The following is a 1,139,745-nucleotide window of genomic DNA, read 5'->3' as shown; positions in this document are numbered from 1 at the left end:
GCCTGAAGCCCCCTTCCACACCCTGAACCCTCATCTCTGGCCCCACCCTAGAACCTGCACCCCCAGCCCAGAGCCCATACCTCTTCCCACACCCCAACCCCCTACCCCAGCCTAGAGTCCCCTCTCACACTCTGAAACCCTCAGTGCCCCCCCAGCCTGGACCCCCCACCTGTGCCCCAAACACCTCGTCCGTGGCCCCACCCCAAAGCCTGCCCCCCTAGCCAGAGCTCTCACCCCTTCCCATACCCCAACCCCCTGCCCACTGAAAATCAGTGAGGGAGCAAGGGTGGGGGAGAGTGAGCGATGGAGGGAGGGAGGATGGGGTAAGTGAGGGTGGGGCCTCAGAGACAGGGTGGGTTCTCAGGGAAGGGGGTGGGGCAAGAGTGTTTGGTTTTCTGCAATTAGAAAGTTGGCAAGCCTAGGTTACATACAGAAGGTGTGTATGTGCCTGTTTGGCTAAGTGTGTACGTGTCAAGTGTACACGAAAGAGCCAGTGTTAATCGTGTCTGTACGTGCTGGAGGCTGTACGTACTTACAGTATATTGTCTGACACCAGCACATCTTGTAAATATTACAGACCTTGTTCACTCCAGAAAGAATTCAGGTTTTATCAGAACTTGCCAGAAGAATAAGTGAGGCCGAATTCTCATTTATATAAAGGCCTTTTTACACTGAAAGGGACCTTAGTGTAAATGAGCATCAGGCCCTCAGTGTTCCTGAGAACTGACGTGTGTGGTTGCGATAGCAGTGCTGTCATGCTCCGTGTGAATGATGGTGAGTGGGGGAGTCTGGAATCTGACACACAATTGCCTGCTGGAAGCCAGAGCTGCGGATTAAGCTTGGTAGCTCTCTGTGGTCCTGGATGAGAGCAAGGATGGGTTCAGCTCCTAGATTTGAGCCTTAAGACCCCTCGCAACCACCTAGAGAGCTACTGCCTGACAACATCTGGGCTACATCTGCACTGTGAGCTGGGTGTGATTCCCGGCTTGCATACACATGCTCACTTGAGGAGCGCTAGTGCGAGTAGAAATAGTAGCTGTGGTAGCGTAATGGGACAGAGCCTGGTTGCCGGCGGGCAGGATTGAACTGTGGACCTCTGGAGCTTAGTGCATTAGCCAAAGCCAACTGGCTGTTAGCTAAGGTTGTAGAACAGACTCATTAATGGTGCTTTCTTTAAGTGGTCTCAGTGCCACTAGCTGGGACAGAACACCACACCCAGACAGTGTGTGGGTTACAGCAGCACAGGCAGTGGCAGTACTGCTTAGCTGTGCCAAGTGAAACCCCGCCTGCCCCTGTGGGTCTGTGTTTCAGCCACGCCACCACAGCTGCTGCCTGTGCTACCCTGGCTACTCGGCTATTTATACTGGTGCTAGCTCTCAACAAGCTGGCATGAGTACATGTACGTGAACTGGGAATCCCACCTCTAGCCCATCGTGTACATGTAGCCGTAGACATATGTCAGCCCCCCCCTTAGTTGGTGAGGCCTGATTTACACTTAAAACTTAGGTTGACATAGCTATGGCATTCGGGGAGGGTGGTGGTGAAAATCCACCTGCTAAGCACCACAGCTACACTGACCAAAATCCCCAGTGTAGACACAGCTAGGCAGGCGGATGCATTCCTCCTCCAGCCTACCTGCCGTGTCTGGGGGAGACGGAGTTAGTACAGCCACTAAAGGGGTGCTTCCGTTGGAGCAACTTCCCGATAGAGTCTATACCATGGGGTTACCGTTGCAGCCCCATCGCTATGCCAATGTAAGCCTTGGAGCACAGACAGATCTTTAATCCAGAGATCAGCAACCTTTGAGAAGTGGTGTGCCAAGTCTTCATTTATTTACTGCAATTTAAGGTTCCGAGTGCCAGTCACACATTTTACATTTACAGGGGCCGGCAGACAGAACCCCAGACTGGCAGTGGGGGCGGCAGACAGAACCCCAGACCAGCAGTGGGCTGAGCAGGGCTGGCGGCTGGAACCCCAGACCAGCAGTGGGGGCAGCAGATGGAACCCCAGACTGGCAGCGGGCTGAGCGGGGTCGGCGGCCAGAACCCCAGACCGGCAGTGGGAGCGGCAGATGGAACCCCAGACCGGCAGCTGGCTGAGTGGGGCTGGCGGCCGGAACCCCAGACCGGCAGTGGGGGCCGCAGATGAAACCCCAGACCTGCAGCTGGCTGAGTGGGGCTGGCAGCCAGAACCCCAGACCGGCAGGCGCAGGTGGTTGGAACCCCAGACCGGCAGTTGGGGGTGGCAGACAGAACCCCAGACTGGCAGTGGGCTGAGCGGGGCCAGCGGCTGGAACCCCCGACTGGCAGTGAGGGGTGGCAGATGGAACCCCCGACTGGCAGTGGGGGCCGCAGATGAAACCCCAGACCTGCAGCTGGCTGAGTGGGGCTGGCAGCCAGAACCCCAGACTGGCAGGCGCAGGTGGTTGGAACCCCAGACCGGCAGTTGGGGGTGGCAGACAGAACCCCAGACTGGCAGCGGGCTGAGCGGGGCCGGTGGCCAGAACCCCAGACCAGCAGTGGGGGCGGCAGATGGAACCCCAGACCTGCAGTGGGCTGAGTTGCTCAGCCCGCTGCCAGTCTGGGGTTCTGGCCACCACCCTCTGCCAAGCGGGGTCCCAGCTGCTGGCCCCGCTCAGCCGCTGCCAGCCCAGGGCTCAGGGGAAGGGAGGAGGGATAGTTCAGTGGTTTGAGCAGTGGCCAGCTAAACCAAAGGTTGTAAGTTCAATCCTTGAGGGGGCCCATTTGGGGCAAAAATCTATCTGGGGATTGGTCCTGCTTTAAGCAGGGGGTTGGACTAGATGACTTTCTGAGGTCCTTTCCAACCCTGATATTCTATGACAGGAGCTAGGAACTCTGCATCTCCATACAGCTACGGTGGCTGGTGCATTCACTTGATGCCAGAATATGGACTGGGCTTGGGGGGCAGCTTGCCCTACAAGGTACCTCTGTGATGTTATCCTGGGCCATTAAGGACCCAGATGGGAAAGTGGATTGGATTTGCTGGAAAGGAATGTAGAGTTGAAAGCACTTCATCTGCTTCTGGTCCCAGAGCTCTATTTTGAAGCCGTCTGGCCTGTGTTCAGACTAGACAGTCACAATGGTCCCTTCTGGCTCTGGAATCTATGAATGAATCTAGGAGATTGGGAGCTCACTGTTAACATGAACACAGTGCAAATGTGACGACCCATGTGAATCATCAGATGAGTTTGGATTTTCAGCACCGCAACACAGATTTAGCACTTGACTTAAAGGACTAAAAGCTTCATTAGCTGGTAGCAGAACTAGTCTGTTATCCTCTAATGACCTAGCCTCTAGCCGGGGGAGCCTGACATACCCTGTGCTAGGATTGGTAGCACAACCAGGCCGGCTACCAGGCTGTTTATTTCAGCCCCAGAGCCGTCTCACGGAAAGGAGAAGATCACAAAAGAGGGACTATCAGATAATGAAATAAGTATTTGAGCTTCAGGATGAGTTGGGAAGGCTCCTTTATGCTAATCAGGTTTCAGCTCTCTTTCATTCCATCGTCCCGATGACAGGGCAAATGGATCGCCTCACTCTGGGGTTTGAGCCTGAGACATAATCCTCCTAACAACCCCTTTGAAACATCACACCAGGAACAGCAGCATTTGACCAGGACCAAAGACTGGGGAAAAGAGACTCCTGAGTCCTTGCTAAGCACCTCAATGGGTGTCAAGCATTCCTCACCCCCTCCCAAGGACTGTGGGTTGGGAGGGCCTGACGGTCAAGGCAGAGCTGCTAATCTGCAAACACTTGCTGTCCTCCTGGTGGCACAGCAAAGGCACACATCTCGCTGCTTCTTCATTAAGCGACATTTCCCAGCAACCCTTCTCAGCCACGGGGTGATTACCAATGAGAGATCTGGGCCGGACGATGCTGACAGACGCGGGGGCATGTGCTCCTTCAACGGGATGGGTAGCACAGCCAGCCAGGGCCTGTGGCTGTCCCTTCAGATCAGATCAAGGGGAGGCGAAGGAGGTGGTGAGATGCAGCCCCCTAATGAGCAATGAGTAGTGACTCTGACGTGTCTCACACCAAGCCAGCAGGGCTTGTGACTGGCACTGCTGTCCCGGAGGAGCCCTGGATTAAGAGCATTATTCAGTGACATCTCCTATTTCCTTCCCATCTCTCTGCCTGCCTCGATTCCTCCCCGACACTCATGACAGCATGATGAGCCCTGGGTCATGACAACGTTAATTACTCCTGCTACACGCAGCTTGGCTCCATTCCGGTTCCTTCATGGTGTGGATTTTCCTTCTCCCTGCCCCCTCAGTGGTGGGGCCATTGTGCCCCACATCCTTTCTTCATAGGAAGTTGTACAGGAAGCATGGAAAAGCTCAGCCGTGTGCACAGGGCTACCACAATGTAAATCCCACAGGAGTGGTGTTCAGGGTTTGTGCTGACTGTCTCCACAGCACAGAAGCAGGAGTGGATAGTTCATAGGAATGAATAACCAAAGGAAAGGAATAAATAACAACACTGTAACTAATGCTACCAACCGAAATGAATCTTCTGGGCTGCATGTGTGCCGTGGCCCTCTTCTGGATCGGCTCAGCACTGCTCATCTGTGTGTCAGTCCCCTGTACTACTAGCAGGTAGCAGAGATTCTCCAGAAGCAGAGGCATCTGGAGTTGCTAGCCACAGGGTCACCATAAAGTTCTGAACCATCTCATTTTGCAGCACAAAGACAATCTCAGTATCCTGAATGTCATAGATTTCCCCCCCCCTTGATACTTTGCCTTTTTCATAGTGTCTCCTATCCAAGGCTTTCAAAGCATTATACAGATATGAATGAATGAAACTTCCCAGCCTGGCAGGTAACTATCATCCCATTTTACATTTGGGGAAACAGAAATGCTCTTGGACTTGCAAAAGACAATGGAGTGAATCCTTGGCCGGGTTGGAATTCAAACTCAAGAGTTCCTGGTTACCCAGGATGCAGGCATTTATACTGTGTTCATCACCTCTTAGATGGGCCAACCCTGAGCTCAGCCCACTAGACCGCACTACCTCTGGATAGAAAACCTCTGTGCAAAATGGTCTAGGTACAATTGCGGGAACTACACGAAGACAGGCAGAAGTCATTCATCCTGGATTTGGTTATGGTTGGTGCTGCCATCAGATCTTTGTCATCTCTGAGACCAAGTGCCGAGGGGACTGAGAAACTGGCCAACAGAAGGGCCCAGCAAGGATGGAACATCCCCATGTAAGGGGCTGTTGGTATGGCAGGGAAAGGTACTATTCAAGAGTACTTTTCATAGTAACTTCCTGATCCCTTTAGTGTCTTTCTGAGACCAGCTTGCCTGCCCTCTTGTAAGTACTATTTTCCCAGCATGCTTTTCTAGGGACTGCTCCTTTAAATGCAGCACAGCCAACCAGCTGCAGGCTTAAGAAAGCTGTTTTACAGCCAGGCACTGCTTCTCTAGTTCTAGTTGGTAAGTCTCTGGAATGCCTTCAATGGTTTCTAATTCCTTTTCTTGTTAATATTGCTGAGCAGAGAGCACATTCCCCCCAAGCTCTTATCAGATGGTTGGGGGGGGGGAAGGAGAGACCCCATTTTAGCAAAGTGTAAATAATTGTCATTAAAACCAGTAGGTTGGACACTTGATGGGCAAAAACCCATCTGAACTCCAAAACCTGTAAAGGATAAGGCCTTTGTTCCTGTGTTTCCATTCCTGCATAAGCCAGAGGAGCCTGGCATATCCACACACAGGCTGAGGAAATCGTAGTACTGCATATTTCCAGATGGAAGTCCTTCAGAGCATTCTTCCACAGTTGAAATCCAATTTTCTGGGGCTACAAAATCCAGGAAATTTGCATAGGACTATTGCAATATAAGTCAAGTACCAGCATGCAGCTTGTTCTCCCTTTTTCCTTCCAACACAGACATCCATCCATATCCATAGACACCATGTTTATACACACAAGCACTCCATTTGCATGCAAATATGCCACATTCATACATGGCACATTTGCATACATACACCTCCTATTCATGCAAACACACTGTTGTCACTCTTCCCTTCCCACCCACACTACAGATAACACCCAGGCAAGCACAGTCCCCTGCTTTCACTTCCAACAGCTTATGCTACGACCCCAGCAAGAATGCCATGCGGCTCTAGAATACTAGGATAAAAGAAAAACAACCAAAATAATAATATAAAATGGCTTGGTTTCCAAACCAGATCCCTCACATTAAAAGAGAAGAACTTTCCAATGGGCTTTATCCTATCTGCAATGTAAGGCCCAGAATGTAATGGGGTTTTGTTTGTGTGTTTGCATTTGGAGTGGGGTGGGGTTATTAAACCTCATGAAAATGCCTTGGGGGTTGAAAGGGTGACTTCATCCTTCTTCTTAAAGGTCATGAATGAACCTACCCACAGCAGTATTGTGCTGGGCAGTGCCTGAGAGCTGGAAAGTGAAACTGACTACATACCACTGTGAAACTAACCAGTCTAGTCGGAAGGTCAGAACTGAGCAAAATTCAAGAATTAAACAAACATCAGAAATGGTGAAAAATACATTACCAAAGATTGTAGATAACACAGTTATCTCCGTGGTATCTTGTAATGGTTCCCCTCTCTTCCGCTTGGAGGGAGGCCACTCAGGCTGGTCCTGTCGGGCCAGGACCAGAGTCTGCGAGACAGCCGAGCGCCCACAATAGGGCTGGGTGATTAATGGTCACTATCCGGCTTTAGCCTGGGCTTGGATAGCTCAAGTAGTCAGCCCTTAAACATAGTCTATCAGGACTGGTCATGGCTTGGGCGGAGCTCCAACAGTTAACAACCAACACAGTCTCTAAGGGCTGGCTTTGGCCTGGGCGGGGCGCAGGCAGCCAACAAACAAACAGTCTACAGGTGAGTGGTAAGGGAAGCTCCCCTCCTGAGCTGGAGCCTCCTTGCACAGTATAGGGGGTCAGCCACCCTGGGATGGGATGGCAGGGGGATGCGGGCCCACCCTACTCCACCACATCCCAGTCCAGAGCCCTGGAGTGGCTGCCCCTGCGTCAGTGGGGATCCAGCCTCAACACGCCAACTAAGCCATGCTGGGCTCAGCAGCCAGCTGCTCCGTGGCTGCCCTTGGGCTACTTTCTGCCTCCCTGGGGTTCGGTACCTATGGTCTCCAGGCCTCTTCTGGTTCCACAGGGTACACGGCAGCTGGTACTCCAGGCCAGTCCTCGTCAGCGTCTGGGCATCGGGAACAGCCAGGTGTAGGTTCCTCTCGGGGACACAGGAGAACAGGAAGAGCGTCCTCCTCCTGCGCAGGCTTTTCTGCAACTGTTCTGCAGGGCTGCCTTTTCGACCTCCTGTACTTCTGGCAAGAGGGGCGGGGCAATCTAGGCTCCGCCCTCCAAGGGGTGTGTAATGGTCCTTCACTGTCCCGCTGGGAGGGAGGCCACTTGACCTCACTACATATCTGAACACAAAACTTAACGTTTTCATTCTCTGTGATATTACTGGTGCCAGAGATAAGGAATCTTTATTTAATTGCTTGACTTTTATAGTGACAGGGTTTCTTTCGGCAGGTTTAAAATCTCCCCCAAAGCTGGTGTTTCTTAACTGGTTTATTTATAGATCCTACATTATTTAGGAAGCATGGGTGTTTTTTTCCTCTCTGGTTTCTGCTTTTCTGCCTCCTGTTTGCTGCTTTTGAGTTCCCTCCCACAAGCTGCATGGGAAGACATTGGTTTTTTTTTATCCTTGACATTTTGCTGTTTAACTTGATCATGGCTCAATATGGACTGCCAATCAATCACTCTGGGTGTGTCAGTCAAATCCAGGCTGGCTGTCCGAGCTAGTAAGCTTGAGGGCATTTCTGCAGTTTGTCTGTCTGTAATGTGATGCTTTTTACTGCCACAGCCGATGAATTCCAGGATTTCAGGGAACATTCTAGGCCAGAAACCTATTGATCTGGGGAGAAACTGGGGAGACGGCTAGCCTCTGCCATCTGTTCAGTACAGCCACAGCTTCAAGCTCCTTTGCTGTTATCTACGGATCAAAGAACTGGTTGGTGGCTCCCCTTAACACCCTCCAGCATAACGAGACACCAGTATCATCTCAGCTCATCCTAACAGTCAGGGTGGTTAAACACTGAAATAAGTTGCCCAGGTGGGTTGTGGAATCTCCATCGTTGAAGATTTTTAAGAGCAGGCTAGACAAAAACCTAACAGGGATGATCTAGATAGTACCTAGTCCTGTCACGAGAGCAGGGGACTGGACTAGATGACCTCTCAAGGTCCCTTCCAGTTCTATGATTCTGTGATAACTGAAGTGTGCCAATGCAATGGAGGGTGGTACTGAGCTAACAGCAAGGTATCGAGCTAACAGCAATGGGATGAAATTCAGAAGAGAAGTGCTTAGGCTAGTTATCAAGAGAGGCCTTGTGACAGAGAGAACTGAAGGTGTGTAGCCCAGCTTCAGTGGTGTCCGCTGCACGTACTGCAGGGGTCTGTCCATCCGTTGGGGACCTTAGATTGGGAATACTGTCCCCAGGGGTGTGGTGACAGTCCCATGGCCTGACCAGTTTAAAAGCAGATGGAACAAAGCTCTAGCAAAACAGGTGGTAGGGAGCAATCCAGCTTTGGTCTCTGGGAGGTAACAGAAGGACGTGTGTGGCTTCCCAGTCCACCTGTAGCTTCCATAGTTCTAAGTAGGGCTCTGTGCAGCATGCAATTCTCCTGAGCATCAGCGCTAACGTCTACCTACCAAGCAATGCTGAAAACAATCAGAAGGAGGGTAGAGCTTCTTGGGCACTTGTGAGGTGAAGATAGTGAAGGGGTGACTTGTTCTGCTGGCACATCCTGTAGCAAACCCCCCAGTCTGAAATGTTGCATCAATTAACTATAAGGCCTTTCCAAAGTATTTACTATAATAAACATAATTAATAGGGAGAGCTCCCAGATTCCCCTGTCAAAATCAAGGCCCCATTGTGCTGGGCACTGTACAAGCATCTGCTGAGAGACAGTCCCTGCCCTGGAAGAGCTTAGGAGAATGTAAGCAGACAAAGGATGGGAGGGGAACAGAGGTGGGGAATGACATGCCCAAAGTCAACCCAGCATGTTGGAGAACCAGGATCAGTACCCTTGTCCTCTTGGTCCACAGCCAGTCCCCCATCTACCAGACCCTGCTGTCGCCTGTGAGATGTATAGCTGTCGAATAGGCCTTGATTATTGTCCATAACTCTAGTTCCTTCTGCCTCTTGAATCTGAAAAGCTGATTTATCACAATGACAAGCTAGATTGTAGTTGCCCACCTCTGTTTCTCCCCAAACAGGGCCTGCCTCATTCTAAACTCCACCTAGAAACAGCAAAACAGAGCTTCACACCATGTGAAACACTTTGTCTAAGGAATCCCAGATAAGCTAAACTTGAAGTTTCTCTTCCCCCAGGAACACAAATGGAGATGTCTAAATAAAAGGATTGTTAGTCATTCAGACAAGGATCTCACAATTTACATACGGCTCAAATGTGTGTGTCTCTGCATGGGCAGTGAGAACCCCCACATGGTTGACCGAGGAACACCCTGCTTTCCTATGCAGAGTGACCCATTTAATCCTGAGAGTGAATCAAGTTCCAGAGGTGGGTAGGGAAGCTTAAACCACTTAGAAATAGCTTGCTGCATTAGTTGGGTTAAGTTTCCTGATTCAAGTCCAATTCACGTGTTTTCACCCCAAATTAGAAATGGTACATTTGTCTGCCTTATGAATCAAACATGCTGTCTTTCTATATGTGTGTATGATGTCTCTGGGGCATATAGTAAGTGCTGAACAATGTCCAATGAAAGGTACTGGATATAATCAAAGAATGTATGGACCATGTCCACTACATTAGAGGAATTATAAGGGATTTTCTTTTCTCAACCGATGATTGTTGCACTCTAGAAGTGATGTGAATTGTATAGCACCAGCAGGACAAGGAATATTGAAAGATATAAACACCTAATACTGAAATATGACAAGAAATCCCTTTAAAAGGCAGGGAATTGCAATTACTAGTTAGGATAGTAGAGAAATACCATCCTTGAAATGAATAAAACGTAAAAAACCTCAGATAAAAAATACCTTTGATTCTTTTATGACCCATCCACACCATCTGGTTAGTAGATATTGACAGAAGCAGGCATGAAACTGCAAGAGCTGAAATCCAAGAGCTGATTGCCAAGTGTCCAATAGGAAATTAGAGAGTTTCCCTCTCTAACCAACCCTCATAAAACTGAGATCATCATATGAGATGCTGGAGACTCCAGAAGAGCTGCTGTGTTGAGGTTTCCTGTCTGAGATTGTGTTTCTCTTTGTGTTCTTTAATAGAAGTAGCTAAAAGTTCCCTGGTTGAATCTGCGCTCTTTCTAGTGAGACCCCAAGGAACTATATTTTGGATTTTTACCCAGTAATCCTAAATGAGTGTTTCTCCTTTCCCAGACCAGGTAAATTGGCCTTTGAGATCCTCAAGGAATAACAGTCAGCAATTGCTTGGATGTTTCAAACTAACCAAATTCAAACCGAACACTAAGAAGAGCAAGGACTGCAATCTGAAAAGTGCTTCAAAACAAGGTGCAGCCTCACTCCTCGGCGGATTAGTCCGTCTGCGCTACCAGCTAAATCGGCACTGCTGCGATCGATGCAGCAGTGTTGATTTAGTGGGTCTGGTAAAGATGTGCTCGACCTAAGTGACAGCGACTTCAGCTAAAATCCACGCCCCAGAGCGATGTAGTTATACTGACCTCACCCCTGGCGTAGGCAGAGCTATGTCGATGGAACAGCTTCTCCTGTCAACATCCGTACTGCCTCTTGGGGAGGTGGATTAACTAGCCGAAGGGAGAGGTGTCACCCATGGGTCTTAGAATGTCTTCATTAAAGCACTACAACGGCATATACATAGCTACCACCACTCAGTGGGGGTGGTTTATTATGTCAGTGGGAGAACTCTCTCCAGTACGCTTTTGCCACTGTCAGGTCTCTTGTGTAGACATAGCCTGAGCTAGCGTTCCCCCATCTCTATAGAAGGGGTTATCGTAATTAATTCCATTCAAATGTTGGCAATAACTTCGAACTGGCACACCTAGTTTGGTAGGTTTCAGCTGTCAAATCTAGCTGACACTTCAGCATATTCATAACATCGACTCTGCATCTCCGCATACAATCCCATTGTGTTTATCTTGGTTTACTGATGTTCTGAGTATGTTCAGGACTGCTCTGGAGACTGGAGAGGGGGTGGCTTCCAACCCCTCCTCTCCCCACATCCCAAGAAGCATCCTCTGTGTTTTAGGGACTCAAAATCCTAGATTTGTTCTGCAACAGCACATGTTGGAGATAAAATCGCTGACTCACCTGTGTTCTGCAGTTCGATTAAGGGGTTCCACACCCAGCGATCATCTTCAGCAATAAGTCCTTCCTCCTTCCGACTCCAGCAATAGCAAATATGCCCATGTAATAGAACCAGACCCTGGGCAGTGAAGCATCAAGTGAAATACAATGTCAGTGGCAATTTCTCAAGCTGCAATCCACTTCCAGAGGGAGGGAACTTTGTTATGGAAAATGCATCCAATAATGAGCTACCTCTAGAAATCTACAGGATCCTGCTAGAAGGAGCTGTAGGGTTAAGGCCCTCTGAGATTACGCCCCAGGATAGCCTGCTTCTTTTCAGCACACCTGGAGCAGCAGGGTTGGTGTATGGGGGAATCTGCAGATTCACACCAGATGCCTCATTAGTTTGACTATCTCCATATGTTTTTCAGGCATATGTTACCCCGCCTGAGAACACAGCTCAGGAAATGTGGAACAGATGGTGATAATCACAGAGCATGTTGTGGGATGACAGTTAATTTTAATAAGGTGAACAAGCTTTGGGGAAAGGGTTCAATCCCATCCAAGGCTCGGATCTCATCCTTAAAGCCTGCAACCCTCTGTGTGTGGAGGAAATCATGAGACATTTGCAGAGCATTTACAGAACCTTTTCAAAATGCACAACCCTCTTTGAGATCCACCCTTCCTTGCTGCAAATGAAACACACTGTTAACCAGGAGATGAAGATAAAACAGGGCATGTGATGGAAACCGTAAAGCTTATGATGTGCAGATATTGAATTCCAAACCTCTGGTGGAAGGGAGGGAAGCATGTGGTGGGAGTGGCGGCGGGTCAATTCTCACAATCTTATCTCATTCCTGCTAAGGTTTATGTGTGGAAGTCCTAGAAATGCTACCTTTCTTCACTGATCCTGCAGCAAAAAAACGTCTTATGATGACAATTGTTATGTCACTACATCATTGGTGCCCAGAGACTATTAGTGGGCATCTGTTGATCTTTCTTTCTTTCTTTCTTAGGATTTATACTGCCATCCATCCCCATGGTAGCTGATTGTCTTCCATTGTGAAATGAATAGCAGAGTCCCTCGTGGATTTTAGGCAGCGTCTGGCTCACCATCCTTTTTGAGTTTGGGTTAATCCTTATTTTTTGTTAGAAATTGGCTGAGTGATATCAGAGCTAATGCTACATTATGACAGCATCACACTGCGATGCGATGACACAGAGTGTGAGACGCTGATACATCGTCGTGGTCTGGTTCTAAATTACCAGCTCGAATGGCCAAGGCTTTTTCACCATAACCAGCCTAGAATTTATCCTAAAGAAATGCCATAATAAACCAGCAGCCCTTCAAGTTGCCGATCCTGTTCTACTCAAATAGCTATTTCCATATCAGAGCCTGATCTGAATCTAAACTTTCCAGCTAGCTTTTATCTGGGTCATGAGCTGAACCAAAACTCTGGAACCAAACACCCCAGAGTGTTGGGAAGCTGAACTTTGCAACATGGGCCAATTGCTGATTAGAAAGTTGATGCAACAGCCCATGCACTAGGGTGGAGCCAGATTCTGAAAGCTAAAGATGTAGACAGATGCCTAGTGGGATTTTCAAAATGCCGAGGCATCCTAGGGTTGGAAGTTCTCAAGCAAGGATGGAATTATCTCATCTATAGCAAGGGGGGAATCTGAGCCAGAAACCTCCCTTGCGGTCAGTCAGGCCTTTAGCTTGCTATGTGCCTTCCCACTCTCCATTCACTCCCAGCCCAAGCCTTTGAGGGTATGTCTACACTGCATTAGACACCCATGACTGGCGCATGCCAGGTGGCTCGGGGAAGGGGCTGTTTAATTGCAGTGCAGACCTTCGGGCTCGGAGCTCGAAGACTATGTGAGGTGGGAGGGCTGCTGGTGTTGGTTACCAGGTTCTTGCAAGGAGCAAGGCCAACCCCCTTCTGCCGCTGCCGCTGCCCCTGGTCAGATGCTCTCTGGAGTGGGCGGGGCTGGGCTGGCCCACCTTACAGCTTCTGTGGACTGAAGGTGCCTTAGAGAAGGCAGGGCAAGATCATTTGCCCCCATCACTGATATTGTTGCTGACCATTCCTCAAGGCAAGCAGGGCTGATCCTGCTCTGTCTCTCATGCACTTCACAGGCCATGCAGCTGCTGTGCTATCATCTGTTGTTCCTAAGGCCTGGGCTGCAGCCTACACCAATGCCTGGTCTGGAACCAATCTGGCGTGAGGGTTGCTGCTGGCTGATGCTCTTTGACGACAAATCCTGGGATTCACAGATCCACCACAATCCATCGGTGATCTTCCAGAAAACACCATCCTGGCCACTATGGATGTGGAAGCCCTCTACACCAACATTCCACACAAAGATGGACTACAGGCCATCAGGAATAGTATGCCTGATAATATCACGGCTAACCTGGTGGCTGAACTTTGGGACTTTGTCCTCACCCACAACTATTTCACATTTGGGGACAATATATACCTTCAAGTCAGTGGCACTGCTATGAGTATCCGCATGGCCCCACAGTATGCCAACATCTTTATGGCTGACTTAGAACAACGCTTCCTCAGCTCTCGTTCCCTAAGGCCCCTACTCTACTTGTGCTACACTGATGACATCTTCATCATCTGGACTCACGGAAAAGAAGCCCTCGAGGAATTCCACCGTGATTTTAACAATTTCCATCCCACCATCAACCTCAGCCTAGACCAATCCACACAAGTGGTCAATTTCTAAGACACTACTGTGCTAATAAGCGATGGCCACATAAACACCACCCTATACCGGAAACCCACTGACCGCTATACTTACCTACATGCCTCCAGCTTCCATCCAGGACACACCACATGATCCATTGTCTACAGCCAAGCTCTAAGATACAACCATATTTGCTCCAATCCCTCAAACAGAGATAAACACCTACAAGATCTCTATCAAGCATTCTTAAAACTACAATACCCACCTGCTGAAGTGAAAAAACAAATTGACAGAGCCAGAAAAGTACCCAGAAGCCACCTACTACAGGACAGGCCCAACAAAGAAAATAACAAAACCCCACTAGCTATCACCTGCAGCCCCCAACTAAAACCTCTCCTGCGCATCATCAAAGATCTACAACCTATCCTTAAAGATGATCCCTCACTCTCACAGATCTCGGGAGACAGGCCAGTCCTCGCTTATAGACAGCCTCCCAACCTGAAGCAAACACTCACCAGCAACCCCATACAATACAACAAAAACACTAACCCAGGAACCTATCTTTGCAACAAAGCCTGATGCCAGCTCTGTCCACATATCTATTCAAGTGACACCATCATAGGACCTAATCACATCAGCCACGCCATCAGGGGCTCGTTCACCTGCACATCTACCAACGTGATGTATGCCATCATGTGCCAGCAATGCCCTTCTGCCATGTACATTGGCCAAACCAGACAGTCTCTACACAAAAGAATAAATGGACACAAATCTGACATCAGGAATCATAACATTCAAAAACCAGTGGGAGAACACTTCAACCTCTCTAACCACTGAGTGACAGACTTGAAGGTGGCAATTTTGCAACAAAAAAACTTCAAAAACAGACTCCAAAGAGAGACTGCTGAACTCGAATTAATATGCAAATTAGATACAATTAACTCAGGTCTAAACAGAGTGGGTTGGGTCATTACACTAATTGAATCTATTTCCCTATGTTAAGTTCTCCTCACACCTTCTATGTGTCATCTTAATTATCACTTCAAAAGTTTTTTTTCTCCTGCTGATGATAGCTCATCTCAATTGATTAGACTCTTCCTGTTGGTATGCATACTTCCACCTTTTCATGTTCTCTGTATGTATAAATATCTCCTGTCTGTGTGTTCCATTCTATGCATCGGAAGAAGTGAGCTGTAGCTCACGAAAGCTCATGCTGAAATAAATTTGTTAGTCTCTAAGGTGCCACAAGTACTCCTGTTCTTTTTACAGACCCACTGTTCATCTGCAGCTGACGCAAGTATCATGGATACAGACCTTTCCAACACCCTTTCCAACAGCTCGGTAAACTTTCAGTTGGGTATCACGAGAGACAGGCTGGGGCTGTGGGCTCCAGTTCTGAACTCAAATCCAAGAGCCCTTAGTGTCAGAGGCAGGTGGGTTTGCATCCAGTGTCCCAGTTGGGGCTAATCTCTCCAGTCATCACTGCCCTGGGACCCTAGCAGCTTCCGAGCCACTTCCGACGGTTCTGTTGCCTCCCTGTGAATGTTGTTGTTGTCAGATGCTCCCAGCGCGGTGCTCTGTTCTGTTCAATGTTGATACCAGTCGGCTACGTGTGTGTTCCCTCTGTGTGCTGCCCCAGCTCTGTGTAGAGCGCTGACACAGCAGACCCCAGGAGAACCCCCAATGACCACAGACTCTAGTAAAGTATGAAGGCACGTTGGCCAGGTTTATTGTCAAACGAAGCACAGTAATAGTTCCCTCTAGACTTTACTCTACAGGGCAGACTACGAATACGTGCCCCCTGGCAATGGACTCAGCTCAGTCAGTAGCAGGACTTTCCACTGCCCCCTAGGCTGGACAAAGACAACGCCCCAGGGATGCATTCTTATACACAGGTACAAACAAGTTACATATCACTCCTGATGTATGAGGTACAACCCCTCTACGTAGTAAGGTGCCGCCTCTCATTTTCTACATGTTGGTTCGAACAAAACAACTCTATCCATCATATTACCCTTTTGGCCCTGTCATTGGGATGGGTCAGCTTGTTCCTTGTTATTTGTGTGGCGTGTATAAGTATGCGAATGTTCTGATATCTAGTGTTCAGTACCTTTTAGGTTTGTCTCTTTTTGCAGCATCAGCCCTTTCCTTGCCAGCTTCTGTGAGCAGGGCCTGCCTCTGGCTCACAGCTTAACTTTGCTTTATGTTAGCAAAGTCTTGACCATTACTTTAGTTCAGGCCTTAGGCCTGATACCGGGCCTCTGATACCAAGGTTTATATCTCAGGGCCTCCTCTTACTACAGTTGTGTCTCTGTTTTTAACCCCCCCCCCCCCCCCCCGTAGGAGACAGGTGCTGAAACATAAAGGACAGCATTGGCAAAGAAAGTCAGCAAGCTCCATTTCAGAGCAGGACCCAGGCACTGTTTCCATTTTCTCATCCGTGGATTTCAGTGGCTCTCAGAGGGGCATGTTTCATTTATAATGGCGCAGGCTGAGCGATTGCATCTCATCCTTTCAGAAGAAGAGTCCTCCCCACCGCCCCCACTCACATGAACAGCAAGGAGGTCTGTGAAACCTGCATTTCCTTGCATTTGCACATTACATTTTCTGTCCATCATCTGTTATGTAAACATATAAGCAGGCCTGGAATAAATTCAGTGTGGTAATGAGCAGCCCTTGACAGCCTCGGCAGAGATACTGAGAGAGAGGCCACTGTTTCTGGGTTTGAGTCAGGAATCATGGGGGTGGAGGGAGGTTCTCTAGCCCATGTAATGCAGGAGGTGATGTGAGATAATCCTAATGGTCCTTCTGGCCAATACGACCTATGTATCACCAGAGATCTTTGTGGCAAACATAACAGGGCCAATCTCCAGCTTGTCTCTTAAGAGATGTATTAGGATTTTAGATTCAGTTTGCAGATTCTCTGCTTTCCATATAAACTTGTAACACTATATATACCCCGCGGGCCCTCTTGGGGATCGGGATCAACCTAGCATTAGAGTCATCAGGGCCTTCCACAAATGCTTGATTCAGGAGCCCCGGGTGGTGACAGGAAGTGGTACTAGCTGGGATGCAAGGTTTCCCCTGGCCCAGAGGCCTCAGTAAAGAAACCCCTTCCTATTCACGACACCCATGTGTGGCGGGTATCAAAGGCAGGGGGAGGCTGGGCCTCACCAAACAGCCTTGTTTGGCCCCGCCCATGCTCTGCTCCCAAGCCCCTTCTTGCTTCCCGGGCTGTACTGTGGCAGGGGGCTCTTCCCCCTTGTGACCGGGGTTCCAGGCTGGGCTGGGAGGCTACTGGGGGCCGGCCTGCTCTTCAGGGATGGGGGAGGGAGGCCACACTGCTTGCCTGGCACACTAGGGATGGAGAAGCATGCTGCCCACTCACTTGCCTGGCGTTTTGGGGCTGGGGGCACTCAGATGGCCTGGGGGAGCTGCTGTGCTGGGAAAGGGGGACTCTGGGCGAGAAGGGCTGGGCTTCTGGTAAAAGGGGTGGTCCGGGATGGGGGCTAGCCTCCCCGAGCCCGAGGTTCACCCGCCACCCATGACAACACCCAAGTCTCTTTCCTTTTCTGCTATGCCCAGAGACACAGCCCTGCCCTGCTGACCCTCTCCCGGGAATTGGGACTTGCTGTTCTGGTTCCTGCTCCCACAACAGCATAAAAAATGGCAGAAAGTGTGGCTGGAAATTTAATTATTCAAATCCGCTTTGCATAATGGAAGAAAATTCCCCAGCCCGGAGCACCACTCTGCGCTCAATCTGTCAGTTGAAACAGCCGCTCCTTTGCCTGGCTGATATCATTAATTAATAAGCCCGGGGACAGAGCATGGCGCTCCCACGCTGCCGATGGCAGAGGGATATTTAGCACTCTCCCAGACCGCGCTGTGGCTAGCCTGCTTTGCCAGTGTGTTTTTAGCTTATTGGCTTCCTTGGTATTTAGCCGTGAAAACAACGGGACGGCAAAGAAATGTAATTCTCTGTCGCTTCGAGCTTCTTATGCCCTGGCTCCTTGTGTGGATCTGTCACTTTAGTCTGTTACCCATCGGACTCGGCTGGGTTCCACCGAAGGGCCTTGATATGACACTAGCACTGCCCTGAGCTTGACGCAGAGCCGGGGAGCTGACAGTGGGCAGCAAGGATCGGGTGAGTTTCCAGAGGAAAGCAAAGCCACTATGTGTCAGAGGAGCAGTGCCTCAGAAAAGGCTGGAAAATGTCTACAGGCACCTGCTGAGGGAGACAGTGTAGTCTAGTGGGAAGGGCACCCACCTGGGAGTTGAGAGACTTGGGATCTATTCCCAGCTCAGCTGCAGACCGGGTTTGCCGCCTTGGACAAGATACTCCTGTCCTGTAGGGCTTGGGTGCAAACAGGGGCTTTGTCTACATTGCATTAGGGAGAGGGATCGCTCAGTGGTTTGAGCATTGGCCTGCTAAACCCAGCGTTGTGAGTTCAATCCTTGAGGGGGCCACTTAGGGAGCTGGGGCAAAAATTGGTCCTGCTAGTGAAGGCAGGGGGCTGGACTCAATGACCTTTCAAGGTCCCTTCCAGTTCTAGGAGATTGGTATATCTCCAATTATTTAATTTTTATTTAATCAGTGGTGTGACTGCACCTTAGGTCAACATACCCTTGCTAGCTTTCATCTAACTAGCAGTGAAGACAAGGTAGCATGTGCCCCAGCACAGGCTAGCAACACAAGTATGTACCCAGGGTCCTGGTGGGCTTGTGCAGCCCCTGCTGAAGTGCTTGCTGGTGCATGGATGCTACCATTTTTAGCCAGGCTAGCTAGATGAAGCCGCCGCAGGTATCCCTGCCTGAGCTGCGCTCACACTTCTGCTTGCAGTGTGGATGTACCCTGAGTGTATGCACCAATTTAACTAAATGGATTTAGAAGCTGATTTAGTTTAATCAGTGCAAGCCCTACCATGCCTCGGAATGGTCTACACACAGATTTTGTACTAGTAGAACTATTTTTGACAGGTCTGATTTTTCTTTACTATTTTTTAAACTGGTACCGTTACACAGATACAACCTCTAGTGGCCTATAGTGGCATAGCTTTTCCCCCTTCTCTCACAGGAATACCTAGGCCAATGTAAGTACATTTATGCGGGTGGAACTGTAGCCCCATTGAGGGCCTTGTACTTCATTAACAACATGATGCTATAAAGGTGCAATTAACGCAGTGCAACTCTTGTGTAGACAAGCCCTTAAATCAATTCAGCTTAAACTGATTACAAACCAACTTAACTTATATTGGTTTAAGTTGCTTTTAAACTGATTTCAGGGTATCCATACACAGAATTGCACTGGTTTAAGTAACCCGGTTTAAAATCTCACCCTTAGTTAAACTGGTGTAATTTTGTAGGTAAGGCAGGCCTCAGTTTCCCCATCTGTACAGTGGGCTGAGTAAGCATTAGCATCTTTCATAAAGTCTAGCAAGGCAAAAGATGGAATCAGTGCTCTTCACTGGGGCTGTGATATCAGCACTGGCATTGTAGACAAATCAGCAGTGCCTAGATGGGACAGAATACTTTTGTGGACATAACCCCTGTGAATGTACTAGTCTTGCCTGAAGACAGGACAGAACATCCCTGCGGTTGTGTTAGAGATGGAGATAGGGCAGGTCACCCCTACAGGTAACAGCTGGTCTGGCCATAGGGCAGAACACACATATCTGCAGTTGTATATCACCAGGCGAGTTAAAAATCAGGCCGTCTGGAGCCAGCCAACAACCAAGGACTGTCTACCAGAGAGGCTGATCATCAATAACATTATTTTCAAGTAGCTGCTGTCCCTGGAGACTAGACAATGAAGGAGGAAGTTATTCCCCCACTGCCACAGCAAGGGTGTGTGGCTGCGACCGCATTCACACCCCACTCTCTGCTTGGCTCTCTGGCTCCAGTGTACCCCAGTTTTGCTGAACATATGAGAATTCTCCCATCATGCACCCAGCTTTTCACGGGTGCAACCGGCCCTCTTGTGCAGGGCATCAACTCGCTTAGCTAGAGAAGTGGAGCAGGGCTCAGAGGTGCAACGTACACCTGGGAACACTAGAGGGAGCTTAGGGGAAGAGTAGAATAAGATTGGAGCTAAGGGTTTTGGCCTGAATAAAAATATCCAGCATAACCCGTCTAACTGTTGTTTACTTCAACCCAGATCCCCCCAGCCTGTCCTCCCGTGCACACTGCTGCAACCTCCCTCTCTGAGCTAGATATCATTGGCATAGACACTGATCTTGGGGGCACAGAGTCCTGCTCTTCGGAGACCACAACCCAGAGAGGTTTAGGAAACAAAAGAAACCAGCCCCACCCCTTCTCCCTGCTCCCCAGCAAAATAAAAACAAGATACTTTGCCAAACCTAAGATTCATCTTGTATCTATATCCTCGAGGCTGTTATTTTTACACCAAAAAAAGAAAAAAAAGTGGTACTCTCACAAGCTCCACCCACTTCCCAAATGCCATCTCTCAAGAGGCACCAACTCATTATGCCAAAATTATAAGGATCCTTATAACATGATTGTGCCTCTCCTTTTTTTGTTTGCATGCCTTAATCAGCTGCCAAAAATGTAAGTGTTCATGGTTATACTGTTATCATTTAGGATTCAGGGTTAACATCCAATTGAGGTGAATGGAGCTGTTGTTTCAGTCATATAGAACCAGAGGACCTAGAGATTAATTTGTGTTTTAATGAAAGCTTTAAGCTAGAGCAAAAGGTGGCAGCCAACCTGGGAAATCACCAAGCTACCACAGGCCAATCTCCTCTGTACCTTGGGCTCCGTGCATAGAGCACTCAAGGCTCAGGAATAGGCCTAATATCAATAATTTGCATTCCCAGGTGCAATCATGGGTCCTGATTCCTCTCATTTACCCCGGTATCAGTCAAGAGTAAATGAACAGAGTTACACCCAGGGGCGGCTCCAGGCCCCAGCACGCCAAGCACGTGCTTGGGGCGACAAGCCGTGGGGGGTTCTCTGCCGGCGCTGTGGGGGCAGCAGGCAGGCTGCCTTCGGCGGCTTGCCTGCGGGAAGTTCGCTGGTCCTGCGGCTTCGGTGGACCTCCCGCAGGCAAGCCGCCGAACGCAGCCTGCCTGCCGTGCTTGGGGCGGCGAAATGCCTAGAGCCGCTCCGGTTACACTAGTGTAAGTCTGCTGTAAACAAGAGGAGAATTGGGTTCCAGTGTGTCATGTTTCACCCCAGTAACTTCGTTTGCAAGCACATTGTCTGGCCCTTTAAACAAGAGTGGGGTTGGTGAGAATGAAACGCTCACAGACGCATCTGCTTCGCAGGTTGGCACCCTGAGCACAGAATAACACCCCCCAGGCTGTGCAGATCGGTGCTTCTGCTGCTTGGTTGTGTCATTACTGAGTCATTGAAGAGCCGTTTACATTTCCAGCCAAGTTATAGATTATGCTGTAACATCAGTGGCATCGGGAGTCTGTCCCAAGGAAGATCTCCACGTGGAAAATGAAGACCTCAGAGATGTCCTCGGAACTGCAAAGACACAAGATGAAATGAGATCTCTACTAGGAGTTTGACTGTTCCTAGCTCTTACGTGCTAGTGGATGACTTATTCTGTAAGCGTGGGAATGGGGCAATGGAGCTCAGATACTACATGGATTGGTGTAGTATGAACGCTAGGCAGTAGTTAGGAAAGGGTGCCTGTCCTCATGTGTGGGCAGGCAGATGTGCTTGTGGGAGATGGTCGGCAGTCATAGCTCCGTGTGTGTGTGTGTGTGTATACGCTGGCGCGTGAATGGATGACTCAAGGAGTCCTAGACTCACAGCATCACCAGCTTGTATGAGAATTCCTGCCAGCTGCAGAACCATCCCCCTTGGTGCACTAAAAAAGCGTGCAGATAGAAGGAGGAAATGACATCAGCAGAACTCACACAGTTAGTGAAGCCAGCTCCATCTGGACCCCAGCTCTGGTGAGAGAGATGCTGTGCTGGCAGCCCAAGCATTCCCTGGCAGCCAGGAGTCAACGAGAGAGACTCATGGATCGGGGCAATGCATAAATAAGCAATCAGGAGATGCCTCTCCGAGGGGCTGGAGCAGAGTCCTGGGATTGGCTAAATATGCCACCCAAGGAGCTTTCCTAAGAGAAATGTGTAGGAGCTGGAAATAGGGGTGCTGGACCTCTAGCTTGAAGTGGATTCCATTATATACAGGATTTACAGTTTGGTTCAATGGCTCTCAGCACCCCCACTATAAAAATTGTTCCAGACCCCCTGGAAACACATAAATAATGGTCCATCTTTAGGCTGTGCTTTGCCATTGAGCAGGATCCAAAGCTCCCCGTGCGGATCAGACCCTAAGGAGATCACCAGTGATGTACGATCAGCAATGGCACGTGGCTATTAGGGTGCTGCATGGCCAGATTAGATCTCAGCATGTCTGAAAACAAAATGGCAGCCAGCCCTTTCCCAGACACGGTGGGATAAAGCCAGCTGGCGGACAGAAAACAAGTGCAAGCTTCCCTGCACTGCACCCCAGCTGAGTTTACTTCAGCCCTGAGTCTGACCCATTGTGACCTCTCGGGGCCAGAGAGCATTGGAATTTCCATGACTCTGCAGTTCCTGGCATCTGTCCTAAGGTTGCTGGCTAGTACTAAATGCAGCGTGAGTGGTGGTGGCGGTGGAGGGGGGGAAGGTCATATACAAATGCCTGTCTGCTAGGAGCTGGACTGTGACCATCAACACACTTCACATTGGGGGCTTGGACTGTCAGTCACTCCTGACCCAGGTTGCATCGGAACTGGCAGCCCAACTTGGAAGGAAGATCTCTGATGTTCCTTCCCATTCCCAGTTCTCTGAGCTATCCAGCCCTCTCCTCCCCCGTTTCCCTTCTACGGGAGCCGTGCACACTTCGCTGCCTTGCTCTAGAAAGGACCTGTTTCCAGGCTAGTGACACAGCCCTGTTATTCATCGGGAAAGCAGCTCTGTCACTGCAGTCTGGCTAATGTGAGTCTCACTTTAGGTTGATTAGAGCTGTCAGAGCTTGGGGCATGCAAGGCACAGAATGTACTGAACAATTATTTTTGAAACCAGCTTTAAAACAAAACAAAAACTGGTGCAACTATTCTGCTTCTAGGCTGAAATTCTCAGCTCTCCAGAGCTCAAATATTTGATACTGCCTTTTAAACTGGATGAGAGGGACCATATACCCCCCTGGGATTAAGAATGAAGGAGCCGGTCAAATTACTCCCTGTGAGCTAATTATCTGGCAAATTGAGCCCTTGTGTGTGAAGATTTGCCTTCCAGTGGGTTTGGTAGCCTAAGTAAAACAATGATTTTGTCAGGGGCATTTTTAGTAAAAGTCATGGACTGGCAATAAATTAAAAATCACGGAAGTGGTGACCTGTCCCTGCTGTTTTTACTAAAAACATCCCTGACAAAATGGGGTGCACGGGGGAGGGTCCAGCATCCTGTCCCTGCCCTGAAGTGACTGGGAGCCGCAGGGACCCCATTGCCCAGTGGCTGGGAGGGGTCCCCCTGCTGCCCTGTGGGGCTGGGAGCTGTGGGGGGACCCCCACCCTCAGCCACTGAGCAGCTTGGGGTCTCTCTGCTGCTGCCGGCTGGAAGCTGCAGGGGAGGGGCAGCTGCTCATGGTGATGGAGCTGCTAGGCAGCTCAGGTAGGGTGACCAGACAGCATATGTGAAAAATCGGCACAGGGGGTGGGGGGTAATAGGAACCTATATTAAAAAAAGACCCAAAAATCTGGACTGTCCATATAAAATCAGGACACTTGGTCACCCTAAGCTCTGGGGTCACCACCAGTGGCAGTGGCTGGTCAGTTGCAGGGGCCCCACCACCCACAGCTGCTGGGCAGCTGTGAGAGGGTCTCTCACCACCCATGGAGGCTGGGCTGGCAGCTGGTCAGCTGCCAGGGCTCCCAACGTCACCGAGGTCACTGGAAGTCATGGATTCCGTGACCTAATCTTAGCCTTAGCCATAAGTATTCGCAGACTAGTTTGGAAGGGCTATTTTGAGCCTCTTGGGTGCCCAGCAACTGTTGACCTGATCCATTTCTCAGGGTACGTGATTGGTCATCTAAACCACATGGCTTTGTTGGTGTTCCCTGAGCTATAACCTGGAGAAGAGGGAATGACAAAAAGGCGATTAATGGACAGTAAATCTTTTTTTACATAGCGTATGAAAGCACCCAGGGGGTGCTGTTCAGACACCTAAGAAGATAGGGAGGGGGAGATATTTGTGCAATTAGAAGCCATAACCCCGAACATTTGCGGGAATGGACACCTGTCCGGGAGAACCTTCCCAAGCAGCTGGTAAATGAGAACGTGACTGGACCTGGTTCGGTGGCATTCGAGCAGCCCTAGGAATGGAACACACAGACTCTTCCCCTCTCTGGCCCAGGTTAGAAGTGACTGGAAACTCATTCCCCCCTGACAGCTGGCGTGAAACAGTTTCGGGAGTGGGTCCGCTTCACTTAGAGTGACCAGACAGCAAGTGTGAAAAATCGGGATGGGATGGGGGGTAATAGGAGCCTATATAAGACAAAGCCCCAAATATCGGGACTATCCCTATAAAATCAGGACATCTGGTCACTCTAGCCTCGCTTCTAGTAGACAAGTACCCCCAAGCACAAAAACTGCTGTGGGAATCACCGCAGCCCAATTGGGGTTATGGCAAAGCCTGTGTGGATGTGCAGGCTTTCCCCTGCCTGCCGGGCTTTAACTGACCCTGTGGGGGGAAAGGGCTGGATGTCGGATCCCCTCCATGAGGGACAGCACAGACAGCAAGAGAGGAGGGCAGCCTGCAGCAGCTGAGGGCTTGCTGCTGCAGCCGCTCTTTCAAGGCTCAGCCCTTCTTTCTTTCCTGTCCAGGGATCAGCAGTGGGGTAACTCCAGCACCGGGTGGGATGGAAGGAAACATGGCTCTGGAATGATGTAGCGCCGAATGAGTTAGCATCAGTGTAGCAGATGTCTAAAAATAGCCCCCCCTCGCCCACACCTCTCGTTTCAGATGATGCCACGTAAATGGTGTACATGGTTAGTGAGCAATGAAGGTTCCTAGGGGCACTGCCTGGCATCAGAACAGCAGGGCGAAGGGGCAGTCAGGGCAGCAGGGGAGGCTGTGACGGGGGGGCTGGGGAGGAGGCTGGGCTGAATGTCCATCGAAGCACCGGGAACCAGTGAAGACAGCTGGAAGTAGGAGAAGAAGGTTCTGCTGCAGCAGGGAAGCAGGAATAGCACCTCCAGCATTAACAAGCATCCTATGGACACTGCACAGAAGCAGGCAAAGGAATTTGCAGGAAAGCTGGAGCCATGTGTCCAAGGCCAAGTGGGCAGGGAGGTGTTTGGGGGAGAGGATGCAGATCTGGGTCGTGGGAAAGGGAAGATAGTGGTGTGCTGCACCTTTAAATGCAGAGGTGTTTCCCAGCCTGCTGCTTCAGAGGCGGCTGGGAGGCAGCTGCCATTATTCATCTGACTTCCGCTGCAGAATGTTAGTGTGCAGCATCCCACGTGTCTCTCTGTCTCATGTGGGCTGTGAGATTTGCTCACGCTTTGGCTGTGGGTTTGCAATCCCGCTCTCAAGATCCGATCTTTTAGTTACAGTCGTCACCCCTCCCCTCCCACACCCCTCCGCAGCCAGAGAGCAAAGCCTGCTTTTCTTAGTCAAGGGCAGCTTTTGATTTCAGACGATGGAAAGCAACAAGAAAGAACTAATATCAAGTCTCCATGACAGCAAGAGACACAGCATGACTCTCTCTGCATCCTTGTGCAACACAGCACCCCTGGCAGCAGGCAGGGAGATGACAGGTCATTTCATGGGGCAAGCACATTGCAAACAAAAGGTCATCTACTTTCAGTTACCTAGCTAGACCTGCCATAGGTTTGGATCCAGTGCTTTGGTCCAGCCCATTACTAAGAAAGGAACTGTTTGCTAAATCTGCCCCTCCCCTGGTAAATTTCAGGAATGTTCTACTCTGGGAGTTTGTCTCCATCTCTACTTTAAATTTGAGAAATATTAGATGTCATGTGGAATTGAGACAGGGCTGGACTGAATGCAGCTGTGAAATCACAATACTTTTTTTGTTGTCTGTGTTCTGAACCTTTAAATTCCTGAAAACTCTCCCTGTGTGCAGAGATGAGCCATTTTATTCTGAGTTGTTGCAGCCTGTTAGACTAGGACACACACAGTTTCTCTTTCTCCGCTCTCTGCTGGGGGACATTACGTTGGTTCTTTGTTCTTGTGCTTCTCCTTAATCTAAAAATGTCACCTAGATGATCTACAACATCTGGGTCATTTTACAAGATGAGACTATGCAAAGCTAGTGGGTTTGATGTCAAGTCTCAGGAGAATTAGTAGTGTCACTTTTAGTTTCGGGCTTCATTTGAAGCCCAAAACTCAAAGCAAAGTTCAGTGGAAGGGAACCCATAACATTTAAAAATGTAGAATCCCTCACAGCTTTTCCTAGCACCTAATGGGTGGCCCTGCACAATCCCATGTAGATGTGAGAGATAATTCACTACACTTACCTCCAACATGAAGGATTGTCCTGTAGCAAAATTATTGGATGGGAAGTCTGTGACAGTCTGTATCCGTATGTCCACCCCTTTTTCAAGACTATGATACATTTTGTACAAACTCTGGCTTGTAAGGTATCATCTGAAAACTCAGGATTTGCTGATCTTTATTGTGCTTGTAAAATGTGTGGCAACATTGTATGTAAATTTATAAGATTCATATTCCAAACCTAGGGAAGTAGCCACAAACCAGTTCCTCAGGCAAACTGATGCCTCAGCCAGGTGTCAACGAAATCAAATGGACTGTCACCTGGTTAAGCGGCCATTCTTTGGCAGCAAAAAGGGTGTGAACGAGAAATTTACACCTTGGAAAAGAAACAGTTGGAAGTTCCCATCCTCATGGACTTTCTGTCTCCTGAATCCCAGCTAGAGACGATCCCCAAAGAAGAGGAAAAGGTATAAGAATGGGGAACAGACACCCCAAAAGATTCCTCCCTTTCTCTCTACCCACAGCAGCAACACCACCTAAGGAACAAAGAGACTGCTTTGAACAGAGGGAAGGATCCTGTCTGAAAGGAATTCAGCCAATAAGACTGCTGACATGTGGTGAGGGAGACTTTTGCTTTAAAATCATGTAGCTCATTAAAAGAACAGGAGTATTTCATGAAAGCTTATGCTCAAATAAATTTGTTAGTCTCTAAGGTGCCTCAAGTGCTCCTGTTCTTTCTGCGGATACAGACTAACACAACTGAAACCCTAGCTTGATAAGTTACATATTAGTTTGTGTTTTATCTTTTATTTCTTTATAACCAATTCTTACTTTTATGCCTCATTACTTGTAATCACTTAAAATTGATCTTTCTGTAGTTAATAAACTTGATTTTGTGCTTTATCTAAATCAGGGTGCTTGGACTGAAATCTTTGGGGAAACTCCATTTGAGATAACAGGATCTGGGCATATCATTTTCTATTAATAAATGACGGACTTTATATGAACTTGTGTTGTCCAGGAGAGGGTTGGGCAGTATAAGACATACATTTCTGGGGGAAAGCCTGGGACTGGGAGTTTGCTGGTGTTTCCCTGCAGTGTAATTCATAAGTGGCTGGCCACAGCACTCCTACAGTGTAGCTGGGAGGAGGCTGTGTGGGAGCACACCAGGAGTGGTTGCTCTCACAGTGAAGCAGAGTAAAAGGCACCCCAGGCTGGAGAACTGAGGGGAAACAACTGTTTAACAGTCCAGATTGTACCCTAGGTAATGTCACAGAGACATCGAGTCTACCCCAGACTCTCCCATGTGTTGCCTGTGTGACCTTCACCAAGTCACTCCACCTCTCTCTGCTTATGCTTCCCAAGCTGTATAAAGAGTTGCCATGAGACTGAATCCATTAATGTAAATTGCTTTGAGATCCTGGGGTGAAAGGCAATATAGAAGAGTCAGACTCCGATGCTCCCCTTCCCTGGAAACACTACAGTAATTTCACTTGGAAATATGTCTTCTGCCTGTACTGAACTGCTGTTATAGAGCTGTCATGTTTCACCTCAGAGGTGGCTGCATTTCAGTGGTGAATGACGTGGTTCCTCTTACTAAATCTCTTTAGGATTCTTCACCAGGACAGATGCTACTGTGTGGGTGTGTAATATGTTACTTTAATAAGGCTAGGGGCCAAAAATCATCAGTGCGTCTGTAGCCTGAGGGGAAACCCAGCACAGCACACAGGGCTGCGAAGTGAGTCAGCAAGGATAAAACAGAGTTGGGGCCATTATCCATGTGCAGAGGGAATTTGACAGTGCTGTCCTCTGCAAGGTACATGATAACCCATCACCTGGGTGCTGACACATTCTGTACCCTAGGATTCTCTTTCCTTTGACATTATGAGGACACCAGATGTGGGGATGACACACAGGCAGCAATTTGGCCCAGTAGAACACTGCAGCAACTACTGGAAGTCACTCATTGTTCCTTACCTTCGGATCTGGCCTCTCCTCCACATAGTTCAAAAGAGGCGAAACTAGTCAGCCTCATGTCAGTGAGTGGAACTGAGCCTCCAGGACAAGTGCTTGCAGATTGATAAGAGTAAGAACCCATCCCTGCTTATCAGCTGTGGAGCAAATGGCTTTGCAGAAAGGAGATGCCAGGAATCTCGACCTGGCAATGAACTTTCTGAACATACCCAAGCCGGTGGCAGGATAGCACTGGGGGCTTCATTCATCAAAGCCATGACTAAGGGAATATGTCTTGGACCCAATGCAGAGTTCTGTGCATTTATGACTTTATTGATTAAACATTGATCAGAGCATTGGCTTTCCCTCTGTCAGCACCTCTTCTGTTGTCAATAAGATCTTTCCGCAAAATAGAGCTTGGGAACATAGCCCTTAGGCCTCGGTCTTTGGCAGAGGGAGGGGGGCATTCCAAAGGATTTTTATTTTAAAGCCAGAGTTCAGGGTGTTTCTTTCAACATTGCTTTGGCTGAGGAATGTGACTTGAATGTTGTTGGTGGCCTTCAGGGCTTCACCCTTGGCCTGCATGAGAAAGAACCATCTCAGATCCTCCCTCACTTTGCAGCACCCCCCAGTGTGTGGTAAGTGTACTTATCTCTTGCAATTGCCTACATTTTCAAGTGACACCATAGAGGGGACTGATGCTGAGCCCCCTGAAGACATCCCTTTAAGGGTCCCTAAATTATGAATAACTTTCGAACATTTAGACTAAGTTCAACAATTGTCAAATACCAGGGCAGGGCTTGTTAATCTATTCACCTTATTAAGAGGCAACATATGGGGGGAGTATGTGGGGTCACGTGCCCCCTCAGGTTTGCTGCTTGGGTTGTACGGAGCAGGCTCACCGAGACTGAGCATGCTCAGTAACACTGCTGAAGCCGGCCGCCCTCACTCTGCCCACCCACCATCAGCAGGCCCGGGTCATCTCTATCTTAAGTACTTATCTGGACCCCATTAACATAATGTCTGAACATCTCATAGTCTTTAATGGATTTATCCTCGCAACACCCCTGTGAGGTCAGGAAGTGCTGTTACCTCATTTTACAGAGGGGGAACTGAGACCCCAAGAGACTACAGAGCTGGATAGTGCTAAGATCAATATTATGGGTTGTCATGGAGGTTCAGTTGCCTGACCCTGAGAAGCCTAAGACAGAGGCAATCTGATCTGCCTCAGGATATCAGCTGATCAGCCAAAGAGGTCAGAGAGAAACATCTTCCCACCTATACGCACCATGTCTCGGTGCATTTACATAGGTTATTTGTTTCTGATATAGCAAATACCAGCCCCTGCTGGAGCCGGTTGCTAGACCAGTAGGCTCAGATACCCCAGTGATGAGTACGGTGTAAATGTTCGGATGGATAACTAGATGGCTAGATCCAGCACAGCAAATCCTATGCTTCTAAGAGGCTGGTGCGAGTGTTGGATTTTGCTCTATAGAAATAATAAGTTGAGGTGAGATCTGCTCTTTCCTGTCATGTCATCTTTGGGTACATCCACACTACCTGCCGCATTGGTGGGTAGCAATCAATCCGTCGGGGATCAATTTATCTAGAGGCGATAAATCAATCACCAAACACGCTCCCATCAACTCCGGAACTCCACTAGGGCGAGAGGACGGGAGGTAAGTCAAACTAAGATACATCTACTTCAGCTACGCTATTCTCGTAGCTGAAGTTGAATATCTTACATCGACCCGCCCCCACCCCCGAGTGTAGACCAGGGTCGCTTCTATTTTCTTTAAAAAGGAAATGTTCCGCAAAATTGGTCTTTCATTGCAAGGAGCCGAGCATTTGTTGTGATGTTCTTCGTCATATTTTGAAAGTCTTGTATTGACTTTTTTGCCCCAAAGGGTGTTTTGTTAGTGAGATTATTTAATGGGAGGAAACATACTTAGTCCCACATTGAACTACAGGGAACAATTCTTGCTAATGAATGGTGTAGGGCAGGAGTAGTCAATTAGTTTTGTCAAGGTCCAAATTTCTTGGTCAAAGTATAGTCAAGGGCCAGACTCCAGAGAAAATAATAGCAACAAAAAGATGTGTGGTGGGGTGGTTACCCGCTTCTGCCCTTCGGGGCTTAAAACAGTCCAGGAGAGGGCTGGGGCTGGGGCAAGAAGCCTGGGCTGATTGGGGGAAAGTAGGCTCAGCTGTGGCCATGCCCCAATCAGGCCCAGCTGGCCCCTATAAACGGCTGTGAGCCAGAGGCCCAGGCAGTCTCCCTCTGGCTGTAGAGAGAGATGGGCCTGGCTGCAAGAAGCTAAACAGAGACCGGGTACCTGAGTGGAGCAGGGCTGGGAAAAGGCAGAGGAGCTGGGGAGCTCCAGCCTGGAAAGCCCCAGACTGTGGCCTAGCAGAAGGCAGCAGGTACTGGGGGTTGTAGAGGGCAGCCCAAGGGTAGGCAAAGGCAGCAGGTCCAAACCCAACCTTGCCAGTGCTGAGTAGGCTGATACTGCAGTCTGCCCCAGGGCATGGGGCTAGACGATGACTGGTAGTAGCTGTATACCGAGGCAAGGTGGGGATAATGATTGGGGGTTCCCCAGGAAGAGGAGACCCAGATTGGGTGGGGTACTGCCAGGGGCAGCACTCCAGTTAAAGGGACACCAGGGTCCAGGGAGGGACACTGGGGCCAGAGGACAAGCAGATCACTGGCCTGCGGAGGGTGCTCTGGAGCTGGAATGAGTTAATTCCTGGAAGTCACCAGTGGGAGGCACCGCAGGGGTGAGTCGACACTTCTACAAGATGATAAATAAACAAAAAGATTTTGAGGTTTTTTCAGAAGTGTCTGGTGGTCTGGATTTGGGCTGCGGTCTGCATATTGGCTACCCTGGATATAGCACTGTGTTTGGTTGTCCATGAACTATTTCAATGTGCTTGGTCTGTTCCTCCCAGGGACAGAGGAGATCTGAGATTTTGTGAGAACATGGCATGGTTTATAGTCACTGTCCTGGGGATGGGAAGGAGAGATCCCCAGGAATGAGAGTCCTTGTCAATTATAAAGGCAAAGTGCCCCTCTCAGATCCACATGGGAAATCTTGATCTCCATTGTCTTATTTTTCTCCCTTGTGCTGGAAAGGCAGAAACTTGGGGTCAAGATTTCCCCATCTGTAAAATGGAGATAATGGGACTGACCTCCTTTATAAACTGTTTGAGATCTAAAGATGAAAAGTGCCATGTAAGAGCTGGGGATTATTATTAATGATGAGTAAATTTCAGCTGTTTGAATGAAGTCTCTAAAAGTTTAGGTGCTCTGTCAGGAGATTTTTCTGACCTAGCCAAACTTCGAAGTATGCAAAACTAGGCTGGAAATCTCATGAGAACTGGCTCTCCTCCAAAATTTATGGCCCAAAATGCCTCCTCATGAAGCACAGCTTCTTGCACTGGATTTGAATTGTTCAGAACTTCTTAGAAGCTTCTGTTCAATTTCAGTCTGAGATGAATGATTGTTTGTGAGTGGCTGGGGTCTCAAAGTGCTTTGCAGACCATGCAGAGTTAAAACCCACCATGTGCCCTGTGAGGCAGATCAGTATTTGCCACATTTTACAGGTGGGGAAACTGAGGCACAGAGCAATTACAGGGCTGCTGTTCAGAGGTGCCAAGCATCTGCAGTTCCCCTTGTCTTTAATGGGAGTTACAGTTGCAGAGTGCCTCTGAATATGGGCCCATCCATGGTAACACAGCAAGTGGTTCTCACCTGGACGGAACAGGCTAGATGTCTTGATTCCCATGCTTTTTCTTTCAGCACCAAGCCAAGGGGGAAGTGTTTGGCTGAAGAGGAATTCCTTTGGCAAACATTTTCTGGGGCAGCCTTCCCAGCACTGGCAGGAATTCCACAGAGACATGCCATGTGTCAGATCGATGTCCTCCCACCTGGCCATAGGTGCTTCAGCTGCCTCACATCTTAGCTGCTGGGAGACTCCAGGGTAGCCAATAAACAGAGTTTGGCCTCTTTTCTCCTCCTGCAATACTATGCCAAGTTGTGCAATTAATTTGTTAGCTTTGTGAACTATGCCGGCTGTATTGCTCACTTGCGCTGGTACATAAGGAGCGCCATACTGGATCAGACCAATGGTCCATCTTGCCCAGTATCCTGTCTTCCGACAGCGACCAGTGCCAGGTGCCCCAGAGGAAATGAACAGAACAGGTGATCATCAAGTGGTCCATTCCCTCTTGCTCATTCCCCCCCAGCTTCTGGTATCAATGTCTGTGTCCCCTGGAGGTGGGGGAGAAGAGCTCTAGAACAATAGTACCATTTTCATAAAGCTCCTGTCGCAGTAACTAGCCTCATTGCCATCAGGCAGGATGGTTCCCACTCATCCTTCAGCAGCCCTCTGCAGCCTTGTCTCAAGCAGGGGGACACAGAAGCCTGGGGCAAGCCTAGGGATGTGCCATGGAGGGCAGTGGCCAGCAGCTTCTGGAATTGCAGGGTAGGGCCAGAGGGGAAAGGAAAGAGGAGAAGAAGCAACATGCATGATTCAATGGGTGCTGAGCACAGGGGGGTCTGACTACCAGCCTTTAACTGGGACAAGGGCAGCTGATTGATTGATCTCTCTATTTTTCATAGCCATCCCCATGATATCTGGACTCCTGCTCACAGCACACACGGACAAGACTCTTTCTACTGTCTGTCTGTCCTTCCTAGTCTAAAAGGGCTTTTGGGGATGACTCAGGGTATGTAATCCTGGGACAATGGAAAAGGAGGGCATTGTGCTGCTTTGATTGGGCTGGCTGGATCATTTTGTTTCCTAGGTATGATTATTTTTATGCTGCTGTGTAGTCATGATTGCGTGATTTGGTTTTAACTACCCATTAAGGAGCCTTGAGCTCTGCCTAGGCATGATTTTATTGTTCAAAGCCAAATAAATAATAAAAATAAAGATTTTTGTATGGATGCCCATCACCATAGCCTCAGGGCATCCACTGAGTGTGTAATATGGCTCCAGCACCAATTAACAGAGGCCCTGATTCAACACAACATTCCTGAAAAGCGTGTTAACAATTCTAGCACATGTGTAAGTGCTTTCCTGAATCAGGGCTGGAGTTCAGTTCATAAAGTTACAGGATATAGGGGTGAAATCCTAGTCCCATTTAAACCAACAACAAAACTCCTGCTGACTTCAGTAGGTCAGAAACGTCACCCTGTTTATCTCTATTGGAGTCCATGCTTGAAATGGCACCTGGGTTTCATTACAGCCACTTCCATTAAGGATGAAGCACTCCAGAACAGAGAACATCCAACAATCCCCCACCCCGACAGCCAATGGATTAGAGCGGAAGGACCCACCACCGCCGAATTGAACTAGCATGTCCCGTTGCTTCTTTTAACACACCCTCCATGTGTTGCCTTGCCCTCTTTGGAGCAGCCTCTGCCCTGGCAAGATGTCCCTTTGCAAAACGGCTACTGCCTGGTGCTTTCCAGGGTCAGTGAGATGAATCTGGGGAGCAGGATTGCATTTAAGTGACTTCCTTGCACTGTTGTAGTTAAAAATCTTTCAAGAATGATCAAAGGTTTGCAATACTGGCTAGTCACTCTTCTGGAAGCTGCGGTCGTGCATTCCTGCTGGGGAAATGCGCTCATGAAAAGCCAGTAATAATAACCTTGACTCCAAATACAGGCAGATTAGTACCTGGTATAGCTATGACCTTTGGGACAGAGGCACAGTGGGGAAAAAAGGGGTCCTTTTTTGGCCCATCTGCCTTCCTTTAACATTCCAGGACCAGGGACTGTCCAGAGAATCCAGGGTTACATGAAGCTGGCAGTAAGATTAGCCACCAGCAAGCTTTGCAGGCCTGAGGTGGAAAAGTTTAAGTGACTGGCCTTAAGGTGAGTAGCAGGGTTGGGTTTAGCATTAGAGCTGGATGAAAAATGCTGATTGTTTTTTCATGTGACATTTTGGAAAAAAAAATAGGGTTTGGAGATTTTCTTTTACAAATTTCCCGTTAAAATGTTTGGTTTGTCTTTTACCACCACCTCCCAAAAAAAAAAGATTTTGGAAAACTCAAACCCAACTTTTCTAGAAACGACATTTTTTTAAAAACTGAAAAGTTGTGATCCTCCCCCCTACCCTGCAAATGTTTAGTTTCTCTTGAAAATATGGGAAAACTTAGAATGAAACATAAACATTTGTTTGGTTTTTGGGGAAAAGGCCATATTCTATAGGGGGAGAGCTGGGAACTGACAATTTTCTTCCAGCTCTAGTTAGAGCCCAGTGACTGCTGATTCCCTTGCCCCTGCCCTAACAATTAGGCCATGTTCCCTCCTTATGAATGCGGTCTCTGGCACCAGCTCTTTGATCCCTACTGTCTATCTTAGCCCCTGAGAGTTTTGTTAGCCTGCAGAATTCCGTTTCCCACCCCGAACTCTCTGGACTTCAGTAGCTTCCCAGCGAGGTCAGGGATTTGGGCTCTCCTTTCTGCAGCCCTAGACAGAGTGTGTCTGTGAACAGTATCACAGCACTCCTGTTTGCCTGGATCTGCAGCTGAGAGATCTGGCCCAGCACCCCATCTACTGCATCTTGTTTGATCTACTGCTGAGAGATTGTTGTGCGACTTCCATCATCGCTGGGAACATCTCTTCTCTGCAGGTTCTCCTGGGCCTAGGCGACTGCCTTACTCCTGAGTGCGCCACTATAACTCCCTTTACGTTCCCCTGGTGATAACCTAGCAATGAGGAGTTAAGTACTGACTAGAAACAGGCACTGTCCTGATCTCCCGTGTTTCTCCTGGCTCAGTGCCCAGAGCAAAACATTGCTCTTCTCCCGTCACGCAGCCCCTCGCTGAGTTAATGTCAGAGCAGCGAGCAGGACGCTGATGTTGGCACAGTGGAATCCCCTAGGGCACCTGGCACTGCGGGCTGGAGAATGGCAATTCTATTCCAGGCCATGTTGCTGCACTTGAGTTACATAGGGAGCCAGGGCTGTAACCCCACTGGGAGGAGGTAGTGCAACCAGGCAGAGAAATAATCATCTAAAAGGACATAGACGCAGCGAGGGTCTGTATGGCACTTCTAATTTTCTTCCTCACTGGAGAACAATTGTCAAATCATTTCAATCCAAACTGTGGCCTGGTTTATGCAATTGTTACGATCTGGATGGGGCTGTTCTCGGCTTGTCTGACACCTGCCTCTCCCCACTCTGTCCCAGAGAGGTGAACCCCCAAAGCATTAACTGCGAGGCCCTGTAATAGTTTTGCTCCGATGGTGATTCATTAATTCAGCCAGCTAATGGAGCACAATATAGGCCTTGTGTACATAGGGATGGTTTTTTCAATATAAATTAAGATGTGAACTTAAACTGGATTTAGTTATACCAGTATAATCCACTCACGTGGACACTTATTCCAGCATGAGAGCATAGGGTGGAGGTGGGGGCACTGTTGGCTAGTGGTTAGAGCACTGGACTGGGTCTCAAGAGACCTGGATTCTATTACTGACTCTGCCACTGGTCTTCCTGGGTGACTTTGGGCAAGTCGCTTCCCTGCTCTGTGCCTCAGATTCCCCATCTGTAAAATGGGGATGCGATGGGATCCCTAGGGTGCAGCCTGGGACTGTGGGACCACTGTGCCCCCTTAACTCTTTCCAGCCTGGGCTGTCCCTCACAATGCCTTGCTAATGACAAGCAGCAAGCCCTCCAGGTACTGTTATCACTCAGCACAGCCACATGTGAAGCCCCACACTCAGCTGGATTGCATGAATTCTCCCAGACCCACTCATGAATCGCCCAGAGAAAGGCACCAGCTAAATCCTCCCAGCACTGTACCTAAGGACTATACCATCTTGCACTGCTCAAGACAAGCAGTGCAGATTTATTAATTGGTTTACCACTTCATCAGTGGAAAGTGGATATACATCAGCCTTTGCAAATCTGAGCAGAATTGCCAAACACTTCAGGCAAACTCACTGGTAAAGATAAACAGTTAAACAAATGTATTGACTACAAAGGATAGATTTTAAGTGATTATAAGTGATAGGCAAAAAGTCAGAGTTAGTTACCAAAATAAAATATAAGAATGCAGCCTAAACTCTCAACTCTTATAGACTGAGCAACATCTAGTCTAAGCAGTTTTTCTCACTCCACTGGATATTGCAGTTCATAGTACATAGATTCACCCTTGAAACCTGGGTCAGTCTCCTCTGTTGGAGTCTTAAGTCTCTCAGGGTCCTTGTTGCTTGCAGCATGGGTGGGGGCAGGGGAAAGGCCAAGTATGTGGCCACTGTTTTATACCCTTAGTCTATGTGCTTGGAGAACATAAATCTAGGCATGTCTGGCGGGCATTGCTGAGTGCGCAGACAAGGTTGAGCAATTCCCCTGGGGTGACCTGATGCAGACGAGTCATTGCATTGTAGCTCCCTTGCTGGACAAGGGCTGTTGATTGGTCGTTTGACACTCCACCTGGGCATTAGTTACTTTCTTTGCTGTTGTCTCTGAGGAGCTAATATTTGGCTGATTCCCCAACTGACAGCCAGTTTTAGTGACAACCATACAACACAATTCTCATAACTTCATATGCATTAATGATACACATATACGGATAGAAAAATGACTTTCAGCAGATCATAACCTTTCCCCTGATACCTCACATGGCCTCCTTTATATGCAAGATCACAGTTATATATAAGTGAGGAATATGGGGGTTACAGGGCGCGCCCCCAAGATACAGAATGTCACAGGGAATAATAATACTGACCTCCTTTACAGAGCTTTTTGAGTCTACTGATGAAACGTGCTATATAAGAGTTAAGTGTTGTCACTGTTGTTATTATTATTATTTGGTTTAGCTTATGTTGCTCAGCAAGGAGGTTAAGCTAAACCAAAAAACCCCACTCTAATACTGGAGTAAGAGCATCCACCCAGGGCTTATATCAATCACACTACATCGATTTGACTATTGAAACTTTCCCATGTAGACAAGCCTTTAATCACTAAATGCGGATGAATACTGCAGATGAGGATGCAGCAAGATTTTTTTTTTAAATTAATAAATGCAATTCTGTTGTGAATGGCTCCAAATAACAGAGCTGTAAGGTCCACAGGCCGCCCATCTCCTTCTGTTAAATTGTGTGTTCATCTAGAAATGGTTTTTAATTTCCTGAGAGGAATAGGAGATAAGGTGACTGGAAAGGTTTCTGATGCTTTCTGTCAGCCCTTTTTATGAACATGCTGCAAGGTTCTCCCATCGGCTTGCACCTGTTTTAGTGAGGAGATGGTGAGTCTGAATGTCAAATGTTTATCCCCCTATTCTGCAATCTGGGACTCTGAATGCTTGTTATGGGCTCCAAGCTGGTGCCCAGATACACACTGGGTGTCCTAATTTACACACACACTAGGTGAATGCAGCCCTGCGGTGGGAGACAAGGGCGCTGAAACAATGTGTACAGTGGGGGTGCTGAGAGCCATTGAACCAAACTGTAAACCTGGTATATGATGGAAACCACTTCAAGCCACGGGATGTGGCTGCATCCCCTAGCATCCCTCATTCCAGCACCTATGATGGGAGAGATTGTAGGTATTCTGTGTGCAGCAGGGAGCAACAGAGCATCCAATGTCTGTACAGATTTCTGATTGCTAGCTACATCCCTGTTCTCAGAGCGATGCTGACATCAGCACTGAGAGGGAGGCCATGTTGCCAAGTGGTTACAGTAGGAAGCTGAGAGTCAGGATTCTGAGGTTCTGTTCCTAGCAGTGTGAAAGGCTCCCTATGTGGCTTTGGGAAAGGTACGTCGCCTTTTGTTGCCTCAGTTTCCCCATTCCCCTGGAAAAAGGGGCTGAGGATGAATGTTTGTAAAGTTCTCGAGGATTGTAGGTGGTATGATGGTTCTGGATGCTGACAGTGCACAAGGAGTGGGGAGGTGAACCTGACTGACACACATTTTGGGGTTTATCCCATTAAAACCAGAGGGGCAGGATGCAGGAAACAGCATTTGCCAACTGGAAAAGCAAGAACAGAGGAAGCAAATATTATTTTCCAATGTCTCTGAAGGTTTTACAGCAAATGGGGGGTTCACACTGCCAGCGTCAAGCAGCCTTGTGTAGGTGATGCTTTCCCTGGCCATGTGGGGGATGGTCCAAACTGCATTCATGGTGCCACTTCTCCACAGTCCTAGCTGGCATGGGTGGATTAGGGTTTTGTGGGGCCCTGGGCCAGAGCAAGTGGGGGTCCACCTGCCATCCTCCCTCCCCCTCCCCCCGTGCTGCTCCCAGGGAAATGGGGTCAGGGCACGGGGCTTGGCCCAACCCCTGCACCCAGGAGGTGCACGGGGTCGGTGCTTCAGCCGGGGAGCGGGGTCAGGGGTGGGCAGAGCAGATCAGGATGCAGGGGCGCCCATTTTTATGGGCATTGGCCCAGTGACTAATCCACCACTGCTAGCTGGCAGGGCTTAGGGGAGCCATGTCGGCAACAGATGGCACAGGCTTGGGGGGGTAGGAGTGGGTAACACTGCTCAGCATCTACACCAGAGCGGGAAGGTCTCAGGTCCAGCAGGGGTCGACATACTGCACTAGCTCTGGTTGACCCGGCATGCTAAAAACAGAAGTGTACGTACAGAAGTGTACTTGGGGTGGCTAGCCCCGCCCACTGCTCGCTTTTTTAGCACTTTAACTTGCTCGGAGCTGGCGTGGGTATGGCTCCTCCAGCTGGGAATTCCCTCTCCAGCTCAATGCAAAGACGTGCTCTACGCAGGTTTGCAGAGAACCAAACCTGTCCTCCCATTGAGCTGTTAGTGAAAGACATGGCTCTTGGGGTGGGGTTAGGAGGGAGCACTGAAAGCAAAGACTCAAATTGCCCTGCCTGTTTGTCAGGCCCCAGCTGGTTAGCCTGGGAGAGGCAAGGTGGCAGCGAAGGGATTTAGAGCTGTTTCACAAGCACTTAAGAGCAAGCACGAGGTTTGGACACCTGACAGGCTGCTGTGTTTAACCCCGCAGGTCTGGCTGCTTTGGAGGCTGGTAATGCCTTGCTCTCCCCAGGGGCTGTGGAGTGACTCTCAAGCAAACGCGTCCCGGATAGTGCTCGGACTAAAACGGTGTGCAGGAGACCCTTCCCCTTCTTCCCAAACCCCACACCACAGTTGCTTATGTTGTGGAAGGGGCCTGCACTGCTTCAGTGAATAGAAGCAGTGGCAGGTCCCACATGCCACCAGCCCTACCCACAGCCACAGAGGAGCCTGAGCTCCCTTAAAGGGTCCTGTCCCTGATCCTCTGGTCATTCTCCCTCCAGTGGGGTCACAGACGCTGAAAATTTGGAAACCAGAGAGAGGTCTCTCCAGGGCAGGAGCCTCCCCTTGGAACAGAGCTTCCAAAGGCCACTTGGACGGGGGAGGAACTCTCAGCCCCAGCCCTGCTCCACCAGACTCTGCCACCATCTTGCAGCCGCTTTCCAGTACACGCTGCTGGTCATTGGTAAGTGCTATCTGCTCCTCCCTGCAAAGCAGGGCAGGGCCGTGGGAGTGTATCTCTAATGTCATTGTCACCCTCCCCCTCTTCTGGAACTCCATTCGTACTGTGGTTATTATTTTGGTCTCTGCCAATGCACCATGCTTCCATCCAGCACACCCACTGCTGTCCCAGGAACAGACTGCTCCAGCTCCCCCCATCCCCAGGACTGCACCAAGGGATAACGCTAAAGAAGGCCCAACAGACCTGTCCTGCCCATGGCATGTGGCGAACTATATGACCTTTCCCCCTCTCCAAATGTCCCATGGCACGATCCACTGCTTTGCCTATAGCAATCCACGCTGGGAAGAACTGTTCAAGGAAGTGCCATGAGAAACCAAGTCCCATCCATCCATTACCTATCCACTAGATGGGACCATTGCTTAGGCATGGGCCTGAAGCAGGCACCCTAAATCTAAAATTGATGTGATGATCAATGCAAGATCTGTCACAAACAAAATAAGTGACCTCATCCACAATGAAGCGCAGACTAGAGTCTGCATCCCAGGGAGGTGGCTGGATGACCATATGCAACCCCTGTGCTGCCCACCTTGTCCCCACGGGCCACTGGGCTCATCACAGATGCAGCCAGGAAGCACTGCAGTCAGCTTCTTTTCAAAAACAGATGCACTCAGTGAGGTAATAAGGTATTTTTTTTCCATCTGTAGTGTCTGATTAACGGCTCAATCCCAGCGCTTCTCTTTGTAAGGATGCCCATGTCCAGGTCCCTTGTTGGGCTTAAACCTAAACTGCGTGAGCTAAAAGAGTGAGTGTCTACTGCCTGAGCTAAAGAACCGGCTTAGTAAGTGCAAAGGCAGCAGCAGATTCATAACCCTCTCTGTGGGCTAGCTGAAGATGCATGACTGAAAGGCAGCAAGTTGGAATAAAGTTAGTCACAATGGAGTCAACTCTTGCAATATGTGGTGGGGTTTGTTGTTTATTTAAAAAAACACCCAGCTTTCTGGTGAGAGTAGGGTGCTCACTATTGAAATTGGTTGGTGAACAGGGTGATGAGTGGTCCAGAGCTGCTGGAGAACTCCAGACGGAGGAAGCGCCATAGGAGAGGGAGCTTTCTGCTGCCATCTGCTGGTGAGGAAGGGGAAAAGGCTCAATGGACTAAGCCTTATTTGCATTTTTGTTAAGTGATAATTTGGGACATTTTGATAAAATTCAGTTAATTTTTAAGTTTGGGAGGTGATGGAACTTTATTATTCCTTTTGTGGAACTAAATAACCAGTGAACAACACCAACTGTGCCTGTGAGGAGGGGTCACCCTGACCAATATCGTAGTCTGGCATGATTGGACAGTGGTGCCTGGGTTCAAATTAATGGGAAAGGGGTGTTTACTTTCTACTGACTACTTATGGGGTATTAATATTTCTGTCAAGGTTCTATGTGCCACTAATTCATAAACAAACTATGGAAATATGGTCTAGATGAAATGATTATTATATCAGTGCATAATAGAGTAAAAAAGCATAGTCAGAGAGTAATTGCCAATAGTTTGCTGTCTAATTTGGAGGATTTATCTAGTGGTGTCCTCCGGGGTCTCTGTCGGGTCTGGTACAATTCTACATTTTCATTAATGACTTGGATAATGGAGTGGAGATAAAGGTTATAAAATGTATGGATGACATCGAGCTGTGAGGGGTTGCAATCCCTTTGGAGGACAGGATTAGAATTCAAAATTATCTTGACAAATTAGAGAATTGTTCTGTAATCAACAAGATGAAATTCAATAAAGACAAATGCAAAGTATTAAAGAAGGAAGAATTAAATGCACAACTACAAAATGGGGGAAAACTGACTAGGTGTTACTACTGGTGAAAAGGATCTGAGGGTTATATTGGATCTCAAATTGAATGAGAGTCAGCAACGTGATGCAGTTGTGGAAAAGGCTTATATCATTCTGGGGCATATTAATAGTATTGTACATAAGACATAGGAGGTAGATGTTCCACTCTACTCAGCACTGGTGAAGCCTCAAGTGGAGTAATGTGTCCAGTTCTGGATACCACACCTCAAGAAAGATATAGAAAATTAGAGAGAGTCCAGAGGACAGCACGCAAAACGATAAAAGGTTCAGGAAGCCTGACCTATGAGGAAAGGTTAAAAAAATGGGCATGTTTAGTCTTGAGAAAAGAAGACAGGGGGGCGGGGGATTTGAAATAAGTCTTCAAATATGTTAAGGGCTGTCATAAAGAGGACAGTGATCAATTGTTCTCCATGTCCACTGAAGGTAGGATAAAAAGTAATGGGTTTAATCTGCAGCAAGGGAGATTTTAGGTCAAATATTAAGAAAAACTTTCTAACTCTAAGGGTAGTTAAACTCTGGAATAGGTTTCCAAGGGAGGTTGTGGAATCCTCATCACTGAAGGTTTTTAATAACACATTAGACAAACACCTGTCAGGGATGGTCTAGGTTTCCTTGGGCCTGCCTCAGGGCAGGGGCTGGACTAAATGATCTCCCGAGGACCCTCCCAGCCCTACATCTCTATGATTCTGTTATACCTTTGACAGATGAAGTTGCTTTGAGGTAATAGTCAGCATGGGTGCAACATTGAGGCAGGTGATAATGCTGGTGGTTTGGGATGAGCCACCAAGAGCAGCCGCCTAGCTGAGGGACTCTGACAAGAGCCTCCCTACCTAGCAGCAAAGCCATAATCACTTCAGCTGGGATAAGATCAGAGTAGATCACGCAGTACTTTCCTTAAGGGCTGGAGATGGAACTGCCCAAGTTCTGGACTCTACCAACCCTGGACAACAAACTATGAGTGAGGAGAAAGGGTGGAGGGAAATGGCTAATGCTACAACCTCTTGTCTCATTAGCCACTCACAACCAGGAGAAGATGCTGTGGCAGATGAGAGTCTTATTTAATAGATACTGTTAATTGATAGATTGCTGGCTTTCCCAAGTTCATTCTGTGCCTTCCTTCTCCCACACTTTAGACAGAGACATCCTGCTTCATAGATGTAGGAACAGAAGACAGGAAGGGCCAAAATCCTACAGTGCCCAGCTTCCCCTCTGTCCCACAGCAAAACTGTTAGAAAGAGGAGGCTGGGAACAAATCATCTTTGTTGTTAGCCTGCATCCAGTTCAGTGTTTCCATAGAGTTCTCATTCATCTAAGTTCTCTCCCATGTCCTGGCCAAATTCCATCTTGGGTATTATTAACCAGCTGTTATGTTTCACATCAGAGGTGGCTGCCTTTCAGTGCTGCACAAAACCGTTCTTTGGGCTCTGTACAGTTTCAATTTGCAAATTGTCTTGGAATTCTTAAAGTTGAAAGATGCTTGTAGTGGGGCGGCTTCCTGGAAAACAGAGGTTAAAAGCAACCAAGTTTGGCTGGTGGAGGAAGCAGCCACAGGTGTGGCCAGCTCAATTAGGGCCCAGCTGGGTCTGATACGAGGGCTGGAGGCCAGGAGCTGAAGGAGTCTTTCTCCAGCCTTAGAGGGACACGGGCCAGTTGCCGGGGTGCTAGGTACCTGAGGTGGAGCAGTGCTGGGGAAGGGCAAAAGGAGCTGGGGAGCTCCAGCCTGGTAAACCTGCCGGCCTCGGTGAAGGCCTATGAAAGGTACTGGGGCTACAGAGGTACAGCCTGGGAATAGGCAGAGGCAGCTGGTCCTAACCCCTTGCCAGTGATGAGTGGCCTTTACAGGCTGCAGGCTGCCCCAGGGAGCAGGAGGCTAGATGATGACTGGTAGTAGCCACTGAGGCAAGGTGGGTTTAGAGGGTTGGGGGTTCCCCTGGGAGAGGAGACCCAGAGCGTTGGCTTACTGCTGGGGCAGAACCCTGAGATAAAGGTCACTGGGGTATGGGAGGGACATGGGCCAGTGGCAGATGAAACACCGGCCAGTAGGAGGCGCTCCGTATGCTGGAAAAGAGTTAATTCCCAGATGACCAGCAAGAGGTGCCACGCCCATGAGTTGTCGCTTTGCTACAGTGCTGCTATAATCATAAATGAAATATAAAATGTAGCTGTAGTGCTGCCAGTCCTGCAAGGCAGGCTGTATTCAGTTCACTTGAAGTATTGCAATAACATGGTCCAAAGACCCTCTTGGAACATCTTACAAACAGCCCTTAGAAATCCAGCTGACTATTCTGAACCCTTTGCATACATATGAAGTGCATATTTTTTCAGCTCTCCCATGGGTGCTAAATTGGCTATCGATTCATTCTGCACCTTCAGATCCATCCAAAAAACACCCTTAATAAATTGGACAGCAGGTGTGCAAAGATAAGGAGACAGGTACTTCCATTCTACATCTGCAGGCTGAGGAGAGAGGCTCCATTATAATGAGCATAATAAGGGCTGGTCTATACTTGGGAGGGGATCGATCTAAGATACGCAACTTCAGCTACGTGAATAGCGTAGCTGAAGTCGAAGTATCTTAGATCGAGTTACCTACCGTCCTCACGGCTCGGGATCGATGTCTGTGGCTCCCCCTGTCGACTCCGCTACCACCGTTCACGTTGGAGGAGTTCCAGAGTCGACAGGAGCGCATTCGGGGATCGATATCACATCTAGATGAGATGCGATATATCGATCCCCGAGAAATCGATTGCTACCCGCCGATACGGCCGGTAGTGAAGACATACCCTAAGAGTAAAGAAATCCAAGAGCTCATGAGTTCAGTACATCTGTTCTGAAGGAGGTTGGGAGATCAGGCTGCTGCATATGTTCCCACTGGTAGCTGAGTCTCTTGACTTGTAGCTCTAAGGAGCTCTTACATCATTCATTAATTTGTTCCATTCTGCTCTCTGTTTCCCATCCATTTCCCGTCTGAAAAGAGGAGGCAGAATTTACCAGCAGAGAGCTGGCTAAGCCCCTGTCTCTGTTACCAGCAGGGGACGGTTAACTGAGACAGGTGTAGATGGAGTTATCCTTGCTGCCTTTGTGAGGCATTTCCACTTCATACCCCTTCACAAGATCCTGCTCTCTGGTGCTTAAAGCAGGACGCATTAGACAGAGGAAATACATCAGAATGCAGTGCATCCAATTCCTCATTGTAAAGCTGGAGAATTTTAGCATCTTGATTCTGACAAGTTATTGACAAATTAAAATAGTTCCATTACTCAGCTGAGACTTTGGGGTGGAAGTGGAGAAAAGAGAAGCAGGGTTCTTTCCCTCTAGGCCAGTGTTTCCCAAACTTGGGACACCGCTTGTGTAGGGAAAGCCCCTGGCGGGCCCGGCCAGGCTGGTTTGTTTACCTGCCCTGTCTGCAGGTCCAGCCGATCGCAGCTCCCACTGGCCGTGGTTTGCTGCTCCAGGCCAACGGGAGCTGCTGGAAGTAGTGTGGGCTGAGGGACGTACTGGCCGCGGCTTCCAGCAGCTCCCATTGGCCTGGAGCAGCGAACTGCAGCCAATGGGAGCCATGATGGGCCGGACCTGTGGACGCGGCAGGTAAACAAACTGGCCCGGCCCGCCAGGGATTTTTCCTACACAACTGGCTTCCGAAGTTTGGGAAACGCTGCTCTAGGCTAAATATGTCCCTGGATGTAACTCTGCTGAAGATATTGCTCCAACCACTAGGTCATGTGCCCTGCCATAGCAGCTCCAGGTTCCCTGCCATCACTGGAGGTGGTAGGGCTGCACCTGAAATGCACTGGTCCCCCTCTCTACATCCCATGTTCCCACCTGTCCTGCCTGAAGTTTGGCTGATCCTTTTTTCCTTTTCAAGCCCTGAGCACCTGCTGCTCCACACTCATGTCCTGAGGAGGAAAGAATAGCCCATTTGTCAGAGCCCATGTGACGGAACCCCACCTGGTTCTGCCTGTTCCTCACCATGGCACACACGCAGTGTCAAAGCTAGTGACCAAAAAGTGTGTATTGGCACATGCAGTGCCAAGCATTAGCCCTCCGCATTCACTTGCATGTGATTGACCAAGACTTCTGCTGCTTCCTCCAAACCCGTAGCGCAGCTCAGTGGGTGCAGCGCAGTGAAGGAAGGCAGGTGGCATTCTTGATGTACCCTCCAAGCAGTCAAAGGGCAGCGTTAAAGGGAAAAATTGGCCTTCAAACTTTTAAGAGGAGAAGCTTTGGATTTCCTATCCCCATTGACTTGCATGGAACTGCCCTTGATTTACAATAGAGATATGTCTTCACTGCAGAATTAGCCCCGCCGACTGGCACCTGGGTCTGAGCACCTGGGTTAGCCTAGCTCAGATGTGAGTGTCCGCCACTGCAAAACCTTCTCTGTGTTAGTGTGTCTGCACTTCTGTGGGTGTCTGAGGGATATCCCATTGTTCTTTCTGTTGAGATGCTTGAGGATTCTTTCTCTATCAATTACGGGAAACCTCATCTGCCCTTTGGGGGGATCTGTGGGAAGGCAGTGGAGGGCCATCAGGTTTGGCCTGCATCCTTACTAGACAGGCCATTCATCCAATTTTAAGCTGGATAGTCCTGTTTTTCTATGGTTTGTGTCTGTCTGTACTGAGACAAAACTGGAAGATGCCATTTTGAAGAGTGCACCACTCCGCCCCTGCTGGCGTGATTTCGCATGCACCGCCTGTGTGAGGTCAGGCTGTTGGGGTCATGTAGGCGGTGGCGGGCTGGTGCTGTTCCCAAAGTACCAGAATGTCCACTATTCAGGGGATGCATCAGTGGCCACCCCAATCCTCACTGCAAAGTGGGAGGTTCCAGCCTGACGGGAAGCAGGGCCCAGGTTCTAACCCTCCCCCTTGCCCTCAGCTGGGTTAGCGAGCCTGGGCTGAAAGAACCTCCAAACAGGTCAAGGGATTTTCTGTGTGGACAATAGAGGGGTTTGGACCAACACCCAGGTAAGAGCCTGGACAACTTGTGCAGTGCAGATCTACCCTAAGTCTACATTTGTCCCAGTGTGTTCTGGGCCAGGTTCTGTTCACATTTCCACCTGCATAGGCCTCATTGACTCATTGTGAGGTGTGTCTAGGGGGCACAGTCTGGCTCAGTGGGGTGTCTGCCCTGCAGATTCATGCCCTTGGTGAAAATCTTTAATCAGATCAGTCTCCTGAGGTGTATTCCACAACCTAAAGTCCTGGTGGGGCAAAGGGGAGAACTAGTCCTACTGACTCCCTCAGAGAATAAATAACAAGGATGGTTGGTGTGTGTTTGTGGTGGCTGCAGACCTGTCTGAGCTGGAGTCTTCTAGGCTCTGTTTGAAAGCCATTGAAAGACTCCCTTTGACTTCAACGGGCTTTAGAGCAGGCCCATGGTGATGTTCTGACACAAAGGTTCCAAGGAAAAACCCTCCCTGCAGCAGCTTCAGTCATTCATTCATTACCTGAGCCAGGTCTTCATAATGCCACCCTACAGGGGAGAGAATACACTAGTAATAAATCATGGCCAAGTTCTGGGCATAGCCAGCTGGTGAAGACAGCAAATCACTCAGCTAATATTTAAAAGGGAAGTGACTTTGAGCTTATTTTGATACCAGGAACATTTTGTGCTCAGAGATGGATTCTTTCCCCCCCTCCTGGATGTTTGATCTATTCGGTGGTTTTTACTGCACATTGTGTTTCTTTTTCTTGCCACCTCTCTGGTGCCTCTTAATGAAGTTAAAATTGGTTCTATTAATCCTTTGCCTGCCATCCCTTCTGTTTTTAAGTAACTTTCAGCCCCCGCATGTTTTCACAGTCCTAAACCTGTGGAGTTATTCTATTTTCATTAAAGGCAGAAATCAGTGTAGCTGATGCAGAATTTGAGAGGCATATATACTCCTTGCAAGAGAGTGCTTTTTACAAAACACCACCTCCCTTCTCCCGCGGGTGACTTTCAGACGGTCCCAGGAGGGCTACATCTGAAGGCGCTTCTGTTTCTTTTTCATCACAAGTTTATTTGCTCAAAGCCGGGAAGGTGCACGTTGAGGGGACGCAGAGCGGCCGCTATTCGCTCCTAAAGATGGTTTTGTAAATCCATTTCTGAAAGTTGGCTACTGCCGTGTAAACACCTGGGTACCTGGGACTAGCACAGCTGTTCCCCCAGGACACAATCCCGAACACTCGGCCCTCGCACACCAGTGGCCCGCCAGAGTCCCCCTAGAAAAGAAGCAGACACAATAAAGGTTGCGGTTTACTAAAATGGTTTGGGGGTGACCTTTCCATCATAGTAATAAACACCTTTCCTGTCTAGGAACGGGAGGACCAAGAACCAAGACTGCTCTGGGGCAGATTCTCCATAGCCCTATACTATAGGTAGGCATTTCACTAGTGCAAAGCATGCATAAAATGCTACCGAGTCAGAACAGTAACAGCCTCTTTGCACTAGTGAAAGGTGCATGGTAATGAGAAATCAGGCTCCTAGATTACATTCCATATATTTCTGTGCCTGAGTCCCAGAAGGACTTGGGCAGCCTGGAGGGAATTCAGAGATGGATTCTCTGCTAGTGTAAATGGGCTTTATGCCATTGACGTCAGTTTTGCCTCTTTACACCAGCAAAGAATTTGGCTCCATGAACTTAACGCATTTCCCACCCAGTCCTGACAGCCCCGTTCAATGGAAATTGCACCGACCTTTTCCCAGGGCAGCACCCATCAAAACTGAGACTGTCCTGCCACTAAATGCCGGAATCCCAGAGAGATTTAGTCCAGCCCTTGGGGATAATCTGCACCATTGTGCCTTCCTAGGTGTGATGCAGCAGCATCATGCATTGACCTGGCATCACAACACAAGAACATGACATCATGCTGCACTGGCGACATAATGACTAGGTCCTGCCAGACAAATGATTAAAACAGAGGCAACAGCTGTAATGTATTTTGGAAGGGACGCCTTCGGCCCCATTGAACTTCCTTGCTATTGTCTTACCCAGGAAGAATTTGAAAAAAGCTGGCTCATTTCCAGCTTGCCACTTTGTTCTTCTCACTATAAAAATAGATCCGCCTTCTCCACCCACCCTCTGTGCTTCAGTTCCGAGCGTGAGTCATCTCCAGTTAGGAGGTGTGTGATCAAGGCTTTAACTCTATGGGAACATGAGAACAAGGCAGCGCGGAGGACAGCTGACTTCTGTGTCTCTGTGCAAGCATTTTTCCCCAGATCCCCTCCCATGACGCTGTCCACTGGCTGCAGTAATGGTGGTCAAGATTTTCAAAAGGGACTGATGGTTTTGGGTACACCATTAAAAGAGCCTGATTTTTCTCTCAGAACATACATCCTCAGGAAACTCGGTTCTTTTAAAGGTGTACTGGGCGCCCAACATTTGAGAGCCTCCAAACTCATTCGTCACTATTGGCTTTTGTCTTCCGAGTCTGTCTAGAAAAGTACTAATTTCCTGTCAGATGTGGAGGAAGCAGGAGATGCTTTTTAACAGATGGATTCTTTTTAATGGGACCCAGCGAGTCTAAAGACCCATCTGCCACTAACTAGCAGTTCAGCATGGTTCTCTGAAGCTTGGGCATAGCTGGCGTGCTAGCGGGACGCACTCTTCCCAGAGGAGAGGTTTGAACTTGCAGCTTCCTCTGCAGAATTAAGGAGGGCGGCTGTACCTGGCAGGCATCTTTGCCCCCTGTGTTGAACCCGGCACAGATCATGTTCTTGGTGATGTATCCCGCATAGGAGGCCGTGCTGTTACACTTCCCAGAAGAGATGATAGGCAGGCGCACGGTGCGTGGGGTGTCTGAAGTCGCCCCGCCCGTGGGAGTGGTGTAACCCCAGCCAGAGACTTGGCAGAAGCGGCCCTCCCTCACGACCGCTCCTTGCTGGGGAAGTGGCACAATGGAAACAAAAGCGTTATGCACCAGCGGCCTGTTCAGCTGTTCGGGGACATCAAGGGGAGAGTCATTACTGACTGTAAAGAAGCAGAGAGGCGGGAACAGGTGATCATGGGCCTAGGGCTGTGTCTACAGTGACAGGCGAACCTCATGCAATTCACAGCTTGGGTTCCACTCACGTTTCGGATGCTTCTCTGAACCAGCCAGACAGCATCAGCTGCAAAATCCAATCCAGATCCAGGGTTTTGGTTTGGCCCATCGTGGAAACAGGACCTGGCTGCAAAACTTGGATCTGGATTCAGTTTCCAATCTTTTCCTCAAAGCCATGGGGTGTTTGGAGCCACTGTTTTGGTCTAAGACTTCACCCTTTTGGAAAGTCCTATAGAATGTAAAAGGCAATGAGAACTTTTCTATAAGATTATTTGAATTCTCCTGTAGAATCTAGAAGAGAATTATATCCTGGCTATAGAATTCTATAGGATGGGTCAAAATACATATAGAAAGGATCTCATTCTCTATTAAATTATCTTGGTTTTAGGATTAAAAACCTATTTATTATAATTCTACAGGACCCTCTTGGTTTCATCTCTAGTAAATCTATAGGCTTCCCATAAAGGTGCTGTGCAACAGCTGTAAAAATGGTATTCTCCACTCCTCAACTTTAAGGGAGGATCTGTTGGCTTGTTCGGGCCTTTCTGTTAGCAAAACAGAGCTGCACAGGGAAGAGCACTGAACTAAACATTTTCAAACCCTCAGAAAGATTCGGTTTGAATTTGGTTTGAGTTCTGGGTGAAGGTGGAGGTCATAGATTTATAGAGTTTAAGGCCACAAGGAACCATTAGAACGTCTGTTATGATCTCTTGTATATCCCAGGCCATTCAGTTTCACCCAGTTACCCCTGTATTGAGCTCGATAACTTGTGTTTGGCTAAAGAATCTTCCAGAAAGGCAGCCAGCTGGGCTCTGAAGCCATCAAAAGATGGTTGGAGAATCCATTACATCTCTTGGCAGTTTGTTCCAAGGATTAATCCTCCCCGGTGTGAAAAATGTGGGCCTTTGTTCCAATTTAAATCTGTCTGGCTTCAGCTTCCGGCCATTGGTTCTTTTTATGCCTTTCTCTGCTGGATTAAAGATCATTTTAATACTGGTATTTTCTCCCCAGGAAGATACTTATATACTATATCCAAGCCGTCTCTCAAATTCTGATACACAAAACAGACCAATCCCTTTAAGTCTCCCATGGGAAGGCATTTTTTTTTCCAGCCCTCAAATCATTATTGTGATTCTCTTACTCCACCCTCTCCAATTTTTCAACATCCTTTTTTGAAACATGGACACCGGAACTGGATGCCGTATTCCAGGATTGCTCTCCCTAATGTCAAGTACAAATGTCAGCTCCCCTCCCTCCTCCTACTCAGTACTCCCGGGGTTATGCATCCACGGATGGCATTGGCCCTTTTTGTCACAGCATCACACAGGGAGCTCATGTTGAGTTGCGTGTCCACTGTGACCCCTAAATCTTTTTCAGAGTTAATTATTCTTCGGTCTATATCAAGTCATCCACCCCGTGCTATCTGTTTGAGCACTATAGGAGCAGACCACAGTACCATTTGCTATCGTATTGTGATGATACTATAGTTTCCAGTGCTGTGAGTATGATTTACCAATGTGTGTGTGTGTATGTGCACATGCACTGCCTGCAGCCGGGCCATGCGCCGAGAGCACAAGCGAAGGGCTATGTTCATTTGCACGCACTCCCCCGTTGCTCACGGCAGGAGTCTGCAATCTAGGTTTTCAGTCTCTCTGAATGGTTCATACTGGGGTTTGGAAATATTTAATTTTAGGGAAATAAGAGCCAGGCTACCAGGGGCCCTTAGGCAAGAACTGAACGGCATCACTATGTCCTAGCAGCCTCTGAGCCGCTGCTGCTTCAATCAATAGAAGCCCCCTCCTAGGTGACCAGATGTCTTGATTTTGGGGTCTTTTTCTTATATAGGCTCCTATTATCCCCCCACCCTCGTCCCGATTTTTCACCCTACCCCCTCCAGCTCTGCACTGTACATTCCCTGGGGGGGGGGGGCAGTCTAGCAGACTCGGTGCCTGGGGCCTTAGACTGCATCGCTTTAATGATTATTTAAACGTGAATCCATTCTTATTAATACACAATGCACTTTGCAAACCTAGTTGAATGTATGAATGCCGTTTCAGTGAAAATGATACCGGCTTAGCCGAAAACGTTAATTCGTTAAAGGCAATCCTCCCTGGGAATTTCATTTAGCTCCTCGTTCGGTTTCCTCCCCTGGCTTGGACTTTTTCACTGCTTCCTTTTGAAGCTGCTGGATTAGTAAAGGGACTTAATGAGTCCCTGTTATGTCAGGTAATAGACTCCTTTGGCTTACAGAATATTTTGAACAGCAAATGCTCTTTCAGCAAGGGATTGCTGCCTGGGAAAAGATCTCTGGAGAAACCGTTCTGCAAGCACCTAGCATTTGCCTAGAAGACTAGATCTAATGAATTTGCAGCTTGTGCTCTGCAGAGGGATTTGGTGGGATTTCTTTCAGTGGCTGGGCTTGAATTCCCTCACGTCTTTGAGCTCTCTTTTGCCCGTCACCCTATGAACTGATTTACATTTGTCAGCTCTTGGGTTTTATAATACAACATCTGTCGCAGTGTATTCAGTCATTTTGTCCCTGCCTTTAAATGATTCATTAGCGCCGCTCCAACTCCCTCTCCTGAGCAAATGCTGAACCTCATTGTCCCATGAATGCTTAGTGAGCTTATCAAGATCTGGTTCCAAAACCAAAACACAAGTGAAAAAGCTCACACAGGATGTGTATATGCAATAGTGATGCGTGCCCATTCACCCACTCACATGAATGCTTCTGCACAGGCAGCCGTGGTGTAGATGTACAGAACTAGCAGGGGGCATGATTATATTCTGCTCCAGTGGCTAAAATGTGTTTGCATTAACATGCATCTCCTTTTAAACCTGAGGCACAAGCAGGAAGGCTTTGGGGCTAAAATGGCTTTCACCCATGTGGCTACTGTGCAGAATCCTTTTAGATTATTTTTTGCAGGGATAGGAGGGCAGGTTGGCCCTGATTCTGTGTATGCACCACTCCATATCCTTTCGGGCTGCTTTTCTGCTCAGCCTGCTCAATTCCTTACCAAGGAATGGTGGGGAACTGACAATGACAGGGAGCCCGGAACTCAGGAAGTGTATCTCCAGCCTAGGTACTATTCAGTGCCTAGACGTTGGTACACTTCACTAAGGTAAATAGACCCACAGAGTGAAAGAGACCCTGTGAGACCTGAAATGTGCAATGATCAGTAACTAATAATAATACCTAGCACTTATATGGGAGGTCAGTATCACTTTATAGATGGGGAAACTGAGGCACAGAGCAGGGAAGTGACTTGCCCAAGGGCATGCAGCAGAGCCAGGAACAGAGCCCAGTTCTTCTGAGTCCCAGTCCTGTGCACTCTCCCCTAGGGCATACTGACTTCTGGGGTAGAAAAGCATCAGAAAGCAACAATAGGAAAGAAGAGTGCACACCCCTCCTGTGACAAAATGTCCCCTCCCCAGCTGGTTGCAGGTAGATACTGCTAGAGCCCCACTGTTGGGGGAGATGGGAAGAGCAGGCATGTGTGTCCTGATTACTAGTTACTAGCCTCGTTAATCATACAATGCATTTCTTTCAGAACTCAGGGCCCACCTCCCTCACTGGGAGTAGTAGCCTTAGTTGTGTCAAGGAGGAGTAAGGCAATATTCATAGGGAGTAGGGGCAGTGCAGTCTAGGCCTCTGGGATCTCTACACTGGAGCAGGACAGTGTCAGCAGTAGCAATGGGATAGGTAGGGCTGGTTAGGCCATTCCACTCCAATCTCCTGTTTCCAATTGCTAGTAATGTTGTCAACAATGTCCTTTCTGGGAAGGACACTTGGCAGGGATTGGTTAGTTTGTTTTATCTCTTTCCGAGTGTGGGAGAAGGGAGATGAGGGTGCTCTGTGCCTCCCACAATCAGACCCTACATTTATATCAGAAGCAGTGTGGCTGGGGCAATGGAACTTGTACCCCAATTTGGGTTCTCCTCCCGGCTCTGCCGCTGGCCTGCTGAGTGACCTTGAGTGAGTCATATCACTCTGTGCCTCAGTTTCCCCATCTGTAAAAAGGGCATGATGATTCCTCTCTCCTTGTGTAAAGTGCTCTGAGATCTACAGGTACAGGATGCAGATAAGAGCTAGGTATTTGTTATTAGGGGTCATTGGTGGTTTGTTCCTCTCCACCTTGACCTCCTGCACATTGCTCCAGCCCTGCCTTTATTTCCCCTACCAAATGCTTCATGTATGCTCAGCGGCACACATGTACTCTGCTGTGAACAGCCAAAATAATCCGTAGCGACCCCCTCCCTCTCCAACAGCCGTCCTCCCTTTCATGGCCTGGCGACAGCTTGTTACCTTAATCAACATGATGTCTGCATTTTTGGAAGTGGAGCTGTAGTTCGGGTGAACCACCATCCGAGAGGGCCGGAAGATCTGCTCTGTGCCTTCAAAAGTGGAGAGAGAATATTCCCCAGCTACGATCATCATCTGGTTAATTCTGTTGGGAGACAGCAGAGGCCCTGGTCACCAGTGCATCATTACTGGGGGAAAATGGCTCTGCCCAGATCTGACTTAAAAATGCAGTCACTCAAAGGACTCCAAACCTTTCACAAGGCTTGTAGCACTCACAGCACTTCCCATGTGAGATCTTGTGCACCGGTGTTTGAATTCACGTGGAGTCAACACTGAAGTGATGGAGGGACGTGTGCGTGTTTGCCTAGTGCGTAGATCTGGATGTACGACTGCTTGGAGGTACACGTGGCTGTGGGGGCGGGCAGCACTGCAGTGAGGCGGGTAAGAAATAGCATCATTTCCATTTTGCAGATGAGTAAACCAAGAAATGAAGGGAGAGACGTAATGACAGTGATTCAGTGGCAGAGCTGGGAATCCAGGCCTTTGCTCTGATCACTAGAGAATCCTCCTTCCCAACCTCTGTGTTAGAATTCCATGGTCCAGTGTTTCTCCAGAGAGAGGATAATGAGCTTGTTCAAAGCATCAATATTATGAAATTTTGGTGACTAGGAATGGGCAAACTGGTTGGGCTAAAAGGAAAACTGACAGAAATTGTGCCCCAAACTTTGGCTGCACCAGCAATGAGATGGGAAAAATTCTGGTGAGCTGTCTTTTGCTGCTGCTCTTTTCACACCCTTGCTGCTGCCACTGTGATGACCCCTCGCAGGGAGAAATGCCAAATGCCCTCCTGCGCCCCCCAAGAAGGCTGATCTTTCTGACATTTACATCTTAAACACAACCAGGAAATCCTGGCAATTCTAGGGCCCCAATTCAGCTATTCAGCAAAGCAAATGCTTAACTTTAAGCACGTGTTTAAGATTTAATGGGGCCCCGAGACACAAGGAAGATTGGCACTGGCTCAAAGTCACATGGGCAGTCTGGAGCTGAGCTAGAGATTGACCTTAATAGAACTTAAGCATGTGTTCAAAACACCATGCTGAATTGGGGCCCTAGTGGGACAGGCTGGAAAAGTTTCTGGCCCTCATTGGTCAGATCCAAGAGGCTCGGATAATTAAGAGAAGAAGCCAGACTGTTGGGTCCTTATATAAACCAAACCTTACTGCCTTTGAAAAGTCAGCCCTGGTTACAGCTCACCAGTCTGTGGGTGTAGGAGCTCTAGGTGTGTGAACTGGCGGGGCCTGTGCATAGATACGTACCAGATCAAGGGCCCAGCTTTCAACCTGAACATGTAAAATTAGGCACCAAAATCCCTATATAGACACCAAAATGGGAACGTAGACGCCCAAGTTTGAAAACTGAGCTGGAAGCGTGTGTGTAACTATATACAGGACTCCATGGAGCTGTGCTGTTTGATGGGAGTCCAGGACCCTATGTTCTAGCAAACCTCTATACTCTGCTGTGAGGGGAGGCTGGCCTCTTGTCTGAATCCCAGACGTCTGGCTGTGCGCTCTGAAAGCCCCCTGAGTCTCCCTGCATTCCTTACTCAGTTTTGCAGTGAGCAGCCGTCAGGACCCAGCTTCGGCTGACCAGCGACCCGCCACAGAAATGGAAGCCTGTCTTCCTCTTCAAGGACACCAGGTACTTGGAGGAATGTGGCGCCACTATGTAACCACCGATGATGCGCTGGAGGCTGTTCTGGCCATCTGCAGAGCAAAGGCAAAGCTGTCAGGAGACAACTGGCAAACCTAGCTACTGTGTCATGCTTGAACTGTGGCTACCTCTCACCCCAAAGACACTGGGGCACTTTGCATCTGCACAGACCCCAGTATCACTGCATGCAGCCGGACAGATCCAAGTGTCATTTGATGTAGGCTGCTGGCCAGGCCTCATTTTGAGGGAATAGGAGCTTTGAAACCAAATTACCTTCCAGGACCTTTGAATTTTAATCATGACACCAGGAGTTGCTGTGACAGCTCAGGCCCTGCTAGAGCTGTGCAGGGGAAGATAAATGGGATTACAGCAGACACTACACACCAAAGAGGCACTTTAAATCACAGACAAGGTGCCAACTCCCTCCCTATAGGCTCATGTCGCTGCCATTAGCAACAGTAGGAGTTAGACATCAGTGCCAAGGGGATGGATAAATCCCTCAGGAGGGATTCTAATTGATCTACTACTCTATTATCGTCCTTTCGCTGACATTAGCAAGATGAGAGTCCATCTGTTATTCACGCAGTTACCAGCCTTGATTTCTCCAGAGGCGACAGAGTGATGATAAATATACAACCTACTTGGTTTTTAATTGGAATTTTAATCAATCTGAATCCAGTTTAACGCTCACCAGAGTGAGGGGCTAATTGTACTAACCTGCCTGAAGCCTAGTGCCGGCAGGCCCCAGGCATCTATCCCACCTGGTGCCCCAGCTCTGATCTGATCCATTATCCCAGTCTCCAGCACAGCTCTACTAATGCATATCCATTATGGCCTGGGACTACCCTGGTTCTTCTGGTCCTGGGCCTCGCTCTCAGCTAGGGGTTGTTAACTGGTTGTGTCATGTGAGCAAAAAGGCTCTGGGATAAGTCTGTCAAACTCAGGTCTGATCTTGAGCAAACAAATGGAGTTGGGTTCTGAGATCCTGTAGATCATCCCCTTAGGCTGGAGGGGGCGATCCGTTAGCAGTGGGCGGGCTTCCGCCCACCCAATTCCCAGAAACCCAATAGGTACACTTGGTTACAAAGCTAACGAGATATGTAGGGTATATAACAAGCCAAAAGGAGAATGCCAGAGCACTAATCTAGTCACCTCCAAGCTAGATGGTTCATTTGAATCTTGTTAGATGCTGAGTTTCATGGCACAGAGCATGGTTTCTTGTAACACGTCTGCTCTGTTCCTCTAATTAGCAGCCGTTATGCTGATTTCTTTTAAGATGGTGTAAGGGCTTTGACTGCTGTGTATGCAGAGCACCCGTAAACTATTGAAAAAGATCTTTAATGGCCCACAGCTGGGCAGATTGTTACCAGTAGTAGTGAAAATTCAGGAACAGTATGGTTAATGCACAATCATTTATTTGAGAAGGAATCACACAAGCAGTAAGGTTATGTAATACACATCTTCCTAACAAGCCTCAGTTCCCCAAGTATAAACCCTCAGTAATTGTATTGGCCTTATACAGTATCCTGCTTGGCAAACAAAACAGGTATTACTAGATGTAGACTTCTTTTTTTCTCCTCTCTCAGGTACTTGGTCTGTCAAATGTCCCTCAAAGCAGGGTCTTGGTTACCCCAAGGCCTCCTGTCTTGCAGCGTCATGGACCTCTTCAGATGTTAATTGAGGAATTAACTAACTAATTTACTTTGCTTAACATTCATACCTTTTGTTCTCAAAGGAGTCACATGTCCCAAAAATATGTCCTATGGGTGTTTTATTACTGGTTTTCTCTAATTAATATTATAGAAGGGGGCTACAAAACAGGCAAAGACCAAAACTCAATCAACGCTTACCCCCTCATCAATCACTCACTTGAGCTTCTGGTGCAGTGTCCTCCAAAAGGGGTTATTTTGACCTAGGTCAACCCGTACCAAGCTCACCGATGGTATGTTTTGGGTTTTCTTTACTTTGTGAGCTGGTCAATCAGCTGACATGTTTCAAAGGCTATGTTTACACAACCACGGTAAATTGACCTACGCTATGCAACTCCAGCTGTGTGAATAACGTAGTTGGAGTTGGCGTACCTTAGGTCGAGTTACCACGGGGTCTACACCGCGGGGGGGCTGACGGGAGAAAATCTCCCGTTGACTTACCTTACTCTTCTCTTTGGGGGTAGAGAACAGGGATCGACTGGAGAGTGATCTGCAGTCGATTTGGTGGGCCTTTACTAGAACTGCTAAATCGACCGCTGGTGGATCGATCTCAGAGCGTCGATCCCTTCCATAGAGTAGACTTGCCCAAAGTCTCATATTGAGACACATGCACAGGTGGAGCCTCAATTAGCCATTCAAGTGCAATTTCAGCCCTCTCAGTAAATTTCCATACCAACTGTCTGATGCTAAGAGAATCCTGCTCCCAGAATCCTCTCGCCAGTTCAGACATCCCAAGCCATACCAGCTTCATGCTTACTACAGTCATTCATATCAATCACAACATTTCATAATAATTTGGCACGACATCAACATAAACGGTACTGGCTTTTACATCACTAAACAGGGTGCTGTGTTGTCAGAGTTATCGGCACATGATCTTCACTGGGTTAGCGATTGTCCAGTAGCCATCATGCTCTGCTAGAACATCGGTGACCTAATAACTCAGACAAAGGTTAGGGGTTTGTTACAGGAGTGGGTGGGTGAGATTCTGTGGCCTGCATTGTGCAGGAGGTCAGACTAGATGATCATAATGGTCCCTTCTGACCTTAAAGTCTATGAGTCTATGAGTCTATGAGATGAATCTAAGTAATGGAGACACTGACAAGGCCAGGAGACTCAGTTGCATCACTGCAGTTTGACTTTTTTGATTAGGATGGACAATAACAAGCAATGACGCTAGAGATCTCTGTTGAGACAATGGTACCAACACAGAATGGATGTTAAAAGGTGACCCCATCAAAGCCAAGGTGCTCTGGTAGGTCAGCGTAGTGCCTGCCCCATGGAAGTGATGGAGGAACAAATCACAGTGCTTGGTCCGCTCAATGCAGTGTCTACCAGAGTGAAGTACTGAGAAATGACTGCCCACCAAAGAAGCTGGTACACTTTATTGGGCAAGTGTAGCTTCTGGGCCCTGGTGGCTAGGGCACAGGCTGAAGAAACTCTGATCTAACCTGGGACACCAGGAAACACTGGCTCAGAAGGTGGTGTGAAGAATCTGCTGTTTAATGACTAATTTACCTAACCTTTCCAAAGAGGTAACAGCATCCTGACTCACTTTTACTTGGCCCCTTGTCAAAGAACACCAACACTTAGCTACATAACAACAATAGAATAATTATTTGAAGCCTCCTTTGATTTCGGATGCGAGCTGGTCCCCTGTGTAAGAAAGCAGTTAGGGAGCTGTGAGAAGAACCTATTATTTTGGGTGCTCCAGGGCAAGATTCTGAGGTCTCTATTTGGTTTACACTCAGGGCTTCTTACTGCAAAGTGCCGAGTGCTTCTGGGAAGTGCCGAGTGCCCACAACTCCCAGTAAAGTCAATGGGAGCTGAGGGCTCTCAGAAGCCATCAGCTCATGCTGAGATCAAGCTCTTATTCCTTACTCTGGAAATTTCCTTCTAAATCCATAAGAGTTTGTCCTGGTTAAGGACTCAGGAAAAGCTTCAGGTTTTGGCACTTTCTTAACATACCAAAATTCCTCCCAAGAATCCCCTGAGCTCATAGACTCTAGGACTGGAAGGGACCTCGAGAGGTCATCGAGTCCAGTCCCCTGCCCTCATGGCAGGACCAAATACTGTCTAGACCATCTCTAATAGACATTTATCTAACCTATTCTTAAATATCTCCAGAGATGGAGATTCCACAACTTCCCTAGGCAATCTATTCCAGTGTTTAACTACCCTGACAGTTAGGAACTTTTTCCTAATGTCCAACCTAAATCTCCCTTGCTGCAGTTTAAGCCCATTGCTTCTTGTTCTATCATTGGAGGCTAAGGTGAACAAGTTTTCTCCCTCCTCCTGATGACACCCTTTTAGATACCTGAAAACTGCTATCATGTCCCCTCTCGGTCTTCTCTTTTCCAAACTAAACAAACTCAATTCCTTCAGCCTTCCTTCATAGGTGATGTTCTCAAGACCTTTAATCATTCTCGTTGCTCTTCTCTGGACTCTCTCCAGTTTCTCCACATCTTTCTTGAAATGCGGTGCCCAGAACTGGACACAATACTCCAGTTGAGGCCTAACCAGCGCAGAGTAAAGCGGAAGAATGACTTCTTGTGTCTTGTTTACAACACACCTGTTAATGCATCCCAGAATCACATTTGCTTTTTTTGCAACAGTATCACACTGTTGACTCATATTAAGCTTGTGGTCCACTATGACCCCTAGATCTCTTTCTGCCATACTCCTTCCTAGACAGTCTCCTCCCATTCTGTATGTGTGAAACTGATTGTTCCTTCCTAAGTGGAGCACTTTGCATTTATCTTTATTGAACTTCATCCTGTTTACCTCAGACCATTTCTCCAATTTGTCCAGATCGTTTTGAATTTTGACCCTGTCCTCCAAAGCAGTTGCAATCCCTCCCAGTTTGGTATCGTCCGCAAACTTAATAAGCGTACTTTCTATGCCAACATCTAAATCGTTGATGAAGATATTGAATAGAGCCAGTCCCAAAACAGACCCCTGCGGAACCCCACTTGTTATACCTTTCCAGCAGGATTGGGAGCCATTATTAAATGCTCTCTGAGTACGGTTATCCAGCCAGTTATGCACCCACCTTATAGTAGCCCCATCTAAATTGTACTTTCTTAGTTTATCTATAAGAATATCATGTGAGACCGTATCAAATGGCTTACTAAAGTCTAGGTATATCACATCCACCGCTTCTCCCTTATCCACAAGGCTCGTTATCCTATCAAAGAATGCTATCAGATTAGTTTGACACAATTTGTTCTTTACAAATCCATGCTGGCTATTCCCTATCACCTTACCACCTTCCAAGTGTTTGCAGATGATTTCTTTAATTATCTGCTCCATTATCTTCCCTGGCACAGAATTAAACTAACTGGTCTGTAGTTTCCTGGGTTGTTTTTATTTCCCTTTTTATAGATGGGCACTATATTTGCTTCCTTCCAGTCTTCTGGAATCTCCCCCGTCTCCCATGATTTCCCAAAGATAATAGCTAGAGTCTCAGATACCTCTTCTATTAACTCCTTGAGTATTCTAGGATGCATTTCATCAGGCCCTGGTGACTTGCAGGCATCTAACTTTTCTAAGTGATTTTTTACTTGCTCTTTTTTTATTTTATCTTCTAAACCTACCCTCTTCCCGTAAGCATTCACTATATTTGACATTCCTTCAGATTTCTCAGTGAAGACTGAAACAAAGAAGTCATTAAGCATCTCTGCCATTTCCAAGTCTCCCGTTACTGTTTCCCCCTCCTCACTGAGCAGTGGGCCTACCCTGTCCTTGGTCTTCCTCTTGCTTCTAATGTATTGATAAAAAGTCTTCTTGTTTCCCTTTATTCCCATAGCTAGTTTGAGCTCATTTTGTGCCTTTGCCTTTCTAATCTTGCCTCTGCATTCCTGTGTTATTTGCCTATATTTGTCCTTTGTAATCTGACCTAGATTCCATTTTTTATATGACACCTTTTTATTTTGTAGGTCACGCAAGATCTCGTGGTTAAGCCAAGGTGGTCTTTTGCCACATTTTCTATCTTTCCTAACCATCGGAATAGCTTGCTTTTGGGCCCTTAATAGCGTCCCTTTGAAAAACTGCCAACTCTCCTCAGTTGTTTTTCCCCTCAGTCTTGATTCCCGTGGGACCTTACCTATCAGCTCTCTGAGCTTACCAAAATCCGCCTTCCTGAAATCCATTGTCTCTATTTTGCTGTACTCCCTTCTACCCTTCCTTAGAATTGCAAACTCTATTATTTCATGATCACTTTCACCCAAGCTTCCTTCTACTTTCAAATTCTCAACGAGTTCTTCTCTATTTGTTAAAATCAAGTCTAGAACAGCTTCCCCCCAGTAGCTTTTTCAACTTTCTGCAATAAAAAGTTGTCTGCAATGCAGTCCAGGAACTTATTGGATAGTCTGTGCCTTGCGGTGTTATTTTCCCAACATATATCTGGATAGCTGAAGTCCCCCATCACCACCAAATCTTGGGCTTGGGATGATTTTGTTAATTGTCTGAAAAAAGCCTCATCCACCTCTTCCACCTGATTAGGTGGCCTGTAGTAGACTCCCAGCACGACATCACCCATGTTTTTTACCCCTTTTAGCTTAACCCAGAGACTCTCAACACTCCCATCTCCTATGTCCATCTCTACCTCAGTCCAAGTGTGTACATTTTTAATATATAAGGCAACACCTCCTCCCTTTTTCCCTTGTCTATCCTTCCTGAGCAAACTATACCCATCCACACCAACATTCCAGTCGTGTGTATTATCCGACCAAGTTTCAGTAATGCCAACAATGTCATAGTTGTATTTATTTATTAGCACTCCCAGTTCTTCCTGCTTATTACCCATACTTCTTGCATTTGTATATAGGCATCTAAGATACTGGTTTGATCTTGCCTCCCAGCTTTGCCCTGACCCTCCTTTCTCTCTGCCATTATAGCCCGTGCTCCCTCCTGTTTCCAACCCATCTCCCAGGTCTTGTTCCCCACTTACCTGTGGGCTTTGGTCACCTGTCCCCGTTGAACCTAGTTTAAAGCCCTCCTTACTAGGTTAGCCAGTCTGTGCGCAAATAAGGCCTTTCCCCTCCTCGAAAGGTGAACACCATCTGTGCCTAGCAGTCTTTCCTCGACTAGCTGAGGCATTGCCCTGTGTTTCTTCCGGTGGTGCAATCCGTTTTCAGGGCAGCTGATAGGAATGTACGTGCTTTTGTGGCATTATTTCCAGAGACTGTTGAAGGGTTTGATTTGTGTAAATACTCTTCCTGTCGAATTACACCGTTCTTCCAAAAGGTCTCCCTGTAGGTGGCCTCTTTGTCTAGAACAATTTTGCTCAATTGTGGTATAATTTAGGAAGCAAACTTTCCTTGCTAATAGTTTTACTAAACAGAAACTGAATGATAAACACTTTGGGCATGTTTCCTCCTTTGTACAACTCCTTTCAGAGAATCTCCAACCATATTACAATAATCAATTATGCCTCATAATGCCCTTAAAAATATTATCCCTCTTCTACAGAGGGTTAGGCTGAGAGGTTGAGTGAAATGTGTGAGGACAAATGGTATTTCTATGGCAGAGCTAGGAATAAAATCTAGGAGTCCTGACATCCAGTCCACTGCTCTGATGACTAGACCTCATTCTCCTCTCAATATCTGCAAATGATCCTTGCTGGAATCTCACAGTCCAATTTCTTGTTTCTCTGGAGACTTAATGAACTTGTCATGATGCAAATATTACGGAATGTTGATAGTGGGCCAGTTTCACCTGAAATGTTGGTCCACCAAAGATACACTGGATCTAATTGACCCTTGGTGTATCTATCTAGATAGACAGAAGATAATACACAGAAGTAAATTTCAAGGTTTTCTATCAATCTGATGATTTAAACAAATAACGTTATTAGTTCTGTAAAAACAAACAAACAAACAAAAAACCTATGAAGAACGTTGAATGTGAATAAGATAAAAATGAAACCTGGGAACAAAATATGGGACATCTTAGAGCGGGTGCATTTCTGGATATGAAGAGATGTAAACTGTAATAGGCACTCAGGGCGGTGCAATTTGACAGGAAGCGTATTTACACACATCACACACACTTCAACAGTCTCTATGTTACAGATGCGCATTCAGCAATCGAAAGACTTGGTAGGATTTCTAGACATGAAAGGCCATCTAAAGCTAGCTATGCATATGAAATACTCACCGATCAAAGAAAATAACTGCAGGAACAGCAGAAGGCTCAGTGCCAGATAATTCATCTCAGAGTCAATGTAAGATCTTATAAGCACCTGCCAAAGGTAGCTCCAGCTCTTAGCTGCTGAAGGGAGAGAGAAACCCAAAGAAACTTCACTTCATACCTAGATATTCTGGTTCCTCTTTCAGTTTCCATGACAACGTGAATCCCAGAGAGAACAATCAATTATTCATGGAGGCACTTCAGGACACTGGTGTCTGATTGACTGGAGTTAACCTTGTGTTCTCATCTTCCTCCCCTCAGCATCCAGCTGAAAGGGTCATAGCCTTTACCGCTCAGCTTCTTGGGTTTCCTGGCAGTGAAGTTACACTGATTTCAACAAACCATCCCTTGGCAGACAGGGGAAGGCATTTCTTGAAGGGTCTCCATCTCCTGCTTCCCTGCATGTGGCGCTGCAAATTAAAGCAGAGATCCACTGAGCTGGCGCAGTAGTAGCCCAGAAGCAATGCAGACAAGCTGCTCATCAGCGCTGGGCAAAATGTTTTTGACAAAGCTTGAAACAGGGTCAAACGTGCCTCATTTGGGAAATTGGTGGCAAACTCCAGCCTGGATTCACCATTGCCCTGCAGCTTGTGGTGTCGTCATTTACACCAGTGAAAGAGAGTGCACTCCTGATGATGTTTGACCCCCACTTTGCACTGGTGCAAATGACTGCAAATGGTGTAGGCTATGGAGAATCAGGCCACCACAGGAGCAAGGGGCTTGTTGGGGACAATGAACCTTTCAGGTGGATTATGGGCCCAGTATGGAGCAACCTATTCCCCTGGTTTTGCCAGGTGGAATGTGGGGGTTTCACTATGAATTTTGGGGTCCTGTTAGTTCCTCCATGTTGGAGTGAATTTACCTCCACAGGCAAGAGCATTATTCCAGCTGCTAAGCGTTAGCCCATTAAACCACCATCTATGAGCAAACTTCTGCCTTCTGCCTTCAGTTTCATCGATGAAACCCCACAGAAGGCAAAGGGCTTGCATGAGGCAGAATGCAGCTCGCTATGTTAAATCAATCAATCAATCCTAGAGCCGTGATTGTAGGTGTAAAACGTATACAGGAGAAAGTGACACATTGAACCTGGTTTCAGCTGCAATATCTAGGATGGTGTTTGTACGGCCCTCACCCCCATAGAATCGGAGTATATCTAGGATGTGTGCTGGCTACGACTGGGAGAAATATTCAGTGAGAACGTTTTGGGGTTTTTTTTCCAGTGACACTTGCATGTGGTAATGAAGATACTACAGATTAGGGGGAAATAAAAAGAGCTGATTCCATTCTGCAGGTGGATGGTGACTTCTTAGCACTAAGCAAAAAAAATGCAGGAGTGAAGATGATATACACCAAGAAATTACTCAAATTCACTGTAACCCACACAGTTAGCTCAGCCTTTTATTTTACTTAGCAGTAACACGAGGAACCTACAGACCTATATCCTGTAAGACATTGGCTTAAGCAGGTTAACATGAGTGAAGCATAGGCCCGTGACCCTCAGTTTAGATAAAATAGCCCAGTGCCATAACAAAGGCGAGGTGACTCAGGCAGTTGCCTCAGGCAAGCAAAGCTGGGATCGGTGGCACTCTACCGCGATCGGTGGCGCTTTGGCGGCAGCTCTACCGCCACCACTTCTTTGGTGGCAATTGGGCAGTGGGTCCCTGAGTCCCTGTCGGAGGGAAGGACCTGCCGCCGAATTGCTGCCTCCACTTCATTCATTCTTCAGCGGCAATTTGGCTGCAAGTCCTTCCTCCGACAGGGACTCAGGGACCTGCCGCCGAAGAGCCTGGAGCCAGCCCTTGCCTTGGGTGCAAAATTCCTTGTTATGGCTATGAAATAGCCCCAAAGTTACCCTAGATTTGGGGAACAGGGAATCGCTTGCTTAAGACAGGAGTTGGTACATAACAAGACTAAGCAACCACAGGACTTTTGAACTGAGGCTGGGCTTGGATGATTTGGATAAAATCGTTGGCAGATGTTTAACCACGAACTTGCTTTAGCAACAGTTGACGTGTATGGTAATGAGCTAAAAGGCATTAATACGTTAACCTGTAGGATAAACGCACCCCAGTATTATGAGGGTGAGGCAGTTAGCTATGAACATGGGAGGCTGGGCATCTGAATGAGTATTCATAATAGTTCTCAGGCTCTGTAATAGGCCAGGCCACTATGTAAGCGGGAGGTGAGCTATCCTCATCGACCCTTCAGCTCTTCATTGTCATCATCTACCACCGACCTTCAGGCATTTGAGTCTGGACCACTGGACTCATTTGGCATGCCAGGGATGAGGCTGGTCTCTTGTCTCTTACCACCAGAAAGGGTGTGAGTATATGAGCACATGCAAGGAATTATACCAAAGATATTGCTGCTATTTGTGTCTGTGGTTTGGCACTTTCTTGTCTTTACTGGTTGTGTCACTAAAAGTAGCTAAGGCTTTGCTTAGCCCTCAGTGTGACACGCTTTGCCATGCACTCTGGGTTCTGACAAGATATTGAAGTTGTTCGTTTTAATTCTGTTGAATATGATTCTGGTTCTAGAACCCTATTAAATTACTATTCATTGGCAAACAATACAATTATAGGATCGGTCTACATCACACACAAAAGGACAACAATCTGTTTCCACTGGCACCCACCAGGGACTTCCAGAAACTAACACCTGTCTTCCATCTCAGCGCAACTCCACTTCTACAATTGCCTACACGTTTTCTATAGCCCCTCCCCCCTCAGCAGCAGGTTCTGTACCTCCCATGGGGCCACCCTTCTCTCTGGCCCATGTGTTATCCTACATGATGGCTGTGAGACCGTCACTTCCCTCTTAAGCAAATTGTGCTCCGGAAGGCATGGGGCAGAGCTGTCTGTATTTAGGTCAGCCAGAGAGACTCCTCGGGGGCCATCTTTTGAGCTGAGGAAATGTCTGCAACGTTGCTCCAATTTTGCACTGTATGAAAGTGGTTTGATGAATTTCTGAGTAGACAGTTTCTCTTTTTCCTCTATGTGGATGTTAGAAATCACTAGCCAGAATGAATCCATGCACACACATGTGCAGCTACATAAATACATATGCATAGTGCTGGATCCTGGAACGTGGCCCTATGCAAAGAGCACAAGGGTGAGTGAGTGAAGGTATCTTATTGCACTCTTTTGGTCTCTGTGATGCTCTGTGCCGGGCTGGTCTCACAGTACCATGTCAGGGCAGCCCGAGGGTTGCTCTAATTTAAGTCAGGCTGCAGTGGACACAGAGAGCTGAAAACAGAGCCCTGGACCAACAGGAAGTAGAGAGATTCTGGCATCATGCACTTTCCTCCAGCCACACCAGCAGCAGGGAAGATGACTCTCCTGATGCTGGTTAAATTGACTTAATGATCAGAGGGCTCCAGCTCTGTGACACAAAGCAGCTGTGCTGCAGGAGAGGATCTGGACAATATACACGACTACTGGGACACAGAGAAATGCTCACCACAATCCACTCAGTCCTATAACATGTGGCTGTGGAATATAGATCGGTTTCGGGGGATATTTATTACCAGAGTCGGGCTGCTGGATTTAGCGGAGGGCGTAGGATTCTAGTCTCTAGTTGAGCTCCATCATAGGATTCTTTCTTTAAGTAGGAGCTAAGGGGGTAACTTGCTGAACTCAAGCTATCCCATGCCCCTTAAAAATCAGAATAATAAAAGTATAGGGCTGGAAGGGACCTCAAGAAGTCATCAAGTCCAGTCCCCTGCATTGAGGCAAGACCAAGTAAGCCTAGACTATCCCTGACAGGTGTTTGTCCAGCCTGTTCTTAACCTCCAGTGATGGGGATTACACGACTTCAGCTGGAAGCTTATTCCACAGCTTAATTATCGCTATAGTTAGGAAGATTTTCCTAATATCTAACCTATATCTCACTTGCTGCAAACAAAGCCCATTACTTCTTGCCCTACCTTCAGTGGACAAGGAGAACAATTGATCATTGCCCTCTTTGTAACAGCCCTTCTCCTATTTGAAGAGTGTTATCAGGTCTCCACGTCAAACTTCTTTTCTCAAGACTAAACAAGCCCAGTTTTTAACCTTTCCTCAGCAGTCAGGTTTTCTAAACCTTTATTGCTCCCCTTTGGATTCTCTCCAATTTGTCTACGTCTTTTCTAAAGTGTGGTGCTCACAAACTGGGCAGAGTGCTCTAGCTCAGGCCTCACCAGTGCCAAGTATAGTGGAACAATTGCCTCCGGTGTCTTTCATATGACACTCCTGTGAATACACCCCACAATGGTATTAGCCTTTTTCTCAGCTGCATCACATTGTTGACTCTCATTCAATTTTTGATCCACTGTAACCTCAGATCCTTTTCAGCAGTACCATCACTTAGCCAGTTCTTCCCCATTCTGTAACTCCATTTGATTTTTCCTTCCTAAGTGAAGTACTTTGTACTTATCTTCATTTAATTTCATATTATTGATTTCAGACCAATTCTCCGATTTTTTTCAAGGTCATTTTGAATTCTAACCCTGTCCTTCAAAAGGATTGCAAACCCCTCCCAGATTGGTGTCATCTGCAACTATCCACTCCATTATCCAAACCATTAATGGAAAGATGGAATAATAGACTCAGCCTTTTCAACTGCAACCCCTTAACTTGAGAAAGGAGAGGGGGACAGAGGTACTTAGGATAAAATGGAAGACAAAAACCCACACACATTACCAAGACAAAGGAGCCCCTATCTAGGGGGTGTTTGTTATCCCTTCGAAAAAGAGAAGGGGACTAGGAGGCAAGCCTGTGAGAAAACATCAGCTTTTTACCATAGTGACTCCAAGGCAACAGACATGAAACCAAGAAGAAAAATGATCAGATTCAACCTTGAGAGCCAGTGCTTTAACATCTCCTCACTGCGAGCTGGACTGAAATGCTAAAAAGTCCTGACCAGCAGCCCTCCAGCCCCACCCCACTGTGTGTGTCTCTGGCTCCAGTTTAATTTAGAAAAAGCTTTTTTCTGGCTCTATGTTTTAAAACAAAAATCTTGACGTCACTTGATCGATAAATCCTCTCCTTGGCTAAATAAACTTGGGGATATCAGTTAGCAGGAGAACTCTGGGTTATTCAGAGGCCTTTCGTTACAGAAGAGGCGATTAATACAAGGGGCACGTAAGTAGTCGCTCCTTTTTATTATTCATACTGGCATTGATTGGCTAGGAGAAAGATGGAATAATTCCCTGGGCAGCGTAGCCCCTCTCACAGGCTGCGCTCGTGATGCACTGCTGAAGGTGAGTTACAGGTCCCCTCTCTGTGCCTGATCCATAGAGGATGAGTCCACTACAGCCCAGCTAGGGAACCTCAGATTTTCAGCTCAAGCAGTAGCAGTTTATGGCTTTTAGATCTGGAGGTCCCCAATTCAATTTCTGGTGCATCGACCAAGATAGCTGCAGTTACAAACCCTCGCCAAATATTTCATGTTCCCACTAGGGATGGAGGAAGCCATTCAAATCAACTAAGAATCCTCCCAAGACTTGGACCACAGCAGCTGATATCCAGCAATGTCGGGAATCTTACAAAAGAGAGACTGTTCCAAGGAGTTTCCCAGCCTGGGCTGTTAGCCAGAGGGATTAGGGCAGTGGTTCTCAAACCTGGGCCGCCGCTTATTCAGGGAAAGCCCCTGGGGGTCAGGCTGGTTTGTTTACCTGCCGTGTCTGCAGGTTCGGCGGATCGCGGCTCCCACTGGCCGCAGTTCACTGGTCCAGGCCAATGGGGGCTGCAGGAAGGGCGGCCAGCAAATCCCTTGGCCCGTGCTGTTTCCCTGAACAAGCAGATGCCCTAGTTTGAGAACCACTGAGTTAGGGTATGTCCAGTGAAATGTCCTCTCAGTGGCATCTTCATCTGAACCACTGACCGTAGCTGGAGGTTCATTCATTGCTCATTCTGGGAGGCAGAGGGGGAGTGAATGGCCTGAGCAGAAGTTGGTCCCAAAGCTGCAGTGCACTTTTCAGTTCCTTGTTTGTAAATTCTGACCCCACAGGAGCCACCTCTGTGCAAGCTCAGCCAGGGCTTGGGGAAAGCGGTTTGAGCATTGGCCTGCTAAACTCAGGGTTGTGAGTTCAATCCTTGAGGAGCCATTTAGGGATCTGGGATAAAAATCTGTCTGGGGATTGGTCCTGCTTTGAGCAGGGGGTTAGACTAGATGATCTCCTGAGGTCCCTTCCAACACAGATATTCTATGATTCTAAGTGGAGGCTCCTGCCTATCAGTTACAAGGCAATGTTTTCACAGTGACTTAGTCGTGACCTGAGGCGAGTCTCTGGAGCGTACTCCATAGACGCTACATTCTCCCCTGTGTAATGCCCAGTTGTACGCTGCCAGTTAGGAGGATGTGCTGTGTTTTGAATGCTCAGACTGAGGTGCTTTTGCATTTCCCTGGAGGAGAGGGTGCTCAGGGCAACTTGTGCAGGCCTCTCTGAGAGAACAAAGAGGGTCACCTACAAAGCGCTCTTGCTTTGTGAGTGTGACAGCTGCCATCTTTGCAGACACCAGGAACTCAACTGGGGATGTCCAAAGCTAAAAGCATGAGCTAACGAGCCCAGCTATCTAGTTTAGAGCTGAACAGAATCCTCTGCGGATCAGGCTCTGAGGGGGACACATATCACACACTGACCAGCGGGTTACGTTAATCCTGGCTGGGAGAGCACCATTCTAGCATGTCACACAGGAGCACCCAGTCCCCTCCCTGCTTTATAATATGCAGCAGTTGGCTGGTACTCTCTGAATTCCTCTGCAAGCTCCCTAAGAGGAGTTTCTTTCTGCAGGACATGTGCCAAGACACAAAGGACAAGCCCATCTCCAAACAAGGCCCCCAGACCACTAGCATCCTTTCCTCATCTGGCATTGCATTACGTTGAATCTCCACCACACCTTGTTGCTGCTTGTGTGCTGTACCTCCCAGCCAAGCCACAGGAGGGAGAAGGGAGGAAAATAGGAACAAGTGGCCTCAGGATGGGCGTTCATGGCACAGCATGAGGAAAGATACTCAAAGAAGGTATGTTTCTACAGGGAAACGACACATCGTTCCTTCTAGTGCTGGCAAGTGCTCTCACATCTGAACAGTATATCAGTGGGCACCGATCTCGGCCATTCATCTGGCATGTGCAGAGCACTTCTACAGCAGGCTAAGGGGCTCTCCGCATTTAACTCTGTTGCTAGGAAAGGCTGTAGCCCTGGAGCAGAGCATTTCTAGGGAATGCGGGCACAGCTACAGAAGAAAGGCATCGGATAGGAACACACCAGTTTTGCTTGTAACCCCGGGGTTCAGAACTGAAGAAAAGAAAGGTGTGGAGAGGTACAGTCATGAAAATGTTAGGAGAAAAGATGTGGGTGCCCAGGGAGGAGTGTGGAAATGAGTCTCGGGGTCCTCAGGGAAAAGAGAACCATCCTCTGAAGACATGCACTTCTAAACGGTGTCTAAAATAGATAATGCTGTTGAAACACAAAGAAGCCTCCCAATGGTGTAGTAACAGCTTCCTCCTGTGCGGCGACACAGGCTGCTCAGAGACAACAGGGTGTCCCTAGGATTCACAATAGGCCTCCTCCCTCAGCCACACGAGCACACCTGGGCTGTCTCACCTTTCAAGGTCTGTGACAATGAGGGCGGTAACCGGTATCTTGCATGCCCTCCTCAGCCACTCACCTGTACACAGGGCCTATACTGTGTCCAGGTATCCCTCAGCAGGACAATGAACCCCTGAGGACTGTTTGCTGAGTCACCTGGTGTCATGGAGTTGAGTCTCTCTGGCTGAGGGGACAGAACGATGCTTTGTTAACTGCCTCCTGGGCTGGCAGCCACAGTCCTGGATCCATACAGGCAGCATCCCCACGCCCCGCCCCATGTCTTTACATGTGTTCTGTTCAGCCACCTTGGGCACTCAGGCACTTAAGGAAACCAGGGAGGTCACAAAAGAAACCCATCTGCGAGAAGAGGGGTCTTAGAGAGACCAGGTGGGAGAGGCCATAGGTTTTATTGGACCCACATAGGTTGGTGATAGAGACAATAAAAGACAGACCTCACCCACCTGCTCTCTCTAATATCCTGGGACCCACAGAGCTACAACAACGCTGCAAATGGGAATTGCTAAGGCAGTTATGGATCCTATTGCCACATGGACACCGATTCGTAGCTTGCCTCTGTCAATCGTGGCTGACAATCCTCCTCTGATAGCCGTTTATGAAATGAGTCTGGCCTCTCCACCTAGTCTCGACCTGAGAAGTATCCACAGGGTTGTGGCCCCTTGCTGGCAGCACAGCAGAGAAACCTGTGGCTGAATGCACCATGCTGAGGACTGGCCTACTCTCCTGTGCGAGGGGTGCTGGATTCATCAATCTCCCGCATCACAGGCTTCCATTGCCCGCATTCCTTCAACTTTTCTGTGTTAAAATGAAAAGCTGACTTTAATGCCACAGTCCTGGCCCAAAGGCATCAGATACCAAGAGGGATCCATGAGCAGCATCTGGGAACCACGTACAACCGTGCTATTGGCAGATCCCTGGGATCAACTTTGCTTCCTTCTCGTGCCTCGAGGGTGACTCCTCCATGGCAGGGTGGAGGTACATAAGTGGGGCATTGTGGGAGAGCTGGTACTGCCACTGGGCATGCCAATAATTGTTCCATGGAAAGCGGGTTTCAGACTCCAGGGCTGTCAAGCCAGCCTTTCCTGAGTGCTTAAAAGAAGGGAAGGTCAAGAAGCAATGATCAGTGTCTCTTCTTGGTGCTTTCACTGAATGCTCTTTTTACCACCTTCTTTCCAAAGAGTTTATAAAGCAACTGTTACCAGACACAGCTGTCAGGACTGACAGTTACACCCCAAAAAGGAAGATGGGCCCGTGATTCTCGTTTGGAACCAGAGACGGGTGTCTAGTGCCCCCAAAATCTGGGAATGTTCCGCTTCTACTCGAGGTTTTCATTCAGCCCATTATGACAACTCATGTGCCATTTGCAAATTCTGATTGGACCAGGGAACAAAGTGTGAGGGTGTTAAAATCTTGGGGTTTGGGTCTGTCCCTGGTAGGGTGACCAGAGAGCAAGGGTGAAAAATCGGGACAGAGGTGGTGGGTAATAGAAGCTTGTATAAGAAAAAGCCCCGAATATAGGGACTGTCCCTATAAAATTGGGACCTCTGGTCACACTAGGCACAGGTCAGTCTGGAAGGGTAGTGAGCCTCTCCCAGGCAATTCAATAATTCCCCTCAGGGAAGAAAACAGAAGGAAAGGGAGCTGGACTCAACTATCAGATATATCAAGGAAGTGGGACATTCTCTAGCAGCTGGAAAACAGTCTCTTAATTAACAGTGAATTAGGCTCCTGCAGTAAGATAAAGAGAAGACAATGTGACATAATTAAAGAACAATGAGAGCAAATTGCTTCGCATGCCCCTGCACACCCCTCCCCAGCAGGGTCTTGCTGCAAATCAGAATCCTCTGCTCCCACTGTTGCTTCCATTTGATCCTGGATGTCCTCATTTATCCTGGTCTTCCCATCACCCACGGGGGCTCTTTGATGCCTGCCCCACCGCCCTGTACTGGGTCAAACCTTAGCATGCAGCTCCCATATCCCTCAGTTGTCTGATTTTATTCTTTATGTATGACGCTTGGCTATGAGATTAAGGAAACAATCCATGAAACAAAACAGCCCTGCTGCCCTCCTGCAACTTTCCTCCTCCTCTGAAATTTGTCTGTCCCGCCCTTTTGGAGGCTTCTGTGGCACATTTTAACAAACAAACATCCAACATTTGGAGCACAGCTAGTTAACAAAAAATTGAGACATGGCTTAGCCACATGCCAGACTCAAACTCCCTAGCATGGCTTTCATCTGTAGATCAAAAATCATGGAATCCAAAATACAGTCCCTTAAAAGTTACTCGAATGCACCATCTAGTGGTTCACTGGGACTCCCACAGATTCATTCCGCATGTATTCCTCTAAATCAGCGTTTCGGTGTCAGGAAGATCTCAGGGATCAGCGCCGATCCACAGACCGGTTGTTGAGAAACACCACTCCAGACAATCACGCTGTGCAGTAGATCCAAAGAACTGAGTGCACTTTCCCAGCCTCACAACATGCCCATGAAGTAGGTAAGTTATTCATTATTATTATTATTTACTTATTCATTGTACTGGGAGAGCCTCTAGGAGTGCCCCACTCCTGGATCAGGACCCCATAGTGCTGGGCACTGTAAACATAACATAAGAACGGCCATATTGGGTCAGACCAAAGGTCCATCCAGCCCAGTATCCTGTCTGCCGACAGTGGCCAATGCCAGGTGCCCCAGAGGGAGTGAACCTAACTGGTAATGATCAAGTAATCTCTCTCCTGCCATCCATCTCCACCCTCTGACAAACAGAGGCTAGGGACACCATTCCTTACCCATCCTGGCTAATAGCCATTAATGGACTTAACCTCCATGAATTTATCCAGTTCTCTTTTAAACACTGTTATAGTCCTAGCCTGCACAACCTCCTTAGGTAAGGAGTTCCACAAGTTGACTATGCGCTGTGTGAAGAAGAACTTCCTTTTATTTGTTTGAAACCTGCTGCCCATTAATTTCATTTGGTAGCCCCTAGTTCTTGTATTATGGGAATAAGTAAATAACTTTTCCTCATCTACATTCTCCACATGACTCATGATTTTATATACCTCTATCATATCCCCCCTTAGTCTCCTTTTTTCCAAGCTGAAAAGTCCTAGCCTTTTTAATCTCTCCTTATATGGGACCCATTCCAAACTTCTAATCATTTTAGTTGCCCATCTCTGAACCTTTTCCAGTGCCAGTATATCTTTTTTGAGATGAGGAGACCACATCTGTACGCAGTATTCAAGATGTAGGCATACCACTGATTTGTATAAGGGCAATAATATATTCTCCGTCTTATTCTCTGTCCCCTTTTTAATGATTCCTAACATCCTGTTTGCTTTTTTGACTGCCACTGCACACTGTGTGGACATCTTCAGAGAACTATCCACGATGACTCCAAGATCTTTTCCCTGATTAGTTGTAGCTAAATTAGCCCCCATCATATTGTATGTATAATTGGGGTTATTTTTCCCAATGTGCATTACTTTACATTTATCCACATTAAATTTAATTTGCCATTTTGTAGCCCAATCACTTAGTTTTGTGAGATCTTTTTGAAGTTCTCCACAGTCTGCTTTCGTCTTAACTATCCTGAGCAGTTAAGTATCATCTACAAACTTTGTCACCTCACTGTTTACCCCTTTCTCCAGGTCATTTATGAATAAGTTGAATAGGATTGGTCCTAGGACTGACCCTTGGGGAACACCACTAGTTACCCCTCTCCATTCTGAGAATTTACCATTTATTCCTACCCTTTGTTCCCTTTCTTTTAACCAGTTCTCAATCCATGAAAGGACCTTCCCTCTTATCCCATGACAACTTAATTTACATAAGAGCGTTTGGTGATGGACCTTGTCAAAGGCTTTCTGGAAATCTAAGTACACTACATCCACTGGATCCCTCTTGTCCACATGATTGTTGATCCCTTCGAAGAACTCTAATAGATTAGTAAGACACGATTTCCCTTTACAGAAACCATGTTGACTTTTGCCCAACAATTTATGTTCTTCTATGTGTCTGACAATTTTATTCTATACTATTGTTTCAGCTAATTTGCCCGGTACTAACGTTAGACTTACAGGTCTGTAATTGCTGGGATCACCTCTAGAGCCCTTTTTAAATATTGGCATTACATTAGCTATCTTCCAGTTATTGGGTACCGAAGCCGATTTAAAGGATAGGTTACAAACCCTAGTTAATAGTTCCGCAACTTCACATTTGAGTTCTTTCAGAACTCTTGGGTGAATGCCATCTGGTCCCGGTGACTTGTTAATGTTGAGTTTATCAATTAATTCCAAAACCTCCTCTAGTGACACTTCAATATGTGACAGTTCCTCAGATTTGTCACCTACAAAAGCTGGCTCAGGTTTGGGAATCTCCCTAACATCTTCAGCCGTGAAGACTGAAGCAAAGAATCCATGTAGTTTCTCCGCAATGACATTATCGTCTTTAAGCACTCCTTTTGTATCTCGATCATCCGGGGCCCCACTAGTTGTTTAGCAAGCTTCCTGCTTCTGATGTACTTAAAAACACATTTTGTTATTATCTTTTGAGTTTTTGGCTAGCCATTCTTCAAACTCCTCTTTGGCTTTTCTTATTATATTTTTACACTTAATTTGGCAGTGTTTATGTGCCTTTCTATTTACCTCACTAGGATTTGACTTCCACTTTTTAAAAGATGTCTTTTTATCTCTCATTGCTTCTTTTACATGGTTGTTAAGCCACGGTGGCTCTTTTTTAGTTCTTTTACTGTGTTTCTTAATTTGGGGTGTACATTGAAGTTGAGCCACTATTATGGTGTCTTTAAAAAGCGCCCATGCAGCTTGCAGGAATTTCACTTTACCTTTTAACTTCTGTTTAACTAACCCCCTCATTTTTGCATCGTTCCCCTTTTTGAAATTAAATGCCACAGTGTTGGGCTGTTGAGATGTTCTTCCCACCACAGGGATGTTAAATATTATTATATTATGGTCACTATTTCCAAGTGGTCTTGTTATAGATACCTCTTGGACCAGCTCCTGCGCTCCACTCAGGACTAAATCGAGAGTTGCCTCTCCCTTTCTGGGTTCCCGTACCAGCTGCTCCAAGAAGCAGTCATTTAAAGTACTGAGAAATTGTATTTCTGCATTTCATCCTGAGGTGACATGTTCCCAGTCAATATGGGGATAATTGAAATCCCCCACTATTATTGAGTTCTTAATTTTGATAGTCTCTCTAATTTCCCTTAGCATTTCCTCGGCACTATCACTGTCCTGGTCAGGTGGTCGATAATAGAGCCCTAATATTATATTCTTATTAGAGCATGAAATTACTATCCATTGAGATTCTATGGAACATGTGGATTCACTTAAGATGTTTACTTCATTTGATTCCACATTTTCTTTCACATATAGTGCCACTCCCCCCCACACGACCTTTCTGTCTTTCCGATATATTTTGTACCCCAAAATGATTGTGTCCCATTGATTGTCCTCAGTCCACCAGGTTTCTGTGATGCCTATTATATCAATATTCTCCTGTGAAAACACAGAGCAAAAGACAGACCCTGCCCCAAGGAGGTTAAAATTATTAACTTTCATACAATTTTGTCTTATTAACGTCATTTCATGGATGGATGAGGAACAATGTGAGAAACTTGCCCCAGATCTCTCTGTGAGTCACTGACAGAGCCAGGAATAGAATCCAGAAGTCTTATCTCCCAGAGCTGTGCCCTGACCACTAGATAACGCTGCCATCTGCATTAACTGAATTAATTCATTCAGCTATTTGTATTAACTGGAAATTGTGGGGTACGGTGGCATTCTAGCTTTCAGTATCATATCATCAGTGTATTTACGCATGAAAAATTGCAAGAAAGCAGGTATATGTTTTCTAACACAGGTGACTAAAATAGAATATGAAAGTCTAATTACCAAGCACCTTTGTTACATTAAATCTATGTGCATTTTAAATTGGTGATGACAGATACTCAGCTCAAAGTAGTTTTCAAAGAGAGAGGGGCTTGTTCTAATTCTGCATGGTATTTTATAGCCCCATGTAGGTCCATTAAATATTTTCTGCTTATGCGGGATCTCCAGGATGAAATTACCCTAACAGATCATCTGTGAGTTCTTGCAGCTGCTGAGAACCAGACCCTCAGCTGCTGTAAATATGCATAGGCAATTGATTTACACCCCCTGATGATCTAGTTGTCTGAGTATGAATTATCTGCAGATGTCATTCTTAATAAATAATCTGTGCAATTTATGATTTCCAGGCTGGGCAGAATTTTGTGATACTAGATGTTGAGTCTCTGGGTAAATTCCAGACAGGACCTGGCTCTTAAATGTTTAACTGATTTGCAGTTTTGACCCTTGGAATGGGATCTGGATTATTGCACCACAAATTGAGCCAGATTAAAAGCTGGTGGGTGCGCAGCCTTTAGGTTAGATGACTCTAGGCTCCAGTTTTGTAAACTACCTTTAAAAAATTTCCCTTCCCTTTTTTTTAGTTTGCTCCACAAGAACACGGACAGGATCCTTCTGCTGCAGAGATGGGCAACGGCAATATACAGCACACCAAGGCTTGGAACAGAACGGGAGTACATCGTGAAGGTCGGGGATGTTACCGTTCTCCTATTATCTCTCCTGACATGAGTAAAATGGGGGAGAGAAGGTTTTAACCATTCTCTTCCTGGGCTAATTCCAGCTCTCGTGGGCTAAGAAAGTTGGTGATAAAACGTGAGGTGAATTTCAGCAGTAAATTAGCTTTTAAAAAGGGGCTTCATCCTGGGAAGTGCTGAGCAGCATCCACTGCCATGGGCAGGAATGCTCAGGATGCCACAGGACATGCTCTGCACTTCCCAGTATCAGGCCATAAACACAGCATGTGACTGTATCCCTGAAAGAAGATCAAACCATGCCTCTTGGTGACCCTAAGTCACAGGGTCCTGGTCAGGAGTGGCAGCAGCTCTCTAAAAGTGGGTAGGGGCCACTGGTGAATGAACTGTGGCCCTGCCCCTTTCCCGAGGCCCTGCTCCCATACTGGCCATTCCCCTGAGGCCCGCCCCCTTGCTGCCTCTTCCCTCCAAGACCCTGCTCGCTCCTCTACATCCCCTCCCTCCTGTCACTCGCCCTTACGGCTGGTAAAAGGTGGGAGGGCTAAGCCCCCTGGCCCTCCTTCTTCTGGCACCCCTGGTCCTGGTTCTTCTTTCTCGTGTTTCTCCCTCCCTCTCTCACACACCTGCAGAAAGGATCCTGTGGAACAGGGTATAGTGTGACCCTGGTAGCATGAAGCAGAATGTTTCTGTGCGCAAAGATGCAGCAACATCCCAGCCGGAGACAAGACACAGTTCGTTGTCATGCAGCTGCTGCAGCACTGCCCCCCTGCACTAGAAGGGACAGCAGGCTCCACTCCTGTACGAGTAAAAGCATCTTAACAGGTGTTTTCCTCATAACATACTTTGTGTTCCTCTTTGGACCGTGCCCTTCCTCACAGAGAGACTGAATGTAAAGAAATGTCCCACTGGCAATAGGAACACAGGATAGCTTTGACCTAACAGATCCAGTCAGTGACCCTCCTAGTCCAGTAGCTACACCTTGACGGTGACCAATCCCTCATTGCTGTTAGGAGGTGAACTGGAAACTTCCCCACAATGCAGTTAGCCAATGGTACAGTGCTGTGGCTAGAGGGGAAAACACCTTTCCTGACCCTCAGGTAATCAGCAGAAGCCTTGAAACATGAGATTTGATTCTGTGAGATAGGAATATCTCACTGTCCATAAAAGAGAATGTTTATCAATGGCTGTGAAATTATCCAGGCACAGCATTTGACTCACTGAGCCATGGAAGAGGGTCTAAACCGGCAGTGGGTGACGACAAGGTTCTCCAGTCAGGGGCAATAGCAGGTTAACTTAATGCTCCCAAGACATGTGTGTCAGCCAAGGCGGGTTGGACACAGCTCCCCACGGAGTGTGGCAACACCAATCACACAGCAGTGCGGTGATGGGTGTGTGCACCACAGAGGCTCCAAAACGGTGAATGTGGGAAGCCAGTGGACCTACTGGGGGAGGCAGGCTTAACTGAGGATGAAGTTCAGCAGAGATTAGTCTGGCAGAGGACTATAAACTGAGGAAGCCGAGAACAGAAGAGGGCAGCAGGCAAGGAAAGAGTCTGCAGTCACTCTCTGGGATGAAAGAAAGCCGACAGACCAGCTGGGATCCCAGCCGGAGTAGAGAAGGTTGGCAAGCAACCAAGGGAGGCGGCGTAGAGCAGTCGCTGGGAGTGAAGCAGTCTGCAATGGCAAGCCCTGATAAAAGGGCACAATCCGGACTTCCAGGAGAAAGCCCTGGGCGGTGTTCAGTGGAGGAACAGCAAAAGGGATTTAAGAGGCATGAAAGGACAAGCCCAAGGAGGGCAGAAGTTGGTTTGGGTTTATTAGGAGATTCCAGGGGAGATTCTGGAGGGACTTTTTCATGGGGTAGGAGGAATTTTCCGCTCTTATCTGACACACCTGTTCATTTTACCTGTCACTTGGGTTACCCATAATGCTCTTGATCCTGTTGGTTAATTGTTACAGGCACTGGGCCTTCAGCAAGAGCTTCCCCCAGCTCAGCCCCCTCTGCCCGAGCCTGCATCAGAGTCTGAGCACCAACTTTCCCATGGTAAAGGACCCTGGTGTCGCGCGCAGGGCTCCGCTGCCACAGAAGAGTGTGTGACAAGGGAGTAAACCCCTGCCACGAGCCGATCTGAAAGAATGCCTAAGGGATCAGGTGAGAGTGAGTTTCTACCAGGGTCAGTCCAGCTGGCTGCAGGACTCCGTCCCTACTATCCTATAGAGACAAGGTGAGTGAGGTAATACCTTCCAGCTGCTGCGCAAACACCAGCAAGGGATTAGAGCTGGTCAGAGGAAAAATTCTGGAGAGAATTTCAATCAAAACAGAAAAAAAAATGCTTTTATCAAAGCTTTCGGTGGAACATTTTGACTTTTAATAAAAAAAATAAATTAAACCCACCAGAAATTGTTCAGCATTTGGCCAGGAAATTTTCTGATGAGAATTTTAAAAAAAACTTCTAGGAAAACAGATACTTTCCGTGTAAATATTTTTTCACCTAAAACCGAACCTCTGTCTCCGAAGGTGCAATGTTCTCCCCTGGGTACAGCACTACGCTGGGAGCCAGGCTGCTAATCTTGGTGTGCTTCCGCCTTGCTGCATGACCTTGAGTAAGTCACGTCCACCCTCTGTTCGAGGTTTCCCCCTCCCACCACCACCTTTTCTCTCTCTTGTCTAGTTACATGGTACATTTCTAAGGGCAGAAAGTGTTTTCTTATAGGGCTGGTCGAAAATTTTCCATCTAACCCAGAGGTGGGCAAATGTTTTGGCCCGAGGGCCACATCTGGATATGGAAAATATATGGCGGCCCATGAAGTTGGAGGTTGAGGTGTGTCGGGGGGGGTGAGAGCTCAGGGTGCCAGCTCTGCAGTGGGGCTGGGGATGAGGGGTTGGGGGTGCAGGAGGATGCTCCAGGCTGGGAGCGAGGGGTTCAGCGGGTGGGAAGGGGATCAGGGCTGGGGCAGGGGTTGCAGCATGGGAGGGGATCAGGGTGCAGGCTCTGGGGGGTGCTTACCTCAAACAGCTCCCAGAAGCAGCAGCATGTCTCCCCTCCAGCTCCTACATGGAGACTTGGCCAGGAGGCTCTGTGTGCTGCCCCATCCACAAGCGCCACCCCTGCAGCTCCCATTGGCTGTGGTTCCTGGACAATGGGAGCTGTAGGGGTGGCACTTGGGGTGGGGGCAGTGTGCAGAGCCCCCTGGCTGCCCTTATGCATAGGAGCCGGACAGGGGATGTGCCGCTGCTTCTGGGAGTCATGCGGAGTGGGGCAAACCTTTGACCCCACTCCCCGGCGGGAGCTTGAGGGCTGGATTAAAGTGTTTGGAGAGCCGGAAGTGGCTCCCAGGCCGTATTTTTCCCACCCCTGATCTAACCCCTTTTCAGTGAAAAATTGGGTTGGAGTTTGTGCAGCACCTAGCACCAAGAGGGCTCTGATCCCAGCTGGTATGCAGCCCTGCAATACGATGGATCATAGCAACAGCAATAACTTGTTAAAGCTGCATTTTCAAGCTAACTTGCCTTTCCTGGGTTGAACCTGGGCAAAATGCAATCATTAGAAGTAACCATCCAGTGAAATGCCAAGCAGGAACAGAATGACTGCCTGCTCTCTGCCGAACCTTTCAGAGAAAACAAGGGCATTGATCATCCTGAATCAAAAGTCTCCCTAGCTTTAATGGAGAGGCTGGGGAGTCATTTTTAACTGAATAAATAGCAGCTGGAAGAACACGATCAGTACAGCAGCCCCTGTATTTGTATTTTAGATCTTCAACTTTGCCTGTAAATCACTGGGATGGCCTAGCTGAGGGACAGTCTAGTGAGAGAGAGTTGTCTCCTCATGCACAGTGTAAGCTGGCAGAATGATTCAGCAGGAAAACAGCTGCAGTCAGCAAGGTGTCTTCCTCCAGGGTTAGTGTTTATAACCACAAAATACACAGAAAATTCCCCAGCCTGAGGTTCATCCCAGTCCGATGACCTGACCTTCCCACGCTGCCTCCCAAGCAGCCAAATTATTCCCCTTCCCTTCACCCTCTATGCACCCTGTCTAGCCACTTACATCAGAGCAGCGAGCACAATGGGACATCAAATGCTGCCATGCTTGTTCATAGGGGCCTGGGTAGAGCCCCTGCCCCCAGGGTTATTCATTCAAGGGAGAAGAAACCAAGGTCAGGTCTGTGGGAGGGAGTCCTTTAAGGTTACAGAAATATTTAACCATAGCCTCTTTCAGGGCATGCCTGGCTGAGCACTGCAGTTTTTACCAAAAAACTACACCCATAAGCTGATAGCCAATTTATGGGTGCGGAGTTTTGGCAAAAACAGCTGATTTCATTGCCTGAGCTCCACTGAATTCCGACTGGCTCTTGGCCCTCAGCTCTGGCTAGCAGCACCTGTGAACCTCTACCCCACATCGGCGAATGCAAGATGCAGTCTCTTTTTCAGTGCTTTATCCAGTCTACTTTGAAGGCCTAGAGTAGGGGTTCTCACAACAAATTTTTTGGTGGCCTCAGAGTCTGGCCACCAACTCTCATTGGTGGCTGCACAGACACTTTTTTCTTAAAATTCTTAATTAACTTTAGGAAGGACAATTAAATATGCACAGAGGCACATCCAAAACATTGTCATGTATATTTGTAGGGTTTTTTGGCAAATTCAGTAACAAAAATAATGCTGACTTCCACTTCACACACACACACACCCCGCACCCTCCTCTACACACACATATCCAGGGCTTAATGGGTCCTGGGGCTTGCTATGAGAAATGATATTTGTATGTTTGTTAATATCACAGCACACTTAGTAGCTACCTGGGAGGCTATGAAAAGTTCTATTAACAAACATACAAGTATCACTTTCACAGATAGCAAGTCTGCTGTGAAAAGTGATACCTCCATGTTTGTTAATATTATTTTTCTCAGCAAACCCCAGGACCCATTAAGCCCTGGATGTGGGGGCCGAAGGGAGAGAGGTAGCAGGGGCCAGAGGGGATAGAGGGATGGATGTGGGACCGGGGGAGGCAGTGGGGGCCTGGGACAATGTTGGGGGGATGGATGAGAGGCCAAGCAGGCAGCAGGGTCCTGGGGGGGATGATGCTTTGGATATAGGGCTGTGGGAGGCAGCGGGGTCCTGGATGGACACAGGGGTGACGGGGGTGGGTGGCCAGAGCCAAGTGGCTGCTGCCATGCGGCCAGGGCTGGAGCCCAGGAGTGCATGGCTGGAGTCAGGAGTCAGCGCCCGCCACAGCATGGCTGGAGTCAGTGCTCACTGCTACGTGGCCAGGGGTTGGCATCCAGGGCCAGCTCCCACCACCGCATGGCCAGAGCCCGGGAACAGAGCTGTGGGTCGGCGCCTGCTGCTGGGCAGCTGGGGATCAGCACCAGGGTCTGGGGCTGCATGGCCAGAGCAGTGGGTTGGTGCCTGCCACTGCATGGCCAGAACTGGGGACCAGAGGCCGACTAAGCTCCTTGGCTGGAGCCAGAGGTCAGCACCTTCTGCTCTGTGGCCAGAGCCCCATGCTTGGAGCCCACTGCCCTGTGACCGGGGTTGGGGTCAGCTCTTGTAGCCAGTACCTGCCGCTGTGTGGCTGGAGCCCAGGACTGGAGCCAGGAGCCAGCACCTGCTGCCACGCAGCCGGAAACAAGGGCTGGAGTCTGAAGCCCCGCAGCTGAAGGCCAGGGCCACGTGGCCAGAGCAAGGTGGGTCAGTACCTGCTGCCCTGTGGTTGGAGCCCAGGGCTGTGCAGCCAGGATCCTGAAGTCCCACCACTGGAGACTGTAGCCCAAACTCTGTCCCAGCAATGTGGGTCAAGAACTCGCCTTGCTCCTGCAGCGTTGTGCCCCACCTCTCTCCAGAGGCGGTGCAGGGTGCCACGTCCAGGAGCAACAAGGAGGGAGGAGGAGAGGCCGATACTTTGTTGTCCCCTCCCTCTCACTGCCCAGGAGGTACATGCTGGGTCCTGAGCACTCTTGAAAACCTTGCCTCAGTTTGGGTACCAAACACTTGGCAAACTTGCCCTATCTCTAGACTTGACAGAATTCGATATTTATTTTTTTATAATTTCGATGGATAATATCAATTTATTTTTAAGCATTTTTTTCCATTTAAATTTTCACAGTGGTGGCAAATTATGGGTGGGGGTGGTGGTGCCAGATATTAATTATTTAATGACAGCAGACACCAAGATTAAAAAAGTCAAACCTTTATAACCGTTAGACACAATCTGACAACCTCACCTATCAAAATATACAAAGTAAATATCCTGAATTCAAACCCTAATAAGTTCTCAAGCAGCATTTTTCTTACTTTTTGCCTATTTGTACATTTTAGAGGATTTAGTGATGGAAATAGTATTTCATTGGTTTGTGTGTTTATGGTGAAATTGACATTTTCTGATAAAAATGTAAATCCTTCCAAGTCTTCATAGGTGCTCAAACTAGGGGTGCTGCTGCACCCTCTGGCTTGAAGTGGTTTCCGTTATATACAGGGTTTACAGTTTGGTTCAAAGGCTCTCAGCATCCCCACTATAAAAATTGTTCCAGCGCCCCTGGCCTACCTAGCTCTCACCATCAGCTCAAGTTTGTCTCTGAGTGTCTGTAGTCCTGTTTCAGAGGAGTAGCCATGTTAGTCTGTATCAGCAAAAACAACGAGGAGTCCTTGTGGCACCTTAGAGACTAACAAAGTGGGTTACGACCCATGAAAGTTTATGCCCAAATCAATTTGTTTGTCTCTAAGGTGCCACAAGGACTCCTCGGTGTTGTTTCTGTAGTTCTGGTATTTCCTTGCAGATTTTCCTCTGCACCTCCTGAATTTCTTCCCAATGCCAAGCCACCTTCTGGCAAAATGCCCCAGCCTGATGCACTGAAAGGACAGGGAGGCTGCAGAGCTGGGCAGAAAGTGGGTGGCGCTTGCTGACAGCTCTCCAGCGGTTCCACCAGCCGAAGGGCACTTTGAGAATCAGCTCCGACCACAGAGGGTGGAAGCTGCTTTTGCTAATGCAGAGCCAATCAGAGCCAGGTGGTCAGGGCATTGCAGGCTTTAGCCAATCATGTGGGAAGCCTGTCGCTGTGAGGATGAATGCAGAGCCCTCCAAGCTGGAGCCTGTTGCTTCTTTGTTGCTGCATTGTCATGGGAGGGCTGCTTCCCTGAAAGCTCCTTTTCAAGCAGAGTGTCCTACCAAAGGTACATGCTCATCCTCAGCCCCAGCTTGCTCCCACAGAGGTACGGTAGTGGGGAGACAGACTGTCCAGGGTGGAGAAGGCCAGCTCCATTGCAGAGAGAGGAGAGGCTGAAGAGAAAGAGAGATCAGGTGCACTGAATTGCTCTGGACGCATCTCATGGAGACAGCGTGCACACCAGTGCAGAGATACTGGTGAAAACGTACAGCACGTGGCCTCACAGGCTGCCCATGAATCCACCCTGTCCTACACACTCTCAGGGAGAATGCAGCCAGGTCTGGGAACGCTCACTCGCACTTTGAGCTGACCGTTAGATTCCTGAGCTAGAGGAATACATAACACAGGAAAATCACAGAGCCACTGGCAGAGGATGAGCGTGAGAGAACTGAATTGCAACACATACGCTGACCAGGAAGACACACGCAAATCCTCCACTCACTGGCACTCAGAGACACGTCCACCACATATACACTGTGAGTCAGTCTATATCTCTCACACACACTGTCTTCAGGAGTGGAGACTGGCATTTCCTCTTGCTCACATCTGTTTTTTCCCCTCACTTGCTGCAGTTACAAAGAAGAGAAGTCCTGCAGATACCCGTGAGTGTAACCATGGCCCAGGTGCAGTACGACTGTTCCACGGGGGATCATCCAAACATCACCAATTCAACAGCCTCTCCCGTGGGACATGAGCAAATTCAACTCCTGTTGCAGGTCTGCAAGGAAGCTAAGAAATCTGCTTACTGTCCATACAGTCGCTTCCCGGTGGGAGCGGCACTACTGACATGTGATGGGAAGATCTTCTCTGGTAAGTAAGGACAGCGCTCCCGCAAACGGTAACACTTCAGCTCCTGAAGAGCTGGGCCCAGGGTGGGTGCAAGGATGTTTCGTGCCCTAGGCACCTGCAAGCCCTGTGGCAGCTCCCCCCCCCGCCCTAAGGCGCCCCGCCCCGCAGCAGCTCCCCACCCCCTTCTGCCCTGTGCCCCCCCATCCACGGCAGCTCCCCCAGACCCGGGGAGCCGTGTGGCAGCTCTCCACCCCAAAGGACCCGAAATGCCACCCCCCACATGCTACCACCCTAGGCAACCGCCTAGGTCACCTAATGGGTTGCTCCGGCCCTGGCTGGGCCCTACGTCCTCCCAGAGATCCAGTATCAGAGGGTAGCCGTGTTAGTCTGGATCTGTAAAAGCAGCAAAGAATCCTGTGGCACCTTATAGACTAACAGACGTTTTGGAGCATGAGCTTTCGTGGGTGAATACCCACTTCCTCAGATGCACTTCCAGAGATCCAGGTGTCTCCAAAGAGGCATAGGCAGCTCACATCCACACAGGAGAATGTCTCTGAAGAAGTAGAGGCACTGGAGTCAGGGCTCCCTGAAAAGGCAGAGACTGTTTGATAGCAACATATGGTTTGTGCCATGAGCAAAACGTTGTGCAGGAAACTTGCCCTGTATTCTTCATGTTGTCATCCTTTGCTTCCACGAGATGTGGCACTGGCCTCACTTGGCTGTAAGGTGGCTTGGATTTGGGTCGTCCTTTCCAAACTGGGTCACAATTTATAATCTGTCTCTGGTTCCGTTCTCTGTCAATGGCCTGCCTTCCTCCTCCAGCCCTGGAATAGCAAGAGGAAACTAAACCGTAAAACCCCTTGCTTCCATCTTGTTTGTGCCCCCACCTGGGGCCACAGCTATGAAAATGACAGCGTACCCACCAGTGTTGCCAGCCCTTGGGATTCTATTACAAAGTCTCATGATGACAGGTTTCAGAGTGGTAGCCGTGTTGATCTGTACCAGCAAAAAGAACAAGGAGTCCTTGTGGCACCTTAGAGACTAACAAATTTATTTGCACCTGCAACCCCCGAGCATGCCCAGATAAATTTGTTAATCTGTAAGGTGCCACAAGTAAGTTTCATGATGTTTCCAACAGCCCAGCTCCTCCAGACATGAGAGAATCTCAGCTTTCTTTTTTGTGATAGTAAGTTTCTAGCCTTCATGGCTGCAGACAAAAGATTTTGGAAAAAGTGGTCCCCCAAGCCTCAAAAACAAAGAAAGCAAAGAAAATGACCCCATATCTGCTACTGCTAGAATCTTATGATTTTCAAGCCAATCTGGGGGAGCCTGACCCATTATTTTTGCCTGTGTTTCCCAGTACTACCCCATCTGTCAATATCCACCCATTTCTTGTCTGATGGAATGTAATCTTTCAGGAAGGAACCACCTTTTCATTCTGTGTTTGTATAGCACTTAGTGGGATGGGTGTGACGGATTGGATCTCAGAAATCCCCTTGGGAACTGCCAACTGATGTGCCAAGACTACATCTGCCCCTGCTTTCCCTGCCAGCTTGGGACTTCAGAACCCTGTCTTGTTGAGCCAGACACGCTGGTCTGCTCCAGCACAGACCCAAGGTCTGAATTATGTGCCCCAAAGCTGCAGACTTAACTGAAAGCAGCTTACAGAACTGTTCCTGTCTTTAACACTCAGATGCCCAATTCCCAATGGGGTCTAAACCCCAAATAAATCTGTTTTACCCTTTATAAGGCTTATATAGGGTAAACTCATAAATTGTTCACCCTCTATAACACTGATAGAGAGATATGCACAGCTGTTTGCCCACCCAGGTATTAATACATACTCTGGGTTAATTAATAAGTAAAAAGTGATTTTATTAAATACAGAAAGTAGGATTTAAGTGGTTCCAAGTAGTAACACACAGAACAAAGTGAATTACCAAGTAAAATAAAATAGAACATGCAAGTCTATGTCTAAGAAACTGAATACAAATAGAACCTCACTAATTGCAGTAAGCTTCCTTTTACAGACTAGTCTCCTGCTAGTCTGGGTCCAGCGATCACTCATACCCCCTGTAGTTACTGTCCTTTGTTCCAGTTTCTTTCAGGTATCCTGGGCCGTGGAGAGGCTACCCCTTTAGCCAGCTGAAGACAAAATGGAGGGGTCTCCGAGGGGTTTAAGTAGACTTTCCCTTGTGAGTGGAGACCCCCTCCTTACTCCTATGCAGAGTCCAGCTCCAAGATAGAGTTTTGGAGTCACATGGGCAAGTCACATGTCCATGCATGACTCAGTTTTTACCAGCCAAGCCACATTCCTGGGAAATCTCTGATGTGGATTGATGTCTCCAAGGTCATTGTTGGCTTAAGTGGTTCTTGACTGGGCACTTAATCTGCTGGCCAAATGCTTTACTAAGGCTATCAAGCAAGTAGACAGTCAATAGTCCTAATTTCAAGCACAAAAATGACACATACCTACAAATAGGAGCGATGTATTCAGTGGATCATAACCTTTACATAGATGTTACATGGCACACGTAGCATAAAACATATTCTAGTTATGTCATATATACATTCATGAGCATATTCCATAAAGCCTTATGAGGGGCACCGTCACAGTGGGGTCCTGGCCTGTAACTGGGGCTCCTAAGTGCTATTGCAATGCAAATAATCACAAGGATTCTTGAAAGGTTGAGGTTGGCAAATTTGCATATCTCGGGAAGGCAGAGCAGATTGCATTGATTATGGCATTCTGCTCTGCCTGCCTGTGCCATATTGCTCTCCCTTGCTGAGCAACAAGAGGCGGCTGTCTGATCTCCTGGATGGCATTCAGATCTTTGCTGCAAAACAACTCAGAGCTGGGAGAGCCCACAGCTCCTCTGTGACGCTGACTAAACCTGGGCTCGGTTTCCTCTGTGGCCTGGTCTACACTACACATTTAAACCGATTTTAGCAGCGTTAAACCAATTTAACGCCGCACCCATCCACGCTACGAGGCCCTTTATATTGATATAAAGGGCTCTTTAAATCGGTTTCTGTACTCCTCCCCGACGAGAGGAGTAGCGCTAAAATCGTTATTACCATATCGGATTAGGGTTAGTGTGGCCGCAAATCGACGGTATTGGCCTCCGGGCGGTATCCCACAGTGCACCACTGTGACCGCTCTGGACAGCAATCTGAACTCGGATGCACTGGCCAGGTAGACAGGAAAAGTCCTGCGAACTTTTGAATTTCATTTCCTGTTTGGCCAGCGTGGAGCTCTGATCAGCACAGGTGACCACACAGAGCTCATCAGCACAGGTAGCAATGCAGTCTCCTGAGAATAGAAAAAGAGCTCCAGCATGGACCGCACGGGAGGTACTGGATCTGATCACTATATGGGGAGAGGATTCAGTGCTAACAAAACTCCGTTCCAAAAGACGAAATGAGAAAATATTTGAAAAAATTTCCAAGGGTATGATGGAAAAAGGCCACACCAGGGATTCAGTGCAGTGCAGAGTGAAAGTTAAGGAGCTCAGACAAGCCTACCAGAAAACCAAAGAAGCAAACGGAAGGTCCGGGTCAGGGCCGAAAACATGCCGCTTCTACGCTGAGCTGCATGCAATTTTAGGGAGCTGCGCCACCACTACCCCACCCCTGTCCGTGGATTCTGAGGTGGGGGTTGTAATCTCAACCATGGCTGAGGATTCTGCGGAGGGGGAAGGTGAGGAAGAGGAGGATGACCTTGCAGCGAGCACACAGCACTCCATTAGCCCCAACAGCCAGGAGCTTTCTGTGACCCAGACGGAATTACCCTCCCAGCCCTCCCAAGCCACTAGCCCAGACAGTGAAGCCATGGAAGCGACCTCTGGTGAGTGTACCTTTGTAAATATAAAACATGGTTTAAAAGCAAGCATTTTTTAATGATTGATTTGCCATGAGGGCTTGGGATGCATTCGCAGCCAGTAAAGTTACTGGAAAAGTTTATTAATATGTCTGGGGATGGAGCGGAAATCCTCCAGGGACATCTCCATGAAGCGCTTCTGGAGGTACTCCAAAAGCCTTTGCAGAAGGTTTCTGGGCAAGGCAGCCTTGTTCTGTCCACCATGGTAGGACACTTTACCACACCATGCATGTAGCAAGTAATCGGGTATCATTGCATGACAAAGCATAGCTGCATATGTTCCTGGTGATTGCTGGCATTCAAGAAACATCTGTTCTTTATCTCTCTGTGTTATCCTCAGCAGAGTGATATCGTTCATGGTAACCTGGTTGAAATTCAGGAATTTAAGTAAGGGGACAGAGATGGCCATTCCTACTGGGCTGTTTGCCTGTTGCTTAAAAGAAATCCTTCCTTGCACGTAGCCAAGCGAGGGGAGGGAAATAGCGCTGAGCTTTTTCGCGTTTGGCTATCAGGGATCTTCCCTGATACCAGCCATATAGTGGGGGGAACGGTAAAGAGATCATCCCACAGAATTGGAGGGGGAGTGGCTTCTGCTGCTGTATGTTAACAGGAAAGAAGCATCACTGAACGGGATTTGCTTGGTTTTTGGGAAAGGAGGGCACTGTGTTTATGAAGGCTGCAGAAGCCGAAAGACAATGGCTTACCATGGCCGCATACAAGCTGAATTCTGATGCCTGGGCCTGTGTCTGTGAGATCTGTAACACCAGAGCCGCAGGCACTCAATATTAAGATGCAAAATGCGACCTTGTAGTGAAATCACATGTGCTATGTAAGGTGAATAGTGTTGTTCACTGTGGTATAACCATTGTTCTGTAAAATGCATCTTTTTAAATACTCCTCTCCCTTTTTTCCCTCCCTCATGCAGCTGCACATTTTTCAAGTCTCCCTACTCCATCCCGAAGGCTATCTCAGATAAGGCGGAGGAAAAAGAAGACGCGAGACGAAATGTTCTCGGAAATCATGGAAGTGACCCGCAATGAAAGAGCTCATCTGAATGAGTGGAAGGACGTGGTATCACGTGGTATCAAGTTACAGGAAAGATGCCAGTGAACGTGGTGGTAGCGGTACTCCAGTGCCGGAAGGACTGACTTCTGAAGGTCAAAATCCGCTGCAAGCTTAAAGAGCATGACTCCACTGACTTCAGTGGAGTTCTGCCAGCTAACAACAATGCTGAATTTGGCCTATAGCCTTAAAAGGTCCCATGTCATTAATTATTCCTTATTTTTAATATTGATTTATGTTATGCTAGTGCATGTTAAGAACTAATGTAAAAAGCTGCACAAAAGAAGCCATTTGCAGGGTGCTACAAAAAGTCTTATTGGTCCTACAAAATTCAGAGATTCTACTACATATTTTTGAGGGCCGTCTACTGGCCCTGTATCCCTTAACTCTGTCTTTGCATGTATATGGATATACAGCGCTCTTGCAGTTGGGCATAATTAAGCGGTTCAGCCCATAGGATTCTGGCTGTTTTGCAGTGTGAATAATTCTGCCTCCCTAAATCCCATCTGCAATTTCAGCTGGACACCATGCTCTCCACTTCCTCTCACATTGCTGTGTGTGCTCCACCCCAGTGTTGGCTGCAGTGATTCCTGTCTATGACCTTGCAGAGCACTCCTGGATGAAGGGCACCGCATCAGTTGGTGCGATTGTATTTATTGTCAGACAAATAACAAGGTGCTCTTTATTTCCTTTAGGCTGCAATGTAGAAAATGCCTGCTACCCCCTGGGGATATGTGCTGAACGCACCGCCATTCAGAAAGCCGTGTCAGAAGGGTACGTGAATTTCAGAGCCATGGCCATTGCTAGGTAAGTGAGAGCTATGAATCATATCCCTTTTGAATCATTTCAAAATGTGCTTGGACTGGAAAACTATGCAACACTTTTGTTCCTCTAATTCTCTGCTTCCTGCAGTTCAAACACACAGGACCGTACAGTTCTGGGTGGTGGCAAGAGGCAATGGCCATCCTTTCAAAATGAGCTCTCTCTTTTACCTAATTTTTGCAGCATCAACTTTGAAGACTGAGAGAAAAATGTGATTAGCGAGTTTTGTTTTGCGAGATTATCATTAAACTACACTGCAACCACTCTTAAGACTGAGGTTCGGGTCCTGTCAGCCATTACTCATGCAAATAACCTCACAGAAGTGAGTAGGACCATTTAGGGACCCTGATCCCGCAAACTGATCTGTGCAGGACCTCACAAACTCAGCATGGCACAGGGGTCCAGTTTTGCACAATCCAGGCCCAAAGTGAGCACCTAAAGGAGATGCAGAAATCAGCTGTGGGCCTTTAACTAAAGATTGAATGCAGCCATCCTGGAAACCTTGCTGAGACTTTTAAATTGGTCACCTAAAACTGGAGGCTTCTATTTAGATGGTCCTTACTGTAAGCTTCTGTTCCGGGATGTGTCTATAGGCTCCTAATTATTGGTTTGATACAGAGCAAGTGAGGAGTTGTTGAGAACATTTTGTCCTAATGGACTAAAAGCAGAAGCGATGTCAAATTATACTACTTGGGAATAATCCATGTCAGTAACCAGAGCCAAGGAATTAATTTTATTCAGAACAAAGGGGCCACATTCATAAAAAGGGATAATGAAGAGAGAGAAATTGTAGGTTTGAATTTTAACAATCACCCGACATCCTCTCTTTGTTTTAGTCGCTCCTTTCAAATGTTCATGAATATTTCTAGGGATAATGAGCAGGTTTCTATATTTATATTAACCTGGTGCTTGCTAAGGAGCAGATCCTTTGTCTACACACAATGATCATCAACACTGGAAAGGAGGAAAAGCTATGTGGTCCTGTAGTCCATCCCATGCAGGGTTAGCTACAAGGTACTCCTGAGTGCCTCGTCTAGGCTTGTTTTTAAATGCTTTCCAATACCTCCCTCAGGATGGCATTTCACATCCTAACAGACTTTGTGGTTAGAAAGCTGATCCTGATATTCATTTGAAATGCACCATTCTTTCACTTCACCCCATTACTCCTAGTGATACCATCTTATGTCCCCCTTCCCCCCCCCAAATGATTCTCATGCCTTCCTTGATCTTAACACCTTTCAAGTACTTGGAGATAGATACACAGTTGTCAGAATCCTAGTAAAGTCCAAACTGATGGGCCAGTGCCTTCCCTATGGGGTCTCCCAGTAAGGGATGAAAACTGAGTAAATACCAGCACAGAATGGCCAAAGTACACAGAAGAGGATGAGATGAGCAACATCCCCCCTTTCCATGGAAACCTCTGTGAGCTTTGGGAAGACATGATAGGGTCATGGCCAGGGACAAAGTTGCTGCCCATGTGGCATCAACCCTCCCACCCTCAACCCTCCAAACTCACAAATCTGTGGGGATTTACTGCAATAAAGGCCTGGAGTGGATTTTCCCAGCCTTGTAATCTTCCCAGGATCTGAACCCTGTGCAATGTGGAGCCCAGCTCCATAGACCCTCCCAACTCCCTGTGCTGTTGTGTAGTGGAGGTTGGATGATGGACTTGGGGAGGTGGGAAGGGTCAGAAGACCCACCGCCATGTGGATCCTGTGATCCTTTTCCCACCTTGGAGAGAAAGGCACTAGGATTATAGACTGCAATAGTAGCTGCAGAGTAATCCCAAAACAAAGCAGGTCTCCAGAACCCAGCGCCAGGATTAGCAAGTTTGAGTGAATGATCAGTCATTGAAAGACGCCTTACACACAAAGTGGTATGCAAGCTGCTTTCAGTGCATTTTAATATCACCAGATGTCAAGTTTTACATCTGGGAAGAAGGAATACAGGCCATACCCATAGAATGGGGGCCTGTATCCTGGAAAGCAGTGACTCTGAAAAGGACAAGCAACTCAACATGAGCTCCCAGTGTGAAGCTGTGGCAAACAGAGCCAATGCCACCCTTGGATGTATAACCCGGGGAGTAGTGAGTGGGAGGAGGGAGGGGAATTTATCTGAACACGCCATTGGTGAGACCAATACTGGACAGTTCTGGTGCCCACATTTTAAAAACGATGTTGAAAAATTGGAGAGGGTGCAGGAAAGAGCCACGAAAATGATTTGAGGGCTGGAGAGAATGCCTGACAGAGTGAGCACATTTATTCTTAAGGTAAAAACACCACAGAGGAACCTTAAAAACATTGATTAGATTTAAACACACACCAAATATAACAGGAGTCACCCCCATCAATCCTATGAGACCCTAGCAGGCCCAAGTATTTCCAACCCTTCCGCCTGGGTGGGGCCCCCTTTAGTCCTGTATATTTGCTGGATCAGAAGGCAAGCGCTGTGTCAGTTCAAGCTCACCTCTTTATACCAAAAAGTCTTTTCTTTGTCTGCCAATCTCTGGAAAACTCAGCGTGAACCAGTATGTGCAACCCACGCCAGGGGGTGGTACCTCACTGATGTTAAAGAACTTCTAGAGAGTGACTGCCTTAATCCACCCCCTCCACACACGGTCTTCAGTTCCTGTAGGTGCTGCGATAGCCCTCCCCCATGGAGTAGAACACAATCATACACAAACCATTCATAGATTTAATACAATCTGGTCCCCAATGATATTGTATGGGGCTGCAATATCGGTCACAGCTACCTCCCTGGGAGATGTTGGGCAAGTCACTTCACCTCTCCTTTCCTCAGTTTTCCCATCCGTCACATAGGGACAATGATTTTTACCCTCCTTTCCAAAACACGTTGGGATTTATGAGTAGAAAGAACAATCAAAGTGCTATTTACTAACTACCATTTGTTGTTTGATGCATTAACATTATTTATCGGATGCATTAACTGTATAATAATTTTTCATCATGAGCTACACTGACCTCTGCATTCTATTCTCCTTCGATAGCAACACTGAAGAGGACTTCATCGTGCCCTGTGGGGCCTGCAGACAAGTAATGAGAGAGGTAAACAACTTTTGCTTTCTTTTTCAACAGCTGAAACTAAACTGCTTTAATTCCCACCCACCTGCCTGGCTGAGAACACTGGTTTTTGTTCAGACCCCACTCTGAAATGTCAGGGGACACAGCTCAAAAAGTTGCCGAGTAAGGAAGCATTCTGAAATGTGCCAAATTGTGAGCGTCCCACTTCCTGCACCCCACAGCACCATGCTGGGAAGGTTTTGAATGTCGAGAATGACAAAAGGAGAAGGAAACTCGGGTCCGTAAACAAGGGCTTCCAAGTTTGGAAACAATATAAATCCCTAGAATGCTGACCGCAGTGTGTTTTCAAGGGCAGAAACAGAAGGAAAGTTCAGCTCTGGTGTAAGTAGGTGTGGCTACAGTGCAGCTTATGCTCAAGCCATATTTGCCCCTACAGCTCTCAATAGTATTACTACAGGGGCAAAGCATGAAAAGGGAGCCATGCTTGAGTGCAAGGGCTCCGGTCAGGGAAAAATGCACTGAAACAGAAGAGCTGAGGAAAGGAATCCTTGGTCCAGCATATACTTTGGGGTTTTCTAGGCACTCAGCTTATGGATACTGGGAGGAAGTATCAGCTAAGGACTGGTGCTCCCCTGGAGCACAGGGTCTGGTGCTCTGCAGAAATCTATTAGCCATGCCACCAAAGCATCTGGTTGAGGCCATGTAGACTGCAGGGATGCAGGAGCGTTTCAGAGTTCAACATGGGGGCTCCCTGTGTTACGTAGTCTGCAAATGCAGCAAGGATGCAACATTTCCACTGCATTTGGGCCCTGCCCATCTGCAGAAGTCTGCTCAAGATTCAGCCTGCAGCACTTAGGACCATTACTGTAGAATGCTATAGTATTTTGAAACACAAGGATCTTAGGAGCTCCACCGGGTTCATTTTCTTCATGTGCAGCAAACAGGCATAGCACCAAAGCGGCTCTCTAAGCTGCATTTAACGTTTTCAGCATTACTTTAAAGGCTAATGTTTAACTGATGGCAGATTCCCTACATGGATAAGCAGCATTATTTCAAAGGTAAAGTTCCCCGGGGGCCTGATCCCGTGTACTTTATGCATCTGAAATTTCCTTTGGAGGTTAAAGCCAGTTTTGGATGTCTAAGAAATGAAGCATCAAGCTTTAATCTAGAAATTGGTAGATGATTTAAAACAGGGGTGGGCAAACTTTTTGGTCAGATCTGGGTATGAAAATTGTATTGTTGGCCATGAATGCCCACAAAATTGGGAGTTGAGGTGCAGGAGGGGGTGAAGGCTCCGGCTGGGGGTGCAGGCTCTGGGGTGGGGCCAGAAATGAGTTCAGGGTGTGGGAGGGGGCTCCGGGCTGGGACCAAGAGGCTTGGAGTGCAAGAGGAGGATCAAGGATGGGTCAGGGGGTTACGGTGTGGGAGGGGATCAGGGGTGCAGGCTCCAGGTGATGCTTACCTCAAGCAGCTTCTGGAAGCAGCAGCATGTCCCCGCTTCCGGCTCCTATGCGGAGGTGCTGCCCAGCAGCTTGGTGTGCTGCCCTGTCCGCAGGCGCTGCCTCTGCAGCTCCCATTGGCCATGGTTCTTGGACAATGGGAGCTGCAGGGATGGCACTTGGGGTGGGGGCAGTGTGCAGAGCCCCCTGGCTGCCCCTACACATAGGAGCCAGAGGAAGGACATGCTACAGCTTCCAGGAGCCGCATGGAGCCATAGCAAGCGCGGAGTGAAGCAAGTGCCAAAGCAGAGCAAGCCCTGGACCCTGCTCTCTGGTGGGAACTCGAGGGCCAGATTAAAACATCTGAAGGGCCAAATGCAGCCACCGGGCCGTAGTTTGCCCACCCCTGCTTTTAAAGGTTGCTCAGAGTTTCCTACTAATGTGTTAATACTATAAAGCCCAGTGTTAATGTGCAGAACAGACCAATGGCAAAATCTAACGGGCAATGAGCCAGCTGCCTGCTGCAGTAAAAAAAAGTTAACAGAATGCTCATTTTAACTGAATTTACTTCAACTGTGTTCACCCTCCCACTTTCTGCAAATACACCTCTACAGACAGTTCTCTAAAACTCTTTTTCTAGTTCAATAGAGACTGGGACATTTACATGACAAAGCCAGATGGGACCTATATAGTCAAGACTCTTCAAGAGCTCCTTCCCCTGTCATTTGGACCAGAAGATCTGAAGAAGTTCTGAAGAGTATGTGGAGCATGTGATCTGCAATGGCACTAAAGAACCTCCAGACAATCTTACGCTTTCTGTCTGCAGGACGAGATTTATTTCAGATACTTCCCAACTCTTGTCTCCTAGGGAATGTCATTTAACTTCTGTAAGCCTCAGGGAACTCTAATGAAAATAATTTCCATTTATACTAGGCCTGGAGAAGGGGTGGCAAGAACTAGATCTGCCTCATTGTGAATCAGCCAATCCCAAACGTTCACAAGTTCGGTTTAGCAGACATGGCAGTATGATGTCATGATTAGAGCAGGTTGGGAATTTGTCAACGAAACATTTTGCATGGGAAAACTCCAGTTCATCAAACTAGTCACATGACCACTCTGTGCCTCAGTTTCCTCACCTGAATAATGATGCATTAACCTTTTTCGCAAAGTGCTTTGAGATGCTTGGGTGAGAAATGCTTTTATAGTGCTAAATATTATTATTGCTCATATTAATGCAGTTACTCCAGCTTTATACTGGTTTAACTGAGACCAGAATCTGGCCTAAGAGTCTCATATAAGGTCAGAATGTAAGTTCTAATATCCTAGAGAGGGTCCACATTATTCTGAAACATATTATTCAAACAAATGGGCCAAGTGAACCTTCTTCCCCACATCTTCCTACCTCAAGCTATATGCTGTACATTTATTTACTAGTGATTAGAGAACAACCAAATTAAAGATTCACTGAGTTCTGGTTTGGCCCCAGATCTCATTTTATGCAAACCTCGAAAGTTCCGATGGAGAATTTAACACATAGTTTTAATTCTGGCTCATCACTACTGTTGATCAAAATTGCACAGATCAATAAATCATACAAATGCAGGAATTCCATAATGTCAAGTAGTTATTTGTAAAGATAAGAAGAAAAACTAAATAAGAGAGAAGAGAAACTAAAGGTTTAATAAATCCAAAGTAGACTCTCTTGTTCGTCTATGAAGCAGGTTATTAGTAAGCAACAGCCTATAGTAAAATGTATCAGAGGGGTAGCCGTGTTAGTCTGGATCTGTAAAAGCAGCAAAGAATCCTGTAGTGCCTTACAGACTAACAGATGTTTTGAAGGGGGGCATACTTCGACTCCTTCTGTGCTCGGCCCTTGTGGAAGGCAGGTGACCGGTTTTCGAAAGGCACCGTGACGTCTACCAGGAGGACCTTCTTCTTTGCATCTGACAAAGTGGGTATTCACCCACGAAACCTCATACTCCAAAATGTCTGTTAGTCTATAAGGTGCTACAGGATTCTTTGCTGCTTTTATAGTAAAATGGGCATTTTAGATTATGCTGTTTATTGTCACTTAATTTTCCACACTTTGTGAACATCCTCTTCTTTGTTACCCTGATTTTTCTTGATTTATTTTTTCTCTGAGAGAATGGATGGGAAAGGGAATGTAGTGGTGAGAACCGGACAATACTATAACAGTTCTGTCTCCAGAGTAATATGATGTTATGACTGTGCTACATTAGGCACAAGGAAATGATCTGAATTGAACAAAAATGAGTTAATTTTTCTAATCCTGCAGCACTGTTGGTTATTTACATGTTATTGTAAATGTCCAAACAGAATAAATGTAGTCACTAATTCTACTGCTCCATCCAAGTGTTGTTTTATTACAGGACAGAGCCACACAAAACGATGTGGTTTTAGTTTCTAGGAGTTTAGAGGTAAAACAGAATAATACTGTACAGCATTTAAGCTACATATGCAGTCATACTTCAGGTAACACACAACACTGAGTAGCACGTAACAGAGTACACATTCAGTATCTCCCTCAGTGTAACACAACAAGAGAGTATACAGCAGTGATATCAGGTGCAACGACAGCATACAGAGTACACAATCTATACCCAGGGCACCACACATCATGCAGAGATCCATACTCTTCCCAGGGCAACACAGAATATGCAGAGTAACACATGGCAGCGTGAAGCATACACAGTCCATACACAGGGCAACAAACACCAGACAGAGTCTGCAATCCACAAAAAGGGCAACACAGAGCATGCAGAGTACACATTCAATACCCAGGCCAACCCACACCATGCCCAGTACACAATCCAAAACCAGAGCAACACACACAGCTACATGTAGCATGCACAACTCTTACCAGCCAGAGTAACACAGTACACATCCTGTACGCACAGTAACACACACAACATGCAGAGCAGGGTGGATTTGATTTAAATCACTAGTCAGGAAGACTCAATTTAATCATGGTTTTCTACATAAAAGTGCATTCTTGTTGATTTTATAATCTTAATACATATTCTTCACAACTCAGCGATAGATGTAGGTTTCATTTTTAGAAGGTACACACTATACATTTTAAAACAGTGATTTATTTTGAAAACTTTTCAGATTTGTTTTACAGCTATATCAGGAAATGAATGATTGTTTGGTTATTTCATTTACCAAAGTTAATTGAAGCAGATATTTATGAAGTCATTGGGAGGTGAATCTATCTCCAATTCAACAGGTTAATCATTAATATTTGGAGGATTTTCTTGCCATGCTGTATTAGGAAGACAACATCACCAGACAGACATTTACATTGTTTTATTTAACTAAAACAATAACGTTAAGTATTCTGGATTTTTTTCTTTAACAGCAAACATATAATATTTTAACAAAACAAGCATATGTCCCTTGCTTCTCACATTTATCTGCAGACTTATTTTCCTTGTCCAGATCTATTCTTCCCCCAACACTCTTCTGTTCATTGAACTTTTTGAAACTTTGCACTTTTAGAGAGAGGTAAGGGACTGACTCCGTGTACACAAATTTGCAGAGGGACAATAGAGTTGAGGTCTGTTATTTCTCACCTCTATATATTATTTATTTAAAAAACATTTTTGCTGTTAACAAGCATGTTACCTCTGGAGACACAAATCCACAGTCTGAGAACTGCAAAGCTAAGCGTCTCTGATGGTATCTTCTAGACTGAGCACTGAGTCCCACTAGGTAGATAGAACGATTAACCTAAATAATCCATACAGAAGCCTCTGGAACCCCATAAAATTGGGTCCCTAATCCATGAACTATTAGAACTCATTTACAAAACTTTTCTTAAACATTACATGAATATATTGTCTCATACTATAGAATGAGGATGTATAATCCATATTCCATGATATCTGTGAGCTATAATATATCTTAATTAAAACTATCTATAGATCAGTTTTTTTGATAAAATTCTTTTTGAGGGAAAAAAACCTATGTAAATAAAATCTTAATTTTTTTATAATCATTGATTTTTATCCAGCCTGATGCAGAGCACGCACATCAGGCCTAGCACACGCAGCCCGTGCGCAGAGTAACACGCACACACTCTGCCCAGTTCCCAGAGCGACACACATACCAGGCCCACCACACAACCTGTACTTAGAATGACACACACACCATGCCCAGCGCGCACCATGCCCAGCACACACAACTGATATGCAGTGACACACGCCACATGCCCAGCACACACAACCCCTACGCAGAGTAACACACGCACCATGCCCAGCACACACAACCCCTACGCAGAGACACACGCACCATGCCCAGCACACACAACCCATATGCAGTGACACACGCACCATGCCCAGCACACACCACCCCTACGCAGAATAACACACACACCATGCCCAGCATACACAACCCATATGCAGTGACACACAACCCATGCCCAGCACACACAACCCCTATGCAGAGTAACACACACACCATGCCCAGCATACACAACCCATATGCAGTGACACACGCACCATGCCCAGCACACACAACCCCTATGCAGAGTAACACACACACCATGCCCAGCATACACAACCCATATGCAGTGACACACAACCCATGCCCAGCACACACCACCCCTATGCAGAGTAACACACACACCATGCCCAGCATACACAACCCCTATGCAGAGTAACACACACACCATGCCCAGCATACACAACCCATATGCAGTGACACACAACCCATGCCTAGCACACACAACCCCTATGCAGAGTAACACACACACCATGCCCAGCACACACAACCCCTATGCAGAGTAACACACACACCATGCCCAGCATACACAACCCATATGCAGTGACACACAACCCATGCCTAGCACACACAACCCCTATGCAGAGTAACACACGCACCATGCCCAGCACACACAACCCATATGCAGTGACACATGCACCATGCCCAGCACACACAGCCCCTATGCAGAGTAACACACACACCATGCCCAGCATACACAACCCATATGCAGTGACACACAACCCATGCCCAGCACACACCACCCCTGCGCGGAGTAACACACACACCATGCCCAGCACACACAACCCCTGCGCGGAGTAACACACACACCATGCCCAGCACACACAACCGATATCCAGTGACACACGCCCCATGCCCAGCACACACAACCTATATGCAGTGACACACACACCATGCCCAGCACACACAACCCATATGCAGTGACACACAACCCATGCCCAGCACACACCACCCCTGCGCGGAGTAACACACACACCATGCCCAGCACACACAACCGATATCCAGTGACACACGCCCCATGCCCAGCACACACAACCTATATGCAGTGACACACACACCATGCCCAGCACACACAACCCATATGCAGTGACACACAACCCATGCCCAGCACACACCACCCCTGCGCGGAGTAACACACACACCATGCCCAGCACACACAACCCCTGCGCGGAGTAACACACACACCATGCCCAGCACACACCACCCCTACGCAGAGTAACACACACACCATGCCCAGCACACACCACCCATATGCAGTGATACACGCACTGTGCCCAGCACACACAACCCCTGCGCGGAGTAACACACACACACACACACACACGGTGTGAAACACAGCCTTGCACCCTGTGCCTGGTCCTACCCGCGGTGACACACACACCCGGTGGCTGCCGTGACCCCCACCCCACCCCACGCCCGCGGTGACTGACACCCCCGCCCCCGGCCCGGCGCGTCACAGCGGGCGGGTCCCGGGTAACCACGGGCCGGGGCCGGGGCCGAGGCCGAGGCCGAGGCGGGCGCTGCCGAGCGGGGCCATGGCGCTGCGACAGGCTCTGGGCCGCGGGCTGCAGCTGGGCCGGGGGCTGCTCCTGCGCTGGGCGCCGCCCCGGCCGCTGCCCGTCGCTCCCGCCCCGGCGGCCCGGCTGCCGCTGCCCGCCCGCTACCGCTTCTTCCGCCAGTCGGTGTCCGGGCTGGCGGGGCGGCTCCGGCGGCAGCTGCTGCTGCGGGGCCCGCGGGCGGCCCGGGGGCTGAGCCTGGCCGTCGGGCTGGGCCTGCTGGAGCAGGGGCTGGAGGAGCAGAGACAGGCCGCCTCCGCCTGCCGCCACATCCAGGTGCGGGAGGGGGCAGAGACCGGCCCGGCCCGGCCCGCGAACGGGGCACCCGGCTGCGTCCTGCTGGGCACCGACCCCGGGGCTGCCCCCCCTGGGAGTGTTGGGGGGGCTGACCCGAGCAATGCCCCCCTGTGGGGGAAGTGGCTGAGTCCAGGCTGCCCCCCCGGGAGTGTTGGGGGGGCTGACCCGAGCAATGCCCCCCTGTGGGGGAAGTGGCTGAGCCCAGGCTGCCCCCCTGGGAGTGTTGGGGGGGCTGACCCGAGCAATGCCCCCCCTTTAGGGGAAGTGGCTGAGCCCAGGCTGCCCCCCCGGGAGTGTTGGGGGGGCTGACCCGAGCAATGCCCCCCTGTGGGGGAAGTGGCTGAGCCCAGGCTGCCCCCCCGGGAGTGTTGGGGGGGCTGACCCGAGCAATACCCCCCTGTGGGGGAAGTGGCTGAGTCCAGGCTGCCCCCCCCGGAGTGTTGGGGGGGCTGACCCGAGCAATGCCCCCCCTTTAGGGGAAGTGGCTGAGCCCAGGCTGCCCCCCCGGGAGTGTTGGGGGGGCTGACCCGAGCAATACTCCCCTGTGGGGGAAGTGGCTGAGCCCAGGCTGCCCCCCCCCGGAAGTGTTGGGGGGCTGACCCGAGCAATACCCCCCCTTTAGGGGAAGTGGCTGAGCCCAGGCTGCCCCCCCCCCAGGGAGTGTTGGAGGGGCTGACCCAAGCAATACCCCCCCTTTAGGGGAAGTGGCTGAACCCAGGCTGCCCCCCCGGGAGTGTTGGGGGGGCTGACCCGAGCAATACCCCCCCTTTAGGGGAAGTGGCTGAACCCAGGCTGCCTCCCCCCGGGAGTATTGGGGGGGCTGACCCGAGCAATGCCCCCCCCTTTGCGGGAAGTGACCGACCCCAGGCTGCCCCCCCCGGGAGTGTAGGGGAGGGGCTGACCACAGGAATGGCCCCCCCTTTGGGGGAAGTGGCTGACCCCAGGCTGTGCCCCCCCAGTGAGTGTTGGGGGAGACCCTAGGAATGCCCCCCTTTGGGGGAAGTGGCTGGCCCTAGGGCTGCCCCCCCAGGATCCTGGAGGGGGACCCAGGTCAGAGCTTGTCAGAAAGGCCTGGTGAGGTGTAGGGGTGACAAGGTCCTAGGCATCTGCCTATCAGAGTTTTGGGGAGACCTGTTGTGGGGTGTGTGGGGGACCAGGGGATGATTAGTTCACAGACACTGTCCTGGCAAGTGGAGGAGCCCAGTGCCCCCCACACTGAGCCCCAGGGAGGGTGAGTCCCAGAAACGGAAATCCCAGTTAGTCCTTTGGGCATCTCCAGTCCAGGGAGACATGGGATCCCATCGGGGCTGGTCTCCTGGCGAGGTGGTAGAGGAGGAGTGTGTTGGGGGACTAGCCCCGTTTGCACAGAAGCATAGTAAGTAGGTGGGGGTCCAAGCAACAGGGCTAAGGACTGACTTAGCACTGAGATTTCACCCCCCACCCTCCCAGCACTGGTGAGGGTCCCTATACGCTAGGGCTTGGGCATGCTGGTGCCTCTGCCCATGCTAGATAAGTGGAGACTGACAATCTTGAGGGCCGTCAGACCAGCACCTTTCACCAGCTCTAAATACACTTCTATAAAACCTCCTTTTCTCTCTTTCTCAAGGCATTTTCCTTTTCCTCTACTGCTGCTCCCACCCCATCCTCATCCATTATTTTGTAAACTTGTTCTCCCCCAACTTCTTAAATATTGTACCTTCCAATTTATTTTATTTAGTGTAAGTTAAACTAATATGAGAGTGTCTACACACACAGTTGCTTTAATTAAATTGGTGTAACTTCAGAGCTTTAGTGAGACTATTTGTTGAGACTTTGTTTGTAAACTAGGGCTGTCAAGCATTTAAAAAAATTAATCATGATTGTGCGATTAAACAGTAATAGAACAGTGTTTATTCAAATATTTTTTGGATGTTTTCTGCATTTTCAAATATATTTCAATTACAACACAGAATACAAACTGTACAGTACTCACTTTATATTTATTTTTATTACAAATATTTGCACTGTAAAAAAACAAAAGAAATAGTAAATTTCAATTCACCTAATATAAGTACTATAGTGCAATCTGTTTATCATGAAAGTTGAACTTACAAATGTAGTATTATGTACAAAAAAACCCTGCATTCAAAATAAAACAATGTAAAACTTTAGAGCCTACAAGTCCACTCAGTCCTACTTCTTGTTCAGCCAATCACTCAGACAATCAAATTTGTTTACATTTGCAGCAGATAATGCTGCCTACTTCTTGTATACAATGTCACCTGAAAGTGAGAACAGGTGTTTGCACAGCACTGTTGTAGCCCAGCATCGCAAGATATTTACATGCCAGATGCACTAAAGATTCATATGTCCCGTGATGCTTCAACCACCATTACATGTGTCCATGCTGATGATGGGTTCTGCTCAATAACAATCCAAAGCAGTGTGGACCGATGCATGTTCATTTTCATCATCTGAGTCAGATGCCACCAGCAGAAGGTTGATTTTCTGTTTTGCTGGTTTGGGTTCTGTAGTTTCTGTGTCAGAATGTTGTTCTTTTAAGACTTCTGAAAGCATGCTCCACACTTCATCCCTCTCCGATTTTGGAAGGCACTTCAGATTCTTAAACCTTAAGTCGAGTGCTTCACAATGGTATCTTCTTTGCATTTTGTCAGATTTGTAGTGAAAGTGTTCTTAAACAATGTGGTGAGTCATCATCTGAGACAACTATAACATGCAATATATGGCAGAATGTGAGTAAAACAGAGCAGGAGATAATACAATTCTCCCCCAAGGATTCAGTCACAAATGTAATTAACACTTATTTTTTTAATGAGCATCATCAGCATGGAAGCATGTCCTCAAAAACGATGGCTGAAGCATGAAGAGGCATATGACTCTTGCACATAAATATTTTGCGATGTCAACTACAATAGTGCCATGTGAATGCCTGTTCTCACTTTCAGGTGACAACGTAATTAAGAAGCGGGCGGCATTATCTCCCATAAATGTAAACAAACATGTTTCTCTTAGCGATTGGCTGAATAAGAAGTAGGACTGAGTGGGCTTGTAGGCTTTAAAGTTTTACATTGTTTTGTTTTTGAGTGCAGTTACATAACAAAAAAAAACATTTGTAAGTTGCATTTTCATGATAAAGAGAGTGCACTACAGTACTCGTATGAGGTGAATTGAAAAATACTATTATTTTTACAGTTCAAATATTTGTAAAATAATATAGTGAGCACTGTACATTTTGTGTTGCAATTGAAATAGACATATTTGAAAATGTAGAAAAACAGCAAAAATATTTAATACATTTCAATTTGTATTCTATTGTTTAAGAGTGCGATTAATCGTGATTCGTTTTTTTAATGCGATGAATTGACAGCCCTATGTAAACCAGGCCTTGGACCCTGCTATTGTTGTCACATCCATGCATCTCGACTCCTGTACTCGTGCAGGTCTCATTGCAGGATTGGAGTTTTAGTTTTTAGTTTCCTTTCTGAGGTATACACCTGTCATAGGGTCTGGTCTCAGTCTCCTGGGAGCGACCCCATTAGTGTATTGGGCTCCAAGGACCCACACAGTTCCATAGGGGAAGGCCCATGGACTCCAAGACTGGGCCTTTGGCACCAGTGTTCCCTGTCTCTCTCTCTGGCTCCCTGCAGGGAATCCAGCCAAGCCAGACTGGTGGGAGGCCTGTACTGTGCCCCTTTAGTGCCCAGTGCTCTCAGGGAGTATTTACAGAGACACAAGAAGCCTTTTCAAAGCCAAGTAACCGTTTACTGATCATCTGGCTACAGAATCTGTAAGTCCTTACGTTAGCACAGAGCAATTAAGTTAAAGCATATAGTTCAACCTGGTCAAACCAGTGCCATGATGAGCCAGCCAAGCTATGATGGACTCCTCTGGCTCTCTCCCTGGTTCCCCTTTTGTCTCCCCAGTCCAGGCTCCTGTTTTTCCAGTCACCTGACACCTTATTCTCCAGCTCAGTTCCCAATTCCTGCCTGCCAGGGTTTCCTGCTAAGTGTTGATTGGTGGTTGGGGCATCTCTTTGTCTTGCTGGGCCCTCTGTTGATTTGGATCAGTTTGAGCCAGTTCTTTAAGGACTATATTCATTCCTCCCAGACAGCAAAGTGGCTCACTCACACCTTCTGTCTCTTGTGCTGTTCCAGGAGCTTTGTTGCCCCTTTTGCACCCAGCGGGTACCAATGCCACACTCTGAGGGGTACTGAGGCATGCCTAGGCATCATAAAAACATTATAGAAAATTCCCACTTCATCACAACTGGTTTCTTCAATGTCTTGATTCTTAATTTCTGATCCCGTAGTCCTCTTCCTCTTCTCCTTTTTGTGTCTCTTTCCATTAACCCCCAAACATTTCCCCCGCATTGATTTTCTCTCCTCTAACCAACTATCATTTTCAGCTGCCATGAAAGCTTTAGGTCATTGGCATTCTGTCTGTCATTGTTCTTAACTAGGTTTTATTTTTAAACATTTTATTCATTCAGAGAGGGAGGGAAGCACAGTAAAAATCCCTGTTATGGCAGCTCGCCGACCTTTCTCTGCAGACTTTATTTGTTTATGTTGTAGATGTATGACATGTTTTTCTTTCCCCTTTTCTGTCCAAACACATTTATTTGTCTGTAGTACTGGTTGACAGACACCTTAAATAAAAACGTGTGTTGCTGATGACAGATTGTTTGCTGGCTTGAATATATTGTCTATAAATGGTTACTTTATGCATACAAGGCTCTGACTGAATTGCTCAAACTTGTACCTGTTTTCAAATGTGGGTAACCTAATAGGATGTCTGTATCCCATATTTGGATAACTATACCCTCAAAACCCTCGCAGTATAGACACAGCCTGTACCTGCAAAGAGCTTTTCTCGGCACAGCTTATCAGTTGGGCAAGCAATATGAGTGATACTGGCAAAAGCTCTTTTAATGCAGGTATAGCTGAGTCTACAGCGGGGCTTTTGTGGGCAGAGAAAGTTGCAAAAAATACCACATCCCTGACAGTGCTCTGCCAGCAAAAGTTTCTAGTGTGAACCTGGCTGTTGTCCCTTCACTTTCAGGATATGAATAATAATTTACTTACCTTATGCTGCTTTGAGGCTTAATATTTATACTATGTTTTGAGATCCTCAGATAAAGGGTGCTACAAAAGCACAAAGAATTATATGTTTTATGTGCCTTTATTCGAATCTGAAGCATGCACATGCAGGATTTGGATGTCGTGAGTTTGCAAATTGGATCCACCATGTGTTTTGTAAGTGCCCAGCTGGATTGTAGTTTAACATAATAGAAGATATAAAGCTTTCAAATGCTGCCTGTGCTGGCCCTGTGGTATATATCCTTGTATGCACACCCTGGAGCACATACAATCATATCATTTAACATAGCAAAGTAGTTCTCTGTTTTTTAAAGTGTTGCATAATTGAGTGATTTTTTTCACTTTCCTTTCAGACCATATTTATCGGAAAGAACAAGCCACTGAAAGATCCACTGAGCACTTTCCGCTGGCAAGGCTTCAAGCTAGAAGAATACCTTATTGGGCAACCCATTGGGAAAGGGTGCAGTGCTGCTGTATATGAAGCAGCTATTCTATTGTCTTCCAACTACCAAAGCGGTGAAGACAGCAAGCCTTTAGAAGGAAAGACTCCAGATACGCAGTGGGATCATGGCTCAGATATCCAGGCTGCAGAAGGGAAACCTATACAAACAAACCAGCAAAGAGCTGCTTTCCCATTAGCTATCAAAATGATGTGGAACATTTCGGTAAGGAGTTAGTCTGTAGTCTTCCTGTTTGACACTTGCAAAATCTGAGTGAAATGTTTACCACGGATGTGTTGAAAGCTCTAATTATTTTGTGCACGATTAGTACATTGGAACAAAGTTGTTGATATATAGCAATGGAAACACAGATTGTTCATGAACAGTCACTCAGCGAGGTAATTAATGCTCATCAAAAATCTTCCTATGGGAGTCAGCATCAGCATGACATTTGTGTGGTACTGCTGGTTTGTCTGCTGCTCCTTGACAATATTGACAGTGTTTTCTGGGAAAAAAAATATTATGTTTAATATTAAGAGAAACTTGGACAAACGTTAGGAACTAGCAGAAAATGGAAAAACACTGCTAAAGGAGTTTGAGGAATCACTGCTTTTAGAGATACTCAAGGATACAACTTAGGTGTCCATTTGCTCGAGACATTTTAGGTATGATAGCTAAATTACCCACTGGAGGCCCCACACAATTAAGTGGGCGGACCAGATCTCTTTTCATAAATTTCTTCCAGCCCAAATGATTCTGTTATCAGCCATATCCCAAAGTAACTATCCCAGAGACTCAGAGAGCTATCGTTCTTTTCTCTATGGAAAATTCACTGTATCCATTCTAGTCTGCAAACAACTGAACATGAGGACATAGGCACTGAGTTTCTAATCTGCTGGGGGTGCTCCCCCGGCTCCGCTCCCACTCCACCCCTTCCCCTAATGCCCCACAGTGGCCCTGCTTCTCCCCACCCCTGTTCCGCCCCCACCTCTTCTTTTCCCGTCCTACCTCTTCCCTGCCCAGTTCTGCCCCCTCCCCTGAGCACGCTGTGCCCTCCTGCCCCCTCTTTCCAGCACCTCCTGATGCCGCAAAACAGCTGATCCATGGCAGACAGAGGTGCAGGAAGGGAAAGGCAGGCGCTGATCGGCAGGGCCTACCGATGGGCAGGAGGCACTGGGGAGGGGGAGAGACTTTGGTGGGCAGCTGCCGATTGGTACTAAGCATCCACCATATTTTCCCCATCCACAGAGTCGGTGCCTATGCTTGAGGAGTCTTCCAGACTAATGATTCCTTAAATCTGTTGGCATTCATAGATTTTTTTTTTAAACCCGGAATGGATCATTATGATCATCTATTCTGACCTTCAGCATAACAAAGGCCATAGAATTTCCATCAGTAATTCCTGAATCAAACCCGTGTCTTGTAGCTGAGCTAGCATATATCTTTTAGAAAGACATCCAGTTTTATTCTGAAAATTTCAGATGATGAGGAACCCACTACACTCGTGCTGTTAAAAATTACCCCTTATTTCTAGTCTGAACTTACGTAGTGTTAGCTTCAGGGTTATCTGCTTCCAGTTTTGGTATTTAGATTGGATGATTATAAAGCTCAGGTTTGAATACAATGTTTTATGTAACTGCTGTTGTAGGCTGGTTCTTCAAGTGAAGCTATCCTCAGCACCATGAGACAGGAACTCGTTCCGGCGAGCGGTTCTGCCTTATCTGGGGAATATGGAACTGTTGCTTGCCACAGGTATGTTTTATTAGTAGATGCTTTTATTGGTCCTTACTGGTGATCAGAGAGCCTTTATTAGCATGTTCTAAGAACACACGTTTATTATAAGAAGCTGTGAAGCCCATACATTTCAGCTACAAAAAACTGGAAAATCAACTTCCCCTTTCGCATGGGGGGAGGGATAGCTCAGTGGTTTGAGCATTGGCCTGCTAAACCCAGGGTTGAGAGTTCAATCCTTGGGGGGCCATTTAGGGATCTGGGGCAAAAATCTGTGTGGGGATTGGTCCTGCTTTGAGCAGGGGGTTGGACTAGATGACCTCCTGAGGTCCCTTCCAACTCTGGTATTCTGTGATTCTATGTCTATTAAGACCTGAGTTCAGGGTGCTGTGTTTCCCTGCAATGGCAATTGCCATCACTAAAATCCCCCCAAAAGATGGAACAGTACTGATACATTCGGGATCTGAGGCACCTTTCATCCAAATCCCAATGTGGCTTATACATTTTACTCATTGTACTAGTAAATTGCACAATATGGATGGAAATCATGTCATCAGACCTCTGAAATTCAGCAGTGGTTTAGAGTGCACAGCATACCACAGAGAATCTAAATAGAGGAAGTTAAGAGAAAAGACTGCATCCACTTGATGCTATCTAGGCGATTTAATGAGGGCAGGATCTAAACACTCAGTCTGGACCTTGGCCAGAATACTGGGGTTGACTCTTCTAACTCTTCTCTACTTGCCCTCCAAAAAAGTAAAAAGGCCATGGAATTATTAGTGACCACAAGTAGTCAGGACCTCTGTTGTACATTTCAACTAAATGATGGCACCTCCGGGAGTACAGGGTACCCTAAACATTGTTTTGGAGAACTCGTTCCTAGTGATTTGGAGGAGAGAATACCACCATATCTGTTTGTTTGTACAGCACCTAGCATAATGGGGCTCTGGCCTGTGAGTGAGGCCCTAGGTGCTGCGGTAGTTGACAACAACATGTCAATGAATTTTACTCAGTACTGACCTGAAACAAAAGTGAAAATGGCTTACTCTGTTTTCACATACTGAGCGAAGAGAAAAGTAAATAAATACGGGGAAGTAAATTAGAATTTTAAAATTCTTTCAGTTTTGTCATCTAAAATGTGAACACAGGAAAGTGTTGTGTTATTTTTTTTAATCAGTGTCCTTTTAAAAAAGCTCCCCCCCCCCATGTTTAAACAATGTACTCCAGAATCCAGATCAACTGTTTTACATTTCAAATACACCTCTGTTGTCAGTACAAATAAACAATAAACACTGATAGGTATGTAGCTTGCCCAGCAGTGTAACAGAAAAAGCAGACAGATATTTTGCATTCAGGGGATGAGAGGAAAGAGAGGTCTGTTTTGCTCTAGATACGTGTGCGTAGCTCTCATTCGTTTTAATGGGTACTTACTGTGTACATCAAAGAATAGATTTCCTGGTTTGGTATCCCCTTGATCTGCTTCCAGTATAAAGTTATTTTTTTTCAAAGCCAGTCCTAGTTTTCTCCTTAATCTTACTGAGAGTCAGGTCTCTCTCACTAACTCTACTCCTCTGTTAATTATTTAGAACACTAACACTTAAAGGGTTATTTTGGAGACTTAATAGGTTGTTTTGGAGTAAACTGTTGGCTCATGTTCAGCAATCAAATTTGTGGAAAATTCTGTTTTCTCAGTGTAATCTTTTTTTTTTAAATAGCCAATACAGTAAATGTTTTGAGTGCCCTCTACTGGTGTAACATTAAGCTGCACCTCGTAGAAAATAAAGGTTAATTGTTTTGGGTTATTAGAGCAAGAGAATCTAATACATTTGGTGGAAAGGGCCAAGTTATAGTTTTAATTATGGTCAGTGGGTTAAGTCTGTAAAGCTGAAGTCCATTGACTACCCTTGATCTGCAGTGGATTGCCCACTAATAACAATAGGAGTGGGGATTTGCAAGAAGTCTGAATCATGCCGGCAGATGCTGGTGTCTGTATGGAGCGCTGTTTATCTCAATGGGACTCCATTTAGGCAATGAGTCTACTTTGTGGACCACAGTTGAAGTCAGTGGGATTTCATGTGAGGGCAGGAACCTGCCTGTATGGATTAGTTTGCAGAACTGGGGCTTGGTTAGGAAAGTTTCTGTTGAACAATTCTTAGAATTGTTTGTAAACTTGTGGTATCCAGAGCTTTTCATGTTTGAGAGTGGTTGAGTATTTTTTGCACACACTTTTAAGGTACATCTTGTTTTGAACTGCACTTTCTAACCTTAACTGTAACTTGCCAACATTGTTTGTTTTAGAATGAGTGAGTTTATAAACTGCTTTGGGATCCTTTAGGAGGAAAAGTGCTATATTAATGAAAAATATGATTTTAGTAAGAATAACAAAAATGAAAGTGTCTGTAATTCACCATCCTACCATAGCTGTTGGGTTTTAATTTCTTTGTCTAATGTGATACACAAATTACATTGAAACAGGAGACCTGTCTTTGGGAAGAAGAAGTTGAAACCTCATCCGAATATAATCCAGGTGATCCGAGCTTTTACATCCTCAGTTCCTCTGCTACCTGGAGCATATGTGGATTATCCAGATGTTCTCCCATTAAGCCTGAACCCCAGTGGGATCGGTCACAGCCGCACGCTCTTCTTAGTGATGAAGAAGTAGGTAGAGATGAGTTTTGTAAGTTACTCAGATTTCTAGTGTGACTGTGCTGTGAGGCTCTGTAGTCTGCAGCTGCCGGATAGCCAACACAAGGCCTTGTGAAGTCTTCACCTGGCTCATTGCCATTGATCAAAGCACACTTTAAGAAATATCCTGTGATCTTTCCCCGTTCCTGAGGTTTTAACTCTTGTGAAACAGTGAAGGCTAGTTGCTCTTTTTAATAATTACTTTAATTAACTCATTTTAGAAACTTCAGACACTTTTCAGATATTCTGGTTCTCCAACACTACCTTCTCAGCTGCACATGAAGGCAAAGTTAAAGCAAAAATGACTCATCAGGACCCAGTAACTCTGGGCTTTCTCTTACTTTCTGATCAGCTGTTGCTTTTCAATTGAGACACAGCCATTAGACTCCAAATTATTCCTCCATTTTTATAAAACACTTTGTAGGGGGATATCTTCATTTCCCCCACTTTTTGCTATTTTGACCATCCTGACTCCAGAAAAACTCTTCCTTCTCTGAATCATATCCCTTCCCACGAAGTCTGTTCTGTAATAACACACTTCCCTCTCTTTCCTTCAGAATACAAAGGAAGATACAGAAGAACCCTCTGTAAATAAAATACCTAAGAAATCTCATTGTACACCCTGTGAGCCTCCTACGTTTAGAGAGGATGCTTTTATTTCCAGTTCTAGAAGTATGGATGCCCTGATGGAGATGCCAGATTTCAGATAGTATGCCATGCATCAAAACATGAGCAGACGTTTTTGTGTACTGGGGACGAGGGGGGAATTGGGGTTGGTTAAGGAATCTGGGATGTTTAGAGAGAAGTTAGTAAATGTAACAGTGAAGTATCTCCAGGCAGATGCCACTAATGTTGAACTGAATATTTGCTTTACAGCGGTAGAATACTGAATCAAATATTGTCTTTCTCAATCTGTCCAGTTATCCATGCACCCTGCGCCAGTACTTGAATGAGAGGAGTTCAGATGCCCACCTCAGCACCTTGATGATCTTACAGTTACTGGAAGGCGTGGATCATCTTGTTCGACATGGAATAGCACACAGAGATTTAAAATCTGACAATATCCTAGTTGAATTGGATTCTGGTATGTAGCTTTCTGAGTCCAGCTGGTGATGAATAGAGAGTTTACGAAAGTAATTTGATTTGTATTGGGACTTGTGCTACTAAGTCACTCAGGCTATGTCTACACTACTGTGGTAAGTCAACCTGTGTTACACAACTCCAGCTGCGTGAATAACGTAGCTGGAGTTGACGTAGCTTAGGCTGACTTACTGCATTGTCTACAACGCGCTGGGTCGACGGGAGACACTCTCCCATTGACTTACCTTACTCCTCTCAGTCCTGATGGAATACCAGGGTCGACTGAAGAGCGCTCTGCCATTGATTTAGTGGGTCTTCACTAGACCCACTAAATTGACCCCCAGTGCATCGATCGCCGGAACGTTGATCCCGTGGTAGTGTAGACATACCCTTAGATGCTTTTGAAAATCACATCCACAGTGTTTAATGGGGAAGGAAGTGAGCCTAGATGTTACAGCCTTTGTTTAGGGGGAGTCAAGACTCCTAGGTTCTGTTCTTGGCACTACCACATGCTGCTGTTGTGACATCTGGGAAAGTCACTTATCCTCTCTGTGCCTCGGTTTTCCCATCAGTAAAATGGAGATAAAGCTTCCCCGCCTCACGGGGATGTTGTGATGTTTGTTCAGTGTCTGTTACATGCTTGGAGATCATCAGATGAAAGGTGCTATGTAAGGACAAAGCACTGTTAACAAGATATGTTGCAAAATTTACTAAGTGAATGACTGCTTAAACAGAGAGCAGAAGGGCATGCACTAGCCTGCACTGCAACATTTATGATTCATTAGCTCCATGCCCATTTTTTCTGTGATCGTAACTTGCCAGGCAGCACTGAGCAATTTCTAAAAATCCCACAGCAGAGATAGGTTAATGATATTGCACCTTCAGATCATTAAACATTAGCTGAGACTAGAGGGAATAACATTTTGTTGTCACTCTCTAACTGAAATGTAAATTACCTGAGCACTGTTTCAGTGTGACTGAGATTGAACCGAACTGGGAACAGTAGTGAGTGCCTAGATCTGTGTAATTAAAAACCCTGCTGTAGCTGCTGTAGAAGATTTTTAGAGGTCCTGCTAACATAGGTTTTGTTTTCTTGAAGCCTTGTTAAAACTACACTGAATGCAGATGGTAATGATTAAAAATTCAGTCTCTGGAAATCAATTATTCTGCTTTGCAATGTTTGACTTGTCATCAGGAGAGTAACTATTAACTAGCTCAAACATTTGCAGGCTCGCTGATTCTGCATCTGCTACAAATTAAAAAAAAACTACTAAAGATTCCTTCGGACCTTGATTAATTCTTAATCTTCTGTATCTTCTCTGAAGTCAGAATGGGACTCAGTCAGATCTGGCACATCAGTCTCTATTCTCCTATCACTCAGCAGCAGCTCTAATTCTTACACTGCCTTTTGTATGTAGGAATATGCTTCTGTTCTGCCCATCTCTGCTGTACATTTGTACTATACCTCACTCACTGGGTGTCCAAGTTATGATGGAAGCTCTTTAAATGAACAAGAGTGTTTTGCTTCATGCAGCCTCAGAAACTGAAAGTATGTGTGAAGTGTGGGTCCCAGGCTGCTGAATCTGGGAGAATCACTGTGTCTGTGAAAACTCTGAATGGATAACTAATTCCTTATACAGAGAAATGGGCAAATGTTTATGTCACCAGTGTTCTAACTTGTAATACTGAAGAGAGGTGATGCAGAAATGGTCTGTGGTAATATAGATTCCTATAAGGAATGAGACTGCTTGTGCTGATTAATAGTCAGTCAGTTTTCTAATATGATATGTAGTATCTAATATGGCCAAATATTATACACTGCACATCTCAATTGCATGCTAACTTGGTTAACCTGTGATGTTTACAGCTGGCTGTCCCTGGCTGGTGATCACAGACTTTGGTTGCTGTTTGGCAGATGAAAATATTGGCTTGAGATTGCCTTTCACCAGCTGGTATGTGGATCGGGGAGGCAATGGCTGTCTTATGGCACCAGAGGTAATTCCTCATCTCTATGAGTCTCAGTAAGTAATTATAGCCTGTATTAGGTAGGTATATATGTGTAGTGCTGTTGGAAGTATGGGATCCAGTAAAGTCCATTAACATAAATAGGAGCAGGATTAGGTCCAAAGTAATGGATTTGGGGAATGCCAAACCTTCCCCTTTGCCCTGTATACCTTCTGCACCACAAGATGAGAAATTTGAATGCCATTCAGACACATCCATATTAGTCAATACTTGGTAAAAGCTTTTTCATTATTGGCTATCTTGCCATTCTTGCCTAATACTATGCCCACTAACTTGCTACACTGGCTGCTACAGGTTGTTGTGGGTGTGGCATTATCTGTCTAGTTTATCTCTCCATGGAACTTCCTGCCATGGAGTGCCATCTCCAATAGCATTGCTTAGAGGATTCATGGTCTGGTTGATTGGCACTACCATGTGGTTAAATGCCTCTGATATAAACATCAGAATGGCCACACTGGGTCAGACCAATGATCCATCTAGCCCAGTATCCTATCTTCCAACAGTGGCCAGTGCCAGGTGCCCCAGAGGGAATGAACAGAACAGGAATCATCATGTGATCTGTCCCCTGTTGCCCATTCCCAGCTTTTGGCAAACAGACGCTAGGGACACCATCCCTGCCCATCCTGGCTAACTGTCATCAATGGACCTATCCTCCATGAACTTATCTAGTTCTTTTTGGAACCCTGTTATAGTCTTGGTCTTCACAACTTCATCTGGCAAGGAGTTCCACAGGTTGACCGTGCGTTATATGAAAAAATACTTTTTGTTTGTTTTAAACCTACCACCTATTAATTTCATTTGGTGGCTCCTAGTTCTTATGTTATGAGAAGGAGTAAATAACACTTCCTTACTTACTTTCTCCACACCAGTCATGATTTTATAGACCTCTATCATATCTCCTCCTTAAGCCTCTCTTTTCCAAGATGAAAAGTACCAGTCTTATTAATCTCTCCTCATATAGCAGCCGTTCCATATCCCTAACCGTTTTTGTTACCCTTTTCTGAACCTTTTCCAAGTCCAATATATCTTTTTTGAGATGGGGCAACCACATCTGATGTTGAATTCATCAAGAAAACACCTTTACAGAACTCTGTGCTGGTCAATCTCCCATTGGTATCTTGAGCAACTGAAAATGGAAAAAAAAATCAGTGTTACAAGTGGTAGTTGATCTTACACATAAAAGTACAAAATTCCAAATTTGGCTGCTTTCCATTCATATGCCCTCCTCTGCTTAGCTTTTTCAGGGGTCTCAGAACAGTAAGTTCTCCTACACAGCATCTGTGTAGCAATTTTTGCATTATTATCAAACTAGTAATTATTCCTCTGCATCCTCTGGGTGGGGGTGAAATTAATTGTGTTTCCTTTCACTCCCCCTTACCAGTAGTCTTAACATATGGTAAGGGATCTCTAGCCTGGCACCGGTATACTGGGTAGGGATACTTTTGGCTTTCATGCTGTGTGAAATGGAACACCTGGTCTCTTTATAAGGCCACTATCTGGAGTCCCTCTTCAGCTGCCCAAGTAATATATCCCTATAAATACTAAACTGGGTGCAAGCTTTAGTCAGAGGTAAGAACTGAGTTCATGACAATGGAAATGCTGACCTGGTGAATAGAAGGAGATTTATCAAAAGGTTAAACAAACTTGTGCTGTGTATTTCTACCTTCCCATTTCCTATGGTCTTTCTGATGCAGGTGGTCACAGCAGTACCTGGTCCAGGTGTCCTGATTGACTACAGTAAAGCAGATGCATGGGCGGTTGGAGCGATAGCGTATGAAATCCTTGGACTGTGTAATCCTTTCTATGGCCAAGGAAGATCCTCTCTGGAAAGCAGAAGCTACCAAGAAGACCAGCTCCCAGCATTGCCAGATACTGTGCCCTTCGATGTGAAGCAGGTGGTAAAAATGCTACTTCAGCGGGATCCCAACAAGGTGAGAGACCTTGTTGCTATTGCCGTGAGTGGGGTTTTAACAGGGTGTCAGTTGCGTAGCAGTCACTTTCCTGAGAGTATTGTGATAAAATGGTTGTACAGTGCCTAGCACAATGGGGTCCTTCACCATGACTAGGGCTGCCAAGCGCTGTGTTGGTGGTAATAATAGAAAACTATCGCAGGACTTCAATGAAAGCATGATGCAATATAAAGATCTTGGTTCGTGACACTTTTTTGCATATTACAGCGAAGTCATAGTGTGAAAGGGTGGCATGTAATGGAACTTGAGTGACTTGGGAGCGCAAGAATAGTAGCCTGATAGCAACAACCCCCAAAAGCCTTTCAATTAGAAGTGAATGTTCTGTGAGATGGGAAGATGCTTGGGAGCATTTCAACAGTATACATCTCACGTGTCTGTTCTAACACCTTTCACGGGCGTTCAGCTGATCTTTCACTTCTCGTTTCAGAGACTGTCTGCTCGAGTTGCAGCTAATGTGCTTCACTTAAGCCTCTGGGGTGAAAATATTCTAGTCCCAAAGAGTCTGAAACTAGACAAGATGATTGGCTGGCTTCTTCACCAATCTGCAGCCACTTTACTGATGGATGGACTGGTGGACAGAAGCAGGGTAGAAACTAAGATGAAGACGTGCTTTTTGGCAAATTTGGAGTACGAAGATCTTTGGGAGGCAGCATTTTTACTGCTCTCTTGGAGAAACCATTCTGTCTGAAGGGTACAATTCTATGTGTGGTCCTGCAGTAGATAAATGGCATTTACTAAAAGCACTTGGGAATCTTGTCTAATACTTCTGTCTCTCTGGAAGCCTAAAATACTTTAAGGAAAAATATCTGCAGGCCTGGTGTATGTGTTAATGTAAGAGGTTGAGTTTGCCTACAAAAAGCACTAGTATACAGAGGGTTGTTGTCTTACCTGTAGAGAAAACAGCACTGAATTGTTATGAGATTTGGTAGGATTTGGAAAGTGTTTGAAGAATATCTGGTCGGCTTCATTCACACCAGAGAATTTAGATTTACTGCTTGAAGCAAATTCCTTTACAAAAGGGTTTATGCACTGAAGGAGGTATAACACAGCTGCTCTTTACAGAAAAGCATTACAGTTGCACTTTTTGCTAATCATATTGATTTTCTGTTCGAACTATAAAGGAAGTTGAACTGATGGAACAAAATTAAATCGTTGTTTTCTTAAATTTGAAATCAGAATCATTCTTATTAAAATCATATTCTTCTGTCTCTATGGCTTCATTTTATAAAATGACAGTCAAGAGCATCATGATTGAGCTGTTTATCTGTGAAGAGTCCTGTCAGGAGCTGTGGGGTGGGTTATAAATGCACAGCCAAAGTGCTTATCTAATTATATGTAAGATGCCATATGGGCACTCAGTACAGAACAACTAATTTCTGTTTTCTGGTTGATTTGCTGTAATGACATTTTTATCCCTGCTTCTTATAAGCATAACCATTTGAGGGCTCTCGCCAACTGTAATATCCAAATCTGAATTTCACAAGCTAGGCTAGCAGTGTTAGAAGGTCCCTGCATGAGCTGAACTGGAATACCAAATCCAGACATCCCCTGGCTTTTGAGAAGTTTGGATTCAGATCTTGATCTGAACTAAGCAACTGAGTCACATCTCTGATCACAGCAGGTCAGTACTTGAACCATTGAGAGAGCCGTGTGTCCTTTTAGACTGTGTAGATCTAGTTCTTTTAACCAGAACTCAAATTCCTTCCAGGGACATTCTGCTGTTTCAGTGTGCCAGGCTCAGAGAGAATTGCATCATGGTTGAGAGAATGGTGAAAGAGGGCGTGGGGTTAATGGCTCTTCTGGTAGTTATGCTTGACTCAGTTCCTTATTATATATACCTGGTTTTCTGTTTCACTACCAGAGCTTATTCTGTGGTTGTAAGAAAAACACTATTTTTTAACCAGCAACAACTGTTTTAGTGAAAATATCATGAGACTTTATAGCTGTGTATTGTGAGTGTTTGAAAAAGTTAGCTAATTTTCCTCTTTGCACAATAAAGTGGTGACTGTGCTGTTACAATGAATGAATCCACAGTTGCTGTTTTTGTCTCTGCTCGCTGTACCAGGACTTAATGCCATAGTGACCTGTGGGTTAATACATATTGGGACTTGGCCTTTCAAATTTACTCGTCTGTTGCATGCTAAATATTTGTTTTGATGTGGTCCTGAAAGCATCATCAGCTCCTTCAAATCCAGCATTCAGGACTCAGTTTATTCTCATACTCCACTACTAGGGATAACCATTTGTCATAACATTTCTTCCCAGATCTGGACCTTAGCGTCCAAAATATGGGTGTTAGCATGAAAACCTCCAAGCTTAGTTACCAGCTTGGACCTGGTATCGCTGCCACCAGCCAGGAATTATACAGTGCCTAGCTCACTGTGGTCTCCCCAAAACCTTCCCTGGGGGACCCCCAGCCTCAGTTTCCTTGAGTCTCACCACAAGGGGAACAAACCATTTCCCTTCCCCCTCCTCCCCTCCAGGTGTTCCCTCCCTGGGTTCCTGGAGAGATATACAGATTCAAGCTCCGTGAATCTAAACAAAGGGATTCCACCCTCTTTACCTCCTCCCAGATTTCCCCGCCCTGGGGACCCTAGGATACTCCCTGCTTCAAGTCCTTGAAACACAAGTACCGAGAGAGCTAATCTCTCTCCCCCCTCACCCAGAGGGTATGCAAAGTCAGGCTTAGTAAATCTAACACAAAGAGATTTTCCCCCTGACTTCTTCCTCCCACCAATTTCCTGGTGAGCTGCAGACTCAATTCCCTGGAGTCCCCACTAAAGAAAAACTCCAACAGCTCTTAAAAAGAAAGCTTTATATAAAAAGAAAGAAAAAGGACATAAAATGGTCTCTGTATTAAGGTGACAATATACAGGGTCAATTGCTTAAAAGAAAATGAATAAACAGCCTTATCCAAAAAGAATACACTCCAGCAACTACACACATGTAAATACAAAAAAAAAACAATATAAACCTATTGTCTTACTATCCTTGTACTTACAACTTGGAAACAGAAGATTAGAAAGCCTGGAGATTCCTGTGGTCACTCTCAGAGCCGGGAAAAGAACAGCCCAAGAACAAAGGACTCACACCCAAAACTTCCCTCCACCCAGATTTGAAAAAGTCTTGTTTCCTGACTGGTCCTCTGGTCAGGTGTTTGGTTCCCTGTGTTAACCCTTTACAGGTAAAAGAACATTAACCCTTAGCTATCTGTTTATGACACCATTAAGTCCAGTTTTCAAAGAGCAGTTCAGCACCGTTTGGGAAACAACCAACCACCAGGATTGTTCAACATATTCCTGAAAGTTCTGAATGTTTTCTTGGTTACTTGCTTATATTCTTATTTCAAGGAAATCATTAGAACTGTGTGGTGAGACACTGAGAGCTGTCGGTGAATCACCACACAGTAATAAGCTGCCCAAGTAACATGGGTCTCATAAGTAGTTTTGCAATGCTTTTTAAAATGTTTTATTTCAGGCGTCTTCTCCATTCACTTGTAAAATATAATAGAAATGGCAATTGCAAATTGTATTGCGCTCGAGGAAATCTGCTTACAGAAATTGGCACCATTCATTTTATAATGCAGCCAATGAGCTATGTGCTTTCATAGCTAACATACCAGAAAGTGTATCAGCTGACTAACAGAACCAGCCACCTAATCTGAACCTTTATAGGTGCCATACAACAATACCTAAATGGTCCCACACAGAAGGACCCACAAAAGGCACAGAATCTGGGAAGATTCAGGAAAAGCAAAGTAAATCCTAGCCCTGGAAAAACAAAACCCAGATAAGTTAATGGTGTTTTGAGCACAAATTGCCATCAGCAACAATCCCATAACTTGGTAGAGGTCAGTCTAATTGTTCGTGGATGGCAGCACCTACAGGTGCTATCTGTAAATTGGAAGTGGGAGGTGGGCTTTATCCCAGGCTGAAAGGGCCTTGGAAAAATTCACTGCAGGTATGTAGACCATGGTTGTTTACTATGGAGTCTACCCTGTGTTTAGCAGGGCAGGGCTCTGCTTCAACAACATACTGTCTATGTTGATAGGCTGTTTCTAGCCACGTCCCCTGCCAGTTACCAGGACTGTGATAGGTAGGAGTTTTTATCCAATTTGGCTTTTGAGGCTCTTAGCCTTTTTTTCATTTATCTTTTGCTTCAAAGTGGCTTATGACCTGTTGTTCCAAGCAGGAGGTGTTTCCTGAAACATCCCATTCTGTGCCCCCCAAGGGTGGGGTGCCAGCATCTCCGACAACCTGCAAGATAGCAGCACGGAACTGGACAAATCTTATCAATGTTTCCATGATAAATGTGGATAGTGGAACAGTAACTAATTGTCCTGAATATAAACCTGGGTTGGATCTCTCCCCCAACACACACAGAGCTGCTCTGTATTATGTAACACCCTGTAGAAAAGTGGTTCTCAAACTTTTATACTGGTGACCCCTTTCACACAGCAAGCTCTGAGTGCGACCCCTCCCCACCTTATACATGAAAAACACTTTTAAATATATTTAATACCATTATAAATGCTGGAGGCAAAGCGGGGTTTGGAGTTGAGTCTGATAGCTTGCGACCCCCCCCTGTAATAACCTTGCAACCCCCTGAGGGGTCCTGACCCTCAGTTTGAGAACCCCTGCTGTAGAAGATCTGAGGGCTAGTAACCTCACGGGAGCACTGCTGATAGTAGTTGCATAATCACTGTTGAGTTGAAATCTCTGGTCGATGGAGGGGTAAACACTGTCACTTTTCTGATAGCTTTCAACCCCAGCGGTGAATTATAGACTCATAGACTTTAAGGTCAGAAGAGACCATTATGATCATCTGGTCTGACCACCTGCACAACGCAGGCCACAGAATCTTAGCCACCCACTCCTGTATCAAACCCCTAAAGTATGTCTGAGTTATTGAAGTCCTTGAATTGTGGTTTAAAGACCTCAAGGTGCTGAGAATCCTCCAGCAAGTGACCCGTGCCTCACGCTGCAGAGGAAGGCGAAAAACTGTCAGGGCCTCTGCCAGTCTGCCCTGGAGGAAAATTCCTTCTGGATCCCAAATATGGCAATCAGCTAAACCTTGAGCATGTGGGCAAGACTCACCAGCCAGACACTCGGGAAAGAATTCTCTGTAGTAACTCAGATCCCACCCCTTCTAGCATCCCATCACAGGCCATTGGGCATATTTACTGCTAATAATCAAAGATCAATTAATTGCCAAAATTAGGCTATCCCATCATACCATCCTCTCCATAAACTTATCAAACTTAGTCTTGAAGCCAGATATGTCTTTTGACCTTATTGCTCCCCTTGGAAGGCTGTTCCAGAACTTCACTCCTCTAATGGTTAGAAACCTTCATCTGATTTCAAGTCTAAACATCCTAATGTCCAGTTTATATCCATTTGTTCTTGTGTCCACATTGGTACTGAGCTTAAATAATTCCTCTCCTTCCTTGATATTTATCCCTCTGATATATTTATAGAGAGCAATCATATCTCCCCTCAGCCTTCTTTTGGTTAGGCTAAACAAACCAAGCTCTTTGAATCTCTTTTCATAGGACAGGTTTTCCATTCCTCAGATCATCTGAGTAGCCCTTCTCTGAACCTGTTCCAGTTTGAATTCATCCTTCTTAAACATTGGAGACCAGAACTGCACACAATATTCCAGGTGAGATCTCACCAGTGCCTTGTATATCAGTACTAACACCTCCTTATCTTTAGTGGAAATACCTCGCCTGATGCATCCCAAGACCGCATTAGCTTTTTTAATAGCCATATCACATTGGCGGCTCACAGTCATCCTGTGATCAACCAATACTCCAAGGTCCTTCTCCTCCTCTGTTACTTCCAACTGATACATCCCCAATTTATAACTAAAATTCTTGTTATTAATCCCGGAATGCATGACCTTGCACTTTTCACTATTAAATTTCATCCTATTACTATTACTCCAGTCATCCAGATCTTCCTGTATGATATCCCCGTCCTCCTCTGTATTAGCAATACCTCCCAGCTTTGTGTCATCCACAAACTTTATTAGCACATTCCCACTTCTTGTGTTAAGGTCAGTAATAAAAAGATTAAACAAGATTGGTTCCAAAACCAATCCCTGAGGAACTCCACTAGTAACTTCCTTCCAGCCTGACAGTTCACCTTTCAGTATGACCTGTTGTAGTCTCCCCTTTAACCAGTTCCTTATCCACCTTTCAATTTTCATATTGATCCCCATATTTTCCAATTTAGCTAATAATTCCCCATGTTGAACCATATCAAATGCCTTACTGAAATTGAGGTAGATTAGATCCACTGCATTTCCTTTGTCTAAAAAATCTGTTACCTTCTCAAAGGAGGAGATCAGGCTGGTTTGGCATGATCTACCTTTTGTAAAACCATGTTGTGTTTTGTCCCAGTTACCATTGACTTCAATGTCCTTAACTACTTTCTCCTTCAATTTTTTTTCCAGGACCTTGCATACTACAGATGTCAAATTAACAGGCCTATAGTTACCCGGATCACTTTTTTTTCTTTTCTTAAAAATAGGAACTATGTTAGCAATTCTCCAGTCATATGGTACAACCCCTGAGTTTACAGATTCTCAGCTTCACTTTTATGAAAGGGGGTTAATTGGGACATGTTCCACTGCATTCATTAATTTTCACTTTAACTAGAGAACTGAGGCTGCCATCTGCATTTATTTGCATGAAGAGGTATTGTCAGAAGTTCTACCCTGGAACCAGATTGCTTTACACATGTGAATGCCCCTCCTGTCTCTAAGAAGCTCCAGTCTGTAGAACAGTAGGGAGTGGCGTTAGAAAGGGCTTGTCTACACTAGGGGAGGGAATCGATTTAAGATACGCAACTTCAGCTACGTGAATAACGTAGCTGAAGTCGAAGTATCTTAGATCGAGTTACCTACCATCCTCATGGCGCAGGATCGACGTCCGCGGCTCCCCCTGTTGACTCCGCTACCACCATCCGCGTTGGTGGAGTTCCGGAGTCAACAGGAGCGCGTTCAGGGATCGATATATCGCGTCTAGATGAGACACAATATATCGATCCCTGAGAAATCGATTGCTACCCGTGAAGATGTAGCCAAATATAGCATTTGCCAACCAGATCAGACCACTGATCCAGCCAAGCCAGTATCCTGCTTTTCACTGTGACCTCATGCTTCAATGGAAAGTGAAGAAAAACCCATAGTGCACATAGCTAGTTGTGTAGGGTACTCCTTTGAACTCTGCATGCAATCAACTGGCATCCTGAAGTAGGAAGTTTTCAAAATGCATTTGTTACTTACAATGCACCTAAGTATGCTGGGTGATTATTAGGCCAGGGACCACCAGTGAGACACAGTGTCGCCAAGTGAAGACAAAACCAAAAGGGGCAGAGGACCAGGGTTCCAATTACAAAGCAGAGGTCATTCAGATGTTAAATATACATTCCTGGAAGAGACAAAGAAAAAGATATGTCCGGTGCTTTGATATAAATGGAGAAAAGAGGTGTGGTGATACACCACCAATTAAGGCTGGAAAGGCAGATGCTTCCACTAACTACCATCTGAGCACATCCATGTCTAACCAATCTCCCCACATCACAATACTCTTAATATTTTCACCCATCTTGACTCAAGGCATTTCAACTACTGTAGTCAATACATCTCACAGCTTCCTTGCATCATCTGAGTCAAGCCTGCTTGGCATGAAATGCAAGTGAGCCTCGGATATTCAAGCTGGTTTGATCTTGTTCAGCCCAGCTACCAGAACTAGAGCTGGCAGGAGGACAGCAATTCTGCTTCACTGTACCTTTTGAGGTTTTCGTGAAAATTGAATTACATTGATGTCTGTTTTCAGGTTGAAACGCAAGCTTTTTGATTGGGGAAGATAAGGGTGAGACGGTCCAGGTACAATCTCTGCTTGATTTAGAGCAGAGATTTTCATCCTAGATGAGTCTGAATCAGGCAGAGCAGGGATTTGAACCTTCCAACATCCCAGGCCAGCAGTCTTGCCACCAGGGAACAGAGCATGTGTGTATTCTTGCATGCACACACAATATTCTTGCCAAAACTTTCCTAAAAACTGATATGTCCACATGAAATGTTTCAGCTTTGCTGAAATTCCAGTTTGTTGAAAATGTTTCAACCATCTCTAGCCAAGATTAATATTGTTTTTTGAAAGGTTGCAGGTTCCTGCATACTAAAAATGGGAATGCTGGGGGTGTGTGTGTGTGTGTGTGTGAAGCAAAGAAATGCTGAGTGTCCATCATCAGAATGTATTTAACCCCCTGGTGAACACCCTCACTGGAAGCTTTTGGTCACAGCTGGATTTTGGCAGAGAGTTTGCCAGTTTCCTGATATACACTGACAGTGTTCACAGCTGCACTGTTACAAGGAGTTGCCATTTCTTGGACTTCCTGCTATGAGAGTTCATATCACTCGGGTATTAATCGAAAATGTGATAAAACTCTAGCATTGTATTACTCTCAACCTAAAATCTTTTCTGTTGACTAAGGCCCAGGCTTCCCTGGGGACTTTCTCTGAATCCAGTCAGCAATGGCTGGTTACCAGTATAGCTGCCCCATGCACATCCCTTGGAAAAGGAAAGCTGCAATTTGTGTTGATACCGCTTACTTTGCTTTAAGTGCTACAGCTGCATATTGGGACTCCCTTTGTATATGCTTGGGGTTTGCACTAGTTCAGCTGGGCATCAGTAGCTGGAACTGGGGCAAATCTGTATAACTCCCCTGGAGAATTGTCATTGGAGACCTAATAGACAAGGCTCACGCTGAAATCATGTGGTCGTCAAGAAAATGGAAAGACAGAGGGTGAGATGTGAAGAAAAAAATCTTCTCTTTTCCCTAAACCATTGCTATGACATCTGACCCATTTATAGAGCTGCTGCATTCCCCATCAAAGTGTATTGCAGTGCGGCAGTGAAGGCAACTCATAATTCTAGTGGTAAATTTTAAGAACATAAAATATCCGTACTGGGTCAGACCAAAGGTCCATCCAGCCCAGTATCGTGTCTACCAACAGTGGCCACTGCCAGGTGCCCCAGAGGGAGTGAACCTAACAGGCAATGATCAAGTGATCTCTCTCCTGCCGTCCATCACCACCCTCTGACAAACAGAGGCTAGGGACACCATTCCTTACCCAGCCTGGCTAATAGCCATTGATGGACTTAGTCTCCATGAATTTATCCAGTTCTCTTTTAAACCCTGTTATAGTCCTAGCCTTCACAACCTCCTCAGGCAAGGAGTTCCACAAGTTGACTATGCACTGTGTGAAGAAGAACTTCCTTTTATTTGTTTTAAACCTGCTGCCCATTAGTTTCATTTGGTGGACCCTAGTTCTTATATTATGGAAACAAGTAAATAACTTTTCCTTATTCACTTTCTCCACATCACTCATGATTTTATATACCTCTCCCATATCCCTCCTTAGTCTCCTCTTCTCCAAGCTGAAAAGTCCTAGCCTCTTCAATCTTTCCTCATATGGGACTTGTTCCAACCCCCTAATCATTTTAGTTGCCCTCCTCTGAACCTTTTCTAATGCCAGTATATGTTTGCTTTTTTGATTGCCGCAGCACACTGTGTGGACGTCTTCAGAGAACTATCCACAAGGACTCCATGATCTCTTTCCTGATTAGCTGTAGCTAAATTAGCCCCCATCATATTGTATGTATAGTTGGGGTTATTTTTCCAAATGTGCATTACTTTACATTTATCCACATTAAATTTCATTTGCCATTTTGTTCCCCAATCACTTAGTTTTGTGAGATCTTCTTGAAGTTCTTCACAGTCTGCTTTGGTCTTAACTATCTTGAGCAGTTTAGTATCATTTGCAAACTTTGCCACCTCACTTTTTACCCCTTTCTCCAGATTATGAATAAATTGAATAGGATTGGTCCTAGGACTGACCCTTGGGGAACACCACTAGTTACCCCTCTTTTCTAAAAAATTACCATTTAGTCACTGGATCCCCTTTGACCCCTTCAAAGAGCTCTAATAGATTAGTAAGACACACTTTCCCTTTACAGAAACCATGTTGACTTTTGCCCAACAATTTATGTTCTTCTATGTGTATGACAATTTTATTCTTTACTATTGTTTCAACTAATTTGCCCAGTATAAACGGTAGACTTACCGGTCTGTAAATGCTTGGATCACTTCTAGAGCCCTTTTTAAATATTGGCATTATATTAGCTATCTTCCAGTCATTGGGTACAGAAGCCAATTTAAAGGACAGGTTAAAAATCATAGTTAGTAGTTCCACATATTTCACGTTTGACCTTTTTCAGAACTCTTGGGTGAATGCCATCTGGTCCTGGTGACTTGTTAATGTTAAGTTTATCAATTAATTCCAAAACCTCCTCTAGTGACACTTCAATCTGTGACAATTCCTCAGATTTGTCACCTACAAAGGATGACTCAGGTTTGGGAATCTCCCTAACATCCTCAGCCATGAAGACTGAAGCAAAGAATTCATTTAGTTTCTCTGCAATAACTTTATCGTCTTTAAGTGCTCCTGTTGTATCTCCTTCGTCCAGGGGCCCCACTGGTTGTTTAGCAGGCTTCCTGCTTCTGATGTACTTTAAAAACATTTTGTCACTGCCTTTTGAGTTTTTGGCTAGCCGTTCTTCAAACTCCTCTTTGGCTTTTCTGATTACATTTTTACACTTAATTTGGCAGTGTTTATGCTCCTTTCTATTGACCTCCCTTGCAAAGGATCCCTTTGACTAACAGGCAAAAGTTGCCCAGGCAGTTCTGCAGTGAGGCCTGTGGCTGCCTTTTCCTTTAATCAGGAGGTGCGGGGACTACCGGCTGCTTGATTTAAACCAACATGTTGCAAGCTGGAACCTGGCCACGTCTGAGCACTGCGATAATGCTCCATGTGGCACAAATTCAAGTTGCTCCGGCCACTTGGCTGAGTAGACTCTGGGATCCCTGACGCTGCATCTGACAAACCCAGAGTAAGAAAAGACTTCCTTTCCCAGAATGCAAGGGGAGAAGGGGGGCGGACAGAGGAAATTGATTAGGGGCAAAGCAGAGGGCTGAATTTAAAGCTGTTGCTTCTCTGGGAGCTGTACTTTGACCCTGCCAGGGGAGAAGGAGTGAGGGGGGTGAAATAAGTGCTGTGTGTCTCTGCTATCCCAGCCTCTCTCTGCTTTGAACCTGCAGGGCCAGCTGTGGCTGTGGGTGCTGTGCTGGGGGAGGAGGGGTAAGCAAGGGGTGCGGGATGGAGCCCCTCTTCGTGCGTGGCAGCCAGCTGCTCCGGAAAATGCTTTGCCCTCTGAGGTTCTCGGCAACTTTCCTGGCAGCCAAGCTCCAGCCACCTTTGCTGAGCAGCCCCAGAGCTAGCCTGTGTGTGTGGGTCACAGCTCACCCTCCTGCAGCTGGCTCCTTGCCTAGCTTCCACCATGGGGGCTCAGAGAGCCTGCTCGCTGGGCACGGTGCCCCTCGCCGCTTTCTCACTGGCTCTAGCTTCAATCTGCCTCCCAGTGCTCAGCTCATAGCCAGGCCCGTGGGGGTCTGCTCCATGATGAAGCTGCCCATTCAGACTTCACCGGAGGGACTAGATGCTGCATTTGTTGGGGTGCCCCTTGACACAGGAACCTCCAACCGTCCTGGTGCAAGGTAAGGGGCAGGTGTTAGGCTATGATCTGAGGAGGGGGAAGCCACAATCCATGGGATGGGGGCATTTACTGTCTAATGACTCTTCAAGAAAAATCCCAGGGGAGTCTGCTGGTGAAAGATGCGGGACTGGCTGCCCAGTAGTGTGGGTCCTTCTTTTTATTCCAGGGAACAGATGCAGCAGCATGCCAAGTTTCCGTTCTGCCCTGTGAGTCTGCCTCTGCCCCGTCCTGCAGGGACCAAGCAAAAGCAGGAGAAGGTGGTTTGCTCTTGGTACCATTCAGTCCTGTGAAGGTGCCAGTTGTCAGAGTGGTTTTGTAATGTGACAATCAGGGTACAGACACCCCAGGGGGAGAACAGGGGTCTGAACCTCAAAGAATTTGCAATTGAATCAACTGATGGAATATAATATTATTGAGCTATGAACACACATTGAGTAAAGTCTTTTATGAAAACTGGTGACATGCTAGCCATGAACATCCGTGTGATGTATGTATGGGAGGTGCATAGAGTTGTGTGGGTGCTGAAAATATGTTCTTATAATATGTTGTGGACAGAGCTGATAAACCAACTTGCCTTAGACAAAGGAATGTGGATTTACCTGTCTAGATCAGGGGTGGGCAAACTTTTTGGCCCAAGGGCCACATCTGGGAGGGGAAATTGTATGCAGGGCTATGAATGTGGGGCTGAGGCAGAGGATTGGGGTGTGGGAGGAGGTGCGATATGTGAGAGGGGGCTCAGGGAAAGGGGTTGGGGTGCAGGAGTGGTGCAGAGTGCGGCAGGGGACTCAGGGCAAGGGGTTGGGATGGCTCTGTGGAGGCTGCAAACCTAAGAGTGTTCGTGAGTGTCCATTGAGCATGATGGATGCTGAAGGGAGATGCTCATTTCAGGCTTTCCAGTCATGAGCATGGCCTAAGCACTTCAGCAGATGGATCATGTGTGGCTCCAATCAGAGACCTGATTGTAAATCTAGTGTTACTGGCAAAGAGTTTCAAAAGCACCTGATAATTTAGGGTGCCCAAAGTGAGACACTTTAAAGGGAGCGGAGGTTGAAAAGGCGGGTGTTCAGTATTTCTGAAAAGCAGGCCCCTGAAAATCTTCTCAAGTTGGCCACTCAGAATCAGAGTCGCATGTGAAAGTCTTTGCACACACTCTAGATTTGCAGTAAGCTCTCTGCCTGGATCTACAGGTGACCTATCTGTTGAAGCCATTAGGCCATACTCATTATGCATCTGATATAGACAATCACAACCATAATATAATAGTCCTACTTGAAACATTTGCCCCAATGTTCATTCCAACCTTCAACTCCTAAGTGTCTAGGGGGAGTGTGTACCCAACCAGCCACGTGTTCAGAATCCCCTGGTCCTATGGAAGTTTCCTCCCCGAACCATCCCAGATAACAAAGTGTGGGATTCTTTCCCTTCCAGGTTCGGCCCTCGCCAGATTCGAGCCGAGTCATGCATGGTGAGGACGTATAACCCCAGCACTGGGGCAGCACCTTTCCATTCCCTCATGGTTGCTGACATTGGTGATGTGAATGTGAACCTCTACAACCTGCAGGACAGCTGCAGGCAAATCCGAGAAGCCTATCAGAAGATTGTGGCAGCTGGCTGCATTCCCCTCACACTGGGTAAGGAACCCAGGGCTGGGCCCAATCTCATCCTTTGCTGTTTAAACACCAGTTATTATATGGGCACTCGGAAGAATAGCAGGATCCATTAAAGCTGCCTCCCCCCTTCTGTCCTATGCACTGCAATGGATATAGACTAATTTATTAACAGGGTCTTGAGAGTGCAAGAGAGCTACTCTCTCCTCCTCCCCACTGAGATAATTCAGTCTCCTTCAGCCGCTCCCAGACCTTTGCTGCTGCTGGTTCAGCTCTGGGGCCAGGGCTAGGGGAGAGGCACCTCTCCCTCAAGCTACTGCAGTGAGAGAGAGCTGGGGGGGGTCCTCTCTCCCCGCTGCAGCCCTGGGGCAGCCTACACACCAAACCCCTCATCCCCGGCCCCACCCCAGAGCCCGCACCCGCAGACAGAGCCCTCACCCCCCGCACTCCAACCCTCTGCCCCAGCCCTGAGCCCCTTCCCACATTCCAAACCCCTTGGCCCCACCCCCGCCACACATCACCTCCCTATTGGTGCACATAGCAAAATTCATTCCGCACATGGATGTAAAAAATTAGAGGGAACATTGGCTGTGACAGCTGTGTATTTTTATGTCTGGTTTTGTAATCAAGCAGTTTTTAAGTGAGGTGAACCATGCAGGTACGCAAGACAAATCAGACTCCTGAAAGGGGGACAGTAGTCTGGAAAGGCTGAGAGCCACTGTCCTAAATGACTGCCCCAAGCTCAGCCATCAATTTGTGGCAGAGCTGTGAGTAGAACCCAGAGGTCTTGACTCCTGTCCTTGTGCTCAGATGTCCCACTCTCCATACCACCTGGTTGTGAAGGTGGGTAGCTAATCAAACCAACAACAATGAACGTTTGCTCTGGATATGATGGAAGGTTGTATCCTGAAATGCTGCCTTTCTTAAAAGAAAAAAAAGTTTCTGAATAAGGAATAAAGGAATATTCTTCTAATGTGAGAATAGAAAAGTTTTTGGTTTTTTTTGGAAATTCATCTACCATTTATATGTGTTAATAGTAAATTCCAGGCCTGTGTTGGGCTCCTTTTCTGGCTGGCATGGTTTACTGTACCTTGCAGCAATGTTCCTTTAATGGAGACAAAGTAGTTAACATCCCATTGCTATCTGGGATGGTTCGAGGAGGAAAATTCCATAGGACCAGGGGATTCTGAACACGTGGCGGTTGGGCACATACTCCCCCTAGACATTTAAGAGTTGAAGGTTGGAATGACCATTGGGGCAAATGTTTCAAGTGGGACTATTATATTATGGTTGTGATTGTCTATGTCAGATGCATAATGAGTGTAGCCTAATGGCTTCAACAGATAGGCCACCTGTAGATCCAGGCAGTGTGTCCTCTTCTGCCAGCATAATTTAATCAGAAATAACAGAGCATCGTAAAAGGTGCATAATAAATCTAACCTTTGCCCAGGACTCTGTGTTAAATCAGGGACTGTGATTGCCATATCATCCACGATACCTGGACTGGACGATGCTCTTATGCTGTGTCAAAAATGAGTAACAGAGGTTAGAGACGAGGCTGTTTCATTGTTCTCTACTGAACACAAATTAAAATTACATTTAAGATCATATTCAGCCGTTTATTTTGTTAACCTGTTCAGTAGGACCTGAAATGAGAGCATATGCCCATAACAAAAATGTTTAGGGTTTTAAATTGAATCAAACCTTATGCAATGTATTAGTTTCATGGCAGAAAGCGATTTGGACTTGTATTGGTGTGTGCACACATGCAATTACTGTTTAACCCTAGGGCACCTATGACTTTTCAATCTGAAACTCACTTCACTGTTGTGAACATATAGAGTGAGGGCTTGGATTACAAATCAGTGTCAGGCTACTCAAATGCCCAGAGTCCGTATTTAGAAATATGTGATGCCTGTATTTATAACACAAAGCTAGGATCCCTCACTTCAAATTCCTGCTGTAGCACGAGAGAAATCCAGTCACCCACAGATCTCACGCCATCCCTTTTACCAAAGTAAGAGGTGGGATATCGCAACTAGGAACTGGCAGATTTTTCTTTATTAATTGGAGCTCTATCACTTTGTATGACGAGCTCTTCAGCTCTCACAGCTAAGCAGCGTTGGGCCCACATCAGAAAGTAGCTGGAAAGGAGACCTTGTAAGAAACCCTCATGGTGCTGGAGATTCAATAGGTGGTGCTCTTCCCTCTGAGTCAATATGGAGCCAAACACCCCTGTATAGTTCTGGAGGTGCCATTAATTAATACATTTGGGATTATGATAGTGTGTCCCACAGTGCTATGTATATGAGAAATAAAACAGAAACACTACCATTGAGGCCTTTATATATAAATATATTGTAATTAGTTACTACACAGTACTGTCCATTCAGTAGGTTATCTGGAAGACAGCATCCATAAGAAACAACTGGATCTACATCAACTACTGGTGTATCACAGAGCAGTTCAACCAATGGAACAGAGACGCTACCCACTTCTGTTTCCTGCCCAGTGAAGCTGACCAGAGGGTGACAACCATCAGTAAGGGTAACCTATAACATGAACGGACAGTACTGTGTAGTAACTAATTACAATGTATTTATATATAAAGGCCTCACTGGTAGTGTCACTACTCCAAATTTATGTTTTATTTCTCATACACATAGCACTGTGGGACACACTATCATAATCCCGATCCCAGTATTTCAAAACACAGCCTACTACTAATGATGAAACAGGTGATAACTGGAATTGCCCTAATAGGAGTGTGTTTCTATCTGTGTCACCAAAGTAAAAGGGCCAGAGTACACCAGCAGACTGGAAAAACATGGTTACGCTTGGATATAAAGTGGTGTCATAGGTACACATACATACATGCCCATACACACTACAAATATATATGCCATATCCATATAATTCATCTATATTAATTATTTGGGAGTGCCTCTAAGACTCAGTCATGGTCCCGGGCCTGACGTTCCCAGGCCCACAATAAGGGACTAAAAAATAGACAGATTTTATTATCCAATTATCAGTCGTACGTGGGAATGTATAGACTAGAGTCAGATGAGGCATGAGTGAATGGATGGTAAAGTAAGATAACCACATAACCTAGTGGGCTAAACACTGTTATCTTTAGTCCATGCGTTATGCTTTTCTGGGACGATGGGTAAACATCCTCCCCGTAAAAAGACAAAAAGTGGGGGAATGTAGTAAGAGGAGGCCCTGAGATACAAACCTTGGTATCAGAGGCCCGGTATGAGGCCTAAGGCCTAAACTAAAGTAATGGTCAAGACTTTGCTAACATAAAGCAAAGTTAAGCTGTGAGCCAGAGGCAGGCCCTGCTCACAGAAGCTGGCAAGGAAAGGGCTGGTGCTGCAAAAAGAGACAAACCTAAAAGGTACTGGACACCAGATATCAGAATATTCGCATACTTGTACACTCCACACAGATAACAAGGAACAGGCTGACCCATCCCAATGACAGGGCCAAAGGGTAATATGATGGATAGAGTTGTTTTGTTCGAACCAACATGTACAAGGTGAGAGGCGGCACCTTACTACGTAGAGGGGTTGTACCTTGCTACGTAGAGGGGTTGCACCTCATACGTCAGGAGTGATGTGTAACTTGTTTGTACCTGTGTATAAGAAGGCATCCCTGGGGCGGTGTCTTTGTCCAGCCTAGGGGGGCAGTGGAAAGTCCCACCACTGACTGAGCTGAGTTCATTGCCAGGGAGCACATGTGTACTGGCTAGCTGCACCTTAACAGCACCTTGGACTTCGTTTGCCAGGGAGCTGGAGACTGTGTTTTTCTTCAACAATAAATCTGGCCGACGCACCTTTGTACCTTACTAGAGTCTGTGGTCATTGGGGGTTCTCTCGGGGTCTGCTGTGTCAGCTATTTGCGCAGAGCTGGGATAGCACACAGAGGGAACACACGCACGCAGCCGATTGATATCAACATTGAACAGAGCAGAGCACCACCCCGGTAGCATCTTTCAGATAAAACTTACAACAGAGTTCCAAACTGCTTGTGCTCATCAAAGATACCATGCCACTTTTTGCAAGAGATAAGTGTCTGTGTCCTGACTCGATTCCAGTTTGGGTAATAACATTCGACCTTCCCAAATGCTCATTGAAATTTCAGTGGCATATGGTGGTGTTCTGCTCCTCAACTGTTGTGTAGCATTGCTGTTGATTAAGTCCCAGCTGCGACACAACCCAGAGGCAGCTGCAAGTAGGAGATGAAGTGACTCCTGGATATCCATCTGTGTACCAGGTATCTGCATTCAGATGCTGGCCTTGAGTACCAGCTACAACAAGAGAATGACGGCTGGCTGGATTTTTGAGAGCTTTTATTAAGAGAAGCTGCCCCTTTTAATACTATCAGTCACCAATTTAAAGCTTCAGGGAAGGTAATTAGATGAATAAAGGCTGTTACTTCTAAAGGATGATCTCTCTTTTTGTGAAGTGCTGATGTGTTCCCCTATAAGAGGAGAGGTGCTATATGAATGTAGCTTGCTACTGTTCAGTGCTGGCCTGTTCTTATTACATAGCATGTTCTCCGTTCCCTGTCCCATTGCAGGTGGTGATCACACAATAACATACCCGATCCTGCAGGCAGTGGCAGAAAAGTAAGTTCAAAATCTGAAAATGGAGCATGTTTAAAAAGCTGATACCTTGTGGTGATAGACGTGACGTCCCCCTTGAGTTGTCGAGTCTGTGCTCTACTGGGCAGTCATAGAAATGTCAGGCTGGAAGGGATCTTAAGAGGGTGTGACATTGCACTCTATATGATTTTATGAAAGTATGCTGATGAGGGTGAATATAATGTAACTAAAACATGCTTTGTGCAAAAGGTCTCTTGTAAAATATCATTACAAAGCTTATAGTCTACTGAGTGTTGTCATCCTATTTGTGTAAATGTACCACTCTTGTATCTGAAACAAGAAATATGAAATATAACTCTGAGGACCTATTGTAATTACGCAAAGTGTGGGCCATTAATGGTGGTTTGGAATCTTAATTACTCCCATTAACCAGGACAATTGACTGTAGATGGCTCTGTTTTACTTGTAAGTCTTCCTGTATACGTGTGCGCTGGCAAGTGGGTAATGAAGTAACCCTGTCGTAAAGGAAATTTGGTTGGGTTGGCATGATTTTTTCTTGATAAATCAATTTTGACTATTCTTTATAACCCTATTATTCTGTAGGTGCTCACAAATTTATTACTTAATAATATATTCCAGATTCTTTTACATATTGAAGTTAGGCTGACTGGTCTATAATTCCCCGGGTCCTCTTTGTTCCCCTTTTTAAAGATCATTACTATGTTTGCCTTTCTTCAGTCCTTTGGGACCTTACTTGCCCTTCCTGGGTTCTCAGACATAATCATGAACAGTTCTGAGATTGCTCCAGCTAGTTCCTTAAGTCCCCTAAAATGAATTTCATCAGGTCCTGGTGACTTGAATACATCTAATTCAAAGAAATATTCTTTAACTTGTTCTTTCTCTATTTTGGCTTGCATTCCTTCCCCCTGGTTCTTAACATGAATTGTGTTAAGTATTGGGTCACAATTTACCTTTTTAGTTAAGACTGTAGCAATATAGGCATTACACAGCTTCTTAATGTGGTCAGTTATTAGCTCTCCTTCTCTGCTAAATGGAGGACCTACACCAGGGGTCGGCAACCTTTCAGAAGTGGTGTGCCAAGTCTTCATTTATTCACTCTGATTTAAGGTTTCGCGTGCCGGTAATACATTTTAATGTTTTTTAGAAGGTCTTTCTCTGTAAGTCTGTAATATAGATCTAAACTATTGTTGTATGTAACGTAAATAAAGTTTTCAAAATGTTTAAGAAGCTTCATTTAAAATTAAAATAAAATGCAGAGCCCCCCAGACTGGTTGCCAGGATCCGGGCAGTGTGAGTACCACTGAAAATCAGCTCGCGTGCCGCCTTCGGCACCCGTGCCATAGGTTGCCTACCCCTGACCTACACTTTCCTTTGTCTTTCTAATCCTACCCATGTATTCCTTCTTATTGTCTTTTATGTCGCTTGGTAGTTGTAACTCATTTTGTGCCTGTCTTTCTGATTTTGTCCCTCCATGCTTGTGCTATTCTTTTATACTCATCATCAGCAATTTCTCCGGTTTTCATGTTTTTTAGGCTTCCTTTTTTAATTTTCAGGTCATTAAAGAGCTCCTGATGGAGCCATCTTCGCTTCCCACTGTTCTTCTTATCTTTCAAATGGCTCCGCAGACATTTGGGATTCCAGGGTTCATGTAATCAGACAGGGTTGGAGAGTCATGTGAGGAATAAAGCCAGGCTGCAGCAGTATCTGTCAATCAATAGCTAGATGATGGCAATCTTCCCATTTGCTCCTCTCACTTATCCAGAGCCTGTTTGTGCTGATCCCAGCCGGCATCTTGTGTCCCCACTCTGTCCCCCGTGATCTTTGCCTTAGAGTTAATTGGTGAGAGAGCATGTGTTTGTTGCCTTCCTGAACCTGCTGAATAGTAAGATGCCTGCTGAAAGGTCTGAAGCCATAAGAATGTAGGGTGGGAAGGAGACCTTGACAAGTCAATTGTATGATCTGTTTGGAGTTTAGATCTCTATCATTGTGAAGAATCCAAGATTTTATGCTGACGGACTGAACAAGGTCAGAAATAGTGTAAGCACCTGTGTTAATCAAAGCATGTGAGCACGGGGCTGGAGTTAAGGCAGTGTTTGTGCCTGCCCTGTCCCAATTAGGCATGGTCCCGTGGGACTGGTGCACGTGGATGCTCATACCGACACAGGAGACACAGCGCTGGGGGAGAAGATCTACCATGGAACGCCATTCCGACGCTGTGTGGACGAGGGGCTCCTGGATTGCAAACGTGTGGTTCAGATCGGAATCAGAAGCTCCTCCTATACCCCGGATCCCTACAAATACTGCCGGGACCAGGTAGTGTATACCACCGCCAAAACCTCTACCCTCCGCCGGGCCCTGCCTGTGCTGTCAGGGCCACACGGCCGTTGATTTCAGTGCTGGGAATAATAATATGTCCCTCTGGTTCCTGAGACGGCAGTTGTGAGGCTTGCTGGGTGTGTATGACATATTTTGAGATCCTCAGACAAGAGGTGCAAGATGATATTTTTTGTTAACTGACTCGCTCCCTGGAACGCTTCTTCCACTCCAATCCCTGCAACTAAGACACTTAGAGCAGGAAAAAAGCCACTCACTGCCAAGCTTCTCATTTATTGTCCCCTCCTCCAGCACCACTTATGATCTGCAGAAGACACTTGCTTTGGCCACTTAGAGCTGTTTGCATAAACATTACACTGGACCACTGCTCTCTGCACCCGGTTCCTTTCCCCAGCAGCGTGTTTCAGGCAGTGGAAGCCCAACTTTTTTTTTTTTCTGCCTCCAACAGGGTTTCCGTGTTGTCCTGGCTGAAGACTGCTGGCTCAAGTCCTTGGTACCACTGATGGCGGAGGTGAGAAAGCAGATGGGAGCCAAGCCCATTTACATCAGCTTTGATATTGATGGATTAGACCCTGCATACGCCCCTGGCACAGGGACACCTGAAATTGCTGGTCTCACACCTGCTCAGGTAAGGAGATGCTCAGACTCTATTTCTGAATGTGCAGAGTGGATGCAGGGAAAACCTGGCTCCTTTTAAAGGAAGTCTCAGGGCTTACACTGTCCGCCTCCTAGAAATCTAAGGGTCAAGGATCTACGTGGGATTTAGAAGTCTTTAAACAAGAAAACTGGCATATCGGGAACTGAAATCATTGAGAGCTCCTATTGTGTCCTGCCTAGAATATACAGAGAGACTGGAATTTACCCTTCTAGTCTAGGAAAAGCCACCGCTAAGGGAGATTGAGCTGATGTACAGTTTGATGGTGTCTCAGTATTTATACATCTAATCCTCTGCTTTCTGCTCACTCTGGTTTAGCAAAGAGCACCAGGGTACAGCAGTGATCTTGGATGGGAATTGTATGGACTGTATTTTCACAGATTTCATGTCAGCTGTGTTTAAAAACAAAACCACCCCCTTGGCTATTTAAATATATAGAATGTTTTCAAAGTTAACAATTTGGGTACCTGGTAACTAGCCCTTTATTACCTTCCCTAGGCTTTGGAGATCATTCGTGGGTGCAAAGGACTGAATATAGTGGGATGCGATCTTGTTGAAGTTGCACCAATCTATGATGCTTCTGGTGAGTCAAAGGAAATATTTGGGACCATATTGCAAAGTTAGAGAAATGCTGCATCCAATGTTTGTCAGTAGCAGATTGGGTCCTGTTTAGCTGTGGGCACTGGACGCTGTCTATAGAGTTCAAAGCAAAATCGACAGAGATTTGGTCCTGGACAGTTTGAGCATCCCTAGGGAACATAGTGATGGCTGTCGGGAATATTTGTAGTCGGCTATTTCTATTCTGTGTGTTATAGACAATTCAAACAGCATGCTGCAGGAGAATATTTAAGAAAATGCAGAGTAGTCCTTAGGAATCTAGCAACAGCTATTTCAGGGTATGCTAGAGTGTGTGACCACCAGGATGTCGGGGACAGTAGTGCTGTGTAAACAAGAGAGGCCACAGCTCTTCTGTAATCAAGAAGTGGATTCCTCAGCATTAGTCAAAACTCAGCTCAGTCCTCTACACAGCTGGAAGGTAAGAAGCACTTGTGAATGAACTGCTATGCTTGTGTAAATCTGTACTTCCATTCTGCAGTTCTATAGCACCTTCAGTGCAAGCACCTCAAGCACTACTGGTCTGATCCACTTGGTCCCCTTGTAGCTCCCTTTTCAGATTGGAAAAACTGAGGTAGAGGGAGGTGACAGGACCTGTCACAGGTCACTCACCAAACTGCCTGGTGGAGGCTGTAAATGAAAGCCAGATTTCTGGAGTCAAAGTCCTGTGCTTTAACCACTAAGCAATGCTTCCTCTGCATTTACGTGGCTGCCACAGCAGTACAAGGAGATATTGGTCCTGCCCTTGATGACAGAGGCGACTCCATGCTTCAATAGCAGTAAAGAAAAAAACAATACTCAAAACAAATTTAATTTAGAAAAAACACTGTTTGAACCAATTACGTTCTGAAACGGTAGTAGGCAAAGTGCATCCTATAAGATGATGCCTGCATTTGGCTCCTGTACTGCCAAAGGCACAGCTGTCACTTTCTTTAGCAGAACGCTCTGCTGCAAATGGAACTGACTTTGTCATATGTATATACCCACAGCCAGGCTCATGCAGGGGGAGAAGTGCCTGCTTTACAAAAACAAACAAACAAAAAAAACCAAGCAAAGCAAACACTGTATCTGGTTCCTGGAGATCTGTAGAGACTATAACAACACTGGAACGTCCTGTTCTGGGGCCACTCTGCCTTTAGATTGATTTCAGTGTGAGCTATACACATAAAGGGACAGACTTGGAGTCTTAGGTTGCATTTATGCTGGCAAAAGTCAGCTGTGCATTTCACCACTGGTGTCGCTCCAACAGTGTAGCAGTGGTGTGTGATAGTATGGACAGGACTGAGTGTGTTCTCTTCCCTCCTACAATGGTAGAGACGACAGCTTTCCGCCAAGGCGCTCCCTAAGGAAGTAGCACCAGCTGTGAATTAGGGGGCGCGATCTGTGTTTTGGCACGTTAGATACAGCCTTAGTGTACTGAGCAAATGAAACTTGTGTGACTAAGCATTAAGTTACTTGTGTATTGGTTCAGCTGTTGACTATTAAATACTCTAATTTATTTCCTGGGGTTGGGGTAGAGATTCTATTTGAAGACAAGAAGTCAGTTGGGTAGAACTAAAGCACTCAGCATAACTACATTTGTAGTTTACCAGCACAGACAGCTTTTCACTGGTGTATGGCTTTTAAGCATCTGGTCTCAGTGCGGCAAGTGAATTTGTGCAGGAGCACGTCGTGGACTTGAATAAGCCTCTGCCAACATGGAGTCAATTACAGGATTGGGGCCTTGGTGTCAGAGGAAGAGTTGGAAAAGAACTCCTTGTCGTAAGGACTTTCTGACTGACCCTTTAATTGGAAGCCATTGGATAGTCATGGTTTTTTTCTTTGTTTGTAGGTAACACAGCCCTCATGGGAGCAAATCTGCTGTTTGAAATGCTGTGCGCACTCCCGCGAGTCAAAACGATTTAAAGCCATGTAGGGCGGGCTCCAGCTTATGCAAATCAAGTCACGACCACTATCTCTTCACCTACATGATGAGTTTAATATTCCCAGCCTTTCCGCGCAAATACTTTGACACAATACGAATGAAGAAAGAAGCCTGAATGGAACAACTCAGATTTTACTTTTAATTTCTGTCGTCCCTCACTCTCTGCAGGTAGAGAAGAGGCAAGGGAAAGCTAAGCTTTGTGGTAGAGAATAAAAACCATTCCTCACCAGACAGTCATTTCAAGCTCCTCATATGCTCTAAGCAGCAGGTAGAAGAGATGCTGGAATTTGGGGGGCAGGCTTATTGTTCACGGTGCTGTAGTAATGTGGCTTAGCAGCACATGAATCCAGCGACTGCAGCTTGAATTCTTTCAATATAAAAACTGGCAGCTATGATCTAAAATGGAGGTTTCTTTTGGAAGTGCCTAGTAAGGATTTTTCCCCACTAAAATTAAACCTAGGAGGGGAGCAATATACAGACATAATGTAACATCCTGGCTCCCTTCCATGGGCATGGAATAGAACAGAAGTTCTTCTGGCCTCTTCATGCAATGGATCTAAAGTGGCACTAGCTCCAAGCCCTACATTACAAGATGACTTATGCCAAGGCACTGTGGTCTCTGTCTCAGTGATGGGACGTTTCTAAACCCCATTCATACATGATTTTCCCAGGGCCCATAGCTGTCAGGCTTCAGGAGGCCAATAGGAACATTGACTAAACTACAGGGCAGTTTTTGGAAACAGTTGTCCTTGGTTAAGCAGCCCTGTTGCCTGAGTGGAGATAACTAGCCTATTGCGTTTGCTAAATTACAAGCAGTTAACAGCCATTGAACTTTTGCAATTAACTCCCATACGCCACACCCATTGTCAATGTATCGATTAAAATGCAAGGCCACCTCATCGTCTCACATTAAAATAGTTTATTTCAGTTGCGAATCTGTAATAATCTTAAAACAAAATGACATTATCAGTGCCTGGTCACAAATACAAAAACAAAAATTAAAAAAAGACATTTGCCAAATAAATTATTTCCCCCCTTCTAAGAGTATCAAAAGTGCAAAATATTTACCTGCTTTTCAATCCAATCTCACAGGTTGCATTATTGTATTAGTTCCTGGCAAGCTTTTACTGACCATATATATGTCAGCCATCACTGCGAAGCTGCTGTGTAGCACACTCAGTCAAGGGGAGAGGTCAGGTACAGTATTTGGACTCTAGGCTACCTTTCCCTGTGTTGTACAGATGTTTCGCTTCAGCTCCTAGGAGTTTTACTTTAAAAAAAAAAAAAAAAAGCTTGTATTTAGGTTTGTCGCAGAGCAGTGCATTAGCACTGAAAACTTCCTTGCTCTTAGCTCAAGAAAGTATCGTGCATAAACTGAGAACGGCCCAGTGCATTTCCTTCGCTATGAAGCAAACCAAAGGGCAATAGTGAGGGTAGTGGACAAAAAATTAGCCCAGGTTAATGGTCTTGCAGCATCTGGAAAAGGGTGGAGGGAAAGCAGAGACATTCAATTCCAAGCAGCAGAGAGGTCCTGTGACTGGTCTTCTGCACCAAATGAATAACATAACTAGCTGGATATCAGAGCAATGCTACCCTTGCTGAACAGACACATTCAGAATAGTTGGGGTGTGCCTGAGCCCAAGAAAGCGTAGCTACTCCCTACCAATACCAAAAAAATAAAGAATCAGGTAGTTTTACAAATGAGCTGGTTTGATCCTGCAACTTTGTTCTCTGTTCACTTTTATCAGTAACTGAATGGAATCTGTAGTACCCCCCAGTTAGCTATTTCCCGAGGGTGTATTACTGTGAGTGCTCTCTCCACGAGACCCACATCAATAGGTGTTTATACACAAACACAAGGCCTACACACCACTTGAGCCTCAATATAGTGTTTAAGTAATGCCTATGGCCTTTTCCTGGGTCCTTGGACAGGGGAATTTCTTCTACACAGCACACGTGGGCCCTTAGTTTAAAGCCCTAACGTTTGATACCAAAGTTTCTGACTAGCAGAAGAGTCAGTAACCGACAGCTTTTGTAAATCCTCCTTCCGGGCCCAACCCGCTCCTCGAGACATTGTTCAGCTGCGTTTAGAGTGTCAAAAATTTTCTTTTGAACTCTGGATTCTTCTGCAGTGTGTCCAACTCTGGGGTTTACAGCACTGTTACCATGCAAGACCTCAAAGGCAGAACTGGCTACAAACACAAAAAACCCAGGCTATTTCATTACCCAAGCCAACGAAAGCACCGGCTTCAACAGAAACAGCATAAAGCGAGAAAAGTCAGTCTGCTGCTTAAGGTTAGTTCAGAGTCAGTCTAGTGCCTGGGTTTTTTAGCATTTTATTTCTACATATCTCCTCAGAAGAAAAATCCTCTCCTTCCTTCTCATAGCCTGTGCTCAGCAATCAAAACAGTTCAGGCTGCAGGTAGGACTTTACAGATTAAACTCCATTGGTTTAAGTAACATAGATAAGGTCGGTTGAGTCTAATATTTTAACCTGACAGTACCCTTATATATAAGAGCATTATGAGTATTGTTCAAATGGTCTTTCGTTAGTTGAAGCACGTCTCTTCTCGAAGCCAAGCAGAATGCAGCAAGTCACCAATTCAGTGGGTCACTATCTCACCGTTATAAAGCTCTGAGGACTGTTCAGCCAATCAGGTTGTTTGAATAGTCCTAGATCTCATTTGGGTCAGAGGGTAGCTCACTTGGTGGAATATTGATCCATAGTACTGGGCTGCTCTGCTGGAGCAGGTGGGAGGGTAGTGAGGTTTTTAAGTAAACCCCCATGCTTGTAGGAGTGCTTCACAATAAGGTTCAGAATGCTACGCAGGAGTTAATCTGAATGAGAAGAAAACTCATGCAGGATTTGGCCATCATGTACCATAGCATGACCTACTCATGTGGAAGCCTCAGATTCCTATCCAGGTCACTTTGGAGAAGTTTATTAAGTTTACAGCAAACATCAGATAAAGTGACTGAGTCTATGCGGATTAACAGAGAGAAAAAAGGAAGTAGCAGTGTCGCACGATTACAGTTCCCTGCTTTGAAAGGAAACCTTTCCCTTTTACCTTGACGTTCAGGTAGCAGCTCCTTGTCACTAACAAAATGCCAGCTCCCTGGGCAAGCCAAAGGGCTGGTAGGAGAGCCCGTTTGATATAATTAAGTACAGTAACTCCACAGCCTAGAACCGTTCCAGTTTCACACCGAACCATATGTTTAAAAGAAAAAGAAAAGGCAACCTGTATGTTAAGAAACCTTTGAGCTGAGGATAAAAACAAAGTGAGAGAAGCTGAAACGAAGCATCTTGTAAACGTTTGTCTACAACAAAACTAGTTCCACACGTAACAGACGATCGGATGACAGCACTTTTTGGGCAACATAGTTCAAAAATACAATCATTAAAGAATTAAGTTCCTTGATACAAAGAAGTGTCGATATTGTACTAGAGATGTACCATTGTTGTCTGAAAGGTGTCCAAGTTGATTCACTAGCAGGTATTGAAATTTTCTTTTACATGTCTACTGGCTCGTAGCAGCTTATGCCTACAATCTGAGGACATGGGTAAAGTTATGGCTCTAAGAGAGACAGTCTAAAAATCGACAGAAGCAAAAAGGCATCTGAAAAACAATGTACATTTAAATGGCTCAACATCTTAACAGTATTTACGGCTGTGTTAGTCCCCTTCCCTCCCTGCTTATGGCTCAGCTGGTGAAGCTGCTCATGGAACTACTACACAAGGAGCATGAAACATGCAGATCGCCTACTAGCCCCCAGCATCTGTAAATACCGGCTATTGGTTTGCTACAAGGGAGATACCCCCAACCACACTCCTAAATCACTTACCACAGGGAGAGCTGATAAATAAGAATGCTTGGTATGAGGCCTTTCAGAGTTGCAGAGGCTGGAGAGATTCTGTAGGGTCTTCCCAGTATCTCACCATCATGCACTATGGGCTAAACATTGAGAAGGGGACCTGACCTACGTAACAAGTTCATTGTGTTCAGTCCAAACTGAGTCAGCGTTGCGAAGAACTCATAGGTTTTCTTTAACTGAGAAAAAACAAGACACTGGACATAGGCGATGCGGTGAGCAGGACATTAAAGGAAAATAGACTGGGTTTTGTCTTAGATAGTACAGCATTCAAATACAAGAACAATTTGGTACAGAGGACTTCAGTACGTTTCATCTTTTATTCCTAGGTCAAAGATGAAGGAAGATACTTCTACTCACTGGGCCTAGGAGAGTTCATCTAAAACCTACTGTCCATTTCTCATGACTGTTTATTCCTGGAAAGAACTGTCCATGGTTGTCATCTTAAAAAGTTTGTAGTGTCTGAATCTCTTTTAAATCCCTTCAGTCTAATGCAGGCCAGGATGGAATATAGAACCTTTGTAAGGAACCTTCTAAGAGACGTTCCATCCATAAGGACAACTTGCTTAATTTGTTTCTAATTTGTTTGGATCCTGGACTGCAGGAGGGTTTTCCTCGGGCTTCTCCTGTAGGTAGCAAGGGGTCATAATCCTCAGAGGACCCCATGGTTCCCCCTTCATCCCCCGATCTGTGAGGCTTGAAGAGACAGAAGTATTTCTTGTGGCCATTTAGAGCTAGGACGTAACCGGTGTAGTCGCGCTCCAGGAAATGTTTATCATATTGATATGGAATGGTGGCAGCATCCTGGGCAAACTCTAACAAATACTCCAGCCATTCTCTATGCTTATCGAGGCTCAGGAAGGAGAAATGAAGACAGCTGCTCCTGCAGGAGAAGTGAGAGGGAACCAATTTAACCTGTGTTCCAGTTCAGACCAGACACCAGACAGGAAACATCAAGGTTAGAAATTGAAGCAGGGTTGAAGTAATTTATTTTTTATTGTTTTTGCACAAACTATTTTGACTGACTTAAAGCCCTGGAAAGTGAAGCCCTGTATTTGTCCGAACACAGGCATAGCATAAGTGGCAGTAGAGGGACCTGGAGGGGAGAGTTCAGGCTCCATGGCCCATCCAGTCCTTGGCCTCTCTGCTGAGATTAACACTTGCACTAGCAGCAGTACGGAGAACACACATCCATTACAAAGTGGGCTGAGCCCACCAACCCATTTAACGTTGGCTATCAAACAGCTATTCATTTAAGCCGTCTCACAGGTGCAAGCACCCACATGAAGGTGAAGATGTTCTTGGGAGCAAGCATACAAGAATACACGTGACGAAGCAATGCAACAATACACACCCCAAGCCTATCCACTGCGTGAGACTACACAGGCCATTAAGAGCATAGCAGAAGCCCAAAGAGGAATTCCATACTGACCCTGTGAATGTGTAGACTTCCAGGGCAAACTTCTGAAGTAGGCTGGTTTTGGTGGGGTTGGAAAGGATCAGAACCACGTTCATGTGACCTGGCCTCAGGCGCACCAGGTTACTAGTATAGGTAACATCTGTTAGCTCAGTCACTTCGACAAAGCCCTTTTTGGGAATCCTGCTGGGCAGAGAGAATGACTCAAGTGAAAAAGGAGCAAAGGACAGTAAATGCACCTGGGCACTATAAGGAAAGAGTGACCTAGTGAAAAGTCACTCAAAACCCATGTCACAATGTGTTGGCTAATCTGGCACAGTGCAGAACCCCTGAAAACTCACACCCCCTAGGCCCTCTATCCAAAGCCTATTAAAGCAGTTTATCTTTGGCCTGCTAAAGATTAGATGTTCTTTGGCAAATCATTGTTTCTTCTCCTTCATCACTCCACAAAGTATTTGTCTAGGCAAACAGGTGGGTTTCTAAGTGACTGTGTGGTGGGAGAAGGATAGATCATAAATGTAGGAGATGGAGAAAGGTGGGTAGATGGAAAGAAGTTGGCTGTACAGCCACTAGTCTGTTGCCAGTTCAAGGAACTTAGCAGTGGCTCCCTTGTCTGACAGATTTCAGTCACAGCTCAGGTAACAGCTACTTTCCAATCCTCTACCTCGAAGGGGCTTTTGGTCCCAAATATTCAATTTGTTGCTTTCCGCTGACTGCCCATTCCCTGTTCACTTTTTATATCAGCTACACCAAACTCACCCATGCTCTGTTCACATGCTGCCTGTCACTCACACCACCATGTTCACCCCAGCTCCATTACTTCCCTACTACCTACTCACTGCCCTTCCCCAACCTGCCCTCTCTGCCTGGGGGAAAGGCAGTAGGAAAAAGACTGTGCCCCACCAAGCCTCTTGAGCAGGAAAGTGGAGGTGCAGAAAAGGCCTGACTAGTGCAGGAAGGAGTTAGCAGGGGAAACCTGTTCTCTTTGCTGAAGGTTGTGTCATTCTTTTCATTCTTTTCAGAGGGATCTTCTTTCTGGGGGAGAGGAGAGTCTCTCTCATCGCTCGAGTCGCTGCAAAGGAGCATTTTAAAACAGGGTAAGTTTCAACTGAGATGCTGAAATCTGGTCTGTAAGGCTCCAACAGATGGTCTGGTAGATACTCACCTGAAAGCCTGAACAATAACAGTGCCAAAGAGAATGAAGAGGGCTGAGAAGATCAGGGAAAGAAGCGGCATCATTTCCCGCCTAAGAGAGAAGGTTTGCAGTTACTTCTGAGTTCCTACAGTCAACCTCTGCCTCAGGTTTCCAGATCCCTTCCACCCCAGATAATAGCATATAATTTTCCCTGAACTGCTGTCTCCTGTTTGAAGGGCTTTAATGGAAGCTCTCTCATTGTTCCTATCTTCTAATGAAAGGCAGGGAGACAAACGGAAGAATGTTTTTAAAATACCCTAAATGCTAATGAAAACCGCACAGCAAGACAGCCAAGCCAGGACTATTGCCAACAGGTGCCATGTGTTTTCAGTAGCACAAAATCCAGTGGCAGACCTCAGCTTCACAGCTCAACTAGCTACCCAGAAGATGAGACAGAAGTCAAGCTTCACTGGCCCACAGTTCCTCTCCTTTCTCCAAGAGAAGATATATGTGTCTCCTTCTGTCCCCATCAGATACCTCCATATCTAGATATGCTTTTGAATATATCCTCGGGCAAGACAAAGGGCTATTACATCTATACATAAAATAAGAGCTATCCTGATATTTTAAATCAGATTCCATACCAGTTATTATGAAATACACTATCCCAGCAGTCCGAGACATACTCTATTGCGGAGTAGAGCCATCGGAGAAAGAACACCTGTAAAGATACAACAGATCAATGACAAGGTGGCTGCTCTCCCCTCACCCATGAAGAAACAAATCAACTATGTGACTATCCCCTCTGCACCCCTTGTCCAAACCAGCTCAACTACCTCAGAGCCCAGCGGCTGCCCCTGCAGCTGATGCATACACAGTGAAAGAGCCTTGCCTCTCCAATACTCAAAACTCTAGCACAATTCCCATCACTGACCACAGTGGTGCAGTTTTAGCCCTGGTCTACACTGGGGGGGGAATCGATCTAAGTTATGCAACTTCATCTATGCGAATAATGTAGCTGAAGTTGACACTTAGATGAACTTACCGTGGTGTCTTCATCACGGTCAGTCGACTGCTGGCGCTCCCCCATTGGCTCTGCTTGCACCTCGTGCAGCGCTGGAGTACAGGAGTTGACGGGAGAGCGCTCAGGGTTGATTTATCACGTCTAGACTAGATGCGATATTGATCCCCACTGGATCGATTGCTACCCGCCGATCCAGCGGGTAGTGAAGATGTACCCTCAGAGTTAACTAGAACCAGCTAACATAGGTTTGCTATGCCTCTACAAAATTGAGAATACTTACAGGAGCAAGTTCATCATTCAAGTCTGGCAGGACAGTGTCTGAAGAGAGAAGACCAGGGTCTGTTCTTAACTGAGCCAGATGATCCAAAAGGATGAAGTTATCCTCTTCACTGCCCTCCCAGGCATCTTCCAAGATTTTATAAACCACTCTTCCTACATTATTGCGCCTTTCCAAGATGGCCACCTGGACAAAGCAGTAACAGCACAAGCTTCAGAGAACAAGATACCAACTTGGAAGAAAGCCTTGATGTGTCAAATGAGAATTCAGAACTAGGATCCAGATTAAAAACAGCTATTTCAGTTAATCTCTTATGACACCCATGTCAAAGGGCAGGCACAACATCGGAATGGGAACAAGTATAAAAAGTAGCTGCATGTTACATTATACCCAATAGGAAGAGAGATGAACAGCACATGTTCTCTGAACCCCGGCTCCTGTTCTTTGGAAGCACAACACTTATTTTGTATAGTGTTTTTCCTGCACACTGCATTCCACATCACATTAGAGTTAACTAATTAGAGTTAGCCAGAAGGAGAGTAATTAAGAAGCATAAGCAAGGAGGAAAAAGAGGGATGTTTTCTCAGCAGAGATATGAAATAAAACAGTGGGTTTTGGTGGTGAGACATAGGAAGGTCATTCCAAATAGGAGGAGCTGCCAAGGACAAAGCTCTCACATTAAGAGTGGAGTGACAGAGTGAAAGACAGAAGAGAACAGTGCTAAATAAGCAGGAGTAGTTTGGGAAGGAGTAGAGAGAAACAAGGTCCATCCATGAGACTGGCAGGAGCAAGTTCACGGAGGGGTTTAAGATCAAAGAGGACAATTTTGAACTGGACAGTGAAATGAACAGAGCCAGTGGAATCATGAGAATGGAAGATGACGTGGTTACACTTTGTACGTGTCAGAAGGCAGGCAGTGGTGTTCGGCACAGGCTGGAGGCTAGAGAGAGGAGATCGGGACAGATCAAAAAGAAGGGAATTGCAATACACAAGACAATGAAGGTCCAACCTGAAGCAGAGCACGCCAACATGCAATACAAGAGGATCTGTTACAAGTAGAGAGGTCTGATCCTGCCCATAACATGCTCCCGTAATATTTCAAAGAAGCAGCATCAATATTCTCTCCCCCTGAACATTTTTGAGGTTGGGGTGAAAAAGAATAAAGCTCAGAGAGAGACTGAATTACAGATTAGGCAGAAGGAAAATGTGACACTCACGGCAGATTTCCCCCAATATTTCTCATCATCCATCAGCAAGGCATGGGCAAAGTCTCGCTGACGGTCGTTGTAGATATGCACAAACCTCACGGTGTCTTTCGTGTTTGCCAGAGCAAAGGCCACAAATGCCTCATAGGTCTTAGCAAACTTGTCACCCTCGCCAGTAAGTAAAACCACACAGTACCTAGACAACACAATGAAATGAAGGATTCATGGCAGGCCTGGAGACACAAACGAATAACAAACCCAACCTGCCAGCTAGAACAGACCCTGACGAGCCAGAGAGACACTTCATGGTGTCTATCTTCTTACACACTCCATTGCTCAATGTTCCAATCTCAGTCCTTCCCATCTTCTATGTTCCTGTCCCCACAGAGTTACTGCAAGGTACTCTGTTTAATAATACAAGAACAAGGGGATAGTGAACTGAAAAGTGGCATGTTTGAAACTGATAAAAGGAAGTACTTTCACACAATGCACGATTAGCTTCTGGGACTCATTGCCATGCGACAGAGGCCAAGATCTTAGCAGGATTCAAAAACAGATTAGACATTTAGATGTAGAAGAAGAACATCCAAAGTTCTAATACTAAATACAGAGAGACCCCCTCAATGCCTCTGAAGGGATATAGACCTAACCTTGCATTATTAGGGGTTAGGAGGAAACTTCCATGGGGGCAGGTTGTTCCATCACTGCCACTGACGGGCTTCTTGGAAATCCCTGTGAAGCATTTGGCACTGGCCACTGACGGAGACAGGATACTGGATTACATGAACCACTGCTCTGATCTTGTCTAGCAATTTCTATTCTTCCAATGGACCCCCCCACAGAGAGTTAAATGAGACGTCGCCTGTAAGCAGCCACTGGGAGTAGGAGCGCATGAGGATAGGAGGAACTTCCATTGCAGCAAGCCTTACTTCCGCTGACGGTGAGACTTCTTCACAGGACACAGTTCACGAAACAATTTCTGGCTGGTGAGTCTGGCTGCCAGAAGGAACTTGTTCTGGGAAAGGAAGTCATCAATGAGCTGCTTTTTCATCTCTCTTGCCTAGAAAGGACAAAGCAAACAGAAGATCAGCATTGTTCAGCTAAACTAGAAGTATGTTCAGCTCTCAAGGAACATGAATGCTCTAGTGTTAAAGGGTCTCCATGATGAAGATCAACAGGCTGTTTTACACATGGAAGAGATGTTCAGGAGATTGGAAGTGTGGCCACTCATGAATGCCCCTGGAGAAGGGGCATTAAACAGCTGTTGTTGCTGAGGGGAAAAAAAAAATCAGAGCATCCAGTAATATTAAAATCCCAACAGTCAGAAACTGCAGCAGTGACCGAAGGCTTCTGACGACTCAGCATTTACTGGGGTGTACCTGCACAAGAACCTTTCACTATTAATGCACTTTCTCTATGAAACCTCTAAGTCTCATGGACTCTCTAAGGAATTTCTCAGAGACAAGGGTTGGTCCCAGGAGACTAAGGAATTCTGACAAAGCTGAATTAAGAGCTGCCTTCTCTCTCTACAGTCACTGCGCCACTGAAACCCAAAGACCTGCCTTCCTCCCCAGCTTAGTTACTAAACTATGCACCAGTGAAAACCACAACTGTCACCCAGTTATCCTCCAAGTTCAGATGCCTGTTGAAACCTACAGAGCTCCCTCCCTCCCTGACGGTCATTCAAGACATCCTTCTGAAGCTCCAATTTCTGCTCCCATCCAACCCAGAGTTGGTTTGAAATGCTCCACTGATCAACTTCTGATGTATGAAACAGACCAGAAAAGCAGTTACTATATATTTTACTTAAAACCCAGACAGACAGACAAAGATGCAGACCACAAAGTGACACCTGAATAACATCGGCAGGCTTATCAATATGTTCCTTGAAGATCATCATGGTGGGGGTGTAGACATTGATGTTATATTGTCTGGACAACTCTTCAGTCCCTCTGAGTCCAACATACACATATCCAAAGGACAAATAATCTCTGTACGCAAAAGCAGTGAGCTAGAAGGAAAAAGAGGTGCAGTGCATGTTTACATTGCAGATCATGCTTTGATTCTTCCCCAGTAAAGCTTATGGTGACTATTTCCCCATAGCCTTCACAGCACTGTTAAGTCTAGAACAGCCAAATGATACACACAGTCAGCCCATTCCCTTTACCAGGCTTATTATACAGTTAGCTTCTTCCTCATGACAGAGGAAGATTGGCGGGATCCACATGGTTTTATTTTACAATCTAACATTCTATATCTGGCCAGCTGTTTCTTTAGCAACTCATCATCCTCAAACAAACTAGACCCAGTGCTCGAATGGCCCAGATCATTAACTATTTGTGGTGGGAAAGGAATGATGGTTTCTCCCCTTGCCCTCAACCCCACCCATGCCCTTACTTCCACTAGAGATCTGTCTATATGGCAAGAGAAGTAAGTTCTACTCATATTCAGATGTTTAAAACAGTTAGCAAAAGCAGGTCACCTGACTATGCAGTCTCCAAATAACACATATGATATTGCTGGGTGTTCGGGGTGGGTAATGCTACTTAGACAAACCATCCAGCCTGTGCCTATACCAAGATCCCATTCTCTACTAAGACAGGTGGATTTACAAAGCTTTCCAAATGCCAGAGATCACACACACACACACACATTACCTTGTATAGCAATGGCACTACTGGCATATGATCAAACAGAAGAACATGGGGTTTATTTTCCTTCTTCCAGTTCGACAGGAATTGGACATAACTTTTATCTGTAATCTTAAATGTAAAACAGAACGTTCGTTTCAACCTCAATACATTCAGAAAACTAAAGTTCAGTAAGATTAAATGGCTGCATTAGAACTGGGTTCTAAAAAGCTGCCAGAATGTCATGATTTCTGTTTTGTAAAGGACACCTGTGCCCATACATCTTTTCCGGCTAAGGCGATTTGTGCAAAACCAGGATTTTTACACTAACAGTTCTCTCTGCTTTTGCTGATCTTTCCTGACTTGATGTCATAAATTCTCAGTGGCATCATAATCATTTCCACAGCAGCTAACTGGTACTTCAGATGGGGAAATCAGCAAAAAGGGCAGAGTAGAAGTCTAACAATATGTTTATTTAAAAATGTCTCTAGTGATAAAAAGCTCTGTCTGCCAAAAGGGCTCAATGTGCTCAACTCCCATTTACAGGCCTGATCCAAAGTGTGCTGAAGTCAACAGAATGATACCCAATTCACTTCAGTAGGCTTTGAGCCAGGCCTAAAAATCTGCAGGAGCTGAGAATACAGAAAATCTTGCAAGAGATACTTATCAGTTTGCAGGATAGGGCAAGGGAGGGGAAGAGACACACAGTGATGGTCTCTAAGGTCATGTCCACACCGGAGCACCGTTTTGGAACCTGGCCATGGTTACCCTCCAAGCAGACTTCAAACACCATTCCTTAATATAGTTGTAACTATCTCTGGTGTAGTCCCAAACAGTGTCAAATCGGCACACATGTGGTTACGAGCCCTAACGTAAGCCACGTGTACGATCAAATGCTTACCATGAAGCACTGCAGTTAACCCTGAAGGACATGAGTTATGGTAAGTAGGGTATCACCAGTGAGGAGGAGTGTCCTGCTGCCAGCTCTAGCACCTATCTCACCATGCACAAGGGAAGATGAAGAAAAATTCCATCTTGTGCGTGAATGTAGTGTTTCCTTCAAAACCGCCTCCAGCATTTATAGCTGTAACGATTTCACTCATCCGAACCACTATTCTCCCTTGATTAAGGCCATTGCATATAGCTTCAGAAACTTCTGACATCCTCAAGACAAAGGTCACATCAGAGACAACAAAGAGATCCAAGTGTCTAGCACACACTACCACTTATCAAAATCCAAACACGCTGATCTCCCTGTCATGTACCTTCTCTATGAGGTTCCCTGGAAGAAGGCTCTCCACAAACTGCCTCAGGTTCTCTCGGATGACCGCATTGTGGAAGAAGGATATTTTCCCATTAATGAGTCCCAGGATGGACGGTGTGCTGTGTGCTCCCAGGTGATGTGCGAGGCGTCTCTCATACCCAGCGTGGACGACTCCAATTCCCACTCCTGAAAACGGAGGGCAAATCCAAAAAGAGGGTCACCTTGACATGGCAGGTGAATGACCCAAACTCCCCTAAAAGGAATCAGCACTAAGGTGGCTGCTGTTACACAGCACACCGAGAGGATGAATTATTCAGCTGGTACCACATAGTGTTTCCCCTTTTCACATTCTATGGGGAGTTGTATTACTCTGCTCTCAGGAAGAAGTAACAATGGTACCTTCTCTGCCTTACTCTTCTGCCTAAAGGTTCTCTATTCAGCACGTTAAAACCCCAAGGAAAAATATCATGTTAAATATACAGTGCAGCAACGTCTTATCCTGGCACTCTTATTTTGGATTCTATGTCCTCTGTATTGACCATCTCTGGTTATTTAGATGACCGATAAAGGGGACAGGAATTTTCACCCTGAGCAAGAAACACTGCAAGCACTTAACTGGAATCCAGGTATATGTTGCCAGGGTTCCCTGATTTTTATTTTGGACACCAAAATTTTCTCACATCCTCCTGTGTCCTACATGATAGTGGCCTTGACTCTGGTCAAGTTTGGGCTGGCTCACAGTCCCCTTTAGACTCCAGATTGCATCTCAGGACCATTCTTGATGTATATCAAAGGGCAATGCAATGTTACAGGCCAGAACATAGCAGTACCTGACCATGCAACAATCCTTGGTGCTATTTAGAGTGATGCAGGCACTAGGAATGGTTTAATCACACTGCAGCAGAAAAGGAGACAATCGCTGAATTTAGAGATGGAAGAGACTCCCCAGAATGCATCTAGTCCATTCCCTGCCAGGACAAGATTTTCTAATGCCTTGTTTCATCAAGTGCCAGCTATCTACAGGGATAGGGCTTTCACCAGCTCCCTTCAGCGACTGACCCAGCCCTACAGATCTAAAGTGTTTCCTCATGTTTTAAACCTAACTTTGTCTTGTCTCAGTTTCATTGATGAGGACTGGTGTTGGGGAAAAAAGGAGATCAATGCCCCTCCACTTACACTGGAAAACAACAGAAATAAAGCCATTCACACCACATTGATAACCACAAAGGAACTCCATGGCTGAATTCACATTCAAACACAACCCCCAAAAGTTGAAGTCAGTTGCTGAAGCCTAGGATGGAAAGCTTTGAGACAGCCTCTCTCTGAAAACAAGCTGCATCTTGAGTTTTGAAAATTTGCTTCTCTTACCCAGCACTTCTAGCTCCTGAACAACCTCCTTCCACACAGGCTCAATGTGGATACAGCTGAAGCACCAGTCCGAGGTTATTTTAATGAGGTAGGGCTTTTTGAAACTGTCCGGTACAATCTCGTTCACGTAGTGCGAAAAATGCAGCAAGTACTTCTCATCGGAGGAGTCTCGTCGCTCCGAATTAAACGGGAAGTGGAAAAAGGATTCGTCAAAGTAAAAGCTTTCGTGGAAGTGATGGAACTGGCGGTGCTGCTGCTGAGGGTACCCCGGGTTCTCACCCACGTCTCCGTAACGATCAAAGTTTGATCTCTTTTCCTCATTGGAGAGGATCTGTCAAGCACAGAGTTAAGAAGAGTTGAAAAGAAACAAGGCCTGGCACATGTTGAGAGGGAACGGGAAGGATGATAATTCCCCTTCTGAAAATGATATTATAGCCATAAGGAGCAGATACACTGGGAAGAGGACATACATAGGTGCTGGAACAGAATGTGGGGGTCTGCAGCACCCCCTGACTTGAAGTGGTTTCCATTATATATAGGATTTGCAATTTAGTTGAATGGCTCTCAGCACCCCCACTATAAAAAATGTTCCAACACCCTGGAAGAGGAATTCCTTTTCCTGAACATCTACCCAGTTGAGCTCCAAGAAAGAGAACTGTCATGTCTTTTACACCTATGTCTCTGGAGACAAATCCATGTATGTGGCATGGAGTGAGACAGAGTTCACACAAATAAACAGAACATTTATTTGGAGAATTTTGTACAAACCTACTCACTAGCTAACCAATCTTTTTAAATATTAATTTCTGGCTTCCTAGTTCTGTGATGCTGTCTTCCAAATTCCTTTATCATTTCAGTTTCTCAGCTAAGAGGCCATAAAAATGAGTCCTAAAACCAACATAGTCTAGAAGACTATTGTGGTTTTCTCGTAATGTCAAACATCTAACAGCCACGTGAATTTGAAGAGCTGAAGCGCTTAGGAAGACAAGCAGCACTTTAAGCGGAAACTGCCGATTGAGCTGGGAGATGAGAATTCAGTTTATTCCTAGGGACTCAGCATGGATGTAAGAAGAGCATCAGCTGAGATGCCACATGCTGAGGTAGCTGCTTGTGTGAGGCTTGGATGAGTGACCTGCAAGTGCTACTTATGCAAATAATATTTTAGAAGTGACTAAAGCTCTCAAGCTATTAACCCCACTTACATCATCACTGGAATATGCATAACGAATATGAAGAGGTAGCACCAGCCTGCTTTGCTGAACTCAGTGGATACCCCATACTCTTTGCTTTAATTAATTAATACTCTTTGATTAATTCACATCTCCCCCAATAGCTGGGGAAGTGTTAAATGGATATGCAGGTGTTTTTTTTTAAAATCAGCAGCATCCAGGGGCTAGTTTTTCCTCAAGAAAACCTAGACAAAGATTCCACCAGCCTACCCTGCCATACACAGAGCAGAGAAATTGTTCCATGTAGATATAACTGGAAAATAGTAAAGGCTACTTGTAAAAGATGAACAGCATTTTCCGGGTTCTAATATACATCCTGAAAGCAGCACAAAGTTACCAAACAGTGTTTAATACCTCATAGGCCTTGCTAATTTGTATAAACTTATCTTCTGCTCCTGGGTCCTTGTTTTTGTCAGGGTGCCTACAATGCAAAAAATAAAGAAAATGGATTTTGTCCTTTAGAAAGCATCAGCAATTTATCACAGGGAGTCACAGCGAGCCACAAGTGTTTTCAGCTTCAGTTCAATACTCATACTAAGCGGGATATGTAGACATTAATGCCATTTACTGGTATCCACTTCTTAATCCATCTGATGCAGATTTATAGGAAAAGTCTATTTCTCCTACCCAGGCTGAACCACATAAAGAATTTCAATGGGATTTGAGTGGTGTATGTATTTCCTCAGTTTTGAATTTTATTTCATAAATAAATGGTCCAAGTGGAGCTAAAAAGTTGATTTAACACCAGGCAGTAAATTCCTTCAGCAACAATCCTACCAATTTCAAAGATGCATGCTCTAGCTGCTGCCCTATATATATCAGGCAGAGCAGCTACTTGGTACATGGTAACTAAGTTAATAGTTTTCCATTATAGCATTAGACCACAACCTTAACGCTTAGGTTCTTTGAGACCCCAGAAGATATCAGATAATCATGTTTTTCCAGATGCTGTACATCAGCTCTTCTCTCCAGTGTATGAAACAGGTGTTAAGGTATGGTCATAATTTGGCTTAACTTAATTCACTTCCTCTTTTAGGACTCTTGAAAATTTGACTTAAAAAAAAAAAAGCTCACTAACTAGAAGTTAGTCATGATCAAATTTATATATATAAAAATAATAATAGATTTACTCAGTTGAGTTACTGGATGTGACGAGAACACATAACTAGTTAGAGAAATTAACAAGCGAATGTTATCCTGTTGCAGTTCCTACAACAACCTTAAAGATATAGCACAGAAGTTATTAAAAGACATTTGTTTCTTAACTTTCTGCCCTTGATGATTCTTCCTATATGCTATATTTTGTAATGTACAAGATAGAGGGGGAAAGAGTTTCATATTAGACCCTCCAGAGTCTGATATCCAGAGTACTGGATGAAGTGGAAGTTAGTATCATCAGAAAATATTACACCATGTGCAATGTGCAAAAATAACTAAAATTTAGGGCCAGATCCTGCAATTCTTGTTGTCAACCTGTGGAACAGTCCCACTGAAGTCGGCAGGTCATTTGTGTGAGTAAGGGACATGGGATCAAGACTCTCATCATATATACAAAACATAATGTATGATTAGCCTTTTACTTAGAATACACATGCAAACAAGATAACTAACATTATAGGTCCAATTCGACAAACCTTTTCTTGAGTAGTACTTACTCACAAAAGATGTGCCATTGAATTCAATGGGACTACTGAAGTAAGTACTTCTCTTTCAGGCTGCATAATTGCCCTTTATTAGGAAAGTTTTCCTTCTCCTTTTTATTAAAAAAAAAAAAAAAGTTTCTCTCTGGCCAACAGATACATTTACTTAAGAACAGTGGGCCAGCTCCTCAGCTGAAATAAATCATTGTAGTTCCATAGTGGATTTAAGCTGATGTACACCAGGTGAGGCACTGGCTCACTATTCAGAATATGGTTTTATTCAACATGGTAAGAGCACGTATACTGTATATAGAGGGGAAAACAGTTATTGTACCATTTTAAATGTCTTTGTTTTTATTTTGTAGATGATGGTTTCTCTCGCAAACATTTTGTGCACTGGTGAAAATAGCTGACTCTAGCTTGCAGAAACCATTTAATATGCAAAATATTTTGATCCACCTACCATTCCCGGGCGAGCTTCTTATAAGCCTTTTTAATGTCAGCCTGGCTGGATGTCCTGCTAACCCCAAGGATTCTGTATGGGTCAAAATCCACTGCAGACAAAATTTGCAGGACCAAGACCAGAACCAGGACCACAACCAACGAGATGCTTAACTTTTTCAGTTCCATTTCTCTTCCTTTAGGCAACCTGGACAGGAGAGTTTCCATATGCATAAGACAGAAGTGCAAAACTAGAGACTGATGCAAAATCCAGGAACCCCTATATTTAGTCCTGGACCACTGGCAAAAGAACTAAAAAACCAAAGGCCCCATCTCCTTCAAACAACCAAGACCAGAATTCATGTCTTATATTACTAAAAAGGTAGGATTTGGAGAGAGTCTGTTCCAGCCCTTGCATGTCATGAAATATCACATCATTCTAATTATAATTTTGCTTCACCTACAGTTCAACATTTTAGTAGCTTCGATCTTGAGAATTCTAGAGTAAGAGACCTGTGCTTTACACCTACTAACAGTTCACTACCAGTTTTAAGGTATTAAAAAGCAGTAAACTGTAGCTGTTTCTGCTATTCCATCATTTATTCATTTATCAGGACTAGCAGATACTTAAAAGGACCAGTACACTTTTCTAAATGCTAGTACTACACTAGCAAATCAGAAACCAAAGAACTCTGGTGGCTGACAGTTAGATGGGACCACGTTAGTTGAAGGGACAATGCCATTGTGAACTCTAGTCAGTTTCAAAAAAGTGAGTTAGAATATTTTCAGGTACCACATCTGCCCCTCAGCCCCCAGTGTTGTGTTTTTAAAACTGTATTTTCCAAAAATTGTTTCTCTCTCCTGTTCACGTATAAGATCCACAGAATCACCTCCTGAAACTAAATGCACAATGACAGCGGGTTGACTACTTAAAATGCTGCCAACCACACAATTAAATAAAATGAAAGAATACAAAAAAAAATTTTTAACAATCTGTCACCGTTATCTTGAGCGCTGCTTGCAACAGTTAAGTGAAACCATTTCTCACAGATGGGGTGAGATTTTTAAACTGATCATGTAAATACATTTATTCACAGATGTTAGTTATAACAGATTATTAATAGTGGAGATTTTTTGTAATCCAGTTTTTCACTATTTACACTCTTTATTTATAGTCTGCATAGTTCACAGCTTGGGCAGTGGATATCAATGCAGTCAGTTTTACCATCCGGTTCTTAGAGCTACAATCTTTGGTCTCCAGACACTATCTAGCAGCGGCTGTTTATCTGTTTAAAGAGAAATCCTAGCACTGGACATTGAACAGTAACCCCACCCCCCTTCAAAAATCACAAAACGTATGTCTCAGGTTTTCCAAACCCTTATTGTTATGAAATGTAAATCTGGAGGCACGTGATCTGACAGCGCAGCTGCTGACACCTCGGGCTCCCCCAGGCAGGGGGCTGCGGTGGGGGGACGAGAGAGGAGCCAGGGGCCCAGGAATAGCGCACCCGATCCGTCTCTGCCCCCGTGCTTCCCAAGGCTACTCCCCAGCAGGGCTCTGCCAGCCCCACAGCTGCCCTCTGGGCTCACCCGCAGCCAGGCGCCCCGACTGTCACCCCCGCTGCCCCTTGCCAGGCCGCAGGCGGCGCTCGGAGCGCGAGCCCCGGACCCGGCGGGACGGGCCGCGGGAAGGGTCAGCCCTAGATCACATGGCGAAGCCCCTTAAAGGGCCAGCGCCCACCCCGAGGCCGGGACCCCTGTGGGGGGGGGCGATACCCACCCTGCGCTCCGGGGGCCCGGTCCCGGCTTCCGGCTTCGCCGCCCCGCCTCTCGCCGTCACCATAGAGACGGCGCAGTGCTCACTTCCGCTCTCTGCTCCACCCGGTCATAGAGAGGGACACGGACCATAGAGCAGCGCGGCGCTCCGAGGGCTAGCGAGTACCATCCTGCGGAGCATGACGGGATACAAGCGAAGACTCCCGGGGTGGGGGATGCCTTGTTGTAACCACCTTTCGTGTCGCGGCAGGAGTATCGTGATGTGAAGTCATGGTGAGACACTGGCCCGTGTCATCACAGCACCATGACCTGGGGCGTGACGACATGTCATGATGTCAGCTTGCGTCACGGTGGTGCTGCGTCACTATGTGACGTCATGTCTCGATGTCAGCCCATGTCTCCGTCACAATGGCACTGTATCATAATGTGATACCGTGTCATTGCAGGGGTTCTGGAACAATTTGTATCGAGGGGGAAGGGGGGGTTCTGAGAGCCATTGAAGCAAACTAAAGCCTGTATATAATGGAAACCACTTCAAGCCAGGGGCTGCAGGAGCACCCCCTGTAAGCCTGGTTCCAGCACCTAAATGTCCTGGTGTCACCATGGTGCTGCTGTGTCACGACATGTTGCATCACGGTGCCAGCCCACTTCACCGTGGTGCTGCGTCACCCTGTGGCTTCTTGGCCTCACAATATGTTTTTTTCTCTACCTCTGCTTCTCACCTCCGTCTCCCCTGCTCCTCCGTTGGCATCAGGTCTGGCGCTAGGGGTTTTAGTGCCCTAGGCGCACGGCAATTTCGGTGCCCTGCACCCTGGTCCCGCAGCTCCAGTGGAGCTGCGGAGTGGTGCCTGCAGGAGGTCCACCGGAGCCGTGGGAGCAGCCGACTGGAGCTACCTGCCGCCCCTCCAGCAAAATGCCGCCCACCAATAATCCTGGCGCCCTAGGCGATTGCCTAGGCTGCCTAAATGGAAGCGCTGGCCCTGGTTGCCATGGTAACTGAACTAGGGAGATTGACCTACTAGAGTAGATCAAAATACCCTAAATTTCTTCACTTCCACACAATTATATAGGACTATTAGTGCGACCTCAAAGACCACACACTCGGGTCCAAATTCTGCTCTTGGTTGTACCAGTGTAAAACCAGTATAACACCACAGTTTTCAGCAGAGTTACTCCAAATTCACACCAACGTGAGAGTGAAGTTTGCCGCTATACATGGAAATATTTTTTCCATGCAGGAATGACAGCCCTGGAACAGACTAATGGTCCTAACCCTAACCCATGCCAGCCACTTGAATAGAGGATGTGGACATACATATACTGCTGTTAGCTGTGCAGTGCTGTTTGATGGGGAAGAATTTAATTGTTTTAGTATTGATAGTGGAAGGGCTACAGGATATTACAGAAAGGTGCAACAGGGGCTTCTAAACCCCTAGAAAGAAGGTAGATTCTTTTAGGGCCCTATGCACAGCCCTGGGTAGAGAGAAAGGGAAGGTGCTGTGAAGGGAGCTGGCGGAAAAGGGGAAAGACGCGTGCAAATCCCTGGGGATCCGCAGCGGCTGGTGTCACACAGCCCCACACGTTAGGCATCAGGGCGGGCGCTATAGGACCAGGGAGGAGGGGCCTCAGGGAAGGGCGGATCCTATAGACCGCCCCGAAGGGGGCCGGGCTGAGGGCGGAGCCCGGAAGCAAGCAGAACGTCCCGGCTGTCTTCTGGCTGCGGCTGCCCCCCGGGGCCGACCCAAGGGGGTCCCCGGGGATGGAGGAGGCGCAGCGGGCGCTGCTGCAGCGCAGCCGCCTGCGCCTGGTGGGGGAGCTGCAGGTGGCTCCGCTCTGGGACCTGCTGCTGCACAAGGGCGTCTTCACCCAGGACATGATCGAGGAGATCCAGGTGGGCGCTTCTGGCCGGACCCCCTTCGCTTTCCGCTGCCCTCGCTGTAGCCCCCATCCCTGCTCAGTCCTCCCCTCCTCCTTTGTTCAGGCTGCTTCCCCATGCCCTGGGGTAATTGCATTTTGAGCCCCCGCCCACGGCTAGAGACTGCAGTGCAGAAGGCAGGGCAATGCCCCCCCCCCAGCCCCCCGGGGGTTTGCTGGGGAACTTCTCCACTATCTCCTGAAATGAACCCAGCAGCCGCTGGATGCCATTGTCAGGCCGCCGAGCTGTAGCCGGGACCGGCTGCCCGGCTGTAAACAGCTGAACTTTAGCAGCCACTGGCAAATCAGAAGTTGTGGGGAGTTCCCTGGATTTCTGATCAGTCCCTTCAGGGTGATGGCGGGAGCCGAGATCACAGAGCTGCTGTGAATTTAAGTTTTAAGAATGTGAGCTGGAAGGACAACATTGGAATTAAAGTGGCATAACCCTAACCATGGCGGTAAACAAGCCAAGAGAAGCTTCAAAGGCTGGGGGTTAGTTTGTACAAAACCAACAAAGTTATGATACAGTAGAACTTGCCCTATCATGTGGGAGGCAATGTTGTCTTGTGGTTGGAGTGGAGCACTGTGAATCAGGTGACCTGGGTTTTATACCTCACTGTACCACTCACTTGCTGTCTGACCCAGAGGCGGTTCCTCTGTGCCTCAGTTTCCCTACCTATCAAGGATAATAGAACCTGGGCCTTAAAAAATTCACTGGGCCTCTACTAGGCAGAGGCTTGAATTTGCTAGCCAAAGGCTGATGTGAAAGATGGGAGGGCCATCAATGAGTTGTCTTTTTAGCCTGTAGCCAGGCAAGTCCAGGGCAACACCCTGATCAGTTTATGTTCTGTTCACATCTAGAAAATCCCCCTGTCCTTTCTTGTACTCATCACCATGCTGTTTATGAATTGCTGGACTGCAGACATGCCATGCATGTCGGATGCTAATGCTTTCTGTCTTGGTTTGGCTCCCCTGTAGAGAGCAGGCACTCGAAGAGACCAAGCCAGGCAGTTGGTTACAGACCTTCAGACTCGAGGAAGACAAGCTTTTCCTGCATTCGTCTCAAGCTTGCGAGAAACTGGACAGAATGACCTTGTCACTTTGCTGAGTGAAGGGGACAGATTCCCACAGTTGCGTCCGCTTGATCTAAAACCAGTTGAAATGGGCTTACGTGGTGGAAAGGGTGATACCTGTAAGTATCAGTGGTGGTGCTGTTTTCGTAATAGACAGCAAAATTGGATACAGCAGTTGTAAACCCTGTTGCTGAGGAAGTATAGGAGACTGGCTAACAGCTTGAGAAATCTGATAGCCCAGATGTCTTCCAGAATCATTGATTGTATAGATTATTCCGCACAGCCACTGGGAAAATATAATGCTATCCAATACCACTGAAAACTTTTAATTGGCAGCAATCTCCTAGTGCTGTGCTAATAACTTTTTTTTGCAGGTAACCTCGGTGGTGTCTCAAATCTGATCTCCAAGGACACAAACATTTCTCTTTTTCTATTGGCGAGAGAGGGTGATCCAGTGATTAGAGAAGGGATTGGACATTGGCAGAGCTGAATTCCATTCCTAGCTCGGTGTCTGACATGCTGTGGGATTTTGGTCAAATCACAATTCCTCCATCTATAAAATGGGGGCAAAACCTCCTCACCTGTCAAAGGAGTTCTGAAGGTTAATTACTGTAAAGATTCTTGGATGGAAGGGACTATATAGCGTAGTATATTTTATTTGCATTTGATGTGTAACTTGTCTACCTATCCTGTTTTTAACTTTATATATTCATATTTCTTGGATAGCTAGTTTCATTAACAACATTTTCTTTGTTATTCCTAAGGACTTGTCTGCCCTTAAAATGCTACAGTGGCACAGCTGCGCCACTGTAGGGCTAGGGCTTCAGTGTAGACACCGCTGTATTGACGGGAGGGGTTCTCCCTTCAGTGTAGGTAATCCACTCCCCTGAGAGGCAATAGCTAGGTCAACTGAAGAATTCTTCCATCAACCTAGCGCTGTCTACACAGGGACTTAGGTCAGCTTAACTACGCCGCTCAGGGGTGTGGATTTTACGCGCCCCTGAGTGATGTGGTTATATCAACCTACTTTTCTAGTGTAGACCAGGCCTTATATAGAGAGTTTTTTAAGTATTACAAATTGTTTTACTAAAAGCATAAAGGCAGGATCCCTGCCCTGAAGAGTGTCTGCTCTCCCTCAGATGAGTCTGATACACAGGACAACAGCAGAGAAGTTGCAAAGACATTTGAGACTGAGAAGATCATCACAGTAAGGCCTTGAGAAAGGCAAAGGGTTTGAAGCAGGAGAGACGGGGTTTTTGGGAGATCATACTGAGAATAACTGGTGGCAGGAAAGAAGAGGCAAAACTGAAAGTGGGACCAGGAGGAGGGATGCAAGGATCACGTAGGACAGAGGACATGAAGGAGTGAGAATTTAGGGTGGGATTTAGGTAGCGGTGGAGTAGAGAGAAGTCTTTTTATGAAGGGCTTGGCCTTTTCAGGGTGCTTTTATTATTTGAGTGGGATGGGGAAGGGGGAGAGGGTTGCTATTTCTAAGAGCACAAGCCAGGAAGAAAGGGGCAGGTACCCTCCAAGTGATGGTGAGAACAAGTTTTGCTGTGTGCTCACAATTCCCATCCACTGAGTCTGGTCCTAGCCTCAGCTCCCACTGTTTTAATCAAAGGCTCGCAGGGGAAAAGTACAACTGCTGTCCCAGCTCCAAGCAACAGGGTGAGAGGCTCAGTTACCTGCAATCAGCAGTGCTCCATCCAGATCCTCCGGAGAGAGGCCTGCTCTCTGCTTCGTATGCTTGTATCTCTTGCAAAAGTCTATAGGAAGGGCAGTAATGCAAGTGTCTTGTACCTTTACAGATGGGAAGGCTCGTGAATATTTGCCTACCCCAGTCCAAGCCGTGACTAAGAGATGCCAAGAGTCAACACATCCCAGTGCAGCAGCTCGGGGTAAGCAATTTCCGCTTGCCAATTCTTGGCTTACATTCTATCTGTCCTTCATTCCTCCTCTCTCTCCATACCTCATGTCGATCCCTTCAGCCCATCTTTCTCTGAGAGCCTCAGTGTGGCCCACATATTGTATCAATCCGCCTTCTGGATGGAAGGCCCTCTGGAGCAGTGGTTCTCAACCTGCAGCCCAATCAGCACAGAGCTGCGGCCCGTGTAACATCCACAGGGCCATACAGGTATTGGATGCGGCCCACATAACACATTTTTGCGGCCCACAATGGTTGAGAACCACTGCTCTGGCGTGTATCAGTACCGCTGGAGGCATTCCCTCTACCCTCTCCCTGTACCCTTTTGCCACCGGCTAGCTGATCATGCTGTCTACACGTTGCACCCATCCCCTGCTAGTCCAGGCACCTCTCCTGAGCAATGATGATTTTCTCCCTGTGTGCGGTGACTAGCAGCCCCCTGCAGCCATTTTCCCTCTATGAAGCAGGTATCTCTGCGTACTATTACTTGTATCGAATCGATAGTGTTTGTACACATTTCTGGCTAGTGTCTGAAAGCGTTCTAGCATTAAAAGCACCCAGAGAAGAAAATACCGAGACTAAAACCAAGGCTCTGTCATAGAGGATCCATCCATCAAAGGTGGGAGAGGTGCAGCCCCAAGTGTACTAGTGCCATGTAATTGTTGATTTAAGATGGAATGTAATCAGCCTGAACAACTAGACACTGTCAAAAGGAAAACTGCTTTGAATTGTAACAGTGATTGTTTCAGAGACTTCTATAGGCTAGGCTAGTTTGCCTGCTGCTTAGGAGAGGAGAGAAGGTATTTGGAATGGTAAGGCTATGAGATGATTTCCCATCCGATTCTGTTATGACAAGTGAAGCTCAAATTCACAACTCTCTGGTCAATCATCTTTAACAGGCAATGTCCAAAGGCATGATAAATGAACCCCCAGAACTTCACTCTCAACATCTGCAGTCCGATTATGCATGTAAAGGAACAATGTTTCTTTCCTGTGTGTGGCCGGGAGCGAGGAGGAGTTCAGGTGTGACTGAACGTGTTAAGAAATGGGTCAAAGCACTGGAAATATTTGCATTAATATTAATCCCATTAAGCAGGGACCCAACTCCTGACAAATGTGAAGTAGGCAGCGGAGCTGAACGTCATTTCTCTCTCATCACATGTTGTAGGTTCTGCTGCAGAGACATCCAGGAGGAACTCAGATATGGTTAGTTTCCTGTTTCTACATACGTTATTTTTACTCATTTCTTACCTGAACTACCTCCTTTTCCTCCCCCATCCCACCCACTTTGCATCCCATATTCAAAAGTCAAAGGGACTTAGGCTCTTAAGTCTCTGAATTACAAAGATATTTAGGTGCCTGTAGGTGAAACAGGTGTCTCATGTAATTTTCAAAAGCATCTATGCAGGTGAGATGCCTAAGTTCCATTGAAAGTCTGTGGGAGTTAGGTGCCTATCTCACTAAGCTATTGTTGTAAATCTCACTGGGTACCTGCCATTATTTCAAGTGACTAACTACCTTTTGTAAGGTTCTGTCTATGCTAGAAAGGATTTGCCGACATACTGGGCAAAAGAATTTTTTTGTCAGTATAGTTTATACCAGTTTCCTGCACGAAACAAGCAGCAAAAGGCCTTTTTGGCTGGTATAACTGTGTCTAGGGGTTTTGCTAGCCCTAGAGCAATCAGTTATGGGTGTGATTGTCCTTCCTCCCCCACAACCAACCGAGCTATGCTGGCAAAACTTCGAAGTGCCTAGCCGGTCTAAATCTGGCCTTCAGTGCTTTTGAAAATGTTTGCCTGCAGACTGGTAACTTACATTTCTGCTTATTTATGGTTCATTTGACTCAAACTGTTCTGTGTTGTTTAAAAGATCCTGTAAATAATTACTGGCAAATGTGACTCTGATGTCCAGGTATCAGATGCAGCATCTGAGTGAGTCCTGCTGCTTTGACTGGGCCGGTTCAGTTCAGATTAGAACAATTGTCACACCACACTCGTTCTTTGGATTACATTAAATACAACATAAATATGACCAATAACGCATGGTCAAATATTTTTCCCTAAGCAATTATCATCAGGACAACTAATAATTACCTAGCGCAACACTTAAAGTGTGCTGCATTTGTAGAGTGGGTATTTTGTTTTTGTAATTATCGTGTGAAATATATGAATAAAAAAAACCCCACTAACTAAAATGCACTGCACACGTTCCTGCAGCGTGACCATTGTAAGTTAAGCTAGTATTATGAATACAGACCTGCCTGTTTAGGAAAGTGGAGGCCAAATTCATCCCTGATGTAACTCAATGGAAGTGAGTTTGACCCTGTATCCATTTCAGTCAAGACCCTGATTCTACTGATCCTATTGACTTCAGTGGCACTCTGCATGAATTAAGTAAAGCTGTATGTGCAACATTATCCCGGCTGCTTGGGGAGATATATATAGGGAGCAACGTTCCCTCTATCTTTTTACATCCATGTGCAGACTGAATTTTGTTATGTGCACCAATATGGAGGTGATATGTGGTGAGGGTGGGGCTGAGCTGTTTGGGGTGTGGGAGGGGGCTCAGGGCTAGGACAAAGGGTTGGGATGAGGGCCTTGGGTGGGGGTGCGGCCTCGGGTGGGGCAGGGGATAAGGGGTTTGGGATGTGGGAGGGAGCTCAGGGCTAAGGCAGAGGGTTGGGGGGTGAGGGCTCTGGCTGGGGGTGCAGGCTCTGAGGTGGGGCTGGGGATGAGGGGTTTGGGGTGCAGACTTCCCTGGGGCTGCGGCGGGGAGAGAGGACTCCCCCACAGCCGTCTCTCAGCACAGCAGCCCGGGGCTGGAGGAGAGCGCCTTTTCCCGCCAGGTCAGCTCCGGGGCTGGGGCAGAGACGCCTGTCCCTGGCTGCGGCAACTTCACGGCCAGGGGAGAGATGCCTCTCTCCGCCTGCACGGTTGCAGCTGCACAGCTTAGAGGGAACTTAGATAGGGAGCATGGATTCCATTATCCATCTGTCATCCTGGGCAAACAATAAATTGAGTTTACAGAAGCAATCAAATGAGCTTCACGAAAGCTGCATTTTCGGTTCTGAGTTCTATCCCGCTGGATTAGCTGGTGGACACTGAATAAAGGAGGTTGAATTTAGTTTGTCTGTCTGACTGCTCCCTGGTGGGTATGTGTGCCAGGCTTATGTTCTGAAAGCTGACCCGTGTGGTTACTGCCTCATCATCAACAACGTCCGTTTCATCGAAGAGTCTGACCTGTCTTCTCGAGAGGGCTCCAGTGTAGACTGTGAGAAACTGGAGAAGCGCTTCAAGTCACTGCACTTTGACGTCCTGGTTCGACGAGATCTCAAAGCTCAGGTAAAGGTGGAAGCATTTGGGGAGAGCCGAGGGACGAAGAGGCTATGCTGCAGGTGAAGGTGTTTTTCTAGCAGGGGTAGGCAGACCTGTGCTAGCTTCAGTCTCACTAGTACAGGTAACAGTCGTCGTTCAGACCTGGCAGCACAGGCTAACTGCCTGAGGACAAGCCCTTCAGAGAGCCTGTGTGTGTTCTTGTGTGGCTAGCCCTCACTGAAGTCCGTGCCACCACATCTACACGGCTTCTGTTATCTGTGCTAGCTAGATTAAAGCTGGTATGAGTCGCCCTACCTGTGCTACAATCGCACCTTCGCTTGCAGTGTAGACGTACCCCAAAAGTGTTGCTACAGGGTGACAATATGTGCTCCGATGGGAAAGGCACATAAGCCCCCAACCCAAAACTTCAGTGTTTGAAGAGACTTCGAAAGCCTTACTTTCAAATCATGTCTTTTGCTGTTATAGTAACAGATGAAAAAGGAGCCCCATTTTTGGGGGCTTTCTGGGCTGAGTTTTTATTCCTGAACATGATTTATAAGTAATTGTCTGAGGGTGTATTTATCTGATATCTCTGACTGAGATTCTCCCTGACTGGCGTACCCAGGGGCTTGATTTTCTGTTTGTTCTTGAATGATATAATAGTTGATATTAAGCAGGACATTCAATCTCCTGGCATACCTATTGAAACCAAAACAAACGAGTCTGATTATTTTAAAATCTGGCGGAGCATTGGTGTGTGTGCGCACGCTCAAATGCACTGCCTTCCATTGGTGCTGCATTTGGGAGAAATGCAGAAATGAGTGTGTCCTTTAAAACAGCAAAGTAGATCTCTGTGGTTAAATGGCAAATGTTAAGTAGAAGTAGATTGCAATCACCCTGCACTTGTTCCATTTGACAGTGGTTCAGTGTCCCATGTGAAGAAATTAGGGTGGAGTCTCCCTGTGGAAACGCATCAGTGTAACAAAATTGGAATCTCACCCGGCACTGATTTTAACAGCCTTGCTGGCAAAAGAGAGGGCAAGGATTGACTGGGCCGTGGAGTGAGCAATGGGTCTTCTCTCCTCCACAGCAGCAGTGTCCCCAGATCAGCACTGAACAGTGCAGGAAGCTTGTCTGTGCTCTTGGGTTGGCCAGTCTCTGAGGAGCACAATCTGACCCCTTTCAGCAGCATGATGTGGACATGGGATTGATAAGGGCTAGGTCTGAAGGTAACAGTTACTGACCTTTTGGAAATGTGTGTAGGAAATTGCTGGGGAGTTGCAGCGCCTGGCGAGGCAGGACCACAGCGCTCTGGACTGCTGCCTGGTGGTGATCCTTTCCCATGGCTGTCAGGTAGGAGGATTGGCGATCTCATTCATATCTCTCTGGGCTTGAGGGAGAAGCATGCTCCTGAAAGGTCTGTGTTGATTGCCACCGTTCCCTGGGCATCAGAGTGAAGACGGGTTTCTTCTCCCTCCTATCCTGATCTTATCCTGCGGACATAGGCCATTGGGGCCTCTCTCTTCCAGGCATCATGCTATTTAGGGTTGCCAAGGGAAAGGATGTTCTAACTGCAGTGCTGAACTAAGTGTACAGTCCGATGCCTGGTCACCATGCATGATGGGGGCCTCCCTTGGTGGTAGGCCCGGTGGTTGCTTTATAGCTGTAAAACGTTATGATGAGGTGTTTTCTCACAGGGGTGACAGAAGCCATATCAAACACAAGATCTTTCCTACTTTAATCTGATCTTGCTGCTAATCCCCCTTCCTGTGCCCCTTATAACACTCTGGTCTAACCTTCCTGGGACACAAAGTTTATGGTGAATGAAACAGTGAGGGGAGCCTCGTGCTGGACAATGTTTTGTATGGAATAATTCTGCATCCACCAGGGGAGCTTCCATGGATCAATGCGGGGGTTATAATTAGTAATAGTGAATCCCTGGATTACAACTGCACCTAGCTAGAGGAAATGTGGTGAAATTACAGAAAGAAGACCATTTAGGGTGGCCGTTAAGCAAATATTCAAATTAGCCTGTGGGTAAACTAGAGCTGACAAATCCCAGGTTTTGGGGGAGAAGTGGGGGCTATTGGAAGATCAGGGGCTTGGGTTTCTGGAATTTAGATTACTTAAAATAACATATGGGTTTTCTCTCTCCTTAACTCACACCCCAAATCCTAAATACCAGAGCACTGGATTCATCCTGGCATCCAAGGAAAGACTTTTAAAATGGAGGTTATTTATACTAGAGAAAAGGTTGACCTATTGTCTTTGTGTTAACAGCCAGTGGATTTTGCTCTTTCAGACCAGCCATATTCAGTTTCCCGGGGGTATTTACGGCACGGATGGAAAGCACATTCCCGTCGAAAAGATTGTGAACTTCTTCAATGGGTCCCATTGCCCAAGCTTGAGAGGAAAACCCAAACTCTTCTTTATTCAAGCCTGTGGCGGAGGTGAATATTGGCTTTAGCAGTGCTTTGCCTTCGGGTCTCCTTTAGGAGGAGAAGCAGTTGTCTGGCTGCTTGCTTGTGCATTGGCACTTAGGGTATAATAATTCTGTGTCATCTCTTTCTTTTGCTGTTCTTATTCCCTTTTCTCAGGCTGTCTTCTCTTGCTCTCTGCTCCATATTCTTGTTGCTGAGGTAATGCACTGATTGGCCATGGAGAGTGAGGTTTCTAAAGACGTCAGAGCCAGAGGTGTGTTCCACTGCACTGGAGCTTTGAGCAGAAGGAAGCAAACTGGTGCAGCTTCTGTATGGCCTCTGCCACGGCTGATTGTTTCAGATTTCTGTATTTGGCTCAGAGCATCTGGTTGGCATGAATGGACTCTGTGCTTGAGTGAATTGCACGTGGCTCCGAGTCAGCCAACATAGCAGAAGATGAAACAAAAGGCTCCTTTAGTTGAAGGACCGTGTTTGCTAAGGGGTGAGAGGGACCCACTGCTTATTACTTACATATGTAACAAAGAAGGGCTTTCTGGTTGCCTCTTGCAGAGCAGAAAGACCGAGGATTTCAGGTGGATTCTGATTCACCTGTAAACCAACCTTGTGGAGGTTCCGTAGAGTCGGATGCAACTCCCTTTCAGACCCAGCCCAGTAACTTGGATGAGCCAGATGCCGTAGCCAGTTTACCCACTCCCAGTGACATCTTGGTGTCCTATTCAACTTTTCCAGGTGAGACAGCGTAAGTAAAGCACTGGCCTAGCAGGGAGGCAGTGGCTAGAGCACTGGTCTGAGATTCAGCGGACTTGGATTCTATACCTGGCTCTGCCACTGACCTGCTGGGTGACCTCAGACAAGTCACTTCCCTGCCCTCTGCCTCAGTTTCCCCAACTGTAGAATGGGGATAATTTACCCCTTTGTAAAACGCTTTCAGATCTGTGGATGAGAAGTGCAATGTGAGAGAAAGGGCTTAGTATGTATTCTGACTTTCCCTCTTTCAAAGCCTTAAGGAACCTATTCTTTGGTGAGTAATAACACCCTGCATTTATCGTCCGAGGATCTGTCCTTCTCAAACATTAACTGAGCCCCTCACCTGCATGAGGCAAATAATAATTATCCCCACTTCAGATGGAAGAAACGGAGGCACAGAAAGGTTTTGACTTGCTCCAGGTCACCCAGTGAGTCTGTAGTGCTGGCCACGCTCCCGCACGAAGAGTTTGCATGTTTTAGTGCTGGATTTGGAAGAAGTTTCCATAGGATGGAAATTCTGCTCCTAAGGGCATCTCCTTATGGAGTTAAGCAGGAAAGAAAGGACTGCTTGTAGGGAATGAGTTCCTTACTTTCCCTGTGTTCTCCTAAGGCTTTGTCTCCTGGCGGGATACTCAGAGTGGCTCGTGGTACGTCGAAACACTGGACAGCGTGTTTGAACAGTATGCTCATACTGAGGACCTGCTGGGCATGCTAGTGAGGGTAAATGTTCCTTTTTCTAACTCTCTCTTGCGGAATGTAGGCGTTTGGTTTTGCATTTAGTCAGGCGTTAGGCACTTAGGCCTCCATTTTCAATAGTGACTAGTGATTTTTGGGTGCTTTAGTTTTTGGGGTGGCCAAGAAGCGATGCCTTGAAAAAGCCTGGTTTTCCGAAAGGACTGCGCACCTGCCTTCTGAGTATCAGGCTCTTTTCAGGTGTCGCACCCAAAATCACAAGTCACTTTTGAAAATATAGGCCTTCATCTTTGCCTAACGGCCTGTCCTCACCCTACCTCAGAGCAAAGGACTGTCTGTCCGTCCTGTCACAAAACAGCCAAACCGTCAGAGCAAACGGCAGCAAGCACAATGGTATGTGTTGAGATAATCTCCTACTTGGACGTATAGTAGCAAGACATGGTTGTGTTTGTAATGTTCAGAGTTCTCCATATTCATCTTTCTTAGCGTTTTGCATTTACTCTCTCTGCTGCCATAGTGAGGTTTTGATTTGTCTCCTGGAATGTCCTATATGGATAACCCCACCGGATGCTTGTGTTAATGTTATTTTTTTTATCTTGACTTGTGAGTGATGTAATTGCATCTTAATTTATGTGAATGTTAATGAACCAGTAAGTTTGAGTATATACTAATTTAGGATTCTAAGAAATAACTCTCCCATATTGTGAATGACGGGTACAGTGTTTTAGAAATAATTTAGTGAAAATCCTACCCTCTCAAACTAACTTTTAAGGGTACCCGTTCCATGCTGCAGCACTCATACACTGCAATGAAATAGCACAAAAGCCTGTTTTGTCGCTGTCAAATGCACTACTGTGTTTACTCAGCAGTGCCCAATAATAATCATAATCATTCGCTTACCAGGAATTGTGTCCTGGGCATACACCTACAACTCAGATAGTGGGGAGGTGGTTGTTTTTGTTCATCCAAGACTAGGCAAACAACGTTCCAGTTTTCAGAATTTCAGCTGGTCTTTTGCATAACCCTTGTATAAAGAAGCATCCTACATTGTCTTCAAAATAGGAAAGAAAAATTGTTCTCACAATCTCCTGGACCTGATTCTGCTCCAATTGAAGCCAGTGGCACAATGGCTGTTGTTTTTAACGAGCTGAGGATCAGGCCCTCTACTTCTAAAGTGGTCAAACCACTTTCAGTCTGGAAAGTGAATGCTTTGAAATCGTTCGGTCCCAGTGCAGGATTCTTGGGGAGGTGATGGGAAGTCTTAGCAAATACAGGAGGGGAAGAGGGATAATAGACCTTTCTGCTTTGAAAGAAGCTGCATGTAAGTATGCTTATTAAGTTTGCGGACGATACCAAACTGGGAGGGATTGCAACTGCTTTGGAGGACAGGGTCAAAATTCAAAATGATCTGGACAAATTGGAGAAATGGTCTGAGATAAACAGGATGAAGTTCAATAAAGATAAATGCAAAGTGCTCCACTTAGGAAGGAACAATCAGTTTCACACATACAGAATGGGAGGAGACTGTCTAGGAAGGAGTATGACAGAAAGAGATCTAGGGGTCATAGTGGACCACAAGCTTAATATGAGTCAACAGTGTGATACTGTTGCAAAAAAAGCAAATGTGATTCTGGGATGCATTAACAGGTGTGTTGTAAACAAGACACGAGAAGTCATTCTTCCGCTTTACTCTGCGCTGGTTAGGCCTCAACTGGAGTATTGTGTCCAGTTCTGGGCACCGCATTTCAAGAAAGATGTGGAGAAACTGGAGAGGGTCCAGAGAAGAGCAACGAGAATGATTAAAGGTCTTGAGAACATGACCTATGAAGGAAGGTTGAAGGAATTGGGTTTGTTTAGTTTGGAAAAGAGAAGACTGAGAGGGGACATGACAGCAGTTTTCAGGTATCTAAAAGGGTGTCATCAGGAGGAGGGAGAAAACTTGTTCACCTTAGCCTCCAATGATAGAACAAGAAGCAATGGGCTTAAACTGCAGCAAGGGAGATTTAGGTTGGACATTAGGAAAAAGTTCCTAACTGTCAGAGTTGTTAAACGCTGGAATAAATTGCCTAGGGAAGTTGTGGAATCTCCATCTCTGGAGATATTTAAGAGTAGGTTAGATAAATGTCTATTAGGGATGGTCTTGACAGTATTTGGTCCTGCCATGAGGGCAGGGGCCTGGACTTGATGACCTCTCGAGGTCCCTTCCAGTCCTAGAGTCTATGAGTCTATGAGTCTATAAGTGTCAACACAAAAGAAATGAGTGATGTCTTGTGAGCAAAGGAAAGGTTATTTCTGATTCATATGAAGAACTGTATGTGTGGGCTGGGCAGGTGTTGACTGCTCTTGGGCAGCCTTCAGTGGTTAGCATCTGATGAGGAGCGCAAGGGCGATGGAGTGGCTCTGAAGTGTCTTAGAGGCAAAGACCTACAGTACAGCACAGAGGTTTGACACAAGATCTGCTCTTGGACTCTTTATCTTGCCCTGCCCTTCTCCAGAGTTGTCTTAATTCTGCCAGCAAACCCACCCCCACTCACCTTATAAATGTTAAACCTACCCACTGCCTCTCCTCTCCATTCCCTAACATATACAGCCCTCCTCACTGCACCGATCGTTATCTGTGCGTCTCCAGGGCTGGGAAAAGCTGTGCTCCGCCACACTCAACCAGCAAACTTGCCAACTCCTTGGTTTTTCTCTTTCCCAGGTGGCTCATGCTGTGTCTGCTAAAGGAAAGTACAAGCAGATGCCGGGCACTTTTAACTTCCTCCGTAAACAATTCTTCTTCGCGACCGACTAAAGTTGTGGCTGGGAGGTCTCCGCCATACGCCCGGATAGACTCCTCTTCAGGCCTCACGATTCTGCACCTGGCCGTCACTGCTCTGAACCAGTGCTCCTGTTGGCCGCCATCTTTTCATGGATTAATTTATCCTTGGAAGCTTAATGTGTTCACGTGCTCATTACTGTGAAATAGACGTCTCGCCTCCTGCCTGATCAGACCAGGACTTCCTAATCACTTCCTAATTCGCTTCCTAATCTCAGACATTTAAGACCGACAACAAGGACTGAAGGGAAGTGTCCTGCCCTTCATTAGGAGGTTGCAACCTTGAACTCTGTATCTCTGCTATCCAGAGGGCCGTGCTGGTGGCCGTTTCAGGCCCCGCTCTAACCATGAGTACGGTGCCCTCTACCAGGAGGCGTGGGTGAAGTGTTGGCATTTTGTAATTACCTTTGTGTTTACGCTCTTTGAATCAAAAATGCACCTGAATCAAAAGCCAGTGTTTGGGAGTGGGGCATCGTTTTGCAGCATCTGTTGCCCATTTATATTAAAGACTCCACTCTTTCTGTACAGTTTGTCTTGCTCTTTTATTCTCTGGTCTTTTCTCCAGCTAGCCTGACGTTCTCTGACTTCTCTCTTACTGGTACGCTTCCCCCAGTGTCTGGGGGAATAAAAGCATGACGATTTTAGCAAAAAAAAAAAAATATATATGTTGCTGGCTCTTTAATAACTCCCCTACTAATGAATTATCACAGCCGTCCTGGCTTACCAGGAACACCAGAGTAGCTTAGAGCAGCTGTAGCTAGTCTGTGAGGCTTAATGGCTGATTCTCTATTTAAATAAAATCAGGAGCGTGATTCCTTTGGTTGCTGTTTTAAGATGCCAATTAAATTATTTCCCCCTGCAGCTGACTCATTGGGTGTTGGTCTTATGTACAATTCTGATTGGCTTTACTGTAGAAACACTGTATGCCTGGCATCTGCATTGTTAATGGTCCTCCAGGGAGAGAGAAGCAGAAGACTTATCTGTGGGAAATGGAGCTGAGGGCCCTGTCATGTGTCAAAGCTGCAGCTAAGCAACCTGCTCCTTCTGGACAAACGATACGGCAGGGCTAGGATAGGTGAGGGAGTCTGTGCAAGAAAGGGGAGAATCTGGAGCCCTGCGGTTCGCTACCGTACATTCCCTTCGCTGTGCTGGAACGTGCTCTCTCAAAAGACACGTAAGTTACTGCTACTGTGAGCCCTTACTGTCCTTTGCCCCCTCCCTTGACATCCTTGCAGCTTCCCTTAGCCAGCTGGCTTTGAGTCGGAACGTTCCCCAGGCCATAGCTCGTCCTGATTCTTGCTCACGTGTGCAGGACTGAATTGACCAATTGTCTGGCATCAGTTTTGCTCCTTTCTGGAGCATCAGAGCTTCTTTGTTAAGGTCATTTAAGTAAAAGCAATGGGGATGTAGGTGGCACTCAGTCAGTCCTTCCAGGCTGTTTCTATTCGGTAGTTTCCGGGTCTGAAAGCTCAAGGTAGAGAGGGTGAATTTATGGCCTTTCACTAACTCTTTCCAAGTGGGTTAAATATTATAGTGGTAGAAAAATGAACACTGGCTTCTCTTTCCCCTCTGCAGGTGTGCATGGAACTCCTGTTGGTAAGAGATTTATGGGCTGCTGGGAAGAAATAAGCACCATGGGCTCCATTCCCCTGAAAAAGGTTAAAATGTATCATCAGAAATTATCCTCAGTCTTTGAAAGCCCCCCTGATATTTCAAAGTGGCTTTCAGGTGGTTTCCTCCGCTACAGCATGTTCTTCAGCCAGCAGCCGGTCCAGGATCACTTCTTGGGATTTATAGTTCTTATAATTCCCCCATGTTCAGGTGTGAGGCAAAGGGAGAGTTGGCAGCTGGAGCCTAGTACGGGAATGTGGGGTTAGAAGGGAGTGTGGAGACACTAGGGTGACAACACCCATTTCTCGTGTCAACCACTGTGGAAGGAGATGGCTCTGGGTGAGCCCCCCCCCCCCCATTCTTGTATTGTGCTTCATATTCCACTTCCATTCACGTTGGGTTTTATCTAATGGAAGAAAATGCTCCATTGCATCACTTCCTGCAACCATTGGCATGTGCTTCCATCCTAAACCCTCCCTTTCCCCGCAGCACAGGCTATACACATGTTGCAAACAAATGCTGGTTATTTATTATGCACAGATTCCTTCAGCTTCTCATCCGACTGGAATTTCATGATTACGACTTTATTTCAAGCAGAAAAAGAGCTTCCCTTCCCCCAGCACATGGTTAGTCTGTTGTCTGCCGCTCTTCAGATTAGTTGTTTGCCAAAACCTGCGGAAAGTATAAAACAAAGTGGTGGTGGTGGTGGGGAATCAGACCAGAAAACTAAGAAAATCTGTAAACAGGGTCATCCAGACTCTACACATTTTCCCTTTAAATACATAAACCAGTCCTACAATCCTCTCTCTTCTTAAGTATTTAAGAGAGGTGATTTGGCTTCTGAGTCATCCTTTGTGTTCATTTATAGTTAATAAATATTTGAAAAGAACATTATAGCCATGAGCAGTATGTGTTGCTGATTACCATACTAATAGATGATAGCTAATTAAGTTGTTGGACATCAATTAACATTTATTAAAACTCTGTAAATATACCCTTAATATAAAGTGTGACAGATTTATTCCAAAACGCCTGAACTTTGGTTAGAAATGAAGATCATTTGGATAGTTCCATTCAACAGGAAGACACTTCACCTTCACTGCTGGAACTAATTCCCTAGAAACACGACAGCATTCTCTTTTGGTGTGTTAAGGGATTGTCTATGCGGTGAAATATTACGGAATAAGTTACAGGGTGAATTTAGATGTGCACCAGCTACAGGCAAGTCTTATCTTACGCGGGGGTTCCGTTCCGCGGTTATCGCATAAAGTGAAAACCGCGTATACTCAAAATTATATCCCCAAGTCCTTTAAATCCCGCCCGCAGCCCGGAGGAACCCTTTAAATGCTGCCCTGGGCCGGCCGCCGGAGCTGTGGACGGGATTTAATGGGCTCTACTGGGCTTCCCGCCGTGGTGGGGAGCCCAGAGGAGCCCTTCAAATCCCTCCCGCAGCTTTGGCAGCCGGGCTGGATCCAGCATTTAAAGGGCCTGGAGCTCCATGGCTCCTGAATCCTCAGGCCCTTTAGTTCGCCCTGGGGGCTACCAGCAACCTCTGCAACTGGAAGCCCCCTGGGTGATTTAAAGGCCCTGGGACTCCCAGCCACAGCTGGTGCCCCAGGACTGTTAAAGCTTGAGGCCAGGTCCCCCCCCCCCCCCCCCCCGGCCGTATGTGTAAAGTTGAAATCGCGCATGTTAAATGCGCGTAAGTTGCGACAGACCTGTATTCTGGGGGAAGTGTGTCCACATGGGAAGCGACTGCTGACCAATTTATCCAGATAGCCAAAACCTCGGTCTTGAACTGTTTTGTGGGTGTTTTGTTTTACCCTGAATGACTATTTAGAAGTTCATAGCGGAGTTTGTTCTTGCTCAGGAGCAGACACTAGACCCTTACCGTAGCGATCCAGCTGTTGAAAGCGGAGACTCGAGTGAAGACAGAGGGTTTGCGGTAATAATTACAGCCTAGCGAGGAGCCAAAGCTGACTACACCACGCACTTCCCACGTACCATCAGCACTTCTGCAGTTCAGTGGACCGCCAGAGTCCCCCTGCAAGGAAGGAGAGGCACAGTCATTGAACACCAGCTTGGAAAAATCCACATCTTTCTATAGTGCATGAGCAGAGAAGTCACTGTCATGGGTCTTGTATAACTGGAGATTGGACATGGGAGAAAGGCAGGAGCGTGAATGAAATGAATATAGGTTCCATCTCATGAGATGGCTCCCATCTGCCATATTCAGGTCCAACATGTAGGGAGACTTTGGATCCAGGGTTTTGAGTGGATCCCTCTTGCAGGGTTTATTAAATACTCCTTCAACATGTTAATTTGCTATCAACCTCTACGAAAGGGTTTCAAAACCCATCTAGAAGGGGTAGATCCTAGTACCCTGCCTCATCTTCAGCGTCCCTTCCCATAATGCAGAACTCTCTAAAGACACGCCCATAACTGCCAAGTTCTCTGGACTCACGTTGCAGCTGGAGATCACCCCGTCGCCGCCTGCACAGACCATGGTGGTTTTTACTGTGGTACCCCACCAGGCAGGCAGGGAACAGGTGGCGTAATCCACCACGACCAATGGCCCTTGCTGCAGTTTATTTGGGAGAGCACCGTTTGCTGGCAGGGAACAGAAACAAGGGAGTAGCATTAGCTCCTGGCAGTCAAGAAACAGCAAAATAACATGTCCAGGTACAAGAGTTAACAGGGATTCCAAGCACAGAGGGGTTGCAGAATCCATGCTTAATGCAGCCCTCCTTCAGAAAAGTGTCTGAACTAGATGAATAATCCTCATGCATTTTAACAATGGCTCTCTGTCAATATCTCATGGGAAATCAGCTGGTGGCCTACCACTTTATCACATACCAGCACCTTACTGGCAGTAACATCAGCAAACAGGCCAAGGAATGAATAGGCCAGGATTGCTGTTCTGTGCTCTCACCTCTCTAGGTGATGCATCCTGGTCAGAATTGAAGCACAAGGCTGTTGCCTGCATTGTACCCATTCTCTGCATGGGGACTTCCCTGTTCCAGGCTGGCTGTCCATCACTAACATTCACTTCTTTAAAGCGGCTTTTCAAGTCTTCCATGAGCACTAACAGCCCCAGCAGCCTTCAGACCGCTCTGACTTGGGTTACAATTGCATCTCGAGGGCTCAGCTTGAGTCCTAACAAAAGCTAAATATTTTGCAAGGAAAATGCAAGAACATCTCTGCTGCAGGAGTGGAGCCAGAGCCTGGTCAGATCTCTCTTTGAATTGAGGGCTAAGGGGCACCGGAAAAAATAACCTTATTCCAGTCAATCCCAAAGGAGACATTAACACAGATGGATTTGGGGCATGGCTACACTTGCAGATGTAGAGCTCTGTGAGTTAAACCAGCCTCCGCAGAGCGCAGTAGGGAAAGCGCTGCAGTCTGTCCACACTGACAGCTGCAAGCGCGCTGGTGTGGCCGCATTTAATCCACTTGCAGCAGCACTGGGAGTGGTGCAATTATGGGCAGCTATCCTAACATGCAAGTGACGGCAATGTGCTTTTCAAAGGGGCGTGGGGTGGGGCGGAGTGTGACAGGGAGTGTGTTGTGTGTATGTGGAGGAAGAGAGAGTGGGCTTTTGGGGGGCTGAGAGCATGTCAGCATTCTGTCTTGTAAGTTTAGACAGCAGCAGACCTCCCCTCTCCCCCTCCTCCTCCCTCTCTCTCACACAGCATTCCACACTAATGGTTGCTTTGTCTCAGAGCAGATAAGCAGCTGGCTGTAGCTTTCAAAGGACATATCCGCATTCCTGCAGCGATTCAAAAATAATGATAAGAGTGGCCACTTGACTTAAGGGGATTATGGGACGTTTCTGGAGGCTGATCAGAGCTCAGTAATGCAACACCCCATTCGCACTGGCACCACAGCGCTCCAGCGGGGACACAGCAAATGTTATTTCACTTGCCGAGGTGGAGTACCAGGAGCGCTGTAGCTGCGGAGTCAGGGCGCTCTATGTGGCTTGCCAGTGTGGACGGGGAGTGAGCTAGTGCACCCGGGGCGCCTTTATTGCACTGTAACTCACGAGTGTAGCCAAGCCCTTAGTGTTCCCCTGAGCTGTATTAGCACTTACTCTGCAGCCTTCCCCATCCTGTTACGTAGCAGACCACGCCAGAGGCCAGGAGACTGTTTGCCGGGGGGAGGCAGGCTGGCTGGATTTGATTGCTCAGGGCAACGCTCTGGGAGAGTTTGATCAAAGCAATGTCGTTGCTGTGTTCATGTGTGCACAAGCCAGGGTGGAGGAGGAGGGAGCATGGACAAAGGGAGAGTGGAAGAAAACAGACTCATTAATACGCAGCATTTATAGAGGGCTCTGTCTATTCGAAAGAGGCACCCCTGCCTGTAGGGGAAGGAATGTCCTCAGGCCATGGCAGAGGCGTCCCACCCCTTGGCGTTGCCCATGCGACACTGACACACATGCCTTGGTGCCCATAGTCCCTGGTGGAGCACCTTGATTTTCCTTCCCCATGGCCCAAAAGCCTTGCAGAAATCCAGGCCCAGCATCTGCAGCTCCTCTGCCCACATGGGGCTCAGTCTGAGAGGCTTGACCTGTCTCTGTCAAGGTTTGGGGTAAACACAACCTGTGACTGTGAGAGCTTCTGGAGAATATATAGAGGGGCTCCTGGAGCTTCAGACTTGTCCAGATTCCCTGATTTAAAGCACTCCTTTCCATTCAGCTCCCTGTGGTGGGTGGGCATTTCCCTACAGCGATGCCTATGCTGTTACTGACTCATCCTTCTACTCAGAGACTCCCAGGAGATGGCCTTTTAGCCTGGGGCTTCCTTCTCAGGCTGGGGCAGGTGTTCTGTCGGGGCCGGGGGAGTGAGACCTTTGGCTCTGTCTTGGAATCCCCCCATGGATAAAAGGGTTCAAGAGGCATAACTCCTCCTCCAGTCTGTGCTGCTCTTACTCCACCTCAGACAGATGCCTTAATGCCCCCTCGCCCTGTTGGAGCACCAGGACTTTCCTTGTGTGAGGCCTGTGAGGTTTGTGTTTCAGTTTATTGCTGAGTCAGCATCCAAACGTACAAGGGCTCATCTGGTGTGTGAGAGCATCAGTGATTCCATGACAGCTATTTGTTTTTCTTTTTACTACTCAGAGTTTGCCAAAACCCTTCCCTCATAGTAGGGCACTGTCTGTGCCTTTCCTCTCCAGATGGGGGCAGCATTTAAGTGATTTTTGAAGCCTTCCTGAGCCTAAAGAAACATCATTATAGTGCGCCCTGTAACTGCTAAATGATTAGGGGTATGGAACAGCTTCTGTATGAGGAGAAATTGAAAAGACAGGGACTTTTCACCTTGTAAAAGAGATGACTAAGAGGAGATATGGTAGAGGTCTATGTAATCATGACTGGTATGGAAACAGTGAATAAGGAAGTGTTATTTACTCCTTCACATAACCCAAGAACCAGGGGTCATTAATAGGCAACAGGTTTAAAACAAACATAAGGAAGTACTTCACACAACACAGTAAGGGGATGTTGTGAAGGTCAGAACTATAATGGAGTTCAAAAAACAACTAGATAAGTTCCTGGAGGACAGGTCCATTGATGGCTATTAGCCAAGATTGTCAGGGTTGTAGCCCCATGCTCTGGGTGTCCCTAAGCCTCCGACTGTCACTTGATGGTTGACCTTTCTGTTCATTCCCTACAAAGCATCTTGCACTGGCCAGTATCGGAAGACAAAATACTAGCGTATTGGTCTGACGCAGTATGTCTGTTCTTACATTGTAGTTCTTGTACTAATGCCTTGAGAAGCTGTGCTTGGCCACATACTTGGGGACACAGCACACAGAAAGTTGGAAACTCGGCAGATTACCTGAGCTAAGGGACTAGGACTTCAGCAGAACCAAGGAGTCGTTCAGCAATGTGGCATCAATCCAAGTTAATAATAATACTTTGCACCTCTAGTAGCACCTTTCATTTGAGGATTTCAAAGGACTTTACAAACATAAATGTATGTATTAAATGAACCTCTCCACACACCTGTCTGGTGAAAGCTCTCTTCACCCACTGCTAAGATGCAGGAGACGCTGTTGGGTCGAGCAAGGCAGCTGCGAAGCAGTGCACAGCTCTGCTACACAGCAGTTTAGAGCCCCTTAATTGAATTCAGTTGCAATAGCTGGAATTTGGCCAGGACACGGGTTAATTCACCTGTACTCTTACGAAACCTGTTGTGGACTCTTTAACAGCCACACGTGGTCAGCATCTCAGGTGAATGTGTCTGAAAGTTTCTGAGACAGTGGAGGCTGAAGGCATCACTCCATTATTGGGGAGGTGGCTCCTGCACTGGCCTCTGTCCCTTTTGGGGTGATGGGTGTCTGCTCGCTGAGCCAGGTACGCCCATACTCCATAATGTGACAAGGCTTTGAATGGGGAAAGGGTTGCCCACCCCCCACAGCCAATCTCCCAGTATTTTGAAATCATCAGTTTGAGCCTATGCTGTAACAACTGCCTCCAGATTTGGAGCTGCCCACAACGTGGGGGTGTTTGGACTGAGGGGTTTGGTTTGGGGCCATATCTCACACTCTGTATAAATAGCTGCTATCAACTTACCCATCTGCAAGACGGCTTGAGTCCCACCGTTCATGGACAATGATTTTTTGTGGACTGACTGCAACCGATCCTTCTTCAGTAGCCTTTAGGTTGTATTTGCCAAGAAGCACTTGATAGGTCCGAGAAGAGCTGGGGATGAAAACCAATAGGGAGAGCTGCTCACATATGTAGCTCCCTGCTTGCTGTGCAGTCACACGCCTCTTTGGGAAGGGTGGCCAAGGGGTCTTCAATGGGAACCCTCTGAAAACTGCAGGTGCCAGCATGCATTGAGCTATATTAACAGCCATTTGTTGGCTTAAGATGGAGCATTGCATGCTGCATCCTACAGTCACTAGAGGCTGCACCTCCATGTGGTCCTCTGGCTCCTGCCAAGATTCCTGCTAAACTTTGGCTCCAGCTGATCTTCAGAGCGTGAGGCTGCTGTTTCCTGGCACACCTGAGCAATTCGGAAGGCCTCTCCCATAGTGTGACAATGTCTATTACAAAAGCATCTCCACTGGTTCATAAGTGTGTGTAATAGTATTGTGCACCCTGGCAATCCTACCTCACACACAGCCAGCCCGTGAGAGCTCAAATCTGCTCTGATGATGCTTCCTGTAACTGGAGTGGTAGTAACCAGCCCCAGTGCACGTGTGAATATTTCTTCATGGAAGTGGGTGAGCTAGTGAACCTATGGAACTCACCGCTACGTGTGCTTGTAAAGAGAGCCCAGCTGATTTTAAAAAGGGCTGGATAATTTAATAACCCATAGCTATTCATGCAAAAATAAAGCCAACAGTGCAGGGCATGGCATAAGCAGGGGAAGAGGAATGAAGTTTTCCCCTTCCAGTGTATCATCAGGTAGGGGCCACTGCCAGAGACAGGATCTAAACCTCTTTTGGAGGGGAGAACCTGTTATTAATATGCTTTAGCTTTCTCTTTCTGTCAGAGCATTTACAGCTTTCTGCACATTGACTTCAAAGAAATGATTCTCCGAGATTCTGCAGCTAACGTACCTGATGCAGTGAGCAGCTGTCAGGACCCAGTTGGGTGCAATGAGGGTTCCCCCACAGGTGTGATACCAGTTACCACTGGAACTGTATTGCAGGGACACCTAGGAATGATACGGTAAGAATGCTGCTCACGGATCGACCTCTCCTTCTGATGGGAAGGTGAAAAGCTGAGCACCCAAGTGCTCCGGATCCAGATCACTCGCTTGTGAAAAGGCTTTTTTCCAAAGTTTCATTTCGGCGTTGCTTTCCCAAAGCTATTTACTAAGCATGGGTCAAACGGAGGGTTGTATTTGCTACAGAAGAAATGGGTTCATGAAACACCTCTGTGTCACTCTGTGTAGAAATAGGTCCCTGTAGGTGGTTTGGGTTTTTTGTTTTTTAAATATTTCACTGCGTTTAGTGGGCGAGTGACCTGATCATGGAAATGGAATCTAGGGAAACAGGGATCCGGGGAATTCCCAAATTGTCACTTCTGTTTTGCCTTTGACTCACTGTATGGTGGGTTGCTTAGCTTCTCTGCCACCGTTTGCCCAGATATGCGATGGGGATTGTATCAACTTTACAGGAGTGTAATTTATTAACCTTTGAACGGGTGAAGAGCTACATAGGTGCTACTTTTTCAATGTATTCTAGGAGTTAAATAGTCCCTATTTAGAGACCCCGGTTACTTGCTGAGCATGGCTCTGCATACCCAGCAAAATGTAATGACAGCGATCTCTTGTTCCTCTGGCCCTTCCATCCTGATGGGTCCCAGCATGCTTTGACACTTAGCTGACCTATCAGCTGTAGATGGGAATCACTTTACTCCCCCGTTAGTTCCTTAAAAGAACACAGTAACTCTGCACAGCCAGGCGGTTAACAGTCGTCATTAATTGGTAACGCGTCTTTAGCACCTGCTGCACAAGGAGCTCCAGCATTGGCAAATGAATCCTGACACACGCCCTTGGGAGGAAGATCAGAAACTGAGGTACCGTGTCCCAAAATAGCACGTCAGTATCATTTCCCAGCATGCTCGTTGTTTGCTGTGTAGTGACAAGCTTATCAAAGCGCTCACCAGATGGCCCTGGGTGCAAAGAGAGCCAGTTCCCTCACCCATTGAAGCCAGGCAGAGTTCCTCCTCTCTCTCTGATTTCAATGGGAGCTGGCTTGAGTGCTAAATGACTTGCTTAAGGGCAGGCAATGAGTAAGTGGCGGAGACAGGTCTAGAACTCCATTCTCACAACTCTTCCTGCACCTTAAGCACAAGGTCAGTTGTCTTTGTAGTGCGTCCTACTCAGAATACAGCCATGTAACACGTACACGGTCAATCACTTCATTGCCTTTGTAGGCTGAGCTCACCTCATGCACCAGGAGTCCTTAATTTGCATTCCCCATTCTACCCCGCAAGCTCTTCATGTGCTGCCCTCCCATCCCCCTTACATCAGGGATACACGTAAACAATTCCGCTTCTATAATTTGTTAAATTATTTCTTTCCTTCGGGGTCAAAATCTTCCACTCCCTTGGGATGATGGGCAGGGCTGCGATCTGGGGTGTATTGTTACCCTAGACGGGGTCAATGGCTGCCATCAACTGCTTCTTTGCTCTATGGCTGTTATTATAGACCCAGCTAAAGCTGCTGGATCAGCTAACCAGATGCAGAGGACTCCAGGTGTCCTCCACTTTTCTGCCTTTTCATTTTCCAATTTTCTGTAAACTCAGTAGGGCTTTGACCACTGATGCCTACAACATTCCCTGGAAGTTTGGAATTTATCGGATACTATGTTCAAAAGGTATTGCATAACAGACAGGGAAACGCCGTCAATGTGAGTGTAGGTTGAGCAAAACAAGGCCCAACATAATGAGAAGGCAACGTGGCTCAAGGTATCCTGGGCTGGGCTAAGGAAAGCCGGGAATCACTAACCTGCCAGGGCCAGCTGAATGGTCTTGCATCTTCTCCTCCAACCACTCTGGTCAAGAGAGGCGGGTAGGCGGGATCCCCACAACTGAGGGCTGCGAGGGACACAAGATGGAGTCTGCTTAGAAATCAGCACAGATGAAGCCACCAACCAAAACTGTCCTGATCTTCGTGTTACACATGGTTGAACTGCTCTTCTGTAATGTCAGGACCCCATCTGGCGACCTCTCTATCGATACAGATGTTTCTAAGCCATAGTCTAGTCTGACCCTTACATTGTGCCCATCACTCTGATATTTGAGCACCTCCAGGCTGCTGGTCAGTGTCAGGACCACAGGCTCAAGCTAGAAATCTGTTGTTGGTAAAACAGATGAAAACCTACTTCTAGGCGGGATACTTACCCCCAGTGGCCAGTGTCAGGGTAGCGAACAGGATACCGATCATGGCGCTGTGTAGCTGTGTAAGGAGCAGTGCCTCTGCTGAGCCCTCTTATGTGGCTGTAGCGCTTATCTCTGAGAGATACGGCCTAGGGGAGGGGGCATGTGGCTCAGTTGCCAGTGGGAAGGTTTTGCAACCATGGGACATTTTCCTGTGTGTGCAAATGCTAAAAAAAGCTGGACCTTGAGATGCAGGCTTCCGCTCTGCCTTGTGTGGGGAGCGCTGCGTGAGCTGGATTTTGTTTGTTGCAGCTGTTCGCTCTCCCGCTGCCTTGAGTTCTGGTCATAAATATGTGGATGGAAGTGAAAATTACCTGAATTTTGAGGGTGTAAATCTCCTTCCAGCAATTCATGGGGGAACTCCTAGTCCACAAGGTCCTCCAGGAGCCTCTGGTGTTGCAATGGAATATCGGGCTCAGGGCAAAGCCATCAGGGCCTGGGTTTGAGCGTTAGGTAAGGTGGTTGCATGGGTGAGGAAGGACTTTTGGCATGTGGCCAAAGGGGCAAAGGCGTGGGGGGGGGTGGCATTGACAGGACGGACATCGGAATATTATTAGACTCTTGCCTAAGTGGCCTTTTTTCAGGCGGCGAGATGCAGCGAGCAGTGGGCCCTTGGGAGCAATAATTTGAGCCCCCAGCCCCAGAAATAAAGACTCAAAGACAATCATCCCTACCACCACCACCTTCTCCTTCAGCCCCAAAGTAAACTGTATGTAATCACTTTTTCACAGCCCTGATAAAGCTCTTCCTGCTGGAAACTCACCAGGCTGCTGCATATGGGTCCCACCACACTGGGCCATGTGAGGTTTAGATTTTCCTTGGTTTGAGTAGACTCCAGCACTGTCTCTTTCTTTTGGCCTCCCTGGTATGGTCCCTTGGCACAGGCTCTCTATCCTTTTCCCCATCACAGCAATGGGACGTCATGGGCCAGCTTGCCTAGGCCCCCCAGGACCACTTCTGGAGCCACAAAGACAACCCAGTTGCTCAAGCACTCCCTGGCCCAGGTCTCTCACCTTTGTGAGCGCACTGGTTTACACTTGCCAGTTGACGCACACACCATGCAGGTTTTGCAAAAGGGGATCCTAAGCCAATTCCTCTGTACTTCAGGCAGCACAAAAAATAGATCCAAGTGTGACAGGTTGGGTCACAGAAACCCCCTTGGGAACTGCCAACTGATGTGCCAAGGCTACTTCTGCACCAGCTTTCTCTGCCAGCTTGGGACTCCAGCACCCTGTCTTGTTGAGCCAGACACGCCCGTCTGCTCCAACACAGACCCAGGGTCTGAACCACGTGCCCCAAAGCTGCAGACTTAACTGAAAGCAACTTAAGAAGTGTTTCTGTCTTTAACAGTCACATGCCCAATTCCCAGTGGTGTCGAAACTCCATATAAATCTGTTTTACCCTGTATAAGCTTATACAGGGTAAACTCATAAATTGTTCGCCCTCTATAACACTGATAGAGAGATATGCCCTCCCACCCCCCGTTATTAATACGTACTCTGGGTTAATTAATAAGTAAAAAGTGATTTTATACAGAAAGTAGGATTTAAGTGGTTCCAAGGAATAGCAGACAGAATAAAGTGAATTACCAAGCAAAATAAAATAAGACACACAACTCTAAACCTAATACAGTAAGAAAACTGAACACAGATAAAAACTCACCCTCAGAGATGTTTCAGTAAGCTTCTATCACAGGCTGGAGACCTTCCTAGTTTGGGCACAATCCTTTCCCTTGGTACAGTTCTTGTTCCTGCTCAGGTGGTAGCTAGGGGATTTCTCATGATTGCAGCCTCTTTTGTTCTGTTCCACCCACTTATATATCTTTTGCATAAGGCAGAAATCCTTTGTCCCTCTCTGGGTTCCCACCCCCTCCTTCTAAATGGAAAAGCACCAGGTTAGAGATGGATTCCAGTTCAGGTGACATGATCACATGTCACTGTAAGACTTCATTACCGACTTGCCAGCACACACATATACAGGAAGACTTACAAGTAAAACAGAGCCAACTACAGTCAATTGTCCTGGATAATGGGAGCCATCAAGATTCCAAACCATGATTAATGGCCCACACTTTGCATAATTACAATAGGTCCTCAGAGTTATATTTCATATTTCAATTTCCAGATACAAGAGTGATACATTTATACAAATAAGATGACCACACTCGGTAGATTATAAGCTTTGTAATGATATTTTGCAAGAGACCTTTTGCATGAAGCATATTTTAGTTACGTTACATTCACACTCATCAGCATACTTTAATAAAATCAGAGAGAGTGCAATGTCACACCAGGCACAAAAATAACCACACCTGCACTTGTTTCCCCTCTTCTATGTCCTCATCACACTGGAGCATTCTCTGGGCTTACATCAGAGTTCTTTAAGGTGTCCAGGACCTCTCTCCTGCAAACCTTAGCATCTCCTTCAATGCATGGAGTTTGTCAAACTCCTTGGAGCTAGGGTTAGGGTTCCTATGGGTAGGGCACTTGGAGCTATGGTTAAGGTTCCTATGAGTAGGGCACTTGGAGCTATGGTTAAGGTTCCTATAGGTAACGCATTTCGAACTAGGGTTAGGGTTCCTATGGGTAGGGCAGTTATAGCTAAGGTTAGAGTTCCTATGGGTAGGGCTTCCTGCCCTAGGGTTAGGGTTCCTATGGGTAGGGCACTTGGAGCTAGGGTTAGGGTTCCTATGGGTAGAGCACTTGGAGCTTGGGTTAGGGTTCCTATGGCTAGGGCACTCCTACCTAGGGTTATGGTTCCTATGGGTATGGCTTCCCACCCTAAGGTTAGAGTTCCTATGAGTAGGGCACTTGGAGCTATGGTTAAGGTTCCTATGGGTAACACATTTTTAATTAGGGATAGGGTTCCTATGGGTAGGGCAGTTGTAGCTAGGGTTAGAGTTCCTATGGGTCGGGCTTCCTGCCCTAGGGTTGGGGTTCCTATGGATAGGGGACTTGGAGCTAGAGTTAGGGGTCTTATCGGTAGGGCTTCCTGCCCTAGGGTTACGGTTCCTATGGGTAGAGCACTTGGAGCTAGGGTTAGGTTTCCTATGGGTCGGGCTTCCTGCCTTAGGGTTGGGGTTCCTATGGATAGGGGACTTGGAGCTAGAGTTAGGGGTCTTATCGGTAGGGCTTCCTCCCCTAGGGTTAAGGTTCCTATGAGTAGGGCACTTGGAGCTATGGATAGGGTTCCTATGGGTAGAGCACTTGGAGCTAGGGTTAGGTTTCCTATGGGTAGGGCTTCCTGCCTTAGGGTTCCGATTCCTATGGGTAGGGCTTCCTGCCCTAGCATTAGGGTTCCTATGGGTAGGTCACTTTAAGCTAGGGTTACGTTTCCTGTGGGTAGGGCACTTGGAGCTAGAGTTAGGGTTCCTAGGGTATGGCTTCCCATACTAGACTTAGTGTTCCTAAGGGCAGGGCACTTTGAGCTAGGGTTAGATTTCCTATGGGTAGGGCGCCCCACCCTAGGGTTAGGTTTCCTATGGGTAGGGCACTTGGAGCTAGGATTAGGATTCCTATTGGTCGGGCACTTGTAGCTAGGATTAGGTTCCTATGGGTAGGGCTTTCTGCCATAGGGTTAGGGTTCCTAAGGGTAGGGCAGTTGGAGCTAGGGTTAGGGTTCCTAGGGTTAGTGCACTTGGAGCTAGGGTTAGGGTTCCTTTAGGTAGGACTTCCTATCCTAGGGTTAGGGTTCCTAAGGGTAGGACACCTGGAGCTAGGGTTAGGGCTCCTATGGGTAGGGCTTCCTGTCCTTGGATTAGGATTCCTAAGGGTAGGGCACTTGGAGCTAGCATTAGGGTTCCTATGGGGAGGGCTTCCCGCCCTAGGGTTAGGGTTCCTAAGGGTAGAACACTTCCTCTTTGTTCTCACTCCAAGCCTCTTCCCTGCAGACATACTGTGTCAAACTGGTTTCCCTAGACTTCAGCCTCCCATTTTCCTCAGGAGCTCCAATATGAATGGGAGTAATTCATTTTAATGACTCGCTATTGTCCCTGGATTGGGAGAGACATGCTACCAGGCCTGATAGCATAGATTCCCACATCCATGGAGGCGTTCAGTGATACAGCAATTTCATAAATTCATCCAGAATTCATATGTTGTACATAGATTCTCCAATTTTCCACACTTTACTTACAGAACTATTATTAATCATAATTGAAAACAAATAAAAATGTAACCCTTCTGCCAGTTGGAGTGGGCAGCAAGAAAGGCTGGGTTCAATATTTAGGGGATTCCTTTTCAACAATATAAGCAGAACCGGCTTGAGCCCCCAACCAGTAACCTGGGAAAATTTCATGGGCACCTCTAAGAGGCAATTCTTCCCCTCTCGCAAGCACAGAGTATGAGGTAGAAAGAGTTTCTTTAGTAAAAGTAACCTAGCATTAATCTGAGAAAACAACACAAGCAGTATTCGTAAACATAAAAGCATGAGCAAGACACCCTCCCCAGAGTACGCTAGGTAGTGTCCTTTGTTTCAGGTTCTTGAGTCCAACACCAAAGTTCCTATAGTGTGTCCTCCCCCTACCCTTAACTCCCCACTCACAGTCACTGTCCCTGGTCAGTGCAGACCTAGAGTTCAAAGGTGCACTAGCATGAATTCTCCTCCCACCATGAGTGAGAGAGTAGGGGGGTAAAAGCCACTATGCTCCCTCCACTGCTCACCACTTCACCTCTCTGCTGTGACCTCTGCCAGTCAGTCGCTTAGTGATTCTCAGCTCTGGGCAGAATATGGTCCTACCACAAGTGATTTCAGCTCTCAGTGATTGCCAGCCCTGGGCAGAAACACAGTCCCACTGTGATGTTGCACTCCATATGCGTTATGAAAATAGGCTTATGAATCTGAATATGATGTAACTGGAATATCCTTTATGCAAAAGGTCTCTTGTAAAGTATCATTACCAAACTTATAATCTATTGAGTGTGTCCATCCTATTTGTTTGCATGTGTTATTTCTATGTCTGGAGTTAGGATAATAAGATATAAACTTGTGCTACTGATGTAAAGATATTTAATGGAAGCCATTAAGGGTGCTTCAAAATCAATGAACTGTAAATGGCTCTTGTGATGGGTTTGGTCACAGAGACCCTCTTGGGACTGTCACCTGATGCGCTGAAACTACCGCTGAGCCTGTTTTCTCTCCAGAACCCTGTCTTGTTGAGCCAGATAATCTAATCTGCTGCAACACAGATGCGGGGTCTGACCCATGCCCCCAAAGCTGCAGACTTAACTGAAAACGGCTTAGCAAGTGCTCCTGTCTCTAGCACCCAGACACTCAGCTCCCAATGGCATCTAAGCCCCAAATAAATCCATTTTACTCTGTATAAAGCTTATACAGGGTAAACTCATGAATTGTTCACCCTCTATAACACTGATAGAGAGATATGCACAGCTGTTTGGTCCCCACAGGGTATTAATTACTTACTCTGTGTTCATTAATAAGCAAAAGTGATTTTATTAAGTATAAAAAGTAGGATTTAAATGGTTCCAAGTTAAAACATTGGTATCCATATTTCACTACCCCTGCATTCAGTACTAAGGTGATTTATAACCCCTGTGCTTAAGTGTGAGGCAAAGGGAGAGTTGGCAGCTGGAGCCTAGTATGGGAATGTGGGGTTAAAAGGGAGTGTGGGGACACTAGGGTGATAACACCCATTTCTCGTGTCAACTACTGTGGAAGGAGATGGCTCTGGGTGCGCCCCCCCCACCATTCTTGCGTTGTGCTTCATATTCCACTTCCATTCACGTTGGGTTTTATCTAATGGAAGAAAATGCTCCATTGCATCACTTCCTGCAACCGTTGTCATGTGCTTCCATCCTAAACCCTCCCTTTCCCCGAGGCACAGGCTATCCGTGTGTGTTGCAAACAACTGCTGGTTATTTATTATACACAGATTCCTTCAGCACATCATCAGATTGGAATTTTATGATAACGACTTTATTTCAAGCAGCAAAAGAGCTTCCCTTCCCCCAGCACAGGGTTAGTCTGTTGTCCACCGCTCTTCAGGTTAGTTGTTTGGCTTAACCTGCAGTGTGTAAAGCAAAGCGGGGGGGAGAGGGGGAATCAGACCAGAAAACTATGAAAATCTGTAAACAGGGTCATCCAAACTCTACAGCTTGTCCCTTTAAATACATAAACCAGTCTGACAACCTTCTCTTTTCCTAAGTATTTAAGAGAGATGATTTGGCTTCTGAGTCACCCTTTATGTTAAGGGTTCGTTTATAGTTAATAAACATTTGATAACATTATAGCCATGAGCAGTATGTGATATCTATTACTATGATAATCAGTGATAGCTAATCAAGTTGTTGGACATCAATTAACATTTATTAAAACTCTCTATATATACCCTTAATATAAAGTGTGACAGATTTATTCCAAAATGTCTGAACTTTGGTTAGAAATGAAGATCATTTGGCTAGTTTCCTTCAACAGGAAGACACTTCACCTTCACTGCAGGAACTAATGCTCTAGAAACAAGACAATATTCTCTCTTGTTGTATTAAAGGATTGTTTACGCGGTCAAATTATTATGGAATAAATTAGGGGGTGAATTTAAAGTGCACTAGCTATTCTGGGGTGTGTGGGTCCACATGGGAAGTTCCTGCTGGCCAATATACCCATATAGACAAACCCTCAGTCTTGTTTTGCAGGTGTTTTGTCCGGTTTTACCCTGAATGACCATTTAGAAGTTCACAGCAGAGATTGTTCTTGCTCAGGAGCAGACTCTAGATCCTTACCATAGCAATCCAGTCATTGAAAGCGGAGACCCGAGTGAAGATGAAGGGTTTCTGGTAATAATTACAGCTTAGCATGGACCTGAAGCTGGCTATGCCATGCACTTCCCACGTGCCATCAGCACCTCTGCAGTTCAGTGGGCTACCACTGTCCCACTGCAAGGAAGGAGAGGCACAATCATGGAACACCAGTTTGGAAAAATTCATGTCTTTCTATGGTGCATGAGTAGAGAAGTCACTGTCATGGGTCTCGTATAATTGGAGATGGGACATGGGAGAAAGGCAGGAGTGTGAATGAAAGGAATATAGGTTCTGTCTTATGAGATGGCTCCCAGCTGCCATGTTCAGGTCCAACATGCAGGGGGAGTTTGGATCCAAGGGTTTGGGGTGGATCCCTCTTGCAGGCAAGGGTATAGAAATGTGTTTATTAAATACTCCTTCAACACGTTAATTGCTATCAACCTCTACGAAGGGGTCTCAAAGCCTATCTAAAATGGGTAGATCCTAGTACCCTGCCCCATCTTCAGAGTCCCTTCCCATAATGCAAAACTCTCTAAAGCCACGTCCATAATTGCCAAATTCTCAGGACTCATGTTGCAGCTGGAGATCACCCAGTCGCCGCATGCACAGATCATGGTTGTTTTTTCTGAACTACCCCACCAGCTAGGCAGGGAACAGGTGGCGTAATCCACGACGACCAATCGCCATTGCTGCAGTTTACCTGAGAGAGTACCGTTTGCTGGAGGGAACAGAAAAAAGGGAGTAGTATTAGCTCCTGGCAGTCAAGAAACAGCAAAATAACATGTCCAGGTACAAGAGTCAACAGGGATTCCCAGCACAGAGGTCTTGCAGAATCCAGTCCTAAGTACATCCCTCCTTCAGAAAAGTGTCTGAACTAGCTGGATAATCCTCATCCATTTTAACAATGGCTCTCTGTCAATATCACATGGGAAATCAGCTGGTGGCCTAGCACCTTAATCTTCACATATGAACACCCTACTAGTGGTAGCATGGGCAAACAGGCCAAGGAAGGAATAGGCCAGGATCCCTGCCCTCTGCTCTCACTTCTCTAGGTGATGCATCCTGGTCAGGATTGAAGCACAAGGCTGTTGCCTGCATTGTACCCGTTCTCTGCATGGGAACCTCCCTGTTCCAGGCTGGCTGTCCATCACTAACATTCACTTCTTTAAAGCGGCTTTTCAACTCTTCCATGAGCACTAACAGCCCCAGCAGCCTTCAGACCGCTCTGACTTGGGTTACAATTGCAACTCGAGGCCTCAGCTGGGATCCTAACAAAAGCTAAATATTTTGCAAGGAAAATGCAAGAACATCTCTGCTGCAGGAGTGGAGCCAGAGTCTGGTCAGATCTCTCTTTGAATTGAGGGCTAAGGGGCACCGGAAAAAATAACCTTATTCCAGTCAATCCTTAAGGAGATGCTAACACAGACGGACTAAGTGTTCCCACTGAACTGTATTAACACTTACTCTGCGGCCTTCCCCATCCTGTTGCGTAGCAGACCACGCCAGAGGCCAGGAGACTGTTTGCCGGGGGGGAGGCAGGCCAGCTGGATTTGATTGCTCAGGGCAACGCTCTGGGAGAGTTTGATCAAAGCGATGTCGTTGCTGTGTTCATGTGTGCACAAGCCGGGGTGGAGGAGGGAGCATGGACAAAGGGAGAGTGGAAGAAAACAGACTCATTAATACGCAGCATTTATAGACCCCTCTGTCTATTCGCTTTGGGGTAAACACAGCGTGTGACTGTGAGAGCTTCTGGAGAATATATAGAGGGGCTCCTGGAGCTTCAGACTCATCCAGGTTCCTGGATTTAAAGCACTCATTTCTGTTCAGTTCCCTGTGGTGGGTGGGTATTTCCCTACAGACCTGCCCATGCTGTTACTGACTCATCCTTCTGCTCAGAGACTCTCAGGAAATTGCCTTTGAGCCAAAGGCTTCCTTCTCAGGCAGGTTTTGGCCACTGTACGACGACAAGATACTAGACTAGATGGACCATTGGTCTGATGCAGTATGTCCATACTTACTTCCTAGTTCTGGTTTTACTGCCTGGGGAAGCTGGGCTTGGCCACATACTTGGGGACACAACTCGCAGAAAGTTGGAAGCTGAGCTGATTAGCAGATCTAATGCACCAGGACTTCAGCAGAACCAAGGAGTCCTTCAGCAACATGGCATCAATCCAAGTTACTAATAATACTTTGCACTTCTAGTAGCACCTTTCATCTGAGGATTTCAAAGGACTTTACATATATTAAATGAATGTATTAAATGAACCTCTCGACACATCTATCTGGTGAGAGCTCTCTTCACCCACTGCTAAGATGCAGGAGACGCTGTTGGGTTGAGCAAGGCAGCTGTTAAGCAGTCCACGTCTCTGCCATGCAGCCATTGAATAGAATTCAGTTGCAATAGCTGGAATTTGGCTAGGGACACTGGGGTTAATTCACCTGTACTCTTACAAAACCTGCAGTGGACTCTTTAACAGCCACAAGTGATCAGCATCTCAGGTGAATGTGTCTGAAAGTTTCTGAGATAGTGGCGGCTGAAGGCATCACTTCATTATTGGGGAGGTGGCTTCTGCACTGGCCTCTGTCCCTTTAGGGGTGAAGGGTGTCTGCTCGCTGAGCCAGGTACGCCCATCCTCCATAATGTGACAAGGGTTTGAACTGGGGGAAGGGTTCATCATTCCCCACATCCAGCCTCCCAGTATTTTGGAATCATCAGTATGAGCCTATGCTGGTGTCCCCAAACTTTTTACCTCGCACGCCCCCATTACTCCAGTACGCACCCCTCCCCTCCCAGGCGGGAATCAGGGCAATGGCTCTGGGTAGGGGCGGATGCAGACAGGGGTAACGGGGCCAAGGCTGGGGGCCACAGCAGAGGTAGGGCTGGGAGCAGAACCTCATCTGGGGGCCTAGGACTACTCCTGGGGCCCCAGGTGTGGGGCTGGGAGTGGGGCCCTGGGCGTGTGGCCAACAGCTGGGGTTGGGCCCAGGAGCAGAGCTGGATGTTGGTCACTCCCCACCCCTCATGGGGGGCTGGCCCAGGCCCCACCTGTGCCTCCCAGAACATTTCTCCACCCACAGTTTGGGGACCTCTGGCCTATGCTGTAACAACTGGCTCCAGATTTGAAGCTGCCCACGGTGCAGGGTAGTTTGGTTTGGGGCCCTATCTCTCATAGTTCATAAAAATAGCTGCTATCAACTTACCTGTCTGCGGCATTGTTTGGATTCCAGCGTTGATGGACAATGATTCTTTCTGGACTGATTGCAATCGAACCTTCTTCATTAATCATTAGGTTGTATTTGCCAAGAAGCACTCGAAAGGTCCGAGAAGAGCTGCGGAGGAAAAGGAATAGGGAGAGCTGCTCAGATATGTAGCTATTTGCTTGCTGCGCAGTCACACACCTGGATTCTGCAGCTAACGTACCTGATGCAGTGAGCAGCTGTCAGGACCCAGTTGGGTGCAATGAGGGTTCCCCCACAGGTGTGATACCAGTTACCACTGGAACTGTATTGCAGGGACACCTAGGAACGATACGGTAAGAATGCTACTCACGGATCGATCTCTCCTTCAGTTGGGAAGGTGAAAAGCTGAGCACCCAAGTGCTCCAGATCCAGATCACTTGCTTGTGAAAAGGCTTTTTTCCAAAGTTTCATTTCGGCATTGCTTTCCCAAAGCTATTTACTAAGCATGGGCCAAACGGAGGGTTGTATTTGCTGCAGAAGAAATGGGTTCATGAAACACCTCTGTGTCACTCTGTGTAGAAATAGGTCCTTGTAGGTGGTTTGGGGTTTTTGTTTTTTAAATATTTCACTGGATTAGTGGACTAGTGACCTGATCATGGAAATGAAATCGAGGGAAATAGGAATCCGGGGAATTCCCAAGTTGTCACTTCTGTTTTGCCTTTGACTCATTGTGTGACCATAGGTGGGTTGCTTAGCTTCTCTGCCACCGTTTGCCAAGATATGCCATGGGGATTGTATCAACTTTACAGGGGTGTCATTTCTTAACCTTTGAACAGGTGAAGAGCTACACAGGTGCTACTTTTTCAATGTATTCTAGGAGTTAAATAGTCCCTATTTAGAGACCCCGGTTACTTGCTGAGCATGGCTCTGCAGACCCAGCAAAATGTAATGACAGCGATCTCTTGTCCCTCTGGAGCTTCCATCCTGATGGGTCCCAGCATGCTTTGACACTTAGCTGACCTATCAGCTGTAGACGGGAATCACTTTACTCCCCCGTTAGTTCCTTAAAAGAACACAGTAACGCTGCACAGCCAGGCGGTTAACAGTCGTCATTAATTGGTAACGCGTCTTTAGCACCTGCTGCACGAGGAGCTCCAGCATTGGCAAATGAATCCTGACACACGCCCTTGGGAGGAGGATCAGAAACTGAGGTACCATGTCCCAAAATAGCATGTCAGTGTCATTTCCCAGCATGCTCGTTGTTTGCTGTGTAGTGACAAGCTTATCAAAGCGCTCACCACATGGCCCTGGGTGCAAAGAGAGCCAGTTCCCTCACCCATTGAAGCCAGGCAGAGTTCCTCCTCCCTCTCTGATTTCAATGGGAGCTGGCTTGAGTCCTAAGTGACTTGCTTAAGGGCAGGCAATGAGTCTGCGGCAGAGCTGGGTCTAGAACGCAGTACTCACATCCCTTCCTGCATTTTAAGCACAAGGCCAGTTGTCCTTGTAGTGTGTCCCATTCAGAATACAGCCATGATTCACCTACACGGTCTCCCACTTTGTTGCCTCTGTAGGCTGAGCTCTCCGCACGCACCAGGGGTCCTTAAGTTGCATTTCCCATTCTACCCCCTAAGCGACTTGGATGCTGCCCTCCCATCCCCCTGACATCAGGAACATGTGTAAACAGTTCCACTTGTATAATTTGCTAAATTATTTCCTTTCTTTCCATGAAGGAGCAAAGTCCTTCAGACGGTCAAAATCTTCCGCTCCGCCGGAATGATGGGCAGGGCTGTGATCTGGGGTGTATTGTAACACTAGACGGGGTCAGTGGCTGCCATCAACCACTACTTTGATATATGGCTATTATTATAGACCCAGCTAAAGCTGCTGGTTCAGCTAACCAGATGCAGGGGGCTCCAGGTGTCCTCAACCTTTCTGCCTTCTCGTTTTCTGATTTTCACTAAACTCCGTAGGGCTTTGACCACTGACACCTAGAACATTCCCTGGAAGTTGGAATTGATCGGATACTGTGTTCAAAAGTTATTGCATAACAGACAGGGAAATGCCATCAATGTGAGTGTAGGTTGAGCAAAACAAGGCCCAACATAATGGGAAGGCAACACGGCTCAAGGTATCCTGGGCTGGACTAAGGAAACCCAGAATCACTAACCTGCCAGGGCCAGCTGAATGGTCTCACATCTTCTCCTCCAATCACTCTGGTCAAGAGAGGCAGGTAGGCGGGATTCCCACAACTGAGGGATGCGAGGGACACAAGATAGGGTCTGCTTTAGAAATCAGAACAGATCAAGCCACCAATCAAAACTAACCTGATCTTTGTGTTACACATGGTTGAACTGGGGGAAGGATCTGAGGAAGTGGGTATTCACCCACGAAAGCTCATGCTCCAAAACGTCTGTTAGTCTATAAGGTGCCACAGGATTCTTTGCTGCTTTTACAGATCCAGACTAACACGGCTACCCCTCTGATGGTTGAACTGCTCTTCTTCAGTGTCAGGGGCCCAACCTGGCGTCCTTTCTATCACTATAGATGTTTCTAAGCCATAGTCTTTTCTGACCCTTACATTGTGCCCATCACTCTGATATCTGAGCATCTCCAGGCTGCTGGTCAGCATCAGAACCACAAGCTCAAGCTAGAAATCTGTGGTTAATAAAACAGACGACAACCTACGTCTAGGCGGGATACCTACCCCTAGCAGCCAGCGTCAAGGTAGCGAACAGGAGACCAATCGTAGTGCCGTGTGGCTGTGTAAGGAGCAGCACCTCTGCTGAGCCCTCTTATATGGCTGAAGCGCTTATCTCTGAGCGATACAGCCTGGGGGGAGGGGGCATGTGGCTCAGTTGCCAGTGGGAAGGTTTTGCAACCATGGGACATTTTCCTGTGTGTGCAAAGGTTAAAAAAAGCTGGACCTTGAGATGCAGGCTTCCGCTCTGCCTTGTGTGGGGAGTGCTGCGTGAGCCCTTGTTTGTTGCAGCTGTTCGCTCTCCCACTATCTTGAGTCCTGGTCGCAAATATGTGAATGGAAGGGAAAATTATCTGAATTTTGAGGGTGTAAATCTCCTTCCAGCAATTCATGGGGGAACTCCTAGTCCACAAGGTCCTTCAGGAGCCTCTGGTGTTGCAATGGAAGGATAGAGCTCAGAGCAAAGCCACCAGGGCCTGGGTTTCAGGGTTAGGTAAGGTTGGGGCAGGGGTGAGGCAGGACATTTGGGCATGTGGCCAAAGGGGCAATAGCGTGCGGGGGGGGGCATCATTGACGGGAAGGGCATCGGAATATTATTAGACCCTTGCCCAAGTGGCCTTTTTTCAGGGTATGATATGGGGAGACCAGTGGACCCTTGGGAGCAATAATTAGAGCCCCCCAGCCCCAAAAATATAAATCCCCAAAGACAGTTCACCACTCCCCTCACACACACACACACACAGACCTTCTCCTTAAGCCCCAAAGTAATAGGGAAGCTAGAAATCATATGTCAGAACTTTTTCACAGCCCTGGTAAAGCTCTTCCTGCTGGAAACTCACCAGGCTGCTGCATATGCATATGGGTCCCACCACACTGTGCTGTGTGAGGTTTAGGTTTTCCTTGGTCTGAGTAGACTCCAGCGCTGTCTCTTTTTTTTTTTGGCCTCTCTGGCATGGTCCTTTGGCACAGGCTCTCTGTCCGTTTCCCCATCATGGGACTGGGAAGTCACAGTCCAGCTGCCCTAGGCCCCCACCACTGCTGACTCCACAAAGACACCGCAGTTGCTCAAGTGCTCCCCGGCCCACGTCTCCCACCTTTGTGAGCATACTGGTTTACAGTTGGCAGTTGATGCACACACCACATTGCTTTGCAAAAGGGGAACCTAAACCAATTCCTCTTCACTCCATGCATCTGAAGAAGTGGGTTTTTTAACCATGAAAGCTTATGCCCAAATAAATCTGTTAGTCTTTAAGGTGCCTCTGGACTCCTCATTGTTTTTGTGGATACAGACCAACATGGCTACCACTTAGACACTTGAGACAGAAAGAGTTTCTTTAAGAAAAGTAACCTAGCATTAATTTGAGAAAGCAACACAAGCCGTGTTCATAAACATAAAAGCATGAGTGAGAGACCCTCCCCAGAGTACACTGGGCAGTGTCCTTTGCTCCAGGTTGTTGAGTCCAACACCAAACTCCCTATAGTGTGCATCCCACACCCTGCCAATCCCCCACTCACAGTCATTGTCCCTGATCAGTGCAGACCTACAGTTCAGAGTTGTACCTGCACGAATTCTCCTCCTGCCATGAGTATGTGGTGGGGGTAAATTCCACCATGCTCCCTTCACTGCTCACCACCTCCCCGCTCTGCTGTGACCTCTCCCAGTCAGTGATTTAGTGATTTTCAGTTCTGGGCAGAATACAGTCCTATCACAGCTGATTTTAAGCACTGGTTGAGTTTTTAAAATAACAAAGAGACTCTCAATAAAACTTATTTAGCTCTAGTCTTTGAAGAATAGGGAAGAACAGGTTAAACCAGTCTAGAAAGAACCCCTGGAAAAGGTTTTCAACTCTCTGGCTGGAACACTTGCTCCCCTCCTCTGCTTTTCTTTCATAGGGCTGTGGAATTTGAGCCCTTGGCTTAACGAGGTTCTTTCAAAGGCATGTGACCCCCCTCATTTGGGACAGGTTCAGCATAGTCCTGCCTCCCTATATTCCTACAAGTATTATAATATTGGTCACCATATTTCACTACCCCTGCATTCAGTACTAAGGTGATTTGTACCCTAACACCAGCCAAAGTTGATCACTTTGATACCGCTGTGTCTGCTGAATATCTAAGGAAGGCAGGAGCAAACTATTTATATAAACACACCCAAAGTCTCTCCCTCTCCAAGCTCGCTGCCAGGGAGCATTCATTCAGACCCTGCTTACAAATATGGCACCTTTCATCCAGCTGGCTTTGAGTAAGAACGTTCCCCAGGCCATAGCTCTTCCTGATTCTTGCTCACGTGTGCAGGACTGAATTGACCAATTGTCTGGCATCGGTTTTGCTCCTTTCGGTCTTTGTTAAGATCATTTGACTAAAAGCAATGGGGATGTAGGTAGTCCTCAGTCCTTCCAGGCAGTTTCTATTGGATAGTTCCCGGCTCTGAAAGCTCAAGGCAGAGAGGGTGAATTTATGGTCTTTCACTAACTCTTTCCAAGTGGGTTAAATATTATAGTGGTAGAAAAATGAACACTGGCTTCTCTTTCCCCTCTGCAGCTGTGCATGGAACTCCTATTGGTATGAGATTTGTGGGCTGCTGGGAAGAGATAAGCACCATGGGCTCCAATCCCCTTAAAAAGGTTAAAATGTATCATCAGAAATTATCCTCAGTCTTTGAAAGCCCCCCTGATATTTCAAAGTGGCTTTCAGGTGGTTCCCTGCTCTATATAGCATGTTTGTCAGCCAGCAGCTGCTCCAGGATCACTTCCAATGGGCGAGCATAACACAACGAGTAACGGCATCAAATCACTGGATGGGGAACTGCTGGGAGCCCTGCATTGTGTATTTTGGGTTTCCATCAAGAGCATTGCCAGGTTCTTGGGATTTATAGTTTTTGTAGTTCCCCCATGCTTAAGTGTGAGGAGAAGGGGGAGTTGGCATCTGGAGCCTAGTACGGGAATGTGGGGTTGGAAAGGAGTGTGGGGGCACTAGGGTGACAACACACATTTCTCGTTGCAACCACTGTAGGAGATGGCTCTGGGTGAGCCCTCACCACCGCTCATTCTTGTGTTGTGCTTCATATTCCACTTCCATTCACATTTAGTTTTATCTACTGGAAGAAAATGCTCCATTGCATCACTTCCTGCAACCGTTGGCATGTGCTTCCATCTTAAACCCTCCGTTTCCCCGAGGCACCGGCTATCCATGTGTGTTGCAAACAAATAGTTATTTATTAAACACAGATTCCTTCAGCACATCATCACATTGGAATTTCGTGATTACGACTTTATTTCAAGCAGCAAAATAGCTTCCCTTCCCCCAGCACAGGGTTAGTCTGTTGTCCACCGCTCTTCAGGTTAGTTGTTTGCCTTAACCTGCAGGGTGTAAAGCAAAGAAGGGAGGGAGGGATCAGACCAGAAAACTCAGAAAATCTGTAAACAGGGTCATCCAAACTCTACAAATTGTTCCATTAAATACATAAACCAGTCCGACAACCTTCTCTTTTCCTAAGTATTTAAGAGAGGTGATTTGGCTTCTGAGTCACCCTTTATGTTAAGGGTTCATTTATAGTTAATAACTATTTGATAACATTATAGCCATGAGCAGTATGTGTTACTGATTACCATAGTAATAGATGATAGCTAATTAAGTTGTTGGACATCAATTAACATTTATTAAAACTCTAAATATACCCTTAATATAAAGTGTGACAGATTTATTCCAAAACGTCTGAACTTTGGTTAGAAATAAAATCATTTGGAAAGTTACATTCAACAGGAAGACACTTCACCTTCGCTGCAGGAACTAATTCCCGAGAAACAAGACAGCATTTTCTTTTGGTGTGTTAAGGGATTGTTTACGCGGTGACGTTATTATGGAATAAGTAAGGGTGTGAATTTAGATGTGCACCAGCTATTCTGGGGGAAGTGTGTCCACATGGGAAACTACTGCTGGCCAATTTATCCAGATAGCCAAAACCTCGGTCTTGAACTGTTTTGTGGGTGTTTTGTTTTACCCTGAATGACCATTTAGAAGTTCATAGCAGAGTTTGTTCTTGCTCAGGAGCAGACACTAGACCCTTACCGTAGCGATCCAGCTGTTGAAAGCGGAGACTCGAGTGAAGACAGAGGGTTTGCGGTAATAATTACAGCCTAGGGCAGAGCCGAAGCTGACTACGCCATGCACTTCCCACGTACCATCAACACTTCTGCAGTTCAGTGGGCCACCAGAGTCCCCCTGCAAGGAAGGAGAGGCACAGTCATTGAACGCTAGCTTGGAAAAATTCATGTATTTCTATGGTGCATGAGAAGAGAAGTCACTGTCACGGGTTTTGTATAATTGGAGATGGGACATGGGAGAAAGGCAGGAGTGTGAATGAAATGAATATAGGTTCTTTCGTATTTCAAAGCCCATCTAGAAGAGGTAGATCCTAGTACCATGCCCCATCTTCAGAGTCCCTTCCCATAATGCAGAACTCTCTAAAGACACGTCCATAATTCCCAAGTTCTCTGGACTCACGTTGCAGCTGGAGATCACCCCGTCGCCGCCTGCACAGACCATGGTGGTTTTTACTGTGCTACCCCACCAGGCAGGCAGGGAACAGGTGGCGTAATCCACCACGACCAATGGCCCTTGCTGCAGTATATCTGGAAGAGCACCGTTTGCTGGTAGGGAACAGAAACAAGGGAGTAGCATTAGCTCCTGGCAGTCAAGAAACAGCAAATAAAATATCCAGGTACAAGAGTCAACAGGGATTCCCAGCACAGAGGGGTTGCAGAATCCAGTCCTTAGTACATCCCTCCTTCAGAAAAGTGTCTGAACTAGATGGATAATCCTCATCCATTTTAACAATGGCTCTGTGTCAATATCGCATGGGAAATCAGCTTGTGGCCTAGCACCTTAACATTTACATATCAGCACTTTACTGGCGGTAGCATCAGCAAACAGGCCAAGGAATGAATAGGCACCGGAAAAAATAATATTATTCCAGTCAACCCCAAAGGAGTTGTTAACACAGATGGACTTATTGTTCCCACAAAACTGTATTAACACTTACTCTTCAGCCTTCCCCATCCTGTTACGTAGCAGACCACGCCAGAGGCCAGGAGACTGTTTGCCGGGGGGAGGCAGGCCGGCTGGATTTGATTGCTCAGGGCAACGCTCTGGGAGAGTTTGATCAAAGCAATGTCGTTGCTGTGTTCATGTGTGCACAAGCCGGGGTGGAGGAGGAGGGAGCATGGACAAAGGGAGAGTGGAAGAAAACAGACCCATTAATACGCAGCATTTATAGAGGGCTCTGTCTATTCGAAAGAGGCACCCCTGCCTGTAGGGGAAGGATTGTCCTCGGGCCATGGCAGAGGCGTCCCATCCCTTGGCGTTGCCCATACCACACTGACACGCGTGCCTTGGTGCCTATAGGCCCTGGTGGAGTACCTTGATTTTCCTTCCCCATGGCCCAAAAGCCTTGCAGAAATCCAGGCCCAGCATCTGCAGCTCCTCTGTCCACATGGGGCTCAGTCTGAGAGGCTTGGCCTGTCTCTGTCAAACTTTGGGGTAAACACAGCGTGTGACTGTGAGAGCTTCTGGAGAATATATAGAGGGGCTCCTGGAGCTTCAGACTGGTCAGGGTTCCCTAATTTAAAGCACTCATTTCCGTTCAGCTCCCTATAGTGGGAGGGTATTTCCCTACAGCGATGCCCATGCTGTTACCGACTCATCCTTCTACTCAGAGATTCCCAGGAGATGGCCTTTTAGCCTGGGGCTTCCTTCTCAGGCTGGGGCAGGTGTTCTGTCGGGGCCGGGGGAGTGAGACCTTTGGCTCTGTCCTGGAATCCCCCCATGGATAAAAGGGTTCAAGAGGCATAACTCCTCCTCCTCCAGTCTGTGCTGCCCTTACCCCACCTCAGACAGATGCCTTAATGCCCCCTGGCCCTGTTGGAGCACCAGGACTTTCCTTGTGTGAGGCCTGTGAGGTTTGTGTTTCAGTTTATTGCTGAGTCAGCATCCAAACGTACAAGGGCTCATCTGGTGTGTGAGAGCATCAGTGATTCCATGACAGCTATTTGTTTTTCTTTTTGCCATTCAGAGTTTGCCAAAACCCTTCCCTCATAGTAGGGCACTGTCTGTGCCTTTCCTCTCCAGACGGGTGCAGCATTTAAATAATTTTTGAAGCCTTCCTGAGCCTAAAGAAACATCATTATATTGTGCCCTGTAACTGATAGACTGAGGCGTAATAAACAAGTGGAATCTAAAAGTGTTGGCTGCAGTTGGACACAGTCTAGCTCTGTTTAATGGTATTCAGCCCTACGTTTGGTAGTTAACATAATGTAGGATGTTTCTCAACTGCTTGGTGTTAAGGCCCCTAATGGAGGCGTTTCAGCCCTGGGCAGTTATCATTATATTACAACGTCAATCTATTAATCCATGATATGCTCACACTTGAATAATGTGTGCAGTTCTGGGCACCACACTTCAAAACAGATATATTAGAATTGGAAAAGGCAGAGAGACGGGCAATAAAAATAATTAGGGGTATGGAACAGCTTCTGTATTAATTAGATTAATAAGACTGGGACTTTTCAGCTTGGAAAAGAGATGCTTAAGAGGGGATATGATAGTCTATGAAATCATGAGTGGTGTGGTGAAAGTGTTATTTAATCCTTCACATAACCCAAGAACCAGGGGTCATTAATAGACAGGAGGTTTAAAACAAACATAAGGGAGTACTTCTTCACACAAAACAACTAGATAAATTCCTGGAGGACAGGGCCATTGCTGGCTATGAGCCAAGATGGTCAGGGATGCTGCCCGGTGCTCTGGGTGTCCCTAAGCCTCCGAATGTCACTTGATAGTTGACCTGTTCTGTTCATGCCCCCTGAAGCATCTGGCATGGCCGAAGATAAGATACTGGACTAGATGGCCCATTGGTATGGCTGTTCTTATGTCCTAGTTCTTGTACTACTGCCTGGGGAAGCTGGGCTTGGCCACATACGTGGGGATGCAACGTGCAGAAAGTTGGAAACTGAGCTGATTAGCGGAGCTAATGCACCAGGACTTCAGCAGAACCAAGGAGTCCTTCAGCAACGTGGCATCAATCCAAGTTACTAATAATACTTTGCACTTCTAGTAGCACATTTCATCTGAGGTTCTCAAAGGATTTTACATACATTAAACGTATGTATTAAATGAACCTCTCCACACACCTGTCTGTTGAGAACTCTCTTCACCCACTGCTAAGATGCAAGAGACGCTGTTGGCTCGAGCAAGGCAGCTGTTAAGCAGTGCACGACTCTGCCACGCAGCCATTGAATTGAATTCAGTTGCAATAGCTGGAATTTGGCTAGGGACATTGGGGTTAATTCACTTGTACTCTTACGAAACCTGCTGTGGACTCTTTAACAGCCACATGTGGTCAGCATCTCAGGTGAATGTGTCTGAAAGTTTCTGAGATAGTGGCGGCTGAAGGCATCACTTCATTACTGGGGAGGTGGCTCCTGCACTGGCCTCTGTCCCTTTGGGGGTGATGGGCGTCTGCTCTCTGAGACAGGCACGTCCACCCTCCATAATGTGACAAGGGTTTGAATGAGGAAAGGGTTGCCCACCCCCCACAGCCAATCTCCCAGTATTTTGGAATCATCAATTTGAACCTATGCTGCAACAACTGCCTCCAGATTTGGAGCTGCCCCCAGTGTGGAGGTGTTTGGCCCAAGGGGATTAATTTGGTGCCATAGCTCTAGTACTTTGTATAAACATCTGCTATCAACATACCCGTTTGAAACACGGTTTGAGTTCCAACCTTCATGGACAATGATTTTTTGTGGACTGACTGCAACCGATCCTTCTTCAGTAGCCGTTAGCTTGTATTTGCCAAGAAGCACTCGATAGGTCCGAGAAGAGCTGGGGAGGAAAAGGAACAGGGAGAGCTGCTCAGATATGTAGTTCCCTGCTTTCTGCACAGTCACATGCCTCATTGGGAAGGGTGGCCAAATGCAGCCTAGGAGTCTCCAGTGGGAACCCTCTGAAACCTGCAGGTGCCAGCATGCCTTGAGCTATATTAACAGCAGTTTGTTGGTTTAAGATGGAGCATTGCATGCTGCAACCTACAGTCACTAGAGGCTGCACCTCCACATGGTCCTCTGATTCCTGGCAAGATTCCTGCTAAACTTGGGTCCCAGCTGATCTTCAGAGAGTGAGGCTGCCATTTCCTGGTGCACCTGAGCAATTCGGAAGGCCTCTCCCATAGTGTGACAATGTCTATTACAAAAGCATCTCCACTGGTTCACAGGTGTGTGTAATAGTATTGTGTACCCTGGCAATCCTACCTCACACACAGCCAGCCCGTGAGAGCTCAGATCTGCTCTGATGATGCTTCCTGTAACTGCAGTGGTAGTAACCAGCTCCAGTGCATGTGAGCACTGGAAACAGGCCTGTACTGAGCTGCTGGTAGGGGAGCTGCCCTTGACTGAGGCATTTAAGGTGCTAAAGTCAAAGCTGATCACTCCCCTCATTTTTACACCATCTCACACCCTGAGAATAAGAATTTCTCACTGACATCGAAGGCTGGTGATTTTAAAACCAAAGGGAATATTTCTTCATGGAAGTGGGTGAGCTAGTGAACCTATGGAACTCACTGCTACGTGTGCTTGTAAAGAGATCCCAGCTGATTTTAAAAAGGGCTGGATAATTTAATAACCCATAGCTATTCATACAAAAATAAAGCCAACAGTTCAGGGCATGGCATAAGCAGGGGACAAGGAATGAAGTTTTCCCCTTCCAGTGTATCATCAGGTAGGGGCCACTGCCAGAGACAGGATCTAGACCTCTTTTGGTGGGGGAGAGCCTGTTATTAATATGCTTTAGCTTTCTCTTTCTGTCAGAGCATTTACAGCTTTCTGCACATTGACTTCAAAGAAATGATTCTCCAGGATTCTGCAGCTAACGTACCTGATGCAGTGAGCAGCTGTCAGGACCCAGTTGGGTTCAATGAGGGTTCCCCCACAGGTGTGATACCAGTTACCACTGGAACTGTATTGCAGGGACACCTAGGAACGATACGGTAAGAATGCTACTCAAGGATCAACCTCTCTTTCTGTTGGGAAGGTGAAAAGCTGAGCACCCAAGTGCTCTGGATCCAGATCACTCTCTTGTGAAAAGGCTTTTTTCCAAAGTTTCATTTCGGCGTTGCTTTCCCAAAGCTATTTACTAAGTATGGGCCGAACGGAGCTACATAGGTGCTACTTTTAACATGTATTTTAGGAGTTAAATAGTCCCTATTTAGAGACCTCGGTTACTTGCTGAGCATGGCTCTGCAGACCCAGCAAAATATGACAGCAATCTCTTGTTCCTCTGGAGCTTCCATCCTGATGGGTCCCAGCATGCTTTGACACTTAGCTGACCTATCAGCTGTAGACGGGAATCACTTTACTCCCCCGTTAGTTCCTTAAAAGAATACAGTAGTGCTGCACAGCTGGGTGGTTAACAGTCGTCATTAATTGGTAACAAGTCTTTAGCCCCTGCCGCACGAGGAGCTCGAGCATTGGCAAATGAATCCTGACACACGCCCTTGGGAGGAGGATCAGAAACTGAGGTTCCGTGTCCCAAAATAGCATGTCAGTGTCATTTCCCAGCATGCTCGTTGTTTGCTGTGTAGTGACAAGCTTATCGAAGCGCTCACCACATGGCCCTGGGTGCAAAGAGAGCCAGTTCCCTCACCCATTGAAGCCAGGCAGAGTTTCTCCTCCCTCTCTGATTTCAATGGGAGCTGGCTTGAGTGCTAAGTGACTTGCTTAAGGGCAGGCAGTGAGTCTGCGGCAGAGCTGGGTCTAGAACGCAGTACTCACATCCCTTCCTGCACCTTAAGCACAAGGCCAGTTGTCCTTGTAGTGTGTCCCATTCAGAATACAGCCATGATTCACCTACACGGTCTCCCACTTTATTGCCTCTGTAGGCTGAGCTCTCCGCATGCACCAGGGGTCCTTAAATTGCATTACCCATTCTACCCCCTAAGCTCTTCATGTGCTGCCCTCCCATCCCCCTCATGTCAGGAACATGCGTAAACAAGCCTGCTTGTATAATTTGTTAAATTATTTCTTTTCTTTCCATGAAGGAGCAAAGTCCTTCAGATGGTCAAAATCTTCCACTCCACTGGGATGATGGGCAGGGCTGTGATCTGGGGTGTATTGTTACACTAGACTGGGTCAGTGGCTGCCATCAACCACTTCTTTGATTTATGTCTATTATTACAGACCCAGCTAAAGCTGCTGGGTCAGCTAACCAGATGCAGGGGCTCCAGGTGTCCTCCACTTTTCAGCCTTCTCATTTTCTTATTTTCACTAAACTCCGTAGGGCTCTGACCACTGATGCCTAGAACATTCTCTGGAAGTTTGGAATTGATCGGATACAATGTTCAAAAGTTATTGCATAGCAGACAGAAAAACAAGGAAATGCCATCAATGTTAGCGTAGGCTGAGCAAAGCAAGGCCCAACATAATGGGAAGGCAAGGTGGCTCAAGGTATCCTGGGCTGGGCTAAGGAAACCCGGAATCACTAACCTGCCAGGGCCAGCTGAATGGTCTTGCATCTTCTCCTCCAACCACTCTGGTCAAGAGAGGTGGGTAGGCGGGATCCCCACAACTGAGGGCTGCGAGGGACACAAGATGGGGGTCCGCTTTAGAAATCAGAACAGATCAAGCCACCAACCAAAACTGACCTGATCTTTGTGTTACACGTGGTTGAACTGCTCTTCTGTAATGTCAGGGCCCCATCTGGCGACCTCTCTATCGATACAGATGTTTCTAAGCCATAGTCTGTTCTGACCCTTACATTGTGCCCATCACTCTGCTATCTGAGCACCTCCAGGCTGCTGGTCAGTATCAGGACCACAGGCTCTAGCTAGAAATCTGTGGTTGGTAAAACAGATGAAACCCTACGTCTAGGCAGGATTCTTACCCCCAGAGGCCAGCGTCAGGGTAGCGAACAGGATACCAATCATGGTGCTGTGTAGCTGTGTCAGGAGCAGCGCCTCTGCTGAGCCCTCTTATATGGCTGAAGCGCTTATCTCTGGAGATACGGCCTGGGGAGGTGGCGTCCAGCTCAGACATCAGTGTGAAGGTTTTGCACCCATGAGATATTTTCCTATGTGTGCAAATGCTAAAAAAAGCTGGACCTTGATATGCAGGCTTCCGCTCTGCCTTGTGTGGGGAGTGCTGCGTGAGCTGGATTTTGTTTGTTGCAGCTGTTCGCTCTCCCACTACCTTGAGTTCTGGTCACAAATACTTGGATGGAAGGGAAAATTGCCTGAATTTTGAAGGTGTAAATCTCCTTCCAGCAAATCATGGTGGAACTCCTAGTCCACAAGGTCCTCCAGGAGCCTCTGGTGTTGCAATGGAAGGATCGGGCTCAGGGCAAAACCACCAGGGCCTGGGTTTGAGGGGTAGCTGGGGGGAGGGGGCGGCAGAGGTGAGGCAGGACATTTGGGCATGTGGCCAAAGGCATGTCAGTGGGGGCAGCATTGATGGGTCGGGCATCGAAATATTATTAGAGCCTTGCCTAAGTGACCTTTTTTCAGGGGGTGAGATGGGGTGACCAGTGGGCCCTTGGGAGCAATAATTAGAGCCCCCCCGCCCCAAAAACATAAAGACCATTTCCCCCCACCACCTCACACACACGCACGCACGCACACACCCCTTCTTCTTAAGCCCCAAAGTAATTGGGAATCTAGACGCTGTATGTCAGAACTTTTGCACTGCCCTGATAAAACACTTCCTGCTGGAAACTCACCAGGCTGCTGTGTATGGGTTCCACCAACTTTTCCTTACAAAAAAAATCCATCTTTGGTTGTTGTCCAAACATTTCCCAGGTAATGATGGTTTAGGATAGTAAATGGGCCTAGGTCTTACAATCACACCTTGGGTTCCCCTGTCATTTACTTGCTTCTGTTACATTGGTGGTGCTGGTTCTTGAGAGGAGGGAAAAAACATGTCAATCCTTTGAGGGGGCAAAAAGACATGCCAGTATAGTGCCTATCGCACTGTTGGTGCTAGATGCATAATGTGGCTGTCTTACTGTTATTTGCATGGAGAACCTACCCAGTAATTGATCGGCTCTTGGGGGCTATTTCTAGTTTCTCATCGTCCTGTGTCACTGTAGTATCTGAGCACCTCACACTCTATAATGTATTAGCCTCACGTGCTTGATATGATAGTGCCCCCCCCATATAAAACTAGGGAACCCAGGCACAGAGGCTCTGTGACACGCCCAAGGAAGTCAGTGGCAGAGCAGGGAGCAGACACCGGGTCTCCCTAGTCCTACACTGTGGCTATAATCAGATCAACCCTCCTCTCTCGGGAGATGTCAATACGTTTAGGCTTCCAGTCCGGCTCAAGTAAAGAAAATTGTTGCAGTAGATTGTCTGAGCTACTTCAGTCCTGTCTGTTACTCCAGCATGTGAGTGCAACTCCCATTAAACTTAACCTCAGCCCCATCTCCAGACTATGACCTGAACGCCTTCCCCAAGACCTTCGGTTCTGCAGCAGTTGTTGCTCATTACCTTGCTGTTCTTCCCTGCCTTGACAGCAGAGCTCTGCAATGAACCCAGGATAGCTCAGATCTGAGATTAGCTTGGTTTCAGTATCAACCCACAGCAGAGGACTATTTGAACACAGGGCAAAACCCACTGCAGACTTTGGAGCCATTAATCCATGTGCTCTGGGAAGACCCAGCACACTGGCAGGGGACAGGTGGCAAATAGCTCTGTGTGTGCAAGAGGAATTGGGCTGTTTTTAACCAGTGTGCTCAATTCCCTAGTGTCATGGGCACTTTAATTTAGAAAGGCCAACTAACATACAGCGAGCAGGGGATGGTGGTGAGCAGGGTGCATGTGAATATTTTACAGTATTGCCCGTCTGCAATGTAGGTCGTGTAGTGAGCCTAAAAGTCACCAGGAGGCGCTGTTTGGAGTGCATGGATTGGGTGCTGCCCCTTCATTGCTGGGCCCCTCTGCTCTAGCTCTGTGAAGCCTCTTGATCTATCTTAGTCTCTCTGCTCATCCTCAAAGCACTGACCAGCTAGCTGTCTCTGTGCTCCCTGGGAAGGAGGGAGGTGTTAACCCCATTTCGCCTGGAGGAGAATGATGAGGTGGCTCATGTGAATGGCCTAGAACTCAGCCATGCCTGGCTTCCAGCCCCGGGCACCCTTAAGAGACGCTGTACAGAGTAAGAGCTACATCTTTCTCTTCCCCTCACCCGTAAAAAAATAGTGTAGAGAGCCTTGATTGCAGTCAACCAGGTACCATTCCACTGCCCATGGACAGGCGGGGCAGGGTTCCAGGAGCCCACAGAGGGCTTCTGCAAAGCCATGCGCCCTTCCCCAATGCACAGGTGTTTTTGAAGGAGCAGGTCAGGGGAGGGTTGGATCTGGCGGGTCTAGGCTTGCATTAATCCCCTAGCCACTCCCCTACACAACAGGGCAATTTCCTGCATCATCCATGAAAATCCTTATCAAATTAAGGTTAAGTAGCTCTGGCAGTCATTAGAAATGCAAAGTTTATGTCTTATTGTGGAACTGTACACAACTTCTCTAGCAGCACGAGGTGACCAGTGTCAACCCTGGGATGTGTTTTGCGCCACAAAGGACTATTTGAAACAATGTGCCAGAAAAGAATGAACTTTTAGGACAAACAAATTTAAGTGGGCTTCTCAGAACATCAGTGGGGGGGAGGTGAATGCAAATGTACAACCACCCCTCCTTCCCACTTATGCAAAAGCCCAGCCTTCTGAAGCTATGCCCTGAGGAAAGGACCTTTGTCTGCTGATCACCTGTTACATGAGAACAAGAGCAAAGACCCAGGCCTTACAGAGGAAAAACAAAAACCTGTGCGTGGTGGTTCTTGCTCTGAGCTAAAGCAGTTGTGAACTTGTAGCCCCAGGAGAAAACCGTGCATAGGGTTTGAAGGACTGACTCCTGCCAGTGCCCGTTGGCATTAGGAGCTGATTTCCAGTAAGCTTATTAGCAGGAGTGTAGGTTCTTTTATTGTTTTTAATTATTTCCCTGTAATGCTTTCACCTTAAGAATAAATGTGCTTGCTTAGAAAGGGCTGCGGGCTAACTTAACTGTGGGCCATTACCCTGTTAGTAGCCTCTGGAGAGAAAGCAAAGGGCAGATGCTGGCTGGGTTAGGCAGTCTGGCTTGCTGGGGATACCACAATGTAGGCAGGGAACAGTGCAGCCTGGAAATACCCCGGTCAGAAATGGGAAAGATGCAGGTTTCCACCCAAGCGAGCTGATGGCTGGGGAGCCCACCGAGGGGGAATACGGTTGCAGTTGCCCTGAACTGTGGCAGGATGCACAGCAGCCAGCAGGGAGGGGTTCCATCGCTTTGCCTCTCCTCCCCCCATGGTTGGGGATCTCCAGCAGTGCATGTCCCAGTCACACCAGACCAGTGGTGTTAACGGAGACAGTAACTTGTCATTTTAGCCCTGTGATCCCTCAGACAGTTCTACTGCATGAGCTATCAAAGCATCCGGGGGCATCTAAACATCTCTTTCAATGTAAAAATGAAAGGTTCAGGCAGAGAGTGATCCCAGGTAGGACCAACACCTTCCCCCCTACTTTGCTTTGCTGCTTGTGCACAACAAAAATCTTCCTTTGAGTGGTTGTGGGGAAATGAGGCCACAGGAATGTGCTATGCGGTTTTGCAAGCACAGGCCCGTAAAGGTATGGGTGAACGGACTTCCCTCTGCTCCAGAGGGAAATGTCTTCTACTGGTTTAAATGGAGCCTGAAGTTACTGACCAGTAAGACAGGGGATACTTTATAGTTACACTCTACAAAGAGCCAAGCCTGGTCGTGTGCAACTGATGCAGTTTTGTGGGCTTGCTGATTTGGGATGCAGCACCGGCGAGATAATGCCGTTGTATACGTGAATGTATCAGCATCCGAAATCAAAGCAATGCACCTTTCACTACAGTTTTATGTACGGATGCCAGAAGAGCTTTGATCATTTCGCTGCTGAGCTGATACCCCTTGTTTTTAGCCCAGCCTGGGCTCACCAATCCTTTAGCAATTGGCTGTTGGAGGTACAGACCATAGCTCTGTTGTGTGTTTGGACAGTGCCTGGTGGAACAGCGCTGGGAACTCTAGGTTCTGCTGCAGTGATAGCGTAGTAAGGACAACCATCTGCTTTCAACTCTTGCCTATTGATATTCACATGAGTCCATAGTTGAGTGTCAGGTATTTTCTCCCCTGTATAAGAAGCCCTAGGAAAAGACAGGGGGAGGGATAGTTCAGTGGTTTGAACATTGGCCTGCTAAACTCAGGGTTGTGAGCTCAATCCTTCAAAGGGCCACTTAGGGATCTGGGGCAAAAATCAGTATTTGGTCTGGCTAGTGAAGGCACAGGGCTGGACTTGACAACACTTCAATGCCACGCACCGATGAGCTATTGGAGAAGTTGGGACGTGCCCAGTTCATCTCTACAATAGACTTAACCAAGGGGTACTGGCAAGTACCACTAGATGAACCTGCCAAGGAGAGGTCAGCATTCGTCACCCATGCGGGGGTGTATGAATTCAATGTCCTTCCTTTCGGCCTTCGAAATGCACCCGCCACCTTCCAGAGGCTGGTAGATGGTCTACTAGCTGGACTGGGAGAATTTGCAGTTGCCTACCTCGATGATGTGGCCATTTTTTCAGACTCCTGGCCCGAACACCTACTACACCTGGAAAAGGTCTTTGAGCGCATCAGGCAGGCAGGACTAACTGTTAAGGCCAAAAAGTGTCAAATAGGCCAAAACAGAGTGACTTACCTGGGGCACCAGGTGGGTCGAGGAACCATAAACCCCCTACAGGCCAAGGTGGATGCTATCCAAAAGTGGCCTGTCCCACGGTCCAAGAAGCAGGTCCAATCCTTCTTAGGCTTGGCCGGATACTACAGGCGATTTGTACCACACTACAGCCAAATCGCTGCCCCACTGACCGACCTGACCAAAAAGACCCAGCCAAATGCAGTTAAGTGGACTAATGAGTGTCAAAAGGCCTTTACCCAACTTAAGGCAACGCTCATGTCTGACCCTGTTCTCAGGGCCCCGGATTTTGACAAGCCATTCCTAGTAACCACAGATGCATCTGAGCGTGGTATAGGAGCGGTGCTCATGCAGGAAGCAACAGATCACAACTTCCATCCTGTCGTGTTTCTCAGCAAGAAACTGTCTGAGAGGGAAAGTCACTGGTCAGTCAGTGAAAAGGAATGCTATGCCATTGTGTACGCCCTGGAAAAGCTACGCCCATATGTTTGGGGACGGCGGTTCCAACTACAAACTGACCATGCTGCACTAAAGTGGCTTCATACTGCCAAGGGGAACAACAAGAAACTTCTTCGTTGGAGTTTAGCTCTCCAAGATTTTGATTTTGAAATTCAACACATCACAGGAGCTTCTAACAAAGTAGCTGATGCACTCTCCCGTGAGAGTTTCCCAGAATTCAGTAGTTAAAAAGTGTTCTTAAAATGTAGAAGTCTGTTAGTTATATACTTAGGAGTATATGTAAAGGTGCATGTGTTGTATTAATCTGTTTATTTTCAAGTTCTAGAAGGAAATCGCCGCCAGTGAGCTTCCCCACTGTCTGCAATTTGGGGGGCGTGTCATAAACAGATAGCTAAGGGTTAATGTCTCTTTCACCTGAAGCACCTGACCAGAGGACCAATCAGGAAACCGGATTTTTTCAACTTTGGGTGGAGGGAATTGTGTGTCTGAGTTTTTTGTTTTCTGCCTGCCTGCTTTCTCTGAGCTTTGGAGAAGTAGTTCTATTTTCTAATCTTCTGTTTCTAAGTGTAAGGACAAAGAGATCAGATAGTAAGTTATATGGTTTCTTTTCTTTGGTATTTGCATGAATATAAGTGCTGGAGTGCTTTGATTTGTATTCTTCTTTTGAATAAGGCTGTTTATTCAATATTCTTTTAAGCAATCGACCCTGTGTTGTATCATCTAATACAGAGAGAACATTTGTATGTATTTTTCTTTCTTTTTATATAAAGCTTTCTTTTAAGACCTGTTGGAGTTTTTCTTTACTTCAGGGAAATTGAGTCTGTACTCACCAGGGAATTGGTGGGAGGAAGAAGTCAAGGGGAGATCTGTGTGTTGGATTGCTAGCCTGACTTTGCATTCCCTCTGGGGGAATAGGAAAGTACTTTTTGCTTCCAGGACTGGAAACAGAGAGGGGGAGTCACTCTGTGTAGTTTCACAGAGCTTATGTCTGTGTATCTCTCCAGGAGCATCTGGAGGGGGGAAGGGAAAAAGGATTATTTCCCTTTGTTGTGAGACTCAAGGGATTTGGGTCTTGGGGTCCCCAGGGAAGGTTTTTCAGAGGGACCAGAGTGCCCCAAAACACTCTAATTTTTTGGGTGGTGGCAGCAGGTACCAGGTCCAAGCTGGTAACTAAGCTTGGAGGTTTTCATGCTAACCCCCATATTTTGGACGCTAAGGTCCAAATCTGGGACTAAGGTTATGACAGGTCTGGCTAGTGAAGGCACAGGGCTGGACTTGACAAAACTTCAAGGTCCCTTCCAGCTCTATGAGATAGGTATATCTCAATTTGTTATTTTATTTATTATCCTCAACCAGTGTAATTTAACTGAAGTCACTGGCACTGTGTGTATTTACTGTAAATAAGTACTCATGTGTCAGACACATTTCAAGCAGCCTCTGGACCAAGGAACACTATGATGAGACCATTTATTAGGGTTTCCTGGGATTTACAATCAATGAAATGAGCTGGACTCTTCAGTTGAGGTTTATTTTCTGGTGACGGGGAAAGAAAAGAAGCAGCGTTAATCATTTTTTAAAAAATAAGTTACAGTTTCACACTAAACCAGACTAAATGTTTCCCACTAAAATAAGTTCTCTGAAGCATCAATCACCCTTTCCTACTGGAGGAGTGTAACGTATACTGTGGCAAATTGAAACAGATGGGCCCGAAGTCCTGGGTACCCAATTAGATTTATACACATGCAACAAGCTGGTCACGAAACTGGGAGATTTCTTTATAAATGTCAAAGAATGTCCTAACAGCTGACCACCATCCTTGAAAGTAATGTCTGCATCTCAGGCAAACCCCTGGTACCGAGTTAAGTCTCTCTGGGTTGCCTGCTCTCCTACTGGCCTTTACAGCACTGTAGACTGTTTCTAGGCCAGGAGGCTCAAAGCTAGGGCCTAAATGAATGGCTGGACTTTCAGAGTTGCTGATTACCTAATAGCTCTCACTGAAATCCTGCTGAAGTCAGTGGAAGGTCCTTGGCACTCTGGCTACTTACTTCAACCCCTAAGTAATGGCTTAGGACACAAGAACGCCTCATTTTTGTAGGACAGGAGCAAAACCATTTGCTGTGTAGAGGTGGCACCAAAGATAGGCCAAGGCTGTTCATAGATTCATAGACTCTAGGACTGGAAGGAACCTCAAAAGGTCATCGAGTCCAGCCCCCGGCCCTCACGGCAGGACTAAATACTGTCTAGTTGCGATCCTGCTCCAAACTTCCCCAGAGTCTGAGGGGTTTGGTGCAGGCCTGTACATTTGATTTAATCAGCTAGAATTGACTGAAAAGGAAACAGAGATAGAAGTTCTGGGATGGGTCAGCCGGTAATCATTTCACGTAAGTGTGCAGAAACCTAGTTAAGCACCTGGCACTTTGCTTTAATGGGCCGAGACCTACCTCATGTATCCAGTCGATGTAGGCAGACACCCGGGTGAAGACGGTTGGCTTCTTAAGAGTGTTGCAGCTCACCCCAGACCCAAAGCTCACAATGCCATGTACTTCCCAAGCATTAGCACCATAGCAGTTCAGTGGGCCTCCAGAATCTCCCTGACGCAACATAAAACAGAGAAACTTTTATTATAGTAACAGTGCTTCTGGCTGATCTTCTTAGTATTAAGACTTTGGGAGGATACAGAGAGGATTTCTGACTTCTTTTTTTTTTTTTGGTCTAGTGTCCTGGATTTCTCGAAGACAATTCAGAGTGCCTTCACACTGTACTGTGGTCACTGTTCAAAAAGTCAGTATATGACCCGGCGTTGCGCACAGGATAATACCATATTTCTCTATACTTGGTGTAGGAAATAAATGATAGCTTTGACTTGGGCGTGTGGCCAATTTGTTCTATCAGAAGTGGGTGAATTAGCGTCTGCATGAGAATAAGAGGCTAATGTTCAGATAGGGGTGAGGCGAGCCCCTTCAGACTTCTTCTCCACTCACGCACTTCAGTTCTAACCTGCAACAGCTGCCTTAGTTCAAAGGATGGGTCTTGTGCTCAGCCATGAAGTGGATAAAGCTTTTACATTTGTGTTCTGCTTTGTCAACAGCATACATCAATCACCAGTGAAATGCAGCCACTCTGGAATAGCCGGATTAACTCTTTCTGTTCAGCAGTTAGAAGAGACGCTGGGATCTTATGAAAAGTACAATGGGACTTTTAATTAATTTGCATGGTCCAAAAAGGGCATTGGTTTGTAAGGTTGAGTTCAATCTGCTCCCTACCCACCCTCGCAAAAGAAGTAAATAACTTGGCTTGAGGGGTGACTTGATCCCTGCTTAGGTTTGAACCTGTAACTCCAGGGAGCTCTGTATTCCAAACTTGATACATGGACAGCTCAGCTGTGCCACAAAACTCACCAAGCTTGTCAGTAAATATCAGAGGTGCCAAGTCTCACTTCGAGGTCATTATTCGGAGGGCTTTCTTCGTTGAATTTTCATAGCTAGAGAGGCTCTAAGAGCCACTGAGATGCAGCTTTGAACCCATCAGCACATGCCCCAGTTCCTGCCAACTGGATTTGCTCACCTTCCCTGGGAGGTGATGAGAAATGATGCAGCATTACTGTGCTGGGAAGACTTACATTGCATCCAGAAACGACTCCATCTCCTCCGGCACAGACCATGGTTTTCCTGACCCTGAAGCCCCACCAGTCCCATCGACTGCAAGTGGCATGGTCCACCACAGGCAGCAGTGCCTGCTGGAGGTCATCAGAGATGGGGCCGTCGGCTGGTGAATAGAGTGAATCACAAAAAAAAAAAAAGAAAAAGAACCATCAGAAGAATTTTACACAAGTGAGAAGCCAGGTCAGGAGCTGTCTTCTACACACTTGAAGTTATTCAGCAAATGGAAACATCAGATTGACTGGCTATCGGTGACCACACAAGATACCAATATATGAAGGGTGCAAGCAGCAAAGGAAGGAGAAGAATCACTGAGGGTGCGTAAAAGCATTATGGGAAGAAACTGAGTAAAGGTAAATTTAAGATGTTAATCAGAGAAGACTAGACTGGGCAAAGGACTAGAAACATACAGTAGGGAACAATGCTGCATTGTCAAGCAGGTAAACTAGTAACTTTCTTCCTAAGTCTCTTCCACTCCTCACCTCTATGATTTCTTAGCTTTCTTGGGAGTCTGAGATCCGATCTGGTTCCAAGAGAAATCCAGGCTGAGACATCCCTGGGTTTCTGGTTCAGGAGTTCAGTCAGCTTGGAGGCACTGTGCCCTATTCGGTCTAGCAGAACAATTCCAATCTTTCTGGCCACCTGCACCAGTTCCCCAGGCTTTGACCTCCACTGAACCAGCCCGTGCTCACTCTAGCCTTTCACAATGCATGGGCTGTTCCAAATCTTAGCCTTGTGAGAGGGCCAATGGCCATGGTGGGTCAGAGTGGGACCAGTGACATGGGAAACTTGCAGAGGAGGCTCATGGTTAAAACAAGTAGCCTGGAGTAACACTCAGCAAAGGCTGGAGTCTATTGGTATTGGGCCACGTCCGAGGAGCGGGGCCCCACGGCTGTAGGAGAAGATGCTCTACTCACTCCAGAGGCGTCCCCATCCGGTGACGTAGCAGGGGAAGTCTTGCGGCAGGATGGCATTGTTTTCAGGCAGGCAGGCTGGTTGGATCGTCTCGCTCACTTCCACAGGCTCAGCCAGCTTGATCAGGGCAATATCATTGCTGAAATCCAAATCAGACCGGGAGGGGAAGTTTCAACGCAGCTGGGAAACACTGGGGCTCCTGAGAGACCCTCTGAGACCCTCTTATTTCTTTTCTAGCTAAGTAAGATGTTCAATTTCTTGTTCTGTCCATGCTTGAGAGCGAATGGACTCACTAACAAACTTCCTGTCCTTCCTTTCCTCATTTCTAACTGCTGGATATCTCTGTTTAATATGATGGCTCAATCCTGATGATTTAGTTGGGGTTGGTCCTGCTTAGAGCAGGGGGGTTGGACTAGATACCTCCTGAGGTCCCTTCCAACCCTGATATTCTGTGATTCTATGATCCTTGGTGTGGAAGGCAGACCCACAGAACGGCTTAAGTCTCATTTTCAAAAATGACCTGTGTCCCTTTGACTTTCAGTGAGATCTAGGTGCCTAAGTCACCTGAATCTTTTTGAGAATTTTACCAACCGCTTTTTTGCACACATTAAATGTATGGCTTAGTGTGCAAATACTTTAAACTTGAGTTATGAGAATAAACCAAGTGTAATATCTGAGCCAGTCAAAAAAAAAACAAAAAGAAAACCCCACGGACAGCCAACGTAGCCATAAAACAACTGCTGAGGTGTTTCTGCCTTAGCCCGGTCTGTCTTCTGAATTTGATTGAATTGATTTCACTTGAAGAGCGACATTCCATTACAAAAGCAATCCTTCCCGAGAACTACCTCACATCTCGCACGGCAACCAGTCAGAAAGCGAACGCAACCAAAAATCTCCCCCGCCCACTCGTCAGCTTCCCAAAGGAAATACGTCATGTGACTCCAGATCAAAGCAGCGATAGGCCGGCAGTGCATTTGGGGCGATGGTGGGAGAATGAGGATTGGTAATACTACTCAATAATTCTTTTTACACACAACTGGCCCATCTGAATAGCAACTTTCCTTATTGCAGAGGCATATGTTAACCCAAGTGGCTTTGGGTGCAATCAGTGAAATAGAGCCAGAACTGGTTGATTTGAGCTAAGCTTTGACAGTAGAATTGCTGAAAGAGAGACAGAGCCCCCCCCTGCCATCAACACCCTGGGGCTTTAGCGGATTTACGCGATCAGGAAGGAGTTCCATTTCTCATGGACAATGATCTTCTCCACAGCAGCGGCCACAGAGCTAGGTTCCTCGACCTCCAGGTTTTGTTTCCCCAGTAGAACTCGGTATGTTCTGCTGCTGCTATAGGAACAAACGGAAGGAGAAAACATGGTTAAACTTAAACCTCTCTTGATTGCCTCTAAATTCCCAGCTTATCCGCTAGGCCTGGCATTAACGTCCTAGCTGTGACAATGCCATCAATGAAAGCTAAGGAAGTAACTCCATTACTGGACAGTTATTAGCCTCAGTGTGGACCAGGCACCAGATGAAGGCAAAGCCCCACGTGCCCCTAGCATGAGTTACGTATTCTCACTCTTGGTCTCCTCCCACATCTTTTCTCACCCGGTTGCTTTTCTGCACTAAACACTTGGACTTCCTGTTTAAGGGCTCTGAGCCCATTCCCTTAGCAAAAGACTTTAGCTCCTAGTCTGTACGCGTGGCTTATCTGCCCTCTTTCACCCACCATGGCTATTTGTTTAGCTCAGTAGTTCTCAGCTGCGGGTACGTGTATCCCTGCAGTGCCAGCTTTATGCCGATTCCACTGATTTCCTGGAATCGGGCCCCAGGCTGAAAAGGGCCTCGCGCCTAAGGGGTCCCGCTTTGGGGGTCTTCGGCAGCAGGGGTTCCTTCGGTGCTGCAGAAGACCCGGAGCGGACTCCCTGCCACCGAAATGCCACCGAACCCCAGGGCCCCGCAGGTCATAAAGCTGGCCCTGTACCCCTGGGGGTACACAGAAGTCTTCCAGGAGTACAGCAACTCATCTAGAGATTAGCTTAGTTTTGCAACAGGCTACATAAAAAACACTAGCAAAGTCAGTACACACTAAAATTTCATACAGACAGTGACTGGTTTATAGTGCTCTGTATACTATATGCTTAACTGTGAGTATAATATTTAGATTCCAATTGATTTATTTTTATAATTACATGGTAAAAAAATGAGACAGTAAGAAATTTTTCAGTAATCGTGTATCTTTGTGTCTGATTTTGTAAGCAAGTTGTTTTACGTGGGGTGAAACTTGAGGTACACAAGACCAATCAGACTCCTGCAAGGGGTACAGTCAGCTGCAAAGATTGAAAGCCACTGGTTTACCTGATGCAGTGGGCCGCAGTGAGGACCCAGTTGGTAGCAATAAGGGTCCCGCCACATGTGTGAGCCCAGACGCCACTTTTATCATATTGGAGGGAAATCTGGAATTCACCGAAATCATGAGGACGTTAGCCTGGATTTCACCCAGTAGTTAAAAAAATAAAGCCCCATCTTGGGCAATAATCACGCTGCGTCTTTACCTGCCAGGGCCAGCTGTGGGGATTGGCATCTTCACCTCCGACCACCCGGGCCACATAAGGTGGGTAGGCAGGGACGCCGCAGCTGTAGGCTGGGAAATGCAGCAGGGAAGAGAGATGAGCATTTACGAAGTACCACAACCTCATATGGATGGCCTGACTGTATGCTGCTGTCTGCTAACCAGCTCATGGAGTCCCAAGTTCATCTGGGGATGTGGCTTTATTTCCTCCCAAACTCCCCCCCTCCCCCCCCCCGTCAGCCCGTGTAACTGGATTGAGTGCAAGTTCTTCATTAAGCCAAACTGGGCACCCCCAGAAGAGATGCTCACTAAAGGATGTGGCACAATATCCAAAGGAAACTTAGGAAGGAAGTGGAGAAGCCCTGCGTATGGTAATCCTGCATTCAACATGCTGTGGGCACCGACAGTAAATCGCATCAAGGAAATCCCCCGTTAACTGACCCAAATTTGGTCCATTCTCAAGTGCAATTGTCAGATTCTCAGTGACAGGTGTCCATACTGCAGCGGGTGTGAACGGGTCACCCTGTCTGGAGTCTCTATAGTGAAGCCAGGGTTGGCCTGGGCCATGGTAACTGAATTCCGATCTGGCACTTGGAAGAAGCCCCTGTGGAGTAGGTTTGAGGCACACCGGCAGGAAGCTTGCTCTGTGCTCCAGCTTGTGGTGAGTGAGAGGCCTTCAGTCGCCAAGGCTGTCATTTGGGAGCCCCTGCACTCATTTCGGGCCTCCCTCTCCCCTCCCATCCAAGGACCCTGGAGTTGCCACATAAAAAACTTACCATAGCCCAGGAGCAAAGTGAGGAAAACAAACCCGAACATGGTGACGGTTTAGGTTGAGGGAAGGGGACTGCAGAGTATTTATAGGGTAAGACCAGTTTGATCTGAAGCCAAGAATGGAGATTAGCCACAGCATAGAACCAATACTTGGTGAGATAAATATTTGTTCCTAACCTTGGCAAGTTATCGTTCAGCAAATACGATGCACTGGGTAGTTTGGAAGAAAAAAGCAATGTCTTGCCTTTAAAATGGGTGACCTAGCAGGATTTATCTCTTTGTAGAGAGAACTGAAATCCTAGCTCTGAAAGGCAGGCATGACTGGGACTCAGGAGGTAGGAAAAACATTACACAACAGTGGGGAAAAAGGATTGTTTAGCCCAAGGATGTCGGAATCAACCTCAGCCGTGAGATCGTCATATGTGGGCAGAGCAGGCAGGAGCGCAGTGTGAGGGGCTCATATATAACACCCACCAGCTGCATGCAGAGTAAACTGCAGAGAGCTCAGTTCCTCTTCCTTGTTAAGCTGAAGAGTTGAGTCATCCCGTCAGGGAGCGGAAGTGTTTCAGAGCTGGTGATTGGATGCCTCTCGTGAGCCACTTGCAATCCTCGTTGGAACGCCCTTCTTCTGGATGGTCTGTAGACATTTCATGGTAGAACTGAGATCTTGGTCACCTCTGAGCATTAAAGCCCCCATGGCACTTTTAGTAAGAGTACCTAGCCTATGACATTGACCTCAAGATTTCTCCATCCTGCTAGCCTGACTTTGGGTTGCTGCTCACACACGTTCCTTTCTCAAGAGGAGTGTTTCCAAACCTTCAGAAGTTAATCATTGTACGTGTCTGCAAATAAGATGAGCGTTAACTCTTGGTAACTCCCTGTCCATGGATGGTTGCCTCCAAGGGTCTTCATTCTCTAATCTTTGATGGCCAGGGAAGGGACATTAGAAGAGAGTAAAGAACTACGGGAGTAAATTGTCTGTCCCCTCATCCCGGGCCAATGCAGGTTTGTTCACCACAGTGTGAACACCAGAGCATTGTGCAGACTAGTTTAAAATATTTCAGGCACTGCCCATTGCTTCCCTGGGAAGAGTTTTTGACAGGGTAATTGCGCTTACTGCAAGAACCTTTTTCTTGCTTACCTACCATTGCTTGAGCCAATCCCATAATACTTCAGCCCACTCTAAACCATGGCTTTCCCTCCTTGGGAGGTTTATACCTGTCATATTTGTATCGCTTCCAGCCCTTCTGCATCATCTATTTTCTTCTTGGGAAACTTGCTGAGCGCAATGCTCTCAAAGCATCCAGTACAGCAGTCTATGGGCTGTGGCAGCCATTCCTCGGATGGCTACTCATATAGCTTGGGTGAGCTGCGTTTTAAAAGCTGGTAATGGGTATGGGAAGCTGGGACTGGAGAGCAAGAGATGAATCACTCTAAATTGCCCTGGTCTATTGATTCCCTCTCAAGCCTGTGATACTGGCCAGCGTCAAAGACAGGATATGGGGCTAGATGGAGCATTGGTCTGACCCAGTATGGCCATTCGTATGTACTAGCCAGTCTTTGGGTGATTGCCAATTCCCAGGCAGCCCAGAAACAGGCCGTGCTGGGGTAGGTGGGAACATTGAGAAAGTTTTCCCAACTTGAAGAAAAGTTAGATTAGAGTCAAGATTTGAAAGAAGCCCTAAGGCTAGTTCTAGTTTAGCGCAGTGAGGCTGTTCGTGCTCAGTGCAGTAGCACCCCCTAAGGTGAAAGGAGTGGGGCAGAGGGTGTTGGGTGAGATCTTTTGTCCTTTTAATGGTTGTGACCCAACAGGAAGACATTGCGAAGGGATTGCCTGACCCTTGCAGAGAGCTCAGCTGTAAAAGGCTCCAGTTCTTTTACACATCAGTATGAATTCAGCCAAGCTCCCACAGACTGGACTGGTAGCTTAGCTCCTGGCTGGAAGGCCCCTGAGAGAGAGGAGGTTCGCTAACAGGTGTTTCACAGAAAGACAAATACGCAAATATTCAGGGACCCATTTTTCAGCTGTGTCATGAAAACTGTGTAACCAGCTGCTTAGTACCCCCAGAGCCCTCTCTGGTAGCAAATCGCCAGCTTGGGTGCCCCAGATGCAGCGAATTTTACTGCCAAACCTCATAGTCATAAACATAAAAACATGCGCCTCCAACAGGATGTGAGGCTAAGTACTGTGTTCTAATGCCACGTGAGGGCACAAACCCTAGAGCGCCCTGCAGCCCATGGACTGACTGACACATTAAAATGCAATGGAGCTTCCTTTCCTATGGAGTTCCCCATAGAGTCCCATGCAAACTGTCCCTGGCACGCTTTGTAGACGTCAGTAGGTGCCATGTGTGAAATGGTTTTGGCACTCCTTACTGTGTAGCTTAGGGTTACCATATTTGACCATTCAAAAAACAGGATGCTCCACAGGGAGTGTCAGCCCCACCCACAGTCCACCCTCCCACTCCTTCCATGCTCCGCCACTCTGCCCCAGGTCCCATATGTTCGTATTTTCCTGGACTTTTTTAGATATTTAAAAATTCCTCCCGGACGGTGATTTAAGAACTAAAAAGCCAGACATGTCTGGGAAAATACAGATGTATGGTAACCCTAGTGTAGCTGTGCTTGAATGGCAATGGAAGTTATAGGTCCAGGTCAGCCCATGTTAGGTAGGATGTCAGCTTAGATGAGAATAATATTCCCATCTGACCTTAAAAAAAAATCTATTAATTTAGTTCTTACAGCTCTTGCATAGCTACTTATAATAGGAACCTGAGCAATGGGATGGCATGTGGGAGGGTGTCTTTGCAGCCTGCCTGTTTGCTCTCCTCCCCTCTACACGCTATTGTCAGTTTTGTGGCTGCAAAACCTGCAGCCCACTTAATGCCCTTGGCTTGCAAAAGCCGCCTGGAGCAACCTCTAGCCACAGACTGCTGGCACTGCAGCCAGGGTGGGAGGCTGGTACAGAACATCGCTCACCCCTGCTGGCTTAGATGGTTTGCTTAATATGGGGCTTGTTGGCTACTTCTAAAACTTCATGGTATCATGGGCCTAGATTAACCTTTTGTGGGCCCTGGCACATGGACTGCAGCCACGCCCCCCCGCTTCACCCTGAGGCCCCACTCCTCCTTGGCCTCTTCCCCCAGAGGCTCAGCCCACCACTCACACAGGGGTTAAGGGGCAGAGAGGAGCGAGCCAGGGGTGGGGCGTCGGGGGTGGGAAAGGCCAAGTGGGGGAGTGGCCTCAGGGCAGAGCACAGGTGGAGCAAGGGGTGTGGCCACAGACTGGGCACCAGGGCCTCTTCTGAGTGTGGTCCCAGTGCCATGGCACCGCTGGTGCCATTGTAAAGCTGGTACTGGGGCATCATACGGATTGCACCAGCACGGGCTGCACTTTATCAGGATGTGGAGAGAAAATGGCAGGACTGGGTGGTAAAACTGTCACCAGCACAAGTAAACCTAGCATGGTCATAGCCAGCATCACCCCCATTGGTCTCTACTGAATTACCCCATCTTGGAGCCTCCCTGCAGAGCACTTTGTATCACCACCTGGCTCATGCATCTTCTTGTATCTAGTTTCCCATTACTGTGGTCTCCCAACTCCCTTTTCCCCACGGCTCTTACGCTGGCTCAACCTCTCTCCCAAGTCTCCCTCGCACCCTTCTATTTCCCTGTGCTGTTCATGTTTCCCTTCTGCTTTCTTCTCCATCTCCTTTTCCAAGGGAGGCAAGTACTCAATACTCATGGATTTTCAGCTGGCTCCGAGTGACTAATTTCCTTTAGGCCTCTCTGAAAATCTTACCCGCAAGAGGAAGCTGAGAAGTTTGGCTTGGCAGCTGCAGGGGATTTTCATGGGCAACTTGCTCATTTCATTACGTTTTAGAAAAATGTTTCTTAACGGATGTTTGTGCCAATTACTCCTTCCCATTCCCTGGGTTGTGAACAGGAGACTCAATAGCTGTTGCGATTTAACTATCCTGGACAAATCCACAGCCACATGGAGATTTTGCTTACTAGGGGGCTGCTGGTATGAAAGTAGGCTTTGAGCTCAGGAAAATTTCATTTAGGGCTCCCCAGGGCAACAGCCTCCATGCTGGATCAACGAGTCACTAGCAGGATTAGGGAATAAGTGTTAAGAATCCATTTATTTAAGAACCTAGATCCAGAATCTAAAATGATCCAATGGAAAAGCTGCTCTTTGGCCAGAATTCCACTGGGTCAATTTCTAAGGTCAAGCATGGACACAGACATGCAAGAGGGAAATGTTCTACTACATCACCTAAGGGGCTGCGCAGAGTAGTTATCTACCTTGTTCTCAGCGTCTCAGCCTTTCCTGCACCAGGACCCCAACCCCCTTCAGGGAGCACCAGTGGATCCCTGGCTTTACCCAGTCCATTTTTAAGTGGCCCCGTAAGGAAGTTTCCATTACATACCTTGAAGCTGTTACACTAAGATCCACTGGCAGGACAATTTTCCTTATCTTCAGCCTGAGTGTCTATTTTCTGAATTTCTTCCCAGGTCTCCTAGGTATTGTTTCCTGTACCACATGCTGGGTAGCAACATGTGGACTCCATGCTTGTAAAATTAAAACTGCTGACAGAAGTGCTGTAGCCAGCATTCCAGCCACGTGCACACAGACTAGCTCCCTGGTACCTCCACCAAACTTATCCTGCAACTTGTGCTCCTCCCTCAGAATTCCATACATCTTGCTCCAGCTCCCCGGAAGGTTAGGCTGCTAATCTATGGGCAAGATGATGTCATAAGAATCGTATCCCATTCCCAGACACACATACAAACTCCTGTTGGTTTCAGTGTCTAAGAGCAGAATCTAATCCTAAAACTTCTCTCCATTTTCCAGTCTAGGCTATGGGTCACAATCAGCGGTTCCCAAACTGGTTTGCCGAGAGTAGCTGGTGATATGGGAGAAGCAGTGTCCATGGGTTTGAGATGTGGTTGTCACTATGAAAAAGCTTGGGTGTCACTGGTTTAAGCAGAACCAGGAAAAAAAACAACAGTGAACAAAATTGCCTATTGCAATTCTACACGCTAGGTGGCAGTGTGATTTAATTCTCAATTAAACAGGTTATTTTTGCAGGGATTTATGTATTGCTAACATAGTGGCTGGCTGTACAATACTGCATGGGCATCTTCTGCACTGTTTCCATTTTAAGAGATAGTGACCAGAAATATTTCTGAGTAATATTTGCTGTCAGCAATGTGTGTGTGGGGGGGGAAGAGTATATTGCTCTTCGCCATTTCAGTGGCATGTTCAATTTCAAACTGAACCTAGGGAGAGCACAGCTCAGGAGCTACACACGTTCACTTGCAACAAAGCTGTATAATCCTATGAGCCAAGTATTAACAGTGACAACCCCTCTGTTGGTAGTGGCACCGGAACCCTTCTTAGACTGAATGGAACTAAACTTCTCTTGACCCCAGCAGAGGGGCAACCGAAGGCTAGATTCCCCAGTGGGTCTTAGGTGCTTAAAGTGGCAGTGAAGCACCTAAATCCAACACGTAGACATCACTGACATTCACAAAACCACTGCTCTGGAGACGCCTACCTTTCCACCGGTGAAGTCCCCTAGACTCCTACGTTTCTGTTGCTGCGCATGCGCACAGCGGCCAAAGTCCTGACATCGCTGAGCGACTTGATGCTTAACTCATGCCCAAAACAAGGTGAATGGGCAGCTTTGCATTTGAACAGCAGCGCAGCTGCTAGGATTGAAACAAGCAACTGATGCACAGAGTAAGAGTTTAAGGCCAGAAGGGACCACCAGAGCATCTGACCTGTCTATCGCAGGCCGCCACCACCACCACTCATCACGTGCCCACTAAACCCAACCACTGGAATAAGACCACAATATTACAGCCCACAGGAGACTAGACAGACCTATGGGCCACAGGCAGAGAATAAATACATAAATAAAATAATAAATAATAATAATAATAATAAATCCCTTTGCATTTGAAATTCACCAGGCATCAGCCACACACATGCGTAAGAAATATAGTTTTTATTTTAGTTAAAAAAAATAATCGTATCACTGAATGGAAGTAGTTTTTGAAAAAAAAGCAACTTTTAAATTCATCTCTATAAACATTTGCTAAAGAAAAGCAGTATAAGAATGGAAGAAACTAATATCTTTGAGCAGATAACCATATGAAAAATAATAAAGCCTCTACATCCACCAATGGGTTTCTTCTTAAAATCTTTTACCAAAATACCGGGTTAGTCAAAAAGCAATCACGCAATTAAGTTTTCATGATGAATATGACAATCTGAATTTTGCATACCAGTGGCGTGGATTTTTTTAAACATTTTTTGCAGTAAACATCAACACTTAAATGTCAAGTCTTCCGTTTTCACACTTCACTTCCTCATCTGAATGACTACGTTAAGGGTTAGTTAGGGCTTTCCATGCTTACAGGCAGGCATAAAACAATTCTATTGGTTTTCATTACAAACACCACTTAGTGCAATGGAGGTTTCTGTGTATTCCAGTTGACCTCGTCATAAATGCAGTTAGAGACATTAGTTACGTGTATGGTTTTGTTAGAAAACCTGAAAGGACCGAACACCGGTGATTAGAGTTTGTCCCTTTATTTTAAAAATCACAGTGCATGCAAAAGACATATAAAAGCACTTTTCAGAGAGCTGCTTTTCCAGCCTGAATGTTTATTGGTAGTTAAAGGGCCGTAGCTGTATTCAGCAAGTTCCCCCAGCAGGCCCGTGGCTTTGCCCTCATTTTTTGCAGGTGACCAAAATATTTAGGCCTGATGCTGACACATCCCCTACGTTCATTCTCCCACCATGGCTCTTTCTGCACAGGGAACAGTGTCTACAAACCAAGTGAGGTGACATACACAGGATTATTCCAGCAGTAGCTGCATCTTCCAGAACTAGGCTGTGGTTTTTCCCCGCAACACCTCGGTACTAAGTGTTTATCAAGAGGGAATGCAGAGAAGCGGACCCTTGCAGCATTGGATCTCAAGTCAGCAATATGCCAAGCAACTCCTGGAGGTGCTAAGAGTCCTGAACTCCCACTGCCATCAAAGGCAGCTCAGGGAACTGTCCAGATTGTAAAATTGAGCCCTTAGTGTGTATAACCATTTAGGACCAGTCTCTGGTGCTTAGCATCTCACAGAGAGGCAGGCCAGCCCTGCTCAAAATCCTCCTTCTCATCCCACCCCCTGGTGAAGGGAAGTGGCCTTGTCCTCATTGTATGGGCACAAAAAGTATCAAGCAATTCATCCAAGGCCACACAGTGAAACAGTGCCAGAGGCAGGATTAGAACTCAGCATCCCCAGCTCCTCACCCCACGTTCAGTTGACTGACCATGCTGCGGACTTTCCCACAGACGATTCTTGAAACGGTTTCAGCTACAGGCCTTTAAAGGGACTGATTTAAAGCATTAAGTGTAGAATGTTTCCAGAAGACTACGCGCACTCACGGCCGCCTGAGGCACTTCTGCACAAGCAGGAACTGCCAATCCAGAGTCCGGTACGTTCAGTGCCGGGGGCATAGCCACAGTGCTTATCCTACGGTTTGGTTTACAAAATGGTTCACAGCTAGAGAACACACACAAGTTCAGAGCACATGGAAAGTTTTGTTTTTTTTTTTTAAAAAAGCATCGTTACACCTGCAGACGCACATCATCACAGAACAGCTAACAGACCAATGGGAATCCAAGTCTTCACTTGCCATATTTACAGTGCAAGGAAGCAGGATGATAAACAAAACTGCCAGCAGCCCGTCCCTGAAGGTGGCCCAACAACTCTGGATTCACAGACAAAAAAAAATGTTCTTTAGAAATTGGTCCCTTCAACCATCACCTACACAAAGCATCCTGGATCTTTCCCAGACAGCGGTTCGCTCGGCACCTCCTTGGCACTCTGTACCGTGGAAGTCCTGTCCAGGGCTGCCGTCCGCCCCCCGATCATTGCTTGAAGGCGGACTGCAGTTCCTTAAAGGCGGCTTTCCTCTGCTTCATCTCCTCCGCCTGCTTTTTCTTCTCCTCCTGCTCAGCTTTGATCTCCTCTTCGAAGCGGCTGGCCTCATTAATAGCTTGGACCTGGAAGTTCAAGTGCATTTGGCAAGGGAGTCAGAAGATCCCACCTCGCAAGGCCCTGGGCAGCAGGATTTCTCACAAACAGCGTGAGCCAGAGCCCGGCGGAGTCTAAGGGAACCTTTCCACTGACTTCAGTGGGTCGGGAATCGGGCCCTAACAGTGAGGTTTCCAGCCAGCCCTTTGGGCACTGCTCATCTACAGAGCACAATCCAGCCCTGTCGTGTGAACCAGCAGGACATGCTGGGCCGCGGCACCTTTGCTGTCCCGGCTGCGATTCAGCAGCCTCGCAAGGAAGAGCGGATGCCACAGGCTGCAGCTTTGCAGGCTGCAAGCCGAGCTCTACCCTTGGGGGCACGCAGCTGCCATTGACTCACATAGGCAATGCACGGCAATGAGTGTGTGTGGGGGGGGGGGTCTGGCTCCAGAGTGGCCTTCTGTAAACCGTCGTGTGACGCACCCTAGTTATATAGGACATCTGAACACTGGGCACTATGGTCAGAACCATCTACCAGTCCCGGCACACACGTTCCCTGCCCACCCTGTACCTTGTGATAAAGGAACATGCCCTCATGTTCTTCCTCCCCTCCCCGACATCATGTATTCCTCCATCCTCCTCCTAGCTGCACTAAAATGACTTCAAATTGTATTTTGTTTCCCCCCTTACTTTGGCCTCAAAGAAGCTTTTGGCTCCTTTCACGCCCTCCGTGGAGACGTCGATCTCCGAGAGCCGCGCTAAGGCGTGAAGCCCGCTGTCTTCCTGCAACTCGCCCGCCGCAGCTTTGCGGAAAATCAGGAGAAACTGTCAGAGGAAAGAGGCACAACATTGTAGTAAGTGGAACTAGGCCGAAGGACCTAAGAGAATAATCCTGCGAAGTAAGACTTGCTGCCCCATGTTGTTTATTACTGACCACAACCAGGGCCCCACTGCACTAGGCGCTGTGCAGACACATAGGACAGTCTCTGCCCTGAAGAATGTACACAATCTCCGCCACCGAAGAGAAGGAAAAGCTGAAGTGACTTTCCCAAAGTGTCACAAGCCAGCAGTGGCAGAGCTGGGAGAGGCCAAGTCTCCTCAGTCTTGGTCCAGTGTCTTGCCCACTGGACCTGGCTTGATACAAAATGTTCAGGGTCAGTTGTATCAAGCACAAGAGTGTGAGTTAGGAGATTGCCACATTAGTATCTTATTTAGCTCCTGTAAGACCAAGCACCATGAATATTCATCTTGCGAACGATACTGAGCCGTATCACGTCTGCTGCACATCTGCTCATTAGTATTTTAAAGGCAAGTGCCGAGATAACTGCATAGAGCAAGCCAGCATGAATGCCAGCCGTGCAGCCATGTCCCTCACAGAGAATGAAGGCACTGGCAACTGCCCGGACAGTGCGTAAAACAGGAAGATGTAATCCCCTTAGCAGCCAGGCAAAGCAATGCACTCTAGTCTCACTTCTCTTTTTGGAAGGGGCTCTCATCTGATCTGCAGAGGCTTCATTAAGATGCCCCAAGAGTGGAGTGCTTTGGCATGGATGCTGTTTATAGAGGCAAGCAGCCTGTCTCCCACAGGAAGCATGTTTAGGGTGATGCTATCCGAGGGAGCGCCAGGGTCTCTGTGCAGTCAGCGTAAATCCCTGGAAATCTCCTGCAAGGAAGGAAGACTTTTAAATGCAAGGGGCTGCATGTCCGCATGAGTGTCCTACCCTGGGGCTGAGACTCCATTGCTGGAGAGACCTAGAGAGCTGCAGGAATGCAGGAACCGAAACACAACTGCCCCGTTAGACTTATCCCTTATTCAGATAGCCCAGCAGGAGTGCACAGCGCTTCACAGGCAGAAGAATATATTAACGCCTGCCAGGAGCTTACAATCTAACAGACATAGCAATCCTCCCCTGGGTGGGGAGTCCAGGGGGAAGACATTCTGGGAAGACAAGGCCTAATGGTTTCTTACATTATCCTAGACAAGCTCCAGAGCAGAGATTGGCGCCAGCCGGAGCGTTGAGAGGGAGCCTGAAATGAGGACAACGAGGATGTGTGATGCAAAGAGGGAAGGAGGATTTTGTAGGTGAGATAGGCAGCACAGGCAAAGGCATAAGTGGAGGGGGGAAAAAAAGACACAGAAGCATCAAGGCAATAGCAGAATAAGGGATGTAAATATCGGTTAAAAAATTAACCAGTTAAACGGTTAAAATTATATCTATCACAGCGCAGCGTTGTGGCCTCTAGGTTGACGTTGCCAGCTGTAACACTGCCTGAATACAGCTTCTCTGGCATTTCAGGACAAGCTTCTCCCCAGGACACAGCTTCTATAGACATTTATATGGGGCACGTGTTGAATTCTCCTGCCTTCGACTGGGAGGCCATTCCCTTAGGGCTGTGGCAGGAGAAACAGGCTGGGGGACCTGAAAACTGAATGTGCACAGCACAGATATTCAGTGATGGAAGGCTCAGAGGCACATGCAGCGTGATTAGCTATACACTGTAACCGAGGGTACAGAGATCACTGTGGAGCCAGTGAAGGAGCAGTTGTCCTGCCCTGGCAAAGAAGAGAAACATCTAAAAATCTCAGTATCCCCCGAGAGGATCGGGTGCTTCCATGGATCGGGCACACAAACCAGAATGGGCGTACTACCCTGGAGCCCTCGCCCGGATACTGCTTACTAGAGAAGGCCTTACCTCCCGGAAGCTAAGTTTGCCGTCAAAATCTTCATCTACTTCTTTGATCATATTCTTCAGCCCAAGGTGCGTTTGTGATGCTCCTAGTTTTTCCATCATTAGCTTCAATTCCATCAGGTCAATGAAGCCATCTTTCCCCGCGTCATACCTAAGAGACAGAAACAATAACTACAGAGACCAGCTTCCCTTCAGAAGTAGCTATTTCAGATCCTGTGAATTTGCCTCTGTCTTATTAGCACTCTTCTAGAAGGCCTTGTCCTATCGCCCCCCCTCAGTGCTGCGTTTGCAAGCCCACCTGTACCGTCTCTCTACACTGTGGATTCATCAAATACCATGGAGTCAGTGGAACTCAGGGACTTCAGTATCAAATGATCAGGCCTCTCCCAGTAAAGCTAAATGTTAGCTTAGCTAAAGTCTCAGCTGTCCTCCTCTGTGGGCAGCAGCCACTAGAGGGAGACACGATCACACATGATGGTGAAATTTACCTTCCTTTCCCCACAGGACCATGCAGCAAACCATCAGGAGGGGCATATATAACATACTAAGAATGAAATCCACCTCTGTACAGGAGACCAGCAGAAGTGATGCACAGGGTTAGTACAGCCCCTCGATGCTTCACGACAGCCCCTGGAAACGTAACTCCGCAGAGCTTCATTCCAGCTTGCAGAGAGTGAATCGAAGAGCTTTGCCTAGAGCCCCTGGCCTGGGATTGAACTACACACCCAGTAAATGCAATCCCTTTCCTGCTTGGGACCCTGAAGCTCTAACTTTCAATGCTCGCTCCAGCAACACAACACACACACTGTAAAAGCAGCTACAGTCACTGGCATTCAGATCCAGCTTAGGAAGCTGATCTACTGCCCAATGGTACAATTTCCTCACTGCACAAAAGCACAACAGGAAGTTCACAGTCCAGAATAAAATAGGTGCTTAAAATCATGGATCTGCCTTTGTCTCTTAATGGCCCCTCCCCATGCACTATGCAGCCTGTTGTCATAGAGTGCAAACAAGAGTTAAGGTACAGCTCAGCCTTTCAATTCTACTTAGTGGGTGAGTCTGTTTGCTTTCCAGCCTCCGATCCAGGGAATAGCTGCAGCTTATCACAACGTCCACAAACAACGCCAGGCTAAGGACAAAGACCAGACTCTGCGTGGGTGTGGAAAGAGCATGGGGCCATGCCAACCTGAACGGGGCAAGGCAGGAAGCAAGAGCAGGAAGCATTTTGACACCGCGCTACTGATGGTACAGAGTGCAATGGCCTGCAAACAGACAAGGACAAAGCGAACAGAGGAGGAAATTGCAGGGTTGGTTGTGGCGGGTTTTTTTGCATCATTAAAATATTTCTTCTACTTATTGTTCCAAAAATTGTACCGGGGGCATAAACAAAACCAGAACTTACTACAGCAGTCACTCCAAGACAAGACAAGGGGCAGCCCCAGAAAGTGAGCAGAAATTCGGGTAATGTGCGGTCACTTCCTTCAGCAGAGATCCCAAGGCCAGAAGGGACCACTGTGCTCATCCAGTCTGACCTCCCATATAACAGGCCAGGGACCGGCCCCACAATCATTCCTAGAGCAGAGCTTTTAGAAGAACACCCGATCGTAATTTTAAAATGATCAGTGATGGAGAATCCACCATGAGCATTGGTTAATTATCCTCCCTGGCAAAAACGTATGCCTCATTTCCGGTCTGAATTTGTCTAGCTTCAACGTCCAGCCACGGGATTATCCGTGAACCCTTTCTCTGCTTGATTTAAGAGCCCGTTATTAAACATTTGTTCTCCATGCAGAAATTTATAGCCTGTGATCAAGTCACCTTTTTAACCTTCTTGTTGTTAAACTGAACAGATTTAGCTAAATAGATGGAATGGCAGCACTTTGGCAGTCTCAGAACACTCTATCAAGCAATAGCTCTTAAACGGCTTGGAGGAAAGAGAGGGAGAGAAACTTGGCACAAGCCTCCAGGCCTGGCAGCTGAGCTGTGAATGTCAGACATGCAGAGCCCAGCTGTAAGAGGTAGTCTTACAGATCTCCAGCTGGTGGCTTCAGCCTGTTATAGACACATCTTTACGGAGCTTGGCTGCTGCACTCCAAGTTGAGTAGGAATTTTGTTTCCCACTCTGAAGAGGGGGAGATGGCGCATTCAGGTATGGAATTAGCTACCGGGACGGGAGGAAAAGCGATTAAGAGTCTGCACATTCTAGGAAAGCCTCTCCACCCCCTCAGCATGCAGATGATCTGCCTGGTGAGCTGTATAAAACCTTCCTGTTAAAGAAATGAATAGTGGAAACCATATACCTCCCTAGAGGCTTATGATATTGTGAGGTTTTAGATGAAGATCTGGTTCCTCTAAAGTCTCCCAGGTCAATGAATCAGCATGTTTTTAAAAATAGTAGCCAGAACGTAGATAGCCAGGATGTGGCTGGAAGCACCTAGTATTGAAACTCATCACGGAGCATGTACCAATGGACCTCAAAACACCCTCTGTCTCCTCTCTTAGGGTATTGGCTACACTTACAGTTTTGCAGCGCTGGTAGTTACAGCTGTGTTCGTACAGCTGTGTAGGGCCAGCGCTGCAGTGTGGCCACACTGACAGCTACCAGCGCTGCAGTGTAGCCACATTTGCAGCACTTGCAGCGCTGTTGGGAGTGGTGCATTGTGGGCAGCTATCCCAGCATTCAAGTGGCTGCAACGTGCTTTTCAAAAGAGGGAGATGGGGTGGAATGTGACAGGGAGCGTGGAGGAGACAGACAGAATGGATTTTTGGAGTTGACACTGTTCTCAGCTCCCTGCCTTGCAAGTTCTAAGGACTGTGCCTACCTTCAATCATTTTAAAAGTTCTAACTCCCTTCCCCCACTCCTCTCTCATTCACTAAATGCAAATTATGTACTTCTAAATACCCGTCAGACCAGATCAGCAACTGCTCAACACGGACTTCCCCCTCCCCCCCTGCCGTGTGAGCGTGCTGTTTCTCTCTTCAAGCTAACAGCTGTGAACATTCCAAAGTAATTCCCCTGCCTGCCTCCGCTCGCTCAGCAAACAGGAGCTGTGTTTGTTTTTTAAATAAGCAGTTTGGCTGAACTCCGAGCTCTCCCTTTCTTCCGGTTTGTTGTGGACAGGAATTCTGGGATACCTCCTTATACCCCAGAGGTCAATAAAAGCGCTGGTGGGCGTCCACACTTGCTGACCAGCGCTGGATCACCAGCGCTGGAATCCCTACACCCGAGGCTCGACCGGGTGTACAGCCAGCGCTGCAACCAGGGAGTTGCAGCGCTGGCCGTGCTTTGCAAGTGTGGCCACATCCTAAGTTGCAGCGCTGTAACCCCCTCACCAGCGCTGCAACTCTCTAGTATAGCCAAGCCCTGAGTTTCATCTCTGGCTAGGCACTCTCTGTAACTAAGGAGTGCATAAAGAGACATGAAGATTTATCATCCTCAGATGCAGCCCCCCCATTCATGCTGCAAGAGAGCTGTAGCTGCAATTATTGGCCGAAGTGTTGCTTATGATCCACTGGGTCCTGGCCCAGGGGTTCCCCATAAGGATGTCCAGGGTTCCCCATAAGGACGCCAATATCCCACTATAATCATAGGCAAGGTTCACCGTGAACATGCCCCATAAATCCCATCACAGAACACGTTTGTGCTGAACGTTTATAGCAAGCATTAAGAAGAGACAGGCCATGCTTTGGTGGCTTACTATGGCTTTGGGTGTGTTTCAAAGCCACCGGAGGCATGTGTGACACCACTAAAGGCACCCGAGAGTGTCTTTTAATAGCATCTAGTTTTACTTTTGACTTAAATGAGATTGGTTTGCAATGGTATTTGAGCCCTCCAGGACACATCCGAGTGCTCCATTTGCTCACCGCTCTCAAGGCTTAGAATGCACTTGCATTAACAGCCCCACTAAAAGGCTCCCTGCAGGGGGGAGTGGATGCTTTCCAAATGATACTTTGTGTTTTTTCTGAAAGGAATACTCCAGATGCTTTTCTCCCCAGTGAAGCGTGCACCACTTAAACTAAAGAATTTGTTGCAGTACAAGAGGAGCTTTTCCAGGTAAACCTTGCCACCACTACCAAGCATGGAAATTGGTTTGAGGCCTATGCCTTGATAATCCTCCTTCAACCTAAGGCCATGGCTACACTCACACTTTGCAGCGCTGCAACTTTCGCACTCAGGGGTGTGAAAAAACACCCCACTGAGCACTGCAAGATACAGCGCTGTAAAGCGTCAGTGTAATCAGGGCGGCAGCGCTGGGAGCCCGTAAAGGATGTGGTTTACATGCAGTGCTGGGAGACCTCTCTCCCAGCGCTGCCGCTCTGACTACACTCACACTTCAAAGCACTGCAGCGGCAGCGCTTTGAAATTCCAAATGTAGCCATACCCTAAGCCAACCGACTTTTGAAATGGTATCACAGCAGTACACGTGCTTGGAGTTGAGTGGATTTAACTTGCTTCATCATTATCTGAAGACATCCTACAACTCTGCGTTAAGTCCTACAGGGTAAAATGTGCTATACGAGGTTCTGTGCTTGCATTACTTGGCATATATGACATTCCTAATAAAGTGATCACTCTAAGCCCATTCAATAATACTAAATTAGAAAACATAGTACTCGAGGCAGATTAAATATAGGACTGGTGGGTGCATCAAGACAGCATCCATACTAACGTAGCTACGCACATCTGTTAAGGAAGGAGGAAAACACTTCAGTTGTTGAATCATCATAAACTCTGAAGAGAAGTTTAAAATCTAAATAAGACATTTGAATCTCCCAAACCTTTAATGTTTGGGACCGAAGACAAACCTGGATGGAGCACAAAGACTACAATCGAGGCAGACAACTGGTGATATGTAACTATTAAATAAACGCACTAAGCAACAGGACTGAACCCAGAGACTGTCGTCTCCGCCAATATAATGCGGTGGAATAAATAACCTAAGCATTCTTATTTATCATTTGTCTTTCTGCCATGATGTCCAGACACTGGAATGTTGTGCTAAGATGAAGGATTCCTGCTAATATATATGTCTATGTTGACACAAGAGACGTGTATGTTAAGGCATAGATTTCAGAGTAGGAGCCGTGTTAGTCTGTATCTGCAAAAAGAACAGGAGTACTTGTGGCACCTTAGAGACTAACAAATTGATTTGAGCATAAGCTTTCGTGGGCTACAGCCCACGTCATCGGATGCATGCAGTGGAATATATATATATGGAATATATATAAATATATATCTTTCTATTGTATTTTCCAATACATGCATCCGATGAAGTGGGCTGTAGCCCACGAAAGCTTTTGCTCAAATCAATTTGTTAGTCTCTAAGGTGCCACAAGTACTCCTGTTCTTTTTTCTTAAGGCATAGAGTAATTCTGCATCGGTTTTCAAAACAGGAGAGATGGACAAAGGATCGGTGTTTTAACAATGACTTCATTTCTATTGAGCAATGAGAACTGGTGAATCAGCTTACTTGACAGACACTGGCACTGAGAGTGACTATTACGCTACTACACCATGTACCTGTTCCATTAAGACTGGTTTAAAACAAGGTGGCTGTACTTTAACAAATCAGAATAGTTTGGCCATAAACTAGAAGGTTCTTCTGATTAGGGTGAAGTCTTCATACCGACTCTTATCTGTGAATCACTGTCGGGCAGCCAACAACTGCAGAAGTCACAGATGGAAACGACCCTTTAGAACACGAGAGCCTGCTCCCTGAAAATGCTAGATTAATCTGGCAGGCTGTCTAGGAAAGCAGATTCAAGTTATAGCCATATTCAAAAATTGCTTTCACAAGGTACATCTAGTGAATTTGTTTGAAGACCTTGATGTTTTTTGTCCCTAGAATACATGTGCTGAAGTTACCTGACTTCCCTAAAGAATCATAGAAGATTAAGGTTGGAAGTAGGGTGCCCAGATAGCAAATGTGAAAAATCAGGACAAGGGTTGGGGGGTAATAGGAGCCTATATAAGAAAAAGATCCAAAAATCAGGACTGTCCCTGTAAAATCGGGACATCTGGTCACCCTAATTGGAAGAGACCTCAGGAGGTATCTAAGTCCAACCCCCTGCTCAAAGCAGGACCAACACCAACTAAATCATCCCAGCCAGGGCTTTGTCAAGCCTGACCTTAAAAACCTCTAAGGATGGAGATTCCACCACTTCCCCAGGTAACCCATTCCAGTGCTTTACCACCCTCCTAGTGAAATAGTATTTCCTAATATTCAACCTAGACCTCCCCCACTGCAATTTGAGACCACTGCTCCTTGTTTTGTCATCTGCCACCACTGAGAACAAATGAGCTCCATCCTCTACGGAACCCCTTTTCAGGTAGTTGAAGGCTGCTATCAAATCCCCTCTCACTCCTCTCTTCTGCAGACTAAACAAGCCCAGTTCCCTCAGCCTCTCCTCATAAGTCATTAACACATCCCAGGCATAATTTCACTAAACACCTGGTGTCTGAGAGTAGGTCCCAGCAACATCGGGCAGGAATTTCTACATCTGCTTTAGCTAGATTGTCCAGAAGGACAATTTATAGGTTTGATCTGGATGATCGCTGCACCTAGCACAGGTCTCCCAGCACTACTTGATAGTTCCCCATCAGCGGTTCTCTTAGTTTCTTGGCATTTTTCATCTTCAAAGCCCTTTGCAGACATCCTCCCAACGCCCTTCTGGGACAGGCAGATATTCTTACAGGTTTATAGATGGGGAGAAGCCCATGGTAGGAAAGCTGAGTTCAGAACTCAGGAATTCCTGGCTCACCATTAGAGTTGGTGATCTGGAGCCGGTAGCCCCAATTTCAGAAGTACTGAACTCCAGCTGAATGGCAGCCCCTAGCAGCCCCACTTGCTTCAAGATGGTACAAGGTGTTAGGTTTGTAGAACCAGCAGGTCAACATCTGGTCTACAAAAATGAAGCCAGAAGAGTGGTGGATTTACAGTTTGTGGGGCCTTGGGACCCAGCCAAGAAAAACAACATTGTCTCTTATCTCCCCCCTCGCCCCCCATTTTTCTTTTTTTTTTCCTTGGTCCTCCTCCTGTATTATAAGTAATGGGAAGTAAATGAAAATAAAGTGAGGTACGTTGATTGGGGAAGAGGGTTGCGGTGTAGGAGGCAGGCTCTGGGAGGAGGTTTGGGTGTGGGGTGCAGGCTGGGGCAGGGAGCGGGGTGCAGGAAGGAGTGCGGGCTCTAAGAGGAAGTTTAGGTGTGGGGTGCGGGCTCTGGGCTGGGGCAGGGGTGTGGGAGGGGAGCAGAGGGGCAGCGCTTACCTCAGGCAGCACAGTTCCCAAAGCAACTGACATACACAGCCTCTTGTCAGCAACTCCTAGGCGGGGGGAACTCGGGGGTCTCCGCACGCCACCCCCCACAGCTCCCACTGGCTGCAGTTCCTGGCCAATGGGAGCTGCACAGTCGGTGCTCAGGGCGGGGGCAGCAAGCAGAAACACCTGCCCCTCCAAGGGGCCGTAGGGACATGCCAGCTGCGTCCGGAGCAAAGCAGCACGGGTAGAGGGAGGCAGTGCGGGCAGGAAGCTGTCTTAGCCCTGCTTCGCTGCTGCTGGCACGTCTCAGCATGCCCCTGGGGGGGAGGAGGGCAGCAGGTCTCCGTGCATTGCCTGGGGCGGGGGCAGCCTTTGCAGCTGACTCCTCCCCCCCACCAGGGGTGCACAGAGATGTGCCAGCAGCCAGTCACTTCCGGGAGCGGCATGGGGCCACTGACCATGGCATGCAGGCAGCCTGCCTGCCTGAGCCCTGCTGCGCCGCCAGCTGGACTCGGGGGCAGGTTGTCAGATATTTGTCCTGCATTTTGGGAGGCCCCTCTGGTTGGGGGCCCCAGGCCACTGCACGGTTTATTTCATGGTAAATCCGCTCCTGAGCCGGAAAACATATCAGGTGCTGGAGGTGGGGAAAGAGTTTAATCTTCCACTTTGCCAGGGTTGGAAACAAGCTTTGCACAACACTGAAAAGATGGAGCTCACTGCTTCCCGGGGATCACAACGCTCTCTGTTAGCCACAGTGCATCAGGAAGCGTCCCTTAAATCTCTGCATGGTCCCTCAGACGAGCAGAGCCTTTCTGGCACTGGCCCAGGGATTAACAGAGCAAAGGCCTTGGATCAGGGTAATTTCCGGTCCTGAAAGCGAGATCTGAAAATGCCCCAGGCAATTCTCATAATTGTGCTTAGGAGTTTGGGAATGGAAAGTCTCAGCTGTGCCTTGTCTGGTCCTGTGTGAACAGAGACCTGCTTTTGAGTTCTGGCTGCCAGCGGGGGGCAGTTTGCGATTCCAGACGCCCACGCTGCTAGCCAAAGCGGAGAGCTACCTTGCAGCACAAACAAAGGCTTAGTCATTTTACACCTTTATCGGGAGTTACTGGCAGCGCACCAACATTCCACACTGCCTCCCATTAAGTATCTTGCCTGCAGAACATTCATCCAGCCCCAGAGGACAATGCTCCCCGCACTGAGCAGAAGAGAGGAGCGCATGAGGCTGCCCCGACAGCCGTGTCTCTGTTCTATTCATTGTGGACAACTTAGCATAACTCACAACTTCTCCTTGTGTGTGGAACACACTCTCCGCCGCACGGGAAGGCCTGAAGATCCCAGTGGCAAGTCTCTAGCCTCTCTGGCTGTCCTGGAGTGAAATCAGACCCATGAACCACAGACCTGGGGACAGGTCATAGAATCACAGAATATCAGGGTTGGAAGGGACCTCAGGAGGTCATCTAGTCCAACCCCCTGCTCAAAGCAGGACCAATCCCTAGATAGATTTTTGCCCCAGATCCCTAAGTGGCCCCCCCAAGGATTGAACTCACAATCCCGGGTTTAGCAGGCCAATGCTCAAGCCACTGAGCTATCCCACACCCCCAAGGAACCCACTAGTTGTGCTGGCTTCAGAGGTGGCAGCAGAGGGTCCGGCTTCTTCTCTGCAGGGCGCTGAACAGAACCATTTAATTCTCCTGTTTAGAATTCCCTGACGCAGCCCCTAGAGAATTAGTGATCCACGTGGCTGGGATCCTCGAGCTGCCGCAGTGACTCGTGCATTGGAGAGGCTGGACACAGCGAAGAGATTCCCAGACAGACGTGTATCCCTTGGCTTCGCTCCTCCAAGAATGCCTAAAAGGGCCAGGCCAAGCCAGCCTTGCAGGGAGGGGTCAGCCTCACCCTCCCCTCCCTGCCACAGTAGGTCCGGGGAGGATCAGCTGGAGGGCAGTGCCTTGGGGCCACCTCAGCTGCTGACTCAGATCCTAGTGCTAAGCACCCAGCAGGGAAATTGGGCTCTTAAGATGTGGACCAGTCAGCGCCCCCACTGCCTTCAGAGCTCAGTGGCAGAGGGACTTCTCAGCGCTGTCCAGCTGCAGGAATCCGGCACTTTGCCAAGGTCTGCAAAGCACAGGTAATCCGGAAAACATGCCCGTGCCCACCTGATCATTTCCTTTCTTCCACCAGGAAAGACCAAAGATTGGTCCCACCTTGTTCGTTAAGCAAGCAAGACTCTCTTCCCTCTGAGGGAGCGGGGAGAAGTTGTGTTTAGGCTCTGCAACAAGCAGTCGCTGGGGTGCCTAATAGCTTTGAAGCTGTCACGCTAGGGGAGCAGAGGCTTTTCAGAGCAGAGCCTATAACTGAGCCAGCCTGTGACTCAAGGCTGCAATTTGCTTTGGTAGCAGCAATGGTTCTCTCAGGCAGGGTGACCAGAAGCCCTGCTTTTATAGGGACGGTCCCGATTTTGGGGTGTTTTTCTTATATAGGCTCCTATTACCCCTCACCCCTGTCCCGATTTTTCACACTTGCTGTCTGATCACCCTAGTTCTCGGCCCTCTCACGCCACATGCTCTGTGGACCTTCCTACTATAGTAGAAGAAAGGAAGTTCTCATGGAAGCCTGGATACATTTGGCTGAACATGTAGTCAATGACAATGCCAGCCTGGGAGAAAAAACAGCTTCTCTCTAGACTGGATTCTCACCAAACAGCAACAAATGCAACTCCAGTGCAGCACCTGCCTTGAAGATCCCACCCTGAATTAGGTACATGTCCCTATTTTCCCTTCCTTAAGTTATTCTAGGGACCAATTTTAACTTCAGTGTGTTAGCCTGGGCTATAGAGCAAATCTCCCCTCTTGCTAGCATGACTCACTCTTTGCAAGCCAGGGCTGGTAGCCGATCTCTAGCTGAAAATCCTGCCATCCTGTATGTAACTCAGTTCTTCCTCTTCCCCAAGTCAGCGGGGTCAATTCAATGCAGCACTTCAACAGAGCCTCTGTCTGGATAACATTAAATACACCCTGTGGATGAATTATTGCAGTGTTGCAAATTGCCACTGTTTCCTAACTTGGAAAGGGGGATTACCTCTCCTGGAGACAGGCTTTAATTGTGCTCCTAATCTCTAGCTAAGTGGTAAATGACCCCATTATTAGCAACCTCAAAAGCAGCATCATTAGCACATTTCTGTGTCAGAAAGGTCAATCAACGGCTCCTTCAAATTCTTTGCTAGCGAGCTCTTCCTGCTTGCTGTTACTTAAGTCTTCCCCAGTTCTTTGTCTCATTAAACAGGACTGTCCCAGGAACCCTTCATAATTTAAAACAGCCATGTTAACCAGTTTGGCGCCAACAGATCTAATAGGGATTTGGCCAGGCAAAGAGGACAAGGATGAACTGTGTTAAAACCAGGCTCCTAGTTAGAGAGAGCATGTCCTTGCCCTGGTTTAACCCCATCCACACTGGGTTATCTTTGCTGGCACCAACCAACCAGGATTTTTTAGAAGTCGGGACGTAAAGCCGAGGTAGATGGAATCTGGCAGGTTGCAAGATTCTAGAACCTTGGAAGTAACGGGGCTGTAATCAGAGGTGCCAGATAGGAGGGGATAGAGAGTTTCTCTCTCTGAGAAAGAAGTATCCCCCAATCTGCCAACTCCTTTCAGGAAGAGAGCATGGAGCAGAACTCAGCAACAACTAACAGCATTTTGTCTGACATTATATATTATACTGTAGGCAAACAAGTACTGATTAGATCTCTACCACAGCTGCTTCAGGGAAGAGAGATGACTAAGTATGTGACTGACCTATACTATAGAAGCAGATGACTGTATTTCCTGTGTCTTTCTAAGCCTCTTGTTCTATTGTCTCCTTATAAAAATACTTAATTGCTGTAGCAGAGAGAAACACACACACACACCCAAGAGACTGCAGAAAGCAGCGAGCTCATTTCACATTAAGTTTAAAGGTATTTGAAACTTACTGAACTAAACGTAAGTATGTTGACAGTAACGTGGCCTTTTGAGCAGCAGCTAATAAATGCAGAACCAAAAATACACCCCACAACTCAGAAGCAAGCCAATGGGGGTAGAAGAGGAACAGCCTGTAAGCACATAACGGAGGAGAAAAGCAGAACTAGAAAAAAATACCAGCACCGAAGGAAGAGAAGTAAAACCTCTAAAGCAGGAACAAACTAACACAGCTTTGGAGGTGGACTGACTTTAACCTTTACATATGTGGTTCTGGTGATGAGGGAGGAGAAATAATTTAAGGTTAACCCTTTTGTTCTTTAAACAGTTACGGGAGAAGAAGAACTTAACAGAGGGATATTCATGGGCAGAGCATTACTTCTGCAACCTTTTCATTTTACAAAGTGTTTTAATTGTTACTTTCCCTGCCTTAAACTGACTTAGGAAGGAGGTGGGGGGGCGAAGTCAGGGTCCCCTAGGTTCTGTTACGCACACACACGCTCACTCCTGGGCCTTGCAGGCTCTGCCACAGACCAGCACAGCTACACTACAAGCGATTAAAATCTCATGCGGTTCTGAGCAAGTAGCAGTTTCCTGAATTCAATGCAACATCTAAGCGACTGCCTGAGGGCCTGATCCAAGGAAGTCAACGAGACACTTTCCATGGACTTTGACAAGCTCTGAATCACATCTCGGGTTAATACCCTGAAAGGGAAGCAGGAGGAGGGAGAGAGAATGAGAAATAGTCCATTCAGTAGGTTTTAAAAATGAAGAACAAGGGAGATCACAAAGCAGCTAATTACAAAATGCATGGGTAATGCTAGGAGATCTCAGGACCCAGACCGGTAACCTGTACTCACATGAACTGTCCCAATGATTATGAAAAGTGAGCTCTGGAAACCTTAGTACAAATACACATTTAGAAACGGAATGCCTCGTGCTATGATTAATCACTTCCCTAGCACTGCGATGGCCTCGGGCACTGGTGCACCTCGCTTCCTCCTGTTCTCTAACTGTGGCATATAACAATTCAGTCTCCCCTGGGCTCTGGTGCTTTGGTTTAGTTTTGGTTATTGGGTTTAGTGTGAGGGTGCTGGGTGGTGTCAGTGGCCTGTAATAGACCAGAGGTCAGACTAGATGAGCTGATTGTCCCTTTTGGTCTTGAACTCTACCACTCTTTGATTCCACTAGGATCCATGGGGCGAGTATACACCTCAGGCCTCAATGGAGAAAAACTTCCTGCAGACCCTCATCATTGATCTACCAAATGTCTGTTAACAGAATCGGAACGGAGGCAGTCTTGTCACTGAAAAAGGCATCTGTGGCAAAAAAGAAGCAGCACATTCATCCATGTCAATGATAAAATCTTTGGCAAACAAGTCAGATGCAGAGAAATTAACACAAGAATTTGACAGGCATTGCCACTGCTCTAGTTTTCATCAATATATAGACAATACAGGAAAATCCAGAAAGTAACCTGAACTTGTATTCTGGCTACCTGGATTTGCCAGTGGTTTGGGGATTTGGAATTCTCTAGATTTTGCTAGTTCTCCAAGTTACACCAGCTGCACTGGCTTGATACACAAGAATGCAATTTGCTTTGCTTTACTCTGCAATCTTGCCTTACAGCTCCCACACAGATTCTCATTCCTCATGCTGCAGCAAAATGCTCAGAAGTGTGTTCAACTAAGTAACGTAAGAACAAATGAGTCGAGTGTGTAGAAACTGCTCACTCTGTAGTTCTGTAATCAGAAGTAAGCGTTACAGCTGGGCCAGAATATGGCCAGACACAGCTTTTGCCAATAATGCAGCATTTCCTCATTTTAGGCTGCAACATAAAATGCCTATCCCTGCACAGTGGGTTGTACTCCAATTTTAAAAGAACACACAGAGGTCAGAACTGGTCCAAAATTAAGATCACAGTAGCCAGGAAAAATGTAAATTTCAGCGGAAACAGATTAATCCCAAACAAACATTCCAAAACAATGCAGCAGAACTAGGACAGTGCAAAGTAGCTGGAAGTGAATTTGAGTAGGAACTTAACTGTAAACAAAAGCAGAACTAGTCCATTTTTAATGTCCAAGGAGAAAAACAAAACAAAAAAAAAAGCCCATCGTAGTGAAAAGTTACTTATTCAAACAAAATGTTTCCAGTAACATTTCAGATTTTGCAACAGATGAGGAAACGGGTTTTTTCCCCCAATAGCATCTCCCTTAGTTCCATCACTGTATTTATTTTAAATCAGTGTCAGAGTTTAAAGCCAGAAGGGACCATTAGATCATCTTGTCTGACCTTCTGTATGTCACAGGCCGTTAAAATTCACCTACTTATTCCTGTGTGGAGCCCAATTAAGAGCTTATGGACCAATGGCCTGAACAGCCTTATGTTTTTTTAGTGCCGCCTCTCTAGTTAATACACACAAACTCTCTAAATATTTGTTCCTAGACTGATTTAGCTAAACCCTGTTTAAATAAATGGCTAACAACATATGTCATGTCTCAGCTGGATGCTAATTTAAAATAGTTGAGCAGGAAAGGTCAGGATTTAAAGAGTAATGACAGGCCCTTATATTGATGGCAGTAACATACACAGAGCAGTATCCTTTCCACCTATTTCATCCCTGTTCCTACACCTATTGAAGCCAATAGCAAAACTCCCAGCAGTGGTGCAAAATTAGGCCCTTGAAGCATTACACAATTGACCAGGCACATTATGGGATTTTTCCACGTTGCTTCGAAGCATTTGGTGCTGGCCAATGCCAGAGGCAGGATGCCAGACTGTATGGCCCATTAATGTGATCTGTATTCCTGGAATTTTAACTCGTTACACTGAGACGGTAATAAGAATGAGGAGTCCTTGTGGCACCTTAGAGACTAACATATTTAATTGAGCATAAGCGGATGCAGATGCATCCGATGAAGTGGGTTTTAGCCCATGAAAGCTCATGCTCAGATAAATTTGTTAGTCTCTAAGGTGCCACAAGGACTCCTAGTTCTTTTTGCTGATACAGACTAACACAGCTACCACCCTGAAACCTGAGAAGGTACTGTTTGAACAGCAAGTTACATATAAACCGATTTTTACAGAGGAGATCCAGCCTATTTTACTTTTTCATGTTGCAGCTTGTAACTTAACCCATTGCCTGCAGAATTCTTATGTTTCCAGAAGAACAAAAGTTACTCTTCAGTTTCCATGAGAAATTTCTACAACTCTAAGGTTTATTCTCTGATAGTCACCGTTAGTGACTAGTGACAACTTATTTGAAGCACGCTAGTGCAGTAATTGTCAGAGTGCGAGCCTCAGGAGGGACTGAACGGAGACCAACCGAAAAGAGGAATACAGCAGAAATTAACAGAGCAGGAAGTGTTGCTCTGATGTGTGAAATTTATTGCCACGTCAGATTTTTCTATAAGTTGCCGCCTATATTCTAATGCCACTAAAATGAGCAATGTCTGCAAAGCATAACGCCACAGGCATGGCTGGGTTTGTTGGGAAGAGAGAAAAGGATTTTCTTGTTAAATCCCAAAGAGAGCAAGTCATCTCCAAATCTGGAAGTGGAACTTACACACACATGCACACCACAAAAAAAAACGAACAAGATTTCCTAAGCTTTAACTATTACAAAAGCAGCACTGGGTATTATCTCAGCATGCAGCAGAAATGCTAATCACCCTCACACCACTAGCCCTTCTCGTGCAGGGTCAACTTCTTCTGTAGATGTCTGAAGGCTTCACACCTTTGCCAGACTCACTTAAGAGGAGAGGGGAGTTTGTGCAGATCTCTTTACCCTCTTCTATCCACAGGCATGTTGCACACCCTGCTTTACAGCCTCTCTAATGCAGCTAGGTCCGGCATCTTTTAGGGGAGGAATGGGGGAAGTCCTCATGCTCCTAATGCAACCATTCCTTCTCCCCCCAGCGTCACATGGCTGTGATCTCAAAGCCTGCCAGAAGCCAGCAGAACAATCCCCCACCCCACCTGTGCATAGGTCAGTGATGCCCCAAGGGGCAGATTAATGTCCCAGGGAAATTCTCCCCCAAGACAGAGTTTGTTCTCCCTCCGGGGCAGGCAATGAGGATGGGAAAGTGGCTGGATTTGCTCCCCAGGAGGGAAAGGAAGGGGGCTGGATTCCCCCAACCAGAGTTTGATCCACCAGGAAAACAGGTGTCTCTCCCCAGAGGAAGGAGGGTGGGGGAGGAAGATCTCCATCATCTCCACCCGGTATTCGGTGTTTGCAAGTGGCTCCATCCATGCCCTATCGTGTGTGGTTGGGGGGATCCCCTTCCCCCCGGGCATGGAAGGTGCCCGCTCCCTCGGGCTTTAGAGGGGTCACTTTCCCAGTCCCCAGCACCGGCTGCGGGGGGGGGGGGGGCGAGCTGCTCAATTCCTCAGTCCTTCTCTTCCCTGGAACTCACTGCACCACCGCACATGGCCCCCAGGCCCCCCATGTGTTCCCCGCCCCAGGCGCTCCCTGCCCGCCCCATGCCCACAGGTCACCCCCTAGCCCCCCAGCCGCCCCCTGTCCCAGGAACCCACTTCCCGCCCCCCCGGCCCCGGCCACTCCCTGCCCCCCGGACGTCCCATATGCCCCCGCCCCAGGTGCTCCCTGCCCGCCCTGTGCCCCCGGCCCCCGCCAGTCCCTGCCCACCCTCTGCCCCGGGAACCCCCTGCCCACCGGCCACCCTCTGCCCGCCCCGCGCCCCAGCCCCGGGCACTCACTGCCCCCTGGCCCCCAGCCTGCCCCGCGCCCCCCGGCCCGGGCACTCACTGCCGGAAGAGACGCTCCATGTCGCGGATCTGCCGGCGGGAGAACTCGCGGAACTCGGTGTAGGGGTTAAAGACCTTGCGGCCGCCGCCCGGCGAGAGCTCCCCGCCGCCCTGATTGAGCTCCGTGCGCCGCTGCAGCTTGGCGCTCAGCTCGCCATCCGCGCCGCCGCCCAGGGGCTCCGGGCAGTCGGGCTCGGGCTCCGCCGCCTCCCCGTTCTGCCCCTCGAGCCCGCCGCCCTCCTCCTCGATCTGCAGCCGGCGGCTCAGCTTGCTGGCCAGCTCGTCCGTGGCCATGGTCCCGGCCAGCCGGATGCGCGGCGCCTGGCGCGGCAGAGACTCTGCAGCGGCGGCGGCGACCGGCCCAGCTGATTAGCCGGCCCCGCCCACCCAGCGCCGCTGACTGACAGCGGGGCCGGCTGCGGCGGCACCGACCCACACCACACACCGGGGGCGGCACAGGACAGACAGGCGGGGCAGGTCGGTGAACGGTGCAGGACAGACAGGAGGGGCAGGCTGGACAGGGCTGGGGCTCCGGCAATGGACAGACAGACGGGGCAGGTCGGTGCACGGGGCAGGACAGACAGGAGGGGCAGGCTGGACAGGGCTGGGGCTCCGGCAATGGACAGACAGACAGGGCAGGTCGGTGCACAGAGCAGGACAGACAGGAGGGGCAGGCTGGACAGGGGTTGGGGCACAGGACAGACAGAGGGGGCAGGCTGGTGCACAGAGCAGAACAGACAGGAGAGGAAGGCTGGACAGGGGCTGGGGCACAGGACAGACAGAGGGGGCAGGCTGGTGCACAGAGCAGGACAGACAGGAGGGGCAGTCTGGACAGGGGTTGGGGCACAGGACAGACAGAGGGGGCAGGCTGGTGCACAGAGCAGAACAGACAGGAGAGGAAGGCTGGACAGGGGCTGGGGCACAGGACAGACAGAGGGGGCAGGCTGGTGCACAGTGCAGGACAGACAGGAGGGGCAGGCTGGACAGGGGTTGGGGCACAGGACAGACAGAGGGGGCAGGGTGGTGCACAGAGCAGGACAGACAGGAGAGGAAGGCTGGACAGGGGTTGGGACACAGGACAGACAGAGGGGGCAGGCTGGTGCACAGTGCAGGACAGACAGGAGAGGAAGGCTGGACAGGGGCTGGGGCACAGGACAGACAGAGGGGGCAGGTCGGTGCACGGTGCAGGACAGACAGGAGGGGCAGGCTGGACAGGGGCTGGGGCACAAGACAGACAGGTGAGGTTGGTGCACGGTGCAGGACAGACAGGAGGGGCAGGCTGGACAGAACAGGGGCTGGGGCCCAGGACACAGCAACAGGCAGGTCTGGCTGGACAGGACAAGGGACAGAGATATGCGTCAGGTTGGTGCACAGTGCAGGACAGACTTACAGATGGGACAGAGGGTCAAGCACAGGTCAGATGGACAGGAGGGTCAGGCTGGACAGGACATGGCTGGAGCACAGAACAGACAAGCGAGGTTGGTGCACAGTGCAGGACGGACAGGAGGGTCAGGCTGGACAGGACATGGCTGGAGCACAGAACAAACAAGCGAGGTTGGTGCACAGTGCAGGACGGACAGGAGGGTCAGGCTGGACAGGACATGGCTGGAGCACAGAACAGACAGGTGAGGTTGGTGCACAGTGCAGGACGAACAGGAGGGTCAGGCTGGACAGGATACAGGCTGTGGCACAGGACAGACAGACGCATCAGGCTGCTGCCCAATCCAGGACAGACAGGCTCAGGCTCGTGACCAGCACAGGGGCTGCAGCAGGACACACACAAACAGGGGAGGCTAATAGACTGTCTCTCTTCCTGATGTTCCCCTAGTCCAAGCGCCACCTTTTAAAGAGAGGGAGTTTCCTTTTGGAGCAAACGTTAGCAACCAACGCAATTCTCTCATCCCCTCCTATGCCCTGCACCCCCAGCTGAATCATTTCCTGGGGGAAGCAGTCACTGGTGTGCTAGTCCTCTACACTCCCACGCGCTAGTCCAGGAGTTCTTAAACTGTCTCATAAAGTGGCCCACCGCTTAAAGAGATACTGGCCAACACACCCCTTCCCTCCCATTGGTACTGGTGTGGGTCTGATGGATGGCTGCTGTTTGGGAACCATGGGTCACGTGATTAGCTAGTACCAAAAGCCTGGACTCCCAGTTATATTTTTATCTCTGCTACAAACTTCCTGTGGGATCTTGGGCAAGTCACTTAAGGCCAGATTTTTAAAGGTTATTTAGGTTCCTAACTTCCATTGATTACCTTTGTGAATCTGAGCCCTGGCCCTTAAAGTATCTGTGCCTGGCCTTTGCTTGTTAAACAGGGAGAGTGGGAGAGAGAGAGAGAGAGTCTCTCTCTCTCCCCCTTAATTTGTGTTTTGAGATCCTTGAATGGAAGACACCACACATTTGCAAGCTAATTATGCCCTTGCAGTGTTTTATGACCATATTGTGTGTAATAATGATATATCCGCCCTGGGAGATTATGAGGCTGCTGTAGGCAGGGAGGGACAATGGATTAGCTGGTGTGTGTAGAGATGTCAAACTAGAATCTGCCAGCATTTGAAAGAGATTAATAGGTTGGGTTTTTTTAATACTGAGCATTGCTATGATAGCTGAACATCTTACAATAATTACAGACAAGGTAACATCACAGAATGCTACAAAAAGACAAGCATGCTTGGTAGGTAGACCTTAGAAGGAATTGTACAAGACAGTAGCTTTTGTAAGAGCTAAGCATTATTATTGCTGCATTTTAGTATTCAGATCACAAATCAATTTACTTTGCATATTAAATGTTCATTAATCAACACCATTAAAGGAAACTTCTATTGGGGATGTCCATTTCACTGTCACTGAAATGAATTAGACGAGGACAGATATTTTATTTTAAAAAATACAACCGCTAATTGGGGCTCTCCCTCCCCTAGGGTGATGAGCTGAACTTTCTTCTCTCCTGTCAAGCTTCTCCTTCTGCTGGAATCCCCTGCAGCCAAGTTATAATCCTGTGTTTGTGACACTGGTCTGTTGCCGTGAAAGTGATTGTGATGGGCCAAACTTGGCACCAGCATAGCACGGTTACCCAGGAAGAGCTGGCTCACATATGAAAAAGCAGCCAAGCCTCCGCTGCCTTCCCCAAGAGTCTTTTTTAATTATTGTCAAGAAATAAATATGTGCATATATTTATATGCACAGAAGCACCACTATTTGTGAGCTAAGTGAATGCCAGCATTAACTGACAAGTTAGAAAATTGCTGGTAGAAACACTGTATTTATATCCTTATATTAAATTAATATTAAACACAAAACAGAAAACTATCCCCATGTGAAGGAAAGATAGGAAAAACAGTAAGAGGCCAATATAGCTCCATCAGGAACTTTGTAATGACCAGCAAATCAAAAAAGAACCCTACAAAAAGTGCACACTTGGACAAATTGCTAAAAGAAGAGTGCAAGCATCTAGGGACAAAATTAGAAAGACTAAGGCACAACATGAATTATACCTAGCAAGCGAGAGAGAAGGCAATAAGAGGTTATTTACATACTTTAGTAACAAGAGAAAGACAAAGTGTAGGTCCTCTACTTAGCAGGGAAGGAGAGCTAATAATGGATGACATTAGGAAGGCTGAGTTGTTTAATGCTTATTTTGCTTCAGTCTCCACTAAAAAGGTTATTTATGACCAGATGCTTAATACAATATTAACAAAAGGGGGAAAGAATGCAAGTCAAAAAAGAGAAAGAATGAGTTGAAGAATATTTAGATAAGTCAGATATATTCAATTCAGCAGAGTCTGATGAAATTCATTGTAGGGTACTTAGGAATTATCTGAAGCAATCTCGGAACCATTAGCGATTATTTCTGAGACCTCACGGAAGATGGGTGAGGTCCCAGAGGACTGGAGAAGGGCAAACAAAGGTCCCATCTTTAAAAAGGGGAATAAAGGGAATGTGGCAAATTGTAGACTAGTCAGCCTGGCTTTAACACCTGGAAAAATACTGGAACAAATTATTAAACAATCCGTTTGTGTGCATCTCAAGAATAGGGTTATATCGAATAGCCAGCACGGATTTGTCAAGAACAAATCATGCCAAACCAGCCTAATTTCCTTCTTTGATAACGTTCCTGGTCTAGTGGACAAGGGGTGAAGCTGTAGATGTGATATTTCTTAATTTTAGTAAGGCTTTTGATACAGTCCACATTATAGTCTCGTAAGCAAACTAGGGAAATGTGATCTACAGGAACTTACTATAAGGTGGGTACAACACTGGTTGAAAGTCCGTACTCAAAGAGCTGTTATCAATGGTTCGCTGTCAAATTGGGAGGAAAGCATCAAATATGGTCCTGCAGGAGTCTGGCACTAGTCAACATTTTCATGAATGACTTAGATAATGGACAAAGAGTCCTGCGGCACCTTATAGACTAACATGTATTGGAGCATGAGCTTTCATGGGTGAATAGTGCTTCTGATGAAGTGGCTATTCACCCATGAAAGCTCATGCTCCAATATGTCTGTTAGTCTATAAGGTGCCACAGGACTATTTGTTGCTTTTTACAGATCCAGACTAACACGGCTACCCCTCTGATACTGTCCACTCCCTTATCTAAGTATGTTATAAAATTTGCAGATGACACCGAGGTGGAAGGGGAGACTAGCACTTTGGAGGACAGGATTAGAATTCAAAATGACCTTGAGAAATTGGAGAATTGGTCTGACATCTTCAAGAGGCACCCACAATTTAATTGCTGATGCAAAGCAGACTATTTGAGCAGCTGCAATCAGGTAGCTAGAGCTCAGTGCCTGCAAAACCAGGCAGGGCTACAGAGCAGCTGAATACGTAACCCTTAATGATTGCTTTGCGTGTTCAATAAGATAAAGATTCTTCTTTTGTTTCCTTTAAATTATTCCTCTTTGGTTCAGATTTTAAGTTTTCTGGCAATAGAAATAGTTTTGATAAAGGTGATTTATGCTTGTCACCAGCTATTTTGAGAATATCAAGCCTTAGGATGGTAGTTGGCTGACTTGAAACAGATATTTTTGAATGCCAGTCTCTTGTCAAAACCTCCTGGTTTCAACACGAGGCCTGACTGAATGAGTGGGAGAGAACTGAGAGCAGCAGTTAAAAGCGTGGTTGTTTTGTGTCCTTTTCAATGGCCTGGCAGTAAGAAAAAACCAAAGACAAAAACCCCATCAGGCTATAGGGCGTGAAAAGGATATTTAATTAAAGTACCAGTTCACAGTACTAGAGATGCAATTACTAAAGAACATTTATAATGGAATTAGTGGAGCAACTTTTCAGAAGCTGTTCTATGAAGTACACAGCAGTGGTGAAGAAATAAGCAGAGCATACAAATATGTCTAAGCTATAAAGGAGATACTTGTTCCATAGATTCCAAAGCCAGAGGGACCATTGTTGTCATCTAGTCTGACCTCCTGTATAACACATTCCAGAGAACTTCCCCAAAATAATTCCTAGAGCAGATCTTTTAGCCCTCGTCCAGACTACCCCGCCGTATCGGCGGGTTAAAATCGATTGCTCGGGGATCAATATATTGCGTCTAATCTAGACGCGATATATCGATCCCCGAGCACGCTTATATCGATTCCGGAACTCCATCAACCCGAACGGAGTTCCGGAATCGACACGGAGAGCCGCGGACTTCGATCCCGCGCTGTCTGGACGGGTGAGTACTCCGATCTTAGATATTCGACTTCAGCTACGTTATTCACGTAGCTGAAGTTGCGTATCTAAGATCGATTTCCCCCCCCTAGTCTGGACGAGCCCTTAGAAAGACATCCAGCCTTCATTTAAATATTGTCAGTGATGGAGAATGCACCATGACCCTTGATAAATTGTTCTAATAGTTAATTATCCTCACTGTCAAAAATGTACACCGTACTTCCAGTCTGAATTTGTCCAGCTTCAACTTCCAGTCATTGGATTGTGTTATACCTTGCTCTACTAGAAGTGAAGATCTCGTTATTAAATATTTGTTCCCCATGTAGATACTTACAGACTGTAATCAAGTCACAGCTTAACCTTTTCTTTGTTAAGCTACATAGGGTATGTGTTTACTACCCGCCAAATCTGTGGGCAGCGATCGATCCAGCAGGGATCAATTTATCGTGTCTAATCTAGACGCGATAAATTGACCTCTGAGCACTCTCCCGTCGATTCCTGTACTCCACCGCCATGTGAGGTGCAGGTGTAGTTGACGGGGGAGCATCAGCAGTCGACTCACCGTGCTGAAGACACCACAGTAAGTAGGGTGACCAGATGTCCCAATTTTATAGGGACAATCCTGATTTTGGGGTCTTTTTCTTGTACAGGATCCTATTACCCCCCACCTCCTGTCCCAATTTTTCACACTTGCTGTCTGGTCACCCTAACGGTATGTCAATCTAAGTACATTGACTTCAGATACATTATTCACATAGCTGAAGTTGCATAACTTAGATTGACCCCCCCCCCCAGTGTAGACCAGGGCATAGAAGCTCTTTGCTTCTCACTGTAAAGCATGTTTTCTAACCCTTTATTCATTCTCATGGCTCTTTTCTGTACTCTCCTTAATTTATCTATTTCCTTTTTGAATTATGGGCACCAAAACTGAATGCAGTATTCAAGCACAGTTGGACCAGTGCCAAATACCAAGATAAACTAATGACTCAATGCAAGTGTGAATTGCAAAGATGTAGATATTTCCATGCATGAGATTGCCGGGAAAGGTTATTGTAGCACATTGGCTCTGTGCATTGAATCTTGAGAATAGGTATCATGTTAAAAATAAGCTTTTTAAAAATAATTTCCCTGATTTTCAAAGGTGCTGAGAACATATGTGTTCCCACTAACTTCTACAGAAAGCTGCGGTTGCTCAGGACCTCTGAAAATCATGCCAAATTTACTTCATTTATATGTTTCTAACAATTTGGGAAGAGCAGTAACACACCAAGTACATGGCTTGTACTAGTTTCTTCAACTTCTCAGATTGTTGGACATTACTAGACTTTTGGAATCACATGCTGAGCACCAAGGGCAAAGCTATTGATTTTTGGTGTCATCAGAACTCTGCAGGAATGATATAACCGTAACAGTTTCCCTGTGCTGCAAAATATCTTGAAACATCTGAAAACCTTGAGTAAAGGTCTGATTATCAGTGATGACCTGTTGTTTAGATAAAATATTGACTGACAATGGAAATTGGACATATAGATAAAAAAGCTGCTAAACATTGTATTTGCTAGAAAACTGTTTAATTCGACTATTAAGGGTCTGAAACTGACCATCAACCAGCAATTCTTCTTTATGAAGTCACTGAGTGACTGCCCTCTGCAGATTAAAAGAATTATGATCAAGCTTCTGAGATGACCTGAAAGTCTTCCACTTGTAGCAAAGTTACATCTATACCTGATGCACTGGGAAGAACAATGGATAAAACTATGAAAGAAAAAAACGTAGGAAATAATGGAGCATATGCTAGTTTGGTAATGATTACCTTACTAGCAGCTGACCAGAAGATTCAATTTATCACAAGCAAGACAGAGGAGACTTTTCAAATCCTTGGGACAATACTGAAGTGATAGCCACATGCAAAACTAGATTATTCCAGGGTATTACAGCTATAGAAATTAGCTAATATTATAGGGCAGGGGGAAGGGCAATATATGAGGATTGAAAAATAACAATGTCACAAAAAACCCTTAAGGAAGAACTGCTGCAAAGGTTCAGACAGAACAGATGGACGGGGTCAGAGCAAAATGTTAAAATAAAACAGGCATGTGAGGTCATGTATTGTCCCAAAATAAACTCAGGACATTGTACAGAGGGATGCACATTGCACATCTGGTAAGAAAAATAGGCCAAGTCCTGAACAGAGACAGACTTTACCCAGTGTGTTAGGAACTAAACCAAATCTGCACCAGAAAAGAGCTACTGGTTACGGGCTATTACACCATACATAAAGTTAGCAGTGAGACACTGACTAAATCATGTCCACACACTGGACATTTTAGCACTAATGAGCCAGTTTGTTAGTGCCAAAATGTAGACAATTTGCAATATAATAAGATTTTATCTATACAGCCTAGAATCCAAATTACCCATTGTTGAAAAGGTCTGTGCAAACTGTTCAGAATACAACAAAGGGAGAATGACTGTGGGGACAATGTGTACCAGAACCACTAGCTTACTGCACTGACCCAGCAGCAAATGGGCTAATATCTGCCTCACTACTTAGCAAGATTAGCGTTCTCAGATATCAAGGATTATTTTGCGGGGTAGCGACTACCAACGTTTTGCTCTGATTTTGCAAAGGAAAATAGCCTTTAGTTTTCAAGAATGCTATAGTTATAAATAATACATCTGATCAGAGTAATAGACAGGTGAGCCCTTGCTGTTCTGTATTCACTGGAGTATGGGAATTTGGGTTGGTCCCTAAGGCTGCTTATCAAATGTGGCTCCCAGCTTGCTCATGCAGGTGTATTATTTAAGTAAGATCCTAGTAAATGAACAGCGTTCTTTCAATTGGTTGTAATTACACAATGGACTCAGAATGGTTCTGTTCAGTCATATTTATGCAATGCTGGAAGTTAGTTGCTAGAACCTGGTGGTCCATTTTCATAGCTCATGCTGGAACTTTATTATGGATCTACTTGGATTTAGGATTGTGTCAGGGCTCACGCAAACTACACCAACATACAAAATTTATCCTAAGCAGATCTTAGGAGTTTGAGACTATATTAAAAAAGGATACGTATAAAGATAAAAAATACACTTCTGAATGTATATATATCAGTTTGTATTAAAATGACCATTTTTCTTAAACTTCTAATAATCAAAAATATAATATGGTACATAAGCAACATACTTAAGGAAAAACAAGTCCTATGTAATTCAAGATATACTGCAGCATCTCATGTATTTACACAAGGGCTAAATGGATTCTCATCAAAACAATACAATTAATAACAGGTCTAACCCAAATAGTATTAATTACGTGGCAAATTCCTACCACAGGATTTTGCAAGAGAAATGCCTATGAGGTGGCATTAATATGTGCTCTCCTCTTAAATGCTTCTATCACATGGTCTGTTGTCTTCAGCTTTTCGGGGAATGATTTTGTTTTAGGTCCAGGCTGCGAGACAGAGAGAGATTAAAAAATTGTTCTTATACAGGACAACTTAAAGCTTGTAGATTGCAACATAACCCTGAACTTTCCTATCTTTCTCATGCTCATGTGTTCATCACATCAATATTATGCAATAAATGCAGATTTAAACCAAAGGGTAAACTTGCTAGTGTAGATTGCCAACACGCAGTAGCAGTAACACCACACAGAGGGAGGTGCAGTGGTGCAAGTGTTGTCTATGATGCCTACCCCTAGTTAGTGCAGCACACAAGATGGAAGGCCAGGATGAGAGGATGAGGCCTGGTTCAGTGTATGAAAGCTGCTGCATATCCAGGACTTAAGAAAAATCAGACCACTTACAATACCTAAATCTGAATCTCAGGACCAAACTTTAAGCACCCGTTTTTTAATGATTCAGTTTAATCCTCGTAACAATGAGCTACTGATAGAGCTGGGTTAAACCACAGAATCATAGAAATGTGGGGCTGGAAGGGACCTCAGGACGTCATCAAGTCCAGCCCCATGTGCTGTGGCAGGACCAAGTAAACCTAGACCAGCCCTGACAGATGTCTGTCCAACTTCTTCTTAAAAACCTCCAACGATGGGGACTCCACAACCTCTCTTAGAAGGCTATTCCAGAGCTTAATTTAATTTTCCCTCTAATATCTAATCTAAACCCCCTGGCTGCCAATTAAGCCCACTACTTCTTGTCCTACCTTCAGTAGATACAGAGAACAACTGATCACCATCTGTTTCACAACAGCCCTTAACATACTTAAAGACTGTTATCAAGTCCCCTCCACCCCAGTCTTCTTTTCTCAAGACTAAACATGCCTGTTTTTTTAATCCTTCCTCAAAGGGTGGGTTTTCTACATCTTTTATCATTTTTATTGCTCTCCTCTGGACTCTCTCCAATTTGTCCACGTCTTTCCTTAAGTGTGACACAGAATTGGACACAGTGCTCCAAGGTGTCACCAGTGCCGAACAGAGAGGGACAACTACCTTCTGTGCCTTACTCATGACACTCCACACACAGCACTGCCAATGCACTTTAATCCTAATGAGCTGTACTCCTGTTTATTGCAGTGATGAAACTGTTTGTAGGAGAATCCCAGTCCCACTGCATTCTGCTAAATTGTCTGATGATTTGGTGATGTGCATAAATGCAGATTAGACCAGAGTCTGAAGGGCCTAGACATGAGGAGGGATAGCTCAGTGGTTTGAGCATTGGCCTGATAAACCCAGGGTTGTGAGTTCAATCCTTGAGGGGGCCATTTAGGGATCTGGGGTAAAAAGCTGTCTGGGGATTGGCCCTGCTTTGAGCAGGGGGTTGGTCTAGACCTCTAAGGTCCCTTCCAACCCTGATATTCTATGATTGGGGCACTGCTTTATAAGATGATACTTGTGATTGTGTAGAGACAAAGGGAGGTGAAATATTCCCTTCACTGTTATCCCCACTTCCTTTTCATGAACAGACTGCATGTGACCTTTAAGTGGAATCCCTTTCCCTGTTTCTTGCCTCTCTTCTCACTCTTCTGAGTAAGCTCTGTTCTTTTAGGTCCTGGTTTCCCTTCCGGTTGCATTTGGTCTGAAAATTAGTACATGCAACTGCAAGTTCTTTTCTCTGGAGTGTGACTAAGACCAGAAGTTAGGACAATCCCTGCATCACTCATTGCCCCTCCTTATCCGACCAGTGTCATTATGCCAATTTTTCATCATTAATACTGTAATTACTAATCTTATACATGGTACATCTCTCCCTTGGTGGTACTGTTTAAACCCTCTTAAACTCCTAGTACATTACATCTGCTGCCTCTCTCCTGTCAGCTCTCATTGTCAGTTCCACAAGGAAGTTAATCAGATTTGTTATGCATGACCTACCCTTTATAATCCTTACTAACTGATCTAGGGAATCTGGTGCTGGATCCTGATTTTTTAAGCATCTGCTTGTTAATACAAATAAAATGTACTAGTTTCCTTCCCCCACAGGGGAATGTCAGATATTATTTGTGGAACACCACAAGTGTACATGGAGCTTTATGGTAGCTAAGCAGTGATCAACAAGTCACAAAGAAATGATCGTGCTTCATCAGTGTGGCCTGCCTAGTGAATATTAGGGATTTAAGTGAGCTGTGTAGGGTAGGTGGGTGTAGATCTGTAAAGAAGATTACCAATTACTGGTTCATAACCCTACCTTGGAATTCCCTCCGTATATCCTTGCGCCTGGGAGAACTAAAACCAATGCTCCATGGTGAAAGGATGGTAAGTGTGAGGATGCCATCTGCGACCACAAATTCAGAGGATGCCAAGCCCAAGCATTCAAAAATCATGAGTCAGTTCCCCCATATTGAGGCAACTGGTTTAAAAAATCATGAGAGTTGAAAAATAATACATTTTGGGTTCTTTTTATTCTTTTGCCTTCTGGATTCTGAGCCTCTGGGGATCACATTTTCAGGCTTTTCTCTGCAACCATGAGGGCCAGAGACTGACTTTTTAAAAAAATGAATGCTGAGAATCTCAGGTAATCACATGACTCCACGAGATGGATCTTTAAAATGAATTCCAAATATAGTGAACAATTCTAAAGCACCACTTTACTAGAGTGAGCCCCCTGTGTGGTGTATCAAGACCATATTATTTCCTACCTGATAAAAAGTAAAATGTAATAACTTGTGTTTACACTTGCTAAAAGCAAATGGTGTGGCCACATCCGTAACAAAAAGACCATTGGGCCCTTCTGGACTAGATATTTTCATAAGCAAATAACAGATGCTGCACAATTCTGTTTCAGACAGAGATATAGAGACCGTGAGATTCCATAAACGGAGTGTGATTTACAAAAAAGACCTCTCAGCTGCAGAGAAGGTAAATCGTGACTTCAAGAATGTCTTCCCCTACAGACATAGAGGATGAACTTTTTAAAAGGGTGTAAGCAAAATAAATCTCATTAGACTTTTAGAGGGACTAAGGCATTTTTGAAAATTTTACCCAGGTTCTATAAAAGGAGATTTACAATTAGTGGGTGAGTTAGGCATAGAATGCATTAGATAGAGCATAGGTTAATTAAGGTGATTGTCTTACGCTGACCAAGTGGTTAAGAGAACCATAACTTTATGCAGTATGATGGGGGGTTTACTGCAAGAATCTACAGTTCACTAACTCGTTATGTAATCAGAAAAAGGCATGCACAGTGCAGACATCCAAGTGTAGGGAGAGGATGACTGTGCCCTGGTGTATGCTGCAGCTTTGAAATGTACAACGTCTTTCAAGGTTCTCTAGGTAGAGCTTGCAGAAATTTCAAATTCTGCACCTGTTGATGTTTGTAGTGCCTTGCACATAGAAATAACAACAGGCAACTAAGGAATGAAGAGGCCAGAGTTCCCCTGAGGAGTTCAGGATGTGCATACACAGAGCTTGGGTGCCTCTATGGAATTATAGTCATTTCACTTATGTTCCAAATTTGGCCTTTTTAATTCAATACATGGCTCCCACCTTCTTTGGCAGCCCTCCCAGTTTCCCACGTGTTGTCATCTGCTCCCCAGGCTCCTGCTGTGTGCGCCTCTGCCCTGCCACAGTTCATTGCTGCTTCCCTCCTGCTGTCCATTCAGTTGCAGCACTGGCTTTCCCCTACTTCACTGTGCTCTGTTGGTTGGAACAAGGGACTGGAAATTGGGAGAGCTGGGTTCTGTTTCTGCCTCTAGCTGGCTATGTGATCTCGAATGAGTTACTTAACTTCTCCATGCCTCAGTTTCCCAGTCTGTATAATGGAGTTTCTGCTTTGAGTTCTTTGGATCAATGCCATTAATATTACTATTACATTACTGCTCTTCATTCATATTGCTGGGCCAGTTCAATCTCTTCATTCATGGATGTTATGACACACAAATTAAGTATTATTAGATGGACTGAAGTCCATACCTTATAAAATAGGCAAAATGATTACACCGCTTCTGCTACTATGAGCACGTGTTCAGACATATTCGTACCTTCCTGACTCTGTCTTTTTGTGAACAGGTACAACATGGTGACAACTATTCACTTCTCTTCTCCAGTTCCTCTAAATGGCTCTGGGTGAAAATACCAGTAAAATGACATCCAGTTGCGAATCTTGCCTTGGACATCCTATCAAAAATTTAGCTGAGACACATCAGAACTAAATATGACTGCAAATTTGATAACCCCAACAAAGCAGACTTAGTTACTCACATTCCCCAAAGCCAACATCAAGCTGCAATGAAAAAAGCAGCTAACTGCTGACAATTATAGTTTAATCTCAATATTTCCTTCAAATATGAATGGTCTTTTCTTGTATCAATGTGCAATTCACCCTTCTAAGGGACATTTTGATAAAGACCCAAAGCATCAATTAAATATGACAGCCTGGATAAAACCCTTTTGTAGCTACAAAGCACTCTCCAAGCTCATGACACTATACAGACAGATTAGGGAAACCAAGGAAAAAATAGCAAGTGTACTACTATTTTTGTTCCCAAATCTCAGCTAGTTCTATTCTTGGTTACATATTAATGTGATAGGCTCCTTCAGATCTGCTGAACCCTGTGCGACGATAGCCACACAGAGGCCCTTCCAGCTTACTACATGTTTGTGATTAGCTCCTCTCCCTCCTCCACATATCCAAGTCAAAACTTGCAGGGTCTTGTTCTGTGGTGTTTGGATTGCAGGGTGATGTCTCAATGTTAACCCTGCAGCTACCTCTGTAATCTTTTACCGGTGCCTGCCACAGAGAGGATGTTTCCAAGCAGCACCTACCAAAATTCAGCCCCCTAAATAATTAGGTTACTGTCCAACACACAGCTGGAGAAGAGGATGTTTAGTTACCAGCTTCATGGAAGCACTGCCATGGCTCTTGTCCCTAGACTGTTACCTTATGCAGTTTAACAGCTCTGTTCAATCTTTTCTCCTGATTCAGCTGGAACTGTGTCCTCTCTAGAGCCTCTTTTAGCAGAGCATTCTCTTCTGCTTCTCTATAGACTTCATCTTCCAGTTTAGTCATCTCGGCCTGGTACGCTTGCAAAGATACCTTATTTGCCCTGTACAAAACAGAAAAGATAAAGTCATTTGGGCTTTATTCTCATCTACACTACAGCCCCTTGATACATCTCTGGCAGTGTAAAGGGCCCTAAAAAAAAAGGATAAATTACATGTACACCCCACTTTAAGGCTCCTTTACACTACCGGGGCATAGAAAAGGCCTTAATGTAAATGAGAAACAGGCCCCCTGTTTTTCCTGTGAAATGCTGAAAATATTTTAACAAGGACTTCCCACAAAAATTTCTTCTTAGTCCATGATAAACCCCTCTCTTTAGGGCGCATGTCTCTGCTGAAAGAATGACTATTGAAACAAAAATGTTTTCTCATAACCACAACTAAGCAAGGAGGTAGTATCATCCCACAGACAACATACTGAGGCCTGGTCCACACTACGCTGTTAAACCGATTTTATCAGCGTTAAATCGATTTAACGCTGCACCCGTCCACACTACACTGCTCTTTATATCGATTTAAAGGGCTCTTTAAATCGATTTCTGTACTCCTACAAAACGAGAGGAAAAACGCTGAAATTGATATTACTATATCGATTCAGGGTTAGTGTGGACGCAAATCAACATTATTGGCCTCATTCTTTTACAGTAGCTACCCAGAGTGCACTGCTCCAGAAATTGACGCTAGCCTCGGACCACGGATGCACACCACCGAATTAATGTGCCTAGTGTGGACGCACACAATCGACTTTATAATATCTGTTTTATAAAATCAGTTTAAGCTAATTCGAATTTATCCTGTAGTGTAGACGTACCCTGAGTGTGTTTGCTAGGAATGTTTATACTTGAGTTCTGCAAAGTACATGGTGTGTGAGGATAGCACAGCATGTCATTCGGTGTGCATGACTGTGAACACTAGGTGAAGACTCAGGAGGGGCTGCTGGGAGTTCTGTCCTTAGGAATTATGTTGAAAATACCTGCACATTTGGGCAAATTTTGTACATTTCAAAGCAAAAAAAAATTCCTTTAAAAAGCATTTTTATGTGTTCTGGGGATAGCTAGTTCTGTTAGGGAGACTTTACTATCCACAGGGATGGGGATTTCTTCCTAGGCAGGGAAATAACCCCAACCTTCCCTTCAATTTTGGGGTGGAATTTTAACCAGAGATTCCAGAGAATCTCATTTAACATTCCATTGTTCTTTTTGGCTTCATTTTCCAAATTGTTTAGACATTTTTTTTGTACGAGACAAACACCACATGTGATGCACATGATTAAGCAGAATAACACTGCATCACTTGCCACGGATTCGTCAAAGAATCATATACATTTTTAAAGACTATATAATTATTGTATCTGTTACTAATAATAAATCTCGAACAGGAAAAACAGACAAGTGTAATGTTGCTGCAGAATAAAAGCAGCAGATGTTCCTTTGCTTCTACTACAAACCTTTAGATATCATTTTCATCTGCAGGATCCTATTTTCAAATCTGAGTTTCTATGGTAGGTTGTTAAGCGACCAGCCCTAAACTTGGATTTCAAATGGGCACTCAGATGCTTAAAATGAATGAATGCCTAAGTGCTTACACAGGGGTTCAGAATTTGGATGTCCTATTAAAATATCCATTTTTGAGAACTGGGCATACAGTTTCCATACACAGCTTGTAATGGACAATCCTAACAACACGTAGGTATTTAGTACAATAATAGACATTGTGCCATCTTGCATGGTTAGTTTTTAAATAGAATTCCTACTTCATTTCATTGGTTAGCTCAGGGGTCGGCAACCTTTCAGAAGCGCTGTGCCGAGTCTTCATTTATTCACTCTGATTTAAGGTTTCACGTGCCAGTCATACATTTAAACATTTTTAGAAGGTCTCTTTCTATAAGTCTATAATATATAACTAAACTATTGTTGTATGGAAAGTAAATAAGGTTTTTAAAATGTTTAAAAAGTTTCATTTAAAATTAAATTAAAATGCAGAGCCCCCCAGACTGGTGGCCAGGACCCGGGTAGTGAGAGTGCCACTGAAAATCAGCTTGCGTGCCGCCTTTGGCACCCGTGCCACAGGTTGCCTACCCCTGGGTTAGCTTGATGTGGCCTTAGAAGATACCATCTAAGAGAGCTATGAAGTTCAAAGAGGGCATTTCCTAGCTTACACCAGCTTTATTTCCATGCAGTAACATAGTGAATGTTTTTATGGAAACACAAAAGGATACTGTAATTAAAACTGAATTGTAAATATGCTCCTTTCACGAAATTTCTCACAAATTTTTGTCACAGTTCTGGCTCTTTTTGCTAAGACAGCTGGATCCACTGTCATGGCTCTTGGCAAATAGTAAGTAAGTGTGTTTTCTCTACCTGAGTTGTCCAATGTCTGACTCATACTCTTTCAGTAGTTCTTCTTTCCTTTCTAGCCGACTCTTGAGTTTGCTGATCTTATCGTACAGCAGCTCAAGGTCCTTCTGTCGCTGCATTCTCACTTTTTCCCTCTCATCCTGAGAAAGATGCTTAACAGACTGCACTCCTGTCAGCTCCTTCACATTCATCAGACTTCCAAGAGCATGAATTAAGTTGAGGTACTGTATGAAGATAGAGAGTGAATTATTTACTAGGAGTGCTGACTCCTAATTAGAAAAATATCACACTGCTCAACCCATCTGCTTTCATTCTGCTTCAGTATAAAGGATTTAAAGGTAGTAAATAAACTATCGTGCGCTAGCCTCTTCATTTAAATTTAACCTATTTTTTTTCCTTAGCCTCTTTATGTGTTCCTAAGGAATCAAGCAGAACAAGAATGTATCAAATATATAAATTCATTCATAATGTATTAGACCAATTAATTTGACTATGAAGCACTTAAGTGCAGAACTGGATCAGCATCCAATGGTTCTAAAGTCACTATCTGTTGGGTTGTCACAATGCCCACGCAATGGAGGCATAAGGACTCGAAACTAACTAGACTTTGGAGGTCAGTGTTGTTTCCAGGAAGTAGAAACCAGGATGAAATGTCGCTGTTGGGTTTACAATAGGGAGATTTTATTTACAGTTTTTTGATGATGATCAGCACATTTTAAAAAAGGGGAGATAAATAACACGCAGCAATTGGGACATAAATAGAAAGAAGATGAGTCAGTGTGCTGACTGTGCCCTTGGGCAGTGGTTCTCAGCAGTGGCTCACAAAACCTGCATGGAGATATGCAGGCTCAGGTGGAAACATTCTCAGACCCACACTGTGGGGAAGCGGAGAGGTGTCAGTCAGATAACCTCTGCTGAAGTGGAAAGCAGGAGGGTGAAGCATTCAGATGATGGGCAGGCTATAAAGGCCTAGAGTGATACAGCAAAAACGCCTTCCACCTCAACACAGCATGGGAGTTGAATCAGTTGTTTTACTGGATTTTTGGCTCGGTCTTCCACTTCCAGTCAGTCAGAGGGATACCCAACCATTTATTCGCATACGGAACACTCAGTCCTCTCTGTCTCCTGAAGTTTCAGGGCTTCTCTATGTACACAGCCCTTCTTATATTTGCATCACACGTGCAACAGGTTTGGTAATGTTTGACTGGAACACTCTGCTCTGCTAGCAAGTCTTGATTCTGACAGGAAAGTATTTAGTGTGTTTTGCTGACTCGCTAATGCTCGTGGCTCATAATCCCATCCTGCTACAAGGCAGGCAGCAGTAGAGACAGAAGAGCCATTCTGAGGTAGGAATCCTAGGAGCAGCTAAACTTGGGGGAAAGGCTTGAACTAAACATTGCTAAATTGCCAAACCTCATGAAGCGGCTGAGTATTTGGCTTTACATAGTGTGTGTGGTCTGTGTTTTAGAGAAGGTTAAGGATGGCACTTGCTCCCAAACTCATTAAAATATATTTTAAAAATCCCTATGTCTCAGGCTATTTATTCCTACATATCCTCTCTTCTTTTAAGGCAAAGCATACTCCAGCACATATCCACTACAGTAAGCTATCATGCCATTCAAGGGGCCCATTAGCTGGAGGACAGTCTGGCTACATAATTAATTTGGGCTTTATTTTAACGCCATACTAAGGAGACATTCAAAGATCTAAGGTCTTTCAAGGGAACATTTTTTTGGAGATTAAAATGAAGGGAAAAGAAACACATGCCATTGGGAGCTGCTCGGACTGTATATTTCCCAGGCAGCTAACAGAGGTTTTGACGTTCCTGCAGATATGAATTCATACTCTAAGAAATCCATGAGACTCCCAGGGTATTTGGAAGCTGATCACTAAATTCTGACACTGATTTTAACAGGACCCACAATATACAGTTCCTGAATGTGATTGTATCTTGTTTTTTATTTACATACCATCTTCTCGCTGAGGTCTAAAGCATCAGACATTTCCAGCTTTGCTGTCCTCTCTAAGGCTACATTTGAATATGTATTGGGAAAATGGCTTGGAAGCTGAAATAGATAGAATAATGGATCTCCTTACTACTTGTAGACCAAATCCTGTTCTCCCTCCCACAGAAAACAAACAAACCAAAAAAATACCCACCAATGTCAAAGTGTGTCATTTCCGGCTGTCAGAAGGCCTATTATGTTGTTGTGCAAAGTACAGTATTGGCCTAAACAAAGGGTCTGTCAGCAAGTATCTCCTTACACTAGATGACATGTTCAACACACCTGATTTCTGGTTAACCATGCCTCTTTCTTCTCTTATCCACCTTTTCTTCTCTTATCCACCTCCACATGAAGATTTCTACCGGCTTTTAATTGGGGTCCACCTCTTGCTCAGTGCCTAGTGATTTTTGGGTTTTGATTACATGTGTACTGTTCATTTTTTCCTGCTATCACATTCACGCTCTTCTCTTTAGCTAGAGCTTGCCCATATTACCATTGACTTTTTAAGACAGAAAATGATTTTAAAAAACTATAATGTGAACATCAAAACATTCACTTCAACTTAAACTCCACTTGATTCCACCAATTGGCTTCCTTGGTTTTTTACACTCATTCACACTATCAGGGGAGTTCCTTTATTATTCTCCGTATACATTTTGTTGCCTTTTGCATGATTCACAGCCGAAAGGCAGACAGTAAGATGGACCTACAGAGGATGTAGGGGCAGTGGGGCCAGATCCTCTGCTGGTGTTAATCAGCACTATTCTCTTTAAGTGAAAAATATTGAGAACTGGGTGTCCAAATCTTCTATGCAGCTTTGCAAATCTCAGCCTAAAAATGTTAATTCAACATTCATTGTGTAATGCTGAGTTAAAGAAGAGAGATATTGGACAAGTTCTATATAGATATAGTTATAAGAAGTCACTTTTTGTAAACACAAACGACTTCAAGAACTGTACTAAAAAGTCAAAGATATTAAGGAATATTTATCTGTAGGTTTTCTTATTGCACCTTAAAAATGTTCCTACGTATTCTAATGAACCACAACTAAAATAACATATAAAATTCTGTTTACCTTGGCCTCCATTTTTTTTATTGATGATGGCACGTGTTCCTTTTCTAAGCCTATTTTCTGAGCTATTTTCTCATATAGGTCTTTCTTTAGCACTATAAGTGGCTCAGGAACCTTCTCGTTAATAGCTAAGGGAACAAGAAAACCCCCCCATGCAAGTTGTTACATTGTCACATGTAAGATGTAATGTTTACTAAAAGCACATTGTTTTAATAATAGTTCTCAAAATTTCCTAAATACATTTTCCTGTAAAAATATAAATATAAAATGGGTGACACATGGAATGTATTTCTCATAAAATCAGGGACAGAACCCACAATAAATCTAGTAATCAGACACTGTACTCAAGGTTTGAAATTTAGGGATTGCACTGGAAATTACTATTCTAATTCCGGAATTTTATGGGGATTATACTTATCTTCGGTATTTTTCTGAAGATGTATAAATTGTGGACAGAGAATGAGGCTACTTCTATACTTGGAGCTAGGGGTATGATTCCCAGCTTGCACAAACATACTTGCACTAGTTTTCATCTAGCTAGTGCACTACATATAATAGTGTTGCAGGGTACACAGCCAGCAGTAGCACAAGCTAGCTGTGCTAACTATGTACCCAGGGGGTTCAGGCACGTTTGTATTCAGTATGGGTTAGCCACGCGGCAACTGCAGCTACACGACTATTTTTAGCATGTTAGCTCGATGAGCGCCAGCGTGAGCATGTCAACACGAGCTGGGAATCACTTTGCCAAGCTTCAGATGTAGACATACCCAGAGAGAGAACAATTTAAAAAGTTAAATTAAAACAGGAAAGGAACCTTACAGCAAAAACACATATAACTTACTGTATTAATACTGCTCGCAGAGCCAAGTTCGTTGCTGGTATAAGCAGGGATAACTATTGACTTAAGTGGAGTTGTACCTGCTTATATCAGGAGTAGATGTGGCCCATGATATTTAGATGTCTAGTCAGACCTCTGCTCTGTATCTGAATCTTAAAATATAGTGAACAGAGATTAAAGGGTTCTTCTTGCTGATTCATTTTGCTGACCTCTGAGCAGAATATGGCCCCTTCACAGGTATAGACCTACATACACTTGTCTCTGAATGATACACACTATGCATCTATTACTATTTAACTATGGGCCTGGCTTTGCAGACGTGTAAATCCATTCAACTCTATGGAGTTACGCTGGTGAAAGCAAGAGCAGATTTTGGTCATATAAGGACAATGGTTGCACAATGTAGGTTAGTTGCCTTTCCTAGCTTTAAACGTTCTATTGGTTTACGCTCCACTCTTGCACAGACTTACATGCATGCTTAACTTTAAACATCTAAGTATTCCTATTCTGTTGCATGGGATTACTCACGAGCTTAATGTTAAACACGTGGATAAGTCCGAGGAGGACTGGGGCCTTAGTCATGACATACTACGAAAATTCAGTAATCCCAACATCACAAATTTGATTTCTTTCACTGTTGTACAAGAGGCCAGTATCCCTTTCAGTTATATTCAACCTACACAACTACCAAGAAATGTTCTAGCAGAAGAATTGCATGCTGTACTTACTTAAAGGCTGAGACTTTTCCAGCGTCTTGATTCTGTCTCGGAGCTCAGTCAGTGCATCTTTTTGACGCTGAATTATCTCCTCATGTCTGAGGCCTTTACATTTAGCTCCTAGGTCCGCCAAGTCCAAAGTCTGCTTCTGAAATCAGAAACCCATCCAAACCATCCTTGATTATGTTACAAATTATTCTGCTCTGCACAAACAAGCACCATGTAACTCTTGAATAACTGCCACATCATAACCTTGCTTCAAAGTAAACACAGGCATGCAGGTGCTTGGGCCCTAAAATTCTGCAGCTTTCCTTAAAACTATTACCCCACTTGCAGTAGCTGTGATTCTGATCTCACCAGCTAGAAGTCGTGTACTGGTCATCTTAGGTGTTTTGAGAATCAAATTCTGGGTGCTGTGGGAAAAGTAGCTCTCTCCATCAGTTTGAAAGATAAGGAATTAAAACAGGAGTAGTCAGCTGGACAGCAGTGCCTATGTAACACACTGGAGAATGTGTGGTATCGGTCCCTCTCTGCATCAATCCACAAAGGACAGGAGTTGTCCTAACTGCAAAGTTTTGGCTCTTCAGTTAAAGCTGTTGCAGCTCACACGTTTTAGCTCTGGAGGGCTCTGGTTCAGTCCCTGCTGTGTCAGCCAAGATGGCGGCCGCCACTCCTCAATGCGGCTTATTCGGCATTGGTCTCAACGTGTAAAATGAATGTTAAGTCAGCTTTTTCAACCCCTTTCAACAGAGGTTTAAATGAAGGCACCGCTCTCTTCAATTATTTCCATCCCTGCCTTCTCAAGAAACTGCATCTCACATTGATTTGTTCGTTGTTTTCAAAGCAATTCACTCTGAACGCCACATCTGAAGTTGATCTTATACATTACGCCCCATTTGTTTTTTAACAATATATATAAATTATGCATTTCAGTATTCCACCACAGTTCAGTGTCTGGCTTTACGATTAATATACACAGATGTCTATATAAGCACGTTAATTCAAACTGCATCCAGCTAATGATAACTGGAAGATACTATCTAGAGTCTCAATGCTTATTTTCATTATATTGTTTAAAATCAATTCATTTATAAAATGAAAAATAAGTAGTGCTGCACATATATAGCTGCAAACTTCCCCACCTCCTGCGTGTGTAATAAGAGGCAGGTGATAATTCTCAGTGCAACGCCCAGCTACGATTCACCACTTTGGCTGTATAAGTCAAGTCAATTCGTCTTGCATTCTGCCTGTTATTACAGAGGATTTTCATAAAGATGTTAACTAAAAAACCTCTTTCTGCTATTATGAACAGATTCAAAAAGGTTGTATTTTTGACAGTAATATATACACAGCATTTCAATACAAAGCAGGAAAACAGTGCACAATTTTCCCTTTTCTGATTCGCAAAAATATCCTATACCGTACATTAGACCTTATCTGCCTACGTACAGGAGCGGCGCCAGGGTTTTTGGCGCCTTAGGCAGGGGTCCTTCTGCACTCCCAGTCGGCGGCAATTCTGCGGCGGGGGGGTCCTTCTGCACTCCCGGTCTTCGGGGCACTTCAGCGGCGGGTCCCAGAGTGAGTGAAGGACCCGCCGCTGAATTGCCACTGAAGACCCGGAGCGCGGAAGGACCCCCTGCCGCTGAATTGCCACCAAGGGTGGCAAAATGCCGCCCCCCCACATCCTGGTGCCCTAGGCAACTGCCTAGGTCGCCTAAATGGAAGTGCCGGCCCTGCCTATGTATCACATGAAAGAATAGGAATGTGCTGTGGGAGAGCTAGAGCATGGTATCTTTTTTTCAAGCTGCTTTACACAATCTAATTGGCAATTATAACAACACTTAGCACTTTCAACACTTCATATTTGCAAAACAGCTGTACAAACATTAGCTAAGTAATCATCACAAAATGCCTGTGCAGTATGTAAAAACTGTTATCCTGAGTTTTCAGAAGGGGAAATGAGAGAGGTTAAATATTTCAAAAGTTGCTAATGATTTTGATGAAGTGGGTTTTAGCCCACGAAAGCTTATGCCCAAATAAATTTGTTAGTCTCTAAGGTGCCACAAGGATTCCTCGTTGTTTTTGTCGATACAGTCTAACACAGCTGCCACTCTGAAACTAGTGATTTTGAGTACTCAATTTTTTGAAAAAAAAAAACCAGAAGTACTTGTGGCACTTTAGAGACTAACAAATTTATTTGAGCATAAGCTTTTGTGGGCTACAGCCCACTTCTTCAGATGCATGGAATGAAACATATATTGAGGAGATATATATACACATACAGAGAGCATGAAAAGGTGGGAGTTGTCTTACCAACTCTGAGAGGCCAATTAAGTAAGGAAAAAAAACTTTTGAAGTGATAATCAAGACAGCCCAGTACAGACAGTTTGATAAGTGTGAGAATACTTACAAGGGGAGATAGATTCAATATTTGTAATGGCTCAGCCATTCCCAGTCCCTGTTCAAACCTAAGGTGATTGTATCTAGTTTGCATATCAATTCCAGCTCAGCAGTTTCTCGTTGGAGTCTGTTTTTGAAGCTTTCCTGTTGCAAAATTGCCACCAGCAGGTCTGTCATTGAATGACCAGACAGGTTAAAGTGTTCTCCTACTGGTTTTTGAGTGTTATGATTCCTGATGAGAGAGGTTAAATATTTCAAAGGTTGCTAATGATTTTGATGAAGTGGGTTTTAGCCCATGAAAGCTTATGCCCAAATAAATTTGTTAGGCCATGGCTACACTAGAGAGTTGCAGCGCTGGTGAGGGGGTTACAGCGCTGCAACTTAGGATGTGGCCACACTTGCAAAGCACGGCCAGCGCTGCAACTCCCTGGTTGCAGCGCTGGCTGTACACCCGGTCGAGCCTCGGGTGTAGGGATTCCAGCGCTGGTGATCCAGCGCTGGTCAGCAAGTGTGGACGCCCACCAGGGCTTTTATTGACCTCTGGGGTATAAGGAGGTATCCCAGAATTCCTGTCCACAACAAACCGGAAGAAAGGGAGAGCTCGGAGTTCAGCCAAACTGCTTATTTAAAAAACAAACACAGCTCCTGTTTGCTGAGCGAGCGGAGGCAGGCAGGGGAATTACTTTGGAATGGTCACAGCTGTTTGCTTGAAGAGAGAAACAGCACTCTCACACGGCGGGGGGGAGGGGGAAGTCCGTGTTGAGCAGTTGCTGATCTGGTCTGACGGGTATTTAGAAGTACATAATTTGCATTTAGTGAATGAGAGAGGAGTGGGGGAAGGGAGTTAGAACTTTTAAAATGATTGAAGGTAGGCACAGTCCTTAGAACTTGCAAGGCAGGGAGCTGAGAACAGTGTCAACTCCAAAAATCCATTCTGTCTGTCTCCTCCACGCTCCCTGTCACATTCCACCCCTCCCCCCTCTTTTGAAAAGCACGTTGCAGCCACTTGAATGCTGGGATAGCTGCCCACAATGCACCACTCCCAACAGCGCTGCAAGTGCTGCAAATGTGGCCACACTGCAGCGCTGGTAGCTGTCAGCGTGGCCACACTGCAGCGCTGGCCCTACACAGCTGTACGAACACAGCTGTAACTACCAGCGCTGCAAAACTGTAAGTGTAGACATGGCCTTAGTCTCTAAAGGTGCCACCTTGGGCCTGGACTTTCCCAAGTACAGAGCATTGACAACTGCCATTGAAGTTAAAAGAAACCACTTTTGAGAATTTCAGTGTAAGCGATTTGCCCAGGGCCAACATGTCAGTGGCAGAATTGGCAGAACTGGGTAGAGAAGTTTCTGACTCTCAGTCCTGGGCGTAGCCCATTAGAGAATGCTGCTTGTCTAACAGTGAATGTACTTCTATGACAAAGCCAAGTAAACAAACTCTTGTTCAAGAACTTTAAAGCCACTATACCTTCAAGTCTTTTTATCATTTTCCTCTTAGTAGTATTATGGTCAATAAAGCCATCCATCATAAATCCCACATCTACATTAATATCACATTTATTGGTATTGAGGTAGCACCCAAAGGCCCCAATCAAATTCAGCACCTTTTTGCAGTACAAATTGCACAAACACATAGAAAGATACAATCCTTGCCTTGAAAACATGTGAACTCTAATTTAAGATGAGATGCAGCAGAAGAGGTTAAAGAATAGAAGAGGCAGGGTGGGGGAAAGTGAAGGAATGACAAGGGTAGCAATAGTCAGATTATGCAATGGCTTAGGATAGTTAGGTGCACAACCTGATGGTGCATAACATAGATAGCACACAGCTGCGCAATAAAACGATTACCACTACAAACACAGATACCAGGAAAGCCTGCTGGAAAGCATTAGACTCATCAAGGCAGTGAGTAACCAACCTTTTCTGTTGCTCTGGTCTGAGACTAAAAATGTGGCTCCCTGGCCCAATCCACCTAAAGGCGGGAAGTAAATACAACCCTCCACCTCATTCCCTCACAGCTGCCTAGAGCACCAAATCTGGCAGTGAAAATTTCAAATATATGCCAGAAAGCAATGGATCCAGCAGTCTGATTCTTATTTCACCATTGTACAGTTTTACACCTGTCACTCCATGGACTTCAACTGGTGTGCTCTCATGTAAGTGGACTTGGGGTAAGTGAGATCAGAATCAGGAGCAGTGTCTGATTAAAGAGCAGCCCTTAGTGAAACAAAAATCTCCAATCCAAAGGCAATGTTATGAAATACATATCATCTGTGGATCCTTTCTCTCTCTTCCTTTTGATCTCTGGATCCTGCTTCTCACAGATTGTTGACCAGGGCTTGCTCGCTCAGTTTGATTCTGTTACTGCATCAAGAACATCTTGCTCTAGGTTTTCTTTATTTAACAACTGCTTATCCTTTATTATTCAGTTTAGTCTACTGCATCCTCAGTTTCTTGACTCGTTTTGATTTGGACTTGCCTTTTTGGTGTTGGGGACTTCATCCTTTGTGGTATTACTGGCTTGCACATCTGTTTGTGGTAGCTTTTCAAATTCACTCTCCTTTTCTTTTGCTGCATGCTTCAGCTTTTTCAGTTTTTCTTTCGTATGCCTGTGTCAAGAGTAGAAAATATTGCCCAAGAGGATGATGGGTGAAGGTGAATAATCAGTCTGCTGAAAACAGCAACATGAATAACTATTAAAGCATACAAATGCATAGATAGGAAGAGATAACTAGCAGTGATTTAGCTACAACTCAATTTTCAATGGCTCTTCCAAATCCCTGTATAAGGCCATGGCTACACTGGCACTTTACAGCGCTGCAACTTTTGCGCTCAGGGGTGTGAAAAAATACCCCCCTGAGTGCTGCAAGATACAGCACTGTAAAGCCTCCGTGTAATCACTGCCGCAGCGCTGGGAGCGCGGCTCCCAGCGCTGCAAGCTACACCCGTAAGGGATGTGGTTTACATGCAGCACTGGGAGAGCTCTCTCCCAGCGCTGGCGCTCCGACTACACTCACACGGCAGCGCTTTGAAATTTCAAGTGTAGCCATACCCTCAATTGTTTGAAATTTCTACAGAGGAAAGTAAAAATTTACATTTTAAAATGTTTCCATGGGAAGTAGTTATCTAAACGAAATACTCATTTGACTTATGAAGTCAGTGGGTTTTTTTGCTGGGCTGGTTAGCTCAGCCTCTGCTATTCTGTATGTTGAGGTGGTTTATACCTTAATTCTTCAGCTGAAGTTCTCAGATCTTTATCCTTCTTGTCCACAAGGTCTGACATCGCAAATAGCTTCTCTCTAAGCATGTTCAGTTCACTCTCTTGGCTTCTAACAAGAATTAGGTTCCGCTCCAGTTCCATCTTTTGTTTCTCATTGAGTTCTCCTGCATGGAGAGAGGTTTCAGTGGTTATTGGCTACCTTAGTGCCTGATGCTAGGTGCCTTCAACTCTATTAGGATCAGGGTCTTGGAGAATGCTTCTCTTCTCAATGCAACGTCACGATGGTTGAGAACAATGAAGGTGCTTTTTCCGACAGTCCATAGCTGTGTACACCCAAGGACCTCCGCTACAGAGCTCACTCACTCTGGCAGTCCATTAGAGCTTGCGTTTATTGCCCCTCAGAACCCAGAGCGAGGTATATCTTTTCACTTCAGCAGTTGTGTCTATATCATGCTAGTGAAGTTTTCCTTCTAGGTTGGAAAAGTACTGAGATGAGATAGGCTGTATTGTTTATTGTTTAAATGAATATCCTGTTTGTAGTGTAGGTACATGCACCCATATTCCATGGTTACCAGCACACTAAATAAATCAGATGCACACAATTCTAGTTTTAAAACTATTTTTTCAGACTTCATTCCACAATATTCCTTCCTTCCTATGCAGAATACAATATTTAAGCCCCTAAAGGATAAAGCATTTAAGAATTCTGGCCAAATTTTTCAAAAGTGTCTAGTGATTTTGGATATCCAACTTGAGACATCTTAAAGGGGCTTGACTTTCAGAAGATTGATGCTGAGCACTTTCTGAAAACCAGCCAATTTGCTTTTGCCTAAACCTCAATGAAAATGTTCCAGTGAGAAAATAATATCCATTTTCACATTCTTGTTTCTCCTTCCACCAACACCTATTCTCTAAGTATGTATTGGGGGAAGTCATGGCAGTATTGTAAGTCACATGATACATTTCACAAACCTATCATGTCCGACATTCTGGCTTTGGCTTCTGAGAGGTCTTTCTTTAATCCCAAAATGATAGCCTGCTTGGACTGGATTTCCTTCCGAGCAGCTGCTAATTCTCCTCTGAAATTCATGAGGCAGATAATTGCAAAACCCGATTTCATTTGAAAGATTAATATTACTTAAAGTGTACATGTCATATAGGGTAAGATCATATAAGTAATACACACACATTATTTTAAAAATGTGATTTTAAATCCCCTAAATCCAGGCACGTAGAGTTAGGTATTACTGTCTCTCTCACTTCTTAATTCAAGATAACGTGCCTAGATGTTGAAGAATGGATGACAGATAAAATGACATGGTATTTTGCATCAGACCTACTCCAATCAAGGTAAAACACTATATAACATAGTCTCAGCTGGATACAGCTCAACAGTGAAGATGAGAGCAGCTGTGGATCCGTGTAGAACTCTGAGAGCCATCACTTGGCCTATGGGAAGTACATTGGCCATCCATACTCAAACCCACAAAAGCAATGAATGTAGTAGTCCAGGCAATATCAGAACTACATGCTCTATGTTTTTGTGGCTCACTATACTTAAAGTCCCCAGAAATGATACTGAGCTGAAGAAAAACCACAAAATAAGATGATATAAAGACTGGCTCCCCTCTTATGTACGAATTATTTCACATTTAGATGGGACTCTATGCACATTTACTAGATGTTCTGGGCCTGAGTCTCATTTACAAAGCAAAGAAAAAGCCATGGCTGGCCCATGCCAGCTGACTTGGGCTCGCAGGCTTGGACTGTGGGGTTGTTTGATTGCTGTGAAGATTTCCAGGCTTGGGCTGGAGCCCAAGCTCTAGGACCCTGCAAGGGGGAGGGTCTCAGGGTTCAGGCTCCAGCCCGAGTCCAGCAATCTACAAGGCAATGAAACAGCCCAGCAGCCTAAGCCCCATGAGTCCAAATCAGCTGGCATGGGCCAGCCATGGGTTTTTCTTTGCTGTGTAGATATACCCTTAGGGACCTGAAAGCATGAATAACTTCCATTAACACCCATGGGGAGGCTCCTTTATATCGCCAGAGTGGTATAAAGGGGGCTTATTGTAAAAAGTCTGATGCTGATTGCTAGTTTTCTCCTTAAACCCTTTTACGTGATGATCAAAATCAGAGAATAGTTGTCAGCTGCTTACATCAGAAGAACATGGGCCTCTTCATTGTCAGAAAGCTCTTGTGAAACAGACGATGCTGACTTCTGAGGCTCTTTCTGAAATACTAAAGTCAAAAATTAAACAGACTAGCTACAATCAACTAAGTTACTAGTTTATTCTCAAAATCTATGCATACTCGAGGTCTGTTTGTCTTTGTGATGTGACTGAGTTTAATAGAGGGCTTTTGAGAGATTGTTCAGTAGATTTCCCAACAAACGAATTACGTTATTTGATTAGGGTCTTTCTTTTTGTAAGTCTGTCTGTTCAAATCCGGTCATTCACATCTTTGTATTAATAGACAGCAAGCCACTACAAGGAAATATTTGGCTTAGTAACCATGGCACATTATACAGAAAATGTTAGATTTGGTCCTTCATCCTGTCAGTCACTTAGGCCCCAATTCAGGAAAGCTTTTAAACTTGTACGAAAGTCCATCCCTATTCAGCTGCACTTGATACATGCTTAACTCTAAGTATGGGCTTAAGTCTAATTGATTTCAAGGGTTACAGATCCTTCACTAAAGCAGGGCCTGAGTGCATCTGGAAAAGTCATACTAGAAAATATAGTAAAATAAAAGACTTTTCATAAATATATTATTCATACTCTGATTCATGTTATCACTGAATTACTAAGATATCCAGATCTCAGAGTAACACACAAGAGAATGCTCTTCCAGAGTAGAAGTCAATGTACTATAGTTTCTGTAAATATGCAGCTAATTTAACAGTAGCCGAGCATTTATTATAATAATAAAAAACAGCTCCCATACATCCATTTACCTACTTTCTATTTTTCCCCGCAAAGCTACATTTTCCTCCTCTAGAGTCTTCTGATGCTCTGTGGCTTCCATTAGTCTGTCTTCTAAAGCCACAATTGTCTCTGAATGTTGCTTGATTTGTTCTTTATATTCCATTATCTCTTTCTGAAGTTTCTGCTTCAGTGACTCATTCTCATCCTGAATGAGTGTTAGATGTTTGCCCTGCATCAACAGGTGCTCTTGCAACATGGTCTAGGAAACATTTATTAAGAAGCCTCTGAGAAATTTTCTACGGAAATTTTTCAAAGCTCTGCTCCGAACTTTTCTTCCATATCATAAAAGAAGTGAATGAACAAGCTGTGTGTCATGAACAGTAGCAAGACCTGAGAACCGTTCCCAGTCTCTGCCCCAACATTTTGGAACTGGTTCCAAAGGGAAAGTGGAGATAGTTGACGTTTGTGGGCGGGCTGAGGTTCTTGCCTTTTTAGCTCTCTCACTTACTGGCTGCTTCCCCTGCTTCAGGGATCCAGCTACTGCAGCCTATGTGTTGCTGTCACTTCCCCCAACGAAGGTGGTTTCAGCTTCCCTTGGACACTGCCAGTGTGCTGCCTATTCCCTGTCCCTTGTTCTGGTTCCCCTCTTCTTCCCCCAGCTCTCAACCCATCTCATAATTTCAACTATAAGTGTGGACTGGTGGAGTTTGATTATGTAACTGACCCTGCTTGAGCTTGGGCCCTACAGAGCTAAAACTATGAGCTACTACTACAATATCCACAAACTTTTCCTGTGGGTTACAGTTCCCTAGGAGGTGACCCCTCAAATTAATAGGTTTGCAGGGGGCTCTGGATGTGCTTGAACTGTCCTGGCTCATCGAGGTGCAATGAAGAAATTGCATTCAAACAAAAATGTGTATAATGCAAAACCTAGTAAATCTATTCTCCTCTGTACTGTAGTTACCTCTCTCTTTCTAGCCTCTTCTAAGCTGTCCACTGCTTCTCTCAGTTTGGCATTTACAATTTCTTCTTCTTTCATTTTAAGTTCAATTATCTAAATCAGAAAATAAGCAGTAGATGAGAAAAAAGAAGCAGACTCTTTCCTTTCATTCCTAACAGAGTTGAAATCTATTTGAATCCCACTCAACCCATTCTATAAGCGTAACCTCTGGGAACATTAATCATGTGTAAGTAGGCACATGCCCACTGAAGTCAATGGTGATGTGCCCTCTTACACCAATAGTGAATTTGACTCATAGTCATAAACATGATTTATTTTTTTATTTAAGCACCAGGACTTTGCAATAAATTAAGAAATAATAAGTAATTATTTTTTTAATTGTGAATATTAAGTATTTAAAAAAATGTCAGGTCACTAGCTATTACTGTACCAGAGTTAATTCCAATTGGTGCCAAATATATCCTTTTGAATAGGGACAAAGCAAGTATATATAGGCCTGGGAACATCAACAGGGAAGAGAACTTGTCTGCACATCATTGTTGCTGCAAAGAAATACAGCTGCAGGTGCATTGATCTGACTATAAAGGAAGTGGTGCAGATCCTCATCTGCTTTACCTGCTAGCTGCTTCCCTTGCTTCTAGGTTTTTAATCATTTCAGAGCCCTATGGATGATTGGCACACACTTAAAACAGGTTTTCCCAAAGCATGTGTGTTTGGTGTGTGCATACACATGTCGGATGTATAGCTAACACATTCACCTCCTCTTTGAGTTTTGCCTGACACTGAAACCCCTCATGGAATACAGTCCAATGGGCTCCAAGATTAGAGTGGATTTTGAAAATGGGAATGTCAGATGTTCTATTTCATCTCTTTGGATTTCTAAATACCTCAGTCATATGTCTCCACTGATCTTCCAAATGTTGGACCTTTATCTTTTCTTCCTCCACAGATAACTTTAATTTGTCTTTTTCCTGGGCAACAGCACTGTCCAGAATCTGAGACATCATATCAAATTATCACCCAAGTGCCAACGGTTCACGTAACAAATAAAGAAATATTAGTTAGAGGGAGGACATTGTTGAGACGGAAAATGCAGAGAGCGACTAACAGGAGTCAGGGTTTTGGAGGGAGGATGGATTAAGAAGGAAGATTAGCTGGACTTGGCACAATGTTAAAAAGAAGAGTGAAGAATGCTTCATCAGAGACACTGCAGAGATGACAAAAAGAAAAAGGAAAGTGCATGGTCTGCTGATCAACTGGTTAATTTGAAAACCAGAAGTCTGGGAAGGAAGTTCAAGAGGAGACTGATGAATAATTCAGGCAAATTTGTAATACACAGTGTCATTTGAAAGATGGCTGCTAGCAAGAAATTAAGTCAAGCTGGAGAGAACTGATTGTTTTTTAAATAAAGTGTCTCCCCCCTACCCCCTCTGTCCCCACTAACCCCGGATTTTCTGAAGATCTGTATTTCCCTGAATTTAAAGGAAGTCAGTGAAGACTGGTAAAGTCACAGACCAAAATCTGATCTAACAGGGATATTTTTCTTCACAAATATATATGCTGATATATTCAATTGTGGAGGGGTGTTTCCATAACAGAGGCTACAGCAATTTTACAAAGGGATACATTTATGCCATCATCTCACCATTCACAAACAGCCTTATAATATGTATTATACCAGTGAGGGCATGTGAAGGGGGAGGTAAAGGTGAGATGTAGATTCCAGCTTCAGCCTCCCGGGGAGTTATTCTAAACAATATCATTACTGAATACATTATAGTACTTCTATAAACCATCTTTCATACAAAATTATCAAAGCACTTCACAAACATACTGTGAGGTAAATTAATCTATTGTTATTCCATTTGAAATATCAGTCATCTGATATACAGAATGGTTTACATTTTCTTGCCCAGTCTCAAATTAGGATTCAGCTGCGGAGCTGTGAACAGAAGGGCTCCTGATTCTCAATTTGCTGCTCTAAACCTTAGATAACAATGCTTTTAACAGCGACATAATTGTTTTCTACTGGCTCCTTCTTATATTCATTTAGCATTTGTGCAGTAATTGCGAGTCTTGATCTCTCTCCTCGCTTTAACAGAAACATACAGACATAGGCCCAAAGCAGAGCACCAGATCTGGGGTAAAATCCTGGCTCCGTTGAAGACAATGGCAAAACTCCCATTGACTTCAAAGCTGCCAGGATTTCACCCCTGGACTTTTTAGAAGTTTGGATCTGGATCTGAATTTTGGGGCTAGAGATTTTCTTCTTTATACATGCAAAACACAACAATGTATTTGTATATACTGTTTGAGCATAAAAGAAACATTTTAAAAAATAAACTGCTTTACTATACCTTTCTATTTTCTTTCTCTTTTTCTAAAAGTATTAGTTTTATCTTGTCCTGTAATTCTTTCTCATGTTCCACTTGTAGCTCATTCAGCTTTTCGTGTAGCAGAGAATTCTGGGATTCCTGTAATTTGTCTAATTGGGCCTATAGAAAAATATTAGAAAACAAAGATATTAAGGAACTGACTCTTTAAACATAACGAGAAGGAATCATGTGGACGTTCACTAACATTTTAACAAACTGTTCAGAAAAGAATTATGTTTAAACAACATTTGTAATTAGTGAATTCAGCTATAAAACTGGCATTGGACATAGAATGTTTCCATAACACTGCATTGCAGGCATATCCTACACTTCACATCTCTGTTCCACTCTGGATTAATCAGTCAAGGTCTCTAAACCAGATCACTAATAGTTATCACCATATTTTCTTTTAATACTAATCCACTAATAAAGAGTCTCGTGACTTTTTTTTTTTACCTGCAATGTTTCAATTCTGTTCACGGTTTCATGATTATTCTCCAGCAGACTCTTCATGTATGAGGCCATTCCTTGGTAAGAAATGAAAATTAAATTGACAGGGGTTTATATAATCTCTTTTTGTATTACCTAGGGATTTTCTCACTTCTGGTCATTTACTGACGGAATGTGATGATGCATGGAAAGGCCTAGCCTTTGTTTTGCTTTCTAAATCAATAGCTTCAAGGTTGGCCTTTTTAATCCTAGATTTCACTGTCCTCACTATAGGTTCTATTCTCCTCTCCTTTTTACAGTGCTGAGGAGACCAAATAGAGCCAAGAGAGTCAGAAAATGGCCTCCCTGGAATAATCCAATGCCACGGTGTAGCTGCTACTAGCCCCCTCTTTACCAACTACATGTGCACAACCCATGCTCTGAGAAGGGAAGGGGCAAGGAGAAATCAAGGAACAGACACTCTGCACGGCATGTTCATCTCACAGATACATAAAACAAATGAGGGAAACAACTGCAGGAGTCGATATAACTTGGAGCAGCATAATTTTTTGCCCTCCTCCTTCTCCCTCTCCCCTCCATGGCCTTTGTGACACGTTACAATACACATGAGACTGGGTGTGGTGGTCTGGCAACAAAATAAGTATTGCTACTAATGCAGGGGAAGAACCTGGAGTCACACTCAGGTGGGGACACTATGTGGAATGGGCTGAGACCTAGATGATTGTCTTAAAATCTATTGTTCAGGATTTTCTGACTTATGTGTGAATTTGAGGCCACCTGCTATGCCCTTTCCATGCTGTCCCTCAGCCCTGAGAAGATGTGGTTCATGCTTTCGTCCTCATAAGTAGTGGGTTAATGAGTATAAATTCTCCCCTTCTGCTGTTTTCACATAGGAAAGGAACACACTGCCTATTCATTTATTTATGCAGTAACTAACCTGTGATGAAGAGGGCACAACTACCAGCTTTTTCATTGTATGACAATCACACTTCCATGGAGCAGCATATTGTCACTGGATAAGAATCACTTGCTCATACTGGAGAGGCAGCCCTGGCTAGTAGCAAGAAAGCCAAGAACTCCTGGGTTCTTGTCCCAGCTCCACCAGTGACTCTCCTAAACCTCTCTGTGCTTCAGTGTCCTTGTGTGCGACATGGGGATAATAATTAGCTACTTCACAGGTGTGGTGTGAGGAGTGTCATGTTTGTCAAGTGCTAAGGATTGTTATTGGTATACAGATCCCCAAAATGCAGAGTAGATGTCATTTTGGATGTGTTATTCAAGATACAGACAATTTACCCCTGTCGTCATCTGCTAATTGGGTAAGAGGTGTGGAAAACATATGCATACCACACCCATGTGGTTTCATGACCACCGTGGTCTGTAACATGCTACAGGATATTTTTTAAGCTAAGGAAACTATAGCTATTTAAAGAGATCATGCAAAATAATCAAAGAAATCAATGGGCCAATACCTGGAACACAGCCACAATAAAATGTACTCCTTAACTGAGGCTCATTTTAAGAACAGCTGGAAACTAGTACTTTCCCCTGAAAGGATGATCACAAAATGATGGTGTTGCTTAATGATGCTGCCATTGTGGCTGTGTTTTGACTTATTTCTGCTTTGGGGATTCCTTCAAAAGAGGAGGAATCAACTTTCTCTTAGGTAAATGGCATTCTTAGGCCTTTTTGCACCCTTTTAATTCAAATTGTATGAGTAGATTCAATTTTTATAGCTCTGTATGCAAGCACCATGTGAGAGAAAAGTTAATTTCCCCTCTTCTCAATGCAAGGAATCACCTTTGGATCAGATTACACCAGGGGTTCTCAAACTGGGGGGGTCAGGACCCCTTAGAGGGTCGCAAGGTTATTACATGGGGGGTTGCGAGCTGTCAGCCTCCAACATAAATCCCGCTTTGCCTCCAGAATTTATAATGGTGTTAAATATATAAACAAGTGTTTTTAATTTATAAGGCAGGGGGTCGCACTCAGAGGCTTGCTATGTGAAAGGGGTCACCAGTAAAAAAGTTTGAGAGCCACTGGATTACATAATGTGAGTTGCATGACATGATGTATTGTTCTCCAACAAGACATGAAAAGCTGTTTGTTTTTCCACACACCAAGTTAACTGATTTTCAGCAAATCAGAACAGAAACTGCTCTGTTTCACAATACAGATTAAAGTGGAAGGGAAAGACAAGACAATCTGTTACCTTGCACCATTGAGTTAAGATAAGGGCTCTGGCACTAAAATAGCTAGCAGTGCTAAATTCACAGCCAAAAGCCTTTTCTTTAATTACAAAAGGAAAAGAACCACCACCATAGAATAACTGGCATGGAGGGAGATATGAAACTGCAGAAGATCCAAAATATAAATAATATATTTAGAAGGTCAAAGATCAAAATATGGTTTAGGTGATATCAGCTGTGCTATGTGACTTTGGTATCAGTTTGGCCATAAATAAAGGGATACAATAAGACAGATGGACAGAAATTGCTTTAGGATCTGATTCTTTTAATGCCATGGGATGAATAATGACCATAGCAGAAATCAGCTGATTTGATAATACCCAAGCACTTGCTAAACCCAAGAGATGCAGAAGGAACCAAGCTGCAAACTTAAAACAAAACTTCCACAGTTTCGGAATGTCAGAAGCTGGGATTTTGGTTTGGGCCATGATAAACATAGTGACTAGCCAGGCAATTCACTCATAGCTTTGGACCCAGATGCAAACTTCTCCAAATTTGGAGATGTTCACAGGGAGGGTTTTGGTTTGGAACCATCTCTCCTACGAGGATCTAAGAAACTGGAAGCCCATACATATTAGTATTTTAAAGAGGGATTAAGAATGGTTGAAATGTTAGTTTTGTCACAGACATGACTTGCAGGACAATAACTGCATTTTAGGTTTTTCTTGTGAAAATTATCTTTATTACCCTACTATTGAGCAAGACTTCTCCATGAATTTTTATGCATTTGACTCCATATAAAGTCCAGGGGAATGGAGTGTGGGTTTTAAGATGCATTGCAACTATTAGTTAAATATTTTATTGTAAAATTAAGGATATTTAATAGATTATTCTCAGTTTCCCTAAAGAAAGAACTTTAAAATATTGTGTCCCGTGACTTTCTTCTTTTTTGCCAAATACTAAAACGACAACTTCTGTCTTTTTTTGCCATGACATCCTATGTTTTTACCATAACCACCATTGGCTTTAATGATGATTTACAATGCTGCAGGTCTGCAAACTTGTTCAAAATAGCGTCAGCACAAGAGAATAAGGAATCTAGGCACCCAACTCCTACTGAATTTCAATAGGAGATGAGCACCTAGCTCCATTAAGCTCTTCTGAAAATCCCAGCTACAAATATTAAAAAGAGAGCTGGCAAGTCTAGTATCAGAACTATCTGCTGTGGTTTTGTTCACAACATGTTCCTCCTTGTTTTGCTTGTCTAGTCAATTCCTCTGAGGAAGTATGGTATTGAAATGAACAAGAATGTTGCTTTCTGCTGCTCTCCAGATGTCCCCAGCTGACTCTAAGACACTGTAGTTGTTAAACCCAGCCTTAGTTATTATGAAAACCTGGGCCTAAGATTAATACATGACAGTATTTTAAGCTGCATTTTGAACTCTCATGCTTAGTATACAGGAAAAATGTTACACATCACGTAAGAAAAAGAAAACCAAGAACCTTTGTCAGAGCAAGACATGTCAATGCCCACATCCTGAAGGAGCTGCTCCACTGCTTCTACCCATGAGAGTAAACTACTTAGAATTTCAACTACCAGTGTGTGGATCCACAAGACAGAGGGGTCAATGCACAGATCTTGAAGGTTACAAATCTCTCTTTTCAAGCTACTGCTACAATAGGAGGTCTTTAAGAAAGCCTGAAAGAGAATGAATAACAAACAATCCAAACCTCATGATTATGGGTCATTTGTGTCTAAACACAACAGTTAATACAATAAACACTTTACAACAAAATACATTGTATTATGACTACAACAATCATGCTCTCTTTTAAAGATGCCTATTGCAACAACTTTCAGGAAAATGGTTTCTGTGGGATGTAACACAACTTTGTTCACTCCATCAGATACTGCATGTGTACTGTGATGCATAGCAGGCCCTATCCTGCAATGGCCATTTCCATTGTCTTCTGAACTCAACTGGGTTTTCGATCCACATTTCAGACAACTTTTGATACGTCCATGATAGGGAATAGTTAGTGCTCACAGTAAACCATATTTGTATCTCTGGTACTATTACCCCTAGAAATTTTTAGGGACCTCAGCCACAAACCTGTTTTCAGGTAGACTATCTCTCTCTCGCGCTCTCTCTCTCACACACACACTTTAAAATGTAAAGACAATCAAGCACACATTCAGCAACAAGATTGGAAATAACTATAGTTATTTCAAGACAATTTGAAAAAGCACAATTATGTAGTTTTCCACTCCTATACACTAGAAAAATTATCCAGGTCAAATCAAGAATATACTATATCCTCAGGAGTCTTGCATCTAGTACTGAAAGTCACTGGGAGCTGGGTGCCCATCTTCCTTGAGCTTCTTTGAAAATCCCAGTCTACAACTTTTATTTGTCATCTTTGCTCCAGTTTCAATAAATACATTTTGCTGAGCAGTCTGCGTGGCCAAAAAATGGGGTTTTCACATTAACAGTAGTTTGTTCAGATCAAATGGACAATGGATCATATTCCTCACATCCCAGTGATGCACTAAAGAGCCTAACTTGGAAGATTGAAAATAATAAAATAAAGAACTGCATCTTTTTTTTAGAGTTGCACATAACTTTTGTATTCAGAGTAAATTCACATGCAAATGGCCAACTCAAGGTCTAACTTGCATATGTACATGCAATTACCATGATTTTGTTGTATGCAACTCTAAACATCTGGGGCTCCCAGGCTCCCCGAAGCGTGGCAGCCTGCCTGGCAGCCAGGAAGCCCAGAGAACCCCAGCTCCTTGGCAGCCCACCAGGGGAGATGAGGAGGAATCAGGAGACTGGAAGTCCTGGGAGTTCCAACTCTGCAGCAGCTCACAGCACAGGCTACCAAGGAGGCTAGGAGCCTGGAGAGTCCCAGCACCAGGGCCAGCTCCAGGCCACAGCATGCCAAGTGCGTGCTTGGGGTGGCACGCCGCAGGGGGCACTCTGCCGGTTGCTGGGAGGGCGGCAGGCGGCTCCGGACGGTCCGCTGGTCCCATGGCTCCGGTGGACCTCCCGCAGACACGCCTGCAGCAACTCCACCGGAGCTGCGGGACCATTGGACCCTCCGCAGCAGCAGGTCCACCGGAACAATGGGACCGGCTGACTGTCCGCAGAAATGCCTGCGGGAGGTCCACCAGAGCCACAGGACCGGCAAACGGCACAGCGCCCCCGCGGCATGCCGCCGTGCTTGGGGCGGCGAAATTGCTAGAGCCGGCCCTGCCCAGCATGCAAGCTCCCCATCCAGGAAACTGCTGAGAAACAGGGCAGATGGGCAGGTAGGCAAGTTGGCAGGAAACAGAATAAGTTTCCACTGGAATCCTGTTTGGTTTCCTTTGAAAGGTTCACTGAAATCAACATGCTCCAGCGGAAAATTTTGCTTTCGACTAATTGGCATTTTGTGGTGGGAAAATGTTTCATCGAAATATTTCTGTCCAGCTGTAACAACAACAAAGCATTGCCACCGATTTGTAGAGCAGAAGAACATCTCTTGAGTACCATATGCAGCAGATCTTTTCTCTGGTTAAATATCTAAATTAAGTCTGTGTTTAGGACAATCATGTGCAATATATCTGAATTATCATCTAATTCACTTTCACTATACAAAAAGCACTTAAACAAGTGACCTGGAATTCATCCAATGATTTCTTCAACACCTCAACAGTTTCAGATACTTCCTTCTCTTCAGAGTCCTTGGAAATTATTTCCTCCTGTAATAACTTCTCTTCATGTATCTGCAGATTTTCATCAGTGATCTGTCTTATCTTTTCCATTAACTGACAAAAGGGTATGAAGGCAGAAGAAATAAATGCACAAAAAAATGGAAGACATTCCCATTTTCACTTGAAAAGACTGGCTTAGTAAATGTACGCTTACATTTTTCACAACAATTCTTATTTCAGTGTATAATAATTGACTAAAATAGTTTAGTGCTTTACTAATTACTAAGGTCCAGATTCTCAAAGGTATTTAGGTGCCTAACTCCCATTGACTTCTGGATAAATACCTTGGAGTATCCTAAATAACTTTAAGGATCTAGGGCCAAGAAATAAATTTTTATGAGTTGCCTGAAGGAATATCCCACCATCAAGGGGCCAATTTCCAAAAACAGCTTCTCAATTTCACATGCATATTTTATGCTTGGAAATAATTTTCATGCACATATGGAAGAATGTGTGTGCTAGCACATGCATGCACACACATACTCAGAATTGCTGCACGCAAACTGAGTACTTTTAAACTAGTTATCTGCCAAATCTGTATGCTGCTGAGTACTGACTTCAATGGATTTAAATATGTGCTTAAGTGCTTTGCTGAATCAAGGCCAGAGCACTCGGCACCTGGCAGGTTCAAGATGTCTCTAATATGCAACCCAATTTATCTCCATTTTGTAGAACTTCCATGCAGTAAATGTCAGCAGCAGATCCTGCAGACTGAAATGAAAGAGAAAATGAGCCTTTCCCCAGGTCATGGGCAAACTTTCAGAGTCTTGGAAATCTAGGATTCAAACTATAATTTGGTGCAAAATTTTACCCATCCTGACAACCCTGAAATGTGTTTTCCTATTAAAGCATACTTGCTCAACCCCAGATTTGGAGGGGGGGAATGATCACATTTCTTCTTAAAGATAACAATGTTAGATATTGTTGATTTTTCAGGTGAAACCAGTAAATCATTATATCTTAAACTACACCTTACGCAAGTGTTTAACTTGGATGGTCTCCTGAACCTAGATGAAGAAAGTGGTAGAAGGCAGAAAGGCAACTCCTGGAGCAGTAAAACATTTGAATTTAACATTTTTTTAAAAAGATGAGCTCCCTCCTTTCTTAATTGGTATTCCAGTGAAATAAGACTCAGATATAGCACCAGATCCATTTACCAGGACTGTACAATTTATCCATATAGTAGTCAACTCACTTCTCTCCCCAACTCCCTGCTCCAAAATTCTCCATTAAGATATCTTAGCTCTGTACTCATGAGCATCTTTTGGACCAGCATCATATGTCACCTTGTATAAGGTATCTGCAGCACCTTGTCTGCATGGAAAGAATCCCAGCAGTCTGGGACGGGTACAGAGAGATTACAAAATTACCTTTGTTTTTCAATTGGTAAAATGAGTCTGTATCATTGGGAATGAGAGCCAACAAGCTAAATGTGTGTAAACAAACAAAATCAAAAAGATCTGCTCCCTCGGCATCAGAAGGCCCGAAAATGTAAAAGCACCAAGAAGTTGTGTTTGCTGTCACCTGAACTAACCTGTTGATCTGTTACAGTCTCTGGAATTTCCGCTTCTTGTGAATAGAAGATTTCAATCATTTGCCTTTTGAAACACTCCAGCTAAAGCAGAGATTGATAAAGTAAACAAAATCACTAACAGCTAGAGTCAATAGAAACTCCATTTGGCTAGTCTGCGCTATTCCTGAAAAGTCAATTAGGAGGGCACACCAGTTTAATAATTATGTAGTTCTGTGAACATTTTCAGTAATTATAGAGAGCAGGAAGAGAAATTTTGAATGAATTTTGAGGGTATTCTGCCCGTGATCATTGACCTTGGAGCCCAGTGACCATGCTTGTCCTTGCCTTAAGCTATAAATTCATCTCACAATCAATTTTCTAGCAGAATAGTCCTCAACAAACACTACTACTAAACTGTACATTTACACCACATTGATAGCATAGCCCTGTAGTTAATAATATTATTCATGTTGTTTTCTAAGTTAAAGGGTATAATCGACAGTAAGACACAAGGGGGGTTGTTAAATCATTGTCAGTGAATTAAAACTGATTCTTGAAAAATGAATGCCATCTTAAGTACTGTCTGTTGGGAGGAACGTGAAGTGTGCATAAAAATAGAAACAAAAATACATTTAAAAAAACCAGAATAAGGATCCTTATAATAATTCCTACGCAAAGACAGCAAACAAAATACAAAACAGAATAAGAAAGAATTTAACTACATAAGCAGTAAACACACAAACAAAAGGATCCACTGAGGAACAAAACTGATGTCCAAATCTGCTCCCATTAGAGTCAATATAAGTTTTGACATTAATTTTACTGTGAGCAGGATTGGGCCCACAGTAACTGATGTGGTAAAGGTCAAGTGCTAGAAGAGGCTCTTGGTAGCCTCTTGTTAACATTCCAGCCCCAATCTGAAGAGAAGATTGAACTGAGTTCTCTGCCTCTGATGGAGTCACCTCTCTGGACAGTACTAAAGCACTTCTGTCAGAGATGATTTATCCGTGAAACTCATAAAAATGTTTCTGGAGAGCAAAGGCACCAGATTGCATCACACGTCAGATATTTAAACAATTTTCCAAAAATCCCTCTACAAGGTCTTAACTCCCGGCCCTGCTAGCATTTCAAATTACACAAACTAGACAGACTGCTAGACTAGAACAGGTTGCTAGACTGTATGTTCTGGGTGCGATTTTCTAAAGTAAAATTCCCATTGCCGGCACTGAAGGCTGTTGAAAATGCCACCCACTGTGTATTTTTCAGAAACAAATTATAAACATTTCCAGTCAAGTGAGCTTAACATAACTTCGTTTGCTAGGTGGTATTTGTCTTTTCCCTTGTCTGTGACAAAACATTATCCAGACTCTCATCTAACGCATCTACAAACACACGCACTCGTGGGACAAGGAGTTTGTAATCTGTGACAATTGTGTGGGTTCCTGTTAGACACTGGCAGGACTTTCCAGTGAAGCAGCTGTTACTAGGGGCCTGATGTTTATCCTTTGCTCCATTAGTCCCAAAAGTAATGGATAATTAGCATACACCCATTCAAAAAGTTAATGTTATAGCAGAGCTTCTCTGGCCAAGGTGAACAGGATTTCTTTGCTGAGAACCTTGCTAACAACACTGGGCTATAGACCACTGAGGAAGATGGAAGTGAGATGACTGCATAGTTTTATAACACTGTTCTAATATGACTGTCAAACCAAAAAATATATCCTTGTCCGTATCAGACAGGAAACTTTGTTGAATCCTGTGAGCAACTATCTTGTTTAAAGGTGGTGGTAGCTGACTCCGTTCTGTAAGGAGAGGGCCCTAAACTAGGAAATGAAACATTTAAAGGATTTGTAATTGCACCAGAGCAGGTACTTAAACAAAAGTATTTTACAAAGGGGCTTGTTTTTCCTTGAAGTGAGTCAGGCAGAAGTTGTGGATGATTTACATAGAGACTGGGTGATGGAGAGGACAACAGAAAAAAGGAGCATAAAATGCCTATGCATCATAAAACACTAGCCATCTGTAAATGAAATATGGAAATACACCCCCTTAAGTATAACCTAGCCATGATACACACAATTTGGAATTATCAATGTCGCAACTACAGAGTTCTGTGCTCCAAATTTATATTTCCTCTGTGGCATTCTAGCTTTCAATAGCTTTTATGGCAGTTACAAATCATTTTTTCCTACAGAAACTACTGTTTTCTACTCCTATGGTTAGCTGTAATGCAGAGTATAGAGTAATTTTCTTTTCAGCAAACCCTACCTGAGCTTTTGCCTGTTCCAAGTCAGCTTTAATGAGGCCTTCTCTGCGCCCCATCTCTTGTAACTGCAGACATTTCCTTTCACATTCTTTTTTCAGTTCCTTTTCAGCCTGAAACAATGAAAGCACTTGAATATCAAAGTGATACCATATAATAATGCCATAAGCAGATCTATCACTATTTCCTACAGAAATCTAATTAAAAACAGTAGAGTCCACATATAACTTTGGGTCATGCAATGTCACTTTTTTTTTTTTAATTTGCAGTGCGGGGTACTTAAGCTGTTTAACATCCCAGCTATAGGTCATCAGTAGCTCATCAGTCATATAGTTCTAGCCATGCTGCCCATGGTTTTAAATTAAGTCATGGGTACTGGAGCTTTTTGGGTCTCCACTTGCACAAGATAAAAGAGTTACTGAATGTGCTCCATTCTACAGCCAATCTATAAAGGAAGGATTCCAGTAGGCTCCCTGACTTATGAGTAATGTATAGACAACTCTTTTGAGTCTCGACAGTACCAGTATACCTGATAAATCTAAAAAGGACATATCTAATTCTCCATGCACGTGTAATGTACCAGCTAGGGTGTGTGTGTGCACATGTCTTTCCTCTGCTGAATGTAATCAGACCTATTCATGTACCTGCTAGTTTGCGATTATCATACCGTTTAGTGCCGGGGTAGGCAACCTATGGCATGCATGCCAAAAGCGGTACGTGAGCTGATTTTCAGTGGTACTCACACTGTCCAGGTCCTGGCCCCCGGTCCGGGGGGTTCTGCATTTTAATTTAATTTTAAATGAAGCTTCTTAAACATTTAAAAAGCCTTATTTACTTTACATACAACAATAGTTTAGTGATATATTATAGACTTATAGAAAGAGACCTTCTAAAAATGTTAAAATGTATCACCAGCACGCGAAACCTTAAATTAGAGTGAATAAATGAAGACTCGGCACACCACTTCTAAAAGATTGCTGACCTCTGCTCTAGTGGCTGGCCAGCAAATATGTTTAGTGCTCTAATACTATGGCCAACTAATGGAAAATGTCATTCTTTAGGTCAGGTGGTAGATATCTGCATCCACTGAATTGAAGGTAACAAAGCTGGAAACCACTGCTAGACACAAGAATTCTATCACATTCATGGAAAGTAAGAATTCTTTATTGCGGAGCAAGTAGTGAGATCAAAGAAATAAAAATCTAGGCAATAATCCTATAAGCACATTCATGGGCCTTTCAAGGGGCCAGGATTATACTCAGGAACATCAGACTGGGCCTCTGTTTATCTGACTCCACAAGTTGCAGCCTCAGTTGCACAACAGTCTTGCTTTGGAAAAGGAGAGCATTATCAACAGAGTTATAGAAGAAAGAAAACTGAGATGATATCGGGGGACTATACCAACACACCACCCAAGAAACAGCAAGGAAGTGTAAAGGAGATAAGAGTAAATTTAGAATCCTTTGTAATGGAGAATATCTCATAGCAGAAATGCCATAAAAACATTTTATCTACATTTTATTTCATTTTCATTCTAATAAAATAAAATAAAATAATGAAATAGCTATTTCAAGAAAAAAACAGCTGCAAGCAGAGTACTTGAACATGTGCTGCAGAGGCTAGCCCAAATCCTGAGCTGGCCTCTGCTGACGCATTAGGAACAAAAGCAGGAAAAATGCTGCAGAAAGGTTGGGCAAAGCAGCAAAGAATTCCCCTGGGGGGCATCCACCCTTGTATGTGTGCTGGGATGAGGCCTAATCAGTGGGTCTCCACAAGGGAATGTGGAAGGGGAAACTGGGCCTGTCATTCACAAATAAACAAAAAGCTGCACAGCCCAAAATCAGAACAGGAACTGTGCAATGGTACTTACCACCACAGTGGAGTCAGGGAATCCATTCTCAATTTCAAGACTGTATTAGCCTGGAGTTTCACACTTTCCTTTTCAGGATTGTACTTCATGGGAGAGAAGCTAGCAGGCAGAAAGGAAATTTACCTTTATTTTTTCTGCAAGCCTACTTGTTATGATTTCCTGTTCGGTGCAGTTTTTCTGCATTTCTCCCTGCAGCCCCTTCACTTGCAGCTCCAGCTCTCCAATGCGCTGCAAAAGTCCCAATAAAATGGAATCAACCACACAAAATAGTAAATCACCCAATTTAATGAGATTATATTTCAATAAATCACTTAGTTTAATTACATTAACTTCAAGATCTTTTTTGTTTTATTAAACAATCTGAGTAATTCAGCTAGTGCATAGCCTAAACCTTTACCTAATAAGAAATACATTTGCCCTATCTATCATTGTAAAGATATTGGATTTACAGAGCTGGGTGAAACTAATCATCTTATTTGGGAAATTAAGGAGCAACATTTCATTTACAGTACAAAACAGACAGGTTTATGTTTTCATTTACCTCTGATGCCTTGTTCTAAACTCCAAATAAATGAAAAAAAATACATTTACTAATCTAGTTTAAATCTTATTTCATACAGAATTCCACTTCATAGAAAACTGCTCTTAAAATATTTCCAGGAGTCAACATTTCTCCAATCTGTTATGCAGTTGCATCCCTTTCCATGACAAGAACCGGATTATAAATACAATTCTTAACGTGTCTAGTTAATTATTCTCTCAGGGACGCGGAGTTTTAATTTGCTGCTTGCCTATATGCTAAAACAAGCCAGGTAACTAAACACTAAGAAAACTAACTCACATTTTGGTATGTAATTACTTCTCTCTCTCTGAATTCATGCTTCATTTCCTCTTTAATTCTAGAACACTGGAATGAACAGCAACCAAGGAAACAATCATCAAGCAAGGAAGATATGATCATTTTTATATTATGCTGAGCACCACGAAAATAGTATGGCACGACAGTAAAGGCTCAATACCACAAGTTGCTGAGTGTCCTCAACTCACAATAAAGGAAATGAGAGAAGGGGTGCTCAGCATCTTTCAGGATTGGACTTTTAGAAAAGCATTCCCTGCTTTAGAAAAGAAAAACATTAAGACAATTAAGAGTTAACAAAGCTAGGTAAGACAAACCCCTTGTGCTTTAGAAAAAGAGTGCTACTGAAAATGCAGAGGTAAGGAAGAAAGGAATAGAAGAATTGTTTGAAACATACAAGATGATCAGAACTAGTATTAAACAGAAATTTTAAACCAAATACATGAAACAACACATGTATGTTCTGAGATAGTATTCTGAGCCGAGAGAAACTGGTTATATTTATAGGACCAAATGTTATCAGAAGTTCAGATAATGAGCCAGATTCTAACTGACACATGTATACAGACACACATCAGAAAGCCCCTGGACACAGGGTAGGGCAGTGTGAAGGTTATATGCCCCGACTCTGGCTCTTTCCAGAACTCTCTCCCCCCCAACAAGGAAAATGATGGAGGGAAGTTCTAGGATGGGGCTACATGTAAGGACTCTATGTTTCCTGCATATAAACGTATGCCTCCTGGCCTGGTAAAAGAAATTACACAGTCTTGCCACCCACAAGACTGAGCTGGGAGAATATTTGATTTTTTAGTTGCAAACTAAAAAATCCAAAACAACTTTTGTTTCAAGTCAACATGAAATGACAATTCTTTGGTTTCTCTTGTTGAAATGAAAAACAAACAAAAAAATTCATTTGGGGTACACCAAAACATTTTGCTTAGTTTTCAAGTGCTTTTAACCCATTTGCTTTAGTGAAATTGAGCAACATTTTGAAGCAATGTTGTTTTGAAACAAAAAGTCTTTGACTTTTTCAGAATTTTTTTCCCCACTTTTTTTTTTGCAGTCAAAACTATTAGCTGAATTTGACCCAATTTGGTGAACAGTTTTGACTCATCCAAAATTGTATTTTTCAATAAACAAACTGTTTGCCAAAAAAAATAAATTCACCCTGCTCCATCCACATTGCTATCAGGATTAACTTGAGGGGACAACATGGGTGGTAAAGTGCTATGCAACTCAGGCTGCTTTTAGTGCACCATTTTGCAACTATTTGTTTTCCACAATCCCTAGAGCTCTATCCTGCAGCCCCTTTGTCTCATCACTAACCTCACTGGTTTGAAAAGAACATCTCAAACAACATGGCTTGCGGGGCCAACCCTATAATGCCATCACCTTAAAGAAAGTGTTGAATTTGTGCAGTGGAGTTTGTATGAGATGAAAGATCCCTGTCTTCTGCAGTGCTACACAGAATCATGGAGAGCTGATCCTGAGAGGAGCCGAGTGACTCCTGTAAAATGCTAAGCACATCAACTCCTGTGTTCGTGGATGGAACTGTATCCACATTGAGTCACACAGGGAACTTAGGAGCTAGCTATTTTTAGAAACTTCAGATGTTCTCACAATGAATCCTTGAGTCATATGCCTCCAACCATCAGCTACTTTGTGCCTTCCAAGTTAAAATTGAATAAACTAATCAAAAAATCTAACTCAGAAGGAAAGGAGAGGAAATATATTTCTTCATTTACAGGCAAGAAAACTGGGTTACTTGTAATGAATTGGTATTTTGCTGTTACAGCTGCCTGCTCCTTAGGAATTCTTCAAGTATGCTATTGTGGTACTCCGAAAAAACCCACCAGTCAAACTCTCAACAGTACACTCTCATGCACCACTGACTGCTCCTTCTTGTCTAGAAATATGCATTTTGCACAACTCATCCCTCTCATGTTTCAGCCAACTCAGTGTGATGTTCAGGGGGGAAAGATCTGAAATGAAGGGGACGTACACAGACGAGTGGGGATTCGGTGAACATTTCTTGGTCACAGAAATCCAATATGCATGGTTTTTGAGGTCTCCTTCTCTCACTGCTTGGGAACTGCAAAGTAATAGTGTGGTTTTAGGTTACAATATTCTGTAATGCAGCCTGACCAAAATCAAGCATCTGCTCTAAATTTGATTTGATTATGCTGTTTTGCAAGAAGTATAAGTACAGCCTGAGGGTAGCATCTTTGTACAGATACAGGACATGTTTAGGAAAAGCCATACAGCAGCTTTCTTAAAGAACAGAATTGAAGACAATCAGAAGTGGGCTTGGTTGTGAGATAGAGCAATGATTGGATCTCAGAGGTGGAAAATCCTTGTTTGGAAATAACCTGATGTGAGTGTTTTGGATAAGCAAACAGAGGAGATGATTCATAAAAATAGCACCCCACCCTACCAAAGGAGAAGGTTTAGGAAAATTCACAGCTGGAAACTGGTAACTCTGAAAAAGAAGGATCCATAAAAACACCCTGCGACTTGCTGGTTTTACAAATGAACCTATCTAGGTACATACCTGACCCTCATCATTGTAATACATGAGCAATATGGCTCAGATTTCCATTGACTTCAATCTGAGTGGGATCAGATCAGAAGCACCAAGCAAACAACAAAAACCAAAACCATTCACTAAGGGAGAACAACTGATGAGCTCCATTTATAGGGGCTCAAACATAGGGTCCCAGAGTTGGATGAGGATTAAATGCAGGCCCTATGAGAGAGGGAGAATTTCTCCTGCTGGATGATACCTATATAGCAGCCAATTCAGGAAGTATCAGACACCAGATGATGATGATGATGAAGCAGCTCTGTGATGAAAAGCTGAGACAGCAGCCAGATGAACTCTCGGAGAAGGGTCAGATTAAACCACCACCACCACCAAAAGGTAGTAGTATTCTCCCACAGACCACCCAAATCCCAAGCTCTGCTCACATCCCAGAATTCTCCAATTCCACCACCAAAAAGAGGCACCACATTTTGACAATCAAAAGTGATTTTGATTTTGCTTTCCTCCTGGTTGGCACACAAATGTTCTCACATGCACAAATAAATCCACTCCCTTCTGCTTGGGCTTTTCTTCCTGCCCCATGGCTTTCTGATAGGGTGTCCAGCCTGGCAGGGAATATGCTATCCCTCTTAACCGTCTGGAGAAACCACAAAGCTCTTCTCTCAGGCAGAACTGGTGAGGTTGCTAAGCAGTTGATTTGCGCTTCAGGGAACAGGGCATGCAGGATGGTTCTCTTGCAGTCTTGTACCGGGAAGATCAGTGGCTGCTCCCACTGGATTTGGAGACAGGCAGCAATAGCATTAAGTGGGGGGCCAGCAACATTTTGAATTTGGCACCTTTGTCTCTTGTGAATGGATAGTTGTGTTGTCACTACTCTAATATGGCCACACCTAACAGCAGAGCAGTCAGAATAGCACAGCAAACGGAGTGAGCAAACCTGTTGGACACAAGCTTATACACTGGGTTTTGGGGAGCCTTCTTTTAGACATGCTTTCTTTGAAAGGCTCTTGGAGAGGTTCACTGAACTGGAAGAGAATGACCACGCAGACCATGAAAAGGATTTTCACTTGGTTGAAATAAAGCACTGTTGCTAAAATTGGAAGGAGAAGAATAAAAAAAAAAAAGACATATAGGCTAGCACCTGAGTTTTTCACTTGCCCTGCAGTAAGGGAGTGTACTTTTAACAGGAACTCAATGCTATTCAGTGGAATTCACCATGCAGGGCAAGTGGGATTTCAATGTACCAGAGCCACATAAAAATCCTGAATCACATCCACACGAACAGCAGAATGAAATTTGAGAGTGACACAGAAACTGCCTAGGTTGCAACCTAGGTTGCATAGGTAAAATGGAAGTCTGGCATAAGAGGATGGGACACTGGTATGTCAACACTGAAATCAGGTGGTGTGATTGAGACTATGTAGACATACCTGAGCTAGCTTTAATCTAACTAAAACAAAGGTAGCTCAAGTAACAATAGCAGTGAAGCCATAACAAAATGGGTTGCGGCCACCCAAGTATGTGCCTAGGGTCCTGGGGGGGGTGGGGGGGCAGGACATACCCCATTTTCCTGACTCTTAGTTCTTGCCTAGTATGAAACTACTGTACAAATACAGAAACTATAGATATTGGCCCGAATTTGGCTCTGGTATAACTCTGGTGAAATCAGTGGAGTTGTTGAATTGGGTCCATTTTGTTCTTGTTATTTTACTAAACCATTTGTAGTACACTAAATAACAGTAGACATAAGCACGGATGTCAACCTTGGCAGAAATGACTGCAAGCTGATTATCCTTCTCCCTGTTTTCCTTCTTTAGTTTATCTGCATTCAGTTTTAGTTGCAGTATTCTCTGCTCCTTTGCTGAAATATCTCTTTGCAAACTGGTCACCAGTCCTGTGAAGAACAGAATTTAGGTTAAAGAATACAAAGGCATTTCAGTTATGAAAACCTGCTAAACAATATCACCATATAAACACTGAAGAAGAAAAAATATTTGTCATATACTAACAATACCTGGATTTGAAAGCAGATCTAAATTTAGTCCATACACGCTGGGAGTTATTTAGTGTGACCATTAGTCCCAAGGAATTCAGTGCTTTGGAGAATATGCTCCTTTGGGCAAGAACAATTCTCAGCTCAGTTTTTCTTGAAAAACTATGTTTAGGTCTGAAACTTTGATAATTGTCCCTGTGGACTGGTGTAAGTAAATATAACATAGTCTGTTTGCTTTTGGAAAACTGAGATGGAGTGAAATGACTTCGCTAACAGGACTGTATTGTCAGCTAGTGTTTAAATAAAAACACTGAGTATTTTGTGTCAATATTAAAGTCCTTTTGACTATTAAATCATTATATAAAGGAAGGCTGGAAATTGGGAAATGGTCTGCACTCTGAGACAAAGCCCTTGAGAGATGTTCAGAACACTGGACATAGGAGGCCGGATCCACGGTAGGAGTAAATCAGCATAGTGTCCCTTAAGTAGTGGAGCTATACTGATTACACAGCTGAGGGGCTGACCTACAGAGACTAACAGTTCCTTATATTCCAGAGTTTTTTTTCTTCTCCTTTTTTTTTAATAAACCATCTGTCCCACAACTCACCCAGGTTTAGTTCCCAATGATCCTTATTTCTACTCTAGTAGTTCGTCTGTCAGAAGATATCTGTAAGCCTCAAAGAGGTTAAAATGAAATAGAAAAAAGGGACGAACAATTTTAGAAGGTCCACAAAGCCACTACAAATAATTTCTGGCCAGAAAAGTTGTAAAGTATACATTTTCATTGCTAAACTATACTACCTGTGATCCTAGCCCTAAAAACTGTATGTTAAAGTACACTACCTGAGATGCCAGAGGAAATATACCTGTAGTTAGAGCTTGGTTCCTCCTTAACTTCTCACCCTCTTTTTTCAAGTTTGCAATTTCTAGGTCTCTTTCAGAGAGGGAATGGCACAAGACTTGGCTCGAATCTCTCTGCAGATTGCTGATCTACAAAAGATAAGCAAAAAAATAAATTATTGGTCACCTTAAATAGAGAATGGGCGAACCAGCTCAGGTCAAACAAACTCTATCTTTGTTCTACATTTGGATCAGACTTGTTTCGAATTTGAAATTGATTAATTAAAACTAAAAGCCATTTAACCTAACACCCTCATGTCTATACTTCCCAGTTCAGTCGTGATCAAAAGCTGCTACGAGAAAAGTGTTCTTGCTACATTTCCAACTCCATGGATATGCCAGATATTTAGACAATCTGTCCAATGGCAAGTTAAGAAGGGCCTTTACAGCTCTCAGTTTTCAATCTATGCAGATAGCTAACTTAAAAGTCTGATATACGGCACTGAGAAATGTAATCACCTCTGTCCAAAGGTAGATGGAAGACCTACCCCATTACTTATGATTTTGTAATTTGTACTGCCACTTGAGGTCAAAATGGCTTTCTGTGCATTTGTCTCAGATGCCTGTTTCTAGAAAACAGAATATTTGTTAGGAATTGACAGCATATCTGTGATTCAAGCAGTTGCCCTATTTGCATGGTCAGCCACTAGAATAAGGAAAAGGCAAGTTGAACGGTAATTATATATGGTTTAATTGGTTTTTGTTCTTTTTAATTTGTTTGTACATATATTTTAAATATTTTATCATTCTGGATATATATTGTAACATATTTTATTTTTTGTGCATTGATCAATGGCTAAGTTGCTATTAATAAACTTGACTTGATATTTCCAACTGTGAAAAAAAGCATGAGAACCTTCATTTGTGAACTTGTTTTCCAAGATCTCCATCCCAATTCTGTGGACCTGAGTGGTTTGAATAGTTTAGACAGATATTCAAACCTGAGAGTTTATCCAAACTAAACAGGATTCAGCCATGATTACTCTGAGCACAGACAAAAATCAAATAGTCTCTCTGCTACTGAAATATTCCAGCAAACACCCAGAAAAATAAACCACAGATCCTTCGCAGCTAACTCACATGAGCAGCCCCATAGATGCTTGCATGAGTAAGTCAAAATACTATATATTATGGGCCAACTTATAGCAACAGGAGGAGTAAGCCTAGTATTTCAAGGTCATTGGTTTATGTGTTTTTTTCTAGAGTCTTCAGGTAATTGTCAAGAACAAATATTTCAGATGATAATTTACAGAAAGCACTCAAAGTCATTTGCATTTTCTAATGCAGATAAAGATCAAACACATTACTTCCTGGCTGTCATGAGTGAAGATGAAACTTTGCAGTCTACTTTTTCATATCATGGCCAAAGAGATAAAAAGAAGGAACAAAATTGTTAAAATAATTGGTTTCATGAGCCTAATTCAGAGGGGATAAGTAGTCAGTTTGAAGGGGTTCACTGTGGGAGTGTGCAGCTCTACCTGCAATATATCATCTTCAACATAATACAAGACCAGAGCTGCTGACAACTCATGAAAAACAATCACCAATTCTGTTTATGTATCAGATTTTTAAGGATTGCTCCTTTCTTGCTCTTTATCACTGTGTGCATTCACATGACCACAGAGCTTAAAAAGGACACTGTCCACTTGAAATATAGTCAACATAAAAATATGTTCAAAGTAGTTTCAGATATTATACATGCCTTCCAGTCACCTGCCCAATTCATATAGCTTTTCAATCAGACTTCCATATTTTAAAAATGTTTTCTCTCTCCTGTTGCTGTATGAAAGATGTACACAAACAAATTGGGAAGCTGTCTATAAAGTGTCTATATACAAAGGAACAAAAGAGTCCTGTGGCACCTTATAGACTAACAGATGTATTGGAGCATAAGCTTTTGTGGTTTAGTTTAAAAAAAAAATTCACAGAGTCTGATTAAAGATGACAGTGTCCCTTTAAGAGTTCAATACCTGCTCTTTCAAGGCTTTAATCTCTTCCGTCTTTGCTTCAATATCTCGCTCAAAGGTCAGTAGTTTTTGAGTAAATTCGACATCATTCCTAGCAGCCTGAGCCATCTTCTTTGTCATCACTGCAATTTCATCCTGAAGATTGGCTATCACTGTATCTTTATGTTTTGACTCACTTTCAAAACGCAAGAGATGACTGATTTCATCTTTCATTTTCAGAATTATTTCATCCTACATGCAGAAAAAATTTGAATATTATACACATATGTGGATACACCATTCTGGCCTGTTCCAAAAAAGGCTTTCAAATTATTTTATTTTATGATAAATTTTCTGTCTCCAAAATGCTACACTTGCTCATTCTAGTATTATTAAAATATAGTGGTAGTCCAACAACCTTAAAACAAAATGTTAGATACTCACATTTGCTACCTTACATTTCCTCACCCTGAAATTAACTAGCTCCAAGACATCTCATTCCTTTGTCCATATAGTAATTCTCACTCATGTGTGTAGTCCCATTCAAAATCAGTTACTCTACAGTGATGTGGGTGAAGGGATTTTTACTATTAGTCATTTAAAGACCCTATTTGAATAGCATTTCTGCTTTGTTTGGCTACCAATCACACTATCTGCTTTCAATATATTCCTGTTGATATAAACAATGTTTCTGTGATCTACCTCCATGTCACATTTATACATCACCTTTTCCTGAAGAAGTAAATCCATATGATGACTTCCCGATAATGGAACTCCACTTGCTCCAGATTGTCCATTTCCTGGTACATTTGTCAAGACTGAATATAAAAAATAAAAAGGGCTTCTAATGACTTGCAGAGAAATTCAACACAAGAGCCTGTTCTGATTAGGATGAATGCATTTTTATCTCCCTAGTTTATCTACAAGCATTTCCAAAGCAACCATCATTTTAGTATCTATGCACTTTATCCAAGCAACTGCAGAATAACAATAAAATGTTAAAATAAATGACATTCACAGGCATAAACACACTATATAATCAGTGAAGTATAATATAGTTTCAAGATAAAAATCCTCAAGTGGAGGAGGAGAAGATATGATGTCTGAATGTTTTTCTGAATATGAACATTGAATAACTGTGCATATATTAGCTATAATATTATGACATATGGCATACGAATAACTAGGACTATGTAACTTATAACATTATGAAATACAGAATATGGATCATTTTGGCCCTGATTTAGAAAAGCATTGAAGCGTCAGTCCATCACTCTTCAGGAAAGCACTTAAGCATACACTTAGCTCTGAGCATGTGCTTACATTAACTTCAATGAACTTAAAAATTCAGTTAAACAAATGCTTAAGTGTTTTCCTCAATCACTGCTTTTCTGTTGTGCAAGCATGATTGTGCAGCAATGCTTTTTTGTCTGAAACATTTAGATACATTTCAATTTGATGATTTGCTATTTAATCTTTTGTATTACTATATTATCAAAATCAAGAATAAGAAAAATAAATATTTGATTTATGTCATTCTATAGTGTTAGGGACTACAGTAGAGTTAGCGACATTACCAAATCCTATCATATGGCCCTAAAATTTGCTGGCATGCAAATTCTTATACAATATGCCAACCATCGTTAAAAACATAGTTCAGCTTTTTCAGCTGTATTTGGGTTTAAAACTCTAGAACTTTTCCTTAGCTATGACATTCAGGGGCAGCTCCAGGCACCGGCGCTCCAAGCGCATGCCTAGGGTGGCAAGCCGCGGGGGGCGCCCTGCCAGCCCCTGCGAGGGTGGCAGGCAGGCTGCGTTCGGCGGCATGCCTGTGGGAGGTCCCCGGCCCTGTGGATTTGGCGGAAATTCGGCAGCGAGTACGCTGAATCCGGAGGACCAGGGACCTCCCGCAGGTGCATCACCTAAGGCAGCCTGCCTGCCGTGTTTGGGGCGGCAAAAAAGCTAGAGCCGCCTCTGATGACATTGTCCTGTTCTTTACACTTAGAAAATATGTGCAAGATATGGTTCTATTTTTAACTCACTCCCAATGAAAACGGCTGATAATCACAGATCAAAAGAGAAAACAAAGTTACTCCAATCAAATGCCCACTGAAGCCAATGCAACAACTCCATCGGATTGGGTTTGCATGCCTAATTCTCCTGTCACTCGCCAATGTAAATCAGAAATACCTCCACCAAAGTCAGTGGAATTACATCACTGTGAAACTAGTGTGAGAGGAGAATCGGTCCCAGTATCTGACAATCCTTCTACAGGCTGACAAGTAGATACGTGTGAAAAAACATCATTTTGCATGGAAATCATGATCAAGTTTACTATTGTGCAATGCTATATAAAGGGTTAATGAAAGCATCGTGAAATACCTTGTCTGACTGCAGTAGGCCTACTGAAAGTATCTGGAGAGAAAGAAGAAGTCATACTTCTCCCCCAAGCACTCATAGGTCGTCTTCTGTTTGGTGGATGGGGTGTAGTTCCATTTGTTCCATGCATCCAACTGTTGTGAACACTGGATGGGTGCTGGGACTGGAGGAAAGGAAGCTGAGGAGGAGTTGTTGAAGGGGTATAAAGTTTTGTCTCTGAAATTAACTGGAGCTGCCCGGGCCATGCTGTGTGACGTTTCATTGGTGGGCAAGACGTCTGCTGGGGGAAAAAATGCAATCTTGTACAGAGGGTGGGGAAAAATGACTTACTACAGTGTGTATGTTATAGATTAATACAGAACCCAGCAACATGTGTGAATAGAAGAAAAAGTCAAATCAACCTGCATTACCTTGCCATTGCAACTTCAAATTTCATCTTTCATCATGCTACCTAATCACTCAGCTTTGTGTGGTCTTTCCATAGTTCTGAACATTCATCTCTAAACTTGGATAACCTAAACTATTGTCATTTACAAAATCTTCCACCTCTTGATTCACCTCTTTTCCAGATCATACAACATCGATACTAGTAAAACTCATTCTGATGCTCTGTTGGCACACTATGCTATCACAACAACTAAAATGAAGTCTATCAAATTATCCATGTGATTACAGTTAGGCATGTTCTTAAGTGCCTCCCTGGCTGAGGCCTGAGTTTCTTAATCAACTCTTGCATAGAATTTAGCCAAAGGCTTTGTAAAAGTCAAACTGGTTCTCTTTTATCCATTATATTATTGACAAGATTTAAGAATTCCAGTAGATTACAAAGCACAAATTTCCTTTACACAAACAATACTGGTTTGTACCAATCATATCAAATTTGTGGATCTTTGGAGGCAAATCTGGCTAGGTATTCACAGAGCTTATGGTTGGGTTATGATTTCATGTGGAAACCATTGGTCTGCATGATTTCAACCCAAAACGCTGGCATTTTGGCAAAGTTTCACTTTGAGACAGTGGATGGAAACCCATGTTCAGAGAAACTGAATAAAAGTTTGTACTCTGGGGTAACTGTATGAAGGGAACTATGCCAAATAAAGTGATTAAGTGAATGGTTTGTGAGCAACAACACTGTGTTGTGGACAGGAGACTAAACTGGAGGCTATCTTCTTCAGTAGTTCTCAAACTTTTGTATTGGTGACCCCTTTCACACAGCAAGCCTCCGAGTGCGACCCCCTTTATAAATTAAAAACACAATTCTTTTATACTAAACACCGTTATAAATGCTGGAGGCAAAGTGGAGGTTGGGGGAGGAGGCTGACAACCAGCGATCTCCATGTAATAACCTCACAATCCCTGAGGGTTCATGACCCCCAGTTCGAGAACCCCTATCTTAATCTGTCATTTGGTATTCTGAAACAAAGGCTACCTCGATGAGGACACCTGGTTTGAGATCAGATTTTCCAGCCTGATAGCCCTACACGTCAGAGAAATGATGTAGGGCACTGCATGCTCATCTGTTAATAAGAGCACCTTTCAATTGATGTAGAGATGAGCCAAAACTGAAGCTGTGAATTCCAATTCCTTTTAAGTTCATGGTGTGGTTTCAATCTTGGGTGAGATCCAAAATCAAGAGAGATCTAGTTTCCAGTTTGGTTGTGACTGAATTCTGATGAAAACTGCCAAAGCCTCGTGAGCTATGATCCATCCTATCCAAACTGTATCCCTGGTTCAGCATTAAACCTGAACCCAATCCTAATCCTGAGCCACAACTAAACATTGCTAACTTGACCCATCTCTAGAAGAAGCTGGACCTTCCACAAAGGGAGGACCCTACTGACAACCAATAAGCGTGCTGTACAACACTTGCCTTGCTACCGGACAAGTCCCAGAATTTGAAAAGGGGAGAGCCTAAGTTTCTTATCAGCTGTATGGCCCATGAAATCAAGTGCTCTGGTCATCACACGAGCATTCTTCCACAGAAAGGGCGAGCCAGATATCTCTCTAGGCAGCCACCCAAGTTTTCAGGCAAAAGCTAATATTGCTCCCTGGATTTCAGTATTCCTCCAACTATCATTCTTTACCACCATCCTTTTTGGATACAGCTCTGCACTACATGACTGGAATATGCTGATTTTCCAAGCAAGAAAAGAGGCTGGACTCAAAGAATTTCTTGATTGTGGCTTAGCTGCAGCTGGAAAAATATAACCCCTTTGGGAAACAAACAATATTTTGTCTGTTTTATTCTTTTAAATCTGTTTACCACTGAGGCGTTAGCAATTGGCTCCTCAGAGTTTATCTTTTGCTGTGTGACACTGTGGCAATATAGGTACCTAAAATTCTTTCAGGCAAAGGAAGGTTACATAATAAGACAATACATACCAGCAGAACGTGACTTTGCCCTCCTCACAGTCCCCCTTAAATAACTTAACAATGGAGAAAAAGGGCAAGGTTTGTCACTTTTGGTTCACTTAAGGTGAACTGAAATACTTTAAAAATACATACAAAAAAGATCCTATGTCTTAAACAGAATGCATGAATGAATGAAAAACGTATAAAAAAAATCTGAAGTAAACAATGTGAAAATAATGTCCTCTTTTACTCACCTGCCCAGACCCAATTTCAGGGTCCAATGTTTCTCCTGCAAGAATTGATAACATCATACACACCTAAAGCAGCATTATGAATGCAGCTCCTCACTCTGTATAGGTGTTTGTGATGCTCAGATCTTGACGGGTCAAAAAAATAGGGTTTTATTTACCTTTAAAATGTATTTGTAATTTCAGGTCTACATATTTGTTTTGTTCAGGACTGAATAATTTAACATTTTATACAATTATAATTAAAAAATTGTTTCACCTTTAATACTAAAAAAAGGGGAAATCATCTTTTTATATATATAGCAAATACTTGGTGCACTGAAACTTAACGATTTACTCTCTATAGTGAGCAATGTCAAACATCAAAGCTATTACATCAAAAAGGAATCATAAAGCCTGAAGCTTTAAAAAGGCACTGTTGTGCTGTTTCTGTGTCAGTATGTATTGTACATAAAATATTTGTTAAATGAAAATGCCTGAGGTTCTGGTGTGGACAAACTTTATTTAAACAGTTTTTCTGCCACGGCATTGGAATTCTAACTGCATCAGTTCATAAAGTTGGTGTCACCACCTAAAATCAGGATTTTCTCCTCAGTTATCAGCACTCTGTGTATCTTTGGGGAGAGGAGTCCAAACTACTAAACTGGGCTAGGACATCCAAAATCTGCATCCGGATACTCAAATTAGCACTCATGGACTATTATATCTGTACTGAGGTAGTGCTCAGGGGCCCAGGTTCATGGCTTAATTTTGCTTGGCACTCTACACACAACAGTGATAATCCCAGTCCCTGCCCAGAAGAATTTACAATCTAATTTATGTATAGAAAATGTAGTCCACTGCTTAAACCACAGCATTGAGAACCAGAATTTCTGGGTTCTGCTCCTGGCTCTTCCACTGATTCACTCTGAGACTCTGAATAGGTCACTGAACAGCTTCCTGCCTCAGTTTCCTACTCGTACAATAAAAGTAATGTTTCATTAATTTACAGGGGGCATATAAGGCTTAATTATTATATGTTGGTAAAGCACTTTAAGATACTGTGATGGAATGAGTTATAATGCTGCAAAGTGTTAATATAAATGTGCATTTTGTGTGACCAATGTTAGCCTGAGTGATAGAATATGTCACCCCATTAAGTCACCCACTTTGGAAAGTTGGGCCTTGACTATTTATTTGAAGTGCAGCATTTCTGTATTTGCAATATGAAAATACAAACTATTGCAATATCCTTTGCTGTTTGCTGCATTTGAGCACTCCTCCCCAAATTCTGGAGGCATGCCTCCAAAGACAAGCCTGAATCTATCAGATTGTTTTTTATTCTATTCAAGGCATATTTCTAGATCTCCAATTTCTTGAGATCATCAAGACCCAGAGCAATAAAAGTATTACGGGTTCTTATCAATTCCTTCCCATATAAATTGCCTGAAATCTTGGTGATACCAGCTGACTGTCCAGTGACAAGAGTACTACACTTCCATTTTTAAAGTCATTTCCTATATATGTGAATGTTTTTATTTTACACTGTGTTCAAGAGTTGTGGTGTGACATTGTGTCTTTGCTGGATGCCTGTCTCATGCTAAGGACATGAATGACACTATTGCTAATAAAGCAATCACATATAATCCAGATATACTTTTGAGTTTGAAAAAGGATCAAACTGTTTTTAAGCACAAATTTTAAAAGGTAACAGTTTTTATGATCTGTTATTTTTACCATTTAACTTTTGAAAACACAACTTGAAAAGGGAATTGGATACTCTATAATTCTAAAGAAGAATCAGAAAAACTGGAGATATTTCTGAGTTTTCTAGAGGCTTAACTTTTCTTGTCCCTAGTGCATTTGTAGAAGAAAAATCCAGGAGGTTTTACAACCTCTCAATGAAGTGCCTGAGATTACGCAGCAGGTGGAGCTAGAGACCTCTTATTTTCCAATTCCTTCTCAATGAATCCATGAACATTTCTTTCCCTTGCTTTTAAGAGAGAAGGCTTCTCAAACGGAAAACAACTTGTCTCAGTACCATACCTAGCTATGCTGACTTTTTGAAAAAGAAAATGTTAAAACCTGAGTAAGATGTCTAGGCTGTGATTAAAGTACAATTATCACACTTTACTTCTGAAAGAGTCTCTCTGTTTGCGATGCATGCCCTATACCTAGGGCCCTATCAAATTGATTGTCTATTTTGGTCAATTTCACGGTCATAGGATTTTAAAAATCGTAACTTTCATGATTTTAGCTATTTAAATCTGAAATTTCATGGTGTTGTAACTGTAGGGGTCTTGAGCTAGAAAAGAGTGGGGGGGGGTGTCACAAGGTTATTGTAGGGGGGGTTGCGGCACTGCTACCCTTACTTCTGCACTACTGCTGGCGATGACACTGCTTTCAGAGCTGGGCAGCTGGAGAGTAGCGGCTGCTGGCCAGGAGCCCAGCTCTGAAGACAGAACCACCCCCAGCACCAGCGCACAGTAAGAATGGCATGGTATGGTATTGCTACTCTTTATTTCTGCGCTGCTGCTGGTAGGGCGCTGTCCTCAGAGCTGGGCACCTGGCCAACAGTTGCCGCTCTCCAGCTACCCAGCTCTGAAGGCAGTACAGCAGTAAGGATGGCAATACCGCAACCCCCCTAAAATAACCTTGTGACCCCCCTGCAATTTCCTTTCTGGTCAGGACCCCCAATTTGAGAAATGCTGGTCTCCCCCATGAAATTTGTGTAGTACAGGGTAAAAGCACACAAAAGACCAAATTTCACAGGGGGAGTCCAGATTTCATAGTGCATGACGTGATTTTCATGGCTGTGAATTTGGTAGGGCCCCACCTATACCTAAAACAGGACATACAACTGGAACTGGCAATGTCTCTTAATCAAATAGAACCTTTTAAAGTACACCCACTGTACTAGTTAAGGAAGTGAGTATCAAAAAAAGGTAATATGGAACATGCAAAGAGGATGAGGGGAATAAACAGAAGGAAAAGAAAAGAAGCTACTTGGGCATGGACCATCTTTTTGTGCTGTTTGTGCAGCACCTAGCACAACAGGAACATAATGAAGGGGCACACAGAACCCTCAGTGGCAGGCCTGGATTAACAAATATTCACTGGATGCACTTGCACGGGGCTCCCATCTCAGGAGTTCCTCAGCCACCAGAGAAAATAAACGGGGCCCGAAAGGGGGCATGGCAGGACCCCAAATTGCCATAGTACACAGGGCTTCTGATGGTGGTGGTGGGAAATTGATGGAGCCAGTGTGGAAGAAGGACAAGCATACAGACTCCCTGCCATGGGGGAAAAGGCAGGGGGGATGAAGGGCATATGGGAAAATGAAAATGGAGATAAGCCCAAAGGCGCTGGTTTGTGTGGGGGAGAATGAGGGAACCTGGAATGGCAGAACAGGAGAAATGGAAGGCACACAGATCCTCTGGTGATGGCAGAAGCAGCACAGAGTCGCTAAAAGAGAGGAGAATGGAAAGACAACACACAGAGTGTGGTGGAGTGAGAAATGGAGGTATGCAAGGAACCCCTGGTGAGTGACCTTCTAGTACATAATAATTCTGAAAATGAATGAGAACTAGAAAGGTGAGGGACAAAAAAAGGACCAGAAATGCAGAAATTACAAGAGGGAGAAACATGAGAGAGGGAAAAAAACTAATAAAATAAGCAGAATTTTTTAGCTTTTATTTTTCTGGTATAGTAATATAGAAATATGTTTGGGTTTTAAATGTAACCAAATACATAGCTATTGGAGCCTTATTCCGCACTGTAGCTTAATGTCAAAGGGAGATTTACCTCAGAAAGGAGGTCCTGAATAGGACCAAGGAAATGGTAATTTGGTATAGTCACATGATTAACAAATCCAGTCAGACTTCAGCAATTTCAGCCCATTTTTTACCAAACATTTAACTCCATTCTTTGTATCAATATAATTATTTTTATAAATAAAGAAGGTTGCCCATTCCTCAGTTCTAGATTTTACACATCTGTCAGGTTCCACTCTGCATTATTCTTACATTAGCATAAGAGAGTGGACAAATTAATTAAAAACGGAATTTCTAAAAGATTTTGGGTGAAAACTCCTCTGAGGGGCCAGAATTTCACCCCTGGAGCAGACATTCATATGCAGCTACTTTACAAAATAGAAAAATGTTATCCACTCATGGGACATTACCTGAGAAGTGTTTTCTATCACTAGCTCATAGGATGTTCCTCCTGAACCAAAGCGCAGAATATCCCCTGCACCCACTTTCACTGCTGCATTCTGTATATGGCAATCATTAACAAAAGTGCCATGAAGAGAGTTGAAATCTTGAAGAACAAAGCTGTTTTCTGAATTGCTGAATTCAATGACTGCATGGTGATCTTCAATACCTACAGACTGAAATTGGATAACTGTTTCAGAAATCAGTGCAAAAAATTTCCCAGAGTTATGGATCGCAATGGGGATTTTGCTGGGATTTATTTTGTTTTGTCTCATCTGGCTAATATCATACAATAATATGTTTTGGCTCAGAGGTAGTCAAAATGGCTGCTGATTGCTCATCTATTATGCAAGATACAGTATGGTTTTTTTTTATTTTGTTCAATGGCTAGATTTTTTTGTAAAAAAAGCTTCACATTTTTGCATTTTATGTCAGACAGGTCATCTGAAAAGGTACCAAAATATACAAGATCACAGCAATAAAAATGGATAACTGATGTTACAGAGAGATGCATATGATAATAATGAAAGTATCAAATTAAAAACTTTCCTCTCCCCCGTGATTTTTGTGATCTTTCTCTATAGCATATTATTTCATATCCAACCTAGGCCCCAATACTACAGACACTTAAAACATGAGTAACTTTGCACATTTAGTACTTCCATTGAACTCAGTTGGACTACTACTCACATATGCAAATATTTGCAGTATCAGGACCCTAGATTGTAAGCTACTTGGAGCAAGAACCTGTCTTTTTTCCTCTCTGTAGTGTAAAGCATCCTTGACACTTACTGTAGAGTGCTAATACACAAGTGTTAAATAGCACCAACATTAAGATCTACTTCTACATATATTTTGGTGTGTGTTCTAAATAAATAACCACTATTTAGACCACTTTTGAGTATGAAGTTGCAGACTGTTTTCAGTTGGCTCTTTTGTTGACTAACTTGGGTGTTGTACTTTTGGGTGTACAACATCCCTAATGTATACTCATGGTTTAAAAATGTTCCTGTGTAGAGACATCTGTGTTTTTTAGCAAACTAATCTCAAGAAAAGGAACTATTTATTTTTAATTGTGATCTTAAACTTAATTACAGATGAAACAGCTGTAAAAAGACATTCCTATCCAACCCTTATTCACATAGGGCTTGATTCGAAGCCCCCCGAAGTCAAAGGAAAGATTTCCATTGACTTCAATGGGCTTTGGATCTAGTCCCTAGCACTAATGAAGCATTATTTTCTGTAATATCCTATCCTTTTCTAATTGCTTTAGCTAGTTCATGTATGAACACCTGTAATGATGGTGCTTAAGCAACCTCCTTGGCAAATTATTGAGTTGTCTAACTGAACTGGTGGTTCCTAACGTCTATGTTAAGTTTTCCTTTTTTCAGTTTTATGCTGTTGCTTCATGTTATATGACCCTAATCCATATCAGATAATTCCTCTCTCTTTTGGTTGTCTAATTTAAATATTTAAACATATTCTCTAATTGTTATTTTATCCCTGTGGCCTAAATGAAATCAAATAAACCACTGCTGACTAAGAAAGACTGAAATTATTATAAATGGGGTAATGAAGTTAAGTAAGTGCTGTAAAGAATAATAATGAAAATAAATGTCATGCTCATACCTTCAGAACAAGATCTGAATCTTCATGTCTTCCTATAGTAGTTACTTTTGATCTCAGCATAAAAACACCATCTGAACTTTTTAAAAAGGCTTTCATTGTCTCTTCTTCTTACCTGTAAGGTTTTATTTTTAAAAAACTCATTTTCTAAGTGCTATCCAATGCACTTTTGCAATTACTCCAGTCAAAACATTACAAATAGCTTAAATGAACAGTATCAAATAACATGGAAGAAATATCATAATTTATTTACAGGGATGCTGTCAGACTGAAATTAAAATTAAAGACAAATTCTCTACCCTGTGTAATTAAAGAAAAATAATTAAAACTGATTTTCAAGACAGCCTGAGAGAGTTACGCATCCATTTACCATTAAAATTCAAATCCCATCCAAAGACAGAAAGAATTTTAAATATCTAATTTACTTTTTATACCATTCATGCTATTTGGGTACAGTACTTTCAGAACTTCACTCTGAGACTGAGAGGCATCTGGAGACTGGTCAATTTCACTTTCTCTTTCACTAACATATGCTGCAATGTTTGGGTTTCATGCAGCCTGAAAATATTTAGATCCAAACAAGCAAATGTTTTTATTGACCTTTTAAAAATATCATTACCAATGTTTCTTTGTAAATTTGTTTCCCCACTTGCAACCTAGACTAGCTGACAGTTTCACTTTAGGAGGTCTAACACTCACAGCAAGGTGAGAAATTTGTGTACCCTCTGCAAAATTGGTATCCTATGCAGCTGACAGCACACCAAAAAGATGACTACCTCCCACAGTGAGTTTCATCTGTAAAATAGCAATTCTGCTTTAAAACTTTGCATTCAGTCCTGCAAGTGCTCTATGCACAGAACTCATATTTCTGCTGGTATAAGTTCTGCACATCATTTTGAAATGCATTTCACAGTTCATCAGTGATGTGCTACCAATATTTTAACAAGGTTCTCCAGTAACCATTTGCCCACGTAGCCTATGACAAATCCTCTGTTCAAGAAGCACTGGAGAAACTATTCATTTGTATTCCACTATATACAAACATACCTTTTATATCCATAGCCAGGAATGAGAATAACAGCACTTAGCAAACAAACTAAAGCTTCACATCATTGGAAAAGCTTGTACTAGGATACTGAAAATTACACAACAAATATTGAGAGTGCAGCAGAGTTCAATATGTATAATTTGAAGGGCATGAACCCTATTAAGGTCTACACATGTAAAGCTACATGCACTAACCTAATACACCATCATTGGATCCATTGCTGGAAAGCAGGGAGAATGGTCTGGGAGTCAGTGCTGCCCCACGTCCTCTCACGAGGCTGTGGAAAAGCAGAAGGGTAGCAGCTTATGTTGAGTCCAAGGGACATATAATCATGCAAAAATCACGTGGAGAGAGGATATTCTAGGATATGTGTACCTGCAAGGGAGGGTTATATCTCAAGTTTCTACAGAAAAGTGGTTAGAGTTCAATGGGCCATTGGCTCCTCAGGACAATGGTTCTCAGTCAGGGGTACACATACCCCTGAGGGTACACAGAGGTCTTCCAGGGGGTACATCAACTCGTCTAGAGATTTGCCTAGTTTTACAACAGACTACATAAAAAGCACTAGCAAACTTAACAGAAACAAAAATTTCAAACAGACAATGACTTGTTTATACTGCTCTATATACGATACACTGAAATGTAAGAACAATATTTATATTCCAATTGATTTATTTTATAATTATATGGCAAAAATGAGACAGTAAAAGCAATTTCTCAGTAATACTGTGCTGTGACACTTTTGTATTTTTATGTCTGATTTGGTCAGCAAGTAGTTTTTAAGTGAGGGGAAACTTTGGGGTACACAAGACAAATCAGACTCCTGAAAGGGGCACAGTAGTCTGGAAAGGTTGAGAGCCATTGGCTCAGGATAATGTGTGGGGAAATTCTGGGCTTTGGGTAGTAGAAGGGCAATAACCAAAGTTCAGAAGGGAAACTAGCAAGCAGAGCACGGTGCTGAATCACTAGATTGCTTATTTCTTTGCTTTGTACAGTTTGCATTGGTGTCTGTCAACCTTAACTCACTTGTCCTGCTCTAACTATAATTAAAATGGTACAACTCTCCTAGGGGGGATTCAGCCATACCAGTATAAATGTGCTTATACCAGGACAACTTATTTCTATCAGGAAGTGGAATAATAATCTATAACAGAATAAGGCATCTTTGAATGGGCATAACTGTGTCCTTAGTTTTGAAGCTGTTGTGCGGCGATATGCTGGCTCTCATACACACTACCGCAAGTATTTTTTAACCCTCTGTGTAAAGTTGCAGCCTCCATCGCTCGCAGATTTCTAGCCTACCCATAGAACAGCCTGTACCATACTGCACCAGTGAGTCTCAGAAACAAAACTTTATCCTCCCCAGAGCCCTTAATCTCAAGGCAATGGTTTAGCACAGGGCACCGTTTCTCTCCACAAGGCCCTTGGAGTCAAGAGGGATGCCGTCTACATGGGTCTCTTGGGTAAGTGGGCACCTTGCACAGGGGTGGCTGGGAGAGGGCTGGCATCCCTGTGGAGCTCCATAGGGGCAGTGGGAGCCGTGCACGATGCAGGCGGTGGAGTTTGTGGGATTACTACACGAGGGGGCCCCTCACATCAGCGGGGGTCAAGCCAAAGGAGACTGATCATGCCAGTGGGAGCCTTGCATGAGGGGGCCTGGTGGTGTCTCCGTGAGGTTAGTGGCGGCCTGGCACAAGGGCGTGCTGGGGTCAGTGGGTCCCTTGGGGCAGCAGGAGCCTTGCCAGGTGGGGGTGATGGGCGTCTTGCCCCTCAGGCCAGGGGGGGCACAAGGGCGTGCTGGGGTCAGTGGGTCCCTCGGGGCAGCGGGAGCCTTGCCGGGTGGGGTGGCGGGTGTCTTGCCCCTCAGGCCAGAGGGATCACAAGGGCGTGCTGGGGTCAGTGGGTCCCTCGGGGCAGCGGGAGCCTTGCCGGGTGGGGTGATGGGCGTCTTGCCCCTCAGGCCGGGGGGGCACAAGGGCGTGCTGGGGTCGCAGCAGGACCCTTGCCGGGTGGGGTGATGGGCGTCTTGCCCCTCAGGCCGGGGGGGCACAAGGGTGCTGGGGTCAGTGGGTCCCTTGGGGCAGCAGGAGCCTTGCCGGGTGGGGTGATGGGCGTCCCGCCCCTCAGGCCAGAGGGGACCTGCTCCATTTTGGGCCCCCCTAGGGAGTCCCGTCCCTGCAATAGCCCCTCGGGCGGGGCCGTGCACTGGGCCGCCCCCAGCCCCGCACGCAGAGCCCGGGGCAGCACGAGCGGCCCTGCTGCTCCTCACTCACCAGCGCTGCCGAGGCCGCTGCGGGCATTAGGGCCCGGGGGCGTCCCCCCGTCGAGCCAGGCCGGCTGAGGCGGCGCTAGGCCTCTGTGTTACCCGGGTCTCCGGGGCAACCGAGGCGGAGCTGGGAGGCGGCGCCGGGCTGCAGGCAGGCACCCGGCGGGGCAGGACCCCCCGCGGCTTAGGGCTGCACCCCCGAGCGGGCGGCGGGAGCAGGGGGAGGCCCCCGCCCCGGCGCTGTGCTCGGGGGTGGGGGTGGGGGCTCGGGCAGGAGCCCCCCCATCGCTGGTTGCACCCCTGCCGGGGCCGGGGCCGGGGCCTTGCTCCCGAGAAGGGCAGAGCAGGTGCGATACAAGCACGGTCAGAGTCAGGTCAGCGGCTCTCCCCCTTTAGCGACCCCCAGGGCCCCCGGTTTGATTCTAAAAATCCCGGGGACAGAATAGGGACCAGGGCACAGAAACTCCGGCAAGAAGCCCGGTGAGGCAGCGAGGGGAGGGGATGGGCCCTGGGAAGAAAACGTGGGAATTCAGGAGGGGGCAGAACTGTAAAAAGTATCAAGATTACACTGTGCCCCGCCCAGCTTGGGAGCTGGATTCCTTCCACCCCACCCCACCCCTGGGGAAGGGGGAGGGAGAGAGTGATGCTGTTTCAAAGGGTAAGATTTTCATGATAGCTCATCTCGATTGATTAGACTCTTCTGGTTGGTATGCACACTTCCACCTTTTCATGTTCTCGGTATGTATAAATGTCTCCTGTCGCTGTGTTCCAATCTCTGCATCCGATGAAGTGGGCTGTAGCCCACAAAAGCTTATGCTGAAATAAATTTGTTAGTCTCTAAGGTGCCACACATTCCTGTTCTTTTTTTTTAGGCAGATTAAGATCTATCTAGCCCAATATCCTGTCTTCTGACGGGCCAGTGCCAGGTGTCCAAAGGGAATGAACAGAACAGGGAATCATCAAGTGAGCCATCCCCCCTCGCCTATTCCCATCCTGGCTAATAGCCATTGATGGACCTATCTTCCATGAATTATCTAGTTCTTTTTTGAACCCTGTATGTTTGTTTAGCACCTAGCACTTTGGGCACCACTCTACTGTAAATAATAATCAGCTAACCACAACAGTGCTTGGGTGGACCTGCCTCCTGCACAAGAACAGAACATCCGAGTGTAAACACAGCTTGTTTTCCATCTAGACCTCATTGTCTATACCTGATTCCATAATACCCCTGTGGGCAAGAGGAAAGAGCTGTTTTAAAAACAAAAACAAGCAAGCAAATACAACCACCACAGGTAACCTGTATGTGAGGAGGGATACAGAAGTTAGACAAAGTTAACAATGAAAAAGACAACTTAAAACCAAAGAAACCCCCACCAAGGGCCAAAGTCTGCCCCGCTTACACTCTATGTAATCATTTTAACTTCAACAGTCAACTGCAGATCAGGGCAGAATCTGGTTCAAAACTAGATACAGAAGAAGATCCCAATAATGCTGCCTTACCTATTAAAAACAATACTTTCACAATCCAGAGAATTACAAATTCAAAGTAATTTTGAGTTTGTACATTGTGATCATACATGACCCTGTTTAATCCACATTTTTAAAGAATTTTTTAACCTAGATTCCATAATGTAAAGTAATCAGTTTAAAAGAAAAAAAAGTTCCTAAATTCTCTTGCCATTGTGACAGACAGTTTTCTGATGTCAGTTTTGTAAACCACAATTTCTTAACTGAGAGCAACTCTTCTGCCAACACAATTAGAAAGCAAGGTAACTTGTTCTGTAGAACAAGTCTGAGCAGACAGTGCCGGTAACTTTTTATTTCTTTTGGAGACACATAAGTTTCATTAAAAACACCATGGGATTTCTTACTTGGTTTACTAATACCTTTAAAACATTTATTTCCACTATTTTCATTTTTTGCATTTCTCAGTTCAAAGGAGGAAAAGTTGGTTTCACTTTTCCAAATTATACTGTCAGAGGGTATTGTGTATTCCTTTATATAAGCTATTTCCACTGAATTTTCTTAAAGAACAGTAGAAAAATAACTCTTTTTAAACAAAACCAAATTTTTGGTTCTAAGTTGATTCAACTCTCTAGCTCATTCTTTCCCTTTTACATCCATACTATTTCTTGATTGAAACATTAAAAAAAATGATTACAGTGAAGTCCAGTAATTTTACTCCTGCTAGACAAAAACAAGACTGTAGCTCAGCTCAGATCTGCTTGCTTTAATGCTCCTTCTGTGCTGGCCAAGAAACTAACCTTTCTAGCAATAGCATTTAAGATAAGTTCTTGCTAGAAACATGCCTTACATGGAGTTTGAAAATTGAATTATGAAAACATATTCCTTTTGTGCTACAAACATCATCATCCAGAATGTTTTAGGAGATAAAAATAGCATAGAGGTTAAAAAAGCATAGAGGCCTGCAGATAATGAAGGCAGCTATTGGGTAACTGACTCATATCAGGGAACAGATTTGGACAAAGAAGGAACTGTGGATTAAAAGAGTTTTACTGTATTACCTAGAAACCAATATCCACTTCTCACAACTGTCAGGACTTGCGATGGGTGTTGCAGCTAGCCAGCTGACATAATGGTTCAATACTCAAGCGTGCAGTATGCTGGTGAGGTTATAGCCACCACAGATGTATTCACCTATAAAGGTCAGATACAAAGCATAATTCTGTGTGTTTGGTTAACGAACTTTGTAACTTATGTAATACCAAAGAAAAATTCTGCAACCACTTTGTACAGATATTAAGAGGAACAGAACTCGTTTTACTACACATGCAGTCTTTCAGTATCTTGTATAGTACCCATTTGGTATATTACGATCCCTGGTATAAACAGGAGCAACTCCATTGGCTTCCATGGCTGGGCACTTCTTTAAAGCAGGTCTGAATCGGACTCAGAATTCTTGATGTGCTTATATGTGGGGCTTATATAAAGTCAGAAAAATCATATGATTTATACCTTTTTTCCTGTATATGCACAGCATAGCTTAAGATCTTGTTTCTTGGGTGATGTTCTACTTCCTTTGCAGATTTAGTCTTAATTCATTTTGACTTCTTGTCTCATTCTCCCATAGAAAATGTGACCCATTCACTAGTTCATACATTATACTGAACGATATCCAAGTGGCTATTGTGGAACAGAAATGTTCACCTAGCCTTGATTTTGTTACCTTTCTTTCTTGGCTATTGCAGCCTGGGGTCCCCAGGTTATTTCCCGAAGCTAGAGTAGTAGAGTCTCACTACTCCAATACTATGCAGAAGATTTAGTTTAATCATCTTAATTAGCACAGCTACTCAAAACAGAAACATAGCATATAAATGACAGTAACCTATGCTAATTAGGACAAAGATTTGACTGCTGATTGATATTCATTTGCTGTATTTTATTAATTTGTTTTGTAATCCATTAACACATTTTAGATGCTTTGTTGAGGCACAACTGACCAATCTGACATAATAGATTTTGGGAAATGAATGGAGTTTTTTGTGCTAGCAAACACTCAAGTCATACATGATAGTTGCTGGAAATAGGCAGATAGATAACTACCATCCATTGTTCAAAATCATTGAAACGCACTACCTTGGAGCTGCTCTTATTGGCAGTTATCCAGATTAAATGGGTGTGCCATATACGATGTAGATTAAGTATATCTTACATCTGAGTCAACTCTGTCCACTTGCTAGCACCAATCCTTAGCTGGTGTTTCCTTCAGCAACAGCCCTGAGGTTGTTTCTTTAATGACCCAATGCTGCTCCCAGTGGAAGAACTCCCATTGAGTCTTGGAAAGAGCAGGATTCAGCCCTCTGTGCCTAAGCAATCTTTTGATACAAAGAACGGGAATTACGGTAGTCACCAAAATAGGGCGGGTGCCGGAGACTCGCTTATGATGTGGATTAAAAAAAAAATCATAGCAGGGTACAAACTAAGACAGTGTCAGACCCAAAAAGCCAGTTTAGGAAGAAAATGACAAGACTATGCTGAAGAAGGATTTCTCTGTAGTCACGAGACCCTGCCTTGAAACTTAGCACAAAGTGACTTCACAGCCAAAGAAACAGATTATCCTCAAACAGCATCTGCATTTTTTGCAGGTAGCTTATAGACCCTGCAAAAGGGCAGTTCAAACTCTCTCACTTTTCCAGAGATCATCTGCCTTTTCACAAAAGCTGTGGAGGGTCACATTTGTTGCTCAAGAGCAACAGAGCAAGCAACTAGCTGACTGAGCTGGAATTTGAACCTGGGCTGCTACTTCTTAGCCTTCAGCTTTAATCATTACTGCACACTCCCCTCCTCTTCCTCAGTTTTAGTTTAGTGAGATATAGTGCTCCAACCTGTTAGAAATTGCCAAAAATCAAGCTAGAATGGGCAAGGGGTAATTACCTGTTTTAGAGACCTGGGTTGGAAAGGAAGGTGCCCTCTTAAGGAAAAGGGTCAGGTTCAACAAGTTTCTCTCAGTCACTTCATTGTACCAACAATTTCTTACATTACTGCTCCTTTGGAAACTAGCAGCAGAGGGTTTCAACTAAGGGCCAAAATCTGGACTTCAGTGGGCTTGCTTAGGTACAACACAGCAAGATTTGGTCCTTGGCATAAATAAAATAGCACCCATTCTATTATTCTCCATGTGACTGTGGAAAACTAGAAAATGTAAATCAAAGACAAGGATTCCAAAAGTTCCTTCTTGGAGCTGCATATGGATAGGTGCAGTGATAAATAAATCAGAATGTGCTTGCAAACAGGAACATAGGGTACTGGGAAACCTTTTCCCTATAGGATATTTTAAAAATCTTGTTCAAGTGGGTCTTCCCTACCAGAAACAAAAATGAGACAACTCATTCAACTCCAGAATAGATGTCACTGAATAGCAGGCATTGCAAATCAGTGAAATATTATAAAAAGACTAGTGTCTGACAAGAAGCAAGGCTCATTCCACTCTTGCTGGGGCCGGCTTCTGGGTACAGAGAATATACCTCAGTAACACATCTATATGTAGCATGATCTCTATAGCGTTCTTCACATGTTTTCCAAACACCAAGCTGGCAGAAAAGCTTCTTTTCTAGCTTATTTTTACTATTAGATAAAGTCTGGTCTAGCAAAGAGTGCCGGAAGCAGTTTGCAGCGAGCATTAAAATTGTCCCGTGACAGGAGACATTTGTTAACCTTGCAAGTGTTACATAATTAAACTTAATGTTGATCATGTTGCATTTGCATCATACATACTAGGGCATAGCATTTGTCTTATACAGGCCATCCACATTATTTGATTGCATTCTACCTTCTTAATGTCATATTCTCTGTCTTATATCATGTCATCACATTCATCAATGCAAGTGGTTTCTTCTCAGCTGCATCACCAAACAGTTGAGACCACTACCAGGAAGAGGCACTAGAGGAACTGGCTGATCTTTGGCTTGCCAAATGTCAGAGCAAGTGCATTTAAGCATGCCAGAGACATAGGGATCAAGCTTGTGATTTGCATGTTGAGGACTTCTACTGTGTGAGTTCAGAAAAGTTTATCTTCTGACCCATACAGATATGCCTATTCCCTTATATGGCATCACAGCTTGAGTGAGCATGCTTTCGTAATCTCTGCGGCCTTACTAAAAACCCAGAAGAGAGATTGTGTGCCTCAAGGACGCTGAAACTGCCATTTTCCAAGCTAGCATGGCAAGAGAACATTTTGCCCTACATTTCTCACAGTCCCTGATTAAAGTACTTGCGTTGTTCCCATTTACAACACACATATACACACAAAACATTTATTTAGAAAAAGTCTCCAATTGCTCAGCGTATTCAGTGCTAACTTACAACATTAAACATTTTTGAAGTGACACAATGGAGTAGATGCCAACTGAATGAGTTTACAGGTTAACCTCAAACATACTCTCCCTTCACACTGGAAGACCAAAAACCATCTTCTCATCTATGGTTGTCAGTGCTTAAAAGCTTCTCACTGGCATCATGAGTACTGCTGAAAGGATTAAACAAATCTGATGGTTCAAAATTGTCATTTCATTCAACAGATTTCACAGCATGACTGAGGTGTTACAAAATGCAGACTTGCTTTCTTCAGTTACCTCAACTCCATTTTAATGGAAATGGAGAAAGCCACACAGTTTGATTTTTCTTATGTGGAAGAAGAGAAACTAAAAAAAAAAAAATTACCTTTCCTTTTCTACTTTTAAAATTATTGGTAAAAAAGACAACAATTTAGTGGCTTAAAAATATATATAGTGTAGAAAAAAGAACCACAAGAGAGACATACAATGTACTACTTAATTTAAAACAAAAGTATAGATTTGGTACTTATAAAGATCATTTATTTCAGAGTATCAGGTGCACTAGTGTTTAATTTTTAGTGGTATTTCATGAAAAGCCATGTCTTGGAATCATCATTCTGTCCTTCTGAAAAAGAGGTATATAGTCCAGCATTTCCTTGATCATTTTGAGGCTTGTGGGAATTTGACTGCATTTGTACCCACAGATCAAGTATATAGTAGTGTTTTCCCCTGGAAAGTCCACACATTTTAGGTCACCTCCTTGCTATCCGGTGCTTTATCTGGGACCTCATCATACTGAGGAGGAGGGGTCAATGGTTCTATTGTTATTTGACCTGAACTGTTTCTGTCTGGAAGGTTTATTCGGAATTCCTTTAGGTGCAGCTTATCAGACTTAATTCTCCGAACTTTCAGGGGTTTCAGTCGTTTGTTCAAGCGAGAGCTGTGCCTGCTTGGCTGACGCTGTATGTTCGAATCGACATCTGCGATGGTTGTAGTTGGTGTATTTTCATCAATCCCAGTTAGAGATTCATAAGAGGGTAGAGACATGCTGATCCTGGTGTTTCTGTCCAATTCTCCCGTCTCAGGATAGCCCGCGTTCATAACCTCCTCATAACTGGGAACATAGTATCGCGACGGTGTCTCATCATCCTCTTCTTGACTGTGGGAGACAGTTTTTATACTATCAATATGCTAAGCCATTTCAGCTGCATTTCTGGTCATTCAAATTTTGGGACCAGAAATACATGATGATACAATACAAATTTCTACAGCACATTTCATTCAAGGATCACAAAGTGCCTTACACACATTAGTTAAATCTCCAACATCCCTGTGAGCAAGGATTATCATCTGTAGTTTACAGCTGGGAAACTGAGGCACGGAAATTGTGACTTGCCCCTATATGTGACAAATTCATTTCCGGGGTGGGAATGCCACCAGGAGTTCTGGTTCCTGCTCTTATCACTGGGCCACAGTAATGTTTTAGGGTGTACAACTGAGTTCAAAGTATCCATATCAATGTAAAAATTAGGATCTTGGTGGTGTCACATAGTAATAAGTCTTTCAGGTGATCATATGTTGGGTTCTTATAGCAATGATTGGATTCTGAAGTTAAAAGTAGAAAAGATCTGTTTAGGACAGCTAGTTAACCTCTCTCGCTCTCTGCTAAACCTTCTGGAGAAATCTGTAGGTGTAAACTGATTACTTTTGAGCTATCACATGGCTTTGTGTACACTGAAAAAAGACAGCAAAGACACTTTACACATTGCTTTATGTAGTCTAGTCTAGTGTGTCATTGAAATAAGTAGGCTAAGAACATGAGTATGTGTTTTTCCCCCCATCTTTAGTTATTTTCTCGCTACAAAAGTCCCAGTCTGCTTGCAAGTCTGTGACTGTGTGTCGGGAATGGGGCAATACTAACAGCCAGGACTCACTGCAATTGACAATTCACTTTACCCATCTAAAAATCACGTGTGTAAAGCCCTTCACAGTCCTCAGATGAAAAAGACTATGTTCAACTGCCAAGTGTTAGAATTTAAAATTCTTCTGCAACTAGAATTCCGTGAACTGGTAAATCTTACACCATCCCACCCAAGTTAAAAAAAAAAATCAAAGAAGGAACAGACAGGAGTTACAGTTGCATCTTTACATTGTTTAAGTGCCAGACTGGAAATGCCAGTTTTTCTTTCCTTTGTGAAACTGACTATAGCACAATTATTTTGATGTTAAGGTGCCTTTTCATTGCCCTATGACTAATGAGTTACAGTTCAGGCATTTTGCATTAATTATTCCTTGTTTCTCCATTCCATTCCCCACAAAGAGGGATATCAGAACAGTGATTCTCTTCCAAGAAACAAGTGAAAAATTACCCTAAGATCTCTTCTTGCCAGCTGTTCCACTCAATTGGAATTAATTTAGAGGGACATACCTTAATTACAAAGGCATTAAATGAAGGTATAATCATGTAAACCTGGTTATTTTTTCTTTTTCTTTTTTTTCTTTTTGAGGAGGGGGGGAGGGAAGAGGTAGGGGAGAAGAATTATGTTAGATACTGTTAACCAACACTGTGCCTATCTATAACGAGGGTATCTACATGTAGTCTGCATAAGTACACAGTCTGCATTTTATTAGCATTAGTAAGTTTCCCTTCACATAATTGGTTACAGCACAAGAGCCCTCTCTGCAGATTCTGTCATTCTGTAACTATCTTAGGGTTTTCTATAGCTCCCATCACGGTACTTTCAAATTAAATGAAGCTGGAGAGTCGCCACCTTATACTCTCGTTACATATTTCATATGAAAAAGCTCTTTCCCTTCTTCAGAGGGAGTGAACAGAATACGCCAATTTATCTAGTTATGCCCCGTTGTCCATTCCCAGCTTCTAGCAGTCCTTCAGAGGGAAAGAGCAATGTTTTGGGGACAGGATACAGTCTGCATCAAACACCATCGCAGTTTACGCACTGCCAGGCTATGTCATCGAATTCCCTGTGATGCTGAATCAGTGTTAGTAAACTGTTTATTTAAGATGTTCTGGTAACAGAGACATTCTTTGCTCAGTATTTATTGGCGTTTCCCCACCTTCAATGGATGTAAAAGTTTGTTTCATTTCTCTGCAGCTCTTGTACATACTTTCATAAACGCTGTTGAAAGGCTGTTTTGTAACTTTACAGAATTACTGGACTTAACAAGCCACAGCAGAAAGACAGATACCACATTACCCTGTAGCAACGGCACACTCCTTTTTACTTCTCTGCCGTCTAGAAGCCCTGCCTGGCTCACAAAAAGGATTTTGTCTCCTCTACAATTATACCAATGGGGTATGGTTTTAAGATGCACACCTCACCATAGCATTTTTACACTAGAGAAGCAAGCAATCTCCTAAAGCTCTGTATATAGGATGTATCCTATTTGTTCTAAACATTGGTCCATCCAGTGAAGTACATTGTTTCCAGCTGTGGCCAACTGCTAATACTTCTGAGAAAGATGAACGTTTATCATTCACTTAACACATTATGCTATGATATTTATAGAGGGATAAACTCCTTCCTGACCTCTAAGGCAATCAACTCATGCAGAGAAGCACAGAATTATAGAAAGGTAGGGCTTGAAGGGATCTCAAGAGGTCATCTACTCCAGCCACTTGTGCTGAGGCAGGACCAAGTGTATGTAGTTCATGCCTGACAAGAATCTGTCTAATCTGTTCAGAAAACCTCCAATGATGGGGATTCCACAACCTCCCTTAGAAGCCTGTTCCAGTGTTTAACTATCCTTATAGTTAGAAAGTTTTTCCTAATATCTAACCTAAATCTCCTTTGCTGCAGATAAAGCTCATTACTTCTTGTCCTACCTTCAGTGGACATGGAGAACAATTGATCATTGTCCTCTCACTGTCTTCAAATATGTTAAGGGCTGTTATCAAGTCCCACCTCAGTCTTCTTTTCTCAAGACATGCCCAGTTTGTTTGTTTTTAAACCTTTCCTCAGACATCAGGTTTTCTAAACCTTGTGTCACATTTTTGAAGCTTGAGACTTAAGAATATGAGAATGGTCATAGTTGGTGACACCTATGGTCCATCTAGCTGAGTATCCTGTTTTCCAGCAGTGGCCGGTGCCAGATGCTTCAGAGGGAGTGAACAGAACATGGCAATTTATCAAGTGATCCATGCCCTGTCATCCAGTCCCAGCTTCTATCAGTCAAAAGTTTAGGAACACCCAGAGCATGGAGTTATGTCCCAGACCATCTTAATTAATAGCCATTGATGGACCTATCCTCCATGAATCTATCTAATACTTTTTCAAACCCAGTTATAGTTTTGGCCTTTACAGCATCCCCTGGCCCACTAGTTTGATAGGTTGATTGTGCGTTTTGTGAAAAAGTACTTCATTTTGTTTATCGGTGTCTGATAATTCTGTTCTTTATTATAGTTTCAACCAAATTTGCATGATACTGAAATTAGGTTTACTGGCCTGAAATTGCCAGGATTGCAAATTTAAAATTTTTAAAAATTAGCATTACATTAGCTATCCTTCAGTCAACTGGAACAGAGCCAAATTTAAGTGATAGGTTACATACCACAGTTAGCAGTTCTGCAATTTCACATTTGAGTTCCTTCAGAACTCTTGAATGAATACCATCTGGTCCTGGTGACTTGTTACTGTTTAATTTATCAATTTTTTCTTTTCCAAAACCTCACCTATTGACACCTCAATCTGGGACAGTTCCTCAGATGTGTCACCTAAAAAGAATGGCTCAGATGTGGGAATCTCCCTCACATCCTTTGCAGTGAAGACAAAGGCAAATAATTTATTTAGCTTCTCCACAACTGCTTTCTCTTGCTTGTGTGCTCCTTTAGCACCTCAATCATCCAGTGGCCCTACCGATTCTTTGGGAGGCTTCCTGCTTCTGAGGTTTTTTTGTTTTGTTTTTGCTCTTTTTTGTATCTTTTGCTGGTTGCTCATCATATTATTTTTTGGCCTCCCTAATTATACTTTTACACTTGACTTGCCAGAGTTTATATTCCTTGATGCCTTTAATTAGCATGTGGTACAATTGATATTAACACGTTAAATTTCTAAATGTGATTTTTTTTTTAAAAGAACACCTTTTAATGTAATCTGTACATCAGACCCAGCACCCTTTTACTGAAAGACTTACCTGTCCTCCTGATGTCGAGGTTCAGCAGATGTTCCTTGCTGGATCCTAGCAATATCCTCATTTTGTCTTTTCTTCTTTCTGTCCCGGACATTCAAACAAATGGAGAGCAACAGCAGCAGCACTCCAGCCCCAACCAATACATAAGCCACGGAAAAGGTCTTACTCTTCAATATTCCTCCACCATCATGCTCTGGATTGCTACTATTTCCAGCAGATGAGGGAGGCTTATCAGTATGGCCAAATCCTGGGACCAGGTTCCAGACTGCCATTATGATCCCAAGGACAAGCATTCCTAACCCTATAGCAGTCAGGGCATAGTAAGATCCATTTGACCTGGACTGGGCCATCATACCCAGTGCCAGATCACTAGATAATAAGCAGAGTCAGCTTATAGCATGCCCGTTCCAAAAAAAAAGTGTGGAAAATCCAAGCTTTGCACTTTTATGAATCCACCCAAATGCTTGAGTTTAGAGAGAAATCTGGAAAAGGAAAAAGAATAGCAATTAGTACATGTGACTTATATAACGAGCTAAAATTACGGTGAACAAGAAGGTCACTTGGCATCATTTTATTCTATCAACCTTAATACTGGAAATGAAAGCACATTTTTATGAGCGTGCAGAGTAAGTCAAGGGCAAACTTAAGGAAGGATCACTACTGGCCATTCTGATTACACATGGGAAAAGAGTATTCCCAGGCTTTTTGTTCCATGCTGCTTTTCTGGTGTGACGTGAGAAAGGGAGATCCTGGCCATTTGCCAAAGTTGCCCTGCCCCCCCCGGCGAGGTTCTGCAAAAACAGGAGGTATTGAAGCGTCCTTCTGGCCAAATTCCAACTTGAGTGGTTACAGTCTGTCTAAACGCAATTCACCCTATAGTTTCAACTGGAGAATTTCTCTCTTCCCTTGCTGTGTGGTTTAAACACCACACAAGGGAACCAGAATTCCTAGGTTATAATCCTGCCTTTAACAGAGACATCCTTTTCTGTTGCACTAAGGAACCTGAGTCAGAGCTTATGGATAACATTTGCAAAAGCACCGAAGAGATTTAGGGGCCTAAGTCCCATTTGAAAAAGTGATTTAGGCACCTGGACTCCAAAGTTCCTGTTGCGTTTCAATGACACTTTTCGAAAATTTTACCCTATGTGACTTATCTACTTCGGAAGGGTGTCAAAGTGATTGAGTGTTAAGCACTTTCAAAATGAAGACTGCTAGGTATTCGTGCTAGTTATTATTGGTGAACAATCGCTCCTTGATCACATATATAATCTGTATAATGCTTTGGGATCTCAGAATGAAATGTACTATAAAAAAATACAACGTGGTAATATACATTTAAGATTCTTTATGTCACATACCCTATGTGAATTTACTGAATTCTGTAAGTTAAAAAAAGCCTGCTGTACCATACAGCTTATTTTATTCATATGCTGCTGCTGCAGCTAAACACAACAGTTCTTTGATACATTTTATGTAGCCCAAGCTTTCTGTGATGAAAATTGATGCATCTGGATACTACTGAAAGTCATTCACCTTATCTTGTAGGTTTGTTTAAAACTTCCCTGATCTTTTCCCCTTCCCACTCCTGTCTTTATTAAACACTCGCCAAAAAGCACATATGGCAAATTAAATCCCAGTTCCTGGGATCTGTAACCTTTCACGCCCAATGGATGGAGCTGGAAAGTTGCCACTATCTGATATTTCTTTGCCATTTAAACTAGCCCTCGTTCGTCAGTAACTTCCAATTTAATGGCTGATGGCTGCTTACATTCCCAGCTCCATTCCATGTGGCAGGGAAAATATGAAATTTAACATCTGTCCTTTGAAACATGTTATAGCCATAGCCTGTCATATGGTGTGTAGATGTTTATCTGAACTACAGCAGACCCTTGCTAACCAGCATGCACAGACCTAGAGCTCTCGCCTCCTCTTGGCAAATTAACAGGAGAGTCCTGTACCAAAGGTTTACATTAAGACTTCTTCTCCTCCTTCATTACTATAAATTTACCAGCTCCTTATTAAATGTAAAATTAAAAACTTTTACCAAAAGACAAGAAAGGACATTTTGTCAGACATTATCTTTGAGATGTTTATTTGACCACTTACTAAATTTGCATAATGCTATCCTTTGTGGTTCTCCCTGTTATGGATCCGATCCCTAGCCCATTGAAGCCATCAGAAGGATTCCCATTGACTTCAGGGAGCTCTGGATCAGGCCCTATATGGACAAGATGGCAGGACTCTACCGGCATTGTCTAGCCCCTTCGTACGAGCAGGTGATTAATTTTATTTTACTCTATTAGGAGTACTCAGCACAGTAGTTTTCAGCCTCTTCCATACCATGACTCCATATTATAACACCCAAACGTTTCGCCCCTCCATCCCAGAAATTTGGGATTACCCTTCGTCTAAACGTAAAGAAAGAGATGGTGGCAGCTCCCAGCTGAGAACCCACAAGTGGCAGAAATCAAAATTGTAATGGTCCTTGTTCTATTTCACCTTCCCTCCCCAAACTTATTTTAAGACACATTAATTTAATGTTCCTTAAAGTGAACTGAAAGCACTGCCTTGAGACACGACTGACATGGGTATACACTGAGCAAGCCTCAGCTGACTCCACTCTGCTCCCTCTTCCTCTCCCACCTCAGTATAATAATGCACAGGAGAGTGGTTTTTTTGATTTGTTCTCTTCTTACTGTGCCACCATAAAGAGTAAGAAACTATTTCTCCGACAGAGGGTAAAGTTTCCAAAAGCATTAATGTACTTAAGTTTCTCAACTCCAACTCTCAGAAGTGATTTCAGCAACTAAATCTCATGGAAAGTCAATGGAAATTTAGGCTCCTATATGACTTAGGTGCTTTTTGCAGTGTTGTAGCTGTTTTGGTCCCAGGATATTAGAGAGACAAGGTGGGTGAGGTCATACCTTTTATTGGACCAACTTCTATTGACGAAAGAGACAAGCTTTCGAGTGTACACAGGATCTGTTCTTCAGGTTTGGGAAAGGTGCTTTTGAAAGTTTTATCTAAAGTCCTTTGAGTGTTAAAATGCAGTTGGGAACAGGGCAAATTAAACTAGGATTTTTTTTTTTTAAATAGTCCACTTTTTAATTGAATTTCCCTTCTCTTTGTAAGATGACAAACCTCATCTCCTCTGCTTGGGACATCAGGAGTTAGTGCTGCCCCCATCTGTTTAAGAAATATCTGCTTCCAAGTACAGGTCTTGCTTCCAAGTACAGGCCAGTCTGGCAGGACTAGCAGCTCCAACCACTTGCTGGAAGGGCAGAGCCAGCGTCAAAGGGGAGGGAGTCTGAAGTAGTATTCCTGGCACCTTATAGGCTGGTTTCTACCAATCCATTTGACTCTTTCCTTTCCAATCCCATGTGGTGGTGAATGCTCAACTCCAATTTAGTCCTAAATTGGGCCTTAAGAGACTCACCCTCACTTTGTTTAAGGTAAAAGGAGTTCAGTGTCTCCACTTCCGCTTTAACGAGTTATTGCCCTGCCCCCCACCTCACAATTAATCATGCTTCCATGAGATGGGTTGAGTCCCTACTTTTAGACCCAGCTTTGCCTCTGCCTCACACAAACCTGCCCTTATCGCATTTCCGGGACTGTCAATGATTTACACTAGAAACACTAAATCACCAAACTAGAATTGCTGTTGCCAGAAAGGTTGTTTATCCTGGAGATGTTATTTCCCCCTGCCCCCACATAGAACTGTAAACCCAATTTTTCTTGTGCTCCTCATTTCCCCCCCGATGACCAAGCATAAAAAAAGATCATGGTGGCAAAATTCTTCCTGAAGGTGACAATATCAAATGGAGATGGAGAGGTTACTGTGCCAATCTGTATGCCTCATCAGATCCACTTACAATAGATGACAGACTATTGAATAGGATGATAGAAAGGAGAGACGTCAATCCTGCATGAGGAAGCGGTGCATGCTATTATGAAAATGAAACCCAGGAAAGCACCCGGGCTAGATAGCATACCAGCAGAATTGCTGTAAGTGACTGGTGACACCAGTATTGTTCTCATGTGGAAAATTTACAAACATGAGTGGGTGAATAGAAATCGGCCAGGTGACTGGGTGAAAGCCATCCTCTGCCCTTATCAAGGAAAGAGGATATAAAAACAATTACTACCCAATTGTACCACCTCCCTGGTATTGCACACAAGTAAAGTGCTGCTCTACATAATTCAGGATCACATGAAGCAAATGATAGAAGCAGAACTACTGGTTCCAGAAAGGGACAAGGCACACAGGATCAAATCGTAAATATCTTCTTGTATCACTGAAAAGGGCAAGGAGCACAATCACCCATTGATTGTGTGTTTCATTGACTACTTCAAAGCATTTGATACCCTCCAACATGACAGTCTCTGGAAGATACTAGCAGACATGGGGATTCGGAAGCATCTCACTTGAACTCATTGTAAGTCTCCCCTGTCAACAACGGACCACAGTGCAGTGGTTTTCCACTGGCCAGGGTAAGAGACAAGGGTGCATTCTGTCCCCAAGTCTTTTCAATATGTGTGCAGAATTTATTATGAGACAAGCCCTGGAAGATTTTCATGAAGTGGAAGGAGCTGGGATTTCAATTGGTAGACACTTCTTAATCAACCTCAAATATGCTGATAATACAACACTCTTTGCTGTAACCATTGACGCAATACAACAAACGTTGGAATCTATAAAACGTTAGCGAGGAATACGGAGTATTCTTGAATGTGGCAAAAACAAGATGTACACATGTTGACAAATGAATAACAATAGGATGCAAGCAGGCATCACAATTAAAGGTCACACTGTAGAGGCAGTAGATTCATTTAATTTTCTGGGATCATATATATTCAACCAAGGAGGATACTCCAAAGAAATCAGAAGATGACTAGGAATGGGTCACTCAGCCCTCGCCTCCCTTAAAGATGTATAGAAAAACTGTGGCATCTCAAATGAACAAAAGTTCATCTGGTGAAAAGCTTAATTTTTTCCATAGCAGCTTATGGATGTGAATGCTGAGAAACTAATGCTATTGACAAGAAAAAAAACCTGAAACCTTTGATATGTGATGCTGGCAAAGACTCCTGCACTTCCCAGATGGAAAAGATGACAAACACTTGTTGGAAATATTATTGGAGAGCAGTGGACTCTGCTCTTGGAAAGCAAAACTTTTGAACTTATGTACTTTGGTCACATCAAATGTAGAGATGGAAATAACCTAGAGAAAGTTATAATGGACAGAATGGCGGCAGGTCATCGTACTAGGGGATGACTAGCGAGGAAATGGATAGATGGTGTGCAGCAGATCACAGGGAGGTCAGCTGCTAAAAGTGCAAAGTCAGCGATGGATTGAGAAGGCTTCTGAAAATTCTGCTGGGATGTCCCCAGTATTCAGATATGAATTAATAGACCTGACGTTCTCACTCATTTTGGGCTCTTGCCAGCACGCTGAATCCCACATTCAGGTAACAGCAGGTTTGTTCTCTTCCTTTCCCCCATTATAAGTCTAAAGTTTTCCTGTGTGAATCTCTCTCTCTCTCTCTCTCTAACACATACACTACATCTGTTTAAATAATTAGATAAGCCAACGGCTAAAGAGGGGAAGCCACTTCTGTTTTGTGTTCCTTTAAAGTGCTCAGTGTGGTCCCCTGGAGCACAGGAGTTTAAGCCTTCCTCAAAGATGCTTTAACGATTGATCAATTGGAATTAAAGGATTGAAGAGGCCTCAGCCACATGAGATCTGGATGAATAACTGCACCACTTTTAGGAAAACGATAATATGCTGGTCAGTCTGCAAAGGACACCGAACAGGGGTCAGGTATAGAATTCCAACCCAAAAGCAGCCACAGATATCACCTCTGGCATGTGGTGGGAAAGAACACAGCTTCTTTGGAATGTAGAGCTTTTTTAGAGGAATCATGCTGGCAGGTGTATTTATGCAGGTCAGTGAGCTCTTTAGAGATCACTGCCCACAACAATTCACTTCTAGGGGCATCTGAGGATTCCTCCGCCTGCCCCCTCCCAACAAAAACTTTGGATTGATTTGTTTCCCCATTACATTGCTCTCTTCCCACGTTTTCTGGAATATCAACAATCTGAGTCATGAGATAGCCGTAGATGAGTCCACAGTTAAGGGAAAAGGTCAAATCCCTGACGCAGCCATGACGCGTAACAAGCCTATTAAATTAGGCTTGAGGGCTATTTCACCCTCCTACATGAAATCAGGGTAGCGTACAATGTGCATTCAGAATTGCAGGGGTATGCATCATTTGAAGTCCTATGTTGCAATCTAGACTATGGGGTTCTACTGGAAGTCACAAAGCAAAAATGGGTTTCAGAGTAGCAGCCATGTTAGTCTGTATCCCCAAAAAGAACAGGAGTACTTGAGACATCCTTAGAAACTAACAAATGTATTGGGCATAAGCTTTCATGGGCTAAAACCCACTTCATCGGATGCATGCAGTGGAAAATACAGTAGGAAGATAGATACACACAGAGAACATGAAACAGTGGGTGTTACCATACACACTGTAATGAGAGTGATCAGTTAAGGTGAGCTATTACCAAGAGGAGAGAAAAAAAACAAAACTTTTTGTAGTGGTAACCAAAATGGCCCATTTCCAGCAGTTGACAAGAAGGTGTAAGGAACTGTAGGGGGAAAAAAAAAATAAACATGGGGAAATAGTTTTACTTTGTGTAATGACCCATCCATTTGCAGTCTTTATTCAAGCCTAATTTAATGGTGTCCATTTTGCAAATTAATTCCAATTCAGCAGTCTCTCATTGGAGTCTGTTTTTGAAGTTTTTTTGTTGTAATATTGTGACTTTTAGGTCTGTAATCAAGTGACCAGGGAGACTGAAGTGTTCTGCAACTGGTTTTTGAACATTATAATTCTTGACGTCTGATTTGTGTCCATTTATTCTTTTATGTAGAGACTGTCCGGTTTGGCCAATGTATGTGGCAGGGACATTGCTGGTACATGATGGCATATATCACATTGGCAGATGTTAAGGTGAACGAGCTTCTGATGGTGTGGCTGATGTGATTAGGGCCTATTATGGTGTCCCCTGAATAGATACATGGACAGAGTTGGCAACGGGCTTTGATAGGTTCCTGGGTTATCACAGGGTAAATTCATTGAGCTGTGCAGAACTTAAAACCCCCACTCCAAAGGGAGTGAGATGTGGGTCTCTGTCCAAGGAACGTGACTACTGGGAGCTGGGAACTGTTAAGTGGGTGCCCTCGAAGGATTCCTGAGGGGGAAATACAGGCACAGTTTCTTTGAATCTGTGATACTCGCTCTTGGCAACAAAAAGAAAATACCAAGAAATGGTATTTTTTGTTTGAAGAATGACTCACTCAAACTTCAGAGCAGCTATCTGGCAGTGTTCTACTTGTAAACCACAGTAATGTAACTGTCTAAATGGCAATCAATTCCCAATGCATGCCCAAGCATTGCATTAAAGTGGCATTGACTTTCTTGCCAACATTTTAAAGTCCACTGCCTCAACAGGCCAGTGCCTGCACTTTACTTTCTGTTCAAAGGCTGTGACTAGTGTATTGCCTGCAGTTATAAAGTCACTACACAGCTCCTTCTAAACAAGCACATTTATTCCTAAGGTAAAATCATTACAGAGAAATATATTGACACAATAAAAAAAACCCTACACACATGGTAAAAAGTTTACCAGAGGACTCCCCCAGCTCTAACATAGCGTTCTAGTAGATTTTAGTCCTTCAGAACCCATACTGGGTTTTCTCTGTGATTATAGTTAATCTGTCTTAGGGTATGGCTACACTTGAAATTTCAAGTGAGTGTGTCGGAGCGCCAGCGCTGGGAGAGAGCTCTCCCAGCGCTGCACGTAAACCACATCCCTTACGGGTGTAGCTTGCAGCGCTGGGAGCCGCGCTCCCAGTGCTGCAGCACTGATTACACTGAGGCTTTACAGCGCTGTATCTTGCAGCGCTCAGGGGGGTGTTTTTTCACACCCCTGAGTGCGAAAGTTGCAGCGCTGTAAAGTGCCAGTGTAGCCATGGCCTCAGATCCAGAACCAGAACAAAGGCTGGGAAAATCAGCCATTTCTTTATACAGCTCAGGCCTTGATCTTGGCCTTCCATAACAGGTAATCAGCAGACAAAGGCCCTCTCTCCTCAGGCTTAGCTTCAAAAGGCTGTTTCTTTGCATAACTGGAGCTGGATCATTTGGTTGAGGGGAGAGTCCTAAGGATTCCGCAGGAAATCCATTAATGCTTATTGTCCCAAAGTACTTTCTTGGCTGGCACATTTTCAGTATAGTCTTTTGAACTTCCAGGTCTGACCTCTGTCACATCTGCCCCCTTAGAGAGGTTACATGCAGACACAGCCCACAATAATACATGAACTTAATACAGTAAGGTCTTTCAAGGCCAGGAAATTGCCTTATCGGTCACAGCCTGGATTCCACTGCATATTCATTATCCTTGGGTAATGGGTGTGACAGGTTCCCCATCCTCTGGGGTGCCACCTGGAACTGGGGAACCACTGAGCCTGCCTAACCTACCAGCCTGGGCTACCTTTTACTGTACTGCTGTAACAAGCTGCAGACCTGCTCCAGGTCTGACACTTCCACCAGCACACATACAGGTAGGGACAAACCTAGCTGTTGTAACATGCTAACAAATAGGCTTTCTGAGTAGCCCCTGCATGGGAAGGCTTCAGCGAAGGACGTGCCTAATACTCAAGTGCATGACCCCCTCTAGAGGGTAGACCCAAAATTGTCTTGCACTGCACAGAGAATTGTACAGCGTAAGCTCATAAAATTCACCCTCTCCCTCAATGTGGAGAGAGAGCTTTTTGCCTCACAGTTATGAATTCCATAGACTGGGTTTAGACAAAAGTTTACTAACTACAAAAGATAGATTAAGTGATTATAAGGGTTAGCAAACAGCTCAAGGAAGATTACTTTAGTAAATAAACATGCAGTCTAAGCTTAAGAGACTGGTTACAAGTAGCAAATTCTCACTCTAAATGTTGTTTTAGGCAGACTGCAGAGATTCTTGAAGGCCAGCTGCACTGGCCTGCAGCTCAAAACTTCAGATATTTCATTCACAGGCTAGACACCCTTCCAGCCTGACAACAGTTCATCTTAATTAATTAGCCTCTTAGAGTTGGTTGGGCAACTCCCATCTTTTCATGTTCTCTGTATGTATATATATCTCCTCACTATATGTTCCATTCTATGCGTCCAATGAAGTAGGCTGTAACCCACGAAAGCTTATGCTCAAATAAATCTGTTAGTCTCTAAGGTGCAGAGCCGGCTCCAGGGTTTTTGCCGCCCCAAGCAAAAAGCCACGATCATGATCTGCAGGAGCTCTACTGCTGCAACTTCAGAATTCGGCAGCAGGTCCTTCAATCTGAGAAGGAGTGAGGGACCTGCCGCTGAATTGCCACCGAAGAGCTGGAGATGTCGCCCCTTCCCCATGGCCGCCCCAAGCAGCTGCTTGCTGTGCTGGTGCCTGGAGCTGGCCCTGCTAAGGTGCCACAAGTACTCCTGTTCTTTTTGCGGATACAAACTAACATGGCTGCTACTCTGAAACCTGGAAGAACATTGGCATTTCAAGATGGATTCCAGTGTCAGGTGACTTGATCACATGACCCTGCAGCCATAACTCAAAGGCTGGCTGTAACATCCTCAGGAAGACTACCCAGGAAGGCGAGAGATTAGCATCTTTAAGACCTATTGTTCGCCCTAATGGTCCATTGACTTGTTCCCAGCTAGCCATCTAGACTGACTGCATTCTGTCTAGTGGGCGTTCCCCACGTGTAAACACAATTTGTACTACAGATTCCTAGTCAATATTCCTAACTTCAAATACAGAAATGATACATGCGTACAAATAGGATAATCATATTCAGTAAATCATGACCTTTCTGATGATATCTCACATGACCTATCTGGCATAAAATATGTCACAATCATATCACATTACTATGAAAAATATGGGAAGCAGTGGGTTCCTTGGCTTAAGTTAGGATTGTCAGTGGGGGTCGAGTGTCGTAGGCTCTTTTAAAAATCCCAGCCTTAATTGGCTTAGGCCATGTCTACATCTAAAACTTTGCAGCGCTGGTTGTTATAGCTGTATTAGGACAGCTGTATAGGGCCAGCGCTGCAGAGTGTCCACACTTACTGCTAGCAGCGCTGCAAGTGCTGTTAGATGTGGCCACACTGCAGCGCTGTTGGGAGTGATGCATTGTGGGCGGCTATCCCACAGGGCACCTCGTCCCACAGCGGCGCTGGGGCTTGTGGGAAGGGGAAGGAAGTGTGATTTTCCTTCTGCTTCCTGTTCCTGTTCCAACAGCCAGCGTTGCTTTGGTACACATGCGGAGCACTGTGGCAGCATTGTGACTCTAAAGCGGTTTTTCTGCATTATCTTTCAAGAATGGATCCTCAGGTACTGAATACCTTACTAATGACTATTGCCAGCACATCTCGCCTTACTGTGGATCTAATCCTTAGGCTGCTAAATGTGCGTGTGACTGACATTGAGGAGTCGGACGATGGTACTGAATCGCATCAATATGCAGACAGTACAATGCTAGTGGCAATAACAGACGTGCTCTGCTCCGTGGACCGGCGCGTTTGGGCTCGGGAAACCAGCACTGAGTGGTGGGATCACATCGTCCTGCAATCATGGGATGACGAGCAGTGGCTGCAGAACTTTCGTATGAGGAAAGCCACTTTCATGGGACTTTGTGATGATCTCGCCCCCAACCTGCGGCGCATGAACACGAGATTTAGAGATGCCCTTTCTGTGGAGAAGCGGGTGGCTATTGCAATCTGGAAGCTGGCAACTCCAGACTGTTTCCGATCTGTGGCGAACCAGTTCGGAGTGGGAAAGTCCACCGTTGGAATGGTGCTGATGCAAGTTTGCAGGGCCATTAATCGAACACTGACAAGAAGAACCGTGACTCTTGGTAACGTGCAGGACATTTTAGATGGCTTTGCAGAACTGGGCTTCCCTAACTGTGGAGGGGCAGTAGATGGGACGCATATTCCTATTATCTCTCCACCCCACCTGGCATCGGAGTATATTAATCGCAAGGGGTACTTCTCTGTGGTTCTGCAAGCGCTTGTGGATCACCGTGGGCATTTCACTGACATTTACTCTGGATGGCCTGGAAAGGTGCACGATGCACGCATATTTAGGAACAGTGCCCTGTTCAGGAGGCTTAGGGCCGGGACCTTTTTCCCAGATCACAATATAACAGTAGGGGACGTGGAAATGCCCATCGTGATTCTGGGAGACCCCGCTTACCCATTAATGCCATGGCTCATGAAACCATATACTGGGAAGCTTGACAGGAGCAAGGAACGTTTCAGCTACAGGTTGAGCCGCTGTAGAATGACTGTGGAGCGTGCTTTTGGCCGTTTGAAAGCTCGCTGGCGCAGTCTGTTCGGGAAGCTAGATTTGATGGAAAGCAGCATTACCGCAGTTATATCCGCGTGCTGCACCCTCCATAATATTTGTGAAGGGAAGGGTGAACGGTTCAGTGAGGAATGGACCTCCGAGGTTATACGTTTGGAGAATGAGTTTGCTCAGCCAGAGAGCAGGGCTAATAGGGAGGCCCAGGAAAGGGCTTCAAGGATTAGGGATGCTATAAGGGAGCAATTTGATGCTGAGAGCCAGCAGTAATGTTTGGTGCATGTGTTGTGCTTTGCTTTACCTTGCTGTGTATAATTAACCATTTCTATCACCAATAAAACATATGGAAAGAAATACAAACCAAAACCTTTTATTTGTCATACAGTAAAAAACAGGTAAGGGGGTATGGGTGGTTCACAGTACATTCAGAGGTTTTACTATTTCCTATTTTACTCAATTGTAACCGTCTGATGCAACTCACCATTACTTTGCTGCAGAATGATGGGGGTGGAGTGCACTGGGTAAGAATTAAACATATCTTGGTTACTAGGTGATGTTATAGGTGTTGGGGGCAGCTGATGATAATAAGGAACTGGGTGCTGCATAAAGCTATTTTGAGGATACACAGGGGGACAAGGAACATTGCTTTTGGAAGCCTGTGGGTTATCACGGTATATATTTGCCTGCATGGCTACAAGAGACTCAAAAGACTTGGTTTGGCGAGACAGGAGTCTCATCATCTGCCTGGCTATTCTTTTGGCAGACAATTCCTGTCTCCTGCTTTCAGTCAGCCTCCATTCCTGTACACTTTTTCTCCACTCCTCAGTCTTCCTACTTTCCCTGTTGTAGTGGTTCAGAACGGTCTTGATCAGCTCCTCTTTTGATTTCCTAGGATTGCGCCTCAAATTCTGCAATCTACGTGAGGCCGGTGACACAGCCGCATTACTCGAGTTGTCTAGAAAAAATAGAGATAGAGACATGTAATACACAGGGGCATCATTGTTTATTATCAACTTTTGAAGGACATTGGAAACTGTAGGTAGCATCCCTCTCACATACCTCACATAACACTGTAGAGTTCAAGAAAGCTAAGACATGTCTAGCAATGGGGTGAGTACTTTTGCTTAAAATTCTCCTATGTTAGTGGGATGCCTTGGTTCCTGCTTGGAAGGGGGGATCGGTGAGGAAGAAGCACACCGCAGGGCAGGTTTCCCGCTTGGAAGGGGGGGTGGGGGACGGACAGAGCACACCGCAGGGCAGGTTTCACGCTTGGAAGGGGGGATCGGTGAGGAAGAAGCACCCCGCAGGACACGGTTCCCGCTTGGAAGGGGGGGTGGGGGACGGACAGAGCACACCGCAGGGCAGGTTTCCCGCTTGGAAGGGGGGGGTGGGGGACGGACAGAGCACACCGCAGGGCAGGTTTCCCGCTTGGAAGGGGGGGTGGGGGACGGACAGAGCACACCGCAGGGCAGGTTTCCCGCTTGGAAGGGGGGGTGGGGGACGGACAGAGCACACCGCAGGGCAGGTTTCCCGCTTGGAAGGGGGGATCGGTGAGGAAGAAGCACCCCGCAGGACACGGTTCCCGCTTGGAAGGGGGGGTGGGGGACGGACAGAGCACACCGCAGGGCAGGTTTCCCGCTTGGAAGGGGGGGTGGGGGACGGACAGAGCACACCGCAGGGCAGGTTTCACGCTTGGAAGGGGGGATCGGTGAGGAAGAAGCACCCCGCAGGACACGGTTCCCGCTTGGAAGGGGGGGTGGGGGACGGACAGAGCACACCGCAGGGCAGGTTTCACGCTTGGAAGGGGGGATCGGTGAGGAAGAAGCACCCCGCAGGACACGGTTCCCGCTTGGAAGGGGGGGTGGGGGACGGACAGAGCACACCGCAGGGCAGGTTTCCCGCTTGGAAGGGGGGATCGGTGAGGAAGAAGCACCCCGCAGGACACGGTTCCCGCTTGGAAGGGGGGGTGGGGGACGGACAGAGCACACCGCAGGGCAGGTTTCCCGCTTGGAAGGGGGGGTGGGGGACGGACAGAGCACACCGCAGGGCAGGTTTCCCGCTTGGAAGGGGGGGTGGGGGACGGACAGAGCATTGCAATCTACTTACCACGAGCACGATCCTCAGCTTCCTCATCAACGTCCGCTTCCAGCTGCTGTGACTGGCAAACAGGAAGGTGATTTTTTAAATTTCCCGGGGGATTTAAAGGAGGGGTCAGGTGAGCACAGGGCAGAGGAGTTTTCTTGATTACCAGAGAGGTATCCTCAGGTATGCTGGGATACCTGCTTATTCCACGGAGGTCAAGAAAAGCGCTGGTAAGTGTCTACATTGCATTACCAGCGCTGGATCACCAGCGCTGGATCCTCTACACCCGAGACAAAACGGGAGTACGGCCAGCGCTGCAAACAGGGAGTTGCAGCGCTGGTGATGCCCTGCAGATGTGTACACCTTCAAAGTTGCAGCGCTGTAACTCCCTCACCAGCGCTGCAACTTTCTGATGTAGACAAGCCCTTAGATCTGTCAAAGCTTTACAGACTCAAAGAACAGACATCATAGAGTTTGCACCTCTCAAAAGCTAACATTACTGGAAGGCTTTATCCCCAGATGTTTAAGAGGAAGTTAAAAAAAAACATAAAAAGTCTGCAGAGTTCAGTTGCCCTTAGGAGACCCAGGGTCAGATTATCCAATACATTTTACTCTACCCCTCTTCAAATCTACTACAAATGTAAATTAGGGGCCTGAATTTCAGAGGTGCTGAGCCCTGGCTCCACATACCATTGACACTGCAGTTGATTAGTAACTTAGGCTTACATTAAATGCACCTACTTTTCGTTTTCATGTTTAGTAGCTATTCCCCAGCTATTTTCTGTATGAGCTGGAACTGAACAAGCTGGAGAAGTCTTTGGCATTTGCAGTATTAATAATCAGCTTTTGCTCCCTTAGAGGGTTCTTTAGCAGCAGTCATCTGCATTTACCCATTTTATGCACAGTCATGATTTGTAGAAGGATTCAACTCCACGAGGAACAGTAAATTCAACAAAGGGTTAATACAACAATGAACCAGAGTCAGGATTCCCTTGCATGCTTCTCATTGCCAGGAATGAGGTGCACTAAACAGTGGAGCCCTATGCGTAATGAGGATAAGCTGATGTTAAGAATTTAATACTGAAAACATACATGGCCAAGGTTAAGCTCTTGTGTGCTTTTTCCAGGAGCAAGCCAGAGAGGCACTCATTAAAGTGCACCAATTCTTTCCTGAACCAAGAGCTTCTGGAAATTCATTCATTTCATTATTCCTTAGCGGGCTCAAGATTTCTAAATCCACTTCCATAAACGTGTGAATCAGAAAGTGCTGTATGTAGCAGGTCAGATGGGTTTTAGCCATTGCAATGTACATGTCGAGTACATTATTCCATAAAGATTTGGAGAAGAGAAATAACCCACGTACCTTAAAGGGGACGTGTTATGAAGAGCCAGTCTCAGCTCTACCAAACCTATAATTATACCTGCAAGTCTATAAGGAACACTCGAGGCCTTGCGTAAGTGGGGCTGTAATTCCATTGACTTTAATGGAGCAGAATAGCATTTAGGGAAAGTATACGTAGGGCAGGGTTGGCTTGTATTTGGCTCATTCAATTACTGGTTTCAAATTGGCACAGGCAGGCAGACACATTAATATAATTCTGAGGAACAATTATATTTTTTACAAGTTTAAATGCTTCCACTTCCTGCCAAAATTCTACATACTGCACCCACATTCTAAAACCTTTCCCATTCCTCCCAAATATTTTAAAAGATATCCCTTTAGTCCTCTCAACAAATGGCCCTCTAGGTCCACCTTAATTAAGGCCAGTTATCACTCTACAGGGATAAGGCATTGTACAAGAAGTTCGGTTTATTTTTTAACTGGTGGTTCTGTTTTGCCAATAGCACAATGGGGCCCCAATCCTGACAAGCAGCTGTGGCCACTAGTGTATTATGAAGAGCACAAGTAATGGGTGAACCTAGCTTGAGCGAAGAGCGATGGTGTCAGCATCCCTGCTCTTAAGACAGATACAGCACTCATTTTACACAGTCTAGGTTCACCAAGTCTTAACACAGTAGTTGCTATAGCTATGATGGTGAAAGTGATATAAATAAGTAATAAGGTAACAGCGCAGACCAGTCAGTCAATCAGATTGGATAGTGTCCATCTGCCAACGGCTAAAGCCTGATGCTTCAGAGAGAGGAGGAGGAAGAAAGAGTCTTTAAAAAAGCCAAGTACTCAATTTAGTCAGTCAGTTATGCAATGCTATCTATAGGTAAAACTTCCTTCCTAACCCCCACCGCCATCAGCTAAAGAATAAGAATGACATTTAGCAAGTCTTACTAGTCAGATCCAGTTCTTTAAAATTAAGTGGTGTTTTTAAAGTTTAATCACTATTGGCATTTCAAGCCTCGCACTTGGGGTGGCCATTTTGATTTAAAGGGATACGATTCTGGACACCAGCAGTATTATACTATAGACGAGGCTACAGATTAGCTACTATTCGGCTTTAAATATTGTCATAGTCAGCAGAAGAAAAAATGTCAGTGTTCCATGTTTTTAAGTCAACTCTAAAATGTAAACAAGTCAATAACCATAGATTCATAGATTCTAGGGTCAGAAGGGACCAATGTGATCATCTAGTCCGACCCCCTGCACAAAGCAGGCCACAGAACCCTACCCATCCACTTCTATAACAAACCCCTAACCTATGCCTGAGTTATTGAAGTCTTCAAATTGTGGTTTGAAGACCTCAAGCTGCAGAGAATCAACCAGCAAGTGACCCATGCCCCACGCTGCAGGGGAAGGCGAAAAACCTCCAGGGCCTCTGCCAATCTGCCCCGGAGGAAAATTCCTTCCCGACCCCAAATATGGCCATCAGCTGAACCCTGAGCATGTGGGCAAGACTCACCAGCCAGCACTCAGAAAAGAATTCTCTGCAGTAACTCAGATCCCATCCCATCCAACATCTCATCACCAACCACTGGGCATACTTATCTGGCGATAATCAAAGATCAATTGCCAAAATTAGTCTCTCCTACCATACCATCCCTTCCATAAACTTATCAAGCTTAATCTTAAAGCCAGATATGTCTTTTGCCCCCACTACTCCCCTTGGAAGGCTGTTCCAGAACTTCACTCCTCTAATGGTTAGAAACCTTCGTCTAATTTCAAGTCTAAACTTCCTAGTGTCCAGTTTATACCCATTTGTTCTTGTATCTACATTGGTACTAAGCTTAAATAATTCCTCTCCCTCTCTAATATTAATCCCTCTGATATATTTATAAAGAGCAAGCATATCCCCCCTCAGCCTTCTTTTGGCTAGGCTAAACAAGCCAAGCTCTTTGAGTCTCCTTTCATAAGGCAGGTTTTCCATTCCTCGGATCATCCTAGTAGCCCGTGTCTGAACCTGTTCCAGTTTGAATTCAACCAGCAAGCTACTATGAAATTAGGATGGTAACATGGCTTACAACCTCTTCCATTGGGTTCCCAATGTATTATCACCACCAATGATCGTGTTATCCACCAGTGTATGGGGACCATCCTTACTCCCCAGTGGGTTACAACAACACTCTTCTGCGATCCTGTACTAGATTCAGAACTGCCCATTGTAAATTAACTTTACACTAAAAACCACTTCAGTTGATTCATGGCAATCATTTCCAGGCGGCAACACTGACCAAATGTCTGCAGTTTTCATTCAAGCACATCATGCTGGGAAGGCATTATCTACTGACCCGGGGATGGTATATTAAATCCCCCCGAAATCTGAAATGAAGTAGTCAGACTGCATTTTACTTGCAGCACATGCAAAACAACCTAACCAGTTTAGAGTCAGTGAGGACTGGCAGGTTGATTTAAGAAGCTTACATATCTCCATGTTACACTTCAGCGGGAGTAGCGAAGAGCATGCCTGCACCAATTTACAACAACGTAAGTGATCCATTAGCTCTCGGTGTATCCTGTCCCTTTTATGAATATCCTTTCAACACCTTTCGCACATCAAACAAGCAGGACAGCCTGATCTCATTAGCCTGCCCAGCTGTCTCACACGCTCCTCTAGTGCGGAGATTGAGCCATTACAAACTATGGAAAATGCACTAACCAAGATTGAAAACTCTGATTCCTCTAGCTAGCAGAAAACAATCAGCTAGTCAAGTGACACACTGGAGGAGGAAAAACAATGAGGAGTCCTTGTGGCACCTCAGAGACTAACAAATTTATTTGGGCACAAGCTTTCGTGGGCTAAAACCCACTTCAAAGCTTATACCCAAATAAATGTGTTAGTCTCTAAGGTGCCACAAGGACTCGTCGTCGTTTTGGCTGATACAGACTAAGGAAGTAGCTTACCAGTCAGCTTCAGGGAAAACAGCCGTGTGAGAAACTTAGAAATTCCAGCACTCTTCCTATTCTCAGGAAGTGTGGGTGCTATCAGACTGATGTCCCAAGGCCCTGCTTCCAGGCTGCATCTTTTGCCCCAGACACAGTTAAGCAGAGGCTGCTAAGTCTGAAGCCCCTTTGACATACCTTGTTCCTCCCCACTTCAGTCAGCAATCTCCCCTGCTACAGCTCTTCCAGCCTCATGACTTGGGCATGGGAAGTCTGCAGTACTTAATGAAGGAAGGGTCTCGTAGAAAGTGTGACTTGATGAAAGCACAGAGTCTACTAAATTCCGGGGTAAAATAAAGCACATGGGGACCAAGAAAGTACCAAAACCCTCCCATGGGTAACAGCTCAGTGCTAATTATGTCAGCAGGTTTTAAAAATTTAAGAAGTGGAGCCTCAAGGGTAAGCAGTCCCATTTGGTGTAACTGTTTTAGCATTCCTAAACTATCAAAGTCCTTGGACACATGCGAAAAACAACACTATGCTCAGACTGTTACATACACTTCAGCAACCAACAGACAAAAATAGAAAAACATGGGGAAGTCGCAACATTATGGCCTTCCTGAGATTTCATGAGTTTCCCTGGTTTGCTTTTGAGTAATACTTTATATTTATGTAGTGCTCTGATTAATCTTCACAGCAACCCAGTGAAGCCCAGTAGGCATTGTCCCCATTTCACAAAGGGCTTGGGGGAGAACAGAAGGAAATGATTTTGTCAACGCTCCTTAAATCAGTCACAGAAGTAGGATTAGATCTCAGCAGTTCCTGCCTCACAACCCTGTGATCAATCCATTAGGGAGACATGGTGGGTGAGGTAATATCTTTCATTGGACCAAGTTCTCTCTAGGCAGGACAAACACAGGATGCAACAAAAAGCAAGTTATGATGATACTACCAGAATCTGGCAATTAAGGTTTAGTAAAGTAAGATAAGTCTATTTACTGTGAAGAACGTAGTACCCCAGAACAGGCTCTGTCAACCAGATTCAAGAACACTTTCTGGAAGCCTATAGATCAGGGGTAGGCAACCTCTGGCACACCAGCTGATTTTCAATGGCACTCACACTGCCCGGGTCCTGGCCACCAGTCTGGGGGGCTCTGCATAGAATCGTAAGACTTTAAGGTCAGAACGGACCATTATGATCATCTGACCTCCTGCACAACGCAGGCCACAGAATCTCACCCACCCACTCCTGTAACAAACCTGTGTCTGAGCCATTGAAGTTCTGAAATCATGGTTTAAAGGTGCAGAGAATCTTCCAGCAAGTGACCTGTGCCTGACGCTGCAGAGGAAGGGGAAAAACCCCCAGGGCCTCTGCAAATCTGCCCAGATTTACTGCTAATAGTCAAAGACCAATTAATTGCTAAAATTAGGCTATCCCATTATACCATCCCCTTTTAAAAACCTTATTTACTTTACATACAACAATAGTTTAGTTATATATTATAGAAAGAGACCTTCTACAAACGTTAAAATGTATTACTGGCACGCGAAACCTTAAATTAGCGTGAATAAATGAAGACTCGACACACCACTTCTGAAAGGTTGCCAACCCCTGCTATAGATTAATACAATGATTTGGTTACTAATGCTACATACACTTCAGCCTTATGATGGAAGCTAGATAGAAGGCTGCTCTCCTTACCTGGACCTCTGTGGAGAAACTTATACTCTGATAAAAACTTAGTTCCTATGAGCATCTTGGACAATGCTCAAAATGAATTGAGCTGAAATGGTTAGTATGTGACCTGGCAGAGGACGCTCACTACAATCTTTGATTATAGCCACATCTCTGGTTTTCCAAGAACGAAATGCAGCTACAGTAGGCTGGATAGTTAACCGATAGATTAGAATGGGTGACTTAGATCTCTCCCTCTTTCTCGGTTGGGTTTAAGGTGGTTTATTTATACTGGGTACCTTTATATTCAGTTTCATAGAACTCAGGTATTGATTATTATATTTCTAGTATACAAGCAGCAGCTACAGGCCTAAGGGGTATTTAGAAAAATGCGATGCCAGGTGTGGCACTGGCAATATCCCTTTTTCTTTTGAACAAGCAAAGTATTTTCTACCTATTTATCTCTGATTATTCATAAGGGTCATAGATATGCACGATGCTATGCATAGAAAGAGAGACAATCTCCATGTCCCCAGGCTGCTTACAGTCTGAAACGTATAATCTTAAGAGCCCAATGATTTCAATGGGAGTTGGATTGGATCCTAATTTTCTACAACTGTATCCTGAGACATTCACTTGCCTGTTCATTTTTTTAACTAGCAGTTCACCCATCTCCATGCTAGTGAATGGCATCTTTTACATTCTCCTTGTATAGCATCAGGTAGAGACCAAATTTATTTCACAACAGTAGTCGTCTGCTGACAAGGAGACAATCATAAGTAGCACACTTTCTCCAACAGGTGCACATATATTACTGTCATTGCTTCCTCCTTGTTTTATTCTATTCTATATAGGTTCTGATATTGTGCTTATCACTATAGCATTCAAGATCCTTCCAAAAGCAGCAGAGAGTCCTGTGGCACCTTATAAACTAACAGAAAGATCCTTCCAGTAGCTTATTAAGCAATAAGACTGACATGTCACATTTGTTCTTTCATCCTCTTCCCAGGAGGAGAAGTGTACGTGGTAGAATGTTTTCCTTTGTAATTTTTTTTTAATAATAGATGTAGCAATATTTATTTTAGAGAAGGCAAAGGCAATGGAATGCTCCTTGCACGTGGAGCGGAAGGCAGCGAGGTTTCTGAAGGTTCTTAGTTCCTCTGGGAGTTCACTGCGTTTGCAATTGACGCTACTATAGGAATTCTGACCAAATGTAATGATTAAGCCTAATGTTTGTCTTAAGCTACATAAAAAATAAAAAATATCTAATTTCAATATATGGCTTAATTTAAGCCATTTATTTCACAATATTTCTTTTTTTAAATAATGCAAACTGATGAGATATGGCACTTGTATAAAATCAAAAACAGAGGTCACTTCAGCTGACAGAATTTCATACCTAGGGCTTTATTTATCTCACATTAGCAGCACAAGATTTTGCTTTAACATGGCTCAGCATTCCTGTGGAAATGCATGCTGTACTTGTGAAGCACACATCCAAGCACTGAAAACAGAGCTAAATTGGACTTATCCTACCTTGCCTAAAATAATTACTTACATATTTCCAGACTTCAGGAACTGGCAAATGTTCTTATCCATGCATTTTACAGGATGCAGCTTTTCAATCAGGTTAGAACCCTCTGGGTCTCTGGTTTTAAGATGCTCCCTGCTCATTAAGCTGGTATAAAGGATATTATAACTAACATATACATTCAGACAGGAAAACAGTAAAAAATACACACACATACTTTTGCCCCTCAAGATAGCTGGGCTGAGCCATCTAAAGTGTATTTACAAAATGAAGCCATCATACTCCTCACATTCCACACTGAATATAGTCAGAAATCAATATGCAAGTTCTACTGATGTGGTGGTGCCAAAGCTACTGTAACAATCTTAATAAAAAAAAAAATCAAACTACTTTGACATTCTTGGTAATTGGCATCTAAGCAAACTCAACCATAGCTGTGTAAAAGCAAACCTCTCTCCCTACTACTCAAACTTTATATGCTCAGTCGCACCTCAGATAACTGGGCACAAATTGAGGTGAATTCTATGGTCAACTCTGTTGTTGCAAATGCAGCCCAGCTCTACAGAAGGGGTCACCCCACATACTCTCTTGTTCAGAGCAAGCCCTGAAATGGATCATCGGTTTTCAGAAGCTGTAACTATTGACACAGGACCAGAAAGCAGAATTTTTGTTACTTCAGGCTTCTAACACATCATCTCTGGGCATAACTCCATTCTATAGTTTGGAGACACTCTGAACACATTAAGTTAATGTCAAACCAAAGAGACTATCCTGAGTCCACCTATCACTTTGTCACTTATCTTCAGCATCAAATCTTCATGACTTGATTCCAAACTCACTGCTGTTTACCTTGTGCTTTTAAGAAGGGAGTGGAAGGCCTCCCAAAATCCCATTCTGTTAGGTGTGATGACCAGGGTTGTATCGGAAGCCCATCAGCTGAGGTTTATTTATTGTTTTCTCTAACACCAAGGCCATCCCCTGCGCTGTAGAACCCTTAGTCCTGCGAAAGCATTCAGAAGCAAAAATTAATTTAGGAAAAGCTCCCTGTTCCAGTCTGTAAACCCCTGTAGAGCAGACTGTGCTTTCTTGTCTGTCTGTGCAGCACTGCCACTCTGTGGGTACTATGGAATCATTCACTTCAGACAACGTCTAAGTGTCTCTATCTCCTTGCTCATGGAAAACTGTCCCACAGTTACTGTTCTTTGGGTCACAGAACTCTTCACAAATCAGTTTCCATAATGTGTTGGCTTTTACGCTTATGCTTGTGAGGCATTAAAAGTGTCATCTTATGTAGCCATAAATGCTGGAGTTGGTCTGAGGCCTTCTCCAGTTCTTTACTATACTGTCCCCTTCAGTATGGTAGGGTTAAAAAAAGAAATAGATGAATTCATGGAAGATAGACTATCAATGACTATTAGCCAGGATGGGCAGGGATGGTGTCCCTAGCCTCTGTTTGCCAGAAGCTGGGAAAGCTGGGAATGGGCGACAGGGTATGGATCACTTGATGATTCCCTGTTCTGTTCATTCCCTCTGGGGCACCTGGCATTGGCCACTGTCAAGAAGACACAATACTGGGCTAGATGGACCATTGGTCTGACCCAGTATGGTCGTTCTTATGGTGCCTTCTCACTCCTAGTCTTCCCCCCCACCCTTCTGTTTTTAATTCAACTGCACTTTTGTCATCTTTCAAAGCCCTGCCACTTCCCTCCTGCATTTCGATGATGCCTATTGTATGACATCACCTCCGAAGTCTTTTTTTACCCTCTCCAGCTGAAGTAAAACAAGCTAAATAAGGTCCAAAGTCATTCTTCTTAAAAGGACTGACTGGATCCAGGGCCGGCTTTAGGAAGTGCGGGGCCCAATTCAAACATTTTCGGCGGGGCCCTGGCAGGGATGACTTAAAAAAAAAAAAAAGTGGGAAAAAAAAGCCTTTCATTTCTTTCATGTATTATTTACTTTCCATAACTATATAAATAAAAAAATTATAATTTATGTACATTGCATCATATATGCTGTTGATTGGTTATTAATGACTGCTGTTTCACATGTGTGGGTCCCAGCTGCTCCCTGCCCACCTCATTGAAGCAGATGTGCAGGGTTACTGTCCTGGAGCTGCAGGGCAGCAGTGGACATGGGGCTGGCTGGAGGCAGGGCAAGGGGTGGGGGGCTGGTTGGAGATAGGGGGTGGTGGGGCGAGCTGGCTTCAGGCAGGGCCGCAGAGGGATGCAGCAGGGGTTGGCAGGGCTGGAGACAGAGGCAGAGACTGGCTGGCTTCAGGCAGGGGTGTGCAGCAGGGTTGGCTGGAGACAGGGCAGGGTGTGCAGGGCTGGTGCGGGCAGCAGTGTGTGTGGGGCTGGTTGGCTTTGGGCAGGGCCACGGGTGTGTGGCAGGGGTTGACTGGAGACACGGCAGGGGAGTTGACAGGGACTGGCTGTGGGCACAGGGTGCAGAGCTGGCTGCAGGCAGGGGGAGCGGGGCTGGTGTGGGCAAGGCAGAGGGTGCAGCAGAGGCAGCTGGAGCCCCAGCCCTTTAAATAGCCCCCAAGCTCCCTGCTATCCCAGGGCTTTGGAGGCTATTTAAAGGGCCCAGGGCTCCCCAGCTTCTACCCTGCCCTGGACCTTTTAAATAGCCACGGGAGCCCTGGGGGTGAGGGGCTCTGGCGGCTATTTAAAGGACCGGGGTGGCAGAGGCAGGCAGCTGGAGCCCTGGCCCTTTAAATAGCCCCCAGAGCCCCTTACTACCCCAGGGCTCTGGAGGCTATTTAAAGGCCCAGAGCTCCAGCCGGGAGAGCGGGGCCGCGGGGCTTGCCGCGCTCCAGCCGGGGCTTCAGCCGGGAGAGAGGGGCTTGCCGTGCTCCCGCCTGTGCTTCGCTCAAGGGAGTGGGACCACGGAAGACCCCTGAGCAGATCGCAGCCAGGGACCCGGGGTAAGTTTAAAAAAAAATGTCTAGGGCGTGGGGCCCCATTCCTGGGAATCAGGCGAATCGGCCTAAAGCCGGCCCTGACTGGATCCAACCCTACCACCCGCATGTTCCTCTTGATCCTGTCTCCTAAGTAATTTTCCTTCAGTACCCTTCAGAATTTTAGACACTTCCTCCCTTTCCTATATTCTGCAAAACATTAAAATTGCCAGCTGACTGCCCTTCCTCGTTTCCCAGTCCAATTCCCCTCACTTCAAAATAAATACAGCCTCTGTATATCAGATGTGGTTTTGCATAATTTTTTTTTATGCACACTAAATATTTTGCAAACAAAACAGCTAAAATTAAATCAGGTATTGAGAGTAACATTCAAACACTCACACTGCAAGGAAGCTGCCATCTATCACCACTCCTGACCATGTTCTTCATCAGAGCGCTGACAAAAGAATGCTTTGAAAAAGGGAGTCGCCTACCACGACTGTGCCCAGAAGTCACTGCATGAGACGGGGTGGACAGCTACTAATAGTTGCAACATGCTGATAAGATGCATTGCCACAGAACTATAGATCTGCTTGAATCACTGCATGAGTTCACTCAGTCCTTGCTCAACGGCACAAAATTTGGAGTTACACCCACGATTGAGGAAAGTTATCATCTGCTTTGGGTAAAAGACCTGAGAAATTCTAGCCTGAGAAAGTGCCTGGTAAAGTTTCCAAGTCCTACAGGTGGGTCCCTGGATGGGTTCGGAGTGTGGGGGAGAGGCGGCAGGAGAGCGCGAGCCTGATAGGGTAAGTTAGAAAAGGGAAGTATAAGAATTGGAAGGGGGAGAGGGGGAGAAGAAAAAGGAAAAAAAATTTTAACAGAAGTAGTAGAATGCAGGGTGTAGGGGAGAGGAGAGGGAAAGAGACAGAAACTGAAGACAACACAGGGGGAAAAATAGACCAGGGCCTATTACAGGAAAAGGAAGCAAGAAAAGAAGGGAAATAACAAAAGCAAGAGAGATGCATTGAACAGTTACAGTGGAACAGTGTTCAGGGAATCACTGGATGAATTTCACTGCTATTCCGAATAATTTACTCGAACCCTTTTCTGTGCCATTGGATCAGCTCTGTATAGTTGGCCAAATACTGTCCAGGCAATGTATTATTTTACAAGTACCTACAAGATTCAAATAACATACTGAACTCAGTTTTTCTTTCTTTCTTCTTCTGTTCAGCCAACCCTAATAGTAAGTTATTTACCAATGTGCTGAGGGTGGGATGACTGGCCATGCTCCTTTCTCTTCTATTCCTATGTTTCTGAGGTAGAGGTAACTTATTAGGGCAGGGATTGGCAACCTTTCAGAAGTGCTGTGCCAAGTCTTCATTTATTCACTCTGATTTAAGGTCCGTGTGCCAGTAATACATTTTAACATTTTTAGAAGGTCTCTTTCTATAAGTCTATAACATATAACTAAACTATTCTTGTATGTAAAGTAAATAAGGTTTTTAAAATGTTTAAGAAGCGTCATTTAAAATTAAATTCAGACTGGTGGCCAGGACCTGGGCTGTGTGAGTGCCACTGAAAATCAGCTCGTGTGCTGCCTTTGGCACGCGTGCCATAGGTTACCTACCCCTGTATTAGGGCATCTAATCTGTTTGCTACAATACATTCTCAAATGATTTATAGTTAAGTGACTCAAGCAATGGGGCTTCCATCACATCCCTTGGGATACCGCTGAACAATCTACCTGACCTCTCTAATTCATCTTATAGTAAATTAACTTTGTACATACCAGCTGGTCCTGTGTGCTCTTGTAATCTGTTTAAATGACCATTTGCATCAACTATTCATAACATGCATTTTCCAGTTCTCTATCCCCCATGCATGATTTACTCATAACAAATGCTTTTGTATCTAATATATCTGGGGGCAAAGGGAATGGGAAATACATGACAAGAGGAAAGATATGAAAAAAGGTTAATGTCTGACTTTAAGACAATTCACCGAAAGGAGATAAGAGGCAAAGACTGAAGTATTTTGAATCTAAGTGGTGGCAAGACAGGTTCAAGAGTAGAGAGACGGTATGCTGTAACACATTTCCTTTCAAAGCAAATGGAAGGAATGGCTTGTCTTTTCTCTAAATACTGTAACAAAAAGAATTTGTCACTGCTACAGCTGAAGATAAGATCATTTTGAAAAAACACTGGACTAGAATGGACAATATTCTAACCAAACGGCACAGTAAAGTCTTTTAGGATGTTGTCACGCATTATTCACACATGCTTGCCAAAACAACTGTTAGGACAAAATAAGCTTGCTTTTATTTCTACCATCAATTGTATTAGCATTAATATCAACTTAAAACATTCACCTGTGTTATTAATACCATCCTAGATTATTAGAAGTTTTTTTGTTATTACTTATTCTGTTTGCTTTTTGCATCCCTTGGGCAATAAAGTCAGCTTCACTAACAGGTTGTTAGTACAGCAATGTTTGGGTTTCAGGGGGCTACTAATAGGTTTTAAAAACAGCTATTTAAATTTGATTTTTTTTAAATTGTAGAAACATTTCCAGCAGTTCTTATAAAAAACTGTTAGCTGGTTTGCTTCTAATAAAGACCTAGGGTAACATTTTGAAAAGCCCCTAAGCGACTTAAGAGCCTAAACCGCATAGACCTTCATAAAACACATGTGCCTAATTCACTTCTGAAAATGAGACTTAGGTTCCTTACCCCTAGTACATAATTGGGTTTCTTTCTATTACAATACACCAAGTGGCAGAAATCCTTTTGTTCTGTTCTCCCACAATATGCCTGTGTGCAAGTTCCCTTAAGCAAAGCCACACACCGAATCAAATTGGCATTGGACAAGTGGTGTTTTCTGCTGACTACCTCAGTTCCAGTTTTTCCTTCTAGCCCCCACTGCTGCAAAAGTTCACATGCACATTCACAGTCAGTCACGTGCTTAAGCATATGCAGAAATAAGTCCCCTTGAGAAAAAGCTAGAGGCCCAACTCTCCACTGCCTTGTACCCACGTGTCATCATTTAGATCAGTGCCAAAGGGGCACTGAACACAACTGATCAGGAAGTGTTCACATCCTCTTTGCACTGGTATGAGGAAATACACAGCGCAAGACAATGGAGAAGGAAGGTCACCATTTAATTCTCTAACAATTAATAGAAACTAAGAACAATCCTTCATTCTGACACTCTTTGGAAAGGTACTAGCACACAGACACACTGGAATGCAGAAGTATGACACGACGTGCATAATAACCATAAGCCCACATATGATTTATTGATATACCTTGTTAGATGACAGGCCATCAGCTAGTAAGATAGAATGAACCATTATGAAATTACAGCTCACTATACTAACAACAACAGATATGGTACTAAGATTGCTTTCGTTTACATGCTCAGTTGCTCAAAAAACAGGTTTTTCACAAGAGTTGTAAAACCAGTTTCCATCTCTCTATTTTAGGAGACTAGTTTTCTGTTTATACTGTATTTAAATTGAGTGTTTTAAACTTCTTAGACTTTCAGCTGCTCCTTCTGTGTCTTTGGGCATGAGTGGGGCTGACTTTCAACTGGACTTCATTTGCTCCCAGGTGGTTGTTATTAATTTTTAACAAGAGAAAGTTAGAAGGCAATATTAGGGCCATGAAAGTTGCAGTTATACATGTGAAAAGAATCTCTGTAAAGGGCAGATCTGCTAGCGTGGTCATAAGACTCAGGGCACGTCTATACTGCCCAGCAGTTTGGACCACTGGGGTGTGAATAGCAGCGCACACCAAAGACATACGCTGTGCCTCCCTTGTGTGGACACCATGGGCGAGAACTAAAAAGTTCCCATTTCTCATTAATGTGACCTTGTTTGAAGAGAGTTAATGTGAATTAAGGACCTTTTGGCTTGTGCCTGCAGCATCCATGCAGGCAACATTTAGCACAGTACTTTGGTGCACACTGCTATTCACACCCCGGTAGTCCAAACTACAGGGCAGTGCAGACATGTCCTTACTTCCACTATTTATGAGTGAGACAATCAACATGATTCACAGAAGCCTACACCAGTGCCAGTGGGTGGGGTCTGGATCAGACTGGGAAAAGCCAAGCAGCTTAGCTAGGAATCTTTCAGACTCCTGGCTCCAAACTGGTCCCAAATGTTCTCTCTTCCCTTTTAATACAAAAAAGACGTTTTACCCAGCAATTTTTCTACTATCCCTCATCTCAGTAAACTCCAACGTCCCCCCCACCAACCCCTGCCCCCCTACAGAAGGGGGCTATGTATATCACTATAAATCAATGACACAGTTTAATCCCTCCTGAGTATTTTTGCTGGAAGTTCTGTCCTCAGCTCTGAAACCTGGCCAGTTGGTAAGGCAAATGTTCTTCTTTGATTAACCATTCCACTATAACCAGGTGAATTCAAACACACTAGAGATGCTGAAAACACCAGCTTGGGAAATATTAGATATAAATATATTCTTAGGCACACAATCTTCTTACATGAGATAGCAGTGCCAACTTGTTCCGGTTACGTTAAGGAACCACTTCAATCTTTCCCCCATATTACTTGCAAGGTAGCATACAGAAAGTACCCCCCAGGGTCACCTCAGTAGTTAATGAGCATCCCCAGAATTCCCTAATATTCTGCATCACTTCACCCTTGAAAGTTTTCCCTCTAGCCTAATTCAACTGTACTCATCAAATGCCCACAAAGAGTACTAATAAAACTGCACGGAATTATAAGCTACCCAAGCAATGATTGGATAATGAATTACATTCAGCTCAGGGGACGGGGTGCAACTTTATTGACAGGCAGTTGTCTCCGTTGTAATATACATGCCCAAGTCATCTTTGTAGTTCTCTATCATACCAGCAGTGCAATAACCCTCCTGACACCCAGATACTACAGCAATTACTGCCCTGGCCCTTAGGTATTCGTGTTTGTATTGCAGCAACACCTAAAAACACAAAACAGGATAGTGTTTCCACTGTAATGTAGTGTAACAAAACAGTCCTTGCCCCCAAAGAGCATACAGACAAGATAAATGGTGGGAGAAAAAATATCCTATCTCCATTTACAGGTGGGGATCTGTGGCAGCACAGAGAGATTAAGCGATTTGCCTGAGGTCACAAGGAGTCGGCGGCAGAACAGGCAACCGAATCCTGATTCCCCAGTCCCTGCTGAATCCCTCAGACAGAAGGCTACCCTTTCTCATATGGCAGCGGTACCCGAAAAGGATACCTACAGTGAAACCCATTGATAGTGAGAACTCTCATTGATAAGGAAACGGCATTCAAGTCCTGTTGTTTCCAAGGAGCAAACTGCAACACGAGTTATAGCAGCGGTGGCCACATTGCAGCTTGTGAGCCACAAGCGGCTCTTTTACAGTGAAGCGTCTCAGGAAGCCCCTCATGTCCCCCCAATCTCCACCTACCAGACGGGGGGGGGGGGGGGGGAAGAAAGGCGGAGGACTCAGGGCTTCTGCCCTGCAGCAGGATGGTGGGGCTCGGGGGCTTCTCCCCATTGGGGAAAGGGGTCTTGGGGCTTCCGCCCCACGGGAGGCACCTGCTGGGGCTCAGGGCTTCAGAAGCACCTCCCTAGCCACACCACCCTGCCACAGGGTAGACACCCCGAGCCCTGGCAGTTGCACCCGGCTCTCGTGCTTCTGAAGATTATCATATGGGGCCAGGAGCCGCGCCAGGGTTTTTGGCACCCTCGGCGGGGGTCCTTCAGCGCTCCTGGTCAGCAACAATTCTGCAGTGGGGGGGGGAGGGGGTGTCCTTCCACGGTCCCGGTCTTTGGGGCACTTCAGCGGTGGGTCCTGGAGCGAGTGAAGGCCCTGCCGCCAATTGCTGCCCAAGACCCAGAGCGCGGAAGGACCCCCTGCCACCCAATTACCGCCGAGGGTGGCAAAATGCCGCCCCCCCAAATCCTGGTGCCCTCGCCTAAATGGAAGCACCGGCCCTGTATGGGGCTCAGAGGGCCAGTCAATTTGGCCACTCCAGGATTACAGGGCGCTTGGAGGACAAGTTCTGGCTAACGAAATAAGGTGATCGCAGTGCAAATCATTTCCAGCTGAAGGAGCTGTTCGGCCCGCCCAGTTATGGAGGCTCATTGCTCAAATCCGAGACAACCTGCAGCAGCGGCAAGTTCCCTAACCGTGCGCACCGCTGCCAGGAAAGTCTACAAGTGGCCTGCGGAACAGCCACTCGGAGGAGCTCCGGGATCCTACCCGCACCTTTGATGCAAAGCAGAAACCCGCCAGGACAGCCCGGTGCGGCAGGGACCCTGCTCCCAGGCTCCGGCCAGGGCCAGATCCGGATCCGGGGCCAAGAGTTACAACAGGAGAAAGAGAGCGAGTTACTCCGGGCGAAGGCGGGGGAACGAGTCCGTCCGGGAAGCGCGGGCAAGAGGGAGCGGCGCAGGAGAAGCGGCGGGTTCCTCCCGGGGTCGGACGTGGAAATCCGGGGCCGGGGCGTGGCACAGCCCGTCCACCGGAGACCAGGGCGCTCCGGAGCGGAGGGAGCCCCATGGCTGGCGGGTCCAGCCCCCCTGCGATCCGAGCGCACCGGGCAGGGGAGGCGCAGCCCCTGGGGAGCGCTCGGAGCCTGCCTGGAGCCGGGGCGCCCCGCGGAGGGAGGGCTCCGGGCGCCCCCAGGTCAGGGCACAGCTTCCCCCTGGAGTCGCCAGGCTGAGACGGACTCGGCTCCCTCCCCAGGGCACGGGGAGCGAAGTCCGCGGGGGGGAGTTACCGGGCTCCGGGGTGCGCGTCCCGCTCGGGCCCCACTTACCTGTGCGCCTCGGGCACCGCTCCATGCCCGGCAGCCCTCCCCAAGCGCTGCTCCGCGCCGCCGCCGCCTCCTCCTCTTCCCCATGGCAGGGGAGAGCCAGGGCGGCAGCAGGAAGCGAACAGCAACCGGGCGGCTCCTGCAGTGCCCTCCCCGCGGCCGCTCCACGCCCCCTGGACGCCGCGCCCGGGTCCTAGAGCCTCCCGACTCGGCACAGCAATGAGGGGCGTGTGCAGGCGGCCGGCCAAGCCAGGAACCGCCCTAGCCAGTGGGTGGGCTTGGGGCCACATGGCCCTTGCTGGTGCCTGCAGCCTCTCTAGCCAGGCCTGGGCTCTGGGCGCGGGAGCTGAGTTCTGATCTTCCCACAGCTGCTTCAGTGGGACAGGGAGGTTACTTGACATCCTCATAGCACCTCTCCTTCCACTGGGACCCACTACTGAAGTGCTACCCCCTCTGGCCAGCCTGCTGGCAGCAATTCCCGGCCTCAGGGCAGCACAGTCAGTGGGCCCCCACGCACCCATGCGGAGGCCGGTCCCCCTGACATTTGGGCAGTGCTTCTGGGCACTCTCTTCGAGCACGGTCAGGGCTTCCACACAGGGCCACCCATAGGATTCAGGGGGCCTGGGGCAAAGCAATTTCAGGGGCCCCTTCCCTAAAAAAAAATTGCAATACTGTATTCTCGTGGGGGCCCCTGCGGGGCCGAGCGCAAATTGCCCCACTTGCTCCACACCCACAGGCAGCCTTGGGAAAAATAAACCTGCTGCATCTTGGCACAAACCCAGTTTTGAGAAAACTTCTTTACAAGGTATCGCTGGTTCTCAGCATCAGCTAGTGCTAAAAGGCACTAGAGCTTATTAAAAGGGTTGGACAAATATTTTCCGTCAAAACTTTTTCTGGATTGAAAACTAAGGGGCTTTAAAAAATAGAAAAAATCATGGACAATGTCTGCTTTCCTTCAAAATTTGTTGTGGTTTTTTTAATTGAAAAGCTGAAATTAGTCTGCTAAAACCTGAATATGGTTTGGGGTTTCAGAAGTGTGTGGCCAAATATTTGCTGCTTGCTGTGTTTGAATGTTTAAAGAAACAATACAAAAATTCTGCTTAAAAAAATCCAAAACTTTTGAACCACTTCAGCTTGTGACCAAATGCCTGAGCTCATCCAGTCAGATTTTTCCAGGTTTCTGATACTCTGCTGGCTTCCTTGACTCATATCTGGCTCCATAACTTTAGTTTGACCCAGTATGGCTGTTATGCTCTAATCTAAATGAACCCAAAGGTCCACCCAGCCCAGTATCCCTACCGACAATGGCCAATGCCAAGTGCCCCAGAGGGAGTAAACCTAACAGGCAATGATCAAATGATCTCTGTCCTGCCATCCATCTCCACCCTCTAACAAACAAACAGAGGCTAGGGACACCATTCCTTACCCATCCTGGCTAATAGCCATTAATGGACTTAACCTCCACGCATTTATCTGTTTCCTAGAGACTGGCTCCTTGGGGTCCCTCACAAACTGGAGACGGTTACTGTGGATTTGTCTTTAGTATAGCTTATGTACATATGCCACGAACTGAGCATTTGAGCTTGTTCCAGAATCTATGGAGTGAAAACTGAAATGCTCAAAATAGCACATGCATGTGAATGGACCCAGGGTGCTAAAATTAAATTAACCTAGAGGTTCTCAAACTGGGGGTCGGGACCCCTCAGGGGATCATGAGGTTATTCCTGGGGATCGCGAGCTGTCAGCCTCCACCTCAAACCCCACTTTGCCTCTAGCATTTATAACAAGTGTTTTTAATTTATAACGGGGGGGGGGGGGGTCGCACTCAGAGGTTTTCTATGTGAAAGGGGTCACCAGTATAAAGTTTGAGAACCACTAAATTAACCCCTTTGGAGCCTCGAGGAATGCAGGGGTGGGGGGTCTCCCATGGTAGGTTGGGAAGGAGGCAGGTGGTGTAGGATATTGCTCTTCTCATGTGATCCCTCCCCCCGTGGCTATTTTTAAATGAAGCTACCCTCCCCTGAGGTGAATCTCCTTATGGCACTGAAATTAAATATAGATTATAATTTGGCATTTGAGAAGTGAAAGGGAGGGTAGCCCTAATGGAAAAGCTAACAGCTTGGCTCTTCTGCAAGCCTCAAACTGCTGAATGAGCTTTAGGGTAGGGAAGACTGTGCCTCCCAAACAGCCTGGCCCTGCCCCTTATCGGATCCCCACCCACTTCCTGCCCCCCAACTGCCCGCACCCCCCAGACTCCCCAAACTATTCTGCTCCTTGTCCCCTCACCGTCCCCCAGAGACCCCACCCCCCCACCACTACCCCAGGACCTCACCCCTGTCCCCTGACTGCCCCGACCCCTATCCACCCCCCGAGTCCTGACAGACCCCCCAGAACGCCCACAATCCAACCCCCCCGCTCCCTGACCCCCACCCCAACCTCTGCCCCCTCCCTGTGGCCTGACTGTCCCTTGGACTTCCTGCGCCTTAGCCAACCCCCCCGACCCCGGCTCCCCCCTCAACCGGAGCCTCAGCGCATCCAGCAGCACCCCTGAACAGTGCTGCTCCGCCGGGGCCCCTGGTAAGGGAGCGGGGCTGCGAGCTCAGGGCCGAGCGGAGGGAGCTGAGCTCAGCCTGGAGCTCGCAGCCCCGCCCCCTTACTATGTGGCTCTGAGTGGGGTGGGGCCCAGAGGCCCCGCTGGAGACACGCTGCTGCACTGTTCGGGGATGCTGCTGGATGCCCTGAGGCTCCAGGAGAGGGGCGGAGGTGGAGTCGGGCCGAGGTCAGAGAGGGAGCCTCAGCCATTGTCTTGGGGGCCCCTGCAGAGCTCAGGACCTGGGGCAAATTGCCCCACTTGCCCCCCCAGGTGACCCTGCTTCTAGATGCCCACCCGGTAGGGTTGCCAACAGTCTAATTGCTCAAAGCCCCGTGCCCTGCCCCTCCTGTAAGGCCATGCCCAGATCCCTCCCATTCTCTGAGGCCCTGCCCCTGCTCACTCCATCCCCCCTCCCTGGAGCGGGGAGTTTGGGTATGGGTTCTGAGAGGGAGTTTGGGTGCAGACTCTAGGCTGGGGTGCAGGAAGGGGTCAGCGAGCATTACCTCAGGCAGCTCCTGAAAGCGACCAGCACACCCCTCTGGCAGCGGCTCCTAGGCGGGGTCTCTATGGGGGCACAGACCAGAGGGTCTGTATGGGTTGCTGCCACAGGCACTGCCCCTGTAGCTCCCATTGGCCGCAGCTTCCAGCCAGTGGGATCTGCGGAGCTGGCGCACCGGGCGGGGGCAGTGCGTGGAGACCATCAGGTTCAGGTGAGGTTGCAAAGTTCTATTGCCAATCCAAACATTCTAAAATCATGAGTCGGGACACTCACACTCACTCTCTCTCTAATAAAATGGTGGTTTTTATTTGCTTTCCGGGTCTTCAGGGTTCACTCTGCAGCCACGAAAACTAGAAACAGTTTTTTTAAAGAACCTGAGAGCTGAGGTTCCCATGTAATCACAAACCCCCAGCTCCTGGAGACAAAAGTAAAACTTCAAATATCACAGGACTTGTGATAAATTCACAATCATTAGCAACAATTTATTTAGAGCTATTGGCTCAAAGGACGTGTTGTAAGAAGTACACTGTGCCAAAGACTAGACTACTGCCCAACAGAGGTTACAGTTCATGCTGGGATTTTCAAGAGAGTCTGAGAGAGTAAGGAACCCAAATTCCAATTGGAGTTGGGTGCCTAACTCCCTTTGGCATCTTTGAAAATCCACCCTTAAAGCATGAGTGAGCAAAATGTAGAAAGATAAATGTACAGTTCCCGTGAGGCCAGGCTGAGGGCGGTGCAGTCATGGTGGCATTAGGGCACTGGGGAGTGATGTCAGAGCAAGCAGCATCTCCTGGGTGAGGGGCAGGATCTCCCGGGATGAGTGACTGCTGAAAAGATAATGACTGGCAAGAGTGATCCAGCACCAGAATTTCCACCTGACAGCTCCCAAATACAGTGGTCTGCCCTCTGACAGATGGTGGGAATGGCATCAACTAGTGAAATTTCTAAAGCACCCTGCGATCTTTTTGAACGGTACTGTGTCTAATAGTAGTCGTGGTACATACTGTTGAGATTACAGTAGTGCTCCGAGGAGCCCCTACCAGGATTGGGGCTCCATTTGATAAGTGGGGCACAAAGCCAGAGTAGACGCAGTCCCTGCTCCAAAGCCTGTTTACATTAACAAAGATCAGATACAAAATGCCACATGTTCTAGTGTTTTGACTTTCAGTTTTCTGTTTGCTATGGCGTGCTAAGAGCCTGATCCAAGGTCAATCTGAAGTCAGTGGAATGACTTAGATTGACTGCAGTAGCCTTTGGATCGGGCCCCAAGAACAAAGAAGAAACCACAGCTGTGGAGTCTCTGGGTTGGAGCTCAGCTTCTCCTTTACGGGAGGTCTCAGTTTTGTTTTAATTTCTATTTACCACAGTGTTTTCAGGCTTATCATCTTTTAGTAGGTCAAGAGCCCCACGCACAGGATTTTGCTGTGGTTGTCAGTAATTACATCCGTTGTGCTGTACTGTGAACATGGCACTGGGGAGAATGCAAATAAATATCCAATTTACTCGTTGGCTGGAAAGCAACTTTGTTGCAAAAATGAACTAAGTCATCTTGATCCCATGAGCGTGGCAGGGCTGATGCTTGAGGGTTAATCACCCGCCTTCCTCTTTTCCTCTGGATTTGTGGTGTATTCCTTCGGGCAGCTTTTTTGAATAATGTAGCAGGTGCAGCCTCATAAAACGGAAGCAAAGGGCAACCAGAAAATCTGATTTTGTTCCCCTTCTCCACCAAAGGCTTTGAAGATTAAACAATAATCTTTTCATGAATAGGCTTCTCTCTAACTAGGGCTATACATGCAGCTAATAGGATTTTTATGGCACCTCTACTTTGAAACCTGTGTTTAAAAATGCTGCCTTTTTTCCAAACTTGCTTATACATAAGAACGGCCATACTGGGTCAGACCAATGGTCCATCTAGCCCAGTATTCTGTCTTCTGGGCCAATGCCAGGTGCTTCAGAGGGAATGAACAGAACAGGTAATCATCAAGTGATACATCCTCCGTCATCCATTCCCAGCTTCTGGCCAACAGAGGCCGGGGACACTTCAGAGCATGGTTGTGCATCCCAGCCCATCCTGGCTAATAGCCATTGATGGACCTATCCTCCATGAATTTATCTAGTTCTTTTTTGAACTCTGTTATAGTCTTGGTCTTCACAGCATTCTCTGACAAGGAGTTCCACATGTATGGAAGATAGGATTTGAACCCAGGCTGCCTGACTCCAGTCCCCTCCTTTAAACACTAGACAACACTGCCTCTGAAGTTACTCCCTCCCCTCCCTCCCCCCCCCCCAAATTCCCCTTATACAGTTTCATCGGGATCTGGTATTCTGCACCTCCTGTCCTAAACTAATGTATAGTGTTGTCATGCACTGTTAAACTGCTGCAATGTTCCAGCCCAGAGGTGGCTGTATGTTAGTGGTGGATGAAGTAATTCTTTCCTGTGTAGAGTCTGTAAAAAAAAAACCCTCTGGGTGAAATTCTGGAAATGAGCGGACAGTCTGACTAAAGGGCATGAGGGAAGAAGGCAGTAACCCCTTAGCCACAATCTGCAGTAGTCAGTTCCGAGTAGCTCAACAGCCATATCAAAGTCAAGGATTGCTGTGTTCAACCCTAAGCAGGTTTGTGTGCTAGTGGATTCATGATTTTCCTGGAGCAGTCCTTGACCCTGGTTCTCCGCATCACATTTTTCTGCCCCATGGTGAGTGTTAGACAGTGGGCTACTGATTTGCCCTGAGTGGCCTCTGGAACCCTATCTACACTGTGGGCATTTGCAAACTGTTTCTAACATAGTTCAGTTCCCTTGGTGTTAGAAACACTGGGGGTCCTTGGGTGGATGGTAGATGGTGTCTCAACCTTCGTCAGTGACTATCATGTCATCTAATTCCGTTCTGTGGATGTCTCAGCAACATGGTGCTGAAAATGCTGCCACCAGCCCATCTAGTCTCGGGTTCCTACTAATAACTACTATCATTAAGGAATTCAATGTGACTGCACCACTTCACGGAACAAGAGTTTTCAGCAGACACAGACAGCAGTGTGTATCTCCAGTCACTAGGGCTGCAGAAATAGTTACTGTATCAGATAAGGGAGGAATTGTACTGAAAGGAGGAGATGAAATTGCTTAGATGTATTCTCGCTCATTTCACCAGATGTGCAGTTTTAAGCAATCAGTGGAAAATTATTTGAATGGTTGAGAAATTCAGACACTGTTTACTTCATTTTTGCTGTTGTTCCCCATTGACAGCAGCTAGAACATATCTAAAAAACCAGAATACATGATGCTGAATACAACCTCACAGAAGAGCTTGCAGTGCTGATGAGAACAGTTACAGCAAACATGGAAGTTAATTCAGAACTGAATAGTGATTTTAGGTGCCTCAATTTTTGGGTGTCCAATTCAAGACATCTTAAAGGCACCTGGTAGTCAGAGGTTAAATTCTCAGCACTTCCAGAAAATCAAGCCCTTTTAAGGTATCTCATGGTTAGCACCCAAAAAACCCACACTAGTTTATTTTGCAAAATTAGGCATGACATTTCATGTTATTTTGCTTCTGAAATGTAGGAGTATTTTATTTATCTAGCAGACATCCAGCAAGACCATTCAGTGTGTAGCATACCCATGAGCAACTAGACCGGGGAAAGCCAGAATGCTTTTAGAGGCAAAATTGAAGTACAAGGCCTAACTCTAATACAGATCAGTACACTCCCCAAGATTGGAGTTTATCAAGACAAGCCTGAACAGAACAACAAATCCTGATCCAACCTCCATCCCTCCAGAATTCTAGATCAGACTCATCTCTAGTTTTAAAGGAATAATATTTAGCTTTTATACAGCATTTTTCATCTGTAGATCTCAAAGCACTTAAAAAAAGAGAGAGAGACAAGGTAGGCAAGGTAATATCTTTTACTGGACCAACTTGGTGAGAGAGACAAGCTTGCCTCACCCATCTTGTCTCTCTAATATCCTGGGACTGACACAGCTACAACAATACTGCATATGTATTTTTAAAAAAGACACAAGCATTGTTATACCCATTTTTCAGGTGTGAAAGTTGAGGCACAGGGAGGTTACATAACTTGCCTAGCATCACACAGTGAATCAACAGAAGCATTTAAAACAGAACACAACCCCCCTGACTCCCAGGCCTTTGCCCAGGCCAGTGAACCAGGATGGTACCCGCTATAACAAAATAATACATAACAATGGGAGGTCACAGTAAGTGACTCTAGCTGTATTGGTTAAAAGGCATATACCAGCTCTTCAGATGGAGCTATTACAGTCTACAAAGGGTGAGGATCTAGCCCCCTTGCCACCATTATCTATGACATTGATATTCATGCATTTAAAAAATTTGCATTTTATTACTGTTAAAGTTTACTTAAACTTAGCTCCTTATTAGTCTGGAGATTTCATATGGACCAATTCATTTTGGTAATATATATAAAGTTATCTTAATAGGCACTAGATAGCTGTAACAGGGTCTCCCCAAACTAAGCATCAGACCCTGCCGCTGCCTTAGTTTCTCCACACTCATGTAAGCCCACAGGCCAACTAACCAGCCAGCTGCATCAAAGGAATTCCCACCACTATCAATATTTCCTTCCCTTTTCTTAGAGGTGTATTTATTGTTCAAATACAGTCCAATATCAATCAGCTAGGTAAACCAGGTCCTGCTGCCTGGCCCCCCAAGACCTACTGCCTCAGAAGACTGCTTCAACTGAGCGAGCAGGTGTCACTAGCCAGATCTGTCCCCTACCAAGTGTAACAAGCCCCTTTCTGGTACTTTCCCTGACCCGGAATCTCCGGCAATCCCCTCCATACAGCTCCCTCCCAGCCCCCAAGTAAGCTGCTTGTTGGCCTTATCTCCCCACTTGAGATTCAGCTAGTCAGTCACAGGTGGGAGCCACAGGGCTATGCCTGACTTCCTTAAAGAGGTCTCACCCTGAAACAATAGACTGGGACAATATTTTCTCTGTTTCTTTTCTCGTCAGTATCATCTTCTTTTTACTGAACTAGCAAAACTTACAGCGTGCGTTGATTTTGCTGCAAATGCAATTTTGCATTCCCTTAGAGCTTTGTCTGAACACTTTAGCCCTTTCAAACAATTGCAATTTGCTTTTTTCCCCTAATGCTTCCACTGTACTCATCTGTCTCTATGGGCACATGCTAGTCGGTGGCTAATTGACCATGACTCCTTTGGAATCTACCTCTACTAAGTCTTTGTGCAGCTAATGCAACGGCCTTATGGTTGCGTGTTCCTGTGGTTCACAAGGTGTATATCCTTTGGACACGCAGGGACCTAGGGACAAACCTACCAGATCCCACTGTTGCATGAACACGTGCCTTATGTGACATAATGCCATTAGATAAAGTCATAGCTGCATTTTTTCTATAGTAGCACAACACAGTGTTGTGGCTTGTTCAGAGTTAGTTGGAATGGTGGCGGGGGGTAGGGGGGAAATTTCCATGCACAGTTCTGGCGCCATTTATCTATGACTCATCTGCAGTATAATACAAAGCCCAAACGAGAAGCATTGCCCCAAAACTGTTCCAGCTTGTGACTGGCAGGCAACCCAGGAGAACAGATGTACCAGTTGGATCTAAGAGCCGAGCAGCAAGTGCCTACCTCACGCTGACCAACTTGGCATGCTTTGCAGTGATTATGACTGTGTGTCCAGTTTTACCTCCCCTTGGCTGGCATGTGTCCATTAATCGGGGCTTTCACATTTGCAGGTGCTTGCCACACCTGACTGCCGTTCCTGCAGGAAAGGCTGGAGCTTAACTCACATGGCACTATACAATCAGGATATCTCCATGTACACTAAAATGCATGGCAACTCTTGTTGTCACGTTTCCTCATGTCTAGTGGTAGTGCTTTCTTCCAGAGAGCTTAGGCCATCTATCCTTCTGCAGTTATTAAGGATTTGATTTAGTGGCATCATACAGCTGTTAGATATTAAGGGCCTCAATCCTAACTCCATTGAAATTCCACTGACTCCAATGGGCTCTCAAATTATATCTAAGGATCCAGAATCTGCTGGGGCTGAGTTTTCAGTACATCTTTTCTTGCTGGAGGGTGAAGAAGATCTGTAGTCTCCTCAGACAAGACGTGCCTGCTGCTTGTCCTTAGGAGCTCAGTTTTACTTGTTACCTAAGGCCTTAAAAGTCAGACAGAAGTTTCCTGTGAATACAAAACCCAAATTACATCCCCTCTACCTCTCCCCAATAGAGGTGAAAATAGTTCACTGTGTGTTCCACAGGGTCACCTAGACAAATTCGTCTACATGGAGCTATGAGCTCTTGCCTTCATCCCACTCCCAGTTCTTAATCTTCTTCCCAAATGAGACAAGCCTAGCCCAACCCAGTATGTAACCATGAGCTATCAGCCCTGCACCAGGCGGCCTCTGGATCACTGGTGGATCTGAGTCACTTCCAATTTCAGGGGCTGGTTCCCAGGGATAATGCCTTAAATTACTCTTATCACGAATCGGCAAGCAATATTTTTGGCAGAAAGACAGAGCAGGCAACACTCCCTCTGTTGATTTGGTGAAAGTCCACCATGCCTATCCAAATTAAGGGCTTTATTTGCATGGGTAGATGCAAATAACCCTCTGTAAGTCCAGTTTCAGTGGGAGCACTGTCATGAGTTAAGGACTGCAGGAAGTACAGGACTATACTCCACTCCTTGTTTCTCCACTCTGGGTGGTTGTGTTACGTTCTGATTTCAAGATGTCAGCCCTCGGACTGGAGAAATCAGTTAAGAATGTTTGGTGTGAGCAAAATTTTTTTATCTTGAGCATTGGTCATGCGGATGTCTTCTTGGAGTGGGGGTACAAAAGCCTCCATGCACAGCACTTTGGAAGTCCAGTCTGGTTAAGCAAACCTTTCTCCACCTGTTCTACAACTATTTTTCAATTAGCTTTAGTAATAAATGCCACCACTGGCCAACCTCAGGATCTGAACTCAGAACTAGAGCGGGTCAGAGAAACTTTGATGGAACCATATTCTTTAAGATTATGCAGTTCCATCAAAATTGAAACATTTTAGGAAATTGGGTCAATTCTTCTGGAATTTTGTTTAGGGAGAAAACAGGGAAAATAGTTCTGACAAAGTCATAATTTCTGGGTTTGACTTTTTTGGAATGAAAGGTTTCAACGTTTGTTTTGAAATTACTTTGTTTAGATTTTTTATTTTATTTTGCATTTTATTATATAATAGTCAAAAATCTATAAAAGTCAAAATAGAAGGGAAACATTTCCATTTATCAAAATGAAATCTTTTGATTGACCTGAAACTATTCTCCCCTGGAATTTTCCATAACAGAAAATTTCAGAATTTTCAGTTTTTTTTCCTTTTTGGAATGAAGCTAAATTTAGAGATCTCAAAATTCTTCAAACAGTGGAACTTCCATCTTCCCAGAGCTCTACTCAGAATTCTCAGTATTAAGACTCAGACCTTGATTTACCTCCCTGCATATAGCTACATCAGTTCTTCCACATTTCCTTTCCTAATCACTTATGTCATATTTGTGAAGGCTGTCATCTCAAGCCTACCTGATCTACAGGGGTAACTCCAGTAGCTGGCAGCAATAGTGGGCTGTTATATGTTCTATGTAGATTAGCCACTAGAGGAAGACACAACATACATTTTATATGTTTACATTAATGTTACTGGTTTTGTGATCTTATGTATTTAAATTGTTATTTACTCTGTCAAAAATGTGACCATTAAATGTCGGACTGAAAACATTCAGGAGACGCCACTTAATTAATACTTCAGATTCTGCCCGGTTCAATTTTTAACTGGGTATCTTTCCAAATGTGTGATTAATGCCTAGCAATTCCCAAGAGGCACTCTGAAGGTTGGCAACAAAGAGTGGAGTTTCATGTACATAAATAAGCTCCTTGTGCTCTCAGTTTCCCATTGGGCTCCCATTCTGTAAAGCTGAATAGCATCCAAGGTTGGATGTTTTAGAGGCAGAGGGCCAAGGGCAAGTCATCTCCGTAACGATTAGAAGGGAGCGTTAAGAACTGACCTCGGTATCACTTCTGTAACAGTGAAAGAAAAGGAGGCTGGACCGATGAAAAATAGAACCAAGAGATGCAGCCTGTAGCAGACATAAAATAACAGAAGCGTCTACCAGAATGTTAAGTAGAATTTCCTTGCCAAATTCCTGTGTGGTGATTACATGCTCTGTCCCTGCATATAGTTATGTCAATACTTTCGCATTTCCTCTCCTACTCAGTGGTGTCATATTCTCCTGTTAAACACCCCCTGCCTTTCACCACAGAGCTGTCTGCATTTCAGAGGCAGGTGGCATGATTCCTGTATGTACATATGATTGATTTATCCATACCCAGACAGTTTGTTTGATCTCGCCTCTCTCAACTCTGCCTTTCAAAACAGATTTGCTTCTGCTTGCTTGTCTCTCTGCTGCCCATTGGCGGTGGCTTTCTCCTCCCTTCAACACTTTCCTTAAACCAGTGGGACTCACATGCACATATCAGAGGGCAGAATCTGGCCTGTTGTCCTGCCTTTCCTATGTTCCCTCTCCTTGCCTCCCCTCTGGTGCAGTACAACTGCCTGATATATCCTGATTCATTTGCATGGCATCTAAATAGCTCCTTTCCTCCTACATCTATACTACAGTTCCTATGGTTGATGTATTTTTAAGTCTTTGACTCAGTCTCACTGTTGACCTTGCCCATGGCTGGTTTGTCTCTGGGGCTCCTGGATTCAAAACACCTTGCTGCTAACAGAGGAAATGATTCCCAGGTAAGCTCTCAACAGGTAAAGAAAAGGGCCATTCAAAGTGACATTTGATGCCACTGTACTAGAACAGAGGATAGTATGTTACTCAGTAGGCGAAGTGTTTTTTGAGTAGGTGAAGTGGTTTTTGAAGTTACACTTTTGTGGAGGAAATTGGTTACAAACATTTACGCCGTCTCTGTTTCAACACAGTTCCAGTGGTTATTAAAACAAGGTATTTAATAACTGAATAAACCAATGATACTGAAATAGCTTTCATGTGATACACACGTCACGGTTCTTTCCTAGAGAAACAGTAAACGGTATCCTAGTGCTCAATGAACAGCCACTTTCAGTTGTCAGTGGGGCTCATTGATGCAAAGCTGGCATTTGGACAACCGATTTTCCTACGGAATTCAGTAAGTCTTAGGTCTGACTAAAATGTAAGGGCCTGATCTGAAACCCAGTAATGTCAATGGAAAAACTCACATTGGTTTTAATAAGCTTTAGATCAGGCTCTTAGTTAAGGAATTGTGTGGGAGTCTGATGCAAAGCCAGCTGAGAATGTGGGTCTTTCCATTGACTTCCAGGAGCTTTGGATCAACTCAAATATGCTTTCTGCAGCCATTATGCCCATGGACCAGCTGCGGGATTGGTCCTTGAATGTGACATTCACCCTTGTGCAGAGAACACACACAAGATTTATGTGCCACTTAAGAGCTCAGTACTTAAGCAGGTACCTCACTTTAAGCACACAAGTGGTCCTATTGAAATCAACGGGATTGTTCACATGCTTGAAATTAATCACATGCTCAAATACCAGGCTGAATTAGGGCCTATGGGCCAGAATTTTAAAGCTGTTTTGGTGCCTAAGGATGCAGGTAGGAACCTAACTAACTGTCGTTGATTCAATGGGAGTTAGGCACATATGTGCCTAGCAGATGCAGCCTCTAGCATGCTAGCTGATTGCTCCTAAATCCATATTCAGGCATCTAAGTTGCCTAATTTTCAGAGATGCTGGGCACCCAGGACTGTGGAGCTACCTGTCTGTACGTGAGATCAGAATTTAACCCAGTATATTTAACATTCCTTTTTCTAAATACTTGTTTGTCCCACTCAATACCCAAGAGGAAAAGAAAAAAAGAGAGAGAGGAAAAGAATGAAGCAGAAAATACGTGTTGTAAGTAGAGTGACCAGACAGCAAGTGTGAAAAATCGGGACGGGGTGGGGGGTAATAGGATCCTATATAAGAAAAAGACCCAAAAATTGGGACTGTCCCTATAAAATCGGGACATCTGGTCACCCTAGTTGTAAGTGATGTTCTCCTCTGGACAAAAACTTGAGTTTCATATTATGCTTGCTTGATCTTTTCCCCCTCTGTGTTTCCTTTTTTGCCATTCATGCTACTGAACCTTGCAGGCCTGAGGAATTTCTTCATCTCCGTTTTCCAAAGTGGTTGTCTGGCATCTACTCTGTGGCCTTAAAAGAGTAAAATTGATCTTTCCTCTTTGTGGATCCCTTATTGAGCCACTTGACTGTACTGGACCTGATCCTCAGATGGTGGAAACTGGCAGAGCTGGCGCGAGGCCTTTATGCCTAAAGCAAACCCAACAGTTGCCTGCCCGACAATATGTTTCACCAAAAGAAAACATTTACTTAGAACCCAGAGCCCCGATGAGCTCCCATAACATCTAATAAATAAACAGAAGCATCCTTTGTGCCCAGGAATTTATAGCAATAATCGTACCACAGTAAGACCACACTGATGATAATACAGAACCATTGAACCAGAAAGTCCCCAAAGTGCTTTACAGACTGCAGCAAATGGACTGCTCGGCCACTGCTGAAATGCATCCACTTCTGGGGAGGAAGACAGCACCCAGCCTATGTCGGACACGCTAAACAATCATTCATAGGGAAGAAAGGGAACTATTATAAGAAGCTAGGCAGAATGTATGTACCAAGGTTTGAATTTGGTCAAGATATCAGGACCAACACTCTGCTTAGCTTTGTAAAAAGCTCTCTGAGCTCTTCAGTGGGGCAGGAGCTCATCTATCCACATTTTTAATCCAAGCAAGGACACCTCCAACAGCATATTCTCTTTAAAGCCGTCCTGGGGCACTGGCTCAGGACTGACTCACAGGAAAGAATGTCACCTACGGAATCGCCAGCATCGCTTCTGGTAGCAGCAGGCACTTCCTAGCAGGTATCCCACCCAGGCACTGAAAGCTTGCCCATGTTGGTGAAATCACATGGGACTGCAAGCTGAAAGAGCAGGGCTGCTCCTACAGATGCTATCTGTCAATTTTGGAAGCTGTGAGTGCTCCAGAGGCTGAGAGGTGAGTCAGGTTTTTGATCTCTTGCTGCACAATGTTGAAGTGACTGCAGATGAGGAAGTACTGCCCCTGCCTGACATTACTGTCTATCGACGGTATTTCTAAAGCAGGGCTCACAATGGGATTTATGCACTGGAGACCAATGAAAGGGCCTGATCCTTCAAGGTTCTGAGTGAGAGGCGTTTCACAGCCTCACTTCCCACTGATCTCCTGCAGCGCTCCCAGCGGGTGTTCACCACTTTGCATAATGAGGGTCAGTGACAGCACTGAGGGTGCCCCAAAGGGCCAGACCTTTCCAGTCTCCCCACCCTGTTCCAAAGCATGTGTTTATTTTCATTCACCTAATTTCTCCTCCTCATCATGTTTCCTCTTTCTTTTTATCCTTCCTCCCCTGTGTGACGTCAAAGCAATAGACAAACCTGATGGGCTGATGCTGGATCATGACAGCTGGAAGCAATCTCACCAGGGCTGGTCTATCCTGCCCCCTTCAAGCTGGCAGTCCCGGGTCCCCACAGTCATCCCATGAGTGCATTTTGTATTTGTGGGGGGCCCACCCAGAGAGAAGAACGGATCGGTCAGGTCATTGGGTGAGCATTGCTATCATTTCACTGCAGGCCCAGGTTCATCTCAGAAAATTTTCTGGAATGCTTGCTGGAAATCTTTTACTATAGGGAATTGGTACTGGATTTATCTGGGTCCCCTAGCATGAACGCAAGACAGACACTTTAAACAAAGACACGCCACCATGTTAGGTCTGAACAGAGTTTCCTCTAGCAATGGCTATAATATGTACAACCAAAGAAGTCTGCGTTTCATCCATTCTCTTCATATTTCTTTCCCATTTGCTGGCCACAATGTCCCTGTTGATTCCAGCGAGTCCTGTCTTGCCTGAACAATCCAATTCATTACACATTGGTGACTTCCAGGCTGCCAAAGCGTTCCAGGCGGCATTGCTCTGGCCTACTTAGCTTCAAATCCTCACAGCACTCTTCGTTTTTGAGAGATCCGTAGTCATCATGGAAATCAGTGTCCTTTCCACTGAATCCCCTTCCAATTTTCCCCAGGGGAAGCTGCAAATGAAATCAGAGGAACGTAAGGATAATCTCCATCATTGTATGGAGATTTTTAAGAGCAGGTTAGAAAAACACGTCAGAGATGGTCTAGATAATATTTAGTCCTGCCAGGAGTGCAGGGGACTTGACTAGATGACCTCTTGAGGTCCCTTCCAGTCCTATGATTCTACTGTCTTGGGGAGAAAGAGACAGGATGCATGATATTGTCATGGACGGAAGGGGGCACTAGATTTGCTTAATCAAGAACTGACCCAAAGCTCCTTTAAAATCCACTTACAGTCAGGAGTAGGATTGTAAAGATGTCATTGCCGCAGAGTTCCACATCACGAGAGCTTCCAGATCCAAATTTGCTCAGTAGACAAAGCAAAGGTTTGTTTCTCTAATTGCTAGCGCTGGAAACTCAAATCTGGAATCTGAGGGCATGTCTACTTGGACTCAGTCTAAGGAGCTATTTAATAGCAGTGTAGACTGGAGCTCGGGCTATAGGACACTGCAAGTGGGGAGGATCCCAGAGCTTGGGCTCCAGCCAGAGCCCAAATGTCTACACTGCACTTAAACAGCCCCTTAGTCCAAACCGCATGAGCCCAAGTCACCTGGCACGGGGCAGCCATGGGTTTTTAATTGCAGTGTAGACATGCAGCAGACAAGGCTCTTGCTCTCAGGGATAAGTTGGCATAGCTCCACTGCAGCCAACAGAGTGACGCTGATTTACGCCAGCTGATCCGGAGAGTCCAACCTTGTCAGTTCTGCCTTTTGCACCAATAGCATTAATAACGATTCTGTAATCAGAATGGCACCAACACCTGTTGATTCCTGAGATGGTACCAAATCCAGCTCACTCACCCATAGCTGGACTGGCTGTTGTATGAGAAGACAAGAATGTTTGTTTGAGTGACATCAGCAGGGCTACATTTGTGTTAAGTAAGAAAAAAGTTTTTTTTTTTTTAAAAAAGTGTAGTAATAAGCAGAAAAGTGACTCGAAATCTGGCTCATCTTTACACTACAGATCTGGTTCCCTGAGTCTGTCTTACTGATACAGGTTCCTATTGCTTTTGTACGCTTACCTTTGCCCAGCCAATACAGCTGCAGGAGAACAAGGTGGATCTATTCTGGCTCAGGTGTCCTCAATAGAATTTTTAACTAAGTTCTGTCTGCAGGTTCCTCATTGCCAGTCATATCCGCGCACAGCTTGATTGTCAGCTCCCTTGCTGAGGGGCCTGATTCTGCCACTTGTACTCAAGGTACTTCTAGTCAAACTACTCAAATAATGAGGCACCACTCAGCGTGAGTAAAGGTAGCAGAATTGGGCCCTCCATTTGCAGGGCTGGCGGTTAGGAATTTATTATTATTTTGTGCTTATAAACTGGGTGACTCTAACCCCGAGTCACTGAGCTGTAAGAACCAGGGAAGTTCCAGGGTGGCATTTTTACAGTTACTTTTCGGAGGAGAATCCACCCACACTGTAAAAAAATGCCTTGTCTGATTACAGCCTCACATTAAGGCTTGAAATATGTTTGCCTAGTTTGCATCCTGTTCCATTCTTCCAAACAACCACCCTGCAGCTTCCACCAGGGACTCCGCATTCTCTGTCTGTTGTTCCTAAGGAAGAGGCTGGGAGGGATGGTTTCAGAATCTGTCCTGAAGTCCCCCCTTGTTTCCCCTTTAACTCTAAAGACCCAGGGCCAGTTCCTCCGTGGGCGTTAATCAGTACAGCACCATTAAAGTCAATGGCGAGATTTCAGTTTAGATCAGCTGAGATTCCAGCCCTTGTTTCAGGCTGGCCCCATCTTCTAGCCATCTGGAGTGGCATGGCACATTGCCAGTCAATGGAGTTCATGATACTGTCCAGCAGGGGGCGCTAGAAAGCAACATAAGATACTAACCCTACAAAAGGGCTGAACCAGTGCTCCCTTGAGATCTCTAGAGAAAGCTTTGACCTTTTCCAGCCATTGCACTGGGCTGCCTTAGACTGCTGGCCCAACACCTATGTGTATAAGAGTATTTCTAAATATTTCTAAGACTATTTTAGAGTATTTCTAAGATATATATAGATATGTTGAGACATATATAGAGATATCTAGACTGGGAGAGAGAGAGAGAGAGAGAGAGTGCAAATTTTTAAATGAATGCAATTACTTATTTCATTAGCTCACACATGCCTTTTCTGAGTATCTACATCCCCAATTATCATGGCGATGAAATGACAATTCCAAGCAGAAAATCAGTCATTTCCAGCTGGGAGAGGGGAGTCAGTTAAATGGCCCAGCCTATGCAAGTTATAATTGGTTTGTTATTGAGTTACTCATCACATAAATTTCAGGCTTAAAAATGCCAACTTTCCCTGGACACAAAAAGGCTTTTCAGTGCAATTTAATTACCCTAAAGAGTATGATTTATAGTCACCCATCTTGCATTATGCTGCTTAATGCCCTTACTCACACACCTGGTTGATAACTGTTATTAGCATCAGTGGGGAAAAATGCAGAGGGGTTTACTAGGGCACTCTAGAGTTGTACTGCCTGTCCAGTTTTTCATGGGTCTCTATCTGAACCTCCATAGGCTGTACTGATACGACCATAAAAGTGAAGAGATAGAACTTCAAAGGGAGAACAGCAGGAAAAGGGGACCTGATCCAGAGTAAGCAGTAATGAAGTCAAATTTTCAAAACAGCTCAGGCCCAGATTTTTCAGTCGTGTTTTGTAACCAGTTTGGGCCGTATTGTCATATTTGCCTCCCCGCCAGCCTCCCCTGTAAAAATGTGAACAGACTTACCCTGCTTGCTTTGCATTTTAAGCTGTTCCCCTCCTCCTTGCTCTGCCTGGTAGCGCTGGAGGAGCGCCTGAGCGAACCCTGTTTGAGGAGAGTCGACATTCCATACCGGTCGCTCTCTAGAACACCTGTAGGGCTGAGCAATGAACAGGCACTCAGCTCACAGCAATTTTTAATGTGGAGTCAGCAAACGAAAGAGCCACATTCCCAAACCCTTCCAGGTTGCGGAGGGAAAACACACCAAATTGAACAAGTGGTGGCTGGATTTTTTAAAAGGGCTGGTTCGTCCGATGACCAGTTAAAACATGCATCCATGACAGCCAATAATTGAGGCTCAATTTTAACATACATGCTAGGGCAGGATTAACGTGATCTCATGCTGCACAGTGTATTCTGATGGCCGCAGGGATCAAGAAATAATTTCTTCCCCCCTTCTCTGTGTGTAGAGGTGCGTATTAGGCCAAGTGTATGGCATTTTTGCCTTTCTCTCAAGCATCAGGTATTGGTAACTGGCTGAAAGTCCCATGAGCCAACATTGTCTGCTAGAGTCAGGCCCAAAACAAAACTTCAACAAACCCAGTATTTGTGAAAGGCCAGATTCAGAGCCAGACTTTCCACCCGGCCCCCTGTGTCTATCATGAGATGAACAAAAACCTGGCTCCACGTCCCCAGAAGCTTCAGAAGAGGTCAGCTCCATCTGTGCTCTGACTTGGAACAGCAAATTCCTGCTTCCCAAAATAATGAACTTCAGGCAATGAACAGCACTCTGGGCTTTCCAGCTGGATATAAATGAGGGTGCATTTGCCAAAGAGAGATTTTACAGGGTGCGGGGAGGAAGACATAACAGGCCCCTTTCCCATCTGTGCCGTGACACAATCCAGTCCTCTCCATTGCTCGCAGTTCACGTCACCTGCTTCTTGCTGCCATCCAGTCGCTTTCAATTTGCTTTCCCATCAATTGACACCCTGGCTTTCTACCTCCCAGCAGCCATTCCCGCCTGGTGCCACAGTCCCCTGCAGCCATGTTTTCTTCTCGCTCTGCAGTGTTAGGTGGTGGTGACACAGTGGCACACGGAAATCTTTTTGCTGCTCCTCCGCTCGCTCGAGGGATGCAGGGTCCAAGTAGGGTGACCAGATGTCCTGATTTTATAGGGACAGTCCCGATATTTGGGGCTTTTTTTTATATTGGCTCCTATTACCCCTTACCCCCGTCCTGATTTTTCACACTTGCTGTCTAGTCACCCTAGGTCCAAGTCAGTCCTTGCACCTGCCTCGCTTTTGTGCCTTTCATGGACATTCCCCTATTCTTCACAAGTGTCATTTGATCTCACAAGCCAATCTCCTGTGGCCAGCAGTGAGCTAGGCTCCATTCTCAGTCACCTTGGGGCCAGGGTTGTTCAGCCTCCCCACTGTCAATTCATGTGCTTTGATTTCACACAACTGCTTGGGAAGCGACTCTTATATCACCAGCCTTTCCATCTCCCCCTCTTCCTGCTGCCGGCTCACTAGCTGCTAAGCTGGTTTTATTCCATCTCTGCAGGAGGGAGAAACCATTGTTGACAACTCAGGATTCCTCTAATGGGAGAAACGGATTCAGGATGGCACCTCCTGGCTCCCCCTCTGTGAGGTTCCCCTCAGACACCTCATCATCTCTGATCATCTCATATCCTGCTTCACCCCTGAACGGGTATAGCCTGGAGAAAGGCAGCGTAAACTTCCTCTCATTGCCCCTCTATCCTGAGCTGAAGGGACCATCTCTGGAAATGAGGATGGGAACATTTTCCAGACACATAAGAACGTAAGAACAGCCATACTGGGTCAGACCAAAGGTCCATCTAGCCCAATATGCTGTCTGCTGACAGTGGCCAATGCCAGGTGCAACAGAGGGAGTGAACCAAACAGGTAATGATCAGTGATCTCTCTTCTGCCGTCCATCACCACCCTTTGACAAACCAAGGCTAGGGACACCATTCCTTACCCATCCTGGCTAATAGCCATTAATGGGCTTAACCTCCATGAATTTATCCAGTTCTGGCCCTGACCTCTTCTACCAGTTGGGAGAATGGACTGAAAACCCCCAACTTATTCTATGTAGGTCTCCAAAGACCCAGTAAGATGGTAGCATCTTTAAAGTTTCTCCTGACATGCTGGATTTGAGCAGCTGACCTAGCGGTGAAATCCTTCCCATCTCATTAGCAGTGCCATGAGCCATCCTTTGGATAGCTGGTTTTGGTGCCAGGAGGGTGGGCTGTGCCTTTGCCATTCTGGCTGCGTGACAGTAACAGAGCACTAATCAGGACAGGCAGAAACATTGCTTTCTAGTGGATGGGTTCTGCAATGTACAATGCTGCCTGCCATCCCCAGCGCAACACCTTCTGCTGTCAACACGTCTAATTGCTTGTACAATATTGACAGCTCAGAAACTCCAGGGCTCCCAATTTGCCTGGGCTCTTTGGGGGTGTGTGTATGTGTGTGCAAACAAAAGCACAATATTTGCACTGTGTACCATCTGTTTTGGGTGAGTCAACTATCCAGAGCCATCTGTATAGTCGGGCCTGCAGAAGCTTGAAATCTCACTGCCTACGCTGGAAATTTGCAGGAGAATTCCCCTCTCAGCTCTCAACTGGATACTTTGCATAAATCCTGCTTGTGTGGACAGAAGTGCCAGGCAGAGAATGAATGCCGTACACGCCATGCAGATCTGCGGTGCACAGGCCTCTACTCTATGTTGCTTAAGGTAACAGAAGTCCAACTCAGCCTGTTATAGAAAGTTGTTTGTAAAAGTCAGCAAAAAGAGGAGATAAACAGCCTGATACTAATTGGAGTGTTTAGATTGCAAGAACTGTGCTAAGAGATCTGCAAGGCTCCTCGCAATGTCACAGGGCAGCGTGAGAATGAGCGGAAAGATTCTAGAGATGGGTGAAAGGTTTATGCTGGAAAAGAGTGGAATGTATTTCCATTTCCTTGGGCATCATTGACCTGGGGTGGGGTGTCACCACATGGATGCTGGGGAAGAGGAAAGCATGGACTGCAAGGAGTGAGCTTCACCATAATGGCTGCCACCCTCACCAGCACTTGGAGCCCCAGGATCCACCAGGACACTGTTGGGCCTTCATCATATTGATCCTGAGAGCCATCCTGACCGGACCAGGCCAGAGAGAGGGAACCAATGACATTACCAGCTGCCCCAGCTTCAGCTCAATTCGGAAAGATGTCTGGTATGTGGGAGACTTTGGTTCCTGTTCTCATTCCCTCTTTCACGTGTAATTTTCCTTCCTCACCTTAATTCTCCTCTTCTCTGTCTCTCCTCTTTCTAAAAATTGTCTGGCTCAGCTGGCCAAGACAACTCCATCTTTGCAACACTGCTGGAAGCCTGGTGACCAGAAAGACAAGCTAAACGCAAAGCCCTAAACAGCCCATTGTGGGAACAAGCTTGGAGTAGCTGATAAGACATCAGGCAGTGCCTGCATTTTTCCAGCAGCAAAGTTGCAAGTGAAAGTCAGCGCCAGAACCAGAAGCTGTATTTTCTAGTTTAGCTGTTCCTTTCTCTCCCGGTGTGCGCACATGTGTGTTCTGTCTTAAAGAAAACAGGACCGGATGTCACCAGCAGCAACAATACCCGCTCCACACCACCGCAGCTAAGGTTGTCTCTTTTTCACATCCAACAGGACAGTTAATACTCTCTGAAAGACTGTCACGTGGGGGTGTCTTCCTACCAACAAATACTAAATACAGCTCAAATGAGTTTTTAACGGGTGGCTGTTACAATCAAAGTAAGCCATGATAATTTGACACAGACTTAGGGTGACCATATTTCCCTATGCTGAATATGGGATACCTGGTGAAATTACTCATATTCAAATGGCAGTCAATCAGAACTACGCTGCATAAACATTCAAATTAATATCAAGTTGACTGAGCCCGTTAAAAAGAAATACTGAGTAGCTGGATGCTTTTTATTTACCTTCTTATCTTTAAGGCTTTAGGGTTCCTACGGAGAGAGGTGACACACACACACTCCCGTACCCCTCTCTCACTGGGGGGCATGGGTGTGTGACTGACCAACCTGACCCTCCCTTCCTGGTGCCTAGCTGGGCCCCCGGGATGGACCTGCCTCTCCTTCTACCTGGTGCCACGCCTTCCCAAGACAACAGGTGGCAGGGGACACACAAGGTCACATGCCCGCCTCCACACATTTTGGCCAGGATTCATACCAGAATGTGGCCAGCAGCAGCCTTTTGGCATGGCGTGGGAGGGAAGGGATAGGAACTGCTTCCAGCCGCAGTGCCGGGGGTAGGCGAAAGGGATGACCTGGCCCATGTCTTTGCAGAACTCGTCTCTTCCCACCCCCCACCCTGCTCCCCTGGGCTGGAAGCAGCTTGTCCCTTCCTGCCCACACAGCATCAAAAGGCAGCTAACACCTCCAGGCTGATGCTGGCCACCAACATAACCCAGCCACCACCTGTCCCCCGATTACAGCGCAGGCAGGAAGGGGTTAAGCCCTAAGGACTCATTGTGCACCAGGGCCCAGGGAACCTGATTGCAGGGGCTTCAGCGAACCCAGCCAAAGAGGTGGCTCAGCAGAGGAGGGTGCCTGGGGATGGAGCGGGTGAAGAGGGTCCTAAGCCCCTGCCTGGGGGCTGCTGTGGAACCTGCAGGGTCGGGGTGTGAACAGGCTGGAAATCACTTCCCCCTGCCACTCCAGAGCTTAGCTGAAGGGCGAGGTGGCTTCCCCTTGCCAGTGCAGCGTGGGGCTTTGGCATATGCAGGGCTTGGCTCCTCCTGGCCAACACCCCAGGCTGCAGGGTCTGGGCCTTTCCTAGGGCACCAGCTCAGCCAGAGAAAGGAAAGGAAGGAGCCTGCCGGCCAAGCTGTCGGTGAGCAGAGTGCTCTGCACAGCTCTGGGAGCGGGACACACCCCGTGGGGGGGAGATGGAGGAAGAGCAGTCCTGGGAGGAGTGAAGGGGCAAAGCAGGGAGAGGACAGCAAGCGGAGGAGCATGTAAAGGGCTGACAGGTGGGCAGCAGAGGTGACACATAATCAGTCACTGCCTGGCATCTACCAGCACTCACCAGCCACCGCAGCTCACAGTGTACTGCCAGCGCCGGCCGGAAACGTGCAGGGGGGCAGGGCCCTGCTGGCCAAGAGCTGGCATGCAGCAGGGGCTGCGCTGACAGACCAGCAGGGCCCCACGCACTGCAGTTTTGCAAACTCATCAGCCTTGCACACCCACCCCCATCATCGGCCATTGGACCCCCCAATCACCGCTGGCAATGATGAAGGACGACATTTGCATCCCAGCCGACTCTGACCTCCCCAAAGCACAACAGCCGTGAGAACGGTACAAATGCTTCAATAGATTAGACTGGATCTACACAGTTCAGCTACAATCACAACAGCTGGCTGTATTCTAGCCTCAATCTACAATCATTGGGTATCAGTGTGAATGTTGTGCAAAGCCTGATGGGAGAGACCCACCCTTTATGAAACCTCTGCACCAATCAGAACTTTCAGCGAGACCTCAGAGCTCGCCCGCTGTCCATTTATCAGCATTTCATCCATCGGTAGCAGCAGGCACACAGCTTTTTCCATCTACAAATCAATAGGAGCGAAACACATTCCCAGTGTGGAGGGCCAGCACAAGGCTTATGCACCACTTAAATCGCACTTAATCCCTCCAAACTGAGCTTTATCCAACACTTACGTGAGGATCACTGTCTTGGACAACAACAGATATTGACGCACAGAAGCCTACAGCTGAAAGCACAAGTCTCTACAGTTTGAACTAAAAAGCCAGATTCTGTAGCAGGGACTATAAAACTCTCATATCCTGTGTGAATTAGGCACACAGGGGGCACATAATAGGCACTGACTAGTGGGTTACACAAGAGACTTGTGCTGGCTTTCTGATAATGGAGAATTTCACACTGGGATTGTAATTCCAAGCCAGTGGTACACAGGACATTATTTCAGAGCTTCAGAGAGTTTAAGACAAGAAGGTACCATTAGATTATCCAGCCTGATCCCCTGTATATCGCAGACTATTAAATTTCACCCAGATACCCCTATACTAAGCCCAAATACATTAGTTAGATTAAAGCGTTTCAGTCCCCAGGAGCCACAAGGAAAACAAAGGAGATCAAGATTTTGCCAATGTCTGAAGCCCTGCAATGGCCTGGGATTGGTTAGGGGAGCTAAACCCAAATGATCTCATCAGGTGAACCATACCCCAGAGGAAAGAAAATACACCACACAGTCCCTGTCAAGCTCGCCTAGGAAAAAATTCCTTCACAACCCCAAATGTTGTGAGCAGTTAGACCCTGAGCACGTGAGCAAGACCACCAGCCATGCATCCAGATACTTAATACTTCAAACTTGTGTCTGTCCATATCTTCATTTATATAGGACCAATGTATCTTAGATGCCTATATACAAATGCGAGAAGTATGGGTAATAAGCAGGAAGAACTGGAAGTGCTAATAAATAAATACAACAACTATGACATCGTTGGCATCACTGAAACTTGGTGGGATAATACACGATTGGAATGTTAGTATGGATGGGTACAGCTTGCTCAGGAAGGATAGACTGGGGGACAAGGGAGGAGGTGTTGCCTTATATATTAATAATGTACACACTTGGACTGAGGTGGAGATGGACATAGGAGACAGAAGTGTTGAGAGTCTCTGGGTTAGGCTAAAAGGGGTAAAAAACAAGGGTGATGTCATGCTAGGAGTCTACTACAGGCCACCTAAACAGGTGGAAGAGGTGGATGAGGTCTCTTTTAAACAACTAACAAAATCATCCAAAGCCCAAGATTTGGTGGTGATGGGGGACTTCAACACTATCCAGATATATGTTGGGAAAATAACACAGCGGGACACAGACTGTCCTATAAGTTCTTGGACTGCATTGCAGACAACTTTCTATTTCAGAAAGCTGACAAAGCTACTGGGGCGAAGCTGTTCCAGATTTGATTTTAACAGATAGAGAGGAACATGTTGAGAATTTGAAAGTGGAAGGCAGCTTGGGTGAAAGTGATCATGAAATCATAAGAGTTCACAATTCTAAGGAAGGGTAGAAGGGAGTACAGCAAAACAGAGACAATGGCTTTCAGGAAGGCGGATTTTGGCAAGCTCAGAGAGCTGATAGGTAAGATCCCATTGGAATCAAGACTGAGGGGAAAAACAACTGAGGAGAGTTGTTTTCAAAGGGACACTATTAAGGGCCCAAAAGCAAGCTATTCTGCTGGGTAGGAAAGATAGAAAATGTGGCAAAAGACCAACTTGGCTTAACCACGAGATCTTGCATGATCTAAAAAATAAAAAGGCGTCATATAAAAAATGGAAACTAGGGCAAATTACAAAGGATGAATATAGGCAAACAACACAGGAATGCAGGGGCAAGAGTAGAAAGGCAAAGGCACAAAATGATCTCAAACTAGCTATGGGAATAAAGGGAAACAAGAAGACTTTTTATCAATACATTAGAAGCAAGAGGAAGACCAAGGACAGGGTAGGCCCACTGCTCAGTGAGGAGGGAGAAACAGTATCAGGAAACTTGGAAATGGCAGAGAAGCTCAATGACTTCTTTGTTTCTGTCTTCACAGAGAAGTCTGAAGGAATGCCTAACATAGTGAATGCTAATGGGAAGGGGGTAGGTTTGGAAGATAAAATAAAAAAAGAACTAGTTAAAAATCACTTAGAAAAGTTAGATGCCTGCACGTGAAAATGGAGAGCTGCCTAATCTTTGTTTGATGTGTTGCACATACTCCTTGGAAGCCAGTCTGAAAGTAAAGCTCTCCATAGCTAATAATAAATAATAATAATAGTATGTCCTGCTTTGAGCCCATTTGAAGTGCAGCTGGGCCACAGCCAGTGGTGGAGTTAGAATTAGTGGGGCCCTGGCCCAGCTTCATTTTTGGGGGCCCCCCCCTCAGGACCCAGCCAAGAAGAAGAACATTCTCTCTTATCTCCCGCCATTTTTCATTCTTTTTTTTCTTCATCCTCTTCCTATATAATAAGTAATGGGAGGTAAATGAAAATAAAGTGAGATACCTTGATTGGTGCAGGAAGTTGGGATGTGGGAGGGTGTGAAGGGTGGGGGCTCTGGGAGGAAGTTTGGGTGTGGGGTGTAGGCTCCGGGCTGGGGTGCAGGAGGGAGTGCGGGGGGGACAGGCTCCGGGAGGAAGTTTGGGTGTGGGCTCCGGGCTGGGGGTTGGGGTGCAGGAGGCAGTGCAGGGGGTGGGCTCTGGGACAAAGTTTGGGTGTGGGCTCTGGGCTGAGGCAGGGAGTTGGAGTGTGGGAGGGGGCCAGGAAGGTGGTGCTTACCTAGGGTGGCGTGGCTCCCAAAGCACCCGGCACCTCCCCTTTTACAGCAGCTCCTAGGTGGGGCGGACCAGGGGGTCTCCGCGTGCCTCTGCCCGCAGGTGCCGCCCTTGCAGCTCCCATTGGCCGCAGTTCCTGGCCAATGGGAGCTGCGGAATCGGCACTCAGGGCAGGGGCAGTGCATGGAGATGGCTGCCACAGGGACATGCCAGTCGCTTCCAGGAGTGGCGTGGCATGGAGGGAGGGAGAGAGGAAGAGTGGGCAAGGAGCTGCCTTAGCACTGCTGGCACATCTCTGCTTGCCCCTTGTGGGGAGGGGAGCAGTGGGTCTCCGTGTGCTGCCCGGGGAGGGGGCAGGGTGAGGAACTGCTTCCCTCCAACCAGGGGTGTGCAGAGATGTGCCAGAAGCCATCCACTTCCGGGAGCGGCATGGGGCCACTGGCCATGGCATGCAGTCAGCCTGCCTGCCTGAGCTCTGCTGCACTGCCGGCTGGGACTCAGGGGCAGGTTGTCAGATGAGATTTGTCCTGCATTTTGGGGGGCTCCTCTGTCATTGAGGGCTCCATGCCACCACACAGTCTGTTTCATGGTAAATCTGCTCCTGGTCCCAGCAGTTGTGGAGAGACATTTTTAGAACCTTTGCACAATCTCTTGCAAACTAATTGGTGAATCTAACCTGTTGGCCTCTTTCCACAGCAAAGGATCATTTTTTAATGATGTGCCTCTGCTTTCAAACTGAGTGCATGGAGCGAAAGTTCACCTGAGGTTTGCCAGGTGATTGCAAAGATTGAGCAAAGATCCCTCAGAAGTGATGGGATATCTACAGCTTACAAAGAGTTAATCAGCAAACTGCTAGGTAGCAACTTTGATTGTGTTCGTTTGTACTTTGAGGAAGACTGGTCACTTATTAAGGGACTATGGTTTTATATAAAACCAGGAAAATAACTATATTCATGCAACATTTGGATGAGGTTTCAAACACAGAAAAGTCAGGAAACCTAATGTTCTGGCTACCATGGCAACTGTAACTCAGCCGCATTGTGCATGTAAAGTGAACACCCCAGGCGGTGGTGGGGGTTGATATCATAATCTGTCACAATTGGACTTAGCTGTCAAAACGATTCTAGAAATGCTAACTCAAGATCCAGCAGCATTGTCTCTCTTTCCCACAGGAGTCTCCTTTACCAGGACTGCACAGGATTTGGGACCATGGGAAAGGCCCTAGGTTGGGATGTGGCATGAAGTAGCATGAGCTCCTGCTGGGATTTGTCCTGGTTGCTACTGTGTAGTCCTGAGGCCACTCTGTGGACAGAAGAGTGGAACCAGAGTGGCAGAGATCAGTGGTTCCGTTTCAGAGTCCAGGAGCTGCCCCGTCACCTCATCTGTGGGCTCCTTATCTGTCACCCCCAGGGAGTTTCTTGAGCCTTCCATGGGTGTTTCCACAGCCTAGTCTGATCTGTTTCATGCTTTTTCTTGCTCTGAATACACTTCTGACTTTCAGAAACGTAACTTGGCTGAAGAAGAAAGAAAACGCTCTAGCTGCCATCACCACAGTCTGGATTTGGGTGAGGAACTTTTTTAGCTTTTCCCAAGAGTTCTTTTGTGCTTGGTGGCAAGATCTCAAGGCCAAAGTCAGATGATCAAGAAAGCAGAGAGCTTTAGAAAATGACATCCAGGACTTTAACACAATGGGGATGTAAGATAAGCACTGAGGTGGTATCATAGTGACAGGAAAATTGAAAGAGTTGAACAGAAGTTGAATGTAGCTTTGCAGAATTAGGAACAGATGGCTAGCGAGGGCTTATGCTGGGGAGAGAGAAAGCAGTGGAAAGTAAGTTGAGAATTATGATAAAACACTGAGGAAACCTTAGTTGGATACAGATCTTAGCCACTGTAGGTCCATTGCAGCTCAAATATCATAGCAAGGTTCTACAGAGCAAAACAAACCGTTCCATAGATTAGAAGCCGGGATAGAGATTCATCCTCACTCTAGGTGAAATTTGCTCCTATGCAGACAGCCCACATAAGACCTACGCACCTCAGTACAAGACTAAAGTTGTGCATAGATGTTGTGCTGGCCTGCTGCACAGGGTTATGGAAGGTAGTACTTTACCTAAATGAGGCCCATCTAGTCCCGGTCAGAGAGATCCAGTGATGTAAGGATCTCTTCTCCTTAGGGGAGGGTTGGTTGGCCGTTATCCCAGAGAGAAAAGAGCTCTATGTTTTATATATATTGGTAATATGATGACTTATGGTTACACCACTGAAGAGCCAACCCATGTCACCACCATGTCATTCTTTGCCCCCAACTGCAGTGGTTGGTCCACATAAGTATGTTGGCCCACACAAGTTGCGCCACCAACTAAAGACAAACATCCAATACAAAACAGAACTCTCTGGGTAGCTGGGAAAGTATCACTTCCTTCATCAACAGCCTTATTTTAAACAAAAAAAAAAGATAAAGAACCTGAAATTGTGCACAAGGAAGATGTTGAGTGGAACTTGGGCCGGGTGAAATTGTGTAGACAAAAACTTTTTTTCAGTTACAAAAATACAGCTTCAGCAATATTGAAATGTTTCGTGAATTCATGTCAAGTTGGCCAAATTGTTAATTTCAGAAAGAAAAAAAAAAGACAAATTCCCCAAACAAACAAAATGTTTGATTTTGACATTTTCAGAATGAAACATGTTGATATTTTGGTTTAAAATGACTTTCTGTTCCCAAATTGCCTTTAAATTTATATTAAAACATTTTTAAATGGTGGAATTCAAAATGAATGTTTCAGTTTTGTCAAAACAGAACATTTCATTCAACCTAAAATGATTTTTTTAAACCTTTTGTTACACTGAAAATTTTGAATATTTTCATTTTTGCTCCAACCCAAAACAAATTTTTTCCAACTTTTCAAAATTATCAACAAATTGAAAAATCTGTTATTCACCTAGCTGAAAGTGGAACCACAAGCTGATGCTTCCAGTCATGACATACTGCATGGCCACTTTGTGACAGCACAAAAAGACTGACTAAGTTAAGACCATCACATGCATTTTTTATGTTCAAGCATCAATCAGGATTTTAACTGAAGTCTTCATAGCTGTGGAGTGATGCACTAATACTGTGCTTTATGATTCGTATGGCCGATGATTTTAAGTTCATATGCTTCACTGATCAGATGCCCAAATTTCTTCTTGAAATATTTCCTGCTATCTCCCTCTGGCACAATGCTAGGGCTTCACTGCTTGGGTAAGAGATCCTCAGCACTAAAATGTTCTTTTTCTTCTTAAGGAGATGGGGGATGAGAAATTTTCTTCTGCTTCCCGTTGGCAACTAGATGTGGGAACAGAGCAATGTACTGGCTGCTGGTTCTGCTGGCCTCTAACTGGTTGTTTTCTGAAAGCTCTGCTCAAGGAATTATTCTGGGGGATTTCTCTGGCCTGTGTTATACAGGAGGTCAGATTAGATGATCACAATGATTCCTTCTAGCCTTGGAATCTATAAGAGAAAACATAAGCAGCCAGTAGAAATCAACAGAGACCAGTAAGAACCAGCAGAGACCAACTGGAGGGTTCTAATGGAAGCTACTGGAAATGTCCACTGGGAAGAGGACTCTCCCCGTAGTAAGTGAAAGGAGCTCCTGTGATGTGTCTTTTTATCATTTCACATGGCAACCTGTAAAGAGTTCCCAGCCCATGAGCAGCTGAGTGACAGCTGAGGACCACCCACAGCAGAGGGATGAATTGAGAGCACTACGGTCAATGGATGGATTCTTCTGCTCAGAGGCCTCCTCAAACCAAGTGTCTTAAAAGCCATGAACTGTCCTGATGATTTATTTAGCTGTTTAATATATATAAATATGTACATACTATAATGCTATTTTGCACTGTCATCTGGATATCTCAAAGTAAGTTACAAACATTATTCTAACACTCTTGAGAGGTAGGTAAGTATCATTATGGCCACTTCACAGTCAAGTTAAATGACTCGCCCAACATCACAGAGTGAGTCAGTGGCAGAGCAGAAGTAGAACCCAGGAGTCCTGCCTCCCATTTCTCCTGCTATCATCACCAGAACACACTCCTTCCCTATCTATTTTACTACGTTACTGAAACATGACAAACAGACATATCACCAAGATACATTAACAAGATTGCTTGGAAATAGCACAGACAGCTTCATTATGATTTCAATATTATGAAAAATGTTCAATAAACTTAATTCAAAGACCAGCACACAGCTCCCAAAAACATGTTCAGCTCCCAAAAAACATGAAAATGGGCTGTGAATGCTGATGAATCCTTAGCAGCCAAAAGTAGGGTGACCAGACAGCAAGTGTGAAAAATCGGGACAGGTGGTGGGGGGTAATAGGAGTCTATATAAGAAAAAGACCCCAAAATCGGGACTGTCCCTATAAAATCTGGACATCTGGTCACCCTAGCTGAAAGGATAATCTACTCCTTTTTGATTTACCAAGCCCCGCCATGTAATTTCCTCCTAGCAAGTCCACATTGTCCTTGGCACCAATGCTGTGCTATGGACAATTCCTCGGGCTCCAGGGGTGCAAAGGTAGAAAAGCAGGTGGTTAGAATGATCTTCGGGGTGATATTTCAGCTGGAATGGAACTGAACACTGTAGACAATAAATAACTTCATTGCTCCCAAACATGAGAGGTAGCAGGTAATCCTGGTGTCTGCTGGCTTGCCAGTGGCATCATGGGAAGGGCTGACAGAAATGTTGTGTTGAGTAGCAGCTATAAGTGAGGCACTGGTGCCCATATCCTACTGATGCCTCTGTACAACGCTAGGTTGTCTGTCCCTGCTTCATCCTTGGGAATTCCTATCCATTCACGGTGCTTTCAGAATTCACCTGGGTGAGGCCAGAATCCAGGCCTCCTTTTCAAGGCTGTGCGGCGCAGTTGCCCATGAAATATGGAATATCTGTTGCCTCTCTCCCCAGTTCAAGCATCAGCCTGCCTGAGGGATTCCAGGGTTTCTGAAGAAGTGGGCTGTAGCCCATGAAAGCTTATGCTCAAATAAATTTGTTAGTCTCTAAGGTGCCACAAGTACTCCTGTTCTTTTTAGGGTTTCCTCAGACATCCTTGGGTAGGACTCAGTACAGGAGCCATCTCTTCTGTCCCAGACGGTCAATTGAACAGGCTGCACTCTGCAGAGTTTGGCAGTGGAGAGGAACCAGGGGAAGGGTGGGTGATGACTCTCTCTTTTGGTCCATGCAAAGATCGGTATTCTTTGTTATCCCCTCCCCTGCTGCGTTTGGGCTATTTTTAGCTCTAATAAAGGCTCAGTTGATTTAGATTGGGGTGAATATAGTTGGCAAAATTATCTCTTACTCCCCATGGGTGAAAATCACCTCTGTGCAGCGCTCCCACACAGGGCCTAGGCACCACCCAAATCCCACTTAAACCCCTAGAGTTTAGCTGTGTCTTGGGTGGTCTACGTATGATGGTAAATGGGACTTGAGCTTTGGGGTTTTGTGCTGGCCTTTTGCACAGGGGTGAATTTCATCTTATGCCCTCCTCAGATGTCTCCCACCTCCCTAGTACAGTATTCAAGAATGACTCTCTGTGGAGGCTGCATGCACATATATACGTCGTCTCGAGACTGTGTCCTACTGGGAAAGGACCATGGGCTGGTTTGTGCTTTAGTGGGGAGTGAAGGAGGTGTGTTGTCCTTTTGGCTGTTCGAGTTCTTTAGAGGATTTCTATTTCAGCGGCCGTTTGGCTTTTGCTGCCTGGAGAATTACCTGCTCTTTGAACAGGTCTGTCCTTTTGACAGGAGTTCAGCTCAGCAGCTGCCTCTTGTGTTTGGAACTGCATTCCTCCTTCTTAAATTCAGTGCAACACAAGGAATACAATGTAATACTCCCCTCCCACGGCTTTCCTTCGAGGATGTCCCCAGGAGCCACTGTCTCCATTTTGGGATGGTGGGACTTGTTCCTGAGCTGCTAGAATGATCAGGCTGCAGACGTCTAGCGTGCAATGGGCTTTACCCAAAGCCCTTTGAAGTCCAGGGACGCTATCTCAATGACTTTCATTTGATGGGCTTTGGATCCAGCCCGACCAGAGTTACATGCTGGTGGCTTAACAAGGAGTCCGCTCCCAGGCTGCTCTGCAGCTGCTTCGGCGTCAGAAAGCTGGAGCAACCCCCCCAGTTGCTGTTCCCTCTGTATGCAGGGAGAAATGGAGTGAATGGAGCCAGATCTGCCAGCCTTAACCCCATCTCCTCTCTTAGTCCTACCCCTTTCCCCAAACCTCCCTGCATCATGCAGACGGTGGGCTGCAGACTCCCTGGCTGTGTTCCCACCATCCCGTCCCCCACATCCCCAGAAGAGCTGCACCATCCCCAGCGAGTCCATGAGAGGAGAAGGGGCAGGAATCTCCCCCTCCCGCCCGAGAGCCAGTGAGCGAACACCGCAAAGGGCCTCACTTGTCTGGGTTAATGATGGCGTTCATCTCCTCTGCCAGGTGCCGCCTCAGGATGTGCTTGCTGTTTGGGATGCCCAGAGCTGTGGCCATGGCTTCTGCATTGAACGTGGGCTCCAGCATGAGCACAGCCCCATGCACGCCACTGTTCATCAGGTTATCCGCATACTCCTAAAAGCAACAACCAGAGCACAGATTTACCTGACAAGAAAGGACACCTCTGCCCCCCTCCTTGGTAGATGCTAAGAAGTCAGCAGGTGCTAGTCACAGCCTCAGCTGCTGCGGGCAGCAGATGGGTTTCTCTATCCTGTATGACCACCATGCCCCAGGTACCCTGTCCATGGTGTAGCTATTTCTATACTGGATGCTTCCGATGCCCACTTGAGATCTGAGTGATAAAGACTGAGCCCTGCCCAGGCAGGCTTTTCCCCTCCCTGATGATTGCACCCCTCTCGGCACCCACAAGCCACTTCCTTACAAGCAGGTCCTACCTTCAGGTCGATGTCCCTCACCCACTTGAGCACCCGTTGATTTGTCCAGACAAGCGGATCAACGTTCTGGGTCTCACAACGAGCCCGTCGTTCTTGCAGAACCTACACACAACGACGCTGACATTATTGAGAGTAAAATAGGCCCTGCCCTCTCCTTATTCGGATCCCTCCTAACGTCTTCCGCAAAGACCAGAACTGTGCCCTCTTCAGCCTCTGGAGAGCCTAAGATCCGGAACTCCCATCCGCTGGGATTTTGGCCAGTCAGAGGGGAGAAAGGGAACTACGAGATCAGTACATTATTTGAGACCCAGGCCAATAAGAAATGGTTCAAACAGGAGGGATCACTTCTTGAATGATGATTTCCCTTTGCTATGTAATTAACTATCTAGAGAGATAGTGGGTGTGGCAAGGCATCTGATTGGACCAACATCAGTTGATGAAAGAGACAAGCCTTCCAGCTTACACAAAACTCTTCTTCAGGACCAGCGTAAGCTCAAAAGTCTGCCTCTTTCGCCAACAGAAGTTGATCCAATAAGAGAAATGGCTGCACCCACCTTGTCCCTAACATCCTGGGACGCACACTGCTACAACACTGCAAACGACAATCGTATCTACCTATCCGTCCATTCAGCTGTTTAAGAAGAAGAATCACTTGCTGTTGGGGAATCAAAATGGATTAACATTACCTGAGCAATTCCCAAATCTCCCAACAACAGAGTTCAGTGTAGCCCTTTCATTCCCCTTCCTCACCCAAGCTAAGGGGTTATTTTATTCCTGGCTCAGTTTTGGATGTGCCTTGTGGGGAGAGGGCAGAGTTACCATGTTATAGGTTCCCAAAAAGAGGACACTGCCAGAGGGTGGGGGATCTGGAGGAGGAGCGGGTAGAGGGAGCGGACAGTTGAGGGTGCTGGCGGGCGTATTTGGGGGGTGTGGGAGGGGTGTGTGTGTACTGGGAGAGGTACCTGGGGATGCAGGAGTGGATACCTGCAGCTTCACTCTTGGGCGGGGGGGGGGTGGGGGTAGTGTTGCTCTCTCTCTCGGTGGCAGGAGGCTGGTGCAAGCCCAGGACACACCACCAAACATCAGTCAGTGCCTCCCTGCAGAACCCCCTCCCCAGGACTGGGAGCCGGGGCCTGGATGGGCAGGATCCAGCAGGTGTGGCTGCAGTGGAATGGATCAATCAGCTGCGGATGCAGGGAGGGACCATTAGGATGTGGACCAATCGGGGCTTTTTCTGAGCTGCAACGACTGCTCTGCAAAAGTCCCAAACATCCCATAATCCACTCAGAAGGCGGAGGATCAATAAAGAGGCAATGCCTGGGAAAACCCGGACGTATGGTAACCCGAGGTGAGGGCTGCTCTGGCAGTCGACACACTCTGAAATCTCCATTCCCTGGAGTTACCGCATGCTACAGCTATTTCTATAAAAGGCCAATGGGAGAGGAAGGTGCACTGTCCCCAATGTAACTGATTTATTAGAGACAGGAACTAGGAATGGAGAGCACTCAGAGGAATTTCACTGGCTTGGAGCGATAGAAAGTTGGGGTTGGTCCTGCTTTGAGCAAGGGGTTGGACTAGATGATCTCCTGAGGTCCCTTCCAACCCTGAGATTCTATGATTCCATGAAAGGCTAATTGTTTGGCAAACCAAACCGCCGGTTTTAACTATTTCTCATCTCACCTCTTTGCTGAAGTTGACTTGAAAAAGCAGCTCTATTCCCAGCAATATGCTGACCTGGTGGAACTTTTTAGACACATTAAGGTACTTCTCCAAGTCTCGTTTCATCAGCGAGTTCAGCATCCTTCCATCCACGAGGTGATTTTGGAAAGCCTGGGAATACTGAGACAGCCCAATATCATTCAGCCAGGCCTTGGCTACCCAGTGGTGATCCAGTTCAGAGGCTTTAGACAAGCTGTGGAGCGTAAGGAAGACAGGAGGTGTAAGGAAGGTCATCAAAGTGCATGATGCTGTGTTAAACATCATGCAAATACCCTGCACGGGGGCTGTGCACACAACGGGCCAGATTCTCTGGTCCACACCAGTCACTTTGTGCCACTGGAATATTCCTCTGTGGAGGAGAACTACCCACTGGTGGGAGGGATAGTTCAGTGGTTTGAGCATTGGCCTGCTAACCCAGGGTTGTGAGTTCAATCCTTGAGGGAACATTTGGGGAACTAGGATTTAAAAAAAAAACAAAAAACACTGTCCGGGAATTTGCCCTGCTTTGAGTAGGGGGTTGGACTAGATCTCCTGAGGTTCCTTCCAACCCTGATATTCTATGATAAGCTAGAGGTGGTAGATCCAGCCCCAGGAGTTCCCACCTCCACCTGGCATGGGGACATGCCAGAGAAGGGGTGGGAGTGTGGCAAATGTGAGTTAGGGATGAGCTCTGGGCAGGCAAAAAGCATGGCAGCTCTGTTATAGTGAGTCTCCACTGTTGCATGGTCTCTAGAGATTTCATGGGCTGGAGTGGGAACACTCACATGAATAAAGCCAAGCATGTGCTTAAGTCTTCTGCTGGATCGGGGCCTAAATCACTGTTGGGATTCTATGTACACTTTAACGTCTACAAGGAAAATTGTTTTTGCTCCCTAAATTTAAAAAACAAGCAGGAAGTGCACCGATGGTTTAGCGCTGGGTTGATTATTGTGATTTTCCCCCTTTGAAACAAATGCCAATATGAGGTGGGTGCAATTATCCAGGTTGGCCTGAATAATTGGATAAATATTGGATAATAATTGAATAATTTTAAAGGACTTCCTGGAGCCTTTAGGCACACACCCATGCTGCTCACCAGCTAGCCACAGGATGGCAGCATTGCAGCATGGAAGACCACTGGTGAGGCATACAGGGATGCATGGTTTTTTTTCCCCCAATGGAATGGGCAAATCCAGCATTGCTGTAATGGAGCATAAATTCTGCACTAGGGTGACCAGATAGCAAGGATGAAAAATCAGGACAGGGGGCTGGGGGTAATAGGCACCTATAGAAGACAAAGCCCCAAATACTGGGGCAGTCCCTATAAAATCGGGACATCTGGTCACCCTATTCTGCATGCTTCTCATGTCTGCCTGATGTGTGGTAAGGGAATGCAAACGGGGGCAAGGCACAGCACTAAGAGACATGTCTCCATGTTAATCACTAAAGGTCTCCACTGATGACACTATTCAAAACACCACTCATTACAGGTGGAAGAAACAGGCAACTCCGAGCCTGATTCTCACGCTGCTTGCCCTGTGTATTTACAGCTCTATAACCCCCCGTGCTTCCTTAGAGACACACCTGTGATCTGCTGGCACAGACTTGTGTTTGTTCACTTACAACTATATGGGAGTTGCCCAGCTGCTGTGGCAGTTGGCGCCACCTCATTAAATAGATTAATTAAAGGATTAATTAATCCTTCATTAATCTAGCCTCCCCACCCCTATTCCCAGTTCTGAAGTTTCTAATAAAGCAGATACCGAGCAGAAAGCCTAGCTTCAAAGCAGAGGAGTCTTTCCAATTTTCTCCCTTAACACTGGTAAGGAAACATAAGAATCGCTTCCAGCACACTCTGGTGACTAGCTGCTTTTCTGTCTTACTCTGCGGAAACAGAGTTTTCCCAGAACGAATCTCATTGGTGGGCAACAATGAAAAACACTTAAAAAAGCAGGTGAAATAGCCATTCACAAATAGTTAATGTCTGTCATTGCTTTCCTCTGTGGGAGTCATCTGTTCCCATAAAGCCAGGTCCTTGCAGACCTGGAGCTGCCAGTCACAAGAGAGTTAAGTACTAGCCGTGTCTACACTCTGGCATGACAGTTCTGCAGACACAGAGTCTGGAAAGCAGCACTCAGCTCAGGGAGCTGAACTACAATCTGGTGTGCTTGTCCCCAGGGAGTGGAGCAGCTGCACATCTAAGGCTGGACCCTTCTGGGGCTCCAGCCCCAGTGATCTGCACAGGTAGACTAGCTAGGAGATCTATGCAGTAGAGATCCCCTGACCCACAACTGCTTCCCCGGGCCCACTCCTAGAGGCTCAGCTCTGAGTCGTGCAAGGTGCAAAGGTCCTGTGCAACTGCAGCCTTCCCAAATCTCATCCCGCCCTTGAGCAGCAGAACAGCACCAGCTCCGGGGTCCTCTGCATCGGCAGAGAGGAGATAGGCCCTGCCCCTGAGTCTGGGTCCTTCCCTGTTCTTTTCTCCACTCCTGGCAAATGATGACTCTCTGCTAGGAATGGAAAACTGTAGACGCATGTTGTCCGCAATTCAACCCCTGTCTGAGAAGCTGAATAATACAATGCAGCCAACAACCATTCCAAAGTTTTAGGATATAATAGTCCTGACTAAGCCCCAGACGATGCAGAACCTGGTTTTAATGCTTTAAGATATAGTATGAAGCTGAAGATAGAATAGCAGCTTCACTCGATCCATCCAACCTGCCTACACCTCAAGTATGTAACCTGTCCTAGCCTGGTGGGCCGAGGAATGGAGTCTTCTAGGCATGCGTCTGCTTCATTGGTTTTAAATCCTACTCTAGGGAACAGAGGAGATTTCTCTATAACACTAAATACTACCAGGCACAAGACTGACAGCTGTTGGTTTTGCTTCCACTGGAGTAATTTGATTGTAGGAAAATCTTGCTCTAGCCTCTTTGCTGAATTCCTAGCCAGGCTCACACCCAAAGCTCACCGGGGCATTGATGTTGTTGGTTTTGTGGCTTTAAATGCAGGAGACAGTTTGATTTCTTTCTTTTTTTAATCACCCAGGCCGGCTCTGTGAGGAGCAGCACCACACGCTAGTGTTGATTAATTAGCTGAGCAAAAATGACAGGGACGTCACTGAAGGAAGTAATTATGCAAAACAGAAGTGTCGGTTTTGTTAAAGTGAGTTTTCTCTCACACTGAGCACAGCAGTAAGAATCGTTCCCTGACATTTGTTTTTTCCTCTCTCTTGTTCTTTCTTTTTTCTCCCCCTCTCCAGATACTTTGGCTGCCTTCTGAGGATAACATGTAAATACACACACACAAACAGGCACACATTAATACACATGTATGTACTACTACATGTATGTATCAATACTCATGTACACATACATACAGACATGTGCATACACAGACATGTGTGCACACACAAGCGTGCATACATATGTAATGAATGCAGGAAGTGGGATTCCGATGCCCACAGGAAGAGTTTACCATTTGCCTGCTTCTGCATCCCTGTAATCCTCTATTGCCAGCCTGAGTTTGCGGCGGTGAAGGGAGCTACAGACGCCCAGCCCTGTCGCCAGATCTTCATCACTCAAACTGAGCAACATCTGCTTTCCAAGGAAAAAAACCAACAACAAAACTCAGCCATTGACTTTGGTCATTTACAGAACAGCAATGCAGTATGTGGTATGGGTTCTTATACGCTAGATCCCAAAATGCTTTACAGCGTTAACTAACAAAACTATAGAGAAGAAGTGGTTAAGGTGTTAGACTGGGGCCCAGGCAATTTGGGTTCTGTTCTCGGCTCTGCCACAAATTTCCTCTCTTATCTCGTGCACAGCACTTAGTCTGTGCGCCTCGGTTTCTCCATCGGTGAAATGGGGATAATGATTTTTTCCCACCCTTCCAGAGGTACTGTGAGGATTAATTAAATGATTCATCCTATAGGGAAGCGCATCACGGAAAAGCCTACCAATGAAAAATAACATCAATAGAGATTAACTAACAACAGTGGGTGAGGGCAAAGAGGGGATGCCGAGTTTTGCAGCGAGGCAGAAAACTGTTACAAATGGCAGAAGCTGCAGGGGAGAAGGCTCTCACCTCAGAAGTGCCCAGTCTGCGTGTGGTGGGGGATGACCAAGCAGGTCGGGTCGTGCTAGCCAATCGGAGGGCATAGAGAGACTTAACAATCCCCTGCATTAACTGTGGAACCCTCGACCTAATAAATCATTTTTTCCCACCAAACAACTTGACTGCGAGTGAGGAGGGGGTAGAGCTGGGCCACGTGGCCCCAGTTCTGGCTTTGGAAGCCCCTCACCACTCAGAGGGTTGTTTGGGATCACATGCTTTGGCACTGACAGTAGATTGCTACCAACGGCGCAGACACCCCAGCAGAGACATAGCTTGCTCTCCTACCTTCCCGCTCTTGACGTTCTCTGCACAGGCTTTGACATACATTGGCATAGCCATGACCACCTCCAGCCACACCTGCACGGTGCCTGCCTTCCAGTGGGACATGGGTGTGGTGCGGACCAGCTCCACCTGCTGCAGCCGGTCCACCTGTTCCTCCCCTTCGGAGAGGCTGAGGCTTAGGCGAGTTGGGCTGGAAAGACTGTCGGAATCTGGAACACAAAGCAAATGGTGGAAATGCGGCTGGGCTCCCTGCCCAAGGAGCTCACGGGGATCTAACATTTCAGCTAGGAGTGGTTCTGCAATCTCCCTGGATGGCTCTAGCTCCAGAAACCTGGCCCAGCTGCTGGAGACATAAAATGTCATGGCTTAGGCTGATGCGAACACATCACTGTTCTGGGAACCTGAAGAATCCTGGCCTGGTTAGCACTTCAGCTCTGCTAATATTACCTGTCTTACAACCCCGTGCCTCGTCATCAGCAGGGTTTGACCCGCAGACCTTGAGTATCAAAACCTTGAGCCAAAGCCGTAACTCCACTAGCAGATAGCAATAGTAGGCTCTTACCCCTCATGTGGACCAGCCACTAAAGGGGGACATGACACATTGCGCCACTAGCCAGTACTGGAAGGAAGTAGGAAGCACTGAGCAACAATGGCTGGGATTGAAAGCTCTCTTACCGTGACCCTGCCTTGACCCAGTGTCTAATCAGGGCAGAGCATCTTCCCACCCTCTTGGTGCAATTTCATCCCTGACCCCTTTACAGAAGATCTTCTTGCCCAGTAATGTCTCCACAGGGAGTCAGGCAGTGCACTGACATACTGACCATTAACCTTCCTGTCTCCTCTCTAACAGGAATTACCGCACATCAGTCTCAGTGGGCTAAGCATTGACCTGCTAAACCCAGGGTTGCGAGTTCAATCCTTGAGAGGGCCATTTAGGGATTGGCCCTGATTTGAGCAGGGGGTTGGACTAGATGATCTCCTGAGGTCCCTTCCAATCCTGATATTCTATGATACATAATCCTAAATAAAGACCTTATTGGAAACAAGTGTTGACTCTCTTGTGGCTGCAAGAGGTAAGAGCCAGATGGAGGAAAATGGGACAACTCAGCACAGTCAGTCATCTGGTCGCCAGAATCAGTGGGCTTGTCCAGGAGCTACTGCCCATCACTGATGCTGACTCCCGTAGCGGCACCTCTTTGGGTCACAAGAGGGGCTGAACGCTTCCCCTGCCTGTGGAAACCAATGGGTGCTGTGAGTGTGCAGCATCTCTCAGCACCAGCCCCAGCAGCTGTTCTGCTAGGCGAGACCGATGGGGACTTCCCCTCTCGGACCTTCCTTACAAGGCTCCAGGCAAGCACGGCCCACGCTGCCAGAGCAGGGAGGTCAGGTGACTCCGTCTCCCTCACTAGCCCCAGTGCCACTTCTAGAAGGGGCATTTGGCAGAGTTGACGCTAGTCCCATTGCGGGAAGGGGAGAACGGGCAAGCTCCTGAGTCTGTTGGGTGCTCCAGAAGTGCAGGGCCCCAGGCACTCTTTGTGTGGCTTGCGGTGAAGGCTCATCTTGCGCCCCCATCCCAGCAGAGACAGGAGGAGCTGTGCTACGCCCCAGGCCTGCTCCCCATCTCACTGCCAAGGGCACAGCCAAATCCAAACGCTGCCGGAATGGGACCCAGATTTGGTTATTTGACCGGGCTACCATACAGCCTCTTCCTCTGTTTGCAGAGAAACACCAGGGCTCCTGGAAGGAGAGGAAAAGAACTGACTGGTTGGAAGGGAAATGCAAATGCTGCTTATTGCAAGGAGACATATCGCCAACAGGCACAGACAGATCACGCACAATGGATCACTCACACAGTAGAGCATTAGCTGCCCATCCATCAGGCTGATTACCAGCTAGGAAAGGCTCCAGGCTGGGCTGAGCAGGCTTTCGGGACCTCTGAAACCCAAGGCGAGGCTGCAATTTGCATACCCTGGATGGCAGGGGAGGGTTTGATGCTCTGTGCATTGACTGGTGTTCTGCTATCAGGCCATAATCTTACGCAAAGCAGACTGATGAGATACACAGGGGGGAGGGTAGATTGGTGGGGATTGGAGTCCCTAGGAATAACTCTCGGGGTGTGTCCCCACAGCCCATGGGCTAGGAATATGGCCTGCTTCTCAAAAATACCTTCCAGATCAATGCCCGGCAATGAAGAAGAGAAAGAATGATCTTTACCAAGAGATCGGGGCATTCGCCTGCCCCTTTCCCCACCCCATGCCGTGCCTAGCTCAGCTCATCATACCACCACCCTGCTTCTCTAGGTGCAGCTGCCCAGGTCCCTGTCAGAAGCGCCTACACATGTGGCTGGATAAGCATCCTGCCAGCTATGTATTTTTCACCCTGGCCTCATCCTGCAAGGCTGAGCACCTGCTGTCAGTCAACCCATCTGGCGGATGTCGGCGGGAGCCGTGGGACCAACCTCATGTCCTCACAGTAGCATCCCTCCACCTGCCTGCGTGGCAGCTGCCAAACCTAAGGCCTGCTGACAGTGCCTTTCACACGCCCTGTGTAGAGAGGGAGCACACACCTCTGCCCCAGGAGAATCAAACTGCAGGCCTCGCAATAGGGCTCAGGCAGGCTGTCAGTGTTGCATGGGCCCTGTGCCCAGTCCTCTGTACAGAGCTGAATTTCAGTCGTCATTACTGTGGCTTTAAATCCTTAGTGGGAAGCCCAGCAGGCCGAGGTTGGAGGCAGGAGCTCTGCAGTGACGCAGCAGACAGCACTAGGCGCCTCTTTAGGTATTAGCTTCAAAGTTGCTTTGTTTTCAAGGTTCCATGTCCCCTGATAAGGGATAATGGTTCTCTCCTACTGTGTGATTCTTCATGATGCACTTAGTTTAACTGCATTTCCAGGTGCAGCGTTGTTCCTCGGTGTGCAAATTGGAGATTTCCTTTGCCTTTCCTCCAGCTTTCAGCTGGGTCCTCTTTGTCCTTATAATGAGCTGAGGGGAAGACTTAAATCCCCTTCTCCTCTTCTTTAAAAGTGTTCAATAACTCACCAGAAGGAAGAGACACACCCAGGTGAGCGCTTTGTATTGCTACATAGGACTGGCATGCAGCACACAGGTGGAAGTGATAGGCCACTGGCCTGTGTATTTCCCCAATAGCTATCAGGTGGGCTGTGAGCATGAGCTGGCCACTGACTATGATGCACAGGTGTTGTGTGTGAGCACTAATACAGCCAGTGCAGAGGGGAAGTGGCTTCGAAGAGCGAGTGCATTGCAAACTCTCAGCCTGAACCTTCTGCATGTGTGTAAGTTTACAATGTGGTGTCTTGGACCTGATCCTGTAAGTGGGTGGATCCCTGCACCTGTGCAAAGCTCTGTTGAAGTCAGTTGGCTTCTGCAGGGAACAGTTGGCAGGTTCGGGGCCTGGTTTGAATCAATGGCTTCAATGCCTTTGCTGTCTCCTTGATTCATTTGTCTTTGACAAATAGTAAAGGCCTGGGCATCAGCAATAGTTGTGTCTGCATTTGCACACTGGAACACCCTGCCGCTCTCAGTGCAACCTGGGTTTTAAGTATTCTGCAGAGCGTTGGGAAAAAACTCCCATCTTTGCATTGCTGTCCCCGGTCTCTTTGCTGCCTGTAGGCCTGGATGGATGATCTGGGAAGAAGAGCAGGAAGCGCTCTGTGGCTTGAACTCCCTACAGCCATTCCACAGGGAGCTGGGTCTGCAGTACGTTCGCAGGTAGGCTCCATTCTTTTAATTAAAGGTTTATTATGATGATGAGTAGTAATAAAAGTCAGCTCTCAACGACAGGAGGAATCGTCAGAACTGGTGGCTCTGTGAAAATGAGTGATTACAGTGGTGCTAACTCCAGGCATTCAAAAGGTCATGAATCAGAATGCCAAAAGCATGAGATTCACTGAAAAATCAGCAGCTTTAAGAAAAATCAGGCTTCTTTTTCTTTGCCTTGGGTTGAGCCTTTAAGGGGGCACTCGGGTCACATTTGCAAATTCTTCTGTGAAATCATGTAGGGAGTTTCTAACCTTTACAAAAAAATAAAAATGGAAAGCTAAGATTCTTCTCTAATCATGTCAGTCCAGGAGCTGGGACTCTTAAAAAGGACCAGATACTGTGGGAGTGGGCAACTCTATGTCATTTAGGAAAAAGCTTCCGCCCACATTTGCAAAATAAACCATGTGGTTGCAAAAAGGAAAACATGCCGAGTTTAGTACCTGTAAAGTTATCGCTTTGGTGTTGGCTTTGTCAATGAAAGAGTGGTACTTTGCCCCCTAAAACTAAAGTTTGGTAGCAGTTTCAGGCTAAATGCTAAAGAATACATCGTGATCTTTGAAAAACAGGCTTTGATCCTGTAAATATGCATGAGCTTAATTTGCTTCCGCGCTACTGCTCATGTGCTTCAAGTTGAGTATAGGCATAAATATTTGTAGGACTGTGGCTGTAGCTGCTGAAACGGATATGGGGTAGGGTGACCAGATGTCCCGTTTTTAAAGGGACAGTCCCATTTTTTGGGACTTTTTCTTATATAGGCGCCTATTACCCCCCCCACCCCTTGTCCTGTTTTTTCACAGTTGCTATCTGGTAACTGTAGATATAGGTGCAGATCCTGCATTAATCTTTTAAGCATGTGAATAGTTGCATTGATTTCAATGGGTCTATTTATGGCAGTAAAGTTAAGCGTATGTTGAAGTATATTCAGGACCGGGACCACAACCTATAATTCAGAATACTGGGAAAGATACTGATCCATTATTTGTGACTTGATCTGGTTTTTAAATAAAAATGTTTTTTTGCAAACAAAAAATGGTAATGAAAATGTCTTTGTAGTTCATTGAAACCTTGATCAATTTTTCATCAAAATGTGGAAAATTGTTTCCTGTCCTGTACTTGTTTAAAAACGCCAGACTGATTTATTTCCGTGACAAATGCCTCTTGCTTTTTCTTCTGTCAAAAGTTCAACATAAAACATCAGAGTTTTGAAACTGAGAAAATGTGGCTGGATTTGTTTGACATGTTATTTGCTTTTGGCTTGTGCTTTTGTGTTAGTGGTACAAGGAATGTGGAGTTGGTGTGAATTTGATTAGCTGTTCAGGCAGGTGTTTTTGCTGCAAGGGTGTAACACATCCACAGTGGTTTTCTGCTGCTTTGCCTTTGCAGAGCTACTAATAAGATACATCCAGGAAAACAGGCAGACCTGTCTGTGAATATAACACTTCTGAGTGCCCTTTAAACAACCTCTCACCTGCACCAGTGGTGGCAAAATCTACGGGGGAGAGGTCTGGCTGAGAATGTCTTGCTTGTTATACCAGTCCAATCACGAAATAGAAACAATGCCATATACCCTGACAAATGCATCTCAGATTATTAATTTGATTTGACTTCTTCCAATGAGTCCTCATTAGGGTTGCTAACTATCTAGTCACTCGCATCCAAACACCTTTGCCCTGCTCCCCCAAGGCCCTGGCCCTGACCTACCCAGGCCCTGCCCCACTTACTCCATCCCCCCTCCCTCCATCACTCGCCCTCCCTCACCATCACTCACTTTCGCTGGGCTGGGACAGGGAGTGGGGGTGTGGGCTCTGGGCTAGGGCTAAGGGGTTTGGAGTGTGAGAGGGGGTTCTGGGCTCCGCCTGGGGCACGGGTGTGGGGGGAGGTGTGGTGCAAGCTCTGGGAGGGAGTTTAGGTGCTGGAGGGGGCTCAGGGCTGGGGCAGGGGGTTGGGGTGCAGGAGGGAGTATGCAGTGCAGGCTCTGACCAGGAGGTGCTTACCTGAGGCGGCTCCCAGTCAGCAGCATAGCAGGGCTTAGACAAGCTTCCTGCCTCACCTGGCCCCACGCTGCTCCTGGAAGCAGCCAGCATGTTCCTGCGGACCCTGGGGGCAGCAAGGAGCTCTGTGCGCTGCCCAGGCCCGCAAGTGCCACCTCTGCAGCTCCCATTGGCTGCAGTTCTCAGCCAATGAGAGCTGCGGAATCTATGCTTGGGGCAGGGGCAGCACGCGGAGACTCCCTGCCCCCCACCAGGGCCGAAGGGATGTGCTGGCCACTTCTGGGAGCGGAGTGGGGCCATGGCAGGCAGGGAACCTGCATTAGCCCCGCTGTGCTGCCAGACTTTTAGAGCTTAAAATCTCTCAGCTTGGCTTCAATAGCCTGGGGAAACAGAGCCTGATTCCAGGGGACTCCCTGCATAAATGCGCTGCAGACTAAGTAGAGTTGCCAACTTTCTAATCACACAAAACCGAACAACCCTGCCCTGCCCTTTCCCCGAGGCCCCACCTCTGCTCACTCCATTTCCCTCACCACTAGTCACTCACTCACTCTCCTACCCTCAGTCACTTTCACCAGGCTGGGCAGGGGGTTGGAGTGTGGGAGGGGGGTGAGGGCTCTGGCTGGGGATGTGGGTTCTGGGGTGAGGCTGAGGATGAGGGATTTGGGGTGTGGGAGAGTGCTGGGGCAGAGTGTTGGGGGGATGCAGACTCTGGGAAGGAGTTTGGGTGCAAGAAGGGAGTCCGGGCTGGGGCAGGGGATTGGGGTGAGGGAAGGGGTTTGGTGTGCGGGGTCCCAGTGGCACTTACCACAGCTCCCAGGAAGCGGCTGCCAAGTCTGTGCAGCCTCTAGATGCACGGGCAGCCAGGGAGGGTCTGCGTCCTGCCCTCCTGCCTGCAGGCACCTCCCCCGCAGCTACCATTGGTCGCAGTTCCCAGCCAATCAGAGCTGCAGAGCCGGCCCTTAGGGCAGTGCGCAGAGCCTCCATGCACTAGGGGCCGCAGAGACCTGGTGGTGGCTTCTGGGAGCTGCACGGAGCCTGCCTTAGCCCCGGGCTCCCGCTGCACTGCCGACTGGACTTTTAACGGCGGTGTCGACCAGAGCCGCCAGGGTCCCTTTTCGACTGGACATTCTGGTCCTGGCAATCCTAGGACTAAGAATTATTCAGAGAGTCGGAATGCCACTTGAGTCCTACGTAAGTGGTGCCTAGGCCTGGTCTTAGATCTCTGCAGGGTGAATTTCACCTAGAGTGCTGGGCATGTCATTCTAAAGAGCAGATTAGGATTTGAGAGAACCATAAGTTGCTTGCAGGCAATTTGCAAAAGGGCCGAACTCATGGAATGAGTTACTGCTAAATATTCCCTTCGCTCTCCTCCGACCGCTTCTGCATTCTGACCGCGTTTCTATCAGAGCCAGTTACAGTCTCGCAAAGAGGGCGGCCCAGTCACCCATGCCCAGCAGTGGGAAGATGTACTGAGTTATTGTTGCCTCTGGGACTGGAAACTAAAAGCACCATTAGCCTGACCCTGCAAACACTTACACGTTGACTTCAATGGGTCTGCTTACATGACTGAAGTTAAACGTGTGTGCAGCACTGATCCCGTGTTGTCATCCATGCAGGGAGATTACTGGACCTGCACGGAGCCCAGTCTGCTCACTCGGGTCAAAATGCAGGATCAGGGCCTAAGCTTTTTCAGGATCAGGGCCTAAAATATCATACACAGGAAGCTATTGTAGAGTATTTCTGGTGTAAACAGAGGTAAACAGAGTCAGGAGAAATGTTTATACCCAAGGGGTTTGGGGCAAGTGCAGATAAACCACAGGACTTTTCAATGCTTCAGTCAGGCTATGAGAGTTGCTCACAGCAACTTTCTGCTGACAGATGTGGGGATTGTTAAACCTCAGCATGCTGGTGAGTTTTAGTCACTTAGAGGCACCAAAAGCAATGACGCCAGGCGATGAGTTAGCTTTTAGTCACTTCTTCCTCATTTTTTTACTCTCTTCTGAGTAACATGATTGCCAAAATGATCTCCAGCTGATAAAAACTTTATACAGATTTCCTCTTAGTCTGTGATCAAAGTGATAAACTCTAGAAATAACGATGCTGCATCCCACTGGAAGTGCTGACACCGCCAATGCCTTGATAGACAGTAATTTATCTATTAACAAGCTTTTAAAATGCAAATGTTCTATTGCTATGTTAATGCTTTGTACTATCATAAGAGAAGGTCTTTATTTCTGCTTTCTATCAAGTCCCAAAAGCCAATGGCCTGTAATCATGACTGCATTACATCCCTGGAGATGCAAAGGCAAGGGGATACATATGTGCAATAAACATTTTCTTAAGACACAAAATATATGCCTGAATGCCCTAATGAGATTAGAGGCTGTCTGGGTAGATGATGCTGTTGGCTGTGCAGCTCAGCAGCATGGCATCAAGCCATGGCTCTCGGGTTTTTCTCTAGCACTCATCACCATAGTATCTCAGCGCTGTAACTATCACCAAAGGGCCACAGACCGAACTGAATTGAGCAGCCTGATTAGGAATAGGAACGGCCACACTGGGGCAAACCAAAGGTCCATCTAGCCCAGTATCCTGTCTGCTGACAGTGGCCAATGCCAGGTGCCCCAGGGGAAATGAATAGAACAGGGAATCATCATGTGAGCCATCCCCTGTCACCCATTTCCAGCTTCTGAAATGTTACTATAAACCAGAGATGAACTTCACCCACAGTTAGGAGCTTGGGTCCAAATTTCTAGACTGGGGTGTTTGGATCGCTGGTCTGACTTAGGGTTGGAGCCATCTTTCCCTTTTAAGCAGCCATGAAGGGCACTCCTATTCTCTCTAGCAGAGGTGGGCAAACTACGGGCCACATCTGGCCCACAGGACCATCCTGCTTGGCCCTTCAGCTCCCGGCCAGGGAGACTAGCTCCCAGCCCCTCCCTTGCTCTCCCCCGCCGCCACGCAGGCAGGACTCTGGCCTCTGCTCCTTCAGAGCAGCGCGGCAGCGTATCTGACTCCAGCCGAGCCGCGCAGCTGCCAGACATGCTGCTCTGAGCAGCATGATAAGGAGGCCAGGGCTGGGGGGTTGGATAAGGGGTGGCAGGTCCCGGGGAGGCAGTCAGGGGACAGGGAGCAAGGGGCGGTTAGATGGGGTGGAGGTTCTGGGGGATGGTCAGGGGATGGGGGGAGGTTGGATAAGCTCGGGAGTCCCGGGGGATCTGTTCAGGGGGCAGGGATATGAATAGGTGTCAGGGGATAGGGAATGCAGGGGGGTTGGATAGGCATGGGGTCCCGGGGGGGCTGTCAATGGGCAGGGATATGAACAGGGGTCAGGGGACTGGGAGCAGGGCAGTTGGATAGAGGGTGGGATCTTGGGGGCGGTTAGGGGTGGGGGGTCCCAGGAGGGGGGGGTTAGGGGACAAGGAGCAGGGGGGATCGAATGGTTCGGGGGTTCTGAGGGGGGCAGTCAGGGGGCAGGAAGTGGGAGGGGTCGGATAGGGGGCAGGGACAGGCTGTTTGGGGAGGCACAGCCTTCCCTACCTGGCCTTCCATCCAGTTTTGCAACCCTAATGTGGTCCTCGGGCCAAAAAGTTTCCCACCTCTGCCCTATAGCACATACTTATAGCTGGCTTTAGCCCACCACCATTGAGTTCCTGACGGTGCTAGGGCAGGTGCAAGCCGCCCCTTGCCCCCTGCACTGGGCTCAGCAGCAGCACATGGTGGAATCCCCCACCCCACGCTGCCCAGTAGGTTTAGAAGTTGAGCAGACCTGATGCGTGCATGGGCGTATATACAGCGACTCTTACGTCTAGGCAAGCAGCTTTCGTTAGCAGTCGTAGAGCTGGGAGGTGACTATGTTCAGGATGGTTAAGGGAAAAAAGCGGCCTTATGGTTAAAGTAGGGAATTAAAAATAAGAGAGCTGGGCTCTGACTCTTGGCTCTAATGCTCAGTTGGGTCAGGCACATCACTTTGCTGTGCCTCAGTTTCCTCACCGGAAAAATGTGGAAATACCACTTCCAAGGCCTGAGACTCAGTTCATTAACATCTGTGCCACACTTTGCGATGGGAAGTAATAGGATGAAACCTGAGTCAGTTGTATTGTTTGTTTATTATCAACAATGCTGTGTTAAATGATGCTAGAAGTGAGGAAGGGGTTGTGGTAAAAGAGCAGCAGATGTGCATTATGGTTAATAATACCGGGAAAATGGTGACCAAAAAAATGTCATTGCAGCTGCCCATTCCAGCCACTGGATTGAGAATTTCTGTTGGAGTGAAATTTGCCCCTATGCAGAGGACTGTGACAAACTGTGCACAGTCTTAAAGTCTCCATCACTCCTCAAACCAGCGTGGAAGTGGGACTTGAGTGGTGCCGGGGCTAACCTTTGCCACGTAAGCCAAGAACTACATATGGGCAGATTACACGTGTTCCGTGCTGGTCTTGCTTACACCAGGATGTAGCTGATGGCAGAAAAGACCCGGTGCGAGCTGCTCGGGGGTGAAGAACGGGGATATTTCTTGGTCTGATCGTTGTGGGTTTGCTGCGTAAATGGGGATTGGATAGACGCACACTGCAAAGCTGGCCAGATCTCAAGAGTGCATTAAATCTTTGTTGCAGAGCTAAATGCTCAGGCTTGTTGTGAGATTAGAAAGGTCTTTTTTTCCCCATCTTGTGTGCATGAGTCTTATTTTTTGTGACATGAGTCCATAGGCCGAGTATCGTCGATCTAGGCTGGGATGGGCAAACCGAGGAAAAGCGGCTTTTGTAAATTCAGAGTGAAAACATATCAGTCAGGCACTTGTCTACTCAACAGAAGGAGAAGGATGAAGATGGGGAGGGAAGAGAGAGTGCCATTTTACTCTTCAGAACAAGATCCTGGCCCCAGATGATTTGGTTAGTAGAATTTTGAAGGGCTGAGGCCATGTCAGCTATTAAAATAACCCAAACAAATTATGGAACATGTTTCCTGGAGCAATAAAGATGCTTGGGTCTGGCTGAGCTGGATTTCTCACCAGGCAACGGAGAAAGGATAAAGGTGACTTTATGCCACCATTATGGCCCCTGGATCATGGGGACCAATCCAGTGTCAAGTGAACATTAGAGCAGCCCAAAGGCTGCTCTAACTTATGTCTTGTTGCTTGTGGTGCCAAGTGGCCATTCTGGCAGTCACGCGTGCAGAAGCACCTCAGACCAGGGCCCCTGGTTCTCAGGATTGCTGATGGGATGTCCATCCATATTCGTGTTTTTTAAAAACACAGTAACAACAAAATGTAATGTATTCCCCTGGATCAACTGCTTCCAAATAACACTTTATTTTTCAGATAAAGCATTTTAAAAGATGCAGCAAATGCCAGTCAAATTACAGGCACGTTTAGTGTCAAGAAACAAGGTGAACACAGCAGTCTGATCATTCATTCATTGCATCAAACCATTCCAGACCTTCTCACCCTCTTTCTCCTTTTCTCTCCTCGTCTTTACCTGGAAGCCGGCTGCAGGATAACTGTGTGGGCAAGATCTAGAGGAAACAAAGTTCCATCAAGCATTACTTTTACACCCAGCTCGTGTTTTACTGTAGAACATTCTCTCATTCACCCTCTGCACTTGTTTACAGCAGAACAATTCCACTGGAGTCAGCAGTGGCAGTGTGCTAGATTTACATGGGGAAGTAGGTGGTAATTTTGACCTAGGTCTTTCTGATCAATGGGTGACTTGAGCTGCTCACTCACGCCCCAGCTAATGCAATGTTTTTCCTCTGCATGCCCACTCAGAACTCATCGCTAAAGACGACGCAACGGGCACTTCAACAAAGCCCAGCCAAACTTGGGGTGAAACTGGTAAAAATGAATAAGAAATAGGATCGCTGACCAATCTGAATGACAGATCCAGTCCACCCCACCAGGGACAAGTGCCAGGATTATTCCTCAGCTGGTATAAATTGGCGTAGGTCCAGTGAAATCAGCAGAGCTCTGCTGATTAAAAACAGCCGAGGTTCAGGCTCAATATGTTTCCAAATTCTTAGTCCAATGTAGTTTTAAATGTCCCCAGACATAGGTCTTCTACATTCTAATCAATCAATCTTGCTAATAGGATGTTTCCCTTTTCTTGGTTTCATCTCTTTACTTCCCAATGCACCGTGCTAAACAGTTCCTCTCCCCGTTTGGTGTGTATGTATCTATGCCCGTGGCTAGATCATCAGGCAGGACTGAACACAGGACCTCGACATCTAAAAGCATAAGCTGGTACTGCCTGAACTAAAGGAGCAGGTGCATTAGCTCAGAGGCAGCAGCTGTATACTTGATTCAGCCACGAGAGGGATACAGAGAGTCGTGTGGGTTACACTGATCCCTTTCACATGACTGTCTTGTCCCCTGTAGGTTCCAAGACCTAAGAGAAAATATCTCTGCCCTGACATTGTGTCACATGTTGATATGGATCAGGAAGCACCCGAAACTGACGACGCCTCGTGGCAACTTGGGAGGAAGTAGGTGGTAATTTTGACCTAGGTCTTTCTGATCAATGGGTGACTTGAGCTGCTCTCTCACACCCCAGCTAATGCAATGCTTTTCCTCTGCATGCCCACTCAGAACTCATCGCTAAAGACGACTCATTCAGCTGCTGTGTTCCACGGTAACCTTTGATGAATGTATTTCTCCATACTTGGCTGGACTGGCTCGTCCCTTGGTTAGATGAACAGGAATAGTTGGGGTGTTTGAGTTTGCTAACCTGCCATTGGTTCCCCATGTCTTCAGCCCGTGGTTATGCAGCTGTGGGACAGGTTTTATGACAATCAGCTGTCAGGCCTCCTGGCTGTACTTTGCGCATCTCTGACTAGCACTGCACAGGGCAGCATTGAGATTGGAAGCACAGGGCCAAATACGCAGAAGTTTGAGAGTAATGCAAACCCTTACAGTAAACAGCTTATCATGTGGGATTTCACTGGCCGAGCACGGTGTTCCCATGCTTTTGGCAAATGCCCGTGCCCTTCTGCAGAAGGGCAGTCTCCCATCCAGGATCTTCCGAGTGTTCCTTTTGCAGGCAGTGCTGCGGTTGCTTCTTGTATCTTGCAAACTAAAGTAGCTCTGGAGATGGCGCAAATCGTAGCTCTTCACCCAAGGTTGCTAATTTTTGCCGTTCCTCTGCTATCTTAGACGATCAATGCACTCAGTTGCTTTCATTGATGCTGAAGTCCTTTTCTGTGCCAAAAGCCACAGCATTGCCCAGGCTGTCCCCATTGCTCAAGGTCATTACCACCGCGGGATTAGTTTCTTGAGCAACTAACGTGGGATCACTTGTGGAGCTGTAAAAACAACAAGTGTTTGGCACGAATGCTTTTGTGATTCAGTTTAAGACACAGGTTCCTTTGTTAGTAGACATGGGCCTACTCCAGATCCAAAGCTCAAGAGACATTGGATGGTCCAGGCTTTAGTTTACTCTGTTGTAGAGATGGAAACAACCATCATCTTCAGATCACTGGATTGCACTTGGATGTCAGGGGTGTTAAAAATACCAAGAGAGCCTAGACAGGTGGTCCAGTCCTGAATCTGAATAGCACCAGAGTTTGGATGTTAAACCAGGCACCGATTTTAACAATACTGACTGCATGATTTGGTAGGGGAAGAATGCACTGTACAGTTTGTATATGGCTGTGGCATGATCTATTGTATTGGTTTGCTGTGTACTTCTGGTACTGCTGCCCATCCCCTCCGAGGGTATCGGCTTTATGAGCTGCATTTGACAATGCCATTGTTAGTCATGGGATCCTACTGGCCTCACTAGCTGAGGTCCCAAGAGCAGCTCTCATGTTTGAGCAATGGCCTCGCACACTGTTGTCGACAAGCCTATCCCATCAGAGAGCACTGAGCTCCATCCTAGTGTGGCCTGGGATCAGTCCGTAGTCCCATATTCTGCAGCGTCCAAATACTCCCTGTAGCATTACACGACTTAGTGCCGCTGTCCAGGTTTTCTGCAGACATGTTGGTGTAAAAGATTCTTTGTTGGTAACCCGTGGAAAAGCTGGGGCAAGATTAAAACAGTCAATCACTGTTGACTCCCCAATGAACTCTTGAGATCTCTCCATCTTTCATTTCAGCAGGGTGAGTCTGACTCCCATCAGCATATGTCAAAGGGTGGGGATTGACCTTGCTTTTAAATGACCTTTCCAGGTCTAAGAACATCCATACTCTACTGAAATCTCTGCACTGGCCTAGTTGCTTAATGCACGTGGCAGGTTTTGACAACATAAAGCAACTATATGTTGTACAGAGAATTTTTGCAAACTGTACCATGGAGTTATATAGTACGATTGCAGAGCTGCATAACGGCTGGAGAAGAATGAAATTAAGTGTTATAGACAAGGAGAAAAATGTCTCCTTGGCCAAGATGTGAAATAAAACAGAGTCACTGAGGTGGAGGGTGGAGCTGGGTGAATAACAGATTTTTTTGGTTCAGGGCAATTTTGAAAAATAAATTAAAATAATTGTTTTGGGTCAAATTGCAAAAAATTTTCAAACTTCTCAGTGAATCGAAAGTTGGGGAAAAATAATTCTTGGCTGAAATAAAACATTTTATTTGACCTGAAATGTTTAGATTTTGAGCATTTCTTTATATATTTTAAATTTTTTTATCAAGAAAATTAAAGAAACTTTCAAAACGAAAAGTCCTATCAAATCAAGAAGTCGAAAAGTTTCATTTAAAAAAATGTTGAAACAAAATATGATTCTTTTTAAAATGTTTTTTTCCCTGACTGAAACAATTAGGTGAAATCAACACAGATTGGTTTCAGTGTCACCAAATCTGCATTTTTCAAAGAAAAAAATGTAGGTTGAAATATTTCACCCAGCTCTAGTGGAAAGATCTGGGAAAGCTGTTAGAAGAGCTACAGAGAAGAACGTTCTTGCACCAGCAATGGCCAGATTGCATGGAGGGCCACAGAGGAGACTAGTACCAGATGAATGGATGGAGCAAACAGAAGGCAAGAGATACAAGGTGCGACAGGTAGGCTGGAGCAAGCTGATGGGGTTTTAAAAAGAAAGGGCCAAATTCAGAGTTGGTATATATTGGTGTAACTACATTGTTTTCCATAGAGAGAGGCCAAAATACACCAACTAAAGAATGGCCAGGAAGAGGCTAGTTTTAAACTGGATCCTAAAGAAAGTGAGGAGCTAATGGGGTTGGCTGAGAATACAGCTGCTGTAGTTGTGTTTCCTTACACGTGTGTGAAGGGGTTGGGAGAGGAATTTTGCCAGGGCCACAGTCTGCAAAAATTTTTTAATCAAAATGGGGGTCTTTAGGTCGCTAAAGTTTGAGAGCCTCTGCCCTAGTGCAAAGGTCTCTAAAGGTTCCAGTTGGCAGACGAGTAGGCCGAGCTCACAGAGTTTAAGGCCAGAAGGTATGAAATTGACTATCGCGAACATCTTGTCTGACCTCCTGGACCACTCTTTGGACCTCTAGTCCGTCCCACAGCCAAATGCAGGATGGTTCCTGTCAGTATTTTATCTAGTGCTTTAACTAGTCTAGTTTTAAATAGACCCGACAGTGGAAAGCCCACATCTTTCCTCGGCCCTGTAGATCTTGATGTTTCCTCTGACATTCAACCTCAAGTTATCCCTTTCTTGACCTTATCCCGTTCTCCTGAGTTAGACCTCCTTGCACCTCCCCAAATACCCCCTCCCTCCTTGATGTTTTTCTCCCACCTTAGTGTTTACACCCGTCGGGTCTTTTTAGATTGGTTTCTTGCTCTCCCAGACATTGTTCGGCCAAGGTGGGGTTGTTGAGCTTTCCACATTTTTGCCCGTAAATCATCTCTCTAGTTTACTAGTCACAATGCGCTAGACGGTGGACCCTGGTGAACATTTACTCAGGTCAGTTGACTCAGTTGCGCCATTTGTCCAAGTAAATGTTTCTCCACCTGAGTTCGGCTTGCAACTTCTGCAATTTGATGGCTGCCATAGACAATTTCACAAGGCAGGGCCCCATGCGACATTCCTAAAGCTGGCAGCATTCCTAGGCACCACACTGAAGGCCTCAACATAGGAGTCATATACTGACTAATGTGTTAAAAACGGTGGGTGTGAAATTGACTATGTCATGTCAATTGGAACAAAGAGCCCAACAGGCCTGACAATTGAGTAGCTTAAAATAATTATCTGCCCAATATTTTATTCATGCTCCCTGTCTCCAGGTAATTCCACTTGCACTTGGTGATACTCTCTCATTTTTTTACTCCTGCATACTCGGAGAGACCCAGTGTAACCGCAATCAATCACACAGCATAGTCACTCCATTTTAGACAGCATGACACCCTGCTTTCCTACTTGGGCATATATTTTTATTAAATCATTATTGATTAGCATCTCTCTCTTCCAGCTAACTAGGCCACCGTTACAGAGGGGATCACACACAGCAGATAGAACTCTGGGGAAGCAGGAGGAGGGAAAAATATTGTATTCAACACAGTCCTAGAATTTAGCATGATGGTTTCACCCCAGGATTTAAAAACAGAGCACACCAGCTATTGGTGGGATTAACGGAATGCAAATTCTGGGCTCAGTTTGGAAAACGGCTGTTGAAATTCAGAGGTTTATCCTGAGTCTGGAAAACGAGGGAGGCACTCTCACAAGAACGGGGCTTTTCCTCCTTATGAGATTTCTGGTGTTTCCAGCTGGGAACAAGGGTTTGAAAATGTCAGCCAATTTGACTCTATTCCTCTTCCTATTTGTGCGGGTTGGGGACTGGGGTTTGTGCTCTCCAGATTTTTTCAAAGGTCAGGATTGTACATCCTAGGGGATCTGGGCAATTCATACCATGTAGTTATTTGCAGAGGGGGATGGCTACACATACAAACAAGTTCAGCTGTAGGACAGGAATGCGCTGTTTGTGAGACGGAGAGCTGGATTAGCAAAGGGGTATACAAACACACCCAGCTGTAGCATTGGCTTGTACGTCCCCTCGGGAACGGAACGCAAATTGCTGGCTGGTTGAGTTCAGCAGCAGGACATACCTGCTGCTCATCAGCTTTGTCCTTGCTCTGCAGTTGCATTTTGTTGCTCCCCAGTTTGCGTGAGGCCTTCAGGCTCATACCCTCGACTGTTTGGCCACATTGTTTGCACAAGGGGGTGATTGCTGATTCTTAATAAGGAGGCTGATAGCTCCCATCAACGCTTCTGGGACTATGCTGCACAGGCATGAAGGAAGGCAGATGCAGAAAGATCTGTAGTGAATAAAATAGAAGCTGTTGCTGTATCTTCTGCATTCCTTTTCCAGCAACACAAGACAGTGAAATGATGACATCAATCACCAGGTGCTGGCCCATGCATCCAGCATTACACTTCATCCTAAAGCACACAGCCTTTGAGCCTTTAGCGTGCACAACCATCCGACGAGTGAACGGTGGTCTGCAGAGGTGTGTATGTTCTGGAGCCTGGATGGGTGATATTGGGATCTACCAGAATAAGGAAAGATAATTACCCTATGCCTACAGCCCTGTGATGGGTTAGTAAAAAGTCCCTTTTAAAAACACTACAGTAAATGCTTTCATTGAATGTTCATTTAAAAAAATTGTTTCAGCTATGAGGGGTGAGTTTGGTTTGGGTTTTTTGGTGAGGGATTTAAACAGTCCCCTGCAGTTTGTCATCACAACGTTTGTGCTAGTGCGGGTCAGATGACAACTGTAGTAACCAGGCCGGTCTAGTTTCATTGTCTAACCCTGAGTGAAAAGCAAAGAGGGAATCCCCACCACTAAGAGCAAGAACTAAATTACTCCAGCAGTCAGAGCACTGGCCTGGGACCCAGGAACTCCGGGCCTCGGGATCTCTGAATGTGCCAAAGCCAAAAGGGACCATTGTGATCATCCAGTCTGACTTCTAGTATAACGCAGGCCAAAACAATTCCTAAGGCAGAGCTTTCCGACAAACATCCAGTCTTTGATTTAAAAATTGTGTGATGGAGAATCCACCACAACCCTGGGCAACTGGTTCCAATCGGTCAGTAGTGGCATGATCAAAAATATACAACTTATTTCCAGCCTGGATTTCTCTAGCCTCAGCTTCCAGCCCCTTGGCCATGTTGTACCTGCCTCAGATAGATTCAAGAGCCCATTATTAAATAATGATTCCCCACGTAAGTCCTTATAGACTGTAATAGTCACCCCTTAATCTTCTCTTAAACTAAATAGATTCACCATAAGGCAAACTTTCTTATCTTTTAATCGTTCTTGTGGCTCTTCTCTGAACCCTCTCCCACTTGTCAACATCCTTGAATTGTGGACACTAGAACTGGACACAGGATTCCAGCAGCAATTGCACCAGTGCCAAATACAGACATCCAATAATCTTTCTATTACTCGAGACTCCACTCTTTATGCTTCCAAGGGTCACATTAGCCCTTTTTGCCAAACTGCCATACTAGGAGCTCACGTTCAGCTGATTATCCACCACGACCCCCAAATCTTTTTCAGAGTCTCCGCTTCTCAGCATGGAGTCCCCCAGCCTGCAAGCAAGGCTGCCTCTCTTTGTTCCTAGATGTATATACTTACTTTTAGCCTAATGAAAACACGTATTTGCTTGAGCCCAGTTTACTGCGTGACCCAGACCGCTCTGACTCAGAGACCTGTCCTCTTTGTTATTTACCACTCCCCTCAGTTTTTGTGCCAACTGCAGACTTTATCAGGGATGATTTTGTGGGGTTTTTTTCCCCCCCAGGTCATTGATTAAAAAATGTTAAGTAGCATGGGGTCAAGAACCAGTCCCTATGGGACTCCACTAGAAACACACCTGCTCAGCGATGATTCCCCATGCACAGTTCCATTCTGAGACCTTTCAGATTACAAATTGGCTAACTGTCTAATGTGTACCATGATCATTTTATACCATTCTAGTTTTTTAATCAGTGTTGTGCAGTACCAAGTTAAATGCCTCAGAGAAGTCTAAGCCTATTATATCAACAGCATTACCTAGATCAACCAAACTTGTAATTAACGCCAATCAACACAGGTTTATGGAAAATAGATCCTAACTTGAGAGCATTTTTGCGTTACCCTCCTTTAGTTCTTGATTAATCAACTCCTGTATCTGCCACCCCAGGCCTATAATTACCCTGGTCATCCCATTTACTCTTATAATATTGGCACAACATTAGGTTTCTTCCAGTTTTCTGGAACTTCTTGGTGTTCCGAGACTTATTGGAAATCAAAATTAACAGTCCAGCATGCCCCTCAGAGAGCTCTTTGAAAACCCTTGGGGGCAAGTTATTGTGGATTTGCTGATTTTAAAATGTCTAACTTTAGTGGCAGCTGTTCAACATCCTCCCACTATATTAGTGGAATAAATAGTTATCATATATGACTACATTGATTTTTCCCAAGTATAGGACAGAAATATTATTATAAAACACTTCTAACTTTTCTGCATTACTATTGATAATTCTTCCATTTCCATCTAGTAACGTACCAATACCACTATTAGGATACTTTTTGTTCCTAGTATACTTTAAAAATGCCTCCTGATTATCCTTAAGTCTGCTGGGCCTTTGGTTCCCTTATCAATTTTCTACAATTCCTAGCTTCTGAATTATATTCATTACTATCAACATCCCTTTTCTTCCCCTGCCTTCACTTCCCCTCTAAGCCAGGTGTTTGTTTATTTTTAACTAATACAGCCTCCTTCCTCAATTGTTGGACTTCGGCTTTTTGGGCAACCAGTAAAGGATTCTTAAACAATTCCCAATTATCAGTCACATTTTTCTGATTAAATTCATCCCCCGCCCCATTTGGCTCATGGTTGTTTTCAGCTTTGTGAAATTGGCCCCCTTAAAACACCAAATATATATATATTACTGGTCTGGACTTTTTTTCTGTTTGTACATTACCGTTATTTTTTGTTCCGTGATCAGTTCTTCTTATCTGTCAAAATTAGGTCTAGAAATAGAATTCCCCCAGGTTGGCTGCAGCACTTTTTGAGCTAGGAAATGACCATCTATAATTTTAGAAATTCCAAGGACGTTTTAGTACTGGCAACATTAGACCTCCAGCAGGTATCACTCAAATTTATGTTGCCCATGATCATGCAGCTTTTCCCCCTACACATTATAGACAGGTGTGTAAGGAGTCGTTAACTTGTTCCCTGATGTGTTTTGGTGGTCTGCAGCACACTCCAACTAACATCCCAGTCTTGTGCTTTATCTGCCAGGACATTGATCCAGACGTGTTTAAGAGCTTTTTGTTCTGTGTTATCAGTGACTCAGAAAAGGGTGATGCCATTTTTTGACATAGAGTTCCACTCCCCTCCCCTTTTGCCCACTTAGTCCTTCCTAAATAGGTCATAACCATTGATTTTAATGTTCCAATTGCATGAATCATCCCACCACGTTGCAGTAATGCTAACTAGATTGTATTTATGCTCATAAATGAGCCATTCCAGTTCCTCTTGTTTGCTACCTAGGAGGCTAGCATTGGTTTATGGGCAATTAAAAATTTCTTCTCTTCATCTCCTTTGGTTCCTTGATTAATTTTGTTCTCAAGACCTTGAGTCTGTTCTATGTCTTCACTGGTTTTACCCTCCCCATTTCTTAGTAGTTTAACCCCCTCCACAGTACTCTAGCCAGCCTGTCCTCAAGGAGATTTGGTCCCCTGCTACTGAGGTGGAGGCTATCCAAATTATTCAGCTCTTTCTCTCCATAGAAGGTCGATCCATGTTCCACAAAACCCAAATCCTCCACTTTACACTGCTTACCTAGCCAGCAGTTCGCTTCCAGAATCTTCTGCCTGTGGTCGTCTTTTGTTTGTGGGACAGGAAGGATCTCAGAGAAGATCACTTGGATGTTCTTTTGCTTCAGCAGGCTTCCGAGTGATGTTATCTGTGAGCTACCCCTTGATGCACTGTCGTTACTGTCTGCATGAACTAACACCAATGGATCCTGACCTGTTCTCTTCAGAAGCCTATTCAGTCTTAGAGTGATGTCTCATGTCTTGGCTCTGGGAAGACAGTGTCCTGTCTGTTGTCTGCTTGTCCCTTGCATAACGCTTTCAATTCTTAGGAGTACTGAATCCCCAACAAGGATCATCTGTCTGCCTTGGATGGTTGGAGAGCTCTTTGTGGGCAAGCTGAGCTGCCATTCATAGGTGTGTCCCATACATCTCTCCAGTCCCATGGACCAACTGGATCTTGCCTCTGATGGTTAGGAACTGCCAGGCCTCCTCTGACTCCTTGGTACCCAGCTCCTTGTTTCCTGGAGCCTGGCTGTCCAGAAATGCCTCAGCTACTCTGATTCTGAGTAGTGTCTTGAATCCAAGAAACTTTTCCTCCAGCACAGAAGTCCCTTCTGACTTCAGGTAGGAAAAAAACATGGCACCTCTGTTGCAAGTCACTACCGCTGGCCATCCTGAAATCGCACATAGTGCTGAACTTGGAAGGAAAACCTCACACTCCCTCTCTCATCTGCCCCCGAAACTCTGTTAGTTGCCTCTGATCATGGCTCTTGAGTTCACCTGGCAAGTGACTTTTAATACCAAGTCTCCCTGATTAGCTCAGCTGAGCTCCACCCAGCAGCACTAGGGAGCAATGAACCTGTCAGAGCCTTCAAACAGCAGGGCTGGTCAGAGCTCTAAAGGGCAGAGCCTTCCAGCCTCTTGCAAGGCACCAAACAGACCCCTCTCAGCTGCTTAATGAGGGGCCCACGGTTGCTACACAGCCTGGGCCCAGAGAACAGCTGATCCACAGACGGACCAAATATACCACTCCCCAAGTCCCACTACCTCCAAGCCCTGAGCCCACCGCTGTGTCCTCCAAAACGCTCCTGTTAGCGGCCTCTCATCATGTTCTCGAGTTCACCTAACAAGTGTCTCCAATTGGCCTTGAGCAAACTGTTTCTGTGCCTCAGTTTCTCTGTATGAGGATTACAGATGTCTAACTTAGCTGACAGGCAGATTTTAATGGAATGGTTGCAAAGCGCTGTGTGGATTTCTGAACCCCTCTCTAAGGTGATATTAATAATAGTGATAAGGAATATTTTAAATGTGAAACTTATCATGCCCCCCTTTAATTGCAGGCTGTTGTCTCTCTCTTGAAGCAGGATGGGCTGGCCTTCTTGTGTAGTTTTCTAATGAATGATCAGCCCAGATCCACCACTGGTGCAAATCCAGTGCTGCTCCATTCAAGTCAATAGGTCAGATCCCCTAGCGGGTGTTAATCAGTGCAGCCTCCTTGAAGTTGGGGGTGCGATGGAGTTGTATGTCAGCTGGAAACACAAAGGGTGACACTGGTTTGGACACACAGGGTCTGGGATAATTGCTGCGACTCAATATTTATGCCCAGGATTGGGTATTTAGAAATGAGCAGCGAGCCTGGTAGGGCAGCCAGTGTGGCACTCATGGCATGGCCTGCAGTGCTCTCAGCGAACAAGAGAATACAAAGGCAAATGTCTCCCACCACGTCACTTCACTCCAATCAGGAGGCAAGTTAAATGAGCCCATTCTAAACTATGAAACTCCCCAACTAGCAAGAACTGACCTTCCTGAGCAGCGTTATTCCTGTATTATTTCTCCGAATTTTTGGTTGCTTGTTTTTACACTTTGCTACAGTCCATTTGTGTGGCAGGTGGTTGTGTACATTTATAGGTGGGACATGAGGAGGCAGAGCTTCCGGGGTTCTATTCCCGTCTTTGTCAGGCAAGATGCTGCACCGTTGTGCCTCAGTTTCTCCACCTGCCTCACAGGGATATCGTGAAGCATAGTTGTTTGTAAAGTGCTCTCACAGCTTCAAAGGAAAGGTCCCAGGGACTGGCAAAGGAATGATAATGCTCTCTGACATGCTTGTCTATTAAAGAAATATAGCTGGAAGGATGGCCCAGTGGTTAGGGAACAAGCCTAGGCCCTTGCAAGACTCGGGTTCAAGTCCCAGCTCTGCCACAACCTTCCTGTGTGACCTGGGGCAAGTCACTTAAACTCAGGCCCTCAAAGGGTGTTTAGGTGCCCAACTCCCATTGAGAATCTGTGCCTCAGTTTCCCCCCTGTGCCATGGGGAGACTAGCAGTTTTTATAGTCACGGGGCTGCTGTCATTAACATAGACACTACACTCCTGTCATCAATGTGTTTCTCTCTAAACAGAAGATGGGAAGGCTGGAGGACGACAGGGCGGAACTGTGAGAGGCCTAGCATAATGATCCAGGTCAGGCCTTCTCTCTCCCCATAAGGGAGAGGGAATAAGTGATACTGGTATAACTGCATCCATGCTACAGCTTGTATCACTATTTCAGCCAAAAAACAACAACCCCAAAGCCAAAAACCGCCCCGAAATATCCCGTAACTGAGCTCGATATAATGGTACAAAACCCCTCTGTAGCCTTGGCCTTAGACTATGTCATCATCAGCAACTGTGGTTCTGACTAAACAAGCCTCCTTTAAGCCTATAGCATCACAGGCAAATTAATCCCCTCTATGAGCAGTTATCAGAAAGGGATAACACCTATTGAAAAAGGAAGTGGAGTAACTCCTCTCTCTCTTCTGTGCAGGGAAAGTAGAGATCTGGCTGTCCCAATTCCTTGCTCCCTGCACAGCTCTGACTCTGACTGCAACAGCGGCTGCTCCTTCAGACACCGATAATCCTACTGGATTGTGTCAAATATAACGAGCCTGAAGTTCCAGCAACTGGAGGACAAGAATCATCGTCGGATAAGTTTTTAGTTCACTTCTCGGGAATTGCTCCACTTGACACTCGAGAGAGCCCCACGTTTTCCACGAAGAGGCCCCTGCTTTCTGCCCTCCTTTTGTTTCCATAGTCTTCTCAGAACGGTGCAATTACTTACCTGCTGGTGCCGCTGGGATTACCGCTCCCTACCCCAGCTCCTCCTGCACGTTGCACTGGTCATGAAATTCTAACTGCCACTGTGAAAGATTTTACAAACCAAAGTTGGAGACAGTTTACTTCACTGCCGGGTTTTCTGGTCTACTAAACCTTTTGCTAGATTCTCGCCGCCAGTTCCAACTCTAAAAGTCACCGCCCTATCTTGATTGGGAGATAAGCCTGGGAAAAAACCCCTGGTTCAAAGATCCTTAGGGTTTAGAATATTTAGGCTCCACCTCCAAACTTTACAGCTGGCCCTGTACGGGGCCAAACGCAACCCCCAGGTCTAAAGATCCCTGAGCCGTGGGAAAGCTCAGATCCCAGATTCAGCATCACTGTTGGACTCGCTCAAGAGACTGGCTTCTGTTCTTCACCAAGTGGGTGTGTTTCAAGCATTGTTTGGGATTTGCAGCTTTCCCCGCTGCTCCAAATTGAGCTGCCCTAGGTAAGGATTTCCTAGGTTCCTCTACTAAAGCTAGGTTACTTGTCTGCCGCCACTTCCTCCATTTGAGTGCTACAGTATTCAACACATTCAAAGCCAGCCCAGTTCAAGTTCCCTCTGAAGTGAAAGATGGTCAGGTTTTCTGTACAGCCTCTCCCTTTCCTCCCACTCAAACTCTTTTTTCTTCTGCAGTTTTCGCTATGATTTTTTTCTCTGCCTAAATCTCTTTCCCTCTTCCCCACTCATTCCCATATGGCCCCACGTTCTCACTTTTGAATCCCCCTACCTTCTCTCCCCTCCCCCCATACACGGTGGCATTCTACAAGAGGGCAAAGGGCAGACAGGGCCATTCTCCCTGTAGTGGAGCTGGAGTGCGGTCTGGTGAGGAGGACGCTAGCCTGGGATAAACACTTGACTGAGAGGTTCTCTGATGCATGAGAATAGGAGCCATATACATTTAGAGTGAGAGGCAGTGGGTGAATTGGGGCTAACAGTCTGGCCTCCTATTACTCACCCTATCTTGGCTTGTGAAAGAGAAAGTTTTAACATCGTTCTTTCATTCTCCGTACTGAGCAAAATGCAAAGAAAAATCAAACCCAGTGAAACGAGACCAGTCAGTTTCAGCTGCTGTTTCTAGACGAGTTTCACTTTCTAGCAACCCCTGCTATGTTTGGGTTGGCAGCACCATAGGGGGGAATGTTCAGGTCCATCCAAACCTTGGGGTTGAAATTTAAAAAGAAAAGGGGGGGAAACATTTCAATTTCACGTAGGTTTTGTGAAAGCCAGTTCAGTCCTCAGCTGCCGTACTTGAGAGCAGCTATAGAATCCAGCACGACAGGGAAAAGAGGCTGACATGAGCGGAGTCTCTGCTCCCTTCACCTTGCTGTATTGTCTAGGGAATGATTTGGCTTTCAATGTATCATTTTTTCATCAGCAAGTCATGAATGGAGATATTTTTTCCCCTCCCTTTCTTTTGTTAAGGTGGACACAGCCACAAGGGCTGGAAAATACTGGACAGTGGAGGTAAGTTTTAAAGAGGAAATGAAAGTTATTGTCTATAGGCCTCGATTCTCTCTCCACCCCCCAGGCAGTTCTTGGCATCTACCTTAAAAAGTCAGTCACGGGATTCTAAAGCTGCAATAGCTTCTGTAGATGTGTGTTGAGTCAAGTTTCTCAAACTTCACGTCCTTCCCGACTGGCTGGAAAGAAATCGCTATATTAGGCAAACTCTGGTTCTGGGGAAATGAATAGCAGAGCTTCAGCTACCCTGCTGGCAAGTGGTATAAATACTTAATTTGTATTACAGTATGTGACAAAATATATGATCTGATTTAATCACCTGGACTAGCCAAGGATCCAGGCCTAGCAAACACAACTTAGAAACAATTAATTCACATCAAATTCATTCATACTTTAAAATAAGCTTTATTTAGGTTTTTTTTTTAAATATTTTTATATTTGCATCCATGCCTTCAAGGACTCTTCCCCACTCGCATGGGAAAAGTTAAATCTAATATTACCCATAATTCATATGCTATTAATTGTAGTTTTCTTTTAAATAAATCATCCTCTTAGTAACTTTTTTAGAATTATTTCCTAATTTAGAAAAGCTGAAATGAAAAGGAAACTACTAAAATAACCAGGAGTTTTGCTTGCTTGTTTTAAACTATAAAAACACAAGAGGGGAAAAATGTATAAAAATGTTCCTCTGCAGAGAAGGATGCCACAGGGTTGTTCTCCCCCACCCTGGTTATGGACAGATCCCCGTTGCAAAGTGGAGCAGGTATTTAAAGCCACTTTCCCTAACCCCCTGTGGTTTCTCCAGATCATTCTGTTAGAAGGAAATGTAGCATGGTGGTATTTTGTGTTTTAGTTTCAGAATTAAAGACAAAATATCCCTTTCAAACAGGTGCATGTATTGGAATTTAAAAAAAATACACAATAGTATTTTATTAAATAATCTTAAATTTAAGAGCGTAAAATTGTATTGTAAGCATTAAAGCACGACGCACTGTATTTTGTAGTAACCAGATAGCTGTGCATGTTAGTGGAAAGAGAGAAAAAAATCACAGTTTGAAGAGAGCCTAATGGCTTTAGGAGCACAAGTCCTCAGTAAAAAGAGTGGGCTTTGTGCTTCTAAATCTTTTAGATGCACTGGCAAAAATCTCCACCCCCCAAATAAACTAGAATTTAGAAGAGAACGAGCAGACGTGGTTTCAGAAGCAACTGCATCAAATTACCTGCTCTTTCCAAAATGCACCTTTGTTTGCTTGTGAAGCAGAGTTAGGAGACAATGCCCCATAATAAGAGTTGAAGAGATGCACCTGTCAGCTTTGCTCATCTGGGGGCGCCAACGCTGTTAGACTGCTGCCCTGGGGGGGCGAATGACAGGAGGAGCCCAGACCCAAACCAGTTTTCTTACAGACAAAATAAATATCCCAGGACTGAGTAACAGCATTGGATACAGAACAGTTTTCCAGTGTTCCCCAAGCGTCTGATCCAATGCTGCTTCCTTTTCTTTACTGTTCGACTTGCTCTCTACTTTACTCTGAACTCTTTTAGGTTCCCATTTAACAAAGCACGTAACTTTAAGATGTTTAAATCACATTGAAGTCAATGGGACATAAGTACTTTCCTGCAAAGAGACGGATTGCTGAATCAGGGCCTTGGTTCCTTAAGCCACAACTGATTCCCTTTTCTTATTAATAACCCAAATAAATGCAGTATACAGGAAAAGCCGCAGACATGAGGCAAAAACTGATTGTATGTTTCTGGAGACAGAAAATACAATCAAAGCAAAGGTCAGTGCTTCCTTCCAAATACATGCAGTACTGAAAAGGCCAGTCTGCTTTGCAGTCTAACATTTTCCACTACATTATTCCATAATAAATATCACTGTTGCTCTTTTCCAATACGTTGAGCATTTTAAAAATAGTTTTAGATAAAGATATCTGTACATATCTGACCTGATTATACTTCCTATATAGCAGTCTGGGTCCCCGATCCTGCTGTCTAGATCGACTGCGGGATAGGGGAAATGTACACCATGTTCGCATGAGAGACAAAGAAATGCAACTGAAATTCATTTGGAAAAAACCCCACAAAGACAAATAGAAAAACTGATTCTCTCAGCTTCTACTCAGTCCTACCCTAGTTCTGCAGGCAGCAGTTTAATCGAACAGTACAGTATAAACACACCCTCCCATCCCCATCCAAACCACTGTGGAAAAATAGAAATTCCAATCTTTATGCAATAATTTAGTTAGAATAGCTCTTCTGGATTTGCGCAAATAAATTAAAACTAAACAATCAAAGGAAAGTCAAACCATCATTCCAGGCTGAGAGGCATTAAAAAGAGACCAGTGTTGCCTCCTGAGATTTTGGCCAGGAAGACATCACACTGAGTTAGATTTTAAGGTCTTTCTGAATAGGCAGAGCCTAATGTTTCTGCAACTCAGGTGCACGCTGTGAATAGGATACTGTCCCCTCCAACCCCTGACTTTTAGAACATACCAGATACAGAATGCACCGACATAAGGGGCTCAAGAAAACAGTGTTTTTGGACAAGAGACGTCACAAGCACAAAGTGCACAATATTTTTGTTATTTACAAATACACAGCAGTCCTTCAAGTTTCAAGTTTCATTAAGAAGAAAAAAAATCAAAAAACCTAAAAAACCCCAAACAAAACAAAAAATAGAAACAAAACGAGAGGATTACAACACAACTGCATCGCTCCAAAGACAACAGTTAACATAGTCACACACAGGCTTTGTTTGTAGTATGTACATCAGTTACAGAAGTGGCGACGCAGAGGAAAAAGGCTCACTTCCTTTTTTTTAGTTAGATGCATCCGCATACACACACACAACCACACACCCACCCACGCACGCACACCGGCAGCAGAGGAAGGAGGCAAGCTACCAGCTTGGGGAGGGGAAGGGTCACCAGTCTGCGTCTTCCTCTATGTAATAATCGGGAGCAGTACCATCAAAGAGGCCTGGGTCTAGGGATTTCCGCTGCTTCCCTCTGGCAAATACCCTGGAGATGGAACCAAATCCCATCTTCTCTTTCTTCTTTTTTCGTTTTTGGTCTTCGAGGTCCTCTAGAGACTGCAAAGCGGAGGGAGAAGGAAGAAGGGGAAATACCATGAGCGTCGCCAATAAACAACCTGGGGAGAGAAAGTGCTCACAGGCTGGGGTGGGGCAGGAACTACAAGAGGGAAAAGAGAAGAGCCAGAGACTCCATGGAGGCCACTGGGGACTGCTGTATTGGTTTTATGTGGAAAGTGCCCAGATGCTATGGTGATGGGCAGCAGGCTAACACCCCAAGATGGTTAGCTTTCAAAAATCTCCATCTAAGGGACTGGGAAGTGCACAGACCTCCAAATTCCTTTGGTGGCTTTAAATATCTCAGCCTTGATCACTAGGACAGGGGGATGGTCCAGGCAGTCAGGAAAACGCCTACACAATCAGCAACCGGGCTTGAGCTGGAGCTCCCGTAACGTAAATGAGAAGGAGCTGCTGGCAGGGGCCCTCACTTTTGGAATTTGCTCGCCACCCTTGGGTCCAGAAGAGCCCAGAGGTGTTGCTCTTCCAGGCAAGCTGGGGAGAGGTCTGTGGGTTGAGGGGGCGATGTTTATGGGCTGTCCCTGGCCTATCTATGTTGTAATTTTTCATTTACAGGTTAGGCACCCTGAGCCAAAGGCAAGTGCCTACTGGTGTGTTTTAAAATATGTGAAGAAATTAATAAGGGCCTAATCTGATGTCACTGAAGGCTAATTGGGCTTTGGTTTGGACCCTGTACCGTCTCTTATCCTAAATAACCACCATAATATTTATTTACATAGTATCCACACATTAGAGATATTATTAAAATTAATAGTGCTTTGTGAAAAGGCACCAGGGTCTAATAAATTCCAGCACCAGAGTGAGGCGAAAAAAAATCCAGCCTCAATAACCCCGTTTCCTGCAATCCAAAAGCAACCAACCTCAGCCTAAGGAAATGGGATCTGAGCCCCTCCCTCCCGACCCGCAGCCCCTGCAAGCCCAGCCCTGGGATCCACCCCCAGCTCTGCCAGTGCCCCTCGTGTTGTAGCAAAAGTCTCATTCAACTCGAGGGGAGCTTTAAGTGGATGCTACAGAGAAACTCTGGCACAGTGGCGCCTGGGGAGAGGATTGCAGATGTATATGATGGAAGTTCTTGTTTTCTTAAATTCAGGTGCAGTGCTTTGCGCAGAATGTAGCCCTTTTACATAACCCCATGGACTCACCTACCTGTTCTTTAACCTAGGCTAAAGCACTAGAACCAGACAGAACAAGCTCAAAACTTGGTCCAGTTTGTCAGAAAGCCTATGGAAACTTTTGAGCAAACCTGGGAGGATTTAGTGGAGTCAAGATTTCACCCTATGAAGTGGGAGTTTTGCCATTTACTTCAAGGGGGCCAGGGTTTCACACAGGTTCAGTGTGGGGTTTTTTGAGGGTAAAATAGGAGAGTCGTTTGACTGAGCTCTGCCTTGAAGTTTGGGTTTATTCAAACCGGAGACAGGACTCTAAGGCTCAGAGCCTCAAAAGAATGTAGGTGTCTAACTCCTGTTGAAACCTAAATACCTTTGGGGATCTGGGTCAAAGTTATCACAGGTGGATTTTGACCACCGCAAGTGATCCTGGGGGGCAGGAGTGTCAGTGTTTGGACCCAGGGTTTTGGTGCAGCCTGTTTATATTTGGACCACACAGTTCAGGGACAGCTGGGGCACAGGCCCATCTGCAATCCAACCCCCCAGGGGTATGAATCCACACGGCCGATGTTCACACAAACCCTTGTGAAGGGAAAACTCTGAGTTGAAAGGAGGTGTTTTAACCTTTTCGTCTATCTCATCCGTCTTCTCCCCAGGGGCGGCTCCAGGCCCCAGCACACCAAGCGCGTGCTTGGGGCAGCATGCCGCAGGGGGCGCTCTGCCGGTCGCCGGGAGGGTGGCAGGTGGCTCCGGTGGACCTCCTGCAGGCGGGAGGTCCACCGGAGCCATGGGACCAGCGACCTGCAGAGCGCCCCCAACGGCATGCCACTGTGCTTGGGACGGCAAAATGTCTAGAGCCGCCCCTGCTTCTCCCCTCTTGTTTTTCTTTAGGAGCAGCAGGCTATAACTTGGAGACAGATCAGCCATTGCTTTTGCTTTTCATGTCATTGCTTTTCAGACCGCAACATCTGGTTTACTTGAAACTTACTTTCCAAATAAAGTGTCTTGGAGTTAAAAAACTGTCAAGAAGCAAACCCCAGATCCGGTGGCTCGCTCCAGAACAGGTAAATTTGTGCAAATGGCTGGTGAGGAATGAATCTAAGGTCCTGTCTGCTAAGGAAATTTACAACAGTGTAGCTATTTCAATGCAGATACCCAGTGCAAGCCGTAAGGTATCTGGCTCCCCAGCTGCAGCTTACTGGGGGATGTCATGGGATGATGCTGCATCAGATGAAGCCCTGCGTGAGGCTGGTGCAGCACATCATTTAGTTACACCACTGCAAACTTCTTTAATGTAGACAGGGCCTTAGTTACGTTTGTTTCCACCGTTCTGCACCCAACCGACTGGACCCAGCATGACGAGCTCATGCCGCTGCTCACCCTCTGCCTGTTCTGCCAGGCCTGTGCTATCTTTAATGCACTAGCAGCTCCTCGAGCTAGCAGGAGTGTGTCTGGCAATCACATTCCCTCGCTCCTGGTGTAGCCCATGTTGGTGTAACAGATACGAGGAGCTGGCAGAAGGTGCAATTTACACCAGATTGATATGGCCCTGCGGGTCCATCCCCCTCTCTAAAAAGGCAACTGCAATTCCCTGTATCTGCCATTCTCTCTGAAATGTGATGCCTGAACTCTTCTCACATTTCCTCAACTACAGCTGGGCTGGAGCCAGAGAGTTTGGCTCTGAATCCAAAGTTGAGGGTTGCTCAAATCCAGCGTTTTCATTCAGACCCATTTCCAAAGCTGACAGATGTTACCGAATCATGGTCTAGCTATATACTTGGGGCTTGTCTACACTACCCGCTGGATCAGTGGGCAGCGATCGATTCACTGTGTTTGGTCTAGATGCGATAAATCGACTGCTGAGCGCTCTCCCGTCAACTCCAGTACTCCACCAGAGTCGACGGGAGAGTGCCAGCTGTTGACTTACTGCAGTGAAGACACCCCGGTGAGTTGATCCAAGTATGTCGATTTCAGCCATGCTATTCATGTAGCTGAAGTTAAAGCAGCAAAGAATCCTGTGGCACCTTATAGACTAACAGACGTTTTGGAGCATGAGCTTTCGTGGGTGAATACCCACTTCCTCAGATGCATGACTGAAGTTGCATATCTTAGATCGACCCTGCGAGGTAGTGTAGACAAGCCCTTACAATATACCTAGTCAGCATTTCACATGACTCTGGCCTCTGCACCCTGTGTGTGTCAACCATGCTGCACACTAATAAACTGTATTTCATTAGGAGATTGGTCAAGAAAGGCAATTGTTTTCCTACCTGTACAATTGGGTTGTGCAAGTTCTTCTGTACCGGTCCAGGACTATCCCCCTACCGACAGAAGGAGACAGATCACATTGAAACAACATCAACACAGCCCTAGTACCACACAGCACTGCTAGAGCAAAACCGGCCCGGGCATATAAACGCACATCCAGCAGCTTTCTCTCTGGAAATCCTGCTTATTTCTGGGCTCCCGAGCATTAGCTGGTGCAAAGTCGCTGCTGTTTGATGTTGAAGCCAATTTGTTTTGGGAAGGAGAAGAGGGGTTTGGGAAAAGAGAAGATCAGGCGGAAGCAGGTAAAACTATGTCCCCTAGACTATGCCACAGAGACTAGGTTAAGGGCAACCAAGAGGGAAATTCAAACATGGTTTTGGAAAAGTCAGACTCTCAGAATAAAGAAGGGTGAATCCGCTGAACTCAACCAAACTCCCTGGAACCGAGACAAGATTCATTTAACCCTTTGGTCTCATGACTCCTGCACCTTTGTCTCATCTTTGCAAACCAGAGACATTTCTGAGAAACACCCAAACTTCACGATGCTTCTCAGGGCCCAGACACACCCTCCCAACCCACATCAGTAACAAACATAAAATCCAGATGAATGCAGACATTTTGGTCCAGGTCCCTTTCCCAGGTCAAGAAAGTAAAGAGGAAAAGTTTAATCTGGAGCCACCATTTACGCTGTTCCGAGTTGGTCTGCCTCTGCCTGTTTGCAAGGGGCTAATGCCATGGGTTCTGGACCGGTATAGGAAATGCCCCCAATTGTCACATTAATTCGTGTTGGGCCAGGTTCGAAGGCAATGGGTATAAGTTACACATTGGTGAGCAGGTGGAAAGGAGCATGCATTGGTGAAACAGACATGCCAAGTGACCAGACTGGTGTGGAGATGGGCCTGCTTTACTACCTCTTCTCAGCTCTTTATTACACTCTTCTCTTCTGACCCCCTATGCACGGAGTTTACACCAGCTTACGCTCCTTTAGACTGAGATCTACTCCCTGAACTCAGATCCCCTCTTACTAATATCTTGATTCAAATGCCACAGGTACTGGATGTAATTGGTCAAGCAAAAATGTAACGAGGACTGAAGCCAACCCCTTGTTAACGAGGGGGGATGTGCCTGACTATCACCAATTAGTAGTAAATCATTATTATTTGTACAGCACTGTTCAGGGTGCTGGATGCTTTATGTGGGGATGGTCCAGGACTCAATAGGAAATGGCCTTGTTATCAGCTTGCACAAGGATTTGGGAAGATGCTGCATATTCTGCCCATTTGTGTTTAGGAAGCACCTTCCTAGTGCTAATCGAGCCTAGGGAGTGGAAAAAAATGTACCATGCCTGAGAGGTGTACACACACACACACACACACACACACACACACACACACACTCTCTCTCTCTCTCTTTGAAATGGGAGGAACAGTCAATGTGAAAGCATGACTGTCAAATTACAAAACCCACACAAATAAATCTGCTCACTAAAAGTTAGCTCTAAGGGCTTGTCTCCACAGCGAGTTATTCCAGATTAGCTATTCCTGATTAATGCCATGTGTGGATGCCTTTCTTCCGGAACAGGAGTGCCTTATTCTGATTTAGTTTAATCCAATCGGTCCTTTCTGTAGTTAAACTACTTTAACTTGGAAACAGGCACTCTTAGGGCTTGTTTACACAGACAGTTTGTGCATGGTAAACTGAGGTGTAAATCTACCCCACACTAGCCTGCTGCACACTAATTGGCTGTCTGGACGCTAGTGTCATGCTCTGAAAGTTCCCTAATGCACTTCAATCTGCTCCCATTTCAAAGAGGGGGAGCTCAAAGCACACAAAGGAACTGCCGGTGCTCGGCAGCAGGGTCTATTTTGGACAGAGTGCGTGGCAGGCTAGAAATAGGTAGATTTACATCCCAGCTTGCCGTGAACTATTGGTCTAGATAAGCCTGTATTCTGAAAGCAGGAATAGTTAATCTGTTTTAAAATTTGTACCGTACCTTATTCAGAATCAATTTTCATGTGCAGACAAGCCCTAAGAGAAAGCTTGTGCCACACACCCCATTGGTCTCCCTGCCAGCGAGACGCTCAGTGACCCTCAGCTGTGAGGGTGGGCTTTGGAGATGCCGAAGCTTCTAGGAGCGAGACAAATGCTACCCACTCAGGTCACTCCAGAGCAATCAGATGTTGCCTTACAGACGTGAGCTGGACTTTAACTGATGACCCACAGCTAACGGGTCTGTTATCGAGCCGGCCAGTCCTCACACACTGTTCTTCTGGCTGCACAGATGCAGACACCCCCCATCTCTCTCCTTCATTGCAATGAGGCAATTGCCCGAGGGGCTTTGAGATTGTTCTCTCATTCCTATATGGTTGCCTTAGTCAGCATATGCTGCAGGGCTTTCTTATGCGTCAAATGCTCACTCACTGAACTCCGCTCCTAGAATTAAGTTACATTTATCTGCATCTGTTAGCCGGGATATCTTAATTATGACCCGTATAACCTCTCTGCTCTCCCACTGCAATGTTTCTGGGTATTTCCTGCACCTTCCCATTTATTCTCCGTATTGAACTTTGATATATTCTCTTCCAAGCTGTCACTCCAGTCATTTAAATCAATTCTATTGATACCGAAGCAACAGACTCCTGGCCTCTCTTTCTTTTCTTCTTTCATTAGTAGAAAAGGCTGCCGCTCTCTTTCTCCCCTCCCCCAACTTAAAAAAAGTGGAATGCAAAGGGCCAAAGTCAGCTCTCATTTACACACTGTTATACATCAAGAGTACCTTCACGGATGGAATTACTGTAGATTTATGCCTGTCTAAAAGGAGAGCAGAAATGTGGATTTACACCAGCTCATGAGATCATGTCTCCCTCTAGTGGCTAGAGAAAGTATCAGCCCTAATACTGTTCACTAATGGAGATCCTCCTTTAAACTCACAGCTATGCTTTTGGAGGGGAAATGGGTAGGTTCTGTCCCCACTGCTGCAAGTGTGCAGTTTACCCAGTTACTGTGGCTGGAAGCTCTCTGCCACTTCAGTTCACAGGGAGTTTGACAAACCATGTTTTCATTTTGACTCGTGGGTTCCCAGCTCTCAAGTTTGATTCAGAGGAACTTGAAAGCTCAGAGTGAAACTTGGTCTGAGTGGTTCAATTTTGACTGATTGGGGGTGGGTGGAGGGATGTCACATCATGAGAAACTGTAAAGCTTTGCACGTATTCAATCAAAACCTAGAAAATGGAGCCCAAGGGGAGAAACAATTTATCAAAGTCTCAGTCCAGGTCCAGCTCGAACATGGATCTGTTTTTAAGTACGTTCATAAATTTTTGCTTTGCTGAAGCTTGTTTGTCCCCTGGAAACCTGAGAGATTCCGAATGTCTAGTTGGGAAAACTGCCATTTCAATAAACCTCCTTGCAATCCAAGTTCTGGGCTGCAAAAATAGTGGCCTGGCACTAAATTACAGTTGTTTCTTCAGGACGTTTTACTAAAATCAGAGATGCAGCATTTTTGCACAGCTCTTGAAAAGAGGGACTTGGATTCCCCACCGCCTCGTACTGTGTGGGGGCGTGGCCGCCCGTGCAAAGTGAGAGCAAAACACTGCCCCAGCCACCATGGGAGCCAGGGAAACGCACTTTGCAGAGGGGCGAGTGAGCACACAGAGAGTCAGGCAGTGTAGAACCAACGCCTGGTTGGTATGTGGGTAGTTTTAAGTCCCATTCAAACTCAGGATTTACATGAAAAGCCTGATCGAAAGCCCTGTGAGAGGCTTTGCCTTGTCGTTGGTCGGCTTTGGCTCAAGCTCCAGAAGAAGGGCAAAAGACAAGCAGGTAAGAGTGATGGTCAGGGTTAGAAACATTGGCACGGATGTTAAGAGCACAGCTTTCGGAGGCGCACACAACCTCACAACCGCCTTACATTGCAGAGGGAATGTGTCCGATGCCGGGGCGAGTTGATGTCACTTGGTGTCGATGACCTATCGCCTTCTGCTGCCGACGCATCGGAGATTATGGAAGGCTGCCGTGAATGGCACGGACTCACTCTGACAGCTGGAAGGCAAGGAGCAGAGTTAGGGCTCAGGGGAATTAGTGTTTTCATCTCTGTGCTCTCCCTGCTTTAGCTCGGATGCTACACCATCCTTGGTCTGCGAATCTGGTTCTCTCCAGTGCTGTGTTTATACATGGACAGTCACTGTCCGGGGCACGGGATGAATGCTTTAGACCACCGCATAACGCCTCAGAGCTGCTATCCTGCCTGTAACTTCTGGAGGGGCAGCTGCAGAGATAGAGAGGGTGCGATGGCTCAGATGCTGGACTAGAAACCTGCATTCAGGTCCCGGTTCTGCTGCAACTTAACTGCGTGAGCTTGGGAAAATCCCTATGTTTCTCTGTGCTTCTGTTCCCTATCTGTAAAGATCCTTAGTTTCCCTTCTTTATTTAGACCCTGATAGAACAAAGAGTAATGGTCTCAAGTTGCCATGTAGGTTGGCTATTAGGAAACACTATTTCACTAGGAGGGTGGTGAAGCACTGGAATGGGTTACCTAGAATCATAGAATATCAGGGTTGGAAGGGAGGTCATCTAGTCCAACCTCCTGCACAAAGCAGGACCAATCCCCAAATGGCCCCCTCAAGGATTGAACCACGACCCTAGGTTTAGCAGCCCAATGCTCAAACCACTGAGCTATGTCTCCCCCCCCCGGATGGTGGAATCACCATCCCTAAAGGTTTTTAAGGCCTGGCTTGACAAAGCCCTGGCTGGGATGATTTAGTGGGCGTTGGTCCTGCTTTGAGCAGGGGGTTGGAGGTCTCTTCTAACCCTAATATTCTATGATAATTAGTTAGATGGGTAACAACTTGTGCCAAAGGGAGAAGCATCTTCATAATCCAAGCTAAATAACATAATGACTTTCTCTAGCCCCACGTGGAATGCTAACAATATGGCTGCAAACATTGTTTGTGGGAATTTCTTACATTTCAGATGGCGACACAGGCTAATAAGTTACTGTTTTTTTCCATCCTTCCTGCACGTGGTGGGGGTTCCCCAGGCTTGCCCAGTACCCAGAATGCTACTCAATAGTTTGAGATGATCATGACCATCCCAATATTCACTTTCCTTGGTGAGTCCCTGAGCACGAAAGCCACCAAAATGAAGCTCTATTGTACCAGACGACTTCAGCATGAGGCAATGGTTTGAGCACAGCACGGGCCGTGAGGACACCTCTATGCCATGCCTGCCTGTGAAAGAGATGTGTTCTGTGGCCATAGGCAAGTTCTTTAATGTTTGGGCTTCAGGTACCCCACTTATAAAATGAGGAAAGTAATAGTCACTTCAGTACATTAACATCTGCAAGTGCTTTGAGATCCCCAGGTGAGCAGTGCTAGAGAAGAGCAAAGATTATTGTTGAGGTTAAAAACGAGATCCTTGGGGCCCATCCAGGCCCAAGTATCGCCTATGCCTTGTGAGAAAGAAGGATAATCTCCTTTTGTTGAGAACACAACTTTAACCCAAATGGATTCCGAAGTGTTTCCTGAACACGCTGACAGGGGTTTTCAAAAGCAGCTAAGAGAGTAAGATACCTAATTCTGAATGGGAGCTGGGTGTCTAACACCCTTGGGCTCCTTCAAAAATCTCCTGGAGTCAACCCATCACTGCAGGGCAGCCACCTATGGCCTTGAACGTGGCAGCTACTTCACAGCACTGCAGGACAGGAGGCATGCTGTATGGAACCGAAATTGCAGGGGTGTGTGTGGGTTTACAGAGGCAGACTGTAATCCCCCACAATAGCTGTGGGAAGGACATTGGGATATTACAATGCGCTGTGTTTTGAGCCATTACTGGAGTATTTGTACTACGGGCTGAGAAGAGGATACTCCTTGAACGCTGCATCCTTGTCCTGTAGTCAGATGCCAGGCTATCTAGTGCTGCAGTGTTTCACCTTCTGCTGAGAGCGAGGGCAATCCTTGAACTGCCAGAGAATATTAGAAACAAGCAGCAGCCCATGAACGTGCAGTTCCACATTACAGGCGCTTGGAGCTAGCAGACTTGCTGGATCCTGATCTCTCACGGCTTTGCACAGGGTCAGGCATGGCAGGGCGCAGGCGCCCTTCTGCTTGCGAAGAAATTCCTCTGCGGCGTGGTGCTCGCTGCTGACTTCTGAGCAAATGCATCCTCCTCCCTGCACTGCCTTTGCAGGGCTTAAAGGAATGAGGCGCTGACGCCTTTGAGATCACCTCTCAGGAAAGGCTGGGAACTGCTGCTTCTCGAGGCCTGGGATTTGGCTGCACCCAGTTGGGGTGCTGGGTAGGTTATTGGAACAGGGAGAGCTCATAGGGTAGCTTAGAATTGAAAGGGAAGAGGGCAAAGCCTGCTTGGTGGCCTTGAAACAGCATCACGCGCTCAAGCAGAAAAGTATAGGCTCCAGTGAGACCAATGCTTTCAAATGTGGCCCTTTCAAGCTAAGCAGCTACATCCATTTAGCTTGTACAGCTCTACATTGCAGGGACTCTCTTTTACTATGCGTTTGTACAGTGTCTGGCACAAGGAGGGCCGGATCTCATCAGAGGCTTTAATGTGCTACTGCATTACAGATAATAAAGAAAGATCCATTATTATTAGGTGCCTAAGCGCGTGCCCTGATTTCCAGAAGTGCTGAGCTCCCATTGACTTAGAAGCTGTGGCTGCTCGGAAAGTCAGGCCCCTTACTCAGATGGCTAACTCTGTGCCCCCCGGCTGGAAAACCCTGGCCCAAGTTCACAGCATGGAAGGCAGAGAGTGGGGAGATCTGTCTCCATTGACTCCGGCCTGCTGCTCTGAAGCGGAGTTGAAGCGGCTCCCCGAAAGGGGATTAGTTCAGCAGGCCGCCCAGCTGGCAGAGCTGACTTCATCAAGAATGCCATCGTCTTAAAGGCAGACGAGATCACAGAGGTTTCCCAAAGGGGTTTGCGGCTGGCTTGGCACTCACCTTGCCGGTCTGCTGAATGCTGAGGGTGCGCATGGTAAAGGGTCTGCTGGCTCTGCCGGATAGCAGCCGTGAGCGGGAGATCCGCCTGCATCACCCACTCCTGATTCCCATTCAACACAGTCTCGCCTGGCATGGCTAACGAGTGACGCTTGGGGACATCCTTGGTTAATGTGGCTAAGGACTGCTTGGCCTGATGGGATAAAAGAACAAAACACAGGACAATGAAACGCTTCTCTCAAGACAGCACTCGGATTGCAGTGCGTTCAAGTCACCCCTGTGCAGAGGGGCTAACACAACACACGAGGGTCAGTTTCACATTCCAAGACGACAATATGATGTAGGTGCTGCTTTTAGGGTTAAATCCTCCCAAAAGACATGGTTTCTTTTACCAAGGTTGAGAATTAACTCTTCTGGGGGGATCTGCGTGCTGCTAGTGCTGCAACAATAGGATTTCAGAACGCAAGCAGCTACCATTTAGATCTGATTGAGTGCAAAACAGAACATGCACTTGTTGAGAGTGGGGACGCCAGCCCTGGCTGTCCTGCAGCCCCCAGTTAAGACTAAGCATAAGTGATTGAGCTGGGATAGGCTTGCCAGTTGAAGTCAAACCTAGTTGATCATCGCAAAGAAAACAAAAACAGCACAACAAAGCGTTAGCGTGTGATATACCTTTGAGAGAAACCTGGACCAAAATCTGAAACAGCTGTTCCTGCAAATACAGGAGCCAGTGATTTATACAGGAAGCGGTGCCAGATTTCATGAAGAAAGGCAAAGGCACACAGAGAAAGTCAGCGGTTGGCTTTGGTTCAGATGTGTTAAACAGGCCTGTTTGTTCTTCTGCTGTTCCCAGTGGACTTGGCAGGCTCAGAGGGACGCTTTCCCCCTGTTCAATATTTTGCTTTTTTGAAAAATTAAACAGAAGCATCTACAAAGTAAAAATAATTTGAAAATTCTCATTAAAGAGGTGCCTGTTGCTTGACTGTACCTTTTAATTAGCCAGCAGAGAATAGTTCCCATGAGTCACTTGACGTTTCGTAACTAGGAAAACACAGAATATTTCCATAGTTCTAGGCTGGCTGGTTTTTTTCCAGTCCCTCAAGGTGTCACTTATTAAAGGCCCAATCCTGCATTTTGATTCCTGCCTGTGGTCCCTTTATGCCTGTGTGATGCCCTGTTGCCTTCCCTGGGACTCTGCGCAGATGTCGAGGTAGGTCAGTGATCAGATTAAAGGATCAGGGTCTACACCAAGCCTGACTGTTGCATTAAATGATATGGTGCCTTTGGTCGGACTTCAGAGGAACAAGGAGGGCATGGATTTGCTCCTAAGGTACAAATGGAGCTGCTGGTAGCAACGTGCCGTGACCATCCCCTTCTCTGCCCCGAACCTTGCAATGGGTTTCTTTGGGTGTCCCCAATTGTTGCACTACAGGACACGTGAGCCACAAACCCAGAGCCATGCATGACATCTTTGGGGCCCAATCCTGCTCTCAGTGGAGTCAGCGGGTGCGGGATCAGCTCCTATGTGCCTGAGCCAAAGCCTGCTGAAGTCAATGAGAGTCTTCCCTTTGATGGACTCTGGATCGTGTCCCTGGGGAGGAACCATTATTGGTAAGTGATTCGCTTTTTAAAAACTAAAGAGGAAGAAAAAAAACTCAATCAAATCGCGACTTACCAGTATTTTTTTTGGTAGCTTTGGAGCGAATACTCAACTTACCTATGCAATATTCCCATTGACTACAAGCAGGGAAAAGACAGACTGTGTGATACAATATATTAAAAACAAAATCCAAACTCTCTTATGCATCCAATTCCCTCTCTCCCCCCCCGGCATCCTACCTAGTGCTTTGTCTAATCTGTTCCACCAAACTCCATTTAATGCTAAGAAAATGACTCCCGAGTCCTGCTCTTAGGCTGCCATTACAGCAGCGAGGAGTCAACAACACACACAGCACACACAGAATGTAAATATATGCATTGGTAAGTCTCATATATGCCACGTCTCCAGTGTGTTTTGCTTTTGTGAAAGAGCCTAGGTAGAAGTGTTCCTGAAACAGTGTGTGGAATTTACATATAAATGCCGCATAACAGGCCCTGGAAATAAAACATCCATCCATGTGAAAGGCGATGGAACATTATGTACAATGGCCCAACTCAAAGAACATGCACAAATTGCCAACAGTGCTACTACAGTTTAGGATCTGTCAGCATTTCCATTATAAAACCTGATTTTCAAGGGTTTAGAAGTCAGCTAGGAAAAGGCACTCCAGGATACAGCTTGACCATGCACACAAGATCTCAGCCTATAAGCTGCTTTTATTTTTCAAAAGCACATTTTCAACAAAATCTCTGGCTGAAAATGTTTAAAAGTGCTTTTTGACTGTATAAACATGCATTCTGATGAGCCTCCACGTTTACTGGGTCAAAGTCACTTCCACCTCACCTGGGCTTGGTTGCAAGGAGAGAGAGAGAGTTTTCCTAATACCCTGCAAGGCCATCCCAGGCACAGATCCCTCAAGAGGAGTCAGGAGCCCAAATATCTTTGAGGATTTGGGGCATGAGTTTCCAAGTTGGCCTCTTCCCTTTTCACACCTCACCTCCAAAGTTCTGGAGGTGGAACTCTGCCCTCCGCTAACGTGTTCGTATCCTGCTCGCCTATCTTACATCTGCACAACCTCCTGCTGTTTTCTAGGGGGCTTTGGTGAGCTACTGAGTGAAATATCCCAGCACTGAATGTGTGCACAATCGCCACAAATGGCTGTAACACGGAAGACTCGGTTCATTTCTCCAGATCTAAGGACAAACATCTACATTCTTCAAGTGAGGAAACAAGGCACCTTTTGGACTGCGGAGGCAGTGATCAGATCACAAGCACACAGCTGGCTTAACGTCCAGTAAGCAAACACCCCTGGATTACAGTCAGACTGGCAAGCTGACAACGTGCTGCCAATAAGACAAACATGTCTGAGGTGGAACTCAAATGAGGTATTATGGGCCAGATCCTCCCCTGGTGCAAAATGGCGTAGCTCCGATGAAGCCAACAGAGCTATGCTGGCGATTTTTATTACTATTTATTAATGTTTTAATAATTAACAAAAAAGAGAAATACTCTGAAAAGCAGAGCACCTTTAAAGCAATGCATCTCAAATTCTTATCCCTGAGAGTTAAACAGTTAACCACCTCCCCCACAACACACATATACAACTAGGATTGTTATCTAACAGATATCCTTGTCACACTGTGCTAGAAAAGTTGTAAGCTCCTTTTCAGAAACACTTGCCATAAACATTGGTTGCTGTGAATTCACCTGCATGATACCAATGTTATTAAGCTTGATTACCCGTCACACACTATAAAATCTCTAGCTTTATTCCTTAAATATGAATTACTCTGGGCCCATTCTTCCACCTTTACTCATGTTGATCTGCAGAGAAGGTGCCTTCCTTTGCAAGTAACCCCCTTGCCTTCAATGGAGCTAACTGCAAGGTGCCACTCACTGTGATTAAACATGACTGAATTCTGGCCTAATATTAGAAACTCTGAGGTGTATTCTATAGTCAAGTCCAAGAAAGATCTATTTAGCTCTCAACAGACAGTCCAATAAAGGTAAGAGAAATGATTCCAGTGCCCTTTCCTGAGATCTGCTGTCTTAATCGTGAAGCACACTCCTTTCTCAGCGAGGTGAGAAACCACAATATTCCTTCTCTCTGAGCTACCCAGTCTGCTTTCTGGAGACAACTGAGCCCCGCACAGGCTATGAACACTAGGTGTCGCAGTCAGGCAGTGACTGTGCACTGTGAAATTATGCAGGGCGAGGTGAATCAACGCACAACACATTGTGATGTATCTATTTAATACCGGGGAATATTTCTAAGCTGGGGGGAAATTGACTGCATGTCCAGCTGTCATATGTATTTTATGGCAGAAATTTGCTTTGAACAGTGAAAACATAGGAGGCAATTGACAACCAGCCTGCTTATGATTTCAGAGCCAAATGCTGAAGAATATGTAAGCACATATGGGCAGAGGCACGGGGGTGAGGTGGGGGGTGCATGGATACGTGCTTGGAGCGGTAAAGGAACTGGGTTATGGATACGCTTGCGTGTATGTGTATGAATAAATCCAGCACTGTACGTGTAAGTAAAGGGGCGTATGAACTTGTATATTACAGTTGGGACATGCAGGTACTTGTGATGTGGGTACGTTTCTGCACCTGTTTGATCATTCTAAGCCTTTTGGAGGCATCAGGCTCAGCGGTACTGGTGTAGATGGGCAGGGATGTCTGTGCTGGGAATGGGGACATCCATACGTATTTCATGAAAGGAAACTGCACATCCTAGTGAAGCCTGCCAGTCTTACCAAACACCCTTTCAACTCTGCCTTCTCTACTTAATTCATTGGCCAGACGGCGGACAAGGAAGCTTAGTGCTGAGCAGTCACAGATGTACAAGTAAGAAGGGTGCCTACTTTCAATGACATTCACCTTGGGCTTCCAGCACCATGTTGATCTGCAGAGAAGCCAGACAAAGAAAATGGTTCCAAAGAGACTGTTTTGTTTTTGCTTTTCCTGGCAAGCTTCTGAAGGCAATTAGGGTCAATTTGTGGCAATCATATCTTTGGTCAGTATTGCGAGCCCCTTAATAAAATGAGATCATTTATCACCCAAGCAGGTAAACATTGATTTCAAGTGTGTGTCCACAGCCTAGCCAGACTTTGCAGTGCGTGGGGAAAGCTGCAGGTTGTTCAACACCTGGGAAATAGAGTTTACGTTGCAGGCGGCTACAGCATGAAGGCAGCAAATAAAGAGTGCTGGGGGAATCGCCAAGGGTTCTGGGATGACTGCAGAGGCACAAACGCAGCTTCTACAAGTGTCTCCCGGGGTGGTTTGAAAGGCTGTCTGTCTAGGGCTGCTGGACCAGAAACATATGACCATCCACTAAGGTGAAAGTGTCCAGCCAGGAGACATCCACTGGCCAGGGGCTGTCAAAGCGAATCAGACCAAAAGCAAACCCTACAGAATTCATGGTAATGGCAGAGACTCTGGACTGGCTGAGGTTTTCTAGGGTACGTCTTCGCTGCAGCTCGGAGGTGCAATTCCCAGAGTGGGTACCTGGACGCACGCTAGCTCTGCTTGGGCTTGGATGCTCAAGGATGTCCCTAGGATCTCAGATAGCATGGTACTCGCGTGGCTCGCCTGAGCTGCTGCGGTCATGCTGCTTAATGCGGCAAGGGATTGTGGTTGGATATTAGGAAAAACTCTCTTACTCTAAGGGTAGCTAAGCACTGGAACAGGCTTCCAAGGGAGGGTGTGGAACCCCCATCTTTGGGGGGGGGGTTTAAGGACAGGCTGGACAAACACCTGAGGGAGAGTCTACTTGGTCCTGCCTCAGAGCAGGCGGCTGGACTGGATGAGCTCTCGAGATCCCTTCCAGCCCCACATTTCTATGATTTTTAGCTAGCAGGTGAACATCTTCCTGAGCTGGGATTTACACCTCCCAGCTGCACTGTAGAGGTGCCCCAGCTACACTCCAGCTTAAGCAAATGCCTCCCGCTACAGATGCAGGAGGGAGGGCTCTCACCATGGCTAGTTCGGCTTCCAGTTCCTTCATTCTGTTGTCTTTCAGGTCCAGCTGTGAGCGAAGCGCGCTGGCGTGGTCTGTCGCCTCTTTGGCTTGCCGGCGTAGCTCCCACTTCTCTCGCTCCAGGAGATCCTTTTCTTTTGCAAGTGCTTTCACCGCATCCTCGCTCTCCTGCAAAGACACCAGGGCAAAGGCAGGGAATGAGAGAACAGGCACAGCTTCCTGCCCCAGGAAATCCATGCAGCGCAACGCAGGGCAGCTTTTTATCCTGTATTAAAAACACTGGGCAAAATCATGACCACGCTGGAGTCAATGGCAAAGCTCCTATTGGCTTCAATGGGGCCAGGATTTCACCCCTCTTCACTAGCAGGATCTCTTCACAATTCCCATTTCATCTCTTCCTTACCTCCTCCTACCATAGCCTATAGCCAGGGTGAATAGGGAGGGTTGTAAGGAAGCTGCGGGTCTGCGTCGGGGATAATAAGTAGGGAAAGAAGCAACACATTGAAAAACTGAAGGGCAAACAAACAAAAGTAAGAGATAGTTTTCACCACCTGTGTCTCTTTGCCACACTTTGGACTAGACCCCTCCTGGAGACCATCTGCCCATGTGAGTGCCACCAACCAGGCCCATGGGGCAAAATGGATCTCCACTGCAGCCCATGGGCTGAGGGTGGCCATAATGAAGTGCCAGCGTTTCACCAGAATGTGAGCACTGACACAAACACTGGAGAGAAGCAAGGAGTTAGCTGCTCGAGAGAGCCCTGGGGATTCTAATTCCCAGTGCCAAAGAACCTAAAGTGGAGGCAAACTTCTTCGCAAGCCCAGCTGTCCTGAAAACGCACCATTTTCTACTGTTTGACACAAGCCTGTGGTATCTCCTCCTGAACTGCAGATTTAGTCTGTCCCCTGTGGATACAGTGATATGAGAACTGGCCTCATAGGAAACTCACCCCCTCTTCATCACTCACAACAGAGCTTAAGAAAAACGAAAGATTCTGTGTTTCTACAAGGAAACTCCCATTAAAAAAATACAGGTGGCAGCTACTTTGTGTGCTGTTTCGGTAGAGATATAGAAGTTTTCTGGGTTTTTAATCTGACTTTGGGTTCTGCTCTCCTGCCTACTGTTGTGATATCTGAGCACCTGCCGCATGGAATTTGGTGGCAACAGGCTAGTCCCTAGTGGGCTTCAAGGACCCCTGGCTCTTCTCCTTTTCTGGGTTTGAGAGCTCTGTTGTGCTTCTGCAGATTAAACATTTTCAGGCCTTTTCCAGCCGTTCTCACTCATAGATCTCAATGCACTTTACAATGGTGGCTAAAGCACCATCATCTCTGTTTTACATGGGGGCAAACTGAGGCACAGTGGAGTCATGTGGTCCAGAACAGAGTCTGTGGCAGAGACAGGAATTGAATTGTAGTTTCCTGAGTGCCACTCTGGTTCCCTGACCACTGGACCACACAGTCTTCAGGTTCCTGTGCCAAGGAGATGACATCCTGGAGCCACCTGGGAGGAGATTGCTGGATGGGAAATTACCTGGATACAAAAAGCTCACAAGCCAGCTCACTTGTGTTGTCAACGCCATGCAGCACCGGGAGCCCAGCTGATGAAGAATGCCAGCTAACTAAGTTATTAGTTTGACGGTGGTCATGGCCCAGTGCAAACTAGTGCAGTGAGGTGAAAGCACCATGGACATGATTGTGCTAATGGCAGCGTGCATCCCACCAGCTGTATTTTTCACTTTTCAATCCATTTTTCTCTTTGGTAAAAGAAGACTGTAGACGGCAGCTGCATTGGCGTGTTGGGTATTACTTTCTGCCAGGGATCCCTCCCCATGACGCTGCTTTAGTGACTGAATGATTAGCAGCTGCAGAAAAGTCCAGCTGTTTTGAGAGTTGGATCCTCCAGGAACGGGTCGAGGGACATGCAGCTTGGTGCCACCTGTGCCCGTTCAGGAGAACAAATTACTGAAGGCTGATTTGACACCTCGCAGTCCAGGGGGCAGTGCACAGCGTACTTTGCCCAATGGACAAAGGGGGAAGCAGGGACGGGAAGCATGAAGCTGTAATGTCTTTCTCCTGGTGCTTCCTTGGTTACTTCCTTCTGCGTGGCAGCCCAGCTGGAGAGAGGAGGAAAAAGGAGGAGCCAAGATTGTTCTGCCCTTTGCCCCCTGCCCACACACCTGCATGGGAGGTGGGATCAGCAGCTCAGCACCAGCTGCTTCCCCAGACACCATGCAGGGTCTGGCAACATAGGCAGCCCATGGACAGGGACTGCTTACATCCCCTACGTCACTGTGCATGTGGTCGAGCCCAAAGGCTGAGATTTGCAAAACTGCCTATTGGAACTGGGCACCTAAATGCCTCGGAGGCCCAGGGAATCTCAGACTAGGTGTTAGTACATGCGAGGGGTGGCTTATACCAAATAGACCAGGCTGACATGTTCTGCAGCTAGTCTGATTGTTTTAAATTCTAGCCCTACTGAAAAACCTCAGTGCATCCCTCTCCTTTCCAGGATGGCTAAAGGGTCATTCAGAGAGCAGTTCCTGTTGTCATAGTCAAATGATCGTTTCAGTTTCTGCAAGGCCAAGCTCAGGAAAACACAAACCAACCCCCAACCCCGCAACGTTGCATGTAATGAAGGCAGCAGTGTTCTCGCCTCCCCAATAGCTTTGCATATATGTAGAATTCTAATGACCTCGGCCAAACAGCGCCAGTCCTTCCACATACAGCACTGGACCCAACAGTGCTGAATTAACACGGGGGACACAAGGGAAGGGTATCAGCTTAAAACATCGGCAACACCATCCCTCCATCCTGCTTCCCACTGAAATCCCCTCCACACTCCCATGTGTTCAGAGGTGTTATCAGAGCTAGGTCGAAGCCCTACATTTTTAGAGAGAACAGCAGGCAGATGTTTTGCATCATTCGTCAACCACTGTGATGGAACATTGTTGGCACTTCCCCATACTATAGATGAAACTGTTCTATCAACACCAGCCTTCAGCCTCTGCTGCCAAGAGTGTGGTTTCCCCGGCCATGCAGACAAGTGCTTTTTCCTGGGCAACCTGTTTGAAAGCCATGCTGTTATGAGAGTCTATAGCCTGATTTGACCGACAGCACTTTCAGAATAAGCAGATCCTCTCTGGTGATTAGGGAAAACGTGAGAATACCACTGCTAGCCACAACCATGTTCAGAAACACTGAGCACCTGCATCGCCCACTGACCCCAGCTTGAGGCTGAGTCTTGGATGCTCAGCACTTCTGATAATCAAGCCTCATTATTGCACCGTTTCCAGGCACACTGTAGACCAGACCTAAGGTGCTTAGGTCACTGTTACAGACTATGGGTGCGGGTCCTTGAGACCAGGGTGGCAATGTCATTTCCTTTGAGGCTTGTGGAGAAGTGTTATGTGATACCCTGGGAGAACAAACACACAGAAGAGGCAGGATGCTTTTTCTCACACTCTTTGATCCTCTTCCATGAATACTGGAGATGACCTCAGAGTCACCCAGACCCCAGTTCATAGTTATTTCATACACTAAGTTTCTCTAGTGAATCAGTGATGAAAATATGCAGGCTGCCTGCCACAGAGTGGAAACGAGGACACATCCTAAGCCTCTCTGCAAACACAGCCCCCAGGGAAGAATTGCCTCAGATTCCCATAAAGATCCTACCAGCAGATCTGGCTGAAGTAAGTGGAGGGGCTGCAGAAAACATAAAACCTCCAACATTCTTGCAAGCAAATGACCAGCACACAGAGCCCCTCCCAACTTATGTGCCTTCCTCCATGCATTCCTCCTGCACGTGTCTTTGGGATTTTTAAAATTGCATTGATTTTCTCACACGAGCTGGAAAGAAAAATACAACTTTCTGCAAAATCCAAAAGCTGGATTCGAGTGATCTTTGTTATGATACTTTAAAAATAGAAACTCTCTCTCTTTGCATGGAAAAAAGCCCAGAATAATTACAGATGTTTGAGTCCCATGGCTGTTTATTGGAGCGGATGGCTTTATGCAGCCTAATCAAAAGCAAAACAGGAAACTGTCTATATATATCTCCTCTTGCAAACAGAGCAGAGATGCTGAAAACATTTCAGAGAAATGCTACTTATTCTAGAGCGACTTAGTCTAGAGTCACTGCAGTTTGTATGTTCTTTTAAGAAGCACTTAACTTTAAGGACAATTATAAAACCTGTCCTTGAAATAACCCATTGTAAAGGTTCATCCCCATTGGGCAGAGAGAGTGAGAGTGAGAGAGAGCACACCATATTGGTTCAATGATTTCTTCCAGTCCAATTTGATACATGATATGGATGGAGCAATACTCTTAAATCAAACACTGCTAACTTTGCTCATTGACCTGACTTTTCCTGTATTTATGTATTTACTAGTGCTCCAGTTTCTACAGTTATATTGCCAGTTGCCTTACAATCTTTTATTTGCTCACTCACCTGAGATCAGGTTTTTTTGATCAGGGAGTGAAATCTCTCTAGGTCTTTTCACTACCATCATTCATCACAGTAATGCAAGTAGATTTTGGACTTAATCTTGCAGTGAATGGGACTTTTGCCATTGACTTCAATGGGGAGGATCAAAGAGTTTCTGCGTGGGTTGGTAATGTTTTCAGGACAATTTAGAAAGGCCAGTGCACATATTCAGTACAAGCCATTGTAGACTGCGGTACAGAGAGAGCCAATAGGACACCAGCCCCTTTCTTTGGATAGTGCAGATGTCATGGCTTTTAGAGCCTAATCCAGAGCCCACTGATACCATTTGAAAGGGTTCAGCATTGTCCCCAGGATGTGAGAGAGATTGACTCTGCAGCCCCCAAGAGCGTGGGAAGGTGGACTCTCTGGTGTGATACAGGCTGCTGGTGCAGATGGCACCCAAGTAAGTGCTCATATACTCTGCAGATACATTATCCTGCCGCCCTAGTGTTACTAGCAACAGACTGCCTGCTCCCTTGGTATAGATTGCACCAACTACAGGGAGAGGGTGTGTGTGTAATGGCTGGTGGTGGGTTGGAGTTTGTGCATGCACAGACCACACCTCTTTACCCTTACATCCTGGACAGTATGCAGCAGAGTGGCGTCTCTGAGGACTTTGAGGGTGGAATCCGGCTCACAGAGGACGATTTCCCTTCCTGACTCCTCTCTGCATGCAGGCTTTTTCTAGCAGGAAACTTTAGGCATGGCAGCCACATTTAAGAAATGTGCAATATTTTTGCATTTTGACAGCTAAAGTTTATCACTTACACTATGTTAAACACCGATGTCTGGGCTAAAAGGAAGCCACAGTAGAACAACTAAAACAGAAGAACATCAGAATGGCCATACTGGGTCAGACCAATGGTCCGTCTAGCTCAGGGCAATTATTGAGTGATCCAGCCCGTCATCCAGTCTCAGCTTCTGGCAGTCAGAGGCTTACGGACACCTGGAACATGGGGTTGTGTCCCTAACCATCTTGACAAATAGCCATTGATGGACTTATCCTCCATGAACTTATCTAATTGTTTTTATAACTCAGTTATACTTGTGGCCTTCACAACATCCCATAGCAATGAGTCCACAGTTGACTGTTTGAAGAAGTCCTTCCCTAAGTTTGTTTTAAATCTGTCACCTATTAATTTCATTGGGTGACTTCTGGTTCTTGTGTTATTTCTCCCTTCCCATAACACTTCCTTATTCACTTTCTCCACACCTTTCCTGATTTTATAGATCTCTATTATATCCTCCCTGTTGTCTCCTTTCATACCCCGAATCACTTTTGTTGCCCTTCTCTGTTTTTTTGTCAATTCTAGTATATCATTTTTGAGATAGGGTGCCCAGAACTACACACAGTATTCAAGCTGTGGGTGTCCCATGGATTTATCTAGGGGCATTGTATTTTCTGTCTTATTTTTTCTCTCTTTCCCAATGGTTCCTAATATTCTGTTAGTTTTTCTTTTACTGCTGCTGCACATTGAGTGGATGTTTTCAGAGAACTATCCACAAAGACTCCAAGATCTCTTTCTTGAGTGGTAACAGCTAATTTAGACCTCATCATTTTGTAGGTGTACTTGGGATTATGATTTCCAATGTGCATTACAGTGCACTTAACACTGACTTTCATCTGCCATTTTGTTGCCCAGTCACCCAGTTTTGTGAGATCCCTTAGTAGCTCTTTGCAGTCAGCTTTGGACTTAACTGTCTTGAGTAATTTTGTATCATCTGCAAACTTCGTCACCCCACTTTTTATCCCTCTCCCCTGATCATTTATGAAGATGTTAAACAGCACTGGTCTTAGTATAGATCTTTGGACGACCCCGCTATCTACCTCTCTAAACTGTGAAAATTGACTATGTAGTCCTACCCTTTGTTTCCTATCTTTAGTCAGTTACTGATCCATGAGAGGATCTTCTTTCTTATCCTATGACTGCTTGCTTTACTTAAGAGCCTTTGGCATGGGATCTTGTCAAAGGCTTTCTGAAAGCCCAAGAACATTATCAACAATTTTATCATCCTTGACACTTTCAAAGAATTCTAATAGATTGGAGAGGCATGATTTTCCTTTACAAAAGCTGTGTTGACTCTTCCCCAACATAACATGTTCATCTGTGTTTGATAATTCTGGACAGGCCTGGCAGGAGCTTACTTTTCTGTGTTGCTCGTAGTTCCTGATGAAGTCACGTAGCTGTTCCTCCCGGCTCTCCAGCGTGGCATAGAGCTGTTGCATTTGGCTTACCAGGTCTGTCTTCTCTGCTTTCAAACGTTTTCGATCTGCCTTCATCGCTGCATGAAAGAACACAGTTACAGCTCAAGGTCAAAGACAGGAAATGGGGCTCTTCTCTACATTCAGAAAGTCACATCTCAATCTTTCCAAACACTCTGGGCTTACTTTAAACACAGGACAACTACAATTCTACAAACGATTCTGAACTCCTGATTTTCCTGTAATAATTAGCCTGAATAGGAACTGCCCCGGATGCTCTGCCATAGTTAGCTGAACGATGCAAATGGAATCAGAGCCTGATCTATGCTAGGCATATCTGTAAATTCATCAGTCCATATCCATGTATTATGAATATCTCTGTCCACGGTTGGAAACTAAGGCCCTTATCCAGCAGAGAACTTAAGCCCATGGCTAACCCAATTCATTTTAGGGAGCCTATTCATGTGCTTAGGACAAGGATGTGCTGAAGTGCTTTGATGAATTGTGGCCTAAGTTTGATCTAAAAAAGAAAAGACCTATGCTATTTTTAATCTAAAATGTTACCGGTCCACTACAGCCAAAATCAGTGTCATTTTCAATGCTCTAAGTTAAAAAAGAAACAGTGGTGTTGGTAGTGACCAATCCTACTAGATTTTAAGAACTGGTCTGATCATTTAAAATTCTGGAGTCTTTCAAATGTACCTGTCTGCCAGAAGAAAATGCTTTTATTTTTTAAGCATGAACTTAATGTTATTCAGTGCACTCCACGCCGGATGGCAGGGAATTCCTTTACTGATTATGCCAAGTTTCCTTTTAGGTTGGAGGTGGAGCTATACCAAGTTTATAGCTAACTCTAGAACCACAAGGAAGAATCCTGGTTTCATTGAACTCTGTGGCAAAACTCTCACTAGCGTCACAGTGGGGCCAAGGTTTCACCCATAAAGTCTGAAGACGTTTGGATTTGGCATTCCATCTCTATGCCAACTTCAATTAAAGAAAATAACTAAGATCTGAAAAGACAGTCCAGGGGCTAGGTTCTGATCTTATCTACACTGGTATAAATCCAGAGCAGTTCCACTGAACCCGATGTTGGTGTGATGCAGATCAGAATTTCGTCAGACCTTCCAAGCCCAATTCAACCTGAGCCAGCAGGGCAGCACTACCCGTTCGGATGGAATAATCACATCCGGCTGATTTTCAAATTCCAATTACAGAACAAAACCAGTGGGGTGGGGAAAAAAGCATCTGAGATTTTTTCATCTCCAAAATTTAGGCATTTCACAGCAGGCATGTTCCTGTGCTGAGCAGAGTGCTCCTTTCTGCTCGTAACTGCAAAAATAAGTCACCCATCATGTTACATCATATCAAGCATCTTTCAAGGAGGAGGAGCAGGAGATATTTGGAGTGCCTGAGTGAAACAGAGTAAGAAACTGAGGAAGGGAGACCAAAGGGCAGGGAGGTTGACTCTAAATAAACAGGGTATTTCCTCCTTGCTCACAAACTAATGTAAATTACAAACACCACAACACTAAGACATCAAAGTGTTTGTTATGGCTCTTAATCTTCCCACCTCCTCTTAAGTTACAATGCAGCAAGCTGACGGGGAGTAGCAGAAAACGAGTGCTGACTTCTCACCAGTTCACTTCACTTCCCCAAGCCCAGCTCAGAGAAGTAGCGCTGTCCTAGTAGTGCTTCCTGGTGAGAAGAATGAAACATGTACGTCTGAGCTGGAATAGGAGAATGCTGAAGAAAGTACATTGCTTGGCTTATTCCACGGATTACAGGTGGAAAGAGATGTCAGGATCAGAGTGCAAACAGAAAGACACGCCATGATAAAGGGGGTTCTTGTGATACTTTCAGTCCAATCAGAAGTAGGAAGTGCCAGGAATCTCTCAAGAAAACTTGTGCCCATGAATCTTCTAGCCTAAAATTGCAGAGCCAACGGTTCTGATAGTTCATATAAACATGCTCACCTTACAAGGCTCCTGACTGGCTCAAAGAATCTTAGGGTATGTATACACTTGCTGGTGGATCGAAACTGCTGCCATAGATGCAGTGAGTGTCGATTTAGCGGGTCTAGTGAAGACAAGCTAAATCGATGGGTGAACACTCTCCCATTGATTTGTGTACTCCACCTCCCCGAGAAACATAAGGGAAATCAACGGGAGACGCTCAGCCATCGACATGGTGCAGTGTCACCACTGCAGTATGTGGATCTAACTACATCCACTTCAGTTACGTTACTCACATAACTGAAGTCGTGTAAGTTAGATCGATTTACCATGGTAGCACAGACCAGACCATAGTAATGTAGAGTTGGAAGAGATCTCAAAATCCATCCCCACCCCTCTGCACTGAAACAGGACTATGTCTACCTAGACATTTGTAGGGATTGAACCTGGGACTTCTGGATCTAAAAACATGAGCTGCTTCTGCTCAAGCGAATGAACCTGGTCTACAACACTGTGCTGTTACACTAGTTTCCAGGATCTTATTCAAACCGAACCCAGAACCTCTTTGCACCAATGGATGTTGGGCAAATTGCATTCTGCAACTTTATGAAATAATAAATTTTAAAAAGGGCCAGATTCTGTCTCCTTAGATATGTTAAAGTCACTTTATTCCATTGCTTTCAATGAGATTATCTGCAGCACAAAATGCTAAACCAAGCATGAGCAAAAGCAACAAAAATGAGCCCTAACAGGTTTTGATTTTCAAGACTTGTTACTTTGAACTCTCCCCACTGATTTGAGTCCCCTACACAATTCCCATATTTTACCGGGGAGAAAATACCAGGTATTACAGAAGAGAAAGGCAGAACAAGCACCAATGGCTGAAAGTTAAAGCCAGACAAATCCAAATGAGAAATCAGGCACACACTTGGAACAGTGAGGGTGATTAGTCATGGGAACAAAACTACCAAGGGAAGTGGTGGATTTGCCATCTCTTGATGTCTTCAAAGCAAGACTGGATGCTTTTCTGGTTGATGCTTCAGCCACTGGGCTTGATAGAGGAGCAACAGCGTTAAATGCAATGGTCTTTATTATAGAGGAGATCAGACCAGATGACCTCATATGTCTTCTGGCCATAAAAATCGAAAAGTTTACATTACAAAAAAAACCTGCAGCCATTTGAAATCATGTTGGCTTGAGAATCCATGGGGGGAGGGGACGACAAAGAAAACATCAACACAACATTTTTGCTTTAGATTACATTAAAATCCACGTATTTTCTCCCTGTTTGTTTTCTAGATGCTCATTTGCAGTGGTGGAATTTTTTGTCTTATAAATACTGTATGGAGCATATTAAAAACGAGGCCTAATAATGACACAATAAATCAGGGAATATTAGTTAATAAGCCAAACTGCCAGTAGTTTCCCCTTACTCCTCTTTTGCACACATTTCTCCAGTTCAGTTTCTGGCCAGGCTTGGTGTTGATGGCTGAAAGCAGCCATCAGTCCTCATCTTTTTATTCTTCTAATAATTACAAGCCTTGGTGATCTCTTCCAGGGCAGAACAGCTTCAGAGGTGGCTTGAGATGAGTCAGAGCTGGAATCTGAATCGAGCAATGCTTCGGAGATGGTATGAGAGACCCATCTGTAGCTCATGCTGAGTGCGGAGGAGCCAGCTGTTGGCTTCTTGCATGAATTTTCACCATGCAATTTGTCTCCGCTCTCTGCTCTCCCTTCCAGACAGCAACTTCAGTAAAGTAAAATCTCCATTTATATGTTATATAAAGGACAGGGATCCATTATTCTTATTAATAATTACTACATGTTCCATCTACATTGGTTATTATTTGCACCACTCTAGCACCCAGGAGCTCCAGTGAAGGACCAGGACCCCCTAGTGGCAGGTGCTCCACAAACACAGAACAAAAGGACGGTCCCTGCCCCAAAGACTCAAGTTGCAGAGTGGAAAATCAGGTCAACTTGAACAGCTTAATGGGACTAAATCGGGGGGCCCAGATAATCTTCATCCAAGATTATTAAAGGAACTGGCACATGAAATTGCAAGCCCATTAGCAAGAATTTTTAATGAATCTGTGAACTCAGGGGTTGTACCATACGACTGGAGAATTGCTAACACAGTTCCTATTTTTAAGAAAGGAAAAAAAAAGTGATCTGGGTAACTACAGGCCTGTTAGATTGACATCTGTAGTATGCAAGGTCTTAGAAAATTTTTGAAGGAGAAAGTAATTAAGGACATTGAGGTCAATGGTAACTGGGACAAAACACAACATGGTTTTACAAAAGGTAGATCATGCCAAACCAGCCTGATCTCCTCCTTTGAGAAGGTAACAGATTTCTTAGACAAAGGAAACACAATGGATCTAATTTACCTCTATTTCAGTAAGGCATTTGATATGGTTCCACATAGGGAATTATTAGCTAAATTGGAAAAGATGGGGATCAATATGAAAACTGAAAGGTGGATAAGGAACTGGTTAAAGGGGAGACTACAATGGGTCGTACTGAAAGGTGAACTGTCAGGCTGGAGGGAGGTGACTAGTGGAGTTCCTCAGGGATCGGTTTTGGGACCAATCTTATTTATCTTTTTATTACTGATCTTGGCACAAAAAGTGGGAATGTGTTAATACAGCTGGGAGGTATTGCTAATACAGAGAAGGACCGGGATATCATACAGGAAGATCTAGATGACCTTGCAAACTGGAGTAACAGTAATAGGATGAAATTTAATGGTGAAAAGTGCAAGGTCATACATTTAGGGATTAACAACAAGAATTTTTATTATAAGCTGGGGACGCATCAGTTGGAAGTAACAGGAGGATGACATCGGAGTATTGGTTGATCACAGGATGATTGTGAGCCGCCAGTGTGATACGGCCATGAAAAAACGAATGCAGTCTTGGGATGCAACAGGCGAGGTATTTCCAGTAAAGATAAGCAGGTGTTAGTACCATTATACAAGGCACTGGTGACACCTCATCTGGAATGCTGTGTGCAGTTCTGCTCTCTCATATTTAAGAAGGATGAATTTAAACTGGAACAGGTTCAGAGACAGACTACTAGGATGATCCAAGGAATGGAAAACCTGTCTTATGAAAGGAGACTGAAAGAGCTTGGCTTGTTTAGCCTAACCAAAAGAAGACTGAGGGGAGATATGATTGCTCTCTATAAATATATCAGAGGGATAAATACCAGGGAAGGAGAGGAATTATTTAAGCTCAGTACTAATGTGGACACAAGAATAAATGGATACAAACTGGCCATCAGGAAGTTTAGACTTGAAATTAGATGAAGGTTTCTACGCATCAGAGGAGTGAAGTTCTGGAACAGCCTTCCAAGGGGAGCAGTGGGGGCAAAAGACATATCTGGCTTCAAAACTAAGCTTGATAAGTTTATGGAGAGGATGGTATGATGGGATAGCCTAATTTTGGCAATTAATTGATCTTTGACTATTAGTGGTAAATATGCCCAATGGCCTGTGATGGGATGTTCGATGGAGTGGGATCTGAGTTACTACAAAGAATTCTTTCCTGGGTGTCTGGCTGGTGAGCCTTGCCCACGTGGTCAGGGTTTAGCTGATCGCCATCTTCGGGGTCCAGAAGGAATTTTCCTCCAGGGCAGATCGGCAGAGGCCCTCGGGGGGGGGGAGGTTGCCTTCCTCTGCAGCGTGGGGCACGGATCACTTGCTGGAGGATTCTCTGCACCTTGAAGTCTTTAAAACACGATTTGAGAACTTCAATAGCTCAGACACAGGTTAGGGGTTTGATACAGGAGTGGGTGGGTGAGATTCTGTGGCCTGCATTGTGCAGGATGTCAGACTAGATGATCATAATGGTTCCTTCTGACCTTAAAGTCTATGATTCTATGATTCTATATATATGGGAAAATGTGGACAATGGTATTGGTTCAAGAGATGGAATGAGATGCAAATAGTGGTGGTTCTGTCATGGGACCATCCAATGGTAAGCCTGGATACTGCCAGGGATGAGTTGGGAATAGTTGAGTCCATCCTGCCACAATGCAGGAGGAGGGTCCCATGTAAGCCATGAGAAGGTATTTTTCCAACCCAAATCATTCTAGGACTCTGATTCTGCACATAGGAGACAGTATATCAGAATGGTGCTAAAAACAGAATGCATGTGTGTCATAACTTTAGTCCCAGATTTGGACCTTAGCGTCCAAAATATGGGGGTTAGCATGAAAACCTCCAAGCTTAGTTACCAGCTTGGACCTGGTACTTGCTGCCACCACACAAAAAATTAGAGTGTTTTGGGGCACTCTGGTCCCCCTGAAAAACCTTCCCTGGGGACCCCAAGACCCAAAACCCTTGAGTCTCACAACAAAGGGAAATAATCCTTTTTCCCTTCCCCCCTCCAGGTGCTCCTGGAGAGATACACGGACACAAGCTCTGTGAATCCAAACAGAGTGACTCCCCCTCTCCGTTCCCAGTCCTGGAAACAAAAGCACTTTCCTCTTTACCCAGAGGGAATGCAAAATCAGGCTAGCAAATCCAACACACACAGATCTCCCCCTGATTTCTTCCTCCCACCAATTCCCTGGTGAGTACAGACTCAATTTCCCTGAAATTTCCCAGTAAAGAAAACTTTAACAGGTTTTAAAAAGAAAGCTTTATATAAAAAAGAAAGAAAAATACATACAAATGGTCTCTCTGTATTAAGGTGACAAAATACAGGGTTAATTGCTTAAAAGAAATATGAATAAACAGCCTTATTCAAAAAGAATACAAATCAAAGCACTCCAGCACTTATATTCATGCAAATACCAAAGAAAAGAAACCATATAACTTACTATCTGATCTCTTTGTCCTTACACTTAGAAACAGAAGATTAGAAAGCAGAAACTACTTCTCCAAAGCTCAGAGAAAGCAGGCAGACAGAAAACAAAGACCTCAGACACAAAATTCCCTCCACCCAAAGTTGAAAAAATCCGGTTTCCTGATTGGTCCTCTGGTCAGGTGCTTCAGGTGAAAGAGACATAAACCCTTAGCTATCTGTTTATGACACGCCCCCCAAATTGCAGACAGTGGGGAAGCTCACTGGCGGCGATTTCCTTCTAGAACTTGAAAATAAACAGATTACTACAACACATGCACCTTTACATATACTACTAAGTATATAACCATAGGAGACAGTATATCAGAATGGTGCTAAAAACAGAATGCATGTGTTACAAGGCTGGCGAATGAGACAGCTGAATACCTCTCACTACAGATGGAGCTTGTGGAGAGGGTTGGTACATGTATACTGATCTATCATCTTCCAGTGTGCCCACCCCGCACACAGAGAGCAGAATCTCTGCTTATCATTTAATAGATCTCTTGACCAGTTGAGCTTGCAGAGAAGACCGGTATGCACAAATGTATTTATCATGTTCCAAGCACAGCTCGCAGCAGAAGCTCTGCTAGCCATATGGCAAATAAACTTTTTCACTTTCTTCAGCAAACTCCTTAAAAAAAAACAAAAAAACCTCCACAAAAGTGCCAAGGGCATACATCAGAGGACAAATATCTCGCTGAGGTGCCACTGAACAAGCTGCAGGCAATATATATATTTATCACATAGATGAAAACATTATGAAGATTGCAAAGTCAAGGACTCAAAAGTTAGGAAGTGCCAGAACTAAGGACGCACCGGGCAACCTTAGCAACAGGGTGCACCCTGCACACAGTGGGAGAGAATGAGAAAACAGGAGGGCTAATTTTGTTGCCAAGTAGAAGATTCCAATTTTATGGCTTGGTGTGCTGGAGAGACTGCACCCTTGCCAGGCATCCTCCAGCTGCAGGGATTAATGAACAGCATCAGGTGGAACAGAAACTCTCTCATAAGACCTCCATCAACCATCGGTATTTTCTCTTCATGTTACTGCTGTACGATAGGGACCCATGCTGGGGCAAACAAGGGGGACTGATATACAAGGCAGCCCTAGGCTGGTACACTCAAACTGGCTGGAGAATGTAATGGGAAAGCAGAGAGGTTTGCCATGGATGGGTAACCCAGGCAGGGTCAACTTTGTTTTACAAAACCCACTCTTGCTGTATTGCTGCTTTTTTCACAGAAACAGCTTAACACTTTCGACATCATCTAAAGGTTCCAATGGAGAAAAGACAAGAGTCTCTGTGGTATTATTGTGTCATACTGCTTGATGCAAATATGGTCCAGTGTGAAGTAAGTGAAATAGTATCGTTATATCAAACATCATGTTGAGCCTCGGTTGCGAATAGTGTGGAAATAAAGGAAAGCTACATACAGTATCATACGTATCCAGAAATGCTCTGTCCTGAACTGATTTATGGACACAGTACTATGTACCTCCACTAGCAATTATCTGTGAAATACAGTATATGCTTAGCCGTTTATTACATTTGCAGGGAAATACATAGGAACAAAAACGTACTGTAAACTTTTCAAGCAATCAGTGGGTTTAGCTTTGGGTCTCACTTATGTTCCGTTCAATGGAGTTACAATGGGATAATGCCACAGAGATCAGAATCAGGTGCATTACGGACTTGGATGGGAGCTGGATTAGTCCTAGGTCTCCACCATGAGCATAAATGAAGTAGGGTTTTAAAAAACTTAATTAATTGCGGTAATTCATCTTGTGAAGTCTGGACCACAAATTGGTTTTTACACTATATATAAAATAAAAAAAAAATACATCAACGATGGGCTGAAGATGCACAACTCCAGATCCAGATCTCAAAAAGAGAGATGGTGATGATACCACAATTCCAACTCCCGTCCCACACCACACAGTGCAGATTTTCCTTCCTAGCTACCAACATCCATACTTGCATGAAAAGACCAGTCGCTGTGCAGATTGAGTTAAGGCAGGCTTATCAATTCAGGTTGCTTGTGCATACTTTGTTCACTGTCAACGTATTCACAATAATTAGTTCGGGTGGTTTCTGCCTCTCTTATTTACTAGAAACATATTCACAATGGTCAGTCGTTTCAGCATTTACTTGTTCAGGCTTGTCTTTTCTAAACTTGGGGCTGCTCACGTCACCACCTCATGAAGATCAGGAGGATTTTGCTTCAGTCCCCATCACTACTGGGCCTGTTTGGCCTGCCAAAAATCCTGTTGTGCATCACACACCTATGGTAATGAGCCTGGTGTAATGGCAGACAGGGTTATCGGTGGCAAAATCCCAAGGCAGGAGGAGACCCAGCCAAGCTGAAACAATCAGCAAGCACTTCTAGCTCCCCCTTGCCTCCTGGGATCTCACAGCCCTTTAGAAACAGCCAGTTGAGCTTTGTAACAAACCTTTGGGGTAGGGCCAGGATCATCAAAACCTTACAGAAGCACAGAGGAGACATGGGAATTGCCTGCTGGAAGCATCCAGCAGACGTGGGATTAGAACCCAGTTCTCACAGGCTGGTATACGATCCACAATGACTATGGTGGAGCAGCTGCAGTATCAGAGAGGCGGCACTTGGGGAGGAAACATTTTCGACTCTCTCCCTCACTCACGTACTGAGCTGAGAAAAAGGCTCGGAGCTGATGACCAACCCAGCAGCCACTGTGATGTATGCCGTCTTCTCTCTTGGATAAGATTTCCATGGTGCATTATTCTGGCTCATGCACATGGCGGATTAGAAGCAGTTTTAATTACCAAATTTGTTGAAATGGATCGACAACTTGACAAGACAGCGGAGAGGGCAGCAATGCCGGGGGGTGGGACGGGGGAAGACATTTGCTGTAATTACCTACTACTGCAAAGCTCTGTTTAAAGTCACAAAGATCTGAGGGTAGTACAGATCTGGGAATAGAACCATCATTGCAGAGAAATCTCACCAAACCGTCTATGAGACAGAACACCTTAGGCAAATACTCAGTACAGGACTTTCACAGTGCAACAGGCCAGTTTGGGTTTGTTAAAGCGATACCGTGCGAAGCTTCAGGACTTCAATGTACTTCGGCATGATGGAAAATCCCCTACAGGATGGTGCTAGACAGGGTGGTCTTGTGTCTACAACTCCACAACGTAAGAGTTGTGTACCAAGAGGAGAAAATCCCATTACTTGAGTCACTGAAAACTGGACAGGGTACGGTAGCAGAGACTATAATATCATAGAATCATAGACTTTAAGGTCAGAAGGGACCATTATGATCATCTTGTCCGACCTCCTGCACAATGCAGGCCACAGAATCACACCCACCCACTCCTATATATCCTAAATGTCACAATCCTACTGGCTGAGAGGACAGGACTACAGGCTGTGTTCCCTCTAATTTTTTACGTCCATGTGTGGAATGAATTTTGTTATGTGCACCAATATGGAGGTGATGAATGGTGGGAGTGTGAGAGGGGGCTCAAGGGTGGGGCAGAGGGTTGGGGTGTGGGTGAGGGCTCTGGCTGCGGGTGCAGGCTCTGGGATGGGGCCGCGGATAAGGTGCAGGGAAGGGACTCAGGCTAGGGCAGAGGGTTGTGGTGTGGAGGATGAGGGCTCTGGCTGGGGCCAGAGATGAGAGGTTCGGGGTACAGGGAGGGGACTCAAGAGTGGGGCAGGGGGCTGGGGTATGGGAGGAATGAGAGCTCTTGCTGGGGGGCGTGGACTCTGGGGTAGCGCAGGAGGTTAGGGTGCAGAAAGTGAGGGCTCTGGCTGGGGGTGCGGTCTCTGGGGTGGGGCCAGGGATGGGGCATTCAGGGTAGGGGGAGTGGACTCAAGGCTAGGGCAGAGGGTTGGTGTGTGGAGGATGAGGGCTCTGGCTGAGGATGCGGGCTCTGGGGTGGGGCCAGGGATGCAGGGTTTGGGGTGCAGGCTGCTTCAGGGCTGCAGTGAGGAGAGAGGACTCCCCCCAGCCCTCTCTCGCCACAGCAGCCCAAGGCTAGGGGAGAGGTGCCTCTCCCCAGCCATGGCAGCCCCGCCACAGCCCTTCACGCCCCCTACCTCTCTCCTCTCCAGTCCAGGCCCCGTGACTGCACACCTGTGCGGCCCTTGATAGCCTGCTGCGCTAGAGGAAACTTAAATCTATGCGACCTTCTGTTCTTTATTATTCAGATAATAGGAGCACCTGGAGGTTCCAACCCAGACTGAATCCCCATTGTACTGGGCTATGCCCAAACCCATGGAAAGAGACAGTGCCTGCCCCAAAGATCTGATAGTTCTAGTACCCAGGAGAGAACGGATTATTGTCCCCATTCTGTAGATGAGGAATTGGGGACTTGACCAGAGTCACACAGGGAGTTTGTGGCAGAGGTGGGAGTGGAATTCAGATTTCTTGAGTGACAACCTGATGTCTTAACCACAAGCCCCTCCTTTGTCCCATATAGGTCTTCTTTGCCTTTAGCTTCCACTGTTCAAGCTCCCAGGGTACTGATGATGTTAGTAAGCCAGAGCCAAGTTTTGAAGGACACACAGGAAGAAATTCACCCCTGGGCAGAGACACAGCATTAAACCTGTGCACTATTAGCCCTCAAAACAGGGCATAAGTGGCGCACAACCATCACGCTGGCCCCTGCACAGGGCTAAATTTCACCTATGGAGTGAAACAAGTGACACATATTGTAGGTGTAATTTTAAGGAGTGCTTGAGAACCTCTCAAATATTCTTGGCAAGTTTTCAAGCAACCCAACGAGAGCCAGTGGCTTACGGGAGACAGCAGAATTATTAGCTTGTCATATGTGAGGTTTTCATCTCAGCAGAAATATAAGGGGAAGGCTGATCTGATGAATGGAGATTCCCTTCTAGGCTGGGATGCTAACCACGAGGTAATGCTCAGAGCGAGCTGGCTGCAGGGTTTCAGACACCACTAGCCGTGCACACTGTCCAAGGAAAGAACCCCCAAAGTCCTAAGCAGAACGGACATCTCTCTTTTTTAAAGGGCTCTGCTGCTGCTCCGAACGATGCCACTCATATCAACATGCCCGTAGTTCCAGTACCAGGACTCCAGTACCTTCAAGTAACTCTCCTGCTCACACAGTGCTGTCCGCACCAGCGCTTAGGTCAGTGTAAGTTACATCGCTCAGGGCAGTGGCATATTCACACCCTGGAGTGACATAAGTTATGTCCGTATATGAGGTAGTGTAGAAATGGCCTTAGGCTCCCCTGCCTTGTAACCAGCCCATTCTGTTCAAGGATGAGACGAGACAGCGCAGCCTTGCCGACATCAGAAAGGCCAAACGTTGGCTGAATTATGATGCTCCCAGTGCAGGACTGTAATGTTACCTGATAAACCAAACAAGAAGCCGGGGATATATATGGGGGAGCTAAGCTTCTGTTACACCCAAATTAAGATCCCGACTAGCAGCAAGGATGGGAAAGGAACTCTGACGCGGCATGCAACAGGATTTCAATCCCACATTGCAGTCGCTTTTATTATGGATGATATCAGGTTGCAAAATGTAGATCTGGATCTGTCCCACAGCTTGGGAAGCATCTGGCTTGGCCTATCAGAAAGAGAGGAGCCAAAGGCAAAATACAGATTCCCAGCTTGAATGGCTGCCAAAAACGTATCCGTCTCCGTCTCTAGGATTTTGGTTCAATTATTTTAGAACAATGCATCAGCAATTCTTTAAAGCCACGCCTGCTCCTGCAGCTTCCCATTGCCAAAATTCAGGCATGTTCTTGCCTCACAAATTAAGAAGCAGCTTCCCCTGACTATGCCCCCGGCATGACCTTGGATCCAGCTTTCAGAACAGCAACACAGCAAGCGCCAGCAGCCAGTGCTAATAAAAATTCAGCGTCCCATAACTCCTTAGCCTCCATTAAACAGGAAAGCATGCAGTGTGGGAGGGCTCTCCATTAAGCAGCTACGCTAACAATGTTCCCCACAGTTTAAAACTCCCTTGCTATGATAAGCAGAACGCAGAAGGACCCATTATCATCATTGCTAAGGCCAGCAGAGGGCTCTCCAGTTCATTTTTGCTAGGCTCGGTCTCTTTGCGGCTATTCAGAACAGAGCATTTCTCAGTTTCTGAAAAGAGCCCCAGTTCGCTAAGAGATTCCTTTAACACCAGGTGTCCCATTGGCATGCAGTTCACAATCCAGAGAAACAAAATTTCTCTTAAGCTAAGTCTCCCTTCCTATGCATAGCAATTATTGGCAAGTATGCCAGGCCGATCATAAAACTTACAGCCACTTTAAATTCATACCAGGGCTACAGACGGCGCTAGCACGGAAATCTGACATGATATTATTTATGAGCTATAAGACGGTGGTAAATTCCAGTGCAGCTTTAAAACCCATTCCCCAAAGTGATTAAAAATTGACGAATCTGTGATTACTTTTGCACCACAATTCTTTAGCTCGCAGGGACTGGGGTGCTGTAAGCTGCATATAGTGCTGCTGGGGGGGGGGGGGGAGAGCAAGCAGGTGAGGGACACACAGACCATGATGTGCTATGTGAACTCTGAAGAGGTTGGTGTCTCTCTCTTTGCATCCAACTCCCATGAATTCTTTGAAATTGGGGAGGAGGAGGATTTTGTGCAGGACAGAGCACATATTTTACACAGCAAGGGAATCTATGGAGAGGCTCTGGATTTACAAAACTAATTGAAGAAAGTTTCAGATGGACTCGACGGATTACAGGCTGCTGAGCCTATCATCACAGTCTCCGCAGAAATCTGGTTTGATCTATTTGATCACAAGCACCTGGAGCCACACAAGGGGAAAAATGTGAAAAATGTCTCAGAGAAGCTGTGGGACTTTTCTATTATTTAGCCCCATGACTGGTCCAAAATATCAAGGTCATATGGTGAGCCCAGGACAGGAAGGTGGTGTGAGATGGAACATCTTCCTGAGTTTGTTTCTTTTTTGTGGGATTTTTGAGATGGGGAAAATCACAATTCTTGATTGAATTTGGCAATCCCAGCAGAGGCACAAAGGGTTGAATGGACCACACAGATTTAACTTCCCCTAGAGGTGGTAAGTCTACTGTTAGGGTGAGACACACTGATGGAGAAATACTTCACTGATGTTGCCTGTGCAGCATTTCTTAGCATGATATTATCTCAGTTTGCGGGTACTCTCCTGGCCTGGCTCCTCTTGGTTTTAACTCATTCTGCTCTGAAGGACTGTCAAATCCAGCACCTTTCTGAACCCTAGACTCTCTAAAGAAACTCCTTCCATTCCTTCATGCTCAGCATCCTGCAGCACAATCCATTCCTGCTTTGTCTGTCTTTGAAACCTCTTGTGAATAAGAGTTAACTGGAGACAAAAAGACTTCTTAACAACCACCCCAGTGGGAAAAGTTTATCATATGGGGATAACAAATCTTGCATGTGCAGAGATTGGTCAGTAACCAGAAACAGTTTAGGTCTTGACCACTGCTTGTGAATGAGTGCTGATTTAAGGGTGAAATGAGAAAGTTACTTGCTTACTCTGTCCTATCCACTTGAATCCCTTCCAGGGGGGGTGTGAAAGGCTCCAGTTTTGGGGTGTTTTAAAAAAAAATTATTTAAACTACCTGTGCTATCTGACGCACCAGAACCTCCCACAAGAAAGAGAGCACTGTTCTCCTGGATACAGTTGCCATGGAAACTACTGCTACAGACTCTACATGTACAACAAATCGGTTTCATTTTATCTCAGCCTCTCAGGGAAGCAAAGTTACAAAGAGACGTCATAAAAGAAGGGGAAAGCAGCTCTTATGGGCATATAATCTGTAGCTAGCTACACAAGTTGCTTTCCAGAAAAACAACAACCCAGTATAAATATTTAATCTTTCAAGTGAAGCTGGGGTTGATGAAAGGCCCTGTATTGACAGCTGAAGAGAGGGGAGTCCTCCAGGAGTTCAGAGAGCAGGTACAATCCAGGAAGAGACAGTACAAGTCTCCCCCAGCATAATCCTGACCATGGCTCATTGCTAGTGACCAATAAGAAAGCACTAGAAGATGCACCGAAGGGAATAATCTGGAGTTGGCTTGAGGACAATCCAATTGGCAGAGCCGGACATGAGCAAGACTCAAGAGCTAATGCTCATTACACAACTGCCGTACACAGAATTTTAAACAGTGAGATGTCCCAGTGCAGCACAGACCATTAAGGGTATGTCTACACAAACTGTAAACTGGGTCTGTGGGCTTATGGACTCAGAGTTTTCACATCTGCGCTTAAGCATCGACACTGCACCAGAAACCAGGGCTTACAAATGCTGGACCCAGTCTCACGGCCATGCTAACGCGTCCATACTGCGTTCTGCAGACCTTTGGACTCAGACCTGTGGCTTGAGCTGCACTCATGCTGCAGAATGACAAGGCCTGGACCTGAAACACAGCAGGACTCAGGCTCTGATTCCTAGGACCAGGATCCTGAGTGCTTGCTGACCTGAGCTAGACTGATTTGTGTGTGGATGGAAGGTGGGGCTTGGGCTCAAACCTCAGACAGAGCCTGGGCTTAGTGTGTAGTGTAGACATACCTAAAGGTCCTTGCAGCCCCACGGGGCATTTTCCGCAGAAATCACATTACAAAATAACTCCCTGAAACGTAGTGTATTTAGAAAGGTTTTCACTATAACTGCCCACCAATGGAGTTGATTTATTCATGCTGAACATTAACGAGCAATGCCTGAAAAGGTGTAGTAGCTTCAGGAGACCCAAGTTCACCCAACATCGTCAGAAGACTGGCTCTTCATAGGCAGCTGTTACATAGCAACATGGCACTATCCGAATGTAGTTGTTTTGCTGGTTATTTTTATCTGATGGTCAAACCTCCTCTAATGGTCCCAGCTACAGCAGACGCAGGGGTTCTGTACGTTTTGCAGCACTTCATTTTCCAGAATAGCTGTTTACAGCTTTAAGACACTGCTCATGGGAAATCCAAAGAGAGCAGATGATCATAATGTTTGTGCCGCTGCTGATTTGTGAATGAGGGTCAAAGGGTATGGGCAGAAACAAACGCAAGCAACACTTCCACCTTAAAGACTTGCAAGAAGGAGCGCCCCAGAGAAACAGCCATGGCACGTTACATGATTTGTGCTCAAATCCCCTTAGGTTCCTGCTGCCCTGGATTAGAGAACGGTGCTTGGCGTACTAATGCATTAAAAGTGGGGAAATAGAGAAGCGTACTGTTAACTGCAGGCCACTTTAATTCCATTGTCAATGATTTCACGCTTGACTTATGCAACATGCAGAATACGCTTGCGGAAGTCAAGAAAATCAGATGAAGTTTTGGTAATTTGCAAATGGGTTTGCAAGGGACACTATTGAGGGCAGGGGCAGCTCCAGGAACCAGCGCAGCAAGCACGAGCCTGGGATGGCAAGCCGCGGGGGGTGGCTTGCTGGTCGCTGTGAGGGCGGCAGTCAGGCAGCCTTCAGCGGCGTTTCTGGGGAAGGTCCACCGGTCCCGCGGTTTCGGCAGTAATTCGGCAGCAGGCACGCAGAAGGTGCGTGACCGGCGGACCTCCCACAGAACCGCCGCCGAATCTGCGTGACTGGCGGACCTCCTGCAGAAATGCCACAGAAGGCTGCCTGACTGCCATGCTTGGGGCGACAAAAAACAGAGCCGCCCCTGGTTGAGGGTAGCAGTCCACATCTGAGATGCAGCAACAGAGCACATTGCTCTGACCATTACAGTTTCCCCCACCCTTCACCCCATTTAAACCAACAAGTGTCTCCAAGAACTATCTCTCTCTCTCTCTGAGATATCTAGTTCATTTCAACAGCACGCCTGTCCTCCAGTTCAGAGTAGCCAAACAGAGCAGGGGAAACAGAGGAAAGAGATCATTCTACTGTGCACGAGCATCACAGTCATCATAAATCAGACCTGGCAGCTTGGCACTGTGTCCAACACTCACTGACTAGTGCAAGAGCTGGTATATGCAATGCTCATTTGAGAACACTAGAGTAAGCAGGAGACAGCATCTAAGAGGAAGAGAGCAACTGGTGGAAAGCTGTTGGGAGCTGGATGAAAAACAGAACAGATTTCGTAAAAAGTTTCTGGTTCCACTTTGCAGGGTTCATAACTAGCCTTATCTCTCACAATATTTTAACTGATTCTTTTAAAAATAAATATAGGTTTTAAAATGTTTTCTGTATAAACTCCCCATTTTTCTGCTACAAGATGTGGTCTTGGGTAAACAAAAAATGTTGAAAATTTGGTAAACAAAAATTGTGGGAAATGTCCTGAAAAATGGGACACGTCAATAATGGTGATAAATTTTTGGAAAAAAGAAATATTTTCAAGTCCCCCTCCCCCCCAAAAAAACCAAACCAAACCAAAACACCGAAACTGTGTGAAAGAAGTTGGCCAGCTCTAAATGTTATCTTTGATGGGTTAGTTTCAGTGAGGAATCCAGTTTAACCCTGTTAACTGCTTGCTTACTTCAGCCAAATCATGGCAACTGAGAAGCTGGGACTAGGAGCAGACATGAGATTTTGGGAAGAGATTAGAGGACTTTTTTTACTGAAGTATTTTTTTAGATCTGATTCGTTTCTGGCCCCACTGTCAACCTTAACAGATACTCCAATTCTGAGCTATGGAAATCAGCAACTTAAGAAAAATCTCTCTCTCAACGACAGGGCTTCACTTCAAATTCACAGAAAGGAATTCTGTTGATCATATGGGTGTGTGAAAGCAACGCCTAAGCTAGCTGAACGCTATGCTTGCCAGAGTCCTGGAAGAAGCAGTATGTGCAAACCACGTGTTGAATTGGCCGACTGCAGTCTGCAAGCTGGCCCACTGCAATGCTTTGAGCAGAAAACATTATCCATACAACGAACTGGCTTCTTGAACATATCCTCCTGAAATAAATCAGCACTGGATCTCAAAACCTGAAATGTTTTTGGGGAATGAAAATGAGGACATCCAAAATCCTGCTTGTCATATGTTGTTATAATAAACACAATAGTTATTAATTATCTGTGTTATAACACCATGGCCCCAGCTCAGATCAGAGTCCCGTTGTGCAAGGGGATAACAGGATGTAGTTCCAGCCTCAAAGGACTTGCACTTTAAATCAGATGTCCCCAAACTGTCGGGCGTGTGTCCATAGTGGAGCATGGAGGACCATTCGGGGGCAGGGTGTGTGTGTGGCTAGAGCCTGGGTCAGCCCCCATAGGGGCAGGGAGAGAGCATCATGCAACTCTGCTCCTGGCCCTGGTCCTTGGCCAAAGCTCCACTCAAACCCCTGCCTCTGGCCCCAGCCTCAGCCCCTTTACCCCTGTCCACGTCCCCACCCCTCCTGAAGCCACAGCCCCGGTCCCAGTGGGGTGCAGACACGGGTATGGGGGGTGGGGCATGAGGTTTGGGGACCACTGCTCTAAATAGACGAGAGATGGGAGAAAGTAAGTTTATCCCTGTAGTGCTGTCGCCATTTACTGCCTCTCAAGCACCCCCTAGTGGCCAGAGATCACTGTACGGCACCCTGTCTCAGTGGCCGTCCGGCCTCTTCGTGGCCCCTTGAAAAATGTCCCACGAGGCTCCCCACAAGAGTCCCACAGATGTCATCCTGAGGCGCACACTAGCCCCAACTCTAGATCAGTATCTCTCCCAACAGTCTGACGGAGTCTTTCAGAAACAAAGCACCAACTCACGCAGCCTCACCCCAGTTTCACCCCTTCCTCTCTGAGGGTCGGTCGGTCTGTCTGCTGCCCAGAACCCCTGCCTGGAGCCTGTCCTCCTCCACAGGCCGTTCCAGGCAAGCCTTCCCAGTCTCTCCCAGGCTCCTCTTGCATGGAGAGCTTTCTCCTGAGCCTCTCCAGATTCCTGTCAGGCTTCCTGCTTCTAGCAGGCTCAGTTACCCTCTCAACCACACCCTCCTACAGCTTCTTGCTGCCTTTTATTCAGGAATCCCCCGATTCCTCTCAGGTGGGGCTCATCTTGCCATCAGGGCTGGCTAAGCCCCAGCTCCGTAGCCAACAGGCAAGCCACCTTGTCACAATCCCCACTGTACAGATGGGCAGAGAGATGAAGCAACTTGCTCAAGGGAACACAGGGCATCTGTGGCAGAGGCAGAAATTGAACCAAGCCTCAGCCCAACACCGTAACCACTCAGCTATCGCTTCCCCTCGTTGGCATCCCCAGTGTTTACACGACAAAAGAGGAAGTTGGAGGATTAGATCCGATGTACGAATATGGGTCGCTCCTGTTTAATTTTGCAAGCTTTGCTCAAGCCCATGCTCAGCCAGCCACCTAGTAAATACAGAAGCGTACAGTGCTGGCCGCCTGTAGGGGGGCCTGTTACCATCTCAAACCGCCCTTGCTTTGCAAAAGAACTAACTGCCGGTGCTGGGCCAGCAGGAGAATGCGTATTGCAGAACTATTCTGCCCTGCCCTGCCAGAAAAAGGCCCGGCTCCCAGTGCACCCTCTAGGGGCCATCGACCATAGTGGCAATGCATAGTGGTACCTGTACATCAGACCTCGTTGCATTTCAAACAGCGTAGACCCTTTAAGTTGCCCTTTAAAAAAAAATCTTCAGAACCTTGCTTAAAAATAAAAGCAAGCTCCTTCTGTATTATGCACAACCATGAATGATGATTGTGGGATTAATACTTTAAACTGGAACATGGAGGTTCAGCTGTCCTGTAAAATGACCCTCCTGCTTCTATTCTTTTAAGTGTTTAGAGGGAATTTAGTGCTGGTGGGAGAGGGAAAGAGGGACAGTCCCAAGATGTCCAGATCCTGATTCATCTACAGGCAAGTTAGGCAAGATTTTGCAACCTGGATGCCTGTCTTCTAGGTACCAATCTGAGACCCAACCAACTCATTACACAGCAGTTGCCAAACTCATGCTTTGAAATATCGTTTGGACCCTAAAACTACAGCCAGGTTTGCCCCTGTGGAGCCCTACTAATGGGTGCAAAGGTCCAATGAGGTGGATCCAATTGCAGGATAGGGGCCTCACAGTTCAGAACACCATATTATTTGATATTCATATCACAACCAGAATCCCCAGTCAGGATCCCAGCCCCAGCCTTCAGCTCAGTGCTGAAGAGACTCCTAAGAAGATGCAATATTCTCCTCTCCCTTCCCCATTGGTCATCCAGTGCACAGGACAGAATGTGCAGGTAAATTCAGACAAAGCCAGGACTGCCTTCTTAGGAGAGATTCCAATAAAAATCACACATTTCTTACTAGGTGGAATTTACCCTAAAGAAATGGACAGGTGACACGCACAGGAGAGCAGAATCCCTGCCCCAGATACAGCTCCTTACTGCCAAAGATCCAGAGAATAACTTTTCTGGCTGATACAGAATGTTTTGAGTCTTATAGCTTTTGTCACCTTCATGAGACAACTAACTCTGATCTTAAGCTGCTGTCACTTCTTCTTAAGCCAATGTGACTTCATGGGCGTATTAGGGAGGGGCGCACACAAACCTTCCCCTCGCAGGGGTTTGAAACTGACCTTCATGCCCTCTCCTGGACTGAGAGAGGGGTTTGCAAGGAAACATTTAAAAGATGTTTTTTCTGATTGACTGTTTTCTGCAGGGAAATGGGAACGAGCTTTGCCCAAAGCCCTGCAGCAAGCCAATGCCAATCAGTGAGGAATGTGACGGAAGCCTCTCTTCACCGACTCTGTCACTAGGAGCGGGCAGCTTGTCTAGCAGTTAGACCATGACACTTGGACCTGGGTAACTTGGGTTCTATTCCTGGTTCTGCCACAGACGTGCCGTGTGACTCAGGACAAGTCATTTAGGACCGGGCTGTCAAGATAGCTCAGATTCCTTTTAATGTGCCAAAGTAATCGGCTGGATTTTCAAGGTGCCCAGCCCTTTGGGTGCTGGAAATCTGGCCATCAGCATCACCATGGGAACTGTCAGGTGCTGAACATTCACAGGCCTTTTCAGCCATACTGAGCAGCAGCAAGTCTTACTGACGTTCCTGGGAAAGCGGAGCGCTCAGCACCTCTGAGATGGGGCCGATCCCCCTCAGTGCCTCTGTTTATCCCATGTGTAAATGGGAACAATCCCACTTGCATTTGTCAAAGACTGTCATTGGATGGAAAATACCACGTAAGCACAAAGTCCGCTTCTGATTACAACAGGGTCACTGATGAGACAAAACTAAGATTTAAACCAACCTCTGTTCCACGTTACTAACAATGCTATAGTCTTATAAACTGACAAGGATTTATTTACACATTTCATTCTTTTCCACTATTTCGTTTTGATTTTTTGCATTTTACTCAGTTTAGACACTGAAACGATGCTGGTCTCTCTCTTTCCGCTCCTAGCAAGTTGTGCTTTTGGGTCCTCACTCGCTAGCAGAAAACTCTTTTGTTTGGGTTTCCAACACCATCAGTAGACGTTTAGAGATAGACCCGCTACATACATGTCTGCGCACAGACACGTGCTGCTTTCATTGAATTCAAATGCCACAAAAGCATTTCAACTCCCATTAAGTTTGGTGAGATTTCCCCAACTCTCTGCTATGTATTTATTTTTTAAAACACAGAACTTAATTTTGTGGCTTAAACTACATAATGATGTGCCTTTAGCTAAAACGCTCGCTCATCCTGACAAGACACATATGGGGTAAAGACCTGGAATAAAGGATACAAGAAAGTCATTATTACAAGAAGCATAAAAGGTGATTAATTTCCTTAGCCCAATTAACAGCTTCTGTAACCTTTGGCTTCTGACTCTATTCCCGATTAGAAATGGGCCTGGGATGCAAAACGTAGATCAAGTTCTGAACCACCCCACAGTTTGAGGCACTTTGGGTAAGATGTCCAGGTTCTGATCTCTCTCTATTTCTGATTTAAAGAATAAAGAGAGAAAAATCAAATCTGTGTGGGGTGGAGCTAAAAGTGGGTCTTAACTGAAGGACACAGGAGAGATTAATCTGGTGAAGAAAAAAGAGTGCATTTTTGCCCTGAAGGTCTCTCTTCAGAACTGTTCATCAGCTGCTGTGTTTTAGCTCAGAGGTGGCTACATTGTAGTGGTGGGCAAAATATTTTGGGATCCCTTTATAAGAGCAAAGCCTTAAAAGAAAGCTCTTTAGAGATTCCGCCTTGTCTACCGAGGTTCCCATGCTTCCTTTTTGGGATGAAGTGGGTTCTAGCCCACGAAAGCTTATAACCAAATAAATTTGTTAGTCTCTAAGGTGACACAAGGACTCCTTGTTTTTTTTGTTGACACAGACTAACATGGCTACCACTGAAACCTAATTCACACAGTTTGCAGCTATCCTATAGATTATATAATGTGTTTACATCCCACGGCCCAGCAATGCAGATCAAATCCTCCCTCCCCTCATCGTGGCCTCAGGGCTTGTGACATTTACTGTTCCTCACCCATATCTTCCCCCCACAGTCTTCAGCACAAGTTTTAATTTCATTGTACTTTCAGACATGAAGTAGCCTGTTTGCTGTGATGTTTTCAAAGTTAATATAAAGGTTATTGTTCTTGCAAAATCGCTGTAGGCGGTTGATAAAAAAAAACCCTCAAGCCAGTGCATGGCTGCTTTACATTTCTATCGCTGCCTCCCAGCTGGCTGTGGGATACGCTGTCAGGGGAGGGAGGAAGGAAGGCGGGGGGGAGGAGGAAAAAGGAAGATTTTCCATGAACAAAAGCTTCCTCAGCCTGAGATTACAAACAGAATCATCAAGAGCTTGGACACAACAACGAGTCACAGATGCAGTGAGCTCAAGCTGAAGGAGGATCACAACGCGTCTGTCCAAACAGCAGCAACACCAAGAGTCCATCCCATCTGATCTCCCAAGGCGGATCTATCCCCACCTCACCCCTGCCCCAATCGCTCGTTTTAGCTCTTCTTCAGCTAGGCCCAGATTTTTAAAGCTAGGTAGGTATTGCTGCACTCAGCAATGTTGTCGCTACCTGATTTAGGAGAGAAGTTTCTTTTCCAGAAGGAATTTAGGCACTGAGTCTAAATCCCATGGAATTTAGACTCCTGTGTGCCTAAATCCCTTCTGAAAAAGAGATTTAGGTTCCTAAATCAGTTCAGCATTGTGCCTAAATACCTTTACAAACCTGGGCTTTAGTGACAACACTGGTGATTTCTCTCCTTGAGCCTTGTCTCGCTGCGCGATCCAAGAGAACAGCTGCAGTTTATATTACTGGCAAGGGCTGCTCATGCTTCGTTCACTAAACTCAGTCCGTATGTCTACGGAGCAGCCTCGCTACGTGGGTCTCAGCCTCTGCTCATCACTTGGCTGCCAATGCTCACGTTCACGCTCTTCATGTGCCGAGCAGAGGAGAATGGCAATTGAGTTCCTGGGAAGGGAGCCAGATTGGCCGCCCCAGAGACTGAAGTCCTCTGTGGATCTACGGGACACTAAACAGCCTGGGTTGTGGCTGTGCTGCTTTCCCCTCATGTATCCCACGAACGGACGTGAACTCTGCCTCGGAAAGGCCATCTCTTGGGGTGAGAGAGCCAGGCATTCTCCGTGGATCATCCAGGCCTTGCTGCGGAGGTTGCTAATAAAAGTACTGATGTGCCACTGTGGCTTTCACTATGTGGACACCCCTCCGGTGGGGATTGAGATGAGGCACCAAATGCATGGGACAGAGGTCCGTGAACAGCGATCAAAGGACAAGGACTTCTGGCTAGGACCGGGCGAAGAACCAATTTGTCATTTCGGTGATCAAAACACTTCTGATTCTCCCCCTCCTCCCCCCAGCCAAAACTATTGGTCAAATTCGCGACTAGTTTTGGTCGACCTGAAGCTGCATTTTTCAGTGAACAAAAAACTGCACAAAAAGTTTCACCCAGCTCTACTTCCAGTCACTCCCAGAGCCAGGAAATGGCTCTACGGCCTATTGACGGGGCAGGTGGGGTGCTGATTGCTGACGCCTGTAGTGTAACCCCCTCTGTGGGGTACGACGCTTCAGTACCACAAGCCATCTCTGCTGGGCCACTGCGGTCGCTTTCAGGTTAGGCCTTAATTAACAGCACGTCTGAGAGAAACTCCCCTTTCCAGAAGCGACCATTGCTAAACCCAGTAGCCCCCATGGCCAGAATACCCATGCCCAGCCCACTGAGTGACCTATACAGATCCAGATATCACTGCCTAGTTCTTTCTTCAAAGAACTGAGTTCTGAATTCAGTCCTTTGAAAGACGATCAAGGCAGCGTGGGCTTGCAGAAAGGGTGCTGGACTGGGAGTGAGGACACCTGGGTTCTATTCCTGGCTCTGGCCTGCTAGGTGACCTTGGGCAAGACACTACACCCCCCCTTGCCTCAGTTTCCCCTCCTACCCTTTGTAAATTTAGACTGTGCTTTTGGGGACTCTCTCTCACTATGAGTTTGTACATTGCCTTGCACAATGGGGCCCTGATTTCAGCCATGGACTCTCAGCACCACTATGCTATATATAAATAAAATCGGTGTTGATACTGTAGTTAAACTGATTACAGGAAATTAGTCAGGTGCCTAGAGTACTTCTCTGGGGCTTGTGTTTTGAAATCCTTTGATGGAAGATGCTGGGTGAATTTCCCAGTATTGTCATCTTCGAAAAGAAAAACAACAAGTGCCAAGAAAACAAATCACTAAAAGAAATCCACATCTGCAGAAAACCTGCTACAGCCCGATGGACTCCCTGGCTGAAAGCAGGGTACTGCGACACTCGGTTTTAAGGGATGGATGAGCTCTGGGAGGAACATACTGTGCCTGAGGCCAGATTTTTTTATAACATTCCCCCATCGCCATCCTTACCCCCAAATCGAACCCAAGCAGAGTGTTGTAAAAGGGAGGGCAGCATGCTGAATGCAATTAAGAGAAAAATACATCCTGCAGCAGTTTGTATCCTTCTGAGATTTGTGGTAAAGATCTCGTTCCATAAACACAGCATCCCAGCTGCCAAGTGACAAGGGTGGCTGCTCGGCATGTGGCGGAACAGGTGATCAACACCCAACTGGCTGGGAAGAGAGAGAAAAGAAGAAAAGGGAAGAGATCTGAGAGGGGAGCAGAGAGGGAGAGAATTGCTGGCACCTCCCAACCAAAGAAACTACTGGAGATGGACTAGGAAAGGTGTTGCTGGCAACCACAGTGGACAGTAGGAGTGACTGATCCTAGGGAATAAGTGGGAAGGAAGAAAGAGGAATGGTATTTAAAGAGGCAGTAAGAAATTAAGTGCAGCAGCCCAACAATGGGTTGTCACAGACCCTGATCCTGCAATGCGCTCCGTGCACATGGACCCATTTGCCTTCAAGTCCTGCCAGTCAGCCTCTTTGGAGCTCATTGCAGGATCGGGGCCTTGGTGTTTGTAGCTATGAGCTCAAACAAAGCAGGGTTGGGCCTACGTGACGAATGGGAGGCCTGCTGCCAATGCCTCTGTCCTGGCACTGGTGATTTGTGAGGTGGGACTCTTCCCGATTGGTTTCAATGCTGACCCAGCGCCCGGTGATGACCCATGATGGCTGTCATTCCACAGGGACCGTCTGACTGGAAACAGTCCTCTGAAAAAGCACCAGGAGGCACATGGCAACAGATTAGAGTCATGGCAGCCAAGAGACTCTTCCAAGCTCTGCTCTGTTGCAAACCCAACTTTCGGACAAGGCTACACAAGTGGGAACGTTAAGTGAATTGCAAACAGCATGGAGAGCCCTTGACTTCCATGTAAGTACAGTGTGCACAGTGATGTCCTTTCATAACATTTGTAGTTCTTGCCCACAGGATGATAATGGACACGTTAAGGCTACATTCCTGTTCTGACCTAACACACACCTTTACATGAACACACAACACGTCAGCAGAGCACAGGAAGTCAAAAGGCCATGTCATATAGCATTTACCTGTCATGGTGACAATAACCATTGGAGATGACCCTCAGCAACTCTCTGGATCAGGCCCTACTAGGGCCAAATGTAATATCTGAAAGGTGAGCTGCAAACTCCCGTCAACACTCTGTTTCTACCAGGGAGACCTCCTCTGTCCATTGCCTGCCCAAAATGGTCCCCCCTTCTTGACATCACGCATCTGAAAAGCTCCAGTTGACCTCACCTCCATTCATTGACAGACAAAACTAAAAGAAAACAGCACCTCTTTAACCTTCCTTCAACATTTGAAAGTGCAAGAAGGAGAATGAAGATATGAAATGAATGAGTGCCAGTCTCCTCTGTGCTTTCCTGCTAGCATTCAATGCTTTCCAACATCCTCCCACTTTAGGGTTGGGCAGGTATTCATGTGAACATTAACACGTCAAATTGGCCAGTATATTACATTGATTTTATTTGGAGCTATAACAAGCTTTGTATATTGAGGCTCCAAAATAATGTTGACGGTAGCAATTCTGGTTGGCAATAATGCATCCTGGTGTAGGAAGAAAAGAAAACGGGCCAGTAGCTAAGTCTCGAAGACTTAGGAGATCTGACAGCTTCAAGCAAATAGTCACCTGGTACCATTAAATAGAGCTACATGGATTTGTACCAGCTGAGGCGCTAATCCACATAGCGTAAGCTGGCTAAAAGAACTGTCCATCAATAGTACACGGTAACATGAAGCCTCAGGAAGCGCATTACCAGACCACATCTTCTGTTTGAGGAACAATACATTAGATGACAATGTTTTCCCATCCTCCTCCTTTTACATAATAAAGCACAGGGAGATCGGGTGACTTGTCCAAGGCCAAGTAGCAATCCGACGGCAGGACTCTGTACAGAACTCAAGAGTCCCGAATCCCTCTCTGTTGCTCCAACAATCTCAACATTGGACAAATCTCGATTGGGAAAGCAAAAGCTGATAGGGTGCTGTGGCATTTTCCCCAAACGGCTCTTGGAAAAAAATGAACATAAAAATGTTTTTCCTCTACTGCAAACCTGCACATTAGTTTGTTATTTATTGTCGAGTAGCTTCTGTCTAGCATTAAAATGGAAGGCTCTGACTTTTAGGATGACGTGGGCAACAGAAGTCCCCATTCCCACACTGCAGGAAATTTGCAGAATGATTTGAAAACGAAAAACAAAACAAAAAACAAAACAACACACACTCACCAGGTAATACAGGTTATTACTTAGGATCTCTGAACCTTGCTAATGGCCCCTTTGAAGCCAAAATATTTATTTTAGCACAATGTATCCCTGATCATTAGGTTGGTGTGACACTTTGTACCTGAAAGCAACACTCTTGAACTCCCATATTCACCACTCTCATATAATGATGATACATTTTGTACAAAGCACGCCTTGTGAGCTATCATTTTGAAAGTCTTGATCTTTTAAACATTAATATCCTGTTGGAGTGTATGTGCTCACTTTGTATGGGAAGTTATGAAGTTTTGCTATGTGAAATACGTTGTGAGGTTGGGAACACTCACAACCAGCCTTTTAGGTACAATGGAGCAGCCAGACAGCGGTTAATGGCTCATCAACACCCATCAATCCACCAGCCTAGAGATTTCTCAAAGTAGGCACGTACATCATGGGGATGGACTAACCCACTTCACAGCAAAGATCTTTCCAGCAAGCTGGAAGAAAATATAAAAGAGGGGAAGTGACATCATGACTTGGTAGGCTGCCCATACATCTCGTTTTGGCTGGAACAGTCCCTCTTTTAAGCCCTGTCCCAGCTGTCCGGACTTTTTTTATTTTGCTGCGCAAAGATGGGCATTTGTCCCATTTGCTCTTCCCGACTTGATCAGCTGGCAAGAGTAAAAGAGACAAATACCCACTTTGGTCAAAAAGGTGGAATGCAGTGGGGCGGAATGTGCAGGGGAGCTAGCAGAGCTGCCAGACCCACGCATGGAGAGAGGTAGGACTGGGAGGGAGGCAGGGTTCCAGCAACCAGCAACAGCCGCAAAGAGGGTATGTGCCTCGGGTGAGGTGTCCTGTTTTCCTTTTGGGAAATTTGGTCACTTGGCCTCTCTTCCCTCTCAACTCAACACTTGGAGGAAAGTTTGGAGGATAAAGACTTTGAATAGGGGAGAAGTGGACCTGGGCTGGAAGGCACTGCCAGCCTGTGGATTGAGGAACTAGAGCAGGAGTCGGCAACCTTTCAGAAGCGCTGTGCCGAGTCTTCATTTATTCACTCTGATTTAAGGTTTCACGTGCCAGTAATACATTTTAACATTTTTAGGTCTCTTTCTATAAATCTATAATATACAACTAAACTATTATTGTATGTAAATAAATAAGGTTTATAAAATGTTTAAGAAGCTTCATTTAAAATTAAATGTAAATGCAGAGTCTCCCGGACCGGTGCCCAGGACCCGGGCAGTGTGAGTGCCACTGAAAATCAGCTCGCGTGCTGCCTTTGGCACGTGTGCCATACATTGCCTACCCCTGAACTAGACCATCTGTCAGGATGAGAAACTACTTGATTCAAATCCTATTTAGTTTGTAGAACTCAGACTGCAAATTTATTTTTATTTCTTAGATAATCAACTTGGATCTCTACATTTGCTATTTATAATCACTTAAAATCTATCTCTCTGTAGTTAATAAAGTTGTTTTATATTTTACCTAAAACAGTGTGTTTTGGTTGAAGTGCTTGGGAAATCTCAGCTCAGTTTACAAAGGCCAGTGTGTGTCCTCTACACTTCAAGGGAGGGGTGGACTGGGTAATGAACTTACACTGGCCAGGCTCCTGACCAGTGCAAGATGGTACAGTTCTAGGATGCAAGGCTGAGGAGCTGGAGGGAATCAGCTGGAACCTCCCTATTGTTGGTTCACGAGCGGCTGGGAGAGCATTCATGTAACTCAGCTGGGTGTGTCCCTGCCTGTGGATGTCTGTGTAAGTGCAGCACCTGCCAGAAGTCTGAGACTTGACACAACATCACAGTGAAAGAGGCAACCCAGGTTGGTGCATTTGGAGGGCTCAGTGGTCCCATGCTCCAGGCTGCACCCTGGGGACCCCATCACAGACGGTCTTTGAACTGGCTTGGAAGGAATATGGAATTGGCAACATACCATTAAATCAGCAACCACCATCATTAAGATTTAATCTAATTGTTGTCAGCTAATTCTTTATTAAATTTATATGGCATGAGAAACAAACGCGGCCAGGATTTTTATTAGCAGATGCTCCACTGGGGACCCAAGATTTCTTTAGGGGATGAACAACAACATAACAACTAGATATAAAACACCATGGTATAAAAAGTACTATTAGAATGTGTAAAAATAGCTCTTTAAATAATAGTGGCTTTACCCGGTTCTTCCTACTCTTCGGCAAGCCATATATAATAGGTTTCCATTATCTCAGATATCCTACGCTGAGCTGCTTACAACAAACAATGGTAGGAAAAAGATTTATTCAGATAGAGATTTATCTGCAAGGAAGTTTTTACTCTTAATTGTTTACTGGAAAAAATTATACAGTAAAACAAGGCTGGTTCAGGAGAAAGATGGGAAGTAAAAGGTTTGCATGTGAGACAGAGACAACAGAAGGTAGAAGAGAACTAAAAGGAAAAAAAAAGGAACATGTGTGGGAGATGAGATGAGGGGGGAGTGTATTTTTATTAAAAATATTTAGGAGAGATTTTCTAACGTGCCCAGGGGATTTAGGTGCTCAACTCCCACCAGAACCAATGCCAGGTGCTTCTAAATCACTTAGGTGCATTTGAAAATCTGCCCCTTACTTGACATCCTAAGAAAGAACAGAGATGAAGTTGGACTGGCTGATTTGGAGCCCAGCGCAGGCAGCAGAAATAGCAGAGGGAGGTAGATTTATTATGAGTACAACGCCGCTGTCTCAGAGACAGGATCTCTGGATGGACTTGCTGCCCTGGTTTATCATATGGTCCATGTGTTACATTTTCTCACCCCTTCCTCAGTTTAGTTTTTGCCTCTGTCTAGGACTCGCCCCACGTTGTCTGCTGCGAGGTAAACCCCAACGGACAGCCCAGGAGGAACGGATGTATAATCCACACACGGCAAACTCTCCACTGGATAGTCTGCAGTATGGACCATGCCTCAGTGTATTTGATGCTTACACAGGGTGGGGTTTCTGACTGCATGGCTGGACCCCATTGTTTTCACAGCTTTTATTGCTTATTTGCTCCTTTCAGAATTGGCTGCCGCAGCTTGGTTTCCCTGCTCTGGAGCGGAGATGAACTGGCAAGATACCAGTCGGGAGGGAGCAATCTAGCCAACTGCTAGTTGAGAGTCACATTACCCAGAGCCGTGCTTCCAGCACTCATTCGATAAAGGGAGGCAGAGTGTTCCAGGAGTAATATGCATTGAAAGGGCTTTTCCACAAGAAAATCAACTTGGAATTCCTGCCTGCATGGTGATCGTGTCTGCTGGCCAACGCCTACGGTGTAATCCTGCAAACATTTATTATTGAGAGTATTGGCCAAGCTGTTTACATGCCTCCCCACTTACCAGAGCATCTTAAAGTATTTAACTTTGCAACATCCCTGTGGGGCAGGGAAGTGCTACTACCCCCATGTGAGAGCCGGGTAAAGTGAGGCACAGAAAAATTAAGGCCCGAGTCAGCAAAGTACTTAAGCACACACCTAACTTTAAGCACGTGAATAAACTACACATACCAGGCACACACTTAACCCTTGCTGAATTGGGGATCTGCATCCTAATTATGAGCACAAAAGTCATGTGGCAGAGCCAGGTATTAAACCCCGATCTTCTGAGTCTCGGCCCAGGCTCTGTTTCAGAAAAGCATACTTAATCCGGAAAGTGATTCAGACCCAGTACTAGGGCCCTACCAAATTCACAGTCTATTTTGGTCAATTTCACTGTCATAAGATTTTAAAAATCATAAATTTCATGATTTCAGCTATTTAAATCTGAAATGTCACAGTGGTGTAATTGTAGGGGTCCTGACCCAAAAAGGAGTTGGGGGGTGCGGGGTTGTGGTACTGCTACCCTTACTTCTGCACTGCTGCTGGCAGCAGTGTTGCCTTGAGAGCTGGGCAGCTGGAGAGTGGTGGTTGTTGGCCGGGAGCTCCGGGAGCCCAGCTCTGAAGACAGAGCCACCACCAGAAGTAGCGCAAAAGTAAGGGTGAACTGCCGATGGAGGGTCGCCGTCCTCAGAGCTGGGCGTCCGCTCAATAACCACCAGTCTCTGGCTGCCCAGCTCTGAAGGCATCGCAGAAGTAAGGGTGGCAACACCGTGATCCCCTTAAAATAACTTTGCGACCCCTCTGCAACTCCGTTTTGGGTCAGGGCCCCAATTTGAGCAACACAGGTCTCCCCTGTGAAATCTGTATAGTATAGGGTAAAAGCACACAAAAGACCAGATTTCACCGTCCGTGATGTGTTTTTCATGGCTTTGAATTTGGTAGGGCCCTACCCATTACTGACAATGGTATCTGAGTATGTACATAAATACTTCTCTGTGTTGGGCCTCCAGGGCGTAATCACGCAGCCATCCTTGTGCTTGAAGTCCGTGACAGAGCCGATCAAATTGTTTTTGTCTGAAAAATTTTCTGACAAAAGAAATGCCCTTTCCGTAAAACTGAAACTGTGTGTGAAAATTTCAGTTGTGCCAAAAAACCATTTATTTTCCAACCAGGAAAAAAAATCAAAACGACACTCCTGGCTGCACAGCTGTGACCCAAGAATCTCTAATACCAACTGACAAGGGGATGCATAAGGTCACAGAAATCTCATGTGTCTGACTGAAAGCCAGCGTCACAGTGAAATGTATGGACATGTACTATGTATGGCCTTATGTATCTGGACTGAAAAATTATGTTCTTAAGCATGCATAATAAAAGCAGATCACCAAAAGCTGATATGCTTTCGACCAGTTCCTCCAGGGAGGAATTAGAGAGGTGTCTCTCGCTGTCAGCATGTAAGAGAAGCATTGTAAGCTAACACAATGGATGCCCAGTTATATACGAAGTTAAACGCTAGCAAAGAGATGTGAAGTCAACAGGAAAAGTGCACACAGGAAGAAAAAACTAGCTGCAGGGGATTTATGGGAAAAGACAATGAACTTGGGGTATTTCTAGAAGACACCTTGGTATCCTGCACCTAGGAAGTATATATGGACAGTACGTTTGCATTCATGAAAGCGGGGTCTCAGCTAGCCTTTGTTGAAAACACTACAAAGGACTTGAGTGAGATGAACGTAAATTGAGTATCTAGACAGCGTGTTATGCTTTTATGCTATACATAATCACTTGTTTCCAATACTCTTATTCACTATTACTTGAATCTCTGATGATAAACTTATTCTTCTTTCCACTATAAATATATTTAAGCGCTGTGATGTTAAGCAAAGTGCTTACAAGCTGGTGTGTGCTGTTCCTTTGGGAATAGCAAACCTGGTAATGCTGTGAGTGTCCAGTGGACCAGGGGCTAGACATTACCGCGTTCGAGGACCTGGGGGTAGGTATGTGCCTGTTGCTACATGTACAGAGAGAGGCCTGGAAGGCAGTGCTTGTGCTGCGAAAGGCTGGTGGTTTCAGGGAGCTGATCCACAGCAAGCACTGCTTTGTGCTAAGGGCAGGTATTGGTGAGGGGCCTCACAACTCTGGGTACCCCAGGTGAGCATCACAAAAGCTCTTGGTCCATTTCAGTTTCTGCCAATGAAATTGACAAAAGGTTCCCAGAGAGTGCCCAGACTCACTGCCTGCCCCCCTCCAGAGAGGCAAAGCACCAAGGGTCTCTGCTTCTCCAGCTCGTGTAGCTGAGGAGAGGCTGAGTGGCCAGGCTCTCTGCCGCTCCAGCAGCTAGGATGGAAGACAGGCAGCCAAAAAAAAAAAAAAAAGCCAAGTTGGTTCTCCCTGAGGATCATTTCTACTGAATTCCCTCCCTGCAAAAAATCCCACATTTTTGATGTTTCGTCCTGGTTCAAGACATTTTTTTCCCCCACAACGTTAAGTTTTTCATGGGAAAGGATTCACAGGTTTCAGTCCATGGCTCTATGGACAGCAGGAAGGGATTGCAGGATTGTCTCCTGAAGTGAGGAATGACTGTTTCGACAGGTGGCATTTCAGAAGAGCTCTCTCCTTCTCTCTCTCTGTGTGAAGTACTTCTTTCTGCTCGGGCTTGAGTCAGAGCTTCTTGATGATAGTTGGGTATGCTGACTGTTCAATTCACCACAGAGGCCAAGGCTAGTGTGTGTCTGAATGCAATAAGTGTTGATTTATTGTCACCAGGGGTAATACGGCTGGGTTTTGTCACCCAAAACAAAATCCATAAAGACTAACTGAAACATATATGCTCCCACCATTTATAATTTTCTATTCTAAAGCTTTAGCAATCTGAAATGTAGGCTTAAATATTAATTTAATTAATCTTTCAGCTAATTATACTCATTCAATTTAAATTGTTACAATCATTAATATCTTCAGGCAGACTCTTTTTTTTTTAAAGTGAGGTTTAATTATTTTGAGCTTCTAAATTTGCTATACAAAGCCAATTTCAGATTCCTAAATATATGGATGTTATCAAATAGTTTACAGGCTTTGGATTTGACCTACTTTAAAACTGTTACAATCTAGCAAGGCACTTGCTCTCCAGATTTTAAATACCTGCTTTGAATCCTGTAACCCATGAGCATTTGTGCAGTACTTCAGAGTGTGTTTAACAAACAATAATAGCAATCAACTCTTACAAAATCTTTTTCAACAATAGATCTCAAAGCACTTTACAAAGTATCACAGAGCCACATTGGCTTGTAGTCCGTTAAAAACAAGGGCTGAGATTAAAAAAAATAAAAGGGAACTAGACATATTTACAATGGACACTGCTCCATAAAAGACATCACTAGCACTTCTGGCCACTCAATTGGTGACACCTGATTTTCAGAAACAGGTGTCCCCCTTAAGATGTTTTAAATCAGGCAATCAAAATTGCCAGCGACTTTTGACAATCTTAGCCTTATGTTTTAAAGGAAAACCCACTGTTATGGCCCTGATTCTGCAAAGCAATTGATAACATGCTTAAGTGTAAACTGGAGTTAAGCAGGTGAGTATGTTTTTTGCTGACTAGTGATGGGATCATCCATCTGCTTCAAGTTAAGCACATGCTTAAATGCTGTGCTGAATCGGGGACAAGGGTAGTATTTTTACAGCCTTGATGAATAAGTTAGTATACAACAGCTCGATACCGACCTGAACTAAGAAAGCAAACCAAAAATTGCCCAATTAAAGTTTTTTATGGTGGCAATGGATAATTAAAACACACTATCATAATGAGTTCAATTAAAACCAGACAAAATATTACTGATGATATAGTAGCGGTAGGATGCAGAAATCTCATGGTTTCCATATGTTTTTCCCACCAATGAATGTTTTTCATTCTTGTGGCACTCAGGGGTTATGAGGTTTTCCCCACTAATAAATACTTAAGTATCCCCCGGGAAGATATTAAATATCCTCCTCATATGTAAATAATGACTTTTCATGTCACCAACTTCAGGATTAGAATTCCCAGGGTCCTACCATTATGTACGGTAAAGAGCTACCCAAACAGCTCCTGATTAGACTCGGCAGGTTTTGCCTTGATTATTAAAATGATCATTTTATTCTGTTAGCAAGAGCATTTGTATTTTTATTTATTTTACTTATTTACCCATCAACCCTAGTTTCTCCAACTCCAGTTCCCTTACCCCTAGCCTGCGACAAGCTGACTTTCCCAACCCTGCCTTGGCAAGATTCCAGGGTCTGATAATTATCCAGCAACTTGGCATGGCCAGTAATTTTACCCTGAGGAACCACTGTATGACAAAAGCAGCAAACCACACATGTGTGGGGCGCTGGGACTCATAAATTTGCTATTTAACAAAGCTTCATTCTTGAACTGACAGTTGAGTTGGAGTGAAGAGAATTCCTCTGAGTTTGGAGAGATGAAAAAAGGACATCTGACAATTTGCTATCATGTTGGCTGATGCAAAACTAAACAAAAGCGCTGCTAGGTGATCCAGTGAAGCACATTAGCATGCGTTTAACTTAAAGCACATCAGTGGTTCCGCTAAACCCAACTGGAATATATGCGTTAATGCAAATTAGTTCATTTTAGTTCATACCAGCAAGGTCTACACAGGGCAGTTAGAGTGCAACACAGACGAGCACTCTACAATTCATACCCTTATAGTGTGGACTGTGGCACTGTGTGGACAAGCCCTGAATTACTATTATTTTTAGAATTTAGTCAGCTCTATTGACTAAATGCATCTTTGTAGATTAATTACAGAATATCTACATTAAAAAAGTGTGCCCATATGGATACTTGCTTATCTATGTTCTTATATAGTTCTCATTACGATTGTAAGGGAGCACTCCTCAAACATTCATGAATTTTTCCTCATATCATCCCGTGAGGCAGGGAAACGCAATCACCATTTTAGAGTTGGGGAAACTGAGGCATGGGGGTACGTGACTTGGTCAAGGTCACATAAGGAATGTGGTGCTATTCTGAGAATTAAGCATAGTCCTGAGTCCCACTCTAGTGCCTTAATCACTAGACCAACCCTCCTCTCTCTCATTAATACCTAACAACAGAAGTCATAGGTCATATCCAAGACCTTATAAAAAAAAACCAGGAGAAAAAACCCAACAATCTTTCAAATTATATAGGACATAACTTTCAACGGCTAAAAGTCCAGAACCCCAGGCCAAGCATTCGTTCATTCCCCATGCCCAGATTATACACCTGAAATTATTATAGCTCAGACTCAGTCAGGTTAGACTTCTGGTGTCTGGTGGTGGCATTTGGTTGGCTGCAATGGCGATTAAGTGAGTCAGTTCCAGTAACAGGAGAAGAGTCCACTCATTTGGAGGGTTTGGGTTTATTCAGAGGTTAGGACAGCATTCTCTCAACACCCAGAAATACAGAAATTCAAGTGTCAGTCAGGGCAGCAGGTGAGTTAAGACAAACTTTTCATCCTCCTCCTGTTCTCCATTGTTCTTCGACTGGGCTGCATCCCCTCTTCCTCCTTTAATATTCCCTCATACCAAGACACTCTGTGGCCTTTATATTGTAGAATACAAACAGTCCGAAACACCTACCACCAGCAATGGGCAAACCTCGGATGATTCAGTTCTGTTTGCCTGTCAGAAGTTGATCTGAACCTCTTGGGTTTCCATAACTGGGCTCGGAGAGTCACGAGTCTCCCCTTCTTAGTGTGTCAGTATGTCCAGTTGGCTGGTAATCTACAAGAACTGCCTTTCCACTTGCAGATCCCAGAAGCACATCTGTGCCCTTTACGGTGCTCTGCAGCAATGGCGTAAAACACAAGGGAGTGAAGCACCGTACTTGCGGCTCTCACGGTAGGTTACTATGCCCTTGGTCTCTTCCTCTGGGAAGAGGATATGACACAGTGTTACACTTGCGCCATACCTTGACCCACCTCTTCAGGGACTGTGCCTGGTAACCAGTTCTGTACAGAGATCATGGTCAGCGTGGAAGTCTGCCATGCTCCATAGGGAGGGTAGTGGAGAAGGGGTTAGAATTCAACAGAACTTTCGGGATATTGCCAGAGGAAATGTTCCCCATCACGGTTTTGCAAAAGCTACTAAAGTGGATGTTATTTATGGAAAGGAAAACCCACTGTAAATGTGGTGGCCAGGCTTCCCCAATGCAGTCTCACACTCACATAAAGAAGGTAATAGCAGGAGAAGGAGAATGTCCCCCCACTGGAAAGCTACCAGGACAGCCTTAGATCACCTAAAGTGCTTCCAAAGGCTCTGTCGTGTGACCAGCTGCTGAGTGTCAGCGCTGAAGATTGTGGTTTTTAAAATGGGCCAATGGGAGTTGGGCCCTGAATTCTGTTAGGTCCCTTCAGAAATGATGAAATGTTGCTGTTCCCTCTTTCTGTTCTCTGAGCATAAGGGTGAGTGGGAGAACCTAGAGAGGCCTCAGCCCCTAGAGGGAAGTGTTACTGAATGAAGGAACAGAGAAGTGGGACAAGGAGAAAAGAAAGCCAGTGGCTGCGCTTATAAACTTCTCAATTGCCATTCGGAGGCGACCTTGGTATTGCAGCATTCCCTACATTGCTCTCACTGCGCAGAGAGGAATGCAGGGAATGCATCAAAGACCAGCTGGCTGCTGTTGCTGCCACAAGCTGGTGAGAAATCAAGCCACACTTGGTCCCGGAGCTGGATGGGGAGAGCAGAGTGGCCTGAGCTGAGAGAGTTTGTTTACTACTTGCTGCCCCTCTCCCACCTCCTCACAAATCACAAGCCTCACTCATCCTAAGCAGCCACTTGCCTCTTATGTGGCCAGCCCTGACCTAACCCAACACGTCTGCTGTCTGGGAATGTTTCTTTTCTTTTTTTATATCCGTTAACTTTCCTATATCCTTCCTGCTGTGTTTAGCCACCACACCCCACCATTTCCTCTGGCAGAGAGAGCAAAGGAGGGACTGCGTGCCTTGTTGAGACCTTTTGGCTTCGATCTTGTGGCAGAGAAGGAAGAGAATGAAAGAACAAACAGGGGACTCAAGACAGACAAAGTCAAGCTTCTGATTGCTAAGAGCTAAGAGACAGCAACTAGAGAGAACCCCAGTTGTCTAGAGGCCCCTGGTGTACACTGTGTGTATCTGTAGTTCCTCAAATTAATTTCTCATGGAAATGTATGTTCCTTTCATCAGAGGATTCAACTTTTACAGGACTCCACAGATCATGTGCTGCATGGTTCCTGGTATCTCTTTGGCATCACCAGACCCTTCTCACGTGTGGACAATACATCTTCCCAGTCTGCCCAGGTATTTGTTTGTAAAGCACGAGCTGCTATTTCATTCATTTGAAACATGCCAGAAAGAAAAGAGTTTCAGATGCTTTTAAAAAGACAAAGCTACTTCAGTGGGTCAGATTCTGGCCTTATGTGAGTGGGTGAAGCAGCTCCATCCATGTCCATGGGGTTTTACCTGCTTAAGCCTGGCCTGAATTTGGTTCCGTATGTGTACAGTATCTGGAGATGGGTCAAGGGGGTGAAGTTAGATCAGAGTCAGGTTTAAAGTTAAGATTCATGAGCTCACAATGAACAGCATCAGGATTTCACAGGCTGTTTTCAGGACAGAGGCATCCAACCTGGAAAAGAGGTCTCCCCAGGGCTTGACTCTGTCCTGGAACCAAAACTGTAGGGGGGTGAATTTGGAGTCTACCATTCAGCACTCAAGTCCTTGAAATTCAAAGGAGCTTGGAACGGAGACCCAGGGCCAGCATTTCCATTTAGGCGCCCTAGGTGGTCGCCTAGGGTGCCAGGATTTGGGAGGGTGTCAGACTGCTCCGGAGGACCTCCCGCAGGCGTGCCTGCGGATGGTCCGTTGGTCCCGCGGCTCCGGTGGGGCATCCACAGGCATGCCTGCAGCAGCTCCACCGGAGCCGCGGGACCAGCGGACCGTCTGCAGGGATGCCTGCGGCAGCTCCACCGGAGCCGCGGGACCAGCGGACTATCCGCAGGGACGCCTGCAGCAGGTCCACCGGAGCCACAGGACCAGCGAGCCGGCCCTGCACCTAGGGTGCCAAAAGCCCTCGCGCCGCTCCTGCGGAGACCAGAGAAAAATCTAAGTGTAACTGATTTTCCATGAGAGCTCTCCATTTTCCTGCCTCCCACCCCATCTACGGGAGTTTCTTGGCCTCTCCTTTCTTCCTTTCATCCTCCTCTTTCTCCTACAAACAGTGCAGTGCAGAGTGGTGGGACTGAAACACAGTGGTGTGCTTCGGACTTCATGAGACAGGACTGGCCTCATGTACTTGATGCAACTCTCACTAAAATCTATGACCGAACTCCTGGTGATTTTCACGAGGGCAAGCTCAATGCTATTAAATGTACAGAGATGCTAATTTGGCTTGGGAATTATTGGGCATTCACCAAGATAGGGTCTAATCATCCCTTAATAAACTACCCTGCATTTGTTTATCTCACTAGAAAAAGAAAATAAATACCAAGATATAAAACAGGCAGCTATTGTGGCTATGGGTTGCTAATGTGACAGAGAGATCAACTCTACCTACAATCCTATCTCAGAGATGAGACAAAAGCCAGGTTGAGCCAGCCAAGAGGAGAAGATAAGTGGACTACCCAGACCTCCATTGTTCTGTTTTCTCTTGCGCAAATGTTGTAAACTGATAGACTGATCCAAAAAATGTCTTCTGTAAATGCATCATTGAAAGCAACAGCAGTCAAGGAAACAAGTCAGTGAGCAGTGAAGGAAACAAGAGACTGGAGCTACGTTCCCAAACAATTTCCCACATACCTTGAAATTATCCACTTTACATGGCTTGTTAAACCACCTGTCAAAAAATCAGGCCAGATACTTATCAATTCAGCTCCTGAGTGTTTGTAACAGGGAGTTAGTCTAGGCAGGTTCCCTTTTCAACAACAGCCACGTTGTTTGCATTCCAGGCTATCATCATGGAAAGGAAAAAAAACCAAGAGGAGCAAATAAAACCTCATTTACAGCAACAAGTTAAGCATCAACGTGACACTGTCAATTTGCACAGCAAACGTGATTTACAGCATTGCAGAAACCTGAATTATGCCAGCTGGTAATCAGAGACTGCACTGTCTCTGGCCACCTGGGTTCTTTTCAGTCACAAAAGTAGCTAAGAGAGACGGAGAAATCGGATTCCAACATGCAGTGTCTCTCCTGCACCTGCAAGGACTTTAGATTCTTTGCTTGACCACAAGGCAGAGAATCAAGGTCATTCTTAAAGGGAGCTAAATCAAGTTCTCAAGGATTTCTGCAGGAACTATTTTATTATTTAAACAACATTTGTGTTCTATTCCAGGTGGCTGTAATCTTATATTAAAGACCATGCTTCCCTCCCTTCCCAAACTCCAGTGGAGCAGGAGGATGCCATATCTCTACAAATCAGGCCCCGGAAGGATTGAAGTGGACACCCAAAAATGGAGGCATCCCAAATCACTGGCTATTTCTGAACATTTTAACCTACAGGCCCAGTCGCAGAAGCTTTTACTTAGGCAAAGCTCCCAGTGACGTTAAGTGAGTTTTGCCTGATGACGATCAGCAGCACTGCCCCTGAGTGAATAAGTCTTTACTATTATTTTTTATTAATATTTGTAATACAGGTAGGGCCTACAGGCCTCAACCAGTCGGGGACCTGTACGTACATAGGAAATTAGAGTCCCTTCAACCCAGGAGATTACAGCTTCATTCTTCACATGACTCTTGGTGAATATACACTGGAGCAAAGACAATGGATGAAATCCTGGCCTCACTGAAGTCAACAGCAAAACTCCCGTTGACTTCAATAGGGTCAGGATTTCACACTTCCTCCTTAGACCCTGCAGAAATATCTAGCCCTTGCCTCCGTCTTGTCTCTACATGTGCAGCTGGCCTCAAACGTCATATGCCCTTGCTGGGCTGAAGCTGGGCGTCTTCAACATAGTTTGCCCATTCCCTTATTGTAAGAAGTTACATGTAAAACATTTCAGTTCAGTTTGGTACAAACGAACCAGATCAAGTGATTTGTAAGAGTTTTTTTTAGAGTGTAGACTCTTTGGGATGGGGGCTGGCTTCTAGTCTCTGTTTGGGCAGTGCCCAGTGCAATGGGGTTCTAATCCTGGTTGGGGCCTTTAAACAGTGCCAGAAGACAAGCAGTAAGTCATAGTCTAAATGAGAGCACTGCTTGTCTAATCTGATTGTACCACCAGTTCCAGGGATCCTTTGCCAGAGAGGTTTAAAAGAAGAGATTGATCAACTGGCGAGAAACCCTCCACTAGTTTAGCCTAGTGGTTAGCACACTAGACGGGGATCCAGGAGATCGATTTGAGGCTCTGCCACTGGTTCGCTGGCTGACCCTGGGTGAGTCACTTCCCCTCTCTATGCCTACATTTCCAGACTGGTGAAATGGGGATAACAATACTGGCCTACTTTGAGATCTCTGGATGAAAAGTGTTATAAGAGCTAGATATTAATTTATCATTATTATTTAAATACCCCAATCAAATTGTATCTACCCAACAGATTTGACTGGTCTTCAAGTCCTGCCATGGATAACAGTTTGGGGGCAGATAAAAACATTTTTAAAAACTTTCATAAGGATAATGAGACTCACTTATAAAAGTTTAAGGTACATTAGCACTCTTTGGGGCTGAAGGCGACAAAAGACTCCTATGAATTTAATTAAACAGCTAGTATCCTACAGCAACAATCTATTCTAATTAGGAGTAGTCTTTAGGGGATCCTTAAATAGCCAAAAAAAACCCCAAACCCCAAACCCATGTAGGAGTATTATTAGAAGAATGCTATGTAAAGTCTGGGTAGGTTTAATATTTGGTAATCACTGTCCCAGTCCATCCAAGTCTGGGTTAGCTTTACGCATGTGTCACCCTTTAGAACATGGCATGGCTCTAGAAGGAGTGGGAGCTAAAAGTCAATACCGAGGGGCCTAGTTCCAGCTCTGCCACAGACTCACTCTGACTCCTTTGCCAAGGCACATAACCGCTCTTTGCCTCAGTTTCCCCAGCTGTAAAATTAGGATAATACCAATGTCACAGAAGGGTTGTGAGGCTGAGGCCGACATTTTCAAAAGTGACTGATTTTGGGTACCCGACCTGAGACAATTTAAAGGGGACTGGCTTCCAGACAGGCACGTGCGCAGCACTTTTTGAAAATCAGGCCCTTTTAAAGCACCTCAGCTCAAGTACCCGAAACACCAGTCCCTTTTGAAAAGGTATGTGGATGTTTGCAAAGCACTTTGCCATTCTTTGCGGGAAAGTGTTGGACAAAAGTGTTGATGTGCTTTGTATTTATACAAGTGATGACTAGTCTTTCATCCAAGATAAACACTTGCTATTCTCTAACAAGGATATTTCTCTCCACAAAATGAAAACCGACAACCCTTGTGAATGATGAAAATCAGCATATAAGTGTTCACTGGTTTGTTTCTCCAAGAGAACCCGTTTTTAGCACTATGTAGTGTAGATTTTAACGGCAGAAGGGACCAGTCTATTCATTTAGCCCAGTGGCTCTCAACCTTTCCAGACCACTGTGCCCCTTTCAAGAGTCTGATTTGTCTTGTCCTCCCACCCACAAGTTTCACCTCACTTAAAAACTTACAAAATCAGCCATAAAAATATGGACGTGTCCCAGCACACTATTACTGAAAAATTGCTGACTTTCTCATTTTACCAAACAATTATAAAATAAATCAGTTGCAATATAAATACTGCACTTACATTTCAGTGCATAGTATACAGAGCAATATAAACAAATCATAGTCTATGAAATTTTAGTTTCTACTGACCTTGCTAGTGCGGTTATATAGCCTGTTGCAAATCTAGGAAAACATCTAGCTGAGTTGATGACTCCCTGGAAGACCTCTGAGTACCCCGAGGGTACGCGTACCCTTGGTTGAGAATCACTGATGTAGCCTGATCACCTAGACATCACAGGCCCAAGAACTTCAAAAAAGAGAGATATGGCTGAAGCCACACGGTGAATCAGTGGCAAAGCCGGGCTTAGAACTCAGGTCCTGCCTGATGTCCAACCGGGTGCTCATTCCTCCATACCATCTTGCCTTATTGCCAGTGCCAAACCGTGACATCCTGGACACGATCCAAGCCCTGTTACCTCCCTATGGTAAAAACACACACACTCCTATGAGGAAAGCTCCGATCTGCCTCCGCAACACTTCTCCAGGGCACAGCAGATGTCTCTTGCCAGGCTAGGCTTCTGGCCAGTGTCTGGCGAGCCCTGGCTGTAACGAGGTGCTCTTGGATGCCTGTTGGCTGCAGCCCTCCATCCTGGAGGCTCCCCTCTCCAGGAGCTCTTCTTTCAGGATTCCAGTCCTGGGAGGTTCCCCAGAGAGCTCACCTTCTTGGTTCCCTGTTCAGCCCACTGGCTCAGGCTTCTCTTGGGAGCTCCCCTCCACAGGAGCCTCCTGCTTCCCTTTGGAGCTCCCTCTGCCTGCACTTGGGTAACCTTTATTAGGTCCAGGTGCACCTCCCACTAGCAGGACACAAGGAACTCCTAACTTGAGATCATTCCCTAGCTCAGCCTCCTGATCAGAATTAAGAGGCAATAAATACTCTTCTTAGCTGCATAATATTTGCAGTGTGGCCCTGCTGTGCTAGGAGCTGTACAGAGAGACAGTAAAAGAGCTCATTATCTCAATAGGCAAGACAGAGCAAAGGGTGGGAGAAGAAACAGACACAACAGAGAGATAAGATGTGACTTGCCCAAGCTTGATACTGCCACTCTAATGTGTGATTTGACGACAGGAACATGGGGCAAACACTTCCTCTTACTCCATCCACTTACCTCTGGACTTCACCTGTATTTCTCCTGTGAGTGGCAATTTATGCTGCTGCTGCTACCAGGATTCCCCAGGGCTATGACTGCATAGGACTTTGGTGGTTATATATAGCAGGGAGCTTGCAGCCTTGTCTTCTGACAAACCTTCTCACTTGGCGCTATATTCCATCTCGCACCTCTAACACCTCCCTGTGCAGCATCTCTCACTAAAGGGATGAGCTCATTTCCAAGCCCAGGCTCTGGACCTCACTGCAAATCGGGTGCACCATCACACAGCTGCATATTGTCACAGCAGCCATTTTTATTCAAGCCACAAAGTGGGAGCCGCAGGCAATGTAGAAATGTGACTCTGTATTATACAAACTGGCATCCAACCAGCCTCCCGGATGGGTTCCCGCACACTGGCAGCTTGCCCCATCTAGTACCAGCTCCGTGCTGGGATCCAACAGCCATGCTGACCACTACAGTCAAGGAGGAGGGTGAAATGACTGGGAAAGTCAAGTCCGGGCTGAATACGTTTTTCACTTCACTTGATGCTTCCCCCCCAACTCAGTTTTTTTGATTCCTCTTTCCTTTTAAGGATACACAGGAGTAGCCCTGAGCTCAGAAGAGACTTTAATTGCACGTGCTGTGGGACGCAAGACATCTGACGCAGTAAGTCGTCTCACTGTGAAATGACCAAATAGAGATTCCCTTTTCAAAGTGGGAGCGTTACTGAGCAGAAAGGATCGGAGTTCAAACAGCTCCAAGAGAAGCTGGAAGCAACGTTAGCACTCAGGTCCCAGTTTCAAGGAGCAGCGATTCCATGTTTGGGCTCCTAACAAATGGGCCCAATAGCCTGAATGAAGGGCCTAGGAGTTCCCAATAGCCATCCGGAGCCCACAGGTTTGGTGTCCACAATGATTAAAATACTATCGGTGAAAATTTCAAAAACGCTCAAGGTTCCATCTACATTGCAGCGGGGAGGCATAACTCCCAGCCTGGGTCAATGTACAGGCGTTAGCACTGATTGCACTAGCGTGCTAGAATCACACGGTGGCAGCTTGAACTAGCAACCTGAATACAACCTGTCTGAGTCCTTGGTATGGACTTGGGGAGCGAGCCCATGTGACCACTGCCACACCACTATCTTTAATACATGAGCCCAATCACAGCTAGTGTGTATGCCCACTCGAGCTGGAAATTACACCTCCCAGCTGCAGTGTAGACATGTCTTAAGAGCCACAAGAGACAGGGTGGGTGAGGCCATATCTTTTACTGGATCAATTTTGGTTGGTGAAAGAGACAAACTTTCAAGCTACACAGAGCTCTTCTTCAGGTCTCTCTCACCAACGGAAGTTGGCCCATTCAAAGATAGGACCTCACTCATATTGTCTGTCTAATGTCCTGGGACCAAGATGGCTACAAGAACACTGCAAACAATTAGAAGCCTAAGTCACTGAGACACTTGAAAATGTTTAGCCCGTGCCAAGCAGCGTCCATCAGAGGATCTCAAAGCCCTGTACAAAGGTGGGTAAGAATTATTATTATCCCCACTTTACAGATATGGAAAACGAAGATTGGAACAGATAAGTGACTTGCCCAAGGTCACACAGCAAGTCAGGAGCTGCGTCAGGAACCCAACCCAGGAATCCTGCTGTGTCTATGGTAGAATGTGCAGACATCCTGGGTCTGACACTCATACCCTGAGTGCAGAGTAACTGCAGCAAAGTCAGTGGAGTCACTTCAACTTTACCCTGGGGCTAGAGAAGTGGAGCTGCACTGGTGTACACGGGAGGAAAAGCAGGCCCAACAGGCTGATGCAGTAAGTGCTGAGTAATTTTTCTTGATCTATCCTTTACTACTCGTATTATTCTGTCAGCACCTCTCCCACTAAGCCTGATGACTCTCTCCTCCACAAGGAAACCATCTGGCCATCAGTGTGTTCACAAAGCTGGCCTCCTGACTGTGCCACCAGCCTTCCCTTTGAACCTGGGCCAAATTCTGCTCTCAGCTGTACCTGTGCAACATCATCAACCTCAACAGGGCAGAGACAGTTCTGGGGTGAGATTCTGAGCTGGCGTAAATTAGGACAGCTCCATTGACTTCAGCGCCAATTTACACCAGCTGAGGATCCAGCCTTGAGAAGTAAACACAAACTTGTCTCCTAGTTAATTTTCCTTGCCTAGATTTTAGATCCTTTCAAATTAATGAGTACATTTTATAGACCAAAATCTCAACTGGTTTCTTCTAAAACAAATTGCTCCCTACTTGAAGTCAGACAAACTGTCCTAGCCTGAGAGAGAGAGAGAGAGAGACAGACAGACAGACAGAGACAGAGTCACTGTGTATTAATTTTAGTTTTAAACCACCACCTCTCCCCCCCTCAAAAAGCGATTAGCTCCTAAGCTTAAAAGATTTATCAGCCATTACAGAACTTCATTCCAAAACTGATTAATAGGAAATTAATTGAAACAGCCATAAAAAAGTTATGCAAAGATGAACAATTACAGCTGTAGATTTATAGCTGCTACTAGCAGAGCATACAGAATATTTTTTGGGGTGTGTGTGTGTAGGGGGGTGGGAGTCACCATTTTTAATCATAATTTAGTAGGATTTCAGCTTCACAGAACAAAGTTTGGAGAAAAAAATGACTAGATATAGAATGCCTCAAACTGTTAGTTGCACTGACGTGTGCTGTTAAACTGCTGCTGTGTTTCATCCCAGAAGTGGCTGCGTTTCACTGATGAAGTGCATTAGGCTCCACATACCAAGGTCGTTTTAGCAAGTACAAAGCTCTCCTGGTCATTAACTTTGTCAGAATCAAGATCAGACACACAATGCTTGGCCTGCTGGTGCGGCTGCTGCAGCAGTGGGAGACCCCCGTTCAGACCACTAGCATTCTGGAGCGGTGGAGCACAATGGAAGGGACATGCTTGGCTTGCAGTGGAGCTGGACAGCTGGTGCTCAAGCAGAGCACAACTGCCTGCTAGCCGGTCTAAGGAGCAAAATCAGCCTCAGTCTCAATTCAGACACTAGTAAACAAGTCTCCGCATCACAGTCATCATCTATTTAGCTGAGTCAGCAGGGGGGACGGACTCAATTCTCTTCTTGCTCTGGAAGGTGGCCCAGGATCAGAGCAATGCAGGTAGGCTTGTATTACAGGCTGTCCGTGCTCCCACATTCAGGCATGGTCACCTGGTACCTTTCACCCAGGCGAAAAGTCGTCACCACAAACCGAAGGGGAAAAACACCACCCATTTAACAGCCATGTAATAAAAATTTGGAATCTCAAAGGCTAAACGCCTCCTGATAAGACATTATAAGATACCATATGAAAGCTATTTTCAGAGTCACCCTTCTGCATTTTCAGTAGCGTGTCGTATCGCACAAGTATCTGGGGTACACTGGCAGAGTTACATTGACTTGAACAGCACAATGGTGGTTGACACTAGCTAGGGTTCCTGCTCTCAGCTTTCATCCCTGCTCTAAAATGCATCCTCTGGCTCAGATTCAAAGTACAAAGCAGCTTTCGCATTTTGCACAGGCGTGTGCAGTTACATTAGCTCCAACGTAAGTATTACACAAAGGTTAGAGAAACACCTGTCAGGGATGGTCTAGATCATACTGAATCCTGCCTTGAGTGCAGGGGCCTGGACTAGATGATCTCTCGAGGTCCCTTCCAGTCATATGATTCTATGATTATTTTCTTAAAGCAAGTAAAAGTACCTAGGCAAGGAACACATTGTCCAAGGACTTTGGATCTGAATTAAATCCCTTGCCTATAAAAGGAATGTAACATGCTGGGCAACTAATGCATTTTTCCTGCCCCTCAACCTCCATCTCAACTGCTTATTTGCTCTGCCAACTGGTAGGGGAGGTGGAAACGCACAGCACTATAGTTACAGAAATATGGTGGTGACGTTGTTTGGCCTCAACTGTACATCTGGCATTTGCCTGTCACTCGCCACCTCCTCCTCCTCCATTGCTGTGACAAGGGTGGAAAAGCCACTTGCCTGCTTCTCCCATCCCTTGCAGTGCAGCCGGAATTCGCAACATGGAAGAGTCGCAGGACCAAGTCTAAGCAACTGGTGATTGGAAAGAGAGCCCCGGACCGCGCATTTTTCTACTGCAAACATCTATTTCCTTACTGCTCAGAGGCCAATGTGAAAAACCCAAGAAAGATCTCGGAGATGCAATGGAAGGAGTAGGGCCTTGGGGCAATGATGAAAACCGGATGAATCCTGGATGTACTCAGAACAATGGTTCTCAAACTTTTATACGGGTGACCCCTTTCACATAGCAAGTCTCTGCGAGCACCGCCCCCTCAATAAATTAATAACACTTTTTAATATATTTAACACCACTATAAATGCTGGAGGCAAAGCAGGGTTTGGGGTGGAGACTGATAGCTCATGACCCCCCCCCATGTAATAACCTTGTGACCCCCTGAGGGCTCCCCACCCCCAGTTTGAGAACCCCTGACTTAGAAGTTTGTTTCACTTCTTCTGAGCGCTTGGCAATGATCCATTCATCTACCATCAAGCCCCCTTTCTGTTTCTAAAAATAAACCTACATTCCAACAACTGACCCAAAGCTCCCAGGTCAGTAAAAACAACAAACGTGAATCATCAAGGAAGATCAGCTACGGATGCTTCCTGCCTGCACATTACACCTCTCGCTGCCGTCGCACATGAGAATTGCTTATCCAGGAAGCCGCAGCCTCCCTTGTGTCCGGGATACTTTCTTGCTATGCCCAAGACTAGGAGTCATTTTATTACCCCTCGGCTTTAGGAAAAAGGGGAAACAAGGTGACTCAGAATTCTGGAGCCCCCAAGAAAGTGTCACAGTGACACAGCTAGGAACAGGATTTACCCCCAGTTTGCTGGCTGGCAAAGGGTTCATTGTCATGTAATCGCAACTCCTCTCGGAGAACTCCGGACAGCTGAGGCGTGGCTGTCGCCAGCACTCCAGAGAACAAACAGCAGGAATACATTTCAGAGGTTTACTGGACTGTAAGAAGAAGAGGGGAAAGGATGTTTTGTTAATCGTCACTGGGGGGCGGGGGGGGAGCACTTTTTGTATCCATGAAAGCTGGCTCCTGGCTCCAGGGGATGTGATGCTGAGAAGTTGCTTTAGGTGAAAAACTTAGCCAAAGATTTTAGCCTGCTGAAGTTATGGCTGGTCTCTCAGAACTGTGTTACATTTCTGTTTTAATTGTAACTGTATCTGTTTCCACTATCCTTACTCAGAATCACTAAATCCTCTGTCCTGGTTAACAAACCACAAGCAGATCTCAGTGCTGTAATATTAAGTCAAGTCTGAAGTCTCAGCTGAATCAAACAGGCTGATGTCTACGCAATCTCTTTGGAGACAGTGAACTTGGTAATTTCCATGTCCAGGGACAGGGGCTGGATACTGCAGGGGGACGCCTGCTGCTGAGGAGGCTTACGGATTGGGGTGCCCAGAAAGTTAAGGAAAGGTAAAAGCTGGCAGAGCTTCTGAGGAGATTGTTTGGGGGGTGGCTAACACACTGGAGTGACAGGGAGCTGATGCCCTGTTTAGCACCAGCAAGTCTCTCTGTCACTGAGACTGGCAGGTAATACAGTGACTTATGAGCCTCAGCTCACCGAGACAGCATCAGGGTCCCAACACCCAGTGGAAGGTGCCCCACGTGGAAAGCAAGTCTCAGCCGGCAGCAGACTCATGAAGGCCTGCCACAAAGGAAATGGAGCCACAGAGATAACGGTTAGAGGGGAAGGTAAACAGGAAAGTTATTTAGGTTGCAGCAGCTTAGTCCATCTCAGCAAACAAGCCGGTACAATTGCTCAGCCCCAGACAACCAATCCCCCCCCACCATTTAAATCCACACTGTGGTGGGAGAGCCAGCCAAGAAAGATGAAGTTAGACATTTCTTGCTTGTTCCTTTTAAAGCAGCCAAGAGAATAATACTCACAGTTCATAGGGTTTCATTGTGCCACAAGGACATTCCTGGGATGGACTTCATGGACTCTAACAGGCCTTTCATGTCTCTTGCGGGTATCAGGCCAATATCTTGCCTCTCTCTCTTTTTTCAATAGCACTCACTCAGTTCACGCTGGGGGAAACATCTTACCTGAGTCCTGATCCAACTCCCATTGGAGACGATGGGAATCTTTCCATGGACTTCAAGAGCAGCTTCACTGGGCCCTTTTGGGGGATATTTCATCATAGACAATCTCTTCCAGAGCCAGAGGGGCCAGGCCAGGTTCTTTTCCATTCTGAAAAGCCCCAGGGGTATTTTCATGGAGCGCCTGTCGAGCTTTGCCAGTTATGTGAGGAGATGGCAGGTTGTACTGGGGGTAGCTGCCTGGGTCACCATCCAATTAGAATCTCCCTGGCTTTGGTCCTGATCCCTGCCAGTTATCACATGGCTGTCCACTCCTCTAATGCAACCTCACGAGAACGCTCCAAAAACAAGCCTTCTTTGGCAGCCATGCTGGCACGATCTTGGCCACACTGGCCAGTGGGCAGCAGTGCTCCCGTTGGCAGCGCTAGGCACGGCAGCAGACGCTGCTGTCCATATGATCAGTATTTATTTGTGTCGTACTAAGAGACCGGATCAGGGCCCCAAACCGTGCTGCACAAACACAGAACCGAAAGATGCCCCAAAGTCAGTCTACTGCCAGCCAACAAAGGTTTTGGGAGGGAGGACTTTTTTTTATAATACGAACCACATCTAAGTAGTCTCACATAGACAGCTCCTCCCCAGCCACGATTGCACCAACTTAGGCCTTTCCCATTCATCATTGCATAACATCCCCTGGGGAATTAACACCAAAGAAGTCCTTTTGCTCTGTATTTCACCTCCCCCACCCCCTCCTACCCATGCTCTCAGCTGGAAAGGAGAAGAGCCCAGCCCAGCATGACCAGCCAGCGCTCCCCAGTAAAGGAACCTCTCTGCTCGGAGACTCTTGACAGGATGCTCAAGAAAATGTTTTAGGAAGCCCTCCTGGGGCTACTTTTTAAGGCGTAAAGCAGCTGGGGCTCCCAAAGAGAGCCCCCAACCTGCTCGTGAAGCCAGAGGACAAGTCAATGGTCCTGATCGTTTACCTACTGCTGCGCTGACCCTCTGTGGCATACCCCGAAGCCAGCTCGCTTACTCAAGGGACTTTGGATTAAAAGTGCAGACATGCAATAGTTTTATAAATATGTCTAGTGAAAGGACAGGGGGAGATGGGTGAATGCACAAGCCCTTTGTCGCTCCAGACAAGACCGTACCATTTAACTTCAGCCACCAGTGAAAATGAGGTCTCTCCACCTAATCCTTTGGAAGATATTTGTCTGCATCATAAAATGCCTGATGCAGTTTGACAGTATGGCTTAAGAAATCATGCTATACAAAGCTGCAGCATCTGCAGGTCTTTGCTCACATGAGCATAGCGAGCGGCAGGGAAGGCATCAGTCTGTACAGAGAATCAAGATGGCAAAGCTGCTACTTGAAGTCTAAGAGAAGCACTTTGCAAATGACGGCAAATGTAAGCAATCCTTTCCATTCCATCCCAATGCATGACATAACGAACCACCATGTCTAGGACAGGGACAGTATATTAGGACGTACTGTGCATATCTGAATGGAAAAACCTCACTGCTCTCATACAATAATTTTATATCAAGCCTCTTCAGTCAACAGGAAGCACGACGCGTGTGTCTTGAGTCCAAAGACCTTGTTCTTGCTTTTCAGATCTTCTATCACATAGTCCTGGGCTCTATCTGACCTGCGTCCTTTTGTGTGCCCTCTCTGCTCTGCCAGTGACGCCGGCCTCAATCCCTCTGCATTCTCTTCTCCCACTTCCACCCCCATGCCTTCTGCCATGCTGCTCTCTGTGCATGGAACTTCCCTCCTCCCCGATCCTTCCAAATCTACGTGCCAAGCCACCGCTTCTCATTCACAGCTCTTCCAAAAAAACCAACACTCAAAACCAAACCACTTCTGCTGTTCCCAGGAGAGGGTCGATGCACTTAGAAAAAATTACATTAACCTGGTGGTTAAAATGAATTGTAACATCTCGTGATATTTTAAAATTACAAATTTAATGCAAGCATCAAGAAGTGCACATGCCTTAATGGAGCAACCGCAGGCCTTTACTGCTATAATGCTCACCCTTGACCACCTGTGACCACTGGGTCTGCTTAGCCTACGCAATGCCAGCTTCCTGCATTGTTAACTCGTCCTCCCACAACCTCCATTTGTTCTTTCACCTATTGTCAATGTCTAAATGCCAGACTGTGAGCTCTTCTAGGCAGAGATCGGCGTGATTTGTTTGTATGCCACCTTGTGCAACCTGGCTGAGGTCCTCAGATGCAACCACAACAGAAAGGATGAATTGTCCTAAGGCTCCTTTTCATCCTACTTTGTTTTTCAAAGGAACATTGAGGACCCAACTCTGCAAACGCATACGCATGCTTCAAACCTGAGCTCCATTAACAACCAGTGCTGAGTACAGTGATGCTATTCCTGTGCTATGCAGGAGGACATGCTAGACGGACTTAGAATCTATGAAAAAGTTCCTCTCATGTATGACCATTTGCTGGATTGGGCCCGGAAAGCATGAGCTCTTCAGAGCACGGATCACCTCTTTCATTATTTCTCTAAAGCTCTTAGCACTAAAAATTGATTGAGGAGATGATGATGAGGCTACTGAGCGGACAGACTTAAGAGCAGAGGACTGTACAGTGCAACCACAGGGCATGCAGTGATGCGTTCCTCATGAGGAGCTGTGCTGTGATATGGGCAGATACCCTGCAGGACACAAGAAGAGGGACCCACTGATTTTTTTCACGTTGCTTCCAGAGTTGCTGAAAGGCCACCTGGCAGATTGGTCAGGTTCATAAAGGAGTGTCTCTTCAATCCGCACATCGGGGAGGTGGGGGGAGAGGGAGAGGTTAGCCCAGTGGCATTCCAGCTGGGGAGCGTTGAAAACTCACAAAGGGAGCCAGGAGACGAGAGAAGGGCTGTGACAATGGAACTAAGGGGGCGGAGAAGAAAGAGCAAGAAAAAGGGTAGAGAGAAGAGGAAAAAACTGAGGGCAAAAAGGGGGACGCAAAGTAGGAAATGTTGAGAAGACAAGGAGAGAAGGAAAAACAAACAGAGCAGGTGAGGGAGGGAGAAAGGGGGCAGGACAGCAGGGAATGGATGGGGAAGGGACTCTGTCACTCACACCGGAGGGAAATGAAGGTGGCATCGGGCCAGGGGAGTGGTTCCAATTGGTACCCAACGCCTCTGCTCTTTGTACAGCCAACAGGACTGAAAACATGGGGGATTCACGTGGGGGACGCAGAGGGGAGATAAGGATCATTTTACCCAGCGCAATCACTCCTGCTGCCTCATCTCTGCTGAGTGCATCAGAGTCCTGAGCACAGAAATCATCAATCATTCCTCACACACATGCAGTCATTGTCTTTACACTGGAGCGCTTGGTCCTACAGTGCATATTACCCACTGTGGAGAGAATTTTGAGCCCAGACCAAGCCGGCTTTCGGCGAGGCCAGAGCACGTGTGACCAAGTACTTGCCCCGACCACATTTGTTGAAAATGGCTTCCAGAGAAACTTGAAAACAGGCACTGTTTTCATCGATCTAACACCGGTGTACAATACGGTATGGCACACTGGCATGCTCGTGAAGGTATCACGGGTCCTGCTACCTGGGTCACAGGCATCGTTGAACTGTTCTTCTGTGATAGGCAGTTCGGAGACCATATGGGGGAGAAGATGAGTGCTTGGAGATGACAGAGCAATGGGTTACCCCAGGGCTCTGTGCTTTCTCCAACCCGGTTCAACCTTTACGTCAATGACCTGCCAACAACGGAGTCACGAAAGTTCATTTACACAGACAAAATCTGTCGCGGTACCCAGGCCCGGATGCTTCACAAGCTTGATGCCACCTTAAACCGGGACATGATAAAGTTAGCTGACTACTGTAAGACTTGGCGCCTCCAGCCAAGCGTCATAAAACCAGTCTCCAGTTTGTGCCATCTTCACCATGCTAGCGCAACTCAAGAACTGAATGTTTATCTGAATGGTCAGAAGGTGAAGCATGCAGAAGAACCGGTCTATCTAGGTGTGACCTTACACCGCACACTGAGTTACCATGGCCCCCTGAAGAAGACAGCAGCTAAAGTTAAGACACCTTAATCTTCTTAGCAAACTGGCAGGTTAGTCATGGGGTGCTTGTGCTCCAACTCTGCAGACGTCAGCTCTTGCTACTTTGTATTCGGTGGTGGAGCACTGCGCACCAGTATGGAGTTGATCATCACACACCAGACTGGTGGATATGCAAGGTGCATGCTGCCATCCGTATCATCTCCGGCACCGTGCATCCAACTCCACTCCCATGGCTCCCAGTTCTAAGCAATATCAGACGAGAGGTTGCCACTGGCAAGTGACTGGAGAAAGTCTGCACCAACTGAAGCTGCCGCTGCACAATGACCTTTCTAAACCACCAGCTGCACGTTTGCTGTTACGTCGCCCATTATGGTCTCATCTACCATGCCAGGATGTTAGGGCGGAAACACTCTGGTGAGAGGAATGGATCCATTACAATCCCCAACCAGTCCTTCGCTGCCCACCACACAATCTGCCTGCCTGGTTTTGACCTGCCTTGTGGAACAGGTTCCAGACCGGGCAAGGTCTCCATGCAGCCAGCCAGCATCGCTGGGGCATTCGTGACAGCCCTTTGGGCTGCTGTGGCCTGACACAGACGATGACACACATTGTCAAGGAACGCCTGCTGACTAGGGTCAGCGGTGGCCTAGAAGAACCGCATCACGCCACTGAAGATGCCATCGCTTGGCTGGACGACTGTGCAAAAGCTAAATAAAACAGCCTTTACATCTGGATGGGCATGCGCTAAAGAAAGCCCTGCGTGTAAATAACCCGGAGCTTTGGGGAAACGAATTCAGAGCTGGATTAGGCCCCTGGCTAATCATTACCTGGAGGACGTGATAAAGAAATGGCCTCTTGTGTAGCAAGCCTCTCACTACATTTAAAGGGGCAGGTGGGCCACTTTTAATAGGCTGGGTTCTCAAACACTCCATTGCAACCGTTAAGACATTCAAAGATAAAATGCATCTTTCCCTATTGACATTAGTCCTTTGAGCGGGACAAAGCTCAGGCTTTGCTGCACTCTTGATGCAGTATGAAACTCTTGTCCATTCTGGAGGTGAGCAGGAGAGAGCGTGGATCCAGAAACACTGCTTGGAATTTACTGGGGCTGCCCGACCCTGCCATTACTAGAGTCAACCTCAAGGAGTGCTATTTCCACAGGCTCTTTGTACTGCCCATGTGGAGTGGGTCCTTCCAACCTCCTATGGAGAGCAGGGGCCCTTTGGGGCATGGACTTTGTTCTGTTTGTACAGCACCTTGCACAACAGGGCCATGGCTAGGTCTCCTAGGAGCTACCGCAATACAAATACTAAATGGCAGCTGTGACCATATCACGCATGGATGGTGGGAGGTGTCTTAGGGCCTCTCGTCCCATTGCACACTCCAGGCATAGGCATGCAATCCAAGTATGCCCCTGGCAACATGAGCTGCTCCTTGCCCTCTCTGATTCACCCTTCTGATTTGTAAAACAGGGGATGATTAAACTTATCTCCCTTCTAAAAATACTCTACACAAATATCATCATTATTGCAAATCAAGGAAAGCCTTCCCTGGAAACAGCTTGGTCCAATCACCTTTCAAGCATTATTAGAGGAGGTTCCTTCTTATTTTAAGATTTTTTTTTTAAAAACAAACAGAAGTTGAGAAATCAAACCACCCTTTGATGGGGTCAATGGCAACACTGTCTTCTGTCAACAATATAGACCTTTGAGTTTGGCACGGTGCTTTAAACAAAATGAGAACCACACACAACTTTTTATTGATAACACATAGAAGACCTAAAAATTAAGTTTCCCAGGCAGATATACCCTCATCCTGCCCTCTGCATGCAATCTCACCATTATCAGTGCAAGAACCTTCTGCTCCGACCATATAGATTAGCCTCTCTGTAGCCTTATGCTTGCTAGGAAAAAGGTGCGTTTTTAACCTGTTAGCTAACGCATGTTCAAACCCCAGTACGGATACAACGTTGTACCTCTGGAAGGGTTGTCAGCAGCAGGATGGAACTTGGGATCTCTGGATCTTACAGCCTGAACTTCCACTAGCTGAGCTAAAAAAGCCAGGTCTGGCAGACAAGGTGATAGCAGGCTCATTGACCTCTATATGGGGCTTGGTCACAACATCCTGAGGTGTGAATTATGTAGACCAAGCAAAGTGTCATTTTAACAAATGTGGGCCGAGGGTGTACTTCAATCAGCTAACACATGTTAAAATGACAGCTCACTTTGTCTACATTCGTATTTTGACATGGGACAGTTAACCTACGTTTAAAATACACCTTTTTCCTCTCTACTGTGCTCGTGGCCTTTCATCTTTCCATTTCAATTAACTCTCTCCATATCACTTCAAATAACAGATTCAACCAATACCTTTCACCCTTGCCCATATACTTCAACCTGAAAAAACACCACCAACAAATAATAGCAACGAACGAGGAAAATTAACTGCATAATTGTGCTATTTAAACTCAGTGAAGTGTTTAGGGATATTGAGATACATAATTATTTTGTGTATCTCAGTAAACGTGACACTAGATGAAAAATTCATAGCAAAGGAAGACAATAATTTGTCTGTAATTCACAGTGACTAAATACTACAGTAATGGGAAAATTAGATTAGAAAGATCAAATAGATTGTGTGTGACATGCATAGGGAGGGAAAGAGATTAGACATCTATCTATAAATATAGAAAGAGAGAAAGAGAAAGAAATAAAAAAAGATAGATGGAGAATAAAAGTAAAACTATTTCCCCATGTTTATTCCCTCCCCCCCCAATGCCCCCACTGTTCCTCATAACTTCTTGTCAACTGCTGCAAATGGACCATTTTGATTACCGCTACAAAAAGTTTCTCTCTCTCCTGCTGGTAATAGCTCACCTTAACTGATCACTCTCGTTAGAGCGTGTATGGTAACACCCATTGTTTCATGTTCTCTGTGTGTGTGTGTGTATATCTATATCTATATCTATATCTATATCTTCCTTCTGTATTTTCCACGGCATGCATCCGATGAAGTGGGCTGTAACCCACGAAAGCTTATGCCCAAATAAATGTATTCGTCTCGAAGGTGCCATAAGTACTCCTGTTCTTTTTGTGGATACAAACTAACAGGGCTGCTACTCTGAAACCTGTCAACACATATAGTCTCTAAAGAACCTATTAAACTAAGGACAGGCAGTAGAGAATGATTCATTATTGAGACCTCTGCCTATGCGAAATAATGTAGGAACAAAAAGAGGCCAAAGCCCAGGAATCCCTTTGTGTTCTAGGCATCAGAACAAGATCTAAGAAATAACCATTGCAACTTGGTTTTAGAGGAGAAAGGTATGAACAATACAGGCAGGAAGGCAGAGATTGTGCAGCACGGACAGGCGGAGGGATGGCCTTGTGGTTAAGGCACTGGACTGGGACTCCAGTGATCTGCACTCAGTTCCCAGCTTTGCCACCTATTCTCTGTGAGATTCTGGGCAAGTCACTTAATCTCTGTGGGCCTCGGTTCCTCATCTGTAAAATGGGGATAACAATTTTTCCTTTATCCATCTTCTTACACTGTAATATTTTCGGGGCAGGGGCCTTCTCTTACCATGTTTGTACAGTGTCCAGTACAATGGGGTCTCAATCATCATGGTGCTACTGTAATTCAAATAGTTAATAGTAAGTAATAATTACCTTTATTACTCGTGATAATGGATTAATCAAAAGTAACCCAGCTCGCTTTCCCCAGCTCAGGCTGGGTAGGTAGGGCTGGCACAGGAAACACATTTTTGTACTCTAAGCTGAAGCCAAGGTGATATGAAAGGCAAAGAAACATGAAACTCCCTGAGTCACTTTTCACAGCAGATCTGCACCTTGACTTTTGTAAGGGGTGCCTTGGGCTTCCCTTTAGCTTGATCTTAGCTTCAAAATCTTCTCTAATTCTCTGGAATACTAAGGGTCAGTGAGCACTGAAGTCCATGGGAGTCTTTCCAATGGTCCTTGAGTCAAGCTCTGATTCTCTAATGCTGGGAACAGCATCTGCGCACGAGGCCACAGTGCTCAGACCTCAGCAACACGCTGTGAAAGAACATGGAGAGCAGCTTGTCACATTAACATTCACTTAATTTCTGCTGTATCTATGTCCCAGCCATGAAATTCGATATCGTCACAACTGACCCCTAACATTCATCAACCCCATGCACAGTTTACACACACAACAGTCACCCTGTCTCTATACTTTGATACAGACCAGGGGTGGGCAAACTTTTTGGCCTGAGGGCCACATCCGGTTTCCAAAATTGTATGGACGGCCGGTTAGGGGAAGCAGTGGCCCAGCTCCGCCCCCTATCCAACCCCCCCTTCTGGCCCTCTGATGGCCTCCCCCAGGACTCCTGCCCCATCCAACCCCCCCCGTTCCCTGTCCCCTGACTGCCCCCGGAACCCCTGCCCCTAATTGCCCCTCGCTGCCCCATCCAAACCCTTCTCTCATTCCTGACTGCTCCCCTGGGACTCCTGCCCCATCCAACCACCCGTCTCCCTGTCCCAACTGCTCCCAGAACCCCTACACCCCTGGCTGCCCCCAGTCCCCCTCTCATTCCTGACTGCCCCTCGGAATCCCTGCCCCCATTCAATCCCCGCTGTTCCTCGCTCTCTGACCGCCCCAAACTCCCCTGCCCTCAGTCCAATCCCCCCTGCTCCCTGCCCCCTTACCGTGCTGCCTGGAGCACCGGTGGCTGGAGGTGCTACAGCCGTACCACCCAGAGCACCAGGACAGGCAGCCGCGCCACTTGGCTGGAGCCAGCCACGGCACCATGCAGCACAGAGACCGGGTCAGGCTGGGCTCTGCAGCTGCGCTGCCCCAGGAGCTCACAGCCCCACTGCCCAGAGCACTGTGCCGGTGTTGGAGTGAGCTGAGGCTGTGGGGGAGGGGGAACAGCAGGGGAGAGGCCGGGGGTAGCCTCCTGGGGCAGGAGGGTCCCGTGGGCTGTAGTTTGCCCACCTCTGATATACACTCAGTCTTCAGGCTTAGTCTTCAACGGTGACTTCATAATGAAGTTGTACGTTGGCGCAGAACCTTTTCTTATGAAGGATCTGGAAGTGCTTTAGAATCATAGAAGATTAGGGTTGGAAGGGACCTCAGAAGGTCACCTAGTCCAACCCCCTGCTCAAAGCAGGACCAATCCCCAGACAGATTTTTATCCCAGTTCCCTAAATGGCCCCTTCAAGGATTGAACTCACAACCCTGGGTTTAGCAGGCCAATGCTCAAACCACTGAGCTATCCCTCCTGGAACAGAGTTCACTTTGGGGCTGAGTGTAGCAGTTGTTTCAGAGAACAGTTAAACACTGTGCAAAATGACTTACAGGTAGTCAGAGCGCCAGATCTCAGGGCAAATTTCCATAGGCGGATCGGAACGGCCCTAACTGGAATTTCACCAGGAATATGTTGCTAAAAATGCTCTAGGACCTCTACTGAACACAGTACTTTTACACCCCTTCGGAAGCATAGGCTGTACTTCTGGTGACCCTCGGGGCGGCTGTCCAGTACTCATCCAGGACTATATAGACTGAAATCTCTTTGGGACAATGTGTCACATAGATTGACATTATAGATTACAAACTGTTGATTGGTTCTGGGTCTATATGGAGCCTAGAGCAACAGGGCCCTGATCCACAATTAGGGCCCCAAGGTGCTACCATAATACAAATGATCATTATAATCAGGGACTTGCCTCCACTGTCCAATGCCATTGTGTTTTCACATATTAATGGAGACGCTAAATATATGTTGGCTCAGAGGGTCCTCAGGTTAACCATGACCCCAGTCACCATCTACACTGAGCAGTCACATGTCTATTATCATGTTATAACATGTCGTCACTTCCCAGTGTAAACTAATCCTTGGAGGGGAAAGTGCAATCTACCAAATCATCAACCCCTTTCCCATTGCCCCTTATGGTTGGTTATCCTTGGAGGTAACTTAAGCATTCACCAGGCCAGACTGCTTTGTTAGGGACAAGCCCACCTCCTGAAGTGGTCTGACTGAGGTCTGTGTAAACAGTGTGTCATACCACCGAATAGGCATTGCCAAATCCTAGCAAACAGGCAGCTGACTTTATAAATCTAACTAACACCTGCTCCTGATTCATTTTATCCCAAGAATATTGGCGCTTCCAACACCAAGTAAACGGAGAGTGCAGGAATGTAATCCTGAATACTCTACCATTATACTAAGTTTGCAGCAGCTCTCCAGTTAATCAGAATTCCCTTTAGAAGATCTGCGTTAGTGTAAATACAGGCAGGCAGCAATTCACTCACTAAACAGATTGCTGTATTGCAAAACAAAAGAGTCTCTGGGAAAAAAAATTCAAATCAAAGTCAGCGTTCGTTGAAAATATTGCAGTAGGGATTCAAATAGAATTTGTGTTACACATAAAACACTTGCAGTGACTGGATGAGCAAACCAGCTTAGACTTTTGTTGGGATTAATAAAAGTGTTGTCTCAGCATTTTGTGGGATTCCAGTTTTAATATTTAAATATTCATCAGGAGAAGTAACATCACAGTACATGAATTTTCTATCTCCAGATGAAAATTAACATCTGTCACTAACCACTTGGCCAACATCAAGCTGGTGTCAGTGAAGCAAAGTTATGCAAAAGTGAGGCTGTTAAAATTACTAAGCCTAGTAAAAATAAACACTCCAGGCGAAGCTATTCCAGATCTCAATGCTTCCCTCCGCTTTAAGCATCAGGTATTCCATATCCATCCTAACCTTCTGCACTGTACTTGCAGGTTTAAAATCAACAGCGAGGATAGAGTTCTATAATTTTTCCACTAACAATCATAAGTGTCAATTTACACGATCTGTACACTGCTGTAAGAGCACCTTGGCATTTATTGTGTACAGGGCCTAGAAGAATACATGTGACATATTTTGCTTTTACATAGAGATATTACAGAGATAGGGTAGCCTAGTGGATAGAGCACTGGACTGAGAGTCAGGAAAGCTGAGTTTTATTCCTGCCTCTGCTAATAACCTGGAATGGGTTCCCTAGGGAGGTGGTGAAATCTCCATCCTTAGAGGTTTTTAAGGCCTGCCTTGACAAAGCCCTGGCTGGGATGATTTAGTTGGGGATTAAGTCCTGCTTTGAGCAGGGGGTTGGACTAGATGACCTCCTGAGGTCCCTTCCAACCCTAATCGTCCATGATTCTATGACCTTCTGTGTGAACTTGGGCAAATCACTTCACTTTTTGTGCCTGTTTTTTCTCTCACTCTTTGCCTTGTCAATTCAGACTGGAAGCTTTTCCAGGCAGGGGCTCTCTATCACTATGTATTCTTACAGGGCTCAGTTCTTTTGTCATACAAATAATACATTTTCAACTACATTAAAGATACAGATTTATTTCTTATTCTTCATTGTGTGTACCAGCTTTTTAGAAGGTGGACAATAAAAAGCTCTGTCCCTGCTAACGCTCTCCCAGCAATCACACACACATGCATTTACTTTATGATGTTTCAGATTAAGTAAAAGCCAATTTGGTTGCCTCTGTTTAAGTCCCTGCCTGCATACAAGCGTGCCTGATTTCTCTGCTGGCACACAAGTGCACCACCTGCCCCAGACCAGCAGGGGGAGATGACACTTGCTTTTTAGCATGACACACCAAAATTCTGGATATTTAATTTTTTTTTAAAAGAAAAAAACATAGGCACTGCCACGACTGCCAGGATCAATGATTCACTCAGTGTAGTATCCTACCTCCTACAATGACGAACTTCAGCAGACAACCCCCCCATCAGCTGGTGCCTTTCTCAGCCTGCTCTACAAACACAAAGTGCAAACACCCTCTTCTCCACGCCTGGCTTTACCAAAAAGGAAAATGGCAAGATGACAACGTTCAACACAAACCCTCTTCCCAGGCTTTACAGCCCCTTGATTTCCTTCTCGGGACAGCTCAGCCCACACCCTGGATCTTCTCTCTTCTAAACAGCTCATCCTCCTGCTAAAGGGGTCCAGTTTTCGACCAGAAAGTTCCATTAAAAAGGAAACCCGATAGAGTCTGATCAGATCTACTGACTGGACACCCAAGGTCCAGCTACTGAGGGCAGAAGAGGGGCCGTGTCATCACATGCACCAGCTCCTACTCAGCTGGGGCCTCCTGCTACCTGCATCAGGCAGCTGCAGCTCCCAGCCCTAGCTCCACAGGCAAGTCCCTCCTGACCTGGCAGTCCTACCCACTGCCCTTACATTAAGGTGGGATCACAGTTACACCTGCCTAGAGAAGTGAGAAGGACTCTGCAATTCTCTCTCAGAAGGATCAAGACCTGGTAACAGAGTGGGATGTTTCAGGAAACAATTGCCAATATATAAACCCATACAGTGCAGCCAGTGGAGCAATACTATCCTACGGGGGTTACTGCCTCGTGACCCATCAGCTTACACGCTAAGTATAATGCTGAATTGCTTTGGTTGTTATTTTCTTAGCTAGCGTACATACAAGTACTCTGTTACTCAAACATCTAATCACTACCTCCTTTTGATTTGCAAATATCTAACATATAATAGTTACTTACCAAACGATTGTTTTCACTGACCTATTTACCTCCACAGTAACTATTTCAAAGCTGCTTTCTACCGAGTCTGCATGACTTGGGTTGCAATGGATTATTTTCATAAAAAGTTGATGCAGACTTTTGCTCATGGCAGGATTCCAGAGGCTATTTGTAAAATAAATGAGACCGTAAAATAATTAAAAACGAGGGGGGAGATTGCATGCAACCTGGAGTTGCTCAGAATGACGGTAGCAAGCTTACACTACAGCCCCATACTCTCCACCTCCAATACACCACTTATGCACGGAGAGGGGCTGGGGGGGGGGCTATATTAGAGCAACCTCTGGCTCTTGCATGCAGTACCTGTGTGAAGGAATTCTCCCCTAGCCAAGAGTTTTTTCTTCAGCCCTCTGCATACCACTGCAGGGGCACACAGTGGCCACAGGGAGGTGGGGAATGCTCTCAAGATTTAAAAAATACTTTAATATCTATACAGTTTTATAAACACTCCATACAAAGCATTAAACATCGAAAAAAATTCCACGTGCTTTTAAAAAACAAATAACTAGAAGTGGATGAACTATTCCTACTGTTTGGTTTTGTCAATGAAATTTGGACTTTATTTGGGAACTTTTTGAAATTGTTAATACTTGCTAAATTTGTCATGCTAATAATTTTTCAATGAAAACTTTATATGAAAAACGCCAGCTGACTTAGGGTGACCAGATGTCCCAATTTTATAGGAACAGCCCTGATATTTGGGACCTTTCCTTACACAGGCGCCTATCATCCCCTACCCCATCCCGATTTTTCATACTTGCTGTCTAGACACCCTAAGGTGATTGGTTGTTGCAGTGAGAGACTGTCATCTTTTTCTATGATTAGTAATTTTGTAACACCACTGTATGGTTGATCATTTGGTGCCACGTGGTATTTTCTCTTCCCTTCCAAACGACAGCACAATTCTTGCAATGTGATCTGTGTGAGCAGATCCAGCGTAGCAAACTCTTGCAATTTTCTCATGAGTCTTGCAATATTTGGAAAACATGAACCCTCAAGGTTCAAATGCCAAAAGACAAATAAAAAGTCGCCACATTTAAGATGGACTCACTTTTTCCTCTTTTTGAGAATCTGACTAATGATTTTTGAATGCTTATGGATGGCAATACTGCAGATCTATGCACCTGCAGATCACTGCATGTTTCTCTGCCTGAATTGGTTTCAAAACATTCCTAAAGTAGTTTTTCTTAAGCATATCTGGCAATTGCAGAATACATGATGGTGTGGTATAAAGGTTTTACTGGCATTCGTTCAGGATCAGCTGCATAACTTCATCCCAAGATTAATGTGCCATTCCTAAATTCATGTTGATAAAAATGTTTATTCCACTCCACACTAATATGTATTCATGTATTCTATGAACATATAAATTATATACATATATTTTTACACACACACACACACACACACACACACACACACACACACACACACACACACACACACACAATACTAGGGCTCTACCAAATTCACAGCCATGAAAAACATGAAACCTGGTCTCCCCCCATGAAATCTGTATAGTATAGGGTAAAAGCACACAAGACCAGATTTCATGGGGGACATCAGGGTTTCACAAATTGGGGGTCCTGACCCAAAAGGGAGTTGCAGGGAGGGTCACAAGGTTATTTGTGGGGGTGTCACAGCATTGCCACCCTTACTACTGCCTGCAGATCTGCCTCAGTCAGCAGCTGCCATTCTCCGACCGCTCAGCTCTGAAGGCATCACAGAAGTATAGTTTTATAGTTGTTTTAAGAATTCCTTGTTTTATTTGCATTGGGTGTTTGGCGTGAGAGAGAGATTGATAGCAAAAGAGATTGAGGTTTTCGAAATTGACCAACATGGGCCATAAATTTGGTAGGGAGCCCCAACAATCACACACAATAGAAACCAACAAGGTAACACAACAAGCAAACCTCAATCTCTTTTGCTATCAATCTTTCTCTCACGCCAAACACCCAATGCAAATAAAACAAGGAATTCTTAAAACAACTATAAAACTATACTTCTGTGATGCCTTCAGAGCTGAGCGGTCGGAGAATGGCAGCTGCTGACTGAGGCAGCTCTGCAGGCAGCAGTAAGCGTGGCAATACCGTACCAGGCCATCCTTACTTCTGCGCTGCTGCTGGCGGCGGCGCTTTCTTCACAGCTGGGCTCCCGGCAGCCACCGCTCTCCAGCTGCCCAGCTCTGAAGGCAGCACTGCTGCCAGCAGCAACAGTAAGGGTAGCAGTACCACAACTTCCCCTACAATAACCCTGTGACCCCCCTCCAAACTCCTTTTTGGGTCAGAACCCCTACAACACCATTACACTTCAGATTTAAATAGCTGAAATCATGAAATTTACAATTTTTAAAATCCCATGACTGCGAAATTGACCAACATGGGCCATAAATTTGGTAGGGAGCCCCAACAATCATACACAATAGAAACCAACAAGGTAACACAACAAGCAAACCTCAATCTCTTTTGCTATCAATCTCTCTCTCATGCCAAACACCCAATGCAAATAAAACAAGGAATTCTTAAAACAACTATAAAACCCAGACAAGCAGCACAAACCAGGGGGAGGTGCATTCCACAGGGCTGCTATCATGACAGATCAGCAAATGGACAGGGAGGGGAAGGTTAGTGAAAAGAGAGAAATGCTAACATGGCATGAAAAAAAAAAATCTGCAGTGAGGCATGCGGTGAAGCACATTTCCTGGCCCCTATCGATCCCTGGGTTGTGTTCTGTTTACGGTTTTCACCTCCCTAGAGTTTTCAAGACGGATGTGCAGGACTGCAGAGAACTTTTAAAGAAGGGAGAGCAGCTCATCTGAGAGAGTTTAGGTTTTTTTCTAGCTGGATGAATGCTCTGTCGGCTGCACTGGGATGGAACAAGAGGTGCAGTCAAGGCTACGTATCCATGTATTTTCTGGGGATACTGAATCCAGGAGAGCATTCCAGATTCTCAGCGAGATCTGGGAAGAGGTGGATTGAGACTAAAATGCGGCTTCAAAACTTCATCATTCATCCACCTGAACATCCAGCAGCCCTCTTCCCCCATCCTCCCCTCTAGACACACTTCATCCCAACCCGATGCCTTTAAGCTTCCTCTCCCATCTCCTCCCTAAATGAAATGCTTTGCCGTTCCACTCCCTAAGGCACTTCCTACCACCGGAGTTCTTCCCAGATAAACTCAGTTCCAAGACTTGACTTCAGTGGGTGTTGAACCAGGCCCTGAACGACACCGGGGTTTCGAGAGACTGCATTTCACACAGCTGTATCACTCCATTTAAAAACAGATTTTAAAAATAGTTGGTACTCGCCACGGATTGGAATAAGACGACCCTGAGAGAAGCTGAATAGCTACAGGCCAGATACTCGGCTGGTATTAACTGGCGTAGCTCCACTGAAATCAATACAGCTATGCTGGATTTATACCAGCTGAGAATCTGTCCCTATTTCTCTTTTCTTTTTGCCAATTTTATCTTCCATTTGACAGTCATTGATTCCCCAGCCATTATTGCTAGCGAGGAGCTGAAAGTCATTAATGTGCTTTTAAAATAACAGCTGCAATTTACATAGCATTTTTCTCCAGCTCAAGCATCATTGTGCACCAAGACTATCAATGCACCTCTGGAGAGCTCTAGGAAATTGCATTTGAGTTAACTGCAGCTATACGGGGGTGAGGAAGAATGATGGATAGACGAGGCACATCCTGCTAACTAGTAACTCCAGAGAGATTTTATTGATCTCCCAAGACCTGCATTTATTACAGCGTTACCAGCTTCTGCCATCACAAGTCTCATTATATTTGTTTTTTTCTTAAGGTGCTAGAGCCTGGGGGCATCTGATTAGAGGAGAAACCTGGCTTTCAGTTAAAAATAAAAAGAAATTTCCAGCTCTTATCATTCTGGAGTGAAGCCTGAAAATGGGAACCCTAAAGGTTCAGAAACCAGAAGGCACTAGAAAAGAACCCAAAATTCATTTTTCTTCAATTCTCCTGATTTTAAAGCCAGTCTCACGATAGTTGGAGGCACCCGACTCAGGATTTTTCAGCGCTTGGGATCTGCAACACTGTTATTGCTTTGTACTTTTAAATTTCACCAGCATCAACCAAGTGCTGGTGTAAAACAAAAAGCCAGCCCCTTGTAGGCACTTTCCCAAACAAGGGTGGTTGTTACTCACACTGCCGTCACCACAGGCACAGCAACAGTCTCTGCTCTGGCTCCAGTGAAGCCACCAACAGCCTCTGAGGCTCCCTGCTTGATCAAAGCCCCAGCAAGCTCATCCACTTCTAGCTGGCCTAGCCATCACTAGAGGGGGATACAGTGCCACTCCGAGCAAGCAGGGGCTTCATTTATATTTAGGCCAGCAACTTTGCCAGCATTTGAGATAGGAGTTCCTTCCCTGACCGGGGAATTGGAACCATCAGGATGGTCTGTCGGCTCTGCGTACAAAATGGTGCTTCCTGATTTCATTTACAGTTCATTAACAGATGGGACGTTTTTTATTATCTTGTGCTGTAAAAAACCCACTCTTCATATTCCACTGATGTCCCAGTGAGCATCTATCAGTAACCTAGCTTCACTTTTCTTTTCCTGTCTTGCTACATTTGTTCTACAGCAGCGGTTCTGGGTCAGGACCCATTTGTAAATACTCATGGCCTCTTGCAACCCCATAAATAGGCCAGGGAGTGATAGGTCCTGCCTAGGGTGACCAGACAGCACGTGTGAAAAATCGGGATGGGGGTGAGGGGTAATAGGAGCCTATATAAGAAAAAGACCCAAAAATTGAGACTGTCCCTATAAAATCGGAACATCTGGTCGCCCTAGTCCTGCCCCTTGGGGGGGAGTAGGAGGCCCAGAGTGCGAGATGGGTCCTGCCCTGGGATGGCGGTAGGAGACTCTGGAGGGGGATCATTCCAGAGCCCACCCCACACTCCCCCTGCAGTGGTGGCTCCTGCGGCTCTGGTCCCATGGGGCTGGTTGGGCTCAGTTTCCCGCTCCGGGCTGTCTAAGCTCTGGGGTTGCAGTGCTGCTCAGGTCTGACCTTGCCCCCACAATGGGAGCCAGCTGGGCCAAATTTCAGTGAGTGGGGGTGTGACCAGGCACATGGAGTCACAGCATTACTCACTCAAATTTGGCCTGGCTGGCCCCCCATCACCATGACAGAGCGGCGGCTGGGCCAAACCTGAGCAGCATTGAGACCCCAGAAGTAGAGCCATGCATGGATACCCAATTTAGATCCACAGAGATAAAGCGGATATTCATGGAGCTGCAGGGTGAGTGAGACTAACAGGGCCATGGGCAGCGACCGGGCCAGGAACCACAGTGGTAAAAATCAGCAGCATGTCGGGCCTTGGCGCTGAAGGAGCCAGCGCCCAGCCCAGAATCTCCTCCGGCGTGGCTGTACTGCCCCTCGTCCTGTCCACTGGAGCGGGCACCAGGCTCACCAGCAGTGTGGTGAGCTGCTTACAGACATAAATTGTGTATCCGCGCAGGGCTCCACCCGGCGGTCACAATGCCCGGAGCAGGCAGCTGAGCCCAGCCAGCCCCGCAGGGATGGGGCTACCACATGACCCCTTGAAATATTCTGGCCACCTGATTTTTGGTCGTGACCCACAGGTTGAAAAACCTCGTTCTACACAGAGTGCTAACAAGGATCATGATGCACTGCTGATGCATGGGACTGCATCCATCTGCTCAGAACAGGCTGGTGAAAAACTACACAGCAGTAATGGCAGAGCCTTGATGGCAGTGGGTAGTTTTCTGTCCCATAGACATCTTTGTAATCTGTCTTTTGCAAACAATAAGCATCTCCATCTCAAGTACGCAATTTATGCCGATGCATGCCAGCATCCTAAGGGCTATGTGCTATACCTGCTTCAGGATCAGAGGCGGTTTCTTGAGGCAGAATAAATAGTTGATCCTGTCCATACGTCACTAGCCCCTATGTGCTTATTGTTTCTCTGAGTTTAGAGTCCGAGGCAAAATGAAAGGTGGATACAATGGTTACTATTATAATGCTGACTGTCACCACAGGCAAGTAATAAACATTACTGCACTACTACAAAGGACAACCATACCATGAACCCATGTTATAATAGCAAATAGGTAACCTTCCTCCTCTTCGCCTCCCACAAGATATGACAAAATTAGTAACATCAATAAAGTTAATTGCTTGCAAGTTGCAGCTCACAGGATCTGAATACCCCTGATCCTGGAAATAGGGTGACCAGATAGCAAATGTGAAAAATCGGGACGGGGGTGGGGGGTAATAGGAGCCTATATAAGAAGAAGACCCCAAAATCAGGACTGTACCTATAAAATCAGGAGAACTGGTCACCCTACCTGGCTGACTCTTCATGGAACCCCCTTGACTGCTCTGGCACACTGAGGGTAAGGGTCCAGCCATGAAGATATGATTGCAGGATCTATGTTCTCCTAATGGTAAATTGCTGGAATTTAGTTTTGCTCATTATGAACTCAAGTTTATTAAAGCTTCTACTCCCTCCAGGGTGCGATCTACAGGGTGGGGCAGAGGCCTGGGAGATAACAGTTGTGGGTTCTATTCTGAGCTGATCCATTGAGGACCTTGGAGAAGTTACCACCTGCCTTTGAAAAATTCACCCTCCTGAGGACCATAGCTAGGCTGACCTAGTCCCTGGTGTAGATGTGGCTAGGTTGAAATTCCTCCTTTGACACAACTACTGTCACTCAGAGAGGTGGATTATCTACCTTGATGCAAACACCCATCTGTCAATGCAGAAAACATCTACATTATGGCCCGTAGCACCGACGTGCCCTCAGTTTCCTCTCAATACGGAGAACTCATCCCAGCCTCACAAGGGTATTGTGAAGTTTAATTCATGCTTGAAAGTGAGTCCCAGACAAAAGACACTATGCAAGAGCCCAAAAAAATATTCAAAGCCAAATGGGAGGTAACTGTGCTATATTAGGAATTATTTGAACATCTTTCTGAGTCTGAAAGTTGGGATTCATCCATCCCTGGTGTGACTCTTCTATTGCTCTTTTCCTACAGGCCTGATACGGTGGTGTTAGCAGATGTTGCCTGACAGCTGCTGCTTGCTCAGATTTTTTTTCCTAAACAACCAACAGCAGCCACAGATTGTAGTTTTTCATACTTTGGGCCCATAAATTCTTTTTATGCCAGTTGCATTCAGATTACACCTGCCTGCAATTTATCCCCTACGTTTTGTAGCTGGATAGAAAGCATCTTAATCCTATGTGCACTTGCGGCAATATCATTCAGCTTTGCTTTCTCATTTCGTATCCCAAGCTGCACCTCTGGCACTCAGAGGGAGTTGGTTTGCTTCCCTGGCTGTGATAAGGCCCAGCCGCTATGCACTTGACCTTGAAATCTCCAAGACAAGACAGGGGATGTCTGCACTTTGGGCTGGGAAGTGATTCTTAGCTCGAGGAGACACACCCATAGTCGCTTGCTAAAAATACTGAGTTACCAAGGTGGTGCAAGTGGTGGGAGGAGATAGCTGCCCAAATACAAACCTAGCGCCTTGGATGGGTACGAACTCGGGAGGCTTGCCCTGCCTGCCATTTGCACTGCTGTGGTTACATTTTATTTTCTGGGCACTAGCTCGATTAGACCTTGGAATCACTCCCCCTTGACCCTGGAATCACACCCCCATGCCAAGTGTTGACTGACCCTTACTCACCTCAAGAGTTTTTCATTCTTCCTCTTCAATGTCTTTGTTGTTTTTCCCCTGCTTCCCTGCCCGTACGACACTCAGTCCCTCTGCTTTGGGGACATGTTTGCCAGAGACCCAACTCAAACTAAGGGGAGCAACTTGCATTTTTCCTGAGCCGGTTCTCACACCACGAATTAGAGCACCTAAAACGTCCTAGGAGATCCTCTTTCTGGTCCTTCTGCTGCTTTAGACTGCCACTTTTTGTCAGTCATTTAAATCACCACCACTCTTCTTAAGGGACCAAGCAGCATTACAATACAGTAAATCCTTGGTACGGACACGATCCCCATACTGCATGCCTAGAACTCACAAGCTCTGTTGTTTCAACCAATAATCTTTTCTTACAACCATCTTACAAGGTGGTTTAATTTTAAAGGGTAATTTCAGAGCCAAGTATTTACTTTCCCATGGGCAGTAGGGTCAAATCCAGAAACTATACAGATTTTTTTTTCAACTGGTGCTTCCTACCATCACAGCCTATGCAAGATCAGAAATAACACTGAATGTAACAGTGTAATATGCAACATGTAACAGTGCAGCTGAATGCACTGAAAATCCAAATGCAAAATCTTTTATTTCAACCTTACCTAACGGCTTAGCGCAGCAACAGAAGAGAATTTAGGCCAAGTCTGCACTCAAAAGTTAAGTCGACCAGCTATGTCACTCAAGGGTGTGAGAAACCCACACTTTGAGTGACACGATTACATTGATCTAACACCAGTGTAGGCAGCACTAGGCCCATGGAAGAATTCTTTTGTCAACTAGCTACCACCTCTCGGGGAGGTGGATTAATTATAGTGACAGGAGACTGGAGTGAGTGGCTACACTGAATCAGCTACAATGCTGCAGCCTCACAAGTGTTTCAAGTGTACACTACCTCGAGGCCTAATTCTCATGCTGCGTAAACTGGCGTGGTAGTTTATCAGTGTTTTCATTTGGAGACATAGGCTCAGTCTCTCGGATACTCAGACAAGGCATGCAAGTCACCAGGAGACAAAGGTAAAGCCATGAGCAAGTTCATTGCTACCTTCAAGAGGAAACTTGAAGGGATTTGTAATATAATTTCCCAGATTTAACTATCTCACGAGCATTGTGAGCTGGAAACCAGTAGCCATTGTGGCTAGCTTGATTCCATTATTACCTCACACAGGAGTCAACAAGCAGCTCTGCAAAGAGACAACACTGATCATCTTCTGGACAAGAGTAGGAACGACAACAAAATGTCCTCAACTGTATTTGTATGCAGGTTGGTCATGGCCATTCCTGGTCATTCTGCCGTTGGCAACACATTGTCCAGCTTACAGAGTGACAGTGCTCACAGACATTATTGTAATTTAAAAAAAAAAATCACCCAAATCTACAGTGGTTAGAGACACAAACAAAGGTACAACGTCCTGAACAGCCTGTCAGGAGGAGGAATCGTAGCCAGCTCTATTAAGAAAACCTCTGTTCTGCTAGGATGGGTCACCAGCCACCCAAGTTTCTCTCTCACACACACACAAAATAAGAAAGCAGAATGATTTATTTCAACCCAGGGAAACAGAAAGCTAAGCCTGTGGGATTCAGCTAAGCTGGACTCAGCCCCTCCCCTGCCAGTTCTCCACCCCCCCTCACTCTGCCCCTGTCAGTACACCAAGCCCTGGCTGAAACTCAAGGCATCAGTGCATAATCTGTTAAGTCTCTGCAGCTTTCCTGACATTCATGGCTACGCCCACCATCTGATGCTGGAACAAGGCATTGGGGGTGGGATGCAGACATGTACACACACGGATAAATGATACTGGGACACCATCCATTTCAAGGAGAAAGCTCTCTGCTGGAGTGGCTGCAGAAGGCTCAGTGAATGCTCACCGTACAGCAGGGAAATTCAGGCCAGTCTATTGGGCTAAGTCTGGAAGCAAGGGACAGAATTTTGGTGGGAGTGAAATCATTACACCTGGGTCCTTATAAACTACTGCCCCTTCATCTTAAATTAAAAGGCCCTTAAGAAGCAGCCCTGTTCCTTCTGACCCCAGCAGATAAAGGCAGGAGGCTCGGGGGTGATTATAAACCCTGTAATCAGAACGAAAAGGGCAACTTTTTGTTCCTCTTTGGCAAACATCGTGGCCGAATCTCAGGATGTGACAGAGGGCGGGAGGGAAAAAGAAGGGTGGAGAGACACATAGAGATGTTCAGAGACAGAGAGTGTAAAGCACAGATCCTGTGACAGAGCCACACACAGACAAGAAGACACAGAAGACCTGGGCACAAAGACAACAGGAAGGTTTAACTCTTACCCTGTAGGGCTTCTTTGGCTCGCGCTAGCTCTTGCTCTTTCTGTGCCAGTTGGAGTTTGAGCTCAGTGGCGGAGAGAACCTCCGTCGACTTGCTGCCATGTGTCTCTTCCAGATCTTTTGTTAGCATTTCCTTCATTTGTCGGAGCAGGTGAACCTCCTCCTGAAGCTGGGTCACTTCTTCTCGTAACAGCACTGGAGGAAGAGAGAACACAATTCAAGGAAGTGACTAGCTGCTCTCTTCAGCTCTGGCAGGTTTTCAGTGGCTCGGGCAGTTAGACAACAGAAACCCTGTTGGTAAAAAGAACCCAGCGCTGGCATTGCGCATGCAACTCTCAAGCCCCTGCAATTCCACTGAGTAGGAACCTGTTCATCCCGCTTAGATACATGGTGCCAGAGGCACAGGTACAGTGCCATGGCAGTGAAGTCATTTTTAGTCTCCCTAGAAATGCTTCACTCTAATTTGATAAGTGAGACTGCAATCTGCACACTACAAAGCACTGAAGATATTTTGGACGGTCACCCAGGGGCTACTCAATATGTTTAAAAAGATGAATGTGGTGGACCAAACGTACCCTTGACATCAGAAGTTTTCAGACGAGGGAGCTCCCTCCAGTAACTTGTTTCTATTCTGTTCCTTTTCCAGTTCTTAAAGCCATGACCAAAGAGAAAAAATCAGCCCTCAGAGAAGCACTAACAAAGATTTTCAAGGGTGATTTTGGGTGCCTAAATTTTTGGATGCCAGACTTATGGCAGCTTGAAAAAAAAGGGTCTGATTTTCAGAAAGGGCAGAGCACCTACCTTCTGGATATCCGACTGCTTTAAGATTTCTCAGATTGGGTACCCAAAAATCACCCAGCATTTTTTAAAATCTTGACCATTACCTCTAAATTCTGCTAATTTTTTTAAGGGTGCCACTGTTCCTTAATGATTTTTGCTGTAGCCACAATATCTAGAGAAAGCAGTTGCTCAGCCTGGTCTCAGTAAATGCTGCCTTCAACTTTCGATCTACTCCGCTGATTTCACTGTATCGAAGTTCAGTGTAAGCAGGTTCTGCTTATTCACCCATGTGCTCAAACTCTGCCCAAGAAATCTTAGCAAAGCTGTTTTGAGACATCTTGGGGGGACGCAGGTGGGAATCTCCTTTCATCTATGGACAAAACCCAAACTTTTAACGTTTTCAATCCTTGTTGTCTGTATCTAATTCTTCTATATTAATTACTAACCATCACTGCCCTTAGTACTATCCCTGGAAGTATGGAAGCAGAGGGCAAGGATCCCGAAACATTAAAGCAGCAACTACAAAGCAAGTCCAGAAATAGTTCTTGCGAGTTAAATTCCATTAACATTTTTTTTTTGCATAGTTCATGTGCGTACAGGAAAGGAGGTTCTGATTGGCTCTAGAAAAGCAGCTGCTTCTATTGAGAACCATTTGGTGGTTAACTAAAACCCAACCAGAAGCATCTCTAAGAGTCAAGGTAACAGAGATGAAGGATCCTCCATAGGCCATTTACAAAATATGCATCTTTAAAGAGACTCATGAGAAGCCATTATTACAAACTGCTGTAAAACGATGCATTTTGGGCTGTGACGGATGCCAAATACAGCTTGCCAGAACGTTGTAGTACATCAATTGTCATAAATATTGACAATGTGTATGCAATGAGGGAGGAGAGAGAGAGAGCCTCATACATCAAAAGTTTAAAGGGATACACGGGAACAGATTTGTTCCTCAGCAGAATAATAGAATCCCAGACAATACTGAAGGGGGCTAGTTTCTGAACCATTATCACAGCAGTACGGAGCGAGAACAGCAAAGATGCTTACTGCTGTTTAAAAAGGGTATGTAATACAAGACGGGACTCGCATCACTGCTGGTTATAGATGAAATATTCACAGACCATTGCACTCAGAAATGCATTACACTCTGCTGTTCTTAGGATCTGCTTGCCTCGCTTTCCATTATCCTCACACCTATTGGGTTTTTCCCACCCACATCTCTGAAAACATACCCTGCTGAAAGTACTGTTGCTTGTTTGGAGAGGTTATTTACTCTTTTTTTTTTTTTTTGGTAATATATATGAAGATTTCCAAACTCCAGTTTGACCCAGGTCACTCCTAGAACAGCAGCACGAACATCAAACAGAAATCAATTAGCATATTCAAGAGCGCAGCAGAAAAATCTGCCAGCGCCGACTCCACCAATAACAACGTTCCAATGAAGAATAGTGGAGCCAGAAGTTAAAAATCTACAATCCCCTGCATTTAGGTGCCCTTCTGTGCCAGCCAAACTGGTATTTGTAGACCCGCCAGCTTTCTGTTACCATTGGACTCCCGTTGTGGAGTCTCTGATTAAAAAGGGCACTGACGTGCTGTATCTACCCTCACCACACCACCACTGTGGAAACAAGGCATGAATGGAAGACAGGCGCAGGACAAGGACAGTTGGGAGTGGGGGGAAAACGAGGGTGGGCTTTCTTTAAATAAATGGACATGGTGGGGAATGGGAAGGACGTTTAGTTTGCGGCTTCGAAGCAGTCACCCCTGGGTACTCAGGGAGAGATTATACCTGTGTCGCCTGCGTCTTTGAAAATCCATTTACCTGCCAAATCTCCCTCCTCTGCTGACAGCCGGCTCCAAGCGTGGGAGGCCGGCGCTGGCAAAGCTAGAGTAACGCTGGGCTTTTGCCGAGCCCTTCGTCTGTGCAAATCTTAGGCCAAATTCTCTGCGGCTGGAAATTAGGCCAAATTCTCTGCGAAACAGGCAGCTGGTGCAGAACCACGCTGCGCTGGGGGGAGTGCCGGTGGCCCCAGGCCTCCCAAAGCTCCCCTCAGCATTGGCTGCATCTTTGAGGGTGCAGCACACGCTCCTTTTGCATCCAGTTAGCTGCACCTACATTACCCCTCTTTCTCCCCATGGGCAAAGCACAGGATAAGGGAAAGTGAGAGGGAGTGGGAGGACTGAAGATGCAGCTGGCCCCTGGACAGGGAGTACAAAGGGGGAAAAAAGCTGCTTCTCTCCCTCCCCGTCTGTCCCTCCTGTTCAGAGACCAGACCATCTGGCCAACAGTGTTAAAAGGATAACCCTGTGATATCAGCCTGTCAGTGATAGGTACCAACACGGCGTCATTGCTCAGCCCATCACGTCTCTAGAAAGTTGCTTTCCAGGGAGCAGAGCAACCCCGCGTTTCCAAAGGCTGTGTGATCCCTCTCTGAGGCTCCAGCTCCTTATCTCTTCCTCTTGCTGTCCTTGAGAGTGGCAAGACAGAGAGGCATGAGTCGCTCGCAATACACGGCATCACAGGATGCTCTGATCACCGGCCCAAAACCTGGATTCCTTTGGATCTTGCAGGACAATCACCAAAACTCCTCCCAAAGCAGACATTTGTACCAAGTTAAACTGTTGGACTTTGCTGTTCAGACCCAACTTTAATCATGACATTGGAAAACCCCTGTCTAACCCAGCGTTTGACTACATTTATACTTTGCATTCACTCCTCAAAGTAAATCATAGACCCCGAGAAATGCTGCCTCTGTTAGCAGCACAGAGGCAATTCGGTTTCCTCAGTGAGAGGAATGTTGAAAGTTCATATGGTTTTGAAGGGTTGATTTCAAACCACAAATATCCATTTGTTACATACAAGAATAAAATGTGCAAGAAATATTTCAAGGGATTTTATTCAGACTACAGACTTTGGCCTTTTTACTGATCCACATTTGTAAAGAGGCAGCAAACCCAATGTAATACCGACCTTAACAAAACCTTGCAGTGCCCCTTGTGAGATGGGAATATTTACCTTTACGAACCTTTAAATTAATAAACAGAGACACAGAGAGACACTGATGGGTACCGCCCTGCAAATCTGTGGATATCTGCTTTATATCCAAAAACATGATCCACGGATTGGATGCGGAATGCAGGGCTCTACTGACCAGCTAAATAAAGCACAGAGTCGTCTTACAGAGTCAGTGTCTGAGTGGGATGGTGGAATCCAAGAGCCCTGTCTCTTTGTCCCCCACTGAACTACTGTATCACTATACAATGTGGAACAAGGAACCATACATGTCAATCTATCCAGCTGACAATCTATCCTCACTGACAAACTACACGCTCTGGTATCTGCATCGGGCAGGTGTATCCCAGGATGATTCACTCCTGAGGGAGTGCACTGATGACAAAAGGATCCTGCAAGAAGCACCCACTTTCACTTCTGGTCTTCCAGGCAGAACGGAGGTTGAAGGTGCCTTGTCCCACTGTGACAGATCAGACCTCCTATCCAGGCACACTTTCTGCTCAGCTCTTGCACCTGAGTTTCTGTTGACTTAACCCAGATGCAAGCCTGACTCGCTACATGTATCAAGGAGTTATACAGAATGTCACTTCAGAAGCAACAGTCTGTCTGCACCCAGTGCCTTGGAAGCATTTTGCCTCCCAGAACAGAAGCAAGCCAATAGGCATGTACGTAACACATGGTTTAGTCTCATCAGATGATGATGATAACACTCTTTCCATTCCACTACTATAGTTAAACATCAGCTACTAAAGTTAGACATTTTAAAATCAGCAGGGCCTGGATCACTCGCATTTAAGAGTTTTCAGAGAGCTGGCTGAGGACCTCATTGGACAGTTGATGTTGATTTTCAGTAAGGCTTGGAACAATGGGCAAGTTCCAAAAGACTGAGCTTCTTGGCTGAGCTCCCAATGCCTATAGAGTCAAACACATTGTCTGGGATGGTTCAGGGTATAGCTCATCAATTTACCCCCTCCCACTCCCCCCCGTAAAAGAAAAGCGAAAAAAATCATTTCTTGACTTTTTTCAATGTCACCCTATGTCTACTGAATGCTGCTGGTAGACGCGATGCTGCGGCAGTAAAGAGCAGTATCTGCTCCTCTTCCCTCCCCAGTGGCAGACGGTACAATATGCTTGCTATGTGCTGAGTGCTCCTGGTTGGCCTCAGGTGAGGCCGGTCGGGGGTGCCTGGGTAAATATAGGAATGACTCCCGGTCATTCCCAGTAGATGGTACAGAACGGCTGGTAACCGTCTTCATCATAGCAACTGGGGGCTGAGCTCCATCAGCCCCCTCCCTTTCATGTGTAAAGAAAAGATTCTGTACTGCCTGGACTATGCTGGGCTCCTCTCCCTCACACCGCTTAATGTCCTGCCTGGACTAATAGCAGTTGGAGGCTGCCTCCCCCTCATTTTATCTCACTAACAAGTCAGTGTTTCTTATTCCTGCGTTCTTTATTACTTCATCACACAAATGGGGGGGACACTGCCACGGTAGCCCAGGAAGGTTGGGGGAGGAGGGAAGCAACGGGTGGGGTTGTTGCAGGGGCACCCCCCGTGAATGGCATGCAGCTCATCATTTCTGCGGGATCTGACACAGAGCGGCTGTGCTCTCTGGTTCTCTGGTACACTTGCCCCATATTCTAGGCAGGACTGACTATTTTTAGATACCATAAAGGAGGGATTGACTCAGGGAGTCATTCTCATTTTTGTCTTTGTGCCCCCGGCCGACCTCAGCCAGGGGCTCCCATGACAGCAGCAGACAGTACAGAACGACTGACAGTCGTCATCTCAAATGGCGCAGCAGATGGTACAGAACGACTGATAACCATCTCTGCTGTCATGCAAAGGCAAATGAATGCTGCTGTGTAGCGCTGCAGTATCGCCTCTGTCAGCGGCATCCAGTACACACACGGTGACAGTAAAAAAAAAAAGCTGAACAGGCTCCTTGGTTGCCGTGCCATGGCGTCTGCCAGGGCAATCCAGGGAAAAAGGGCATGAAATGATTGTCTGCCGTTGCTTTCCCGGAGGAAGGAATGACTGACGACATTTACCCAGAACCACCCGCGACAATGATTTTTGCCCCATCAGGCACTGGGATCTCAACCCAGAATTCCAAGGGGCAGGGGAGACTGTGGGAACTATGGGATAGCTACAGAATAGCTACCCACAGTGCAACGCTCCAGAAATCTACGCTAGCCTCGGACCATGGACGCACACCGCCGAATTAATGTGCTCAGCGTGGCCACGTGCACTCGACTTTATACAATGTGTTTTACAAAACCGGTTTATGTAAAATCGGAATAATCCCGTAGTGTAGACATACCCTAGCAGAGAAAGGTATAACACAATCGAACAGCTGGAAGCTAAAGCTAGACAAATTCAGACTTGAAATAAGGCATACATTTTTAACCGTAATTAACCAGTAGAACAATTTACCAGGATCACGGTAATGTCTCTATCACTGACAATTTTGAAATCAAGGTTGGATGTTTTCCTAAAAGGTTTGCTCCAGGAATTATTTGGAGGCAGTTCTATGCCCTGTGTGATACAGGAGGTCAGACTACATGTTCACAATGGTCCCTTCTGACCTTTGAATCTGTGAAAAAGAAGAACCTCACCACTGGCTGAATCAGTGCCTGGAATACAGCAGTGTGGGATTTACTAGACACGCTTCGGAGGGCAAGTATCACCTGACAACTCCTGCAGATGAAGTGGCTATTTCCCTGGCCTGAGACACAACAGAACACTTGACAGAGGCGGGCTGCACCTGAGGGCTTGCATATTTTAACAGCAGGCTTGCCAGTCTTGTGACTGAAGCCTCCCGGTGTCCTTAACAACTGAACCCCAGCCCTGGGGACCTATCAACAGGGCATTAACACAGCGATTGGCAGGACTCAAGTGAGAAAGTTCGCCAGCTCCCAGATTAGTGTTAAAAAAGCCAGATCTTTTAATCTAATACCAATCCAATTACAACAGTGCAAACTCCTAAACAGAGATCTACTCAATGGGTCTGACCAGCTGCAAAGCAAAACTCCCTCCTCCCGGAGACATTGAAAGAACGTTTTGCCTGTGACACATTTCCAGGAGCAAAACTCCCAATGAGGGGGCAGATTCTGGAGTGAAACTGGAGTAACTCCAACCACCTCAGTGGACTCCCTTCTGATTTACATCAGTGTAACTCAGAGGAGAATGCTGGCCCCTGGAATTCTAAACTCCCAATTCTCATCCCACTCTGGTCTTTACAAAGTCTCACCTTTGCTGCTTTTCCCACTAGCATTTAATTAAGCTGGACTATACTTGCAAATTGAGGGCATTTTATTGCCAGGGGAACTGCATGGCAAGGAGGTACTGAGTGGCACTAGGATCCTAACTCCCATTAACTAAATGCCACTTGGGCCTTTGAAAATCTCCCCCTGAACCTTTCACCTCTTGGAGACAAGGTTAAAATCTCCCCGCAGGTCAGCAGTGACAAAAGGCCATTAACATCAGGTGGTTTTTGGATGGCCTGTGTGTGATGAGTTTGGCAGGTCTCCCATTCAGTCACCTCCCAGCCTGAGCACTAATTGGCAATCTTATCCGGGCGCATGCAGACGAAACCCCAGGATTGAAGTGGTCCCTCCATGGTGAGGTTTTGGCACCTGGATAGGAGGCTCACACTTATGCTGTCACTACCAATTATGTTGTGTGTATAAAGAGATGAGTCTGCAGTGCTGTTAGTGTCCCCTCCCGGCCTCTCATTCTGACCGTATAATCTGCACCTCACACCAGTTTTTGTATTCTTTGTCCCCCATGCTTGGTTAAGTCCTGGGTCCTGCAGTCCTTCCTCACCTGAAGGGGCAAGTCTTTCATTGCTCTGGTGGGCTCTGCCCACCATCCTAGAAATTTAACAGGCCAGCACCTTTCAACCAGCACTACATTCACTTGGCAAAGATTAAAAAATGCCCATTGGGCTCTGTTTCAACTGAGAAATAGGCTATAGGTAGGAGCCAGTTTCTCAGGCCTTGGGTTGCTTCATGTGACATCACTTCTCCCCCTTCGTTATGCCCGTGTAACCCACTGTTCTGGACACAGGTCACCCTCTGCGCCTGATCCGCAGAGGAAACAAGCATGCTACAGCTCCCACCTGGGAGACTCAGCCCATTAGCTCCCGCTGTAGAGGCTCATGAAATCCTCAGTTCAATTCCCAATTGCTAGGGGTGACAGAACCAAAATTTTACGGTTGCTCAACTAGACCTGAAATTTATAAACACCCTTTGTGGCCGTAACACCACACTACTGTCCTGCTACGTAGCAGGCTGCAAGTAATTAGCCAGAAGCAAACTACCTGCTACCCGACAGCGAGTCAGATCTGCCATCACGACATATTTTTAGTCTGAAAACGCCAGTTCTCAGTGCGAGAGACACAACAGCGTACATGACGGTGCAGGTGCAGGCACACATCACATACAGATACACTGAAATGTTTGCTCAATGGCTCTCCTTGGAGTCTCACTGGCAAGTACTGTACTCGTATCCCCCCCCTTGGTTCCTGCAACAAATGAGACAGGCAATGCACTAATAGGACAAGGCAACGTAGCAATCAGGAAACTCACAGCGAGTCACGATACCATTCATCTCTACAAGGGGGTGGCTTGTTAAAACAGGACCCACATCCCAGTGAGCGGTGGCGTCCTCGAGACCTGAGGGCGCCAGGCACTTTGCAGGAGGCACTCAGCACTTTGCAGGATTGGGATCATATAGAGTGGATGAAACCTGATTGTGTGCATGCTGCTTTCCTCTCCCAAATTCAGAGGTACCAAACACTCATGCCCCTATCTGGTGGAAATACTGCCCCATCCACCTTTAATCTAGCTGGCCCAGGTACCAGTGCAGTGAAGCCACAGAAGAACCAGCTTCCACACAGGCTATAAAAGCCTGCCCAGAACCCTGGGTGCTTACTTGGGCGCTAGCCCATGTGGAAGCCTGTGGTGCCCTGGCTTCATTGCTACAGGTACTTGTATTAGCTAGATTAAAACTAGCTTGGATACGTCTACATGTGCTGCAATCACTCCCCCACCCCTACCCCTCCACTGCAGGAGTGTTATGACATTGCAATGCAGCACCACACAAGCACAAGACCTACAGGTCAAACCTAACAAGGTGGCACGCACCTAGACAGAGCTCTGCCACCACAAGAGTGAAGCGCAAACCCTGCTAACAAACCACACACCCCCCGCCCCAGATCTTGAACAGGTAGCTGCATCGGTGTCTGGCGTCAAACGCTCTGCAAAGCCACGTGAGAAACAGCATCTGCCACTCTTCAGAAATGAGCACGGCCAGTGCAAAACTTCTCACAATTTCCACCACCCTCCAAAAAGTCCTAAATTCCCATGCCACTGTTACCAGCAGCATATGGTCAGTATTTTAAATCCAGGACACCTCGGTTCCCTTTATGCTTGGCATACTGGGATACAGGAGCTTGCTGAGCCTCATCTAAGGGCCATTAAACTCAATAGAAAGACTCACACTGACTTTGAATCACGCACATGCGTAAAAGAGTTAAAGAATTAGGAAATACATTAGTTCGTTTCTTCTTTCCATTTAAACAAAAACATTTGGGAAACCAACTGATACCAAGCACAACTGGCTGGAAATATTTAGGCTTTGTTCCTGAATACTATATGGTGTTTACTGACAATGCAGTTACAAAGTTCAGCATGTGGCATTTCAGATGGGGACAGGGTAAAGACCATCTTAGAGGAAACAAGGCGGTCTCTGTGCCTGGCTCTTGGTGCAATCTGTTCTGGAAACAAAATGTTTGCCCTTGCTAGAAGCAATTTTAAGAGCTCCGGAGATAGAAGGTTGGGATGATCTGACATAGATAGAGGTGACTCCACCCGAGGCAGAGGAATTATGCTAACCTTCAATTTATTATTTGTACTGTGGTGGCTTCTACAGACCCTAACTGAAGTCAGAGCCCCACTATGGGAGATGCCATACAAACACCTAGTGAGACAATCACAAAATGTTTATAGTCTTCGAGACAAGAGAGATGAAGGGGAAAGGAAAGGAAACAGAAGCAAGTAAGGGTAAGTCTTGCTTCAGGTCATCCAAGTTCAGTGCCCAAGGCAGGAACAGAAGCCAGGTCACCTGACTCCCAGTCCAGTACCCTACTCACTAGAGTCAGACCATGCTGGCTTGGATTTGGTAGCAAAATTTTTAAGAGGGGCTTGCTCCCAAGAGTCCTCTCCAGAACATCACTGCTTTGGGTCCTTCCTAATCCCACAAGGACCTTCTTCACATTTCATTTCTTTGTGTCTGATGCTACCCACCTCATCAACTATGCACTGATTGCCCAAAGCGTGGGGCATAACACACATAGCCTGTCTAGGTACAGTGGGGCCTCAGCTACCAGAAGACAAAGAGAGATGACACACTTCTTATAGCAGACAGGCCTGCCATTGTCTTCTCATCAGTTAAGGCAATTTTTTATAAGCCACACGTCTTTGGATTTTTAAAAGGAGTAATTACAATAGGATATACAAAAGGAGAGAGAAAAATAGGAGGCATCCAACCATGGAAATGCACAGGGAATTCCTAAGGAAATATACAACATATATTATCAGAGGGGTAGCTGTGTTAGTCTGGATCTGTAAAAGCAGCAAAGAGTCCTGTGGCACCTTATAGACTAACAGAAGTATTGGAGCATGAGCTTTCGCAGGTGAATGCCCACTTTGTCAGATGCATCCGATGAAGTGGGTATTCACCCGCGAAAGTTCATGCTCCAATATGTCTGTTAGTCTATAAGGTGCCTCAGGACTCTTTGCTGCTTTAACATATATTATACTTCTCTAGATACATCTATGATGTCTCATAGAGGTTTCCCGATTTCACTGAAAGAGTTGATGGTTCCTTTGATTTTGGACTTGTCTACATTGGGAAATTGACTGGACTAATTAGTCTGCTATAACTATGCCAGTCGATTTCTCCATGTAGACAAGTCCTTTGGTTTTGTCGTCTCCCCCTCCCCCATACCCACATTAATTTTAGAGATGTATCTATGAAACTGATTCTAATTAAACTGTTCAGTAAATGATCATTTCAAGGTATCTCACCAAATTGCACTGGCCTTTTTCGCTGGGTGTCAGTTATAAAGAATGCTGACAGTTGTGTATTTTTATTTTAAACCTGTGCAGCTGGACTGGGAAAAAAGATTTTAGTTTAGGGTGACTACCAATGATAAAGGATCCCAGAGGTGCAGAGCATGATTAATTATTGGCATTACTGTAAAACCTAGAGGCACCAAGCCAAGGACGCCATTATGCTGGGTGATGTACACACACACACACACACACACACACACACACACACACACACACACACACACACACACACACACACACAGTAAGAAACAATCCCTGACTCAAAGAATTCACAGCCTAAGCAGACAAGACAGACAAAGGCGAGGAGGGGAAAGAAGGACAGGAAGGGGAAGTGACTTGCCCAAGGTCATACCCAAGATCAGTGTCGGAGTCAGGGACAGAACTCAGGTTTCACAACTCTGAATCCAGTGCTGTATTGACCAGCCTAAACTCTCAACGTTGGAGCCAAAAATCACAATCTATATTACAGACACAAAACACGTGTTAAAAAAAATACTGAAATATTTTGTATACTAGACAAAAATTATCCAGCTCAGCATCCATATTACCCATGTATTGTGGAGTCTTTGGTCTCGACTCTAAATGTGCTTTTTGTTCAAAAAGCACTCTCTATCCCACATGATTCTGTTTCTGCTTACTCTCCCGATGCACCTTTCAGCACAGAGTCGCTCGCATACGTGGATGTGCTGCATATCAATCATCTTCCTGAGCCTCAATAAAGCTTTAGTTTCTAAAAACGTTGTAGGCCAGATGGTTTCATACAGAGTGTTTGAGACTAGAAACACAGCTATGCACAATCAACTCGGGGCCGGGAAGAACCAAGGCTGTGGCTGGGTGTAGACTTAAAAGAACAGACAATAAAAAGGATGGAAATTAAAAAACTCTGGCACTAAAATTAGATTCTTATTTCCAAGCTAAAGTTTTTCCTTTCCCCACTCACTGGAAGCTTAAGTAGAAGGATATTTGCTCTGCAGAAAACCGCATGTAATATTGATATACACATCTGTAATTATTACATTTTTTACATGCTTGAATCTCTTTGCATTCAAGGCTTGTTTGGAAACGCACTTGAGTGATCTAAAAAAAACCCCAAACCTCCCTTTTTTGTTTCTGGCAGGCATCTCAGGTCAGGAGGGACACCAGTAATTCTACAGCAGCAGGTTTCTAGAGCTCAAGATGACAGTCAAACAGCTGGTTTCTGGAAGTTCCTGGCTCTGATTGCTGATAGAGACAAGGAGAGGCTCCCAGATGGAGGTGGGTGGAAGAGACACTAGGGGCTGTCACTCAGGGAGGTGACAGCAAACTGGCATGCATCTGCAGCAATTCGTTCAAAGAGAGGAGGAGACAGCAGGCCTGCCTTTGCCAGGGCAGCTGGAGAAATTGCGGCGGAGGAACCCGTGGGGCACACAGCCCAGATTCTTAACACCCTGTTCACTGAAGCGTAACTTGGAGTGTTGTGTGTACTGCATGATCAAAACCCAAGAAGCCAAGCTCGGTGCTGAGACACGGGCCACAGAACTTTAAAGAGGGCTAAACCTTCCCTTGCCCAGTGTTGCTCCGTGACCACCAATGCAGGTTTGGTGAAGAGCTCTATGGAGATAGAAGGGAAAAACGTTGACCAACCAATATATTTTTGGGCCTTACAAAGTGGTTTAGTTAAAAGCTGGGGTGCAGGGTTGGGCTGGATCCTCGATATTGCCACTTCCCCACCCCTAATTTATAAAGCACGTTCCATGGGTCTGGGGAGGCGCGTGTGTGAAAAAGTATTTGTGTCAGAGGTATCCTTATGGTCTTTTGAAAGGGCACCATCTTTTGGGTCCTGTGAGAGAAGGAGGCTAGAGAGAGACACGGAGACAGAGTTTAGAGTTTCTCTGAGGCAGACACTGAATCTAGTTTCATTCATTACATTGCTGATGTTAAATAAAAGCCTCCCGCTGAAACCTCAGACTCTGTGATCTCAAGAATATTTTGTCCCAAAGCAACAGCCCAGAAATGTTGTGAGGAGAGGATATTTCAAATCAGGATCCAAATTCTGCAGTTAGAGTTCATTTGCAAAACAGTTACATTTCTAGCTTTTATCTAAAAGTTACAATTACTCTCTTCTCCCTCCCTACAGACACACCCTGACTCTGATTCCAGCATGGTCAAAGCTCCAACCATGATGAAGGCAGAAATCCTGGCATCTGCCCCTTTTTTATTTGTTCCCAACTTCTAAAAAGAGCTGCTAGGTAAACAAATTGTTTTAAGAATAAGTTTTCCATTAGTTCATAAACTCTTGGAAAGACTGCCACAGACTCAGCACAAGGAAATGTAACAGGGACAGAAGATGACAGAGTTGGCATTCAGTGTTTTCTGACAAGCACCATGGTTCAAACACTGGCAGAACAGCTCAAAACACATCTTTGATACCCAGCACCCTGTTTTCAGTGGACCCGTTTCACAGAAAGATCTATACAGTAACTCCTCACTTAACGTTCTCCCGGTTAACGTCGTTTCGTTATGATGTCACTGATCTATTAGGGAACATACTCCTTTAAAGTTGTGCAATGTTTGCTTTGTTTTGAACTTGTTTTGTGGGTGGGGGCTTGGAACTAGGGTGGGCCAGCAGCCCCTCATTAGCTCCCCTCCACACACCCCAGTGCCTCCCACTCGCCAGTGGACCCGCAGATCAGTGCCTTCCTCCTCTCCCCCGTATGAGTTAGGGAATGGCAATGTAGACCCCTAGGGGCTATCCAGGCCAGAGAGATATTTCTGGTACCTCCAGCTGTCAGTCAGCCTGGAAATATGACAGCAGGAAGGGCAATTGGGAAGGGAAACTGGACAAAAAAGGGGGAGGGAGGAAGGAATGTGACCTGAATTTTTTCAAAACTGAGTTCCTGGGTATGAGATGATCTGAGCAGGGAGATGGAGAATCTCTATGAGAGGAAGAGGAAGAGGAAGAGGAGAGGAAGAAGAGATGAATGAGAAAGGAAAAGTAGAGTCCCACTGACAAGAAATGAGACCACAGCCCTATTTTGATGATGATAATCCTTATATGGCTCTCAGGCACCACAGTGATGAACAAGGCCTGGATAGACAGGATCAGATCTGTGGTCCATCTAATCCAGTATCCTGCCTCTGGCAGTGGCCAGCATCAGCTGCTTCAGAGGAACTTACAAATAACTCCCCCCAAGAGCAGATGTGGCATAATCTGTCCCTCCATTAAGGTCTGATCCTAGCCCTGAATAGATTGGCTTAAACCCTGAACCAGGAGGTTTTATATGCCTTCCAAGCTTTTTTTTAAACATTAACTTTTATACCGCTGGATGTACTTGCCAGCCATAAAAAGATCTCTTCTCTGCTTGAATGTTGCTAAATTCTTGGCCTCAGTGACAGAGGTGGGTAGATAGATTGGATGGGTGTGCCAGTTATCATTATTTACAATATGGAGAACAAGAGAAAAAATATACCAGCAAAGACCCACTAAAGATTTAGTTGTCAATCTCTCTGAAGCAGTGGTTCTCAACCCGCAGCCTGCGGGCCGCATGTCACCCAGCTGTGTGTTAAAAAAAAAAGTGTCAAAATTTGCTGTTTTGGGCTGGCAGGGGGTGGGACAGGCTGAGGGGGAGACAGGGGGCTGATGAGTGCCATAGTGGGTGGGAGCGTGGGTCTGTGGGTAGGTTTTTTTCGGGGGGGGGTGCTCTGGGCAGTGAGGGATTGGGGGGAACTAGGGGTTTGCCGGGGTTCTGCAGCACCCCCAGGTTTCAGGTAGGGCTCTGCTCCTGGCACCCCTTTGCAGGTCCTGGTTGCTGGCCTGTGCCAGATGCTCTGCTCCTGGCCCAGTGCTGGGAGGCCCAGCTGCCCGTCCACACCCCGCACGGCGGCACTCAAATCTGGGTCCGGCTGCCTCCCGTTCCTAGGGTCCAGCTGCCCAGCCCGTGCCCAGGGCTGCTCCTGGCCCCTCTCTGGGTGGGGGCGCTGGGCATAGGGGACTGTGGGCAGTTGGAAGGGGAGGGGCGCTGTTGTTTTCAACCTGTGGCCTACAATGATAAACAGGTTGAGAACCACTGTTCTAAAACATCTTGAAAGTTAGTTTCACTTTGTACAGCACACATGCTGCTTTAGTACTTCAACTTTTGAGGGATATATACTGAGAAGAGGTGGGAGGAGAGAAGAGGGGGCACATTGGATTATTCTCCATCCCAAATGAGCAGCTGCTTCAGGAAGACAAAATGTTTTGCATACTTCAAATGTTTCCCTTACAAAAATTGGCAAAGACGGGCTCTGTAAATTATTTAGCAATAAAATCACTAACTAGGAACAGTCGAGCTTTGGACTGGGGATTTCATTAAAGTCCAATGTGCTCTTTGAATTCCTAGAAAAAGCACCATAAACAAGTGTCCAAGGGCACCGTGACAGCTTGTGATATCCTGCCAATGCAATGTTACAGTTTCTCAGGGGTGTGAATTCAGCTCCTAAATTCCAGCATTTGGGATCACTCAAGGGGACACAAGTAGCAGGCATCCATATCCAAACATGCTGCAATCAAAGCTGTCGTCTGGAAGTCGATCCCTGGGTATGAGCCATGGGGAAAACAACTTGTTTCTAGTGAATTTTCCCACACTACGGTTACTGACAAATTTCCAGCAAAGAGGCTAGATACATTGAGAAGAACAAATTCAGTCATCAGCCATTTCGAAAATGCGCAAATATATTTAAGGCCAAATATTTCAGGGCCAAACTTAGACCAGATAATATATTTCATAATGTCTTGGGTGAATTTAAGGCCTGACCCAATATCCAGTGAAGCCAGTGGAAGTTTCTCCCATTTACCTCAATAGGCATTCAGTGCTCATTAATGAGAGGGACTTTGAGATGGTTTACACACAAACTTGCACCTATTTAATTAACTAAATTGGTTTCCTAAAAGTTGATTTGTTACCAAATTCAGTGGTTCTCAAACTTTTGTATTGGTGACCCCTTTTGCACAGCAAGCCTCTGTGTGCGACCCCCTCATCGTTATAAATTAAAACCACATTTTTTTTTATTGAACACTATTATAATGCTGGAGCCAAAGGGGGGTTTGGGAGTGGAGGCTGACAGCTCATGACCTCCACGAATAACCTCACGACCCGCTGAGGAGTCATGATCCCCAACTTGAGAACTCCTGAGCTAAATTGACTTCAGCCACTTTCATTCCGAAAGGCGCATCCACACACAGACAGGTAAAGCATCAGTTTGAATTCACACTTTTTAAACGTTAGCACAAGCGTATGTGGAGACCATTCCATGTATGGTAGGTCTGGCTAGAGTCAACCGAATACAGTCAGGGGCTGTGTAAGTTTCCTCCCCAACAGCTCTGCTAGGGAACCTCCTCCCTGAACTGCAACAGACATTGTTATTCTGGTGTCTGTTCCCCTACCTGCTCCCTCCAACACTGACAATCCTACAATCAGCTTTTCCATCGCAAATAACCAACAATGATGGAAACATAGTGGAGAAAAGACCCTTAAAATACAGACCTTTTCCGCTGGTAACAACTATGATGCAATTCCTTTTATTTCTGCAACAGCTGGTAATTATATGAAGTACTTAGGACAAGAGCTATTCTTAGTTATTCCTTGGAAAATGATTGATTAGAGCACGCAAAACAAACCCAGGAGAACCAGATCTCATTACTACAGAAGCAGTTCTCCAAGCCACATATTATTTCTCCTGTACCACAGAGAAATATTTCTCCAAACTTTGGCATTTCTGTGGCAGACCCTAAGGGTGTTCAGTTGGGGAAAATAGCTTTCATTCCCAGCTAAAATTAGAGATGGGCTCTGTGACAACACACTGCCCTTTTAAGAGGAGGAAAAGCTGGGGGAAAGTTATAAAATAAGAGTTACCAGAGTGAAGTCAGTCTGGGCCAGTGTTTGGTGAAGGAAAGACCTGAGGTGACTCGTAAGCCAAGAAATCCAGGCTTGGAGGTACCTATGGGTTATGCCTGCATTTTGTATGTGTTTCTTTCCTTCACTGCTTGATTTGGCCCTGTATCCCAGGGGCCTGACTCTCCACCCCATTACATCAGTTTTATGCGGGTGAAACATCATTGAAGTTAGCGTGGTACACCAACTTAAAACTGGGGTAATGGAAGGGAGACTCAGGCTTCTTGATTTCTGTAATTCCTAGGCTGTGGGACCAAGATGTGGGCTGAAGGAAGGGCAGCCAGCACATCTCTCAGCCTGTGCCGCTTCTCGCAGCCCCCACTGGCCTGGAGTGGCAAACCACAGCCAGTGGGAGCTGCGATCGGCTGAACCTGTGGACGTGGCAGGTAAACAAACCGGCCGGACCACCAGGGGCTTTCCCTGAACAAGCGGCAGCCCGACTTTGAGAAGCACTGCTCTAGATGATCCTAATGATCCTTTCTGGCCAAGAACCCCTGATATATACAAGCCCTGAGTGTATGGAGAGGTTAGTTTCCCCCTCTGTTTAATGCTCCTTTTGTATTTCAAAAAAAATCTACATTAACATGCTCTAGCCTCCATCAGTGCTTCTTTCCTCACTAAACATTTTCACTTACTACAGATCAGTCAGTGCTGTATCAGGCAGGCCACGGACAGAAGAAATTGAGCTTTTAATAAATCACAGTTGGGCAAGGATTCATTGATCAAAATTATACAAACTGTTAAATGGTTTCAGTTATTTTTCCAAAGCATTTTTCTATTTCACTTACCAGAAGCAACACACATCTGTAATTGGGTTCCAACAAGTTCCCATTGCACTATAACTGTAATTACAGGCTGACAGATCATACAGAGCAGTGCGATTTTATTTGCATGAAGCACACTATAAGAATGACTACACTTTAGAAAGAGGGATTTTCTCCTTTAACATTGGTGAAGTTAAGGAATGCTTCCAAACCAAATCGAGAATATCACTTATGCCTATATTTCCCTGTTTATCTTTATGATGCACATGGCCTTGGAACCCAAAATTAGGCTCCTAAAATCTCTATTTAGGCACTTAAATTACCGGATTTTTAAAAAAGTGCTGAGCACCCAACAGCTGCCAGTGATCTTCATGGGAGATGCTGGGAGCTTGGGACTTTTGAAAAGCAAGTCAATTATTTAGAAGCCTAAATTTAAGCCTTTTTTTGGGGGGGGCAGGGAGTCTTTGCAAAGAAACTTGTTATTAGACTGTCTTCTAATAGCATCAATGTAGGCAGTTGGACAATTATACGCACACTTCTACTCTTCCCTTATATTTCCAAATGGTCCCATTTGACTATATAATTGACTATCCCAGAGTGTTTACAACAAAATCTGAGCTTCTCCCAAAACAGCAAAAAGTTTACTCGCTCCTCAAAAGTGAAGAAAGATTTTCAACAAGCATAGCTAACATTTCCTTCTGGGCAGACCACCTCACCCATTGAGATGAGAACCCCCACTCAGCACCATGCAGCTTCTCTCACCTACATTCCACGACAACCTCATTTTAAAACAGGAGGTGAATGGACTTTTTACACCTGCAGTGATGCTCTCAGTAATGCTGATCATTCCTAATCAGCTATTCAAGAAGGAGGTGAGCATTAACTTACGGCAAATCAATGCTGAAACCTCAGGCTGCAGCTGGATACAAAACTGAGTGAGCTGCAGTTTACATTTGTAATTAATAAGATTTGTCTTCACACTTTCCAAGAAACCAGTGTGGAACAATTCCAATGTGAGCACTAGGTTTAAAATGCTTTACTCTGCATTCTTTTCTTTCAGTTGGAATAAAGTGTCAACACAGGGGAGTTATGCCGGCATAGCTACAGTGGAATAATTATTCTGCTGGCACTATGCTAGTCAATTTCCGCAAGAAGACAAGCCCCTAGTTTCATGGCAGTTCATGCTTCAGCTCTTGAAAACATCATCAATAGATAGCTATGGAATTAATGCATATAAAAGATTTCTAGACCAAGTGATGAAGGCTACAATTAACTTTGAAATAATTAACAGCTAACTATATTTTAGTTTACATAATTAAACTTACATGGCATTATGAGAAGGATTCCAGATATTTTATGCTCCAAGACCTGATTGGTGATTATAGATTTATCTATGTAAATAATGGAATAGTTTTTTAAAAGGTTTGAATAAAAAAGGGCATTTAGGAATGAAGTCTCAAATCTTGCGTCTTTACAATCCCATTCCTTTCTACAAAAGCACAAGAACTTTTCTAAAAAAGAAAAAAAGAACCACCTACCCACACTTTATGAACTGTGGACATGACCCAAAGCCCACTGAAGCCAATGGAAGCCTTTCTATTGACTTCGGTTGGCCTTGGATCTGGCCCCATTTGAATTTATATTTAAAGGAATCTGTGTAACCCATTTGACATGGCTTCTGGGTGTATTTTTCTCTGTGCATTTGTTTTAAAAAGTATATTAAAACACATACATGAGCAATTCCCTTTCACAAAACCCATGCTTGGGAAACCAACGTCCTAGAATGAAAGTTGTTGGGGGTGTGTGATGGGAATCGATTCTCCGATGTGAGTCAGGGATCAGAGAACAGAGTCTATCTTGTAGAGGCCAAGGTAGGGTAGTTTAGGGGACATTTCCAGAGGTACAGTAATGTACTGAATAAAAGAACTGAACATTTGCACTGAGACATTTCAGTTTCAGCCTCATGGAGCTTTAAAACTGTACAATGGATACAATTCATGCACAAACCTAAACAACAGGTCACTGGGCCATATCTCTCAGCCCGTATGCTGGCAGGGCTCTTACTGACTTCAGTGCCTGCATAAAAGTAGTATTTTTCGCTTAGCAATTTACTTTAGGCTAGAAGAATGTCTACAGAACACACACCGTGTAGTGGGGACTTATGAAAATGCAAACTGGAGCCTGTCTTTTCTGTAAAGTTACTGATAAGGTCTATGTGCTTTTAGGTCAGAGACTAGGAAAAACTTTCTAACTCTAAGGATAGTTAAGCTCTGGAGTAGGCTTGCAAGGGAGGGTGTGGAATTCCCATCGTCGGATGTTTTTAACAGGTTGGACAAACACCTGTCAGGGATGGTCTAAGTATACTTGGTCCTACCTCAGCACAAGGCGATGGACTAGATAACTTCTCAAGGTCCCTTCCAGCCCTACATTTCTATTACTGTGATTCTATGACCAAGATGGGGCGGCTTCATGTACCAAGCAGCAATTTCACCCAGCAGACCTTCCAAATAATGAGCCTGATCCTGAGAAGTGCTCAGCGTCCTTAACTTCCATTGGTTTGAAAAAGCAAACGAGGATGCTCAGCACCTCAAGGACTCAATCCCAGAGCTCATAGGGGAAATATGACCTGAATTCAACCATGCTTGTAGATTAAAGAAAGCAGGATGTAACCCAGGGCTTTAAAAATCCGTATCAAGACTGTCCTCCAAATATTCAAATGAGCTACTGTAGTGTAGCGAAGGGACTGAATTGATTAGTGTGTAAATCACTGACATAACCATTACAGCTGGATCCAGGCTAAAGTGTGCTGTACCTGACCCCGCAGGGTCACAGAAAGGCGACTCATTACATCATGTCTGTTGAAAATATACTCTGGGAGCAAGCTATTGAGGCGGTACAATCTTTCCCTCACACCTGCACTGTCCAGCCTGAATAGCGGAAGTCATACTTTTTGCTGACTGTCCGTGGCCTATGCTCAAAGCACGGCAGTATGAGTGCCTAACTTTAAGTCAATGGGTTTTAAGCGGGCAGTGAAGAGCTCACACTGATTTGGGACCTAAATTCCTGTTATTCAGCACTTGAATGCAGAGAAATGTAGTCCCCACCTCCCTTCATTTCTTCTGTGGAAGAGGAAAATCCGGTGCCAAACAGTGAATGTAGACACAAGAACAAATGAGTATAAACTGGACACTAGGAAGTTTAGACTTGAAATTAGACGAAGGTTTCTAACCATTAGAGGAGTGAAGTTTTGGCACAGCCTTCCAAGGGGAGTAGTGGGGGCAAAAGACATATCTGACTTTAAGACTAAGCTTGATAAGTTTATGGAAATGATGGTATGATGGGATAGCTTAATTTTGGCAATTGATCTTTGATTATCGCCAGATAAGTATGCCCAGTGGTCTGTGATGGGATGTTGGATGGGATGGTATCTGAGTTACTGCAGAGAATTCTTTCCTGAGTGCTGGCTGGTGAGTCTTGCCCACATGCTCAGGGTTTAGCTGATCGCCATATTTGGGTTCGGGAAGGAATTTTCCTCCGGGGCAGATTGGCACAGGCCCTGGAGGTTTTACGCCTTCCTCTGCAGCGTGGGGCATGGGTCACTTGCTGGTGGATTCTCTGCAGCCTGAGGTCTTCAAACCACAATTTGAAGACTTCAATAACTCGGACATAGGTTACGGGTTTGTTACAGAAGTGGATGGGTAGGGTTCTGTGGCCTGCTTTGTGCAGGAGGTCAGACTAGATGATCATGTTGGTCCCTTCTGACCCTAAAGTCTATGAGTCTATGAGAGAAGAAAAATGGATGGCAAGGAGAAAGTCATCACTAATTACCACCTAGAGATAGGACTTTATATCTCATCCCCAAAGACAGTGTGTACAGTACGAGGTTGGGACTGTTTACAGGAAATTCATGCCACTTACTACTCGGTAATACAGTCTCACTACACATCCAGTTTTCTAATATGCTTTGCAGAGATAATACGATAGTCGGTATGCAGTCTCAAGATCAACATGACCAGAAGGCAGCATAGGTGGATTCCCATCTGTTAGCAAGTATTAGACTAAATAAATCTCCCCTCCATTTCCCTTCTCTACTCTTCTTAGAGTAGCTTTGATTCTCTTTCAAAACTATTACTACTTTTTTTTTTCTGCTTGGGAGGAAAGTTAGAACGTGGGAAGTCATGAAAAATAATTATTAAAAGAATGATCATCGGTTGGGAAAGCATGGACCGGCAAACAAGAGATTAAAAAAAAATCTCATTAATGTTACTAACACGTTTGATTATTAGAACTCGGGTCTTGCTTCAGTGATGTACCTAAGCACATGAGATACACCATTCCCCACATGTGATTAAAATTAGGCGTATTGGGTCTAAAAGTATATTGAAATCAGACTTAGTTACTCCATTTATGCTGACTATTAGAGTGGTAGGTTGCCACTTCTGTTTAAAGGTTAATCATTCCACATCCTCTAAAACCAACATGATTAGTTGGATTCTGTTGAAATTTGGTGTGCCACAAAGCAGGGATAATGACCTAAATTTGGGGTATTTGAAGCAGGGGTTGCAGAGATATAAGCCCCAAAACAATAGCCATTTTTCAAAAAGTTTCTAGGTTTTGGGGGTTTTTTGTGTGTAGTGCTAGAGATCAAACTATGGATGTGATATGGGTTCAAATGGTCTCAGTCTGTCAAGTTTTACCCCAGATAGAGCATCACACCCACTAAATCTCTGGGGGACCCAAACTGAGAACAATATTTAAGAAAATATACATTTTTACAGTGTGCATGGCCCACTACAGAAAAATGGCTAGAGGGTTTCCATTACACCTTATATGCTTAAGGCTTAACTTTTGTAAGTGCTCTAAATCTCAAAGGTTGCGCAGAATGCTTTGCAATTTGGTGTGCCTTGCAGGGGCACAGGGCAGTATTAGAGATCCGAATTTGGGGCCATTTGACAGATGGGTTCCTGTGTCACAGGCGCTGCAAACAAGTTTCCTTTCCACAGTTAAACTGAGGTCCTAATGGCAGCATGAATCACAGACCTTGTTGAGTTTCATGGCTGTGAACAACTCACCCTTCAATTAACGTAACTGAGGATACGTTAATCACAAGTCCCTACCTAAAACAAAAGGAGTTTTAGACTGAGTGGCTGGAGGCTGGACAATTTGTGAGTCACTGCGGCAATTTTATTTTGGAGAGAACATAATAAAATTATTGTTGGGGAAAAAATTAGACACATGAATGCCTCCTGAGAATGAGAAGGAGGGACATTATGGGGCTGTGGAGGGCAATAGAGAGTGCGGTTTGGGGTTGCACTGAATTCAGTTTTGCTCCAGGCAGTGCACGGCACCCCACTAAATCCATGTTTTGCACCCTCCAATCTGTGTGAGCAAAAAGAAGAGCTGCATTTTTACCTTTGGAACCTAGCAGGCATCATTTCAGTGCTGAATTAGGGCTTCTGATTTTAGGTTTTAACAGATAAACACCAATAAAAAACCCCGAGAGCAGGGGGGAAAAAAGCAAATTGGGGTTTAGCCAATCAACAATGAAAAACATCAGAAATGGTTATTGAGATTCCGTTGACTTCACTCCATTCCCAGTGCACTTTGTTTATACAGGCGAAGTCCCTGCTTCTTGCCTTGTATCTAATTGCTTATCGACGATGGGGGTGTGATTTCTAAAGGGCATTGTCATGTCGCATATTAACAGGTCCGTGTCGACCCTGCTGATGAGCATGAAAGGTTTCCTAATATGCTTTACCGTGGCGCTGTTTGAAACAGGATTACGGTAAAACTTGCCAGGGACAAACACAGTGAATGCTAACGCAGGGAGTCAATAACAACCAACATTTAAGTCATTTCTTACATATATAATACAAATTAAAATAGATCCTATGTAGATAAGAATTCGGGGAAACACCTAAAAAACAAACAAAATCTTCTCCCAGCAAAGGAAAAGCTCCCCTCTCTGGCAAACCCCTTGATTTTTGGATATTTACATAGGAGTGAAAAATTGCTAAAAATACCCTGAAAATTAATAACCCCTAAAACCCCAGTTAGCAAGGCACTGGAGTCTTATACCAAAGGGTATTGTCGGTAGCGAGCTGGGATATGAGAGCAGTCTAAGCATTTATTATCGGCATGTGGGCGGAGGAATCACTCAGTGGTTTGAGCATTGGCCTGCTAAACCCAGGGTTGTGAGTTCAATTCTTGAGGGGGCCACGTAGGGATCTGAAGCAAAAAATCTGTCTGGGGACTGGCCCTGCTTAGAGCAGGGGGTTGGACTAGATACCTCCTGAGGTCCCTTCCAACCCTGAGATTCTATGATTCCATGTGCTCCACGTAGAGCAAGTGTGGTCAGTGCCATGCATCGCTCTACTGACTTGCACAGGCGGTAGTTTGCTCTGCTTGGTAGAGGTGTGTTTGTGAGATGTGTGGATTACTTTGCAGTGTGTGACAGAGCTGAGAGTGTGATAAGAGGCGATTTATGTTTTGCACCCGCGTGTGTGTGTTTGGAAAGGGAAGAGATGCCTGGGTACCTTCAGGATGCTGTATGTATCACTGCTATTGGGTACTGTGTAGGTTGTGTCAGTAACAGGGCATAAAGCTTTTATTATAAGGGATTCTGTCAGCAGTGAGGTGGAATGAGAGATGATCTTAATGCTTTAATGATAGTTAATTGAAAGAGTAGGCTGTGATGATATCTTGTGAGTAAGTGTAAGGGAGTAAAAGGCTCTGAAGTTGTTCTTAAATTATATGCATGTGGTATTCTTTTGGGGGAGTTGGCTACGTGTGTGGGTGTATGCCAGGCTCTGGTACCTCCAGAATCTCAGTGACAAGGGTCAGCATGAGCATGTACATATCGAGGAATTGCTTAAATAGGGTAGAGGGAAGGTGGACTGGAAACCATTTTTTTTCCTTTTTGTCCTTTAATGGTGTTAGATGGGATTCTGTGGGTGAGAGTGAACGGGTTGTAAAAGGAAGTCAAGAGCTTGTACGTGAGTCAACATTGTAACACTGTTGCAAAAAAAGTGAACATCATTCTGAGATGTATTAGCTGGAGCATTGTAAGCAAGACACGAGAAGTAATTCCTCTGATCTACTCCACACTGATTAGGCCTCAACTGGAGTATTGTGTCCAGTTCTGGGCCCCACATTTCAGGAAAGATGTGGGCAAGAGAGTCCAGAGAAGAGCAACAAAAATGATTAAAGGTCTAGAAAACACGACCTATGAGGAAAAATTGAAAAAATTGGGTTTGTTTAGCCTGGAAAAGAGAAGACTGAATGGGGACATGATAACAGTTTTCAAGTGCATAAAAGGTTGTTGCAAGGAGGAGGAAGAAGAATTGTTCTTCTTAACCTCTGAGGATAGGACAAGAAGCAATGGGCTTAAATTGCAGCAAGGGAGGTTTAGGTTGGTCATTAGGAAAAACTTCCTGTCAGGGTGGATAAGCACTGAAATAAATTGCCTAAGGAAGTTGTGGAACCTCCATCATTGGAGATTTTTAAGAGTAGGTTAGACAAACACCTATTAGGAATGGTCTCGATAATACTTAGTCCTGCCATGAGTACAGTGGACTGGACTAGATGATCTCTCAAGGTCCCTTCCAGTCATATAATTTCAACGACTATGGGTTGGCAGCATAAAGATATGTATGTTAACAAGGTGTTTCGGAACATTGCTGAAAGAGGGTAGAGTTAAGGTTAAATGGGCAACCTTAACTCTGCATTTCCTGATTTTCAAAATTTTGCATTTTGTTCAACTCAGCATTCTGCAAAGGAATGCCATAATGCCAAGCAACCTTAACTCTGCATTAATGTAGTGTTGTTGGTTTTTTAAAAACCTTGAAATACAAAGAGTAAATTCAGTCAAGTTAGGCAGTTAAACTAGTTAGGTCAATTGCTTTCCCTGGCTTCATAAATACTATAAAGAAATAAATAGCCAGCTCTTATATAGCACTTTCATCAGTAGATTTCAGAGTGCTTTACAAGGAACATAGCATTTTACAGATGAGGAAGCTGAGGCACAGAGAGGTGAAGTGACTTGCCCAAGGTCACCCAGGAAACCAGTGGCAGAGCTGGCAACAGAATCCAGGTCTCCCGAGAGTTCCAGTCCAGTGCTCTATGGAAACACTGCCTCTTCTCTACAAGCACACTGTGGTTGTGTTTGGGTTGCTAACAGAGTTGGTGGAAAAAAGGGGAAAGGAATCCTGAAAATGCTGATTATTTTTCCATTTTGTCATTAGAATTTTGAAATTCATTCAGCCAGCTTCAATTTGTAATACTGAAGAATAAAGTTTGAAAAACAAAAAGCCTTTCAAAAACTGTCTTTGTCCATATGTTTTAACTCAGACTGAATACAAAATGTTACTCAAACAGATGGTAGGATATTTTAAAATTAAAAATTTAAGTTTTCTGTGAGCACATGCAGGCTTTGTGTAACACTCTCAGCTAAGCGGGAGCCAGAAATAATACTGGTTGACTTCCACAACACATGAAAACCAAGCAACAGATCAAATTTTACCATGAGAGTTCACTTCAGTAGAAGCTCTGGATTTTCTGAAGTTCAGGCCACTTAATTTCAGCCACCTAAACATGGAAGAGTTTGGTGACCAAATTGGAAATAACTGATCTATATTTTTCTGAGACCACATTACTGGTTATGTGTTTCATAATGGAATCTCACACAGACAGTGAAATGAACTCCACAGATAAGGTGTGCAATCCTTTATTGCATCAAGCAATTTGCTATTGGACGGAATATTTTGTTTATGGGTAATTAGGAATACACAGCCTAAATGATCATGTCAAAGACACTGATCAAGACGTGCCTCCATTCCTGCTGGAGCTGTTTGTTTAAATGTTCTCAGCTGGCTGAGAAAGAAATCACGTTCACACAAAGAAAGCAGAGGCAGTGAAGCAGACAATACCCATGAAAAAAAGGCCTATGAAGTGCTACATAAGAGATGTGATGGGTCAGTTTATAGTGTTACTATTTTGTCATGACCACATTACACAGAGCCACAAGTACGCTCTGCTAGTCTCTCCAAGACAAGTGGCAATACACTTTTTATAGCATCCCACGCCATGTATTCAGTCTATGCCATACATATCCAATTACATAATTTGTTAATAGACTTCCTCTGTTCTGGTTTAGTCTCACTTGGTCCCCCCCTCAGCCCTCCATTTAAAAAGAGGGAGAATCTAGTATTATGGCTAACTGGAGGTCAAGAGATCCAGGTCATAATCCCCAGATTTCTTGTGTGATCTTAACGAAAATTATTTTCTAACCTCTCTAAGCTACCATTTCCCCATCTGTAAAATGGGGTAATAAGAGTTAGTGACCTGTCAAGGTTGTTGTGAGGCTTAATTAATGTTTGCAAAGCACACTGAGGCCTGGTCTACGGTACAAAGTTAGTTGCAATGTTATTGTAGCCGTGTTGATCCCAGGATATTAGGGTGGGGGAGGCAATATCTTTTATGCTGGACCAATCATAGCTATTATCTCATGCACTTTGTCTCGCTACAAAATTAGGTCATTTAACTACATTGCTCTAGTCTGAGAAAAAGTTCATGCTCTGTGCAATGTAGTTAAGCCAACCTAAGCCGATCCCATTAGGTCAACAAGCTGGCTACCACCTCCAGATGGAAGAGCCCCTTCCATCGCTGTAGTGTCTACACTTGTAGTGTCTACAGCTTGGCACTGCAGCTGTGCTGCTGTAGCATTTCCAGTGTAGACATACTCCTCTGAGATCATCCCCCAATGGAAAGCACAATGTATTTATTTAGACTCATCAAAATGCTCTGAAACATTAAGTGCAAACTTTTTGGTCAGCCCCTCAATATCTCTAACAGGCCTACCTGAGTGCCTAATCCAAGAACACCCAAAAATCTTGGAGAAGTTTGTCCACTTTGCATTTAAGCCATTTCCAGTTTTGATGCAAAACCCATAAATCTGCCTAGATTAGCCTGAACTAGGACGCAGTACGATTAACTCAAAATCACACAGCTTTCACATGGTTTCAAGTTCATGCACAGACGCAGTCGATCTGATAGCTTTCACGACCACTTCTGTGACATAAACAAGACAAAGACAAACAGGGATATAAGCTGCACTGGGTACACAGACATTCCAATAGAGATGCACAAGAGAGACCAAGTTAACAGGACTTGGATTAGTCTGCTGGGGCAAAAGTTATAGCTCTTGCAGGAGAGGTTTGACAAGCTAGTCCCGGGGAGCAGCCTATGGTGTTTACGCGAGATACTGAGCCCTCGTCCAGACTAACCCGCGGCATCGGCGGGTTAAAATCGATTGCTCGGGGATCGATATATCGCGTCTAGTCTGGACGCGGGGTATCGATCCCCGAGCGCGCTTACATCGATTCCGGAACTCCATCAATCCGAACGGAGTTCCGGAATCGACGCGGAGAGCCGCGGACATCGATGCCGCGCCGTCCAGACTGGTGAGTACCTCGATTTTAGAAATTCGACTTCAGCTACGTTATTCCCGTAGCTGAAGTTGCGTATCTAAAATCGATTTTAATTCCTAGTCTGGACATGGCCTGAGAGAGGAACAATCAGAGATCATTAAAAAGAAAAACAAACGATGATACGTTTTCTGGAAATAGAGCAAGGGGATGCACAACTGTGTTTTCTATAAATTACCAACTGCTGCTAAGAGTGGATATTTTATAAATAGATGTAGAGGTGCGAATGTGCAGCTGGGTGGCTCTCAGAGCACAACATTTTGTGGTTCTTTATGGATAACACAGAGCAGTACAGGATATCACAGAGGGTCCATACTCAATCACACAGAGGGAGCAGCACTATCTGCAATATGAGGAAATTGCTGGGACAGCATATTGATTAGTAAAGATGAGAACAGTGAATTTTGGTGACGAGAGTAAAGGGTTAAATAGAAGGTAATTCTTCTTCTTATTATTATTGTTATTATATGTATTGTGGTATCACCCAGAGACCCTTATCAGAGCCCGGGAGTCTCATTGTGCTAGGTATATACAAACCATCTGTCATAGTTCTATGGCCCCCAGCACTGCAGTGTCGGAGTGTTTTCAAATATTAAACGTATTTATCTTCAGACTAAGGCCATGTCTATACGTACAGCGCTGCAGGTGAAGACGCTCTATAAAGACATCGGGTGAAGACGCTCTGTGCTGACGGGAGAGCTCTCTCCCGTCGGCATAAAAAACCACCTCTGTGAGCGGCAGAAGCTATGCCGAGCTTCTCCCGCCAACACAGCGCTGTGCACACGAACGCTTATGATGATGTAATTTATTATGCTCAGGGAGGCGGAATATTCATACTCCTGAGCGACCTAAGTTTTGCCAATAGGCTGTAATGTAGACATAGCCTAAGTGACTTGCCCAGGGTCACACGGGTTATCTATCTGTGGCAGAGCAGGGAATCTGGATCTCCCACGGTCTATTTGGCACCCTAACCAGCGGATCAGCCTTCCTCTCTACAAACACCTAATGAAAACATACCCTCCCCTTTCTCCACAGTGTCCTAATCAACACAATAAACATTGTCAGAGGGAGGAGGGGGATTTAAACCTAAAGAGGGTTTGGAAAAGTTTATCATCACTTATTACAGGGATGAGTGCATAGCTCAAGGAACAGTTTTTCAAGGTGAATAAGCAAATTTATTGTTATGCGAACTAAGCCTGGGCTGGGTCAAGAGAGCAAGCAGGAATTTTAAAAGAAAAGGATAGAACTGTTTTATGGATGAGTATAGACAAAATGGATCAGAGTAAGTGGTGCCAATAGTGGCAAGGGGATGCTAAAAAAGACAACACTATTTTGGCTGAGGATCCAAGCACAGCTTGGGTGGAAGTTAAAGACAATAATGGCTGTTTTATGGTCATATAGGAGGTTTCTCCTCCTCCTTCCCCGCACCAGCAGCTCAGAAAAGCAGGTGCAAGAAACACTTTCACAGATTAAAGAGAGGCCTATAAGGAGGCATGAACATTGGCTATGGGGGATTTTATCACTCAGTGGATTTGAACATAATTTCAGAATTAATGCATGAGTGTTCTTGTGCTGTTTATACAAATGGGGAAGACAAGGAGACAGAATGGGCTGAGGCCATTCTTGGCTTATGATAGTGCTGAGAAAAATCAAATACATATAAGATGGGGCGTGTCAAGCAACTGTGAGCCACATTAAACACATTGTTTTTCTTTAATAATCAGTACCACTGCTTGGAAAAGGTTCACTGGCCTGAAAGCATTTACCCTGGTCCCCCCCGGCCTGCTTATGAAATTATAAAATCACACCATTCTGATTACTATCTTGCTTTCATCCCCACTCCTACTTCAGTCTTGAGCTAATTTTAAGTAGGCAATTTCTCACGAACTACTTGCATAAAAGCTGAATGCCTTTCCCAGCTGAAAGCTGAGGTTTCAAGTGCGGTTAATAAAATAGTCTAGTCAGTTTCGGTTTTGCCTCTAGTCAATTGCTAGACAACCTTACTTTCAGGTTCTCCTGACCTAGCAAATTGCTGCAGGGGCAAGCAAATAAAGTTTCCTTTATAATGAAAAGAAATGTCATGGAAATATTTGGATCTAGTCTTTGTAATTTTTTAAACTAAAGTCTAAATGAGGGTCCTTTTAAAGTTAAGGATAAAGCTGAAGTATTCCACATGAAAAGCGGAATACAAAGGATGAGTTGCAAAGGAAAGTCTCTAAAGCAAACAGAGTGCAAGGCTTTCAGGCAGTGGAACAGAGCAGGTGGAAAGATGGAAGGAGGAGATCACTGCAGAATCCATGGACAGTGGGGCTTAAACTTAAATGGGCAGCTATGCTGGGCCAGAAATTTCTAGAGGAAACCACTGAACTGCCGAAATATTTGCATGGGTCAAAGGCTTGGGCAGTGCCAGAACTACGCACATTCGCTTCTTGCCTGGCCTGTCCATCTCTAACGGACACCGGCTAATAGGGGGAAGACATTGACCGAAGCTGCTAATAAGCTTTCTAAGACTGTAACTAAATTCACATGGGGGGAACGGGGGAAGAGGGGAAATGGAGGACATTTAACCTGTTCAGGAATTTCATGTGGATTGCTTATTAAAAAGCAAAGTAACTAAGATCCTAATCCTGCATTGTGCCCTCAATGCCCATTGACTACAGTATCTGAGAGGATCAAGCACTACTATATAAAGATGGTGCAGGAGGAGCACCATGTTTAAAAATCTCTTGAATACAGGGGGGAGGTAAATTATTGGAGAAAATAAGAATCTACAAATGTCCACTAAATGTTAGGGGGTTCACATGGGAACGTAAATTGATTTAGTCCCTCTTACCACATCAACTAGGATTAATGGTCAAGGTCTCTGAAGACTAAGCAGCAGGTGTCATGCTCCCACTGACTTTCAATGATATCTTCAAGGATCCCTTCCAAAGCTGAGCGCTTTCATCCCAAAATGAGGCACCTCACTCCATATTCAGACACTTGAATAAGTAAGTGGCCTGATTCTTGGAACCTGAGAGCCAAATCCAAACAGCAACCCTTCCTTTTAGGGTTTTTAATAATATAAAGCTTCTAATATTTCTGTTCAAAGCACTGTCTGGTCTTGTTTCAAGTTCCAGAAAGACTCTCAGTACTACAGATACGATGTTAAACTGTCTCATATCACAGACAACACTAGGAGTAACGTAATAAGCCACAGCACTAAAGTTGTAACGAACTGCCCGCGCTACTGGTTGGTCTCAAGATTGCCCACCTGTATGTCATATGGCCTATACAGCTAACAACCGGTAAGAATTCTGCTGAAGTTCAAGCAGTAAGATTCTTGTGCTTTTAGACCAGGAAGATCTAGGTTTTATCCCCATTATTTCCAAAAGAGAAAGCTGTCAAGCATGGTGACACCCATGATGTCAAATCTACGGTCAACTATGTTACAATCCTGTGTGTGTGTGTGTGTGTGTGTGTGTGTGTACACAGACACATGCGCGCACACACACATAGGATTATTATCTATAGCTCCTTTGATTTCAGGAGCTTAAACCATTCTACAAATCTTGTGTACAGGGATTTTTCAGAAATTATATTCACAACCACAGTGCACGTGTATATCTCTATATAGGGATATGCACCCTTGCAGATGCAATGTAGACTATTACAACTACAGCAGTACATCTAGATAACACACACACATTATCACACTATCACGGGAGTCACACCAGCCTCTATTCAGCACGAAGCGGCTGAACCTTGTACAAACCCTACACTGCAAGTTAACTCACACTGCCCGGTTCCTGTTTTACCAACTCACTGCATCTGCTTTTTAAAAAAACAAACAAACAGGATGATGTGTTCACTGTTCAGGCAATCAGATTCTCATTCTGGCTACACATTCCCAGCCTTCTAAGTCTGAATGGAAATTGGCAGGTTCCTTATGCGGTGGGACAGAGTCCACCACAGACTGTTTCATAATGACTGCACTTTGGGATAGGGCTAACGGGGAGAGAGGAGAGTATATGGGAGATAAGGCAGGAAAACTGGAATATTGCAAAGACTCAGAATTATTTTCCATTCAAAATAAAGGGCCAGAGCAATGAAGCTCCATTCATTTACATCAGCTGAGGAGCTGGCCCAAGTTTCTTAGGGGCACTTTATGCTAAGATTTTCATCTGATCCACAGGTTCATCCCACAGGAGTGCGCACTTCATACACAATTCAGGCAGCCTGGATACAATTCGTCTCCAGCACCTTCCTGTAGCCCCACATCTGAACTACTCACAAGCACCATGCAATTCAAACAGAGGGTCAACTTGTAAACTTCCAGTCTGCTCGCAAGCAGTTTATAACCTTAAACTTCTCTTCTCAGGTTTCTGTAATGACCTGAGATGGGCTAACTATACACAAATCAACCTAACAGCACATGCATCTTCTCAGCACTGTAGTTTCCCCTTCCGAGTTGGTGGTGGTGCTCGGTTTGAAAAATGCAGAAATTTCCCCATTTGTAGCCAATCTTTCAACCTGAGAGTATAAAAACTACAAAGAAGCCAGTTATTTCTAACCCATTTGCTGAGCAACTCGGCAGTATCAGAGGGGGAGTTTACAAATAGTCTTAAACAGTTCAGAAAAAAAGAAAGCCCTAATGTGCATTAAATGAAACTGCAACCAGCCTCATCAGAAGCAAAGATAGAGAGCAAGATTACCCGAGGCAAAGAATGAACTGCCTCTCCATTGCTTTAAAGCCAAGCATGTCGCAAACTGTATTTTATAATCCCATCACCGTACAGTGATCACTACAGTTTTGAAACTAGCAATAGGACAGTCATATTTCATACATATTTGACTGGTTTTCTCGGCTGCTGTTCCTGGAATCAGCTTCCCAGGCTGAGCACTTACCTTTCTTTTAATATTCCAGTGACCAACAAGAGGTATCGCGTCTGGCCTTTCTCTTCATAAGCCTCAATTGGTTAAAAGAACCACTCCGCGAGTTCACCACTCATTCACGAGTTTTAAAAGCAAGAACTTTCCCACACAGCTCCCTTTGAACATCTGCAGCCCACACATGCTTGCATTTAACAGACAGGGTTGCTGATTTTTTTTTTTTTCCCTTTTCCTCCCACAGACACAGAACTTTCCCCAACAGCAAAGGAATGAAGGAACAGCAACTAACCAGAATTCTGGAGGACTGTTTGTCTCAATTAACAATCAGCTTGGAAAAATCACTGGGCGTGTAATGACCCAAACAACAGGCAGGGCCTGAAAGGAGGACTCACTCAATCAGCAATTTTCACCAACGCACACACAAGTGTTGTTCCAAACTCTCCTAACCTGCATCTAAGGCAGTGCAGTTCAACTGGGACAGACATACCTGGCTTGCTCTCCTCGCTGTCCGATTTCATGTTGGGAGATTTTTTGGCTGCCCTGCGAATGGCTGGAGATTGCATTCTGTCACTCTCACTCTCCTTCCCCTGACTCCTCCCCGGCAGGGCAGGAAGTGCAGTGTGCTCTACCTGTGCGGCTTGGAATTTGACCCCTTGGCAGGTTGCTGACTGTGCTAGCATGATGTCACTGCCAGGGAGGTGTGGTTTTCCACCCCGGGGAGGTTTCTAGGCAGAGAATGAAGGTGCACAGAACAGAGAGGTCAGAATTCATGGCTTTTAAAAGCTCTTTGGGCACCATCTCTCTCTGCCTTCCCCTAACTCCTGATTTCTGAGCTAATTCTTGTCACCACAACTCACCGGGTCAACTTTTTGCCAAGTCCTGTAGATGACCTTGTCGGTGACACTTTGCAGAAAACAGGAGGGAGAGAATTCAGCACTAGCTGCCTTATATTGGGGCGAAGGATTCTTCCCTTTCCAACTTGTTCTTCAAAGAAAATAAGTCAATATAATCAAAATCTGTCATATACTCTGCAGCTCCTGTGTGATTAATGAACTCTATTAGGTTACTCTTATGAATAACACTGGAGGATCAATAACTTGGCAGGCAGCATAGTCTAGTGGATAGGTCACTAGACTAGGTGACACAAGTTGTATTCCCAGCTCTGCCTCTGACTTGCTGAGAGACATTGGGCAAGTCGTGTCCCCTTTCTGTGCCTCAGTTTCCCCCCCCCCCAGCTTGTCTTGTCTATTGAAACTTTCTGCTGTCTGGGGGTAGAGACTGCACTGATTGGGGTGTTTAGGTATCAAAAGTGTCAAAGTGACTTAGGCTCCCCTAATTCTAGTTTTCAAAAAAGTGACCTAGGCAATTTACCATCAACTTTCAATAAGGATGAGGCACCTGTGTGCCTAAGAACTTGTCTACATAGGGGCGCACAGTAAAAGTAATCCAAATGAACTAAGGGTGTCAATTGAACGTGTCTTAGTTAAACCACATTATATGTGTGTGAACTGAACACTTTTCTTCAGAATTAAAGTTCATGAACTAAGTGAACTAAGTTAAATCAAATTACGGTCACTTTACTTCTGAAGAAGAGTGTCCACAAAGAGGTTTAATGCAATTTTAAAAGTTGATTCAGATTCATTTTCATGAGTGTCCCCATGAAGACAATCCCTTTCCCTACGGCAGTACCAATAGTGAGGAAGGGTAGCGGCAGCAGGCTGCCTATACACTATTCTCCAAGTCCTACCTATACAATAACTGTGTCTATACTAGCCCTTTCTCTACCATATTATTGCCAACAGTGCAGCTACGTTGCTAATAACAATGGTGAGGAAACTGAGGCACAGGGAGGTTAGCTTCAGCCACGTCACCCTGTCTTGTACATGAGACACTGGATGACTCAGGTTCACGAAAATGGACTATCCAGCCTTGTGGGTGACTGGCTTGACTCCAGTTTAGTTTGGTAGTGACTGAAAGCTGTTACCAGCTATTGGCTGTTTGATAGCAGACTTTCACAGACCAGTTTCTAGTGGATAAATATCCACCACACAAACCCATCCCTTCCCACTGGCAACTCTATCCCAGAAAGGAGGTCAAGGACGGAATGGCTCACAGAGCCTGAACTCCCCCTGGAAATGGGGTCTCCAGGACAGGTTTGGCACACTGCCGTAGCTAGGGTGATCAGACAGCAAAACGTGAAAAATCGGGACAGCAGTGAGGGGTAATAGGAGCCTATATAAGAAAAAGACTCAAAAATCAGTACTGTCCCTGTAAAATTGGGACATCTGGTCACCCGAGCTGTAGCTGTGGGGGTGGGGAAGCTTGCCCTGCCACTGATATAGCTCTGTACCTGTTGTGAAGAGCAGGGCCGGCTCCAGGCCCCAGCGCAGCAAGCTGGTGCTTGGGGTGGCCTATCATGGAATGGGGCGGCATGTCTGGGAATTCGGTGGTGGGTCCCCCAGTCCCTCTCAGGGGGAAGGACTGGCCGCCGAATTGCCACCGAAGAATGAAGCAGTGCGGGAGAGCAGCTGCTGAAGCGCCACCGATCGCGGCTTTTTTTTCCCTCCCTCTCTTTGCCACTTGGGGCGGCAAAAAAGCTGACGCTGGCCCTGAAGCGGCATTTGTTTAGGGCAGCTACCCTGTCCCCTTTCACTAGCACTAAATTCATTTGCAATTTTTGTTTGCAGTGGTACATGGCTCTACTCGTGCATTCCACCTCATAGATGGGCTACAGGAGGCAGTCACCAAGCAGGAAGGCAGGAGAAGAGCCAACGGAAAGCGAGAAGACGGCATGGGAGTGAGGGGGAACAAATACCACAGCAATAGAGTAGGAGAGGGAAGTGGAAAGGTGTCTATATAATATAACGGGAGGGTAAAAATACGTTGTAGGCTGAAGAGGCCACATATGAATGGGAAGAGGTCAAAGGGAACAGGCACAAGTTGTTACATTTTCTGCCATGATTTGTTTTTATCATTCAGGATGTTTTACAGCTCCTGCCCTCAAAACCAGGCCCTATTTGTAATTTATCTGCCATGTCGAACAGGTGGAGAAGACAGACATCACTTGGGGTGCACGGATTTAGGTATGTCTCTTTATTGCACCTTGTAATGGTCAAAGTGGAGTAATAATACTGATTGATTGGATGGGTTAGGACCCCGGACGGGCAAACACAGTCCAGCTGCTGAGATGAGGTCATATGACCCTGTTTCACACAGTTGTCCTGCTAGCTACTCAAGGCTGGTCTGTGGATTGGCCAAGTCAAGGTGACCTGACACTTTTTGTGTCTAGCTCACAACATGCAGACTTCTTACAAAATAGCTCATCTGGTTTATTGTACAATCTTCCCCACTCCCACAGGGCCAGCTCTAGGCATAGGCAATGAGAGGCAGCTAACTAGGCTGCACCATCCCAATGGGCACTGGAACACTGCTGAGGTCACTCCCCTCGAGGCAAGCTGAGTCCAGAGTAGAAACGCCACAAGAAGCCAACGTTTCAGCCCCAAGGAGCTTACACAATAGCCTCAGAAACCCAAATAACCACAGTATATTGCCCACTTGCAGCCCTTTCCAGCCACCAAGCTGCCAACGATGGTGAACTAAGCCTCACAGCCTGCATGGTAGTAAGTATATGGGGAAACTGAGGCACAGCAATGTGAATCGACTTGTCCAAAGTCACACAGTGAGCAGCAATGCCAAGAACATAATCCAGATCTCCTGAGTCCCCGTCCCATGTGCCTTAATCACAAGCCATGCGCCCCCATTGCAATGAATGCAACAAGTTAGCATGGAATGAAACCAAGGGTCAAAACCTTTTCTTCTATATCCCCGTCTTCACACAGTCAGGACAGGGGGCATATAACCAGGAGTGGTTATCACTGACGTCTCCCTTCCAAGAGTCTCCTGCAGACGTGTCTCTCTATACCTCAGTCACATCTGCCCCAGAATCTGAGCCGTGCACATCACAAATCTCCTAACTAAACAGTAAGAGCAGTTCCCAAAATCAGGGTCATATTTATCTCATTCCTGCTTCTTCTGCTAGGAGCACTATCTCCGTTTCACTCTCCACCAGCTTCAGGGGCACTGGTCGATAAGATTACGTCATTCAGAGCAGGCATCAGCCTTTCTCCCTGTAACAGCCTATAGCGTATCATCAGCAACAGTCCAACATCCAGCAGGCTAGGTAAAGATCACCTTTGGATGTGTCACCTCACAGTCCTGTCTCCTCTCTGCCCCACAGGACCACTGAAGGCATACATCACACTGCCTTCCTGGAAACTTTTTGCAGTCGGTTGCAAGGCCTCTCTCCCCGGCTGTGAATTTACAATCAGGAGGAGCTCTAGGACACTGGTAGATGCATCCTGCACTGTCCCTTTGAGGGCAGCTGGAGTATTTCCATCGAGCCAGCCAACAGAGCTGGGCCACAGGGTTCAGATTCAGAACCAACAACCTTCAAAGCCCAGAGTCATTTGGATCTGAGAGTTTGGTTCAGAACCCTTCACCAGCCACATGTGCTTTCTGACACGAAACAGGCTGTCTAGCCAGCCCCCACAGACAGGGGATCCATTATGTATGGGGCTTGTCTGCAACTCAAGACTAACATTCCTAAGCCTCCGTGCTGCACGCTGACTTCACACATTTTTGCAGCAGCTGTGCATGTGAGCTCATTTTGCTCTTTGTAAATAAGGCTGTGATCCCATGCGGGGCCACCCGTATTTCCCGGGCTCACCACGGTTATGAACCAGTTACTGACTATAAAGGAAGAGGGGAGAGAGAAAGAGAAAAAAAACAAAAAAACCCTCACTGTCTCCACATTAGGGTTTGAAATCTAGGATGTGGAATTACTGCCTTCCCAGGCGAGGCCCCGCTCTCTTCTTGTTATGACTCGGGTCAGACAATGACCCGTCGCCCTGACCTGACGCTGACATGAAAGAAGGCAACAGAGGTGATTGGCGACAGCTAGGGGAGAAGGTCAATTGGCAGTTTCCATTTGAAACATCCTCTTTCCCAGGGGCTGAGAAAGAATTTGGTCATTTTAATCTGCTCTAGATTGGAGAGATGGATTTTCTAAAATAGGGAGAGAAATAAAATTTGAAGGGTTTGTTTTCTCCTCTTTTAAATTATTGCTACTTTAGAGGCGTCCAAAAGGTTGTCTTGATCATATTCTGTTATGGTTTAATTTTTGTTGGTTTACTGTTTTTAATCATCCATCTATGGTATTACCATTGCCTCCCTCACCATAGTTTCTGAACATCTTGTGATCTGTAATGTATTTATCCTCACCCCACCCATATGAGCAGGGCAAGTCTATTATACCCAATGTACAGATGGGGAACTGAGGCACTCAGAGGCTAATGGACCTGCCCAGCATGGCACAGGAAGCCTATTGCAGAGCAGAGATTGCACACATTGTTCTTTTATTCAGAGATGAGTGAATTCCCAGCCATGGGACTACAAGACAGTAAGGGCTTGATCCTGAGAGGTGCTGGACAGCTGCTACTCTAATGGGAGGTCATGGTCACTCAGAAGAACTGCGTGGAGGATGAAAGTTCTGTTTCGTGAAGGATTTTGAGATTTCAAAATCTGGCTTTATTCTGAATGGGATGGAAAATTTCGAAATTCTCCATGAAGGAAAGTTCAGAATTGTTTGTGTATTTGGGGTCAACTGAATGTTACCTTTTGAGAAAACCTAAACGTTTCATTTCAATTTTGACTTTAAAAAAAATTATTGTATTACAGTAGCAGATACAATACAGAACAAATAAAACATTTTAAATGAAAAGTCATTTCAAAATGCATACGGAACAAAATGTTTCTGTTTAACATCTAAATGTCCACCATGTCAGAATCCAGGCTGGCGGTGCCAAGCCAAACACCACTCACCAGCCAAGACAGCACAAGAAAGGCAGATGGTCAGAGCTGGCTCTTATTAAAATGAGAAAACAAAAACAAAACCCACTTCCAAAGAGTTTTATGAGGAAACAGAGCAACGTTGTTCAAAATTCTACAGTATTTTTCCCGGTTCGTCTTTAATCCCCGAAGTTGCAGGAGAGCAGCTGTGATGCTGGCAAAGAACATCACATTGTAGGAAAACACTGCACATACACAGACGCTCCTGTTACTATTACAACAAAGGGTCAAGGCAGGTTTGATCCACCCCGAGGCGCTCCCAGCGCAAGCCATCCACTGCAATTCACAAGATCATTGAGGGTCCCGTCCTGTGAGCTGTGGATAGCCCCTAATTGCCCATTGGCTTCAGTGAGCATTGAGGGCACTCCAGACTAGCAGGATCATACACATAAGGCAGGGTGATGAGTACCAGCACTGGCTGGAGAAACTTCGATGGAACCATATTCTGTCAGAATGTGCTGTTCTGGTGATATCAAAATACGTTGCGAAATCAGGCCAATTTCACCGGAATTCCCTTTTTGGGGAAAAAAAGGGCCGGGAGCGTGCTGACATCACTTGCGTTGCTGATGCCAAATGAGTCGAAGCTCCCCCAGCAAAGGACTGCTAGTATCCGGCCTTAACCCTTTCAGGTGTTCCGTGGCAAAAGGCAGCGTGTTTTCCACAGCTGAGTTTCCCTCCCCTCCACTTTCTGGTTGCCTTAATAGTGACATTGCAGCAGGTACCCCATCTGGCCACATTCGGCACACACAATGATCACACCCCTCGGGCAGCAAACCTTTTCCTCTGCCTCTCTCCTTCCTCTCCTCCAGTCAGACCCAGTCACTGCTGAAGCTCTGCGTCCATCTTCTCTTCTCTCCTACTAGGCCTCTCCCAGCCTCACCCCCCAATCTCAGATTCTCTCCACTCTTGCTTTCCTTCTCTCCTCTTCCCCTCCTGCCCTGCTATCCCATACCTCACTTTCCCCTTCTCTCCGTATCCATTGGAACAGAAGAATCAGTGTTTCATCCTCCCTCAAATCCTGTTCATCCTTCACCAGTTATTCTTTCCTAATGTTTCTAGCCCCTTCTGTTTGATGCTCCCTCTGCTTACTCCTGCTGATGCTTCATTTCCGCCGTCTTCCCACTCATTTCATGCTGATTCTTTCCCTCCGTTACCCTCCTCTCATTCTCTATTGATCCTCCACATCACCCCTTCCCCTCAGTCCCTGATGCTCTTCCATCTCCCCGCCCCTTTCAGTCCCTAATCAAGTTCTACTGTCTCTTCAATCCTTGCTAGTGGCTCTGCCTTTTCCCCTAGTCCCAGTGATATTCCATCTCTTTGCTACCCAGCAGTCCTGGATGCCACTCTGCCTCATCCCCTCCATCCCAAAAGAAAAGGCCTGTTCTCTCCCCCCTGGATTCACTGGCTGGCCAACGGTTTGGACAGCACTTGCCTCAGATTTCTACAGGACAGTTGCTAGTGTATGTCGGAAAAGTTAATGCTTTGAAACAGAAAGGAAAAGTAGAAACAAGCACAGAGACTGCAGACCTGCCACATAGTTCTACAGCCTCCAAATCTCTCTGTAAATGGAGCTAGTACAGCCATTAGTCAGGTATTTGAACTACCCCAGCTGCCCTCTGAAAACAGCAGGATGCAGTTTCTGATCTCCTATCAGCCAGGTAGGGAGTAATGCTACCTGAACAGAGGAGCTGTACTTCTGAGAAGAATGGTCCCACAATGCATGTGCTGATCAGCTGCTCAGAGTTCTCATCTTTAGCCTTAGGTACCTCACATACCCTCAAGGCAAACCTGCTATTGCTGAAACATCTGCCGGCAGCACGGCTGGCAGGACATTCACTGCATAAATCATCTCGACAAGCCGGTAATACCACTGAGCAGGTTATGAGCCTGAAAATCTTTGATCCCGGTATATATCCCTCGCCAATGTGTTACCTCCCATCTCCTGTTGTTTGCATAACCCTTCTACTGATGCATTGTGTTCGAAGGCGTCATCTGCAGTTCTTCATGCAGGGTTACCTTGGCTTTCCAACAGCCAAGTGCATCTGCACCGGAGCACCAGCAGCTAAACTCAGATCCCCACCTCCACACAGCAGTTAACCCAGTCCAGACTAAACAGGGAGTGCTGAAGTCCACAGAACCCCACACCAACAGGACAGCTCAGTTACACTGATAACGCCACTCACGTCTATGGATTTGCACCACCATAACGGAGATCAGAATCTGGTCCATGGTGCTGGTGAGCCACACAGGATTTGTCTTGACTTTAAGACAGTGGTGGAAGAAAACACCCCAAAACCTTATGGGATCAGATCCAGCAAAAGAGGACAAGCCATTTCAGAGCTAATGCATGCCATTCGCCAGTGTTTTCTGTAAGAGGTAGTGGTGCTTAGTTCCCTATAACAGGGTTCTGACATGTTGCCTGCTGAAATCTGTTCAGAACATCATAATAAAACACATATATTCATATACATAAATTATTTTGCATAGAGACCGAACCACTTTTTTCTATGCAAAAGAATAAATGGACACAAATCAGACATCAAGAATTATAACATTCAAAAACCAGTCAAAGAACACTTCAACCTCCCTGGACACTCAACAACAGACTTCAAAGTGGCAATTCTTCAACAAAAAAACTTCAAAAACAGACTCCAATGAGAAACTACAGAACTGGAATTAATTTGCAAATTGGACACCAACAAATTAGGCCTGAATAAAGACTGGGAGTGGATGGGTCACTACAAGAACTAAAAACTAAATTTCCCCATGCTAATTTTCCCCCTACTGTTACTCACAACTTCTTGTCAACTGTTTGAAATGGGCCATCCTGATTACCATTACAAAAGTGATTTTTCCTCCTGTTGATAACAGCCCCCTTTAATTGAATTATCTCATTAGAATTGTTGAGGAAACTTCCATCTTTTCATGTACTATGTATATATATCTTCCTACTGTATTTTCCACTCCATGCATCTGATGAAGTAGGTCTTAGCCCACGAAAGCTAATGCTCAAATAAATTTGCTAGTCTCTAAGGTGCCACAAGGACTCCTCGTTGTTTTTGCTGATACAGACTGACACGGCTACCGCTCTGAAACCTGGTACAAGGAAACACGATGTTGCCTGTCCACACTGTAAGTCTTTACCATGCACTTGAAACTCCGGTTACTGTTGTCCCAACTGTCCCAGTTGTCCCTGACAGAGGAGGACCAATGTTGTTAACGTCACACTGAGATGTGAATAAATGTGCTGTGCCCTTCTCCCACTACTGCCTGTTGCGTCACAATCAAATCCAAGGGTGGTTCTGCTTCCGCAGCAATACTTGTGCCATTACAATTACATAGCTATGAACCTGCCCAAGAACAGATTCTTTGCAACCTATATCAAAGGTGCTAGGCTCCTCCCAGGGGGGGAAAAAAGGTCACATGGCTAAGACTGGAGGAAGGTCTGGGCTTGTGTGTTTGTGGCACTGACTAATTGTGGGCTTTTGTTAGCTAACTAGCATTAGTCACATCTGCAGAACCAATACCACTAAGCTCTCTTGTACTGTGTCTATCTATATAGATATAGATAGCAGGGGCTGACAAGGTGGTCAGCTTTTTATTTAATGATACCACCTGTACAAATTTGCTTGCCAGTTCCTAACTAGTTAACTGATTAAAAGTCTCAAGGGAAAGTGCATAGGGAGTGGGTATTAGCTAATTAAATTACTATGGATGCAAGAACTTTGCTGGGTTTTTATTTGGGATGCCTGGGTTTCAATTTGTGACTGACCCTGGGGGGCAAAGGAACGGGGACTGGACTGTGTGTCATCTGGATACATTTCCATTCAGAGTCTTTTGGGTCAGGGCCTTCTTTCTGTCTCTTTTAAGGTGAAAAAAATCCTTCATCAGCTGGTTACCAGTGATTCCTGCTAGATAAAGAGATGCAGAAGTTGTCATGCTGACAAGATGATGCTCTTCTGCTTGCTGCTGATCTAACCAGCAGTGCACAAAGATGAACAGAGCCATCTCCTGAGATGCCGTGTGAAGAACAGATGGGTCCTAACAAGCTTCAGGCTTTGAAGGGATTTCACTACAGCTTCTGATTGGATGGTGGGAAAGAGGCCAATGCAGTTTATACTTCATGGTTAAGAAAACCCAACCCAGCCACATGTGATCTTTAAAGGGCCAAATCCTGTGATGTGCTGAGCATCAGCAACCCCCAGCATCTAGCACTAAGTGAGATTGCCTTGAGAACTGGGCAAACAGGTCCAGAGAGCTGAAGGAGCATTCAGATGTCTGGGAAGCCTGAGGGAAGGTCACAGGCAGACGGAGCAGTTGTAAACCAATGTTATGCAGCCCAAATAGCATATGCATGTCCATGAAATTTGTCTTGCAAAGCAGAGCCTCAAATAGCATAAATTCAGGCCCAGCCTTAAAAATTAGGCATTGACTCTGGAAATGAGTCTTGCCCACCAGCTGGTATTATGCCTTGGCAAGTTTTACTTTGACAGGCAGGGTGTAAGAGGTTCAATCATCAGAAGACACGATCCAGATAACGTGATGGGGATGGGTGGTCAGGGAACTGTTACCTGAAGCACGATCAGGGCTTCTGGGGAACAGGATTCAAGGCCAGGTTCGTGGAAAGGTTGCAAGCCTCGGAGTGAACCTGGCCAAGTTTCATGCAAGCCTGGGCTGATTTGTAGCTTGGGGTAAAATGATTTCCACCCAAAACCAGGCAACATTTGGCAGTTGCGGAGAAATTTCACTTTGATATTTTTGGGTTCATTCCAACACGAAGCTCAAAGCTAAAATCAGAGGAGAAAGTGCGAAGGGGAAAGAGGTGAAGCCAGAGGGCCAGAAACTCATCTAGTGGTAGCTCCACTATAGTCAAGAAGAAGAAGAAGGGCCTTGTGGCTGAGACTCAGAAGATCTGGGTTTGATTCCTGGCTCCACCACAAGTTCTCTGTGTGACCTTGGGCCAGTTATTTCACCTCTCTGTGCCTCAGATCCCCCTGTAAAATGGGGGAAACGAATCCTCCCTATCTCCCACCGCTTGTCTAGCTCTCCTCTTCAGACTGTCAGCTCTTGTGTCTCTCATTACATGTGTTTGTACAGCACCCAGCACAATGGTACTGTAATTCCAATAATAAATTAAAACTGTTTACACTAAGGATCTAGCCCAGAACATGCCAGCTCATGTAAAATTCAACCATAACATGGCCCCTACAAAATGGTGGAGCTTCACTCAGCACCAACGGCCGCTATAGAACCAAGACAAGTAATCAAAAGCTCGAGCACTGACTTCCAGTTGAAAAAAGGAGAGAAAATCATCAGTGTCCTGGGAGCTGAGAAGTCTGCTGATGAAATAAATGACCATGAAATTTCAAATTGGATTTATACTTTGCCATTTGCATTCTCCTCACAACTGCCTCCTAAAGGTGCCCTATGGGCAAAGAGGTAGAAGGCTCCTGTGCAGTTATCTATATAACCCTACAGTATCTTCCTTGAGAAGCAGAGCAAATTAACCTGGTCTTAAATTCACCAGGTTTCTTGCACTGTAAACCTAGAATGATGTCTGCTCTCTAAGGGACCAATTATTATTTTTAAAGTCCTTATTTTCTCAATATTCTTCCTCTTCCTTGTCCTGTTCGTTCATTCTAAATAGCTCATTCAGACAAAACAAAACAGAAAAGTAGAGGGGTTTTAAATAAAGTTTTTAATGGGAAAAATAACTTTTTTAAAAAATCTGAACAATATTTTAAAAGAAAAGAGAAAGTGTGTGTGTGTAATACAGACATACTCATCTCTCTCTCCACACACACACACACACACACACACAAAATAAGATTCCAGAAATGTCTCTGTGTGCGAAGCCATGTGTTGAAAGAAAGACAGAAAGAAAAAAAGAAACTTCATACACAGTGTGTAACATTCCTGGAATCTTATTATAAAGACGAAGAGAACAGGACCCTGTGTCTGAGGAGAAGGAAAGGCTAAATTCAGTGTAAGATTTGTATTATGGTAGCTCTTAAGAGTCCTCATCCGAGATCTGGGCTCTGCTGGGCGAAGCACTGTACAAACAAATAGCAAGAAACAGTTCAGCTAACCAAGTGCACCTGTGTCAATTGATTCACTTCCAGCAAATCCAGTATGTTGTGGTGTGTTACCTGTATGGAGGTTACTAGTATTTTGTGACAGAGGCCCAAGTCTAGAAATCTGTTACAAATCAATGATCTGTCCAGGGACTCATGGCAGAGTCTTCAATTCCAGAGCTAGGATGAATTTGCGGCAGATTGATCATTGGTCCAGAATGCCCACATGACATGCTGGGGGCAAAGGTTGGTCAGCAGAAGCTCAGGAGCCCAGCATGGCTGCCCTGGCGGCACCAATGCTGCTTATCCAGCAACAGGCCACAGTGCTGCATGGATGCAGTTGACTCCACTTCACTCACGGGAGACTGTGCATAAGGCTGAGGCAGAGAGATGCTTGACAAGCGACTCTGAATTTATATTGTGAAAGTGCATCGACAGAGCGGTGAAGGTTGCTAGTCAGAATCCAGGAAATGTATTCATCTATAACATGCTTGTTTTAATTCCCTTCCCTCTTGCTTCGTGCTGCCTGGGGAAAGCAGTAGAGCCTTTCATTCCTCTAGATCAGGCACAACAACCTCATCGCCAGTTCTGTTTCTGAAACCAGCCTGTGCTTAGGAGGAGGAGGATGGCGTGTTCTGTCTTTCCATCCTCCCTCACTGGCCCTGATAGCCCAGTGGGATCTTCCAATCTGCAGCTCTTAAGACATAAAGACAGCAGTTGGCCATTCGCCCTATGGCAGGGAATGTGATGCGGCTTCCTCTTGGGGGCAGTTGCCTGCTGACTCTAAAACCCAGTGACGTCCAGAACAAGATCTTTGGTGTCTCTTTCAGTGTGGGTATTCAAAACAGAAGCATGAGTGGTCTCAGAGCTCTCTCCCCTGAAAGTTAGAGGCTTCGTATTCAAGATGCACAAAGCGTTAATCAGATAAAGACAAGTCAAAAAGTACAGAGCAGTACCTAGCTCAGGTATGGCCACCTTTAGAGCATGATGCAAAACTCCTCTTTTTGTAAAGGGACAGGTAAAGGCCTCAGCAGAGTTCTCCTGAAAAGCGGCCCCCAAGGGTTAGGAGAGGGGTGGAGTGGGTGACTGGCGGTGGTGAATCTCAATTGTGGAAATGACGCCTAGGTTCCAAGGTAATGAGTACATTAGAGATCACAGTTCAAATAGGTCAACTGTTCCCCGTTACATCAGTGCGAATCTGGAGTAACTCTAATGACGGCCAGACAGACAATGGTGTGAGCGAGGACCTATCTGTGTTCTGAAGTGCTTATTAGAGCAGCATCACCAAGCAAATGCTCCACTCCATCCCCCTTGTGTATGGAGGCCGTGAAGTCACGCCAGAGTTACACAGGTTAACAGAGGAGAATTTACACAGCGTGAGTAGAGGCGGCGTCCTATCTCAGGGTACAACAGCTCATGGGCCAAGTTCTCTGTTGGTATAACTACTAATTGCAATGGAGTTACGCCACCCAACAAGCGGGCCCCTCATGAACTCACTCCCCAGGACTACCTCATGCTTCAAAGTCAGGACGCAACAACTCATGATCAGAACAACACGCAGTGACTCAGGCAGCAATCTGATTTCCTGGACCAAACAGCAACAAGGAAACAGTCATAACTGGGCCTAATTTTCAGTTACTTACTCAGTCAAGACTCCCACTGCACAATGGGCACTTTTGCCTGAGGACGGACTAGAGAAGTCAACGATGCACGTTATGGGTGGCAGTAAAAGAAATCAGCCGAGTAACATGGAGTTCCTGTGGGCTGGACGGGTGGGATTTCAAAGCTGCAGTGACACAGGACTCCACGGTGTCAGCTAGGAGGCTCGATTCCCAGCGCTACAATACAGCAACAGGAGCCGCAGCATCAAACAAAAACACACTGGGTGGATTCTCCTCTCCCTGGGCCTATTCGATTCCCATTAATGTCTGTGGGCATTCCCGGAGGGAGGGCAAGAAAAGGATTCATGGATGCTCGGTACGGTAATTACAGCCAGCCTGCCCAGACTGCACTACGTATTTCTCTTCACTTCCTGGCCTGCATGTCCTGTTGCTGTGCCCTGTCAAACAATCTGGAAGCAGCTGCATTTCCATGGTGCTGTTTGTGTGTAGTCCATGAAGTGCTTTGGGATCCTTTAGTGCCTGTTCCCTCTATGTGCTGTATGTCTTCCTCCTATCCTTGTAAAAACTTGATTTGCTGGGTTAATGGACAGCTTCTACCCAAGGCCAGATCTGGGCAGCTCCATGGACACACCAAGAGGGGACGCAGACACCTGGGTAACAGGACAAAAGACTGCATTACCCATCCCACCCTGCTGCAGGGAACCTGCTTTGCCATTACCCCGGAGATTTACCATCACAGGGTCCAGCCTGAAAGATGCTAAGCTCCTGCTGCTCCCCCTGATGTCAACTAACTTCAGTGCCAGCGCACCCAAATCCTCTTGAAATCCAATGGGAGTTAGGTGCTGAATTCAACTAGGCAGAATATCCCAGCCTTGGCCTACAAGGCGTAGACATTATGAAGAGAATGTTCTAAGACAGAGGTGGGCAAACTATCGCCTGCGGGCCACATCCGGCCCATGGGACTGTCCTGCCCAGCCCTTGAGCTCCCGGAAGGTGAGGCTATCCCCCGGCCCCACCCCTGCTATCCCTCTTCCTCCGCAGCCTCAGCTCGCCGTGCCGCCAGTGCTGCGAGCTCCTGCTGGGCAGAGCGACAGTGTGGCTGACTGCGACCAGGTGGTGCGGCTGCCAGACATGCTGCTCTGAGTGGCATGGTAAGGGGGCAAGGAGCAGGGGGGAGGGGTGTTGGATAAGGGGCAGGGGGTCCCCAGGGGCAGTCAGGGGACGGTTGGATGGGGAGGAAGTTCGGGGGGGGCCCTCAGGGGATGGGGAATAGGGGCAGTTGGATAGGTGTGGGAGTCCTGGGGGGCCTGTCAGGGGGTGGGGGTGTGGATAGGGGTCAGGACAGTCATGGGACAGAGAGCAGGGGAGGTTAGATGGAGTCCCAGGGGGGCAGTTAGGGGCAGGGGGTCCCAGGAGGGGGCATTCAAAGGACAAGGAACACGGGGGATTGGATGGGTCAGGAGTTCTGAGGGGGGGCAGTCAGGGGACAGGAAGTGGGAGGGGCAGAGGCCAGGCTGTTTGGGGAGCCACAGCCTTCCTTACCCAGCCCTCCATACAGTTTTGGAACCCTGATGTGGCCTTCAGGCCAAAAAGTTTGCCCACCTCTGTTCTAAGAGGAAGAGGTTTTGCACAGAAAAAGCATGGCAAGGAGCTAGAACCCAACCGCTGGTGCATAGCATAGCCAGCATTATGTGTATGCACCACTTGCATCACACTTAAACACCGTCTTGATGACTTAAGTGGTGCATAGACCTCGAGCTAGTTGGGGTGAGTTTCACCTTAAGAACAGTGCAGGTGGTCTTTGCAGAAATTTATCAAAATGATTTCTGGCCAATGAAATATCCATCAACCAGGCTATAAAAATCACATAGCCTCTTAATAGCAAATCATTTATTTTCCCTGGCCTCCTGCTCTGCTTTACTGGAACTCGGTGAGTAACATAATTTGACTTGACTTTTACTCCAGAGCATTTCCTCCTCTTCTAAAAGACCAGCACAGCCGCAAGGCCAACAAGATGTGAAAGAAATGGTATTATCCTTAGGTTGGATCAAGAGCAGCAATGACATTTAAAAACAACATGATCTTTATGTTTGAACAGGTAACTTTAAAGAGCAGGGACACAGATTCCTTTGTTATCCCTTAACTCTGCTAAAAGGGACAATGACAAGAAAAAATGATATAAAAAAACCCCTACCAATATTCATAATGCAATAATATTTTGGATCATCATCAGTGACAGAGGCAGCATGAGCTAGTGGATATGGCACTGGACTAGGACCAGAAGACCTGGTTCTGGCACTGATGTACTGTGTGACCTTGTGCAAGTCACTTCACCTCTTTAGGAATGTCTACACACTTACAGCAGAATGTGGAGTACAGACACCACAGGTATAAATAACAATGTAGATGGTGAGGCATAGTTTAGCAGAGTAGAGAGCCCTACAGGCCTGAACCCCACAGTATATATATCTCACACAGCTTTCTACACATCCAAACAGTGCCTCCCATATGTACACGACTATTTTTAGCAGTATGGTATCCCAGTGCTGGAGCCTTTCCCTGGGGCCAGAGCCTTTCATTTCAGCATGTAGCTTCACGTGCAGTGCCTGTACTCTACACGCAGCCAAGTGTAGATGCAGCCATTGTGACTCTGTTGCTCCCGTCCATCCCTTGTCTAGTTAGACTGTAAACTCCTCGGGGCCAGGACTGTCTTACTGTGTGTTTGTACAGGAACAAGGACAAGGGAGCCGTTGCGCCTCCAGATGCAGAGGACCAAAATACTTTAGTTTAAGTCAGTGATACTCAGACCTCAGTGGTTCAGGATCCAAATTAGGACCAACGTTACTCAAAGAAGCCACAGTCGTATGAATTCATGGTCTCATTTACTATAGTACTATAGAGTGCAATGTAAACAGTATGATGGGAAATACTTAGTTGATGTATGTTTTTATATATATTCTCACAGCAAAATAATTGACCAAATATTATTCCTTTATCAACTACAATTGGCTAATAACATCGTAGAAGCCTCTTGACTGGTTAATAACTTAGTTTGATTAATAATTAAATCACAGAGTGTTTTAATATTGCGTGTGCAAAGAGCCGCAGGAAACCCATTAAAGAGCAGCTCAGAGACTCAGTCTGAGTATCACTGGTTTAAGTCACTGGGCTCCACACAGGGAATTTGGGTCAGACTAAATGATCTAACGGTCCCTTCAGGTCTCTAAACTCCATGAAGCTATCAAACTATGATCCAAGCATTTCTGAAACTCCTTTTTGGCTTTTTGCCACCTGTGCTGTTTACTTTGCACACAAAGGAACAGATCCGAGGATTAAATCTAAATCCCACCACCAAACATTCAAAAGGGATCCGAATTTACGTTCTAGCTTGGGCCCATCGCTAATAAAGCAGACTGAAAAGAACCTGCCTGCCATTAACCTCATTGTCTTCTGGAAACACTGAAAAATGTGGGCCGGATTCTGTGGAAGGGTTGAGCCTTCACTTCAACGGGAGAGGAGGGTGCTCAGCATTTGGCAGACAGTGCTTGTTACAGGTAGAACCCAATCCCGCAAGGCATAGAGACCCTTCCTCTGAGATGCTTAGCACCCTCCACTGCATTGACTTCAATGGCGTGGCTGGCGCTGAGCACTACACAGAATTGGGTCCTACATTCGGTACAGTTTGGTTTGTTCAGTGAACAACACAAGCCCGTTTAGGACTCACATTCTTTGCCACCAGCCCACAGAAATAGTTTTGCAAATGACCAAAACGTGGCATTTTTGATGAGTTTACAACCTGCTCTTGTCACTCAGATCTTGGATGCTTTACAAAAACAAGGGCTCGGGTTTGTTCTCGACACAAAAATGTGACTAAACAGCATGGCAGTGAAAGAAAGGTCGTCCCATGGGGAAAGGAGGACATCAGCTTGGGTTAGAGACAGGACTGAGTGTCAACCGTGAAAGCAGCAGGGAGAAGCAGGGAAACTGCCGGCGGCATCCCAAAATGACAGCTCATGATTATGAAATCATGAGATACCTAGATTTGTTTTCAGGAGGAAGGGACTGAGGGGGAAGGTGAACAACACAGGGAAATGGATTTCAGATGCTTGATTAGTCTTTTCTTTTTCTTAAAGGGACTCTCACTATCAAGAGTCAGGGCTTAATTTTCAAAATTGTTCTGTGTCTTTGTTATTCAGGGGAGCTGGGCCCTTTGGAAAACTGGCCCTGAACTTATGGAACAAACCCCACAGCGTGAAATTGGCACTGATGCCCTTAGCAGATGTGGCACCCAAATCAAGTGCCACAGCCTAGTAATGCTATGGTCCATGTGTACTTGAGGCCAGCCTAGGTAAGCAACGTGCTCCTGGCTCTCTCTCTCTTTCTCACACACACACACACACACACACACACACACGTTTGGGGTTATGTGGTTCTGATTGTGTCCACTGTAGAAAAACACACAATCCCCCCTCACCCCCTGGTGAAATTCATATTTGGGTTTAGTCCTGATATGAAAGCCTCTCAAATACGAGCCTGATTCTGTGAAGGTGCTGGACACTGATGTCAACAGGTGAGGAGGACACTCAGCATTTTGCAGACAGCAGTTGTTATAGGTGGAAGCCAATCCTACAAAGCACAGAGGCCTTTTCTTTCAGATGCTGAGCACCTTCCACTGAAATGACTTCAATGGCATAGCTGGTGTGGGGCACTTCACAGAATCGGGTCCCTACACTCGATACAGTTTGGAGGAGCACCTGACTCAGTGACACTTGATGAGAACAGCCCCTGTCACCAACAACACTAAAAATAATGCACGGTGACCGGGTGAGTCAGAACCTGGTGCTGCTGGGTCTGGGTCAGGATCCGGCAGCTCCAACATCCCAGCCCCTCTTCCTCTCACTAGGAGAGCCTCCCTTTATTTTTGTTGTTTTCATTCCCCAGGCAAGTGAAATGAACCAAAGGAACAAACTAAATGGCATGGAAGAAAGTCAAACGAAATAGCAGGCAGGCCAGCCACAGTGAGCTCATTGCCCTGGGGAACCTTGCGTCCCAGCGGGGCAGGGAGGAGGGACCAGAAGAGACAAGGGTGCATTCTAACACTCATTGAATAAGCATGACTCACACCTTCACCTGCTGCAACCCAGCTGTTCCTCTGCTCCACTGCATCACCGGCCCACCCCTCGTCCTGAGTACTCCCACTCCGGCCTCCCTTTTCACTGAGCTGCCGCCTCCTACTTCCTGACTTGGTCCTGACAGCTGCCATTCATGCCTCTTCCCTGACCTAGTCCTGGCTCTGCACACTGCACTTAGTCTTCTGCAGCCGCTGTCCACCAGGCCTCGGCCACCCGTTCTACAGGTTGCAATAACATTTTGTATTAGTGACGCAGGCCAAAACATGCAAAGTCTGTGTGGTCTGGTTCCACGGTCTGTTGGACCAGGTTTTGGTCTGTGTCCCTCCTCCCTGGACCAGGAGGAGAAAATAAGGACCCTACTACTCGGCTGTTTACCAAAGCATTTGTTGGCATCTGTGAAGAAGGAAACCCTTGCTAATTCATTAGCTACACCTCCTGTTCAGAGAAATCCAGCTCGTCGTTATCTCTGGCTAATCTTTCCAGCTCAATCAGTGAGTGTCCCCGCAGTGCCTGGATGGCAGATACTCTACGTGGCAAACAAATAAAAATCCTTGAAGTGAGCAAAAGCTTAAGACTACCCAATCAAACACGTTGCTGTTTATTTGCATTCAGTGTGTGGAGTTTAGTGTCCAGGAGAGGCACCAGTTGGAAAATCCTGGAGAGCGAGAACATCTGTTTATCCACTGGAATGGGCAGCAGAAGTGCAAGGCTGTTCCGCTAACAGGCTTCAATCCTGTTCTGGAAGGACCACAGCTAGGGTTTACAGTGATGTGCATTCGAATTATTATTTGAACTACAGTGGTGCGTAGAGGAAACAAGTGAGGTCAAGGACCCTCTGTTCTATGCACTGTGCAGATGCATAAGCAGCAGCAATCCCCGCCCCAGAGAGCTTACAATCTAAATAGGCAAGACCAACAAAGGATGGGAAAGGAAACAGCAGCACAAGAGGGGAAGTGACTTGTTCCAGGTCACAGAGCAGGCCAGAAGCAGAGCTGGGGATAGATCCCCCAGCTCCTGACTCTGACTCACAAGGTGTTTCCAGTTGGCCACTCAAAAATGAAAGCAGCCAAAATCATTAATTGTTTTTTAAAATCTTCACTCAAGGCTCCTGGTTTCTATTCCCAGCTCTGCCACAGACTCCCTGTGTGACCTTGGGCAAATTATTTTACCCCCATGTCCTTCCATCTCAGTATGACAATACAGTACCTACTGCAGAAGCTTCATAGCTTGCTTGTAAAGTATTTTAAGATCTTGAGCTGGAAGGGGCTATTGCGGAACAAATGACTGTAATAATCAGATCACTTGCAAAAGAATGGGAGTGGGTTGAAAAGTTCATGTTTCTTTATTAATGCAGGAACAATCACCAGTGAATTAAGAATGGAAAATCAAAACCCTTTTTTTCAATTTTTCTTTAAAAATGAACTGTGGTCAAAACTGACATCTTTTGGGGGGGGGGGGGGGGAATTGGCATTTTCCTATATAAAAACATTCCAGCAGAAAATTCTCAACTGACTCTAGGAAGTACTATTAGTCTCATTTTACTGAGGAGAAACTGAGCGGTACGGTTACCTTCCTTAAGGTCACACGACACCTCAGTAGCAGAATCGACGTATGGAACCCAGGAACCCTAGGGTTCGATTCTCCCCTCCCACTAATTTTAAACTTGACTTAAAAAGAGCTGCTCCTGATTTACACCAGTGTAAGTGAAAGGAGCATCAGCAGACTCAGTCAGGCAGAACCATGACATTACATTGCTTCTCAACCCTATGGCATCATCAAGTCTCAAATACACTCGGGGTTTTTTTTTCGTATTTTCTCTGATGATTATGACTCGGTCTCCAAGGCAAAACTGCGGTGAAGTAATAGAGTAAAATCATCCCAAAGATAAAACAAGGTGTGTTACAAGGCAAGAAAATTAACATGTCAGATTTACCTATGTAGCATAACACACACCTATGGAGCTAAGCACTAATGCATTTCTCTGCTCTCAGAATGGATAACAATGAAATGCTGTTTTGAAGAACAAGGCACCATTTGCCATCCTCAAGACCGCGACGACGTTTCAAGTAATCAAAGGCTGCTCCTCCAATTTCTCCCTGCAGTAACTAGAACATCTGTGGAACTGGATTGCAGCTGCTGAGAGTACAAAATACGTTGCAGCCTCTCTGATTGGACCTGTATAGCTCTGTTCCCAACCTATAAGTGTGCTGTTCTGCTGATCAGTTACAGCAAGGGGGCACGGTGGAGATGTGTGTGATTACTCTCCTTAATGCTAGAGGGAGGTAATTTAAGGCTCCTAAAAACACCCTTGCCCGTCAGTGCAAGAATAGATCCACAAAGGCCTAAGCTACACTACAGTTAGGTTGATGTAAGGCAGTTTACGTGTCAACCTAATTATGTCGGTGTACACACTACAGCCTTGGCCCGCCAATGTAAGAGCCGTTCTACACCAACATAATAACTCTACCTCCAGGAGAGGTGTAGGGCATGTGTGTGCCGGTGTAGTTAGGGAGAGGCAGTATCTGTGTAGACACTGGGTTACTTACATTGCTTGTCTTGTCAATTTCAGGGCTCCAGCCTCCAGCTTCCAGCAGCGAGGTGAAAAGCCAAGGCGGCTGCTCCCTGCTGGGATTAGGGAACTGAAAGCCCGGGGGCCGCTCAGTTTCCAGCAGGGTGCTGCACAGAGCTGGGAGCCCTGGCTCTCAGTCCCCCACACTGCCCCAGTTCAATCGGCGGAGGCACTCCTGGTGCGAACACACACCACTGACAGAAGGAGGGTAGGGTGTACATCAGCCATGGCAGTAATTACTGCTGTGGCTGTAAGTCAATATAATGTAAGTCGACTTAAGTCTGTAGTGTAGACATCCCTGAGTTTAGCCTCGCTTTATTCCACAGAGTGTTGTAATCACCTGGCCTCATGGCACCTTTCAGAGTGTACGGAATTGAAACAAAAAAAAATGCTTCGCTGCACCTCAGATATGTGAGCGAAAAATCACACCACTGCCCTCTAATGCAGTGATTCCCCAACTTTAACAGCCTGTGAACCCCTTTCACTAAAATGCCAAGTCTCACGAACCCACTCCTAAAACTGAATAGTTCCAGGGATTTTCTCCTTTACCTGAGTATAAATTAAAAAAGCAGTGATCTTGGAAATATAAGATTTGTTATTATGACATGCTTATTACACACTATTTATTATTATTATTTATCATCACAGTATTTTTATTATGAAAACGGCAACACTCTGCCAAGATCTCACTTTTGTAGCTTGTATCACTTTGAATAAGCCGGTTATAAGACAAGGCTAATAGGTTTCATCAAGGAGTATCAGATGTGAAACAGCGTGAAGGTATTCAAGAAGCCAACGCAAAGAGTTCCTCCTACACAAGCCTTCAGGGTCTTGAGCAGCCCAGGCAAACAATGCACATTACAACAAAGCTTAAACTTGTTCTTCGTAATAATTTTAAAAACAATACTAGCTGCCTATTTAATTTAAAAAAAAAGCAAAAAATATCCACCTCCCTTTTCATTTCTTATAAGGAGTCTTGAAGTTTCAATCTCCTCAGCATGACAGATATGCTTGCTTTGATTTGCTTAGCTCTTGGAAGTCCAGGGGCTCCGAGCTGCTGGCCCTGTGCAGCCCGGGGTCCATAGGGACAGCTCTGTCCACCATTTGGGATTTTTTTCCCCCTGAGAACTTCCTGTAACATTTTGCAAACCCTCAGGGGTTCACAAACCCAGTTTGGGAACCACTGCTCTAATGTTTGTTAAGTGCCCAAACAGAAGTGACCTTGCTGGGGAAAGGGCTCTTTGCTCCAGATCTGGAATGTAATTGCACGGGATATTTGCTGGACAGTGATTAGACGACCAACTGTTGTTTAAGATCCTCCAGCTCAAGGTTAGCTCTGTTTGTGTCCCTAAGGCTTGCAAATGTATGTTTGCTGTACTTCATGTTTGACCCAACTGTGCTGTCTGGCAGAGGTCAGCGGCACTCCGAGTCTCAATTACATTTTGCTACTGCTACTGCTCACGGCTCTGTGCCACCTAGAGACATGGGCTCAGCACAGGAGGTCGGGAAGCTTGTTTCAGATAAACATTCAGAAATTGGAATGCAAAGCTGAAACACAGGCCTCATACCCTTCCCCAGCTCCCATTTGCAGCCTCATTCCTGAACCACCCCATAAGCCTCATTCAACCCATTCCCCAGTGCACAGGGTGCATACTTGTGTGTCAGTAACGGGAAAATCCTGGAAAGTATTTGAGTTGAAAGGCCTTATAACCCCAGCAACCCATGCCCGAGAGACAGCCCAGCAGTAAACAACACACACTTGGAATGAAGCAAAGACGACTTGAGCTGCATCCTTGCAGATCTCACAGTTGTGCCCTGGCAAATATTGACTGAGAAAGAAGTCCAGAGTTGCAGATCCTGGTCACGGAAGGTCCTAGCTTGTCATGGCATCCTCTGTAAAGTGCAGTGAAGGCTATTGATTATGACAGGCATTCTCTGAAAGCAGCCTTGGATGCCGAAATCCTTTATTTGCACGACAGGCCCAGCCCAGGCAGCAGCCTTGCAAGCTTTCTCCATACTTCCCATCTTACTGTGCCTCAACCCAGCTCTAGAGGGACCACAGATCATTTCTGGACCACTCATTGTTGACAGAAGGAGCAGAACAGAACTCAGATGAGGGTTTTCCATTGATGGATATAACTGTAAGAACAGTAGAACAATGGCACAAAATGCCTTGGGAAGTCATGGACTCTCCTTCACTGGAGGTTTTCAAAAGGAGGCTGGAGAGCCACCTGGCTTGGATAGTTTATTCACAATAAATCCTGCATCTTGGCAGGGAGTTAGACTAGATGACCTGTGAGGTCCTTTCTAACCCTATAGTTCTGTGGCCCCTAGGGAACAGAGAGAGGTTCAGTCTCCTTATCTAGCCAGTCCTCGTCTCTCGGCTGACGCTGCCAGAGAAGGCTGCAGTGGGGACAGAGGTGCTGGAACTGGGGGGGTGGGAGGCAGGAGCCATGGCCTCACCACTTTTTACTGGCCATAAGGTCAAACGACGGGAACTTGAGGGTGGAGAGGAGTGAACGCAAGGGTGGGGGTTTGCAGGGAAGGGGCAGTATGAGGGCACGGCCCCAGTTCGGGCACCGGTGGCCCCTCCACGTTTTTAGGGTGCTTCTGTCACTCCTGAGTGGTGATACTGGTTGCGTGTGTGTTTGGGATATGAACATCTGTCCCCTAGAAATTGGATTGAAACCACCAATACATTTCATGCTGGCCACCAGACAACAGATGGCCACTGGCAGCATAGTTTGGATATGAACCAGCGCCTGGGGCTCTGTATGCCATTACTGTTCCTTCATTCGGTCAGTTCGCCAAAATCAACTTCTGCTCCCTCTGTTTCACGGTCTTCACGTCTCATGAAGTCTAGCAGATTTTCACACATTCTCAATTTAACCTCCTGTTCCCCAAATCCCTCTCTAAACGCAGTACTGACCCTGATTAAAGAATAATGGGTTCCAGGGTAAAAGCAACCATTCTAGATACGTTCAGGACAGTTTTCATTTACAAAGAAAACATAAAAATGAAATAAAGTTAATGCACCACAGGCAGTACTAACCTGGATTTAGCAAGGCTGATTTGAAAGTTTCTAAACAGTTGCAGAGTGTAATTTACCAGCAGTTCAGTTTCCACTGAAGTCAACTCTGTGCTTTCTCAGCTAGGTCTAACTTGGCTAGAGTTTGGCTCCATGCGTGTTATACAAATCCTGACTCTCAGACACGTGAATTGATGCCCTCAAACAAATGTAGTTATGGTATCTTCCCCATGGGAGAAGGGAGGACGGTCTTGGTGTCTATTAGAGCAGAGTACTTGCTGATAGACTGTAGATTGCTCTGTTCCTGTAGCTGGATAGCAGGAGCAGGGACTGCCACTTGTGGCCAACATGAGACAAGGTTCTAGTTCCTCATGTGCAGGCAGACATGGAAATGTCCAGATCCTTTATGTCCCATGTGGCACTAGCCTCTACAAGGACTGGCTTGCGGCCTCTCTAAGCTTTGGGTCTTGCTACAGTGCTCGACTCCTTGGTGCTATCTAAGTATACACTGATACATGCTCCCTCTGGGTCTGCTCCCGAGATGTGCAGAACAGTATCGAGAACCCCCAATGACAGTGATTTCCTTGGGGGTAGCAGAGTTGACAATGGCACTCAGGAAGCGATCAGTGCCTCCAAAGATCATACTCAGATGGAGCATTTAAAGGGCAGAGCAAGGGAAGAAGGCGTTTGTTGCCCAAGGAGCTTTCCCCTTTGCTGGCTCAAGAGAAGTCATTTGCTGCCCTTCCAGGTTGAAGAACTGTATGGAGATTGGCCAGCAGTTAGGTTGGATGGAACCAAGTAAAGACCTGAGTGCAGTGCCTGAGTGCTAAGCGTGGGTTGATTTATTTAACATATGCCCTTGAATCCGCTTTACAATACTTACACTCACTACTGCATTTAAATTGAACTCTTAAAACGAAAGCTTCCCTGTTCCCCCCAACAGGCTCCAACACTTCATCTGCGGGTTACCAGCTCCTGCTGTGGGCAATCAGTTAAGAGCAGCCCTTTTGGATATTTATCAGAGGGCTAAGAGGAAGCACGACTGCTGCGAATGTGCCTGTTAATATGCAGTTAACTAGGGAACATAGCACGGAGCTCTGGGATGCCCAGATGCATCAGCTGGAGCTGTCACTTAAGCAGCGCACTATGCCCATAATAACAGTGTCTTCACGGTGAAAGCAATTGCAATCGCTGAAGGTGGAATTTGGGTTGGAGACACTGCTGCAAAGCTGGTGTTTTGGAATAAGAGGGTTAAAGACAAAAAGTTTAACGGGGCTCTGCCAGTCTGCATGAAACCACTAAACGCTGGTTGCTACCAACACAATTAGCACAAGAGCTGGATCTCCAAAAGCAGTTGGAAACAATGTCATCGTGACAATTGATGGAGAAAGGGGGCTGCTTCTTCCCTCTCTAAACAGCTTTTAATTTGGCTTTGATTCTTGAAAAAGGCGTTTTCCATAATTAGCTCTTTGAAGAAGCACAGAACGTTCAAGGGGAAGGGGAAGGGGAATGAAAAGTGAGCCACGGCAAGAGACGCAGGAGGGTGTGGAGACCTGGGAGGAAACAGAGTAACACAGGGAGGGGTTGGGGAGAAGCAACTTCCAGAAGTAGTTCCAGATGCATACAGAGACGGTTTCGGAGAATGTCATGGGTGGAACCTGCATGGGAAAAGGAAACAGAAGACAATACAAGAAGGCATGTGGGGAAGCAATCCCTACGGGCAGGAAGGAATCACAGGGTGCAGGGAGGGAAGAAGCAGATGGAGGGGGTGCGGGAGGAAAGAGGGAACATTCAGAATTAATAGTGGCATAAGCACCAGCACCATGTTTCTTCAAAAACTCCCTGTGCCTTGGTGAAGCTTGTCCTGCCTCTCCAGAGAATCTGTCTTTAGTTTAAGTGAAGCTAGAAAAACATCAGGCCCAGTTCCCTTCCTTCAAAATACAAGTAACTACCAAGGCTGTTAACAGGGATCAGGCTCATAACCTGCGGGAGGAAGGAGCAGGCACTCAACATGGCCCTCAACATTTTTCCCCTGGTTGCTCCAAGTTTCACCTGTCCCAGACTCGCTCTAAAATCATTTCAGGTCATGAACAAAGCCCAGGTTTCAGGCTTGTAATCCAAACACAGGCAAGTTGGGCCTGATGAAATGCACTGGTTCAGGGGTTTGCGCAGCTCCTCTGAGGTCAGCGTGGGGCTTAAACACCCGGCAAAGAGAATGAAGAAATGAGAACGTGCAGTACTTGGTGACCCTCATAAGACTCTCCTCGTCAGCCTGCCAGATCTTCTCTGATCCCTGTTGTGGGGAGCCCATGTCCCTGTCTAATGAACCAGTCTTGCCCATAAGCTACACTGCCCTCTTGCTGCGAGGCCTGTGAACAGCTGCTCCAGCACTCTAGAACTTCAGTATATTAATACATAAATCTCTGGTATGTTTTTAAATTACTGAATCTCCTTAATGTTGTTCTATACATGTCACCAGTCAATGGCATGAATTCTCTGTTGCTGGGGATCCCCCTTCTTTAGATTTTGTCCACCACTTCATCATAGCAGCCCAAGAGACTGGAACAGCAATATAAATAATATAAACAATAAAGTGGGTGCTCTGGTCTGTATAATATATTCTGAAGGGAGGAAAATTCTAAAAGGATTTAGCCTGGAGTGGCTAAGTGGCCAAGATCTGGGCCTTCAGTCTTCTGGGACCATTGGTTATGTTGCACGTTCATAGACGTTTGTTGGTAACTGTGCTTGGTTTTGGTTTTGCAAAGCCATAGGACAATGCAGCTCATATCTGAATTCCCTCATTTGGGAGTTAGAGAGCATTGGATGATTTCATTCTGTCACGAATTACAATGCAGTCCCAGCTAAAAGGGCAACCTATTACCTGTACTTGACCTAGCTTGCTATGTGTGGTGGAGAAAACATCTTTATGATCTTTGTGACGTGTCTTGATTTATTTTTCTCACAATGTGGCCCCAAATTCAGCTCTCTGTGCCTTGTGCTCTATATTTTAGCATCCCTGGGGCTGGCTTTGCTAATGCATTTGGTTTTGGCTCCCTTTTGCTTTTGGTTTGATCCTTACCTAGTTTCAAAGGGTTATCCCGGGCACTGCCTGATATACTGGTTAGAACAGGGGCTAGGAGTTTGGGCTTCTGGTTTCTGCCACCATCTTTGTGGATGACCTTCAATTTTCTCCTGTGCGTGTGTTTGTTTTAAAAGGTGAATAATAATACATTCCTACACAGGCAGGGTGAGGCTTTAATTGATGTTTGTAAAAATGCTTTGTGATCCTTGACAGGTTGTTCTGTAGGCCAAGACTGTAATTAGATCCATTAGAATTTACCTCAGGTTTATTGTGGCCACACTGGAAGTGCTGTCCTCATTTGGAAGGCCCTCTAGTTTAATGCGCCTGCTCGTTATTGGTTGAGCACTTCCTGCAAGAGCGAGGTGTAGTCTGATCATAGGACAGGGAAACAGGAACTTGCCTGACTTCTAATCCTGGCTCAGGCACACTGTCCCTTGGCGGCTTCCTCAACTTCTCCATCTCGGTTTCCCCATCTTGGAAAAGAGGGATAAATCTGACTACCACAAAGGGGCATTGTGGGGACAAATTAGTAGTTTGCAAGGCATTTTGAAGATGAAAATATCTATAAAAATACTAACAGAGCCCTTATGGGGAAGTTCTGAAGAATGTCAGAGGGCGAACACCAACAAGCTTCCCTGAATGGTTAGTAGGATCCTATCGCAGTCAGACTAAAAATGCATAAAATGGGATAATCAAAAACAATGAGCTTTGGCCTAACTCTGCCCTTACTGGCATCAGTGGAGTAAAACTACCATTGACGTCAACAGGAAACAAGTTAAGCCAGGCCTGAGCTCTTCTGAAAAATCACCATTCATAGGCCACGGGATCTTTTCAATGGATTTATTAATATTCCTGCAAAGTTCTATAAGCAGAGATAAAGTCCACTGAATTCTATAGAATGCTTTAAAAAAAAACCTACAGAAAACGTGTGTGATTTTCTGTTAAGTTCCATAGGACTTTTCTATATTTACACTGACATTTACAGGGCCAAGAGACATTTACTGCTCCACAGAGCTCAGCCTGAAGAAGATCCCTGTGGAGTTCAAAAGTCTGCTTCTTTCAGCAACAGAAATTGGACCAGTAAAACATATTACCCACCTCTCGCATCCTGGGACCAACACGGCTGTAAAAACACTGCAAACCACAGATATTTAGACTGTCTCTATGACTTTGTACAGCACCTAGCACAATCGGGCCCTGATCTCAGTGGTAGTCTACTGCCATAATAGAAATAATAACAATGATGAGAATAAGAGGAAATGAACGATCCCATAAAAATGTTTCACAGTGACTAAAAGTCCTATGCATTGAGAACCAGCTTTTAATGTACCGCAAATACACCATCATCATCAACAGTCCACAATTATGCTGAAAGGACTTCATAAACTGCATTCACAGAGCACTGTGAGATGACAGAAAAGTCATGAGACTGGTTAATTTCCATTCTTCATTACTTCACTGGCAACAAGGACAAATGTTGTTGTGCTGTTTCCCCTGCTCTCAGTTACTGTCTGCAGGCTGTCAAACAACAGACTAATTTGGTACCATTTCCTGCGCTCATCACACTTTCTTGTCATAAGAATTAGGGTAGTTATTATAGAATGTTATGCCTAATGGGTTCTGGTTTCCTTTAGATATTCCCATTCTGATGCTAAAACACTATAATGAGACTAAGAAAATGGCCCACAAAATTAATGATAAAGATCAAATAGAGAGAGCAAATTTAGCTAAATAAATAAATAAATAAATAAATAAATAGAATCATCCATCCCAATTAGAATCTAAAGATGGTAACTGAGAAATCAAGGAAAGAAAAGACAACGATGCATTCCCAGAAACACTTGCTTCATTTTTATTGCAGATCTCAGAGTAGATAAAAATCACCAACACAGGTTCAATGTGGGCCTTACAGAAGGTAATAAAAACACCAGATTCTTCACCTCTGACACTAATACTTCCATTGAAGCCAATGCAATTACTCACATGTGTAAGGATCTGCAGGATCCAGCCCAATGATTTGTATGCTAAGGCCCTGATCCAGCAAAGTATTTAAGCTTAGCGTTAAGAACACGAACGGTCCCACTGGCTTCCATTTGTATAAGTGCTTTGCTGAACTGCAGCCCCAGGGTCAGATCCCAATCTGATGTAAATCGGTGGGGTTTGCTTGACTTCAATGCAGCGATAGCCATTTACACCAGATGAGGATCTGACCATAAGATCACGAGCTACAACGATCTACTGCTGTTAAGGGAATGTGAAAAACCACAAACCAAATTTTAAATGCGGTTGTGCCTGCTCCTTCCAGGGAAAGGTGTCTATGCTGTTTAAGGGGTTTTTCCTTCCCTCAAGAAAATCTAAATAAATAAAAAATGGAAAGAACTTGGAAACCAAATCATACAAAATTAATCCATCCCCATGGCAAGTGTCATAGCAAAGAAGGAAAATGGCATCATTTAGGAGGATTTATTCGTTTTATTTGCAGACTATACCACAATATCACAGAGTTCACCGTAACAGCGTTATTTAGTTTCTGCCTAGATATTGAATCTAATGTGCCTAAGTGCTGTATATGTTTCCAATGCTGCTCACACAAAATTGCTTAATGTCCATTCCCTCACCCATCCCTCCTCATATCTGCTGAAATAATGGACAGCAATTTCTCTTGCTGGTTAAGCAAACAACTGGCAAACAGCATGGTTCCTCTTTGCTAATCTCATGCAAGCCTCTGGCAGATTCTCACCTCTTCTTTTCTTCTAAGGTTAATGGAAATCTAACAAGATACTTCAGCTACCCCACTGCATGGAAAATGGCAGCAGAGTAACCGTATGTTTATTATAAGTAAAGCAGAAGACTGTGGTATCGATCCTGTAAACTCTCTTTCTTGCACAAGGAGTCTTCGTTCGGATCAGCCCTATTGAAGTGAATGAGGTTACTTGGGCTAGTAACAGTTTGCAGCATCAGGCCGATTCACAGGATATCCAATACAGGAGTACCACAATAATACCAATGGACAGACACCGTAGGCCAATTATTCAAACAGCCGAAAGCTTGCCTCCATTTCTGCTCAAGTAATGACTGTCTACAAAAGTGGGCGTGCACCTGTTTTGTCTCTGCAAAATGGGATGGCTGGTCACTCAGCTGGCTGTAGGTACAAAAAGGGATATACCAGCTTTTGAGGGCATAGCCAGCTGTGCATGGATTTGTTACAGTTCAGCACGAATCGAACCTATGACCTCCCTCAGCCTCTCCCTCCAGGCACCTTTCGAGTGACAGACCTACACTTCGCACTTCTCTCAGATTGGAATCCTGCAAGTCACCCCACTTTAGACTGGATCAGCAGGTTCCAGCACCTTCCATTTACCATATTACCCGACTGTATTACTTTCAGCAGGTCCAACTGGGTTTGGCCCCTGCTCTAGAATCCTATCTGGGAGCTGTGACCCAGCTGCTAAACTCAGTGACAGACCAGCTTGCTCAAAGGTAGTATGACATTTACCATAACAGCACCAGCAGAGAGAAAGGGGTTAAGTTAATAGAAGTCTAAACTCATTATCTCATCTAAACCTTGTCCTTTTCTTGCCAGTTCAGGCAGATTCCACCTGCCCTTGTCAGCTCTTCTGAGTCTAGGTTCAGCTTGCATCTCTGCAGACCCTTTCTCTCAGTCAGAGTCCATTTCTCAATTCACCAGCAGACGTTTATCCATTTAAAAGGTCTTTTGTCTGACCTGGACCCTGAACCTGGGCCAAAATGGTTTATGCGTTTCTCCAGTGAGGATCAGAGGTGGTCTTTGAACAGTGGATTTCTTGTATTGTCCATTTGAGCCCAGACTGTTTAAAGTCATTAACTGGGGTCCTGCAACCCAGAAAGTAACTAAGACAGACTTAACCCTTAACAAGCAGCACCATCTATCACACCCAAAGACACATTGTAGACTACAGGCATGTAGTAAACTAGACAATCCCCATCTCCTTTTCATTCAGACCATGTATAAACACATTATAGCCAGCGTATACATATACATATTCAGAATTTTCAACAGGATTTCCAGTGAGCTGTTCAATACTCAGAACTTGTGGGTGTACCATATACAACAATGAGGTTGTGAATGAATCAAAAACGTGAAACACTGAAATTTCAAGAAGCTGGGGAATTATTGAATTGTTGCAGGTAAAGCAATAGCAGAGTGTGACGGGTTGCATCACAGAAACCCCCTTGGGAACTGACAACTGATGTGCCAAGACTACTTCTGCCCCTGCTGTCCCAGGTGGCCGCTCCCAAGGGGGTTTCTGTGAGCCTACCCCATCACACAGAGGATTGTACATTTAATGAAATATAGACATAGACCAAGAAGTGCCTTTATTACAGGGATTCTCAAACTGGGGGTCGGGACCCCTCAAGAGGTCGCAAGGTTATTACATGGGGGGGTCATGAGCTGTCAGCCTCCATCCAAACCCCGCTTTGCCTCCATCATTTATAATGGTGTTAATATATAAACAAGTGTTTTTAATTTATGGGGGGTGTCGCACTCAGAGGCTTGCTATGTGAAAGAGGTCACCAATACAGAAGTTTGAGAACCACTGCTTTATTACATGCTACAATGACTGGCTCAGTGGGAGTTCAAATATTACATGAGGAAAAGGATGATTCAGTAATTAGAGTGCTAGCCTGGGTCTTGGGGGAGACGGATTCAGTTCCCTGCTCCACCACAAGTTTCTTGTGAGATCTTGTGAAAGTCACATTGCCTCTCTACAATGGACATAAGAGCATTGCCCTACCTCACAGGAAGGGTATGAGGATAAGTGCATTAAAGACTGTGAGGTGCTCAGATACTATAGTAATGGGGGCCATATAAGTACCATAAATGGATTGGAGCGGCACATAAAATAGTAACTGGGTGTCTTGGGGAGGAAAAGGCAGCCAGCAGGCTCCACAAGCTACCTGGAATGGGTGGTTGTAAAGTTACATAAAATCCTGGCCAGCTCCTCAAAAAAATGGACATGTTACATGTCCCCTGGTGGATATTTTTCTGCTTCATCCTTGTTTTAATGTTGGTCCTTCACGAACATCTGCCTAGCAATATCAACAAAAATATCTTTATTTCGGGTGGCTGACCACAAGAGCTTCCTGCACCGATACTCCTCCCTAGGAAGCAATGAGATCCAGGGTCTCAGCATGACCCCAAATAGCTGCTCCAGGCATGTTGTGGGGTTTCTGAATTGTTATTGGAGATATTGTGATAAATCTGAATCCAGCAGCGAATTGACAAAATCTGTATGTGCAACAGCTTATAAATGGGAAAAGGGACATCTAGTCAACTTGACCCCAGAGCAGGGGAGGGCACCCAGGTAAACAGAGAGGTCAGTAATGGTTGCTGCAAAGCTGTGTTGGATAGCTGCTGGAAGACTGCCAAAGTAATTCACAGCAGCCTTGCGTGCACATGAACAATAGATCGGGTTTGCAGCAAAGTTAGTTCACTTTGAAACAAGACTCCAGAGTTCGCAATAACTGTGGAGCTAGTGCACTACAATGAATAGCATTGTGCGTACGCAAGTATTTCCAAAGCCGATTAAGTCAAAAAACTGTGGATTAACCCCTCCAAACCCATGTAAACAAGCCCTTAGTGGCCACTGACAGAATCTAAAGCAAAACTCTGGAATGAAACAGAAATGGCTGTAGCAATAGCAAAACCAGAACCGTGTGAAGCTCAAAGGTTATAGTTCAGCAGAGTCCATAGGAACATTATTTCCAAGTCTGCTACATCTGGGTTTGCTCTGCCTCAGTTTCAGTTTTGGATGAACCCAAAAAAGCAAAAGGAAGAATCCATCATGCTCACCTGGTTTTACACAAAATTATAAACCAATCCAGGTTCCCTCAAAAAAATAGAGAACTTTTTCGCTAACATGGTATGAGTTACACATTTGTAACAAAATCCCCCGAATAGCTGATTTCTGCCTACTTTAGGTTTTTTTCACAGAGAATATTTTGCAGACAACTAAGGCCCTCTTCACCCAGTGGGATCCATTTGGAAAGGAGTATAGATCAGAAGAAAAATAAACTAGCTGCAAAGTTTGCATCTGGATCTGAACTTTCCCAAACAATGAGGAAGTCTGGACTTGGGGGTTGGTTCAGTCTGGTCTCTAGTACAACTGTATTTTCTATCCATCATCTACAGGCTTTTGTACAGATGCCCACCACTAGAGCATGTGAGTGCAGTGGTCTTCCTACCAAACCATGTTACTCTCATTACATGACAACCTCCAGCATGGCATGAGTGGGCTGTTGATCTAGGTCAAGTTTTTCAAGTGGTTCTGTTTGCTTTAGTTATTGGGCACTCAACTTGAGTCACCTTGAAGTCAGCTGCACCTCAGTCCCTGTAAACATCATGGAGTAGGTCCTCAAGGAATCAATTTTGAAACATTTGGAGGAGAGGAAGGTGATCAGGAACAGTCCACATGGATTCACCCAGGGCAAGTCATGCCTGACTAACCTGATTGCCTTCTATGATGAGATAACTGGCTCCTTGGATATGGGGAAAGTGGTGGACGTGATATATCTTAACTTTAGCAAAGCTTTGGATACGGTCTCCCACAGTATTCTTGCCAGCAAGTTAAAAAACTATGGATTTAATGAATGGACTATAAGGTGGATAGAAAGCTAGCTAGTTCGTCAGGCTCAATGGGTAGTGATCAACGTCTTGATGTCTAGTTGGCAGCCGGTATCAAACGGAGTGCCCTAGGGGTTGGTGCTGGGGCCAGTTTTGTTCAACATCTTAATTAGTGATCTGGATGATGGGATGGATTGCGCCCTCAGCAAGTTCGCGAATGACAAGAAGCTGGGGGAAGAGTAGATATGATAGAAGGTAGGGATAGGGTCCAGAGTGACTAGACAAATTGGAGGACTGGGCCAAAAAAAATCTGATGAGGTTCAACAAGGACAAGTGCAGAGTCCTGCACTTAGGAAGGAGAATCCCATGCACTTCTACAGGCTGGGGACTGACTGGCTAAGCGGTAGTTCTGCAGAAAAGGATCTGGGATTACAGTAGGCAAGAAGCTGGATATGAGTCAGCAGTGTGCCCTTGTTGCCAAGAAGGCATATTGGGCTATTTTAGAAGCATTGCCAGCAGTTCGAGGGAAGTGATTATTCCCCTCTATTCAGCAATGGTGAAGCTATATCTGGAGTATTGTGTCCAGTTTTGGGCCCCCCACTACAGAAAGGATGTGGACAAATTGGAGACAGTCCAGCACAGGGCAACAAAAATCATTAGGGGGCTGGGGCACATGACTTACAAGGAGAGGCTGAAGAACTGGGGTTCTTTAGTCTGCAGAAGAGAAGTGTGACTGGGGATTTACTAGCAGCCTTCAACTACCTGAAGGAGAATTCCAAAAAGAGGAAGGAGCTTGGCTGTTCTCAGTGGTGGCAGATGACAGAACAAGAAGCAACGGTCTCAAGTTGCAGTGGGGGAGGTCTAGATTGGATTTTGGGAAACACTGTTTCACTAGGAGGGTGGTGAAGCACTGGAATTGGTTACCTAGGGAGGTGGTGGAATCTCCATCCTTAGAGGTTTTTAAGACCCGGCTTGACAAAGCTCTGGCTGGATGATTTAGTTGGGGATTGGTCCTGCTTTGAGCAGGGGGCTGGGCTAGATGACCTCCTGAGGTCTCCTCCAATCTTCTATGATTCTAAAGGGGCCTGATCATCAGAGGGCAGGTTCTCTGCACATTCTGCAAATCAGAGGACATTTATGAGATGTTTCAACTTGGGCACTCAAAACTGACTAGCTGCTTTTGAAAACCTTGACCCCAGTGCATATAAATAAATATCACGGATGCAGTACAGTGCCTGGTTTGCCTATCCTTTCAACCTTCCACTGGCAGAGGCATCTCTCAATTATACCGCCCACCCACCCCAGAGTGAACTTTAAGGGCAACAAAGCTGCAACCTCTGACGCCATCTCACATTGCAATCTGCATTTCTACTTCAATAAAATTAACACAACAAAAGGAGCTCCAGGAGGACAGGTAACATCGAAGTAAGTGACCACTTACAAGGGACCAACAAAGTGGAAGTGATACTGCTGAAAATTCTATAAAACAAACCCATCTATTGTTTGCTTTTTACATCATGTCTCAGCAGCACCCTAACGAGAGAACATCTGTTAAAAAGAGAGAGAAAGCCCAGAATGTGTCCTTGTTAGGACAGAAATGTTTTGTTTGAATGCAGAGATTAAAAGCAGTTACTTGCCCATTAAAAAAAAACAACCCTAACCAATTACCCTTTGAGGTTGTAGAGAGATCACACACAGAGAGGATGCGATTTGGAGGCAGATGTGAATTGCATCTCTCTAAGCCAGTGGTTCTCAAGCTTTCTGGGCATAAGACCCATTTGTAAATGTTTATGGCCTGTTGGGACCTAATAAATAAATAGTCTTGGGGGGAGCATCTGGGGTAGTTTCGATCGGGTCCTGCTCCCTGGGGGGTGGGAGGGTTGTGTCCTGCCCAGCACTCACCCAACAGTGAAGGCTCCAGCAACCCCTGTGCTGTGGGGCTGGCTAGGCTTGGCTATCAGCTCTGGGGTTTGCAAGCAACCTCTGGGGGTTGCAGCACTGCTCAGATTTGGCCCCGCCCCCCTGGCTGGACCAAATTTGTGTGAGTGGAGTTGTGACTTGGCTCCTGAGGTTGCAATGCCACTCATTCAGATTTGGCCTACCCAGATTCCTGTCACCATGACGGCTGGGCCAAACCTGAGTGGCGATGGGATCCCAGAGATTGCAGTGCCTGGAGCAGGGAGGTGAGCCCAGCAAGCCTTGTGGGACAGGAGCCACAGTAGCTGCCATGTGATCCTTTAAAACATTCCGGTGACCCGATTTTGGGTCTCAACCCATGGACTGAGAAACCCTGTTCTATGCCACTTGCCTATGGGTAAAAGGTGCTTGCACAGTGACATCCCTAGTGGTTCTGCCAGGAGAAAGTAGCCCTAAAGTGGAGTCATGAGTCCACAGGAACCCCCTATTTGCACCTTCGGAAACCCTGGCCTTAACCCCAAACTCACCAGCACTGTTCATTTTTGGATGTAACCAACTGAAGCCAGCGCAGACCCTAAAATCAAACTAATACAATGGTCACTGCTAAAAATCAATCAATCAAACATTTAACACAGCAAAGTACCTGAAACCCTGAAGATGTTTCCTATTCCAAATGCAGAGAAATACTGCAGTATTTCAGATGATAACTACCGGTGAAGTCTGACCACAGTACATATGAAGTGTATGTGTGCACGATGTGCAATCATCTGCGTGTGCGCGCGCACACACACACGCACACGTAACAAGGGCCAACCAGAACCACAAATCAAAAGCCATCCACCTCCATGAATTCCAGGGGCAAAGGGTGCAGGCGAGGTGGGGAGCAGGGGGTAGGGAATATCACATTCAGATCCCTAGTTCCAAGCTTACTTCTAGGGTTGTAGCTCCATTTTGGATCCAAACCTGGAAGGGGCAGGCAGCTTCTTTAAAAACCCAACCTAAATTCATATGTACCTTTTGCAAACAGCCACTATATATAGTGGGCCAAACCAAACCCCCTGGATCTGAACATCCCTGAAACCTGGATCCAGATTTGAATTTTGCAGCCTCTCTTCTTAACGCCCCCCACCCCTTCCTCCAGCTTGATTTTCTCACCATGTCTCAAATTCTTCCCTGGCTCCTTAGCACTACTGACAAAACACTTATTGGTGGGGGCAAAGGACAGCAGCATCCCGCACTGCTTTTCTTCCTGAAGATCTTAATAATGCAAACCTCCTGGAGCAACTCCGGTACGCTAATTAAATCCATTTCTTGCAATCACTGCAAACTGGAGTGTGACTTACCTGAAAGCCTGTAATTTGCAGACATGAAGGGGAATGGGATATGGTGGTGCTCAAACATTACCAGCAACGAGGTTTGGAATGTTGATTACAAGCTCAAAACTGTAGACACACTGTGTGAGCTTTAAACCTCTGAACCCAATCAAAATCAATATTTTCCTCTTTAAAAAAAAGGCTGGGAGAAAAATACATTTAATATGGATTCAGTATTATTCGGGGTTTTACATTATTCATTGGATCCCATCCTATGTCATGCTGCAGTGAATATATTATCATAAGTGATGATACAGAAATTACTGCTCTCCTAAGAAATATATAATAAAGCAACAACCCTGTGTACTAATGGTGCACTAAATTGCCACTCTCCAATTAGCAGCATACAATTAAGCCTGGGTGCTCTGAGCTTGTGTCTACTTACTCCAGTAAGACTGAGAATAACAAACAATGTTGCAGCTACAGGTCAGTCTTCACTGGCTCGAGGTCTAACTTGAGCATTGCCCCCAACCCGACGCCTGTGCATGCACAAAAAATCTCTAGTTTGAGTCAGGTGGTGCTTTAAACTCAAGCAAGTTGCCCCATCTGGGGAGTCTGGTTTGAAGCTCGGGTGCTGCAGTGCGGATGCTGGAGCTAGGCAAGCAAACTCCGTGCTGCTGTCTGTGCAGTAATCCAACTCCTCTCTGCAGCTCCAGTGTGTGCAGTGTGTTCGCTCTCACTCAAGCCAGGCTAACTCTCAAGAGGAGTTAACTGGTGGGTAGATAACTAGCGATCAAACCACACTGTAGATAAAACCCTCTATGGCAAAGGCCAAAGACCTCTATAAACTTTCCTTTGTCATTTAATCTCTGCAAGTCCCCCATCAGCCAGGAATAGATTGCAAAAGTCTTGACTCCGTTATTCTTTTCCTCCAAAGCCAGGAATAGACCCTGGGAATTCCCGTATTCTAACCACAAGGTAACATTCCCACAGAGCCAGAACACAATCCTAGCGTCTATGGCCACTCTAGCCACTAGCCCACAGTACATCTCACAGATTATGCAGCACTGCTCCGAAGGCTAAGCCCCTTTCAGAACTGCAAGTAGCTGACCGCTCCTGTTTTGTTTCAGTCCTGCGGTCACAGTCCAACGGTCTTTGTCTCTTCTCCCAAACTGCTCAGATATACGCAATGTGACTCACCCAGCTCAGATTTCATAACGCACAATAAATCTTCAAGGGAAAAGTGGGAAAAAAATCAAAGTGCTGTTTTGTTGCTCTGTCAATATTGCCTCTCTCTCTCACTGTGTTGGCTCGTTCTCGGTCATACAATCTGCACACACACGCACAGATCTCTTTCAGAGAGAGGTCATGGCTAAGTGATTTTGTTTTCAGGGCTACCTATAGCTCTGCTCATTCTGTGCTGGGGACGGCTCGAGCTTCAGCAGCTCCAAATCGATGCTCTGCCTTCAGACTCCACGCCATCCTGTGGGAGGACTCCAGGGTTCCGATGAAAGGAGCCAGTCGGTTAGGTGGAGAGCAGAGGACTACGCTGCTGAAATACCGCTCCCTTCAAGGCAGAAGGCAGTTGCACAGCATGTTACACAATAATGGATTTGGAGAAACAAAGAGGCTGGTGAAATTTTGTCTAAGGACATTTTCTTTCCCCTTTGCTTCCCCTTCCAACATTCCCAAGGCCTGATCCCTCAGCGCTCAGAGAGCCGACAGGACTCTAGTAGTATGCCCCGCTGGCTGAGACCCTAAGAGCCCAGGGCTACGAAGTCCAGGTACACGCCCTGATCGTGGGAGCCCTGAGCTCATGGGACCCCCGCAACGAGCCGGTTCTGAGAGCATGTGGGGTCGGTCGACGCTACGCCCAGCTCATGAGACAGCTCATGGTGTCCGACGACATCAGGTGGTCCAGAGACATTTATATCGAACACATCACCAGACACCACCAATACTACACTGAGTAATTGAGACAGCCGACCAGGGAAATAACCCACTTCCTTCCCTGAGGGACCAAGCAACGTATCCCACCCATGTACCTATCCGCTCCACCGATACTGACTTGGACCCCTTATTCATTCCATGGTGGGCGAACCCGAGCCCACTTATTCACTGACACTTTAAAAACACCCTTGCACCCCAATCTGGGTAAATGCCGGTTATGCGAGATGTATGTATCTTTTCATCCTTGCAAATGGTATCTGTAACCCCCCATAACCCAAGCCTGACCCCAGATGTACAGTACTTTCCCTCTCAACCTGTGTATATTTCATTTCAAGCATTTACTGTAATAAAATTTTTAAATCTGTTCAAGGACTCATCTGAAAGAAGCCCTCCCCCCTCTGCTCCCACGGCGAATGACCATTTATGCAACACAATTTACTTGGGAGATCTGGGTTCAAGTCCCTGCTCTGCCACAGGCTTCCTTGGGCACGTAACTTAGCCTCCCTCTGTTCCTCAGTTCGCAGTCTTCCCTAACCATTATCCCTCCTCTCTTGCTGAGTAGAGACACTTGTTTGCTGTATGATAGGAATTGCTACACAGGAGGAGATCAGTGGTCCCTCTAGTCCAATATACTGACATCAGCCAGTTCCAGATCCTTCAGAGGAAGGTGTAAAAAGCCAAGCGGTAGCAGTTATGGGAGAACCTACCACCATGGAAAGGTTCTTCGGACTTCCAGAAGCTGGTTTAAGCCCTGAACCGTGAGTTTGTAGCCCTTCCAAAACTCTTGGCTATTTTTTTTAAACATACACTATTAGAACTAGGCTATTCTGATTAATCCTAAATGCCTAATGCCTTTTTTCAATCCTGCTAGGCTCTTGGCCTCAGTGATATCTTGTGGCAGTGAGTTCCGAAGGGAAGGGAAGGGAGACACTAGGTAAAGCAACAGGTTGTTCCTGGATGGATGAGAGTCAGAGCAGCAAGCAGTGACCTCTTCTTCAGAGGAAATTGCTCATGTGGTTTCCAGAGTGGGGGCAATGAGAGCCCTGGAAGAAGTTGTCAAGAAAAAACAACAACACTGAGGCGGGGAAACACACTAAGAAGGGTTAGTAAAAATATTTTACATGAAAAATGTGCTGCCATTTGTAAAATACACGACACCAATTTCCATCCTCAATTACATGCATGATTTTAATCGCACTGAAGGTGTGTAACTGACAGCAGGCTTTGGGACACTATCTTTATAACCCAGATGCTATTGTATTGTGTTTTTGTTTGCTTTTTAAAGCCACACTTTAGCTTTCACAGATAGGTTCTAATAAGAAATTCTAATGGATCATCTTCATTAACTATTCCATTCCCACCACAATTTTGATGCATATTGGAGAATCTGGTATGGAAAACCTGCCTATAAAATATCTACCCCCTGCATTGTCAAAATGGGCACATGCACTGTCACACTTATCAGTATGAATGGAATTTACCCGTAACGGCAGTTTGTCTCACTGAAAACTGGTTACATTCCAAACGCAAATAAAAGCCCCGTTCTGCATGCCTAGCTTCAACTGGACTACTCACATTAGTGAAGCTTTATTAGGCACATTTAGAGTACAAACAGATCTAATTCACATCCAGGTCTGGATCTGAAATAACCCAAATTTGGGGGTGTGGAAGAAAATTCCAGGGGCTTGGTACAACTCACAATGCAGTTTGGGGCCACTTGCAACATTCAGATTTGGATCTGCGAACAGATTTCAGACACACAACATTTTAAGTGTGTTTGGATTCTCTCATCAATGTCCAGTTCAGCAAAGCACTTAAGCTTGTGCTGATCCTTAGATCCCGTTAAAGTCAATGTGACTTATGCACATGCTTAATATCAAACTGTGAATCCACATTTTGTTTTATTCGTTGATTTTAAATGCTATAAAAGAGTGAAGTGTTATTAGCAAAAGAATGATGGATTCAAACATAAAGAGAGGTGGAATCTGCTAGCATTTCTCAGAACCTGCTTCTTTGGTCCATTTAAAAAAATGAAAGTCAGTCCTAATAAAGTAGATTTATTATAAAAATCTGCTGCCTCTTTGGAACAGATTTAAGCTAAATGGAGCCAAACACCTAGACAGACAGACAGAATAAACTTTTAATCACCAATTAGAACATGTTTTACTGAAAGATACAAATGTTCTGATGGCTAATTAATAGAGGCAGTGCAGGCTAACACGATTTGGAGACGTGAATTGGCTAGGATGATGGTAATAAGAACCGATGCTGCAGGGGTTTAGTGGATTGCCTGCAGGAATCAAAGAAGAAATAAACGGTGGCTGAAATGACACAGCCTTACATAAATGACTAAGTAAGGCCATGGCTACACTGGTGCTTTACAGCGCTGCAACTTTCGCGCTCAGGGGTGTGAAAAAAACACCCCCCTGAGCGCTGCAAGATACAGCGCTGTAAAGCGTCAGTGTAAACAGTGCAGCAGCGCTGGGAGCACGGCTCCCAGCACTGCAAGCTACACCTGTAGAGGATGTGGAGTACATGCAGCGCTGGGAGAGCTCTCTCCTAGCGCTGGCACTGCGACCACACTGAAAACTTCAAAGCGCTGCCGCGGCAGCGCTTTGAAGTGCAAGTGTAGCCATACCCTAAGTTCGGGGCTTCTTCTATCTTCCTCCAAAGCATCACATGTGAGCCAATGCTGGAGGCAGGATATCAGACCTGACAGACCAGTGGTCTGATCTGGTATGACAGGAAGCAGGATGCCAGAACTGATGGGTCAATGAGGCTACGTCCAGACTACCAGCCGTATCGGCGGGTTAAAATCGATTGCTCGGGGATCGATATATCACGTCTCATCTAGACGCGATATATCGATCCCCGAGAGCGCTTATATCGATTCCGGAACTCCATCAACCCCAACGGAGTTGCGGAATCGACAGGGAGAGCCGCGAACATTGATCCCGTGCGGTGAGGACGGGTGAGTACTCCGATCTTAGATATTCGACTTCAGCTACGTTATTCACGTAGCTGAAGTTGCGTATCTAAGATCGATTTCCCCCCGTAGTGTGGACCAGCCCTGACCTGATGTGCTATGAAATAGCCTATGCTCCTGCTGTGTGTTGCAGATATTAAGTGTAATACTCATAAATCAATTGAAAGCGATTAATCATTTACAAGAAGAAAAGGGAGAAAATGAAGGTCTGATTAGCTCATGATACTCCAACAGAACTCTTCCCCGGAGAAACCTTTGTGGTTGGAAAGCGCCTTTTCAAAGCCTATTAATTCTGCTTTTAAAAAAGAAGAGGCAACCTGAATGATTAAAAGGAAAAGTTAATGGCTCATGCTAACAGCTTTTTCCAAATGACTGTTTCTAACAAACACAGCGTGTTGGTTCTGTTCAGTACATTAAGGAACAATCAAACATGCAAAGAAACCTTCCCCGCTGTAAGGTGAGAGCTGAGAAAAATCTTCATTCCTGAGCTCTCTCAGTTACTACTAGAGTTAAACAGTCTAGAGCGTTCACTATCCTGCAGGATTGAGGCCTCATTTGGTAAATCAAGATAAAAAACAATGTTATCTCTTGGACAGGGGTGAGAAGGCCAGAGTGATCAGTGAAGTCTCTGCCTTTTGGTTTAACACGGGAGGGAGTGTTATCTAGTGGTGAGACCAGGGAACTGGGATTAAGAACACAAATTGGTCAATGACTGACTCGCTGTACAGCCTTGACAAATCCCATCTCCTCTCATTGCCTCAGGTTTCCTCTTCTGTAAAATGAAGGGCATAGGAACTATCAGATTGGATCAGAACCAAGGTCCATCTAGCCCAGCATCCTGTCTCAGAGTGGCCAGCACCAGCTGCTTCAGAGGGAGATGTAAGAACCCTGCACTAGCAGAAATAGGATAATCTGACTCCCACATCAGGTCTCATCCTCCTGATCAATAACAGTGAGAGATTGGCTTAAACCCTACAGCCTAAGGGCTTTACCTACCTCACAGAGGTGCCAAGCACTTAAATACATTAGCCCTTCATTCTCCTCTCCCTTACTCCCAATGTCCACCAGTGAAAACAACCTGATGTAAAACTATTATGAGAGGAGAACGAGGCCCATTAGCGTCTCTAAAGAGGGGCAAGATGCTGAGCCAGAAGGTGCTAGCTAAGGCCCAGTCTACACTTAAAAGTTCGGTCGAAATAGCAACAGTGCTGGGGTGTGAAAAAGTCACACCCCTGAGCGCTGTAGCTATGCCATCCTAACCTGGGTGAGGACAGGGCTAGCTACTGCCACTCAGAGAGGTGGATTACCTAGTGATGGGAAAATGCTTTCCATTGCTTCGCTGTAGGAAACCTCTATACTGCAGTGCTACAGTGGCATAGCTGCAGGCCATACACGTGGCCTAGAGAACTGAGTTATCGCTATGAGGCCTGATCAGCTAAGTGAGTGGCCTTTTAGTTGCCATATTTACACACACATCCCAAAAAAATAGGAAATACACTGGCACTTTCCTGGCCCAATTCACCAGAGTTTAGTGAAGTGACCTGCCCCGTCAAGCTGGGTTATAAAATAAATTATAGACTAATGACTACATAACTTAAAGAGAAGCCTCTGAGGATATAAATCCTAATATTATCAATTTGATATATGCCATGGCACAATCCGTCCTCTTGCAGTGAAATAAATATTACATGAACCATCATTTGGCGACTGATTGAAAAAAAAATCAACTTCTCAGCAGACTAGCTTTCACAGATGCATTTTACATATATTTTAAAAACAGTTCTTCTCTTTCCCCACCCTATTCCATTTTTCCCGCCCAGCTGCCACACTTCTGGGGCAATCAATCTGCTTTAACAAACTTGCAGAGCTGCTTAGGTTAGCGACACCTACCTCCTTCCCCACCTCCTGGCTAAGTGACATGGGCAAATAACAAAGTTGAGCCTTGTGTTGGTGTAATTTGCTATGTCAGCATCAACAGGACGGCAACCTCAGGAGCAGTTTATTGCTCACACAAAATTATTCTTTACCACCTTTACAGGCATTTAGGATCATTGGCTAAATCTATTCTGCTTAGTCCATGTTGAGAAGAGAGGGAATTACAAATGGCCATTTATTTACACATAGTCACAGTTCGCCTGGCTAGACACAGATCAGTTCGGTCCTCTAGGATTTGACCGACTGAAGTGCTGTATAGTAGGGTCCTATAACTGAGTTCATTCACCGATAGGCACCTTCTGGTGACCGAGCATGGAGGTCGCAGCTCTTGCAATGGGTGGGCGCCCGGCTGCTTCAGTGCAGTGGTGGTTTCTCTGTCAATAATTCAGCCCTCCGGCTGGGTCATCATCTTACAGTCCATCCCTGCTAGGGTCCCAGTCGTCCAAACTACAAGTCCCCAAAACATCCAACAAAAAGAAAAATCCATCCCCCACTCTGGGGCTCTTCCTCAGCCATTCTCAGCTCAGCCTGTAGCCCCCCTGCTGGGCTCAATAGCCTTTGCAGTGGGTTTATACCTCCCCATTCCTGAGAGCTGGTAGGGGAATCCAGTCCTACCCTCAAATCTGAGCACTGCCTCAGGATCCTGGGCTGAACAGCTAGGTCTGCTCCTTTACCTGTGCTGCAGCTTTCCCTGGGCCACTTCCAACCCAGCCTCTCAAGTCCTCCCCTGCTTCTCTCTGTCTCTTCCCTGCTTAATCAGAGAGTCTCTCCCAGGCCTCCCTGCCTGGGCAGCTTTCCTTAACTTCTTGCCTAGCTCTTCCTCCACCCCTTTCTCAGCTGGAGTTTATCACCTCTTAATCCTGGCTCCATTCCCACTAGTGCAGCCTCCTTCTGCTCATTATGGGAAATTATTTGATTCTCTCCAGGTGGGGATCATTCTGTAATCAGGCTGGGTTAGCCCCAGGGTATGGCACAGGGTAGTATAGAGACTGTTTCTTTCTTCTAAAATAGAGGATTAACGTAGTGGCAATTTACAGCCAGGCAGCAGAAAAGCTGCTACAAATTCTGACGTTTAAAGGGGTACTGTCAACTTAAAGACCATACTTCTGTCTAGTTTTTTAACTACTTGTTGTTCCAAGTTACCACTAATGTTACTAAGAGATCAGAGCAGAAAATATATTTCAATTTATTTATTTTGTGCCCTGGCAGCACTTTGCAGATAGGCTGCTTTAAAAAAAATACTCCAGCCTATAACTGCACAGCTCCCATTACATCTCAGCATCCCAGCACAGGTCAGTTCCACCATTTCCCATCTATGGAGAGTTCATGTCCTGATCCTGCAACCACTTAATCACACACTTAATTTTACTCAGCCGAACGGTCCAGATTACTCCAGGGCATAAAATTACTCACGTGCTTAAGCGCTTGCCTTAAGTCTCCTTCCATTTGTTTGTGGGTCTTTCCTACAGCAACATGCCACATTGATGTCAATGAGATTTAGGGGCCTGGGTGCTTTTGCAAATCCCACTAAAGGCCTATGGGCATCTTTAGGCACTTAAATACCTTTAAATCTGGCCATAAGTGCTGTAGAAGTGTAAGTCCCATTTTCAAAAATGACCTAGCCAAAATTTCATTGCAAGTCACACCAAGGTGCCATGGGGACAGATTTTTAAGGTATGTATGTGCCTAAAGATGGAGATAGGCACCTACTATATCAAAGCATCTAGGAGCCCCAGTCGTCAATCAGGACCCCGCTGTGCTAGATGTCGTACAAAAGAAAGAACCAAAGAAGAGTTCCTGCCCCAGAGATCAATGAGATATTAAAAAGCACCAACGCAGGTCCCACTGATGTAAACCTTGTACAACCTTATTTTCTAGCATACTAATACAATTAACTTTTCCAACAGACACCTGTTGTAATCTTTAGTTCCCTTCAATCCTTCAAATAAGCATACATGAGCTTACATTTCCCTCTGCCACGCACTATCAGAAACTTTTGACCTGAATCACATTGCAAATTCCAAAACTTGCAAAAAGTATTAAATTCTAGTGGAAGGTTTACACAGCCCAGAAATTTCATTTCTCTCTGTTTGCTGTCAGCTTTTTCAGAGCAGCTCAGATGTACTAGTTTTCATGACAACACACAGAATCTTTAAGAAAAAAACCCCAAACCCTACCAAAATTGTTTTATGCAGAAGGATTACAGAAAAAAATGAACACTTCTTTCTGTGTTTCACAACCTAGGCTGAAGTGTTGTTAAAGTCCTTACAAATATTGTAATAGGTGCTTTCTTTGCAGTACTGTACTTTCTGTATATCTGCATTGTCCTTGCATCACATGTACAAATAGTCCATTGACAAAGAATCTGGAAGGCTCCCACAGCAAGGATTTACAAACTATAAACAGGAAAAATCCGCATCTGTCATCAAATTGCAGCCACATGTGGGGCAGAGCATGGCAACTGTCTGATAATACACAGCAAAACTACATAACAGTCGTGGCGTGTAAATGAAGAAAATCCTATCTTACTGAAATGTTAAGGAGCTATAAAGATATAATAATAAATAAATAATAAATAATAATAATAATAATAATAGGTATTTAGGAAGTTTTAACAGGTTTACAAATCATTGCTATGTAAAATCAGAAACAAAATCATAATCATTACAACAGAGATTTTATTTTTTGGTATTATTTCGACCTTATTTATTATTATAAACTAGAAAGGGAATTTAGACAGACCGTAATTAACAGAGCTGGGAGAATACTGCCCAAACATCTTCCGTGCATATCCACTTGAATGTGGAACAGTGAGGTTGACTGGTTTCAGGTGAATTCTAATCCAGGGATAGTGAAAAGGTCTGGCAAAAGTCAGCACAAACCTTGCTAGGTTCCATTATTATAATGAAATATAAAGCCTGGCACAAATGTTTCAGGTTTTGTTGCAAAAGTCTGAGCTTAACCAGTGACAAAGGGTCAGTTTAGTGGGTGGCCTTGAAGGGAACCTGAAAGCAGAATCAGGCTTTGAATTGCCTGTCCTAAGTGGCTAAGGAAAGCTATGTGCTTGAAGGAGAGAGGCTTAGTGGCTGGTGCAGAACAAAAATGGCCGTCCAGAGTAAGCTCATGCGAGCACTTAAGTCAGTCGCGGCGCTGAAGTAAAGGCAAATGCTGCCAAAGTCACAAATTTGGAGGAAGCAATGAAAAAATGATCACCTTTTTGCAGCAACGCTTGAAACAGTAAAACCTCATTTGGTCCCTTTTCGGATGGGAAAACCCCCATACTACACCAGTTCGCAACAATAAGACAAACAGCACAGGCAGTCTGCACAGAGAACTGCGCCAATGGGCTTCTGCTGAATCAGTGACGCAGGAGTTTGGAGCAACGTACACGCAGGTTGTATGCACAAACGACATCTGAATCAATACGCAGCGTTGTAGCCATGTCGGTCCCAGGATATTAGAGAGACAAGGTGGGGGAAGTAATACCTTTTATTGGACCAACTTCTGTCGGTGAGAGACAAGCTTTTGAGCTACACAGAGCAGTTCTTCAGGTCTGGGAAAGGTACAAAGAGTGTCACAGCTAAATACAAGATCCAAGAGATAGTTTAGCCTAAGTAGTTAGAATATATAGAGGCAGCGGGTTTGTGTAATTTTTGGTGGTGCCAGAATGGGTCCAAGTCCCACCCCCTCACCTACCTCATAAGCCAATGTATTTTTTTTAAATAATGTAAAAATGGACTGGAAACAGTAGGTGTTTAAGGTTCTCTATACTGCTCAATGTGGAGGTGGAGGGGGAATGAGGGCTCTGACTGGGGGTGCAAGCTCTGGGGTGGGGCTGAGGATGAGGGGTTTGGGGGTGGGGCAGGGGCTCAGGGCAAGGGCAGAAGGTTGGGGTGCAGGGGTGAGGGGTGTGAGGTGGGGCCAGGGATGAAGGGTTCACGGTGCAGAAGGGAGCTCAGGGTCGGGCAGAGGGTTGGGGTACGGGAGGGTGAGGGCTCTGTCTGGGGGTGCAGACTCTGGGGTGGGGTGGGCAGGGACAGAAATGAGGAGTTTGGAGTGCCAGGCCCTGAATATTCCTGGAGCCCGGGCACCACAGGCTAGAGTGACCAGTTGTCCCGATTTTATAGAGAAAGTCCCGATATTTGGGGCTTTGTCTTATATAGGCGCCTATTACCCTCCACTCCCGCCCTGATTTTTCACACTTGCTGTCTGGTCATCCTACCACAGGCCCATACAACTCGCCACCCCTGAGCACATATTCTAAGCCAACGGGACAAATTCAAGGTGAAGTGACCCATTATTACTCCATTGTCCTAGGACAAAAGGGGGGGTTATTAGATCACAGATTGTAATAAGCCATAAACGCGGTGTGTTTATTAAGAGTGTGATTTTTACAGTCTAGCAATATTATGAAAGTTAATCTCCGAGGCTAGGGTGATCAAGTGTCCGCATTTCTAATGGAAAACCCGGCCGAAAAGGGACCCTATTGGCTCTGGTCAGCACCGTCGACTGGGCCTGTCATAAACAGATAATTAAGGGTTAATGTCTCTCTTACCTGTAAAGGGTTAAGAAGCTCAGTAAACCTGGCTGACACCTGACCAGAGGACCAATGGGGGGACAAGATACTTTCAAATCTTGGTGGAAGGAAGTCTTTGTTTTTGCTGTTTGTTTTGTTCGTTGTTCGCTCTTGGGGCTAAGAGGGGCCAGACGTACACCCCACGTTTCCCCAATCTTTCTGAAACAGTCTCTCATGTTCAAAATAGTAAGTACTAGCTAGGAAAGGCAGATTAGTCTTATGTTTGTTTTCTTAACTTGTGAATGTGTATTTTGCTGGAAGGATTTTACCTCTGTTTGCTGTAACTTGAATTTCAGGCTGGGGGTGGGGAAGTCCCTCTAGTCTATATGATCTGAATATGCTGTAAACATTTTTCCATCCTAATTTTACAGAGATAATTTTTACTTTTTCTTTCTTTAATTAAAAGCTTTCTTTTTTAAGAACCTGATTGATTTTTTTCCCTTGTTTAAGACCCAAGGGGATTGGGTCTGAACTCACCAGGGATTGGTGGGGGGAAAAAAGAGTGGGGGGAAGGTTAATTCCTCTCTGTTTTAAGATCCAAGGAGTTTGGATCAGTGTAGTCTCTCAGGGTAGCCCAGGCAGGGGAAAGTCTGGGAGGGGGAAAGGAGGGGGGATGGTTTATTTCTCCTTGTTTTAAGACTCAAGGGGTTTGGGTCTTGGGTTCCCCAGGGAAGGTTTTGGGGGAACAGAAAGTGTGCCAAACACTATATTTTGGCTGGTGGCGGCACTATCAGGTGTAAACTAGGAATTAAGCTTAGAAGGGTACATGCAGGTCCCCACTTTTCGACGCTAAAGTTCAAACTGGGGGAGAAATACCTTGACAGGGCCATTAAAAGTCTGGTTGGTGATGCTGAGGATCTAAGACAGGCTAGTCCCTACTTGTACTGGCTGGCACCGCGCTGTGCCCCAGAAGCAGCCAGCAGGTCCGGCTCCTAAGCAGGGGATCCACAGGGCTCTGTGCACTGCCTCCACCCCAAGCACAAGCTCTGCACTCCCATTGGCCAGGAACCGGCCAATGGGGACTGGGAGGGCAGTGCCTGCAAGTGAGAGTGGCATGTAGAGTCTCCTGGCCCCATCACCTAGGACCCAGTTCTGCTGGCTGCTTCCAGGGTGGGTGCAGTACGGTGCCAGGACAGACAGGCAGCCTGTTTTAGCCCCCTGCCATGGCACCGCTGACTGGGAGCTGCCCAAGGTAAGCCCACACCCCAACCCCAAACCTCAACCCGCTACCCCAGCCCTGAGCCCCCCCACAAACCGAGACCCCTGTATGAGTTCATTCGAGAGCATAGAGATTGTCTGGTTTCACTCACGCAGTGTTGTTACTGGGGCTTTTAGTGCACTGGATGAGGTACACCACATTTTGTGATAGGCATGTGTAGGACTCATGGATCTTGACAGGCGTGATGTGGTCGGTGTGGCTCATTGTAGCAGTGGAGATATGTCTGCAGGTTTTGAATCTGTTGTTCTGACAGGCCTAGTGCCGCTTTGAGTTGGTGGGCCCTCGTCTATGGGGACTTGGGGAGCTTGTCTTTGATGATGAGCTTGGAGAGGTTGGGGGGTTGTTTGAAGGCCAGAAGAGAGGTTTCAGGAAAGAGTTCTTTCAGGATGGAGTCCCATTGAGTATGGTTTGTAGTTGTTTGATGATGCCCTGTATGGTTTCCAGTGTCTTTCTTCTCTATACATTTGATTTCTAAATGAAAATAATAGCTACATATTAAGGAAATGTAATTGGGTTTGAGGCTGCAGGACCAGCTATGGAAGTACAGAGCTAGATTCCTGACTCACGCTGGTAGCCAGAGCAATAGGGTCTGATTAGCATCATTTGGGAACAAAAAGGACCAAGAGTCTCCCTGTTGCAAGAAGGAAGAACTGGAGGGTTCTGTAGGGAGAAATCCTAATTTGACCACCCCAGGACAAAGAGTGAGGGCTAAGGCTTGTGTCTGTACACACAATCCTGTCCCAGGAATGAGATACTTTTAATAAATAGAGGCAAACCATCCCAAGTGGAGTTGTTTGGAGGGTGGAGGAGAGTTGGGAGTGAATTTGGACAATATCCATTGTGTGTCTTCTACGTCACGACTCCAGTGGAGGCACCCACTGCCTGCTTACTGGGTGGAACTAAAATATGGTCTCAATTCACACAACACTGGTGATACAATGAAGCAGCAGAATCGGCCAAATACAGGGGTAAAGTGGATAGGACAATTTCTGGACCTGAGCTTGGCAAAAGACCAGTGATGGGTGAACCTTGGAACGTTAGATTCCATTAAACATACAAACATTCTGATGCTTATTTGAACTTTACCCGATCCAGCATGAGCAGCATTCATGGGTGGATGGGGAATATTGGCCTAGCACATCTCTTTGGTGTATTTTCTCTCAGATAATCATTAGTATTGCCAGTCCCAAGTATTCCAAAACCATAGAAATCATGAAATTGGTTTAAACATCATGACTTTAAAAAGGCAAGTTGGATTCTTTTTATTTACTTTTTGGGTTTTGAACCATTAGGCTACATCCAGGTTACGTTTCTTGGCTTTTCTTGACCATCATAAAGGCCAGAACCTTTATTTTTAATCCCAAAATGAAAGCTGAGATTTTTGCATATTCACATGACTCCAGGAGCTAGTGCTTTAAAAAACATCCTCAAATATTGTGAGAGTTGGCAACACTTTATATGAATCAGATCTCAATAGTTGAGGGAACTCCTCCCCCCCCCAAAAAAAGCATTAAAGATTGCATGCAGTGGTCGCTAATGAAGAGTCAGCATTCATCCCTACGGTTAAAGCACGTTGTTCTGGGATACTGCAGTTGAATGGCAAACAATTGTGGGATCTCAGATAGCACAGTGTGGTTGGCTTTACAATACTGGCCGCTGTAGATCTATTTCACAAGCACACACAAAGTAGTTTAAAAGCTTTGATAGTGGCAGTTCATGCCTGCCTGCCTGGAATTAAATAATGGACTAGATTACAAAGTTAATAAAAGTGACAGGCTTTTATTAATCTTCGCTCTTGCCATAATGCTCCGAGACAACAGGCACCAGTTTTGACAAAGTTATCATTGCTTCACACATGGCGAGCTGAGTGCATAAAGGAAAAAAAGAAGAAACCCAAAAAATTGGCAAACATAAACCTTCTGACACTGCCATCAGCAACATTTACATAACATAGGAAAGCCAGGAGATCCAGATCCAGGAAAGGACGAATGCCCCCTTCCCTCCCTCCATTCGGATATGGTGCTAACTGGCAGCAAGGCCAGGATAGCACAGGCAAGGCGTGAGGTTAGTGACAGCGAGCATCAGATGCTCCGAGGACAGTAGTTCTGTGCTAGTTACGGAGAACGCCTGCGTGGCGGTTGATCATGGGAACGTCACGCGCCGTCAGTACTGTACGCTAGCAGAGTCCTGCCAGTTGTGCTCTGCAGAAGATCATAAAGGCAAAGAAACATGAGGAGAAAAGGAGCCAAAATGTTTGCGCATGGCCTAAAAGGAAGCCGTTAATTACCCACACGCACAGCTTATCACAGCTGCATTCCCTTTAGGCCTCTGCTAAAATCGTCCCTTCGACGAGTTGACATTAACCAGGTCCATTGCTCTTCCTTTTTTTCCCACGTGCATGGATTCAAACTAGCAATGTGAGTATGGTGAAATTGCACCAGAGGCCATCTACTCCTTTGGAAATATCCCCTGGCACTGAGCAAAACATTGGATAAAACACCAACGCAGTAATTTTCAAAAGCTTGCCCCCTCCCCTCCCAACAGCTGCCAGGTGGCAAGAGAAAAGGCAACCATGGGTGGCTAGACATGTGATTCCTGCATCTTGGTAGGGGATTAGACTAGACGACCCTTGCGGTCCCTTCTTACCCTATGGTTCTAGAATTCTGATTTGGAGGTGTTTGGGGGTGGGGGTGAAATACCCCCTAGCAGGAGCCGTGCATTTTAAAATCCTCAAGGGCTCTAATTGTCACGCCAATAACTGGAGGTTTGATGCCGCATTGCAAATTTATAAGCAGTACAAGATAAGTTGCTCGGCATGTCTCAAATGCGCCGCTGTGCTCACACCACGGTGCGCCACTTGAAGGATCTTAGTCACTTAGCTTTCTGATTGCAGAGCAGTTTCCCGACGCCATTCGGAAGTGAGAGAGATGGAAAAACAAACACTTATACCTGTTTATTTTGAGCAAAACAGAATTTGTGATGAAAAGGGGATCGCTCGCAAGCCCAGCGACGCCTTTGGATGGCACAGTGAGAAGGAGCACGTTTGCTCCTGGGCGGTGAAGGTGCTGTGGAAACAACGGATGCAAAAGGCTTCAAGATTGGAAGCTCTCTGCGGCAGGCATATCTTTGCATTATACGCGTGTGCAGTGTTGCGCACATTAGGGCTTGAATTGGGGGCTTTTAGGAGCTACCTCAATAAATAACAACAACAACAATAATAATAATAATAATAATAATTATGGAAAGACAATTGATCCGAAATTGAAAGCTGCTTCTCACAGTGAAAAAATGAAGACATCCAAACTGAAAAAGGAAAGGAAGACTGGTCCAGTGGTCAAGGGCTTTAGCCTGAGTCCTAAAAGACCCAGGTTCGATTTTTGGCTCTGCAACAGACTTCTTATATGACCTTGAGCAAGTCACTTAATCTCTTTGTTCATCAGTTCCCCATCTGTAAAATGGGGATAATAGCAGTCCCCTACCTCACAGAGACATTGTGACAATAAATTTATTAAAGATTGTGAGGTGCTCAGATAGTACAGTAATGGAGGCCATATATGTACCAGAGACAGATGGAACAACTAGAATTATGCAATCTTTGTCTCATCTTAAGCAGGGTTATTTTTCATTGACAGGTGAAGTGAAGCAGAATATTCCCATTCTTTGTATGAAAATATGCTGTGAAACAAACCCAGAAAATGCAGAATGTTTTAGCCCTGCATTTCCTCAGACTATGAATTGCTAGAGAGCCATCAGCTCACGCAGGAGGTTGCACCGCACAGAAACTTTATGTTTAGACACAATTCTGACGGAGCGAAAGAAACGTGGTCTTCATGGTTACAGCATGTGACAGGGAGTCAGCCCCCACAGAGGCACAAATGCAGCCAGAGTGAACTGAATTCTTTAGCTGAGTGAAAACTGGTGTAAAACTTGGTTGAGGAATTTGCTCAATTGTTCTGCTGCATAAAATGCTTTTCAGAGCTCTCCAGGAGGGCTTCAGCAGCTATTTAAAGTTACAGCACAGTTTGGAAAATCACCAACTCTCTATTTATTTTAAAAAGGCCTGTTAATTTTGTGAAGGTTGCAACTATTCTTTACCGCATTACACATTTAGGCCCCGTTTCTGCACTTGGGTCTCCATGGGCAGACTCCTGCGCTCAGGGGGAGCCATACTGACTTCCACTGGGCCTCCAGACTCACTCTGCTGGCATAGATCCAGTTATTTTGTTGGTATTGCCATGGCACCTAGAAGCTCCAGCCAAGATCTGGGCCCCCTTGTGCTCGGCATAGTAAGAGGCAGCCCCCCTCCTGAAGAGCTTACAAACCAAACAGACAGGACAGAAAAAAAAGGTGGGCGACGGAGAGATTAAGTGATTTGCCCTAGGTGACACAGAAAATCTGTGGCAGAGAGAGGAATTTAGCCAAGTTCCCATTGAGTCCCTCTCCAGACCTTTAACCATAAAACCAGTCTTCCTCACTGGATCCTGGTAATCTGGAAACTAGTCCAGAACCAAACAGAGACGGCTTGCTCAGGCCAAAAGCTGTACCACTGTTTCCTTTTTCAATAATGAGAAATAGCAGTGTGTAATAGCAACTTCTGGAATTATTAACATTAGTTCCAGAAAAAATGCACACTCAGTGAAGGACGGTATCGTATGTCTTGGCAATACCCCATCTGGGTCCCTGACTGAGAAAAAATAAAAAGCTATGAAGAATGCATTGGGTTTTATTCAGCTCCTGATTAAGTGCCAGTGCAGAGATATGATGTATGAAGAGTAGGGTGGATGCAGACATTTTAATCACTCAGACCAAGAGAGGGCTGCTGCTTAATGGAACTGTCGATCTTACTGACAGCCTACGTCCGTAAATTCAGGCTTAGGAGCTGATGTTAGTGTTACCCCCTCGATGTGCCTCCTGCATAACTCCACAACAAACCCAGCCCACTGTTTACACAGAGGCAAACCCCTTAATCATTGATTTCTAAGCAAAGGAAGAGAGAGCTTGGCCAACCCCAGACCCATTTATCTGAAGTTCTTCCCCTGCCAAGTCTATATTTGTAGTCCATAACTGACTACTGCCGGGTTTCCTTTCACTTTCCTCTGCAACTGTGGACGGAGGTGGGATACCCACCCACAGTCTGATGTCATACGGCCATTCCTGTGCTCCTCTAACACTGGTGTGAATGTATTATGGATACAGAACCATTGTCACAGTGCTCGCAATCTCATATTCATTTGGCTCACGTGATTTACAGTTACAACACCCTCCCTGAAGTGCTTATTTTGTGCCAGGGCTGATCCCCGGCACCTCTAGGCTTGGCAGTTCATAGCCCCGGCTCCTGTGGACTTGCTGCATCGGTTACGAATGAAAAAACATTGCTTGAGGCCCGGCATCTCTTTCATTACAAAGTAAGCACTGCCTCCCTCTGTACTTCCCTCCCTGCTTGTCTGTCCCTCCATACAATCTGGCCCTTGGGGGTGCAAGAGCCATCTCCTTTGCTCCATCTGAAAAAGGCTTCTTGTATTTCTGCCCTCCCCTGCACTGACTCTCCATCCCTTTTCAATCTCAGAGGAAATGCACACCTTTCCTCCCTTCCCAATGCCTGTTCATTCTGCTCTCCACTCCATTCTTCATGTCTGTACTCATGTTATTTAAATTTCGTATAGTATTTGGGGACGCTATAAATGATGCTACAATTGTAGTGTGACTTAATGGCCATTATCTTCCCCTGGACAAATAATTTTTAAAGAACTAGAAATTAATTCCACTTCTACATACCTGGGGTGGACACCATGCCTCTTTGTTTTTGTGTACAGCCCCTAGCACAATGGGATTGTAATCTTGAGTAGGTCTTCTGGGCACCATGATGTACTAGTAATAAATAATATTCATGTTTGTTCTTGGAGTATATAGAGAAGTCTAGCAAAAAATTCCATCAGAGGGGCACTTGCATTGCTCCACCACACATGCTGTACAATCGAGTGCTGCTGTCATCTAGTGGATGGAATGAGAACTGCTTAACTGTGTGTCATTAGACCTCTATAGCTATTAGAAAATCTTCTTACAGCCACCTGCCATTTGGATGAATCTTCTCTACAGTAGGACCTGAGATCCAAACCTGATGTCCTCATGATGTTTCATGTGACAATGATATATGAAGCACAGTGAAGTTGTCAGATGGTGATGAAATTGCTCCACCACAAAAATCTTTCATTAAATGTATATTTAAAACTAACTTCCATACACAGTGTCCCGCGCAATTAAATAATTAGTATAGATTACTTTCTAAAAAAAAAATCAGTGCAAAGAGCAACATTTATAATTGACAGTAATTGCTGTTAGCTTTACAGTTCATTAATTATAGTAAGAGCACTTTTAATGGATTTGACACAGCCATGCTGAAATCCTGGCTGTCACGGATGCAGGAAAAGGCGATGAAGAAATGCCAAGGATTTTGTGGCCTAAATTATCAGAAGCACTTAGTGATATGGGTGCCCAATTTGGGACACCTTTAAAGTGACCTGTTTTTGAGAAAGTACTGAGCACGCAACATCTGAAAATCAGGCACGGTAAGGTGTCTTAAGCTGGGCACCCAAAATCACTAGTTATTTTTGAAAATTAAAGCCTGTCTCTTCCTTACTCTCCCTAGCTTATCAGTGAACCAGGAACAAGACTGCTGAGATACACCCTATGGAAGGGGAAACACCTGATTTTATTTGAAGCAAAAATGTTTCTTTCAGGGCAGGTCTAAGCTACAAATTCACATTGGTGCAGCTGCACCAATGCTCTCCCATTGGCTTAATAACTCCACCTCCATGAGAGGTGGTAGGTATGTTGGTGGCAGAAACTCTCCCACTGACATAGCACTGTCCACAAGAGGGTGTGGGGGGGCAAGCTTGGTATAATTACATTACTCAGGGGTGTGGATTTTTCACACCTCTGAGTGACGTCGTTATATTAAAGGAAGTATGTAGGGGACACATAGCCTCGGCGTATCATCAATTCAGTACAGGTGCATGGCCTGAAAACAAGAACTAGCAAACCTAGAGAGCTGTGCAGACAAATATATTATAGGTACAGAGCTTATTTTAATTTTGGATTCTACTTTCTGCATTTGGAGGGGGATGGGAGAAGGAAGAGAGATGGAGAGATTTCTCTGCTCCACATTGATACCCTTGAAAAATTCACTGCATCAGAGCAGGGAAGCATGATGATAAAAGGAGGAAAGGGGAACTCGGGAAGAGAGATGAAATGGGAATTTTAAAATTTGGACAAGGAGTGATGGGAAAGAAGGAAGAGAATATGCATTATCTGAATAGGACACAAAGGATATGAAACTATAGTAAGAAGCATTGCCAACTCTGTTTTATAGTCAAGCAATAATTCGTGCTTTTCTTGAAGTGTCAGCTCCTGAAGTCATGTGAATACGTGAAAACCTCAGCCTTCACTTTAAAAAAGTATGTTATAGCCCTCATGTAGTCAGAGAAAAGCTTGAAAATGTGACCCCGTGTACTATTCAGACTCAAAAACTAAGGCAAAGAAAAAGAACCCAAAAGCAATTTTAAATATCTATCTGATTACTTTTTCAGACAAATTCAAGGTTCTGCAGAGGCCTGAATCATGATTTTTGAATGCTTGGGACTGGCACTATGGCAACAATTAACAAAAATAATAACTATTAGTGTTATTAATGGCAGACAGATACCCAGGAAGCAGTCGTACAGAATGAGACCTAAACGGGATAGTCACCAATCATCTGGATTTGCGTTTGCAATGCAATATGGCAGCAGAATAAAGACTATATAATTTTGGGCTGCGTACTCCAAAGCTTTGCATCATGGACCCTGCTGATACAGCTTTGATAAGATCTCACCTGGACTGTGTTTGGTTCTTGGCACTTTTTCAGGAAGAAACGAACGAAAGTAAGAAAAAGAACAACACTAATTACCAGGGGCTTTAAGGATTTGGAGGGAAGATTTTTGAGTGAGCTCTTTGGTTAGTGTGAATCGCTAACTCCACTGATTTCACCAGGTGAAAATCTAGTTCAATATGTACAGTTTGATTGAGCAACAACAGGGGAACAGAAATGCCTACAAATAACTGAAGGGTGTAAACACCCCACAAAGTAGAGGAATAGGGTAATTCGCAGTGATACAATTAGGAGCAATGAGATAAAATTAATTTTAACTAGGTGTCAGGAAAAACTTCTTCTGAATCTTTACCTCCTACGCTGCATATAATCAAAAATACCAATGACAAAACACACAACAGTGTAAAAGATCTGGGATTGAGCTCAGTTTGATGCATGGATTACGTCACTATGGCCTAAATCATGGAATTACTCCTATCCCCGTTTAGGGGGCCAGGGAATGACACTCGGCAGATTAACACTGTCAAGTTTTTATTAATTTAAATCCTAATCACAGAATCCAGATCTGATTTTAAATTGGCCCCATTCCAAAATGGAACCTAGTAAACATCTAAAAGTGAATTGCCTTGATTTTCAAAACAAATACAAACATTAGACAGTTGGCCCAAATGCAAGCACCCCAAACCACTCGCGCTTGGGCCCTGATTCAGGAACGCTCTTAAACATGCACTTAACCGAAAGCGTGTGCTTAAACCCCACCAATTGAAATGCAATTTACGTACCTTTTTAAAGTTAAGCATATGCTTAAATGAGTTCACAAAGCGAAGCCTTAAGCAGTCCAGTGGAATCAGTGGCCTGATTACTCAGATGTGTAAATTTACTCAGGTGCGTAACTGTTTCAAGGATCAGAACTGAAGGAAATACATGAAACAGCCAATATCACGTACAACTGCATACGCTATTCAGTGATTTGTAATCATCACTTCAAGCCTAGACCTTCTCTCTCAATTTTAATGGCTTCAGGCCACATTTCTTTAGGACTGAACGGAGAGAGAGACATTAATTTTTCATAAAGTGCTTTTGCCTTTCCCTACACAGATGGAGAAGGGAATGGGGCTGGGGGATGGAGGTCAATGCTTTGTATTTGTGACATTAAATCTACTTCTTCTTTATCAGCCTGGATTCTTAAGATCGGGGGCTCCCGGCTGATTGAAGGTATTACTTTGAACAAAGCAAAATACCAAATGTGGATTCAAACTCCACCTTCACAATTGTCAATATTAATGTATGTTTTCAGGTTTCGCTGACTTAGATCTAAGTTTACACAGGGGAAACAAAAAAATATTTTGTATTCTCTGTGCAGAGTAGGTGACTAAGAGACCCACCTTTTTCCTTCCTTAATCCCAAAAGAAGCTGATATTTTTTTCTTTCCCATTAGGTCTACATTTTAGATACATTGTCTTACAGATTATACATGTCGGGGCAGATTCTGATCTCAGTTACACAGGGTAAATCCAGAGTCACTTCAGAGAGCCGGATGCTGATGGTTCCATCAAGACTATTCCTGACTCACTCCCACTGGGAGAGATTCTTATGACACTTTAGGCCTCGTCTTCACTACCAAAAAAACCTCAAAAAACCAAAAAAAATTAAAAAAAGCGCGTGTTCTTAAATCATGTTAACTAACTCAAAGCAAAATCCTAGTGAAACTAAGGAAGTTTGTAGGTTTCACGTGAGTTAGCTGGTCAATCTGCTAACTCATGTGAAACCTATAAATGTTCTTAGTTTCACTAGGATTTTACCTTGAGTTAGTTAAGTAAAATTAGCTATAATTTAGATATGACTGCAATGTTAAGAATAAATCTTTTTTATTTTTAGCATGAAGACAAGGTCTTATTCTGGCTTTACACCAGTGGGAGTACTTTTGATTTATACTGGTGTAATGCGAAATCAGAATTTCAAAGCAGCCTAAGGGAGTTAGGCACCCAATTCTCAAATAATTTCCTCATTCTCTCAGCTTCTCTTGAAAGTCCCATTTTAAATATCTAAGCCTTTCTTTGAATGACACAGGCAATGAAGCAGCTGACATCAGAATGTGATCTATACATGAAAGACCCATCATGCTCAGGGTTGCCAATTTTCTACTCACACAAAACTGAACACCCTTGCCCCGCCCCTCTTCCTTGGCCCCGCCTTTGCTGACTCCATCCTCCTCTCCCTCTGTCACTCACTCGCTCATTTTCACTGGGCTGAGGCAGGGGGGCTGTAAGGTTGCAAGGGGGGGTGAGGGCTCCAGCTGGGGGTGTGGGCTCTTGAGTTGGGACGGGAGTTGAGGAGTTTGGGGTGCAGGATGGTGCTCTTGACTGGGATCAGGGGGTTTGGAGGGCAGGAGGGGAATTAGAGCTGGGAGGGTCCCGGCGGGGGGGGGGGACTCAGGGGTGCAGGCTCTGGGCGGCGCTTACCTCAAGCAGCTCCCGGAAGCAGTGGCATGTCTCCCTTCCAGCTCCTATGCAGAAGCATGGCCAGGTGGCTCTGCACGCTACCCTGTCCACAGGCGCAGCCCCCGCAGCTCCCACTGGCCGCGATTCCTGGCCAAAGGGAGCTGCAAGGGCAGTGCTTGGGGCAGGGGCAGGGGCTGCACCTCTGCACAGGAGCCGGAGGGGGGACATTCTGGCTGCTTCTTGGGAGCCATGCGGAGGCTAGCATGGAGCCTGCCAGCCCTGCTGCGCAGCGCCATCAGCTGGTCACCCTATGCTTTAAATTCACTACCCTGAACTAACAAGAATGTTTTAAAAAGGCAATGACTGGCGACTTAAGGCACATAATAGGTTACTTTAATGTAACATGAGGTGTACTCAACCCATGACCCCGCTACCAGGGGGTGGGGAGGGCACGGACGGGGCAAGGCAGGGCGCAACCCTCAAAAGTTTGAGAACCACTGGTCTATAATCACACTGGCATCTTCTTAAGGCTTACTCTTTCCTAGGCCTTCCCCAGCTCCATGCTTTGGTGCACACTCCTGTAGGACCTAGACCTGTGCCCATGCCAGAGCTCACTGACAACTCCCTCCCCTCTCCTCAGGGGGCTTTTACACCTTCTGACCTCCAGGTGCCCAGCCTGGCATAGCAAGGAGTGCATCTTCCTTTTAGTCAGGCTATGAGATCTTTGAAGTCAACAACTTCCTCCACTGCCTTTCAAGTGTTTGACAGGCTGTTTCTTATCTGGAGAACCCTTGTGTTGCCTTCCTGCACGGTCTTCATTGAATTCAAGCATTACAAGTGTATAATGAACATTCCACTATCCCAGGAAAAGTGATAGTGTCTCTCTCAATAACTAGGTTGAATATGAGGAGTTTTAATCTCTACCACCTATATCACACATCCACCATTGACCCCCTATGGCAAGAGTCTTCAGATCTGCGGGCTTTGGTTTGGCCTACTACAGAGATGAGAAATATGGATTCATATCAAGTCCCAATCCAATGTCTTAACCGAAAGTCCATCCTTCTGCTTGGCTAACTGCTCTTTTATTCTTTAAGCCTCTTTACATCCCACTACACTGAATAGATTATAAAATACACTCCAGTGATGATGGCTAGTCTAGCATGATCACATTTTGCAAGCCAAGAGGGAAGGAGCTGGGGAGAAGGGGCAGGCGAGATGTGCGCATCCCAAGCACAGTCTAAGCCATGTAGCAGATATGGGGAGCAGGGGGCCCTAGAGTGATCTCCAACCTTGCTGAGAGGATGAGTGCTGACCAGGATGCTCCACAGCCTGGTTGGATGGAGGATTCCTTCTTCCTCTTGCTCCCCTGAGCGCCTATCACTCAGAGTAGAATTTCTTATGTTTGTTAGGTCTTCTGGCAGGGCAGGGAGAGAGATATATGCTGGATTTTGACCATCTGTGTTTTTCTCATTGAGAAATCTCATTTAAACTTTGACTTCACTCCAGAAAGAAAACCTATTAAGATTAACTCTCCAGCACACCTGTATGAAAGAGGCATGGATGCTCTTGTATCAATGGTCTGGCAAAGGCCCACTAATGTTAACTATTACTAATGTTTCTAATGACACCTGCAAATTTGGGGGAGCTATTAACTTGAACTTTTCACTCATTTCTCTCCAGCCTTCTCCCTTCTCTCTGCAGTTCTATGCTCTTCTAGGTCACATGGGACTATTCTTTGCTTCCACAACAAAAAAAATTCACTTCTTCAGCAGTCTGTTTTCAAAAGCAAGCCAACCAAAGCCAAAAGGAACTAGTATAATGTTTGTATGCTACCCCCCATCAACAAACTGGAGTGGACAGCCCTGGACTCTCAAACTACCTATGAAAACAAACCAATGGGCCAAATCTACCCCAGTGTTACTCCACTGAAGGCAATGGAGTTACCCCAGGGGATGACTTTAGCTCAAGGGCCAACATTTTCAAAAAAGTGGTTAGTGGTTAGGAGTTCAACCTGAAACATTTTAAAGGCACCAGATCTTCAGAAGCGTTCTTTTGGAAAATCAGGCCCCTTTAAGGTATCTCAAACAGGGCATCCAAAAACTGACACGTGAGATCAGCACATTATCAAATGATAAAACATTTCATTCCCGCTTGAGTGAGAGTGACCATAGCAACACAGTCCCTCTGGGATTACAAATATTTGATGTGCTTGAAAAGAAAACAAAACTGTCCCAAAATGACACCCGAGACAGAAGCAATCTGGCTTTGCAAAGAAGTTTAACCTTCAAAATATGTCACTTAATTCTTGTCAGGATTTCTGCACAACTCACAGGTTAAAAAACAAACCCCCCAGAATAGTATCTGCTTCTCTTTTTTCTTCTTTATAAACTAAACTGCAGGAAATAGATTGGATTTTTAAATAAAGTGACTACTAATAAACTTAATACCATTAAAATTCAAACTTCACTGAAGATTGACACCCCAGTCATTCCTGGGTACAAAATCACTCAACGCATAGTCATTCTGTGCTGCCCATCGCTGTTAATTTTCTCCTTTATTTCAAACAAAACAAAAAAACAAAAACAAACCTCAAGGAAACAAACTGTTCATCAATCCAACTCACTGGCCTGCATTCAGTGGATGCAATTCAGCAGGGTAACACAACTCTCCGCAAAGTTTCCTAGCTTCTGTTGGCCTCGAGCCTGACGGATGACATCTGGCAGCGTAAATGCCATTGGGGTAAGGGGGCGGAGTGAGACAACACAACTTACACTTGGCCAGTGGGTTCTGCAGGAGTCCGCGGCTCTGGGGCAGTGTGCCATGGGGACTGCCTCAGAGGTGGAGGTGCTTTCAGGCAGACTGCCCCACAGCCAGGCTCCATTCTCTTCTGCAAAGAATTTTGAAGTGTTTAGTTTTATTTCCATATCAGAGCAAAATCCAACTCCAAAATATTGAAATCTTTGGCAAAATGGAATTGCCCATGTCCACCCCACTCGACTACCTCACTCAATGCCAAATCCTAGGGGAAACAAGACACTGTAGTTTTTACCTCCATGGAGCTAGTTGAGATTGACCTAAGGTGGGAGGGTGGGTACAGGGTTAACCTCCGCTACCTACATCAAAGTGAAAACCACCTGCGCCTTGAGTATGTCTACACCGCAAAGAAAAACTCACCGAGTTTCAGAGTCAGGGTCAATTGACTCGGGCTGTGTGGCTAAAAACAGCAGCATGGACATTCCTGCTTGGGATGGAGCCCATGCTCCAAAACCCTCTCCGCATGCCAGTTTTCATAGCCTGGGCTTTATTAGAAATTGAACCAAGCCCCCCTGCAAAATATGACAAAACCACAGCAAACACCTCCAGAACCTACCTCATTGTGTATTCTCGCCACCCCCAAGCTCTGTATGCAGACTGGCTCCCTGGTGGGTCTGACTGCTACTTATTTACAAATTGGATTTATTGCACCAACTACCAGATTGGCTTCCTACTACCAGCATCAGAATATTGACAGCCCTGCACCTCTCACTGTGTGCATCGTTTGCCTGCAGAGATTCATGTGCATTCTGTGTACCTGTTTGCATCTTTTACCTGTATCACCTCAGCTTCTCTGTGCTCTCCTGCACTTATCCATCTGGATCACAAATGAACAGTTGATAGGAAATAAATGTGGCAGATTAATCTTATCTAGAATATATTAGACAGAGAGTATAGATTACATAGCCTGGAATAGGCACAAACTGACACAGGCGAGAATCAGGCAATAGTGCTGAAATACCCTAAGAAAGGGTGCTGCTCCCTCAGCCAGAATCAGGAAGTGATAAACTATTTAATTCAAGGGTGAGGAACCTCTATATAGACGCGTGGGGAGAGATGTTGGCTAACCATTATACCAATTGGTAGGGCAAAACATGCAACTCTTATTCACGTGAGCAATTCTCACTCACACAAGCCGTCCCATTGTTTTGAAGAGGTCAATGCTTGTAAGGAAGGGCTGGTCCACACTACGGGGGGGAAATCGATCTTAGATACGCAACTTCAGCTATGTGAATAACGTAGCTGAAGTCCAATATCTAAGATCGGATTACTCACCCGTCCACACCGCGCGGGATCAATGTTCGCGGCTCTCCCTGTCGATTCCGGAACTCCGTTGGGGTTGATGGAGTTCCGGAATCGATATAAGCGCGCTCGGGGATCGATATATCGCGTCTAGATTAGACGCGATATATCGATCCCCGAGCAATCGATTTTAACCCGCCGATATGGCGGGTAGTCTGGACGTGCCCTAAGAACGACGCAGTTAGTAAGAGTAGCGGGATCCGGTCCAATTATTTAACATAAGGGTTCAGAGGGGAAAGTGTGCACCAAAAGCAAATGATATTAGCATCTAAGGCCTTAGTCCTGCCAAAATTTATATATGTGCTTAAATTTATGCATGTACATAATCCCACTGATTTCAATGGGAAAACTCCCGTGCATAAAGTTTAACATATATATCTAAATCTGTAAAGCCCCTTAAGAATCACTTAAGAGCTAAACACACACACACGTACATGCACACTTTTTTTTTTACATTTGTGGTTGGATATAAACTTGATTTATTCCAATTAATCCTATATTTGGAGATTGGTCTTCAGCTACTTGGGAAATCCTTCTGAAAGATTGCTTGGGGTTATAGAGAGATTATATTGTTTGGAGAGCCAGTTATCCCTCAGATAAGAGGATCTAATCCTAACAGAGAGAGGCAATGGCTCTATGATATCTGCAAATAAAAATTAAAACAGAGATTGCAGAGGGCTTGCTTAGCCTTGTTCTTTATCTTAAAACGGGGATTGTGAAGAGGAAAAGATGTGATTTGTTCTAACTCTACCTGAAACAGACAGGGCTTGGTAGGGATTCAGCGATGGCAAAATGTTAAGACATTAGCGGCCTAACTACTGGAGAGGGGGGGAGGACACTCACCAGCTCAGTGGGATAGATTCTGCGAATGCAACAGGGACTTGCATGCAAAAAAAGCTCTTTGCATGCTCAGCTGTCCTTTTCCATGCATAATACAGAGCTTCCACAGGCAAGGAGAACACACATTTTTTATTATCTCAGTTTAGGTGCAAATGCCTGAAAACCTGACCTCTGATGACCAAGATTCAGGCAAGCATCCCATGTTAGGAAAGCATCCAAGCAGGTGTTGAGTCCCACTGAAGTCAAAGGGATTTAAGCAGACGCTTGAAAGTTAAGTATGTACTTTCGTGCTTTCCTGAATTGGAGCCGTTAGGTAAACTCGACAACGTTGTGCAATTTAAAAGGTTCCCTCCCTCATTCCAAATAATGGAACCTCGCGTGCTGAGAACATCCGCTACCTGCTAACTAGCCAAGATCAAAGTTAAGATCCCGTCGGTGCTTATTTTAGCTAACCTAAGTTCAGCTCTTACGACATTCACTAAAAAAATTGAAAGATAAGGAGTCAAAAAGCAGCTTTTCCCCCCTGCAGTTATAAACTGACACAGTTATAACAGCCATTTATAACTGAATCTCCGTCATTGTAGAAAATCCTTTACAATTAATACAAGATATTTCTTTTTCTTTTTGAATCTAGGGCCAAGGATAAACCCAGCTGGAAGGAATTCATTTCCTTAATCTGTTTTTGAAAGGGCAAGATTCTCAGCACTTACTTTCCCCAGCCAATGTTCAGTAAAGAAAACAAGCTTGCATTATTCGCACTCTGAATGGTTTTGTTTTGCTTTCATAAGACACTGATCAGGCAGTTAAGGATTCGGGAGCATTTCCTTGTGAGAAAAAGCAGACGTGCTCATGGAATGAAAGGAGCAAATGTCTTCAATGCCATTCCTCCCTCCCAAACACTGCCAAGGCCAATGGAACCCTGAGGATTTTCCCTACAAGTAGGCTCAAGTTGCAAAGTTCAGATCCAAATTAGGATCCTGAAAGTTTGGTGTTATTTGGATCCAGGATTCTGGGACAGGCCCAACTCTAATTACCCCTCCTGGAATGTCTCCACAGGCTTCAAGGCAGTTCCTCTGGATTTCATTACCAGTGAGTTCAGGTCAAAGAATTGACACTTTGTAAAAGGCAGTGGCACCCTTCACCAGGACCTCAATAGGAGAAGGGCAGTGCTGTGTTTTAGACTCCAATTTAAAACCAGGTCACTCAAATTGGATGTTTCCCTTACTGCTCATTACTGGGGGAAAATAATGTCAGAAATACTGACTCTCGAAAACAAGGTTATAGGAGACTTCAGATGTGTTCAAGAAACTAAACCCCAGATCACTTCAAACGCCTGCCTGCATTCCTGTGTTGTGCCACTCACAGCCCCAGAGAGTCCCTGGCCTCTATGCAAAGAATGCCAGAAACGGGGCCAATTAGTTTAATCACATGGACATCTTTCCACAGGGAGCTGGTGTCTGGCGGCCAAATAGGCCATCAAATAGCTATTGGATGACAACTACTTTCAGTCACTATCAACTTGGTCTGTGTTCATTTGGGCAATCCAGAGGTTAAAGGCTTTGGGCCAGATCCTGAGTTGGTGTACATTAGCTTAGTTCCACTGAAGTCAAATGAGCAATGCTGGTTTACACCAGCTGAGGATCTGGCCCCGCTAATCTCATTCTTAGAGCTGGCTGGAAAATTGTGCCTGAAAGTATTTTTGAAAAGAATTCAATGAACGTTTTCGCAGTTCTCTGACAACACACACACACACACCTCTCTCTCCATCACAGTCCCTAAAGGCCGGTCAGATCTCCTCTTGTTTTACCTTCAGCCTCCACTTGCAATCTGACATGAACATTCGCTGCTTGATTTATATGTACTGAGATTGTAGCTAGTCTTTTTTTCTTTGCTAGATCCTCTCCAGTTTCTTAGGGCTTTATGGCAGAGGTCTGAAGAGACTTGCTGATGCTAATTGCTCTATATGTTAAATATGAACCGTGCTCCGATTAACTGATCTGTCAACAGACTCCCTTGGTGAGGAAGGAAATGTAGTGGGTCCAAAACTGCTAGCTACTCTTATTTTTCTAACAACATTTCAGATCTGGACCTCCACAGCACTGGGAGAAAACAGCAGCCAGACTAGACTTCTTTACCCCCCAAATATGAGACAACAATCCATATAATTCAGAGCCAAATTGCATGGAGAAGGGGGAAGATGGGGACAGCTTTTATAGAATTAAAAACAACAACAAGCAGGAAACTAACCAGATATGTGGCAAAAATCACTTTGATCACTTTGTATTTATTATTAATTATTTGTACTGTGGGTAATATCTAGGAGCCCCCGGTTGTGACTTCCCTACTCCCCCATCCTTTGCCCGGGGTTTTCCAGTATTTTTTTATGGCTTGATCTTGCACCTTGGACTAACCCCCTTTACTCATGGGGTTAGTCTATTATTTCAGTGGAACTGCCTGTAAGTAAAGTTATTCATGCGTAGGCTGGTGGTTTTCAAAGGAGTATAAGGGAGTTTGACACCCAAACCCTATTGAAAAATCAATGGAACTCAGTTGCCTATCTCCCTTAGGGTGCTTTTAAAATCCCATCCTTAAATATGTGCAGATGCAAGCCCTTGAACCTCATCCTGAAAGTAACTGCACGTGCAGACCCCTTCATGGAGTGCCTTCAGAGAGACACCGTGACACAGTCAACGGGCTTCAGCGAGGAGCTAGAGGTCTGCTCACCCGGAACTGTCTCCAGGATCAGGCCCTTCCACTGTAAGCTCTGTGAGGGCAGATATCAAATATCCCCTCAAAACTCCAAAAAGTTTTAGAGAAAAATGGACAAATTTCCATAAAATATCCATCTTCTATCCCAGAAAATACATTTTGACCCAAAATTTCTGGCCTGCTCTAATGAACAGCAGCCATGCACACTGCCACCACTGAGCTTCCACAGACATCGGGAGCTGTTCTGCTCAATCCCCCCACTTCCTTTCCTTTATTTTATTGCTCATGTATTAAAAAAAAGAGAACACAGAATCTTTTAGCATTTCTGCCGCTCGGACAAGGAAAAGAGCTGGGTTACAGAGAGCTCTGAAAATCAGAAGCCCTCTCTACCATTTCAGACACTCCGTTACAAACCCACCCCCTAATCCTCGCTGCATGTCAGTGCTTTCCTTTCACTTACCATGCAAGGGGAAATATTTTGACGTGCAGAGCCCTCTGCAGAAGCCTGCGGTAGTATCACTGACACACATGTTCCATTAGCCAGGGCAGTCTGACAGGTTTCTATAAACCTTTAAATAAGAAACTGTTATGCTTTGATCTGGTCTCTTTTAGAGTTATCTTCAGGCCGGCGCCTCAGGAAGTAAGAGAAAGTGTGGGTCTCTCTCTCTCTCTCTTTCGCTTAGCTAAAATTCCACAGCAACTTACATCTGTTTTCTTTCCTGACTTCTTTAATGGTTTTTATTATTTAGGCTAAATCAATATCACCGCCAAAGACGTGTTTAAATTCAAATCAGAGCTGGATTCTGCTTTGATGTGTAGATTGGAAGTGAGCTATTAGTCTGGGCACTTCTGCAGAGGAATCGACTGATGACAAGCTAGACGGGGTCCAGCCCTGTGTGGACATGAAAGGGATAGGAGAAGGTTAAAGGAGCTTTCCCTTGACGGAGCCCATCGGTATGAACTCCTAGCACAGATGGGAATGGACGTATTCAAGTCAGGCAAGACTGATCTAGCAGCAGAGTGGAAGATGGGACCATGGATGTTAAGAAAAGGGGAGTGTCATGGACTCATCTTGCGCAGCGAAAAAGAATGGGAAGGAACACTCTCAGGGAAGTCTAATGCAGTGGTTCTCAACCAGGGGGCCCTTGGGGGCTGTGAGCAGGTTTCAAGGGGGCCGCCAACCAGGGCCAGCATTAGACTTACTGGGGCCCAGGGCAGAAAGCTGAAGCCCCACTGCATGGAGCTGAAGTCCAGGGCCCCCAGGTCCTGCCACTCAGGGCTGAAGCCAAAGCCTGAGTAACTTAGCTTTGTGGGAACCTACTGTGGCATGGGGACCCAGGCAATTGCCCTGCCCGCTACCCTTGATGTTGATCCTGGCTTTTAGAGGCAGAAAAACAGTTGCTGTGCACCACATGGGCTGTGGAGTTTTTATAGCATGCTGGGGGGCCTCAGAAAGAAAAAGATTGAGAACTCCATGTTTATTGCACCCCGTATGTCTGCACCTAAACTAGACAGAGCATCCTGGGACAGGGACCGTGGGTAGTTACTGACTTGCAAAGCACTGCTGGCATTTAGTAAAAAACTCAAAGTAAGGGTGCAAGTGGGGGGGAGGGGTTAGAGGAAACGCCACTTAGGGAAAGGACAAAGGAGAATAACGTTCATGGGCTTGGGGAAAGAAAGTAGCTCAACTAAACTACCCTTTAGGCCAGCCATGGAAAATGCCTAAGCTAAGCAATGCTGCCCCAATGCATCCTATTCCTTGGAATACCCCTCCTCCCCTACACGCACACGCATAGTGAAAGGATTTCTGTACCCAAAATACAGTTGCCAGGTGTCCGGTTTTTGACCAGAACACCTGGTCAAAAAGGGACCCTGGTGACTCTGGTCAGCACCACTAACAGGGCTATTAAAAGTCCAGTTGGTGGGGCTAATGCAGACTCCCTGCTTCCGCAGCTCCCATTGGCCGCAGCGTAGGCGGTGTGCACCATGCAGAGCTGCCTGGCCACATCTCCGCCTAGGGGCAGGACATGCTGGCCACTTCTGGGAGCAGCGCAGAGACAGGACAGACAGGGAGCCTGCCTTAGCCCCACTGCACCACGGACTGGAAGCCGCCTGAGGTAAGTGCTGCCAGGCCGGAACCCACACCCTGAACATCTGCCCCAGGTCAGAACCCCCTCCTGCACCCTAACTCCCTCCCAGAGCCCGCACCCTGCACCCCCTACTCCTACCCCAGCCCTGAGCCCCCTCCTGGAGCCTGCACCCCCTCCTACATCCCAAGCCCCTACCCCATCTCTGAGCCCCCTCTCTCACTCAAAATTCCCTCCTGGAGCCCACACACCCCCTCCACGCACCTCAACCCTCTGCTCCAGCCCCAAGCCCCCTCCTGTACCCCAAACCCTTCATCCCCAGCCCCACTCCAGAGCCCACATCCCCAGATGAATCCCGCAATCTCCTTCCACACCCCAACTCCCTGTCCCAACCCAGAGTCCCCTCCCACACCCTCATTTCTGGCCCCACTCAGGAGTCTGCACCCCATACTGCACCCCAAATCCTGCCCCATCCCAGTGAAAGTGAGTGAGGGTGGGGGAGAGCGAGCAACGGAGGGAGGGGTGCTTGAGTGTGTGGGGGCGGGGCCTCAGAGAAGGGGTAGGGCAGGGCCTTGGGGGAGGAGTGCAGGGCTGGAAGCAAGGGCGTTCGATTTTGTGCGATTAGAAAGTTAGCAATCCTAACCCAAAAGCTCCCAGCCCTTAGGTGCTGCCATGTTCAAGTCTCACACAAGGTTCACGTGGGACTGGCATGCTCCTTCCGGGTAACAGCCATGGAATCGGCAGTTCTCAAAGGAAATAAAGGTGCTGCCTGGCAGAGCCCAAAGTCTTTCCTGGGTCCAAGGATACTGCGGAGTGGCACTGTGAGCAACAATGGGCAGCATCCGGACTCGGCACCGAAGCGAAAGAGGGCCTTGCCTTTCATCCCAGTCTGACATCCCAGCATAGCACCGTCAGAAGAACCTGTCAATGAAGTGATTTGACATCCTCCTTCTGGAATAGGGTCTATAAATCATGCCCTTCCGTCTGTCTGTCTGTCTCTCTCTCTGAGTTTTTCAGTATCCTACTACTTCATTGCACTGACTCAAAGAATAATTGAATGTACTCTGGTTTGGTCTATGCTTAAAAGTTCGGTTGCCATAGCTATGTTGGTGGGGGTGTGAAAAAACATCTCCTCTACCAATTTAGATATTCTGACCTAACCCGTGGTGTGGAAACAGCCACACTGACAGATGAATGCTTCCATCGATGTAGGTACCATCCTTTGGGGAGGTGGAGTTCCTGCATTGACAGAAAAACCCCATCATGGGCGCAGGCTATGTGTATACGACAGGGTTATGTCAGCATAGCTATGGCAACGTACAGTAATGCTGGTACAGTCTCCATAGCACAGCGTCGCGGATTGTCTACACTTAAAATGCTACAGCAAGACAGCTGAGAGGCTGCAGATACACCACTGGAGTGCTTCAGTGTATCATAGAATCATAGCATATCAGGGTTGGAAGAGACCTCAGGAGGTCATCTAGTCCAACCCCCTGCTCAAAGCAGGACCAACCCCAACTAAATCATCCCAGCCAGGGCTTTGTCAAGCCGGGCCTTAAAAATCTCTAAGGATGGAGATTCCACCACCTCCCTAGGTAACCCATTCCAGTGCTTCATCACCCTCCTAGTATAGACGCTACCTATGCAGATGGAAGGGGTAATCTATCTGCTCGAGAGCCGGTGGCTAAGACAACAAAAGAATGTTCTTCCATTGACCTAGCACTGTCTCCATGGGGACTTTGGTCGACTTAACTACACTGCTCAGGGGTGTGGCTTTTTCACACCCTTGAGTGGCGTACTTAATCCTACCTAATTTTCTAGTGTAGACCAGACCTCAGATACTTTCATGCAATGAATCAAGAAAGCTGTTGCCTATTTAGGATTATTTTAAAATGACTAGCTGAACCTGTCCCCTTTTCTCGCATCTTTAGGGCAGCTAGCATTGGGTCACTGACCCACACAGCCCTAATGATTATAGCATCACAACTAGGGAAGAAGAAAAGCCAAAGTGATTTTTGCCAATGGTTTTTGTAACATGTGATTAGCTTCACTCGGAGTTTGGAAACTTCCAACAAATCTAATGATTTCAACTGGCATAACAACAACAACAGGAACAACTCACTTCAGCAAAGAAAGAAGCGTGGGCAGAAATTTGCAATTACTGTTTCTAATCTTCCAGACTCATTTAAGACTCAAAGGGAATTCTTAACTCTTGAACAGCCAATAAGAATAATATGATTAGACAATTACATGCAGAAGGCTCTGCACAAAAGCTCTTTAGAATTCTACAGAAGTCTTTTTACAAGCAGGCATGGGAGTGAGGAGGGATGGTACCAGTTGACAGGATCAGTGTTGTTTCTGCTGAAAGCCTGCTCTGGCCATCAAGGTGCTGATGAGCGTCATTAAAAATAAAGAGCTGAGGGATCTGAAAACAAGGTTAGAGAACTAGTATCTAGCCTAACACACAACAGCCAATTTCTCCTGGTTTCCTACTAGACATCGCAGTGGGGGAACTGAGGGAGACAGATCAAAACATCATGCAGGGAAAATAACGGGCTTTGGTTCTAACGGCTGCAGATTTGCCATAAAGTAATGATGGAGATGTGAAGGACGGGAAGAGGGGATCTACAGATAACAGGGCAGATACGTTAATCCTATAATTGTTGCTGTTGCTTAGGGACTTATATGGCTACCTTTAGTTTAACATCTGAGCTCCTCACAATCTGTTAATGTATTTATCCTCACTACACGCCTGTGAGGTAGGGCAGTCTTTTTATTCCTCTTTTACACATGAAGAGCCGGGAGGCTGAGGCATTCAGGCACTGCTGCGCTCAGCCTTGCAACATCTACTGACTTAGAAGCCTAAATCTCATCTTCGAAAGGCATTTAGGAGGCTAAATCCCATTAACAATCAATGGGAAACATGCTGCTAATCTGTTTTGAAAATGACATTAGTCCCCTAAATCAGGTAGGTGCAGCAACACCTAAATACCTTTCAAAATCTGGGCCTAAGTGACTTGCCTAAGGTCACACACTAAGTCTTTGGCACAGCAGGGTGTTGAATGTTCATCTCCTGAGTCCCAGGCTAGTGCTCCAACCACTGGACTAGCCTTCTTCTGCCATACCAGGGAGGCAATGCGAATGACACATGCAACTGGGAGGCAAAAGGTTCGGATTCTCTGCCTGACGGTCTTACGACATTAGGCATGTCATCGCTCTGTTCGCATATCTCTAAAACGGATAATACTAACCCTCTTTTGCAATGTGCTTTAAGATCCCTGGATGGAAAGTGCTGTATGTCGACTCTGGAGCATCGTTATGACCACATTGCAGGCAAGAGGTAGCACAGGCAGAGAACTGGAAAGAGACTCAAAGGGCCTTCCACTGATTTCACACCCGGTTAACTCCATTGACTTCAATGAGGTCACTTCTGCTTTTTGCCTGTGTAAATGAGAAGAGAATCAGGCCTCTCAGGAGAAGCAGGTGAAAGAAAACTATCAGGACAAAACTACAGACCCTCACTGAGGAAGCATGAAATGTATGTGTCACGAGAACGTGCCGTATTATTCCTGTAGTACGTCTCAGAATCCCTTTCACTGTAATGGGGAGGGCGTAATCTATATGAACACAAGCAATGAAAAGAACAGAACAGGTGTATCTTTGGTTATTTATGTGCAGGGAACTGAAGACAATTTTTTAAAAGATATGCACTGAGGACATTCATTCAATGCAGTCTTTTGTGAGTGGGAGAGGCAGCTAATAGGCAAACTAGACATGGACTTGGTTTGTAATGTTTGCTTTGGATCCTCGTTTACCCATTGTTTAGATCCAGGTCCGTTAGAGTGCTTTGCAGTGCTGATCCGATCCAAATTCTGCAGCTTGAACCCACCCCTAGAGGACAGTAATGTAACAGTTTGCACCTCAGTGCATCGTTTGTACTTCCCCAATTTATTGTTAATAACAGACAAACACTAATCCTGCACCATAATCTTCTAGAACTATCAGTTCTACAATACTGTGCGCCTCTGTCATTACATTACGAAGCTTATGTAACAACTGGATAATCCTATTAGAGCAGGAGATAGGAATACAATGTGATTCGAAGTGTGATACGCACTCCCTTTCATTCTCTCAATAGGCACATCTAAGAAATGAACATCGCATTTTCTTACATGCAAACTCCAGCGCTGCTGACTAATTCCAATTGTATTAGCTAGCACTAACCTGTGCCCTATGAACCTGTGGGAAAATCTATTAAGCCATGTCTGAAATCCTTACTTTTGTGCCCCTTTTTAATAAGCATATCTGGCTTTTGCTAAGGTACAGAGAAATAATGCAACTCAATGTAGTTCAGAAGACTAATGTGACATATAATAAGTAAAATATACTTTAAAACACTGTGTTGCCAACATTTTTTTCACCCAGTGGAAAATGTTGATGAAACCCTCCATTTTTTATTTTGTCTAAATTTTCAGCCAAAAATTCTGTCTAGTCATCAAAAAACCAAAAGCCAACAACGAACTTTTTTTTTTTGAGGTAAGTGGTGCTTTTTGTGAAAATGTTCAATTAGTCAAAAACCCAATTGTCCAAAGTTAAAAAAAAAAAAAAAAGCTTCCAATGGAACATGTTCAACCAGCTCCAATGCCCCCCCCCCCAGCATTCCAAAACCAGGAATCTGGCCCCCAAAATAATGAGATTGACTTAAGAATCATGAGTTTAAAAGAAGAAAACTGGGTCCTTTTCATTTGCCTTTTAGTTTTTGAGCTTCTGCTTACTTCTCCCCCATTTCTTACATTCAATGTCTTCTCAGCCCCCTTTCTCTCCTATACTGCCCGTTAGAAAAAGGATGGCAAGTCTTTCCAGCATCCTATATGTGCTACAGTGTTGCCAACTCTCTTGACTTTATTGCAAGCCTCAGAATGCTTGGTGGGTTTTTTTTAAACAGCTCCAACTCTGAGTCATGTGATTAGGCTCAGACTCTAAGGCCAGAAGGGACCATCACGATCATCTAGTCTGAGTTCCTGCACATTGCAGGCCACGGAACCTCACCACCCACTCCTGTCATAGTCCCACAGCCTCTGGCTGGATTGCTGAAGTCCTCAAATCATGATTTAAAGACTTCAAGTTACAGAGAATCCACCATTTACACTAGTTTAAGCCTGCAAGTGATACACGTCTGATGCAGCACAGAATCATTTTATTTTAAAGAAAACCACACACAAAAAACAAAATCAAAGCAAGTTGCTAGCCTTTCCAGTGCACAAAAGAGTCTGAAAAGATTTTTATGCAGGTCCTGGGTGCTAGTAGAGGCTTATTATGGTGGTATGCAAACCAAAAAAATAAAATATACAGGAGGAATCAGCCTGATGCCCACAAAATACATACGCACTTCTGAAGGCCTATACAGGGTATTGCTGATGCTGAACAAATTTCTGAAGACATAGAAGTAAACACTTTGGGCAACATTCTCTGTGGGTATAAACTGGCACAGATCCAAAGAAGTCACTTTTCACCAGCTGAGGATCTGGCCCTTATCCTTCTATTCAGAACCAAGCTGACACTGACCCAGGCAGCTAAAGGGCCTGTTGGATCAAGATCTTTATCAAGCAGTATAATAAACTATGCAGGAAAAAATATCAATACTTGCATAATAGTAAATTAGGGAACCTGCCAGGGCAGAAACAAAGCCAAACAAAATATCTCTCCATTAGGAATGTCATTAGTTTATGCCTTTCTTAATTAAATGCAAAGCTTTTGGAAGCTGTCCCACCCGGACATGAAAGACTCGTACGGCTACAGTTTGCTCACGGCAGTTTTTAGGAAAAGCTATGGGGAAACCCACTGGAAGACTGGCAAACATCTTGGAAACTGAGTAATAAACAAATCCAGGGTCATCATTTCCAATATACAGATGCTCCCACAGCTCCCACAACAGTGAGCAATGCTCACAAAATCCTGTTCGCCAAACAAATCAGCTCTTGTGTTGATTATAGGCTGACCAGACAGCAAGTGTGAAAAATCAGCACGGGAGAGGAAGAAGGTAATAGGAGCCTATATATGAAAAAGACACAAAAATCGTGACTGTCCCTATAAAATCAGGACATCTGGTCACCCTAGTTGATTACTCTTACTAGAAGCATAAAACATATGCAACTCACAAGGGGGAACCTCTTTCCACTGCTGTCTCAGGGGCCATTGGAGCAGAAAGACGTGATGCCTGCCCCAGGGTGTTTGAGATAGTCTTCTCCATGGCTCATGACACAGAAGAGCTGCTGGGGGGTATTGTGGATAAGTCCCTGTGGCTGGGAATTAAAAGACTTGGGCTGGTCCCTGGTTCTCTCGCTGACCTTCTGTGTGACCTTGGACAAGTCATTTTGGAGATCATTTTCAAAAACATCTAAGGGACTTAGGAGCTTAAGTACCATTAGCTTTCAAATAGAGTTGCACTTCTAAGTTCCTACAGAGCTTTTGAAAATTTTACCCCTCAACTCAGTGCTTCAGTTTTCCCTCCCATTCTTTGTTGATCTTGTCTATTTAGACTGTAAGCAAGTCTTCAAGGCAGGGCCTATTCTTGCTACATGTTTGTATAGCACCTAGCCCAGTGGGGCACTGATCTCTGTTGCAGTCTCAAAGGGCTTGTGTACACTACCCGCCAGATCTGTGGGCAGTGATCAATCCAACGGGGGTCCATTTATCGCGTCTACTATAGATGCGATAAATCAACTGCTGAGCGCTCTCCCATCAACTCTCGTACTCCACCAGAATGAGAAGCACAAGCGGAGTCGATAGGAGAGCATCAGCTGTCGACTTACCGCAGTGAAGACACTGCAGTAAGTAGATCTAAGATACGCAACTTGACGTACTTAGATCGACCCCGCGCAGTAGTGTAGACATGCCCTAAGTGCTATGGTAACAGCAATAATAATAATTTTGAGTGCGTCAGAACTGAGACGCAAGACTTTCCCCAAATGGCTGGAATTTCAACCACTGTACTCTGCCAACCAGAGTTGGCCCCACGTTTCCAGCAGACAGGCAGCCACTTGCATAATATTACTTTGCACTTCGTTTTCTACGCATGGATTTCAAAGAGCTTAAACCAAATGAAAGTGTCTAACACCACCCTTTGCAGAGGAGTCAAGTAGTAGCATCCCCATCGGACACACTGGTTCTTGCGTAGGGTTGTCAGCAAACATGGGTTGGTTTCAGTTGCATGAGGGGAGAATAGCAATGGATAAAAAACAATGACCAACATTTGCAAAACTGGTAGCCTAAATTAGGCACCGAAATCAGCCCTCTCATTTTGCTGCTGAACACATACATCCCACAGACTTCAGTGGCAGCCGTGAGTTCTCAGCACCATGGACAATCAGGCCACTTCTTTCAGTGCCTAAATATGGACTTAGTGTCTAACTTCATGCACCCAAGTTTGAACAAAATATGTATTTTATAGGCTTATATTTTTGCTCCACTACACTTTTTGCAAAAAGATGGTTTAAATTGTGGGCCAACCAAGCCTGACAGCACCCCATTCACTCAAGTCACCAGTTGCAGAAAAAATGCTGATGGTGAAGGTTAGGATGGTAGAGTAAATGAACAGAAAAGCTAGTGGAAAGAAAACAGATCTTGAAAACCACTTGCTTGCACAACTGCACAGAATTAACTAGTTGGAATAGCCTGCCAGGCAAAGATTGTTGAAGCACAGATGCTGAGGTCAAGAAAGAAGCAATTAAATGCCACATCTTGCAGGGAACAGAGTATTAAAAGGTATAGAAGAGGCCAAGTTGTCTGTTCTCTTTCCCATCATGTTATATTCTCATGCAGATGTTCTTTAGCCACCCACAGACCATTCAATAATCCATAACTTTTAATTAACACAAATCACAAAACTGCCTCCACCTTTCCAAACCCCTCATCCTGGCCTCTGGCTGGGAATTCCTGAGGAACTCAGCTATAGAGCTATGCAAGTAAACAATAGAGACCAAGAGGGCAGAGCTCAGAGGGCAGAACATTAATAAGACCAGGAAAGTGTCGTTTGGGGAGGGGAAGCAAGGGGAGGAAATCTGGACGCAGTGTCACAACCTGACACCACAGACTAAAATGTATAAGGAAAAACCATGGCAAGATAGGCTAAATGGGGGTCCTCGAAGTCTCCCAATTTCATCAGAACGTGGCGTTTAGAACAAAAGATAAGGAGTCCTAAATCACACCCATACTTTTTGCCATCTCATCACAAAGCCAGAACTGGGGCTGAACTGGACTCACTAGTTGTGGTGAAATCCAGAGTTATTAGTGCAAGTTAAGTGGGGCATACGCTTTGCATTTACAGCCAAGCCTTTCCCGCTCCACGCAGCCCCTACCACGGAGAGTAACAGTTCAAAGGGCCCATCTCCATGCTAGTAATGTATGTCGTAACATCAGTCGGCAAAGGAAGCCACCAAGTCCTATACTGTGGCTGGCTTTAAAATGGGGCTGAGGTAATTTGATGGCCAATGGTATGTGCAATTGTTCAGGGTGGGATTAAATTACTCATTATCTGTATAGCACCAACATACGCCCGACAGAGTGTCAGGTCCTGCGCTACTCTGTGGAACAACTCCTTTCTCTACGCATGCAATCCCAGCAGCTGGACTCCCCCAGGCACAAACTGCAATCATTAAAGTGAAAGACACTTCGCATTTCTCTAGCATCCTCCACTGGAGGGTTTCAAAGAGCATGAAGGACCGGATGGTGATGGCCTTTGCTCAGTTGTGGTGCGAGAAGCATCTGCACCCTCGCACAGCTCAGTAAGGGCCTTTAACAACAGCCGTCCCTGTGCTCAGGGTAGCTCACTCCTGCTCACCCCAGGGAGCCAGTTGCCCAAAAAGGGGGCAAAGAGGAGGCGAGGACATCACCCCTTTCCCCCTTCTACATCAAGTAGGGAAGCAGCGCTACAGCACGGGGGAGTAATTTGCTCCTTTCTATTGCACAGAGCAGATTGTATGCACAGAGCAGTCCCTGCACAGATTTTGCTTATCTCCTCCAAGATATCACAGTCCTGGAACTGAGCCCTACAGGACAGGGGCATCATCCTAGTGATTTACTCCTCTCACTATTGGTGAAAGGCCTGGTAACTTCAGAACCACTAACATTACAAACAAATTAAAAAAATAAATTTCCAAAATGGAATACTGCACTAACCCCATAGCGGGTGGGGAAACCTCCATCCAAATAATTCCAACAAACATATTTTAATTGCTCCTAGAATGCTTGAATTAGGTAATGGAGATGCGCAGCAAGGAAAGTCCTGGGCATGGAGCAGTTAAGCTTCCCTAATACCAGCCTAGCTGGGCTGCTTGGCAATTTCTGCCAAAATATTTTAAATGAAGCAGCTGTGTGCTAACAAAAACACCGGGAATCACTCTTGCTTCAAGCCTGAAGCTGAATCATTCATGTACTGTATTTGACTAGCTATGTAATTACCATAAACCCTATTATCTAGCCTACCAGTTGTTGAAGTGTCATTAGGACATCTCAAATGAGAGGCTAAATTCTCCTATACACACAATTTTAATAATTACAGTCTTTTTATATTGAGCAATATACAGTGTTCATAACACACTCAGAGGGAACACAGGCTACTGGGTTGAAAAACGGATGCCAGAGACTTCCCAAAATTGGAAACTGACGATTTCCCCCAATCCCATCTTCTGAACAATTCAGTTCGCTTCTCGGCTCTCTGAGCTAAGAGGTGAAAACAGTATCTAAAAGTTGTATCCACCTAAATTGGAGCTGATGCTTATTTTCACTCCTCATTTTCATTATATATTCAATATTTTCTGTATTATTCATGCATGTAGAAGATAAATCCAGGGCCAAATCCTGTTCACTTCACTCAGATAAGTAACCCCACTCTAGTCAATGGGATTACTTGTGTGAGTACAGCAAGCAGGATTTGGTTCTGAGTTTAGTATCAGGTCTAGGCTGACTGCAATCTATCAAATCTGGAGGAATCTACTGGGACCTCACAGGAGAACCAACTTAACGATCTAGTAGGATGTTTATTTCTAATCTATAGGAGCCTACCAGACATCTTCCCAGCACTTCAGTTAACGCCTGATGTAAAATTCTGAGCTACAGTCTCTACAATATAGGCCAGATTCAGCCCTGTGCATCGTTCCAATTTAAGATATTTCCGAGCAAAGCTTAAGTCAAGTGATTTCAAAGTTAGTGTAGCATTAGAGGTGCTATGCAATGCCTTTGCATGGAGAGAAACAATCTGTCCCCAATCTAAACAAGACAGCACCCATAAAAACAACCGCTCCCCAAACTGAAGCATTCCAGTACTGCAGCAAAAGCATAAACCTTGGTAAAACATATGTGGTTGGAATGAGATACAGTACCCAAAGGGAATTACACAAGAGAGCATAAACTGTGTGTCATATTTACTCTGCACACACGCTCCCAGCAACAGCTGGCACCCGGTACCTCAGAGACAGAAGCGTACTGGCTAGAAGCGATTAAATCTCAAGGCATCTCAGCAGAACACACAGACAATGCTGCCAACAATAAATGATTGTTCTCCCTCATTGTCACTTGTCTGATTCAGAGAATGATATCATCATAAAAAAACAAAACAAAACAACCAAGAATGCATAGCAGTCTCAGGTACCAGAGTGAGGGATCCACCATCTGTTTTAAGATGTATACAGTTACCCAAACTCGCATGCACGCAAAAGGGAGATAAATGCCAAGTTTGTTTGTCTGATTCTCCTAATTTAATTGCAGTGTGATTTCTAGAACCACATCTATTGCTCTGATATTTGGAACTGGATATATTTGTCAGTCAACAGTGGCATCCTGCAGACTTCTAAGGGGTAATTAGACACTATTTCACTCTCCCCAGGTAGGCCGCAAAACAGCAGGAAATGAGTGAGTTCAGTCGAGCAGAAAGATAGGCCAGGGGGAAACGAGTAAAGGACAGTGCCACAGCATGATGTATGATTTTGCAGACTATGTCTCACCTGCCTGTATTAGGCAAAACCCCATAGGCTGGAGCACCCATGGGGAAAAACAGCTCTCCCTCCCAGCTCACCTCTGCCTCCACCTCCTCCCCTGAGTGCACCACGTGCCCGCTTTTCCCCCTAGCTCCCAGTTCTTGCCAGGGCACAATCCAGACTAAGGAGTAGCTGTGTCACCCTGCCCTCTAACGTGGGGTGCCCTTTGCACTACTTTGCTGCTGGAGCCCGAGCCCTGGACTGCTCACAAACAGCCTCCAGCACACAAGTCACTTCCAGCTACGTCTGCGTGCATGCTGCAGCCAGGCACACCGTGGCTCTCTTGTGGACAACTATTTCTCTCTCTTCTTTCAGCTTCCAGGATGCGCTGGAGGGGGCTGCTTCTCACTCTTCTTTTAGCTTCTCAGCTGCTGCTTGTTCTTTCAGCTCCCTGGCTCGCCGATGGGCAGCTGTCTGCTTCTTGATCCTCATCTTTGCTTGCTACCTTTGGTGCTCACGTTCTCCGTCCCTCTTCCTTCCCCAGTCTGGCCAGCTCTAGCTTTGAAGTAGTTTCACTGTGGATCATTTTTAAGCTTTATTGTTTCTATTTCCCGTACCCAAAATGAAAAGAAAACAACAAAACTGTAACCTCTCCGCTTCCAGCCACTACACTTGAGACTCACTTAAAATTGCTACACAATTGCTTAAAGTGTAAACCTCATTTAAAATAACAAGTTATGCATAAACCCTAGTTCCCTGCACCACTGTGACATGCCAGAGTACAATCCAGACTCGTAAATAGCTGTGTCACCCCTGTCCTCTAACCTGGGGTGCCCTTTACTTGGCTTTGTTGCTGCGCCTACGGCCTGGACTGCTCACAAACAGCCTCCAGCAAGTCCATCCCAGCTACGTGTGCTGCAGCCTGCCAGCTACACTTGGCTCTTACCAGCCTGGGTTATACTGCAGGGTGACCCCAACACACTCCCAGTTTTAGATCTTCCCCCAGAAATGTATGCCCTGTCCTGTCTAGCCCTCTCCTGGACAATACAAAAGTCTACTCTTTAATAGAATTAATATGCACACCACTTGCCACTCCAAATGCAGTTTCCCTAACACTTCAATTTAAACACACTGGATTAGATAAAACAATAAATCAAGTTTATTAACTGCAAAGAGATAGATTTTAAGTGGGAACAAGTAATGAGGCATAAAAGTCAGAAATAGCTACAAGAAAAATAAAGATATAACGCAACTGGTGCGTAACTTAACAAACTACGTTAAATTAAAATCGAACTTCTTAGGTATGGACCCCTTCTCCTAGAATTTAACAAATGCTTCCTTTGTCACTTCAGGTGCCCTCAATATCATGGGCAGGGTGTGTGTGTGTGTGTGTGTGTGTGTGTGTGTGTGTGTGTGTGTGTGTGTGTGTGTGTGTGTGTGTGTGTGTGTGTGTGTGTGTGTGTGTGTGTGTGTGTGTGTGTGTGTGTGTGCGCGCGCGTGCGTGTGTGTGCGCGTGTGCGTGCGTGCGCGCCTTTCCTTCCTTTTTATAGTTTCACTCTCTCACACGAAAAACATTTCCAGCTAGGTACGAGGACACAAAAAGTCTATGGAGAAGGATGTTCCTTGCTGCTTTTTCCTCACCTATTTGAGCTTCCTTTGTTTCCCTTCCTGCTTGATGATGCTTAAATGCAAATTAAATAGAGCACACGTTCCTTTGTTTGAGACAGACTTGTTTGCCAACCTCAGCTTGCAAGATGTGTTAACGACACCATACAGCGTAATCATATAATTTCACATACAAGCTTGCCACACATTTTACCAGGACCACAACCGGCGGAAAATGTTAAATTTTCAAAGGATGCCTCACAAGGCATACCTTGTACAAAGATTATTATAGTAGTGTGTAAGGTGTGGACACAGGGGTACCTTCTATCACAGAAGCATTTGCAGCTGGAAGTGCTATTGTCTTGAAGATGGTGGATAGAAGCATTGTTAAATTAAATGCATGAAGGGAGGCAAACCGGCATCAGATAGGTAAGAAGGAAGGAGAATAGAGAGGCAGACAGATCAACAGACAGGCAGACAGGTATTTAGACAGACCTGCTGCACCACACCAACATAGAAGGTTCTAAAATAGATAATCGCTACACTATAGTGCATCAAATCAGTAGGCAGGATCCAAAGCCTGGGAACCCTCTCACTGACTTCAGTAGGCTTTGATTAGGCTCTAAAATAGCCTATGGAGAGGATGGAGAAGAGAAGGGAATAATCTGAGAGAGGCACAGAAAATACACATCGACTCCAGTAAGTGTTCAAGTGACCCCTCATGGCGGGCTCACTTACCCTGCTTTACAACTGCCCTGCAGTGGGAAGCTTAGGGAGAGAAGAGAGTGTAATGCCTGATTGGCTCCAACTGTAATTCGCTATCCTGTCAAGGAGTTGCCACGACAGCTGATGGGAAAAGAATATAATTAAATGTCAACAAAAACGTACATGGTTTCATACTGACTGACAGGCCAACCTCTTCACAGAGTCTGACTGATACCCAGTGCCAGTCACGGACCCACTGTCACTTTAATTGCACATCACTGGTTTGATGTGATCAAACGGCACTGACATCTGAGAGAGGGAGGGAACAGTTTTGCTTAGCAGCTGACAGCAGAAGATTAATTGTGAAAGGCCGAGGACTTGATCATGCCCTCCAATCTGTAGCACTCATGGTCCTTGAGAAAAGGATCACAGCTGGTTTTCCAAACTGGGTGGTGGCAACGCAGAGGGCAGGACAGAGTCCAGGAACAGGGGAATGTGATATTACCCACAACACGTCTGACAGAGACGTGATCAGGTGCCATCACAGAATGAAGATGATTCTTTAACTTCAATTCAGCCACAACACCTGGACTATCGCCCCTGTTCCTGCCTAAGTCCCATGGCATCTTTATTAACACAAGTTGCCAACATCTATGTTTTACATGCCTTCCAAACTGCAGCATTTCCACCAATGTGGTGCTAACACCTTGCCAGAGGATGGAATACCACCAGTGGCAACTTAAGAACAGGTGTAACTTTGCTCATCTGTGGAGTCCCATGGGATCACCAAGAAGAACAGAGACACGCTCATGTCTGTGTTTGCAGCCTAACTCTCTGACTTGTATTGCTTTTGCTGGCCTGTGCTCAAACAAATTGATGACATAAAATATATGTGTATTCATTTCATAACAAGTTTTTAAAAGAGAAGGGAACTCAAAAAGAAACGTATTCTTTCTTAAAAAGTGAAAAAAAATGACCTTCTGAGCTATTCCAAAGTAGATTAACAAATATTTCCAGAAACAGCTTTTCCTTTTGCTATTTTACCCCTTTGTTAATTATCGCATGTCTCACCTCACGAGGAACTTCGTTTACTCACAGCTACTTGACTGGATTAGTTTGATAGCCTAGGAGATAATGGCCACATCTCTTCAAGGTGATATTCAACAGTCAGTTTATTTCCAATCTCTTTAATGGCACCAGTGGGTCCTCTACACTGAAAAGCATGATGCAGCCCAGAAGCTGCACTTCCTACAAAACGTCAGCTTTTGAGAGGTTTCTAGTACTATTCATCTCTGATAAATCATCATCTGATGGATGCTTTGATACAATTTGGTTAGTTTATTTTTACATTTAAATCATGCAGTTTGAAAGTTAAGCCACGTTGTACTTGGATGTCCAAAATGATGAGTGTGATCAGGCAACAATGCCTAAATTGAAATCTTTGCAAGTGATCATTAAAACGTATATTTCACTGTCTCCTTCTCCCTAAACGCTTTGTATGTTGTCATTAGCCTTCTTAAGCCCCGAGCCTGAAACCAGAAACTTTAAAGCTAAATCCTGATTCTAATAGGAGGTCAACGGAACCCAGATTTGGCCCATCAGTATTTCCAGCTATAGGCTAGGGATGCCAACCTTCCAATTCCAGAAAACTGAATATCCTTGCTCCGCCTCGCTCACTCCATTTCCCCTTCCATCTCTCGCTTGCTCTCCCCTACTCTCTCTCATGTCCTTATTTTCACTGCACGGCCCAAACAGGCATATTCATTGTTTTGACAAATGTATTATGCTAAGTTCAGGTTTTATTTGTTATAGGATGCTAGAGCTGGCAGCAAAATAGTCAAAAAGGGTAATTTAAAAAAAAATGAAATTTCACAAAGGTTTTTGTGATTCTTTCCCTCCCCTCCTCTCATTTTTTGCAATCAGCTCCATGTTTTTTGTTCACTAAATTATTGTAATTTTATGTGTAGAATTAGGACCACACATTATCGCAGCTGCATTGGGTCCATTAAGGGCCCTTTCCTGAAGCCCAAATACAAATACACAGAGCACAACCACAGAAGTGCATCTGCCCAGATACCTATGTAAATAAATCTGTAGAAACTGACTCCCACCTCTACATGCAGATACACACGTGTATTCCTGTGTATACACCTAGCATGCACTAACACATGTACTTCCACATTCTTTATTATGACAACTGTTGTTTAGTGCCGAGAGACCCCAACTAATATCAGGGCTCCAGGGTGGTAGGTGTTGGACATACACATAAAAAGAGAGAGCCTGCAACAAAAGGTTTATGATGTAGCTAGACAAAGGTGGGGAGAAATGTATGATCCATCGGCTGTTCTGCAATTACTAGTCTACAACATTCACTTTTTAAGAAATAATCCTTTTCTTTTAGAGTTCCCCTCTCTTTTAACAACTTGTTATGAAATGAATACACACACATTTTATGTCGTCGTTTTTTTGTACGCAAGCCAGAAAAAGGAATAAAAGTCAAAGAGTTAGGCTGCAAATTTTATTCACACACGCACACACACAGGCGGCAATACATGCACCTCCCTACACAAAGACACACAGCCTCTTACACACACATAGAGTGCATGCATGCACACACTTGCCTGCACAGAGACACCCAGCTGGGAAGGGAGGAGGGTGGCCTGGAGGGGAAAAGATGGGGTGGGAGTGGAGGAGAGGGGATGGCGAGGAAAGAGGCCAAGGACGAGAGCAGGGTGGGGGTGAGAGGGGTGTAGGGGGGGTATGTGGGGTGGATGGGGATGCAGAAACTATGGGTGCATGAGGATGTGGGGGCACAGGGGCGTACAGGGACATAATGGGAGTGCAGCAGTGTTTGGGGTGAATAGGGTGCAGGCATGTGGGGGGTGAGGGACGTGGGAGTGGTGGCTCTGGGATATGGAGAGGATGAGCGGGAGAGTGCTGTAAGGGGCACAGGGCTGGGATGGGTAGGTGTTGGGGGCAGGATGGGACGGGGGAGGGATGCAATGACGGGGGATGGCATCTCCCCGAGTGCTCATGAGTGACACTAGTTCCTTCCCTGCCCTGACCCAGCCAATGGGAGCTGTGCAGCAGGAGGCAGGGCAGCACGCGGAGCCCCCTGGCAACCAGCGAACCAGCATTCAACAGCCTGGTCAGCGATGCTGACTGGAGCTGTCAGGATTCCTTTTTGACCAGGTGTTCCGGTCCAAAACCTGTGATTAAACCTACTCCCCTGCATCAGTGGTTGTAGGTATAAGGTCTCTGGGGTCAGGGCCTTGTCTTTTATGTTTGTGCAGCCCCTAGCACAATGGGGTCCTAAACCTGATTGGGGCCTGTGGTTGCTAATTCAATATAAACGTTAATAATATTAATGCCTTGACAGCTCAATGCTCCTCGCACTCTTGAGTCTTTTCTGCTTGCAGAAATTCCTGAGGGCCTAAATCTGGTCTCAGACAAGTCTAGGTACACCAATCTCCATGGAAACTGTGTACATGCAAAGAAAGATTTTGGCCATTAGTATTACAGGATACTTCATGGCCAAAAGGGTACAGAAGGGTGATATGGGCCTGATCCCAGGAGGTAACGGGACCCAGGGAGTCCACGATCTCACTGGATTAAGCCCTGGGTTTGGTTGGAAGATAGAGAAGAAGGCTTGGAAATGAGAATGGCTTTACTTGTAATGTCTCTTAGCCCTCTTCATTTAGAGGTTTTAACTCCTCCATGTGATGTCTCCAAGATTAACGGGGCTGTTTAGTCGGCAGGGTGACGAGCTGAGAATGTTTAGCCTAAGGCAAGGCAAACTGATTCGATGAAAGATGAACCTATTATCATAGAGCAGTGTTTCCCAAACTTGGGACACCGCTTGTGCAGGGAAAGCCCCTGGCGGGCCGGGACGGTTTGTTTACCTGCCACGCCCGCAGGTCCGGCCGATGGCGGCTCCCACTGGCTGCGGTTCGCCGCTCCAGGCCAATGGGAGCTGCAGGAGGCGGCACAGGCTGAGGAACGTACTGGCTGCCGCTTCCAGCAGCTCCCATAGGCTGGAGTGGTGAACCGCGGCCAGTGGGAGCCGCCATCAGCCGGACCTGTGGACGCGGCAGGTAAACAAACCGACCCGGCCCACCAGGGGCTTTTCCTACGCAAGCGGTGTCCCAAGTTTGGGAAATACTGTCACGGAATATAGAATATCAGGGTTGGAAGAGACCTCAGGAGGTCACCTAGTCCAACCCACTGCACAAAGCAGGACCAATTGCCAACTAAATCATCCCAGCCAGGGCTTTATCAAGCCTGACCTTAAAAACTTCTAATGAAGGAGATTGCACCACCTCCCTAGGTAACCCATTCCAGTGCTTCACCATCCTCCTAGTGAAAAAGTTTTTCCTAATATCCAATCTAAACTGCCCCCACTGCAACTTGAGACCATAACTCCTTGTTCTGTCATCTGCTACCACTGAGAACAATCTAGATCCATCCTCTTTGGAACTCCCTTTCAGGTAGTTGAAAGCTGCTATCAAATCCCCGCTCATTCTTCTCTTCTTCAGACTAAATAATCCCAGGTCCCTCAGCCTCTCCTAATCATTTTTGTTGCCCTCCGCTGGACTCTTTCCAATTTTTCCATATCCTTCTTGTAGTGTGGGGCCCAAAACTAGACAAAGTACTCCAGATGAGACCTCACAAATGCCAAATAGAGGGGAATGATCATGTTCCTTGATCTGCTGGCAATGCTCCCTACTTATACAGCCCAATATCTGTTAGCCTTGTTGGCAACAAGGGCACACTGTTGACTCATATCCAGCTTCTCATCCACTGTAACTCCTAGGTCCTTTTCTGCAGAACTGCTGCCTAGTCACTCAGTCCCTAGTCTGTAGCAGTGCATGGGATTCTTCCATCCTCAGTGCAAGACTCTGCACTTGTCCTTGTTGAACCTCATCAGATTTCTTTTGGCTCAATCCTCTAATTTGTCTAGGTCCCCCTCTATCCTATCCCTACCCTCCAGTGTATCTGCCACTCCTCCCAGTTTAGTGTCATCTGCAAACTTGCTGAGGATGCAAACGAAGCCATACTCCAGATCATTAATGAAGATATTGAACAAAACTGGCTGTAGGACCAACCCTTTGGGCACTCCGCTTGATACTGGCTGCCAACTAGACATGAAGCCACTGATCACTACCTATTGAGCCTGATGATCTAGCCAGCTTTCTGTCTACCTTATAGTCCATTCATCCAGCCCATACTTCTTTAACTTGCTGGCAAGAATACTGTGGGAAACTGTATCAAAAGCTTTGCTAAAGTCAAGGCATAAACAAGTGCACTGCTTTCCCTTCATCCACAGAGCCAGTTATCTCACCACAGAAGACAATTAAGTTAGTCAGGCATGACTTGCCCTGGGTGAATCCATGTTGACTGTTCCTGATCACTTTCCTCTCCTCGAAGTGCTTCAGAATTGATTCCTTGAGGACCTGCTCCATGATTTTTCCAGGGACTGAGGTGAGGCTGACTGGCCTGTAGTTCCCTGGATCCTCCTTCCTCCCTTTTTTAAAGATGGCAATACATTAGCCTTTTTCCAGTCATCCGGGACCTCCCCCAATCACCATGAGTTTTCAAAGATAATGTCCAATGGCTCTGCAATCACATCCGCCAACTCCTTTAGCACCCTCGGATGCAGCGCACCCTACCCCATGGACTTGTGCTCGTCCAGCTGTTCTCAGAACCACTTCTTTCTCCACAGAGGGCTGGTCACCTCCTCCCCATACTGTACTGTCCAGTGCACCTTCCCCAAAACATAGATAAAATACTGGGCAAAACTCTTCTAATTGGAGTGAAGGGAACAATACTTTGCATTAGACCATGATTCACAAAAGCACATGCTTAATCCACTTGCACTCAGCACACCATGTAAGTATGACTTTGACCTTAAGCATGGGCTTAACATTGAAGTCAATGGGATCTAAGCACGTGTTTAAGCTCTTTGTTGAACAGAGATGGATTTACACACATGCTTAAGTGCTTGGTTGAATCAGGGCCTCAACTTAGCATGGTATCTTTACTGTAATTTTTCCTATTCAAATATTAAAGCCCTGAACCAAAACTCTAGATCCAAAACACCTTAGGAACCAGTTGGGTCCAGAATTGGACTTTGCAGCTTGGACCCATCTCCTATGAAAGGGAAGAAAATTCCTCCCCAGCACACAGCAGCTTACACATTCTTTAGAAACTGCGCCCATGCTAACAAGCACAATATGTTCTTCTTGGTTCATTAGGTTGCCAAACATATTTGGAGAGGCTGTTTTATCCACCACCAGCTGAATCAAAGCCGCTGTGCATCCTGAAGTAAGCTGCAGCGGGGAAAGTTGTGTTGCACGAGAGAGGCCAAGCGGGATTTGACATTTAAGTCTTAAAGGAGACGAACGCAGGCTGTTCCAGGAATGTGCGTGTCTGTTCCAGGAAGCTCGCAGTGGGCTGTCAGGCAACGCCACTGGAAATAACCGCTTCTCACATCAGCGGAAAAGCTCTCTTATAGGAATCTCTGGTTCCCACGTAATGAAACCTGAATAAACTGCACAAAAAGTGTGTGTAAGCAGGTTAATGTAACAAGGGGAGTTCAATGAGATGTATCACTTCAAATGATATGGATGCAAGTCAGTACCGCTGCTAAAAGCATTGTCTGCCTCTCTCACAGAGCATAATCAGGCTGGTGGGGATAAAACAGGGGGGAATGAGCTGAAATGGGATGAGATAATAAAGCACACGCTGGGAGAACTGATACCTCCAGAATACCCACATACCTGTGGGCAAACTGATGCCACAAGCTTACACATCATCAATCCTACTGCTTGGAAGCCGGGCCGTGTCACGCACATCCTGTGACTGCTAGGGTACGTCTACACAGAACTTCAGAGAACTAGTGCGAGCCCTGCTACCCTGAATCTGACACTCCAGGCTGAGAGCCTCGCCCCTGCGGGCTGTGTAGACATACACCCAGGGACCCATTTAACTGTCCTCACCAAGTAATAACTTCATTTCCTACCCTGGCTGGCATGTGATCAGGTGAAAGGGTGCGAAGGCACGCCAGGAGGGAAGAGAAGAGGGCTCAGAGACAGGCCGGGGGCAGCTTTCAGGGAACAGGATCTTCTTAGGCTTTTGTCCCTTGGATATTTCCCATGCCCTTTCCAGACCATTTCAACTTCTTGAGTAATGTCTTCACGAACTGGTACATCAGCTGGTACTGCAGCCTCAAGGCTTCTCAACGTACTGCCTACATCTTCCTCGATTCGCAGCTGCCATATGCTGCAGTGAAGAACAGCAGAGACGTAGCTAACATGATGATAATGATACGACAACAGTGTGGCAGGCATATTGCAGGCAGGTGTTTAACACACTATCACTGCTTTGAATTTTCATTCACCATTAGCGTCATTCTAAACATTCAGGTTGGGTGGTTTGTCCTGACACCTCAAACGCAGACAAATTTTCCAGTTAAGCTACTTATTTCAGTGAGACTGCTCTGAGTAAGAGCTCACCAATGTAAGAGGCTCGCAGTCTGGTCTTAAACTGTACTTACCCATTACCTCTGTGAGAAACCTAGCCCTTCTGTACTCAAGGTTCAACCCCCAATGTTTTTTAGTAGTAGAGAAAAGAAACACAACAGAAGGCCACTTTTACACAACAGCCTATGTCAGCATAACTTATGTCACTCAGGGGTGTGAAAAAAACACTGCCCAGAGTGACAGAAGTTAACCCAATATAATGCTCGTGTGGTCAGTGCTATGTCGGTGGGAGAGCATCTCCCATTGCCATGGTTTCTGCCGCTTGCAGAGGTGCTTTTATTATGACTATGGAGAGCTCTCTCCCACCGGCATAGAGCATCGTCACCAAACAAGCTGCAGAGACGCAGCTGCATCAGTACATATAGACATGGCCTTGGATATTATGCTACGATTAACAAACAAGTAGACAGATAGGAAATGGTCACTAGTGGAGCTAGTCAGGGTTGCCATAATACTAACAACATCAAAGAAAATCTTGCCAGACCCAGGAGTTATGGTATTTAAAACAGGGATCTGCGGCTAGGATTTTAGGTGTCTACTGCGTCTGGAGATATCTTTTATTCATGCAGTTAGGTAACAGCAGCACACTCCTCACGGCTTTAGCCCCAGTGGGGAAAAATGACAGCATGCACTCAACATCCATTTTCTTGGAAAATAACTACCAGCGCCAGGAATTTCCTTCCGTTTCCCCTTTCTTCCTCTCCAGACTCTGAATCTAGTTAGCGCATCCCTGCTTCCCTGAAGTGGCAACAGTGATCTTAAATCACAAGCCCTTTTCAGCCAATGGTTTATTTTATTTTCCTTTAAAATGCAGTCCTGCTCTGAGAAGAGGCATTGTTGCAGGTTCTATATGTATTTTCTCTCTGATTTTCATATCAAATGTACTCAGTTTACAAGTAAAAAGCTGAGGAAAGGGGTAGGTTCCTAAATGCAAGCCCTGAAAATTTACCCACAGATTGACAATCAAATTGGATTTTTTCCTTTATCTCATTATCACTAGCAAAAAGTGTCGTCTAAGCCAAATTAGGTCCACTTTTGCAATCTCGTTGCTTTTGGTGGATGTACAGCTCTGACTGCCTGGAATTTAAACATATGCAGTGTTGCAGTTGTGTTGGTCCCAGGAAAGGACAGCGATAAGGTGGATGAGACTCTCTCTTATTGGACCAACTTCTGCAAGTGAGAGACAACCTTTCGAGCTTACACAGAGCTCTTCTCAGGTATCTTGGCTACTGGAGCAGTGAACCTATGGCAGTGTGGGCTTCAGAGCAGGATAACCGCTCCAGGAATTACGCAGGGTTCTGGGCAGGTGCGTACAACAGCTTCACTGATCCCAGTACCTGAGCTAGCTAGATTACGCCCCACGATTGCACTACAGAGATACCCTCAAACACAGAAGCAGCAGTAGCTCCATGGAAGCTCAAAAGTTTGTCTCTCTCACCAATGGAAGTTGGTCCAATAAATGATACTCCCTCATCCACCTTGTCTCTGGAACTGAAGTGAACATTTCTGTGGACGATGCATGGGATAGACTAGAACCCAGCGCCTGCTCTCTTAGCTGGGCTGGCCCTACAGGGCTAACAGAAGCAAAAGGTAGTAAAGATTCATTTATGCTCCTACCATATGGAGGTGTGACTCTAAATGCAGATCCGCTAAATACAAAGGAGCCATTTTACCACTGTCACTTTACAGAGTACATGCACACTGTGAACAAGTCCTCTCGCTTCTGAATTTGTATTTTATTTACTGCTTGTTTAGAGAGTTTTTATCCCCGCCCACATTAAATGACCACACGGCTGACTTAAGTTCTCTGGAGTAGGCAAAGTATAGCTACAGCACCCAATCCCTCCAAATACTGGGCCTCCATTCTGACCCAACAAAGCCATCTCTATGGGTGAGACAGTTTAGTATTGCAATGTACTCTTGATGGCCATTTAATTACTGGCTGCTTTTCCTTGAGTCCTATCATGGACACATGTGGAGGAGAAGGGGTCCCTTGTATCAGTGAATTTTAGAACACACACCTGTACATCAGGTATAGTACAATGTCTTGTCAGAGAGAGAGAGAGCGCGCGCGCGAGCCCCAAACAACTTTCAGACTGTAATGACTTTAAGTGATTAACATCCAGAGCCAGATTTGAACTGCTGACCTACAGCGGGAAGGGTCCATATCCCATTACCAATCCTCTCAGCCATCTAGTCCCTCGTTTAATTTCTAGTTAAGCCTTTGCCCTCTTTACTTAATCTTCCGAGTTCAGTTAAAAACAGTTCCTCAATTACAATTATCTCAGCCCGCTGCACTCATGATTTGGAACACTCCGATTGGATTTCCCCTCTCACTTTCTCTACGATCAGGCACTCGCAGCCTTGCAACTCGCCTGCAATATCCACAGCCCCAAGATTCTGTTGCTCCCCTTTGCAACAGTTTGCAGGAGCCTGACGTTATCTTTAATCAAGCCGAAGGTGTGAGGAACGGAGACGTTCAAGGATGGGTTTGAAAATAAATGCACATTAAGGAAACACTCCGCTTTTGGAGGGGGTGGGGGATTCCAAAGTTTTTCCAAAGAGATGAACAAACTATGCAGTTTTTGAAAATGCCCTCACCGGACACTATGGTATCGCAGGAAAGACTAGAGATCCTTGCACTTCCATAGACTTCAAATCTTTTTGCAGACATAAGCGGGAGGAAGGCCTGTGACAGCGTATTCCAGAGGTGGGCAAACTACGGCCCGTGGAACACATCCAGCCCATCAGACCATTTAATGCGGCCCTCAGCTCCAGCCAGGTAGCGGGGTTGGGGGCTTGCCCCACACCATGCGGCTCCCAGGAAGCAGCCAGCATGGACTCCCCGCCTGCGGCACCTATGTAGTACGCAGAGGCATGGCCAGGCACTTCTGCATGTCATCCTGTCTGCAAGTGCCACCCCTGCAGCTCCCACTGGCTGTGGTTCCCAGCCAATGGGAGCTGCAGGAGTGGTGCCTGCAGATGGGGCAGCGCTGGAGGGAGGACATGCTTCTGGGAGCTGCTTGCGGTAAGCACCGCCTGGAGCCTGCACCCCTGAGCTGCCCCCCCCATGCCCCAACCCTGATTCCCCTCCCACCCTCCAAACCCCTCGATCCCAGCCCAGAGCCCCTTCTTGTACCACAAGCCCCTCATCCCTAGCCCCACCCCAAAGCCTGCCCCAGTTCTGATTCCCCTCCCCACCCCAAACCCCTCAGTTCCAGCGTGGAGCCCCCTCCTGCAACCCAAACCTCTCATCCCCAGATCCCTCACACACACCCCTGCACACCAACCCGGAGTCCCCTCCTGCACCCTGAACTCCTATTTCTGGCCCCACTCCAGAGCCCGCACCCCCAGTCAGAGCCCGCACCCCCTCTTGCATCCCTACCCCCAATTTCATGAGCATTCATGGCCTGCCACACAATTTCAACACCCCGATGTAGCCCTCAGCCCAAAATGTTTGCCCACCCCGGCGTAGTCCTATGCTCCTTGCAATTCAGTGCCCAAGGACCTACATGTTACACTAACATCTAGCCCCATGTAGATCAGGGGGCTGTTGGCAGCCACTTCACCTGCCCCGCTCTCTACAGAGAGACACATCTTGGAAACCTCCCCGCATTGCTGCCTGTTTAACTCTCCAAGTGTGCGCAGTGCTGCAGGAGCAGAGCTCTGCACAAAGAAAATGGATAAAGTACATATTGATTTTTCTAAATGTGTCTCTTAATAAACCTGTCAGAAAGAGGTGGGGAGAAACTTGGTCTCTGTTAAATGAGCACACAGGGCTGAGCCAGAGTTTGAATTTGTTAGTCTCTAAGGTGCCACAAGGACTCCTCGTTCTTTTTGCTGACACAGGCTAACACGGCTACCGCTCTGAAATCAGGAATTCACAGTGATTTTCCTTGAGGCTAGTCTGTGTGCTGTATATACCCAGCAGGGCGTGGCACACGCCACAGGCACAAAATCCCCTTGCAGAACTTGACACAGTGAAATGTCCCCAGGGCTCAATGAAGGCACCAGACACTGAATCCAAACAGCAGATTTCTCCTCATTTTCCACAGAATGACACTCTCATTGCAGGCTGCGGTATTACCAACTCCATGATACAGAGGGACATTGAGGCAGGGCAAGATTCGGGTCAACCCCTTGAAACGTGGCTAGTAGTTTAAGGTGTGCAACTTGAGGTTTGGCTTTCAGAGAAGCTGAGCCCCCTACAACTCCAGCTGAAGGCAATGCAAGCGGAGGGCATCCATCACCTCTGAAAATCAGGCCCTATGTGTCGCAAGCGGGTGGCTCAAATACTGAAACACATCAAATCAGAAGCCTTTTTTGAAAATTTTCATCCACTGCAAGTCTAAGGCACATACAAGATTAGCACCCACAGGCTTAACTCTATCACGATCTTTCCTCTCACCCTTACCTAACCAAGGGCTTGTTTATACCGCAAAGTTGCATGGGTATAATGTGAATCAGCTTTTGAATCAATACAGGTAAACCAGCGCAGAAAGCTGTGTGGCCAGTCTTATTTTGGCATAAGAGTGGCTTTCTCAGTTTAGCTTACCTTGCCTGGGAATAGGTTTAAGTGAAACTGAAATAAGCCACACAAAGCAAAATAAGAGTTTGTACCAGTTTAACTACATGGGTATAAGACCAGAGGTTAAGTTAAACCAATGTAATTTGCTGATGTAGAGAAGGCGTATGCAAGGCTTGTCAATAACACATTCACTGTCCTGTACTGCGGCTAGAATCTTAATAATTCTCCTGTGAATCTCTCTGATAACAGAGGAAGTGAGGAAAGGGCATGCCTTTACAGGTTTACTTAGTATTGTGTCAAACACACTTTAATCAGTGTTAATTTCTGCATGCCTGCTATATCCAAGTGATAATAAAAACACATTTCCCTCTCATCTTTGCCACACAGCTTAACACTCCCCGTCAACTTGCAGAAAACGGAGGGTGAGAACAATCAGGAGAGGGAACAAGTTAAAGGCAGTTCTTTATCCAGAGAGAAAGCAGAGCATCGCCTGCTACACACACAATGTGAGGCCGGTAACTAACTAGAGTGGGAGCAGGTAGCAATGCCATCTTTTGAAAAGAAGAAACAAGGAAAATTGGTTTGTTTAGTTTCATAGTGAAGATAAATAATGACAAGATATTTTCTTTATCCCCACTGCCTTCCTGATCAAAGGTGTAAATCTAAGGGGGCTACTGGAGCACAGAAAAAGCTAGTACAGAAGTCTCCCCATAGCCCCAGTGTTGCAGCTGCATCTCATCCCCACATCCAAGTCCACTGGAGTTCTGTCTGGTCACAGGGGTCTGCACTAGTGGATCCTACTGCAAGAGGAGGGACTAGTGGGACATCCGTGAATTGTGGAAAATCAAGCCAATGAAGTCCCCCCCTCTACTATGTTATTTCTTAGTGCCCATCAGCAAAAAGGCCTTTGGTCACGTCCCTCTTCCCTTGGTATTTCCCAAACGGACACTCCGTCCAGGTATGTACACCACACCATCACCGTAGTAACCCAGGGTGTCATGATCACTAATCCTCCCCAACACCCCTGTCTGAGTGGGTAAGAATTATTACCCCATTAATGAGGCACAGAGACTTGCCTAAGGTCACACAGAAAGTCAGTGGCAGAGCTAGGAAAACAGAACTCCCGAGGGCTTTAGCCACAGATTATCCTTCCTCCCTGCCTATTGTGATCCCCATCCAGCATTCCCCATAGCAATAAGATGCTGTTGCAAAAAAAGCAAATGCAATTTTAGGTTGCATTAACAGAGGCACAGCATGCAAGTCACAAGAGGTGATAGAACCACTCTACAAGGTGCTGGCTAGGCCAAGTTTAGTCACCGATGTAGAGAAAGGATGTTGAGAAACCAGAAAGGATCCAGAGGTAAGCGACACAGATGATCAAAGGGATGGAATGCAAGCCATGTGAACAAAGGCTGAAGGAACTGGGTATGTTTAGACTGGAAAAGAGGAAATTAAGAGGGGAGGAATATGACAGTCTTCAATATTTGAAAGGTTGCTGTAAAAAAGATGGAGAAAAGTTGTTCTCTCTTGTCACAGAGGGCAGGACAAGAGGCAATGGGTTCAAACTACAGTGTAGCAGATTTAGATTCAATCTTAGGGAAAAGGTTTTTAACTGTAAGAACAGCAGGACAATGGGACAGACGCCTAGAGAGGTTGTGGAAGCTCCTTCACTAGAAGGTTTCAAAAGGAGGCTGGAAAGCTGTCTGCCTTGGGTGGTTTAGCCACAACAAATCCTGCATCTTGGGAAGGGGTTAGATTAGATGACCCCTGCGGTCTCTTCTAACCCTATGGTTCTAGGATTCCCTATTCAGGTTAAACCAATGCCAAGATCTACAGACCAAATTCTTAGGTTCTTGGTCAGGCCAAAATTCTACTGGCTTCGGTGAGAATTCCATCTGGGCAAGGAGTGAGTTCAGGGTGCTTCTGGGAACGAGCAAGTCTGATCCTGGGTTTGACAGTCTGCTCTGTGTAATACCAAATCAAGCAGCTGGAATTTCAGGATGACTTCAGCATCAAATCAGGGGATTTGAACTCTTACAAAAAAGCATAATTATGCGTTTCAGGCCTCTGTAAATGGCAGTTTACAGAAGCACCGAGAAGTACTCACAGACACGGAGGAGTATAATCCACATATCAGACCATCACATACTAGCACATTACAGCAAATTTAAGTGCAGCACAGACGACCTGGGAATTCTGAACTGGGGACGGCAGGTTAATCTGTTCTCCCCACTGCCAATGCAATGGGGTTTAGTCAATTCTGTTTAGATACTATGGCCACGTCCAGACTAGGAATTAAAATCGATTTTAGATACGCAACTTCAGCTACGAGAATAACGTAGCTGAAGTCGAATTTCTAAAATCGAGGTACTCACCAGTCTGGACGGGGCGGCATCGATGTCCGCGGCTCTCCGCGTCGATTCCGGAACTCCGTTCGGATTGATGGAGTTCCGGAATCGATGTAAGCGCGCTCGGGGATCGATACACCGCGTCCAGACTAGACGCGATATATCGATCCCCGAGCAATCGATTTTAACCCGCCGATGCCGCGGGTTAGTCTGGACGAGGGCTATGAGAGAAGGAAGCAATAAGAGCAGGTCAAAAGGCCTTCTGTTTATCTGTCCATGTTGCTGGGTGCAAACTTGGCTCTCTTTAATAAACACCACTAACAACACATACCAAGTTCAAACTGAAAAAGGAAAGTTAAATTCCCTTCACTGAAGACTTGGACTGTGGGGAGAGATACTACTGAAGAATTTTTCGATTAATAAAGTAAATAATTCACCCCAGCACAACTTGGGACTAGAATGAGATACTCCACGGATTTTAAAAACAACTCTCTTCTATGCCCAATTGATTAAAGAATACATGTAGGGTACGAAAAGGCTCTGCCATGAGGTCACATTCACCATTATAACAATGGACTAGATAATACAGTTGCTTTATATTCAGGTGATGTTGTAGCAGGTCTATGTAGTCTCCACTTGCAATGACATCATGATTTATGATGTCTGCTTTACACCTACTCCACCTACAAACAGAAGGGACAATTTCATGCCAGTGTAAATATTCTACCACTGTATTTTGATTAATGGCTGTATTCTTAAGAAAACAAGGATATTTGTGAGCAGATGAAAGCATCTGTTATTTATTATTCAGTAGCAACTATTTTCCTACTTAAAAATTGTCATTCCTCCAATCAGGGAACAAAAACAAACCCATGAAACTAAATCACACGTTATAAAGAGCAAATACTGTAAGTAGACAGTGTCCGTAGGCTGACAAAATATTGGCTCACATTATTCAGCCAATACTGATGAAGAACAAATCCATTTGCAGAAACCTGAATGGGATGAGACCAACTCTCAAAGAGTAAAAAAATCACTGGATAATTTTATTTCCCATGATTAATTTGGCCCGCTCTAATTACATCATAAAACACATCGATATTCCTAATCCTAGTAAGGTCTGCGCCTTCTCCCACTGAAGTTGGCTCCCACTGAAATTAGGCTTCTGCAAGCATTTGTCACATACAATATTTAACAGATGTCTCATTTCAGACAGTTTGCTGTCTATGTGTCTAGAGGCAGAATAAACAAAGAAATTGTTCAAAAGGGAGAGCAGAATCACCCTCTGTGATGAGGCATCTTAATCTACATGGATCCTGATCCCATGACGCTAAAAGACAAACATCACAAAAGGAACAACCTATTAGCCAGCCGTACAGCATGTTATTGTCCAAAGAAAATTAACATAGAGTGGAATAAATAAATCAATAGTCATCAACCTGGCAGATCAGAAACAAAGTTGCCCTCAAGACCTGAGTCATGTTTGCTCAATATTGCGAGGAGGTTGGACGCCTGTGTGAATTGATTATAGTTTTGAAATTCGGAGGTTAAAATTTAATTTAATGTCTACTGCACCTGCTGCTGCAGCATCTAAATGACTCATTTCTTTGCTCTTATGTTTTTGTTACTGTAACTCTACTGTTTCAATTTATGTTTCCAACTAGTATGAATCTCACCCAATGCAGTTACTCACCCCAGCTGGCACACAGCTACAGGAATTGTTTTGGGGACGTGCTATGGCCTGTGTTACATACGAGGTCAGATTAGATGATCATCGAGATCCCTTCTGGTCTTAACTCTGTGAATCTATGTTTCTATGGAGAACCACATGGTATGAAGTGATTCGAGTTTATATTCCCAGGAGCAATGTGTGCAAACCAAGAGCCAAGTGCTGAAAAGGCAGCTCCCACTGAAGTCACCTCTCAGGATTTCAGCTCCAAATGTGCATTGGGGGAAACTGCTCTGCAGGCTTAGAGACCCTTGGAATGCAAACTTCTTGGGTCAGTGATCGTCTTCTCATTCCAATACATTAGTGCAACACCTTGCAGAAATTCCTCTAGGAGCTACCACAATAAAAATAAAATAATAATAGCCAGTTCTCAGGAGGAATAAGGCTGTATCAAGCTTTTCACAGTTCTTGGGAAAATCAGATGAAGCCTAGAGAAAACTCCCAGTGGCAGAGAAGCAAAGGAGTCCATATCATCTCCAACTGGCTTAGACTGATCTGTCAGCATTTGCAGCCAGACTGAATTTCACTCCTTAGCACTGCATATCCAATAAGGTAGGCAGGCAGCAATCCTGTCCCCTCCAGCTGGAGGAATGCACTGGGCTATTTTAGAGGCAATGGGATATTTTAAATGGCACAACGGGTAGCCAGCCGATGTACCAGGGCAATGAAACCTTGCAGACTGCCACCAAGACTTCCACGTTGAGAAAGGTCCTTTCGCCTTAAGTTCCCTGCAGCTCCAGGTAGTTTCCACATAAGCTAGCACAGCATAAAAAAACACCTATCCAGTAAAGGTTTTATCTAACATCTTGGAATCCAACCTAGCCGCTGGAAGCCCCAGGCCAAAGAGGCAGAGAGCCATCTTCCTTTTTCAAACAGCATTCGTAGAACCACACCTTTAAGAAGTAATTGAACGAGCTGACAGAAGAGAGCAAGAGCATAATAACTCAGATCTTCCCTTGGGAGTGCCAGATAGCATCCCGAGTTTCAGCTGTACATGAAAGGAAGCGTTTGTGCTTGGATGATACCATGTTTATGTCAAGGTGGTGGAATCACTGGGGCCGACACTGTTTGCTGAAAAATACGGCATCAGAGCTGATTGCTGCTCCTTTCCCTGCCTCTCCCCCTTTGGCAAACCAAAAAAATCTATGAACAAAATCTACCAAAGCTATTATTTCCTCACCTATCACATTTTTTTGTTTGCTTTGCCTTACAAATAAGAAATACCTATTTACTCAGTCTATTCCCACAAGGTCTGAAACAGAAATCTGTCTTCAGCTGACTTATTGCAATACTGTAAATGCATGCATGCTGCTTGAATACATCCTTGGGACATCAAAAAAAAAAAAAAGGTGTATGGTACTAAAGGAAAATCTGCTTTCTTAGACACAAACCACGATATTAGAAGGAAATTTAAAGCACTGGGGTTTTTTTATAATTAGTTTTGAGAGATCTTTGCCCTCAATGTTTTGCTTGAAACAACTACAAGAAAAATCAATATAGGAAATATGATTTTTGTTTTCATTTGGGCTTCTGAAAGCATTGAAGTTCACTGATTAGGAGTCTTCTGGAGCTTAAGAACATATTTAGAATATCACATTAATTAGAGCAGGCAAATATCGAATCACATATTCAGTGAAAGCCTCATTAGTGACATTGTGCTGTTAAATTATGTTTATGAGAAACTGACTTCTTTAGAATTGAATGTGGATGGATCAGAGAGCTTCTTGGCAACTGGGGAAGAGGGCAGTGTTAATCCAGTTCCCTGCAGATGGGTGTCTACCTCAAAAAGCCTCAACACTTCCAGAGCTGATGCTAATGAGCGCCCTGGTTGGCTATCTAAGCAGAGGGGACACAGGCTGAAAAGGTCATGGAAACTTTGGTGTGATCCCTGCAGAAATGGGGTGAAGTCTATTGGGAGAGCAACATGGGACTCTGCACCAGCTCTCCCCGTGCTGTCCTTGTTCTGGAAATAAATTAAGCATCTCAGGTCTCTCAATCTGGCATCTTTTCAATAGTGTCAAATTCACAGCTAAAATATAGAGAAAATTCCTGTTGAGGGGAAAAAAACAGAATGCTGCTTCTTTAGATAACATTGAGTCAGCCAGTCGGCTTCATGGTTGCAGTAAGCCACCAAGTCAAATACTCTATTGAAAACATTGGCCTCGCGAGCAGTGTTTTTCCTGGCACACTTTGCTACAACATGAACAATGTAAAGACAGGCCACAACCAAGGGCCTGTGCAAAGTCGCACTGCCTCCAAAGGAAGCATGGCTGCTGCTACACTCTTTAGAGGCCGGAAGCATATATTTCCTATCCAGGCCCTTCCAACCTCTCCGTCTCTTAGGGTGGTCGGCACTCAGAGACATGTTAGCAGACAGCAGGCCAGAACTTACTACTTGGCCAGGTGTCTGGGTGGGGAAGGAGATTTCGTGCCACTTTGACAGACAACAGCAACGATTTGGCTTGATAGTGGCAAGAGGAGACCCCTTGCTAGGAACAGGACTCTGAATATGGTTGAGGCCACAGAGTAATTAACTTTGCATTGGAACACACTCTGGAAGGCAGCTCTCCCTTTCACAAAGCTGTTTGTAGAGTAGTTTAGAACAAGTCAGTCAGCAACAGGAAAACGATCCTTAAGGAAAAATTCTACCATATCTAGTAGAGATGTTAATGGCAGGGTTCTAGACAAATCACTCCCAAAAACCTATAGAATTCAATAGAGAATGAGACTTTGTGCGGGTATTTTTTTCACTACCTTGTAGAATATTGTAGCAGGGTGTGGTTATTATTTATATTTATTACCCTAGCTCCAAGGAGCTGTAGTCATAGACTGGGACCCCACTGTGCTAGGTGCTGTACTAGCAGAGAGCTAAAAGACAGTCCCTGCCCCAAGTGACTTACAAACTAAGTATAAGATGAGAGATGGCAGTTAGATATGGACATATGAGGGGATACAATGAAACCATGAGATAATATTGGTCATCATGACAGGGAAAGGCCTCAGCGCGTCAGCAGCCTAACCATTGTCAAGTGTTTTGTAGGCGTCACACACAGGAGAGTTTTGAGGAGTGATTTGAAGGTGCTTTGCGGATGTTTACGGGGAGCACCTCTCATGTGTGATGGAAAGTACGAAGATTTTGGTCTCGAGATTTAACAAATGGGTAGTGGAGGACTTAACGTTTGATACCACAGAGAAGGGAGACCAGTGGTGGGATTCAAGGAGAGGGGTACCATCGTCAAAGCAACAGGCCAGGAAAATGATCTTTGCAGCAGCATTCTGAATGGATGTGAGGTCAGGCAAGATTGCATTTCTCAAGGTCAGAGAAAGATGTTTTGTAAGGGTATAATTTTCTATTCCATTCTATGGAATAGTTCACAAGGCAAAATAAAAAGGGTTGCTTTTTTCTATTTTCCTCTGTAGGACTAGTCCATCAGGTGCTTTCCAGGCACACAACAAAATTGCAATTCAGCTTTCTTTCTTAGCAATAATTAATGTTACAACATCATAAAGACCTGATCCTAACCTCAACGAGGTAGGAAGACATTATACTCTGGTTTTATCTACCCTGTGGAAAGATCCTACACATTTAATACAGAATTATAACCTTCCTATGGAATGGGCCAATTTATACAATTCTATAGCAAGATTATAATTCTCTATATAAGGTTTAGAAATCCTAGAGAAAGTATTTGTTCTCTATTAAATTCTATAGATTTTTAGTGTGATTCCTGTAGAGTAGCATATAATTTCTGTGGAACTCAGTCGGTTTCATCTCTATTAAATTCTATTCCACAGGACTTTTTCATAAGAGTTAGTTCCAATGGGCTTCTGCATTGCAGCATATATTCTTCTCCAATAGAGGATCTAACAGGTTATGTGAAACAATAATATTAGGTTAAGCAATTTGTACCAAGATTCTGATCTAAGTTACACTATAAATCTGGAGTAAATCATCTACAATCAGTTGAAGTATCCTAGATTTATACTAGCATAAGATCAGAATTTGGCCCACTGCATAGGAGCCATTAAAAACTTTATGATTTGGGGAGTTAAAACATTAACATTACACTCACTTTGTTGAAGTTTATTTAACTATGTTGATCTCTTCAGCTACTAGATAACAATGATCAGAAATTAAAATTCATGTTCATTCTTTGCAGGGTCATATCTCTGATTTGTATTTGCCTTTCATGGCAGCTCTATTACAAATCTCAGATGCTTCACTCATAAAATGGCTGTAATCTGTCAAAAATATACCTTGGACTGATCCTTAGCCATCAATTACTGAACATCTCTCTGCACTGTCTGTCTAGTTCAGTGAAGCCGACATTCACCTGATTTGCAGTTCTGAAGGGAATGCAGAACTCCCTGTAGTTATGTATCCTGTAGCCAGTTCTTTTTTTTTGGCATCCTCACCTTAAATTTACAAAGCATCAGATGTCACTTGATCTCTAGTGACAGCCATAATTTATACTGAGAAAATATAAATTAATGTTGAATTATGAAGCCCTAACTTCTCCAGCTAGCTAGCTGCGCTGCTTGTGTAAAGACTCCTTGGAGAACTGTATCCTTGAGGGAATTCACTGATGCTACTATGGGAAGACAGGTTTTTTTCTTGTTAAGCATTCAGAGACTGATGCTAAGTAAGTCAGCTTGGGTTTTTAAAGAAGGGAAACAGTTACCAAGCTTTCTGTATCAGCTAAGTCAAGTCTCAAGCAAAATAAAAGCCAGTGTTCATGTCACTCCTAGCTTACCCTCTGGGATTAAACACTGTCTGTCTGCTCTGGTTCTCCAATCTACTACATATGGATATGGTTGTCGAAGTCATTCATTCTAGCGTGTCAAGTCTGGTATTATTCTCTACACAGATGGGGAGAAAAGACAGACTTATAGATAAACGAAACAACTGAGATCTGGGTCCTATCCCTGGCCCTACCAATTGCTGCCTGTCTGTCCTGAGGCATGTGACTTAACCTCTGTGTGCCTTAGTGTCCCCAATCATAAAATGGGACCATATTTATCTGCAGAGGGTTGACAGACTTATTTGTAAAGTGCCCTGGGATCTATGGATGGATGGCACAATACAAGCACACAATCCATCGGAGTTCTCACCACAGACTATAGGAAGCAAGCCCACAGATAAAGCATGCAAATCTCATTTTCATCCACAAAGCCCTACACAGAGGGGCAGAATGCTAGTAAACACATGAGCTGGGATTTTCAAAAGAAATTAAGAACTTCAATGGGATTTGGGTGACCAATTCCTGTAGGCACCTCTGAAGATACCAGCCACTGTGCAGGATGCACATTTTCCTTTATTTCTTTACAAAGGAAATGAGCACTCCGATCCTTACACTGCTTTGTATGGGACTCGGGTTCTTTTAAACACTTATTATAGCATCTGTGGACAAGGAATTAAATAGATGGATTGTTGATGAGGAGCAGAATCTAGGTACTAGAAAAATCACACTAGTAAATAAACGCTATCGAATTAACTAACATGGGAGACAGGCTGATTTTGGCACTAAGTGATTTGGGTATAGACTGAATTTTCTCCATCTGCTTTAAATCTCATTTATTGCTATTATGCAGCCTTTGCATCTCTGGTGGAGAAAATGTTCCAAGAATCAGACACATTTTAACTAGGGGAGGTATTGACATAAATACTATGCCTTGTTTCCATGGACTGAGGCTCTTACAAAGCAAGGTGCTTAGTGAAAGACAAATCAGGACATATAGGACTAAATCAACCACCTTGTCATTATTATTGGCAGTCTTATATCCCTTAAGGAGTGGCATTGCTACATCACAAATGAAATTCTTCCCCTTCGCATAATGCACGTTTTACATGGCAGACACATGGTTTAATTGTATCAAGTATAAATATTCGCCCTTCCCTTTCAAGGCATGGATACATGTGCCAATGTATAATTAGCACTAATCACATCTGCATCAGATAAGTTTATGAATGGTTTGTGTATCACTGTGGGCCAGGGGTTGCATGTACCTCCAGAGAGGAGGGTCACTACAGCTCCTCTACGCACCAAATCACTTAGTTTGTAAACACCTCTAGAGAGGTGCCACTCGCTGGGTACTGGCTCAGACTAGGATTTTCAGAGACCAACAGATAAAATAAGGGCTTTTGATATAAAAAGGCTGCATTTAAACTGAATGGGGACCTTCCTTCTGATCCTGCAAACAGACAGGACATTCTGCCCATGGGGGGCCCCCAACTGTGGCAGAAGAATTGGAAAGGCCTCTAAATATGGTGGGTGACTTGGATACGCTTTTAGCATACATACAGGAGCTTCTATTGTATTTTGTATGTTTTCTCTGTGATGCTTTTACCTTAAGAATAAATGTGCTTATTAGAAAAAGTGGAGTTGTAACTTGTAGCTGCTGGGAATGCACAGCACAGGCACTGGGCTTTAGGCAGACTGGTCTGCTGGGGATTTCACTGCATCAGAGCTCTTCAGCCTTAAAACTCTGGTCAGGAGTGAGAGATGCAGGCCTCCACCTGAGAGGTGATGGCTGGGGGCCAGAAACTTCAAGTGGATGCCTTCAAGGGACCACGGAGGGGGAATACAGGTGCAGTGACCTAAAACTGTGACTTCACCTCACTTCACTTATTACAACAAAAGAATTAGTCAAATTGTGCATCTGCATTTGTTTGGCCACTGACCTGCTTGAGTAATTATAGATTATTAAAACCTCACTCCACATTCGCCACAATTCAAATCAGTTCCATACAGAAAAATTCCATCAGGCCTGATTTCTAGAGTTGCTGAGCTCCTATTGACCTCAGCCAATGCCATTGGTTCTCAGCTGGTGGAAGCGGGCATCGCTCCATTGAAGTCAGTAATATATGCAAATTTACACTAGCTGAGGAACAGCACCATAGTGTTTTGACTCCAGGGGAAAAAATATCTGTTCACTGCAGTACAGCTATTTTCTCCTGCAGGCAGGCAGACTACAAATATGCTGGATGGAATGAAGTTGGACACAGATTTGATCTGTGAAGTCTATGGCATATGAATAACTAAACGTTTGCATTAAGCTACTGGGAGAGCACAGCACCATTGTCACTCAGTATTTGAAAAGTCATCAGGAAAAGCTGGATCTTTGTTATCCAAAATAACATCCAAGAAGATTAATGATCGACACTGTTTCATCTCGGAGTTCGGAAAATGATTTCTATACCTAGATGACTGTGAAGCCTATTCTAGCCTTGTGCCATAAATATCTGTATAGAGAACCCAGTTCATTTTCTCCTTCAAATAGTATTTCTTCCATTCAATTTACTGGCTTGACATCTCTATTGACTATGTAAGTCTTGATGACTTTAGCAGAGAGCTGCAGAATACAATACTGAGGGCCAAGGTTAGCAGCGCTGAATCAGAAACACATGGCTCACAATTCCACAACAAAACACGCACTCAAAGAGAAGGGGCATGAATGGAATGCAAGGTAGGAAAGTCTCACCTTGCAGAGAGAACACAAATTTGTATTCTTTTCCCTGATCAGATATTTCAAAACAGCGTGAAAAATCAACTCATTTTATAGAGTCCTCCAATGGTAACAGCGTTCTGTCATTACTGACATAGGTCAGATCCAAACGGGTCACCTAGGAGATCGTTATATTTTAGTGACCGTACAGCCAAAATGTGTACCGATTACAACTGGCAGGTGCTGTCTCTCTTGGAGACACACACAGGGATCAACAACAACCACCCCCAGACTCTCAGGATGAACCTGGCCACTGAAAGACCACATGAGCAATAAGAGAATCCGCCTGATGCAGGAACTGAGAAGAACAGCCACCGGCACATATAGCGCTACAGAATCTGGGCAGCCTGGCAATATGGTTTGCAGATGCCTTAGCCCCTCTTCCCCTGGGCTGCAAGTTCTGTGCTGTAGCGCTTTAAGGCGCTGCACAGAATCTCATTTGCTCAGAATAAAGGGTTCCCAATCTGGCTCTTAGGAGTTAACGATTTCTACCCCGACATGCCACATCTGTGTGCATTTCCCATATCCTGTAAGCATTGAGAACATCCTCGTGTACTGCACTCGTCACTGATTTCACTTGTCTTTGAGCCCTTCTCTATAGAGTAGCGAGCGTCCTTGGAGAACGGATGAGAACCCTCAGCGTGTCTTCAAGCCCACAAGAACTGAGGGATTAACGCATCTCTCAGGAGGCTCTTAGCACTTTGCAGAACTGAGCACAAACCATTCAAACACTTGGGTCTCAACTCAGGAAAGCACTGAGGCAAATATTTACGTTCTTTGACTTCAACGTGGTTTAAGTACTTGCTAAAGAGCTTTACTGAATCAAGCTTTCAGTCATTGCTTCCAAACCAATATCACAACTCACAACACTTTGCAGGATAAGACACTCACTGATCTAACCCAGTTTCTACCTGCTGAAAGGCCATTTGTTTAGGTTTCTATAATAATATAATCACACACATATTTAACAGAGTCCCAATTCTCCCTCTGGAAGATTTACACCCCAAAGAGGAAGGAGAAAGATTGGCATGGAATCCATTGTGTGGAAAAAAAAAATGTAACAACCCTGGGCCAGATCCTCAGCTGAAAAATCTGCACAGCTGTGTTGAGCTCAATGGAGTAATGCTGATTTATACAAGCTGAAGATCTGGCTCATTAGCTTCCAAATTAACAGTACCCTGGGTTTTAACGTGCATCCACTGTTCACTAAAGGTCCAACTGATTAGTGCCCAATTTTCTATCCTCATCATGTTGTTTTCTATGTATGATACTGATTCTACATGGATGTTCTGACTCCTGCAGGATCCACCGTGCACGCCAGTGGACATGTGCTACTTCACTGATCTAATCAATAAGAAGATATAAAAATGATGGCTCCTTTCTGACACACACTAGCCCTGCAAATGAAGAATGCCAGGAACACTCAATAGTCCCCTGCCCTCTTTATGTCATGCGGCAATCCTGTGAGGAGGAAAATGAGTATTACTCTACAAATGTGCTCATTGTTCTCTTCCAGACAAATTGATCCAGGATGAAATTCTTCCTTTTTTCCTATGCGCACGTGCTGATCCCCCTCAAATCAACAGGAGTTGTGAGCACATCACCAAAGGCCACCAATGGGTTATTTTCATTATAATAATGATTTTTGAAGAAGTGAATGAATTTCTGTGGGGGAAAACCCCAAGAGGCATCTTCCGGTTGCAGTGTGTACGGTCAAACATCAAGGGGCAATGAATGACTGTGGAAAAACACTGGAATTTGATATCACCTTGTGGGTGAAAGGGTTTGATAGCCAGATGTCACTGCTAATTATTTAGACAAACATTGCAAGAAGCAAACCAGGACATTTACTGCTACTGTGGGAGGGAGGAAAATGGGGTTCATGAGACAACCATGTAGGATTTCAGCAGCTCTGAAGGAGCCCTTCTATTTCATCCTTCAAGATGGTGGTTGAACTCCTTGAAGACCCTGTCGCCAAGTGGGAAGCGTCAAGGTGATCTAGGACATTGGGGGGGGGAGGGTTTGGCTGTGTGCCTGGTGGGAGTGCTGACAAAGCAACAGGTCTCGTGTGCCTCAGCAATAGCACTCACACCACACAGCCCAGAGGTTAGCATGGACTTCAGAACAGCATTGTCCTTTGCATGTAATTGCTTTACTCACAGAGATGCAATTTTTGAAAGAAAAGAGGGGCACCATTTTCAGAAGTGCCTGAGGGTACATCTGGAATCAAAGACTTGTCACATGACTGCAGCTGGCCTGGGTCAGCTGACAGGCTCACCAGCCTTGGGCTGCAGGGCTACATATTGCCATGTAGACATTTGGACTTGGGTTGGATCCCAGGACTCTAGGCTCCAGCCCAAACCTGAACGTCTACACCACAATTAAACAGCCCCACAAGCCAGAGTCAGGTGACATGAGCCAGCTGCAGGTCCTTAATTGCAGTGCAGACATAGATTCCAATATCACTTATGGTAAGTCCCATTTTCAACAACAACTTGGGCATGTACGAGTCTAAATTCCATTGGCTTTCAGAGAGACTTAGCCAAAGGGACTTTTGTAAATGGAACTTTGACTCCTAAATCACTTAGGCACCTCTGAAAATTTTGCCCTAGATGTTTATCTGTGTGGACAAGTGAGAATATGAGCACCTCCCCAAAGATTCCTGCTCCAAAGCAGGAAGCAACCAGTCTTCCATGACTGGTGGGCCAATCCTGTTATATACTTATACTCTAACATGTCATTGTTCTCCATTGTTCCTCTGCACTGGTTTCTCTACTTATTTGCATTCCTGCGTAAGGAGCAAATTCAAATCTGGTGTTAGCGCGTTAATACCCCTGACTCAGCATTGCTTACACCACGTCTGAATGTGGCCCAAAAGCTTCACTGGGATTGCTCATTTCCATTATTCTGCCTTTCCACATAATATTCTTGTGCAGAATTGCAAACCGGAGTCAGGTTTGTCAATATACCAGTCAGATCTCAAATTAACCCCAGTCCCACATTGTTGTGAGACAAAGGCAGGATGAGAAGAAATGAAATCGGGTACAACTAGAGCTTTGTCTTACAATTAGAAAAATTGGACTAGGAAAACTGCCATGCCATTAATTTTTTTAAGGCTGCTTTCAGAGTCAACGCCTCTATGCGCTCCTTCTGGCAATCAACAGACTCTCTTCATACTACCTGAGACCAAGCTAGTTCTTTATTTAATGCCCTTTTGTCATTGCAGGAGGATGGACTTTCCAAAAAAAAGAACAGAGCCATAGTAATTACAATCAGATTCTTTTTATGCACATCCATCTTGACTCTGTGATAAACTCCCTGCAAGCCAAGGGAATACTTTTATGATAATGTGCTATTGAAGGAATGCAAGAGCGAGCAAACTTTGAAGACTTAACATATATTTGCTAATGCAGAGCTAGCTGAGATGTAAGCCCCTTGAGCCCTGATTGATTGTGCACCTACTTGCAATACCACATTTATGAGAGTAGACCAGGGGTGGCCAACATGAGCGGGAGAAGGAGCCAGAATTTACCAATGTACTTTGCCAAAAAACCACAGTAATACGTCAGCAGCCCCACACCAACTCCCCCCTGCTCCAGTGCCTCCCGCCTGGCAGCCCCACCAATCAGCACCTCCCCCTTCTTCCCCGCACCTACCAGTCAGCTGTTTCGTGGGGTGCAGGAGTCTCAGGTGTGGGGGGGGGGGAGTGAGGGTATGGCAGGCTGAGGGGATGGGGTGGGAGGGGATGGAGTGGGGGCAGGGCCTGTGGCAGAGCAGGGGTTGAGCAGTGAGCACCTCCCCCCAGCACATTGGAAAGTTGGCGCCTGTAGCTCCAGCCCCGGAGTCAGGGCCTGTACAAGGAGCCGCATATTAACTTCTGAAGAGCCGCATATCGCTCCGGAGGCCCAGATTGGCCACCCCCGGAGTAGACACAACTCAAAGAACAGCATCATTGACTTCAAAGGTGCTTCATATCGACTGTGAAGGGACAGTTCAGATAAACAGGGGCTACTCACATGAATAAGGATTTGCACCATCTTCCTCCATATCTATCACTGGGAGCTTGAGTGAGAACACTTCAGATTTACTTTGGTCTCTGCGGTAGCTCCCATATTGACACAATTTCTCGAGGTAAAAGGTCAGAAAAATTTAACATATGTTTGGAAAGGATTCTGAGCTGGCTGGATCAATGTGATTATTTGAGTGCTGGCTTTAATTAATTCAATGCAGGTGTCTAAAAATGTGTATTATTTGTTAAAGGCCAATTATGTGCTTGGTGCTGTACAAGACACACGGGAAAATATAAAGACATGGGTTAAGATTTTCAAAGGGATTTAGATACAGCCCCTCCATTGATTTCAACCACAGTCTCTCTCCAGTGTAGCAAACACTACAGAAGATGAGCAAAGATCAAATGGAAATTCTGTAGGGGACCCCAAGCCCAAGAACTTGATAGTGACTTGGTGTTACACAAGACAAAAGTTATTGGGAGCATGTTGAATGCAGAGAGATTGGGCACACTGTGCACTGGGGCAGAGACTGAAGGGCAGTCTGCTGAATTAGATCACTTCACTTACGAAACGCTAATCTCTCCATGGGCCAAATTCAGGGGTGATGCAAGTTACATGTTGGTAAGTGTGTGTGATCTAAGACAGTGTAACTTACACCATCTCAGACCAGAGGGGTGTAACATGAGAGTGTAAGAAGGTGTAAATTGAATTAGGCCACCTCACACTTCAATTTACACCTTCCTTCATCCCCATGACACGTACCACGTCATATTAGACTCCCTTACAACTACTAACCAACACTGCACTTGCATCACCTCTGAACGTGTCCCTGTGCCTTAAAACCATGAAACCTGAACCTACTCTCCCATCCCAGCATCCCTCAGATGAAGGGAGAAAAATATCAACCCATATGTCCCCCAGATTGCTGCTGCTCTTCCCTTGCCATTTCAAGATCGCTTTGGCAGCATCATCATACACACACCTCCACAGGAAGAGTGATTCATCTCAACATTGGGTGCTAAATTGCCTCGCCAGTATGAAAGGGCCCCATACGACGCATTAATTGCAAAACTGTCACCATACATCACACATACATATGGCTGCAGAAATGCTTTTGGGATGGCTGTGAGCTGCAGCAGCTAGCTTCATCCAGAATGACTCTCTTTGTATTTCCCCTCTGTGTTCAAACTCAGAATTCAGGGCCTTGGTGTGCTCAGTTCTTGTCTGGCAAAATCACTCTGCAGACACACCGTTTCCATAACCTTCTAGCTTTTTTGTTTTGTTTTCTTTTTTAAAAGGCCCCCTTAATTACTTAATCCAAATGGAAATCTTGCAGTCAAAATAGGGGTGAATGTCCTCTGAATTCTAAAGGTTATCAAAATCTCAGGATTTGGACAAACAGGGCTGTTATTAAAGAGCAACACTATAAAAATAGTAAAGCAATTCCTTCAGAGAGAGAGGGAAAGGGAGATAAAGATTTTCTTCTTCCAGTGGCAATAAATTAAAGGGCACCATTTGAACAGTGCAAATTGATCCTTCCCCCACCCTCTCCCGCTTTGCATTTACATCTGGAGAATCTTTCCATGGCCCCAGATGAACTGAGTCCTACTCAGCCAAATCAATGAGCTGCCTAAGAAATATCATGAACGTTTTTCGCACTGACCCGATGATACAATTCTTCAGCGCAGGGGCCATCAATTATTTTTTTCCAAGGTCCAAATTTCTTAGTCAAGGTATAGTCAAGTTCCAGACTCCAGAGAAAACAATAAAAATAAACAATAAGGATACTAATAAGTAAATAAAGATTTTGAGGTCCATTCAAAAGTGGCTGGCGGTCCGGATTTGGCCCACGGTCTGCCTATTCGCTATCCGTGCTTTACTGCAGCTGCCCTGGCCTGCCCTGGCTTTTCCTGAGTCTCTCATTTTGAGCCTTGCCTGCATGCTGCACTTGCCCCACTTCAGCCATCAGTGTAACTGCACCAAAGCGCGGACAAGGGCAAGCGGAAGGTAGTACCGATTGCAGTTTAACTAGATTACCGTGGGGGGCGGAGAGGAGGCCAAGGGATGGCAGCAGCAGCATGGCAAATAAAAGGGGGATGTAGCCTCCTTGCAGACCGAATACCACCCAGATCCATCTCTAGCTAGGTCTGTCTGGATATTCAATTTATGTTCAGCACTGGCGAGCTTATTGCACCCCTGAAGCTTTTGGTGACCATGCAATCGCCAACTATGCAGCAGCACTGCTTGGTAAACACACTTTGGAACTTACTGATCTTCCACCCTCACAACATGGGTAAACACACCTTCATGACCTCAGGGCAAACACGTGCATGTTCTCTAGGGGGCAGCACTGAGACAGCTACGCTGGCTGCTAGCCACCAATGACTGAATCAGGGCAATTCCAGTCTGGAGACAAGACCTAAATCTAACACGTCACCTTCTTGCCAAAGTTAACGTTTCCAGTGGTGCTGCACGAAACCACTACAGAAGGCTGAGCAATGCCTTTCAATTGGTATTCGTTCGTGCGCAGGGAGAAAGTCCTTTCATGTGCAAGTCAAAATGGAGTTTGTTTGGGTTTTTTAGTTTCATCCCTTAGAAATAGCTTTTCATTCCCACTCAGCCTTTTGTGCCAATATGCCTGGGCATCTCTCAAACATGTGACTTTCTGGCATAATGAACGGAGGTGGGCTTAACCCACAACATTCAGATTTTAATGGAGGGTCTCAGCTCTGCAAACGTACCCGCCTGGGTGGATCCTTGCACCCATGCAGAGAGGCACTGACTTCAATGGAGCATGGCTGGGCACCTTGAAAGGACAGGTATTGTAAATCAGCATAGATCCTGAAGTCAGTGAAGCTGTGCTGATTGACACCAGCTCTGGCCCCTCCTGTGTGTGTCTGTAACATTCTGTGGACATTTCTGAACCCTTGGAATTGCGGCTGTCCTGCAGTTTACCTCCTGCCTTACAGGATGAGTTCCACTGTACAACACTGAGTTCCTGTTAATACTCATCTCTCCTCCCCCCCACCCCCGGAAGAACTGGAGGGATTTTACATCTTACAAATAATAGCTGTTGCCACTCAAGAAAGATCTTGGAATCACTGTGGATAGTGCTCTGAAAACAGCCACTCCATGTGCAGCAGCAGTCAAAAAAAGCTAACAATGCTGGGAATCATTAAGAAAGGGACAGATAATAGGACAATAAATATCATATTGCCTCTATATAAATCCATGGCATGCTCACAACTTGAATACTGTGTGCAGATGTGGTCACTATCTCAAAAAACATATATTGGAATCAGAAAAGGGCAACGAAAATTATTAGGGGTATGGAATGGCTGCCATATGAGGAGAGATTAATAAGACTGGGACATTTCAGCTTGGAAAAGAGATGACTAAGCGGGGGTATGATAGAGGTTTATAAAATCATGACTGGTGTGGAGAAAGTAAATAAGGAAGTGTTGTTTACTCCTCATAACACAAGAGCTAGGGGTCACCGAATGAAATTAATAGGCAACAGATTTAAAACAAACAAAAGGAAGTATTTTTTCACACAACGCACAGTCAACCTGTGGAACTCTTTGCTGGAGGATGCTGTGAAGGTCAAGACTATAACAAGGTTTAAAAAAGAACTAGATAAGTTCATAGAGGATAGGTCCATCAATGGCTATTAGCCGGGATGGACAAGGATAGTGTTCCTAGGCTCTGTTTGCCAGATACTGGGTGACAGGGTATGGATCACTTGATGATTACCTGTTCTGTTCATTCCCTCTGGGGAACCTGGCATTGGCCACTGTCAGAAGACAGGATCCTGGGTTAGATGGACCTTTGGTCTGACCCAGTATGGCTGTTCTTATGTAATAATAAATAGTTTACCCAGCCGCATAACAGATCAATGGGTTACAATCTTCTCCTGTGCTGCAACCTAACAATCCCTAACGTGACCCTGGTTTAATTAAAGGGTAAAAAAGACATTTCACAACAGGCTCCCTCAAGGTGACAAACTGAAATCTTTTACTTTGCAGGGGCAGGAGGAGAAAGCATCGTTAATGCAGAAGCCCAGAGAAGCCGTTCATATGAAGAGAAGATCAATTCGTCTCCCCCTTGCCAAAAACTCTCTAGTAACAGTCATTCAAAACCAATGATTCTCCTCTCCCCCGCTTTTTGTATTTAGCATATGCAGTCGCAGAGGGAAAAAACCACATGAGATTGATTTGGTTTCATTTAAAATCCTGATAATATCCCGAGGCTGCATTATATAAAACTGGTGGCCTGATTTAACAGGTTATAACGTTCCACTGTTTTCTTACTATTGACTTTTACTGCAGTGTAAAATTTTTAATGAGAAATAAATTGATAGAGATACATTACCATGAAGAAACCCTGGTCTGATCATTTGTGAGCCGTAAACTCAAGGATCACGTTTTTAAACCTAAAGAAAAAAATACCCCTCTTGTATTAAAGTTACTATTTAACTGCACTTGGCATTGGCAGTAAAACATTGGGATGTGCGATCCAGCCTTTGCCTGCAAGAATCCCACAAAACACTTAAATCCCTTCACTCAAGTGTTCAAACTAGTAAAAGCCAGCATACCAACAGCTTCCATAGGCCAGCTCCCAAATCTGTCTGAACATGAAGCTGTTTGAGACTCCTCTTTTTCTCATTTCTCTTATCTAGTGTCTCCCTTCACCCTGGCTTTTCTTTACTGCTTTGAAATATTCTAAACGGGAGCAAGGCTCAGAGTATCCAAGGCCTTGAAACAATTTCCGACTCTGTAACAGGACCTGGCTATACTTCAAAACACAGCAGAGTCAGGGGAGGGAACATAGCCCTGTGGCTAGAAGTTAAGGTTTTATCTTCAGGTCTGCCACAGACATCCTGTGTGACCTAAGGCAAGTCACTTGCTCTCTCTGTGCCTCGGTTCCCCACCTGTACAATGGGGACAACAGTATGCCCCTTTCTCACTGGATAAATTAATGATTATTTGCAAGGTGCTCAGATGCAATAGTGGTGAGGGCCATACAGACCAACAGCTAGATGAGCTGATCATAATACAGATGGGCTGGTTCCAACCTGATTCCTGACCACAGTCTGTCTGGGACCTTAATGATCAGAAGTGCCTAAAGAATAGGACACTTCCCACCTGCATCACAAACTGAAACTGAACAGTCATGCCCTATCCAAGCCCCTGACTCAGCTGTCTCTGCAGTGAGGACAGGCTTTCAACCATAGCCTTGTAACATGCTCTGTGCGCAGGGATCAAAACAGTCAGCTCTTCCAGTCCTCACGCTGAATCCCCATAGAGCCCCTGGAGGCAGATGAGATGGGCTTCAGCACAGCTCATCTCTCATTCAACATCTCACCACCCTGTATGGTGCACAGCACAACCAGATCCTGGTCCAGGGCTGTGGCTCCATGTGCAACCACAATGCAAGTAACAAATAATGACTTTTTCTCCATCCAAAGCCTCTCTCCTGAAACCTCATTTCTCACATGAACTCCTCTCCACTGTAGTTTCTTTACCAGTGATCCCACCACATGCCACTTGCCTACAGGTTGCAGTGTTGTGTCTAAGTTGACCAGACAGCAAATATGAAAAATTGGGACAAGGGATGGGGGATAATAGAAGCCTATATAAGAAAAAGACCCAAAAATTGGGACTGTCCTTATAAAATAGGGCATCTGGTCACACTAGATGTATCTTATCTACGTGAGGTAAAAAGCTCTTTGGGAGAAGGACCAGTCTCTCATTCTAGGTATTGTGCAAATTTACCTTAATATAAAAATGCTCAACAGTCAGCAATTGCCAGAGCCTCCTCTAGTCTTAGATTGTTCTGAGATGGGGAATTTCAGCTCCTTTCTGTTGAAATGGATAGAGGAGCAGACTGCATTGCTAATGTTACTCAGTAAAACTAGGCGCTGCCTGGTCACGTCTCTGGTGAAGCCCCAACCCATATGTTTGAAAATGCCTTGAGATGGCATCAAGGGGTGAGAGGGAGTAACAGCAGATTAGCCACATGATGCTCAAACTTGTTTGTCCAACTGAACGCAAACTAAGTAGCAGAGCAACCTAATGTTATAGGTTCCCACTGGAAGTCGGGATCAGAGTGTGTGTGGAGGGAAGAGTTATACTGTGATACAATGTAGAAAAAACCCCTCCCCTCCACACCACCAGCCCATTGTCTCCTTTCTTAGCGGTTTTTAAGGTCAGGCTTGACAAAGCCCTGGCTGGAATGATTTAGTTGGGGATTGGTCCAGCTTTGAGCAGGGAGTTGGACTAGATACCTCCTGAGGTCCCTTCTAACCCTGACGTTCTATGATTCTATGACTTCTCCTCCTTCAATAGCCAGCAAGTCAGCACATGACAGCTTAGAATTAAGACACAGCAGTAACATTCGGTCTCAGCAAACCCCAGAAGGCTTAGAACTGCTGCTATTTAGCCAGACAAAGCCAGAAGAGGGTCCCCTAAAATATCACCTGCTTGAGGCCTGAAAAGGGGATAGAAAAAACCCACCAGGGGAGGGGAGAGAGGACATCAGGAAAGAGCCATGCAGAGGGGCGGCCCTCTGCCCTTCTCAGGCATTCACTCTTCCTCTCCTCCATACCCTGCCTGTCTCTCTCCATCTCTGCTCCATTCCCTTGTTCCACCCCCCTGTGAAGCCAAGGAGGAGCCAGGAGTCCCTGCTTTTCAATGAGGAGCCAATTCAAAGTGTGTGTGGGGAGGAGAGGAAATGCAAAAAGGAGCAGGAAGGGGAGGGTTATTTTAGTAGCATAAAGAAAGGGAGTGGAGCCGAAGCAATACAAATAATAGGGCTGGAATGTACAAGGCCCAGACAGTGATGCTTTGCAGTGGGCATTCACCCCTTCGTGGCTGGCTATGCTGTCAGAGGCGAGATCAACAGACCTCTTGTCAGCGAGACACATGTTCCACTGTAATGTCGGCCCGCCCAAGGGGACAGAGGGCTGCACCCCAGGACTCACTAGAGGTTTTGCCCCATATATTGTATACTGGGACAGCACCAATGGTATTATTATGGCTTTGTCTAGCGGTAGCACTTAGGGGCCCCTGTTCAGGATCAGGACCCCAATGTGCTAGGTGCTGTACAAACGCAGAACAAAAAGGAAGTCCCTGCCCTGGCAAGCTGACAATCTAAGTAGTAAATGATCGCTCCTTTCCCTTGGTCAGTGCCACATCCCCTCCCCCCACCCCACCTTGCCAAAATCCAAATGTTTCCAGGACCCGAGACACACATACAATAACACACTTTGCGCAATTCTCCCAATGCCAACAGAGATTCCATAATCAAACACCCCCTGGAATAAGCAAGCAAAGTACCCTGCCTTTCCCTTTGATCAGTGACCAGCGAGATGGCTTTTCATCCAACACTGTGAAGCCAATTTATAAAATGACCCTGTGGGAGAACGTGGAGAAGTCATTATACTGACAGTTCCACGCCAAACCTTTTTGCCTGAGAATAAATGCAAAGTGAGCACTGAACCAACAACCATTAGGCAAATCCCCTGTATGTAGCTCATTGCCTTTCTCCCCGCAGGTGAGAAAAATCCTCAGACTTTTCTTCTCATGGTGTTGCTATTTGGGATTAAGCATTTCCTCGGTGCTTATGTTTATTGTGAACGATGGACTAAGACACACCTTCTCTAGTACTGAAACACCAAGAGGAACTTCCCATGCTTCTGAAAGAGATGGTTGGTGGAGGGCAGCACTTGACACTCCTGCCACTCAGCCAGGAGTAAAGCATTCCATTAGGATTTACCTGGACATGATTTCTTTGATACAAGAACAAACTCCCTCCATTCACAAGCAGAGCTTATCCTTTCCACCTGTTCTCAGCGCTCAGACAGCAAGGCTTGTATGAAATTGCTGGTATCAGACCAAACAGCATTCTGGGTATTGACATGAAGAAGAGAACTCTGTGGGTCTCACATCACTTCAGAAATTCCCATACCCGGTATGGACAGATCAGATCACTTTTGTACTGGAGGCAGGTTTACCCAGGACAAGTGTTACAACTCAGCACCACTTGGACAAACCTATTTTTGCAATTACAAACATGAGGGTCATGAAGTCTTCTGATCAGAGCAGGGTACTGGGAGTCAGGATTAAAAGAAAAAAAAAACATAAGATTGATTAGTGGCCCTCCACAAATTAACCCCTCCTGCAAACAAACAGCAGACTGTTCTCAGCAAGGGCTGGCACACAACAGGTTATGTCGTGCCTAATGTTAGCCACGGTTAACCCTACATGTGTTCTAAGCAGAGTCAGCCACTTATCTGCAGTTTAGGCAACCTGATCTGACAAAACCTTCAGATAAGAATATTCATTACAAGTTCATTTAGCTACGCCTGACAACAGGCTCCCAGAATTGTGCTTTCCCTAGATCACAGATGGATGGCCTTTGACCTGAGACGCAGCTAGACGATGGCAGGCTGCCTTTACAGAGATTAGAGGGGAGGTGGTTTGAGGGTTTTTTTTTCTTCACTACAACAGTAATTAACAAGTGCTGGAATGAATCAATCAGGCCACCTTTTCCCGTGGACAGTTATGGAGCAGAGAAAATAGTTTAAATGGCTTTTCAAGGAGAATATTTTGATGTTCCACACACTAGGACACATTCTGTCCTAAGTTTCAGAATTACTGTGACTGCACTGGTGGTACAGGAGCCTATATAAGAAAAAAAGACTCAAAAATCAGGACTGTCCCTATAAAATCGGGACATCTGGTCACCCTGAGTGCCATGTAGGAAGGGCAGAGCAGCTGGGCCGAGGTGAAGAGCTGAGAGCAGGGTTTCGTCCCTAACTGGCAGGTCCACTTTGAGTTACTGACATTAGTCTGGACAAGTTCATGTAACCTTCAGCAGCAACAGGGTCATTCTAATGAAGCTACTGAAATATCGGTGATATTTTTCATATAATGACTGGCATATTTATTTGCTACTCTCTCCCATCCTCAGTTTTACAGACAAGCCAAAACTGTCCCCCTCGTCCAAGTCCAGCTGGCACTTTAGCCAACAGCAACTAAACTTGAATTTCATGATACCATTAAAGAAAATGCAATACATTTCTAAGAATCTTAGGTACTGCAGTGATGGATGCCAACTCTAGACAAATAAATGGAAGCTGGGAAGATGCAAATAATAAATAATAATATCCAGCGCTTATATCGCTACCCAATCTCAAAGAGCTTTACAAAGAAGGGCAGTGTCATTATCTCCATTTTACAGCTAGGGAAACTGAGGCACAGAGCAGTGAAGTGACTTGCCCAAGGTCACCCAGCAGGTCAACGGTACAGCTGGAAACAGAACCTTCTGAGTCTCAGACTGGTGCTCTACTCTCAGTGTCACTTTGCCTGACTATTAGAGGTCTCTGGTTCGACTCCTGATGCCAATGATCCACCCAGAAGAACAGTATTACAAGTAACTGACTTCAGCGGAAGTTGCGGAGGCAGAAATTGGACTGTTGTCTCTATACCTTTTTTAGAACAATGGACGCATGGTATCAGAAATGGGACAGTTCCAAGAAACAAGCACCATGTAGCTATGCTAAAGCCATGGGGTAGAGCATTAAAAGGAACTCTCATCTCACGCAGAGTTAATAATTAATACTCACCTACTATACATAGTATTTTACAACTTCAGAGCACTTAAAAATATGAACTCCTGTGAACTGTGCAGTAAGTACTCTCCCCGCATCACAAATGCAGAAACTGAACTGGGTAAGCTAAGTGATTTAACCAAGACCACAGTGCGAATTAGTGTCAAAGACAAGACTAAAAACTCAGCTGCTCCCAATTTCTAAGTCAGGCTCCACTGCCCTGTCTTTAATCCTTATTAAATAAATCATTTCTGTACTACAAAATGAAGGTGCAAACCATTATGGTATATGGCAATATTACTACATAGCCTAGGCCTGCCCTCGAGAAAGCTTTCGGAGACAGAGAAATTTTGACCATGTTTGTACAGGACTTTGCAGAATGGGGTTCTGCTCCAAGACTGCGGTTTCCGAGGCATTACCACAACACAAGGAACAACAGAGAATATGGTAGCATCTAAAAAAAAAATTGTACATTGGTACCAAGGAATTGCAGGCCACACGATGTTGTGCTTTGGTCTCACTCAGGCCAATGCTGTAATAAGCTCCTTTAGCAGAAAATAAACAGCTTACGGTAAACAACAGGCTTAGCCTGACATTATTTATACGGCCTGGCTACCACTAACTCTAGACATCTAAGAACGATTTTCTTTTCCTTGTTAGGTGCCATAGAGGCTGTGCACACTTCGACTCATATGGGCTGATTTACTTTAAGTTGGTGTTACTCCACTGCTTGAATGGAGCACCTGCTGATTAACACTGGCACACGTGAAAGCAGAAGACAGCCCTTAACTTTTAGATGAGCTCACAATAATATAAGGGATACACTCACATTGCATTTTACACTGTAGAGCCATGGTAAAGCGGAAAGCTAGCCAATTTCAACGGTGAGTTTAAAAGAGAATCAGGTGCTACACCTGCCACCTAGGAGAAACTGACTACACACTGCTCAAACACCGTAATGACTACATACAAAGTGCTGTCAAATGCACAAAGCCCACCAGGGGGAAATGCACAAAGGAAATGTTGTTTTTCCTCCATCCTCTCTCAATTATAATGATCTTCGGTGTTTCTTGTAACAACAGAAAGCAAGAAAACTTCAGGCTACCATAATTTTTTTTAAATTGGCAATGATTTAACAAGTACTTCAGTGAAAATCTGTAATGCAAATAGATTAGGAAATCTGGACACATGAAAAGCTGACAACGACAAGGATAACAAATAAGTTACAACAGGAAATGCTTGGATATCATGGAGAAAGATGTAACAGACCAGACAGACTATTCAATAATTTAGTGCATCCTTTAGTGATTATCTACTATAGTGTATTCCCCAGTGTTTCATCTAGTCCAGTTTGAAATGACACAATCAACAGGGGTAGTCTTACAGATAATCAGCACAAAGGCATCAAATATATTTCTCCCCACCTCAAGAAGAAAATGAAATGATTTACAGCGTATTCCAACCCCTTTCCTTCCACCATGGAAAGCTGCACATTTGTTAGTGAAATATCACTTTACTCTCCATGGTTCGTCTCTTTTTGGGAATGTCTTTCCGCTGCAATCCAAGGTGTGAACGCAGCTTGGGTATGTATACCCACGACTGCATGGCTAGAAACAGCAGAGCAGATGCAGTGAAGTGTGCCACAGCACGAGCTAGCAACGCAAGTAAATACCAGGGTCCCCAAGTGGGCTTGTACAGCTCACGATGAAGACCGTGTCACCCTTTTAGCCCTTCTAGAGCAGGGAAAGCTAGTGCAGATATGCTTACTCATGCTGCAATCACACCTCAGATTGCAATGAAGACATACCCTTTGTGAACAACAAGCAACTCATGAAACTGATCACCCTGAAGCAAACTATAAAGCAATTTTCCCTACGATCACAAGCTGAACACGCAAGATCACAATTACCCAGACATTTTGTGCTTGCAGGCTGCCAGTTTTTAATAAAATAAAAACATCTCCTCTTGGGCTGTGTTCCAAACTTTAGGACAAATTCAGTGATCTTTAGCTCACCAGTGGTTACAGTTAAAAAAAAATCTCCTTTTTGGCACTTGTGAAAGGATAAACCTGCTGGCCTTTGCCATAAACTTGCCACAGAATGCACTCAACTGTGTTTTGGAGAAGAGGAGAAGTGTCTGAGCCAGAAGTAAAGACCAGTTAAGCTCGCCTTGGAAACGCCAGGAGTAAAATAATTCCCATCTTTGGCACTTGCTTGGTTCCAGTCATTGTAGAAATGAGCCCAACCTGCAGAATTTGGTCACAGATTTCAAACCTGCCAAGGAACTCAGGGCTTCAGGTCAAGATGCCAAAGTTCCTCAGAAATTCAGGAATGGTCAGAATCAGAATGTTGATGGGAGGTCATCTCTTGGTATTGAGAGGAAGAGATGTGATAAAACACCTTTTGGTTAAGTAATTCTGATTAATCAATTCTCTCTATTAAATTTCTCACTCTTCTTTGGATTGCTATTCCTTAGCTAAAGTATGGACTAGAGACTTTTTATAAAAAGCTTTAGAAGCCAAAATAGAATTACAGAGAAAATAAGGTCTTACAGAAAGCAAACCAAAGATGGGTAGATTACAGTTTAGGGCAGTGGCTCTTAATCTTTCCATACTGTACTCCCTGCAAGAATCAGATTTGTCTTGTGTGCCCTCAAGTTTCACCTCACTTAAAAACTACTTGCTTCGAAAATCAGACATGAAAATACAAAAGTGCCATGGCACACTCTTACTGAAAAATTGCTGACTTTCTCATTTTTACTATACAATTAGAAAATGAATCAATTGGAATATAAATATTGTACTTATATTTCAGGGTACAGTATACAGAGCAGTATAAACAAATCACTGTCTGTATGAAATTTTAGTTTGTACTGACTTCACTAGTGCTTTTTAAGTAGCCTGATGTAAAATGAGATAAATGTCTAGATGAGTTGATGTACCCCCCGGCAGACCTCTGCATACCCCCAGGGGTTTGCATACCGCTGCTTGAGAACCGCTGGTTTAGAGAATTCATAAGAATTCAACATGGAATGTTACAACGTATCAAGAGTTTATACCAAAGATTTTGGCCTATATGTGAATATGTACATTATTATTGTTAATACATTCCATATTCTCTGTGCTATATTCGAGTTTCCATGGATTTGCAGTGAGAGACAGCTCAGCAATGTTCAAAGGCTCCAGACCCTTTTATCAGCCCAGTACCTCAGTCCCACCAAACATTAACGTTTGCAGGCCATTTGCCTGCTAAGCAGCATGTCACAAGCACAGAGCCTCTTGCCATTTGGTGAAGTCACTCAGAGGAAGCCTCCTTTTGGTTTCATGATGACTATTAGCAACCGTTAATTAGAGTTTTGGAAGAGCAGTGACAATTCTCCCATTTCTCAGAGAGATAATCACTCTTGGCTTTGTTACCAACAGCTCCATAACAAATGCATTGCCCTGGGGGAAGTGCTGTTCACCATCTCACATTATCACCACTATCTATTTTAGGCTGTTTACCATCAGAACTCTGAGCAAATGTGCCCTTTTAGTAAAAGCCCAATATGATTGCTCTCTTTCACCCCGCCCACTGCGAAAATCAAACACTGGCATCTTAACCATTGCATGGCACTGTACGTTATTATGTAACATCTGTGAGTCAGCAGTTCTTCGAAAGTAATCAGCAGTGATTTCCAGCACAAAGCTACACAAAAATGCACCCACCAGGCCTTTGAGCACTTCTAAGTCATGCCACAAATTGTTATAGCCACTGCCCACTGATTTCCCTTACACGTAATAATGCATGAGGCCTTGAAGGCTACAGTTTGCCTATAATGGCTTAAAATTGCTGGGGGGAAAAATAAATCAGAAAGTCTCTGTTGCTTTTTCAATGAGCCCTTTAAGCATCACATCAGTGGTCAGACAAATGGCAGGATGACTGTTCTATTTGCTGCTAAAAAGTGTACCATTTTAATTCCACACATGCACACAGAGGTGCAAAGGGGGAGCAGTGGTTATTAGGCATCGACTCAGGTTCAAAAAGGGACACAAAGCTGCATTTTATTTTGTTCTCTGGCACCTTCAGACTGAAATCCTGCCCAGGCACATCAACTGGATGAGAAACATCTGCCTTTATCAAGGCTCACTTTTGTCTACATCGAACTTTTCAATTGCTCTCAAAGGGCCATTACGGAAAAGTCATGTTTTAAAGGGGGACATTACGCAAGGTGTCAGTAACAATATCAGACTTGTTAACTGATCAAGAACCAAACCATTTAGCTGCTTCCTCTTCCCCTCTGAAACAGAATCACACAGATCAATTAAAAAAAAACACATCAAAAGGGGAAGACCTCTCAGCCTTGCTGATCAAACATTTGAATTTTATGTGTCCCAAAATCTTAAATCTCATACTAATGAAATTATAGTTAATTCATTTACCAAAGGAATACTCCCACTCACGAGGCAAACCCTTCATTTGACAAAAAACCAAAGTCACAGAGGCTAAGAACCAGGAATTGCTTGGTGGGCTCAGACCTTACGTGTTAACCCACCAAGATCCACATGTAGGTCGTTATGTGTGGCAAAGAATGATAAAATATATATACACACACATGTGGGAAACTTATATGTTGTGAAATTCCTTCCTTCAGTGTAATTATCTCCTATCTCATTCATCATTCTTTATCCTGGATGTAAATCATTAAACAATAGAAGACGGGAAGGGACGCTGACTTTGTGCGGAATGTAGGTGACTTTGGGATCCAAATCAGTGGCATACCTAGAAATAAGAAACATTAAAAAAGTATAGCTCAGAGCAACTCTCATCTGTGGAGCAACTCTCATCTGACTGATGAGTGGGGGAGAGCTCTAGGTCCACATCTATGGGGCTGGGCAGTGTGTTTAAAGACTCATTCCAAGAGGACAGGACACGTGTGCTGGATGCAATGCTGATGTGGAGACAGCAAACCAGCAATGTGCTTCCTGGCATCTTCTGCTAGACCTCCCAGTACAAGAAATATTTCAGACTGAAAGGAGGCCAGGTGACTCCTGTAGCGCGCATTCACCTGTCTACGCAGTGTTTATACACGGTAATGTTCTTTCCCTCTGATCCCATCCTCCTTATGCAGAAAACTTCCACTGAAAGCAATAGGGGTCCCTAAAATGCCTCTAATCAATACAAACAATGCTTTGTAATGCAAATTGCCAGAGGAAACTCGAGTCCTTAACGGCAGGAATTCTTCATTTTCTACTGTTTCCACTGCAAAATAAACTAGCTAATAGTGATGCTTTGGGTCACACTTTGCTCTACAGGATATACAAAGTGCTCACCAAATTAATTAAAATAGAGAGGACTATAAACCAACTAGCAGTATATTATGAGGCACAGAAGATCTGTGGCCTGTTTCTTTGTTACCCTACAGCCCCTTTATGGCATTCTGGCAGGAGAAATGGGTTGTAAATTGGGTGGAAATGGCCTTGGGGAAATACTCCTGGCGTAAGGGGGTTCCTCAGACACCTTAAAGCTGTTGGAATGACTCAACACCAGACGCCCTTGCAGCTCATAGCTTAGGGGACAGGGCCAAACCATGCTGCACTATGCTACTATTGGCTGGTGGATGACCTAGAGAGACCTTATGCAGTCTGAGGATAAATTGAAGCAACTCTGACACTTCTCTGACTTATGGTGGGAGCTGAGCAGTTCCCTCAAAGGCTCAAGAATATGAGAAATGCCAAGGTGGGATAAAGCTTTGTTTGTCCCCTCCCATCCCCACACTCCTATGCCAAGTGGAGGAATGGAGAATCTGAGCCCTGCTTTCTACCCTCACTGTTTTCTCTTTGTGAGTATTTTATTTCCTTTCAGTGTCATCATCTAGAACCTGCTTTTCAAGCAAGCAGGGGCTTAGTCAGGGTTGTAAGTTACATAACTGCCTTTGCTTTGGAAAGCCTTTCTAGCAGTCCTCCACCTCCCATCAGCCCTGTGCACCTCTCTCTAATCGGTCCCACTAAAGTCTTTTATATGAGAATCTAATAGGTTTCATGAGTTATTGTCTTAAGTGTGTGGTCTATGAAATTAGAGTCCTTTCCCCACAATATCCTAAGGAGATTAAAAAGAAAGCCCAGATTTATGGGAACTGGAGAATGACTATATTTATAACCTAATGAAAGGCTGTAGTGAAGTATCCATAAGCAGATATTTTAAACTTACAACTCTGCTTTAGCCCACAGATTACACACAACAATTTTTTTCCATTATCTGACAGTAGTATTTGAACGTCTGGTTGGGAGGAAAGAAAAAAAATACTGGGCCAGATTCTCTGCTGGTGTAAACAGGGACAGCTCCATTTACTTCACTGGTGAAGAATTTAGCATGACGTAAAATTAATTTTCAATCCATACTTCTAAATTGACTCCTGTCCGGAACCATCAGTCCAGTTACCCTAGGAATGTTGCTGTCTCTAGGGTTTGCCTTTTAGAAACTGATGTGTTTTCTAAATATATGTTTGCTAATAAGGGTTTATTACTTTTATTAGGATAGATAAATGTCCATGGATTCTTATCATTACCCTGGTCTTTCTGTTCACGTCCCAGCAAGCTGACATGCTAGTTAAAGCAGAGACCAGGCTGGTGTTCTGTTTACTTCTCCTTTTTGATGTATCACCACAGCCTAAATTAATTTCTTAACAGTTTCACTTTCAGTCCTGTTGAGTAAATGGGCCTCTGGAGGATCGCATCATTAGCATCGATAAACACTTCACAATGCAGTCATACACAAAGGGAAACAACTAGGGACGAGAAAAGAACTGTTGTAAAGTAATTAAGAGTCTGTGATTTCATAGTTGTGGCTGAAAGACCTCATCAGGTTGCTCCTATTCTCTTACTCACCATGGTCCCTGTTATTGAAATGAAAACTTGAAGCAATAACTTACCCAAGCTTCAAGGGGATATTGTCATTTGGATGTGGACTAGAGATTCAGTGAGCACTAGATTTACTGGGAAGTAGAAATCAGTTATGAGAAGGCATTCTGTTTTTCTCATACCAGGGCAAAGTACATGGTCAACAGCCCAACTGAGCAATGCATGGTGGCACTGCAGGGAACGTCAAATGTTCTCTCTCACGCAGTTCTCACTTTATTAACATAGGTGACCTTATAATAAGATGAACAAACTCCATGAAGTTTAGACATACTGGGTCAGTAGGTTCTCAGCTGTTGTAAATCAGCATAGACCTGTTGACTTCAGTGGAGCTATGCCAATATGAACTGTGCCAGTTAAGTGTTGAATGCTGCCAGTAACCAACCTGGGATGGTCATTCAGCAAGGTCTGGGCACCAAGGCCCCAATTCAGCAAACCACTTAAGCATGTGGTTAAATCCATTCTTGAGCAGCAAAGCATGTAGACTGGGATTTTCAGAGGTCTGTGGAAGTTAAGAGCCCAGCTTACCAGGGGCAGCTCCAGGCCCCAGCATGCCAAGCGCGTGCCTGGGGCGGCATGCCGCGGGGGGACCTCTGCCAGTCGCCGGGAGGGCGGCAGGCAGGTTGCCTTTGGCGGCATGCCTCCGGAGGGTGTGCTGGTCCCGCGGCTCCACCAAAGCCACGGGACCAGCGGACCCTCCACAAGCACGCCTGCAGGACGTCCACTGGAGCCACAGGACCAGCAAGCGGCAGAGCGCCCCCCACGGCATGACGCCGTGCTTGGGGCGGTGAAATGTCTATAGAGCCGCCCCTGCAGCTCACATTGCCGTTCAATGGAAGCTGAGGGCCTAACTCCTTTTTAATCCTTTGACAATTAAGTACACGCTTAATTCCCATTGATTTCAAAGAGACTTAACGTGCGCTTTGCTGAATTGAGGCCTGTTCAGAATTTTGGCTTCTCTAGGTTCATCGGTATCAAAAAGTCAGTTGAGCCTCATGATCTTTTTCTATCAAGCAGCATCACAGACCAATCGGGAGATATCCCAACGTCCTACAACAGCCATTTGGCAGCAGCAGCATGAATAGGGCAAGCTACTTATCAGATACAGTCTATCCTCACTAACGCCTGTTCTGGATTTATACAGGCAACATGCCACATAATAGCCACTTCTGTGCAGAAGAGAGAAACAGCAGTCATTTTACAAAGCAGCCTCATTCCCTCGCCCACCGGTTTACAATCGTACAATGGATTTGCTTTGGATGCACAACGTGATCCCTTACAGATATAGGGCAAGATTTTAAAAAATGCTTAAGAGACATAGGAGCGCAAATCCAATTCACTTTCAAAGGAGCACGTGCTCCCAGGTCCTGGTCTGCATACACATTTTGTATTGACAACTATTTCAATTAGGGATGAGGGTGGTTTTTTTTTTTTGTTTGTTTTTTAAACTGATATAGTTATATCGTTACATCTCGCAGTATGGATGCAGTTGTCCTGTTATACAGGTCATTCAGTACAACAGCTGGAAGTTAAAGCTTGTTATCCTGCTTAGGAACGGGTTTAAATTAAACACACGCAAAAAAGCCTCTCTTATATTGGAATAAGTGTGTCCACACCGGGGGTGGAGTGGGGGTGGTATACTGGCAGTATACTGGTGTAATTATACCTCATGCAGACAAGGCCTAACTGCGCTCCCAGCGCTGCTGCCCTGATTACACTGACGCTTTACAGCGCTGTATCTTGCAGTGCTCAGGGGGGTGTTTTTTCACACCCCAGTTGCAGCGCTGTAAAGTGTGAGTGTAGCCAAGGCCTGAGAAGCCTAACCATTTGAGATTCACCCACCTTTACCCTTTTCACTAGCACAAACAGTTGATTGGATGCATTTTTTGAAAGCAAATGAACAAGAGTGCCCAGATTAAAGAAAACAACAAAAAAACCAAAGATATGGATGATAGCCACATATGTACATCATTAGAACTGCACTGGCAACTGAAGTCCTGTAATTACTCACAACACATTCTTTATAGCTGGTCCTACTTAGGAAAACCCTCATGTTTCTGTACCCAATAAAGGAATTTAAATTTAATTGCAGGGATGCTTTGTAGTTTCCTCAAGAGATAGTTTTGGAAGGTCCTGACACGGTAGAGGAATTTTACATCTATCATGTAGAATCATGTATTCTGTATAAGGACACTCCATTATTTTGGCTCTGTTAGGAAAGGAATTGGAGGAGCAGGAGAGGGCTCTTTATGAAGATATGTCAGTGACTGTAATGAGGTGAAGGACCCCTACATAGGTTCTGGTAAGGAAAGAATGGTAACCCCATACTCCCCAAATATAGGAGAGACACAGAGGTAGCCCTGCTATTCCCTTTAAGTGAAGTCTGAAGGAAGCCTTGTCTGATACTCTGGAACTTGGCTGAACAAAGCTTTGCTTTATATGCTTCATTTCAGCCTGTGGCTTGGGCCTTCACAAAGCAGGTCATTTCACTACAATTTTCTGGTTTGCGAGAAATGGCACTTCACAGATGCTTAAACTCAAGCAGGGCTGCTGCAGAAACAAACTATACCAATGGGCCAGTCCCAGGCAGTTACACAAGCTGCTCCAGGTCCCATGACACATTTTCACTCTTTCAAAACTGATGTTTGAGAAGAAAAAGCACAAAATAAATCTTATCATTACGATTTACATTCTGTAGTGTCGAACTATCAGTGTCTCCACAGCTCTTCCTTCCATTTACCAGGTAGGCAGGCAATTCCTCTAGTTTTAGGCATCAGAGGGGTAGCCGTGTTAGTCTGGATCTGTAAAAGCAGCAAAGAATCCTGTGGCACCTTATAGACTAACAGACGTTTCGGAGCATGAGCTTTCATGGGTGAATACCCACTTCCTCAGATGCATGTAATGGAAATTTCCAGGGGCAGGTATATATATGCTAGCAAGCAAGCTAGAGATAACGAGGTCAGTTCAATCAGGGAGGATGAGGCCCTGTTCTAGCAGTTGAGGTGTGAAAACCAAGAGAGGAGAAACTGGTTCTGTAATTGGCAAGCCATTCACAGTCTTTGTTCAATCCTCAGCTGATGGTGTCAAATTTGCAGATGAACTGAAGCTCAGCAGTTTCTCTTTGAAGTCTGGTCCTGAAGTTTTTTTGCTGCAGGATGGCCACCTTAAGGTCTGCAATAGTGTGGCCAGGGAGGTTGAAGTGCTCCCCTACAGGTTTTTGTATATTGCCATTCCTAATGTCTGATTTGTGTCCATTTATCCTTTTCCGTAGAGACTGTCCAGTTTGGCCAATTTACATAGCAGAGGGGCATTGCTGGCATATGATGGCGTATATTACATTGGTGGATGTGCAGGTGAATGAACCAGTGATGGTGTGGCTGATCTGGTTAGGTCCTGTGATGGTGTCGCTGGTGTAGATATGTGGGCAGAGTTGGCATCGAGGTTTGTTGCATGGATTGTTTCCTGAGCTAGAGTTATTATGGTGCGGTGTGCAGTTACTGGTGAGAATATGTTTCAGGTTGGCAGGTTGTCTGTGGGCAAGGACTGGCCTGCCACCCAAGGCCTGTGAAAGTGTGGGATCATTGTCCAGGATGGGTTGTAGATCCTTGATGATGCGTTGGAGGGGTTTTAGCTGGGGGCTGTATGTGATGGCCAGTGGAGTCCTGTTGGTTTCTTTCTTGGGTTTGTCTTGCAGTAGGAGGCTTCTGGGTACACATCTGGCTCTGTTGATCTGAAAGAAACCAACAGGACTCCACTGGCCATCACATACAGCCCCCAGCTAAAACCCCTCCAACGCATCATCAAGGATCTACAACCCATCCTGGACAATGATCCCACGCTTTCACAGGCCTTGGGTGGCAGGCCAGTCCTTGCCCACAGACAACCTGCCAACCTGAAACATATTCTCACCAGTAACTGCACACCGCACCATAATAACTCTAGCTCAGGAAACAATCCATGCAACAAACCTCGATGCCAACTCTGCCCACATATCTACACCAGCGACACCATCACAGGACCTAACCAGATCAGCCACACCATCACTGGTTCATTCACCTGCACATCCACCAATGTAATATACGTCATCATATGCCAGCAATGCCCCTCCGCTATGTACATCGGCCAAACTAGACAGTCTCTATGGAAAAGGATAAATGGACACAAATCAGACATTAGGAACGGCAATACACAAAAACCTGTAGGAGAGCACTTCAACCACCCTGGCCACACTATAGCAGACCTTAAGGTGGCCATCCTGCAGCAAAAAAACTTCAGGACCAGACTTCAAAGAGAAACTGCTGAGCTTCAGTTCATCTGCAAATTTGACACCATCAGCTCAGGATTGAACAAAGACTGTGAATGGCTTGCCAATTACAGAACCAGTTTCTCCTCTCTTGGTTTTCACACCTCAACTGCTAGAACAGGGCCTCATCCTCCCTGATTGAACTGATCTCGTTATCTCTAGCTTGCTTGCTAGCATATATATACCTGCCCCTGGAAATTTCCATTACATGCATCTGAGGAAGTGGGTATTCACCCATGAAAGCTCATGCTCCGAAACGTCTGTTAGTCTATAAGGTGCCACAGGATTCTTTGCTGCTAGTTTTAGGCAAAACAGTTCCCTTTTTCTAATGGTTGTTGTCCGTCTTGTCCTATGATGAAGCCAGACGTGGTTTTCCTCAGTATCACGGATGGAGAAAGCCATTTTGAAGAGTGAAGTCACACTAGTGGGGGCAGGGCGGCGCGCTCTTAAAAACGGCATCCTCCGTGTAGTCATGCTGACAGGAGCAGGGTCACGCTGGCATGGGCGAAGTCACACTGTTCCAGAAAGTACCGGAATGTCCGGTATTGTGAGGATGTGAAGTCTTACTGAGTCTTCTGTATCCGGTGTTGGAGGGCATAACTATAGTACCTGCACGCCTTCATTCAAAAAGAGTAGGAGAGGAAAAGACCAAACAAAAATGTCTCATGCTTTACAAGAGACTATGCATTCCTGTTTTGGGAAGGACTCGATTAATCATTCGTGGATGACTGTGATTCTAAATAACCATGAAAATGCTGCCATATGTGTTCAGATTGATCTCTTGTGTTTCATAATGTGTACATCTGTTTTTCATAAATAGCTGTCCAAGCCAATGCATCTACCCACTTCCTCACTACCTTCCAAGGCACCTTTCCAATGAGTAATCATCAGTGGTTTTGCCAACACTGGATTTTTGTTGATTTCCTTAGTGGCCTCCACTAGGTTATCTTGAAGCTTGGCAGAAGTTGATTTTTAGTTTTTAAATAATTTTGATGGATATCAGTTTATTTTTAAGCACTTTTTTCTATCTTTATCTATTAAATCTCCACAGTTGTGGTTAATTATTGGGGAAGGAGGCGTCAGATAATTATTTAATGACAGTAGATGTTGAGATTCAAAAAGTTAAAGCTTTATAAAACTGTTAAAACACAAATTATTGACACATCGAAATATACACATTAAATATCCTTAAGTCAAACTCATATTAAGTTCTTAAGCAGCATTTTTCTTACTTGGCCTATCTTTAAATTTCTGTGACTAATCAATGGAAATGTTCTTTCATTGTTTGGATGTGATGAATGAAATTGACATTTACTGATGAAAAGCTAATCCTTCCAAGCCTACTTATCTTGAAGATCTAAAGAATTATCTACTATACCAAGAGAGGGTGTTTAGGGTATTAAAGTCTGAGCACAGTTTCCCATTCTAAATTTTATTTAATTCCACATATCCCTTTGTACAGACATTACCAGAATGTCTCTTAACAGTATGGTAACGCCCCAACATTTACTGAAGACTTTCAGAGGAGATGAGAACATTACTCAAGACAAAAGGAGGAAGCAAAACTTGTAAAGAAGTTGAGGGAAATAAAGAGTAATCTGAAAGAGCAGACAATGGGTCTAAGCCCATTGACAGCAGGAGCTATTACAGGTTAGATACTCAACTAGTGCTGAGTACCGATTTCACTGAACACTGATTTCTCTGAAGTTACATAGGTTTACGCCAGTGGAACGGCTCCCAGGGGGAAGTTAGAATCAGAAGATGATCAAACAAATCAGACTATCAGATAGGAAAGAGGAACTCAGTGGGAAGAAAAGATGATGGCAAAAATCCAATAAATACAAGATGAATAAGTTTGAATAGAATACCTGAGTTACATATTGTACGTTCCATTTGTCTGGAAGAAGGAAAAAAGGAATGGAGCTAATATTGCAATAGTTGTGATGATGATGTATCCAAAGGCGGACAATTACCCAAGAAACTAAATCTCTTAATTAAATTTTGCTTTTTTTGAAAAAAAGATTCAATAATTTATTTTTTCTTTAAAAAAATGCCATCAAATAAGCTATTGTTGGAAGAAAAGCAAAAGTGAGAGAAAATATGTTAGGTAAAATCAAATACACTTACTTAAGAATTTATAAGAAAGCTATCAATTTAGTATCTAATTACTGAGATAAATGGGCTAAAATAATAGAAAAGAAAGCTTTAGTGGGAAAAGAGAAAGTGCTTAGAGAGAAATTCCTGTTCTGAAAGTTAAACATTGGTAGTGTAGAGAGTGTACAAATGTATGTTCCTATTTCCAACATTCATCTGCCATAAACGATGAGAAATGGGGCCAAATAGGAAAGAGGTTTGGGATTCAGGCCTCCTTGTTCCCATTCCTCTCTCTGCCACTGACTCACAGCATGGCCTTGGCAAGTCATTTAACCTCCTGAGTCTCGAAAATGTGTATGAAAGTAACGGCCAACATCACAGGCTTCATTAACTAACATTTGCCAAGGACTTTGAGATGCTTAGATCTAACACACCAGGTCAGTGCAAAGTAAAAGCACTGGAGTGAGATGGATGATTTTATATCACATCCCTTTGCTTTCTCTCTTTTCAGGCTCTGGGATGTTGTTGGAGCCTAAGTGTTTCACCCGAGAGGAAATTCCCTAGTAAAACAGTTTAAAAATAAATGAATATGCCCAAGAGTTAATTGTGCCCTCTAGCCTTAGAAACATTCGGCACTAGGTGTATGCTGTATCAAGAACTGCTATATATGAATAAGAAAGAATCGAAAACTGTCCCTCTAGGGTTAAGGGGGAAAAAACAACCTATCAAACATATGTAGACATAAATGGAAAGATTATAGCCGAGTGTATAAAAATGATATGAGCAAAGACGGAGATGGAAAAGAAGATTGCAGAAGCTGTTAAGGTAAAAAAGTTCCAAGCACATTAGGAATAAACGCTGATGTTTCAAAGAAATTGCAGACGTAATTTACTGACAGAAGTATTGACTGAAGAGCAAGATATGTAAAATTAATTCCACTCCTGGCCTCAGTGTTCATAGAGGACACAGGGGACAGAAGGCAGAAAGAGATAAAGATCTCCTGCAATAGGGGGAAGAAAACGCTGAAGGAAATCAGGATATTTGAAAAGGAAATCATGGGAAAGGAATCATGATACCATCTGGGGGCAGATGAAATACATCTAACCATGACTCCTCTTGTCTTACTGATTTGGAATGAGCTTTAGGTAGCTATTTTTTGTCCCAGTCAACCAGACATTGTACTCAAACCCAGGGAATTGATGCTGTTTAATTCTACTATCCTCGGCTAATGTAAACTGAAGTTCAATAGAGCTACACTGATTTACACCAGCTGTAGATTGCGTCCTCTGTGTCATCGTTTATATAAATGAAAAAATTAAAAATAAAATAAGAAACCAACCGTGAAAACTGGAGTCTCTGCTGATAAATTCTTACCTTTCCCCCCCTCACAGTCTCTGGGCTGATGGGTTTGAACCGACATGAAAAAAAGAAAAAGCCCGAGAACAAGTCCACTTTTCTTCATAAAACAAGCAGAGAGGAGAAAACAAAACCATTCAGCTTTTTTATTTACTAGCCACATGTTGATTAAAGACCAGTAGGTGGCTTTGCCTTTATCCAATTGCTCTAATCACATGTCAGATTTTGGCCCGAGCATCCCCCTTAATTGTTAATATTTTAAGAAAGCCACACATCGTAAAGCAATGAGTGACAGCTGAATGAGCCAATGCTTCTGTTGCTTGAAGAGGTTTTAATGCGATAACATTCTGCTCGTCTAAAGAGGCCCATTAAAAATTTACTTGACCAGGAAAAAAAAAATAGAAGGAAGAGATCCAGGATCTCAAATGCGTTTAGTATAATCACAGAAATGTACTGTAACAGACTTAACCTTAACAGTACAGCTTATAGAGGACAGGCAAAACATCAAGCTGAATTAAGCCTTAAATGATGTTATGGTCCTTGGAGAAAAATGAGCTTCTTTGATGCATGTTTTCTTTTATGCTCATGTTTTACAGCAACATAGAAGGAAAAAAAACACCATTGCAGAAGCTTTCCATAGTGCATTTCACAGTAGGTTTTCACCAGCAACCTCTCAAACTTCCTCTCCCCCCGCACCTTCTAAATTTCGGTAACCACTGACAGTACTGCTATGAGGAAGCACTGCTATTTTATTCCAGACTACAGTGCTCTGTGGCAGGTAGAGATTAAATTGAAGCCTGGTTTGATAACAAAGGTCATTTAATAGGAGAAAGGCCAACTAATGATTTCTCATCCCAACCCTCCCCATAAACCCATTCTCGTTACTTTAAAAATGGCTTGTGTTTTTCTTCAGACCTTTATCCTCTTCCCCAATTAATCATTATTGATCACACCTCAAAATTTCAAATTCTCTTATTATGTATCAAAGTAAGTGCCCGTGACTGCTTCTTCCAGCATCTCCTCTGGCCAGTCTGAAAGAGAAAATTTTGCTAAAAATCACCTCAACATAGGGATTATTTTCTCCATAATGCCGGAAGTGGAAGGAAGCGTAGCAAGCATGGTCCCAGGGTAGCTCCTGGGCCATGATTTGACAAAATACTTAATGCTTAAATCCAAAGCATTAAAGCACACGCTTAGCTGAATTGGGTTGCTGTTAAGCAACTACTTAAGTACTTTGCAGAACTGGGGAACATATATTTCCGGTATACAAAACCATCACCTCAACTGATGTAACTGCCCCACATTTGAAGCCGCAGCAAAGAAGCCAAGAGCTATGTATACTGAATGTTCCCCTCCCCCACTGACAAGTGGCCCCTCCAGAACAGTGTAGGAGCACTTCGGTGGGGTAGATTTGGGAGAGCTAGGGTGAACAGACAGCAAGTGTGAAAAATCGGGATGGGAGTGAGGGGTAATAGGAGCCTATATAAGAAAAATCCCCAAATATCAGGACTGTCCCTATAAAATCAGGACATCTGGTCACCCTAGGGGGAGGCTAGCATTGCCAATGCATATCTTGGATTTTCAGGGCTGCTAATTCAGTCCTTTACAAACGATGGGTAGGCCAAGGGTCATTTTCCCAAGCAGGAAATTCACTGTCGATGAGCTAATTAAGACTATTCCTTCTATTGCGAACGCCTCCTTTTAGCATTACAGGCACATTTGGAACATTTGGGCCCTGAGAGGAAGCCCGACCTCAGAACTTTGGAAGGTGCAAAGCTCTCTCGCTCTCCTTCCCCTTACCCACCCGGAAGAATGGATACATTAAAATACAAGTGAGAACAAAAAGTAGCAGAGGACTGATTAAGCATGTCATGCTTCTGTCAAGAGGAGGATGAGGAAGGGAGCTATGCACATCTGTGACTGACAGGCCTTTAGCCTCTTTTAAGGTGGTGGACTTATAGACTCAGACTCCAGGACTGGAAGGGACCTCGAGAGGTCATCGAGTCCAGTCCCCTGCCCTCATGGCAGGACTAAATATTGTCTAGACCATCCCTAATAGCCATTTATCTAACCTACTCTTAAATATCTCCAGAGATGGAGATTCCACAACTTCCCTAGGCAATCTATTCCAGTGTTTAACTACCCTGACAGTTAGGAACTTTTTCCTAATGTCCAACCTAAATCTCCCTTGTTGCAGTTTAAGCCCATTGCTTCTTGTTCTATCATTGGAGGCTAAGGTGAACAAGTTTTTTCCCTCCTCCTGATGACACCCTTTTAAATACCTGAAAACTGCTATCATGTCCCCTCTCAGTCTTCTCTTTTCCAAACTAAACAAACCCAATTCCTTCAGTCTTCCTTCATAGGTCATGTTCTCAAGACCTTTAATCATTCTTGTTGCTCTTCTCTGGACCCTCTCCAATTTTTCCACATCTTTCTTGAAATGCGGTGCCCAGAACTGGACACAATACTCCAGCTGAGGCCTGACCAGTGCAGAGTAAAGCGGAAGAATGACTTCTCGTGTCTTGTTTACAACACACCTGTTAATGCATCCCAGAATTATGTTTGCTTTTTTTGCAACAGTATCACACTGTTGACTCATATTAAGCTTGTGGTCTACTATGACCCCTAGATCTCTTTCTGCCATACTCCTTCCTAGACAGTCTCTTCCCATTCTGTATGTGTGAAACTGATTGTTCCATCCTAAGTGGAGCACTTTGCATTTATCTTTATTGAACTTCATCCTGTTTACCTCAGACCATTTCTCCAATTTGTCCAGATCATTTTGAATTTTGATCCTGTCCTCCAAAGCAGTTGCAATCCCTCCCAGTTTGGTATCGTCCGCAAACTTAATAAGCGTACTTTCTATGCCAACATCTAAATCGTTGATGAAGATATTGAACAGAACCGGTCCCAAAACAGACCCCTGCGGAACCCCACTTGTTATACCTTTCCAGCAGGATTGGGAGCCATTAACAACTACTCTCTAAGTACGGTTATTCAGCCAGTTATGCACCCACCTTATAGTAGCACCATCTAAATTGTACTTTCCTAGTTTATCTATAAGAATATCATGCGAGACCGTATCAAATGCCTTACTAAAGTCTAGGTATATCACATCCACCGCTTCTCCCTTATCCACAAGGCTCGTTATCCTATCAAAGAACGCTATCAGATTAGTTTGACACGATTTGTTCTTTACAAATCCATGCTGGCTATTCCCTATCACCTTACCAGCTTGCAAATGTTTGCAGATGATTTCTTTAATTACCTGCTCCATTATCTTCCCTGGCACAGAAGTTAAACTAACCGGTCTGTAGTTTCCTGGGTTGTTTTTATTTTCCTTTTTATAGATGAGCACTATATTTGCCCCCTTCCAGTCTTCTGGAATCTCCCCCGTCTCCCATGATTTCCCAAAGATAATAGCTAGAGGCTCAGATACCTCTTCTATTAACTCCTTGAGTATTCTAGGATGCATTTCGTCAGGCCCTGGTGACTTGCAGGCATCTAACTTTTCTAAGTGATTTTTTACTTGCTCTTTTTTTATTTTATCTTCTAAACCTACCCTCTTCCCGTAAGCATTCACTATATTAGACATTCCTTCAGACTTAACCTAGCTCATTCCATTGGATGGGAAAACAAGGCGCATGTGACAACATTCATTTTAAATACATACATGGTAAAGTGTTTCTTCCTGCCAAACTTTGTAGGCAAAGAGCTGATATCCTCAGACACTTCTCCCTGGCCCGTGTGCAGTACCTAGGTCCCAGACTTGCAACCTGACACAGCCTCAATGGTGTTTAAATACTCAAAATGCCGCTTGAGTCAATCTTCTCTCCTCTGTGTTCACTTCAACTTCTAACCTGTAGACTTTTGCGATCCATGACTCCGTAGCCCAATGAAAGGGATGTGTGGCAACAAGCACTTGGTTCTGCCTGTGCCAGCACTGCTGCTTAAGTGCAATCTGACAATTCCCATGAAATGGTGCCTCTCACAGCCAACTGTCTCCTGGTGCATGCTGGGCATAGCATTTCTGTTGTCCTGCCAGCCTGCAGAACACCCCCTGCCCTCCAGTTTAGTTCACCGTAGGAGACTAGCAACACACCCTACTCAGCTGCTCCAACCCCAGGACTGAGTCCTGAAATATTAATGTATAGATGACACCACTGGTGGATAGTACTTTACAGATACCCAAGAGGAGAAACGGTCTTGCTCAACACCGCATGTGATCCACACCGGTTTCCTATTAACTACACTATCTACTTGTGTATTTCCTCTTTACTGGCATTATGTGTCTGTGCCACAACTACATGAACCAATGACAGAGAGTGGGACCAAGCTCTCGTCCAGACTAACCCGCGGCATCGGCGGGTTAAAATCGATTGCTCGGGGATCGATATATCGCGTCTAGTCTGGACGCGGTGTATCGATCCCCGAGCGCGCTTACATCGATTCCGGAACTCCATCAATCCGAACGGAGTTCCGGAATCGACGCGGAGAGCCGCGGACATCGATGCCGCCCCGTCCAGACTGGTGAGTACCTCGATTTTAGAAATTCGACTTCAGCTACGTTATTCTCGTAGCTGAAGTTGCGTATCTAAAATCGATTTTAATTCCTAGTCTGGACGTGGCCCAAGAGTTCAGCTTCTTAGCATCAGAAGACTATTAAAAGCAAGTGTCTTTTGCTTTGCTCATCGAGTTCTCAGCTTGCCAGAGGTCAGAGGGCTTCCTGAGAAACCTTGGCTAGCATAAAAATTGTGGTGGTAAACTGATGTTGACATTAAGAGGGTCCGACTGGATCATTTACTTGAAGCTGAACTGCAAAATAAAAGAGGGAAACTGACTCTGATCTCAACCCAGATTTATGGCCTGACTCTTGCAAAGCACTTAAAACACACATAACTTTAAGCATGAGTAGTTCTACCAAAGCCGATGGAATGATCCTCATGCACGTATGTAAGTGCTTTGCAGGATCAGGGACTAAGAGCAGAATGATCCAGGCTCTCTCTCTCTCTCTCTCTCTGTGTGTGTGTGTGCGCGCGCGCCAGGGAGGGGAATTTGGAGGAGGCGTAATTGGGGGATGTATTCAGCACAGAAATCAGTTCCAGTTAACCTTTTAGATAAGGAACACACCCTTCCCTGGGAAATCGTCTTCGTACGTAAAGGTTCTCAGAGGATGAATCCAGAATGCATCATTCTGCAACACTGCCAGTGCACACCGAGTTTTGCAATATCACAGAAGGACGCCTTCTTGTGGATCTACAGTAGGATCTTAACCAGGAAGCACTAAGGCCATAAGAGCATTTCAGCTGGTGGGCAGGGAGGACTTTAAAAAGTTTAGTTGAAAGCCGAGTTTGGTGTCAAATTTCTCCCACAGACCAGGAAGGGAGGCTGTTCAGCAGTGGCGCTGGAACATTTTTAGTAGTGGGGGTGCTGAAAGCCAGCAGCCTTACTCCGTCTTCTTTCTCCCTCTCCCGAGCTGAGGCTGGGAGCAGGACTGTGTTTCTGGGAAGGGGAGACCCGAACAGGGGTAAAGGGGCTGAGGTACCAGTTGGGGGCACGTGTGGGGACAGGAGCTGGCAGCTGGGATCCCATGTGGGGGGCCAAGAGCAGAACCCTGGCCATGGGGCTGGGTGTGGGGCCCTGGGAGCAGAGCCCTGGAAGCGGGGGGCAGAGAGGTCAGGCGCAGGGCCCCAGGAACGAAGGCCTGAGAGTTGGGGGTGGGGCCAGACATGGGGCCCTGGGCTAGTGCCTGGGGAGCAGGGCCAGTATCTGGGGCCCCAGAAGCAGAGCACTGGGCTGGGAGTGAGGCCCTGGGCACGGGCCCCAGGCACAGGGCCAGGACTCGAGCCCCAGGTGAGGGGTTGGAGAGCAGAATTCAGGCAGAGGGCTGAGAGCAGGGCTTAGGCATAGGAAGCACCCCCAGGTTTTGTGTGTGGAGCCAGCAGCTAGAGAGCGGGGCCGGCCCTTGGGACCCAAGCTGGGGAGCGGGGCCCTGCACGTGGTGCCAGCAGCCCTGCATAAAACCTGCGGGTGCCGCACCATCCTTGGCACCCCTGCATCCCACGGCTATGCCTGCGGAAATCTGGGCATAACTCAACTTTCACTTTTTCTCTGTTTGCCTTTAAACAGTTTGGACAAGAAGACTCCATCCTGGCTTACATCAGCTTCTACCAAGCCAGGGTGCAGTATCCACATCGGTCTAGAAAGAGATCTGGAGGAGGAACAAAGTCCAGCCAGGGGCTAGTACAGACCCCAAAGAGGGCAGCACTGGCTGGTGCTGGTTATAGGCTGCTTGAGCACAAGTCTACTTCAGTCTGCAGCAGTTGGGCTCCCACGGAGCCGTGCTGTCATCCCGATGCAAAACCGTGATAGCGAGCTCATCGTTGGAAACACTGACTGCCCTCTTTGAGGTGACCCCCACTGGGACGAAGCAGGTCTTACTGGCCCAAGGAGTTGCAGCGGGTATTTCTCTGGGCCAACGAGTTTGAATCTAGCCTGTCACCTCTAAATTGTTGCTTCCACAAAGCTTGGACAGATTTAGACACAGTGGACCAAACGCCTACTGCTGCTACCTCTCTCATTGTAAACATTTATCATCTGCATTATGGGAGTGCCAAAGGCCTCAGTCTGGAGGGGGGCACAGATCATGTGACCAGGTTCCCGCTCAGAGTTTACAGTCTAAAACAGGGGTGCAAACTTTTGTGCCGAGGGTCACATCTGTGTATGGAAATTGTAGGTGGGCCATGAACGCTCACAAAATTGGGGGTTGGTGTGTGGGATCCGGCTGGGAGTGCAGGCTCTGAGGTGGGGCCAGAAATGAGGAGTTCAGAGCCCAGGAGAGGTCTCCGGGCTGGGGCACAGGGGTTTGAAGGGTGGGAGGGGGAACAGAGCGAGGGCAGGGGGTCAGGGCATGAGAGGGGGTCAGGGCTGCAGGCTCTGAGCAGTGCTTACCTCAGGCAGCTCCCAGAAGCAGCAGCATGTTCCCCCTCCAGCTCCTACGCAGAGGGAACCAGGATATGCTAGATGAGTACATGAATATGGTCATTAGGCTCATTCATTAGTAATGCCACAACGTTCTGCAGATTGTCTCCTCAGCCCCCTGTAGTGCAATCATTTAGGAGGCACTATATGAAGAGACAGAGGAAAGTGGCATTAAGTCTGACCACAGTTTCTACCCCAAATGACAGTGATGAAAATGAAAGCCCAGTCCATCAAGCAGAGATACCGCTGTACATTCATCTTTCAGCACAGTGAGCCACCACAGCGCTTAAGGGAAAGGGTTTTTAATGAGCCTTGTCGACTTATATGAACAATTGGAGGGGAAAAAATACCGAGGAGACATCCAAGTCCACCTCCCCTCGATGGCAGATGATTGAAGTTGTCAGTGTAGCTAGTCCCTATGAGTGTCAACTGCTTTTCAGGGTTACTTCAAAACACGTCACAATCCCTGATTAAAGAACCTGTCTGTGTTCAGAAATTACCCAAAGTGAGGGAAAAAATTATGCTAGGTAAGTGTCTGCCAAAAAATTCTGTTGCCACTTTAAACTACACTAACGGTTGTTATTCAGCCAAAATACGCAGTACTTAAATGCACACATCTGTGTAATGTCACTAGAACGGCCACGCTCCTGGAGTTTCGCATCAGACCCCACAGCGCCAAGCGCTCTGCAAAGGCAGGCAGCTTAGCTGGGAGTAGACGGACAGACATGCAAAGTGAGCTCTGGCAACGCAAGGCTTTTTCGACCCATGATGTCTGCATGTTTGGCTCCACCTTGGGAAAACGTGCCAGGATTCATCGTTATCTTGAGCCTGCCTCTGTTGAAAAACTGACACTCTGAATTTAAACCATATACTAGTGCAATTCCCTTTGTTAGTGCTGGTACATCCCTACTTGCTAACAAGCTTTGGGGGTACAGGGCAGAGAGCTGGGTTCAGCCCCCCCCCCACCATCACTCCAGGAAGAATAAGCATATCACTCATTTTACCATCTTTATTTATTTCTCTGTCCATCTTCAAATCCAACACAAAATTGCCCTGGTTTCTCAAAATTCTCTTCGGACTTGCCTCCCTCCTATTCTACTGTCCAAACAGTCTATTCTGTGGGTGAAATCCTGGCCCCAGTGAAATCACTGCGAGTTTTGCCATTGACTTCAATGAAGCCAAGATTTTGCCCTTAATCTTGACTTTCTTTCTTTCCCCAACCATGAAGACAGAGGGAAAGAGTGTATCTGTCACTCACACTCCAAATGTCTCACTCGGTGTCTGCTGTACAACCTGTGCCTGGACACATTGGTGTGTAATGTAGTCAAGTGTTTTCTAAAAGTTAGACCAGGAGAATGAAAGTCTGAACTTCTGCTCTCTGCTCTGCCTCTGACTTGCGGAAATGACTTCAGAAATGGGTCGTTTAACCTCTGCACACTAAATTCAGCCTGGGCATCAGCTGGCACGACTGGCACCAGCTGACACCAGAGCTGAATTTGGCTCTGACTGCCAAACTGGAACACCTGTAAAATAGGGATCATAATTAGCTATGCCTCACAAAACTCCTGAGAAGTAGGTAGCAAGGCTTGCAGGGCACTCTAAGATCTTCAACGGAAAGGTGCCATGCAAGTGCAAATTATCATTAGTAGTGGTCACAAGTGGTTCTTTTAATGAAAAAACACACAGGTTAATGTAACATTATTTCAATGGGAACAACCAATGCTTCAGCCAACACACTGAGTGTTACCTTCAGAGAAGTAAAGAGAAGAACAGTATTGCATGTGTGTAGAAGCTCATACCTTCATAGAAGATACAGCCAGAGAAGTACAGGGTAAGACATCAGGACGCCAGGAAGGGAGGATGGTCCTCTGTTTAACTAAGAGTCAAGAGATCTGGGTTCAAATTCTGATTCTATCACAGATTCCCTGTGCAACCTCCCTTAATCTCTCTGTGCCTCCATTCTCTCATATGTAAAGTGGGGATAACAACACTTCCCCACTGACAGGAGTGCTGTGACCTTAAATCCATTACTGTTTGTGAGGCGCTCGGATGCTATGGTGACAGAAAGAAGACAGGTATGAGAGAGAGAGAAAGAGAAGGGGAGAACTTCAGAATTCAAGATAAGGTTGCACATCTGAAACATTGTGTGTCTCCACAGACCACCACTACATGCTGTCTCTAAATAACTGGCCCAGGGAGCATCCCACTGCTATTTACTGTGTTTGTAGGTTTATTCACTCTCCAACTCCTAGCGGTTTGCTGACAGCTATTGATTTCACCCAAGGGAATGTTTTTGCCCTCAAATCGTTAGGCTCTTCCTTGCCCCAAATTTCAGACTTTTCTCTTTGCTTTGCTCTTTGAGGCACAGCTTTGTTCTTTCTGAAATAACAGATGATTTAGCAACTGCCATGTTCCGGGGCTGAAGAGATTTGAGCGCAACCTTTGTTAAATCAAGTGCGCTTCCACCGAGCACCGCAGGCGGATTCCACAGGTCTAGCAGAGAAACCAGATGACTGCGAAATTCGCCAGCTTTCCTTTTTAATGACAAAAAGACTTGCCTAGCTACAGACTCATTTGTATCATGCTGGGTAGCATCTCCCATGACTCTGCTTAAACAATCTTTGAGGAATTTCCCCCACTCCCACCCCAGCCCCACCTCTTCCAACCCCAAACTCTCTTGTCTAACAGTAAAAACCTCGCCTATTGGCAAAACAGTGCTGGAGGGGGCGGGGGGAGGGAACAACTTCAGGATTGCAACAGGCCGATGATGTGGGTTAGCCTGGCAACGTGATGGAGCTCTGCTAAAATTCTGACCGGTCAGAGGGAGCACTCCCCTTGTAAGGCAGAAAACATCCCTGTCACACAAGCACACTGACCAAGCAGCAGCAGGCAGCTGGGAAAGAAATTCCTTATCTATTTTCTTAAACAGAGATGGGTCCAAGTCTCAAGATCTGGATTCTGACCCCCTTCCCCAGCCCCCTCCACAGCCAGAGAGTACGTAGATCCAGGCTTCTGATCTGGGGCATGTTTGAGAAATGCAACAAGTGCACAATTCAGACAGTGTTCAGCTGCCACACCCTCGCCCAAACTCCATTGCTGTTTGGTGCGGGGGGGTTGTCCTGGACTCATCTCATTTCCATACAGACACAAAACGCTGCTGCGGCCATAGCTGCTCCCAGGCCCTCACGGTTGCCTTAATAAATGAGCTGCTCGCTGGCAGTTTGCTGACACATCTGCCTTCTCCGGCAGTCTGGAAGCTGGGCCTAAGTTCGTTCAAAAGGTTTTTCAGCCGTCCAACACATCCACACCGATATTTGGATTCCAAACAAAACCAAGCTACATGGGAACTCTAACATGCCATACACAGCCTTGCACCCCACATGAACCCGTGCAGTGGATGCTACCCCCTGCACGCCATCGACACTACACTGCCCTCTATACAATCACTGACTACACAGAATATTCAAAGTACCTGAATCTGCGAAATGCTTCACTAAAAAGCTACAGAACAAACAAAACAATAACAATGAACCAACATTGGAGGGGGGGGGAAGAGACACCTTTTTAAATCATCAAAATTAACTGACACTCTAATGCTCCTTAGGTGCACGGAGATACTACAGTGCATGAATTGTGCTATATTGATTCCAGCGTGTTAGTCATAAGGCTGAAGGCCAAGTCTCATCAATGAAATGAGGCATGAATTGATTTACTACCTTTCTTGCATTGGAACTGCAATTCCTAGCAGCGATGACAAAAATATCTAGTCACGATTGGGTTTTTTCTCCCACCTGAATTGACTGCCCTGTTCATATCCCTTTGCTTTATCCCTGCAGCTCAGTCTTTTTCAGACCCCTCCACTGCATTTTCTTTTTTAAAGCTAGTAAATCCAAAACACATGCATTTAATGACAATCGGCATCCAAACTGACACTGAAATTAGAAGAGAACAAAAGAGCAAACCTTGCTCCTCCATCGCTGGTTCACAGCCTTGCATTTTAGAGGTTGATGATAAATAGTGCAGACAATGGACCCATCTGTTCACCGAGAAGAATCAAGCGACAATAAAGATAGGCTTGAACATGTAAAGCAGTGGGGAAGAGGGTCCTTGCTCTCCAGGGGGTAGGCTAATATGCATCTCATTGGTTACCTGTCAGCCTTCCCGGGCAGTTATAAAGTGCACAATCTGCTAGGCAGAGAGAGGAGGAGATATATGGAGCTGGGGGCATGGAGGAAGAGGAGGGGAAGGGAAGGAAAATACAGTACTAACCCTTAGACACCACAGTGACAGGGACCTTAGAAATACCATGCATTGGAAAGATCAGGTTTGCTAGATAGATGCTACAAGGAGCGATGAAGGAACTAAAGAATTTTCTTCTTCGTGTCTTGATTTATTGAAGATGCACTAGGTCAAAATTTGCAGAAGGACACACGAATTACAGGTGCGTCAGTTTCGGGTGCTCAACATGACCCTCCTCCAGTCTGCTTTTCAAAGATGCTAAGAACCTGCAACATCCACAGTCTTCTGACAATCAGCCCCGGGTGTCTCCGATTGGACACTCAAAAGACCTACAGCACCAAAGCCAGTGGCTGCTTCTGAAAAAAAATCCAAACGTTGACTAATGTCTTGCCCAAACCTCTCTTCTTGCTTTAAGTTTATTGCTTCTTACTCTCAATCTCTGCTCTTGGCTTATCCATGATATCTTGTGCCCTCTGGTGCATTAGGGAAACCAAGTAAAAACGACATCACTGACAAAGGAGAATTGACCCGGGGGGGGGGGGGGGGGACTGAGGCCCGGAGAGGCTAATTGACTCACCCAAGATCAGACAGGAAGCCTGCAGCAGAGCTGGGAACTGCACCTGGGTCTCCCAAGTCCCCAGCTACCCCATAACCAAGGAACCAGCCAAGGAACCTCTTTATGACTTCATCGCTGCTGTTTTCTTCTCTACTCTTTTCTCCCTGTATCCAAACTAAGAAAGGACTCTATGGAGTAACAACACACCTGGGATGTCTGTGAGGAGCATAAGCCTTCACCAAAAACTGTTGCTTGGATTATGGTTTCTTGTATTTGATTTGCATTTGCAATGCAGCCAAAAGAGAGACTTTTTGTCTTCGGCTCCAATGGCATCTAGCAAATTGATCATAGGTATGTAGGCAAAATTATTACTTCAATATTTTTGCTGCCAAAATATTTATGCTGCCCCCCAAAAAAACTAAACAAATTCCTGAATGATCATCACCCAGATGCTAAATTAGAGTGAAATTATGTTGAGTGGGTAAGGACAGCTCCAGTGAATCAGGAAAAATTCCACTCCATGATGTAATACATGGGTGGACAATAGGGGGACCACGCGTCAAATCCAGATCACTAGACGCTTTTGAATGGACCGTGAAATGTTTTTATTTACTTATGATCATTATTGTTATTGCAGTGTGAAAAATGTTTCTCTGGAGTCTGAACCTTGACTGTACCCTGGCCAATAAATTTGGACCTTGACAAAAAATAATTGCTTACCCTCGGTGTAATACATACAAGGCTTGGGTGGTATGCCTGCCATTGTCTGTTGGTGGAAGGAGTTAGCCCTGAGTTAAAGGCTGTGGCCCTGTCACCCCAAAAGAAATAAAAACTCTCCTACTGATGACAATGGCGCAAAACGTTTGCACTGAAACTACGCCACATTTCAGAATTCCATGCAAGTCTCAAACTCAGGCCAGGTTTGTCTGAAAGGTCCATGCACACCCGGGTCAAGCTATGGCTTTGGATGGAAGCTCACACAATGTTCAGTGGCTCCGCAGCCTGAAAGCAAGAGAAACTCAGCTGCTTTGGCCAGGTTTAATTTGAAACTGCAAAATCTGTGGGGAGGCAGAGGAGGAAGTAGGCCTGATAATCAAACCAGGTTCTCATGTGACCTGAAAACTCAAGAGTCCTGCTGGACCATAGACCTGCCAGCTAATAGGGATGCTGTAGCCTCAGGTGGCAGGGGTCTGTGTTTTGGGCACAAAGTCCTGAGTTATATTTCCTATGCCTCATGTGAGTAGTTGAATTGGTGACCCCGCTTTTTGTGCATATGCTGCAGGCAGACACAGGTTGTTGCTAAGAGGCATTCTGAAGGATCCTAGGGCTGCTCACTCCACCCAAGCTTGTAGGGAACTGGGGGGAAGCCACTTGTGAAGGAGAGCTTGCAAGTCCCTGGGGAAAGGGTGGGTGAGGAGGACTGGCTTTGATGCCCTGCGAGAACCTCCTCCCAGAAGCTGCAGAAATGTGAGGAAGGAGGATGGGGACTCAGGTTTGGAAGGTAAAGAGCTGAGTATGTATAAGGAGAGGCCCTGGCCATTCTGAGCCCTCCATCACAAGGATTCCCACACACACCGGAAGCCCAAGCAGACTGAGGTGGTCCAGGGGATGGTTCCACTAGGGCCAGGGAGGAGGGGCCCTGCCCCATATCCCCAATCTAGAATGGCAGCAGAGCCACACTCCATAACTACTGCTGCCTCTCCAGGACTGTATTCACCCCTGCTGCAACTACACACTCACTCAGGGAGACAATGGCCAGTGATCCGTGCAGCAGTAGCTCCATCTACTCTGCTCCTGCTCCCTGCCTGCAAACCCTGCTGTTATACATGCTGCGGGGCTAGAGGCACCAATCCATTTTGTGGGCTTCTGAAATCCTGTTCCTCCACGGAGCTGCACCAGATAGGGCCTTCCACAGCCCCAGGGTAAGCACTTCTGGACAGAGACTGTCTTTTTATATGCATAGACCCCCTAGCACAATAGAGCCCTGAAGCTTCCAGGAACTATATTGATCCAAAAAATGAAGGAGGAGGTGGAAGGGACATGATTTTCCCCTTGTGCAGGAGAGACTGTGTGAGCAAGATGAGTGGAGGAGAACAGTGCCTCAGAAATTCAGACAGGAATAAATACGACCCCTGGGTAATTAAATACAAGCCAGCGGTATAAACTGCCACAGCCCCATGAATATAACCTCACCAACTTTGTCTTTCTCTAACTCCACTAAAGTCATCTACGCCCACAGAGGATCTGGCCCTTTGTTTTTAAAACGGTAAAGTGACCCCCTCTCTCCACATGCTCCCCGAGACTCCCAAAGCCCTGCAGACTTCGTTAGGGGCCCAAATTGTACCTTCTACATTTTACTGACTCTCTCTGTGAAGACTGACGTGAAAAGGTCATTGATTTGTCAGAGCAGCTCCATTTACTGTGTCTTTATTACTGCAGCGTGCACACCGAGCGTGAGCCAAGATTGATTAGGGTTATCTCGGTCAGATCATATAATCAGCGCAGGTTTGTCATTGTTTTATAGTCTCATCAACAGTAAATCCTCAAACTCTCACCCACGAGGAGAGGGAGGCACTCTGCATTTCAGACTGCAATGCCAGGACTGGGAACGGCACCTTTTGGGAGTGCTCTGTATTGGAAACCACACGTATGCAGTCTTCCACCGTCTGATGAGCTGGACTTTTGATTAACCTCAGATAATAAGCTACAGGACAGTGAAAGCACGAGGTCTAACTCAGAATACAAAGAATCTATGGAAATAGAATGCCTAGGTTTGGCTACACAAAATATTTGCCATTGTGTTTTCTTATGTTCCTTTGTCCTATATTGATAGATGAAAGTGAATACAAGGGGAGTAGAGGTGAGTGGTGGGTGGGTTAATGAATGCGCTAACCTATGACCTCCTGAGATCTAATTTGATCTACAACACTGCAAAGTATTAGAAACCAGGGACCGGTTGGAGGGTGGGGTGAGTCAGTTGCTGGCTGTGTTTCTTATGTCTCAGTCAAATGGAGGTGGGGAGAGCAGGAGCCTTCCCTGGTAAAACAGGAATGTCATCTGAGCTACTTTATCCAGAACAAATACATCACAAATCCAAACCTATCATTGTGATTGGCTACAAATAATTCATAGAGCACCAACTGTCACAGCTGAACAAGAAACAAGAGAAGTACTCTGCACCAAACAGCTTATAGAGCAGGGTCCAATTCTATACGCAGAGGTTGCACTTTCTATGATGAGTTGGTCCATTGCCTCTAAGTAGCTGCAGGATTGGAACTTAAATTGGACAAGAGATACAAACTCAAGACACAGAGCATGGGGATTGGCTGATGATGGGCAGAAGGGAGAACGACAGCTGAGCAGTGTGTTCTTTAAGGAGTAATTTGGAGGAAGAGAGGGGATACTTGGAGGACAAGACCCAGAGAGCTTGTGCTTGCAATATTACTTAATTCTCATATAGCACAGACACTGTATGTCTCCAAGTGCTTCATAAATGCAGGAAGAACTGCCCCCATTTGACAGGTGATCAAACTGAGGAACGGAAAAGTTAAGTGGCACATTCCCTTGCTCACACAAGTCAGTGGCAGAACCAGGAGCATAATCTGGCCTTTTGATGTCTCGTCTAGCGTTCTACCCCTGGGCCGTGCTGCCTTATTTCCTTAATGCTTTCAATCTAGTCCCCCACAGTGATCTGGCCACACTGTGAAGCCACAAAAAAATCTGGCAGGACTAGAAGTCTGTGCTCAAGCAAAGGAGGTGGCTCTGCAAATCAGAATTGTAAGTGGGATGGCGAGACGTGGGACCTCGTCCAGTAAAACATCCACACGCATTTCTAGTTTTAAGTCTGAGAGTTATCCCATTCAAATCAATGGCATTACTCTCATGCTTAAAATTACGCATACGTTTAAGACCCCAATTTAGAGTAGCACTCCTTTTCAAGAAAGCACGTAAGCAGGCTAGCAGAGTACTTTATAGCAGCGGTTCTCAACGGTGGTCCACAAACCCTTTCAGGAGGGCCACAGGGCTCCGTACCTAAAACCCAGAGCCCAAACCCCAGCACCTCCCATGGGACTGAAGCCAGGAGCTGCAGGGTTGAAGCTCCAATCCCCAGTGCCCCCTGCGGGGCTGAAGCTGGGAATAGCAGGGCTGAATTCTGGAGCCCTGAGCCCCGGTGCTCCCCATGGGGCAGAAGCCCTGAGCCCATGGGCAGAGTTTGGGGGACACGGGGGTATTTCCCCCCAAAAAAACTACAGTGCAAGAGCAGGGCAGTCCCGGGGCAGCTCCACACCCTACCCCACCTCCTTCTCTCCCCACCACTAGGCCAAGTTGGAGGTGGGAAGGCGGAGCCGGACCCAGGCAGTGCGGGACAGTTGCTGCTCTGGTGGGTGCCATAGAGCAGGCAGCCGCAGCGTTCCCTCATCTGCTACTTGTGCCTGGAGTTGAAGCTGCTCCTCAGCTCCCAGCCCCCTTTACTCATGCAGCTGGTAAGAGCAGCCTGTGTGGGGGTCCCGGCTCTGTGGCTGGCAGAGCCCTTGGGGAACAGGGACCACTGGCAGAGCCCTCCCAGCACACAGCCCCTAGCTACTCCTCTCCCTGCACCCTGACCTATGCCCCTACCTGCACACCACCCCCAGCTACCCGCTCCCCGCATAGCCTCTAACTACCCCCTCTCTGCACACAGCCCCTAGCTACTCCCTCCCTGCATCCTGAGCAACCCCCTCCCTGCACAGCCCCTAACTACCCCCTCTCTGCACACTGCCCCTAGCTACCCCCTCCCTGCACCGAGCTACCCACTGTCCACACACAGCCCCTAGCTACTCCCTCCCTGCACCCTGAGCTAACCCCTACCTGCACACAGCCCCCAGCTAACTCCCCCACCCCCACCCCGCCTGCACACAGTCCAGAGCTACCCCCTGCCTGGACCCAGAGCTGTTATCAAACTTTCTGAACTGAGCCCCCCACCTTTGAGTTATAATTTATGGTTGCACCCCCGCCACAACCCGGACAGGCGGGCAGCCTGCCTGCCGAGGTGAGTCAGGGGGTGTAGGTGGTGCTCCCTCCCCAGACCCTGCCATGCAGAGCTGGCTCGAGGTCTGCTAGTCCCTGCTCAAGCAAAATAAACTCAAACTACATCTCTGCCCGAGTTTCAGCCCCCGCCAGCCCAAGTCCCGCCCCCGGCTAAGCCAAGAAGTTTTTATAGCATGTTGTGGGGGACCCCAGGGCGGGGGGAAAGTTGAGAACCCCTGCTATATAGCACTGTACCTGGCTCTAGCCAACTCGAGTCATTTCTTACTTCCATGAACATTTTAAGTTCTACCCCATTCTCACTTTCTTCTCAAAAATACACCTTATAGATGGGGGTTGGGGGGTGGGAGAGCAATCTCCAGACTCATGTCCATTGCCACTGCTGTCACCTGGCAAGCCTCCATCACCGGACAAGAGCCAAGACTTGACCTGCTCCCATATGTTCAATACGTTGCTTAGTCTGCTGAGGGCAGGGGGGAAAGCAATGATGGCAGAGGCAATAAGATTTATGTAGTAAATTAGAAAGTAAAACAACATTTCTAGGCTCAGCCTAGTTATTTCAGTCTGAAACCCATAAACAATGGCCCAATAGCTTAATAGGATTGAAATATGATGGTATTCAAAGGGAATGTCAGAAGCGTTAATAGCCTGTCTCCTCCTAGCTCTATGCTAAAGCCATATTATGGCCCAGAGGGAAAGCCATGCTTAGCCTGTGTGCCCCATTTTAAAATCTTCACCAGTAAGTGCAAGCCCCCAGCTTCTCAGTGTGGGGCTGGACTCTCGCAGCTTCGGCGCATGTTAGTGCATTTCTCCTGTTCTGCCTTTGAACGGCCACGATGCCGTGCAGCAGCGACGTTCAATGTGCTGAACCCAAAAGAAAATAGATTAGGCCCCCGCTGTTCCTGAGCCTGCCTCCGCAAACCCAGGAGACACTGTGTGCCTCTGATCGCAACGTTGCAATTACAGGCTTTGCTGAACAGCAAGCTGTTCAGAGTGTGGACAACTACTTATTTGTGTTACCTACTATTCCCCCCCCCCCCCAAAAAAAGACACATTTTTAAGCTTCTCTAATGACTGTAGATAGAAACAAAAACCAAATCTGCAAGGACTACACTTTTGCCCTGCTTATAACTTCTCCATTGCATTTCTATGGCTATGTTGTGGATAATATCTCCTTGCATCTGCCATGTCCTAAGGTGGCGCCATATAGTTCACTTAGCTGTGCAGAGGACCCAAAGCCTGCTAAAGTCAATAGGAGTCTTTCCAGCAACTTCAGCAGATTTTGGATGAGGCCAATAATGGGGGTGAGCGCTTTTACTGGAGCATCTCCTAGGGACTCAAGCTGGTGAATGACTTAACAGTGACTGCTGCTTAAATGGGAACTCTTATTAATGGAGATATGTTTGGCTAATGCCAAGGAATTAAGTGATGCTAACTAAATGTTAAAAGGTAAAATTCTAATATTAGGCATCTTAATATCAAAGTGGTCAAATAAATATTAAAATAAGAAAAAATAAAGATCAGAAATGAAATGCAGTAAACATAATTCCCCCCCCCACATTTACTATTCAGGAGACAACATTATATGACAATTTAAGGTGTTTCATGCTGTTTGTGGTCCTAATGCTTAAGCTTAAATGGGCTTGCATTAAACAGTGGAAGCACCAATTTTGTGCACCATGCAAGGACTAGCAGGATCGCAGCCTGAGTAAAGATTTGGTCCCATGAATGTTATTTTTACAACTGGTCAAAACTTTTCAAATTTCAAAAATTGGATGAAATGTCACATTTAAAAAAAATCATAACAAAATTTCAATGTCATTTTCATGGTATATTTCCTGTTTTTTCAGCTAGTTAGGAACTGGTTGAAAATTTTCAAAAAAGTTTGAATAAAAAAAAAAAAGCAGAGTGTTTTTAAAAATTTGTTAAAGTTTCCCCCTCTATTTCAGACCAGTGCTGATTATTTGTATTAATTTATATAATACGTTTATCAACTTATATGCACCTCAGTGCAACAACAAAACGATCAGTTTTCAATGGATGCATTTCTAAAGAAAATTCCATTCCAAAGGCACTAAAATATTGACAGAAGTTCTAATGTTTTACTATATTCATCAACTTATGTGTGTACACAACCAAAGATACGTCTGCTTTTTAAGACAGCCGTATCTTCCTTATGTAATTGTAAATGACTCAATATTACTGATAGGTGAACTTCAAATATTTTGACTGATCTTCTTTGGTGTGGAAATTAGACCAATGTTCACATAAGCAAAGGCTCTTCTATGGAATTTCCAACACTTACTGTTTTATGCTTAAACAGAAATACCCTGTATATCATTCCAAACTTGACATTCACCATTTCAAATATCTACAGCAACAGAGGCATCTTCCAATATCTAAGGCCTTGTCCACACTGCAGGGGAAAGTCAATCCAAGATACACAATTTGAGTTACGTGAATAGCATGACTCAAAATCAACATCGCTTAGATCTACTTACCGCGGGGTCAACACTATGGGATGTCAACAGGAGATGCTCTCCCGTCAACTCCCCCTATACTTCTCGATCCAATGGAGTACAGGAGTTGACGGGAGAGTGATCTGCGGTCGATTTAGTGGGTCCTCACTAAATCAACTGCCGATACATCGATCATTGCTCGTCAATCCCCTGGTAAGCCTTAAGTATAGGGGAGAGTAGTACCACACTTACAGTAACATATGGTAAGTCTTTAAAGGCATCAAGAACCAGATTCACTAAAGGACGTAGGTGTCAGAAATTGAGATGTGGATAGCCAGGCCTAGTGGCTGGAACAGTAGCAATCAGGATGGGAATTGGAACCAACACTCAGAGCTGGAATCAGGAGTTAAGGGCAGGTTCAGAACAAGGGAAGCACAGGGTGGGGAGCTAAGCGAAGGCCTGTGAAGCTGTCACCTCTCTCAGACAACTCTCCCTTAGCCTGAGCCCCACGTGCCCAAGTCAGCCAGCATGTGCCAGCCACAGATTTCTCATTGCAGTGTACACATACTCTGAGAAGGGTGGGGCTTCGGACACAGCCTTCTTATTGGCATCTACTATTGGCTAGTTTAGGCGACTCTCCACCGAGCATACTGCCTCCTATGGATCCCGTTCTTAGGTTTCTCTCTCTCCCTGTAGAGAGCCCAGGTGCCTAACTTGGGCTTTGGGGAGTCCAGTGACCGTCTAGGCACCTACAAGCCGGCTGTCACATTAAAGTGCCTTTGTGGATCCAGGCCCAGTTGTTCTACAAGAAAGAAAGAGTTTCTAGGTGAAGCTAGGAAGTGCATATTTTAAAAATAAATTCAGAGCATTTTTTACCTCAGATTCAGATCAGGAGGTTAAGGCAAAGGGAGGAGAGTTGGTTCTGACTGCATCTGAACTTGATTTCCCATCCCTATTTATAACTAATATGTTGCACTGTTACCTTTGTTACCCCCACTAGCCCTATGCACCTGATACTGCAAATGGAAATTCAGTATTAGCTCTTTAAACTATGCGTTGGTTTTTTTAATTACCTTATCCATCGAAAGACTATGAAAAATTAGAAATAAATAAAAATAATAATAATAATAAATCAGGATTAGGAAATAAGCCAGGATCAAAACACCCTCATAAATCATCCTGCACTCCCTGCACATGCGTGAGTGTGCTTATTTAAACAATCAGGTAAACATTGTTTAGGCCAGCAAAACTGCATTAGGGGAGGAGTGGGGGGGGGGAAGCCCTGGATGAATTGTGGATATTAGTTATAGAAGTTATTAAGAGGCTTTTCAGAGTGAGTGTTCCATGGATGGCATAAATGTAAGTTTTCTGCATTGATGGGAAAGTTAAAAAGGTAATGTTTCCATTCCACTAATGCCTTTGTATAAGATTAAGTGTCCCCAAGATGGCTAATTAGTATAAAGGGAGTGTGATTGCTTCTGCAGGGCTGCAAAAAGAAAGGAAAATATTTTTACTCTGAAACACAGCAATCTATCCCCCAAAATAAAGACCCCCAAGTCTGTATGGCGCATTTGATCTGGACCAAGATAGAAATTTCCCACTGAAGAAAGTAGGTCCAAAATCAGATTACTGCTTGCTACGGTAGGTCTCAGTGAAAAGTACTAGTGGTTCATCCCATTATATCGCAGTGAGCTCATTTCAGAGGTAGCGAGGACGAATTCTTGGTGATAATCTTTGGCATGAAAATGAAAATCTATTCTGAAGCACGGAAATATTTTTATCTGACATCTTTTGACTGGGAAGGAGGTGGTGTGTACGCGCATGTGTACATAAAAACAAACACCTCATTGGTTTTAGATAAATATTTGGAAAGTCTTTACATTTATACATAGGCAGGAATAGAATTTCTTTTAAGGACTGAAATTGGGGTTTGCAAAATACATCCTGAAGCTCGTATTTATCACCCTCTTTCTCCCCCTCACCTTCTTGCTAAAATTCAAGTTATTCACAAGATTCTACTTAATCACACTGGAAGCCAACAGCATATATTTAAATGTATTGTAAAGAGTGACACTGTATAATTTCAACCCAGTAAACTAAACACTGGGTAGGAAACATCATTCTATTTACAAATGAATGGTTCAAATCAAAGCAAGTTAGACTGGAAGAGGAATTATTCTGTTGGATGGGTAAGGGACTGCTCCAAGCCCTTTGAACTCAATGGAAAGACTCCCATTGACTGTATGTAGTGGGATTAGAATCTGGCTCCAGATATCTCTGTGGCAGATTTTTCCCTGATAAACTATTATAACCCGGTGAGAGAAAAAAATTCCCCACTAGGAGACATGTGAAACCATTTCTGCATCTAACACGGTGTTTCTCGCTCCGGCTATGTAGGCTTGGAAGCTCCAGCTGCCTGTTGGTCCCACTGTGCCCTCTGCCCTCTGACAAGCTGAACATTGGGAAGTTAAGCTTCAGGACACTGGTGCCAGTTTCTAAGCGCCCCCAAAGGAACACGCTTCACTCTGCATGCCAGTGCTTACCATCTGCTTCATCAGGGCATGTATTATATTCAGAGCTCTGGACAGTGAGCCGGGACATGCACTGGTTTCTTTCTGTACGCTGTTTCAGCTCTGTGCTGTGAAAATAATTCCCTCTTCACCCAGGAACGTCAGAAGGGCCCCGGCAAGCGGTGAGCTAGGGAGAGCCGTCCCCCTGCATTCATCTGATCGACACTTGAATGAAATCCCCAGCTGGCTCCAATCCAGCAAGTTCTGACAGCAAACGGTTGCTGTAGAGGAAGATTCTCGGAGTTTGAAATATCAAACCCATTGGGTGGGTTTTAGGGCTTTTTTTTTGTGGTTTTTCTTTTTATTTTCCCAAAAAGCATAACAAGTCTGTGTTATCATCAACACTGCAGGGGAGAGATGGCGTTGAGATTAAGGTGCTAGCAAGGACACTGAGGAGATAGGGAGTCAATGCCTGGCTCTGTGACAAGCTCCCTTTGGGTATGTCTACACTACAGACTAAGCCCAGGCTCTGACTCAGGTTAGAGCCCAAGCCCCCTTCTGTCCACACACAAGTCAGTCTGACTTGGGTCAGCAAACGCACCCACAGAACCTAAGGCCTTGGCTACACTGGCGCTTTACAGCACTGCAACTTTCTCGCTCACAGGTGTGAAAAAAACACCCCCCTGAGCGCTGCAAGATACAGCGCTGTAAAGCACCAGTGTAAACAGTGCTGCAGCGCTGGGAGCGTGGCTCCAAGCGCTGCACGTTAATCCCCACGAGGAGGTGGAGTACGTACAGCGCTGGGAGAGCTCTCTCCCAGAGCTGGCACCGTGACCACACTCACACTTCAAAGCGCTCCCGCGGCAGCACTTTGAAGTTTCGAGTGTAGCCAAGCCCTGAGACTCTGCTCGGAGGATGGATCAGTGCCAGAATCTTGCTGAGGCTCACGTCCAAGCCTGTCATTCTGCAGTGTAGACACAACTCAAGCCACAGACCCAAGTCAGAAGGTCTGTATGATCCAGCAATTGTAAGCCCAGGTGTGACACATTGTGCCCCAAAGCAACACCCTGGCACCTCCATATTCACCGACATATAATGACGACATGTTTTGCGCAAAGCATGACTTGTGAGGTGTCTATCTAAAAGTCTTGATCTGTTGAACATTAATATCCCGTTGGATTGTATGTGCTCGCATTGTGTGTGAAGTTATGTAGTTTTTGCTACGTGCATGTTACTGAACTATGTTGTGAGGTTGGAAACACCCACAACCAGATTTTCAGGTACAACAATGAAGAAGCTAAACAGTGTTAATGGCCCCATTAAAGGGAATCCACACGCTCAGGGACTATCTCAGGAATTGTTTACAATGGAGGCTCTCCAGAGGGAGAACATAGACAATGGAGGATGCTTGATGAGGCGGTGGGGGTCCACCCCCACATCATGAGCAAAGTTCTTTCCAGCAAGCTGGAAGAAGCTATTAATATGGGGAAGTGACATCATCATGCAGATGATACCAAACTGGGAGGGATTGCAACTGCTTTGGAGGACAGGGTCAAAATTCAAAATGATCTGGACAAATTGGAGAAATGATCGGAGGTAAACCGGATGAAGTTCCATAAAGACAAATGCAAAGTGCTCCACTTAGGAAGGAACAATCAGTTTCACACATACAGAATGGGAAGAGACTGTCTAGGAAGGAGTATGGCAGAAAGAGATCTAGGGGTCATAGTGGACCACAAGCTTAATATGATTCAACAGTGTGATACTGTTGCAAAAAAAGCAAAAGTGATTCTGGGATGCATTAACAGGTGTTCTGTAAACAAGACACGAGAAGTCATTCTTCTGCTCTGCTCTGCGCTGGTTAGGCCTCAACTGGAGTATTTTGTCCAGTTCTGGGCACCACATTTCAAGAAAGATCTGGAGAAATTGGAGAGGGTCCAGAGAAGAGCAACAAGAATGATTAAAGGTCTTGAGAACATGACCTATGAAGGAAGGCTGAAACAATTGGGTTTGTTTAGTTTGGAAAAGAGAAGACTGAGAGGGGACATGATAGCAGTTTTCAGGTATCTAAAAGGGTGTCATCAGGAGGAGGGAGAAAACTTGTTCACCTTAGCCTCTAATGATAGAACAAGAAGCAATGGGCTTAAACTGCAACAAGGGAGATTTAGGTTGGACATTAGGAAAAAGTTCCTAACTGTCAGGGTGGTTAAATGCTGGAATAAATTGCCTAGGGAGGTTGTGGAATCTCCATCTCTGGAGATATTTAAGAGTAGGTTAGATAAATGTCTATCCGGGATGGTCTAGACAGTATTTGGTCCTGCCATGAGGGCAGGGGACTGGACTTGATGACCTCTCGAGGTCCCTTCCAGTCCTAGAGTCTATGAATCTATGGATCACTTGGCCTCATTTCCCCTACAAGACAACACCTGAAAATACCTTAGGAACAAAGACTGAACTGGGGAAGGGAGTTCCAGGTGGGAAAGAAGGAAGCCCTGTCTGTGTCTGGAAGACTGGAGGACTGTTTGTACCATCTGGGTGAGACACTGCTTAATTCAAATCATATCTAGTGTATAGAACCTAGATTGCAGTTTTGTTTATTTCTTAGGTAACCAATTATGATCTGTACGCTACTACTTATAATCATTAAAAATCTATCTATCTTTCTGTAGCTAATAGGTTTTCTATTTTTTATTTAAAATGGTGTGCTGCTTGAAGTGCATGGGAAATCTACTCAGTGAACTAAAACTGGTGCATGTCCTCTCCACGCTGAGGGAGGGGCAGACTAGGTTTTAATCTTATACCTGTCAGGCTTTTGACCAGTGCAGGATGGTACAGTCCAGGGGTGCAAGGCTAGGAAGCCGTGGGGAATTGACTGAAGGAGCCTCTCTATCGTTAGTTCATGAGTGGCTGAGGAAAAGCATTCATGTAACTGCAGCTGGGTGTGTCCCTGCCTGCATAAACGTTTGCGTGAGTGCAGGACCAGGAGCAGTCTGCAGTTTGTCACAGTCTCACAGTGCGAGTCAAGGCTCGGACTGGTATGCTGGAGAGCTCAGCCGTACCCCAGGTCCAGGTTGCACCCCGGGGAAGCCCGTCACACCAGGTTCACAATTAATGTGGATGCTCAAGCATAGGCTTGAAAAACACCAAGTCCACAGACCTGGGCTTACGATGCAGTGCAGACGTACCCTTTGTGACCTTGGTCAAATCCCTTACTCTATCTGCGCTTCAACTCCTCTTCTGTAATTTGGGAATAAAAAACGTTACTCTCTCCCACCCTTTGTCGGTCTTGCCTTTTATAGCGTAAGAGCCACAGGACAAGGAGTGTCTTTTACTACATGGATGTATAGCACAGAGCACCTGGATTATCTGGATCTTGACTGGGTCTCTAGGTAAGACAAATACCAATTAAATAAAGCAAGAAACTAAATGTAAGTCGGAGAGCGAGGTAGAGGTTTAACCTCTTACTGTAATAATATTATTAGAAGGGATGTTTACTTACCTGGACCAATATCCCAATTGTTTCATTCATAAATATTTTACCAGTAGAGAATCAGCGTGGCCAATCTTTACAATTGAGCTTTGATGAGATGGGGGTGGGGGCTGGGAGGGAAGGATTTTCATTAGTGCTTTTGATGTTCTTTGTATACAGAATAATGAACATGAAGGATTCAACTTTTCTCCCTCCTTTGTCCCCCTCGCTTCATTCTTTTATCTCACAGAGCCATGCACAGTCTCACGGGTCCTGAGGAAATTAGGGTCTGCACTGGAAAGCGGAATATGCTTTACTTACTGTGCCGCGATAGAACTCTTTCATCTGGACATCTCTCCTCCTTTCCATACCACAGCATTGCTAACGCGGGGGTGGGGGTGGGGGGTTGGGAAGGCTTTCATGCTGGCTGCTAGTCCAAAAGGACTAAATCCTGCTTGTTTTACTCTCTGGAGTAGTCTTGCAGAAACCGTAAATGGCTAATGCCCTGACTTGCACCAGTATACTCACACAGTGCTAAATCCTGCTGCCTGAAATGTATCCTCCTTCAAACTTCCTCCTGGAGAATTCCTCTGCAAAGCCCTCCACTTGCCAGTGGCTAGGCTGCCTGTAAGCCAGGACCGCCTGCTTACTGCGTGAGAGTTTGCTGATGTTACTATGACCTCATTCTCCTTTTCTTCTCAGCCAGCTGTACCTTACCATAACCTGAGCTGTGAGCTCATTGGGACTGTCTTTACTGTGAGCTCATTGTCCCACTGCTATTGCAATATAAGTAATAATCACCTTGAATTGTATCTTGGGCAACACCACAGGATTAATTTTTAATTCAGAATAATTCTACTCTCCTGGACTTCCATAGAGAGTCAAGGACGACGCCTAGCAGGAAATGCCCACATCTCCTAGAATCAGGCCCTTCTGCATTAGCACAAACACCACTAGTACTGTAGCTTTCCCCTGTCCCAATGGTGCCAAATTAGAGGAATGTATTGCAATGCAGTGTGTGCTTGCTCTATGGATGGTGTTTAGCTGCCTTCTGAGAGTTACTCGCACCCAGATAATACCTAGTATACCGTGAGTAAACCTCAAAGGACACTGTCATTATTCCAATTTTACAAAAAGGGAAACTGAGGCATGGAGAGGCAAAGTGACTTGCCCAAGATCACACCCCGAAGCAGAGCCAGGAATTGAATCCAGATCACCTGAGTCCCAGTTCAGTGCTCTGGCCACACAGCATGTATATAGTGGGAAAAAATACTTTGCACAGAGCTAAAACAATTAAATTGTTATTCAGATGTGCTAACAGAGAGTAGCTAAAAAAGTCAGGTGAATTTGTCATTGCCATACAGCAAGACAGCGGCAGGTTCAGAATGCAGGACTTTAATAGACAGCTCCCAGGCAAGTGATCAGGATGATGTTAAAATGGGCTGGCTAAACAAACCTAGTGTTGGTAGATACTTTATTCAGATTAAATGTAAGTGTCAATGTGACGTGTCATTAAAAGGAAAGGAAAGGAAACAAAAAGGTCACACTAATGGTTCTGCAGATCACTAGTCATCTAAAGAGCCCACCAGCAAAATTAAACTATGAGAACTAAGCAGGAGAGGAAACGGGGGGGTAGTAGAAAGGGAGAAGGGTCCATTACAGGAGCTCTCTCTTCTGCCTCTGGGGAACCAGTGTTCTATTGTACTTTAAAGTAACGCTGAGGTTCAGACAGAAGACAGAACAACCTGAACTCAATCTCAATGCACTGCAGCATAACGTGGACATATCCTTCTCTCAGGGGCTCTCACAAGAGGCAGGGGATCTTACATACAGCATCACTGAAGATGCAGGGAGGCGCAGTGACCTTCACACAGGCTTTCCCTGTTTTACAGATCTGTACGCATTCCTCCTGGCACGCCAGTGCCAATATTTTCAAAGCCTGAACTGCCAAGCTTTAAATTGCATCTTTATTGTGTGTAGTGTAACACTGCTGCTGCACCCAGGCAATTATAGCCAACCTATTTTCCCTGCACTCACTCCTAAAGTGGAGCTTTCATGTATGAGGCACAGATTATGGTTTCGGACTGGTTTTCAATTCACGTCCCCTTTCCATCAAGGACTCAGACGCTCTTTCGTATGTGAAACTTGCCATACTTGTTAGATTTGATAAATGCAATTTAAAGTAGTGGGGAACGTAAATAGAGTCCTGTGTCTTACAGAATTTTTGTATGAACAGGCCTGAAAATACAGATAGCATTTTAAGGGACTTACTGGGAACCAAATTCAGATGAGAGTCGCTGGGATGCTGATGTTTGCAGGAGAATTACCACTGCTCATTATTCATCCCCTCCTTTTGTCTTAAGAATGACTATGAAATCCAGCATGTGCCAAGTGATGACTTTGCTCCAGAGTTCCGCTGGGTAGGAAGAACTGAGCCTGTTAACATAACAGAATGCTCCCCATGCAAGTTGGCGGAATTTTTATAAAACAGTTCTTGCCCCAAATTTATTTTGCTTAAAAAAAAAGAAAGAAAGAAAGAAAAAGAAAGAAAAAAAAAAACACTTCATCCTCTGCCCTAGCCAAAACCTTCTGAAAAGCAAAGCAGAGGGCAGCAGCTAGGAGGATATGAAGGGGGATGGCCACCACATGCCCCTCTCTCCATAGTGGAGATGCACCAGTAGGACAACTGCTTTTCCACAGCATCATCACTTTAAATTCTTTAGGACAGGTCAAAGCAAAAGTAATGCTGTCTTCGCGTATAGAACTGGCTTGCTTGGGTTCTCATGCCATGGTGTGAAGCTTCCTCTAAGGACGGAGCAGTAGCAGGGAGAACACACTGACCACTGACCACACTACCAGAACGGTTGGGAGGCAATGTGGAGGTGAGGATCTGTTTTGTACATGATCCTGGCCTTCACAGCTGCTCAGGGATGGGGTACGTCTACAAACTTCAAACCCTTTGCATGTGGCATGTTCACAACACACACCCTGCCACCATAACTGGCCCCTTACTGGCAACTGCAGCAGAAAGGCTAAGGATTGGGCCGTGGAAATAAAACCACCTCTTCAGCCATGGATGGGTTCACTGCAGGAAAAGGTTGGTGCACTGGCAGGAGGGGAAGAAAGGCAGTTTGCACTGTGTCTGCCAGTGATGTCCTGACTCCACCTGTAAACAGAGTGCTCCAGTCTTCAGGACTGTCAGTCTGGTACTTTTCATAAGTATAGACGTGGCCACATTACTTGACCCTTAAAGTCTTCATGCAACAAATAAAAAAGGTATATGCCTGCTGAAGCACTTTCCAAACTACTGGTGATATGAAGCTTCTCATTGTGTTCTCTGTTTTGCAGGCTCATTCTCTTAGCCTTCATTTTTGTTTTCCAAACTCTCCATATTGTGTTCCCGTACTGTATCCTTTGAGCTGCTATCCTCTCCTGCTAACATAGCATCATGAGCGAGTTCACTCCTGACCCAGTGAGCAGAAGGCATTCCATTTCAGCTGGCTATGAAGCATACTGAAGGGCTTCATGCTTCCTTTCGACAAGTTTCTCCTTGGAGGTAGCACAGACAGAGGAGCTGCATGATGGTGCAGTTGATAGACAGTCCTTACCCCAAAGTACAGACACATACTAAAAGACAGTCCTTACCCCAAAGAGCTTCCGGTCTAAGATACAGGGTGGGATGTGAAACAAAGGCACGCAGAGGGGAAGTTACTTGTTACACAGCAAGTCACTGGCTGAGCGTGGAAGTCTCCTGACTCTCAGTCAATGCCTTATCCATGGACCACACTGCTTCGCACAATTCTCACATTTGCACGTGCAGATGGGGGACCTACAAACAACGGGCCAGACAGGTGTGTGCAAAAGGAGATCCTCCCTCATGCTCAAGTCCAGGAGTGAGGGTGAAATGCTGTGCCTCATACTCCACTGGGTGGTAACCAGCCAAGAGAGATTGGGAGGAAGCAGAGCCAGGACACAACCACACCTAACCTGAGCAGAAAGGAGACTGTAGCATGTTCTCCCCTCTGCGTGCGTGTGCTCACACACTTTCTGGGAAATTTAAGCTTTCATTTTAATATCACTTTCTCCTGAAAAACAGACCCTTCTGGAAGGTGCTGCTAGGGACATGGCAGGGGAACCAAGCCTTTTAAAACCATTCATCATGCAAACAGTTCACTTAGTACTGCTGAGCTGAAAGCTAGATTTCCAGGCATGCAAATAAAGATAACTGGGAGAGGAACAGCAAGTAAATGTGCATCCAAGTCTGGCTAACGAAGAACTCCGGTGATAAGTGCCCCGATCCAGTGGATAGAAATGAAAAAGTATCACAATGGGAGAGACTGCAGCTGATGGGTCCCTGCCCTTCCTTACATTCACCAGCTGACAGAAGTTCTTGCTTTCAGGGTCCATAGGGCCTTACTCGAAGACAGTGGGTCTCCAACTTTTTTTTACTGGTGACCCCTTTCACACAGCAAGACTCTGAGTGCGACCCGCCTAATAAATTTTTAAATATATTTAACACCATTATAAACGCACTTTAAAACATTGGAATTGCATTTGTCCCAATGCAGAGGATCTGCACAAAGCCCTATCTATCATATAACCCCGTAAGATGAGGCTTAAATGCAGCACAGAGCTATGCATGAGAACTCGGCACTGTGATGCACTGTGTCATTCGCTCGGCCTCACAACAACTCCATTTTACCAATGGGAAAACTGAGGCACAGAGCGGTTATATAATTACTGAAGGTCATACAGGTCATTGGCAGAGCAAGACATGGAACCCTGACAATGCCTTGATCTCCTGACTCCCAACCCTGGATTTTAGCCACCAAACCATAACAACTTTGCCATGACCTACTGTAAATTTCACCAGTAAAAATTAAATCTCAGGGGATGAGCTAATGTGATGGAACTTTCTTATATGTCCTTTAAAATATTCCAGAGGGGTTGCAAATGCTGGATAAACTTCAAAAGATACAGAGTCTGATCGGGAAAGGAGATAACACTTCGCATGCTTATCAGAACTATCCACAACTCTAGGGTCATTAATATCTGGCTAGAAATATCGCCAAGAACAGTCTATCCAGTGGTGTTTCAGGACTTCTTTTTCCTAGATGCAGAACTGCAGAGTCACATGGGTGATCCATGCTGACAGAGTCTGTCTTTGCCCTCTAGAGTATAGACCAGTCTGCTATCCCCTCCAAGCTATTAAATCTGTGTCAGAGATTTAGTAGTCTCAGGTTTGATCCCTGCAGATGACCCAGACGGTGGTGTCGTTACACATAAAAAATAACTGGAAATTAACAACAATGAATTGTACGTTACAAAACCTTCAAAGTTCAATTCTAGAAACAAACAGTGGTTCGGTGTAGTATTTTCCCCAATGCCAGCATTCAAGGTCAAATGGAAAAATATATATCTTTGTAGTTTTGCATTTAAGTCTATTGTTAGCATTGTTATGTTAATATCATCAACAGAATCACTATGTTAATGCTGGTTTTTAAAACACTGCCATAGCTGTCACAAAGAATTTTAATTTTAATGCACCGGAAAAATAAAATCAGTTCACACCTTGATCTGTAATTAATGCCCTTCAGGAAATATCTACGTAAGGAGGTCCCTTGGCTTTTTTGCATGTAATGGCAAGCTGAACGCAAGAGATCCCATATGGAAGGCATACTTAGCTTCCAAGTGTTGAGTGCTTATTGGATTGGCTCATTTTTACATGCCTTTACATAAAATCAATAACGTGTTAGTACAAAAAATGGTACAAAAAGTTATAGTGGAATTTTAGTTGCTGAATATGTTCGGCTTCCAATCCTGCATGTGTAACCCACACACCTCCTGGTGTGGTGTTCTGTCCCATTTAGTAGCACCGAGACTGCTTATTGAAAGAGAGATTAATGAATCGGCTTTACAGCCTTAGCAAAGGGCCATATGGCTTTTAGTTCATGCAGTAGAGACTCCTGCACTGAACTGCCGAGGGCCCAAGTTCGATCCTACCCGCTGATGACTGGGGTCTGTCGGCGTTACACACGGTCAGTGAGCCTACTCCTGTGAGCAAGGGACTGCAGGATCAGGCCTTTGAAGAGTATATTGCAAATTAAGCTTTGAAAAATGAAGACGATGGTTACATATAAGAAAAATCATGGCATACGACTGGCTGACAACTGACATGTTATTATGTTTCTGTCACTCATTTCCAGAGAGTGGAACAATATTTCGGTCTGAAGCAATGTCAACCAATCAGATTGCACGCGGAGATAAGTGCTTCCTGCTAGGCTGCAGCTGAATTCAGTGAGCTTAGACGTGGGGAGCAGAGAGCTCAAGTTTACCAGGGCCTCTAACTTCACACATTGACATACAATGAAAAATGGTTACACTTTTTATATTCATGGCCACAGTGGAGAGACTATTGCATACTTCAAAGGAGAAGATTCACAACACTGTACATGTAACAATACACTGATCGACTTCATGAGTCAGTGAACATTGAGATGCACTGCCCTTCGAGACAGACGAAGGGCAACCACTCCAAACCGAGTGGTCCCATTGAGTAAAGCTACTCAGGCATATGCGTGTATACAAGACTGGGCCACACATTCGTTCTCCATCTCAGCCAAAGTGAATATCTGCGGCTTCTCATTGTGACGTCATGCAGCTGCCTAATTCTTGGGGAATTCTTATTATGATGCCTAGCTTTCATACAGCACTTTGCATTTACAGATCTCAAAGCCCTTTAACAAAAGAGTAAGTATCTTTGTCAAAATTTCACAGGTTGGGAAAATAAGCAACTCGTCCAAGGTCACACACACAGAATGTCAGTGGCAGGGCTGGGAACAGAATCCAGGTCTCCTGTGTCCCAGTTTATTGCCAATAACCAACCTTGGGGCAAAAAAAAAAACCCACCAAAATCTGCTCCATGGAAAATACTGCAGCATATGGACAAGTTAACGGGTTATTGGAAGTCAAACACAGTAGGAGAAAGCTCTAATGCATTCATCTCAGATGTACATCTCTAGAGAAGAAAATAAATGGGACGTTACTGCAGGACCTGATCCCTTATTCACAAGGAGTGCTCCCTACTCATTTGAGTAGCTCTGCTAGCTCTGAGGACTGCTACCAACAGTAAGAACTGCCGAATTAGGGCCATCAGTTGTAGTGTTAGAGGAATGAAACATACATCAAAATACGAATAACCACCACCTAGAGTATTACATGCTTTCTGAAATATATGTCAGCACACCTCGCAGAAGATCTAACTGCACTGGAGGGACCATCATTCATGGCAAGCAGATGATACCAGAACAGCTGAAAAGAGCTGGGAAGACAGAAACCCCATACTTCCAGTTGAGAGATAGTGAGATTTGTTTTTCGCAGAATAAGGAAAATTTGTTGTTACTGAAGAAAACGAGCACTGGCATGGCTTATCATCGCTGATGGGGCTGCTCATTGTAATATGACCACCCATGGAGCGCACAAGCAAACAGCCGCACTCATCGGGTATAACATGCTGTAGAAATGAACTGAGATGCTTGGGCTTTATCATAACAGGAAATAATCTTCAGTCCAGCAATCAACAAGTCAATATAACAATATTATGGCACCAATATGAGAGATGCTCAAACCTCGTGGTTTAAGGTTCAATTTGACTCTAGGGTTGGAGTGTTTAGAAGGGCTCAGCATCCACAAAATGAGGCTAGATTTGAAGAAGAAGAAGGGCGGGGGGAGAGCTCATAATCCAGCATTTCCCATTGAGGAAAAATAGGAGTTCAGTTCTTGTAAAAATCTGGCCACTTCATGTAGGTACCAACATGCGGAGCTGAACTCTTTGGAAAATCCAACCCCAACTTGTGGTTTCTAAAAATTCTGGCCCCCATTGATCCAAAAATGTAAAACAAGTATCGTTAGCAAATAAAACAAACAAACAATGATACTGACCTACCTCACAGGGGGTTGTCAGACTAATTAGTGTTTGCAAAGCATGTTGAGGTCTTTGCATAACTAGGGGAAGGTGTCGGCTTGACTCTCTTCCAGCAGAAGTTAGTGGCAAAGCTCACATTGACCACAGTAAAATGGAGTCAGGCTCCAAGGCCTTGAGAAACAACTTCCACTGGAATAGTGAGGCTCTCTGGAAGTGAGAAAAGGCACCCCTGGCATGTATGCTTGGGGTACTGGGAACAGTCCAAGGTCAGTAGTGTGGTCCAGCCTTGAGGACAGAAATACAAACTCAATAATGGCAACAGGATGTCAAGAATGAAGTGCTCTGTAGGCCTGTGTGAATCATACAGATACTTGTCTTTCATATCATCTGCTTTGTGCTCAGTGCTGCATTTAAGATACTCGAGATCCACGCCTCAGTAATTATGGAGAACCCATCCTAGGCAAGGCTAGCAGCATATAATTCCAAACCTGAGGACTGATTAATTGTAAAACTGGGTTGCAATTACAAACTGATGTCAAGTTCCATGCTCTGCTTCCGGATTTGTCCCATTACCATGCTTCTATTGTATTATATATCAAAACACAACCAGCAGTGCACTACTGAGACATGCAGTAAAACAAGCCCTGATCACATTTACGGCTGAATTCTTGCTACATCTTCTTCCTGAATCTAAACACAGTAGCAATTGTAAGAGATTTTCTATAGCAGAATGAATTGTCAAATGAGTGACAGTTTAGTTCAGTCTCTCTCTTTCTCTTCACTGCCCATATCCTTCCAATCTGGGGAAAGAGGAGTACGAACACTACACATTTTTACGAAGTGTAAATTAGAGGCACTCAGCATGAGTCAGGATCTGACCCTTAATATTTATAGAGCCCTGGCATTCAGAGTACCAGACTTGTCTATGCATCTGCTTTTCTGGTCAGGGCACCCACCTTCGTAGCATCTGGGAACCATATTCAAAATGAAAAGGTCACCATTACATCTATCCTCCCCCATGTTCAGCTGCCTCCTCCAGTGAATTAGTCTTGGTGACTGTAACCCAAGGAGAAACAATGCAGGGACGCTCTGCTGCTCTCTTATCAGGGAAAGGCCTGTTACAGAGCTGGCTTGTATGTGCAAAGAAGCTCCTGATTATTGTTTAAAGGGCAGACTATGGAGACTGAAATTAGGAACAATCAACTCAGGTCTTACTAAGCTTCAGGAGGCTTCTCGTGAGGGAGATGCGAATGAAAAAAGAATCTGTTCAGCCAGTTGCCACGTCCCGTAAGAGCCCATTTCGCTGATGGTCTCCATCCAGGTTCTAAAAGACAGACAGTCATATCGCTAGGAAACCCACCACCACCATCGTTATCACCAATTAGCTCCCTCATTGGCAATCTCCGCAGAAGCGCCAAGGACAAAGTGGTCAAGGCTGGGATTTCCATGGGGGCCTAAGGGAGTGAAGTACCCGACTCCCTTTTAAATCAAATGTAATTTCAATGGGTGCCTTATTCCCTTAGACCCCATGTGAAATTCCAGCCTAAACTATTTTTCAGCATCACAGAGATGGGGCACTTCAGAACAGGGCTGAGACCCCGTGCTGGGGAAACTTATATTGCCAATGCCCTTCAGTGCCTGGTCTGTGGGTAGTAATAATAGCAGCTAGTACTTCACAAAAGAGGTCAGTATCGCTATCCCCTTTTTACAGATGGAGAAACTAAGGCACAGAAGGGACTTGCCCAAGATCAGCAAATGAGTGACAGCTGTGGAAAGAGCTCACGTCTCCTGACTTCCAGTCCAGTGCTCTGTCCATCAGGCCACACTAAAGAGCTCTATGAAAACTAAACTATCCAAAATAAATAGTTGCTCCTGAGTATCTGAGGTAAAATCATTTGTTGAGAAATACTGTGCACTGGAACAGAAAGCCCCACATGCGAAGCTTCCACAAAGCTCTCCCCTCTCTGAAGTGTTTTACGACGTCATTTATCTGAGTGAAAGAACAGGCTTTAATCAGCCAGCAGAACCGAGTATTTATAGGTAGCTGCGGCCAGTTACCAAACAAGATGAAATCCTCATAGGAGACTATTAAGGAGATTGCTGGATTTTCTCTCCGCCGGGCAAACAAGATTATCTGTAACAAGCTTATCGACTTGGAAAAAAAAATAATCAGAGCAATGATGAGATAGTTTTGAAAGATAATTAATGATAGATGTGGGGGTGGAGGCAACGGGAATAACAGCTGTGTAACAATTGGAAAGGGACTCTATAAACATAAGTCTTCATGTGTGATGAGACACAAGGATATTACGTGACCCATTATATCGTCAGGGAAGGAAACAGTATGCAAGGATGCTTACGGCGCTTCACTGCTGCGACTTCCCAAAAACAGAACTGCCTTTATCGCCTTTAAAATCCCAAGAAGGAAAAATCCCTTGCAAGTCGGTTTGGTAACCATTAGCTTTAACTGATCTGGATCAAAACAAGATTCCATCAGCATCAATTAAACTTTCCATATAGCGTAACAGCGTTGCCTTTATACAAAGCTACAGTGATGTTTGCCAGCAGGAGGGGTATTCTTGTGAAAGATACACTCCAGGGCCAGCTGAGGTCAATGGCAAAACTCCCACAGACGTCAGCGGATATAAAAGCAGACCTAAGAAGGATGGTCCTGTGGTTAAAGCACTGGACTGGGAATCTGGGGTTCAAGACCAGGGCTCCGTGTGTGACCCTCGTCCAATCACGCTACCTCAGCATCCCATTTGTAAAATGGGAACAATGTTGCATTTCTCCAACTTTTATTCCACCTTGAGGATTTGAACTGTAAGCTGCTTGGAGCAGGGACTGGTGCTCACTAGGTGTTTATATGGTGCCTAGTATTATGGGAACCCAATTCTGAGGCAGGCCTCTAAGCAGCACCATAAACACAAATAATAATCTGCTTCCCCAAGATGCTGAGCACTATTAGCTACAATATCTCATAGGATCCGGATCCTTAGGAATTAATGCTCAGCACCACCCAAGGATGCAATCAGAAACTCTCAGAAAGCAGTCAGTGCCAGAGTTTGACAAGAAAAGAGTAGAAAGTAGAAAGAGATTTTAAAAGTTCTACAGATACTGTTACTAAACTGGCGAGGTTTCTCTCTCCCAGAATGATTCTCAATACTTTCTCACCTGGAATTTAAAAAAGCATCTCTCATAATGCAGATAAAATAGAAAAGCTCAACCAGAGATTGTTGTTGAACGATTGGTTTAAGGACATAGCATTTTTGAAGATTTCCACTGGGAAATCTTCCATAACGGATGTGCTCTCTCTACTGGGACTTTCCCCAGCATTTTGTCTGTTTGTTTCAGAATAATTATAATCTGCCTCAAGTCAAATTCAAATGTTTGATACAGTGAAAATACATTCTCTTTTACTGGGGAAGCACAGCTTAATCAGCGTTCTGATAACTGTGGCGTAACGGATGCCTTTCAGACCATGATCAAGGTGACATCAGGAAATATTTCACTTCATTCTGTCTTGGACCTCACTGGATTCTAATGCCCCAGGGACCCATGAATACATTGGCCGAGCTACTCTCCTTCCAGGATGGGAGTTGATGATACAATCTCCCTTTCTCCACCACCTCCACCTGTCTCCAAATTCAAGTCAGACCTGGCTCACTGCATCTAACTTCTCTGGTCCCATCCACTCTCCTGTCCACCTAAGTCACTTCCATGTCTCTCCCTCTTGATAATTGTATAGTTCCTGTCTGAGCACCTCACTATTTGTTTGTTTTCTGGCAATGGCTTGGAGCCCCAGTCAAGGATTAGGACCCCACTGTACTCGGTGCTGTGCAAACACAGAAAAAAGATGGTCACTGACAATATAAAATGAATTTAACCTCACAACACCCTATTACAGCTGGGACACAGGGAAATAATGGACTGATCTGCCTAAGGTCACACTGGGAGTCAGTGGTAGAATGGGGAATGGAATCCAGATCTGGGAACTGGGATCCAGTCTAATGCCTACCATAAGGCCATCAGTGCTGGCCTCTTCTGTCCTGTCCCAGAGACCCCTGAGAGTTGGGGTTCCACTTCCACTCATGGTGCAACATCCAACCATCTGGACTTTTCTACCCCTCTAACCTGCTAACTTCCTTCTCCACTCTTTAAACCTCGCCTTCTGGTATTCTCTCCCCACCCCTTCATTGCCAGTTGGAAGGAGTCCAGACCACAAACATTGAGCTCCGTGTTGACAGTCTCAGCAGAAGGGGGCAAGGAAGGTGAGGGAGGGGAAGAGTCTCACACTGCTCACAAATGGCATCTGAGTGATGTGAAGGGGCTCCAGAATGAGTGCCTTCTGCCATTCGAATCCCCAAAGGACAAATCACACTGACACGGGGCCTTCACAAAGGGTGCAGAGAGAACCCCGCTGCACCAAAAGAAAGGAAGGAAGGAAGGAAGAATCTCCTCTAGTGTTTTATCACGTGTCACATGCAAGCTGATCAGGAGACGCATCATCTGAATCTGATCTCTAATGCAAGGCACTAGGCACTTTTGGGTGCAGTAAAATAAAAAGTAACAATAGAATCATAAAAATGTTGGGCTGGAAGGACTTCAAGAGATCATCAGTCCAGCCCCCGATGCCGAGGCAGGATTAAGTATATCTAGACCATGTCTGAGAGGTGTTTGTCTAACCAGTTTTTAAAACCTTCAATGACGGTGATTCCACAACTCCTTAGATAAGTGCTTAACTATCTTTAGAATTAATATCCAGTCTAAATCTCCCTTGCTGCAAACTAAGACAATGCCTTCCTGTCCTACTCTCGGTGGAAATGGAGAACAACTGATCACCATCCGCTTTATACCAACCTTTTACATATGTGAAGACTGTTACTGTGTCCCCGTGTGGTAATCCTCCCCATGGTCTTCATGCACTGAGGCCCTGATGGGTTAGAAAAACCTGAGCTACATCAGCAAGTTGGCTAGATCACGCAGAGTAACTAGAACAGGCCCTTCATGCTTGATTAAGAAAAACGTGATGGCTTTATTTCTCATGATGCTTTAACCATCACCCAGGGCTATGCAAGTGGCAAAGCTGCACTTTTGACAGCAAATATGAATGTAGAGCACTTAAATAATTTATCTTGATGATATAGGAACAGTTACATAACGTACACATCCATCTCCTTATCAACAGAACAGGTAAATTTCACTTATTTGAGGCTCAGAGGACCAGGAGGTCTGGAAACATGGGCACTGGTGAAAAGGTTGCATAGTGAAAAACAATGACATTTTTTAAAATGCAGTTAAGAAAAAGCAGTTGTCCAGCACATTTGCTGATAACCTAATAGACAGAAAATAGATACAATTATTTCTGTCCATTAAAATTATTTTGCTGTCATCTCGGTCCTTTCACTTCGCTCTGTCTCATTGCAACTGGTTACTCGGATATCTAATGTGCCAAGTGCCTAGAATCTTAAATAACTCTAACGGCTGCTTGCAGGAAGTCCAAAGATACAAATCCACGTTTTTCCCAGTTTTCTATTGTTACTTTCACATTTTCCTAGACAGTTCACTGCTAGCCTCCGTCTGTCTCAGTAGATGAGGAAGTATTGCCTGTCTAATGGCTAGGCCAGGGGATTGATCACAACTTTTGGCTGCTATTATCAGCGTCTGCCATAGACTCTGTTTATGACTGTGGGAAATCACTTAACCTGTCCATGCCTCAGTTTGATCCAGTCAGGAGCTAAAGCCAAGATCAGGGAAGTGGACATCTTTCCATTGATTTCAATGGGCTTTGAATCAAGCTCCTGAACAATGTACCTCCCAAAGCTACTGTGAAGCTTAATTCATTAGCATTTGTGAAGTGCTTTGAGATCCTTGGATGAATTATGCCAAAGTGCAATGTGGTATTATTAATGCCAACAGAATGAGAAATACATGCTTAATGCTTCAGTCTGAAGCATGTGTAGAAAGGGCTTGTGAATGAGGAAACCCAAACATCCCTAAAGGAACATCGCTCAGGACTTTTACAAAATGTTAATTCAATCAATTTTTTAAAAAATGCCCATCCAGCAATGTGGAAGAGGGACAATACAAAGCCCTTTGAAGCCAGTAAAGAAGTTCCCATTCATCTTAATCGGTTTTGGATCTGCCTGGGTATGTCTGGGGGTGGGGGCAGGTAAGGGAAGAGACCAGAAATTGTAACATTCAAGTTTGAAGCTGATGAGAAAGGAGACAACAAAAGTGATTTTCTGCTGCATCCCAGCAGTACAGGAGCAGAGAGTTTTCTGTTGCTGGTAACCAGTGCAGAATAGCAGAGTCTGCATCCTTCTCTCAGCCAGCCAGTCCCAATCATGCAAACAGTAATCACATTTTCCAGATTATCGCACTATACTCCACAATGCGCCTGCACTGGGACTCGGATTTACTATAACAAGGGTGCGGGTGGAGGGAGGTTAAGCAAAACACTTTGGGGGGAGAAAAAGGCTCATTTTCCCCTCAACTGGGAAAACAGTGGCCAGAACACCCTTGTGAGAGCTTTCTGAAAGAGCGGCAATTCAAATCCAATTAAAAAACCAACAAAGATTTTCAGTCTCACTAACCCTAGGAGGAATCCAAATTAAAAACGAAGGCAGACAGGCAAAGCCCTAGAAGAAGATAAATGAACAATAAGTTAGCGTGTTAAGGAGATGCCCTGTCACTCAGCCACCCCGGATGCGATACTGAGACAGCACTCAGTATCACAGTACAGTATTAATTCCACCAGGGTTTGACCGTAGGGCAGCTATTCAGCAAAGAAACCCTCCTGGAATCGCTGACAATGGAAAATGAAATTCTACTTAATACATTTCGTCCCAGCACCATGTTGAAATGAAGTAAATCTTTAAATAAAAGGAAACACCATGAACGACGAGTCTGAGTCTGTTCTATGCGTCTGAGACTGTCCATTCATTACAGATGTTCATCGGCATCTCCTCTCAAGTGGAGGTTCTCTTTTATGTCCATAAAACAGCAGCAACAACGGTCAGTTTCCTCTCCCACACCATCCCTCGTGGGAGAGGCATTCAACTTCCAAGGACCATTCAATTTCTGGGCCTTCCTCCTGTGACTACCACAAAAGGTACCAACTAATTGTGATCTGGGCACCAGCCCACTGAGAACTGGATTGTTCCAAACCACTTCTCACAGAGGCTCCTGTGAAGCCTCTGACGGTAACAGTTTGCCCCCTACAATTATACCCTGATTTTAGTGCGGAGAACAGTCCTTGAGAGGGAAATCACTAGGGCTGAGATTTTCACAGCCACTCAGGGGCTTTAATGGGAAGTGAGTAACCAAATCTCTTAGGCCTTCTCTGAAAATCTCTTAACCCCAGCACCAGGTACAGAGGGCCTGATTCTGTTCTCACATGGGTAGAGGCCCAGAGTAATTCCACTGAATTTGATGGACCAATGTAAAAGCAGTAGGAGAACAGAATCAGGCCTGAAGTGCATGGGAAGACTGGAGTAGCCAACGATTGCCTTATGGACGTCAGGATTTTTCCTTGGGAAATAATTCTGGATCTGTAGAAACGCTGGTCGCAGCCTACGCACAGTCACAGGAAGATGCACAGTGTTCTCCACTATCATTTCTCCGGTGCAATAGGTTTCGACTTCATCCTGTTTCCTTTGGCCTCAGATCAAGCAGGCTTCTCACAGGAATTTTCCATGATCCTGTGGCAAACTCCCCAGAACAATCCAGTCCCTTAACTGACTTGCACTCTGACCTCCTCTGTAGAAGGATCAAGACACGAAACACAAGCTTCCTTCAGTGAAACTTCAAAAATAGAAGAAGTTCAGGCAACAATGGGCAATATTATAAAGGTACATGGGAGGTGATGCATGTCACCAGGCTCAACTGCTCTCTCTGCTCATCATGGTGATTTTTTTTGGATTGGTGATCTCTTGCAACTTCTAGAGTCAACCCTCCCTACCCTCACCATGATCATCAGTGATGAGGCTCCTGAGCAGTCCTCCTCCTTGGAGACTCCTGAGGGCCTCAAATGACATCCCTCTGTTTTTTTTCCCCAGTGCACTCCAATAACTTTCCCCATGCAGCCTCTGTTGTGATATTAGGGACAGTACTTTTAAGGGCTGAGCTTCCAGGCGAAAGGCTATGAAGCTCTTGTTCTGCTCAGGCAGCTGGAATCAGACACAGTATAAAGCCAAGTTCTTGCAGGCACCTTGAATACCGAGTGACCACTGAACATCACATCTGCAACCATCCCACAATCTCTCTTATGGAGCGAATCCTTAATATCACCTGACTATTGCCCTGTTTGGACTGGAGCTCCACGAAGCACCACATAAATTCGGATATGAACAGGACTTGATCCACAGCAAACTTACGTCAACGGGAGTCTTTCCACTGACTTCAGTGGACTTCGGATCAGTTCCTTAATCAGGAAACACATTTATTCAGAAGGAGTCCTAGGAAGCAGATTTGAACCCCAGGACACTTAAATGCAAAGATGGCTGATTAATGAGGATATCTTCAAATGACCGGTGATTAAAAGGTCTTTTGTATCTGTCGCAGTCTGATTCTGCCTATTTGCTTATAGCATAGCTCCAAGTCTGTCCACAGCTCTGATACAGGCTTAAAAGCCTATTGTGCCACCACTGTCTCTTCTCAGATGATACTTAGCATCGTTCCATGCCAGCTACGTTTGCTGTATCCACAAGCCAGGCACCTCCCAGGTGTTCTTGTTCAATCCCTACCCCAGCGCAGATATTGCCTCCTCTGATCATCAGAGATATTTCCAGCAACACTGGGCGCTGGCATTACCAAGACACACGCATTTCTATTAGAGTGGTGTCTTCTGTTGAAGCAAAGATTGCTTTTCACGGGGTGGAAAGACGTCTGCCAATAAAAACAAGCCAATTAAAAGGAATTTACCATATCTGGTGGGAATGATGCAATGATCTGTGTTTTATTTCCAGTAGTCAGGGGTTGAATAATGAAAGACAGCTCAGCTATAGCTACAGAGTTAAATTTCTTTTTACTGCATGGACCATAATTTAAAAAAACAAATCATCTTCTCCAAAAAGGTATGTTCTTCCCACATGCTTAAGCAAGTCACGGTGTAGAAATAATTCTACTAGTCTGGGCCATATTGGGCTATTACACGGCAACACCAACACATCTCAGCTCTTTGATATTTATATTTGATTTGTAATGTACTGAGGGTTTTTCTCTCCCGCTGACGCAGATCAAATCAAATAACTCAACTGAAGAGGTGAGAATGTGACCGTAATTATATATCCTGCAGACACAAGAAGTTCTGCACCCAAGGTGATGTGTGGCTATATTATGTGTGCTGAAGGCAGGTAAGAGCAAAAAAAGTTCTCCCAGGGACACAGAGCTCTCAGTGCACAAAGCACACATTGTCCAGCAGTGCGATTTGGTGCTGGGTAATTAACTCTGGGAAAAGCGACAGCCCTTTATTTTGTGCAGGAGAAGACTCAGTCTATGATAACTGAGAAAGCTACCTTGGGTCTGTCCATTCTGATCCAGTTCGTGTTATTGTCTCCTTGAACTCTCCGGCTTTCACTGCCAAGCTCCACCCTGGAGTGTAGGGGCATGAGAGTGCAGCAGCAAAGAGCCTCAAAAGATCAGGCCTGACTACCAAGCTACTGTCTGGAGATTTTTTTTTTTTTTAAAGGTGTATGCATGTGAAATAAGGAATGGTGAAAGAAAATAAGCACTCTGACTTTGGAAAGCATGGTGCATTATAGTAAGGAGCATCAGATCCTAAATCTCTGTATGACAGAGCAACAGAGAAGGGTAAAGATCATAAGAGTAATAAGAGAAGCCATGAATTCCACCATTCGGTTTCAAGGAGAGAGAAAGAATATTGCACAAATGTCATGTAACAACAGTGCCTCAAAGAGCGCTCTTATCCGGGCTACCCATGCACCTCGGGCAAGCGCTGAGGCAAGCGTGCGACAGCAGAGTGCCTTGAGCAACCTGAGTAGAGCAGGGATCCAGTGTAAATGCATTGCCTTATTTACTCTCTGATTTTATAAAAACATGGGCATCAAGGTGGTCTCTGGGACACATAGGCTGAGATTTTCTATTAATTCTGATGGGAATTGGACCTCCCAAATCTCTTTGGGCTTCCTCCTGTAAAAAGCTCATCACTCTGGCCCCAATCCAGCAAAGCACTTAAGCACGTGCTTAATTTAAAGCACGTGTGGTCCAGTTTACTTCAACAGGATTTACTCACATGCTTAATTTTAAACATATGTTTAAAGTGCTTTGCTGGGTCCCAGCCAGATGCTCAGCGCACTGCAGGATCAAGTCCTTTGGCAGCTTTTAAAAATCTCAGCCTCAAAAACTTAGTTAAACAAAAAATTATGTAATCGATCAATGGTCAATGTAAACAAACAGACCCTGCTTCAAAATAATTTGAGATTATTTAATCTCCTGAGTCCAAATCCACAGCTCTAACCAGTGAATCATGGTCAACGTGTTGCCAGTTCTTGTGATTTTATCACAAGTATCATGATGTATACTATGTTTATTTAAAACCCCAGCTCCTGGACTCATGAGAATTTCAAAATAAATAGTAAAGAAAAAAAGTTTCTAGCCCTCATAGTTTTGGAGGAAGTTTGAAAACATGACCCAAGTGCCCCCAAAAGGTTCAAAAGATAAAGAAAATTAAACCAACTTTTTATTTTTTTTTTTAAATCTCAAGATTTTTACGCTAATCTACTGCTTTTTGGGGAGCAAGACTCCTGTTTTTTGAAGTCAGAGGATTGGCAGCCCTGCACTCAGTCAGATATACCTGAATAGCTCAGCACTGGTTTGCAGCCTCTTTTGGCCACTCTTACCTATCTTTACATTAAATTCCACCTTCAGAACTTAGTGGGAGCAACCACACACACACACACAAAGCAAGAACAAACTGCTTTGGACCCAGTTAACCTCCCATGTAACTCCTGACAATGGAGTGACACCAGAGGATCAATTTGGAGAATTTGAAGAAACACAGCAGCAGCCAGCACCTAAGAAACACCTCTATGGATTGCATTATAACTAGACATGCACGTATATTCCATAGAAACCTGAGGGCCTGATTCTCGGATTCTTTGTTGTCCTACCGTGTGGCACTCATAAGCCACAGTCATAAAGAAGAGACGAGAGATCAGTGCAACAGGAATTTTTATCGTTATGATTATTTTACTGTATTTGTATAAACGGTAGTACCTAGGGATGCCAACGGAGGCCGGGGGCCATTGTGTTAGGTGCTGCATGAAGAGAGAGAGAGAGAGATGGCCACTGCCTCAAAGGTCTTATTCCCTAAATAGATGGAACAGAGTCTGATTATTAGTGTTCTGCGCACACTTTACACTGTCTAGAAAAACGGATAATCAGGTCGTCAATCTTTTCAAACATTTTTATTTGTTTCTCTGTTTAAAACTATTTCAATGCCCTCAATCTGTCTGTCAGGAGCAGAACATTCAGTAATTCAAGGGGGTGAGGGGAGGGGGAAGAGTCACATCACCTGAACCACTCTATTGGAAATCAAAGTACTGAGGGATCCTATCACATATTAATCTGTGCTTACAAACTAATCAGCACAGACAAAAGAACTTGTCTAATTATCAGACCACAGTCATTTAAATAATGAATTATATGGCCTATTAAAAAGTGATAATAGATTGGAGGTTGGAAAATTTGCAATTAAGAAAAGAAAAAGTATGAGCTGAATTTGAGAAACTAATCTTACAAAAAACAACAGCTGATCTTTCCAAAGACGCATCAAATGGGATGCACCTTCAAAGATTAATCATGACTCAACAAATGCAATTTGCCTGAAAAATGACAAATTTCTCTTAAGTTCTTGCTTTCACGGCTCAGCGTGCTCTCTCTAACACACACACACCCCTTTTCACATCTATAAGTGAATAAACCTCAATATGTTTTGTTTTTTTAAACTTCAACATGTCAATTCATTTGGGGGCATGCTTTGGTGTTCATGGCCCTGGCTTCAAAGGGGAGGAAGGATGGCCAGTACAGGTGTAACTACAACAAATGATGATCATTTACTGTCTTCTTCCTGGCAGGGAACCGCAGCAGACAGGCTGTGTCCCAGCTGGCCTTCTGTGACTCTGTCACAGAGCAAAGACAGTTTCCTTCTCCACACCACGCTTCCCACTTTCCCCAGGGGCTAGCTCAGGGGATGGAGTCCACGTGTCTGCAGGCATGCTCCAGCAGCAGAATGAATGGGAGGAGAGGGAAGACCACTCAGACAGCAGTGTGTTGCTTGCAAAGGGGGAGACTCCTGCTAAAAGCAACGGCAGAAGACGCACACGAGCCCTTGACCTTCTTCTGTAGGCCACGCTGGGTTCATCTGCTAGCAGGGTGCTAGCACTGTCCCACTGCCGAAGGTTGCATCTTTTCATGCTCCCTTCCCTTCCCACGAGACCAGACCCATCTAAACCTCTGTGTATTGTACAAACGTGGCATTTTTCAGAATTTCACAGCATTTCACGATCACTAGTGAATTAAGCCTCACAATAGCTCTCAGAGGTAGAGGAGAATTGTTACACAAACCGCTGCTCTAACCCTTCCCTTCAACTCTACAGCCTGAGCCCCCGTTTTCCTGTGTAACCTGTACTGGACCAGCAAGATTGACTTCCCAAAGAAAGCACGTCAGTAAATATTCTTCTCTGCATATAACCGGTTTGTTAAATGAAACGGGAAGAGGGAAATAATGCAGCTACTGGCAAGTTTTATGGGAACCAAGGGTGCCTTTGAACACTCAATATTTGCCACTCTGCAGTATTTGCAGTCCTGTGGAATCTCCATTTTTATGTCAGAACCCCACGGTGCTATGCATTGTGCATACACGGAATAAAAGACAGTTCCTGCCCCAAAGAGCATCCAATTTAAATAGACAAGACGAGGGGGAGAAGGGAAACAGAGTGGTGAACTGAGTTGCCCAAGGCCACAGAGCCAGTCCGTAGCACAGCCAGGAACAGAACTGCGTCTCCTGCCTCCCAATGCAGTGGTCTATCCACTAGTCCACAATGTCACTTACTGCAAGTATGTGGATGGAGAATGATAAGTTTTCACTGTAGCAAATCTTTAAATGGCTGCCCCGCTCCTCTTCTCACGTCTCTTACACACACACAGGGATCCACATTTTGAGTTCAAAGGCCATCACAGTGCAAAACTAGAGCAGGTTTCCAGCATCAATAAACTGCAGAGATGTGCATCCAGCCGGGTTTGCAGCACACCTGATTTTGTATTCTATACATTGCATTATCATGCATGATTTTAAGAAAAACATTTGTTAAATCCACATGCAAAGTCCTCCTTCCCCCATCTGTTCTCCTACGGGCTTGTATTTTCTCTGTTTACGGTTGAGCCGTTATTACAACCCCCAATAGGCCAATGGTAAGAACTTAATAGAATTTTAAACATTTGCTCAAATGTCATAATTCAGAAAAACTGAATTTTCCTTGTGGTATCCCAATGCTTCTGGCTACAGTCTACCTATTAACCTCTCAGCTACTACAAGTACAGTAACTCTGCAAGGAACCTTTTACCTGGACCAGTTTATGTGAACTTACAAAATCCAACATGTTTAAGGGAAGGAGGCTTCGAAGACCCCTAACTCTCTGACAACTCTCCAATGGAAATGGGATACGCGGAATTTGACTCCTGGTATCCTGTTCAGTCCGTCACACAGTACCATGCCTGCTCCATCCTGGATGGGCAGTGGAATAGGCACCTCAGGGATAATAAAATCCACACACCACTGCTGTAGTAACTGGGGAACCATTGCAATCTAGCTTAGGCGTGCAATGCATACTCTATGGGCACGGAGGTCATTCTACTGTCTGTACAACACCTAGCACAGTGAGGCCTTAAATTCTTGAGTGGTGCCCCAGACACTCCTGGAATTCAAATGACAAATAGCAATAACACCTCAATATTTGCATTATTCCTTATGTGTCAAGGGCTTGTCTACACTTAAAACGTGACAGCAGCAAGGTGTGTTGCTGTAGCACTTCAGTGTAGATACTACCTTTGCCGATGGGTTTTCCCATCGGTGCAGGTAACCCATCTCCGACAAGCGGTAGCTAGATCAATGGAAGGATAATTCTGTTAACCAAGCGCTGTTTAGACATAGACTTAGGTCGGCTTATGTACGCTGCTCAGGGATGTGGATTTTTCACACCCCTGAGCAATATATATATATGCCAACCTAATTTTCTAGCATAGCCCACGCCATAGGTAACGTCATCTAGCTATGCAGTGCGATCACTGCAGCTCCCCTTGGTGACTCAGCTGGTTGCTCCCAGGACATGACAGAGGGGACTGGTGAACAGCATGGTGCTCTCTGCCAGACCGCAGGGCACTGAGCTACAGTTAAGGATGGGTACACGCAGTTTAGAGGTCAGCTCCAGTTCAGACACTCAGCTAAAACCCTCTAACACTTAGGAGGCTAAACATAATTCACAAGCACTTTAAGGCCCCTTTACATTGCTGGAGTAATGCAAAGTGGCCTTGGCATAAATGAGAATAAAATCTTGTCCACGCACATGCACACGCACAGCACTAGGTGAAATTAAGGTGAGATTTTCAACCCATTGAGTTAAACCAGTTCTAAAGACTGTGTGGACATTCCTAAATCAATATAAACCCGCCCAATGTGCTTATAACTTAAGGTGATGAGGAAAAGGTTTTAGCTAAACTAAAATAAGCATCTCCACCACACAGTTGAAGTAAACAGAAGCAAACGTGTGTAGACAAAGCCTAAGGAACCTGGAGTCTATAAAACTGCACTGTATATCATGAGAACAAGCTCTCTTTCTCTTGTGACAGCCTCAGCCCGAGAATCTCATGAGAGACACTCCAGATTTGTTTGGAAATACACTAAGGACAGCCTGTCTTGCTATTGCAGAACTTCCAGTTAAAACCAGAAGAGAAAAGCCCTTCCCCTACTACAAAGCTATAAAGACAATCTGCTTCAAGTTCAGATCAGAAGCATCCACCTGATCTATTTCAGTACAGGTTCTTAAACCACACTCAACACTGTAGTATCTAAGCACCTTGCAGTAGTGAACTAAGCAACATGAGTACCCATCTGTTCCACAGTTGGTTCCCCATCCTCTCTCAGTGGGAAGAAAGGTGCTGCAGAGTGCTTTGTTTGGAATTTTTATTTTTACACACAAATTGTTGCATGTATCAGAACAAGCCAAAGCAATGTACTTTGTACTTGGTGTGGAAAGTGGTGAGAACTGTAATCCAAAGGGGTTGGGTCAAGCCTGGTTCTTTCCCTTAGTAATCTTCAAGATTTCTCAGCCTCAAAATCCTTCTTTCAGCTGTTGGAACCATGCATCAAGGAGAGGATAAATCACTGGTCTGTTGCTGTTTTCAAGCCTCCATTTTTAGTTGTAACCTGAGCAATATTTTCCCTTGGAAGACTTTAATGCCCGCTGAAGTCGAACTATTTAAATGCAGAATGGGATCACATTCTGAAAAGCACATCCCAGAGTACAGTATTTTCTGCAGCATGAAAAAATATATGGAGAAGACAGATGACAACTGATTGTAAAATTAAGTAAAAAAAAAAAGAACAATAATGAAAAGGTTTTAGTTAAATTAAAATAAGAGTTTCCACACAATTTAAACCAAACAAATGTGTGTATAGACAAAGCCTACGGAACCTGGAGTCTATGAAACCATACTGTATAGCACATGAGAAGAAGCTCTCTTTCTCTTGTGACAGCCCAGTCTTCAGAACTGGTTTAACTCAATGGATTGAAAATCACTCCTTAATTTCACCTCCTGCAGTGCATGCACATGTGTGTGGACAAGAACTCCAAAACAGTGTGTGTCTTCAAGATCAGAGAACAGACCCTTAACAGCAGGAACAGATATTTAAATTAACACACTCCTCCTGGCCTAAGATAAGAAGCTGGTGTAATTCTTCTTCATTTTAAAAAGGGGGGTTAATAATATGAGTGCTGTACATGAGGATGGGGGGGGGGGAGGGTCAGACAAGGTCAAATTAATTTACACAGCCATATCAAGGCATCCAAGTGCTCTTTGAGTTCCCACTGGAGTCCTTGATCCTGCAAACAGAGCCATGTAGTCAGAACCCCACAGCCACACAGAGCCCATGTGTTTAAAGTGACTTACCAAGTGTTTGCAGGACTAGCTCATACTGTAGCTCTAGTCAAGACAATTTAGATAGCTCGTAAACCAACAGCTAAATGTCATTTTATAAAGTTATGATTTAATTTTGATCCGTTTCATTGGCACTCACCCCTAAAGCATCTAAGCACCTCACCAATGCGTCAGTTTCAACACCTTTGTTACGTAGGGAAGTATTATTCCCACTTTTACAGGTGGGTAAACCGAGCCCTCGAGAGATTGCAACCTGGATTTTCAAAAATCACCCACAATTGGGTGCGGATTTGAAGAAGAGCTCAACATGCAGACTGTAAGTGCTTTGGGGCAGGGACCATCTTTTTTTATTCTGTGTTTGTCCGGTGCCTCGCACAGTGGTCCATGACTGCACTTGCTAGGCATTGGGGTAATACTAGGATGCTGAGAGCTCTTGTGAAAAATCTAGCTGGAAGTCAGCAATGGGAGCTGCTGAATATTGAGCCCGTTTGAAAAATAGGGTCCTTGGTGGCTATCTCAAGATCAGCAAGTGTGCTGCAAGAACATAACCCTGATCACCTGTCCCGCTGTGCCTTCAGCACACAACACACGGCCAGATCTGCAGTGATGTAAATCAGCATCGCTCAATAGATATTAATGGAGCGACACCAATTTATAATGACACGATCTTTTTTGCTTTGTGTTTGTATTACTTAGCTATAAATAAAAAAGGCAATCAAGCTATATATCCAGCGATAGATATATGACAAAGGCAGTTAGAGCTCTGAAGAGATTATTTTATATAGAGATAGTATAAATCCAAATAAATATTCTGAAATTAAAAAAAAAAACTCTCCATAAATCTACATTTTAAAAAATATTCTTAAAGCCCAATAACCTTTTCAGTCTCCCTTTAGTAAGATCAATCCCTAGAGCCCCAAGCTGTGCCTCTGGCTGGCTAGTTCTGCTTCATCTTCACGATGCTTAGATACTGTAAACATTACACAAGCAAGGCTGCTGCCAAAGCTATTTTCCAATCACTGCATGCCCCTTCTTCACAGGAGCAGGGCACTGATTTACGGGGTGGCTAGGGTGCAGGAACTCCCCATGAAAAGAAGTCTACAGAGAGAAAGGGGTGGAAAATTCTCAGCACTATAAAGGGGAGTTTGGCCTAGGTCAGCACAATGCAGAAGGTCATCTTCAACTGTCCTCTGTTACAAAGCTTAAAGGACTCCCTTTAATTGGTGGCATTAACTTTACCTCATATGCATCAATGTTTCATGAAGGACTCCTGTTAAAGCTCCTACAAAAGGCTCAGGATAGATTCCTATTCCCTGGCTTCACAAGCTCTTCTTGCTCCAAAACATTAGGGGTCTACTGTAGCATCAGAACGCCTAGAATGTAACACTTTTGCTTTTCTTATTGTATAAGCCAGAAACAAAGCAGCTACTGCAGATTTAAATCAGTGCGCTACTTAGCCATCTGCTGTTCCCTATAACCAGGAGTGATGCTAAAGTTTCCTTCTTGTGCTGTTACATGAACTAGCTTTATTGCTCTCCTGAACTCAAAGGAGTGAGCCTTTTCCTTGATCTCCTTTGCATGCACTGATTTAGCCCTGTCGAAGTCGATGCAGCTTTGTGCTCAACAGAACATCCTTGATGCAGATTTGAAAATAAAACAATGTATTTCAAGCCTAGGTAGTAGAGGGGGGTAACATTTATCCACTCAATGTTTCAAAAATATACACAGATTTTATTTCTTACAAAAATATTTTTCATACAAGCTCACTTTGGACATAATTTCAGTCTGATGCAATTAGAAATGGCAGGGATGTTAACACACAAAAATTAGGGGAGGTTACCAAACGTTACACACATTGGCATGCATCGGTAGTTTGTCTTAGGGCACAATCCTGAAAATACTTACACATATGCTTAAAGTTAAGCATAGAACAAGTCCCAGAGAAGTCAATGAGACTGTTCAGGCACATAAAGTTAGCTACATGGACATTTCCAGAACCAGATCCTTAAAGTCAACTTTGACCTAAGACTTATATGTACATGCGCATACACACAGACACACACACACAAATCTGGCATATACACTGTAATAGAAACAGTTTTTCCTTCAAATAATAAACATTCCCCTGCCTTTGTTTGAAAGCCAAACACTTAAGATTGTGCTAGTGCATGGGAATTAAAAGGAGTAACCAGCTAGAAATTCTATACAGAATAACCAACCAACACTGGAACTGACTAGACTGTTTTCATCCTTGAACTCCACAGAAATGCAAGAAGTGAAACCAACAAAAGTGAGTGAAAAAGAAATCAGATTTTAAAAATTCTTTTGGCATTATTCTTGCACTATTATAATACACCGGTGTAAATCTGGCCTCACTTCAATGGCATCTCAATAGGATGATGGCAGATTTACACAGGCATAATGGCATGGAATATGACATTCTGAGTTAAAAGAATCTATGGTGGTATCTGTAGCACAGATAATTTTAACCTGATGTTATCCTATATTTCAGGCCACTTTTCCAAAGTGGATGCATAAACTCTAGCCACATAACCATGCACTTCCTGCAACCACAAAGCCTGCCTTTGTGCATGTAAATAAGCATTTACTTGTGGAAATCAGATCAAAGTGCTTCTCAGTGGGTATTAAACAGCCCAATCTGCCTGCACATGCAAATGTGCGATCTGTGGATGGATGCAGCAGATGTGCATGCAAAATCTGCAACTGCAAGTTAGCTGCCCTCCTTCCATGAAAAGTTAGCCCCCTAAGTAGCTACTTCAGGCCTCTTGGAATAGTGTTTGTTTCCTGAAATATGCTAAAAAACGACACCATTTCACATAATAGAGGATTTCAGGTTCTGAAGCCAATAAACGTGGCTGAGTTATGATTCCTTGGAAAGAAAGAGACAGACCAGAAGTGGGCTTGATAGATTTACAGCAAGTTGGAAGACTGCTGTGACAGTTTGGTCATGTTGCCACTTCTGATGCCTTCTGCTTCCACAGACTCTGCCTGCAAGGGTCAGGGTGGCAATGCTCTGGCCTCTCTCATGCTGATTTGGAGAAAATCTATTTCAGTCCCCGAATAGACAAGAGACAGACTCTGAGTCTGAACCCTGCTCTTTGAAAGTGGAATACTGCCTTCCCAAATGTACAATGCTAGAGTGTGCATGCGATTCCTTTTATATTACTGGATATTTAAAACAAGAAATCTCCTCTTCAGACTCCAGCTCTTCTCATTGATCATATGAGGATGCTAGTGTCCAGGGCTTGCAATATCCTATGCTGCCATAATGCCTTTTTGGGGGGAGGCCCCACCAGTTTGCAAGCCAATACACCACTGCCTGCTGTCCCCATCGGGTCTTCTCAGCATTACTGCATTTCCAAGCAGTTCCCTCCTATTGACTATGTGAGTTTCAGATTATTCTCCATCACAACTACCACTTGACTATTTGCTGTGCTCTGCCCATATTTCTGACCTCTCTGAGGTCCCTTTGTGCTCAGCTTCCATGCTCACTGGTGTTTGCAGCACCTTCCAATTTAATTATCATTTGCTAATTTAATTAACATTCTGCTTATTCCTTCCTCCAGATCACTAAAGAAGTTGATAAATCAAACATGCACTCAAGAAACATTATTTGGATTTGTGATGCTCCCTGGAGGACTTGGGTCTATAAGCCAATGAATGAAATACAATGAGACATAAATACAGCATTTTCATCTGTGACAGTCAGATAGAATCAATCATTCTCCAGAGCCATGTGAGTTAGGCAAGGGAAAACAGTACTTCTTTCCCTTCAAAGAGCATAGGAAATTCCCCATGAAGACCACCAACATATAAATAGACTGAAAACTGAAGATGGCAATTCATGTGATAAATCACCACCTTTCACTCACCATACTATCAGGTGCTTTAGCTTCAAGAAAATGCAAGAACAAAACCAAAACAGAAATTGTTTATTCTAAATGGAAGATGGAGGCACGGAACGCTGTGCTATGTGTCATGTGTGTCAGATCCATGAGGTTTAGAGGGGCAGGGCTGGCTGTTATGACTGAATCACAGGTTGTTCCACACCACAAAGTATCAGCGTCATGGAAGTACCTAGGCATCTCATCGCTGCTGAAACAGCAGCTTTGCAGCATTCCTTTCCCTCCTCTGGAATTTAATGACATATCAGGAATTGCAGCACCCCTTCCTACATAAAGTTGAAACGTCTGACAGGTGTTATTATATTGCTGAAGGAGTACTACACTGTTATATGGACAAAATCATTTTGCCTTCCTCAGATACAATACGTACAGTGTCATAGATAGGCTGGATAACACTCATAGATAAATAGAGAAATCCAATTCCCCAGGCAGCAAATTCCCTTTAAAGAAAACAAAACACCATATAAATGGATGTTGGACAAAAAATTTGAAAATGGTGCTGAATATTGAAAGCCAAAAGGAGAGCTTAAAGGTGTTTATGTAGATAATATCTTTTACGTATTTTTACACCATTACCTCCAAAAAGAAAAGAAAAGAGAAATACAGAACCTTTAACCTCAATATCAGCTGCAGAGATACTGCCTAGATAGCAGCTTTCGCTGGAAAGAGAAGGCTTATATACTTCTTTGCATGTCAGTGGTGACAGGCGGTAACTAGACTGACCTCCTGTCTCCTATTTTAAGGGACATCTCCTTTATTCAGTGCTTAATGTCCTGCAACCAGCAGCCAGTAAGGACATATTAAGAGGCATCTGTTTGATAAAAGACTGTTTTCCAGAAACAATCATGCAAAAGATGCTGCACTATTTCAGACAGTCGTCCCTTAGTCCCTTGAAACACAGCAGGGATCCATAATTGCAGTAGTCCACCTGTCCATTTGCAATCATGAAGTTTTGCTTTATTTGTTGATTTGTGCTTACAGGCTCATCTGGCTTGATGGAGGACTTCCAATCTCCGAGAGTACCCGTAGTTTGGAAAATTCCTACAGCACCCAGGAGACAGGTTATTTAAATGATAATGAGAGGTGGTGAGACAGAAAAATTAAGAGATGCCGCAGGGTTGCCAAGGTGTATTCACCCAACACTGCTAGAAGGTCTGAATTTGAAACAAACCTCATAGGAAGGGTTTGAATGATCAATCGAGAAGCGCAGAAGAGTTAATATTCCCTTCCCCCACCTCTCTTGATGGAGACCTTCTCCAAGTATGTGGAGTTTCAATAGAATGATATGTGCAGCTCACCCTACCTGGAATGACTGAGGAGTGTTTTCCCCAAACAGTGTGAGAAAAGCTTATAGAAACAGCTCTCAAAGGCCAAAGTTGAGGAGACACCAGTCTGAAAACACCCCCATGAGAGACAGAGACTAGTCCTAGAGCTTCATGGACAAATGACCTGAGGTAAGAAGGGCCCTGGTCTTTACCAAGTGTAATTCCAAGCTAAGATTACATAGGGACTTCAGCAATAATGTAGAGTAAGAAACATACCAAGGCTACTATGCTTTGCAATGAACCCTAAAAATCTCTAAGGTTTTCTTTATCATCATCTCTAAATAGCTACCAGGAGGGGCTCATGCTGTAAAGTCAGGCCCTCATTTCCCTCAAGTTCAGATCCACAGGTTTGGTTTTGGGCCCAACTCTGATAAATACCACTTTGCTTTCTATCTGTCCATGAGTCCCACTGTAGTAACTGTGGATAACAGATTCCCATACTGGGACCAGTGCAGTTATGTGGCTTTGTTTGCCTAACTGGCTAAGAGAGAGAACGGTAAGAACTGCTGGTTAAAACACAACGGGACAGTGGGTTTAAAGCCCCAGCCCACAGAAATAACTCTGGCAAAGCACAAGGGTAGCACTGAAAAAAAGCACAGATCAACTCTTACCACAGTTAAACCATGAGTCAGTGACTTCTACACTTGTCAGCACTTTTTGACTCATACGAATGCAAAAAAAATGTTCGTTCGATCATCAGAAAAGTACCTTCTCTTCCCTGCTATTCATCATTTATGAAAGGCAAAATAACCAACAAAGCAAGTTCGTACTTGCCTGCATAAACGGGCAGGAAGGAAATTGCCTGCCATAGGCAGATTGTAACATGTGAAAGTCACACAGTATGTAATCAGAAAGTTTCCCCCATGCACAAGATTCCTCTTTTGTGATTATACTTGTCACAGAGACGGTTACTGTAAACATGTTTACTGAGTACACCACCAGACCAGGAACTTGTTATTGCCCGTCACCATATTTTTAACAACATCCACAATCATTTGCCTACGAATAATACAATTTCCGTTTATATAGCTGCAGATAGCATCTTTTTTCTGTGATTATGAAATGGGAATGTCTGTTGCATCAACAAAAAGAGGGGGGGATACCCACAGCATTTTGTGCTCTCAGATACTCCATTGGGCAACGCACGGGGTAAAATTTTGCAAGCAGATGATGCATACTGCCAGGGACAATATTTATCTCTCCAGAATTCCTTAAGTATGCACATTGTGATAAATACAGTGTTTTGTGCACCATATTGCTATCTACAAGACAGCAGGTTGGAGCAGAGGGTTGGACTAGATGACCTCCTGAGGTCGCTTCCAACCCTGATATTCTATGACCGATTTTGCTCTGGACACACTTCTATAACTCCCATTGACATTAATGGGAGCTATGCATACACATGCAGGTAGAAACAGACTCCTCTATGTAACATACATATTAAGATGGACTTTAGTACAATACAATAGAACACCTCAATAGAGAAAAGTCTATGGGGTGGGACTGCAAGATCTAGGCAACGAGGCAGTTGAGTTATGGGTTGCAGAGCTGAGAATATTCTTGATTTAGCGCATTTAAGTCAGAACTGCAGCATCTTTGTTTTTCTATTTTTTGCCCCGTTGTGACCATTTTTTATCATGCTGCAACGAAAAACAGCATAACTAATGAGATGGCTGCAGGCCTCTCATGCCAACCCAAAGAGGACAGCATCAGAGAAAGGTCTTAGCCACTGGTATTACAAGAAAGCTCTACAACGGTAACCATCTGCTGCATTCTGCTTAAGGTGAGTTCCTTCATCATCAATTGTCCATATCTACCTACCTCACTACAGGAAAGGAAGGAGAAGAGGGCAGTGTCTCCCAAGGCTGAGAAATGTCGAATGAAAGGAAAAAAAAAAGTCATCTGGGTGGTAATTTCGATGGGAAGCCCAAGACAAACTGAAGAGTCTAGTGGGAAGTTCATCCTCATAAGGATTTCATTTTAATCACTCACAGGTTTCCAAAATAACTAGATTGGGGCCATTCTGACCTTATATGTGAGAAGTAGCATTCAAAGTGTGGTTAATCTTTTTTCTTCCAAAAAAAATTGCATCATGCATCACACATCTGGGAGAATTTGCCCCATAGCAAGTTAGATCCTAAGAGGCAGCAAGCATTTGCAATTCATATTTTTGGGTGCTCAATTCTGCAAGGTGCCGAGTGTCCTCAATTCCCCCCTGAAAAGTCAACAGAATCAAAGAACCAGAGAACTAACAAAAATTGCGTTAGAGAACTGAATTTTTTAGTATATAAAATCTCAACTATTTTATTATTAGAAATAACATTTTTAGCTCTCCTAAATTTCCCAAATGCAAATCTTTCAGTTGCTAGTTACAAACCCAACTGAAATCTACACTATCTTCACGGCTTTAACATGTGCATTACTGTTTTAAGCTTTTGCTGGTTTTTTTCATTGCTTTAACATTTTTATATCCATTTTTTATTGAAGGAATAATGAAAATTCTTTTGCAATTTTAATTATGAATTTCATACTGCTATCCTAGGGACATATACAGAGACTCAGGATGAGATGAAAGCAGCTCTGCTAATCAGGGATAAATCCAGTATACTACAGAGGGATATACCTTTTATTAGTCTTTCATGTTGGTCTAATTAATGGTATTGCCATCTGAACTACGTACACACGCTTACAGAAACTCAAGACATGCAGAAAACAGGCCCAAGGGGAGCCAGAGAATGTTTAATAAATTTCCACCGATTAGCCTGGACACTGACTCTACCTCCACCTACAACACCTGTTTGTAACTGATTATATCAACTCAACCTCCCATTTAAGCCATTTTGTTTGGCAAATGTCTTTGACTGCTGATAGCAAATATAGGAATAAACTTGTCTTGAGAGCATCAGTCCAAGTTCTCTCTTTCTCCCCACCAACCTCTCATTAGGGAGACATCATCACTCATTTGTTTTTCCTTATTAAAGCATGGTTGAGGCCAGGAGAAATGTGCAGAATTACATTGCCGAGGGGTGGTGGGAGAGCTAATATTTGCTTCTCCACTAATGACCCAAAATAAATTAACAAATGAGAGCACTTTCTCGGTAGTTTTATTTAAGCAAAAATATTCCCTGTTTGGATTCTTTAATCACCAGCTGCAAGGAAAACAGGCCAGCAGGAAACTCAGAAAATTCTCAATGCACTAAGCCAATTTTCCCTTTAAGAGTTAAACACAGAAGCAAAACTGTCCCCAGCCAATGCTACAAGGAATAGGTTTAGAGTATCCAGAGACTGATCCTGACATTTTCAGGAGTACAGTATCCACTGATTCAGCATGAGACCCAACTTGAGATGCCTTGGGCCTGATTTTCAGAAGCAGGAATCTAACAACTCAAAATCAGAGGCCACTTTTGAAAGCTTTGAGGTCAGTCTGTAAGCGCCAACCTCTCCCCAGCCCTTCTCCTCCTACCTGCTAATTAAAACTAGTACAAAGGGCAATTCACACAAACCCATGCAGATCCAGTAACAACCTAGCGCTAGTCTGATATAAGTGTGGCACTGAGATATGGAAAAAGTCTGTTTAGTTAAGAGAAACAAAATGTAGAAGCAGCACCAAAACAGACATGGCTAGAGACAGCTGATCTTGCTTTATTCCTAAACTAAAAAACAAAACAACACCCAGCCCCCACAACGTAAATGTAAACCCCACTGTAAAATGTAACAGTCAGTACACTAGGAAAATCTGTCAAATAAAGTTATTAAATGGGGAACTGGAAAGCTCAGTTGTCCGATACTGAAAGCCTTTCACTTTTAGATCATGAATACGAACCCAGGTGAGGCTGATAACGACTTATAGTCATTTTCCTCTGATGGCTGCTCAGTGGCATATGTGATATAAATTGGTGGATTTCAGTACAGTTCTCAGTGGACAGGTGTCCATCCCACAAAAACCACCACCACAACTGACTATACTTGGTGCCTTTGCTGGAAGTCTCAGGAGAGAGTCCAATGAATGAATGGGCCATGCAGACTGATCTACCTTCCAAAGCAGCATCTCCTGGTTCGACTCAAGGTATGCTGGTTGAGCAGACCTCGCTAACCAACGTCTTCAATTGTCAGTGCTAGCCAATGCCGATCATTGAAGAAGAAATGACATTCACTGTCAATTAAAACTTCCATAACTGTGACATCAATACATGACTCATTTTCTACCTATATTTGGTATTTCTAAGTCACCCATTACCATGAAATTTAAGGACCCTGTAACAGGGTGGCACCCGCCTCTCACAAGTGTCCCCTTCTGGTTAGTTGTGTCTGCTGTCTTTCAGTTTATGGTGATCCCTTCGCTGGTTTCTCAGGTGGCTTTTCAGTGACTCAGCCCTCTGGCTGAGTCACACACACAGTCTGTTTGTGAAACAGAACAAACCCCTTCCGGTGTATACACTCTTTAACTTGTCCTGGCCCTGGTATGGGGCCACATGCCCAGTGTCTCCTCCCTGGAGACACTGTTTTACTGCAGTCCTCTCTGTGCTCAGTCCTTACTCAATCCCAGCAGCCAGCCAGGAGCTCTCTCTTGCTCCTGTGCATCCCCTCCACCACTGAGCTGTCCGTGGTCCTGCAACTCTTTCAGCCAACCAGCAACACAATACTCTCTCCTCTAGCACCAGGCAACAACTGAGTTACTCTGGCCCTGCTGCTCATTTTATGTGAGCCTGCTGGGCCCTGATTGGTTGCTCCCTGCAGCCTCCCTCATTGGCTGCTTCCCTGCAACCCTTCTATGCTGCTTGGAGGACTTCTCTTCTGCCCCTCTCTGGGATTGGGTTGTAGGACCCTGAGGCCTCCAGCAGGGGGCCTCTGGGCCTAGTCCACCCCATCACAGACCCAATCCTCCAAACCTTTAGTCACACAAGTAGTTCACTTGAAATCAAGGGGATTATTCATGTGAGTAAGGACTGTTCACACAAGCAACGATATGCCAGATCAGTCCCCTATTACCACGGTGTTTAATGTAGCCTTCACCCATAAGAACAGCCATACTGGGTCAGACCCATGGTCCATCTAGCCCTGTCTTCTGACAGTGGCCAATGCCAGGTGCTTCAGAATGAACAGAAGAGAGCAATTATCAAGTGACCCATCCCCTGTCACCCATTCCCAGCTTCTGGAAAAGAGGCTAGGGACACTCAGAGCATGGTGTTGCATCCCTGCCAATCCTGGCTAATAGCCATCGATGGACCTATCCTTCAGGAACTTACCTAGTTCTTTTTTAAATCTTGTTATATAGTTTTGGCCTTCACAACATCCCCTTGGAATAAGTTCCACAGGTTGACTGTGTGTTGTGTGAAAAAGTATTTCCTTTTGTTTGTTTTAAACCTGCCACCTATTAATTTCATTGGTGATCCCTGGTTCTTGTGTTATGTGAAGGAGCAAATAATTCCTTATTCACTTGCTCCACACAAGTCAAGATTTTGTAGACCTCTATCATATCCCCTCTCTTAGTCGTCTCTTTTCCAAGCTGAAAAGTCCCAATGTTCTTAATCTCTCCTCAGATGGAATCTGTTCTGTAACCCTAATCATTTTTGCTGTCCTTCTCTGTGCCTTTTCCAATACCACTATATCTTTTTTGAAATGGAGCGACCAGATCTGCACATAGTATTCACAATGTGGGCATATCATGGAAAAAAAGAGAAAGACTCTTTCAGGGTATGTTTACATTGGAGTGTAAATCCAGTTAATGAGACACAAGTTAACTGACCCTGGGTTAGAGAACCCAGGGCTTGAGTGTTTACACTGACTGTTAACCCTACACTAAGAATTTTCTAATCCAGGCTTGAACCTGTGTTCTGGTATCCACACTGCAGCACACAGACCTGAGTCAAACCAACCACATCCCAGACTCCCTAGAACTGCAGTTTCCAAACTTTTTGCTAGCACAGCTACAGCATGGAGGACACCATTTTGTAGAGCAATACGGCATCTTCCACAAAGCGTGACCTTGCTCGCACGGTATACGTGAGGTCACGCCATATGGGGGATGCCATTTTGCTCTACAAAATAGCGTCTTCCGCACAGAGTGACCTTGTACATACGGCACATGCGAGGTCACACTTTGCAGATAAAAATCACATCCTCCACGACCCCACCTGCTGATGACACAACCCCACTTCAGGTCATGACCCACAGTTTGGGAACCACTGACTAGCACACTCCGGAAATGTGACCGCTCTAGCCCTTTGAGCATGGTGCACTGTGGGAAAACTTGACTGAATTTCTTGTAGTGGGCAGCCTGGACAAACAGACCACCAACACATCCTGGCAAGCAGTCATTTTGGTTGGTGCACTCCCAGCTACTGCAGCCAGCAACTGGGAGGTGCTGCTGTTTGGAGAACTCCTCTTAAGAACATAAGAGCATAAGAATGGCCATACTGGGTGAGAGCAAAGGTCCATCCAGCCCAGTATCTGGTCTGCCTACAGTGGCCAATGCCAGATGCCCCAGAGGGAATGAACAGAACAGGTAATCATCAAGTGATCCAGCCCCTGTCGCTTATTCCCAGCTTCTGGCAAACAGAGGCTAGGGACATCATTCCTTACTCATCCTGGTTAATGGCCATTAATGGACTTAACCTCCATGAATTTATCCAGTTCTCTTTTAAACCCTGTTATAACCCTTCACAACCTCCTCAGGCAAGGAGTTCCACAGGTTGACTGTGCACTGTGTAAAGAACAACTTCCTTTTATTTATTTTAAACCTGCTGCCCATTAATTTTATTAGGTGGACCTTAGTTCTTATATTATGGGAACAAGTACATAACTTTTCCTTATTCACTTTCTCCATACCACTCATGATTTTATATACCTCTCCCATATCCCTCCTTAGTCTCCTCTTTTCCAAGCTGAAAAGTACTAGCCTCTTTAATCTCTCCTCATATGGGACCCATTCCAAACTTCTAATCATTTTAGTTGCCCTTCTCTGAACATTTTCTAATGCCAGTATATCTTTTTTGAGACAAGGAGACCACATCTGTACACAGTATTCAAGATGTGGGCATACCATCAATTTATAAAAGGGTAATAAGATATTCTCTGTCTTATTCTCTATTCCTTTTTTAATGATTCCTAACATACTGTTTGCTTTTTTGACTGCCGCTGCACACTGCATGGACGTCTTCAGAGAACTACCCACGATGACTTCAAGATCTCTTTCCTGATTAGTTGTAGCTAAATTAGCCCCCATCATATTGCATGTATAGTTGGGATTATTTTTCCCAATGTGCATTACTTTACATTTATCCACATGAAATTTCATTTGCCATTTGTTGCCCAATCACTTAGTTTTGTGAGATCTTTTTGAAGTTCTTCACAGCCTGCTTTGGTCTTTAACTATCTTGAGCAGTTTAGTATTGTCTGCGAACGTTCCTACCTCAGTTTACCCCTTTCTCCAGATCATTTATGAATAAGTTGAATAGGATTGGTCCTAGGACTGACCCTTGGGGAACACCACTAGTTACCCCTCTCCATTCTGAGAATTTACCATTTATTCCTACCCTTTGTTCCCTGTCTTTTAACCAGTTCTCAATCCATGAAAGGATCTTCCCTCTTATCCCATGATAACTTAATTTACATAAGAGCCTTTGGTGAGGGACTTTGTCAAAGGCTTTCTGGAAATCTAAGTACACTATGTCCACTGGATCCCCCTTGTCCACATGTTTGTTGACCTCTTCAAAGAACTCTAATAGATTAGTAAGACACAATTTCCCTTTACAGAAACCATGTTGACTTTTGCCCAACAATTTATGTTCTTCTATGTGTCTGACAATTTTATTCTTTACTGTTGTTTCTACTAATTTGCCCGGTACTGACATTAGACTTATCAGTCTGTAATTGCCGGGATCACCTCTAGAGCCCTTTTTAAATATTGGCATTACATTAGCTATCTTCCAGTCATTGGGTACAGAAGCTGATTTAAAGGACAGGTTACAAACCATAGTTAATAGTTCTGCAATTTCACGTTTGAGTTCTTTCAGAACTCTTGGGTGAATGCCATCTGGTCCCGGTGACTTGTTAATGTTAAGTTTATCAATTAATTTCAAAACCTTTTCTAATGACACTTCAATCTGTGACAATTCTGGGTCAGGTTTGGGAATCTCCCTAACATCCTCAGCCGTGAAGATTGAAGCAAAGACTCTTGCTGGAACTTTCACTCCTGTGTCAAGAAATGGGCAGGGATTCCATGAGACATTGGTAGACATTTCAGCAGCATTTTCTGAACCATCAAAGGCTCCTGACAGAGCTTATGATGGAGCAGGTGGAAGAGGAGGACAACGATACAGACATTGCAGACTCAAAATGGCTGATGCTGCTCACAATGCTCGGTACAGTCACTGATGCCCCCTATATACACCGCAGGGCCACAAGCACAGACTGGCGGGATCGCATCATCATGCACACCTGGAATGACCAGCAATGGGTCCAGAACTTTCTCATGAAGAAAGCTACATTTCTGGAGCTTTGTGAGCAGCTTGCCTCAGCCCTCCAGCCTTAAGACACTCGCATGAGACAGGCCTTACCAGTCCAGAAGCAGGGTGACCCCATGCTGCTACAGGTCTGTTGCCAATCAGTTTAATATTAGAAAGACGATGGTGAGTAAAATGGTAGAGGAGTTTTCTGAGGCGATCAGGGGTGTTGTTGACTCCAACATGGAGGGCATAAAAGATATTCCTGAAGTAATTTCTGGTTTTAGACTTACAGACTTTAAGGTCAGAAGGGACCATTATTATCATCTAGTCTGTTCTCCTGCACAATGCAGGCCACAGAATCTCACCCACCCACTCCTGTAACAAACCTCTAACCTATGTCTGAGCTATTGAAGTTCTCAACTTGTGGTTTCAAGACTTCAAGGTGCAGAAAATCCTTCGGCAAGAGAATGGGGTTTCCACACTGTGCCTGGGTCATTGAAGGGACTTGTGTGTCCATACTTTGCCCTCCTCAAGAATGACATGAGTACATAAACTGCAGGTCGCTAGTCCATTGCTATGCAGGCCCTCATGGATCACACAGGATGATCTATGAATGCTAACATGGGTTGCACTGGAAAAGTTCATGTTGCCAGGGATTTTTCGCTGATCAAGAGTCTACATTCATGGCCAGGCTGGGGCATTATTCCCACCGAATGTTATTGTCATAAACAGAATTACTGTCCCCATCATTAATCTGAGGGCTTGTCTACATCAGAAAGTTGCAGCGCTGGTGAGGGAGTTACAGCGCTGCAACTTAGGAGGTGTACACATCTGCAGGGCACCACCAGCGCTGCAACTCCCTGTTTGCAGCGCTGGCCGTACTCCCGTTTTGTCTCGGGTGTAGAGGATCCAGCGCTGGTGATCCAGCGCTGGTAATCAAATATAGACACTTACCAGCGCTTTTCTTGACCTCCGTGGAATAAGCAGGTATCCCAGCATACCTGAGGAAGCCTCTGGTAATCAAGCTGGTCTCCTTCCCCGGTTTGCTCTCACGTTCCCCGAACCCCGAGCAAGCAGGTCTCCTTCCCTGAGGTTTGCTGGGTGGTTCCGGGAACGCGAGAGCAAACCGGGAAAGGAGACCAGCTTCGCCGCGGTTTGCTCTCGCGTTCCCCGAACCCCGAGCAAGCAGGTCTCCTTCCCTGAGGTTTGCTGGGTGGTTCCGGGAACGCGAGAGCAAACCGGGAAAGGAGACCAGCTTCGCCGCGGTTTGCTCTCGCATTTCCCGGAACCACCCTGCAAACCGCAGGGAAGGAGACCTGCTTGTTCGGGGAACGCGAGAGCAAACCGCGGCGAAGCTGGTCTCCTTTCCCGGGTTTGCTCTCGCGTTCCCCGAACCACCCAGCAAACCGCAGGGAAGGAGACCTGCTTGTTCGGGGAACGAGAGAGCAAACCGGGAAAGGAGACCAGCTTCGCCGCGGTTTGCTCTCGCGTTCCCCGAACCTCCCTTGAAGCCGCCCAACAGCGCTGCAGTGTGGCCACATCTAACACCACTTGCAGCGCTGGTTGCTGTAAGTGTGGCCACTCTGCAGCGCTGGCCCTATACAGCTGTACTAATACAGCTGTAACAACCAGCGCTGCAAAATTTTAGATGTAGACATGGCCTGAGAGACCTCGCACCTCTCTTTTGCCTGGGCTTATGAAACCACACCCTGATTTCAGAAGCCCCGGCAAAAGACAGTATCATTATACTCGCAACAGGTGTAGAATGGTTACTGAAAGTGCATTTGGCAGACTGAAATCCCGTTGGAGAGCTCTACAGACACATTTGGATTCCAGTAACATCAGTGCTGTCCACATCATTGTGGCTTGTGCTTGTCACAGTCTTTGTGAAGCCAGAGGTGAGCCATTTCCCCGAACGGGACTATGGCAGCGAGGGGCCGCTGGCCCATTACACTCAGCCAGAAAGGGCACCTGTCACCACAGCAACTGGATGCACCCAGGCAACAGATGCTTCGGGATGCTTTGTGCTCCCACCTTATGGAATTGCATGGGCCAAAGGAAGAGGGAGAACAGTATCTGTATGAATGTGCTTCTGGGGCCATTGGGGCGGGGGGGAAGATGATTTCTATGCAATGTATTTATTAATGACATGACCACTTATCAATGGGGGAGGGGGTTGATTCACAGTATGGACTGATGTAAAGAAATTACTTAAGTATGGACTGATGTAGATAAATGTTCTGAGGAATAGTGTTTGCGTATTAATTCCTACTTGTCCCTGCTCATGTGTTTATATTTATTATTTTAAATACACATTGTATAATGTGATGCAGTGATAACAATAAACTTTGTTATTAAAATAAAAAGCTTTATTTACAAACATGTATTAGAAAAGTACAATATTAACCCTCTGCCAAGCAGGTCAGCTGCCAGTACCACACCAAAACACCCATAACAGAACCTTACCCCCCCCCAAAAGGGCATGAACAATGCAAACAGTGAAACCATGTACAAGACAGAAATCCCCTCCTGTTTCATGTCCCCTACCCCCTCGTTCTCCTTTCCCTTCCTTCCCTTTATGCCACACACTCTGAGTGCAGCCCCACAATGTGCTGCTACTGTTCCTGCTGCAAAGCCTCCTCTGGGACCCTTTTCAGCAACGAATCACTCCACTTTCCTCACTCAGCATCTGCTGCTGGCTCCCATTAGTTCTCATGCTGGATTCTGGAGCCAGCAGGGCACCACACCAGCCACCCAGATCCTCGTGAACCACTGCTGGCTCCGTGCTGAGCACAGTCCCCAGCATCCTGTCAAATTGATCATAAAACCATCTCGTGAGTTGCCCACAATATGGTTCTGGTCCCTGATATTCCTGTATTTAGTCTTGGGAACTTAATCTGCTCTGTGCACTGGTCACGGGTCCAGTAAATTTGCAGTGCTGCCAGCTCCTTCAGTATATGCTACTATGCACGATCATTCCTGGTACTTTTACCACTATCCACTGTTTTGCTGGCCTCGCACCAGAGATTTACCAAAACCCGGCAGTGTGCCCATGACCACGAAGCAGTGTACTTTGCAATGGAGACTGACCAGTAGAAGTCTTTCACAAACACAGAAGGGTCTCTGGTGGGGTGTCTGCAGCTCGGTGGTCTAAGAAACAGACAAGGGATTCAAATCTATTTAGGAAAGTGCTTCCCATTAATCCTGCAATAGGTATAATCATGAATCAAAGAGTTGTTTTACCATAGCAGAATAAACGCAACTATTGGACGAGTTACATGAGGGATGAAACCGGTCTCTGATGAATGCACTCAAACTACACTGAAGAGCACGGAGTAGCCAGATGTATTAGATTAGACCGTTGACTGAACTATCCCAGAAACAAGGCATGTCCAAGGAGAAATAGCACATAAAATGGTTCCCTATAAAAAGGACTGAAGTGCAAAGTGGGTTTTACTGCCTTCACTTTGCTTGAAAGCAAAAATAAATGTTATTCTACTCCGTGTTGAGAGGTGTTCACAACCGCTGACAGTCTATAAGGAGTTTTGCTTTTGACATGCTTGGTTTGCTGCCTGTAATTACACAGTTAGGATGCTCCTTTATGCATCTTGGATAAAGTTTTCCAAAGCATCTAAATGATTCAGAAGCCCAAGGCCCAGATCAATAAAGAGACTTAGGTGCCTAAGTCTGCAGTTTAAGTACCTAAGCCCCTGTTTTAGGGGCTGTGATCCACAAAACCCTCGCTCGGCTGATAACTTGGAGCCTAAATTTTTGCTTGAAAGTTTCCAGGGTGCCTCTGAGCACGTGTACTAGGCATCTGGGTGCCCATAGCACATCTAAGCCCCAGTGCAATCAACAAACCAGAGGAAGAGAGGCAAAGGAACATCTGTCTCACCTGAGGGACCCATCTGAGGGATGCTGTCAAGGTTCCTTCCCCACTCTGAACTTTAGGGTACAAATGTGGGGACCTGCATGGACACTTCTAAGCTTAATTACTAGCTTAGATCTGGTACACTGCCACCATCCAGAATTTCAGTGTCTGGAGCACTTTCTGTCCCCCCAAAACTTCCCCCTCCCTGGGTTTCCTTGAGGGACTTCACCAATTCCCTGGTGAACACAGATCCAATCCCTTGGATCTTAAAACAAGGAAAAATCAGTCAGGTTCTTAAAAAGAAAGCTTTTAATTAAAGAAAGAAAAGTAAAAATCATCTCTGTAAAATCAGGATGGAAAATACTTTACAGGGTAACCAGACTTATATAGCCCAGAGGAATCCCCTCTAGCCTTAGATTCAAAGTTACAGCAAACAGAGGTAAAATCCTCTCAGCAAAAAAGGAACATTTACAAGTTGAGAAAACAAAAATAAGACTAACACGCCTTGCCTGGCTGTTACTTACAAGTTTGAAACATAAGAGACTGATTCAGAAAGATTTGGAGAGCCTGGATTGACGTCTGGTCCCTCTTAGTCCAAAGTGCGAACAACCCCCAAAACAAAGAGCACAAACAAAAGACTTCCCTCCACCAAGATCTGAAAGCATCTTGTCCCCCTATTGGTCCTCTGGTCAGGTGTCAGCCAGGTTTACTGAGCTTCTTAACCCTTTGCAGGTAAAAGAGACATTAACCCTTAACTATCTGTTTATGACAGATGCCCACATCAGAATATCCCTTAACACAGTGGGGAGAGCACTCTCTGGAGAGATGGGAGACCTCTGCTCAGACTTGTACTGTTATCATCTGCGCTCCATTCCTTAGGATGACAATGACCATCCGTAACGTTTTGATTATATGATGGAAACGTAACCAAATACACACACTGTGTAGCATTGAAGTGTTTCCTCTTCAAACATTCAAGCCATCACCTCAAGAAGCTGAAAATACACTGGCAAATCAGGACAAGGCCATTCAGACACTCTGGGTACGTTAATAAAGATGGAAAAATTCAAGAAACAAAAGAGGATTCTTCAGGTGAATAAAATGAGAGTTTGTTTTTTCATAGCAGATAAGGCATAATTGCCAAAGATAAAAGCAAATCATTGGGCATGTTAAGGTTACTAAAGTTTATTAAAAAATAAATAATAACGCAGAAAAGAAAGGTGCACGGGAGGGAGACCCTTTTATGATCACAGGATGAAGAATCTGCCTTCTGTAGAGGCTGCTCTCAAATTAAACCACAAAAATACAGCATTCAAATAGCATGGAGGGTCTACTGCAAGCCAGGAAATTCAGAGCCTGATCCTCCTCCTTACCCGAATGTAAATCAGAAGTTGCTCCATTAAGTGAATGGCGATGCACATGTGTAAGGGGTGTGAATTCACCCCACTGACAATGCTCCTATAGCAAACTTCACCCTGCAGAGTCATACATGCCCCTCAAAATACAGCTTTTTACTGGAAGCGCAAACACAGCTCAGTTTGGGGGTGAAGTTGTAAGCAGAATTGTTACATAAATGCAGCTCTCTCCAATACGGGTCTCTGAAGAGGCCAAGAATGATCAGCAAGAGCAGAAGAAAGTGGATCAAGTTATTGGGGTGTTTTAGGACCTTTTTTATTGTTAAGGAGGCAGTGGAATGAGTAACTAGTCATGGTAAAATTATTATGGTCAAAACCTAGGGATGGCCTGTTCTCACTGTTCAGCTCCTGGCCAATGTAGACCAATTTTCATCCCAAGTTATTTAGACGCAGTTAGTTCTATGGAAATGAGGATGGGCAATTTGCTTAGAGGTGATGGATTGACACTTGGCTTAATGAGATCCCACAAACAGTCATTTGTCATAAGCAGCACATTTGCATTGTGTGTATCTGTTTACCTAGGAAAATTACTGGAAAGTCCTACCCATTGCCAGCCAAGAGGCTTGTAGCTCAAGTCTACTTTACGATAACCTTCACTAGCAGGCGGGGTGCTGGAACACGTTTGTATAGTGGGGATGCTGAGAGCCACTGACCCAAACTGTAAACTCTGCCTATAATGGAAACAATTCAAGCCAGAGGGTGTGGAAGCACCTCTAGCCCCCGTCATTCCAGCACCTATTCTAGCTGCGTGAGCAAATCTTGGTGTCACCGTGGAAGTACAACACTCATGGGCTGGGAAATGTGTTTAACAACACCTCAGGGTGTTATTCCTGAGGAGCATCGGAGCCACACTGCAGCAGTTTTGGAAGAAGTGCCTGCTTCTTCGGGCAAGTGCTCAAAGGGATAGATTGAAGGGGTAGGCTGGGACCTGGGTGCACATGGGTGCAAAGAGTTGCTTGTGCCCTAGACTGGAAGAGCTGAAGGAACAGTAAACCCCTTTGAACCAGGTTCATACTCTAAGGCCGTACAGTGGAGCCAAAAATTGGAGGCTTTCAGCAAAAGACAATAATTCTTGTTATGGCCAAGATCACACACTTTTCGATCCCTATAAGAGCATAAGCCAAGCAGCGTCACGTTGACTTTTTACAATTAGGAAAACAAATATATGTTGATTTCTGCAAACGCCATGTTTTTGCAAGAATTAAAAGGCAAGTAAAGATTGTGACTCAAGTCTCAGAGACTCTCCCATTACCCATCCCAGATACAGCCATTACTGGCCCTACTCTGCACCAACGGAGGCATAAATCTTTTTTTACTGTCACAGCAAAAGAGCTATTTATACACTTGAAAGTGTCAGCTCTCCTGGTTTGGACTACTTCTTCCAGGAAAAATGGAGAACCTCACCTTGGAAAGAGATAAAACACACGTCTTCCTACTTTCTGTAGAGCCCTCACAGAACCCAGGAAATTGTATTCCCACCAAATACATGCTTTTAAACTTACACTATTGTCAACGTTATAAAAGGTTCACCCTCCTTCTCTCCAGTGGAGGAAACAAAGGCAAGCTCTTGGATCCTTGAACCAGCAATCATACAAGGAGAGAGACAGGTGAATAATAGAGGGAATATGGTGAAAACAGGTATGTCAAAGGTGGAGGTCTTGGGAGGTTCCAGTTCTGTGCTGACTAATTTGCAGCGTGCATCTCACAGAGGAGGAGCATGAAATTTCAGTTCAGAGGGGGAACTGCCTCCGGGGTGAAGTAATAGGGAGGAATGGTTCTGCCAAAAAGAGAGAGAGAGAAAAGCAGGCAGCAAAGTCACGTACTCAAGGGACAGTGCTTATAACAATGAAGTTAACATAAGCAGAAAGGGAAACAGAGAACTCTCCAAGCTGCAGGTTCAATACAGTCCTAGGTCCGTGCATGTTGAGCCTGCCCTACCCAAAGCCACGTTTGCCACCTCTGTCTCCCAAATAATCCATTTATGGTCTATCTGTGCAAGGAAACTGCAGGTCTTAATTGCCCCCATCCCCACCCTGGCAGCAAGGTCCTCCAGGTCTCAAATTAGCCAGGCTCCAAAGGCCCTCTTCAATGTTCCTGCCACCTCTTGGTAGGCAGGGAAAATCTGTCCCTCCTCAACCCCTCTATAGGCACGGCTTGTATTTTAAATGTCATGGATGTTTGATCACAGGCTCGTACATGGTGAAAAAGGCTTTCACATTTCTTTTGCTTTAAATATAGACCCATCTGTCCTAGCACTTACATCCCAAGTCGATGGTAATCGATAAGATACAATTTCTTTACAATCAGTTCTGTAAAAGGCTCACGGGGAATCACAAGACAGGTGTTAGGAGCATAGACCAGAAAGTCTAATGATAGAAATCCATTCCTCACTTGGTCTTCTAGTGCTGGAATACGGCACCCTCTTTTGGCTCATCTTCTGCACTTGAAAGCGTAGGTTTTAGTTCCCCGTTCTATGTCAGAGTGAGGAATAGAGAGCAGCAATTTAGCTTTCAAACATAGACCTGCCAGCTAATCAGGCATGGTGAGAAGGGAAAGCTATTCCCCAAAAGCCACCTACACAAGGGGCCAATGCCCCAGCCCCCACACCTCACCAAGCAGACTCACACAGAGATTTGCAACTGCGAGTGACAGGACTCTACGCTAATGATAACACTGAGGTATCTTTCGCCAACTGGTCCATCACTGTGGGCGCTCGTTGAGGGGATCTGAGAAAGGGAAAGACTAACAAGATGAGAGGAGTAAGTAATAGATGAGATTATTTAACTCATACAACAAGAGCCTGGCTCATTTGCGCTGAAGCATCATGACATCTTTGGTATTTATAGCCTCGAGCCTGTGCCACATTACATCCTAATAAATAACACTGCAAAGATGTCCTTACTCTAGCTGTAGAGCCAGGAAATATCGTCTCTCTTACAAGCCTCTACTGTCCTAGGTCCTCTTGGTTCACAGTCTCTTATCACCATTATTTAGTCTACAACAACAGCTCTCAGCCTCTTTTGTACTGTGACCCCATGTCCCAGAATTATCCGTTGTTCCTGGTTCCCATAGCCCCACAGTAATTAGCACACCAATCTACAGGGCAGTCCTAACACCTCAGGACTGGTAACTAACGGAAGTGACTTCAGCACAATGGGAGTGCAGGGAACTCACAATGCCAGCAAGCATATCCAGACAATTGCTGGATTGTCCTTCCTTGGAGAGTGGACCCACAGGTCTAGACACCTGCGGGTTTCTCCAGCAGCCTGCTGGGTGGTAACTTCACTGGAAGAAGCAAACACAGCTAAGACCCTGCACACAATAATGAAAATCTCAGGGCAAGCCCAGGTTACGCAGACTTTGCCAAGAGAGTCTAACCCACAGGAAACATTTAATCTCAAACCACTTCTGTGGCTTCCTGATGCAGCATCCTTCCTGAATTTAGGCCCCTATTTTCCTAACTTTTTGTTTTGCTCGCTCTCTCATGGCCTCAAAAGCTCACTGCAGACTGTGTAATATTACTTTGCATTAATACAGAACTTTCACCCCAGCACTTTCTAGAACTTTGCAACCATAGGTGAGAAGTCATCTCTACTTTGCAGACAGATGGACAGACACAGAATGAGGGTTAAGCCAATGGTTTCTTCCACCTGGTTTTTCAGCAATGCCGAGCGCCCACCGCTCCCTTTGACTTCAACATGCATCTCCAAAAATCAGGGACAGCCATTTCCCCAGACTGAGCTCCTACAAACTGAAGCATCAAAATATCAATGGCCACTTTTGAAAACTTTGACCTGAGAGACTTGCCCATAATTATGTAGCAAGATGGCAGGGAAACTGATACTAGAAACCAGATCTCCTAACTCCTGGTAACTTGAGCTAGCTGCTAGTAAACAATGAAGCCCCTGTTCTCCAAAACTCTTAAGGCCTAGGGAAACTTGCCCCAAATTATCTTCAGTCTCTTCCGCTGCTCTTTGTAATTCCTGCTTCTCTCTGTGACATTACCTAGAAGTGAAAGGCTCTCTAGCCCATTTCCAATGCACTGAGCCCTTCAGTCTCCCTCAACATGAATTCTTCAGATATTTGGAAAACGATGCCTCTGGTCAACTGAGTCATCAGGGTATCAAATATAAATATAATTGCTGCTCAGCTACAAACACACATCATCAGTCATATTACAAATATACCGAATTTGCAAGCTGCTGTGTCAGTATCAAATTCTCTTATCTCATGCACGGCTGTCAACAAGAAATTATGAGAATTGAATTTTAATAAGCTGGAGACTAAAGCACTATCATACATCATGCCACCGCTGAATTTTTGTGCATGAATGAAAACAAATAAATAAGGACTGTTTGATGGCTAAATAAAAAAGTATAAGCTAATCAAGGAATGGGAGTTGCATCATTTGACAGAGATCAGGGAATATGTCTTGTCAATGTATTGCTTATGCAAGTGTGAAGAAGCTAGCAAATTGCCAACGCCTATGGAAAATGTTTTAAAATAACAACCTTAAATTCCAAGTCTACATATTTTGGTGTCATTTCAGTTTTTAAAATCGACTGCTCTCTTCTCCCATCCCTTGTTGCAGTTTCACATCATGCATATTCCCTGACTGCATATGATGGGCAAATAACTTTCCAGAGTTAACACCAATGCTATTCTCAGGTGAACTGGCAGGAATTCAGGGTTCGTATCAGCTGCCTTTATGGTAAGTAGTGAATGGGACTAACTTGAAAGGGGAAGTACAACTAAGTATGAGTAAAGGTGGCAGAAACAGGCTGTATGTTTGTAAAGTGCCCAGATACTATGGTGACGGACATGCTCCAAGAATGCAGGCAGATCTGACCAGATGGATATAATCCTTCTTGATCTTTCTGAGATGGGGCTGAGTACCCCACCCTTCACATCCAGGAATCCATGAGTGACCATGGCCCAGTAGTTAGAGAACAGGCCCTGGGACTCAAGAGTCCGTGATCCAGCTCCTAGCTCTACTACCACCACAACCTCAGTTTACTATCAGTTATATCGGAAAAGGGGATATTATTATAGCCAAGCCATCTCCTAGTACAGCTTAATTATGTATGTTTGTAAAGCATTTGGAGAGCCTTAGAGGAAAGAAGCTCTGAGTGTTATTATAAATATTATCCTACTAGTTCTAAAGGAAATTAACTGATTAGGCAGAATTTGGAAAAAGATGTAAGAGGGATATTTTTAATTAAAAACACTAAAAACTGAAGTGTAATGGGGACCTAAAGTGCTGTCTGCAAACTGATATGCTGAGCCTGGAAAAAAAAATCATTTGAACATTATTGTGCGCAGATGCATTTTCCAGTGTATTTAATCGTTCTGCAAACGCGCAACTCACTTCGCCCTCCCTGTTGGACAGGGGGTCAAAGGAAAACGAAGTGGGAGTTACATTGAAAAATATCATAATGATCATTAAGGCCCCAATCATGCAATGAACTCTGTGCAAGAGGACCTCTGTGCCCAACTGGCTTTGAGTGCCTGATATCTGTAGGCTCCTTTCAATATCCCAGCCTTAAAGCTTTGGAAGAACAAAAAGCAAACTACATTGCTAGGAAAATGAACACAGTAGATTCAGAACAACTCTTGCTGATTATTCACAAAGTCACAATAGCACAGATTGCGGAGGTAACTGATTGCCTACTGGGCTAAAGGCAAAGTCTTCCAGGTATAGCAATGAAAGTATAAGATTATTAAAGGAAACAAGAGAAAACTCTATGCGGAATGTCAGGATGATAAAGGTCCCTGGCCCTTTGACATTGCTGAGCACCATAGATGCTACTGAATTTCTCCTAGTACCGAATATGCTGCAGACTGTAGTGGAATAAGGATAATGGGAAATCCCCTAGTAGATCAGTAGGGTGTTAACCCTGCTGTCTTTAAAGAAAAAACACTGTGGACCTTATTCTCAGAAGTGCAGACATGACAACTGTCATCCAGACCATAACTGGGTACTGAACCACGGATCTCCAAAACTAAGAGCATAAGCCTCTACAGCAAGGGTTCCCAAACTGGGGGTCAGGACTTCAGCTAGCAGCAAAATACTAGGGTAAATGGACCAACTCTCTGTTCAAGAATTGTAGTTCCTTGTGGCCCAATCACCAGCTTTCCCATAGATTGTGCAGCAACTCCTTCTGATGGCGGAGTTCGTAGCCGCAGAGTCAACAAAGCACTTCAGCAGAAGTCAATGAAACTAAAATGCAGGTTTAAATGCTTTGCTGAATTGGGGCCGAAGGTGGTACTAAAACAACCATAATATGGGGCCATCGGTTATGGAGCAACCCATGCAGAGTTTGCCTCAAAAATCCAACTAGTTTACTTTTGCAAATCCGCCTGGAACTCCAAAGGTCTAAGCCCAGATGGTGAAATTAACTCCTGTGCAAAGGGACAGCACAATGCCTGTGCACCACTTAAATCAGAGGGTTCAAGTAGGATCTAAGTGGTACATGGACGCCCGGTGCACAGGGGTGAATTTCACCTCCAACGAATTGCTTAACTGATGTAAAGCATAGCAACAAGAACTCAGAACATATGGGGACTAAATGAGACCAGGCGTCTTGTGCTCTTAAAAATGCAGCTAGGGGCCTAAAATACCCAGAAAAATCTGGTTTTAAGCGAGTGCAACTCCATCAGTATCACTAGTGGCTGCTAAAATAGCTAAAATTGCTGCACTAAGAGCTAAGGACATTGAGTGTTAATCTCACCTCCAGTCTGTCCTCACTCTAATGGTGAGGCCAAAGTCACTACAATATTTTCTCCGGTAAGCTTAACACTTTGTGGGATGGGGAGGCTGTCAAGGTTGCTAGGCTGAAATCCTGACTGACCATATGCGTTCAGGCCCATGGAAGCAAACAAACGTTGATCACGTCGCCCCCCACACACACCTCCCTCCCCAGCTGTCCTCAGATGCTCCATCCTTGCCATGCAGTAAGTAAAATTATATATATTAGAGAAAGAAAAGGGATCCTTGAAAAGTATCTCTTTGCTGTTTGCATACAAGAGAAAAATCCTGACAGCAAATCAGAGAAGAGCATCATCATGCACACTGGTTTGTTATTATGGGGTCGCAATCAGTACAATGGTTTTAAAAATAACATTTGCAACAAGTTACGCTGAGTTAACAGCCTTGAAGGACAAAGCCCTTTATTTATCCAACTAACAGCTCCTCAGGTTGTCTAGTTTCAGAGTAGCAGCCGTGTTAGTCTGTATCCACAAAAAGAACAGGAGTACTTGTGGCACCTTAGAGACTAACCAATTTATTTGAGCATAAGCTTTCATGGGCTACAGCCCACTTCATCGGACGCATAGAATGGAACATATAGTGAGGAGATATATATACATACAGAGAACATGAAACGGTGGGAGTTGCCCAACCAACTCTAAGAGGCTAATTAATTAAGATGAACTGTTGTCAGCAGGAGAAAGGCAGGACAGAGCAGTCTTTCCACATGCACTTCCCCATATCCAATGTACATTAAACATGACCTGGAGTGTGCACCTGTATGACCAAGAGAGTTTGGTCAGTCCTCAAGCTCTCTTCTCACACCACCACCCAAGGAGCCTGCAGCATTAGTAGAGATTTTGTAATGCTCTTGTCCATTTGGAACCGGTCCACCAACCAGTTTCACGTAGTCTATCAATCCACTATCAGATGGTAAGAACTTTCAGTTACTACCAAAAGGGGCTGCGTTTGAACCTGTGACTTATGGGTGAAAGGCTTTCTATCCTGTAAGCCATCCCCGATCTCAGTCTCATTGCTTTCCCAAAGTTTATTTACTTAAATCAATGAGCTTGGCAGCCCGGCTATTTGAAACCCACCACAATTAAGTTATTCAAAGGACACAGAGACAGACCTTTACAGGGGGGCTGGAACAATTTGTATAGTGGGGGTGCTGAAGGCCATTAAACCAAACTGTAAACCCTGTATATAATGGAAACCACTTCAAGCCAGGGGGTGCAGCAGCACCCCAAGTTTCAGCACCTATGGATATTTATTTTCAATATCATCCTCCAGAGTGTCCTTTTAAAATTCTTGGGAGAAAACCCAAAGCCTAATACCAGTCTATAGAGCTGACCTATAAAAGCAAACACAGAATGAAATAAAAAGGTTATTTGCCACAACACATAGTAGGACAAATTAGGAAGAAGATACAAAACAGACAGGGAATCTAATCAGCGTTTTGATGAGACAGCGTTCTTCCCATAAGAATGGCAAATGCAATTCACTTCAAATGTAATTTTACACTTAACTGATTGGCTTCTGTTATAAGACTAGCAGTACATGGTTGTAGTTGCATTTAAAATAATAGTCTCCTCTTTAACGCAGGCAAAAAGTAAAATAGAAGTGTTGACTACACCACCACAAACTCTCACTTCAGCAGGAAAAACACCCTCTGTCATCACTCCTACACAGAGAAACCCTGGGCCAAATTTCACTCTTAGGGCCCAATCCTGAGAACTGCCTTGTGCTCTCCACTCCCACTGGGTGGCAGCCGGCCTTCAGTGAGAGTTAAGGGTGGTGCAGAAGCAGGCACCGAGCTACCTGAGTGTAACTCCTTTCAACAACTTCACAGCTGATCCACTGTATATTGATGGTTGATTTCCATTGGTTGCTCCTCACCTCTTATCACTGGGTCCCAAACTCTTTAGATAACAGAAAGATCCCATTGACATGAAATTTGTATTTTGTAATCATGCAAGTAATTATAGATATTAAACAGAAATAAGGCTCTCCGCTGGGCACAAATGAACACTTTGATAAACGGCATTTTTTTTTTAACAGGCTACAACAAATCTATTGTTTTCATTTTATGCTGAGAGTAACACATCAAACTGAATAAGTTCTTTTCAGTCACTCATCAAATTACAAACTACTCAGAACAAACAGCCTTTTCAAAGCATCATTTCAGAAACTACAAACACACACACAAACACACCTGGGTGTTACACAAACAAATCAACTTTTCTGTTGCAAAAAGAGGACAAAAACCAAACAAGTACTTAAGGCTAAAACATTTTGCGGGGGGGGGGGGAGAGGGAATGTAAGAAAGGGATCATAAAAACAACAGCCTATGGGATCTGATGTGCTTTGCTAGCCAAAAGTCTACATTTTCAACCTGAGAATCTAAGCTGATGCCCTCTACCATACATCAACATTCCTATTATCAATCATTCAACTCGAGAAGTAAGATGAAGGGAGGTTCTTCTTCACCTGGTCTTTTGACAGAGCTATTCCAAAAGAGAGTGCTTTGGCTAGTAAATGCCACTAAATTTCAGGGGTAATTTATTTTTAGGCTCAGTTCCTTTAACGTCCACAAGGATTCAGTGAGATTAAAAGGGTAGATAAAATACTTTTTTTTTTTTAAAGTAATGGATAGGTCCCCACACACAGATGATAACACGTTAGAAAAAACAAACTTCCATCTAGGATGATATCAGAATAGGGCCTAATCCTGAAAATGTTTAAGCACAGGTGGTATCGTTTCTTGTGTGACTGGAAGGGGCTACCCACACGAGCAAAATTAAGCATTAGCAGGATTGGTCGCTCCGTTTGCTTGGACAAATTCCTGATTGTAAGTAAACCCATCTGATGGTGGATTAAGTTTGTTTAATAGCTACAATTCCCTGTGCAGCATAAATGGCAAAATAAGACAAGTTTGATGGAACAAATCCACCAATTACTCTCTCTAAATCAATTTGTGCTAATACTTTAATAATGCAACATCAATGATGTAAAGGAATAGCAGTCTTATGAGAACAGTTACACTGCATTTTAGAAGAGCGACTATGTTTAAAAAGCTACAGGTAACATACCTAAAATACAGGTATTAAATAACGTATAAACATCATACCAAGAGACCTTTGCAGTAAATATGTAATAAGTAAATAATATCTGCTGACATTTTTATCACACAGATGCAAATGCAAATCAATTATAGCTCTCTCAAGGCAGGGAAAGGTTCACACTATTTCCGATCAGACAAACACTGTTCTGAGTGTGAATTATTTTGCAATTCAGTATTTACCTGTTCAGAATTTTTTATTTAAATGTTTCTAGAGTAATTGTGACCCAAACACTATTTTCATTAGCATAACACAGCATATTTCAGCCAGACAAGAAAAAAGACAAACCCTACAATCTTAAGAGCTGTCCATTAGCAATTTAGCACTCATTCGGTAACCCTCATGCAAAATTAAGACCATATGTCATTCACGACATTACGTATATCAACCTGTTTTATATGCCCAATCTTTGCTACTGAATCTAGCAGACTTGTTGGTAAAATACACCTAACTTTAGTGAGGGGAACGTGCAAGGGTTAATTGTTGGAAAAACATATGGATTCTTTTCTACTTTTTAAACCCAGGGTCTTTATTCTTAGCAAAAAACTCATTTCTCTGCCATTTGCCCATTAGGAGACAGCTCTCTCCTGATTCATAAAATCCCCAATACCTTGCATTCTGCACATACAACACTCCTGTACTTTTTGCTAAAGTGAGGTAATCAAAATGCACATACTAGTAATGCCTTCCTCCTTCCCTCCCCAACAGGTTATGCCATTTGCCAAATTTCATGCTAGAAAACTATGCACTAAACAGCAGGATTGAAACACATTAATCACAATTATAACATGGCTGCTTTGTTACCAAATTACTGATCTGATTCTTAGACCTTCCTCAAACTCTAGGCACCAGAGAGTGAATTTAGACTGGAATTTAACCTGAACAATGCTAATTTGCAGGTTAAACAATTCACAATTGCAAAAAAAAATTAATTTTTAACCTAAAGACATTTAAATTGAAACCATCATTAAAAATAAATGAATTTCAAAATGATCACCATCTATTAATTTAAAAAAAGAGAAAATGTGAGGTCTAATAGCTACACGTTTGGTGTTGTAACCATTCCATTCAATTGCCCTGTTTTAACTCGTTTGGGATTTCTGCAGCCTAAATGGTAATAAATTGAATTTGCGGAGAACATATGACATTAAAGTCAAAAGCTGATTAGCAGAGAATGTCAGATACATTTGCCATTTGACTTCACCTAAGAGGGAAACAATGGATTTTTAGGACCATCTCATCCAATGTTAATCCTTGAAGGATTACCAACAGCTGCCATGGTTGACAGTGTCAACATAAACTGGCAACCTATTTCTACCATCTCATCTACACAAGGAACCAGCTCAAGATCAGATTGCATCTATTCCACAATCATCAGGAGAGATTCATCCATATTTCAGCCAGATTTGGGAAGACGTCCACCAAAAACTAACCAAACCAAAAACAAAATCCCACAGATGTACTTGTTTTCATAACGCCCCAGATATTTAAACTCCATGCAGTGCACCATCTCATTGTCTTATTTATTTTACTGACTGGATACAGAGCAAAAGGGTGGGGGGAGAGATAAAGCTGCAACCTAGGTATGAAAAATATCTCAGTGTCAGATAAAAAGAAAAGTGAACATGTCAACATGCTGCCGTTTAAAACAAAACCTTGTTTTGGCTACAACATCTGGAGCCTTTTTTTTCCCCCAGAGGAAAATCTGCAACCAGAGTAAAAAATCATGTAGGAAGATGGGTCTTAAAACGTTGCACTTAACATCTCACAGGAACTGAAAACCCCAACCTGCAATTAAAAGTTTACACAGGGAACCGGTTCACAGTGGGTGGGGGTGCGAAGGGGGTTACAGGGATGGCTTGGCGGAGACCCTCCCCTATTCCACCTCCCGCCCCAACACATACAGCTCTGGCTGAGGGGGCACTTCCTCCCCCCACAGCATCCCTGACTCAAACCGCCACCCAAAAGCAATAGGGAGAAAGGGTTAAAAGTTGCACAACGCATCCGGGAGTCACCGAGCAGCAGCAGCCTGGGCTCTGCATCCCGAGCCCCGGGCTGCAGCAGAGGCGCTGGGGTGAGCGCTACAGTCGGGTGCCCGTCACCCACCCCGAGCCCGGCGGGCCCCTCACCTTGCGCGTTGTGCTGGTTGTTCTCCATGATCGAGGGGGTCGCGGAGCTGCTGCCCAGCTCGGCCAGTCTCCGGTTGGTGGCTGTCAGCTCGGCTCGCAGGTTAGTCATCTCCTGGCTGGCAGACTGGATAGCTCCATCGATCCGGAGGGCCAGCTGCTTATTGTCTTCCATCATGTTCAGGATTTTGGCCTGGGGAGGAGAGAGGGGAGAGAGAGGCGCATGATGCACCAGCCGGGGGTGGGAGGGTGGAAGGGGGGTGGCTGCCTCTCTCTCTCTCCTCCCCCCGCTACCTGTTGGATCCCCTCGCTGCTGCCTCCCTCTCCCCAGCGCAGCGATGCGCGGGGAAGCGGCTCCAGCAGGAGACCCGAGCGAGCTCCGCCGCTTTGCAAAGGACATTAGGGGGGAGAAAGCCGGGCAAGCACTCTTTAAATGGAGCCTACCATCTGCAGCGGGGGAGGCGGGGAGCCCGGCCAGCTCCGCCGCAGCCCCTGGCTTCGCCGGGCGCCTTCCCCACGCCGGCCGCCTGGATGCAACGAGGCAGCTGAGGGGAGCAGCCCGGGGCAAAGGGCGCTGGTGCGGGGGCTGGCCGGCTTGGAGGCTGCACTGCGGGCTTCCCTCCCCTGCCCCGGCGCCGCTGCGCGAAGCGCTGCCTCTTCACCGCGGCCACCGAGCGCACGGCCCCGCGCGGGGCTCCGGCTGCCTGCGCTAGGGCGCCCGCCGCTACGCGCTGCGCGCTGGGGGGTGCAGCGAGGGAAAGGGGGTGCAAGCTGGGGGCAGGGCCGGGAGGTGGAGCAGGGGGAGCCAGGCGCTCGGGGAGAGGGGAGGGCGCAGTGGCGGGCAGCCCCGGGGCGGGCCGGGAGTTTGTTTTGCAGGGAGCGGAGCCGGGGGGAGGAGGCTGCCCGCCCACGAAGGGCCAAACTGAAAGCGGGGAGCCGGGTCCCCGCAGCCGGGCCTGGGGCGTGGCGCGCTGGGAAGCTGGGGCCGGGCGGAGGAAAGGCAGAAGGCGTCCGTCCCCTTCATCCTGGCCGGGGTGCGCGGCGCAGGCCCGGCTGGCTTCGGATCGGGTTGCAGCGCGGCCAGTGGGAGCCGGGTGACACCCCCTGCTCCGCCAGCCACGGAGGGGGATGGGTCCGGGAAAGGAGCGCTCGGCTGGAGTGTGCAGTCGCCATGCTAAGGGGAAAGGGGCTCCTTTGTCTGCCCGAGCGGAGAGGGCTGGGGCATGAATCCCTTTGCCCCCAGCGCCGCTAATGGCACAAGGGGGCGACTCGTGCAAAGCGCTGCCCCCCCACCTTTGCACCCCGAAGTGGCTCCAGCCCTGGTTGCGCCCCTGTTGGCGTTCGCTTGCCACGAGGATTGGAGCTGCTGCAAGCGGAAGGGGCCCCAGGGTTTAAAGCAAGTGCTGGGGAAGGAGCAGCAAACGTGCCATTCAGAACCAGGGGTATTCAGGCCGGGAACCTGATTCTAGAGTTCCAGCTAGAGGCCAGGAACAGAGCCCAAAGACCGACCTACCCCGCCAGCCTGAGGGATGGAGCCTTGCAACAAGCCGGTGTAGTAGCAGTTTCTCGTACTACACCGGCTCACCCCAAGAAATCCTACAGCAAATCACTGTGAATGCAGAAAATCCAAGCAACTCACCAGCCACCTGGTGACAATTGGCAAACAGAGAGGGAATGCCCAGTATTTCTAGCTCCTGTTCCCTTTAGGTAAGAATAGTTTCTCTCTCTGCCACTTTTATAATTAGAGCGTGTTCTAGTGGTGATGGGAAGTCAGGACTCTTGTGGTTTTTGTTTTGTTCCCAGCTCTACCACTCAACTCAATACATATCCTTGAGCCCATCAGTTCTCTGTAGCGCCTCAGTGTAGGTACCTGTACAATGGACATAGCCATGGTGGCCTGGCTTACAAAACTTCGATAAACACTTTCAAGATCAGGTGCAATATCTACTTGCTCCACCTTTGCCATGACTATGGATGATAGCAAATGTCATAATTCTCCTTGTAACTGGGTCAGCTCAGCACCACAGACAGACAGAGTGCTGTCCCTAAGCAAATGAGGCAAACAGAACTTTGCAAGGCTGGTTAAATCCTGCCAGGTTAAATTCATTGTGTAAAGGACTAGAGAGCTTTTGATGAAAGATGCAATGGGAGTTCAAATTATTATTCTTCAGTCCCCTCCTCTATTTGTCTCTTCCCTACGCTGGGCTTTGTGCAGAAGTCTGCTGCATGCCAGTGCCCAAAGAGGAGTAAAATGGACCAAAAATCTCCTGGAAGAGGATGGGGGCAAGGAGGGAAAGGCAGCGGCTTCTTTGGTCTTACTGCATAAGCCACATCCACCCAGCGGGTGCTGCAAGCTCAGTGGGTGCTGGCAAACTCAATGTGGCATGTACCCATTGAAGCAATAGAGAATTATTTGGCATCATAAATTACTGCTTCTAGAAGGAGCAATAGCATTTTGCAGTGCTATTTCAACACACTGCAGGTGATCTACTTGCATGAGGATTGTGGGACCTTGATTGCACCAGGCAGCAAAGTTGTAGACCTGAATTCATGACCAAACAACCCATGTGTTAGGGTTAGACTAGATGACCCTTGCAGTCCCTTCTAACCCTATGGTTCTATGATTCTCTGGAAGCAGGTTTCTGCCAGCTGGAAGCCCAGGGAACCTGCCTAGCTTACTCTGAAGAGCCAGATCATCACTCTCTGTTTTCAGGAGGGAATGATGCAGTGGAGAACAGCAGTTCAGGAGACGCAGTTTTATCCCCAGGCACCCTTTAAGGCATGAAAGGGAGGACTGGTCCCGAAGTGAGCCAGAGCCCCCTGGGAACTGAGCTGGGGCAGTCTACTTCTCTTTGCGTACAAAAAATGGCTCTTACCCTATTGTTTGAATAAGAGAAAATATTATGCAAAAGATTAAAATAAATGTTTTAGGGAAATAGGGGAAGATTGAGCAGTTGCTGCAGTGCACTCTCAGGTCTGCCTCATGCTTTTGGTTCCACAGCCAGGCCTTGAGAGTGCTCTGAGGACTTGCAAATGCAAGGAAGTTTCCAAAATCTAAGCACTTTCAGTGGCATAGGCATCACAGGGACCTTGACCAAACTACAGCAGGAGAGGGGACAGAATGGTGGGTCCTCTCCCAGCAGGCTTAGAAGATGGAGACGTATTATTTTCTGATTTAGAAAAAACAGAATTGATGTCAGCTTTGTCTTTCCTTTGGCAGCGTAAACACCATGTGATGGTGGAGTTGAGATGACGGGAAATCATGTCAGTGTCCACTTGCAGGCTGGCTCTTGCCAGCTGTGCTCTTCTCTGTCCAGACTTGCAGCATGGCAGTACAAGAGTGGCCCCTTCGATGAGCACAAAGAATGTCCTCAGTGGCCCCAGGAGCAGCACTGGTGTAAAATCAGCGTCTGAGGGAGGAAATGGTTTAACAAACCAATGGGCCGATAGTTTCTGCTGCTCACTCACGGGAAGTGAAATGAGGTAAAGTAGAAGTGCGTTGGTCTCCAGCAAGACAACGATCCTACTGGGAGCTGTGGAACAAGGCACTGTAAAACTGTGAGTCTCACTGAGCTGAAGGGGTTTGGCGTGCAATGAGCCTCCAGGCAACTTTCAGGAATAAATATAAGATGAATCTGTGTTCACATGCTGTCAGTCTGCTGTAGATTGCTTTCTGATTGTGCTGTGCTCCCTGAGATGTCATGTCTGATCCTGCCTGTACTTATGCCCATTCTGCACTGTCATAATCTCCACCAACTTCCACAGGGTTGCTTGGAGCACACTGGACTAAGCAAGAGGCCCACCAAGTCCGTTGGGAATAGACGATGCTCTGCCATTCCCAGGATTGAATCTGTAGGTACTTAAGGGCAACATGTCACTCAGGGTTTGTCTACACAGTGGGGGAATGTATTCTGTGGGGGAGTGATTTCTAAAGCACACTCAGTCTTGTGCATTAGTTGGTTCATGTAGATACAGTAGTACATTAAAGCACACTAGGAAACCTTTAGAGTACATGAGTAGGGTCTACACAGACCAATTAATATGCAACACATGAGTGCGCTTTAGAAATCACACCCCTGTAGAGCACATTACCTTATGGTGTAAACAAATGCTAAATTATGGAAAGTTTGGAAACAGTATCTCAACAGACACAAATAGTGCCAAACCTTTTATCGATCTATCTCAGATTAAGATGGCCACAGCATTTATGGGGTGAAGCTGCAGCCCATGGAAACTCCTAATGAGGCTGTTGCTTGAGGAATTTGCACTGTGTCCCACCTAGGGACAAGGGATTGGCCATTGTGTGGAGTACTGAAAATTAATCCCCTTCAGTTTTCAAAGTATGAATTCTCAAGTCAGTCAATACGCAGGGTAAAATTCTGTTCTCTGCACATTGGAACTATATGCTGATATTCTGGTCTCTCTGCAAAGGTGGATCTCCCAGTGATATTGATGGGTCTCCCATATACACACTGTGTGGAGAGACTGTTGGGCTGAAGTCCTCTCTAAGGGCTTGGCTACTAGGGGACATCCAGGAAAAGAAATCCAAATTAACTAAAGGGGTGAATTAGTTAAACTGCATTAAACCCTGTGTGAACACAATCTTTCAGAATTAATGTGGCCTTGCTTCAGGAAAGCTGCCTAATTCTGAATTAAGGTGTTCACACAGGAGTTTACTGTAGTTTAACGAATCCATTTCAAATCCACACCTTTAGTTAATTTGGATTTTTGTTCCTGGCTGACCCTGTGTAGAGAAATGCTTCAGACTTTGTCTACACTACAAAGTGAAGGTGTTTGTTTTTTGTATAGCACAGGTAGGCTTACCATCGCTATCTTTAATCTAGCTAGCCACAGGTCCTAGTAGTAGTGAAGACAGGTAGTATGGGCTAGCAACCTCAGTACAAGCCTGCCAGAGACTCTGGGTACATACTCTGGTTGCTAGTCTGTGATGTATCTCATGCGGCTATGTCTTTGCTAGTATTGTAACCCACACTAGATAGATGAAAACCAGGCATACACTGTAACACCATCATCTGGAAAACCTTGTGGCCTGGGTATATTACCTTGAAACAGGATCTACCTCAATAATAATCTTATTAAACAAACTACAGGCTCAATAAATTTTTCTAGACACTAAATATCTCAGCCGTTTCAACTCCTTTTTATAATATCAAAAGAACTTGGCTCATTTTAAAGCTACAGTCAAGCAGATGAAATCTACATTTTGTGATTAGTGTTTTTTTTTTAAATAAGATGAAAGAATCTAATTAATAGCAAGTATTTAATGGTTATTTTTAAAAATGATTTTTGACTGACAGTTCCCAGCAGTGTCTGCAGCCCAAACATTGCAACACTAGGGCTAGTACGTGAAAACCACAAAGTGACTAGAAACAGGCGTGGAAGTGAAGGTGTCTGTTTTCATTAGTTACATGTATTCAGGGTGGATAAATGGCATAAATGAAGAATGAATTTCAATTCTGAAATTCTGTCTTCATCATTTAGGTTGTTATGAGTGACAGGCAAGGACACTTATGTGAGGTTTCATTTCTGAACAATGTAAGGCTTGGGTGCATGTCTACTTGTATGCACATTTAATGCAACTGTGTATGCAAACAAGGGAATTACATATGCATCTCGATGATTGAATGTGCAGTTGCAATAGCATATATGTAAAACTGTGATCGACAACAATTTATACTGGAATAAAATACAAGCTTGTGTACAATCAGGGCTTAAATTATAGTCAGCTTCTTTAAACCCCAGGCCCATTATTTTTAGCCTACCATTTTTCTTTTAAATTAAACCTGATGTGAGCCTTCCAGCAAAGCATCCAGCATCTAAGGCAAAGCCCAGATTACACTTTTAGTCAATGTAACCTCAATAATAGACTAGTCAAGGTATTATATTGGTAGCATTTGAAACCTTTTTAAATTGAGGATGTGAAAGAATTTCTATACTATATTGGCTATTTTAAAAATTGTTTTAAAATCTTGAACGTTACCATAGCCTCATCCATAAATTAATAACCCAGTCTTAGAAATCTTCCTTATTACTTTAAACCCCTTTGAGATTCCCCTAAAGATATCCTATGAGATTTTCTCCTTCCCTGCACTCAGCAATAGGGAACAGCTGGGTCTATTTAAAATTGATTTTGATCTCTCCAAGCAAGATTTGATTTCTCCAATACTGAGTTTTGCCTGAAGAGAGTGCACAGTATAGCAAAAATTCTGAGATGTCAGCTGGCAGCTGGCGTGGCGAGAGTCGAAGAGAAAATGAGCAGCTCACCATGGGTCCACAGGCATAAGCATGAGACAGCAACATGGGCAAAGTGATTTTCAATGTGACAGTGTTGGAGTTTGCTGGCCGCATACAATTAAAACAGAATAAAACCCTCTTCTTTCTGAGCTCCAGATCACAGATGGTCCTCAATGGGGTGCAGCAGCAGCATAAGAAACACTCATGCAAAGTAAGCTGCCTTTCCATTAATTCCTGTTAATTGGGTGTTTCAAGGGCTTCAGGCACTGTGAAAGGGCCAAGGCATCATAAAGGGACAAGAGGTGCTCATCATTTAAAACCAGACAATGCTGCTCTCTGAACAGGCTGAATGGTGCAATGGCTGAAATGCTCCGTGATGAAGAAATCCTAGGAGCCTCTTCGTTCAGATGGAAGTTAACCCCTCCACAGTGATCTCAATTCTCTCCCATTCACACACACACTTTGCCAAAAGCCAAATCAACCTCCCCGAGATAACGGTCCCAATCCTGAAATCGTGCCTCCATGGAACTCTGGTCACTTCAACAGGGCTCCACACAGGTCTGATTGCAAGAGTGGGGCCATATCTAGACATTTTGTAGTGAACTAGACTAAGTATTCGGGATCGATGAGGCGCATCATTTCTGTAGACCTAGGGTAAACTCATTGCTGGTGTAAGTGCATTGACTTCCCCAGAGTTATGCCTGCTTCTGTCATCATTCATATGTATGATCCTTGGTCTCAGTCTAGTCCCTGCTGAGTCTGTTTGTACATCACAAAACCACTACTTATTTTGGGCTGACTGGCAAGTTTTCCTTAGGAACTGTATGGGAATGGCAGGCCAGGATTGGGAGCATTGGAACAGCCCAGGGTCTGCCCAAAAAACCAGTGGGTCAACTTTTGTGAGCACTTGGGATTCATCATTTGATGCAAAGTTTTAAAATTACTTTTTAGAAGACACACAGAGAAACTAAACAGGGGCCATTTCACAGAGCAAATGTTTTTTTAAGAGACTATAACAGAAAATTATGCAGCTTGAGTCCCCTTGATTGGTCTGAGTCAAACACTATCCAAGCTACATGAGAGAGAATAGAAACACACTCCTGTGAATTTCATACCCTCCTACTAGTGGTGTGATGATGTACAAATTACATGTTGAAATTCCTCAGCAGTTCAGGGCCTGATCATTGCTGCAACAGCAAAATTGAGCTCAAGGGGAACTGTATTGAGCCCAGGACCAAGATGTGTGGTAAATATAGAATACCTGAGAGATCATTATGTGTGAGATTAATTCCTGTGCAGAGGGCCAAGTATCACTTAAATCCTCAAAATCAGGATTAAATTCGACTTTAGTGGTGCAGAGTCTTTGCTCTGCATAGGGGTGAATTTCACCTGCCATCTAGCATATTATCTTCTGACAACAGCGTTAAATGCTTTCCATTAAGTGAGCACAAGCGAAGGGAGGAGAACAGTGGAAAATCCTGATTCACGTGCCTGTTCCATAAATGAACCCAAAATAAAAATTCAAGCATAGAAAGCATATGACACTGATTGATACCCAATCAGATGATGCAGCTGCAGCTCTCTTTGAAGCAGCCAGATAAAGACTATTTTTAGTTAAATGATGTCCACATTTTTAAAAAAAGCATTTAGGGGATGATTTACAGTTTAAGGGTGAATTTTTCCAAAAACGCCTAAGGGATTTATAGACTCATAGACTCTAGGACTGGAAGGGACCTCGAGAAGTCATCGAGTCCAGTCCCCTGCCCTCATGGCAGGACCAAATACTGTCTAGACCATCTCTAATAGACATTTATCTAACCTACTTTTAAATATCTCCAGAGATGGAGATTCCACAACTTTCCTAGGCAATCTATTCCAGTGTTTAACTACCCTGACAGTTAGGAACTTTTTCCTAATGTCCAACCTAAATCTCCCTTGCTGCAGTTTAAGCCCATTGCTTCTTGTTCTATCATTGGAGGCTAACGTGAACAAGTTTTTTCCCTCCTCCTGATGACACCCTTTTAGATACCTGAAAACTGCTATCATGTCCCCTCTCAGTCTTCTCTTTTCCAAACTAAACAAACCCAATTGTTTCAGCCTTCCTTCATAGGTCATGTTCTCAAGACCTTTAATCATTCTTGTTGCTCTTCTCTGGACCCTCTCCAATTTCTCCACATCTTTCTTGAAATGCAGTGCCCAGAACTGGACACAATACTCCAGTTGAGGCCTAACCAGTGCAGAGTAAAGCGGAAGAATGACTTCTCGTGTCTTGTTTACAACACACCTGTTAATGCATCCCAGAATCACGTTTGCTTTTTTTTGCAACAGTATCACACTGTTGACTCATATTAAGCTTGTGGTCCACTATGACCCCTAGATCTCTTTCTGCCATACTCCTTCCTAGACAGTCTCTTCCCATTCTGTATGTGTGAAACTGATTGTTCCTTCCTAAGTGGAGCACTTTGCATTTATCTTTATTGAACTTCATCCTGTTTACCTCAGACCATTTCTCCAATTTGTCCAGATCATTTTGAATTTTGACCCTGTCCTCCAAAGCAATTTCAATCCCTCCCAGTTTGGTATTGTCCGCAAACTTAATAAGCGTACTTTCTATGCCAACATCTAAATCGTTTAGGAGCACAAATGCTATTAAAAAATCAATGGAACTTCTGTTCTTAAATCTCTTACGTGCATTTGAAAGCCTTATACATTGTTTACTGCATCTAGCATTTCCCCAGCTATCACATATAACAATCAAAAGACAAGGAGAATCAAATCCATGTTTTCCCCCAGATTATTGGAATGTTCTGGGGGTTTGTTGTTGTTCCTCTTTTTTAAATTTGGAGTTTCAATCAAACAACTTAACATACACAGGATCAGCTCCATTGTGCCTGGTAATGCTGAGTAGTCTTTGTACTCTCCCCATATGTGGTATATAAAAAGAGACTGACTAACAATAGAAAAGACAACTAGCTAAATCAAAAGACAACATCAAATAAAGCTTTGAAGATTCATGGAGGCAACTACACATTTGACTTTTACGGAGCCTGAGGTCTATTGCCCTTTTCTGTCCATGCATGGAGCCTTTGGAAGGGAGAAAATGCCACTAATGTGAGTAGAAAAGAGGGGACTCATTGTTCAAAGGAACCGTTCCACCTACCCTTTCTAACATCGCTTGCTGAGGTCTGGGACCTGGGAAAGGGCCAGTGCCTTCAATGCCCATTGACTTCAACAAGAGTAGTTGTTGTTTGTATGACAGCAGTGCTTAGTGGACCCAACATGTACTTTACAAACAGAATAAGAAACAGTCTCTCTCCTGAAGAACCTACCATCTGAAAAGACACAGCCGATAAAGAGTGCGAGAAAGGATAGTTATTGGGGTTCTCTTTTCCAGGGTTTATTCATTTCATTTTTCTGGGTTTATTTTGAGCAACTTTTGAGTTTTATGTACATGTCCAAAAATCAGGGCCATCGTGTATATGGAATGAGTAATGTAGATTATATCCATTACTCATTCCAGTAGTAGTATATACTGTAATGAGTAATGTAGATTATATCCATTACTCATTCCAGTAGTAGTATATACTGTAATGAGTAATGTCTTGGTAATGTTCCCTAGTGGCTTTAACAAAGTGTAGTTTCAAACAGCACTACATTCAAGCGCACTGGAGAACGTTTAGTGTGTATCAGCTGGGTCTGCACAGACCAATTCATGTGTGACACGTTAGTGTGCTTTAGCCATCACGCTCCAATAGTCCTCATTCCTGCTCCTTTTCCATGTAGACAAACCCTTATGTGTAAGTAACCAGTTCTGATGTTTTTCCAGTGTTTATTGGATAAACACCAATTTCTTTCTCTCTCTTTTTTTTTTTTTTTTTTTGGTTTGGTACTGGAGGCTAAAACTGAAAATGAGAAACTCTAATTATTGCTCCATTTTACAGATGGGGAAACTGAAGCACAGAGTGATTACATGACTTGCCCAAGATCACACAAGAAGTCCAGAGTGACACCAAATCCTCCAAGCCCCAGTTCAGTGCCTTATCTGCACTGACACCGTAGTATTCTAGTTGTTCAGTAACTTGTAGAATCAAACACAAACTTAACACCAGTATTCTTAAATATCTGAAAAGTTAAATATTGAGCAACAAGTTTCAGGAGAAATGGACCTCGAGAAGACTATATTCTCCAAAATGTTATAGAAGATGGGTGGGTGGAGGGGATCCAAGTAATATTTGGAAATATTAAAATATGGTCTATATTGTTTGGTATTGCTTTAGATGTCTGAGTTTTTTCAGGCCAGGGAATGGGAGGGAAGTCGGAAATGAAAGGGATGGGGAGTAGGAAAGAGGTACCATTAAGAGTTCTGGCCAACCTCTAATTTGCCATTCAGTTTACCACCCTGTACTTTATGATGTATGATATGTGAAGGAACCTGTTTAGCCAAAAGGGAAATGTCTTTTGTGTTAAGAGTGACCGTAATCTAATATGGCCTTTTGACTTGACTCAATTAAATCCTTTCTGTTTCGGTTAAATAATCAGCCACAATTTAATAAAATGAATTTCAGTGTGTCGTCTCCCAGTCTGATGACTTTAGAGATCATGAAGCCTTATGTAAATTCCGTGAATTACTTTTTATTTGCTTGTGTGTCACTTCCACACAAAAATGCTCTCTGTTAGTGTATTAAAATTCCTTCCCCATCTTCTCATTGCATCACTGTTTACAATAATGATTCCCAGCTGAAAAGGCTTGAAATATCACTAGTTTCTTTACATCTGCCGACAAAATTGGGCCTTTCTGATTGGAAAAAGCCATCAAGTGCAGATAAATTTCCAGTGGGGTCTTCTGTGTTCCTGTTTCATTGTGAACTTGAATTCTATGCTGTGAATTGCAATATCTTGGACTATTCCAAATTTTAGTCGAGGCATCCACTGAGCAATTTGATAGCAAAGCAAGTCCCCCTCCCCGAAATCTAATCAAACAGACGAGCAAACTTACAAACTGGCCACTAGAAAAAGCTTAGCCTACCTCTAGTTATTATATAAAATAAATAGGAGTGTTGCAGCATGTATCCTGCAGACATCTGTTCCCAGTTCTTCAGCCTGGGAACTAGGTGACTGTAGTTCTATTACTTGCAGAATTTTTTTCCTTCTAAAGAGCAGATTTTTTATTTTGTGTATTCATAACGGCATCTGACCCTCCTTCTCACTCTTAGAATATTGAGCAATGATTCAAAGGACAGTGAATCTTTTCTTCCCAATCTGAGAACAGGCCAACACTCTCATACAAAGGGTGACCTTGCTGGATGCATTACTGCTATAGCATAAATCACATTTTAGTGTTTTGCTCTTGTTTTAAGGAAGTATAAATTGCACAAATTAACGAGATGCTGGAATGCAGTCAAGTGGTTGGAGCAGAAAACTGGGAGGTCAGAAATCCTGGGTCATACTCTCAGCTGGCTCACTGATTCACTGTCATAACTTGTGCGACTTCTCTGGGTCTCAGTTTCACGATATATGAAATGAGCACAATGGCACTTGCCCACGCTACCTCCCTGGGGATTGTGAAGATAAATTGTTTAATGTTTGTAATGTGCCTTGAAACTGCTGAATCAAAGGAACTACATCACAACTAAGGAATATGGAGCAAATGTATTAGACCAAAGTACTAGCCTGGATTCAAACACTGCAAACTCACAGAACCTGGTATAACCTAGAGTAACTCCATTGAGAAGGTATAACAGAGCAAAATTTGATCGAAGAGATTTTCCCTGATAACTCCCTTTGGCATTAATGGGAATCAGACATCTAGACCCCTGAAAACAAATGACTCCATAGCATATTTCACAGCCGAGTGCATCTATGGCACAAGTTTCAATATCCAGTTCTATTAAATCCAGCATTTGTTTAATGAATTACAGCAATCCGATGAGTCTGTAGATCGGCGGCTGGTATTTGACTTTTATGTGGTAGATTCCAGCAGCCAGCTTTAAAAATGGAATCAATATTTGTGAAAAAATTTCAATACAATTTATTCTGAACTCCCCCTCCCCTCCCCGTTGACATATATGGATGCTTGATATATTTCACAGGGGTTGATGAAATGGCCTTTATCAAAACCAATTAGGGAAATGCTTGGCAAACCCAAATGAAATATTGCAACATTTTCCTCATTTATTAGTTCCAGTTCTATTCAGGTCCAAATTTCAATCGACGTCACTAGTAGCTGTCTCCTCAGTCACCAAAGGGAGATCTTATTTTTCAGGATTAGCTTTTTAAATTAATTAGATAAAATATGCTTAATGGAGCCACTGTGAATATTTGATTTCTTAACGAATGGGTGCAGTGTAATAAAGAGCATAGGAGGAGCAGTGGACATTTCTCCATAGAGGCTTTAGGACCAATATCGCCATTAAAGGCCTAGTCCACACACGGGTTTGGTACGAGTATAACTATATTAGAGTTGTGATTTTTTTTTAAACCAAAATACCTGCAAAACCCCAAATGTAGACACAGTTACACAGGCATAAAGGTGCCTTGTACTGTTATTATTAATATTATTTATTTGTATTACTGTAGTGCCTTGGGACCCTAGTCATAAACTAAGACTCCATTGTCAGTTAAAGTTCATTCCCTTTCATGTACAGGAAAAAGCGATATTGGTATAAGCACTTTCATTCCATTATAACTGTGTCCACACTACTGGGGTGGTATGACTTTCACCAGACTGGTATAGTTAAAGAGGGTGTAGACAAGGTCCAGTACATTTGGAAAAGTGTTAAACACTCTGTCAACAGTACGTGCTAAGTGCTTTTAAAAAAAAAACCCAAAACATATGAGCTAACATGTTTGTTTTTAACACCATCCTCCCTGTCAAAGTCTAGACAGGGCCTTAGAGACTAGTTCTGGAGGGAGAGACTGTGAAAGTCAGGGTTGCTTTGACAGTGAAGGCTTTAAAAAAAAAGTGTGAAATATTCCTTCACTTTCCTCCATCCTTGGAACAGTTGCCACTTAAAAGACCTTGCTCTCCTGTTCTCATTGCCAGCCATTTGAATGCACATCCACTCTACAGTGTGACACAAGCAGAACATATGGCACATTGCAAATATCAGGTCCCAGACAGGGGGGCAGCCAGCAATTTGAACCTGCAACATATATGGAAAGATTTTCCAGAGAGCTCAATGTCCAGCAGTTCCCACGGAGATCAAGGAAGAATTGCTCCCCTCTCCCTCCTGAAAACAGAGAGAACAACAGGAGCTGCCGGGTGTGGAGCTCTTCAGAAAGTCTCACCCATTGTGGCCAACTCATCACCTCCCCGCGCCCCAGATGGAACTATAATTACATGCAATCTAGCAGCAGGTGCAGTCAGGGAGTCCTAGCTGTGTGAAGATAAACAGATACACCCACCAGACACCACAACAAATTTTAGACCAAGGTTGTTGAAAGTTGTACACATCCAAATAACTGGCATACTCCCGCCTGCACCCACTGTCCCAGAATACCCTGTTGTAAGACATTAAAATAAATGGCATCATAATGTCTGTATGTAAAGTATCACTATTTAGTGAACTCCCTCTGAAGCACCTGGCATTGGCCACTGTCGGAAGACAGAATACTGGGCTGGATGGACCTTTGATCTCACCCAGTGTGGATGTTCTTTTGTTAATTACCAAATGAATTATGTGCTGATGTACATTGTTGTGACGGGTTGGATCACAGAAACCCCCATGGGAGCTGCCACCCAATGTGCCAAGACTACTACCCCTGCTTTCCTTGCCAGCTCAGGACCCCAACATCCTGTCTTGCTGAGCCAGACACTCCTGTCTGCTCCAACAAAGACCCAGGGTCTGAATTACTTGCCCCAAAGCTGCAGGTTTACCTGAAAGCAGCTCACAGAAGTGTGCTTGTCTTTAACACTCAGATGCCCAACTCCCAATGGGGTCTAAACCCAAATAAATCCATTTTACTCTGTATAAAGCTTACGCAGGGTAAACTCATAAATTGTTCGCCCTCTATAACACTGATAGAGAGATAAGCACAGTTGTTTGCTCCTCCAGGTATTAATACATACTCTGGGTCAATTAATAAGTAAAAAGTGATTTTATTAAATATAGAAAGTAGGATTTAAGTGGTTCCAAATAGTAACAGACAGAACGAAGTAAGTCACCAAGCAAAATAAAATAAAATGCACAAATCTATGTCTAGTCAAACTGAATACAGATAATCTCACCCTTAGAGATGCTTCAGTAAGTTTTTTCCTCAGACTGGACACCTTCCAGGCCTGGGCACAATTCTTTCCCCTGGTACAGCTCTTGTTCCAGCTTAGGTGATAGCTAGGGGATTCTTCATGATGGCTCTTCTCTCCTCTTTGTTCTGTTTCACCCCTTTACATATCTTTTGCATAAGACGGGAATCCTTTGTCCCTCTCTGGGTTCCCACTCCCTCCTTCTCAATGGAAATGCACCAGGCTAAAGATGGATTCCAGTTCAGGTGACATGATCACATGTCACTGCAAGACTTCATTGCCCACTTGCCAGCACACACCTATACAGGAAGACTTACAGGTAAAACACACCCATCTGCAGACAATTGTCCTGGTTAATGGGAGTCATCAAGATTCCAAATTGCCATTAATAGCCCACACTTTGCATAATTACAATAGGCCCTCAGAGTTATATTTCATATTTATAGTTTCAGATACAAGAGTGGTACATTTATACAAATAGGATGATCACATTCAGTGGATAATAAGCTTTGTAATGATATCTTACAAGAGACCTTTTGCATGAAGCATATTCCAGTCACATTATATTAACTTCTTATCAAATTTTATAAAATCATATAGACTGCAACGTCACAATTGTTATTTAGGGCTGAATTCACATAGCTGCATTTCTTTCAATGGGGGCTGCAGAAAGTGGGGATGATAATTCAGTAGGTGGTACTCATCCCTCTGGGAGAGCACTGAACACACACGCAGAGTGGACTTATGTGCAGTTGAAGGAACCCTCTATCTGAGAAAGCTGGCTAGATCATTGGGCTCAAGGGGTAGTGATCAATGGCTCCATGTCTAGTTGGCAGCCAGTATCAAGCTGAGTGCCCCAAGGGTTGGTCCTGGGGCTGGTTTTGTTCAATATCTTCATTAATGATCTGGAGGATGGCGTCGATTAAATCCTCACCAATTTTGCTGATGACACTAAACTGGGAGAAGTGGTAAATACATTAAGAGGGTAGGGATAGGATATAGAAGGACCTAGACAAATTAGAGGATTGGGCCAAAAGAAATCTGATGAGGTTCAACAAGGACAAGTGCAGAGTCCTGCACTTAGGACAAAATAATCCCATACACTGCTACAGACCAGGGACTGAGTGGCTAGGCAGCAGTTCTGCAGAAAAGGACCTAGGGGTTACTGTGGATGAGAAGCTGGATAAGAGTGTACAGTGTGCCCTTGTTGCCAAGAAGGCTAATGGCATTTTGGGCTGTATAAGTAAGAGCATTGCCAGCAGATTGAGGGATGTGATCATTCCCCTCTGTTCAGCATTGGTGAGGCCTCATCTGGAGTACTGTGTCCAATTTTAGGCCCCACACTACAACAAGCGTGTGGAAAAATTGGACAGTGTCCAGTGGAGGGCAACAAAAATTATTAGGATGCTGGAGCGCATGATTTATGAGGAGAGGCTGAAGGAACTGGAATGATTTAGTCTGCAGAAGAGAAGAATGGGGGCGGGGGATTTGTTAGCTGCTTTCAACTACCTGAAAGGGGGTTCCAAAGTGGATGAGTTCTCAGTGGTACCAGGTGACAGAACAAGGAGTAATGGTCTCAAGTTGCAGAAGGGGAGGTTTAGGTTGGATATTAGAAAAAACTTTTTCATTAGGAGGGTGGTGAAGCACTGGAATGGGTTACCTAGGGAGATGGTAGAATCTCCTTCCTTATTGGTTTTTAAGGCCCAGCTTGATAACGCCCTGGCTGGGATGATTTAGCTGGGAATTGGTCCTGCTTTGAGCAGGGGGTTGGACTAGATGACTTCCTGAGGTCCCTTCCAGCTCTGATATTCTATGATTCTATGAGATGTAATACCAAGGCCATTAATTATCCTGCAACACTCTTCACAAGAGTTGGGCTTGTTAATTGTGGTGTTCTGGCCAAATCCAATTGGGGTACATTATTAACATTCTGCCTTTGGTTGCAACTGGATGAAGAATTCTTCCATTTCTGCTTTACACTGATGCATGGTGCTTGTGTGTGCAATTAAACCACCACTGTCTCACCCTAGAGGTGTCCACATTTCAGAAGTGGGTGAGTGACTCTGATGCAATTATAGTTTATAAAGCACTTTGGGATTCTTCCACAATGCACGCCACTATCAAAACCATAAGGAAGATGACTGAGAATTGTGGCCATGGATATCATGTAAGGCCATGTGGTCTAGAAGACAGCATGCCAAACTGAAATTCAGGAGATTGGGATTCTGGTTCTGCCATTGACCTTGGGTGAGTCACTGCACCACCCCTTGCCTCAGTTTCCCCATCTGTAAAATGGAGATAATGATACTACCCTCCTTTATAAAGCACTTTGAGGTCGACTGATACAAAGCCCTATATAAGGGCTAGGCATGATTATTGTTATATAACTGAACTGTATGACTAAATTATAGAACTGCCTCCAGGTCATAGATCAGGACAGCAGCTATATCAAAATACATACACAACTTGTTTTCCTGCAGTATCTTTCAAGCACAAAGTCACAGAATGGTTTGCAGCTAGACAGACAGGTAGGAAGGGAACACCTAGCAGCATTAAGAATAGCCACTCCCCCCACAGGCAGAAAGAAGATGGGTAAATATGGACAATATGTAAAAAAATGGAACATGAATAGCAAAGAGGCAGTAAGTATTTCTGCAGCCTTATTGCAGTGAGCAGAGAATGGCAGGGTGCAATAAGTAGTGGAAGGATCCAATGGTTTTGCTCCTTAAGTAGGTTGCTGAAGACTGTACGATATCTCCATTACTAGGTATAAATCAAGAGTAATTGTGTTGGTTTCAACTGAGAAGAGTAACTCAGCTGAAATCAACAAAGGTATTCTAGATTGACACCTGAGAGCAGAATTTGACCCTGATACTGGAGTCAGTATTTCAAGTGTGTAGTGTGCACTATGATCAGCACTGATTTTCCTTGCATAACTGGAGCGTTTAAAAATAAATATAACTTGAGAGTCCATTGCCCACAGCTACTCTTAATGTTCAGTTTTTATCATCCAGAATAAATTGGGCTTCTGCAATTTTTCGATCAAGACAAATAAACAATTCTTGCAGTAAATAAGCAGCGTTTTCTTCGTGTTGACAGTTTTCATATGCAGCCTAGTTAATGTCAGTTACTATTAGCTTTTCAATTAGCTGAGGGTAGATGTCCCTTAACAGCTCTCTATGCCAGATAGTGGTCTCAGTGTGCCATTGGATTTAGGCATTAAGGTTTGTCCCTCTTGCCAAAATGCTCCAGGGACCCAATCCTCATTAGTGCTGAGATTCTGCAAAGCACACTGAAGTCAGGAGCAGGCCTCAACTCAGCAAATGTGCTTTCCATAGCTTATTTATTGTGAGGTCCTTATTCCACAATATCTACAGAATCCGGGCTCCAGCCTGAGCACAAATGTCTACACTGCAATTTTATAGCCCCATAGCCCGAATCAGCTGACTGGGGCCAACCAGGGATCTTTTGTTGCAGTGTAGACGCACCCAAAGTGTCCAATCAAATCTGCGAGTAATGAGTTGTGAATACTCATCGAGACTATTCAGTGAACAGTCCACGTAGTCTACAATTAGTTTGCACAAACTATTTGTCAAATAATTATGAATAAGGGAGAAATTCATAAAAATTGCAGAACAGAAATTCATCAAATAATTTATTCAATGCAAATAGTTTGTCAAGGTCCAGCACAATCAATGGGCAAGATTCTTTGTTAAGGTTTAACCTAATTCTGAATCAAAAGATGCACTAGCATGACATCACAAGAGGTTGTAGACCAGGGATCAGCAACCTTTGGCATGCAGCTCGCAAGGGTAAGCGCTCTGGAGGGCTGGGCCAGTTCGTTTACCTGCCGCGTCTGCAGGTTCGGCCGATCGCAGCTCCCACTGGCCAATGTTTGCTGCTCCAGGCCAATGGGGGCGGCGGGAAGCAGCACGGGATGAGGGATTTGCTGGTCAGTGGGAGCCGTGATCACCCAAACCTGCAGACGCGGCAGGTAAAAAAAAATAGCCCGGCCCGCCAGGGAGCTTACCCTGAAGAGCCGCGTGCCAAAGGCTGCCGATTCCTGTCTTAGACCATCCATCTAATGTGCCTTTTATGAATTATTCTGCATACAATTTTTAATACATTTCATTGTGACCACGTTTAAAAAAAGAGCATTGGGATTTTTTTGTGTGTGTGTGCAGATTCCTGGCCACACTTTGTATTAACGGTCGATTCATAAATAGTTAATAAAGGGTTAATAAATGATTAATTGCTGTTTGAATAACAGGTTAATCGATTGATATAAACTGTTTGTGACGGGGCTACTCATCTCATGGGAGCGCCCCTGTTGGCTGGGTGTGTCTGCACCTGCACTCCCTCTGCTTTTCACTGCTTGCCGTGACCCCTGCTGGCAGTTAAATTCCTTAGGAAAATTTAAGTGACTCAGCCCTCTGGCTGAACCACACACTGCCCAGGTGTGCACAAAGAAAATAGATCCCTTCCAGGGTACAGTTCCAACTGGCCTGTCTGAATGCCCTCAGTTGGTCTTGTCCTGCAGCCCTCCGTGAGCAATCTCTCTCTAATTGTCCCTACTCTGGTATGGAGCAGTGCCCCACTGGGATTTCCTCCCTGGAGACTCTTCCTCCATTGCCCCCGCTGAGTCACTCTTTACAGTTCATTGACCACTTCCGGGCTAGTATCAAAAGTCTCACAAATGCTGACCCTCTTTCTGGGTCTTCAGCCTCTACCCTGGGTCAGTTTCATTTCCCCTTCTTTGGGGCCTAAAGGGAAGAACTGAGAGTAGGACTGGTGGAGATTCCCAACTCCTATATGTGATTAAACAGACAAAGGGGAACGAGGGGTGACTGGTTACATCCGATGCAGGCATAGGCAGAGCGGAGTGAGAGCATTTCGCTGGAAGGAATTTAATGCTCAGTTTTTAGGTGTTTGTTTTTAAAACGTTGACTGCACTCATGCTTCCCAGCTGGGTTTGTCTTTCATGTCTTCTTCGGTAGAGTTCATTTTTGTCTTTGACCTTTTAGTTTTTGCCAACTGTCAGATTCCATTTGTGGTTTGAAATTATCCAAAGATATTTCCCTCCCCATCTTAGAGGAAGGTGTTTATTGTGGGTTGCATGACTTCATCCTCTGCACCTGCCTCTTTGGTCAGCTTCAAAGCTATCTTCCACCGGGCCACTTTTCTAGGCCTCTGCTTTGTGTGTGGGCGTTTGTTGTTTAACAGCAGCTAAGCGAAGTACTCAAGAAAGCCTGGGACCTTTCAGAGCAGTGCGTGGGTAGAATGCAGCTGAGTCAATGACATCCCCAAATGCAGTCAGAGTCAAACACTCATATCTGGGCCTACAAGACAGACCAATACACGAGACCAATACACGTGCAATGGTGGTGCAAGCCCTGCATTTACGCAGGCAGGTGTGTACACAGATAGGTCTTTGCACGCATGAGTACCCATTTGCATGCTATTCATGTGAAAATTGCATAGAGTTGAAGGGTTTGCAAAGTATTTTCAAACTATTTTTTGCCTTTGCAAAGCTAATTTGAATTTCTCAACCTCTCCCAACAAAATTCAGACCCATTCTACCTACCCTCTGCTCAGGGCCAGCTTTAGGACATGTGAGGCCTGGTTCGAAAGAGCTGCCGCTGAAATGCAGTGATTGAGCTGCTACCGAAGACAGCGGTGGCAATTAGGCGGCAGCTCAATTGGTTGCTGCTGTTTCCACTGGCACTTCGGTGGAGGGGCCTTCCTCGGCAACAGTTGTCTTCCGGGGCCTTATCTTGTGGGGCCCCTCTTCTGGATGCTGCGGGACCCTCTTAGGCACGGGGCCCGATTCACGGGAATTGGGGGAATCGTCCTAAAGCCAGCCCTGCCTCTGCTTCCCTTTCCACACATACAAATGAAAAAAATATATATTCCTGTGATTTAAAAAAAACACCTAAATGATTTAGGAGCACAAGGGCTATTGATTTTTAATGGGACATACACTCCTAAGTTACTTAGGTGCTTTTGAAAATCCTATCCTATATTTCTAATTAAAAGGAAGCCTTTGTACCTCTCAGCACCCGTTCCCATCCCCAAAAGACACACACACCAACCAGACCGGCACGAGGGGTAAGATACAACTTTACTTAATCTTCTAAAAACAGATGGATAGCATCTAAAATGCTTAGATACTATAGTGATAGAGCTACGGAAAACCCTACGATTGACTGATGGGCAGACATAGCGTTAAGGTAGGTTTCAGTGGGGAGAAAGTAAAGAAGGCGATTAGAGGTTCTCGCTTTTTTTCCCCCTTTGAAATGTTGTATTTTCTTGGGAACAATGATGACATATTGAGGTGGGTAAATCTTGGTGACATCCATACATGCAGAATAAAGTTAATTTATTCTTTGGTTGGTAAAACATCATGGTTTATGTGACAGTTAATCTGTGCTATGAAATCAATTGGTATAAAGTTTGACATCTACCCTAGAATTTATGAAACACAGCAGCCCGTTTGATGGTTTTCATGACCACATACAGTATAAAAACACTGATTTTTTTTCCCTTTAATTGTCTGTCTCTTCCATAATATCTTTACTTCCAACTTCCTGCCCAGCATTACTGATTGGTATGTGTTGGTTGTAATTATCTGTTTAATATAACATTTCACTTTCTACTAAATTAGGAATCAAGAGCTTTGGGGTAAAATTTTGAAAAAGGGCCTTAATGATTTAGGAGCTTAAATCTCAATGACTTTCAGCAGGATTTAGGCTCTTAAATCCCTTTAGACTTTTTTGCAGATTTTACCCCATGCTCTATTTCTTGACTATGGCATGGACTTTATAATTATATGACCTTGAACAAGTCATTTGAACAGTACAAAATATAGCCAAAATTTTCTAAAGGCCCTACTGTTTACAGGGGCCCAATCTGAGATCTCGTAAAGGGGCCTGCTTTTCAGAGGGCAGATGCCCAGCACTTTCTGAAAATCAGGCCCCTCTAAGCGATCTCACATTGGCTACCCAAATATCAAGTCATCCAAAATCATTAATCCCTTTTGAAAGTTTGGCTTCTCTGCTTCAGTTTTCTCACCTGTACAATGAACATTTTGGACTTCTGTGAAGTGCCTTGTGATCTTTGGATGTGAAGTGTTATATTAGCCCATATAACTATGACTATAACAGATATAGATCTTCTTTGTGGATTCATAGTGTAAGTTTGCATAGAATCCTCAGTTCAAAAGAAAAAAACCCATCATTATTTCTAGAACAGTAGAGCTAAATCTGGAAGATTTAAGACAAGAGCTCTATGACTTAAAATATGCATTTAGGTAGAAATATGCCTTTGCTTTTCAGCTTAAAAAAACCTACTTGCGTTTTGGTGGAAACGAACATCTGAATCTCAACAGGAATTTTTTTTCCCCACTCAAAACAGAACATTTATTAGTAGAAGCAGTGAGGTTTTTGTAGTATAGCACTTCGAAAAAATAAGAGATTGCTACTAATATTTAGCATTGCTTAAGTACAGATAGAGAATCCTGTAAACAGAAGGCTTTTAAAATGATAGCAACTCTACTCCAGCTAATATTAGGGGGGATCATTGTACCTGTACATGAAAGCCAATATACCAGGATCTTACAAAAGCCTCAAGTGGTAGATGAGTATCTGCAAAATGTTTATCTCTGAAACTGCTTAGACTAGCTTCAGATATAACCTCTTATGCCAATGAGAGAGGAAAGGAAGTAATAGACAGGACACCTAATAAAAAGAGATGGAATGTAACTTGTACAATAAGTAGTGAAGATCACACACACATTTTGAGTGGATTTGTCTTGCAAGGTTTTCCTTTCAGTTTAGGGAGGGAAAGATATGGCTTTTCCCTCTGCTTATCAAGGGCCTTATAACACCACAGTATCGGAGCAGTTCACCAATATTTATGAATTTGTCCTCAACACCCTTGAGAGGTAGGGTGAGGTATTTCACCTGCTAACATGTGAAAACGCCAATCTCCCTTGTCTTCACTAGCATCTCATATTAGTTACCTCATGTTAGCTAACATGAGGTAAAAACACCTTTTATTCCCTAGTGAAGACAAGGCTCAAGTGTTCAAAAACAGTGGGTCAAAGTCGAAAAATCATGGCATTGTCTTAAAAACCATGAGGATTTTTAAAAAAGTAATACATTTTGGGCACTTTTTCTTTGTTTTCACATCTTTAGGTTTCACTTGGGCCCCATTTTCAAGTTTCTTTCCACAACCATGACGGCTAGAAACGTACTTTTTTATTTAAGCTGAGATTCTCACCTAACACATGACTCCAGGAGCCAGATCTGTAAGCAAAACACCAAATATCATGAGGCTATCAAAAAAATCATGAAAGTTGGCAACCCTGCTATTGGCAAAGTGATGTACTACTCAGTGTGATTAAAGGTAACAGAATCTGACCCACAGTTAGAACATAGATTCTATGACTCCTAAAAGCCACCTGCCAAACAATGTTCATACTATAGTCCACGCAGTTCTCTCTAAGGTGTTTTGTTTTCTTTGTCTGTATAAAGAAACATAACTGACAACCAGCAAAACTTAATATATGAGAAAGATTCGGCTCTACAAACCAACTACATTCCTTCCAGTTCCTACGGGGAAGGAAATTCAACTCTTCTCTAAATTGTTTATTTCCTTTATTTCTCAATAGCATCATCAATGATGTCACTACCATTCTTGGCTTTTTGTTGTTGTTATCATAGAATCATAGAATATCAGGGTTGGAAGGGACCTCAGAAGGCCATCTAGTACAACCTCCTGCTCAAAGCAGGACCAATCCCCAACTAAATCATCCCAACCAGGGCTTTGTCAAGCCTGACCATAAAAACCTCTAAGGAAGGAGATTCCACCACCTCTCTAGGTAACCCATTCCAGTGCTTGATCACCCTCCTAGTGAAAAAAGTTTTTAATCCAACCTAAACCTCCCCTTCTGCAACTTGAGACCATTACTCCTTGTTCTGTCATCTGTTACCACTGAGAACAGTCTAGATCCATCCTCTTTGGAACCCCCTTTCAGGTAGTTGAAAGCCGCTATCAAATCCCCCCTCATTCTTCTCTTTTGCAGACTAAACAATCCCAGTTCCTTCAGCCTCTCCTCATAAATCATGTGCTCCAGCCCCCTAATCATTTTTGTTGCCCTCTGCTGGACTCCTTCCAATTTTTCCACATCCTTCTTGTAGTGTGGGGCCTAAAACTGGACACAGTACTCCAGATGAGGCCTCACCAATGTTGAATAGAGGGGAATAACTATGTTCCTCGATCGGCTGGCAATGCTCCTACTTATACAGCCCAAAATGCTGTTAGCCTTCTTGGCAACAAGGGCACACTGTTGACTCATATCCAGCTTCTTGTCCACTGTAACCCTTAGGTCCTTTTCTGCAGAACTGCTGCCTGGCTACTCGGTCTCTAGTCTGTAGCAGTACATGGGATTCTTCTGTCTTAAGTGCAGGCCTCTGCACTTGTCCTGTTGAACCTCATCAGATTTCTTTTGGCCTAGTCCTCTAATTTGTCTAGGTCCCTCTGTATCCTATCCCTACCCTCCAGCGTATCTACCACTCCTCCCAGTTTAGTGTCATCTGCAAACTTGCTGAGGGTGCAGTCCATGTCATCCTCCAGATCATTAATGAAGATATTGAACAAAACCGGCTGCAGGACTGACCCTTTGGGCACTCCGCTTGATACCGGCTGCCAACTAGACATGGAGACTTTGATCACTACCTGTTGAGCCTGACGATATAGCCAGCTTTCTATCCACCTTATAATCCATTCATCCAGCCCATACTTCTTTAACTTGCTGGCAAGAATACTGTGGGGGACTGTATCAAAAGCTTTGCTAAAGTCAAGGAATAACACATCCACTGCTTTCCCCTCATCTACAGAGCCAGTTATCTCATCATACAAGGCAATTAGGTTAGTCAGGCATTATCTTGTGCTCCCTCTGCTGGTGAACTGGCTGCTTCTGCAGCAGATGAGAAAAACTGCTGAACGGGTGGCATGAACTATGTCTATTTTAAAAAAATCATCAGCATCAGAGAGGTTGGTGTGTGTATCTTAATAGATAAAGATTCCCAGAAAATTTGATAGCGCATCTCCCATTAAATCATAAAAGTTTTAAAGTGTCATTTAGACAGTACTTTAATAAAGATAATCTGTTGAAGGAGAAAAAATGGCTATTTCTCAAGGATAGTAATAATACTAATTTCCACCTATACTCGCAAAACAGTTTACAAACATTTAATTAAGCTGAGAAGTAGGAAAATATTATTGAACCCATTTTACAGCAGGATAAACTGAGGTACAGAGAGGTTAAATCACTTTCCTAAGGTTGCACAATGAGTCAGCAGTAGAATTGGAAATAGTTCTGAGTCTCTGCTCTGTACGCTGTAACCACGCAACACACTTTCAGCATGTTGTGGTCATGAAAGCTGTGCAAATAACAGCAATGCTGACACAAATTTGCTAATTTTTTTGCTATCACCACATCTGTGTTTTTCACTGAAAAGTTAAAGCTGAATTTCACCTGGCTATAATAATCACTCAATATTGCAATGTATTTGTTAATCTTAACAGGTTACAGTACGTATTTTTTAGGTTTTCAGGAAAGAATATACGCATATATACAGCCCTGGAATTCTGGCTGTTTAAACAACATGATTTTTTGCCATCCAATATCACTACTGGTGTCAGTGTCAAGATGCAAACTTAACAGCAACATCTATTTCCTGAGCAAATGCAAGAAAAACCCCTCATCATCCCCAGAGGACTCACCATCCATAACCCTCTGACCACGACATACAACTCCAAATCACCTTGAATGGTCTCTTGCAACATGTGTTAACTCCTTTTGCTCAACTGTCTATTCCATCTTGTTTTTAGCTGTGACACTCTGATTACCTTTCCCAAACCTGAAGAAGAGCTCTATGTAAGCTCAAAAGCACATCAATTTCACCAACACAAGTTGGTCAATGAAACATATGACCTCACCCACCTTGTCTGAGTAAACAAAAGGCTAATAAAAAAGATGAAGGTAAGAGGGATCAAAAAGAAAAATCAATAGGAACTCAGAGGAATTTGTTTGACCACAACATGATCAAATAATAACTAAGCACAGAAACACTGCAAATGCATAACCAAGTCTGACAAAAAGCCAAGCACTGAACTGGGATTCAGGAGATAAAGGCTCAATTGCTGTCTTTGCCACAGAATTCCTGCTAGGATGATGGAGACATTTTTAATAGCTCCGTGCCTCAGTTTCCCATCTGTAAAATGGGGATCATAATATTTCCCTTCTCTTACCCTCTGTTTGTCTTATTTATATATATTGTAAGCCCTACAAGACAGGGAGTGTCTATTATTTTTAAATTATTATTATTATTATTATTATTATTTGTATTGCAATAGCACCTTGGAGTCCTCAGTCATTGACCAGGACCCCCTGGTGCTAGGTGCTGTACAAATACAGAACAAAAAGATGCCCCCCCCCAAAACAGGTTACAAACAAAGTATAAGACATGAGGCAAAAGGTGAATAGACAGACAGGTGGGGGAATACAAGAAAACAATAAGACAATATTGATCAACGTGATGGGCAGTGGTGTCAGCACCCCGCCTGCCTACCTTTGGTGTCTTACAATATGTTTGTATAATGTCTAGCACAATGGGGTCTCAGGCAAGTCCTTCAAGGTACCACTCTAATACAAATAAATAATCCTGATTTCTGTCGCACAGGTTTCTCGTCTCTGTATTGTAGACCTCCTGGCTGGGATTTTCAAAGGAGTGTTTGGGAATTAGATCCAGATTTTAAAAAGCATTCAGGTGGTGCCACTCAGCACCTAAGTGTCTTAGGACCCTAAGTCTCATTTTCCAAAATGACTTAGGCACTTAGGGCTCAAATCCTCAAAGGTATTTCACAACCCCTTGTGAAAATTATTTCAATGGAAGTTAAGAGCCCAAATACCTTTGAAGATCTGAGCTTTAGGAGCCTGACACTCAATGAAAGTCAACATGACTTACGCTCTTCAGTCAGTTAAGCGTTGCAGAGCTAAGTGGAGCAATGCCCAAACACCTTTAAAAATCTAGTCTTATCCACATGCCACTTGTTTGCAGTGATGTTGTAGCTGTGTTGGTCCCAAGATACTAGAAGAGCTCTTTGTAGCTCTCTTTCACCAGCAGAAGATGGCCCAATAAAAGATACGAACTCATCTATATGCCACTGACATTAAGTGGCTGTTGGGTGCCTAATTCCCTTAGACTCCTTGGAAAAGCCCAGACTCTTGTAAAACTTCAGCAAACTTTGCTATGCCTGAGGACAGGTTGGGTAACGGTCAGTTTCCCCATCAATCTTAAACTGCAGCAACGTTGAGTCATGTCTTTTCTCACACAGTGTTGCTCCCAGGAGAAATCCTAATTAAAACAGGTTGATACACTTGAGTGACACTTTAGAGGCTGCACGTTTTTGAATAGACCACGACTTGATTCAACAATATGAGACAAAAAGCTCTAAATGCACTTTTCATCAGAGATATTTTTCCCTCCTTGTGCTGCAGCAGACAGAACTCTCTTGGCTTTATTCATAGCAGGCAAGTAGTCTATGGGTTTTAAGTACTGGTTTTTTAAATTTTAGGTCAGTGACAAAAGTGAAAAAATGGCCTTCTGTGTCTCAAGGAAGAGATCCTCTGCCATCGCTAAGGGCATCAGATATGGAATAGGTATGAGTCAGAGGCCGTCAGTTGCCTACACGTGACGCAGTAGATCATAAAAGAGGGGGGAGAAATGAAAGCCAAAAACAGTTTTATGGGAAAGAGGAAAAACCGCACTGGAAAGAAATTGTTAAAAAAAAGAAGGTTGTGAAGTCAGGGCCAGATTATTGTTATTATTTATAATAGAGAAGCAGTTAATCATCCACATTTAAGATTGGGGCAGCACTGTACACACATGTAATTGGAGACAGTGCCTGCCCCAAGTAGCTTACAGACAAGGGGCTGGAGGGGAATCAGAGCCAAAGAGAGAGATTAAGGGATTTACCCAAAGTCACACAATGGGTCAGGGGCTGAACCAGGAAGAGAACCCACAGCAGCTCCTGATGCAATGCCTGACCTGGCTACGGAACCATGCTGCCGCTCCAGGTCTGGGGCTGCATTCCTTGCACACCCAAATCCTCTATGACTTCAGTGGTAGTTTTGCTTGAGTAGCCAACTTGGGCAGGAGGACATTTTGGTTAAGACACTGGACCGAGACTGAGGAAACCTGAGTTCAATTCACAGCTCTGCCACGGACTCCTGATGTAACCCTGGAAAAATCACTTAATTTCTCTAGGCCTCATTTCCCTGTAATAATTTACCTTGAGGTGCTCAGAATCTACAGTGTTGAGGGCTCTGTACGTATATTCAGCTGGAGAGCATAATTAGACTCAAAGAAGGCAAACACTATTTTAAGAGGAGTTTTAGGTTTACAGTTACCTTGACTGGGACAAACTAGCGCAGCAGATTTTTGCTATATTCAGAAGAGAAACACAAGTTTTAAAGCATTTTGCTAACCACTAGGTCACGACTAAACAGGTGCTTCTTCCAACAAAAAAGAGATCTGCTGGGAGTTGATTTGCCGAAACGGATAAATGTAGCAGCTCGCCACAGAAGGGTAGGGGGGATGATTTTTCCTAATAAAACTAATTCAGTCCTGACACAGATTACATTCCTTTTCAAAGTAACAAGAGTGGTAAAATATCTTAGTATAAAATCAATAGCAAGCAGTTTAGCACTCTCTGAAGTATTACGGCTGGGTTTCTCCTTTGAGTCTCCACACTGCCGAGATCAAATGAGGTGCTACCAGCTCACAGGGGGGGTTTCACTCTCTTCCTGACACAGACTAGTTAAAAATTCATCTAAAACTGTCTTCCTACCCCCACTCACGCCCCAAGCACAAGCAAAGTACCTATGAACTACCATGCCGTATCTGAGTGGTAGTCCATCTAGCCCACTATTCTGTTTCCCTACACAGTGGTTAGTTCTAAATGCTTCAGAAGATGATGCAAGAGATCCTGCAGTGGACTGTTTTAGAATAACCTGTCCAAAGCTTCTTCCTAAGCTCCTCACGTAGAATTTGACATGCCCTGAAGCATGAGGCTCTCTCTTCTAAAATGCAGTGTGTACTTACACATGCACATGTGTAAGCTTTCCTGATCCCTTCTAATATGCCCCAAAATAAAAACAAGATGACATCACTGAACTCTCCCTCATGGTCTCATCCACCCACCTTAAAAAGTCTCCTGCATAGTTCAGAAAGCTGTTATATTCAGCAAGAAACTCTGAGCTGTCAACACTTTCTTATCAATTCCTGCACCGTTGGGGAAAGCTCAAGATAAATCCGACCAGCTGTAAGCTGCCACAGCAAGGCCTAGATTCAAAAGTGTGATTCCCTGGCTGCCATTGCAAATAATCTGCAGTCCTTAATTGATAGTGCTGACCATCAGCTGGAACATCTCCACAGTGAAGCTCCAGCTCTATTAAAAGAAAAGGCCCTGGACTGTGATCTAGCTCCTCAGCTAACTCAGGTGAAAGAAAATAAGTTACTTTCTAAGGAAGCTGGAAGATGCTGAGAATCCAGGAGGAAATTTTAGTATGAGCAGCAGCGCTCAAGTCTGGGAGGGGAGAAAGTGTCAATTAGATGGTTATATCGCTAGTGAATTTCTTCTTCACGGTTATCTGAAGTTCTGACAATCCCACTGCATTGGGTCATGGGGAAATGCCTTCAAATGAAAACCAGTGGGGCCCAAGCCAGCTGATACTCTGGCATCACAAAGATCTTTGATCTGAGAGGCAACTTTACATGTGATAGTGTAGGAGGCAAAGAAGGTGTCTGAGATTGTCTGCAAGGGCAAGGACCATGCAAAGAGGCAAATCATTTTATATACATCCACATATGCAGCCTCTGATCCCCTGGCAGTGGGTCTTTGCCAAAGCAGGAGCAGAGATGGCAAATGACATCTGATCCTGCTGGGATGGGGGATCTGGAATGATGGGTGTATGTTAATAACGCTGCTTTTCTACTATCACACCTTTCATTCAGGGGTCTCTAAGAACTGTACAGCCATTCAGGAACGAAGGCTCACATCATCCCAGCGGGATTGGCAAGTGTCGTCCTCCCCACTGTACAGGCAGGTATTGGCAAAGGGAGGCATATAGTGGATAAATGTCTTTTTGTGGTCATGTGTTGAGTCAGTGGCAAAGCCAGGAATAGATTGGAGAGAATCTGAGTCCTGGTCCCCTGCTCTAACCACCAGGTAAAAATGACACCATCACCATAACCATCACCCTCCAGTCCACACTCTTGTCCAGCAGATGCAAAGAAGTGGAATTGGCTTTGATTTTCAGAAATCTTAGGCACTTCAGCCTTCAGAAAATGAGAGTAACAGTTCTGTGGAGCTCCTGAGCTCCATGGAAATGACTCTCAGCTTTCCAGGAGTGAAGCTGCAGAAGAGGCACCCTTGCCGCAGAGCAGAGGAGTCACCAGAGATCAGAAGTTCTTCTGGCTTCAGCATCAACGTTTCCCTTCTATGGAGGTTAGGAGCATTGTGCAGTCAGTGTAAGTCTGAGGGATGCTTCAGTCAGGTTGGAATTTCAGTTAAACCTGAGTTTATAAGAGTCTGTAGTTACCAGGAGTCTCTCACAATCCATCACGCTTAAAGAGGATCGTTTCCAATGCTACAACATCACTTGAACTCACATAGTGTTCTAGGCAGGCACACTATGTTCTGATGCTTTCCTAGGACAGGCTTGTGGGCAAAGATGCGGACTGAAATTAATACCCTTGGGATCTCTCTTGCACCTAATCATGAGTCGCATAGAAACCTGGAAGCCAATTATTTCAGGGCTTGTATTCAAAGCTCTAATTGGCCCTGGTCCACTTTGGAAAGTACTATATAGTAGTTCCAAGGCTCTGTGTATATTTGTATGTGTGTTCGCACACGCTCCCTTCAAAAACCCTATGGAAAGAGAAAGTTAGTTTCCTCTTAGTCTCTTTTTAAATCAACTCATTAAGGAAATGAAAGAAAAACATTTAAAACAGCATATCTTATGCACTATATATTAAATTATCAGATAAGTGGCGGGTATTTTAATATGGTAGCTACAGCTTCTAGCGGATATCCTGACAAGAAAAAAAAATGAGTCAATGCTATGGGTTAAGTTCATGCATTAAAGTGTTTGCAGATTAGACTATGCAAACCTATTAAACAGTTCTGCATGATAGGAGGAAAGAAACGATTCCCTATCTCCTCTCCACCCTGTGCTTAGTAGAGGATCATCAGCCTCTAGTAGCGGATCTGAGCATAGATACATATAGGCCATCTGCTTGGCAATCTGCAGTTTACCTGGAGATCTACATTAGTAGGCAGGAAGCTAAACAGAAGAACACAGCAGCTTGGGCAAGGGATTTTACAGCACATCAGGCTGCTTTGTGGTTTTTCCTAATTTCCTCTTCCTTCAGCCCACTTCAGCGACTTGCACTGGGGGTGACTCCCTAGCAGAGTCTCCCTAGCAGAGTCTCTGCTGTCCCACAGCTACAGCTTGTGCTTAGTAGCATTTCTGCTACCTTTCTTTCTTCTGTGAATTGCACAGGCTTAGAATCAGACGTGATATATGTGGGATCAAAAGGAGTATTGTAAGTTATACCTTGGTATGTAGGTGTTGAGAACATGGGAGAGATCAGTATTATTTATTATTACTATTATATGTACCTCAGTTTATCTGTTTGATATTATTTGTACTACATGGAGTTAAATTAAAACCAGCTGTTCAGAAGAACAAAGAGGAAATAAAACAATGGCCAGAGAATAAGACACCTCTGGGTTAGCAACTTCAAGGGAGTTAAGAGAACAATGGCTTGGCCATTAATTGTAGGAGCTGCTATTTCCATCACTATCACCATGGCAAATTCCAAAGGGATGTGGCCTCCTTTCAGACTGAGCTCCATCCTGATCAATCTCTGCTAGGCCCTTAAGGTGGCCTGGCTGGAGGCCATTCAGCAGGCTCTGAGGGGACTTTGTGACATGAAGCTTGCCCTGAAGCTACACATTTATAGAACCATGACTCTACCAATTTCATTGTACAGCGGTGAAACATGGGCATTAAGAAGGTTTAAAAACACCGAACTGATGTTTTCAATTCTCTTTGTCAGCTATTCCATATTAAGCTGCTGGACAAGATCAGAAATGAGGATATTCAAAGCCAAACCCACCAACTACCTCCATCAGCACCTCAGTTTTGCCACCTTGCTTGGCACGGACATATTATCAGAATGGGAAATGCTATTTCCAGGCGTCACCCAAAGTTACACAGTTAGTTTGCTAAGGCTGCGGGCCTAAAATCTAAAGGACATTAAACAGGTAAAAAACTTTCTCTTTACAGAAGCAGGGGGCTGTTCACAGGCAGCCAGCCAATTGAGATGCAGGCCCTGAGGGATGGGGCTGAAGCAGCTAGGCTTGCCCAAGCTTGGGGGAAATGAAATGCACGGTTAACACGGTTTGAACATAGAGCTCCAGTCTAAGAGTGGTCGAAACTTGGAGTTCCACCTTTGGGAGAGGAGAAGGTGCACTTGAGAAGGATTGCAAAAGGGTCTCAGACATCGCTCGCCCTGTAACCATAACAGGTATTCAAGGGCAGTACAAACTTCACCCAATATGGCTCCTACTGTCTGCCTCTACTATGGAGAGAAACACTAGGGGCAACAGGGGAGTCCATCTTCCTTGGCCCATACAGTCCTTGGCTTCCCTGCTGAATACCAGTGAGGCTGCCAGTTCTGATGTGGTTTCTATGATGGGAATGCCTGTCAGCTGGACTGAAACCACTGAGTTGTGAGATGGTTTTGATCCTAGTGTCTTACTGGTGTGGGCAGGATTTGATCCAGTAACAGAGTCTTTCCAGCTGTGCATTATTTGCTGCTCTTTCCTCTGCGCTCATGTCACAAGCAAGGAGGTAAAGCCAGGAAAAGACTGAGCATCAGATATCAGCAGCCATGGAATAAATGGATTAAACTATGGTCACACTGAGAAATGGGGAAATTCTCAGGAATCCATGAACCTGGCAACACATCCTCTAAGCTTGTAGGTTTGCTTAGTAGAAAATTTTCTTCTCTTCTATTGCAAAGCATGGAATAAAATATGCATCCCTTGTTTCCTGAAAACTGATAGACATGTCCCTTTGATTTTAAAAATTATTTGCACAATGAAAATATTCTGGGAAAGCTTTATTCTCCCTTAGAGCTGCTTAATTCACCTTGGACTGCCAATGTCCCAGAACCAATTCTGGAAGTAGCACCTTTTCCTCTTGGATATCTAGTCCCTGAGGCGAGGAAATCCACAATTGGACTCTACGCACAAAATGGTAAAAGTGACTGTTACAGATTCAGTAGCTGCTTGGTTATTTGTCTTTATTTTGAATAATTACTGTTTCATAAGTCACAATTAATCCATCTATCTCAACGATTTTGATTTATGGTTCAGGCACTAACAATGCCAAAGCAGTTTGATCGATGGTCTCCGTGCTAACAGCCTAAAGTCTCCCACGCTGACATAAGTGAGAATAAGGTCAGGCAGCCTGCTACAAGATGCAGAGGAACCAAAATAATGTACAATGCAGAGCATTTTCCATTCCAGCACAAATAGAATAATCTAATTTTCCTCATTGCAATAATTGTAGCCGTGTCTTTCTGTAGAATCTTAAAGCATTTTAGGACCTATTGATAAACCTCACAACATCCCTCAGGGAGACACCACCACCAGATTGATAAACTGAGGTGCAGTGAGGTTAAGGGTCTGATTCTCATTTCGCAAAGGCCCATTGACATGAGTCTGGCAGGGTAATGCAGCCTTACAGTAGTTGTGAAGCAGTTTTGGTGGAATTGAGCATCAGGCTCTGGGTCACTGACCTAGAGAAATGTAAATGGAGCCAAGAATAGAATTCTAGAATCCCGACACTTTGTTGACTCATCTACCCAACTAGATGATCCATCCTCACAGAGCTAGGGAGAGAACTCAGCAGTAGAGGTGCGCAAAAAGCAGATTCTTCAGTTTGCTGGCCATTTTAAAATGTCAAAAAGAATTGTTTTGGATCAGACAAAATGTTTCATATCAATGTTGACCATTTTAAAATGTTTTTGAATGTTTAAGAATAAAATTAAAGGCATTTTTTAAAGGAAAAGTCATTTTAGACCAGAAAATCAAAACATCTTGATCTCTAAATGTCCAAAGACAATGTTTCCTTTTTTGCAAATTGCTGTTGTTTCCGAAATGAACAATTCAATGAAATCAACATCTTTGCAAAATGTTTTTGGTGTTGCCAAATGTGCATTTTTCACTGAAAAGGAGTTTTGGCCAAAAAATTCACCCAGGTCTACTCAGGAATCATGATTCCTAGTCCCCTGATCTAAATACTAAAGTGGATAGAAAGCTGGCTAGATTGTCAGGCTCAACGGGTAGTGATCAACAGCTCGATGTCTAGTTGGCAGCTGGTATCAAGCAGAGTACCCCAGGCACTGGTCCTGGGGCCGGTTTTGTTCAACATCTTTATCAATGATCTGGATGCTGGGATTAATTGCACCCTCAGCAAGTTCGTGGATGACACTAAATTGGGAGAGAGAAGTAGATACGCTGGAGGGTAGGGATAGGGTCCAGAGCGACCTAGACAAATTGGAAGATTGGGCCAAAAGAAATCTGATGAGGTTCAACAAGTGCAAGTACAGAGTCCTGCATTTAGGAAGGAAGAATCCCATGCACCACTACAGGCTGGGGACCAAGTGGCTAGGCAGCAGTTCTGCAGAAAAGGATCTGGGAATTGCAGTGGACGAGAAGCTGGATACGATTGAGTGTGCCCACGTTGCCAAGAAGGCCAACAGCATCTTGGGCTGCATTAGTAGGAGCATTGCCAGCAGATCGAGGGAAGTGATTATTCCCCTCTATTCGGCACTGGTGAGGCCACGCCTGGAGTATTGCAACCAGTTTTGGTCCCCACACTACAAGAAGGATATGGACAAATTGGAGAGAGTCCAACCGAGTTATTTTGTCTGCAGAAGAGAGAAATGAGGGGGGATTTGATAGCAGCCTTCAACTACCTGAAAGGGGTTCCAAAGAGGATGGAGCTCAGCTATTCTCAGTGGTGTCAGATGACAGAACAAGAAGTAATAGTCTCAAGTTGCAGTGGGGGAGGTCTAGGTTGGATATTAGGAAACACTATTTCACTAAGAAGGTGGTGAAGCACTGGAATGGTTTACCTAGGGAGGTGGTGGAATCTCCATCCTTAGCGGTTTTTAAAGCTTGGCTTGACAAAGCCCTGGCTGGGATGATTTACTTGTTGTTGGTCCTGCTTTGAGCAGGGGATTGCACTAGATACCTCCTGAGGTCTCTTCCAACCCTAAGATTCTATGATTCTATACTAGACTATGCTTTCCCTTCCTCTCATAACTAGCCTCCTAATTTATAAATGATGTTTTTCAAAAGTAAATATTGAAAAATAATACACAAGTAAAAATATAACAAACCCCTAAACCCCTATGATTGATCCTTTTAGTGACATGAACCTGAAACAACACAGCTGGATGAATTCCTTTAGAAGAATATAAATAGATTATTAAACTTTAGTACATACAAGCAGCTCTTTGAGTAACAACACAATAATAAATAACAAAAGGTCCTCCAGGCAGGACTCAAGGAAGCTTGGAAGGGTTATTGGGATTTCAAGAATGTACTACTTATAAAATCTACCAAGAGCCAATAAACAGGGCAGGATCATTGCCAAGGGACAGTTGTTTGCTTTGACACCCGCAGACTAGCTCTCAGTCAGCTGAAATATGAATGGGTTTTGCCAGTTGCTTTTAAAAAAATTAAAGCTATTTAAATGTATTTAACGTTTCCTGTCCCACTATCTTATGGCGCGTACTGGGGTATTGTGTTTATTCCACAAAAGTTAATGAGTTCATAACGCAGTGCTCAGTGCTTTAGGGCAATTTTTGTATTATTAAGGTTTCCTCTGATGCATAAAATGTAAAGGCTCAAAAGGTAACAGCTGCACAATTAAAATTTTTTTTCACTTCCAGAGAAAGGGAAATTTAGAGGGGGTTTAAAAAGATAAACTTGTAGGTTTATAACTGAGAGTGATTAGGAGGGGGTTGTGATCTGTGTACATACCATGCCATACCCCATTAAAATAAAAATCAAGACATCAAGATGAAATTCAGATGGGAATTTAATTTTATGTTCCTCTTTGAGTTGTCGTCGACCTTTATGGGTGCTTATGTTATTAATAACAGGCAGTTTAGAGATAGACAATGAGAATGACAAGAGACATGAAGAGACTCCCCATATGAAAAGATTCAGACAATTTACTTCATACAAGGGAAAAATAAGAGGGGATTTAACAAAGGTATAGAAAATAAATTGTCTGAAGCAAGCGGGTCAGGCCCTTCTATTCATTCTTTACCACAGTACAAGCATAAGACGACGTGAAATGAAACTTTTGGTTTTGCTTTAGTTCATGTGGATTCATAGCCCCTAAATTTTACATTAAGGTTTGGGGTTAAGAAAGTGAAACTCAGTCAAAACTTCAGAGTCACGTGTGACTTTGGATTGAATTCATGAAAAACCAGAGAGTTTTGCATGGCTTGTATCTGCAACCATAAATCAGTTAGATTTGCCTGACGCAACACAAACAAAATTGATTACAAACAGATCACAACCAAACGGATCACAAACCTGGTCGGAGTACTGCATTTTCCCCAATATTCCATTATTTTCTCTACTAAATAAATTTGTGCTGAGCTGTTGTAAGGATTCCTAGATTGATCAGCAATGTACATGACTTCCTGATGAACTAGGATAATGAACAATTTGCTTGCTGTATGTAACAAGTGAAAGTGCTGATTTCACCTCGTTTACAGGTATCCAACAATATCTGCTAGTGCTTACAAATTCTGTAGCCAGCGGTAGTTTTGTAACCAGGTGCTTATAAGCAACCTGAATCCAAATGAATTCAAGTGTAATTGGGCTTGCACAAATCATGCTTTGTGCCAACGGAGGATGTGAATATCAGAGAGAATTTTTACTGCTGACTATGTGTCTTGTCTCAGATGCTTGACTATCATAGGTTTAGAAAGCATCATTCATTTAATTAAAGCATTTTACAGAATGGATGTAAGTGCTGGTGAAAGGTGTCTGGTTGGCAGGCCTAGAGAATATGCCCTCAAGTTCCCTATGGAACAGGTACAGCCCAACTGCTCGAAAACTTACCCAGCTCCTTCCCCCATGTTGACTTGGAGGGAGCAGCACTAAGATGGGACAATAGTTCTGTGGCTCAGTCAGTCTTGGCTTAGTACCATAGTCAGGCAGCGATTGTCAGCAACTGGGACATGGACACTAAGGCTATGTCTACAATACACAACTTTTAGTGACATGGCTGCGTTGCCACAGCTGTACTGCTAAAAGTTGCACTGTGAAGCCGCTGGTTGTTGGCTCTCCTGCCAACAAAAACTTCTACCCCTAACAAGCAGTGTTCGTGTTGTTGACAGGAGAGCGCTCCTGCCAGCAACACGTTGTTCACACTGGCACTTCTCGCGGCAAAACTTTTGTCTTTTGGGGGTGGGGTTTAACACCGCTGAAAGACAAAAGTTTTGCCAGTGTAGACATGGCCTAAGAGTGGGACTCGGGGCCTGTAAGTTGTCAGAGGCCTATATAGTTTCAAGAGTGGTTAGTAAGTGCCTCTGTTTGGCGCTCAGCTACAGACTCCTCAAAAGGGGTCTGATTCTCTGACACACTGAGGTGCAGATTTTTGACTGTATGTGGGATTTGGGCTTCTAAGTGCCTAAATCTCTTCTGAGAATGAAACTTCAGACTCCCAAATCAATTAGTTGTTGCAATGCTAGGCACAGCGAAGTCTAAATACCTTTACAAATCTGGGCCTGAACTCCCGTCCCCTGGACTATTTAAGGTGCTTTTAATGAAAATTTTCATTTTTGCTAATTTGCAATTCCTTTTAATTCTAGGGCAGAAATCAAAACAGAAGCAGGCATCAAAACAGCACGTCCACTATCTGGGAGGGAAAAGGACATAACCCCCAAGCCCTTCAATATATAGGTTTGGTTTTGAATAAAGAAAGAGCCTCTGAAGTGTAAGATCCCCCATCATCCTAATAATTAAGGCCACCATGACATTAAAGACAAGCAAGGAAATTGATGCAAATCACAAATTGTAATCTGAATCCAAATCCTGCAGCTTTAAAGAGAGAAAGAAAAAAGAGAAGCTCTTCAGCAACCACCAAAAATCTTATGCAAATCCACCTCAGATGATTTGTTCTTGTAAAGATGTGAAACCCGACTGAATTTTGAAAGTTACAGTAGCAGGTTGGTGGAATAGACTTTCACATCCAGGCAATTCACTAGGGAAAGCCTAAAGGAGATGAACCGGAGGGCATGTGACAGCTGTGGATATGGAAGGAATAAATAACTATTCCTTCTATACACACAGTGCCGTACTCAAAGCAGGTGCAAACAAGGAGGAACAGTGGGGGAAAATCCTGGCCTCGCTGAAGTCAATGGAGTTTTTGCCACTGATGTCAATGGGACCAGGAGCTCACCCTGTGAGTTTAAGGTTGGGATTTTCAAAGGGAGTTAAGCACCTAACTCCATTATGCATTTTTTAAAAAGATCGCAGCCTTAAATCTTCTATATGTGCTGGAATGTGGCTGTGAATGGATGTGATGATGTCACTTTTTGGGGTAGAAGGGACTGTTTCCCAAGATAAAGTGTATTTAAAACAATGTTCCTTATCTGCTGTTAACAGATTTAGATTAATACAAGGGAAAGATCTGTATAATTTTGAAACTTGCACCTTGTTGAGCTTGAACTAAACTGATATGTTTATAGCAAAGCTGAATAAATACTGCAAAAAAGAGTCTGAATATTCGTTAGAATTCTTAAGGAAATTTGCCCTCATCGTATTTACATCTCTCTTGTGTTCGTTTCCTGTGCAAAGGAGTTTTACATGAACATTCACAGAAAGTGAATTTGAAGCTTGAAGGCTCACGGGAAATGAATTTTTAATTCACTCTCTGTGTGCGTTCACCCAGGAAAGCTGATTACAAGTATTTATTACACTTAAACATTTATTTGCAGTAGCACCTATAGCCAACAAGGCTGACGTTTCCCTGGGATGGACACTGTACACACATTGCAAATGACAGCCTCAAAGAGCTTACAAGAGGTACACTACTCCACTAGGAAGAGATGCAACAACCATGTGACGTAGGCGACCAATCTCAACTAAGCAACACAGCTTGAATTGGAGATTTCAAATACTGAGCTGCAGAGTAAACAACACTGGGAAGAACATTTTCCAAATAATTGTGCATAATGAATCAATCAGAGAAAGTCAGAATCTGTTCACGGACATTCTGTGAGGGGAGACAAAGGCAACAGTTTTCAACCTGATTCGTTCAGAATGATTTGCTTGGGTTGCTGGTGTGTAGAATGACTGTCATGCATTAGTGTAGAGCTTTGGCATTTGGGTTGCAAATACTGTCATGTGTGCCCAGGAGATGTTTAAATTAAAATGATCAGTTTTCAGTGACGACAAAAATCACCAAAACTTTTTTCTTTTATTATTAATATTGTGCCAAATGCCAGAGTCTTCACTCAGGTGAAACTCCCAGTGAAACCACTAAAGCTTTTGCCTGAGTAAGGCTGAATCAGAATTGACTAAGGGCTGCAGGGTGTTGGAGCACCAGGTTGCACAAAATGATTTATACTTTCTCCTCCCCTCTTATTCTCCCTATTTGTATCTATAAGTGCTGCATAAGCACAAACACTGCCAAACGCAACAGCAGTCACTCCTACAGCAGATTGCAGATGGGACACCGATGACCCTAAAGCGCAAAGCATGTACAGGACACACAACAGAGTCAATATTGCCCAGTGTACTACAGGATTTGGGATGAGTAGGTTATGAAAAGGCAGCTTTGGTCATCCATTAACCCCAGTAATTCCTATGCCCCTCCCATTGCAGAAAGGCTGTCTCTTGCTGGTGAAAATGGACAGCACATATTCAGACATGGGTTGTATCCCTGTGGTCTGAAAGGAAATCCTTATCCTTCCCCTTCTGCATTTACTGGCTAGAAGCTGCTTCCATTCCCCTCCGTTTCCCATCACAGGGCGAAGAAACAGCCCCAACTTCTGGAACTCTACCAGGCAGGTTGGCTCAAATCATCTGCATTTGAGTGAGTTCAAAGCAAGGGCTGGTACTGTTTAAAATAGGACACTTAACAGGCAGTTTTGCAGAAAGAGCTTTTCTTGTACCCTTTTCCATTTCATGCTAGCCATCACAATCCTTTCCAAGCTTCTGGTGTATAACAAGTGCAGTTGCCTCAGCCACATTCCGCCTTTTTCCGCCGAGTGCTGTGACTCAGAAATCAGCCTCTCCATTCACTCGGTTATTCTTGAAACAAACACATGCTGTTGCCCTGACAACTGTCATAGCCCAGCACCTGAGCTGTGTTGGAGATCCAGGAGCATTTCCGTACAAAAACATAAAACCATCAATACTGTGCTTTCAACATCTTCACTGGAAAGAGGTTCTACTGGGAGCATGTTTTTCGCCCAATCTTAATAATAAACCGAGCCACTGGCTTTTTTCATTTTCCTTTGTCTCCCTGCCTGCCTCAGCACAGCACGCAACTGGGGAGCAGATTGTTCATAATTAGGGAGAAATAGATGATCATTCAAATCCCTGTTGGAAGTGGCTGGTGAACACAAAGAACTGAGACTGTGACTTAGAAGAGGATAACAGGTGTTCAGGAAGGATGCAATAGGCACATACACTTTCATTAGCTCATTTACTTAGGTCATTTCCTCATCTCATATGATCTCCTTGGGCCAATTCCACACCGGACATAAGGGGATGCAGTTCCACCAATTGGAATTTCACCTGTTTATTGCCAGGTCTGAATTTGACCTAGTCCCTAATGTGCATGAATGTGGGAGCTATAGAGAGGAAGCAATATCTTATATTTAACACACAAGAATGGGGGTCTGGAAAACTGGTTTCTATTCTTGACTCTTCCATAGGCTTCTTGCAGGACCTTAAGCAAGTAATTTAGCCTCTCTACGGCTCAGTTTCCCTATCTGTTAAATGGGGAGCTGAACTGAGCTTCATAAAGTGCTTCAAGATCCTTGGATGGCAGGTGCTACAGAATGTGAAGTATTATTTGAAATAATTCACCTGGTTTTCCAAAGTCTGTCTTGTATTCCTCCTCATGGTTTTAGCTTTTATCTTTTGGTTTATTTCTGTCTTAATATGAAAGTGTTATTGGTTTGTATAAATGGCTGTAACTTCAAATTACCTTTGTTTCACTCATGTTACAATTATGTCAATATGGCATTTCCAACACAGCAGGTTACAATGATTCCAATATTCCTCTATATAAATACTAGGCATTATTGATAGGAAAATCACATACCATGATTAATTAAAGAAGACTATAAGTTGTATGAATGATGTTAGTAACAAAATCAGATACAATATTTCATGGCTGGTGGGTCTTGTCAACATTCTCTGAGTCCAACTGATTGCCATATTTGGGGTCAGAAAGGAATTTTCCCCCAGATTGGATAGACAGAGACCCTGGGTTTCTTTTTTTGCCTTTCTCTGCAGCATGGGCCATGGGTCACTTGCAGGTTTAAACTGGAGTAAATGGTGGAGTCTCTGTAACTTGAAGTCTTTAACTCATGATTTGAAGACTTCAGTAACTCAGCCAGAGGTTAGGGGTCTATTACAGGACTGGATGGGTGAGGTTCTCTCAGGAGGTCAGACTAGATGATTATGATGGTCCCTCCTGGTCTTAACGTCTATGAGATCTCCTCAGACTGTAAACTGTGTAGGTGATGTTGGCATCACAAGTGAAAACAATAGCCATAATGTATAATGGACAGGAGAGTCAGGAACTGGTCAGTGAGTAGGGAGCTGGTCTGGGACCTACAAAAGAGGGGCCCATTTCCCATCAGCTTCCTGCTCTATCTCTTTTTGCCCACAGTGGCAGAAGGCATTATTGTGGCATGACAATGAATATAGGGAAAGGCTCAGAAGGTCATAAGCTCACTACAGAATGGATCTCCAGGGTGGTTACCATAGGAAAATGAAAGCACGAAATTGGCAGAAAATGTTTATTCCAGGACAATATGTTGTAGCTTCCGAGACCAGAAGCTTCCATGGGAAGCCAAACTTTTCTTTTATGGCTTGAACTGATTCAACACATGGCTTCTATGCATGAGAAAATGAATAACACTAAACTGCACAACAACAAAAAATTAAAGTCAGCCCAAAGAACATTCTCCTAATTGTACCAACCTGCTACACATAAACCCTGAGATTCTATGATTCTATGATTCGCATGGCACAGTATGTCATTTTTCTTAAGGTATGGGTAAAACATCTGTAGAGAGAAAAGGTGGGTGAGGTTATATCTTTAACTCGACCAACTTCTGTTGTTGAAAGAGACAAGCTTTTGAGCTACACTGAGCTCTTCTTCAGCTCTGTGTAAGCATGAAAGTGTGTCTCATAGACTCATAGACTTTAAGGTCAGAAGGGACCGTTATGATCATCTAGTCTGACCTCCAGACAATGGAAGCCACAGAATCTCACCCACTCACTCCTGTAACAAACCCCTAACCTATATCTGAGTTACTGAAGTCCTCAAATTGTGGTTTAAAGACTTCAAGGTGCAGAGAATCCTCCAGCAAGTGACCCGTGCCCCACGCTGCAGAGGAAGACGAAAAACCTCCAGGGCCTCTGCCAATCTGCCCTGGAGGAAAATTCCTTCCTGACCTCAAATATGGTGATCAGCTAAACCCTGGTCTCTTTCACTAACAAAAGTTGGCCTGATAAAAGGTATTACCTCACTCATCTTGTCTCTCTAATATTCTGGGACCAACATGGCTATGATAACACTGCATGAAACTCCTGTAGACAGTGTCTTGTACTCCCTTCTAGTGGCTAGTCCCACTACTGCTCTCAGCTAAGTGAGCTGCTTCTTTAACTCAAGCAGTGGAGGTCTGTGCTGCAGCATTATAGGTCCTGATGACCCATGTGAGGGGCTGTTATTAAGCTGGCAGCTGATCAGCTACAGGGCCAGAATTTAAATGAGTGTTGTTCTAGGTTGGGTACCGCCACGGAGCAAAGAGAGGGGAGACAATTGCCATTAATTTGAGGAGGAAATAGAACTGATAAACGTGTCTGAGGATTTGGTCCAATGAGTCTCAGAAATGGCACAGCTGGAGCATGGGGATCTGGCATTTTGGACCCTGTCAAGGGATTTCCTCCAACCCTGATTCAATCCAATACAAAAAATAGAAAAGCATTTTCTGTCTCTCTCTCTGTCTGTCTTTTCCACCTCTGCAAAAATGGGACATAGCACAAAAACAGCATAAGGAGGCACTAACCGCATTTCCCAAGCAGAATAACCGAGTCATTGTCAAAAGATGAAAATAAATTCATATCATGTGCCCTTTTGTACCACACTCCTTGCGGGCTGGAGAGAGATGTCCGATACTAACTGAACCCCTAGGATTCTCTTGAACAGATTAAAAAGCCATTTTTGTTAGAAATGATTTAGTGAAGCAGTCTACTGTTCAGCCTGGATCCTGAGCATTGCAAAAAAGACTTCAGGCAAGATGAACCTTAGTGGCTAAAAAAACCCAGCAGAGGGTAAATAAAAAGGAACCACCATTGATTAATTTTTAAATTCTCATGATTTTTCATCTCATGATCTTCTCGGGGCCTGACCTGATATTTTCAACATCTCAGGTGAATGGAAAGAGAGTTAAGGGGGAATTCCACAGTCCTGGAAAGACTAAATTCTCAGTGGGTCCCCACCCCACTGGTACCCTTACTCACTGGCCAGTTCATATGATCTCCCAACCAGTGGGGATAAAAAGGACTCGCTGAAGCCTTGAGAATTCCAACGTTACAGCGAAAGCGTTTATTTATGCAAGAGGCATCTCAACCCGCTAGCACATTATGAATCGCTCCTTAGAAGGGCTGAATGGCATCAGCCTCCCCCACTCTCACTCTTTAATACATGACTGTGCAATCAGCCGGCTTTTGCTGCCAATGCTAACAAGGCCCAACTTTGTGGGATTATTTAATATTTATTCAAAATATTTGCTGCAAAGATAATGACACAATCACTCAGTCCAATAGCCTGACATGGTTACATAAGCATGCTTTCAAAAACAACAACAAAATCTACAGTGAGGGGAAAAAATATGTTGACAGCTAGAATAATTTATTCTATTGTGTACAGAGCCTGCCAGCGCAATTCAGACAAGCTCAGGGTAGATTTGCTAAGAGAATCTAGGTTGGAATTTACAAAGGAACCTAAGAGAATTAGATGCCCAGATTCCACTGAAATTCAGTGGGAGCTGGGCTCTTGAAAATCTCACCGTTACTTCTTTCACTTTCAGGTTTGTAACACTGTAAGTCAACATATAGCAAAATAATATTTTTCTCACGGAAACTTTTTTTCATGAAAACTGATCTTTTGAACATGATTATTTATCATTTATTTATATGTATTGTGCTAGGTGCTGTACAAACACAGAACAAAAGGACAGTCCCTGCCCCAGAGCTCACAATTTAAGTATAAGACAAGAGACAACAGATGGACAAAGAGAGATGGGAGACGACAGGGAAACAATCTGACAATATTGATGGATGTGATGGGTTGTGATCTTGGCATACCAGTTGCCTAACTGTTGTCAAGTTGGAAAATTTAAGTTTCCATGAACACTTGTATTACAGTCATTACTTCTTTTTTTTTATGACAATGAATTTTCAGCTTGGATTTTTCCATAAAAAAAAATTAAAAAGTTTCATGAGAAATTTTGGAAAAATTAACTTTTTTGAAAATTCCAACAAAAATAATTGGTATTTTCTAACAAGCTCCACAAAATAACCTGTTGGCTTATACTTGGATCCATTAACCAAAATCCTGCCCCAGACTCTCCAATTACTGCTAGCTGTGCTGACACATATTGCTGAGGTGAACTGCATTCAGCCAATATGTTTGTCTCAGCTTCAGTGTATGCCTCTACTGCTTATGCCAATGGAATTGATTAACTGAGACTTCTCTGCTGGGCAAAAGCTGCGAGAGTGCAACTCTTACAAAATCTGCTCTCACAACACAGCCATGGCTTCAAAAGAAGAATGTAGCCCAGATTTTTTCTGTTTGCTTTCCACTGCACAGAATTATACAAGTTATGCTTCTGTTACCAGTAATTTTAATTTCTTTTATAACTAGTTATAATTAAAGAGCCTTTTTAAAAATGATTTCTTTTGTGAAAACCTTTTGATTTTCTAAACTTTCTTTTTTCCTGTTGAGCATTTTCATTTGTTTGGTTTTGTTTTCAATTTTTTGGTCTTTTCTCTCTTTCCAATTGCCAGTTCATGTTGGTCGGCTCAAAATGTTCTACAAAATGTATCATTTTCAGTGTTGAAATAGAAATGTTTCATTTCAGCAAATACACAGAGAAAGAGGGAAAAATGTCAATTAAAACTTTCCACAGAAGATCTGAAAAAATAAAAAAAATGTGGTGGATTTGAAAGCAAGTAGAATGAAACCACGTTTGAAATGGTAATGACTTTAAAAATTTGGGACAGTTCTACTATTAAAGGTTTATAGAAGTTGTACTAATTATAATAGTGCAATAGTAAATTTCAGGCAACTCTAGTATTTAGTAAATTATAAGAATAGTTGATATTTTCCAAGCAGGGCAAGGGGGCCAGCCATATGATTCCTTTTCATGTTGATGGGGGTTGTGTGGTTAAACCCCATACAAATATATCAATGCAGTAACCTGCACTGATACTTTCAGCTATGCATCTCAAAGTGCTCTACAAACTGTAACACAATAAGAATTTCAGCACCTCTGTTACACAGATTTTATGCCCATTGTACAGATGGAAAAACTGAAGCAACTTATCCAAGGTCACACAGCCAGTCTGTGACAGAGCCAGGAATCCAATTTAGATCACTTGACTGCCAGCCATCAGAGCAAAACCTCTGTACATGTGGAATAAAAAATAATAATCCCAAGTAGTAAAACAAAAGAAAGATAAATTGGAAGAGCTATTATTATACAAACATAGTGATATATAAAGATGGGACACCTAGAACAGCAATGTTGGAAAAGGATGAGTTTTTCAGCACCTGAACTTCCAAAGGACTGAGCCCCTGCAGCTCCCACTAATTTCATTCGCGTTGCTCAACGGGCTTTCATTGTGAATACTCAAGTTAAACAATATAACAGCTAATCCCCCTTCCCTGGATTCATATACGCTGTTTTATTCCAATTAATATAGCACATGCTGGCTGTTGTAGAAACACAGACAGCCCTTGCAAAAAGACCTTACTGTTGAAGAAGTTCCACTCACAGGATCTGTGAACAAGGGAGGAAGGACCGTGATAACCTTCAGCTTGAAATGTCCTCAGTTTTTCAACAGTTAAAAGTCATTTCAGGCTTTCACGCCTGAATCTTCCTGCCCATTTTTGTGGGTTCTTACATGTTCCTCTATTTTAAAATATTTTTCTTTCCCCTGATGCTGTGTGAAAGAGCTCCATAAGCTCCCAGAGAAATGGCAGAATATACACAAAGTGCTGTCAGATGCTCAAAGTCAACCAAATTAAAACAGTGAGAAATTTTTCCCCACTAATCTTCCTTCCCTCATCTTCCCACCGAAACGATAATGGTCTCCAAAATAGTAGGTATAGAATTTTCAGACAGAAGTGTGATTTTGAAGTTGGTGGAGTGTCTTCTGTAATAATACCTGGTTCTTGTATAGAACTTTTCATCTGTGAATCTCAATAGAGATCAGTATCCCCATTTACAGAAGGGGAAACAGAGGCACAGAGAGGTGCAGTGACTTGCCCAAAGTCACAGAGCTAGTGTGGAAGTTGGGAAAAGAGCAGACATCTTAGTCTTCCAGGAAGAGCAAGAGCCAGGCTAACTCTAACAGCTAATAATGCGAGACTTCCAAGGAGGGCCTGGATGAGTGGAAACAAACTGTAAGAGATGCTGTTTTTCAACCTTGTGTTAGGTAAGAATAGAATGCAGACTGTAGCAGAAATTGCTGGGGAAAGTAAGATATTAGAAAGGAATATGTATAAACAAAATACAGTTGTTAATCATCACTGTATGTCCCAAAAGGTATAAATGCTTGCCTTAATTGTTTATCTAGCAGAGACCTACCTCAGGAAGGGAAACTCTCCCAGCTAACTGCAGTTGCTCAAAATAAACTGCCTCTGGCTTGTTGCTTTAACCACAGAGAGTGATACTTGTTTTTCTCCCACACTAGCCAGTGGCAGAGCTGGGGATAGCCGCTGGATCTTCTGAGTCCCAGTCCAGTTCCCTATCCATTGAACCACTATAGATACCACCTCTTTGACAGCCCAATCCAAAGCCTACTGACATTAACAGTTTCAATAGGCTTTGGTGTAGGACTTGACCCTTTCATCATGCAAGATGCAAGGCACCCTCCCACGCCTAGTGAAGTGAGCACAGAACTCCCTTTTGAGGGGTTAATCACCTCCTCTGCTAACACGACTGGTTCTCCAAATATCTGTTGGTGATAGGGCTGTCTCTTTTCTAACTTGGGTTTTTGAACCGGCAAAACCTTGTAGATTAGACCTCATCTCTTCTTAGCATGGATTGAGTGTCAGGAATAAGGAAAATAGCATCAGCAAATGAAGGGCAACATACAAACTCTAACATCAACCATGAGAAAGCCCATGTGGTTCCACGAGTGCAGTGGAGACATTTAGCCAGGCAAAGGCAGAGAGAAATTAAAATCTACTACAGAATTTGAAGTGCAAATGTGTGTGTGCTGTGAACACGAGCAGTTCAAACTCAGTAGCAGGCAATTTTTCTTTGCCTTTCCTAGTGCAAATGGCAAAACGAGTTCTGGGACACAAAACATCCTAATGCAATATGCAAACAGCTCTGGATACTGTCGACGTACACATTTTCACAGAAGGACAGTGGTCCTTGTACAAAATAACACATGCATTTGTGCCAGGAGCTACCATAATTGTATGCCGTAAATCTATGCAGAAACTAATCAGACACCTTATGGCTTTTTGTACATGAATTTAATGTACTTGGCTTGTACATACAGTAAAGGTATATACAGCTGTGATGCATGTGTGTACGCTTTTTTCACACGTGGCAGGCTTATCTATGCTAAGAAAGGCAGCATTTCTGGGTAGACCACTGATCTGAGCACCAGGAGACCTGGGTTTTAATCCCACCTTTGCCACACTGTCTCAGTTGTGGCCTGTTTCTCAGTCTTTAAATGAAACTAATGAGGCTTACCCAGCTTTGTAAAACACCTTTGAGATCTCCAGGTGAAAGATGCTATGCAAATATGAAATGTTATTAACCTTTTGAAAATCTGGTCCACACTCATATTCTTGTCCTCTTAAGCATTCATGAGGCTGATAATACAACCTTGAGCTACACACACAGCCTTTCTGGGTAAGCCTACACTGCCACAAAAGACCAGTTGCATGGCCGTGTCTGTCCTGGGTCAGTTGACTCAGGCTTGTGGGGCTTGGGCTGTGGGGCTAAAAATTGTGGTGTAAGACATTCAGGCTGGAGCCTGGGCTTTGAGGGGGTGGGGTCTCAGGGCCCAGGCTGCAGCCCACGCCTGAATGTATACACTGCTATTTTTAGTCCTGCACCCCGAGCCAATTGGCTCTGAGGCTCAGTGATGCAAGATTTTGATTTCAGGGTAGACTTAGTGTAAATGCCTCAGCTGTGCTCCCTGTCTGTAAAAGAGGGAGGACACGTCTCTACCTCCCAGAGGTGTTTTGAGGCTGAATTCACTGCAGCTTGTGAAGCATTCAGCAACCACAGCGATGGGCGCTATAGAAAAGCCTATAACAAGTACTGCCTCTTTTGACTGTACTGTGTTGTGAAGTACCTTAGGATATGCTGTGTGTAAAGCGCTTGGCAGCTGAGCTTCTGCCCGGCTGACCTCAGGAACAATAGTACAAAGCGGCAGCAGGGAAGGTGGCCCTTTTAATGGACTGAATAATGAGATCAGAATAGATAGGCAAATGCCAGAGCAGATGTTAGGATAATTAGCAGCGATTTCCCTGCTTTGCCTGAGGTAACTAAACACACAGAGCCAAATGCATCCCTGGTGTAAAACCACTGGCCTCAAGGGGAGCAACAGAAGGAGGAAAGGGACTCAGCCCAGAGAGCATAGTAACTTTGCTGAGTTTGCCTATAGGAGCTCCCAGCTACCTAGGCATGGCATCGTCCTCCTTCAGTGCTACCTTCGAACCCTACTCCTCTTTTCCTGAATACCAGGGAATAATTTCCTTTTGCCCTTAGGTCCTACATGGGGTCTACTCCCAGAGTCCTGCCTTGGAGCCCCAACTCTTTCCATTGATCTGAGTATAATAAGCAAGGGGTGAGGCCTTTCCTGACAGATGAAGGATGGGGCCTGAGCAATCACGTCACAATAGTTCCAAGGCAAATGCTGTTCTATTGCAACAAAGCTGAGGAGCAATTAGAGAGAGTTATCACAGCGGTTCAGAAGTGCACGGTGACCAGCTGGATACTACTCAGATCCTCCAGCTCCAAAAGCAGCGGCATCCACCGCTTGAGTTAAAGACTATCCTTTCACTGTCAGCCACGTAGGGCCTATTATAGAAGTTACGCAGTTCTGAGTCCATACTGTGGAGGTCAGGAGTATACACCGGTCCATTTCAGTACCTCCCTAGCAACAATATGGAGACAATTGAAACTGTTGGTGTAACCCCTGGTGAGCATGTCTCACAGATGAGCCACAGAGGATATGAGCTGCTACAGTCACCAGCTCCAGACATGTTGCTTTTTTTAGCTCAAGTTGCAGCAGCTCATGTGTTTAGCTCTGGAGGTTCCCCGTTCAATCCCTAGTGGGCAGTTGTTACACTGGCATTATGCACTGCAGATCTTCTGGAGATGCTACAATATAATTGCACAGACACGTGCATCCCTTTTCAAAGAGAAACTTTTGCTTTTTAAAAAACCTCTTTACTGAACTGAATGCTTTTACATTGAAAAATTGATGGGAGAAAACCCAACAATTTAGCTTTGGCCCCATCACCAGCCTGCAGTACAAAAGGGATGGGAAGCAGCCTGTGCTTCAACTGTTGCAAAGTATGTCTCCTCACCCTCCTGCAAGCATAGTGAGAGTTACATATCGCTGTTTGAAAGCACTTTATTGGCTACATACACTGTATCACAGAGGTTGCAGTTGCTATGGTGACTCATGGTGTAGATTTTCTTAAACGACTACAAGAAAGGAGGAAGGAGAAAGCCCAAGGACCCTGAGTAGCTGCAGTTCCTTTGCAGAGGGTTTATAGTGCCACAAATGTGGGGAGTTGCTTGTCAGGGCACCTGGTTCCCTTAAATACTAGCCAGAAGGTTGACATTGCCTCAGGCTGACTCAGTGAGCTGTTGCTTCCAAGAGGTTCATGTTTGCAGCTCATTGGCTACTTCTGTGCTGTGGTCATCGCCATTCATTAGCACTTTGTTAGCTTGTCTTCAGTGAATTCAGCACTTGTGAGCAGTGCCAGATTGTGCCAGACCAGCTCTGTTCACAAGGCAGGTACTGTAGGGACCCATTCTTCCGTGGCAGGGAGATGGATCACCTGGATCTAATGGACTTTCCTCACACTAGTTATCAGGGGCCTGATCCTGCAACTTGTTCCATGTAAATGGATCTGTTCCCTGCTATAAAACTCCACTGACTTCAGTGAGGGTGTTTCCCATGTTGAACTATAGCAGGATCAGGGCCTCGGATTCTGCAACAGGTAGAGGCAGCAGGAGGACAAACTCTTGGTTCTCTGCCCTGCTCAAGCTTAAACTGAAAGGTCCATTGCTGAGGAGTTCCACCCTGTTCAGTCAGTCCTGAGTATCTGTCAAGACAGCCAGTTAATGATGGTAACTATTGTGATGTGTAAACCCACCCACCAGGAATTGGTCTGAGAGTGAGACCACTGGCTCCTTTTATCCAAGCCCATCAGCAGTCACCCATTGATAATGACTTTGAGTCACCACTAACCTGATCAGGGTTAGAGGCAAAAGCTTGTATGTCCCATTAAAAGCCCCCAGAGTGATCCAGTTCCCTTCTTCCCCCCAAGTCAAGGCTAATTATTTTTCAGCAATTCTGATGGGAAGTCAACATATTTCTCCACACAGGCTAATTTTGTGCATACGTAAATGCAGCTGAATTGGCAGCTCTGAGGAGTTGCTTAGGCTATCGGCAGTGGCAGCATAAACTTCCTCCATGCTACCCCTTCCAGGGGGCCTCAGCCTAAAGGTAGCATACCTAGGGCCATGGAGTTAGAGGCCAGTCTCCAAACTTTGTCAATCCCAAGACTCAGCTGAAAGGTGGCTGGATGTGGCGATGACTTTTGCAATGTGAATGTGAACCTTTGTCCGGTGGGAAATTGACTAAAACCCTCAACTCTTTTCAGACAGGCCACCAAACAGCTGTCATGTGGTAAGGGGTTTCAGGCATTACCAATCTGGGTCCAATTTGAACCAGTGGCCTAGGCAAAAAAGCCTCTGTATTCCTTTACCAATCCCCTAAAATACGCAATCCCCTCAAAAGTAACCAGTTCCAAAATTACACTTTGTCCTGGGCCTTAAATAAAAATACTTCCAGGGCAAGAGTGTCAGCTGGTAGAAATCAGTAAATTCTAATGGCTGATTTTCACCAGCTAAGGACCTGGCCCAGAATTCCAGTTTGTGTCAGTTTTTTAATGATTTGTATACACGCTAGTCGAGCAGGGGTAGGCAACCTATGGCATGAGTGCCGAAGGCAGCACGTGAGCTGGTTTTCAGTGGCACTCACACTGCCCAGGTCCTGGCCACGGGTTTGGGGGGCTCTGCATTTTAATTTAATGTTAAATGAAGCTTCTTAAATGTTTTAAAAACCTTATTTACTTTACATACAACAATAGTTTAGTTATATATTATAGACTTATAGAAAGAGACCTTCTAAAAACGTTAAAATGTATTACTGGCACACAAAACCTTAAATTAGACTGAATAAATGAAAACTCGGCACACCACTTCTGAAAGGTTGCCGACCCCTGTAGTAGAGCTTTTTAAAGACGAATTCAGTTGAATTAACTGGCAAAATCCCTTGTGAATTCTTAGTTGGTATATGAATCCTGGTATATAAACTCACACATTTTCAAGCCCTCTCTCGGTAACTTTTGTTTCCATAGTAACTACTGTTTGTATTTATACCTATTTAGAATGTTTTTATCAGATTTTACTTCTCAGAACAGTTGTTACACGTCATTTCACCAAGACAGATGAACCTGATAAGGAACATAGTTTCCATTCTACACAAATGCACATTTTGTTCAATAAACTCGAACGAATCAAACCCGGAAAGAACTGTGCTTTTAAAAGCTGCCTATCAGTGCATCAGTATGATGTAAAGAGACCACAGAATGGCTAATGCAAAATAAGAGGTCAGATACAGGCCTGATTAAAAAAATAAAATAAAATAAAAACTATGTACAATTCTGAAAACACTAGTGTCCTTATTAAATTAGGTCCTTATCGTTTTAGATTAGGGTTTTATTCATGTATGTTATGCCTAGAAATGGTTTCTTTGGTCATTTGCTCCATACATTTGCATTGCTATAACTGTTTTAGCTCTGTCCCTAGTTTAATCTAATCATACAATCCAGATGTATTTAAAGATCACATGGAAGTAGTATGAGGTGCACAAAGAATGTAGAATTGGGCTTGGTCTAACTGGCTCATGTGTTTCACTGACCTATGCTTTTCCAGTGTCCCACTACTGTGGAATTTAGACACTATGTCCATAACTAACCACACTTTTCACGCCAACCTTGTTCAACACTTCTTTCTTAAACGGGGTTATTCCTGGAGCAATATTGCAGAGACAGCCTTCGGACTTCTTAATGGAGAAATCTAGGCCCAAGGATCACTCAAGTCAATGGAAGCCTTTCTATAGACTTCACTGGCTTTTGGACCAGGCCTCTATAGACCTACTACAGGATCCATGACACTTCTTGAACTAATCTTGCCTTCGATAACTCTAAGAAAGGTGACACCTCAGGGTCCTGGAACTGTTTATCATTATTTAATTATCCTTACAATTAATCTTGGTTCCCCAGCCCGCTTAATTTAGCCTACACTTTGCTTGGTTTAACTTCTACCTGAAGCCATTACCATGGAAAATCCCCTTTTTCCTTTTTGTAGCTTTCTCAGATTTACAGTCATCACATTCCCAGCTTCAATCCTTTTTAATCTCTAGACTGTACATATCCAGCTTGCATTAACCTTTCCTCTCAAGCCACTTTCATCCATCCGTCACCCCCACCTCCCTTCAGAGTATATCCGGTTGATTGATTTTTTTCCTATGGGAAGCTCAGAGAGAGGTTAGGCCTGGAGCTCTGTGAATTTCAATTTGTAGGGCTTCATATATTATGGTAATTAGGATCAGTGAATAGATGAATGATATGGATACACATCTCTGTAACTGATGCTTGCATAGTATGGCTCTCTGACATCCTCTAGTGCAGGGACCACATGGATTTATGACTTGGCTACAGCCTTTGAGCTAACAGACACAAGTGTTTTAGCTCCAGTAGCAGGGACTCATGCTGTTAGATACAGGTCTGAGCTCTGCTGAGACAACCCACCCAGGAGTGCTGTGGTAGACTGTCATTTCAGTTTAAATGCATCATTTGTGCCCCAAGTTTCCTTTTGAGTCTTATACTTGAAAGAACAGTGAAACACGAAGTGAAACTCAGACCAAACTGCCAAGTTCCACATTGTTTCAAATGGAAACCACTGACTTTTTAAGGGTTTCTGCCCGAACCACAGGTCAGCACAGGGGTGCTGAAAGGGTCATGAACTTGAAAAACCCGAGACTAGGTTTTTAGATTTGTAACTGACCAGGCAGGATGGGTAAATCTACATCAATCAAAGAGAGAACGTTATTGTAGCAGGATGTTGTCAAAGGATCAATAACTCTTTCCTTGAAAGCAAGTGTCTCACTTCTGTCTCAGCAGTTACATGGCGGCAAAGCTTTGGCAAGCCAGACTCTAGTCCTAGGCAAAGGCCCAAGCTGAGACACCCCGCCACTCAGAAAGACTAGAGAAAGGAGTTTAAAAGGAGAAGCAATTCATTTAAAAGCCATAAAGTTACCTGTTAATCCAGATTCATGATTCAGCCTTCCTCTGACAGTACAGGCTTCCTCATGCTACTGGTATGCTCCCTCTTGAGGTGAGAGGGAGATTTCAGGCTCCATGGCCCATTCATTCCTTGGCCTCTGCTGAGATGGTCCATAAAGGGGGACCAATTAGTATTACTATATTGTGGGGTGCCCTTCCCACCAGGAACTGAGGCCACCACCCCATTCCACACAGACCAGCAGCCGTCAGGCAAGAAGATGATAAATCAAAACAGAATAATTTTAGTAATAACTTTGGGTGGCCCGGGTGGGGTTTGAAATGGTCGCTTAAATATGAAAGGTTTGGAGTGAAATTCACCCCTGTGCAGATGGCCAACACCATATAATGGCTGGTGAGCTATGCTAAGGTTCTGCAAGCTTTGTGCTGACCTTTTGCCTGAGGATGGATTTCACACTTTTAGGCAAAAGCTCCAACCCAGCAATTGGGTGGACCTCCCATGCTTGCATGGATCTGCACTGAAGTCAGTGGGGCTCAGCAGGGGTACAAAGATCCACCTGTGCAATGCAAGTAGCAGAACTGCGGCCCAAGGCATTAGTCATCCCAGGCCTTAGACCAAGCCATCCATCTTATCCTCCACGTATTTGTTACCATAAATAGCTGAAGTGCCTTGGGACCGGCAAAGGGTGTTAAATTGCTTATTATTTTAATCAATTCTAAATCCTGCAGAACTTGATACCTAAGGAAATTGTCATTGTGAGACTCCTTTTTCTTAATTTGAAAACTTCCTGAAAGTAATTGAAATTCCTGCTCTGTGAAAGTAAAATGTTATCTGCTGCTTTGCTTAGTCGAATTAAGAAACATGGGTCTTGACTCCCGTTTACGTTTGCTCAATATTATTTTCCGCTTTCAGAAGCATTTATAACATTTTGCCGTTCTCCCTCCTTCTGTCTGCAGCAAAACACTGCACTGGTTTAATCAGAAATGAGCATTATGTCAAAAAGTGAACTGTCACACAGCGCAATAGGCTATCCGATCCCTGCAAAGCTTTCCTCATTGAAGTTCAGGCTCTGCTCTCCTGTCTTTTCTGTATCAACTAATCTCTGAAAATAAAGGCATGGAGCCAAAATTTTTCTGTCATCAGTGTCTAAAAGTGTTCTAGTTAAGCATCTGTCAGTGTTTCCATTATTAATCTTGATAGCCAAGGTTCCCTATCTGAGCTATTTCATACTGCACCAGGTTGAAACTTGGCATGCACAGTAAAGATGACACTCACAGTTTGCTTAACAGCAGTCCTTTAATATACTTGGAACCAAAACACAGGGAGGATGCTATTTTTTTTTAAATCTATCAGGACCTATGTTTCAAAGGTCCTGAGCACCTGCAGCTCCCATTGACTGCAGCTTGAGCTCCTCTGGAAACCAGGCCTAATAGTCACCTTCATTTTGTTCGACTTCCAACCCCCTTTTGAAATACGATGATAGAGAGCGGATTCTGCTTTCACTCTAGATTCACGAGGCAGAACTGAAAGCAGGATACGGCGCAGGGTGCAAGCGTAATGTTTGATTTGTAATTTTACGCCCTCCTGATAACAGGTTTCAGCGAGATCTCCCTCCCTCACACACACAAATGCTGTTTTACACCTCTCTTTCCTCCCTGTCTTACACCCGAGCACACAGGAGTCCAGATTCTCTCCCCTCACAAGCGATTCTGACCCCATTGCTGTGCTCAGGCAATGCAATGCAGTAAATTCTGGCCTTTACAGGCTAGCTGGGAATTTCCTCAGAGTAGGGAGTGGGGGTTCTCGGAGGACACAAAATGGCTGGCTTCTATGGCTCCTGCCTCCCTGCACCTTAGTGGGGTGGGGGTTATCTGTGCTCTGCCAATTCTCAGCTGTGGTCTGGGTTCCAGAGCGACTGTAGCCAGCTGGTGAAAGTTAAAGGAGCCTGTAGGTCACTCTAACTTGTGCCAGTAGGCTGGGGCTGATAAAGTTGAGACTCAGGGAGTCACAGTTTGTTCTGTGATCCCCACTCCTTGTGGATCCTGGTGCAGGAAAGAATCTGAGCAATATGTTACAAATCTTTCCTGCGTGTCTCAGCTTGGAGAAAGCAGTGGGTGCAAACAGGATGAAAAGCACTTTGAAATTTCCCAGAGATCTTTCTTTCATTATCATCCTGAGGAAATCCTTGGGCTATAGAGAGAATATTGCCATTCTCTTTGTCACAGCTCTAAAGCATCATTTCCAGCCACGTACTTCATATGTTGATCAGAGAATTCTTCTTCGGCAACAAAATCATTAATAATTAAAACCCTTCAAATAGTTGTTCCAGCCCCATGGGAGAACACTGTATTTGATTTTTCCTTTAGGAAAACAGGAATATTTAAAGACTAGCCTAGCAGGGACTATATATAACCCTATGTAATCTACTCTATTAGAGTCCTATCCTTATAAATTTAGGACTATCAATTTATACAAACAGGTTATATGATCCACAAAAATCTATGACTCTGTTTTTGTCTGTAGCTGGATACAAGGAGATGTGGTTCAAAGCAATTTTCATTTTCAGATTCACAGCAGGCCACTTTTTTTTTCTTACATTGATGAATATGGGAGAGTAGTATGGGGGAATTGGCAATCACAGCACCTGTAAAGCCTAATTTATCAGAATTCACATCGTAACAAAGATCTTTCGTCCTGCTGTTCCTGGGCAATAGCACTAACACAAAAGTTCCCACACAAAGCATGGTCGGGAGCTGCGTTGCCTGTATGGGGAACATGCGCCTACAGAAAGCCAGGCAGCTACCTGGGTCCGGTCCTCCTCTTCATCTCCAGCTGAGAGAAATGGAGTAGATTACGTGTGTGCCTGTAGCTGTGCGAGCAAACGAAGGCAGCGGGTGACATTTGCAAAAGCGCCTACACCATTTAAGAGTATGAGTCTCATGTTCAAGAGTGACTTATTGTCATTGGGAGTCAATGGAACATAGTAACAAAGAGTCTTGTGGCACCTTATAGACTAACAGATGTATTGAAACATGAGCTTTTGTGGGTGAATACCCACTTCGTCAGATGCATGTGTCAGACGAATGGGACATAGGTGCCTAAGCCACTTTTAACAAGGAGATTTAAGCCAGATTTGGAAATTTTACCCAGTGTGATTAACATTTTAAAAAATGTCAAGACATTTACTGCACTGGAGACAGCTAAATACACACAAATGCCTCTCTAATATCATTTCTCCACAGAGGTATAAGTCAATGTCAAATGGCAGGGATGTGTCCACAAGAAAGTCCCTTTATTAAGGTGAGGTCCACACTATGAAAATGTTTGAGAACCTCTGCAGTAAAGCTACTGAAAGACACTACCGTGGCAGCCACTTGTAGAGAATTGCTTCCCCATAATATATCAACTTTCACTTGTTAACTACAGACAGGGCAAACACTGGAGCAATTTAGCTAAATTCTCATCTTGGAGGTTTGGATGAAATGCCTGCAGGATATGAATCAACCCTGATTTTAGTTAAAAATCTAAATCCATATTTTGCGAGTCAGGCCTATCTTTACTGCTGAATGCCCCCATCCCCTGTGAAGCTGAGCAGTTTCAAAAAAGTGCTCACAGCTCCTCATCGTGTTGAGACCCAGAATTAAAGCTGAGCCAAACCTGCAGAATGAGGATTCAGATTTCAATCCCCCAAAAGTTCTGGGGCATTTGGGGTTTTGCTTCAGCCTTTCACAGAAGAGCGGTGGATCAGCTGTGAATTGAAGACATGGATCCATTTTTCGATCTCTATCCCCAGAAAAAGTTCTAGCTGTTCCAAATTGAGGCCATTTTAAAAAACAGTCCTACCACATATCCAGCCCATGTCCAGTTGCATTCCTAAGGCTTCATGCACCATAGAGGAAGGATGATACTGAAGTCAGGCACTGCACCGGGGGCTCAGAAACTCTGGGTTCAGCTCCCAGATATGCTACAGACTCCCTGCGTGACCTTGGTCAAGACACTGATTCCCTCTTCCTGCCTTGGTTTCCCACCTTTAAAATGGAGATAGTAATGCTTCCTTCCTCCCACTCTTTTTTTCTGTCTTCTCTGTTTAGATTGCAAGCTCTTTGAGGCTGGGACTGTATATTTTTATAGCACACATCACATGGGGGCGGGGGAGATGATCTCACCTGATGCCTCTAGGTTCTATTGTGATATGAATAGTAATAAATGATTCTGCTCTCACTTACCCTGGTGGAGGTTAACATGTGTGTAAAACTCGGGAGAAGCACAGAACCAGACCCTGTGTTTCAAAATAAAGATGTTTAATTTATGGATGAATTATTAAGACAGCAAAACACCTATTTCTTCACAGATGTCATTATTCCCACCTGTCTTTCTTGAGTCTTTGAATGGGGGTATGCAAGTGCTCAGGGCGATCTCATTTTCTAGAAAACCTGTTTTACTGCCTAATATTCTAACCAAGTCTATGGCAGATCACTTAAATAGACTTTTTTACAGGCAACATAGGCTGTGCCTTTAATTTCCTACTGATTCCCTGAAGCAGACTCTGTGTGGGTGTGTGGGTGGGGAGAGAGAGAAATTACAGTGAACATAATATAATCCTTTTCTGTCAAATTAAAATTCTGATTCATTCCAATTTACTACTCTTGGCTGAGAATCCTTTAAAAAAAAAAAAATCTCCTCAAGGAGAGCATAAATTCACCGGCATAGCTGTAGCAGGGATCTTCATATGCTGTATGGTTGGCAGTGTTCAGATCAGTGATGGAGTATGCCCACTCTGCCCTTCCTGAATTGCTAAATTGGATGGGGATCCAGGGGTAATCCCAGTATGGAAAAGATTGAGAACCACTGGTCTATTTATTTACAATACCCAGCAACTCTATATACTATATAACTATATACTTCACCTGTAAAGCTCAACAAATTCAGAGATCTCCCACATCTGAATGCTGATCCCAGCCACAGGCAGTATCCCCTGTTCCCTTTCTCCCCTCTTTGACACATTCCTTCTTATGTCTTGTTGTCCCATTCCCAGACAGCTATGCCTTTCACTTTCTACCAGTTCTCCATCAGTTCCTCCCTCAACCATCAGCTTTCTCCATTCTTTGAAAGCCAGTTTCCTTTCCCCTATTCTCAACATTGATTCATCGCTACCTGTCTCCTTCCAAAAAAGGCCCCCTTTGCTGCCCGCTCCTTTTCCATGACAGAATCAGCTCCTAGAACTCATCAGCCCTCTTCTAGTAAGAGCCATAGGGAGCCATTTGCAGTTCTCATTGTGAGCCATACAATGAACTGTACAGTTTTTGGAGGCAGCCCAGAAAGCTTTGTTTCCTCAGCAAAGGGCTGGCCCAGAAGTTGTGAGATTTGCTGACAATAGGCAGCACAATAGAGATGGCCAGACCTACTGGGAGACACTCCCTGAGGAAGATTTTGGCACAGGCCAGGTATTTATTCAAACTGTAAATCGATAGGTTTAAAGTTCAGCTTAAAAGTTTGAGCTGGTTCCGACTTTTGCTAGATCGGTTAGACTCTCCCCACCAAATTTATTTAATTTTTTTAATTAATGACTTTTAGTGCAGGTGAAAGGTGCCAAATTCTTTAACCACAGAACAGGTAGTGGTCATTCAAGCTTCCCTTGATAATGCCCTGACCTGAAGGAACTAATCCCACCTTAAACTGGAGGAACCACCTTTATGAGGATGAGAGTAGCTTCTCTCTGCTGAGGCTGCTAACACAGGCACCAAGTAACACTTGTTGTAGTGAACCATTTTATAGCGGGGTCAACGCGGTTTAGTGGTTAGCACGCAGGACTCTAGTTAAGAAACCTAGGTTCTAGCTCTGCCACTAACTTACTGTGTAACCTTGGGCAAGTCCGTTCACCTCTCTGGCCTTGTTTCCAACTCTGGGAGCTGTAGGGGGAAATGATGTTTTGATCAGTATTAGGGCTTGTCCACATGGTGGGGTAATGTAACGGGTGGGGGCGGGGATTTCTAAACTGCAGTAAGATGTTGTACATCAATTGGTCCACATAGACCCTGTGTGCTTTAATATGGTGCTGTTTGAAACAATGCTATATTGAAGCGCACTAGGGAATGTTTAGTGCACACCAGCAGGATCTACATGGACCTCAATTCTTGTGCAACATGTTTCTGCACTTTAGAAATCATCCCCCTATATCACGCATTACCCCACTGTCTAGACAAGCCACAAGGCAACACATGGTTAAAAATACTTGAACCCTCTCCAAGAGCTTTTGCCATGGCTACAACCATTGGACTTACACCAATAGGTGTCGGTGAATTATGGAGCCTATTTTTGCCAATGTAAACTTACAATTTCTGCTTCAGCTTCGCAGTCTTACCCACTTTTAAAAGATATTCTAAAATCCTAAGATTAAGGACAAATTGATGTGAGCGAATTTGGAGGAGGCAAAGTACATTGCAGGATAAGGTCATTTTATTATATAGACACTTCTCCCGTAGGAACTGAGATAACTTCCTCTACTTAAAATACCACTGGCAACACTGCAAAGTCTTCTAGAGCCTTAAGAAGCCAGAGGGACCTTACAGAGAGATGTTCTGAACATTTCAATATTTAATCAATAATTTGCCACATATACAGTGCTGAAGAAATGATAAAACCTTTGATTTATCCCTACCGTCCTCAGATGCCTTCAGAAAAGCACACTCTAGTGATTGTACACATTGATTTATTGCAGCATATTTAATCTGTATGTACAGGTACATAAAGGAAAAAAGTTGATCCTCAGACATTTAACCAGTATATTGATTTCTCTATTTAACCTTGCTACCCACTACACAGCATACACACCCATACGTTGCTGTTGCTGTTGAGAACGGGAAAGCAGAAACAGTATATTTAAGGCCTGATCCTGCTTTAACTGAAGTGAATAACCCTTAATCTTAATTTAAAGACCTCACGCCGTTTAAATTGATCAAAAAGAAGATGGAGAGGCAACTTGATTGCAGTGTGTAAGTACTTTCATGGGGAGAAAATAGTGGGTAATAAAGGGCTCTTTAATCGAATGGAGAAAGGCAGACAAAAGCAATCACTGAAAGCTGAAGTCAGATACATTCAAATTAGAAAATATGTGCAAATTTGAACAGTGCAGGTGATTATCCGCTAGAACAAACTACCAAGGGAAGGAATGATTTGAAGACATCAGGAGATGGCGAATCCTTTGCGGAAACCAAATATACGTTATTTGGCTAACTCTGGGAGAACCTGGGTGAAATTTAAGGGCCTGTGACACACAAGAGATCAGATTAGATCAGAGGTTGAAACTGGGGGGTACAGAATGTATTCTGCGGGCGTCAGAGAAGCTTTAGGGGAAAAAAAAAACTTACTTCCCCCTTTTTTTTACCCCCAGCAATGAATAACTAGCAAAGAGGATTCCTCCAGACACATCAGGTCCTCAGATGGCACCATGCATTTGACTCTAGGTGGGGCTGTGCATTTGACAGATTTATGTTACGTTTGCCTAGCATTAGACAAAGTCGTTGCTGTCTGTACATTAATCCGTTTGCTATGACACAATGTGCACATTTAATTGTAAGTATTGACCACAATTGCGGTTTTTCTTTTCCTCTTATTACAATAGAAAAAAATCCCCTCAAGTGAAAAACAAAGAAGCCAAAACTGACTCAAGAGAAGCACCCCTGCCATATATATCGGTATATGTACATGTGTCGCCAAGGGTTGGGGGGTGGGAGGGGTAAACTACTACAGACTGTTACATAGAAGGGGGTGCGTGATCAAATAGGTTTGAGAACGAATGGACGAAATGATCTAGTGGCCCCTTGTAGCTTGAAACTGTATGAATCTATAATCCTGCCAATAGTCCCCATGAAGTCAATGTGAGGAAAGATTATGCAGATGACTAAGGATTTGAAAGATCTGACTGTAATACTGTAGCAACATAAAAACCAAGACGACTGCTGGCCCATGAAGTCAGGCATTCTGCTATGGCAGTGGTCAGTACCAAATACTTTAGAGAATGAGACAACTCCTTCTAACCCAATAACTCATTTGGTTCAATACTTTGGATGGGGGAGTTCCTTATTAAATCTTTCAGTAAATTTATCATCATGCACACTGAAACATGGGAGGTTGATTACCCCTGTTATCTTAGCCTACATAATGACCACTGTTATTATTGGTCATAAACTTATCTAAGGCCATTTAAAAACAGTGCCCGAATTTGAACATATGACCATCTGTAGCGAGGAGTCACACAGGTTTGCTATACGCTCTATGAAGCAGTACATTCCTTAACGTATTGAAAATATATCAGCCATTCATTTCATAAAGTGGCTCCTTTTCATCATAATATGGGACAAAGTGAACAGGACCAAGAGTATCATTCCATATACTCTACAGGGACAACATGTCTTGTAAGGACATAATGTGACCAGGTTTCTATAGAACATGTCTACATTCATTTCCCTGAAAACCATAATTAATGCCTAGCCCAGCCAAAGCTTCGTGTGAGGCAATGCGCTCAGGGATGAGGGTAAGCCTTGCATTCAAAGAGGAGGCCCCAAAATACCACAGGAAAAAGTGTTCCTGGGTTTAGCCCCAGCCATCAGCAAGAAGGAACACAAATCTCATGGGAGGAGAATACTAGCCCAATTTTGCCAACTCCAGAACTTTAGGTAGTTTGGAAAAGTTTCCGATAAGCACGTCAATCTTTATGTTCATCCCTGTTGTTCTTGAACTCAGCTTTTGGAACATTACCCATCATTATCTCCAACTTCTGCCCTTGTTGGTGTGAGTGCCACTTGCTTTCTAAAAGATCCTTCCTCCTTTATGGCTTCTGTGACCTGCTTGCATTTTCCAATCCATGTGAAGAAATCATTTTTGACAGACATGGATTTCCATGTACGTTCCAGCAAGACTCATATCGCTTCATGCATCAGTGCAAGTTCTATGAAATTAGAATGTACAGGGGAGTACAATGCATATTATTTCTTCCTCCCCTCCACAAAACCTGGGATTTAGGGCAGGATCCTGCTGTGCTGAAGACAATGGTATTGTAGTCTATGGGAACAGGATAGAGGTGGGTGAGAAATGATTTTCCTAGCCCTTGAAAATATTCAAGATTTGAAAAACTTTCCTGTCCTGATTTGGGACAAAAAGTCAAAAATCTTTAAAATTTTCACAAAACAAAAATCTGAAAATAACTTTGAAACATTTATGTTTAGTTTTGCTAATTTTGAAACTTTTTTTTCTATTTTGACTTTTAACTCTTTTTTAAACAATACATTAACTAAACTTTCAAAACAAGAAGTCATTTCAAACTGAAAAACCCCCAAGACTCCCCTTCTCTGGAAAGTAAGTCATCATAGTTGAAAAACACACTCACATCTAGTTACTCAGCTCTCACTCTTGATTCCTATGATGTCATCATTTCACTGGATCACCACCTATCAGCATAGAATCTTTCAGCCTAGACAGGGCTTGAATTTCTAATGTGTTTTTTTTTTAAAGGAGAGCAGGACCTTTATAATAAGCATTAAACTTTGCAACACTAACCCAGGGCAGGTGAATGAACCAGGAAATAAAGTCCAGTTTTCTTATATCAGCATTCCTGTTTGTCACATCTATTACAGAATTCTATGTAATCAAGAATCAAAAAAGGGCACGAGTCCAATTTTTTCCCCATTGCACTAACGCCTTGTTTATTTCTATTCATTGACAGCCAAGAAATGAGGAGGTTTATTTCAGAATAATAGAGATTATTGGGTGGGAGGAGTAAGCCCACAGGAGGGAGGGCAGATTTGAAGATCTGAGAATTAGCCAGTTGGTAACAAAAGATAAGTCTGCAAAAGTGGCTATGAAAATAAACAGATGCAAAGTAAAAGAAGTAGTGAGAGGCAAAAAGGCATCCTTTAAAAAGTGGAAGTTAAACCCTACTGAGGAAAATAGAAAAGCACATAAACTGGCAAGTGAAGTGTAAAAATATAATTAGGAAGGCCAAAAAAGAATTTGAAAAACAGCTAGTCAAAGACTCCAAAAGTAATAGCAATTTTTTTTTAAAGTACATCAGAAGCAGGAAACCTTGTAAACAACCACTGGGGCCATTGGACGATCAAGATGCTAAAGGAGCTCTCAACGATGATAAGGCCATTATGCAGAAACTAAACAAATTCTTTGCATTGGTCTTCACAGATGAGGATGTGAAGGAGATTCCCAAACCTGAGCCATTCTTTTTAGGTGACACATCTGAGGAACAGTCCCAGACTGAGGTGTCAATAAAGGAGGTTTTGGAACAAACTGATGAACTAAACAGTAATAAGTCACCAGGATCAGATGGCATTCACTCAAGAGTTCTGAAGGAATTCATATGTGAAATTGCAGAACAACTAACTGTGGTATCATTTAATCAGCTTGACTGGAGTATAGTTAATGTGCCACCAATTTTTAAAAAGGCAATCCCGGCAATTACAGGCCAGTAAGCCTAACTTCAGTACTGGGTAAACTGGTTGAAAGTATACTAAAGAACAGAACTATCAGATGCATAGAGGAACACGAGTTGTTGGGGAAGAGTCAACATGTAAAGGGAAATCATGCCTCACCAATCTACTAGAATTCTTGAGGGGGTCAACAAGCATATGGACAAGGGTAAGCCAGTGACTATAGCAGGGGTCGGCAACCTTTCAGAAGTGATGTGCTGAGTCTTCATTTATTCACTCTAATTTAAGTTTTTGCATGCCAGTCATACATCTTAATGTTTTTAGGTCTCTTTCTATAAGTCTGCAACACATAACTAAACTATTGTTGTATGTAAAGTAAATAAGGTTTTTAAAATGTTTAAGAAGCTTCATTTAAAATTAAATTAAAATGCAGAGCCCCCCCTAGACTACCAAACTGGGTGGTTTCAGTCTGCTTTGAGCCAGGTAAATGGTTGGCAGCTGGGTTCAGTGCATGCTGTATCTGTAAAAATGACGATAACACTTTCTTTCCTTTACCCTTTGTTATTTGTAGCACAATAGCACCTAACAGCCCCTGTTGTGGACCAGGGCCCCATTGTGCTAGGCGCAAAACAAAAAGCCCCACAAATCAGACAATCTAAGTGTAAGATAAGGGATAACAGATGGACACAGACGGATGGGGAAGTAAAAGGAAATAGCAAGAAGATGCTGGCCAGCGTGATAGGCTAGTGGCCTAACCATTGTCAAGTTTTTTTATGTAGGTATCACAAAAAAGGAGAGTTTTGAGGAGGTATTAGGAGGAGGACAAGGGGGTGGCTTTACGGATGTTTCCAGGGAGATTATCCCAAGTGTGACAAGCAGCACAGGAGAAAACACGAAGGTGCTTGTCTGAAAACACAACAAGTGGGTGATAGAGGCTTCATCCATCTTGGGTAAACTCTCCAGAGCCGGGACTGTCTCTTACAATATGGTTACATGACTTTGCCACAGTGCCATCAAAAGACTGGACAATAGTTAGGTAACTGGTTTCCTAGTACTCACCTGTCTGTTGTCTCTTCTCCTGTGATTAGATGGCACGGCCCATGTGTTTGTACAGCACCTTGCATGGTTGGGGCCTGGCCTATGACTAGAGGTCCCAGGTTGCTACAATAATACAAATCAGTAACAACAAACAATAATAATACTACAGCTAGCTCAATGAGGCCCTGATCTCAGCTGGAGCTTCAAGGCAGTACTGTAACAGAAACAAATTATCAACAATACTATATGAAGCCATTCATGTTGTTTTAATAATTTTCTGTATGAATTTCTTTGCTTTCTTTAAAAAAAATCCTTCCTGAAAGTATGGGTGTGACTCCCTCCCTGCTACAGCTGGGCAAAACTTTTTGGGTGACTAGCTTGTTCACAGAAAAATGCAGTTTCGGCTCATCCAAAACTATGAGCAAATTTGGTTTAAATTCACCAAATTCTTTCAGACAAAAACTTTTTTTTTTCCGGGCTAGATTCATAAGGGGATTTAAGTGCCATTAAGAAAATAACTAGAGAAGGTGATTGTGCCTGTGATCTTATAACCAATGACCCGTGGTTAGGACACTCACATAAAATGTGGGCAATGCATGTTTGAATCCCTGTTCCTGAGCAGGGACTTGAATGCAGGATCTCCCCTACACCCCTGTGTGAGTACCCCAACCACCAGGGAATTGTGGGGTGGGGCTCTCAATTGCCGTGATGCTTTTTGACTTCTCAATAAAAATTGGAGCAGGGACTGGTATCAAGGTCTCAAGCAACCCAGCCGGCTGCCCTGAGCAGCAAGCTATATAGTCATTTTCATTTGCTTGCTGGGCCTAAGGGTTAGGGTACCCAGCTAAGATGGGTAAGACTCTGGGTTCAAAACCCTACTCTAGAGTTGTCTAAACTACTGGGGGGGTGGAATATCGTCATGACACCTGTTCTGTGAATCTAACCTTTCCTTTCTGTGTACTTTTAATTTAAAAAAATGCCCAAAACAAAAAAAAGAACAAATCTGACCCAGAATAATTTTTTTGGTCAATTTTTGATTCACTGAAAATTAATAAGAATTTTGGTTTTGGTTCAGGTTGAAATGGATTTTTTTCCCCAGAACTGCCAGTGAACAAAAAATCAGTTCTTCACTCAGCTCTAGTCCATACTTAGAAACTTTCAGATATATCTTACTGGGCAAGTATAGACTATATGTGGAAACATATTATTGTACAGATTATTTACCTGGTAGAACATAAAGACTCTAGGGTTAAGATATATCATGTAAATGTATAGGAACATTTTTATAATGTTCCATTTCACCCCATTAGATTGAATCTGTTACGGTCCATTGAATCAATAGGTACTTAGAGTCTATTAAATTAAAGTGGTTGTACATAGCATGGGAGATAAAGACTAAAGGCCTGAGAAAGTTTCATTACAAAGCAATTCTGAGCTACAGGAGCCTTCTGACTTGCTTGAAACTGTGATTTTTGTACCTGAATTTGCTTTACTAATTTTATTTAAAAAAAATATAATCTCAATGGGGCTGAGATTTTGAGAAAAAAATGAACACTGGTTTCAGTAGGTGCAACTTATGAGTGAAAGTACAAACCAGTTACCATTTCTTGAATTTAAATAGCATCTAGAGGCCCCAAGAATGCTAGGTGCTGTACATACACATAACTAAATATAGAGTTTTATAGTCTAAATAGATATGTAAAGCATGGGAGAAAGGTAGCATTAGTATCCCCGCTTTACTGATGGAGCACTGAGGAACAGAAAGACCAGGTGCATTGCTCAAAGTTATCCTTGAGGTAGAGGTGGGAATTGAACCCACAACTCTCATCCAGTACTTCAACCTTAAGACCCTCTTCTCTTGATTGGTTATGGTGGAAAATTTGTAGGACTTTCTATATTTGAAGATCAGAGTTTCAGAGCTGTTGGGTTCTTGCAGCTGTAAATGATCTAGCAGTTTTGACAATCAGGTCTTTATTAACTGTATGTTGGCCGTAATATCACTTTTGATGTTACCCCAAACAAACTACTCCAGGGGATTTCTGCTTTTGCACATTGGCCACCTTTTGAAAGGTTAAAAGAGTTTCGCTTTCCCTTTAGAAGTTAGTGTAAAAGGTGAAACATAAATTATTGGAGGGAAAACAAAAATACCCCTAGCCATCAGTCACTGTATGGCATTCAGTGGTAAAAAGGGAAGAAAAGAAAAAAGAAACCCTCCAAAATCTGAACACTCAAAATTTATGAATTTTAAGTTTGGCTAAAAAACTGAAAATGTCACACACCTGAATACTTACAGCAAAAGATTTTGGTTTTGAAAAAAAGGACATTTAATTTAAAATGCTTTAAATTAAATATTTTGACCATGTCCACTACTTTGAATAGGTTGAAAAATAGGCTGAATAGACCCCCAAGATTGGTTGGCTCACTCTGATGTGCTGAGAGCTAAAATGGGGTCCTCTCACTATGTATGTAAGAACAGGAGTAATTTGTTACATGCACTTTTCACTGCTTCACTTTAGAGTCTCTTTATTCCACCACAATTCAGGGCAACCAGAAGAGCAAAGCAAATCTGAGGTATCTGCAGCTGCCACTACAGCTTCTGAAATATGCATGTAGTCCTGCAGCCGTTTTCTATCCATCACCTGTTCAAATGAATGCAACATCAGTTTGTGCCAGGTATATTGGGCAGTTCTGTAGACTGACCTTCAGAGAATAAACCCGGCTCTTGCTTTGCAGTGGAAGTGCTTAGATACTATGGTGATGTGTATTCTAGAAACATGCTAGGTGCTTTTTAAAAGTCAGTGTCACAAGCCTGATCCTAAAAGTTCCTTTTCCCAGGCAAACACCAACTGACTAATGTGTCTGCTAGAAAACGGACCACAGGATCTGGACCTAAAAGAGCTGTCATATACAGTCCATTCCAGGAGGCTTCAAATTCCATTTTTTCTGCGATTTCCTGATTTTTAGAATTAGATCCCTACAAGGGGAGGTTAAAGGCCTGATCCTCTGCTACATTATTCCTTGTACCTTGCTCTGCTGGAAGAAATTGTTTGTTTGTTTGTTTGCTTTTTTAAATAACAAGGACAAATTGGCTTCACTCTGCAGGGTAAGAAATTCCCCGCCGGAGAGGCTGACGGTTAAGGGCCATGCATAATATGCTATTGAGTTATTCAATTGCTCGAGTTACATTCCTCTACTACTCAAAACTCAAACAGCACTACAACGGAGACTGAAAAAATACTACTACATTTTAGCTTCTCCCTAGCTTCCCCTGATATATTGTACCACGCTCCAGTTTATCTCCACTTCTGACTGCCCCTCCAGGTAAATCTGATTAGAGAGAGAGAGGAGGATCTGGCAGCCTTCTGCATTGTTTTGCCTTGTTCACGCTGCCTATTTCACATTAATCAAACTGATGGCTTCAATGTTCACAGTGCAGCTGATATAGCGCAAGGGCAAACAAAGGATTAGACAGAATGCATAACGCCTTCAACTAGCCCGTCTGTAAAAACATCTTTGCTCTCTGCTGATGGAACATTTTGGATTCAGTAGCCAGTAAATATGAAAATACATGGGGAATCAGAAACATAGGCGCTGACTCCGTGGGTGCTCCGGGGCTGGAGCACCCATGGGGAAAAATTGGTGGGTGCTCTGCACCCACTAGCAGCCAAGCTCCCCTCTCTGCCCCCCAGCCCCAGCCTCAGTCTGCCTCCACCTCCTCCCCTGAATGCGCTGTGTCCCCACTTCTCCGCCTACCTCCCAGCGCTTGCCATCACAAAAAAGTTGTTTTGTGCCCTAACAAGGTCAGGGAGGGAGGGGGGAGGAGTGGGAATGCAGTGTGCTCAGGGGAGGAGGGGAAGAGGTGAGGCCAGGGATTTGGGGAAGGGGTTGGAATGGGGGCAGGGCAGGGGCGGTAGGGGGCAGGGCAGGGGTGGAGTTGGGGCGGGGCTGGGGGCAGCAGGGTTTCGGGCACCAGCAGAAGTCGCCACCTATGACCAGAAGTGCTTTCCAGCTTCTTCCTGGACTAAACACACAACACATGCCAAAGCACTTTCATTTTTGGTTATAAATTAGGGCCTGAATCTCCACTGCCTAGAGCCTGGTGGTGGCTATTTACATCTATGCAAAGTAGCAAAATGCTACCAAATCAGGTCTGGGGACCCATGGGGTTATGTCAGTGTACACCAGATGGAGATCAAGTCCCAGAATGGGAACGTTTTGCATAGGTATAAATTGATTGCGCAAGGTGATGGAGAATCAGACCCTTAACTTCTACTTATAGGGGCCCAACTTTTAGGGATGGGAAAACTTGTTTGTCAAAAGTGGCCCTTGATCCTTTGTCGAGGTGCAGAACTGAAATCAGGCTGAATCTTATTATTCTTAAGCAGGGCCGGCTCCAGCATTTTTGCCGCCCCAAGCAGCGGAAAAGAAAAGAAAAGCCGCAATTGGCAGCACTTTGGTAGCAGCTGTATTGCTGCCGCTTCATAATTCGGTGGCAGGTCCTTTCCTCCGAGAAGGACTGAGGGACCCGCCGCCGAATTGCCACCGAAGAACTGGATGCGCCACCCCTTTCTGTTGGCAGCCCCAAGCACCTGCTTGCTGCGCTGGTGCCTGGAGCCGGCCCTGTTCTTAAGGTTCTGAAGGTTGATCCAGTGTGACCTCCTGCATAATGCAGACTATTGAATTTCAAACCCATAATTCCCACACTGAGTCCAAGGGCTTATGGTTCATCTCTAGCTTCTGGAATGATGAATAGCTGTAGAAATTTTGATAGCATCAATCAGCTTAATAGAATCATAGAAATGTAGGGCTGGAAGGGACCTCAAGAGGTTATCTAGACCAGTGGTTCTCAACCAGGGGTACACATACCCCTGGGGGTACACAGAGGTCTTCTGGGGGTACATCAACTCACCTCGATATTTGCCTAGTTTTACAACAGGCTACATAAAAAGTACTAGCCAAGTCAGTACAAACTAAAATTTCATACAGACAATGACTTGTTTATACTGCTCTATATACCATACCCTGAAATGTAAGTCAATATTTATATTCCTGTTGATTTATTTAATAATAATATGGTAAAAATGAGAAAATAAGCAACTTTTCAGTAATTGTGTGCTGTGACACTTTTGTATTTTTATGTCTGATTTTGTAAGCAAGTAGTTTTTAAGTGAGGAGAAACTTCAGGTACTCAAGACAAACAGATTTCTGAAAGGGGTACAGTAGTCTATAAAGTTTGAGAGCCACCGATCTAGTCCATCCTCTGCCCTGAGGCAGGATTAAATATACCTAAAAAGTCCCTGACAGGTGTTTGTCTAACTTGTTGTTAAAAACCTCCAGTGATGGGGATTCCACAATCTCCTTAGGTAACCTGTTCAGTGCTTAACTATCCTTAGAGTTAGAAAGTTTTTCCTAATATCCAACCTATAAATCCCTTGCTGCGAATTAAGTTGATTAATTTCCATATGCTTCTCAGAAAAATTAAATCTACATGGTGAGATCTAGAGGGAACTTGAAAGACCTGTCTGCTCCTCTCATTCTCTGTAAAGAACATTGTGTCTGGAGAATATATATGATTAAAAATATCGTCATGCTGCTTATGGTGGAAATGCTTTGTCAAAGGGGAGGGTTTTGCACCCTTCTCAGACTTTGGCTTTATTGGATTCCTTCCAAAGTTTGTTCCACAGTTGAATCACTGTGAGGTACAGTGAACTGAGCAGAAAATGATACATTTCATAATGGCAGATCGTTATAATCAGGATAATCGGATAACCACTCAGCAGAGAATAGTCATCACTATAATATTTTCAGCCAATGGCAGAAGAAAGTCTTGAAGACTCATGGTGAGAAAGCCCAATTTTGTAGACTCAAGAATTTCAACATAAACCAATGAGGTTTCACGTAATAACAATATTTGATCACTGCCGAGCAAGGCTGGAATCAAACCCCCGATATTTTTGTTTCTATGGGACCTTTGCACAAATAGCTTATTTTGACTTCTTGGGCCAGATCCTCAGCTTATGTAAGTTGTTGGGGCTCCATTAAGAATTCAGTAGGAGCAATCTATGGCCTGTCTTTTGCAGGACATCAGACTGGGTGATCATAACAGTCCCTCCTGACCTTAAAACCTATGAGCTACACCAATTTACACCAAGGACCTGTCCCCTGGGCCAGTTTTCAGTGATCAGAACACAGACAATCACATAGCTATGTGCAGCACAAACCTGGCAGGCTCACAATACATATGATTTTTTTTTTTTATCAGGACAACAGAAACACCATTTCTCTTGTGAGCAATGCCCAGGCAGGATGAAGTGCTATCCACAGTATGAAACTCCATTATGTCCAAAGAATTAGCGGTTTCTGTGTTCCCCACAGCACATCACATTAGTGACAGTGGCATTAGCAACATTAGCTTCACAGCTTCACAAGTGGAGCTGACACCAGAATCGTCCCAACGGTGTCACAAATCTGAGGCCAGAACCTCAACTGAGATAAAACAGTGTAGCCGCATACTTCCGTGGAGCTGTGGTGATACACGCCAGCTTGCCAATCTGCCTGATGGTATTTAATGATAATAATGATCAAATTTAGCTCTGATATAGTACTTTTCATCAGTAGATCTCCAAGTGCTTCACAATCTAAAACACAAGTTGTGCAGATTTGCATAACTGACAGAGACAGGAGTCCCTACTTTTCTTTTTTTTGTCTAATTCTTTTCTTATTTTGTTAGCATGCTTTTAAAAATATGCTTTCCCATGCTTCCCATGGTCTGAATCCAAGTGAGCATCTGACTGTTTATTGGCCTCCACAGACTTCTTTTTTGTTTTTACATGCAGCTTGTCTCAATTATCGATGATGCATTTCTCTCCTCTCTGTTTTACATCATGTATGTTGCACAATAAAAGCGAGCAGAAGCATGATCATTTATGGCTTCCTTCCCCACCTGCTTTAAATTCCATCCACACTTTCATCCGAAGGAAAAGATTCAACCGGAGTTGCTTTTCCTGCACTCTGAAATCTCCCAAGTCAAACCTTGGCCTCTAATAAATATGACTGATCAGAGGGTTCACCCACTTCGAAAGGCAGAGCTCAGCTGTTGAACGATTGCTAATGGACTACAGTTGTCAGATTTAAATGTGCCATTGAAGCAAGGCCCTCTTGCCTGATAAGAGCATGATGTTGTGAGCCATTTAGGTCAGAGAAGAATAGAGAAAAGCTGCATAGTCAGATGCCACGACTGCTCTTGTGTAGATAAGGGGACACCCAGAATGATGCTTTACAAATCATTATAATGTGGCAACTGCCTATTAGAAAATAGGTGCAATTGGCTTGCCAGAAAATGAGGTGTTTAAAGGAAATTACCCCCAGTGGGATCCTCCTAAAGTCATTCTCTATTACCCGCTCCCCTCCCAGTAGAATAACTTCACTGTACTCTGAGCTTCTCTGTAATGAGAACTGCACATGGCCATGTTCTGAAGCAATGAAGGACTCAGCACTACGGGGATAGGTGCTATGGAAACATCTTAAAAGAGAGACACTTTCTTTCTGTCTCACTGCAACCAGAGGTTCAGTAAGTTCCAGTTCATCTCTGTGAATATGTTGCATTGTAGCCCGCACATTCACTAAGAAAACAAAACATTCAATTTCATGTCACCTCTGTAAATTATTATGAATTATGTTTATTGCAGTGCTGCCTGGGAGCTCCATTGTGCAGGCATTGCACGGACACAATATAGTAGACAGTCCCTGCTTTACAGAGCTGACAATCTAATAGACAAGGCACAAACAGGATAGAGGAAAGGGATCTAACACATGGAGTGAACAACACAATGGCTGAAGATGTAAAGGCATTGATGCATTGTACCTCCAAAAACAGACACAAGTTGAAGGCTCACTGGGTACAACTGGTGGTTGGAGTAGCAATGTTTCCAATACCTAAATTTTTCCAGAACCACAAGTTCAAATCTTAGTGAGGCCAAATCAACCCCTTGTCCTTCCCACGGTGATTCATTGAGTTCCCTGCCACTTTGGCACAGGAAAAATGTGAGAAAGCACGTAGGTCTTCCTAGCTGATTCCCTTAGTGTCACTTATAAAGCTTTCCATCACTCTGGCAATGTAGGGGCCTTAAAGCTTGTACAGGGTTTTTATGCTCCTGGGGGAATTGACTGAGAATGGGAATAGTTAACGAACAATAGAATAATTAATAATTTACTACGCAGACAGGTTGCTACATTTCTGCCTCAGAGAATGAGATCAAATAACCATCAACAGCAACATTAACAAAATATGAGAAATATGCGGGCCATATGAATTCTGAGTCCCCCACATGGGCGCAGAATTCTGTCAGGAGTAACTTAATCACGATTACCTTTTAGCATGAGTTATCCCACTGACTTTGACAAGACTACTTATCCTGGGTTCAAAGTCCATTGAAGTCAACAGGAGACTTTCCATTGAATTCAGTGAGCTTTGGATTACACCCCATGTGTTTAAAGTTAAGCATGTGTTTAAATGCTTTGCTAGATCCGGCCTAAGTAAGGCAGATACTACATAGAACTGGGTGTCTTCCTCTAACTTTTCAGAAGTTTAGGGCAGAAGTACAGCATGTACGATCAGACTATTGCCATCGTGTAGAGACTTATCTGAGTAAACGATGCACCTTTAAAAATGCCAGGTCAGTAGCTTTGTTGCAAATATTAGCGAGAATGAGTCATTTTGGGGATTAGAGACTGGAATGGAGGAACACAAGATACCTTTATATGGTAATCACATCCCGCTGTATCTTTCAGAGCCAGTTAATTCTGTAATCACTCATAATCAGTACACTGGAGAATACTGCAACCCATCCAGCTTTAGGATCAATTTAAACATATCCAAAGTCGTTATCCCTCAGCCACCATCAGAATTAGGAGCAGACAATTTCCATTCCAAATTAGGTGATACCTGATTTAAAATCAAACAAACCTTTCTGCACTATCTCAACATGCTCCATGCTAATTTGTTATCTTAAAAGAGATTCTTAACCCAGAGAAACAGATTACTAGCCAGAACTTAATTAGGAAGCATTTGAAGATGCAGGGGCCACTTTGGCATCTAGCCATGTTATCTTGCAGTCCAGAATTTCCCCCAGGAAATATTTGTCCTCAGTATCAGTGGCCCAGCCTGCAGAGGGATGAAATTTATTGCTCATCTGTTTACCATTAACAATCTTTGCTCTTTTCACGCATTGCAGAGGAATTCAGCATCCCTCATGCAGAAGTTTTCTGTACTTGTAAGCAGACTCTCTCTTCAACAGAGTTAGACTATTTAGCAGATTCATATCTGTCCCAAGCTTCTTCCTGAACAAAATTAGGGAGGACAGGGCTTTTCTCTGAGAAAAGGGAAATTAGACATTGGCAGGAGACATGAGAAGTGGAGTGGCAGTTAGAGAAAAATCCTGTTTCCTCCAAGTAATCTAGTCCTCAAAGGTTTCTGCCCCCAATAGCTGCAGTCATTCTTGTCCAGGCCTACTGGTGAGACAACGGCTAGAAAAGACCCACTGTTTTCTGACGTGTTTCATGACTAAATTAACTCTGTGCAGGATGGAAACTGGCTGCAGTGGAAACAGAAATGCATGGGGATGATTTGTTGTCATTGTTTCTAATAGCTGTTGCTACAAATACCAATTGCTATGAACAGGAATAGGCTTCTGTTTCAGGTAGGGTGACCTGATGTCCCAATAAAATCGGGACTGTCCCGATTTTGAGGAGTTTGTCTCGCGTCCTGACCAGAGTACGGTCGGGATGCCATTTGTCCCAATATTTTGTTTCCTGGTCTTTGGTAGCAATTCGGTGGAGAGTCCTTCAGTCGTGGATGGTCTTCAGCGGTATTTCTGCGGTGGGTGCTTCCGTCTTTGGCAGCAAGGTTTATTACCCACCACCAAAATACCGCCAAAGACTGTCCGCGACTGAAGGGCTCTCCGCCGAATTGCTGCCTAACTCCTGGATGGGTGAGTGTAAAAAAAAACAAAAACAAAACAAATGCCTGCCCTGTGGCGGTCCCAATATTTTCCCCTTAAGATCTGGTCACCCTAATTTCAGGAACCACAGATTCCATAACTGACTGTTTTTAAAACAGGCCAGGCAGGCAATGCTGCTATCTGTAGTGCTTATCACCACAGTATCTGAGAGCCTCGTGGCTACCAACTAGTCTAAAACCTCCTTGTGAAGTCAGTCATTCTTCCCCATTTTACTTGTGATGACCAGAGCATAGGGAGCTTAAGTGATTGCCTAGAGAGGTTGTGGAATCTCCATCATTGGGGATTTCTAAGAGCAGGTTAAACAAACACCTAGCAGGGATGGTCTAGATAATATTTAGTCCTGCCATGAGTGCAGGGGACTGGACTAGATGACCTCTCGAAATCCTTTCCAGTCCTATGATTCTATGATTTGCCCAGGTTCACACCCTCAGAGATTGGCAGAACCAGGCATAGAACCCAGATGGCCTGACACCTGTCCCATGCCCTAACTTCAGGACGATCCTTCCTACGGCCAGGAGCGTGTTTATGGAGTGCTACCTAAGTAGCTCTGTGCCTCAGTTTCCTCATCTGTAAAAAGGGGATAACGATACCGATGTCTTTTGTAAAGTGCTCTGACATCTGATAAAAAGTGCTATTTAAGAGGTAAGTATTATTATTATAACCACATGAGCTTATCCCTCTAACCCTCCTGCTCCCTTCCACCATTCTTCCCTCCCCTTCCATTTATTGTTGTTGTTTTCTCCTCACATCACAGTGCATCCAAACTTAGATTGTAAGCACCCTAGGGCAGAGACTGGCATGCAATAGCTACACAACATCATGCATGCTTATGGTGCTGTATGAACCACAACGGTGACTGTGGGAAATCTAGTCAGTGATTAGGTTTCTCGAAGTCAGAATGATTCTGCAGCAAAACTCAAAATCTGGGCAACCAGCAAAAACATAGAAATTACCAGATCAGACCAGAGCATCAGACACCAGCCACTACCGATGGGCTTCAGAAAAAGGTGCAAGAAGCCCAGTACTGGGCCAAGCACTTTGAAAATGACAAATGAAGAGCCCTGGACTCTGTAGAAAACCAATCAGTCGTGGTGCAGCCCTTTGTGACTGCCCTAATTATCCATATATTTATATCCAGTGCTTTCTCCTGGTACAACTAGAGAATTCTACAGGACCACGGTGGGAAATGTGGCCCATTTTATGCATTCTAGTCCACAGACAATGCTGCCTGGGGGCAGAACAACTCCACTTAATGCAAAGCAATTTAAGAGAGCCTTCACACTGAGCTGCTCTCCCTTTCATGGGGGATTTGTGGCTTTTGGTCTCTCCTCAGAGAAGCTGGTAGCACAGGGGAAAAAAGGAACAGAAATGTGCCCTCTTGCAGACCAGTCTTCAGCAAAACAAAAAGTTAATGAAATGTGCAATTTTCTATGGGATGTTTGCCTCCTCCACCTGATTAAATCTATATCCTCGGCAACTCGCAAAAGATCTCTAACGAATCAATCCCTATTTCCTGAAGAGCCACGTTCCTCCTAAAATTAGCGCTAGAAGTGTAAGTTTCCTACTGAGTGACATAATGTGGTAGACATTACCTCAAGGTGGGTCTCTAAACACTATTACTAGCTCCCAGGAGAGTGGAAATCATTATCTATGTGGCCTTATGTGCTTAATCCCATTACAAAGGCCTCCAGCATGAAAGCCTACCATTCTGTAGCGGGGTAGTTACCCTGTTCCTGCCCTGAAGGGCTTAAAACAGCCCTGGGAGATGGCTGTGGCAGGGAAAGCTTGGCTGATTGGGGAAACAGCCTCAGATGTGGCTATGCCCCAAAAAGACCCAGCTGGTCCTATAAAAGCCAGGGAAGCCAGGAGCAGAGACAGTTTCTCTCTGCTTTCAGAGAGAGAGGGGCCTGGCTGCTGGGGAGCTCAGGGTACCTAGACCAGGGATAGGCAACCTATGGCATGTGTGCCAAAGGTGGCACACAAACTGATTTTCAGTGGCACTCACACTGCCTGGGTCCTGGCCACTGGTCTAGGGGTTTCTGCATTTTAATTTAATTTTAAACGAAGTTTCTTAAAAATTTTAAAAACCTTATTTACTTTATATACAACAAAATTTTAGTTATATATTATAGACTTATAGAAAGAGACCTTCTAAAAATGTTAAAATCTATTACTGGTGCACAAACCTTAATTTAGAGTGAATAAATAAAGACTCAGCACACCGCTTCTGAAATATTGCCGACCCCTGACCCAGAGTAAGGCAGGGCTGGGGAAAGGCCAGAGGAACTGGGGACCTCCAGGCTGGCAACTCCCCAGGCTGCAGGGTCTTGTCCAAGGCCCATAGAGGTACTGGGTTGCAGAGGAAGGCAGCAGGTCCAAAACCCCCTTGCCTGTGATGAGTGGCTTATACTGCAGTCTGCCGCAGGGAGCGGGGGCTAGTTGGTGACTGGCAGTAGCCTGTGAGGTGGGGCTAGGGGGTGGGGGTTCCCTGAGGAGGGGAGACCCTGAGACTGAGGGGTGTAGGGCCAGGGGGCAGCACCCCAGATAATGGGGCACTGGAGTCCTGGGAGGGACATAGGGGCCAAGCGGCAGTGGGACACCGGCCTGCAGAGGGCACTCCAAGGCTGTGAAAGAGCTAATTCCCAGGATGACAGCAGGAGGCACCGCAGGGGTGAGTCTCACATTGCTACATGCTCGTAATCCCAAACTTCTGTGGAAAGCTGCAACAACTGACAGGTGAGAGGGGGCAATGGGTGTGTGTACGGTACAATGAACTGGACTCTTGACCCCACAGTCCAGAATGATTCCAAGAATCTGAGGGCATAGGCGCCGACTCCGTAGGGCTGGAGCACCCAAGTTAAAAAAAAAAATTAGCTGGTGCTTAGCAGCCAAGCTCCCTCCACCCCCCCCAGTGCCTCCCACCCACCGACAGCCCCACTGATCAATGCCTCCCACTCCCTCTCAGTGCATCCGGCCTGCCGCCATCAGGTGTCCTGCGGCATGCAGGAGTCACTGGGAGAGAGGGAGAGAAAGGAGGCGGGATGCGCTCAGGGGAGGGGGAAGATTTGGGCAGGAAGAGGCCGGGCTGGAGCAGAGTGAGGGCAAAAAGAGATGGGGATGGGATGGGGCCTGGGGCTAAGCAGGGGTTGAGCAGCCCTGGGGAAAGTTGGAAGCCAGCGCCTGTGTCTGAGGGTGAGTTTGACCAGATATTGAAATAAAAGGAAGAACCGTCTTAGGGTTAAGGCACTGGATTGGGAGATCTGCCTTCCTCACTTTGCCATAGACACTCATTGTGGTCTTGGGCAAGTCATTTAATTTCTCTGGGCCTCAGTTCTTCATATATAAACCGTGCTGTCACAGACGGGCTGGCCTTTAAAGGCAAGCTGGGATCAACCCTGCCTGCGACCTAGCAACCCAGGGATAATTTGTGACTGCACCTGAATCTGTTCGGGAGAGTTAATTCTAGTAACTGATGCCAGCTGTAGGGGGAAGTGAGGAAAGGCTTTATGAGTGAGGGTGAGAACATAGAAAAGAAGAGGCCCAGTAGTTTGAGGCTAGCTGTAAAGGAGTATCGAGTCGCAGGGGAGTAGAGCTAACTCCAGTGATGGGCCCATGGAGTTATGCAGGGAGGCAGTCCTGCGGCCTGAAGCTGCCAGAGTCCCCAGGGATGGGAGGTGGTGAAGAAACCTGTTGAGAGGAAGCAAGAGAGGAGAAGCTCTGCAGGGGCCAGAAGAAGTAGCCAAGAAGCAGAAGACTTCAGTGGGGCACAAGGGGGGCTCAGGCTCCAGAGCTGAAAAATCATTGTGTAGATGCTTGGACTCAGGCTGGAGCCCAAGGTCTGAGACCCTGCGGGGGTGGAGAATCCTAGAGCTTGGGCTGGAGGCCAAACCTGAACATCTACACAGGGATTTTTAGCCCCGAAGCCTGAGCCCTGCGAACCAGAGTCAGCTGACCTGGTCCAGCCATGGCCATGCAGCAGGTCTTTTATCCCTGTGTAGCGGTACCCTTAAACTGTAGACTTTGCAGGGCAGGGGCTGTGTTTTACTGTGTGTGTATGTGTGTGTATCGGCTGGAGCCTCTAGGTGCTCCTATAATGCCACTAGTGCCATCAACCACCACCTCCAGCTGAACTCGCTTCTGCTCCCATGCTGGCTGGTTCTTGCAGCCATTTCCCTCACCACGGGCAGCTTTGCCCATTCACGTAATCTTACCATTGTTGGTGCACATTGTTCAGCTCACATCGCAAATGCCATTGCTAATATCTCCTAGCCTCACGTAGTTAATATTGAAGTCTGTAGCCATCACGTTTTAATTCAAAAGGCAGGATCCTCAGCTGGCATAAATTGGTTACACCCATGTACAGTCAACGGCGCTACACTGATTTACAGCAGCTGTCTGTCCATCCCAAAGAGCGCTGGCTTACAGTATATATAAAATATGCTGTCCATAACAAATAAACAATAACAAAATTGTATTGTGTGTATCACTGTTGCCGTGAGACCGGTGAGTGTTCTTCTACCCATTTTACAGGCGGATGAAGCATGGTCCAGAGAGGTCACATAACTTGCCAAAGGACACAGCCTTTCACTTGCAGAGTCAGGAACAGACTCCAGGAGTTCTGTACTGCCAGTCTCCGACTCTAACTACTAGAATCCAGTTAAAAGGAGCTCCCTTAACAGCTTATTCAATGGAAATCTCATTATGGAGGAGCTCTGCCAACTGTTTATTCAAAAGAAATCCATTGTGAGGAGCTCTGCCAGTAGTTCATCAAAAGGAAATCCATCATGAGTTCAGCCAGCATTTTATCCCAATGGGAACCCAGCAAAAGATGAGCTCTGCCACTAGGATAAAAGAAAATTCACCGCGGGCCAGTCTGCCAGTGATGGAATAAGAGTGCTCAGTTAAGCAGGACATTAAACACAGTCCCACTCTGGTCCAAGCACTCAGACCTTGAGCAGGATTCCCCGAGAAAGTTACTGGATAGGACAAGAAGCAATGGGCTTAAATTATAGTAAGGGTGGTTTAGGGTGGTCATTAAGAAAAAAAATTCCTAACTATCAGGGTGGTAAGCACTGAAATAAATTGCTTAGGGAGATTGTGGAATCTCCATCATTGGAGATTTTTAAGAGCAGGTTGGACAAACACTTGTCAGGGATGGTCTAGATAATGCTCAGTCCTGCCATGAGTGCAGGGGACTGGGCTAGATGACCTCTTGAGGTCCCTTCCAGTCCTACGATTCTGTGATTCTATGTGATCTATTTGCTTGACATACAGGAGTGGGTGAGTTTCTGCGGCCTGCAGTGCATAGGAGGTCAGATCATGATGGTCCCTTCTGACCTTAAAGTCTGAGTCTTTAAGTCTCTGACTCAAAGCAGGCCAAGCTTTCATGCAAAGCACGGGCCACAGTCTACTCAGTGCTGTCCCTTTCAGCGGCTCCTGCATGTTGCTTGGCTCTTTTTATGAGGTCTCTGACCTTGTTTTCCCACCTGATTCTGGAAACTCCGTTGCATTCATTCATAGCCCTGGTTGCTATGATAGCACAGAACAGCTTTCCTTCTCTCCCTTCCCCCATCACTTTTGGTTTTCTGCCAAGATTGGATCTTTCGATTTGACCTTTAAAAACATTATACTATGACAAGCAGAAGCTAAAGAACAATAAAGAAAAATGATGATATTCAACAGAAAGGAAATTATTTCATTAATAACTTCCACAGGTTACTCCAGCAACTTGTCCATAGGGAGCACCATTAAGATTGCCTTCATTTGCTGACTCTCTGAAATCATCTTGCTCTCTCCATAGAAGCTGAGGATTGCTGAGGCCATCCAAGTCAAGGGCCTTGTTGATAATTGGCGTGGAACATTTGGGATCCTGGGGATCCTGAATGTTCTACCCCAAACACAGAGACCAAGGAAACTCGGATTTGCTTTTGCAAAACCTCTTTGGCTTTAGTTTTGGTTTTGCACAATTTTTGGTGGTTCTGATCTGAATTCAACTTCAACTAAACTCTCCATGTCTGCAGGGTTTGGAAAAAGGTTTGGATCTGGTCCCATGTCTGTGATAGATAAATCCAAGGTGGTTTTGGTTTTGAAAAAAAAACATTTCAGTCAGAGGTTTTGGTTTTTGCAGAACTAAAAACCCAAGATTGGTTTAGATCGAAGATTCATTTGCTCAGAACCACCTAAATTCAGCTGCTATGGGGCAGTTCTGATAATTGCCCATCGCTAAAATCATCCTGCCTCATTTGGTATTTGTAATTTTTTTGTTAGTTTGTTTTGTTTTAGCAAGTGGTTTAAGGGATCAAAAATGCCAAACCTGCTCTTTTTACTCGATTACCACCTCCCAGGAACTGAAGTACTGAAAGCAGAGAAGAGTTCACTCTATTTCAGGCACATAAATTGCTGTTGAGGCCCGTGCAAAACATCCCAAATACTGGAACACAAATACAAATACTAGAACCTGTTCATACTTCTGGTAACAATGTCTCTTGTGAGGGCATTTGGAGCCTACAAGGACCGGCACCCAGTAGCCCGGGATTTTTAAGTAAAGGCACTATCCAACTGAAAAGGAAAACTGCACCCCAGTTTGCTTAATCCAACAATTTGCAATTACACTGCATATGAAATAGTTTGAACCAGTATTGTTGGGAGACAGCACTGGGAAGTGGAAACCAGTTCCCAACCCACTTTCCTAAGCATGATCTAAGCCGGGGGTGGGCAAACTTTTTGTCCTGAGGGCCACATTGGAGTTCCGAAACTGTAAGGAGAGCTGGTAGGGAAGGCTGTGCTGCCCCAAACAGCGTGGCCTCTGCCCCCTATCTGCCCCCTCCCACTTCCGGCCCCATGACTGCCCCTCTCAGAACCCCCGACCCATCCAATCCTCCCTGCTCCTTATTCCCTGACTACCCCCTCCTGGGACCCCAGGCCTATCCAACTGCCCCCTGTCCCCTGACTGCCCCCCGGGACTCACTGCCCCATATCCAATCTCCTGCTCCCTGCTCCCTTACCATGCCACTCAGAGCACCAGGACTGGCAGCTGTACTGCCCGGCTGGAGCCAGCCATGCCATGGCACAGTCTAGAGCACCAGGGCATGCTGGCGGCTCTCGCAGCTGCACTGCCCAACAGGAGCTTGCAGCCCTGCTGCCCAGAGTGCTGGTGGCGTGGCGAGCTGAGGCTGCAGGGGAGGCGTGGACAACAGGGGAGGGGAAAGGGACTGGGCTCTCTGGCCAGGAGCTCAAGGGCCAGACAGGACAGTCCCATGGGCCAGATGTGGCCCATGGGCCATAGCTTGCCCACCTCCAGTAATCACTAAAGTTCTGCTAACAAGCCTAGGAGGCAGGGGGTTGGGTTCTGTTCTCGTGCATTGATACAGTGTGGCACTTTGGCCAAGACAACAAAGCCAATATTTTTCAAACTTGGGTGGCGAAAGGTGCCTGATTTTCAGAAGTGCTGAACACCCATAAAATCCAGCAGGGGCACAGCACTTCTAAAAAATCCAGTCAGTGTGCGGTGCCTAATACAGGGTGAGTTGGGTGCTTCACCTTCCTTGAGAGCCCAGCCTGGAAGCCCCTCAAGTTTGAAGATTTAATCTCTTCTGTTTCCGAGTCTCCTCATGTATAAAATTGGCCTATTCATACTTGCCTACCTTGCAGGGGTGTTTATCATGGAAGCTTGCAAAGCACTTTGAAATTCCTAGCTGGAACGTACTCTAGAAGTGAATGAGATAAAAACGAAATATTCGTTAATGCTGCGTGGTGTCAATAATTATTAAATCGTGATTAAAACCGATTTGAAACATGTTTGCCACTTTGGACAGCACACTGCTGCTTCCACAAATAGCATCTCTTCTCAGTAAGAGGCTGACCTTCTCCCACAAGGTTCAGGCAATGAAAGAAACCTTTCCTTCTTGCAATAGACATTTGTGCCACCTTCTCTTGCCCTGCAAACTCTTAGGCTGTTGGGCTATGCAGAGTGGTTCCAGATTCCCATTAAAAATCCCTCTCTCTCTGCCCCATATCATTTCCTCATGTGAACCTATCTACTGCTCTCTCAAACCCTTTATGATTAAAAACCTACAGTGAGATGTCAATGAATATTCATAACGAAGGCTTTTACTTGAGGAAAAACCCAGCCAACTTTCAATGTCAGGGACACAGCTGTGAGCTGAAATTCAAAGCAGAATTGAAACTGGGATTCTGTACAAAGAAGGGACTAGGAGTTCTGAGCAGACAACAGAGGCATAGCCGTAGGGATCGTATTTCCTGCTTTAGTCTGGTTCTTACATTGCACCCATCACCATGGTCTCGTGCTTTTTGCACTTCTGTACTGTAGCGCCTCTCACCCAGGGACACTGGTTCTCAACCTGGTAGTCACAAACGAGCATCCAGGGTGGGGTTAGCATATTACTAAATGAGGAGTAGGTCTCAGGGGGTCCTGCTATGGAAGAGACTGAAAAAATCCCCCGGCATGTAGGTGCCTCACCTGCTAAGGTGCTTTTGAAAATCCTACTAGGCACCTAAATATCTTTGAAAATCTGGCCCAAAACCATTGACAAGCACTAATTGACTAGGTTTCACATTAAAACTGTTAAGCACACCACACCTATTTTTCAGATGAGTAAACTGAAGCCCAGAGAGGCTGGCGCAGCATCACACAGACAGACAGCGGGGAAGAGAACCCAAGAATCCTGACACCTATTCTGTTGCTCCAACCACTATACAAGGGCTCCTTAGCTGTGGCACCTGGCTCGTGGGCGGTAGAAAGCTGGCAGGTCACACGGTGCGGTTGTTGCTCCCTGAATCACATTCCAAGGCAGCTAGAAATGCATTAAATGTTCCTCTAATGTTACTTTTCCATGTCAGCACTTGCTTTGGTTGCCACAGAGCTGGTAGATGATTACAAATGGGGAGGAAAGAGGCCCCCACTAAAGGGTGAGGAGATATCCACAAGGCAGGCAATCGCTGTAGTCAGATGTGTTCCATACTGTGAAAACCACTGAGAAACTGTGGGTTAGACAACACTTATTAGTCACTTCAGTTCTGCAAGGCAGGTCAATTAACAAAACTGCATCAGACCTGTTCTTGTGTGCCAGCAGCTCCTGCTCTGAGGTTCAGTTCCAGCTCCGCAAATGAGATGCACTAAATGTTGTTGCTAGTATGTAAAGGCAGGAAAGCCTGCTCTGTCCCACCCAGCAGCAGCAAACCAATCCCCTTTGGCTGTGGTGATTAGTTTTGCTGCAGTATCTTTCAGGAGCAGAGGGAGCTCTCCTTTGTCAAACTGACTTCTATTTTCTCATTACAGTCTCCTTTTGCATCTCTCTCTTCCTGGTCAGGGAAAAACCAAAGAATTTAGGATGATTTATGGCTGTTATAAAGAGCTTTATGCTAAACCAAAACATATTTGCCAGGCCAGTGGTTTTGCTAACTGCAAGTCTACGCAGTAGGGATTTAGGAGCACACATCGGGCCCCCTTGTTCTCCACCAATGGAGCTTAGGCACACGTGCTTGAGGTCTGGATGGAAGAGGGTGGGAGTGGAAGTTTATGGGTCGCTCGTTCTTCAATTGCTTCTTGCGGTCTGGTACACAGTGAGATCCTTTGGGCTGCTGTATAGGTGTCTCACAAGGGCAGGTAGAAACCTCACTGCTTGAGCATATACAACTAGACTGGATGAAGCATTAGGGGATACGACATCGCCCTGTATGAGAGAGAGATAGGAATGGACAAAACTGACCTGATACAGCTTTTCCTACTCTAGCCTCTACGAGGAGGGCGGCTCACCCCACTGTGAGTGATAGACAATCTTGAAGGCCGTCACTCAGTCACTTCAAGGGCGGAAAGCTGTAACCCTCCTGTCCACCTATATACCATCCAAGTCATGTCTGAGGTAGGGATGAATGAGCCTTACTTTGCAGATGGGGAATTAAGGCACTGAGATTATACATTTTGCTTTAAGTTGACTTGGAAGCCCAGGCGGAGTCAAGAACTGATCCCAGGTTTCCCCAGTACCTTCACCACAAGACCATCCTCTCCTCCTGCACCAGTCAGCACAGACAAACTTTGGCTTAGTGACAGCTGATGCTGCAGTAGGCCACCCCCCAAAGGCACGGGATTCAGAAGTTAAGGGGAAAATCTCCAGCATTCATTCATTGCCACCTTTTCATTGCCTGCAATGCTCTCGACAACACACTGCAATACTCCATGAGGCACCGCTTACACTGCCAACAGATACCGAAAAGTGACAGGCCCCGCAACTGCACCCAACTCGCACTCCAGTGCCAAACCTGAACTCTGACTTCACATTTTCCTGTATCCTGTATCAAGGCACATCTGACCAACACACAGTCCACACATAGGTAAGTTTGTTCTCCCTTCACATTGCAGAAGTTGCCTCACCATCATGTCATAGAATTAAGTGGAGAAGTGAAGAGCAACTTCCTTCATTGAAATGAAGCAGGAGTTTTAGGACTAGTAACAGCCGCTTTAAAAAGTCTATTTTTTAAAAAAATAACCACAATGTTATCAAAATTACTGACAGATAAATTGTCACTTGTCTCTTCTAAGCTCTGCATCATGGGCTGCACAATAGAGCGTTGTGAATGATTGACGTGAGCATTGTGTACCACCCACCTCCTAATGGTTTGCAATTCAGTGAACTTCACACAGATGAAGTTAATTGCAAAGAATTTTTCTGTTAGATGTTCACAGCACCTAAGAGAAAAATAGAGCCTAAAGACAGGCTTTTCTTCTTGCGTAGATGGAAGGATTCGGGGGGAAGACGAACAAATTATTTGAACTTAAACCAAAGACCTACAAGCACCACCAGAAATACTATGAAGAACCTAGATACTGAAGTGATGGGCACTCTAGGCTGAAGTCTCATGTGACATCACAATTCAGCATCTCTAAGTCTTGCCCATGGGCCTCCATCAAACAAACAAACCTCCTCACGTTTCAGATGAAGCAAGAAAGCAGGGGTAAAAACAAGTTAAAAAAAATCTGAGACACTGTTTATTCATCACAGTGGAGCCATACAGAGCAAAAATAATTCACGGAAAGGATGCTGCCTTGAGAACTTTCTTCACAACTCATGTTCAATGCCTCCAGTAGTACCTTAAAAAGCAATAGGGAAGTGGAATCACGCTGTAGATTCATGTGCCAGTATAATGCCATATGTTTAACACATAAAACATAGCAAAGAGTTTAAAGCAGATACTGAATGAAGCCAGACCAATTGTGGAATTTTGGATATCCAGTACTCTGAGATCATAGATCCTTGCTCCCAATCCCGCTGAGATCAGTAGATACTGAAAGCTGTTGCCATCTGACTGCTGTTCGAGATGTGGGAGATGAGTCACAGATCTTGTTTCAGTTCCTAATGCATAACTGTCCACATCCTGTAAGCAGAGGATATCAAAGACTATGTGGGGTTTGAGCCACTACTTCTTCCTCCCACTACAGGTGGCCTCTGTAGGTACATTGGCAGGTCATTATGCAAAAGCATACAGGGCTGCTACTGTATGACAAAAAAAAAGCAAAATTTTTAAGAGCTGTTGTTAATCCGGTTGCTTTCATGAGCACTCAGGACAGATCTCTTGATTGGATGAAATAGAACAAGATGCTGACAAGCATATTATAGGAAGAACCTGGCAGCATGGGAAAAGCAGCCCTTGCTCTTGGGGGATGCTGCTCCACAGTATGACAAATTCATAGCCGTAATCGAGCACACTCTAAAACAGTCAATCTAGTACAAGCTGTGTTTTGGGGTCAGAGTGCCCAATTCAGAAGCAGTTTGAAATCCAGAGGGAAATAACCACTTCTGCAAGCAAGATGCCTTAATGCCCCTTTAAGATGGAAAAATGCTGAAATCACTCTATCCATACGGTACATTCAAATTAGGTGTGACCTGCTCAGTACTGTTCCATCCTAATGAACGCATCCAAGGCAACACCAAGATGGAACCTATTACCCTCTGAATACATTAACGGAGCTGTTGACTTTTAGCACATGCTGTTTAACCGAGTAAGCATTAGCTACCTTCAGAAGATCCTTATCTGGGACTTATTTGAATAGCCTTAAACTGTAGTTAAACCTGAAAGAAACAAGGAATGTAGTGAAGTGAAACAGACCTGGACCATAGGAAGAAACAGCTACCTACAAGCTACTGAAAATATGATACCACCACAATGATGGGTTGATTGTTCAGTGAGAGTATGGTTTAGCGGACTAGTCAGGAGACCTAGATCCTGATATAAATCTGCTGGATGCTCTTCGTAAGTCACTTCACCCCTCTGTTGCCCTCATCCCATTCTTCATCTGTCCAGTCTTTTTAGACTATAAGCTGCTTGGGAGCAGAAACTGTCTTTTAATCTGTGTAGAGCATACAGCACAATGGGGCCCTGGTCTTAGACTCCTAGTGCTGAATCTCCTGGTCTTTGCATGTATCACTGGCTCGACAGTGCCTATTGCCTACACTTCAGATCTTCTCCTATCTATTCCTTTCAGGATTTCAGGTATCTCAGCAAGCAATGGGCGAAGCTCAAGATTCAGACAGTCAATCTGACGAAGCAGCCAGAAATTCAGGTGTTTACCTGAAGTGGTCAACCAAACTAGATAAACCTCTCAGGTCCATGAAATTGGTCAGGAAATCTCAAGAGAGAATGAGTTTCTTACAAGAGTTCCAGTACTATTACTGTCCAGCTAGAAACAGTGTGAGAACAGCATTTATTGCAGTATTTCAACACAAGTCATGTCAGAACCCAGAAGCATCCATCCTCATGAAAATGAAGGATCCCGATGGAGGTAGATAACTAAAATTTTAGGAGTTTTGGTTTATGTTCAATGCAAGTTTCTGATGAAGTATCAAGAGTGTTCACCCATCTCTAAGCCTCCGTACCCTCCTGGGGCCCAGTCCTGAAGTTTTCAGGGACATAAAACTCCTGTTGGCTTCAGCTGGGAGATTGGCATCAGTAAGTTTTGTATCTGCATGATGATTGGAGGATCAGAGCCTATATCTGCTAAAGAAAAGAGTTAGCCCCCCAAATCATATTGAAATTCAGTGGGAGTTTGGCATCTATGGCTTTTCTGAAAATCTCTTCCATAAACCTTCTTCTCTGGCCTTACCAAGACACTCCTGTCCTTGGATCATTATTACTACTGCTGTCAGTCATGCCTTGTCCCCTTTTATGGAGAGGCTTACTTGACTTTGGAGAAATTAAGGCTTCTCTGAACAGTGAAGTAGTCATCTGGCCATGGACAGGTATTTTATATTACCACTTGGGCAACACTTAGCTCTGCTAAGAGCTGGCCAGGGAGTTCTGCCAGGAAGTTTGTAATATTTTGCTACTCTTCCCAACCAGCACTGTAGGAATTTACACATGAATACACCTTTAAAACTATCTCAGAGTCTACTCCTTGCATCATTGCTGACCTGGCTTTGTTGGGAGTTTGTAGTTTCTTTTCTGCTATGGAACAGACAACAGAGCTGCTTTGGAAATGGTTTTCCCAACCCCCTCAGAGTTTTTGAGATTTAGAATCTTTGTCCGTGTCCCAAAACAGGATGAAAAGTCAAAATCTCAAAAATGTTCCCCAGTAACATATCCAGATCAGGCCAACCAAAATATTTTGATAATTTCAAAATGTTTCATTTTCACCTCAACCTTTTAAAAACGTTTTAACCTTCATTAGAATAAATGAACTAAAATTTCAAAATGAAGTCATTTTGATTCTAAAAAACAAACCTTCTCATTTTGAAAAATATCAAAACTAGATCTTGTGACAACTTCAAACTTTTTATTCTCCTCCCACCCGAAATATTTTGGTGAATCAGGAGATTCATCAAACCTTACCCCTTTCTTGTGAACAATTTTGGTTTTGATGAATCAACATTTTCAGATGAAGAAATGTTTCATCAGAAAATTCCAAACCAGTTGTAATAGACAACAACAGCATGGCCCAGTGCATAAGGTGCCGGACTGGGAATCAAGATATTTGAATTCTACCCTGGCTCTGCCAATGACCTGGGGTAAGTTGTGTTACCTTCTCTTTTGCCTCAATTTCCCCATACATAAAATGAAGATAATGTTACTTGCCCTTCTTTGTAAAGTGCTTTGAGTGCTTTTCTCAGTGGATGAAAAGCATTACATGGGAGGTAAGTATTATCCATGTTGTCAAGTATGAAATCACTAGACAGAAGTCTATTAAAGGAGAAGAAGAGAAATAAATATATCAGTTCAGGGGCTCACTTTCTTTGTTTGGCTTTGTGAACTTTCATATCTACACCTGACTTAACTATCACTGGCTTATATTACAAGGTCAAGCACGTTATGACAGTGGCTGGACTTGCAACAATATTGCATGCCAAGAATTATTGATATAATGCTCAGAGGCCTGAGATTCAGACAGACGTGCTCAATAATCTCTTCTCTGACTATGGCTGAAGACTTTTAGTGCCCCAACTAGACTGTGTTTTAAACCGTACTTAAGTGCCTTCATTTTCAGTTTAAATGGATTTTTTACCAAAAAAATCCCGGGTTTTACAAAAAGTATTATTCATTTTTTTTGTATTTTCACCCTACTGTAGTATCATTCAAATATATAAGAAATAACTTATATATATATATTATGCCCCATGCAAAAAGCACCCGCTACTAGGAATTTTAAGTGGCCACAAAGATCCATAGATGGGCTGTAACTTTCTTCTTTGAAAGAAGATTTTTCTGGCACCCCCAAATAGCAGTGGGACGGACTCAGTGGTACCCTGGGGCTTTTCTACCTCTTACTGCTACTGTGTCACTTAACCCAATGAGGGTCAGGTCACTTCCCGGGCTGCAGAAGCACTGTCTCTTTTCTCTGACCACGTCTACGCTAGAGGAACAGCTCTATCCTTTTAACTCAGGTTGGCTAACATCTGTTAACATCCTAGCGCAGTTAATTAAGGCAGCTGCAATGTTGACCCATGTTACCCAGTAGGCGTAAACCCTGAAAGGAAGCCTACGCTTTACTTTGACCTGTTAACATTTAAAACTTGTCTTTCCTAGGATTTTAACACATTAGTTAACATGTTAAAAATACACTTCTTTCCTAAGGAAGACAAGACCCTATGGTGAAATTCCTGCTTGTGCAGAGGACCAGCACGCCATATGAACCGCTGAAGCTCTCAAAATAGGGCTTGTGCTATTCTTCTGAAGGGGGTGATTTCACCCTGTGTGTGTAAATTTATGACAGGGTCAAAGCTTGTTGAAAAAGCGGTTTACTATGTAAATTCATTTTGGCTATCCCTCAGCTCCTAGCTTGACAGGTGTTCCCCATATCTGTGGTTGAGAAGACCAACTTACACATCTGTGTCAGTGATGATATAACTACCAAACACAGCTTTAAACATGTGTTTCATTTGTTAACAGAGCGAATACAAATAAAAAAACATGAAGATATTTGCATGTGTGTGTTCATACACACACGTTAACTAATGTCTGTTAATGATAAAAATGGTCAAAATGATCTTGACAAAGTGAAGAATTGGTCTGAAATTCAAGAGAAAAAAAGGGCAAGGTATTACATTTAGGAAAGAAAAATCAAATGCACAGCTAGAAAATGGGGAAAAACTGGCCAGGTGGTCATACTGCTGAAAAGGATCTCTGGGCTGTAGTGGATCACAAATTGAATGCAAGTCCACAGCACGACACAGTTGCAAAAAAGGGCTAACATCATTTGGTGTATTAACAAGAATGTCATATGTAAGACAAGAGAAGTATTTGTCCCACTCTGTTCAGAACTGATGAGGCCTCAGCTGCAGCACTGTGTCTAATTCTGGGTGCCACATCTTTAGAAAGATGTGGATAAACTGGAAAGTCCAGAGAAGAGCAACATGAACGATTAAAGATTTAGAAAACCTGACCTATGAGGAAAAAATAAAAAACTGGCATGTTTAGTCTTGAGAACAAGGTCCTAGGGAGGGGGATCTGATAGTCTTCAAATATGTTGTTATATATAGAATTATTCTCCATGTCCACTGAAGGTAGGACAAAAAGTAATGGGGTTAATCTGCAGCAAGGGAGATTTAGGTTAGATATTAGGAAAAACTTTCTAACTATAGGGGTAGTTAGGCTCTGGAATAGGCTTCCAAGGGCGGTTGTAGAATCCCCATCATTGGAAGTTTTTAAGAACAATTGGACAAGCACCTGTCAGGGATGGTCAGTTTACTTGGTCCTGCCTCAGAGATGGGTGCTGGACTTAGGGTGACCAGATGTCCCGATTTTATAGGGACAATCCTGATTTTTGAGTCTTTTTCTTATATAGGCTCCTATTATCCCCCACCCCCCGTCCTGATTTTTCACACTTACTGTCTGGTCACCCTAGCTGGACTTGATGACTTCTCAAGGTCCTTTCCAGCCTTGCATTTCTATGATCCTATAGACTCACATACACACAGAGGCATATAAATATTTATTATGGGCCAGCTCCTCAGCTGGTGTAAATCAGTGTCACTCCATTGAAGTCAACAGAATGATGCCGATTTACTACGTTACGACTGTTTTAAGAGCACACGCATTACTGAGTGAAATTGACTGGGATAGAGCAAGAGAGGAAAAAGACAGGGGAAAGAGTAAAACGGAAAACAATCTAAGAAAAATGAATGCATGCCCTGAAAGGTTATGAATACCATCTAGCAATAAATGGACCATGAGGACAAAAAAGGCCAATGTGGATGAAGTAGGAAGTTCAAAAGTAATCAATGGTAAGAAAGAGGCATATGAGAGCTATAAACCATCAGGTGCAGAAGCAAAAAAGAATGTCGATTAGAGTGGAGAGAAGGAAAAAAGTGATAAGAGAAAGCAAAAGGAAATTGCACGGGGGAGGTTAAGATACATACAAAGTGTTTTCCCCCCCCAGGTGTGGAAGACAGTCAAGGTCACTGAAGGGGAGAGTAGGGGAAGATAGCAAGAGCAATTTGTTGACAGTTGAAATAGATGTTGCTGCAATATAAGGAAGAAAAGTATGTGGATTCGTTGCCTTGGCGTTTGGCAAGAAAGATGGGTGCGATGCGCTTGAAACAGCTTGGTGATTCCCAAGAGGAGGGAGGAGAATGAACCCCATTGTGACAGATGGATAAAGTGTGCAATAAAATTTAGCATCTGAAGCCTACTTTGCTCTTCCAAAGCCTCTTTTTGTCAAAAGATCAAAAAAGAGGAGTTTATACATAAATGAATTTATTCTCCTGTAAGACAAGTCAGTAACATTATTCCTATCTGACAGAGCGGGAAACTGAGCGATGAAGTGTTGCAAAGATGCTGAAATTAATAACAACGGACCTGGTTTTATACTGTTGACTGATGTATTGAGGAGTGATTCTGAATGCTGTTTAAATATCTGCTTATGGCTGCAGCTGTCTTATTTGTAGTGTTCAGATGAATCTATTTCTTAATTCAAGACATGGCAGCCTCTCCTTTAAAAAGAGGATGGGGCCCTTGGCGGGTGCTCTTGCAGGTGTCTGTGAAAAGGGCATGTGTGTTGAGAAATCTGCAGGCAGTGTGAGAGTGGAGAAGATGCATCCTGTAGGAAGCTCCCTAAGAAAAGGTCACAGCTCAGGGCATAACGATGTTAGCCCCTTCAAAGAACTAGTCTCATGTATCAATGAAGGTGTAACCATGATTTGCCCAAGATAACACCAATTTGGATCATGGTAACAATGCAATTCAGGGTCTGGAGACCTGCCTGTATCATATTGCTTGGCAATAGAAAAAAAATTGCTTGGAGGGGCTTAACAAAAGACCTGACAAACTGGGCAAAGCAGACCAAGTTTGGGGGAGCAATAGCCCCATTCTGCAGATGGGGAACTGAGGCACAGAGAGATCAAACATCTTGCCCAACATCACACTGGGTGGGGGCTGCGGCTGAGCCAGGAACTGAACCTAGATCTGCTGAGGTTCAGCCAACTGGCCCTAATCACAAGCCACCTAACCACTCACTACCCATGCAGTCTTGAAAGAGATTCAGAGAAGCTATCCAAAACTGAAGCTGGTTATCTCAACCCAGCAGAACGCTCTGCTGCTTTGGGGATCAAGCCATCACTAGAATTTATTGGAGTGGTGACTGGTTTGTTTCTTGTTTAACAGCTGTTCATGTAGGCGATGGTGGCAGTATAGACGTCTGAAAATGTTTGCTGCCTGTGTGCAAGTGTCATTGTGCGCTCCTGCTGTGTGGTCCAGCCCACCACAAACAAATCTGATCACCACATTTTTCAACAGCAGAAGATTCACTTTTAGGACTCTTGGCCCAGAGGATTATTTATAGGACGCAGGACAAGCCTTGTCCGTGTTGCCAGGTGGAGCATTTTCATATTGTTTGTTATTAATACTTCCTAGAATCAAAGTTACTATATTTTAATGAAGCAAAGTTTTAACAGTGAAGGTACTCTGGGAAAAGAGACAATGTTGGAGTGAAATGAGGATGAAGTGAGACAGGAAGAGGAAATAAAGATATTTTTAAAATAAACCTGCTCCAAAGCTCAGGAAATGAGCTGGCTGATCTGAAATATTAATACAAGAAGAGAGTTAAGACAGATATGGAGGACAAAGGAAATCAGAAAACCTATTAAGAAAATAAGAAGCTTTCTGACAGGTGAATCATTGTGAAATGTCACCAAAGAGTGTGGACAGAACTGAAAGGGTATGAAAAACAGATTAAAATTTACAGTCAGAGTAGCGTTGTCCATTAGGTACAAGGACAAATATTGGAAGGGCAAGGATGGTCTTATGGCTAAGATACTAAACTGGGACTTAGGAGATCTGAGTTTGATTCATATCTTTGCCACAGATTTGTGCAATCTTGAGAAAGTCAACTGAACTTCTTGTGGAAGATTTCTCCATCTGTAAAATGGGGACAATGATCCTTTGTGTTTTCTACCCTTTGTCTGTCCTGTTTACTTAAATAGTAAGCTCTTCAGGCAGGGAGTGTATGGCCAGCGCCCAGCACAATTAGCTGGAGTCTCTAGGTGCTACTGTAGTGCAAATAAAAAATAACTTTATGATTAGTATTAACGCAATCAACAAAGGAAGGCATTAGACCCAGGCATAAAGTAGGAAATAACACAGGAAGATGATATAACTAAAAAGCAAATACTTTGCATAAATGTTTCTATTTTCATCCTAGGTTCTCAAAGCCGTCTACAAACATGAATGAAGAAAGCTTCCCAACACAGCCGTGTGGCAGGTTTGATATGGTCATGCTGATTTTACAGATAGATAAACTGAGGAAGAAAGAGGTTAACTGACTTGTTCAAAGTCTCACAATAAGTGAGTGGCAGAGCAGGGGGGAGAATGCAGGAGTTCTGACACTGCTGCCTCCGCTCAAATGCAGTTGACTATATACCTGACCATTTATTTTACTCTGAAATCTCAAAGGAAAACAGATGCCAGAAACGAACACCCTTCTCTCCTAAGATATCTACAAAGCACTGTTCAGAACTCCCACGGAAATATGTGGGAACTGAGGGCTTGTCTACATCACAAAGTTGCAGCGCTGGTGAGGGGGTTACAGCGCTGCAACTTAGGAGGTGTACACATCTGCAGGGAAGGAGACCTGCTTGCACGGGGGTTCGGGGAACGCAAGAGCAAACCGCGGGGAAGCTGGTCTCCTTCCCCGGTTTGCTCTCACGTTCCCTGAACCCCCCTTGAAGCCGCCCAACAGCGCTGCAGTGTGGCCACATCTAACACCACTCGCAGCGCTGGTTGCTGTAAGTGTGGCCACTCTGCAGCGCTGGCCCTATACAGCTGTACTAATACAGCTGTAACAACCAGCGCTGCAAAATTGTAGATGTAGACATACCCTGAGTTGGAATTAGGTGGGTGAGCTACAAGCAGATCATTAAGAACAAACACAACCTGTTGGGTCGAAAGGCACCTTTTCAATCTCTAGTACTCCTGGCTTCCTTGTCTGCCTAACGTAGACGTCCTGGCTTTTTGTTATTCGTATTTAAGCTGGTGCTTGCAGTGGTTTTAACTTATCAAGCAACTGAACACATACAAAACAAAAGCAAAGTAACTGTTCATCAAGTGAAAATGCTATTTACATAAACAAGGGGACAAAAATCCAGTTCAATCCCTGTCACTAACTGGGTGTGGAAGTCTCCTCCAAGTAGGGTGACCAGATAGAAAGTATGAAAAACTGGGACTGGGGTGGGGGGTAATAGGCGCCTATATAAGACAAAGCTCCAAATATCAGGACTGTCCCTATAAAATCAGGACATCTGGTCACCCTACCTCCAAGACAGCTTTCTCCTCTCCATGCAACACAGGGCCTCAGCCCTCACCCCAGCTCCATTAATCTGTGCTGGTCAACCTGGGGGAAATAAAAGCACTGAGTCTGCTTCCTGCTCTTTGGCTGAGGCCAATGCCCCTTGTTGCACAGTGGGTTTGACATGCAGGGTAGCTGTCTCCCGAGTTCCCCTCAGCGCCTGCCTCTGTCTCCCCTCTTCAGAGCCCCTGAATAACTCCACATTGTCTATCTCATCAACAGTCCTTCTTAGGCTCTGATTTTATTATCACACAGCTCCAGAAAACAAGCACCAAAACTTTTCTACCATGCCATAAGATGGGCACAGCCCCTCCACCCTGAGAGTCTGTCCCTTCCTGCTTTCTGAGCACCTACGGAAGATGTCTTCTTTCCAAAAGGAAACTTTCAGCTGGGTCTTTTTACCCAGCCCCATCTCCCTTCCTCGGGGATGACTGCAGAAGCCCATCTCTCCCTGCAGCTTCACTCTGCAGTTCTGTTGCTCCAGCTTCCTACAGCACACATGTAGGTGCTTGCTTGCATGCTCATTCTCTTTCTCTCAGCCAGTTCTGTTCCCATCTAGCTCTGATCTCACAGAAATGTCCTCTGACCCTTTACAGGCCAGGGGAAGCCCTGCTCCCTTTCTGGGCACACCTGCTCTGGCACAGGGAAGCTGCACCTACTTTGACCACAGGGCCAGTCACCTTCTGTCAGTGGGACTAAATATGAAAGAGAGGGGAAAAAAATCAAGCTTTCTACGGTCAGTTTTTTACGTTTCATAACATCAAGTACTGGTATTATCCTGCCACCTTGATAAAGCAATGGGGCAGATCTGGATAGCAGGTTCACCAGTGCAAATAAACAGAATCACTCCAGATTTAAACCAGTGTAATTAAGATCCAATGTTAGCCCACTATTCCTCTACTGGGAACATATTTTATTGTCTTTAGCAGTAAATAGTAGCTAGGAGAAAGCTGTTCTTTCCTCTACAGCATTTCATGCCAGAAACATAATGCAAGAGCATTTCTGGTGCTTACAATAATCAGGTTACAGTGAAAATTATTATATTACAGGACAAATGCACACAAATATCACACAGCTCACCAGTGTGGCGAGTCTGAAGTAGCAAGGAAATGCATATGGGTATTTTTTGCCCTTAAAATATAAAGAAACAGGGGAAGATATAATCGTTTAACACATAGGCTGTACCATGTAGGTTTTCAAATTCACCGTTAAATCCTTCTTCGGGGAGATTGGACATTCATTTGATGCTGTATCAAGGAGTAGCTCTCCGGTGACATTCAACAGAAATTTGTATCAAAGCAGAATCCATCACAGCACAACCCAGCTTTGCAAACGTGCTGAGAATGTCAATATAAGTAAATGACATTACTGTGGGATTATAGATAGGATAATGCATAAACAAGTGGTGATTATAATGCTATAATGCCATCAAGGGGAATCTGATAAGGCACCATCAAAACCCTGAGATGAAACTGTAGCTGTATAATAATCACCACTCTTCTTCCAAGCCTTGTTTAATATTTTGCATGCTGCTATTACAAGAGGGGACTGAAGCATTTGCTATGGTAACTGCTGCCGTTCCCTGAGCCAAGTTCAACACCAAAACTCTGAGACAGGTGGGGATTGACCCCGGGAAGAGAAGAGAGCATGTTGAGGAAGGCAGATTGTGATGGTTTAGAAAAGAGAGCTTTGTCCACCCCAGGAGGAAGGCCATCTATGTAGAATAACTGGGTGGGCAGATTTCACAGAGTTTCAAACTGTGTGTCACACCCTCCCCAAAGGCTAGTCTGCACAAAGGAGAAGTGCCTACTACTGCTGTCAGCTATCAGAGTCGAGCTGTTAGATCAGAAGCTGGAGATTTCTTTTTGGCCCTGAAGGTCCAAGGTTCAAACTCTGCTAATTGCTCAGATTGTTACTCGTACATTTTGCGTTGTGTAAATGCTTCCCCATAATGCTCTCTGCTCTGCACTGAGACTATGGCACCGTTGAAAGAGCTAGGATGACAGGGAGTCCCACAGTTTGGAGTGTCGTCCTACAAAGCTAAGTTGGGGAAATACATCCTGCTGTTTAGGCTTCCTGTGCTACGCTATTTTCAAAACCACGGCTTTAGAATTGCTGAAAGACTCAAAGTTATGGTGCCATCTGCTGTGATGCAGGAAACATTGGGGGTGTTCATTCTCCCGCGCCCTCTCCGAAGTGTCATTGGCAGGGGAGGTCCCTTAAGAGGATCCAAGGAGCTCCCTTGGGAGGCACACGCTCCCCTGTTTTGTGTGGTGACTTGAAAGACAATGACAGCAAGAATTGGCCATAGGAGCAAAGCAGTTGGCGGTAGCTCCAGGAGCTTTTGGTGCAGTGTCCCTACATCCATCATAGATTTCAGCATCACCACGTGAACATTCCAGCCCACAAAACATAGTGTATTTGCAGGTGCAATTCCATTGACATCAGCAGAACCACACCTGCTTGCTCAGATGTGAATGTGACAATTCATTTGCTGGATTTCCTTCATTTTCTGAATCCTGACCAGAGCAGCTCTCTTGTTTCTTTGCAGCAGCATCACCTTCAGTATGGCTCCTGCTACTTCCCTTTGGCTTTTGCCCTGTTGACCCCATACATCATTCATCTCAACATTCATTGGTATGTGACAGGCGGTCACAGGAGAGCTCTAAGCTGATCTTGAAAGGTGAAGGTTCTGTGTGGATAAGGTTCCACAAATCTAACCACTTATCTGAACCTCCATCGCAATATTTCTGGCCCCTGCTACCTCCAGGCAGGGCAGGAATACCAGAAGGCCATGTCCTTTCAGGGTATTTTGGCATTTCCTGTTCCAGTCCAGTCCTCGACGTAAACTGGAAGCACAGAGGCTCATGGGAATGAAGAATTCTGGAGAACAATTAACCTGCCAAATGGCTCCGCACAGGGTGCAAGAAGCATTGCATGAGACAGGCCCAGCTCCCTGCATGGGATGAGATTCATGCTGCAGATCCTCACACTTTTTTTCCTTTAAAGAAAATACTGCCTTGATCTTTTTCTTTTGTCCCATTTCCCCTCCCCCTGTTCCTTTTTCACTGGCTCCTCTCTCGTTTCTTTCCCTTGATTAGTTTCTAGGATTTGTTTTTCTCACTCTTCACTTCTCTAGTTCCCCACCCACTGTTTCTTTCCCCTCCCATGCAAACAAAAATAACTACTTCAGTTAATATGCTGCATTCAGCTACTCAAATGCAATGTCCTGATAAGATCCCTTTGGCATTCTATGCGAGAGTAATGCCACAGAGCTCCTTGAAGTTACTCTGCATTCACAGTGGTGTAACTTGAGAGCAGAATCTGAACCCAGGATTTAGACACTGCCCTCACCCACCCCACCCCCAGGTAATGTCTCGTATTTTACATAAGACTCAGTGACAGTTGGAACACAAAACCTGCAGAATTTGCAAACACAGATATATTGAATTAAATAAAACGGCTAGTTCTTACCATTTAGGCCTTGTCTAGACTGGGATTTGTATACTGGGCTATAGCCCTCATGTAGACATACTGCCATAGCATACAATAGTTATGATTTACTGGAGTAAGTGCCGTTTTACACCGCTACAGCACATCTACATAAGGACTTTGCATTGGGGTAGCTGTAACTAGTTCAGATTTCCCTAGGTAGACCCTTAATCTTAGGACCAAATTCTGTTCTCCATTACATCAGTAAAATCCAGAGTGATTCCAGTGGGTTCACTCACATTATTCCAGATTTACACAGATCTATCAGAGCAGAATGCAGCCTCTGGACATTAAAGATGCTCAGAAGTTTTAGGCATGATCCACAGTACAAGGAAGAGAACTACAAGAAGTACAAAGACTTTGTATTTATTGTAAAATGTTTCTAGTTTAAAGATAGGCCTGAACCAGAATTTCAGATATCCTCATAGATTCATAGGCTACAAGGCCAGAAGGGAGCATTGTGATCATCTAGTCTGACCTCCTGTATAACACAGGTCATAGAACTTCCCCCAAAAAATTCCTAGAGCAGTTCGCTTAGAAAACCATCCAATCTTGATTTAAAAATTGCCCGTGATGGAGAATCTACAATGCAGGGCTGGCTCTACCATTTTTGCAGCCCCAAGCACAAAAAAAAAAGCTGCTCGGACTCCGTGCCTGAACTGCCGAAGCAGAAAAAACAAAAAAACAATAAAACTCCACCCGCTTGGACTGCCGCGCCCAAACTGCCGAAGCACAAAAAAAACCAAACCTGCCCAGACTCTGCTGCCCCAAGAATGGACGGAATGCCACCCCTTAGCACGTGCTTGCTCTGCTGGTGCCTGGAGCCGGCTCTGCCACCATGACTCTTTGTAAAAGAGCAGCATCCAAATCTGGATCTAAATTTTGTCATACTACTTTTACCAAGCTCTCATCTAGGATTGTTCCATCTATAGCTGTCTTCCTTTTCAAAAGAAGATCAGTATTATACTCCACATTTTATAAATGGGAAACTCAGGCCTGGAGAAGGAAGTGATGTGACCAAGGTCACACATCAGATCAGTGGCAGAAGCAGGTTCTTCTAATTCCTAGTCTGGTATCCTATCCACTAGACCATGCTCCCTCCCCCTCTATGTGGTGGACTCTATCTTTATAATGGGCCAACCCCAAACCATGAATTCCAAACATGACATGAGCTTTGGGGAAGTTCAGATTTGGATCTAAAACTTTGCAAACTCTGTATTCCACTATTATTCTTTGGAACTTCATGTGATCCATCTACTCTGTCCATGATCCCTAGTCTGATAGAGAGCTCTGATAATCATAATTTTCTTGAGAAGCTCTCAAATTCCCAACAAGTGACACAGTAAGTTATTAGCATCATTAGATATATATATTCGGCCCACATTGTTTTAGGCATGCAAACATATGGCGAGAAACCATCCCTGCCCCTAAGAGCTTAGAGTCTAAACAGAAAGGAAACTGAGGCACAGAGAAGAGAAGTGCCCAAAGTCACACATATAGCAGATTAATTGCAGAGCTGGGAATAGAATCCAGGTCTACTGAGTCCCAGTCCAGTACTCTATCCACTTCCCAAGCGTTCTTAGTTTTGACTATTACATCCACATCCACTATGCCAGTGAATGCCTACAAATGTAGCAGTGAATCTGAGGGAATAATTAGGCTCCTGGGTTAGAGAAAATGAATAGCAGATTTTCCCGAGTGAAAGCTACTTAAAAATACTATGGGTGAGTTGACTAAACTACCCTAGGGAGAAAAACATGTTTTGAGGTGAGTAATAAAGAAACCCCTGTTTCCACTTGATCCTTCTCAAAGTCCCAAAGTTTGAGCCTGGCTCTTGTTGCAGTAAAAAAATAATGGTGCTTGTCTTTTATTTCAGCAATTCAAAGGTTAGTGCAGCTGTGTCCCCAGCCTTACACGCTGAAAAGAAATGGCTGGATAGACATCCCTGTAAACATATATAATTCTTGGTTTAGATGCTTCATAAATCATATTCTTTATCCCGGGGCATTCTACCAAATTCTATTATCGCATTCTCATTCTAATAGGCCCCATCTCCACATAGCAAATCACACATTTTCCACAGCTTTCCATCACAAAATAAAGAGTCAAGATGAAGAATCTGCATTTCAAATCAGTGTTTGTTGTTATGACAGCATAGTGTGAATTTGTTCTGGGCTGAAGCTCTTGCAGTCTTGGACTCCAAAGCATTTTTTGAAGCCTTTATTCATAGAGTGGTTGTGAAAGACATTTTTATATATTTATCTCTTAGAAAGCCAACAACCTTCCTAGGTTAGCTCAGTGTGGTATAAACTATCCGGGGGAAAAAATCAGGGCACGTAATTTGAGACAACAGAGTCTGAACAGGCTACGTGGTAACTTTTCCCTCTCACAAACTTTATTTAAAAATACAATCCACTGACCATGTCAAATGCTCAGTGAAACCTTGCTAGTTCCTACCCGTGTTTAAGGGCTAAAGGGTGTTACCTCAATGCGGGAGCACTTTCTGCCCCCTTACTCATGCTGGATAGCACTTTCCTTCACAAGTGGATTTTGCTGGGAGTATATGCGGAGTAAGAAAATATTCAGTCTGGGTCAAGGTCTCAGGGAGGTTTATCTACACAGCAAGTTACCGCATGGCAAACCAGGGTGTCAATCTACAGAGCTCTGACTTGCCATGGAGTAATATCCTGCATGGACACGGCGAGAGCACAGTGAAAGTCGCAGAGGGCAGCTTTGTGTACTGCACTTTGAAATAGTAGGACGCTAAGCTCCATTCCAGGACTTTCACATGGATATAGCTACAGGGCAGGGAGAGGTTATTGCATGACAAGCTGGTGTGCCGGAGAGTCATGCCTTCTCTTGCCATGCAATAACTTGCTGTGAAGAGAAGCCCTCAGCATCTGCCTCATGGAGAACATGGACACAGAAAATTGTAGGAGAAATATCTGACTGGGGCCACTATGTCCAATAATTATAAAATAACACCCCCCCACACACACATTAATATTAGCCATAGACTTTAAGGCCACTTTGGATCATTCTGACTATCTAGCCTGACTTCCAGCATAACAAAGACAGGGCTTAGATTCCAATGATTTCTGCATCCAACCCAACAATGTGTGGTTGAACTAAAATATATATCTTAGAAAGGTATCCAGTTTTGATTTAAAGAAGCCAAATAATGGAGAATTTACTGCAGCCTTTTGATAAGATGGTTCAATGAATAATTACCCTCACTGTGGAAAAAGTTAATCTTTTTTCTAATACAAGCGTCATTGACTTCAACTTCCAGTCAATAGCAACCATCCCTACCTGCACCATCAAAGGCTTTTGCATGGACATTAAATGAGCCCCAGAAGGGTAATATCTTATTTTGAATATGCGAATTACCTCACCCGTGTTATTATTTAGGCCTTCAATTATTCAATTTGGAAGAGATTCAGAAAGCTAATTTACCCTTCGACCTCTTGTTTATCTTCTGAACTTCATTCACTTTGGACAATGAAAATAGGTTAGTGAACTCTGTTTCTAGCCAGCTTCCCTCTCATCTGTTGTGCACTGACTAACACAGTGCTGCAATATCTGGGCTGGAAACATTTGCAGGGAAATCTCCAGATCCAAATAACTCATTTTCTTATATTTCATGAAAATACAGGTATTTAATGTGATATTAAAAAATAAGATTTGGGACCTAAACTGCCTCACAATATCTGTAACATGAGAATGTAGGAGCCTAATGTGGAATAATTATTATGTATATTGCTGTAGCCCCTAAAGGCTCCAGTTGCATATCCATCCCCTTTACTAGTCAAAACAAACATTAGGAAGGTTGAACAGAAGCAGAGAAGTGACTTGTCTGTGATCACACAGAAAGTCAGTGGCAGAGCCAGGATCAGAACCCTGGCCAGGCATCCACAGTGCTATGCTGGGTAACATATTAAGTAGTCCCACATGCAGCCTGTGCTATAGGACAATGAGCTCGCCAGCCAAGCTCCCATCGAGGCACTTTACAACAACCCTGAAATTAAGAGTCAATCCATCTGCAGTTAATTTCTAACTAAAACACTTTAAAGCCAGCAAAGACAGATGTATCCCAACATTAGAGGCTCACAGAGCTGGTAGGAATATTCTTGATGTTATCCTCGTGAATGAATTCCAAAGACATAATGTCTTACATTTTAGTATCACCATGTTTCATCCCTATTATTACATATGGATCCCGTAAAGACAGGAGGCAGGATCAAAGCTCCTTTCAAAAGCATTGATTTTGATTGAAGGCCACCCAAAAGTGTTTGAAAGGGGTCTTGACACACATATATCATTTCATCCATCAGCTTTTCCACTCTGGGCTGGATGAAAATTTAAACATGAAAACCTGCTCTGCTTAAACTTCAGAAAATCCTTGGAGAACCTCGAAGCTCTGACCACAAAAAAGGAGCATAAGGGCCACATGGAAGGACTTGGCAACATACGCTTTGTGGCCAGGATTTTCAAAAAAGCCTGCGGGAGTTAGTCATTGGGACTTAAGTGCCCAACTCTCTTCAGTCTGTTTGTAACTCCCAACCTATATGAACATGCTACTGCCATTTGCGATCCACAAACGTGTCATCATTGCATCTGGTTTCTTTCCCTGAATTGGCAAAGGAAAATATTGCATTGATACAGTGCAAACATCGCCAGCAGACTCCCTTTTTGCTGTTAATATAATTAATTGCTTCAGCAAGTGGCCAGAAACAGCCTTTCATTCCATCAACAGTAATCAAATACTTGTTAACAATTTTCAGGTCAGGAAGGGCCAAGAGAACGAGTTTCTGAGAATGGGACCTTGCTCCATAGCTGTTGAATCTGAAGCGATGATGAAGGGGAGAAATATTAAGCACAGATGTGCATTCAATTATTCTCCCCAGACCAATGGGGAAACAGAATATTTCAGCTGAGTTTGAAAGAATGGCTGCAAACCAAGGAGCTACAGGGGAGCCCTGAAAATCATTTAGGAGCGATTTCTTACGGCAACCCAAGATGCAACAATCCAGATGTCTCCAGCAGAACTACTGTATGGGGGAAGTTTGCAGTCCAGGTTATACATGAATGTCCTCTCGAAGCCCTAGATCATGTTTGCAATGGAAATTTGCATTGGAATTTGATGTATCTACTCCAGTGTAAACCGCAAGAGTAGACAGGGTAAACTGTGATTTGCCCTGGGTGAGAGAAGTTCCACTGGTACAAATCTCAGTTTTCCTTGTGTGCAACTTGGAGTTTGCACTTATGCAGCTGACCTTTGATTGCTGAAATCAGGACAGATTTCCAATGTGGACAAGGCTTAAGCCTGATGAAAAGGTACAAAACAATTCAGCACAGGAGAAAGGCATTGTTCAGCTGAATGGTACAGAACAAACACCATGGTAAAATTTCATTGCTCCATTCACTTCAGTGACTGTCTTGATTTTCACTCGAATTCAGCCATGCCAGCAAAGATTTGGCCCTTCAATGACAAGCATCCAAAATTTCAGTGTTGTCCCTTTTAGAGAAATGCTTCGTCTGACCCTCCAGATTTAATCACCCCCAAACTATTCTATTGTAGAGTCAATGTCTGTGGGGCTTAGTTGGCAGTGGTTTACTAGGGCTGACTGGAAAACAACAGTTTTGTTTCACATAAAAACATCAAGGTTTCCCTCAATCTCTCCTGTTGGAGCTGGTTCACTTGGTATAAATAATAAATGGTTAACAGACAGCAATTGACTCATTCTATAGCCTGTGGTCAGGGCACTCACCTGAGATGGGTGAGACCCACATTGAAGTCCCTGTTCCATATCTAGCACAATAGGGATTTGAACCAACACCTCCCACATTTTAATTGCACTTCCTAATCACCAGACTATCTGGCTACTCTGGAGTGGGGTTGTCTCTCCTTTTCATATCCATTGTTGTGATGAAATGACATTCTTGACAGGAAAATGTCCAGCTCTAGGTCTGATCTCCAGTCTAGATTATCAAAAGCTCAAGTCCTACCCGCACTTGGGCTCTTCAGGGCCATGCATAGAGCTTTCATAAACCCTGCGAGCCTGATCATTGCAAGAACAGGTGAGACCAAGCGCTGAGTTGGAGTGGTGATCACAGGAGCACTCCCTGCATTGCCCAGTGGATGTGTACTCTGTCTGCACAGCTCAGTACATTCAAGACAGCACGGAGAGACATAACACGGACCAGCAGCTTGGGAGCTGCCAAAAGTATTTAGAGAGAGGCAAGAAAGGAACTGTCAAGATCCTGTTCTCCCTTCAGGCCACCAGTAGAGAGAGACATGAAGGTGGAGTGGTGCAGGGAGAAGAGACATTGTCTTCTCTTTGAGCAACCAGGGAAAGTGAGAAGGGATCGATGATCTACTATCTCTCCTAGCATCCAGGAGATGAGAGAAAGAAGGATCACAGCCTATAATCTCTCTTTTCACTGACCTAGCACAACTCCCTTAACTCCCATTGAGTTAATTTGCTTTACCATGAGCAAGAGGACCCAGTGTGTTGGATGGAAGATCCCAAGTCACAAGAACCAGCATGCTACAGTGAAGTCAACATCACCTTACCTTGATGCACCAAGATAGGCTGCAACAAGGCTGTGTCACTGCAGACTGATGCATTATTGCAATACATTCCCAGGGGTCAGAGCTGGCTTAGTTTCATAGCATTGATCAGGTACAAAGGACCTCCAGGCTCCCCAGGGGTAACTGACCCTAAACATCAATGAACAGAACAGAGAAGCAGCTACTCCCCACCCTCTGCAAATAAATGGTTATTTGGCCAACATTTAAGTATTTTAAATAATGGTACCAGGCTGGGTCTGTGGATTCCCTTCATCTGCAGTCGCAGCAGCTGCTCATTTGGAAGTGAGAGGCGCTCAATTATTTTCATCGCATTCCTTTGAACACACAGTGCGTGTCTGCCTTTATCTCCAAGTGACATTCACAACAGGAGGAAGGCAAATATTAAACCAAGAAATACAAATACATAAAAATACTGGCCACTCATGCACATCCCTGGCCAGAAGGCAAGGGTTAGCGTGTGCATGGGAGAGGTTTTTGTTCTGTTGCCTACGGTATGGTGGCGATAGGGACATCAGAAAGCACAAGGCAGGTAGTTAGCATACGAACATAACCACAGCACTTTTTTGATCATTAAAATCCACACAAAGCCCCAGCTCTCATGACGCTGATCAAGTAAATTTTAAACATTTGTATTTTCCCCTTCTTCTCTACATTCATGTAGCTGGGAATTTGTGCCTACCATCCGCTGGATTGCCCGGTTTGTAATCAGAAGTCACTTACTGACTCGAGTCGAAGACATGGCACAGTGTCCTGTGGCATCATTTGTCAGTGCAAATACCTTGTTGCCATAATTCTTGCACCTCAATGCAATGTGGCAAATAGACAAACTGATTACAAATACAAAAGTTCCCACATGCAGTTCATGTGATTCTTTGGGAGCAACACAACCACAGCAGGCTTAACCTTCTGTGGTAGAGACAGCAGTGACAAGGCTTCAAACACAAAATCTTCCAAGTGAACTTGAAGGTGTTGAACTGATTGTTAACAAAAGCTGCTCTTTCTGATTCACAGGACCCATGTGGACAGAAACCAGCTGGGTTTTGCTCAGTGCAACAATTAGCCTGAATTGTGATACCACCTTCCCACTCCCTGCCTGCAAAGCTAGAGGAAGGCTGGAGGCCACATTCATAGAGAAGGGGCCATTATGAAAAGTTTGGAGCCAGATCCACAAACTCCCTGCAAATGGCTCAGGAGTAGGGTCTGATGCCATCCTGTCTATTCCACTTTCAGAAGACAGGGCTGGAGAATGGCAGGATTTTTCTCATGAGTATTACCTGGCTGCATGTCTTGAAACAGATGTTAGCTTCTGAGAACCTCTGTCTAAAGCAGATGCTGTAAAGCTTACAGGAAAGTTAGCTGCAGCTTGTCTGCATGATGAGTTCAGTGTTGTGTCAGCTGTATTGCCAGCCATAACTATTGCCAGTGGCCTGTCACATTGTGAAGAATGGAATGCGAGGAGACTGGGACTCTGGGAAATTGAAGCGGGGAGGTCAGTCTTTGGTAAAACCAATATTTCATGCACTCTGTTCCTGCAAGCAGTGTCGCCACAGAACGAATTTTCTCTTTGATAAAACTGAGCTGGACTGAGACTTGCAGCAGTACTAATGTGAAATTGTCCTTATCAAAGACAAATTCCAGATTCAGCCTGACCTCCAGACTCTCTCGGGTTTCCTTAAAGTGATTTTGACAGACAAAGACTTTCAGAATCCGCGGCCTGAGTATTAAAATAACCATCATGTTAGGGAAAAGGCCAGTACAAAAATAATAATAATAAAGCACTGATTGAAATCTTGTCTTATTTATTTTCATACAAATTATTAAGCAGAAATGCTTCAGGCATTCTCTGTGGGATTTTTCCTATGCAGTGATTCTCAAACTTTTCAGACAATTTTAATCAACTAACAGACTAAAATCTCTGCTGTATCAGGCAGTGACTTTCTCATTCCCTCACCTTGCAATCAGAAAGCACCTTGTCTTCTGCCTCGTATCTCCAGCAACCTTGTCCCAAGTTCAGAGTCTTCCTATCAAAATCTTTTTGTTGGCAGATAAATAAGGCCTAATTTTCAGAGATACTGAGCACCCAGGTGAAAAATCAGGCCCTAAATAAATACGATGAGAGACTCAACATGTTAAAAATAACTAATCTTATTTAAAAGATAAAACCTCGCTGAGTTTCAACATGGCTAAAGGAGCGCAGATGTCTCTGAGATCCTTCCACAGACAGAACACTTTCCTCAATTTGACAAACACACAGGAGGTCACGGAAAAGCTGCCTGATGGCAACAATTTTTGGACTCTGTCAACTTGGATCAATAGCATGGTGTTTGCTGTTTACAAAAAGTTGATAGAAACACAATGGATGTGCTGCTGGCACTGAGGGCAGCCTGAGTAGAGCACCTGCGATATCTCTTCTTTTGCATGGTTTGCGACGCATGGTGCAATGTGTGGAGAGAGCGTCAACATGCAGGGGAGTGCAGGGTGAATCCACACATCTCCAGAACCTCCTCTGTGCCCTTTGTTAAGTCTCTTAGGCATGGCCTAAGTGTTCAGCTGCTTAAATATCTTCCCATTGATTAGCAAGAAAAAATACATCTAAATGCCTCTTGGATGTGCAGCTGCACAGAGGCTTGAGTGGATGATCACTGAGCAGTCAATTACAACCCACACATTTAATTTCTCTTCAGTTTGCATGACATACACCTGCCACTTGCCTGGAACGTGCTTGGTTGAGAGAGGGGAAAACTTGGTTTCTTTCAGATTTAAATCTAGCCTTGATTCACCATAGGTTCTGTGAACACTTACTTCAGGAGCATCTCTTGTATTATGCCTCCATGTAAATGTGCACACCCAAAAAAACGCAGGAATGAGTGGAAAGATGCTGATGGGTCAGTTAGCCTGGCAGGGACCTTGCAGGTTTGTGATAATTCACCTTTTTCTGCAACACCAGGCAGGGATCATCTGTTAGAAATATCTAAATTATCCCATGCTACCAATTCCGTGCCATTGCAAAAGCAGTGGTGCACCACAGTCCTTGCCCTCTTCTTCTGTACTGCTTGTCTCTTAAAGACCCCAGTCGATAAGCATCTCTTATGAGGCACTGTGCACCTGCAACTCCTACTAAAATCAGACGGATGTTAAGGGTGCTGACAGCCTGACAGGATCGTGCCCACACATAATAAAAAGTCAGTGCGGTGCAAAGGGAGTTCTATAAATTGGCCTGACAGAGGCAAGTTCTTCACAAGGAAGACAGCTTAGCTTTGCATTCTGCAACAGGAAGAAGGCATTCTAAAGAAATAAGCTGCAGTTGGTGGCAAGTGACCGAGCTGCAGGAAAATGAAGCTTTGGTAGCGCACTAAAGTGAGTGAGTGCAGCGGAGAAGCCTGTAATGCCTTTACTGCATTCTAAAAAAAAAAAGTGCTGGAGTTAATCCATTGCCATCTGTCTTTATTTTGCTAACGTACTTAATGGGAAGCCACGCATTGATGGAAATTTATAAACAGTTTAAGAGCTCTATTACAGGTTAGAAAGACTATCGTTGCTCTCTTCCTTCTCTCATTCATTCTAGATGGAGGATTTTACTGGAGCAGGATTCAAATATCCAACATCCAACCTAAATTGTATTCATTCACTAGGCAAATATAGTTATCCAACTACCTATGTTTATGTCAGTTCTCATCCATCTCTTTCCATCTCCCACTCAACTGAGTTACCTAGTGTAGTCAATTTCCATCACACAATCTATTTCCCATTTAAGAAATACCTGAGAATGGATCTTAATCCTTACAGGTGATGTCTATAAACCTATTCTCTTTGCATCTTCCCACTGCTCATAATTTTTATGGTCAGATAGTATTATGGAGAGATGTGCTCGCCTGGCTTAAATCAGAAAGTTTGCATCATCACTACAGCTTCCTGGTTCCACAGAGAGACGGAAGCTGAATTACCTAGCCAACCACATTGTAGTAGAAAACCCCAGAAATCCCATAAAGGAACCCGTTCAGAGGAGATTTCCAAAAAGTCAGTTATGCAAGCAGTTCCAACTAGTTCAGATATGGGGCAGTTTATCCAAGCCTGAACTTTGAACCTTTGGCAGTTCATCTTTCAGCAAGCAGCATGTCAGAAAGGTGTGTTGCAGCTTGAAAAGGCTGACTTTAGTAACTCTAAGGTGACACAAAGTGCCAATCATTCACGTTCAAGTCGCCCTTGTTAATTTCACCGTTGATCACTCTCCTGCTACCACATTCCCTGCCTGCTAGTTATTTGAAGATTGTGCAATAAATCATTAATGTTTTCCCTTTTCTGACATGCCTGGATGCTTTGTGTTGCAGTAAACCACCGCTAGTCCACCTATGTAAATAGGTAATAGCATTATTCTTGGCACTAAGTACACCTTAGCCCAATGTTTGATGGTGTCCTTTTGATGGATTGTCTTTTTAAGGGAAAGAGTTATGGAGGGAATAAATAAATGTCTCAAAAGCGCATTGAGGAAGCCATGCAGAAGAGAGGAAAGACCCTTTCATTATTTTCTATTTCATACTCCCCACACATTATGTACCATGGCAATACCGTGAATCAAGGTCTGCCCTCTTTGTAGAGCCCTACCACCTGTCACCCTGTGACAGACATCAATGCCTGCAATGGTGAAAACGTGTCAACGGCATAATTGCCATGAAATAACCCTAATTATTTGGCCGCAACTACAAGATACAGTAATTACACAGGAAACAATATTAATTCAGTGGTAACTCAGATTCAAACAACCATGTTGTCTCCTTAAAAGCATTCAGTGAAAGCTGTGCCTGCATTAGCAATGTAGCTTTGCAAGAGGAAAATCAAGGCAATGTTTGGCCTTCTAGCATGGACATGAATAGCAGTGAGTCCAAGGATGCCATTTTCAGAAGCGTCTAAGTCTTTGTCTTCACTGCTAACAAAGGTGCATGTTTTACTAGTCTAGATGCGATAAATCGATCCCCAAGTGCTCTCTCATTGACTCCTGTACCCCCGCGCTGTGAGGGGTGCAAGCAGAGTCAATGGGAGAGCAGCAGCAGTCCACTCTCAGCTGTGAAGACACCACGGTAAGTCAATCTAAGTTTGTCGACTTCAGCTACGTTATTCACATAGCTGAAGTTGGGTAACTTAGATTGATTCCCCCACCCTCCAGTGTAGACCAGGTCTTAGGGATGAACAATGCCCACGAACTTTCCTTAGGTAAGAAGCACAGTGAGAACAAGGCACTTCAGTTCTACAACAAGGCAAACTAGGTGAGGCCAACCCCAGGCAGGGAGCGTAATGCTGACCTCACCTAGTTAAGCTGATGGTAAAGGTAAAGAGCCTCACCTTCAAAGTGTTTTTACCTTGGGCGAGCTCATGTGCATCAGCTACTGCAGAGCAGGGCGCACACCTCTTTTAGCAGTGCAGACAAAACCGGAAGTTACATCTGCACTGCAGCTGGGAGGTGCCATTCCCAGCTCGGGGAGTCGTACAAGCGCTAGCTCTGCTCAAGTGAGCACACTCGAAAGAGAAGTGAGGCACTGTGGCATGGGCAGTGGCTCGGGCTAGCTGCCCAAGTGCACCCCCATCTGAAGCTCAGGTGGGTAGCCTGAGCCGCCTGCCTGCACTGCCATGGCTACGCTGCTGTTTTCAGCGTGCTGGCTTGAGCAGAGCTAGTGTGCGCATGTCTACCTGTGCTGGGAATTACACCTCCAGCCCTGCAGCAATGAGTCTTAGAGTGCAGATCAACTGACTTGGGCTTGTGGAGCTCATGTTATGGGGCTAACAATAGCAGTGTAGACGTTCCTGCTCAGGCTGGAGCCTAGGCTCTGAAACCCAGCATGGGGGGAGAGGGACTTAGGCCACGTCCACACTACAGAGTAAAATCGAAATTAATAAAATCGATTTTATAAAACAGGTGCTCTGACGGGGGGTGCTCCCTCCCTGGCTCTGCTCAGGCCCTGCCCCCACTCCTCCCCTTCCCCCAAGACCCCACTCCCACCCCAGCGTGTCACAAGGTGTTTGTATAGCGTTTCGCACAGTGGGGCACAGAGCTCAACTGGGGCATCTAGCCGCTATTATAACACTAAGTCCATTTTTATAGAACCCCTATTAGGTTCCATAGGGCTCTTCCATAAAGCTTGTCTTTATTCATGATACTTGTGTATGAAGGTTAAATAGACTCTTTCTCTGTACCTGTGCTCCTTGCCTTGTCGTGCCCATGAAGGTGTTGTAAATACTCTGCAAGGGTGCAATCATGGATTCATGCTGCAATAGGCAATGATCAGACACTCCTCTTTGCTCTGTCCCATTCTCTTACTGCCGCTCTGTACATAGAGCTCTCCCTGTCTATTACCACAGCTACTTTATGAATCTCTTATAGTCAATTTTAGGTTTCTTATTATGACTGAGCCCTTAGCAATAAATTCCTCCCTCTGCTGTCTGCTTTCACACAATGGCAGCCTGCATCACCCTTTACAGGTAAATATGATAATGAAAGTATTTTGATATTGCTAAAGTTAACTATGCGATGCTTACCGAGGAAATTAAAGAGCATACAATACATTTCTGACACTTCTGCTGGCCTTCCACAAGCAGCAGCTCAGCTATTAAACAGAAAATCGCATAATCCCCACATCCTTCTAGTAACTGATCTCCACTTGGCATCTGCTTTGTGCCTTTGTATCATCTCTCATGTAGTGCTGTGAAATTTGACTCCCCTGCTGTATCTCTTGCCCGCCCTTTTGGATTTGCTGAGTGTTATTGCGTGAAAAGGACATTTTACTGCAAAACACTTTTCAGTTGTGAGAATTACTGAGGAAAGATAAGAAGAGAACGTTTGAAAGAGCACGAGCCAAAGTGGGCATAGAGTGGAACTGGCTTGACAAAAGCATAGAGGGACTGATTTAGTGTGCAACTAGAAACAATTTTGCCACCTTCCCTCTGCTTGGAAATCTTTCCAACCCTCTCACTCACTAGACATTCTTTAAGGAAGAAGGGGGTGGCTCTGATCTGTGTACAATTTGCCCAAATTCCCCTGCCTAGAAATGAAATGTGGATGCTTATTTCTTTTTTTCCCCCTTTGTAGCTGTTTGCTTCAGTACCCAGGGAAAGGGGAGGATGCTGTCCATTATAGAACATGGAGCCAGATGCCTTCCCCAGATGGATAAGAGACAGCATATCACCAGAATAGTCAGCTAAAACACCTTTAAATATTAATGGCAGGTTAGACTCCTATTGCCCCAGCAAGAGTAGTTTGCTTGACAATTTTCTAAGCCCTCTTGTTAATAATGGATATGCTTTGCTCATTGAAGTGTGTTGCCTTTTTTTCTTCTTGGACTTCATGTACCTTAATTTTGTTACAGCAGAGTTTTTGCTAGTACAGGGCATCCTGTGAATTTAGGCTCAGAGGGAAATTATCCAGTGCAAAGTGTAGTTGATTTCCATAAACAGTTTATTAGCCCATACACTTCTCTTGGTTATAGGATTGCCAACTTTGGTTGTACATATTCCAGGAGGTGTCATCACATGTCATAATCTTTAATTAAAGATTAATCTTTAATTCCTGGAGACTCCAGGACAATTCTGGAGGATTAGGAACCCTACTTAATTATATGTAATTTCAGAATCAAGCTTCATGCTGCATGGCTTGTACAAAATGGTATTTTCCTCTCCTTACAATTTTTAAGTGAATTTAGTGTTTGCGACAGGTATTAGATCGAAAACTAGAGAGACTGATTTCTTTGGGATGGAGAAGAACCACTAGAATCGAGAGACTAAAATCATCCACTCTATCTTCCTGGCAATGTAGGATATTGGAGCATGGATCTGATATTAAATTGATAGCACACCAATGTGATTCAAATCCTGCTCTGCAGGAACCAGTTAGGAACATAGCAATTGCCAGACTGGGTCAGATCCATGGTCTGTCTAGTCCAGAGACCAGAACCAGATGCTTCAGAGGATGCTGCAGTAGCAATATGTGGAATAATCTGAGATTCACATAGGTCTCTGAGAGTATGGCTACGCAGCAAAAAAGAGACATGTAGCAGCGAGTCTCAGAGCTTGGGTCAACTGACTTGGGCTTGCACAGCAGATCTAAAAATAGCAGCGTAGACAGTCGGGCCCAGGCTTTGAAACCTGGTCAGTTGGCTGGGCTCTGAGACTCTCTGCCGTAGTTTGGTTGTATGTGTGTGTGTGTGTGTGCGCGCATGTGTGCACGCATGCGATGTAGAGACGTATCTTTATAGTTAGAGATTGGCTAACGCCTTGAGGCATGAGGTTTAATATCCCTTCCAAAAATTTTATTGTCACTGATAGGGTTGAGTGAAATGATTAATGACTATGAATAACCACCATGAATGACAATGAATAGTCATTGGGCCAGAGAAAGAACACAAGCTTCTATCATTTCTGCGGCCTGATGGTTAGGGCATTCAGCTAGGATGGTGAAACCCAAGTTCAAGCCATGCAGGAATTCTTAAATCATAAATGGGAAGTGTAACATACTGAGTATTTTAGCTTTCATCTGGGCACTTGAGATTTCCATTTCATCAGATTTATGAAATGTCAGACAGAAGTGGTTCTATGAGATTTTGCATATATCCATCTAATGAAAAATATTCCATATGAAAGATCATTAAAAAAGAAGAAGGAACTTTGTAAATTTGCTGTGATTTCGTAGAAGTTTCACGCACACAAAAATAAGCACACTTCGGAGAAGAAAGCATTCACAATGGTTATTTCACCCAATCTACCAGTGGATCTTGATTAGGAACGCGTAGCTTCATGCTCCGTTCTCATTAGCATGACGAATTTCACATCCATCACACCTAGTCATTTTCCAACCTACCCTAACATCTGTGATTGCCTATTAGTAGAGTCCACCACCTCCAGATGATCCAACCAAAATATTGGCCCTCATGTTTGAGCTGTTCATCAAAAAGGCAGAAAAGAAGTTGCAACATGGAAAATGCAAACTAATTCTGTCTGGGGGGAAATAAACTGAAACAGAGAAATTCAGTGGGGGAACCAGCCATGCTAGAAGAGAGTTATTGGGATGAGACAGTGGAAAGCAAATTGGATATGAGTTTGTAGTGTGATATGGTTACATAAAGGACCAGTGCAATTTGAGCTGCATAACGAAAAGAACTTATTACAGATCAAGGAGGAAACAGTGTCTTCTTAGGTGGCTCTGAAGCAACTCCACATGCAATTTTGTGGAGCACCCTATCACACGGAAGAGACTGACAATGTGAAGGGAGTTCAGAGAAGAGCAACCAAAATGAGCTGGGGGCTTGATCTACAAGCAAAGTTAAAAGAACTACATGGAGATACCATAACAAAATGACACCTACAGAGGGACGTAAAACTAAACGTATTGGAAGGATGTCAACACCAACCAGGCAGAGGAATTATTTAAAGTGCTGAAGGGGGGGGGGGCGGATATAACTAGGAATAATGGGGCAAAAAGGGGAAATTTAGGTAGAATATCAGGAAAATCTTCCCAGTAGTGATACGTATTAGATTCCAGAATAATAACCCAAGGGAAGTGGTGGAAACTCCATCTCTTTAGACTTTTCAAATATAAACTGAGACTAAAAAATGCATTGTAGGGAACAATCCTGGATTTCCAGGGAGACGGACCAAATGCTCTATCATGTATTTTCCATCATTTCTGTAATTCCAAGTTATGAAGGATACTGTGGGGGATGGGAGCTCTCAGAATGAGCCATCTTGTCTTACATCCTTTCATAAATAGCTCCTCTTTTCTCATAATACGGATACTGGGAATTAGCCTCCACACCATCTCCCCTCCATTGCTATATAAATAGTTGCATGCTTTTTTGGACAATGTAAATGGCAATGATCTTAAATCATTTCTGGTCGAAGTGCAAATTCTTATTTGCTTCATGCTCCTTATGAAATGCTGAAGATTTTAGAATCCCTGATTGCGTCAGTTTCATGTACTGGGAGCTGGGTAACAGCATGAGAGGACTCCACGTTTCTAAAAACTAAGCTGGCTTTTTACCAACGGAACTATTTCCTGAAATGATGCAAGTTACAGCTAGTATTCCAGCCATGTGCACACAGACTGTCTTCCTAGTGCCTCCTCCAAACTCTTCCTTTCACAAAACATGCTCTCCTTCCCCCCAAGTTCCAGGTAGGTTGCTAGAGAGTTAAGCCAAAATATACCTCAGCCCCCACTTTCCCACTGGAATAACTCAGTGTGCAAAATTCAAGTGTGTCGGGAACGAGGACCTGAAGTTGTGCCTGTCCAGTCATCAGGCAGCCAATAAGCACAGCTGGGTCACAGCAGAACCACCTGATTGGCTAAGGCAGTCAGATGGCTTGCTCTTAAGACCAGCAGCTATGGAGGATCAGCGGCTGCTCAACACATGTGGCTGCACATTCTCTGCCTCCCTGTGCTCACATTACTCCAAGCCCTGCTCTTTCTTTGCTCCAGCCTAGATCTGCCCTGCACCCAGCCTTGTTTCAGTTCCATCCCAGCCCTGTTTCTGCCTTCCCTCTCTCCAGGTAATCCGGTTCTGGTCGTCAGCTCTGATTCTCGGCTCTGATTCTATCTCAACCCTTGACTCTGGCATTCGGACTCTGACTTCGGCTCTGATCTCCAGCTCTGAGTCTGCTCTGACCTTGGACTCTGGCTTTTGGACTCTGACCACTAGGCATGACAGTCTACACCTTGTCTCCTGACAAGGTGCCTGTCCAATGTTCTGCTTGCAATAACGTTAAGACCTCAAACAACTGTATCACTGGTCTCAGGCAGCTTTCACTGCAGGAAGGTAAGTTTTGGATTTTAATATCCATACATGTAATCATTATCTTGCTGAAGTCCACTGTTTGGGACCCTGAAATTACTAGTAACCTCTGCAAGATACTTTGTAGCAACTACTGAGCTTTTCCTGGATGCACAAAGAGAAAATTCTCCAAACAACTGAAGATTGATTGTAAATCTTTTCTTGTTTCCCCCCCTCACAGAAAAATGTACTGAACACCTATAAAAAGAAGAAACTAAGCATGAGAAACTGAACAGCCCATTGGCATATACTGTGCTTATCCTCAATCATTGATATTGTTTAATAGAAACTATCCCTGTGTGGAGGAAGAAAACTAAATGCAGATTCAGTATTACTTTTGCATGTAGCAAGCCGCTGTCATTCTCTCCAAGCTTCTAAATCATTGGATGGAAGAGATGCAAATAGCAGCAAATAATGAAAAGGACCAATAAAAAGTCAAACCCAAATTCCGATCCCATTGAAGTCAATGGAAAAACTCCCATTAATTTCTTTAAAACCAGGATTTGCCCCAGTGTATCAGACACCTGGATTGATAAGTCCATAGCTGCCCAGTACTTTAATGACAACATATTATATTAATAGCAATCCCACACACTTCTAGAAAATCTATACTAACAGGCTACTGAGCTGCAGCCACCCTTCTCTGCTGCCTTTCACCGACGACTTTTAAAACTCTTTTGTAAATCTTAATGAAGCCTCCCAACATGCTTGGGAAGCGGGTAAGCATTGCTGGTTCCATTTTACAGATGAGGGCACTGAGGCACAGAGTGACTTGCCCAAGATCATGTGATGAAATGATACCATGTCCATTGTGCATCATGCAATTTAAAACCCAAAATAAATCTACTGTTTTATTTCAAAGGAGATAAATGCCTGTGAATAGTGGATATTTTGTTGGTATGCCAAGTATGGACACTTGTGGAGGTAGTCTCCTGCTGACTGGAATACCTCTAAAAATAATAATTCTGAATTGCCTAGCATTTCTTCAAGATATGCGATAAGTTTTACTTATTCGGAGGGCACTGTTTTATTGTTGGTATATAACCAAGTTGTAGCTTAAAATGTAGATCACCTTCAAAATAAATGAGATTTTGTGACATCATAATAAAAAAGATAACGATTTTTTCCTGAAATATACATCTGTTCATTAAACTGTCTGCTAGACCGTTGCAGCTGTTCACATTTAAAACTAAACATTTCCACATAATCTTTTACAATGGAAAGTTAATAACAAAACATAACGCAAATAAACATCTTCATCAAAGTGTTTTGGCAATAAATATGCTCTATGAAACATAAGACTTCAAATATCCTATTGAGAAATCAAATATGGAAAATTCAGTCTGAATTACCAAGGGATGATTTTACTTTTCATAGAATCATAGACTTTAAGATCAGAAGGGACCATTATGGTCATCTAGTCTGACCTCCTGCACAATGCAGGCCACAGAATCTCACCCACCCACTCCTGTATCAAACCTGTGTCTGAGCCATTGAAGTCCTCAAATCATGGTTTAAAGACTTCAAGGTGCAGAGAACCTTCCAGCAAATGACCTGTGCCCCACACTGCTTTGTGGGCTTAGTTAAAGAGTGGATGGAATAATTTGTTACAGATAATTTACGAAACAAATTTTGCCTCTTTTCCTGTTTGCAAATAGTCCCCAAACCTGGTGTGATTTTCTATTATCTGTTTCTTCATAATAAAGATTTTGAGCCTATAGATTTTTCATGAGCAAGTTCATTACGAGTGTTCTATATTGGGAATTTGGGCTGGTTTGATTTGAATTAACTGACTCAATTCTAGCCCATGCTACCTCTTGACTGGATGAGCATAACCAGTACGCAGCTTTCTGCTGTGAATACTCATGATTAAAGCTGGTTGAGATTTTTCAAATGTTAAATGTTTTGTCATTTAAATAGAATTACAAAGGAGGTTCCCCACAAAATCCTACCTCCCTACCTCAGCGTTGGTGTGGGGGTGAATGGGGCTCTGCAGCGAAGTACAGCAGAGTGTATGTTCTGGCTATGGTGACCAGATGTTGCGATTTTATAGGGACAGGGTTTTGACTTATATAGGTGCCTATTACCCCCCACCTCCTGTCCTGATTTTTCACACTTGCTATCTCATCACTCTAGCTCTGGCAGGTCTTACCAAGCTGAGCAGGTGTCAAGCTAGCGGCCAGGATAGTAGGGAGGCTGACCGTACCTCTATGACTCTAGGGCAGCCTGGCCAAAGTGGAGGGAGTATTGCAGCTACAGGGCACAAGGGCTGGCACCCCGAATGCACTGCTGCAAAATTCTCCTGCCAAACAAGCCACACAAAGCAGAATAAACCAGGAAACTGAGCACAGACTCATGCATCAGCCTGACCAATGCTCACAACCCAGGGTAGCACAGGACGAAAAACAGAAAATGGCTAAAAGAATAGTCCAACTATTTGTTGCAAGTCACAACACAAGAACACTATCATCTGATCCGTACATCGATACTTACACTGAACTCAGAAAATCAATAAAAGCGGATGTCATCGGCATATGCAAAACAAGAACAAAAGACCTCATTGCACAATGGAAAAGCAGAGAACAAGTATTCCTAGGAAGATCATTCAACAATAGAACAAGGATTGGAGGCGTTGGATTCATTGTCAGGGAAGAAACAGCTCCAGGGATAGTCAGCTGCGACATCATATCATCCTGGATAGCAGTTCTCACGCTTCAGATAAAAGGAAGAAGAATGATTAATATTATTCAGGTGTATGCTCCCATGCAGCAAGCGGAAGGCGAAGAAATGGAACATTTCTATGAAGAGCTGGAGGAGGTAATGCAGAAAAGATCCACCTATACAATGATCAAGGAGACTTCAATGCAATAGTAAGGGGAAAGGAGAGTGAGAAAGAAAAGTACACAGGAAAATTCGGCAAAGGAGTAAGAAATGATCGCGGAGCATGCTGGTTGCATGCACAAAGGCAAACCATCTCTACATAATGAACATGATATTTGAAAAAGAACAGCATCGGTAGTGGACATGGAAAAGCCTGGATGGAGTCACACAATCAGATTGTAATGACAGATACCAAACATGGTGTTTGCGGGGAGATGGTAGCAGGAAGGGACAATGCCTACCCTCCAGGAACTCAGGCTCAGAGTGTGATGAAGGGGATAGTGCTATTCTACCACCATCACCATCATCATCATCAAGGAGCATGGGCTTGAAATCACCTATTTCTGTGCTAGTTAGTTTAAAAAAATATACACTGGAGAGCTGTTAAAAGAACAAAATGCTCATGGCTAATCCTGTTTGCCACTGTATTACAAAACCCCACCAAATTAATACAAACTCACTTGTAATTTGAATTAGAGATGTTTGGATCTGGGGTTTTGATCTGATCCACTGTAGTGCTGGCTGCAGAGTTTCTATCCAGGTCAAAATGTCTTCAAAAGTAAGGATACTGATAATCCAACATCCTGATTCCAGTTAGAATATTTTCAGAGATTTCCATGAGACAAAACTATCCTCCCTCCTTTGAAAAAAAATAGTGAGACACTAAGTTGGAGCTGTGGTTTCCAGATGTCTGGAATTTACAACCTCCGTCTCTCCTGGCCTGTGTTACAGGATCTAGGAGTCACTGAAAATGATTGTTTCATTGCAGGCTTTCTGAAAAATTATCTGACTTGTGCAAGGAATCAACTGCTAAATGAAAAGATGTCAGATGTGCACTAGGAGTTTGTGTGCACCTTCCCAAACAGCAATTTCCACTTCCTTGCTTTGCTAGTTACATAAAATTCTTATGCCTTGCTCCATAGTGCTGATCTGCAAAATCTGATTTCTAGCAAGTGAGAGGGAAATATCGAGCAGTAGAGAACACTTTGCAAATCAAAGTATTTGTTTTTCCTTTCAACACAATCTCGGTAAAACTTGGTTATTCTTAAGGAAACCAAATCCTTTCCCATCAAGAGTTTAAAATATAATAAACTGAAAGGAAGAAAGGAAGAAGAAAAGGGTAGCTGATAGAGTTAGTATGAGAATGTAGTACTCCTGAGAATTACCAGGCAACCTTGGAGAGAGATCGTCCATAAACTCCCAGAATACGGACAGGATCAACAGTGACAGTGCAAACGTCTTTCCCCAACACTGATCTGCCTCAACATTGATCTGGAGGGACCCCCTCTTGGGAGAAGAGGGGAACTCAGTCTCAATGACCCATTCAATGTTTCTCTGCTGTGACTGTCAACAAGGGGATAGTGCCATCTGTAGCAATAGTTTTTTGGGACTTGGACACCAGTCTATAAGACACTTCAGAGAAACCACCAACTCATTTCATACTAAGGATCCATCAGCTGGTAACAAGATAATTTCTGGCCACTAGCAACCTGAACTGGATTGGAATTGCTGACCTAGGACATGAAAGTTGTCAAATCTTATTAGCAGTCTCCTGTGTTATTCACCCTGCCTTGAATGGAATTGTTCAAAATACAAAATGCAGGAAAGATTTCTTTCACTATCTCAAAGGGATTTAAAGTGGTGGCCCAAAGGTTAAAATATCAAAAATTCAGTTTGATCTTCATGGGCATAAAAATCAATTTTAAGACAGGGATAGAAGAACTTTCTGGTTCAGGGCATAAACTCATCGCTAACTGCCTGGAGTTAAAAAGATACTTCCTGCTGGGCAGGTTATTCCACTGATTGATTATATGATTTCTTGCACCTTCATCTGAAACCGATCACTGTCAGAGACGTTGAATACTGGACTAGGTGGGCGACTGGTCTAACTTTGCACGGCAATTCCTGTGTTACTATGGAACTGCTGTTTATCCAAATTCTGAACAGGGTGCGGCTTTTTGTAGTTAACCCATATACAGAGATTTGTGATAGCAGCGCTGGTTCTTTAGCCCTGGTGTAGTACCAAATGCTTTTAGACTCACAAGGACTTGGTTCAAATCCCACCAATGACATGACCAGTGGTGGTATCATACTAGGTTCCAGGAGAGTCTACACAGCTCCTTTCCATACTGAGCTACCTCTTCTGTCCCAGCAGGACTGCCTCTGGTCATGTGCACTCCAGACATTCCCTCTCATGAACTGATGACTAGCCAGCAGGCACAGGGGCAGTTCAACTCCCTATAGTTTCCTCATTTGTAAAATGGAGATAATGATTCTGACCTCCTTCGTGAAGTGCTTTGAGGTCTCCGGATAATAAGCATTATATACGAGCGAGGTATTATTATTAAAGAGCCAGCTCACCTTTCTGAAATCACAGAGAGAAATTTAGGTGAGTTCAGATTGGGAAGTAGCATCAGAAGAAGGAAAAAAAAACTGTTCAGGAAAAAAAAAAGATTCTGATTTTGGGCCATTGTCCCTGGTGATGAAAAAAAAGGGGATGAGACTTGCATTAAATATATATGACGCATAAAGGGAATGGGTTTGAAATGATATGCTTTGTAGCATTTTCAGAGAGCTGTCCATCAGTCCTTAAAGCCTCAGGCGAATGGCAGTCTTTGGAAAAGTTCATTAAGACAAGGTCTTCAAGATGTTAGTGTATGTTTTATGTATGGATATGTAGCTATGGTGCACCAAGCGCTGGCATGGAATGTTCATTAACAAGAAATCTGTTCCTTTTAATAAGTCATAGTCACTGATTTTGGAATCTGTGATTAACAGAAGCAATATATAGCGCTGCCTCTTGCCATTTACCATTCCTGGTATCTAGCAAATACTGAAGAAAAACTGCCCAGGAATCAATGGTCATTTGAAATGAATGCAGCTTTTATAGCTCACAGCGTTCATTTTCTGATCAAGTAGATGCAAATAACTACTGCAGCACAGCTGGACAAGGCTGGACCAGGAAATCCGCAAGCATGTAAACAAACATATTGGGGTCTCTTACTGGACTTCATGTTCCTTTTAGTGAAGTCCAGTTTCAGGTTAAATACTCGTGGCTGGAGCCTCCGCTGGTGGAAGTCTTCATCTCAGAAGGAGCAATCAATTGAACTATGCGGAGGACGTCTAGATGGGTCTGTAGGTGAGCGCATGCAGACAGTATATGTTACATAATGTATGCTGTATGCGCGCGCAGTCAGGGCCTCACACAAAGCTCACTGAAGTCAATTAGAGTCCTTCTATTGCCTTGAATGAGCTTTGGATCAGGCTGTAAATGACTGCCATTTAGCACCTCTATAATTAAGAGTATGTCAGCATCCCATTAGTTTCTAACACAACCATTTTAATTTGTATCAAGCTGAGATTTGGCATATAGGTTCCCAGTCTAGATGAAAGCAAGAAAGAGGGAGTGAGGAATGTGTGTGTGTATAATTCTGCTCAGATCAGTGTGGTCACCTAAGATTTAAATATATGCAAAAATCTCAGGCTCTAAAATGCTACATTAGTGAACAAGTGTCCAAGCAATAAAGCCAGACACTTTTTCGAATCACCTTTTGTATTTACATAGTGAGTCTTCTGAGTGGTCTACTCACCTTAGCTGGCTTTAAATACAAAGAAATGGAGGTGATGGGCAAAGTTAATTTAGGGTTCTGTTTGATTTCACCACGCACCATGATTCACACTACTGATCAAATTCTGCCTTCTGCTGGAGGTGTCCAAAAATAAGTCACACAGAAACTGCAAAAGCAGAGTTCTTGAATGTCCATAATGCTGGCTAAGAATATGTCCTCCTAACCAATGGAAATATTTCCATTTACTTCAGTAGGCATTAGATCAGGGCCTTAAACCTAAAAAAAACATTAAAAAAATATACAATCAGGAGATGAATGAGTGTAGTGAGCCATGCATTGTCCCCTATGGCCTTGATCTTGCCAACATTTATGCATGTAAATAACTTTATGCCCATGGCATGTCCTTTTAATCCTGATGGAATTATTCACGGGTGCAAAGTTGCTCACATAAATGTTTACAGAATTGGGTCTGTGCATCCAACCAGTGATTGGTCTTGTGATGCTGTAATATTTTGTAACATGCAACTCTCAGCTTATAGAATTTCCTTTGATTTAAAATGCCGATATCATTGACCAGGTAAAATTCAACAGCTCTTGCTCTAAGAGAAACAAAAAGTACAATCTTATTTTCTTTTTTTAATAATGCTTCTTGTTTCTCTTGTTTACTTTAGTTGACTCACTTGGGGCATGCAAGCAAGTGCTTTGTTTGGCTGGTGCTTGATTTGCCTGAGGTGGTGAATAGCAGCATAGCCTGGGATTTGTCTCTCCACTATCTCACTGAATTTCATTTTTTACTGGAGAACTGTATTTGCCTGTGTTTGGTCTGTCTCTCTGGGACAGGAATGGATGGGTGGGCACATTTCCAGTGTGGTGGGCAGGAGTGGGGGAGAGATTAACTGCAGAATTCTCCCTGTTAAAGTTGTCTAGTTGTGCAGTCATGATCTCTCAGTCTCATTAGATTTGCCAAGTCCCAGGGGCTGGGGAAATATGTTGTCATGAAACAGCCTCTTGGGGATTCCACAAGAAGTCATCTTAGGCGGGAACTGTATTTACTTTTACTAAGTGTGTGGGTGGTTTTTCCTCCAAATTTAATAACATTCCACAAGATGCAAATAAAAAAGTGAGTCTGCACAGATCAACAAGGTCTCAAGCTACTTCCTTCAACAGTGTAAGTGTGGCTCCTGGCCAGTGTTAAGCTGATGTCTGATCTCTGACAGCATATCAAGAGTGTTGGGTTTGATGCAAGAGTTCAACTACGCTACAAGAGAGCTTGACTTGGAAACAGCTAGGGAGAAGTGTGTGCCTGGTCCATTTCTTAAAGTTCCCAAATGTAGAGCACACATCCTGTGACAGGACCTTGTCCAAGACCATTTGTGAAAATCAGCCTGTCTTTAATAACATGTACGTCAGTATTATTTATTCACATTCTACATAATATGAAGTGGCGTATTGGATAATGTGTATATTGGTAATGATTCTAAAGAATGTTTTTGGGGAGAAGGATTTAGAAATATACAGTTTTGATGGCAGGCACAACACCAAACTTAAGCAACACAGTCACATGGGCAGAGCCGGCACCAGGCACCAACTTATCAAGCAGTTGCTTGGGGTGGCAACTCGGGAGCAGGGCAGCACTTTCAGGTATTCGGCGGCAATTTGGCGGAGGGTCCCTCAATCCCGCTCGGAGCGAAGGACCTCCTACTGAATTGCCGCAGATCACGATCGTGGCTTTTTTTTTTTTTTGGCTGCTTGGGGTGGCAAAACCTCTGGAGCCGGCCTTACACATGGGTGGACCCCTTCATCTGCACAGAGCTCTACTGAAGACTCTGATAGGACTGCGACTCTCTCTACCGGATTAAGGCTTTAAACTATCTTTCTCTCATCATAGAAGAGAGCTGGTGGCTCAGAGGATTGATTATTGTCCAGGAATTCATTCACCTCTGAATTACAGGTTCAAAGCCAGTCCATCTCTGTGGTGACAGGCTTCTTACTATTTGATGGCAGCTCGATTGTCTGGATGAAAGGAGCTTTGATGGTTTCCCTAGACAGGTGCACACGTTGCAAAAGCACCATCACACCAGGAACTAATTTGTTGGCAGCCTCAGCAGAGTCCCTCAACGCAGAGAATGAGCTAACCTGTCATCTCCATGAAGTAGTTCCTTTAGGACAGGGTTGAGATTAGAGTTATTGAGGTTTTTTTGTTTTGTTTTTTAAAGCGAATGGAAATGTTAGTAAATTCCAACACATGTTGAATTCCATTATGTTTTGTAACAGTCAGGGATTTTTTTTAATTCCCTGAATTTCCCTCTGAATTTCAGGACATTTTTGAAAATATCTCATATCCAAGAAGACCCATCTTATGATTATGCTGACCAATCACAAGTTACACAATGGCACTACAAAAACCAGACAAATAAATAAAAACCCACCCCAAACCATTCAGATGTCTAATGTACAAGGAGCGAAGACATATGCTGCTTTGATTATCCAGTTTCTACTCTCATTAGTTTCCAGGCCATATTTCACTTTCCTGCTCTTAGCCTCGTGTACTGTATATGCTCAACACATTCCCCCAGTTGGATGTACTCTTTGTTACTGCTAGCTGTTTCATGTTGCAAATGAATGTATTATTTAATCAAGGGAAAAGTGTAGACAACAGTGAGCTTTGAGCCTACATTAGCTAACTGAAGAATCCATTGAATAATACAATATGATTCAAGTTTTCACAAAAATCCCTGAGTGCCTTGCTAAAATCAGAAAGAGCAAATACATCAAAACACTGTGCTAATCAAAGCAGGCTTAACATGTAAGTCTTCAGTTTAGGTCTTTAAAAAAAAAATCACCAGCAGAAGTTTCCAACCTAACACATCCAGATAAAAAACTCCAAAAGCAAAAGGCATACTGTACCATCCAAAATACCCAACATCCAACATTTTGCTCTGGGTGCTAACAGATTATATGCCAAGGGCAGAAGAAATCCTAAGGAATCTATGTTACAATCATATTTGTAGAGTATGGTGCAGGAAAACTGAAACATGCCCTGAATGTAAACAGTTTCTCCTGATTTTTCACTGGAAAGCTGATGCCAAGTCTTCTGTCTTGCTGAGAACTGCTTGATGCAGCTCCCTGGTCCCAGTGGAGTTTAAAACAATTTAAGGGCTGCTCTAAACATCTGACCCCCACTACCACCTCCCCAGGACTTTATGCCAGTTGGGATTGATGGAGCAAAGTGCATTCCTACCACGCACTTTTCCATACCCCTACACTGGGGCCAAGAGAGGAAATGGCACAGAACCCAGCTACACGGCTTTATGCCAGCTGAGAGCTCCCTCAGCTGGCCAGATATGAATAGATTTCAGCCCCTTTGGAGAAAATCTGTTCCCAGGATACTTAAAATCCTGGCAGCACCTTTTTGTCTTAGTGGTAATTATCTGTGTTTTCTTCTCTACCATATTTGTAACATGCCCATCACTGTAGTATCTAGGCATCAACTAGAGAGGGTCTTGAACTGGAACTTTCAATCAAAAATTCCCATGATTTTCTTTCTTTTTTTGGGAGGAAAATGGGGAGAAAACTTTCTGCATTCAAGTCCTTGGATTTGAACCAAACCATGTGTGATGCAGTAGGGACTGTCTGTTTGGGGAGTGGGAGAGCAGGGGAGGACTTTAGGGGATGGACGATGCCAGAGCCTGTAACCTAAGCTAGGTAAGGGAGGGGAAAGGTCAACACCTTTGCCCGGGAAGGGGTCAAAGGAAGGGAGTGGCAGGAGGGAAGCAGTTTGAGTTTGGGCTTGGGGCTGTGTGGGCGGAATTCAGGGGATCCTAGCTAGGATCCAAGCACCCTGAAAGCCCAGAAAAACTCGAGGGAGGGGTCCTGACTGTGCCTGCAAGCTCTGCTGTAACCTGTGTTCCTGTTGTCCAATAAACCTTCTGTTTTACTGGCTGGCTGAGAGTCACTGTGGGTCCCAGGAAGAGGGGTGCAGGGCCGAACTCCCCCACACTCCGTGACACCATGCAGTTTTTGTTTCAGGCTTATTCAGAATCAGTTAAAATGCAGCCAAAGATACAGGGGACAAAATCATGAGAAACAACTAATCTCTCAATATTCCCAGCGTTTTGGGCTAGAAACTTGTAAGAACAGCTCGTGAGATTTCATCTATGCTGAAACTGAACCGAAACTCTAGCTCAGGGTTGTCCTTGAATCTGAACTCCAGTCACCACCCTAAACCTAATCCAGAACTGAACGTTTTCCCTTGGTGCACGTCTAGATGTAATCAATGTACAAAATGTTCCATTTGGGAAGACCTCCGAGAAGAAAACAGAAGAATGGTACCCAAAACACCAAAAAAGCATGGCTCCATGATTTGCTATCTTCCTGGGAAAGGTAGCATCATGCTGTCCTTGTAATGCTCTTATCAGTATGCCGATTTCAGATGATTGAGTATAATGATCACTGAAATCTACAGTCATATTCCTCTTCCCTCTTGTGTTATTTCTCGCCGGTGAAGGACCTAGCATTGTGTCACAAATGAAAAACAGAAGAGAGGGAAACATGACAAGCCTACTATCAAGAAAAGTTCAGTTTCATCATTACTGAGGCCCATGCTGTTTATGTTACATCCAAGCTTTGATTTCATTAAAGCACAGCACAGCAATCTGCTTGGCTGGAATTCTTGGGAGAAGGCCCATAAATTAAGTATCATCCTCAATTCCACATGCTCTAAGGATGAACATTGTGATGGCAGCAGTTCTCATACACTGGAACATATATACTCAAGATAATAAAGACCCTAATATGGAAGATGAACATAAAGTGTTTTTTTAAAAAAAAACTAAGGAAATTCCTACGTAAAAAACCCACAACTCTGTTAATCTGGAGTTAAGCTTTAAAAAATCCTTTCACAGACCTAGGGGAGCAATATGATCACCTCAATAATTAATTGAATAGAGAAGCACTTAGTCTGCCCCAGGGAATGGGGGCTAGTTGGTGACTGGCAGTAGCCTTACACTGAGGCAAGGTAGGGACAGAGGGTGGGGGCTCCCCTGGATGGGGAGACCCTGAGACTGAGGGGTTACTGCCAGAGGAGCAGTACCCCGGAGAAAGGGGCACTGGGGCCTGGGAGAGACACGGGGGCCAGCAGTAAGGCGGATCACCAGCCTGCGGTGGGCGCTCTGGAAGCTGGATGAGCTAATTCCCGGCAGAGACCAGCAGTAGGCACTGCAGGGGTGAGTTCCACCTCACTACAGGCCCCAGATGAGACCATCTGAGCCCCACTGTGCTGTGTATTCACACTGTGAGAGAGAAAGCCCCAGCCCAAAAGAACCTGGAGTCCAAACAGACAAAATAAAAGTTGGACGGAGAAACCGGGCACCTAAGTGTGAACTGACTTGTCCAAGGTCGTAGTCAGAACCATGGCTAGAGCCCAGGGTTCCTGATCCCGGGGCCAGTGCTTTATCCACTATTAAATACTTCCAACTGTGATTTTTACCGATTAAAAGAATTGTGTTAAGTGTTAAACATGTAAAATAGTCTGGGCTAGTATTCACTCTGCAAAGAGTGAAATTTACTCCTGTGTGTAAGGCCAAGCATGTGCCTCTAAGCACAGGTCTCGGTGCTGGTTCTTGGGATGAATTTCATCCAGTGTGAAGATGACATGTTAGGGGCATTTGTCTTCAGACACCTTTATGTTGGCTTTATGTATAATCCTCTAGATCTTCAGCCTGCTGTTTGATGACATTACCATGGTATTTGCTGTGTAGCCTCATGCTGTAATATTCTTCCTTTTATTTTGAACCATCCCCATTTTCACCCTTACAAACCCAATCTGTCTCTGCCTCAGTTTTTGCTGCCAACTGGAGAAAGAGACGAATTTCTGCTACAGCTTCCTGATTTCTTTATTGTCAGGGGGCCTTTCATCTTTCCCTTCCTGGTGGGCGAAGTCTGGGCTCCCGGCCTCCTCCCATGAAGCCTTATTAGCTGCGTTTGGCTGGGTGTTGGTGACAAGTACTTTAAACAACAAAAGTCTGTTATCTCTTATTCACCGTCTTATGTGACTAATTTGTAGGGAAGGAGGCTTAAAGGAGCAGCTCTTGGTTATAATTCAATATAAATGGGCCATTGCTTGGCGAAGGTTTGACTGAAACATCTCCTTGCCACGCTAAATGAAAGGGTAGTTTAATTCACAGACGACTCTTGGCTATTCATCGCCCTTTGTTCTCCTCTCCAGTTATGTGATAGGCATCGAGCTTTATTTGCAGGCTGTGTTTTGGGTGTTTACCAAGTCAATCAGGACTGTTTGTATATTTTCGCAGCCTAATGCAAATTTTTTGTTGAGGGCATGTTACATATTTTGGGCATGTTTCTCTTTCTTTGTTGACAGACTTCTATGAAAGATCAGTCCTTGATTCCTGCCAGAAAACCTCTAGTCCACCCCATCAGCGTACAGGGCAACTGCCCCCATATTTCTGCTCCATAGCTCACCAAGGGCACCTGCTCTCAGGATTGCAACTCCCCGGACAGTGCCTTTCTGGTTCGAGACTCCCTGCCTCTCTTCCTTCTCACTAGGATATTTCCAGGCTTTATAGTTCCCTGCCTTCACTGTGTCATTCCCAGCACAGATGGGTTGCCCAAGGACACCTGCTTGCTTTCTCTTCTGAGACAGTTAACAGGTGTAATTGCCTCAGTTATAAGGCACTGCACAGCGCTACCTATGCAAGGCTACTTCCTTCTTAAGGTAAAAGAGCAATACAGAGAAAATATATTAAAAATAATAAAAGAACCATCACACATGCTAATAAATTTACCGGAGCTCTCCCCAACCCTAACATGGATTCTGGTAGAATCAGCCCTGATTACGTGTGTTTCATTCTAGAAGTGGTCACACCATACTCTAGCATCCGTTCACGTGGGATGTATGGGGATTTTTATTTACCTACCTAACGATTTAAGCACATCCCCACTCAGATTTTATTCCCTTACTAAATTTTAGTCTGTGAACTAAACATAATCCACACAGTAGTTAAATAAAAGGCAATGAAACCCAGTCAGTGCCAGAACCTATGCTGAAAGAATATTAAGGCTCAGAATAAAAATGAAAGCAGGGAAAGGTCCAGAGGTCAGACTAGATGACAGGAGGTCAGACTAGATGATCATATTGGTCCCTTCTGACCTTAAAGTCTATGAAAGTCGTAATTAAACAGGGAAAGCAGAACATCCTACAATGCCCAATCAAAAGTGGGGATCTCCTGTTTTGACCACTTCGCTCCATTTCTATTCCAGCAGCTACACCACATTGTCCTCTCGTCTCATTTGATCTCACGCGTTGATCAGGTCAGGTGTGGGTCTGGGTCAGTACTTGGTTAGGAGATGTCAGCGGGGAACATAGGGCTAGAAGTACTGTCTTTCGTACGAGTAAAAGCTTTTTCCCTTTGTGCTCATTGAAAATCCCACAGCACTTACTGGTTTTGGATGGGTGCAGGGAGAAGGAGATGGGGGGCAAAATCATGGTTTTTGCCCAGTGTCCTGCCGAAATTTCAGTCAGGGTAATACAGCTACATACCCTAGGTATATGTCCACTGGCTGGAATTGGAAACAGTGTTTTTCTTTGCTTTGTGCCCCTAAACTTTGGGGTAACATTGCTGGTGTGGTTATAATGGCTGCCATGTTCCACCCAGAGGCAGCTGCATTTCAGTGATAGGTGTCATGACACCATACCAAGGGCAGAGGCTGCAATTCCACAGTGCTTTCTGCAGCTGGCGAAAGGCATCATGCACCTGGGTAGAGTTAAGAAAATATTTAGTGGTGTGATTTATCCAGACATTGAGAAAACGCGGACCATTTCATTCTAACATCCTTACATTTCTGTCCTTTTTAAGGGACTGGCCTGGCCCCTCCGACTATGTGACTGGAGGGGACTATGCAGATAGAATCACCCTCTCATACCATTTTCCCTGAAGCTCGTGGGAGTGCTGGGTCTGAGAGAGGGAGGAAGAGGGGCCCAACCATTCTCTGCAGCACTAGGGCCTGTACAGCACAGGGATTTCTGCCTGGGAAGTCCACGGGGGATTAATAGTGCAGCAGTGCAGAGATCAGTGCTTGTTGCTGAGCAGCAACCATGACTCTGACAAACAATGGCAAAACATGGCTCTTATGGGAGGCCTATGGCCACAGAAGAAGGGCCACCACCAGTGCAAGCAAAGACAGCTGGAGGCTCCAACATGCTGCTGGCTGCAACATGCACACACAAATGCTACTTATGAACAGCACAAAGCTGTAATCAAAGCAGCTGGTGACGCTAAAGGGAGTAGACAACCAGAGCTGGGACTCTAGAGAAAAATGCACAAGTACGATGCCACCTTTTCCCTTTCATCCATCAGCACGGATGTGTGGAAGACATGAGAAACAACACTTGGCACACGGAGAGGAAAAGGAGAAAGAGAAGAAGGGGCAAGGCAACTCAGACATTCATCAGCCAGCTAGCTCCTGCAGCACTCTCCTCACACACACCACACAGAAGAAGCTGCAGAAATCCACACCAGTACAAGGAGCTTCATGAAAGTTTAATGCTTAAGGGGATGCCTTGGACAAAGCCCATGTTTTGAATTCCATACAGCAGCTCTATAAATATCTAGAACGGATCATTCTCTGCTTATGCAGTGGCCCCATGTGCTGCTGTAACCCACTGGTGAGGGTGTGTTACAGTTCCCCCTCTCTGCCTCATCACAAAGGATATCAGTCTGTCACAGCTTCCGCTAAGGAGCCTAGGATCTTTATCTCATGTGGTAGCAGTTCTGGTTCAATGTCCTGTGTGTGCACCAAGCATCTTCCCCACCTATTATATTGCTTGCCTGGTTCACCTTCACTGCGTTTCTCAATCGAGTCCAGTGCTCTGCTGGGCTGGCGTAGCCTGATTTAGCATCAATATAACTAGATCAAAGCTAGCTTCATTATGTCTACACATGCGGCAGTCACCTCCTGACTGCAATGTAGTCTGACCTCTGGGGTATGAAATGAAACGTGCTTAAACTCATTTGCTCATTAAGGATTAGGCCCCCATCTCTTCTTTAAATGTCCTTTATTTCATGTTTGGAGTAGAAACTTACCACTGAGACCCAGCACAAGGCACTCCCATCGGCATCCAGTGAAGTCAGGACAGGAGAGCTATTTCTGGCTCCGCTACTGACCTGCTTCGTGACCTTGGCCAAATCACTTCTCTGTGCCTAAGGTTCTCTGTCTGTAAAATGGAGATAATGATACTAACCTTTGTGGACTATTGTGAAATATCTAGAGGGAAAATTCGATAGCAGTAGTATTACTGGCAAGCACTTTGCATGAACCTTTCAACCATGCATCTCAAAAAGTGCTATACAAGCAGGCACTAAATGTTACCATCAATTTACAGGTGCATGCTCTAGATCAGAAAGGTGAAGTGACTATTCCAAATCACACAGGTAGGCAGAAGCAAAGCAAGGTATAGTAGACACACCACTCCCTCCCAAGTCTGTAAAATCAACAAAAATGTCAATTGTATTCACTTCCCTGCAAGGCTAGCTTGGCACTACTATATGCAGGAGGGGCACTGTCCTAACTCTTTCCAGGAAAATGTGTGGAATAAATCATCTCACTCTTTACCTCCAGTGAGAATGGAATTCCATGGACCTCATATGGCCCAAAAACGGGTTGGCCTCTTGTGCTGAAATTGCCAGTTCCTGATCAATTGTCTGCCCTGGCTTTTCATCTGCAGTATTACCAACCTCAGGCATTCACATATCTGTCTATCTGCTACACGACTACACCATGACAGTTAGACACCTGAAATAATGGAAAAGCTTCCTAGCTGCAATGGAATCGCTTAAAAATCACCAACAGCGACACAATTGGGAAGGTGGTGCACAGGGCTCAAAATACTCAATGAGGATGTCAAAATGCACATTCAAGGGACACTGTCATAGGATCTAATCAAATCAGCCACACCATCAGAGGCTCGTCCACCTGCACATCTACCAATGTGATATATGCCATCATGTGCCAGCAATGCCCCTCTGCCATGTACATTGGCCAAACTGGACAGTCTCTATGCAAAAGAATAAATGTACACAAATCAGACGTCGAGAATTATAACATTCAAAAACCAGTCGGGGAACACTTCAACTTCCCTGGTCACTCAATTACAGACCTAAAAGTCGCAATACTCCAACAAAAAAACTTCAAAAACAGACTCCAATGAGAAACTGCTGAATTGGAATTAATTTGCAAACTGGACACCATTAAATTAGGCTTGAATAAAGACTGGGAGTGGATGGGTCATTACACAAAGTCAAACTATTTCCCCATGCTAATTTTCCCCCTACTGTTACTCACACCTTCTTGTCAACTGTTGGAAATGGGCCATCCTGATTATCACTACTAAAGTTTTTTTTTTCCTGCTGATAATAGCTCATCTTACTTAGCCTCTTAGAGCTGGTAGGGCAACTTCCACCTTTTCATGTTCTCTGTATGCATATATACATCTTCCTACTGCATTTTCCACTGCATGCATTTGATGAAGTGGGTTTTAGCCCACGAAAGCTTAGGCCCAAATACATTTGCTAGTCTCCAAGGTGCCACAAGGACTCCTTGTTCTTTTTTCTGATACAGACTAACATGGCTACCACTGAAACCTGTCAAAATGCACATTGACATTGCCAAATGCCTCCCCAGAGGCACAGAGAAGGATTGGTCAACCTGGAGTTGTTTAAATTTTCTCTTGCAGGTCACAAGTCAGCATGAGGAAGTGGGGCTATTCCAATGACCTAGACACATGTGTCTGTGGTAAAGAACACAACGGATCACCTGTTGATCTGCCAGCTCCTGAAGGAACCATGCACCATGGAAGATTTCGCCAGGGCTACAGACCACGCTATATTATGTGCCCAACCTCAAAAAACCTGTGATTGCGATGAAGGACAAAAGAGGAGGAAGGTTTTAAAAATCTTGAGTCAGTCTCCTCAAAATCAAGAGATTATCTTAATAATCATGAGATTTAAAAAATAATCAATTCTGGATTTTTTTAATTTGCTGTCTGATTTTTTAGCCGTTTGGGGTCAGATTTCCAAGCTTCTCTGTAACCACGAGAATCAGAAACATATTTTTAAGAAGGAAAGCTGAAATTTTCATTTGACAGGAGCTGGGGCTTTAAGAGAATCACAGTGAAATTACAAAAGCTGGCAACATTGCAGCTAGGAGTGGCTGAAATATGAAGCTTTCAAGAATTTGCCATAGATACTAGATCCAAGTCAATATGTTAGAGGAATCAGCTCCCAGTGAGCCTGATTTTCAGAGGTGCTGAGCCTATGCAGCTCCCCATAGATTTTAACCAGAGCTGTGAGTGTTCAACATCTCTGAAAAACCAGGCATACTGTATCTAGCTTCATCTGGAAAATGAGAACCTTGGAATCCATCATCGAATTGAACCTAATCCGTAAACTCTGAAATCAGATGCACAGCCAAATTTCAGCAGAGAGATATTGCAAGACCATTCACAACCACGTTTGTGTGCAAAACTGGTAGGGTGCTAATTAAAGTCTCCCTTAATGATCTGTCCACAAAAATATTCCACTCGGGGCAGGGCAGAGAAGTGAAGCAGTTTCTCCTAGCTTTAGGAACAGATGCTGCCGGTGGAGACTTCTTCCAAATATTGCTCATCAAGTTCATTGTTCAAATGAGCTTTTAGAGGAATATCTGAAACTGACACACTCTTTTTTTCCGGCAAAGCTGTGTTTGCAGGGCTCTGTTTGTTATAATGCAGCTGAGAATGATTGATGCCAAGATGATTAGTGTATGCAGCGGTAGGCAATGGTGTTTTACCAAGGACAGATTTAGCATGAGATTAAGAATGAGGTATGTGGCTTTTCTTACACCGAGTTAACTGATTGCCAGGTAATTCAAGGTAGTTAACACATTTGTCGAGGTTAATGTGAACACTTGCCAAAAGTTTTTTCTTTACCCAAAATTTGGCAAATCAGTTCACTCGAGGTAAAATGTTGATAAATGCAAAGTAATGCACTCTGGAAAACATAATCGCGACTAAATATACAAAATGATGGGGTCTAAATTAGCGGTTACCACTCAAGAATGAGAATTTGGAGTCATCACGTATAGTTCTCTGAAAACAACTGCTCAACGGGCAGAGGCAGTCAAAAAACCTAACAGAATGTTAGGAACCATTAGGTAAGGAATAGACAGTAAAACAGAAAATATCATCATGCCACTATACAAATCCATGGTATGCTCACATCTTGAATGCTGTGTGCAGTTCTGGTTGCCACATATAAAAAAAGATGTAGTAGAATTGGAAAAGGTGGAGAGAAGGGCAACAAAAATGATTAGGGTATGGAACAGCTTCCATATGAGGAGAGATTCAAAAGACTGGGACTGTTCAGTTTAGAAAAGAGACAACTGAGGGGGCATATGACAGAGATCTATAAAATCATGAATGGTGTGGAGAAAAAGTGGTATTTCCCCTTTTACAAAACACAAGAACTAAGGATCACTGTAGCGATGCGGGACTCACACCTGCGGCACCTCGTGCTGGTTGTCTCTGGGAATTAGCTCGTCCAGCCTCCGGAGCTCCCTTTGCAAGCCAGTGTCCTGCTGCCGCTTGGCCCCCATGTTCCTCCCGGACCCAGTGTCCTGTTATCTGGGGTGCCACCCCCGGGACGTACACCCCTCAGTCTCTCTGGGTCTCCACACTCAGGGGACCCCCACTTCACCTTAGTGGTAGGCTACTGCCAGTCACCAACTCACCCCCGTGACCTGGGGCAGACTGCAGTGTAAGCCACTCATCATAGGTAAGGTTGGGTCTGGACCTGCTGCCTCTGCCTATTGCTGGGCTGCACCTTTGCAACCCCAGTACTTGCCTTAGGCCCTCTGCTAGGCCCACAGCCTGGGCGTTTTCTAGGCTGGAGCTCCCCAGCTCCTCTAGCCTTCCCCCAGCCCTGCTCCACTCCCAGTACCCTGCTCAACTCCCTAGCAGCCAGGCCCTTCTCTCTCTACCAGCAGAGAGAGACTAGGCATCTGGCTTGCAGCTTCTTATAGGGACCAGCTGGGCCTGAATGGGGTGTGGCCCAGCTGCAGCTGCTTCCCCAATCAGCCTATTAGCTGCTTTCCCTGCCACAGCCCTCTCCCAGGACTCTTTTAAGCCCTTCAGGACAGGAGTAGGGTAACCACTCCACTACAACCACCCATTGAAATTAATAGGCCGCAGATTTAAAACAAACATAAGGAAGTACTTCTTCATGCAGTGAACCTGTGGAACTCATTGCCAGGGAATGTTGTGAAGGCTGAAAGTATAACAGGGTTCAAAAAATAATTAGATACGTTCACAGAGGATAGGTCTGTCAATGGCTATTAGTCAAGATGTTCAGGGATGCAACCCCATGCTCTTGGTGTCCCTAACCCCCTGACTGCCAGAAGCTGGGATGGGATGAGGGGATGGATCACTCGATAATTGCCCTGTTCTGTTCATTCCCTCTGAAGCATCTGGCATTGGCCACTGTTGGAAGACAGGATACTGGGCTAGAAGGACCATTGGTGTGGCCCAGTTTGGCCATTCTTATTTTCTTCAAAAGTCTAGTATGGACATACTCCTGGACTGGCAAGTATAAGCCAGATGGTCTCTGTCAGAGTTCAGGCAACTGCATCCATATTTCACCTATGTGGTCCATCAAGAGCCTGCACTTTACACTTCTGGCTGTCATGGGTGGAGACCTGTGACTCACTGCCTCCTGACTGGAGATTTCAGGGCTTGCTGATATCCCCAGCAAGCCAGTCGGCCTAAAAGGCCAGAACCTGTGTTTTGCCTTATCTTCAAGGGCTGTGACCAGTGTATTGCCCACAGTTATAAGTTACTACATAGCTGAGAAAAACAAGCACCTTTATTCTTAAGGTAAAAGCATTACAGAGAAAACATATTAAAACAATAAAAGAACCTCTACACATGCTAGAATGTTTACCAGAGATCACCACGGCTCTGATAGGTTTTAGTGCTTCAAAACTCACAACTGGGTTTTCCCATGGTTGCAAGTTCATCCATCTTAGATCCAGAACCAGAACCAAGACTGGGCAAATCAGCCATTTCTTTGTACAGCTTTGGCCTTTGATCATCGCCTCCTATAACAGGTAATCAGCAGGCAGTGACCCTCTCCCTATGGTGTAGCTTCAAAAAACGACATTTTTGCATAACTGGAGTTGGGGAATTGACATGAACTTCTCCTGAGGAATTCTCCAGGAACTCCAGTAACACATATTGTCCCACAAGTCTATCCTTGTCTGGCACATTTTCAATATAGTCTTTTGAACTCCCAGGTCTCACATCTTCCCCCCTCCCCCAAGATGTTATATGCAATCCTGGCTCACAATAATGCATACACTTAATACAATAACGTCTTCCAAGAATATTGCAGGAAATTGCCATATCTGTCATCTCAGAATTTAGGTGGCTCGCTAAGCCCTACTGACTTGGATGAGTTTTCCCAAAGCCATAGTACTTATTACTTGCTCTCAGCTGGCTGAGCTGCTAATGTGAGAAATGACTCAGTAGATCTGTAATGGGAAATAAAGCCTTTTAGCTCCAGGTCACCAGTTTAGTTCTGTGACTGAACATCATTATAATCTAATGCTGGTCAGGAATTTTTGACAAAACATTTTTTCATCAAAACTGATTTGTTGAAATGTAACTTTTCACAGAAAAGGGTCAGTTTCAAATTTCCTGTGTCCATTTTTTGTGAAGTTGTTGAAATGGCCATTTTTGACATTTTCAAAGTGAAATGAACTTGTAGTTCAAAATAACAATTTCAAAATGTAAATTAATTTATAGTAATAAATAATAATAATAATAATAATTACAATTCAAACTAAATCTTTTGGAATTATTGAAATGAAGCATTTCAATTGACTGGAAAAAAAGTTGGCGTGTTAAAAATTGGTGTGTAAAAAAACATTTTGTCCTGATTTGAGATGGGGAAATTTTATCAAAGTCTCAAAAATATTCACAGAATGGGAAAACTACTTTCCACCCAGTTCTTCTATAATCTGTGGAGTGGCTGGTGTGAAATGAGCGGGTGGTCTTAAGCATCCATGTCACAAACGCCCACTATCACAAAGATCAGTAATTGGCAATCCTGCGATAGTCTCCAGAGAGCAACCAACCATTGAAGAGGGCACTGAACGGCAGAACTATCCAGAGCACACAGCATGGAGAATCTTGCCCTGACTCTGTCCATCAGTACCTGCTTTGTGAACAGAACACTTCATGCTAACAGACTGTGCGTGTGGTGCTCTCACTCTGCAGCTATGGGGCTTTCTCCCTTGTTCATTCAGTTGTCTGTACAGAGTTTCTATGGGTGGCATCCTCTGACACCCTGGACTCCTTGTTGGAACAGTGAGTCAGTGTAGGGTTTTCTGTGCAGGATCCCTTGTTCTGACCCTGCACCCCGACCCTATATTTTTCAATTTTGTCTCTCGGTTTGTGGATTGCTAGGCTCTATAGCCCCCTTCCTCACCTCAGAGGGTGGGCCTTTTCTTGCTTTTCTGAGCTCTGCCCACCAATCTCAGTTATCAAATAGGATGGCACCTTCCACTTGCACTCAATTTAAATGGGTGGGGTTGGTAGGATACAAATGTATGTTTAGCTCTGAATAATTAGATTCAGAAAACATTGTATCTTGAAACATTGTGCAGTGCATCTACAGAGTACTTCTGTTCAACTTTGTTCAGACTTAAGTTCTATATTAAATGTTACTTTAAAAAAATCATTAGTAGCTGTAACTACCAACTGGAAAGAAATAAGCTACTAATACTTATACTTTAAAAGTCGTGGGCGGGCACTTATTCAATACAGTTTAGTTGTACTGATGTACACCCCGAGCACAGAGGTGAACCCTAAACACTACTTAGAAATGTAACACTGAGGTGGAATAAAGAGCATTTCCCACAGGGAAATATAATAGAGACAAATTATTATAATAAAAACATTTCTATAGCGATGGACATTGACATGGTGCTATAAAGTGTATAGGTCAGATATACCCCCTGTCCCAAAGAACTTACGATCTAAACACAACAAGACAAACCCAAGAATTCCATTTCATCATCTGCCCCTGATGACTTGCTCATGTCCCTTTAAGCCCAGAGGAGAGGGTGCCATCTATGCTTTCCCCACAAAGACATGTTGCTAGATTTATTATTTTCCATACTAAAGGGCTGTAGAGTAGAACTTCAGCAATTCAGTGTCTTACTGCAGGCAAGAATGTTATTTTACAATCTGCCCTAGGATCACCCAGACAGAACAAGACTGAGGAAGCCACAGTCTGCCTCCTCTCTATTCTGCTCTGCCTGGGTTCTTGGAATGTGCTCGTCAATGTAGTATCTGAATGCCTTCCAGTAATGCACTGAGCAGTGTGACTAACATCTGTTACATATTTATTCTCTCATCTTCTCTGCAGGGGGAGAAGTGTCTATATATGAGCGAAACTGGCAAAGCACTAATTGTTATGTTAGAGCAGGCAGGTCAAAGAAACACGCCTTGGACTTGGAGCTAAGGGGAGGTGGTTTGGGATGGTCCTTAGTTCCTGCGGGAGTTCATTCCACAGTCTCAGGCCAGCCCCTGAGGAAGCTTTGTCTCCTGGTATTCCCCTATTCTGCAGATGTCATAACTATAAAGGGAAGGGTAACAACCCTCCTGTGTACAATACTATAAAATCCCTCCTAGCCAGAGGCACCAAAATCCTTTTACCTGTAAAGGATTAAGAAGCTCAGGTAACCTGGCTGACACCTGACCCAAAGGACCAACAAGGGGACAAGATACTTTCAAATCTTGGGGGTGGGGGTTTGTTTGTGCTCTTTGTTTTGGTGGTGTTTGCTCTTGGGACTAAGAGGGACCGGACATCAATCCATGTCCTCCAAATCTTTCTGAACAAGTCTCTCATATTTCAAACTTGTAAGTAACAGCCAAGCAAGGTGTATTAATTTATCTTTGTTTTCTCAACTTGTGAATTCTACCTTTGCTAGAGGGAGGTATCCCTGTTTTGTTGTAACTTTGAAACGAAGGTTAGAGGGGGTTCCCCTGGGCTTTCTGAATCTATAAAAGCAGCAAAGAATCCTGTGGCACCTTATAGACTAACAGACGTTTTGGAGCATGAGCTTTCGTGGGTGAATACCCACTTCTTCAGATGCATGTGGTGGAAATATCCAGGGGCAGGTATATATATGCTAGCAAGCAAGCTAGAGATAACGAGGTCAGTTCAATCAGGGAGGATGAGGCCCTGTTCTAGCAGTTGAGGTGTGAAAACCAAGAGAGGAGAAACTGGTTCTGTAGTTGGCAAGCCATTCACAGTCTTTGTTCAATCCTGAGCTGATGGTGTCAAATTTGCAGATGAACTGAAGCTCAGCAGTTTCTCTTTGAAGTCTGGTCCTGAAGTTTTTTTGCTGCAGGATGGCCACCTTAAGGTCTGCTATAGTGTGGCCAGGGAGGTTGAAGTGCTCTCCTACAGGTTTTTGTATATTGCCATTCCTAATGTCTGATTTGTGTCCATTTATCCTTTTCCGTAGAGACTGTCCAGTTTGGCCGATGTACATAGCAGAGGGGCATTGCTGGCATATGATGGCGTATATTACGTTGGTGGATGTGCAGGTGAACGAACCGGTGATGGTGTAGCTGATCTGGTTAGGTCCTGTGATGGTGTCGCTGGTGTAGATATGTGGGCAGAGTTGGCATCGAGGTTTGTTGCATGGATTGGTTCCTGAGCTAGAGTTATTATGGTGCGGTGACTCTAACTCAGGAACCAATCCATGCAACAAACCTCGATGCCAACTCTGCCCACATATCTACACCAGCGACACCACAGGACCTAACTAGATCAGCCACACCATCACCGGTTCGTTCACCTGCACATCCACCAATGTAATATACGCCATCATATGCCAGCAATGCCCCTCTGCTATGTACATCGGCCAAACTGGACAGTCTCTACGGAAAAGGATAAATGGACACAAATCAGACATTAGGAATGGCAATATACAAAAACCTGTAGGAGAGCACTTCAACCTCCCTGGCCACACTATAGCAGACCTTAAGGTGGCCATCCTGCAGCAAAAAAACTTCAGGACCAGACTTCAAAGAGAAACTGCTGAGCTTCAGTTCATCTGCAAATTTGACACCATCAGCTCAGGATTGAACAAAGACTGTGAATGGCTTGCCAACTACAGAACCAGTTTCTCCTCTCTTGGTTTTCACACCTCAACTGCTAGAACAGGGCCTCATCCTCCCTGATTGAACTGACCTCGTTATCTCTAGCTTGCTTGCTAGCATATATATACTTGCCCCTGGATATTTCCACCACATGCATCTGAAGAAGTGGGTATTCACCCACGAAAGCTCATGCTCCAAAACGTCTGTTAGTCTATAAGGTGCCACAGGATTCTTTGCTGCTTTTACAGATCCAGACTAACACGGCTACCCCCTGATACTTTCTGAATCTGATTACCCCGTAAAGTTATTTTCCATCCTGATTTTACAGAGATGATTTTTATATTTTCTTTTAAATAAAACCCTTCTTTTAAGAACCTGACTGATTTTTCCAATGTCCAAAGACCCAGAGATTTGAGTCTTTAATCACTTTGCAACCTATTGGTTAGGATATTATTCTCAAGCCTCTCCAAGAAAAGGGTTGTAAGGGCTTGGGGGGATATTTTGGGGGAAGAGGAACTCCAAGTGGTCCTTTCCCTGTTTCTGGTAAATCACTTGGTGGTGGCAGTGTGCCAGGTTTTAACCTAAGCTGGTAGAAATAAGCTTAGGGGGCTTTCATGCAGGTCCCCACATCTGTACTCTAGAGTTCAGAGTGGTGAAGGAACCCTGACAGGAGGGGACATACACAACATGAGCGCTATATCTGGCTCAGGATACACTAGCCAGCACATTGCAGGGGTAAGGAGCTGATGCTCTGCCTATTCCCTGTCCCATCCCCATCTACATACATGAGGTGTAGGGAAAGCAGCGGCTCTGTGAGGAAGCTGCTCCTCTCCAGGCGGCTGCCTGTGATATAGATACTCGGCCCAGGGAAGTAAGAGTATACTGTGTGCCTTCTTACTCCTCTATGGGGACATGCAGGATGGCTCACCTCCTGATCCTGCAGCATTGCCAGAAATTGTGGGGCAGATCCTCTGCTGGTGTCACTTGAATGGAGTGCTGCTGATTTGCACCAGTGAGGGAGCTGACCTTCCGTTTGTCCCTTTTTTAACTCAGAAACCTCTTGCTGCTCTTCCGCTCTGCTCCAAGAATGAAGTACAGATTGCGCGGCTAATCCCATTTCTGGCCCGTTGCCGATACAGAACCTCTCAGAGAATTATAGCAGTCATGGCCTGCTGGGTGAATCCCCCTCCTAGCTTTTGACATTAGTGTCTTTGGGTATGTCTACACAGCAAAACCCCAAGGGCAGCAAGGTTCATAGTCTGGGTCTGCTGGCTTGGTCTTACAGTGCAGGACTTAAAAATAACAGTGTTGACATTTGGGCTCAGGCTGGAGCCGGGTTCTGAGATTCCTCCTCCCTGATGGGTTTCAGAGCCCTGGCTCTAATCCATTATTTTTAGCCCCACAAACCCCAGTCAGTTGACCCAGCCTCTGAGACTTGCTGCCATGGGTCTTTTACCGCTGTGTATACATACACATACAATGTTAATCCTCACTGAACATTCCTGTAACTGCCCCCGCCTCCAAATACAGCAGGTGTCTGTTGATATCTGCCAGCGTCCGGGAATGCGCACCACCTGGGGGCAGCCATGTGGCAAGGGCATGCTGGCAGAACCCTGGTTTAAGAGAAGCTATTTGGAGAATGAAGAACAGGTTCCCTGCCTACTACTGCACACTGAGTCCCAGTAACCAAAGGCACCAGTATACTGAGACTTTGTTTCATACGGTAAAAACTGCTCCAAGCAGCTAACATGAATTTTCATAAATATTTCCCTTTCTTTGTGTCTAGTTTTGCTTCAGTGTGCCTCAACGCCTGAAAGGAATTAAACAGATATTTAATGAGCATCACCAGCAGAAACCTGTGGAGTTAGAACAGTGTCTCAATAAACTAGCCAGACAAGAACCTTTGAAAGTACTCATGCAGTTGTGTTCATTGTAGCTAGCTTTTCATTTCCCAGGAAGTGATGTGTAAAGAGAAGATTGTTCAATGCTTTTACCAGACTTTACACTATAGCCTGCAGATATTTCAGTGGTATCTACCCCAGATACGATCCTTCCATAGAACAGGTATGCGCTGATGACACCGAATACTGGTTAGACTAGCGTTATAGCTAAAAGAAAAGAAAACCTCCCTTATCCTGGGCAGCAGGGGCCTTTGATATCAGTTTAAAGAAAACTCAGACATAAAACAAAATCCAGCAGCTTCTCTCATAACGAGAAAATAACCAGTCAGAGCTAACAATTCAATCCCAACCACAGTGGAATGCGAACACGCTTGGAAATCTGCTTGCAGGTGGTGTGTCATTTCTGTGGATTGAGGAAGAAGGTGCTTCGTTTCTGTATATCCCCAATGGGAGATCTGGAGACAGCCTCATCTTCATTTTAATTCCTTCCTGTCCTTGATATCCTGCAGTGTAGTCATCCTCCTCCTCGGTCACAATTGTCTGCAGGATCAGGTTCTTTGGAAACCAGGCTGCCCAGTCAGAGTGGGTATGATGCAGAGCAGAGGCAGAGCTGCAGGCAGCAGCACGACACATGGCTGGCTACAGTGTAGAAGGGACGACAGGCTGGGAAGGAAGAATCTGTCTGCAGGAGCCTCACAGTATTTGGGGTGGTACTGGACCTGCTTTTAGCCCTATCCCATTTGACCTGGGACAGCCATACCACAATCTGGATTTTAAAGTCTGATTTATATAAGATATCATGAGACATTTCCATTGGTAGAACTCCATCCTCTTCTTCTGTAATGTGAGTCTGAGGCATTCGCTTAGATTTGAAATAATGCCAGAGGACAGCAGCTCTGGGATCGACACCACACTGGGTTGGAAAGTTGCTTCTAAGTCAGATGGCTGCAATGTAGAAAGCAACCCTCCCCCGGCTTCTGCTGATAAAGATATGTGTACATTTGTATTGCCTTTGTCCTTCACATGCTGTAGTGAAGCAGGGAGGGGGCGGGAGACATCAAGGGTTTTACGATGATTGAAAAAGCTCAACAGCAGCTCTATCAGTTTAACACACTGCCTACAGTAGGAAGCAGCCCCAAGCAGAGTAAGATGAAGGGAGTTGTTCTCTCTCAACTATTAAAAATAATAATTTACATTCAGCACTTGGAACTGGATTTCAAACATGGCATTTCGGGCATTTGGATCTGGAGTTTCACTTTGGTCCATTATAAAAGAAAAAGGCCATTTAAATAATAATTAACACTTAGCAGCTATACAGTGCTTTCATCGACAGAGGATGGTGACAGTTCCTAGTTCTTATATAGCACCTTTCGTTAGTAGATTGCAAAGCACTTTTCAAAGGAGGTCATTATTATCACCTCTATTTTATAGACACACAGGAAGGTGAAATGACTTTTGCATAAGGTCACAGAGAGGAAACCATGGCAGAGCTGAGAACAGAACCCAGATCTTCTTACTCCCTCCCTTGGGATCTGGCTGCTGGGTGATACAGCTGTAAGCTGTCACTAAGACCCTTTTGATCCTTTCATGACTGCATTAAGTCCTTTGAATATCATCTCATTTCACTCTGCGATGGCATTATTCCACACCTGACTTTGTGCCACTAGGCCCCCTCCTGGCTCTGCCCTCAGTTACTCTTCATACATTATGACCCTGTTCTTTCAACCAAGAGGGTGCAAAGTAACCCATCAATTATCCTGTCTCTTTGAGAAAGGGCTGCCATTTCTATCGCAACTATGAATATCTGGCAAAACTGTTCAGGCTCACAGCTTGTTGTTTAACAAGATTATGGAAGAATAATCTTTTTCTAAAGCTGCCCCTAGCTTAATGATGGTGGCCAACTATTCTGATTCTAGTGAACAAAACCCTTCAAGTTCAATGGGCAAAGCTTCCAGTGCCTTTTTATTCAGGGTCTTTGTTCACAGGCTAGGAAAACACATTAGCTACACCACTTTAACATAGTACAGACCTAGTTCAGGCTATGAAAGCTGAAACAAGCAGGTGGATGGTCTTGTGGTTAAAGCACTGGGTTGGTGATCAGAGGTCGCTCCCCAGTTTTCTCGTATGACCTCTTAATCTCTTTGTGCCTGAGTTCTCTGGCTATAAAACAGAGATAATACTCACTTTCTGCCACCTTGCATTTTATCCATTTAGACTTTAAAGCTCTTCAGGGCAAGGACTGTCTCTTATTATGAATTTGTACAGCACCTAGCACAGTGGGGCTCAGATCTCGGTTGGATCCCTATGTGCTACAGTAATACTCATAGACTTTAAGATGAGAAAGGACCATCACGATCATCCAGTCTGACCTCCTGCACGCTGCAGGCCACAGAACCTCACCCACCCACTCCTGTAATAGACCCCAACCTCTGGCTGAGTTACTGAAGTCCTCAGATCATGATGTAAGGACGTCAAGTTACAGAGAATCCACCATTTACACTAGTTTAAACCTGAAAGTGACCCATGCCCCATGCTGCAGAGGAAGGCGAAAAACAAAAGAGAATGGTTTACATGGCCAAGTGGCTGTGAGTGGTTCAACACTCAGGACACTACAGCACTTTCTTGTGTTCCCCTCCTAATTCCAATAAAATGCAGGAGAGCCTTTCCCAGCTTTGAGTTTTTCTATTTGAAAAATTACAGGAGTTACTTTTTAAAATTAAGGTAGTAACCTCCATTGATAAATTAAACAAACTGCACTACAAACTGCACCACAAGCCTTAATTAGACCTTGAAGCTTGGCTGTGAAAATTAGGGCCTTTAATTTGTAAGTTACAGTAACTTTCTAGCATTTATTAACTATCAGCTTCAAATTCTAGGTTTCATACCATTGTATGTCACCATTCAGGCTTTTAGTGGAGAGCCCTACAGGTTTGGTAGTTTCCATAAGTTTTTCCACCCTCAGGGAGAAATGAGAAACAGCTAATTATATCTGACTGCCCGAAATGGATATAGTCAGTTCTTTCCAAGATTATCTGATGTATAACATCTATTGTTTGGGGCCCCAATACAAACAAGCATGTTAGTCCCATTGACTTCAACAAAACTACTCACATCCTTAAAATTACGCACATGCTTCAGTGTCTTGCTAGAACATGGCCTAAATCAGTTTGGCCCCTCCAAGTGAGAGTCAGGATCAGAGCTAAAGCTGGTCAGGAAAATGCCAGTTCAAACCTGGAATGTTTGGTGGAATTGTTTTGGGTTCAATGAACTTTTGTCCAATCACAGTTTCCAAGTTTCCTGGCAGGCTGTTGGGCAGATGGGGCTTTCAGATTCTGAGGCAGCTCTGTCAAGCAGACTGCCCTGAAGCTGAGGACCCCGGGCTTCCCAGGCTCAGCTGTCTAGCTTCAGAGCAGCAAGCCCAGGGGGCCCGCTGGCCCAGAAGTTTGGAAGCCCTGGAGTCCGCAGCCCCAGGGCAGTCGGCATGGTGGGGCTGCCCCAGAGCCACAGACCCTCGGAAGGGTGCGCTGTGGCAGTCAGGCATGATGAGTGGGGTACAACTTGACTCTAGGGAAGGAGCAGAGGAGTAGGAAAGCAGATCTGTTATCAGAAGGAGGAAAAGAGGCTGAGGTAGTGAAATACCTTCAGTGTTCTAATAATCTAGTGTCCAGTGCTGTTACTGGGCTGGATATCTGTGTCTCTGTCCATCCTGAATTATCCTACTGCCTGCTATGTTTCTGGTGGCACTTCGTTCTGATCAGAATGCTAGGATCCTGATTCAGTTCCTTTGGTTTTTTTTTTATTAACCAAGACTAGAGTCTCCATAGCCGTAAAAGACCCAGTTGTATTTATGAAGAAAGAGACTGCATAATCTTCAGCTTAATGGAATGTTTTATGCTGGACAAAACCCACCTTTAAGCGCCCTCTTAAAAACTACAAATTCTCTGTGTGCTTTGGCACAGTGAACTCCATAATTATCCAAGAGTTTCCTACAATCTAAACATAAAGGAAAAATGCAATAATGATCTTAAATGCTAATTTTCAAAGGAGTTCAGGCTCAGACTCAGATCATTCCCCTCCTCCCCAATTCAAACAGAACAGTGGTTGCTCCTGCTCAGTGTTTAAATTGGAGTAACAAACTCATTGAGACAATATACATACAGCTTGGTAGATTAATCCAGAGACCACAGCAGTGGGAAATGGTTCTCTTCTATTCTCAGTCATAATGTTAAAATAGTATGTTAATGTCACTACAATGAAACAAATTGGCTGTTGGGGTAAACATAATTCTGATGTTAGAAGCTGCCTGGTGCAACTAATTTGCAGGTAACTGAAAGCAGACAGTATGAAGGGGTCAGAATGGAGGCATTTGCAGATATGTTAGGTATTGTCATCACACCCGTCTAGGGGGTTGAGTAGGGCAGATTATGTTTTGTAGTCAACCCCACTAGACCCAGATGTCTGGGCTTAAACATGCCTTGACACACACAAGGAATAGCGTACTCTACCTTCGCTCTTCAATAGTTTAAGGCTCCTAATTCAGGCTTAAATTGTTAAAACTGAAATCATTTTGAAAATTTTTTTCTCTCCTCTATTATATTGTTTATTTGTATTTTCCTCCTAGCTCCAGCTGGGCTAATGGACAACAAACCACACTAATCAGTTTCTGCTCAATTTCACATTCAAATGCATATGCCCAAGCACAAGGGTGCGACTTCTAGGTTTCAAATACTGCAGGGAACGAGTTGTTATTGTTAATAAATCACTATTTCTGTTCCATAAAGGGAGAAACATTAGGACAGAATTTGCTTTAGATTTTATAAAAGCTGGTGGGTCTTAAACAAGACTGAAATTTGGGGCTAAATTTAACTTGATTCCACCTCTTTAATTGTGTTCAGTCAGATCTTGAAAATGTGAAGGTTAAAATTGCATACAACTCTGAAGAGATTACCAATTTACAAGTCACTCAGAGGAAAAACACAATGCAAGCAAACAGTTGTAGCCTCAAAGTCCAGTGTTAACTTAGTAGTCCCTCTCATAGACCAGTCAATTCTACCCTTTCAATAGCGAGCTGACCATGGGACCAGAGAAACACAGCAATCCAAATTAGTGGCCCAATTTTTCTCTCTTTCCCACTGCTTACGGCCCTTTCCAAGTCATCCACATGACTTTGATAATCTTTCATAGAGTATGTGTCCATTTCCAGGGAACGGTATTGTCTAGAGATCTAGAGTACAGGACTTGGTCCAGAATCAGGAAACCTAGTTTCTATTCCTGACATTCCTGTTGACTTGTGTGATCTTGGGCAAGTCACTTAATCTCTCTGGACTTCAGTTTTCCCATCTGTAAGATGAGGAAATTAACATGTATCCACGTTCGTAGAGCACATGGAGATAGTAGGATGAAAATTACTATGTAAGTGCCAGTATAATTATTTCCCCTCATGGCTTTCTATAATTTGTAGATTGCAATAAGAAATTGCATGCAGCTCATATTTATAATTGTTCTCATCGTTTCAATTCTTTAACCCCCTTTGGATAAAATGAAAAGCAACACAAACCTAAGATGCAGTCTCAGTTCAGAGCTGAGCCTGAGGCATGCAGAGACGGGTCCAGAATCAGAACCCCCTCAGACCAGAGCTCCTTTGAGTTTTGTTCTAAATCCAGATTCAGATCACAGTTTTGCAGCTTGGCCCATCTTCAGTGATGCTGCACAGTTATCAAAGCAAATGAAATTAGGCTAACATGTTTTTCAGCCATCAGTGAAAGCTTAGTTTACTCAATTATCTTGTTTAATTGCACTATAAATTGACAGATGAATGCATGACCCCTTGATATTTCAGTTTGCCACCTATAAATCTGTGAAACAGACCCCACGCTTATTTACTTCATTTGACTTGGATCTCTTTTCGAGTCACTACAATAATTGATTTTTTTAAAAATTAACTAATTATGTCAAACCATATGTATCTTCTCAGTGGCAAGGAAAAAAAATAAAAAAGGTTTGCACCTGGCAATCCTGAAAGAAACAGAGCAAGACAACATAACAGATCTTCTATCATTTAATGATACATTATAGGGCAATGGGCTATATATACCAAAATCAATACATGCCATAGAATAGAAATTCCAGGACCATTCTGAGAAGAACCAGTGTAAGCAATGTAGTAACTATGACCTCTTTAGTATGAAGTAGATAGAAAAAGCAACACAAGTGAAATGAGTTTAAACAGGGAATTATATAAACAATTGACCCTCTAGCACATCTTTCACCCAAGGATCCCAAAATGCTTCACAGTCACTAACTAAGACTCTCATAACCCACCTGTCAGTATCTGAGTGCCTCACCAATATGAATTAACTAATTCTTCTTTGAGGTCTGAAGTTTTATTATCCCCATTTTACAGATGTGGGATGGAGGCACAGACAGAACAAGAAACCTGCCCCAGGTCACACCAGAAGCCTGTAGCTAGGCCCAGAACCGAACCTACATCTCCTGAGTTCCAGTCCAGTGCCTTAACCACGGAAGCTATCCTTCCACTATTATCATCCCCATTGTATCAATGGGCAAACCCAGATGCAGAGAGGTTCAGTAACTAGTCAAATAACTGGTCAATAGTAAAACCAGAAATAGTAAAACCAGGAGTTCTGACTTCCAGAATGATCCCATTTCTAACCACTGGACAACATTCCTTCCGAGGAATGGGAGAAAGCATATGGCCCTGTGTCATAAACAGATAGCTAAGGGTTAATGTCTCTTTCACCTGAAAAAAAAAGTAACCTGAAGCACCTGACCAGAGGACCAATCAGGAAACAGGATTTTTTTCAACTCTGGGTGGAGGGAAGTTTGTGTCTGAGTTCTTTGTCTTCTGCCTGTATGCTCTCTCGGATGAGAAGTGATTTCTATTTCCTGCTTTCTAATCTTCTGTTTCCCAGTTGTAAGTACCAAAAATCAGATAGGGATTTATATATTCTTTTGTATTTACATGTCTATAGTTGCTGGAGTGCTTTGAATTGTATTCTTTTTGAATAAGGCTGTTTATTCATATTTCTTTTAAGCAATTGACCCTGTATTTGTCACCTTAATACAGAGAGACCATTTGTATGTATTTTTCTTTCTTTTTATATAAAGCTTTCTTTTAAGACCTGTTGGAGTTTTTCTTTAGTGAGGAACTCCAGGGAATTGAGTCTGCAGCTCACCAGGGAATTGGTGGGAGGAAGAAATCAGGGGGAGATCTGTGTGTGTTAGATTTACTAGCCTGACTTTGCATACCCTCTGGGTGAAGAGGGAAGTGCTTTTGTTTCCAGGACTGGAATTAGAGAGGGTGGACTCCCTCTGCTTAGATTCACGGAGGTTGCTTCTGTGTATCTCTCCAGGAGCACCTGGAGGGGGGAAGGGAAAAGATTTATTTCCCTTTGTTGTGAGACTCAAGGGATTTGGATCTTGGGGTCCCCAGGGAAGGTTTTTGGGGGGACCAGAGTGCCCCAAAACACTCTAATTTTTTGGGTGGTGGCAGCAGTACCAGGTCCAAGCTGGTAACTAAGCTTGGAGGTTTTCATGCTAACCCCCATATTTTGGACGCTAAGGTCCAAATCTGGGACTAGGTTATTGACACCCTGTGTTTTTTAAACATGGCATAGGAAAGTCAAACTTCAAAAATACCAATGAATGACAACTGAATGAATGAATTAAAAGGGAGAGTTGGAAAATGAGTCCAACATTTCTTTAAAAAGGCCCATACACCTGAAAAACTGAGATAGTTTATACTTTTTATGAGCCAGCACTTATCTACCCTAAAGAGAGAGAAAGCATTATCTCAGCTAGCTATCACATTACCTAGACACAATATGGCTGCCGGGGGTCATTCAAAGTCAAATATTATAAGGAAACAATTAGGCTGCAGACGGCTATTGAAACACTGCAAGGCAAAGAGAATTCACCAGGACTCTTTACAAGAAGTTCCCCAGATCTCTGTCTCCATTATTTTCTCATCTTAATACTAATTTATTAATTAGTGCACAAAGAACGTTAATGCAGTAGGCACTAAAGCTTGGGGTTATTTAATAGTCTTGCTGCTGCTTTTATCTGTTTGGCAACCCACAGCATGTTGCAGAAGGTGCAGGAGGTCTAGATAGTTTCTGAATGCAGGGCATCTCTGAATACAGTTATGGACCCCGAAAGGTTAACGTGTGGGTTCCAAGAATGCAAGGGCTTATTCCATTACTACAAAGATACAGCAAGTGGCTTTGAAGATATATATGCTTTACCAAGTGAAACACAAGCATTGACAAGAGCACAACATCATCAGGGAATGATCAGCAACATTATAAAGGCTCTTTTACAACATTTGGGTTGATGCGCTATCATCTGCAGAACATTGCCTTGTAACAAGTATGTAGACCCACCTGCTAATGGTCACGATGATGGCCAACGTTGCTTCTTTAAGCAGAATACCTACCATAGGTACCTGTCTTCACTGCAGATATTATATTGTTATTGCAATGAGAAGAATATGCCTTGGGTTCAGCTAGTGCAAATTATCAGCAAAACTAAACTTTTGAGACGCTATTATGGAAAAGTTGTATAATTTAATAGAGATTAAATCAGTAGGGTTCTGTAGAAGTTATTCCAAAACCCACAGATTAATGGAGAATGGGATACTTCCTATAGGGTTATGATATGCCCAAAAGAATTCAATAGCAGGGATACAATCTTGTCTTAAATTCCACAGGATGGTTAAAAAACACTACAGAAAAGTTATCATTTTCTGTCCAATCCTGTCAGACTTTTTCATAAGGCTTGTTTGATTTGGCAGCCAGTCCCTGTGCCTCAGGTAAGACTGATGTTGAAAAGAATTTTTGCCTTAATTTCTTTGAACCCCAAATCCCTGAATTGTTTCTCATTCACCCAAAGCCTTGACTCACCTGGCCTGTCATAAAACAATCATGCCTTCTTGGAGTCCCTCTAGTTCATTACATTTGACCCCTTGAGTCACGGCACCTCAATCTAGACTGAGAATTTTTTTTAATGTCTCTTTTGCTCCTGGAGATACTGTAAAACAAAGCCGACATCTTAGGAAGACAAATTACCATCCTGAAGTAGGAGGTGAAGCTCATACTGAAATCCCTGAAGTGTATCACAGCACCCAAAGCCTTGCTGAGCATCTCATTTTAATCTGCCTGAATGGCCTCGTTCAGATGATCATATATACAATTCCAAGAAGACAAAGCACTCACAGCCTCTCAAATGCTCATTTCTTACAAGGTACTTACAGCTTTAGGAATACATCCTGCCGCAGATCTGCGCGTGGAACTCCCAAGGCTGTCAAAACACTTTCACTGCTAATGGAAGGCTGGAAACGATTCTTAAAGCGCTGTTTTAGGGCTCTCCTCTATCACTGCAGAAGCTTGTAGTTTAGAAAATCACACCGACCTGCCTGCTGGGCCCCTGCCCACATCTCTCATTTTCTGTGTGCATCGCCTGGACATCTAGATGCTAAAGCTCTTTTGCTGTTGCATGGCAGGAGGCTTTAGCCTTGCTGTTATAGAATTCGCCCTGCTTTGTCTCAGAACAAACACAAAAATGCCCCGAAATATGAGACGCGCGCTTTCCTTTCCACCGTTCTTCCCCATCTCTTTTCTGCTCATTGTCCTAGAGGATTATTGAAAATGCTTTTAGATTCCTAGTCCAACCATTCTCATTGCCTTCTTTCCCCCCTTTTGACCTCAGAGACGCTATTATGGAAGTTTAGACAGCACCTAAGATAAGGCACTAGCTTTCAATGCTCAGAGCATCTGCTCTCCTTTCTATGCACATTCATCACTGTAACCTTAGTTTCATTCACCTACATTAGAAAATAAATCCCAGTTCAGAGTGATTTGGGGGTAAATCTTGCTCGCCTTACTCATGCAAGTAGCCCCACTGAAGTCAAATAGACTTGAGTTAGATGAGTAGGGTCTGGTCACTAGCCTGGTCTAAGATGTTAAGTTTAAGAAACTCATGGGCACTTACGACTAGAGATGAGAAACATATTTCCTGTCCAGAGAAAAATGTTGAGATTTCAAAAAATTTTCCCATCTCAAATCAGGACAAAAAGAGTCAAAATATTGAAAGATTTTTGCAAAGGAAAAGTCCAAAGAAAAACGTTGGTGTTGGTCAATTGAAATGTTTCATTTAGGTATTTTGGAAATGTTTTGTTTTGATTTTTATCTTTGATTATTTTTTTTAAAATGACAAACAACTTAAATGTCAAGTAAAGAATTATCTTGAACTGAAAAACAGAACAAAGTGGAATTTTTCAGTTAGAAAAGGTCAAAATGAGATGTTTCAACAATTTCCAGTCTTTTCCCCCCTAATTGTTTGAACTGAGAAATTTATCGAAATGTATTTTTCAACAAAAAAAAGTTTTATTGAAAAATTCATGACCAGCCTAAAAAGTTCCAGTTCCCTGCAGGTTTAGTAGCAGCAAATGCTCATCTTTCCTTCACATTCACTCTTCATCCAGAGCATAACAGTCAGAGTCTGGCAGGAGAGTAGGCCTACTGAGTGGATGCCAGCAAACTTTGGAGGGCCTGGTTGGCCTGAACTCAAGAGCAGGGCAAACTCTTTGATTCAACTCAATTATTCCAATGCAAATGTAGAAACAGATGCTGGCCAACTTCAACTGACCTTTTGTAGCTCCCTCTATAAATTCCCCAGAGAAGACAATCCAAAAATCTCCAGCATAGGGAGAGAGGCAAAGCATCTCATCAGCACAGTCAGTGTGTTCAGTGAAACAAAGTGTATCCATTTATTCGATAAGGATCTATTCATTACCCTGATCCAGCTAAAAGAAAAAAAAATACATAATTGAAACCCAGTCATGGTCTGTGACTAATATCAGAATGAAACTTTATTTTTCTAATTAGCGAACCAATGGCTTTTTTTTAACTGTTTGAGGCGGCAGATCAGATACAGAGGATGTTCAACTCTGCTTTGTAAGACATGTCTGGTTTTAAATCATGGTGTAATTAACCCATCATAATATAATATAGGGACAGAGTGAAGGTGACGGCTTGCCGCAGGAGGGCCTAATTCTCCTCTAACTTATACCAGCTGTAGATTAGTGCAGCTCCATTGATCGCAGTGACCTATTCACAACAGTGAGAAGAGAGAGAGATCAAGTCTACACACTTTACTCACAGTTCAGTTCACCACCACATTCCCGTCAGCTCTCTTTGCACAAAGTCGCTACCCACAAGTGAGCCCCTCTGCCACACACCTCTCACGGACTATAGCTAGTAAAGAGGTTGTCATCTGTTTCCCTATGAGCCCCTCAAAGCCAAGTGGCAAAGGTTCACTACTCTGTGGCAGCAACTCCAATCAAGATGAACAAACTCACAACTTTTAACACATTACTACCATCATATCATAAATAGTGCTATGTAAGATCTTAAATGAAAGCCAGGATCATAATGGTCATTAATGTCATTGTGAAATGTATGGATTGATGACATTTTAAAAAGGTTATGCCTCTATACTGAAAGTGTGTCCTTATCATTTGTATCAAGGTGCTACTCTCCAGCAGAGGCAAGAAACTTGTTTTCTGCCTGACCAAAGATGTTTATGCATCTATCTATTGAAATGTCCATTGTTTCATTCACAATGCAGACTCAACAGGAAAGACAGAGCAGCAGGAGGGAAAAAGCTTTGCTGGCTTTTCACTTCAAAGGTTAATTTGGACAAGGACAACTCCCTATCATTCTGCATGTGAGGACGTCACCGGGCAGTGCAATTAAATTCGTAACAATGGGATCCCAACCTGTCCTGGTTGGAAATGCTGCAAGGAAGCTTTAGGTGAGAAAACACATTAGACATGGGTTTTAGCCTGTTTAGACTCTATGAAGCATGTTATACCTTTTGGTTTTTGATGTGGTCATTTCTGTTTCCATTCTCCTTACTCAGTATCTCTTAAAGTCTTAACCTTTGACGTAACAGGGTGCCTTACCCCAGGGGCTGGAGAGTCGGGGGTTAAACCAGCCCTAATTACTGGAAGAGCCCCACCTGAGAGGGAACAGGAAATTCCCTATAAAGAGCAGAAGGTGGCTACAGTAAATTGGAGGAGGCTCAGGAGACAGAGCCTTGAGACACTGCTGCTGGCTGGAAGAAGCAGCAGTTGCAGACAGCAAGACTAGCTCTTGCAAAGACTTTGAACTTTGTCCAGCTCTCGGAAGAGGGATGAGAACCCCCCCCCAACTAAGGGGAGAGGGACATTAAACTGGGATTGGGGCTTGGAGTATGCAGAGTGTTAACCAACATAAGGGCTGATAGAGCCCTGAGGAAATTGTGTGGCTAACACACTGGGGATGTTGGGGAGCAGACGTCTAGTTTATTTAACACCAATGAATCTCTCTCTCTTGCTGAGGCAGGAGGATAACATGGTGACTCTCAGTCCTGGGTACCCCGAAAAAGTGTCACCTCATCTTCCAAACCAACGCTCTCCTATTAATGACCTCCAGTAAATGAGGGGCATTACAACATAATGACATGCAGTCTGGAAGTATATTTATACATTCTGTGCTTTAACTAATCATGCTGATCTGACGCTATTTCAGGCAATGGGAATAGGATGTATTATCCTGACCCTTTTACTATTTTTCCCACTTTTCAACTTGTCCCTTATGCTTATGTTCTCAGAGCTGGCTGCTCATAGAGTCTGGCCTGCAGGACCTTCTGTTCCTCCATCTAGTTCTCCCTTGTCTTGACAGAGAGAGAGAGAGAGAAAATAGGGTTACCAACCCTCCAGGATTGGCCTGGTGTCTCCAGGAATTAAAGATTAATCTTTAATTAAATCTTATGTCATGTGATGAAATCTCCAGGAATACATCCAACCAAAACTGGAGAAACCCTAAGAGAGAATCCCAACCTTTCACACTCCTGAGATGGATCTAATGAGACCCATGTGGTCTAGCTGCCAATGTGAATCAGCAACATAACTACATGAGCTAGAACTGACTCCTTCTTGCAGCTACTGTGGATTTTAGAAACTTGCAAAGTAAGTAAGTATTGGTATTTGTCTCGATACGGTTCAGGGAATGAAGCAACAGAACCTTGTAGCTTTTACTTGCTCCATTAACAGCTTGCTAAATGTGTTATCTTTGTCCCACTTAATAACTAATTTAAAAAAAATCTTTTACAAAAAATGATTTTAAGATAAAAAAAGATATTTGAGTAAAAATTTCTAAAGCACCCAAGTGACTTACGAGCTTAACTCAGTCAATGGGACTTGGGTTCCCAAGTCACTCCTGAAAATGCTGCTACTCATCTAGTTTCCCACCTTGATTGAAGGCCTTGGGATATCATGAGGCAGCCTGAAGTCTTTTATAAGAGAACATCTTTGCTCCACAAAATATTTTAATGGTGTAGCCAGAGAAATCCTTATCTGTGAAAAGACAGAGACCCACAGGGACAGAAATCATTCTATTTTGGCTGAAGCAAAAAAATGTTGCCAACTTTAAAAAAAAAATGTCTTTGCCATCTGAATGAAATGCCTGCCCATTGGATGAAGCAGTATATCACCTAGAATGGGGAAACCATTTTAAACATACCTAGAACTGCTGAAATCCACCTTTCATAGAATATCAGGGTTAGAAGGGACCTCAGGAGGTCATCTAGTCCAACCCCCTACTCAAAGCAAGACCAATCCCCACATTTTTATCCCAGTTCCCTAAATGGCCCCCTCAAGGATTGAGCTCACAACCCTGGGTTTAGCAGGTTAATGCTCAAACCACTGAGCTATTCCTCCCCCCTATGGTATTTAATGGAATAAAATAGTCCTGGATCTACCAATCTGTTCTGCAGCATCTACCAGCACTTCATCTAGGCAATAGAATCACTTGTTAATTTAGGCTGGGATCTCCAGAGGTGCCTAGAGGAGTTAGGTGCTCAAACCCTATTTAAATTAGATTTGATTAGATAGATGAGCATTTTTAGTAATCTTTACTTTCTGCATCAAGTTAAGGTGATGTTAAATAACAGAATAATCAGAGTAGCCCTTTACATCTCCAAAGTGCTGTATAAATGAATCATCACAACAGTGCTGTGCGGTAAATGAAGATTATTATCTCTCATTTTACAGATGGTGTGGGGTTAAGTAGTTTGTCCAAGGCTGTTCTGTGAGACAGTAGCAGAGCCAGGATGAGAACTCAAGAGATCCTAGCTGCCTCTTTCAACCTCAGTTCACTAGATTATGTTTAGTCAAGGTGGATGTGCATGTAAACACCACAATCAGGTAAAAGGGGGAAGATCACAGCCCCGTTGGTGCTATAGATGCAGGTGTAGGCCCTCAAGCATCCCAGTACACAGGGCATGTGTGCAGGCTACCCAGGCCAGATGATGCTGCCTGTTCCCTGCTCACTGGAGATGGGATGGTTGGATTTATTTGCATAATTCCTCCCTATCCCCTTTGGAGCAACACGTGTCCTCCAGGACACACAACAGAAATTTTCCCTGCACTGCAATGACTACAGCCAGCCCTTTTGCAGATCATCCAAGGAAGGGAAGGAGCCTTTTTGAGACCCTCCACCCGTGCAATGCAGCGGAGTGCACTGATTCAGAGATAATACTAGAAGCTCTGTAAAGCAAAGGGAGAGGAAATGTCCTTTGCATAGCTGCTGGCCCAGGGAACTCCCAGGGAAATCATACATTTGCGACTAACAGAATGACAGCACTCCCTGGGGTTTCCCTACCTAAAAATCCTCCCCCCCCACCCCCAACCCAGAGGAGAAAGGTTTGTGAGAGGACCTCCTCTCTGAGAAGTTCAAAGTCATTCTAGACTCCAACATTCTGCTCTCATACAGGCACGGGGCTCAAGTGTACAGGGAGAGCAGAGCATGAGACGAGGTCTTGCCTTGAGATCCGAAAAGCCTCCAGTCAAAGTCAGAATCTGGATTCTGAAGCCTACTGTGTAAAACTTGTATTTGTTCCCCCCAACGTATGCTCTGCTATTCAAACAGGTTTTAATAGACCCTCAGTTACAACCCAACAATATATGTATATTAGATAAACATGGTTTGCGAGCAGACAGATATTGTGGCTGATGTTGCTTTTAAACTAATTGTATTTGTAGTTTGCACAGGCTAGGAAAGAGCCAACAGCTGTGATGACGAGATGGAAGAAGCTGCATGAGCCAATGCACTGCAGGGCTTGCTGTATTATAGCGTTAGAATAAAAATAATGCACTAGAAAGTACTGTCTTACTGATTGGGTGGCACAGAGTTTTCCTGGCATATCACCATATCAAAGCTGGAGACAGTTGCATGATTTATTCAAAAACAATGTGACATTTTTGTTTAAAAATATCTGAATCACAAGCTCATTACACTGCAAGGAAGACATGTAGCAATTTTTTAAAAAGATTAAATACATTTGTGCAAGTCACCTGCATATGCATTTTCATCTGGACTTGCAAATGACTGCACCAGTTTTGATCAAATGTGAAAAACTGTAGTATTTGTATGCCTCATGGCACACATGATTGACAATCCTTAAGTGCTTGTTTGGCTTTCATAGCAGACATGATCAACAGCTCTTGCCCAGATAGAATGGGCAGCCCAGCTTATGTATATTGTCCTGTCCACATTTGAGATACGTGGAACAAATGAAGGTAATTTCTCTGTACATTCACAATAGACACCAAATTCTTTTAAAATTATATCCAGGGGTCTGATGTCTGGTGAAAAAGTCATCAAACTCTACCTTTATACTGTCAGCATTTAAATTCACATTAAAAATGTTCCTTTTATTTAGAAAACCAGATTCCCTACATTATGTGTTTTTAAAATGGCTAGACGTATGATCTCCAGCTTGATTTTGTCAGACCTCCTCACAACTTGGGAGTTGCCAACAGGTATCAATCTGTGACTGTACTGCCTTCCCATATTGCTAAATGGAAGCAGGATCTTGGTACATGGCAGAGCTTTCTTCCATTGGATAAAAATCACAGCCCTTTTGATGTGAAAATTCTTGTGATTACATGACTTTGTTCATCTCAGTGGATTTTAAAGTGCTTTACAGGCTAGACTGATTCTGTTAAAAATCTGGGTCTGCTCCTGCCTTCTTGTCATTTGGGGTGCAAATGTGGGAATCACATTGCATTCAATCAGAAATCACCAGTGGGGCAAAACTTGGCAAAAGAACACACAGTAATATTGCCTCAACTGTTTAGGGCAGAGAGTGAAGAATGTTATATCCAACTTAAGGGTACTTATGTAGACACCAGAGTTAATGCCTCTTGTATGTACAGTTGAGGGGATTTCAGTCTTGTCTGAGGAATGGTGATAACAATGTGCCTTAACACCTTACTGGGGCATTGGTGCAATATTACAGCTGCTGACATAACTTAAATACTCAGTCATGAGGAAAAATACTGATTTCTGTGCATTGCTTGTGTACACAAGTATTAGCTGTCAGGTATTTGTGAAAATGTCCACAAATCCTGAAAGTTTCATGAATTTCAGCATTCATCCATACATTTTATAACAGAAGTTTGTCATCCAGTCATGGAATGAGAAAATATCCTGTGACTTGGGTAACCAAATAACTCACTGCACATAGCAAATATGAATAGTTTGGCTGATTTTTTTTGCATAATAGGTTGCTTGCAAACTATTCAGTGGATGCTTGCCAGAGATGAGGGACATTTGCAGAAATCAGTATTAGTTTTCAAACCATTCACAAGCCGAAAGAATGACTAAATTCTTTATAGATATTCTCCAGAGTGAATAATTCTCCAGCTCTATTCAAAACAGACACCTAGGGAAGAGTGTCCCCTACTCATATGAGTCACTATGACTTCTGGCCACATTTGAGCTTTTCCCTTGAGATGTCTCCAATGGCCCCAACACTCCTTAGCTTAGGGAGGTGGTTCTGATACTTCTATGTACCAGGATCCTGCTTCCATTTAGCAATATGGGAAGGACAGTACAGTCACAGATTGATACCCCAACAGATTTTGAGTTTTTTATGCCAGCCTTAATGACTGTAATGGTGGTAGACCAGGGTCTGTGCACATCCCTACGTAAATAATAGCACTGTGGATAATATTTATATAAAAACTGCAATATCTAAATACTAATACCACTCAAACTCACATCATTTAACCACCATATCTTTTCAAAACTATTATCAATGCAAGAAGCACTTACAGACTTTCATAAACATATTTGTAATGCAGATATGGATTGTTAAAACAAAACACTTGAGAAGTCAACACCAAAATGCATTTCTATTATACATTTGTTTGTAAAAAAGCTGCAGAGAAAGAGCTTAGGTTTGCTGCAATTTAATTAAATAGCAACAAACTACACTTTTCAATGTTGTTTCTAGGAGTGGGATTGGCAGAGAAGTATTTTGTGCATCCCAAAAGAGAGGTCGTAACAATAGCTTTATCCAACAAATGTAACTAATTAAAAGATACACTGTTAAATTCACTTGCAGAAAATTTGATTTCTCCTTCTAGGATATTTCTATAACTGGCCCAAAAGTCTTTATACTGTTTCATATGGGGAACCAGCCATATGCAGAAAGCATGAGTGGAAGTCACATAACTAAGATCTCACACACCAGTTTTCTTTCCCTTGCCAAAACCAAACGACAACATTGGAGATTTCCTGCTAATGAAGTAGAAACAACTAATATTTTATACATTTATTTTTAAAAATAGCTGATCAAAAGAAGGGGGGAAATTGCAAACTGTTTTTGATTTTTTTTAAATGTTCTCTGTTTTATTTTTAATTGAATTTCAAAATTTTGGTCAGGGCTATAGTTATTGAAAAATATTTAATTAAAATTGATGAAAATTAAATCAAAGTTTTTCTCACTTTTTTCTTTTGTGGAATGGGAGCAAGTGTAATTTTATCTGAAGTAGTTTGCCCCTCTTTCTTATATACTTAATAGAAAATCAAAGGTACCACCAATGCCACTATAGTGTGCATCAAATTGGACTGCGAATGCAATTTCACAGAGTTTAAGCCCAGAAGGGACCACCAGATCATCTAGTCTGTCCTCTCGTATATCCTGGGCCACCAATAGCAAGCACCCACCCAATAAATCCAACAACCAAAATTAGATCAAACTATTACAGTCGTGCGGTGACTAAACTATTATGTGACGCAGGCAGAGAATAGGAGGGAGTAGGGACCAAGGTGCACCAATGCCCGAGGCCCATGCAATGGCAGGGAATTGATTATGTCAGATATAACCAGATGATCCTGGCAGCAACCCAGGCCTCATGTTGCAGAGGAAGACAAAGAACCCCCAAAGTCATTGCCAAATTCCTTCCCAACCCTACATATGGCAATCAGTTAGACCCTGAGCAGTGAGCAACCAGCCAGCCAAGCACATTCAATTCCTACTGTTGGTGTTTTACCCAATGAAGGGCTTCAGATGGTCAAAAAGTTTCCTATAAACTATTCTTCCCCATAAGAAAATGCTGATCAAACAGAATTGAAACATTCCACAGGAACATGTCAATTCCATCAAACCTGTTGATGTAAACCAGGCTGACCGGTCTGCCCATCTGGTGTGCCAGCTACCAAAATGGATTGTTCCATTTCACAGGAAATTCTGCAATGACAATATTTTGCTCCAACGAGGAACAAAATGTCAAAAGCCGGGGATTTTCTGCAAAATGGAAATTCCCTTTTCTAGCCGACTCTAATTTCTATATCAAAGCAATATTGGACCACTAGTCATTTTGTACCATTACATTTTGTCCTGGCAGATACAAGTGACTGTGCTCCAGACAGGCACGCAGAACAACTAACTTTGTGTACTAAACAATTTCAGATCCTTTAGTGCTTTTTCTAACTACCGCCCACACCCTTCAGGAAACTAATGCATAAGAGCTCCATTTCCTCAGAACAGGGCTGCTTACTGTAGGATATAATTTGCACGGGTGAGACGCACAAGACTCTTTTTATGTACTTGAAAAACAGGATATAACAAACCTGATTAATGTCACCGCAGTACATAGGCAATGCCATACAGCCCAAACATCAGAGAAATTCCACAGGAGCTCCAGCTCTGGCATTTCACCCTTACAGTTAAAAACAGGGCTCCAAATGATCCCAAAATATCTTCCAGCAAAGTTTATTTTTCCTTCCATTTTTTCTGCTCACAGTGTATGAAGATTAACTTTCACATCCAATTTAGCACTCACTTGGCCATTCTTCACGGATTGCACAGAGCTACAAAGGAGTCAAATACCTAGGATTCTTACTCCCCAAGGAGTGCTTCTCAGTCCTGCTGGTGCTCTGCGGATCTCCCCATTTTCTCTATGGTAAAGCCGCTGAGGCCGTGCATTGTGTCTAAGACAGGCTGACTGGTAATCACTTCATAAGCCCCATCAATGTCCTTCCTTACTCATTCCGACAGACTGCTGCTGAGCAATGTAAACAGTCTTCCTTCAAAGGATAAGTACAAGGCCCCTGCATCCTTCCCAACACTTGCTGGCTGATAGTCTGTTACTTCCAACATTCTGCCTATAAAGACCACCTGGTTCACAGCCAGGAAAATGCACATACAGCTCTGATTCAGTGGAGCAAGAGTAACATCCAGAGGCAGCTAGGGCACACCTACAGTTGCCTTCTTGCAACTTCGCCTGCCTGGCCTGGCTTTCGGCTAGCTGCTGCCTCTATTTCCCCTAACTCAGGTTTGGTTTCCTGATCTTCCCAAGAAGGACTCGCAGCCAGGCCCAAGTCTCTTTTTGGGCATAGTTTTATTCTTCAAATATAGAAGTTAGGCAAAAAGAGCAAACACAAAAAGCAGCTAATCTGCCCCCACTCTACCCCAAGTGACAGTCTTTTGTGGCTTTTCCCCTTGCCTCTGTTAGGATGCATCTACATTTGAGCTGGGAGGTGATTCCCAGCTCAAGCTAGCCCTAAAACAGCATAGTGTCTGTGGCAGCACAGGCAGCCACTAGGGCTAGCCACTTTGAGTACAATTCCGCCCAACTCCCTGGGTACGCAATTGGTGGCGAACTCAAGATGCCACCTATGCCATTGCAGACACTCTACTATTTTTGGGCACTAGCCTGGGAACATTGACACAAGCTGGGAATCTCACCTCCTAGCTCAAATGCAGATGCACCCTCAGGGCTGAAAGGAAGACGCACTCTTCCCTTGAATCCCCTTGCTCCAGGGACTTCTGTGGAAGCCCCTCTCTCTCCTGCAGCTCCTATTTTGGCTGTCTGCCCTCTTTCTCCTGCTGCTTCTTCAGCAGAGCTCTCTCAGCCCTATAGAGTCACCACCTCATCCCTCCCCTAGCGGGGTCTGATAACAGAACCAGGTTGGCTGTACCGAGGCCCCTGACTCTTAAAGAGGCAGGCCACACCTATTTCCTACTGATGGTCCATAGACTACTGCACAAGACTTAGCTTCTGCTGTTTAGTTCCTTATATCCCATACTGATATCCTACAGACTCTCATTCAGGACCTATAATTTTCTACTGCTTAGTTCCCTCTAGCACATAGACTACTGCATCTGAGCTACCAGCTTCTTCTGTTTAGTTGCTGATATCCCATATAGTCTATTATGCAGGACTTGTCAACATTCTCCTGTCTTTAGTTCCTATAGTGCAAATTTATTATTGGGCATTTTTGAATTTTTTTTTTGTAATACATCTGCCACTACGGCTTTGTGAGGCTCAATTCATTGTGGAATAGGCTGCTGACTTTTAGTCTTATCTCCTGCTTTGTCTGTTTCAAAAATTAGCCAAACTTTACAACCAAAACTACACCAAGGTAGTGTGTAACACATCCGTGTCTTCTCTGAAAACAACCAATATCCTTCTAATTGGAGTGTATAGCAAAGCAAGCATGGATTTATCAAATATTTGTCTCTTCAGATTTGTGAATGAAAGTCAATATTGATACATGCAAAGTAATACACATTGGAAAACATAATCCCAACTATACATATAAAATGATGGGGTCTAAATTATCTGTTACCACTCAAGAAAGAGATCTTGGAGTCATTGTGGATGCTTCTCTGAAAACACCCACTCAATGTGCAGTGGCAGTCAAAAAAGCTAACAGAATGTTGGAAATCATTAAGAAAGGGATAAATATCATATTGCTTCTACATAAATCTATGGTACAGCCCACATCTTGAATACTGCATGCAAATGTGGTCGCCCCATCTCAAAAACAATATATTGGAATTGGAAAAGGTTCAGAAAAGGGCAACCAAAATGATTAGGGTTATCGAATGGTTTTCATATGAGGAGCAATTAATAAGACTGGGACCTTTCAGCTTGGAAAAGAGACGACTAAGGGGGGATATGATGGAGATCTATAAAATCATGCCTGGTGTGGAGAAAGTAAATAGAGCAAATAACACTTCCTTTTCTCATAACACAAGAACTAGGGTCATCAAATGAAATTAATAGGGAGCAGGTTTAAAACAAACAAAAGGAAGTATTTTTTCATACAATGCACAGTCAACCTGTGGAATTCCTTGTCAGAGGATGTTGTGAAGGTCAAGACTATAACAGGGTTCCAAAAAGAATTAGATAAGTTCATGGAGGATAGGTCCATCAATGGCTGTTAGCCAGGATGGGCAGGGATGGTGTCCCTAACCTCTGTTTGCCAGAAGCTGGAAATGGGTGACGGGATGGATCACTTGATGATTACCTGCTCTGTTCATTCCCTCTGGGGCATCTGGCATTGGCCACTGTTCAAAGACAGGATCCTGGGATACATGGACCTTAGGCTGTTCTTATGTTAACAGATTATCTTGTTCATTCTGAGTCTGTACAGGTGTTCTATGGGGACTGAAGATCTGCCACTTGACACCACTTCCTGTACATTTGCCAATGGATTACCTCTGAATATTCATTCTTGGGAGGGAATCTGTGCTATATCGAGCTTTATTCTCCACAAGTGTAATATAATATGCAAGAGTTCCACAGAACGGGAGTGTCGGGACCCTGGAATGGTACTTGATGAATGGATTTGCAGCTGCCAACATATTTGGAACGTGAGAAGGCTTTAATGATCTGACTGTCAGTGAATCAAGGAAACTTTCTCTGATAATATTTCTGTTCACATGTTGGCGAATGATATCTCTGGAAAAAATATCTCCAATTTACTGTTGAGAGTTTTTCATGGTCTTCACTAGGAGTAAGAACAGGCCCTTGACTGCCGTAAGTTAACCTTGTTTGCTTTTTGTGCAGCTTTTTCCGTGTGGTAAACAATTCCTGGGGGTATGTGGGAGGTGATATTGGTTGTATTGATGTTTACATTCTTCAGGGGCTTTTGAATACCTCAGGACAGCACTTCTGAGGCTGGAACAACAAAAAATATAGCCGCCTCATCTCACAGTATTATGGGCCCATAAATGATTCCCAGAGGCAAAAAAAACCCAAACAAAAAAAACAAACAAACCAAAAACAAAAAGAAAAATATGAAGAACAAACGTCAAAAAAACACACAAAAAAGAGAACATAAAACCCAAAGACCACTTTACACCACTTTTCTGCAGAACCTAGTGCATCTTAGTTATTTCTAAGGTGACCTGTCACCAAGTTATCTGCATTCCACCATGCAGCCGCAGAATTCTTAACGTCTGCTAGTGGCAGACCATCCGGTGGTAATCCCTACTCCAAAGCATTCATGGGCATATCTAATGGTATTGGCAGCACTGTCAACATTGGTAAATAGCTTCCTGATGCCTTTGACACCACTTTTCTAATTCTGGATGGAAGTGTGCTTTGTAGCAAATGTCTTGGTTACATACTTGCTTATTAAGCCAAAAGATGGAGCTGTTTTCTTCATAAGCCTCACAAAATGTCTACAGGGACTCCTTTGGGCTTTTGTCTGTCAGGCTTTGTCTATTTTGGGTCTATGGGGTTGTCAGGGAGGGGTAGTAACTCTGATGGAGGAGCAGTCGTATTCCTAGGAGTAGCTCATCCACTTTGGTCCCCACTTGACACCCAGCTCTCACCTGTGGCTCCAAGTAGCTGTCAGCATGCGACAGTGGCCACTCCCAGGAAACCGTCTTGACTGGCGGGCTAAACCAGGTGAGGGTAGCTGATGAGTCTGAGACCCTCGGTGAGTTAGGGCCTGTCTACCCATTGCACGCGAAGGCTGGATCCGGCTGACTGAGGAAACCTGGTTCAACGGTCAGGAAGGCGGTGACAGCAAGCGTTGTGGAACGCTCAAGAGCAGGACAAGACACATAGGCTTCCTGGTCATCCACTGCGACCTGCCCTATCTCCAGCCATCTCGACTCTTGTCCTGTCACTGGATACAGATAGCAAGAGTGAGGTTGACGTCAAGCAACTCTCCCTCACTTTAATCCAATTCATGCTCAGGTCTCGACATCATATCATATCACATCATATCAAGTCCTGTGGCAATGGGCGAGCGACGAAGCAAGAGGTGTGGATACACTGGGAGCTGTAGCCGCGGACCTGCACGCAAGCGGCTCAGGTATAATGGTTGTTCCTCACTGACCGAAGCAGCAGTGGAGCTTGGCACCTTCTTGAGTGACTGAGCAGCCCTATTCAGGATTGCACTGCTCACCTCTGTAGAATGAGGGGGGGCTAGAAAAGGTGCCCTAAACATTGCCTGCTTCACCTTACCCTGGCCAGCATACCGCAGCTGGCGGGGATCCCATAAAAGCGGTGGAACAAAAACAAAACTTAGAGTGACACTGATCACCATTGGCACATAGAATGTGCGCACACTACTGGACAACATCACGGCAGACAGACCGGAGAGAAGAACAGCACTTGTCGCCAGAGAGCTCACATGCTACAACATTGACATTGCAGCCCTTAGTGAAACTCGCCTTGCTAATGAAGGACAGCAGTCCGAGTCAGGTGAAGGCTATATATTCTTCTGGAGTGGCCACAGCAGTGGTGAGCGTTGCAAATCTGGAGTTGGCTTCGCCATCAAGAATCATCTTGTTCGGAAACTTGCCAGTCCCCCCAAGGGTGTGAATGACCAACTCATTACAATGCAGCTTCTGCTTCAAAAAGGAAAATAAGCTACTTTGATCAGCGCATACGCTCCCACAATGCCAACCCAGAGGATGTGAAGGATAAATTCTATGAAGAACTAGATGCTCTGCTATCATCAGTGCACCGCACAGACAAGCTGATCCTGCTTGGCGATTTTAACGCAAGAGTCAGATGCACTGCCCAGCCTGGGAAGGAGTCATCGGGAAAAACGGAGTGGGAAAGTGTAACAGCAATGACCTGTTACTGCTGAAAACGTGTGCAGCACATGACCTTCTTATCACCAATATGGTCTTCCGCCTCCCTACCCGTAACAGGACTTCGTGGATGCGTCCCCATTCCAAGCATTGGCATCTGATCAACTATGTCATCATCAGGAGAAGGGACAGACAAGATGTCAGGGTTACAAAAGCTATGTGCGGTGCTAACTGTTGGACAGATCACAGGCTCATAGTATCCAAAATGAAGCTCCATATCATGCCAAAGAGAGGACCACAACGCAGTAAGGCTCTCAAAAGGATCAACGTGTCGACGCTGAAGAACAGCCGCATCACTGAAAATCTAGCGGAAGACCTAGAAAATGAGCTTGCTGATCTTCATATTGAGAACGACGCTGAGAAAGACTGGGAGTGATTCCGCAACACTGTCCATACAGCTGCATCAAAGGTATTGGGGCCCTCTACACGCAAGCAGCAAGACTGGTTTGATGAAAATGATGCAGAAATCCATGTCTTACTTGCTGAGAAGCACCACCTGAATCATGTATATCAGAACGACCCATCCTCAGCGGCAAAGAAGACCGCCTTTATCAACGCTCGCAGAACAGTACAGAACCGACTGCGCAAAATGCGGGACTTGTGGCTGAGCACCAAAGCAGATGAAATACAGGCGTATGCAGACAGGAACGACTATAAGCAGTTCTATGAAGCCCTCAACACACTCTATGGTCCACAGTCTTCTGGGAGCTTTCCCGTCCTGAACTCTGATGGCACTGTGCTCCTTACAGAGAAGACGCAGATTCTCCAGAGATGGCCTGAACATTTTGAAGCAGTTCTCAACTGCCCCTCAGTCATCAATGATGAGGCCATTGACAAGATGCCCCAGGTTGCAGTCAATGACTCCATGGATGCTTCACCAGAAGAGAATGAAGTGAAGAAAGCCATCAACCAGCTATCAAGTGGCAAAGCCCCAGGGTCAGATGCCATACAAGCAGAGGTGTACAAAGTCAGTAGACCCGTGCTGCTATGGAAACTCACTGAGCTGTTTCAATCCTTCTGGAAGCAGGGATCCATCGTGCACCTCTATAAGAGGAAGGGCAATCGCAGGTATGCGACAATCACCGTGGAATCTCGCTGCTCTGTACAGCGGGGAAAGTTCTTGCAGGGGTTCTGTTGAACCAATTGATCACTCACCTGGAGCAGGGCTTACTGCCAGAATCACAGTGCAGTTTCCGCAAGGGACGTGGGACTATTGACATGATCTTTGCTGCGCGTCAGCTACAGGAGAAATGTCAAGAGCAGAATCGTGAACTCTACACAACTTTTGTGGACCTCACGAAAGCGTTCGACTCTGTCAGTTGCCAGGGCCTGTGGAGGATCATGTCGAAATTCAGCTGTCCAGACAGATTCATACGAGTGGTACATCAATTTCATCACGGAATGATGGCTCGTGTCCTGGATGACGGTGAAACATCTGAGGCCTTCCCAGTCACTAACGGCGTCAAGCAAGGGTGTGTTTTAGCACCCACTTTGTTCAGCATGATATTCTCTGCCACTCTGACTGATGCCTTTCAGCACTGCACTGAAGGAGTAGGCCTGAAGTATAGAACTGACAGGAAACTATTCAATCTGAGGCGACTGTGTGCCATCACCAAGGTGAAGGAAACTGTACTTCAAGACTTTCTCTTTGCCGATGATTGTGCTCTGAATGCTAGTACAGAGCCAGAAATGCAAGCCAGTATGGACAAGTTTTCATCTGCATGCAACAACTTCGGTCTCACCATTAACATCAAGACGACTGAGGTCATGCACCAGCCAGCTCCCCACGCTCCGTACTCAGAACTGTCCATCACTGTAAACGGCAGAGACTTCAGGACTTGGACCACTTCACGTACCTGGGCAGTACCCTTTCCCGAGCAGTGTCAATCGATGATGAAGTAAACTGCAGAATTGCTAAAGCCAGCTCTGCATTTGACTGATTGCGCTCCAACGTCTGGGAACGTCGAGGGATCAGCTACCAACGAAGCTGAAGGTTTACCGAGCAGTGGTGCTTCCAACTCCGCTGTATGCCTGCGAGACATGGACTGTCTATCAGAGTCATGCATGAAGGCTCAATCACTTCCACATTTCCTGTCTGCGAAAGCTTCTAAAAATCAGATGGCAGGACAAAGTGCCCGATACTGAAGTCCTTACCAGAGCCAGTCTGCCATCAGTTCACACACTGCTGATGAGATCCCAGACCAGATGGGCCGTACATGTCCTGAGAATGTCAGACGAGCGCATTCCTAAACAGCTCTTCTACAGAGAACTTACCCAGGGAAAGCGCTCCCATGGAGGACAAAAGAAGCGGTTCAAGGACATGCTGAAGACCTCTCTGAAGTCCCTCGAGATCAACACCACCGTATGGGAAACCCTCGCACTGAACCATCCAGCATGGCGCAGCCTCATTCACGCAGGCAGTAATACCTCTGCGGCAAGGTGTACTGCTGAGGCTGAAAGAAAGCCTGAGCTGCGCAAGTCCAGAGCTGCCCGCACATCAGCAGCAGTGCCATCACATGTCTGCCCGACGTGTGACAGGACGTTCCACGCTCGAATCGGACTGATCAGTCATCTTCGGACTCACAGGGCCCGGTCATTGAACGAATGAGTTGTTGAGGTCTTCATCAACAATGATGGACGAACATCATTTGGGTACTCAGGAATTAATGGCTAGCAGCCAGGATAGCCACCATTTGTTTTAGTTTAACATCCTGCTTGAAACAGAAATAGGTGCTGGACATCAATGGCTGAATCAGGGCAAACGCCAATTATAGACAAGGGGTAAAATTTTCAGAAGTGCTTAAGTTTCATCTTCAAAAGTCTCCTAAGTCCCTTTAGAAAATAATAAATGCATAAGTCACACAGGCATTTTTGAAATATTTACCCAAGTCCTTACTTTGCTCTCTACCATCAACAGAATTCACAATGCCTGTTGTTACAATATCCCTTAGTAAAAGGAAGCCAGTAAATCCACCTTCCTGGCCTCATTCATCAGCTCCTTAGCAACGCCAGTATGGGTGAATCCAGTGCAAGCATGAACATTGCATTGTGAAGAATCCAACTCTCATATTTATTAGCATTTGCAATATCCGCTTCCTGACAAAATGTGCTTCTTAATTAAGCTAAAGCAGCTCAGGATGCCTGACGTTTTATCATTTCTTCTCTGTGACCTTCATCTAACTTCTGCTTTCATACACAGGGTGGGAATGAGTTATTTTGATTAATAATGATTGCTTCCTTGTAAGACCCAGTAAATCAACTCAAATAAGAATCTCGCACCTTGACAGATTTAAAGAGAGTACTGTCAGGTGTTTTTATATGGACTTTATTCACCCTGCATTGTGCACGCTACTCTCAAACATGCCACAATAAAATTCCTTGTCCTATCAATTCCTCCCACCCCTTTCACAAACATTACATTTTTCCTATGCTTTCAGTGGAGCTGATATATTAATATAGCTGTTGATTTGGTTTATTTCCTTGTTTGTGCAGAGTCACCACTGATTATGTGAGCGATGTGTGTGTAGCAATAAGAACATCCTTAACTAACACCTTTGGATTTAGTGGGAGGTTCGGGCTAATGGTGACAAGGACATATTTGAGGAGTAAGTAATTATTCTATGCGGCTACTTTTTTTTAATTAAAAGTGAGAATAAAGACTTTTTAAAAAACAATGTCTTTTTTTAGGGCCTGGTTTTGTTCCCATTTCACTTGTGAGTTAAGTTTCCAATCTAGAGGGGGGGGGGTTTGTTGTAACACCTGTACTACAATAACCACTAAGTGCCGTGGACAGTGGAAGTAGCAAGGAGGGGAATGGTGGTCTGGTGCTTAGGGCACTAGATTGGGACTTAAAGATAGGGTTGCCAACCCTCCATGATTGTCCTGGAGTCTCCAGTAATTAAAGATTAATCTTTAATTAAGGATTATGTCATGTGGTTAAACCTCCAGAAATACATTCAAGCAAAACGGGCAACCCTACTTAGAGACCCATGTTAAGTTTGCTGCTTTGTCACAGAATCCCTGTGTGGCCTTGGGCAAGTCACTTAGGGCCAAATTTTTAAAGGTATTTGGGTGCATACACCCCACTAAAATCAGTAGAAGCTAGGCACCTAAACACCTTTGAAAATATGAACCCTAGTCTCTTTGTGACTCAATTCCTTGTCTGTACAATAGAGTCGGAAACAGGCCTACATTGGGCCTGGGTGAACTATGGTTGTAAATTGAGTTTGGATGTTAGGAAGAGGAAGAGGCCCAAAGCACGTGACCAAAAAGAATGAAATCATGAAAAAGAAGGGTTGTTTGTGTTAAATCTGTAGTAGTCCTTGAAATACCAGCATTCTCTTATTTAAGGCTAGGGCTGAGGTAACTAAAATGAAGAACATATGGTGAATTGAGTTCCTGGTATGGTAATCAATTGGTTATATAGATTTGTTTAATTTATTATAAAGATGTGCTTGGGTTAGTAGTTATGCAGAAATACAGCAAATAAGACAAAAAGAAAACTTTTAAGAGAGGAACCCAGCCATTAACCTTGCTTCAGCTGGGCCAAAGAACAGGGCTGTGCTCTAAATCGCCTCATCTGGCTTTAGCTAAGGTCTGATAGCCAGCAAGGACCTCACTTCTTATTGTGTAGTTGGTACAGTAGCTGGTCCTTACCCTTCTGGAGTTGTGCCATGTTGGGATGGTATCTCCCAAGCCTGATCCTATTGTGAGTATTTGGCTGATGCTTGTAACTTTGTTGCTAGGATATAAAGTCTGAGTGTGCATACACTTGTTTTTTTAGTTTGGATGTAATCAAAACCAAGTGGCCTTTGAAGTAATAAAGGAACACTTGTGAGGAAGCTGAGTTGTGATAAATCTTTGTAAATGTATTAGGGGAATTATTTCCGCAAATGGAGATAATAGCACTGCCTTGCCACACAGGGATGTTGTAAGGATAAACACATTAAAGACTGTGAGGTGCTCAGATACTGTGTTAATGGAAACCATATAGATAAATGTCCAGCAGAGCCTTACTGTCAGGGACCAGGGGTCTCAAACCCCAGTCCACAAGGCTTTTCAGAACCAATAAAGTTCTAAGCTACCATCTAGTTACCTACTAACTGTTGCCAAAACTAGAAGCTCCACTGCAACAGAGGACTGAGTCCTGCAATCTGACTGGTGGAACTTTGTGGGTCCTATTGTTACCCTGCTTCTATTGAAACCAAGCACAGGAATAGGAAGTTGCCAGGCAATTGGTTTCCCCTGCTTCAGGCTGCTTCCCGTGCTGCACCTGCTTCCTTACTCTGCTGCCTGATTCTGATCTCCTGGTAACCTAACCGTGCCTGTTTCCTGACACATGACTCTTGGTTTGCCCTCTAGCCTGTCTCACACTCTGATCTACTGATATCCGATTTGGCCTGGCTCCCGACTCCTGCTCCGACCGCTAGGAGCAGGAGTCACCTACTAGTGACATCTCCTAGTGGATAATTCTATAATACTTTGACTGCAATGATATTTTCTAAATAACTGTACTAATACTAATATGCTTCAGAGCTTCATGTGTCTTTACTAATTTCAAACTGTGCAAGCCAGGAGGGATCTGGCTACTTTTACAGTAACAGCTATGCTTGGATGAAGCCTGTAATTCTACCCCGTAGAGACAATCCTGACAAGGAATAGAAATGAATAATACAGGATGACAATCATTTTGATTTAGTTCTCTTGAACACATACTGACCTGATCAACTGGTGTACAATATATATATACATATAGGAAGGGTTTTCTAGAGGGCTTTGTCATTCCAAATATAAATGAAATGGATTCTAATACTTCCAGTGCATGGAGCACAACACCAGGTGTTTTGCAGCCAGCATAATCTTGAGACCAATTTACTCCAAATTGTGAGAGTTCCTTGAAAGCAGCAACTGACTCACTGACTAAAGGCACAGAACAATTCTCTTTAATCCCATGATTCATAAAAACAAGCACGTCCATCGCTCAAGCCTCTGGACTTATTCACACCTATAACAACTCAAACACACTGTCACAAATTGGCAGCAAACAGACAAATCTGTAAATCCAGGTTTTTTCACCAGCACTGGACAGACCTCAGAGCTCCATTTAGGTGCCAAGTTTCATTTATGGGTATGCAATAGTGTATGCAACACAGAGTTGCACTTTTAAAAAAATCACCATTGTTTGTTCATTTGCACTTACATGCCCCAAATCCTCTTGTAGCTGAATGCAATAATGCTAAAACACCATGCTGCATGCACTCACAAGAAGCTGGGTTTGGTCCAAGGTATCTCTGAATGGAAAGTTAGCCTAAATTATTTTTAAGTTAAATATCTATTCCCATGACATCAATGGGCCTCAAACATCTGCTCTGAGACCTTTGTTTCCTCTTCTAACAGAGACTCTTTTTGACCTCTTCGTAGACCCTCAAAAATGTTAGTTGTTGCAAGGAATAGGGAATACTGACATATAGAGTCTTAGTGGCGATGATGCTTTCACAGTGCTGCACATGCATTACAGCATCAAGGAATCATTCACTGTCAATTCATCAGGAAATGTACAGGTGGAGTACAAGGAAAAAATGATACATCTTTGACACGAGTGATTCAAGAAATCTCAGCACCACAGGTCACTCCACATTTCTTAGAATTTCACAAACAGAAAGGAATCAAAACCTTCCGAGCTTGCTGTTGAAATAGCAGAAAATAACCTCATTGCTCATTCTTCCTAAACCCAACTGCATTTAAAAATAGGGAATTATCCAGCCAGAGGTTCACCCAGAGGGTCATTCAGAGGTTCTACAGGTCCAAATGGAACCTTGACATGGGCGAGGGGAGTATGGGCAAGGAAAGATAGAAAGAACAGTAAGAGGACAATATGGCTCCATCAGGAGCTCTTTAATGACCTGAAAATTAAAAAGGAATTTTACAGAAAGTGGAAACATGGACAAATTGATAAGGAGGAGTATAAAACATTAGCATAAGCAAGTAGGGACGAAAGCAGAAAATCTAAGGCACGAAATGAGTTATATGTAGCAAAGGGACATAAAAGACAATAAGAAGTAGTTCTTTATATACATTAGGAGAAAGAGAAAAATGATGGAAAGTATCAATCCTCTGCGAACTGGGGAGGGAGAGCGAATAACTGATGACAACAAGAAGGCTGAGGTGTTTAATGCCTGTTTCACTTGACTCATCACTAAAAAGGTTCACAGTGACCAGATATTTAACACAATGAATATTAACAACACAGGGAGAGGAATGCAAGCCAAGACAGGGAAAGAACAGGTTAAAGAATATTCAGATAAATTAGGCTTGGTGGAGACTATGAGCTAGAAGCATGATTCCCCTGGCTGTATACACATACTCATGGTAGCTTGACGAGAGCTAGTGAGAGTATGAATAGTAGGGTAGCTACAGAAGTTTAGGCAGCAGCAGTGGAGGTATGGCCGAGCCGTACCGAGTACGTACCCACCATTTTCTGGCCAGTTTGCACTCAGCACAGCTCAGCCATGCTTGTGCTGCCTATGCTATCATGGCTACCTTGCTATTTACAACTCTCGCTAGCTATCAAGCTACCATGGGTATGTGTACCTGAGCAGCGGACGCACACCCTAGCTCATAGTGTGGACACAGTCTTAGATGTATTCAAGTCGACAGGGCCTGATGAAATGTATCCTAAGGAACTAGCTGAAGCAATCTTGGAACTGTTTGGCAATTATCTTCGAGAACTCATGGAGAACAGAGGACTGGAGAAGGATAAATACAGCACCCATCTGAAACAAAGGGGAACAAAGAGGACCTGGTGAATTACAGACTAGTCAGCCTAATGTTGATACCTGGAAAAATACTGGAACAAATGATTAAATAATCAATTTGCAAGCACATAGAGAATAATAGGATGATAAGGAATAGGCAACATGGGTTTGGCAAGAAAAAATCATGCCAAACCAACCCAATTTCCTTTTTTGAGAGGGTTACTGGCCTAGTAGATAGGGGGAAGCAGTAGACATAATATATCTTGATTTTAATAAGGCTTTTGACACAGTCTTACCTGACATTTTCATAAGCAAGCTTGGGAAATGTGATCTAGATGAAATTACTAAAAGGTGGGTGCAAAACTGGTTTAAAGACCATACTCAAAAAGTAGTTATAAATGGTTTTCTGTCAAACTGGCATATCTAGTGGGACCTACACGGGTCAGTCCTTGGTCTGGTACTAGTCAATATTTTCATTAATGATTTGTATAATGGAGTGAAGAGTACGCTTATAAAATTTGCAACTGAACCAAGCTGGGAAGGGTTGCAAGTACTTTGGACAGAGGACGGGATTAGAAATCAAAATGTTCTTGAGAAGCTACAGCATTGGTCTTCAATGCAAAGTACTGCACTTTGAAAGGAATACTCAAACACACAACTACAAAAGGGGGAATATCTGGCTAGGTAATAGTACTGCTGAAAAGGATATGGGTTATAGGGGACCACAAATTAAATATGAGTCAAAAACATGATGCAATTGCAAAAAAGGCTTATATCACTCTGGATTGTATTAACAGGAGTGTCATAGGTAAGACATGGGAGGTAACTGTCCAGTTCTACTCGGCACTGGTGATGCCTCAGCTGGAGTTCTGGGTCCAATTCTGGACATCACACTTTAGGAAATACGTAGACAGATTAAAGAGAGTCCCGAGGGGAGCAACAAAAGTGATAAAAAGTTTAGAAAACCTGAAATATGTTAAGAGCTGTTTTAAAGAGACTAGTGATCAACTGTTCTCTATGTCCACTGAAGGTAGGACAAGAAGTAATGGACTTGATCTGCAGCACGGGAGATTTAGGTTTGATATTTAGGAAAAACCAATTATAAGCGTAATTAAATTATGGAATAGGCTTCCCCGGATGGTTGTAGAATCCCCATCATTGGAGGTTTTAAAGAACAGATTGGACAAACACCTGTCAGGGATGGCCTAGGGTTTACCTATTCCTGCCTCCATGCAGGGGGCTGGACTTGATGATGTCCTGAGGTTCCTTCCAACCCTACATTTCTATGACTATCATGCGGGAAAGAAGATGAAAAACTCACACATTATTTGAGAATTACACTGTCACTGAGAAGGAAGTTTTCTTCCAGTGCTCATGATGTTTATTCAGGTCAATAAGTGGTGAACGAGAAAATTATTTTGTACAGCAATCACTGGTTTGGAATCTAAAAGGACTTGAATTGAACTTCAGGCCTTCATAACCATAGGCATTCAACTCAGAGGAGAGCAAAGAGGAATCTGATGTCTTTTCAAAGGGGGCAACTCAAAAGGATTTAAGCCACCATGTTTTATAAGGGTGATATGAAATATTCAAGGACTTTCACATCTATAATCATGGTGGCTTTTATCAATGTAAAATAGGCATCAACCATGGATTTTCATTAGGGATATCTTAACGATACATTCAGCAAACATACTATGGCCTAATTATTAACAACGAAAGGAGTGTAGCACCAAGGTAACAAATGAAGCTAAAGAATTTTTTTCTATGCTATAAGACAAAACCAGACAGGAAAAATAATTCCTTAGTTTCAGCAATGCCCAGAAGAAAGATAAAAATGAGAGCAAAGAAAATGCATTCTAGAAAAACAGAGTCATTCCTCTTCCAATCTCAAGAATAGTGGAGACTGACACCATTTGGAAGAGAAAAAGTGATGACGGGGAACATTATATGGTGGATGTACAGCACCGTGTTTTTGAATTCTAAAGTGTTAAAGGATTGAGAAGGACAAGATATTTTAACAACCTTTCAGGCCCATGCACTTAACACACATGAACAAATGGGAGAGATTTAAAATAGATGTTCAATTTACAGCTTTTTTATTCTTATTTTTAAAATATGGGTGAGAAAACTCTTGAACAGGTAACAGCAGCTATTTAAAAACAACCTTGTGCCAATGACAAAATTGTCTTCAGTGTTGTTTGATGGAGCAATGGTTACAATGGATTGAAACAGGAAAGGGAGCTCTCAAAAGGAGGAGGGGGAGCCATTGGGAGAAATTGCTATCCCAGGAGGGAGAGCACTGAGATCTTTCCTTTTGCTTTAGCAGAGATGAGGAAGCTGTCCAGGTCCAGTTGTACAGATTTTATGGTCAAGAACTGAAGCTAACTATAAATTTTTCCAAATTCATCCACCCCTATAGATTAGAATGCCCAGCTGCCAGCCTTTTGCAAGATCTATAACAATGCCCTAGAGCTGGTGCCCTTTTAACAATCTGCAGGAAAGAATACAGATTTGAAACTTAATTTAAAAAATAAAATCTTACTTTCCCAGCTTTTCATAACTGCACATACTGTCTATTACCCTAAAGCAAAGTCATCTTGATGGTTTCTGAGGTGAATTTCTGGTGTGGAACTTAGCATTACTCATTAACTCAAAGATGGTGAAAAGCATTTCCGTAAAAAGAAATGAGAAAGGTGGTGACTGGGCCTCAGTAGATCACAAGCCCTTTGCAAAGAAAGGGACTGTTATTCCTTTTTGCATATTAGGAAATCACACTAATGAATCCTTCTAACTGCCTGTACACCAATCAGCCTCCCTCTTTCCATTCAAATCTCTCCTTTTAACTCTCTTTCCCGCTCAAAGCCTTTGAAACAATAATGCAACAATTAGGTGATAATATTAAAACCAAAAGTGTCAGCACTGACCAATTTAGCCCTCCAACTGTGTGTCCTTTGTATCTTGTTATCTGTGCTTGATTGCACAGTAAACTCTCTCAAGAAAGAGAACGTTCTATATTTGAACAATACCATGCATTAATCTGTGGCACTAATGATACAATTTTTGGAGGCACCTAAGTCATGTAGGCGCCTAAGTCCCATTTTCAGAAATGACTTAGGAACCTGAGGCTCACTGACAGTCAATGGAAGTCACTTTTGAAAATGGGACTTGGGTGTTTTTGAAAATTTTACCCTAAATAATTAGACTCCAGTACCCATGTCTGATGTCATACTAGGGACCTGATTTCAATTCCCACATCTGTACCTCATCTCAAATTTATTGGGCTTCTTAAAATGCCACCACAATATGCACCATGTTGGCCAGCTCCTAAGTCAATTCCAAGCCAAACTCTGAGATTCATTACTTAGTTTTCACATTGCCCTTTTTTACTTAGGCAAAATCCTATTGACACCAGTTTCACCAACATTTAACCCTTTCTGGACATGTACCATTGTTATCACTGAGGGATAGCCAATATACATGAAAGGTTAGGCATTCTGTTCTTCAGTATAAGGGAAACCCCCCATTCAGGATAGTACCTGCACTTTAGTTCATAAAATTTTGAATTCAGTGTCTACAAAGCGAATTAACCGATTTTTCGTCATTGATATCTTTGTCTTGGTTCGGTGACCCTCTTGGCTCTGAGAGGGATCTTTCTATCTCCAGGCTTTCTAATCTTCTGTTTCCAAGTTGTAAGTACAAGGATAGTAAGACAATAGGTTTATATTGTTTTTTTGTATTTACATGTGTGTAGTTGCTGGAGAGTATTCTTTTTGGATAAGGCTGTTTATTCATTTTTTCTTTTAAGCAATTAACCCTGTATATTGTCACCTTGATACAGAGACCCTTTTATGTCCTTTTTCATTCTTTTTATATAAAGCTTTCTTTTTAAGACCTGTTTGAGTATTTTTCACTGGTTAAGGCTAAGAAACGAAGGGAGGGGGAAAATCTCTTTGTGTTAGATTTACTAAGCCTGACTTTGCATACCCTCTGGGTGAGGGGGGAGAGAGATTAGATCTCTCAGTACTTGTGTTTCAAGGACTTGAAGCAGGGAGTATCCTAGGGTCCCCAGGGCGGGGAAATCTGGGAGGAGGTAAAGAGGGTGGAATCCCTTTGTTTAGATTCACGGAGCTTGAATCTGTATATCTCTCCAGGAACCCAGGGAGGGAACACCTGGAGGGGAGGAGGGGGATGGGAAATGGTTTATTCCCCTTTGTTGTGAGACTCAAGGAATCTGAGTCTTGGGGTCCCCCAGGGAAGGTTTTGGGGAGACCAGAGTGAGCCAGACACTGGAATCTTCTGGCTGGTGGCAGCGATATCAGATCTAAGCTGGTAATTAAGCTTTGGAGGTCTCATGCTAGCTTCTCATGTTCTGAATTCTAAGGTTCAGATCTGAGTAGGAGAGTTATGACACATTGGGTGAATCATCTGGCATCTCTGTGCCTCGGTTCCCCATGAGGATAATGGAGATAACAGGCATGTGCTCCCTTACCAGGGTATTGTGAGGATAAATACATAAAAAGATTGTGAGGTGCTTAAATACTATGGTGACAGGAGCCAGATAAATATATTTGCAAGCTAGTTACTCACACATCTTGATTGGAAGCAATCTTTTCACACTTCTCCACTTAGCACCTCTGGATACCAAACCTTGCACAGGCTACACTATTATATAAACAGCTTTCCAGAACTGGTTATCGATACATGACGCAGCCTGAATTTTTGCAACTTCTGTTTTAAATGGATTCCGTCAAGGCGTCATACGTTTCACAGGAGATAATCAGGACAATGTCTTATCGCTCCCTGCCGTGTCACTCTTATCTCCACAGTTATAAAGAGTTTTCATACGAAAGTACCACACCGCATTTGGAGAGAATAAAATAACTTCTCCTGAGCTTTCATTTCCTAGACTCGTTTGGAAAGTGCTTTTGGAATACAGAGTGGGAGGGATGGAAGCCAGCGGGATTTTATAGTTCAGTTATCTGCTGCACAGTTACGGTTTTCTCTTCTTAAATGAAAATCTGTATTGCTGATAAACAGCAATGATAACAGATACACTCCAGTTTCCCCTAATAACTCCTTCCTCATCTAGGAAGAAATTTCTCGTTTATCTCTCAAATGCCAATTAAGCCTTGTCGAGATTTCTTCTTCCTTTATGAATAAATATAATTTTTCTCAGTAGTTGCATGTAAATGACACAACACTGCCCTGATCTTTTCTTTAATTTTTAACTGAACTGAGCTGGGTGAAAGAACTTGACTGATGACACTGGAGAACAAAGCCCTCTATAGGTAACAAGTAGGTCATGTGTTCAGGTTTTTCTGCACTACCAGGAGGGCTAGAAACATGCTTTTTATATATAATGAAAGCAGAGATCCTCGGGTAATCACATAACCATAAGAGAGTCCTGGCCAGGAAACATGAATTCCATTTTGCAAAAATTGTCAAGATTTTGAAATTTGTTTTCATTCTGATGTGGAACAAAACTGAGACGCTACAATATTTTTGCATGGGAAAAAAATATGAGCGATCAACCCCACAATAGGCAGGTAGACTGGGCATCTACCTGGGATGTGGAAGATGCCGGCTGAAGGCTCTGCTCTGCCTGACAAGAGCAAAAACTTGAACCTAGGTCTAACACATTGTACAAAGTAGAACAGCTCCAACAGGAGAGATTGAGAGTCTGACCTATGCTCTGGGGGTGAGGACACTTACCTAGGAAGTGGGAGAATCAGGCAGAGAAGAATGTGAGTCTTGAACATCCTCAGCAAATGCCCTATCCATGGAGCTATTGGCTACGCTAGAGTGCAGTGTTGTGTCTCTCACCAGAAATTTCATCCTGGGCCTCAGAAAGCTCAACACAAATTTGACTGAAACCAATAAGTATCTGCAAAATGTATTCATTTAAAAGAAATTGGCATTTTCTGATGAAAGTGTATTTCACTGAAAAAGTCCCAGTCACTCCAACCCAAGATCTTAGGCTTAAAGAAAACCACCAAATATCATGAACCTGGTGATAAAACTGGGAGTGGTAGTAACAGTGCGTGGAGCAGGTTACACTCCCTTCGTTCCTGACCGCATACTCCAGCTGGTAAGTGGGAAGGAGCAGGTGAGCACCAGGGCTCCGCCCATTTCTGGCTCCCCTCCCCACCCACTTGCTTAGAACTGGTTTACACTAGAAAGTTACGTCAACCCTGAGCAATGTAGTTAAGCTGGCCTAAGTCCTGGTGTAGACAGTACTAGTCGATGGAAGAATTCTTTCATTGACTTTGCTACCACCTCTCAGAGAAGTAGATTTACTACAGTGATATAACCACCTCTTCCCTCGCGGTAGTAAGTATTTACACTACAAATATACTGGAGTGCAGCTGCAGTATGGACGTTTCTAGTATGGACACGGCCTTTGTGGGTTAGTAGCCTATGCTATCCTGTCTATGGCTGGGATCACAATACGATGTGGACTGAGCAGGAGAGTAAGGCACACTCCAGTGAAAGGGAGCTGCCTGTCACTCTATTGTCTTTTTTAGAACATCTTCTGTGGTGTCAAATGCAAGACTTAGTGTGTCCCCTTCCAACTGCTCCTCTAATCTATTCCAACTCTCCTCCCAGCACGGACCACATAGGCTATGTCTACACAGTGATTGGCAACCTGCAGCAGTGAGTCTCAGAGCCCACGTCAACAGACATAGGCTATGGTACTAAAAATAGCTGAGTAGATGTTGCGACTTGGGCTGGAGCATGGGTGCTGAAGACTTGGGGGGCGGTGGAAGTCCCAGAGCCCATAGTCTAGCCGAAGCCACAAACTCTACACAGTTTTTTTAGCACCACAGTGCAAGCCTGAGTCTCTCGACCTGAGCTTTGAGATTCATTGCTGTGTAAACGAACCCACAGAGAGCTCTCTGCAGGGCCTGGGGATGACAGTGCTATGGAAGCATAACAGACTCCACTTCTTCACAGAAGAGTTCAGCATGCAGAAGACCCAGCCTGATGCACATGTAAGGGAATACAATACAGCCCTTAGGTAGGAGCAGGTCTGGGACATATGGATAGGGAATCTCACCCATTAGAAATTTCTTTTACGATGAGCCGAACAAAATGCTTCATAGTGTTTAGTGATTCTGCAGGTGAAGAGGGAAGAGTCTGGAGAGTTCACCCTGACCTTGCTTGTTGCACATTGTGAGTGAGCTTTCCCAAACATTCATGCAATCAAATTTTACCATCATGAACATTTCTGGAAACCCAATTTTAAATTTACAGGTACATTTATTTGTGTAGGTAATGATGGTGCACTCATCCAACCAGGAACCAAAATAGCATTGTGTGACTTAACGAACCACCCAACACTAAAGCCCCTCACCTGGTTTACTGGGCGGATCACTTGATCGGATCCATGCTGGACAGCTTTAGAGTGGAAGGGGAGTGTCAATAGGGAGGGTCCTCCTTCCCCTGGATGCTCCCTGCTGCCCATTGGCCAGCCAGATAGAAGTCAACTGGCTTCTTGCTCCCAGCAATCATTAATTTAAACCTTTTCCCATGGTTCCTAAAGCCTCTTGTCCCATTTTAGCTCATCCGATCAGGGAATAGAAACACCATCATGTGACTTAGCTAACCAACCAACACCAAATGCCACTGACCAGCAAATTGCAGAATACTCACTGAGAACCAGTTACCATCGATACAAAGGTTTTAAAAGGTACAAAAAATGTGTTGAAAAATTTCAAACGAGAAGTAAAAGTGGGGACAGTTGAAAGAAGCTAAATTCACAAGGTATGTCATTTGTTGCCATTTATTCACTAGGCTGTAGTTCTAGTTAGTTGAGTTAGGCTCATTCTTTGGCTCTCTGGAGCTTGCACAAAGCACACCAGCCTGATCTGTTCTCATACAGTGTCAAAACCAAACTCTAATTCCAATGAAAGTGTTGAATTCAACGTTCTCTAGAGCCAAAAGAAAAAGGCACAAGCTTCCCATAAGCCCCTTGACCCCTCCTTTCCTTGCCACCAGCTGTTCATAAGTGCTCATTATATAATGTATCAAAGCAAAATGTCTTTCAGGAATGAGGAGATCACAGAGTTCAGCAATGAACAGAGCTGCTGTATTCATACTGATACAAAAGGAAGGTCAGGTACAGAGAAGGATGGTCCAGTGGCTAGGGTGGTAGCTTGGGCCTTAGAAGACCAGTGTTCAATCTTACAGACTTCTTGTGTGACCATGGGCAAGTCACTTAATCTCTTTGTGCTTCACTTCTCCATCTGTACAATGGGAATACTAGTACTTCCCTGTATCACAGGGGTGTTGTGAGGATAAAAACATTACACAGTTGTGAGACACTCAGACTAAGGTAATGAGGGACATGTAAGTACCTAAGAATGGTAGACAGAAAAAAAAATAGGGATATGAAAGAGACTTAGATGTTCTTAGCAACTGTAACATGGACTATAAATTAAAGGAAAACTAAACTCTGTTTACTGAAAGACACTACTTGAAATAAAATGAGGAAAGGAAAATGTAACCATAAATAACTTAATAAATAGTAGGTATAAAGTCTTTGTAAGAGACAAAATGAGTGAAAGTCCTTGTCACAGTGAAGTCTTAGGACATTTTGCCATTAATTTCATTGGGGCCAGGACTTCATCCATGTATTTTGTTAGTACAGAGTCAAGAAGAAGCAGCCCTCAATTCCTTGTCTTTGCTCTTTGCAACCATTCTAGCCAACAAGTTGCCTGGCCAGAACTTTTGCAGAAAAAGGCTAATTTTATGCAATGGTGGTGAATATTTGCAGATAATGAATTTTGAATCTGTAACTCACAAGCATTCTCAGTGGAAACCCTGATTCTAACATTCATCCTTATGCTGTCAGAAGATACCATGGACCCAATTTTCCAATGCTCTGCATCCTGACTGTGCTCCTGTTCTGAGTTAGTAGTGTCCACTTCGTACTAGGGTAAATAACTGGTAAAAGAAAAGCAAGCCCCCCACACGGCCAATCAAAAAAGCTGGAGTTTTATTTTCAAATGCTTGCAACCAACTCCTTGTGACTGGGCTACAGACCAAGCAATATACAAAGAAATTGCTTTGCAAATAATATTGATTAATGAATGCAACCTGCTCATGCACCATTTGCAAATGTAAAAAGAGGTGAAATTTACTGAAAAATTATTCCCTACAAATCATTCACTCAGTTTTGCTTAACACAACCCTGAGGCATAAATTCAGTACTGATTCAGAAGGCTTGCTTTGTGTTCTTGTGAATGAATCTAGGCTCAATGGGGGGATAAAATGGTTGCACATACATTTATTTTGCAAAGCTTCCGTTTCAAAGCAACCCAACTCCCACATCCAACCTGTGCCAGACAAGCCATAAGGCCCGAAAAATATTAATTCTTTCCTTGTCAGGTGAGGTCTGGCAGCAGCCTATAACCTGTTTTGCTCAGAAGCTGATGACAAAACAATTATTTTTAGGGCCAGATTAGGTTAATCTTTGCACTGATACAGACTGCGGAGTTCCCTCTTGTTCAGTAGGAAGAGCTTCCCTTTTAAATATGGGGCTGAGCGTGAGAGTTTTTGTGAGACAGGGTGGGATAAATCTGGATGCAAAAATAGTTTCTCCTCAGACTAACTAGATGCAAGCATTTCTATTACTCCACTCAATGACTGTGCATTACTTTGATTGTAGCTCTGTGGGAAAGGAATTGTTCCTTTATACATGTTTGTATAGTGTCTAACTCAATGGGGCCATGATCTCAGTTTTGGGGGCCTCTGGGTGCTGCCACAAACCAAACAGTAATAATAGTAATGGTATCATACTGCAAAAATACATCTACTCCCGCCCCCCCCAAGAACTATATGGTAGCCACTTTGCTGCATACTCAGACAGATCCCAATTGCCACCATGACGCGTCATCTATCAAGACATTTCTTCCATATCTGTCACCATGGCAATGGATGGAATTCAGATCCTCCTGCTCTGAAAATGTTGTTCCCTTCCACTTCAGCTGAAGGAGAATCTCAGCTATTTGCAGTATAGAACCTATGACATAACGATGAGTAGTTCTGATTCCATCCATTATAGGACAGTGGCACATAGTACACCCGCTATAGTATTTTAAATACATTTCCCATTCTTGTTTGCAGCCTTAATACTCTTACTATCCTATCCTACAAGGATGAAATGTTTCTGGAAACCAAGAATACTTGAGGATGATGGAGCCCGCAAACCCAAATATTTGTTGAAATGAGGCAATACTGGCTCCTCTACTCCATGACATTTCCCATCTAATGTCGCCAACCAGATGGTACTTAGAAACCCTCCCACCTTGTTTTCTTAGTTGCCAGGTTCTTAATGCTCTTTTTGAAGAAGTCTTCTTTCTTCCCTTGATGCAGTGCTGGAATGGTACATGACATTCAACTCTTACCTTTCCTCCCCGCCATGCCATCTTTCTTGCTGAGCCCCCTTGCTACTAGGGACATAAAAATGCCTTTATACATCATGAAGTCAAAGGCAGAGCTGGGAACGGCATCTAGATGATCTGAGTCCTGCGCTCTCTTACCACTAGCAAACACTCCTCTGTTTGGTTTTCCTTCTCTTCTCAGCCACCATTCTGTCATGGCCCTCTTAACAAAGAGGCATTACAACTAACTCAGAAAGAGGAGCAACTGCATCACTGCATCACAGAAAAACAAATTAAGAAAAAAAAGCAGGTGACAAAGAATAAAAGCAAGAACAAACTGATGTCACTGTGTTGACGTGTCTTCAACTTAATACATCACTACCACTTTTCTATGTCTGGCATGGTGGCTGGATAAAATTCTGCTCTCTTCCAAGGTCTTTACTCTGGCTCTTAGTGTTAGCAGCTAAGAAAATCCAGTGTTTACATTGATTCATAGATTCATAGACTCTAGGACTGGAAGGGACCTCGAGAGGGCATTGAGTCCAGTCCTCTGCCCTCATGGCAGGACCAACTGTATAGTCCATCCCTGATAGACATTTATCTAACCTACTCTTAAATATCTCCAGAGATGGAGATTCCACAACCTCCCTAGGCAATTTATTCCAGTGTTTAACCACCCTGACAGTTAGGAACTTTTTCCTAATGTCCAACCAAAACCTCCCTTGCTGCAGTTTAAGCCCATTGCTTCTTGTTCTAGCCTTAGAGGATAAGGTGAACAAGTTTTCTCCCTCCTCCTGATGACACCCTTTTAGATACCTGAAAACTGCTATCATGTCCCCCCTCAGTCTTCTCTTTTCCAAATTAAACCAATCCAATTCTTTCAGCCTTCCTTCATAGGTCATGTTCTCAAGACCTTTAATCATTCTTGTTGCTCTTCTCTGGACCCTCTCCAATTTCTCCACATCTTTCTTGAAATGCAGTGCCAGGAACTGGACACAATACTCCAGCTGAGGCCTAACCAGCGCAGAGTAGAGCGGAAGAATGACTTCTCGTGTCTTGCTCACAACACGCCTGTTAATGCATCCCAGAATCACGTTTGCTTTTTTTGCAACAGCATCACACTGTTGACTCGTATTTAGCTTGTGGTCCACTATAACCCCTAGATCCCTTTCTGCTGTACTCCTTCCTAGACAGTCTCTTCCCATTCTGTATGTGTGAAACTGATTGTTCCTTCCTAAGTGGAGCACTTTGCATTTGTCTTTATTAAACTTCATCCTGTTTACCTCAGACCATTTCTCCAATTTGTGCAGGTCATTTTGAATTATGACCCTGTCCTCCAAAGCAGTTGCTCTCCCCCCCAGTTTGGTATCATCTTCAAACTTAATAAGCGTACTTTCTATGCCAACATCTAAGTCGTTGATGAAGATATTGAACAGAGCCAGTCCCAAAACAGACCCCTGCGGAACCCCACTTGTTATACCTTTCCAGCAGGATTGGGAGCCATTAATAACTACTCTCTGAGTATGGTTATCCAGCCAGTTATGCACCTACCTTATAGTAGCCCCATCTAAATTGTATTTGCCTAGTTTATTGATAAGAATATCATGCGAGACCGTATCAAATGCCTTCCTAAAGTCTAGGTATACCACATCCACCGCTTCTCCCTTATCCACAAGACTCGTTATCCTATCAAAGAAAGCTGTCAGATTGGTTTGACATGATTTGTTCTTTACAAATCCATGCTGGCTATTCCCTATCACCTTACCACCTTCCAAGTGTTTGCAGATGATACAGTGCTCAAAATGGATAGGAAGCTGTCAGAAACTGAATTCCTGCACAACTACCCCCAGTGGAAGCTCTGTCACAACTTATCCCAGATCTTTAAAAGAAAAGTTTCTGCCTGTTTCACTTGGGCAAGAAAATCAAAGCCAGACAAACACAAACAGAGAGACAACAGTTTACTGTAGGGACTGGCAGAACCTTGTTTGCATTGTTCATTCTTCTCCTTGCCATCTTCACAGCAGCAATGTATTATTCTCCCCTGTCCACCCCTCCAATCTCCTATACTCTGTGCCAGGCTCCATAGCCCAAAATCTGACCTGTGCTGCAGCATTCCAGGAGTCCCTTGTTGTGTGACAGGAGTTTCCCTATATCCTGCTATATGACACGCTCTCTAGCATAGACCACATCATGGGTCATGCCCCATCTTTCCCATCTTCCCTTATAATTTGCTTTCTTCCAGAAGCTCAACCCTCATGAATTACAGTACAAGACTTCCCCACACTCCTCTATGTTGGTACACGTCTCTTTCCATGAAGTACGGTGTGGATCTGCAACAGTGCTGTGAGCCATATTAAAAATAGTAACACGTTCTATACAGCGTAGGCAAGAAACAAATTGAGACATAGAGTGATGAAGAGACGGCTAGTTCCTTAGTGACAAAATGCATCCTTGTGTTATAAACTAGCTGAATTTAGATTCTCTTGGTGACACAAACAGTACTGTTTTGTACGGATAAGCAATCAACAAATCCAGAACGTCTCTCTCTCTCTTGCAAGTCTCAAGGGAAGGGCTGAGTCGAGGCTGGCTACCATACAGTACTGCTACAGCTGTAGTTAAATGACCACTGTGACCCTCAGATGACAATCCTGCCAAGGAATAACAATGAGAAATGCACAAAGACACCCATTCTTACTGCGCTGTCTTGGTTGAAGCTAATCAGATGAGTTGGTGTCAAAAGGAATAAAATGTTGGATGAACTTTGTAGACAGATCTGTCTGCGCTGGATAAATTACAAGAGCTCCTTTCATGTACTGTAGCCACTCTGCGGTTGGAATTAGGGTGGGTAAAGAGTAGCTGGCGGGACTAAGAGGGACTCCTAACATCACAATAGGACAGCGGTTCTCAAACTGTGGGTTAAGACTCCAAAGTGGGTCCAACCCTGTTTTAATGGGGTCACCAGGGTTGACTTTAGACTTGCTGGGGCCCAGGGGTCGAAGCCTGAGCCCCACCACCTGGAGCCGAAGCCTGAGGGCTTCAGCCCTGAGTGGTGGGGCTCAGGTTACAGGCACTGCTTGGGGCTGAAGCCCTGGGGTTTCAGCTTTGGTCCCCACCTCGCCCAGGGTGGTGGGGCTCAGGTTTTGTCTTTGGCCCCCCTGCCCAGGGTGGCAGGGCCCGGGGAGGCTCAGGCTTCAGTCCCCCCTCCTGGGGTCATGTAGTAATTTTTGCTGTCAGAGGGGCGTCATGGTGCAATGATGTTTGAGAACTGCTGCAATAGGATAAAGTTGTGGTTGAATATGTCATTTCATCTTATTATAGAATTTGGCCTAGCAACCTTGGAGCTCATTTATGTTAAGTCTCAGAGATCTGTATGCATCTGGCCACAAATTAAAGCTGTTTTCCCTCAAGCGAGGATGCCCATGGGGAGATTTCAGCAGGTGGAAAAAGCACCCCCATGAATCTGTAGAGGTGAATCAAGCCTGAAACAATAAAGGTGCTCAGAACTTAAAGGGAGACTTTGCATCTTAGGCCTTAGACAGTTCAGGGTAAACTACAGCTAAAGCAACTCTGTGCATGGCCAGTGATCCAAACTGTTTTAGCTTTAGTCCTATAAAAAGCCAGATGAAAGAGGTTCTAGCTGGGGATTTGCAACGTTGAGTATGAGGGTTAGCCACACAACTCCCATTAACTATGTGACTAAACCCCACCATGGCTTTGAAAAGCTCAACCCGAACATGCACATGTAAAAGATCCAGATTTAAACACTCAGAGAAGTACTGACTTGTCTTCAAACCCGGACTGTTTTCCGTCATCGAAGATGACAATTTAAGCCAGCTGGGTTTGAGCTTTCCCGACTGAGTTATGCAAACCTTCAATTTTTCCATTTGGACCATGTGGGGAAAGTGACAGCTTTTCCAGTCTCACCTAACTCAAGAACTGATTCCATTCAAACTTTTTAGAAAACTTTACACTCAGACTGAGGACGAAGCATGGAAAAAATAATATGTATTCCCTAGCTAGTACTGTATATACTCCAGCATGCAACTGGCTTTTTAAAAGAGGACTTTGATCATCATTTAGTATCCAGGACATCATTCCGCAAATAAATTGGACTAGCAGAGGAAGACCACAATCAATTTCTTCTCTCCCAGCTCAAGAAAAGAAGCAGGGGCTGGCAGATGCACTGTTAGGGAAATGGTTTGCAAACCTGGCTCCTATAACACACACTAATGATGCCATTAAGTACAGCATGGTCATTGATGAAACTTGCTGGACTTTGCATTTTATCCTTTGCGTGTGTCAAACAGATGAGATGTTCTTTTGGACTCTGTTTCAGACAGGGTCTAACAGGGATCATTAATATCTGAAATGCTGGTTTGAAAATGGCTTAGAATATTTCTTTTTATGAAAATGAGATGACAAGATTCATGTAAAAAATGCAAGCTTATTTTTCAAGTTTACTTCCAAATATGTAATCCTTTTGTCTTCATAGAAACAAAGATGTCTGTTGTCGGAGAAAAACAGTTCTCACGCTCTGGTTGGGTGCAGCAAAGTCAGATACTTTATTCTCAAGCAATTGCATAGAGGCAGAGAGTGCACTAGGACACAGGGTTTCCCTTCCTAGACAAGTCTCTCTACAGGTTAACAATTACAGCAAGCACTTATACCTTTTGTTACATATAATAATAAGCAACAGCTGCATTTTGTTTATACATAGGTCATCTCGATATCTTATTTTTCTCACTTATTTAGACTCTAGTCTACATTCCATATTTATCTACACAAGGTTGCAACAACTTCTCACACAGTTCTTTCCCATTCGCCTCACACAATCCTCGCTTCTACAAATCTCGTGTTATTAGGGTTACAGCTGGCCTGACTCTTGCTAGCAGAGACGGTCATGCATTGAAATCCCCTTCAAATCCCTGTCAGTTCTTTCTCTACTTCCACACTGTATCACTACACTTATGCATAGATATATAAATACAATTGTATGTAAAATATGGAGTGGCACCACAGGCAATAGTAATCAAATACTGCCCGAGCTGGGGAAATGTAGTTCTTAGGACTGTGGCAATATTGTTCAAAACTATGCTCGAGGGAATTATTTTGATGATTTCCATTGCCCTCAGAGACCTTCCATGTGCAGCCTCTTCTCTCTCTCTCTCTCTCTCCCCCTTATAGACAACTGATCAAAATGTCAAGGTTTTGAAATTAAGATGAAAAATTGTCAGAATTCCGTTTTTCATGGGGAAAAATATGTGGTGAATTTTTTCCCTGTGTTCTTGATTCACTACAGAGCAGGCCAACATTCATACTCAAAACAGTGCTTAAAAGTCAAAATGTTGATGGGGGAAAAAATGAGGGGGAAAATGAAAACTTTCTTTGTGAAATTCCCCCCTCTTTTTTTGGGTGCAGTTCAATATTTAAAGCTGCCTTGGGCCCCTTCCCCACTCCAATAGTGTCCTTCTTAGGGAAAGGCTGTAAAGCAACCAGAGAATAGTCCTCAGCAGGGCCACATTTTGATACTGCTACCTCCAATCCCAGCAAGGGTAACCTTCACTGGGGTGGACACATGGTCTTACCACCACTTTCTCACCCCTGACATTCTCTACAGGAATTCCTGAGAACAACATTCCACTGCCACAGAGGAGTCTGGGTTGAGCCTAGGGACCTATGAATCTGGGAGCAGAATGGACAAACCTACTGTGCACCACAGCAAGTGAAAACACATCACGTGAAATGGAGGCCGAGCACTGAGTACCTCTCAGCCACAGTTGGCTACAGTCTCCCAGATCCATAGTGTAGCAGGTGGCCATTGTCCCAAAGCCAGTGCTGAGGGATTGAGAGGCCAAGCACATGGGAGCTATTAGTGAGACTGTAGTCACATTAGGTGTCACTGGAAATACCTGTTTACTTGTTGTAGACTAAAGCCATACACACTCTGAGCTCAACTTTACAGCAAGAACACAATATTTTATACCACGTGATTCTTTTTAACCAATTGTGAGTCAGGACAAAACAAAGGGTATTTATAAATTATCTAGCTAATCTTTCTGTCTGCCTTTCTAAAGCACTATCGCTGCAGTATCAAGGCATCTAATACATAAATTAGGATACATCAAAGGGACCAAAACTCTATGCCTTTCCTTGATAAGTCATTTTCCAAGTTAAATTCGCCTATTTTCCCTCCCCCATCTCAGTTTAAAAATACATTTTCAAAATACTCAGTATCAGGGAATCAGTATTCTATCTGTATCTGGGGGGGGGGGTTTAAAAGCACTTTAGTGGGGGCAGGGGATATTGTTGGTACCCAGGCACTGTAAGTTTGTTGACTAGAGGTCAAATTCTACCCACACTTTTAGTCCCATGGATATAAATATGACCCACTCCCACAAAGAGGTCATCAGAGTTTGTTCCTCAAACTATATGCTCAAAGACTGAAGAGCAGATGGTAGCAAGCATTTAACTGCTGAACTAAATCTTAGAACATACCTTTGTAAAAAAAAGAAAAAAAGGAAAAAATAATTATTTTGCAAAAGGCAAGTTGATGAAATAGCTCTGCAACCAGTTCTGCAACAGCTGTATCAGTCATGAAAAAGCAGTAGGTGGGATCCTGATCAGCTAATAGTAAGGCAGGACAGATGGAGTTTTTCTGTCACTAAAACTTAAGAGCTTTTTCTCTCCTTTTTAAGAGATCATACTTTACGTGTTATATTGATAACATACTGGCATCTGACTTAAGATGCACTCCTGGGGAAGCAAATTGCAATAGTCAATTTATATCAACTGAGGTTGGATTGTCAGTTGATATAAATCGGTGCGCTCTGGAGAAGTCAAAGGAGCTGTGCTGATTTGCACCAGCTGAAGAGTGAAGCCCTGGCTCATTTTTTAATGCAAGATGGAGCAGCACCATGTTGGAAGGCTACTATACACTTGGGGAAAGAGTATCAAAAGAGATCAGCTCCCAATTAGGCACTGAAATGAAAAGGCCAGATTTCCAAAAGTGCTTCCCACCCAGGAGATTCCATTGACAACAATGGATAATTCCTACTATGGATAATTCACACACACACTTATCTCCACTGAGAATAATGGGAGGGGCTAGTTGATGACCATGGACCCATCAGCATGCACTAGTGTCATTGCTTTGTATTTGAATAGGAAGAACATACCAATTGTCTAGCCTAGAGGTGAGAGAAGCACAGATAACTGCAGCACCGTCTGCATCCGTTCATGTTCATAACACTGTTCTGAGATCTATTCATGGAAGGCGATAGAGAAGGGTCTGGTAGAGAAGCAGGTATTTTTACCTCAAATTGTTTCCTAAGCCCTGCCAAGCACAGGAGTAAAATATGAACCCTTTTTTGCTTTTCTCCTGTTGCTTTTGTGCTATATCTGCATTATTTTGTTCACAGAAGTCTTAGTCTGGAAACAACGCCGGACCTGTTTTCTTTCCTTACTTGGGAGTGAAATTCACCCCATGCAGAAGGCCAACACAAGCTCGATGCATCACTCAAGCCCCCAGATTTCACATAAGATTTCTGCTGACCCTGGGCAGGGGAATGAATTTCATCCTTGAATCTTTGCATTTCCCGAACCTGCACAAGCTTTACTCATGCAGGCAGTCCTTACTTACAAAAGTAGCCCGGGAGTGAGCAAACAGTGAGACTCCAATTACGCTTTACCTACATACTCCATAAGGTTACTCAAATCATTATTATTTATTATTTTTATCACTAGAGTGGCTAGGAGCTCTAGGCACTGCCTGGGTACCCACCTGAGCTAGGCACTGTACAACAATCCAGAACAAAGAGACAGTCCCTATTACTGTTCCTGTTTATTATAGTAGCACATACAGGGCTCCAGTCAAGAACATAATTATAGGCCATACTGGGAACAATGGTCCATCCAGGCCAGTATCCTGTTTTCCAGCAGTGGCCAACGCCAGGTGCTTCAGAGGGAATGAACAGAACAGAGAATCATCAAGTGATCCATCCCCTGTCGCCCATTCCCAGCTTCTGGCAAACAGAATTAGGACACCATTGTGCTGGGCCTTATGCTGACAGAGTAAAAAAAAAACCAAACAATTCTTGCCTCAAAGAGCTTATAGCCAACTACAATCCAATAAACTCTTTATAAGGTGGTTAGAGGCTCAGGACTTAAGCAAAGTTTGGAATTTAAAGATCAGGCATCTGGGAGTAAAATCTTTTGTTTTACATGCACACCTTCATATGAAAGAAAATATTAACCAACCTCTAGTCTACTTCCATGAGCTTGGATGCACATTTTCAACTCACTAGAAAAACCGCTTTGGTAAACTGCTAGGGTGGATCTGATCCATATGACTCAGTCTGTAGACCTTTTGCACCTTCTGTCCCACACTACTTAAGGTCCTTCCAAAATCACTTAACAGAAAAGAGTCTAGTAAAAATAATAGCTTCAGCAAAGCTGGCAACTGGTTTAAAGTTTGACTGGGGAAGACGTAATAAATTCAAGTCACACCTGTCTTAGAAGCAATAAATCCTGCTTAGGAAAACGTCAGAGCAAAAAACACTGCCAGACTATGATATTCCCCCTTGGAGGATTATAAAACAATATACGCAGAGCAAACATCCCTTCCAAACATAATAGGGATGCCAGAAGTGATTGACAACAATGACAATCTATCATAGAAGGTCATATCTGTGAGATAACATCTTGTATTGGGTAGTCTAGCAGATATGAACTTGTTTATTCATTCCCATACTATATGGAGTATGGGATGTGTCATACAGGCAAGATGCATCTTTTTACTCAATCTGTTTTCATGCACTAGCACTGTATATATTGAAGCTTTTAGTTCATATTACATTATTTCAATCTCCTGCTGGCTCCTTAAGGTCCACTAGCTAAAGTGATTATTTCTTAAGAATTGTTTAAGAGAACTTAGTTCCTTTAAGTGCCAGGCTGACCTGTCAGTGTGGGCAGCTGAAGTCCTCCATTTATCTGCAAAAAAAGTACTCAGTATAGGCAGCTGAAGTGCCAGGTCAGCGAGTGGCTGTATTTAATGGAAGTCTTTATGGTGGGGAAATCCTGGCTGGTGGGATATGGATGGAGACCACCAGGATTGAGAGACAGCCCCGCAGACTGTAATGACTTTAATTTAGTCACTACCTACCCTAGGCTGAATTCTAGTTGACACTCCACATACAGTGCATTCCCTGGAACATTGCTTAACGCTGTTGGCAGAGCAGACTTGGGAGTTCAGGCTTATCAATGTACTGAGCGGCCAAGAGACTCCTGGCCAGCCTGCACTGCTCCTATTGCCTCTTCTGCACTTGTCTAGCAAGTGCAACTTCAGCTGACATCAGTGAAACATACGGAGGCAGGATGAGTGTGGAATATGCAAGGGAGAGCCCCATCCTGCGTGCGAGAGATCCTCGCTGCAGATGGGAGAGTGGATTCCACTTTAACTCCATCTCTGTTCTGCACTTACACAGAGGTGACCTCCAAAACTGCAAGCTTTTTCTGTGAGAGCTTCCCTCTTGCTGCAGGAAATGTTGAACAGAAGAGCAAAGCAGAGCGGCCTTCTTTTCCCTTCCTCGCTGCCACTTGGCATTGCGAGCTTCTCCTCTTGTATTTAGCGTGCTTTCTTATTCTTGCTGGTTTGGCCCAAATTTTGATTCATTAGGCTCTGAGGTCCCCTTGGAGTCCCTCTCAGCAGAGTGCAATTTGGGGAACGTTTGTGCAAAGTTTAACGCTGCAGCTCACAATGCACCAGATAGGTGGGGATGAGGTTGTGCTGGGGTGAAGTGGGGGCAATGGACAAATTACAAAGAGACCAATCACAAAGCAACAATCCAGCGAGATGAGTTGCCTGGAGGGATTGAACCTGGAACTCTTGATCTAAAAGCAGGAGCCTGTACTCCTGATGTAAAATATTAAGTGAGAGAATTTACAAACATAAAGGGCAGTGAGGGTATGACTTCACTGTAGAATTCACCTGGGCTTGTACTTGGATGTCGTCCCTAACCCCCTCTCCCATCCACACACACAAGCCTCTGATCCAAGTTTGGTGCTTTCACACGGATGCTAGCTAGCCCAGCTGGAGCTCTAGGCTAAAGTCTGAGTGGGGTTTTCACATGGGTTGGTAAGCCACTCACTTTGCAGTAAGGATGCAGGCTAAATCACTCAAGTGCTGATAATCCTCCACTGCCTTCCTACAATTCTTCCCATGTACTCAGAAGGACAGACAAGTTCACCCACAATTTACTGGGACACAATCAGAGCGGCTCAACTTACTACAGCACAAAGAACCAGGGGATGGTCTCCCTGATGTCCTAGTGACCCTCGCATGGGTGACAGCTACACCAGTGAGGACACAGTAACTCAGGTAGAGCTTTGCAGTGCAGCTGCTCACACCTGGGTGAGGCTAACCTGGATGCCGATCTTCCACATTAAGCCTTCTCAGCAGAGTTACTTGTCGGTGCCTACGTCGCCAGCCTGAGTACATTCCAGCTGCTGCTGCTCAGTGGTACCCATTGTTAGATTCTCCTTCCTGTCACCTGAATGAGGAATGAATTAAGAGGCACTGCATTTTAAGGAGGTTGGTTTCTCCGTGCTAACAGAATGAGGCAGAATCTCCTTTGATGCACTGTGGCTATTGTGCACTTCCTTTTATGAAGATTGATAACTGCTTCCCATTATTTCCTGTAAGCCTAATTAAGCAAAGTGCCAGGTGGATTTTTGTCTTTTGTACCCAGCCTTCATCTGACTGCAATTTCTCAAGCCCAAGGAGCCTTCCCCACAATGCTTGATTGAGCTAGGTTTAGTTTTAGGAGACCCAATAGCTGTTTGGATACTAGGTTCCAGCTACAGCAAACCATGTTTTTCGGGCTGTTGACTTACTTATGAACCTGGAGTATGGGAGGTATTTATTCATTTATATCGTATATATGAATAAAAATTGAGATGACGTGTACATTAGAAATAACTATATGATAGCAACAGAATACTAGCAGTAGCCTAGTCCCTTATGTTTGAAATCACCTTCCATACAGCCTTGGAATGGCCCACACAAATTAATATATTACCACAGGACAGAGGATACTTAGACTCAGAGAGATAGGGGCTGATCCAAAGCCCACTGAGATAAATGGAGATATTCCCATTGACTTCAGTGGACTTCGAATCAGGCCTCCAGAGAACAGCTGAATTGCAGAGGTCCACAAGGCAGTCACTCCTCTACATCCTGAATTACACAACTGCAGTGAAGAAGGGTCTGCTTTGGTCCTTGGCCCAGCAGCTTCTTGCTGGGAGGATGGAAGGAAGGGAAGTAGAGTGTGTCTGATCTCTTCCACCTATAGTTGCTCCATGGCATTGATGGAAATTTCCATTCTTATCACAGAGGCTTGTAAACATGCCTCTCTGCATGTTTGATAGTGGGACCAGAATACAACCCTTTTCACCTGTCAGTCATTGGTTCTAATCCCATTAAATCAATAGCCATTGCCATCTGGTCTCATTCCAGTTTTTAGTGGATTAATAAAACCCATCCTATCAATTGGCCCATGGCAGGAAGACTCGACAGAAAGGACAAGGACGCAGACTTAGAATAAATTATCCTTTCACCTCAAGAGATGGGGCTTTTCAAACAGGGTTAAGGGTAGACCTGGGCAAACAACTAAATTTTCAGTTCGTTGTCAGTTTCCAAAGGTCAAAAAAAATTGTTTAGGGTCAGGCTGAAAATGAAATTTTCCAGCAAATCAAAAAGAAAAAATAATTTGTTTCAAAATATAATATGTCTTTCAACCTGATATGAAGTGTTTCATTTTAATTTCAAGTATTTTAAAACTTATTTTAATTTTAAGAAGTAAAATTAAAAGAAACTTTGAAACAAAGTTGTTTCAAACTGAAAACTGAAGCGTTTTGTTCTGAAAATGTCAATATGAAACAGATTTTTTTCTTAAATAAGTAATTCAGCAAAACTGACATAAATTTGCAAAACTTTTCAAAGTAGACAAATCCGCATGTTTCACTGAAAAAAAGTTTGATTGAAAATTTTTGCCAAGTTCTAGTTAATGCACATTAGCCTGAAGAAGCAAGCAATACTTTGGCCTACGTTGAATCTCCTCTTCTTTGGATGACTAGGGGACTCTACCTCCAGTGCTATTGATCTGGTATATTTCACAAGCACTATGTTCACCTTACATTTTAAGGAGAAGAAAGAAAAATGGTCAACATTCTGTAAGATAAGATATTAGAAGGGAAAGAAAGTATGCAAGCAAGAAAGCAAGCAAGCCACAATTTGTGAATGATTCTATTTTCCCTCTGCTATCGCCACTAAGCCAGATTAAGGAGCGCAAGTTAACCAGCAAATTCTAGTTTAGCAACAATGCGGACACGGTAACTAATACAAAGATATAAGGAAGGAAAGTAAGCAAGTATTATTTGCTTATACTCCAATATTGCAAAGAATGGGGCAGGAAAATCAGTGATGATAAAATGTAAATGTATAAAATTGGCAGGGAAAGAAACAGTATTTTTCAGAGCCTCCTGCAAGGAATAAAAGATGGTTTTGGGTGGAAACCCCAGGACTGCGACTCATGCTATCTTGATTTAGTTCCTGCTCTGCCATAAAATCCCGATGTGATCTTAGGCAAGTCACTTTGTCTCTCTTTGCCTTGGTTTCACATCTGTAAATGGAGGGCAATGGTATTGCCTTTCACTCTTTAGACTGTAAGCTTTTTGGAAGAAGAAATGCCTGTTAGTATGCATAAGTACAATGTTTAGTGAACTGAACTCAAAACACACCAAGGAGGTACATAGTTGAAGGCACAGAGAAGTTATGTGATTTAGCTAGAGCCATAGAATTAAGAAAAGTCAGGCTTAGAATTCCGAGAATCCCAGTTCTGTGCTTGGACCACACCTCTTTACTGCTGGTGTCTGAAATCCCAGTTCCCAGATTAGCTAGGAATCTAAATTCTGAGAAAATTCACCTGCAACCGAAGCTCTGCAAGCTTTAAACAGCCAAGGTCTGTGTTTAAATCATGCTGTTTTTAAGAGTCTCATGGAACTGAGGAATCCCCACTGTTGTTCCCCAGAGGAGTTGAAAAATCACTCACTACTGGTAGGTTAATTGCCCAGCGAATAGCCTCCAAAAAGTCAGGCTGGATGTTCTCTCCTTGAATTACCTTCCAGATAATAGGCAGGCCTATGCCAAGAGAGTTAGGAGGAAAGGGAGTGAGACCTTGAGAAGGAAGGGACCAACATTAAACTGAATGTACAAGTAAAATGCTCCTGAGAGAACAACAGAAAAAAAAGCCTGAGAATGACCTTGTGGTTACAGTGCTACATTAGATTCAAGGGACCAGGGTTCAATTACTAGCTCTGACACTAGGCAAGTCACTTAGGTGCTTTGAAAATGTTAAGCTCCTAAATCTCTCAGGCTAAGTCCCATTGATTCCTAGATGCCTAAGTGACTTTTGAAAATAAGACTTAGCTTTTGAAAATGTTATCCTTAGGGCTAGTCTACACTGGCAACGCAGCAGCAGCACTTTAACGTGGCTTGCGTAGTCACGGCAGAGCACTGGGAGAGCGCTCTCTCAGCACTCTAAAAAACCCACCTCCACGAGGGGTGTAGCTACCAGTGCTGGGAGCGCGGCTCCCCATGCTGGTGCACTGTCTACACTGACACTTTACAGCGCTGAAACTTGCTGCGCTCAGGGGGGTGTTTTTTCACACCCCTGAGCGAGAGAGTTGCAGCGCTGTAAAGTGCCAGTGCAGACAAGCCCCCAGTCTCTGTGCCTCTCTAGCTATGTATGCAGTGTTGTTGTAGCCATGTTGGTTCCAAGATATTAGAGACAGAAGGTGGGTGAGGTAATTATCTTTTATTGGAGCAACTTCTGTTGGTGAGAGGCTTAGGGCTTGACTACACTGGCACTTTACAGCGCTGCAACTTTCTCGCTTAGGGCTTGGCTACACTGGAGAGTTGCAGCGCTGGTGGTGCGTTTACAGCGCTGCAACTTACTCACCGTCCACACTTGCAAGGCACATACAGCGCTGCATCTCCCTGGCTGCAGCGCTGGCTGTACTCCTGCTCTGCCTGGGGTATAACGATTGCAGCGCTGGTGATGCAGTGCTGCTCCGCCAGTGTGGCCACCAAAAGCGCTGTAATTGGCCTCCAGAGGTATTCAGAAGTATCCCAGAATGCCTGTTCAGCTACTCCCAACAGCGCTGCAAATGTGGCCACACTGCAGCGCTGGTAGCTGTCAGTGTGGCCACACTGCAGCGCTTTCCCTACACAGCTGTACGAAGACAGCTGTAACTCCCAGTGCTGTACAGCTGCAAGTGTAGCCATACCCTCAGGGATGTGAAGAAACACTCACCTGAGCGCAGCAAGTTTTGGCACTGTAAAGCGCCATTGTAGACAGTGCACCAGCGCTGGGAGCTGTGCTGGTGGAGGTGTCTTTTTTAGAGCGCTGGGAGAGAACTCTCTTTAACGTGGCTAGTGTAGACTAGCCCACAACCTTTTGAGCTTTCAAGGAGCTCTTCTTCAGGTCTGGGAAATCTATTCAGAGTGTCACAGCTAAATACAAGGTGGAACGGATTGTTTAGCATAAGTTGTTAACATATATTTCAAGACACCATCCAAGGTAAGCTGGTCCATTAACACTTTTCCAGTCACAGGGGGAAAGGAGGAAAAAGAAGCCATGGGAGGTTATAGTTTATCATAGGTTATAGATTGTTGTAATAAACTCTAAATCCAGCCTCTCAATTCAGTCCATCATTTTTAGCGTCTTGCAAAGTTATGAATTTAAGCTCCCAGGCTCATCTTTGGAAAATGTTGTACAAGGTTCCTTTGAGGATGAGAGGTCAGATACAGTGGGATTGCTTTGTGAAAAGTGTTCCCTCACAGACCATATGGTGTTTTTGTCTTTTATTGTTTGCATGTGTGAGTTCATTCCAGAGTGTAGCCCCATTTTACCCACACAGTTGTTAGTGGGGCATGGATATTACTTACATTGCCCCCATTACCATCATACCTGAGCATCTCACAATCTTGAATGTATTTATCCTAGCGAGGACAGCACTATCATCTCTATTTTACTAACAGGGAACTGAGGCACAGAGAGACTAAGTGACCAGCCCAAGGTTACAGAGGAATTCTGTGCTGGAGCAGGAATTTGAACCGAGGTCTCAAGTCCCAGGTTCGTGCCCAAGCTGCTGCCTCTCATCCTGGCTCTGTTTTCCGTCTCGACAGTAGAGATGAAAATATTTACTTGCCTCACCCTTTTATTTGTTTGTTTACATGGTGGGCTCTTACTATTTGTGCAGTGCCTAGCACAATGGGCCTCTGAGGCTTCCCAGTCCCATGATAATATACAGAAATAATACCAATACGGAAGGAAAAGGAGATCTCATAAAAGAAATGAAAATATTTACATTGGTGATTTTTCCCCCCCTCCTGGGTAATGAGGACTACAGGGCGCCCTGCAATTGTGTTTACTACGTACTTGATATGCACATACTGGAGGTGATGTTCCTATTTATGTAGTTCACTGCCAACATCATGATTTTTGATTCCCTGCAGGGTGGTTGTTGGTTTTTAAGTATTTGAAGTTGTCACCTCGCCTGTTCCATCCTTTTAATCATCATTACCGCCTCCGATTTTGTCATCTGTCCAACTTTCAAATCCAAGGCAAACAATGTCCAGTGCTGCCTGGGAAGTGTTCCAGATGCATTATGAGAACACAGACGCTCTTGACATTTTCCCCATTGTTATTAGTGTTTCCTTAATCAGGCACAGTATCATAGGCAGCATTAGTATGCATTCAGGGCAAACGATAGGCAATAAACCCATTCTCAAGTGGTTAAAAGAAGTTTCTATAAAAGTGGCTTATCAGCAGGTCCTTTCTTCTTTTTTTTGGTGTCGATATTTATTTTATCTGCAATATGCAGATGTGACGAGAGCTCTATTTCTTCTTGGATGTGCATACCTGGTTCCCACTGAAGCTACTTTTAACTACAATGGGAGCTGCATTTGTGCAACTGATGGCGAAATTTAACCCTTAGTGTCTTTCATTTCTCTTGCCCCCTAGTTTGGCTTCTAAATGATATTTTCATAAGTTAAGGTAAGGAGTCTGAGGCATAAGTGGAAGGGCCTTTGCAGTGTTGAGTACTGAACCCTCAAGAAAGAGTCCCAAATACAGCTTCATCCCTTGTTAACACACTGAGACCAGTAAGCAACCTTCTCCTAGCAAAAGGTGGAGTTTCCCAGTCCCACATGGCATTCTGGGAGCAGCAGTTCTGCTGGTGCCTCATTAACAATCATGAACAATCGCAGCTGTGAAACTAAATCTATCTTTGAAGGAAAAAATGAAGGCATGTCACTTGTCCACTGTTCTCCACATGCTTTATGTTAGGACTCCTGGGATGGAGTCCTCCACTGTGTGTCTGGTTCGGTAAAAAAGTTCCTTGCAGTTCCAATGCCTACTAAAGTTTGTCCTCTCCTCCACAACACTGCCTCGGTCACAGAAACAGAGCCACGGGCATATTTTGTGGAGTCCTGTGCAAAGTTAGATGTGAAGGCTCTCAGGCAGATCATCCATAACCCACACAGCTGGGAGGGATCGGATGCTGGCTGAGTTGAGGATGCTTGTTGGATGGTGAAGGAGGATTTTTGCAGCTGGGGAATGGTTCTTTCTGATTTTTTTGCCATTCCCTCCTCCCTTAACTCCAAGGACGGAGCATACTAAAACCATGGGGGTATATTGTGGCATATACCTGAATGCATAGGCCTGGCGCTACATAGAAATATATTCAGCACTAAAATAGGTGCATTATTGCTACCAGAGATTTCCAGCCCATCCTTTCTGTATGATGAAAGCTCGATTAGCTAAACTAATTAAGAGCAAAGGGCTTTAACAGAGAGACAGATGTGTTTGCTCAGATAACCACCAAGTTCCAAGTGAGAGGCTATGGGAGTAATACATGAAAGAAGTAGTTTTTTCTATTTAAATGTCCCATTTAAGTACTTGTAAAAGCAAGTCACAGGAAACAGGTCCACAGACTGAACTGAAGTAAGTGAACAGTTTGGTTAACTGAGGTTTGAGTAATCATGTTTGCACACTATCTGCAGCAATCCAGGTAGGTATTGCTATAGGCAACTGTCATAAACAGATAGCTAAGGGTTAACGTCTCTTTCACCTGGAAAGAAGTAATCTGAACCACCTGACCAGAGGACCAATCAGGAAACAAGACTTTTTCAAATCTGGGTGGAGGGTTTGTTGTGTGTGTGTCCTTTGTTCTTGGGTCTTCTGTCTGTCTGCCTCTCTCTCAGGTATGAGGAGTGATTTCTATTTCCTGCTCTCTAATCTTCTGTTTCCAAGTTGTGAGTACAGAGATCATAAAAGCAATAAGGGTTATTGTTTTTTTCTTTTGTATTTACTATCTATAGTTGCTGGAGTGCTTTAAATTGTATTCTTTTTGAATAAGGCTGTTTATTCATATTTCTTTTAAGCAATTGACCCTGTATCTGTTACCTTAATACAGAGAGACCATTTGTATGTATTGTTCTTTCTTTTTTATATAAAGCTTTCTTTTAAGACCTGTTGGAGTTTTTCTTTAGTGGGGAACTTCAGGGAAATTGAGTCTGTACTCACCAGGGAATTGGTGGGAGGAAGAAGTCAGCGGGGAAATCTGGGTGTGTTAGATTTACTAGCCTGATTTTGCATTCCCTCTGGGTGAAGAGGGAAGTGCTTTTTGTTCCAGGACTGGAATTAGGGAGGGTGGACTCCCTCTGCTTAGATTCACAGAGGTTGCTTCTGTTTATCTCTCCAGGAGCACCTGGAGGGGGGAGAAGGGAAAAGGTTTATTTCCCTTTGTTGTGAGACTCAAGCGATTTGGGTCTTTGGGTCCCCAGGGAAGGTTTTTGGGGGGACCAGAGTGCCCCAAAACACTCTAATTTTTTGGGTGGTGGCAGCAGTACCAGGTCCAAGCTGGTAACTAAGCTTGGAGGTTTTCATGCTAGCCCCCATATTTTGGACGCTAAGGTCCAAATCTGGGACTAAGTTATGACAGCAACACAGGGTTAGCTATGGAATTATGATGAGGAAAAGCCCCGGCTGAAAGGATTTTGCACATAATGCAGCTAATCCGTGCCGGAATAATTTCCTCCTCTTTTATTTTGCAAACGGTTCTATGTTTCCTTTTCTTGTTAGGGCCAGAATACTCCCTTTCATTTCTGTTACTTGGCAGCCACTGATTAGCACAGCTGAGCAGAGTTACCCATTGTCAGTCTGAAGAGAGGATGTGATGAACAGGAATGAAAGGATTGGCATAACTTGGGGTGCCTGCATCGCCCACGCCATATAAATTCTGAGTATCCTGTACACATCAAAGGGGAAGATAAAATGCACAAATGTTATGAACAATCAGAGGGCTTCTTGGTAGCAGACCCAGAATTTAGGACTTAGACAAAAAGGAAGGGAGTCTGTTGTGTTTTCAAACAGCCATCCAACATAGGATCCCTTTTTCATTTGAAGATATATTTGTAAAGCTTAAAAGGGAGTTTAAATACGTATTGAATATTTAAGAAGTTTCTTATATTTAGAGGGATACATTTACTGCGTACAGACTTTCTGAGAAATTCTTATGTACTAAGGCAAAAAGTCTCAATGAAACACCTGAAAAGTCGTGAGTTTATGTGCAAGTCATAGTCTGGAGCATAGCTAAACCAAGCAATTATGTTATGGGCCTGCCACCCTTAAACTGGCATTCAGCACAGACGTTCAGTAGCAAACTGATTTTCACTTTCATGGAAGAAATGCTAGATTGCCATTGACAGGTAGATTACTCCATTTTCTTCTGTGACTTTAAAGTAATTTCCTATCCTAAATCCAACATGTTGGCCCATTACAATCCCAATAGTCTCTGAACCGAGATGTCCTTTCCATGGCTGTGAATTTCAGCGGCCTAAGTCAGCGTCAACCAAACGTAGCGGGCTGACATTTTTTTCACAGCTTTAACTTGCCATAAAAATGAAGCGCCGTCTTTGGATCTGTGCAATGTGCATTCCCGGGTGTCTCAACAGATACAAGCTTATTGATTTCATACCTGTGCATCCATTAAGAGGTGTCTCATCAGCATCATGGAATTTTTCAGAGACTCTTTTTCACTGGGCAAGAAAGCATCTTTGTCCTCATCCAGCATTTTTGACTTGTTCACGATAAAATGCGAGAGCTGGTCATTCAGGGTATGCATAGACTGCACGGCTATGGGCAGAGAGAAAGAAAACAAAGAACATTGAAATCATACAGGAGAATTGACTGGAATCACTGGAAACATTTGAAATTTCCAAAGGATGGGCAGATGCTACCATATTCTAGACTGGCTAATTAACCGAGGGTTAAAGATTACTTATTAGCAGCTGAGACAATAGCACGTTACCTTAGATGAAATAATTGACTAAAGGAAGCAGAGCCACCTATACCGTGACTGTATTTAGAGTCTATGAGTGAGTCACTAGCAAGAACATTGCATGTGCAATAGATGCTGTTACTCCATTCCATATGCTACAAGGTACTGTTACATAATAAGGCTACTAAAGGCTAATTTAGCATTTCACTTCCATGCAAAAGCCCTGGAATAGTGCTGTGATGAGAAGCTAGACAGAAACTCATGTGAATGCACCAAACTGTTCACTTTTCTTCCTGAAGATTTCCTTACTTACACATTGTGCTGTATTTGACCTTTCTTTCTGATGGAGCTATAACACACACAGCTATAATATTTAGAGCTCCTTATGGAGACAGAATTTCATGGGAATTTAGAAGGTTGGCAGAAGCCCATATAGTCTCCCCCTTCTTCTACTGGCAGTGACTATACAGGTACCATACTAGCAGTGGCTACACTTCTGAAGCTGACACATGCCTAAATCAAAATGCCAGATCCAAATGTCTGCTAACTTTGGGAATTCTGACCTGGATCCCAGTGATGGGACTTGGAACCATCTCCACTCTAAAAGTTGAGACATTTGGTTCAATCAAGCAACCAAACAATTATTCCTTAAAATCTTTCTAGTCTGCAATGTCTGGCCTGATGTTTCACAACAGGCATTTTTCTTGGTAGATTCCTAGAACTTCTGACTTCTCCTCATGCCAGGAGGGCTTCATTAATGATGATGATGGTATAGATTTGATTACAACCCAAAATGTGCAAGATCTGTTTCTCAGCAGAGAGAGAGAGAATCACTTTCCCCAAAGAGCGTGCAATCTAAAATCAGAACCCCAGATTCTTAAAAACATAAGAATGGTCATGCTGAGTCAGACCAATGGTCCACCTAGCCCAGTATCCTGTCTTCTAACGATGGCCAGTGCCATATCATTCAGAGTGAACAGAACAGGACAATTTATCAAGTGATCTATCCCCCTGTCATCCAGTTCCAGCTTTGGCAGTTAGAGGTTTAGGGGTACCCAAAGCATGGGATTGTGTCCCTGACCATCATGGCTAACAGCCATTGATGGACCTATCCTCCATGAACTTCTCTAATTCTTTTTTGAACCCACTTATACTTTTAACCTTCACAACATTCCTTCTGGCAATGATTTCCCCAGATTGATTGTTCGTTGTGTGAAGAAGTACTTCCTTATGTTTGTTTTGAACCTGTGACCTATTAATTTCATTGGGTGACCCCAAGTTCTTGTGTGAGGGAGGAGATAAATAACACTTCCTTATTCACTTACTCCACAACATTCAGAATTTTATAGACCTCTAACATATGCCCCCTTAGTCATCTCTTTCCTAAGATGAACAGTCCCAGTCTTTTTAATCTTGTCTCATATAGAAGTTGTTCCATACCCCTAATCATTTTTGTTGTCCTTCTCTGTACTTTTTCCAGTTCTAATATACCTTATTTGAGATGGGATGACCAGAACTGCACACAGTATTCAAGGTGTAGGCATACCATGGATTTATATAGTAGCATTATGATATTTTCTGTCTTCTTATCTATCTCTTTCCTAATGATTGCTAACATTCTGTGAACTTTTTTGACTGCTGCTGCACAGTGAGTAGATGTTTTCAGAGGACTATCCACAGTGACACCAAGATCTCTTTCTTGAATAGTAGAAGCTAATTTAGATCCCATCACTTTGTATGCATAGTTGGGATTATGTTTTCCAATGTGTGTTTCTTTGTCTAACACCACCTTCCTCCTCTGTATGTCAGCACTTCCTCTTTTGACCCCCAGCTGAAAACAGAAAGTGAGGTTAATGGAATATGGACAAATATGGCACATGGCTTGTATTCCATAGCAAGGCCCTATACTGTTTTAGAAGCCTGTTCATTTTTAATGAGAGTTATGGGGTAATTACAGGCCTTGTGCTAACTGCTGCATTGACAGCCCAGGAGAAGGAATTCTTCTTCATCACAGAATAGCTACAGCGTGGGAAGCAGCAGTGGAAGATTTCCTCCTCCTGTCCTGCCGTTGTGCCTCAATCCCAATTCTTTGACTTCTCTGCTGAGTGCAGATAAAAGATGCGAAACACAAATGGTGGCTTTTGTGATTGGGAACTGGACTCTATCTGGCAATCTAGAGGTGAAAATCTCCTTATCCCATTACCAAGCATAGGCGGTCCAGTTCCCTATATGAACAGCCTCTTCCTCTTACACATGCTTTCTCAGCACTGAAAGTTCATTCTCTTAAGATTAAGAGCATGACACCACAGGCATATGGATAATAAAACGGTAGGGTTATTATCAATGTATGTTTAATTATTACCACCTACATCTGAATGAATATTTAGGGCTTTACATCACAAAGTAGACAACCCAATTCATAGGTTGGGAATGCTCAGTTGTAAGGGTTAACATTTTATTACAAAATAATATTTTTGACTAATGTATTACACTAGCATCTAGAGGCCCCAACTGAGACCAAAGCATCTTTGTGCTGAGCACTGTGAATATACGTAAGAGAAAATCTCAGCCCCAAAGTGCTTACAAATCTAAACTAATAAACAGACAGAGGGCAGGAAGGAAAACAGAGGCACACTATAGGGCTGAAGTGAGCGACTGGCACAAGGTCATACAGCAGGACAGCGTCAGCACTGTGATTAGAACCCAGGTCTCCTGGCTCCAAGTTTGGTGATCTATTCACTAGACCAGGCTGCACAATAGCAAGATAAAGAGAGACAGAGAGAGGGAAAAATAGAGAGTGTCTGAGTTGTAGGTGGCAGAACTAGAGAAAGAAAACCAATAAAACTCAACAAAATTGTGCCTCAGTTTGTTATGCTGAATAACAGGACATGAAATATTAATCTACCCTTAGCAATCTAGGGCCAAACCCAGATGTAGTATGTGGGGGAATTCTGTCCCTGTTCCTTTTTTGTGTAAAAATGCATCAGATGCAACATGTTCGTGGCTCATTGAGGTCCCCAAGCAAATGCACTTTATTATATTGTAATGTATATGAACCACAATGATATGAACTAATGTTCAAATTTATCTCTGCATAATAATTCCACATACTGGAAAAATCTATGATGCAATTTGCATTTAAACCATGGCAAGTTTTGAGTTTTCATCTTTACTGTATGTCTGTTAAATAAATGAGCCTAAAATTATTCTTCGGTGTCTCTTTTTTCTAGTTTCATGCAGTATAACCCTCTGATAAGCTTTCAGTTGATGGTAGCACATTATTCTGAATTGTGCTTCAGCTGTGTAAAATGTACATTTGCCAGTCCTGATTTGCCAAGGTTGTTTATGAATTAGGAATTGTGTGTAGAATTCTCTGACAATCTGACTTTAAAAACACTAAGTAATGAAATTTAGGAAAGGAAATACTTCTTCACACAATGCACAGTCAATCTGTAGAATTTGTTACCAGGGGATGTTGTGAAGGCTAAAAGTATATATGGGCTCAGAAAAGAATACGATATGTTCATGGAGCATAGGTCCATCAATGGCCATTGGCCAAGATGCAACCCCATGCCCTGGGGGTTCTAAGTGCCTAAGTGCCAGATGCTGGGTATGGATGGTAGGGGATGGATCACTCAATAACTGTCTGTTCTGTTCATTCCCTCTGAAGCATCTGGCATGGCCACTATTGGAAGACAGGGTACTGGGCTAGATGGACCATTGGTCTGACTCAGTATGGTCGTTCTTATATCTATACACAAGGTATCACATACATTAAGGGAGGTAGTGGTGGAATGGTTACTACATGAGCCAAAGCTTCTCCTGGGCCTAGGAGCTTCTAACACATGTACGTGCATCGCTATGGTAATATAAATTGTTCCAGCACTGTGAAATATTATTTCCAATGTAATGTTAAAGGGGGGCAGGCAGCTGGATTAAAACTAAATTAAAATCATATTTGAAGGTGAGATACATTATGATAAAGCTGCCCATGGTCACAAGCCAGCGGAATTACTTAATGCTGAAAATTCGCATTTACATTTGAATGTTATCCACCCCATCACCCAAGTCAAAAGCCGTAATGGGAATAAAATATACATGGGCTCTTCTGCGTGCGATTTGCACCAGCTAAGGGGATGTGCTTGAGGTTCTAACAATTTAACCCAGCTGTGGACACAACAGCTTCTCCACATTACTACAGGGAAGGCAGTTAAAAGATGCTTTGTCTTTTGTGCGTTAAGAAGCATCTCGGAAATTTAGTGGCAGGGTTGGGTGGTGCCTCAAAAAGTCTGAAGAATCACTTTGATTCCCAAAGTGTCAATGGTGATCCAAACAGTTTAAAGTTCCTTCCAAAACTGGCAGCTCTCTTACCCACCTCACCTCCCCTCTTTCCTCTTCCTTCTTTATGTGAAATAGAACAAAGAGCCTTTGGAGGATGAGACAGTGAGTATGGAGGATTTAGAAGGGTTCTTATGGTTTGAGCACTGACGTACCTTGTACCTTGTATTGTTTTCATAAATAGTTGGTATTAGGGGCCTGGAGCATTGGATGGACATATTTTAAACAGTAATATCAATAATATGCTGGATCATGACTTTGGAATGACTGGGGCCAGAAGCCATATAATCCATTCCAGGGTTTACACATGCTCCTGTGGGCACTGGGATAGAATTTGGAGAGATTCTGCTGTACAGGGAGCAGAATAGCGCACAGTCAGTAAAGCTTCCCATTCTTGGCTCTTGCGTTGTCATAGGCCTTGGTAGTGTCCTACCCTGTGTGGGGACATAAGTGGATAGGGGGCAAAGGGGTAGAAGATGCCTCCCTCCCAGACCCCTTCTCCTGGGCACAAATGCAGCCCCCAGCACAGCACTTCTCCCCCACAGAGCCTCCTGGGAGGTGAAAAGAAGGGGCAGGACCATCCACACATCCATGAACATGCACTGACACACACACATGCCCCTCACATGCAGACACACGCTGCATTCCCATAAAAGAGTGGCAGAGTTGCTACTGCCACATGTATTTCCCAGGCGGAATTCTGGCCGACTCAGCCAGAATTTCCTCCACGAATCGTGTTGCAGTGCATCCCCTCCACCATGGACTGAGGCTTTAAAGACACCGTCTGGTTCTTCTTTTGTTTTAATCTGAGGCTTTGGAACATCTGATATACAACAAAGCTTTGCCTCCTGCTGTGACCAATAGCAAACGGCGCTCCAGGCTATCCTTGCGGGTGACTGTAGTAGTTGTGGAGTCCTGCCTGGCCATTGTTGTCATCCTTTCAGGAAGCTGCATGGCAAAAGAGCCTCTGATGCAGGATCCTGTACCCTAAAGCAGCTCTCCTTGTTACTCTGTAACGCGGCTGCCTGGGCTACCTGACCTATTTACAGAGCTGTCATCAATAAGAGTCTGCAAGTACTTTGAGGTTTCAGGTCATTACATTGTGGAAAGTGAGGATAAATTTTGTGCATGGTGCAACCATTAGAGAAGCACATAATCTCCAAAAAACCATGATGCACTTGAAGGAGAAGGAATGAGGGCAAACCATGGTCTCTTTGAGCCAGTGGTAAATTCCCCACCCCTAACTTCAATGGGACCAAGATTTGACTCGTCGAATCTGCTGTGGGGACTGAGGTTCCTGGGTGGCAAAAGTCCATATGCTGGAAAATCCCCTCTCTCGTTCCTCACTGTGCAAAGAGTGGCTCCTGTGCTCATGCAGAGGGCATGTTAGGCCGCAAGCAGGCACTCATTCCCCAAAGGGAACATGAAAAAATTCTTTTTAACATGCAACACCACCACCACCAAAAGAAGAAACGCAGGAGTAGGAGTTCACCTGCTGCTCTGCTCCAGGCAAGCTTTGGGCTTCTCCTTCTTCTTGCCATCTACTCTGGGTTTGTTTTGGGAAGATTGCTGGTGCCTGCTTTTTCTCCATAGGCCTTTACTCCTTGTTCTAACTGCCTCCTCTTCTCATTGCACACAACATCGCAAAATCCTCCTCCACAGCTAGGGAAAGCCCAAGTGTGCATCTCAACTTGCCCAAGGTGAGCTCAGGGCTGGGGCACGGGGTTGGTGTGCGGGAGAGAGTCAGGCCTCTGTGCTGGGGCTGAGGAGTCTGGGGTGCAGGAGGGGCTCCGGGTTTGGGGGGGGCTCAGGGCTGGGGCAGGGGATTGGGGCACGGAGTTGGGGCACAGACTTACCTCCGGCAGCTCCTGGTCAGCGGTGCAGCGGTGGTGATAAGGCAGACTTTCCGCCTGTCCTGGCACAGCAGACCGTGCTGCACCCCGGAAGCAGCCAGAAGCAGGTCCGGCTCCTAGGTGGAGGTGCACAAGCGGCTCTGCATGACTCTCGCCCGCAGTCACTGCCCCTCCACCCAGTTCCCATTGGCCAGTTGCCGGCCAATGGGAGTGCAGAGCCGGTGCTCAGGGCAAGGGCAGCACACAGAGCCCTGTATCTCCCCTTTCTAGGAGCCACACCTGCTGCTGGCCACTTCTGGGGCAGAGCGTGGTGTCAGAAAAGGTAGGCACTAGTCTGCTTTAGCTGGGCAGCACCACCGATGGGACTTTTAACTGTTCTGACTTCAGCTGGGGCCTCTATGTGCTTATGTAATACACAAGTGAATAATAAAACATTCTGAAGTAGCAGACCACATAGCTAATGAGAAACCTAGTTTGAAAGATGGGCTAATTATCAGCAGCTTCAGATTCTCCAGAAATCCAGAGCTCTTCTAGAGACTCATTCAGTATTAAAACGATTGAATCGTATCTTCGGAACTTTCAAGGTAACGCAAGGCAGCATCATGACAAATATTTCAGCAGAGATTATTGATGTGGGAGGATAATATATTATGCTGGACATGAAGCTAGCCATGCTTTCAGCAGCTCTTGTGATTAGGTTTTAAGTGATATACGACTGTCAGCACACATGGGGATTTTTTCCAGCACCACAATTTTTCCTCTGCCTTCATGGCACAGTTTGTCAGGTGCATTATGGTGGAATCTGAGCCTTCTTTTGTAGCATCAAATATTGGTCACAGTCAGAGGCAGGATTGCAGAGTAAGGATTTGACACATTCACCATGGTAAATCCTATATCTAACATTTTCAAGCCTGGTTTGTTCTTAAAACCATACTTAGGCGCTTAAAAAAAAGAAGTGGCTCTGATTTTCAGAGGTGATGAGCAGCCCCAGCTAACTTTAGTGGTATAGGAACAGCCTCATCTCTTTTTTCAGCTTGCTGGAAATTTATTGGCTAGAACTGAGCAAAAGAATCGGAATTCCCACCCCACAGGGAAACTCCACCATTTCAACATTTTTTTCGTCACAAATCAGAATGAAAAGTTAAACTATTGATGTATCATGAAACACTAAGGTCAGAAATTTTTTGATTAGAAAACAACGTTTTTGGGGTTTTTTTTTTGAATTTGGGATCAAAACTCAACATTTCTAAATTGAAATATTTCATTTCAGTTTGTTGGACTGACCTGGAATGTCTCAAATGCCGCCAGTGCCACATTAACTGAATCTCCCTATAGTGCCACATTGCCTTACAGGACCTGTGGTTCAGGCATCTGATGTCACCATTCACCCCTATGGGCCAGGGTCCCACTCCCTGTCTGTCCTATATATCCCATGATGCACCTGCAACCATATAACTTCCACAATCCACTACACAGCAAAGGCCACATCTGCACTTGGAGGTAGAGGTGCGATTCCTAGGGTAGTTGTGGTAACACAGGCTGCGGTAAGCAGCGGACGAGCTAGCTGCCCCGAGTATGTACCCATGGGGTGCAGGTGTGTTTGCGTGTGGAGTGGCTAGCCCATGCAGCCGCTGGCTGCTGTGCATGCTACTGCTGCTGCACTACTGTTTATCTCCCCAACTTGAAGCAGAAATGCACAATTATCCAAAAGTCTCTGGTTTTAGATGGATATCTGCTTTAAAACGTCTGATTGGAATATCTAAAGAAAAACAGTTGTGTGTGCATTTCTTTTCTTTTCTAAATACCTACCCAAGGTATTATAGAGGTAAAACAGCTAGGGCTGAAATTTTCTAAGTTGTCTACTGTTTTGGACTCCCAACTCTCATTAATTTTCATGGGAATTGACTGTCCAAATTCCCTAGGAGGCAGCTTTGAATATCTCAGTCTAAATGCTTAGTGCTCTTCTGATGCAGAATCAACAAACAGGAGGAGCAGAGAATCACTAGCTAACTCTGTCCTGCAGCTGTGCTGACATAAAAGGACTAGATGAACTAATAGGAAGAAAACAAGAACGCCACGTTCATTTCAGCTGCAAACAGAGGGCTTGCCAACTGGAAAAGGATAAAATGGACAAGAGAAAAATATTATTGTCTTTTTTTTTTTGAGGGAGTATTAGAACAATGGAAAGGAAAGTCTCCTTAAATATTATAAAAAAAGAGTAGTGGACTGGCAAATAGATGTACGGAATTTGTCTAATGGGCTATGGAACCAGTTATCTATATGCAGCTGCCCCTCACTGGCTGGCAAAGGGCTAATAGCAGCCCTTGGAGTGGCTGCGCAGAACCCAGCCAACCAGAGGAAGGCTTAGAAGAAGTCAATCAAGGCCAGGCTGGGCCCTATAAGAAGGGCTGCAGGGCAGAGAGGAGCTCAGTCTCTCCCTGGAGCTGAAGGGAGAAGGACCTGGGACAGAGCAGCGCTGGGCAGGGTCAGGGGAGCAAGCAGAGCCCAGCCTGGCTGGCTGGCTCCCAGACTGAGGCCTTGATACAGGGGCCAAGTAGGTGCTGGGCTGTGGGGAAGTGGCCCAGGGAAAGCAGGTAGCGGCAGAGGGGGAAGGAGAGGCAGCGAGCAGCTGCCAGCTATAGGGTTCCTGGGTTGGGGCCCAGAGTGGTGGGTGGGTGAGCCTGTGCCTCCCACTCTGCCCCACTGGCTGCTGAAGGAAGTGGCCAGGCAAAGGATGGCAGTTTTCCCCTGAGCGAGGGGCTGGACTAGGGGCTGCAGTATGCCACTGTGGCGAGAGGCTGGGCAAAGGTCTTCCGGTTCCCCCAGAAGGGAGGAGAAAATGGAGTTGGGGCACAGCAGGAGGGACATGACCAGAAGAGGATGCCACGGTCTGGGAGCAATGCGGGTCCCCACAGATAGCAGAGAGAGAGTGAGACACCACAAGAGGAGGGCGCCCTGCTGATGGACAGAGCTAATTCCTGGAGCAACCAGCAGGAGGCACCATAACCTGTTACAGACCCCAATCATGTAATTAGCTCCACTGCAGGGTGACCTCCACCCCCACAAATAACTCATCGAAGAATCAGGCCCTGAGTCACTAGTTTAAATCTGACCTCTGACAACAGTGATTGCAGTTCACCACTGCTATAAAAAAGAGCTCTGTAGAGCGTGCCAGGTACAGTAACCCTGGTGCCAGGTATAGTAACCCTGGCAACCAAGTCCAGTGCTTACAAGGAAAGGTTGTGTAAAACAGCCACGAAGCATTTGAAAAATTCAGTTCTAAGGTTGCAAGTTGCAACAGATGTAGACCCAGTCAGAGAGAGAGCGATAAGAGGCTTAGACTCTTTTAGAAGAATCCTCTATTGTCTAGATGAAGATTTTGGCAGATGAAGAACTGCCAAAATACTTTCCATTTTGTATGTACTCATAGCCAGGGCTTTCACAACCACTCAGAAGACTAATATTGTAACCTACAGCGTTTGTGGCGCCTATTTGGAGAAAACCTAGCTTTTCGGATCAGAAGTCTTATAGCTTGCTAGTGTGTTTCTAGCGCTTGCTTTGTTATTCTGGGGCCATGTCAGGCAAGTTCTGGCTAGATAAAAAAGATGATCAAAGGTGATGAGGAAATTTAGAAGGTCTGCTGCTAGCCAGGATGCTATTGTTTTATTTGTTGTATCAATACTTCATATCCTTTTACGACTGAACTAAATAGATTAAGCCCCGCCCCCCCAGAAGAAATACTCACACAAGCATTTCAGTACCTCTCTCCAGTGAGTAATGCTTAAAAATAATGCTTAGCGTGTGCTCTCTCTCTCTTTTATCCACATTTCTCAAAACAGTATACAAGGGTGGGTCTGTATCATTATCCCACTGATCACACAGACATATATTGGGAGACAATGTAATGGAGAGACATGCTCCTGGTCACATGGGGAGCTTGTAACAGAGCTCGGAAGGGAACCCAGGTCTCCCTGCACCCAGTTCTATGCCCTAAATCCCCCGGACCACACTGCCTCCTTAGCTAATAAATACAGCTGTGCACACAAAGACCCTTGTGATACAGTTGGGCCTGACCGTTCTGGAAGGGTGCTTGAAGGCAGGTATCAGTCTTAGAATGGTTAAAGCTCTTTTTTCCTATGAACTGAAACAGGTTCTCGGGTTTATTATGGATGCCTGAGTCTAAGGACAGCCTGTTACCTCTTTAAAACCTCTTCCAGGGAGAGGGATGAGAAGCAAGCTGCACAAGGGTGTGCAGTGACGGGGAAAGGCCTTTCCTAGATAAAGGAGTCTGTCAGTGGGACGGGAAGGCAATTTCCTGAGTACATAAGAGCTTGGGAGACTTGCACCCTTTGGGTTGGGAGACCAGATCCTGGATACTGCCAGGGTTCAGGTAAAATCCAATCCCAGAGTTCCCACTCAGATGGTATTCAAAACTGGACAGGCCCACTGAGAAGTCAACCCTCCTCTCATTCCACATGAACAACTTGCTCTACGATTTACACTTGCTTCTTGGAGGTTCCTCTTTAACCCAGGTCCTGCCATCATGATACTAAGCAGGTGATAGTCCTTTGATTTGAATAATTGGCAGGCACTTTCCATTCATCCACTATTAAGCCGTCCTGTCAAGACCAAAGCGAAGGAACTCTGAATAGCTCCAGCCATCTGCAATGAGCAAAGATTCCTGATGCATTGATTGGTCTGGGGAAGGCATTAATACAGCTAATAATGTTAGGGGAACTGAAAAATCAACACATACAAGCAGCAGATTATAAAATTCACACTTGTTCCAAAGGAAATTAACACACCCTCTCCTTCATTTCTCTGCCATCCACCTTGGCAATTAACAGGATTAGCACAAATTTCGCTCCAGATTACATATCTACCATGACACTCATCCCACACATTAAAGCTGAAAGAAGCAATTTGTTAGTGTACACTATTCCAGCTCACCTTCTTTGACAATCCCAGTCATAAGCAACAGACTTGGAATAGTTTGAGTCCCTAGAATTATGTGATCTCCTGGATAGGGCATAGGATATGAAAAACAGGAAAGCTCGGTTCTATTCCTGCTTTGCTACTGACACAGGTGACATTTGGCAAGGCACTTCAGCCCTCCCTCTGCCTCAGTTTACCCATCTGTCAAATGAGGATAAGTATATTGACTTTCCTTTGATCTATATGTGAGAGAGCACTGCAAATGCTAGGCACTGGTATCAGCACTGAGTCAGCCCTTCGCCTTTCTGAGGTGGATAAAGGGCTTTCAGGAACCATACTGCCAAGAGGCACTGGGAGACCAAGGAACACCATGGAGGGACCCAGTCCTGCCTGGAAACCACCTCTGTGCGGACTGAGGCTGGGTTCTCTTCCGAGCCACCCAGGCTTTCAGTCCTCCCCACAGTGAAGAAATGAAAGCTGATCTGAGGAGTGGACTTCATAGAGTTCGGTGTGTTTTCTCCCTGCCTCTTCCATGAGCAATATATGTACTTGAGGCTCTGGGGTTTTATGGGGCCTGATCCAAAGCTCACAGCAATCAGTGATAAGATTGTCATACAGTCGAGAAAGACGAGAGGGCTGGGAATTTTTTGACAACATGTTTCTTCATCAGAAAATGCTGATTTGTCAAAACCAAACTTTTTGTGGGAAAGGGTTGGTCCTGACAAATTTTTGGACTCCAAAAAAATTGGAAAGACCATTTTGAAATGATCAGAACGAAACAACATATTTTCAAAATGACAAATTCCAATTTTCCAGTTCGAAATGAATGTTTGTTTTGAAATTAAAACTAAATTAGAGTAAAAATATTTTTTAAAATAAAAACTGGTCAAAATAGAAATGTTTCAATTGATCCACATGAAAGGTAGCATTTTTTTGTTTTGTTTGGGAGCGGGGTTGTTGGAGTATGTGGGGGAGGGGGTTGTTTGTTTTTTGTAGATCCAGTTCATGAACATTTTCAAGATTTTGACTTTTTGTCCTGATCTGGAAGGGAAAAAAAAATTGATCTTGAAGATTTTTGCAGGATAGGAAAACTGTTTCCCACCCAGCTCTACTTTATAGTCCTCTTCCCTGATCCTATTTTTCTTGCCTTCTCCATCTGCCTTCATTTCTTCTCCAGTTCCCTCTCTCCTGTTAAATATTAAATCAGGGCTAGTTGTTGGACTGCTGCTGATCCACACCCCTGCCCACAGTGGCTTTGAACCTGCACTTCAAATAGTCACCCCTCCTCCTTTCAGCACATCAGGTTTTGCTGTGGGAGGCCAAACCTCCCTTGCAGTAAGCTCAGTGTCCCTGTGGAGAAACACCTGTCCTGCCCAGAACTGCAAGAAGCTCCACTACAAATAGATCAGAATTTAATGCAGAATCAATGATTTCATTTCTTCCTGCAAATTTTCCATCCATTACCCATCATATGAAGTACGTGATTATTGTGTTTGCTTGCAGAATTCCTACACCTCATTTGTCTAATGTGGTTCTGCAACATATCACCACAAGAGATGGATGCTTCATCAAATTGGGCTACTTGGCTGTTTATACCAAGACCTTGCACAATGTGCTTTTCATTTCCTATCTGTAGTCCTCAGGACCCTCACTACTTCCTATACTCAGCCATCTTATTGTTTATCTGTTCTCTCTTCCCCTAGGCCCATTACTGTGGCTTTGTTCACACTCTTATAAATTAAGGTCTCTCGGCGTTTCTACTATAAATCTCCACGAGTCAGGCAGAAAAATTCACTCCAGTGAGGAGTGCAGCACAGAAGTAATTTTTTTTCTTAATGAAATCTGAGGTGGGGAAATAAAATCCACATTGAACTCGTGTTCTGTTAGAAAAGTTGAATATATCTCCTAAAAGAAAGCAGATCAAGCTTTGCTCCCTCCAATAATTTTCTGTCACTTCCTTACTTTTTTTAAAAAAAATTACATTTGCATTACATGATCAGTTTATTTTGTCTACAGGATATTGGGCACAGGCACACCTTTTTAATGGCCCCTTTCATGCAAGTATCACATAGTTGTAAACTGTGCACTGTGTCTTCCTCTAGTGGCTAGTCCACATAAAGGATAATAGTCTGTCACTGCTGCCAGCTAGTGGAGTTACTCCTTTAGGTTAAGTGGCAGAAGTCTGTGCTTTGGGGAAGAAAGTCCCAAGCTCAAACCTTGTTCTCTGGAGCACTTTGCAAATATAACAGGCCAAATGTTGCCCACTTTCATCCCTACTTGCACCCACTGTAAAGAGACTGAGAGACAGGAGCTAAGAGGTGCTGGTGGGTGTGCAGGGGAAAGGAATCTTCCCCCTAACAGCTTGGGGTGGAGTGGCTTCACTGCTGATTCTCTGGCAAATAGGGTGACAAGATGTTCTGATTTTATAGGGACAGCCCCAATTGTTGGGTCTTTTTCTTATATAGTCTCCTATTACCCCCCACCCCGTCCTGATTTTTCACATATGCTGTCTGGTCTCCCTACTGGCAAACCAGAGGCAGTAGCAGAGCCACTGGCTACTCCCTAACATCCCCCCCTCCCAAGTCCTGCCCCCACTATGGAAAGGGAAGCACTCCAGGGAACTGCATGGTCTGCCCTCTTGTACAATGGAACTACATTGGTTCTGCTTATGGCCTTCCACACTCCTAGGGGAAACATTTGACCACAACTGAGGCTACGTCTACACTAGAGCTCAAAGGTGCAATTCTCAGCCCGAGGGGAGACACCTGCACTAGCTCCAATCTAGCCAGTGTGCTAAAATTAGCTAGTGCACTAAAATTCCCAGCTCCAGTGTAGACATATGCATCGTCTCTTTATCTCACCCTAATGAGATAGGTGTTATTTGACTACTTTACCAGTGGACCAATTTAAACACTGAGAGGTTACGTGATCTACCCAAGGGCATAGAAATTGGTGACTAAAAGAAGAGAACCCAAGAGTCCTGACTTTCAGATCCCTGAGAAAATCACCAGACCACACTTTGTGCATGTTTTCTTCTTAGGGGGAGATGCAAACTCAGTCTTAGCAATGGCTCCAGTACTCGTCGCTGATGGCAAGTGACCAGCAAACAAAAATATCTGCTGGAGGCTGTGGCATAATAGGTCATGACAACTCCAGCACGGGCTATTAGATTCATCAAGCAAACATCTATACATGTCTCAGATGACCGGAGGTCTTAAAAATATACAGAAAGGCAAATTTCTCTCTGACCTGCCCTCTGGATTTCTTTTCTGCAGGGCTAATCTTCAGCACATAATTCTGCACTCACTCACATGGCAATTTCCCGTTAATGTCAGGGACGTTTTGTATACTGAACAAGAGCACAATATGTTGTAGTGATGGAAGAGGACAAGTTTGCCCTTGGGCTCGCTACAAAGCAAAAAAGGAACTAGCAGTTTTATTAAATACATCAGTCCTGTCTTGATATCTCCCTAGAACTAAAGCTCCCAAATACTGAATCTCATCCATATTGGCCAAGGAAGAATCTGAGATGGATAGTCTGGGACCCGTTTGTACTTCAACAGTTCCAAAATCCAGGTTAGACCCATGAGGCTAGGTTCTGCTCTCAATAATACCAGTGTAAAGCCAAAGCAACTCCCTTTAAATCAATGGATTCATCCCAGATTTGCTTCAACTGAGATTAGCATCTCACACATGGAGATATCTTCCCCAGATATTACAATTATAATTTGTTAATTCTCTATGTCACCAGATAAATGTAACTTTTAAAACTATTTGAAATTGTTTTAACCTCCTTCACAGTAACAGCAATTTCATATTCCTCCAGTGCTTACTAATTCCACATTTCCAGAGGCATTGGTATTTGATTCTAAGGAATATCTGGTACACTGAGTTATAGGGCAAGCTTCTGATCTCATTTATATCTGTGTGAATCCAGAGGAATGCCACAGCAGCTAATAGAATCACTCTAGATTTTCACCCATCAAACTAAGATGAGAATCTGACCTAGGCTGATTTCACAGATGGATTCTCATGTAAAAGATCTTCCTCAGAGCAGCATGATAAAATTTCAGATTGTGAAACAGTCCTTGCCCTGCAGATGCTGGAAATTGTATTGGAAAATAAAGTTGTTTGGGTATTTTTTCATTAAAGCAAAAATAAGCATTACTGAGCCTTTGGCCAGCAGGCAACAATTGAAAAATATCGCACACAATTATTCTGATATTACAGGGGCCCAGTGTCGCAGACTGCATCCCAGCTTCCAAAGGACATCAGCTATCTGCAGAAGAACTTTACCATTTAGTATTTAAATAAATGCAGAGGAACCTCCTGCCATGTGCAAAATCTTAAGCGAGAAGAATAACGAGGCAAACTCTCCATCCCCACGAGCATTAAATCTTAATATTTCTGCTGAACTGCAATTTACTAAAATGCAGGGGAACTGCTAGCCATAGTAATGACCAAAAAAAAAACCCCAAAAAAACGACAATTGGTTCTCAGGTATAAATGCAATGAAGAGGGTATATTTGGCTCTGACTGAAAAATACCTTTGATCCCTGAACTGCAAATATATTACAGTTTCCATTTTAGTCTTCTTGGTGTCAGGTTGAATAATACATTAGAAATACCATGAGTGAGACATTCATCCTAATGGAATTTCAGTTGCAGGATCCCCATTAGCTCTTTGAGCCTTCTCCAATTTTAATCTCAACATTTCTCAAATGCAAAAAGCAATTTAAACAGGTGAACGTACCACAGCAATTCTCCCTTCGTGGTTTGACATTACCTTGGAGATTGGAGAAAAAGATACATTTTCTAAGCCCTGGCCTTTTCACGTTGCTCCTTCCATCAGAGGCGACGTGCCATGTCTCTTTAAATGAGGACGGCATGTCTGACAGTAGAATCAGCAACAGGTCAGTAAAGTTGATTTTTTTTTATTTTTTTTGCAGGGTGTTTCACAGCATGAATCAAGAGACTAAGGACACACAGGGGAGAAAGGAAATTGCTTTCTGTCAGGGATAAAAAATATGCTTAGGCTGAAGACTACTTCAAGGAAAGGGTGGATCAGTTAAGTTAATCCAGGAGGACCCATTTTATGCTCTTTCCAAACTGCTGCCCAGATGAACAAAAAGTAAAATAAGGGGCAAGTAATGGTTAGTGTTATGAAATCTATTGACAAAAGCCAACAGTCAAAATTATCCTTAAAGGGAATGACCGAATAGACCAGGAAACATAATCTAGTGGTTAAAACAGGACTTGGCATCAAGACTTCTGGGTTCTCCACCTGGCTCTGCTGTGGGACATGGGCCAGAATTTGTGAAAATTACTCAGCATCCACAGTCAATGCCAGATTTTCAAAAGAGATCGACTCTCATTTAGGCACCAAAACAAGTGGCCACATGGTGTGCTGAGTTCTCTAGAAAATCTGACTTCACTCATGGGTACAAACCCTTTAGAAAATTCATGCCTAATGTCCTGGTGTGTGCTGAGCACTCAAAAGCCTGGCCTCTGGGCCTTGAAAAATAAAAAAGTCCCTTACCCTCCCTGGCTCAATTTCCCCATTTGTAAAAAAGGTGGGAATTACCTTCCATACAGAAGTAATTAGGAAGCCTAATAAATTATGTGTGTAAACGGCTTTCAGATCCTGAGATAAAAGATGCTTCATACTATAAGGGCAAAATATTGTTATTTTAAACACTTATGAGCTAGATTTGATTCCTCCTGCTTTATTTATGCCAGGATAAGTTTCATTAATCTCAAAGCCATTTAGTAAATGAATACAATCATTCCAAAAATTGAGATCAACTTCTGGGGAAAATCCGCTAGAATGTAATAGGGATGAAACCAATAGGATCTGTTGGAATCCCCCTAAGAAATGCTTTGGGGTCAGATTCTATTCCCTAGTTCCATGCACAGGAAGGCAATCTCCACACATGAAAGAGAACTAAGCCACATCCCTGACACCATTTCCTCCTCTTCTGGGAACTGTGGAGGCTTCTCCACATGGTCCATGGTTAGTGCTGGGGAAAGGGCTGGAAACTGGGTGGGGAGGACACTATTGATAGATCTTCATCCTCAGCCACACTCCCCCCAGGAAAATTAGCCCTGGAAGTTCGAAGGACAGATGTACTGGGGTGAGAAGCCCTGCTAGGAGACAAGAAAGACTGGTGTGGAGGTATCGGGCCTCCACATGGATTTCCAGGATCTGCCACATTCAGGGGCTGGCCCTGCAAGCTCTTCCACGGGAGATGGGGAATTAGGACAAGATAAAGTAGAAGGAGGAGGATCCAGGGAACTACAGGCCAGTCAGCCTCACCTCAGTCCCTGGAAAAATCATGCAGCAGGCCCTGAAAAGGAATCAATTTTGAAGCACTTTGAGGAGAGGAAAGTGATCAGGAACAGTCAACATGGATTCACCAAGGGCAAGTCATGCCTGACTAACCGAATTGTCTTCTATGATGAGATAATTGGCTCTGTGGATGAGGGGAAAGCAGTGGATGTGTTATTCCTTGACTTTAGCAAAGCTTTTGATATGGTGTCCCACAGAATTCTTGCCAGCAAGTTAAAGAAGTATGGGCTGGATGAATGGACTATAAGGTGGATAGAAAGCTGGCTAGATCGTTGGGCTCAACAGGTAGTGATCAATGGCTCCATGTCTAGTTGGCAGCTGGTATCAAGTGGAGTGCCCAAAAGGTCAGTCCTGCAGTCGGTTTTGTTCAATATCTTCATTAACGATCTGGAGGATGGCATGGATTGCACCCTGAGAAAGTTTGCAGATGACACTAAAGTGGGAGGAGTGGTAGATACGCTGGAGGGTAGGGATAGGATACAGAGGGACCTAGACAAATTAGAGGATTGGGCCAAAAGAAATCTGATGAGGTTCAACAAGGACAAGTGCAGAGTCCTGCACTTAGGATGGAAGAATCTCATGCACTGCTACAGACTAGGGACCAAGTGGCTAGGAAGCAGTTCTGCAGAAAAGGACCTAGGAGTTACAGTGGATGAGAAGCTGGATATGAGCAGGGGCAGCTCCAGCCCCCAGCATGCCAAGCACGTGCTTGGGGTGGCATGCCACGGGGGGCCCTCTGCCGGTTGCCGGGAGGGCAGCAGGCAGGGTGCCTTCGGCGGCAAGCCTTCCCGGAGGGTCCGCTGGTCCTGCGGCTTTGGTGGACCTCTCGCAGGCGTGGCTTCGGAGGGTCCGCTGGTCCCATGGCTCCACCGAAGCCGCGGTACCAGCAGACCCTCCACAGGCACGCCTGCAGTAGGTCCACTGGAGCAGCAGGACCAGCGAGCGGCAGAGCTCCCCCCGCGACATGACCCAGTGCTTGGGGCGGTGAAATGTCTAGAGCCACCCCTGGATATGAGTCAACAGTGTGCCCTTGTTGCCAAGAAAGCTAACAGCATTTTGGGCTGTATAAGTAGGAGCATTGCCAGCAGATTGAGGGACCTGATCATTCCCCTCTATTCGACATTGGTGAGGCCTCATCTGGAGTACTGTGTCCAATTTTGGGCCCCACACTATAAGAAGGATGTGGAAAAATTGGAAAGAGTCCAGCGGAGGGCAACAAAAATGATTAGGGGACTGGAGCACATGATTTATGAGAAGAGGCTGAGGGAACTGGGATTATTTAGTCTGCAGAAGAGAAGAATGAGGGGGGATTTGATAGCTGCTTTGAACTACCTGAAAGGGGTTTCAAAAGAGGATGGCTCTAGACTATTCTCAGTGGTACCAGATGACAGAACAAGGAGTAATGGTCTCAAGTTGCAGTGGGGGAGATTTAGGTTGAGTATTAGGAAAAGCTTTTTCAGTAGGAGGGTGGTGAAGCACTGGAATGGGTTACCTAGAGAGGTGGTGGAATCTCGTTCCTTAGATGTTTTTAAGGTCAGGCTTGACAAATCCCCAGCTGGGATGATTTAGTTGGGGATTGATCCTTATTTGAGCAGAGGGTTGGACTAGATGACCTCCTGAGGTCTCTTCCAACCCTGACATTCCATGATATCCAAGAAAGGGGATCCTCACAGAGATTTCTTCCTCTATGCTAGTTGGTAATAGGTAGAAGCTCCAAGACAGGCTCTGCTGTTTACAGCTGTTCAACCTCGTTGACTTTAAGGTGGGGTTGTGTGGGGTGTAGCTAAGCAGAACTTAGCCTCTTTCCTTTATGATCCTCCTAGATCATCTGCATCATTCATTTAATGACATGATTCATTTAATGGCTTGGACAGAACTGTGATGTCATTGCCTTAGTTTGCAGCATCACAGAAAGAACTAGGTAGCGGGGACAGGGTAACACTGAACAGGAGTCAGATTTTGTTTAATAGAAAGCACCAGTGGTGAGAAAGGAAAAGTAACATGCCAACAATATGACTCAGAAAATACCACATTGTGCTGGAGTGTTGCTGTGGGACCGTAATTTCAATTCTGGAAGTAACATAGCCCAAACTCAAGTCGTTTTGTGACATGGCTACACTCCAATAGCAATTGCAAGAGGAATTTCAGGCCAAACTCAAACACACTGTAATTAGGGGCAATTCCAAAGTTTTGAATTTGATCTATCATTGGATACCAAATTGATATCTTGAAATAAATTTGTAGCCACTAGTAACTGTCACTGTACTACATACCTTTAGTCACCTGGAACTTCACGATGATAGTTATGGTAGAACCAGAGCCATCTGCTCCAAAACAAGCTCAATGACCCTAATAACTTGAGCTGAAGGAGGATCATCATTAGCTATTAACTGTATAGAGCCAATGACACGTGGCCGAGCAGTTCTGACTCCATCCAGTAGATGGCTGTGGTATGCATGGACACCCTGCCCAGCTTATTACAATATCAAATTATGAAACAATTTCAGGTTCAAGAATAATTTTTACTCATTTTTTAAATAATATCAAATTTCTAAACCATTTGAGGCAACTCTTGCTGGTGGTTGCACTGACAATTTTTCCTAAAATACTTAATTAACTTTAGGAAAAACAAATATATATGCACATACACATGTCCAAATCATTGTAATTTATTGAATCTTTTTGCAGACTCAATAATAAAAATAATGTACAGTTGTCTCTCTACTTTACAGGACCTAAACAGAATAGAAACACAAATAAGGTGCTCTGTGGGTTCTTGGTTTTTTTGTTGTTGCTTCTTTTCCTTTTTTTTGGTTGCTTTTTTAAAAAGACTTTCTAGCTAGTAAGTCTGCTGCTGTGAAAAGTGATATTAACAAATATACAAATATCACTTTTCACAGCCGCAGACTAATTAGTCCTGGCAAGCCCGGGGATAAATTAAGCCTTGGATGGGGAGATCAGTAGGGTGGAAGTGGGGGACGGTGGGACAGTAGGGCCCAGGGGCAAGGGGGGTAAGCGCCGCAGCTGGGGCTTGGAGCCCCATGGCCAGAGTCTGCTGCCCGCCACTCCAGGGCTGGAGCCCAACCCTACATCGCCAGGATTCGTGTCTCCAGAGGGGGGCAAAGTCCAACCCCTGCTGGTAGCCCTCAGAGAAGGACCACTGCTGTGCCCGCCCTCCATCACTGTCCAGGAGGCTGTGGCTGCAAGAAAAGCCCACATTTGCACTGCATTAGATCATGTAGTCTGAGCTCCTGCCACAGAATTCCAACCCATGATCTGAGTAGAGAGCCCCTAGTGGACATCTGTACCAAAAAGAGCTCTTAAAATGTTCAGCCAAAAGAACAATGCCATTGACAGAATTTCTTTAGTGACTTTATAATTTAACAACTTATAAATTGTAACCTTTAAAATGTGTGGCTGTTCAATGAGAAACCACCCCAGGGGAAATTTGGATGTCTCCTGGATGGAGTTGCTTTTTACTAGGCTACAGGAAAAAATATCCAACCAGCTGCTGCTTTGAGATTTCACTTTTACCAGACATTTTGCCACAGATCCTAGCAAGAAGCCCTGAGTGACGATCTACGTGGGCATTTACAAACAAAACAATGAGACAAAGCGGAACACTTCAGCTTGTGTTTTGGCAGCCCACAGATTCTTGGCATGAGACCTCCAGAAACATAGAGACAATAATAGCCAGGACTGCTAAAATGCCCAGATTTTCTTAGCAAAGCCCTATTCATGTGTCACTCACCCTTGGCTGTACAGCTCCCTGGGTCAAAGGAGTTGTATGGAGGTGTCAGTATCAGATAACAATTGCTTGGTTTTTCCTGTGTGTGGTGCATACAATTATACAGATCAGTGGCCTGTGTTTTGTTTGCATAAAGAATAGTCAGCTCGTCTTTCTATTGCCATCTCTCAAATGTTCTCCTATCACGTTGGGAATGATTGCTTCCCCCCAGCTGAGTATGCCAGAACCTGAGACTGGTCTTGTGAGATTTCGAACGCATCCAAACCCAAACTTTGGATTCACCCTGGAGCCAAAACCAAAGGGTCAAGTCTGCACCTGGAAATTAAAATTGGAACCCCCTGAAACTATTTACGGTGCATAAGAACAACTGTATGAACCTACTAACAATGCTACATATTCTTATCTGCCTTGGCTCCCTCTACATTATCGAGAAAGACAGAAGTATCTTTTCTACAAAACTCTTGCAATACTGTGGGTGTGTGGTAAAAGGCATGGCAGACAACAGCTAACCTTTGTCTGATCAGTGGCTTTTACTAGAAAAACACTTCCTGACTGTTTTGTTTGCTAACTGGTGTCCAGACACAATGGAGAACTTAACCAGTCAACAAGGTTTCTCCCCAGCTGATAGGTGGTCCATTGGACTTGATTTTCTTCTCACACCAGCATTACATTGGTTTAACTCTATGGATTGTAAAAGGAGTTACTCTTGATTAACACCTGAGTAAATGAGATCAGATGAGGTGAAAAATCAGTGAGTGTTGGGCACCTAACTCCCACTCACGCCTTTGTCAGTCTCCCGCAAATGGCTTAGTTTGTGACCACTGCCCTCTGATGGATAGAACCAAAACTGCCCAACGTATGCCGCAGCCCTGAATTGGAGATTCTCTTTTAGTTAAAGCAGTAGAGACTTCATGTTTTAGAGCAGGAAATTCAGTTATAATCTATTATTATTTGTACTGTGATACTCTAGACCCAATTATGGACCAGGTCTCCATTGTGCTAGCCATTGTAAAAACATCTCGCTATCACTGGCGTCTTCTGAATGACGATTGAATATAGCAATATAGCAGCAACCTAGGTGGTCATGGTTTCGTTACTATCTGTACCAGCTAAAATGCCTGCTTCATCAGTCTCCTGCTTGACTAGCAAGTGTTTCTAACAAGGGCACTATTTTTATAAAGGGCCTGAGGTGTATTTTTTAGCCATTTATGTGAGTTTTCCATTCATAATATTGGTCAAAAGAAATGAGAGATCATGTGGCCTAAGTAAGGAGTAAGATAAGAACAAGGAAGAAAGAGTTTTTGATCTCAGTGTCTTGCTCTGCCTTTGCATACTAAAAACAAACCAATCAACCAACCAACTAACTCAAACCCCACAACCCTGCAGCAGCAAGTCTGAGAGCTCAGGTCAGACTCCATCTTGCAGAGCTCATGCTGTGGGGCTAAAAATAGCAGTGGAGATAGTCCTGCTCAGTTGGGGCTCGGACTCTGAGACCCATCTTCCTCACCGGATCTCAGAGCCTGGTCTCTGCTTCAGTTTCTCCATTTACATAGTGAAGATAACACTTACACACAAGGGTGTTGTGAGGATTAGGTCTCAGTTTGTCCACAGCTTTGAAATGTGTAACTCTAGCTGAACTGTTACCATGGATCCTTCAAAGAATTAACACTAAAGCCCTGTGCAGAGAGAGAGAATATATTTATAGGAACGAGGAGAAGAAAATGTCCCTAACTAACTAGAACTCTGAAGTATCAGAGGGGTAGCTGTGTTAGACTGCATCTGTAAAAGCAGCAAAGAATCCTGTGGCACCTTATAGACTAACAGACGTTTTGCATGCATCTGACAAAGTGGGTATTCACCCATGAAAGCTCATGCTCCAAAACGTCTGTTAGAACTCTGACGACTTTCATGTCATTTTATTTTACGTTTTTAATAAGGAAATTGATGATACATCCTCGTTGCCTTAGCATAGCGTGTTGGATGGGAAGAGCTGATGGCTTCCACAGTTCACTGGATTTCAGCAGTCTTTGATATTCTAAATATAGTTGTTTTCATAAACATTTCAAGCAGCTAACTAATTTTTATTCCCTGGAGAGCTACATGCAATCAAACTGCAAGACCAGGAAAGATGTCAGGTTTAAAGAACTACTGAAGGCATGCAAAGATGGTAAGTCTAACAACCTCAAGACAAGCTAATTTTAAATTTGCAACTACTTAGTACCATCTTCCGGAGGAGAAAAAGATGTAGCTGCGTGCAGCACTGCAGCTGCTCTTTTCCTCTCTTTTCTATTAGATAATCATTTATGTGCAGCTTCCTTAGCTATTTTATGTAATAATTATTGTATTTCATAAACAATAACTACTTTATTTACATGAGAAAGCAATGATTATCCAAAACTATATATGCAAACACACACAGAGATCATGCGTCAGCGCCTCTGCTATCATAGACCGACTTTAATGAAACCATGTCCATTTACATCAACTGAGGATCTAGCTCTCATTTTCTATACTATAAAAATATAGAAAATGCTGATAAATGATTATGTAATCATATAGATATACACAGTAAGGCTTTGGATTGTGACTCAGGAGATTTATGGTCAGTTCTCACTTCAGCTAAAGATCCCTGTGTGATCATGAGCAAATAACAAACCTTTTGTGTTACACACCTAATGCCCATCTGTAGAATGTGACAGATACAGGTCTGTCGCATCTTACGCGCATTTAACATGTGCGATTTCAGCTTTACAAGATCAGCAAAAACAAAACAAAAAAAAGAGAAAAATAACAATTTTAATACCATACTTGTAGTGCGGGCGATTCCGCCGGCCATTCAACTCAATGTAATTTTGACTATACGCGGTTTTCACTTTACACACTAACTGCGGAATGGAACCCCCACGTAAGATGAGACTCGCCTGTACTACTATGTAAGATGCTCAGAGAATACAGAAGGATTATTAGATAGAATGACTAGACAGTTATACATTGATCCACTGGCCAGGCCCCCAACTTCCTCAAAGCCCCATCAGCAGTAGGCTGGTAGAACCCATCTGGTAATGTGGACCCAAGACTGCCTCCCTGCATTCAGCCATAATCAGGAGAAACACATTAGGACTTGTGGGTATAGGGGCATTTGCATGCAGGATTTGCCTTCTTTAGCCCAACATCTTCCATTGCAAATTATAGGGTCTCACATGCAAATGTCTGGAATACACAGGCCGTTCCATACTCCCCAGTGTAAGAGATCAAAGAGAGCACTCCCGGTAGGGAATTTCATTCATCATGAATCTTTCTGGTTTGAGAGAGCTGAAATTAGAACACTGCTGGATGCAACATGTCCTTCAATACACCTGCAAGAGCACGAGATGGAATTATGTCACTTGTATGTTTAGAGAACAACAAATACCATCTTGCCGACCCTCAAATATTCAAAACTCATATGACAGGTCACCAAAAATCCTGAGAATGTGATAAAATTAAGAGAGTTTAAAAATAAATTGTGGGTTTTCATCTGGTTTCCAACAGACCAGATTTCTGGTTTTTGAGCCTTTGTAACCATGAGAGGTAAACTTCTTTTTTTAAGGAAAGCCAAGATTCCCATGCAATCCCCTGATTCCAGAGGCTGGGGTTTTAAGAAAAGTGTCAAAAATTATGAGACTCATGATAAAAAAATCATGGAGTTGGCAGCACTGCAAATCTCTCATTTTAAATGTCCATGCTGTTTTATACACATACATACATACATATAAAGCTGAAAAGAGTGACGGAGGTGACTTATTAAAGTAATTATTTTTAACTTCCCTAGGAATTCTTTATTTAAGGAGATCTGCTGATTAAAAATATAAAAAAAGAGAATTTAACAAGATGGTATTTTCAGCTAGTGAACACTTTGGTCTTCCTTTTTTTTAAAAAGGCCCTTTTTCTCCCTAAAACTACACATGCTCGGCATTATACAAAGTTAAAATCCAGACACTATAAATGTATGACTTGATAAAACTCAGGGAAAAAGCCAGTTGAGTACGGCAGATCAAATGGTCAAGTTTAATCAAGCACTGGCTTGAAACCAGCTGTCTTGGATAAATTTGTAAAAGGTTTCATTCATCCTGTAGATAAAGGAAAAGCTAGGACCACCCTAGACGATAAATCAGCACTGATACTACTATTAAAGAAATGTAACTCAACATCCGATCATTCAAAGTCTTATCCCGTTAACTCATTTAGTATCACTCTTGATGCAAATGCAGAACCATCCTTTTGAGAGTACTTCTCTCTATTTGCAGTACTTATATGCCCCCCTGACTGTAATATCTGCATGCCTCACCAATGTATTTATCCTCACACACATGCTGTGAGGTAGGCCAGTGCTTTATCCCAATATTGCAGATGGGGAACTGAGTCACAGAGAGGCTTAGGCCTGGTATACACCTAAAACTTAGGTTGACCTAGATACATCACTCAGGGCTCTGAAAAATTTCATACCCTGAGTGCTGTAGTTAGGTTGACCTAACCCCTGGAGTGGTTACATCTTGGATGTTGGAAGGATTCTTCTGTTGTCCTAGCTACCATCTCCTGGTAAATTGTATAGTCAATTGCTTGACTACACTTTGGTTCATTATGAAATATATTCAAGCTACCAAATAATCAGTGTAAGTCAGGTTTATTGCTATAAGCCAGTAACAAGATAACACAGGAATAAGGTTTAATAAATGAGGAGCCATCTTGTGTGGCATTGTTACATTCACCTCACACAGAAGGTGTGCTCCCAAAGTAACACACTCTAACATCATATTTTTATGCTCAACCCATTTATAAGTAAAAGGTAGTTCTGAAACTAGATTTAACCAATCAATTTTCTACCTTGTTTTTCTGGTACCATGGTGTACCCCTTATCTCTGGTACCATGGTGTACCCCTTATCTCATGAAGGCACCTCCTAGGTTTGTACCAGGATAGAACATTCATAAATCTTGACCCTTTCCTTTGGTTCTAGTATTAGCCTGAGAGAGTAACATCCTACCTGTTGCTATGGTAAAACACGCATATGTCCTGATTCTGACAGTTGCCCTATCTACTTAAGCCAAAGCTTACTTCACCTAATGCAAGGTGTGATGGGATACTTGTGGTGGGTGTCCCAAAACGTACATCAATACTATGCCTAACATATATGGGCTAACATGCCTCTTGGAGAGGTGGATCACCTACATGAATGGAAAACCCCTTCCGTCAATATAGGAAGCATCTACACTATGCCATGACAGCAGCACAGCTAAGTGACTTGCCCAGGGTCGCACACCAACTGTGTGACAGATATTGGAAGTGAGCACAGGGCAGTCCACAGCACAGGCAAGGACCCTAACCATTGTATCATGATGTCTATCCTACTTTAAACCCATAGGATGTACTCAGTGTGTAATATTAAAAGCATACAGCAGAAGTGCCTCTGCTGTGGATGTACTATGCACTGGATATATTTTGGACCATCTGCATTAATTAAAACCCTGAAATTTATTTTTAATTCATCTGTGCTCAATAACCAATGGTCTCTTGGCTCCTTGGAAGAAAACAACAAGCAGTACTTTATGCTTAGATGCCAACTTTCAGCCAGAAGACTCCAGAAAGCATTCTACAGGCTTTACAAAATTATACATCACCCATCACTGAAATGCAGAGCCAGGCGAGATCTAAAGATGGCAATTGCTCAGTGTGCTGCACATCAGCATGGGACAGGAACTAAGAATGATCTTCCCCTCAGAACAACAGAAGGAACATAAGGAAGGTAGAATCTAATTTACCAAAATGGAGTCTGAGTAAGAGGCTGGGGTTAAAACACTCTTTTAGCTCTTGCAAAAAGCACCTGGAGGTAACTAATACTCACTTCGTTAAACCAGGGTGTGTGATTGGTAGGTCTGGGAGACATGGTGACATGCGTGCCACCCTCCCTTTCCCCTCTAGGGTTGTTGGAGGAAAGGGAAGGAAATTTGGGCTCCCACTGGTGCCCTCTCCCCTCCTTCCCAACAGCTCATGCTGCAGGGGAGGAAGGGAGATCACTTCATCTGCCTTGTTTCATCCCGATCCCTAGTGGGTGGGCCAGGGAGTGGGCTACCATTGGACAGCTGGGGTGATGATGGCTCAGCTGATGGGCTCCCACCTGTGGTGGGAGGAAAGTGTAGCTGTTTCTGCCTGCTGCTGGCCTGTAGCCATTTGACCATTGTTCCAGCCCACCCTTTCCACAGTATGCTGATCTCTTGTGAGCTATGCTAATCACCAAGCTTTCCTTGGTGTCTGGAATGGCGTTTCCCCTTTGGCAAAACTGGTCAATGGCTATGTGAGTGTGGGGTTTTTCCACCTACCAGACAGCATCCTAGAGATCCAGTTTTGGGGTTTTGCATTACATCTGCTGCCACTTTGGCAGGCACTAGTGTTGTTGGTGGGTTATAAAAGGGTTCAATGTGACATCCCTGTAACTCATGCTCCGGGCAGCCTGGACATGGGTCTCAAGCATGACGTTGTATGCCTGGGGCTCCCCTCATCTCATCTCTCCTTCCTCCAGCATGGATGAGGAATGGGTTAGGACTCTGGTTCCCTGCCAGGGGGGATGGAGAGGACGATTGCCCTCATACCCATCTTCAGCTTTGTGGAACCTGGGGCCATTGGTGCCCAGTTGAGTTGCGCAGCGAATACCCAGCCTGGTAGTTTAAGGAGTGGTTCCTCATTGGTTAATAGTTTAATAGAAGTGCCACCTCCACATTTAGCCATGTGTGTCTCATTGTTTCTGTGTCCACATCAACGATAAGTCATCAGAACCTTGGTTCTGCTGCCTATGTAGATATGTATACGGCCCCTCCCTATTGTCGCCTACGCCTCTTCTGAAAGATGGCAGCACAACATGACAACATGCTGGAGAACTGGTTCTACACAGACGCAGAGAGATGAACCTGTGGACTTGCTTGGGTTGTCCCCCATCAAATAACCCTCACGTGTGCTCCTGCTTCATTTCTGAGACCTGCCTTATTGTGGTTGGCAGCCTCAACTCAATATATTGCAAGGCAGTACCAAGACCTGAGTGAAAGCCTGGAACTAAACAGCAGAGTCAAACGAATCCACAGCAAGGCTCAAATATGATCCAACATACACAGACTCAAAGCCTTGAATCTTGGCTTTGAAAGGAATAAGGCCGGATTCTCCTCTCTTTTCACCAGTGCAACTCCACCATCTCCTGCTTGAGGCCCCAATTCAGAAAACCATCCTTATTCAGGACAATTTAAAAACATGCTTAAGTCCCACTGAAACTAATAAAAGATGGCTTAAAGCAAAGCATCAACTGTCCTGAATCTATACTGTTATATGTGACAAGGAGAATCAGGTACACAGTCCCCCCAAAAGGGGATTCATGGAAGATATACAATATTGTATCCATCTTTTTACATGGAATAAAAATAACTGCAGAAATGAACCTATGCATACAACTAAAATACTTCCAACACTTTTAACAGCACTGGCACAATTATACCTTTGGCAGGAAAACACAGTCCCACTGACTTGTTTGGGGTTTGTCATTTATTTTCATCAGTGTAAAATTGCTAAACTGAGAAAAGTGCACTTATTCCCAGCAGTATTTATTCCTAATCTTTTCAACTGACAGTGTACAAAAAATGGGACAAGATATTTTTCTTTGCTCATATCTTTCTTGGAGATCAACTGCATTATATCCACAAGCCCAAATCATAATTAGGGTGGGTTTCCCCTACCAGAGTATAGTAAGACAAAGTAACAATAGCAGCAGTTTGCCATTTGGGTTGTCTACTTGCTGGGTCTAATTGTGTATCCAGCGTTCCTCCCAAAGAGCTAGAAAAACAGACATCTTAGGTCCCCAGCAAATGGGATTTCATTGTCACTAAAATAAATGGAAAATACAAGCTACAGTGAAACATTAATGCAAGTCTTGCTTTAGTTTAGTGATAAACAATGGTCCTCAGACAAAGACATGTAAAGCACTAACATACCTTAAAATGGACAAGGGAAGATGCTGGGTTAACTACTCAGATCCTGGCCAGAATGCTATTTCTTTTCTCCTCCTAAATAATGAGCCTCTGAGAATACCTCATGACTTTGCCAGAAGGTAGAGAGGTTGTGAATAAAGCTGGTTGGAAATTGGGGGTCAAAATGTTTTTTCCAATGAAAAATGACATTCTAAATTGAAATGTCTCCAAAAATGCCTCAATTTTGATGAAATTTCATTCAGAAAAAAAAACTAAATGAAGATTTTGACAATATGAAAATGTTTCATTTGGAAAATTTCAGAAAGGAACGTTCTGATTTTTCATGTTGAAAACACTCTTCAAACTAAAATTCTCCTTTTGGCTTGTGGACTTCTTAGCCACAAAAGCAATAAATACAGAGGACATCAGCTTCTCTCTGCTGTGCATTTGATAAAGGATTAAAACAAAAACATTCCGAAAGTCTTTTCAGGTCTGCAGCTAGAATTTCAGTGATGCTAAATGCTATGAGTGTGCTTAAAAACATTGATAGGTTTGTTCATTCATGGAAATTGTATTTTTTTTTATTGTGCTGGGTGCTGTACAAATACATATAAAGACATGATGTCTACCCCTATACGTCTCTATTAAGTTGCATAGGATGGCTTAAAAACCATGTAAAAAAGACATCACTCTCAAATTCTATAGGTTTCCAGAGTAGTATTTGTAAATCCCCATTAAAAGTTTCCATGGAACCTGGTTGCTTTCATCCCTATTAAATTGTATAGGACCTTTCAATAAGGAGGGCTGAAACATCCCATGTCTCTTTGCATTGTAAAGTCATGCCAAAGAGTTTAAGAATCCACTAGTAATTTACCTGTTCGTGACCAATGGGAAAAAAAAATTTGCTTTTTTAATTTCCCCAGGTGCAAAATGGAGGCCTCTGTTCAGTTTGACTCTCCTGGTTCTTGCAATTTATCTCCGAGCCCTGACATTTTGTGAAACCTTACATGTTATTTCAAGATAACCCACACAGTAATAGCAAAAAAACTAACTCAGGAACCTATCCTTGCAACAAAGCCCGATGCCAACTCTGTCCACATATCTATTCAAGTGACACCATCATAGGACCTAATCACATCAGCCACACCATCAGGGGCTCGTTCACCTGCACATCTACCAATGTGATATATGTCATCATGTGCCAGCAATGCCCCTCTGCCGTGTACATTGGCCATACCGGAGAGTCTCTATGCAAAAGAATAAATGGACACAAATCTGATATCAGGAATCATAACATTCAAAAACCAGTAGGAGAACACTTCAACCTCTCTGGTCACTCAGTAACAGACTTAAAGGTGGCAATTTTGCAACAGAAAAGCTTCAAAAACAGACTCCAACGAGAAACTGCTGAACTGGAATTAATTTGCAAACTAGATCCCATTAAACTGGGCTTGAATAGAGTCTGGGAGTGGCTGGGTCATTACACAAATTGAATCTATTTCCCCATGTTAAGTATCCTCACACCTTCTTGTCAACTGTCTGAAATGGGCCATCTTGATTATCACTACAAAAAAAATTTTCTCCTGCTGATAACAACTCATCTTAATTAATTAGGGTATGGCTACATCTGGAATTTCAAAGCGCTGCCCCGGCAGCGCTGCGGGAGTGCTGCCGCGGCAGCGCTTTGAAGTGTGAGTGTAGTCAGAGCGGCAGCGCTGGGAGAGAGCTCTCCCAGCGCTGCATGTAAACCACATCCCTTACAGGTGTAGCGTGCAGCGCTGGGAGCCGCGCTCCCAGCGCTGCTGCCCTGATTACACTGACGCTTTACAGCGCTGTATCTTGCAGCGCCCAGGGGGGTGTTTTTTCACACCCCAGTTGCAGCGCTGTAAAGTGTGAGTGTAGCCAAGGCCTTAGCCTCTTAGAGTTGGTAGGACAACTTCCACCTTTTCATGTTCTCTGTATGTGTATATATCTTCTCACTATATGTTCCATTCTATGCATCTGATGAAGTGGGCTGTAGCCCACGAAAGCTTATGCTCAGATAAATTTGTTAATCTCTAAGGTGCCACAAGTACTCTTGTTCTTTCTACTATATTAACTGCCTTCCTCATTTTTTTTTCATGTGCAACCTTTGCATTGAAATTGTTCCAGGTCCAGACAATGAACTGTAACTTGCCTCAAGGGCTGGAAAAACAACAACCCTCGCTATGAAACTTGAAATCTTTTCAAGTCACTGGAGGAGTTGAGGTGGCAAGTTCCCAGGCTCAGATTTCAGAGGACCAGCATTCTGCAGGCAGTGCCAAGAAAGACTTGAGTTCTGGCATTTATCAGCTGGATTTCCCGTTTTGATAAGTGGCATTACATTGTGAAGAACAAATACAACAGCCAGGATCCCAGCCATGCATGTGGAAGGATTCAGTAATTACGGTACTGGGCAGATGTCTGAAGCAGATAAAAGCAGAAGAGCAATAAAGAAGGGAAGGAAAGGATGTTCACCCTCCCAAATAATAGAGAATGCTGGCTAAATAGGAAAAGTTTTGCGGCAAAATTTTCAAAAGCACAAAGTGATTTAGAAGCCTAAACCTGATTTTCAGAAGTAACATAGGCACTCTGGAGCCTAAGTCCCACAGACTTCCAATAAGACTTAGGCTCCTAAGTCAGTTAGGCATTGCAACACTGAGTAGCACAACACCTAAATATCTTTTAAAATCTGGGCCTGAGATGCTTCTGGAAATCTTGCCCTCAGTGTCCTGACTCAGAAGGAAAGTCTGGGCACTCATGTAAATTCACCTCTCCCCTCCTGCCACAATAGACCTCACTCTTTCCCAGCATACAGAGTGCTAACCTCCAAAAGTAGAGGAAGAGCATGTTGACTGACTATTTTGTTATGTCAGTGTTGCTCTTATTACGCACAGAGAGCTAAACCCTGCCCATTAACCCTCCTGGGTCTAGGTTGGGCAGGAGTGAGGGAAGCCATGTTAGCAATGCAAGTGCTTGTCAGAACCAATTTGCCAGAGCAGGGCATGTGGTGTTGGCACCCACAGCTGGGTGCATAGGCAGAATGGATCTTGGCTAGCATAGGCTACATACCACAGTACATGTGCTGGAGAAAGAGGGAATATAAGAACATAAGACCGGTCATACTAGGTGAGAGCAATGGTCCATCTAGCTTAGCATGCTGTCTTCTGACAATGGCCAGTGCCAGATGATTCAGATGGAACTAACAGAACAATTACCAAATGATCTGTGCCATGTCATCCAGTCCCAGACTATGTCTACATTTAAATTGCTACAGCTGTACCACTATGGTGCGTCAGTGTAGACACTATCTATACTGACGGGAAGGGTTTTCAAATTGGTTTTCAAATTCCCTGAGAGGTGATAGTTATGTCAGTGAAATAATTCTCCCGCTGAGCGAGCACTGTCCACACTGGGGGTTAAGTTGGCATATCTACATCTCTCAGGAGGGTGGATTTTTCATACCCCTGAGAGACGTAGATATGCTGACGAAAATTCCAGTGTAGACCAGTCCCCAATTTCTGGTAGTTAAAGTCTTAGGGACACTTAGAGCATGGGATTGCATCACTGATCATCTTGGCTAATAGACACTGATGGACCTATCCTCCATGAATGTATCTAGTTCTTTTTTGAACCCACTTATACTTTTGGCTTTCACGACATCTCCTGACAACAAGTTCCACAGGTTGACTGTGCATTATGTGATGAAGCACTTCCTTGTGTTTCTTTTAAACTTGCTGCCTATTAATCTCATTGGGTAACCCCTGGTTCTTGTGTTATGTGAAGGGGGAAATAACATTTCCTTATTCACTCTCCACACCATTCCTGATTATATAGACCTCTATCATAACCCCCATTAAACATCTTCTTTCTAAGATGAACAGTCCCAGTCTTTCTAATCTCTCCTCATACGGTAGCTGTTCCATACCTATAATAATTTTTGTTGCCCTTCTCTGCACTTTTTAAAAACTCTAATATTTTTTTTTTGAGATGGAGTGACCAGAACTGCATGCAGTATTCCAGGTGTGCATGTAGTACCATGGATTTATATAGTGGCATGATGATATTTTCTGTCTCATTGTCAATCCCTTTCTTAATGATTCCTAAAATACTGTTAGTTTTTTTGACTGCCTCTGCACGTTGAGCAGTTGGTTTTAGAGAATTATCCATGATGACTCCAAATTCTCATTCTTAGCTTTTTGGACGCCACTGCACATTGTGGATAATTCTCTGAAAACAGCTGCTCAGTGAGTGCAAGATCTCTTTCTTGAGTGGTAACAGCTAACTTGGACCTAATCCTTTTGTATACATAGTTGGGATTATGTTTTCCAATGGGCTTTACTTTGCACTAACCAACATTGAATTTCATCTGCCATTTTGTTGCCCAGTCATCCAGCAGTGTGAGATCCCTTTGTAACTCTTCACAGGCTGCCTTGGACTTAACTATCTTGAGTAATTTTGTATTGCCTGCAAACTTTGCCATCTCACTCTTTACCCCTTTTTCCAGATCAATTATGAATATGTTGAATAGGACTGGTCGCAGTACAGATCCTTGGGAGACCCTGCTATTTGCCTCTCTCCACTGTGAAAACTTGAGTGTTTCTAATTGACCATATCTAACCATCTCCACTAGTTGGCAGACCACACCCTTTTGTCACCAATATTGTACTTCTTTCTAACCATGCACGCCTTCCAAAATTGCAAGCATATTGAGTGCTGGGCTTTGATCAACCTCGAGCCTGCAACTCTGGAGATAATAATCTAGACAAGTTAGCCAGACAAACCTCATGAGCTGTTTGCCTGTGGCTGGCAATTCATGCCAGATTACATAGAGACCCGGAAGTTTCATTTCAAACTTTAAATCTTGAGACAGATTTTCAAAAATGACTAATTATTCTGGGAGCCCAGTCTGAGATACCTAGAAGACAACTGATTTTTAGAAACTGTTGAGCACCCTCAATCTGTTGGGTGGGGTGAAAGCAGATGGAGTTTAGAAATCCTATTGTACTCTTAAGTTTTCTCTAGGTACCAAACTGTTAGCTCTCTAGATTGTTAATAAGAGCTATTTAAACTTTTATAGAGCCTTAGCACACTGAGGCACCTCAAGGCATTTAAACAACACCATTAACATTAAAAGTTAATCCATCCAGTTAATAACCCCATCAATCTACCTTAGCAGCTGCCTAATGAAACAGCCATTCTCTTTGATGCAGGCATTTTGATATATGTCAAGACATCTTTTCATTTTGGCACTTGACTGACAGAGAGTGTCACTGGTAATTATAAAAGAAAATCAATAATCCAACTTCATAAACCAACTATGGTGTAATATTTATGCAGAATTTTGAAAATGTAGGGCCTAGTTCTGGTCTCACAAACACTAGGGTGAATGAGGAGTAGATAATCTCCACTGAACCCAATGTGGTACACTGGTGCCAAACCAGAGCGAGATCAGAGTCAGACTCCTGGTGTGCTATCCGAGTGTCAAGCATTATACTAAATATTAGGCATGCAAATAAAAAAGCAAGAATCACAGTATGCCTAGCCACATCTAACTGTGCACACATCAGTTCTCAGTAACAAAATATCCAGAGATTTGTTAAAGAAGAGATGTGATGCACTAGGCTTTCTGGGATGATTTCTGCATTCATTTATATCACTGTAAATCTGGAGTAACTTCATTGACTTGGATGATTTACTCATGATTTATACCAATACCAGAGAGCAGTATTTGCCTGTCTCTCCCATGAGATCCTGAAATGATTCCAGATTTACAGAAATGCATGGCTCTTACGGGTCATGTTCATAACGACTAACTCAAACAGCTGCATGCCAGATATGCATGCAGCTGTATCAACAGGAGTGTTCTTTCGATTGGTTTACTTCAAACAGCTCGGGGCCAGCAAACAGGAATCTCTTGGGAAGAAAGCTGCCCGCACAGTGAAAGGACAGCCAAGATTTTCCCTGTCCCTGTTCAGACCTCGGATTTCATGGGAGCTTCAGCTCTCCTTTGAAATCGCCTTTCATTCTCTAACTTGTTATTTCCGGCTCCTCGCTAGGGCAGTGGCACAGCATGCTGATGAAGCAGCACTGAGGTTGCAACCGCATGCCGCTGGTTTTCGGCAGTTGCCATTTGGCATCGCCGCAGCATGTAGGGGAGGAAGGAGTAAACGACAAAGCCCAGTCTGGCACTTATTACTCAACTCTGCATGTAAATGCATGCACACCAATGCATTGCATTTCTATAGCATCTTCCTCCCAAAGATCTCAAACCCTTTTACAGCTATTGGTGACTTCACCCTCAACTTCTGATTATCCCTATTTTACAAACAAGGAAACTGAGGCCCAGAGAGGTTAGGTCACTTGCCCAAAGCTGCACAGCACGTCTGTGGCAGAGCCAAGAATAGACACCAAATCTCTTTGCTCCCAGTCCTGTGCCTTAATCACCAGAGCACTCTTCTGCCCTTCAATGAAGCTGTATCTAATCTGTCAGAAAGCAACAGAGGTTTTCAAAGTTCGCTCAGTACAAATATCGTACCAACAGATGATCTAGACCTGCAGCACAGGGCCAGTCCGCCCCTAGCAATGTTAGAAAAACTCCAACTCTGATTCCATTCAAGGGGGCTTCAACACTACATTTTAAAAAATAGAAATAACTGGTTTTATAGTTCTCTACAGAGGCAACGTTCTCTCATGTGAGGAGTTGCACTTTACTTCCAATTTGCCATGACAACAAGAACATTACGCAGCGCTAATTTCAAACTGCTGGCTTGTGTTTTTTAAATTGTCCTTCTGTCACAGCTTTTGCTAGATGGAGATATGACATTTCTTAGTTACACGTGAGTAGAAACCAGCAACCCACTTGTTTTCTTGAAGAGGTTGCTTTCCAAAAAGCTGCAATACAGTAAATACATAATTGGCTGCAGAATTCTGCTATTGCCAAGCAGGAGTTTAGCAATTTTGGAAACAAAAAAAGAAAAAAAAAGAAAAAAATCACCTTTAATGAATGGTACAGTTTGCATTTATAAAGCCATCTTTAGTTTTTTCCATATTAAAACTGGCTTTGAGGACTCATTCAAGACGTGAGGGAAGTGCACCCTCATCTGGACAAGCTAGTAATAATGAAACATGCACCTAATTGTCACAGAGAGAGTTTACCCACTGGAGATGGACTTAAACCTATACAGAAAAATTAAAGTTTCTGAGCAACAGGATTCCATCTGGCTATATTAACTTCTTACCCATATGCTAGTGAAACAGGAGAATAATGTGGTTGACATTTTGTGATAACAAACTACACGGGTTAGACTGTGTTAAGTCCTACTAGTGATTAAAGACCTACTAGTGATTAAAGTGAGTAGCAGGACTCAAAAGTGAATAGTGGTTCTGGGTGTGTCATTTTGTTTTGGGAGGGGGAGGGCAACTTGAGAGACTTTAAAGGTGCTCGATTTCAAGTGGGCTTCTGAAAATCCAGACTAGAAACCCAACTTCTTGTGATTTATTTCCAATGACTTGCAAATAGGAACTCAACCCAAGATTTTCAGGATTCTGGATAAGGCTAATGGGACAGGCACAGCAAACGAAAAAATCAAATACAATCTGAATAATTCATTTGGGTCAAGATTGATTTAGATCATTTTAGTACCTGGGCTGGCAAAAAAAGCAAACGCCAAAATCTAGAAGCAAAATAACAAAACAAGGAATGTCTCTAAATGGGAAGTACTGAGGGCAGATCTTGACACATTTATTAAAAAAATATCTTCCAAGCTCTCATTTTAGTGTGCAATAGGAGTGAACGAGACATGCTGGGATTATACTGTCAAAAGCACAGAAGCATGACTCTGTAGTTCAGCAGGTAGGTCAATAAACACCTGCATGGGAGAGTTCATTTCAGGCATGACACTGGGACCCTATCCCTTAGGAGGTATGTGAAGGGGAAGGATGTAGTCTGCATAACTCCTTTTTATCTTTTGGTTATTAAGTTGCATTGCAACTTCAAAGGAAATCTTTCCAATAAGTCACAGGGCAAGTGCTGAACGGGGTAACATGGAAGGGTGCAACATAGGAAGGAATTCCATTTTATATAAGGAGGAAGGTAATTCAGATTAAAGAACTAGGAAAAGGCTTGGCCTTTCAAATCTCTGTGTTGCCTTGGGAGAATTGGGCTAAAAGAAATCTGATGAGGGTCAACAAGGACAAGTGCAGAGTCCTGCACTTAGGAAGGAAGAATCCCATGCGCCGCTACAGGCTGGGGACCGACTGGCTAAACAGCAGTTCTGCAGGAAAGGACCAGGGGATTACAGTGGATGAGATGCTGGATATGAGTTAGCAGTGTGCCCTTGTTGCCAAGAAGCCAACAGCATGTTGGGTTGTATTAGTGGGAGCACTACCAGCAGCTCGAGGGAAGTGATTATTCCCCTCTACTCAGCACCAGTGAGGCCACACCTGGAGTATTGCATCCAGTTTTGGTCCCCCCACTACAGAAGGGGTGTGGACAAATTGGAGAGAGAGTCCAGCGGAGGGCAACGAAAATTATTAGGGGGCTAGAGCACATGACTTATGAGGAGAGGCTGAGGGAACTGGGGTTATTTAGTCGACAGAATAGAACAGTGAGGGGAAATTTGATAGCAGCCTTCAACTACCTGAAAGAGGGTTCCAAACAGAATGGATCTAGACTGTTCTCAGTGGTGGCAGATGACAGAGCAAGGAGCAATGGTCTCAAGTTGCAGTGGGGGATGTCTAGGTTGGATACTAGGAAATACTATTTCACTAGGAGGGTGGTGAAGCATTGGAATGGAGGTTGTGGGATCTCCTTCCTTAGAGGTTTTTAAGGCCCATCTTGACAAAGCCCTGGCTGGGATGATTTAGTGAGTGTTGGTCCTGCTTTGAGCAGGAGATTGGACCGGATGGCCTTCTTAGGTTTCTTCCAATCCTAATATTCTATGATTCTATTAAAGGAGTTTTTTTTTGTCAAAGATGAAAGAACAAGCAAGCTCACAATCAGGGTATGGTGCTTGCCATGACAAAAAGTCAGGCAGTGCAGACTCCTACAGAAAATCCTAGGGGCAAATGATTGCAAGGCCAGATTTTTTGAAAGGTATTTAGGCATTGCTGCACTCAGCATCACAATGTCTAACTGATTTAAGAGCCTAAATCGCATTTTCAAAAGGGATTTAAGCATTTAGGAATCTCAATTCCTTCAACAGTCAGTGGAATGTTGCTGCCGCAAGTGCAGCAGAGCCAAAATACCATTAAAAATCTGGGCCTTCAGCTATTGAGGAAAGGACTAAGGCGGCAACTCAAAACAAGCTTATAAAACCATGCAGAATATAGATGGAGAATAATAAAAAAGATTCAGTTTATGAGCTTAATTCTCCTCTGATGTTTTATGCTTGTGAGATCCAGGGTCTTCCCTGCAGTTACTCAGTTTACATCCAGGAAGCAGCACAAAACAGTGGATAAAACACCGTCCGAAGGTTCAGGTCAGGACTAAATGATCATCATGGTCTTTTGTTCCTTTCTGGTCTTAAAAATTATGATACTATGAAGCCTGGGTTTTTCTATTCCCTGCTCCAGCGCTGGCTTGCTGCGACAGCTTGGGCAAGTCATTTCATCTCTCCAGGCCTCAGTTTCTTCCTTTGTAAAATGAGGATAAATCATAATATCTCCTTTGTAAAGTGCTTTGAGCTCGACATGTACAACATGTTGTGTAAAGAACTATGTGAGAGGAGAGTCAGATCCAAAAAGAGTTCGATGATCAAGCAAATGTTTGCAGGTGACTGAGCAAAATGTAAAAGCCACGGACAGAAAAAGCTTTGGCAAAACGACTTGGAACAAATGGAAAACAGCATGCAAACTAAATATCTCAACATCAGAATTAAAATAAAGAACATCAACCACCTTGTGAGACATGGAAGTCTGGTCTCTAACTGTGCTTGTTCTGTACAATTATTACTATTATTTGTCCCTATTGCAATAGTGCCTAGATGATACAGCCCCCTCCACTCCTCATTCAATGCACTGTACAAACATAACAAAGAGAAAGTCCCTTTCCTGAACAGTTTACAGTCTAAACTGGAGGAACGTCACCCAAACCACACAAAAACAAAGTCTTCTTTATGACACGTTCCAGCTTCCACAGCGGATCATCATCACAATATATAGATGATGAAATATTAACCTCCACATCCAGGATACAAGAAATACAGGGAGCTAGTGGCTCCCTACCTTCAACAGTATAGAGCTGGGCACTAAGCCAGTGTCAAAACTTGTGATTATTTAGATGTGAATGCACACATAGTTCAATGGAAAGAAGCAATCCCAGTGCGAGATGAGCACAGATATAAAGAGGAGGAGGAAAGAGGTTCCCAGCCACCAAAATATGGACTTGGGAAAGCCCCAGTAGCAACATGAATTAGGAGTCTGGTGGCAGTTTAAAGACTAACAGATTTATTTGGGCAAAAGCTTTCGTGGGTAGAAAACCTCATTTCTTCAGATGCAGGCATTATATAGTGACACATGAAGAGAAGGGAGTTACCACACAAGTGGAGAACCAGTGTTGACAGGATCAATTCGATTATTGGGAGTGGACTACATCCACCCTGATCAAATTGGCCCTGTCAACACCGGTTCTCCACTTGTGAGGTAAATCCCTTCTCTTCATGTGTCATTATATAATGCCTGCATCTGTAATTTTCACTCTATGCATCTGTAGAAGTGGGGGTTTTTACCCACAAAAGCTTATGCCCAAATAAATCTGTTAGTCTTTAAGGTGCCACTGGGCTCCTTGTTGTTTTTGTAGATACAGACTAACATGGTTACCCCCTGATACTTGACAACATGAATTAGATTCCCCTTCTGCTGCTTTTCTAACTACATACTAATTATAATATCCTCGCCCTGCTTAGTTCAACACAGGAAGTAAAAAAACAGATCTAGCTTAGCACAAAGCTGAAGAAAATGAAATTGAATTGTATGGAAAGAGCAAAATTAACACACGAGCTTCACTAGAGAAAATAACAGTTCGTCTTCATGTGAAAAATTAGCTTTCAGTTCTACCAGAAAAGCAAAGCGGAAAAGACAAATATCTCAACAGTCACTCTGTTGATCAGTGAAGATTTTGAGCAAATTGGGAGAGGGATAGTATATATTGGACATTATGGCACGGTATACACAACATCTGCCACATATCAGTTACAGCTATGATACTTTACATGGAGGCAATGTTGCCTAATGGATAAAGCACTGGAATGGGACTCAGGACAACTGGTTATTCTATAACTTTCTGCTATGGGATTTCCTGCTACTTATTGCTTTCTGAATTAGGATCCTGGGAACTAGGTAGATCATTGGTGTTATCTGATATAGCAATTCTTGTATTCCACTGGAAGCCTGATATTGATACCTTCCCACCTTCAGCTTTCAAAAACAGTAGCTTGTTTCTAAACAGCCTTTCTCCTGGGTACTTTCTCCCCAGAGAAGAAATTGTTTGGAAAGTTCAGGTGGGCTGGAGAAACCATTTTAGGAGCTATGACACTTTGGGAAATTATTTTGAAAATTATTCCAACTTTTTTTTTGGTGGGGGGAAGTCTGCCCAGTTAAAAAAAAAAAGACTAACAAAGGACAAAAAGCCCCTTCCCTATCACTGTGCACAGTTTTAAAGTGCCATAAGAGTGGCTCACTTGACAGTCAGCAAAGCTGTACAAGCTTGTTCATCTCGCCTTGTCACAGCCTCTCTTTTATTCTACTGTGCCATAAAACATGTGAGATTACACCGACTGATTGCTTTATTGCGGGGCCATAAGGCAGGAGAGAAACAAGAATAGCATTGTATGTCTGAAAGGCAAAACAAGTTTACAGAATGGAAATGCAGGTCCCCAACTTAGCATAAACACATGGAGCTATAGAATGTAAATCTACCTCCATTCCATGAATGATTATGTAACTGACAAATATTTCTCGCCTGACTGAAAGGAAGGAATCTGGTTGTTTTAGGAGTTTACCACTAATATCTAAAAAGAATGCACCCCCCACTATTTCATTTTTCTCCCTGGAAAAAAATACATCCATGCATAAAAAAACCCAAACCCAAAACCCCACGCCACAACCCCCATCAGTGCTCATGGGAAAATTGAACCAGAATTGTTGTGAAAGCTAAGGTGACCCTCTTGGATCACCTGGTAACATAATGCTCTATCAGCTGGATTATCCTAACTCTTCCCTTTTCGTTTCCTAAGTGCAAGGAAATATTACAGTATTCTGAAATCAAATGATGACACATTTTTATTCTGTTTACAATATTGCTAACTCTCATGATTGTACTGCGAGTCTCATGATATTTGGGGTTTGTCTGGAAGCCTCACCTCCTAGAGACATGGAATGATCTGAGAATCTCAGCTTTCTTTTTTTTAAAAAAAGTCTGGTTCCCGTGGCTACAGAGAACAGCTTGCAAATATGACACAAATGTGAGCCTGAAGGATCCAAAATCAGAAGGAAAACACAATGAAACCAAAATGTATAATTTTTCTAAAAAGAAACGTCATGATTTTGAATGTGGCCATGCTGTGTTTATGAATGAATTGGAATGCACACAGGATACTGGCATACTTTATTTTACATAGCTCTATACTTTACCTGTATATGTAGAAAACATTTACCATAATACTCCTCCAATGTCTATGCAGACTCACTTATGCTTCTAATAAATGGCCTTTTTTTAACTGCTGATTGTTAAGTTACTTTCAGAGGAAACAGATGAATTAAGAAACAGACAAGAGAAGTTCTACTTATAAGACATGTACTCCTGGGGGAATTCTGTGCCACTGCGCATATGTAGAATTTATATCCCCCTCAGATTTCTTTGCTTTCCTGCAGAAAAATGACTCTCTGAGGGGGAAGCAAAGGGATGCCACAAGAGCAGTCATGCGACCCTCCCCAGCAGTATGTTTTGGGTGCCCAGGGCAGCCAGCAGAGAGGGAAATCACTGTGGGGCAAGGGATGGGACTGGGGAAGACCTGGCTGGTGGCTCCTACCCTGCGCTGGGCTCAGCTGCTAGACCAGGCTGGGCTGTGGAGGATGGGACTTCCTCTTGCCCTGCACAGCATCCGGGGCCAGATCAGGCCCACCTCCCGATTTCTCCCTCAGCTGCAGGAAGCTCTGCAACTCCCCCCCATCCCCGCTCCCCCGATTCCTGCACCTATCGCACCTCAGCTGCAGGGGGAGGGATCCATGTACAGGGAGCTGCTTTCCCATCCGCCCAGCATCTGGATCCCTTACTGAGCCCCCCCACACCCAGACCCCCCTGCCAAGCTTTATCTCCCCACATCCAGATCCCCTCTGCTGAGCCCCAAACACCGTCACTTGGACCCCCTGCAGAGTCCCATTACTATTGCACCCAGAACCCCTCAACAAGTCCCTGAGCATCCAGATCCCCCCGCACCCGGATCCTCCACTGAGCCGCCTGCACCCAGATTGCCCCATACAGAACCCTCTCAACCCACACCTGGATCTCCCCACACTAAGCCCCTCCACACTTGGATCCTCCTTGCTGAGCCTGCTTGCTCACATCTGGTGCACCTGGCACGGAGGGGCAGGGCCCTGTGGTGTTCCAGGGGCAGGCCTGTTCCTTGCACTGTGTCAGAGTGCGTGCAGCCTCACCGCTGAATCCATGTCCCAGGGTGGGAGCTGTGCAGTGATCTCCCATCTCTGTGCAGCCAGTGGCCTGTGCTCCCCACTGCCATGCTGGATCCTCCACATTTATTTGACAAATAAAATTTGCTGAATTTTGCATAATTTTTAAATATTATCTGCAGATTTTTTATTTTTTGGCATAATATATATTTATTTTTTGGCACAAAATACCCTCAGGAGTAGCCACGTCAAGGTATGGTCAGCAAGACTGAGCCAGGCCCACAAAGGAACAAATGCAATAGGGTTACATAGTTGCCTACCGCCACTGACTTTAGTTTGGCTAAAGGAGGGCTGAAACAATTTGTATAGTGGGGGTGCAGAGAGCCATTGAACCATACTGTGAACCTTGTATAGAATGGAATCCACTTCAAGCCAGGGGGTGTGGCAGCGCACCCCGCAGTCCTCGTTCCAGCACCTATGGATTTGCATAAATTTTCCAATAGCCAAACTGCTTACCTCAGAGGGGGTAGGGAGCATGAATGTTATTTTATGTTTGTAAAACACTTCGAAGATGGAAAATGCCTGAAGCACAGAATGCCTGAATACTATCACTATTCACTGATAAAGGGATAATAGGTTTCCAAAGCATATAAATGTTTTCTCTCCCCCTTTATGGTACACATTATTTTTCTCTGCAGTTTGTGGTATGATTTGATACCTATATGACTACACAGACTGTTGCAATCTGTAGCTTCAAGAACTTTGCACACCTTCACTTCCTTCTGTCTTAGGAGTTCCACAAATCATTGTAAACATTTCTGTGAAGAGCTGGACTCAGGAAAACATAACAACAACTTTTTTGACCCTATTAATTTATGCACAGTGCTACTTATTCTTATTTAAGTAGAGAACACTTTTGGTGGGAACGCTACACATATTCACATCTCCCTCTTTTATATAGCACTTCCAATACCCACACAAGGCGAGAAAAAAGATTGCTTTGAACTCTGCTTTTGCTGAGTTAGCTTTGTTTCTTGTCATACAGGAGAAACAAGGCTGGTGGCATCAAAATATATTCAGAACAAATGGCTCCACATTGTTAGCAAAAGCCTCAGTTACACGATGGCATTTTGTTACCTGTAAAAGCTACTCGTTTTCCTGGATATACCTCCATTATGAATGTTACCCCTTACATAATGTGCATACACTAATACTAGGATAGGTAGAACTAAAGCAAGTGCCTCAGCTCTAAACTATCTTCTCTTGTTTTGATACTGCAACTGTATCAGCTGAAATTCTGTAGAGAGGGTTAGAGCAAGGTCTTTGCCTCGTTTAAGCCTTTAGGGTTTTAAATGGAACTTAAGTGTTGCACAGGGCTCTTAACTCTGCATAGAGGTGACTTCTGCCCATTATGCATTCAACTCTTTCCTTTTCAAAATCTTCTACAATGCTTCAGCCTGGCTCAACTGGCCCAAGTATCATAGAAGTTCAACAGGAATTTTCTGGCTTTTTTTCCTTCTAGGCTTGCAGTTGTTTCTAATGGCTTGTTCTTTAATGAAGTAAATGAGAGTTGATATGCATACAGTTTTTGGGTCATGCTTTAAGCCCGCTAAAGGCTAACATCCTGTACGTTGCCATATCAAGGTGAATGAACTACATTAGACTAAAGACTTTCTCTGGAAGAGGAGAAGAGCTCAAGCTGTTAACACATCATTATGTTTCTGTTCATTAGCTTCTGTGGAAGCTGACAAATATGTTTTTAATGATGGCTAAAAAAAAAAAACACCAAAGCTCTGTTCTGCATCTTTAAGGACTCTTTCTTTTCACCTTATTGCTGTGGTAATAAGGTGCAGAAATCTTGTCCTGAAGCTACAAGTTCTTATTGCCCATTACAGATTTAATGGGAATATTTTCTTGGAAGTGCAGCAGCAAGTAAAACAAATCATTTGTTAGCAGGCAGAGCAAACCATTGTAGTGTGTTTAGCAAATTGCAGAATCTGTTCTGTCAAAAGTATCCATCTGATGCAATTTTAAGAAAACACCCAATATAGAAACACTGAGGACTTTTTTGGTGAGGACTTTTCTAAGAACTAAGGCCTGGCCTAAATGGGTGTGAATTTTTACCAACACAATTGTACCGATAAAAGTCCTAGTGTAGACACATTTATACAAGTCTCAGCAGTTTTTTATACAGGTATAATTTCATCAACATTTGGGGAGCAGGACTGATCTTAAGGGTGGGCAATTGGGGTGGTCGCCCTGGGCACCAAATCAATATCTGGGGAAGGCGCCACATTGCTCAGCTGTTTAGATTTGATTTTTATTATTATCATTTATTATTATTATTATTGGCTTGGCTGCTCAGAGGACACTGAATACTTTTTTTGCCTCAGGCGGCAAACCACGTAGGGCTGGCCCTGCTTCAGGAGGGAAGAGGTCTGTGCTGCTGCTTTAACTCTAGCAAAAGTTAAGTGTAGACAAGGCCTATGGGCTAGAATCTGGCAAATTTACTGCTCCTGAGTGAAATTCACCCTCTGCAGAAGGCCAGCACGAAGTGCATCACATACTACTAAAGTTTCAAAAAACAAATTTCACTAGTATCTGCATGGTGCATGGGTCTTGTGCTAGCTCTCTGCATGTGGACGAATTTCATCCACTGAGTTACACTTTCACTTCCTGGCACCTTTCACCATGAGTAGCTGCCTTTACTTTAGTGGAATTTATCCTGGATTTACAGCATTTTGACAAAGCAGCATGTGGCTCTCCCTGGCATCCAAGAGCAATCTATATTGTTATGGAAGAAGAATAATTCCTAAAAACATTTGTTTCTTCTGCATTCGTTTGCAAAATGGACAGACATTTGAAGGAAGAGCCCCATGGAAGATTGCAGCAATCCGATGGTTCACTGGTTAGAAATAAATCTTTGCTACGGTTTAAGGAGTTTTTGTAATGCAGAGCCAGACTCAACCAGGAGTGACTTGTGTCAACGTGACCTAGTCTATGGAAGATATATGGTCGTGCAAAGTCAGACTCAGTCTGGAATGACATACTGCCTTTGTCTGATTCTGCTTACATTTCAAAATGCTCTAAAATGGGGAAGCAACATTTTCAGTTGGGTCAATATGTTTCAGTAGGGGGAATCATTTGATTTGCACAATCCAACATGAGGCCTTGACCCAGCAAAATGCATATGCTTAAGTCCATCTCTGTTCAGCAAAGCATTTAAAGCACAGGTTTAAGCGCTTTGCTGTACTGGGCTCTGGATGGTGATAAATGAGTCATTAGTAAGAAAATGATCCAAACTGGGTCAACAGCTGAGCAAGCAATCTGCACTCTAGATTGGAAGCGGAAAACTTCAGCTTCTGAGTCATATCAAGAAAGAGATGGGTCAGCATAAGTGAACCCAAAAGACAAAATCAAGGTATTTGGGGAATGATTTTCAGAGGGGCTGAGCACAGGCACGTACCACTCACTTCCAATGGAACTTGGTGCACTCAGCAACGTGGAAAACCAGGCCATTAATAGTTTGGTTCAATTCAACCAAAACCAGGATTAACTGGCTCCATCCCGTGTCTAGTGAGCATTATACAGTGAACGGCGTAATCTGGTGCAGTTGTTTAACTGGACAATACATAATGAAAGATGGTGGGGGAGGTTGGCAGACACTTTCCTGTGAACCCAGTGCTCGTTCTAGTCAGAAAATGGACACTCGACATTTTAGAACGAGAGCTCTTCACGGCAAGGGCTGTTCTTGTCTGCACATTGTGAGCACTGATGGGAGTAAATAATAATAGAACAAAGCATAATGCAGACAGGCCCTGTGCAAGTGTAATCACCAGACAGTTATTTACATTATCTAGATTGTGATAGCAAAAGAAAAGTGGAACTGAAAGAAGCAAATTTAAAAGCGATAAAAGGAAATTTTTTTTACATAATCCCTGATTTGACTTTGGAACTCATTGCTACAAGTTATTACCAAGGCCAAGAGCTTAGCAGAAGTCAGAGGAGGACTGGACATTTACATGGGTAACAAGAATATACAGAATATTTTTTTTAAATCAGGAGTTTTGAAAGAGCTATAATCTCTTATGCATCAGGTCAGAAGCCATCCTTGGGGATCTGGCAGAAATTTTCTCTGGGACAGGTTATTCCACAACTGCCTACTGCGTGACAGGATGTATTGCACCTTCCTCTGGAGACAGGATACTGGAGTAAATGGACCATTGCTCTGATCTAGTTTGGAAACATCTATGTCCATTGACCCACTTCTACCAAAAACAGCTGTTCAGAAATGGCTGGCTGAAAAAGTATATTAAAATTCACATGGTCACTATTAAATGCTTGCCCAGCAAACCATTGTTTGTTTCTCTTTCAAAATTATCATCCAGCAACACTTAACTAAAGTAGGATTTTAATACCTTAGGTTAGATGTCGGGTGCATTTGATGAGTGAGGGGCTTTTGTTGGTTTTGCATGAAGCATAGATTGATTTATTTAAAGCTGCTCCTGACTTTTAAAAAGTAAAGGTTTAAAAAGAGCATGGCTGTGGATCCATGGAAGCAAGCAATGTTGTCACAGTAATCTACGGGAAAATAAAACAGAAAGGCAACTTTCATCCCTCTCCTCTTCTAATCGGATGTAAGGATGACACAGATTAAGAGGGAGAAATTAATTATATGGTTAACCTAGTTTTATTTAAACTGGCCACTCCTTTCTGTTGAGAAGGAGCAAACAATGAAAAGTACCCTCCACTGTCTTGAGAAAAAAAAATTGTCTGTCTTCCCTCAGCAACTCCTACACATTGCTTTTCACGTACCTCAAGTGTCTGGGTATTTTTTGTTCGTTTGATGCGGGAAGTAATAAATAGGAGATGAAAAGGGAGAGAGAGCAATCCTGTTGGCTGAATATCTAAGAAAGTGGCTTTTCCCCTTTTCCCGTAGACGTCTTGCATCAAAGATCAAAAATAAAGAGAAAGCAATCACAAAGTCATTAAGCAAGCTGCAATTGATTTAGCCAAAGATAGATTGTGATGGCTTCTGTACGTAGTCTAAATGTTTTAGTATTTTCAGTAAATCAATTTCATAGTAGATAGGTCAATTCTTTTATAGTTTAATTAAAAAACTGCCATTGCCCCATGATGCTAGAGGGAGCAAAAAAACCACACTGGGCCAGATTCTCCTCTTCCTTACACTGGTGTAAATCAGGAGTAACTCCATACTAATCAATGAGGTCACACAGGTCAATAACGGAATGAGAATCAGCCTAAATACTTTCATCAAGTATGTCCTGCCAAAATGATTACTTCCTAAAAATCTTCAATAAATTATCAATCAACAAACTTGCCAATGAAGTGTGGCTTCAATCCTAGCCATTTTACAATCTGATGTTGACTGTAGGATGGGTCTTCAGTCTTTGCTGCCTTTGATGAGTTTAAGGCAATGGTGCAAGTGTGGCAATATGGTCTGGTTCACCATATCAGTAAGATATTTATAGCTAATACATCATACTGGAAAGATACAGGAGGAGCAGAACGTGAGGCCACTAAGCAGCCCCATGCCACCAGCTCCTCCAGCATGGCTGTACTGCTCCCAGCCCTTCCATGCAGCGGCATCTAGCATATCCTGTCTGGGGTCTGTAGGACCCCACCAGAGGGTGTGGCTGGGGGTGGTACAGCTGTGCCAGAGGAGCTGCCAGGTTCCCAGTGGCCCCACATTCTGTTCCTTTTGCCACTGCTGTTCTAGAGAGCCCTGCGGTTCAGAAGTCTCCAGAGCAGTGTGAGGAGGACAGAGTCCACCCCCAGGTAATGTGGGATGATTCTTGGGCAGGGAAGGGGGAGCGCATGGGGCCTTGAGGTAGGGATGGGGGGGAGTCACATGAGGAGTCACGTGGGGAGGTCATGTGGGGCGCTCCCATGCCCGCCCTCTTTAGCTGGTGCAGCATACCAGTATGAAATGAATTCTACCTGCACCACTGGTTTTAGGCCAGGTCTACATACAAACTTATATCAGTACATAAGAACAGCCCTACTGGGTCAGACCAATGGTCCATATAGCCTAGTATCCTGTCTTCTGACAGTGGCGAGTGCCAGGTGCCCCAAAGGGAATGACCAGAACAGGGGATCATCAAGTGATCCATCCCCTGTTGCCCTCTCCCAGCTTCTGGCAAACAGAGGCTAGAGACACCATTCCTGCGCATCCTGGCTAATAGCCATTGATGGACCTATCCTACATGAATTTATCTAGTTCTTTTTTGAACCTTGTTATGGTCTTGGCCTTCATAACATCCTCTGGTGAGGAGTTCCATGGGTTGACTGTGCGTTGTGTGTGCTTCTTTGCCTTCGCTAATATAAAAACATGGCACATCATATATGTTTAAAAACTCCAAAGCACTATATGCAGTTTCCTCTTGGGGTGGAAGAAAAGGAAAGACAGACAGGAGAATCACATGCGACACACGCTAGTCACCATGCTTAATGTGTGTGACAAAGTTCCTCCTCTACCTTGGTGGGTCCTGCGCTTATTGGCAGATTTGCTCACCTCAGTGATCTTCCCCACAATCTAGGTCAACTCGTCCTGTGTCTGATCAGGAGTGGGGAGGTTTGGGGGGAACCTGGGCCCGCCCTCTACTCCGGGTTCCAGCCCAGGGCCATGTGGGTTGCAGCTGTCTATAGTGCCTCCTGTAACAGCTGCATGACAGCTACAACTCGCTGGGCTACTTCCCCATGGCCTCCTCCAAATACTCTCTTTATCCTCATCACAGGATCTTCCTCCTGGTGTCCGATAACGCTTGTACTCCTTAGTCCTCCAGCAGCACACCCTCTCACTCTCAGCTCCTTGTACCTCTTGCTCCCAGCTCCTCTCACACACTTCCTCTCCTCTGGCTCCCCCTCCGCCTGATTGGAGTGAGCTCCTTTTTAAACCCAGGTGCCCTGATTAGCCTACCTTGATTGGCTGCAGGTGATCTGATCAGCCTGTCTGCCTTAATTGGTTCTAGTAGGTTCCTGATTACTCTAGTGCAGCCCCTGCTCTGGTCACTCAGGGAACAGAAAACTACTCACCCAGTGACCAGTATATTTGCCCTCTACCAGACTCCTGTACCCCACTGGTTTGGGTCTGTCACCCATGCTAGTGGAAGACTCTGATACCACGGTGATGGATGCACTATAAAGACCTGAACAGAATATATTCTGATAAAAGATATTCTTTTGCTTTGTCTACATTGCTCAGGGGTGTGAAAAAACCACCCCCCTGAGTGAGGCAGTTATACTGACCTAACCCCTGGTGTAGACAGCGCTACTTTGACGGGCAATTAAGCATGAGGGAGTGAGGTGTTGAAAATTTTTATCACACTCTCTACACACCCTTAACCCTCAAGGTCCACTATTCTCTGTCAACCTCTCATAACACACACAGAAATAAATTACAAAGGTTTACCATTGTTACCATTAATACATTTTTAGTAAGTATAACAGGGTTGTTGTGAAAACTTTGGACTTTGAATAAGGGGTCAACAACCTGAAAAAGCTGAGAAACAGTGCCTTACCTGAATATGTGGATAAGCCTAGACCATACCACTCAATCTGTCGAAGCCCAAAAGTGGAATGCCATGTGTGGCAAAGACCCAAAATGAGGGATGTGCATAAATTATTGATGCAGGAAAATTAAATACGATGGGAACCATTCCTTTGGTGTAGATGACTTTCTATAGCCTCAGTTTCATGATTCTTGCCAATAATAAAACAGAGGGGATATTGAATTTGTGTGGAATATGGGAAACTTGGGACAGAAATTAATTACATCTCTTGAAATGAAGTAAAGCTGAGAGGCACAAGCTAAAATTAGATTCAGTTTGTTCAAACGAAACTACATTGAAGGTAATTTTGAAGTTGTTGCTATCTGTTATTTGAATTGAAGACTTCATCAAACATTAGTCACCGTCTTTCCAAAAGCAACTTTTGGGAGAGAATTCAGGGCTAGCCTCCATGGGGAAGTTATACCATTATAAGCTAGGGTGTGAATTTAAAATGCTACAGTTTTACTGGTATAACTCCCCAGCTGGACATTCTTATTTGGGAAGAAGAGTATCTGTTTGTGACTTAGCTTATATTGCTTTGGAAGTGGTTTAAGCTAAACTGGAAAAATACACTCTTATTCCAGAAGACATGTGTCTGCATGGGGAGATATACTGGTATAACAACAGCATTTTAATGATCCTGTTAGAACCATACTTATTTAATTTCAGGTATAGACACAGCTCTTAGAGAGGCACCTATTTGATAATAGGCTCTTGTACATTGAAAAAGACTAATAGGCTTGAGAAAACATAAGATATTAGTTCGGTATGTGACACTGGCAGACCAGGTGCCAGCTCTTGCCAAGGCTTTGGGGCTCTGCCAAGCACTGGCAAATTCACTGCTGGAAACCAATCTGTTTTCACCTGTGTGTTATTATGGTTAAGATGGGCATTGGCCTTATAACAATGTGTTTAGTGTTCAGACTTTATGAAATGCGTGTAAGTTGCTGCATGCATTAATCTCACTTATAATATCTTTATCACATGCTATAATATTTAAGGTTTTGCTTTGCAAGTGTAAAAAAATGTTTGCTCTGAAATGGTGAACCCAGGGAGGAGGGATTGTCTCCTGTCCACTAAGAAGGCTTATCAAAACTAAATGGGCCATTGTAGGATGTCATAATACAAAGACTTTGTTAATTGTCCCTCACACCTGTAGAGAGGCTACGAGCAAAAGGCCTTGTCCCATCAGCTTGAATTCTGGAAGAAGGAAATAAAACCATCTGACAAGAAAATTTTACTTTCTTTTGCTGTTTGTACTCTCCCAGGGCTGGAGCTACAAAACAGAAACTGAGATCCCCCTAAAACTCTGTCACCTTTTGAAACCATAGACTGTAATTCATTTGTGTATATATGCTTGCCTGCTTTAACCTTCTAATAACACTCTAATTTATTTTTTTAGTAAATAAATCCGTAGATAGTTTAGTGTAGGATGGCTACAAGAGTTGTCTTTGGTATGAGATCCAAAATGCAAATTGGCCTGGAGAAAGTGACTGGTTCTGTGGGACTGGGAGTAACTTGAATATTTTGTGATCTTTGGTAACCATCTATTACTAAGACCAGATGCTTGGGTGGCAAAATAGACTGGAATGCCCCAGGGGACTGTCTGTGACTCCGTGGTAAGACAGTTATAGTGCTTTAGGAGTTTACACTTGTTACTGGGTTGATGAAACCTAATTATAGAACATACCACCAGTTTCGGGTCTCTGCCCTGCTTTTTGATAGTCTCCTCCGGGGTTGACAAGCTTAATTGTAAGTCACTCCAGATATAGCACATAGCATGTGACTTAATATCTGATCTGCTTAACCGCAGCAAATATAAAATGAGTACATATACGCACATTCTACTTCTGACCACCCACCCCAACCACTATAGGCACTGGCTCCATGGGTGCTCTGGGGCTGGAGCACCCACAGAAAAAAAAATAATGGGTGCTCAACACCCACTGGCAGCCCCACTGATCAGCTCGTCCCCCACCCTCCCAGTGCCTCCCGCCCACCATGGATCAGCTGTTCAGTGGCATGTAGGAGGCTCTGGGGGGAGAGGGAGGAGCAGGGTGGGAAGAGGTGAGACATGGGTGGAGCAGGGGTGGGAAGAGGCAAGTGGGGCCTTGGGGGAAGGGTGGGGCTTGGGACAGGACCCTCGGGGAAATGAAGAAGTTGGTGTCTGTGCCAACCACTTGAATTAGATGTAAAACCTTTGTAATTGTGTGTCTGGTTTGCTAATATTCAGCATGTTCACAAAATTCAGAAGGCTATTTTGCTCATGTGTCTAAGTACATGTACAGCCTGATACAAAGAAAAGCAGGTTCTAGGGTTTCTTTCTCTCTCCTTTTATGTTATTTATACAGCACTCCTACTCGTGTTTGTGAAGATTTTTATGTCTGAGTTGGTGGTAGATTGAAGATGCTCCTGGGGTCACAGTATGTCGGATTCTCCTTCTGTAGAAGATGATCTTGTCTTTTGGATTGATATATTTGAAACAATCTCTTCTGTCTCTCTGCCACTTGGAAAGTAGAATTAATTTACTGGAAGGAAAGGTGTGCTGCTAGCCATAGGTAGCGCTGCTTCCTTCCTTCTCGCTGTTGTTTATTCTTCTCTTATTGATTTGGTGTGCCCTTGCATGCCACTGGCCCCTCATAAAAAAAAGTCACACAAATTCTCAGGAACCCTTCAAGCGTGAATTAGAGACATGAACAGTTTTGGAGCATGCATCTGAGGAAGTGGGTATTCACCCACGAAAGCTCATGCTCCAAAACGTCTGTTAGTCTATAAGGTGCCACAGGATTCTTTGCTGCATGAACAGTTAGGAATCTCACAGCAGAAGGTGATGCTGTGGCATTCAGATCTGTATGACCAACTTCCTTAAGAATCTGCACACCAACACTGGGCATGCTAATTAGGGATGGGTCTTGTTGTAATAATCAGGGCCTATAAGACCTACTTTAATTGTTAGTCTAACTGGTGAAACATGGGTAAAGGTTCATGAATTGTCGCAATGATCTGATATATAAAACTGTTTAAGAAAAGACGTGAGAAGGAGACAGTCTGAATTAATTTAAAGAGAAAGGAGCTACCGATACCACTCTGGGACTGTGTGAAGATTATGACTGGTAAACCAGAGGAGTAGAGGATTGGAAATCAATGAAACAAACTTAATGCATCAGCAATTAGGCATAATTGGTGGACAAAATAATGAGAGGATGGATTATTCTGCCCAACACCTTTGGGGGGTCCGTAAAGAAAAAAAACTGTGAGGGAAGAAAAAGGGGAACATTTTACCATTACCACGGTTGTGGCAGAAGGATTGTTACTGTGACACCAGACCTTGATGCTCCCATGGGGACATGGTCACCATCACTGCACTAGCAAGGACTACAAACTGATACAAATGAGATTCTGCTCTCTCTTCCCCTCCCTCATGTGCTCCTTTCGGTCTCCAACCTCTTCCTGTCCTATTTCTCTCTCAGCTTTTCACCTGATCCTTAAATCAACTGTACTGCATGGCACCAGCATGGTGAGATGAGACAGCCCATCCAGCTCTGCTGAGAAGGGCCAGTGAAAGAGAAGGACCTGACCAGACCAACCAGACGATGTCCCTGACTAGGGAAGGTGAGCTGGGGTCTAAAGCAAAGCTGCCATGACCAGCCTGTCATACCAAAGCATCCATTCATGACTGACCAGCCACACTGTGTCCTGAGAACATCTACAAAAACCATATTTCCGTCATCTTTAGTATCTTAACTCTTCTGTCCCTTCGGTGTCTGTCTTTTTGGCCTACAGCAGGGAAGTGACTATCTTTCTCAACTCGAAACTGAACAACAGAATTAACCTCTTCCTTCCCCACCAAGAAGCAGGGCTGCCCGGGGAGGGGCAAGTGGGGCAATTTTCCCCAGGCCCTGCAGGGGATCCCACAAGAATATAGTATTCTATAGTATTGCAACTTTTTTTATGGAAGGGGCCCCCCAAATTGATTTGCCCCAGACCCCCTGAATCCTCTGGGCAGCCCTGCCAAGAAAGGGTGTTTGACTAACTAAGACTTTAACCAATATTCACTGTGTCCAAAAAGGGACTTTGATAGGTTTTTATTGTGTTTTGCATAATTAATCGATTTCAATGCTTTTTACCTTGTTTGGATTCTTTTCTTTTTGCGTGTGTTAATCAATAAATTTTGAACCTTTGGCATAAATGTTATAGTGTGTTTGGCATTGTATTAAGCCAATTGAGATCTCTGTAGACCAAACCTCAAACCTTGTTTAACACTGTTTAACGTTGGATAGTTTCAGGGTCATGGGAAACCCCTTTGACTCTCTGGGCCCTTTATTCCATCTAAATGAATACAACAATACAAGTGAAGAACTCCCTCACTGAGAGGGCTTTTGGATCTGGTGCTCTGGCTCAGCTTCATCTGAGAGAGAGGAAATTCACACACGGCTCTTCCCAAGTTCAAGGGTTCCGGATTCAATATTCTGGACCTTGTGCAGGTTTGGGCATCACATTTTAAAGACGAAGTGAAGTGAGCTCAGAGAATGAGAAATGCCTAAGCAGAGACACTGACAATGGCAGCTATGCACTCCTTTTGCAGATCACACCTGTTTCTAGCAAGGATAACCTATATGGAGGCTGTAAATGGAACTGTTGAGAGTTAAGATTTGTGCACACATTAGTTGCTGCATCTGTGTTAAAGAGATGCACCTTTGTTGATGGCATTTATGCAGAGATTCTGAATTTGGCCCTTCCTTTGAATGTAATATACACGTGTCTACATGGAAACTTAGTGTGCAGCCAGCTAGGGAACTGCAGGTTCCCACTGGCATGCTGTGCACTAGATCTCCATGTAGACAAACCCTTCGTTTCCTTGAGAACCTGATTTTCATTTCCCCTAATGTCTATTTGTGGTGGTTTATCTGATGTCTAATTGCCTTGCTGACACACTGCTTTTGGATACACAATTTAGCAACTTCTTCTCACTGCTCTGATTCTTACATCGTGTTTATCCTTTTTGATGATTTCTTTCTCTCATGAACCATGCTGGTTCCATCATTTTGTTGGCCTCCTACAATATATAACATTTCATTTAAAAAGCAGCTACTTTAATTAGCTTCCCAAATGTCTCCTCTTTAAAAACGAGAACAACCAGATGCCCGGGGCTTTCCTTGAAAACAGCATACCCAAATCCTTACACGGCTTTACAGTTTCATTGTATTCCCCCACACTCCTAGCAATGACTTCATTTCTAAGCGATAGTAGGGGTTCAGTTGCAATGTAATGTACTACGCATGAGGTCTCAATAAAGCATTAAAATGCAATAATTCCATAGCCTTTGATTTATGATCCATTCTTCAGAGCAAAGCATCATGCATTTTTATTTGTCTTTTCCCCTACAGCTATTCGTTTGGCTGGAAGATTAGAGTACAGAACAATTATCCTTGCTTTCCTCTCTTCAAGTAACAGGGTTCATAGGTGCCAACGCTGGATCTCTGGTCTGCTTGAAGCAGTGAGGTTGGAAGCAGGCACTGGCAACTGCCTGTACTCGTCCTTCCCACTTGATCTGATCAGTTCCACAGCTAAAGATCATTTCAGCCCGCTTTAACCACATGACTTTTCAGGGCAATAAGCAACCAGCTCCCACTTTCAGTGGGAGTTGGGCACCATTAAAAATCTTCCCCTATATGCCCCTTGCAGAACAATGGAAAACTTTATGAATTCTGGGGTTTCCATAGGTGGGTCAGATCTGTGAACCCTGCTACTTGGGGAGACAAAATTTTCAGGTAAACATGGATTTATTTTTCTGTTCTTTAGAGAGACAAGTTCTCTGTACTTCAATACTGGGATTCTTATGCGCAATCTTTTATGAGCAAGTTGTATGTAAGGGAGATTCAGTAAGTGTTCGGCACTCTTCTTCTAACGCTGTATCTTCCAATGGTGGTGGGTCTGATTTGCAGAACACAACAGATTTAGGGGCTGATGACCATGCTGGCTCCATTACAAATCTCTCTGCAAGATACCTAACATCTATCAGCACAGGACAACGCCACTGCTCTCGAGGTGTGTGCTCTGGCTGGCGGATGAACCCTCCTACCCTATCATGCACACCGCTGACAGACATTGCTCAATGGAAGCCGAGGATTTTGAGTTCTTTGTGCCCTTTTCAGAAAGGCAGCACAAAGGCAAATAGTTCTGTGGATCTGCAGTGGCTTTACTGCGTGATTTAAATATATTTTGACTGCTTTGCACATATATAGCATGTGAAAATTTTTCTTTCAGGTGTACTAGTTTAGAACAAGTTAAGTACTGGTACATCTGTTCCCAGTGAAGTGAATAAGAATAAAACTTCATTGCAAGTGCTGTCCTCCTGGATGTTGCCATATTGTGCCTCATTGGATAATGATGCTAGTTCAGACATGTCTGGCTTACTCTGCAATCAGAGCTCCCACCTTAGCACTGGCCAGAAGAGTGTGCATTTGCATTTACTGGGAGACATGTAGACTAGGATCTCTGCAGAACAGGCTATCAGTCATAGGACAAGCTTGGTATCTAAATCCAGCCCAACAAGGCATTGTATTGGCATACAAAACGGCAATAGCTTTTGCTTATTAGCAGAATTAGCTAATCAGAAAACTCCGACTAAATCCATCAAAATAACAAACTGCTGTAAACTATGAGCCAGCTTGATTAGGTGGAACACTTAATGCACCACTTTTCAAGGCATCAGAGGGCCTAATATGGAAACCTGTAAATCAGATGAAAATATTTAATGTTCTGAAAGTGTTCTGCTGCCTGATAAAAATTTAATCTTCTCCAACCACATTTGACTTGCAGTTAAAAACAAATATGAAATTGCACATGCCGTGTAGATCAAAGGAGTGTCTGTCCAACATGAGCAGAGAGCAATTAATTGTACAGCTGATGTTTCCATTAGTCAATTACAGGGCTGTTACTTACATTATACCCATAAGCCATTTCTGGCCTATGTTATGGATGTCCGTGATCAATTATGTAGATTTTGTTCTCCATGTCCCTTTTTTCCTGCTCCTTCTCACTATACTCCAATCTCCAAGTATTTTTCTACAGTCATACCACAATTACAGCCATAATACAATTAAATTATGTTCGTAACAGTACAGAGGTCACTTTGGCATGAACCCTGCTGTCAAGAGTGGTAACATAGGTGAGCCTTGCCTCAGTTTCCCTCACCTAGGGTACAAATAAACCCAAGCCGGCCTTTCTGGTATTAAAGAGTGCCCTCTTCAGAGGGTCTTGCTTATTTAACAGAAAAAGACAACATGAAAATATAAATGAGAGCTTCAGTTAGCTACTCACCAGAAACGCTCCACCTCTGGGTTAGTGAGTCCTAGGTCTTGTCCCTCTTGTGAGGGCACCTCTCCAGGTCCACTGGCACCTGCCCCCATTTTTGTTGATGTTCCAGAAGCTTCAGGAAGACAGCCCAGATCTGTTTGGACTGCTGGGCTGCTTCTTGCAACTGGAAGAGGACCTCTGGTGTCAGTAGCTGCCCCTCCATACTCCACTGTCTCTCCACTGAAGAAACTTCCGCATCTTTCAGCTCTATCTTTTCCCTTATCTGTCCTTGAGTGGAGGGGGGGTTGGTAGATCCCAGACAAGCCTCCATGCGTGGTAAAGTTGCCACCCCAACATGCCCCCTACTGGCTGACTGTGGCACTACAGCACCTTTTGCCTCAGTTTCTCCAATCCTCTTTTGGCATCCTCCAGTTGTATGAGCCTCCTGGCCATCTGGACACACCACGTTACATAATCCAGCCCCTCCTGGGCCCACAGACTCTTTGCCAAAGTCCAACAGAAATACTGCAAAAAACAGACCTTTGGCCTGTCTGGTCTCAGCTTGTAGCGACCTCACCGCTGCCATGATGATGATGCTCCAGCCTGTCCTCCTGTGCCTCGATCAGTCCTGCAGTCCAGGGGCTGGCACACTTCTCCCCTTACCCAGAGGTTCAATAGGCTCTGGCTTACCAGAGCCCCTGTCTCAGTCAAGCTTCCTGCTCACCCCTGGGGAAGCCTGTCTGGTCTTTTCCCCTCTCTCTTTCTCAGCCTTCTTTTCAGGCTGATTCCCAGAGAAAGGGAATTCCCCATCCCCTCTCCTCAGGGTCTCCTCTCTCCTAGTGGGCTCACCTAGATCTTCTGGAGGGAGGGGGAGAACAGCTCCCCCCACAGCTGGGCTTTAACTGGAATTAGGCCTGGCCCACCCTCCAGGTGCACCCAGCCTGGGTAATTGACCTCTCAGGCCTTTATTAAACCTTTTGCAACTTGTGTGAGGTAAACACCAAATCACAACTTAGTGTAAAGGCAGTTACGTACCAGTAAGGCCAGGATTTTCCTACCTATCAGAAACTATTTGCTGTCATCAAATCACAGGAGAGAAAATGTTAACAAGTTAGTGAGAAGAAATGGCTGTGCCAGATCAGACCATTGTTCCATCAACAATGGTACCTCCACTGCTGTCACATCGGACCAGACCATTGGCCCATTATTACCCTGTATTATTTGGCAGACATGTGGCTCTTCACATCACATAACAGAAGCTATGGTTCACGCCTTGAAGGACTTACAGAGGCCTGATCCAAAACTCCCATGTGACTTCAGTGGGCTTTGGGCCATGCCAGGTAGAAAACAAAAGTGTTCGTTGAATACATTTGACAAGTTTCAAACTTAAGCCCATATCAACTTGCAGTGGAATGCTCATGAGAGGCCCCTGCATCTGTGCAGAGTCCCATGGACATCAATAGGATCTGTACAGATGCAAGGATTTGCCCTCATGGATGCAATTGCAGGATCAGAATCTTCAGCTGTAGCTCCGCAGGGTAGGGATGTGTCTTGCATTATTGCCTTGTTGTGCTGTTGACCCCTTGACAAATAAATATTAACATTCATCAAACAACATTTCACTCCTCTAGCATTCCACCAGTGGCAGAAGGAGCTGGATGCTGCAAAAAGCATTTGGCAAATGTGACAGACCCAAACCAGTGTGGTACAGGAGTCTGGTAGAGGGCAAATATACTGGGCATTGGCTGATTAGTTTTTTGTTCCCTGAGTGACCAGAGCAGGGGCTGCACTAGAGTAATCAGGAACCTGCTAGAACCAATTAAGGCAGACAGGCTGATTAGAACACCTGCAGCTAATCAAGGCAGGCTAATCAGGGCACCTGGGTTTAAAAAGGAGCTCACTCCAGTCAGGGAGGGAGGAGCCAGAGGAGAGGACGTGCATGTGAGTAGCTGGGAGCAAGAGGCACAAGGAGCTGAGAGTGAGGCTGTGCTGCTGGAGGACTAAGGAGTACAAGCGTTATCAGACACCAGGAGGAAGGTCCTGTGGTGAGGATAAAGAAGATGTTTGGAGGAGGCCATGGGGAAGTAGCCCAGCGAGTTGTAGCTGTCATGCAGCTGTTACAGGAGGCACTATAGACAGCTGAAATCCACAGGGCCCTGGGCTGGAACCCGGAGTAGAGGGCGGGCCCAGGTTCCCCCCAAACCTCCCCACTCCTGATCAGACACAGGACGAGTTGACCTACATTGTGGGGAAGATCACTGAGGTGAGCAAATCTGCCAATAAGCGCAGGACCCACCAAGGTAGAGGAGGAACTTTGTCACACAAATAAAACATGTGTTGGGAAACAGTGAAATTTACCAACTTCTATTTTGACCAGCTCCACAATATAAATAGCCATTAGATATGGCATCCCTGTTTCCACCAGTCTTTGCTACAGGATACTTTGGAGAAAAGCAAAACACCCTGCCTAACGCACGAAGGCAAGAATGCTTCACTGAAAGGGTCAAATAAATAAAATTCCTTGACCCCTGTGGCAATGAGTTTATATCCAGATCACCCAGATCATAATGGCACTCATGTTTGGTATTAGTCGGTGTACTGTGTGCAGAACACCCCATCTGAGAGATACCGGATTCAGCAGACATTGGAAGGCAGTGGACTAGAAAAGACAGAGATCAAGAGACATGCATTTATTTAACTCTAAGTTCCCAATGCTCCCAGCCAAAGGTGCATCAGACAGCTGTGCTGGTTTTTGTCAGACCCGTGTGCTCTGTATGATGCGTTTAGAGGGAAGAGACCAGTTCCGTTGTTATTGATTAGGGTATGTCTACACTCCAAGTCCAAGTGCTACAGTGGAACACTGTAGCTACACACCTATAGCATAGAAACTAGCTACAGTGACTGAAGGGGTTTTCCTGTCATTGCAATAGATCTACCCCTTTGAGAAGGGGCAGCTAGGTTGACAGAAGAATTCTTCCATTGACCTAGCAGCATCTACACAGGGCTTAGGTTGACTTAACTATGTCTCTTGAGGGGTGTGCATTTTTCACACACCAGAGCAACGTAGCTAGGTCAACCTACGTTTTGGGTGTAGACCAGGCATTAGACTGAAAATGCACAGGGCACCTGAGTTACCTCATCCACACGCCGTAAACTTTCCCTTAAGGACAGATTTAATGAAACCACGGTCTGGTTACTCTCTTCACAGACTCCTAACCAAAGGCACCCGCAGTCTGACTCTGGTGCTACCCACTACTAATAACATCTACTAAATACAGCCTATTTACAAGCCTTGAATATGAAACCTAATGCTCCAATGAATGGGAATCATTTAGTTTAATTAATAATCCAACTACCAAAACACTCCCAAATCACCAGGAGAAGTTAACCCCCACTTCTCCCCCAGACAAGGTTTAATTTGTACATTTAATGAAGGGGGAGATTTAGATCTTGATTCTGCAAAGCACTTTAAGAATATGCTTAACTTTAAGCACGTATTTAAATCTATCCCAGATTGTAAATTCTTTAGGGCAAGGACAGTCTCTGTGCGCTGTGTTTGTACAGCACGAGCACAATGCGGTCCTGGTCTGTTACTGGGGCTGCTAGCTGCTATGGTAATATAAACAAACAAACAGTGATCAGCCAGGCATGTGCTTAACTTTAGTCATGTGAGAAGTCCTGTTAATTTCAGTAAGACTGAAACATGGGCTTGCATGTTTTGCTGAATAGGGATGGATTTAGACTCACACTTAAAGTTAAGCATATTCTTCAGTTCTTTGCTGAATCTTTTTCATGGGCCACGCAGCCTTTAACAAGCCTTTGGCATATTCATTTCTTTAGGGTTGTGGCTGCCTGTTGCGTCCAGTAATTGCAGGTTGGTCCATACATTTCTCACTCGTTAGATTATTTGATTATTATTTTTTAACCCTTTTAATTCTTAGAATATTGGCACTTCTCAGATTGGCAGCCAAACAAATCCTTAGGAGGTGTATGAGGTAATGTAGGTGAATGATACAAATTATAAGACCAAATCTGCCTGGCAGCCCTTTCCAGATGGTACATTTTGGCATCACAGTGTTTTGAAGAAGGATATAAAATGTACATGTTTTTGAGTGAAATTTAAAATTCTGATTAGGAGAATTACAAAGGGGCTTATACTACCTTGGCTTTGAATTTGATTGTAGAGGTTTTTAATTATATGAAAATTCTTTAAGTTTGCACAATGATATAATTGTAAGTATTTGATTAGAATCTTAATTGTATGTTTGTATATTGGTATAACTGTTTAACTACCTAAATGGACCTGCTGTCCCTTAGGAGGCCATGGTAAACAAGTACTTCTTATCACAAAGGTGCATTCATCCTGAACAGAACTTTAAATGCATGAACTAATAATTGCATATGAAAGGCAGGATTCTGACTTAAAGCAGCAGCTCATGCTATTGTTCAACCTTCAACCTCCATTATAAGGCCAGGTCTACGCTAAAAAGTTAGCTCAACCCAGCTACGTCACTTAGGGGTGTGAAAAATACAAACCCCTGAGGGACATAGTTGAGCCTACCTAAGCCCCAGTGTAGACAGACCTACGTCAAAGGAAGACTTCTTCCATTACCTTAGCTAGTGCCCCTCAGGGAGGTGGGTTAATTATAACAGGAGAACCCCTCCCATCGCCATAGTGAATGTCTACAGTGGTGCAGCTGCAGCTCCATAGATCTGCCACTGTAGCGGTTCTTGTGTAGACACAACCTAAGATACTGCCTTCAGCTTACCAAAACAAGCCTACTGATGTGAATTAAGTGCAGAATTTAAAGCTTAAGTCTGTCTCTGGTCAATTGGCCCTCAAATATTAGATATTAATATCAGGTTGCAAGACTTCATTCTCCTCTCCGCATCCCACTGTTTATTAGATGCTGGCTAGAGGTGCTCTCTCTGAAGGCATGCCATGATGCTGCAGCGTCCAACAATAAATAGTTCTTGACCTGATAGACTTGCATCCAGGCTGAGCTGTTCTATTACTTAGAGGCTATTAGTAGTCTTAGATGGTACCTATAGGCTATTTAGTTGACAGATCATTGATCCAGTAGTATTGCTCTCCAGTGCAGAGCTAGGTCAGCGCAGATGCTGTTTTGTACGTAGGCTGAATTGGAAACTGGAGATGAGCTGACACGTTTTTTCTTGATTTTGAACCCATCTGAACACTGTGGGTTCAAAGATTCACCTGAAAGTTTTGGGGTGAGTGTTCTGCTTAGAAGACTGTGGGGGACAGAATGAATACAGGGAATGGAAGAAAAATGTTAATTAGACTTAGAGTATTGGAAATATAACACACCTGGCATCTCCTTGTATCAAAGATTTTCTTGGGAATCTTCTATCCCCAATACTGAGTCCAAAGCAGACTGTTGGTTTTGGGTTTGTTTGTTTTTTTGAAGTTGAATCATCCTTGTGATTGGGGGGTGAGCAGGAGGTCTGGACTCTAACCAATTTTGCAAACCACAAAACCTTGTAATTTACAGACTTTAGGTATTTTAGGCTCTAATCAACTCTATGGGTAAAGCATGTGCCACTAACACTAAGATTTTCAAATCTCAGTAAAAGTTTAGGGTCACTTCTTTATCTGAACAGGTACATCAGTCATCTAGCTATAACTTGGATAGTATATAAAGAGCCAGAGAGACCCAAAGGAGGCAGATTTTTAATAGTATATCAGCAAGTTCACTAACAACCATATTTTCTCTCTGCCAGACAAAGGGACTTGCCCAGAGTATAAAAGGGTTTTTTTACATCATAAAATCAGTCAGGAAAATGAGTGTTGTATCCCATTGCCATTTTCCCCTTTATCTCCAGGTTTGTAGTTTAATTTGGTAATATAAAAGAAACTGGATAGGAAAATCCCCTGTCTTCAGAAGAATAGTCAAAAGGATGGAAATCTATTCATTTTGTACGGACAAAAGACCAAAGTTTGTGCATGCATGATGCAAAGATCAGTTGCTATTTAATCAGGACTAGCTGAAATTTTTTCTTTCAAACTTTTTTCCAAAGGAAACTTCTATTTTCAACTAAATTAAGATGTTGTTGGAAACTGTCTTTTATTCTCAATTTTTTTCAATTTTTCATTGGAAAACTTAAAACCAAAAATGTTTGGCCAAAACCATTTCTTCCCCTCAGTTTTTGAGCAAAATTTTTCCATTTTCAAATTTTGTGGCTTTTTAATGAAAATGCAAATATTTCTGCAGAACATTTTTTTTCCACCTAGTTCTGCATTATTATTTTTCTTTTTAAATGCAAGGAGCCCCCACATTCAGGCCACTTTTGCACATTCCATCTGTGGATCGTTGAATTTTTGCCAGCATGTGTCCATGAAAAAGAAAAAAAAAAAAGACAGAAACACAAACAGATGCTGCAATTCTATATTACTTGCAGCTCGTGCTCATCACCATTTTGAATACATCAATACAATGTGGTTCACTAGAGCTCAGCATGTGCAAAGTGAGATTTTCAGAGCCTCATAAGTTGATCATGTTTGGGTGGAAAAGCAAGACACATCTCTAATACCAGAGTGGTTTCTTTACCAAATTTCAAGTGTCTGCTCCAACACATGGAGATGTTCTCAATGAAAAGATTCCAAGAATATTTTTTTAACATAGGTTAAAAAAAAAATTCAATTTTCCCCTAATCTCATTCTTGGAAATATATGAATAGTTTAAACTAAAACTTTAAAAAAAAAATCAGCCTGAGACACAAACCCAGCCTGGGAAATTCAGCTTGAATTGTTAAAGTTTGGCAAAGTTATAAGCAACTGAAAACAGAATCTTATAATAGGAAATATTGTGCGACTTTAATTAATGGCAGGATTATCAGCTGTGTCTGTAAAATAAATACACACACACGCAATATATTCTCTAAGAATTTCTGACAAATCTCTAAATGGTTCGGGAAATGCTAACTGCGCATATTCCTTCTGCAGGAAATGACCATACTTTTGCCATAAGATGATCACAGCGATGGCTTTCTTGGTATGGACAGATTATTAGAATGCAAACCCAACAAACTCCTAGGCACATGTACCAAGGAATTCTGCTACACAGCCAGCAATCACATGGGTGTCAAAAGCTCTGATAGCACAACATTGCCAGTGATGGACATAAACAGAATACAATCAGATCACCTTGAACAGCTTACCAGAGATCAATCTGAGTGAGGCTCAGATCTGCAAAGAGTTCACATCCCTTTGAGATTTTCCACAATGATGATCCACAATGCTTGTGATCCACCTGCTCTCCCGCAATCAGATAACATACAGGGGGCAACCACAGCAATTTCTTACATGGAGAAGAATCTTTAGGAAAGGATTTAATTTTTTTTAAGCTGTCTCTTAATGCAATTTAGCAGCTGGATATGAGGAGCCAGCACCATGTGACCATGTGTGTCTGTAGGCCACTAAAAAGCGATCCCCACTGACCATAGGCTGAAGACTTGTCCTTCCTACTACAACTTACATATGAGCTTACAGCCAAACCAAACCTATGCCAAAACCAAACCAGTTTGAGGATCATGGTATATATCCCTAGGAATGGCAAAGGCAGGCTCTTCTACTTCAAACAATATGAACACAGAACAGGAGAGGGGAAAGATGCTCTTGTGGTTTGGGCATAAGACTAGGGGCCAGGAGACCTGGATCTATGCCACTGACTGACTGAACACCTGAGAAACATTAATTAACCGAACCTCATAATACCCTTCAAAGTAAAGGAGGTACCGCTGCGAAGGTCAAATTCATGAATGCTCGCAAAGCTTTGAGAGACGGTGCTCCTGTGACTATCACCACACAGTCGTTCATAAAAGAATACAGCTCTCTTCACTAAAGATGCATTTCAGGATGCATATTCTCACCTGCTTGGTGTGGCTGAGAAAAGGGCCGAGATTGATGTGAAGCCAAGGGGGAGGAAAGGAATGCTCTTCACACCTATCATTCTAGTATCCAGTACTCACCACCCCCACATTCCCAGCATTCTCATCTGCCTCCCTCATCTTGACCTAGTCACCCATATTTTGCATGGTCTCCTCAACCTTAATGGACTGACAGCCCCAGAAAAGGGTGCTGGAACAATTTTTATAGTAGGGGTTCTGATGATGGAAATCATGTATTTGTTATTACTACTTCGAGGCATGGGGTGCAGCAGCACCTCGAGTTCCAGCACCACCGCCCTGGAAACCAAAGATGTCTAACAACAGAACAAATACAGCCAGGCTAGAGGCAGTATAAGATTCCCCCTGCTGTTCAGGTAATAGTCTAGTCCCCACACGGCTACACCAGTTCTCATGCTCAGTGCAGGCCTCTTGAAATGGAACCATGCTAACGCGCTGCTGCAGAAATGTTAACATTGATTCCTGATCGCTGAAGAGCAGCCGGGAGAGGGCTGGAGAACACGCAGAGCTCTAACGAGAGAACGAACAGAAGCACTAGTATCAATTTTAAGAGGATTAAGTGAAGCTCTTTCTCCTTCAGGGATTTCAGCAGAAACTTTTGCAGGTTTGGAAAGATACTGTAGGAAAATTTCTTCCCTGGCATTTATAAGTGATTAGAAGAAGTAGTTTTAGAAACCAGTTGTCAGGTTCTCCAGAGTCAAAATAAAACAACTCTGTCACTAGGTGGTACCTTTGAGCACTTCATGAGTTAATAGAATCACGACAAAAATACTTCCTTATCCTTTCCCTGTCTTCCATTCCTTGTCCTCCCTCTCAATTAATTTGCAGGCTGGGCTCCTCCTGCTTGAATGGAGACAGGCAAGGACAACCGGTTAGGAGCTTGCAAAGCATTTTGAGGGTGGGATATTTCAAGGGCACTCAGTGTTGGCCAAACTCTGCTCCCTTTGATGTCAACAGGGGTTTTAGTATTGACTTTCTGAGTTAGGGCAAACTGAGCACTGTTGAAGATACCACCTGGTGGGGGAAGATTCTGTTTGAAAAGCTAGAGAGAGAACTTCTTCAGGCATAGATCTATGTAGAGAGGAGGGTGGTTTCTATTATGATACACTCTAAGGATAATACTTTGCCCCCAAAGTGCCTCATCTTTCTGAGCACTTTGGGGCCAAAGTTTTATTCAGCTCTTATTTCCAAAGATGTGGTTTGTGGTTGTGTTCTGGTTTTGGGTTCTTTTGCGCACTGGCCTGGAAGAGGTTTGACAAAGAGAAGAGAAAAAAGTAAGAGGAACAGAAAACACAAGAGAAAAGTTGGTAACAAAAAATAGAACAGGGAAACATTTTTTAAATGTGTCTATTTTCTATGGGCAAGTTATTCTACTAGAGGATCCCACACAGAGGGATGAATTTTAATGCATAAATGCATTTATTCAATGCATACAATATTTGTAAAATGTCTTAAACCTTGAAAAGTGCAAGAGATTGCACCTGCTATTTCAAAATGTTACAGGGCATGGTCCCCAAAACCTTTTAGTTTTCTTCACTTTGCCCCCACTCCCCATATTGCCCCACACCACCTCTCCTACACTGCCTGTGGTAGCAATTCCTCTAAAGGTCACCATTCCACAGCAGCAGTTTAGTCATAGCTCCTCCTCCAGAATCCATTCCTACAACCCAAATTAAAAGAGCATTAAGACAATTCATACCAGTGCATCTTTAATGCGCTCATTAGCATGGAATCTAGTCACCAACAAAGACTATGTTAAAGATGATGACCACTGAAATATCTCTACCATTCTTATTGAACTGATGAAAGCCACTACAATGGACCTAGTCCCTTAACACAGAACAGTCCAATAGCCCCAAGGAAATACCTGGAATTACAACGAGCAATATTTGGAAGGCTCCACTGCTGGCATATACTTTTGTACAATACAAATATTACTATTATATTTTAAACCCATTTCATACTTTTAAGCTTCCAAGTAATCTGTGCAATTAAACATCTAATTAGAAAGACAGGAGCATTTACAAATACAGCACCTCTAGTTCAGATTAAAAATACCAAACTCCTTACATACTAGAAATGGAAAGTTTAGTTGTTTATCTATGCAGCTTACAGGGTGACGTCCGGTAGTTCTTGGAGGCCACAATGGAGAATGTGGCCCCACTATGCTAGGTGTGGCACATAAATCCAGTAAGAGAGTTCCTCTTCCAAATTATTTGCATTCTAAACAGATCGGGGGCAAGAGGGGGTGGAACCTGAGCCATAGAAAGGTAAGTGATTTGTCCAAGGTCACACAGGAAGTCTGTGGCAGAAGGAGGAATTGAAAGGCAGTGAGTGTTAAACATCTAACTCCCATTTGTGCCTGTGTAAATATTCTCTTGAGCCCAGTTCTCCCAAGTTTCAGTCCAGGGCCCTAACCACAAGATCATGCCTCCTCTCAGTTAGAAACCTTATGACTGTGCCATTTGTTTAACTTGATATGTTTGGGTTGTGCTTCTTCAAATGTAGCTGTTGGGTAAGATTTTCAAATGCTCTCAGTATTAGTTTACCTCATGAAGAGTTTGGCCAACATGGAGCACTTTTGAAATCTCACCCACAATGAGATCTTTGAGGAAGGGACTCATTTATGATGTTATGACAGGAGTCACCAAGTGGTCCTGTTACACAGTCTTGATTTTTTTTCCTTAATGGGCAAGCAATGTTCAGTCTTTGAAGAACTGCTGCACTGTTGGTTTTATGATGCAGTCTCTCTGCAGAGAACTGGGGCAAGCGGCAGATGAGTTTGTTTTGACATCTCTCTAACTAGAGTCAATTCTTAAGATAGACTTCCTCCCTGGGAACCTGGCATTGGTGTTTTGGCTGTGAATCATGAAGGAAAGAATTACTGCATGCTGTTTGCAACCATTTCCATTTAAGGACTAGTATATAAACAAGTTACACAAGGAATATAGCCAGACTCTGCACCATGTATTTCTCCTCCAACAGGAATCCAACCTGCAAGATCTTGAACATCTACCACCACTCCACAGGGAGTCAACAATATGTTTATATGGTGTCTAGAAAAATAGAGCCCCACCCTAGTTTGCACATAAATGTCACCACAACATAAATACTAAAAAAATAATTATTTCTTGACCAGTTAATACTGTTGCACCATTTTTTATTCTAAGATAAGTCTGTTACTGAGAAAAACAACTGCAAATATCTGGGCACCTTAGCAAGCATCAGAAAAGTCTTCATTAAGAAAGAAATTAAAGTTAATTAGCCAGCTGATATTCTCCTATATTCCAACTGCTTTAAAACCATGAGCATCTCCCCCTCACCCAAGGACTGGCTTCATTCAGTTCCAGTTAGTATATTAAAAATTATGTATTCTGCTTACAAGTTCAAGGCAAAGCACATTTGTCTATGATAGAGAGAGAATGGATTTACATTTAAATGGTATTCTTCATGTATCTAATAACTCAGTCCAATAATCAAAGTAGTACAAGAGCATGCCTATGTTTGGCATTAATATAGCCCCCTAGATTCACGATGCACATTACTCTTGAATGTTTGGTGAGCGGGAAGAAAGAGTAAAACACTTCCATCTTCCAGCTGCAGTCAGCCCGGGAACAAGATTAACTAGGAATTAAAGGCTTTGAACGAGGTTTACATTTCATTTAAAAATTCAGACTCGGGAGTTCATAAATCTCAGAGAAAGAGAGAGAAATCACCCCAATAATAGGATTTTCATTGATTAATTAATTATTATTATTATTAGATCATAATGCTTCCAAGGTGCCGGGATAAGTTTGGCAACAAAAAAGTTACCATTCCAAGAGCAACATGCACACAGATTTTTTTTTTTAAATCACTACAGGTAAAACATATCGCTAAAGGCAGGGGCATATTCCTGTAACTTTATCTTCATTGAGAGCTGTCAGTTCTAGTGATCTTCGTTTCGAAAGTGGGAAGACAATGTAGAAACCACTATAAAACATAACCATGGAATGAGTTTCTATGGCAACTTGACTCCGGTATATTTAAAGCTCACTAGAGAAGCCTCATTGAAGTTGTGCAGGATTGACTATGAGAATAAAAGGCACATGCACAGACAGGCAAGTGTGTAAAGAGGATATCCTCCCACACAGGTAATTCTCTATCTTTGGAAGGTATTTATAAGACACCTATCACACTGCTCTCTAAACTTCCTGCAGCAAGTACAGCATAGGATCCATTGTCGCGTAGTGATGAGTTTCCCAATATATGACAAGAAACTATACATCTGACTTGTCACATGCTGCAGTAGTTCCTTGTTATGCTTTGGAGTTCATTGTGTAAAAAACCCACAGCGTCATACAATTACAAGTCATCTGCCAGGAAAGTTAGCACTCTGTGAGCAAATGCTCCTCTAAACAAAAGTCCCTTCCAGTCCCCAGCAGCTACTGCTTCCATGTCCTCAGAATCACCTGCTCTGGGACTTTGGCAGGCTGTGAAACAAGCTCTTTAACTGCATTGTTACCTGTTGATACTCTAGGAAAGACCAAGAAACTCACAAGGAAAGTGGATTCTCAATGCAATTTCCATAACAGCCATTTTTATTAGAGAAACAAATAAGTAGGAGGAAAAGGTCCAGGGAAGGCATATATGATGGAGTAATGCAACAAATCACTTTGTGACTAATGCTTAGAGTCCAACCATTTAGAAAATATATGGCCTCTTCAAAAAAAGGCCAATACAGACCCGGTGATCTTTCCGCTGTCCTCATGCCTTTCATGTAAATAAGAACTCCCTGTAGGCTCCTAATCTGTAATCTGTTTCTCTACAATTTACGAATACAGATCAGAGACTGGGTATAAAATACTCTCATTCATCTCAGCTCTAGCCATTCACCACCTCACCCTGCTGGCTCTCTCCTTTTGTTTGAGCTACTGGCTGCCCATCACGGCTGCCCCTCGGAAGTACCCTGAGCTAAGCATGCTAAATTTTAGGAAGGAGAAAGCCAATCACCACATGATAGATATTGCCCTGAATCAAAGCCCTGGATTCAAATGCTGCTAAACTCTGGGAAGGCTCAGATTCAGAACCCACCCTTAGCTAACCTTCATCTCTAGATAAAAATTTCCATTTTTATTAACTTTCAGAATTGGTGACTATTTTCACAAATCCTCAGTGCTGGCTGAATCTTTGTGAACAACAAACAATGGTGAATGGACACTGAGTCCTTCTTGTATCATCTGACCAGCTCTATGTCGAAGGATGCTCTTCTTTCATTCTCCCCGCAGCAGTTTGTCTGCCTGCTTTTATTACCTTATTGCAAAACAATCCCCGACATTTGCTATGGGGTACCCAAGCCTTCCGCTTCCAAAGCCAGAAGACAGGGAGTGAGCATGATGGTGCTAATACTGTAGGAATTGTCATCAAAAAGGGTAAACAGATGAAACCACAATGTGCTGAGCACACACACGGCCCCTTGATCAGCTTTGCTTTTGGCCTGCTCCCAGTACATTTCAACTGTATCATTTCTCCAGAAACCGAAACCGTTTCATTACAGCTTAAATATCTGACCAGACAGCTGACTATAGACCTGTGAAAAGCAATTATTTTGGAAATTGATTATTACCGCTGTAGGCACCGCATACTTGTAAGGGCAGATAGCTGGGAACGACGGCAGCTTTATGCGAAGGACTGTGGTATCTAGTGGAGTTAATTAATGTTGCAGGATGAGTGGCAAAGGGAAACTAAGCAAACAGCCAGCTTAACGTGCAAATTAATTGACATGAAATACATTCATATGTTTAATTTAAATGTGATTAATTTATTAAAGAAAAACAAGTCTGGGGACAGAGAGCTAGTGCCTCTGGCTTAACACCTAGATCATCAAATCACCATAACAACCATTTGTTAATACTAGGCAAAAAAAATTGGGTGTTTTTTTTTTGTTTAGTTGGGGTTTTTTACCCACAAGAGCAAGGATGAATGGGCCAAAAGGATTCAAAATATTGAAATAAAAATTGGACTGATTTAGATGCCGAGATAGAGCTGTCTTTCATTTTTATTTTTTGAAGACGAACATAAGAACAGCCACACTGGGTTAGACCCATGGTCCATCTAGCCCAGTATCCTGTCTTCCAACAGTGGCCAATGCCAGATGCTTCAGAGGGAATGAACTGAACATGGCAATTGTCAAGTGATCCATCTTCTCTTGTCCAGTTCCAGTTTCTGGCAATCAGAGATTTTGGGATGTTTCGAGCATGGGGTTGTGTCCCTGACTATCTTGCCTAATAGCCATTGATGGACAAATCCTTCATGAATTTATCTAATTATTTTTTGAACCCAGTTATACTTTTGGCCTTCACAACATCCCCTGGCAACAAGTTTCACAGGAACTGCCTATAATCAATTCTGATATACATCTTAAACTTGTGTGGCTTATACTGGTACAGTAATTATGAAGACATGCCAATATTCCATCAGATCAGTATTCCCCTACATACCATTCCATACCTGTGATGCATGGCTAGATAGGGTTAAACATCCTGCAAAATAAAGAACCCTCAAAAGACATGTGGGGAGATAACGTTTGTGTTTTTATGTATTTACATATGTATGAGTAGGGTCACAAAATGTAATCAACAGTCCCTGTCTATGGTGTATTCTGATAATTCAGAGGTCAAAAGAACAGCCTAACATTTACATGAATTGTAAATACGGAATATCTTAGTATTCATCTCTCTTTGAAATGTAGTGTGAATGGTGGAGGAACAAGCATATTGCCTTATGTTAATTCATATAGCTAAATACCCGTGATGGACTGCCTTCAAAGTCATCCTAATTACCTTTTGTTCACCCGAGGAAATCCCAACTTGTCAAAGAAGACATGAAATTGTATAAAAGATCCTTGGGTCCTGATTCTGTCATCTCAGATCTGCTTAGGCTTCATCAGGGGAAGTTTGAGTTGTAAAACTGAGGTCCCAGTTATGCTGGTATACCCTGAATATATTTGGACATTGGACTATAACCTATGAACTATTTCTGAAAGAACTTTTTGCACCTACAAAGCTCACCATCTCTGCTATGAATCTGCACCTAAATGAACTGAACTCATGTCTGTTTGTATATTGATCTTTTAACCATACTCTCGCTCTTTTGTTTTTTAACAAATTTTAGTTTAGTTAATAAGAATTGGCTGCAGCGTGTATTTGGGTAAGATCTGAAACATTCGTTATACTTAGTCCTGCCTTGAGTGCAGGGGACTGGACTAGATGAAATCTTGAGGTCCCTTCCAGTTCTATGATTCTACAATTAACCTGGGAGGTAATGTGTCTGATCCTTTGGGATTCGTAAAACCTTTTATTTTATATGATGAAATAAGATTTACAAAAATTTTTATCATATCTGACGTGGGTACCTGGATGGAGGTTTGGGGCTGGATCACTTTAAGGGAACTGCGTTGTTTGAACTTCTGAGTAATCAGTAAGATGATAAAGAAGCTGTTTTATGCTGGCCTGGCGAATCTAAGTATTGGAATACCCACCCGCTCTGTGGGGATTGCAGTTCACCCTAATTGAGATGGCCCCCACTAGGACACCGGTCACAATACCATTCACAAAGGCAGATGTAGCTTAAAACCTATTATTACTTGTTTTCTGTGTATTGCCACTTACCTTTATGGAGATCTTATGTGCCTCTCCCTCCTCTACTAGATACAGCTGCCATTTTGTATTCAGAGTTACTCTGTTAGTTCAAGTGATAAAGGCCTGTGTTGAAGTTCCCAAGTTCTGTTCCTCTGATGACCCCTCATGGTGCGATCATTACAAAGGCTCAGAAGTTTACAGGTGAGTGAGGTCACACACAGGATTTTGAGAAATGCTTCCCTAAAATATTTAAACGAAATATGCAGATTATATCTATCCAAGCACCATCAGTGAATTTAATGAGCCATAGAAAAGAAGAATTCATTGTTTGCTTTGTGAGAACATCCTATAAAGGACAAGAAAAATTATCTACCAAAATATCAGTCATTACCATGAGACACAAAATGGGTGAGGTATATCTTTCATTGGATCACCTTCTGTTGGTGGAAGGGACAAGCTTTCAAGCTTCACAGAGCTCTTCCTGGAGAAGGAAACCAGATTGTCCAAGCTAAAAACAAGGTTGGACAGATTATTACCCATACAGGGTTGTAGGAGACCACTCAAGTGAAGTGGGCAATTAACACTTCTACAATAGTAAGACGATGGACGGTTAGTAGGCAGCAGGGGGTGCTACAAATTGTTGGAATGGGCCATGAAACCAATGTCTCTGGTTAGTCTGTTTTAGGGTCTAGCAGAGTTATGAATTTTAGTTCCCAGCTTCATCTCTTGAATGTAGTGTGCACAACCTACTGCCAGCTAACCCTCTGACTGCAGATGTGTTAATTGCCCACTTCATTTTAAGTGGTCTCCTACATGAGCAAATCCCTTATGTTTAACCATCTGCCCCACCTTGTATTTAGCTTGGCCACTCTGGTTACCTTCTCCAGACCTGAGGAAGAGCTCAATGAAGTTTGAAACCACCCCCCAACAGAAGGTGGTCCAATAAAAGAGTTTACCTCCCGCATTTTGAATCTCTTACAGCATGGGACCAATATGGCTACGACGACACTGCAAACAGTTATTACCAGGGCTATTTAGAAAGTGCAGAGTCTGAAATTTATTGCAACTGCAGAACAGCAATGCCTCTTATCGCATATGGAGCTGTTCCAAAAAGTGCATGAAGATTTAAATCACCTACTCTTATTCTTCCAGGTAGCATGTGTCCTTTTATGTATCTGTCACTGGAGAATCTGACCATCTCAAATCATCAATGGATTTTACCTTCTCAACACTCCTGTGACAGTGGAATCATCATCATTTTACAGAGGGAAAACTGAGGCAGACAGTAGTTTAAGAGACTAGCCCAAGGTCACACAGGAAGTCTGTGGCTAAGCCAAGAATTGAATCTACATCTCATCAGTCCCAATACAGCCCTCTTTGCACTAGATTATCTTTCCTGCCCAGTGCCATGCCCTGTGGATGAGACCACCCTTTCTGAGAACACCCTTGTGCAGCTTTCATCCCAGAACTGGGGTATATTTCAACAACTGAGAGTTCATAGCAGCCTTCCTAAACCTGGAGATTCAGAAGACATTTGTGATTTATAGCCCATTATATGTATCGTACCATTGAAATGAAACCACCTCTGGGGCAGAGGGAGGTATCCAGGCAGAAAACCAGCTTTGTGCACCGCAGTGGTGGGGGAATGGCAGTTTTGACCAAGGACAAGAAGAATAAACCTCTGTTCTTAGTGGAAGTACCTTATGTTCTTTAAATGCACATGTTACATTTCACGGGTTGTCAATGCCTTCCATGCAGTAAACGACACGGAATTCCATTTATCTGCCCCAGCTCTGCTAGGGTTTGAACCTGGGGTTCTAGAATATATGTATTTCAAACCTGATGCTTTTGGTCATATTTACCCAGTGGTTTTAGTTACCCTTAGCATAATAGCAGGAAAGAACGAGCCAGGAGGTATTTAGACTCCATCCCTGCTGTCAACACTGGAACACAGGATACAAAGGCTGCCTTGTGACTCCAGCCCTAGTGATCTCTATTTGCTAGCAGTCCTACTCCAGTTATTAGAGGTGAATATGAGCAGACAGAATCCCCCTGCCATTGTCTGGCTATACCACAAGGAGGACAAGAGACACAGGATTTGGTTTAATCAGGCCACAACTTTATTATCAGATGTTTGTGCCTCTCTCTTATCCCCCACCTTTAAAGTGATATATACCCATTTCCTGGCAAGCCAGACAACAGCCTCCCCTGCCTAAGGTGAAGTGGGGTCATTCTTTCTATGAAGCAAACACAGATACTGGGTAAGTATCCAAATTCATCCAGTGCCTTAGGATTTCCCTTTACTGTTAAGTTTAATAATTAGACATAAACCAAGCCTTCTCCTGGGCGTGGCATGTTGCTAGAATTACTCCCTGCAAGGCTCAAATCCTTTGTTAAACTCCAGATCTGATCGCGCTAACAGGACTCATATAGTCTGATAAGTCAGCAGAAGCATCTCTACAGACAGTGCTAAGCACAGCTGCCAATAGGGTGACTCGGCGGAAATAACTTCTACATCTTGTCAATATTGAGGTTTAGGAGAAAGCTAAAGATACAGCTTCCATATGTGGGGCAGCTAGGATATAGAAGTCACTTGCTCTTTTTCAAAAGACCATGCACTGCTCTCACCTCCATCTTTTAACAACAACCAGAGTGCTAGAGACAGTCTTGCTTTTTCTGAACACAATTTATTTTTATGTAGACAAAATTGTGACACAGACTATTTGTGATGTGCTGTGTACGTACACAAGATGCATTTTTCTATTCTTAATTCAGAAAGCTTCAACTATTCATCGTAATGACTTTAGAGCTTAATTAAATTTGAGACATAAAATAGATATATGTGGGTTTTTAAAATTATCAATGATAATGTTAGAAAGTGCTTTATAGTTTCTGGACAGACTATTACCAGACAGATATTTACAATTTGATTTGCTACGTCCCTTTTAATTCATTGTAGGCAAAAATGCAACCCAGGCACTTTGACAAATGCAGGTATTGGCAACCTACTTTGGATCTGTGCTTGGACGTTTTCTATTTTAGACCTTAAGTAGCCCTAAAAGCATTTAACGTGGTATTTTCTTTAAAAATTCACACCATAAATTTTTTTCTTTTTAAAGTCTAGAAGATGAAGTGTCAAAATCTAATTGTCATGCAAAAAGTAGTTATAGAATGTGCCAAGTTTGTGTCAGACAGAGTGACAAGAAGGTCTTGCGTACTGTTTGAATAATGGATTTTTTGCTTCATTGGCAATTCCAAAAAAAATCTGTTTTACATCAAAATGAAAGATTGCATGTCCCTCATGAGCAGCATCATGTGATTTTTTAAAATAAAATTGAATGAAATTTTGAAACAAAAATTTGTTTCAAACCAAAACATTGAAGCATTTCAGTGCGATCTTTTTCCAGGAGTTTTGGCAAAACATTTGAGTCACTAAATCTGCAATATATTTTGGCCAACAGTTGGCACCATCTTGTAAACTGTTGGAAATGGGCCATCCTGATTATCACTACAAAAGTTTTTTTCACCTGCTGATAATAGCCCACCTTAATTGATGAGTCTCATTACTGTTGGTATGGCAACAACCGTTTTTTAATGTTCTCTGTGTATATATATCTTCCTACTGTATTTTCCACTGCATGCATCCAATTAAGTGGGTTTTAGCCCATGAAAGCTTATGCCCAAATAAATTTGTTAGTCTCTAAGGTGCCACAAGTACTCCTGCTCTTTTTGTCAGGTCACTATCTGCTCCAAATTTTCCTGTCTGTAAAATGATTAATGCTTCCCTAGCTCAGGTGCAGCTTAATTGACTTATGTTTGTGATGTACTTTTTCTCAGAGAGAAATTACTACAGAGGTGAAAAGTATGCAAGTGTATACACATGTGCATATATCAGATATTGGGTGCCATTAAAATAAACACACACCTCCTTGCTTAACATTGCAAATTCCCCAAATCCTGTGACAAAATGTACAGAACTGAGGATGCTAGATATAAACTCAACTTGTAAATACATCAAGCATCATACAGAATTTATCAGTGTGAGACGCTTTAGTCTAAGGTACCATGTCTTAATAAGGCATGGATACCTCCATAGCACCCCCTGCTGGCTGAATGTAGTACTGCTGGCAGTCCCTGCCTCAGTTGCCTTCCCTGAATGTCCTCAGCTGTCCTCACACAGGTCTGGGCTGGAGCTGCAGCTTAGCCTTCCAGCCAAATCAAACAAACAAATATAACCCCTTTTGGGGTAGCAAAAACCCAAAGAAAAAATCTCATACAAATAAAAAGAGTTTCCTCTGCCCTTCAGGGCTTCTCTTCAACCCACCCGTTCAGCCCTGTTCCCTGCCCCTTGCTGGGTCACCTTTGAGTCTTTCCCCTGCTCCAGTATAGAGAACTTAGCCCCTCCCCTCACTAGACTGGTTCTCCCTGGAGTACTGGTCCCAGAGCCTGGCTCGGGGCCTTCCACAGCAGACTGCTTACTTGGTACCAGCTGCCAGAGTGATCTCTCTCAGCCCTCTTATAAGACCCAGATGCCCATTAACTATTACCTGACCCTCCTTAGTCCTGCTCCTTCAGACTCGGAAGCAGATAATTAACTGGGGCACAGATATGTCTGGCCTCATCTCCCCTTTAAGGGGCCAATCACCCTGGAACAGTCCTCCAAACATTTTAGCTAAGAACCATGGGAAGACTTTATAAGGAATGCTTTTGGAAAAGCGAAGTGTTTAAACTCACAGCAGCTCGCTGTGCCCTTCCCAGGGGTGCTGGAACTAGGGGTGGTGGGGGTGCAGTAGCACCACCTGGCTTGAAGTGATTTCCATCATATACTGGGTTTACAGTTTGGTTCAAAGGCTTTCAACATCCCTACTATATAAATTGTTCCAACACTCCTGTGCTCTTCCAGTTATGGGTATTCCAACGAGACAAGACTGCAAACATACACTGAAATGCATTGTGAAATTACACTGAAGGGCAATTTAACAATTGTGTGTGTGTGGAGGCAATTAAAACTGAGGCTGGATATGCCCTAAAGCAGAACATGCTCTTATTTGGTCAATATTAGAAGACATTTTTTAGCAAAACTCCTTTTTATCAGACCCAGAACACTATTTCCAGAGTGAGCTATACATGTATTTCCTTTCTTTTATCTGTATATATGTAGAGAGACAGAACTGACTCATTTTGCAAACAGGCTGAAGAACCTGAGCAGTTCAGATAAGGATCAGAATTTAATGGTACCATTTTGAGGTTTGCCCATCACAATCAGTAAGCAGGGATTAAGGTATGTGCTGGACAGAAAATAATTGCACTGGAGAAAAAACTGTTAGATAGCATGTAAGTCACACCAATACGAGCATCTCCTGGCTCAATCTTGTGGAGAGTTCTAACTAGCGAGACTAGGGAGGTGATATATCTGTTATGTTAAACTACCATGCAACTATTAAAGTCGCCCTTCTATTGTTTCCTTTGTCTCAAAGCATGAGAGTTGGATTCTGATAGTGAAGAACGCCTTTCATGTTGCTTGTTTACTTCAAGTTGTGATTTTCATTAGGCAAAAAAGGTTTTTTATAGGAATTTTTGGTTTTCAGGTTGAGCAGGAAACCTCATGGTACTGTGAGATTCAAAAGTCTATGGCCCCAATTCAGTTAACATGCTTAACTTCATTCACGAGTAGTGCCATTGACATCATATGTGGGTAAAATTAAGCCCATAACTAAGCATTTGAGCGATCAGTGACAAAAGACTGACAGCTGGAATATGTCTCAAGAACACAGTAAAACAATCCTCAAGCAGTTCTTGGAAGCCTTTCAAACATACTGAAATTCTTATATTTCTAAGATTTAAAATAAAAAACTTTTCTCAGAGCATTTTCCTTCTCTCAGAACTCCCCAACTAACTAAGTTTTTTTTTTTTTTTCAGTATAGCACACACAGTAGCTTCCAGCAGGGAAATGTAATTATCATAATAAGATTGCTTAAAACTTGACTTTTATGTTGTCAGCTACATTAAAATTTAAATCTTGTTCCAAGTCAAAAAAATAACTAGAAATATGAGAAAAATGTACAGCAAAATCAATATTATTAAGAGTGAAATGAACTGTACCAAAGGCAATCAAACCTCTCAGAATACAAGGAAAAATATTGTAAAATTATAATAAATTACCCTCATTTTATCACTTGGTAAAATATTAGCGTCACTGGAACGGCATTGCTTTCACCCAAAGAACACTTTATACCACTTCAGCTATTACAAGAATCTGAATAGATTTGCATCGTTTTGACAATGTATCTTATTAACTCATATGCTACCTTATTATTTTATACATACCTCTACTTTTTAAACCTCTTGTATGCTTTTTTCCCCCAATATCATTTATTATATAGACACTTGCCCACTTGTTCTTAGTCTTCAGGCTACTCCATCTCAGAACACAAAGTACCATTTTCCTAGCTCTTTTATATACTATTGAAAAGGAAACTTGAAAATGCCTGGATGTGCCTACTTAGTCTTGAAATGGCTTCATTTACACTAGATTGCATTACACACCACTTTGATGATATCTACTGTATATACTGTTATGAGGTCAGTAAAGCCTTATTATGGGTTACGTTAAAGCCCCATTGATGTTGGTAGGTGTGAACTCACCCTCCAGTTAATATAACAGTAAACGTAAGCCCCACCTAGAACAAACGGTGTGTGTGAACCTGCCTACAAACTTTTCAGGTGGGTATTGTTTTGGGTAGGTGTGTGTGGGAGTGCGAGTGAACACACAAATATTGAGGTCACAGACAAGAACAGAGAGAGACAGAGGCAGAGGAAAAGAGGCAAGGAAAGCCAAGTAGCAGGAGCCTGTAAACACAGCATGACCCTGGAAAAAGCTAGAGAGAGAGCTTTGGGGATGGGTGTTGGCTAAAAAGACTTGGGGGCTATAAGCTAAGAAACTGCTTCTTTTTTGTTCTTGGTACCTTCTGTGTTCAGAGACACAGGATTTTGTATGTTCTTTGTAAGTAAACAAGATTGCATCATAGAAATACCTATTACCAATTTCAGCTCCCACCTAGCACATCCCCAGGGGCCCAAACTGACTAGCCACTCAGGTCAAAAGGAGTAACAATAGCAACTCCAACATTTTACCAGGCTGCATTTTGGGAATGGTAAAAATTGAGACACATGGACAAACCAACAAGTTTTATGGATGGTTTTTGAAATAGTGTTGAACACAGAATGTCTTTGGTCATATTTACAGCTAAATCATGTTCACTTGCAACCACTGTCAGTAGCGGATCTTTCCCTAATATCCATATAGGAGGTTGCCTGTTGTTGTTGGCCAAAATGTTCCACTTTCTGTGCTACTGTGCTGTGTTCTGTATTCAGGCTCTTTTACCTTGCCAATCCCCATGCTCTCTGTCGTCAGCAGCATGGGTACAGCTTTCTATCCCAGATTGGGCAGTATTTCACTGGTGCTGTATTTTGTGGATTGTAAAGTGCTGTTGGAGCCGAGGCGTTGTCATAAAGTGAACTATTGTGTTCTAGTGATGAGAATACAACAGAAATTGGCCAAAAATGCTAGTGCTTCCATTCAGAAGGAAGCTGGGGTGTGATGCTCAGCTCAATAAAAAAATAGAGTGCAAAAATATATGTGCCACTTATCCCTCCACTGGCTCTCTCTTTCCCACCATGTCAAGTTCACACTTCTTGTCCTCATCTCATCTCTGTGAACCCCTGCTTCTCTGCTCCATTGAGTCACCTTCTGGCACCTGTGGTCTGCCCAGGATGCCAGCTGTGCTGTCTACTTCTCAGTTTCTCCCATCAAAAGTGGAGCATTCTCCCCAGATGAATCCAGGATCCTTTTCTCCTTCACACAAACCAGCTCTGTCACAATACCTAGAGGAAGTCTGAGGACTGGAAAAGGAAATGTTGATGGGTACTTAGGCACAGCTGACATGTATTTATGTCAAAAAAAAAAAGTGTACATGACTGACTGCATCTTGCTACCGCACCCTTAGATTTTAATCTCTTTGGAGTAGGGGCTGTGTTTACTTACATAATCTCTACAGCACCTAGCACCATCCTGGCGCTTCTGGGAGCTACCTCAATACAAACAATTAATAAGTGGCAACCACTGCTAATGGTGGTATTCCCTACTCTGGCAGGTTGTCCTGCTGAGCTTCTTGTGTTACAGGACTGAGTCCTTAAATGGTAGCTCTGTTAAAGCAAGGGTACCTGAAAACCATCCATTGACTTAATTCAAGAACATAATTAGCAACTCTTTAAATGTCTTTTAAAGCTCTAGGGGACAACCACTGAGGGCTTGTCTTCATGTACAGCATTTCACAGGTGCAGCTGTGCCACTTCAGTGCTGTATATGAAGGCAGGCCCTGAGAGGAGGTAGCTATGTCAATGGGAGAAGCTCTCCTGTCAACATAGCACTGTCTATACAGGGATTTGGGTCGGTATAACTACCTCACTCGGGGTATTGATTTTTCACACCCTTGAGTGGTGTAGCTATACTGATATAGGTCTGTAGTGTAGACTGGCCCAAGATTCAGAGCTTTTCCAGCCTGTGTGTTGGCAATCACCTTTTTGACTGTCTTCAGAGCATTCACCACTTTTTCTGTCAACTCACTCATAAAAAGGAGGTTAAATACAAGCTCAGACTATTTCAATTTTCTAACAGGAGGATACAGAGTTCAGTGCATTTGCAAACCAGACGAAATCTTGAGGCTTTGGAAAAAATGATTATGAGGTGTTGATTGTTACAACAAGTTGTCATTTCAATGGCTGCTTTCTCCTGATCCCTTTTCTCCATTTGCTTGCTGCTAGGAATCTAGCTTCAGCCCTTTATATAATTAATGCATGTATTCTGCTTTATTTGTTAGAAAATTTTGTCTTATTTTATGTCAGTGCTATCTATGCTGCTATAGTCACTTGTGTGCCAGGATTTCCAGGGGGAATAGAATCCTGGTTTCTTCTCACCCGATGTGATGCCCTAGCCACTAACCACGCTGCCAGTCAACCTTGGAGCTCTAACCCAAGGCCCCAATCCTCTAATGAGCTCTGTGCAAGCAAAGCCCTGCATCCATGAAGCACTCATTACAGGATCAGGCCCCAGATCTGTACTCTGACCCCTTTCAAGAGTCCACCATCATCACTCAAGGATCAGTTTATGGGCATCCAAGGAAAGACATGGGAGAAGTTAGCAATCATCTATTTTTAAAATCTGCTTCAGCAGAATGCACATCCCAAGTTGAGCGTGGAAACACATAAGCAGACAAATAGCCTCAAAAATCACCTGCAAATTGCAAACATTTACAACGGCAAAAACACTTACTAAACTCTTGGGAAAATAATTGGGGTGGCTTTGAATGTGTGGCAACATTATTACTTATCTAATAGATATCAAAAATTCTAAATGAACTTGGCTCCATTAAAGAGAAACCTTTCTATAGATGAAATCTTTTTGTAAGTCCTTTCTGTCTTGTACATAGAGAGTGGCTTTTATTCTTGATCAGGTACTCATGTCTTGTTCCATGTCCTCCTTTTCTTGAAGGAACACATTTATTTTGACGAACAGTGAAGAGGTTCTTGTACTGAAATGATACAGAGGGAAACAGTATGAAGATAGCACCATGGGATTTCTTGTCTTTTGGAAACTATTTATCCCTTTTGAATTCTGGGGATTGAATTTAACCATTAGGTCTCTTACTATATAAAGTATATCATAAAGATAAAATTGCCATTTACCGTTTTCCTCTACGGCTGGTTTGTACATATTACAGGCATTTATTGTATCAAAAAATTGCCATCAGATTTATTTAGTAAAATGAAATGTTGCAGAGCATACCACATAGGGAAGATGTTAGGCACTGCCAACCTGGATCAGACTTAGGGTCCTTCTACTCCAGTATCAGATGCTTCAGAGAAAGACAGAAGAAACCTTGTGGTTGGCAGGTTTGGGATAGCCTGCCCATATGGAAAATTCCTCCTTTAACCCTCTCAGTCAGAGTCAGGCTTATCATAGAATATCAGGGTTGGAAGGGACCTCAGGAGGCCATCTAGTCCAACCCCCTGTTCAAAGCAGGATCAATCCCCAGACAGATATTTACCCCAGTTCCCTAAATGACCCCTCTCAAGGATTGAGCTCACAAACCCGGGTTTAGGGGGGCCAATGTTCAAATCCCTGAGCTATCCCTCTGCCCCTAGATAGGTATAGGCTTATGCTCTGAATCATGAGGGTTTATATTCCTTCCAGTATCCTGAGGTGGGGGCGGAGGTGTTTGGGGTTTTTTTGTTCGGTTTGGTTTTTATTAATGATTACTTTATTCTTGTTATCCATATAAAACAAGATGACCCTGCTATCCATATGAATGTCCCATTGCTGACTACCTGGTAATTATTGCTACACAGTGGCGTGCCATGACATTTGTAATTGCAATTGTACATTTGCATGAAAAATGGTGTCCTCCATGCGGCGTGACCTCGCATGCACCGTCATGCTGTGCAGTGAACACCGTTTTGTACAGGAACCGCTCAGGGGTCTCCTGCAGACACCATGGGTTCTGGGGCATGCACTGCATGCCTACGCTGATGGTGCACCACTGCCATGTAGTGACAGCACAGTTACCTCGTGACTAAAATATAAGAGTCAATCCTAATAAAAAATAATTATTGGGATCTGGCACCACCCTTGTGCTGGATGTCCAATCCCTGCTTCCAGAAAGCTTCCATCAGGCACCAAGAAGGGTAAAGGAGCACTATAAATCTTAGGAGAAAGGAGAGGCTATCCATGCTTTCATATCCCCCTCCTTTTTTTTTTTAAACTACACTCACAGTTGGTTTGGACTTTGGGGTTAGATCTAAATGAACTCCTCCATCCCACCACAGAATTACATTTCAATACCCTCCACGTCATTCTGGCCCTCCACTTCAGGACAAGAAAAGGACTGCTGTTACAGCTAAAGCATCAAAGCAGTTTGTACAGGAGCTAGACAAAGAGACCATGGTATCACACCACTATCTGCCAGTAACACTTGGGCAGTTGCTGAAATTCAGCAGAGCGCTATTGATTTTTGCAAGTATTGTAACCTAGAGATGCTGCTGGACATGGAGTCTTTTGCAAAAGGAGTCTCACTCTTCATATCTACACCTCTTTGCCAACCCATAATAAACAGACAATAGTATTCGCACAAGGGAAGGACCGGATGTTTTTTTCTAAACCTCAGCTGGCTGTAATTTTCCATACAGTAAGTGCCTCCCCCAGACAAGCATTTTAGCAACCTTACCAAACCAAACAACCTTTCCCCATCCAAGAATGCTTTTCATAAACAAAGAAGCCATTATTCAGATGCAGCATACATCTGCCACAGTCAATAGCAGAAAGAAAATGTCATCTTAAATAACTTCCCTTTGTGTTTGCTCCTTTCTCAAGTAATAGTCACATCAGAGCAATTGATAGGAGAACAGAGTACGTTTACTTAGAGCAAACACTCCAATTTTATCTACTGAGCAAAACCACGTTATCTAGGATTCCTTACTAGCCAAGCCCCACAGGACCAGACCTCAAATCCTAAACAAACCAAGCAGAATAAACACCATGTTTAGATTCAAAACACAATCAAGCAAAAGCCCTCATAGCAACTCCAAGGTCAAGGCAAACTAATCCAGATATACCACAGCAGTACATAGTTACTAATTTCCTACCACTCCTGTGAGTGTGTGTTACAGGGCCTCTTCTGGGCTGATCCAGAGAAGAGTTTAGTTGATGCAACTCTCATCTTCAGAGCTTTGCCCTGATAGCTCACATTGTGGTAGCTCTTGTTTTTAGCTCTAGAGCGCCTCAGTTCAACCACCAGTGTTACCCAAGAGGACACCCATCACATTTCTACAGTCTGTGGTAGTTCTTAAGCTGCAGACAAGCAGCCCTAAAATATCCTATGAAATATTCATTCCTACTCAATTTGCACCCATCCTGCACCCATGGGAGAAGCTGTTCCATTTAAAGTACTCCTCTCTGCCTGCTGACAGACATGCAGCACTATCACCCCCACCCAGCCCTGGGATTCTGTCAGAAGACAGCTTCACTTTTTAGCCAAAGCTCGGCTCAGGTAGCTCCATCAGCAAGGTGCTGAATCAGCAAATCATCACCGTGGCCTTGCCTGCTCCTGATACTGCAGTGGGATCACCAGTGAAGAAAAGTTTATGGGGGCAGGGGGAGTTTGGGCAGCTGCACCTGCTTTTCTATTGGCCATATCCCAGAGTCTCATTTCCACCATTTAAACCACACCCGGTCCATTCTATCTGACATGGGGGACGTAGGAAGTCAATGCTGCCTTTGTAAGAGGAGCAGACCACTGCCAGTCTCCTCTCACCGCCAACATCTTGCTACCTTTGCAGCCAGAGAGCTACCTTTTGTTCTAATCCCAGTGATTATGGGCAAAATCCTGGCCCCACTGAAGTGGTAAAACTCCCACTGATTTCAGTGGGGCCTGGATTTCATCCTTTATGCTTTGTGGAAGCGAAAACCATTATGTCAGAATAGTGAGCTACCGTCAAACTCTGCCTCCTTCAAACTTGCTTCAAACAAAAGCCTTATAAACTGAAATTACATTTGGTTTCAGACAAACAGATAATCCAATGTTCTGACCTTTCTCAGGGGCGCAAGACTTCAGTGATTTTGTCTCCTCTTGAAACATCACTACATGGATGTGACATTCAGTCAAGATCATGTTGATGTGAGAGTATTCCCAACACAATTACAGAATCCTCTTATTCGGCTGCTCCATATGACTCAAGGATAATGACAAAAATCAGAGTGGCTGAAACTCATTCTTCTCTTATTTAGCTACTAGAAAAAACAATTGCTTCATTTAAAAAAAAGTCCCATTATGATCCTTTTCATCTCGTTTCCCCTAAGTCTATTTTAAAAAGTACCAGGAACAACATGCAACCCAATATGTTATTGCTAAAAAAAAAGAAAGGTTATCTACATTCAGCATAAAAGACTAAACTGTTAACTCCTTCTTTACCACACTTACACATAAATAAAATAAAGGCATTGTTACACCTCCATAATTAGGCTGACTTGGGGTTTTTGTAGGTTCAGAGATTCCAAAGACAGACGGGACCATTGTGATCATCAAGTCTGACCTCCTGCATAACCCAGGACACTGTGTTTGCACTTAAAGCAGGAACTCCACCTTCGTTATGAAAAATATCATCCTCAATGCTTTACTGAAATAAAGCTGATCATTTCTGCTTTGGCAACTAACCTATTATCTTGGTTCTTAAGACATCTAATATTAGGTTACAGGTATTTCTGTTTTAAGTATGTTTACATTCAAGAGTGTGTTTAAAAAATCAGATGGTGGAGCTTTTATATGTATTCTCTTACAGCTTCCAGATAAAACATGCTTAAGTTTACAACCTAAAAGGATTTTTTTCTTCCCAAGTTGTTTTTCTTTCTCGAAATACTGCAAGATAATACAGCAGGAAATACCACAAGAATTCAACTTGCATTCCTTCTGTCTCTTACCTCATGGCCAGTGATGATCAGTCTACACTCAGAACTTAGCTGACATAAACTGATGATATACCAGAAAAGACTCTCTTTCTGTCCCTTTGCTGTTTTGACTATGCAGTCAACTGTAAGAGCCTGTTTTTGCTGGTAAACCAAGCAGATCTCTCTCAAAGACATACAGAAGGAGAAGATACTTAGAATAAGGAAATGCCTTTTTAGATAGCCATTTTTGAGGAGTTCAAGCACTTCAGGATGCAAAGCCAGGATTTGGTGGTTCTCAATCAGACTGACTTTCAAAATGAAAAGACGAACATGCGTGTGTACTTCATTCTAGCATGTCAAAAAGTCATCTGTTATTGCCTGTAATAGCACACTGATCATAATGTTTTCGTTTATAGCCATGTGGATATTATCTGCACTTCTTACAGGTGTTGCAGTGCAATTAGGATTACTAAATGGACCCTTAAAATAAAGTGCTACCACAGCGTGAAGTATATTACACCTTTAAAAGGAAATGAAAGTCAATCAGATTTGCAACCAGGAATTGCAACACTCTATATTTTATAGTATAATGACTCTCTTACTAGGATATCTGGAGGGAATAATCTATAGGAGAATAATGTTTCCCCTTTGTGATTACATTACCATATGGAGTAATTTTTCCTTGACATGAAGGTCAATTCATTTGATGAGCTTTTGAATGGAGTAACAGGCGCTTGCTTCTTTGACAGCAAAGGACAAACTGAGTTATTAAAAATGTTATATTACTGACTTTTATTAGTCAATTTCTCATTTGTTCTCCTGGAAGATCACGACATGAATACATTTGGAAAGTCCCCCAGGAAAGATTTAAAATGTTACATTGAATGGCAGTTATTCTGGATTGGAAAAATCATTCACAAATAGATATTCCAGATCTTCTTTCTTCCCCTAAATAATGATGTATTATGGTATGTCCAGTAGGTTTCTGTTAGTGATAGAAGGAACTCAAAAAGGTTTGCAGTTCAAGTTTGGGTCAGGTAAGCAACGAAAATTTCAAAAATTGCCCAAATGATCTGGACTTCTCGAGGATAGAAAATCTTAATCTGGAAATCCTGTGGGAACAGACCTTTCTGTGACATTTCCATGTCCCTATTTATTCTAGTATGGATGGAAATACTACAAGAACATTTCAGTATTTTTCCCTCTGGAGGAACCATCTCTTTATTACAGGTTTATATAATGCCCAACACAGTCAGACAGGGAATTCTGAGGTGACATCACATTACACATGTTAACTAACAACTTCCAATTTCTGGTCAGAAAAAGGAAGAGTGGCGGTAAAGCAAAAGTGAAAATAACCTCCCCAGTAAATAGATTGTGTTGGGCGTGATATGATTTTCGGGCAAAGATCTGACGGCTTCCCATTTTAGTTGATTAAATATATATATATATATATATATATATATATATATATATATATATATATATACATACACACACATACATACACACACACACACATATATAGGCAACATGGTCTAGAGCAGGGGTTCTCAAAGTGGGGGTCGAGACCCATCAGGGATCACAAGATTATTACATGGGGAGTCATGAAGTTATTACATAGAAGGGTCATGAGTGTCAGTCTCCATCCCAAACCCTGCTTTGCCTCCAGCATTTAGAATGTTCATAAATTAAAAACACTTTTTTACATATCCAACAAGGGGGTCACACTCAGGCTTGCTATGTGAAAGGGGTCACCAGTACCAAAGTTTGAGAACCACTGGTCTAGAGGAGTAAGCATAGATCTGGAAAGTCAAGAGATCTGTGCTCTAGGAGAAGATTTTCAAAGGCACAAATGGCAGCTAGGTTCTTCACTCTCACAGACTTTGGGGAATTGGACACTGAACTGCTATCTGTGCCCTGGAAAATCTTCCTCCTCATCTCATCTCTGCCATGGAATTGCTCTGAGGTTTTTGATGCATCATTTAGGCCAAAATGTTCAAAAGTGAGAACCTGGTTTTCAGAAGTGCTGAGCAGCAATGGCTTCCACTGACTTCAGTGAGCATTCAAGATGCCTAATAGCTCTGAAAACCAGCCCCATTGATGTAGGTGCCTAGGCACCAAAGTGTGAAAATATCAGCCTAGACCTCTGTTCCAGCTCCTATTCTGTTAAATGAGGGTGCAATATTTACAATCCTTCCTCCCTCTCAGCACTGTTATAAAGATTTATTAAGTCATGTCAGTAAAAGAGTTATATGAGAACAACGGGTTAATATCATCTCTCACTTCTTTTTTGTGTGTCTGCTATGTTGGGAGATGGATTTAGATTCAGGTTACCAAACTCTATCTGAATTTTCCATCACATGTAACACTAAAGTTTCTGCAGTTTTATGGTCATGTGTTTAACCATTTCTAATATTAAGTATGTTTTAGACACTATTGTAGGAAGAGAGAGAAAAGGAATGAAAAAATAACTCAAGAAAGTATTTTGTTGCAGTTCAGGAGTTTCAGAATGGGCTCCAAAATTGTATAGGGTTTGCCAAGCTTTCAGTAGGTAAAAAGCTTTTCTAAACAGAAAATAAATGAAATGAGGTCTCAAGCTGCCTGACTTGAACATCCTCATCTCAAAATAGACCTGCTCTGTCTTTGTAATGAAAGAGCCTCCAAAGCTAGCCAGTAAGGCATTGCTAACCCGAGTGCAGTTTTTCACTGGCCTGGAAGACTTATTGAATACAAAAGGGAAGATTACACTGCATGTCAGAACACTCCCCCACCCAGTTTGATTCTAACTCACGGGGGGAGTGAGTGCCTGCTGACTAAAAGATGTTTTTAAAAGTTACCTATTTTGCCAAGAAAAGGTTAACTGTTGAAAAAGTCACAAGAACAAAGCCACCACTATATAAGTTTTGCACTGCCAGAGGTTAGAAAGTTGTGTTGGGCCTAATGAACTTCCTAGCCTCTCTCATGCTCAAGGTGTCAAATTCTTAGCTGATTTCAAACCAGCCTTCAGTGTAGTGCCCACAAAACTGCACAGGCAAATGTCTGCCTGTAAACTTGTGCACACACACCTCTGTGCACACTGCTTGGGTAGGTGAGCACCCAACTAACCATTTTGCATGTGTAAAGTTTATTAGTACCTCATGGAATCTGCATGTATCATTGAATGTTCTGAAAGTGCTTGTGTGCCCAATTTTGTGGTAAAATTCAGAGGCCATGGCAGCAAATTTGACCCATAACCTCTGTGTTCGATTGGAACAAAAGTCCAAAACCAGATTTTAAATTATTTCCCTCTTAAAATTTTAAGGAGAAAGTTGTTCAGGAAAGATATAGAACTGAAAGTCCTAGAGCTACAGAAGGTGAAGTGGGTTATCTTAAATTAAGAACCAAGAGGAATTAACATAAACCCAAATGAAGAAAACATAGCAGTTCAAAAGAACATTCATTTTGTTACTATTGTGTCCAAAGCAAGGCTCCTCTGCTACATCTCGTTGGACACCTGCACAGATTTCTTGCCTCACATGGTAATATTTGGACAATAAATGAATTTCAGACTTAATATTAAAATATATAACACTTATTCTATTTCAGCCTTGAGTAAATATAGAGTTCTACTCAATATGCGGATTGCCAGATCCCAAACAATTTAGCCCACAAGGAGTAAGTAGGATTTAAGTTGTTCAAATTTGCCAAAAGTTTTAGCTCTTTTATATTAATTTAATGTGCTTTTGTCAGCGCTTTTGCTTTCATCATATCAATGCATTTTACATTTATTTATTTATTTATTGAAAATAAAGTAGCTAAATGTTGATCATCAAATTAACAGTCTCAATGAATGCTTGGAGGAAATTTAGCAGGGCTACATGATCTAAGATTCACAGCAACACTATTCAAATCTAATTTTATCTGTTCCTGTCTACATTAGAGAAATTTGCACCAGTTTAACTATATACACCAATGCAAATCCCTGGTACACATATGCTGCATGGATGTCAAGCATGGCTTTCACCACTATGACTTCATCCATACACCTCACTTTACATCCACACACCTCTTCTGTATTACATCAGGGTAATCCAAATGAGTTGTATGGATGCGGGTACAAATGTCTCTAAAGTAGAAAGTCATTCTTTCCAATGCTTTGGTTTTACATTCCCTTTGACAGAGGACACCTCCCGCAGCCTGGTGCTCCATTACTGCCATCCTAGGGTTTATTTTCCAGCGCTGCCAAAGTCACACCAACGCATTTTCCTGCTCTTCGCTACATACTGTTTATTTATGACCCAGTTTTCCTCAGTAGGCACAAAGGGTGCCCAGTTCCTCTGTGTAAAGCTCAGAGCCTTGAAGGATTGTCACCTTACTCAGCCTCTATTGGATGTTATGAAGTTTCAAGAAATGATGCATCTCCAAGAACCTTCCCATTTACTGGGGGGGGTTGCGTGACAGTAATACATGTTAACGTTTTAGAAGGTCTCTTTCTATAAGTCATATATATATATATATATATATATATATATATATATATATATACACACACACACACACATATATATATATACATATACATACATATACATATATACATATACAGTGGCCAGGACCCGGGCAGTGTGAGTGCCACTGAAAATCAGCTCAAGTGCCGCCTTCAGCACACATGCCATAGGTTGCCTACCCCTGTTCTAGAGGGAAGTCACACGCAAGTTCCCCAGAGACAAAAGGCTAGCCAATGCCTCAGCCAGGTGTCAATGAGAACGAATGGACTACCACCTGATTAAGTGTCCGCTCTTCAGTAGGGTATGGACAAAAAAAGATCTATATTTTAACAAAGAAGCAGGGTAAGGTTCCTTGCCATGCAGACTTTCTGTCTCCGAACACCAGCTGAAGAAGATTCTTGCACAAAAGAAAGGGTTAAGAGAAGAGAGGTCAGATGCCCCAAATCACCTCTCCCTTGCTCTCTCCCCACAACATCATCAACACCTGAAGAACAAAGGAAGTAGCATTGGACCGGGGGAGTGGGGAAGATATCATTACTGAAGATTTTTGTATTCACTTAGCTTGTTAAGTTAGGTTTTAGTTGCATTTTACCTTTTATTTCCTTGTAACCAATTCTAACTTGTATGCCTCATTACTTGTAGTCACTTAAAATCGATCTTTCTGTAGTTAATAAATTTGTTTTGTTATTTTACCTAAACCAGTGTGCTTGGATTGAAATGTTTGGGAAACTCTATTTGGGATAACAAGATTTGTTTTCTATTAATAAATGACAGACTTGATAGGAACTGGTACTGTCCAAGAGAGGACTGAGCAGTACACGACATACGTTTCTGGGGGAAAGCCTGGGACTGGGAGTTTGCTAGTGTTGCCCTGCAGTGTAATTCATGAGTGGCTGACCATAGCACTCATACCGTGTAGCTGGGAGTGACTTACATGCTGGAAGCTGTGAGAGCAGACCAGGAATGGTTGCCCTCGCAGTGAAGCAGTGTAAAACTAAAAGGCACCCCACACCGGGGAATTGAGGGGACACAGCTGTCCATCAGTCCAGACTGTACCCTGGTTAATATCACAAGGACTATATAGGAACATAAAGACACACAATATTAGATGAGCAATAGGGATAAGACACAAGATAAGACATGTCTTTATAGCATGACAGTCAAAAATCTGGGTTTTTATTAACCAATATCACCGGCAATTTGTAGAGAGAGAAAGTAGCTAGACTGGACACTAATTCTTATTTCCAGATTCCTTCACATCCGTAAGGAGGTGCAGTTCCCCAAATGGTTATGTCTTGATGAACGGCCTGCCAAATTTGATCATATGCCCAAAGACCATGTGATATTCCCTCAAACTGGATGATTTCTAGCAGAGCTATTGATTTATTTTAATTACCTATCCATTTATCCATTTATTAAGCCTGCCAGCTTTAGAAAGTGTGGCCAGTGCTTTTCTTCAGACATATTATTGTTATCTATAATACTGCATTCCTGGCAAGTAATCTCTCTCACATTTACTTCAATTTATTACAAGAAATATAAGATACACTGCACAGCATAATATACTTGAAGTTGTATTTCATGAACTAGGCAAAAATATGCCCTAAAGGGAAGTATCTTGTAGTGGACACACATCTTTTCATGTAATAAAACAAATGAAAGGGGCCATTCATCTGCCTAACAGCCCCCTCCAGCATCTCAGGAAGACCAGGAAATTATGGGCTTGAGATGGTAACAAAAATGAGTTACAGTACACTTATACCACTCCTCAGTTTTGCTCTAGTCTGTCACCAGGTTAGATTCATGTTGTGCCATATTCCGTTCCTACAGCAAGTTTGACATGAGATTGATGGAAGAAACTTGCACAAATACAGACAGATATCATCTTCCTTTCCAAATGCAAACGGATGGACATCATACCAAATGGACTAAAGGTAAAAAATCCACTGCTATCTACATACTATACAGACCACAGTGAGAGATTATGCCATACTCTATCAAAAAAACTGAGGAACCACCTGATCAGCATCCTATACAGCAAACAGGAAAACATCAAAAAAGAGCTCTCCAACCTGGAGACTCTCATTAATAACCAAACTTCTATACAAACAGACTTCACTAGAATAAGACAGGAGATCTATATTACTCACTTCACCTCTCTACAAAGGAAAAAGGACCGTAAGCTGTCTAAACTCCTACCTGCCACATGGGGCCACAACCGTGGTAACCCTAACCCACCCAGCAATATCGTCAATCTATCCAACTACACACTCAGCCCAGAAGAAAAGTCTGTCCTATCTCGGGGACTCTCTTTCTGCCCTGCCACCCCCACCAACAGGATACAGTTCTGTGGCGATCTAGAAGCCTACTTTCGCCGTCTCCGACTCAAAGAATACTTCCAGGACAACACTGAACAGTGCACTGATACACAGGTGCCCTCCCACCAACAGCACAAGAAGAAGAACTCCACATGGACTCCTCCTGAAGATCGAAATGACAGTCTGGACCTATACATTGAATGTTTCCGCCGGCGTGCACAGGCAGAAATCGTGGAACAACAACATCGCTTGCCACACAACCTAAGTCGTGCAGAACGCAATGCCATCCACAGCCTCAGAAACCACCCTGACATTATCATCAAAGAGGCTGATAAAGGAGGTGCCGTTGTCATCATGAACAGGTCTGACTACCAAAAGGAGGCCGCCAGACAACTCTCCAATACCAAATTCTACAGGCCACTTCCCTCAGATCCCACTGAGGAATACACTAAGAAACTACAGCATCTACTCAGGACACTCCCTACACTCACACCAGAAGAAATCAACATACCCCTAGAGCCCCGACCAGGGTTATTCTATCTACTACCCAAGATCCACAAACCCGGAAATCCTGGACGCCCCATCATCTCGGGCATTGGCACTCTCACTGAAGGACTGTCTGGATATATGGACTCTATACTCAGACCCTATGCCACCAGCACTCCCAGCTATCTCCGTGACACCACTGATTTCCTGAGGAAACTACAATGCATTGGTCACCTCCCAGAAAACACCATCCTAGCCACCATGGATGTAGAGGCTCTCTACACAAACATCCCACACACAGATGGAATACAAGCTGTCAGGAACACTATCCCTGATGATGCCACAGCACAACTGGCTGCTGAGCTCTGTGCCTTTATACTTACACACAACTATTTCAAATTTGATGACAATATATATCTCCAGATCAGTGGCACTGCTATGGGCAGCCGCATGGCCCCTCAATATGCCAATATCTTTATGGCCGACCTGGAACAACGCTTCCTCAGCTCTCGTCCACTCACGCCCCTTCTCTACCTACGCTACATTGATAACATCTTCATCATCTGGTCCCATGGGAAGGAGACTCTGGAAACATTCCACCATGATTTCAACAGCTTCCACCCCACCATCAACCTCAGCCTGGACCAATCTACACGGGAGGTCCACTTTCTGGACACCACGGTGCAAATAAGTGATGGTCACAATAACACCACCCTATATCGAAAACCTACCGACCACTATGCCTACCTTCATGCCTCCAGCTTCCATCCCGGACACATCACACGATCCATTGTCTACAGCCAAGCACTGAGGTACAACTGCATCTGCTCTAACCCCTCAGACAGAGACCAACACCTACAAAATCTCCACCAAGCATTCTCAAAACTACAATACCCGCACGAGGAAATAAGGAAACAGATCAACAGAGCCAGACGTGTACCCAGAAGCCTCCTACTGCAAGACAAACCCAAGAAAGAAACCAACAGAACTCCACTGGCCATCACATACAGCCCCCAGCTAAAACCCCTCCAACGCATCATCAAGGATCTACAACCCATCCTGGACAATGATCCCACACTTTCACAGGCCTTGGGTGGCAGGCCAGTCCTTGCCCACAGACAACCTGCCAACCTGAAACATATTCTCACCAGTAACTGCACACCGCACCATAATAACTCTAGCTCAGGAACCAATCCATGCAACAAACCTCGATGCCAACTCTGCCCACATATCTACACCAGCGACACCATCACAGGACCTAACCAGATCAGCCACACCATCACTGGTTCATTCACCTGCACATCCACCAATGTAATATATGCCATCATATGCCAGCAATGCCCCTCCGCTATGTACATCGGCCAAACTGGACAGTCTCTACGGAAAAGGATAAATGGACACAAATCAGACATTAGGAATGGCAATATACAAAAACCTGTAGGAGAGCACTTCAACCTCCCTGGCCACACTATAGCAGACCTTAAGGTGGCCATCCTGCAGCAAAAAAACTTCAGGACCAGACTTCAAAGAGAAACTGCTGAGCTTCAGTTCATCTGCAAATTTGACACCATCAGCTCAGGATTGAACAAAGACTGTGAATGGCTTGCCAACTACAGAACCAGTTTCTCCTCTCTTGGTTTTCACACCTCAACTACTAGAACAGGGCCTCATCCTCCCTGATTGAACTGACCTCGTTATCTCTAGCTTGCTTGCTAGCATATATATACCTGCCCCTGGATATTTCCACCACATGCATCTGAAGAAGTGGGTATTCACCCACAAAAGCTCATGCTCCAAAACGTCTGTTAGTCTATAAGGTGCCACAGGATTCTTTGCTGTTTTGACATGAGAATTCTTATACCTAAAGGCAAACTGTTCTTTACAGGGTTGACCTTTCAGTTGTTTGGTATTTTGATTGTCTGTCTGTTCTCACAAGTGGTACTGTAAACAGAAAGATCAGCGGACTGTCATGTCTCACTGACAGGAGTAGAGAGGTCTGACTCGCCCACGACACCACTAAAAATCACAGGCTGGATGAGGCAATCAAACCCGTAATGCCTCAGTCCTGGGGGTGGGAGGAGGAGGGAATGTGAATGTGAACAGAAAATGGTACACAACATATGTCCTAATGAAGTACAGTCTCCCCACCTGTTTGAAAAATTTGTAAGTGTAAACTCCACTGCATGGAGGTGACATTTCCTGCCAAGAAACAAGCTGGTTTTTCTACAGCAAAGAATCTCTTAGTCTAATGTTGTCCCCTTCCAATTCCTTGCCAGGACTTTTTGTAACAACTCAGAATCAGACTGCATTGTATGAGTAGCCATGCGACCCATGCTAGATCCTGATCATGCATGGGAAGGATTCTTGGAGTGACAAGGGATGAGGGAGATATGGTCAATAAAGATCATAGATATGTATTTTACGACTGAGTCTTGGTACTTTGATTTAAGGCATTTCCCAGCAATTTCAGACATAGTCTACTCTGAGTATGTTCATTATTGACCGCCAATGGTTCAGTCCCAGAAGGTACAGCTGCCCAGTTTGCCACCCCACATGCACAAAATTCAGATGCTTTCCTGAATTCAAATTCAAATGTACAAATCGAGATCTCCAAATGCCTTGTTTAGAGATGGACAGAAGGAGGCTATATTTTCATTTGTCCAAGATCTACTGGTAGAAAAGTGATTCAATACCAAGTTCCATATTCTCTGAACCATCAAACATCAGAGTGTGAGGATAAATGGATAAAAATGTTCCAGTTTTGACCAATCTACCTTGGGTCTGAAAACTCACAAGGTCAGGCCTTTGCGATTGCAGCCAGGTGAGCCTAAACAAGTCAAGTTAGACATATTAAAAACAGCCTCTGTACCTGTCAAAAATCTGGAAAAGATATATATAGATATAGATCTATAAATAAATTAAAGCAAGCTTTTCCAGGTCTCAAAAAGTGATTGACTTGAATTTTGGACAGTAATATGGGCTGGTTGCACCACCCTAGAGTTTTTAAACTGATAATTATCCAAATACATTTGCTCAAATTTGGTTCTATAAAACCACCCCAACCACACTATTGTGTTCTATTCCCCCTCAAAAACCCTAGTTCAATTGCAGCAAAGCCTGCAGATGCTTTGCATGATTAGCAGCTTTTAAAAACATTAAAGCAAAACACCAAAAAATTTAGAAGCCCAGGAAATACAGAATTCAAACACAGATCTGGGAACCAAGGGTGAAATCCTGGCTCCTGAAGTCAATAACAATACCTAGCTATTGTACAGAGTTTTTCTTCAGTAGATCTCAAGATATTTCACAGTTTTAATGTATTTATCCTCACAACACCCTGTGCCTCAGCTTTTCCATGTGTAAAATGGGGATAACTAATAATATTCAGCTACTTCTGAAGGGTATTACAACACTTATTATGTTAGCTGATCTAATTAACACTATACTAGTTAGAGAGAGAGCAATTCCCTAATAGGATTATCACTGAATTATAAGAATAAATGTTGTTTGAAACTTCACTTAGCGTTCCTTGCAAAAAAAGAGGTTTGTAGCTAAGTGCAATTTGCCATATGCTTCAGTCATTTGATTATTTTGGGCTGAGCTATTTCAGTCTTTGATAACACTGTGCTTCCTTTAGGATACTTGAGGCAAAGCCAATATTGATTTCTCTTGGCACACAAGCTGTTTGCCTCCAACACTAGGACGTTGCGGCTATTTTGGTCACATTATCAAAAAGTCCATCCAAAAGATGCACAAAATGTAGTAGCATGATTAAGTGTGATGTGTTTGGATCAAACTTGAGAGCATCTCACTGATTGTTATATGAAGCAGAATTAAAACAAATTGCTCTAATCATTGTCCAGGGGCTTATCAACAATGCCAGGGGCAGTAATACATGTCTGTTTAACTCTTATATAGGAAGGAAGAGCATTAAATCAAATTCATATTTTATAGCTAGGGCCAAACCTCTCTAGCTGATAGATCCTAAGATGCGAATAAGAGCCCTAGCTTATAGTATGTTTTAAATCTCTTGTGACTCCCTATTAAAAGCAAGACCAAGGGCAGCAGAGCCATCTCACACTGCAAAATGTTGTTATTCAGTTTGTGAGGCCCAGACACAGGGATCTCTGAGAAGACTCAAACTCCATTTTTCCCCATAGTTTTACATAATGGGGTTCCATTCACCACAAAAGCAACTCCTCCTGGCCAGGCATGGCATAGTAGCTTTCTTCCCATTAGCTGCCCCCACCAATGGCCGCTCCGTCACAGTGGTGGTCTCTCTTCGCATCAGCCACAGTGCTCTCCCGTCTCAACTCAGCTCTCCAGCCAGGTAACTATGTGGTCCCCCTTTCTGAGATATCAAAGTCTCATTTGACCAGGTGTCCAGATTGCACCTCTACCAGTCCTGCGCTACTTCCCAGGAGGCCTAACCAGCAGCCTAGGTCTCTACACAGTCTCACACCTTGCACCTGTTTTTCTGGGCTTCTTTCTAGGCTTTCCTGACCTTTCCCTCCCGACTAACTCCTCTAAGATTCACCCTTCTTCCAGGCCTTATGCTCCTCCTCCCCACTGCTCTGCTCTCAACAAGAAAATGCAGACTCTTCCCCCACAGCCTGCTGCTGCAGCTGCTACAAACTTCCTCTTTTTATATTCCTGATCCAGGTTCTCTGCCAGCGGGGCTTCATCACAGATAGTATTTATAAATCCCAGGGGTATGCCTTCAGGTGCAGCTGTGAAGGTTAACTGGCCACTTCTGGGCTTCCTTAACTCCTTCAGGGCTGGTGTGGGGTGAACAACCCTATCGGACCTTATTCCCAGTAGATACTTTCAGTGAGATAGTTCCAGCTCCTTTAGATAGATGAGGAACTTACATCCTCAAACTCAGGGGCGACTCCAGGCACCAGCACTCCAAGCACGTGCCTGGGGCGGCAAGCCGCGGGGGGCTTGCCTGCGGAGGGTCCGCTGGTCCCGCAGCTTCCGTGGACCTCCCACAGGCGTGGACCAGTGGACCCTCTGTGCTTGGGGTGGCAAAATGTCTAGAGCCGCCCCTGCTCAAACTATAACGCTCTTTGCCTAATTCTATTCAGGTTCAGTCAGAAGTAAGAGCTTTGTCTGAAAGTTTCCCCACCTACTCTCCTTTGCCTCCCTCCTCTGAAAAAATAACCTAAAACTCAAACACAGCAAATCATAAGGAAACAATAAATAATCACTGGAGTAGCAGTTAAATAAAAAAAAGTCCCCAAGCCTTTAAAGCAGCTATTCAGAAGTTATAAATGTTTAACCATCAAATCAGTCACACCACTCATTATGGAAGTAAGTGGTCATCACTTTTGAAAATGTATGCACTGTCTGATCATGCATCACTGCAGGTTTGCTTCCATAATCACTAGGTTCAGCTGTGCATCATAAGACCCTAAAGCGGTGATTTTCCAACTGTTTCGCATCATTTTCATACCTTTCATGCCAATAAAGTCCCTACCACCTCTTTGTGCATCTGAACATTGCATCAGGTTAAATGCTCAGAACACACCTGAATTACACTCACTAAAATGAAAGTTGGTGAGTATGATCTTCAAATATGTGCCTACATGTTAACTATTTTAGATGTATTTTGGGTGTAACACTTTACAGGATCAGATCCTGAGGCTCAGATCCTTCAAAGACTTGGGCACGTGCTTATCTTTATGCACTGAGAGTATGCCCATTGATTTCAATGGGACACAAATGCTTAAAGTTATGCATGTGCGTATATATTTAGGACTGGGGCCCAAGTTACTGACAAATGAGAGTCTAGCTCTGTCCTTTAGCTATGCAATAAATATCAGTGAAGGCTGGATGAATGGACCATTCATCATAATTTGCAGAGTATTAAAAAGTTGCAGCAGATGGGGTGAAGTTTTAAATGACTCCCTCTGGTAATTTCTTGCAAGAAGCTTCACTGAAAATTAGGGAAAAGTCAATACTGAATCCAGTGCTGATCCCAAACTTTCTAAGGAGGCTCTAATCTACCATGACAACATAGTGCACACAGGAGACCGGAGGCTGAGATGTCCCTATGGATGTTGCCCAAGGCCTGACAATTTTATTCATTTATTTTTAAATAAGAGCTGCCCTTGGACCAGCATGAAAACTTGGGGCCTGATTTTCAAACATGCTGAACCACTGGGGGCTGTAATATTTTGGTCTAATTTCAGTTGCTGGATTTAGCGTGCGGTGGCTCTCAGTACCCCCACTACAAATTGTTCCAGTGCTCCTGCCCACTGGGGTCAAAAGACCTGATTGTGATCTGTGTGTTCCTGCGATACCAATGAATAATAATCCATGAATTGGTTCAGTGCAAAAGGTTTGAAAACCACAAGCTCTGAGGAGATTTGAGAGACTCAAAAGATCCCTTTGCTTTACAGTGTACTCTGCCTCCCTCTCCTGGCATCTTCCAGGTCATTGTATAAATCAGGAACCCCAGTGCAGGAAACGTCAGTTCCTAGCTGATAAGCAGCATTAGAATCATAGAATCATAGACTATTAGGGTTGGAAGGGACCTCAGGAGGTCATCTAGTCCAACCCCCTGCTCCAAGCAGGACCAATCCCCAGATTTTTACCCCAGTTCCCTTAATGGCCCCCTCAGGGATTGAACTCACAACCCTGGGTTTAGTAGGCCAATGCGCAAACCCCTGAGCTATCCCTCCCCCCCCAGATCAGGACCGTCAGATCAGGACAACTCTTGTCTTATTGTCGATTTACTGACCTTAGAACAGGCTTTTTACTAGCATTTCCCAGAATCTATGGCTAAAACATTGTAACGTTCCAAAGGAAATCCATTCTTTATGGTTCTCCTAGGCCCTGATCCTGCTCTGTAACTCACGATGGCAGATCCCTGTGCCCACGTGGATTGGGGCCTAAGTGAAACACATTTCATAGGTGTCCCAGAAAGCTAGCTGTGAGGATGTGTCATCTCCTGCACAGTCAGAGAGAGGGGAGCAGATGGCTGAAGAGGCCAAATGCTCCATGCTTAGGAAAAGAACAAGCAGTGGCATCAAAGCCTTAGAAAGACAAGGTTGGTGAGGTAATATGTTTTATTAGACCAGTTTCTGTTGGTGAGAGATGCAAGCTTCTGAGCTCACATAGAGTTCTTCTTCAGGTCAAGAGCTCTGTGTAAGCTTGAGAGCTTGTCGCAACCAACAGAAGCTGGTCCAGTAAAAGATATTACCTCACCCACCTGGTCTTTCTAATATCTGGGGACCAACAAGACTACAACAGGAATCCAAGCCTGGCAGCGGTTTTGCTTTCTATCACTTACTTGGGGATCTTCTAGCCAAAGGGTGGGTGGAAACTGTCCTCTTCAATTATATGTTTATTTTGATTTACTGCAATACGTAGCAAAAGAAAAAGCACCTATCCTAACCCAAGATTTCAAACCCGTGAACAGCAGTAAAAACAACAGCTGCTCCACAGCTCCAAGCCAAATATTAGCAACCAGCATAAAAATCAAACATAACAAAACCACCCCTCTCCCGACACACACAAAAAAGCTTCCGGTCCCCAGAATACTGGGGAAACAATCCTGGTATCCTCAGACGGTCACCATATTCACACTATTTGGGGGGGAAGGGGTGTCTTCATTCTTAAACTGCAGGTGACTCCTGGATAATACACAGCATGTAGCTTCCTCACTTTCCCACAGGGCAGGCTTCCAGCTTGAATACCTCCACTCATCACAACTGCAACAATGTGTGTTGTTGGCAAGTGCCAGACCATGTAGGGATTTATAGGTCAATACCAACACTTCCAATACAACCCAGAAATTAATAGGCAGCCAGTGCATTATCCTCTTTTCCTTTATGCCCTCCCTCTAAGAGATTAAGGAATTGACTATCTTGGCTCCTTATATTTCCAGGAGACAAGTGTCCCTGTGGGTTCCTAGTAAGGTGACCAGATGTCCCAATTTTATAGGGACAGTCCTGATTTTGGGGTCTTTTTCTTGTATAGGCTACTTTTACCCCCCACCCCCTGTCCTAATTTTTCATAATTGTTGTCTGGTCACCCTAGTTCCTAGCCATGGGAAGAGGAACATACAGCCTTCCCCAAAGATTTTCTGTCCAGCATACTCCCCAACCTCCTTTCAGCCTCCATTTCTGCATTACTTTTAGCTGACTGGGATTAGGTCCCATGTAATTATGACTCTACTAGCTGTTATCAGGCAGTCTGTTTGCAGAGGAGAGGCATTGTTTCCTTAGAGCAGAATCAAACAAACAGCTGGGGGGCTTGATCATCCCAAAATGGTGCTTGAGAAACCTGGATTTAAAAGGCTACCAAGTGATTTAAGAGCTACCTTGAAGGGAAATGCAATGGGAAAATCCCCAATATACTTACAAGGCAGAGAATAAGGATCTGCAAACTTCACTTTTCAGTTGCTTGTTTTCATATTGAGCACTATAGGACTGAAGGCAGCTGAGGCTTTCTTTGCAATTTAAAGAGCTGGCTACAGAGGCGGAGTTTGCTAGGGATAGTGCTTAAATAGTCATAATGTCGAAAGACATAAACTTGTGATAGAATGGTGCTGCTGTGATCTATCACAGGCCTCATACTTGAAACATATGCACAGCTATGGACATGAAAACACTCCCATTGAAGTTAATGGGACTGCTCATATGCATAAAGTTACATTCATCTTTAAGTATTGGCAGGATTGAGGCGCAGGATCAGATCTCTGGGTATGGCTGGAATTTGGTAACAAGGGGCTTTAGCCCCCTGAGAGTCACAGTTTGGTTTAAAATTTTCTTATTGGCATATTCCCAATAAAAATGGTCGACATTTTCTCAATTTTCAGCTTTTGATTTGTTTTTTTTGGTTGAAACCTTGATTTTCAATAGGAAGGAGCCCTCTGAAAATGTTTGCTATAGTTTTATTTTTTTGACCAACTCAATTCTGAACAAGGCACAGTTATTTGTATGGTCTATATTGATAGTTTATGTTTTGTTAATTAACTTAAAATAAAAATCTGTATAGTGTTTGAAAAATGTCCTCATACATGGTGTACTATTTTTTAAAGGCTCTGCTTCTGGTGGAAGTGTTTGCAGGAACAGGGCCCACTGCAATGAACTTTAAATGGTAAATTGTTATTGTAATGCATTGTAAATTATTAAATAATAATCTACGGTTCACCATTTACTTTTGAGATAAGAATTCAATATCTGTGAGCATTTGCACCAATAACGTGTGACTGTTCATAGAAAACCAATGCAAAAGTGTCTCTGTGTTGCCAACTTGTGCGATTTTCTTGAGTCTTATGATATCTGAGTTTTTTACGCCTTCAGTGATGTGTTTACAGGAGAATCTCAGCTTTCATTTTAAAAAAGCGAGCTTCTAACCTTTACAGTTGCAGAGAAAAAGCTTGAAAATGTTAACCCAAATTTTCATTATTTTTTAACTCTTGTGATATTTTGGATGCCCGGCTCATGCTCTTTGCATGTTTGCAGCTGGCAATACTGTTGTGAATGCTGTCAGGCTCAAATTCGCAGACAATTTTTCTATTGCTTGCTCTGTAGCCAAACCAGCATTCAGGGGCACATTCAAATATAGCACTTAAATGACAAGAGGTCTCTGACTCCAATCCTGCAACGGGATCCATGCAAATATGCACCCATGTTGCACAACTGGGCCTTAGAGCTGCAGTCCAATTTGAGAGAGAGCCTTACATTTCAGTGGGACCTTCCGTACTATAGCTACAGAATATTTTACCTACGCACCTTTGAAACTCGGATAAACTCTTTAGCTTGTCCCTTCTTTAGTAATTTATGGACTGATCTGACTCCCATTGAAGTTGATGGAAAGATTCCTATTATTTACAAGGGGAGCTGAGTCAAGCCCTTATAGCATTTATACATACATTTATAAAAGAGATTAATCAAAGCAAACTTCCCTTTCTTGTGTGCTTGAGAATGAGAGAGATGAAAGCCTTGGAGGCTAGTGGGCCTCAGTAAATACTTGGTAACAGATCAGAATTCAAATACGTATGCTAAGGGTACGTCTACACAGCCTGCAGCAGCGAGCCTTCAAGCTCAGTTCAACAGACTCAGGCTTGCCTGGCTTGCTCTCCACGCTAAAATCAGCTGTGTAGATATTGAAGTTCAGGCTGGAGCTTAGCCCCTGAAACCTAGGGAGGCTGTCAGCCTGGGCCACGAGGCTCACTGCTGTGGGCTGACACTGGCTGTGTACTATGGGGTACGTCTTTCTGGGATCCCCTTGCAAGATAAAATCACTGCATGATTATTAATCTGTGTGCCCACTAGGGTCGGCATCATAGCACATGAGGCTGAAAAGACATTTATACTGCAAGGATATTTTAGAAAGAAAAGACCACAATTTCAAGACTTCAATAACTCGGACATAGGTTAGGGGTTGTTATAGAAGTGGATGGGTAGGGTTCTGTGGCCTGCTTTGTGCAGGAGGTCAGACTAGATAATCACATTGGTCCCGTCTGACTCTAAAGTCTATGAGTCTATGAGTCTATAAAAGAAAAGAAAAGAAAAAAGGTAGAAGAATTGCTCAAGTCATTGATATTGGCCATAGGTAGTGCTTAATTTGCGCCAGGGCTTGCCAAGGCTGAGCCCTGGCACCTGTAGGCTTGGCAGTTCATAGCCTCGGCATCTCTGATTTGCTGCATCAGTTATGAAAGTAAAAAAATTGCTAGAGTCCCAGCACCAATTTCATTACAAATTAAGCACTGGCCATAGTCATAGGATCATAGAATATCAGGGTTGGAAGGGACCTCAGAAGGTCATCTAGTCCAAACCCCTGCTCAAAGAAGGACCAATTCCCAACTAAATCATCCCAGCCAGGGCTTTGTCAAGCCTGACTTTAAAAACCTCTAAGGAAGGAGATTCCACCACCTCCCTGGGGAACCCATTCCAGTGCTTCATCACCCTCCTACTGAAAAAGTTTTTCCTAATATTCAACCTAAACCTCTCCCACTGCAACTTGAGACCATTACTCCTTGTTCTGTTATCTGCTACCACTGAGAACAATCTAGATCCATCCTCTTTGGAACCCCCTTTCAGGTAGTTGAAAGCTGCTTTCAAATCCGCTCTCACTCTTCTCTTCTGCAGACTAAACAATCCCAGTTCCCTCAGCCTCTCCCTCTCCTCATAAGTTATGCGCTCTAGCACCCTAATCATTTTTGTTGCCCTTCGCTGGACTCTCCACATCCTTCTTGTAGTGTGGGGCCCAAAACTGGATGCAGTACTCCAGATGAGGCCTCACCAATGTCGAATAGAGGGGAATGATCACGTCCCTTGATCTGCTGGCAATGCCCCTACTTATACAGCCCAAAATGTCGTTAGCCTTCTTGGCAACAAGGGAACACTGTTGACTCATATCCAGCTTCTCATCCACTGTAACTCCTAGGTCCTTTTCTGCAGAACTGCTGTCAAGCCCCTCGGTCCCTAGTCTATAGCAGTGAATGGGATTCTTCCATCCTAAGTGAAGGACTCTGCATTTGTTCTTCCTGAATCTCAAAGTCCTGTAAGGATTTATGGGGAATGTCATACCAGAGACAATGGCTTTTTTTTTTCAAACCCAAAGCGGAGTGAAAATTGGTCATTTAATAAAAATACCCTTGCTGTAATTATAGCAAGGCATAGCATTAAACACACGATGTTAGCGATCATTAACACAGCAGACATGGTGAAACAGACCTCTAAGCAGTGTGTTAATAAAAGGCCCAGCGAGAGTCAAACCTTCTTAACGTCTGCTGTCAGGAAGTTGCTCCCCAGGGCAACATTTTAAAAGCTTACTCTTGTGACATGCCTGCCACATCCCCATCTGCACATGCTTCGACATAGTCATTCAGAAGGCTCCAGCGTGGAACCCCCATTACCTTCTCCAGTTCCCAACTCACACCCACTAGAACACTCCTTTCCCACAGTGATTTCTTGTCACACCTGAATAGATACCCAAGTGATCAGTAACAAATCTCAATATTGGTAAAAACTACGAGTCAGAAACCTCAGGGATTAGCCATATCGGTTCTTTTTAGATCTGATGAATCCCTTGTATTTACTATGGACCAAAGTTTCCAATGGAAATTTGCTTGAATAAGAACAAAGTAAAAGCTGAGCTATGGAGCCTTCCCTGTGTCGGCACTGGCTTCAGAACAGAGATTGTCTCTCCCTGTTTAGAGGCTTCAGTAAAGAGTGATGCAGCAGAAGCCATGTGTCGTGCACAAGCTCAAGCTCTATTAGCCCTGGAAACCCAGGAATCCGTGATACCTGTTCTTGAGCACCACTGATTGGCACTTTAGCTAATCCTTTGCATATACATAGACATAGAGCACTCTCAGAACCAGGGGTGGATAGATTTTGTGCTGGTTCTCTATACAAGGGTGAATTTCATCTTTTATGAAAAGGATCTTATTTGCAAATGATTGGAAAACCGTTCTTTCTTTTGATTCTATGATTAACTCTGGCAGCTCTGAACAACACCCCTGAGCTGGAACCCAATGGAGCAGGCTGGCCTGGGTTTTCCTGCCTCTTCCCCAGACTAAGAAGACAGAGGGAAAACGGTCAAGAGCTACAAGTGTTAAAGGCTGGAGGAGAAACTCAAAGTCCACTGGACTTTGAGTTCCTTGTTTGTGGACTTTTCTGTTAACCACAAAAGGGGATAGACTGAGCAAAACCTTAGACGGAGGGCTAGGCCACATAATATGACAGACCGCCTTGAAGCCAGAAGGCTTTAGACTGACAGGACCCCTGCAGCACCATGTCTGGACACAAAGAGGTTCTTCAGAGGCAAGAACATGCTCTTACAGGGCCTGACTCATGATGTTTGAATGCACGGGAAGGGCGATAGTGGTGTCACTTGCTAGTATATGTCAATTCTCAATAGTCAACTCTCCAAGGGATCAGCATCCTTGGAGAAAAGCTAAATAGTAATGTATCCAACAAAGCCGTCAACGACTGATGGCAAAAGCCCCTCCCAACTTGGCAGTCTCCATCTAGTCCTTCATTGTCAAGTGTCCACATCACAGCTGATACTAACTAGCATCTTAGCAGAGAAGGCAGGGTGAATGAGCCATGGACACAAACCTCCTTACAATTTGGTCCCTCCTGAAAAGATTTGAAGAAAATGGGGGAAGTAGCAGGGGGGAAGCTTTCAGTAGCCCAAGCTTTACTTGTTCTGCACATAAAAGATGAAATTCATCTCTGTGAAGAGAAGCCGGCAAAAAGCCCATGCACCACTTAAGTTCAACTTAAGTTCAACTTAAGTGCAACTTTGAGGGCTTCAGCGGGACATAGACCCTCTGCCCAGCAAGGAATTTTACTGAGAGGGAGAAAGTCAGGCACCAGAGCTGTCAATCTAGCCTTTCACCCTCTTGCAATATACATAATTATTTTTTATTATTTGTATTACAGGTGCACCTGGAGGCCCCATTGGAGAAGAGAACCCTGTTGTGCTAGAGCTGTACATACATAATAAGACAGTGCCAGCCCCAAGGATCGCACAATCCATCCACAAAGTCAATATCGGATGATTGGAATGTCTGTAATGAGAGTTTGGGGGGCTGCAGAGGAGATCTGCACATAAAGGACAATGCTCAATGTTGAAGACTACATGGAACCATATTGTTGATGTTATTACATGGATGGGGAACCCTATGAAAATCTCCTAGAAATAAAATCAATGTCATGACTTGGAACCCAACCTCAGCACAACAGGTAATGAAGACCCCTGGGTAGCATACTGCAAAAGCAGATACAGTAGTGATATGCATGAATTACGTGATTAATGAGGGGTCTCAGGCAATTTGTTTCAAGATTAACATCTTAAGTCACATAACAGGGAGCTGTTATTTCAAGAGGAAATAAAGCTGCTGTCAGAGTTTTATGCATAACTATCCACACTGTGCCATATGATAGAGTGCCGTGGAGTAACTGAAGGCAGGCAGAGTAAAGGCAAAAATTGATACGGGCTTTATGGCCATGCTTAGTTGTGTGCATCCCTTAAAAGGAGACTGTATGGTCCAGGCAGAGACGGCAGAATCAGAGGAGGGCCACTGGTACAGCCCTTCTTGGTATGATGTGTCAGGAATCAGGGCTGGCAAAAGGGCCAGTTTCCGGGCAACATAATGGGTGCATCCGTCTGGCCTCTAGCAGGCTGCCTGATTGGCCACATCTCCTGACTAGTTGGAAAAAACAACAGACCAGCTATTAAGTTCAGCAGCTGCTCAAAGCTTTCTCCCAGGTCTGTGGTAGCTCCTGCTCTTGCATTGGTCCCAGTCCTGCTTCTGGTAACCCAGCTCTGACCCTCTGCTCCAATTTCTGTATTTTGACTCCAGCTCTGACATCTGACTCTGGTTCTGACCCTCAGCTCTGATTCCTGGTTACCAGCTCCAGCTCCAACCACTAGGCATGACTCCTGTTCCAATCATTAGCCTCGTCCCAGTCCCCGACAACTGCACAAGTGAAGGCAGAGACTGCAGAATCAGAGGAGGGCCACCTGCACTGCACTTCTTGGTCTGATGACCTTCAAAGTATGAACCTCAGTTTAGCTGGTGACCAAATGTTCCCAATGCACTATGTCCCAGGTGCAACCGAGGGAAAGAAGAGAGTGTAGTGGTGAAGGAGCACTGGTATACAGAAATGGTTCATGCAGTGCTGCTCCTCATACATTGAAGGAGTTTGCAATATACATTATTGGTACACCTGGGATTCCAGCTCCAGAATTCCTGGCTTCCAGTTCAGTGCTCAGCCTCTCAGACTACTCTGGACTTTCTTTCATATCTCCCAACCTCCTAAGGACTGCATCATTTAAACCACAGTGAAAGCTGTGTCTTAGCTGGTTGCAGGTTAATGGGTACTTTCTGGGTCATGTCTTATTTGAAGAGTGATCATTCAGCAATACCTTTAGGCATAGATTGCCACTATATTAATTGTCAGAAATCAAATGATCCTTTGGGTGTAGCAATTTGACTTCCTTTTCAAAAGTACCTGGCTATTGTCCTAATGCCCTTTCCTTCTACATGGAAGATGATCTGAGTTTGGAATATCAGCGCAGCATCAGCAGAAAGCAAAGCTTTCCCGAGAAATAGGGCAAAAGCACAGTAGGGACCCATACCAAATCCCCAGCTCAGCGTCAAATACCCAGGAGTTTCTTCTGCTGCGGCAATGTGATGCAACTGAAATACACCATGATGCGCAGAGCGATTTAGTAAAAGAAAATGGCTCATTCGTGTTTATAGTTTACCACTCTAATCATACCCATGCACTCTGCTCATTTCTGCAGGGTCATAAAAACATGGTGCTGGTTTTCAATTTCAGGGAATCATCATTTGCTTAGACTTTGATGTCCACTAATATTAATTGGCAAAATTAAATCATTCCATCAGGAATGGAGATAAGCGATTCCCCTTATTTAGTCAGGTGCAAACCAACTGGTTAGCAGTGTGTGCACAGACTTTGCAACAATGGTGGTCTTTCTGGCGAGACCACTGAGAACGTTTTATAATATTTAATTCACACACAGGATAACAGTGGAAGCCTTCCTCGAAATACCCACCTGACGTGACTTATTTGATCTTGAAAAAGCCATTATGCAGATTAAAAAAATACATGGGCAGATAGGTTAGAAATAAAATGGCATGAAATGTTATAAAGCTTTTTATCCTAAAGCGGTTCACAAACCATGTCTCTGTGACATAGGACCCGCTGCTGAAAAGCAGACACCGCTGGGATGGAACAGGGCAGCCATATAAAATTACACAGAAACACCATGCAGCAGTTTAGTAGGGGAAGGGAAAAACAGCATATACATTTAAAATGGCAAGGACAGATTTAGACTGGCACAACTGAGTCTGGACAGAGGATAATACTTCTATACTTAAACTGTTGGGGTTAGGACTGTGACTGTGCCCTGCTAGGCAGGATTTTTCTAAGAGTTAAATTGGTTTGGAGAAGATGGAGAAATTTGTGGGCCATCTCGGAGTCCCACCCAGGTACTTTCCACCCAGCTGTTACACAGCAGCATGCAGAGAAATCAGTGCAGACCTTTTCCAGTACAATAAATTGAACATAGCCTGCTAAGTCTCCAGCAATCTCTGGGTAAGGGTAGGGCACTTGGAGCTAGTGTTAGGGTTCCGATTGGTGGGGTTCCTGCCTGGGGTTCTGATTCCTATGGGTAGGGCTTCCCACCCTAGGGTTAGGGATCCTAAGTGTAGGGCAATTGGAGGCAGGGTTAGGGTTGCTATGGGTAGGGCTTCCGGACTTAGGGCTAGGGTTCCTGTAGCTAGGGCACTTGGAGCAAGGGTTAGGGTTCCTATAGGAAGATTACCCACACTAGGGTTACAGTTCCTATAGGTAGGGCACTTGGAGCTAGGGTTAGGGTTTCTATGGGTAGGGCACTTCGAGCTTGGGTAGGTTCTCTATGGGAAGGGCACTTCGAGTTAGGGTTAGGATTCCTATGGGTAGGGCTTCCCGCCCTAGGGTTAGTGTTCTTATGGGTAGGCCTTCTTGTCCTAGGGGTATGGATCCTAAGGGTAGGTCTCTTGGAGCTGGAGTTAGGGTTCCTATGGGTAGGGTACTTGGAGTTAGGGTTAGGGTTGCGATGGGTAGTGCTTCCCGTTCTAGGATTCGGGTTCCTTTGGATAGGGCTTCTCAGTCCAGAGTTAGGGTTCCAATGGGTAGGGCACGTGGAGCTAGGGTTAGGGTTCCTATGGGTAGGGCACCTTCAGCTAGGGTTAGGGTTCCTATGGTTGGGCTTCCAGCCCTAGGGTTAGGAATCTTAAGGGTAGGGCATTTGGAGGTAGGGTTAGGGTTCCTACTGGTAGGGCACCTGGAGCTAGGGTTAGGGTTCCTATGGGCAGGGCTCTTGGAGCTAGGGTTAGGGTTTCTATGGGTAGCACACTTGGAGCTAGGGTTAGAGTTCCTACGGGTAGGGCACATGGAGCTAAGGTTAGGGTTCCTATGGGTAGGGCTCTTGGAGCTAGGGTTAGAGTTCCTATGAAAAGAGATTCCCACCCTAGGGTTAGGGTTCCTATGCGTATGGCTTCCAACCCTAGGGTTAGGGTTCGTATGGGTAGAACTTCCCACCCTAGGGTTAGGGTTCCTATGGGAGGGCACAGGAACCTAGGGATAGGGTTCCTATGGGTAGGGAACTTGGAGCTAGGGTTAGAGTTCCTATGGGTAGGGCTTCCCGCCCTAGCGTTAAGGTTCCTATGGGTATGACTTCCCGCTCTAGGGTTAGGGTTACAATGGATACGGCACTTGGAATTAGGGTTCCAGATCGTATGGGTAGGGCACTTGCAGCTAGGGTGAGGGTTCAGATGGGTAGGGCTTCCCACCCTAGGGTTAGGGTTCCTATGGGTAGGGCACTTGGAGCTAGGGTTAGGGTTCCTATGGGTAGGGCACTTGGAGATAGGGTTAGGGTTCCTACTGGTAGGACATTTGGAGCTAAGGTTAGTGTTCCTATGGGTAGGGCACTTGGAGCTAGGGTCAGGGTTCCTATGGGTAAGGCTTCTCGCCATAGGGTTAGGGTTCCTATGCGTAGTGGACGAAGAGCTAGGGTCAGGGTTCCTATAAGTAGGGCACTTGGAGCTCGGGTTAGGGTTCCTATGGGTAGGGCACTTGGAGCTAGGGTTAGGGTTCCTATGGGTAGGGCACTTGGAGATAGGGTTAGGGTTCCTACTGGTAGGACATTTGGAGCTAAGGTTAGTGTTCCTATGGGTAGGGCACTTGGAGCTAGGGTCAGGGTTCCTATGGGTAAGGCTTCTCGCCATAGGGTTAGGGTTCCTATGCGTAGTGGACGAAGAGCTAGGGTCAGGGTTCCTATAAGTAGGGCACTTGGAGCTCGGGTTAGGGTTCCTATGGGTAGGGCACCTGGAGCTAGGGTTAAGATTCCTATGGTTAGGGCTTCCCGCCTCAGGATTAGGGTTCCTATGGGTAGGGCACTTGGAGCTAGGGTTAGGGTCCCTATGGGTGGGTCACTAGGAGCTAGGGTTAGGGTTCCTACAGGTAGGGCTTCCCGCCCTAGGTTTAGGGTTCCTATAGGTGGGGCACTTGGAGCTAGGGTTAGGGTTCCTATGGGTGGGTCACTTCGAGCTAGGGGTAGGGTTCCTGTAGGTGGGATACTGGGAGCTAGGGTCTGCCTTCCTATGGGTAGGGCTTCCCGCTCTCGGTTTAGGGTTCATATAGGTGGGAAACTTGGAGCTAGGGTTAGGGTTCCTATGGGTAGGGCACCTGGAGCTAGGGTTAAGATTCCTATGGTTAGGGCTTCCCGCCTCAGGATTAGGGTTCCTATGGGTAGGGCACCTGGAGCTAAGGTTAGGGTTCCTATGGGTAGGGCACTTGGAGCTAGGTTTAGGGTTCCTATGGGTAGGGCTTCCCTCCCTAGGGTTAGGGTTCCTGTGGGTAGGGCTTCCCTCCCTAGGGTTAGGGTTCCTATGGGTGGGACACTTGGAGCTAGGGATAGGGATCCTCAGGGTAGGACACTTGGAGCAAGGGTTAGGGTTAATATGGATAGGGTACTTGGAGCTAGTGTTAGGATTCCTATGGGTAGGGCTTCCCGCCCTAGGGTTAGGGATCCTATGGATAGGGCACCTGGAGCTAGGGTTAGGGTTCCTATGGGTAGGGCACTTGGAACTAGGGATAGGGATCCTCAAGGTGGGGCACTTGGAGCTAGGGTTAGGGTTCCTACGGGTAGGGCTTCCCACCCTACAGTTACGGTTCCTATGGGTAGGGCACTTGGAGCTAGGCTTAGAGTTCCTAAGAGCATGGCTGGCTTTATGAGGTGCGGGGTCGACTTCAAACAGTTTCCACAGGGCCTGGGAGGTATTAGTTAAAAAAAAAAAAAAAAAAGCACATGTAAAAAAAACACGTGAGGCTTGTATTCACTGGGCGGTGCTGTGACCCTTTGGCGGCACTTCGGTGGTGCGTCCTTCACTTGATTCAGGTCTTCAGCGGGATTGAATAATCCGCTGCCCACGTGCCCTCGAGGACCCTGAAAGAGTGAAAGATCCGCCGCTGAAGTGCTGCTGAAGACCAAAAGCGCCGCCAGGTGAGTAAAAATTAAAAAGGCTCCTCTAGCCAGGGAAGGGATTCTCACTGGGTGTGGGGCCCTCTTAGGTGCAGGGCCCGATTCGGGGAAACTGGTGGAATAGGCCTAAAGCCAGCGCTGCTGCATATCATTGACTCTGGATTTGCCCAAGTCATCTGCAACATAAAAGGAGACAAAGCATGGATTTATTACTGCAGCCTTCCAGGCTGCAATGTGCAGATGTTATAAAACAGATGTTCTTTGGGCATGGAAGAGCAGCAGAGAAAGAGTGCCTACAGCTGCAGCTTACTCAACTAGCTCAGCAAAGGGCAAACATGACAGTCACGTGTCCTAAAAACTTAACTGTCTGACTTGTGTCAGGGTGAGGGAGGAGGACAGGCACTTGTTGTTTGATAGCCAACTCACATTCCCTAGGGATTTGAATGATGTGCAGTGTGTGATCCACCTCGAAGGAGGTCACATCCCTTTATGCTGGGCAGCTCAGTGGAGGGGGAAAGTGTTGCAGCATCAGAAGAAATGTGTCCAACCGAAACTGCATCTTTGCAAAGTTACTATTAACAGCTGATGTAAATTGCTGCACAGAGAGGGCCATTTTCATTGCCCAAGAAGTATTTATCCTACACAATCCAGCAATGATGTTGCTATGCTTGAGTGCCATCTGCTGGCGCTCTATTTATTAACTATTTACAGCTCTAGATAGACCTGTCTTGTAACTATTAGTGGGCCAGATCTGGGCCCCCACTGTGGTCACTTTGTGGCACAAAGCAATGGTAAAGGCAGCTGAAGTGGGTTCCTGAGGATTCCCACAGCACGAGGTGGGTAGCACTCATACAGTAGGTTCTTTTGCCAGCCCCCAGTGTGGGGGGCATGCCCAAAGAATTGCTATGTCTAGTCACTCCTCCAGCTGCTGGTACCAGTTTGCAGCTGGATACAAAAGGCCCAGCATCCTTCTGCAGGGAGCGCAGCATCCATACTATCATCTGAAATGAGAATGTGTCTTCATCATAAGCCTAGATTTCCACTCCTCAATTATACCCCCACCATCTAGATTCCCAGTTAGGAAAACATTTCTGACCCTTTCTTCCTTTTGCCACTACTCTCTCCTTCATGCACAATCCGTCATCCACAGGAACACACCTAATATTTGCTCATTTGTAAAAAATTATCTCTGCTGTAAGAGATCCCTGACCAAACGACTTTAGCTATGCATCACAACTGCCAGGTGTTTAACTGAAAGACCTCTGATCGATAACAAACCCTTCTTTTTTCAAGGCCCCATTTCACTTGCTACACTGAATGTTACATTTATCAATATGCAGGACTTCTCATACACTTCAGTGCTGGGTTTTTTAAGTTACTAGTTAATAGTTGTCTTCCAACTAAAGACAAGGCAGACCAGCATATAGTGAAAATCTGTGGCCATCTAGACCCCTCATGTGGCACACCCTGGTCATTTGGAATTTCCTGTTGATGATAAGAACAGAACACAGATCCTTCAGATTCAAAACACAGCTAAAGGAGAATCTCTGATAGGAGTATGTGGCCTATGTCACATGAGCCAATTTTAACAATGTTGTACCTAGGGAGACAAAACCATCAGTAGCTTCACATTTGGTGACATTCACCCCATGCAGAAAGGATGCTCAAGATCTATGTGCCACTTAAGTCCCACTCAAACTAAGGCTTAAATGGGGTTCCAACGATGTAGAATCCTTGTGCAGATGAATTCAACACTTCATGCACAGCTGGCTTGTCTACAGTGGAAACTGAATATAGCTGTGGGCTGCAAGTTATTATAGGAGGCATGTTTCAGAGTAGCAGCCCTATTAGTCTGTATCCACAAAAAGAACAGGAGTACTTGTGGCACCTTAGAGACTAACAAATGTATTTGAGCATAAGCTTTTGTGGGCTACAGATCACTTCTTCAGATGTATAGAATGGAACATACAGTAAGGAGATATGTACAGTGATAAGCTGCCAGAATGTTAATAACCGGTTCCCTACCAGGTCTTCGGTGGCACTTCGGCGGCGGGTCCTTCACTTGCTCTGGGTTTTCGGTGGTGGGTCTTTCACTGCCACCGAAGACCCAGAGTGAGTGAATGACCTGCTGTCAAAGTACTGCTGCTGCCCGGGGGGGGGGGGGGGGGGGGGGGAGCAAGGGGGGCAATTTACCCCGGGCCCTGCAGGAGCCCTGCGAGCCCTGGCCGAGAATCCCTTCCCTGGCTAGAGGCACCTCTTTAATTTTTATTCACCCGGCTGCAGTCCTGGTCTTTGGTGGCACTTGGGAGGTGGGCCCTTCACTCACTCCGGGTCTTCAGCGGCACTTTGGCAGCGGGTCCTTCGGTGCTGCTGAAGACGCAGAACGAGTGAAGGACCTGCCGCCACCGAAGACTCAGAGCACTGCCTGGTGAGTACAAGCGCCACAGCGGGTGGCGCCTTTATTTTATGTCCACTCCCCTGCTTTGCCCCAGGCCCCATGAATTCTCTGGGTGGCCCTGCCCCAATTCAGTACAGAACCAGTTATTAAGAGCCGCCCGGTGAGTACAAGCCCGAGACCCCCCACCCTAACTGCCCCCCAAGGTCCCACCCCCTACCCAACTCACCCCACTCCCTGTCCCCTGACTGCCCCGACCCCATCCACCACGGACTCCCGGAACTCCCACACCTACCCAACCCTCCCCATTCCCCATCCCCTGACTACCCCCCGCCCCCAGAACCTCCATCCCCTCAAGCTGCTCCCTGCCCCTTATCCAACTCCTCCTCTCAGCCCTGGCCTGGCCCCCTTACCATGCCGCTCAAAGTGGCAGGAGCTGCAGAGCTGCCCAGGAGCAGCCCAAAACGCTGGAGCCAGGCTTTGCGAGAGGGGGGAAGGTGGGGGAGGGGCCGAGGGAGCCTCCCCAGCCGGGAGCTCAAGGGCTGGACAGGATGGTCCTGTGGGCCAGAGTTTGTCCAGCCCTTTAACAACCAGCTCTAAACCAACTTCTAAATTTAGCAACCGGTTTGCGCAACCAGGCTCCAGCTCACCACTCACTGGGTATATATACAGGTCTGTCGCATCTTAGGCGCATTCAACATGAGCAATTTCAGTTTTATGCAGTCAGCAAAAACAAGAACAAAACAAAAAAAAGAGAAAAATAACAATTTAAATATTGTTTCTGTAGTGTGGGCAATTCCGCCCACCATTACACTCAGTGTAATTTTGACTATACGCGATCTTCTCTTTAAGTGCTGACTGCAGAATGTAACCCCAGCGTAAGATGAGACAGACCTGTACATACAGAACATGAAAAGGTGGAATTAGCCATATCAACTCTAAGAGGCTAATTAATTAAGATGAGCAATTATCAGCAGGAGAAAAAAAAACTTTTGTAGTGATAATCAAGACAGCCCATTTCAGACAGTCGACAAGAGATGTGAGGATACTTAACATCCTACTTAAAAAGGGTTTCACTCGACTCTCTCCCCCCTCCCCGTGCGTGCAGAACTCCATTGGGGTAGTGGGCTCTAGGCCTGGAATTTGAGATGAAATAGGATACTGCTTTACTATGGTGCAGACCACTTTGTAAACCTGTATGGGAGGCAAATCTATTTCTGTCCCTTCCCTGTTCCTTGCGGATGCCTCTCTTGTGGCTGCCAGACTACAGTCTGGTCTGGCAGCAATTAATTCACATGACTGCAAACTAGGGTGACCAGATGTCCCGATTTTATACGTACATTCCCAATTTTTGGGTCGGTCTTATATAGACTCCTATTACCCCCCATCTCCATCCCGATTTTTCACATTTGCTGTCTGGTCGCCCTGCTGAAAACTAGATTTACATCTGCATTCAAACAGAGTGCTACACGGTAATTATTTGAGACACTCCAGCTGTGCAGTCATATCCCCACTCGTTTTAGGGCCATTGTCTTAGAATGCTACAATAATTTTAAACTAGGATTGCCCCATTCTCATCGCTTACCATGTGGCTCCTGCATTCTCCGGTCCACTAATGAGGTCAGCCTCATCCACCTCCTTACCAGCTCGTAACCCAAATTTTTCCCACCTTCTTCCATGCTGCTCGTCACACACAGACCATCCTCCCTGAACTGATTTGGAAAGCTACTCTCCTACCCTGTTTACGGTCCACCTCCGATGCCATGCTGGGGCCGCTAAGCATGGTGATGATGTATATATTAAATAAATGTCTCTTGCCTTTTGGAAGAGATCCATTTCAGGAAAGCCAGGAGAACAGACTTCTCTTTTATCTCATTCCAGGTGATTTCACTCAGCTAGGGCAAGATTTTCAAAAGGGCTCCACCTGCTGGCTGCACACTGAGTGCTGAGCTATTTCAAGAAATCTGTCCTTTATTGACAGGGGTAGATCAATTGTACCCACCTCAGAGGTGAGCAATGTAGCTTGGATGCAAACTCATTACATCATTGCCTTTCCCCTCTTTCTATTTCAGAGATACTCTAAGCACCATAATGCAGCCCTCAATAAACAACACTGATGAATGCCATTAGTCTTCACCTAGTTGGAAGAAAGTGACATTTATCCAACGGCCCCACATCAACCTTGAGTTAAAGGTGTGGAAAGTCATCGCACAATGGATAATTAAACCCAGCAAGAACACAAAAGAGATTAAAAAAATAAAACAAAGCAGAGGAAGGATATTGTCAGTAAAGCATCATTATCCCCTTAGCACTGTTCTGAAATCTCGCCACCGTCTCCAAAAATTGGTCATTTTCAGCCTAGTCAATAATATCACCACTGCCAGCCTTCTGCCAGTCTGTCTCCAAAGATGCCAAGGACTGAATGGGCCATGGAGCCAGGACTACCTTCTCAGCCTTAGAGATGACCACTTCAGAGCAGCCAGTATCAAGCAGAGTGCTCCAGGGGTCAGTCCTGGGGCCACTTTTGTTCAACATCCTTATTAATGAGCTGGATGATGGGATTAATTGCACCCTCAGCAAGTTCGCAGATGACACTAAACTGGGGGGAGCGGTAGATATGCTGGAGGGTAGGAATAGGGTCCAGAGTGACATAGACAAATTAGAAGATTGGGCCAAAAGAAATCTGATGAGGTTCAACAAGAACAAGTGCAGAGTTCTGCACTTAGGAAGGAAGAATCCCATGAACTGCTACAGGCTGGGGACCAAACGGCTAAGCAGCAGTTCTGCAGAAAAGGACCTGGGGATTACAGTGGATAAGAAGCTGGATATGAGTCAGCAGCATGCCCTTGTTGCCAAGAAGCCAACAGCATATTGGACTGTATTAGTAGGAGCATTGCCAGCAGTTTGAGGGAAGTGATTATTCCCCTCTATTCAGCACTGGTGAGGCCACACCTGGAGTATTGTGTCCAGTTTTGGTCCCCACGCTACAGAAGAGATGTGGACAAATTGGAGAGAGTCCAGCAGAGGGCAACAAAAATGATTAGGGGACTGGGGCACATGACTTATAAGGAGAAGCTGAGGGAACTGGAGTTATTTAGTCTGCAGAAGAGAACAGTGAGGGGAGATTTGACAGCAACCTTCAATTACCTGAAGGAGGGTTCCAAAGAGGATGGAGCTAGGATGTTCTCAGTGGTAGCAGATGACAGAACAAGAAGCAATGGTCTCAAGTTGCAGTGGGGGAGGTCTAGGTTGGATATTAGGAAATACTATTTCACTAGGAGGGTAGTAAAGCACTGGAATTGGTTACCTAGAGGTAGTGGAATCTCCTTCCTTAGAGGTTTTTAAGGTCCAGCTTGACAAAGCCCTGGCTGGGATGATCTGGTTCGAGTTGGTCCTGCTTTGAGCAGGGGATTGGACTAGATGACCTCCTGAGGTCTGTTCCAACCTTATGATTCTATGAGGTGTGTGAATAGGACAGCATACCAGAAGCTTGTACTGTTGTACCCAGGCTGTGCTTTGTTCTCTGGATAAGAAAGGATCAGCTGAGCTGTATGTTCAGTATCTTTCACAACCTCTAAATTCACATGATTTTTCACATAATTAGTCATCCGCTGTAACAAATCAAGACACTTTCTTGATATTTGGTACTACAGAACTCTACTGCCTTCTGTACCAGTAACGAGCCCATACAGAGGAGAACTGTTGCCTGCGGCACACTCAGAAGCTGAATTACTGCATTACAGAACCATCAACACAGGGAACAGTAAACCTTCCCTACAAGGGACACTTCAATTTCTAGTTCCCTGCTAAGCTTTCTGCTTACTGCTGAAAACATTTTTGCCACAGGCATTCCTCTGATGCAGAGAGAAACTCTCTCTCTCCCTCCCACCCCCCAACTTTAAAAGAATTTGCATCCTCCCTGAATTCAGCCTAAGGATTTTGTGGGTATATAAAAGCCCAAAATATATTTAGCTTCACTGTGTCCATTCTGCTCTTGCTGGGCTGAGTGATTTGTGCTCATTCTAAGTGATTTTGTTTGGACTGGTACTTGCAAGCAGACAGGGAGGAGGAAAGCAATACATGCCTGGGAGGTGAACCGCACAGCCCTGTACTGCACTAACTCTGCTTCTGGAAAGGAGGGAATGGCTCCGTAGAGGAATGCAACTCAGAAGCATGAAGAACCGCGTGCTTCTTATCATGCTCAGAGCAGCCAGGAAAGTGGGGAGGATGTGCCCCTAGATGCTCAACTCCTAGAGTCTCCAGTCTACCGTGTTATTTCTTCATAACTGGAATCAGTGGATTAAGCATTTAAGAACCTTTTTGAATTCAGGCCTGAACTCCCACTGATTTCAATAGATGCCAAAATACCTTTAAAAGTCTGGCCCTACTGTTCAAGCCAGAGCCCAGTGAAGTCCACGAAAATATTCCCGTGGATTTTGCATCAGGCCCTTTGTCCCCTTGCTTGCAGCTGTGGACCAGCCATTAGAGTGAGATGCATAACACACACACTGAGCACAAGTCTATATGAAGGATGAACAAGGTGCAGAAGCTTCCCATAAGCATCCAAAAGCATAGTGGCTTCTTGAAACTACCTGACCCTCCTTGTTCATTCAAGTCACATGGAGATTTGTGTTACTCATTCTCTAACTGATGAAGGAAAATTAGTTGGCAAAGTAAAAATATTGCAGGATAACAAAGCTGTGAGTCAAAGATGAATTAAGGAAAATGACAAATAACCTAATGCAGGATTTATTTATGGAACGGTGAGTCATGGAGTAATATACAGCAACCCAATCTTGGGAAGTGTACTGCAGAGAATGACAAACGACTTGGAATTAATTATGCAAGAAACAGTGGCTGCTCTTCTGGAGCCCAATTCTGCAAGGTGCTGAAATCCCCCAGCACCAACTGAGACCGAGGGGAGGCAAGAGCATCCAGAAGAAAAGAGTTCAAGCCTCGTTCTGGAGCACTCCACTCCCCAAATGCATTGCAAATGTTACTATATTGGTGGTTCAGAGGAGGAGAGAAAATAATTTTTAAAAATGGCTCTAACTAAAGTACTCTCTGCTTAAAAGGAGGTAGTTTGATTTAGGGGACAGAGCACTAAACTGGGACTCTTGAGAGCTGGGTTCTGTTCCTGGTTTGCTGGGTGAGCTTGAGCAAGTCCATGCCTCAGTTTACCCACCTGTAAAATGGGGATAGTAACAGATGAAAAGCATGGGATAAGAACTAGTGATAGGCAGGCGTCAAATAGGTTTATCCACCCCTATTTGGCCTAGAGAATGAGACAGGCTCTCTCGCAGGATTTTTTGTGTCACTCACTGTATCCAACTGTCTGCTTGCTATCATGCTCTGACTGGAATATCTGAGTTCAGGATGATCTACCCCCAAATGTAGTTTATTGAGTCGACTCTCAAAATATCATTTCCCACCCTTCTCTTGAACTGCTCTGCCTCTTTTGCCTCTAGGTTCTGTCCCTCGTTGGCAGTTACAACACTACCCACTGCAGTATCAGCCAGTAGATATAGCGAACAGCTGCCTTTACCCTCAACCCAGCTGCTTAACGTTGATCAGACCTCACAGTGCTGAGCATGGCAAAGGGTTGGGACGAGAGTGGGCAGTTCAGGGATGGACGGGAGAGGACTGGAGAATGCAGAAGACAGGAGAAGGAAATACAGGGCATGAGTGTGGGAAACACCAACATCATAATGCTGGCCCTGCTTATTCCTTATGGATCCTTACAACAAGTCAGAATTAACGCCTACTTTTGAAATGATGCCTTATCTGACCAACTCTCCATTAGATACAAACATCTCCGAACACATGCTACAATGATAACTTATTACTTTGGGAAGCTGGAGCTTTTTTAGAACCAGGGAGTTAAACTAGCTGTGTTATAAAAGTGCCTCAACAATCAAAGTTTCTATCTTCAAGTTTTGTGGCCCCCAGAAGTCCCATGCCAACCTTCCACCAGGAGCGATCTTGACTTGCAATGGGAGCTCTACCCACAAAGGGCTGGTTTTCTGTGTGGGAACGGGTGGGCCTGCTGTCCTTAAAGAAATTTAAGGGAAAATTTGCCCACCTGATCCCAAGCCCACTGAAATCAGTGGAAGGGCTCCCATTGCCTTCAATGGGTCTTGCAGGATCTCTAAAAACCAGAAACCTCTATATTTAAACTCAGCTTGAGCATTCTGAGTCTGCTGCTTTCCATGTGATGAAGGGCGAGCCATAGACAATCTTGCCACTTGTAGACAACTTGAAAGGGGCTAATGGGAGGTGCACTGCCAAGTCTGTGATTTACATAGAGTTTGGTATTTCGGCAGGTGCACTATTCGACCTTTCAGATTAGGTCTGGACCTTTCATCATTTCAGCACATCCTATTGCAATGGGAAAAAAAATCAAAATATCATTAACCACAGTGATGTGATATAGGAGGTCTACACATTTTGCTGTTTAAATTTAGGCTCCCAGGGTGAGACTCTACATCCCTATACTCTCAGTGAAGTCCATGGTGCATAGATATAACTGAAGGCAGAATTTGTCCCTGAAGTTTCTAGGTGCAACAATATCCAAGTGCATTACATATACTAATGAATTTGTCCTCACAACACTCCGGGAGGAGGAGCAGCGCTATTATCCTCATCTTACAGATGGGGAGCTGAGATATAGAAAGCCTAAGTGACTTGACCAAGGTCATGCAGGAAGTATGTGGCAGGGCTTTGTGAGTTTTGCAGAGGGGTGGTAAACAAAGACATACCCATTAGTTAATAGTCCTGGGTCAAAATTCTGCCCCCAGCTATGCCTGTGCATCCCCAATAGCAACTGCTGGAACCCACTTAAAGTCAGGAGGGTATATAAATTAATACAGCATTTGCCCCCTACCCTACCCCCCCCCACCCTGAGTTCTGTGGCTAAATTTTTACAATTGCTCCTTGTTGTTCAAAGGTTCCCTTGGACATCCATTTTCCACATACAGTTGTGTTTTGCAGCGGTGAGATGGCATAGATTACGTCCAAAAGGGCCTAGATCAGAAAGTTTCATAACTGGAGTGGAGTTTCCCCAGACTTCTGGGTTGTTGGGAAGAGAAATTTTGTCCTGACCCCTCTCTAGTGTTAAAGACACAATATACACGGTCATATCCTTATCCAGCTGCCCAGCCAGCAACAAGTACCAGTATCATTTACCAGCTTTCTCCCTTGGGTTTGGGTTAAAGTGCTATAAATGACAAACTGGATCTTTCCTTTTGTAGCAGGACATCTGAATCTCAGTTGGCTTCAACTCCTTATCAGAGATTTGCAGGAAGGAATTTTAATGTTAGCGTATCAGTAGGGCTACTGGGTATTTTAACTCCTTCCCTGTACTGGATGGAATCAAAACTGCTCCTCTATCCCATAGGCCTTAAGAATGAGCAGAGATTCTTTTAGCTCCTGTGATAGACACCTGTGGTTGCAGAACAGCAGAATCTATCATTGCTGTCTGCAAAGTTCCGAATGGCCAAGATACGTAATAGAGGTACAGGCATGCAAACCCAGGTAGTATTTGCCTGTTGGTTACAATGTTTTCTCTGGCTTCCTCCACATGCTGACTGGAGGCCCTATTCTAAGCAGCCAATGAAGCAGACAGCTGCTACTACTGCATTATTACATGCACAGCCAAAATCCACCCTTGTTTTTGTGTGGTTGGCTAAAGAACATTGCCAGTGTTCATTATTACATTGCTATTTATCTTCTCAGGGTTAGAGTGGTGAGAGTAATGGCTTTTTCAGTTCATTGGTAACTTTAAAAAAGTTTTACAACATTCCTTTTTGGATCAAATTTAACATTTCGTTCCACCAAAATCAAAGCCTTTCATTTTAATTTTAATCTTAAAACTTTTTGAATTTTTTTTAAATAAGATTCAAGGATATTTTGAAACTAAAAGTAGTTTTAATTGGAAAAATCAATGTTTCCATTTTTTTCAGAAATTTTGTTTCTTCCCTCCCCCCCCAAACGAACAATTCAGTAAAACTGACAAATTCTTGAAATATTTCAGTGTCATTGAATCTGTATTTTTCTTGGACACACAAAAAAATTGGCCAAAAACTTTCACTCAGCTCTACGCAGGGCCATATTCTGTCTTCAGTTACATCTAGGCAACATCATGGAAGACAGCCATTTAAAAGAAAGATGAGTTTATGGTTGAGATACTGAACTGGATTTCAAGAGCTACCAAACATTGACTCTTCCACAAACTTTCTATGTGACCCTGGGCAAGTTTCTTCATCTCTGTGTGTCTTAGTTGCCCCTTTTAGAAGTTAAGCTACTATTACTTGCTTTCTCCTATCCTCTGGCTATCTTGCCATTTGGAATGCAAGACTTCAGGACAGGGACTGTTTTTAAGTGTGTTTATATACAGCACCTGGCCCAGTGGGGCTATGATCTTGATATCATTGATAATATGATCTGAAATATGCACGGGAGAAAAGTAAAGCTGCCTTGGATTATTCCCTGATATTTGTTTTGAGAGCCCAACACAGTCACAAGCTAGAAAATGAAGCTCACTATATGTCTTAACTTTATCTAGGTAATTTCCACAGATTTCAGCGGAAATCATGCAGGAATAATGCAGTGTAATTCTTTCAGAATTCACCCTCTAAACAGTAACAATATGGTCCAAATATAACTTGTAATAGGATCTGGGGGGACATATTCAAGTTATCTTCTAGGGAAGACAACTAGATGTCTATGTCCTAGCTTCACTCCTAGAAATTCATCAGAAAATAAGTCCTATTCCGTAGTCATAACCAGTAATGTGAATGCGCCAATGGGTCTTGGCAACATGGACAGTCAAACAGGTTGACATAATATGTGATTAAGAAAATTCATTGTAAAGTCATCATCAATATTTGAAACTACCAGTCCTCTCTCTCCACCCTATGTGGAGAGAGCTTCCTTTAACCCAGAACTGGAGAAGAAATTAAGACTCATGAATTTCACTAGGGTCCTTGTTTGCCAGGCCACTTTATTAACCCAGGAGGTGTTCAGATACTATGGCAGTGTATGCTGCTACAAAAGATTAAGATAGTTAAAGGCAGTGAGCCTAGTCTTTCATGGCCTTGCACTTTATGTAGCTGTTTGCACTTCTGCAGAGTGAGTGTGAAGAACAATCAGAGGGAGAACTCTGATTTAGCTATGTTTTACATAGCTGTATGTGACTCCACAAGGGCATCCGAGAATCAGACCCACCCTGGGGGAGTTGCAACTCAGTAAAACTCTTTGGAGCAAGGACCTTCTTTTTATGCTGTTTGTACAGCACCTAGCTCAATGAGGTGCTGGTTCATGACCAGGACTCCAGGGCATTACAGTAATAATTAATAGTCACCTGGTCCTTTATAGAACAGAACACCTTCAACAAAGGTCCACCCACCAGAGATGCATCATGCTACAATAGTCACTCCCCATCATGGTACAAATCCGTGTTCCCTGACCAGCAAGTCACCAGTTAGAAACAACTAATTTCCTACAAAAGTTACATGAAGCAAAAAGATGCAGCAGTGGAATTACCACTCATGCCCTTGCTTGACTAATTATTTCAGCATCATTTGTTTTCATGACTCTAAGTAACTTGATGAGTTATCACGCATACCATTTACTGTTCAAAACACAGTGGCAACCTCTCTTGGACCGTCAGCTCAAGAGTGGCTGATTTCAAAGCATGTTAATCCAAACAGCATAACATCCATCCTACGCCATGGTTTCAAATTCATGAGTATTTGGATTTAGGAACCTTAAGGTGGGATTTTCAAAAGAAGCTAAGGAATTGGGTGCTTAAATCCCTTAGACTCCTTTGAACAATCCCAGACTTTGATAAGTCCTGGATCTGGGGGAGAAGATAATTTGACAAATAGTGGGCAACAAGTTAGGAAATTAAATATATACCCCTCTTACCTGCCTCCATAAGTTGACATTGCTGGCCAAAGACCTGTGAGAAAGTAACAGGGCCTGCAGCAGAGTTGGAGGTCACTGGTAAAGCATCCATGCTCTCTCAGGGTCCTTTGCGTTAGTCATGTAACACAATCCAGAACCCTTGAAGAAGTTTCCTGTTCCTCCACGGTCCCAGATGGAGAACCTGGATGGATCGGAGAAGATGACCACCACCTGGCTAGGTAACTTGTTCTCAGTGCCCAAGGTTCTTCCCCTGCTTTTTCAAAGAAAGGAACACCATTGCTTGCTGTTTTCACTCAGGTGTCATTTCTATTTGGAATGAGTCTAACCTTCTCTTTTCAGGAGCTGCTGTACCTGTTTTAACCAGTTCCAAGGGCCTCAGACATAAAAAGATAGGTATTGATTAACTCCCCCCTTCTTGGGGTGACTGCAATAGTTGTACGAAATGTGCAAGTTTCTCCCCAGAGCAGTCGTGTACTTATTCGACTTCAGTGTCTAATTGTCTGATTAGCTTGTCCGTGAGCTTTGGCACAATTCCACATGAGGACCGTGAAGGGAGTTTTCCCAGTGGTTTAGTAACTGGGCTTGCTAGGGGTATTAAGCCTTAATCATTTCAGTCTGCTAGGTGGACACGCAAAGATCCTTGTGTCGACTCCTGGCTGCAAGATCCAGTGATGTTTGTTACCAAAAAGATCTGTCAGTCCGTCCAGCTTTTATATCTGGACTTCACAGTCAGCAGGTGATCACAGAATGAAATAGTCTTTTCAGCTGATCAAGTCAGTGCCAGAACTGTGCTTCAGGGAACCTTCCACTTGCAGCAGTCTACCGAAGATGGTCTCCTTCCTCTCCAGGTGGTCTGATTGAATTTCTCTGTCTCCCTTCCTGAATCCAGTAGCAGTCTGCAGCAGGCAGCCTCTGCTGTCACAGATTGTATTGGCTCTTGGCATTAGTCCCTGGTTAATTCCTTCACTACAGATCTGCCTCTCTCTTTTCCCCAGCCAAACAGGCAAGTGGGAGGAGATTGGAGCCAGTGTTAAATAACATTTCCTCTGACCTGCTGCAGTGTCCCCCCCTCTGTTCTGTGATGCAAAGGCTGTTCCTTGGAGTCATCCTGGTAGCACAGGGAAGTGCTAACTCAGCCAGGCAGGAGAAAGCTGGTTGCTTTAACCCTCTCGTGCCCATCTGCATTTGTCAGGGATCCAAGAAGCCCAAGAGAAAGGGGGAAGGATGGTGAGGGATGAGTTGTGTACACATGTATCTTAAACTCCAGCCGTTGTGTCACAATCAGGATGGTAGCAGCTGCTGTCTCAATTATTTCAATGTAAAGTAGCAAGGAAGACCATTTCCATGGAAAAGGGACCAAGTGTTAACTCCCAGCAGCATCTGCGACAGCGGGTTCATCTTTATTTTAAAAATCCCATCTGGTGACGCAAAGGATGCTAACTTTAGAGAGAGCTGCATGATTTTATCCTTAGTGAGTCACTGGCGCAGTCTTTGGGAACTCTGCTGGGAAGAAAAACCAACAAATCAGGATGCAAACAAACACTGCAGCCTAAGCAGGACTATGAAACTGTAACACATAGCATGATGGGCCAGGGTGGGCAGAGCACCTCAGTGTGCAAAAGAGCCTTAAAGTTGACGTCTGGCTGGTTCCCATGTGCTGTACGAGAAGAGCACAAGGGTTGGCTAACTTGCTTATCTAGGGCACTGAGATGGCCCCCACTATTGTATTTGTATGGTGTGGGAGCTGAGCACCACAGTCTTTAATACATTTATCCCTCACAAATGCCGGTGAGGTTGGAAAGTATTTATGCCCATTTTACAGATGGGAACAGAGGCACAGAAAGTAAGTACCTTGCTTACTGTCACACCGGAAATCTGTGTCAAAGCAAAGGAATTTAACCCAGTTTTCCCAAGTCACTGCCCAATGCTATAGGGTTGCCAGGTGCTCCGTTTTTACATCTGACCAGACATCAAAAGTCCAGTTACCGCAGGATAGGGGAGGCACTGGGTCATCAACCCACACCAGCCCCTGCTAAGCTGGGGGCTGCCTTCTACTACAGGCAGGCTCATTATCAGGCTGCAGTAGCTCCTATATCAGCCTTGAAACAGAGCCCAGCTCAGGGGGAGTGTGGAGGGAGACACATAGGTGCTGGAACTCAGGGTGCTGCCACACACCTCTGGCTTGAAGTGGTTTCCATCTTATACAGGCTTTACAGTTCGGTTCAACGGCTCTCAGCTCCCACACCGTACAAATTATTCTAGCACCTTGGTGGGGATGGGGGAGGGAAGAAAGATGGAGCGGTTCCAGTGAGTGATGGGGGGGCACAGAGGAGCGAGCGATGGGGGCAGGGCTGTGGGGTGAAGAGGTGGGGCAAGGTCTCAGAGGTTTGTTTACCAGCAATTAGAAAGGTGGCAACCCTATGCTCCAAGGAGAGGGGAGGCAGAGGGCTGGCACCCGCATGATGGAAATATTGTAAACTCACAGGCTCAGGGAGCGGGGAGCGTGGAAGTGAGAGTGGGAACCAGAGGGACTGGAATAGTCACTGCAGGATCAGGACAGGGAGCAGGACCCGGAGGGGCTGGAGTGGGTCTGGAAGCAGGTAGAACCCCCTGGAACCTTCCTTCGCAGCCTGAAGACAGTGGTCCCTTTTGCCCTGCCCACGCCCCCCCCCCGCCCGACTCCCGAGGCTCAGTACCTCCCCTCACTCCTGCCACCTCTTCCTGTCCCCTCGTCCCAGCACCATCCTTCCTGAGACAGCCACAAGCAGCTAAACCAGAGGTGGGCAAACTACGGCCCGCGGGCACCTCTGCCCCACAGGATCATCCTGCCCGGCCCTTGAGCTCCCGGCAGGGGAGGCTCCCCCAGCCCCTCCCTTGCTGTCCCCCCTGCCCCACAGCATCATCTCGGGGAGCTGCCAGTGCCCTGGGCAGTGGGGCTGTGAGCTCCTGTCGGGCAGTGTGGCTGCGCGAGCCGCCGGCCTGCCCCAGTGCGCTAGACTGCACGGCGGCATGGCTGGCTCCAGCCAGGCGGTGCGGCTGCCAGTCCTGGTGCTCTGGGCAGCATGGTAAGGGGGTGGGGAGCAGGGGGGTTAGATAAGAGGCAGGGGGTCCCAGAGGAGAGTCAGGGGATAGGAGGCTGTTGGATAGGCGTGGGAGTCCCGGGGAGCCTGTCGGGGGGCAGGGGTGTGGATAGGGGGTGGGGCGGTCAGGGGACAGGGGGGGATTGGATAGGGTTTGGGGTCCCAGGAGGGCAGTCAGGGGACAAGGAGCAAGGGGGGTTGGATGGGTTGGGGGTTTTAGGGGGGGAAGCCAGGCGGCGGATAGGGGGCATGGGCCAGGCTGTTTGGGGAGACCTTGGGTGGGCCACTTGACTGTTCTGTGCCTCAGTTTTCCCTTCTGCAAAATGGGAATCAAAATGCTCAAATGCTCAAAATACAACCACAAAAATTTATTTTTCCCCTCAGCCCCCTCCTTCTTTTTTCTTCTTTTTTTAAAAGTATTGGGTTACATTTTCATATTTGAACAATTTCAGATTTTTAATGTAGACAAATACAGAAGAAAATTTTGTGGGGGTTTTGCCCTCCCCTTATCTCTTAAAAAGATGTAATTCGCTGTAATGGCTCCAAAGTCAATGAAAAGCAAGACAAAAGAGTTTAAAAGGCATTTATGGTGCATGTATTAAGAGCTGGGTGGGCGGTGGGGTGAATCTGGAAGAGATTCCTCTCAGGACAAGAAGGGACTATGTTAAGTTGAAATTGTAGGATATGAGAGATTGTTAGAGGTGGTGTTAACCCAGTGTGTATGATGGGGTATGTTGTTGGATAAAGATAAAAACATATGCTGCAGCAGGCTGGGATGCTGGATGGAAGCTGCACCCAGACTGTTGGTTTGGAACCTTGGAGGCTTGGAATTTGAAGGGTCATTGCCTGGCTTCTGGCTGGGGTGGGGAGCAGGATCCTAGAGAGGTTCTGGAAGCTAGATGGTGAGGAAACTCTGCCAGGTTTTCCCTCTGGACCTAGAAGGGTTACTGAATGCTATTTAACCAGCATAAACATAACAATAAAAATGCTGAGGTTTTTCAAATCCAGAAGGTGTCGTTAATGGGTGGGTTTTGAAGAGAAATGCGTGGGATCCATCAAAGAGTTAGGCAAAGCTGCCAGAATTGCCCATTATTCACAGACAAGTATCCTGAAAGGGGTAAGAAGGCTGTGGGATCTGGGCTTGCATCCTGCATTGTGAACCTGGGTTTACAGTTGCTGGACCTGGGTCTCTCAGCTATGCTAACACGGTGATACTGTGCTCATAGACCTTCTGATGCAAGTGTGCAGCTTGACCTGCATCCACGCTGCAAAACAAGAGGGCTTAGACCAGAGTCACAGTGGGGCTCTGCCTCTGACCCACCCCCGTAACAAGATCCTAGGACCTGGATCCTGAGTTCTTGCTGACCCAAGTCAGACTGATTTATGTGCATGCAGAAAGTGGGCTGAGTCAGAGTCCAGCTTATGCTGCAGTGCAGACACACCCTTAGAGGCATAAGAGGACTGTACTGGCACCCACGGACACCAGTGTGGAACAAGGTGCGGGCCCAGAAAGGGACAGATCATGACAGCAGTGTTCAGATTCACGGGCTAACATCTTGTTGTTTCGATTTCTGGTGTGTGCCTTGGGGCAGCGGAAGTGGGGAAGACAGCAGTCCTGCCACCATATTCCATTCTCTAAGGAGCTGAGAATAATGTTCATGTGTGGTGTACTGTGTGTATATAGACACCCTCACGCTCCTTGCAAGCTGGGGGGTTGTGCTTCATTTAACATCATTGTTCACAGCTTACAGTAATCAGATATAGTCAGTACATGGCTCTGAAACACATCAAAAACACAATGAGAGCTCTACTGCACGTTGATTGGAAGGCAGGGGACATTCACTGCATCAACTTCCTCCTTGCTCAGATAGGCACCAGGGACATGCTGAAAGCAGTGTGGCAAGGTCTGGAGGTACAGCATCTTTATTCAGAACAGCAGTGTGGCACATGACCAGAAAGGGTTAAACATCCTGCAGAATAAATGACTCAAATTCAACCCTTAAAAACATATGCATAGATAATGTTTGTGTGTATTTACATGTATATTGGTAGTGGTCAACAATGTAATCAAACAGTCCCTGTCTATGCTGTATTCTGTTACTTCAGATATCAAAACAACATCTTAACATTTAAATCAACTGTAAACACAGGATATTGCTGTATTCATCTTTCTTTGACATGTATAGCAAATTATCTGCAAATGGTGGGAAAATCTGTGTGAATAATTACTGATGATGCTTAGGAAATGAGTGTCTACTGTTCCCCCAAAGGAACCTGAAAAACTGTTTTAAAAAAATGGCTTGGACCCTGATCCTGTCATCTGAAACCTGCTTGAGGTTTCATGCAGAGAAGCCTAAGCTACAGAAACTGAGATCCCAGTTCTGAGTGGACCACCCTGAATACTAACATTGGACTATAACCTATGGACTATTTCTTAAAGAACTCTTTGCAACTACAAAGTTCCCATCTCTGCTATGAATCTGAATCTCAAGATTGACTCATGTCTGTGTGTAATGTGACAGAGTTCCTCCTCTACCTTGGTGGGTCCTGTGCTTATTGGCAGATTTGCTCTCTTCAATGATCTTCCCCACAGTCTGGGTCAACTTGTCCTGTGTCTGATCAAGAGTTGGGAGGTTTAGGGGGAACCCGGGCCTGTCCTCTACTCCAGGTTCCAGCCCAGGGCTCTGTGGATTGCAGCTGTCTATAGTGCCTTTTGTAACAGCTGCATGACAGCTACAACTCCCTGGGCTACTTCCCCATGGCCTCCTCCAAACACCTTCTTTATCCTCACCACAGAATCTTCCTCCTGATGTCTGATAACACTTGTACTCCTTAGTCCTCCAGCAGCACAGCCTCTCACTCTCAGCTCCTTGTACCTCTTGCTCTCAGCTCCTCTCACACACTTCCTCTCCTCTGGCTCCTCCCTGCCTGACTGGAGTGAGCTCCTTTTTAAACCCAGGTGCCCTGATTAGCCTGCCTTGATTGGCTGCAGGTGTTCTAATCAGCCTGTCTGCCTTAATTGGTTCTAGCAGGTTCCTGATTACTCTAGTGCAGCCCCTGCTCTGGTCACTCAGGGAACAGAAAACTACTCATCCAGTGACCAGTATATTTGCCCTCTACCAGACTCCTGTACCCCACTGGCTTGGGTCTGTCACAGTACACTGATCTTTTAACCATACTTTTTTTTAAATAATTTTTAGTTTAGTTAATAAGAATTGGCTGTAAGCATATATTTGGGTAAGATCTGGAATATTCATTAACCTGCGAGGTAATGTGTCTGAGCCTTTGGGTTGGTAGAACCTTTTTTATATGATGAATAAGATGGTCAGAAATCCTCATCATATTTGACTTGGGTATCTGGGGGAGGCCTGAGGCTGGATTACTTTAAAAGAACTGTGGTGTTGGCTTCTGTATAACCAGTAAGGTGTTATAGAAGCTGTTTTGGTGCTGGCTTGGTAAATCCAAGTATTGGAATATCCACCAGCTTTGGGGATTGATTACCCCATTCTTTGCAGTTCACCCTAACTGAGTGACCTTAGTTGGCTCCCCTAAGATTCTGGTCACAAGCAGGGTAAGATAATGCAAGTGCATTTTGCTCTCTAGAGATGTATATCACAGGGCTTGGATGGCCCTATAAAGGAGTATTGTTTTTTCAGTGACATTCCTGTGAGCTATAGGTTTCATTACAGCTGCCTGAACTTTTCTCACACTCCTGGTGGCTCAAGGGTTCTGTTCTCAATTCAGCAAAAGCTTAGGAGGTTCCATCCCCCAGAGCAAGGGTGACCAGACAGCAAGTGCAAAAACTCAAGGGTGCGGGTAACAGGTGCCTATACAAGACAAAGCCCTAAATATTGGGACTGTCCCTATAAAATCAGGACATCTAATCACCTAGTGCCTCAGATTCCCCCCTCTGTACAATATCTATATTAACATCTTAGCAACAGAGGTGAGGTTTAACTAGTGCATGCAAAAGTGTTTTGAGAGCGTCACATATTATAAAGGTGTAAATGTTTTGATTATTTTTTAGTAGCAGGGGGTATGTCTTCCAGCTGTGGCTAGAGTAGATTTCAGGCATTCTACCACCCTCATTATGCATTTTGAGGCAAACACATAATTACTGAAACAGGCTCCATCTCACTATCTCCCACAACTTCACTGCATGGAACCATAAACCGGAGCAAAGATCCTACTGCTTCAAATGGTAAATTCTGCTCAAGGACCAAGGTGTAAATTTCACTCCTGCTTTTATTGGTCTCTTGCTGACATTATAAAGCCTCTGGCAGAAACACTCTTACCCCTCAGATCATCTCTGCTAATGACTTGATAGGTGCTCTGAATTTAGAATGAGTTTGGCTTAATTCTGAATCTATTTGAATATTGTGGATTCAAGAGTTCAGCTCACCTTGGACATTAATTAGGAGAGACTTATTAGGGCTGCTCTATAAAGGCCGTGCATTTGAAAAAAACAAGACTGAAAATAAACAGTAGCAGATGGGGGTGGAATTTAATAAAACTATCAGGGACAAATGGGACAGAGGAAGGTGGCGGGAGAAGAGAAAATACAGAGGGGAAATTTTTCAAAGGCACAAAGGGCGGCTACCTGCCCAACTCATTAAAAGGCCGCGGTTCAGCTGTTTCGGTAACCAAAGCTATGTGAAAAAAAAGCTGGTGGCCTTTACTTTGATTAGCTTTAGTATCACTACACTTTAGCTCAGGGGACTTCAAATTTGGCAGGAGGGTGGGCTTTTATGGCAGGGAGGTGCCTTTTGCTTTCCCTGTGCAATCTTAATTCATCCCCTTGTGCAGATGCATTAAATAAGGGGTGGCCAACTTGAGGCTCTGGAGACACATGCGGCTCTTCAGAAGTTAATATGTGGCTGCTTGTCTAGGCACCGACTCCAGAACTGGAGCTACAGGCACCAACTTTCCAGTGTGCTACAGGGTGCTCACTCTGCCCCAGGTCCCAGCCCCACTCCATTTCTTCCCCCCAAGGCCCCCACCCCTTCCCCTGGGTCTGCCACACCCTTCCTTCCCACACACCCCACCCCCGAGCAGCCTGCACACCACAAGACAAAACAGCTGATCACAGCAGCTGGGAGGCACAGAGATGGAGGGTTAGGTGCTGATCGGTGGTGCTTCTGGCAGGTGAGAGACACTGGGGCAGGGGGAGCTGAGAGGAGGCTGCTGACCTGTTACTGTGGCTCTTTGACTATGATAGGTTTCAGAGTAGCAGCTGTGTTAGTCTGTATCCGCAAAAAGAACAGGAGTACTTGTGGCACCTTAGAGACTAACATTTATTTGAGCATAAGCTTTTGTGGGCTACAGCCCACTTCATCAGATGCATAGATGGGAACATACAGGTGGAAGTAGCCATACCAACTGTAAGAGGCCACTCAACTGAGATGAGATATGATCAACAGGAGAAAAAAAGACTTTTCAAGTGATAATCGAGAAGACCCATAGAAGGTATGAGGATACTTAACATGGGGAAATAGATTCAGAAATAGGCCCAATCATTCCCAGTCTCTGTTCAAACCTAAGTTAATTGCATCTAATTTGCATATTAATTCAAGTTCAGCAGTCTCTTTTTGGTAAATTCTGGCTCCTTCTCGGGCATAGGTTGGCCACCCCTGCATTAAATGATAGAGTCTTTAGTTACATGATCAAATAAGTTTTCCCCTCCAGGACTCCTGCCTTATCCAGTGCACAGAACAGAGCATGCTCATTGAACAAGCAGCTAGTCAATATTTTTGATTTCTTGTGCAGCATCTGACCCTGGGTGTTATTCACTGCACACACTTCCAATTCTGCTAAGATGACAGAAGGATTCATTTCCCCCTGGGCTCTTCTGTGGTGCTCAGCACTAGAGCATCTGAGTCTTCACAAAGATTAATGTAATTTTACAACACGCCTGCACGATAAGGGCCAATTATTATCCTCAAGCTACAGCTGGGGAACTGAAGCTCAGAAAAGTTCAAAGCCAGACATATCCAGTAACTTTGGGTGCTCAAGTTTAGTCCCCAGGACCTGAATTTTCACAGTATTTAGCATTATAAAGCACTAAACACACAGTTCCCATTGGTTTCAGCTGTAGCTATGAATGCCTGCCACCCCATCCGCAAGATCTCACACCAGGCACCCAGAAAGCAAGGAGTACACTATTACTGACAACCTGTGAAAAGTTTGGCTTAAGTGACTTGCCAAGCAACACACAGCAACTGTGTGGCAGATACAGGGACGGATGCCAGTTCTCCAACACAGCATTCAACAGTTTTAAACTTGAGACCCTCCTTTCTCTTCCTACAGTCCCTCAGCCATTGTTCATCTTCCAGCTTCTGCAGCAAATGAAGCAGGGGGTCCCACTGACCTTCCCCCCTCCTGCTTTCATCCCCAGAGCAGGTCCATTCTGTACACTGAATGGGATAAGGGTCCTGTGTGAAAAACAGTATGTAAGCATGTCATTAAAGCTACTGTAACACAAGGGGTGTATGTGCATGAGTATTAAAGATGCACAAATCCTAATTTTGGTTTTTCCTAACTTTAGTGTGCTTGACTTTGTAACTGTAATACTTTTTCAATATAATTTGAGTGTGGGTAGTTACATACACCCCTTCCCCTCATTTTGTGTGCTGTATGTACACACTGCGTCCATCTGAGTGCACCAAGCTTTTGGGGTACATTAATCCCCAATATAGAGCAATGACATCGCTGAATCTAGAAAACTGTCTCTTAAAATAACTACTGAAACCAGTTGCCCCACCAGTAACAAGAATTTTCAAGCATGTTTTATGTCCTTCAGAAATAGCTCGGGAGGGTTGCTATTTCCAAACCCCATAGGGTTCCCCCATCCTGATTTTGACAATCTTTTTGCTCAGCTAAGCAGTGAAAAGTTTCCAGACTTCAGCAATTGAATGTTAGAAGTCAAGCTCCTCCCATTTGATGGTCTCAATGTTTCCAGACACTGAGCCCTGCAAGCCTGCAAAGTGGCTGCGAGAGATGTGTAAATCGTTGACTTGTCAGTGTGCTGGTTAATGCCAAACATTTTTTGTTTGTTTTCGGTGCTCGGTGAAAACAAAAAAACCACAACATTTTGATTTGGGATGTTTTCATTTTTTTTTTTTTATTAACAGCAAAGGAAATTGAGAAAAGTCATTCCTTTAGTCACAGTCCTAAACAAACTAGGGAAACACAACCTAGATGGAGCTACTATAAGGTGGGTGCATAACTGGTTGGAAAAATCATTCCCAGAGAGTAGTTCTCAGTGGTTCACAGTCATGCTGGAAGAGCATATCGAGTGGGATCCCACAGGGACTGGTTCTGGGTCCAGTTCTGTTCAATATCTTCTTCAATGATTTATATAATAGCACAGAGAGTCCACTTATAAAGTTTGCAGATGATACCAAGCTGGGAGGGGTTGCAGTGCATTGGAGGATAGGATTAAAATTCAAAATGATCTGGACAAACGAGAAAATCTGAAGTAAATAGGATGAAATTTAATAAGAACAAATGCAAAGTGCTCCACTTAGGAAGGAACAATCAGTTGCACACATACATAATGGAAAATGGCTGCCTAGGAAGGAGTATTGCAAAAAGGGATCTAGGGATGATAGTGGATCACAAGCTAAATATGAGTCCACAGTGTGACACTGTTGCAAAAAAAAAAAAAGCCAACATTGTTCTGGGCTGTATTAGCAGGAGTGTTGTAAGCAAGACATGAGAAGTAATTCTTCTGCTCTACTCTGCGCTGATTAGGCCTCAACTGGAGTATTGTGTCCAGCTCTGGGCGCCACATTTCAGGAAAGATGTGAACAAATTGGAGAAAGTCCAGAGAAGAGCAACAAAAATGATTAAAGGTCTAGAAAACATGACCTAGGAGGAAGATTGAAAAAACTGGGTTTGTTTAGTCTGGAGAAGAGAAGACTGAGAAGGGACATGATAAGTTTTCAAGTACGTAAAAGGTTGTTACATGGACAGGGCCGGCTCCAGGCCCCAGTGCGTCAAGCATGTGCTTGGGGCGGCATGCCGTGGGGGTCGCTCTGCCGGTTGCTGGGAGGGTGACAGGCGGCTCCGGTGGACCTCCCGCAGGCATGCCTGCGGAGGGTCCGCTGGGGTCCCGTGGCTCCGGTGGAGCATCCGCAGGCATGCCTGTGGGAGGTCCACCAGAGCCACGGGACCGGCGAGTGGCAGAGCGCCCCCCCGCGGTGTGCCGCCGTGCTTGGGGTGGCGAAATGGCTAGAGCCGGCCCTGTACATGGAGAAGGGAGAAAAATTGTTCTTCTAGGAAAAATTTCCTAACTGTCAGAGTGGGTAAGCACTGGAATAAATTGCCTAGGGAGGTGGTGGGATCTCCATCACTGGGGATTTTTAAGAGCATGTTGGACAAACACCTGTCAGAGATAGTCTACTCTAGATAATACTTAGTCCTGCCTTGAGTGCAGGGGACTGGACTTCTATGACTCACAAAACCACCATAGAAATAGGTGACAGTAGTGCTGTCCTTAGCCCTATAGCCAAGTTAATGTCCGTGCTCTGAATCATGGACGGAGGGGCTCAACCCCTAGTCGTCCTATATAGTAGGGGAGTGCTGTAACGACAGGGCTGTAAGATATTGCCAGGGAGGAGAGCAAGGAGAGTACTGGCTCCTTCTCTCATGATTTCACGAATGGCACTGAAGTCCCCCTGTGAATCTAGTAAAAAAAAGTTATTTATTTTTTGTCCAAATCTATTAGACAAAGGTGTGTCAAAAAATTTGCAAGTAGTTTCAGTCAATACCAAACTGCATTTTCTGGCAAATAAGCTATTAAATCCGAAGTATTTCACCCAACTCTGGCACATGCTTCTCTGTAGGCACACAAGCAGTTCCACTGCTGTTAGGGACGCTAACCCTTTGAAAGCCCCTAGTGTGGGCATGCAGCATCAGTGTAAACAAGGGACTCGCACTGGTTCGGCTAGCCCATTTTGAAAGCAGGGTCCAGGTGTACTCTCCTAACTATAGTGATCCCCTTCTGTGTAGCTCTACTGGTAAAACATCCTCCCCAAATCCTCGGTGTAAATGGGTCCTCATGCAGAAAAACCTTAACTTGACGCTCAGATAGAATTAAGGTTTTGCCTTTTGGTGCAAATGAAAAGGGTTCATTCTGCAACATGCTATTCTATGCTATGATGTTCTGCAATGTGAACCCTTTCACTAAAATGTCAAGTCTCATGAACCCCCTCCTAAAAATGAATATTTCCAGGGATTTTCTCCTTTACTTGAGTATAAGTTATAAAAGCAATGATCTTGGAAATATAAAATCTGTCTTTATGACATGCTTATTACACACTATTTAATTATTGGCCCTGACAACACTGGTTCTCCACTTGTGAGGTAACTCCCTTCTCTTCATGTGTCATTATATAATAATGCTTGCATTTGTAACTTTCACTCCATGCATCTGAAGAAGTGGGGGTTTTTACCCACAAAAGCTTATGCCCAAATAAATCTGTTAATCTTTAAGGTGCCACCAGGCTCCTTGTGGGTTTTGTGGATATAGACTAACATGGCTACCCCCTGATATTATCATCATTACAGTATTTTTATTACATTACAAAAACACCAACACTCTGCCAAGATCTCACTTTCGTAGCTTGTATCACCTTGAATAAGCCTGTTATCAGACAAGGCTCCGATGTTTCATCAGGAGTTTCAGATGTGGAACAGCGTGAAGGTATTTAAGAAGCCAGCTCAAAAAGAGTTCCCCCTACACAAGCATTCAGGTCTTGAGCAGTCCAGGCAAACAACGCACATTACAACAAAGCTTGAATTTGTTCTTCATAATAATTTAAAAAAATACTAGCTGCCTATTTAATTTTAAGAACAGCAAAAAATATCCACCTCCCTTTCCATTTCTTGTAAGGAGTCTTGGAGTTTAAATCTCCTCAGTGTGATAGATAGGCTTGCTTTGATCTGCTTAGCTCTTGGAAGTCCAGGAGCTCCAGGCTGCTGGCCCTATGCTGCCCGGGGTCCCTAGGGACAGCTCTATCTGCCATTAGGGAATTCCCCACCCCCTCCCAGAACCCCCTGTAACATTTTGCAAACCCCAGTTTGGGAACTACTGGAATACATGGAAGTGTTGGAGACCAGGATGCAAAAATGCTACAAATCCTCATTCAGAACTTTTGAGAAAAGGCCAACTTTATCAAAGTTTATTTTTTTTTCCTAATTGATAAAGTGAAACATTTGAAGGTTGCATTGGTTTTTTAGCAGTAGGTATGGGATACACATGCATACACACTTTCAGTGGCAAAATGAAAAGCGGTGGATAAGGGATTAAAAAAAGGTTTTAGTTCTCAAAGAGCGTGAAATCTTTCCAATCAAACTTCATAGTGGAGATGGCTGAAAAATGGTAAGTAAGGTTCATGAGAAGGTGGGATGGAAAGATATGTTTGCCTCACTGGCAATTTCACTAATAAGAAATGCACTTGAGCCAGCTCACCTCCTATGTTCATGCATCTTTCAATCTGCTGCTTTCGCACATATCTATTTTTGCTATTTGAAAGAGCCCTGGTGCCTGGACTCTGATTTATGATAGCTACTCTGAAGGCTTTTTGGAGTTCAGCTCTACGTGCATGGCTAGAGGACTGTCAACAGCCATGATCAATGAACTTTGACTAATTGACTCTTTATTCAGATAAGTGGATCTGCCAAATGCCAAGGTTTTCCTTTACTTTTTATAAGCAAGTTGTTCATGCCCTGTTGGACTTTTACTGCTTGCATATTTTCACTGTACTAACGAATACTGATGGAGTTCTTCTGTGCATACTATGACAATTTATTCTTCATAAACAGTAGATATTGGGAGCAGCCTGCATGAATTTCTTGCTTTCATGAAGAGTATTGCTCTTTCAGCCTACTAGTTCTCAGGACCAAATCTCCAATCCTTGCCAATGGGCTTGTGTGTGTGGGGGGGGGGTTGTTCAGGGGGAGGTACATCATCCCCTCCTCCTCCCCAAGCCAGGGAGCACCAGCAAAATTAGGAGAATTAAAAATGCCTATGTTTTCTCACCACACACTCAGCAGTTCACTTACCCAAGTGGCAAACCCCTCATTCCACTCATCTACTTAATCAATAAATACAAAGCAGTGGACTAACTCCGGACACTGAGAGCCACTATGCAAAATGAAGGGGCCCCTGATAAAGTACATTCAGATACCATGCTTGCAAAAACTAGAACTGTAAAGCACAACTGGCAGCAAACTATGAAGAGAATGAAGGTACTCAAACAGCACAAGGGGGACCAAAAAATCTCCAGGGCAGGTTCACCAATCCCATACTCTGAGCAAGTGAATTATTCTACCAAACTGCACAACTCATTTTTCCTAAAGACAGTCTATTTTCCATAACGTGATTCATTTTTTATAGGGTTTCTACTGTGCCTACCGCTGTAGTCCCTCATAATAAATATTTGCAGAATATGCCCTTTGAGGGGAAAGATCATCCAATGGTTAAGTGCAGCATGAGAGACCAGGATTCAATTCCGTGCTTTGCCACAGATTTCCTGTGGGACTATGGGCAAGTCACTTAAGCCCAGATCCTCAAAGATATTTTGGCACTTAACTCCCATAAGAGAGGTCATACTAGGTCAGATCAAAGGTCCATCTAGCCCAGTATCCTGTCTTACGACAGTGGCCAATGCCAGATGCCCCAGAGGGAATGAACAGGCAATCATCAAGTGATCCATCCCATCGTCCATTTCCAGTTTCTGGCAAACAGAGGCTAGGGACATCATCCCTTCTCATTCTGGCTAATAACCATTGATGGACCTATCCTCCATGAATGTATCTAGTTTTGTAGGCATTGCAGCAGGATTGGATAATTGCAAATTACATAAAATGGGGAGAACAACAGCTGGGAAACAGAAGCCAATTATGTGACTTGCCCAAGGTCACAGTGACAGAGCCAGGAATTGAATCCAGCTCTCTCAAATCCCGGTTTAGTTCCTTAAAGCTACTCTTAAAGCATTTTACAACTTGAATGAAGTTATCATTTATAGGATCTCTCAGATAGTCTTGGGAGAATTTCTGTTACACACATCACAATATTGTAACAATGTATGTTTTATAGGATCCTCAACATACATTATTAGCTGCCATTTGTGCCAACGCTGGAAAGGGTTATTCTAGCACTTACAGTGAATTGGTCATGGAAGGAGATTTGAGGCTTGATTTTTGTTGTTTTGAAGACTCCCTGTAGACATGCAGACTCACCTCTGCAGTGCCTCCTGCTGGTATGTTCTGGGAATTAGCTCTTCCAGCTCTGGAGCACCCTCTGCAGGCGAGTGATCTGCCTAGCCTCTGGCCTTTATGTCCCTTCCTGGACCCCAGTGCCCCATTTACATGGGGTGCTGCCCCCTGGAAACAACCCCTTTCAGCCTCAGGGTCTTCCCCTCCCAGGGGAACCCCCACCCACTATCTCCATTTTGCCTCAGTCACTGCCTAGCCCCACACCCTGGGGCAGACTGCAGTATCAGCCTACTCAGCACTGACAAGGTTGGGTTTGGACCTGTTACCTTGGCCTACCTCTGGGCTGCCCTCTGCAACCCCCAGTACCTGCTGCCTTCTGCTAGGCCACAGTCTGGGGCTTTCCAGGCTGGAGCTCCCCAGCTCCTCTGCCTTTCCCCAGCCCTGCTCCACTCAGGTACCTTGTGTCTAGCTCTCTACAGCCAGGCCCTTCTCCCTCTACAGGAGGAGGGAGACTAACTGGGCTCCTGGCTCACTGCCTATTATAGGGGCCAGCTGGGCCTGATTGGGGCATGCTACAGCTGAGCCTGCTTTCCCCCAATCAGCCCAGTCTTTTAAAGCTGCAGCCCTCTGCAGGGCTGCTTTTAAACCCCTCAGGGCAGGAGCGAGTAACCACCCTGCTACACTCCTCCAATCAGTTCCCAGAAACCCAACAGGTACACTCCTCCAATCTTTTAGTCTCTTGGAATAGCCCAGTAAATGGTTCCTCTTGTTGCAAGATCAAACCGGATTCCCCTTGAAAGTGGCAGCACAAACATGAATCAATGGTGGCTGACTTTTCCATTAGCTACTCTGTCTTGTGGGCACTTCAAATAGGGTTTCTATTCTCGGCATGTTGTGAACTGCAGCTAGGACAGGGGAACCGAGATCCTGTCTTGAAGCAGAAAAAAGCAGACAGTAGCAGATTTCCCTAAGTACCAGCCGTGGACAGCAGCCAAAGCAGGAGTGAGCTCTTTTCTATTGCCAATAGCTCCCTGTGGATTGTGCACTGTGCAGCAAGGAGTTTGAGAAGTCAAGACTATTAAGCCTGAATGGAAGGGGTAGAAACCAGGCTGCACTGGCACGTACAAGTATTCTTGGCAATATTCTTGAGCAGCCTTGAAATTACAAAGCTGCCGAAGGCCGAGCCTCCTGGTTCACTCCCCCAGTGAAGGTTAGATTTGTTTTTCTGAATGATGAAGGCTGTTTGGGACCATTTGATACATGAAACCAGCGATCTTCTATGTGAGTGTGAGCTATCTAACCCTATCAGGCACTTCACTATTGTGTCTGTTTTACACAAAAGGCACTCCGTTACTATAGGCGAAGCAGCAGTATAAAACACTAAGACAATCAACTTTTCCTGTCTGCTAAATACCACTGTAGCGGCCTCTTGTTATAAGTTCCTTCACCCACTCATTGATGTGATCTGCTTCTTTCTCTCTCCCTTGTCCTCCCCCCCGAGTGCTAAGTGACTAAGGAGGTGGCAGGTGGGAACAGCAATAGGTATCTCAAATATTCATAGGCTGGTGGCTACCCATTACTATGCAGACCTCGGTGACTATTTCCTCTGTCCTCCCATCCCCACCCTATAACTTGTATATCAACTAAGGTTCGGTTTTCAAAGTTGTTACTGCAGTTGCACCTGGGAGCCCCAGTGATGGGTAGGAATTCATTGCGTTAGGAGCTGTACAAACAGAAGGCAGCCCGTGCCTGATACAGCTTGCACACTCACTCAGCATTGTCCTGACTCTGCTCCCATTAAAAGGCAAAAGGATTTTGACTATTTTAATGGGAGCAGAGTTAAGCCAACACAGTGTGCTTGGAAAACCCCACTGTAAATGCCACAGGGCCAGCTAGTCAACAGATTTGTCCATTGAAATGTTTCCCTTGATAGAATATCCCTGGCAATTTGGTAACTTTATACCAAGAAATTATGGAACTGGGTGATTTGACAAACAGAAAATTCAGCTATTTCACCTTTAGTAGCACTCTGTCTGGAATGACTAACATCCCTGCTGACAAGGTCCTTAATATCATTTTATGAAGATGTAGCAACTTATTTTCAACATGCTGATGCTTAGTGGATCTACAGGAAGTCAAGAAGTCTTGCTAATCTTGCAGAAAGCTTCGCATTGCAAAGGAAGTCTAAAGTGAATGCAGAGTGGAAGCAATTCACATAAGGCCAGGCCTTGATAAATGCAACCCACTTGGTACCTGTTTTTCTTCCATGTTTAGTTACCTGAGTGGAAGAACAAGCATATAGCAGAGGGCTCAATATACGGGTCAGAGCAGGATGGCACAATATGCAAAGAGCTGTTCCAGAAAGAAAATGGATTATTTTATGATAACATGCTTTTCACTGTGTGTACACACACACACACACACACTCTGGAAGAATCCCTGCACAAACTGAGTGCTATGCCACACAGTGCTCCCCTATGGGAGAAGATGCAGGAACAGAAGAGGAGTTGTTCAAATGGAACAGTGAGGAATTAACTCATGATTTTAACTGACATTCACCAGCAGGACGTGGGAAACAAGCAATTGTATCATTATTGAAAAATATTGACTGGCAACATGTTAAAGAATTTTTGCTGTTCCCTCAGTTTGCAGCCCCAAGCAAGTTCAAATGCAGTTGAGGAGAATGACTGCACATTTAAAGATTATCTCCTGGGATTTGATTCATGTGCACTGAACATAGAGGCATCATGACTCGCAGTCTAGGAACAAAAGAAACGGGGCGTGGAAATACAGCGAAGAGTCATTAGGAGAGTAGTTCTTGGCAGGAAGAATGAGTTGTTTGATGCCAGCAGCATAAGGCACATTCCAAGAAAATAACTAAAGTCACTTTTAAATGAAGCAACTGCTGTGAGACAAACTCAGATGGGTTTGAGCACTGGCATTTGGTGGCTGAAGACTCCTGACATTCAGGAGAAAGGTATTCAGGGTCAGTGTGTAGCTGGAGAATTCAGAGATTTACTCATCACATAAGCCAGGGTTCTGCAGGCTGCTCAAAACAGAGAGCTGCCTCTTGCAGCTAGATGGAGGCTTTGGTTTCTGCACGGTTAGGTGGATGTAAAGGTATAAAGAGGAGCATTTGTTAGTAGGGTGAATACCACCCTCCCTACAAGGGGGAGTGGAAATTTGGTATGTAAGGATTTTATTTGCTGGCACTTTGAAAGAAAATGTCATTGTCAGCTTCTCAGCCATCTAAAAAACCCAGTATCAAAAGGTTCTTATATGGCCCCATACTGGGGTGACTGAAAACCCTACAGTCTCATGCATTTTTACTCCACACCCCTGTGAGCTAGGGGTGCATATCCCCATTATGCAGATGGGGAACCAAGGTACAACGTGACTTGCTCAAGTCATACAGGAAATCTGTGATGGAGCAGGGAATTGAAGCCAGCCCAGGTCTAACTGCCCTGCCTCATTCATGGTTTTCTGTTCAGTAGCTAAACAGCAGTAGTTCGGGTGGACTGACTCTTGTAGCAGGAAGAAGAGCCTGCTGAACCAGCCCCAATGTGGCATGTAACAGAGCAAGCAAGTTTTGCAGATGAATCACCACAGTGGTACGTTTGACTTGCAACACAAATATTGAGTCATGCTGCTGGCTTAGAAAAGTTCTGCAATATGCAAACCCAATTGGACAGGATAGGAAGGAGTTGAGAGATTTTAGGCTAGATTGTCCTCTGCCCTGCACTATACAAAGCCATTTACAGCTGCACAGAGCAAGAGCAAAGTAGAAGGGAATTGCTGCTAGATCAGAACAGGTGCAAATGACTACACATTGTCCAGGGCAGCAGAGAATCTGGCCCTTCATTGGTTACACCCCAAAAAGAACTATGCTAACTTCATTGCGCTTCAGTTCCTGACTGAATGCTCCTCCTTCCAGAGTGCATTTCTTTCCCTTCCTGTTGGGGAAAACCTGGTAGTGAGTTAAGTGCTCGTTAAAAGGTTCCAGTCTATTTGGTCAGCGGATCCTCAAGCCTACTATTCACTTGCACAGCACTGCATGGTCAGTGGCAGGACTGTGAAGGTTAGTTCTCCCCTTTTTTAATCACTTGCTCTTACGTGAAAAGAACTCTGATGGGCCCAACACTTTCTGCAGGAGATTCCAATAGCTGATGAAAACACAATACATACTTTTTTTTTTAAATAAAAGGATACAAACCTCCCTAAACTTTCCCAAATGGAGCATTTACCAAAGCATAGCAAAGACTTTACAGAGAGATTCATTCACAACCACATAACAAAGATGCTACAAAGTAAAGGCGACTAACAGCTTAGTAGAGCAGCACAACAAATCCTATAGGAAACTTGTACCTGGGAGGAAGAACCAGCAAGATTATATACTTCAGCCTCCAAATGCAAAGGGCAGTCATTCCCAGGCGATCTTACTCTTGAGAGGAATTCTTCCCTTCTTCCAAAGCAGGCACCATAGCAGCTTAGTAGAGTTTGAGTTTTAAATATAAAGAATTGCCACAATCTCCAAACACCTGCCTGCTCCCACCTGCTCTGCTTTTCAACAAGCTGACCACTGCAGGTGCTGCCTTTTATTAAACATCTACAAAGAAGCATACACCCTGGCCACACTCCCCTTCCAAGCTAGCTCATCCCTGACTGGGAGGGACCACCTCTAGGGCTGAGAGAGGGCATAGTTCAGTCTTCATGGGGCTATTCTGTTCTTGGCCTCTCTGCTGACAGCACCAGCTGTGATGGGTCCTGTGCATGCACTGCTGTCCGCTAGAGACTGAGAGCACCCCCTGCTTGTTTCACATAGGCCACTAGCCATCAGCTTGTAGTGACTTTTGGTCCCTGACCTAGGCTAGAGTCAAACCAGTGACCTAGAGGCAAAAGACTCCCTTCCCCATAAACAAGGAAAGCATGTTACTTAGTGCTTGACTCTTACACTATTTCTAGTCTGTCCCCTCAGGAGCTTGCCCTGTGTCTAATATGTAGTGAAAGCTGTTAGGGGATCCAGACACCTGCAAGTGTCTTCCTTGTTTAATTTTTTCAACCTTTACATGTGCTGTTCTCCAGACATAGCCTAGAAGGAACATTATCTGGGCATTGGCATCAAAAATCGTAATAGATCAACCAGGTTCTCCCCTCCTGTGACACACTCTCTCCTTAGAGGCATGGCTGAGATTTTTTTTCCCCCAAAGGGTTTGTTCACTGACTGCTTCATCATCTCCAGCTTTTGTCCCCCCAGAGACTGCAGCTGTGGGTGATCGTATGTTGTGCCACAAGAGCAGCCATAGTAATATTTGGAGAGTTTTTCCCCTTATCTTTGTGGAGGTACTGTTCTTCCACAAGCCAAAGCACCAAGTCTGTCTTCATTCCTTTCAAAGGGCAGATTAGTGCTGCTTCTTGGACAGCACCTGAGAGCAAATGACATCTAGCTAGCCAGCCAAAGAACACTTCAAACCTGTTCTCATGCAGTGAGAGATTTATGGTCAGAGAAGTCTGGCTTTGCTCATCATTTAATTGAAACTAGGGTTCTAAAAGAACATCAAGGCTTCAAGAGTGGACTGCGGGCAAAGGACAGCCCATTGACTTCAGTATGCAGCTTCAAACGAGCTAACAGATTAATCAACAAGAACATAAAGTGGTGACTTAACAAACAAGGCAGTCTTATGGGGCATGAAGGAATCTCCGGATGTCAAAGGGAAAAGCCTACCACTTTTAGCCTCAAAACTACCCCACAAATACTCCCAGTGGAATGGCTCAATAAATCTACCATTATTCCAAAAATGAAGGATGCTGCTGAAATGAATTCCCTAATAATGAGCCCTCCCCATCCCGCCTTTAAAAACCATAATAAACCTTCTAGCCATACACAGACAGTGCACCATAAGGAATGGCATAGAATCTCCTTTTCAAACCACTAATTTGCTCAACAACGAACGTGCTTGTTCGAACGTGCTTGTTCTGTAACAGAGATAGAATCAAATACTTTAAGGTCAGAAAGGACCATTATGATCATCTAGTCTGACCTCCTGCACAACGCAGGCCACAGAATCCCACCCACCCACTCCTGTATCAAACCTGTGTCTGAGCCATTGAAGTCCTCAAATCATGGTTTAAAGACTTCAAGGTACAGAGAATCTTCCAGCAAGTGACCCGTGCCCCACGCTGCAGAGGAAGGCAAAACCCCCCCGGGCCTCTGACAATCTGCCCTGGAGGAAAATTCCTTTCCGACCCCAAATATGGCAATCAGCTAAACCGTGAGCATGTGGGCAAGACTCACCAGCCAGACACCCAGGAACGAATTCTCTGTAGTAACTCAGATCCCACCCCATCTAACACCCCATCACAGGCCCTTGGGCATATTTACCGCTAGTAGTCAGAGACCAATCTTATTATGCCATCCCCTCCATAACCTTATCAAGCTTAGTCTTGAAGCCAGATGTGTCTTTTGCCCCCACTGCTCCCCTTGAAAGGCTGTTCCAGAACTTCACTCCTCTGATGGTTAGAAACCTTCATCTAATTTCAAGTCTAAACTTCCTGATAGCCAGTTTATATCCATTTGTTCTTGTGTCGACATTGGTACTGAGCTTAAATAATTCCTCTCCCTCCCTGGTATTTATTCCTCTGATATATTTATAGAGAGCAATCATATCTCCCCTCAGCCTTCTTTTGGTTAGGCTAAACAAGCCAAGCTCTTTGACGAACTGGTTCAGGGAACCCTTCTCCACAGCCTACCCACCTTCATCCAGTTCTAGAGTAGACCTCAGAGAACGCATTCAGATGAGAAATGTTCCAGTAAAAATCCTACCCTTCATCCTACCCTCTTCTTTCTATTCCTCCGAGTCCCAGCCTCTCTCACCTGGATGGCAGGTGGCCTTGGGTTGGGGAAGATATGTTAGACTCTTCAGTGCCTTGCTTCCCTTTCTCTGTAATCTCTGGAGTCTAAAACCCTGTCTTGGAAGGACTCCTCCAATAGGTGACATTGATTGTCCCTTTGGTTCTTTCATTCATGGCTCCTCTGCTGAGATGTCCAGCAAAGGTGCCAGTTAGAACGATGTATCTTCTGTAATGCAGACCCCTATCTACTGGGAACTGGATAAGCCCCAACAGTTCATTATTATGATTCCCATAAAGGACATCTTTTGCCTGACTTTGACTGTTCATTTGAGTTTTGCCTTGACTTTAGCTGAAAAATCATATGCAAGCCGTGAATACATCTATTTCTCTGATACCAAGTGCATGAGCTGCATAATGTATGATAATGAGATTTACATTTGGTGTGGGCGAGGGGAGATGTCACTGTGGAAACACTGGCAAGGTGGATGGAGGATGGATCGTCACAGGCCATTTGTCATGTTCAAGCATCCAAGGACATTCCAACAACAACATCACAATTAGCAATCTAGTGGCATTTAACTATGGATAGCTCATTTTCAGGAGGTAATAACTACACGTTGGGGATGAAGAATGGCATATAAAGACTCAGTCTGGCTGGGATGGATGGATACAGCTGAATAGCTGACTTATAATTCTGTTCCATTTCTGAACATGTATACTGTTCTGTATGAGTAATGTTGGATTTCTTTCCTAGCCCTACTACTTCCGGAGAGACGGGTCTGAGGAACCAACATCAGACATATTTGCATAGACACAGATTGAGCAAAGGGTGGCTGAGTGTGTGTGCGCGGGTGGGGGGAATAGGCCAGTCTAAAGGGAGGGCAATCAAAGGAGAGAAGAGTGAGCTTGCATAGATGACATGAATAACTCCAGACAGTTGGATGAAGGAGGGTTTGAAAAGATCAAGAGCTTGAGTTCTCTTTAAACCAGAAAGCTACCTCCTGAAAGTGAGAAATGGGGACTCTGAGAGCTCCAGTAGAGTGGAAGGAAAAGTTGTGAGCACTGACAAGAGCTGGCATCATGTGATCATTAAAATTTCTCTCCACTAAACTCTCTAAACCCGAGTAGAGTAACTTTTTGCAGTCTGGGTCCAGATGACACATCGTTAAAATGCTCTGGTTTATTTCATCTGCCTCCTTTTTCTCAGACCAGCTTTCTCCTGTTTAAATTATTATTTGTACATATTGTGGTGGTTCATAGATGCCTCCACCAAGACTGTTGTGCTGGGTGCTGTACAAACACATAAGAGTCGCTGCCCCAAGGAGCTTAGAGTCTAAATAGATCAGACGAAGGTTTGGAAGGGACAAGAGAGGGGAAATCATTTGCCCCAGGTCACTGCAAGAGCCAGGAATAGAACTCAGATCTCCTGAGCCCCAGGCCAGTGGTCCATCCACTAGACATCTTCACATAGTGAGTGTCAGCACATCCCTGAGAATACAGGAATCTTTGCTCTCTGCAGTGGTACAGAAAGCTGGTGGGCCCAAAGAACACAGAGACTTGGGTAATGTTTTGGCTTTGTCCCAAAAGTTAGCAGATGGTGGTGACACAAAGGGAGCACTCAGCCCTTTGTATTCATAATTATTAGCAGCTATGGGCCACTGACACCCAGTGTTAGACTGGGAATATTCATTTATTTACAGTGATTTTCTTCCCTCCGTTCTCCAGCCTCAAAAAAAAAAAAAAAAAAAAATCCTTTGGCCACATTTCAGTTACAGGAGATACCAATAAAGGGATTCTCCATTTCAGCCCTTCCTTTTGCATGGCTGTGATTCAAACCTGGTGGACTGAAAGTGCTGGCAAGTCAGTAACCGTTCCCACACAGCAGTTTGTCACATTAGTTTACTGTTTCTTCTTTACATGGCAGACAAACAGAGTCTTCAGTCTTCCAGAGCAATGTTCACAACTCAAGCCCCACCAGGTAACACCACATCTTCACATTGTTTATACTGACATTTTTATTTTAAAAACAAGTGCCATGAGAGTGCTGCAGAGCTACCAGTGTTAGCCTTGCAAATTTCTACATGCAGAACCTGAGGGTTCCCCCCCCCCTTGAATTTTCATGAGAATTTGTGATTTTGTGGGGAGGAGGTCAAAGGCAAAATTTCAAGAGTTTCACCAGGAGGCATGGTGGAGGGTTGTTGCAAAATTGAAATTCTGCCCTGGAAAATGGTGAATGTTCCTGAATATGCAGAGGTGAAAAGTCCCCATCATCGTACAGAAATGCTATGAGTCTGAATCAATTGTTGTGCAAAGATGGACTCCCTGCCCCCAAAAATCTTCTTTTGTTGTTTGAGGGAAAACGGTGAAAAGTTTACTGCAACAATGGCACATTTCTTGTTGATGGTGTGGAGATTTTTCTACCATGGCTCAGACTGTAATGGAGTTTCAGGGTGGACTGATGCAATGTCAAGCTGGGTGCTGCAATCTTTAGTGGAGTAACAAGATATAAAACTTTAAAAATGGAGCATTTACAATAGGGACGTAAAGACGTGCTTTTAAAATTGTAAATACATATTTACAGGTTTGAATGGTAAAACAAAACTGCTCTGGGAAAAATATTCATATAGCACAGCATTTAAACACTTCTCTCCTTGAGTTTCTTGAACAATATCATTAATGACTCTAAAAAACAAAAAAGTAAATGGCACAAAATTCAGCTCTAATAATGTCATAGGTCTGCCTTAAAGGCATTAAGCCCAGCAGAATCCAAGCCAGAATCTCCATTTTTAAACACACCTTGCCCACTCCTAGATACTGAGCCCTCGTCCAGACTAACCCGCGGCATCGGCGGGTTAAAATCGATTGCTCGGGGATCGATATATCGCGTCTAGTCTGGACGCGGTGTATCGATCCCCGAGCGCGCTTACATCGATTCCGGAACTCCATCAATCCGAACGGAGTTCCGGAATCGACGCGGAGAGCCGCGGACATCGATGGCGCCCCGTCCAGACTGGTGAGTATCTCGATTTTAGAAATTCGACTTCAGCTACGTTATTCACGTAGCTGAAGTTGCGTATCTAAAATCGATTTTAATTTCTAGTCTGGACGTGGCCTGAGGGAAGTCTCAGAAGAGTGGGCTATTTTAGGTATAGCTCAGGCTGCAACATGAGGCATCTCTTAAGCAGGAGCCCCTAAGTGACAAGTGAAAATACACCACTTAGTAAACATGCTCGTTGTCTAACAACATTGCACTGGAAACTTTATGGATACTTCAGAGTGGTGCTTTAAAACACAGGCTATTGGTTGGAATTTTTCTCTAATTTGTTGCTACAATGTTAGGTGCTGTCAAAACATACAGGAAAATCGTCCATTTTCTAAAGAACTCTAGTGCAGGTGTTACCATACAAATTCTGGATCATGAAAAAAGGAAGAAAGAAGGACAGGTAAATGAAAGAAAAGAGAATTTGCTGAATCTAGCGCAGCAGAGTCTATTGTGAAGACATTTAGATGAAATTAAATGCCTGTAACTTGGAGATTAGGTACAAGCAGGGAAGGCTCTAGGGATTTTGCCACCCCAAGCACAGCAGGCAGGCTGCCTTCGGCGACTTGCCTGCGGAGGGACCGCTAGTCCTGCGGCTTTGGACCTCCCGCAGGCTTCCACAGGAGCCGCGGGACCAGCAGACTCTCCACAGGCAAGCCGCCGAAGGCAGCCTGTCTGCTGCTCTTGCAGAGACCGGCAGAGTGCCCTCGCTGCTTGCCGCCCCAAGCATGCGCTTGGCGTGCTGGGGTCTGGAGCCACCCCTGGGTACAAGGGGGCAGATTCTTAGACATATCTAAGACCCATACATTGTTTTATCGGTGTGCTGGGATTTTCAAAGCTGCCCAGTGGCTTTGGATATGTAGTTTAAATTCATTTTTAATAGGACATCCAAATTCATTAAGCAGCTATGAAAATTTCAACTGCAGTTTGCAATGATTTTTGTTAAAGGAATTTAGTGCCGGCAAAAGATGTCAAATGAGACAAGTGCTAGAGAATAAGATCCCTGTGGTACGGGAGAGGTAGAGAACAGCCAGCAACAGCAAAAGCTTTTCACACAGTGCCCTCATCTTGGGTCCCTCAGCCGTGATCTGCAGGCACGACTTCAGTGGTAGAAGGGATCTGACTCCTTATGGTTCATTCAGTCCTCAGTGCGTGGGAGCCTGCCTCTCTCCATATGCCCTCCATGCCAATTGCACTTAGAAAGCATTCCAGCGAGGATTCAGAAAACAGCCTGCGGGCATCAGCACTTGTCCAATTTTTTTTTTTTTTTTTTACTAAACAGATTATTTTTGTGAAAACAAATTCCATTTTTGTTGAAAACTTTCATGTTATCAAGGAAAAAAATCAGTTTTTCACAGAGAAACAAAAAAACAAACAAAAAAGGTTCAGCAGCTACACCATGTTGATAAAAAGAACATTTTTCATTTTTCTTGACTTTTTTGGGAGGGTGGGGAGAAGAGGCTTGTGAATTTTTTGTTGTTGTTTGTTTCCACATATTTGGCTGTTCAACAAAACCCTCCCACGATTTTGGGAAAAAATGTTTTCACTGAAATTTTTTTAAGGGGGAAAAAATCATTCCCTCACCAGATGTAGAGTTCAGCATCTGATTCCCAGTGCCTTCAAGGCAACTTGGGCACCAAATTCTCTTTAATCTACTTTGAAAATCCCAACCTCTCAAACGACATTGATAGGGTGACGATACGTACTTAATTACAGAGGAAATGTAGAAGGAACCCTTCAACGGTACACTACAAAGGTGAGGTTTATGGAAGCAAGAAGAGGGCACCTCTGCCATATGACAGACCTGCGTGACCATGGCTCTTTATGAACAAGAAATAATACATCTCTGTTCAGCCTTCTCACTAACTGCAACACCCTGAAACTTGGTCTTTACAGGCTGTGGTCCACAATTTTGGCTCCTTCCTCTCTAAGCCTAACCAAACTAGACTGGCTCTAACGGAGTGTCACAAATACTAACCTCCCTATTTGGGGGAAGATGTTGCTTTGTACTGCGCACTGCGATGGGCACTTTAGGAACGTTCGTAAAAATCAGTCCTGGCAGCAACGACCGGGTGTCAAGCTAGCGCTAAATGTAACAGAAGCTTTTTGCAAAATGAACACTTGTCCCATTAGAAAACTGGACCAATGCCATCACTGCATTTCAGAGACTACTTAACAGGTGCGTTTCCAGGAGATGTGGGTCCTACCATCTTCTAAAAGCAGTGGCATCACACTTTTGCAATGTTCTAACATCTTAAAGGTCATGATACACGCTTGACAGACTGGGGTACCAACAGATCTGGGATATGAACACCTCAGCAAACTCTGCACAACTGGGTGGATTTTCCACGGGTTGCCCAGTTCTACAGAGTGTACAGTACAGTTAGAAGATAAAATGATGTAACAGTCTTTGAAAATGTAATTGCATAGTATGTCCAACCCCTCTATGTTCCAGCAGAACGAGAAGAATTGCCCAAATCTGCCTGCCCTCCCAGCGTGGTCAAACAACCTACAATTCTCTCTGAAGGTTTTCCCATGCTGTTCCACTGGCTCTGGAGGAGTGGACTTCACATTGCAGGGGATGCTACAGAATCATCCTCTCACCGGCCTCCGTAGCTTATGGTTCGCTCTCTGCAAAGAAGACAACAAGATGCCATTGCTTCTGGCACAGAATACCATTGGCCCCTCTTTCTCCTGAGGAACTCCTGGTCCCAGTTGAACTAGGAATGAACAGAATATGATATGTAAGGATTATTTTGCCTCATCTTTTCAGTTCAGCACTGTCCTGTGCCTATACATATACATTGTCACCTGGAATAATGGTGGTCTCCATAGAAAAGTCACCATTTACCCAAAGTGGAATGTGAAAAGTCACAGTCTCCCCTATTCTTACAACAAGAAATAACAGGGGAAACCCAAATATAACTGTCCAATTAATGTTAACTTTTTACTATTCGCCACTATTCCTGGTAATACAGGAGGCAGTTTGGTTTTCTTATCCTGCTAACTTTTCCCCATAATACTAATTTTCTCTATTTCATTTACAGTTTAGTTTAACCAAATATAAACCTATTTCAGGGTACAAGACCCTGCACCCATCCAGAGCCTCGACCCTGCAGCCATTTGCACATGTACTTAACTTTACTCACATGACTAGTAATAATAATACCTTGCTCTTACGTAGTGCTTTTCATCAGTAGAGCCCAAAAGGCGATCAGTATCATTATCCTCATTTTGCACGTGGTGAAACTGAGGCACAGAGACGAGGTGGCTTGCACAAGGTCACCCAGCAGGCCAGTGATAGAGCCAGGACTAAAATCCAGGTCTTGAGTCCCAGTCTAGAGTTCTATCCTCTAGGTTTTATCCATCAGCATCTTGGCAGCTTTCAACAAACTTTACTACCGAGTCGGGCTTCCGCAACTAACTGGATTAGTCAAAACTTCCTCTGACTTACAGAGAAGAGAGTAATGAAGCTCTGCTGATTTACACCAGCTGAGGATCTGACTGAATGTATTTAAAATGCATCATAACACTATATTTTTGTATTAAAAATGTCTCTTACCAAAGAAGCAAATAGTGAAGTCGAGACTATTAACTATGTATATTAATATGCAAATGAGGTCTAGTTCTTAAGCAACTGGCACATTGCCAAGGCATCCCGCAGTGGCTTGGGTGCAATTGCCTTCACATTAAGAATAGCGTGACATTAAGCCTTTGGCCCTTTTGTCCCAAAGGCTCTCAAAGCACTTCTGCCAACAGCAAAAATTAAATGCAGCCCTGTGTGAGGTAGGGGGTGGAAAGCAAGTGGCACATAGGTCCCTGCCCAGCAGCACGGGAGGAATGGAGAATCGGAGCACTTACAAGAATTGCCAAGGGGAACTGGCAAAGACCCACCTGTAGGAGTGGCACAGTGAGCTTTACAACCTCTTCCACAAGGCTCACGCACAGGGCATGGAGTGGAACTCTGTTCTCCTATTACAGGAGAATGGAGAGCGAAGTCAACCCTGCCAGGACTTGAACTTGTGGGTCCAGCGGGTTTAGGTGTTTCAGAACAAGAGGAAAGGATGGTCTTATGGGCCTGGCTAAAGCAAGGGACTAGGACTTAGATATGGAGTTCTGTTCCCAGCTCTCTTTGTGACCTTGGGCTAGTCACTGAGCCAGTGTGCCTCAGTTTCCCCACCAGTAACTGAGGACCATAATTAACTGCCTCACAGGGGTTCTCTGAGGTGAACTAACATTTGTAAAGTGCTTTGGCTATAGAAATGCAACCACCACAAAGTGCTGCATGTTTGTCAGTGCCACAGGGCAACCACCTTGCTGTACCTGTTTTGGTTTGATGTGCAGCAGGAGAATCTATTCCTTGAAGAAGTGGGCCATTGTGCAGTTGGATTTCTTGCATTGCCTGGTGCAGGTGTTCTGAGAAGAGGTGGGGGGACATCTAGAGGCCATGCGGAGTCTGTAACTACAGAAAGAGGCAGGAGAAACTGTCTCACACACACATTGTATTTGACATAAAAGCAGAGACGGGCCACAATACCCAACACACAATCTCGGTTCAAACATTAACCCAGAGCCCCCCCCCCCCCCCCCCCCAGCAAGGGCGGACTGGCTAAACAGGGCCGACGAAGCTGGGGAAGCCAGGCCCCGCGCTCCCTTCCGGACCGCCGGGCCCTGGTAATTTGTACTGGCTCCCCCTACAGCCCCCGTCGGCCCTGCATTTACCCCAACCTACTTGCCAGGCTGGTGGCCCAGTATCATATGAAAGCCTGGGTACCTTTCCCGGGCTTGATCCAAAGCTCACTGAAGTCAGTGGGAGACCTTCCATTGGCTCCAACAGACTTTGTATAAAGGCTCTATACCCAGGCTGGAAGTGCTGCAGAGGTTGCTCATACAGATGAGGCAGCGTCTTGTGTTGCTCTGCAGTGACCCCAGTCAATGGAGGTGGAGAAGTGAAAGGACTCAGGAGAAATTTGAGTGTGTTCTCCCCCCACCCAGCAGCCTCCCCAATGTCCAAGCTCAAATAACTATATGGAGAACCCTCCAGGAAGGATAAACTGGACATCGATAGTCAATAGGGCTGTGACAGCAGCAGGCCCCCTGTGCAGAATAGCTGGCAGGGTCAGGGTCTATTTTGTCATTTGCCAGGTCATTGTTTTGCATCTGTGTTGTTGCAAAAGGCATTTCACGTTTCATAAAGAACCATATACACCAACAGGGCAAGGTGTTCAACTACACTCCTAAGTTGCATGCCCCATCACCACGAAAGCACTTGCAAATCAGATAATTGCACACACAGATAACGGAAAGCAGAGTGGCTAACTCTTATGATATTACTGCAAGGCTTTTGATGTTCGCTTTTTACCTTCAGCCCCAGGTCCCTGGATCCTATGACTATGTGAGAATCTCATTTTTCATTTCAAAATAAAAAGATTTCTAGTTTTCAAGGTTGGTGATAAAAGCTAATGACAAGGTGAGAAGAGTATGTAAAAGGCTAAAAGACCAAGAGAAAAGGATAAAAAGAATCACACATTTTTATTTTTTTTTTAAAAACACTGCTTAAAAGAAATCTCTCATGATTTTTGAACACTTGTGGTTACCAGTATTGCAGAACCGGCCATTTGCACAAATATGTTCCACGTTTTTTAAATAGCCCAGACTGAGGTTGAAAATTAACTCCTGGATATTTTATTGGCCATTTTCTCTTGTGTTCTCTACTTAAAAATCACTAAAGCCACGTGGTTAACTATACCCTGTTTCTCGTGCCAAAGGCTAGCGAATGCTGTCTGTTGCAAGACTGCCAGTGGGAAATCAGTCGCTGTGCCTTACATTGGCAGTCCTCAAACTCCATCAGGATCCTGTGTGGTGCATCTTCACCAGCAAAGGTGTGTTCTTGCCTCAAGTTAGCTAACGTGTGGTAACTCAAGAGGTCAAATCCTTGGAGACAAGGCAGTTTGTAGGTCTAATGTGTGTTAGCAGGTTGAGGCAAACCTTAGACTTCTCCATAGTCTTTACCTCAACCTGCTAATGTGAAAACTACAACCTGCCTTGTTTTCACTAGGATTTTACTCAAGAACACACCTTTCTTCCTAGTGAACACAAGGTCTAAGAGACTTCACATCAGGTCAATAGAGTGTGTGTGTGTGTGTGTGTGTGTGTGTGTGGTGTGTGTGTGTGTGTGTGTGTGTGTGTGTAAAGAATCCACATATCCCCTGCTGTTGTGAGGGGAGAAGCTTGTGCAAATTATCTTCCATCCTCCACCATGGAGTGTTCCGAAGCTCCTGTTTCTCTCCTACTCTCCTGGCATGGTGGGGGAATGGGGTCCAGTTACATGCCACGGAGGGCCCGAGTTGTGGTGTGGAGGAACTGGTGGACTCTTTGGTAACCTCATCCATTCACAAGTGGCATGAATTGTGTGCGCGCGGGGGGGGTGGGGGGGAAAGAGATTATCTTCACCCCAGTTGGTCCTGGTTTCAATCCATGGCTGATATCATCATTACAGAGCTGTCAGTTGAGATCAGACATGCACCGGCTGTCCATCCCTGCTTAGGAGGGACAGTCTTGTTCAGGGAATATTTGCTACTGGCCCTCCTGCCCCCATTTTGTCCCTGCAAGGCTTTCCTCACTCAGTAGGTCTCAATGCAGTTCAAAGGGAGAGTGCACGAGTAGATCACGGAAATCTTTCACTGAGAAGTGCTGAGTTGTAGTATAATTATTATTTTGCTGTGTTGTGAAATAGCAAGTTCTAATGCCACCACTGAAGTGGGAATTTTCAGAAAGTCAGCCAGCTAAGAATAAAGGGAAGATATCCCACCCTGTGTGAGAGGGGTTGGAAAGTACTCACTGAACCATGACCTTAAAGCTTGAAAGCGGTAGCAGCAAAGATGTGTTAAAAACCAAGGAAACGAATGCGTTTTAAACAACACAGCAGGCCGGGTCCTTTGCAAGAAGGCACAACACTTGGAACTTTCCCAGTGCAAGTTAAACATCATTTATGGCAATGCATGCCAGCCTGTGTGATGGGACACACACGGACCTCTATTTATCAGAGCAGCAGCCAGCTCCCATCCTTTGCAGCAAGAGCCCTGTTCAGAGAAGTACCTTACAATCCCCCACATGGTGGTGCCGTTGCCTTCCCAGCCAGAGAGAAGGCGCAGCATTGACTAGAGCCGGGCAAGAGATAGCAGAGTGAATGGACATTGATGGAGCAACTTAATGCATCAGGTATGAACTCAATAATGACACAAAGACACAGGGGATCTGCCCCGAACACCACGTGAAGCCCATCTGGGGCAGATGTAGGATGAACTGGACCTGTCTGCAACAGCAACACAAGGCTCTTTGTTCCACTTGCATTTTTGCAATATTTATGGAGCTTGTTATGCCCACAAAGTGTTTTGAATGAGTGAGGATGTAGCCCTGCATTGTTATGAGCAACTTCAATGATTGGATCCCGCAGAAAAACAAGCCAGGTCTCTGTTGACCTTAAATTAGCCTCTTGGGAGGCTCATGAGCTTGCTGCTTCTTATAGTCGCAGCTCTGCTTTTGGGCCAGGTGGATCAGCAAGCAGGTGAGAGATACTCCCAAGAAGTCAATAAGCCACTGCACGCACATTAAACCATTTGAAAATCCTGCAGCTGCACGAGCTCTAGAACCAGTTATCACTCCGCCAGCCTGCAAGGACACTGGACATCTGCAGATATTCTCCCACCATTGCTACTTCCCCACCTGGGGACAACAATGACAATGAGGCACTAATGTTTTTAACATGGTAAACAAACCCGTGTCTCACTGATGCTCCCACCATTGCTAGCAGAGGGGCAGAGCAAATGGGAGAGGATTTCTGAGGATGCCCAGTGGTGGTGATGATGCCCAGTTACGATCCAGCCTCAGTGACGTATCAAGTCCACCCTTGCACCACAGTTCAAGAGATTCTTCTCGCTGCAGAAACCGGGCTGACCTCAGAAAAGATACGGCGTGTACAAGGGGAAGGCAAAGAAGCCAAAAAGAAGTATCACTACGTGCTTGTCTGCACATGGTTTTTGTACTGATCTAACTAAATTGGTTTAAAAAAAAAAAAGAGATTTAGTTAAATCAGTGCAGTGGCTTGGGTTGCCACCCTCCAGGAATTAAAGATTAATCTTTAATTAAAGATTATGTCGTGATGAAACCTCTGGGAATATGTCCAAATAAAACTGGCAAACCTACAACCTCCTAGAATAGACAAGGTTACACTGATATAAAGGGGGTCATATTGGTATGGCTTGTTTTGGTAAACAAAATCCTAATTGATTTATACTAAATTAAAGTAAGACGCTCAAACTGAAATAGGAGTGTCCACACAGGGGGGTTTACACCATATTAACTAAACTGGTTTGAAAACTGATTTCAGTTAAACCAGGGCAACTTGCTCACGTAGAGAAGACCTACGGGTATGTCTTCACTATAAAATTAGGTTGAATTTACAGAAGTTGTTTTTTTAGAAATCGTTTTTATACAGTCAGTTGTGTGTGTCCCCACACAAAATGCTCTAAGTGCATTAAGTCTCCCGACTGCACCACAGTATAGAGGCTAGCGTCGACTTCCGGAGCGTTGCACTGTGGGTAGCTATCTCACAGTTCCCGCAGTCTCCGCTGCCCATGGGGATTCTGGGTTGAGATCCTAATGCCTGATGGGGCAAAAACAGTGTTGCGGGTGGTTCTGGGTACATGTCAGACTCCCCTCTCCCTCCCTCCCTCCACGAAAGCAACAGCAGACAATCATTTCGCGCCTTTTTTCCTGGGTTACCTGAGCAGACGCCATACCACAGCAAGCATGGAACTCACTCAGCTCACCGTCATCGTATGTCTCCTGGGTGCTAGCAGACATGGGACAGCATTGCTACACACCAGCAGCTCATTGCCTTTTGAAAGCAGATGGTTCATTACGACTGGTAGCCATCGTTGTCATATTCCTGAGTGCTCTTTTAGCCGACCTCGATGAGATCAGTCAGGGGCACGTGGGCAGACATGGGAGTGACTCAGCCAGGTTAATCCCATCTTCTGCTGAGCACCCAGGGGATGACAATGGCTAGCACTCACATTGCATCATCTTCTGGCAAGCAGCCAGGAGATGATGGCGGATAGCAATCGTAATGCAGCATCTTCTGCCGAGCACCCAGGAGATGATGATGGCTTACAGTCGTACTGCATGGTCTGCTGCCAGTCTAAGATGTAAAATATGGATGGATCAAAACAAGAAATTGACCCGATTTATTCTGTGAAATCAACGGCCTGCTAAACCCAGGGTTTTGAGATCAATCCTTGAGGGGGCCATTCTGTGTGACAGTTGTTTGTGTTTCTCCTTGATGCAAAACCACCCCCTTTGTTGATTTTTAATTCCCTGTAAGCCTTGTTGTCAGTTGCCCCTCCCTCCATCAGAGCAACGGCAGACAATTGTTTCGTGCAAAACCAGGTGAGGAGGAGATGGCAGCATAGTGACGAGAGGGACATGATCATAGACTTCTCACAAAGTACAGGCCGGGCAATGTGCACACCATGCTGATGAGCTCTGCAAACACGCTGGCCAAATAAATGAAATTCAAAAGTTCGTGGGCCTTTTCCTGTCGACCTGGCCAATGCATCTGAGTTGAGAGCGCTGTCCAGAGCAGTCACAATGGAGCACTCTGGAACAGCTCTCGGAAGCCAATACCGTCGAATTGTGTCCATACCCAATACCATCGAATTGTGTCTATAAAATATCCCAAATTCAACCCGGCAAACTGATTTCAGCGCTAATCCCCTCATCGGAGGTGGAGTAAAGAAATCGACTTAAAGAGCCCTTTAAGTCAAAAAAAAAAAAAAAAAGGCTTCATCATGTGGATGGGTCCAGGCTTACATCAAGGTAACGCTGCTAAATTCGACCTAAAGTCATAGTGTAGACCAGTTAGGGACTCAGCTCCAGTATGCTGGACGGCTGTGCCATTGATTTTAGAGAGAGTTACACCAGTAGAATCTACCACAATGCTCTGAAACGTAGAGATAAAGGATTTGAAAGCAATCACCTTTCAGTGAAAAGTAACATTTTCCAAAACCTCTAAGGTCCACTGCTCTGACCTCCCCAAATCCTTAAACACTGGGTTGGAAGCAGAAGGATGTGTAATCTAGCAAGTCCATTAAACAGTGCACTCCCTTCCTTTACAAAGAGCACTTGGCATTTTCATGCAAATTATCTTTTCTTCCATCACAGGTGAGCAATTTACATTCTTGAAAGGTGTCTGTCAGCCCTCCACATTACCCAATTAAATCCCACAATCATCAGCTCTGTAACTAACGGGAATGAAGCCCAGAGGATATTTGTCATGATTTCTAGATAGGAGATCCAAAAAAGATGAGAGATCCTGCTGAGATATAATGAATGGGGCAGTATAGTAACAAAATAACAAGTGTTAGTATATGGTGCAGAGGACAAAATTTAAAGGAAATGTAGTGAGGATTTTAGGGTTTAATATTTGACTTAATTGAAAAATGTTTTTCTTGGACAGTTTAAGTTTCTGATCCCCTAATTTAACAACAAAATATGTACATGATCAGAAGTCTCTCCCCGCACTGCCCCATGTCTCCACTCCACAATTTGGTTTAGTTCCTAACATAGAGCAGGAGTCAGAACCTGCAGCACATGTGCCAAAAGGTGGCAAGCAAGCTGATTTTTAGCGGTCCTCTGCTGCCAGCCGGGGTCCTGGCTGCCGGCTCTGCTCAGCCCGCTGTCTGCCTGGATGAACAGACCCCCGGGCCGGCAGCAGGGCTGGTGACCAGGACCCTGGCTGACAGAGGCTGGTGGACGGAACCCCAGACGAGCAGCGGGCTGACTGGCTCAGCCCACTACTGGTCTGGGGTTCTGTCTGCCGCTCCGCCCGCTGTCGGTCTGGGGTTACGTTCGCCGGCCCTGCTCAGCCGGGGTCCCAGCCGCTGGCCCCGCTCAGCCCGCTGCCAGTCTGGGGTTCCATCCACTGGCCCCTGTAAATGTAAATGTATTACTGGCACGCAAAACCTTAAATTACAGTAAATAATGAAAACTTGGCACACCACTTCTCAAAAGTTGCTGACCCCGACAGAGAGCATGTTCGTTGCCCTCCATCATCCTAATTTAAGATCCATAAGCAAATCAACTTCAGCAGATGCAGATTGACATTAATAGGTTCAAAAATCCTCTTTGGACAAGCGCACGAACGTTCACACATCTAACTGAAACTTCTCCAAACTGCCAACCTTCTGGGTTTGCAAAACTGGGCTGGTTAATCTCCTTGGGAACAGGATTTTTAGTACTTCCTGCTTTGGGTCAGGTATGAAACGCTGCGAGTACATTACCCTGTTAAACCAGCTCATTCTCTCAGCTGCATTAGAATAGTGCTTACTGGAAGAATGAATACGCTGATCAGCCACCAGGGGACATGAAGAAATATCAGCTAACATTAGTATGGATTGTACTGTGGAGCAGTCGAAGAGAAACAAGGGAGGACCTACTGGACCAAAAGAAATTTGTTGACAGATTTTCTTGCACATTTTACTCTACAGCCATAACATAGGAACTGGAAAGTCCTTATACTGCTTACCAAAAAGGAGGATTTCAATGTGTCCCACTGCAGCTCTCTTGAGAGTGTTCCGTGCTCAACTCAGACCAGTGGGAGGGAGGCTGGGTAACGGGGCTGGATTTGATTTTACAAGCACCAAACAAAGGGACATAAAGGCATAATCCAAATAATGCGATTTTATGGCCAGTTCTCTCAAACCACCAAAGCTAGAAAAAGCTGCTTTATCAGTGAGAAGCTGGACTGCCCGGCTTCCTAGGGGTGCAGAGCAGGACTGTCTAGCTATGGTGGTTTAGGGGACATCATGACAATGATCACTGCTCCCTCAGGCCAACTCAAAACAATCAGGCCATTCCCAAGTCATTTTCACTGTGCAGATGGTCTCCTAAGGGTGACATTTTCAAGAGTGCTCAGGGGCTGGCTTAACTCTGCTCCCATTGAAATCAATGATAAGATTCCTATAAACTCCAGACATAGGATTTAGGCAGCGCTGAGACCCTTGAAAACCTCACCCTTTGTTTAAAACCTGATGCAGTTCTTATTGCACATGTTAGAAGGTGAATTACACCCAAGATTTTCAAAAGCAAGTAGTGATTTCTGGGAGCCCAGCATCAGAGGCTTGAAGGGTCCTGATGTTCAGAGAGGATGCTTTGAGCTTTCAGGTCCATTGAGGTGTTTCCAGTTGGGCTCCCAGAAATCACTGGTCACATTTGGAAATCTCGGCCTGAGCCTTTACAGTGGGATGGACCGGATTGCTTCAGCAATGTATCTTGCGGCCCTTTTTAAGAAGCATTGAGTTCAGAGTGCCAAAAGGTGAAGAACATTGGACTAAAACTAGAAGTACTCAAATGCATCTTTTATGCTGCCATAAAGTCTAACTGGATAGTTTGATAAAAGTCTTCCATGTGCACTGAACTGCCCTCTTGGTTAGGAGAACGAATAAAGCTCATCATTTAATATTAACAGAAAGTAGATCATAGATCGGGAAGACTTCATACAATTTTTATCTACCCTCTATATGAATGTGCTCACCCCAGCTGAGTTATAAAAAGAACACTAGACAGAGCACTAAGCACTAGCAGAACTGAAATGGCTTGGTTCAGCCCTGCATCTCTCATTACGTAGTTTGCTTCAGACAAAACAACATGCACAGAAGGATCAGCACAGCAAAAAATGCTTTGGGTGTAGCCGATTTAAAAGACGCTTTGATGTGATAATGTCTTGGCAGTACTGCAGGGGACTGAAGCATATGCAAGTCAGTCTAGTTGCTAGTGTAAATATAGCAGTCACCTTCATTGTTACTGGGGATAGAAGCTAGGGCCAGCAAAGCTAAGATCATGAACTAAAGGGCTAAGTGCCCTAGTTGGCAGACTTGGCAGACTCATGTCCTCTGTGGCCCAGGCACAGAAGGGGTTACACTTCTAATACGCATTTGTGAATGGACTGAGTCTGAGGGTACATCTACACTACAGGATAAATTCAAATTAGCTTAAACCGATTTTATAAAACAGATATTATAAAGTCGATTGTGCGCGTCCACACTAGGCACATTAATTCGGTGGTGTGCGTCCGTGGTCCGAGGCTAGCGTCGATTTCTGGAGCGGTACACTGTGGGTAGCTACTGTAAAAGAATGAGGCCAATAATGTCGATTTGCGTCCACACTAACCCTAAATCGATATAGTAATATCGATTTTAGCGTTACTCCTCTCGTTTTGTAGGAGTACAGAAATCGATTTAAAGAGCCCTTTAAATCGATATAAAGAGCAGTGTAGTGTGGACCAGGCCTTAGGGTTCTATTTTTAGATTCCCTGAGGAAGGGGGGGCATGTGGTTTGGTGAAACCATGCAAGGCAGCACAATGGGGCAAGAATTAATCCTCTAGCATTTCTCTAACTCCTCACACCCCAAAGAATTGAACACCCAAACTTGTGCCCAAGCAAAACACCATCAAATCTGAATCCTGCAATACATTGAAATTGCAGCAGAACCGCTACTCAGACGGAGGCCTGGGATACACTTAAAAGTTTGGTTGACACAGCTACAGCACTCGGGTGTGTGTGTGTGAAAAATTCACCCCGAGCATGGCACCCTAACCCCTGCTGTAGATGCAGCTAGGTCTTCTGTCGACTTTGCTACTGCCTCTCAGCGAGGTGGATTACCTCCAGCCATGGAAAAACTGCTTCCCTTGCTGTAGGTGGTGTCTATGCTACAACTACTGTGCCACTGTAGTGCCCACAGTGTAGATATAGGCTGTTAAACCCAGCAGGCTGGATTTGCCTAGAGGCGGCTGCACCAGCTCCTGCTGGAGTGAATGCCCTAAGAGGGGGCAACAGAGCTGTACAAGGGGCCTACAATCTTCCCTCCAATTGGCAGGATATATAGTCAGGGCAACTGGGAGATGTATTGATTCCACTCATCCCTACAGCAGCCTCCACTGGCAGGGCTTCCTGAGGAGCTCTTGGCAAAGGAGTAAAAGCTTCCTTCTCCCCAGCAGAACCCTCGTGGGGAGAGCAACAATGAAAACACAGCCTACCCTCCCATAGATACAAGTTTCCCCTTCAGGGTATGGTAACTCTCACTTCTATAGTATGTACCCTGCCTATGCAGAGCAACAGCACACAACAGGTTCAGACAAGAAAGGAAACGGATCCAATTAAAACTACAGGAGGAACTGATGTGGACTCTGTGCTCTACCTTGAATTGGGCCCTGGTACCGGGATTTACCCTCTCACTCTTCTTAAGTGGCATAGTGACAAGTGGTTAGCGCCTGTTTTGCATCTCATCTGAAAGGTGGCACTGCTCCAGAAGCACAATGCCATCTAGCACTCAGCCTGGGAACTGGGCCAAAAATGACTCAAACATGGAGCGTCACCTGCTCAATCAACCAAAGCCACTTCTCACAACTCCTTGACAGTTCTCAGATCCAAGGAATGACTCAGCCAGCCCTGCTTGGATTGTGAAACTTAAAAGGATCACGCAGCACGAGGTGCTTTGCCTATTTTGGAAGGCATGTCACTGGTTCTCAAACTATCATCAGCAGAACAACCTGCTATTGTCACAATGGAAAAGCATCTGTCAATCTTCTAGATGTGGGTGGGGTTTTTTTTTTTTTTCCAACCTAACCCAAGTAGTCAAGTATTTCTGTGCATTTACTTGAATGGTTGCTTCGTGCTGTTCTTTGATGTAAACTCAACCAACGAATGACAAGACAAACTGCAAGATGACCTAGAGGGAGCTGGGAGCAGAAGGGAGAGAGGATTCAGTAGTAATAAATGTAAATTTCTACCCCCAGAGGGAAAATAGCATGGGGGTACCTATTCCAGCTGCCCCATGTGTCAGATGGTGAATTTATTGTCATTTTTATCTCTTATTACCCTAATATTGCTGTTTCATGCAATGGACCAGTAAAGATGCTGCAGGGAAGGTAGGAAAGGGGTTTTGGAAGAGGAGCTACTCCTGAGAGCAAAAAACAACAAGGATTACATGGCTACCCCTCTGAAATCTACTCCCAAGAAGGATCTCTTATCTTGGAGAGATAGGATGGTCCGGTCGATAGAGAACTGGGCTGAGAATCATGAGACCTGGCTCTGCCAAGGACCTGCTGTGGCACTGTGGACAAGTCACATCAGCTCTTTGCACCTCTGTTTCCCCACCCATACTTT

General features: G+C 44.8%; 13 protein-coding genes, 1 long non-coding RNA gene and 1 pseudogene across 31 annotated transcripts; 4 read left to right on the top strand and 11 right to left on the bottom strand.

Annotated features, from left to right (window-relative positions):
• Positions 1 to 47,763: 47,763 nt before the first annotated feature.
• LOC127038838 (trypsin-like) lies at positions 47,764 to 63,741 on the bottom strand. The gene is made up of 5 exons (XM_050931860.1): positions 63,650 to 63,741; positions 55,675 to 55,834; positions 54,075 to 54,216; positions 49,394 to 49,606; positions 47,764 to 47,947 (listed from the first exon to the last, which is right to left on the bottom strand). The coding sequence occupies exons 1-5, from the start codon at positions 63,702 to 63,704 to the stop codon at positions 47,795 to 47,797; spliced, it is 723 nt and encodes a 240-aa protein (XP_050787817.1). The 5' UTR covers positions 63,705 to 63,741; the 3' UTR covers positions 47,764 to 47,794.
• Positions 63,742 to 80,425: 16,684 nt separating this feature from the next.
• Positions 80,426 to 98,416, top strand: CDA (cytidine deaminase). 4 transcript variants are annotated; one of them, XM_050931859.1, is made up of 5 exons: positions 80,426 to 80,469; positions 85,596 to 85,833; positions 91,450 to 91,561; positions 94,584 to 94,641; positions 96,697 to 98,416. In XM_050931859.1, exons 2-5 carry the CDS (start codon positions 85,638 to 85,640, stop codon positions 96,808 to 96,810), a joined length of 480 nt encoding a protein of 159 aa, XP_050787816.1. In that variant the 5' UTR covers positions 80,426 to 80,469; positions 85,596 to 85,637; the 3' UTR covers positions 96,811 to 98,416. The 4 variants fall into 4 exon arrangements, with proteins under 4 accessions (XP_050787816.1, XP_050787814.1, XP_050787815.1 ...); XM_050931857.1 differs by lacking the exon at positions 80,426 to 80,469 and adding an exon at positions 84,942 to 85,030; XM_050931858.1 differs by lacking the exon at positions 80,426 to 80,469 and adding an exon at positions 85,042 to 85,499.
• A 3,451-nt stretch (positions 98,417 to 101,867) lies between these two features.
• Positions 101,868 to 119,268, top strand: PINK1 (PTEN induced kinase 1). The gene is made up of 8 exons (XM_050931845.1): positions 101,868 to 102,193; positions 107,664 to 107,975; positions 109,399 to 109,502; positions 111,957 to 112,139; positions 113,087 to 113,250; positions 115,114 to 115,241; positions 116,966 to 117,202; positions 117,669 to 119,268. Exons 1-8 carry the CDS (start codon positions 101,897 to 101,899, stop codon positions 117,927 to 117,929), a joined length of 1,686 nt encoding a protein of 561 aa, XP_050787802.1. The 5' UTR covers positions 101,868 to 101,896; the 3' UTR covers positions 117,930 to 119,268.
• Positions 102,470 to 104,202, bottom strand: LOC127038840 (uncharacterized). Its single transcript, XR_007770820.1, has 3 exons — positions 103,073 to 104,202; positions 102,929 to 102,995; positions 102,470 to 102,782 (listed from the first exon to the last, which is right to left on the bottom strand). It is a non-coding gene; the product is annotated as an uncharacterized LOC127038840 (long non-coding RNA).
• Positions 119,269 to 128,229: 8,961 nt separating the features above from the next.
• Positions 128,230 to 140,862, top strand: AGMAT (agmatinase). The gene is made up of 7 exons (XM_050931849.1): positions 128,230 to 128,865; positions 130,293 to 130,495; positions 135,056 to 135,104; positions 137,219 to 137,414; positions 137,884 to 138,063; positions 138,589 to 138,673; positions 140,537 to 140,862. Exons 1-7 carry the CDS (start codon positions 128,468 to 128,470, stop codon positions 140,608 to 140,610), a joined length of 1,185 nt encoding a protein of 394 aa, XP_050787806.1. The 5' UTR covers positions 128,230 to 128,467; the 3' UTR covers positions 140,611 to 140,862.
• Positions 140,863 to 141,533: 671 nt separating this feature from the next.
• DNAJC16 (DnaJ heat shock protein family (Hsp40) member C16) lies at positions 141,534 to 159,987 on the bottom strand. Of its 4 annotated transcripts, XR_007770819.1 has the most exons (16): positions 159,910 to 159,987; positions 158,152 to 158,337; positions 156,403 to 156,469; positions 154,820 to 155,150; positions 153,453 to 153,637; positions 152,215 to 152,319; positions 151,410 to 151,568; positions 150,487 to 150,617; positions 149,570 to 149,753; positions 148,356 to 148,538; positions 147,696 to 147,772; positions 147,082 to 147,162; positions 146,893 to 146,988; positions 145,932 to 146,102; positions 144,473 to 145,382; positions 141,534 to 144,178 (listed from the first exon to the last, which is right to left on the bottom strand). XR_007770819.1 is itself a non-coding variant. In XM_050931842.1 (15 exons), the coding sequence occupies exons 2-15, from the start codon at positions 158,316 to 158,318 to the stop codon at positions 144,983 to 144,985; spliced, it is 2,337 nt and encodes a 778-aa protein (XP_050787799.1). In that variant the 5' UTR covers positions 158,319 to 158,337; positions 159,910 to 159,987; the 3' UTR covers positions 141,534 to 144,982. The 4 variants fall into 4 exon arrangements, 3 of the variants coding, with proteins under 3 accessions (XP_050787799.1, XP_050787800.1, XP_050787801.1); XM_050931842.1 differs by having other exon boundaries at positions 141,534 to 145,382; XM_050931843.1 differs by having other exon boundaries at positions 141,534 to 145,382; positions 145,932 to 146,099.
• Positions 159,988 to 161,571: 1,584 nt separating this feature from the next.
• CASP9 (caspase 9) lies at positions 161,572 to 175,007 on the top strand. Of its 2 annotated transcripts, none has more exons than XM_050931848.1 (10): positions 161,572 to 161,796; positions 162,798 to 163,011; positions 164,701 to 164,790; positions 165,985 to 166,022; positions 167,981 to 168,157; positions 169,394 to 169,483; positions 170,433 to 170,580; positions 171,121 to 171,310; positions 171,929 to 172,038; positions 174,713 to 174,811. In XM_050931848.1, the coding sequence occupies exons 1-9, from the start codon at positions 161,665 to 161,667 to the stop codon at positions 171,993 to 171,995; spliced, it is 1,146 nt and encodes a 381-aa protein (XP_050787805.1). In that variant the 5' UTR covers positions 161,572 to 161,664; the 3' UTR covers positions 171,996 to 172,038; positions 174,713 to 174,811. The 2 variants fall into 2 exon arrangements, with proteins under 2 accessions (XP_050787805.1, XP_050787804.1); XM_050931847.1 differs by having other exon boundaries at positions 161,573 to 161,796; positions 171,121 to 171,300; positions 174,713 to 175,007.
• Positions 175,008 to 178,799: 3,792 nt separating this feature from the next.
• On the bottom strand, positions 178,800 to 186,342 carry LOC127038887 (chymotrypsin-like elastase family member 2A). Its single transcript, XM_050931957.1, has 6 exons — positions 186,300 to 186,342; positions 185,905 to 185,993; positions 184,007 to 184,104; positions 183,012 to 183,140; positions 180,531 to 180,667; positions 178,800 to 179,050 (listed from the first exon to the last, which is right to left on the bottom strand). The coding sequence occupies exons 1-6, from the start codon at positions 186,340 to 186,342 to the stop codon at positions 178,800 to 178,802; spliced, it is 747 nt and encodes a 248-aa protein (XP_050787914.1).
• Positions 186,343 to 192,339: 5,997 nt separating this feature from the next.
• On the bottom strand, positions 192,340 to 200,581 carry LOC127038885 (chymotrypsin-like elastase family member 2A; annotated as a pseudogene).
• Positions 200,582 to 203,024: 2,443 nt separating this feature from the next.
• On the bottom strand, positions 203,025 to 209,943 carry LOC127038829 (chymotrypsin-like elastase family member 2A). Its single transcript, XM_050931841.1, has 7 exons — positions 209,901 to 209,943; positions 209,504 to 209,592; positions 207,897 to 207,994; positions 206,721 to 206,849; positions 204,010 to 204,146; positions 203,472 to 203,617; positions 203,025 to 203,189 (listed from the first exon to the last, which is right to left on the bottom strand). The coding sequence occupies exons 1-7, from the start codon at positions 209,941 to 209,943 to the stop codon at positions 203,025 to 203,027; spliced, it is 807 nt and encodes a 268-aa protein (XP_050787798.1).
• A 6,743-nt stretch (positions 209,944 to 216,686) lies between these two features.
• LOC127038726 (chymotrypsin-C-like) lies at positions 216,687 to 222,566 on the bottom strand. Its single transcript, XM_050931568.1, has 7 exons — positions 222,334 to 222,566; positions 222,137 to 222,234; positions 221,003 to 221,125; positions 219,785 to 219,921; positions 218,828 to 218,973; positions 217,650 to 217,799; positions 216,687 to 216,741 (listed from the first exon to the last, which is right to left on the bottom strand). Exons 1-7 carry the CDS (start codon positions 222,475 to 222,477, stop codon positions 216,724 to 216,726), a joined length of 816 nt encoding a protein of 271 aa, XP_050787525.1. The 5' UTR covers positions 222,478 to 222,566; the 3' UTR covers positions 216,687 to 216,723.
• Positions 222,567 to 229,118: 6,552 nt separating this feature from the next.
• On the bottom strand, positions 229,119 to 250,176 carry EFHD2 (EF-hand domain family member D2). 2 transcript variants are annotated; one of them, XM_050931570.1, is made up of 4 exons: positions 249,842 to 250,176; positions 233,861 to 234,008; positions 231,857 to 231,991; positions 229,119 to 231,195 (listed from the first exon to the last, which is right to left on the bottom strand). In XM_050931570.1, exons 1-4 carry the CDS (start codon positions 250,132 to 250,134, stop codon positions 231,061 to 231,063), a joined length of 711 nt encoding a protein of 236 aa, XP_050787527.1. In that variant the 5' UTR covers positions 250,135 to 250,176; the 3' UTR covers positions 229,119 to 231,060. The 2 variants fall into 2 exon arrangements, with proteins under 2 accessions (XP_050787527.1, XP_050787528.1); XM_050931571.1 differs by lacking the exon at positions 249,842 to 250,176 and adding an exon at positions 241,127 to 241,232.
• An 8,421-nt stretch (positions 250,177 to 258,597) lies between these two features.
• FHAD1 (forkhead associated phosphopeptide binding domain 1) lies at positions 258,598 to 317,295 on the bottom strand. Of its 5 annotated transcripts, XM_050931534.1 has the most exons (30): positions 317,233 to 317,295; positions 315,154 to 315,236; positions 313,915 to 314,026; positions 312,255 to 312,461; positions 305,496 to 305,772; positions 303,840 to 303,913; positions 303,138 to 303,365; positions 301,134 to 301,257; positions 300,038 to 300,168; positions 295,718 to 295,783; positions 295,000 to 295,104; positions 293,012 to 293,119; positions 290,765 to 290,845; positions 289,135 to 289,284; positions 286,974 to 287,169; positions 283,288 to 283,358; positions 282,814 to 282,951; positions 281,344 to 281,451; positions 280,460 to 280,549; positions 279,529 to 279,754; positions 278,728 to 278,809; positions 277,547 to 277,653; positions 276,579 to 276,738; positions 275,834 to 275,963; positions 270,965 to 271,100; positions 269,402 to 269,526; positions 268,291 to 268,386; positions 266,324 to 266,544; positions 263,842 to 264,007; positions 258,598 to 258,962 (listed from the first exon to the last, which is right to left on the bottom strand). In XM_050931534.1, the coding sequence occupies exons 3-30, from the start codon at positions 314,008 to 314,010 to the stop codon at positions 258,864 to 258,866; spliced, it is 3,798 nt and encodes a 1,265-aa protein (XP_050787491.1). In that variant the 5' UTR covers positions 314,011 to 314,026; positions 315,154 to 315,236; positions 317,233 to 317,295; the 3' UTR covers positions 258,598 to 258,863. The 5 variants fall into 5 exon arrangements, with proteins under 5 accessions (XP_050787491.1, XP_050787486.1, XP_050787489.1 ...); XM_050931529.1 differs by lacking the exons at positions 258,598 to 258,962; positions 263,842 to 264,007; positions 266,324 to 266,544; ... (1 more) ...; positions 269,402 to 269,526; positions 270,965 to 271,100 and adding an exon at positions 297,735 to 297,824 and having other exon boundaries at positions 275,614 to 275,963; XM_050931533.1 differs by lacking the exons at positions 258,598 to 258,962; positions 263,842 to 264,007; positions 266,324 to 266,544; ... (1 more) ...; positions 269,402 to 269,526; positions 270,965 to 271,100 and adding an exon at positions 297,735 to 297,824 and having other exon boundaries at positions 275,615 to 275,963; positions 305,496 to 305,769.
• Positions 317,296 to 323,020: 5,725 nt separating this feature from the next.
• On the bottom strand, positions 323,021 to 358,959 carry TMEM51 (transmembrane protein 51). Its single transcript, XM_050931569.1, has 3 exons — positions 358,839 to 358,959; positions 328,175 to 328,653; positions 323,021 to 324,179 (listed from the first exon to the last, which is right to left on the bottom strand). Exons 2-3 carry the CDS (start codon positions 328,522 to 328,524, stop codon positions 323,768 to 323,770), a joined length of 762 nt encoding a protein of 253 aa, XP_050787526.1. The 5' UTR covers positions 328,525 to 328,653; positions 358,839 to 358,959; the 3' UTR covers positions 323,021 to 323,767.
• An 11,706-nt stretch (positions 358,960 to 370,665) lies between these two features.
• KAZN (kazrin, periplakin interacting protein) lies at positions 370,666 to 1,100,349 on the bottom strand. Of its 6 annotated transcripts, XM_050931542.1 has the most exons (17): positions 1,099,330 to 1,100,349; positions 973,621 to 973,778; positions 769,097 to 769,286; positions 520,633 to 520,824; positions 448,913 to 449,049; positions 442,281 to 442,451; positions 436,705 to 436,894; positions 433,660 to 433,790; positions 429,755 to 429,805; positions 426,237 to 426,360; positions 398,208 to 398,413; positions 397,281 to 397,402; positions 393,786 to 394,017; positions 392,106 to 392,207; positions 391,619 to 391,785; positions 376,856 to 376,988; positions 370,666 to 374,080 (listed from the first exon to the last, which is right to left on the bottom strand). In XM_050931542.1, the coding sequence occupies exons 1-17, from the start codon at positions 1,099,418 to 1,099,420 to the stop codon at positions 373,916 to 373,918; spliced, it is 2,562 nt and encodes an 853-aa protein (XP_050787499.1). In that variant the 5' UTR covers positions 1,099,421 to 1,100,349; the 3' UTR covers positions 370,666 to 373,915. The 6 variants fall into 6 exon arrangements, with proteins under 6 accessions (XP_050787499.1, XP_050787502.1, XP_050787500.1 ...); XM_050931545.1 differs by lacking the exons at positions 973,621 to 973,778; positions 1,099,330 to 1,100,349 and adding an exon at positions 970,020 to 970,042; XM_050931543.1 differs by lacking the exons at positions 973,621 to 973,778; positions 1,099,330 to 1,100,349 and adding an exon at positions 769,538 to 769,595.
• Positions 1,100,350 to 1,139,745: the final 39,396 nt, after the last annotated feature.

This window comes from Gopherus flavomarginatus, chromosome 21 (assembly GCF_025201925.1).
Source record: "Gopherus flavomarginatus isolate rGopFla2 chromosome 21, rGopFla2.mat.asm, whole genome shotgun sequence".
NCBI classification, from domain to species: domain Eukaryota; kingdom Metazoa; phylum Chordata; order Testudines; family Testudinidae; genus Gopherus; species Gopherus flavomarginatus.
The sequence above is the reverse complement of the archived record's forward strand: the minus strand, read 5'-3'. Positions and strand labels throughout refer to the sequence as shown.

What these genes read in the sequence shown, in the direction of transcription:
- LOC127038838 (XM_050931860.1), bottom strand. Translation starts at nt 63,704, where the DNA reads ATGAATTATCTGGCACTGAGCCTTCTGCTGTTCCTGCAGTTATTTTCT. An exon ending in GCAGTTATTTTCTTTGATCG is followed by an intron (nt 55,835 to 63,649) that starts GTGAGTATTTCA and finishes TTTGCTCTGCAG; the next exon opens with ATGGCCAGAACAGCCTCCAG. An exon ending in CAGACATCATGTTGATTAAG is followed by an intron (nt 49,607 to 54,074) that starts GTAACAAGCTGT and finishes CCACTTCCCCAG; the next exon opens with CAAGGAGCGGTCGTGAGGGA.
- CDA (XM_050931856.1), top strand. Translation starts at nt 89,116, where the DNA reads ATGCAGTCTCCTGAGAATAGAAAAAGAGCTCCAGCATGGACCGCACGG. An exon ending in AGCCATGGAAGCGACCTCTG is followed by an intron (nt 89,660 to 90,617) that starts GTGAGTGTACCT and finishes TCCCTCATGCAG; the next exon opens with CTGCACATTTTTCAAGTCTC.
- PINK1 (XM_050931845.1), top strand. Translation starts at nt 101,897, where the DNA reads ATGGCGCTGCGACAGGCTCTGGGCCGCGGGCTGCAGCTGGGCCGGGGG. An exon ending in GGAACTGTTGCTTGCCACAG is followed by an intron (nt 109,503 to 111,956) that starts GTATGTTTTATT and finishes ACATTGAAACAG; the next exon opens with GAGACCTGTCTTTGGGAAGA. An exon ending in GCTGTCTTATGGCACCAGAG is followed by an intron (nt 115,242 to 116,965) that starts GTAATTCCTCAT and finishes TTTCTGATGCAG; the next exon opens with GTGGTCACAGCAGTACCTGG.
- AGMAT (XM_050931849.1), top strand. Translation starts at nt 128,468, where the DNA reads ATGGAGCCCCTCTTCGTGCGTGGCAGCCAGCTGCTCCGGAAAATGCTT. An exon ending in TCCAACCGTCCTGGTGCAAG is followed by an intron (nt 128,866 to 130,292) that starts GTAAGGGGCAGG and finishes TTTCCCTTCCAG; the next exon opens with GTTCGGCCCTCGCCAGATTC. An exon ending in CTGGTCTCACACCTGCTCAG is followed by an intron (nt 138,064 to 138,588) that starts GTAAGGAGATGC and finishes TACCTTCCCTAG; the next exon opens with GCTTTGGAGATCATTCGTGG.
- DNAJC16 (XM_050931842.1), bottom strand. Translation starts at nt 158,318, where the DNA reads ATGGAACTGAAAAAGTTAAGCATCTCGTTGGTTGTGGTCCTGGTTCTG. An exon ending in CAGGGAACCTCATAGAGAAG is followed by an intron (nt 152,320 to 153,452) that starts GTACATGACAGG and finishes TTTACATTTAAG; the next exon opens with ATTACAGATAAAAGTTATGT. An exon ending in GAAGTCTACACATTCACAGG is followed by an intron (nt 145,383 to 145,931) that starts GTCAGTATGGAA and finishes CTTCTCCTGCAG; the next exon opens with GAGCAGCTGTCTTCATTTCT.
- CASP9 (XM_050931847.1), top strand. Translation starts at nt 161,665, where the DNA reads ATGGAGGAGGCGCAGCGGGCGCTGCTGCAGCGCAGCCGCCTGCGCCTG. An exon ending in TGGTGGAAAGGGTGATACCT is followed by an intron (nt 163,012 to 164,700) that starts GTAAGTATCAGT and finishes GTACCTTTACAG; the next exon opens with ATGGGAAGGCTCGTGAATAT. An exon ending in TGCTGGGCATGCTAGTGAGG is followed by an intron (nt 172,039 to 174,712) that starts GTAAATGTTCCT and finishes TCTCTTTCCCAG; the next exon opens with GTGGCTCATGCTGTGTCTGC.
- LOC127038887 (XM_050931957.1), bottom strand. Translation starts at nt 186,342, where the DNA reads ATGATCGGTATCCTGTTCGCTACCCTGACACTGGCCACTGGGG. An exon ending in CATTCAGCTGGCCCTGGCAG is followed by an intron (nt 184,105 to 185,904) that starts GTTAGTGATTCC and finishes TATCATTCCTAG; the next exon opens with GTGTCCCTGCAATACAGTTC. An exon ending in TCAAGCCGTCTTGCAGATGG is followed by an intron (nt 180,668 to 183,011) that starts GTAAGTTGATAG and finishes ACATGAACACAG; the next exon opens with CAACGACATTGCTTTGATCA.
- LOC127038829 (XM_050931841.1), bottom strand. Translation starts at nt 209,943, where the DNA reads ATGATTGGTATCCTGTTCGCTACCCTGACGCTGGCCTCTGGGG. An exon ending in ACAGCTGCTCACTGCATCAG is followed by an intron (nt 206,850 to 207,896) that starts GTACGTTAGCTG and finishes TTTCCTCCCCAG; the next exon opens with CTCTTCTCGGACCTATCGAG. An exon ending in AGGATGGGGAAGGCTGAAGA is followed by an intron (nt 203,618 to 204,009) that starts GTAAGTGTTAAT and finishes GTTCCCTACCAG; the next exon opens with CAAACGGTGCTCTTCCAGAT.
- LOC127038726 (XM_050931568.1), bottom strand. Translation starts at nt 222,477, where the DNA reads ATGAGGTTGTGGTACTTCGTAAATGCTCATCTCTCTTCCCTGCTGCAT. An exon ending in ACTGCGGCCCACTGCATCAG is followed by an intron (nt 221,126 to 222,136) that starts GTAAACCAGTGG and finishes TTGTTCCTATAG; the next exon opens with CAGCAGCAGAACATACCGAG. An exon ending in TGGAACTCCTTCCTGATCGC is followed by an intron (nt 219,922 to 221,002) that starts GTAAATCCGCTA and finishes TTTGGATTTCAG; the next exon opens with CAATGATATTGCCCTGATCA.
- EFHD2 (XM_050931570.1), bottom strand. Translation starts at nt 250,134, where the DNA reads ATGGCCACGGACGAGCTGGCCAGCAAGCTGAGCCGCCGGCTGCAGATC. An exon ending in GCAAACTTAGCTTCCGGGAG is followed by an intron (nt 231,992 to 233,860) that starts GTAAGGCCTTCT and finishes TTCCTCTGACAG; the next exon opens with TTTCTCCTGATTTTCCGCAA. An exon ending in AAAGCTTCTTTGAGGCCAAA is followed by an intron (nt 231,196 to 231,856) that starts GTAAGGGGGGAA and finishes TTGAACTTCCAG; the next exon opens with GTCCAAGCTATTAATGAGGC.
- FHAD1 (XM_050931534.1), bottom strand. Translation starts at nt 314,010, where the DNA reads ATGAAAGCCTTTTTAAAAAGTTCAGATGGTGTTTTTATGCTGAGATCA. An exon ending in ATTCAGATCTTGTTCTGAAG is followed by an intron (nt 312,462 to 313,914) that starts GTATGAGCATGA and finishes ATCCAATTTCAG; the next exon opens with TCTGTAGGTATTGAAGATCA. An exon ending in TTTGCGGGGAAAAATAGAAA is followed by an intron (nt 278,810 to 279,528) that starts GTAGGTAAATGG and finishes TTTTGACTTTAG; the next exon opens with TATTTCAGAAAGAGCCTCAG.
- TMEM51 (XM_050931569.1), bottom strand. Translation starts at nt 328,524, where the DNA reads ATGATGGCCCAGTCCAGGTCAAATGGATCTTACTATGCCCTGACTGCT. An exon ending in CCTCGACATCAGGAGGACAG is followed by an intron (nt 324,180 to 328,174) that starts GTAAGTCTTTCA and finishes TGTCTCCCACAG; the next exon opens with TCAAGAAGAGGATGATGAGA.
- KAZN (XM_050931542.1), bottom strand. Translation starts at nt 1,099,420, where the DNA reads ATGGATGCTTTACCAGTGACCTCCAACTCTGCTGCAGGCCCTGTTACT. An exon ending in GGACACATTCCCTCTGCAAT is followed by an intron (nt 429,806 to 433,659) that starts GTAAGGCGGTTG and finishes TTCTGTCGGTAG; the next exon opens with GGGGATAGTCCTGGACCGGT. An exon ending in AGAACGTCAAGAGCGGGAAG is followed by an intron (nt 397,403 to 398,207) that starts GTAGGAGAGCAA and finishes TTCCTTGGAAAG; the next exon opens with CAGATGTTGCTCAGTTTGAG.